The 1,153,433-nt window shown below is 35.3% G+C and overlaps 1 protein-coding gene, 2 long non-coding RNA genes and 1 pseudogene across 5 annotated transcripts; 2 read left to right on the forward strand and 2 right to left on the reverse strand.

Moving 5' to 3' along the window:
- Positions 1-232,296: 232,296 nt before the first annotated feature.
- Positions 232,297-827,205, forward strand: LUZP2 (leucine zipper protein 2). Of its 3 annotated transcripts, XR_004033667.1 has the most exons (13): positions 232,346-232,681; positions 478,504-478,621; positions 481,450-481,520; positions 487,562-487,643; positions 511,863-511,925; positions 662,374-662,436; positions 670,875-670,937; positions 723,042-723,116; positions 729,487-729,654; positions 795,719-795,811; positions 821,892-821,969; positions 823,102-824,677; positions 825,223-827,200. XR_004033667.1 is itself a non-coding variant. In XM_030829545.1 (12 exons), exons 4-12 carry the CDS (start codon positions 487,569-487,571, stop codon positions 823,204-823,206), a joined length of 783 nt encoding a protein of 260 aa, XP_030685405.1. In that variant the 5' UTR covers positions 232,297-232,681; positions 478,508-478,621; positions 481,450-481,520; positions 487,562-487,568; the 3' UTR covers positions 823,207-827,200. The 3 variants fall into 3 exon arrangements, 2 of the variants coding, with proteins under 2 accessions (XP_030685405.1, XP_030685404.1); XM_030829545.1 differs by having other exon boundaries at positions 232,297-232,681; positions 478,508-478,621; positions 823,102-827,200; XM_030829544.1 differs by having other exon boundaries at positions 823,102-827,205.
- LOC115838618 lies at positions 561,045-565,771 on the reverse strand. Its single transcript, XR_004033669.1, has 3 exons — positions 565,000-565,771; positions 561,909-561,913; positions 561,045-561,177 (listed from the first exon to the last, which is right to left on the reverse strand). It is a non-coding gene; the product is annotated as an uncharacterized LOC115838618 (long non-coding RNA).
- LOC115838617 lies at positions 741,009-761,714 on the forward strand. Its single transcript, XR_004033668.1, has 3 exons — positions 741,009-741,156; positions 751,079-751,087; positions 761,689-761,714. It is a non-coding gene; the product is annotated as an uncharacterized LOC115838617 (long non-coding RNA).
- A 63,060-nt stretch (positions 827,206-890,265) lies between the features above and the next one.
- On the reverse strand, positions 890,266-894,171 carry LOC100584087 (annotated as a pseudogene).
- Between the last annotated feature and the right edge of the window lie 259,262 nt (positions 894,172-1,153,433).

Raw genomic sequence — 1,153,433 nt, forward strand, 5'->3', positions numbered from 1 at the left:
TGGTTGGTTAGCTATTGATTATTGCCACAATTTCAGAGCCTGTTATTGGTCTATTCAGAGATTCAACTTCTTCTTGGTTTAGTCTTGGGAGGGTGTATGTGTCGAGGAATTTATCCATTTCTTCTAGATTTTCTAGTTTATTTGTGTAGAGGTGTTTGTAGTATTCTCTGATGGTAGTTTCTATTTCTGTGGGATTGGTGGTGATGTCCCCTTTATCATTTTTTATTGCGTCTATTTGATTCTTCTCTCTTTTCTTCTTTAATAGTCTTGCTAGCAGTCTATCAATTTTGTTGATCTTTTCAAAAAACCACCTCCTGGATTGATTAATTTTTGGAGGGTTGTTTGTATCTCTATTTCCTTCAGTTCTGCTCTGATTTTAGTTATTTCTTGCCTTCTGCTGGCTTTTGAATTTGTTTGCTCTTGCTTTTCTAGTTTTTTTAATTGTGATGTTAGGGTGTCAATTTTGGATCTTTCCTGCTTTCTCTTGCAGGCATTTAGTGCTATAAATTTCCCTCTACACACTGCTTTGAATGTGTCCCAGAGATTCTGTTATGTTGTGTCTTTGTTCCCGTTGGTTTCAAAGAACATCTTTATTTCTGCCTTCATTTCGTTATGTACCCATTTGTCATTCAGGAGCAGGTTGTTCAGTTTCCATGTAGTTGAGCTGTTTTGAGTGATTTTCTTGGGTTTTTCACCTATGAAAATTTTAGTTTGAAAGGTGATTTGAAATAAACAAATCATATGGTATGTATTTTCTTAGAATTATTATCTTCTATTTAGTATTCATGTTTTCTATTTCCAGACTCAATGAAGATGAAAGGAACACTCATGATAAAAGATTCATGCCCTCCCTCCTCCGGTCAGTTGAACAGGCCATACTTTTGAAGTAATAGCACTCTCCACATGCTAAATGTGCTTACAATAAAATAAATCCCTGAAGGAAGATTTTAAGTCAATCTTAGTTTAAAACTCAGGCCAAATGTGAAGTAAACAGGCTTGCTTATAACTCTTGAGCCTGTGTGTTTAATACTCATATTCCCTATAATTTGTTTACCAGACTGTTTTCATCCTCAGATTAGGTATGCAGATCACCCCAAGGGAAGAGTAGATGCACAATTGAAAGAAAGAATAGCTGGTGAGAGAAGATGATCCTATGCAGAAAACAGCAAATACCTGAAGTAAGAGTGAGCAAGTTAATAGTTTGGGATATTTTTATGAAAGGTGTTCACTTCCCAAACCACTGTCATATTATTAAGACTTCAAGCTTATAAAGAAAGTATAATTTTATCTACTAGACATACTTCCTTTGAGTAAGGTACTTTCATTATTTAGAAGATTTTCTGTGATTCCTAACCTAATAAAAGCATATCATTTCTGTCTGTATATAAATCCTTTTGTATATAAATTGAGTCAGATAACAAACAAATAAGTATTTCTGTTTGTCCATTATTACATCACATGAAAAGGACAAGATGGATTTTTATTAACTCTGAGTGTATTTAGAATGGTTTGGCTTAGAATATAGATTAGATGGAATATCAGAAAATTACTTTGGATCTCTAAAGAAGTATTTTCAGGGCCTTGAGAGGGGTTAGCAGTCACACTAATGAGTGCCTGGAGAAATCCAGGGGCCTGGGGTGCTTGTCAAAGGAACAGGCCATAATCAATGTAGGCAACCTTAAAAGAGAGAAAGAAATAAGAAAGATCTATGAAATTGCTTACTCCAGGAGACCTGACCTAGCATTAATATGTCATAAATAAAGAAAACAAAAATGGTTCCAAATAAGAATGTCAAATAATTATCACAGGAACTAATTATTTGGATTTTCAGGGATCAATTTTGAAGTCATGTTGCTTCTTATTCAGCAGCTCTGTGTAGTGAGTACCAAAGTGACTACCATAAAGATGCTTAATGTCTCCATAGGAAAGGGTAGGAATCATCCAGCCTGCCCATAAAGTTTTATTGGAATCCAGTGCTGTTATTGTGTAGCACAAGCACACAATCTCTTCTAGAAACTCTTTAGAAAGCACTTACCCCACTGATGGTGACGGGACAGTCTAGCAGACTCTGTGCTGTTACTGGGAGTTGTATTTCTTCAAAAGGCATTACTGTTTTTGGATTGTGAAATGCCTATTTTTAAAAACATGGAAAATTCAGATAAAATATAGAAATAAGAAAGAATGCTGAAAGCACCTTGTACTAATAAAGAACAAATTCAATATTAGCACTTTTTCTCTGAGAGAAATAGAGCAATAGGACCTAATTTCCATTTTATCCATTTTATTTAAATCATTTTTTTTCGCAAAGAGTCTGTGGGATTTTAACAAATTTTCAGTTGTAACCATAACAAGTAAATCTAGTAATAAATGTTATAATGAGGTAAGTTTTTCTACATGTATTAAATGTGCTAAATATGCCACAGGATCTAATAATCTTAATACTTTAAAAATGTAGCTAGCCATATACTTAAACCTGAGAGAATCCCTATTGCACATTGGCATACAAAGGAAAAAAACTATCATAAGAAAAAAAATGAATAATATACCTGATATAGAAAGAAAATGTTTTTTAAAAAGTCAAAGAAAGTCAGAGTACTAGCAGTTCTAGTATGACAAAGATGTACACAAGTGTGGGATTTCATATCTCGCTCTAGATAACTATGACTTTATAAGGAATAACAATAATGTTATTTTAAAAAATATACTTTTATAAATGCAAGTTAAATTTTATCAAATCCTAATGTTTTGAGAGCATAGAATGAATAGTTTTAGGGCAACGTTTCTCAAGTAAAATTTCAAAGTTTGGTAGCTTGACATACATTTTGAATTTTATATGGCTACTGAACAAACATAAAACTTTTGTAAATATCCCTCTATTCCCAGGTGCTTCTTTTAGGAAAATTACTTCATTGAATATTTGAATATTCTGTTGTATCTCAGAATAGTTATATAGTCATCCCTGTGAATTTTCAGCTCTGAAGATAAATATCACATATGACAAGCTAACTGATGGGGTCCTACTTCAGGATCAATCATTCCACCCAGACTCTCAACAGCCTATAGTGTGACAGAGAATCAAAAATGCATCTAAAGCCTACTATAACATCTTTGAAAGAAGAAAAAAAAGACAAAAAACATTTTTTTCAGCAGTGTTTTTCTTCAGGGACATGAAAGAGAGCCATAAGCATACCCATTGTAACAACAATATATGTGAGTTATGGTTCAGCCTGGGCTTACAATGCAGAATTATTAAATACTTTCATAACCTAGAGGAAGGGGGGCAAGGGTAGGTATAGTTTGCATTAAAGGAATAAAATTAACAAAAATAAGGCTGTCTACAGAAAACGTGCATATATGAGAGTGCCAGTCTGTATATAAATATTATTAAATATGTTTAATTTTGTATAATGTAGATAAAAATAAATAGAAATAAAATATTCATCATGCATCTTAAGGGATCATCATGTACACTCTCATTTTGGAAACCACTTTATTACATAAGAGAAACATATTCTTTAAGCACTAGCAGATTTTTATATCTAGCTATTGACTATATATGTATATAATTTATATATGTTATTCCAACTTGGCAGTGTAAATCAGATTGACAACAAGAGAACATTAGTGAGCATCTTTAATCTGCAGTAAAGGGTTAATAATTCTAAGTGTCTGGATATTTCCATGGGTTTCAGAGAGTTTTGTCTTCTAAACGGTCACTGAATTCTTTATTCATATTGGTTATACTTTAATCTGCAAGGCAATCACAAGGCAGTTGGAAGTGTAATAGACTGGGGCTGGGCCTAGGTTCTAACTCTAGCTTTGCAGTTATTTTACCGTTTATTTATTTATTCAACAAAAGCTACAGCCTAGACACTGAGATACAGTACTAAATAAAACATACCACTGCTCTGACATCACAAGGCAATGAGCAATTCACTTCACAGCATTTGGTCTTATTTCCTTCATGTTTTTTTTCTACTAAATTCTGTATAGTTTTAGTGGCATATTCTTGGCATTTCAATTCCTGACATCTTGTGAATAAATATTTTTTTCAATGACTAAAATAATACAATGAAGTGGAGAACTTGAAGTATGATTAGAACCACTGTCTTAGTCTATTCAAACTACCTTAACCACATACTTGACACCGAGTAATTAATAAACAACAGAAATTTACTGCTCACAAATTCACAAATCTGGAAAGTCCAAGATCAAGTCTCCAGTAGATTCAGTGTTTAGTGAGGGATCATTTTGTAAAGATGCTGCCTTCAGTGTGCGTTCTCACATGGCAAAAGTTGGCAACAAACTCCCCCAGTCCTCTTTTATGAGGGCATCAATCCCATTCACAAGGGCTCCACCTTTATGACCTAATAACCTTCCAAAGACCCCACCTCTTAATATCAACACAATAGGAGATTAGTTTTCAGCATATAAATTTTGGAGAAACAAACATTCAGACAGTAGCAATACACTTTCAGCACAAATGTTCTATAAAACTAGTTTTCGTAAGTAGAAACAAACTCAAAGATTATCAGTAAATATGTTTTTCTGATGCTAGGGGAGTTACATGATGCATATGTATATATATACGACACATATTAAAAGACAAGAGAGTTTCAAGTGATGTATATCTGCTCACTAAAAACATTCATAATAATTAAAATTTATTGAAAGCCCAAACTGTATAAAGCCTTGTAGTTAGTAGAGAATTTATAAAAAATAGATCTCATCTTAAGATATTATCAACAAATCCATAAAGGAGAATAATTTCAGATGTTATGTTTTGAAAATCCGTCATAACATAATTTTTTATTCACTTCCCTGGAAGGATTTTTATCTGGTTTGAGTAAACCTCTTTGTGGAAATCTGAATTGCTTTACCAAATTAAATTTTTCAAGTTTAGTTCTGGAGGAATGCAATCAAGTAACAGCTCTAGTTTCAAAATAAACACTTTGGCTCATTTTTTAAAAAAATTTCATTTGGACAGTTCTGAGTTAAAAGAAAAGATACACAAATTCACAGAAGACTATGTATTTCTGAATTCTATTCTACAGCTAAACGTGAAAACCATATAGGCCACTTATAATTAGGTTAACATCAATTTGCTTACTTATTGTTTTAAGGGGAGCTATAACGCATGCAATAACCTTTAATGGTAGACTGACCATGATGTCAATAGTAAAATTTTATCAAACAGCATGCTCAAATTTTATATCAACAGGGAAGTCATGTATATTTATATTTATGTGTGTGTGTTTGTGTCTATAGTAAGTACTGTCTTTCTCTGTTTAGGCATACCTATATATTTTACCATTCGTTTTTATAAATACAAGTAGAACTCTATTTGTCTATAAATACATATGCATAAGGCTCTTCTATCCAGCACACTTGTTGAGATTTCAAAGGAAATGCTACTGAGAATAGAATTTCAAAGTGAAATGCATCATAACACCAGTGTACCCATTTGGAAGCAAAAGTTGAAGTAGTTCAACATTGAGTAGAATCTCGATATTATGTATGTCTTACATCTAACTTCTAATTTGTTCACCACCAGTTATTGACATCTGCATAATTCTCATTCCATTCTATAAAACCCAAGTGGTTTTCTTAGTAAAAAAAAAAGTATGCCAAATTTAACTTGATATTAACTACAACGACTCACAAACCTTTTGGGACAGAAGAAGCAAATTGTAGCTAGCATGTATGTGTGTGTGGATGGATGGATAGATTGATAGATGATAGATAGATACCTTGACTACACCTCAGATATTCTACTGATTCTATTATTATTGAGAGAGCTCAAGCATCTATTTGAAACAAGTACTCAGAAAAACATTAGGAGGTAATTTCCTTACCTGAAGGAAGATGTAAGATTTTTAAAAGTTTAACAAGCTTAATAAGCTTAAAAATCTTATCAAGTTATAGTCCATCTTACTTAAAAATACTTCTAGGCATATTTGAATGTATTCTGATTAAAATAATTAGAATTAAAATAAGATTAAAAGAAAACGTGGCAAGCATCTGTATTTTAAAACCAAGTATTTCGGAAGGTAAATTAAACTCTCTCCCATTACGTATCTAATCTAAGATGACTATAAAAATAAATAAAAACCGTATTTAGATATATCTAAAAGGTAAATATTTTGAACAACAGATTTCTTTCAGTATATGATAACATAAAAATATACTTTATTTCACAAATTTATTTAAACAAGTTTGACATGTCTAATATGTACCAGTTATTGGGCTTGTCATATGTAACGCTATTATGATCACAGCAAAGATTCCATCTTATAGAATCTTGCCATTTCTGTTGAATAAAAATACACAACTACTCAAGGAACCACTCTAGTCAAAATAACAAGGAGAGGAGATGTACAATGTTATATGCAAAAAGAATTGTGTAGTGTAGGTAAAACATCAAATTATGGTAAATTATTTTACTACATCATAAATACTATATCATAAATACTCATTGAATTTTCAAGAAAAGCTTTTGCAAAGGAAGCTGTTTTTAAAAATTCAAATCTGGAATAAAAACTCTAGATTTCAACAGATTTGGAATTTCAGCAAGGGAGGCTGTGTAGGTAAAATGTATTAAATAGAGAAGTAATCAAAGAAAGACTAATCTAAAAGGGTTTGTTAAAATATAAAGTTGATCATCCACAAAATGAAAATATAAATGGAAATAGAAATTTGAAAGAACAACCATAATTAAACCAGAAATGGCAGAGAATAAAACAAAATGCAGAAACAGGCATAACAACCAGAAAACATGAATTAAGAAGACAGATCTCATGTCAAATATATTTGTGTGTGTACATAATAAATTGCTTATTTAAGATGTCAAAGATTCTTAACCCAGAGACTTAAAAGGCATTTATAACTCCTTCTTTCTTATCCTCCACCAAGTGTATCATTAATCCTTACAGATTTTCTTCACTTAAATATTTAACACACATGCATTTCTCCACAACCACCTCTTCTAACTTATTTCGAGATTTTTTTTTTCCTGCAAAACTGCAATAGACTTGCTAACTGTTTTGTATCAAAGGTGACCAAGCATTTATGGGTTCAGCGTCTGATGCACAAATGACTGTCTATTCTTTCCTCTTTATATCACTAAAACCATATAATATGCTTAATCTGTGAAACTAAAGTTGAACGGTTGAACCATGAAATGTTGCATCATCTTGCTTATAATTTAAAACCCAGGGACTTTAACAAACTTAGGTAACAGTCTGGTGATCAAGTAAAGTTCTATTAATGGATGGGATTCATTTGGATCATTCAGGTTGCAAAGACAAGTTTGCTGAGTTTTTTGTTTCTGGAAATTTGAATTAATATACATAGGAAAGATAACCAAACAGTAAATGCAATGTTATTAAGCCATAGTTTTCAGACACAATTTCTTCTGTGCTTTGTTATTCCTCTTTATTTCCGTTGAGTGTTCTATACCTCTCTTAATGGTTAGGAAATAAAAAAGATTTCCAGCTCTTAGAATAATTTATTTTCTCATAATATGTATTGTCAACAACAGTCCTAAGCCTCAGAGCATAACTAACACTTTGATACAGTCCAGCTTTGTTCCTTTACAGTATAAAGTTCAAGATTTATATTAAGAGGGACATCACGTACTTTTCTGTCTAAAATAAATTTATTCATGTGTATATGACTATGTTTGTGTGTTATGTTTCAAAGCAGGTTTGAAAGAAAATTGCTACTTTTCTAATTTTAATTCATGACAACCCTATATTCAAAGAGTTCTTTGAAATAACATATTGAACAAAGTAAGCTACCTGCTTACTGTGAATAAAAATAAAATAGTTCTAAGAGGGCAGAACATGCCCCATGATAGTGTTAGTAAATGATATTAATTTAAAATATAGTATAATTTACTATATTTTAAGGAAATCACGATTACCATATTTATCATGGACACTCTTTGGAGAGTTTAATGAAGAAAATGATGGATGATATATTCAGAAAGGAAGGCTGGTGGTGTTAGGGTAGTCATTCCTTATTCCTTCCACTTGCCTTAGTTATGTAAACAGGTTCAGTGAATAGATCTCATCTACCAAATTAAAAAAAAAGTATAAAAAAGAAAACTTAATTTTTTTCTAATTAAATAATTAGTTGGGTATTTTCACCATGACAAATATCCCTACTAAGTGCCCATATTACCTTTCCATTACAAATATTAATAAATAACCTAGATTTTAAGGCTACTCTCAAATATGTACATAATAAAAATGATACAGAAGTTTAACAGCATATGAAAATACATATGAGCACAAGAAAAAATATACATGCTATATAAATAGACAAAATTGTGTTTGTCTGTTATCTAAACACATATTCTGGGGAAAGCCCTGGAAGAATCACGTATATACCATTGTTTGACCTTTACTGCTACTCGTAAATAGTAGTACTTTTTACTGTTACTAGTAAATCATCTACTAATAGTAATCACTTACTATTACCAGTAAAAAGTGAATGTTTCTTCATCACCTCCTTGGATTAAAGGAAAACACACAGACACACACAAATGAAGAGAATTGTTCTAGTACTGCAGACCACATTTTAAAAAGCTGTTTTATATTTCCTAGCAAATCAACTCTCTCTCGTGTTGAGATGACACCAGAAGAGGAGGAAATGCACAATGGTTTTTAAAAAAAATAAAATCGTGTCCATGTGTTCCCAGAGGAATTATCTCCTATTTGATGAGATGATTTCCTCTAATTGAGAATAAAAGTTTACTACCTCCACGATGAACCAAATCTAATAGCAAATGTTTAGCTTTCCTCTCTCCCCTATGGCTAGATCATAATCAATATTTACCTAATAGAAATAGTGACAAAATTGAATTATCAAATGCTACAACAGCCCTGTAATATTTCTTAATATTCACAATGGCCTTTGAATGTACAACACAATTATGAATTATAAACAACTATAAACAATTATGAAGATGTGGTTTAGAATAGTCAGTGAAACCCAAAAATAGGAGAAATAAATGTGTTATTCTCTTGACTTGGCTCGTATTTTAAGACCTTAATAGAACACTAATCTGATATTTAAAAACTGCTAAAGGAAGGTTTTAAAGATATCACCTAAAGCCTGAGAATAAGACATTAATATTCTGAGTTGAAAAAAAAATCACGATAATCCTTTTTAAATACCTGCAGTATTCATTCAAATCTCTTGTTTTTTTGAGGCCTAAGGAGAAAAGAGTTAGAAGTAGTATAATGCTTTAGATTCTCCCTAAACCAGACTCTTACAGGTAAGAGGCCCAGCAATGTTGCTGTTTTGTGAGGTTGCCTAGCAACCAACCCCCCTGCTCAACAGTAGAGCCTTCTGAATGCATTAGTGTCAAGATCAACTAGCCTGCAGATCAATTACAAAGACAAAAAATGAAGACAAAAAATGAAAATGTAGGTGAAGTACCCCATGGAGTAAAAGAGCATTTGGGTATTACAGGGTAAAACTGTAAAATACCTCTCCTTATATCTCTTTTTTTGGAAGGTATTTTTATTTTATTTTATTATTTATTTATTTATTTTATTATTATACTTTAAGTTTTAGGGTACATGTGCACAACGTGCAGATTTGTTACATAGGTATACATGTGCCATGTTGGTGTGCTGCAACCATTAACTCGTCATTTAACATTAGGTATATCTCCTGGTGCTATCCATTCGCCCTCCCGCCACCCCACAACTGTCCCCAGTGTGTGATGTTCCCCTTCCTGTGTCCATGTGTTCTCATTGTTCAATTCCCACCTATGAGTGAGAACATGCGGTGTTTGGTTTTTTGTCCTTATGATAGTTTGCTGAGAATAATGGTTTCCACCTTCGTCCATGTCCCTGCAAAGGACATGAACTCATCCTTTTTTATGGCTGTGTAGTATTCCATGGTGTATATGTGCCATATTTTCTTAATCCAGTCTGTCATTGTTGGACATTTGGGTTGGTTCCAAGCCTTTGCTATTGTGAACAGTGCCGCAATAAACATACGTGTGCATGTGTCTTTATAGCAGCATGATTTATAATCCTTTGCGTATATACCCAGTAATGGGATGGCTGGATCAAATGGTATTTCTAGTTCTAGATCCCTGAGGAATCGCCACACTGACTTCCACAATGGTTGAACTAGTTTACAGTCCCACCAACAGTGTAAAAGTGTTCCTATTTCTCCACATCCTCTCCAGCACCTGTTGTTTCCTGACTTTTTAATGATGGCCATTCTAACTGGTGTGAGATGGTATCTCATTGTGGTTTTGATTTGCATTTCTCTGATGGCCAGTGATGATGAGCATTTTTTCATGTGTCTTTTGGCTGCATAAATGTCTTCTTTTGAGAAGTGTCTGTTCATGTCCTTTGCCCGCTTTTTGATGGGGTTGTTTGTTTTTTTCTTGTAAATTTGTTTGAGTTTATTGTAGATTCTGGATATTAGTCCTTTGTCAGATGAATACATTGCAAACATTTTCTCCCATTCTGTAGGTTGCCTGTTCACTCTGATGGTAGTTTCTTTTGCTGTGCAGAAGCTTTTTAGTTTAATTAGATCCCATTTGTCAATTTTGGCTTGTGTTGCCGTTGCTTTTGGTGTTTTAGTCAAGAAGTCCTTGCCCATGCCTATGTCCTGAATGGTATTGCCTAGGTCTTCTTCTAGGGTTTTTATGGTTTTAGGTCTAACATGTAAGTCCTTAATCCATCTTGAATTAATTTTTGTATCAGGTGTAAGGAAGGGATCCAGTTTCAGCTTTGTACATATGGCTAGCCAGTTTTCCCAGCACCATTTATTAAATAGGGAATCGTTTCCCCATTTCTTGCTTTTGTCAGGTTTGTCAAAGATCAGATGGTTCTACATGTGTGGTATTATTTCTGAGGGCTCTGCTCTGTTCCATTGGTCTATATCTCTGTTTTGGTACCAGTACCATGCTGTTTTTGTTACTGTAGACTTGTAGTATAGTTTGAAGTCAGGTAGCATGATGCCTCCAGCTTTGTTCTTTTGGCTTAGGATTGACTTGGTGATGTGGCTCTTTCTTGGTTCCATATGAAATTTAAAGTAGTTTTTTCCAATTCTGTGATGAAAGTCATTGGTAGCTTGATAGGGATGGTATTGAGTCTATAAATTACCTTGGGCAGTATTGCCATTTTCACGAAATTGATTCTTCCTTTCCATGAGCATGAAATGTTCTTCCATTTGTTTGTGTCCTCTTTTATTTCTTTGAGCAGTGGTTTGTAGTTCTCCTTGAAGAGGTTTTTCACATCCCTTGTGAGTTGGATTCCTAGGTATTTTATTCTCTTTGAAGCAATTGTGAATATGTGTTCACTCATGATTTGGCTCTCTGTTTGTGTCTTATTGGTGTATAAGAATGCTTGTGATTTTTGCACATTGATTTTGTATCCTGAGACTTGCTGAAGTTGCTTATCAGTTTAAGGAGATTTTGGGCTGAGACGATGGGGTTTTCTAAATATATAATCATGTCATCTGCAAGCAGGATAATTTGACTTCCTCTTTTCCTAATTGAATACCCTTTATTTCTTTTTCCTGCCTGATTGCCCTGGCCAGAACTTCCAACACTATGTTGAATAGGAGTGGTGAGAGAGGGCATCCCTGTCTTGTGCCAGTTTTCAAAGGGAATGCTTCCAGTTTTTGCCCATTCAGTATGATATTGGCTGTGGGTTTGTCATAAATAGCTCTTATTATTTTGAGATATATCCCATCAATACCTAATTTATTGAGAGTTTTTAGCATGAAGGTTGTTGAATTTTATCAAAGGCCTTTTCTGCATCTGTTGAGATAATCATGTGGTTTTTGTCTTTGGTTTTGTTTATATGCTGGATTAAGTTTATTGATTTGCATATGTTGAACCAGCCTTGCATCCCAGGGATGAAGCCCACTTGATCATGGTGGATAAGCTTTTTGCTGTGCTGCTGGATTCGGTTTGCCAGTATTTTATTGAGGATTTTTGCATTGATGTTCATCAGGGGTATTGGTCTAAAATTCTCTTTTTTTGTTGTGTCTCTGCCAGGCTTTGGTATCAGGATGATGCTGGCCTCATAAAATGAGTTAGGGAGGATTCCCTCTTTTTCTGTTGATTGGAATAGTTTCAGAAGGAGTGGTACCAACTCCTCTTTGTGCCTCTGGTAGAATTCGGCTGTGAATCCGTCTGGTCCTGGACATTTTTTGGTTGGTAAGCTATTGATTATTGCCTCAATTTCATAGACTGTTATTGGTCTATTCAGGGATTCAACTTCTTCCTGGTTTAGTCTTGGGAGGGTTTATGTGTCCTGGAATTTATCCATTTCTTTTAGTTTTTCTAGTTTATTTGTGTAGAAGTGTTTATAATATTCTCTGATGGTAGTTTGTATTTCTGTGGGATCACTGGTGATATCCCGTTTATCGTTTTTTATTGCATCTACTTGATTATTCTCTCTTTTCTTCTTTATTAGTCTTGCTAGCCGTCTATCAATTTTGTTAATCTTTTCAAAAAAACAGCTCCTGGATTCATTGAGTTTTTGAAGGGTTTTTGTGTCTCTGTCTTCTTCAGTTCTCCTCTGATCTTAGTTATTTCTTGCCTTCTGCCAACTTTTGAATGTATTTGCTGTTGCTTCTCTACTTCTTTTAATTGTGATGTTAGGGTGTCAGTTTTAGATCTTTCCTGCTTTCTCTTGCGGGCATTTAGTGCTATAAATTTCCCTCTGCACACTGCTTTAAGTGTGTCCCAGAGATTCTGGTATGTTGTGTCTTTGTTCTCTTAAAGATTGGGAAAAAACAGAGCAAAAAAGCTGAAAATTTTAAAAATCAGAGGGCCTCTCCTCCTGCAAATGAGCACAACTCATCAATGGCAACAGAACAAAGCTGGACGGAGAATGACTTTGACAAGTTGAGAGAAGAAGGCTTCAGACGATCAAACTTCTCTGAGCTAAAGAAGGAAGTTCGAACCCATTGCAAAGAAGCTAAAAACCTTGAAAAAAGATTAGATGAATGGCTAACTAGAATAACTAGTGTAGTTATTTCTGTTAATATGACCTTAAATGAACTGATGGAGCTGAAAACCATGGCACGAGAACTACGTAACGAATGCACAAGCTTCAGTAACTGATTCAATCAACTGGAAGAAAGGGTATCAGTGATTGAAGATCAAATGAATGAAATGAAGTGAGAATAGAAATTTAGAAAAAAAAAAGAGTAAAAAGAAGCGAACAAAGCCTCCAAGAAACATAGGACTATGTGAAAAGACCAAATGTATATCTGATTGGTGTACCTGAAAGTGACGAGGAGAATGGAACCAAGTTGGAAAACACTCTGCAGGATATTATCCAGGAGAAATTCCCCAATGTAGCAAGGCAGGCCAACATTCAAATTCAGGAAATATGGATAACACCACAAAGATACTCCTCGAGAAGAGAAACTCCAAGACACATAATTGTCAGATTCACCAAAGTTGAAATGAAGGAAAAAATGTTAAGGGCAGCCAGAGAGAAAGGTCGGGTTACCCACAAAGGGAAGCCCATCAGACTAACAGCAGATCTCTCGGCAGAAACTCTACAAGCCAGAAGAGTGTGGGGGCCAATATTCAACATTCTTAAAGAAAAGAATTTTCAACCTAGAATTTCACATCCAGTCAAACTAAGCTTCATAAGTGAAGGAGAAATAAAATCCTTTACAGACAAGCAAATGCTGAGAGATTTTGTCACCACTAGGCCTGCCCTACAAGAGCTCCTGAAGGAAGCACTAAACATGGAAAGGAACAACTGGTACCAGCCACTGCAAAAACATGCCAAATCATAAAGACCATCGATGCTAGGAAGAAAAATGCATCAACTACTGGGCAAAATAACCAGCTAACATCATAATGACAGGATCAAATTCACACATAACAATATTAACCTTAAATGTAAATGGGCTAAATGCTCCAATTAAAAGACACAGACTGGCAAATTGGATAAAGACTCAAGACCCATCAGTGTGCTGTAATCAGGAGACCCATCTCATGTGCAGAGACACACATAGGCTCAAAATAAAAGGGTGGAGGAAGATCTACCAAGCAAATGGAAAACAAACAAACAAACAGAAAAAGCAGGGGTTGCAGTCCTAGTTGCTGATAAAACAGTCTTTAAACCAACAAAGATCAAAAGAGACAAAGAAGGCCATTACATAATGGTAAAGAGATCAGTTCAACAAGAAAAGCTAACTATCCTAAATATATATACACCCAATAGAGGAGCACCTAGATTCATAAAGCAAGTCCTTAGAGACCTACAAAGAGATGTAGACTCCCACCCAATAATAATGGGAGACTTTAACACCCCACTGTCAACATTAGACAGATCAATGAGACAGAAAGCTAACAAGGATATCGAGGAATTGAACTCAGCTCTGCCCCAAGCAGACCTAATAGACATCTACAGAACTCTCCACTTCAAATCAACAGAATATACATTCTTCTCAGCACCACATCGCACTTATTCCAAAATTGACCACATAGTTGGAAGTAAAGCACTCCTCAGCAAATGTAAAAGAGCAGAAATTATAACAAACTGTCTCTCAGACCACAGTGCAATCAAACTAGAATTGAGGATTAAGAAACTCACTCAAAACTGCTCAATTACATGGAAACTGAACAACCTGTTCCTGAAGGACTACTGGGTACATAATGAAATGAAGGCAGAAATAAAGATGTTCTTATCTAAGATTGTTATGTAGAGAAACTAAAAATCAAAAACAAACCAACCCCAACGTTAGCAAAGGAAATAAAAAACTAAAATTAGAGAATAAGATAATGTAATTGAGACCAAAAAATCCATAAAAATTATCAGTGAAATCAAAAGTTTCTTTTTTGAAAGGATAAATTGATAGATCATTAGCTACGTTAACAAATAAAATAAAGAAGATCCAAATAAGCACAATCAGGTACAACACAGGTGACATTACAACCAATCCCACAGAAATATAAAAGATCTTCAGATACTATTAACAATACCTCTATTTACACAAACTAGAAAATCTGGAGAATAGGAAATAAATTTCTAAGATAGATTCACATCCAAATTTTACAAGATATACAAAAAAAGAGCTGGTACCAATTCTAGTGAAACTATTTCAAAAAATTAAGGAGGAGAGATTCCTACCAAACTTGTTCTATGAAACCAGCATCACTCTGATATGAAAACCTGGAAGAGAAATGACAAAAAAAGAAAAACACTGCAGTTCAATATCTCTGATGAACATGGACATAAAAGTCCTCAACAAAATACTACCAAATCAAATCCAGTAGCACATCAAAAATTATTTCATAACAAATAGACTTTATTCCTGGGATGTAAGCTTAGTTCAACATACACAAATCAATAAGTATGACTCACCACATAAACAGAATTAAAAACACGAACCATATTATCATCTCAATACATGTGGAAAAAGCTTTTGATTGAATCCAACATTTCTTCATGTTAAAAACCCTCAAAAAACTAGGCATTGAAGGAAAATACCCCAAAATAATAAAAGCCATTTATGACAAACCCATAGCCAATATCATACTGAATGGGCAAAAGCTGGAAGCATTCCCCTCATTCAGTGGAACAAGACAAGTATGCTCACCTTCACTACTTCTATTCAACATATTACTAGAAGTCCTTACCACAGCAATCAGTCAAGAAAAAGAAATAAAAGGCAATCAAATACGAAAAGAATTCAAACTATGTTCTTCACTGATCATATAATTTTATACATGGAAAACCCTACAATTTCCACCAAAGGCTCCTGGAACTGATAAAAACCTTCAGTAAAATTTCTGGATACAAAAATCAATGTAAAAAAAATCAGTTCTCAAGCTATGAGCCAAATAAAGAAAGCCACACACACACACACACACACACACAGACACACACACATACACACACAACCTAGAAATATGTCTAACCAAGGATCTACAAGAAGAGCTACAAAACACTGCTGAAAGAGATCATAAATACACAAATAAATGGAAAAATATTTCATGCTCATGGATTGGGAGAATCAATATCATTAAAATGGTCACACTGCCCAAAGAAATCTACAGATTCAACGCTATTCGTATCAAATTACCAATGTCATTTTTATAGAATTAGAAAAAAACTATTCTAAACTGCATGTGGAATCAAAAAGAGCTTGAATAACCAAAGCCTAAGCAAAACGAACAAAACTGGAGGCACCACATTACTGGAACCCAAACTAGTACTATAAGGCTATAATATCCAAAACAGCATGGTACCCATCCAAAAACACATCAACCAGTGAAACAAAATAGAGAATCTAGAAATAAAGTTGCACACCTACAGCCATCTGATCTTCCAGAAAGTCAACAAAAATAATCTATGGGGAAAGAATTTTCTATTCAAAAAATGATACTGGGAGAGCTGGCCCAGCTGTATGCAGAAAAATGAAGCTGGATCCTTACATTTTACCATATACAAAAAATAACTCAAGATGGAGTAAAGATTTAAATGTAAGACCTTAAACTATAAGAATCCTAGAAGAAAACCTAGGGAACACCATTCTGGGTATTGGCCTTGGGAAATAATTTATGGCTAAGTCTTTAAAAGCAACTGCTACAAAACAAGAATTGACCAGTGAAACCTAGTTAAACTGAAGAGCTTCTGCACATCAGAAGAAATAGAGCAAATAGACAATTTATACAATGGGAGAAAATATTCACAAACTATACATACGACAAATGTCTAATATCCAGAATTTATAAGGAACTTAAACAATTAAATAAGAAAATTAATCTCATTAATTTGTGGGCAAAAGACAGCAGCAGACACTTTTCAAAAGAAGACATACAAGTGACAAACATGTGAAGAAATTCTCCATATCACTAATCACTAGAGAAATGCAAATCAAAACCACAAAGAGATAGCATCTCATACCCATCAGAACGGCTAAGAAGTCAAAAAACACCAGATTCTGGCAAGGCTACAGAAGAATTGAAATGCTGATAAATTTCTGACGAGAACATAAATTAGCCACTGTGGAAAGCAATTTGGAGATTTCTTATAGAGCTACCATTGAAACCAGCAATCCCATTATTGAGTATATATATAAAAGAAAATAAATTATTCTACCAAAAGGACACCTGCACCCATATGTCTCTTACAGCTCTGTTCACAACAGCAAAAAGATGTAAACAACTTTGATATGATTCAGTGGTGGATTCAATGAAGAAAATGTGTTTCGTAACACCATGGAACACTATACAGCCATAAAGAGAATGAAATCATGTTCTTTGCAGCAACATGGATGCAGCTGGAGGCCATTATCCTAAGTGTATTAACACAGGAGCAGAAAACCAAACACCGCATATGCTCACTTATAAGTGGGAGCTGAACATTGGGTTCTCATGGATATAAAGATGTTAACAATAGCCACGAGGGAGCACTAGAGTAGAGAGAGGGAGAGGACAAGGGCTTAAAACTTCCTATCTGGTACTGTGCCCACTCCTCAGCATCACACAATCTACCCATTCCAAGTGTTCACTTTTAGTCAATGATCAATCATTCCGGGGCTTGTCAATAGAATGTGTTCACACTTAGAATGTTGCATAATTATGGCAGTTGCCTTATTGTGGATGCAATAACTTGAGTAATATACTAAATAAAGACCCAGAATAATAAAATTTTGGAGGATCATATGAAAGTATAGTTAAAGTGGTTCAACTAAAAAACTAAAACAAGAATACACTTGTTTTCATCATTCCACAGAATTCATTTATTCTCAATGAGATATTTTCTATCTTCGTTTATTCTCTTTGCCACCTACAAGTTTCTGCAGCAGTATGTGTCTTTTTGCTAGATAATAGTTTCAGTTTTCTTTGTTCTTAAGTTTAATCAGAAATTGCATTGAGATAGTTAAATGTCGTTTTTGCCAATTTTCCCCTGAATTCAGCTAGCGTCTAAGAAGTGATACACACAAGGATAAAGCACTTGATAATTTCCTCAATATAAGAGCTGTGATCTGCTAAATACTGATAGCTATAGTGAAAATGGAAAAGACCTGTAGCACTGGTTTTCAGACTTTAATGTACATCAGAATGCCTGAGAAGATTGAATGTTAGTTTTAGTTCTCCAACATATCCATCCATACCTCCTGTTTTCTTGCACCATTCCTGGCATTACTTGGGTTAGTTAGGGTCTTCTAGTGAACTGATGTTAAAATGAAATTATAGGTACAAGATAGACATTGAAGGAAATGGCTGTACAGATTAAGAACAGAGAGTCAAAGAGGGGCAGGAAGCATTCAGACTAAAATGTAAGAGTGACCCCAGTGAGGGGGAGAGGTGAGGAAGTATTTGATATAAAGAGTCTCAGACTGCAGCACAGTTCTAAAAATGCTTTGGCAAAAGTATTACAGTGGGCCAAAATTGCCTGTTAAAGGTCTTGCATCTTGCAGAAATCTGCCTCCTTTAGTACACCTGCTCTACTCAGTCATTGGGTAGGAGCAGTTTTTATGCAAAAGTGAGTCCAGATGCAAAAGCAGAACAGTTGAGGCCATCAGTTAACCTTGCTCCTGCAGCAGGAGATCTGAGTGGAACATTTCCTTGGCCAACACAGCTTGTCAAAACACACATTTCTGGGCTCCACTCTGAAGAGTTCCTGATTTAGCAAGTCTGGAGGTGGGCCTTGGGATTTGCATTTTTAACAAATTGCATATACTGCAGATCCAGAGACCACATTATGAGAAATGATTATAAAAAAATTCATTTGGCAACTTACTTCTTATAATATCTTGATTATAAGAATTATAATCAAGATTATAAGAATTATAAGAATAATATATTGATTCTTATAATATCTTATAATATCGAAACTTAAATATATATGCTAAAATAAACTCTTTTTGTACAAAAAGTTTCTGTGGAGCTTGACCTCAGTAAAATATTGAATAGTTCAATGAGTGTGAATGTTAGTTTAGAAAAATGCATAAATTCTGCTGAGATGAAACTGCTTTAACAGCATTTGACTGGTGCAAAAGAAAAAAGCTGGGACTCCTTTCCGGATTTGTCTTACTTCTCAGCAAACAAAACCCAAGTTTTCTTTGTTACATTTTAATAGTTAACATCCTGTATATTGAAACAATACATTGAAAATTCAAAATGTTTACAGGAACCATGGATTGGAGTGAGATTATGCTTGGGGAAAGAAAAATTATTTAATTCATAAAATCTGCTAATGATGCAGACCAAAATTCCAACGTGTTGTATTCAAAGCAGGTTAATAAAAAACTGTCTCAAGGATTCTCTTGCATAAGAAAGAATTATAGGGAATAATTCAGATAATCAGTTATTATATTTAGGACTTCGGCAATAGGCAATGTAATTTTACTCAGCAATATTGGGGTAGGAAAAAAAAAGACCTAGCATCTGAGACAAGAATGAGAACAAACAGGTTGAAAAACAATGAATCTTATCACCTATGAGGCAACACAGGTACTCAGTGCTCCTCAACAGAAGATTGAGTCTCTTCTTACTGTTTAAACAAATGGAATATTAAAGCAAGTGTGCAGTCCATCCCCAGAATCAGTGGGGCACCAAATTGCTAGGTCCAGTAGAAGGACTTATGCTAAGAGTACTATCTCAGAACTAGAACTGAGGGAAAGAGGGAAGGAAATGTGCTAGTAATATTAATTCAACTTTATTAACAAGCAAATCATACAGTAAACAACTAGCAGAGGAGAAAAGTCACCTGTAGAAAGGGACTGGGCTCTTAAAAGCTTTCACTAGAAGCAAATACATAAGCAATAACTGTGAATATCCTACAATTAAGAAGTTTCCTAAGACTAGAAGAAAATATAATAACAAAAAGATAACCAAAAGAGTACAAATTTTATTCAACACAAGATGAAGCATCAACCAGATATTATTCTTTTAATCACACAGTTTAAGGCTCATCAGTTTGTTCATTGTTTTGTTTTTAGTGAATGTGTTTCAAAACTGTCTTCAAAACAAATCGCATATTTCCTGTGAATCATAACACAAAAACATAGGTAGTAAATGGTAAAGTTTTGACTATGGAATGTGGGAACGCTATTCTTAGTTTTGATTTATTTCAGAAAGTCTAAGTGAAGAAACTTCTGCATTATGGCTTTATTTTTGTAAGTTTATATCCAAGTTCATTCATGTAAATAAGATGATATTTTAATATGGAAATATAAACAAAGTAAATTCAACTGAACTGTCACCATAAAGTTTTTAAATCTTGAAATTATGAAAAGCCAAAGACTGCTAAGAACCATGAGTAGCTGAAGAGGAAACAGGATTCTTCCATAGGACTTACAGAAGGAGCCTGGCCATGCTGACACCTTGACTTAAGACTTCTAGTCCACCCTAATGTGACAGAATACACTTTTATTGTCTTAAACCACATACTTTGCAGTACTTGGGTTAGTTAGTTTAAGTTTAATTAGAAACTTATAGAAACATACAGATTTTGGTACCGGTCATGGGTACTATAGTAACAAATACCTAAACATCGTTAATTGGTTCTGGCATTTGGTAATAGCAAAGACTGAAAGAATTTTGAGATGCATGCTGGAAAAAGTATATATTGCCTTGAAGAAATTATTGTCAGAAATATAACCATTGATTTATATGAATAATATATATATGAATAATATAATTTATATGAATAATATAACCAGCAATTTTGGTGAGGCCTCAGTAGGAACTGAAGATAGTAGAGAAAGCTCCTATTTTCTTAGGGACTACATACATCATCATGAACAGTATGTTTGTAGAAATACAAACATTAAGGGTGCCTCTGGTGAGTTCTCAGAAAGAAATGAGTAGCATGTTGTCGGATATTGGAGAAGAGGCAATCCTTGTTAAAAAAAACTTTCAGAAGACTTGGTGGAATTAATATCCAGCATTGGGTAAAAATTAAAATTGGATATTTAGTTGACAAGATTTCCAACCAATCTGTGAAAAATATGTTCTGTTATCTCTTTGCTACTATTAGTAAAATGTGAGCAGAAAGAGTTAAATTGAGGAATACATTATTAAATAAAAAAACAAGAATTTGATGATTTGAAAAATCTCGAGCCTATCCACATTACAAAGATGTTAAAGCATACTCTACAGAGAATGCCTAGAACCTTCAGGGAGAGCATAATCCTGTTACAACTTTCTTTCAGACTTAGTCCCTAACATTTAAGTCTTTAATCCATCTTGAATTAATTTTTGTTTAAGGTGTAAGGAAAGGATCCAGTTTCAGCTTTCTCCATATGGCTAGCCAGTTTTCCCAGCACCATTTATTAAAGAGGGAATCCTTTCCCCATTTCTTGTTTTTGTCAGATTTGTCAAAGATCAGATGGTTGTACATGTGTGGTATTATTTCCGAGGGCTCTGTTCTGTTCCATTGGTCTATATCTCTGTTTTGGTACCAGTACTATGCTATTTTGTTACTGTAGCCTTGTAGTATAGTTTGAAGTCAGGTAGCGTGATGCCTCCAGCTTTGTTCTTTTGGCTTAGGATTGACTTGGCGATGTGGGCTCTTTTTTGGTTCCATGTGAACTTTGAAGTAGTTTTTTTTCCAATTCTGTGAAGAAAGTCATTGGTAGCTTGATTGGGATGGCATTGAATCTATAAATTACCTTGGGCAGTATGGCCATTTTCACGATATTGATTCTTCCGATCCATGAGCATGGAATGTTCTTCCATTTGTTTGTGTCCTCTTTTATTTCTTTGAGCAGTGGTTTGTAATTCCCCTTGAAGAGGTCCTTCACATCCCTTGTAAGTCGGATTCCTAGGTATTTGATTCTCTTTGAAGCAATTGTGAATGTGTGTTCACTCATGATTTGGCTCTCTGTTTTTCTATTATTGGTGTATAGGAATGCTTGTGATTTTTGTACATTAATGCCAGAAAGTAGAACAAATCGTGCAACAAAATTTTCACTGTAGAAAACGTTAAGCAATCTCCAAAAAATGGATTAACTAAAGGAGCATACACATATTTTACTCTTTAAAACAAATGGCACTAACATTCTTACTAATGGTCAGCATTAACTCTGGAGATTATTTCCTTAATCCTTGCCAAGACACTAACAATGAGGACTACGGACTTAGAAAAAATTATGCGTTGACTAATGGGACTGAAGAGAGTTTAGAAAGCATTTAGTAAACAACCGTTTCTCATCTCGTATTGTATATGAAAAAACAGAAGTTCAGAAACAGTAAGTGATATATCCAAGATGCAACAGTGAATTAGGGGCATGGAAAGAAAGCAACTGAAATCCATGACTTCAGGTGAGGACTTTCCTTTTGAATAATATACTACGTTTGGAAGAACAAAAGCTTTGAAGAAAGTTGCTATCATGGGAATAGCCGTCTAACATTCATAAAATAAAATGAGTAAAATACTGGAGTTGAATATGACTGTTAAAGAAATTAATAATGTTTGGCTAATAATAACACTACTGCCTTTATATACAACTTTATTGCAAAGGTGCCTCACATATATTCAAAGAGCTATAGTTTAACATAGTAAAAACATATTTATAGAAACTTTTAGGTACATAATTGTCAACAGCGTTTTAAGAAGAATATTTCTCTATGCCAATTTATGTGATCAAAAAAGCTAATAACCTTTATTTGCGTGTGATATGCAAACAAACTGGAAATCTTACTTTGTATTTGCATATGATATGCAAAAGACATAAACTGAACACACTCCTAACCAATCAAATTAAAAATAGCCTTTAATTATGTGATGCACACTACTTCCTTTTACTTGCACATGCATGAAAAACTAAAATGTGCAACAGCATTATAAATGTCTCATTCAATGAAGAAAAATAAACAACACTTGAATCATATAAATTGGAATCATTTCTGGAATAAAAACACATTATCATTGAAAGTTTAGGTAGAGCTAGGTAATTTATGAATGAATTTCTCATCTGCATTGTGGGTCAAAATGATTTGGGAATCTAGAATTTCATTCGCTTTTGTCTCTTCTGGCACAATATTGAGATTCATTATTTTTAACCCAAAATTTCATCCATTAAACATTTAAATATACTCAAATCTCTACTAAATTAAACATACCCTGTATATATGCAAATACAGGCACACAAATCTTTCTGTTGAATCTGGTTTCCGTGCGATCTCTCTCCTTTTCACAGGTGGAAGGAGTGTTCATTTTATTTCCTAACTCAGTGGTAATCTCAACCATTTTTGTGGCTTTGATTGTCATCTATATACTGATTGCTCATAAATTTGATTTCCAGAATTTACCTCTGAGTTCCAAAACCAACCATCCAACCATTCAATTGATATTTCCACTCCAGCATCAAATATTTCCACTTCAAAGGCATATAAATGAAATGTTGTTTAACTAAACCACCTCCCTGAAAACCTGGTTCTCTTTCACTGTTTACTGTATCACTCAATGCCACTGTACAAATTAAAAAGCCAGGAGTCAACTTTGAAATCTCCATATCTAATGCACCATAAAGTATTAGATACTTTAATTATTAAACATCTATCTGATTTTTTACTCCACTACTTCATTATTTTTCTCATTTTTTTCATCAGCCTTACTGACTTTACAGAATACTCCACTACTTTAATCCAAGAACTTGTCAGCTCTCACCTGGATCATGGTACTATCATATTAAATAGTCTCACTCTTTTACTCTACAGCCTAATCAGCACAGTTTCCACAGCATTGCCAGCAATTTTTTTCTTTTCACTTAATAAATGCTGTTTTTAAAAAATGTGTAAACATATATGTAATTTTACTCAAATGCGTAATTATACCATATGATTTGTTTGACAGTCTATTTTTCATTCTTTTTTGCTTTTCTCCATACTCCCTTTCTTATTCCATCTAAACCCACATCATTCTACTCTACTCATGTAGCCTAAAAAACTAGTCCATATTGCACCCTTCCATATCGTTCTCTAAATATCTATACACATAAACATTCATGCATACTTTATAAGTATTTATATTTAATTTTAGTGTTCTTTTAAAATTTACCGTATTTAATTATTTTTTACATTTTTGCAGTTTCCTAAATAACATGTAAGTATTGCTACCAATTAATTCATACATCTCTAACTCATTATTCTCCATGACTACAAAACATTGCCTGGGTTAAGTGAGCAGGAATTTATTCAGGTTTTTTTTTATTGACACATCTTCATGTTTTTCTACTTATTTTCTACATTGTGATTTTTTCAAACCTGAACTCGATTATATCTACCTGAACTCAGCCTCTGACCCCCAAAAATCTTACACAGAGAAACACAAGGCCTGTGTGTTTTACCTCTACCTACCTCAGAAGCCTCATTGACTCCTATACACCTATGTACACTTTGAGTTACACACACACACAGACATACATATGCCTACACACACTTCACTTGGTATCACTTTCTCTTCTTAAAGAATTGAACTTTTTGTTACATATCAAGGGATCTTTTGCTTCATTTTTCTAAATAAGATATTATCTAGTTAAATGTCCCCCAGAGCACCAAGCATCAGAGTATTACAATTATTATTACTTATTATGAACAGAATGTTACATTAACTTGTGTTTTTTGTCATTGTCAGCCTCCTTGATTAAACTGCAATTTGCACAAATCCAGGAATATTTTTCTTTTAGTTTTATATTTATTTTAATTTCTTTTTTTTGCTTTTTATTTTATTTATTTATTTATTTATTTATTTATTTATTTTATTTTTTTAGACAAAGTCTCACTCTGTCATCCAGGCTGGAGTGCAGTGGTGTGACCTCAGCTCACTGCAGCCTCCCCTTCTTGGGTTCAAGCGATTGTCATGCTACAACCTCCTGAGTAGATGGGACTACAGGCGCGCGCCACCACACCCAGCTAATTTTTGTATTTTGGGTACAGATGGGTTTTCACCATGCTGATCAGGCTGGTCTCAAACTCCTGACCTCAGGTGTTCTGCCTGACTCAGCCTCCCAAAGTCCTGGGATTACAGGAGTGAGCCACTGCGCCAGGCCGTTTTAATTTATTTACATCTCTAGTACTTAGTACAAAACATTGAATATACTAGCAATCAGTATATTTGATGAATAAATTATAATAAATACTTAAACCCAAAATGAGAATTAAAATATGACTACTGAAAATATAAATTAATATTTGAAGAAAAGTTAAAAGAAATAGATGAGTTTTAGTATTATATCGAATATTATAAACATTTGCAATTACTAAACATAAATTTAATTTTGAAGTTTCTTAATAAAAAAAGAAGCTTAAAAAAAATGTTAGTTCTTTAGATTAACCAAAGTGAACTTTATATTATAGTACTTAGATGTAAAATAAATGTTTCTATTTGGTACTTAATGAGTTATAATTTTCTTGAAATTTTCCTTTTCTTATTACTCTTTTGGAATTAATATCCCTTGGAAATCAGCACAATAATCATTAATTGCAACACTTATGAATCCTACTTGATGGCCGATAGTGTTCTATGCACTTCACAAATATTATAAACTCTTTACATACCTCAAGGAACAAGTTTATTATTTCCGTTTTAATGATACTGATATGAAGGTACATAGAAATTAATGTGGCCAACTTCCTACACCTAACAAGTAGAGAAGGCAGAACGTTTAATCTTCCAGTTAATAAAATTGAAAAAATAATAATAATAAACAGCATAGAAAAATCTAAAGAAGATTCTCAAATGGTTTATGTTCTATTTCTAATCTCCTCACTGCATATTTATTTTTCTGCTAAGCAGTTTAAGATACTGTTTCAGTATCTACTGCTGAATAATACACCTTCCAAAACTTAATGGCATAAAACAGTACTTTCTCATGATTTTGTGCAATGACTGTGGATAGCTGAGTGGTTCTCAGTTCCTTGCTTCATCAGATGGGGTTATTAATTCAGCTGCATTAAGGTGATAAGTGGACTAGACTGAAAGGTCCAAGACGGCTTCACCTACAGAGCTATATTCCACCAGGTCTTTCTACATGGGCGCTTGCTTCTTTACAGCCTGATGGTTTCAGGAAAGTTGAAGTTCTTATGTGGCAGCTGGTTTCAAAAAAAGACTGCAAGTGAAAGCTGCCAGTCCTTGTAAGAGCTGAGCATGGACCTGAAGTGTCTATTGGATGAACCGTGTCACAAGGTCAGTCTGGACTGCAGGCAAAGCCAGTCCAGATCCCAGGGAAGGGAAAATGAACTTTCCCACTCAATGAAAGGGGCAGTGATTACATGTAGAGAAGAAGATAACTGTGTATGGCTATCTTCAGGGACTATAGCTCAGGTAAACACCTATATTTCATAATTATTTTTTACATATTTATTTTCCTACTCTTTTGTGATAGTATTGGAAATAGTAGAATATGAAAAAGAAAGTATTATTAAAGAACAGAAGTACAGGGGAGACTCTGTAACCCAAACATTAGTATTTTAATGTGGAATTTGAAATGACCCTGAAAATCCTGATTTTTCTTTAGGTTTATACAAGGGCAAGGGAAATTGAACAACTTATGCCATGGACTAGGGGCAAGAAAGAGGGATCTGTGATTTTGGAGGACTGCTTCTAAGTCAATAAGGCTAAAAGTAAATCAAAACAAAACAAAAGCCAAGGTGCTTGATGAATATATGCAGGACAAGAATGGAAAGAAAAGGGAGGAACAAAATGTAAAGGGCTTTGAGTGACATACTGAGGATATAAACTTGACATTTTTGTCCACAGCAAGCACTGGGCTTATTATATTAAACTCGGTAGAGACAATATAACTAAGGGAGAATCATCAAGAGGTTACTTTGACTCACTCAGTGAAGCCCAAATTTTGTCAAATGCTTAATTGTTTTTTAAACATATAATTTCCTGGCCTTGAAATATTACAACAAATGTTTTGGGCAAGGATGTTATTGATAGTGCCAAACAAATTATTTTAGTTTAATTGTTTAGAAAAGTGTCATGCTTAGGGAAAGGCATTAAATGATTTTTCCAAGACTTCTCAAAATATGTATCTTCCAATTAAAATAATATATTTAAAAAGCTCTACAGAATAAATGTTATTAGTACCATTAACTAATATAACTAATTTAGAGCCTAATATCTATTACATGAAATCAGGATGAAACAATATTTTCCCATCCCCTGTAAATACACTCAGTCAAACCAATCCTGAATAATAGCAGCAGTACGTATATCACTAAAACCAGAGAATTTGAAAGGTGAGGAATTGACTAACTTATTTGACCCAACTTTAAGCTTGTTTTTCATTGCCACCTTCAAACATCTGCAGCTTCCTTGCCTCTTTCAGTCTTCACAGAATTGAAGAGAGTTACGGCTTTATACTCGATTAGGCTTTGGCTTGAGGGAAAAGTCATTTATTAAAATTCTTTTTTTTTAATTTTCATTTTTACCCTTTGAAACTTTCTCTTTTGGTTGCTTATGGTCCTTTGGTATGAATATGTGGTTATTATTATTCCCTTTAAATGAAGTCTTGTTTATTCAAATTTATTAACAATACATTGCAGTTAACTATAATGTATGGATTGCTATTAACTGTTTAATGTGTGATGTGGCATTTTAAAAATATGTTAGATTCCATATTTATATACATATGCTATAGCGCATATATTTTATGTTTTCTGTATTTATAATATGGTGTTTGTATGCTTTATTTTATGATAAAAAATTTTTTTTTGTTCCATCCTCCCTAATTACTTTGGAGAGTAGTATCTTGGACTTTTTTATTCAACCAGTGCTTACTTTTACTTGAAAGAAAGAAGAACAAATAAAGAAATAATACAATAAAGAGAGAAAGGCAGGTAGATAAAGGAGAGAAACAGGGAAAATGGAAAAGAAAGATGCTATGTTCAATACATAACCTTCTATTATTCAATTTATAAAATTAAATATAACAAAATATTTTACTCCCCTCTGTAAAATTCTAGATACTTCTTAATATTTTAAAATTCAAAATATTTTATCAGAACAGGAATAATTCCCTTCTTTTAGAAACGTTTGCTTCTTAAGATAATCTCATTTTTTCAGTCCTACATATTTGGCACAAATTATTTCCACGACATATATCAACCTTCTTTTTACTGTCAAATGATTATTTTCTTGCTAATATTGTTTTGTGTAATAGAAAATTGAAAAGGCAGCATATATTTTCCTGGATCCCCACAGCCCACAGCTGGTATCCATCATGCTCTGGATCCCCAAGTTGAATAATTGATGATATGTGGCCTATTTGATTTTGAAGAAATTATATTCTACATATGGCCTATTTGCCTTTGCTTTAATAAAGCAAAGGGGAAATGTATTAAATTTTATTTGAGTTATTTGAAATATAAAACGTGAATTTCTACTTATCAAAATTTCTTAAAATGTAAGTGTAGCCAGGCAATTTAAGCATTGCCATTAATGAAGAACAGGCCTTGAATTTTAAATATCTCTAAAGGCACTATACTAAAGTTTTGTTATTATGTTGGACTTCAGAAATCATACACCTGACAAAGAGTATCTTTAGATTTCAGAGGTGTGAAATGTAGATACTGATAAACAGGTGCAATTCTGGAAAGCCTAGCAATTGCTACCCACTGTGCTGAGCTAAATTTAAACGAAAGACAAATAAATCCTACTGGTCATTGGCTAGCACAGTAACATAAATTGATCATTTCAATGATGCATGCTTTTATATAAGCATAAGAGTGAGATAAGCATTTTTAAACAGCTCAAATTATTTGTCAACTGTTGAGAAATTTCAGCTAGGATTTAAAGGTGCACAACATAATCAAATCACTGTACAGCCATACATTGGTGACAAACTGAAAATTAAATTAGCCTCTCAAAGAATTGCTCAAAATTGTTAAGTCATCAAATCATCAAATCTCTACCCAGCAGGGATTTGTTCTGAATAGCCCCATACTTGCTATTCATTCTTCCCATTCATTATTCTATCATTTCCTCTTTATCCTGCTCCCCTATCAAAAATAATTTCTACCTAGAGCACATATATGGGAAATCCATAACAAAGCAAGCAAGACACAGGGGAAAAACACAAAGCATGTTAAATTTATTCTGATTGCTCTTCTGCGTACAAAGCCCATGTATCCAGTCACATTTTCATAACTATACTTAAAAGGTTTTACAAGCTTGTGTTGATATCTGAGAGTTACTTGTAAATGAATCATAGGTAAAAAGTTAAATTAAAATGGTATTCTGTGTTTATAGAAGGCAAGGAGGCCATTTTCTCTTCTCTCCTCTCACAAGGGTTTTCTTGGAGGCGTAATGAATCCGAGCCCATATCTTAACATTTGGAACACAGATACACCTCTCTAGGGATTCGGTCCATCATCAGTTTTTACAATGTAGAGATATCACTAAGGTCCAGGCCAGATGACTTCTAAAAATGTAAAAATGAACCTCTGGAATTAACTCATGAGATATACAGGTGACTATCAACAAGGTGCAGTTCTTTGTCTCAAGAAGATAAGAAAAGTTGTTGTTTCTTGTGCTTTGCTTTATAAAATATGTTCAGTTTTGGCTGAATTTCATAATCAGTTGCTCATGCTAACTTACATGCATATAAATCGTTACTGCTTACTCGATAATAGTTTTTGTTCTTTCTTCTATATTGGTACAGAGAGGTTGTGTGTGTGTGTATGTGTGTGTGTGTGTCTGTTGACAAGACTATTTTATTTCCTCTGCATAGCCAAAAGTGACATGACTCACAGAATTCCACATCAGTTAATTTTAAAAGTTGAACTTGGCCAGGCGCGGTGGTTCACACCTGTAATCCCAGCACTTTGGGAGGCCGAAGAGGGCTGATCACCTGCGGTCAGGAGTTCAAGACCAGCCTGACCAACATGGAGAAACCCCGTCTCTACTAAAAATACAAATGGTGGCACATGCCTGTAATCTCATCTACTCAGGAGGCTGAGGCAGGGGAACTGCCTGAACCCAGGAGGTGGAGGTTGCGGTGAGTCGAGATGGCACCATTGCACTCCAGCCTGGGCAACAAGAGTAAAACTCCATCTCAAAAAAAAAAAAAGTTGAACTTAAAGTTGGGGTAGTACACCAAGTCCTCAGAAATTCTTAAGAAACAAATAATTCTGATAGATATATTGGTAGGACCATTAGCTATAAATACATTCTAAAATAAGTCAGTAAGAAGACTATACAATCACTTGAAACTTCAGATGGAGATTCAACATATTACATTCTTAAAGGCGTTTTACCTAGATGATCTATAATCTACATTCTTACCTTCCATAATCTACCTTCTAGGAAGTTTTCTCCTGAACTATGCAGCACTGTCCACAATTATTTATTGGAATTATTTATTGCTGTAACTGTCTCTTCTACGTGATTCTAAAGTAGTGAAAGCCAAAATCTATCTACCTCTACCCTCTGGATACTGAAAACCAAAACCACGCCATACTGTACATTAACATGACTTTGCTGTTCCACCATCTCCATTGACATGTCTTTGCTCTTTCTGGGCTGTCCTGGTAAAACAAGTAGTTTGGTTGTTTATTATGGGAACTTCATGAAAGGGCTGCCATCTCTTCAATGGAAAACACTAATAGACAGTTTGTTCTCCACAGTTCTTTGAATTGCCTCAAGATCCTTACTTTGTGGTTTCCATTAATCCTGGACTGTTGTATCATAATTCTGAATCAATCCCAATCAAGCCTTTACTTTGAAAGATCCACGTCAAATGAAACTTTTTCACTTCCAATTTGTAGCTAACTTTTGACCTTACAGTTTTCTTTTCTCTCCCCGTGAGAAGTATTGCCAAAGCTTTGCGAGACACTGTTCTCAATCTATACGTCTGTAACTATATTTAGATATTATCTTCCTTTTCATCTGTTAAAATACATATCTGTTCATATCCTTTGCCCACTTTTTGATGGGGTTATTTGTTTTTTTCTTGTAAATTTGTTTGAGTTCATTGTAGATTCTGGATATTAGCCCTTTGTCAGATGAGTAGGTTGCAAAAATTTTCTCCCATTCTGTAGGCTGCCTGTTCACTCTGATGGTAGTTTCTTTTGCTGTGCAGAAGCTCTTTAGTTTAATTAGATCCCATTTGTCAATTTTGGCTTTTGTTGCCATTGCTTTTGGTGTTTTAGACATGAAGTCCTTGCCCATGCCTATGTCCTGAATGGTATTGCCTAGGTTTTCTTCTAGGGTTTTTATGGTTTTAGGTCTGACATTTAAAAAACTGGGCAGAGGATATGAGCAGACATTTCTCAAAAGAAGACGTTTATGCAGCCAAAAAACACATGAAAAAATGCTCATCATCACTGGCCATCAGAGAAATGCAAATCAAAAGCACAATGAGATACCATCTTACACCAGTTAGAATGGCCATCATTAAAAAGTCAGGAAACAACAGGTGCTGGAGAGGATGTGGAGGAGTAGGAACACTTTTACACTGTTGTTGGGACTGTAAACTAGTTCAACCATTGTGGAAGTCAGTGTGGCGATTCCTCAGGGGTCTAGAACTAGAAATACCATTTGACCCAGCCATCCCATTACTGGGTATATACGCAAAGGATTATAAATCATGCTGCTATAAAGACACATGCACACGTATGTTTATAGTGGCACTATTCACAATAGCAAAGACTTGGAACCAACCCAAGTGTCCAACAATGATAGACTGGTTTAAGAAAATGTGGCACCTATACACCATGGAATACTATGCAGCCATAAAAAATGATGAGTTCATGTCCTTTGTAGGGACATGGATGAAACTGGAAACCATCATTCTCAGCAAACTATCGCAAGGACAAAAAACCAAACACCGCATGTTCTCACTCATAGGTGGGAACTGAAGAATGAGAACACATGGACACAGGAAGGGGAACATCACACACCGGGGCCTGTTGTGTGGTGGGGTGAGGGGGGAGGGATAGCATTAGGAGATATACCTAATGCTAAATGATGAGTTAATGGGTGTAGCACACCAACATGGCACACGTATACATATGTAACAAACCTGTATGTTGTGCACATGTACCCTAAAACTTAAAGTATAATAATAAAATTAAAAAAAAACTTTAAAAAAAACATATCTGAATGACTAGCATATCACATTATCAGAAATGTTCATTAAACAATTTTATGCTTCATAAGTGTACAATGATGATAATTATTATCATTCTGAGATCTTTCTATGAAGTATCATGGGACAACTGAGAAAACCACAAAAGGAAAGCTTTTTTGTAGTTTCATAGTAACATAGTAAACTTCACTATCATAGAAAAGTGAAGAGTTTCTTCAAGGAAGAGCAATGTGAGTACTAAACTCAAAACAGTATTCCTTTTACTCATATTTACATGAATTATAAATATTTTTCCAATGTAAAGGAGGAGGGGCAGATCTGACTCTGACCTGAGGGGTAGGCTTGATTCAGGAACAAATTACTTTTGTAATATAGATTTTATCAATTTTACTTCATACATTTTCTAATCTGTATAATGGGGGAATCTTACAGTACTCTTGAGAGGTTTACACGAATAAAAATATGTGAGTCATTTAGAATAGATCCTCATATACAATGTAAATGTTTTATTAGTGTTACCTATTATTATGTACCTTTTGTAATTTTATCTGTTTAATTTTGTCCATTAAAGGTGCAATACTAATGTCTTTGTCTCCATTAGGAGGTGTGCAATGTCAAAAAATAAACATCAAATTGTGTTAACACAGAGTATCTGAGATGACTTTTATTTTCTTCTACTACATTTTTAAGTCAAGTGTTTCTCCCCAAAATGCCTTTTTCCTTTCTTGTGAACTCTTGCCAACTCCATCATGATTACTTTAGCAATGTTAACAATTAAACGCATTTATGTATTGCATGGAAATAGGTTAACTACTATCTAATTATTGGCATTTTATATTTATATATTTTTCCTGGGTGCTTTTATTCTTTTTGAAGACTGTAAGAAAAATTTTAAGACTTTGGAATAAGTAAAAGGTATTTTGAATATCTTTACACTGGAATACTAGAGCGAGGTTTGGAGATTGAATATATAACCTTCAAAATTAACAAATAACATGAAATGCATGTGTATTGTTGTCTTAGGTTATTTTACAATGCTCTAGAAATTATAACTGAATAAAACAAAGTAAAGCAAACAAATTCCCTTCTATAGATAGACATTTAAATTCTGCCCGTTAGAAGTTTTTTGATACCCCAACCCAAGAAAAAGCCAGTTACATGCCCATTTGCAAATTCATTTTAATATTAAAATAAATTTAATATTTAAAGATAAATATTTATATTTATCTATAAATATGTCTGTTGTTTGGATTTTACTTTGGATTACTTCTAACATTTGCAAGTTGTCTCAATTTATGACTTAAATACATTTTTAATACAAGTTTATTTTATATCTGCATTAGTCATGATTTTGTGTGTGTGTGAAAATTATCCTTTAACAAAATTATTTTTAAAGTTAGTGTATCTAAGGAATCATTCGATTTTTTCTTTTTTTACCAGATCATTGTAAGAAAAAAAATAAAAATTCTTAAATTATACAGTCATTTAAAAATTGTAATTAAAAAATTATATTTTTAAGGCATCAGTATCAAAAATGATCGGACTGTTTCTACCAGGACAGATAACTGTTCAAAGAAGTTTCATTCTTAAATTAATGTAATCCAACATTGTTTGTCATTGACAGCATTAAGCAGTCAACTTAAATGATTATGTTCCCCAATATTTTTGCTGAAGAAAAAAACCAATTCCAAAACAAAATTAACAAAGACTGTGATACGGTTTAGATCTGTATCCCCACTCAAGTCTCATGTTCAGTTGTAATCCTCAATGTTGGAGGTGGAGCATGGTGGGAGATGATTGGATCATGAAGATGGTTTCTAATGGTTTAACACCATCCCCCTGGGTGCTCTTCCCGTGATAGTGAGTGAGTGAGTTATTGAGAGATCTGCTTGTTTGAAAGAACGTGGTGACTCCCTGTCTTCCTTCCTCCTGCTCTGACCTCATAAGATGAGCCTACTTTCCCTTCGTCTACTGCTGTGATTGCAAGTTTCCTGAGGCCTCCTCAGAGGTCAAGCAGATGGCCAGCATCATGCTTCCTGTAGGGCAGGAGTACCAAAGCCCCAGGCTACAGGCGGGTTCTAGTCCATGGCCTATTAGTAACTGAGCAGCACAGCAGGAGGTGAGCTGCCGGTGAGTGAGCATTGCCACCTGAGCTCCGCCTCTGGTAAGTTGAGTAGTAGCGTTAGAATTTCATAGGAGCAGGAACCCTATTGTGAACTGTGCATGCGAGGGATCTAGGTTGCACACTCCCTATGAGCATCTAATTAATGCTTAATGATCTGAGGCGGAACAGTTTCATCCTGAAATCATCTGCCCCTGCATCTCTGCCTTCCCCGCAGGCCCCTCATTTGTGGAAAAATTGTCTTCCGTGAAACTGGTCCCTGGTGCCAAAACGGTTGGGAACCACTACTGTGCAGTCTATGAAACTATGAGCCAATTAAAACTCTTTTCCTGGCTGTGCGCGGTGGCTCATGCCTGTAATCCCAGCACTTTCGGAGGCCGAGGGAGCGAATCACCTGAGGTGGGGAGTTTGAGACCAGCCTGACCAATATGGAGAAACTCCATCTCTACTAAAAATACAAAATTAGCCAGCCATGGTGGCACATGCCTGTAATCCCAGCTACTTGGGGGGCTGAGGCAGGAGAATTGCTTGAACCCCGGAGGCGGAGGTTGCAGTAAGCCAAGATCATGCCATTGCACTCCAGCCTGAGCAACAAGAACGAAACTCCATCTCAAAAAGAATAAATAAATAAATATATAAATAATCTCTTTTCTTTATAAATTACCTAATCTCAGATATTTCTTTATAGCAGCTTGAGAACTGACTAATACAGACTGTTTATGCGTAAATCATGGCAAAGGGTTCCATCTGCCATCACCTTTATTTTAGTAGGGTTTCAAAAGTGATATAGAAAAGAATAAGTTTTTCAGAGTAAAAAAGAGAAAGACTGAGAGTCTCTGATTAATAAGCACTTCTATTAAGGAGGAATTTTGGAAGTGGGAGACTTTCTACTTGGTGTTCAGTTACATTGGAAGTCCTTGGTTGGCATCAATAGCGGAAGTGACAAGTTTGGAAACATTTCCAAAGAGAAAGTCATGTTCACTGGTAAAGGGAGAAAGTTTTCTCTGGCTGACCGTATCTAGGAAACATATCCTGAAGTGGGATTTATGGAGGGCTTCTGCTGGTCAAATTGTCATAATAGCCCTGGGCAGCTGGGGAGGGTGTTGCCTGGCAAGTGGCTCTTGGTCCCTGTAAGTTTTTACCTTAGTTAAAGCCCTGTTTTTTTTTTTTTTTTTTCTTATGCATTTTGGTTAACTGTTCAATATGCTATTTTCGATGTTGTTTCTTGGCTTTATACATTACTATTTAAATTTTAATAAATATGTATATTCTGTGTTTTCCAGATATGTGCTTTTATTGCAATAACAGCATCTTCTATGTTTTATATTATTAAGAGTAGAGATTGAAATCTCAATTGCTAATGAAGCTAAAAAGTTACTTGAGAGGCATGTGTGTGTGTGTATAGCTCAATACATTAATTATTTTTAAAATAAACCACACATAATTTAATTGCCTTATTATATTACTTTTGTATCATTTATTTCAATATTTCAAGTGTAACCTCTATTCCACCCATATTGTTGCTGACATTTAAAGCAAACAATTGCATTTGTTTAGTTGTAAGTAGGGATTAATTAATTTACCAAGAAAGATTTTATGTTAATCCCTAGGACTGATTTTTCCAATAATACCTGTGTCTCTCTGCACAAAGGCATTAGTTCCACAACATAAAACCCCTTAAAATTCTGATAAAAAGTTACATGAGAAGACAAAATCATATGCACAATACGTAGTGATTAAATGTCCAGGTTTACAATGCCTGTTACGTTTTTGTTTCTTTTAATTTTTATCATGAGTAGAAAGAATAAAGAAAAATGACTTAATGAATAAGCAGAGGCTACAATTTTTGAAGAATTCTATACACATAAAGATGAAAACAAACCTGCCGGAGCAATCCTTGGAGAAAAGATCTGCATGAAAACATAATCATATACACTGAAAATATACATTTAACATTTACACATACAAGGTGGAAGAGGAAGTGGAGATAAGGCATATGAGATGGCTCATGACCTCCATTAAGCCACAGACGTACAAAGATACTGACAAAAGAGACTGCAAAACTCAAACTCTTATTGCCTCTTCAGAAACACATACTGTGATTCTTCACCAGGAATCATGCACCCAATTATTGCATGTCTCAGAAAAGCCACAAATATCAGCAGGAGAAAATGATCCAGAGAAATGTGGCCTGCTCATTACAAGAGCTGAACTGAAAATAACAGTGGACTGTAAATATTGATTTAATGCATACTCATTATTAAACAATATGCCTGTGGACATGCGATTATTGGTTTAGAGGAGTAAGCAGTGATAAATATGAATCTTTCATACTGGAAATCAAAGCGTTTACATTAACATTTGCCTCAGGGACCATAGTATCTGTAGATCATCAATATAAAAATATACACTCTGAATTTGTTCACAAGTGCACTCTCAAAAAGAAGCCAGACTGTGTGCATAGCAGCCTAGAAATTTAATTTTTAAAAAAGGCACACATGAAGAGGAAAACATGTACTCTTACCCAAACAACACGGAGAGGATTGATGTTCTGAGAAGTTACATGGATTAGTTATTTGCTTGAAAACACGTACTTGCCAAAACACTAGGAATAGCAGTGGATTTTTTTTTAATACAGGAAAGCATTTCAGCCTAAGAAATACAGTAGATGAATAGAAGCTTTTTCTGATTATGTAATACTAATAAGGCTATTGTATATTAAATGCAATTATACATCAAAATTCTCTCTCCCCAGAATATAGCCACTACACACACACACACACACACACACACACACACACACACACGGAGAGAGAGAGAGAGACAGAGAATGTGATGGGAGGACTGGACTTAGCAGAGATAAAAACCTTTAAAATATATTTTGTGTTTGCTGCTGGTGGGAGGGATTCTTAGGGTCGAGGGAGACATGGTTTTAAATTATATGTGTCAAATAATGTGGATTATGCAAAGTATTAGAACTTGCCTATACTAGCAGGTAAATAACAAAAAGTTTGCCAATAATACATACATAGATACAATTATATATAAAATATAATATATAACTAAAATATATATAATTATATAATACACAAATATAAATTATATATAATGTATCTATAACTAATATTTATATGTATATTAAATACCTATATTTTTGTATATCTAATATTATATATAGTTTTTATTTAATTATAAATATGATTGTATCTATATATTTATCTAATTATATCAATGTATAAATTTTATATCAAATATAAATTTATATATAGCATATATTAATATATAAGCATATGTATAATATATAATTTATGTTATATATGTTATATAAAGATATAACATGTTTGTTATATATGTTTATATATTATATATAAAATTAGATATTTGATAGTAGATAAAATTAGCTTGTAATTCTCAGTTTCTGCATAAAACTCTAAGAAGTTAATTTGTCGAGATTCATTAATTAGGCTAAAAATGGAAATATCTAGGACTTACAAATGTCTTTCTATATTGCCTTATTATATATATTATATATTATATTTAGTAGTATATCAGAACAAATTGCAGCATTACCAAAAATATTTGTAATAAAATATTTTCATATTATATATCTATTAAACTTCTTCCAAATTAATTAAAAATCTCATCAAGAAACATATGAATGTCTTATTTTTCTGCATTAGTTGTTTCGTATTCTTCATATATTTCTCAGGTTCTACAGTTATGCAGATAGATCATCTTGTTATGCAAGTATGTATACCATATACTAGATCTATCCAAGATATAAATTATCAATAAATATCTCTCTTTCAATCTACAATCCAAGCATTATAATTATTGATTCGTTACCTAAAACTAAAAATATAATTATTTGAGGATATAAATTATATTTGATAAATAACTGTTTCATTTAGTATTTCCAAGTCAAAATTATGATAAGTACACTTGAGTTATTAAAAGAACATTCCTAGTTGAAAACTTCAGGAAAAAATTAGGAAAGACTTTTCTTCTTCTAGAACCTTGATGTACTATCAGAAGCTCGTAATTCTGATTTTCTTCATTATTTAGTAACACAAATATTACCATAATTTTGACTAATGCCTGATATTGAGGGTTGATATTAAGTTCTATGACTATTTTTCTGTGATAGATGAATTGTCTGTGTTGCATAGAACAAATGCATACCAGGAAGCATGTATATTGGCCCCATGGAGCCCCGTTTGTTGGAGAAAATTCATGTGTTTTCTCCATTGACCCATCATTTGGGAGCAGTGTGTAGTGATTGGTAGAGACAGAATCCAGAGAGGGGCCCTGACTCTCTATTTGTAGAACGTAATAGGGGAAGAACCAGCACGTGCCATGATGTGATAATAGCTATGATAAGACAGCAATGTAACATGACAGAACACTGGCTACAGCCTTAGCTGTTACCTCAGCATTTACAATTGAAAACAGTGTCAGATTCTCTCTGGAATAATTAGGAGACAGAAAACCAAGCCTTGTGTCTGACCAAAATTGATTGCCTTAGGCATGGAGCCTGTTTTAATTAACCTTTTTAATAAGCCAAATTTTTGTTTTCTGGGAAGCCAATCTTTAGGGGACTATTCTTGGATAATTTAAATGTACCACTCCACTCAGAAATATACGTAACATGTAATGTTCATCCATTTAGAATATTTTAGAGTATCCTTTGCATAGAATCAAATGTTTCACTTGGTATAAAATCATATTTCATTACATTAATTTAGTGATTACTAGATTAAGCTGGCAAAATACTTCCGTTTATGACCAAATAGTCATCTTTCACAGTGGTTACCATGCTTACAAATTTGATGATGAGTAGAATCTTTCCATATTTGTTTTATTCTTCTTGCAATAGCCCATTCTTTTTATAAATACCCCAAGTATTTTAAAGACTGCAACCAGAGGTTCTATGTTCTATTCCTCTGGAATATACAATTGACTTAGTACTTACTGGTTCTCTTTAGCTATTGTGAATATACCTATTTATTCTTTAGTCCCTAATAACACAGAGAACAAATTTGACAATAAGAAAGTTGAGGACTACCTTTATTTTATCTTATTGTATTTTTTTTTGGTTCCCAGATATCTGTTCTTGTATTGCTGGTACACAGAAAGAAACTGTGAGCCTCTGTAAGCAGCATGCTCCCTCTTTTGTTACCTCTTGAAGTGCCTCCAATTCATCATGTATATTCAGGGCCAAGTCTGTGTATAAAAAAAAAAAAGATAAGAGATGGTACCAGGAAGAACAAATCACAGTTCTGTAATTTATTGGTTGTGTGACATTAAATGTGTCCGTTCACCATTTTGAACCATGGTTTTCTTACCTACAAAGTAAAAATAAGATCTACCTCGGGGTATATGTGACAACTACATAAAGTGTGTGTGTCTGTGCATTTCTGAGCAGAATGACTGACAGTGCTACAGTACCTTAGTGATACCAAGAAGAGTGCTTATTGCTTTTTGTTTTGTTGTTGTTGTTGTTTTTCATGTATCATAAGTGCTTTTTTCATCTTTTTTTTCCTAAGAACCTCATATAAAGGTATAGAATTAGGGATTTTTCAGGTAAAGTAAGAAATGCAGCAGCCGTTATGGGAAAAAATCCATATACCCACTTTTGATTTTTAGCCCAGGCACATCAGAACTGACTACATTTCTAATTAAACTTCAAGAAATAATGTTCACGTTAAATAAGTCCATAAAACCAAAGCACTGGAAGATAATGTAAAATATTATTCATAATACTATATTCAAAATGAAAATTTATAAGGCCAATATTTATGGTCTTTTCTAAATAATGTTTTCAGAGACAGGATTTGTGCTCTTTTCATTTTGTTTTCTGGGCAAATATATTTGGAAAAATAAAATGGTTTCCTATATCTAATATTTAAAAACTAATAGAAATGAAATTCAAATGATTTCCCAACCAGTTGTCAATAGTCTTAGAAGGTCCCTTTAAATGTATTTTTCTTGTAAAATACATTTTACAAGATGTAAAAATATATTGTAAAATATATTTTTAGTCTTCTGAGTGTTCATAATACTGATAAACTAAATAGTATATAATTTTCAAAAACATTCAAGGACGTAAATTTGAATTTTTTTAATTTTCCTGCTCCATTATCGTTAGTCAAGAACTATTGAATCAAGACATATAGACACAGTTACTCTAGTTTCCTGTGATTCCTATAATATCTTCTTCAATAATTATTTTGAAGGCTCTTTCTATTCTGTCTCCAACTTATTCTAGCCAGAATCCACATATAGTCACCAAAACACTCTATACTCTCATCTATGTTATTATTCTATAAACTTGTTAAAATCCATGCTATTGTTTAATCATCCAAAAGGATGATAATTGCTGAGTGCAGTGGCTCACACCTATAATCCCAGCACTTTGGAAGGCTGAGGCAGGAGGATCACATTGAGACCATGAGTTCCATCTGGACCAGCTTGGGCAACATAGCAAGACCTTGACTTTACACAAAAATAGTTAAAATATTAACCAGGCATAGTGGTGTACACCTGTAGCCCCAGCTTCTCGGAAGGCTGTTGTGGAGGATCACATGAGCTCAGAAGGTTGAAGCTGCAGTGAGCTATGATCTTGCCACTGCACTCCACTCTTTAATTCTAATCCCCACATGTCAAGAAAGCGACCTGGAAGCAGGTGATTGCATCGTGGGGGTGGTTTCCCTCATGCTGTTCTTGTGGTAGTGAGGGAATTCTCACAAGATCTGATGATTTTAAAAGTGGCAGTTTATCCTGTGTGCTCTTCCTCCTGGCACCTTGTGAAGAAGGTGCTTGCTTCCCTTTCACCTTTTGCGATGGTTGTAAGTTTCCTTCTCTCCAGCCATGTGGTTCTGTGAGTCAATTAAACCTCTTTTGTTATAAATTATCCAGTCCCAGGTAGTATCTTTATAGTAGTGTGAAAATGAACTAATACACAGAATTGGTACCTGGAGTAAGTACTGCTATGAAGACAAACCAAAACTATGGAATCAATTTTGGAACTGGGTAACAGGCAGAGGTTGGAACAGTTTGGAGGGCTTATAAGAGCATAGAAAGATGTGGGAAAGTTTGGAACTTCCTAGAGTTTTGCTAAATGGTTTTGAACAAAATGTTGATGGTGATATGGACAATGAAGTCCAGGCTGAGGTGGTCTCAGATGGAGCTGAGGGACCTTATTGGGTACTGGAGCAAAAGTCACTCTTGCTATGCTTTAAGGAAGGGACTGATGGCATTTTGCCACTGGCCTAGATATCTGTGGAACTTTGAAGTTGAGAGAGATGATTTAGGATATCTGACAGAAAAAAATTTCCAAGCAGCCAAGCATTCAAGAGTAAGCTGACTTATTCTGAAGGCATTCAGTTATATGCATGCGCAAATAGATGGTTTAAAATTGGAACTTAAGTTTAAAAGGGAAGCAGAGCACAGAAGTTTGGAAAATTTGCCACCTGGTCATGTGGTAGAAAAGAAAACCCTATTTTCTGGGGAGGAATTCAAGCAGGCTGCAGAAATTTGCATAAGTAATGAGGAGCTGAATGTTAATAGCCAAGACAATGGGGAAATTTGTGATATTTGCAAATATCACAGATATTTGCAGCAGCTCCTACCATCACAGGTCTAGAGTCTAGGAGAAAAAATGGCTTTGTGAGGAGGGCCCAGGTCCTCACTGCCCTGTGCACCCCTAGGACATGGTGTCCTGCATCCTAGCTGCTCCAGCCACAGCTAAAAGGGGTCAAGGTACAGCTTGGGCCATTGCTTTAGAGGGTGCAAGCCCCAAGCCTTGGTGGTTTCTACGCAGTATTGGTTCTGTGGGTGTACAGAAGATGAGAGTTGAGCTTTTGGAAACTCCACCTAGATTTCAGAGGACGTATGGAAACACCTGGATGTCCAGGCAGAAGTCAGTTGCAGGGGTGGGACCCTCATGGACAACCTCTGCTAGTACAATGCAGAGAGGAAATGTGGAGTTGGAACCCACACACAGAGTCCCCACTGGGGCACTGCCTGGTGGAGCTGTGAGAAGAGGGCCACCACCCTCCAGACTGCAGAAAGGTAGACCCACTGACAGCTTGCAACATATACCTGGAAAAGCCACAGACAACACCAGCCCTTGAAAGCAGCCTCAGGGGCTGTACCCTGCAGAACCATAGAAGCAAAGCTGCCCGAGGCCATGGGAGCCCACCACTTGCAACAGTGTGACCTGTAAAACAGGGAGTCACAGCAAATTTGGGAGCTTGAAATTTTAATGACTGCCCAGCCAGATTTCAGACTTGCATGGGGCCTATAGCCCCTTTGCTTTGGCCAATATATCCCATTTGGAATGGGACATTTACCTAATACCTATACCCCCACTGTATATTGGAAATAATTCATTTGGTTTTGATTCTTCAGACTCATAGGCAAAAGAAACTTGTCTTGTGTCAGATGATGCTTGGGACTTGGACTTTTGGGTTAATACTGGAATGAATAAAGACACCAGGGGACTGTTGAGAAGGTATGATTGGTTTTGAAATGGAAAAAGGACATGAGATTTTGTAGAGGCAAGGGACAGAATGATATGGTTTTATCTGTGTTCTCACCTAAATCTCATCTCAAATTTTATTTCCCATGTGTCAAGGGAAGGACTAGGAGGGAGGTGATTGGATCATGGGGGCAGCTTCCCCCAGGCTGTTCTGGTGATAGTGAGGGAGAGCTCAGGAGATCTGATGGTTTTCAAAGTGGCAATTTACCCTGCACTGTCTGTCTCTCCTGGCCCCTTGTGAAGAAGTTGTTTGCCTCCCCTTCATCTTCTGCCATGATTGTTAAGTTTCCTGAGGCCTCCACAGCCATTTGGAACTTTGATTCAATTAAAACTCCTTTGTTTATAAATTATCCATTCTTAGGTAGTATCTTTATAGCAGTGTGAAAATGGACTAATACACTTATTCACTGATTTCTCAAATATTTATTGAACTCTTGATATGTATCAGGCTCCATGACAATCACTATATATATATGTGTGTGTATATATATATATATGTGTATATATATGTGTATATATATATGTGTATATATGTGTATATATATATGTGTATATATGTGTATATATATGTGTGTGTATATATATGTGTGTGTATATATATATGCGTATATATATGTGTGTGTATATATATATGTGTATATATATATGTGTGTGTATATATATATATATATATATATATATATTCTTATTTAATAGAAACTGAGTTCTGTTATTACTTCCTGGCATGTGTGCAAATTTCTCCACAGTGGAACTGTTATTAAGGAAAGAAACCTAGATTTAATCAGCTGTATTTGGTCATAAATCAGGAACATAAATTATGATATTTTGTTCTTAATTTACTGTTCAAAATTTGCATTACTTCACAACTGAGATTCTTGCCTAATGAAAAATAACACTAAATTTATAAAATAAATTAATGCAATCAATTTTTCATATAGCAAGATGCTTGAGTCTCTACACCTTGCTTAAGAGAGTAGAAACTAATTTATCTTTTAACTCAACTTTTAAACTGAAGTGGCTTGAAGTCTATTTTCTTCTTCTCCCATTTTTTTCATCAATTGATTAATATTTAAGCTTTGTCCTAGCTCTGTTGCCACTTTCCTTTAATTAGTTGGCACATACTATGTGACAGGTATTGTAAAGATATGTTCTTATTTGTATTTTTATTTAATGTTCATACAATTTTGAAAGTGCATTATAAATCCCCATTTTTAGATATAGGAGAAAACTGAAGCTCAGAAAATGCTAAGTGCACTTTATGCAAATTAATAAGTAATGGATCTATAATTCAAATTTGTATTTCTAAAGGTCCTGAATTCCCCCACGGGATTGTGCCACAGTTGAAAATATCATGTTATTGATAACCATTTGCTATTCAAACTCTGCCCTACTAAAATATTCTTCATATCATAGCCAACAATTTGCATACTCAAAGGAGAACAGTGGCTATTAATTAATCATATGTTATTCTGCTATGTATTGTACAGTACGTTGTATGTGCTAACTCCAGAACAAATGTTCTTTTTTAAGAAATTCTACAGAAGAGATAATTGTTACAAAGATGCATAAGAATTCATGTTCTTAAGGACAACTAAGGAAAATAAACTGTCAGATAATCTATACTCAGAATCAGTTCCATCCCCTTTAGTTTTCTCCATTCTAGCATAAGGTCTGCACGTCTAAGAACTGTATTTTTCAAAATCTCTCTGCAGCAGAGTTTCAAGTTAGAGTGCACCAATGATAGGCGGTTTCACAAGGAAACGTGGGAGGCAGAAGTATTTCCTTTAGCACAGTAGGCAGCCATGGGCTCTATCAGGGATGTGATTGTGTACCAGCTACTGGGCCTTCCATGTGAATTTCACTTTCTGAGTGTTTCAGATCACTGTGAACACTGTGGACAGCTTCCTGACCTATAACAGAAGCAACTTCCTGATTCTATTACCAAGTCTGAGCTAGTAGTGAGATACCTTGATCACTCCTTCAGCATTTTCAGTTGTTTCGCAAGTAGCTCATTTCCTGTGTGAAATCTCTCACAGTTTAAACATTCTAGAGAGGCTTTTCTTTTCCTGAATGTACTCTGACTGATATAGGAAGATAAGAAAAGTGGCAAAATACAATGTGTTAGTTTCCACTTATAAGAAGAAGCTTCAAGTCTAGAGAAAGAAACGTTTAACAATATTTTTATTTATTCAGTGGGCATTATCAACTGAGAAATACTTCCCTCATGCGTTCTGAGGTGGGACTTAACCTCTCTCCATACTAGACAAAATTGCATAAGTGTAACACCACCCACCATGACTTCATACCAGGACCACAAAACCTAACTACTTTCTGGACTCTCCATCAATTCCTCAACAGTTGTGTCCTCCAAGAGGTGGCAATTGTACTTTTCTTTGCATTTATGTCACTCTATAAGGGCTACATTGAAAAAAGAAGAAAAAAAATCATGTTTTAACATCACTATCTCCTGGCATTTTCCTTCTCATACTTGCTTCCTTATTTTCAATTATTTACCAACACTTGCCCAGCTCATATGATAAAACATACATTCAAGGAGTAGGATAGAATTAACTAAGGCCTTATCAAATTATTTATATAACGTCTCAATAAAAGACATTTGTACCAGGATAGACAAAGTGAAGAACTGTCACATTTCCCCCAAAATCTTCAAAAAGTCATTTTCAAATAATAGAACATGATATATTAATTTCATTGAAGTAAATATTTTTATTCTAGTTATTTCCTAAGTGAGGCAGGAGTTTTGATGGGAACAGACAGTTCCCAGGTTTCAATATTTACTTAAAGTACTTGTTATCTGCTATTATACTGTTAGTTGTTACTATTATTATCTTTATTCTAAGGGATGTGTTTTTAATCCATTTCTAACAGAGGTTATTCTGGTTCATTTTTAACTTTGAAAGAGCTTTTATAAAATAATATGCTTTGTGTAGTAAAATTCAATTCAGTAGATCCTTTTCTCTCTTTAATGTGATACACTTAATTTTGATTTAATGTTGCGGAGCTTTCCATTATTTTCTCCTTACCTTTTGGGGGTAAAAACCAGGTCTTGAACTGGAAAAAATGTAGACATCTAATTACTTCTATATACTTCAAAGGAACAAGTAAGTTTACTTCTAAAGGAGCTGATAAAAGTTATTCTGGCAAATAAACTCTGACAGTTAATGGAACTAATTTACAAGTAAAGAAATGTGAGAAATAAATTGTTCCATGGGTATAGGAACTTTAAATATTGGAGTCATGGAGGTGAACACCTAAAATTACTCTATCTTCATATCAGAAAATAGCAAATTAGAAAGTACCATTTATTTAAAGCTTAAGAAAAACAAGTTCTATTCCCAGCATCAGACTAATGGGGATGGGGAAAGAACATAACCTATTAGACTCTCCTTTATATATCCAAGTACCTAGACAACTAGAATTCATTTAATCATATAAGCCCAAAATATAAATACCATCCTAGACATAAGAAAATCAGTGAATATGTCTGACTTAGGAATTTATTCATTGATCACATCTATTATCTTCCTGAAATACTTTTGTTAATGGGGTTATGGGGTTATGGGGTTATGAAAATGATGAGTAGTATTTAACCAAAAATGTATATTAAGGCAAGAGCCACACTTCGAGATGTCAGCCTATCTAGAAATTTTGAATTGAACCAAAATATGTTTTGTTTCCTTCTATTTCTCTATATCCATTAAGACTGAGATTTCCAATGATTAGAACAGGGGTGTTGATGATTCTAAGAAATGTACTTTGAAATTATTTTTGAAAACAAGTTACTATTGGGAAATAGAATCTCATTTAAGAAATATAAAGAAGTCCCATGTTCTATTACCAGGATAACATGATATTAAAGGACTTCTGAAAATGGGCTAAGACTATGTAATAATTTTGAAAGGTAATTTACTTCTTAGATTCCTTTGGGTTTATTTTTTTTTCTTTTGAGACAAAGTCTTGCTCTGTTGCCTAGGCTAGAGTGCAGTGGCACGATCTCGGCTCACTGCATTCTCCACCTCCTGGGTTCAAGCGATTATCCTGACCTACTGAGTAGCTACCTACTGGAGGATCTGGGACTACTGGAGTAGCTGGGAGTTGCCTACTGAGTAGCTGGGACTACATGTGCCCACCACTATACCTGGGTAATTTTTGTAATTTTAGTAGAGATGGGATTGGGCCATATTGGCCAGGCTGGTCTCGAACTGCCGACCTCAGGTGATCCACCCCCTTCGGCCTCACAGTGGGCTGGGATTACAGGTGTGAGTCACAGCACTCAGCCAAATATTTGTTAATAGGATACTTTTATCCAGTGTACCCAAAAAATTTCCAAAGGAAACCTGTCTATCCACAATTGGACATACTTATCTGAAATTAATTTGATCTGATCCTCCCAAACTGATAGTATATAATAAGAGAATAAAGAGCATAAACTTGAATTTCAAAAAACATTAATGTTTTTGAAAAATGAAATATTTTTAATTTTAAACACATTTTAAAGTATTCATTATTATTATTATTGTATTTAAGTAAGTATAGATTAGTTGATCAATCTATGGATATTTTCTAAATTATGCAAATTTATATTTAACATCCTCCCAAAACACTTTGTTTCGATGCATTTGATGTTTAATAGCATTTATGACACTGCTTAACACACACATATTCTTATTCTCTGTAAGTTTATATTGAAAACAATTTTATAGAACTATTAAAGTATTTTGTAAAAATATCTGTTGAAGAAATAGTGAGCTCCTATCATAAGAAATTGAAAACACAGTAGCAAATGACTTCACTGGGGCACTGTAATGATGAATGGGTTGGCAGATTGAGTTCCTGAGATGGTTTCCAATACTGGCAATACATTACAGTTATCTGGTAAGCATCTAACAAATACATATGTCTTTTAACTCAGATCTGATGAATACAAATATATAGGGTGCAGGTTCCACGCATATGTATTGGTAATAAACTTTTTAAGGGATCTGATCTAACTGGTTTAAAAATGATACTTGAGTATCACAGAATTCAATTTTTAAAATTTTATTATTATTTTAAGTTTAGGGTACATGTGCACAACGTGCAGGTGAATTACATATGTATACATGTGCCATGTTGGTGTGCTGCACCCATCAACTGGTCATTTAGCATTAGGTATATCTCCCAATGCTATTCCTCCTCCCTCCCTCCACCCAACAACAGTCCCCGGTGTGTGATGTTCCCCTTCCTGTGTCCATGTGTTCTCATTGTTCAATTCCCACCTATGAGTGAGAACATGCGGTGTTTGGATTTTTGTCCTTGCGATAGTTTGCTGAGAATGATGGTTTCCAGGTTCATCCATGTCCCTACAAAGGACATGAACTCATCATTTTTTATGGCTGCATAGTATTCCATGGTGTATAAGTGCCACATTTTCTTAATCCAGTCTATCATGGTTGGACATTTGGGTTGGTTCCAAGTCTTTGCTATTGTGCATAGTGACGCAATAAACATACGTGTGCATGTGTCTTTATAGCAGCATGATTTATAATCCTTTGGGTATATACCCAGTAATGGGATTGCTGGATCAAATGGTATTTCTAGTTCTAGATCCCTGAGGAATCGCCACACTGAATTCCACAATGGTTGAACTAGTTTACAGTCCCATCAACAGTGTAAAAGTGTTCCTATTTCTCCACATCCTCTCTAGCACCTGTTGTTTCCTGACTTTTCAATGATGGCCATTCTAACTGGTGTGAGATAGTACCTCACTGTGGTTTTGATTTGCATTTCTCTGATGGCCAGTGATGATGAGCATTTTTTCATGTGTCTGTTGGCTGCATAAATGTCTTCTTTTGAGAAGTGTCTGTTCATGTCTTTCACCCAGTTGTTGATGGGGTTGTTTGTTTTTTTCTTGTAAATTTGTTTGAGTTCATTGTAGATTCTGAATATTAGCCCTTTGTCAGATGAGCAGGTTGCAAAAATGTTCTCTCATTTTGTAGGTTGCCTGTTCACTCTGATGGTAGTTTCTTTTGCTGTGCAGAAGCACTTTAGTTTAATTAGATCCCATTTGTCAATTTTGGCTTTTGTTGCCATTGCTTTTGGTGTTTTAAACATGAAGTCCTTGCCCATGCCTATGTCCTGACTGGTATTGCCTAGATTTTCTTCTAGGGTTTTTATGGTTTTAGGTCTAACATGTAAGTCTTTAATCCATCTTGAATTAATTTTTATATAAGGTGTAAGGAAGGGATCCAGTTTCAGCTTTCTACGTATGGCTAGTCAGTTGTCCCAGCACCATTTATTAAATAGGGAATCATTTCCCCATTTCTTGTTTTTGTCAGATTTGTCAAAGATCAGATAGTTGTAGATATGTGGCATTATTTCTGAGGGCTCTGTTCTGTTCTATTGGTCTATATCTCTGTTTTGGTACCACTACCATGCTCTTTTGGTTACTGTAGCCTTGTAGTATAGTCTAAAGTCAGGTAGCATGATGCCTCCAGCTTTGTTCTTTTGGCTTAGGATTGACTTGGCAATGTAGGCTCTTTTTTGGTTCCATATGAACTTTGAAGAAGTTTTTTTGCAATTCTGTGAAGAAAGTCATTGGTAGCTTGCTGGGGATGACATTGAATCTATAAATTACCTTGAGCAGTATGGCCATTTTCACAATATTGATTCTTCCCACCCATAAGCATGGAATGTTCTTCCATTTGTTTGTATCCTATTTTATTTCATTGAGCAGTGGTTTTTAGTTCTCTTTGAAGAGGTCCTTCACATACCCTGTAAGTTGGATTCCTAGGTATTTTATTCTCTTTGAAGCAATTGTGAATGGGAGTGCATTCATGATTTGGCTCTCTGTTTGTCTGTTATTGGTGTATAAGAATGCTTGTGATTTTTGTACGTTGATTTTGTATCCTGAGACTTTGCTGAAGTTGCTTATCAGCTTAAGGAGATTTGGGGCTGAGACGATGGGGTTTTCTAGATATACAATCATGTCATCTGCAAACAGGGATAATTTGACTTCCTCTTTTCCTAATTGAATACCCTTTATTTCCTTCTCCTGCCTGATTGCCCTGGCCAGGACTTCCAACACTATGTTGAATAGGAGTGGTGAGAGAGGGCATCCCTGTCTTGTGCCAGTTTTCAAAGGGAATGCTTCCAGTTTTTGTCCATTCAGTATGATATTGGCTGTGGGTTTGTCATAGATAGCTCTTATTATTTTGAGATATGTCCCATCAATACCTAATTTATTGAGAGTTTTAGCATGAAGCATTGTTGAATTTTGTCAAAGGCCTTTTCTGCATCTGTTGAGATAATCATGTGGTTTTTGTCTTTGGTTCTGTTTATATGCTGGATTACGTTTATTGATTTGTGTATGTTGAACCAGCCATGCATCCCAGGGATGAAGCCCACTTCATCATAGTGGATAAACTTTTTGATGTGTTGCTTGATTCGGTTTGCCAGCATTTTATTGAGGATTTTTGCATCAATGTTCATCAAGGATGTTGGTCTACAATTCTCTTTTTTTGTTGTGTCTCTGCCAGGCTTTGGTATCAGGATGATGCTGGCCTCATAAAATGAGTTAAGGAGGATTCCCTCTTTTTGTATTGATTGGAATAGTTTCAGAAGGAATGGTACCAGCTCTTCCTTGTACCTCTGGTAGAATTTGGCTGTGAATTCATCTGGTCCTGGACTTTTTTTGGTTGGTAAGCTATTAATTATTGCCTCAATTTCAGAGGCTGTTATTGTTCTATTCAGAGGTTCAACTTCTTCCTGGTTTAGTCTTGGGAGGGTGTATATGTGCAGGAATTTATCCATTTCTTCTAGATTTTCTAGTTTATTTGCATAGAAGTGTTTATACTATTCTCTGATGGTAGTTTGTATTTCTGTGGAATCAGTGGTGATATCCCCTTTGTCATTTTTTATTGCATCTATTTGATTATTCTCTCTTTTCTTCTTTATTAGTCTTGCTAGTGGTCTATCAATTTTGTTGATCTTTTCAAAAAATCAGCTCCTGGATATATTGATTTTTTGAAGGCTTTTTTGTGTCTCTGTCTTCTTCAGTTCTGCTCTGATTTTAGTTATATCTTGCTTTCTGCTAGCTTTTGAATGTGTTTGCTCTTGCTTCTCTACTTCTTTTAATTGTGATTTTAAGGTGTCAATTTTAGATCTTTCCTGCTTTCTCTTGTGGGCATTTAGTGCTATAAATTTCCCTCTACACACTGGTTTGAATGTGTCCCAGAGATTCTGGTATGTTGTGTCTTTGTTCTCATTGGTTTCAAAGAACATCTTTATTTCTGCTTTCATTTTGTTATGTACCCAGTAGTCATTCAGGAACACGTTGTTCTGTTTCCATGTAGTTGAGCGGTTTTCAGTGAGTTTCTTAATCCTGAGTTCTCATTTGATTGCACTGTGGTCTGAGAGACAATTTGTTATAATTTCTGTTCTTTTACATTTGCTGAAGAGTGCTTTACTTCCAACTATGTGGTCAATTTTGGAATAGGTGTGGTATGGTGCTGAAAAAAATGTATATTCTGTTGATTTGGGGTGGAGAGTTCTGTAGATGTCTGTTAGGTCCGCTTGGTGCAGAGCTGAGTTCAATTCCTGGATATCCTTGTTAACTTTCTGTCTCATTGATCTGTCTAATGTTGACAGTGGGGTGTTAAATTCTCCCATTATTATTGTGTGGGAGTCGACATCTCTTTGTAGGTCACTCAGGACTTGCTTTATGAATCTGGGTGCTCCTGCATTGGTCCCTGACCCCTGAGTAGACTAACTGTGAGGCACCCCCCAGTAGGGGTGGACTGACACCGCACATGGCTGAGTACTCTTCTGAGACAAAACTTCCAGAGGAACGATGAGGCAGCAGCATTTGTGGTTCAGCAATATCCGCTGTTCTGCAGCCACCGCTACTGATACCCAGGCAAACAGGGTCTGGACTGGACCTCCAGCAAACTCCAACAGAGATGCAGCTGTGGGTCCTGACTTTTAGAAGGAAAACTAACTAACAGAAAGGACATCCGCACCAAAAACCCATCTGTACGTCACCATCATCAAAGACCAAAGGTAGATAAAACCACAAAGATAGGGAAAAAACAGAGCGGAACAACCAGAAACTCTAAAAATCAGAGCCCCTCTCCTTCTCCAAAGAAATGCAGCTCCTCACCAGCAATGGAACAAAGCTGGATAGAGAATGACTTTGACGAGTTGAGAGCAGAAGGCTTCAGAAGATCAAACTACTCCGAGCTAAAGGAGGAAATTTGAACCAATGGAAATTTGAAACAAAAACCTTGAAAAAAAATTAGATGAATGGCTAAATAGAATAAACAATGCCAATAAGTCTTTAAAGGACCTGATGGAGCTGAAAACCATGGCACGAGAACTACATGACAAATGCACAAGCCTCAGTAGCCGATGCGAGAAAGGGTATCAGTGATGGAAGACAAAATGAATGAAATGAAGCAAGAAGAGAAGTTTAGAGAAAAAAAAATAAAAGGAAATGAACAAAGCCTCCAAGAAATATGGGTCTATGTGAAAAGACCAAATCTACATCTGATTGGTGTAGATTTAGAGATTTAGATTTAGATTTAGATTGGTGAAAAGTTTAGAGAAAAAAGAATAAAAAGAAATGAACAAAGCCTCCAAGAAATGTGGGACTGTGTGAAAAGACCAAATCTATATCTGATTGGTGTACCTGAAAGTGAAGGGGAGAATGGAACCAAGTTGGAAAACACTCTGCAGGATATTATCCAGGAGAACTTCCCCAATCTAGCAAGGCAGGCCAACATTCAAATTCAGGAAATACAGAGAACGCCACAGAGATACTCCTCAAGAAGAGAAACTCCAAGACACATAATTGTCAGATTCACCAAAGTTGAAATGAAGGAAAAAATGTTAAGGGCAGCCAGAGAAAAAGGTCAGGTTACCCACAAAGGGAAGCCCATCAGACTAACAGCTGATCTCTTGGCAGAAACTCTACAAGCCAGAAGAGAGTGGGGGCCAATATTCAACATTGTTAAAGAAAAGAATTTTCAACCCAGAATTTCATATCCAGCCAAACTAAGCTTCATAAGTGAAGGAGAAATAAAATCCTTTACCAACGAGCAAATGCTGAGAGATTTTGTCACCATCAGGCCTGCCCTACAAGAGCTCCTGAAGGAAGCACTAAACATGGAAAGGAACAACCAGTACCAGCCACTGCAAAAACATGCCAAATTGTAAAGACCATCGAGGCTAGGTAGAAAATGCATCAACTAACGAGCAAAATAACCAGCAACATCATAATGACAGGATCAAATTCACACATAACAATATTAACTTTAAATGTAAATGGGCTAAATGCTCCAATTAAAAGACACAGACTGGCAAATTGGATAAGGAATCAAGACCCATCAGTGTGCTGTATTCAGGAAACCCATCTCACGTGTAGAGACACACATAGGCTCAAAATAAAGGGATGGAAAAAGATCTACCAAGCAAATGGAAAACAAAAATGGCAGGGGTTTCAATCCCTAGTCTCGGATGAAACAGTCTTTAAACCAACAAAGATCAAAAGAGACAAAGAAGGCCATTGCATAATGGTAAAGGGATCAATTCAACAAGAAGAGCTAACTATCTTAAATATATATGTACAGGATTCAATTTTTTAAAAGACATATATGCATCAAATAGCTTTTACTCCTGTAAACAATCTACATAGAATAAGTCAAGTTTCAGGTGCATCATTGAGTTGCAGAATCCCGAATTGTTAAGATTAATACGAAATATTGTCTTCCCATTTCAGCCTAGTTCTCTATGAGCTGATGAAGTGATTTTAATTCTAGCCCTTCGCAAAATTGAGCTCTATAGTTTCATTCTCACAATCCAGTATTAATATCTACATTCAGTAAAAGTTTACTGAACACCTTCTGGGGGCAAGGCAATAGTCTCATGAACTCCTTGAAATCTTAGAGTTGTTGCTCTTTAAATTCTGTCCCCTTCTAGAATCCCCTCTACTCATCACTTTTCTCGGGAGTAAGCCTTTCAAAGAACTGATTACTTCAAGTGACCCATCTAATCTCAAAATTCCATGTTCAATGATAAAAGTTGCGGAGCAGGACAAATACACACAGGTAGCAACTCTGCCTCTCTAAGACAGCTTTTAGCATGACCTGTGACCTGGGACCTGTCCAATCACTGCACAACAGAATGCAACAAAAAACAGTAGCTATTCTCAGGCTTTTTTGAAAAAAATATTTAATTTTTATTGGACATAGTAGGTGTATATATTTATGAGACATTTTCATACAAACATAAATGCATAATAATCACAAAAAAGGAGATGAGGTATCCAGCACCTCAAGCATTTACCCTTTCTTTGTGTTATAAAAGATTCAATTATGCTATTTTAGTTATTTTTAAATCCACAATTAAAGTATTTCTCACTGTAGTCACCTTGTTGTGCTATCAAATACTAGATTTTATTTATTCTATCTAATGATATTTTCATACCCATTAACCATCCCCCACTTATACCTACTCTCACCCCCAGTACTCTTCACCACCTCTGGCAGCCATCATTCTACTCTCTAACTCCATGAGTTCGATTGTTTTAATTTTTAGCTCCCACAAATAAGTGAGAAAACGTGAAATTTGTGTTTCAGTACCTGGCTTATTTCGCTTAACATAATGGTCTCCAGTTACATCCATGTTGTTGCAATTGACAGAATTGCATTCTATTTTATCACTGAATAGTAATCCATTGTGTATTTGTACCACATTTTCTTTATCCATTCGTCTGTTTATGGACACTTAGGTTGCTTCCAAATCTTATAATGAATTCTTGCTATTATGAATAGTGGTGCAATAAACACAGAAGTGCAGCAATCTCTTCAGTATACTGATTTACTTTATTTTGGGTGCATACCTAACAGTGGAATTGCTGGATCATATGGGAACTCTATTTTTAGCTTTCTGGGGACCCTGCAAACTGCTCTCCATAGTGGTTGTACTAATTTGTATTTTTCGATTTGATGTTACCATGAAGCTTACAAATATCTTATAACCCATTATTTTAAACTGATGATAACAATGGCATTGATTGTATACACAAAGAAATAAAGTAACAAGCAAAACTAAAACTAACACAAACTCTACACTTTAATTCCATCCAAACCCCTGCTTTTTACCTTTCTGTTGTTTCTACTTATATCTTATTATACTGTGTCTTGAAAACTTGTAGTTATGTTTGATTAGTTTATCTTTTAGCCTTTCCATCCAAGATATGAGTAGTTCATATACCGCTATTACAGTGCTATAATATTCTGTGTTTTTCCATAGATTTACTATTAGCAGTGAGATTTGTACCTTCACATTATTTTTTATTGCTCATTAATACCCATTTCTTTTAGATCGAAGAACTCCTTTTAGCACTTATTGTGAGACAGGTCTGGGGTCGATGAAATCCTTCAGCGTTTATTTGTCTGGGAAGGTTTTTATTTCTCTTTTCTGTTTGAATAATATTTTGGCTGAATATGCTACTCTAGAATTAAAGTTTCTTCTTTTTTTTCTCTCTCTCTTTGGTCCTTTAAATATGTCATGCCACTCCTTCTGGCCTGTAAGGTGTCACGGAGATTTCTGCTGCCAGACATGTTAGACCTCCATTATATGTTATTTTTTTTTCTATTGCTGCTTTTAGGATCCTTTCTTCTTCCTTGCCCTTTGAGTATCTGATTACTAAATGCTTTGAGGTAGCCTTCTTTGGATTAAATCTGCTTGGTGTTCTATTACATTCTTATAATTGAGTATTGACCTATTTCTCTAGGTTTAGAAAGCTCTCTGTTATTATCCCTTTGAATAAGTCCCTATCTTTCTCTACCTCCTCTTTTAGGCCAATAATGCTTAGATTTGCCCTTTTGAGTCTATTTCTAGATTTTATAGGCATGCTTTATTGTATTTTATTCTTTTTTCTTTTACCTCCTCTTACTGTTTCTTTTCAAATAGACTGTCTTCAAGCTTACTAATTCTTTTATCTGTTTGATCAATTCTTCTACTAAGGGACTCTAATGCATTCTTCAGTATGTCAATTGCATTTTTCAGCTCCAGAATTTCTGCTTGATTCTAATTATTTTACTCTCTTTGGTAAATTTATCTGATAGAATTCTGAGTTCCTTCTCTGTGTTATCTTACATTTTATTTTGTTTCCTCAAAACAGCTATTTTAAATTATCTTTCTGAAAGGTCACGTATCTCTGTTTCCCTGTATTAGTCCCTGGTAGCTTATTGAGTTCATCTAGTGAGATCACATTTTCCTGGATGGTCTTGATGCTTGTGGATGTTTGTTGATATCTAGGCATTGAAAAGTTAGGTATTCATCGTAGTCTTCACAGTCTAGGCTTATTTGTACCTATCCTTCTTGGGATGGCTTTCCAGGTATTTGAAGGGGCTTAGGAGTTGTGATCTAAGATATTGGTCACTGCAGCTATATCCTCCTAAGGGGTCCCCCCAAGCCCAGTAATGCTGTGGTTCTTACAGACTCATATAGATCATCCTGGTGGTCTTGGATAAAATTCGGCAGAATTCTGTGGGTTATCAGGCAGAGACTCTTGTTCTCTTACCTTATTTTCTCCCAAGCAAATGGACCCTCTTTCTCTTTCTGTTAAGATATCTGGAGCTGCGGGAGGGCTGACCAAAACACTCCCTTGGCTGCCCTGGTTGGTGTCCTACTGGGTTACATGCACCCCAAGTCCACTGGCTTCAAGCCCAGCATAGCACCAAGACTTTCCCAGAAATTGAAGTCCTTGTGACCTAGACTGCCTTTCAGGATAATTTAGGACCCCAGTACACTTTATAGTGCAGTAGTAAGGCTTGCCAGAACTCGGTTTCCAACTGCTGATACGGGCAATTCCCCTCTAGCTAGGGCTTGTCTAAATGCTGCCTCTGTGGGCACTGGCTGAATTCTGCCCAGTATTACCTTCCACTGTGATAGAGAAGCACTAAGTTCCAATGCAAAATCCCACAATCCTTGCAATCTCCCTTCCTCATGTGCACAGATTCTCTCTCTGTGCCATGCAGCCAATCCTGGGGGATGAAGGAGGGTGATGTCAGCAGTTCAATTCTCAAATGACTTTTTCAGTGACATAAAATTAATACTAGGTACTGTAATTACTCATCTAATTTTTTGTCTTACGAAAGTGTTTTTTTTGTGTGTGTGTGTATGTGTTTGTGTGTGTGTGTGAATATTTGTTCAATTTGGCATTCCTGTGTAGAGGACGATCAGTGAAGCCTTCTATTTGGCCATCTTGCTCCACCTCCTTCTGTTCTCAGTCTCAATTCAATACTGCATCTACCTCACTTTAATGAATCTATGAAAACCATTTCCAGGTTCTTTACAGTTAGGAGTATTTATAAGAAAAAATTCAGAAGCATAACAAACTAAAGAGATGCTAAATCAACTAGAGAGCATTCACAATGGTTTGGTTCAGCTTCTGAGAGGAAAAAAAAAAACAACAAAACTGAGGATATGCAAAACTTAATATAAATGATTCCTTTGTATAAATATGGTAAGCCACTTCTCATTTAACCATCTTTGTCCCAACATGTTTATTATAAAACCTGCATTTTAAATAGGATTTTCTTGATTTACTAAGGGCTTGAGTTTATGGTAACAAAAAAGAGTTCTCATAACTAACTCAGCCCAGGAGAGGGAAGATAAGAAAAATCTTCATGGAGGAGAACTGGCCTTAGTGTTTAGAGTTTGTGGGAGCTGCTATGTTCATATTTAATATGTAGTGCCTTTGGAAAATCCAGATGTAGGTGGCAATTAATGATTCTCTGACAGGGGTAGATCTACATTTTGAGAAGCCCCCTTAAGGGGAAAAATATATAACTCTGATTACAAAATTAGATACACAGTGAATACTTATAAAGAAAAAAGGAATAATATATTATCAAATTTAAAGATCTGGCAAGTGTCAAATTATTTTAAAATCCCCCAAAGTAACTTAATTGAAGCATTTAATTAGAGGAATGACTCACCTCTATAACACTGGCTTACATTTTTAGTGGTATACTATTAGGCCACCTCAATCACAACAATTCTGTAATAAGATTCCCTATAGAGAGGAAAGAAAGATGATCCAGTCTTTCCTCTAAGTAGTTGATTGAAATTTATTTTTTATTATTATCATTTAGAAAAGATTTTTCCAAGTTCACAACCCTTTATTGAAAACCTGTCCTTAGTTTTCTTTGTAGTTTCTTATGCAGGTTGTGCTTCTTGCCCAGGGAAAAGTCTTATGGAAGCGCTAGCCTTCCCCTTCCCTCCCCTCCCCTCCCCTCCCCTCCCCTCCCCTCCTCTCCTCCCCTCCCCTCCTCTCTGCTCCCCTCCCTCCCCTCCCCTCCTCTCCTCTCCTCCCCTCCCCTCCCCTCCCCTCCTCTCTCTCTTTTCTTTTCTTTTTTCTTTTCTTTTCTTTTCTTTTCTTTTCTTTTCTTTTCTTTTCTTTCTTTTGTTTGAGAAGGAATCTCACTCTGTGGCCCAGGCTGGAGTGCAGTGGTGTGATCTCAGCTCACTTCAACCTCCATCTCCTGGGTTTAAGTGATTGTCCTGCCTCAGCCTCCTGAGTAACTGGGACTACAGGTGCATGTCACCATGTCCAGCCAATTTTTGTATTTTTAGTAAAGACGGGATTTCACCATGTTGGCCAGGATGATCTTGATCTCCTGACCTCGCGATCCACCTGTCTCGGCCTCCCAAAGTGGTGGGATTACAGGTGTGAGCCACCAGGCCCAGCCCATTCTAGCCTTTTCAATGCACTTGGAATGATTCTCATTCTCATTTGGCTAAGCCAGAACTCCCCTGGTTTTCTTCTATTTCCTGAGCTCCTGGAGCATGGGGAGGGTAGAAAAGGGGGTCATGATGCTGGGTTTAGTGGCTTTCAAACAGGGAGTAGAACAGTGTCTAACAGAAGCCTTTTCTGTGAGTTCAAATGTAGGACCCAGAAGTTTGATGAGATGGAACAAGGCAGGTTTTTACTGGAGCAAGTAGGGGACTGGATGAGGAAGGTTATAACAAAGATAATGCTGCCAGCTCATTAACCTTACCACAGCTGCAAAATCAGGGTAAAGAGAGAGAAGGTCTCTAGCACTCTATGTCTCTAGCATGGGGTTCATCTATTTTTTTTTTTTTCACATAAAGAACCAAATAGTAAATGTAATTTGTTTTGGTGGCTGTGTGGTCTTTGTTGTAACTACTGAACTCTGCCAGGGAGAAAGCAGCCATAGAATCGGTAAACAGATAGATGTGGCTGTGTTCCAATAAAACTTTATTTATGAAAAAAAAAAGAGGCATTCGACAAGATTTGGCCCATGAAATGTGATTTGCCAGCCCCCGTTTTACCCTGTGATTGGAGCTTGAAGACTTGGCAGAGGCCCAAGCAAGAACAGGTCTTCTAGTGGACTCTGGATATAAGAATAGGGATGACTACTTTCTGTGTGTAAGATATGATTCTGTTTTAGAAGAGTTGACAAGCTCATTAGGAGTATTACATACAATAGCCAAATGCACATTTGCTGAGGCATGAAGTTATATATTTTAAAAGAAAGTCACAGAGAGCATATGCTATAGAAAGGAGCAAGATATCATTTTATGTCTAGTGGTTAAGGAAGACTTTATGGAGTAGATGAGGTTTTACTAACATCTTAAATCACAGATAGAATTTGTGTAAATGTAGGGAGTGAAAAATGACTTCAAGTGTGCAAAAATGTGAGCAAAGATGTGAAATTTTGCATCTAGTATCGTTATTCCAAGGGACTATTAAAAAATTGACTATTGGATATAGTCAGTGTTTATGAGGAAATTGTCTTCTAGACTACAGTTGTACAGGAAGTAGAATCTGTTAAACTTTTATCTCCAAAACAAGTAGAAATGAAGAGAAGGATTCCTTTTCCCTGGTGATCTATTCTGCAGACACTATAATTTACAGAATCAGAAGAAATAATTACAAAGTCAAGCTTCCCTCTGATAAATCTGCCTGGACTATGTTGGCAGTGAAAGTTAGCAGTTTTTCGTAGTGGACAGGATTTGTAACCTGCATCCCCTAGGACATTCTGCAAAATAGAGTCAATTCTGCACATCCCGTGTGGGACTTTGCAATGATAATGAAGTAGAAAAAAAATAATGTTTTGCCTCCTGGATGCCTAGCTAGATTATAAAATAAAATCCAGAGCTGCATTCACTCCCTTATCTATATTTTCAAGCTGTTCACAAATGGTAGGTTGAATTATGGTAGGTTTGCACATTCAATGCAATGGTATTGAAAGAGAAATAATAGTTAGCTATTCAAATATACAGTGACTATGTTCTCTCAAAACATAATTCTCCAGTAGTAAGCAAAACAAAACAAAATTAAGAACTTTTTTTGGAAAATAAATAACAGAGTAAGTTCCAGCATGAGGTTTAGTCTATAAACACTTTATCATAACATCCACAACTTTACTAGCAAGTTTTATATTCCTTCCCCATTCATTTTAAGTGTATGTTTAAGTGAGAAATGTAATCTATCTCAAAGGGAAAGAATATGTGCAGGCTTTTTTAATAGTCCAACATCTTCTCCCTAAGGTCTAAAAATTTAAATATGGAATTGCTACTCAACCCAAATTAATCTAAGTCAATCAACCTACAGTTTCTCTCTCCTATATTCTTCTTACTCTGACTGCATTGTCTAGAGAAAGAAGAACTGATCAACAGGACTGATATGGCTGCACTTCAATTTTATCTTGATGTGTTAAAAAAATTCTTCTGTGTTCTTTACAATAATTCAAAGGATAAACCATAAAGCAATACATTTCTGTCAAATAACCCATTTAAAATGTTTACTTCAGCTACAACAGTAAATTTTAGCCCCTCATATGATGTAAACTTTCTTAATAGTTGCTTTTTATTAAATGTATATCTGGAAAGAGCTTTTCTTGCATAATAAACTTTTTTCTTATAATAATTACAACCAAGTACTAGCTGCACTTGCTATGTCAGATATTTTGCTACATTTTATATGCTTTAATTTATTTAATTGAAATAACAACCATATGTACCACATGTTAATTTGTTCTATGTTTTATTAAACTGAAGTACAAGGAGTCTTAACAATTCAAATCCAGTCCCTCTGACATGAGAGCTTATGCTCTTAAACATTATTATTTTTATAGACTATTATGTACATGAATATGTTTGTTGACATCATGTATATATGAAGATATTTGTTGCACAGCATATGTTCATTAAACTGAATTTAAGTAAATTGAACATTTTTACTGGAAAATCAGTTCCTTGTAGAAAAATAATTTTTCAAGTTTTTAGGAAATATTTAACCATCAATTCCATTTTCATCTCCAAAAAAGCAAAAACACTAGTATTTAATCAATCAGTACTTACTAAATGCCGACTAAATGCAGATAATTTTGTATTAGGAAACCTTGGATCCCATGATTTCTGGAGGAAATAGAGCCAGAACACTTAAGAGGCCCCACGTGTAGGCCCAACGTGGGTTAAGAACTCCCTGAAATTGCATGAAAAGTTTTGAGTGGCTACATGTGCTTTTCTAAGTTGGGAGTTCAGACTTTTATCACATTTTCAAAGAGCCAGTGACAACCAAAATTAACCACCACTGTTCTGAAGGAAATGGACTAAGGGGTTCTACTTTTGAACTAGGCCACTTAAGGTGCCCAATATAGTCTAGAGAAATCCTCCAAACATACCCAAAGAACTCACCAAGACCTTTGGTTCACACAGGAATGGAACTTTCAATTTCTATTGTGTTGCAAATCACAAGTTTTCCCATAGTCTCTGTTATATAAATGAGTATTCTAGAACCTGGGTACAACCACCTCTTTAACTCTTTCCACCTTAAAGACTCAACTAACCCAACAACTACTTGACCAGGAATCATGGAGCAACAGGAAAAGCACTGGCATCAATGCAATTAGCACTGATGGTAGCTATCCTTCTTGAACCTTGTGATAACGATTCTTCATTCTCTACTAAAAAAAAAAAAAAAAAAAAAAATAGCTGGGCATGGTGTCACGAGTCTGTAGTCCCAACTACCTGGGAGGCTGAGGCAGGAGAATCGCTTGAACCTGGGAGGCAGAGGTTGCAGTGAGCCAAGATTATGGCACTGCACTCTAGCCTGGTGACAAGAGTGAGATGCCATCTCAAAAAAAAAAAAAAAAAAAAAAAAAAAAAAAAGATTCTTCTTGTGATCAAAATAATTTCTATTGGATGAAAAGTTAATGAAAAGTTGGAGTTTGGGGCCTCTCATTTTTAATTCATTAAATGAGTTTCTCTTCCCTCCCCCTCACAACCTTAGGTACAGAAGTTTTAAGACAAAACAATGTTAATGTGTTTGGCATTCTCTTTAAGACATTCCTTCATTTGTCACCATTCTCATGTTTATTTAGTCTGTGATTCACAGTGTGGATGAACAAGTGTTCAGAAAAAAAAAAAAAATTCTGGAGTTTCAGCCTGCATTCTTCATGGGTAGATGAAAAACAAAAGGGTAATGCTATTTGAAAACCTGGCTTCCTACATTCCATTTCCAGGTCCATGTTCAAATGCTCTTCCCATTTCCTTCCTCCTGGTCTTTTTATGTCGTGGAGATCAAAGGATTCCCAGAGCAGTGGTGGTGTATGCTTTAGCTTAAAGATATGCAAATCTTATTTAAAGGAAGCCTATTACTCCTATTGTTTGAAATGTCTCATTAGCAGCATTAAATTCACAGTTTAGCAGAATTATTTCAGATACTTGAAGTACATGGAGTATTACACATGACAAATGGTTGTATATACTTTATTTAGTTGTTTGACAATTCTATTATACAGTACTTTAATAAATGAAGTCTTTTGGAGAAGGTTGACAATGTAAGTATTATGTTGCTTTTCCTTGTAAGAAAAAGTATTCCTATTTATGTTTTGCCCTAATTTATGGCAATGTGAAAAGTAAAAATGCATATATAATATTTACTTCTTCAATAACTCATTTTAGTTTGCAAGATAATGTTCAAATTATTATAATTAGAATATAAGGCCATGGGTCCAGTGCTTTGGAGGGCATCATTCCAGCTCTCCTCTGGTTATATCCTTACCCAAGTGATGAGAAATCTGTGTGGTAAAGGGGCTATAGTTTAGGAATATTTATGGGGCATCTGTTTTAGGGAGATATGATTTGGCTTGTGGGCCAGGGTGGCCACAGGTATCAGTGATAGGTTTTTTATTGTGCAAGGCTGAGCTAGGTGTGGCAAAAGACGAGTGGCAGACCAATGGGCCAGCTTTCTTCTTACTTTCATTCTGGTAAAGAAGTTTAAGAAGTTTTCTAAATTTGAGTCTGTCCTTCCAGACAATTATAAAGGTGTATGTCATGTCATTAAAAGTTTAATTTATAACTTCTAAAACTTTAGATGGAAAGCATATAGGCATTCATGTGTACTGTGCATGAGTAACATTTAAGGGTAGGCCCACTTCCTGATCTAACCTTTGAATTTATCTAGCTCCTTTTGCTTCCATTTTGATGGTAATTGAAAACATAAATTACTACCCATAGCTTTCTGTTTCAACTTTTCATCTATCATCTGTGTTTCTACTTAGGCATTTCCTTTTGTACATGGTTTTCTCCATTTACCTATGCCCCTGCACTTCACTCCGCCTTGTCTAAAAAGCAAATCCTCTTTCAAGATACAGCTCAGACATTGCCTCTTTGGTGAGTTCTTTGCTATAATGTGCCTGTCCTCCCACTCTCACTCTCCCAGGTGATCCTTCCTTTGTGATTCCACTTGCGCTATATCTTCACCTATGAGACTCTATTCCTGTTGTTAATTAATAAAAATAGCTACATTGTATTATTTCTGAGATATCTTTTATAACATTTCAGTCTCACTCTTGCTGGACATTCCTAGGTTGATAAGTATTTCAGCTTTACGTACTAAACACGTATACACTAGTAACTGTTAGGACACAGAGAATTAAAATAACAACATCCATTAAGGGGGAAAGGATAGCAGTGAGTCAAGGAAAGGTTTAGTGTTAAAGCCTGTGAACCAAGTCCAGTGCCAAATAAGCTCTTGCTATACTTATTTGAGTCTTACATTGATGCACTTAAAGAACGTATTTTATATTCTTTATCATAATGTAAGGGATAAACCACAAAAGGAATCCAATACATGGGGGTTGACATATATATATATTTAATATGTGATCTAAATTAAAGTAATATTTATTTTATGGCTACTAAAGGTAATGTTTGAAAACATTAATGTAGAAGGTGTTGTCTATATTCATTCTAGAAAGTTGTATGTTCTCTTTAGAAAACCTACAAGCTTATTCCTTCATACTCAGCCATTACAGCATAAGCATGCTGAGACAGATCAATACAGATAAACTACACATTTAACTAGATATGACATTACTGAAACAAATAATGCTGCAAATAAAAAAGGTATTATTGTAGGTGAATGGATAAGTAAACAGTATTACATCCATATAACGGAATATTAGTCAGTGCTAGAAAGAAATGAGCCACCTACCATGTCATGGAAAGACATGGAGAGACCTTAAATACATACTACTAAATGAAACAAAAATCTGAAAAGCTGACATACTGTATGATTCCAACTATATGACACTCTGGAGAAGGCAAAACTGTGGAGACAATACAAAAAAAATTAGTGGTTGCCAGTGGATGAGAGAGAAAAGGAGGGATATATAGGCTGAACCAGAGGATTTTTAGTGTAGTGAAAATACACTGTATGATACTATAATAATGGGTACATGTCATTATACACTTGTCCAAGACAATAGAATCTACAACACCAACAGTGAACTCAAATATTAAACTATAGACTTTGAGTGATTATGGCGTGTCAATGTAGGTTTATCACTTGTATTATAACAAATGTGCCATTCTCTTGGGGATGTGTTGAAATTAGGGAGTATATGGAGAATCTCTGTACCTTCCTCTAAATTTTGGTGTGAAATAAAACTGCTCTAAAAAATTACCTGAACACAAATATCAATTTGTCCCTTATATAAAGATATAAGCATCTAATGCCTAATTTTTAATTGATATTTAATCCTCTCTAAATGGTATATTGTATAAATTTATTCTCAAGTTTATAGAAAGAAAGGAATGTAGTTTCAATCCAGAAGCTCACTAAATATATTGTGTTACCTATATATTTTTATTCATTTTACTGCGGCAAGAGTGAGGAAATAGACAATCATGTTACACAAGTATACTCTAAAAGTTGGGAAAATGAAGAGACTTCAAAGGAAGATAAGCTGGATACATTTTATTTCTTTTAAGTAAGTAATTTTACTACTTTTAAGTAGTAAAATAGTGACACCTGTAGGTTATGACATCTGTATATTTTATGATGTACACACACACATAGAGAGTAATCACTAAGAAATCTATACAAGGAATATATGCATAAATTAAAATGGAACTCTAAAAAATGTTCAAGTAATCCACAAGAAGGCAAAGAAAACAATGCAATAAGCAATAGAGAATGAAGGATAAAATAGATAATAAAATGCCAGTTTTAAACTGTAATTTATGATTACATTATATATATTTATGTACAATTATATATAAATATATAATTACATTAAATAGTCTAAAAACACCAACTACAAGGTAGAGATTTCATAGAGTGGATAAAAACAGAACGCAATTCTATCATGTCTACATAAATTAAATTCAAACATAAAAATATAGGTGGGTTGAAAGGAAAAGAAAATAGCAAAATGACAAACATTATCAAAACAATCATGAGAAGCTGTATTTATGTTATATAATGTAGGCTTCAGGTAAAGAAAATTTCAAGAGACAAAAAGGTAATTACATAATGATAAAAGGATCAATACACCAAAAATCTCATTACTTTTAAATGTCTATGCAGCAAACAATAGCTTCAAAATAAAGCAAAAAATGTATAGAAATCAAAGAAGAAATAGATCCACATTTATATTTGGCTACTTCAAAACTACTTTTAGCAATTGACAGAACTACTAGACAGAAATGCCACGATGTTATAAAAAATTAAATAACAAACAGGTGCCAACTGTCACTTATAGAATACTCCAACTAACAACAATGGAATATATGTCCATTTGAAGCACTCACAGAACATTCACCAAAATAGAGCAGAAAAGCTTAACAAACTGAAAAGAATAAAAATCATACAGAGCATGTTCTCTGAACAGGATAGTATATGTCGGAAACAGTTACTCAGTAGGACTGTGTTGTTCAATTTTCAAGAAGGGCTTGTTTTCATGACTGTCCTTTGGCTGGAACTTGGAACTAAGCTCTTGGAATATTGTAATAATAGTGGTTTGCATACTGAAGATCTTGAATACTCTGTACTAGTTTGTCTGAATAGTTCATATGTTCTACAGCCATATCACACTGAATGCAACCGATCTTGTCTGAATAGTTCATATGTTGCAATTTATGGTGAAAATCTTCTTTCCTTATTAGAGTCTGGAGCTTGAGCAACTGTTTTAGTGCTATGTACCTACAAGCCTAAAAACAACTACCATGAAATTTCCTAGTACAAAACATTTATCAAGTGTTGTCATGATTTGTTGCTGGAAGAAGTAAGTTTTTCCAAATGAATGAACTGGGGAAGACTTGGGAGTTTATGCTGGTTCCTACAGAATCTAAGGCTGCATTTCTCATCACTACAAATAATTGTTTAGGGAATTTTATTGTATTTTATTTTAATTTATTTTATACTTGTTTTACCTATCTCTAGCCTCATTATCATCATGTTTATGGGAACTCTGCTGATATTGGAACAGAGGTTGGGGTCAGTAGTGGCTTTAGGAGAGATATGTAGGTTGTCATGGAGCCTAATTTTTGGAGCCACATAGAATGTGTCCTAAAGAGATTAAAAACTCATCTTTGAAGCAACCACCACCACCACCAAATTCTGGTTTGTAGTACTCACAAATGCCTGTATTGTAAATGCAGCAACCAGGACTAATTTCAGCTACCAATGTGACATCAGTGAATGTGGGTTTGGGAAGAAACATGCAGTAGCACAACATTTTAAGCTGTTTTCAGATACAGACACAAAAGACATAAACAATCTTGAAAGCATATATGATGGAATCATAGATTAAAATAATTAGAAAGGGATAACTTAAGTAGTTATCTTTGCTTTTATTATATTTTATTGTAGATTTTTGTAAAAGAATAGTAACAGCTGTTTTTAAAAATTGTCTCACAAAATCCCTAAAAATTGAACAATTTCCTCCTGTGGGCCAGTATAAGCTAGTTCTACCGTGCACCATTGTAGAATCTCATTTCACTTCTAGAGTTGTAATTTCCAAACATTTCACTAAAGTAACATTAAGGGAATGAGAGGAGAGTAAATTAGTACTCAGTGGGTCTATAAATAAAGCCCAAAGAGGTATGATGCAATGAGGAGCATGGGGGAGGGGTCCCTTCCCCTCCCTCCCCTCCTTTCTTTCTTTCTTTCCTTTCTTTTTCTTTCCTCCCTCCCTCCCTCTTTCCTTCCTTCTTTCCTTTCTTCCTTCTTTCCTTCCTTCCTTCTTTCCTTCCTTCCTTCTTTCCTTCCTTCCTTCTTTCCTTCCTTCCTTCTTTCCTTCCTTCCTTTCTTCTTTCCTTCCTTCTTTCTTTTCTCTCTCTCTTCTCTCCTTCCTTCCTTCCTTCCTTCCTTCCTTCCCTCCTTCCTTCCTTCCTTCCTCCTTCCTTTCTCCTGCCTCAGCTTCTCAAGTGGCTGGGATAACACGAGTGTGCCACCACCCCTAGCTAACTTCTGTATTTTTAGTAGGGATTCACCATGTTGGCCAGGCTGGTCTCGAACTTCTGATCTCAAGTGATCCACCTGCCTCAGCCTCGCAAATTGCTGAGAATTACAGGGATGAGCCACCATGCTTGGCCAGTATCTTAATTAATTTTGATTTTCATTCTCCCTCCCTGTCTTCCTCTCTCCTGTCATTCTCACTGTCTCCCTCGTTTCTTTCTCTCTCTACCACTCTTATAATTTTACACTTTAATTGTAACACTCTTATAATTCCATAATATCAATATTGATGTTTATTTTAATGAAGAATCGCTATTTTAAAAGACCATATTTCAATTTTGCACGTCATTTTCTTGAGTATCTTTTTTAACTAACATTGAGAAGCACACTTTTCATTGGTCTAAAGTTTATCTATGAAATAATCAAACCATTTGAGAGTTATACATTAAAACATGCTTTGTTTTGCTCTTTTATGTGATAAAGTTGACTTAGCCGAACCAACTGAATTGTTTTCTCTTAAGAAAAAACTAGGAAATTTACTAATTCTTTACTGTATTTATTTTAGGATAGATTCCAAAACAACTCATGATGTCCACTTTCATTTTAATAACAACTAAGATTCCTCAGGTTTCAATATCAAGAATATTTGTCATCCTCTTTATCTAACACTAAAGTTATTGATAACAATTCCCTTTTGCTCTGGCAAGAAAAAATACAAAAGCAAAAGCAAAAACAAAACAAAGCAACAACCCTACAATGAACTAGTATGAATACAAGAATTTTGTTTGTAATATGGGGGTTAGTGGTTAAGTACAAGGTTAGTAGTGCCAAGGCAAAGGCATTTTCCTTCTAGATTTTACTTGCAAAGTGAAGCCACCTCTGTGGAGTCCCTCACTTCAGAGCCAGTCACAGCACTAACCAAATTAGCTTCTGCATGAATTAGTGGATAATGGACATAAGAATGGTTGACACTGGATAGAACCAATAACCAAAATGAAAGATATTTGCTAAAGATTATTTTCATCTAGAAATAGTTACTATTGAAATATCTTCTCACTATAATTAGGAATGTGCCTATGGTGGTCACTCATACATCATAAAAACATAATCTGTAGAGGATTCATGCTTTCTTCCTCACCTCCTTTGCCCTTTTATTTTTGGTTGACAGTAGTAATTACACGTTTATGGGATAGAGAGTGGTATTTCAATACGTGTATACAATGTATAATGATCAAATTAGCGTAATTTGTATAACCATGACCTCAAACATTTATCATTTATTTGTGTTGTGAACACCCAAAATCCTGTCTTCTAGCTCTTTGAAAGTGTACAATAAATTATAGTTAACCATATTCATCCTACAGTTCTGCAAAACACCAGACTTCATTCTTCCTATCTAACCTTTTTTTTTTTTTTTTTTGGTGAGACAGAGTCTAGCTGTCACCCAGGCTGGAGTGCAGTAGCATCATCTCAGCTCACTGCAACCTCCTCCTCCCGGGTCCCAGCAATTCAAGCACCTCAGCCTCCCAAGTAGCTGGGACCACAGGCATGCACCACCACACCCAGCTAATTTTTGTTTTTTTTTGGTGGGGAGAGATGGGGTTTCATCATATTGACAAGGCTGGTCTCAAACTCCAGACCTGAAGTGATCTACCTGCCTCGGCCTCCCAAAGTACTAGGATTACAGGCATGAGCCACCATGCCCAATCTTAGTGAGAGACAGGAGTAGCTGGATTTCCTAAGCCGACTAAGAATTCCTAAGCCTAGCTGGGGAAGGTGACCACACCCACCTTTAAACACTGGGCTTGTAACTCAGCTCACACCTGATCAATCAGGTAGTAAAGAGGGCTCACTAAAATACCAATTAGGCTAAAAGCAGGAGGTAAAAAATAGTCAAATCATCTATTACCTGAAAGCACAGTGGGAGGGACACTGATTGGGATATAAACCCAGGAATTTGAGCCGGCAGTGGAAACCCCCTTTGGGTCCCCTCCCATTGTGTGGGAGCTCTGTTGTCACTCTATTAAATCTTGCAACTGCACACTGTTCTGGTCTCTGTTTGTTCCGGCTCAAGCTGAGCTATCGCTGGCTGTCCGCCACTGCTGATTGCCGCCATTGCAGACCCGCCACTGACTTCCACCCGTCTGAATTCAGCAGGGTGTCCGCTGCGCTCCTGATCCAGCCAGGCACCCATTGCTGCTCCTGATCAGGCTAGAGGCTCGCCATTGTTCCTGCGCGGCTAAGTGCCCGGGTTCATCGTAATTGAGCTGAACACTAGTCGCTGGGTTCCACGGTTCTCTTCCGTTACCCACTGCTTCTAATAGAGCTGTAACACTCACTGCATGGCCCAAGGTTCCATTCCTTGGAATATGTGAGGCCAAGAACCCCAGGTCAGAGAACAAAAGGCTTGCTGCCATCTTGGGAGAGGCCTGCCCTATCTTGGGAGCTCTAAGAACAAAGACGCACCTGTAACACTAGCCTGTAAAAATAAATAAATAAATAAATAAATAAATAAAGACAAAGAATAACAAATGCTGGTGAAGATGTGGAGATGTATGTAACTGTTGGTGGAAATGTCAATTAGTACTGTCATTATGGAAGACAGTATGGAAGTTTTAGAAAAAACTAAATGTAGAACTACCATACAGTCCAGCAACTCCACTAATAGGTATTTAACCAAAGGAAAGAAAATCTGTATATCAAAAGGATACCTGCACCCCCATGTTTAGTGCAGCACTATTCACAATGGTGAAGATATGAAATCAACCTAAATATCCATCAATCAATGAATGGATTTAAAAATATGGCAAAAACACACACTGAAATACTATTCATCCATAAAAAAGAATGATATCCTGCCATTCAAGGCAACATGAATAAGCCTAAGGACATTATGTTCGGCAAAATAAGTCAGGCACAGAAAGATAAATATTACATATTGTCACTCAAATGTGAGAACTCAAAAAAAGTTTGGAGTTCATGGAAGTAGAGAGCAGAACTGTGGGTATTAGAGACTGGGAAGGGTAGCAGAGAGAGTAGGATAGAGAGATTCATTAGTATATCTGTTTTTCTAATCAGTTTTCATCTGCCTATATTAGACTTAAATCCTGAAAACAATTTATTTCATTTTGGCTCTATATATTTTTATGTATTATTAATAGTAATTGTGGAATATCTGTTCTACTTCAAATGACTGCTGCATCTGAGAACACCGTGTATCAGTTAGGAACCTTGGAAAATTTATAAACATTTATCAAGCATCATTTCTCTTCTCAGATCATTAAGCTTGATTAGCTTCCTCACCACTTCACAAAACAGCCATTATTGATTCCTGGCAATTTGTAAATTATCTTTCTAGTTCATGCCTGATCATCACCATGAAACTCAACCTTCTCAAAGCCAGATTCCTGACTGCAGGTACTCAAATTCCTTTGTTCTTCAGGCATCCATCAAATTATTTGCTCTCAAAATCCCCTTATGAAGTTCATGTTTTTCCTACACTTAGAAAGAGGAAGTAGCATTGCTATGTATTAAATTGGATTTGGGAATTTTTTTAATAATAGTTTTCGTGGAAAATTTCCTATTCTGATTCTTCACTCTGCACATTTTTGGAACCAGCACCCTCCAGTAAAAGTAGGGACTAGGGAGAGAGATTCAGATATCAGAGAGGAAGAATTTAACAAATTCCTAAGAGAATAGAAATATTAAATTCATTTGTATCTGTCCCATATTTATCATCACCTTTTCATTTGTTCATTCTTTATTTTTAAAATTTATTTGAGTAAAAGTGAGACTTAATAAAATTTATACATTTAAAGTATAGAATTCACCAAGTTTTGAAAGGTGAATACACTCAAGCAATCATCATCCTAATCAAGATACAACACATTCTCATCACTCTAAAATGTTCTGTCATAGCCCTTTGCTGCTATTCCTCACCCACTAAATAAAAAAAGACTGCTCTTATTTCTATTATTAATATCTCCTGTTGTAGAATATCATGTGAAAATATTATACAATATATAATTTTTCAATTCATCTTCCTTGGCACAGAACATTATTTTTATTAAACAAAATATTTTGAGATGCAAACATTTTGTTGCATTAAAATATCTTATTCTTTTATTTGCCATGCCATATTCCATTGTTTGAACGTACCCATATTAGTCAGAGTTCTCTAAAGGGACAGAACTTATAGGATAGATGTATATATGAAAGCGAGTTTATTAAGGAGTATTGACTCACATGATCACAAGGCGAAGTCCCAGAATGGGCCATCTGCAAGCTGAGGAGCAGGAAAGCCAGCCCGAGTTCTGAAACCTCAAAAGTAGGGATCCCCACAGTGCTGCCTTCAGTCTGTGGCCAAATACCCAAGCGTCCCTGGAAAACCACTGGTGTAGGTCCAAGAGTCCAAAAGCTTAAGAACTTGGAGTCTGATGTTCGAGGGCAGAAAGCGTCCAGCGCAGGAGAAAGATGAAGGCTGGAAGACTCAGCAAGTCCAGTCCTTCCACGTTCTTCTGCCTGCTTTATTCTAGCCGTGCTGGCAGCCGCTTAGATGGTGCCCACCGAGATTGAGGGTGAGTCTGCCTCTCCCAGTCCACTGACTCAAATGTTAATCTCCTTCTGTAACACTCTCACAGACACACCCAGGAACAAAACTTTGCATCCTTATATCCAATCAAGTTGACGCTCAATATTAACCATCACAGTACCTAAACTTGTGTATTTATTCATTTGATGATGATAACATAGTTTGTTTCTAATATTAGATTTTTACAAATTAAACTGCCATAAATATTTTTGTGAAAGTATTTTGATGCAAATATGGTTTTTTTTTTTTTGTAGATGAATAAGACTTACTAAGTCATATGGTCAGTGTATGTTTAAATCCAAAAGAAACAAATTTTATCCACAGTATTCGTACCATTTTAACTCTGATAAATAATTTATTAGACATTCCTGTTGCTTCTTAATTGTGGTTTTATTCTGTATTTCCTTAACAAATAATTGTCTTATTATCCATTTTTATATATTCTTTTTAAAAATACCTGTTCAAGTTTTTAAAATTATTTTTACTTTTTGATTGGTATGTTTATCTTCTTAGATTATTTGAGTTGTAATTTTCAAATGTATTCTGGATACAAATAGCTTTTAAAATATATATGCTGCAAGTATTTTTATCACTTTGTGATTTTCATTTTATTTGCAATTACTTTGAAGATGAAGTTTTTAAAAATAAAGTTCTCAGCCAGGCGCGGTGGCTCACACCTGTAATCCCAGCACTTTGGGAGGCCAAGGCAGGTGGATCACTAGGTCAGGAGTCAAAACCAGCCTGGCCAATATGGTGAAACCCCATCTCTACTAAAAATACAAAAATTAGCCAGGCCCACGCCTGGTGGTGTGCACCTGTAATCCCAGCTACTCGAGAGGCTGAGGCAGAAGAATCACTTGAACCCAGGAGGCAGTGGTGGCAGTGAGCTGAGACTGCACCATTGCACTCCAGCCTGGGTGACAGAGTGAGACTCTGTCTCAAAATAAATAAATAAATAAACAAACAAATAAAGTTCTCAATCATTTTAATTATATGCTTATTGATTTTTGTTTGCCTACCCCAAAGCCATAAATTTTTTCTGTTTTTTTTCTAGAAATTGTAAAATGTTAACTTTATATTGTGTTTACAGTAGATTTAGAATTTTTTTATGTATGATTTATTCCATTCACATGGATATTTAATAATCCTAGCACTATTTGTTAAACAGACTTTTCTTTTTCCACTTAATTACTTTGCCATTGTATAGTAGAGAATTAAGTATATCAGAGAAAAGGTTTGGTCTTGTCTAAAGACTCAAGGGTAACCACTAAGCCTTTGGTATATACTACCAATGATAGTATCTTTGTTTACCTAGGGATACTACTTTTGTTTACCTGGAGAACTTAGACTATGCTGGATAGTCCATACAATGCAATTTATGGTGGAAGCCTTGGGACATATGGCATCACGTAGACCTTTAAAGTAATAAAAGACTAAAATTAGTCCTGCAGGTGGTCAGTCATGTATGCATAAAATGATCTCTAATAAAATTTGTGGACACGAAGGCTTGGCTGTGCTTTTCTGTTTGACAAAACTTCATTCTGATAGAAGTAAGCACAGTCTCTATGTGTCCGCTGGAAGAAGACCATTGAAAGCTTGCACTTGGAACTCCCTTGGACCCTGCCCTATGTACCTTTTCCCATTGCTGATTTAAATCTGTGTCCTTCCATTGTCATAAACCATAACCCAGCGTATAACAGTTTTCCTAGGTTCTATGGGTCCATGTAGCAAATTATTACATCTGAAGGCAGACTTGGGATCCACCCAAATTGTAAGACACTTATTATAACTTTGAAAATTAATTGACCATAAATGCTGTCAATTGGCTTCTTTTTTTTTTTTTTTTTTTTTTTTGTACATGTGCACAATGTGCAGGTTTGTTACATATGTATCCATGTGCCATGTTGATTTCCTGCACCCATTAACTCGTCATTTAGCATTAGGTGTATCTCCTAATGCTGTCCCTCCCCGCTCCCCCCACCCCACAACAGTCCTTGGAGTGTGATGATCCCCTTCCTGTGTCCATGAGTTCTCATTGTTCAATTCCCACCTATGAGTGAGAACATGCGGTGTTTGGTTTTTTGTCCTTGCGATAGTTTACTGAGAATGATGTTTTCCAGTTTCATCCATGTCCCTACAAAGGACACGAACTCATCATTTTTTATGGCCGCATAGTATTCCATGGTGTATATGTGCCACATTTTCTTAATCCAGTCTATCATTGTTGGACATTTTGGTTGGTTCCAACTCTTTGCTATTGTGAATAGTGCCGCAATAAACGTACGTGTGCATGTGTGTTTATAGCAGCATGATTTATAGTCCTTTGGGTATATACCCAGTAATGGGATGGCTGGGTCAAATGGTATTTCTAGTTCGAGATCCCTGAGGAATCGCCACGCTGACTTCCACAATGGTTGAACTAGTTGACAGTCCCACCAACAGTGTAAAAGTGTTCCTATTTCTCCACATCCTCTCCAGCACCTGTTGTTTCCTGATTTTTTAATGATGGCCATTCTAACTGGTGTGAGATGGTATCTCACTGTGGTTTTGATTTGCATTTCTCTGATGGACAGTGATGATGAGCATTTCTTCATGTGTTTTTTGGCTGCATAAATGTCTTCTTTTGAGAAGTGTATGTTCATGTCCTCTGCCCACTTTTTGATGGGGTTGTTTGTTTTTTTCTTGTAAATTTGTTTGAGTTCATTGTAGATTCTGGATATTAGCCCTTTGTCAGATGAGTAGATTGCAAAAATTTTCTCCCATTCTGTAGGTTGCCTGTTCACTCTGATGATAGTTTCTTTTGCTGTGCAGAAGCTCTTTAGTTTAATGAGATCCCATTTGTCGATTTTGGCTTTTGTTGCCATTGCTTTTGGTGTTTTAGACATGAAGTCCTTTCCCATGCCTATGTCCTGAATGGTATTGCCTAGGTTTTCTTGTAGGATTTTAATGGTTTTAGGTCTAACATATAAGTCTTTAATCCATCTTGAATTAATTTTTGTATAAGGTGTAAGGAAGGGATCCAGTTTCAGCTTTCTACATATGGCTAGCCAGTTTTCCCAGCACCATTTATTAAATAGGGAATCCTTTCCCCATTTCTTGTTTTTGTCAGGTTTGTCAAAGATCAGATAGTTGTAGCTATGCGGCATCATTTCTGAGGGCTCTGTTCTGTTCCATTGATTTATGTCTCTGTTGTGGTACCAGTACCATGCTGTTTTGGTTACTGTAGCCTTGTAGTATAGTTTGAAGTCAGGTAGAGTGATGCCTCCAGCTTTGTTCTTTTGGCTTAGGATTGACTTGGCAATGCGGGCTCTTTTTCGGTTCCATATGAACTTTAGTTTTTCCAATTCTGTGAAGAAAGTCATTGGTAGCTTGATGGGGATGACATTGAATCTATAAATTACCTTGGGCAGTATGGCCATTTTCACAATATTGATTCTTCTAACCCATGAGCATGGAATGTTCTTCCATTTGTTTGTATCCTCTTTTATTTCATTGAGCAGTGGTTTGTAGTTCTCCTTGAAGAGGTCCTTCACATCCCTTGTAAGTTGGATTCCTAGGTATTTTATTCTGTTTGAAGCAATTGTGAATGGGAGTTCACTCATGATTTGGCTCTCTGTTTGTCTGTGATTGGTGTACAAGAATGCTTGTGATTTTTGTACATTAATTTTGTATCCTGAGACTTTGCTGAAGTTGCTAATCAGCTTAAGGAGATTTTGGGCTGAGACAATGGGGTTTTCTAGATATACAATCATGTCATCTGCAAACAGGGACAATTTGACTTCCTCTTTTCCTAATTGAATACCCTTTATTTCCTTCTCCTGCCTGATTGCTCTGGCCAGAACTTCCAGCACTATGTTGAATAGGAGTGGTGAGAGAGGGCATCCCTGTCTTGTGCCAGTTTTCAGAGGGAATGCTTCCAGTTTTTGCCCATTCAGTATGATATTGGCTGTGGGTTTGTCATAGATAGCTCTTATTATTTTGAGATACGTCCCATCAATACCTAATTTATTGAGAGTTTTTAGCATGAAGGGTTATTGAATTTTGTCAAAGGCCTTTTCTGCATCTATTGAGATAATCATGTGGTTTTTGTCTTTGGTTCTGTTTATACGCTGGATTACATTTATTGATTTGTGTATGTTGAACCAGCCTTGCATCCCAGGGATGAAGCCCACTTGATCATGGGCTTCATTTTTTATTGATTTTTTTTTCTGTCTTCAGCTCACACTGTCTTAATTATTATAGGATAATCTACTTTTATACCAGTAATTATAAGCCCTACATGTTTTCCTTATAAAATAGTCTTAGGTAGACAAGCTATTTTGCATTTTCATTATCTAGTAAAAATCCTGCTGATATATTGAATGGGATTGTGTTAAACCTAAAACCAATTTGGAGAAAATTGATATCTTAAAAATACTGAAATTTCTTCTTCATGAACATGAGTATCCTTCTATTTATCTAGGTCTTTTTCACTTTTTCTCACCACTATATTATCACTTCTGACTCTTTCTAAATACGTGTATTTCTGTGGCATCTTTTTTTAATGAAGAAACCACCATGAGTGCTCAAGAACTGTATGAATACCAGGCTTCTGTTGCCAGGACAACAGAGCTCAGATCTCAGGCTAAAGGCCTGATTGATCCACTGACCAGACAAATGGGGGCCTCTGTCCAAATCCAAAGTAATTTCTCAATATAAACATTTTTTTAACCCTCCAGTAACCATTAAATATTAGGAAGAAGAAGAAATGGAAACAGGGATGGAAGAAAGGAAAAAAATGAAGAAAGAAAATGTATTTTCTCTGCCACTTCACTATAACCTTTTAGAGAACAGAGTCTGTGTGTGTTACTATTCTGTGTCAAATACAATCACACACACACACGCACACAGACACACTATAAACACTCCACAGCTATTAAATATAATCTGAAGTGAAATCATTAGTATATTTATAACTTTTATTTGTGCCCTTTATTTGTCACTTGCCAAGTTTTTAGTATATTTAATATATTTTAAAGTGCTACAATCATAGCTTTAATTGATGTCACAATTTAATGTAAGTTATAGCAACTGTTACAACTTCGAGACAATGTAAAAAATGGATAGAAAACAGCCTCTAACATAATGTTGCAGGACTTTTCCTTAGTTCAGCTAAAGACAGAGTTCTATATCCCACGGCCACAAAAATTCAGGCTTGCAGACAATTTGAATGGTAAGATACGGTTTTATCGGGTGAAAAGGATGAAAAGGGGGAAACAGGGACTCTCGCTAGGCCAAGATCTCCTGCTAGAGCGCTTCCCTCTTGCAGCTTGAATCCCAGGTTTCACCCCGGAAGAGGAGGAGACCTGCTCCTGCCCAGTGCAAAAGGACACGCACTTCTGTGGCTCAAACCCAGTGTGCAGGTTGCTCGGAGTTTCTCCAGGGACCCCCTCCCATCTGGTTGTCTCAATAATTTAATTGACAAATTTTTTTTTTTTTTTTTGAGACGGAGTCTCCCTCTGTCGCCCAGGCTGGAGTGCAGTGGCGCAATCTCGGCTCACTGCAAACTCCGCCTCCCGGGTTCACGCCATTCTCCTGCCTCAGCCTCTCTGAGTAGCTGGGACTACAGGCGCCCGCCACCACGCCCGGCTAATTTTTTTTTTTTTTTTTTTTTTGTATTTTTTAGTAGAGACGGGGTTTCACCGTGGTCTCGATCTCCTGACCTCGTGATCCGCCCCCCTCTGCCTCCCAAAGTCTGGGATTACAAGCGTGAGCCACCGTGCCCGGCCGACAAAATTTTTTAAAGTTAGTGGCTATTCAGATTTTCCTTGAATGCTATAAAAGAATAAGATTTGACTGCCAAACACATCTATCGGAAAATGACAGCTTATATTAGCAATACTTACAGAAAAGTTTATCACGGGTACATATTATATTTTCAATTGATTTTTACAAGTGAAAATGACATACTTCAAAATATTTGTAGATTGTTTAGCATTTAACCTTCATAACACATTTTTTCTTCATACTGTAGCAACAATTGTTATTTGCCTTTCTAACTTTCAGCTTTTTAAAAATGGATGAAGTTAAATCCTATTAGCTTTAAATTATCAGCCTCCTGACATCCTCTGATCCTGTTCAAAGGTATAAAACCTCATTAATTTAAGACTGTTAAAAAAAACTCAAACTCTACCTAGTAAATGACAAATCAATTAAAATTAATGCTCATTGCTAAGCTTTTGACTTGTACATACATGAAAATATAAATGGATAAATCTATGAAAAAATTAGCAAACAGAAAACTGTAGCATATAATCTCGTAGAAGATAGTCTCATTCTTCCTACAGTTGTCTATTCTTTTGAATAACGGCATTATGCAGGAAAGAATTGTATTATGTAGTTTTATGTGAGCATGTTATTTTTATACATTTCTGGTAACCTTTCTATAAATGTTCATCTTACTTGTGTAGATCTTTCTATCATATAGTAATGTCTATTTGGAAGCAACCACTATAGAAGGGGCACACAAAAACCAAGTAGACTATATGACTTGGTCAGTTGAAGTCAATCACCTTCTCTTGTCAACCACTCAGGGTTGGTACAATTGGCACATTAATAAAGTGGCTCTGGTGTCAAGTGTGGGGGATCGGCATAGACCAAATTGCATGGAATTCTACATAGGAAGGTGGATCTAGCTACCGCATGCTGGCTTACTGTCATCAACAGTATCAAATCTGAGTTCCTAAAATTGTGCAATCCCTCAAGAAAATCAACTGCTGACTTGGTGGAAAATTGACCTCCCTTGCACCCAAGAAGAGGCAACAATTCATTCCTACAGAAATAGATACACAATCTTGTTGCCCATTTGGTATCAATCAGGACCACTAGTTGAGGGATTAGAGAGTATTTGATCCATTGACATGAGAGCCGATAACGCGCTGTAGAAAACCAACAGGTACATTTCATAGCAAACAATATATAGGAGTGGGCATATGATTAGGGAACTACTGGTCATATCACAAATCCCACAACCTAGAGCCAGCCAACTTCATAAATCTATGGAACTGCCTTTTGAAGGTAAAGATAAAGCACCTGTTTGGATTAACAGTTGGCTAGAATACTTTGCTCTACTCAAGAACTTAGAAAAAAATGTTAAATTGATAATTTTTATGTAGTGCTATGTACAGGAATAAAAATGAAAGCAAGCGTGGCTCTACTTACCTTAATCATAGTGGCTCAGGGAATTTGTGCTTTCTGTTTCTGCAACTCTGAGTTCTGCGTGTTTCAAGGTCTTATTTACCAAGGCATCGTCAATTCGAAGACATTTTAATTTAGAATTAAACTTATTTCTTGTTAAGTATCAATGAGGAAGAAACTAGGCTAAATTAACTTGACATGTTATTGATTATAAAATGTACCCAGATATTCAAATAAAAATATATATCTTAATATTGTTGAAACAGAATATTCTTTAAGTTTTTATGAGTTTTATAATGTTTTATGAATAATATCATGATATATCTGCTTTTTCTCAATTGCATATGTTTTCCTTAACTTTATGCTTTTGAGGTAGAGACAATTCCTGCATTTTAATTCGATGCAATTTCTGCATTTTAATGTACACATTTTGTTGCACAAATAAACCAGTTTATTAATTCATTCTCCTATATAGGAAGAATTAGAAAGTTTTCAGTTTTTTAAGTTACAAACTGTCCCGTAATGAACATATTGTCCATGTCTTCTTTCACATATTAGTAAGAGTTGCGATTAAAAATAGTACTAGATTTAAGTTACATTTTCTAGTTGTCTATTGTTTCATGGTATCTAGAGAATATCCAGAAAGTAGGTACAACTTGGCTTTCCTTGGTATTTTGCCATTGTTTGTCAAAAGTGGTTGTACCAACTTTGTTTCTCCCTAGATATATCTAAGATTTTCATTTTTCACATTCATATAAACACATAGTGTTACCAATCTTATTGATATTTTTCAATCTGTTCTGTGTAAAATCATATCTCAGTGTGACTGTAATGTACGTTTCTATTGTTACACATGGAATACTCTTTCATTTGCCTGTTGACCAATTGAGTCTCTTTATCGTCATATTCTTTGCCCCTTCCCCTTTTGTACAAACAGCTCTAGATTTGAAGAGACTATTATAGTTATCCAGAATTTCTAGAAGTTTTCACATATTTCTAGAATGTAATCTCTGCTCTCCTTTCTTACTCTTTTCCTACATAGCATTGTTATATATACTAGTTTTATGAATATATGAAAAGTAAAATTCTACAATGTATAAAACAATATTGGTAATATATGGGAATTATGTAGTATATTTTGGTCATGCTTTCTTTCAGCAAAGTGTAGATTTTAAATATCAGAAAGGAGGAAGCATATAGTTTTACGGATCAGTAATTACCAATAGGTGTTTTTACAATGAGTAAGATTTTCAACAAGTATATCTACTATGCAGTGGTATCATGATTGCTGATTTTGATCCCAGATAATCAAGTTTGAACACAAAGTATGATCTAGAAACAGCATGCAAAAGCAAAGAAAATGAACTCATCTAGGTCTCATTTCAGAACTGAGTATAGAACTCCTATACTTCGGTCCACCAGAATTTATCAAGAAAAAACCTTCAACCTTTACATTTAACAATATGTAAAGAGAAAGCTGGAAACTGAGAACCTAATTCTCTCTCTCTCCCTGTACACACACACACACACACACACACACACACACACATATAGAGGGCACAAAGTGATATTATGGTATATGCATACAGTGTGGAATGATTAAGTCAAGGTAATTAACATATTCATCATCTCAAATACTTATCTCTTTGGTGAGAACATTTGAAATTTACTTTTTTGGCAATTTTGCCATATATAATAACTATATATATGAAAATGTATAGATGAAATATATTATTCACTACAGAGTTTTGGGAATCCAAATAATTTAAATGGGAATTTTATCTACAATGAATTTGTTGCGAATACCAAACAGACTGTTTTTTAAAGTCCAAAGACATTGGTACTTAAAGGTTAAATATGGAAATCATTTCACAAAAATTTATTTTAGGTTTACCTTTATTGTATCTATTAGGAAAGCTTTCATATATATATGTATGTATATATATGTATGTGTGTGTGTATATATAAATATATGCCATTTCAGCTATAGAAATAGCTATCAAACACAGAAATCTGTTTTATCTATGTTTTATCAGTAAATTATTTTTCTTATTAAAAATACAATGTTAGGCCGGGCGTGGTGGCTCACGCTTGTAATCCCAGCACTTTGGGAGGCCGAGGCGGGCGGATCACGAGGTCAGGAGATCGAGACCACGGTGAAACCCCGTCTCTACTAAAAATACAAAAAAAAAATTAGCCGGGCGTGGTGGCGGGCGCCTGTAGTCCCAGCTACTCGGAGAGGCTGAGGCAGGAGAATGGCGTGAACCCGGGAGGTGGAGCTTGCAGTGAGCCGAGATTGCACCACTGCCCTCCAGCCTGGGCGACAGAGCAAGACTTCGTCTCAAAAAAAAAAAAAAAAAAAAAATACAATGTTGAAACACTCATTCTTCAGTTTATATGTCTCAATGGTTGAAGGAAACTTTAAAAAATACTTTTCACTAGATTTGATTGAAAGTTTTGTAAATTGAACATTTTCACTCAATATTCCCATATTTGAATTCATTTTCTTAAAATTAAATTTTCTGTAGAATAAAGAGAAATATTTCCCACTGGCTCCATTTATAACAGCTAGATGAATGTGTTGTTCAATGTATTCTGCCAGATTTTGCTCCAGAAATTTTCAATTGCCACCTGGAAAGGGTATTGTTTTGTGTCAAAATAAAAAATAACAAGAGCTCAGTACTGACAGAAAACATAGTGGCTACAGTAACTGGCCACTGACAGGTAATCAATTTGCAGTGACCGCTGTTACACAATTAATTAGCTCAACGAAAATACATGAAATCAAATGTTTATTTTCCTCTCTGAAAGGCAAAAAATATCCTGGCACAAAACCACATTTTTAACAAATCCACCCTTATGAGCAAAGTAGGTCAAAAACATCAAGTAAATATCAAAACTTACTCTAAAAATTATCTGAGTTCTATTATATAGAAATTCATAATTTTCATTGTATTTGATAATTTTCTGGCAACTACCTGTCACGATTATCTTTTCAGAAATGAGCTTTTATATAAAGTATTTCATAAGATTGATAATTACGTGTTAATTCAAGACATGGACTACAAATATTTTCTAAAGCCAAAATGTTTAGTCTTAATTCTTCCCCAGAGCACCCTTCTGTTTATTATTGTATTATCATATTTACTGTAATTATTAAAATGAAAAATTTGAAAATAAGATTAATTTTAGTATTAAAACTTGAGGTTTTAATCATAAATGTTTAAAACACCAGTTTGTTTCTATAGACTCTTTGGATAGGGTTGGAGACCTTGAAAAGTTAGAGAAATGTTTTTCAATTTCTTCATCTCTTCCTCTACAATAACTTTCTGTTCCCTGAGTAAAGTACCGCAGTAGGTCAGATAGGCAGATAAAAATTATTCTGGCTGTGATTTTTTTTCTTTTGCACCATATGGAGTAAAATGGTATCTATGAGACAGAGTGTGCACAGAAGATCTAGCTGCCATTTAGTCAAATTGTTCAGAGTGCAGGCCAATTAGGAGGATATTCAAAGCAATTCTAACTACTTGGTTCACAGTATTAAAATCAGGACTTACAGAAAATACAGTTGAGCAAAGCCAAACAAATTTTAAAACTTGTGTAAGTTGAAGTCAGTGCATCCACTGGTGCATTCAGAATTGTTAATTGCACACACAAGTAGCTATTCTGTACCAATGAGCATATGCTTGCGGAAGAAAATGTTCTAGTTAATGGAAAATAAAATTGCAGAGAAATGGCAACATCTGTCATTGAAGATTTAGCTCCCAGAATTAATACAGAATAAGCCCTTTAAAACTTTCCACTGCAACCTAAGCATATTTTCTATGTCCTAAAAATGTCCCCTACATTTAAATCTAAGTAAGAATAGCCAAGGACATGTATTATTGAGCATCTACTATAGTCTTATTTCACAGGAATATACCTGAAGCATACATGGATGGTATGTATATATTTATATATATATATATTGCCCACCCTAAGAAAGTAACATTATTAGAAAGGGAAATGTGTATTTATAACAATAATAAACAGATAATAAAGAGTGCTTTAGGGCAAAGGGCTCTAATGGAAAGACAAGATGACTTAGATTTAGACAATCTAGGTTTGAACCTCATATTATCAGCAGTAACAATGTAAACTCAGACACGTTCTATAGACTCTCTCATGATCAGTTTTCTCACCTGTATGTTAAGCAGATAATACTACCATGCCCACAAATGCCTATCAAGCATTCCTGTTGAGCTAAGTAATGAGTGAAGATATCTAGGGCTCAGAGAGACAAAAATACTCCATTTATGGCAATATGAACTTCTACCATGTCCTCTGTTTAGGAAGTATAACTGTTGTAGGGATGAAAACTCAAACCTTTATCAATATGAGTAGCAAGCTCAACTACATTACCGTTTGGCATCCTTGCCTTCCCCAGCTCCCCAGCTATTGTGTAAGTTACAGGAGGTCAGGAATCTTTGTCTATTTTGTTTACTGAAAAGAACCAAGAACTTGACACATAGTATTATTATTTCTTAAAGGAATGGTTAAAAGTGTTAGCTGATGTTTAAGAGAATCCCTGTTTATCATCTTGGGCAGATTTTAGAAGTAAAGACCACACCACAGAATATTGTTTGCAACCATAATATGTTTGCAGGTTGGGTATGCAACTTATAAAACCAAGGCCAGTAGGACTATTCAGGAGTCCCCAAAACGAAAGGAACAGAGCCAGTGCTAGAGATATAAACCTTATGGGTATGAGTAAGAATGCTGGATCCCCAGAGCAGAACTTAGGAAATACATAACAAGAGCACTGACTGTTCATCCAAAATAGGTTACTGTTGGATAAAGTAAAAGTCACATAGGATTCAAAGTGGTTAAACAGACATTATTTGTCATTGTTATATGTTAATTTGAATAGTACAAATTTCAAACTTTATCAGAATCCAGAAAAGGCCTAAGATTTTGGTTAGAGTTTGGATGGATAGAAGCAAAGAAAAAAAGGTTCTGATCATTTTATAACTAACAGAAGCCTGAGTGAAGACAAAAGCTAGGATAAGCTTGATAGTTTGTAAGAAACTGTAACTAGAGCAAAAGAAGGCTGTCTCATAGCTTCTCTCCTTTTCTCTGTTACTTGTGTGCTGCAGGAAAAGACTTTCTACAAAGTCTACAAAGGTGTTCTGGGCCATGAAAATTCAGACAAAGATTTGGGAATGGAATTAGCATTCGAAAAATTATTCCACAAAAGGATTGCCTTCCACAAGGGAAGAGTATACATGTGAATTAACTGAAATATCTTTATCCAGGTCCACAAATTCATAATTATTAACAGATAATATAACTAGACACGGAGTCATTAGGAACCACAGTGCCACTGAGGGTCATTGATCAGGGAAGTAAAATTATAAAAGCAATGTTTAATGAAGTTTAATTGATGGTAATACCCAGCAAAAACACAATAAGTTGAAGAAAATGGGGATTTAGAGAAACAAGGCATACAGATAGGAAGGTTAGATACTCCAGGTGTGAAGAATTTAATCAAGCTGGGAGCAATAAAAAAAGAAAAAATAGGATATTATGAAAATAGATAGGTTTAAGAAAATACCACTAGTTTTGTTGTGTGACTAAATATAAAAGAAAAAAAAGTATGAAAATAACTCCATTATTTTGGTTCTGAATAAAAAGAGGGTACATTTCCACTAAAGAAATTCAGAATTGAGAGAGCTGACATCTGTTACACATCTGTCATCTACATGGCATTAAAGAAAACATTTCGCATTCATTGTTTTACTTAACACCTACAGCAGCTCTTTGAGGCACACAATTTCCCTGTCACAGATAAAGAAACAGGCTTTTAGAGTTTGGATAATTGGGCCATTTTTTAATAACAAATACATCTCGAGTAGCAGGATTGAAGCTCATATTGGTCTATCTCTAAAGCCCGTATTTTGCTCTAATATCATTCTACAAGATACCTTTTACTACCAAAACTTAATGTAAAAAAATAGGGAAGATAATAGTCAAGTTTGAGAAAGAATATTGGCAAAGGTTATTAAAAATTTTGAAGATATAAAGTTTTCAATGTATAATCTCATATTAAATAAGTGAGAGTTAATATACATACATATATGATAAAGTGACAATTTGGTGGGCTGAAATTAATGGTCCTCCTTCCTATCATAACATAGAGGCTGTACCAATTAACATTCCCACCAGCAGTGTATAAGCATTCCCTTTTCACTACATCCACGCCAACATCTATTGTATGTTGACTATTTAATAATTACAATTCTGGCAGGAGTAAGGTGGTATCTCATTGTGGTTTTAATTTGCATTTCCCTGATGATGAGTGCTGTTGAACATTTTTTCGTATGTTTATTGGCCATTTGTATATCTTCTTTGTGAAATGTCTATTCATGTCATTTGCCCACTTTTCAATGGGATTTTTTTTTCTTGCTGACTTGAGTTTTTTATGGATTCCACATATTAGTTCTGTGTCAGATTTATAGCTTGCAAATATTTTCTCCTCTTCTGTGAGTTGTCTGTTTATGCTGATAATTATTTCTTTTGCAATGCAGGAGTTTTTTAGTTTAATTAGGTCCCATTGATTTTTGTTTCCATCACAATTGCTTTTGGGGTCTTAGTCATAAATTTTTTGCCTAGACCATTATCCATAGAGCTTTTCCTAAGTTTTCTTCCAGAATTTATATGGTTTCAGGTCATAGATTTAAGTGTTTCATTTATTGAGATGATTTTTGCATATGGTGACACGTAGGGATCCAGGTTCCTTTTTCTACATGTGGCTATCCAGTTTTCCCAGCACGATTTATTGATTCTGTTGTTTACTCAAAAATATTTCAGAAACAAGTTGTTTAATTTGCATGTATTTCTGTAGTTTTGATGATTTCCTTTGCAATTGATTTCTAGTTTTATTTCACTATGATCTGAGAAGATATGTGATATGATTTTGATTTTTTTAAATGTATTGAGACTCGTTTTGTGGCCTATCATATGGCCTATCTTAAACAACATTTCATGTGTTGATCTGAAGAATGTATATTCTGTAGTAGAGTATATTCTTGGGTAGAGTATTTTGTAAATATCTGTTAAGTTCAAATAGTTCTAGAATACAGTTTACATCCATTGTTTTTTTGTTGACTTTCTGCCTCAGTGATCTGTCTAGTGCTATCAGTGAAAAGTGTTGAAGTCTCTCTCTATTATTGTGTTGCTGCCCATTCCTTTCTTAGGACTAGTGTTTATTGTTTATTGAATCTGGAAGCTCCAGAGTTAGGTGCATATATATTTAGGACTGTAATATATTCTTATTGGATTGATCTTTTTATTATATAATGACCTTCTATGTCCTTTTACTTTTTAATGTTCTTGCTTTAAGGTCTGTTTTATCTGATACAAGAATAGTTATGGCCCGGCGCGGTGGCTCACGCCTGTAATCCCAGCACTTTGGGAGGCTGAGGTGGGTGGATCACGAGGTCAGGAGATTGAGACCATCCTGGCTAACATGGTGAAACCCTGTCTCTGCCAAAAATACAGAAAAATAGCCGGGTTGTGGCAGGCGCCTGTAGTCCCAGCTACTCAGGAGGCTGAGGCAGGAGAATGGAGTGAACCCGGGAGGTGGAGGTTGCAGTGAGCTGAGATTGCACCACTGCACTCCAACAATGACAGATGGAGACTCTGTCAAAAAAAAAAAAAAAAAAAAAAGGAATAGTTACTACTGCTTGCATTTAGTATCCATTTGCATGGGACATCATTTTCTACTTCTGTACCTTGAGTCTGTACGAATCCCTAAATGTTAGGTAAGTATGTTGAAGACAGCAGATTTAATTTTGTGATTGTTTTAATCATTTCTGTAAATCTGTATCTTTTAATTGAAGCATTTAGATCATTTATATTCAACATTAGTATTGAGATGTGAGGTACTGTTATAGCCATTACGTTGATTGTTACCTAAAAATTGGTTTTCTTCATTGTGTTATAGTTTTATAATTCCTGTAAGTTTTATTATTTCAAGATGTTCTATTCTGTGCATATCAATCTTTTATTTTAAGATTTAGGACTTTTAAAACCGGTTCTTATAATGCTAGTCTGGTAGTAACAGTAACCTTCAGCATTTGCTTTTCTGAAAAATACTTTATATTTTCTTCGTTTATGAAACTTAGTATTGCTGGATACAAAATTGTTGGCTGACTGTTATTCTGCTTAAGAAGGCCAAAGATAGAACCCCAATCCCTTCTGAGATTGTAAAGTTTGTAAGGTTTCTGCTGAGAAATCTTCTGTTAATCTGATAGGTGTTCCTTTATATGTTACCAGATATTTTTGTGTCACTGCTCTTAGAATTATTTCCTTCAGGTTGACTTTAGACAGTCCAATATACTATATTGTGATGTCCTTGGAGATGTCTTTTTGCAATGAATTTCCCAGGACTTCTTTGAGCTGATTGTATTTGGATGTCTAAATCTTGCAAGACCAGGGAAGTTTTCCTCCATTATTCTCTCAAATAAGTTTTCCAAACTTTTTTCTCTTAGGAACAGCCATGGTTCTTTGGTTTGGCCATGTAACATAATCCCATGTTTCTTGGAGGCTTTGTTCATTTACTTTAATTAATTCTTTTTTCATTTTTATTTGAGTAGTTTAATTCAAAACCTTGTCTTTGAGCTCAGATATTCTTTCTTCTACTTTGTCTAGTGTGTTGCTCAAACTTTCCACTGCATTTTGTAACTTTCTAAATGTGCCTTCCACTGCCAAGAGTTATGATTAGTTTTCCTTTAATATGTTTATGTCTTTAGAAAATTTTTTATTCATATCCTAAATTGTTTTTAAACTTTTTAAATGTTGGTTTTCATGTTTCTCTTGCATCTCTTTGAATAACTTAATAATCAACTTTTTAAATTCTTTATGTGGTATTACAAAGACTCCATTTTGATTTGGATCCACTGCTCGAGAGCTGGTGTGATTTTTGGGGGGTGTTACAAAACCTTGTTTTATCATGTTATTCAAATTAATTTTCTGGTTTATTCTCATTTGGATAGGTTATTTTAATTATCTTTGAATTTATTTGTGATTCAACTGTGTTTCTTTATTTCCATTTTTTCCCTCGAGGATATAACTTTAATGTTTACTGTTTATTGTGCCTGATTTGGTTCTGGATACTTTCATGGGTGAAGACTCTGTATGAATTCCTTGGTTATAGACAGTCTTTGTATGATGGCTTTCTCAGATGATAATTGTAGTGGCAATGTGCTCAGTGTGTGAGCAGTTTCACTGTCTCCTGTGGAGTTTGAATGACAGAAGTGTCCTGAAACTTATCTCATTCCTCAGTGCTGTGCACATTTTTATTTACTTATTTTTCCTCCAGTATCTAATTTACTAGGTTGAACAGTTCAGGCTTTAGGCCAGTAAGGAAGGTGTCCATAGGTAAAAGCCAGCTGTGGCTAAAGCAAGTAGGTGGCCGGGTGCAGTGGCTCATGCTTGTAATCCCAGAAGTTTGGGAGCCCAAATCAGGCAGATCACCTGAGGGTAAAGAGTTCGAGACCAGGCTGGCCAACATGGTGAAACCCCATCACTACTAAAACTACAAAATTTAGCTGGGCATGGTGGTGGGTGCCTGTAATCCAGCTACTCGGGAGGCTGAGGCAGGAGAATTGCTTGAATCCGGGAGGCAGAGGTTGCAGTGAGCTGAGATCATGCCACTGCACTCCAGCCTGGGTGACAGAGCAAGACTCCATCTCAAAAATAAAAAAGGAAGGTAAATGCTAGGCAGGGGTCTCATCCCTGACAGATGTGGCTTGGAAGCTCTCAGTGAAATACACCGAAGTCTTTTCAGGGAGAAAGGAGGCAGCCACCACAGCTCACCTGCCAGGCCAGCAGGAAAGTGATCCACCTTCCAATCACACTCTTGACCCAGTTTTCCAGCCATTCAGATTAGACAGGCACCTCTTTTCCTCCGCAGGAATGCTGTTGTTTAATGTAGCATTGAAACTCTACCTCTTGTACAAGCCTGAATCAGGAGGGCCCTCCTCCTGTGGGGATTCAGTCATGTTGAAGTGTTCCAATAAGGCTGTCTATAGGTGCACCCGTGCCAAGTTCCTGTGGGAGAAGTCCCAGCTCTCTCTGCACTGGTGGGTGAGGGGAAGAAGAAATCCCCATCTCCAAGACCCTTTACAAGCACCAGGGTTGCCTGACTGTCGGAGTAGAGCAGTAGACGTTCCTTGCTGAGCCTGGCACTGCACTGTGCCTCTGCTGAAAGAAACCTCGCACAAGCAGAAAGTTTTGGGACTCGAGACCACACACCTGCATTATTTTGTCCCACAGTGTGCTCCTTTGATGTGGTGTACTCCATCTTCCCTTAGGAGTTGGAGTCCCTGAGGGACAGAGTACTGTGAATCCTGCTGCTCCTCTAGGTCTAGCCAGCCAGTGGAACTGCCACACTCCAGGCTGCTGCTGAGGAATGTTTCTAAGGGGTCCAGTTATGTGACCTGTCATCAAGACTCCCAGCAGTGGCTACAGCACCAGCTGTGATGGGGGTAGCAGAGGAGTGAAATTGACTGTGTGAGATTCCTTGGTATAAACAGCCTTAGTGTGTGGGCTTTCTTAAATGCCAGTTACAGTAATAATGAACTATTCATGTGGACAGACTCAGGACCTCCTGGTTAGGCAGGATGATGCAGGCAATGGTGATAGCTGAGATCATGAAAAAGTTTTCTCCTTCCTGAGCACTGTGCTATTCTGCCTGAGGATGTTGTAATGCAGTGGTCCCAACCTTTTTTGGCAGCAGGGACCTGTTTCGTGGAAGAAAATTTTTCCACAAACCAGGGATGTGAATGGTTTCAGGATGAAACTACTCTACTTCAGATCATGAGACATTAGATTATCATAGGAGTGTGCAACTTAGATCCCTCACACGCACAGCTCACAATAGTGTTCGTGCTCCTGTGAGAACCTAATGCCACCACTGATCTAATAGGAGGTGGAGCTCAGGCAATAATAGTTGCTCACCTCCTTCTGCGAAGTCTGGTTCCTAACAGGCCAGGGACCTGTACCAGTCCATGTCCTGGGGGTTGGGGATCTCTGTTGTAATAGGCCTCATCATTTGGCCTCCATCTAGGAGGTGATGCTTGCAATAAAGCACCAGCTGTGGCGGTAGTAATGGGATTTATGTTTGCTTTATGTTAGCCAAGGAAGGTGCTCTGGTGTCTCGGGCAATGAGTGGGGCCATAGAGTTCCTAAAAGCTTCTGTCCTTTGTGTTTAGCTACCAGGGTGAGTAGAGGGGCAAAAGCAGGTGGGGCCTGAGCCAGGCAAGACTTTTCTCTAGCGCTTCATGCATGGAACAAGCAGTGGCTCCAGTGGGGATTGGTGGGCTGTTCTCTGCCCACTGAGGTAATGTTTCATAGAGGAGCAGAGCTGCCTTTGTTGAAGCAGAGCAGGGGGCAGTTAGCCTCACCCAGCTTTCACACACTTGGCAAGGCAGGTGTCACATCCACCGTGTTTCACGAGCATCACCTAGCTAAGTTGCAGGCAGTCTGTAGTCAGAACTCAAAACTGCCACAGGCCATAGCTTTTCTTGCAGAGACAGAAACCATGGTTTCAGGCCATGCCTCTCCCAGTCTACCAGTGAAGCAGAGGCACCCAGCTCCTTTGCCCATGACTGCGGCACACTTCTTACTTGCCCTTGGTTTCTGGCCAAGGGGGGGTTGTCCCTACTCAAAATTATATTTTAACTGTTAGTTGGAAGTTTCTCTCAACCTTTGACAACTGCCTGAGTTAGTTGGCAGATTTCTGCGAGCCCCCTGTGAGGTAAGATCAGGAATGACTTCCTTCTATACCTCCTGGAAACTGGTTTTGCATACAAACCATGCCCCAATGACACTGCTTCTCATATACTTTCTACCGCTAACTAAATCAGCTCCAGCACTAGGTAGGGTTAAGGCTTAGATTGCTAGATTCCCCAGTGGCAGTGTATACCCTGAAGGCAATTTATTCCCTTCTCACATTCTGGAGTCTTACAGTTTTCTGTCTGGTTCACAGCGTAGGCTTCAGCCTAACACTTCTTTCAAAAAGTCTGTGGTTTCCTTCGGTTTTCCGTTAATTTTCTATGTCACTTCTTAGAAAAATATTCACAGCATGAACCTTTACACACTGTTTTGCCCTTCTAACTGGGAAAGGCATACTCACAATGTCTCCAGTCCACTTCTTGGAAAAAACAACCAACCAACCAATGAAACAAACAAAAACTCTGCCCTTTGTTTTAACCACACTATATGTAAAGGTTTTTCTTTCTTAGCTTTCTTTCTCTTTTTTTAAGTTTAGTGTGATCAACTGAATTATCTACTTGCATGTCTTTTGCATTTCTAGCAATAGTCGAATCTTCCCCAGAAAAATTATTGTCCCTTACACTATTTTACACTATTGTCTTATAATTAGTCTTTTCCAATCTCTGTGATAATCTTTCTATTATGTCCTTTTATCTGTTTATTAAAATGTCATTACTTTTCAAATCACTGCCCCTAAATCATGGATATAACTTTTGTTACTACTCTTTATTTTTATTTTTACAGGTATTGACCTGTACTCAGGAAAACTATTAGGCCATCTTTATATAGCTCACTAACAATCATTTTCATTTAACAGTAGGTTTTTACTTTAAAATATCCTGTTGGGAGGCCAAGGTGGGCAGATCATTTGAGATCAAGAGTTTGAAACCATTCTGGCCAACATGGTGAAACCTCATCTCTATTAAAAATATAAAATTAGCCAGGTTTGGTGGTGCATGCCTGTAATCGCAGCTACTCGGGAGGCTGAGGCAGAAGAATCGCTTGACCCCGGGAAGTGGAGGTTGTAGTGAGCAGAGATTGTGCCATTGCACTCCTGCTTGGGTGACAGAGTGAAACTCCATCACAAAAAATAAAAATAAATAAATAAAATAAAATATCCTGCGGATTTTTTTTTCAATGCCAATAAAACTCAATGCCTTTCTTTTTCCTGGACACACAGCTAAATTCCATTACTCATCCTCTTCGGCAGTTGGGTATGGCAATGTGATTGAATTCTAAATAGTAGACTATGAGAAAATTGATTGAGCTACTTACAGCCCTGGCTGGTGAAAACTTCTAAAATTGTAATATTCTTCCCAATCACTGATTTAATACAAACATACACTTTGAAAGTACAAGCCACTTAAAGAGGGCAACATGACAAATTGGAGGAGAATTGCCAGGTGAAGAATCATTTCTCTTTGCTGTGAGTAAAAAATGCACATTCATTACATTTGAGCTATTATATATCTGGGGGTTGTTTTTACAGATACTGGCATTATCTTAATAGATAACTATTATTTTATATTAGAAAATAAAGCAAGCATCTTTCTTTGAAAATGAGCAGACATTTCATAAACAATGATAGTATCCAAGTTTTATACTAATCAAGGTTTAATTGGGCAACTATGTCTGTTTCATGTGTTTGTGTACATATATAAATTATGTATTCTGAATATAATATATATTATATGCAGAACATATCTAAAATAATATATGATGCAGAATATAATATAGTATAGTATATATATAATATAGTAATATATTACATTCTGCATCATATATTATTTTATATAATATATAAGATATATGGGTATCTATATGTTTTGTATATATTTTACTAGATCTTATATGTGTATATATCTATATGCAATTAAATTTTTTTCATTAAGAAAGAGAAGCGAGAAAGACAGAGAGAGAGAAAGCACAAGCATATGAGTATTTAAACACTGAGAAAAGATGGTTTCTACTACAAAGTGGACAGAACAGAAGGAGTAGAGGGAATTAGCATTTTTTAAGGCATGTATTAGGTTTGGGTGTTCTAAAGTTTTATATTTCATTGGTATAAGATATATTGTAGAAATATTGCAATCATATTTTGCCAATGAGAAATGCAACACTTAACATTTTTTCTTACCTGTGGGATACCACATTTTATTGATTAAATTATATTTAGAAATATTATGCAGTTAGAAATTAGAGAGCTGTTTAAGTCTCAAGGTAACTAAAAGTTTAAAAGATTGTTTAAATATTTTCCTGAAACTCTTGAAGATTAACTTTTTATAAAGTACTATATTGAGATTCAAACAAATCCTTATTTGTCGGACACAGATCTTTCGTCTCAAATTTATCTTCGTCACTTTAGAGATCTTTATATTTCAATTGTTGTTCATGTGCTTTTTGACTAATGGCATTCAAAGGAAGTTGGAGTTTGCTCTATGTACAGGTTTCATATCAGGGACAAGGTTATAAGGGTCTTAAGAAAGCATTTGGAATCAAGACTACTAGGCTGTGTATAGTTAGAAAATACTTTAAGTGTAAAAGCATAGTCATATCTGTATAGATCTCCAATGAATAATTTAAACAAGCTTACTAATAATTTACAGAACTGAATCATTTAAACACATCAGCAACCATTGGACATATGCATAGTTCATTTTTATGGTTATGCCTTTTTAAAAATATAGCTTTTTTTTTTCATTTTTGAGATGGAGTCTTGCTCTGTCACCCAGGCTGGAGTGCAGTGGCACGATCTCGGCTCACTGCAAGTTCTGCCTCCCGGGTTCATGCCATTCTCCTGCCTCAGCCTCCCAAGTAGCTGGGACTACAGGTGCCTGCCACCATGCCCGGCTAATTTTTTTGTATTTTTAGTAGAAACAGGGTTTCACTGCATTAGCCAGGATGGTCTTGATCTCCTGACCTCGTGATCCGCCTGCCTCGGCCTCCCAAAGTGCTGGGATTACAGGGATGAGCCACCACACCTGGTCAAAAAATAGCTTTTAAGTGGGAATATACTACCTCTATCTCTGTCAAATAAATTGTGTATTATAATTTAATCAAGATTTTCAGTAATGTGAATATACTTCCAAAATCACATGTATCTTTACAAATTATATTATGAATATTCATTTTAAATAAACAGAAAATGTTAAAAATTTTCAGGTGACTGATTGCCATCTTATGTTATATTAGATTGGTTCAAAAATAATTTTGGTTTTTGTCATTACTTTTAAAGGTGAAAACCGCAATTGCATTACTTTTGCAGCAACTGACATGGTTTGGCTGTGTCCCCACCCAAATCTCATATTGAACTGTAACTCCCACAATTCCCACTTGCTGTGGGAAGAACCCAGTGGAGGTAATTGAATTATGGGGGCATGTCTTTCCTGAGCTGTTCTCATGAGGGTGAATGAGTCTCTCAAGATATAATGGTTTTAAAAACGGGAGTTTCCCTACACAATCTCTCTCTTTGCCTGCTGCCATTCATGTAAGATGTGACTTGCTCCTCTTTGCCTTCCTTCATGATTGTGAGGGCTCTCCAGTCATATGGAACTGTAAGTCCAATAAACCTCAAACCTCTTGCTTTGTAAATTGCCCAGTCTCATGTGTGTCTTTATCAGCAGTGTGAAAAACACACTAATACACCAATCTAATGTTAAATCTGGAATAATTTCTCTTCAGTTTTAATACAATAAATAAATATAAAAAAAAGAAACATTCATTCTCAAGTTCTAATCTAAAGTAACTTTCAGGAAAATACAGTAGACATGTGCTTTAATATATTATTTTAACATAGCTTAAACACTTATTTTATGAAGATAACATTAATTCATTACATATTTGTCACTCTGGTTAGAATGTTGCTTCAGACAAAAATACAAGGCTCAATGAACAAGTTTATGCAAAAAACTGGAAAATCTGAAGAAAGTGAATAAATTATGGAACATACACAATCTACCAAGACTGAACCAAGGAGACATTAAAAACCTGAACAGATCAATAGTTAGTAACAAGATTGAATCAGTAATAAAAGTCTCTTTCCAACCCCCACAAAAAGTCCAGGATGGACCCATTGGATTCACAAGACTGGATGAATTCATTGCTAAATTCTACTAAGCTTTCAAACAAGTACTAGCACCAGTTCTTCTCAAACCTTACCACAAAATTGAAAGTGAAGGGATTCTTCCAAGCTCATTCTATGAGGCCAGCATTGCCCTAATACCCACACCAGATAAGGATGTAATAACAACAACAAAATAGAGCCAACATGGTGATGAACGTAGGTGAAACAATTAACAAAATACTAGCAAACAACTTCCAACAGTACATCAAAAGTATTATAAACCATAATCAATTGGGATTTATTCCAGGGATGCAAGGATGGTTTAACATATGCAGAACAATAAACATGATGCATCATATCAATGGAATGAAGAAAAAACATATGATCATTTCAATAGATACAGAAAAAGCATTTGACAAAATTCGACATCCTTTTATAAATACAATTTTCCGTTAAGTGTATATAAAAGAAACATACCTCAACACAATAAAAACCATAGATGACAAACCCACAGCTAACATCATACTGGATAGGGAAAAGCTAAAATCTTTTACTAAGGACTAGAACAACACAAGTATGCCTAATCTAATGATTCTTATGCAATATAATACCGGATGTTGTAGCCAGAGCAATTAGGCAAGAAAAAGAAATAAATGGCTTCAAATAGAAAAGGAGAAAGTGAAATTTTCTCTGTTTGCAGATGACATGATTTTTATATTAAAAAAACCTAGACTCCCCCAAAAATACTCATAGAAATGAAACATTCACTAAAGTTACAAAATACAAAATCAACATTCAAAACTCAGTCATGATAATAATGAGCTAGCTGAAAAAGAAATCAGAAAAGCAATTCCGTCTCCACTGACTACAAAAAATAAAATATCTAAGAATAAATTTAACAAAGAAAATAAAATATCTCTACAAGGAAAACTATAAAACACTGGTGAAATAAATTGAAGCAGACAAGAAAAATGGAAAGACATCGATTGTTCATAAATTGGATGAATTAATATTGTTAAAATGACCATGCTACCCTAAATGATCTATGGATTCAATGCAACCTCTATCAAAGTAACAATGGTATTTCTCACAAGAATAGACAAAAATAATCTAAAATGTGATTGAAACTACAAAAGACTGTGAATAGGCAAAACAATTTTTCACAGAAAAGGAAACAGACCGAAAAGAAAACTGGGAGAAAACATTTCCAAACCATTCATCTGAATAGACAAGAAACTCAAACAACTCGACGGCAAAAAATCAAATAACCTAATTGAAAATGGACACATGTTCTGAATAGACAACTCTCAAAAGAAGACGTGGCCGCAGTTATATGAAAAAATGTTCAGCATCACTAATCATCAGAGAAATGCAAATCAAAATGACAGTGAGATATCATCTTAACCCAGTTAGAATGGCCATTATTATAAAGACAGAAAGTTACAAATGCAGGTTAGAATGCAGAGAAAGGGGAACTCTTATACACCATTAGTGGAATTGTAAATCAGTACAGTCATTATGGTATGGAGGTTCCTCACAAAACTAAAGATAGAACTGTCATATGATTCAGAAATCCCCCTACTCAGTACATATCCAAAGGAAATCAGTATATTGAAGAGATATTTGCACTGTCATGGTTACTGTAGCACTATTCACAATATCCAAGATATGGAATCAACCTAAATGTTCATCAATAGATGTAGGGCAAAGAAACTGTGACATATATACATAATGCCAAACTATTAGCCATGGAAAAATGAAATCCTGTCATTCATGGAAACATGAATGATTCTAGAGGACGTTAAGTGAAATAATCCAGGCACAGAAATATAAACAGCACATGTTCTCACTCATATGTATGTGGAAGCTAAAACAGTTGATCTTATAGAAGTAGAGAGTAGAATAGTGTTTACTAAAGACTGGGAGAAATATGGGGAAAGGGATAGAAAGAGGTTGGTTCATGGAAATAAAATTACAGCTAACCAGGCGGAATAAGTTCTTGTGTTCCAAAGCATTGTAGGGTGATTATGATTAACAATTTATTGTGTATTTTCAAATAGCCAGAAGTGAGTATCTTGAATGTCCCCAACACAAAGAAATGATAAGTGCTTGAAGTGATGAATTTGCTAATTACCTTTATTTTATCGTTAACATGTTGTACACATGAGTCAAAATACCACACTGAAAGGCCAGGTACAGTGATTCATGCCTTTAATCCCAGCACATTGAGAGCCTGAGGCAGGAGGATCACTTGAGCTCAGGAGTTCAAGACCCGACTGTTCAACATAAAGAAAGCCCATTTATATTAAAAACAATAAAAATAGCTGGGAACTTTGGCAAGTGCCCATAGTACCAGCTACTTGGGAGGCTGAGGTGAGAGATTGTTTGAGCCCAGAAGTTCGAGGCTGCAATGAACTATGATCACATCACTGCACTCCAGCCTGGCAACAGCATGAGACCTTGTTTCTAAGAACTATTTATCTATTAATACATATATTTTTATTGAAATATATCACACCGTACCTCATAAATATGTACATTTATTATGTTTGCATTAAAAATGATAATTAAAATCAATTTAAAAATCTGACTCATATATTTAACTGTGCTATTCTAAGCTTCATCATACCTTTGCACTAATTTGAGTATATGCTAAATGCTCACACTGAATAAGTGGATTAGATTCCAATGAAAAGATAAATAAGGGCTTCCCATTCACTCAGATTAATGTTCATGAAAAACAATGGAAATTAAGTATAAGGAAAGTATCACATCTTGTAACTTACCAGCAAGCCCAGGGTAAAATGCAGTATCATTGACTATTAAAGTAATAAATCAATATACAATTAAGCTACACAACAGTAAAAATGTAAAAAAAAAAACCCTATGATTTTTATTCTCATAATGTATATTTTGGGTACAATGTTTTATTTACTTTTAATCTTTGCAACTATCTCAAGAGGAATATAAGATTATGTTCAGGTATAATTTTTTTTATTTTTTAAAACAAATACTTATAATGCTATCATGTACAAGGCACTGTTTATGCACTTCATAAATGTGAATTTAATCTTATTGCAACCTTCTATGTATATATGATTATCACCCACTTCTTGCAGGTGGAATCTGAAGCAAAGGGAAAAAAATTTGCTCAAGCTTTCACCATTTTAAGTGGTGGAGCAAGAATTCAAATCTAGTCATCCTGGCTTTAAAGTAGGTATCAGAGTGGTTAAGACAGTAACTAAGGACAAGCAGTTAATAACTTAAAAGAAAGAAATATTAATATGAGGTCTATTTGTAATATTGCCCTCAGACTCAGTCAAGAAAGTCCCCTGTCTTGACTTCCAAATTTCACAGGGTTCTTTTATGGCCCTGCTTCTGTTGTATTCTTCTTTATGGAGAAATAAACCTATAGAATAAAGGGCACATTTCACCTAGGAGCTATTCCCAAACCTCCGAGAGTCCCCACACCAGTACTCAAACCTATACGGTTCTGCACACAAGGTTCATACCTGCTTATATAGCCTGCTCAAGCCTCTTCCCCAGCTCCCAAAAGTTGATCACACCTACAGTGTGCAAAACCTTAGGCCCAAGGAATTACCAAAGCTGGCTTTTGAGGGTATGCAAGTTGAGCTTGGATATGCAAGCTGAAAGACTTACAAATGTCCTCTCAAGGCCATTCCTCGTCAGTATGGAACAGACAACTAGGAAGAAATGGATGGGCCATGGCTTAGAGGTCTGCCATCAAGTCTTGTGTTTTTTACCATGTCCCTGGGAAGAACACTATGGTTTCCAAGAGCTCAAAATTAAAATCCAGGTCATTATGAAGACATTTGTCATGGCAGAAGGAAAGACAACATTTTATTTGTTGTCTTTTCTTGCCCTGTACTTGGAAATATTGGGGGTTCATCATTTTTGATAAACACAATCCTATCCCTTATGATATACTATTTCAATATATATAGTATAAAGTATATGGATGAAAATAACAGAACACCCAATTGTAGTATTAATATAGTTGAAGAAATAAATGCTTTACCTTATCCCCTCAACTATATTTTATTTATATTTTATTGGACAGGTATTTTATGAGTTAATGTCATGCAAGAGAGTCTCAAAGTTGAGAATGGAGATGCAAGCTCATGATCAAAGAATAATGAGGTAACCCTTGAGTCATTTAGCTGGTAGTGCACCTAAAAACAGTACACCTATCTGTAATCGACTTCAGTTTTCTCAGCCTTTCTTCAGCTACTACCATTGTCTCAAACCTTTTGTTAAATGTAAGGAAACACATGATACAAGTTTCTTTGGAAGCTTTTCATTATTGATTTTGAAACTTTTCCTTCTGAAATACCCTCCATATATTTTTTGGTTTCATTATATTTTTTTATAAAAGGAAGCAAAAGTTTTTCTAGTGATGCCACCAGGTTAGAAATTTCTCTTATACTATGTCTCACAGTGAAGAAACAATATAACGACTGGTCCAAAAATGCTTCCAACTTCAAAATAAGCATAACTGTTAAAAAATCAATATTATATTAGTTTTTATGTTAGCAGACAGATATGAAGACTGGAAAACAAATATGCTATACTAAGACTAACCTGAAAAAATAAGAAGGAAGATGCACTCATAAAAAGCCATACTTTCTTACCAAAAATAGAACTTCCAATACAAAAATAATTATTTTTAAATTAAAAGTTAAAATACTTCCATTTTAAAAATTGAGTTTCAAAAATCCTAGTCATGTATGAGTATAAACAATGTACTACTCTACAGATCCAACCAGAAGATGAATGCTGTATGCCACGGGAAGAGGTAAAGCTAATACAGAAAAGAATTAGCAGCCTTTTGTATTCCATTAAATCTTTGCTATGTGATAATTTCTGATAGCTTTTTTATTTGAAAATCATTATTTTATAATAGTGAAATGGAAGCACTTGTCATATCTAGCTAAGTCTCTTAAAAACATTCCAATCATAAGGAGAAGCCAAACTGGAATGCTTAATCAGAATTCAACTTTTTGTGCCTTTTAAGTGTGCTTTTCAGCAGGTTGCCATTACAAGGTTCAGTTCAGCTGTCTAGTTAGAGACCACTGCACTGACATGCAAGGACACCTGTCTTCCTAAATCTCAATCTTTGCAACTCATCCTTTCTAGTAGGTCAGAAGATACTTAATTTATGATATATCTCCTCAAAAAACTCTCTGGTTTTTTTTTTATCAATAACAGGCAATGAATATTTATTGCCATTTGGCACTGCAAACAAAAAAAGAAGTAGAAAGTAGAAAACCAACAAAACTGCCTAAATAACAATAGATTTCTGTAGGGCAAAGGGGAAACACAGTCTATCACTTTGTGGCTTGTGCATACAGTCCCTAGAATGAGGATGTTTAGATAAACAGAAGATGATCTGCATGTTTCAGTTTTATGTCAAGTAAAAGACAAAAGAGAACAACTTATGTGGGCCATATTTGGTTATTCAAAGAAACATTTAGGAAAACAGAGGGTTGTAAAATTTTAGCATCAATTTCTGAACTTCTTATTTACATTGTTTTATTGTGTAAGCTGTGATTAAATAATGCCAGAAACAATTAAAAAGTAAAAAATTTCCACAAATATTTCATTTGTTGGATATAACAATATGACTAACGTTTCACCACCACCATTACCCACCGAATGAATAAATTTGGAAACTGACTAGTCTCATCACAGCAACTTCAAAACTGATGTGGCTAAATGCTAATCAAAAGATGATTTTTGAAACGTTTGTTTTCAGTGGTCAAAATAGATTTTTCTTCCAGTGTGAGATATTACACTTCATACTAGCATGAACACACTTCGATGGCAACACTTAGAAGGTCTATTTATATGCTTGGAGAGAAAAGAATAGTTAACAGTATCAAATTTGTTTCTATAATTTTGTTAAAAATTCATTTAAAGTTTTTTTTTTAGCTTCAAACAAAACTTTGATCCCATATTGAGATTTCCTAAATCTAACTCTTGAGAGAAAATGCAATAAGAATGAAATTTAGACAAGCTTCAAAGAGCAATTTATCAAGGAAAAAATAGGAAAAAAATAGAAATAAATGTACAAAGCAACACATTTCAAGAATCTGTACATTCTTTTTTTTTCTGTGGCTATTTAGCCTTTTGGCCAATTCTTGCTAGACAGCATATTTATGAATATTGATGTCTTATTTATGTCTACTCCATTCAACAAATGATATCAGGGTAAACTTTCTATGTGAATGCAAATGGATATGAGAATTGGTGGTGCTGGATACTGAGATAAAACAATAAGTATAGCATAACATTTCTTTCCAGAAATTAACAATTTTATCTTTATAATGATGTTGTTTTGATAGAGAAACAAGTATGGGGCACAGGATATTACCATTAAATGATACGGACTCTGTTGTGTAGGAAAAATTCAGATTATGGGTTAGAGAGTCATCTCTGGACCAGGCCCATAGATTTCAGTGATTTTAAATAATCACACTCCGTAAAGTTAACAATTTTATCATAGTTTCCCTTATAAGTGTACCAACTAAGAAGATCAACAGTTGTTTTGAGTTAGTTTGATTTTAGTATCAAGATTACACAAATGGAAAGCAGATTTTGTTCATATCTGTATGTTTCTAATTCATCAGTTTACATCATATGGTATTTTCACCTCGAGTTCCAGAATTTCTAAATCTAAATGTATATTCTGCAATAATTCTTAATGTTTCATATTCTTAATTTTAATACTAATTTTGAAAAATAGCATTTATACAAGGTTTATACTGTATTAACATACTGCTCTCAAAATTTGTCACATATTAACTTATTAAATCCTTGTAAGATTTTATATGAGGCAAGTAGTATAATTATGCACCAATTTACAGGTGTGGTCTTTATTATTGGAGTAATAAATCCTCACTTAATTAATTGATTACATCATTTCCTTATCTACAACTGTTTAATATCTATTATGTTCTGGGCATTAAAATGGACAAGAGGGCACAACACCCAATAAACCATTCTCTCTTTTCACAAAGCTTATAGTCCAGTAATGGAGCAGTGAAATTAACCAACAGATACAATATAGTTAGTTCTAATAAGTGTATGTAGAGACTACCTTCAGGTCACCAAAAGGGGCCATCTAAGATGACAGTGATGGTCTTGAAACACTTTCTAGTGTATGAACCTCTGGTGGTTGATTGTATGTGTCAATTTCATTTCCTCACGAGATTCTCAGTTTAAGTATTATTTCTGCATGTGTCTGTGAGAGTGTTTCCAAATTAGATCATCATTTGAATCAGTGGATTCAGTAGATTGCCTTCCCCAATGTGAGTAAACACCATCCAATCTGTGGAGGCCAGTAATAGAACTGAAAGGCCAAGAAAGCAGGAATTTGACTCTTCTTTCTGCTTGCCTCCTTGAGCTGAGACATCTGTCTTCTGCCCTTGGACTGTAATTTACACTGTTCACTCACCTGGTTCTCAGGCCTTCAGACTCAGACTGAATTACACCACAGGCCTTCCTACATCTCCAGCTAGCAGATTGCAGACTGTGGGACTTTTTGTCCTTTTTAATTATGTGAGCCAATTTCTCACAATTAAATCTTTATATATAAAATAGGATATATACATATCTCCTCAACGAAGTAATAGCTATGTTGAAAAGGGTTTATTTGGGGATCAAAAGTCACTCCAGGCAAAAGGAATACTGTCTATGAACATAATTTGATTATTTGCAAGCAGTCTTTGCCTGTAGCCATTTGAATTTTTTATCATTTTATTTTGTTTTAAGTACTAGAACGTATGTGCAGGATGTGCAGGTTTGTTACGTAAGTAAATGTGTGCCATGATGGTTTACAGCACCTATTAACCCATCAAATAGGTATTAAGCCCAGCATGCATTAGCTGTTTATCCTTATACGCTCCCTCCCCCTGCCCTCACCCACAGGCTCCAGTGTGTGTTGTTCCCCTCCCTGTGTCCATGTGTTCTCATTATTCAGCTCTCACTTATAAGAGAGAACAGGCAGTGTTTGGTTTTCTGTTTCTGTGTTAGTTTGCTGAGGATAATGGCTTCCAGATCCATCCATGTGCCTGCAAAGGACATAATCTCATTCCTTTTTATGGCTGCATATTATTCCATGGGGTATATATACCACATTTTCTTTATTCAGTCTATCACTGTTGGGCATTTGGGTTGACTGCATGTCTTTGCTATTGTGAATAGTGCTGCAATGAACATATGTGTGCATGTATCTTTATAATAGAATAACTTACATTCCTTTGGGATATACCCAGTAATGGGATTGCTGGTCAAATAGTATTTCTGATTCTAGGTCTTTGAGGAATCGCCACACTGTCTTCCACAATGGTTGAACTAATTTATATTCCTACCAACAGTAAAAGCGTTCCCATTTCTCCACAGCCTCGCCAGCATCTGTTGATTCTTGACTTTTTAGTAATCACCATTCTGACTGGTGTGAGATGTTACCTCATTATAGTTTTGATTTGCATTTCTCTAATAATCAATAATGAGCTTTTTTTCACAATTGTTGGCCACATGAATGTCTTCTTTTAATAAGTGTCTGCTTTTGTCCTTTGCACAATTTTTAATGGGATTGTTTGTTTTATTCTTGTAAATTTGCTTAAGTTCCTTATAGATTCTGGATATTAGACTTTTGTCAGATGGATAGATTGCCAAAATTTTCTCCCATTCTGTAGGTTGTCTGTTCACTTGGATGATAGTTTCTTTTGCAGTGCAGAAGCTCTTTAGATTAATTAGAACCCATTTGTCAATTTTACTTTTGTTGGAACTGCTTTTGATATTTTCATCATGAAATCTTAGCCTGTGTCTATGTCCTGAATGGTATTGCCTAGATTTTCTTCTAGAATTTTTATAGTTTTGGGTTTTACTTTTAAGTCTTTAATCCATCTTGAGTTAATTTTTGTATAAGGTGTAAGGAAGGGGTAGAGTTTCAATTTTCTGCATATGGCTAGTCAGTTTTCCCAGCACCATTTATTAAACAAGGAATCTTTCCCCATTGCTTATTTTTGTCAGGTTTATTGATTAGATGTTGTAGATGGGCAGTCTTATTTCTGAGTTTTCTATTCCGTTCCATTAATCTGTGTCTTTTTTTGTACCAGTACTAAGCTGTTTTTTACTGTAGGCTTGTAGTATAGTTTGAAGTCAGGTAGCATGATGCCTCCAGCTTTGTTCTTTTTGCTTAGGGATTGTTTTGGCTATACAGGCTCTTTTTTGCTTTCACATAGATTTTAAAGTAGTTTGTTGTTGTTGTTGTTGTTGTTGTTTGTTTTTGAGCCAAGGTGTTACTCTTGTCACCCAGGCTGTAGTGCAGTGTTGCTTTCTCAGCACACTGCAACCTCCGCCCTCCAGGCTTAAGCGATCCTCCCACCTCAGTCTCCTGAGTAGCAGGGATTACAGATGTGTGCCACCATGCCCAGCTAATTTTTGTATTTTAGTAGCAACTAATTTTTGTATTTTAGTAAAGATGAGGTTTCACCATGTTGGCCAGGCTGGAAACGTAGTCTTTTTCGAATTCTGTGAGGAATGTAAATAGTAGTTTAATGGGAATAGCATTGGATATTTAAATTACTTTGGGAAGTATGGCCATTTCCACGATATTGATTTCTTCCTATCCATGAGCATGGAATGTTTTTCCAATTGTTTGTTTCTGCTGTGATTTCTGTGAGCAGTGGTTTGTAGTTCTCCTTGAAAATGTACTTTACTTCCCCCTTTAGCTGTATTCCTAGATATTTTATTTTCTTCATAGCAATTGTGAATGGGAGTTTATTTATGATTTGGCTCTCTGCTTGTCTATTGTTGGTGTATAGAAATGCTTGTGATTCTTGCACATTGATTTTGTATCCTGAGACCTTGCTGAAGTTGCTTAGCTTAAGAAGCTTTTGGGCTAAGATGATGAGGTTTTCTGGATATAGAATTATGTCATCTGCAAACAGAGATAGTTTGACTTCTTCTCTTTCTATTTGAATTCCCCTGATTTCTTTCTCTTGCTTGATTGTTCTGGCCAGAACTTCCAATATTATATTGAATAGGAGTGAATAGGGCATCTTTGTCTTGTGTTGGTCTTTAAGGGGAATGCTTCCAGCTTTTACTCATTCAGTATGATGTTGGCTGTGGGTTTGTCATAAATGGCTCTTATTATTTTGAGGTATGATCCATCAATACCTAGTTTATTGAGAGTTTTTAATATGAAGGGATGTTAAATTTTATTGAAGGCCTTTTCTGCCTCTACTGAGATAATCATGTGGTTTTTGTCTTTAGTTCTGTTTATGCAATTAATTACATTTATTGATTTGGGTGTGTTGAACCAGCCTTGCATCCCAAGGATAAAGCCAACTTGATTGTGGTGGATAAGCTTTTTGATGTGCTGCTGGATTCAGTTTGCCAGTATTTTATTGAGGATTTTGCATCAATATTCATCAGAGATATTGGCCTAAAGTTTGTCGTTGTTATTGTTGTATCTCTGCCAAGTTTTGGTATCAGGATAATGCTGGCTTCATAAAATGAGTTACAGAGGAGTCCCTCCGTTTCAATCATTTGAAATAATTTTAGAAGAAATGATACTAGCTGTTTCTTGAAACTCTGATAGAATTTAACTGTAAATTTGTCTGGTTCTGGGCTTTTTTTAGTTGGTAGGCTATTTATTACTGCCTCAATTTCAGAGCTTGTTATTCGTTTATTCAGGGATTCAACTTCTTCCTGGGTCAGTCAAGGAAAGGTGTAGTGTCCAGGAATTTATCCATTTCTTCTAGATTTTCTAGTTTGTTTGCATAAAGGTGTTAATAGTATTATTTGATGGTTGTTTTTATTGCTCTGGAGTCAGTGGTGATATCCCCTTTATCATTTTATTGTATCTATTTGATTCTTCTCTCTTTTCTTCTTTATTAATCTAGCTTGCAGTCTGTTTTATTAATTGAAAAAAACAGCTCATGGATTTATTGAATTTTTTTTTATGTCTATCTCCTTCAGTTCCACTCTGATCTTATTATTTCTTGTCTTCTGCTAGCTTTGGGGTTTGCATGCCCTTGGTCTTCTAGTTCTTTTAGTTGTGATGTTAGGGTGTCAATTTCAGATTTTTCTGGCTTTTTGGTGTGAGCATTTAGCGGTACAAATTTCCCTCTTAACACTGCTTTAGCTGCATCCCGGAGATTCTGGTACATTGTCTCTTTGTTCTCATTGGTTTCAAAAAACTTACTGATTTCTGCCTTAATTTCATTATTTACCCAGGGGTCATTCAGGAGCAGGTTGTTCAATCTTCATGTAGTTGTGTTGTTTTGAGTGATTTTCTTAATCTTGAATTCTAAGTTGATTATGCTGTGGTCTGAGAGACTGTTATAATTTCAGTTACTTTGCAATGCTGAGGAGTGGTTAACTTCCAATTATGTGATCAATTGTGGAATAAGTGCCATGTGGCACTGAAGAGTTCTGTAGATATTGATCAGGTCCACTTGATGCAGAGCTGAGTTCAAGTCCTATATATCTTTGTTAATTTTCTGTCTTGATGATCTAATATTTAATGTAAGGTATTAAAGTCTCCCACTATTACACTGTGGGAGTCTAAGTCTCTTTGCAGGTCTCTGAGAATTTGTTTTATGAATCTGTGTTTTCCTGTATTGGAGGCATATTTATTTAGGAGAATTAGCTCTTCTTGTTGAATTGAACCCTTTCACATTAGGTAATGCCCTTCTGTGTCTTTTTTGATCTCTGTTTGTTTAAAGTCTGTTTTGTCAGAAACTAAGATTGCAACCCCTGCCTTTTTTCTGCTTTTCATTTGCTTGGTAAATATTCCTCCATCCCTTTATTTTGAGCCTATGTGTGTCTTTGCATGTGAGATGGGTCTCCTGAATACACACACGGGTGGATCTTGACTCTTTATTCAATTTCTGAGTCTGTGTATTTTAATTGGGGCATTTAGCCCATTTACTTTTAAGGTTATATTGTTATGTGTGAATTTAATCCTGCCATCATGATGCTAGCTGGCTATTTTGCAGACTTGTTGATGTAGTTGCTTTCTATTGGCACTGGTCTCTGTACTTCGGTATGTTTCTCTAGTGGCTGGTAATGGATTTTCCTAATATTTAGTGTTTCCTTCAGGAGCTCTTTCAAGGAAGACCTGGTGGTGATAAATTCCCTTAGCATTTGCTTATCTGAAAAGGATTTTATTTCTCCCTCGCTTATGAATCTCAGTTTGGCTGAATATGAAATTCTGGGTTGGAAATTATTTTCTTCATGAACGTTGAATATTGGCCCCAATCTTTTCTGTCTTATAGAGTTTCTGCTGAGTAGTATAGTCTTAGCCTGATGGGCTTCACTTTGTAGGTAATCCTGGCTTTCTTTTTGGCTGCATTTCACATTTTTTCCTTCATTTCAACCTTGGGGAATCTGATGATTATATGTCTTGGGGTTATAAGATCTTCCTGTGGAATATCTTACTGGCATTCTCTGGATTTTCTGAATTTGATTGTTGGCCTTTCTTGCTAGATTGGGGAGTTCTTAGTGATATCCTGAAGTATGTTTTCCCATTTGATTCCATTCTCCCCATCTCTTTCAGTTATCCTAATCAGTCATAGGTTCAGTCTTTTTACATAATCCCAAGTTCTCAGGGGTTTTGTTTGTTCCTTTGCATTTGTTTTTCTCTAATCTTCTTGGCATGTCTAATTTCAGCAAGATAGTCTTCAAGTTTTCAAATTCTGTCTCTACTTTGTCTATTCAGCTATTGATACTTGTGGTTGAATTGTAAAGTTCTCATGTGTTTTTCATCCCCATTGTCTCATTTATGTTTCTAAACTGGATTTTCCGGTTAGCAATTCTAGTAATGTTTTATCTTAGTTCTTAGTTTCTTTACATTTGGTTAGAAGATGCTCCTTTAGCTCAGTTAAGTTCATTATTACCCAACTTTGAACTCTATTTCTGTCAGTTCATCCATCTCGGCCTGAGCCCAGTTCTGTGCCCTTCCTAGAGAGGTGTTGCAATCATTTGGAAGAGAAGAGGCACTCTGGCTTTTTGAGTTTTCAGCATTTTTTCTTTGATTTTTTTCTGATTTTTGTGAATTTATCTAGCCTTAATCTTTGAGGATGTTGACTTTGAATGGGGTTTTATGGGGACTTTTTTGTTGATGTGGTTGTTGTTGCTTTCTGTTTGTTTCTCTTTTAACAGTCCCTCTCTCTTCTGTAGAGCTGCTGCAGTTTGGTGGGGGTCCACTCAAGATCCTACCTTGGTCCCTCCCACACCTGCAGGTGTCACCATTTGAGGCTACAGAATAGTAAATGTGGCTGCTTGCCCCTTCCTCTGGGAACTCTATCCCCAAGGGGCACCTAACTGATGCCAGCGGGAATGCTCCTGTATAAAGTGTCTGGAGACCCCTGTTGGGGGTCTTACACAGTCAGGAGGCACTGGATCAGGGACCCACTTAATGAAGCACTCTGGCTCCTCCTTGACAGAAGGGGTGTGCTGTGCTGGGGGGGAATGCCACTGGTCAGGACTGCCCAGATTCCTCAGAGCCAACAGGGGGAAAGGCTAAGTCTGCTGATCTGCAGAGACCATGGCTGCTCCTCCCCCTAGGGGCTCTGTCCCTAGGAAATCAGAGTTCTGTTCATAAACCCTTAGCTCTAGGGAGTTGCTGAAATTCCCGTAGGGAGGTCCCATGCAGTGAGTAGAGATGGGTCTGGGTCTGCCCTAAAGAGGCAGTCTAGCCATGATCTGCCACAGCTGCTGTGCTGTGCTGTGCTGTGGGGAATTCCTCCTGGGTCCAAACTTCTCAATCTCCTTGGCACCAGCAGGGGAAAATGGCAGACTGAAGCCGCAGTGATGGCAGCCAGTACTCTCCCCAGGACCTCAGTCGTCTTAGGCATCAGGCAGCCGCAGTGATGGCTGCCACCCATTCCCTAGGGAGCTCAGTCATCTTACGCAGCAGGCAGCTGCAGTGATGGCAGCCACCTCTCCCGCTGGGAACTCAGTAGTCTTAAGCTGTCTCCAGCATAGCATCCACTGAGAATCTGCACAGCATTGTGTTTAGGACCCAAGGTCTTGGTGGCGTGGGCTCACGAGGGGATCTCCTGATCTGTGGGTTGCACAGATCCAAGGAAAAAGCATGGTTTCCCAAGCAGGGTAGCACAATCACTCACTGCCTCCCTTGGCTGGGTGGGAGCTCCTCTTGCCCCACGCAGCTCCGGGGTGGGCTTTCTGCCACCCTGCTTTTCCTCTCTCTCCGGGGATCGCACCAATGGCCTCGTCAGTCCCAGTGAGAGAACCTGGATACCTCAGTTGCCAGTGCAGGGTTCTCTCACTGTTTTCATTCTTCTCAGTGGGAGCCTCTGACCATAGCTGTTTCTGGTCAGCCATCTTGGCCATGTCCAACCATAATTTGAATTTTTGATGAGTTAGGCATTTTAATCATATGCTCTAAAGATGGTAGAAGGAGTGGATCTTTAAACAATGAGACACCACTCTTGAAGAGTGGTTTCAAGATTGTAATGAAATAATAAAAGCAACAAACTTAGCACAGGTCCTGAAGACGGTAAGTGATGAACAATTGTAGCCTTAGATCTGACTACTTTAACTTATACAGGAGGAGACTGTGTTTCTATAACTAGGGCAGCTGCTCTCAATTGTCTGTGATACAATTAGATTGACCTGAAATCTTGAAAAAAACAAACAAACAAACAAAAAAACAATGAGACAGCCTAGGCAAATGACCAGCAGCCAAATTCAAAAGATTTTATTTCCTGTTTAATTCACAGCAAATCTCATGATATGATAAAAATTGTGTCTGCTTATTTAAAAAAAAATATGATTAAACTTTAGTGTAAGTATGTAATTATAATATTTAATTTTTGAGGGGAGAAAGGGAATTAGACCCTAAAGAAAGCTGGAAACACTGTAAAATGTCTCTATCAAAAAGGTCTTGCAAGTTCCCATGTTGACTGTTCTCTAAACTGTTAATTTTGTAGCTTAATCTAGCTCTGTGTACATGTATGTCAATTCCCCCAAATGTCTCTTGCTACTAAAATTGTTACAAATATTCTGCTGCAGTTTAACAGACAGAACGTGTTGTTTTGATTATAAATTTACATAATTTAGTTTTATAGTTTAATCAGTCCATGATCTAAACATTGTTTCACACCCAGCACTTCAAACAGGCATGGTAGCATAGCATTTAGAGTGCTAAATCTGGAGGCAGACAAACCTTGTCTTCTCTAATTCAGGCAATGCAGGTAATCCTAACACAGCCTTACTTTCTAGGAACTATTACCAAAATGTTTGCCTTCTTGATTTATCAGGGTTGAAGGTAGTCTTAGTTCCTGTTTTAATTTTTTTAAGATGTGTGTCAGTCATCAGTTCTTGTGAGTCTCATTGTAGGAAACACATTTTACATATCTGATCGTATGAACTCCTTACTCCTTTAAGCCTTGTCACTAAACTCGGGGCCAGAAGGCAGCTCCTTTATGACTCTTTCTCTTTAGAGACTTACAGCGCAAAAGCAGCTTTCTAAATACATCTCTCACTACTATCCTTCTCTTCTGTCTTAATCCATTAATATTGTAGAAGTCGATCAAATAATTCAAGTGGTACAAAATAGATACCCCTTCATTCTCTTTGTGAAATATATATGGAGTCAGAGATTCATTGTTTTACTTTCACTTTTATATTCATAAACAATTCAAAATGGTGGCCAGAATACTGTTCTAACATATTATCTGAAGGTTTGAAATTAAATTCAATCCCTTCAGTAGTTCTTTTGTAATATATGTTTTACATATAATTTAAAAAGTGGAAAACTAAAAGCTTTGAACCCATGTTCAAAGATTGAGATTTGTAAATTTGATTCTAAAAAGAGAAATGATGTAAGTGCAAAATTTTAACAAACATTTCTGTAGCTTTCTAATATGCTAACAGTGACCCAGAGTCTAAGATCACATATACAAACAAAATGATTTTTATATGCTGTTGATATCTCCAGCATTATATAAGTTTTTAGAGACACTATTAAAATTAATATAATATCTTCAGAAAAAAATGAGAAAACACTCAGCCAAGCCGTATGGACACATATTATTATTGGTTCTATATCTTGTATTTTTGTGTATACGTATGAAATGTGCTGCAAATGTATTATAAGCTTTTATAAGTATTTTCAATACAAAACAATGATAAACCGATATACATATTAATAGGAAACAACATAAATATATAAGAGAATGGCATAGTGAATTATGGAATATCAATAAAGAAAAATACAATAGTAAAAATTACAGTTTCACAGACACAGAGGAAAGTCTTATTCATTTTATAAAACAGAAATATACAAGGTGGCTTCAAATATGTAAATAGCATATGCATATGCATGTGTGAGTCTGTTTTCTATTCCTATTGTAAAATATTACCACAACATAAGTCATCTAGAACAATATAAATTTATTACTTCCCAGTTCTGAAGATCAGAATTTCTATACCAGTCTCATTGGTTTGAAAGCATGGTAGCCACAGGATTGTTTTCCTTACTGACATCTCTAGAGAGCATCAGCATTTTAGCTCATTCAAATTGTTGGCTGAAAACAGTTCCACATAGTTGTAGGAATAAGGTCCTCATTTCCTTGCAGGCTGTTTTCTGGAGATTGTTTCCAATCTCCAGAAGCGACCCACATTGCTTGGTTCATTGTGTCTTCCTCTCTTTTCAAAGGCAGAAACATGAATAGAGTCTTTCTCATTAACCAGAATTATAATATCTTTTAAAACCCTATAACATTATCTGGTCAAGATTGTATTTTATAGCCAAACAACATAGTGAATGAAATCTTGTCCAGTCAAAGAAATAAAGAGCAAGGTACTATTTAACTATTTTTGCCTAAGCTCTAACATTCTATAAACTCATTGAGAGATTAACTATAATCCTGTCACAAAACTTTGTGAAGCAGCACTCATGTATGCAGAAGCACAAAATAATGCTCAGAGATTATCTAACATTTGTGAAAAAAACAAAGAAATCCCTAAAATAGAAGAATGTATTTGGAGACTAATAAAGTAAAACCCTAAAGTCTCAGTGAAACTCAAAATCTTCTCTGGATGCCTAGTCATACTCAACGTTTCTTCCTGTATTACTGCTGCAGTTGCTAAAAAAAGGTTTATTGCTATGGATGTACTTAACATATTTTTGAAATTTGTATCTCCAGAGGTTGTACTAGCCATACAAACCACAATTTGTAGAACTTAAGTAATATAGTCCACAGATAAAAGTAAACCACTGTCTCCTACTTAATTATGTTTTGGTGTGAGACCTCCTAATACCAGATCAGTTTAAATTATCTTTTTAAATGAGGGAGAGAGAGATTACTTCAGGGAGAGATGAGAAGTAATTGTTTATCTGGAGCACATGTGGCCAGACACCAAAGAGAATAAGTCAACTAGCATAGTTAATTAATTACTATAAGACAAGATGTGAGCTGTTTAATGCAGAGTTCTTGGGCTGAAGATATAGGAGAGATTTATGTATTTTATTAAGTATATGTATATATTTCTTCCCCAAAACATGCTCACAGAAAAACGAGTGGCAAGAATCCTAAGCACATATCCCCCCACAACAGAGGGAAACAGCAATCACTGAAGGGGCACAAAACCTGCTTGGATTTTGCTTGTTTGCTTTTTGTTTTATTTTGTTTTAAACTGTGGAGCAAAGCTTCATTATGGGATGAGAATACAGTTAGGAAAGCCAAAATTAACAGCTGATGCTGACAAGTTGGGCATTCAGCAGTGACAATCGATAGATCAGTTTGGAAAAGGAGGGTTCCAAGCAGTTGAGATAATGCATCACCTCCATATTTGCCACCAGGGCTGCCTCGTTCATTATTCCATTGCACAATTACAGAATCTCCCAGACTAAATTGGTTGATGTCAACTGGAGGAGTAATCCTTTCCACTTAATTATGTAGTAACTTTGCCACAATGAATGTTCTCTACTAGGAAGAGTTATGATCCAAACATGCACATCCTTTTGGCCAACTCTCATAGATCCATTCACGTGCCTCTTTCACCAACTTTTTTGTCCCTAATCTAACTTTCCTTCTCTTTGGATCTAGAACAATCAACAAAATCATTCTTTCCCATTCATGAATTCATATATGTCATGAATTTTATCTCCTTTTTTTCTACATGAGGTGTACAATAAATTACGGTAACCAAGTATGTCTATAGGGAGACATTTTCCTTAGTATCTTCTTTAGTATCATCCACAGAAAGAGTTTAGTGATACAGCAGTTCATTTGTGGCTTGTACCTACATATGGTAGATAATTCATGTCTGAACCAACTTTGAGATTTACCTCTTCTAAAAGAGAATTATAAGAGACGTCTTATTATAAAATAGGTATGAGCTGAGGAAGAGACATTGACCCTAGGGTGATAGGTGACATAGGGAACAGAGCAACTTGTTCATGGAACTTCCTTATGACTTCCAGACCTGTTCAAGCTCAATTTCATATGTGCCACTTTTATTTTACAATCTACTGCAGTAGGGCTCATCAGACCTTATGAGTTGGTGGTAACACAACCCAGCTCACAATGGCCTATTCAGACTACATAGTCATTTGAGGTCTTAGGTCAGGCACTCCATCTCTATCAAAGTACAGTCTCATACAAGAGCAACAATCCTTTTTCTCTACCTATCTTTTCCCTAGATCCATCATTTTCTCCATATTTTATTAACAATCTCCAAAAAAACTCTGTGGCTGAGGATACTTGGCTGCCATTCTGATCTTGCTGAATATTGCATTAATTACACCCCAAGTAATGCAGTAGCTTACAGGATATAAAACTACCTAAGAGTTGAAGATTCTCAAGTTTCTCCATACCCATTCTACACCATCTGAAGTTTCAAGGTCCCACTATTTCCCTACTACCTTTCCGATTTTGCCATTTTGTATATGCCCCAACTAAGAATCTATCTTTGATACCTTAACAATCTTCCATTAGGTTGTGTTTCTGGGTTTTTAGATCTATCTTATGTGAAGCTGCAGAAGATGAGTGTGTCTTTAAATGTTACAGATGAGGTTCTCCAATTCTCACACTTTGCTTTAAATTGTGAATCAGTAGGGCTGAGACTCTCATTTTGCTCTTTGGTGAATTAATTGCACTTATTAAAAATCACTAAATTCCAGACTACATAATAGTTACTAATCCTCCCATGCTTCTCAGTTTCCAGGGACATAAGCTAACCAGGCATTCCCTTCACACTTTATCTGATCTAAGCTCACTACAGGTAAACATCTTGGCAAATACATTGCTATAGCTTTCCGGGGACTTACAAAACTCCATTTACTACCACTAATAATACCCTCATTACCACTGTTTGTTGAATGATTTACTTCTTTAATCTTATCCTTAGAGTCTGTTTCATAGGGCCACAAATGGCATCAACTCTTTTATAATAAAGTTCCTAGAGACAGAAGTAAAGATAAAATTTTTTTAAAAGTTCTTTATGAACGGAGGTTTCTTGGGGGTGGGACAACTGAACAACGAAACGATAAGTTAGAGAATAAAACAAAATAAGAAAGTAAAACAAACAAACAACAACAACAAAAAAGAAAAAATGCTGAGAAACAGTACAATGTCAGGAAATGCTTACCTTTGTCTTAATTCACAGGGGGAGATATCTGTAAATAAATTAACCACCAGTATTGTTCTCTTTGAAGGCATGGAAGTCCCCTTTATGTACCTGTAGCAATCAGTCACTGGCTCTGGGCCATTCAAAGAAAGGAGGTCAGTGTAACTTCCAGGGTTAGAAAAAGCTCTAGTCAGTGAAGGGCAATTGTCCAGAGAAGGAAGTACACTGTGGGCCATCAGAAACTGACAGCAACTGGGGAATGGGCATGCCAGCCAGGAAAGGAACTATTAGAAGTTTTAGCACAGGGTATACATGGGCAGAACCTCTCTCTCTTTCTGTCTCTCTCTCTCTGTCTATCTCTACCCTACCCTTTTATAAAAACCATGCACACACACACCCGCAGTCTTGCTTCTTGTTTTGAATAAGAGTCAGCTATTCTTTAGGCAGTGACAAATAAAATATAAATAAAATGACAAGAACTCACTGAGATGCCAACTTAGTGGTATTAAGTTTTGAAGTGTCTGGGAGACAAGTTCTAAAAGTGATATAGAGAAAGACACAAGGATAAGGTTTGAAGCAAGTACAAATTTGACCTTATCCTGCCCTCACAGTGATTGACTGTCAAGAAGACTAGATCAGACAATTTAATAGGCCGTCTTAAACTTTATTAGCTCTTTCTGAGAGTTCTGTGCCAGATCTCCAACAAATAAACAGAAGTACTTGGAAAACCACATAGATAAATTCCCAGTACATCTTTGAGGCATTCTCGCATAAAACGGATATTTCAAAACATAACAGTGCTGAGTAATCACTGAATGTAAAATGAAGTATTAGATAGAATTATCCACGTAGACTACCTTCCCATAGTCACCAAAAAGTTTAATGCTCTACTACAGGAGTCAGCAAATTACAATCATAGGTTAAGTTCAGCTCATGACCTGGTTTGTTTTTTTTTTTTTTTTTTTTCTTTTAACAACATGTGAGATAAGAATAATTTTTTACATTTCAAAAGGTTGTGAAAGAAGAAACTCAATACAGGGTCTGGGACAGGACTGTATATGGCTTTCAAAGCCTAAAGTATTGGCTATCTGGCCTTCATAGAGAGCATGTTTTGAGGCTGGTTCTATAATTCAGATATGATTCAGGTCTCTTTACAAATTTCTTTCACCATAAGAAAGCAGAGCATAAAACACTCTTTAGTAGCAGAACATAATCCATATCCTCAAGTTCTACTGATACTGCAGTTAGACCATGAGTAGTGAGAATAAATACTTTTATATGTTATTCCTTCTTGAATCTGTTATGGCCACAAATGCTCAATAAAATATTACAAAAATGTGACACCCATAATTTCTGTATAGTCCATTGTTTGTCACACTTCTGAACGCAAAGGAATCACCTGGAATTTTTATTAAAATATGGATTTCTAAATTATATCTCAAGAAATTTCAAATGTGTTATATATCATGTTGGTCACAGATATTGGCATTTTAAGCACACCCTGGTGATCCTGATGCTGCTGGATCATAAACGGCAATTTGAAGACTACACACAGAATAGAAAGAACATAGGTTTTAAAGTCAGAAAAATTTAGATTTAGTGGTTTACTCTTTAAGTAAAACAATAATTCAAGCCCATTGAATACCTAAACATTATGTTTCAGCTACTCTTATAAGTGTTGAGCAGTGAACAAATCCAAACAAAAAAATCTCTACTCTTATGTCACTTACATGTGAATTGATATAAATAGATTAAAAGGAATTAAGTAAAATATATAGAATGTCAGTTCGATAAGCGCTCTGGAGTAGAAAAAAATCAAAGAAATGTAAAAGGAACTGCTGGGGATGAGGCTGGGGAGGGAGATCTCAGTAAATTTTCATTCTGGCAAAGACCTGAAGAAGGTGAGAGAAACAAACGTCATAGAAATACCTAGAGCAAATAAGATCCCAGGGGAGAAAACAGCTACTCTGGAGTTTGGCACATTCAAGAAATAAAATGGTAAAGAAGCGGTAAGGATACAAAGGAACCTCAGACTGCTGTTTGAAGAATAAACTGTAGGGACTGTGTAAGCAGAATAATGGCCCCCCATGTGTCACCTTAAATAGCAAAAAGAATTTTAAAGATGCGATTAAGTTAAGGATCTTGAGATGTGGAGATTATCCTGGATTACCCGGGTGTGTCCAATGTAATCATAAGGGTACTTATAAGTGAATGATGGAGGCAGGAGGGTAGGAATCAAATAGAGATCTGAAGATGCTATGCTGTTGGCTTTGAGAATGGAGGAGGGAGCCACAGCCAAAAAATGCAGGTGACATTTGGAAGTTTCAAAAGGCAAGAAAAAAGATTCTTCCATAAAGCACCAGGAGAGAGCGTGAGCCCTGCTGATGCCATGCTTTTAGCCCACTTAGACCTATTTTGACTTCTGGCCTTCAGAAATGTAGGATTAAAAATTTGTGTTTGTGTAAACCATGAAGCATTTGACACTTTGCTACAGCAGCCACAGGAAACTGGTGCAGGAAGTAAAGACATTAACATGGGAGATAAGTTGGGAGGTTATTGCATTAATTCAAAAAATAATAAAAGATTGACTTAACATAATAACAAAAACTGATATAAAATTATTGAATTGTAGATATTCTCTGGTAATTTGAATGAAGGATCAAAATGATTTACAAATGAATTGCATGTTAGCTGTAAGAGAAAGATGAACGTCAATGATGACACTGAGTAAGATACTGGAAATAAGTTGTTGCCTATTCCAAGTGAGTATGTCAAATAACCATTCAAATCTGATTGCAGGGATAAAATCTGGGCTCAACAGATAAATTGGTGACCACTTTTAAATAGCATTTAAGGCTGGGACAGTGAAGAAAACCATCAAATGGAGTGAGTGAAGATAGAAACGAGATCCAAAACCTGAGCTCTGGGTCATTCCAGCTTTTGGATATTGTAAAAGTAGCAATGAACTGCAAAGTAAACTAAGAAGCAGCAACACAGGAAGTAAGATTAATGAAACAGGTGACTGTGTTGCCAAGCCTGGTGAAGGATCTCGAGAGCAAAAGTGAACAAGTGCATAGAATGTTCACGAGAAGTCAATGTGGGGACTGAGAATTAACTATTGGTTTTAGCAGTGTGTAGGTCAATGGGACTTTGGCAACGGTAATTCCAGTGAAATGTTAGGGAAAAAAAGAATCTGATGAGAGTGGGTGCGAGCAGCTCTTTGCTAATTTTAAAACCATGGACACGTTTTTTAACCTCTATAAATGTCAGCTTCCTCCTCCATAATATGAGATAATTATTCATATGTTAAAACAATTTCTGTGAAGATTAAATGATATAGTGCTTACAAAGTATGTCTTAAAACTTCTGGCGCATAGTGCTAAAAACATGTTAGCTATTTTCCTTTCCTTTCTGTCCTCCTACTATATTCCAGGGAAATAAATATCTTTTCTATTATGTATATTTCATAAAATGAATATGGAATAAACTGCAAATTTGTATAATCCAGATAAGAGGTACATTTACTCTACACTTTAAGACATCAACTTAATCAACTTATCTCCCATTGCTTGGTTCTTGGAAAGTACAGTGACTGCTGAGGAATTTCTATAAATTTCCATGAGTTCACATTTTCAGAGTTACCACTGATCTGAATATTTAGCTGTCTCTTGATCAGTTCATCTTGTGGATGGTCATTCTCTGTATCAGGTATGGATGTGTTCAGCTGCAAATACTTTAAAATCCAACAAATAATGTGTTAACATTAAAAATAATGTTTAACTCTCTTTGTGAGAAAATCAAGGGTAAGGATTCTAGCCCAGTAAAGAAGTGCAGTCATGACATAGGGAAGCAAACAAAAGCACACTAGACTTTAGCTTTATCATGCAGGTATTTGTTCTCCAGATTTTTAGCTCATAATCACAAAATGACTGCTGTGCCTCCAGAGCCAGATATTACACAGACAAGAGAAAGCAGAGGAAAAAAAGGAAAAAATGAGCCTGTCAGCTGAATTTAGTATGTTTTTTACTGTTTATTTTTATTTGACATATAATAATTGTGCATACATATTTATGGGTACATAGTAATATTTTGATATGTATAATGTATAGTGATTAGATCAGGATAATTAGCATATTCATCATCTCAAACATTTATCACTTCTTTGTGTTGGCAACATTCAATATTCTCTTCTGGAAATATATAATTTTATTATTGCTAACTGTAGTCATCCTACAGTGGTATAGAACACCAGAACTGACTCCTCCTATCTAGTTTTAATTTTGCATCTTTTAAGAAAACCCCTCCCTAAAAGAACATTCTTGTAAGTAGATTTCTTTTTTTCCTTTTCTTTAATAACAGTTTTTCCTAAATCTATTACCAGGGCAGATTACATGAGGCTGCAGATTAGACCAATGTTTACTAAGGTGTGTTGGATGTATAACTGGGCATAAAAAAAGATGGTTTTGCTTTTTTATCCAACTTGCTGTTCTGTGCCTTTTAGTTGAGGACCGTAGCTGACATATCAAATAATTATGCTATGAATATGGCTGCTTAAGCCTAAGCTATATAAAACCATTCATTTCAAGGACTAGTTAGTAAATAATAGTTTAGGTGGTATTTTATAATGTTTAAACTATAAAGTTAACATGAGAATGGCTAAATCTGAGGAACATTAGGTTAGGCCATATTAAGCCATTCTAGATCTCCCTGGAGTCACAAGGGTGCAACCTCAGAGGCATCCTGGCCATTACCAAGTAGGAAAGACCAGGTCTTGCAAATCCACAAAAGGGTTCACAGAAGAATATGGCAGAAATGTGGAATTGAAGAAAGTGGCCTAAGAATTCAGCAAAGAAGACATAAGCTACATAACTGTTCATGGGATCCAAGGTAAAGCTTAAGTAGGGTCCCCTCTGCCCTCCCCAAAAATCCTCTGCTCCCTTCTTTTTGCACTTTTTTGAAAGATCAGTCCATCTGTGGTCAAAGGATTTCTTTCTCGTCTCTGACTAGGTATTGTGCTATTAGTTTTAAAAGCAGGGTCATGTTCTCTTAGGACCAGAATCAGGAGAGATGTCCATATTACCTGGGAGCTTGGAGTTTGGTCTGGGAGGCAGAGCTGAAAGTTATTTCTCCCTTCAAAAGCATCCTGGGGCTTGGTTTCAGAAGCATCAATACCCTACATGCCATAGCCACTTCAAACAAACTACCATGTTGTTCCTGACGTCTTCAAATGTAGTGCAATATTGGATATTAGACTCTTTTAATAATCCACTTGATAATGTCAAAAGCTTCAATGACAGTTAAATTTATTTTATTTTATTTTTGAGACAGAGACTTCCTCTGTCACCCAGGCTGGAGTGCAGTGGCACAATCTCAGCTCACTGCAGCCTCTACCTCCTGGAGTTCAAGCAGTTCTCATACCTCAGCCTCCCACGTGGCTGGGACGATAGGCATGCACAACCACACCCAGCTAAGTTTTGTATTTTTAGTAAAGATGGGATTTCGCCATTTTTATCATGCTGGTCTCGAACTCCTGGCCTCACATGATCTGCCTGCCTCAGCCTCCTAAATTGCTGGGATTATAGGCGTGAGCCACTGCACCTGGCCTAGAATTTATTTTTAATGATGACTTCTGATATAATGGCTCCCTTGACCAAAACCTTATATTTTCAACTCCAAAACAAATAGACATACATATATACACATAAATATGTATATTCATGTATACACAACACAGACGTACATGCACACACACACACACACACACATGCACACACCTCTATGTGACATCCAGAATAAAATTAATGTCGTTATTGTTGTTTTAGACATAGGGATTGTGTAGTTGAACACACTTGGAAGTATATTGAAATTAACCAGGGTAATTGTTTTGCAAAACATTCAATACAATTGTTATACAAATAAATTCATTTTAGTGTACTGATACTGTTTGGCTCTGTGTCCCCACTCAAATCTCATCTCGAATTGTAATCCCCACATGCCAAGTGAGGGACCCAGTGGGATGTGATTAGATCGTGGGGATGGTTGTTCCCATGCTGTTCTTATGATAGGGAGTTATCATGCAGTCTGATGATTTTAAAAGCAGCAGTTTCCCCCGCACTCTGTCGCTCTTCTGCTGCCTTGTGAAGAAAATGCCTGCTTCTTCTTTGCCTTCCGCCGCGATTGTAAATTTCCTGAGGCCTCCCCAGCCATGCAGAGCTGTGACTCAATTAAACCTCTTTCCTTTATAAATTACTCAGTCCCCAGTAGTATCTTTATAGCAGTGTGAAAATGGACTAATACATATACTCATGTAAATGTGTTGAAAGGAATATACCCTATCTGTGTAAAAAACAACAAAAACAAAACAAAACAACAACAACTACAACAAAAACAGGCATCTCTGGAAGCCTAGACTGAAGGTTTAGTTCTGTAGTTCTCCATAAGGCTCAATGAAGCCCTCCACCAACTGGGGACATTTGATAATGTCTGGAGACATACTGGTCATCACAACTGAGCCTCACCCCTGTGAGGCACCACTGACGTCCAAAGAGTAGAGGCCAGGGCTTCTGCTCCCATTGTACAATGTACAGGAAAGTTTCAACAACCAAGAACTAACCTACCCAAAATATCAACAGTGTGGAAGTTAAGAAACTGCTCTAGAAGGATATTTTGATTTTGGTCATTCAATTCAGCATCTTAGCCCCTGCGACTGCTGGCTCTAAGCAGGCTTTTACAGAAAGTGACTTTGTTAAGGCTTTTGTTCTAACATCTCTTCTGATACTGTCTTTTTCAAAGCCAAACATTACAGAAATAAATTAGCTTAGTTTTCTATTTTTGATTTTCATTTTGTTTTGTTTTATATCTCATTGGCTCACAACCGTAGTCATTGCTATGGAGCTAAAATCTAAACAAGCCAATGCTTTGCCTAATTCAGCTTTTTGTTGTTGACAGAAAATTTACTTGTTGCATTTAAGGAATTGCAACTCGGCCTGGGTGGGTTTTGAACATGTTTCTGTGTGTATGTGTGTGCGTGCATGCCAGTATCTTCTGCTTGCCGATTCGGATCTGCCTCCACTCTTTGCTACCTCCCTCTCTGCCCTGGTGTGGTGAATTGCATCAATTGCATTCAGGTTTTCTTGGAATTTCACCAATGGGATCCCAAAATGAAGTCTGTAAGGAGAAAGAGGAGTAAGGTTAATGTGATTTTTCCCCAGCTCCTTCTGTGTAAAGTAAACCTTCTTGAATCACATTACTTTGAGTTTCTCATCTCTTTCCTGATAGGGGTCAGAGTAATTCAGATTTTGAGTATCTGTGTGTCTGTGTGTATATAGTGCATAGCTTTTCCTTTATAGTATGCCCATCTAAATGTTCTAACATAACCACAAGAAGTAGTCCCAAAGAGAAAATAATAAAAATAAAAATACAAACAACAGTTCAAACACAATAGAGCAAGAAAAATAACAGTGCTTGCAATCAGTTGTATAACTCTTGTAATGCAAGTCTCAATTATCTTTGTTCTGTTAACATGTAAGCATTGGCAATATTTTTTCAAGTTAGAAAACTAAAATTAAACACAAACTATGAATATCCGCTTGTGGTAAAATTCAGCGCTGCTATATCATATTGCCCTTTTGTCCTGTCATATACTTGACATATGTCTCCTCCAGTCCTTTCACAGCCTGCATCTGGAATAGCAGTAGCCTTCTAATTCATGACCCAATCTTCAACATTTCCATACTATCATATTCAGCAGTAAGTTGCTATTCTAAAACATCTAGTGGATTATTTATCTTCCCTGATAAAAATAATTTTTTTCACATTTTCCTACTGAATACTGCCTAAAATCCTCAATTTGATCAGCAAGGTTTTGTGTAATCTGACCTCAAACTTCCCATCTCTGTCTGACACATACATTTGTCTTTAAGAGTATAGTCTACCCACATTAGACATGACAAACACAGTTTATAACACCTTGACAAATGTCCACTGAACATTCAATTCTTTTTTTTTTTTATTATTTTGAGAGGGAGTCTTGCTCTGTTGCCCAGGCTGGGGTGCAGTGGCGTGATCTCGGTTCACTGCAATCTCTGCCTCCCAGGTTCAAGCAACTTTCCTGGCTCAGCCTCCTGAATAGCTGAGACTACAGGCACGTGTCACCATGCCCTGCTAAGTTTTTGTATTTTTAGTAGAGACAGGGTTTACCCATGTTAGCCAGGCTGGTCTCGATCTACTGACCTCGTGATCCACCCACCTCGGCCTCCCAAAGTCCTGGGGTTACAGATGTGAGCCATCGCGCCCAGCCACATTCAATTCTTAATAACCATAGTTATCTGTTAATGGCTCTTTCAAGTAAAAATGTTGTGAATTCTTAGCAAGAAAATGTGGCTAGTCCAACTGGATGTGTTTCCATCATAGCCTGATTTGTAATAGAAGTGTTTTATGCATACTTTCTGTTTTAATACACAAGTGTATATAAAAGAGTCAAGAATTAATAAGATTAATATTTTTACTGCTCCTTAGCAAAGCATAAGTGAAGTATACCATGACTGTTAGTATAATCTGGTGCCATTATCTTGACCAAAGCTGAAGCACCAACAGTTTCCCCATTATTATTTTTATATCATCAGTGGAAATATAAGCATGGAGAAAAAGGCAATAATATCTTAATATTACCAAGGAAAAATTTTTTTTTAACTTAGAGACCCCCCTTACAAGATTCTCAGGGGTCTATTGACCAAATTTTTTAAACCCTGCTATAAAAGCTAAATAGATATTTGATTCTTCAAGCTGCTTCCTACTGTCTCCGAAATCATGGGTGGTTTCTAACAAAACATAAGAAGTTACTAGTTGAGGAAAATAGAAGTAGAACCATAATCCTTATGTTCTGGTATTCCACCTTGTTTGCCCAAGGTTTTCATTGTATGTCTTCAATTCCATGTGTGCATGTGGAAATGGAACCAAGATGTTGCTGCTCTCTGGAGCTTTAAGTTTTCCATCTGTGTTTGCACAGTGTTTTACATGGCATATGGGAGTTTCTGTCACACTGATTACAGCTATTCATTTGCATGTCTTTCTCCTTTGGTAGAAAGTGAGCTCTTGAAAGGTAGGAAGGTTGTTTGATTCACACTTTCACTCCAATACCTAGAGTTGGCACACAGTAGATGTACAAAAATAAATAAGCAAACAAAAAATGAATTAAAAAGTTCTGGAGCATTGGAGTTTACAGCTGTGACCATGTTCTCATTGTAATTACTATAGAATGAAATAATAATGGTAGAAATCTTCTACTAAGGAATTACTATATTTCAAGCATGGTCCTAGGTCTTTGCATGGATCTCACTTAATCTCTACATGAATTCTTTGCATTCATAAATTGTTATTCCCGACTGCGCCCCATCTTCATTTTGTAGAAACAAAAGTTGAGAATTAAAAGGTGAAGTGATTTTTTAAATCCCACAATCACCCAATATTGGAGTCAGTATTCAGTTATATGGTATCTTAATGTCACAGACTTCACATATAAGAAGAAAAGCATTCTGGGTGTTTGTTTGTTGTTAGATGCCATCACCATGCATGTTGACCTGACAGCATCAGGTGATTTTATCCCATGCTGGCAGGGGACTGCTAAACATTAGACAGCTGTAAGTTGATTTTCATGATTTTTCTATGGCTCCAACTTGTGTTCTTGTGATTTTAATTGAAATGTATATATATATATATATGTATCTGTATAAAACCATATTTATCCTGATCCTTTTAGCCTCTTTCTGAAAAGCATGTCTAAACTTGTATCATGTAGCCTGTCTGTAATATTTTATTCAGGGATCTTAACAGAGTAGCAGTCAGTGACCAAGACTAAGGAAGAGAGAAAAAACAAAAAAGGCTTAAGAGTAGCATCTCAGCTCATGAATGGGAAATACAACCTGAATGAGCTTTTCCTGCTCAGGATCTATGATGTCCTTATTCTCCACATACAATACGTTATCTTCTAGTAGTAGACTTCCCCGAGGTAAACTCATCAGAGAAACAAATAAGCCAGGATTCCACTTTTTGATAACTGTAATGGGAATTATTCCTTCTTAACAACCATAAAATTTGAGGGCCTGATGCAGGCCATACTTTTTCATCAGGGAGATACTTAAGTGGGCAGATTTTTTATCAGACATGTATTTAGTAACCCCAAGTTATAACAGTTTGGGAATAATATTTCTCTTAAAGTCAAAGAGAACCAGTGATCTTCTAGTAGACTGGCACAGAATTCCTTGCTAGCCTACAGAATGCTGATGGTTATTTGTTTGTTTGTATATTCATTAGTTTTGCTTCTTTGTTTTGTTTTTCCAAAAACTATATTCTCCTTACTAGAGTATTGGATTCCGTGACAAAGTTTATTCTTTCTACACTACTGTCCTAAGATGACCACTCCATCTATGTTCCCCTCACCCTTCTCAGCTGAAGCAATGCTGTGGGGATATTGTATGTTGTTGAGAGTATATCTCACTAGATTTCAAACTATACGACGGCTTTTTGACCATGGCCCAAAGTACGATATACATTGTACCTCATGACCCATTTAAAACAAACTTCCCCAAAGAAACTTTTTCTCTTACTAAAAGTAATGGATTCTGGCATTCTCATCCGTATTCTTTCTACAGGTCCATTGAATTGATTTTGTTATTCACGAATAAGTCTTGGCCCTCAATTTGAGACAATGATCTATTCTAGGGTTGTGGCTCTCACAGTGTGGGAAGTTTTATTAATAATCGAATATTCCTGAACTTAAAAAAAACATATTTACTGTAATAAAACCAAGAATTCACTGGTTCTAAAACTTTGTTATGCATCAGAATCACCTGGAAGGCTTAAAACCCAGATTACTGGACTCTACCTCCAGAGATTTGATTCAGTATATCTGCTGAGCACCTCAATAATTTTTACTTTAAACGAGTTTTCGGGTAATGCCAATGCTGCTGGTTCTGGGGATACCCTTTGGGAACCACCGGTCTAAATGGAAAAGCTTGGATTTCCTCCCACTAAGAGTTAATTCTATTAGATCCTTCCTGAGAGTTCTAAGGATGCCCCCTTGTGGAAATCTAAGGTAAAAGTTTGCAAGACAATGCTCCCAAAATACCAGAGATAAAGGCAGTAGATATAACACTCAAATTCGAGACATTCCCTCCACGTCCCTTAGGACAAAGAACAATGATGGTTGGGTAGCAGCAAAACATGATGGTTAAAAGGCCAGATCTTAAAGACAGATGAACCTGGGTTTAAAGCTACCACTTTTGCGTATAATGCTGGGCCTGTTGCTGAACTTCTCTAATTTAAAGCTTCATCATCTGTAAAGCAATATAATAATAGTACTTCATGCATCATATAAAATTTTAGTGAAAATTAAGTACATTATACTTGAAGACTGAAACATTTGACTTATAATTTAGGATGTGAATAGCAGTCTTCTATTTAACATTCTGAAGTGCAACACTTGAAACCACTCAAACTCACACCCACATTATTAGCCCTTTCACCTAATGCATCTTTCCCTAGATTATCCAAAGGTAAGTGCTTATTCATGAAAAAGAACCAAAATTGACTCAGAACTCAAATATGCCCCTTTACTATGCAGGTTTCTAAAACTTCTCCCGGCACCTGAATTTGTTTTTTCTGGAATAAGCCACTATGCTACATAGACCCTGACTAGTGACAGAGGCAAAGGTTGCGTGAAACAGCTGCCACCACGATATTCCAAGGGATTCTATTCTACTGCTGCAGAACTGTCTGAAGTATGTAGTTAAAACTAAGTCCCGTGCCTTGGGATCTGCTGCTTTCATAAATGCAGGTGCCTGCCCCAGGCTGTAAGGGTCATTGAGATTTGAGATTAAAACCACTTTCCTCTCAGTACTGTGTTGCGCCACAGCTATTTATCAGCAAGATGGGCCTATGTCCACAGCGTGCAACTCTTTAGATGCATTCAGCCAATACATTTCAGATTCATGGGATAATGAACCAAAACAGCCATTCAGTAAAATCCCAAACTAAAAGCCACTAGACACCAAACCAAGATAAAATCACCTTTTAAAAAATCAGTGCATATATCTTTCATTAGTAATGATTTATCCACTTTCTCAGTGTCTGAAAATAATGAAAGGAAATTAAAATCATCATTTTTTTGCCTCAAGGTGCTCACTGAGGAGATAAACACATCTTAAATGTTTTTGAATTTAAGGATAGTAATTCCACATTTGAATATTTCTAAAATCTAAATGAGGTTTTCAGTGTAGTAATGTTTATTTTCTCTGAAAGTAAAACCTGTTAATAAATCAGTGCTGTGTTTACAACTTGTGGTGTATTGGAATCAAAGCAAAGACAGAATTTCTCATGCAATATGAGGGCTTATGTAAAGGTCTGGTTGGATATTTTTAGATTATGTATCAATGGAAGATAATTTTGAATAATATAAATCTTGAGAATTAAAAATGTACATACTTACTCCTGCTCAAACACACACACATACAAACATGCATATTTTTAAGCATACCCAATACCACCACCATTACTATTGATACCACCACCAGCACTGTTACCATTCATAACTATGGGTCTTAAAGTGTTTTGATGTGGGTGGTGTCTACTTCTCATCTCTAAGAACCAATCTCTTTCAAAAGCATTGTTAATAAACGTAGTATAATCTTTTAAGTATTTTGAAATAGGAATATGACAATAAATCTCAGCAAAATGCTCATAAATTCTAAAATACAACATTAAGCATGTTAAGAAAATATAAAACTTGCCTCTGTACTTTTCGACTAGAATGTCTGTTTCTTGATACAAATAAATGTGTCACTAACATGTGAAGTTTCAAAACTGAATTTTGAAATTTTAATTGCAGGACTGAAAATGAAAAAAAAAGTCTATGTATTTGTTTAGACTGAGAAGGCGAGAAAAACTAACTTAAAAAAAAGCAATAGCTTTACAAATAAGCCTACATTTACCTAAAAAATGATAGCAAAAAAATGAATGATACTGTCTGAGAAACACTGTCATTTGTGAACAAAGGCTGGCATCTGGACTTGCTTTCAACCAGGCAGCTCTGAACTGTGCAAACTGTAGTCTTCTGTTGTGGTTTCAAATATCCATTTTCAAATACATCCATAGTTTTAGAAATTTGCAGTGATTCTCTGAAATAGATGCAATAGATTTATCTGTACATTTTCAAATCTGTTACCTCTATCAGAAAAAAAACTTTATGAGTAGAAGCATTTTCCTTGACAATGTATCTATTATTTCTATCACATTCACATGTGTGGTATTAAAAATGCTTATGAATGATGCTCAGTTTTCTATCAGAATAACTCATTCAATGTACATAAGATGCAAAATGCATTAGACCTATTTACAGAACTACAACAAATCAATGTAGTGCAGCCTGAGACTTTAGGTGTGGCATTAAGAGAGCTGAGTAGGATGACTCACTTATTTGTGTGACTTTGCGAAATCACTTAAACCATGTAAGCCTTGGTTTTTTATCTCGAAACTGGAGATAATATCTACCTCATCAGATATTGAAAGTGTTTAATTAATAATCTATGCAATATGTCGTGTATGGCACCTTTTAAAACTCAACAACTTGTAACTACAAGCCTTTCTTATAAATATGAAAAGTGTAATAAAAGATACATGTAGTATAAATTATATGTTTTGCTTATTTTAAAAATTATGTACATAAAAATCTCTATAAATTTAAATTGCAAATGCCCAAGGAGAGTGCATTAGAAAATGATCAATATCACTTTACAAAGAAATACACTAAAGAATTTTTTTTTTTTTTTTTTTGAGACAAAGTCTTGCTCTGTCATCCAGGTTGGAGTGCAGTGGTGTGATCTCAGCTCACTGCAACATCCGCCTCTTGGGTTCAAGCAATTCTCCTGCCTCAGCCTCCCGAGTAGCTGGGATTACAGGCAACTGCCACCATGCCCAGCTAATTTTTGTAGTTTTAGTAGAGTTGGGATTTCACCATGTTGGCCAGGCTGGTCTTGAACTCCTGACCTCGTGATCCACCCTCCTCAGCTTCCCAAAGTGCTGGGACTACAGGCGTGAGCACATTTGTTGAATTCAATTAAAACCTGATTTTAAAATTTTGCTTTGTGTGGAACTTTGCCAGAGCACACATCATATGTGTCTTTTCAAGATACCAAAATTAGTATGTGCTGTAAACCCATAAATTAAAAGTTATCTTCTAGTCTAAAAATGTCTGTGTTTTAGAAAAATTGGTTATTTTATGTAATGAAAATTGTGCAGAAAATGTCTATGAGATAAGTGAAATCTAGGCGAACAACAAGTATCCATGTAAATGACATATATATATACACATACACACATATAGATGTTATTTATATATGTATACACACACGTATATTTGTCATTTTATATATGCGTGTGTCTGTGTGTGTGTGTTTGTGTATATGTATATATATGGTACACATATATAATCTTGACTGTGACTGTGGGCCTGATGAGGGAGGGAGCCAAGAGAATCAGAGTGAAGAGAGCTCCCTTTCTTCTACAGATTTGCAGTATATCAGGGAATTTTTAGAATTCTGGCTGGCTACATCTCCTGAGAGTTTCTTAGAGATACCAAGGAGATACTGAGAGTTTAAAAATAAGCTTTTAATCTTATATATCATATAAGCTTTGGCCAAAACTGGAGTTGATGTGAGAGAAGAGCATGACTTCTGCGGACCCAAGAGAATCTGTTGTTTTCACTATTTTCTAGTTCTGATTTTCCTCCCCACTATTTTTCCCATCCAAGAACTTATTTCACTGTGATCTATGTGAGGAAGAGAGACAGAGGGAGAGGGAGCATTAAATAAATTACTAATATATCAGTACAATAATGTGAACACAAAACCTTCTGCCTTGGGAGTCTTCTACAGAGGTGCCACAGCCAGCTTTGTTAGAAGAGCACGGTTCCACACTCAGAAGGACCCACAACTTGATTTATTGCTCTGTCATTGCCATCTTGAAATTTTAATACAATTATCTTTGAATTTGTATTTTTTTTTTCCCTGAAGTCGGATGAAGCAATAGGACATGCACGTGGGCAGAGGAGATATGCACAGTGTGTGTGACCCCCTGCCCTGCTTTCTTGCTGTTTTCCTTTGCCTATGTAATTCATGATGCTCATAAGCCCAGAATTATACAAGACCCACAAGTCTTTGGGCGATACCCAAAGCCAGTTCAAAGTAAATGTGTTATGTTATACTTATGTAAGGAGTGGGGAAACTTGCTTCAAACCCAGGAAGAAAGCAATGTCATTCAAAGAAATAAGAATGACCAAATAATCCCATCATAGCTATTCTTACTTACCTTCTTCTCCTGCATTAGACAATTAGTGGTGGAGAAATGATGACATAAAAAGAAAAGAGAAAGATTGGGCAAAATGTAGTTTATTTTCTTTTTAGTACTTCTTTATTCATTAGCAAGCTGAAGGTAGACAGTATTGGCAAATGTGACTTTATTGAGAATTAAAATAAAAACAGCTTATTTAAATTTGTGCATTTCTGCTGTTCTGGTAAGAAAAAAAAATACATATTCATGCAGGAACTATGAAATATCAGTTATGTAATTTCACTGATTCTGCATATAAGGTAATTGTTCTTATTTAAAACTCGTATTTGAATTTTTAACATTAAAAAATCTAAAATTAAATGTAAGGCAGTTTAAACTGACGTTGTACAAAATAAAAGTTAATGGTAAATTTCAGTACTATAATTTAAAAATTTAGTTTTTCTTTAATTAGAATACAACTAAATAGAAATTTAAAAGTGAGGGGAAAGAGAGACGATAAAGAAAAAACATTCCATATTTTAATATCATTAACCACACATTTTCCTTGTTTGTGGACTCAGAGCCCTGCATTTTCATTTTGCACTGGCTCCTGCAAGTTATGTAGCCAACACTGTATAGAGTTAATGTAAAATGTAAAGGAGAGAGAAGAGAGAGGGCATTTTTCTTACGTCAGCAAAGAGAGAAAAGGAGTACTATGCTATAACCAAAAACACTGTGAGAAAGGCTTTCTTATTACACCCTGGTTTAGAAAGTCCCTGGCTACTCTTACATATGGGTTCTCAAATGCAGTCTTCCAAACTATCTCATAACCTCTTCTACCTCTCACTGACATTGATTGGCCTAATGGATTTCCATATCCTACTGCAGTCTCCCATTCTGAATGTCATTGCTGCTTCAGTCCCTGGTCTGGAGAAACACAGCCTTCCCTGTAATTATAAGCTATTCCTTCTACTCAACCCATTACTATCAGTTGCATGTGAATCTCTGGCTGGGGTTCTTCTGGAAGAGGGCTGAGAAATTAGCTGGAAGAAAGGAATCTAGATTTAGTATCCACTTAGCTCTCATCCTGTTATCAGGGTGAGGTTAACAAACTTAGGATATAGCTTCATTGCCCATTTGTTGTATATTATATCTAGGCCTTATCCATAATCGTAATCAGTAATCTTAAATGTGTTTCTTGAATCTCAAATGTCATAAAAGGCAATGTGGAAATAACATGAGTTTGAAGGTCTCCCATCAATTGGAATCAAGATTCTACTGCTTATTGGATAAATTAACCACCCTCTGAATATGTTTCCTTATTAATGCTCAGTTACATCAAATTTATATATTCATGTTATTTTTCTTAAAAAAAGCCAGAAAATTTGAATTGAAACAAATGATCAACAGTGATGGAACAATGACAATAAAAGGAAGTAGAAAAGATAATCAACTGCTGTGTGGATATTTGCCATTTTTTGGCCATCCAATCTGAGTTTCAATCCAGAATTTGAATTTCTTTGTGACATCTGGGAAATCATCTAACACAAAGCCCTCTACTAAAATATAAAACATCGGATATTCACTCTCCTGGTATCCCTGAGAATAAGGCCAATTAACATAAGCCAGGGTCCCCCAATCACATGTATCCACCTCAAAATTTGAATAATATGCTATTGATGAAAATAATTAAGAACTATCCAGAATCTTTTCTGCTGAGCCTGGCATCAGCAGCCCTAGCTTTATCAGGTTTCAGAAGCAAAAGTTGTGACCATTCCAAAGGTGGCATCATGGTCTACATCAGTAGAGTAAGTGCCAGTGTGCATGCCCAGTGGCAACAATAGTGGGCTCTACAATGGGGCCACACTGAACCATAATTTGGAGCTTTGTTCCTCTGCTGCATATGTTCCTACCTTGGTTCTAAGTCTTTCACAGAGATTCTGAGAGCTGCCTGATACCCTTTGAATAAATGTTCTACTTATGTTAGCTAGAGTTGTTTCCTGTTGCTTAAACTAATAACCCTGGCTGATGCAGCAGTTAATGTATATGTTCAGCTATTCCAGGGGGTCTTGACAAAAATGTAGAGATCATTATTAATATATTTCTGCCAGAGGACTTTAATGCTCTACTTTGGAAAGGCCAACCAAACTTTATTGATGACTACACTCTGGAAAAAAAAAAGATAGTTTATTTTATATCAAGTGGAAGATATAACTACTGAGTCTGAATGTGCAAAATCATCTTTAAAGGGGTAAGGAGCCTAAGGGAAAGAGCGTCCTTTGCTTTACATCCATATGGATTATATAAAAATCAACATAAAATGTGGCATTGTTTTTCCTTAAAGATGATAACAAATCTAGGGCCAGGCTCATAGAAGAGTCTTAGGAAAGATTTTTTAAACTCAACTCTCTAAAGGTGAGAGGAATTAAAAGGATGGTGGGATTTTAGAATATGAATTCACCAATATCTCTTAATCTGTGCATCTAAAGCAGATTTACTCTAACAGTACTAGGCTTGAACATCCTAGCCATTTCATGGAATTTATGTAACCTTCTTTCGTGCCTCCTGCTCTGGCATCTCCTCTTCTTTCAGGATGTTTCCTGAGATTTTTTGGTCTCAGAGTGTTAGTTGGCTTGGGCTGTTGTAACAAAATACTTTAGTTTTGGTAATATATAAAAACAGGAATTTGTATTTTTAGTGAGCCGAGATGGCGCCACTGCACTCCAGCCTGGGGGACAGAGAAAGACTCCGTCTCAAAAAAAAAAAAAAAAAACAAAACAGGATTTTATTGCTCACAATTCTGAAGGCTGGGAAGTCTAAAATGAAGTCCCCAGTATAGTGGATGTCTGATGAGAGCCCATTCCTCATGGGTGGCACCTTCTGTGGCAAAGGCAAAAAGGCTTCCTGAAGCCCCATTTATAAGAGCACCAATCTCATTTATGACCCAATGCACCCTCATGACTTAATTACCTCCTAAAAGTTCCACCTCTTAATTGTACCACAATTGGGATGAAGTTTCAACATCAGTTGTGGAGGGGACACAGTAATTCAGATTATACCACAGAGTATATGAAAATATCATTGGCATATTCTTGGTATCACATTTTGCAAAACAATAAGGCTGATTTGGCTGATTATCTTAGAAAAATAAGTCAGAAAATGACGTATTTGGAGCTATCAGTGCTTATAAGTCCCTTCCTAACAAGATAATGCGTGTAGCATGAAACTTGGGCAAAAAGGAATAGAAAGGATTGTGGGATTTTAAAAATGAGCCCACCCATAGCTCTTAACCTGGGCTTTTAAGGCAGATTGATTGTAAAAACACTAGCTGTGAGCACCCTAGCCATTTCATGGCATTTGTTTAACCTTCTTTCTTGACCCTTGTTCTGGTTCTGCTCCTCTTTTGGGAGGAGCAGATTCTCTGAGATTCTTTGGTTTGGCTCTTCTTCATAGACTCAAGTGTACCCTTTGCACTTTAAGTAAGACATAGTTTTCCCTTTGCTTACAATTTTGAAATTTCTATTATTTAAAATGACACTTACTTTCCAATAATTTTTTTCTGACTTTTGCATTTTAGATTTCCACTTAGTCCTCACTCAGCACTTTCTGACTAAGCTACTTATCAATCCACAGCCAATTCCCCTTTCCTTTGCAAAGTACTAGGAGGGAGGGAACCAGATCCCATACTTAGCAGCACAAAGCATTCAGCTGCGAGGAATACAATCTCCAACTAAAATAGGCCTGAAAAATAGATGCTGTATTATTGAATATGAAATCTCTATGCAGAATGTTTCAGACTTCGTGCACTCAACTAACAGTATCAGGAATAAACTAGATACATCACATCATATCTATCCACAGTGTGGAAAGAAGGTTGACAATATCTCTTCTCATAATTCCAATATTTCAGTCCTATCTCTAGGCATTACAGCCTCACAAGGACAGAATCTCAACTAGGAAATAAGAGAACAGGGATTAAATGGACCTCTCTTTGTATGACTCTCCATTGCAAACAGGAAAGGAAATCTTTCTTAGATCTCTTAAAAACATGTTCCTTCATCTCACTTTGTGTCCCACCCCCTCTAGAAAAATCACTAGTAAATGCCGTGGGACTGACCTCTTGGGACTCAAATGAGATCTGTATTCATTTAGCAAGAAAGACAATGCTGATTAAAAAAAAAAAAAAAAGAAAAAGAAAAAAGAAAATGTGCTGATTATCTTTTGGATAGGTAGCATGACTTCCTTAAGGTTGAGAGAAGCAAATTCTCACCAAAACAGTGTCAGAAATAATGATAAAAGTTTAGGAACATAATTTAAATTTCAGAAAATAGGTTATATTTATTGTGACTAATGATGTAAATTGTAATGATTCAATCTTGAAGCTAGAGCTCTTTAATATCTGGGATAATTGTCTTTGTTCCTGCTTCTTTTCATCATATTCAGTCCATAATATGAGGCAGGGGTTATCACAGCAGCAGCAGAGCTGAGACATCCACATGAAGGAGATGAATCATACCAGTGCATTTTTCTTCAGGCTCTTGGATCATGGCGGGTGAAGGGGTGGGCACACAAGTGGAGACGAATGAGCCAAAGGCAAATATAAACCTTGCTTTGTCTGGGCCACTCTGCACTGACGAGCCTGTGGAGATGTGGCCCACAGTAATAAATGTTAAAGAACAAGAAAGAGGGATTCTGCTGAAAACTATTCTGACTGAAACATGGAAAGTGCTGCAGACTTGCTGGGATATCTGCTAAAATAGATGGCTTCACGATAACATCTAAAATGGAATTTACCACAGTGCAGGAAGTCCCCAGCCAACACCAATGCCCAATACATACTTTGTAATTAATTCCCTGTGCAAATGGGATTGGTTGGACAGAAGCAGTTCCTACCCAGTGGAAACTTCTTTGTGATCTTTTACTCTTCTGGCATACTATTTGTTCCAAGAAATAATCTTAAACTTGAGTTACCGACCTTATTTTATCTTTAATAAATACATTTGAAAAGCATCAATGTAAAATGAACCAGCAATGTTAGCAGCAATCGATTTTTGGAGAGTATATCTGTAGCAGTATTAATAAAACACAAGAAAGTCTTTCACTGACATTTTATTTTCTTGACTGGGTGAAATGGCTAATAATAATATTGATCATTTTTTAACCTTGTGCTAAGGACTTTATCTCCCATGCATTACCTTTAATTTCATAAATAACTGAACTGAGGCTTATTTTACTAGGGCTATGCTGCTAGAGAGCGAGAGAGCTGGTCTTCAAATTCTGATCTGTTTTATTTATAATAGAGTACTTTAGAGAATATGATCCTCTCATACCTATTACACTATGGGACAATAAGAGATAGATTTTTTTTTTCAAGATTACAGGCATACTAAGGAAGAAAGAAACAGGTATAATGATAGAGTTACTACCCCTGTCCCAAATGAAGGGCAAAGAAAGAACTGGGCTCAAGGCTAATCAAATATTTCCTCCATAGCAGGTGTATTTGTCAGAGTTCTGCAGAGAAAAACAGAATCACTGGGATCTATGTATCTACCTACACAGACAGAAAGAGAGAGATTTTAGGGGATTGGCTCCTGTGATGTGGAGGCTGGCAAATCCAAAATCTACAAGTCAGGTGGGTAGATTGGAGACCCATGAGGAGTTGATGCTGCAGCACCAGCCTGAAGGCAGTCTAGAGGCAGAAATTTTTCTTTCTCAGGGACCTCAGTCTTTTTCGCTGAAGGCTTTCAAATGATTGGTTGAGGCCTACATACATTATGGAAGGAAATGTACTTGTCTCAAAGTCCAAGATTTAAATGTTTATCATATTTTCAAAAATACCTTCACAGTAACATCTAGATGTGTTTGTCCAAAAATTGGGGACCATGGGTACCATAACCTAGACAAACTGACACATAAAATTAACCATCATAGCAGGAAAGTGGCAACTGAGAAATGCTGCACAGAACAATGGGAAACTATGAACCAAATAAAATTAAATTATCACCTAATATTTTATTTTGCTACTAAGTCTTAATATTAGCTAACTTCACAATACTAATCCTTATCATTACATAGAGTAATGTAATGTCCCTCAATCAAGTTAATGCATGAAAATATCTCAGGAGTATCATTTTAGTCATCACATATCTATTAAACATCAAATATATTCCATGCAATGTTCAAGCACATAGGCCAAAAAGAGAAAAGAAACAGTCTCTGTCCCTGAGGGGCTTACAGTTTGATGACGGGTGTAGGGAAACAGAATGCTTGTATCAAAACAATTAGCTTTTTGTTTTACTACTAGCTCAAATGTCAATATTAGTGTTATCACAATATTTCTTAGAGCTGGAAAAGTCAGCCTTGTCTGATATGTTGATAAAGGTAAGCATTACACTTCCAAGAATATGTCTTCTGGTTACAGACAATTTTTTAGCACAAATAGAAATATTATCAAAGTTTTCAGATCAAAAATGACAACTTGTTGGAATTGCAGTGCATGCACATTAGGTATAAAGGAATTATGTAATGCACTGATATAAGAAATAGTTTCAATGGAAGTTATTATATTAATTATTTACATTAAACTTTTTAATATTAAAATTTCACTTAGGTACTACTAAAGATAATATGAACAGGGCCCTGTGTAGTGAATTACAGTTGGTTGGTTGTTTCCATTGTCAGTGAGAAAGCAGGTACTTTTGATTCAGACCTGAGTTCAAGAATTTGTTGTCACTACCAATTGTGACCTCAGGAAAGGTGCTTACACTGCAGAGCCTTACTTTGTATTTCTTGGTAATAATATTAATTTGTTTTTAGATTTATAAAGATTAAATGTTGTGACACATTTGGAAGTTCCAAGCAGCACCTGAGAGTAGCAGCCTCTCTTTAAGGACAATTTCCTTATTTGCATTAGATTCAAAACTTATGAGAACATCACCTTATGAGTTTATGAGACTCTCTGTTGTATTTTGCATCACTCAATTATTTTGGTATATAAATTTCTAATGTCTTGTGAAATAATATTGTTTTTACTCTCTATCTGCATAATTGCTGCTGGCACACAGAGACACAGGCACATGCATATGCATATACACTCACGTACATCCCTCCCAGTAAAATATGGCATGCAATTCTACAGTATGAAATTATCAGCTGGGCGCGGTGGCTCATGCCTGTAATCCCAGCAATTTGGGAGGCTGAGGTGGGTGGATCACCTGAGGTCAGAAGTTTGAGACTAGCCTTGCCAACATGATGAAACCCCGTCTCTACTCAAAATACAAAAAAATTAACTGGGCACGGTAGCGCACGCCTATAATCCCAGCTACTTGGGAGGTTGAGTAACGAGAATCAATTGAACCTGGGAGGCGTAGGTTGTAGTGAGCCGAGATCATGCCACTGCACTCCAGCCTGGGGGACAGAACAAGACTGTCTCAAAAAAGAAAAAGAAAAAAAAGAAGGAAAAAAAAGAAAGACATGATCATGGTTAGAGATGCTTACAATGATATCTTGCTCTAACTGAAAGTTGTCTCATATTATGCAAAAGGCAAAGCATGATTGAAATACACTGCTTTGTACAGGAATAACTAGTAGGCCTATATAAAAAAACAGATGCTATTGAAAATACCAGACTAAGAAGACAAAGAGAACAAAAATAGACATGAATTGTGAGCCTGACCTTTGTTCTAGTCACTCTCTAGCTACTCAATTTCTCCAGCTAATGAACTAAAGAAGACATTTACATCAGTATGAGATGTGACTGGAGAACATTATGTCACCTGAAGCTATGCAATGATGGTATTTGGTTCCTTCTGGAAAGCAGGGTTTAAATATTGATAAATATTTCCATAAAACACTGTATAAACATGCAGAGAGAGTGAAAGACCAAATATCAAACTGGGGACTTTTCCAGCATAGAACATAAAACTTTAGAAATGAATAAGCTGTTTTCCCAGCACCATTTATTAAATAGGGAATCATTTCCCCATTTTTTGTTTTTGTCAGGTTTGTCAAAGATCAGATGGTTGTAGATATGCGGCATTATTTCTGAGGGCTCTGTTCTGTTCCATTGGTCTATATGTCTGTTTTGGTACCAGTACCATGCTGTTTTGGTTACTGTAGCCTTGTAGTATAGTTTGAAGTCAGGTAATGAAAACTGGCTAGCCACATGTAGAAAGCTCAAACTGGATCCCTTCCTTACACCTTATACACAAATTAATTCAAGATGGATTAAAGACTTAAATGATAGACCTGAAACCATAAAAACCCTAGAAGAAAACCTAGGCAATACCATTCAGAACATAGGCATAGGCAAGGACTTCATGTCTAAAACAACAAAAGCAATGGCAACAAAAGCCAAAATTGACAAATGGGATCTAATTAAACTAAAAAGCTTCTGCACAGTAAAAGAAATTACCATCAGAGTGAACAGGCAACCTACAGAATGGGAGAAAATTTTTTCAATCTACTCATCTGACAAAGGGCTAATATCCAGAATCTACAATGAACTCAAACAAATTTACAAGAAAAAAACAACCCCATCAACAAGTGGGCGAAGGATATGAACAGACACTTCTCAAAAGAAGAAATTTATCCAGCCAACAGACACATGAAAAAATGCTCATCATCACTGGCCATCAGAGAAATGCAAATCAAAACCACAATGGGATACCATCTCACACCAGGTAGAATGGCGATCATTAAAAAGTCAGGAAACAACAGGTGCTGGAGAGGATGTGGAGAAAGAGGAACACTTTTACACTATTTGTGGGACTGTCAACTAGTTCAACCATTGTTGAAGTCGCTGTGGCAATTCCTCAGGGATCTAGAACTAGAAATACCATTTGACCCAGCCATCCCATTACTGGGTATATACCCAAAGGATTATAAATTATGCTGCTATAAAGACACATGCACACGTATGTTTATTGTGGCACTGTTCACAATAGCAAAGAGTTGGAACCAACCCAGATGTCCGACAATGATAGACTGGATTAAGAAAATGTGGCACATATACACCATGGAATACTATGCAGCCATAAAAAATGATGAGTTCATGTCCTTTGTAAGGACATGGATGAAGCTGGAAACCATCATTCTCAGCAAACTATCGCAAGGACAAAAAACCAAACACCGCACGTGCTCACTCATAGGTGGGAATTGAACAATGAGAACACATGGACACAGGAAGGGGAACATCACACACCGGGGCCTGTTGTGTGGTCGGGGTAGGGGGGAGGGACAGCATTAGGAGATATACTTAATGTTAAATGACGAGTTAATGGGTGCAGGAAATCAACATGGCACATGGATACATATGTAACAAACCTGCACATTGTGCACATGTACCCTAAAACTTAAAGTATAATAATAATAAAAAAAGAAATGAACGAGCTCTATTACCCAACTTTCTCTTTTTAAAAATACAATAACTGAAAGTCAGAGAATTTCAGTTATTTCTAAAATCAAACTGTTTTCAGAGCTAAAAGCTTAATCCTGTGTCTTTAAATCTGCTGTCCATTTTATTAACTATTAATAATGAAATTACAACTTAGCTTTTAGAAGAAATATAAAGATAAGTATTTTTAGAAGTAGAAACTGAAAAATGTAAAAAGGAAGCATGTTTTTTCATATTTACAGCACATTTTTGTGATTTCTTACTTTTTTTGTTGTTACATGGACAAAAATTTCCAATATGTAGGAATTAAGCTTCTCTTTAATTTTATGACACTGAAACACTAGTAATGTTGATAAATAAAAGGTTAAATTAGATGCACTTTTTGAGCCTCCAGATTGGAAATTTTCTAAGCAAATGTATACATCATCATTAAAGTATCTTTTCATTATTGTAGTGTGTATTGATGCACAGATAATTTTTGATCATGTTTTAATTTTATGTATAGAATTTGTTACATTTAGTTATAAAATATTGTTATCAAAATAATATATTCGATATATTAAGAAAACAAATTGCATCAGTGCAACTTATATGTATATAAATATGCATAGCTATACATAATTGATATGTATTATAATTAAAAAGGCATTTGTGAGCCACTACCTAATTTAAGAAATAATATACTCCCAATTTGCGCCCTGATCCCATCTTGTCCTACTGACTTCTTCATCCAGAAAGTAGTCATTATCGTGAATTTGCTTGTTAGTTTTTTAATCAATCTTTTTTCTATTTAAAACAGATTTACTATACCTATATGTCCATGAAAATTAAAAATCATTTTTTCTTATTTTTAAGTCCGTACAGAAATGGTTCTTTATTGTATATATAAGTAGTTGTGCCTTGCCATTTTTACTCAACATTACCCAGCAGTATGTTTTTAAGATTCCTCTGCAGGGATATGTTACATGATATTAAAATGTAACTTGGTAACAGCAACACTCATGGTATATTTGCCAGCCAGAAGAAAAACATTTTATGAGTAATATTTTCTCTATGAAAGCTAAATAAAAGTCTCCAATGTCTACTCTTTCCATCTTCGTGTCCATGTTTACTCATTGTTTAGCTCCCACTTATAAGTAAATATATGTGGTATTTGTTTTTCTGCTTCTGAGTTAGTTCACTTAGGATGATTGCCTCCAGCTCCAGTCACGCTGCTGCAAAAGACATGATTTCATTCTCTTTTATGGCTGTGTAGTATTTCATGGTGTATATATACCATATTTTTTATCCAGCCAAACATTCACGAATACTTAACTTGATTCCATGACTTTGCTATTGTGAATAGTGCTGCAATGAATGCACAATTGCAGGTGTCTTTTTTTTTTGCAGATGTCTTTTTAATATAATGATTTCTTTTTCTCTAATCTTCCTAGTAGGAAGGTTACTGAGTAAAATGGTAGTATATATTTAGTTCTTTGAGAAATCTCCATACTCTTTTCCGTAGAGGTTGAACGAGTTTACATTCCAATCAACAATGTATAAGTATTTCCTTTTCTCCATATCCATATCAGTATCTGTTGTTTTTTGACTTTTTAGTAGTAGCCATTCTGACTTGAGCAAGACAATATCTCATCGTGGCTTTAATATACATTTATCTGATGATTAGTGATGTTGAGCATTTTTCATGTGCTTCTTGGCCACTTGTATTTCTTCTTTTGAGAAATATCTGTTTATGTCCTTTTTCCAGTTTTTAATGGGATTTTTTTTTTGTTGGGTTGAGTTCTTTGTAGATTTGGTATATTACTCCTTTGTCAGAGGCATATTTTTATGATGACCCCAAATGTGTGGGCAGGAAAAGTAAAAACAACAACAACAATGAAATTAAAAACAAAACCAGAATCAAGTGAGACTACATCAAATTAAAAATTTTCATACCACAAAGGAAAGAGTAAACAAGATGAAAAGGCTACCTATGAAATGAGAGAAACTATTTACAATGCATATATTCTATATCTGTTAAGGGGTTAAATCCCAAATATATAGGAAATTCATAAAACTTAATAGCAAACAAAGCCAATAACCAGAATAAAAAATGAGCAAAGGATCTCAATAGACATTTTTTCCAAGGAAGACTTTAAAATGGCCAATAGATGTATTTAAAGATACTCAACATCACCAAACATCAGGAAAATGAAAACCAAAACCACAACATGCATAGATATCACTCACACCTGTTATTATGGCTGTTATCAAAAAGAAAAGAGATAACAAATATCGGTGAGGGTATGGAGAAAAGAGATCCCCTGTATGCTTTTGGTGGGAATGTAAATTGTTACAACCTTTACGGAAAATAGTTGGCAGGTTTCTTTAAAAAACTAAAAATAGAACTATTGTGTGATCCAGGAATCCCATTACTTGGTATATAGACAAAGAAAGAAATCATTATCTCAAGATATATCTGAACTCCCATGTTCAATCTGGCATTATTTACAATACCCAAGATATGAAAACAATGTTAAGCATCTGTTGACAGACAAATGAATAAAGGAATGCTTATTCTTACACAAAGAAATACTATTTTGTCTTAAAAACTAAAGGGAATTCTGTCACTTGTGACAAGATGAATGAGCCTGAAGGACATAACATGTTATATTAAATAAAACAACAAACACAGAAAGACAAATATTGTATACTCTGACTGATATAAGGAATCTTAAAAAGTTCAACTCAAAGAAACAGAGAGTAGAATGGCGATTACCAGGAAGTGGAGGTGGAGGAAATGGGGTGATATTGAACAAAGAGTACAAACATTCAGTTGTAAGAGGAATAAGTTCTGGGGATTTAATTTGCAGCATGGTGATTATAACAAATAATACTGTATTGCCTACTTGAAGTTTGCTAAAAGAGTAGCTCGTAAGTGTTCTCACCACGCACACACACACACACACGAACTATGTGAAGTGCTGGGTGTGTTAATCAACTTGATTTTGGTAATCATTTCACAATGTACACATGTATCAAATTATCACATTGTATACCTTTGATATATACAATATTTATTTGTCAGTTATGCCTCAATAAAGCTGAAAAATAAGTAACCAGAAAACAATAACAATAACAGCAACCAAACAAAAAAGATGAATGATACCAAAGAATTTGAAATTGAAACACAAAAGTATGAATATCTGCTGGCAGCAAGCAGGGCTAAGATCCAGGGAGAAGATTTTGTAAATGCTTTCCAAATTTGGAAATGTTCTCTTTAGTTTCATGTGATTTGGGTCAAAAATTATATTTCTTCTAAATTTTAGAATAATTTTATCACATGCATACTGTACATGCATAGAAAGTGAAGACAAGAATTGAAGCAATTTCCAAAATGATTGATCCAAAAAAGTTTTTTCCTGAAAACAATCACGCATTTCAAAGATTGTTTTGCGTGAATAGTCATTTACAAACTTCACTCTTTATTTGTGTGATGCTACACTAACTAAATTCCATTCTCACTTTCGCTCTAACTACTTCACAGTAACACACCCTGTATTCTGATTGCCTTTTAGGTGTCAGGCACCATTACTGGAGTAAGGAATAAGCAATGACAGAGAAGACAGAATCATCAACTGCCATTGCCCAAAACCAAGGAGATACTGCCTTACCTGGGTTTCACTGGAACTAGAAAGTTTTATCCTCAGTTTACCTAAACATTAATAAAGGATAATCTATAGTTAGATTTTTTAAGCTTGAAATATAAGCCTAATAGGCAAGCCACTAATTTGGCCTTCCTTAAAATTATATTTTTGAAAATGTGTATATGGTTTATAAGCAAAGGGCACACTATGTTGCGATGGTAGAGGGCATATGCTCCAGTGGAATCCCATTGCGGGCAGAACTTAAGCTACTCTTCTCTTGTCCTGAGTAATTCACCTCAGACTTCAAAATTGAAGGCCAAGAACTTATTATTTTTTCAAAAAGTTTCAATTAACTAGGCTGGCCCTCTTTTGCTTTTCTTAATAATGTAAACCTCTTTATACATCTTGTTTAATTATCATTGTATGAGGTTGGTTCAGACTAACTGTGGTTTATGCATTGTTGAAATTTGCCATTTGATATTGGAATACATTCTTAAATAAATGTGGTTATGTTATTCGTTTTAATGGGCATTTCTAGCTTTATGTTTTTGGGAATTACTTTTTACTTGCTGTTTATTTTATGTTTATTTTAGACTATGGAAATGATATTAGACAAAAAGCAAATTGAAGTGATTTTCTTATTCAAGTTCAAAATGGGTCGTAAAGCACCAGAGTCAACTCGCAACATCAACAACACGTTTGACTCAGAAACTGCTAATAAACATACAGTGCAATGGTGATTCAAGAAGTTTTGCAAAGGAGATGAGAGCCTTGAAGATGAGGAGCATAGTGGCTGGCCACTGGAAGTTGGCAAGGACCAACGGATATGGGAGGGGGACAGGGAAGTGCTGGGTAGAAAAATGTGGGGTCCCTGATGTGGCTCCACCCTCGGGCCTGTGCCCACAGACCTAAGTGAGGACAGGTGCTCCTGTTATCATGCCCAAATGTTGCATTTTCCAAGACCACCGTGGCGCTGCATGCCTCCATCCTGTGCCTATAAAAACCCCAAGACCCTAAAGGGCACAGACACAAGTGGCTGGACGTTGAGAGGAACACACGGGCAGAAGAGCATACAGGCGACTGGACATCGAGAGGAATGGAGGAGTGGAAGACCACACTGACTGACAGGCCCCAGCAGACACCAGCAGGCCATCTACCAGCGGAATGCTGTGGACGCCCGAGGGGAACTGGCCAGGACAGTCAGAGAAGAGCTCGGCCACTGAATGGCCCAACTCCAGGGAAAAACCATCTTCCCCCTTCATCCCCCTCTGGCTCTTCATCCATCTGCTGAGAGCTCCTTCCACCATTCAGTAAAACTTCACACTCATTCTCCAAGCCCACGTGTTTTCCAGGTTTTCCAGCGCACTAGTGGAAGAACCACGGATACAGAAAACCCTTTGTCCTTGCTATAAAGGAGAGGGTCTAACTGAACTGATGAATACAAGCTGCCTACAGACAGCAAAAGTAAAAGAGCACACTGTAACAAACGCCCTCTGGGGCTGTAAACATTCACCCCTAGACACTGTCCTGGGGTTGGAGCCAGGGACCACAACCTGCCGGTCTGCACGCTCCACTAGAGGTTTTAGCAGCAGGGTACCTAAGAAGCAAGCCACACCCCCACTGCATGAGCTGTGAGGGGGATAAGGGAACTTTTCCTGTTTCACAACGGAGAGCAATCATCGAAGTTGATCCTCTTAACAACTACACGAGAAGCTGCGAAGAACTCAACTTCGACCATTCTCTGGTCATTCAGCATTTGAAGCAAATTGGTAAGGTGAAAATGCTTAATAAGTGGCTGGCTCATAAGCTGAGAGAAAATCCAAAACTTCGTCCTTTTGAAGTGTCAACTTCTCTTATTCTATGCAACAACAACAAACCATTTCTCTATCCGATTGTATTGTGTGACTTAAAGTGGATTCTATACAACAACCAGCGACAGCCAGCACAGCGACTGGACCGACAAGAAGCTCCAAAGCACTTCCCAAAACCAAAATCACACCAAAAAATGTGGTCACTTTTTGGTGGTCAGCTGCTGGTCTCATCCACTGCAGCTTTCTGAATTCCAGCAAAACCATTACATCTGAGAAGTGTGCTCAGCACCTCCATGAGATGCACCGAAATCTGCAATGCCTGCAGCCGCCACGGGTCAACGGAAAGGGCCCAATTCTCCACCACAATGTCTGACTGCACATCGCACAACCAGTGCTTCAAAACTTGAACAAATTGGGCTATGAAGTTTTTCCTCATCGCCATATTCACCGGAATATGTAGTAGTTCTTCAAGTATCTCTGCAACTTTTCTACTTCTTCAATTATCTGCTACTACTACTACTTCTACTACTACTTCTTCAAGTATCTCTGCAACTTTTTATTTGCAGGGAAAACGCTTCCACGACCAATGGATGCAGAGAATGCTTTCCAAGAGTTTGTCGAGTCCCGAAGCAAGGATTTTTACGCTACAGGAATAAACAAACATTTCTTGTTGGCAAAAATGCGAAGTTTGTAATGATTTTTATTTTCATTAATAAATATTTGAGCCTATTTATGATGATTTGAAATTCATAACCTGAAACCGTAGTTACATTTGCACCAACCTAATATTATTATTAAGTGCACTGTGCAAGGCAAACATGCATTTGGACCTACTGCACTATACTTTACTTTGCAATTTCCATTTGGAGTTTTTATAATGTCCTTTTATTTTTCTTTTTTATTGAGCATTCATGTAATCGCAAGGATGGGCCATCTCCATTGCCCTAGAGTACCCTTTGAGCCTAAAAAGTGTGGTACAGACAACAAATAGAATGAACTGCAGATAAAAATGGAGATACTCTGTATTTAAAGCTTGCTATTAAGAGGTCAGTAAATGGTTGGAGGGACTAATAATCTAGGCTTCAATAATAAGTGTGGTTCTGTAACATGAATTCTCTTCAGAGCCAGGATAATGCAGAATGTGCCAGGACAAAGTCATCACATCTGTAGCTGATTAGATTAGCACAGGGTGTGAAAACAATAAAACAAACAGGCTTCATCTGACACCAGAAAGTGTTTGTGAGGTTCCAAACATGCAGAGAAACTCTAAAAAAGAGGATAGCAATTATGAGAAAAGATTCCAAATAAACTTCTCCCTGGGTTACTTCTTCAAGGAACAAATACCATTTTTAAGCACTAACATTTATTGCTATTGTCAACCACTATTACAAACAATACCTTACCACCTGCATTTTTTAAGGTCCTAATATGTGCCAATCCACAATGCTCACCTCCCACATGCTATTTTTTTCTAATCCATAGAACTAGTTCACAAAGTAGGTATTATTATTCCAAATTTCTAGGGAAAGAAACACAATCAATTTAGTTCATACAGCTGACTTCACATCATTCAGATATTATCTCAAAAGAAATCTGCCTTTACTCAAAGACACACATTTTATGTGCAGTTGCATCATATTGCCTCATATACTGCCTGCCCAATTTTCTAGATATTGCTTCCATCTACCACATGCATCAATGTCTATCACATTATCATTTATATTCAAAATTATTATTTTCTGAAATTATTTTTTAAACTGCTCATTATTGTTTTTACACAAGAATATAAGCTCCTTTAAGGCATAGAGTATGTCAGTTTTGTTTGTTGCTGCGTGTCTAGAGAATAGAGTGGCTTGGCACTTAGTCGGCCTTCAGGAAATATTTGGTGAATGAATGAACAAGTGAATATCTAATGATAATCTGGTAAGTGGCAGAACCAGGATATAAGCAAACCCAGGTTTTCAGCAGCCCACGCTTACATGTTACTTCTACTACATTTCATAACCTCTTATATCAAAGTCATCAGGTTGTACACACCATGGCATCGAATTCCCCAATTATTACAAAGTCCCAGGCCTCCAGCTGTGAGAGAATTGCTACTAGCTTCTAGCTTTTATGTTGAAGGTACAGTCACATCATTTACGTGAATTTTATTCTTGGCAAGCAGGGAACTTATGACCTCTTTGAAATCTATGAATTTGTAGCCCAGATTAGACAGTGCTGGAAACACAGCGAAGACACCAGTCTCTCCGTTGACACTTTCAGTGCTATAATTCTTGAACACTTAGGATTGGAGCTGATCAGTGATTGGGAAGTATCACCTTAAACAGAAATTTTAAAGTCATTAATGTTGTGGTCTAATTAATTACAAGCTTAATATAACTGAAAGGATAATGTAGTTATTAAAGTGGCTAGCATAATGGTAAGTTGCATAAAAAAACTGTACACTTCAGAACGTTTAGAATTTACTACAGTTTGCAGAAAACATCTGGGCCACTAGACTCAGTCATGTATTCTTTTATTTCACAAATATTTATTGAGCAATTACTATGTATTTTTATAACACCATGAACTATGTACAGTTACAAGGACCACATATCAGAGGGAATGTTAATTAATAAATACAAAAGATTTGTTTTAATTTTCTGTCCCACATAGAATTATAAGAATCACCAAACAGTCCATATTAACAAAGTACTGGCGTTGTGCATTTTAATAACTCTTTAAAAATTGTATTGCTCGTGTCTAATTTTGTGCAGTCATTTATCCATGACACTATTTGAAAGACTGATCAAAATTTATTCCTCTCTGATTTGCTGGTTTGCATATTTTTCATTTAGTTACAAAGTGTAACTTGAGTCTAGCTGCCCATATCTGTTTTCTAGGCTTGAGGTTTTCCATTTAAATCTCCTTGTTCAACTTCAATAACAATTTTCCAGTAGAATGGACTAAGGAATCTGGAGAAAGTTAGCCTGGCCTCACTTATCTCTAAGGTCTGTCTTATTAACCTATCTCATCTGCTCTGTAGATATAATACCTGAGGTCCTGAATTACAATGTCACCAACAATTTGGGCATGACCTCGACACTATCTTTACTTCTATTCCCTCCCATTATCCCCACATATAAAAAATATCCATTATGAAAATCACCTCAAATCCTATCCTTTATTTCTCTCATGAGTATTAAATTAGTATTTCTAGAATTGACCTGATGCAAGGCACCCAAGACCCTTCACAACCTGGCTCCAACGTAACTTTTCTGTTCCTTCTTTTGATGCTTTCTTGTGATACTTTATAATTAGCCCCCCAACCCTCACCCAAGCATACATGTGCATGGGCACACATACACAAACGCACACAGTTTGTGCCTTCATTAACATGTCATTCATTTTATATCTCCTTAACTTCATTGCCATTCTGCTTGCTTAGGCCTGTCTAATGATCTCCTATTCATGCCTCAAGCTTGGCACAGATGTTTCCTCATTGAAGGGACTTTTTCTAAACTAAGTATTCTGATGGCAATCTGTGCATTTGTCTATTACAAAAGTTATCAAGTTTACTATAATTGTAGTCTATTTTTCCTTTGCCTTTTTAAATGATACAATGTGTTTTTTTCTCATTGTAACTCTATAATACTTAGAAGACAGGCTTGTGTATATCAGACAAGAAATGTCACAGGAGTGAATTAGATTTTAACACAATGATGCCGTAATTCTTTCAACTACACGTTGTTTTCAAGGAATTAAATGTGAAATGAATTTTAACTTAACAGCTATCACAAACATCAAAGAGTAAATGATTTAATTTTCTTAACATACCATCTTTGTCTTGTTTTATATTGGCAGCCAGAACAGATATTTTATTTTGGGAAATGTTTTCACCACAGAAATATCTATGTTTACCAATAAAACTTTACTTTTGTATGTATCTTGTTGCTTAATAAAAAGTAAGTGCTTACTGTCTGATTATATCCAAAACAAGATTTGTTTTCAAAATACTTGTGATAAATATATGAAGAAAAGCTATCTATCTCCATGAAGATTAAATTAATCAAATCAATGAACAGAAACATACTATATGCCCTGGAATTTTCTAGGCTTAAATTTACATTTAAACTGTGAAAAGTAGTATAAAATTGTGAATTGATAAAGCACTCTAGATAATGTTCCAAAGAAATTTGGAACAATTTGGAACTCCAGGCAAATTATAAATTTACATAACTCCATTTCTATCCATATATTTTCACCGGAGAGATAAGATTGGTTTGATTATGCTGTGCACATACTTCAGGTAAATGGTGTTTGGCGTTTGAGGCTAGAGGCAGTAGCTACTCTTGCCCACCCTTAACTATAAACATGCTTTTCTTCACACAACATTTGATCCTGTCACTCTCCTGATTATAGTTGCTCAATGCCTACTCATCAGCATACAGACATAAATGAAAACTCCTTAAGGTGATATAGGAAGCCTTTCAAAAAACGAATTCCTATCACCTGTCTAAAGTCATGTCCTGGCCATCTACAACTCACGTGTTATGCGTCAACCATGTTCCACTGCATGTAGTGACACGATTCACTATTATTTCCGACCTTCATTCCTTGGTACATGCTATTATACCTACTTGGCCTTGCTTGACTTCCAGCAAATCAAATCTCATATTGGTCTTCCATTCCACATGAAGACTGTTCTATTAAATTTATTTTAAAATTTCATTAAAATAATAATCTTTATTTTTCATTAGTTTCCACATATTACTTTTTTTAAATGAACACCTTCTCCATGCTAGCCACGACACTAGAAACAAGGGAAAGAGTGATGAATAAAATATATGTATGGCCCTTGATCTTAAGACACTCATCAGTAATTCCAGATGAACATGTGCTATATCAGGTAATGTCCCTCTAGTCAGGTTTGTGAACAGGTTTATGCTCATTACTAAAGCCAACACTTGTAAGTGATTCTTTTCCACTTAGTTAGTAGTGTGAGAAAAGACATTTTCATTTTGGCCTATGGAAAAAGCAGTCACTTGTGGCATCTGCCTTATAAATGTCAAGACACTGAATATCACCCATCTGAAAGACAGATCATGATCACTCTTTTAGTCCTCAGCTTGGCAGAAATGTTTTTAATGTTCTTTGTGACAGATGACTCTATTTTGTCAGTCTCTGTGGGAGAAAATGGAGCCAGCATCAGTTTAGACAGCTAAGTTGTAAACATTGGAGAGCTTTTGGATCAAATATTTTAATATGATCACAGTGTGTCCCATGTCTGCCATTCACTACAGTACTAACTCAGTGAGATTTTGTAATCTGTAAGTGGGGACCAAAAATACAACGATAAATTGAATTATCCACACATTTGCAAAAATTAGCTGGAAGATAATTTTCACTATCCATGAAAATTTTTACAAATTATATCAAGCAACTCTCTGGAATTGGATAAACAACCACCAAAGTAATTGTCACATATTTGTTACTTTTCTTTGCTTAGCAATAGCCTTTACTGCATTGTACTCTGTACCCCTGAACCACAGGAATAAAGAATGCTTTATACTACCCATTACTGATTTTCCTTTTTTTTTTTTTTTTTAGTAATGGCTTATACCTGTTTTATTTGCAGCAAACTCAAACAAAGTTACAGTCCCTCACTTCATGGCAAGCCACATTTTATCAATCCAAGGTTAAAAAGTCCAGAAAAATTAAAGTAGTTCAGCTTTTCAGTTTCTCAAATTAGCCACTCCACTTTTAGCTTTTACTTATAATCCCAATTTTTCTTACATAACACATTTTCTCTTAAAAAAAACTTTGGGGGGAAAATAAGATAAAAAAGAACAAACTTGACTTAAACTTTGCTTGTGAAGTGTCTCAACCCTTGCAGGAAACTGTAGTGAAAATTATCAGTATGAAGGTCAAAGCACTGGGTCCAAGCCCCTTTAGATAAGAGACTAGAAAAGTGTTGCAAAAAGATCCAGAAAGAAGTTTCTATTGCAAATATCTGCAGACTTTAGTAGTAACAATGTCTTCAGTGGATACACCAATTATATGTCAATATTGTGCACTGTAGACTAGGAGCATGGACACTATCCTCAGTCTATTTTGGGAATAGTTTCCAGAAGGCAATCAGTTCTGGTAGTACAAAGTTCTGGGTGTCATATCCAAAGATATAATAATACACAGTTAAATGCACGACAATAGAAATGCAATTATATTTTATTGTTTCCCACATCAAGAGTGCACTGCAATATCTAAGAAAGACACTCCCATCTACCCTACAGTCTATAGGCCTGTAGATGGACAAATCTCACTGTTTAATGACAAAGCATCAGGGCACTCCATGGTCTGCTCTGAACTTAGCCTTTTCTCTTATCAGAAGCCATTGCACATAGCTTTGACAGATTAATCTTTCTGTATATCAAAGTTTATATTGAGAGGAGCAGCATGAAATAGGCAACAGAGCGAAGGTTTTAAGTTTAAGCAGTGGGAATATAATTCTTATGTAACCTTGGGCAACTCATTTAATTTGTTTGGGCCTTAGTTTCTACCTCTATAAGTGGGAATCGTAATACCTAAGATCCCTTGAATTACAGAGAGAGTTTTATATGGTATAAAATATTTAAAATCACGGCACTTTTTGATTTTACAAAATATTAAATCTCTTATCTTTTTATTCCAAACCATGGTCAGAAAATGAGATCATCTGCTAACATTAGGCAAGCTCTCTGAAAAAGCCTTTGAATCAAATGAGAGGAATTGTATGTGAATGGACACATTAAGATAAGCATTTTTACAACTCATCTGTATGATGCACTTACTCAATTCCAGATTCCAAAGGAAAGTCCAATTGATCTCTTATGAATGTTGAGGGTAAAGGACTTTAAAGCCAGCTTTAAAAATCAACTTTTAAAATTAAAGATAAAGAGAAAACAGCTTTGGGGAAACATGACCTCTGCTTTTTATTTTTGAAGGAAAAGTGAAACTGAAGGATTGTACTTTTGATACATTTAAAAAGGAAATGACAAAAAAATTGTAAAATGTGAAATTATTACTTTTCAAACTTTTTATTCCTACCCCCAATGATCCTCAAATTAAAAACGTGGCTTGAATTAAGGCAGATCTGCTAAACTAACTTTCTCCTGACTGAATTATTCTAGACTAATTATTCAAGATTTGCCATAACCATGAGAGAAACTATATCCTGATTTGCTATTACTTTAGACACACTAAATAAACTTTAAATTTTTAAATACATTGATTGTTTAAAAATGTATTTTGCCAGTCTGCCGGAATTTCAAAGCAATCAGTGGTTACATTAATTGAAATACCAATATTCTTAAATACAATCATTCTTAAGACAATTTGAGGCTGCAGTAAATAATGTCTTTGAACAAGACTACTTATGTTTAACATAAAATATCTCACAACTTAAATCCAAGTCCCATATTTATCAGTGATTGACTTGATACATGGACACAAATGGAAAATCAGGTTACTCAAAAGACATTTGCCAGGCTTCTCTACTCTTGTGGTGCATAAAATTCATGACTAGCTTCTCATTCTGCTTTCTACAATCTCTTTGTTCACTTCCCTCCATGATCTCTTACTACTATTTGTGAGAGTTTTTCCTATCACCTTTCTCTACCTTGCCAACCTATAAAGTAGATATAAAAAAAAAAACTATTCCTGAGAAGCAGTACAATCTTCTCAGCTTCTCCTTCTTGCTTAAAGAAAACTTGGGACTGAAGAGTGTGTTTTGTCTAAGTGAGTTCCCAGAGTTTTTATTATGGACTCATGATTTTTTCTTTACACAAAACTAAGTGATTTTGTTTTTTTGTTTTTACTTTTTTCCTTGCCTTTTTACCTTGTAATTCTCTCCCCTTCTCTTATTTATTAGAGGAATGCTTTAAGACTGTCTGGCATCCGTTGAACAGTTACACCTTTAATTTAATATTTGTCTTGAGACTTCTTGACTCTCAGTTCTTCTCCATTTGATCATCTTTTAAGGGCTGCTAAGTGTCCTTATGGAAGGGTAGCTAGCTTCTCCCAAAACAAGCTGTCTAAAAGACAAAGACAGAAAGTGCTATTTCTTTTATGGCCTTGGAAGTCACACAGCATCATATCGCTGTATTATAATGGTAACACATGCTGCTTCTGATTTAATGTTGGAGAGTGTGAATACTAGGTGACATGGTTTAGCTCTGTGCCCTCACCCAAATCTCATCTCAAATTGTAATCTCTATGTGTCAAGGGAGGGGCCTGTAATCTCTATGTGTAGAGGGAAGAAAGTGATTGGACCATGAGGGTGGTTTCCCCCATGCTGTTCTCATACTGAGTGAGTTCTCACCAGATCTGATGGTTTTATGAGCATCTAGTATTTCCCCTGCTTGCACTTCTCTCTCCTGCTGCCATGTGAAGAGGTCCTTGCTTCCTCTTCGCCTTCTGCCATGATCGTGAGTTTCCTGAGGCTTCCTCAGCTATGTGGAACTGTGAGTCAATTAAATCTCTTTTCTTTATAAATTACCCAGTCTTAAGCAGTGTGAGAATTGACTAACACACTAGGAGACAAGGATTATTTATGGCCATCTTGGTGGCTATCAGAAGGACTGATTTTGATGCTGGAAGAGTCTATTCCAAAACTATGTCATTACAGACATAGTTTCCTTGGCAAGTTTGTTCTGCTTCAGGAACATTGGATGAGAACGGCTCATCAAGAGTGATTTTGAATGCCAAACGTGGGCAGGACTGTACCATATGCAGGAATCTACACCAGCATATCAACAACTGATTTCTTCTCTACTGAGAGAAGAAAGTGCTGGCATTAGGCATTGAATGTATCAACATGACTCAAAGTGGCAAAAACAAAGTGGGATGGAGTTACTGTCAAGAACCTGGTATGTGAAGGAAAAGAGGTTAGAAAGGGTAACAGCTTACTGTCCACAACTAGGGAAGATGATTGTCTTGACACTTTGACGGTTTTATAGCCAAGGACCAAGGGAATTCTAAAGGTGCACATAATTAGAGCATTTCAATTTATGTTAGTCCTGAGAGATCTGCCTTTTATTAAGAAACCTGAGATTTGATAACATTTTTTATACAAACAGATTTGATACAACAGCATAGGAAAGTTCTGTATTCTCTTGATTTTATGTTGATTATAGGTGCAATGTTATAGAAAAAAATTAAACTTAAATTTGTATATTTCTAAAATTATGTGTTCCTACATGAGGTAATAGAGTTGATATGATTATTTGTAACATAAGTGTTATGATGGCCCCCAAAATATCATCAATCTGAGTGTGATTTAAACTTTATATGGGATGCCAACTAAGTGCTAAATGTTGGATTACTTTTTAATTCTTTATTTTAAAATCAGACAATTTTCACTGAAAGAAAGGCCTTCTGTATGCAAATGGCCTGAAGCTACTGATTTCAGAAATAATTTATCTCTTATACCAAAATAAGAGGTGATATTGTGATATCAGATTATTTTCATTTTATTCTGATTCTGAGTAAAATATAAAGTGTAAGACATGTATTTTTGAAGTTCCAAACTTACAGAATTTCTAGGATACTTTCAGGATTCATGGAGAAATAGGACAGCTATTTAAGATGGGAGATTTACCACAGAATTAAAGATATATGACTGTAGTAAGCTTAGAAAGAGTGTTGTCGTGAGATATCAAAATCCCATAATCATTATGATTTTATATTTATTTAATAACATTTTAAACAAAAAATTGTAACTACTTTTAATGTTTTGAAATACATATGGGAAGTGTATTTCTCAGATAATACAAAACATTATTTAAATACCACTTCAAAGTGGTATTTGTCTTGTGACAGTTACCTCTCCAGTGACTAAAGGTGCAAGGGTTGGACACGGTGTGGAGTGGGCAGAGGAACTCGGACTCCCTTGTGTACAATGTAAAAACACTGGGCATCATTAATAGAACAGAGAAAAGAATCCTAAGTTCATGGCTTTTATATCCCATCATATAATAGGTCTGAAGGGCTTGTTTTTGGAGACAACTGAGAGACATCAATGACTGTGACTGATACTAGAGAGCAGTAACAAATTCACAGAATTGATTATTTACATATTACCCTGGAAATATTATCACGATATATTTTATTATGATAATACAGAGCGACATATTTGGTTTGGTATTTATTGAGCTATATGGCAGATGGGATATGCATTTTTGTTCCCAGACTGCACTTTTCCTTTCCCTGAATTAACTAACACATGCTGTGACATGCTGTGACACCATTTTCTAAATACTGGCTTCTGATTACTTCCAAAAGTCATGAAATATTTTTGTGTTTAAGTTATTTAAAAAGTCACGGTATTTTTCCAAGACATATTTTTGTAACGATTCATAATCTAGTCATTTAAGCATGTTTTGTTGGAAATAGAAACTCTTCGAAGACCCCAAATGTTTATAATATAGAGATCAAATCAGACTATAGATTATTTATTTTAGTTAACTATTGCTGCATTCGAAAACGACTTCAAATGTAGTGACTTCGTAAACCATCATTTATGTTTTGCTTATGAGTCTTAGTTTTGAGCTGGATTCAAGGGATGTAGTTTATCAGTGCTCTACGCTGTATTATTTGGGATGGCCCAACTAGCCTAGAAGATCTGGTTCTAAGATCACTTACTTGCACGACTGGTAAATTGGTGCTGAGTGTTGATTTCTTTCCATCTAAGTATCTCCCTAGGTTGGATTTCTCATAGTATTGTACACAAGTTCCAAGAGAGATTGTCCCCAAATACAGGAAAGAGAAACTACCAGTTTCACAAGACCTTGGCCTAGAAACTGCCCTAGAATCAGTTTTATCATATTCTATTGATCAAGTAATCATATAGCCAAGGTACTAGGGGAGAAGATGTAGACCCATCTCACAATAAGAGCAATCTCAAAGAATTTGGGGGCCATAGTGTAATGCTACCACATGACTCATTCATTTACTCACTAAGTTCATCATGACTATCCACTGGATTAGTTTTTAAATATTATATAAATCTTAACACTTTTTATTCTTAGAGTGTTTTAAAATTAATATCTATCTGGGGCTATTCATTGAATATAAGAAGAAAAATAAAGCCTGCTGTTGTATTCAACAAAATAACAATAAATTTTGTAAAAATAATTTGGCAAATTTACATCAGGTTGACTCTATTAGTTTCTTAGTGCTGAAAACAATGCAAGGTTTCATATTTTAGAGCTCTGAAGGCCAGAAGTCAAAATGAATCTCACCGAGCTAAAATTAAGTGATCAGGAGAGCCGCCCTCCTTTTTAATGAATTTGAGAAAGAATCTGCCTCCATACCTTTGCAGCTTCTAGAAGTTGCCTACATTCCCTGCCTATTGCCAGGCAGAAATGTAGCAACTTCCATTCTCTTTCTGACTCTCTCTCTGACTACGACCCCTGCTTCTGTCATCTCCCATCCTTTTTTGACTTTGACTCTCCTGTTTTCTCTTAAAAAGACTCTTATGATTACATTAATTCCCTCAGTAGAATCCCCCATGCCAAGTTCTTCAACTTAATCAGATCTGCAAAATCCAATTTGCCGTGTAAGTTAGTATAGTGGAAGGATTTGGGGTCAAAACATGGACATGCTGTTTGGGTGGGGAGGTTAATTATACAGTCTAGCATAATGTTTTTCCCAGAACAAGTCATTAAAGCAATCAGATAAAAATTATTTTAGCATATCAAACACTGATATTAAAAGTAGAAAACAAAGATTATGTTTTATTTAGTCTTAAATTTTTTATATATAAACTTCTAATTTTTTTATGGTTGAGAAGCATTTACAACAAAAGCCTGAAGGCAAAGGATAACCCACATAAAATATCTCAACTTTGGGATACTTTATCAAATCAGTAACAAAACACACAAAATACTAAATAAAATTAACTCATTTATTATTTTAACCAAAATATGAAAAACGTTCTAACATAAGCCAATGTTATAGAAGACATTTGGGTCTATTTTTTATTATTCAAAATTTTGATTATATTGAAATTTTTTGTTTTAGTTGCTCAGTAAAACTCTCACAAATAAACTTTTAATGACATTTCTTTCATAAGCCAACAAATGCTCAAATATGTATAGTCACAATTCTACACATTTTAATTTTTAATTTTATTACCAGCTTGTCTGTTACTAAAAGAAAATTTTGGCAAAAATCATAATGTGATATTTCCTTCTTTCATTAATTCACCTTACGGGAAGCAAATATGGCTTTTATTTGATCTTCAAGTATTTGCATTCAAATGTTTTCAAAGAAATTCTGAGATCTTCAGTTGATACCAAACCCTATATTTACTATTTCTTCCCCAATGCATACATACCTATGGTAATGGTTAATTTATAAATTAGACACAGTAAGAAATTAATACAAATTAATAATAAACCAGAACAGTTGTGCCAATATGCTGTAACAAAAGTTAGGTGAACATGGATTCTCTCTCTCTCTCAAAAAGTTATATGATTGTGTTCTCCCTCTCTTTATTTCAAAATATCTTATTGTAGTTTACTCACCTTTCTTCTTGTGATTTGTCAATCTGATAACCAAGCGGTCTCCTAAATGACTAACAGGCAGGTAGCATCTACAGTGTGGATAGGCTGAACCAAGGGGTGATTACATTGCCAGCAGAACAGATTGGACAGTGTGAGATTTCATCATGTTACTCAGAATAACATGCAATTTAAGACTTATGAATTGTCTATACCTGAAATTTTCCATTTAATATTTTTAAATCATAGTTGACTTTAGGTAACTGAAACCACAGAAAACAAAAGCATTGATAAGAAGGGAGCTACTGCACTGTCTGTCCCTAGAAAGATCTTTATAGAATGATTAATATAGTTCATTCTAGATCATTGTCTATGAACTTGTCTGTACCCTACTTGAAATTGCTGTGTATCTGAGTTCTCTTTGTCTATGCAGATTGAATACGTGTTTCAATTAAGGCAAAATGATAATTTAGGCCGTTTTTTTATCTGTGCTACTGTCTTGCCATTCTCCATCAATTTTCTTCAGAGTCCTCTGCACCCTGAAGTGTGAATAAATCCAAGAGCTTAAATTTACATTTCTCAGATATATTTGTGTTTTAAGATGAATCGAAAGATGTCCTCAGTGGATTTTAGTAAAACAAGCAGGAACCAGCCCAGCGATGTGTTAGAATTTAAGAGGTAGAGATCGGGAAGTTTTGGGTGTGAGCAGAACCCCAGTCAAGATCCAGTGCTCTTGATTCATTTTAAAGGGATTAAGACTTTAAAAAAAGAACTCAGGCATGAGTGAATACAGTGGTTATTTTTTCTTCCTCTTTTCTTACTGTCTTTTTCTGAAGGCAGGCCCAAATTTCATAGTCGCGCAGCTGTGTGGGCAGTGAAATCTCTAAGACAAACCTTGCTTTTCTCAGCAGTGGATAGGAAAAGGAGTTCAGTAAAGCTGGAGGTTTTGGGAGAAATTCTAATAGAATAAAGACTGAATAAAGAAACCCTCAGTTCTGAGTATCAGCCAGCACAAAAACTTGGCTTACCCTTAGTTATTTCGGGGGTAGGGGACAGAGAGACCCCGAGCAGCATAGCAAGCAATCCAGGACTTGTCAATGCAAAACATTTCCCATGAGTCAAAGTAAATCCTGAGTCACATATGTGCTGTTTTGTTACCTGCTGAACAAGCAAAACAAAGAAGAAAACATAGCATATTCCAAAAATATTAGCATACTTCAAACACTCAGTGTCTCGTGACAAAGCATCTAAGACCAAATTAAAAATTAATAGACATTTAAACAATGTGACCAATTCTCTAAGGAATAAGAAATAAACATATCACTATCCTTAGACGATCTGAATGATAAGATTATTAGGCCAAATTTTAAAACAGCTATTATGACGTAAAAATAATAAGATAACTTAAAAGTAAGTATTTATTGTTATTTTAATTCAATCATTATTATTAAATATAGTAAGATAGTAAACACACTTTAAATGAGTGGAAATATAGAAGTGTTAAAAAGTGAAATATAAGAAAGAACCAAATGTAACTGTAAAAGTAATAAAATTACAATATCTGGGGAAAAAATCACTGCATGTACTCAATAGCAGAATAAAGATCAAAAAGTAAGAATGAAATAAAATATAGATAAATAAAAATTTTTCAATCTTATAAAAACAGCAGAGATTGAAAAGTATGTGCACAGACAGCCTTGGGGACGAGTGAGACATTATCAACAGGTCTGGTACTTGTGGTATGGCTATATCCCAGATGGAGAGAATAGAGATTGGTGCAGAAAAAATGTTTGAAGTAGAAACAAAAATTTCCCCAAATCTGTAAATTCCTATAAACTTAGGAATTCCAGAAGCTCAGGGAGTCTCAAATAGGGTAAATGCACACACAAAAAATTCCTAGATACATCATAATAAACTACTGAAAACGAAAAAGAAAGAAAAAAAACAAATCATATAAATATTTAGGGAAAATAACATATTACATGTAGGAAAGCAATGATTGAAATAACTGTTAATTTCTCACCAGAGATGGTTGGATGCAGAAGACAGTGTTATGTCATCTTTAAAGTACTTAAAGAATATAACTTTTAATTCGGAACTCTATATGTAACAAAAATATACTTCAGAAATTAAGCTGAAAAAAAATTTTTTTGATGAATGGGAAATAAAAGAATTCTTCATCGCCAGACCTGTTGTAAAAGAAATACTAAAGGTACTTATTCAAGCAAAGGAAAATAATATCAGAAGGTCTTATAGGCAACATGGAATTGGATTTTGTATTTTCTTATTTCATTCAGCCACCCTATTTTTTTGATGTAACTAATGTAATTAATTTACATTCAAGTAACTATTGATATATAAGGATTGACTAACGCCATTCTGTTAATTATTTCTGTTTTTTGTTTGTATCCTTCATTCCTTTCTTCCTCTTTTTCATCTTTGTGATTTTGTTATTTTCCGTACTGCTGCTTTGGTTCCTTTTTCTTTAACATTTGTGTATCTCTTGTAGATTGTTTGCTTTGTGATTATCATGAGGAATAAAAAGTGATAAATGAATCAAAAGCAAGAGAATAGGAAAATGATATACCACGCAATTACTAACCAGAGGAAAGCTGAAGTGTCTATATTAATATCAGACAAAATAAGTTTCAAAAGAAGAAATATTACAAGGAATAAAGAAGGCCATAATACGATGATGAAACAGACAATTCACAGAGGACATTATGATCTTAAATATGAATGCATCTAACAGCCATGACTCAAAATAGATGACAAAAATTCAGAGTTGGATGGAGAAATAGCCAAATTCACAGTATCTAACCAAATTCCCATAAGAAAACTGTATGTAAGTTATGTTATATGTTTATGTTTATTCAAAAAACAATGAACCCTAACGTAAATATTGTACCTTATAATGAAATATTAACTCAAAATAGATCATAGACATAAGTGAACAATGAACAACTAAAAAACACCTGGGAGAATACATAGAAAAAATCGTTGTGACCTTGACTTAGGCAAAAAGTTCTTAGACAAAACATCAAAATCCACTAAATTAAAAAAAATTGATAAATTGAACTTTATCAACATCAAAAGCTTCTAATTTTTAAGAGACACCGTTAAGTAAAAGACAAAGACATGTAACAGACTTTGGGAAATATTGGCAAGTCAAAAAACTCAACAGATATTTGTATCCAGAATATATCAGCAACCCACAAAGCTCAACAAGAAAACAAACAATCTAGTAAAAATGAGCCAAAGATTTGACTATATGAACATACAGATAGCAAATAAGCATATGAATATATATCACTACATACCTAATAGAGTGGTTAATAAAACAAAACAAAAGAAAAAAAACTGGATAAACAAGTGTTGACAAGGATATGTATGTTGATGCGGGGAATAAAAAAATCATACAGGTGTCCTGAAAAACAGTTTGGTAGTTTCTTATGCAGTTAACCATATGTTTACCACACTTCCAAGCAATCCTATTTAGAGGTATTTACTTAATAGAATTGAAAACTTATGTTCACCCAAAAACATGGACATGCAAGTTTATATGTGTATAGATATTCTATTCAAAATTATCCCAAACTGGAAATAAGCCAAATGTCACTCACTAGGGAATAAACAAAATGAGGTATATCGATAAAATAAAATACATTTGAACTGTTTGATCTATTACATAGCAATCAAAAATAATAAACCATTGATGTATGCAATGGCATAGGTGGATCTCAATCATATTTTGCTAAGTAAAATAAGCCAAATTCAGTGGGCTGCGTGCTATATGCTTTCATTTATATGAAATTTTGGAGAAAAAAATAATGAAATTGTGGAGAGGCAGAATCAAAAAACAGAAAATAATCAGTGGCTGCTTGGTTAGATGTGGAGGGGAGTAGTTGACTAAAAAGGGGTAGCATTAGAGACTATTTTTGGAAGGTGATGAAATATCTTTTTGGTTGTTTTTGGATACCAATAGTTTTTTTTTTTTCTAAACAAAGAAAAAACTATACACTAAAAATAGTAAATTATACCGCATGCAATTTTTTCAACTGAAAAAACACTATGTAAGTATCTTTGGAGGTAATAACATGATACTGCAACCCACATTCACTCAATCACTTCTATCCTTACCTGATCCATTGCAATCACAGTCTAAAACTTAAGGGGCAAAGCAGGAATGCCTACTCTAGGTAAAGAATGACAAAGGAGGAGAATGAATAGACCTGGGTATCAGATACTGAAATTATGGTTCCATGTATTAGAACTGGCCATAAGAAACAAACTGGGAAGGATGAGATTCAAGTCTTTCTTAAATGATAAAGTTATCTAGGGCTTACATATATATCTTCCAAAGTTTCTCAAACCTTGCCTTTTCAAGTTATTATGCTTCTCCTATATGCAGATTGCATTCTGACTCATATGTGCATCACTGCTTAGATTTGACATCTGTTTACTTGATTATTGGAAGCTTATTACATTTCAATTTTAAAGATCCAAATTTCTCTCCTGTAATCTGATATTCTGAAATTTTCTGGTCCCAAGTTTATGTTGATAGGTCCAAGAGGTCCATTCGAAACACTAGTCACTTCTGCTTTTATTTGTCTTTAACCTGTTTGTGATGGGTTATGGCCTCAGCTGTCTGCTTCACTTACTCGTTTTGTCCAGCCGAGTAAAGTTTATTCGTGTATTTTCTTTTAATATGACCAAGTATGCATTTCACTAGCCTCGATCAATCATTTTGTCATTAATCCAAACTACTGTCTCTGCTTTGGGTGATAATTTTCAGGCTGACAACTGCCTTGGGACAAAGGTATTTTCAGCTGTGATCTATGAGAGTGATTGGCAGGAACTGAAGTCTTGCATATCTCTGTTCCTTAATCACAGCACAAGGTGCACTTGGGAATGTCATCACCATCTGCAACAATCTTATTTGAGAAAAACTGCTGCTTAGCATGTCTTGTAATGCAGAGTCTGAAGAAAAAAATCAATAACAAGATACATGGTTAAATAAAGTCAATAAAACAATAGAAAACACTCCATTTTTATAAATTAAATACCTACCGACTATAAATTAGACAATGTTTTTCTTGTTTTTGTATACAAGGGAAAGCGAATTTTTTTTTTTTTTTTTTTTTTTTTTGGAGACGGAGTCTCGCTCTTTCACCCAGGCTGGAGTGCAGTGGCGCGATCTCGGCTCACTGCAGGCTACGTCCCCCGGGGTTCACGCCATTCTCCTGCCTCGGCCTCCCGCGTAGCTGAGACTACAGGCGCCCGCCACCTCGCCCGGCTAATTTTTTGTATTTTTAGTAGAGACGGGGTTTCACCGTGTTAGCCAGTATGGTCTCCATCTCCTGACCTCGTGATCCGCCCACCTCGGCTTCCCAAAGTGCTGGGATTACAGGCGTGAGCCACCACGCCCGGCCGGAAAGCGAATTTTTTAAGCAGAGAAGGTAACATAATATTAGAATTTAACTGTGTCTTTAAGTTGTGAGTAAAAGAAAACGCAACCAAAAGAGGCTTAAATAGTAGAGGGAACTAACTAGTCCATGTGACTTGCATATCGCAGCATCAGTATGATCCAGAACTGGTGACATCCAAGAACCTAGTTTCATGCTTTCTACTGCTCTGCTTTCTTCATTGTCAGCTTTCTCCCCTTTGCTTCCATTGACGGCTCACATCAGCTGGGGCAGGATGTTGTTCTCTGTTCATATTCTGAGAAATTGCAAGAATCTAACATTAAATGAAAATTCCTGACTCCAACCCTCACTGAACAACGTAGGTGACAACTCTTAAGTCAGTCACTGTGGCAGTTGATTGACTAGAGCCAGAGTTAGAAGCCCTTCCCTAAAGCACGAACAATCAAAAGGGAGAAGGGATTTTGCTGATTGGAAAGGCCAATCAATGCAATTACTGGAGCTAGGGATAGGTTCAGCACCACCACTTACGTTTGCTACAAAAAGAAGATGGGTAGATGAATTGACAACTAATTGTTTAGCATGTCCAAAGTGCATATAGTAGGCGTTAGGCAAATTTTTTTGTTAGATGAATAAATTATTAATTATAAATTAAAGACAATTCTAGGCTTGCCAGTGAGTAAGATTATGGGCAAAACTCACTACTCAGCTTCTGTTTCCTCATCTTTAATGTGAACATATTAACTTCCATATAGAGTTGCTATGAGAATTGGAAGAGTTAATACATGCAAAAGTCCTTAGCCAACTAAAAAGTACTTTTTTCTTTTTTTTTTTAAGGGATACGGCTTGCTATGATGCCTAGGCGCTGGCTTCAAACTCCTGGGCTCAAGTCATCCTTTTGTCTCAGCTCAAGAATTAACTCCTATAATTCTTGAATTACAGAAATTACAGGCACACGCCATACAATTTTTGAAAGTATTTTTTTAAGTATCAAATGTTTTAAGTATCAAGATACCATTTAAAAAATAATTTGCACTATAACACAGCTTCAAAGTTTGTTAAAATTGAAACATTTTCATTCAATGGATTTTACTTTTTAATGACAAAACTCTTAAATCTTAGTACTTGAAAGCCAAATGCTATAAAATAGACCAAAATATCAAATTAATTTTTAGAGATTTTCTACTTAAGTACTTGATGCACCAAAAATTCAAGAAATTTATGGCAAGCTCTGTAATTTTTTTTTGGTTAGAAATAAATAATTCTGGGGAAACACATCAAGAACAAACAGGTTGTTGTTTTTTTAAAAAAGTATTGAAACTTGTATAAAATTAGTCCACTTATTAAGTATTTTTATTGACTCTTTCTTTGTTCTTCTAGCTAACTTTTCTTTAATTTCTAAATCTAGATCTCAACTAAAAGTTGCAAAGTGCAAAAGTAAAATCCTAGAAAAAAAAATGGTTATCTCAGATTACAGGCAAATCATTACTGTAACGGTCATTTACATTTTTTACCAGTTTAAATAATCTTTAACTGACTACTATACTACTAAAAATAGATGAAGTAAGATTTACTTCCACATACACTCTGTGTGTGTGTATATGTGTGTGTACATATATATACACACACATATATATGAGTTAACATATATAAATTATATGAGTTAATATACATAAATACAAATGACATATATATTTCAGTTATAAATACATAAGTTATATAGATTTGTTATATACAACATATTTTAGTTTTGTATTTGTGTGTATCCATATACATATATAGAGATTTAATCATCTTTAGCAAGTATTTCTTTAATCTCATCTTTAAAAAAATATACATCTTAATTCATCTGCTCTTCTAGAATTGTGAGAGAGCACAACGTACCGCCTCAAAATATGAAGTTGAGCTAAAGGCAATTTAGAAGAAGCAGCAGATGCAGAAAAGCTCTTTGGCTTTTGTACATAGTTTTACAAGGACAGAAAGTACTCTGCCTTCACTCTACCAGGGAGAACAAAGGTTAACCACTGAAGACAACCGTTAGACCCTTATTGGCCTGGGGAATGGTACCAGAGCAATCTACGTTAACAATCTTTACTAAGTCCCATTTATCTGCCATTTATTTACCTTCCCACAACTAGCTGCCCCTACAGACTTACAGTCCATTTCCTTTGTCTTGTCACTTTTCTAAAAATGTACTTTTCTTTGTTACTATATAAACTGGAATTCAAAGCCACCTTTTTGAGAACTGCTCATTTCCTGTTTCCCATTTATGCATGAAAGAAACATGTTAATAAACTTCTATTTGTTTTTCTCTAGTTGATCTGTCTTTTGTTTCAGGGGTCTGTTACAACTTAGAACATATGAGGATTGAAAAAAAGATTTTTCTTCCGCTGCAAAATCAATTTCAAAAAGCAAAGTTACACTGCATATAAATCATGATATTTCAGAATGAATAGGCAGTTTATTAGTTTGCTTATTCAGATACGTTTTCCTTAAACCAACCAACCAAACAAATAAGAGTGCACTGAACATACACCAATTAAAAACATACTGATGTTCATTTCTCATAATTAGAATTCTAACTTTAATTTCACAACAGCGCTGATTACCAATGGCTTTGAGAATAAACTTGATGAGAACGGGCAGTTCAGGAAGCCGGATTAATTAACAAATATGAAAGATTTTTTTTTCCTGTGATGATGTCTGAGATACTTGAACTACTGGATAGAAAAAATTAAAACATGCTTTGAGAGTCCAAGAAAAAAATACTCTGGGAGGCCGAGGCTGACGGATCATTTGAGGTCAGGAGTTTGAAACCAGCATGTCCAACAAGGTGAATCCCAGTCTCTATTAAAAATACAAAAATTAGCCGTTCATGGTAGCAGGCGCCTATAATCCCAGCTACTCAGGTGCCTGAGGCAGCAGCTGAGGAGGAGAATTGCTTGAATCCAGGAGGCAGAGGTTGCAGTGAGGAGAGATGGCACCATTGCACTCCATCCGAAGCGACAGAGAGACTATATTTAAAAAAAAAAAAAAGAAGAAGAAGAATCCAAGAAAAAATGATGTATGAAACTTAAGATAGCAAGTATATAGCAGCTCATAACTTGAAAATCCAGTATTTTGGCTTTTTAAAAAATTAAAAGTGTTAAAAATATCAGCAAACAACTGTATAACTGAGAACTCTTCAATTTAGCATGATGATTGTCAAATTAAATTATAAAGAAAAGGTTCACATCTCAGCACTAACTCTTACTAGCTATGTGAACTAGGGAAATGTACTACTTAACCTACCTGCATTTCTGTTTTCTCACCCAAAAATTAAAAAACAAATCATACCTGTATGATAACTTTGGCAGGAAAATTATTTAGCATCTATAAATAATTTTGTAACACAGGCCCTGGAATATCCTGGGTGCTTACACAAGCAGTTGTTAAAATTTTAATGTTACATTAATAAATACAAATAACAAAGTATCTTTTTGCTAAAAATTCAGAAAATTTTTAAGAAAAAGAAAAAAAGAAAAAAAGATCTCGCAATATCTATACCGCAAGGTACGTTTCCTTAGTACATAAAAATTTCATGCTTTTTGAACTTCTATTATGCATCAAGGCTATAGACAGTAATGGACGATTTGAAAAGTGGTAGCAAAAAACCTCCTCCCTCAAAGAACTCAATGTAATCTATAAACTAGATTTTTAAATATGAATACTCTAATTCATAATAATTGAAGCATTTGGTATGGAAAGATTAATTCTGATTGGACAATTTGGTATATAAATGCTTTTTAAAGCACTTAACCAGCTGGTTGAAGGATATTTGTGATTAAGCCACTCCTGTACTGAGCACTGTGCTTTATTTACAAGAAAAATCAATATAAGAAGGCAAATCTGTTCTTTTAAACCATTATAAAAGCTTCAGTCATCATATTCTTTAATGAGAAATATTTGTGATAGCTTTGACTGCATTTTCTATTCAACAGGGGGAAAGTACAGAAACATAGAAGACAGTTTATAACTCCAGTAAGTCCAGGCAGAATCTTAGTCTCATTCATATTATTTAAAAATTTCGATCTAATTATGCTTTGAAGGTTTCCCAGGTGGAGATGTAGTTCTTACCAATGTTGTTACGATGCATCATCTGCTGGTGCTAACACAAATTTGAAAATACTATTTGATGTTCAGAGAAGTTGCAACACTCACATTTTATTCCAAATCTACATGATGCTGATTTCAGAAGCAAAATATTATGATTTTTGAAATAAGTACATGCTTTAAAATGACAGCAGACAAATCTTGGAAGACTAGATAATAATTGGAGTAATTTACAATACACAATGTATAGAGGTTGACATGTTTTATGTTTTTTAATATGGTTTCATTTACAAGACTTAAAATCATTGAATTATTCAAGTCATTCATTTTCAGCCATGTATGGCCTTGGACAAATACCAGTCTTCTTTCTATGTCTCAGTGATTCACTTATAAAATGAGGAAAATTTTGTCCTGTCTTCCTCCCTCGTGGAAGTTTTATAAAAATCAGAAGAGATTTTGGCATTAAATCAAGGTTGTCTCCTCCAATGATTGATTGTCCTCTTTTGAGTCCTGAAGTCCTGAAGAAAGTTGTTCAAGGAGATGGGTGAAAATAGAGCCTATGAAGCCAGAATTTTATTATTATTTTTCTTTACTTTTTTTGTGCCATCCCAATATGATAAAAATTTTCAAAAACATTTTCTTGTAAAAGTTTAGAAGTTTTATTCATTATATTTAGCTTATATAAGTTCTGGGATTTATTTATGAATGACGTATGATAGAGATGTTATTTTCTGTCATGTTTTCTATTGACAAAGAATTTTGTTAGCACTGTTTATTAAAGTGTGTTCTCTTCTGCTGATTTGTAAGGCTACCACTTTCCTATACAAGGTTCCTTATATACCAGGTTTTTTCTAGGCTCCCTCTTCAGTTTCATCATTAAGTTACTCTGTCTTTGTGCCTACCCTCATACCCTTTTAACTCTTCTAGTTTTATAATTATTCTTAATGTTAAGTGCTGAGTCTATTTTTTAATCTTCATTAAAACTGGTGTGGTTTTTTGGTCTTTTATACATTTCTATGAATTCTAGAAGCAACTAGGTAAAATTTTTAATTAGAATTGCATTGAATTATTGATGAATTTGGGTAAAATTGGTTTCTTTGCCACATTAAATTATCACACATATGAACATTGTATATCTTTCCATTTGTTCAGATCTTTTATTTTCTCTACTCATATTTTTTATTTTTCCGCCACAGAGTTCTCTTGTATTGCTATTGACAGTGACAGATTTGCTTCTTGAATATGTAATAACATATAGCTCAACAATTTATTCTGGATTTTTCCAGAACATATTATGTTCTTCACTTTTCAGTAACTGTATTTATTTTGAGATTTTGGCTTCTATTAGTATATGTCAGAAATTACTGAGATTATATCATGGCATTTAGCTTCTTCTTTTATAATGTATTTATTTTAAATAGATAATATTTACAAAGAGTAAAATAGCCATAAAACTGATAAAAGACAAGCCATAGAAAATAAGTTTTCCTCTGATTCTGTTTCACAAGGTTGGTTTTATTATTATTCAGTTATGGTGAGTCTACAGAACAGGAGAGGACTGATATTAAAAGGCTAGTTGTTTCTCACAGTTCTCAAGAGGAGAGGGCACACCACACCAGAGAAAGTCACACAGGGAAACTCCAAGGTAGGTCAAGAGGCAGAGGGTACAGGAGTAATGCATAGGCAAGAGCCTTTATTGTGTTTTCCATGGGAAGGAGATGGGGTAAGCAGGTTTAGGATAGGCTAGTTTGAATAATTTCAGGGGACTTTTGTGAATAAAAATTGCCACGAGTTGTCTAGTATTTAACCTTGGACTACTTAGGGTAGGGGAATAGTGGCCAAGAGTATAAAAGCCCCTAAGATAAAGTAGGTAGTTGGGATATGGGCTCTGGATTGGTTGGTTTGCATATGAAAGGTGGGCTCACAGGAAAGTTATTTACTGGCTCTAGGAATTAGCTAGCCTTGGGAGGGGCTGTCTTTCCAGAGTCTGCAAAACCCTACATGACAAAGCATTAGAAATACAGAAAATATAAAGGCGCAATTAATATTCTATCTCCCTTCTCTAACCATGTAGTTCTCTTCTCAAGAGGTGAAAAATTAATAATTTTATTTTCAGAAATAATCTATACATTTTTAAATATATGTAACTGTACATTCATTTGCACAATTGCATACTGTACATAATAATGCATTTTGCCTTTTAGTAAACAATATATGTTGAGATTTTTGAAATATTGGTAAATCTAAATTAACTTAGTCATTTTACTAGTTCTTCAGAATTCCATTAGATTGCTGTGTTACAATTTATTTGACCATGATTTTTGCTGAAGAACATATAACTTATTTAAATATTTCATTATCATAAATAATCCTGCTTTATTTATTTTTTGTTTATTTCATGTAATTAACACATGTATAAGTCTTTATTGGAAAAGAGATAAAAATCCTTATTGAAAGGGTGATGCATTTGGAATAATGATATATATTGACAAACTGTCCTCCATAAAGATTGCTCCAGTTTATACTCCTAGGAAGTTTGAGAATGCCAGTTTCTCTCATTATCAGGGTCCCTAAAATGTATTTATCAAGGTCTTTTTGTGTGTGTACGTATTCATATATACAGAACACATATGCATATATTGATATAGTGAGAGTTATTTATTGGATATTTTCTTTAGAATTTTTGTAATTATTATCAAAATATTTTCTATAATGTCTCTATCATAGTTTCCTTTTATGGTTTTGATATCAATATTCTAATCATTTCCTAAAATACTTTTTGGAATGTGCTCTCTTTTACATTTTTTGGAATATATAATATGAATTATTTGTTTCTTGAATATGTCATAGAATTTGACTTACAATTTTTTGTGGCTTTTTTCTTAAATGCACAAGTTAGGATTCATAGACCTCACCTCTAATTTTTATCTATAGAATTCTACTTGTAGTGTGACTTCACAAAAGTTTTAATGATGTTGAAAATAAAAGTTTAGAATTATCTAAGCAGCCAATTCATCGTATTCATGATTTTTAAAAAAGATGTTTAAATTACAGAAATGAGTTCCCAATTAGAAATAGAGTATAATTGCTTTAACAAACAAACCTACAATCTCATAGTTTTTTACACAAAAAATGAAGAAGATTTTGGCATTGCAAATATACTCGTGGCATTAACTTTGACCCCCTAAGCATATTTTCCTTGGTGTACTCTTTCAATTTTTTTCCCAATAATTTATTGGTCTTTGGGAGATAGATGACACAACTGGGGTAGCCTCAGTCTGTCAGAAATATCTACAAGATATCAAAGAACACAACACTACAAGTAAGCATATTCTTTTTTACTTTTTTTTTTTTCTTCTTGTTGGTTGTTTTGTTTTTGAGACAGAGTCTTGCTCTGTATCTCAGCTCACTTCAACCTCCGCCTCCTGGGTTCAAGCAATTCTCCTGCCTCAGCCTCCCGAGTAGTAGCTGGGACTACAGGTGGCGCCAACAAGCCCAGTTAATTTTTGTATTTTTAGTAGAGATGGGGTTTTGCTATGTTGGCCAGCCTTGAATTTCTGACCTCAGGTGATCTGCCCACCTTGGCCTCCCAAAGTGCAGGGAAGGTATACTCCTCTTAATATAGAAAGGTAACGTTTATAATCCCTCCCTAGTTTGCTTTGGTTACTGACCCTTTTCCATTTCACCAGGTCTCAAGAGGAGCAACAAGCACCTGCATGGAGTGTATTCTTTACCTCCCTTCTTTTTTGTTTTTAAACTTGAGTCCTAAATTTTGTTAATATATGAAGAAAAAAGCCCTTTCTGCAGATGACTGACAGCAGGAATGACTGATGTTATCCTTCATGTAACACTTTGTTCCCTGTCTTAAGTTAGCCTTCCCTTTGATACAGGTGCATCGATATAGCAATAGCTTTAACCCAATAAAGCTGTCACAGAGATTTCAAAATATTTTACACTAGACCAAAACAAGAAAGTTTCAGGAATTGCCACAAAAAATCTCTTAAATAATAATTGTAAAATGCCTGTACTTGCACTATTGATATCTATTATAGTGTGATAACCAGAAGGATATAAATTATTTGTTCTTTTAATTTTTATTTAACTTTCTTCAGATAATAATATGAGGCTCCGAAGAGTTTACAATGATACCACTTAAAGACTGTGCACTTTTTTGACCACCATAGCAGATATTATTCTGAGTACACCACAGTTGCATTGGCATTATTGAGCTTTTTCCCACGTGTAAGAAAACAGGGTGCTTAGCTGCATTCGTAATCAAACATCAGCTGCGAAAAATGTTCTCTTTTCTGACAGTTCCATCATGAATATTACCTATGCACACCAAGACCAGTCAAAACAATAGTGAGAACATATCAGATATAATTAAGCTTCGTATTTGAATACCTTTTTCTCAAGACTCATTCCAGAGCATGACACTATATTTGTGGAAAGTTAATAGATACAAATTTATATTTAACATGACGTGTCAGAGTTTATTTATTCTTTGATCCTCAAATTGTTTTCCCCTGACAGGGTGAATTTAGTAAGATATAAAAAGCGAACATTGGCCTTCTTTTGGAATTTAAATGACTTAATGTGTGGTTAAACGGTGGATTAATTATGTAACAATTCCAGAGATCATTAATGAATGCATTGCTAGTGTGGGAATTTTTTAAAAAGAAAAGTGCTGTACCAGTGCCAGTCAGATTTACTTAGTTTGATTTTAAAAGCTAGGTTTCAAAATAGTTTGGGCACAAAATGTTGTCTTCATGAGAACATTTTTCTGTTTGCAATTGTTTTCAGATGCCAAATTTCAAGGGCTGTTTACAGGCTCAGTTTAGGGGTCAAGTACTTAATACCCAAACTGGTTAATTGCACCCATTATTACTCAGCCAATGAAATTATAGTAGCATACCCAAACAAGAAAGCACCACTGAAAATGAGTCCTCATAAATTTCTCCTAGGACCTCCTGCACTGAAAATGACATTATTTTTGTTTTATTTTAATAAGCAGGAATTATAATATTTTCTTTTTCTTCATTTCCATTAGCACAAAGATTTTTTTTTCGAATGTCACAAGTGAAAGGAGCCATTTGGCTCTGATTTCAGTACCAAGGGAGACCACTTCAGGGGCTTTTAACACAGAATTGGCTAGACCAGAATGAATGAAAATGTCAGTGTATTCAGATCCACTGAGCCATGAAACCAAATGTGGTGCCACTTTGCTATTATATTACAAGGGAAAAAAAAAACAAGCTTTCAAATTTGTCCTCCTTTTAAAAGATTTGATTAATATATGTTTGTAAATAACCATTTACGTAAGTAAAAGTAAGTGTTAATACTGGCTCAGAGTTTCTTGATTAAGCTATGAATATAGCATCGATTTATGTAATTTCTATTGAACAGAAAGATATCTTTATAATCATTGAATCCAAACCCTTTGCTTTAGAGAAATAGAAAATGAGGCTGAGAGATAGAAACGCACTTGCCCGTTGTCAAACAACTGAGACTCTACAAGTTGCATCCTGTTCTCTGATGCTGCAGTGCAGGCCTTTGAATTCCCTCTGTAACTGTGCCAAGCAGTTCCGTGTACCTAGAGCTCACCATGTCCCTTTCACCATTGCTTTCAAATGTTCTTTTAAAGGAAATTTTTCCTAGCTCTACTCTAATACCAAAAGGATATAATCTTTCCTTGCTCTATATCCCCATAACCCATTGTTATCTAACCTTCAGGATCTAAAATAGATTCACTTTTCTTATGGTTATATATGTGCTTGCCTTAACTCTTTTTTTCTACCTTCATTATGCCACAAGTTTTTTTGAGAGCAGGAAATTATTTTACTTAATTTTGATAGTCTATATTGTATCTAATATGTAATCCAGCCTGGGTGACAGAGTGAGACTGTGTCTCAGACAACAACAACAAATTCTATTCTCTAAAAACCTAAAGATCTGGAGCCTATAGTCAGAAAGAATGCTGTCTAAAGTTGAATCAATCTGATGGGAATATTAAGGCTATTTAATCCCCATCTAGTATATTTACTGTGACACTGTATCATGTATTATACTGTTGATTGCAAATAATAGAAAACATGTTAAAATAGCTTATTAATAAGGACATTTTATTATTTAAACAGAATTTTCTAGGCAGTGTCATTTCATGGTTAACTGAGCAGCTCAATAAACCATTTAAAACTGCTTATTTCCAATGTACTATTTTCCCATTTGCTTTACACTGTCCTCAAGGTTGCAAAATTGGAACTATATTTTCAGGTACTTCTTACAAAAATAACAATATATGCCAGCAAATTGAGTCTATTAATCATCAATTCTTAAAAAATCCTCTCACTTTTAATTGGCTAGAATTCTATCATATGCTCCTTTTTAGTCTGTGCCTACAGTGATGAATCAGAATCTTTTGGTTAGTTTAACATTAACAGGATTTATTCCTGAGTTCCTTGAGGAAAAATTGGATATTTTTTTGCAAGAAAAAATAAAAATAATTATTGAGAATACAATCAACAATGTTAGGGAGAACAATAAAAAAATGCTGTTAAGGGATAAAACTTTTTATCGTAATATTCACATTTTAATATCATCAAATAATTGATTAGAATAATTCAAATAATAAGTTCTATAAGCATGTTAAAATATATATTCTTCCTAAATTTATAAGTCTTTCAAAATATATGTCCAATAATAATCTAGTTTCTGTATTTAGTGAAGAGAGACTAAGCAGTTAGGAATCCGAGTAGAAAAATCATACTCAAAAAGTGCTTTTTTCTCTCTCCTCACTCAACGGCAATAAAGACAGAAGACTTCTGGAACCAAATATGTAAAGGTTTCTCTTCATCAAAAAGCAAGCAATCAATTCTGCAGTGAACACAGCAGCTAGGTATCCTTCAATTCAATTCTGACACTATCTACTTGGAGATGGCAGTATCATATCCCACTGGCTGAGGGCTCCGTCCTACAAGACCATCTCTCACTTCTGATTCCAATCCCAAGTCCCAAGTTGGTTTATGTGTGCTTCTGACCTACTGGATATAAATCTAGAATCACATGAACCGCGTTCAGGTTTGATTAATTTGCAAGAGTAGATCACGGAACTCAGGGAAACACGTGCTTAGGTTTTCTAGTTTATTGCAAAGGATATTACAAAGGATATACATAAAGAGATACAGGGGACGGGATATGGAAAATAGTGGGGAGTTTCTGTATCCTCCCTGGGTGTGCTACCCTCCAGGAGCCTTCACAGACATGTTCAGCTATCTGGAAGCTCTCCCCACCCTGTCCTTTTGGGGGAATATGAAGGTTTTATTACTGAGGTATGATCGACAACCGTGTAGAAATGTGTCTGGACAAAAAGGGTATGATGTAATACTAATAGATTGAATGGGGGAAACCCGGCAAGGCCTGTCTGTTCAGATACTTCTTTGCCACTTGGTATAGCATATCATTCTCCAGGGTTTGGGACAGAACTTCTTCTGCAATGGAAGTCTTATGACATACAATCAGACAGTCAGGGAATTTGTTTATGACCAGCTCCAAGACAGAAAGGTATAAAAAGAATCCTGCCTTGAGGACAAAAAGGAACTGGTAAAAGGCAGGCAGGAGAAGGTCAGAGAGAAACATTTTATTTTCTGAGGCCTGATTCCCAGGTCTGAACTACCTTAACATTATAACAAAAGACTGCAACAAGGGCTGTGGGAAACTGCCCTTGTTACAAGCAAGAAACTGCATGCAAAAACTGCATGCAAAAATCAATACAAGGGATCTTCAACAAGTTCGTGGAATATGTGCCTTATGAAAAAACTGCATGAATTTTAATTTTTTTACGTCGATATAAACTCACACTAATTTGCTATATCTGAAGAGGATCTAGTTTGAGGCACTAAGAAGGATTAGACGTTAGTTTCAAAAGAGACCTTATCAGAATGTATTAGTCCATTTTCACACTGCTGATAAAGACATACCTGAGACTGAGTAATTTATAAAGAAAACGTGGTTTAATGGACTCACAGTTCCACATGGGGAGGCCTCACAATCATGGTACAAGGTGAAAGGCACATCTTAACATAGTGGTGGACAAGAGAGAATCAGAGAGATTTGAAAGCAGAAACCCCTTATAAAAACATCAGATCTCGTGAGATAATCCACTACCAGGAAAACAGTATGGGGGAAACTGCCCTTATGATTCAATGATTTCCCACCACGTTCTTCCCACAACACATGGGAATTATGGGAGGTGCACTTCAAGATGAGATTTGGGTGGGGCCACACAGAAAAACCATATAACATGTTTGTGTTGCTCACACAAATCCTTTAAAATAGAAGCAAGAGCATACATAAAATTCATGGTGAATCTTGGATGGAAGAATGGTGAAATCATTGATGCTTTACAAAAAGTGTATAAGGATAATGGCCCAATTAAATCAGCAGTTTACAGATGAATAACTCATTTTAAGAAGGGAGAAGACCATGTCGAAGATGAAGCCCATAGCATCAGATGATCCACATCAATTTTCATGGACAAAAAAAATTTTATTTATGCCCTAATTGTAGAGGATCAATGATTAATGGCACAAATCAGTTTCAGACAAGAGAAGTTTCAATGGCAAATTTCAATGAGTGGGATCAAGCTCCTGAATTACTTCTTCAAATAATGTAATAGGAGATAGAACATGACTCTAACAGTATGATCTTGAAGACAAAGCGCAGTCAAAGCAATGGCTACCAAGAGATGGAAATAATCCAGTAAAAGCAAGAGCAGATGTGTCAAGAACAAAGGTAATGGCAACAGTTTTGGGAGGATGCTCAAGGCATTTGGGTTATTGATTTTCTGGAGGGCCAAAGAACAATAACATCTGTTTATGAGAGTTTTTGAGAAAGTTAGCCAAGGCTTTAACAGAAAACCATCCAGGAAAGCTTTAGTCTTTCTCCAGTACAACAATGTTCCTACACATTAATCTCTCATCAAACAGAGGCAATTTGGAGAGATTTTTGATGGGAAATCATTAAGCTTCTGCCTTAAGTTCTGATTTGGCTCTGACTCCTTTTCATTTCCTAATCTTCAAAAGTCTTTAAAGGCCTCCCATTTCTCTTCAGTCAGTAATGTCAAAAATATGGTATTAACATGTTTAAATTCCCAGGGCCCTGAGCTCTTTAGGGCCAGACTAAATGACTCTTATCATCACTTACAAATGTGTCTTGATCTTATGGAGCTTATGTTGAAAATTATTTTTATTTTATTTAAAATATTTGTTTTACTTAATTGTTTTCATTCCAATTTTCCTTGAAATCCACTCGTGTGTGTATGTATGTGTATATAAAATATTACAAGAATAATTCAGCACCCCTCCTCAACAATGACATACTTTTCTTTCCCATACCTTTCTCACCCATACCTTGTCTTTATTAGTTTGCTGTATCTGTATTCATCTGAATGTGTCACATATAACTACTTTATATATTTATCTTTTTTCCAGATGAACTATTATATGATGTATGTTTTTGTAGTCTGCTCTTTTCTTAAATAATTTTCTTAGTTTAATTATCTTAATACATTTTATTCATGTTAATTGGTTGTTAATCCATCTGGAATTGTTATTTGTGGATGGTAAATATAAGAGTTACATTATTTTTATGACTGATTTTCTCAAACTATTTATTAAATAAATTTTAATAACAGTATTTGTTTTCCTTTGATATGTATTTCTCTACAGTATATAATGCTAGCTGTATCATATAGTATACCCATATCTACAAGGGTATTTTTAAGAACTCCCTGTTGTATTGATTTCTCCATCTCAGAGATGGTAATTTTTCAATTCATGTAGCTTTAGAATAAATCTCAATATTGACAAACAAAAGTGACTCACCTTGATTTTCTTCAAAACTGTCCCCAAGAACTAGGAAAATCAATAATTGGGTCTTCTGTAATGCCTCTGATTGATATTTACATATTTCTCCAAAATATTCATCCATATGTTAAATTTATTTCTAAGGATTACATTATTTTTCATTGTTATTATAAACAATATATTTTTTTTTTGGTTTTTGCTGATATAAAGTATGTAGTTGATCTGTATGTTAATTTCACACATAGAAACTTTAAGAACTCAATAATGAATTCTAATAACTTTTCTATGGATTTTCTTATTCTATGCTATCATAGCTTCTTCACATATAGTTTTACTTGTTTTCCAATCTTTAGATATTTTGGCTCTTTTCTTGTATTACTGACCTAGTTACATCTTTGATTCATTGTTGTATTGAATAGGTGATATTAGGCTTTCTCTTTTTGTTCCTGATCTAAAAGTGAAAGTTTTGAGTCTGTAGTTTGCATTGTTTTATTAAGATAATTCTTATCAAGTTAAGATAGTTTCCTCTTTCTAAAGGTATTTATTATTAGTCTGAATTGATTTAAAGTTTTTAAGTATTTATTTTACTAATTTTTTATTGACTTACAAAATGCATGTAACCACATTCATGCAATCATCACCTAGATCAAGAAACAGAACGTTGAACAATACCCACAAAAGAACCCCTTGTACTCTCTTTCAGTCACTTTATCTTTCCTTTCCCTGCTATAAAATAAAAGGTGACCATTGTAATTTTCTAAAATCATAAATCAATAATGCCTGTTTTTAATCTTTATATAAATGTTAATAATTTAGTAAATGTTTACTTTATTATATAAATATTACTACTAAATATATTTAATAATATATTAAATATATAATTAATTAATATATAATATATAAATAGGAACGTGTCGGAGATACTCTTTTGCTTTAGACATCTAGTGCTCAGAATGTATTTATGATAGCCACGTTGTTATGTGTAGTTGTAATTATTCTAATTTCACTGATAAATAATATTTAGTGTTTTAAATACTATAAATTTATCCATTCTAGTGCTGATGGATGTTTGTGATTTTCTGATTTTGTATATCATGAATAATATTCCTCTGAATATTCATGTACTTGTATTGTTGAGAACATGTGTGCACTTATATTGGACACATTTTTTTTTTCTTTTTTTTTTATTTGGTTTTGAGATAGAGTCTTGCTCTTGTAACCCAGCCTGTAGTGCAATGGTGTGATCATGGCTCACTTTAGCCTCAACCTCCTGGACTCAAGTGATTCTCCTGCCTCAGCTTCCCAAGTATCCGGGAGTACAGATGAGTGCCACCATGCCCCAATAATCAATACAGTCCTAAGAATGAAAATGTTGAAACATAAAGTATGCATTAGCTCAGCTTCAGTAGATATTGCCAAATAATTTTCCCAAATGGTTGCACCAACTTACTCATCCATCAGCTCTCTGTGAGAGTAAAGATTGCTCTATATTTTCACAAAAGTTAGTATCTACGTCTGCCCAGTTATGACATTTACTGAAGATTCCTTATGCCTAAGTAATGCTTCCAGTGGAAAAGTGAGTTCAGATGATCAGTTGATTTCTGTGGTACAACTCTCTCTAGACCCTAGCTCTTAGTATTTAAACTTAGAAATTCAACAGCTTTCCGATTCTGTTAAACAGAAGAGTTTAGTATTTTATCTGGATTTTGTAGTCGTCTGCTCTCCATTCTATGTGAAAGTGGATATGGCATATCGGATTTTATCAATTATTTATGTAAATATATTAAAAAGAGCATGTGATTTTTCTTCCTTAGAGTTTCTAATGCTAAAATATATTTTTATTACCTCAATAAACCCATTTTGATTATTATTAATTTTTTTTTTTGAGATGGAGTCTCGCTCTGTCATCAGGCTGGAGTATAGTGGTGCGATCTTGGCTCACTGCAACCTCTGACTCCCTGGTTCAAGCGATACTCCTGTCTCAGCCTCCCGAGTAGTTGGGATTACAGGCACATGCGACCACGCCCTGCTAATTTTTGTATTTTTAGTAGAGACGAGGTTTCACCATGTTGGCCAGGATGGTCTCAATCTCCCGACCTCTTGATCCACCTGCCTTGGCTTCCCAAAGTGCTGGGATTATAGGTATGAGCCACTGCACCTGGTCTATCATTAATTTTTAATAAACTTTATTTTTGTTTGATTTCTTCTACAATTTGTTGGGTTTATTGTTTTAATTACTTGTTTAACTTAGAATTTTGTTTTGCTAATATTTAGCTTTTCTTTGTTTCAAATATAAATATTTATATCTACAAGTTTAGCTATAATCACCATCCATGTATCTCAAAGTATTGAAATTGAGTATTTGAATTAACTGCAATGTTAATATTTTAATATATATTTGGATATCTATTGTGAATACTTTTTTCAGCTCACAATATTTAGAATTGTGCTTATAATTTCAAAAATATATGGGGTGTTTTTTGTATGATATTATTGAATTCTAACATAATTGAATCATGCTTGAAAACAAGATCTTTATAATACAACTTGTGTGAAGTCTTCTGAAGTTGTTTTTGATCTAATATTTGGTTCATTGTTTAAAATATTTCTTATGTGCTTGAGAAGAATATATACTCTATATTTTGGATATGAATTTGTTTATGTTTTCTGCTTTGCAAATAGTGGTATTATTTAAGTCTTCCATACGTTATTATTTGTTACTCCTGAAGGCTGATTGTTTTTAAAATTTGCTTTGTGAGTTTGTGTTTGTTATGGTTTGTCTCTGTGTCCCCACCCAAATCCCATCTGGTATTGTAATCCCCATGTGTTGGAGGAAGGGCCTGGTGGGAAGTGATTGGATCTTGGGGGTGGATTTCCCCCTTGCTTGTGCTCATGATAGTGAGTGAATTCTTACAAAATCTGATGGTTTTAAAGTGTAGCACTTCCTGCTTCACTCTCTGTCTCTCTTGCCACCATATAAGATGTGCCTTGCTTACCATTTGCCTTTCACCATCATTGTAAGTTTCCTGAGGCCTCCCCAGTCATGCAGAACTTTGAATCATTTAAACTTATTTTCTTCATAAATCACCCAGTCTTAGGTAGTTCTTTATAGCAGTGTGAGAATGAACTAATACATAAAATTGGTGCTAGGAGTATGGCACTGCTATAAAGATACCTGAAAATGTGGAAGCAACTTTGGAACTGGGTAACAGACAGAGGTTGGAACAGTTTGGAGGGCTCAGAAGAAGACAGGAAGATATGGGAAAGTTTGGAACTTCCTAGAGACTTGTTGAATGGTTTTGACAATGAAGTCCAGGCTGATGGAGTCTCAGATGGACATGAGGAACTTATTGGAAACTGGAGCAAAGGTCACTGTTGCTATGCTTTGGCCAAGACTGGTGACATTGTGTACCTCCTCCTAGGATCTATGGAAGTTTTAACTTGACAGAGATGATTTAGGGTATCTGGTGGAAGAAATTTCTAAGCAGCAAAGCATTCAAGATATTGCCTGGCTGCTCCTAACAGTGTAGAGCCATATGCATTTGAAAGAAATGATCTGAAATTGGAATTTATGTTTAAAAGGGAAGCAGAGCACAAAAGTTTGGAAAATTTGCAGCCCGACCATGCAGTAGAAAAGAACACCCCATTTTCTGTGGAGAAATAAAAGCTGGTCACAGAAATTTGTATAAGTAAAGAGGAGCCAAATGTTAATATTCACAGCAATGGGGGAAAATGACTCTAGGGCATTTCAGAGATCTTCACAGCAACCTCTCCCATCACAGACCCAGAGACCTAGGAGAGAAAAGTGGTTGCCCAGGCTGGGCCCAGGACCCTGCTACTCTGTGCAGCCTTTGGACATGGCACCCTGTGTCCCAGTTCTCCAACTTTAGCCATGGCTAAAAGGGGTCAAGGTACAACTCAGGCCATTGCTTCATAGAATGCAAGCCCCAAGCCTTGGTGTCTTCCATGAGGTGTTGAGCCTTCAGGTGCACAGAAGGCAAGAGTTTGGGAACCTCTGCCTAGATTTCAGAGATGTATGGAAATGCCTGGATGTCCAGACAGAACTCTGCTGCAGGGATGGAGCCCTTATGGAGCACCTCTATTAGGGCAGAGCAGAGGAAAAACATGGTGTTGGAGCACCCATACAGAGTCCCTATTGGGACACTGCCCAGTGGAGGTGTGAGAAGAGGGCCAGCATTCTCCCAGCTCTAGAATGGTAGATGCACCGACAGCTTGCACCATGCACCTGGAAAAGCCACAATCACTCAACGTCGGCCTGTGAAAGCAGCCACAGGGGCTGTACCCTGCAGAGCCACAGTGGTAGAGCTGCCCAAGGTCATGGGAGGTTACCCCTTGCATCAGCTTTCCCTGGATGTGAGACATGGAGTCAAATGAGATTAATTTGTAGCTTTAAGATTTAATGACTGCCTTGTTGGATTTCAGACTTGCATGGTTTCTGTAGCCTTTTTGTTTTGGCTAATTTCTTCCCCTTGGAATGGGAATATTTACCCACTGCCTGTACTCCCATTGTATCTTGGAAGAAACTAACTTGTTTTTTGATTTTACAGGTTTCATGGATGGAAGGGGCTTGTCCTGTATCAGATGAGACTTTGGAGTTGGACTTTTTAAGTTAATGCTAGAATGAGTTAATACTTTGGGAGACTGTTGGGAAGGCATGATTAATTTTGAAATGTGCAAATGACATGAGATTTGAGAAGGGTAAGGGGGAGGATGATATGATTTGGCACTGTGTGCCCACTCAAATCCCATTTTAAATTATAATCCCCATGTGTTTTAGGAGGGGCCTGATGGGAGGTGATTGGATTGTGGGAGTAGATTTCCCCCTTGCTGTTCTTGTAAGAGTGAGTAAGTTCTCATGAGATCTCATGGTATTAAAATGTGGCACTTCCCACCTCACTCTTTCTTTCTCCTGCTGCCAGGTAAGACATGCCTTGCTTCGCCTTTGCCTTCTGCCATGATTGTAAGATTTCTGAGGCCTCTCCAGCTATGTGGATCTGTTAATCAATTAAATTCCTTGCCTTTATAAATTACCCAATCTCAGGCAGTTTTTTATAGAAGTGTGAAAATGGACGAACATAGTGTTCATCTGAGCTTTAACTGTGAGAATTTTGTAAATATAAGGTCTTATCTGAGGGTTTGTCTTTCCACACGGGGTGTGGACTGGCTTCTGTCAGAATTCAAAGTGTCACTGTCAATCTGGTCTTAGATTTCCGATTAAAGTATTTGTATAAGATTGCATTATTTATATTTTGCTCTGCATCAAATTACCATCAACCTTAGCAATTCTAAGCAAAAAATATTTATTATAATTTATTATTATAACATTTATAAATGTTGAGGTGTGTTTCTTTGTTGTGTGTCATAAATTTAGGAGCCTCTTAGCTAGGTGGTTCTGGCTCAGGATCTCTCATGAGGTTATGGATAAGCCATTGGTCAAAGATGTAGTCTTCCAAAGGCCTTAGTGAGGCTGGATGATCTGCTTCCCTCAAATGGCTATAAGGAGAAGACCTTGAATCCTTGCTAGCTATTGGCAGGATGCTTCAGTTTGTCTTCACATGGACCTTTCCATAGGACTGTTTGATGTGTCCTCACAACATAGCAGGAGATTCCCCCATGATGAATGACTAAGAAGAGAGAGAACAAGAAGAAAGCTGAAATGAATTTTGTGACCTAGCCTCAAAAGCCACGCATTGCACTTCTGATATATCCTATTCACTATGAATGAGTCACTAAGCCTGGCCCACATGCAAATGAAGAGAATTAACTTCAGCTTCTAAAAAGAAGCAATATCAAATATTTTAGGGCCTCTTTTAAATCCACCCCAGAAAGTTTTACAGAATTTACACAGAATATAAATTAAACTTTGATGACTAATTAGGGGAGGTATTTACAAATATTTCTTAGAGGAAACTTGTTTTTCCTACTCAGGCTCAGAGCACAGACAATCTATCTTTTTCTCCCTCTATAGAGGTGCGAGTATTTTATTAGTTCAGCCCTTTCATTGAGACCTTCAAGGAGGAAGCTATATGAGGAAATGTCATTTCCAAATTTCCTTTATGTAACTACAAGACTATGATTTATTCTATCCACATGGCTTAGCCAGTAAAACTGAAGCTGTTTGATCACTAAGACTGCCACATGGATTTAGGCCACCCGGTGCATTTTTGCTCTATGTTTTAGCCTATTTTTTACATTTTATCCCCTGGGAATTTTCTTTACTTTTCTGAAAACAAAAGTATAAACTTAGAGATACGTTTACTTTACATTAAACAGAATTTTTAGAATTTTGTTTTAAAAGATAGTACAGAGCAATCATTTACTTCTAGAAATGGAAGTCTCTGAAAAGAGATTTACAGTGCAGACGTGCACTACATTTCAACTGGATTGCTAGGTACTACCAGCGCATAATAAGCTTTCAGCCATCCCTCTGGTAGTGATTCTCACAACCAATTCTATCTGTACATTGTTTTCAAGAATACCTTTCTGCTGATCTCTCTTTTGTTAATTATATTACCTTTGGTGATGCACCTTGTTCTTTCACTGGCTTCATACTTCCTGATGCTGACTGACTCAAGCCTTCTTATCCCACCTGTACCCACAAAACCCTTCAAGTTGTCTTCTTAAACAAACTTTCCTCATTCCCAAAGAGAAATTCTGATTAAAGCTATTAATATAATATTTCCACTTATATAAATCCATGAATTTCAGGTATCTATCCATCCATCTTTTTAGTTGTTATCTTTCTGATAATAAAACATTATTTCTGTTACTATTTAGCAAAACAACTTTAACTCATTAATAATTATCTGATTTTTAATATTAACTAAGCACTAAATTAGGCACTGGAATAATAAATATAGGAAAGAATCTAGCTCTGTTTTTCACAGAGCTCAAATTAGAAACAAAAACATAATAGAAAAAGACTATTGGTGGCACAATGCACTACAATAAACATGTGAATGGAACAATAATGGGAGGAGGGAACATTTTACGTAAATTGAGAAAACAGAGGAAAATAAGAGAGAATGGTTAGTACAGACAAACTTTGAGCTAGGCCTTGAATAATTAAAAGAAGTTCTTTAGTTAAGAATGTGAGCTGGTAGTGGCAAGAGGGATGTGTGAAATGGAACAAAGGAAAATATAGACAGAAAGGGAAAGTCTCTAGGCAGAGAAATATGAGCAAGGTTGTGGAGACACATGAGCACCAGAAGCATTGAGACGACAGCTGAGATTCAGGTGGTTGGAATGTAGGGTGCACAGTGGTAGAATGGCAGACCGGTTTGAGATTTTAACCTGGCTTTTATTATAAAATGGCAGGGATGAAAAATATTCCAAATCGTTCTTAAATAAATTATTTTTTATTAAATAAATTTATGAAAGATCCAGAAGTTTGACTGCAAAACTGTTTGATTTCTCAGCAAGGATTTTAACCATTTCACTAGATTCATGGGTTTCTAAATTCTAGAAAAAGAAAGTTTCTGAAACAGGATTTCTTAGACATATATCACTCTGTGAGTAAGAATTCCTTTAACAAGATGTTAGGTTTTATATGGAAAGTGTCCTTGGTGTGACTCCTTTGAGGATCAATTTTTCTCTTAACTCTATCCATCTTAGTAAACTTAGCAAATTCTAAGTTGACTAAACAAAAGAAACATTCAATTGATAAGAAATAATTTCATGACTCTAGACATTTCCCCAAGCCATGTAATATTCACCTCTTAAGCAATCATAAATAAAACTTAATACTTAAATTCAATTTCCTGGATCTCCCAAGAGAGCAAATGAAAGGGAGAAACAGGCTCTCATTAACATGATTCTCAAATAATGAGAATTTGAAATATGAACTTCGCATCAACTTTGTTTTGGTTTTTTCCTTTGCCATTTACTAATGCTGAAAACTTATGTAAGGCATTTAAATTATTTGTGCTTCAATTGCTTCACCTTATAATAAGGATGAAGGCAGGACACTTGGTTTGATTTGTTCACTGTTGTAGCTTCAACAAGTAGGACAGTATATGTTGTATAAGACCAACAATATTGAATGGATGAATGAATGATCTAACATGGTTGATTCTAGGATTGAATGAATCAATGTGTATAAAGTTGTCTTCATTCAGTAAAGGTATATTTAAGTAAAAGAATAAAGCAACTGCAAAAACATAGAAAACAAGTAAGAAGCCTTACAATTAGTGAATATGTAAAAACCACAGTTTGAACAGCAGCAGTAAATCTAAATGTGCGATGGTAGGAGTCTTTGAAACAGGAATTTTAAATAAAAAATTCCTCTTCTAAATCTGTTTTCTCTGAATGTTGTCTTAGTTCTATCAGACGGAATTCTCCATTTTATAAGAGAGCTGGCTGCCTAATCCCAGACATAGATAGCTGCATGATCAGAGAGGGAAAAGGTTTTTTCTGTCAGCTCCAATACAAAATAAAAATTTAAAAAATGTTGGAGAAGTATTCTCATTGGAATGAAGGCATATGTTTTATATTATCTTAAGGAGGGAAAAGATTTTTCTGCAGAAAAACAAACAATAAAATATTAGCCAAAAAAACCCTTAAGGGAATGCTTGACACATATCAAATATTCAATGTATATTAGATTATATTGCCCTTGTTTACAGTTATCAGTGGGAACAATACAAGTTTTTGGAACTGGTAGTCAGAAAGTGTAAATTTACATTCCAGCTCTCATGGTAGAAAAATGTCCTCTGGAGCAATTGTGAATGGGAGTTCAGTCTTGATTTGGCTCTCTGTTTGTCTGTTATTGGTGTATAAGAATGCTTGTGATTTTTGTACATTGATTTTGTATCCTGAGACTTTGCTGAAGTTGCTTATCAGCTTGAGGAGATTTTGGGCTGAGACGATGGGGTTTTCTAAATATAAGATCATGTCATCTGCAAACAGGGACATTTTGACTTCCTCTTTCGCTAATTGAATACCCTTTATTTCTTTCTACTGCCTGATTGCCCTGGCCAGAACTTCCAGCACTATGTTGAATAGGAGTGGTGAGAGAGGGCATCCCTGTCTTGTGCCAGTTTTCAAAGGGAATGCTTCCAGTTTTTGTCCATTCAGTATGATATTGGCTGTGGGTTTGTCATAAATAGCTCTTATTATTTTGAGATACATCCCATCAATACCTAATTTATTGAGAGTTTTTAGCATGAAGGGCTGTTGAATTTTGTCAAAGGCCTTTTCTGCATCTATTGAGATAATCATGTGGTTTTTGTCTTTGTTATGTTTATATGATGGATTACATTTATTGATTTGCATATGTTGAACCAGCCTTGCATCCCAGGGATGAAGCCCACTTGATCATGGTGGATAAGCTTTTTGATGTGCTGCTGCATTCCATTTGCCAGTATTTTATTGAGGATTTTTGCATCGATGTTCGTCAGGGATATTGATGTAAAATTCTCTTTTTTTATTGTGTCTCTGCCAGGCTTTGGTATCAGGTTGATGCTGGCCTCATAAAATGTGTTAGGGAGGATTCCCTCTTTTTCTATTGATTGGAATAGTTTCAGAAGGAATGGTACCAGCTCCTCCTTGTACCTCTGGTAGAATTCGGCTATGAATCCGTCTGGTCCTGGACTTTTTTTTGTTGGTAGGCTATTACTTATTGCCTCAATTTCAGAGCCTGTTATTGGTCTATTCAAGGATTCAACTTCTTCCTGGTTTAGTCTTGGGAGGGTGTATGTGTCCAGGAATTTATCCACTTCTTCTAGTTTTTCTAGTTTATTTGTGTAGAGGTGTTTATAGTATTCTCTGATGGTAGTTTGTATTTCTGTGGGATCAGTGGTGATATCCCCTTTATCATTTTTTATTGTGTCTATTTGATTCTTCTCTCTTTTCTTCTTTATTAGTCTTGCTAGCAGTCAATCAATTTTACTGATCTTTTCAAAAAACCGGCTCCAGGATTCATTGATTTTTTGAAGGGTTTTTTGTATCTCTATCTCCTTCAGTTCTTCTCTGACCTTAGTTATTTCTTGCTTCCTGCTAGCTTTTGAATGTGTTTGCTCTTGCTTCTCTAGTTCTTTTAATTGTGATGTTCAGGTGTCAATTTTAGATCTTTTCTCCTTTCTCTTGTGGGCATTTAATGCTATACATTTCCTTCTATACACTTACAAGGGAGGTGAAGGACCTCTTCAAGGACAACTACAAACCACTGCTCAACAAAATAAAAGAGGACACAAACAAATGGAAAAACATTCCATGCTCATGGGTAGGAAGAATCAATATCGTGAAAATGGCCATACTGCCCAAGGTAATTTATAGATTCAATGCCATCCCCATCAAGCTACCAATGACTTTCTTCACAGAATTGGAAAAAACTACCTTAAAGTTCATATGGAACCAAAAAGAGCCTGCATTGCCAAGACAATCCTAAGCCAAAAGAACAAAGCAGGAGGCATCACACTACCTGACTTCAAACTATACCACAAGGCTACAGTAACCAAAACAGCATGGTATTGGTACCAAAACAGAGCCCTCAGAAATAATACCACACATGTACAACCATCTGATCTTTGACAAACCTGACAAAAACAAGAAATGCAGAAAGGATTCCCTATTTAATAAATGGTGCTGGGAAAACTGGCTAGCCATATGTAGAAAGCTGAAACTGGATCCCTTCCTTACATCTTATACAAAAATTAATTCAAGATGGATTAGAGACTTAAATGTTAGACCTAAAACCATAAAAACCATAGAAGAAAACTTAGGCAATATCATTCAGGACATAGGCATTCATGTCTAAAATGCCAAAAGCAATGGCAACAAAAGCCAAAATTGACAAATGGGATCTAATTAAACTAACGAGTTTCTGCACAGCAAAAGAAACTACCATCAGAGTGAACAGGCAACCTACAGAATGGGAGAAAATATTTGCAACCTACTCATCTGACAAAGGGCTATATCTGGAATCTACAAAGAACTCAAACAAATTTACAAGAAGAAAACAAACAACCCCATCAAAAAGTGGGCGAGTTATATTAATAGACACTTCTCAAAAGAAGACATTTATGCAGCCAACAGAGGCATGAAAAAATGCTAATCATCACTGGCCATCAGAGAAATGCAAATCAAAACCACAATGAGATACCATCTCCCACCAGTTAGAACGGCGATCATTAAAAAGTCAGGAAACAACAGGTGCTGGAGAGGATGTGGAGAAATAGGAACACTTTTAAACTGTTGGTGGGACTGTAAACTAGTTCAACCATTGTGGAAGACAGTGTGGCGATTCCTCAAGGATCTAGAACTAGAAATACCATTTGACCCAGCCATCCCATTACTGGGTATATCCCCAAAAGATTATAAATCATGCTGCTATAAAAGCTCATGCACATGTATGTTTATTGCAGAATTATTCACAATAGCAAAGACCTGGAACCAACACAAGTGTCCAACAATGTTAGAGTGGATTAAGAAAATGTGGCACATATACACCATGGAATACTATGCAGACATAAAAAAGGATTAGTTCATGTCCTTTGTAGGGACATGGATGAAGCTGGAAACCATCATTCTCAGCAAACTATCACAAGGACAAAAAACCAAACACCCCATGTTCTCACTCAGAGGCGCGAATTGAACAATGAGAACACTTGGACACAGGACGGGGAACATCACATACTGGGGCCTGTTGTGGGGTGGGGGAAGGGGAGAGGGAATGCGTTAGGAGATATGCCTAATGTAAATGGTGAGTTAATGTATGCAGCACACCAACTTGGCACATGTATACATATGTAACAAACCTGCATGTTGTGCACATGTACCTTAGAACTTAAAGTATAATACAAAAAATAAATAAATAAGAAAAATGTCCTCTGGTAAACTGATTTGTCCCTCTGAGTCACAAATTCTTTACGTATGAGCTAAGCATGGATAACAACACTAGCCCCCTGGGCTTTTGCTTTGGTAAAATGAGATAAAATTTGGTTCTAGTGTTTACCATAGTGCCTGACTTATGGTAGATAGTCAATAAATGCCTGTTTACTCCCCTATCTTCTTCATGAGACTGTAGTTTTCTGCCAAATTCTGACATTGGCTGTTAGACCTTAGAGATTAAGGAATCCTCTTTCTAGCTCAGTTCCCCATTTATTACCTGCCAAAGGTGATGACTAATTCCTTTCTGGTAAAACTGTTGTTTGGATGAGAAATAAAACACTATAAATGATAAAACTCTGAGAGGTTATATTTAATATTTAGAAATAGGGGATTATTAGGCTAAATTTTTTTAAATTGTGACATTTTAAAAATTAACAATAACTCACCTATTGCCTGGAATAAACAAACTAAAAAAAAAGCATTCTAATGTCATATAACTATTATCTGATTATATTTGCAATTGATAAGAAATTTTAATGTTATTATATTAATTACTTATGTTGCATAAGCCAATGGTTATCAGGATGATAGCTACTGGGTGAAGAATAAGAGTAACTAGAAGTAAGTATATCTTAAAGAAAGTCAACTGTTGCTACTTCTGCTGGACTCAGGAAAATCTGTCTCCTCAAAGTGAGATGTGTTAATAGGTTTTTGAGTGTAATCAAGCCCTTCATCCCCCTCAATGTTTCTATTCACATGGTAGATTCTTAATATGTTTCTTTTTATATTTGTATTCATGCAACTTTGAATAATTATTCTTTACTTTGGCTAAAAGAAAAAAAAAAACCCTTTTCATTAAAAAAAAAAAATCCCAGCTGCCACAATAAGTGGAGGTCTGGAGACAGATTAATTGATCAGTACTTGGGGTGAAGTGAGATGGGAGAAGTTAAGACTTTTTGTCAGAAAGAAGGTCCAATTGCACCAACTAAAACTTCCAGGAACTAATACTTCTAGCCTATGACATTCCTTTTTTTTTTTTTTTCTTTTGAGATAGAGTCTTGCTCTTGTCACCCAGGCTAGAGTTCAGTTATGTGATTTCGGCTCCCTGCAACCTCCTCCTCCCGGGTTTAAGCAATTCTCCTGCCTCAGCCTCCTCAGTAGCTGGGACTACAGATGCCTACCACACACCAGGCTAATTTTTATATTTTTCGTAGAGATAAGGTTTTTGCCCTGTTGGCCAGGCTGGTCTCGAACTCCTGGACCTCAGGTGATCCGTCCGCCTCAGCCTCCCAAAAAGCTGGGATTACAGTTGTGAGCACACCGCATCCGGCCTAGTTAATGAGATTCTTAAGGTAAAATGTTTAAGATCACATGTCATGATGAAATGTTACTGAATGAGACCTTCAGAGAAGATTTGGGATTTTGAGAATATTCTGGAAGGTGAATGAGATGCTGAAGTTCTTATTGGATGAATGATGAGACTTTGGAAAGCAACTGATACTTCGCACAAATTTTATGACCGAATTTGGTAAACCATGGCAGAAAAATAAGGTGCATACTCTAGGTTGGATGATTTGATTTTATTATGTATTCCTCCAGCCAGTCATTGCTGCACAGTGACCCGATACCTCACCCCATATGCCAAGCACATCACTGTTTCCATGTGTTAGCCAGTTGTGTCCCTCTACCTGGAATGCATTTCACCCCTGCTTTTTGTTTTAAAGTGAGTTATTCTTCAAGCTTTTATTTCCCCTTTCTGTGGATCACTAAAGGACAGAAGGTCTGTCCAAAATTGGTAATAAATTCATTCTTTGCATTTCTATTTCATTTATTTGATAACTTTCTTATTTGTGTTGTTTGTAGTACTTTTACATGATATTTGTTTTTAATTAAAATTTTTATTTTGAGATTACCGTAGATTCACATGAAATTTTAATAAATAATACAACAAAATTGTGTGTACCATTATCCTAGTTTCTTCCAAAAGGCAACTTCTTGAGAAACTACAACATGAAAAAGCACAATATAAAGACTAAAATATTGGTATGAATACAGTGAAGATTCAGAAAATTTCCATCCCCAGAAAAATCCCTCACGTTGCTCTTTGATAGCCACACTCACTTTCCTCCCACCTGTGACCCCTGGAAAGCCCTTGGCAACCATAAATCTGTTCTCCATTTTGATAATCTTGTCATTTCAATAATGTTATATAAATGGAATCATACAACCTTTTGCAGTTTGCTTTTTTCACTGTGTACTTTTTTGCAGGTTTATTCAAGATATTCAAGATATTGTGTGTATGAATAGTTTTTTTTTTTTTTTTTTTTTTTTTTTTACTGAGTAGTATTCCATGGTGTAGATCTTCCACCGTTTAAACATTTATCTCTTGAAAAATGTCTGGGTTGTTGCCAGTTAAGTCTATTAAGAAGAAAACCCTTTCTTAAAAGTTTGTGCACAAGTTTTTATGTGAACCTAAGTCTTCATTTATCTGGAATAAATGTCTAGAATAAATGCAACTTCTGGGCCATACGGTAGTTGAACATTGAGTTTTTTAACAACATGCCAACTGTTTTCTAGACTCGCTATACCATTTCACATTTTCACCAGCAGTTCATGAGTGATTCATATTCTTTTGATCCTGCTAAGGGATGGTCCAAGTGCAGTGGTGTTTACAACCAACTGATCACAACTAGTTACAGACTTCTTTGTCTTTCTCTATTCCCACTGCTTCATCTGACTAGCCTTAAAGTAAAATTACAAATACAAGTAAATATATCCTGCTAGGATTAGATTTTTGTACTTAAAAATTTCGACAATTCTGATACGTATGTAGTAATATTTCATTATGTTTTCATTTGCATTTCTGTAATAGCCAATCATGTTGAGCATTTTTATGTGCTTATTTGCTATCCATATATTCTAGGGGACAAAGGTTTTTTCCTGTCTTTGGTCAATTTTCTAATTGAATTTTTTTTATTGTTGAGTTTTGAGAGTCCTTTAAATATATTAGATACTAGTTTGTTGTGGTACTTGGTCTGCAAATATTTTCTTGCAGTCGGCATCTTGTCTTTTCATCTTCTTAACAAAAATTTCATAAAACAAAACTTGAAACAAAATTTTTACAAAGTCAACTTAGCCATTTTTCCTTGTCTATATGATGTTATTGATTTCAAGTCTAAGAGCTCTTGGCTTAATCTTAAATCCTAAATATTTCCTATTTTTTTCAAAAAGTTCCAAAGATTATGTTTTATATTGAAGTCTGTCATCAATTTTTAGTTAATTTTTGTGTGAGTTTTGAGACTTTGACAAGGTTTATTTTGTGTCAATAGATGCCTAATTACACTGGCATCATTTGCTGAAAAGGGTATCTTTTCAATAATTAATTTTGTCAAAAATAAGTTGGGCATATTTGTATGTATCTATGTCTATTTAATCCATTCTGCTTTTTCGAGCTATACATCTAACTCTTCACCAACACCACACAGTCTTTATTACTATTGCTGTATAATGAATTTTGACATCAGGTAGACCCAGTCCACCCTTTGTTGTTGTCTTTCAAAAACTTTTTAGTTCTTCTTGTTTCTTTGCTTTTTAAATTAAATTTTATAATATTTTTTTCTATATCTACAGAAAGGTTGCTTAGATTCTAATAGCCATTGTGTTAAATTTGGGTATTAGTTTGTAAGTAATTTACTTCTTCACTAGATTGTGTCTTCTAGTTCCTGAACACAATATATCTTTCTATTTACTCATATCTTCTTTGATTTGTTTCATTTCTGTTTTGTAAATTTTAGTTTTGTAGTTTAGATCTGAACTCGGGTGCTGTGGTGCAACCACCAGTTCTCAAGTACCTATATGTATATATAATTTAAAACGTAGGAAAACAAAGAAAAAAATCCAGAAATCCACAAAAGAGAAACACTTTACTTAAAAGGGAAAAACAATTTAAATGACAGTGAATTTCTCATGAGAAGTTATAGGGACCTGAAAGAAGTAGAACAATATTTTTCAAGGGCTGAAATAATATCAATGTGAACCCAGAAACTTGTATCTAGAGAAAATGTCCTTCAGAATCAAAGAGGAAATAAGGACATTCTGAAATGAAGAAAAATGAAAATTTCCTTTGCTGGTGCAATGACTAAAGTAAGTTCTTTAAATATAAAGGAAACAAAAAAGAATAGGTCTTGAAATCTTAGAAAAACAAAACAAAACATGCTAAACAATAATATGAATAAAAAAATAAACTCCCTTCTCCTCTTGTGTTTTCTAATTTATACTTGACAGTTGAAACAAAATTATATCACTTTTCATGTTTCAAAATGTATGTATAGAGAATATTTAAGAAAATTATTATATATATGTATGGAGAGATAGTCCTCAGTGTGACTCCTCTGAGGATCAGTTTTCTTTCTGACTGTTCATCTTAATATTAGCAAAGTCTAATACTTTTTTCTCTTGTGAGGCAGCCCCTTCCTAGTCTTGTTAGGCTTCTTCCCCTTGTGGTTATTGGCATTTGTGTGTTACCAACCTCTCCTGCTCCAAGTGTAGAATAAACTGGGCAAAAAGAAAACCCAGTGCACTCGCCAGCCCATTGTTCCTCAGATCCCCAGGTCCCTATTTAGTTTGCCTTCTTCTCTCCACTTTTCAGATCCTTCTTATATTTGTTTTATATCTAATCTCTACAATTTTTAGTTGTACTTAGAGAAATAGGAAAAAAAAGTATATTTTACCAATTTTTTCAGGATAAGTGAATGGTACTTCAAATTATGTATATGTATAGGTTTTTGAAAACTAATGGTTACACCACAGCCCCTGAGTTCATGGTTGTGGAGATCTTATTGGTTTTGACTATCTTCTCTTGCCCCTTGAGGACTGTTGACAAAGGTGTCCCTCTACAGTCACACCTTTGCTGCCAGATACTGTTTGTCTAATGATGAGTAAACATCTAACTCAAGCTGGGCCATTTGAAGTCCAGTCCCTGAGAGATTTAAATAAAAGACAGGGGTATGTAAACAGGATGACGGTAAAGATTTACATAGAGGGATTTAAAAAATGTAAAAAGATTGTTATGATCTCCTTGTATAATAAGAACCATTTAGAACTGAGTGTGGCTATATTCTCCCATGTAGGCTGAAGAGAGTGGCCCCTTATCTTTCTTCTGGTTCTCTCTTGTCTCTTACTTTGTGCCGACAACAGAAGAGTAGCAGAGTTATAGGTGGATTACTAGAAGGAGAATATTTTAGTATATTTTTCCCACAACTTTGACTCTCTACTCAGAATATACTTATAAACCTGGACCACCTCTGGGAATGGCTAACAGAAAACAGTAGATTAAAAGGTATCCATTACTTAAAAGCAGTGGAAGAAGATTGCTGTTCATTCAGTCTGACAATAGTATTTGTTGTTCACTTAAGAGCACAGTAATAGTGTAGATCCTTTAGAGCTATAAAATATTTACACAGAAAGGTTTCTAACTCATAATTTTAAATAGCTGCAGCAGATATGTTTTGAAGGAACTTTGACATTTAGATTTTTATCATGATTTACTTCATTCAGAGAAGAGACGTTGAAGGTGCCTTTTGAAAGTTGCAAGAAAGGGTGCTTATTCCTGCAAGTGTGATGGCTCTGCATAATGAGAAATTGCTCTTCTGACAAAACATTTGAGAAGAATATAGATACCAAGATCCTGGAAGTCCTATGTAAGATAAGATTCTTAGTTAATGTGAACCTAAGTTGTTTCTTAAAATAAGAAAGTTAATTGACCAGAGGTGCTTTTAAAACCTGTTTAGAAAATTATCTCTGCTTCTTTTTATTGTTTTTCTCAGTTTTTAACACCTCTTTAACACTTACAGCTACATGACTAACTTACTAAAAGCAATAGTGATAGTATTACTGCCCTGAAAACATTCAGAAAATTAAAGCTGAGAGGTAAAAAAAAAAAATAAAACAAAACTCAGGGCTAATCATTTATGGGATATAACTTCATTGGCTTTCTATACTTTGGTTACTATGATTTGATTTCCTTATGAAAATCACTTGTACTGTAGGGTATAGTAGGATTGGCAGAATATTTGAAAAAGGATTAGAAAGAATGCCCTTATTTAGAAATAAAATTGAGGGGCACTTAAAATTTTAATCCTAACAACAATACATGTCATAGATCTCATTTATTTTAAATAATTAAGTTAACAAGCAGATATAGCTGATCAAAAAATAATTTATAGAACAGCAACTATGTGACCATATCAGAAAATGAGTTCTCCATATTCATTGTCTCCCCTAATCCCACAGACACCAGTAGAAAGTGCTAGTCAGTTCATTTATGGAGAATCTAGGGGTATGAGAGAGATTTGGTTACTTGTCCAGTTCCATATTCAGCAAGCAGCACAATCAGGATCTGAACTCAGATCCAACTGTGACATCTGTTTTATTAATCAAAGTACTATATTGTATCTCCCCCTTTCCCCCCATTCTTAATTTTCGTCCTCAACAAAGAGAGATTTAGGAGTTAATAGGTGCGTCACTTGTTCTTTTGTTTCTCTTTAATTCCAGTATTCTGAAATTCCCTAATTGCCTTTTAGAAAAAAAAAAATTGAAGAATCAACAAACGGTAGGAAACGAGTCTAGTTGATCTTAAGTATTGATCAAGAATAAGGAGCTGAATTTATCCATAAAATTTAAGCCACCATGCAATTTAAATAACTGAATCTATATATTCCTTCTTCACCCAAACTGTAATTTTAAATTATACATGTTGAGCTTTAAAAGATGTATTCTTTACAAACGTTATATTTTGCTTGGCTATATAAGATATAGTAATGAAGTTAGTCCAATTGATTAGAAACTAAACAGAATGGTTTTGCCACCTTGTTCCAGGGAAATAATTTTAACAAAGTCAATAGAAACACACTCAGTTCAATTGAACACATATTAAATTTGCAAATAATATTTGTTCTCACACTGCTATAAAGAAATACCTAAGACTCGGTAATTTATAAAGAAAAGAGATTTAATTGACTCACAGTTCTGCAGGCTGTACAGGAAGCATAGCTTCTTCTGCTCCTTTGGAAGCCTCAGGAAACTTACAGTCATGGTGGAGAGTGAAGGGGAAGCAGGCACATCTTACATGGCCAGAACAGGAGGAAGGGGGAGAGCAGGGAGGTACTACTCTTTTTAAACAACCAGATGTCATGAGAACTAGCTTACTATACAGTAACAAAGGGGGATGGTGCTAAACCATTCATGAGAACTCCAGCCCCATGATCCAGTCGCCTCCCACCAAGTCCCACCTCCAACACTGGGTACTGCAATTTGACATGAGATCTGGTGGGGACACAGATCCAAACCATATAACCCAGGCCTAGTCTTCCACGAGAAAAAACTCACATAGTAAATTGGGATTACATGCTATTATACCAAGTGTTACAAATAAGAAACTACCAGATTTCATATCTGAGTAAGCTCACATCTGGTGGGAAGATTGAGGAGGAAGCAAGAAGGCTCCATTTAGGAGATATCTGATGTGAGACTTGAAAGATGACTGTTTTAGTCTGTTTGAGCTGTCATAGCAAAATACTATATACTGGGTGGTTTAAACTACAGACATTTATTTTCTCACAATTCTGGAGGTTGGAAGTCCACGATTAGGATGCCAGTATGCTTGGGTTCGAGTAAGGACTTTTTTTAGAATTGTAGACTGCCAATTTCTCATTGTATCCTCACATGGCCTTTCCTCTGTGTGTGCATGGAGAAAGAGAGAGAGATTGCTTTCCTCCTCTAATAAGGGTATCAAACCCATTTTGAGTGTCTTGTCTTCATGATCTAATCTAAATCTAGTTTCCTCTCAAAAGATGCACTTCCAAATACCATCAAATTGTGTGTAAGGGCTTCAGCATGTGAATTTGGGGGTGACACAAATATTCAGTTCAAAACAATGGTTGTGTTTTTAGCAAAAGTACAGGGTTCATGGGATAATAGAGGACATTCTTGGCAGTGGGATAAACACACGCAAAGACAGAGACATAGGAGAGGCTCCAAAAGGAGGCATTGTTGACTATAGGTCTAGAGCAGATGAACACGACGACTAGTGTAAAGTAAGGCTATGGTGAATGTGAGACTGAAGCTTTTGGGTATAATTTTTCAGGAAGTGTTGAGGAATGTCTATGGCTTTTTGTTAGTTTGGAGATGCAGTAGCTCAACATTAAAAAAGTACAGAGTCATTTCTATAGAATAAACAAGACTAAACCAAGTGGGAATAATGCAGCATTTTCTAGGCCGATAAAGCATCAAAGCAGATTTGTTGCCTGGGTTGACACAAGAGGTTCTTTGTCTCACAGCAATGGAGATCAAGTATGCAGACACACAAAGGGTGAGGTTAAGAGCAGAAAATTAATAGGTGAAAGAAAGTGAATAGCTCTCTACTACAGAGAGAGATCCCAGAAAAATGGGTTGCTGATCTGAGGTGAAATGCAGGAGTTTTTGCAGATGAGCTAGTGGGGAGGCAATGTCTGATCTACATAGGGTGCAAAAAACTGGTTAGGACCAGAAGTGCCATCTGCATAGGGCACAAATCTCTGTCAGTCCCCACCCCGATCTTTTATTATGCAGGCAGGTAGCTACTCCATGTAGTTTCTTTCTTTCTTACTGTACACATGCAAACAAAAAATAAAGGAATGAGAATCCCTCATGGTGGACATGCCTGGCCCCCAGGTAGTCCTTTTCTATTGGCGCAGCTGCCAGGATCTCCCCGTGCAAGCTTCCAACTTCCTTATCTATGTTTGCTGCTCAATCTCTCAGGCTGCTCTTCGTTAGAAAAGAGGTGTTTTCTTGGGCCGCTTTTTTGTCAGAAGGGAAGTTCTGCCAAGGACTCTTTTGCCCTCATTATCTGCCCAAATAATTTCTTTCCATGTCATGTATCAGCATGACCTTGACATTGATGTAGAGGGGTAAGGTATTAGGAAGAGTCAATGTCAAATGTTTAGGCAGCAGAAAGTGAGTATCTGAGTAGAGTTTATCTCAACAGAAGTGGAAAAGAGGGGTATGTTCTGGAAATACTATGACGTTAGAGTCTTCAGTCTTGACAAACGATTATATGGAGAAGACAGAGTAACTAGGTGCATTCATGAGCACTCTAAAAAAGCCATGAAAAGAAAACAATATGTGTAAAGAACCTGTTGTTCTTAGATTTGCTTCTTCAAGTGAAGGTTTATCATGATAATATACATGATAGTAAGAAAGTTTGCAATCTAACAAATCTTTTTTTATCAGGCTGGAGTGAAGTGGTGCTATCACAGCTCACAAGAAGCTCAAACTCCTGGGCTCAAGTGATTCTACTGCGCTGCTAACTTATTTTTTATTTCTATTTTTATTTTTATTTTTTTAGAGGCAGAGTCTTCCTATGTTGCCCAGGCTACTCTTAAACTCCTGGCCTCACAAGATCCTCCCTCCTCAGCCTCCCAACATGCCGGGACTACAGATGTATGCCACCTTGTCCGGCCCAGGAATGAACATCTAACGAGACTCCAGGGATTTTTATAGTTCCAGGTTTTATCAAAACTGGAACATTCATGATCCAATGCTATGCAAGAGGTCAAAATATCTTGACCTGATATATCAGGAGGTTGTTGATATTCATTTTAGGACTCTGATTAAACATGACACAGACATTATGTTACTGCATGTCTTGGTGCAGCTTTTATTACAGTTGCCACTGCAAGCCAATGATCCTTGGCCCAAAATTACGTCAGAAAATGAGGGAATCATTTTGTACTTCACCATCTTTGCTGTCACTTCTGACTCCCAGGCAACTAGCCAATAATACTTGTTAGAATAATTTTAGACTGAGAATAGTGGAGTCTCAAAAAATGAGGACTTGGGGTAGAAACTTATTTTTTTTCCTGTTAAAGACATTGGGGGTAAAACAGTCTAGATGTTCTGAGGAAGCGGTACTTCTCTCAGTGTGGCTTCTTTTCCCAGGGTCATATCATGGTTATAATACTTCAGCTATTGTGTTTAAATTCCAGGCGTCAGAAGGAAGAAATAAAAAAGCAACGTTTAGAAGTTTTGTGAATTTTTTTTTTTTTTCTCTTGATCCGCCCGCCTCGGCCTCCCAAAGTGCTGGGATTACAAGCATGAGCCACCGCGCCCGGCTGTTTTGTGAATTTTTGTTTCTTCTTTTTGTTAGCCAGAACTCAGTAGTGATGCTAAGCTGCAAAAGAAATGTAAACATTTAGTGGGGTAGCAAGGTTCCTAATTAAAAATTGAGGTTTATTTATTTATTTTTTTTACTAAGGAAGAAACATAACAGATATTGGGAGGCAAATAGTACATTCTGGCTAAATTTTATAATAGCTTGGTCATCATTGTGTTAAATGTCCTACACTGGTCCAAGCTGTTATATTTGCTGTTAAGAGGTAAGCCGGCAAAAGATGTGTATGTGCTCTTCCCTCACCTAGGGATATGGCCTGGCAGTTTTCCTCTTACAAAAACTGCAAGCAAAACAGGCATCATGATTGGTCCTCCCAGGACACAACATTTTTAAGGAGCAGCTTTTGGATATAGTGAGCTGAGTAGTGACAGTAAATTGGTGAGATCAATTTTGTGCTCATTAAGATTTTACTGATGGTGACGCACAACTGCCCATAGTACTGTTTCTGCAGGCCAAATAAAATTACTGCAAACTAGGCTGTAATAAATATTATAATAGAAACTTGGAGATTTTGCAATCATAGTCTATTTCCCAAAGGGAACAGATGGCCTACTATGATATGTGTAGGCACAGAATTATTCACACTTTTATTCTAGCCATAGGCTTTTCCTGCACTTTCACCCCTGAAATCATCTTTAACAAGAACCCCACATTTACTTAAAAATGGCAAATGGTATTTAGTCAGAGGGTTTTAGCCTTGTTGCTTTCCAATGCATATTTCCACTTCAAAAATAATGTGATAGGGGTCAAGATCATAGCTCATCTGTGGCTTCAAATGAGCTAACAAGGAAAATTAGTTTCCTAGAGAAGAATTCAGAAGCCATTTGTTTATTTCTTATCTAGGAACTCCTGTCAGAGAGGCTAATAATCAAGGCATTCTAGAGTGGGGAGGTACCATCCTCTCCCATAAGATTGTCTTGGACTATGTCAAAACTTGGAAACATCATCTCCAACAAATGAGTTGGCTGAGTGCATTAGGCTACACCCAGGAAGACACAGGAGCACTTGGAAGGAATTTCAGAATATCCTGGCAGATTTACACTTGAGGATTTTTGTTTGGAATTTATTTTTTTAATATAAATGTTACACAGATTTTATATTACACACACACAAACACACACAATGTACATATTCATTGTGCCTTCCAAACTTCTACTCTTTCTGAACACAAACTATTCACTGCAGTAAGAGTGTCCAATGGTTACCATAAATGGCAACTCCTTTGTGCTTATGTTTAGGTTTACATCTATCAAATGAATAGCTCAGCATGGGAATTCCTCATCTTAATTGTCAGTTAATCCAAATTCTACCCAAAGTCTTGTTTTCAAAGCTCTACTTCTTTACTTCGCTGAATTTGACTTCTTGTTATGTTAATATCTTCTCGATATTCTTATCTTTCTTACTGTAAACTTTGTATGATTTACATTTTTCTTAATCTAGAGCAGGCACTTCCATACACTGGAAATACTGTCTAGTGCAAATGATGTTTTTAAGCGGAGGAGTGATAGTGGCATAAAAAATCAGAAATGTTCTGAAGATAATTACTTTACTTTTTCATCTATTCATTCATTTGACAAATATTAATTAAGCACTGACTGTGTGTGAGCAACAATTCTAGATGTAATAAGGCTTTTCAATCTTTTGAATCTTCTGCTAAAAATGGGACATATTAAATAACAAAAATGTAGGAACCCGACCTCCACATCTAGACTCTTCATTAATACTTATTTTAAATTTTACATTTAGTCAATATGTTATTAATCATCTAGTTTGTGGAAGACACTGTGCTGAGTGATATAGAAAATTTAATAAAAAAATTAAATCAGAGCTTCAAACTATTAAATCAGGGCTTCAAACTAGAAACATAAGTCAAAAGGACTATCAAGAAAATGCAGACAAAATAAGCTCCTAATATACAGCTTATTCTTAAGCTGTATATTAAAGAGTCAAAGGCAGCAGAGATTATGTTATAATAGAAAGGAGAAATTTGAAATGAGCTTTGAAAGAGAAGTAGAATTTCACGAGATAAGTGGACGGAGGAGAGGTGAGCAGGGAGACGAACATAAGCAAATATATGGTGGTTAAAATAACAAGGTATGCTTTCTGAAGAAGGCAAAATCTATCTGATTTGGCAGAGAAACTATACTAAGAGTAAAAGGCATACTAGAAAAGTGGCTCAGATTGGTTTACAGGCGTCTTTACATGTCTGGTAAAACCATAGGAAGCTACTGAAGATTTTTAAGTAGAGGAGTATGAAGAAGAAAATAAGGATTTGAAAATATGAATCTAACATATTTCCAAGTTCTATTAGTCAGATGTGAAGAAAGAAATCAAGAGTGGCAAAGCAGTAATACAGCTTATGCCTATATATTTGATGATTAAAATCTACAGATGATACTTTGTCTTCCAACTCAGGATCTATAGGCAGGACTTTTCTCTGGGGTTCACAATCATTTGTTTCACACCAGTTGTTTAGACAATTACCTTCACCTAGAAACAAACAAAAAACGCCTTCTTTGCCTCATGTTAATGCCTCTTCCTCCAGGCCTTCTCAGTTGCTGCTGAAACCTATGCCTGTAATTAAAATTCCAGTGAATGGAAAAATTATTTTCAGTAAGTTTGACAAGAAATAGGATGCATTACATCTCAGCCTAAGAAATTCAAACACTTCTTTTGTAAATAGAATAATACAACAAACACACAATGAAAACCAGTTTATATAGGGAATAATATTACTTTAACAATATGGACAGTTGTAAAGAAGATGCAGTATAATGGGGTATAAATATTTTATTGCTCAAGGAGGAAGAGGAGAACGTGTGGTTGGTGGTAGAAGCAGAATTGAGGGGTAATCTATGAAACGTGCATTTTTTTATGAACAATTTTCTTTACCTGTTTTTTAAACATGTTAGAACTAAAGATTCTCATGCATTCAGACTACACTTAAAAATAGTCATTGCATAGAAAAAGATTTTAGGAAAAAAACAAAGGCTAAGTACAATTACAACCATACTAATTAATTATTTACACAATAGATTGAAGTATCCAAAAATGCTATTTCATCACCTTTGTAACTTTGTGTATGTGTACAAAGTAAATAAATTTGATTTCATCCAAACATGGTACGGTTTAAATTGTTTCCACATAATATTCTGTGACTAGACACTGCTGGGTCAGGTAGATGAATGTATTTTACCTAAAACTTTCTCAACATACCAATTCTTACAGTATAATTATTTACTGTGTTTTCCGATGCCTGACTTCTTTTGATTGCCATTAATAAGACTCAACCATTCTCCAACTTCCCAGTGATTTATTGGATTCTTAGTCTTGTGTCATGGAAGTTGGATTTAAGGTAATGAGCTAGCAGACAATGCTCTGTGCATCACAACCAGATTCTCCTAATTAAATATTATCTCTGTTTCATTAGTCCTCTCAGGTATTGAAGTATAATTGACAAATAAAAATTGTATATATTCAAAGTGCGCAATGTGACGATGTGATGTACATATATATCGTATAATGACTACCATAATCAAGTTAATTAACACACCGTCACCATTCACAGTTGCTATTTGGTTGTGCATATGTGTTTGTGTGTGAGTCTGTGTGTGGTGAAGACACTTAAAATCTCACTTATCAAATGTCAATCAAACAATACAGTACTGTCAACTAAAGTCACCATGCTGTACATTAGATCTCTAGAACATATCTTGTAACTAATGCTTGCACCTTTTAACCTACATCTCCTCATTTCCATTACCCCAGCTTCTGGTAACCACCATTCTACTCTCTGCTTTTATGAGTTTGACTTTTTAATATGCCATCTACAAATAAGTTTGGATTCTTAGTCTTGTGTCATGGAAGTCAAATTTAAGGTAATGAGCTAGTAGACAATGCTTCGTGCATCACAACCAGATTCTCTTAATTAAATAGTATTTCTGTTTCATGCAGAGTATTTGCCTTTCTGTGTTTGGCTTATTTCCCTTAGCATAATGTCCTCTACATTCATTCACACTGTCACAAAGGGCAAGACTTCCTTTTTTAATCACTGAATCATATTCTTTTGTGCGCACACACACACACACACACAAATATACCACTTCACCATATTTTCTTTAACGATTGGACAGCTAGGTGTTTCCATATATTGTCTACTGTGAATAATGCTGCAATAAACATGAGAGTACAGATATGTCTTCAAGATACTTGTTTCATTTTCTTTGGATGTATACCTGGAAATGAGATTGCTGGGTTGCATGGTTGTTCTATTTTTAATTTTTGAGGAACTTCCATACTATTTTCCATCATGCCTGTATCAATTTACATTTCCACTAACATTGTACAAAGGTTCCATTTCTCCATACCTTTACTAACACGTTTTCAGTGTACAAAGGTTCATACATCAATGTGTAAAGGTTTATACATCATGTTTAATGTACACTGTACCATCTATTTTCTTTTGGAAAATAGCTATTGTAACTAGTGTGAGGTGATATCTCCTTGTGGTTTTAATTTGCATTTCCCTGATGATTTGTGATGTTAAGCCCTTTTCACGTACCTGTTGGCCATTTTAATATTTGCTTTGGAAAAATATCTTTTCAGGCCTTTGGAGCACTTTTTAATTGAGTTATTTGGTTTAATGTTTATTTTGTTTATTTGCTGTGCAGAAATTTTTTGTTGTTTGTTTGTTTTTTAGTTTGATGCAGTATCACTTGTATATTTTTGCTTTTGTTGCCTGTACTTTTGTTGTTATATCCAATAAAATATTGCCAAGATCAGTGTCAAGGTGTTTTTCTCTGCTTTCTGTTAGGAGTTTTATGTTTTCAGACCTTATATTTAAGTCTTTGAAGTTAATTATTGTATATAATATTAGACAAGGATTCAATTTTATTCTTGTGCATGTGGATATTCAGTTTCCCCAGCACCATTTATTGAGAAGATTGTCCTTTTCTTGTGTGTACTGTCTGTACCCTTGTGAAAGATTAGCTGACTATATATGTGTGTATATATTTCTTAGCTCTCTACTCAGTTCCATTGAATGTGTATCATTTTTGTGCAAATACACTACGGTTTTGATTACTGTAATTTGTAACATACTTTGAAATTACAAAGTGTAATATCTCTAGCTTTGTTTTTCTTTCTTAAGATGACTTTAGATATTGTGTTTCATGCAACTTTTATTATTTTTAAAATTATTTCTGTAGAAACCGTTATTGGAATTTTAATAGGGATTGCATTGATTCCATGAATTTCTCTGTGTTATATGGACATTTTAGTAATATTAATTTTCCAATCTATGAACATGGGATATCTTTCCATTTATGTCTCTTCTTTATCTTTTTTCATCAATTTTTGACAGCTTTCAGTGTACAGATCTTTCACCTTATTGGCTATCTGTATTCCCAATTTTTTATTCTTTTGTTATTGTAAATTAGACTGCTTTCTTAATTCATTTTTTGGAAAGTTTGTTGTCAGTAAATAGAAACAAAACTGAGTTCTGTATACCGATTTTGTATCCTGCAAGCTTACTGAATCTTTTTCGTTTTATTCTAACAGTTTTTTGGTGTAGTCTTTAGGGTTTTCCATAGATACGATTATGTTATCTGCAAACAGAGCCAATTTAAATTATTCCTTTCCAATTTGGATGCCTTTTCTTATTCTTTCCTTGTCTAATTGCTCAGGCTAGGACTTCCAATCCTATATAGAGAAAGTAGAAATGGTGACAGTGGAGACTCTAGTTTTGTTCTTGAACTTTGAGAAAAAGGTTGCAGCTTTTCACTGTTGAGTGTGATATCAGCTGTGGACTTTTCAAATATAATTTTTATTATATTGAAATACAGTCATGCTGTACGTAATTTGTTAAGAATTTTTATCAGGAAAAAAATTTGAATTTTATTAAATGCTTTTCTGGATCCATTGAAATGATCGTATTATTTAAATCTTTCATTCTGTTAATGTTGTGTTGTGTATCTTATTTATCGATTTGCATGTGTTGAAACATTTTTGCATCCCAAGGATAAATCCTAGTTGATCATGGTAAATGATTCTTTCATGTGCTGTTGAATTTGGTTTGCTAGTATTTTGTTGAGAATTTTTGCATTGATGTTCATCAGACATAGCAGCCTGTAATTTCCTTTGCTTACAGTGTTCTTATCCGACTTTGGTTTTAGAATAATTCTGGTCACATAAAATGAGTTTAAACTTTTTCTTTCTCTTTGATATTTTGAATAGTTTGAAAAAGATTGGTGTAACTTATTCTTTAAATGCTTGGTAAAATTTACCAGAAAAGCCATCTGGTCTCTAGCTTTAGTTGTTTGGAGGATTTTAATTACTGATTCAATCTTCTTACACATTATTGGTCTGTAGAGATTTTCTATTTCTTCATAATGCAATCTTTCAAGTTGTATGTTTCTGGGACTCTATACATTTCTTTTATATTATAATATTTGTTGGCATATAATTTTTATAGTATTCTTGAATGAGTCTTTGTATTTCTGTAGGATTAGTTGTAATGTCTCTTTTCCCATTTTATTTATTTGAATTCTCTCTTTTTTATTCGTGATTAGTCTAGGTAAAGGTCTGTCTGTCCATTTTGGTTATATTTTTATAAAAACAGCTTTGAGTTGTTTTTATATTTTCCATTATCTTTCTAATTTCTAGTTCATTTATTTCTTCATTCTTCATTACTTTCTTTATTCTGCTGACTTTGGGGTTAATTTGTTTCTCTTTGTTCCTTGAGATGTGATTTTAGGTTGTTTTGAGATTTTTGTTTTTTTCTTCTTTTTATTTTAATGTTGCATTCATTGCTATAAACTTCCCTCCTAGAACAGCCTTTGCTACATTTCATAAATTTTGGCATGTTGTGTTTGTTTGCCTCAAAATACATTTTTCATTTTCTATTTAAACTTTTAACCATAGGTTTTTCAAGAGTGCTGTTTAATTTCCACACAATTGGAAATTTCCCAGTCTTCCTCTTGTTATTGATTTCTAGTTTTATACCATTATGGTCAGAAAAGATACTTGAGATGATTTCTATTTTCTTAAATTTGTTAATACTTGTTTTGTGGCCCAACATGTGATTTATTCTGAAGAATGTTCTGTGTGCACTTGAGGAAAATGTGAGTCTGCTGCTGTTGAAAGAAATTTTCTGTACATCTGTTAGGTACATTTGGTCTGTGGCATTCTACAAGTCTGCTGTTTTCATTTTTCTTTTCTGCCTGGATAAACTATTCACTTGTGAATATGCTTCAATGTCTCTGCCTAGTTTTTTGTTTTTGTTTATTGAGACAGGGTCTGGGTATGTTGACAGGCTGGTCCCAAACTCCTGTCCTCAGTCAGTCCTTCTGCCCCCTGCTTCAGCCTCCCAACATGCTGGGATTATGGTTTCTGCTAAATTTTTAACCTTCCCCATAGTTATACCTACTGCTCTATTTGCAAGGCACCAAATATAAGTGGCCCATCCTGATCAATCATTCTCATTCAGCCATGTCTAACATAAAATATTATCTCTCCGTGTTAAAATTTAGAATAACCAATATGAACAATATATTTGGGTGGGGTCCACCCCATTGCAGTTAACTATGAGGAAGAGTATTTAAGGGTGCAGGTCCAAGTATTCCAATATATAAGCTGTCCACTTCTGAAGCCATAGAGGGAACTAAGAAGGAGATATGGAAACGAGAAAGAAAGATCAAAACTGATTCATGCAACATTTTTTTTAGAGGTCATCTTATTTGCCAGACTTTTGTGAGTCTGGAATCCAACAGATGTTTAATGTCTGTATTGCATTTGTGTAATGGTAGTGGCAGCTACAAAAGCACTGGACTAGTGATAAAAAGGCACTGCTCTTAGGTGAATTTCTGCCAATGAATAGTTCTGTGACCTTGAGCTAACCAGCAGTCCACTCGGAAACCCACTTGTCTTATCCATAAAATAGGAACATCGAGTTGAATAAAAGCTTTAAGTCTCTTCTTCGTCTAAGATTCAGTAAGCTTCTTTGTGTGATAATATTCATTTGTAAAATGAGAAGGTTTGCAAGGGTGGCATACTTCAGTGATGGTAAAAATATGTTTTTCAAATATAGTGAGTGTTATATAAATGCAAAGCAGTTATAGGCAGGTTTAGATAATGTTTAGTGCTTTGCTGTTAGCTTTCATAAAACCACTACAACATTTGAGTGTTATCTTTTTGCCTTATACGTATGTACTATTTTTTTTAAAGAACTTGGTTTATGAGCATGTGTTTCCTGGAACAGGTCCAAAACATTTGTTCACTTTTCCTGGAAATAAAGACTTTTAAAATGTAAATAAAAAGCTGATGCTATGTTGTTGTTCTTTTAAACTTACTTATTTTCGTTTTTCTTTTTGATTTCCTGCTGCCCTACTAAAGTCTTGTGGAAACATAAGACATGCTTTTTACTTTGTTGTAGAAGCCTTCCTATTGTCTAGACACTGACTTTATCACTGCTCTTGAAAAGTTTTCTATCTCTCTTCCTTTACATCTACACTCTTGGTTTCAGTCGATTAGCACTATTGGAGCCCCTGAGTTGTACTTATAGGGAATAATAAAATGGACTAAAAATTCATGCAGAAGCCGAACTGGAGAAGTGAAAGGGTTTTGTTGCTGTTGTTGTTTTTGCAATGGTCTTGGGTTTTGCCCTAGGAATATCTAGTATTTACTGCAATCTCCACTGGTAACTTCCTCTGTGATTAGACAGTTTCTTAACATTTATGAATTTCATTATGAGAAAAATATTTTAAAGATTTACTATTTTTTTGTAAAATTTAGTAAAATAGTTATTACCTAGATTTCTTGGTGTATTTTGTATGTGGTCAATAAATATGAAGTTGCACATTAGTTCCTTCAGTCCAATGCCCCTTGCCATATTTCACTTTTTCTCACTATCAATTATTTTATACATGAGGTAAATATATATGACATATATATTTGTTTACTTTCACTTGTCAGATTCTTTCACTGAGTTTCCTGGAACATAGATATTTCTTGTTCATTGATAACATTCTAGCATTGAGGACAGTGAATAGAGCAAAGTATGATCTAAATGTACATGTTTTAAGGGACAGCATGATATATATTTGTATTGCAGTTATAGTTTATCAAGACTATTAACAGAAAATATCTATATGTTAGAGTTTATGCTGACCTACATAATAAAATAAACACACAAAAATAATGAGGATCATAAAAAGGCACTGCTGGTTCTTGAACTACGAGCATCCCATACTCACTGGTGTTTTAAATTACAGGCCAGTTTTAGAGTTGCAATTCAGAGAAAAATCAAACTAAAATTAAAAATAGAAATTTGGAGGAACAAGACTTTTTTCCAGTTTTCCAATGGTTTTCCTCTGTAACTGTACTGATATATAAAATTAATGAACTGTTGCATTTTATAACTGGTAGGAAACAGGAGTTTCTACCAAAAATAGCCATTACTAATTTTATCAATACTGCTGAAGATTCATTTCTTGATTAAGCACTTATATCTAGTTAAACGAAGCTTATCATAGAAAGCCTGCCTCCTCTTTGTCCTCTTTTCAGCTTGCAGTATTATGACAGATATACTTAAACATTCATTTAACATGCATTCATTGTGTGGTTAAAAGTCTCTTTGGGGCCAGATATCGTGACATATGTTTGAAACATAGAGAAAGAGCTCACAGTCTGGAGGAGGGACCAAATAAGTGAACTAGCAATTATTATACAGTCTAATATAAACAATAAAAATATACATACAAAATAATAAGGAGGTAGGAATAAAGGGTGCATTTATCAGTAAAGGCTTAATGGATTATGTAATACATGAGCTTAATCTTAACAAATATATGAGATTTAATTAGGCTGCAAAAAAGAGCAGTGGTCAGTCAGAGAAACCTGAATATGTGAAGACAGGAAAGTGTGAGTATACATGTTGTGTTTCATGATCCACAAGTAGTTCTGTAGACCTGAGAGATATTTCATCCTGAGATGACAGATCATGAAGCTATAAAGGAGGACAAGATTAGCAGTTTAAAGCATACAAGGTGCCAGACTGAACCCCAAGTTTATATTTCAGGCTGAGGACATGTAGGTGATAATATGATAAAACAGTATAGGGGATAGAATGAAGAAGGGAAAGGCAAGTAGTTACTGAGCTAGATTTTGAAAGAACAAGTAGATTCAAAAACTAAAACCACAGTTGAAATAGCATTTAGAACTGAACATAAAAATTTCAAAGACTCCATCTTGGCAATACAATATAAAACATGGTAAATGATATAATATGTTGCCAAGATTCACCTTCCAGAATGAAGATGGGTCATGACGGCTATTTGGAGCGCTGCTGGCTGACAACCCTCAGTTGTCAACCCCCTTGGGGATTGCTTCTACTTCTGAAGTAAGCTGCTACCTTGGCTAAGGTCAAGTTCCCTATCCTATGTGTCCTGCATGCAAAAACTGATTGATAGATAGAGTATAAAGGACCCTCCTAACTCAATATTGGAAAAACCCCTGAAAACCTATGAAAGGTCATACTGTCTGTGTTCCTCTGTTTGTATTGGTATAAAGAAGTACCTGAGACTTGGTAATTTATAAAGAAAAAAGGGTTATTTGGCTCCTTGTTCTGCAAACTATATACAAAGCATAGTGACAGCATCTGCTTCTAGTGACGGTCCTAGGAAACTTACAATCATGGTAGAAGCTGAAGGGGAGCCAGTGTGTCACATGGTGAGAGAGGGAGTAAGAGAGCAAGAGGGGAGGTAGCAGGCCCTTTTAAACAACTAGATCTCATGTGAATTCATAGAGTAAGAACTCACTTATTATCACAGGATAGCACAAAGCCATTCAAAAGGAATTAGCCCCCATGACAAAAACACCTCCTACTAGGTCCACCTCCAACACTGAAGTCAAATTTCAACATGAGATTGGGAGGAGAGAAAACATCCAAACGACATTATTTCATCCTTGCCCCCCGCCCAAATCTCACACTCTTCTCACGTTGCAGGATACAATTATCCCTTCCTAATATTTCCCAAAAGTCTTAACTTATTCCAGCATCACTCAAAAGTCTGAAGTCCAAAGTCTCATCTGACAATTAAGGCAATTTTCTCCCACCCAGGAGCCTATGAAATCAAAGCAAGCTATTTACTTCCAAGATATAGTGGTGGTAGAGGCACTGGGTATATACTTCCTTTCCAAATAGAGAAATCAGCCAAAAGAAAGAGGCAACAGACCTCATGCAAGTCCGAAACCCAGGAGGGAAGTCATTAAATTTTAAAGCTTTGCAGTAAACTTGTTTGACTTCATGTCCCATATCCAGGGCACACTGGGGCAAGGTGTGAGCTTCCAAGGCATTGGGCAGCTCTGCGCTGTGGCTTTACAGGATACAGCCATGATAGCTACTCTCACGGGTTGAAGTTGAGTGCCTGCAGCTTTTCCAGGTACAGAGTACAAGCTGTCTCCTATTCTCAAATCTGGAGGGCAATGGCCCCATTCCCACAACTCCACTAGGCAGTGCCCTATGGGGACTCTGTGTGGAGGCTCCAATTACACATTTCCCCTTGGTACTGTCCTAGGAGCATCTCACCACAGGGGAGTCACCCTTGTAGCAGGTATCTGCCTGGGTGCCCATGCTTTCTGATACCTCCACTTAAATCTAGGTGGAACCTGCCAAGAACCTCCTTTACTCTTGCATTCTGCACACCTGGAAGTCACCAAACAGTACATGGAAGTCACCAAAGCTTACGACTTGTACCCTCAAGAGCAGTGGCACAGGCAGTACTCATGGCCCTTTGAGCCATGGTTAGAGTTGAAGCAGCGGGGAGGCAGGGAGCAGTGTCTTGATGCTGCGTAGGGCAGTGAGGCCCAAGGCCTGTTCCTCAAACCATTTCTTCCTCCTAGGCCTCTGGGCATGTGATGAGAAGTGCTGTTCTAAAGACTTCTGAAATTATTTCAAAGCATTATTCCCGTTGCCTTGGATATTAGCACTTGGCTCCTTTTAGTTACACAAACCTCTCTAGCGAGTGATTACTCCACAGCCCTCTTGAATTTCTCTCCTGAAAATGTTTTTTCTTTCTCTACCACATGTCCAGGCTGCAAATTTTTCAGATATTTACACTCTGCTTTTCTTGTTTATATAGGTTCCAACTTTAAGTCATTTCTTTTTGCCCACATTTGATCATAAGCCGTTATTAGAAGCAGCCATGCCATATCTTGAATGGTTTGCTGCTTAGAAATTTCCTCCTACATATACTCTAAGTAATAATTCTTTCAGTTCACTCCTCCACAAAGTGCTGGGATATGGACACAATGCAGCCAAACTCTTTGCTAGGGCATAATAAGGATGATATTTACTCTAGTTCTGAATAAATTCATCATTTCCATCTAATATTTCATCAGCCCTGCCTTCACGATTCATATTTCAATCAGCATTTTGGTCACAACCACTTTACAAGTCTCTAAGAAGTTCCAAACTTTCTCTTATCTTCCAATGTCATCTTCTGAGACCTGCAAGCTCTTTCAACATCTGACTGTTACCTAGTTCCAAAGCTACTCCCATATTTTCAAATATCTTTATGCAACACTTCACCACTTAGTACCAATTTTCTATGTTAGTTTGTGTTGTTATAAAGAAATACCTGAGGGTGGGTAATTTATTAAAATTAAAAAAATAGGTTTACTTGGCTCACAGTTATGCAGGCTGTACATGAAACATACTGCCAGCATCTGCTTCGGGTGAGAGCCTCAGGAAGCTTACAATCATGGCAGAAGGTGAAGGGAAGCTGGTATGTCACATTGTGAGAGGGAGTAAGAGCAAGGGAGGAGGTGCCAGACTCTTTTAAACAGTCAGATCTAGGCTAGTCGTGTGGCTTATGCCTGTAATCCCAGCATTTTAGGAGGCCAAAGCAGGCACATCACCTGAGGTCAGGAGTTTGAGACAAATCTAGCCAACATGGTGAAATCCTCTCTATACTAAAAGTACAAAAATTAGCTTGGCCTGGTGGTATATGCCTGTAATTCCAGCTACTCAGGGGGCTGAGGCAGAAGAATTGCTTGAACCCAGGAGGCGGAGTTTGCAGTGAGCTGGGATCACACCACTGCAATCCCTTTGAGACAGAGGGAAACTCTGTCTCAAAACAAAAACAAGCAAACAAACAAACAAGAGAGAAAAAAACAGCAGAGCTAGTGGGAACTCAGAGTGAGAATTTACTCACTACCATGAGGACAGTACCAAGTCATTCATGAGGGATCCACCCCCATGATCCAAACACCTCCCAGTAGGCACACTCCCAGCACTAGAGGTCACATTTCAACGTGAGATTTGGAGGAGACAAAACATCCAAACCATATTAGTATCTTCAGAACTCCCCACAGGGTTCCATTAAACTGCATCATGGCTCTACTTCTCCCCCTGCTGAACCATGCTCTCTCCCTTTCCTTTCATGATTTTAATTCCGAACACACTTTTTAATCAATCTGTTGCACCGCAACTTCCATCTCAACGTTTGTATTTGGTGGTCATTTTGCTACAGTAACTTAGCACATACCTCATATAAATCCAAACTTTGAGTTTAGGAAGCTTAAGCCCTAAAGAAAAATAATTAGTCAAGCGATAGAGAAGTAAAGCCAGAAATAAAGAGTTTATTGAAAAACTGTCACTAAGGATCTAGAATGACATCTGTGTCTAACACCCTACTGGGTAAGGACATGTTGGTTCTCTTAGATTTTTCAATCACTGAAGGCATCTAATGAATTCCTATGTAGCATAGTATGCTGTTCTCACCTATGTACTACGGAGAACTGAACTAGCAGTGCCATTACGTTAGCTCTTAGAGAAAATGCTGTATAAATAGACTCAAGCAATCTTTGCTTTTTTAGTGTATTTCAGTGTTAATATCATATATATATACACATATATATATATATATAAGTGATTTAAGATAAATTAGATTAATGCTAAGGCTTAGGATAATTGCTCACTAGGATTACTTTCCCTAGAAACAGAACTTAATTGCTGAAGGATTTAGGCTGTAGTTCTCATTTGCTTCTGGCATCACCATAGTTTTCTAGTACAATTTTCTGTGTGGAATTTATTTATTTCCTTTGAAAGAGATAGCTGTTATAGATCAGAAAGAGTAGGTTCTTGTCTTGAAAAATGTCTAGTTTTGTGAGAAACTAAGTGGTATATTTAAGTCAACTTTTGGCAGAGGTTTACATAATTATATGAGGTACATTAAATACTGCTTCAGGTGACAGAGAAGGCCCAGTAGATCCAAGCCATGAACCTGCCCTAACCATCTGATTGCATTAGTTGTATTTCGATCGTGGGTCCCTGCTTTGACTATGACTTCTAGAAATCATTAGGGCAGGCTCGTCATGAGAGAAACTGATATTTCCTTTCATAATACTAAATCTTGACTCTGTTGCTGTATTGTGCAACCCTCTTCTGTCTTGAAAATATTATGCTATTTGTCCAAGGCTGTTTGACCTTTGTCAATTTTCAGACCCCATGAGGCTACATGTAATAAGAATGGCTAATCTATAGTGAATAATTTTTATATGTGCAAGAGTTTTAATTATTTTATTTAACCCCCACCACTTTATAAAGTTTATGATATTATTGTTCCTATTTTACCAATAAAGAAACAAAGGCAAAGAGAAAGGGGTGAGTAATTTATTCAAGGTTACACGGCTAACATATTTTAGAGCCAGAGTTTGATAGCAGTTGGCACAAGATTGCGAACTTTTAGCTATAACTCTGTTTATATTTAAACTATAAAATAAGCTACAAATACAAAGTCTTTATGATCAGTGTAGTTTCTCTTTACGTACTTGCAGCTTACATGGGTGCTTAGTCAAAACTGCTCTGTCAGCTTTTAGAAAGGGCTAGGGGTAGTGTCACCTGACTATACAGAAAAGTCAAGAAAATTCATGTAATACCTTGATTTTATTTTCCAAAGTTAGGTGTTTTGACTGAACAGTCACCTTATACTGTTTTTCCTTAAATAACTAACAGTGAGATCATGCCCTTTGTTCATGTGACATCTTTTATCAAAGACTCTCAAAGAGTTCCATAAATGTTATATCACTATCTCAGCACCTCTTTATCGTACAATCTGGGACTGCAGTAGATGGCAAATAATTGAAGCTCAGCAGTATTAGGTGACTTATGCAAGGTCGCAGACCCAGACCATCATAGATCTCACACACACACACACACACACACACACACACACACACACACACACACAAAGATTTCAGTTAATTTATTTTCAGTTCTCTTGCTGTATGATTTTAAATTAGACAAGATCCCTTCTCAATTACTCTCCTTGAACCAGAGTTGTACTCTCATTTAAACAGGTCCTAAGACAAAAAGTTAGGTCCTAGTTTGGCACCTCTCTGTGTGATGCAGTAATAACAAGAAAAATGCTTTATAATTGTGCTGTAGTTAATCACAATTTGGTCATTTATATTGCATCATTTGATCTCCTAGAAGTCTAGAAGGTAGTATAATTATTCTCATCTTTCAAATAAATGTACTGAGACTTAGAATAATGATTACTAGCTTAATTTTGTATTTAATACAGGTATTTTTAAAATTCATATCTCTTTATTTCTAAAAATAAGGCAAAAAACCTTCAGATATTAGGAACTAATAGTATCCCCATTCTACAGATCAGGAAACTGTGACTCAAGTAGTTTTCTGCAATTACAGGCAGCCTGTATTTTCCAATACTATGCATTTAATCCCCATGCTGTGTGACCTGGGGTCCCTGATAGGAATTAGTGGAGGTAACTTTAGAGTATGTTTCATCACCACGTCACACACACATCACTATTATCGTCATTATCAGTGTCTTAGAATTCCTGAAAACAGACCCTGAGACAAAGTGTTGCATGTAGGTTTATTGCAAAGAGCTCTCAGGAGATATATCTGAAAGGATTGAGGAAGACAGATTGGACAGGAAGAGAAGGTGACCTGCAATGCAGCTGTAGCTGAAGCCTCAGCAGGTCATTTTGGTGGGCTTTGTTGTTAAGAGATGGCCCTTCAGAGTTTTCCAATTAAGTAAGAAGGTTGAGCCTTTGTACCTGCATGTGAGCCTCTCATTAAGAACAAGACAACCCCTAGAATTGGGAAAAACTTTGCACAAGGCAGTTCTCTGCAGTAGAAGAGAGTTCCCCTGAAAGAAATCATCATTAGACAATGGCAACTGATATTTCTAGCAGAGAATGTGAATACATGGGCCTTGATGAAGGGTTCTCAGCAAAGCACGGTAGTGTCCATTACCATCAATAACATTGATTAGGCATGTACCCTGTATCAGGAACTACACTTGGAACATTACATGTATCCTCCCATTCAGCTGTTGAAACTTTAAGAAGATGAATATCAATATTGTCCCCATTTTGTAATTAATAAATTTGAGAATATCTGCCCATGACTACACAAGTGTGACTTGCACTCAATCACCAAAGTATGTTGCCTCCCTACACCAAGTTCCTATTCCCAAGATGAGCAAAATTTGACAAATACCTTAATTTCCCTGAAACTTTACAGATGTATCTTCGTCTTCAAATTGGTTGTTGGACAGAATACAGGAAATTAACTGCAACATTAAATATAGAGAATTTTATATACTACCTGACACATTGAATGCAGTTTATTTTTATACCTGTCTAACTCAAAGAGATTAGTTCTAGTTGTGCCTCCTTAAGACATAGTATTTTCTATCTAAAAAAATGTAAAATGAAGATCTCCAATCAATTTAAAACAAAAAAGTGATACTGTATTAAATCAGTGACTTCGTGCATACTTCATGTTGTCTAAAACTACCAGATCACCTTTCATGCCTGAGATACAATTCTGGAAGAGGGCTTATGAACAGTAAATAGCCATTTCTACTTTCCTACTGTTTCTATCCTATATAAAGCTGAAATTATCTTAGCTTGTATGAGCAAATAACATAAACTCAAATTATTTAGCCACCCCTTATCCTACATTAAGAACTTTCAATATCACTTTGCGAAAAGGATTTTCTTCTGTCGTTATCAGAAGTTTCTGAAATCCATTGCTTAAAAGAATGTGCTATTTCTCAAATTGAAATAGAGGATGAGAGATCTTTCAACTAATTAGGCAACTTTATTTTTCAGCTATTTTTTTAAACGGTACTCAATGCACGTTAAAATTAGCAAAGAAAGAAAACTAGCAAGAGATTCTAGGCTCCATCTAGCATGTGAGATGCTACATCTTATCAATCCCTGGATTCTTCACCTTACCTAACAAAATGCCTAGCAGAGCTAGTTCTCAATTACAAATAACTGGGGGGGTGATAATAATAATTAGAATAATAAGCTGGTATTCTATGTCCTGTATCAAAAGTTCCAGATAGCTTATCAGCATCCAGGGTGACCTTAGATGTCACCTACCTCGCTGTGCTTCATTTTTTTATTCACTATAATAGTACTACGTGTTTTTATTTCCTACATGCTTTGAGAGTTTCAGAGTGCTGCAACGACCAAGTTTTATTATCCAATTACATTTTTATACAAGTGTAACCAAAAACTTATACAATCAGTTCCTCTCAAAAAGGTACATTCTCCATTTGAATCTGATTGATTTTGCAGTGAATGGCTGAGATCTCAGCACAAATCCATGTAGCTGTTTAGTGGGCAGCCTGATTTCCATAGACAACAGGAGAATGAAGTACAGTGTATGTGAGCTTAAGATAAATGATTAAATGAAAAAAGAGAGACCTGAGCCAAATACAGACTTAAATGTTACGTGGATTTTACAAGTTACCTTCACCTTCAGAAACTGCAGTGCTAAAATACAGTGAAGGAAAATGTGCCTCAGATAATTCCAATGAGGCAATGCATAGCATAGAAATCTCAATTTTTCTAACCTTAAAAAGCAAGAAAACATAAGTGAAAGTTTAGGGAGCCAGTATGGGCAATAAATTTTAAGAGCTTTTGAAAGTGAATGTAAACAAGATCTTCCACAAAAGATGTGTCAAACCATTTGCTAACAGCGGAGGGGAACCACAATGAAATTGGCAATAAGCATTATTTTTGAATGTCACAGAAGGCAGAAAAATAAAGTAAAATCAATGTTAAAATGTAGTCTGGAAAGACTAACAAACTGATGTTTGAAAGAGGCTGGTCTGTTATAAATTTATATACATGGTCTCTTTGTACTCATTATAGCCCATCCTTAAGCCAACATTGTGACCAGAGTAAAGAATATGCTAGTTAGCAGCCTTGAGGTGCACACCCACTTCTCAAACTAGGACTTAGTATCAGCCCAATTTATACCAAAACTGAGAAAAGACAGAGGTGTTTCTCCAAAGGAAAATCAATGTGAATTTACAGCAGTAGGAAAATGGAGGTAGAGCAGGCAGGCAAAACAGCAAATGTCCACTAAGAATGAAAATGATTCCAAGATTTACATATAAGTATATAATATAAACATATATATAAATATATAAACATATATAGAGACACATATGTGTATACACACATATGTGTCTTCATATACGGATTTATGTTTGTCTTTACATATGAATTTACATATAAACATATATGTATTGTACACTGTATATATTGTATACTTTATTTAATGAATGTAATATCTACAGTCACTTATTTCCTACTCAGAAAAAGTATTGGAGCAACAAATGTTTGATGGTCATTAACTCTACTCAAAATCATGTTCAGTTCAGAATTTTTGTTTTTTAATTTTTGTTTTGAGATGAAGCGTCACTATGTTGCCCAGGCTGGAGTGCAGTGGCTAGTCAAAATAGCAATCATAGCTCACTGCAGCCTCAAACTCCTTTCCTCAAGTAATCCTCCCCATCTTTACTTCCAGAGTAGCTGGGACACATGCCACTGTACCCTACCAGTGAGGTTTTAATATGAAATTTCATATTTGATTTCAGTAGTATGTAATGAGGCCAATTGTCTATCTGATTTGATGAGATGTCATATTTAGCCAATATGACTGACAACTGTTAAATTTCTTGGTCTAGCTTTTTGGGAAAAAATGCCATAAACATGGTAAAGTGCACGGCTAAAAGGGTCTTATGGAAAAGAAACAAGAAAGACTGAGACAAGTGGGAAATGGGAAATTGGGAACTTCCTAGCAATGGAAAGATAAAATAGCATGCAATTTCAATGCTTTGGATTTTTCACTACTGTATTTTTCCAAAATCATCCAAAATAGTCAATTTTAACAAAATTGATAACAGAGAATGAAGAAAATGCTGTGTGAAGGTTTTTCACTGCAAATATTTTAAGTTAGACAAGTTTAAATTAATTTATGACAATCAAAGTATTTATGATACTGATTCTTCCCACCTTTCCAGCCTTATTTCTCACATCCTATCACCCACTTAAACATGTCCTTCTAACCACTACTGCAGTATTCTTCACTTTAGAACATAAAGTCTTTGTACTTTCTTAATTATAATAGTATAATAAAGACAAAATCATTGCATTATTATCACATCTAATATTTATTGAGCACTTCCTATGTCCTTTTGTGTGAAGAAATTTAATCCTCATGGTAATTCTATGATACAGGTACTATTATTTTTTAGAGAATCATGTTAGTGTTTAAGGTCTTAAGATGGAAGAAGAATAAACAGCATTTATGGTTACTCATCCTTGCCTGCTTCGAGGGCAAACTAGAATCATGATTTACACTTGATTGATGCCTATGAATGTGGTCCTCAAATTTTCTTTATGTTGATGATTGATGATGTTATATTGTATGCCTGGGTAACAATGGGACCCTATGTACCTGCTTGTCAGGAGTGCTTGGCAAGACTTATGATGTACATCTGGCATCTATGCTAAGATCCTGAGTTTCAGTAATCATGGCTGACTGCATAATGAAAAAGTGCCTATATGACCAGTCTACCATAAAAGCCTTAACCCTTGAGACTCTGCACTTCAATAGGCAGAGATTTCTCACTTGTATTTTGTAGTTCTCTACTAGAGAGAAAGTGGGTCTTACGAGACTCTGGAGAGGGAAGGAATTGAAAGCCTTCACTTTACCCGTTTTAACTTTCATCAATAAATATCTTTTTCCTGTTGCTATTACTTTTTGTTCTTTGCTGTGATAAATCTTAGCTATGAATACATAATTTACTGTAGAGGTCTGTGAGTACTGGCAAATCAGTGAACTTGAAAATAGTCATAGAATGGACCACCAAAACAATATTTAATCCTCCTAGTAATTAAGTAGTATAGGTATTATTATTTTCCAGAAAATCAGGTTACTTCCCAAAGTCTTAGAACTAATGAGAGGAAATGTGCTATTCAAACAGAAGCAGTTTGTTTCTAGAACCAGAGCTCTATTTTGTCTGTGAATCAACGCTGACAGTCTATTTAGCCCAGTAAACGCCCTCTTGTGTTATTTGATATGTACATGTGTTACTTTCGCCAAGAAGGTTCCTTAAATCCAAAAGTGGAATAGTATCTTTCACTTACCCTTTCATAGTAAATATACAACTATTTTGTAATGTCCTGTTTACATTAATTATAGCTTCACTGGAATCCTTTTATCATCAGTGATTGATGGAAGACAGAACAAGACCTTGTGTCTAAAAAGAAAGAAAATCAATGAAATTATCTCAATTATTAATCAAATTGCTTTGGTAGGACTATGTGCATTTTCTAGTTCCTCTTGGGTGATTTTTGGTAGGCTTTATTTTTATTTTTTCATGAATTATTCCACTAAATCCAAGTTGTCAAATGTATTAGTGTAATATACCCCCACCATGTATTTAATATCTGTGAGATCTATATTACTGTCTGTTATTCATGACATTGGTATTACATATTTTCTATTTTGTATCCTTAAACTTGCTATGGATTTATCGATATTATTAAATTTCCCAAAGAGTCATTTTTGGCTGTGTTTATATTCTTTCTTTGATTCTATTTTCTATGTCATTTATTTTTGCTCCTACTCTTATTATTTCCTTTCCTGAAATTACTTTCAGTCAATTTTGTTCCGTTTTCCAGCTTCTTATGATAAATATTAGATAATTCTTTTTAAATATCTATTCTTTCTAATGTAAGCATTTATCTTTTAATCATCATTCTAATTGCATCATAGTTATTTACCTATTATATTGTCATTATCATCCAATTAGAAATCTTTTCCAATTTCATTATGATTTCTTCTTTGATTCATTAGTTATTTAACATATCAGGAAATTTAGACATTAAATTTTTAATATAATTCTGCTTGGGACAGAGTAACTATTTTGGAAGTTGCAATTTTTTTAAATGCATAAAGAATTATATTATAAACATTTTTTCTGTTGTTAATGTTCCACTTACACCTAGAAAAATATGTTTACTGAATTTTGGGTTAGTCTATAAATGTTAATTATATGAGATTAGTTAATAGTATTTTTCAAATATTCTATATTCTAACTGATATTTTGTATAATTATATATTAATTATGAAAATAGCATTTTGAAATATACATCTACAACTGCATTTGTTTTTATTATTTTAATGGTCCCAAATAGTTTATTTATTATGTATTTTGAATTTTTGTGGGTATATAGTAGGTGTATATATTTATGGGCTACATGAGATGTCTTGATACAGGCATGCAATGTGAAATAAGCACATCATGGAGAATGAGGTATCCATCCCCTCAAGCATTTGTCCTTTGAGTTACAAACAATCTAATTACTCTCTTTAAGTTATTTAAAAATGTACAATTATTATTGACTGTAGTCATCTTGTTGTTCTGTCAGATAGTAGGTCTTATTCATTCTTTCTGCCTTTTCTTTTTTCACCCATTAACCATTCTCACCTTTCCCCACCAACCTTCCCACTACCCTACCCAGTCTCTGATAACCATCCTTCTACTCTGTATTTCCATGAGTTTAATTGTTTTGATTTTTAGATACAACAAATAAGTGAGAACGTGTAGTGTTTGTCTTTCTGGCTGTCTTATTTCACTTAACACAATCATCTCCAGTTCCATACATGCTGTTGCAAATGACGAGATATTCTTTTGTATGGCTGAGTGTAACTCTATTATGTATATCTACCACATTTTCTTTATCCAATTGTCTGTTGATGGATACTTGGGTGGCTTCCAAATCTTAGCTTTTGTAAACAGTGCTGAAACAAACATAGGAGTGCAGATATCTCTTCAATATACTGATTTCCTTTTCATTGAATTCTCTGAGGATTTTCTTTTAAAATTTTGTTTTTAAGTATATAGACAGTTAAGGTTGTATGGCTTTCTGATAATTTAACATTTTTGTCATTATGAAATGTCCCTTTTTATCACAAGTAACGTGTCATGAAATCTTTTTTCCACTTGTAATTTATCCGTTCAATCTTTCTTACGGAAAGCTGCCTTGCTTGTCATGTGTAAAATATATCTCGTGTAGATAGACTTTAGTTGCATATTTATCTAATTGGACAGTCTCTCATTTTTAATTGACACTCTTTATGTTCATTTAATTTAATTATTGATATGGGTTCATTTATATCTACTATTTTACCATTCACCTTCTATTTTCTTTATTCTGTTGCTCTGCTGTTCCTCTTTTCTCAGTTTCGATCAATGTGTTTTTTTGTTGTTGTTGTTCTTTTTTTCCCCTCTACTTTGGAATATTTGCTGTATGTTTTTGCAATTTGTTTTAGTGTTTGCTCTAGTGAGTATATTATACATTCACATTTTTCATATTCTGCTTAAGGTTCATGTTTTACAACTGTAACAGAACAAAGATTCTTTCAAGTGTAATTCAATTCATCCCTATTCTTTGTGATACTGCTGTCCTATATTAGTTCTACATATTTAATACCAATAATATAATGTTTCTTTTTTATATTTGTCTTTAAAGAAAAGGAAAAAGATGGCCAATATGTACTACTTTTTGAACTCCTTATTTTATTCTAGAAATTTGCATTGCCATGTATCACTCACCTTCAGCCTGAACATTAACTATCATCTGTGCCAGGGCAAATTTGCGGTTAATAAATTCTTTCAGGTTTTATTTATTGGAAAATGTCTTTATTTTATCCTTGTTCTTGGAGAATATTTTCGATCAATATAAACTGGATTAACAGTTTCATCTTACTTTAAATATTCTATTTTATTGTCTTTTGTACTTCATTGTTTCTGTTGAGAATGTAGTTGTCATGAAAATTGAAAGTCTCTTGTATATAATGTCCTTATTTAAGATTTTCACTGAGACGATGGGGTTTTCTAGAAATACAATCATGTCATCTGCAAACAGGGACAATTTGACTTCCTCTTTTCCTAATTGAATACCCTTTATTTCCTTCTCCTGCCTGATTGCCCTGGCCAGAACTTCCAACACTATGTTGAATAGGAGTGATGACAGAGGGCATCCCTGTCTTTTGCCAGTTTTCAAAGGGAATGCTGATAGACAACTTCAGCAAAGTCTCAGGATACAAAATCAATGTGCAAAAATCACAAGCATTCTTATACACCAATAACAGACAAACAGAGAGCCAAATCATGAGGGAACTACCATTCACAATTGCTTCAAAGAGGATGAAATACCTAGGAATCCAACTTACAAGGGATGTGAAGGACCTCTTCAAGGAGAACTACAAATCACTGCTCAATGAAATAAAAGGATACTAACAAATGGAAGACCATTCCATGCTCATGGGTAGGAAGAATCAATATCGTGAAAATAGCCATACTGCCCAATGTAATTTATAGATTCAATGCCATCTCCATCAAGCTACCAATGACTTTCTTCACAGAATTGGAAAAAACTACTTTAAAGTTCATATGGAACCAAAAAAGAGCCCACATTGCCAAGTCAATCCTAAGCCAAAAGAACAAAGCTGGAGGCATCACACTACCTGACTTCAAACTATACTACAAGGCTATGGTAACCAAAACAGCATTGTACTGGTGCCAAAACAGAAAATATAGACCAATGGAACAAAACAGAGCCCTCAGAAATAATGCCGCATATCTACAACCATCTGATCTTTGACAAACCTGACAAAAACAAGACATGGGGAAAGGATTCTCTCTTTAATAAATGGTGCTGGGAAAACTGGCTAGTCATACATAGAAAGCTGAAACTGGATCCCTTCCTTACACCTTATACAAAAATTAATTCAAGATGGATTAAAGACTTAAATGTTAGACCTAAAACCATAAAAACCATAGAAGAAAACCTAGGCAATACCATTCAGGACATAGGCATGGGCAAGGACTTCATGTTTAAAACACAAAAAGCAATGGCAACAAAAGCCAAAATTGACAAATGCGATCTAATTAAACTAAAAAGCTTCTGCACAGCAAAATAAACTACCATCAGAGAGAACAGACAACCTACAGAATGGGAGAAAATTTTTGCAATCTACTCATCTGACCAAGGGCTAATATCCAGAATCTACAAAGAACTCAAACAAATTTACAAGAAAAAAACAAACAGCCCCATCAACAAGTGGGCAAAGGATATGAACAGACACTTCTCAAAAGAAGACATTTATACAGCCAAAAGACACGTGAAAAAATGCTCATCATCACTGGCCATCAGAGAAATGCAAATCAAAACCACAGTGAGATACCATCTCACACCAGTTAGAATGGCGATCATTAAAAAGTCAGGAAAAAACAGGTCCTGGAGAGGATGTGTAGAAATAGGAACACTTTTACACTGTTGGTAGGACTGTCAACTAGTTCAACCATTGTGGAAGTCAATGTGGCAATTCCTGGGGGATCTTGAACTAGAAATATTATTTGACCCAGCAATCCCATTACTGGGTATATACCCAAAGGATTATAAATCATGCTGCTATTAAGACACATGCACACATATGTTTATTGTGGCACTATTCACAATAGCAAAGACTTGGAACCAACCCAAATGTCTGACAATGATAGACTGGATTAAGAAAATGTGGCACATATACACCATGGAATACTATGCAGCCATAAAAAATGATGAGTTCATGTCCTTTGTAAGGACATGGATGAAGCTGGAAGCCGTCATTCTCAGCAAACTATCGCAAGGACAAAAAACTAAACACCGCATGTTCTCACTCATAGGTGGGAATTGAACAATGAGAACACATGGACACAGGAAGGGGAACATCACACACTGGGGACTGTTGTGGGGTGGGGGGAGGGGGGAGGGATAGCATTAACATGTTAAATGATGAGTTAAGGGGTGCAGCACACCAACATGGCACATGTATACCTATGTAACTAAACTGCACGTTGTGTACATGTACCCTAAAACTTAAATAAATAAAAAAGATTTTCACTTTATCTTGTATTTTCACCAGTTTGATTATGATATATTTAACTTTGAATCTGTTGTGCTCATTCCTGCTTAAGTTTCGTGGAACTTCTTGAAAATGAAAATTTATGTGTTTTAAGCATATTTGGTTTTTTTTGTCAATGTTTCTTTGTATAATTTGTAAGTCCTAATATTTTCTTCTTATCCCCCTGGAAATTCAGATATGTGCTTATTAGATAAATTGATATCATAGTTGATTAAGTCCCTATCCATATATTTCCTCAATCATTTTCTTTTTCCTTAAGATAGGATTATTTATATTCGTGTCTTTAACTTCATTCTTCAGTATTCATTCTTCAGTATTCAAGCTGTGCATTTTTAATTTCATATATTGTACTCTCCAGTTCTAGAATTTTCATTTGTTTCTTTTTTCTAGTTTCAATTTCTCAATGGTATTTGTCTGCTAATTTAAAACTCCGTGTTACTTTGGGTTCTATTGTCATTAACTTTTTTTGTTGTTGATTATGAGTACAATCCACACTTTATGTGTCTAATACTTTGATGGCATGCTTGACATTGTGCTGGCTACACTCTGGAGATTTGAATATACCACTGTCTTTTAATGAATGTCAAATTCTCTCCTGTGGACAGTTAAAACTTTTTTTGGTGTTGTCAGACTTTAAAAATAAATCTTTTTCTGATAAGTCTATATCATTTGTGAGCTTAGTTCTAAGATACAGCTCTTACACTAAAGCATAGCTCTTATTCTAAAAGCCTGCGTTTTCTCTTTTTAGTCCCAGCCAAATGCTTGAGGTGTTTGCAAAGTGTTCTTGAGGTTACTCTACTCTGGCTAAATGTGAATTACAGTATTTCACAGTAGAGGAAGAACTCTGATACCGCTACTCTACTCTCAGCCTCACTGCAACCACAGGTTGACCAAACCAGGCCTTTCAGTGTCTTTCTCTCTGTTTGTACAGTGCAGTCTTCAGCCAGAGACTCATAGTGAAGCCCCATGCATGTGTTTGTGGGGTTTCTGGAAAGTTTCTTCTTCTCTGTTACCTTTTCCCACAAATCCTGGGCACTCTAGCAGTTCAAACTTCAGACTTCTGCCTCCTCAGCTCAGGAAGACTATTGTTTGCTTTGGACTTTACCTTCTAGTACCATGTTAGTCCTCTTTAGAAAGCAGGAAGTATGAGCATGAGCTTTTTTTCTTTTTTTTTTTTTTCCCATGACCCTGTTATTTTTATTCCCCAGTTTTTGAAAACACCACCAATTTTTTTCAAAATTGTTGTTTATAGAAAGAGGGCAAATCTGGCACTAATTGTTTTTATTCATGCTCAGAAACAGAAATTGTATTATTAATTATATTTGGAGCTGCATATAATGGTGGATAAGGAGTGGTCTTTGAAAATCGTATGTCTAACGTCAGGTATAGTTAGCAAGAAGAAGCTATGCACTAAAAATTTTGGTTTAGTTGTAGTCCTATAATGATAAATAATTACCGAAGAGGGACTAAATTGGGTCTTAAATTTTTGTGCCAAGAGATTCACTGAGATACAGACAAACATGTGTGGCAAAGGGAAGCCTATACTTAATCCCAGAAAGAAAAGAGATGTTATTAATTTTAGAAGTTAGGTGGAATTTAACTGATCCAGTGAATGAATCAGTTGGACAGATCAGATTCCTTTGTAAATATACTGCAAAATATGAAAATACTAAAAATGGAAAAAGAAAGGCTTCAAAACACAGGTATAAAAGGATTCACTGAAATTTCAATACCCTGGTGGATTCCCAGTATGATTGTTCTCTGAAAGCAGATTTACAATGTATCTCCTGCCTCTGGATAAAAAGAACAATTTATATGAAATGTCAAGAATAAGGCAAATCCATACAGATATTACTATGTTTGTCTCTTTCTTTTTCCAAGTGAATAGACCCAGTCCCAGGATACCTGACATATGGTGATGTTAGCAAAGAAAGAACATGGAACTCTTTCCCCAGCAATATGTATTTAAAAAAAGAGATCCTTTAGCCCATATTCCTTCCTAAAAAATTCCCATTCCAGAGCTCTTACATAAACTTCTAACCATCATGTAAACCAGCAGCATTACCTACAAAGAAGGTGGTAGGGAATTCAATGGGTCAAAGTCATTCAGTGGAGACGGCTGAGCTCAAAACAATTAAGTGATTGCCATGTTATTAGCTACTTCCATGAGATCACATTTTTAGATTTCATATATGAGTAAGAACATGTTATATTTATCCTTCTGTGCCTGGCTTATTTTACTTAACATAGTGTTCTCCAGTTTCATCTATGTTACAGAAAATGAAAAGATTGTATTCATTTTTATTGCTGAATGTGTGTTTATCACATTTATTTTATGCATTCATCTTTTGATTGACCTTTAGTTTGATTCCATATCTTGGCTATTGTGAACAGTGCTGCAGTAAAATGGAGTTGCAGACCTCCCTTCATTGGGAAGATATGAATGGAAAAGGCGTTGATTGGCGTATATAAAAATACAGTTAAATGGAAGGAATAAGTTAAAGTATTCAACAGTACAATAGAGAAACTATAGTTAACAATAGTTTATTTCATGTTTCAAAAGAGCTAGAAGAGAAGATCTGGAATCTTCCCAACACAGAGAAATGATAGATGTTTGAGGTGATGGATATCCTAATCATCCTGATTTGATTATTACACATTACATGCTTATATCAAAATATCATATGTATCCCATAAATATGTACAGGTATTATGTATTAATAAAAAATAAAAAAATTAAAAACATGGAAGGTATTGTGTTTAACTTTTTCTATTTTTGTATGAAGCACAGTTACTAGTATTAGCCTATATTTCTTTTTTTTCTTTTAGGAGGCAGCTGGCTTTTAAATAATGAATAATTGGCCTTATGAGAAGAAACTTCCTTGTAAATAGTTTAAACTAGCAATGAGCAAACAGTGGATATGAAAAAAGGAAACAAATTTTTAATAAACCATGTAAATTATCATTTTTCTGTTCTTATTCTTTAATGCCCAGATCTACAGGTATCTGAATAAAATTAATAATTATCCTAGGAAATATATAAATAAGAGTATAATTTTATATACTACCCTTACTATCTGTAGTGCAAAGAAAAGTAAGAAATATTTATAGTGTGGTGGAAAACATAAAAATGTACTTGCAATATAATATTATCAGTGCAACTCAAGGCAATCTACCACAGGTCATGAAATTCAGAAAAGAACTCACCAAGTTTGCAGTGGCAGATGGACTCGAGAAATAATTCTAGAAAGAAGTGATGTCCTTGATGAGTCTTAAATGATTAAAGTAAATATCCAAGTACACTGAGTAAGACAACACTTCATAAAGAAGGAATAACATGAAAAATTATAAAGACTCATTAAGGGAAACTTCCATTAATGTGTTTACAGTGCAACATGAAAGAGAAAAAAAGGAGGCACGTATTGGTTTTCTTATTTGAGAGTAATTTTCTAGGAGATTTAAGGTTATAAAGATATTTGCAGTTTAGATAGATTATACAAGGGGAATAGTTTTGAGGAAAATCCATCTTAAAGTAAAAAGTACACTCCGAATCAAGAGATGATTACCTGTAATTAAAGCCCAGATGACAGGTGTCATATAGAAGTGAGACAATTGTTATAAATAAATATTTAGGAAATGAAATCTCTAGGGCTTGGTGATTGACTATATGTGGGAGAAGCTGGAGGTAAAATAGAGAACTCTCAGGTTTAAACTTGGGTGACTGAGTTGATGGAAGTATAAGGAGATATACTGAAGAAGGGTCAGACAGAGGAAGAATGAGGAAGTGTTCAATGTGATTGAATTTGACTTTGAGGTATTCATATAGAACCCAGGTAAAGTCTCAGTGAGGAAGTCTAGGCTGGGATAAATTTTAAGATCCATACCATAGTGAAGATTGTAAAAAGCATAACAAAAATAAGTTCAACTTGGGAAGAAAATACAGAATTTTAAAAGAGGAGGATCAAGGATGAAACCCTAGGGGACATGAGAGTTTAGAATATGAGGGCAGAAAAGAGAACAGAAATAAGAAAAAATGTATTACTGTGTGAGGAATGAAATAAGAGGGCCATTAAATTGTGGAAACATAACCTTTCTAACAAATATTGCTAGGAGAACTTGATACCCACATGCAAACAATGGAGCTGAGCCCCTCCTTCACAAATACACAAAAGTTGGATCACAGACCTATCTTTAAGATCTAAAACAATAAAAATCTTAGAAGAAAACAAAGGCATACATATTCATAACCTAGTGTGAGGCAAAGATGTCTTAGATACAACCTCAGGTGCATAATCATAAAATTAAAAGTAGGTGAATTGAACTTTATCAAAATTAAAAATATTTGTGCTGCAAATGACACCAACAGGAAAGTGAAAAGACAATCCATGGATTGGGAAACATTTGCAAATCACATATCTAAGGGGGATTTGTACCCATTATATAGACAGAACTCTTACTATGCAAAAATAAAACTCAAAATTATTAAAAAATAATTTAATAAATGCATCTTCAAAAATGTTTATGAATAGCTGGTACACACATGAAAATATGTTGGTCGTGATTATCAGATAAATGCCAATAAAAAAATGAGATAAGACTTCACATCAGCTAAGATGGCTATAATAATAAAAATGATAGATAAATAATTGCAACTAACAAGTTTAAGGTTGTAAAGAAATCGATACCTTCATATATTACTAATGAAAATGTAAAATGGTGCAGCTATCTTGAACAAGAGTTTGGCAGTTTCTCAAAACGTTAAACGCAGAGTTACCATATGATCCAGGAATTCCACTTCTAGGTATATAACCAAGAGAACTGAAAACAGATGTTCACAGAGAAACTTTTATGTGAATGATCATAGCAGTTTTTCATAATAGCGAAAGTATGAAAACAACCATAATACCCATTAACTGATGGATAGATAAACAAAATGTGGTATACCTTTACAATGGAATATTATTCAGCAATAAAAAGAAATTAAGTAATGATATATGCTATAATACAGATGAACTTTAAAACATGAATGTGAAAGAGAGCAGTCATATGAAACCAGATACAATATGATTTAATTGATATGAAATGTCAAGATTTGGGTCAATCCATAAAGAGAGAAATTAGATTGGTGTCTGTGGGGCTTCATGAGAAGGGATAAAGTGGGGACCAGTGAGTGATTACTCGTAGGTACAGGGTTTCTTCTGGGCATGATGAAAATGTTCTGGAATTATATAATGATGATGATTTCATAATCTTGTGGATGTGTATAAAAGCACTAAATTACACACTTTAAAATGGTGAAGTTCTTAGTACCTGAATTAAATCTCAATAAAGCTGTTTTTAAAATAGCTTCTATATCTCCTAATCCTAGCACTGTATAGAGACTCAGCACAACTGCTTGGGTTTTCTTGATGTTCTTTATCAGACTTGGGTACAGTTAACACAAACAATGCTTGCTGACTCCAGTGTTAGGACTCAGCATAGGATAAGTAGTTTAAGATAAGTGAATTGCTATCTGTACTACTGTATCTTTAAAATTCATTTACCAATTCTCCAAAGCCACAAAATTTATTCTGAATTTAAGTTTTTATGTGACAATGTGGACAGAATGTCATGGGTGATGGAGATTCCTGGTTTTGTAATTTTCCTAGAAGAAAAGACTTCTGCTGAGAGACACATCTGTACTTGAATTCAAAATAATACTTCAATTCTCTAAATCTGTGGGAGTTTCCAGAATCTCACTTACACCTTTCAAGATGTATTTCCCTACAATGTTTCTCTCATGCTCTTCCAAGTTAGATGTCTTTTGGGGAGATTTTTTTTTTTCTTTTTGGCTTGCAGTAAACGCACAAAGGCCAACAAACTTTGTGGTTCTTTATAGATACCCAATATAGATACAGTGTAAAGAAAGTTCATTCTGATTTTTTTATTCATTGATATTAGATAATTTGATTGTTGTTTTATGTTATATGTCTAGTTGAAAGTAATAAAACTTAGGTTGGGGAAAGTTTTTTCTTACATGTGTATAATGTTTTTCTCTCAAATAAGCATACACTTTGAAGTAATACAGACTGAATTTGAATGCCATCGCCACTATATAAGTCTCTGAGCGACCTTGAGCAAGTTACTTAACTACTCTGAAACTGTCACCTTAACTGGAAAAGAGAAAAATTACAGAAATAACTACCACATTTGGTTTCTATGATTAGGATGTAAGATAATGGATGCAAAGTTGTTATATAAAAAAATGTGCTCTACAAATGTGAGTGTTATTTCCTGGTGCACACATTTAAAAAAATTACCAAGTAGCCTATGTCTTTGTTGAGTATACAACTCAAGTAATCTCCTTCAAAGTGAGCAGGGAATCTATTGTTAGAAAACCCTGGCAGGAGCAAACTAGAGTTTATATTTTACCTGGAATCAGAGTTCTGTTTTAGAAAAGTGTGGTGTCATTTTTTTTAAATGATATGCAATTCACATGTTAGTTTATTTGTATATACCTACTTATTAGGCATATACAAGATCGATAATGTTGTGGATCTTATTATTATTGCCCAAGGGGCTAATATTCAGTTTTCAAAACTTCTTACTCATCTAGTTTAGCAGCTTAAGATTTTGAAGCAAATCTGTTTTACATGCATGTCTTAACCTTCAATCCCATTTTAAAAAAATAGAAAATTAGATGGTTAACCTTTTAGATTTGCATCCTCTTTAAAATAAAGCTTTACAGCAAATGCATTTTTCCTACAAATGTCTTCGAAAATGAGATTGAAGAGGATGTATCATCTAAATTTTTCTGTAAAGAGCTTGCCCCCGAAATAATTGGAACATGAACTGAAACCTCTAGATAGGAATTCCTGGACTCAGCTGTCCATTATCTTTTGGGACTTTGGTGCACCTCATCCTTTACTGAACACAACTTTATGTCAAACACTGGGCTAGGAGTGCTAGGTGTGATGTTTGAGGCAACAGTGGAATTTTTCTTAGGACTTAGTAGAACCAGTTCTTTTTTAAAAAATATATATAGTCAGATTTTGATAATATTCAGTCTGCTCATATCTGCAATAGTGATATTAACGTCTATTTCACTAGGATGGCTCTTGTGAATATTAAATTAAATATTGTGTGAAGAAGTGCTTTATACACAGTTATATAACCAGATAATATCCTGATGGAATTCTCATTCTCTCTGTAACACACACACACACAAATACACACACATGCAATATCATCTTATAAAGATCCTAGAATTGAATATCTCAGTAGCAGAGATAGTAGTTCTGTTTCTCAGAATTGCTTTTGCAAAATGGTGTTTTGGATTAGAATTGTGCTATTTAATTTTTCTAATTAAATTTTCTAAATAAAGCCTATTGAATATTGGATGTTAATGATAGAACATTTAAAAATATAGAAAACAAAATGACCTACAAAACCTCTACCTTCCAGTACCATCATTCCGAGCTGATTACTGTTAACATTTTAAGGATTTTTGTCCGCTAGGTCTCCTTGATGAGTTTCACCTGAGGAAAAGGACTCCTTCAGGTGTGTGAACTTGAGCCACTAGGTCCAACCCCATTGGCAGGTGCTGGTACAGACGACTGAAATCAGAGGAAGATCAGAAATCTTCAAAACCCAGAGCAGCAGATGTCTTAACGGTCCCGAAACGTTCTTTGGTTCTTTGCAGTCAACGTTCACGGGTTAAGAAGCTTGCTATGCCATGACGGGCTGAGGTTGCGTTTCTGGACGCTGCTTACTCCCGCTTCCTTCCATCTGTTTCAGGCAAATCATTATGCAGTTCTAATTAGAACAATCTTCTAAACACTCTCTCCAGAGCGACGTTCTTCCGAACACGGTTTAAGCAGACGAGAGACACCTGCCTAGGACCCTACGCGTCTGGAAGTCTCTCCCAGTGAATTGGGTCTCATCTCCTGCCGAGTACGCAAGTTCAATTATTGGCAGCTTAGGTTTCTACACTCCGTGCCCCGCCCCGCGCCATCCTGGGGAGCAGCGGGAATAAATGATCAGCCCCTGGCCGGTGCTCACCCGACTGGCCAGAGCGCAGCCCGGTGACCGAAGCGCGCGGGGCGATCGCGAGCACCTCCCTCCCTCTCCCCGCGCCGCCTCCAGCGCGAGTGACAGCGCGCCCTCCGGGCTCCGGAGCGGCGGCGCCGAACAATCCCGGGCAGGGCTCGCCTCGCCGGTGACATCACTCCTGAAGATACTCCTCGCTCCCAGCGCCTGCCTTCCCCAGGCGTCCGTCCGTGTGCCCGTCTCCGCCTTTCCGCCTCCGAAGAGCGCTCATCACTGGCTGGGGACAGAGCCGGGCACCAAGGAGCGACAGGATCCCGAGGAGAGAGAGACAAGGCAGCGAGGGAAGGAGGACCCCGGCAGGCAGCAGCATGAAATTCAGCCCAGCGCACTACCTGCTGCCTCTCCTGCCCGCGCTGGTCCTCAGCACCAGGTGAGTCCAGGAGCGTGAGTGACCCGAGTCCAGGGGCGCTGCCGGGGCGAGGTTGGTCCTACTGTGGGTCACCAGTGGGGGCCAAGGCACTTCAGCTGTTTGCATCTCCCGCCTATGCAAGAGGGACGCTGTATGGTTTGGGCTCTGAAATCCTTCTGAGAGAGCAGAGCCCTTTCCTAGTTATCCCAGCCCCCTGGAGAAAGTCTTAGGATTGCTCTCAGTGAGGGATCAAAATCTTTCTCTTCCGAAGGAGAGAAAAGACATTTTACCCTCCGGTCCTATTAGTAGCCAAAAGGTAACATGCGGTAAAAGAACAAAATACAAAACGGAAATAGACAAGGAGGGAATTGCCACCAGGCAGTGTTTTTACATTGGAGTTGTCTTGATAACCATAGAGATTCCCCCTTCCCCCAAGTGTGCCTGATTTAAGGAAGAGGAAACCAGAGAAAACAGATTAATCCTGGAAGATGCTAAGACTTGTACAAAAGTTCCTGGACTCCTGAAATGGCCTGTTTCAACGTCTTGGATAAGCTTAGTGATAGGCGTTTTCTTTTGACTGTCTTGTGAACAGTTCTAATTAAAGAGCACAGAAGGCGATTAAAAGTTAGAAGACACTCTCAGAGTGCTGATGCAGAGACCCTAGTCAGAAACAATTAAGTACTGTACTCCATCACTGGCCATGGATGGGACTTTAAGCCCCATTACAGAGGAGCTATTTTTAGTGGAGATTTAAAATGCAGAGATTGAGAAGAGTTTTGTGACTCCCCACTGTTGACCAAGTCCCAAAGTTGTGATGGGTTTGCTTTTTTCTTCCACAAGCGCAGCACAAAGGTAGACTGTTTATTTGCCCAGGACTGAGTCTTTATTCTGCATGCCCTTAGCATCATATTGGCAGCAACCTCTTTCCCTTGGCTACTATAAAATAAAATAACCCACACAGGATGAAGATCCTTTCAAGTCTACATGAATAGAAACATTATTTGATTGTGCATCTGATGGCAAATAAAGTGGGGATACAGGGTTGTTTCTAATTCTGAAATGGAAAAGGACGAAGAAAACTTACTCTCTCTTACAAATCAAGGCTGTAAAATTCTTGATTCCGTTCCTAATCTACACACCTTCTTTCAGGCCTGTGTAACCAAACTTTCCTTTTGGTGTAAAGACTATTTCATTTACCCTCAATAATTGATAAATTTAGTTTTTCCTTGCGAACAAAACCCAGGTGATTTTCCAGATTAAAATGAAATGTGAGTTTGATTCTTCATTTTCTCTAAGGTTTGCTTGTCACTTCAGCTCATAAAGTGCAGATGGTTTTAAAGAAAACCAGTTTGCTTCCCAGTATTATAATTAGTTGCTCTAAATACAGAGCCCATTTTAATATTTGTGGTTAGCTCTCAACAGTTCAATACAAATTATACATCACAGTTATTCTTTAAATTCTTGCCATTCACTCTTATGTTGTGATTTAGTCTTCTAGAGAAAGGAAATTTTCTAACTTTGGACACTTAAGTAGATGCCAGTCAACATATGCATAAAATAGCAAATATTTAAACAATAGAAATCCAGCCCACAGTGATTTTAGACTGTGAACATCTCTAGAGTTCCAAAAGTACATTTGCTTTTTAAGGATACTATAATTAAATTGAATAAAAAAACTCTATAGTTTCTAGCTTCCAAAGTTTTAATGTTCGATATCTGATACAGGGTCAAAAAGCTATTATCTTCTCCTTTCATGAAAGTGTTGATTTTGATAGGGATAAATTTCTTTAAAAATAGTTAACACACTTATTACAACAAAAACTGGAATAATCATCTAGTTCACTTTAGCTTTGAAACTTCTGCAATGCTTGTGGTATGTGAAAACTAAGGTTATTAAATTTTACCAGAAGAGAATGCTGGGCTTGAAAAAAAATGAAATGTTCATAATAAGTAGCATATCTTATTAATGTGATTACTCTGTAGGAATTCATTTTACTGGATACCCAGAATACCTTGTGATATTGAACAAATATGAAAAGGAATGTGGTACTAACAGTATCATTTTGCAAAGAAGAGAATAAGTTTTAAAGATCTCTAACAGAAGGCCATTTTGTGTATAATATTTAACCGTTCTTATAGGCACATGGTTAATGTGCAGATTAGAACCTAAACTGAGCAGCTTTGCAAGGACAGTTGTGTTAGTAGGGATGAGCTTATTGTCCTGCTGGGAAAAGCTGAGTGGCTCAGCCATGGCCACCTGTGACAGTGGGTTTTCTGGCCAAAGACTTCTGTTAACTTAGTTTCTTAGTCAGTAGTCCTGTATGTGAAGCAAATGGTATTTCACATGTTTGGATCGCGCTGGATTCATTAGCAGGTGGTGGTAATTGCTAGTTTTTCCTATAGCCTTTGGGTAATCTCACCTGTCTTTTATTGTCAAACTCTTTCCAAAGTGTAGGGAATGCAGAGCGGAGACTCTTAATGCAAAAATATATATATATTTGTTTCATTATATCTTTCTCTGAGTGCATTGCCTTAATGCTTTGCTATTTTATTTCCGATAGTTCTGAAGTTCAGTTGTATTTTAAAGTAATCTGTTCAGTGAAACAAATGCTGCAGGTGAAAAGGTAGTCTTTTGACTGTGTTGTGAACAGGTGTAATGGTATCTAGCCCACAGTGACTATCCTGTCTTTTAAATAGAAATTTTTGAATAGAAAACAATCCTGCCTTTTAAATAGACATTTTTGAATAGCTTTCTCTTTTTGTTTGTTCCTCCTCCTCACCTTTTCTGAAGCAACTTTAGATGCTGAAGCACAAAATCCCATAATTTAATCACAGCGAACATCAATGGCCCCCAATCAGAGTTAATGTATTTGTTCTGAAAGAAAGCTAAATGTTCACTTTACACAAAAGCCAAGCATTTTTCTCTGTTTTACTGGTAAACCCCATACAGTTTTAAAAAAACAAACAAAGAGCTGTTTAATTTCCTGGCATATGGTCTCTCCTGCTTAGAAAATGCATATAAATTACAAAAAAAATCAAGTTAATGATATGAATAATGTAACTAATACAGAAACTCATTTAAACTGTACACAAATAAATGTGGTCCAAGAAAGCAAACATGTTGGTTTAATAGCTTTGGAGTAGAATGACTATACTTTTAAGATAGCCTTGTTGTATAGTATTAAATTGCTATTCCAAGGTGGGCAGTAATTCACTTCAGAAAGAAGCAGTATAGGTATTGAAAGTAATGGTAGGGTGAAAAATTCTTTAGAAGTTCTTGGTGAAAAGGGACCCATGGAGTGCTGGAGAAGGCTTGTGCTTTATTCTGCTGAACCTCCTTTCCTTTATGCTGTGGTTATACTCTTGATGCCTTTGGATTGTTAACTTTTAAATGACTTAATAAGGAGAGAGACATGGCAGGGGAGGAGTGAAGGTCTACTGACTTCTGGTGGTTTTCCATGAGGCAAGAACTTTGAGCAGATGGTCGGTTATAGTCCTCCCAACAGGAGTCACCTTAGAGGTCTCTCCTGGACCCTGTGATCAGCAGTCACACTACATGTTTATTTTGGAATCTATTTTTAGATGATACTATATATTGAAGATGCCCTGGGCTATTTGTTCCGTGAATTAAACTAACCTCAAGATCAACTTGATTTGTAGAATAAAGGACAAGAATCACGATAAACACAATGAGAACACACAACAAATATTTTTACCCAAATAAATTTGATGCAAGAAGCAGTCTCACGTTAACTCTCCTGAAATATTTTGAGGCAACGTGGGTTTGCTTCCTAAGTCCTGTGAATAGTGTCTGCCACACATGACATTTTACAGGATGTTACCTTCATTCCTTTATTTGTGATAAAAATTGTACCTTCCATGTAAATGAGATAGAGGAATGGCTTTCTTAAGAAGATATTAACACACAAATATTTTGACTTCTCAAATTGCAGTTTTGCACCTTAGTCCCCTATTTCCAATAGCAGTTTTTAAAATGACTTATCTGGTGATTATCTTTGTGGATTAAATTTTCTCTATGATTAATGATAGGGACATCTCAAATATTTGATTTGTCTGTACAGTTGTCCTTAACCAAACTCCATGTAATTGAAAGGAAGAACTTGACCTTCTAACCAGGAAGCAAAGATCACTGAAACCATTGAGGAATGCGTGGTTCTAATGAAATAATGTTTTCTCATGTGTGTTATAAGAAACTATGTGTGCGGCTGTTTCTCAGTGACTTCTAGAAGATTTGCTAAAATCCCTTTTACAAATGGTGCTAAATCATTTAAGTAACCCGATTAAACAGGTACTGTTTAAAATTATGGTTCCTTTTCTGAGAAATCCAAAAAGACTCTCTGAACTTGTCTTCATCCCTCTAGACATGCCTTTGATGTTTCATTATTATGCATTAAGAATGTGCCTGCTATCAGTCAGTTATTACGTGAACCATCAGGGCAATAAAACAATAGATTAGTTATGTATATGCATAATCTAGTCATATATACAAATAATGATATATAAAATAAAACTGGGTAAATAACAACAAAATTTTACACAAATTTCTAAGTGTGAATGAAGCAAAGAGTTAATAACGCCAATTAAGTGGTATCTGGGGCAACTTCTACTTTCCAAGGATATTGAGAAGAAAAATATTTTCTAATCAACCTCAATATCCTGCCACACTTACTATATGTTATTAGGTAAACTTCTTATCCTCTCTATCCAGTTTTCTGATGTAGAACACAGACCTTCTCATAACACCTACTTGAGAAGGTAACAGCCTTCAGCTGTAAGGACTGAATGAGTTTATCTGTGGAAAGAGTTTAGCATATTCCCTAAACACTCAACAGAGGTTAGCCTGTATAGTTATTATGGTATTATTAATATTATTTTTATGAAATCTTTGTGATTGATTTGGCCATAGCAGAAAAAAGAAAAATATAGATACAAATCAATTAGATGACATGAAATTAACAAGAAGCATAGTCATCAGACAAAATAAAAGAATGATTGGTAGAGAAGAGAGGAAGTCAGAGGTATAACGGGGGTTATTTGGTTATTAGGCTAGTTTTTTTCCAAAGTGTTTTGTTTGTTTGTTTGTTTGTTTGTTTTTGAGATGGAGTCTTGCTCTGTCGCCAGGCTGAAGTGCAGTGGCGCCATCTTGGCTCACTGCAATCTCCACCTCCTGGGTTCAAGCAATTCTCTGCCTCAGCCTCCCGAGTAGCTGAGATTACAGGTACCTGCCACCATGCCCGGCTGATTTTTTTGTATTTTTAGTAGACAGGGTTTCACCGTCTTGGCCAGACTGGTCTTGAACCCATGACCTCATGATGCACCCGCCTTGACCTGCCAAAGTGCTGGGATTACAGGCATGAGCCACCGTGCCCAGCCCCTCCAAAGTGTTTTTGATGGTGCTGGGCACTTTGGTGAACACCATGAAAATCTGGAATGTTTAACTTAATGACTTAGAATGAGGTTTAGCATAAAAGTGAGTATTTGTCTGTTTGTATACCTAATTAAAATGTAATTGCTATAAATTTTGATATGAAATCAAAGCTGTGAGTACAAGTGTCAATGAATAAAAGTGGAAGTCTTCAAACTATATAGGTAGGGTAGACGTGAAAGTTTTTATGACTTTATTTTCTACTTCTTCATTGATTTCATCATTTACCAGCAACATTTAAAAGGTACAAATGTTTAGAAAAATTAAAGGAATAAAAGATAGTATTGACATTTTTTTCTACTATGGAGAACAAATTAAGAATCACTGATATAGAGGAAGCCCAACAATTATAGTTTTAAAAATGACCATATGAAAGGGATCTTATACTAAGTCAGTTTTTAAATAGCTTCAGTGGTTGTTGAGCGTCAACTAGTTTGCACATACATTATCATAAACTTTTCACAGTTATGTAATAACATTCTGACTATTGCATGAAAAATATATTTCTCTTTGTTTTGCTATAGATTACTGTGTGAATGTGAATGTGTTGACAATGACATCTGTGAACTGAGTGGGTCATAGAAAAGGGTGTAATTTACGGCTAAGAGTAGAAGAAAGGTACAGATCATGTTAAGCTTGCATCAGAGAAAGTGCAAATATTTACTAAGACGTCTAAGAACTTTGCTTCATGAGTACGAAGACACAAGGTGAAGGTCACCCAAGTAAACAGTGTTCTCTGAGGATTCTTTCATAAACCCTGGGAGACATAATTATACCGTAGGTAGTGATTGCATTGCAATTATGTCTGAATTGTTTGGTGTTGCTTTCCAGTGTTTTAATCTCTTTAAGTGTACTTTAAAAAGCCTACTATTGGGAAACTACTGTGAACACAAGAATGTGTTCTAGTCCAAAGCCCTACAATTTAGAGGTGAGAAAACTGAAACCTATGGTGACTGAAACTTGCCCAAGGTCGTAAAGGGAAACGAACTAGAACCCAGAACTTTCCACTATATTCATTCTGTTCTGTTATGTGAATGTTCGCTATGACATAGCTATTCTTTAATTAAGCAACATGTGACTAGTTGGTACCTATGAAGAATCCAGAACTATTCTAGTTATTTTGGAGTATAAAATAACTTAACAAATTATTTCACCACATGTAATCATCATAGAACAACCGGCCATAAGACAAAGAGAATTACAGTAATAAGAAGTTGAACATCCTGTATTCAGTAGATTTTTCAAGAATGAGCTGGCCTAAATAAGATTCTAGGTCATTTTCAAAACTCAAAGCAGAGTCATTAAGGAGTTCTCATCATTGCACACCATTTACCTCTCATAAGATACATCTGTAATGGTTCCTGCTGATCTTTCAGTTCTATTGTTAAGGTGGTATTTTTGGTGCCTTTGAGATCTTTCCATTGAAAGTATTTCCTATAACTATAGTTCTCAGACATTTGCTCATATAAATCTCACTTGATAAATCTATGCCGAAACTGTGGTATTTCTCAATGGGCAGCATGCTAACTATCTTGCAAAGATGTGTTCCTAAATATGTTCATACCTGGCTTTAATATAAGATTACATTACATTTTCTTTGGTTTACATTTCTCTACACTTTCGTCACAGCTTGTGTGATGATGTAGTTATAGACATATAACATTTTTAGGTTCAGATGGTTGTAGATTATTCCACCTGCACATGTTATAAGCTCTTTGCCTTTGCATATGTTCTTTAACCATTCTGAAACTTAATTTTCCCCTCTGTAAAAAGTAAACTAATAATATCTAACATTTAGGGCCATTAAGATTAAATAAAATGTATTTAAGTGTGTCTCAGGGCACATAGCTGTGCCTTGTAGTCCCTCAGAAAATGCTAAGACATGTTCATTATTACTATACATAGATATGATTATTTAATATGTTTATTTTATATAGAACACCTCAAGCAATCAACATGTAATTTAATAATTTTTTTAAAATTCAAAATAAATGAAATCCTTAATTTAATTTCATAGTTCCAGACTAGTACAGCCAAAATTATAAAATTATAATTTATTTTCTAATAAGATTCTCCTGGGGCCAGGGCAAGTAGGGAACTAACCCAATGAATGGCTTTCATGAAGATGTGAAACATTACCCATTTCTGTGACAGAATGCATTTTAGAGAGTACCTGAAGAGAAAATGCTTTACTCTAATTTCTAATTCTCGCCAATAACTTAATAACTGAAGGTCACAAGCATTTGGCATCTCATCTTCAGTTTCCTCTTTTTATTTTTTCCTTTCTTGCTTGAAAACAAGTAAGACTGAAAGTGTGCAGTGACTCGCTGTCTTCCAAACTAGTTCTCAGAGCTGAGTTAAGGTATTGGTAAGGGCTAAATCAGATTCTGGGACATTCATCTCATGTCCCCTGTGGAAGGTGTGACTTCTTCTGACTTCCTCCTGCCTGTCCTCCAGGGGGTTATGATGGTTTCTGACCTTCAGATTCTGATTCAAAACATACTGAACCATCTAGAATCACTTACTCCCTGAGTGTTGATAAATGGAGTCGGGGAGTTTAGGGGAGGAATGGAGATGACAAGAGGTGTTTGGCATGTTGCATGGGGTTAAATCCAAAAGAATGTGAGCTCAGACGGAGACTCTGAATCAGACTTACTTGTTATATGAATTTAGAAATGTCAATGAGCATCTCTTAGCCATATTTAACAGTGCCTCTCTCATAGATACGTCAAGAGGATTGAATAAGCTAATGTATAAAGAATAGCATCCAGCACAGAGAAATACAGCTCACTATATCGACAGTCTTACATTATCTAATTAAAATTTTACCCTACCAGATTGCACATGCATTTCAGCAAGAGAGGTCATTGAGAAAAGCTCGTGTGGCATAGACAAGTTAGGATTGTTGATGAAGAGATTGTGGAGCTCATGCCTAACCTCCTTTATTACAAACTAAAAAACCAAATAAAATGGTATTTTTCCTTCAAGAAAATGCAGATAATTTGGGGCCAATATGGAAGCCAATGCTCTATTATCTTAACCAATTCCAGTTGGGAACACTAATTTAAACACCTATAAGGCTTCTAAGAGAAAAAAAAAAAAGGAAAGTCAGTATTACCTGACCTTGTTTCTATCTGGTGCCTGAAGCTCCAAATTATGTTACTATAATATGGTTAAATATTAAATATAGTATAAAATAATTATTACAATTATATTTCCATATTATTTTAAAGAGGGTTCATTGTTCAAGTTTACCTATAGGTGGCAGGACTAAATGTGTAAATCTTAAAACAAGGACAGCATAACATTAACAAGACAATTGACAAGTTGAAGGTCCTGGACTTCTAAAATTAAGTAATCCTACAATGGGATAAATTTGGTCATGACCTGCAGAGAATGTTCTAGAAGAGGGACTAGGATGGTAGAAGGAAAGGAGAAACTTAGCACACTTGAGCTACTGGAATGTAGTGTGCTTGGAAAGAGACTATAAGACTGGAAGGGAAAGCACCGATCACTAGCTTTTTCTTTATATATAATGTTCTCTTTTCTAATGCTTGCAGTCATTTATTGCTGGCCTTTGAAGTAAACTAAGCATTGGGCAGGAAAAGGTGGAAAGTCTCTGAATTATAAAAGAAACAAGAAAATGCATGAAAAATTGGAGTAACATCTTAGGAAGACACAGATATGGGCTGAAGAAGCTTTATATTGTTGTAGCTTTTTCCTTCAGATGCCACAGAGAAAAATGTGAGCTCCTTCTGCATGTAAGTTCACATAAAAAAGTGAGGGGCAATTTTTTCTTTTTCTGACATGACAGTTTAGAAAGATATTGAAGTATATCAAATCCCCTTTGTGTGTTCTCTATATATCTTTATTTCAGTTGTCCATTTTATAGAATGATAACCTACAGGTTAGACCAAGATTTCTGAGGACTAATCATGTCTCTAGAAGTGCTAGCTACTTACTCTTTGTCACTTAATCCTTACCTATGACAACACATTATATTCATATATGATTCATCACTAGGGACACCTGAGTTTTGCACTCATTAAATGACTATCCCATATTCCCCCAGCTAAAAATTGGTCAGATCCTAGGTCATTATTCTGAGAATGGCTTTATGAATGAAACTCTAGGGCTGCCTATATAGAATCTAATCTCTGTATAAATGTACAGTGAAGAAAAGTAATAATCATTACTACAAATAAGAAAGCAGAAGCTAAACCATACTGGCAAATGACTGCATGTTTTCAATAGGTGAGGCAGAGTACATTAAAAATATTCTTAAAATAAATCAGCTAAAATATTCATTAGTTTGAAAACCAGCCAAATAAAGCCTTTATTATAAATACAAAAGTTTGGCAGGTAATACATGTTCTCAATTTAGAGTTTCTCCAAGTATGCTCCTCATTCTAATTGAATGAGAATTACCCGTGATGGTCCTTAAAAAGACGGGTTTCAGTTCCTACCCTAGACATTGAATTTTCACTTTAATGTGGAACTTGGGTGCTTCCTATGTATATGAGAGCTTAGAAACCAGAGCTCTAGTATCTCAGAACTATAAAGTCTAGTATACTTTCATCTCTTTGCCATTTACTCAACATGCAAATTGTAGCTGAAGTCAGGAGAATGGGAAGATGTTGATGTTTTGGCAAAAATCACACCTTTACACATGTGTATAAATACATTTAGTAAATGAGGATTTCATTGTGCACCAGGCTGCTTTTATCAGTCAATTTAAGCGAAAATAATTATCTGCCTCACATACCTTTCTTTAAAGGGCTGAGAAAATGCTCAAATAAATTGTGTAAAATATTTACATGGATTTATCAGGGGGTATACTGTATTTAGAAAATATGTGACAAAAGGTGAAGTGTCTGAGATAAACTACGAAGAATTCGAACTTAACTTTCTCTCCCTCCCCAGCTTTCATCACTGCAAGTTATATAATAAAGAGGCAAAAAATTCCAAGACTTACACATGAAGCCATATAAATACTTGTTCTAGGCTACTTGGGGCAGGAAATCTGAACTTTCAAAATGAGGAGAAGCAATATTTACGTGGTAAAAATGAAAGTTTTGATCATCTTCTCCCTACTCCCCATATAAATGGTGGTTGGTTTTACATGATGTTAAACATTTTTTTTTTCAAAGAAATGTGTGAATTAAATAGAATGTGCAACTATGCCAGTCATATTGCCCTAGTGCCTAACCTCTGTATCATTAGTTAATTCTCCTGGAGTGAAAAAAGAGACTTAAAAGATAATATAAATAATAATATTTATAATAATATAAATGAATAATACTTAGCAATTATATAATGCCATCAACCAGGTTAATCTTTACAATAAACCTTGAGGTGATTACTGATGTTGCCCTAATTTTATAGATGTAGAAACTAAGGCACATGAGATTAGATTACTTGGCCAATATTATAACTGGTAAGAAGTGGAGTCTAAATTCAAAGGCCAAGTGGCACTAGAACATACATTCTTAATCACTGTACTACAGTGCCCCCTAGGATGTAAAATGAAGCTCTAGGATGGCCTTAAATTTTTGTGTTGGCTTCATTTGTGGGTTGTAGTTGCATGCCCTTCTGCAAATAAATAAGTAGCCAAAATTTTATATACAGTTAAAGAAGGAAGGCAAAATGTTACTTTTTCTCAGGTAAGCTCACAACTAAAGGTGACAGAAGGTCCTTTCTTTAAAGTTCTAACTAAAATGTTTATTTTGTTTTTGTGGTAAAAGAAAAATAATCATATATTAGCATGGTAATATCTTTATGTGTGGAGGTTGTGTATTAAAAAATACCAGTGAACTACAGTTTTCTACTGCCTGACTCCTGATGTCTTCCAAGTGTTAATTGTGGGGCTTAGGAACAGGTGTGTAGAATCAGGCTGACCTGTGTTCTAATTATAGCTTGGTATCTTCTACTTGTGTGATTCCAGGTAGCTGTCTCAATTCCTCAGACTCATAATTTAATTTTTAAAAATAATTTATAACAGTAGCTAAAGGTTACTGCTTGTTTTCTATGTGTAAGAATTGTACACAAATTTGTCTAAGGTTACTTTATTTAATGCTTTTCAGTGCCTTATGAAATGCTTGCTTTACAGAATGAGACATTAAGGATTACAGAAGTTAACATATCTAAGGTCACAGAATTAAAAAGGGGTAGAGGTGAGACTTGAGCCCATGATTTAATAGACATAAGACTCAAGATTCTAATTCAAGGTCAGAATCCTGAGACGATAAAAGTTAGCAATAAAATTTTTGATGGCCAGACATTTGGGAAGTAACTCAGAAACCAAGGAGCTGTTGGGACTACATGTAGACTGATGGGACAAAGAACTTGAGTCATACACATGCGACCTGTGTGATGAGTGAGGGTTCAGTGCACGGTAGGTTCTTGCCCACTGTTTGCATTCTGACCCTCAAGACATTCCATGTAGGAAATAGTATCACCTTTGGTTTTAGAGAAGTGAAAAGTGACAAACTCAACATTCACATTTGGTCTGTCTTGAGAGCCTTACCATATAATAATAACAGCCAGATTTTTCTTCGAAAGTCGTTTGGCTGGAACTGTTCTTCCACTGGTAATCAGAAGATGGCACTGTGAAGTATAGTACAGTCACAGCTGTTCTAGAATTAACTCATTCATAGACTCATACATTTGCCTCGAAATTTGTGTCTAAAAAACGTATATAATATGTACTACATGATATATATATAGTATATATAATGTATGGTATATATTATATATGGTATAGTATATATTATGTAGTGTATATAGTGTATATGTAATATATAATGTATATATGTATTATGTAGTACATATTATATGCATATTGTAATAAATATATTACTCATAGACATCTTGCATTTTTCTGAATACTTATCCTTAAAAATACAGTTGATAACATAAAAATATATGTTATATATACATAATATATAAATATATTCCATAGTATATATTATATGCATATTTTAATAAATATTTAAAATATATTACTCATAGATACCTTGCATTTTTCTGAATACTTATCCTTGAAAGTAGACTTATTCGGTAACACACTATCATTAGCTTGATTCCAGTAATCACTACAGTGTTTGCTCTATGTCTACCTTTCTCTCAAAGGAGCATAGACTTGCAACTTTAATAATGAATACATTTCCCCTATATATTCTTTTACTCAAGTGACATAACATTAAGTGAATTCTCAAAGACAGCTTTGACAGGTAGTGGGCAATGTGTGAGGGAGACATAAAACCTGGCATTTTTATAGTGTTTTAATTTTAATTGTTATACATGCTCATAACTCCTCACAACATCTTATGTAGCAATTCGTAATAACCTCATTTTATAGATGAAGAGAATTTTAGTAATCACAGCCAGGTAGCTTAAACCCAGGTCTCTGAATTCCACATTCACAACCCCAAAGTTGCTTTGGAACCTTGAAAGTTGGGGTGCAAAGAAGCCAGAGTTACCAAATGGCTAGCTCTTATGTCTTAAAGAAAGAAAACGAAAGAGCAGAGTGTACTGAGGATTTAAATTGTGATGCTACCCATTTTTATATTCGGAAGATGAAGCCACAGGTACCAGCCTGGCAAGACTAAAGAAGATGGTGCCTGTGCAATGTCTGGCATGTTTTGCCATATTGGCTTTGGTTCTATATTGGCTTGGGTGCATTTCATAAGTTCCTGTAAGTCCCTACCTGTAACCCTTGCTACCTTAATCTATTGAGATCCAGGTTTTTTGTAATGCGTCAGAAAATCCCAAATTACAATGCCTTAAACAAGATATAAATTTATTTCTCTCACACACAAGGTATATAACAGGTAGGAAATCCAGGGCTGGCTGGTTCTCCGTGGCCAGCAAGTGGGCAAACAGAGCCGCATTCTAACTTTCATGGGCTTCAGGTACTTTAAACTTCATCAACCCTTACTCTGTTAAATATATATACAGATACCACATCTGTATTATATAACATATCGTTTTGTGACTGTGTTGATATAAAGTTTAAAATACTAATATTACTTATCTACTTCAAGCTAAAAATTCATTTTTAAAAATTCGAATTTAAAAAAAATTTAAAATATTTGTGGGCCAAAAAAGTATTGTGGACCATTGGCCATTGACTCTGCGCTACTGTGCCAAGTGGATAAGTTAGCCATGTCAGTAAGGACCCCAGCTCCTTCCAGCTTGTTGCTCTGTTGAGGTCTTTGCCCTCGTGATCCAAGGTGGCCACGAGAGTTCAAATCATCCTTCTAAATAGCAGCATGGAGGAAGGACACACTGCTTTCCTTTTATGAATACTCCCCATTTGTTAGTCTTAGTAGAATAGCTAGTACCATATAAAGGGGAGCATGGGACTTGTAGCTTTCTTACCTCTGCCATATATTCAGGGAAGAATATATTGGAAGCTCTGTCATACTGTCTGTGCCTTCCCTTCTGACTGTTCATGTAATTCTCTGCTATGTAAATTGATTCAATTGCTCCAAAAGAAGTTGTCTTTTTTGTGTATAGTAAGTTGTTATTTAATGTCATTCATAGATTTTTGGAAACCACAACTTATGTGAAATGATGTGTAGCAGATTTCCTTCAAAGGCCTTTCTGATGTTGCTGAGAAAAAATATCATTTTGTTATACATGACAACATACTGTACAGTGATGTGAAGGCTGGTGTCTATCACTAGAATTTTTTTAATTAATTAAAAAATAAAAAAACAAAAAAAATACAATGGCAAGTTTTTTGGATTAGAATCACTATTTCAGCTTCCAGGGATGGTAAAATTTACATCATTGGATATTTCCTAGGAGATAGAGACAGATAGGGACAGAACTAGGAAATAGCACTAAAACAGCAGAGTATTTATAAGTAATAATTTTTATGTGACTAGATATTTACCAATGATAAAATATCAGTAAATAGTTACACACTGAACTTAGGGTATGCTTTCTGGAGATGACTACTTTAAAGGCAAAGTTCATATGTATTTTACGATTTATATTGTGGTTTATACTTATGAAGTACTTAGCTATGTGCTTGAATATTTACTAAATGATTAAATCATACCTTTTGCTTTGTTGTCCTTTCTTGAACTTTTTCTGATGAGTGGAAAGAGAATACTTAAATAATACGACATAGATGATTTTTAAAAATTTAAATGAATTATGCTAAGTCTTAGCAAAGTGTATCTATTATTTAGGCTAACCTCAGAATCACACTGTGATAATATTCACTAGTATCCACATATATTTGTGTTTGGATCTTATATTATCAGAGACTAGCATTTTCCAAAATTCTCTTCCTTAGAAGAAAACATCTATCAGGGGGATAGTGAATAAAGAAAGTTGAAGGAATTTTTCTGTATATTTTTGTCCAACTGGGAGAGGGATGCCATGATTATGATAACAAAGTGATTAATAGATGATGTATATTAGGCTGAACAGGGGAAGAACTGAGACCAAGATGGTGCTGGAGGCAAAGGAAAAAGTGAAGGGGCTGAAGAATGTGGTGGTGGTCCCAGGCTGAAAAAACAAATAGCGGTGGTGGTAGAATATTGGTAGTATAAACCTGAAGAACCATCTTAGAATTCTAACATTTCAGATCTCAATGAGTCTTTAATATCTACTCCAAACCTTCATTTTTTTTTACAAATTAAGGTTCATAGATGTCAAATAACTCATCAAAGTGATACAAATATTTAATAGTACAATCAAAACATGGGAAGAAAAAGCAAATAGAATAATACATTACATATTTTATTGCTGAAGAAGCATCAGTCTTTTATAAAAATTGAGAGAACTTCATCATAATCATGAGGTTACCTAAGTATATAAAGTTTTTCGGAAAAATTACAAATGAATAATTATGGTGTTTTTCATTCCAAATATCTAAATCGTTCTTAACACAAATTTAAATGTTAAAGGAGTGATTTTACATTGTTATTCGATCTCTAACACTTAATACAAAGTTCAATATTACTTTTTGTATACTAAATATAGCTTGGCTTGTTGAAATAGGTCTTTTAATTCCTGAATTTAATGTTTTTCTTTCTTTCTTTTTTGTTTTTCTGTTTGTTTGTTTTTTTGGGACAGAGTCTCTCTCTGTTGCCCCGGCTGGAGTGCAGTGGCACGAGCTCAGCTCACTGCAACCTCCGCCTCCCGGGAACAAGCAATTCTCCTGCCTCAGCCCCCGGAGTAGCTGGGACTACAGGTGCACGCCGCCATGCCCAGCTAATTTTTTGGTTGTTGTATTTTTATTAGAGACCGGGTTTCACCGTGTTGCCCAGGCTGGTCTCAAACTCCTGACCTCAGGTGATCCACCCGCCTCAGCCTCCCAAAATGTTGGGATCACAGGCGTGAGCCACTGCACCCAGCAAATGATTTTTTTCTGTGTGACATAGTTTTACTTTCAGTCTCTGTTTTTAAATTAGTATTATTTAAAAAAAAATAGATGGTATTGATGTTTTCAAATAATGTTTTCTTTCAAATCATGGAAACAAGCTAATATCACAAATTTCTCCAAAAATAAAATAATTAAAATTGTATTTGCTGACATGCAAAATAGCTAAAAATTAAGTCCCCCTTACCTGTTTTTAGATTCACAAAAGACTTGATCATATCTCAGCTAAAAACATCTATATTTGAAAGAAAATCTACAGAGTCATATGATGGTTAGCCTTCATCCTTTAGCAATCATTGGTAAGGTTTTATTTCATTTTTATGATCAGCGTAGCAAGAAAATGATATAGATGAGATTTGTCCTGGGATAATGACTATGTCTTAAACTATTTTCAGATATTATGAAAACATTAAACTATCAATAGCCACTTTAAAATTGTGTTGCTGTTTTGACTGTCTCTTTAAATAATTAGAAGGGTAAATATTACTCTTTTTGAATATTCTTAGGATCTATATAATACATGACTCATATGGTTTTTCCTGTGTCTACTTTCTCACTGTCATTACTTATAGCTACAGTAAGTTGCACAGCCATGCTTTGGGCACTATACTCTGATTCTAAAGCCTGGGGTGTGCCATGGAAGATCAGTCAGTGAATTCCATTAATACCAAGCAATCACTAAATGCTGGTAGAAATAAATAAATTGCTCTTCTGGAAGATCACCACCTTTTGTCTCTCTTTGACCTTTCAGAGTCTGAATGTAGACAGTGTTTATCTCAAAGAAGCGATGGAAAATTGACAGCATGGGAAAATAAGAGTTGCCAAACAGAATGCTAATTGGGGGACCATGTAAGCATGGAACTGATTTAATGTTTTGAAGTGTCCAAGTGTAGTGCATTCTGCAAGCATAGTTAGGATTCCCTGGCTATGTTCTATAATAAGAAGCTGATCTGGCTGGGGACACAAGCAGACCTTTGGAAAATAAAATGTTTTAAAGATGAATGGTGAGCCTAAACAGTGCCCATAAACAGAAGCATGTGGCATATCCCTGCCATTCAGCAAGGGGCTGTGCAAGAGGAGTCTTGATTGGTGGGAGAGAAATCCTCCACTCAATGCAGAGAGTAACTAGTTGTGTGTGTGTGTGTGTGTGTGTGTGTGTGTGTGTGTTTCTTTTCTGGCAATAAAAAATTTCAAGACAAAGTGGCAGAGAAAAAGAGAGAGAGAGAGAGAGAGAGAAATAGATGGCGATGATCAGTCTTTGGTTCCTCATCCATGGTGAAACTGAGAGCATTCTAGCATAAGAATGGTTTCAGAATAAGTAATTTGCTTTACAATTCAGTGACCCTGAACAAATAAACTGTATCCACATCTCAGAGCAGCTGAGAAGGAGAGTAGCCCTGAGGCATTACAGCACAGAATGAGGAAGGTATATTGTAGTATTAAGGGAAAACACATAATAAGATCGTGCCTCTTGTCCATGGAATTATTATAAATTTCACTTTGTGGGGAATTGCAGGGTACCATCGTCATACAGAACCAACTGAATGTATGTTCTTTGTTTATGTAAATAAACTTTATTAACATAATTTTCTTAATTTATTAGTTTTTTTTTTCCTTTTGATATTCCCAAGTGTGAGAAAAGAAGGTTATGACAACACAGCAATAAGATTACGAGAATCTGTTTATCAGGGCAATTGTTAAAAGAATTCTCCCCACTGGTGTTGAAGAAAGAAATATAGTAAGACTTAGTCCCTGAGGTGAGAGCTGTTCTGTAAAAGTGGCCTGGCTCCAGGAAAGCTAAATTCACAAAACTGCTGGTTGGTGCAGGATCAAGCTCTTTAGCGTAGGAGACTTTTTACATGACTTTAGGTCAGAGGTCCTAAAGAGGAGAGTAAATGAATTATTGTTACTAAGACCAAAGGGTGTGGTGAACAATCGTTGTCATTAAAACCTCTGCTGATTTGAGCTCTTAGTGCTTGCAAGTGAAGGACGCTAGAAGGTCTATTATTTACCATTTCCCCCATTTCAGGGCAGAGTTTAGAACCGGAAAGTTCATAATAACTTCTTGGAAATTAACCAAGTCCTCTGTTGTAGGAGTTACACATTCATCTAGAATGTTATTTTTATTTTTTCCTGAGGCAGATTATAAAACCATATACTGTGCCTAGCACATGTGAGGTAAGAGGAGGGAAGTGGTATTCTAGGGAGACTACACATCCTCTGTAACTTACCCTCTTCCTACCGAAGTTCAGTCTACTGAACTGAAAGACCCCATCTGTAAATGACACTTTTTACAACCAGCAGGAGGGACAACTTGGCAATTGGTTGGTTTATAGCAATTAAGGATATATAAATTAATTCAATTAATATTCACAAAGAACTTGGTATCTATCAGGGAATATGCCAGGAAATAATGTTAAGTGCTTGGGAGCCCAGATGCGTTAAAAAAATATATCCTTCATAGAAGGAGAGGGAGACAAAAGGTGCAAAGAGTAAAGTTTTCCAGCTCTGGGAATAGCTGTGTAAGGTGTCACAGAAGTAATGACTTTCCTATAGGTTTCAAAACGTAGAGGGAACATTTAGCCAAAAATTTTTGCTTGGGAAAACAAATTCCAGGAAGAGAATAGCAATGAGAAAGGTGCTAAAATAAAATAATAATAATGACAGAACTAATCATAGGCTCCCCAGTAGTGAACAAGCACTGACTAACATGTATGTAAAACCAGCAGACTTTGTGCATCAGGGTGGGTTTACCTCTGTGGTACAACCTGTACTCCAGAGCTCCCCTAAGGACCAGGTAAAGCTATTCTTCTGCTGGGATCACTTCCTTGCTGAACTTTTTTGTCCTATAATTTTTTTTTTCTTTCTTATGAAAGTTCTCATTTATCCCTGATAAATCAGCTTTCGAAAGGAGGCCCTGATTATGCTCTGCTTCTGTGAAAACTGACCTGAGACAGAGGCTGATCCACCTGGATTTGAATCCCAGTCTTCCACGTGACTAGTTATGTGATCTTGGATGGGCTGTTGAAAATTTCTTACGGTAGATTATTTTTTTTCAGTTTAATTGGGAAAATAATCAATCTTGAAGTCCTGTTTTGAAGATTAACAGATTAACAGACTTTAAAGACCTGACACTTGTACTTGATTAATATATGCTACTTTTCTTTACTGTTAATTTATGGAAATGAATGTAAAACCTAAAATTATTTGTATGGAATTTGTGTAGGTCTTATATGAATATGAAATTCTATGACCACTTGTCAATCTGAAATAATTGAAATAATCAGAATCCAGTTTTAATGAGTTTATTCAAGTAAAAATCTGGGAATAGCCACCCAGGTTACAGGGACTCCAGAGAAATGGGATAAGTGCTCCAAAGCTAAAAGTTAAAGTTGTGCTTACATAGGAAGAAAACAAAGACATATAATAGGATTACAGCATTTTCTACACAAGGCTGATTTATGAGTAATGACATTTTAATTCGTTAAAGTTTGTTTTCTTTTTTGTGTGGCTTGTTTCTTTTCAGTTTAAAAGTGTATATTTAACATTCCATCTTAAGACAATATGACAGCATGATGTTTTTGTGTGAGAAAGGTAAGAGGGAAGTTAATCTAAAATGAAGATCAACCATGAAAAGGGAAGAGGTCTTTCCTGGTACTGTTGTCATTTGCAATATTTTACAAAACAATGTAGGTAAGGAAGAAGGCAAATCTATAATTAGAGAAACAAAAATTACAGCTTCCTAGGTTACAGCTGCCTAGGTAACAGCTGCCTGTTTATGTGACTTATGTCCCATAATCACATTCCCTTAAGGCTATAAAATTTAGTTTTAACAGCTTAGATTGTGAGTTACTTATTTTTACATACTCAAGAAATAAACTCTGTGATGCAATCTATGTGCCAAGCTCTCTATGTGGCTTTATTTCCAGGTTTGATAATTTCTTATTACCATCTGTTATTTTTGTCTTTTAACCTTTCCTAATACAAAATACAAAGATTTTTCTTTATCATATTTTTTGTGTTCTAAGTTGAAACATATGCATGAAATCTTATTTGAAATCTTAATTGAAACATGAATAAGATAATCTTATATCACCTGTCCAAAAAACTATTACTAAAGGTTAAAAATATTGTAGGTACAGGCCGGGCATGGTGGCTCACGCCTGTAATCCCAGCACTTTGGGAGGCTGAGGTGGGCGGATCATGAGGTCAGAAGATCGAGCCCATCCTGGCTAACACAGTGAAACCCCGTCTCTACCAAAAATACAAAAAAATTAGCTGGGCATGGTGGCGGGCACCTGTAGTCCCAGCTACTCGGGAGGCTGAGACAGGAGAATGGCATGAACCTGGGAGGCGGAGCTTGCAGTGAGCCGAGATCGTGCCACTGCACTCCAGCCTGGGCGACACAGCAAGACTCCGTCTCAAAAAAAAAAAAAAAAATTGTAGGTACATATTAAATTTTATGTAAATTTTTTATATTTAAAAATGTTCTATTGATTTTTTTATATATCTAAATAATGACTCCAAAAACATTAATCACTTCAATGAGGGCATCAGTCACATCACTGATTATGGTAAATTGTGGAGCCAATATCCATAGTTTGCTTTCTTAAAAATCCGTTTTAGAAGGTTGAATTTATCAGATAGCCTGAAGTGTTAAATGAGAGTTTAATCTTGACTTATTGGAAAATGACATCATTTTGCTTCCCATGGTTATTTTTATATTGTGTCTGAAGAAAGAAAAATCCTTTTATGTTTCTAATGTTTATGGTGTATAACAGGCTTTTTTTAATTATAGGAAATTCCTGTCTTTTAATCACTGAGAAAACAATTTTCCTCCCATAAAATAATACATTTTTTCATCATTTCATTTCTAAAATGACATGTTCCAGGGATTATTTTTGAAATATCGGATGCTTATCTAACACTATCCATTAAGTTTCTGTTCATGTGGAAAATGAAATGGAAATGTAGGAGAAATTATTTTTTGAAAGGGAGGAGATAAAAGGCCTATAATTAATCAGCTGTTATTAATGAATAAAATAACGTTGAATTCAAACAAATAAAAAAAATTAGTTCTTACGTGTTAGGTATGACCTCATTTAATTAAGTTAGATAATTTATATAAATGAGATAATTTAACTTATTTAAAGCTTAGCTAAGTTAAGAGACTTGCTTCATCTAATCCATGAGTCAATGGCGAAATCAGAATTTAAGCTCAGAGCTGCATGAATCTAACATCTAGGTTCTTACAACTTCAGCCATGTTTGTTAAAGATCTTTGATTATTTTTTTAAAAAAATCTGATATGCCTATTTTCCCCTTGTAACATTGTATATTTACAGTCTGGACTAACAAGGTAACGAGCTATTTGAGGGTGTTTTATCCTTTCTATAAATGTTAAATGAGAAATTTCTTCCTCCTTCTTAAAACAAATGGAAGAGAAACTGTTAAAAATTATTAAAGAGTATAGTTACTGAGTGTCCTTAGTCTATAAATAATTTTTAGAATGTTAAGATGATGACTGAAATATCAGAAGATGATAGTGGGTTTTTATGCACATTTATTAGGGTTGTTTTCTTCTTGATCTTTTCACTGTTTGTGCCTAGTTCAAAGTTAGTCAATAAACAGAACATGGCTTTGTGACCAAAAATTCTCTGAAAAAGAATTTGGAGGAAAGAGACTTTATTCCAGTGAACAGTTTGCAAACTGGGAAGACTGCATAAAACAAAAACAAAGTGGCATTACAGAGAGCAAAGAGAGGGTTTGGGTTTCGTAGAGAAAGTTTCTATTCAAGTTCCCAATCAAGTCTATTTATGCAAATGAAGGATTCAAACTCGCTTAGTGCTGATTGATTCACATAGCTGAGTTCTGATTATTTTGATGCAGATCATAGTCTATTCGTTGGTTCAGGTGACATGAACAAGGACAGTCAGCTATGAAAGTCCCAAGTTAGGTAGACGTGTGGGTTTTCTGGAACTGAGTACATGTGTGAGTTCTAGGTAGCAAATGGCCTTTGAGCTCTATTTTAAACTTAGACACTGTTATCCGCTCAGGATTCATGTTAAGGGATTGGCTGTTTCACGTTTACAGTTTCATTACCCAGTTTGCTCTCACAGTCATACCATCCTCTTTATATTTTGACTACAAACCTTATTTTCTACTTTGACATCAGATCATTAGGATTGTATGTAAGGACTGTTAACAGTACCCCTCAACCCAACTTTATCTAGAATGAGCCTTGAGCTTTGGAGACTCCTGTACTTGAATGGAGAACACAGCAGGCCATCTGGAACTGTCTAGGAAATCGGATGTAGTTTTAGGGAGAAAGACAAAGTTTTGAATGTAAGATTCATTCCTTGAGATTTTATTGTTTAGTTATATTTATAATATTTTGTGCTTAAGTCAATTAAACAATTGAAGAAAATAAGTATGAGATCTCCAGAAATGAAATTGTATGGTGAACACATTAGAAGAGCAGATCTACTATATCTTCCTCCAAAACTATCTTAGTGAAAAGTCCTTGGGAAAGAGTTTCGCCTTTCATCCAGGATGCAGCTTCAGTGAGGCAGTAATACACATGTACTGGAATTTGCTACCTTCTCATGTCCTGGTTAACTTGGAATTTCATTTATTTACTATTTTGATGTGAAAAATTGCACTTCAGATGTTAGTAAATTATTGCCATGTCAATATAGTTGCATTGTAATGATAATATGCATCTTTTTTAAAAAAGCTTTTTTCAAAATAATTTTGGTTCATGATTAATTTGGGATTGCACATACTTTTCATAATTTTAGTTCAGACAATCTTTAGACATGAAGATACTTGTTGACAGCACAGTACCTTCGTTCCTCTCTAGTAATTCAATATAATAACATCAGCAAATATTGGTATGAGTTACTATTATAAATGATTTATTTTCATAATCTGATTTCTTTTATTTCATTAGTTTCCTTGGGTTTTTGTCTGATTTCAGAAGCTACATAGTTACATGATTTTTAAAATGGCATAATAAAGCATAAAATCCATAAGATCTTTAATTTTGGAGAATTTCGCATGGGGGAATTTTGAAGACTGACCTGTGTACTCTTAAAAGGGGAAATCAGGTAGAAAGACAGCTGTCAAGAAGATGCAATGGAATTATTACCAACAGAATTGAATACAACACATTTTACAAAAAAAGTTAATATCTGCTCTAAAATGCACTAGTGTATGACCAAAAAGCAGTATTTGGAAATGGAACTGTTATCAACAGGAAAGAAAGGGAAGGATTTAAAAAATGACTGGAATAAATACTTATGTCTGTAGTTGCATTTGGACACCATTTTGAAGGAACCCCTTCCACAGAAACCAGATGTGATTTCTGTTTTTCTGTCTGGAGAAAGCACACATATAATGAAAAGGTTGTATAATTATTGCACTTGTACAGAAGAATCTTCTCATGTAAATTTAAATTTCAATAAGTTGCTGGATTAAACTTTAGCAAGGGAAAGGAAATTGTAAAACGTGGTCTTGTCTTTCATTTACATGTTTGTGTTAGTATGTTAATTATCCTTTTGTGGGGCAGGAGAAGTACAATGAAGCATAGGCAAGCATAAATGCTACTTATACAGGAACCAATACCAAAGCCAGACTAGGTTTAAGAAACCTTAATGGTACATTTAGATAGATAATTGCCATAGCAGTGAAACAGTAGAAACTTATTTTTTGTCAGTGCAAAGCAGATTTACTAATTACCAGTCCCAAGAGAGGACTCCCATTGCATGGGGAATAGCAAAGATCATCCTTAGGCCAGCCACCAAAAACTCAGCCAAGAGTTTTCCAGGGTTGCAGACAAGTCAAGAGAGTGGATATGATGCCTCAGTCTGCACCGTCATTAGCTCCAGAGGGAAATAGGACAATGCATGTTTTTAGTTCCCTAGATATGTGTTTCTATACTTTAATATTTCTGTGAATGGGTGTTGCCATTTGGTGTAATCTTTTAGGAAAACAGATTGTGTGGCTGGGCGTGGTGGCTCATGCCTGTAATCCTAGCACTTTGGGAGGCCAAGGTGGGCGGATCACATGAGGTCAGAAGTTCGAGACCAGCCTGGCCAACATGGTAAAACCCTGTCTCTATTAGAAATGCAAAAATTAGCCAGGCATGGTGGCACCGGCCTGTAATCCCAGCTGCTCAGGAGACTGAAGCAGGAGAATTGCTTGAACCTGGAAAGTGGAGATTGCAGTGAGCTGAGATCATGCCATTGAACTTCAGCCTGGGTGACAGAGCGAGACTCTATCTCAAAAAATAAATAAGTAAATAAATAAAAATAAAAAAGATGGGGGGGGGTGGGGTGGGGGAAGAAAACAGATTATTTTAGAGTAATATAATTGTATCTGATGACCCCAGAGGAATTAAAAGAAGCAGGACTCAGTCCCTAAAGCAATGTTTCTTAGGGAGAAAAAATTTAAAGGCCTAGCATTTCAAGATTAAGGAAGAAAAACTTGGTTACAAGCTTTGTAGACTTATAGTATACCTACTTCATGAATCAATATGTCATTGCCCACCTTACTTTTCACAGGGTAATGAGACAACTTTCATAGAAGTTACCACATTTAGCTTAATTAAGAGGAAATATATTTAGGATTAGAAGTTTAATGACTAGATCCAGTGAAGCAGATTACAGTGAAGGGGCAGCTCCTTTGCAATTCAAAACAGATGGTGCCTTTCTTTTTCCATTCAGATTTCCTGTTTTGAAAAAAAGGCATATCCACTGAATACCAGCAATGTTTACGACATAGAAGTTAAGACTTCTAAGTCATAAAACACGTTTATGGAGGAATGATGTTAGAAACGTTTCATAGCGAGCATGCATTTTTTTCTTTGACCACTGATTTGTAACCATTACCAAGTGAAATCCTGGATATATATATATATATATATATATATATATATATATTTTTTTTTTTTTTTTGAATCAGTGGAAAGAATTAGAAACTATAGGGAAACCTGTTTTGAATAACTTAACATTTGGCAATAACTGACCAGGAGATTCTCTACAAATAAAAATGGCTACCTTTCGTAGGAAGATATATTGTGAGAGAACATATGGAGAGAAACTTAAATAAAGTGCTATGGTAGAAAGCTATAGAACCAACTTGTTGTTCCTGATGCTTTAACAGTAGGACTTATCTTCTTTGTGTCTTTTTCTTTAAATTCATAACAATATTTAGCACCTTGTGTCAGAAGACAGGCATTTGGCATAAATAGTCACATAATTTCTGAAACTAATTCTAAAAACCACCTCTTTTTTAAGTTTCTGTCTTAGATTGCTGTTTTTTTTTTTTTCTTTTTGTTTTTTTGCTTTTTTGGGCATATTTTCCTGAAAGAAGCAAAATCTGTTTCATTCATCTAATTATGCAATGCAAAGATATGAATATCCCTTTGGAGTCTAAGTGCATCTGTAAGCAAGTCTTGCACGTATGAACCAATACAGGCTTCTCAGTTAGTCTGAAAGTCCTTTGAGGACAGGATGTGAGTCTTAGGCTTCTTAGTATCCTGCATAGCTCATTGTCAAAAGCTTAGGCCATGTGCTGAATCAGTATGTAGTTTGATAAATTGTCAGGTTTTCTGCATTTGAGGTGACCTTTAAATCTTATTGCCAATCCTAAAGCACTCTATATTGGCTTTTATATAATCCACTCGGAAAGGGTGTGAGATTAAATATACAATCGTCTTTTTGACAATAAGAAACTTGTTATTTTAAATCCGATTTGGGGTATTGATGATACTCAGAATGACTATGAATAAGAAAGATTTACATAGTAAATATATTCTATAATTATGATTTGAAGTAGTCAGTAAAGACCCTTTAAAATGTTTAATCTTTCTACTTCCAATATCTACATTCAGAAAAATACTGTTCTAACACAAACTACCCCAGACTTTTGTGCCTTACCTAGTTCACTAACCCATATGGTAATATTAATGTGAAAATCTTCCCTTAAATTTCTCTCCATGAATTCACATTTGTTGTTTCAATGATTATTTTATCTCATGGTCTCAAAAAAATAATCCTTGACAAGTTATCCCGAGATAAACCTTCCCTGACTTGCTTTCTGTCAGCATCTGGTTCTACAGTGAGAATTCTTCTGGAATGTGCTTTTATTATATCTTGCCATTTAATTGCTTTTCAGTATAAGAAATCTAAATGTTCGGCCGGGCGCGGTGGCTCACGCTTGTAATCCCAGCACTTTGGGAGGCCGAGGCGGGCGGATCACGAGGTCAGGAGATCGAGACCACGGTGAAACCCCGTCTCTACTGAAAAATACAAAAAATTAGCCGGGCGTGGTGGCGGGCGCCTGTAGTCCCAGCTACTCGGAGAGGCTGAGGCAGGAGAATGGCGTGAACCCGGGAGGCGGAGCTTGCAGTGAGCCGAGATCGCGCCACCGCACTCCAGCCTGGGCGACAGAGCGAGACTCTGTCTCAAAAAAAAAAAAAAAAAAAAAAAAAAAGAAATCTAAATGTTCTTCACATTCTTTGTCTTTATATACGATGCTTAATTTTGCCCAGTCTGCTCAAATTTGGGGCACAAAGAAGTAGCTTATGTTTATTTAAAGTTTAGTGTTAAAAGAAAAATATTTATAGACAATGTAGAAAATGTAAAAAAATGCAAAGAAAAATCCTCTACTCAATTATACCTTTAACATTTTTGGTAAATTCTTTATATACCAGAGATCATATATAGTGAGTTTTAATTGTGTTTAGTGAATAAAGTAATCCATGCTAATTCACTTAAAATATCAAGCTTTTATTACAAAAAAGAATACTTAGTTGATTTTCTTAATTCACAAATAGGAATCTATTATATATATATTAGATAAATATGTACATTGGTAGTGGTTCTCATTTTGTCAGGTAGTACATTTAGATTGACTATTTAGCTCTAAATCAAGATCCTGGTAACAGTAATCAAAGGTAAATGAGCCATAGGAGATAACAATCTTATTTTAATTGAGGTCCTACCTAATCCCTCTGGATAGGTAAAGACTCAATGATCTTGCTTTTATTACAAGCCCGCATCATTATGTTGTAATATATTAATTTTTATCCCAACAAAATATCTTTAATCTTAGGCCTTAGAAGCAGTGGGGCAATGAAACCTTAGATAAAAGTGAAATGTTAATTTTATATTTAAGTAAAGAAAAAATAAGGATTTCTTATTATACTTTTTCTGTGTCCAGCCTCTTTGAAAAACCTGAGGTCAGGTGAGGCCTGAGGGCAGTGAAAAGTTGAATTGATCTTGCCATTCATTTATCTCCTGAATGAGTCTGAATTTAATTTACCTTAAACAAGGATGTTGAACGGACGCTTGATATGGAATAAGAGTCTAGTCCTCAAATTAATTAAAGGTGGTAAAATGTGACTAAGGTAAAAATGAATGGTCTAATTATAGGAATGACATACCCTCATGAGAAATGCAGGGAGGGAACTGGGAAAAGAATTAGAGAAACATTAAAGAAAGTGAAGAAACATATTTGCCACTAATGGATTTCTCTTTCGTCAATGTTCAGGACTATGATTCTCCAATTTTTCAGATATTTTCCTCTCTCAGGGCCAGCTCTGCCGGTTGAATATTTTTCTTCACCAATATTGAGCGTTTTGCTTTATTTATCATTTCTCATTATTTCCTGCTCTGTCTGAAACACTCATTTTCCATATACATATTTTCCCCTATATTTATTTTTTAAAATAGTGCTAATTGTTTAAATGCTTCATGAGGAAGAATGTTAGACACATATGAAAATGATGCCACATTTTGTTTACAAAGGTAGAGAAATTGCCTGCTTCACATAATCCTAGAAGGTATGTAGCAGGCTTACTTGATAACTCTAATTTCATAATGGTTTTGTTACAATGTTTTTTTGCAGGCATGACTTTAACTCTGAGCTAACTTCCAGGGAGAGGAATCAGTTTGTGAAAATATTGGCTTTCATGTCTGGGAGCAAAGTTAAGTTAAATTGCTGTAACATAAAGAATATGTATGTTGTCATAGGTAGGATCAGATTAAAGGTCCTTTAATGTGATGCAGAGAAATTGGAATTTAGGTTGATACTAGTGAAACCAGGGAAAGATAATAACAATAGACTTTTAATATACTGCTTTTTCATGATTTTCACACAATTACAATAAGATTTTCATCTGCAAATTCTCTAATATGTTCTATATATATATACATATATATATACACACACACAGATATACACACACACAGTCCTCCTAAGCATAAGATATGTACTTAAGAAGGGTCTTTAGGAAATCCTATTTATGTTATCTTTTTTTGTGACATACATTAGTTGAGTATGTATAAAGTAAAAACTTGGATTTAAACAGGAAGGAAGTGGTTGGAATACGAGCATGTAAGGGAGGTGCTTTGAAACTATGGAAGACAGTCTTACTCTTTAATTTTGCTTTTGTGATACATCTGTAGAATATTCTTCTTATAATCCATGATTTTAGTGAAGACACCAGACGAAAATAGCATACATTACCAAATACTGAGGTAATTTCAATATTTTTTACTTAAAATTTGCTTTCTTTGTTCATTCATTCTTTCTGCAGAGTGTGAATGACATTTTAAGATAAATATCCGTCTGTTACTAAGTTTATCTGTTTCTCTTTCTGTTTTCTAAAGCAATCATTCTGCTATGAGGTGCTCCACTATCTGCAGGGCTCCAAAGTTAATAAATCAATTAGCACCAATTAATCATTTATGTAACTCATGACACTAGGGGGCAAAAAAAAAAGCTCAAGAGTGCATATTACTTCTGGTACTGACAAAGCATATCTAACTGAAACCTAATTCATTCAAATTTTATTCAGTTGTGATTCATTGACCAAATGTTATGATTTTGGCACAGTTAATGATTAAAGTACAGGATTAAACTTTGGATTTGGGATGCAATTTTAATCATACTCTCTACTCTTTTTTTTTTTAATAATGCAGTGTAATGTGGAAAGACAACTGAGATATCAATTATAATTATCAATGTTTATTTAGTCTGGATCTATGATCACAAAATTGTTTCTTTTCATTTAACTTTGCTCCATGGGACACTGTTAAAACATCTGATGCTTAAAGAGCATTCAGCCAGATTATTGTAATATGTGCTAGTGCTTGACAGTTACTGTAATATATTAAATGCTCACGATTAACCTGAGTTTTATTTCTATTTAAGAACCTGTCAAAATTAAGTATACTTTTCATTTTTTGTGTGCTAGACCTTTCTTTGATCTTTTTTTGTTCCTATTGATACAGAAGTTTCATTTCCACAATGGAGTTGGACCAGTCTAGAGTTTACTCTGTCCGTTGTTCTCATCACAAAGCAGCAATATTCAGAAAATACTTACAGTTCATACTCTCTGAAGGTGGAGCTCTAAGGGGTCTTAAACATGAACTATCGTAGCTTACTTGAAGAAGAGAGATGTAATCCCGGAGATTTTTGCCCATTGTTAAACTGTGTAAGGAATCCAATTCTGATGCTTTTTATTATCTTTATTCCAATCCAAACAATGAGTCAGTGGTGACCCTCCATTATAACTCATAAACATTTGAGATTCTCTTAGCCAAGTTTCTTTTCTTTGACGTTGGGAAGAACTAGCATAATTGCCATTCAGATAGGCTTTTAGCAATATATTTTGAAGATATTTCTTTTTTGTTCCTCTCTCAATATGGTTTATCTTCTAAAAAGAGGCACATATGTTGATATACTTTGATGAAAAAGAACAGACAATAGTGGGAACTTTTCTGATTGTCTCCATAAATATACGGATTGTAATGAATTTCTATAAGGGAAGTCAAAATGGCACTGATTTGGTTTGTTATAAATAGTTCAAAAGTAATTTTATTTATTAAAATATTGCAGTTCTAGGAGTCAAGAGTAAAGACATACAATCACTTTCTCCCTGACAAGTAGTTGTATATCTGGATATGTTTTTAAATATTTCAGGCCATAGTAGGTTAATGCTAACTAAAGTGTGAGAATTTCCTTTTAGTATTGTTAAATAAGAATCAATCTCTCTCTCACACACACACACACAATTTATTTGTTGGCATCTTCTAGAAATTTCTTTGTGTTCTTTCAGTTTCTTTATTCTTTAGTTCCACCCCTGCCTCCCACACACAAACCCCACTTAATCCAGCCTTGAGAAAATCAAACTTTACACTGAGCATGTTCTTTCTTATAAATTGGGTCACTCAACAGTCTGCTTCTGGGCTATCGGCTCATTTTCTTTGCAAATGCTTTACTCTCCTTTAAAGCTTAAAAATTTCCCAGAGAAGAGTCCTAAAAATCTTTCAGACCCAAAGCTCAGGATACAAATGGAGCTGAATAGAGTGCGATTTATAACTGGTAGTGCTAAAGCATTTGGTTTTGTGACCACAGACATCGGCATCCTTACAAGGAGGAAACTTCAAATTCACAGGGCTGGACATCCGTTCCTGGTTAGACGTCTTTGCAGAGGTCTTTCTAAGTGACTATTACTGGGAATATGGCTCAATCCTCTATTCATAGTAGATGTAGGCATTTTTTTGATGAAGTATAAGAATTCCCTTTTATAAAACTTCACGGATGATTGAAAATATAAAAGGAAGTAAATAATTCTTTATAGTCAAAAGCAGATTTCTCAGCATGTTTCAAGGGATACTAGTTTCAGTAGACATTAATAGGCAATCAACAAACAAAATGATCCTCTTGGGAGAAGCACTGGCTTTAAAAAAAAGTTAAACAAGTTTCCTTACTTCAGGAATTTCTATAATCTTGGATATATTCATGTACAAAAACCTCTAAAGAGTGGATAAATTTACAGAAATTACCAAATTAGTCACTAAAGAACATCTCAGGGGAGCAGGATTATTTGGATTATATTTTAGAAAGTGTTGTTGTAAATGCTGATGGCACAGATACTTTTTAAAATGGTGATTCTCACCAGGAGAAGCATCTCTTTTCCAGACATAGGTAGTGACTTGTCTGAGGACATGCTTACTCTTCAGTAATCCTCATCAAAATATTCCAATTCGTTTGCCTTTACCCTCTGATCATTTTCTATGGAGTGGCTATAACAAAGCAACTTGGAGATTCTGCTTTCTACAGAGACGAACTAAAATGTGTTGAAGACATCACCCACTTATTCTCGCCCCTAAATGCTGACAAATTATCTTACAAGGCTTTTCTGGTTACGCTTCTCTAGCTGCTTAAACTCGTTAAATAATTCATAATTGCTATCAGTATAAAATCCTGAAAGATGGAAGTGTTATCTCATATTACTAATATTCTCTTTATTGAGTTAGTGTTATATACATAGTAGGTGATCAGATGGTAGAATGCTGGGTTAAATCCAAATTAAGCTTCAAAACATCCTAACCAGTCTTCTTAGATTTAGCGCAAAACCTATCCTCTGTCTCACCCCTTCAAACTCACAACGCAAATCAGGCACTTGCTGTCCTTTAATAATAATATAGTCATCCTCCACGTCATAGAACTTATTCCAGTTTGTGTGTATTTGTTTATTGATATGCTTTCCCCCACCCTCTACTGGACAGTAAGTTGCATAAGACAGGATCTATGTCTGTTTTGATCATTTTGTCTTTATACAAAAAAACCTGGCATAGTAAAAGGTGTATTGTAGCTATCAAATAATGAAAATGAATGAATAAATACATATATCCATGTATATATTGTCTTCATCTGGGTATTTCACTCATGAGATTAACCATGTAGCAACAAACCCATGAGATATTAGCTTTCCAAGGGGAAAACGTAAGTACTAATCATGAGTACTAATCATGGTCCTCCTGAAAGTGTATGCTATAGAGAAAAAAATCCGTAAGGAGGGATTTCTGAGAAGGAATCACGTTAGAGTATAAATACAAATATTTAGCGTTCATCATTAGGAAGATATATTATTTCTGACAATAAATTTCTTTCTTCAAACAAATGCTAATATGCCCATGATCAGGGTTAGGAATCAATAACAATAAGACATTTAAATACCTAATATTAAATTATAAGTAAATAAAAATATTTTGCTTAAGATCACTGGTGACATTCCAGCATTTCTCCACAAGTAGTGAAATTTTCCCCCATTTAATAGAGCAAAAGAATATGATTGTTTTATTAAGTTAGCCTATAATACAAAAGTAGATGTCAGTCATTAAATATAGATATCCTGTCAAAAACTATATAAACAAAATCTATCAAACGTTTTAAAATTTTGGAAATTTTATCTTCTTTTTAATAATTAACAATATTTAATCTAATAGGTTATATAGGTTGTTAATAGATATCTCTATTTTATGGTTAACAATCCCCAAATTATGCAGGGCAGAGAAGACAAATTTGAGGTTTTAAGGTTTGCCCTGAAAAGAAAATAAACACTTCATTTTTAGGTTAGACTTTAGTTATTGTGGAAGCTTTGGTGGAAATGTCCTATAAAACTTGGGTATTAACCTTCTTTAATTTTTGTGTTTTTCCTTTCCATTTTCTGGTTGCAAATTTACATACTAGTACCTTTATTTAATTCAATCAAAAGCACTCTAATCCTAACATTAAAATATCCAAAAATTTTAAACGCAATGTACATGATCATTAATTCACTGAGGAGATTTACATTATTCTCATTACTTTGGGGATTCAGGGAAAGTTAAATGCATAACTTCAGTATTAGCATATTTGACTTGACAATTTTTCTGCTTGACATCTGTAATAGTTGTTAAGTCTACAATTTGATTTTTGATTAAATTATCAGAAATATGCTAAGCTCCAGACTGATCATCATATATACATATACCTATACACACACATATATATATAGACACACATACGTATACATATATGAAATATAAATGTTATATTTTCTATAGTAAACATAAACACCCTGCTTTGATCTCAGATTCTGTGTAGCTACTGTCACCATTTTACAACACTAAAAATTATTGTTAAAAATAAGAATCTGTATTTGATCTTATAAACTGTATCTCTCCTTTCTTTTCTACCAACTCCAATATGGCTTGTCTCACTTTCATTATACACAACTTTCTGTTTTCAAGTTTGTCAGTTGTTTACATTTTGCCTTTTTATTTTCGTGTTTTGATCTTCATATTGACATGTATCTCAGCAGCAGTTAACCTATTTGATTCCTTCTTTTTACTTTTTTTTTTATTTTGGTGGGGTTTAGGGTTGACTTTCATGACTCTACACTCTCCTGGTTTTGTCCCTAAATGGCTGGCTTCTCTCGTTTCACTGCTGGTTCCTCCTTTTCCATTTGGTCTTTCAATGTCTCATCATTTTTCTTAGTTGAATTAATGCAATGGATCCAATTACATAGTTCCCTATAACATCTGTGTTCTAATTATTTCCAAATTTAATTTTATCTGAACCTTTCTCTTAGCCACAGATGGCTTATTACCTTAGCCTCTTTTATTATTATTATTATTATTATTATTATTTTGCCAGTGGAATTAACTTTACTATTACCATAAAAAAGCAACTTCTTAATGCAGAGTGTTTCACATTACCCTTGTTTCTCTGTCCTTAAAATGAAGGGCAATATTCACAATTTTAAAATACGAGAACCTGGTAATGAAGACCAAACAATGTATATTCTGGTAATTGAAGTTGAATTTTGTAGTTGGTCAAAAGTATGTCACTTTTATTTTAATTTTTAAGATGTTTAATTATAATAATTTTAATTGACACATAAAAATTCTACATATTTGAGTACAGTGTGATATTTCAATATATGAGTATAATGTGTGAATATCAAATCAAGATAATTAGCAAATATATCATCTCAAACATTTATCATTTCTTTGTGTTGACAACATTCAAAATACATTCTCCTAGTTTTGAAGATACATAATAAATTGTTGTTTATCATAGTCACCCTATAGTGCTATAGAAAATGAGAATGCATTTCTCCTATTCAGCTGTACTTGTGTCTCTATTAGCCTACCTCTGGCTAACCTCCCTTTCCCCTACCTTTCAACCTTCTAGTAACCACCATCCCACTCTCTACTTCTGTGGGTAGAACATTTTTAGCTTTCACATATGAGAACATGTAGTATTTATCTTTCTATGCTGGCATATTTTGTTTAACATACCACAAATTCTTAACATCTCAACTTGGAAGCCCAAGAGAAATTTCAAAATTATCATGGCCAAAATATGTGGCCATTTCAGTAAATTAAAGTGACATATACACATGAGCTTCAGACAAAAACTTAGAAGTCGTCCTTGGTAACTCTCTTTGCCTCATCCTCACCCTTATATTTAATCCATAAGTAAATCTCTTTAACCTAACTTCCCCAAATCACTCCAATACATATAGTTCTCTTAATTCCAACTGCTACCACCCTAATCCAAGCTGCTGCAATTTTGTTAGATGAAGAATTCTGTTTTTAGTATTGATTATGAACACTATCAAACAATCAGAGCAGGAGAGAAAATAATAAAGTTAACTTCATTATAACCACATTCACTTTAATCATTATCAATATTTTGCCACTTTTTTTTTATTTTTCCACCATTATTTGTGTACCACCCATTCTTCTCTACTGGAATATTTTATACCAATTACTAGACATACTATGATTCTATTCATTAACACTTTAGAACTTCAAACAAAGCATAATGCAATTATGAGTTTTTAAAAAATTAAGAATAATTCATTTATATAATTTAATATATGATCTGTGTTTAAGTTCCTTGATTGAGAAATATGACTATTGATTTATTTAAATCAAAGTCTAAACATTAAAATTAGTTGACATTTGTCACTTATTCTTTAAATTGTAAGAGTTCCACCACAGCTCTTGGGTTTTCATCGAGATAAGTTATTGAAGAAATAACTGCCAGGGAGATGCTAAGATCCTAAGAACCATCTCAATTATATGCACCATGAACCCTTTTTCTCTCCCACTTCCATCCTTCATCAAAACACAAAAAAGTCACTACAACTAGTATATACTTCTATTGCTGTAGTTAATGTTTCATTATAACTTCTTTGCTTACATGGTAATTTTCTGTAATATAGTATAAATTGCTTAGAAGGCAATTAAGTTAGGGTGGTGCTGGCATAACAGGCAGTTCAAATGTAATAACTGATCTCCTGTAGTTTCAAGATGAATAATAGAGGATTTGACTCTGTTCTAGAAGCTAAAATATTAAGGTTTCCTAATTATATAAATACTTCAGATTATTTAGTCATGTGAGTTTTTAACTATAATTATATTATCAGGTAAATTATATGATAAAGCCTTTAGTCAAGAAATAACATCAAACAAATTTTGTAAACGTAAATTTTAATACAGTCTTAATTATGCTAACATTTTACTTTCTTAATAAAATTAGATTTCCTGAGGGCTACATCGTCTACACTCAATTTGTTCTGTATATCTAACTTGAAAAATACTAACATCACCAGACAGAAAACACAGTGCTATATAATCAGAGCTTTCCATTTTAAATTCCAGAATTCATATTGCCTGTATGTGTAGAATATGTATACTCAATGATTTTCTCCTGTACGTGAATTTCCACTGGATACCCCCTCCCTCACAAACACCAAAAGCAAGATCTTTCCCTATGGCCTTGCCAGGTTGTTAATTGTCTTTTATTTACTTATTTATTTATTTTTGTTTGTTTATTATAATACTTTAGGTTTTAGGGTACATGTGCACAATGTGCAGGTTTGTTACATATGTATCCATGTGCCATGTTGGTTTGCTGCACCCATTAACTCATCATTTAGCATTAGGTGTATCTCCTAATGCTGTCCCTCCCCCCTCCCCCCACCCCACAACAGCCCCCAGAGTCTGATGTATCCCTTCCTGTGTCCATGAGTTCTCATTGTTCAATTCCCACCTACGAGTGAGAACATGCGGTGTTTGGTTTTTTGTGCTTACGATAGTTTGCTGAGAATGATGGTTTCCAGTTTCATCCATGTCCCTACAAAGGACACGAACTCATCATTTTTTATGGCTGCATAGTATTCTGTGGTGTATATGTGCCACATTTTCTTAATCTACTCTATCGTTGTTGGACATTTGGGTTGGTTCCAAGTCTTTCCTATTGTGAATAGTGCTGCAAGAAACATACGTGTGCATGTGTCTTTATAGCAGCATGATTTATAGTCCTTTGGGTATATACCCAGTAATGGGATGGCTGGGTCAAATGGTATTTCTAGTTCTAGATCCCTGAGGAATCGCCACACTGACTTCCACAATGGTTGAACTGGTTGACAGTCCCACCAACAATGTAAAAGTGTTCCTATTTCTCCACATCCTCTCCAGCACCTGTTGTTTCCTGACTTTTGAATGATGGCCATTCTAACTGGTGTGAGATGGTATCTCACTGTGGTTTTGATTTGCATTTCTCTGATGGCCAGTGATGATGAGCATTTTTGCATGTGTTTTTTGGCTGCATAAATGTCTTCTTTTGAGAAGTGTCTGTTCATGTCCTTCGCCCACTTTTTGATGGGGTTGTTTGTTTTTTTCTTGTAAATTTGTTTGAGTTCATTGTAGATTCTGGATATTAGCCCTTTGTCAGATGAGTAGGTTGCAAAAATTTTCTCCCATTCTGTAGGTTGCCTGTTTACTCTGATGGTAGTTTCTTTTGCTGTGCAGAAGCTTTTTAGTTTAAATAGATCCCATTTGTCAATTTTGGCTTTTGTTGCCATTGCTTTTGGTGTTTTAGACATGAAGTCCTTGCCCACGCCTATGTCCTGAATGGTATTGCCTAGGTTTTCTTGTAGGATTTTAATGGTTTTAGGTCTAACATTTAAGTCTTTAATCCATCTAGAATTAATTTTTGTATAAGGTGTAAGGAAGGGATCCAGTTTCAGCTTTCTACAAATGGCTAGCCAGTTTTCCCAGCACCATTTATTAAATAGGGAATCCTTTCCCCATTTCTTGTTTTTCTCAGGTTTGTCCAAGATCAGATAGTTGTAGATATGCGGCATTATTTCTGAGGGCTCTGTTCTGTCCCATTGATCTATGTCTCTGTTTTGGTAACAGTACCATGCTGTTTTGGTTACTGTAGCCTTGTAGTATAGTTTGAAGTCAGGTAGGTGATGCCTCCAGCTTTGTTCTTTTGGCTTAGGATTGACATGGCGATGCGGGCTCTTTTTTGGTTCCATATGAAGTTTAAAGTATTTTTTTCCAATTCTGTGAAGAAAGTCATTGGTAGCTTGATGGGGATGGCATTGAATCTATAAATTACCTTGGGCAGTATGGCCATTTTCATGATATTGATTCTTCCAACCCATGAGCATGGAATGTTCTTCCATTTGTTTGTATCCTCTTTTATTTCATTGAGCAGTGGTTTGTAGTTCTCCTTGAAGAGGTCCTTCACAGCCCTTGTAAGTTGGATTCCCAGGTATTTTATTCTCTTTGAAGCAATTGTGAATGGGAGTTCACTCATGATTTGGCTCTCTGTTTGTCTGTGATTGGTGTACAAGAATGCTTGTGATTTTTGTACATTGATTTTGTATCCTGAGACTTTGCTGAGGTTGCTAATCAGCTTAAGGAGATTTTGGGCTGAGATGATGGGGTTTCTAGATTTACAATCATGTCATCTGCAGACAGGGCAATTTGACTTCCTCTTTTCCTGATTGAATACCCTTTATTTCCTTCTCCTGCCTGATTGCTCTGGCCAGAACTTCCACAGTATGTTGAATAGGAGTGGTGAGAGAGGGCATCCCTGTCTTGTGCCAGTTTTCAAAGGGAATGCTTCCAGTTTTTGCCCATTCAGTATGATATTGGCTTGGGTTTGTCATAGATAGCTCTTATTATTTTGAGATACTCCCATCAATACCTAATTTATTGGGAGTTTTTAGCATGAAGTGTTGTTGAATTTTGTCAAAGGCTTTTCTGCATCTATTGAGATAATCATGTGGTTTTTGTATTTGGTTCTGTTTATATGCTGGATTACATTTATTGATTTGTGTATGTTGAACCAGCCTTGCATCCCAGGGATGAAGCCCACTTGATCATGGTGGATAAGCTTTTTGATGTGCTGCTGGATTCGTTTGCCAGTATTTTATTGAGGATTTTTCATCAATGTTCATCAAGGATTTGGTCTGAAATTCTCTTTTTTGGTTATGTTCTGCCAGGCTTTGGTATCAGATGATGCTGGCCTCATAAAATGTGTTAGGGAGGATTCCCTCTTTTTCTATCGATTGGAATAGTTTCAGAAGGAAAGGTACCAGTTCCTCCTTGTACCTCTGGTAGAATTCGGCTGTGAATCCATCAGGTCCTGAACTCTTTTGGTTGGTAAGCTATTGATTATTGCCACAATTTCAGAGCCTGTTATTGGTCTATTCAGAGATTCAACTTCTTCCTGGTTTAGTCTTGGGAGGGTGTATTTGTCAAGGAATTTATCCATTTCTTCTAGATTTTCTAGTTTATTTGCATAGAGGTGTTTGTAGTATTGTCTGATGATAGATTGTATTTCTGTGGAATCAGTGGTGATATCCCCTTTTTCATTTTTTATTGCATTTATTTGCTGCTTCTCTCTTTTCTTCTTTATTAGTCTTACTAGTGGTCTATCAATTTTGTTGATCTTTTCAAAAAACTAGCTCCTGGATTCATTAATTTTTTGAAGGGTTTTTGTGTCTCTATTTGCTTCAGTTCTGCTCTGATTTTAGTTATTTCTAGCCTTCTGCTAGCTTTTGAATGTGTTTGCTCTTGCTTTTCTAGTTCTTTTAATTGTGATGTTAGGGTGTCAATTTTGGATCTTCCCTGCTTTCTTTTGTGGGCATTTAGTGCTATAAATTTCCCTCTACACACTGCTTTGAATGTGTCCCAGAGATTCTGGTATGTCATGTCTGTGTTCTCGTTGGTTTCAAAGAACATCTTTATTTCTGCCTTCATTTCATTATGTACCCAATAGTCATTCAGGAGCAGGTTATTCAGTTTCCATGTAGTTGAGCGTTTTGAGTGAGTTTCTTAATCCTGAGTCTAGTTTGATTGCACTGTGGTTGAGAGACAGTTTGTTATAATTTCTGTTCTTTTACATTTGCTGAGGAGAGCTTTACTTCCAACTATGTGTTCAATTTTGGAATAGGTGTGGTGTGGTGCTGAAAAAAATGTATATTCTGTTGATTTAGGGTGGAGAGTTCTGTAGATGTCTATTAGGTCCACTTTGTGCAGAGCTGAGTTCAATTCCTGGATATCCTTGTTAACTTTCTGTCTCGTTGATCTGTCTAATGCTGACAGTGGGGTGTTAAAATCTCCATTATTATTGTGTGGGAGTTTAAGTCCCTTTGTAGGTCACTCAGGACTTGCTTTATGAATCTGGGTCTCCTGTGTTGGGTGCATATATATTTAGGATAGTTAGCTCTTCTTTGAATTGATCCCTTTACCATTATGTAATGGCCTTCTTTGTCTCTTTTGATCTTTGTTGGTTTAAAGTCTATTTTATCAGAGACAGGATTGCAACCCCTGCCTTTTTTGGTTTTCCATTTGCTTGATAGATCTTCCTCCATCCCTTTATTTTGAGTCTATGTGTGTCTCTGCACTGAGATGGGTTTCCTGAATACAGCACACTGATGGGTCTTGACTCCTTAACCAGTTTGCCAGTCTGTGTCTTTTAATTGGAGCATTTAGCCCATTTACATTTAAAGTTAATATTGTTATGTGTGAATTTGATCCTGTCATTATAATGTTAGTTGATTATTTTGCTCTTAGTTGATGCAGTTTCTTTCTAGCCTCGATGGTCTTTACATTTGGCATGTTTTTGCAGGGCTGGTCCAGTTGTTCCTTTCCATGTTTAGTGTTCCTTCAGGAGCTCTTTTAGGGCAGGCCTGGTGGTGACAAAATCACTCAGCGTTTGCTTGTCTGTAAAGTATTTTATTTCTCCTTCACTTATGAAGCTTATTTGGCTGGATATGAAATTCTGGGTTGAAAATTCTTTTCTTTAAGAATGTTGAATATCGGCCCCCACTCTCTTCTGGCTTGTAGAGTTTCTGCGAGAGATCAGCTGTTAGTCTGATGGGCTTCCCTTTGTGGGTAACCGACCTTTCTCTCTGGCTGCCCTTAAATTTTTTCCTTCATTTCAACTTTGGTGAATCTGACAATTATATGTCTTGGAGTTGCTCTTCTCAGGAGTACTTTGTGGGTTCTCTGTATTTCCTGAATCTGAATGTTGGCCTGCCTTGCTAGATTGGGGAAGTTCTCCTGGATAATATCTTGCAGAGTGTTTTCCAACTTGATTCCATTCTCCCCGTCATTTTCAGGTACACCAATCAGACGTAGGTTTGGTCTTTTCACATAGTCCCAAATTTCTTGGAGGCTTTGTTCGTTTCTTTTTATTCTTTTTTCTCTAAACTTCCCTTCTCTCTTCATTTCATTCATTTCATCTTCCATCACTGATACCTTTTCTTCCAGTTGATCGCATCGGGTACTGAGGCTTCTGCAATCTTCACGTAGTTCTCGATACTTGGCTTTCAGCTCCATCAGCTCCTTTAAGCCCTTCTCTCCAATGGTTTTCTAGTTATCCATTTGTCTAATTTTTTTTCAAAGTTTTTACTTCTTTGCATTGTTTTGAATTTCCTCCCGTAGCTCGGAGTAGTTTGATTGTCTGAAACTTTCTTCTCTCAACTCCTCAAAGTCATTCTCCATCCAGCTTTGTTCCGTTGCTGGTGAGGAACTGCATTCCTTTGGAGGAGGAGAGGTGCTCTGCTTTTTGGAGTTTCCAGTTTTTCTGTTCTGTTTTTTCCCCATCTTTGTGGTTTTATCTACTTTTGGTCTTTGATGATGGTGATGTACAGGTGGGTTTTTGGTGTGGATGTCCTTTCTGTGTGTTAGTTTTCCTTCTACCAGACAGGACCCTCAGCTGCAGGTCTGTTAGAGTTTACTAGAGGTCCATTCCAGACCCTGTTTGCCTGGGTGTCAGTAGCAGTGGCTGCAGAACAGCGGATTTTTGTGAGACCACAAATTCAGCTGTCTGATAGTTCCTCTGGAAGTTTTGTCTCAGAGGAGTACCCGGCCAAGTGAGGTGTCAGTCTGTCCCTACTGGGGGGTGCCTCCCAGTTAGGCTGCTCGGGGGTCAGGGACCCACTTTAGGAGGCAGTCTGTCTGTTCTCAGATCCCCAGCTGTGTACTGGGAGAACCACTACTCTCTTCAAAGCTGTCAGTCAGACAGGGACATTTAAGTCTGCAGAGGTTCCTGCTGAATTTTTGTTTGTCTGTGCCCTGCCCCCAGAGGTGGAGCCTACAGAGGCAGGCAGGCCTCCTTGAGCTGTGGTGGGCTCCACCCAGTTGGAGCTTCCTGGCTGCTTTGTTTACCTAATCAAGCCTGGGCAATGGCGGACGCCCCTCCCCCAGCCTTGCTGCCGCCTTGCAGTTTGATCTCAGACTGCTGTACTAGCAATCACCAAGACTCCGTGGGCATAGGACCCTCCGAGCCAGGTGTGGGACACAATCTCTTGGTGTCTCATTTTCCAGGGCCATTGGAAAAGCGCAGTATTAGGGTGGGACTGACCTGATTTTCCAGGTGCCGTCTGTTACCCCTTTCTTTGACTAGGAAAGGGAACTCCCTGACCCCTTGCACTTCCCGAGTGAGGCAATGCCTCGCCCTGCTTCGGCTCACGCACAGTGCGCTGCACCGACTGTCCGACTGTCCTGCACCCACTGTTTGGCACTCCCTAGTGAGATGAACCCGGTACCTCAAACGGAAATGCAGAAATCACCCGTCTTCTGTGTCGCTCAGGCTGGGAGCTGTAGACCGGAGTTGTTCCTATTCAGCATCTTGGCTCCACCTCCTATTAATTGTCTTTTAAGAAGCTTGATTCAATTCTGAGTGTGGGAAGTTCCACATATTTTTCTTTTGTCTTCTCAGGCATTGATCAGCCATTCTAAAATATTGGATCTTTTTTAACTTTGTACTAAAGAGTTGTATCCTACCCATTCAACTTCCTTTATGTTGCTGTGAAATTGACATTTTCATATTCATTTATTTATTTACCAAAATAATACATGCATGGTTGTCTTTTCCTTGGTTTCACTTAAACATGAAACTTCCAAGGTCCTAAATCATTTTATTTGTCTTTCAAACTGCTTTCTTAAATTTTTCTTCTGATGTACTTTCAAAAGAATATGCTTGGAATTGAAAATACTTTGTTCCCCTGATATAAAGCATGCAAAAATAAAACTTATCCTTGCTATTTCTGTTATATATCCTATTTATCTCTTCCCTCCTTTACTCTCTTAGGGGGCTTTGCAAGAGTCTCTTTTAATACTTGGTAAAACGGTAATAATTTGCTTTTGTATGAGTTCTTGTGCTGCCACTTACCAGCTATTTGGGACAGTTTATTTTAAATTATTTGTCTCATTCTCCGTGTGCAAATAGAGAAAATCCAGCATAATATCTTCTTTGCTGAATATTAGGATATATTAAATAATAGATTTATAACCCAGTCACTTAACATATCTGTGCTCCCTTCTCTATCTCCCCAACATGACCCCCATATCTTTCTGCTGCACTGTGTTGTGAAAGCCACAGGGACAGTAATCACTCCTTAGGCTCCTTTAAAAATAGGCACTTATTCAGATAAAATACAGCAATAAACCTTCTCTAAGTCTAAATAAATAAGCTCTGTGGAAATGATAAATAAATTGTTTCCCTTTGTATTTATAATTTGTTGAATCCAGGTCTCCAAATCTTTTCAGTGTCTTAATGCCAGGCGAGTGTTGGAGTTTTAAGTTGTTTCATCAAGTTGATGTTTAGAATAGATATGTTCCTGTTATTCCAGCACTTTCTGAACACTTCTGAGATAAAAAAAATTAAAATATGTATACATATACATGCATATAAAGAGAGAGATATATGCATATATATGCATACATAGAAAGCACATAAATACATGTATTTTTCCATATAGAGAGCAACAAGCTCTTTGTATGTATTTACATATAGAGAGATGACATATACATTTCTCTACATATAGAAAGATTTCTACATATAGAAAGATTATATATACATTTCTCTATCTAGAAAGATAGAGCATAAGCTATTTTGTAGGTATGTAAATATATGGAAAGCATATATAAATAGAGATGTATGTAAATACATAGAAAGCATATATATATAGAGAGAGAGAGAGTAAAGGCATTTAAAAGGATAAAGTAAATAGTCTTCAGTAAGAAGATAATTTAATATTGAATATGTTTCTAAACTTTCCTGCATGTAGGAAACATAGAGGTTCCACCTATATATTCTTTAGCAGAATTATCAAAAGGAGAAACACATCATTTCTGAAGAGGAAGAGAATTTTCCACAGCATTTAGTTAGAAAAACAATTGTCATGTAAGACCTTCTTTAGTTGTTTTGAATGATGCCATGCATAATGTCCTTAATAAAATATGTATAGTGATAATGTGACTATTTTATGGTCCTTGGCAATGCAGGTCCTTGGTTGAAACTTTTAAAACTTGAATTTCTAAGAGCCCATTTAGAGATTTTCCACCATAAACATAGAGGCCTGTCTTGGAGATATTGTGGGTTGGGCTCCAGACCACTTCAATAAAACGAATATTGACATAAAGTAAAGCACATGAACGTTTTGCTTTCCCAGTACATATAGAAGTTATATTAATGCTCTACTATAGTCTATTAAGTGTGCAATATCATTATGTCTAAAATGTCTAGGCTTTGTTAAAAAATACTTCATTGCTTAAAAAAAAAAAAAAAAAGGTAGTGATCATCTAGATTTCTGCAATTCCTAAATCCTGTTTTGCAAGTAGAAAGTTTTGCCTCAATGTTGGGGTAGCTGTGGCAATTTCTTAAAATAAAACAACAGTAAAGTTTGTTTTGTCAATTTACCATTGCTGTAACAAAAGACTTCTCTTTAACATGAGATCCTATTTTATAGCATTTTACCCATAGTAAAGCCTCTTTCAAAATTGTAATTAACGATCTCAAACCCTGCCACTTCTTTATCAACCAAGTTTATGTAATATTCTAAATCCTTTGCCATCATCTCAACAATATTCATAATATCTTTACCAGGAGTAGATTCCATCTCAAGAAATGAGTTGCTTTGCTCATGTATCAGAAGCAACTCTTCATTCATTCATTCAAATTTTATCATAAAGGTGCAAATTCAGTTTCATCTTTAGATTCCACTTCTAATTTTAGTTTTCTTGCAATTTCCACCACCTCTGACACACCTTCCTCCGTTAAAGTCTTGAATTCCTCAAAGACATCCATGAGGGTTGGAATAAACTTCTCCCAAACTCCGGTAAATTTTGTAGTTTACAGGATTCCTGATAATTTGATCTCCCCACTGTGAATTACAAATGTTCTTAATGGCATCCAGAGTAGTGAATCCTTCCGAGGTTTAAAATTTCCTTTGCTCATGTCTATCAGAGGAATCACTGTCTATGGCAATTATAGTCTTATAAAATGTATTTATTAAATAAGACTCAAAAGTCAAAATTACTCCTTGATCCCTGGGCTATAGAATGAACGTTGTGTTAGCAGACATAAAAGCAATGTTAATCTCCTTGTACATCTCAATCAGAGTTCTTGGGTGACCAGGCAGTAATATTTTGCAAGAAATCTTTTGTTCTGAACAGTAGTTCGCCACACAAGTCTTAACATATTCAGGAAACCATTCTGTAAACAGATGTGCTGTCATTGGGGCTTTATTTTTGTATTTTTAACATGCAGGCAGAGTAGATTTAGCATACCTCTAAAGGGCCATGAGATTTTTGAAATTGTCAGTGAACACTGGCTTCAACTTAAAGTCACTAGCTGCTTTAGTGTCTAACAGGAGAGTCAGCCAGCCTTTTGAAGCTTTGAAGCCAAGCATTGATTTCTCTTCTCTAGCTATGAAAGTACTCAGTAGCACTTTCTTCTAACAGAAGAATCTGTATTGAAAATCTGTTGTTTAGTGTAGCCACATTCATCAATGGTCTTGCTTAGATCTTCTGGATAACTTCCTGCACCGTCTCAATCAGCACTTGCTGCTTCACCTTGCACTTTTATGGTAGGGAGATGGCTTCTTTCCTTAAATCTTATGAACCAAACTCTGCTAGCTTTCCTCTGAAGCTTCAGCACCTCTCTCAGCCTTCATAATATTGAAGAGAATGAGGGCCTTGCTATGGATTAGATTTTGATTTAATCGAACATTGTGGCTGGTTTGATCTTCTATCCGGATCATTAAAACTTTCTCCATATCAACAATAAGGTTGTTTCACTTTCTTATCATTTGTGTATTCACTGGAGTAGCACTTTTAATTTCCTTCAAGAACATTTCTTTTGCATTCACAACTTTGCTATCTCTTTGACACAAGTAGCCTTTCAGTCTAACTAGGCTTTTGACATGCCTTCCTTACTAAGCTCGCTTATTTTTAAGTTTCGATTTAAAGCGAGATACATGGGACACTTCCTTTCATTTGAATATTTAGATGCCTTTGTTGGGTTACTAATTGGTCTAATTTCAATATTATTGCTTCTGAGGAAGAGGAAGTCCCAAGGAGGGGGAGTAAGACAAGGGAACAGCTAGTTGGTTGAGCAGTCAGAAACCCACATTTGTTAGTTAATTTTGCATTCAGTCTTCCATGGTGTGGTTTGCGGCAACCCAAAATAATTACAATAGTAACATCAAAGACCACTGACTACAGATCACTATAATGGACATAATAATCATGAATAAGTTTGAAATATTGTGAGAATTAACCAAAGTGTGACACAAACAGAAGTGAGCATATACTGTTGGTAAAATGGCACTGATAGGCTTGCTTGATGCATAGTTGCTACAAACTTTCAATTTTTAAAAAATGCAACACTTGTGAAGTGCAATAAATCAAAATGAAATAAAATGAGGTGTGCCTGTATTTGAGAATAAAACTGATAAATTTGTACTAAGCTTCTTCAAACAAGTTAATATGTTGACATATACAAGCCTACTGATCTAAATACAATAAAACTCTTGAATCACATAAGAATGTTTAGAAATTCTTGTAGTGTTTTCTAAACAATCTTGAAACTATATAATGAACTGAATTCAAGATTTCTATACTAAAATGTATGTGCTATATTTAAACAAAACACATATGTATGCAAATCAAAGTTTCTTTTATTTTGTAGAACTATAGAACAGGGACTAATAGAGGACCGCCCCCCCCTTTTTTTTGTAGCTTTTTACCACTTCTGAAGCAAAACGTGTGTTAAATTTTGTAAAGGTAATTTTAGAAATTAGTTTCAGTCTAGTCTGTGAAACTAAAATGAAAAGGCTTTCACAATTTTTTACGGATACCTTTTGCATATATTAATTATCATGACATTTTAATGCAAGAATCTGGATATTTGCTACGACAAAAACTACCAAAAAATAGAGCTTTATCTTTAAATAAATGTTTTACCTTTTTATGTACATATGCTATATTTTACCATCTTGCTTTCATAAAAAAAAAATAGGCTAAGCTTTGTTAGCTGGCAGAGACACAGTATTGAGCTATTTGTGTTGCTTGTTTTTCTTAAGACTAATTACTTATAATCAATGAGGTTTTTATAGGGCCACTTCTTTGACGAGAAGGAACTAGTACATTTCCTCCATGAGCTCAAACATTACACAAACACACATGCACACACCACAAGATGTGAATAGGCAATTCATAGATGAAGATATTTAAGCTGAAATTAAACTTATAAATATATACATAAACTTATTCAATCTATATTGCCCAAATGAAAGGAATAAGGTCATAATTTTTCAACTATTAAGATGAGAAGATTAAAATAGTAATAATGGACTACTAGATATACACCTGTAAAAGAATTGGACTACATCACACTATATTAAAAATTAGCTCCAAATGTTAATAGGCATAAATATAAGTGATAAAACTGTAAAATTATAAGAAGAAAACATGGAAATAAATCTTCATGACCTTGGATTAGGTACTGGTTTCTTAGGACATAAAAAGCATAAGTGAAAGTGACTGCTTTTGGGCACATATTTTCTTCCTGGGGTGATAAAAGTTTTCTAAACAGTAATATACTAAATTGTGCACTTTAAATATGTTACTTTTTGGTATGTATATTTTATTTTAATAAAGTTTTTAGGTAGGCTAAAATGAACTATTCTACAAAATTTCTATAAAACTATTCTACAAAATACACACATATATATGTGTATTTATGTGTTTTATGTATGTGTGTGTATATATACATAAAACTTTGAAAAAATAAGTCCATTTCTGATAATTTATTTTGTAAAAATAATTGTGAGAAAGCAGAATCACATAAGTAAAATATTTCACAGCACTTTTAGCAAATGAAAAGAAATAGATTAAAAGTTAGTGGAAATTGATTAAATACATTGTGTTCTTCACATTCAAAGGACGTAACAATTTCACAAAATCAATAACTCTAAAGGTTCTCACCTAGGTGGTGTCCATGACACATATTAAAGAAAGAAATCAATTTGAAGATTATATATAATTTTTCATTAAAAAAATGAATGTATACAGTAGACATATAGACACACACTTACCCACAGTATCCGGAAGTATATGCCGTAGTCTGTTTATGGCATTTATCTCAGTATAGTATTGGTTTTGTGAGGAGAAAATATTTTACTTTTTATGTCATCTATTCTATACATTTATTTTTAAAATTTGCACATATCTGCTTTTGTATAATTTAAAACATTGGATCTGGAACAAAAAATGTTCTTCTCTTGTTAGAACACAAGTCTTTGTTGTTCTAGAATTGATTATTCATAATTCATATTCCAATTATTTGTGATAATAGAATAGAGCTTTAACAGTGCTAATAAGTCCTTGTTGCCACAGGTAATTTGAATGCATGTGTGCTATCTGTTATAATTATGAATAGCTCTCCACTTCACTCTCAAAATTATTTTAGTTTTGATAATAAATTATATGATAATGCTAATTATAATAACTAAAATCCACATCCTATATGATCTTCTTTAAGTGCAGATGTGTAAGGCCGGAGGATCAGATAGTTTAATCAGCATCAGAGCAAGCATACATTTTGCTTTTGTAAATACTCCCCTCCTCCCCTCACCAATTTTGAGGAAAATATGCCAGGAAGTAAATATTCCTGCATCACTCTCAAAAACTTGTTGAATATTATTTAAACTGTCTATGGACATGAGGGGAAAAACAAGTAATCAATAGTGACAAAAGTACATATATATATATAGGAAGCAAGTCAATATATTTATTAGCCTACAATGCCTTTTAGCTGTTACTTAAGCCACCATCTTGTGGGAGAAATTATTACCTTAGTCACCAGCTAAATGCCTAAACATTTAGAAACTAGCTTCTGAAAATTACTCAATTTAGGTTCATTCATATAAATATGTTAAGAGCTGTATCTGACACATATTAAATGAATCAATAAATACTAGTTTCTGCTGTCATTTTCTTTCATTGTCTCATCTTCATCTTCATCACCATTAGTATGATGTGTATATATACATGTGTATAAAAAGACAACATATATATATAAATATATATATATATATATAAAGACAACACATATGTGTGTGTGTGTGTGTGTGTGTGTGTATTCTTATTACATGAATTCTTTAACATTTCCCAAGTTCAGGTGATGTGTATGGTTTAAAATAACTATTTAGAAAAATTTAACAGAAACCTACCATAAATCTGAAAGTTTTATTAATATTACCATACGAAACTTGCATTGTGGGGAAAAATATACCATTTCGGATTTTCATATTTTTAAAGGAAACATAAAAGCATATCAAGGCACAAAACTAATTAAACCATGTCTCTCTTTACAATTATGACTCTTCAGATACATTAGAAGCCCACGAGTAGGGGGGTGAAATGTTATGGATTGAATGTTTGTTATGTCTCTCCCAAATTTACTTATTGAAACTCTATCCCTCCGATATGATGGTATTTGGAGATGGGGCTTTTGGGAGGCAATTAGGGTTAGATAAGGTCATTAGAGGGGATCCCTCATGATAGGATTAATACCCTAATAAGAATAGTCTTTGGAGAGATCGCTTGTTCTCTCTCTATCTGCCATGTGCGGATGCAGCAAGAACCAAGATTAAGACACCTACAAACCAGGAAGTGCGCTCTCACCTGGAGCCAAATCAGCCTGCAGCTTGATCCTGGACCACCCAGCATCCAGAATTGTGAGAAAATAAATTTCTGTTGTTTGAACCGCTCAGTGTGTGGTATTTTATTATGGTAGCTTGAGCAGACTAATATAGCATGCCAACTGTCCTTTAGAAGAATCCTAAAATAATTTTTACCTTGGTACTAAGTTAACTCTGGAAAGATGGAAAATGGGGGAGGATGTACTTGCAGATTAAAATTATTCAGCCACCAGCAGTATCTTTTATATGCTGATACTTACGGAATAATGGGTATGGCTAATGGATGCAGTTATGACAGACTTTTAATAGAATCATCCCTAAATAACACAAAACAAAAAAAATTTGAAACAAAATAGACAACATAATTTAAATAATTGCTTAGCTATTCCAAAGTTGTAAACATGACACTTTAAGAAGTGAGGTGATGGCCGGCTGGGCGGGGTGGCTTACCTCTGTAATCCCAGCACTTTGCGAGGCCGAGGCGGGCAGATCACCTGAGGTCAGGAGTTCAAGACCAGCCTGGCCAATATGGTGAAACCCCGTCTCTACTAAAAATACAAAAACTATGCTTTGGATGCAGGTTGGGGGAAGACCATTAAGACTAAAGGCAAAACATTTATTATTCAAATGCTGCCTTATGCCACATAATCTCAGATGTCAAGTGATTACTGATAGTACACTGACAAGAATAATGATAAAAACCTAAGCTTTCAGGAAGACAAAGCATGAAGGTAAGTACAGCCTAAAATTCCAAAAATTCTAAAATTAAGCAACTTTACCACCCTCGGCATAACTTTTTACTTCTATTTATATAAGAAAACAAACACCTGTTAGTTTGTTGCCATAATAGGAAGTTCTGTTGTTTATAATCACATATTTCTGAGACAGAATGGATTTATGTTTTACGGAATTAATGGTGTGTCAAAAAGATGAATTCTTATTGAACTTAGTGTCATAAACATGTCAGATGTCCATGCCAAAAAATGTTTCCCTAACAGTGATGTATATTGGAAAGAGAGTCTGCTAGGAAGCTAGAGATAATCTGAACATAAGTTAAAATTAATAAGAGAAAGAGTGAGGACAGAGAAAATTAAAGATGAGATACAGCAAAGGAACGACAGTATTACTATCCCCACCTCCCATACACAAACCATGTGTTCTCTTTGGTAGAAGAGAAAAGTTCTGAGTTACATTTCAGAATCATGGAGGAGCCCAGCACATATCAGAGAATAGAACGTGTATGACAGTCACTGCTGGATTTCAGAAGTCATAAGGTTATACCCACACCTGATGCTTTAGACAAGATCAGCCCTTAAGACACAAGAAAAAGGGAAAGTATGTCTTCAGGAATTCTTATTTTTTTATATAACATATACTCAACTTAGTTATTACTGAATGTTAAATCAATTTGGGGAATTTTCCAGTGCATGAAAAAAAAGCTACTTCTTCCTCTTATGAGGAGTGTATTGGGGCAGAGACAGTGGGGTAGATCTTTAATTTTCATAATCAATGAAACAAAATAATATGGGTGAAAACTGGGGAAAAAGTCTTTATTTGAGTGCTAGCCATAATTATACAGACGATTTTGGCAGTAGGCTAGTTTGCTAGTTTAACAATAAATGATAATCACTTTTATTCAAAAAAATAGATGTTCTTTTATGCTTTTGAATGACTGTGTCACTTTTTTGGTGACAATCAATGCAAAAGACTACATTTATTTATCAGTGACACTTCAGAAAATAAATCTGTAGCTATGGTTTCCAAAGTATTATGGGGTTTCTTTTCTTTGAAATAATGAACAAAAAGAACAGCGCACACACACACACACACACACAGAAAAAAAAAAAAGAACTAGAAAAATTTAGAATGGAATTGAAGCTGAAATGAGGACATGTGAAACACCAAGGTTTACTACAAGTCAATTAAAATAAACAAAAGAAGGAATCTTTATTAGCGGTGTGTTCATAACACTTTGGGGAAAATATTATATTAAATATTGGGTGAAATTTGGTTTATTTATTTTCAGATGTGCGTATGTTTCATTGTAGGACACATAATTTTAGTAGGTGGTTCAATGTGTATATAAGAGAACTGATACTTTAAGAACCAGAAAATGTGTTTGGTTTATTTAAAATATAAATAATACATCTGCGAAAGGTATACCTTGACTTACTCCAGATAACTTAGCAACCCTGTGATATTTCTATGGGAGAACAACTATACAACATAGGTCCCTTGAAAGAATTCTGTGCCATTTTTAAAACTGAATTCAATTTTATTTTATTCTCTAATTGGTACGATTGTGTCTATGTGACCATGTCTCTGAAAAAAGCTGTCTCAGACTATGTGCATTATCCCAAAACTTTATGGTGGCTTCCCAAAAGATGCAGGGCTTCTCAACATTCCATTTGAAATATGGCCTTGAGCCATACAGATAGTTTGTATTGCTATGAGCGAGGAAATAGAGACAAATGGAATCAATGCCCAGCACTTTGGGAGGCCAAGGCAGACAGATCACCTGAGGTCAAGAATTCAAGGCCAGCTTGGCCAACATAGTGAAATTCCATCTCTACTAAAAATACAAAAATTAGCCAGGCACGGTGGTGCATGACTGTAATCCGAGCTACTCAGGAGGCTGAGGCAGGGGAATCTCTTGAACTAAGGAGGTGGAAGTTTGCAGTGAGTCAAGATTGCACTCCAGCCTGGGTGACAGAGCGAGACTCTGTCTCAAAAAAAAAAAAAAAAAAAAAAAAAAATGGATCAAGGGACTGCAATATTTCTGGGTAGCTATATTTGGGTATTGTTAAAGTGTTTCACATAAAGATGAAGATATGTCCTGAGAAGTGTATCATTAAGCAGTTCAGTCATTGTATAACTGGCTGAAGTCTGGCCGCTTGCTGCTCAGAGGCTGAAAACCCAAGAAGTGAGGTGTGATAGAAAAAAAGCAGCCTTATTCAACTCGTAGCAGTTGAGATATGGCCAGGCTCATGCCTTTAAAAGATCATTCCAACTTTTGGTGCTGAGGGAAGGGATCTAAAAAGGAAAACTTGGTGTGAGAAACAACTGAGGGTGATGCAGGCATGTACAGGTCTGTGTGTCTTGTTCCGATGATCATCTTCAGTAATTGCCTGTCCTGAGGTCCAGTTTGCGTCATCCTGATTTCAGCCTAGTAGTGGTGGGTTAACATCCTAAATAAAAATAAACCTTTTATGCTAAGTTCAGAGGTACATGTGCAGGTTTGTTATATAGGTAAACTTGTGTCATGGGGGTATGTTGTACAGATTATTTCATCACTCAGATATAATTAAGCCTAGTGCCCATTAGTTATTTTTCCTGATCCACTCTCTTCTCCCACACTCCACCTTCCAATAGGTCCCAGCATCTGTTGTACCCTACTATGTGTCCATGAGTTCTCATCATTTAGCTCCCTGGTATAAGTAAGAATATGTGGAATTTGGTTTTCTGTTCTTCTGTTAATTTGCTAAGGAAAATGGCCTCCAGTTCCATCCATGTCCATGCAAAGGACATGATCTCATTTTTTATGGCTGTGTAGTATTCGATGGTGTATACATACTGTATTTCCTTTATCTCATCTACCTCTGAGAAGCATTAAGTTTAATTCCATGTCTTTGCTATTGTGAATAGTGCTGCAATAAGCACTATTTGCCTGCGTGTGTCTTTATGGTAGAACAATTTATATTCTTTTGGATATATACCCAGTAATGGGATTGCTAGGTCAAATGGTAGTTCTGTTTTTTAGGTCTTTAAGGAATCACCACACTGTTTTCCACAACGGCTGACCTAATTTACACTCCCACTAACGGTGTATACGCATCCCTTTTTCTCTGCCAACCCAACAGCACCTGTTATTTTTGGACTTTTTAATAGTAGTTATTCTGACTGGTGTGAGATGATATCTCATTGTGGTTTTGATTTGCATTTTTCTTATGATCAGTGATGTTGAACTTTTTTTATGTGACTTTTGGACACATGTATGTCTTCTTTTGAAAAATGTCTGTTCATGTCCTTTGCCCACTCTTTAATGTTTTTTTTTTTTTCTTGCTGATTTAAGTTCTTAATAGATGTTGGATACTAGATTAGGTCTTTGCCAGATGCATACTTTGCAAATATTTTCTCACATTTTGTAGGCTGTCTATTTACTCTCTTGACAGTTTCTTTTGCTGTGAAGAAGCTCTTTAATTAGATATCATTTGTCAATTTTTGCTTTTGTTGCAATTACTTTTGAAGCCTTTGTCATGAATTCTTTGCTCATTTTTATTTCCAGAATGGTATTGCCTAGGTTGTATTCCAGGGTTTTTATGGTTTTTGGTTTTACATTTAAATATTTAATCTATCTTAAGTTGAGTCCTGTATAATATGTGGTGGAAGAAAGGGGTCCAGCTTCAATCTTCTGCATATGGCTAGCCAGCAATCCCAGCATTATTTGCTGAATGGGGAGTCCTTTCCTTGTTGCTTGTTTTTTTGTTTGTCTTTTTTGACAGCTTTGTAAAAGATCAGATAGGTGTGCAGTCTTATTTCTGGATTCTCTATTCTGTTCTATTGGTCTATGTGTCTGTTTTTGTACGAGTACCATGCTGTTTTGGTTGCTGTAACACCATAGTACAGTTTGAAGTTAGGTAGTGTGATGCCTCCAGCTTTGTTGTTTTTTCTTAGGATTGCCTTTGTTATAGGGCTCTTGTTCGGTTTCTTATGAATTTTAAAATAGTTATTTCTAATTCTATGAAGAATGTCATTGGTAGTTTGATAGGAATAGCAGTGAATTTGTAAATTGCTTTAGGCAGTATGCTCATATTAACGATATTGATTCTTCCTATCCAGGAGCATAGCTTTTTCATTTGTTTGTGTTATTTCTGATTTATTTGAGCAGTGTTTTGCAGTTCTCCTTGTAGAGATTTTTCACATCCCTGGTTAGCTGTATATCTAGGCATTTTATGCTTTTTTGGCAATTGTGAAATGGGACTGCATTCATGATTTGGTTTTTGGCTTGACTGTTGTTGGTGTATAGGAATGTTATGATTTTTGTACATTAATTTTGTGTCTTGAGACTTTTCTGAAGTTATTTGTAAGCTTAAGGAGCTTTTGGGCCAGGACTATGGGGTTTCTTATATATAGGATTATATTGTCTACAAATAAGGATAGTTTGACTTCTTGTCTTCCTATTTGGATGCCCTTTATTTCTTTATCCTGCATAATTGCTCTGGCCAAAACTTCCAACAGAATGTTGAATAAGAACGATGAGAAAAGGAATCTTTGTCTGGTGCCAGTTTTCAAGGGAAATGCTTCCAGCTCCTCCCCGTTTAGTATGAGGATGACTGTGGATGGCTCCTATTATTTTGAAATATGTTCCTTTGATTAAGAGTTTCTTGAAGGTTTTTAACGTAAAAAAATTGAATTTTATTAAAAGCTTTTTTTGCACCTATTAACATGATCATGTGGGTATTGTTTTTAGTTCTGTTTATGTGGTGTGAATCACATTTATTGATTTGCTTTTGTTGAACCAACTTTGAATCCCAGGGATAAAGCCTACTTTACTGTGGTGAATAAGCTTTTGGTATGTTGCTGGATTCAATTTGCCAGTATTTTGTTGAGGATTTTTGCATCAATGTTCATCAAAAGATATTGGTCAGAAGTTTTATTGTTGTGTCTTTGCCAGGTTTTTGTATCAGAATGATGCTGGCCTCATAGAACAAGTTAGGGAGGAGTCCCTCCTCCTCAACTTTTTTTTTAAATAGTTTCAGTAGGAATGGTACCAGCTCTTCTTTGTACATCTGGTATACAATACAGCTGTGAATCTGTCTGGTCCTTTTTTTTAATTTTTTAATTTTTTTTGGTTTTTTGTGTTTTTGTTGTTGGTGGTGGTGGTAGTGATGGTGGTGGTAGTGGTGGTTGGTAGGCTATTTATTGCTGATTCAATTCCAGAACTCATAATTGGTCTGTTCAGGGATTCTTCAGTTTCTTTCTTTCTTGTTCAGTCTTCAGAGGGTGTATGTGCCCAGGAATTTATTGGTTTCTTCTAGATTTCCTACTGTGTGTTCATAAAGGTGTTCATAAGATTCTCTGATAGTTATTTATATTTGTCTCCAAAAACATTCTTTATAGAGTTAGAAAAATGAAAAAAAACCATCCTAAAATTCATTTAGAATTAAAAAAGAGTCCAAATTGCCAAAGCAATCCTAAACAAAAAGAACGAAGCTGGAAGAATTACAGTACCTGACTTCAAACTGTGCTACAAGGCAGCAGTAACTAAATCAACATGGTACTGGTGCAAAAACAGACACATAGACCAACTGAATAGATTAGAGAACCCAGAAGTAAAGCTTCACACCTGCAACCAACTGATCTTTGACAAAGCCAACAATAACAAGCAATGGGTAAAGGACTATTTAGTCAATAAATGATGATGAGATAACTAGTTAGTCATATGCAAAATATTGAAATACAACCCCTTCCTTTTACCACACGTAATACAAAAATCTACTTAAGGTGAACTGAAGACTTAAATGTAAAACCTAAAACTATTAAAAACCCTAGAAGAAAACATAGGAAATATCATTCTGGACATAGGCCCTGGTAAAGCCTTCATGACAATTTCAAAAGCAATTGCAGCAAAAGCAAACATTTACAAGTGAGGCCTAATTAAACTAAAGACCACTGCACAGCAAAAGAAACTATCAACAGAGTAAACTGACGACCTACAAAGTGGGAGTAAATATTTGCAAACCATGAATCTGATAAAGGTCTAATATTCAGAATCTAAAGTAACTTACATCAATAAGCCAAAAAAAGAAACTATCTCATTAAAAAATGGACAGACACTTCTCAGTAGAAGACATCTATGTGGCCAATAAGCATATTAAAAGATTCTCAACATCACTAATCATTGGAGAAGTGCAAATTAATACCACAATGAGATATCATCTCACACAAGTCAGAAGGACAATTATTAAAAGGTCAAAAAATAATACATGCTGGCAAGGTTGCAGAGAAAAGGGAATGCATATACACTGCTGGTGGAAATGTAAATTAGTTCAGCCACTGTGAAAAGCAGCCTGGAGATTTCACAAGGAACTTAAAATAGAACTACCATTTGACCCAGCAATTTCATTACCAAGTATATCCCCAGAAGATTATAAATCATTCTACCATAAAGACACACACACGCATATGTTCATTGCAGCACTGTTCATAATAACAAATACATGGAGTCAACCTAAGTGCCTATCAATGGTGGGCTGGATAAAGAAAATGTGGCACATACATACCATGGAATACTATGCAGCCAGCAACAAACAATGAGATCGTGTCCTTTGCAGCAACATGGATGGTGCTGGAATTAATGGATGAAGAGAATTAATGCAGGAAGAGAAAACCAAATAACGCATGTTCTCACTTATAAATGGGAGCTAAACTTTGAGTACACAGGAACACAAAGAAGGGAACAATAGACGCCGGTGACTACTTGAGGGTGGAGGGTGTGGGGACGATGAGAATTGAAAATCTACCTGTCAGGTACTATGCTTATTATCTGGGTGACAAAATTATCCTAGTGCCAAACTCCAGCGACACACAATTTATTCATGTAACAAACTTGCCCAGCTATCCCCTGAAACAAAAATAAAAGTTGCAAAGAAATAAATTAAAGATCCAAAATTGACACCCTAACATCACAATTAAAAGAACTAGAAAAGCAAGAGCAAACACATTCAAAAGCTAGCAGAAGGCAAGAAATAACTAAAATCAGAGCAGAACTGAAGGAAATAGAGACACAAAAAAACCCTTCAAAAAATTAATGAATCCAGGAGCTGGTTTGTTGAAAAGATCAACAAAATCGATAGACCGCTAGCAAGACTAGTAAAGAAGAAAAGAGGGAAGAATCAAATAGATGCAATAACAAATGATAAAGGGGGTATCACCAGCGAACCCACAGAAATACAAACTACCATCAGAGAATACTACAAACACGTCTACACAAGTAAACTAGAAAATCTAGAAGAAATGGATAAATTCTTGGACACATACACCCTCCCAAGAGTAAACCAGGAAGAAGTTGAATCTCTGAATAGACCAATAACAGGCTCTGAAATTGTGGCAATAATCAATAGCTTACCAACCAAAAAAAGTCCAGGACCAGATGGATTCACAGCCGAATTCTACTAGGGGTACAAGGAGGAGCTGGTACCATTCCTTCTGAAACTATTCCAATCAATAGAAAAAGAGGGAATCCTCCCTAACTCATTTTATGAGGCCAGCATCATCCTGATACCAAAGCCTGGCAGAGACACAACCAAAAAAGAGAATTGTAGACCAATATCCTTGATGAACATTGATGCAAAAATCCTCAATAAAATACTGGCAAACCGAATCCAGCAGCACATCAAAAAGCTTATCCACCATGATCAAGTGGGCTTCATCCCTGGGATGCAAGGCTGGTTCAACATACGCAAATCAATAAATGTAATCCAGCATATAAACAGAACCAAAGACAAAAGCCACATAATTATCTGAATAGATGCAGAAAAGGCCTCTGACAAAATTCAACAACCTTCATGCTAAAAACTCTCAATAAATTAGGTATTGATGGGATGTATCTCAAAATAATAAGAGCTATCTATGACAAACCCACAGCCAATGTCATACTGAATGGGCAAAAACTGGAAGCATTCCCTTTGAAAACTGGCACAAGACAGGGATGCCCTCTCTCACCATTCCTATTCAACATAGTGTTGGAAGTTCTGGCCAGGGCAATTAGGCAGGAGAAGGAAATAAAGGGTATTCACTTAGGAAAAGAGGAAGTCAAATTGTCCCTGTCTGCAGATGACATGATTGTATATCTAGAAAACCCCATCGTCTCAGCCCAAAATCTCCTTAAGCTGATAAGCAACTTCAGCAAAGTCTCAGGATACAAAATCAATATACAAAAATCACAAGCATTCTTATGCACCAATAACAGACAAACAGAGAGCCAAATCATGAGTGAACTCCCAATCACAATTGCTTCAAAGAGAATAAAATACCTAGGAATCCAAGGGATGTGAAGTACCTCTTCAAGGAGAACTACAAACCACTGCTCAATGAAATAAAAGAGGATACAAACAAATGGAAGAACATTCCATGCTCAGGGTAAGAAGAATCAATATCGTGAAAATGGCCATACCGCCCAAGGTAATTTATAGATTCAATGCCATCCCCATCAAGCTACCAATGACTTTCTTCACAGAATTGGAAAAAACTACTTTAAAGTTCATATGGAAACAAAAAAGAGCTGGTATCGCCAAGTCAATCCTCAGCCAAAAGAACAAAGCCAGAGGCATCAGGCTACCTGACTTCAAACTATACTACAAGGCTACAGTAACCAAAACAGCACAGTACTGGTACCAAAACAGAGACATAGATCAATGGAACAGAACAGAGCCCTCAGAAATAATGCCACATATCTACAATCATCTGATCTTTGACAAACCTGACAAAAACAAGAAATGGGGAAAGGATTCCCTATTTAATGAATGGTGCTGGGAAAACTGGCTAGCCATTTGTAGAAAGCTGAAACTGGATCCCTTCCTTACACCTTATACAAAAATTCATTCAAGATGGATTAAAGACTTACATGTTAGACCTAAAACCATAAAAACCCTAGAAGAAAACCTAGACAATACCATTCAGGACATAGGCATGGGCAAGGACTTCATGTCTAAAACACCAAAAGCAATGGCAACAAAAGCCAAAATTGACAAATGGGATCTAATTAAACTAAAGAGCTTCTGCACAGCAAAAGAAACTACCATCAGAGTGAACAGGCAACCTACAAAATGGGAGAAAATTTTTGCAACCTACTCATCTGACAAAGGGCTAATATCCAGAATCTACAATGAACTCCAACACATTTACAAGAAAAAAACAAACAACCCCATCAAAAAGTGGCCGAAGGACATGAACAGACACTTCTCAAAAGAAGACATTTATGCAGCCAAAAAACACATGAAAAAATGCTCATCATCACTGGCCATCAGAGATATGCAGATCAAAGCCACGATGAGATACCATCTCAAAAGAGTTAGAATGGCCATCATTAAAAAGTCAGGAAACAATGTGCTGGAGAGGATGTGGAGAAATAGGAACACTTTTACACTGTTGGTGTGACCGTAAACTAGTTCAACCATTGTGGAAGTCAGTGTGGCGATTCCTCGGGGATCTAGAACTAGAAATACCATTTGACCCAGCCATCCCATTACTGGGTATATACCCAAAGGATTATAAATCATGCTGCTATAAAGACACATGCACACATATGTTTATTGTGGCACTATTCACAATAGCAAAGACTTGGAACCAATCCAAGTGTCCAACAACAATAGACTGGATTAAGAAAATGTGGCACATATACACCATGGAATACTATGCAGCCATAAAAAATGATGAGTTCATGTCCTTTGTTGGGGCATGGATGAAATTGGAAACCATCATTCTCAGCAAACTATCGCAAGGACAAAAAACCAAACACCACTTGTTCTCACTCATAGGTGGGAACTGAACAATGAGAACACATGGACACAGGAAGGGGAACATCACACTCCGGGGACTGTTGTGGGGTGGGGGGAGCGGGGAGGGATAGCATTAGGAGATATACCTAATGCCAAATGACGAGTTAATGGGTGCAGCACACCAACATGGCACATGTATACATATGTAACGAACCTGCACATTGTACACATGTACCCTAAAACTTAAAGTATAATAATAATAATAAAAACAAAGAAATAAATAAAATAAAATAACATGAAAGGAGTTTTTAAAATATACTAAAATGTCTGTTAAAATTTTGTGAAATATAAACATGGAAAATGCCCAAAATTAAATATCAAATGATATGAGAGGTATTTCATATTCTAGAAGTAGATGTTTGCTAATTGGTTATTTATTGTATTTATTTCATGGTAAATATTTTTCTTCTCAATTTTAAAGGCCTAAAACATTAATGTATACTGCTATAGACTTTACAAATACTGTATACTTACCCTACGTTAAATTTATTACAAAATTTGTTCTTCAATAAGAAATTAACCTTGGCTGACTGTAACTTTTTTTACTCTATATACTTTTAATTTTAATTTTTCGATTCTTTTGTTAAAAAATTTAGTTTAAAATGCAAGTATATTGTACAGCTGTACAGAAACTTTCATATCCCTTATTTTATAAACTTTTCCCATTTTTAAATTTATTATGTATTATTTACATTTTAAAATTTTAAATTAAAAACAAAGACACTAACACAACTTTGGCCTAGGCCCTTACTGGGTAAGGATTATCAATATCACTGTCTTGCATCTTTATGTCTTGTCCTACTGGAAGGTCTCCATGGGCACATACAGAGCTGTCCTCTCCTATGATAACAATGCCTTCTTCTGGAGTACCTACCGAAGGGCCTGCCTGAGGTCATTTTACTTTTAACTCTTTTTTAAAAATAAGTCTACAGAGTACAATATAAAATAACACTAACAAGTATAATATAGCAAATACATAAACTAGTAGCATAGTGTTATGTACTATACATAACTGTATGTGCAATACTTTTATACAAGCGGAAGCAAGTAGGTGTGTTTACGCCAGCATCACCACAAACATGTGAGTAATGTGTTACACTATGAAGTTACAAAGGCTACATTTTCACTAGACAATAGGAATTATTCAGCTCCATTGTAATCTTATGAGACCACCATCGTATATTCCATTGTTATTGGCTAAAATGTCATTTTGTTGTGAATGACTATAGATAATTTTGAATGAGACAAATTGTATAAATTGAAATACCCCCAATGTTAACTAAAACCACCAAAATGTTCATGTTGCTTTCTATGGTCATTTATGGACATGAACTGGAAGATTCTGTAAAATGTAAAGAAACAAAATTACCGCTCTTTAGAATGGAGGAATAGGAGGCGGCCATCATGTCCTAGGCTGGAAAAAACCTTGTTAGTACATATAAACAGGAGAAAACCCACCACCCTCTTCTGAAATGGAATTCTAAAAATATGTCCTGAGTGACTATTCTTAGAAATATTCCTACAGTTATGTGAAATCTTTACATGGCTTGGGATTTGAGAACTTTTATGAATCTGTTTTACTGTTGTATACAGTAACATGTCAATCTCACTATAATTACTCAAATGTGCTAGCTCTTCTAATACTAATTCCTGTAAATGACGGTGTGTTAGAAATATTTTAAAATAGAACCTGCCACATTTATGTATTAAAAACATAAAACTAAGGCATAATTTAAAGAATAATTTTGAAGTTTAATTTTGTCTTACTTTTAACATTGTATCATGGTTTAGGTAAGAAATCAATTACAAACATTATTTCAAGTTTGACTAATACAATTATAAAAGAGAGACTTATTCTATTAGCTGGATTGGTTGTTAGAACTGCTTAACAAAATATTATATTCTACAACTGAAAGAATAATTAAATATCTTAGAGTTCAAATTTCTACCTGTGTTTTGAAGTATTTGAATGTATACTAGATGGCCAGGAAGCCCAGTCACTTATAGAGGCAGGAAATATATTCCATTATTGTAAACTTCCAGATATTAGCAACTTGAATCTTTCTAATGGGTTAAAACAGGTCACCACTGTAGATGTCCTTCCTCAATGGATCTATTTTTGTCTTTTGGAATATAAATGAATGCACCTTATTCTCCATGTAACATTCTTTTTCTTGTTGTCTAAATGTTTGCAATTGAAAGGAACATTGACCTTCCAAATGGTTTAACTCTCCACCAAAAATGCACAATACTTGTCCAGGAACAGTGGTTTATACCTGTAATCCCAGCATTTTGGGAGGCTGAGGTGGGAGAATCACTTGAGCCCAGGAGTTCAAGGCTGCAGTGAGCTATGAGAGATGGGGCCACTGCACTCCATCCTGGGCAAGAGAGCAAGATCCTGTCTCAAAAACAAACAAACACACACACAAAATGTATGTTTTTTGTACTTTAATTACAGAATAACAGGTATGCTTGTATCTAAATTTGGAGGTCAATAAAATTTATACATTTAGAAGAGAGGAAAAATATCTTCATGTACACTCAAATATTACATATGAGTATACATTTATTCCTAAGAAAATAGTTTTTTAAGCCTATATTTGGAAACTATAACATATGTTAAATAACTTTTAGATAAAATAAAAGTCATAAAAATTTGAAATTTTAAAACTAAATGACCAAATGTAATATATACATACTACAAAATATTATTTGTTAAAGAATAAAGTACTGATATATGTTACAACGTGGATGAACCTTGAACACATTATGCTAAGCGAAAGAAGCCAGTAATAGAAGACAATATATTGTATTATTCATTTTTGAAAATATCTACAATAGCCAAGTCCATAAAAATATAAAATGGTTATTTGTTCAGCAGCAGTGGCTTGAATGGGGGAAGGAGAATGGTGAATAACTGTTTAAGGGTACAGGGTTTCTTTTAGTGGTGTTGAAAATTTTATATAATTAGATTATGGTAATGATCGTGCAATTCTGATTATGCTAAATAATACCATTATACTTTAAATGAGTGAATATGATGGTGTGTGAAATGTATTTCAAAAATCTTTTTAAAAACCCAAATGACAAAAGCAACAAAAGCAATATATATCAAAATTTGACACTGTCATAGTAATTCATAATTGGAAATATATAGGAAAATCAAAGAAACGAACCTAAAGTATAATAAAGGTATGGAAGAATAAAGTAGGTAATAGTAACAACAAAATAGGCTATTTTTAAAAATTGCTAAGTTCCTACAAAAACATGCAATACTAGAATTAGCTCGAGGAGAAATAAAAGTCTTGAATAAATACATCTGTAATTTTTAAAATAGGAATCACATATGTCAGCTCCCCATACCCATTAAACACACACACATACACACACACAAACAGAACAACTACAACATAAACAAAACTCAGGCAACAGGCCCAACTGGCTCTACACATAAATTCTATAATACTGTACAAAAGTAATTCTTATATAAGCCCCTCCAGAGAATAGAAAAAACACAAAAGCTAATCAGTATAATTTATGAGGCTAGTGTGATATGGTGGACAAAACATGATATAGAGACATGAAGAAAGAAAAACTGTGGCCTATTTTCTTCCAAATGTGGATTCAGTATCTTTAATAATATATCAGCTAAACTTACAAAAAGTGTGAAATTATCACAATCAAATTAGTGTTTAACCTAGATATGTGAAGTCATTTTGTCATGTAAGTATATGTCATCTGCAGAAACATAATTTGATACATTTCAAAAATGTTTTAATGATAAAAATTATCACAAAATTAAGAATAGAGGCACACTTCCTTAACTTGATAAAACTTTGTCAAAACATTATAACAAACATTAAATAAGCAAATATGTAAGCCCACCATGATGGCTACTGTTTTATATAGTTTTAGCAGATACGGTCAAAGCTATGAATAAACAATATTATCTAGACTTTCAGTACTTTAAGTGAAGAAGTAAAGCTGTCATTATTTGCAGCTGAAAAGATCATCTACCTACGAATTCTAAAACAATAAACTATAAGAACTACTAAATGTATTCAGCAAAGTTGATAGATACAAGATCAGCTGGATATAAGAGCAAACATAAAATGCAATAGAAATAATAAACTGCTCTCAATGGCAACATAAACCATAATATCTAGGAAATAATCAGATAAAACAAACAAGAAAACAAAGCCCTCTGGGTAAACATTTAAATCCTGACAAGGACCATAAATGATATATATGCTGTTAGATAATATGACAGGTAAAAAAGTCTTTTATACTAATAATCTATAAATTATATGAAATACCAATAAGAATTTCATTGGATTTTGAAATTTAATACTTTAAATTATAAAAAATATGAAAATGAAGAAAATATTTTAAATTATATGTAAAAGAAAAAATACCTAATTAAAATATCTAGCTACATTAAAGCAATGTGCCTTACCAGACGTTAAGACATACACATATTGTAGACCTTGAGGTCACAATAATAACTGTTATGTTATTTTTGCAAAGACAATTGAGTCAATGGGAAACAACAGAGAATTTAGACAGTGTATCTCTCTGTATATATAATTATATGTATGTATGTGTATATATACACACACATTTCTGTGTGTGTTGAATAATTCAAAACACAAGCAAGAAGGGGCAAAAACAATGTGAAAGTGATAGTATTTATAAGTTTGTTAGAAAAAGTAGCTTATATGAAGATAAATAACACTGAATTCCTTTCTAACACAGCATAATAATTTAGAACCTACATGGATTAAAAACTAATGGGTAAAAAGTAAATGTAGAGGAATATTTTGTAACGTAAGGGCGTAAAATACTTCTTTAAGAAAAGCTGAAAAAAGGCTAAAGCAATTATGAGTATTTGACAGCTGATAGAATGGAAAAAGGTATTTTGAATATTTAAAATCAATTGGAAATTTATATCTAGAATAGAAGGGTGCATATATAATACACATTGGCAAATTAGATAAATCATAGCCACAGGACCCATGAGCAAGGATCCATATAAAGCCACTTCTTAAATGATAAGCTGATGTTTAAAATAGGAACCTTCTCTCTTCCTTCTTGGGGGTTCAATTTTCCCTTAGAGTGAGTTTTCTTATAGACTAGAGACAGGGGAGAAAAAGCTCACTCTTGAGCCAAGCTGTGGTACGTATCTGTGCCCACATCATCTTTGGCATGTGTTTCTCCTTTATATTTTTGTAATTAAAATTTTATTTTCATACATGCTTTACATGGGCAGGAAAATCTTTTTAGAGGCAACTTCCCTATTTGTGAGAAAAGATGACTAAAACTGCCATTTTCATGAGTTTCCTTGAGCTCTCTTGGGGCTAAAAAGACTTTGAAAGTATTTCTCTCTAAAGTTCCACGAAAGAATGCTTTTGTGCAGCCTACGTGAGGGCTGGGAAACGGATTTTCCTCCTGGCACATTGTCTCTCTGCTGCACAGAAGACTGGGAGTTTGATATTTGCTTTTCTTTGTAAATGTGAAGCTGAAAAGCTGATGGCTTTTTAGCTGCCATATCCCGTCTACGGTGCTAAGAGAGAAGATGTGAAAAGCATAATTTGAAAATTGCAACTTCAGAAAACTGAAATCTCCTAGGTAGACACATTCCGATTTTCTGAGGAGCTGCTTTCTTCCCTCATTGTTCTAAGAATATATGTATGATATGATTTTAAACCTGTAGGGCACATTGCTGAACTAAAGAGAATATTGTCTTATGTGTTCAGAATAAAATATGTAATTTTATTAAATGTATTTAGCATGAAAGTAATAAAATATTAGTTTTCATATTTATACATGCTAATATTTAACATGATTTTCTGAAATATACTATGAGTTGCACATATAATTTTAAAACTTCAATTTAGATTTTATAACATAATTATAAGAAAATTAATTTTTTGCCACTTTCAATGCAGCTTGTTGTAAAATCCTTTGAGAAAATACATAATCTCTAGATGTCCTTTCTATCTACTGAGAAAATTCTCAGCATTTTTGTTAAAATGTTTCATGAATGAATGATCATTATTGATTAATTATATGAAACCCCACTAAGATGTATGTAGTTGCGTGGTGTAAGGCAGTAGACTTATCCTTGGTTATTTAATTTTTTTTTTGGTAAGGACTACCAGATTAAAAATCTAGAAAGTGTACAACAGACTATATTGAAAATGGGTCAATTCTAAAGTTATCCCTAAAGTTTATTTCATTCAAGTCCTGTAATGGTGGTGTAAACAGTAGCCCAATTAGAAAATTGGTAAGATGCAACTTTCCAAGTGGAAGATTAGGGGAACCATCCTTATATTCTTAGTCATAAACGTAGTAAGACATCAATACAATTTGGTTTCCCAAAAAGCTACTATGGTGTCTTGAGACATGAAGACATGAAGTACTGCATTCATGTCAAGGGAAATAAAGCTCTACTTGCCTGGCCAAACTATCATTGATGCACCGTGTAGATCTGATTGCTTGTTTGTAAGGCTGATAACCCAAAACCGAACCCAGTCAAGAACACGAGGCGATTTTAAACAGCTTATTTCGAGAAATATTTGATGAAAAAGCTGAGCATGTTTAGCCTAGAATATGGAAGATTTAGAAGTGATAGGGAAGAAAGCCACAAGTATTAGAAGATAGTATGTAGAAGTGGATTTTCCTCATCTGCAGAAGTGGAATAGTAAAGATACATAACTCACGGCTTTTGTGTGAAAAAATGATGACATAAAACACTTGAAGGGTTGTCATGGAGTAAATCCTCAAGAAATATGCTTATTGTTTCTGTGCTTTTATAACAAACTTACAACTGCACGAAGGAAAAATCTCAGCAAATTTCTGCAACACCTATCAGCCATCTTTATTATGCAAATACGCTGTGTTCACATTGCAGATGAAGTAATAAGCAGAAGTTTTAGAGAACTGGACTCAACCTCTCTCTGGTACCTCCGCTAACTGTCATGGACTAGTTTAGTTCTTAGCACCTGATTACACAGAAGGATCAAACTCAGAGACATTGCATGAAATCAATGCACTCAGTCCAAAGATATTCATTCAGATAACTGGCTTCAATCATTGTTCTAAGAAATAAATACTATCCAAGGCTGGGCATGGTGGCTTATGCCTGTAATCCCAGCACGTTGGGAGGCCAGGTGGGAGGATTGCTTGAGTACAGGAGTTCAAGACCAGCTTGGGCAACATAGTGTGACCCTGTCTCTACAAATAAAGAATAAAAAAATTAGCTGGGCATAATGGTGTGTGCTTGTAGTTCCAGCCACTCAGGAGGCTAACTGGGAGGACTGCTTGAGCACAGGAGGTCAAGGCTTCAGTGAGCCATGATCGTGCCACTGTACTCCAGCGTGGGCAACACAGCAAGATCCTGTCTCAAAAAAAAAAAAAATGCTATCTGAAATTAGCTTCCATTACCCCTTTTTGATCCTGCTTTTATGGGTGATTCACCTACCAGTTTGTGTAATGTTTTTTAGTCTCTACATGAGTGACTGATGATGCTTTTTCAACTGAAAAACACCTGAATTGTAGTTTCAGTGGCATCAGCTAAATATTAAAAGTTTTGGGGATATACTTCCACCCCTGCCATCTCACATACGATTGAACATTGGGGAAATAATGCTTCATTGTATATATGCTTTTATTACGTTGAAAGTTTTGTGAAGAACCATGCCATTCACTTTCTTAATTTTCCATTGTGGCATATAATACTCTTATATTTAACAACGTAGTGAAACTGTGTCATAAAGGATGCTAAAATTATTATCTAATACTTTCTCTCAAAGATCTGGTCCAGTGAGAGAAGCTAGATTTACAAATATCTGTATGTCAAGGAAGATTCTGACATATTATATCAGAGAAAAATAACATCACAGAGATTTAGAAAAAGGAGAAACTGTATTTACTTAATGATGAAAAGAAAGACTTCATGAAGGATGTGGTATATGTGAAGAAAAGAAATTAAGGAATGTGTAGAGTAAGGCAGAGCATGAGAGGTCATTCCAGAAAGGTAGAAGAGCATAAAATATTCTCATCAAATGTTCTTCCTTGAGTAGACTACAGCTCATTTATTTGCCTGGAAAACTAATAGCACAGTGGCAATTATAAGATTTCTTCAATAATATTTAGGCCATAATGATCTCTGTCCTATACATATTTTCCAAAGCCCAGAAGGGTTTTTCTCCAACCCTATTTTTGCCTCTTTCTTTCTTGCACCCTCAACACTAACTTACCCAGAAACACTCAAGCATACATGACACACACATAAGCTCTTTGGCCATAGGTACTAATTTCACTTCCCTAAATCTTCCAAGATCATTTTGGCCTCTGGGCTTTCCGATTGGTTAATTTGTCACCCTGCAATATTCAGTATTTCATCCAGGCCATGCACTCTACCATTATTAATTAATTTTCTCTCTTTCCATGTCTTATTCTAGCTATCATTTCTCTCAGAAAGCCTTGTCTCATTTTCTATTTAATGAATCTTCCAGGTATTTCCATACTATCCTGAATTTCCACAATAGTACATCGACTCCATTGTGTTACAGCTGATGACTTGTCTTTATTTGCCTTCATACTGCAGGTGCTGTGACAACCTGAGTCCTATCTCTCTTGCCTCCAGAATTCAGCATTACAGTTGCTAAAAAATAAATAATAATATACATTATTGAATCAATGAATAGAAGAGTTAATATGTAACAGAGATGTTAGCATCTTGCCAAAATGTGAATTAATAGAATGTAAAAATATTCTATTTAAGACCAGTGGCATAGGAGCAGGATGATTATGGTTTTAATTAAAATTATTGCCATATGTAAAGCAGTTGCTTGGTTATGATTACACTTAGAATTTGACTGAATAGAGATCTCTTATGAATATCAGTCAAATAGAAGCAAATAGAAGGCATAAATGAGTGGACAAACTATCAGTAAGTAATGCAAATGGAAGGGAAAGAGTTATTTTGTATTAAATACTCAACAAAGACATAATAAAATTCCAAATCTTGATCAGAAAAAGTCAAAAACAAAACTTGAGAAGAAAATAAGGTTGTCACTTTATTTTATTCCATTAGGGGATATATCAAATTATCATGTCTATGTCTAAATTACATCTAATATTTATAAGTAAATTTTCAAATAAATTTTTCATGGTAGTTTGTACTGCATATTTACATAGTGCAATGGGTGAATCTGAATGTCAACCTTATGGGATCAGGGATATTCAGATAGCTAATAAAACACTATTATGCTTGATTCTTCAGTATGTGCTGAGCCTGCTTCTCTTCAGCTGAAAGGAAAACTCAGGGGCGTTGGCATTTCATTCAAATAATTAAGCTGCCCCATGTGTGTCTGTGAGGGTGTTTGCAGAGGAGATTGGTGTATGAGTTGGTAAACTTAGTGGGGGAAAATTTGCCCTCAATATGGATAGGCAACATTCAAACAGCTGGGAGTCAAGAGAACAAAAAAGTAGAGGAAGGGTGAATTCTTGCTCTCTCTTCTGGAACAGGGTCATCCTTCTTCTGCTCTTGGATGTCAAAACTCCAGGTTCACCAGCTTTTAGACTCTGGGGCTCAGACCAGTGGCCCCCAGGATTCTAGGGATTTCAGCTTTAGACTGAGCCTAACACTGTCAAGTTGCTTGGTTCTGAGGCCTTTCAATTTGAGCTGAGCCGTGCTACTGGCTATCCTGTTTCTCCAGCCTGCAGACAGTCTACAGGTGGGCTTTTTCGGACTTCATAATAAAGTGAGCCAATTCTCCTAACAAATCCTTTTTTCATATGTCTCTATACATGGCCTATTGGTTCTGTCTCTCTGGAGAACTCTGACTCAAACAGTTTTAAACATTTGTGAAAAAAAATATGTTCATCACATTTGTAGATAGTATTAAATTAGACATGCTTACTGATATCCTGAAACACAAGCAAAAATATCAAGACAGTCTTGCAAATTAGAAAATTAGTCACTGGTAGGATTTGAAAATTTTGTTTCTTCCAAAATTCTTGTTGAAACTTTGTTTCTAGTTCAATAGTACTAGGAGGTGGGCCCTTTAGGAGGTGATTAAGTCATGAGGGCAGAGCACTGCTGGATGGCATTAGAGCCCTTACAAAAGTAATTGAGGAAGCAGCTTTGCTCTTTTTTGCTCTTTCATTCTTCTGCCTAATGAGGACAGTGTTTGTCACTTTTGTCCTTTTGCCATGTGAGAACAGACACCCCGTTGGATCAGAGAACAGCCCTCACCAGACATTGAATCTGATGATGGCTTGATGTTGGAATTTCCAACTCCCAGAGTGTAAGAAATAAATTTTTGTTGTTTATAAATTACCTAGGCTCTGATATTTTTTAGCAGCACAAATGGACTGAGACAGTTTCTATCTGGAATAAATTTTGGAAGGAACATGGTCATAATAGTAGACTTCAGAACAAGCGATTCAACTATAGCATGTAAATAACTGGCTGAGCATATATTAGGGAACTCCTGTAGATTACATTTGACCACTATTCACATTATAATGTATGGAATTGAAATGTATTACAACACTTTAATCAGACCTTCTTTGAAAAAATATTTTTCTAAATAGAAATAAAAAATAAGAAAAAACACTTAAGTAGATTTGTAAAAATTCTGTGTTAAATTATAAAATCCTGGAAACATATTAAAAACAAAAGAAAGAGAAGGAACAAATCACCTCAAACTAAAACCCAACTGGTAAAAATAATGTTCATTCACAATAGAAAGTGAGGTGAAGATGGTTATCATAAATTTAGTTATCAGACTGGACCTTCTACCCACTTCAGTGGCTAAAAGACAACCGTAGATCTAGAGAATTTTGAAAGCATTAACTTTGCTCATAAATATTCTTCCTTTTATGACTACCAATAAAGAGAGTGAGTTTATAAGCAGACACTATAGGTAGACAGGAAGCATAATCAGAATATATTCTCACATCTTTTCCATGCCAAGTTACCTACAAGTGATTAAATTTTTTTATGACAAGCTGCTGTGATAACCTGAAGTACATAAAATAGGTTTAAATAAGTGACAGAAACTATGCAATTATCTTGTGACTTTTCTGAAAAATGAATATGGAAAGTCAAAATTTTCTCCTTAGAGCAGAATAAATAAAAAATCAGAGTTACAGTGTGTTAGATGACAGTTGAATTTAGTGTGAGCAATGTTATATCTCTAAACTTATGGGAAGGGATAAACATTTGGATTTTACCGTGTAAGTCACTACAAAATGCTTGGGAAACAGTGAAGAATGAGACACAGTAGTTGTCTCCAAGACCGGTGTTTTTTTTAGGGAGGTAGACCCCTTAGGCTGACTCTTCAGGGAGGTAGATAAATCACCTACCTGTCGGGGGGTGGCAGGATAGGGGAGGGATAGCATTAAGAGAAATACCTAACGTAGATCATGGGTTGATGGGTGCAGCAAACCACCACAGCATGTGTATACCTATGTAACAAACCTGCACATTCTGCACATGCACCCCAGTGTGATGAGTGGTATGATTAAGGCTATGCAGACAGTCCTGCTGGACTACATAAGAGAAGCTCTTAACCTGGTGTGGGATGACGGGCCATAGTGAAGGATGGATGGTACAGCAGTTAGTCAAGAAACGGTTTCTGTGTTGAGTTACAATAGATGAAAAGGTTGTATAGAGGTCCAGAGAAGTGATCCAATAAAATAAGCAAAATTTCTGATTATGATTCTACTTTTAAAACATATTGTATAAAGCAAATACAAATGACGCTTGATGTGAAGGGTTAAGCTGGGGCCAAACAATTAAATATGTGACATATCATGATTTATTCTGAGAGCAAAGAACTCCATTAAAAGAATAAAGAAGGTGAAAAGGTGAGTTTTATATTATAAAAAATCTCACTATGGTTGTGTAAAGAAAACATGAGAGACAAGAAAAACAGGCAGCATGACAAGTCAGATTCAACTCTAGGTACACTAAAGAACACATAGGTAGTTTGAAAAATATAGAGTTCTTTGCCTCATCCCCAAAGACTCTTTTAAATCGTTTGGTGTAGGGTTCTCTTTTAAACAGTTTGGCGTAGGATTCTGGAATAGGTATAATTAAAGGCTCTCCCATGCACTTCTCAAGCATAGCCACAGCTGAAAAATACTAATTTAAGGGAGTATTACAACAGTCCTATTGAAAAACTAATGATGCCCTGAACTAAGATAACAGTAGTTAAGCTGGAGAGATCAAGACCAATTAAGACATAGTTTGCAGATTAACTGGTTATTGAGTATAGCAGAGGAATGGAGTCCAAGATGCTAGCTTGGGCACATCTATAACTGGTAAGAGTATTTCCTGAATCCCAGAAAATAGTAAGAGTGTAGAGTTGGGATATGAGCTTATTAGAACTATCTGGAGTAGAGACATTTTTCCAAAGGAAAAAATAAACTGCACAGCTCTAAAGGAAATATACTCACTTTAAATTTGACAAACAACGTTCAAAAATTCTAAAGCCTTTTGTTGAAAGCCTATTATATATTTCAGGTACTGTGCTAGACTCTGGAGATATTCAGATGGATAGCACACGTTCCCTGTCTTGAAAAGCTTATAACATTATTGGGAAAGCAGACATTTAATTAGGTCATTTTAACATGTCATGTTAATTGACAATAATAATTGCAGGTATCAAATCAAAGATACTTTAAAAACTGTGTTACAGCCACAGGTTGACAAGTTTACTTTGTTGTCCACAGTGTTCTAATAACTTATGAGAAATATTTTATTAATTATTTTATAAAATTTTTATGAAATTGGTATTAGAATCTCATTTCACATATAAGGAAAATGAAGCCCAGCATCTCAGTACAAGAACTAGAATTCAAACTGCTCCTTTTCACTGTTCTTAAGAATTACGAGTTCATGTCATTTGCAGGGACATGGATAAAGCTGGAAACCATCATTCTCAGCAAACTAACACAAGAACAGAAAACCAAAGACTGCATGTTCTCATGTTCTCACTCATAAGTGGTAGTTGAACAACGAGAACACATGGAAACAGGGAGGGAAACATCACACACCGGGGCCTGTCGGGGGTTGGTGGGATAGGGGAGGGATAGTATTAGGAGAAATACCTAATGTAGATTATGGGTTGATGGGTGCAGCAAACCACCATGGCACGTGTATACCTATGTAACAAACCTGCACGTTCTGCACATGCACCCCAGAACTTAAAGTATAACAATAATAATAATAATAAAGAATTACGATAAGGAAAGCACTAGATGCAGATAAAAGCACTTAAAAATAGAAGTCTTAATTTTGTTTTGGAAGATGCATGAAATTTGCCAAATGAAGACAGATAGGAAAGGCAGCCTAGAAAGATGCAAGAAAGTAGATTTTTTTATATGAAACAATTTGAATTATGTGTGGCTGGAAAGCAACGTAAGTGGGACAATGCTCAAAAATGATGAGTGGAGATGTGAGGGAATGTTAAGTGATGAGGACTTTATGTGAGGTGTCTACGTTAGTTTTTGACACCGAATAATGGAAAAAGGCTTAAAAACACAAAGAGTGGGTACCAGAAGAAATTAAAAATATGGAAAATAAATATTTTCTTGTAAGCCTTTTGAAACGCAAAGCGACATTGCCCTTATATATGTAAGTTGGAAGGGCTTCCCTTATACCACAGTATAAAATGTGGTAAAGAATGGAGAATTGAAACTATAACATCTTGTCTTATGGGTCAAGATTCTAGACTGTAACTTGATAATTTCTGAATGAAAGTGTTACTTGTTTGATAAGAAAGGCACCCCAAGGGATATAGTTCACTCTAGTTTTTATTTCAATAGTAGATTCTGTTCCCAAAAATGAGTCCTAAGGAAAAAGAAAGAAAGAAAAGAAACCCAGGTATAAGAGAATTTCGAGATAGATGTTAAGTCTATCAGGGCAAAGACCCATTAAATAGGTGCAATAAAGAAAGGTTATAGGCCGGGCATGGTGGCTCATGTCTGTAATCTCAGCAATTTGGGAGGCTGAGGCGAGCAGATCACGAGGTCAAGAGAACGAGACCATCCTGGCTAACATGGTGAAACCCTGTCTCTACTAAAAAATACAAAAAAAAAAAAAAAAAAAATAGCTGGGCATGGTGGCAGGCACCTGTAGTCCCAGCTACTCGGGAGGCTGACGCAGGAGAATGGCGTGAACCTGGGAGGCAGAGCTTGCAGTGAGCCGAGATGGCGCCACTGCACTCCAGCCTGGGCGACAGAGTGAGACTCCATCTCAAAAAAAAGGTTATAATTGATAACTCGGTCATGAGATAAGGAATGATGAAAGGGTAACATTGTAGGGCCTACGAAGTAGATAAGAAACTAGGCTTCTTGCATTCCTGCAAATTACTTGCAGAAATGGCTTGAACAGAAGAAGGCTGACATATTGACTGTAGCTGACGAATCAGCTTTAATAAAACACTTGTGTTTGGAAAAGTGAAATGTGATGAAACTACATATGCAAATTAACTAGCTTCACCCATTCAGAGGACAAGGCATTCGGAAGCTATGAACAAGAATGGGTCTGACAATTTCCTCTTTCTATTTGAAACTGGGAATCGTTAGGAAGTCAGAATAGCAAGTGAAGAATGTGTAGGGACCACCAAAACACAATTTATAAAACATGTTTTATATTAAGAACCAAGCAGTTTCTTTCCATGAAAGAGGACAAAATATTGGCTTATGTTTTTTTATGACATTGAGAATTTTCATGTAAAATCAATTTATTAAATGTATGTTAATTATTACTATTTGCAAGGGTTTTTAAATTCAAAATTTAATACAAAAGCAAACTTAAGAGACCCTACTTTCATAGATCTTACATGTTAGTATGTTTTCATTTCTTCCGTTGTAAATTAAGAATAAAATTACTATGTTATTGGTATAGTAAGTACGATTCTGTCAAATTTTCTATAGTTTAGTTACATCATGCTTTATTTTGTAGTCCCTTCTATCCTTTTGATTGTCGACGCAGTCATATGTTAACATGGATTCCTGGTTGTTATTTTATCTCAACCTCAATTTTAGAGAAACTAATTCATCTTTCTCAGCATAGGAAAGTGGGAGAAGATGAGGGAAAAAAAATATAGTATGTGAACATAGAAACATTAAAAATACTAGCATAGTAATTAAGACAAATAGCTCCTGCTATATAATTTTGATCTTCATTTTATGTCTTCACTTTATTTTATTTTTATCACTTTATTACATGTTTTATAACTAGACTGTAATTACAGGGATTTTTGAAGCAGAGTAATAATTAAATGAAATATATCTTAGTCTTAAGTCAACTCCACTTTTTTATTAGAAGTGAAAATTAAAGCCTAGGAAAAGTATGTTAGCTGCCCAAGGTCAGAGTTATAGTTAAACCCAATAAATATTTCAGTTTACTTGTCTCTTAGTTCACTGATCTGCCTCATTACCTGCTTGACACTCCTATGATTTTACTGCAAGATTTTAAAGTGTGTGGGCTTGATGTTGTTTGAATATATAATCCTCCTTCTCAAACACATATATTCAAATAAAAACCAAGCTTTGTATTCTAGCTGTGAACTCCTTGCATGCCCTCTAAAGGCTTTAAAATACAAACATCCCAGTTCTGAAAATTTTTCATCTATCTCTTTTAAAGAGTAAAACCAGTATTGTATGACCTCTGGTGATCTGGTTTTAGGATGTTAGTTCAAAATATATCACTAATAAAGTTTAATTTGTTTTTAATATTACTGAAATTTTTAATTTAGTCTTATAGAAATAAGACAAATTACTATCACAAAAATAACATTATTCCCCTTGAACTATTAAGATAATGCAAAAATAATCTTCATGGAGCATACAGATTATTCATTTTTCAAGGTGATTTTTCAGGCACATTTTGATATGAAACCTTTCACTATAGTTTTATGTAAGCCATCAAAAACAACAGCACATTTGCATGCCCCAAGCCAGAAACCCAAGTGGAATTGGAACAATTTTATATAGCTGGTCAGTCTCATTTATCTAGAAGCTACTGTTGATAAAGTGTTTGAGGGGAACAAGAGCTTTGCTTTTAGGTAACAAGCAGATCAACAGTTATATTTGTAATCAGCAGAAAGTCTCTCACAGTTTTTTCAAAAATAACATTTCATCTAGTCAGCTTATGATATCCTCTGAGACGGAGTAAATAAGAGTCACTTTAAAATTTTTGTTACCACAGATAAACCTTGTTAGTTGATTCTTACGAGTTTGAAAAAGTATATATTTGAGATAAATTAGGTCTAGTAATCCAAAAAGGAACGGATCCCTTAAAGAACCCTGGAAAAACTGTACTAAAACCATCTACTTTAGTGATCCCAGATCTGGGGATAGACACAGGCATGGAGTAATTAACGGGGACACTGTATCCACAAAATACTATTTTTGTTTGTAGTGTGCTGTATCCCTGGTAAATTAGTAAGATCAATTCTTTAAATAACAAGGAATTCCACTTGTACCAAAAAATTGGGATTGTCACTGATGTACCAGGCAGACGAACATGAGGAAGGCTGGATATAGTCACCCTCTGAACTTTGTGTCTGGGACTGGCTGTAAAGAAGGCTTGCTGTATATGCTGGCCCTCAGAAAAGCAGGTGCATTAAATAGAAGAAATGGCCTCAAAACAGGAACTATTTTTGAATTGTCCTTTATATTTAGTAAAACCCAAAAGAGAACCAAAACACACCTTGCAGACAACGAGTGCAAATGAGAAAATTCTACTCAACATCCTATGAGCATATACGGGACGTGAAGGTGAATATTTGCCTGGCAGGGACAAAACAAAGTCTAATCTGAGAATATTTATGGTGGCTAGAAGGAACACTTGTGGTCAATACCAAAAAAGCATCTGTTATGACCATTTATTCTTGAAAAAGGCATTAAAACAAAGGAAATAGAAAGCATTATCACATCTGTAATAAAATCTAACTTTATTGAGTTAAAGCTGTGATTCCAAAGGTTTCACTGGTTGCCACATAAATATTTTTAAATGACTAAACTGATAATATAGCTAGAAGAAGTTTTAATATCAAGAATACACAAGATTACAAATACCTAGAAAAGAAAATACCAACAGCAAGATAATACTAAAACGTGCTTTATCACAGAACAAAAGTAAACACCTTATCTTCTTATAACTGAAAAGCAACAATCTAATATTAGGTGGTTTCTTTATAGCATTAAAACACAGAATATTTGTAAAGTATGGTTTTTTAGGTGAAGAGTTTTTAAAACAATAATTCCATAGCTAGTGAAATTGTTCAATAATATTTTTAAAATTGTATTAATAGTACAATTCAACTATCAGTATCCAGAAATATAATACAAAATAATTGTAATGTAAATGATAGAAAATATCCAGTTTTTAGCAACAATAATAAAAAAAATTACAAGGTATGTACTTATAGAAAAAATGTGACTCATGCACACGAAAATAAAGCAGGCAACAGAAACTGTTTTCCAAGGGGCCTAAATATTGTGCATAGAAGACAAAGACTTCATGAAAAGCTATTAGAAATATGTTAATATAACCAAAAGTAACTGTATTAAAAAATTAAAGAATAGCATGATGACCATAATTCATTAACTAATGACTAGCGATAAAGATTAAAACATTATTTATTATTTATTTATTTATTTTATTATTTATTTATTTTTTATTTTTCTTTTTTGAGAGGGAGTCTCACTCTGTCGCCAGGCTGGAGTGCAGTGGCGTGATCCAGCTTGCCTCAACCTCCACCTCCCAGGTTCAAGCGACTTTCCTGCCTCAGCCTCCTGAGTAGCTGGGACTAGAGGCACGTGCCACCACGCCCAGCTAATTTGTGTGTGTGTGTGTGTGTATACATATATGCACAAACACATGTGTGTACATATATGCACAAACACGTGTGTATACATATATGCACAAACACATGTGTGTATACATATATACACACATATATGTGTATACATATATATACACACATACATATATATGTATACATATATATATATATACACGCACACACACACACACACACACACTCAAATCAGCTGGGCTTTAGCCTGAGATCCTGTGTTTCCAGGAATTCTCTAGGTAATGTGTGTGTATATATAGATATATATATACACACATATATATAATGTATATATATACATATTGATATATAATGTGTATATATACATATTTATATATAATGTATATATATACATATTGATATATAATGTGTACATATACATATTTATATATAATGTATATATACATACTTATATATAATGTGTATATATATGAATATATATATGTATTTTTTAGTAGAGACAGGGTTTCAACATGTTGGCCAGGATGGTCTTGATCTCTTGACCTCGTGATCTGCCCGCCTCAGTCTCCCAAAGTGCTGGGATTACAGCACAGAGAAATTCAACTATATGCTGTCTACAGTAGACATTTTAGATTCCAAAATGCGAAGTTTGGAATTAAAAAGATGGAATATGTTGCAAATTGCAATTGCAAAAAAGCACTAGGAGTTCGAGACACAGTGAGCCACTGTGTCCAGCCGAAAAATTATTTTTAAGACAAATGGCAATTTTGTAGTTGAAAGGTGCAATGACCAAAATGAAATAAAACTGATTAGAGAGGCTAGAGAGTAGATTTGAAAAAAAAAAATCAGCAAAGTTAAAAATAAACAGAGATAATACAATCTTAATAATAGAGAAGAAAAAAGCATAGAGAAAAATAAACGAGGCTTAATGAAATTTGGAGCATCAGTAAGTACACTAACATATACATGATAAATGTACCAAAAAGTAAAATAAATGAACAGATTTTTTTAAATAATTAATAGAAACCTCCCAAATGTGATGATGTAACCATTGGTATATACATTCACTAAGCTCAATGAATTTCAAATAGGATAAACTCAAATAGATCCAAACCCAGAAACGCCATAGTCAAAATACTGAAAGCCAAAGTTAAAGAGAAATTGCTGAAAACAGAGAGAGAAAAATGACTCATCATGTATAAGGTAACCCCAATAAGATTAACAGAAGAAGACTTCTTATCAGAAGCAATGATGGCCAGGAAGCAGTATGAAAAGACTTTCAAACTGTTGAATGAAAAAAAAAAATAGTACTCTCAAATAAGAATCTTATATTCAACAAAGCTTCATTTCCAAAATGAAGATAAAATAAATGAGACTTTACATAAATAAAAACTGAGGAAATGTGTTGCTAGCAGATCTGCCTGAAAAAGAGATCCTAAAGGAAGTTCCTCAGCCTGAAAGGAAGTGATACAATACAGGAATTATAATCCACACAAACACAAAAGAACACTGGTAAGAAGGCAAATATAAAAGACTGAATATTTACATATTTTCTTCTTTCCTCTCACCAACTTAATAAAATTGCATAAAATAAAACATCTAAACAATCTAATCAAAAGGTACAGATTGTTGGACTGGATTTTGAAAAATTCAACTATATGCTGTCTACAGTAGACATTTTAGATTCCAAAATGCGAATAGTTTGGAATTAAAAAGATGGAATATGTTGCAAATTGCAATTGCAAAAAAGCACTAGGAGTTCGAGACCAGCCTGGCCAAGATGGCAAAACCCCGCCTCTACTAAAAATACAAAAATTAGCTGAGTGTGATGGTGCATGCCTATAATTCCAGCTACTCGAGAGGCTGAGACATGAGAATTGTTTGAACCCAGGAGGCGAAGGTTGCAGTAAGTCAAGATTGTGCCACTGCACTAGGCTGACAGAGTGAGACTCTGTCTTAGAAAAAAAAAAAAAAAGGACTAGATTATTATATTAACATGAGACAAAATAGACTTTTTTAGGACAATCACTTAACATAAGATGAAGAATATTTAATAATGATAAAAAATCTATTAGGCAGCTGTAACAGTGAAAAATATGTATGTACATAAAAACAGAGCCCTAAAATTTATGAGGTAAAAACTGACAGAATTGAAGGGAGTTTTACAGTTTAGAAATATGCTCTAATGGGCAAAAGAAAATAAGCATAAAATAAGAATAGGAAAATTATTATTTTCCTATTAAATTTATATAAGTTCTTGTTTATATAAAATAAGAATAGGAAAACATAATTATTTCACCAGGACGAAAAGTATTACTCAAGCATTTACAAACAGGTTTTATTCTAAGTTATTATGCACATGTTTCTTAAATTATTAAAAAGAAAGATTTGTAATATTTTCTGTGTCCAAAATTTAAACCTATATAAATTCAGCTGGAGGGGTAGGATGACTTTAAAGTTGTTAATTTTCTTTATTTGATGGAGATGGTAAATAGTCATTACTTCTTTGAAATTTTGACCTAAGAGAAATATTAATACATGTTTTCTTTTAAATTTAATGACAGCCATAATTAGAATTAAAAGCAATGTGTAAACCTTACGGGAAAAATAAATAAAATCAAATATAACATGCATAGCAGTGGAGGTTTTAAAAAGACAAAACAAAACAGAAGTTAAAATTTCTAAAATCAATAAACAAAATGACAGAAAAGCATTAACTATTATAATAAAAATAAAATAGTTAAATGTCATATTAAAAGACCTTTGGGTTAAAATATTCAACCTTATGCTTTCTTTAAGGGAGCCTGTTAAAGCATGATTAAGGTTAAATGCAAAAAGGAAATCTGCATTCATATCTGTATCTACATTTAATGTATCTATATAAGTACCCTGTTATACAAAACAAAACACAAAAGCAAAAATTAATTCAGCATATAGTATTTTCAAGCAGGAACTCAAAATAAAAATGATATATTAATTCCTTTTTATATTGATAAATAATCTAATGGTTATTTCTGAAATGTTATTGTTGATATAAATCACACAGATACCTTTTAAAATGTAGACTTCTATTCTACATTCTATTTAAAATGTAGACTTCTAGGTCTAGGAAGGAGCCTGAGATCCTGTGTTTTCAGGAAGTCACTAGGTAATGTTCATGCTGCTACTCTGACACCACATGTTGAATAGCAAACTTATATACAATTCTCTTTCATCAGATAACTCACTTCTCTACATGCCAATGAAAATAGGAAAATATCCAAAATAGCATATTATATAAAATGTAGCAGAAGAAAATAGTTGTTTGTAATGCTGATCATAGACATGTTTACTTATTTTCTTTTTCTAATTTCACATTCTATATCCAAACTATTAATTGCATACATATGCTGAAAAAATATTAGAATGTAGCTTATAAACAAGCAACAGATGCCGAATGAGCACCTAAACTGCTGACATAACTACTTCACTTGGAAAAAGAAAAATGGAATAGTATGGGGAGTCAGTATAAATAATGACTTTTAAAAAAATTTTAAAATATTTACAAGTAATTATTTTATGGTTTTGGAAGACCTCAAAATAAATATTTTACCCTATCCACAAATATAATATTTTACATAAATTTTCACTCAGTGTTTCAAAATTTTCTCACATCATTTACATACTGACAAATTACTAAAGCATGACTAAAATTACCACACTGATACAACTCTATCTGGAAACTACTACACTTCTTAACAATGAGATGATCATAACTTTTTTTGTATCCAAATTACTCTTTATTCAGATATTTTGAAACATGTCCGCTAAGGAAAAACAAACTAGGGCAAAATTCCATCTATATACTTTTCTTATTGAATCATAGATGAGAAGACGGTGATGGGTACATGGTTCATTCAATAACACTGAAGGATCTAGAAAGAGATGTGTTGATATTTCATAGAATTTTCTGAGATTTGAGGGGGGAAGTGCTTTTCTTAAAAGTCATCTTTTATATGCAAAAATAAATTTTTTGATGGGCCTGATATTTGCATCAGTCATGGCTCAGGCAATTGAACATGTACTGTTTACTGTATTATTAAGGCATTAACCATTTATCGTAGATTTATTTATTTATTTGCTGTAACAAAAGTAGCAAAATGGCCTTCATGGTAGAATAGCTTGTACATCTTGATTCCAATTTTGAAGTTGACTGACTTTTTAAATTGGGAAATTCATTGAAGACTAATGCTCCATTTCAACACACTGGGGCATGTCCAGAAGAGAGTGAGCAGAATTACAGTCATCTTCAATAACGGCTTCAATAAATAGATATTTCACTTTAAGAAATAGTACAGAAACTTACAGATGGAAGAATATGCAGCATCTACATATTCTTATGATTTGCAGTCTCTTTCTCTGGAGCTTTAACTTCCATAGATGTTATGTGTCTAAGACAGGTAATGGGGAAGCCAAGAGGTGGAGTTCTAAATTTTCCACCTACTTTTCATATATAAAACATTCTATGAATAAATGCTTTTAAACTTTTCTTTTCATAAATTAGAAAACTTAAGGACAGAGAGGAAATGATTTATCTGAAATCATAAAGCTAGCAGAGAAATGAAGGGTAATATGGAAAGCAAATACCTATGTTCAAATATTGAAAAAGTTAACGTGAAAGTAATAGAAGTTATTCAATGAAATATCCTAAGACAGCAATACTATGTGGATGGAAGATGAATGTTATAGAAAAATAGACTACTATTCCATAAAAATAATCTTGCAACTTAAGTTGCCTGAAGATCAGATGGGTTGCCACAAGAAGCAGCGATTTCTCCAGCTATAGGGATATTGAGAACGAATCCAGAAAGGCAGTGTTGCTGGTGATGCAGAGGAGATGAAAGCACTTGATCAAAGGAAAAATGGAGTGTCTCTTAAGAGCATTCCAGCTCTAAGAGGTTGTAATTTATTAGGTATAAGAAAGTGACCTCCTTTAGTTTTTGCTTTCCTGGCTGTGGAAGATGTTGCTAAAAGCAAATTAGAATGTGAGTTTTTGCTTTCCTGGCTGTGGAAGATGTTGCTAAAAGCAAATTAGAATGTGTCCTTGTGCTCCTTGTCCAGACAGCTCTTTCAGGTTTTCCTCTGGTGCATACATTTTACCCTCCCACAATGTCCTAGGAAAAGGACGTACATATCATAAATATTAGTATCTTTATATTTTCCCTGCCTAAATCTTGTGTTTCTCATAGCAACTAAATTTAACTCAAATGCCATTTCCAAATTAGAGTTAGTGAATGCCTTGAGGGTTGTATTCTTAACAATTCTCATATGTCATTTGAGTTCAAAAAGAAGAGTAAAATTCCTTAATCCAGTTATTAAGTATCACTGATGTAAATCAATAAAGAAATTAATAGATAATTTGGTGTGTGGAAAAAGCTACATGGTCAAATGACTTAATCACTTAAGAATATCTAAAATTGCCTTAGAAATGTATTTGTTTTAACTCTGTGATTTTTGAAGTTTAAAATTCTTTTTTTAATTTCTTCAGAAGTAACGACTACTAAGTCTATTTGTATCTTCTGATTTTTACCAGGTTTAGGTTGGCTTAATCCACCTATTTATTTATAGAGGGAAATTATAGCTTGTGATTACTATAATATTATATAACCCCAAACTTTCCTAGTAAGATAATGTACTTCTACATCCTCTATTTGTGTTGCTCTTTCCATATTTCTCTGTGAAATTGTGCAAGATTGTCTTATAGTTTTTTTATGTTAATAAGCAGGAAAAATTATGTACATTTTCACTCTGGATTCTTGAGATTTATGTGTATGTGGAGCATAAAATAATCATTGGGTGAAATAAAAAACCATAGCCAAGAGCAGATATATGGGATGGAAACCCAATAAATAGTGATGTGATGATGTCAGGCCATCATGCTTACTCTGCTTAGAATAAGCATATAGTAAGATTTATTGTCAAATTCCAACTATTTTAAATAAACTGAATTATTTCAGTTTTTAGAACACTGTAAAAATTTATTTTTATTCCTATTAATTTATTTAAGATATAATCTGCAGATTCAATTTGTTAGTTTAGACTTTACCAACCTTCTTGCTATTTCAGTCATATTATATAAACCGTGATAGTAATATAGGTCTCAAGCAATTCAGTTTATATACTCTTTTTTGAACACAGAAGACATTTTACTCCAAAGACTCATTAGAGTTTGTTTTTGCCATGTCTAAATATGGAGTTCATTATTCTTTGTGTAAATATAGTACTACTCAAAGTAAAATGGAAAGGGAGAATTCTATTTCTAATGTGAAAATGCACAAACCATGGACAGCCAATTTTCTTTTCACAGTTTATCACCACATATGTGAAACTACTCTGTGCAAGGATAGTGGCATACAAAAGCTGGAAACAAAACTGAGGGGTGAAGCCTGAGACTGAGAGACAGCTTGATGTCTCTGTGCATCAGGGATTTTGGATTATAATATCCTTAGTGCCTAATCATTCATAATTTAGACTGGGTAGTGCTTAAAAAGGTCTAATTGCTCATCTGCACAATAATTTTACATTATCTAAAGACGAAATATTCTGTTTTTCTGAAACTTGTAATGTGCAGAAAATTTTATTTTATTTTTCTGAGTAAAGAAGAAAAATCTGTTTTTTCATTCTGGATTCTGAGTGATTCAGTGCCAGAGATGAAACTGATCTTGAGAAATTCAAGCTTAGATATCACATACAATTTTTATAAGTAGTTAATTCCAAATGAAAGGCTGTAATATTCTTTATTTGACTTCCAGCTGATATGTAAGCAGAAAACAGCATGAGACCATGATAGGTGGGTAAAAAATAAACAGATAAATGAGGGAAATTATTGTAAATAAAAGAGAAATTGTTTTTTCCAAGTATAGCATTTAAAGCAGGAAGATACCAGAGTAACAAGCATTGGTATGTAGGAATAAAAGAGCATTCAAATCAACACCTCATATTGTAAATGCTAATTCTTTCACACTGCTCCAGCACCTAAGAGTCTCAAATATGCTTCTTCATAGTTCTTACAAGGATTGCAAAGCCAGTATGTTAACTCAGAGCTTGTACATCACTGTCACCTGGATTTTCATTCCAGCTTTGCAAATTACTAGCTCTTTGCCCATTTCTAAACTATTATTTAAAGTTTTAAAATGTCAATAATAATCAGAGCTTCCCAAAGTTTTCATGAGAAGTACCTTTTAAACATGCATTTAAAGCACTTACTATAGAAAGAATACTGAAAATGGTCCTCAGCAGCTATTATTATTATTATCTGGCAGTTGCATATTATTATACTAATAGGAATTCTAGGTTTCCTCCATATTTAGAGTAGTTAAATTCTGGTACTTTACATACTCAGTGCCCCATTAGTGTGCTCTGTTAGGATTAGGAATTTGAAAGTGTTGAGAATTTTCATTAAATAATTCAGCATAAAATAAAAGACACATGGTATAAACCATCTAAGACAAAATAATTTTTGCTTCCTTATGAATATTCCCAAGGATACATATTCACCAGGCCTAGAAACTTTAAAAAGCACACAGATTACCTGTTTTTATTACAAAAGAGAATCTTTTTCAAAAATCTAACTGAATTCTTATTTATTTTTATTTTTTTATTTTTTTAATTTTATTATTATTATACTTTAACTTTTAGGGTACATGTGCACAACGTGTAGGTTTGTTCCATATGTATACATGTGCCATGTTGGTGTGCTGCACCCATTAACTCATCATTTAGCATTAAGTGTATCTCTTAATGCTATGTTTTAATTTGTGCTGGAGCTCTTTTATTTTTCTTTCCTTCTCTCTTTTGCTTATCTCTCCTTTCTTTCTTTCCTCTCTCCTTTGTTTAATCCCTTCCATCCTTCTTCCTTTCCTCTTTCTTTACTTCCGTCTCTCCTTCTTTCAATTTTCTTTCCCTTTCTTTCTTTCTTCTTTCTTTTCTTTCTTTTCTTTCTTTCTTTCTTTCTTTCCTTCCTTCCTTTCTTCCTTCCTTCCTTTATTCCTTCCTTCCTTCTTCTTTTTCTTTTCCCTCCCTTCCTTCCTTCCTTCCTTCCTTCCTTCCTTCTTCTTTTTCTTTTCCCTCCCTCCCTCCCCTCCCTTCCTTCTTTCCTTCCTTCTTTCCTGCCTTCCTTCTTTCCTTCCTTCCTTCCGTCCGTCCCTCCCTCCTTCCTTCTTCTTTCTTTCATCTCTCTCTCTCTCTCTCTCTCTCTCTCTCTGGTGTGTATGTATTTGTGTGTTTGTTAGTATATTTGTGTGAGTATGTATGTGACTTAGAAACTAAACAAACACTTTGCTATCCAGGAAAATCAATAATGCTAAGAATAATGCAAAGAAAAATTGCACTATTCAAGTTAAACATGCAAGGGAGACTTTATTTAAAACTATTGCAATAAAGGAGAGATTGAACTGAACTCCCTCTAAAACAAAAGACAGGCATTTCTTAAGCACTGGAGTGAGTAAATGAAAAAGTACTGGAGAATGTTAGCAGGGAGATGGGTCAATGTAGTTAGATAATATGTGTTTGTTAAAGTTATCCTATCCTCTCACAGAGACTGGGAGTTGGGGATTTTGTCTTTCTTTTCTTTATTATTATTATACTTTAGGTTTTAGGGTACATGTGCACAATGTGCAGATTTGTTACATATGTAACCATGTGCCATGTTGGTTTGCTACACCCATTAACTCGTCATTTAGCATTAGGTGTATCTCCTAATGCTGTCCCTCTCCCCTCCCCCCACCCCACAACAGTCCCCAGAGTGTGATGTTCCCCTTCCTGTGTCCATGTGTTCTCATTGTTCAATTCCCACCTATGAGTGAGAACATGTGGTGTTTGGTTTTTTGTCCTTGCGATAGTTTGCTGAGAATGATGGTTTCCAGCTTCATCCATGTCCTTACAAAGGACATGAACTCATCACTTTTTATGGCTGCATAGTATTCCATGGTGTATATGTGCCACATTTTCTTAATCCGGTCAATCATTGTCGGACATTTGGGTTGGTTCCAAGTCTTTCCTATTGTGAATAGTGCCACAATAAACATACATGTGCATGTGTCTTAATAGCAGCATGATTTATAATCATCTGGGTATATACCCAGTAATGGGATTGCTGGCTGAAATGGTATTTCTAGTTCAAGATCCCTGAGGAATCACCACACTGACTTCCACAATGGTTGAACTAGTTTACGGTCCCACCAACAGTGTAAAAGTGTTCCTTTTTCTCCACATCCTCTCCAGCACCTGTTGTTTCCTGACTTTTTAATGATGGCCATTCTAACTGGTGTGAGATGGTATCTCACTGTGGTTTTGATTTGCATTTCTCTGATGGCCAGTGATGATGAGCATTTTTGCATGTGTTTTTTGGCTGCATAAATGTCTTCTTTTGAGAAGTGTCTGTTCATGTCCTTCGCCCACTTTTTGATGGGGTTGTTTGTTTTTTTCTTGTAAATTTGTTTGAGTTCATTGTAGATTCTGGATATTAGCCCTTTGTCAGATGAGTAGGTTGCGAAAATTTTGTCTTTCTTGATCATTGCATTTCAAAACGACGGCTTCCAATTCTTTGGTAAAGACTTTGCTGAGTTGTAACACTGACTAGACACTGATAGAAAATTTATATCTTAAAATGGAAGAGAAATAATTTAAAATTGCAAGTTTGTAAAGTAATCCTCTTAAAAAGGGGAGATCAAGTGAATATAGTCAGAAAGAAACTGATGTAATGTTTAGTCAATTTGAGGGCAGAGTTGAGGTTGTCTTGGTCACTACTTTATAGATTATTCTTTGCAAAGTAAAACAACTTGAAAGATTTCTGTCATTTCCTCATAAACTTTTCTTTCCATTATTCTCTCTTACCTTTTTAAGCTTTGACCATTTCAAATTTCACTTCATTTTAAAATTTAGTTGACCAAATAGGAAACAAGATTTTATTAAAGGATGGCTATATTTAAAAAGAAAGAAAGAAAAAGGACAGAAGAAAAGAAGGAAGAGTAAATTTTCAAGGTGTTTTCTTAGTCCTTTCTAATTCTGTTTTACTTATTGTCCATGAACACTCTATGTGTTTCCTTCTAGATATCTTTGGTCAGTTGTTGTTTCTTTTCCTATATTTGTCTGGTTGCTTTCCAGGTTAGAGATCATTATTTGATCTACGTATTTTAGGTGAAATTATCTGGCATTTATAACAATAAGCTCACTTAATGTGACATCGTTGCCATATTTCACTGGCTTGGTCTTGATGTATTTATTCATGTTATCAGCATAGATTTAGAATGGAATGTGCATCAAGATTCATGATTCCTATGATATATTCTGCCAAATATTAACAATTGCTATGTGTTTTTTCTTTTTCAAACAGTATATTAAGCACTTTAGCTTGATAATCTATTTAATTCCTGAAGTCTTCAATGAAGCACATTCTGTTATTACTCATACACATGAGAAAATGAGATACTGAGATAAAAAGATCACATAGTTTTTTAATATGAGAGGCTGCATTCCAGATCAGGTTTCTTTTCAACCATATACCATGCTTCTAATCACGATACAACAATCACATCTTTGCTTCCTACCATTTTTGCCTTTCTCTTTTCTCTGCAGTACTGCCTCCCTTTTTATTTCCTTCTATTTTCCTCCATTTTTTTTCTCTGTAACCTTTTTCTCTTTCCCTGTAATATTCTAGAAGTTGGAGATTTAAAGTTCATTTGGACAGATAGCCTGCATTCAAATAATTGAAAATCTTCATCTTTATTTTAGCACAATGTCATATATGTAATTTGTTACACATGTATGTAACAAATTGAATCAATGAATGAAGGGAAACTATACTTAACCTAAAAGGAGTTTAATTCCTCTATTACATTTTTCTAATTAAAAAAATGGACACCTGGCACGGTGGCTCATGCCTGTAATCCCAGCATTTTGGGATGCAGAGGCGGGTGGATCACAAGGTTAGGAGTTCGAGAGCAACCTGGCCAACATGGTGAAACCCCATCTCTACTAAAGATACAAAAAAATTAGCCAGGCGTGATGGCACGTGCCTGTAATCCCAGCTACTCAGGAGTCTGAGGCAGGAGAATCGCTTGAACCCAGGAGGCGGAGGTTGCAGTGAACCGAGGTAGCGTCATTGCAGTCCAGCCTGGGCGACAGGACGAGACTCCATCTCAAAAAAAAAAAAAAAAAAAAAAGGAAAAAATACTGTCTAACTTCTCAAGCCAGATTTGACACAGGTCAATTTTTTTCTATAATCTAAAATATTTACTTGATATTACGAAAGTTAACTTAGAAGAGGTAGGGAATGAGTAATCAACAAATTTGAGGTTTTCATAAAGACTTGTTAAAGAAAGAACACATGTGTACAGACAGTGCCTAATTGCCAATGCCAAATATTCTATTTTTGGAGGTAATTGACAAAGTGAAAATTAAAAAGTAGTTGTCCAAATAGACCAAGGATAATAATTTTCTTTTATAATGAATTGTAGATAATTTTTAGAGTGTATATGTAAAAATGGAGGAATGGATAGAACAGTTGAAATAAAAGGAAAATGTGGTAAATGCACTTAACCACCAAATTACTTGTTATATATATGAAATTGCTTGACATATTAGATATGAGTATTGCAATAAACTTATTTTTAACTTCCATGGCTACTTATAAATATAATTGAAATAAATATAGTAATTTTTAAAAGAATCATATATTCAATCAGAAGAAATTGATGGGACTGGTTAAAGAAAAACATCCTATAAGCAATGAATAGATGCTTTATCTTTTCGCAGAACATTTAAGCATCCATACTTTTGCTATTTATTTGCTTAAGTCGTTTTTACTTAAATTTGCCTCTTGAAATCATTAACAATTTTACTATGGTGAATAGTACAATTAATTGTTTATCTGAAAAAAAATCAGCTGCTGCCTAAAATGATAACACTTCTGCTCTTTTTCAGAGTTTTATACAAATTAAAGTGTTATTCATTTGTAAGCATGAATTCTTATATTACTCATATTTTTTTTAAATTGTGACTTCATGAAAACTGTAGTGTACCTTATTTAAAGGCAAACATTATTTTATATATTTTAAAATGAACAGAGATGTTAATTTGGGGTTTTTCAAGGTTGTAGAATCAGAGCAATTTCTAGAAAAAACAATCCTTTCAAGCAAATGCATTCTGTGTTACTCCCAATATATTAGAGCCATAATACGCCTTGTGAATTCTGTATTTCATGATTAGTTGTATTACTAGAGTTTAAAATAGAAGAAAGATGCAACAATACAGGATTAATGCTATATTTGAATTAAATTATCAAGTATCTGAATGTTTACTTTGTTCTGTCAGATGTAAAATAAAAAGAGGAAAAAGAAAGAAAAAAAAAGGCCCTCACTTTTAAGTAACACATAAGAAGAAATAAATGTAAATTCTGTGACAGGCATTATAATAAGTAATTTACTTATATGTATACACCTGTTTATTCTAATTTATCCACCCCCCAGATTTATAAACTAATAATTGCTATTACACCTACTTATAGATAATGGAACTGAAATTCAGAGGTATTTTAATTCATGATCATGCTGTGATGATACAGTTAGTGTATGGGAAATTGCATTCGGTTACAGGTAAGAAACTTAAAAAATGATGGCTTTAACAAATGGGGTTTTATTTTGCTCAAATGATGAAAAGTCCGGAGAAAGTCATTTCAGGCCCACGATGATGGCTTCATGATGCCATCAGCGTTCTGTACTTCTTTGTTTCTAAGAGCTCAGCCATCGCTCAGCATGTGTTTTTATGCTCAGAACAAAATCTTTCATACAATGTTTTCTTTCTAGACTGGGAGAAAGAAAATGGAAAAACTCAAACATAAATGCTGTTATTTTACTCCTTAATTTTAAAAAGCTTTTTCAGCTTACTTTTTAATTTTAGGAAGTTTTTTAAAATTACTTATTCCTTGAGGAGTAAGAAGCTTCTTAAAACTAAGGAGCTTCTTCTTAATTTTAAGAAGCTTTCTCAGAAATCCTAGGCAATAACTTCCTTTACATCTTACTGTCCAGAAATATTTCATATGATTCATAATATACTTTTTGTTTTCGTAATTTGCTATTAGCAACAGTGTCATAATACTTTATGATAAAGAAAAATGTGAAAGTATATTATTCAGGTAACCAGAAATCCTATCCATAGTTATTAAGAGGCAAAGGTGGGATTTGAAACTTGGTTTGTCTAATTCCTCATGCATGCATATGTTTATTGCAGCATCATCCACAATAGCAAAGATATGGAGTCACCCTAGATGACTGCTGATGGTGGGCCGGATTAAAAAAATAAAAATGGAATACTACACACACATGAAAAAGAAAGAAAATCATCCAAGTTTTCCTTTGTAGCAACATGGATGCAGCTGGAGGCTTTATCCTAAAAAAATTAATGCAGAAGCAGAAAACCAAATACTGTACGTTCTCACTTATAAGTGGAATCTAAATATTGGGTACTCACTGACATAGAGACAGAAACAATAGACTACTAGAAGGCTGGAGGAGGGAGGGGGACAAGGTTTTACAAACTAACTATTGGGTACTATGCTCAGTACTTGGGTGACTGGATCAATCACACCACAAACCTCAGCATCATGCAATATACCCAGGTAACAAACCTGCACATATACCCCTGAATCTAAAATAAAAGTTGACATTATTTAGAAAAGAAAGAAACTTGATTTGTCTGATTTCTAATCCAAAAATCTTAATCTCTATTTTATAGAAAAATTTTTCATTTTCTTGGTATATAGCACCATTTAAAACCTTAAATATAATTAATACCATAGAGTGCTTTATTAATGCTATATTAAATGTTTAAGTTTGAAAAAGATGCATATTCATTAAATCAATAAGAATTAGAAAAATCTTGAAAATATATATAAATATGTTGGCACACAGAGCATATAGGAATATTTTAATTTCTTTATTTTTATTTTCCTTTATAACTAAAACCCACAAAGTATTTGCAATTAATTTAAATGATTAGTTTTAAAAAGTTATTAACTTTTCTTGAGTGAATTGCAATTTATTATAAATAGAATCTATTTTGAAACTTCAAGACTAGGAGATATACGCACTATAGGTATGGGACAGTTGACTTCAGGTTTTGAATAATGTTAAATACTACTATAGCAATTTTTATTTCTGATGATTTCCATTCTTCTAATTTTATAGAGCATAGAAGCCCACCTCTGCACAATTGCAAAGGACAAAATTGTAACTACTCAAATTTCTTATGGTTTCAACTTTTGATTCTTTGCTCTACAAATACCTATTCTGTATACCAATTTACTTGAGTACTGATTTATAGTAGAAATAAAATAATTCTGTGATCATGATCATATGAATTGTAGTTCTTAATCCATGTCTGAAAGTCAAATGGTTCAGATAATACATTGATTAGGTATATTGAGCAGTAGTTAAGGGTCATCTGGAAATCAGTTGGTAATTTACACAGAATACAAATACATATACATTAAAAACCTTAAAAAATTATCAAATCATATCTATATTTATTCATGTTCAATACTAACTGACGACATATTTTCTACTAGGCAATAGTCTTATAACCTGATAAAGACTGTCTTTATCCCAGAAACTGCTGAAAATATTTGCTGCAAAGTGTATCTAAGCAAGAACTATAGTAATTATATTATGTTCATGGAATTTACCTTAGTGGTCAGTATGAAACAGGGATAAAATAAGTGTGAATGAATTAGTTAACGAATTTAGTAAAATGAATTGGTTAAAAGACTATTTAAACATCCAGGTTTTTTATGATTCTTAAAAGAAGTACAGGATAGCCTAGTTGTTATTTTCTGTTTAATAGGATTAAGATATCCCTAGTTCCCTGATGTTTAATGATGTTACAATGTAATCCACAGATGTTTATGAACACATCTGCAAGTCTTTTTTTAATTCAGTTCTGGGAGACCAGTTAACTTACTGAAAATGAACTTTAGATTTTATTACATTCTGGTGTTGTTTAAGGACAACATTGTTTAAATCCTTTCTAATTGTTTCAAAAGTTGTAGATCAGGCAATTAGAAGTAAAACAGCTGTGCATCAGTTGCCTACAATACTGAAAAGTTTCCTTTTCCTTCTCTGTTGCTGTCATATCAAATAAATAGGCTGAGTTTATCTGTGATAAACTCACTCTATTTAATACAATGGGACAGTCCCTTAATTTGAGCACCCAGCATAGTGTCAACCTAAATCTTCTGCTGATTTAATTAGCAAAAGCTCCATGTTAATCACTTTGCAATTAAACTTTTGAAGTCTCACGTTGAAAAAAGTATGATTCTTTCACAAAACAAAAAAAAAATTAAAATGAGCTCAGTAATAAAAGTAATTTGCATTTTTTTGCAAATGTGTTAAACAGCTGATGAATTATTCAATACTTAATGTTCGTTCTGCAGACTTAATGAGCCTCTCTAATTTGACTTCCATACCACATTATAAATTTTATTCCATGTTTATGAATAGAAAAGTGTTCATTACCAAAAGGCATTCATCAATATACTATATGTCATTAATAAGGAAAGCTCTTTTTTAATTTAGCAGGAAATTTTGTTCTAGCATTACAAACAGAATTTCTTCCACTATAAAAATAGTTTTACCTCTATTATTCATTTTACAGCCATATATATTATGAACCAAATATAAGAAAAAAAACTATTTTGTTATAATGATTTTGGATTTTTTCCTAGATTGCATTTGTTGAACAACCTCATAGAATCCAGTTACACATATTTCTCAAAGCCCTGAGGCACTTTTAGTCCACCTCAGTCTTGTACAGCATAATGTAAAGTTCTAGCTAGTTAGATTCCTGTATATAGAAAGCCTAGCACCATTATATTTCTTCAAAAGTAAAGAAAGAATTTCTCAATCCTTGGATGTATACACTTTCACTGGCCAAAAAAATAAAAAATTATCCCCACTTATTATTGAATAAAATTCTGTCATAAAAAGAACAAACAAACAACAACAAAACAAACAAAAACAGTGATCCTAGTTTGTGCATCTCCAAACCTCTACATTTCATTTAAATGGCAACAGGTACACTAATAATCTAACGCCTGTAATCCCAGCACTTTGGGAGGCCGAGGCAGGAGGATCACTTGAGGTCAGGAGTTTGAGATCAGGCTGTCCAACATGGCGAAACCCCATCTCAACTAAAAATACAAAAATTAGCCGGGTGTGGTGGCGATCTCCTGTAATCCCAGATACTCAGGAGGCTGAGGTGGGAGGATCGCTTGAACTCGGGAGGTGGAGGCATCAATGAGCCGAAGACATGCCACTGCATTCCAGCCTGGGTGACAGAGTGAGACTCTGCCTAAAATATAAATATAAATATGAATGTGCTAACCTTCATTGAGGATTTATATACTTGATTTTATTTATATGCTTAATGCACATTTCTTATTTAACTCTCACAACAAAGTTAGCAGTTATGTGCTATCGTATCATCTCATTAAGAGGAAACAGAGGCTCAGAGAGTTGATTCACGTTTCCTGATAGTCATCAGGTCACTGATGGAGCAAATACTTGGGCTTTGTTCAGCTTGACTCCAAAGCCCACGTTGGTCCTCCTAAGCACCGCCACCCTCTCTAAACCACACTATACATGCTTCCTTCTGCACTGCAGCCATGATTCTATTTGGAATCATTTCATTTTGGGCGATACAAACTTTGTGCTCTTCTACCACCTAATGTTAGTGAAATGGTTCATAAAGAATAAGCAAGTTCTGATTTCTTCTAACTACAGCAGTGAGAATTATGGGGTTATCTAACATAATCTGGTTAGTTTATTTGTATGTAATAAAAATATTCTTTCTGCAAGAATCTTTTCCAGATGTGTCTGAGACAGACAGTTCTCACATTTTTTAAAAGGAGTGTGGCTCTCTGTAATCCGTAGCTGATTTTTTTTGCTGAGGGAGACATTTGAGAGATGAATAGAAATATAAACCTATTAAAGCCACAGCACATAGGATGTATGTCACACATTTTACTATAAAATTTAAACTTAAGATCTTCAAAAATGAATTAGACTAACCAAAATATCTTCTACTTTCTCAACTTTGTGTTTTATGTAAAGTAAAAACGAAATAACTTTTAAGAATATACCTCAAGATTTTTCATATAATAGGAGCTCAATAAATATTATTTCCTCCTGCCCTCATTTAAAACCTTATAAATGGTACCCAGCAGCAGTGTATACAGTTAGAATTATGTTTTTTCTATGAAATGTGCAACTATCACTCATCACATAGGTCTCGAAGAAATGTGTGCCTGGTTCCAGCAGTTTTTTTTTTTTTTTTTTGGCTGCATTGGTAATTGGTAATTTAAAAAGTTTTTGAACATGTGTCTCATCTTGTATGAAGACTTATAAGTATGAAAATCAGCCTAATTCTGTCTTTTATAATGAGAGAATAAAAAGGAATATACACAACTAGGGTAGATACTCCAAGTGGATGTACATTTGGAAAAAGGGTCTAGAAGAGAGAATAGGACAAATTATATGCAGCAAACGATATGCAGCCATTTCTTAGACTAGATATTAACAAGGTGCTTTCATGGGTTTTTTTGCAATCAACTCTTCATTATCATTCAGCCCTTTTCTTGGTCTTTCATAGAGTTTTTGTAATGAATTACATATAGTTTTCATAATGATTTACATATAATCATTCTAACATATATATACATACACATAATATCACATATTATATGTAATATACATGAATATTATATGAATATATATTTTCACATAGTCACATATATATTCATGTGATATATATACATATATATACACATATACACAGATTCATAGTATATTCATAATATATCATATATCACATACATATATATTCGTATATATATGTGAATATTCACATATATATATTCATATATATACATTCATTCTCTTGGGTCTATTTTAACTTACTTTAGTATTCAAACAAGCCAGGATACAATGTGATTTCTTAGCCAGTTGCCAGAAACCGACTTACACTCTGTTCCTTTATTCTCTGCTAGGCCAATGGGCTCTGTTCTTTTTTACACAGGGATCTGGATTCTGAAAAGAAGGTCAACTTTAAGAGACAGTGTAGCATATTGGTTAAGAGCAGGGACATAGGGAGGTGGCGGGTTGTGTGAGGAAACTATCAGTAAGTAAATGCTATCACTTGTTGTCATAACATAACTTTTAATACTCCAAATAACCAGACTATTTGGCACCCCATGCCCAACACACCCAAACCTTAATTCTAAATTTTGTTTCCCTTAAAAGAAAGTAGACACTTTTCATCTTTCTCATATTCAGTCTTGTTTAGAAGAAAAGTAAAGCAGATTGTAATTTTAAGTGAAGTAACCAAGGGAAGTCAATGTATACCTTGCTTTTTTTTTTTTGAGACGGAGTCTCACTCTGTCGCCCAGGCTGGAGTGCAGTGGTGCGATCTAGGCTCACTGCAAACTCCGCCTCCCGGGTTCAGGCCATTCTCCTGTCTCAGCCTCCCGAGTAGCTTGGACTACAGGCACCCACCACCACGCCCGGCTAATTTTTTGTATTTTTTTTAGTAGAGATGGGGTTTCACCATGTTAGCCAGGATGGTCTCGATTTCCTGACCTCGTGATCCACCCGCCTCGGCCTCCCAAAGTGCTGGGATTACAGGCGTGAGCCACCATGCCTGACCTACCTTGCTTTTAAATTATTTTTAATTTTTTTATTTTATTCTTTCATTAATTCAAATGCATATCTATATAGAGTGCCTATCATATTCTAGACCCTAACAATTGAAGATGAGTTAGTGAAAACAAAAGTCCTGCCATTGTTGCCGTAGCCTTATCGAGATACCAACCTCTGGACTTGTATGGACGGACCAAATGAAGCCTGCCAGCTTCCTTGTATCTACCACCATGCATAAACCTCATATCTTCTGTGATCTTCTCTTCAACCCCACCTCCACTCCACCTCAATCACTTAGTAGCCTAAATTCTGGCATAACTTCTAATTATCCTCCAGTATTTGAGATGTTTGAAAGTTGTTCTTTTTATTTAATTACCAGTTCTTGTGCTGAAATTGTCAACCATTTATTTCTGTTCACCAAAGAAGTAAACAGCTGGATACTTTCCATTCTGTAATTATATATCTGATCTATTGCTTCCCAAAGTGGTTAAATATAGATAAATGACTTCATACTTCACAATCAGAGAGCACTCAGTAAACTTTTGTTGCAGTAGTGGGTTTTTCCCGGTTGTTTAGATTTCCTAAGATAAGTTACTAAATGAAATTATCTTTATATTGGTAATTTACTGTGCTCTGGTGTGTGTGTGTGTATGCGAGCTCCTTGATGACAAGGTTGGTGGTGACATTAGTATCCATGGCACCTACCCTCCAGCCTGCAATTACACAAAGGTGAAAATGGCTTTAAAACAAATATAACTTTTAAGGAAAATTTAGAGAATTCAAAACTATGATTGAGAAGACCAAGAAAGTACATAAATACTTGATCCTAACTGGCCAGTAACTTCACAACCACATTGAGAGTTCCAGATAGAAAAATAGCTACCACTAACAGAAAACTAAAATGAGCTAAGCACTTGTGTGCCTTCCACCTACATAATCTAACTTCATTCTTCTGAAAGCTCTGTGAAGTAGATGCTATCATTCCTGTTTATCAACAAGGAATTATTTTCTCACAGGCCAGGAAGTGGTAGGGCCTGGGTGTGGAGGTTGATGACTCCTGCTTTCTGTGTTCAGCACCTACATGGAACACTTAGATGTTCTCTCTGGGTATCCTCAATGCCAAAAAGTACAAGGACAGCATAAACATAGGTAAATTTACTGAAAAATGGAGAAAATATGCGACTCTTTCCCTGCCTCGTCTTCTATTCAGTGTTTATTTAACTGACTTGCATGTTTTTAAACACAGTAAGAGGACCTCACTATTGTTTTTAATGAAAAAGTTCTCAAGCATACATCCAATGAAGCTGTATTTGACTGGACTTGTCCAGCTGCCATCAGCCAGAATTCAGAACTGAGATTGCTTGTAAATCAATAGCCAGTGTCAAGTCTGAAGTGAATTTTATATCTTTTAGGTTTGTGAGTCATCACTTTATGTTTCACTGAATTGCTTAAACCAACAGAAAATATTTTTCCAGCTTAGCTGTTTTTTGTTTACTCTCATGTTTGCACTTCATATGCTGTTTTACTTATCACACTCTGTTTTAAATAAATGATATATATTTTTCTGCTTTAAAATTTAGAATGTTAAAAGGCAAACCAACCCACAACAAGAACAACAACAACCACTTTTGTTCTTTTGTGTTCCCTGGGTCTGCTGAAGAAAAAACATTTCTTATTTTTTATTTTTTTTTATTTTTATTTTTTTTTATTATTATACTTTAGGTTTTAGGGTACATGTGCACAACGTGCAGGTTTGTTACATATGTATCCATGTGCCATGTTGTTTTGCTGCACCCATTAACTCGTCATTTAGCATTAGGTATATCTCCTAATGCTGTCCCTCCCCCCTCCCCCCACCCCACAACAGTCCCCGGAGTGTGATGTTCCCCTTCCTGTGTCCATGAGTTCTCATTGTTCAGTTCCCACCTGTGAGTGAGAACACGCGGTGTTTGGTTTTTTGTCCTTGCGATAGTTTGCTGAGAATGATGGTTTCCAGCTTCATCCATGTCCCTACAAAGGACATGAACTCATCATTTTTTATGGCTGCATAGCATTCCATGGTGTATATGTGCCACATTTTCTTAATCCAGTCTATCATTGTTGGACATTTGGGTTGGTTCCAACTCTTTGCTATTGTGAATAGTGCCGCCATAAACATACGTGTGCATGTGTCTTTATAGCAGCATGATTTATAGTCCTTTGGGTATATACCCAGTAATGGGATGGCTTGGTCAAATGGTATTTCTAGTTCTAGATCCCTGAGGAATTGCCACACTGACTTCCACAATGGTTGAACTAGTTTACAGTCCCACCAACAGTGTAAAAGTGTTCCTATTTCTCCACATCCTCTCCAGCACCTGTTGTTTCCTGACTTTTTAATGATGGCCATTCTAACTGGTGTGAGATGGTATCTCACTGTGGTTTTGATTTGCATTTCTCTGATGGCCAGTGATGATGAGCATTTTTTCATATGTTTTTTGGCTGCGTAAATGTCTTCTTTTGAGAAGTGTAGAGAACTTGTCTCTTAAGAGACTGATGAACATAGCAGTGACATACAGGTAAGGGGAGAAAAAACTCTGAAAGAGCCACTCTCAGACAAGCCTATGCCTATTTTATTTAAGGTTTTGTTTTACTCTTACAAGAAATTAAACCAATGTAATATGATTTCAGAATGATGATTCTAACACTGAATGTCAGATAGTTAATGAAGATAAAAATTAGCCAATTTATGATTAGTCTTGTTCAGGGGCAGAGAAATGAACCACAAGGAATTTATAAATGCATTTTTCATATTGACCTATACCTTTACCATGTATACTAAATTTTCCTTTCATGTTTTAAAATATGCCTCCCAATCCAACAATATTAACTCCAATCATTTTTCTTTCTCGATTACCTTTTGTGGAGGTGTAAGGGAGAGACCAAACCACAGACAATTGATGTGAGAAAAGAGGCAAAGTTTTAAAGCAGTTCTCTGTACTTTAAATAGAATAGCAAGTCAACAGAAGCTTGTATGTTCAATCATATTCTGTAGAAACAAAGAATCTAATTTTTTCCTATTCAATTTCAAACACAAAATTATATATCACATTACCCCATCTCTCTCACCTTTGCTATCTGCTCTTGAAGCCATTATGCTTCTTTTTAGTTTTTCATTTTGTTGTGTTTTTTAGGGTTGTATTTTTCATTTTTAGAAAATTTGCATACATATTTTCTTCTAGGACAGCTGAAGAGTTTAATTTTCTAAATAAATTCTAAGAAAACTATATCATTTTCTCAGAAATAACAAGACTCTTTTTCAGATGCATTCAGATCACCTCCCAATCAACTTATTATCTTAGTTTTTGTTATCTAAATTTCAAAGAAGCAATGACCATTAAAAAGTCATACATTTTAATAAAATAAATCTTGCATCTTGATTTTCCCACGCTTAATAAAATACAAGTGACCTTATTTTGGATTATTAAGTTTAAGTGCTGCATTTTGAATTAGATGGAAAACTGTGAATGGTACAAGAAAGATGGCTTTAGTGTTAAAATTCAAATGCATGAAATTTACGGACAATAATTAATCCTCACTAGGAAATCCAATTCTGTGTTATCTACATAGAAAGACTAAATTATAAAAATGTTTTTGGGGCCTATGATTTTTATATTTATTTTCTAGAATATTATTAATGCCAGAACAGATTCTTCATTATATAACTCATTATGTTAATTTAAAGGCAAATTATATGTTAGGTTTGTACTATCAAAAGTTTCTACTCTTAGGTAGCATAAATAGAAATAAGAACATAGTTTTATTAACTGTCCCAAATAATTTTTTAAAAAATTACTACGGAGATTTTCCTCTGATGTAAGACAAACAATTTTTATTATGACTACTTTCCTTGCAGAAAATTGGCTAAATGGGCAACAAGTATACAGTCTAATTCTTTAATCCATACCTTGTAATCCAATTAGCATAAACCTAGATGTACGTGGGACCTCTACTCAGGCTCAAATGTATTTTATCATGGCCCTGTCATTAACAGTATACACAAAATATTTTCCCAGTGAAAGGACCCAGAAAGCCTTGGAGAGAGATTCAGTGGGAGGTATTAATTTGGGATTGTACAAAGGAGAATACAGTGAGGGTTTCACTCAAATATCTCAATTCAGAATTCCCTATCTGCAATTATTTTTATTGCTTTTGCTGGGAACAATCACTCTTCCAAGGTGAGAGATGGGGGAGGGGTCAAGGAGCCTGAGAGAGCATGAGCACAATGTCTGGATGGAGAATTTTCTTCCTAGCCTTCTGATTTTTAGAGAAAGTTTGTGATCAGCCTATGCCATGGGCTTTTCCATCTATACATCCTAGCACTGGTGGTGATAGTCTCCTTCAGTTTCATGAAGCTAGCTGTGAAATACAATATGAAGGTTACTGGAAATTTTTTAGAGTTGTTTTGAAAACTCAAAACATCTTGTGATGACTACATATTCAATAACCATTTTTTGAGTGACTAGTAGGTGCCTAGCACTGGGATTAATATTGGAGACATAGAAACAACTATGGCACAATCTCTGCCTTTAAGGGTTTTTCAGTCTAGACAGTTTTTTAAAAAAAAAAAAAAACGTAAATGAAATATATGTGTTTAAGGCAAACAGCTGTGGGGAGAGAGGGAAAAAAACAAGACATATTATACAGATGTGTCAGAGAGGGTGGGTTTCAAAATGTTCCATGGATGCTGGACATTATGGATTCGTTTTATCTTCCTTTTAGAAAATGGAGAGAGATCATCCAGTAGAGATGTTCACCCCTGACCACCCCTATTAGTTCAAGGTCTGATATGTAGAGAAACACAGAAAAGTTGAGTATGGGAAGATAGAGGATATCTTTTTATTTTAATTTTTAGCCATTTTATTATGTTGGTATTTTTAAATAAATCTATTTACATCTTTGTTCTTTCTTGTCTTTAATTATATTTTTATTCTAGTCACTTACTTTACCTTGAAGGAAGAAAAACCACCTTATTAGATGACTCAACATTTATCCCTTAGTTTTCTGAGTCATCCTTGACTCATAGATCGTGCAGTTTACACAGAAGAGAAAGTCAGGCATTAAAGAAGTAAATGAGAGGCTCCTGCTTGTCAGTGAATTATAAATCTTGCCATGGGCAATGACAGTTTCTCTGAAACTGAGATTGACCACAATGCATGGGCTGAGTGGTCACTTGTGTCTTCACTTAACTAGCCCTTTGAAAGTGTCAAGAGCAATGGATTTTTTTTTAATTAAAAAATGATTGCAAAGAAATGTAGATGAAGGCAAAAGTATAGGTTTGGAAGAAAGAATCTGACTTCCTTGTCTGTCTCTAATGACCTTGGATAAAACATTTAAGCCATCAGGGAAATAACTCAGCCTATTACCCATCTCTAAATTCCAAGCTTAGGCTCATTTAGAAACAAATAAAGGAATTGTTTTTTCAAAAAAGATTATATTTTAAAATAATAATAGTAATACTAATATGAATAATAGCTTCTTTGTGTTGAGCATTTATGGGAGTCTAGGCCCTCATTAATAACAATTTTACTTTTCTTATTGAAGTTTTGCCATTCTGTGAGGGGACTACTCTTATAGATGGAAAAACTGAGGCCTAGGAAGATTAAATAACTTTCCTAAAGTCTCAATAATTAAAAAAAAAAAAGAAGATCCTCACTTCATATTCCATGTTATTCTTGCCTCAAAATGCACGTAATGACTGTTTCATAGCCACCTTGGGTCTCTGCTAAGGTTCAAGTAGCAAACAACTCTCTTTCTCTTCTTGCTGGTGGGGTGTATTTCCAGGCTAACCTGGACATCAATTATCAGTTTGGTAATTTATCCATCTCATTCTGCTCTTCCACTTCATGTGAATGAATTTATACCCCCAGCAATCTCAGAGCTCACAATGTCATAGCTATTGGACATCCATCCCCTCTGGCTGCTTTCTGGGAATGTTCTCTAGCTTTCTAATCATCCCTAGATCTCTAATTCATCACCAAAGACACCTGCATTTTCTGTTCCTGTCTTTGAGATCTCAGTCGCGCCAGGTCTTCTGCTTCCTCCAGTGACCTATCACAAAAGACCTCCTCTGTGTGGTTTCCCTGGTTACCTTGTTCCTACCTCACAAAGTGGCTGCGAGAATAAGTGAGATGATGTGTACAAAAGTGCTTTAGAAATTTAACACCCTTAATTTCCTCGTCACTGAAAGAGGGTTGAACTAGATATTCTTTAAAGTTCCTGTGGCTCCATGACTTCATTATCTGTGATTTATTAACTTGCAATTTAAGTGCAAATTATTTCTGATATCAGACTTCTAATATCTTCATTTATTGCTAAGGCAGATTCTAGCAGGCATTGTATAAACTGAATGGAGCATAGAATACACTCGAAGGAATTCAAAAGATTCTATCTTACTCTCAAACTGGTGCTTAGGTTACAATTTTTTTAAGGAATTCTTTTAATTTTCTTCAAACCATGTGCAGTGGATACATAATTATAGGTTAGCATTAAATAAGTCAGGCCACTGCTTGAAATTGTCTATAACGGAGAAATTCTCTCTTCTGATTCTGACCTTGACCTCTTGCCTCATTTCTTTTTCTTCAATTTGGCCTATAATTGGATGTTGAACAAGGACCTTTTCAGCTCATCTGATCCCAAACGGGACATTTTCAATTCTAACACTGAATCTTAGGCATGAAGTGACAGCAGCTATGTTCACAACTGAAGTAATTGGGGTTTGAAAAAAAACAGTTGAATGCTTTATCCTAAGTTTGGTATCATAGTTATGGTTTCAATATATGGACTATTCTTTTTGTGTAATGTATGTGCATTTAAAATTGTTCTATTTTCTCTTTTGATTCACAAGTATAAAAACTTAACACTTCTGGTATGTGTACTTGGTATTCAACCTTTCTTCAAGACATGCGAATGTTTCATATAATATCATTACAGTAGAATCATCTCACACCTTTGAATCAACACTTAAAGGTGCATAACTGTCGCAGTTTCTAAATTGTGACTTGTCATTCTTAATATGAAAATATAAATAATGCTTATACAAGCATTTCTATTTCTTCACCAAGTATAGTGTTTTTAAATTATTTACTTTTTAAATTTACACATTGCAGTTGTATATATTTATGGAGTACAATTTGATGTCTTTGTGCATATCTGTGTTGTATAATAATCTAATCAGGGTAGTTAGTTGAGCTATTACCTGATGCATTTATCATTTCTCTGCAGTGAGAACATTCAAAAACCTCTCTGCTAGCAATTTTGTTGCATATGCTCAATTAGAAATGGGATTGCTCATTTGTATTAGTGGTTTTAATTGAACTTTATAATAATGACACTATTATCACTTTTAGAGATACAGATAAAGTATAATGACTAATAATTTTTTACTAATCCGTAAAGATTTGTCCTCTTTTGCTTTATAAAATGCCACTTAAAAGATATCTATGGTGTTAAAAAATTAAGTGTGTTGCCTTAATACTAAATGTAGCTATCATTAAGGCAGCACTTCAAAAAGGTAGCAAATCCAGAATAGGAAGTACATTAATCATTTCCACGCCTTCTAAAATCAATCTCAGGATATATGTGGTTTTTTTTCCCCCATGAATATCTTGTCCCTACCTTCCCTTATTTTCATCATGGATTGCACATGTGGAGTTTTGTAGTAACATCCCTCCTTTGATTTATGTACAGATCTGACATGTAAGAAATATTAAACGTAACTATTTTCTGAACACTGATGCTATTTGTGCTAGCAAATAGATGTACAAAATCCTGGCCTAGCAAGGTGGCTCACACCTGTACTCCCAGTGCTTTGGAGGCTGAGGAGGGAGATCACTTGAGCCCAGGAGGCTGAGGTTACAGTGAGCTATAATTGTGCCACTGCACTACAGTATGGGTGACAGAGCAAGCCCCAATCCCTTAAAAAATAGTAATAATAAAATGTTTTTAAAACACAAAAACAATATCCTTAGTTCTTCATAATTGTCAGTGTTGCAATATTTTCATTTGGAAACATCCAAGTGGGTAAAAAGCAAGTTCATTAGGAAGATCACACAGCAGTTGAAGGGCAGAGCCATGCCCTTGGGTGGGAGAGCGCTTGAGCCCAGGAGGTTGAGGTTACAGTGAGACTCTGGTCCACCCAAGACCAAAGCTCAAACTCCTCTCATATCCCACCACTGATGCCTTTCTGAAGTCAAGGATTGTGTATTTATAGTTTTGGATAACAGTGGATTCAATTGCCTTCTACTTCTCTAACTTCTGAAGTTATGATATCATAGTTATAACTGCTTTTTCTCTGCATTCCTTTGGGCAGACAAATACAAATATGTTGTGGTAGCAGAAAACTGCAGTAAGAATGGCCTTTAGAGTCAACTTTGCTCAAAGTCTGACTTTGTCTGTTAATTTGCTTCTTGAAGTAGAATAAACATGAAATCTTTAAAACCTAGAGCCTGGCCACAGTTTCAGATCAATTTTACGACCTTGAGCAAGTCATGTAACCTAGCAGAATTACTCTTTTGCCATCTGAAAAATTGTGATAATAATAGATAACATCTGAATGCCATTCTATGAAGTTGAATGCAGTCACCTCCACAAGGCAGGCTGTGCTCTGGGGAAGAGAGTTATGGCATTCAATAAAATAAAAAGTAATAATAAATTCTTAAAATAGGCACTTGTAAGATATTCACTAAAGATGTTTGGAGCAATTATTGTCCAAGGTATATTGTCCTTTAATTAAAAAAAATGCCAGCCAGGTTTTATTACAGTCCATCTCAGCCAAGGATGACTTTCCTGTAATAGACCTATTATATTTTGTGCAGATTAACAAAGAGCCATTGGGGAAAATGAACTGTGCAGTGAGGGTGTTGGCAGGAAATGGAAGAAACCCACCAGGGCACATTCTGTGTGGGGGTGCCTTTCAGATGACAGCACTTTTCACTGTGAGTTGTATTGGTTTTACTCTAAGCAAACACTAACTACCTTAACTGGGATATTGTTCTAGGATCTTTAGATTTATCTGCCTGACAACAGGCATTCCTAATATGCCACGCTATAATTTTCTTGATGTTTCATTCAATTAGAGCTACTCTTTTCATGAATCTTCATAATTAGAATTTGAGGAACATTTCACATTTGATTTGAGATTTTGGTTTTTTCAGCAACCTGGTAGCAGGAGTACTGTCAGCATTAAAGTATTTGTAGTACTTTATGTGATTGTTTATTTAAAAGATAGAATAAAAATTATATGAGCAAAAGCATGTGGCATGCTGATTAAGGGAAATTGCCTGTTACATGATACTTTTCTAGTTACATTTTCCTCAGTTCTCACTGTCTCAATATAGTTGTTTACATTATGAACGACCTAATATATAACTGGAAGACTTTCCTCAGCCTTATTTATTTTCCCTGAATAGTCTTCTGAATGCTGAACCCTAACGTGAGATCCGTTATGCAGCACAGCCTATGTGATCCTACTGATGTAATAGGCGTGTGTTGGAGAAAAGAAAAAAAAAAAAAACTTGTCTGAATGTCTGGGTATCACTCTCTTGATTGAAATGACATAAATTTATTGGCAATGAAAGTATTACCTAATGTTAGGAGAGATAGTAAAATATTTTATTTAAAAGTCAGAGCCATATAATTACAGGGATAGGCAATGAAAACTAAAATTACAAAGAAAAAAGGCCAGTCTTTAAGTAGAATGCTCTATAACTGTAAGAACAGAATCCATTACAGACATCTATTGGTGATGCACATAAGTCAAACAATAACCATTCCTTAATGTCCCCCTGAAGGGACACAAAATGGTTTAGTTTATTCCTCAAATAAACTTCCACTTTTATCCTGTAAGACTTAAACAATGTTGAATATGCAACTGCTTTAATAGGCTAGTTTTCTTAGTTTCAAAATGTAATGGAAAAGATAGAATAGATATGGAATTCTCTTTGGGACAGCAGGCCTGTGCAGCATTCTAAAGGACAGCTCACACTCAGTAAGTGTCAGGGAGATGGTGGCGATGCTCTGCCAGTAAGACTTTCTGCTTCTCTCTTGGTTCCCATCCACAGTATACACTGCTGTTAGATTAAGCTTTCTAAAACTTAGCTGCCTCTCAATTGCTTTCTAAATAAGGGCATTCGAGGTCTTTCATTGTATGATTCTCAAATTAATTTACAGACTTATTTTGCAGCTCCCTTATTCCTACCCTGTTCTTGTTTATTTCGGCACCTCGATTCTTTCTTTCGCCGTACACTATACCTGCAATACTTTACATTATTTGTCTGTTCTCAATTTCCACACATTAGGCCTTTGGGAGTGTGCTACTTCTCTCAAAAGCTTAGACAGTCTATTTTTGGCCCATAAGTAAAAATCAACTTTCCTCTGCTCCGAACTCCCTAGCACTGTATTTCCGTCTTTGATATAGCATTTTATTACTCTCTATCTCATATTGTAAATGTCTTACATTATAAATGTAAATTTTGATCACTAATTTTTGTCATTGTGTATCATTATTCCTGTTGTCTTTCGCTGAGTGGCAAACTTCCCCAACAATAATTTATTATTAATATTACTCTTGATGATTAAGCTGCATAGTACTTCTCTAAGGCCTCTCACAAGATTTCTGTCAGATATCCACTGAAGGCTGAGTGAGCTCGAGCTCACTCACATAGCTGTCAGTTGGCTGAGAACTCAGCTAAGCCTGGTGCCCACAGTACTACAATTGGCTTTTCCTTTGGGGTGACCGATTTGTCTTGGCTTGCCCAGAACATCTCAAATTTAGCGCTCAGAAATACATGTCCTGGCAACCCTCACAGTTTGGGACACAATTTGCTGGTTAGTCACCCACTGAAGCTTAGGCTTCCCATAGCTTAGAGTTTAAGTTCCTTAGAACAGTACCCACAGTGAGGATGTTCCAAGAGGCTCTTACAGAAACTCCAAGGCTTTTTATTACCTAAATTTAGACATGACATGACATTTCTTCTGCTGCATTTTAGTAGTCAAACAAATTCCTAAGGCCAGTTTCAACTCAAGAGGAGAACTAAAGTCCACCTTGAGGGAGTGACAAGGTCCCATTTCAGGAGAGTAATTGCAATGACAGATATTGTTGCGGCCACTTTTGGAAGACACAGCCTGCCAAACCATGTATTACATAATCTTCCAGAGGGCAGGATTTAATTAGCATTACATCGTTGTTGTATATACCTGCCAGAGTGCCTTGCACTTAGTAAACACTGGATAAGTGCTAAAAAATAAAGACAACAAAAATATATTTATCCTAAACGCACTATCATTTCTTACTCGGATTAAAAAATACATTTTCCTTGGTTTGTGAAGGATTACTGCCCAATTTATGTGGTTGAAAGTGAAAAATTTCAATAAAGACAGAGAGAAGGTTAAAGAGAAAATATCCTAGATAAAATCCATATTTGTTATTCCAAGATCAATGCTGAGCATTCTGGAATCTGTTAATGACTTCAGATCTTGGGCAGTGTTTTGATAGAATCATAGGTAGTATTCGGAAGAGCAGTAACTAATAGCGCTCTTAAGAAACTCAGGCAGTATACTATCTGTGCATCTACAACTACAGGAATCAATAAAAATTAGACTAACAGGGAGCCACCATTTTTGTTTTAGAATTTTGTTTCACTCTTTTGATGCCCTGTGAGAAAGCATACTTTCAAGTTATTCAGGGATCGATACTTTGATGACCCAGTGGGACATGTCATCCTTGTAGATAAACAGCCTTCCTCTCTCTTACTTAACATACATTGGATGTTATTTTTCCAAATGAACTGTAATAAATCCAAGGCCAAATTCTATAAACAAAATAATATTTAGTTGTCAATGATTCACAATTATGTCATGTGTTAATGTCTCCTAAGTAAATAGTCATATGGAAACATTGGCCTCGATATTTTAACATAGAAAATTGCTATTCAATATAGCGGTTTTGGACACTTTTTTTTTTTTTTTTGAGGTGGAGTCTTGCTCTGTCGCTCAGGCTGGAGTGCACTGGTGTGATCTCGGTTCACTGCAGCCTCTGCCTCCCGGGTTCAAGCAATTTTCCTGCCTCAGCCTCCTGTGTAGCTGGGATTACAGGCATGCGCCACCATGCCCGGCTAATTTTTTTTGGATTTTTAGTAGAGAAGGGGTTTCACCATATTGGTCAGGCTGGTCTCAAACTCCTGACCATGTGATCCGCCCATCTCGGCCTCCCAAAGTGCTGGGATTACAGGCGTGACCCACCATGCCCATTGACCACTCTTACAGATCCTTAGAAGATATTTTTCAGGCCTGGGAATTGCTGTGCTTCTCAAATTCTTACACAGAGGCAATTTTAATCTTTGTCAATATACAAGTCCAACTCTATTAGATTCGGAAAAAAAAAAAAAAAAAAAGTGGAGGTCACAGTTTGCAAGCAGCTCTGATGGTTTTCATTACATGGGCCGAAGCACAGAAGTTCAGCTCTGTTGAGTATCGACATTAAGTACATTTTACAGATCCAGATACCCTCTAATTGCTTTAAAATGTCAGGTGTTCCAAGAAGGAGCAAAGGAGCACAGGCACTGGGGAACTAATTGGTATTGGGACATGAAGCTTTTCTAGGTTAGCGGTTTACATTAGTCTCAGGTCAGTAGTAACTCAAATTCATTCTCTTTAGGGGCAAAGAGCTCTATGAGAAATCAGGACTGGATGCAGTTGAGGTTCCACTGGATGCTATGTGAACATCAAAACCAAAGTACAACTGTCAACTTTTTTACATTAGAGGTTATTCATCATTGAGATATTTAACTTCAATGTTCAAATATTGCATTTTAGGAAATGAGTTTATGCCTCCCCATAGCCAGTTACAAAAGCAAGATCATGGCTATTTATAAATAAATAAAGCTAGGATCAGGACATTCCAGAAACCTCTGTAGAGATGATGCAGGACTGTAAAACAGATTACTGCTTTGCCTATTCAATGAAGAGATGGCAAGTGAGACCGACACTGAAATTTAAGCCAGTCAATATTTATTGCTTTTGCTTTCAAGAAGCTTACAGTCAGCATAGGACAAGGCTCTGCTCCTGGAGCACCCTGGCTCCAGACTGAGACATGGAGTCAATTTGATAAGTTTGATTGTTAAGAATGTGGAGAAATTTTTAGTAACATATTTATCTCAGTTTAATCTAAGACAGCAAGTTCCATGTGCATATGGAAGTGTTACTCATACCTCCTCCTCTGCATGCCAAAGTGACTCAGCTTTATCCATTTCATGGAGAATTTTTAAACTGCAGTAGTAGAACCTTATGGGATACTGGGAAATATCTCCCTTTTATCCGTTGCAGCTTCAAATGTTACAACACACAGGAATATAATCCCAAGGCACCAGCTTTATATTTCTCGAAGCTTCAATTCAGTAACCTCCCACCTATCTTGCACTTTCCTTTTCCTCCCTATATCAAACAATATAGTACTTTTAAAACTATTTCCTATGTTTCTACAAATACTCATAGATCAGAAAGAATAAGATGTAAAATCAGCATTCAAGTTTTGTGGGTGATTAAGAAAAGATTAGTGCTGCTGAAGAACAGGTAAAATTCATAGAGGGTGTTTCATTTGAACTAAACCTAATGAGAGATTTGTAGGACTTTTATGCAATAATAGGATCTAAGGAGGGTATTTCCAGTTTAGGGCACAGCAGCACTGTAATCAATGATAATAGAATATAGTGAATATATAGGCAAATGTACTGTTTATTACTGAGACCAAGTGGTTTATTAGCAAGTTAATGGAGTTTGGTTAAAGTAGACTGGTGCCTTATAACAGAGTGCCTAAAATGACATCTATATATTTAGTCAGGAACCCATAAAGACAGTGGCTGTCAGCAATAGGTTCTAATTCTGTGTTAATCAAAACCAGAATTTTTTGGTAGGATTTTAGTGCCTCAGAGAGTCTAAAAAAACTACAGTTCTTGGCTCAGGAATCATCAAGAACCAGGTGATCTCCAAGGAGTGGAATGTAGGAACCAAAACTATATACAGTTACAGGAATGATCTGCTATTGATTGCTACGATATGCTGCCAAAATTCAAAGTACACCTTTTCTGAATAAGTGGAACTCCAGCAATTTTTAATCTCTGTTTTTCAGCTAAAATGTCAAAATATGAAGAGGTTATGTCCAGTTGGTCTATGTGGTCATGCTATGCTGTGATTAAGGAGAAATGAGACCCTGGTTTATAGCTTGTTTTAGGGATGAAGTAGTAATTTCAGTAAAAGAGTGCCATTATGAGTGCTATTAAAAAGATAAAATGGTTAGAGTCAAAAACAACACTTGTGCATTACCAAGGAGTTATTAAGGGCAGACATAAAGTGAAGTGTAAAAATATTAAATAGGTATATTATATGTATAAGCATGTGTATAGACATATACATAAATCTATCTTTTTAAAATTCTAGTTATTAGCATTTTCCTTAACAGTTTATACAGTAAACTGTTCATATGTGCATTTGACTTTATTATTTAATGCATACAGGAATCTCCTGCACAGTAATACACTCTATTTCTATACAGTAAGTCTTCCCTCAAAGTAGTTCCGTATGGGATAAAACACATTTTAATTTTCTCTAATCCAAACTCGTAGTCAGCATACAGCCTATATATTCAAAGTTTCAGTGTTTCCCAAAGTGTGTGGCGTGCTGTGGTTTTAAAGATTGTTGAGTGCAGATGAAGTTGTGCATGCAAATGTAATCAGATTTTTGAAAAGGATAAGACATGATATGCTTCCAAAAGATAATAATTACTTTTTGTGACAAAAATTAGCTAAGCATCAGACTCTAGATAAGTGATAGGATTGCCCTTGTAGTTCATGGTTAGATCCTATGATAAACAAAGCAATAAAAGAGCATTTTTCTTGCAGTGTTATTTTTGTTAAAGTCCTGCATCTGTCTCCCATCGGCCTTGTATGGTATCACATTAGAAATCAGTTTAGAGTGTAAGGAGTTATACTCACTTATTCTTTAGTCACATAAAAGATACTCATCACCAGCCACCATGGCTTATGTCTGTAAACCTAGCATTTTTGGAGGCTAAGGTGGGTGGAACACTTGAGGTCAGGAGTTGAAGACCAGCCTTGCCAACATGGTGAACCCAGTCTCTACTAAAAATACAAAAATTAGCCAGGTGTGATGGCAGGTGTCTGTAATCCCCACTGCTTGAGAGGCTGAGGTAGGAGAATCACTTGAACCTGGGAGGCAGAGGTGGCGGTGAGCAGAGAATGCACCATTGCACTCCAGCCTGGATGACATAGTGAGACTCCTTCTGAAAAAAAAAAAAAAAAAAGAGAGAGAGAGAGAGATTTCTCAAGCACCTGCTTTGTGCCCTGTAGATAACAAAATTGTTGGATTATTTCCTGTAGATGACAGAATTGTTGGACCATCCCCTGGGAATGAGAAAAGGAAAATGAGAGTTATTTCCCCCAAGAAGTGAGAGACAATTACATAAATAAGACTCATTAGTAAAATATAAGCAATCAAAAATTTTTTTTGTACAAGCTTCTGTACAACAAGCACATAAGGAAAAATAAGAGCCCTATTTTGTCAGAAACTTTTATCTGTTGAAACTTCCTAAATGTAGGAGAGTTTCCTAAAACTAGGGGAAGAAAAGGCAGAAGATGTAATAGATGGCTTCTATAGAAGCTGCTGCATGATTTAAATTTTTAAGCAAAATTAGATGGATTAAAAAATATAAGTGCATCAGCAGGTTAGGTGCAAGTGAAGATGAGGAGGGACTAATGTGCAAAAATCTGTATCTCACTGTGTTCAGAAAAAAGAAAAGTGATGCTTTCTTTCATATGGTCCCTGAAAATAAGCTAATCATATCCAGAGAAAAGAGATATTATTAATAAAGATGACTCCAAGGCATATTATCATGCCATCTTCAAAAATAGAGGCCTGCAATAGGCATCAGTCTAGTTTTGTGTCTATCTAAAGCAAATCTTTATGGCAAATGGAAAGGCTGCAGCTGTTGACAGCACAATGGGACGTCTTTGCTTCCAGAAAAACAATTCCAAAGATAGGCTGGTTGCCAACACTACAAGCCTGCTGACACCAGAAAGTCAGGGACAAATGAGAGGTTGGTGTAGTAATTATGGTGAAATCTCTGGGCCTATTCAAATAGCCAAATGTTTTGTTGTTGTTGTTTTCATTCTCTAAGCCATTCAGTACATGTGGGAACCTTTTTCTAAGTCAGTAATCTAGGTAGATAACAGAGGGCAAAATTTCCTTGGTGCTGTACTAATTGGATTATGTATTGTATGCTTAACTGTCAAATGCTGAACCTCCCTTGGAGCTAGAAAATGTTTTCTTCATCAACAAAGTGATGAAGAGAGTCATGCTTTAGGTCTTGAGGTACTTGAGTTTAAGAAAAGATGCTGACAAAGAGATTCTAAAGAGAAACTACTTTTCTAGAGTCAAACCAGGAAGATGATTTGTTATAGATGTTATAGATCCTCAAGTGTGAAATATATCATCATCCCAGTTCTGACTCAATTTATAAGTGAATTCCCACCATACCATCACCGCCCCGAGATCATCTGACCATCGTTCTTGATAGTTTACTCTCCACTCATGCTTAAGTAGAATTCCTTTACATTTGGGCCAATTCAATTGTCAGAAAATTCTTACTTTATTTGCAATTGACAACCCTTGTATATATCCTCCACATCTCCATCTATTTCCTAGTCATTGTTCTGCCACAATTCAAATATAGCAAGCATAGATAATCAATCACACCTGTCCAAACTAAGCAACTAATGATCAATTGACCTTATTCACGTCTGTAGTATTTTGGTTGTTATTTTGTTTATTGTCTTTTCTTTCTCCTCAGTTACCATATTTCACAGTTTTTTCTGTGTTGCCTTTAAAATACAGAAACGTCTGAGAGTCTCATTGAATAGCTGAGATATACTGAGATATTTGTCAATATATTCCTACTATTTTGGTGATACTACTAAATTTGAAAAGTACATAAAAAAACAAGATTTTCCTCATTCGTATGGCTTGTGTAACATTGCAATTTTTCATGACTCAGGGTTCTTTGCATCTCATTTTCACACATAAGCATGGGTTACATTTTGTTGATGGGGAACACACTTCAGTGCTCTTCTTTGTTTTCAAGTAAACTCATATTATTAAAAACAGCAGCTATAAAATATTCCCCATAAAAGATATGTTGAATTCCTAACACCTGGTACCTGTGAATGTGACCTTACTTGAAAATAGGGTCTTCATGTAAATTAAGATGGGTCCTACTGAAGTAAAGTGGGCTCTTAATCCAATGACTGGTGTCTTTATTAAAGGAAAGGATATATAATGTAGATGACAACACACACGCACACACACACACACACGCACGCACAATGGGGTAACATCATGTGAAGTCACAGACACACAGAAGGAAGAAAGCCCTGTTGCAGCATAGGCCGAGATCAGGATTATGCAGCTGCAAGATGAGAAACACCAAGGAATGCTGGCCACCACCACAAGTTAGGAGAGAGAGCTTGATTTCGGATTTCTAGCCTCCAGAACTTTGAGAGAATACATTTTTGTTGTTTTAAGCCACCTAATTTTTGGTACTTTATTATGGAGCAATAGGAAACTAACAGAGGGGCATGGAAATTTACAGGTTAAAAAAGTTTCGCTGCCATTTCTGGTTGTTCCATAGAGAGGAAAGCTCAGAACTCGGAGACACCCTAGTTCAAATTCTAGTAATTTCACTTGGAAGATTTGTATTTTTCAGCAAATTATCAAACTCTAACTAAAACTTAGCTCACTTCTGTTCATAAAGATCATGGTTGCTTCCTACCATTTTTAATATTAAGTAAGATTATGTGTCTTAAAGGCCTAGTGCTTTAGCTAGGCCTAAGGAAAGGTAGTATAAATGTAAGCACAGGAACAAAGAGAAGGATGTGCTCATGGTATGCATTTGCATTACCTATTATACCTGTTTAAAATGAAGGTAGACACTCTAGACTCAATGAAAAAAAAAATCCAAAAAGTAAAATTACTGTGGTTATACAATGTCGTTGGCAGGATTTTCACCATGGTGTTACTCATATGAATATGTTACCGGAAAATAGCAAAACAGACTTCACAAATGTAATTAAGAGTACTAATCAGTTCACTTTAAAAGGAAGATATTATTTAGATGATCTGATTGAACCCAATCTAATCAAATAAACCTTTCTCTTAGATGAAAAGCAGAGCTTTTCCTTAGGTGAAGACATAAAGGGAAATCAGAAAGACTTAAAGTGTGAGAAAAAGTGAATATATCATTGCTGACTTGAAGATGGAGAGGTACAAATATCAAAGACATGGAGATATCAGTCCTACAAACTTGAGACACCAAATTCTACCCACAAATGGAATTAATTTGGAAATATATCCTTCTCAAACTACTCTTATTAATTTCTTATTGTTTATATTTTGAGGCCCTATACAGAAATGTTAGCTGTGTGGTACTCAATTTCTGATCTATAGAATTGTAGATAACAAATGTATGTTGTTTTAAGCCACTAAATTGGTGGAGTTAATAATTTCTTTTAGGCAGAAGTAGAAAAATAATGCATATAACTATGTAAAGATAGAATAAAGATGATAGTTCTGATTCTCTTTATTGGTTTCTTTTTACTTTACCAGCTTTCTTAATAGATTAAATCCACATTTTGAGTTGATTTAAACAAATACATTTCTAATGTAGTTGAATGTGAAAAATCATGTATTATTTTATCAGGTAGCCTATCCAAATTAATTTGAATTTTCTCTGCCCAATATATTTTATGGAAACACTATTTTAAATTTTAAATTGTTTCAATGCATAATATGAGAAAAAATTAAATAAATTCCATTTACTGCTAGCATTTACCAGCAACCAAGAAACAATACCTCAGAATCTCTTAGAATTTCTCTGACTTAACCAAGTATATTAATTCTCATCCATGACAGCAATACAAGACTGTTTAGATATAGTTTATCACAAATAAACAGGTATATATATATATATATATATACACACACAAACTCACATATATATGTACACACATATATACACACACATATATATACATATATATGTATAAATCTCTTTCTTTTAAAGTGTGTATATATATATATGTATATATATATACATCCTTACAAATATGGGGAAAAGAAATAAATGCACTGTGGGCACATGTGATCTTTAATAAAGTTAAAATTGGACCTAATCTCAATAAATTAAACTGCTAAGTGAACATTTTCCTATTAGAAGATTTAGACTCAGAATTTTGAAAGGGGATTTTTGTCTCACAAATGCTTTATTTCAGATATCATGTGTTGAATTTTGAGAGTGACAATTTCATTCCCCTAACCTAGAATCAAGTAAAGAATATAAGCAGAAAATGCAAATATCAACTTATTTCTATTATTATTATATTATTATTGAAAATGCCAAACTGAAAAGCACCTTGGATGTATGGGCATAATCAGGTTCTTTTTCATTTCCTCCGTTGTCAAGCTTGCTCACCAATATGGCTTCCCATTTGATAACTGTTTTCTTTATTCCTGGAGGGAAGAAGTAAAGTGAGATTAAGGGAAGGTGGAAGTCTATTACTGTTATTTCACAAAGAATGAAAATTACTATTGTATGGCAGAATAGCTATCTAGGGTAGAACAATGTAAATGTTTATATTAAAATCTTTAACACTGACAGAATATCTAAGTTTCATAATGTACACATGTTACTGTGATTTCCAAATTTCTAAAGTAAAATGTAGTTATTGTCTATTTTTGTATAGCTTCTATATGGCTATGGCACATTCAGGTCCCAACAGTCTATAAAAAGCAGTGTATTTGGTTTCAAATGGTATGAGAGGTAGCTTCTTTTAGGACAAAACAAGGTCCTGAGAATTAATGTGAAACCCCAAGATGAGGATGAAGTGGAGAGGCTATCAAGCTTTCAAGAGGTAAGATGTTCCATCCTGCCATTGCATCTGACTCCACAATGTATTATTTCAAAACTTACTTCTGAGTGACCCAAAAAGGCTCAGCTTGACTCATTTTTTGAAAAGAAGACAATTTTCTAGGAGGAGGTTTAATTCATTAACTTCCATGTCAAAGGAATCTTTTTGTAAGCCTTCCAGATGTTAATATTCTTTTGAAATATTCGAATATCATCCAAGTGAGAACCAGAAATTTGACACAGAAATGACAACAGTAAATTCAGGAGAAATTTTATGTTTCTGAAAATATAGAACACCATTTTTCTCGTAACCATACTTTTCCAAAAAAATTTTATAAAACGGTAGAGATATAAAAGGGAAAAATTCAAATATCTAGATATACATAAATATAAGTATACAATCTCATATGTAAATATGCATTGTTGTTCTGTGTCTACATTAGCCTAATAAAATGAAGGTGTGATCTAATTTACAAAATAATTTATTAGCAGAACATGTGGGTAAGTATTGCTTCAATTATCTAAGTAAAGAATTTATGTTCTTGTCCAGCTTACATGATTTGTACAAAACCTTATGAAGCTGTAAAAGAAAAAGATACAGGAATACAGCGTTTATAATCATGTAAAAAAGTCATATCCTGTTATTGTCATTTATTTTTATTATTGTGATATTATCCACATTCCTATATTATATAACCTCTTCAGGCCTCAGTTTTAAAAATTTTAGGGTAAGATTCAAATGATATTATCTACAGCACATTCAATTTTGGGCATAAATTTAGATCTGTATTTGCAGAATTCTGTGTAAATTACAATGCAGTAATTGAATGTCAGTTTAGCTTCCCCTCTTCAGGATCAAATAAAATTAGAACTATCACTCTGACCACCCCCAGCATACTATATTCTGTGTTATTTTGTATTTTCTGCCATATCTTAACAGTGTAGTCTGCTTTTTTACTAAAATGTGAGTGGAAAGCATAAATTATTTGATTCATATTTTTATCCTTCATTGCCCACTGCATATAATCCTGCAAGCACATTACTATGTGATGGATAAATTTATTCATTCAACAGATATTTCTTGAAGATATAATATGATCCAAGTTGTGATATGTGCTAATAATACAAGGTTAAGCAATGCAGAAATCATTCTTTCTACTCCTGAGTTGAGAGCTTCAAGATATAATGAAACAAAAATAAATTAATAATAATATTAAAACACCGTTTAGCTTTCTTTCCTAGTATGCAATTTTTTCTTCTATGGAAAATATAAAATATAAATTACATATTATTCTATTGAGAAAGTGAAGACACTAGAAAAAATTGGTGGCATGGAGTAAAAGCATAGGGACAACAGTATGGTCCCTGACACTGACTGCCTGGGTTCCAATTTTAGCTCTGTCATTTACCATTTGTTTGACTTTGTCCGGTGTATTTAACTTTACAGTCTTTTAGTTATCTCAAAGTAATGAAATGAAGCAAACAAGGAGTAACCTTACATACTTCTCAGATTTTCAGTCATGAGAATGTTCACTTGTTTGACTTTTTTCTTTAAGAATTCCATGCACTAAGATTTAGATAGATCTCCAAATACCCACTATGATTTGGTGGAAGCAGCACCCAGTTGGTGTGCTTTGTCTAATATGCAAAAGAGCTATTTTATAAGATTTTAAAAAATTCATAGTTATCTCTTTTGGGGGGAGTGGTTTGTTTATAGAAATTCCATCATGATCAAGCTAGAAAGATCAAGATCTTCCAAACATGGCTGGATATAGTTAACATCACATGTGTAATAATAATTATTATTATTAATCATCCCCAAAACCAGCCTTTAAATTTGTCATTTGTGCAAAGAAGAAAGTAGGCCTCTTCTTTGTAAAAGTTTCCCAATGAGTTCTGATTATTAATGGTGACTTGGAAATTATATTTCACAGAGAGTGGCATCAGCGTTTTAGGACCACACTGAGTTTTACAGATTTCTGATGTAGATATTAATCTGAGCTATTTTACAGAAAGAGCTCCTTTTTAAAAGTAAACATGTTCTCTAATTAAACTCAAGAAATTAAATACAAATAAAAGAATGATAAAAAATTCTGAAAATACTAACTTTATTACATAAAACTTTTGAGGATATGTTATTTGGGGTATTACAATGCCTTGAATCTGAGCTCTTTAAAAACAAAACAAACCACCCCAAATTTGTTTCCTTTTAAAAAAATGTGACAATAAAGTTATATAATAAAATGAAGATATCTCAATATTTTCTTTTCTTATGATTTTTATTTCTCTTAAGAATTATGGCATAAAATAAAAATGATTATTTTATTGAACAGACATTGATAATTTTCTTACAATATTTTTCAACTTTATTGAAGTAAAATTGACAAAATACAACTGTGTATATTCAAGGTATTTAAAGTGAAATTTTGAATTCATTGTAAAATGATTTCCACAATCAAGATAATTAAAACATTAGTATACTTCAGGTATACTCTCTTGGGAAATTTCAAGTGTATATTACATTTTTATTATCATGCAATATGTTAGGTCTCCAGAACTTATTTGTCTTATAACTTCAATTATGTACCCTTTGACCAGCATCTCCCCGTTTTTTTCACCCTTGACCCCTGATAACCACCTTTCTACTCTCTTTTCATGTTAATTCAAGTGTTTTAGATTACATATTAAGTGAGATCATGCTGTATTAGTCTTCATATGTCTGACTTAGCCTAATGTCTTCCAGTTGCATTTATATTGTCACAAATGACAGAATCTTCATATTTTTTTATAGATGAATAATACTCTACTGTGTACATATAGGTATATGTGTATATATTTATATATATATGCATATGTATACGTATATATACCACACATTTATGTGTATGTGTATCTGGGTACACACACATACACACACACATAAAGATGATCCCTGACTTATAGTGGTTCAACTTACAATTTTTGGACTTTATGATACTGCAAAAGCAATGCACATTCAGTAGAAACTACTTCAATACAGTATTATTATATATTACTATAAAACAGGCTTCAGGTTAAATGATCTTGCCCAGCTGTAGGATAATATAAGTGTTCTGAGCACACTTGAAGTAGGCTATGCCAAGCTGTGAAGTTTTGTAAAAATGAATTTTTGTCTTGGATTATTTTCAGCTTAAGATGGGTTTATCCCCATTGTAAGTTGAGGAACGTATAGGTGTGTGTGTCTATACAAACACAGACACTCACTATCATATGAGTGACAATTCTTTATTCATCAGTCTTTCCAAAGATGCTTAGGTGTTTTCATATCTTGGCTATTATGAACAGTGCTGCAGTGAACATGGGGGTGAGGATATCTCTGATATTTCTCTGAGTTAGTGATTTTATTTCCTTTGTATATATGCCCAGAAGTGGAGATGCTACATCATATAATAGTCGTATTTTGAATTTTTGAGGAAATTTCATACAGTTTTTCATATTGGTTGTACCAGTTTACACTTCCATCAACAATGTAAAGGTTTTTTTTCTCTCCACATATTTGTCAAAACTCATTATCTTTTGACTTTTTATTAATAACCTAAGGGATGTGAGGTAGTATCTCATTGATGTTTTGTTTTGCTTTTCCCTAATGCTGACTGATATTGAGTAGATTTTTATGTGTCTATTGGCCATTCGTATGTTTTCCTACGAAAAATTTGAGTTCAGGTCCTTTGATCTTTCTTTATTTGGTTTTGTAGTTGTTGTTTTGCTCCTGAATTGTACGACTCCCTTATATATTTTGGATGTTAATCCCTTATCAGCTAAATTGTTTCTTTGTATTCTATAGGCTTCCATTTTATTTTGTTGAATGTTTCCTTTACTGTACAGAAACATTTTAATGTACTTCCAATCATTTATTTTTTATTTTCTTGCCTAGGCTTTTGATGTCAAATCCAAAATGACATTGCCAAAAACAACATTAAGTAGCTTTTCTCCTGTGTTTTCTTCTAATTATTTTATAGCTCCATGTCTTACGTTTGAACCTTTAATCCATTTTCAGTTGATTTTGTGTGTAGTATAAGATGGGGATATTATTTCTTTTTTTTTTTTTTTTTTGCATGTGGATATAGTTTTTCCAGCACCATTTATCGAAGAGACTATCTTTTATCCATTATGTAGTCCTGGCACCTTTGTCGAAAATTAAGCATATATGCATGGCTTTACTCTGGACTTTTTTTTATATTCCATTGATCTATGTGTCTGCTTTTATGCCAGTGTGATACTGTTTTGATTTCTATCACATTTAAATATAACTTGAAATCAGAAAGTATAATGCCTTCAACTGTGTTATTCTTGTTAAAAATTACTTTAAGGGCTCAGGTATGTTGTGATTCCATACAAAGTTTAGGATTTTTGTGCGTGTGTGAAAATTACCACTGGAGCCTGATAAGGATCACACTGGATCTGTTGGGGTAGTGTGGACTTTTTCATAGCATTGATTCTGTTTTTTCAAATTTCTCTTTTAATTAAAATATATCTACATAATTCATTGTGGTACATCTATTGGTACATCTATCTCTTTTTTTTTTTTCATTTTTTATTTTAGTTTCTTTTTTTTTTTTTTGAGACGGAATCTCACTCTGTCACCCAGGCTGGAGTGCGGTGGCGTGATCTAGGCTCACTGCAAGCTCCGCCTCCCGGGTTTATGCCATTCTCCTGCCTCAGCCTCCCCAGTAGCTGGGACTACAGATGCCTGCCACCACGCCCAGCTAATTTTTTGTATTTTTAGTAGAGACGGGGTTTCACCGTGCTAGCCAGGAAGGTCTCGATCTCCTGACCTTATGATCCTCCTGCCTCGGCCTCCCAAAAGTGCTGGGATTACCGGTGTGAGCCACTGTGCCTGGCCTCTATTTTATTTAATTAAGGTACAGCCAGCAAAGAAAAAGTTTAATAATCTCTGTCCTGTATTCACCTTCCAACCCAACTGCAACACCCACTTAGAGAATTCATAGCATTGACTACCAATTTAACACAAAGTGAGTATAATTCTACAAGGCAGACACAGAAGGTCATCAGACACTATACAATTATATGGCATAGAAATAGTGGTTTTAATAAAACTTTTGATTTCTGTTATGTTTGAAGTAATAATTTAACGAACCATGAGTTGTAATGGTTTAGAAAATTATTTTGGGTAGACTTTTATTTCTTCTGGTAAAGATCAGTGACAGTAACTAAAACAATAACAAACTCTCTTTAAATATAGACAATCCTGTGAATACATTTTGAAAGACATAAGAGAAGTAAGAAGGAAAAGTTAAGATTTTTAGAGTTAGGGCATGAACTGCTTCTCCAAGGAAGAGTTGTGATTATAAGTTTAGTCAAGGGGAAATAACCAGAATTGAGAATGTTCAGTTTATACATATGCACACACACACACAAATTGATGTTTTGTATACTTTTGTGAACCTTGATCAACAAATATTTTAATGATAAAACTATTACAAACTATAGACTTAAATTTTTTTAAAAGTATTTCAGTATGATACAATTATCTTCCAAATAATTAGATTATAGAACAGCAAAAATTTTGAGGAGGGAAAGTGGTCAAACTTCTTTCAGATTTTCATTTTTCAAATATATATTTACAGGAGTTCTCCAACCAAATATTTTGGGTTTAGATATCTAGTGGTATTTGCTGCCATAGATGGAGGCCTTTCATAGGTGATAGAGGAGATTATTAAAAATACAAAGTGGAGATGACTTCTGAAATGGTAAGGTAACATCCAGATAACATTATCTAGGAGGGCTCCTTACTGTTCTACCCAGCCTCGACTTGTAGGTTGGAAACTATCCCATTTGTGATAGGCTTAGAAGACTACCAAGGCACTGACCACCATAACCTCACTTAATGCATAAGGCAGAATTGTATGATACAAGCAAGCTTTTTTTTAAAAAAAAAAAAAGTGCTACCTTACCAGCCTAGTGCCTACTTGTAAAGAAGGAGTCATTTTGGTGGATGAACCCCAATCCTAGCTCTGTAGCAGCGGTGTAGTGTGTTTGCCAAGTTGACAGATTGTGAAAGCAAAGAACTCTGAAACTCTCCACAATTGGAGAAGCAGCAGATGCTTTTATTTGGAATAGTGTAGGAGGAAGGCTACAACTGAGTGCTCTAGGAAACATAAATTGTGGCAATTAATAAAAGGCTGGGGTGGTGGCTCACTTCTGTAATCCCAGCACTTTGGGAGGCTGAGACAGATGGATCACCCGAGGTCAGGAGTTCAAGACCAGCCTGGCCAACGTAGTGAAAAAACCCTGTCTCTACTAAAAATACACACAATTAGTGGGACGTGGTGGCAGGTGCCTGTAATCCCAGCTACTGGGAAGGCTGAGGCACAAGAATCGCTTTAACCCTTGAAGCGGAGGTTACAATGAGCTGAGATCATGCCACTGCACTCCAGCCTGGACGATAGAGCAAGATTCCATCTCAAAAAAAAAAAAAAAAACTGATGGTAGCATAATTTGAGCAGCAAGCTAAATTGTAAACCAGCTAGAAATTCATCAGAGAACTAAGGAAAATGCATGGCAAAGAGCCTGCTGGAGGTCACAGCAAACCAAAAAGACTGGCATTAAAGATTATCCCTTTAAAGGGGCCCAGATTTCATTGGATCAGACTGTAGAGCAATTTATGCCCCAGGGAACTAAAAATATATAATGCAATCAGCTGGCAGTTAGCCAAGGCTAACACCTGGGAGTAACAACAACTGAGGCACGCAACTTAACAGAAAGATCAAGAAAGAGACAGTCAAAGAAACAATCACTCAAATAAATTCACTTGTCATTCCAACGTAACTGTGTAAATACCCAAGTCTGCACTGATTGAAGAATGGCGTTAGATGAGGAATGTGATGGGGAAAAATAGACTGCTAGAATAGTCCAGCAAAGTTGCTAAACGAATAGAGACACAAATAGTGACATTCATCAGTTCTGGAGGTTGTGGGGGAAAATCAGTATCCAGAGTTGTTATAGCAAATTATTTTAAACATCTAGGACTGAACAAAACATTATGACACATGCAAAGAAACAGAAAAGGGTAACTTACACAGAAAGAAAAAAAAACTGTAGGCAGCAGAAACTGCCTTTTGAGAGGGCCCAGATGTCAGATTTAACAAAGACATTTTCCATTAAGGAACTGTGATTAGCAAACATTGCTGAAAAAGTAAACATTTGATGAACGATTGAATGAACAAGTGAATGAAGTCTTCCAATCATGCATTTTGGCCCTACAAGATCCTTGTTTATGGTGGCTCAAAGAGAATATTCAAGAAAATAACACCCCACAGAATCCAGTGGTTCTAATTATGCTCTATGAGTGGTTCCACTTAAAGAGTAAACTTTTCTATTTTCATAGTTTCAAGAATTCGCGGCCATGCCACGGTGGCTCAGGTCTATAATCCTAGCACTTTCGGAGGGTGAGGCAGGCAGTACACTTGAGGCCAGGAGTTCCAGACCAGCCTGGCCAACATGGTGAAACCCTGTCTCTACTGAAAACACAAAATGAGCTGGGCATGGGGGCACGTGCCTGTAGTCCCAGCTACTCAAGAGACTGAGGCACAAGAATCATTTGAACCCAGGAGGCAAAGGTTGCAGTGAGTCGAAGTTGCACCATGGCACTCCAGCCTGGGCCAGGAAGAATAACTTTTACTGATATTTTGGGGATTTAAGACTCCTTTCTAATATGATTAAACCAGAGTTATACCTACATGATATGTTTTAGGTCTTAAATTGTTATAATGTCCCTTACACGACATAGCTTTGTTGTTTTTGTTTGTTTGTTTTGTTTTTGTTTTGTTTTGGCTATCTGCAGTAACATATAAATGACTTTTATTTATATTACATTTCTAAATCTTGTGAAGTTAAAATGTTTATATTATTCATTCAAAAATATTCAACTTTTACTTTGTGCCGAGGTTGTGCTAGCTACTAAGACTGTAATGATGCCTATATTCACCCTCAAGCAACTCAAAGCTTAAGGGAGCAAAATAATAACAAAAATGCTTCTACAGTCCACTATTCAAAGGAATGTATATATCTAATTCATTTGATCTTCATAAAATTAACTGAGATAAGCACCATTTACCCCATTATATATACATACATACAGCTATATAAGATATAAATATTTTACACACTAATAAAATCATAAATATTCATGTTGCAGTGTGAGATACACTCTAATAGATATAGGTGATCTCAGACATAACTTGTTAGATTGTGTAAAAGATACATTGAGTCAGAGTTTGGCAATTATGGAACTATGGTGGAAAGGGAGGCAGTTACTGGAGACTAAAAATGGAACTTACGAGACTATGGAGATGGTTTTCTTCATCATAATCATTCATCATCATCATCGTCATCATCGTCACCATCCCTGGCATTTATTGACCCCTCCTTCAACACATGTCCTGCATATTATTAAGTACCAGATATTAACTCTTTTACTCCTCACGCCAAGCCAAGGTATAGCTACCTCATTTATCACCATTATACAAATAAGAAAGGAGATACAAAGAGACATAACTGTAATTTATATAAACTGACTCTCACGAGAGCATGACACATCTAGGAAGTGGTTGGAATATTAAAATAATCACAGGAGATAATATAAATGTAGTCTTGAGTCAGACAATATGTGTTATGCCAGGAAGTTTAAACTTTGAAAAACATGTCATTGATGACTTCAGGAAGAAGCATTTTAGGATTTATGTTTTCGAAAGATCATGTACTGAAAAAATGTGAGCAAGAGAGACCCATTAGGAGAAAATTATGAAATTCTAAGGAAGGAAGGGAGTTGAAATAGTGAGTAGTTATGAAGCTAGAAAAAAATAAATTAAAACCCAATTAAATGTAGCATAGAATTGACAGATGTAATGATCATTTGGATGGCACAGGGTTAAAGGGAAAGAAAGAGAAATTAATGTGGATTACATAGTTTTACACGTGGACAAATTAGTGATGGGGTCATTATCAGAGACAGAAAATGCAGTGGAGCAACAGGTTTGATGGAAGTTAATTTTAGTTTTGAAAACGTTGCATTTTAAATATTTGTGGTATTGGAATAAAACAAAATTCTAGAGTTGACTAAAGGTTTCTTTATTTGAAAAATTAGGCCAAATCGTGACTTTATAAATTGATACTCTGGAATGAAGAATCATTTTGCCACGGTATGCTCCCATTAAATGCGATTTACCTTTAGTTTCTATTAAAATTATGTTTATATTGAAAGTAAGCTATCAAGTACCGGTTTTTTCTTTCTGAAGTATGGTTTGGATTTAGATCTCAACTTAGCTCACACACTCTTACAATTTTATGAATAGGGCTAGCCTCACCCTACTTTTAAAGATAATTGATGATTAGCAGAATATAAATAGATGAACATTTGATTCATATGTTTTCTGCTGGGTATAAAGTGGATAATAACATTGTTCATAATCTAATCCATTTTCTTTACATGATTAGTTGTGTTTAATTTTCTCTGTGCAGACAGATTATAAGAGACAGTTTAAGTCATATTCTTGTAAAGATAGATAAAGTGTCCATTGGACATATTTCTTTAATTTTCTTCAGGGAGGCGCATCCTTTCCTTTCTCCAATAGACATCTACCCACTTTTGAAATTCTTTCACTTGATCTTTGCTTCCTGCTCTTAGGGAACCCTAGTGGTACTAACAAATGTTTAGCAAACAAGCAGTTACAGCATCTTTGTGAAGAATCCACAGGAAACAAATGTCCATGCCAACTCTTATGTAGAACTTCACAATAAACATTTAGAGAGAAGATCTTCTTCAGTAGCTATTTCTCCCTCTCTAACTTCCTTTTTAGTTACCTGGAGACCCTTTCCTGTATCTCAACACCAAAATAGCTACTGGATAGTGAATCTACTTGCATTGCTGGTAGTGTTTTCCTGTCCTACAGACTCTAAGAACAAATGAAATTTCAGATACTTGGTAAAGGGGTGAATTCTATCTGACATAGAGGTGATGCTTTTATATTTGACCAGGAAAGGATGTTAAAACATACACAGATTGTACTCGTGAATCCAGGTGTGTGTGGATGTGCATGGGTGCGCACACACACTCTCATGCACAAACACACTTCTTTCTCTCTTTCTTTTCCTAATCTATTTAAAACTATCATAGGTAATTTTAAAACCATAAAATAAAAGGTGACATAGGGTAAAATAAAATAATGAGCATAGGTAGTTAAATTTTAAAAGTCACTGCATTTAACTTTTTTTTATTTCAGCTTGGAATGTAGGAAAATTTTGTAATTAATAAGTCGCAGTTCAGATTCTTCTGGAAGAAATAAGACCTGGGCATGTTGAATTGGAAAGGTATGTGGGAGGAAGCAACAAAAGCCTAGAATTAGCTGAATCTACATTTCCTTGAAAAAAAATCCAAATATAGAAAATGTGATGATGAACAATAAGTATTAATGACTTAAAATTTTGAGAGATAACATGAAGTTATTATTTTTTAAAAAGGAAGGAATGAAAGAGACATTAAAAGAGGATAATGCTCAGTCACTGGACTATCATTCAGAAAATATTTCTTATTCTGCCAGAATAACTAGCTGTATATTAAATCTTTCAAAAATGCCCTTCTGCATATGCGAAATATCCGTGCATCTTAAATATCCAATGAAAACATTTTATCAGTGAATTTAGAGGGGATCCTAACCTCCTAGGCACAGTTAACTGCCAACTCTTTGGTGTGTGTTCTATTTACATTTATGGTAGGTTTCCATCAGCTGTGTTTATCAGCTTTTTCTCTTGCTACTCCAAACTCATTCATTGTCCAGTACCATAGCACTTGTCATATGATTGACTTAATAAATTATAATAGATGCTTGCTGAATAGATTTTTGAATGGATTCTACCTTTAAAACCTCTTTCTTTAAAAATAGCTACTATACAGCTGTCTAAAAACAAAAATTAAGGGATTATATTTGAATCCTCGTTCTTCCTACCATCCAGTCCATTCCATTTTTGGTAAGTCTTCTCTATTCTAGAAAACATATTGTTAATCAACTTCTTTCCATCTCTGCTCTCTCTCCTACTATGATTCAAACTATAACCATCTTTTTCTGAACTTTTGTATTACTTTCACTGATCCTCCTACTTTCACTCTTGAGCCACTTATAATCTTCATACATTTTGAAATATTCAATTTATATCATTTCATTTAACTCCCTAAAAAGAATTTGAAAAGCCTTTGATTATCACTGGTAGTAAAATTTAAATTTCTACGTCTGAAAAATAGGGCTCTGCATATTCACTACGGCTTATCGCTCAGATGTTGCCTTTTACCAATTTCTTCTGCCTTCTCTCTATTGTAGCCACAGTGACCTTTCTATGTCTCAAATGCATAAAAATTATTCCTGATTTAGATCTTTGTACTGCATTTTCCCTCTCTTGGGAAAACTCTTCCTCGAGAAGGACACGTAGCTCAATCTTCTGTGTTTTCAGAAAGCCATTACCTGACCCACCTTAAAGTAGATTATCTTCCTGTTCCTGCCCATTACTGTCTTTTGTTTTCCTTTCCTTTGTACACATTATTATTTCAAATCATCTTGTTAATTTGATTACTTCTTTATAATTTCCATCTCAACCTCATAGACTTTATTCGCCTCATGCATAATTCTATCACGAGCATCCAGAACAATGTTAATGGAATATAATCTTACTAGAAGTTTGTATGTTAAACCTCTTCCAGGTTCAAGAATTAATGTTTACAGCCTGTCATTAAGAAGAAAGGGTAAAATTTCAATTTTGAAATCACAGGTAATTTTGTTATTGATTTTAAAATAGATTTAGTTATTTAATTAAATCTTATTTTTAATTTTGAGGTAATTGTAAACATACATATATGCAGAAGTAATACAGAGAAATTCCATGTATCTTCACCCAGTTTCTCTAATAATGACATTTCATAAAACTATGGTATCACAAGGATGTTAACACTGAGATCATCAAGATACAGAACAGTTTCATCATCACAATGATCCTTTTTTGCTTTTTTATAGCCATACCCACTTACCTTACCTACGCATGCCAGTTCTTGATCCCTGGCAACCTCTAATCTCTTCTCAGTGCCTACATTTTGGTCATTTAAATAATGCTTTATAAATACAATAATATAGTATGTAAGCTTTTGAATTTGACCTTTTATTTTATCCAGTGTAATTCTCTGGAGACTCATCCAAACTGTCACTTGAATCATAGTTTTTTCTTTTTATTGCTGAGAATTTGGATGCACCAGTTTGTTTAACCATTTGTCTGTTGAAAGATATATGTTTTCTTACCCGGTTTTGGAGTTATTACCAACACAAATGCTATGAATATTTCTGAACAAGTTTCTATGTGAACATAAGCTTTCACTTATTTGGGATAGATGCCCAGGAATATGTAATTGTTGGTTGTACAGTAGTAGCATGTTTAGTTTCAGCAGAATTTTCAAACAGTTTCCAGAGCAGTTGTAATATTTTACCTTTCCATCAACAATGTATTTGTGATCCAGCTTCTGCAAATCCTTGCCATTTTGGATTTATATATGTCTCATATATATATTATATATATATAATATTTCAGCCATTCTGATGTATAGTGATACCTCATTATGCTTTGAATCTGCATTTCCCTGATGGATAATGATGAACATTTTGTCATGTGCTTAACTGCCATCTGTATATCTTCACTAGTGAAGTGTCTTTTTGGGTCTTTCTTCTGTGCATTTCCTAGTTTGGTTGCCTTTTTTTTTTTTCTTTTATTATGGTGTTTTGAGAGCTCTTTATATACTCTTGGTACAAGTCCTTTGTGGCATATGTGGTTGGCAAATATTTTATACCAGTATATAGTTTCACCCCTATATACCAGTATATAGTTTTCACCCCTCTTCGCCCCTTTAACAGGGTCTTTCACAGAGGCAAAATTTTCAATATTTATGAAAGAGAACTTACCATTTTTTTCTTTTACGGATAATAGTTTTGGTGCCAATTCTCTGCATAGCCATAGATCTAGAAGATTTCACCCCACTTTTTCCCCTATGTTTTTGTTTGTTTATCCCAGAAGCTGTATTGTTTTACATGTTACACTTAAGTCTGTGACCCATTGTGAGTTAATTTTTGAGTAAAGTATGGGCTTTAAGTCGACAATTTTTAATGTTTTTGTTGTTGTTTGGTGGTATTGTGTTTGTGTGGTATTTGGGGTGTGTGTGTGTGTGTGTGTGTGTGTGTGTGTGTGTGTGTGTGTTAATATTTTGACCATGGATGTTCAATTCCCTCAGCGCCATTTCTTCAAAAGACTACCTTTCCACTATAGAAATTCATTTTCACCTTTGTCAAAATGCAGTTGGACATATTTGTCTGTGTCTATTTCTGAGTTGTCTATGGTGTTACACAGATCGATGTGTCTGTACTTCCACTAATACCACACATTATTTATTACATGGCTGTATATTAAGTCTGGAAATCTGGTAGACTAATACCTCTGACCTTATTCTTATTTTCAATATCGTTTGTTGTGCATACATCTCCTGCCTTTCCATATGCATGTCTACATCTATAAAAATGTTCCTAAGATTTTGATAGGAATTTTGTTAAATCTGTATATCAATTTGGAGAGAACTGCAATCTTTGGGCGAGGTTTGTTTTATGGCACACAGCATGGTAAATCTTGGTATATATTCCGTGGGCACTTGGAAAGAATGTATTCTGCTTTTGTTTGGTAAAATGTTGTATAAATATTGATTAGTTCCTGTTGGCTGATGGCATTGAACTATTCTATATTCTTGCAAATTTTCTGCGTACTAATTCTATCACTTGTTAAAACAGAGGTAGTAGATGTTTCATCATATGCTCAGGTGTTTCTGATGTTCATGGTGAGGCTATGCTATTTTTTCATTCTATTTTATTTGCGTTGTTTAGATTGGATAATTTCTATCAATCTTCATGTTCACTGATTTTTTTCCCTCTGTACTTTCTATTCTGCATGAGCCTATTTGTTGAGGTTTTAACTTTGTTTTTTCTGTATTTTTAGTTATAAAAATCCAATTTTTCCACATTTTTCACCTAATTTGCGGTTACCTCCTCTCTTTTCATTTGTTTCATGTGTTCATCATTATTCGTTGAAGCATTTTAGTGATGACTTCTTTAAAATCTTTGTGAGATATTTCTAACGTCTGTTATCTTCATGTTGGCATTAATTCTCTTATTGACTCAGTTGAGATTTCAGTGATTCTTAGTACGATAGTGATTTGGTATTAAAACTTGGATAGTTGGGCCAGGGACCATGGCTCACGCCTGTAATCCTAGCACTTTGGGAAGCCAAGGCGGGCAGATTGCCTGAGCTCAGGAGTTTGAGACCAGCCTGGGCAACACGGTGAAACCTCATCTCTATTAAAATACAAAAAATTAGCTGGGCATAATGGCGGGCACCTGTAGTCCCAGCTACTTGGGAGGCTGAGGCAGGGTAATCTCTTGAACCTGGGAGGCGGAGGTTGCAGGGCAGTGAGCAGAGATTGCGCCACTGCACTCCAGCCTGGGTGACAGAGTAAGACTCTGCCTCCAAAAATAATAGTAATAATAATAACAATAATAAATAAATAAACAAAACACCTGGATCCTGGATATTTGGGGTATTATGTTATGAAACTCTTGTCTTACTTAAACCATCTGTTTTAACTGCCTTCCTCTGATACTACTCTGGCAGGGTAAGAGAAAATGCCTTATTATTACTGCCAGATAGTGGAAGAGGTACCAGTTTCCCAGCAGACCTCCACTGACACCCTAGGGAAAAAGGGAACTCCTCATTATTGCTGGGCATGTGTGAGGGTTTTCACTATCAGTGTGGCCTACACTGATACCACTCAGGGGATGGGGGAATGTAGCCTTTTAACCTCTGGGCAGTGATGAAAGTCCCGAATCTCCACTAGGCCACATGTGGAAGCAACACAGCCAAGAATAGGAGAAATGTTTCATTACTGCTGGATATGATGTAAGTCCAGGCTCCCCAGAAGGTCTTCACTAACACCTTGAGGAGAGGTTATCAGCGCCCATAGGGGTGAAAGTCCCAATTCCCTACTTAGCCTTCTCTTATATCACCATGTTTCCAGTCTAGGGTGCCTCATGAGAGTGGAGGTCAGACTGTCTACTGGGCCTTTGTTGGCATGAGTTGGAGTGGAGCCACCATTTTTTTATTTGCTATGTTTGACTAGAATAGAGAGGTGGTTTCTTTTGCTGTGCAGAAGCTCTTTAGTTCAATTAGATCCCATTTGTCAATTTTGACTTTTGTTGGCATTGCTTTTGAGAGGTGGTTGCCTATGTTTTTGGCATTGCTAGGCTTTCCTCTTGTTTCTAATCCTTTGATAAGAGACAACATTCTTCTGTTGGAGCTTCTATTTGTCTATATATTACAAGTTTCTAAGTTGTATCTTCTTCAGTTCCAAGTCTGAGATACATGAGACAAAAAGAAAGCTTAAACAATTACGCACCATTTACTTCCTTGAGTTCTAGATTCATCAGTTGGTCTGCTTTCCTCCCTTCACCTTTCAGAGTTTTGTGTTTGTCTTATATATAATGGCCAGGGCTTTTAGTTGTATTTACTGGGAGAAACAGGGACAAGGACATCTATTCCAATGTTTTGGAAATGGAATACACCTAATTTTATACCACTGATTATTGAGCATCCTTGGGTTATTTATGCAATTTTTCATTTTATAAAATGAAAATTTCTCTGTGAAATTTGCCATCATGCTTCAGCTAGAAGTTTTCATTATATTACTGAAAAATTCTAATTTATTTATTTTTGTAATTCTAACCACTTAGCATTATTATTATTATTATTATTATTATTATTATTATTATTTTGAGATAGGTCTTGCTTTTTTACCCAAGTTGCAGTGCAATGGCATGATCATAGCTCACTGTAACGTCAAACTCCTGGGCTCAGGTTATCCCCCTGCCTCAGCTTCCTGAGTAGCTGAGACTACAGATGTGCACCACCATGCCTGGCTAATTATTTTTTTTTTATTTCTTGTACAGACAGTATCTTGCTATGTTGCCCAAGCTGGTCTCAAACTCCTGGCTTCATGCAATCCTCCTGCCTCAGCCTCCCAGAATACTGGGATTATGGGTGTATGTCACCCTGCCGGAGTCCAACTTAGCATTTTAAATGAGATTTCTTTTACATACATTTGTAGCATCTGCTCTACTAGACTCCAGCTCCTTTAGAAAGGAGACCAGAATTTTCTTATCCTTAAAATACCTATCCCAGTGCCTTATACTTGAAAGACACTGACACATTTTTTTGAATAACTAAGTTATTTTGGCTTCCTGACATTTAATCTCATGAAAAGAATGCTAGAGCTTTTTAGACCACATTATAGGAAAAAGTAGTAGTATAAAAATTATAGTTAGTACAGTTATCCCTCAGTATTTATGTGTGATTGGTTCCAGTACCTTCCACAGAAACCAATATCAGAGGATGCTCAAGTCCCTGATATAAAATCATGTAGTATTTGCATATATCTATGTATATTATCTTGTATACTTTAAATCATCCCTAGATTACATAATACCTAATACAGTGTAAATATTTGTTATACTGCATTGTTTAGGGAATAATGATAAGAAAAAAAGTCTATACGTGTTCAGTACAGATGCAATTTTTTTAAATGTATTTTTTTAATCCTCTTCTAGTTGGATCCATGGGTATAGAAGCTGCAGATAAGGAAGGCCAACTGTACATTCAAAATAGGTAGTAATTCTTAAAAATTATTTAAGCATTTTGGATCTGTGCATGCTAACATAAGCATTATTTCTCTTTCTATTCTTCTCTGTTTCTCATTTGGAAGGCTTGCCATTGTCTTCTCTAATGCCAGGCATACTTTGTGGATTCCAGTTTCGAGCTTAATGAAATAGATATATTTTAGTCAGTGAGTCTAAAGCCAAAATCTAATTATCTGTAATTCCAAAGAAAACAGTCAACTGAAATAAAATTTTTAAGATGAGAATTTCATTCCATTATTTGTGTACTTTCCCACTCTTAGAGAATAGTATTTTACAGATTTTTGCCATAAAAATTGCAATAAGAATTTTTAACTCAACAAATGAAAGATCTTTTATTTTAAAATGTTATGTTCAAATAAACTTTTTTTCAGTACAGGTGTATTGAGACTCATTTTAAGTTTTGTCAAGGTATTATATCTTTCTACTTCTGAATTTTCTAATATTTAAAGAAGAGGCAATTCTCATACCTGCTCCTTTTTGCTCAGTGGTAATAGTTGCACCTCAGGAAAATCACCTGAAGATAATTAGTAAGTTACTAGCTTCCTACACTGCTTACTTTTTAACGTTGTTCTGTAGATCAAATACTGCAAAAGTACTTGGAAAATGTCAAAATCCTAAATTCAAATCCTAAATGTCAAAGTCACTAAATTCTTGTGCATTTAATTTCATCAGGTAACATACACTGTTTGAACATTTGACCTATCTGTGGACAGCTGCAAAGTAAGTCCTGTGAGAAACGCCCAGAAGTACATGCTCCAAAATGGACATATGCACACACTCTCACACACATACACTCACAGTGGGAGTGGGGATGTTGAATTGCTACAATGTAAGTCAAAGAAATTAAGTCATGACTTGATTTGCCAGTCAGTTCACATAAATCCAGATTTAATGTTCAGTGCGAACATACAAGATTATCATGCTTGCTCCTAAATGTTAAAAAATGTCCTTACCAGTTGAAAATAGCCTTCTACGTGTTGATTCTCCCTGGGCACCCTTACCCTTTCCCTGGAGCTATTCCCCTTAAAACACCCATGGGTTAACACATATGTCATGAGAAGCTTCCATGAGCCTGCTCCCATGCTAAGGTGTAGCTACTAATCTGATACTGGTGCTTTGTTCTCCCTCTAAATTTTATCATCCTTAGAGTAGAAAATGTCTCTTGAGCTTATTACACAGTGTCACAAATGAATGCATAAGCAAAATTAGTGCACTGAAGTTTAATTTATAACAGTTTCTGTGTTTGACTCTTAACATTTTATCTTGGTTAATTCCTTGTTTTTAGAAGACAAAAGATTTGAGATTCAGAAAAAGACACTAACCTGCCAAGGTCACGTACCAATACTGCCTGTAGTTGAACTGGAGTCTGTTTGACTTTAAAGCCCTATGCTTGCAGCAATATCACATTGCATTTGTAAAGACAGGTAAATCTATTCTTTTTATGAAGTCAGTGAATTTTAATGACTCACTGAGCAGGTCCTATTAACCTCTGACTTGGTTCTTTCCATCGAAGAGCTCATCGCATGAGAACACTAGCAACAAAGATTCTCTTGTGGACCTAGCAATCAAATTCAAATGTCACTGAATTCCTAAATTCTCTCTGTCATTAATTGAAAAGCCTGAGATTCTTACTTGTGAAAGCTTTATGATTCTGTCTTCACTTTAGCCATTTTCTGTATCTATATTATATTTTTCCTTAAGGTTTTGCTATTTCAAGCATTTTATGATTCTCATTATTCTCATAGAAGAATTACAAATAGAGTGATGCGGTATCTGCTTTCTCTTCCTCTTAATAGAACATTATCTTCACAATTCTTGTTCTTAACTGCCTCAATCTTGCTTAAGTTTGCAAAAAGAAAAATACATGTGAATTCATTCTGGTAAGCCTTATAGTCTCCTTTTCTTATTTTTTATAATTTATCTTCTTTTTCTCTTCACATACAGTTTCTTGTCAACACTACAAAACACTCCTTTCCACATACATCTTTTTTAAAAAAAAAAAACATGGTATTACTCTGTCACCCAGGCTGAGGCACAGTCTCAGCTCACTGCAGCCTCTGCTTCCTAGGCTCAAGCTATCCTTTCACCTCAGGGTCCCAAGCAGCTGGGACTACAGGCATGTGCCACCAGGCCCAGATAATTTTTGTATTTCTTTTTTTTTAATTTTATTATTATTATACTTTAAGTTTTAGAGTACAGTGCACAACATGCAGGTTTGTTACATGTGTATACGTGTGCCATGTTGGTTTGCTGCACCCATTAACTCGTCATTTACATTAGGTATATCTCCTAATGCTATCCCTCCCCCTCCCGCCACCCCACAACAGGCCCAGGTGTGTGATGTTCCCCTTCCTGGTCCATGTGTTCTCATTGTTCGATTCCCACCTATGAGTGAGAACATGTGGTGCTTGGTTTTTTGTCCTTGCGATCACCATGTTTCCTAGGCTGATCTCGAATTTCAGAGCTCAAGCAGTCTGCTTGCCTCGGCCGTGGCTTCCCAAAGTGAGGGATTGACAGGCCTGAGACACCACACCAGGCCCTGTCACAAACTTTAGTCAGGTAGATTTTTTAGGTTGGGAAACAACAGAGTCTTATCACAATGATAATCTCAGGGTTTTATTTAGTTAGTTAAAAACTAACTAAACTTAGTTCTCAGTTCAAAATCTGACTAAAGTGCTTATTTACAGTTTAACTTTGGATAATTAATTTTATCCAGCTGAGCCTCCATTTACTCATCTGATAATAAAAACTAGGAATAATAATACAACCCACTTCTTAGGATTATTTTGAAGATGGAGTTTGGAAATATATGTAATTTACTTGACCAAGTTTTTGAGAAAATAGTTGTTATCCTCTCCACACACACCTTTCACTTTACGAAACTGCCCATCTATGTCCTCAAACAATTTTTAGGCAAACTGTCTTTTTTACTTTCTAAAAATATGTGGAACTGTTTTAAAATCAGCACTGCACTTTAGAAGAAAATAGAAGCAAAACTGTTTTGCAAAGTTTTGGTGATGCAAATGTTACATTTCATCAATTTCCATTCCACCCCGATGGTGTGGAGGAAGGAATGTCCAGGCTTCATACTGTACATGTGCTTTAAAGAGAGTAGGAGAGAAAACACACACACACACACACACACACACACACACACACACACAGAGAGGAGAGAGAGAGATTGAGAGAGAGAGAGAGAAGCAGGCATTTACTGAACTCCCCCCAAAACAACATAAAGTCTATTCCTTTAATTAATGAAAAGTCCCACCACATTCTCAGTATAGGCTGTACTCATAAAAACTCACGGGAAAAGGAAAAAAAAAAGTTTACAAGACTTAAAGAGGATTGCAAAACTCTTAAGCCAGTGATGTCTTAAAATAATAAAATCAGGATTACTTGAGGAAGAATGTCAGTATGCTTACTGACACAGTAAAAGTATGTTATCTTTTTCAAGTTTTCTTTTTGTCATTTTTTTGATATGACACAGATTCATATAGAAGTTGAATGGAATTTTGCAGGCTTTTGTGAAAAGAACACAAAGATCTACTTTGTGTAGGTGGTCCACTCCCTGTGAGCTGGAAATGTTTTATCACAGCTATGTCCCCATCACTTTGAAAATTTCCAAACATGCCCGGCACAGTGGCTTACTTTTGTAATCCCAGCATTTTGGGAGGCCAAGGCAGGCAGATTACCTAAGGTCAGGAGTTGGAGGCCAGCCTGGCCAACATGGTGAAACCCCCCTCTACTAAAAATACAAAAAATTAGCCAGGAGTGGTGGCACGTGCCTGTAGGCCCAGCTACTCGGGAGGCTGAGGCAGGAGAATCGCTTGAACCCGGGAGGTAGAGGTTGCAGTGAGCTGAGATCGCACCACTGCACTCCAGCCTGGGCGACAGAGTGAGACTTCATCTCAAAAATTAAAGAAAATTTTGAAACATTATTTAATGTTAAATAACTATCTGTTAAATATTTGCTGTCTTACATTCATCCATATGCTTTTGCCTCTATATGATGATAGAGACAAATTTATCTAATATTAGCTGCTGATCATCTTAGAAATATTTATTGTTCATATAGTGTGTTCATAATCATGACTTGATTCCATCTTATAAATCTTTTAATTATCATTAATCTTAAGAATAGCAATAGGCTGATATTATTTTTAATTTACAGAGAGAAAAACTGAGAATCAGATAAATAAGATGAATTTTCCAGGTTCACTCAGCTAGTATAAGAAAAATACTAATCACAATGCCAGAATTTCAGATTTAATAACATGATCAGTAATCATTCATTAATATGTGATATGTGTCTATTCATTATCTAATAGTGAATAATAGTCATGAGTGTCCTGTGTGTATTTGGTGCTGGTAATAAAAATGATAATGATTTTTTTTGTCCTCAAAACTCATGTTTTAGAGGCAGAGACAGAAAAATAAGTCAATTATTACAATAAAATGAAATAAAACTCTTAGTCAAAAATAGCTGGTTAAACATTTGTTTATGTCTATTATTTCAAGAGCATATTAAATTGAAAGTCAAAGTATAAAACATATATAAAGTCATACTTACATATAAGAACTGAGCTTTCCATAATTATTTCCCTGAAATCATTGTAAGGAATGAGGAAGGATAGGGAGATAAGAAAGCTCTTGGTAATTGCGAGAGGTTATTATAGGTGTGGATCATATGGTTCTAAGTTATGGAGGTGTGAATGTATAGTTAAAGGAAGATGTTTGGACTTTTGGAATAGGAAAGGCATACCTGCACTTTTATCCTATTATGTTATTGGCTGTGTAGTCATGGATGGCTAACTTCTCTCTGAGCTCCATGTGTGATAGTAGAAAGTGCTTTATGAAGACCTCGCACCTAGCTTTTCAAAAAGGATAGTATTATTATAATTGTGCTTATTTTTATTATTGTTATTATTAGGCTGTATTTGAGAAGTAAAATTGATAAAGAAGATGACAGACCATAGTAAAATGAAGAGATCAAGGATAGGAGGATAGGAGAAAAAGAATAAATATGAAGAAGGAGTGAGAGAGAGGGAGCAATTGGTACGCATGGTGAGCACAGAAGGAAATCCTGTGATTCCCAAATGACATTCACATGGATGAAACTGGATGATGTAATGCTAAGCGAATTAAGCCAGACACAGAAAGACAAATAATGCATTACCTCACTTATACATGAAAATTAAAATAATTAAACTTGTGAAAATAGAGTAGAATAGCGATTTCCAGGGGTGGGTTGGGGAAGGGGAAATGAGATTATGTTAGTCGAAGGGCACAAAATGTCATATATGCAAAATGAATAAATTCTGAAGAGCTAATGTACAAAATGGTTACTATAGTTTCAGTACTGTATTGTATACTTGAAATTCGATAAGAGGACAGATTTTATGTGTTCTCATTTCAAAAAACGGAAAGGAAAGGAAAGGAAGGAAAGAAGGAAGGAAGGAAGAAAAGAAGAGAGAAGAGAAAGAAAATGCTACCTATATAAGGTGAAACATGTTAATTAGCTTCATTGTGGTGATTTATTACTATATAGACATATAAAAAATCAATCTGTACACTTTAAATATAATTCTACTTATTTTCAATTATACCTCCAATAAAGCTGAAAAATAAATTTAGAACATATTTAATAAATGGAATGTTTTCAGGAAATTACAGAGTTCAAATGCATTCTCTGTTTGCTGAGGTGAAGAAGAAAGTCCTTGAGGAAAAGTTTAAGAAATATTAGTTTGAAAAATGACTGTATTATCTAAAAAAAAAAAAAAATCAAAGTTTTCCAACTAATTCCAGAAACCAGAATCAGAGCCTTCAATTGAAGTAGGAGAATAACTAGATCCACAAAAGACATTGATAAAGAAATAGTAGATTAGCTGAATGGCATGATATTCAAAGAAGATATTTGTACAGAACAGTGGAAATGTGGTGACCAACAGGAGTCCAGCATGTTTCCAGAAAACATCTCGGAAAAAAATCAATGTTTCTAGTCCATTGGTCTTAGAGTATATGGGGAGTAGGAACATAAATAGTTACCAACTAGAGATCTGTAATATAAGGGCTGCCACTTACTAACTTTTTAACCTTAATTTACTTAAGATTTTCTGAGTCTCTGTGTTTTCTAGTATAAAGTTTCAACCTCAGAGGGTTATTTTCCTGAAAAATGAGTCAATTTCCATGAAATGCCAAACAGAGAAGTGAATATTGGTTATTCACCAACAAATGGCAGCCATCTCAACTGTCTTCCTCCAGTGAGAAAAGCTGGGAATGAAAATGGTCCTGGGGGAGAATCAGGTTTCAGCCAATGCAAGGAGTATCAGGGAATAGCCTATATTGTCTCAATTGTGCCATCCTATCACCTGCAAAACAAAAATGCAGAAACTATCATTGCAGCATCCTTAGCAAGCAGCAGGCTTTAAAACACCTGCTTACAATCAAGAGAAAATAAATTAAACTACTGCTCAACTGTGAAGTCTTAAAATACATTCCCAAGAGTAATCTCACAATGAATCACAATTACGTTTTCTTCCTCTAGATATTCCGTCAATAGTTCCTATTGCCTTTTCTGCTGGTTGACTTTCATCAATGACAAGGTAACCTTTCAGCCAGTTGTAAGGATGAGATGGGAGACCAGAAATCAATGAAACACACAGACTTTGTAAACGACACAGCCAATTTGATAATCTCCATCTAACTGTTACTGAACTTCAGCCAATTATTTGCAAGGAAAATACTATTGTGAATCAACTCTGTGGGCTAACGTGACGATGAAGGCTAGTCAATATCAAAATGACTTAAAATTAATACCGAGAAGATAGTATTTTTTTCTGAACCTGATCAACATTAAACTAATTAATAGACATCATGAAATTGAGAATCTGCTTCACTTTATAATGGCTAAAAAAATCAAGTCTTGCTTCATATTTCAGGATGATATGTCACAAAATACTACAGAAAGTCATGCTACTCCATGTGACATTTGAAATGACATGTTCTGGTTTTCATTATATTAGGGATCTGCCAACTCTAATTTACAGGGCAAGTCTGTATGCTTTGGGATGCTTTTGGTCTTTATGTTATTAAACTAAAACACAGGGAAAAAGTTAATAAACACTTCTGACTGAGTGGAAAGACAATAATAAATCAGCCTGTTTAAAACTCTTCGAATACAAGATGTGAGTACACAGACAATACAGGGAGATACTCCTATAGTACAAAAATATGTAAGATATTTCTTTATGAGAAATACACTTTGGAATTAATATTTAATTCCTCAAAGCAGACATAGGCAAAGGTTTATTAAGTATATCCTAAGTCAACAAGATTTGACCATAATCAGATAATTGAATATTGGGAAAATATGCCCAGAAAAAGGAGAAGGTTTTTCAGCTATAAGAAGAAAGCTTATTGATGGCCAGAAATGTCAGTGCTCATTCAAGCACTGTTGTGGGGCACAAGGCTTTTTCTTTAGTACTAGCTTGTCTCCCGGAGTGGCAAGTCTATTGATATAACCAAAAATGGAGATCCAAATTCATTTTTTAAAGAAATCAGGTATTTAACTATTATAACCGACTTTCTTTCTGTGATCCCAGGATGGCCAAGAATATTCAGATAGCAATTTGCTTTACCATGTAGAGGCAGAACATGAAATCCAGATATTCACTTGCAGTATGTGAATAGCTAGTGTTTTGTTTGCAAAACCCACCTCTGAAAGGATTCTCAACTTGAATTTTCCCTGCAAAATGGAACCTCTCTGAAGTACTGACAATTCCAGTGTTTGAAGCTGCAGGCCTGAGAGACAGACTTTAGAATCATGTAGCCTTACAAGGTAATGCCACATATGACACCCATTGGATGACAGGCAGTGTTTCTTGTCACTATTCAGAGCATTCTCTCCAGCTTACTCTTCTCCAAATGTAATACAGACAATGACACCCCTCCCTTCAATGTGTGCATATATTTAACTGACATTTACTAATTATTATCACATATTTTAAATAGGCTAATCATAATCAGAGCTAGTCAAACAAATTAGACCCTGAAATATTTACTGTCTGGGGCATTTTCAGTCTTTGGCTCCATGTTGAGCTGGTGGCAATTCATCCATGGTGAAGCAGTTATAAAGTAAAATATTCTCTGGAAGGAGCAGGGTTGCATGGCACACTGTTTTAAGATGCATGCTTTTAAATTTTGGAACACAGATAATTCTTGTAAAATTATGACTCACACACTTGCATGCACACACACACACACACACACCTGGGAAACATGTCTATCTATGCCTGTAGCTGATGTTTATCATTAAAAAACATGCTGGTCTTTGATCATTATGCTGCTTTGCTTTGTTCAAAACATTGCAAAAATGTAACAATGTGCTATGGATTGCCATGGAAATGAGAATTGGTTCCTTCGCTGATATTTATAGAGGCCCACTCACAGATCTAAGACTTCAAATGAGATCACAGCTTTAATCCTTAAGGTGCTTTTTTTCTTTTCCCAAGTTAGGTGCAATTGAGTCCTGATGTATTAGTTTCAAAAGCATTTTCTAATTAATTACCTCATACTGCTTGGTCCTTTACTTATTTATTTATTTATTTATTTATTTATTTATTTATGTATTGAGATGGAGTCTCACTCTGTCTCCCAGGCTGGAGTACAGTGTTGCCATCTTGGCTCGCTGCAATCTCCGCCTCCCAGGTTCAGGCGATTCTCTTGGCTCAGCCTCCCGAGTAGCTGGGATTAAAGCCGCATGACACCACGTCTGGCTAATTTTTGTATTTTTAGTAGAGTCAGGGTTTCACCATGTTGGCCAGACTGGTCTGGAACTCCTGACCTCAAGTGATCCGTTCATTTTGCCCTCCCAAAATGCTGGAATTACAGGCATGAGGCCTCGTGCCCGGCCTGCTTGGTCCTTTATACAGGTGAATAAAGATAGGAGAATCTGTGCATGTGAATACATACATATACACATATAGATGTGCATAGCAGAATTAATGTAAAAGATTATATCTATATAATGTGCATAATATATGGTATATATAAAAAAGTGATGTAATAAACAAGGTAGTTAATGCAAACTTTCTATGATAAATTTATCTTATCAGCTGATCATACAAATTAGTTATTTTTATTTTATAAATTTATGGGATACAAGTGCAATTTTGTTACATACATAGATTTATAGTGGTCAAGTCAGAACTCTAAGGGTATCCACCATCCAAATAACATACGTTGTACCCATTAAATATTTGTTATTACCCACTCCACCACTCTGTTACACTTCTGAGTTTCTATTGTCTATTATTACATACTCTACATTCATATGTACACATTATTTAGCTCCAAATTATGAATGAGAACATGCCATATTTGTCTTTCTGTGTCTGAATTGTTTCACTTAAAATTCTGGCCTCCAGCACCATTTATATTGCTGTAAAATGCATTTATTCTTTTTATGGCTAAACAGTATTCCATTGTATATACATATACATATACCATATTTCCTTTATCTAATCATCCATTGACGAACACTTAAGTTGATTCCATATCTTTGCTATTGTGAAGAGTGACACAATAAACATAAAAGTGCAAGTATCTTTCTGATAAAATGATTTATTTTCCTTTGGATAGATACCCAGTAGTGGGATTGCTGGATTGAATGGTAGTTCTATTTTTAGTTCCTTGAGCAATCTTCATACTGATTGTCATAGAGGTTGTATTAATTTATTTTCCCAAAATAGCATGTAAGTGTTCCCTTTTCTCCACATCCTCACTAACATCTGTTATCTTTTGTCTTTTTAATAATAATCTTTCTGAGTTGGGTAAGATGATGTACCATTGCGATTTTAATTTGCATTTCTCTGATGATTAGTGATGTTAAGTATGTTTTCATAGGCCTGTTGGCCATTTGTATGTTTTCTCTTGAAAAATGTCTGTTTTTTTTTTTTTTTGCCCACTGCTTAATGGGATTTTTTTTTTGTTTTTACTGAGTGGTTGAAGTTTCTTATATATTCCATATTTTAGTTCCTTGTTGGGTATAGATTGTAAATATTTTCTTGCATCCTGTAAGTTGTCTGTTCACTCTGTTAATTATTTATTTCCTGTACAGAAGCTTTTTAGTTGAATTAAGTCCCATTTATCTATTTTTGTTTTTGTTGTTTGTGCTTTTCAGGTCTTAGCCATTAATTCTTTGCCTAGGCCGAGGTCCAGAAAAGTTGTTCCTATGTTTTCTTCTTGGACTTTTATAGTTTCAGGACTTCCATTTGTCTTTAATTCATTTTAAACTGATTTTTGTTTATGGTGAGAAACAGGGGTCCAGTTTTATTCTTATGCATAAAGCATTCCAATTTTCCTAGCACCATTTATTATAAAGAGTGTCTTTTCAACAATGTATGTTCTTGTGGACCTTGTCAAAGATTAGTTGGCTTTAAATATGTTGCATTATTTTGGGGTGCTATATTCTGTTTTATTAATCTATGTGTCTACATTAATGCCAGTATCATACTGTTTAGGTTACTATAGCCTTGTAACATTATTTGAAGTCAGGTAATATGATGCCTCCAGCTTTGTTCTTTTTCCTTATAATGGCTTTGGCTATTCAGACTATTTTTTTGTTTCATACTAACTTTAAGATTTTTAAAAATTCCATGAAAATGATGTTGTTATTTTGATAGAGGTTGCACTGAAAGTGTAGATTGCTTTGAGTAGTGTGGTTATTTTAATAAGATTATTTCTTCTGATCTGTGAGCATGGGGTGTTTTTCATTTGTTGGTGTCACCTACAATTTGTTTTCATTAGTGCTTTATAAGTTTCTTTTTGCAGGGATCTTTCCTCTACTTGGTTAAACATATGTCTAGGTATCTTTTTGTAGCTATTGTAAATGGAATTGCCTTCTTTATTTCATTCTCAGCTAGATCGTTACTGGTGTATAGAAGTACTACTGATTTGCGGACATTGATTTTATATCCTGCAATTTTATCAAATTCATTTATTAAATCTAAAAAGTGTTCTGGTGCCCTCTTTAGGTTTTTCTAAATATGAGGTCACATCATCAGAGAAATTTGACTTTCTCTTCTGATTTGGAAGCTTTTTTTTTTCTCTTTCCTGACGGTTGTGGCTAGGATTTCCAGTACTATGTTGAAAATGAGTGGTGAAAGTAGGCATTCTTGTCTTGTTCTAGATCTTAGAAAAGATGTCTTCAGTTTTTCTCCATTTACTATGATGTTGGCTATAGGTTTGTTGTATATGGCCATTATCATTTTGAGCTACTTTCCTTCAATGCCGAGTAGGTTCAGGTGTTTATTTTTTTTTTTCTTTTCTTATCATGAGGTGGTGCTGAATTTTATCAAATGCTTTTTCTGTGTCTGTAGAGAGATCAGATAGTTTTTATCCTTAATCCTGTTTATGTGATACATAACATTTATTGATTTACATATGTTGAAATATCCTCACATCCCTTGGTTGTAGTGTTACATTTTTGATGTGCTATTAGCTCAGTTTGCTGGTATTTTATTGAGGATTTTCACACCTGTGTTCATCAGGGATATCGGTCTGTAGTTGTGTGTGTGTGTCCTTGTCTGGTTGGGTCTCAGGGTGATACTAGCCTCATGGAATAAGCTAGAGATAATTTTCTTTTTCTTGATTTTTGGGAGCTTTAGGATGCTTGGCATTAGTTCTTTGTATGTTTTGTAGAATGCAGCTGTGAATCTATCTAGTCCTGACTTTTCTTTTTTGAGAGATATTTTATTACTGATTCAATCCTTCTAGTCATTAGTGGTCTGTTCAGGTTTTGGAGAATGCAAATTAATACAGGAAAGAGGGCATATGAATATAATGTGCCAATTACCAAACGTGATCAAACAGCCTGCCGCTGCTGCCTATTTCTGGCATTGGAAGTGACCCACAATAAAAATGTAATATGGATAGGCTTTTGCTTTTTACTATGGAGGTGGGGCATTTGTAGGTATTTAGGATTTTATATTAGTTTTCAGAATAACTGCATAACGTCATGTCACATTTGAGAATATGTTAATACTTACCAACTCACTAAACACCTGAAAGGCATTTCACTACTGAATTTTTACACAAAACTAGAGGAACTTGTGTGGGTATCAGGAGGCCATTGCGTAAACTCAAAATAGAATATTTATTCATATATTTGGGTATAATGAGGGACATAAAACCTAGGCATTTGATAGCATTGTGAAAGAGCTTGCCGTTTTCTGATCCAGTATGTATTTTTACACAAATAATTTGAAATAATCTAGAGCAAATGTCACCTAGAAAATTGAACAGAAATCTAATAAAGTTTGCATGTAGACGAAAAGGTTATTAATTTTTAACTAACTTCCCCCATATCATTACAATCGGTGCACTGCAAGAAGTGAGTTCTATTATCAGCACAGGTATTACAAGTATGCTTTTTAATGTATGGCCTTAGGAATCCCATGTAGCAATCATGGAATTTTTCTTATGTAAATGCCCATTGATCAGCACGTGAAAATTCCTGTCTGCTCATCAGGGCAATCCTAACAGTACCCCCAACAAACATTTAAAATAGATGTGCTCCAAAATCTCAAGTCCTCCCTAGCATATGTGAAAAACATAAACAATTACAGTGGACTGAACTTAATCTCAAAAGGAGACTGGATTGTTCCAACATATAAGGAAATGCAAAATATCACACAGAATATAAACGAAGCTGATGAGATAGCCTGAAGTTGTCAGATATATGTATCTTGTAGGCATTATGGGAATATTAGTACTCACCCAATCTTGTTTGAGAGAACACCATTTCAAACTCCTTTAACCAAGTAATGTATTAAGAAATGATATGTACTGCAACCAATGGATGTCAAAGGAGTAAAACATGTTAAGTCCCTGTTTGTTAAGGAAAGATGGGGCCTTGAAGAATGATAGGATATAGGAAGGAAATCTGAGCAACAGGAGTAAAAGATTATCTTGTTTTGACATGAATTGCCTTTTCTAGTCTGGGAGATTTTCTTGTTCCCTTGATGATGACGATGTGTAAAATTACCTTCATATGTATGTGGCATTTTTCCACACTTATTTACACTTATCTTGTGCTCACATTCAAAGGCATTCAGGAGTAGAGGACACATAAAAACATTCCATCCAAAAACAGTGAAACAAACAGATCTGCCACAATGCTTTCAAGTATTTAAAAATAAAATGAGGATATATAGGTTATTTTGAACCAAATCCAAATATATAAAGATTGACTTTAGCTGCCACTTTATTCTTAGCAAAAGATACACAAGTTAGGCCATTGAAACAGTTTTAAATAATTTTCTAAAACGTCAAGTTCTCATGTGAGTTACCTAGCCACTCCATGAAAATCAATCAGAATCTGTAAAAGTTTACAATAATTGAGAAGAAAAAGCAGTGGAAATAAATGATGTGTTCTTCTCAGTTGTATTTTAGTATACTTTATCATTGCAAAGAAATTCTTGAAGGTATAAGCTCAAAATTTTAGGCAAGTAATACAATTCAGAATAAAATATATTTAAAATAATCACAATTTACTTTTATAAAAAGTTTTATAGAGAAAGATATATATTGTTAATGTTGACCTTTTATATATTTAAGTATGATGTTTTCTATCTCAAAATGAATGAATTAATATCTCAAGAGGTGGCTGCTTATATTTATAGTTATATAGCAACTACGTGAATTTATCTTCTGCTCACAAAATGAACCATTAACTTTCTATAAATGATATGCATTAATTACAATCTTATGCTTTGGAATCATCACTTTTGACATCCTTCAAATTTGAAAAAAATTATTAAAATGTATTTTTCATTTTAGTCTAACACACGTGTGTGTGTGTGTGTGTGTGTGTGTGTGTAGTCTGTCTATTAGAGGACAATAAAGTCTAAACCTGTTTAACTATTAAAGCAAACAAATGAAGAGCTCAGACTCTGGTGATAGAATTAATGGGTTTTCTATAGCAATCAAACTTACTAGAAGTATGATCTTGGGCAAATTACTTAACCCTCTACTTCAGTCATCTTATATGTAAATGAATTTTTGTGAGAATTATATGAGTTCATGTATGACTTAGAAAAAAATAAATCTAAGAACTTAAAGGCAAAATATTGATGAAACATGGCAATAAAAACAGCATAATTTTCAAGATGTGGCATAGATACCCTGGAAGTGCTATTCGTATTACAAGGATGGTAATGTATACCACAATCAGATACAAACATTATGGTAGAGGTCCTAAACTGGTAGCTCCCATCTAGATTTGCTTTGTTTGGCTATCACAGAATCGGTCCACATAGTTTATTTTCACTGATGTAGTGGCTAAAAATTACATATCAGAAGATAAACCAAGATATGCCAGCTATCCATAACACAGAAAGATCAAGCATTTTCTTTCTGGTTTTTTAAGATCTCATTCCCTATTATTTCCCCCATACTGTAACTAAGTATCATCTTCAAGTTTTCCTAGTGTTTTGCAGTACTGCTTTTTTACAGTTAATTTTTTTCTGGATTTATAACTTCACAAAAAAAAAATAAATGAGCAATAAACTGATGATAGAGCTGTTTGTTTTGCAGCTGATTTTGTTTACTAAATCGTTTGCATTATGAGCCTGGCCAAGGCATTTGAGTTTGCAAGTGCAAGGTGAAAGGGCTTGAGTTCACAAAATTAAAGGCACTACTGGATTTTGTTATTGTTTTTTAAAAACACAACATGAAGTAGAAAAATTGCTTTATTTTTTTTTCTTTGACTTGGAACAGATAAGCATGGATGATCTGTACTGGAGATTAGATGAACACACTTGTTACTCAGCTCAAAATAAATCAGTCTCTCATTTGATCTCTGTTAGTCATAATAATAACGTTAAACATAACCTAAAGATATCCTTTTTACCTTTTACCAGGAAGCGTGGGATGGGGGTGAGGGATGAGAAATTATTTAATCGGTACAATGTACAATATTAATCAATATTAATGAGATGGTTGCACTAAAAGTCCAGATTTCACCGCTGGTCAACATACCCATGTAACAAAACTGTACTTGTACCCCTTAAATAAATACAAATAAAAAAAATTCTAAAAGACAATGAAATAATTCTACCAATTTCACTTTTTATTTTTGTAAATAAAAAGAAATATGACACTATTTATAATTTGTATAGAAGCATTACCAAAAAAATACAAACACTTGATCTTATCTTGACATTAAAATGATAAAAATAATTGGCATTAAAAATTGATTTTTGAACAATATGTTATAAGCAACATGTAAGATTTTAAACCTCCAATCAGAAAAGAGTGTGTGTGTGTGTATATTGACAAGTCATAAGAAATAAACACATTTCAATCTACATTAAAATATACTTTGTCACCAAACTAAATGCAGTCAAATGTCATTTTCAGTACATTTCTATGCAAAATATGCTGTTTCTCCTTAAGTAATCAATTTAAATTAAACTAATAATAACTTCCTTAAAGAATACAGGCATTTCTGTCTCACCGTCTTCTATAAAACAATTGAAAACAAAGTTATGTATTTTAAAAACTCATCTTTAACGAAAGTTGGAGAGAAGAGGAGCTGTCAGACACTGTGAAACTTGAAACAAATCAACGCAGAGTGCTGGGGAGAACATTTGAGGCCCACAGACAGCATTGACTAAAAGTGGATCTCAATGCCTTAAGAGGCCCCACAGAAATATTTTACTTGAAATACAAGGGCTGCGGTGCAGGTAGACTTTGCAAGCCGATCTAAGCACAAGGTGGCTCTGCAGAATAATAGGAAAAGTGGAACTGGGGAAAAGTACTGCAGAGATATGCCATCCTTACATATTGTCAGTGTGGTGGCCTGAAGAAATCACACTGGGTGGCAGTCCACTCTGGAACTTCTGATTACTGTCAGTTGAGAAAAAATAAATTGACCCAATTACCTGTAAAAAATAAATAAGCTGAAATAAGTGGGGTTTGTCTGGGAACCAGGAAGATTTTTTTATTTGTCCAATGGAACTACACACTGTAAGGGAACACTGATCATTATCTGCCTCATTTATGGTATGATGACATTCTGAGTCACATCATCATCCCAAACTGGAGACAGTTTCAGCCACAGCATATTTATCAGTTCTTTATCGAGACTACTTTTTAACAAATACCTACACTGGTAAAAACATTCCGTATTCAAAGGAATAAGTAATTAAATAGAATCCTCCTGGAGCTAAGGCATAGATAGCATGCTTACTTATAATACAGGGGTTAAGAGGGTGGATTCTGAACCTAGACTGCTTGGGCTCAAATCCAGAGCACTCTGTTATAAAATGAGTGATCTCTCTGCACATCAGTTTTTCCCATTGATAAAGTGGGGGCAAATATTAGCTCATATCATTGTGGGAGTATAAAATGTGATAATATACATTAAGTACTTCAAACAATGACCACCACAGGGTGTTATTCATCCTTAGTTGAATTACACACATAAATGCATATCATATTTTCTACATTGGCACAACTAACATTGTCCACAACTAACATTAATCCAGCCCACAATCTTCACTTGCCTGGCATACTTTAAAAACTCTTAAAATGGTCTCTGCACTTCTTGCCTATCACTCTTCAAATAATTCATCAGAGCTCAGCTCACACACACATAACCAGAGACATAAGAAAATATAGAAAATAAAGCAAGATTAAAAATAGAATTTTTTACATGAGGTAATATGAAAGAACAGAGGGCAAACATACATAAAATTTCAGCAAATAAAAATGATATAAGCCAATTTTTGCTTATAAAAAGATGCTTCAATTGAATTTTTAAATATAAAAATTATAGAACATATATTAACAACTATCAAAGTGTTAAGGTGATAAATAGAAAGCTAAAAATATTGATTAATAGTTTAAAAAGGGAAAATCTTGATATTACATTAATATATAATCTTTTGGCATAAAATGCAAAATCTTAAAAATCTATAAAACAAAAATTGTAGAGGATGAGCAGAGTGTTAGAAATATAAAAGTATTATAAAATTGTTGCAGGAAGTCAGGGACCCTGAACAGAGAGACTGGCTGGAGCCAAGGCAGAAGAACATAAATTGTGAAGATTTCATGTACGTTTATTAGTTCCCCAAATTAATACTTTTAGAATTTCTTACACCTGTCTTTACTGCAATCTCTGAACATAAATTGTGAAGATTTCATGGACATTTATTACTTCCCAAAATTAATACTTTCATAATTTCTTATGCCTGTCTTTAATCTCTTAATCCCATCATCTTTGTAAGCTGAGGATGTATGTCACCTCAGGCCCCTGTGATGATTGCATTAACTGTACAAATTGTTTGTAAAACATGTGTGTTTGAACAATATGAAATCAGTGCACCCTGCAAAAGAACAGAATAACAGCGATTTTCAGGAAACAAGGAAAGATAACCATAAGGTCTGACTGCCTCTGGGGTCAAGCAGAATAGAGCCATATTTTTCTTCTTGCAGAAAGCGAGTAGGAGAAATATGGCTGAATTTTTTTCCCAGCAAGGAATAACCCTAGGGAAAGAATGCATTCCTAGGGGGAGGTCTATGAACGACTGCTCTAGGAGTGTCTGTCTTAAGCAGTTGAGATAAGGACTGAAATACGCCCTGCCCTGGTCTCCTGCAGTGCCCTCGGGCTTACTAGGATTGGGAAATTCCAGCCTGGTGAATTCTAGTCAGATCAGTTCTCTGCTCTCACACCCTGTTTCCTGTTTATCAAGACAATGAGTGCACAGCTGGACACAGACCCTCATCAATAATTCTAATTTTACCTTTTGCCTTGTGATCTTTTATTGTCCTTTGAAGCATGTGATCCCTGTGACCTACTCCCTGTTTGTACATCCCCTCCCCTTCTAAAATTCCTAACAAAAACGTACTGGTTTCGTGGCTCTGGGTCCCCATCACGGTCCTACCAATGTGTGATGACATCCCCGGAGGCCCAGCTGTAAAATTTCTCTCTTTGTACTCTTTCTTTTTATTTTTCAGACTGCCCGACACTTAGGGAAAATAGAGAAGAACCTACGTTGTTGAAATGTTGGGGGCTGGTTCCCCTGATATAAAATCATTTTATTTAACTTAGCCGACGACAAAACAAAACTATATGAAAGTAACATTTTAAAAGATAGATATCTAATATGTAATGTATTAACTTCTGGAACCTACAATCAAATACAGATTTTCTTTAAAATTGTCAATAAAATACTTATAAAATCGATTATACATTTAGCCACAAAAAATAAATTCCCCCAAATAGAAATTATACTAGAAATTTAAAAATTAAGTTTTTAATTCTTCTAGCTACAGAAGAAAAACACTACATATTGACTAAAAATATAGTTTTTTAAAAAATCAAAATATGAAATCCAAATTCTAGGACACTTTAATTAAGAAAGTATTCTAAAAACTGTATAGGGAAAAAGTTGTTTGACAAAATCATCCAAGCTGTAATTGCAAGCTAGAAAAAAATAAAAATTCAAAGAATACAGTATTTACTACATGGCTAAAGCAGGGCTTAGTTGATAATTTATAGCCTTAAAAGAAGGATTAACTTGGAAATTTTTAAAAATTATGCATTTTGTTAAGAAATTAGGGCATATCGTGAATAGAAACAAATAATTTATGATAATGAAAGTGGAAATTAATGAGATATAAAGTAGAAATAATTAAAAATAATTTAAAAATAGGAACTGATTGTTAAAAAAATAAAAATAGATACATTAACTAACCCAATCAATAAAACAAATCTCAATATAGTATTGGGATGAGAATGGGAAATCAATCACAGATACCAAATCAAATATTAACAAAGAAAAGACAATAAATTCTAATAAATTTATGAAAAACAGACAATTTTCCCCAAATAAAATATTTTTCATAGTTAAAAAAAGATTTTAAAAATCTAAACACACCAAATGCCACAAGGAAAAAGGGAGAAAATTTTCAAAAACTTGTCAAAGATCTTTTATACTAAAAGCTCTAGACTCTTTACAAATCTTCAGTCTTTTTGGACATTTCTTCATTTACTGAAATATTATGAAACTTTTTTTCTATAGCAATAAATTAATTTTCAATCATGTCACTAGTTGCTTATTTTAATTAATACATATTTTTCACTAAAGTAGAATCATTTTGTTTCTCTATTTGTTTTCTTCATTTTGCATTCTACATTTTCATATTTCTTTCCTGTTTCTACCTCTGCATTGCTGTGATGAGTCATAGCGATTTTCTCATTACATTTTTATAACAACATTTTGTAATACATTATATTTTTCTATTGTGTTGTATGTTTTCCAGCGTCAATTTTTTTTCTGCTCACAGATACGTAGTTCTCTCTATTTTATGTTTTCCCTTATATTTCATTTACCCTTTACTTGTCTGTTTATATTTTGTTTTGTTTGTTTGTTTTGAGACGGAGTTTCGCTCTTGTTGCCCAGGCTGGAGTGCAGTGGTGAGATCTCAGCTCACCACAATCTCTGCCTCCTAGGTTCAAGCAATTCTCCTGCCTCAGCCTCCTGAGTAGACAGAATTACAGGCGCCCGCCACCATGCCTGGCTAATTTTGTATTTTTATAGAGATGGGGGTTTCGCCATGTTGATCAGGCTGGTCTCCAACTCACGGCCTCAGGTTATCCGCCTGCCTCGGCCTCCCAAAGTGCTGGGATTACAGGCGTGAGCCACTGCGCCCGGCCTTAATGTTTTGTTTTATATGAGTAGTTCTGCATGAACCATCTCTTTCCTCTACTGTAATATGTGTATATTCTCTCTCACTGCAGTTCCACTTTCTTGAATCCCCTCTACCTTCCTCTCCTCACTACCCTGTGTGTCCTTTCTTTGGCACCTCAATGCAATTAGGGAGTGTAAAAGTTCACTTCCAGCTCTGTGAAGACTTTATTTAAAGGAATAGGTCTGCTTTTTGTTCTGACATTATGTTAAATGTCTTATTAAAAAGTTATCCATTGTTTTTGCTAGTGTTACTTATTGAAGACAGGCTCCTACCCTTCCATAGAGAAGAGGCATAAGGAAGTTATCTTTTTGACATCTGTATTTCAAGGGGATGATTCCCAAGTCCTTGAGAAAAACACCTCTGGGTTGTAAGTGTAAACCTCAAAGAGCTAAAGGAAGAATTTACAGCTGGTGTTTTTCGAAAGTAAATGTTCTAAAAGGAGTCAAAAAGACTCCTGTGTATGTTTAGTCAAGCTGGGCGGAAAGTTAAGGGCGTCTTGGTCTTTACTAATTATGTAAACAAATAAATATGCAATATTACACAGTACGAGAGATGACTGGTACCAACCAGATGGCTAGTTGTGGGAAGCTGTGAATTTATATAAGGGACCTCTGTCTGAAGAGAAAGACAATGAGCAAACCTTAAATAGATGGCGGTTGTGCATCTAACAAATCTGATGGTTTGGTTTGAGCACTTACATTTTTGTGAGATTTATCTGGTTAAATCAGGATTTACATGACTTTTTTCTGCCTATAAAAGCATGGCATGTATACAAAAGAGAAAATACTTGTATTTATTTAGATAAATGTTTGGCACATAAACTAAATTATGAAAAATATTGTGTTATTTGTATCAATGTTGTAAAAGCATGTTAGAAAATGGTAGGATTGCCAGGCCATATTAAAATTCTTATTGAAATTTGCTTGAGGATTCATAGGATGTTGTGTAGATAAGCATTAGGAGTTATGAAGATGACAGTAATAAACTATTAAATAATAGCACATTGTGAATTTTACTGTTTTTAAATTGCTGACTTTCCTAAATTTATTTCTAGCAAAATGAAACATAGTTTACAGAATTTCCTTTTTTATATTAAAGTGCACTGCTTGTCCTAAGGAAAGGTGGTGCTACAAAGTTTTATTTTATATATATATATTTCACTTGCCTCAGCCTCCCAAGTAGCTAGGAGTACAGATATGTGCCACCATGCCCAGCCAATTTTTTGTATTTTTTGTGGAGATGAGGATCTTATTGTTTTGTCCGGGTTAGTCTCAAACTTCTGGCCTCAAGAGATCCTCCCACCTCAGCCTCCCACAGTGCTAAGATTACAGACATGAGCCACCTCACCCTGCCAACGTTTTCTAATTAGATTTTTTTCTAATGTCACCATGTTTTTCTTATTGAAAAAAATCACTACTTAAATAATTCTAAAATATGATATCAACAACTTGCAGTTGATATTTTTAACAATCTGAATGACCTTAATTTAATGATTCTTATTGCAACATTACCATCTTTGCATAGGGATACACAATCCCTTAAGGGCATTAAAATAATGTGTAGTCTCAACAAACAATTTGACTTTTAAAACTGTGTATTAATGTATGAAAAAGACAAGAAATGTAGTGTCTGAGATTTTTTAAATATTGCTGTTGGACATCAAAAGGTGAAAAGATACATTTAGAAAGGTACCTCATCTAAATTGGTTGAAGAATTCATTCCCCAACTCCTTTCAAATTGAATATTTACTAATTAGAGAAAACTAGTAAAGCCACATTGACATATAAAAGACATATTTTTTAAACTTCCAGAGTAGTCTAATTAAAGGCCATCTTGCTACTTCTGGCTTACTGCCATAAGTATTATCTTTCACAATGATTTATCTTTGAAAATCTGGGTTTTCTTGAAGATACATACAAATTGCAGTGAATAAATAAATTGGCATAAAATTGCAATTGTTATCTGGGAAAACACATTTCAAAATTTCAAAATCAAATAGTTCTCAAATGAATTTTTCAGTAGTTTTATAATCAAATAGAAGTTAATTATTATTATTATTATTATTATTTTGAGATGGAGTCTCACTCTGTCACCAGGCTGGAGTGCAGTGGCACGATCTAGGCTCACTGTAACCACCACCTCCCTCAAGTGATTCTCCTGCCTTAGCCTCCCGAGTAGCTGGAACTACAGGTGCATGCCACCGCACCCAGCTAATTTTTGTATTTTTAGTAGAGATGGGTTTTCACCATGTTGGCCAGGATGGTCTCGATCTTTTGACCTCATGATCCACCAGCCTTGGCCTCCAAAAGTACTGGGATTACAGTCATGAGCCACCTCCCCCAGCCAGAAGTTAATATTTTAAGATATATGATTTTTAAATAATACACGTTCATCTTTAGCAGAGTTACACTACAATTAGACTGTTTTGTCACATTCTGCATTTTGTCCTGGGATAGCCTGATTTTTTTTTCCAAAAGTTGTCTATATTAAGGTTAACACTTTACACTGTAAAACTCTATGGAGTTTTGACAAATTCATTGTATCATGTGTATACTATCATAATACTACTATATTATATATAGTAATACTATAATACTACTATATTATATATAGTAATACTATAATACTACTATATCATACTACTACTATAATATCATGTCCCCAAAATTATCCTTTGTTCTACATATTCAGTCCTCCAACCCACTAAACTTCGCAATACATTTTTATTTGAATAATTAATTTTACATCTAGAAAGGTTTAGAAATCATCATGGAAAGTGGGGAAACTTAAATAATTTTATGTGAAAGCATAATATGCACAGATTTGAATTTAAATAGTTTATTTGGTTGACACAGTGGGGAGTGTCAAAGAAAAATTATTCTGCCATTTATTAAAGAGAGTGTCAGGAAGACTTTATTATAGGGACTACTGCAATGAAATTTTGCAATAGGGGAGACAGACTGGGCTCAACTCTGCATATAAGAGAAAGTGGGATTTTTTTGCCAAGTAGCAGGGTGGAAGTTATTGAATGGAAAATTACTAAGAGGAAATATCAGGGGTAAGGGAGGATTCTGGATAAATCAACTTGACAAGATTCTTGCTGGAGGCAGGTCAGGATGATCTGAGTGAGAGATTCTTGCTAAACTGAATTAGCAGGATTGTTGTCCTGGAAGATAAGCCCTAAGGAGAGAGCCTATTTGAGAAAGGATGTTGAGGAGCCTGCATAAAGTATAGCGAAGAAGAGAGTCTCTTTCAAGAGGTAGAAAAAATTGTGAAGGCTAAAATCTAGACAAAACGTGATGAGAGCCTCAATTATCAGAGTCGAAAACAGAGATTAAGAAGAGATTAAGGCTGGGTGTGGTGGCTCATACTTGTAATCTCAGCACTTTAGGAGGCCAAGGGAGGCACATCACTTGAGGTCAGGAGTTCCAAGACCAGCCTGGCCAACATGGGGAAACCCCGTCTGTAATAAAAGTACAAAAAGAAAATTAGCTGGGTGTGGTGGTGCATCTGTCTGGGGGATTGGGGGGTAGAGAAGAGATTAAGGAGTGGAAGAATTAAGAAATACTTCAAAAGCTAAACCAAGATGATTTCATGGCTGATTGAGACTGGAGAAAGCAAAATAAATATAAGAATTATTTGTAGAACAAGAACTAGGCATCAATTCTTTCCAGAAGAATCACAAAATAAGGCTACTTACTCCATGTAACTACTGTTGGGGAAATGTTAATTTCCTTGCCAATGCGCAGTACAGATTTATTTCCCCTTTAAAACTTCTTCCAGCTTCATGCCAACTACATGAGGCCTACACATCATTTAATTGAATTTGAATTACAGTGATTAATCAATAACAAGTTGTGTTAAATTATCATGAACAACCTCAAGCACTTGCTTTGTAAGGCAAGTAGGAGAAGGTGGGTTAGTTGCATCGTCTTTAATTGATATTTAATGCATAAATTAGTCACTACCTATTGAAAAAAAGATACACCAAATATGAAATAGTTTGTACACTATCTTTATAAGAGTTTCTTCATAAAGACTTCCAGTGTTGGGAAATTCTCTGTTTTCCATGACTACATGACTGTGCATTTCATCCTGGGATAATTCTAATTAATAGAGTATTCTTCCTTTATTTATAATGTAATGGTGTTGATACAATTGATGCCAGGTCAGCCTAAACTTGAGAGCCACACAGAACAAGTTATATTCTCTCTTTCACATGATACCACTTCTAATTATACAGGAAGTTTTCACATTTATCCTCCATGACTATTAGTTGCTTCTGTAGGTTGAATAATGCCCATCCCAGGACTGAGCATTAAGGAGACTAATTTTTCTCTCTGCTGTTTTCCATTGAACGTGCTACAGTTAGTCTACCACACTTCTAGAAATTCACACTCTTTAGCCAGCACTCTCATTATCCTGTTTGGATAGAAAAGATGCTTGACTCTTTCTTATGTTCTTATAATGTCAATTGCTGGCAGCTGGATCTGCATGCACACTGCTGTGTTGGAGCTTTCAGTTATGGCCTACGAGAACAGCAGGAGGGGGAGTCCTTCAAAGTCTGCTTTCCATACAAATCAGTACAGCCCACTCTGATGCTGTTTACAACTGTGCAATGAAGAATACATCCTCATCTGCTTTCCTCCTGTTCATGCTGCATCAAGTAGAATGATACACACACTCTCCTCCTTTCCGACCTCTCTTTTTTTTTTCACAGCTACCCAACTATAGCTAGAATAGATGCCTAAAATGATAACAAGTTTATTTGCTGTGGATCATTTGTTTTATGCACATGTTTACCCTCCATGTAGATCACAAAGCAAATGAAAGAGCAATTAAATGGAGGACTCAAGCAGGGGCGGGTATGCAAAATCAACACTGATGCCAATGCTGGAGGCAGCTAAGTCAACAAGTGGCAGATCACAGGAAACTCAATCAGAAATGAAGACAACGGACTTCTTAACTATGCTAGCATATACATGTCTTTATTTTTAAAATTAGTTTGTCTGGGGTTCTTAATTTTATTTATTTGTTATTTGAATGGAATTTTGCTAGAACTAAGTACAAAGAGAAACACAAAAGTGAAGGCCATAACTTTTGGCCAAGCGTTTCAGATAAAAAACAAGTGAGAAAAAAGTACAGCACCTATTTACTAGGCTGAAGTTTCAGCAGTGACTAATGTAAATCACTTTATAGATCCTGATTCCAATGCCCTTTTTGTTATTTTTCCTTGTGTCTTTTTGTCTAACTTAATTTAAATGTTTCTTTTACATTCCAATCCTGTTTATGTAAAATATTAGTTATTGTGCAGCCTTCTGGCATTGTGTCTAATAATGACTTGAATTATCAGTTTACTATCAGACTGTTTTGCCTATTGCAAATTTGAGAAAGAAAGGAAATATGTTTTTAAAGAGAGAGACCACAGACAATGCAGTCAGGTCTTTAACAATCCCCACCTCCCTTTCCATTGAAGACAAAGAAAAAAAGAGAAAGAGGGAAAGAGAGTTTTATTTTGAACATATTGTAGTCCAACTAACTCATTTGTTTGAAGGCCCTTTTCTATCAAATTAGAGCTTTGCATAATTATATGATATTGAACATGCAGTCTTACAGCCACTCATGTTCCTTTAAAATATAGATTGTCATCAGTTTCTTGAATGTAAAAGACACTAGAATTATGCCATAGCAATGGGGAAACCTCTAACTCAAGAAGAGCACTTGACAGCTGTCATCCTCATGTTCAAATGTTTCTACAAATTTTGGTTCCAAAACAAACAGAAGCATGCTGTGTCCAATTTATCTAATTAGCAGAGTACCTCCTAATTTGCTGTTAATAATCTTCCAGTAATTTTTCTCTTAAAATAGCTTTCACAAAAAATTAAATATATATCTTACTTGTCCATTTTCAGTTTCAATTACAGTAATATTTGGCTTGTTGTTATGGTGTTATAGTTACATCCTGAGTGAGTAATTATTATGTAGACAGCTACAAAAAGTAAACTAAAATACTTAACTTGGACATATATATTAAGTATGTGTGTGTGTGTGTATCCTTAAAATGTACGTAAAATCTCATTAGCTTGTTTCATTAATCCTTGTGTAATCAAATAGGTCATTCATTTTAGGAATTGAAGTCTTCTGAACAATGATAGAAATAGGGGTCCTGGAGGATGGCAAACCTCTGTTCAAACCTCGCTCTGCCTCTCATGAGTTGTGTGGTCTTAGGTTGGTTACAGTTCTGAATTTCAGATTCTTTATAAAATTTGAATGTTGATAACACCAGCTTCAAAGTGTTGCTAACGTGATTATTTGACCAGATTTAAGGGCTTAGCCTGACTTCTCATAAGAACTCAATGAATGTTGCTTTCTGTGTTTATGTACACTGAGCACAAGCACAGTGTGCATGTAAAAATGAGAAAGTAATACTGATATTAGATATTTGATTTTCAAAAAACCTCATTCTTTATTTTCTACAAATGCTTATAACAGTTATATTATTGTTCAAAATATACGAGAGTTTTAAATTTAATATCAAAGAAATTCCAGACAACAAAGTTTTAACACATATGGTTTAGTTTACTTACCTAAACAAGAAGTCAGGAGAAATACTATTATTGACATTGGTTTAGTTGCTTAGTGACACTATCAGAGACTCGGAGTTTCCTATCTTAATGCTTTACCATATTGGAATTTACAGCCCTGCTTTCCTAATTAATAGTCTCTTGATTGCAAGATGACTGCTTCTGCTGGAACCTCCATATCCATATTCAAAGAAGAAAGACTGGTTGAGTTTGGCAGGTTATCAATGATTTTCATTCATTCCTCTTTAATCAGGAAAGCAAATTATTTCCCATAACTCCCCAAAAGACTGTTGCTGATGTCTCATTGGCCATAACTGTGTCCAGTAGTTTCTCCAAACTGCAAGGTAACTTGAAAAGCAAATATTTCGCTGGATAACATGCTTCCCGTGTTACTGGTCTGTGTCAGCAGAAAAGAAGTGTGAAGGAATGAGTGTCAGATGAGCTACTTTTAGTGCATGCCAGTCATCATGGGAAATGAAAGTATTTTATTAGACTTCCATACACTAATGTTATAGAATTTATTGTTTTAATTTTGAATTACACATGAGGAAGAAGCACTATTGACTTTTCATTACTTGGAGACCTTGAATTTTAAATTCACCTCCAGTAGAAGGATTATTTATTAAGAAATTGGGATTTTCATGAGTCTTTATTTGGATGTTTCTCTTTTGTGCAATATCTTATTTTGTTCCACTCTTTCCACACACTCATTGTGACTTTACTTCTCTTTCTCAAATATGTCAAGCTCATCCTCATCACATGGCATTTGAAGCTGTTTCTTCAGTCTGAGAAGTTTCTCTCCATCCTCTTACATTATTCAATTAATTTAGCACCTACTTAATTCAAAACATCTTTCTATATTTTTCTACCTTCAATCATTGCTGTTTTTTTTTAAATTGGTACAGAACGTATTAATAAAATTTATACAGAAATAAAATTATCAAGACTGTGAATGCAGCCAGTATTTAAGTAAATAACAACGAAAACGAAAAAGAAAAAGAAAAGAAACTTCATGCTGAATACAAACCACAAAGACGAATAGCACTGGTTTTTCAAAAAGTGTTTAGCTGGACAATAAATTAAAATCCCAAAGAAGTTCTGGAAATTATTTTCTTTCATGAGAAATAGTCTGTTCAACTTGATGAAATAAAGTGAAATGTAATGATATACGAAACATTTTACTAATTGGAAATCACTCACATATAGAGAAATCAACACCACTTTGGGTATATGGTTTATGCACTTAGCTAACTTTCTCAAATAGAATTATTGATCTGCTTCTTTTTTGATTTGTTTAGTTTATCTCAAGGTTGATAGCCTTTATCAAGATTGCCTCTCATTTCTGAAATACTCGATTTTTAAAAATTTTTACCTGCTTCAATTATTTTATTCTTTTGTTTTTATTATAGCATATTATCAAATAACTATATCTATTTTAATATCACCCTCTGTCTTTTTGAATACCCTGGTATTCAAGAGCTATATAGTACCTACCATCCCTACCACCAATTATTTTTATGAAATAAGGTGCCTGGATGAAACTAATGATTCTACCAAGCCACCTGTACTCTTTTCTATCATTACTCACTGGAGTCTTACCTTTGAACTTTCTTTCTTCACCTGCTGTGCTAGCCCTGTTTTCCTCTAGCATGACTTTAATTCTGTAAAATTTTGATCTCTTTCTAAGTGTTAGATTTATGTTCACCACTGATGCAAAAAAATGCTGTTTAAATGCATATTATCTTTATTTCGACATTTCTAAAGCTTGTCTTGCCTTATCTTTATAAACTTAGACACCTCCCTGGTTCTTAAATTTCTACTATCGGCACATCTATTCATGTAGGTATCCATGCATACAACCTGGTAATGATAAGTATCTCATCCCTTCTGTCTACCTTGACTGCAAATTGCTTCCAGTTTCTCAGACTTCTAGTTCTTACTCTCCTTTCCCCTAACCTATCTCTTACCCCTGTCTACCCTCTCTAATATATACTACGTGTTTAGGGAATTTGTTGTAAAATTCAGCTGCTCGGGTGTGTCTAGCCAATGGCCTCTTTTCCTACTACCCATCCAATAATTTGTGTAAACATATTTAACATCTTGTGAAACTGATACATGAGCTATTTAACACATAACATTCTGATTTATAGGCTTAATCTGAGATGGAGGATTTCTTCCAGAAGCCAAAGTACAAGTGGATCCATAAGCCACTGCATATGAATGAACCATGGCAAAGGAGTCAGATTCAAGAGTAGGAATCCACAGTGGAGGCTGTGAATCAGAATGGAGTAATGATCCCGAGAACTGTGTGGGTACTAGAAAGGAAACGATAAGGGCTATATGCATACATTTAAATGACTATGTTACTAAATTCTTCTACTCTACAAACTCAGGCGAGCGGGAAATATTTCACAATTTATTAGATTGGTGCAAAAGTAATTGCGGTTTTTGCTATTAAAAGCAATGGCAAAACCCACAATTACTTTTGAACTAACCAAATATTTTCTTTAACGGACCCCTCTAAATATTTTCTATCAAGCCAGTAAGCAATTAATTTTCAGTCACTATTGGGATTTCCTTTATCCAATAAGGGTATTCTAGTGCATGTGCTTCCTGTCCTGTAACTAATCCTCCCTACAAAAAACAAACATAAAGCCTAAACTTCTGCTTAAATTAGGGAAAGACAACATATGGAGGAAACATGCACAGTTTAATATTTTGCCTTTTTTAAAAAGTAAAGGCAATAGACTTCCATTTTTTGGGCCTTATTCTCCCTATTGAGAAATAGTGGTGTTGGTGGATGGCCGGAGGGAGGCTCCTCAGTAGAATTTGTCCCATAAATGTTGAAGAACCTAACTAAGTGGGTAATGGTCTTCCAGGGATCCCAAAGAAGTAACTCTTTCACCTTCTTTGTTAAACTATTTCTCTTGAAGAGGATGATTTTTATTTATGCTGCTCATTCAAACTTGGAACATATTTTCAGTCTGTACAAGCCTCCTGAATGGTTAGGGAGTGAGGGAGGCTTTTAATCAATGAAGTTCACGTGAGTTTTAAATTTGTAATTTAAACTGGTCAGATGTGTAGGACCCTGCAGTGTGAATTTTAAGTCATTTTCTCTTTCTAACAAAGTTGTCACTGAAGCACTATTTAGGAGCATTAATGACATTGAAGTCTGATCTTTTCTGGCGTTCAAAAAGTCACTAATATATTTTTGCTTTAGGTAATTTCCATCAATTTCCTCTTGGTACTGTGCCTTCAGTAATAGTCATAGGTGTTATAACCTCAGTCAGGAGTTTAATTTCTGGGGACCAGGTGGTGGGACTGCAGTTCCAATAAGAGACCATTTCTATCGTAGGCAAAAGGCCATCCTCACATATAATCTCAAGTTGCTGATGATTTTTCAAAATGGGATAATAGGATTATTATTAATTTCTGGCTTGCTGAAAGCTTGGGCCACTGTCTGTCCTTCTTCAGAATTAAGTTCATTTATTTTTAGAAATTTGTAGAGTTAAAGAATTATTAAAATCACCTCTAAGCTTTATATATACACACACAGACACAGACACACACACACAGACACACACACAAACACACACACACACACAGATAATATTTTGATGTTTTCTTACTTCTGCTGATCATCCTATATCTGTTCCAAGCTATTAAGTCCTTGTTGAAACAATGCGAAATACCATCCATTCAAAATCCTTTGCTATTCCCCAAATTGTAGTGGTGTAGATGTGGTAATGTTTCCATATACGGATACATGCTGTACACAGGTTTTTAGCCATCCAAGACAGCTTCCTTAATGAACAGAAATGTGAGTCAAAAATATCTGGTGATCCAAAAATGTCTATATTGTTATTTTATTTAAATTACCTAAAATCTACCTCTAGGACCATATCCCATCAAAAACTGGCAAAATTCTAATGATTTTATAAAACATCAAATTACATTTCTTATACCTTTTGGTGTCTTAGCACTACACCAACATACATGCACACACACACAGACACACACACATACTAATAACAGACAACTGATTAAAGTAAAGTGGGCAACTATTTCGTTTACATTTTAAAAGATTCCGAAGAGCCATCGTAACAGTAATTGCAGGGAGATCTTGTGTGGTACAAAATTGAAATGGCAGAAGCCAGCTGTGGCAGAATCCAGATTTATGAGGCCAGAAGCAATGCATCCCAGAATGATAATGAACACTCACCAATTATCTTATAGTGGTTTAAGAAATATTCTAAATTTCTTTGTAGATGGCTGGAGTTCCTACATAATACCGTGAGATTTAGAGCTAACAAAATTTGTGTTTAACTATTGAAGTAAAATAACTTGATATTTTTGACTCATATTTCTGTTCTTGAGGAGGCTGTTAAAGTGAGAGCTTGTTTCTTTGTAAGTTGGAGTTCTGGAAACTTTTGCATTAATATGCATCATAAGTTGTTCATGGACTTCTTAAATGTATTACTTTAGGCAAATTTCTGAACTTTTGTAAGTCTCAATTTCTTCATTTCTTACAAAAATAAAAATAACTTGTAAAGTTCCCAGCACAGTTTCTACAGGTACTTAATAACTGTTAGTGCCTTCCCCTGCTTCTTGTTGTCATACACCAGGGCCGTTACACCTTCAGGCTTTGGCCTCAGCTTTTTTCCGTTGTATTAATATTTTCCTTTCCTGTTCTGCTTTCCAACAATTCCAAGTTTATAAGCCCAGGCGGATTTTGCTTCATTTATTTTGTAAACTGTACTTCAGTAACATTACTCAGCTGATACTAACCAACAGGACCATAAACTATACTCTTGAATAATAGGCAATTATGTTCAACTTGACATCTTTTTATAGATTGCTTTCTATATGCAGCATATTAGTTCATTCCTTGAGAGCTCATTAGCTAATTGACAGTAGGAATTTTATCTTCTGCTAAAGTGCCCAGCACAGAGATGAACATTTAGCAAAGAGCTTAAACACATATGGACACAAATACAAATACACACACACAGAAACCAAAACAATACTTATTAGTTATATTCAATTCCATGTGCCTAAAGGGAGAAGGGGCAGGTGATTTTTGTTGAGTTCCTGTTCTATTACTGGGCCGGATAATTTGCATATGCTACATATTCAAATATTCCCAGTAACAAGGGAAAATAAGGTTTGAAGAAGCAGAAAATTAGAAATTTTAATTAGCTGGTAACCAAAGTCATATAGTATTTGTGATGATTAATTTTAAATACCAACTTGACTAGGCCAGATATTTGGTCAAACATTTTTCTATGTTTCTGTAAAGATATTTTTAGTTGAGATAAACATTTAAATCAGTAGACTTTGAATAAAGCAGATTATTCTCCATAATGTGGGTAGGCCTCCTCCAATCAGTTGAAGGCTTTAATAGAAAAAGACTGAGGTCTCCTGAGGAATAGGAAATTCCGCCAGCAGACTGCCTTTGGACTTGAATGAGTACTCTTCCCTATGTCTTCAGCCTACAGCCTACCTTGTGAATTTTGGATGTGCAAAGCCTTTGCAATTCCCTCAGCCAGTTATTTAATATTTTTCTCTTCTCTCTTTCTCTCTCTCTCTCTCTGTGTGTTTGTGTATATGTGTGTGTATGAGTGTATATATAGATATATGTGTGTATACATGTTGTGCATGTGTGTATATGTGTTTGTGTGTGTATGTGCGTATGTATATCTCCTGTTGGTTCTATTCTTCTGGAGAAAGCTAATAGAGTACTTTACCTGTGAAGAAGAGATGTGAACTGAAGTGTTTTTTGAAACCAAAGTTCGAGCTCTTTGCATTACACCTTCTGTCATAGAGATTCCTTTAAAACATCTTATTATTTTGTGGGAGCTATGCCTACACATAGCTATAATTTAAGAAGATACATGTTAAAATACTTAACAATTTTAACAAAGCGGTCATAAGAAGAAAGGTTATTCAAAATTGGAGAATTCAGTAGAGAAGCCTCAATCTTAGATGGACTATGAAGAATGCTTAGGTTCACATATATGTAGAGAGAAATAATATTTCATTTGTAGGAAAACAGTGAGAAAAGATTAAATGTGAAAATCTATAGATCATATTTAAGAAACTATGTATATGTCCTCCTGCAAAGTGAAAGACAAATGAACAAACATTTACTTTAGTAGGAAATAATGCTAGAATAAGATTCAGTATTCTAGGTGAAGGTCAATTGATACCTAAACTAAGAGATTCACAATAATCTCATAAGAAAGAGTTGAAGTGATTGATTTTTCATGAAAAATAACTCAGATGTCAACAATACCTTCACAGTTATTCCTATATAATAAATAGTAGTAAATATTTATGTTTTGAATGATGCTGCATGCATTTTGACAGTTTTTATGCCTGCCACATCATTTGATAGGTAGCAAATAATCTAGTATCAGAAACTTTAATAAGTGATAGAGTTCAAGCTAGTTGGTAGGAAAAGAGCAAAAATATCAAAAATTAACGTAACTTTTATTGGATTATTTTTGCTACAATAGAAATACATGTTTAATGTGGAAAATTTAGAATTGTGTCAAAGGTTAGAATTAAGGTGCTAAGTCAGAATGGTAGCAGTAGTGGTGGAGAACAAAATATGTGGGGCCTTAGTGACAAATAAGGAGTTGGTTTTTACTCTAAGCTGGTAAGCACTTATCTGAGAATAGACTCTCAGTGGGACAAGTGAGGGAGCACAGAGGCCAGTTAGGAGGCTAGAGCAATATGGCAGGCAAGAATAGATGATGTTGGCTTTGTCCATGGTGGTAGAAGGGGATATTTGCCATCATGTTCTGGATATATTTTTTAAGTGGCTTTAATACTATTTTTTACCAAATTGAATGTTGGGAGTGAGACAGATAAGTCACAGGAAACCATAAGATTTCTTTTTTTGGTCTGGGTGGTTAAAAGAAGTTTTCACTATACCCCCCCAAAAAAGGACTATTGAGGGAAAAGCAGGCAGGTTTGGGGAAGGCAGAACATTCAGGGATTTGATTTTGGATATGAATGTTCTGTTTGTCTATAGTACATCCCAGTGTTAAGTAGGCACTTCCCTATATAAGTCTGAATTCAGTGAAGAGATCCTATTTATACTAATTTGCGTGTCTTTAGCTTAGCTGTGGCATTTATAGCCCATGAGATTAGTTGAGATAGTCTAGAGCATAAGAGTGAACAGAATAGGGATGAATTCCTCTAGCTGATACCTGGGGCATTCCTACTGCACCTACCGCTGGGGTTGAGGATGTGAGAAGAAAATACAATAGAGGTTCAAAAGGAAAGCACACTGAGACAGAAAGAGGCACAAAAGTGATGGGTTCCCAGAAGGCAAGTGAAGAGTTTCAAGAAGAGAGTCTACAAATGTGTAGGATACTGCCCATGTGTTACAGTAAGATATGAACTGGAAACTGACCATTGGTTTTAGTAGTCAAGAGGTCACTGGTAACTTTAACAAAATTTATTACAAAAGAGCAGTGTGGATAAAAGTGCAAATTATGTAAGTCTAAAAGAGAGTAGGAAAAATGTTATTGGACTCTAGAAATTTAGCTATGTTAATTGGAGTTTGAATAAAGACTTTTAAACAATGATAGTAATTTCTGGATATAATCTTATCTCTATTACTTAGTAATTATGGTCATTGAGCAAAATGTAGAAAGATATACATACAAAGAGGTCAGCGCCAAGATAGAAGCCAGACCATTCACACATCATAACTGGAAGGATGACAATATAGAGATACAAAAGCCAGTTAGTAAGAACTTATGAGAATTCCCTTAATTTCAGTGTCTACTTAATAGTCAATAAAATATCCCTAATATTTTATTTACATAAATAATTTCATATTTTGCACTATTATAAAATGTTCTCTTAAATATTCTGTTGGCTGAAAATTTGTCCTCACCCTTAGTAATTTCCTAGAAGTGATGGTTTAACCTATTAAACAAATACTTTTTTCTTTTTTGTTTTGTTTTGTTTGTTTGTTCATTTTGTTTTTCAGACAGGGTCTCACTCTCTGCCCAAGCTCGAATGCAGTGGCGCGCTCTCTGCTCACTGCAACTTCCACCCCTGGGCTCAAGTGTTTCTCCTGCCTCAGCCTCTGTTTCCCAGGCTGGAGCACAGTGGCGTGATCTCGGCTCACTGCAACCTCCGCCTCCTGAATTCAAGCCATTCTCCTGACTCAGCACCCCCACCCCCACGCCACTCACCCCTGAGTAGCTGGGATTACAGGCGTGCACCACGAGGCCTGGCTAATTTTTGTATTTTTAGTAGAGGCGGGGTTTCACCATCTTGGCAAGGCTGGTCTTGAGCTCCTGGCCTTAGGTGATCCACCCGCTTCGGCCTCCCAAAGTGCTGGGATTATAGGCATGAGCCACCGCGCCTGGCCTACTTTTTTTCCGTAACTTTTTGAATGTCATATGAGTTGAGAATTTAGTGGGAAGATTTTTTCCAAAACAATAAAGATGTTCCTTGGCATTTACCCTATTTTTTTCTCATTTTGTTTGGATTCTTAGACTAAGTTCCAATAATAAACATAAAATGAGCCAAAAAAATAAATTTTAAAAATCTAGGCCATACATAATCTTATTGCATTGAAAGCATAGTGTGTTGCAGAAAAAATAAGGTTTATGATTCATTTGGACATCAGTTGTTTTATTGTGAAGTGGCAATTAACCATGCAAAAGAAAAGATGCTTTCATTGAAACATCTTTGTTTCTATTTTACACTGGTGTAATTAAGACTTTGGGCTTATTTGTGCCAACAGAGATTTTTGTTACAAGTTAAGACAAAAATTGGTCACTTGTTAAAGATATGAAAATGATTAGAATTAGAATTACACATGATTTTATTACTTCAAGCACCATAAAACCCAGAAGGTTTAGAAACAGCTGTCTGTTTATATCCTGATGTAGTGATATCAAGATTTCAGCTTTTTAAAAATAGAGTTGTTTTTTTTTTTAATAACTAGAGGTGCGGGGAATATTTTGGATCATTTGGGAAATAAACTGCAATTGAGGGATTGATTGCATGGTGATTTTGAACATTCAGAGGCTAGAGATCATAATCTCTTTAGATTGTAGGTACTTAAGAGGGTATTATAAAAGGTAATAACATGAAAACTGGTAAAATAGTAGGTAAAATATTGTACAGTTCAGATCATAAAGAAATGCATGCAGAGTGGATTAATACCTTGCTGAGTTTATAGATTACATAGGACATCTCAAAAAAAAAAAAAACAAATGTGTGGTCTGAAAAGCGGGAGGAAATTGTCAGTGTTTGGAATTTAGTGACCAGCCTGCTTGTCCACTGGAGTTTGCTGTATCTAAGTGATATTTTCATCCTGTGACTTTTTACAACCCTTTACTATGTTTCTTACCAATCTCTGGGATAAAGACAGAAAAACTAACACTCTGTGAGTGCCTCCTAGATGTTGGGCGTTTGGTAAGTGAGACATGAGTATGATAGCTCTGTTTTTCCCTAACTGCTTCCCTCATTAAAGATTATCCTTGTTTTACAAATGAGATTAGTGACACTCTGGAATATTAAAGGGTTTGCCTACTGTTACAAAATTGCAATTCGAACAGAGTTCTGTTGGACTTCAAAGTTTTTATTCATTTCTCTGAGGGATGAAGGCAAATATCTAAGAACTTAATATAATTGTTTAAAATTTCTATCATTCCTCAAATAGAAATAGGTAACTGAAAATGAAGTTAAATCTATTAGTATCAGATTCTCAATGCTGCTTAGGAGTGTCTTAACTGTCTAGGACAAATACATTGTCAAGTATTTATTGGCTACTAGATAATGTCAAAAGAAATATCTCAATTGTATCAATTTTCTATTGCTATGTAATAAATTATCACAAATTTATATGCTTAAGAGGAAAAAAGACCCATGTGGCTAAGCAGAGTAAGTGAGGAATAAATGAGTTGGTAATCAGTTTAGATAGGTAGATAGAGGCTTGGTTACCTAAGCCCATATGGATTATTGTATCGGTTTTCTATTGCTTCTATAACAAATTACCACAAACTTAGTGTCTTAAAAGAACACAAATTTGTTTCCTTACAGTTGTGTAGGTGAGAAGTCTGGCACATGTGTCACTGAGCTAAAATCAAGGTGTCAGCAGGACCTCGTTCCTTCCAGGAGGCTCTGGGAAAGAATCTTCTTCCAGGCTCCTTCAGGGTTTAGGTATATTTCAGTTTTATGCTGTTGTAGAACTGTGGTCCTTGTTTCCTTGATGGAAGTTGGCTGAGTGCCATTTTAAAGGGCACCGGTATTCCTCAGCTTAAGGCTCCTTTTCTCCAACTTTAAAGCCAGCAACAGCAGGCCAAGTCCTCTTTGCACTCCGAGCCCCTCTGGTCTCCTCCTCTGCATATCTCCCTCATCTCTCCTCAGCCAGAGAAAATTTTCTGCCAGTAAATGCTCATATGATTAGATTGAGCTCACCTGGATAATTCAGGCTAATCTCTTTATCTTAATGTCTGTAACTTTATTGCATTTGTAAAGTCCCTTTTGCCATGTAACTATTCACAGAGTCTGAGGATTAAGGCGTGGAAACTAAGAGCTTGGGGGCAGGATGGAGATAATATTCTGATAACAAAAGTCTTTGCTCTTCAGATATGATATCCTGGGACCTGACTTGATTTACATTATTTAGAAAGATAATCATATGTGGAGAAAAAAACAAGAATAAAAGCAAGAAACCTACTTAGAAGGCTATTGTAACAGTCACATTGAGAGATAATGGAGGCATAATTTGGCATAGATGTTAGAAGTTAGAGCAGTGCTTGAATTTAAGACATATTTTGAAGGGAGAGCTGACAGGACAAACTGATATATTAAATGTGGATTATTAGAAAAAGTAGAGGCCAAATGAGTTCTAAATTTGGACTGAGAAATTGAGTAAATTGTGTACTTTTAGAACTAGGATTCGACAACCCTTCATGCTAAAAACTCTCAATAAATTAGGTATTGATGGGACGTATCTCAAAATACTAAGAGCTATCTATGACAAACCCACAGCCAATATCATACTGAATGGGCAACAACTGGAAGCATTCCCTTTGAAAACTGGCACAAGACAGGGATGCCCTCTCTCACCACTCCTATTCAACATAGTGTTGGAAGTTCTGGCCAGGGCAATCAGGCAGGAGAAGGAAATAAAGGGTATTCAATTAGGAAAAGAGGAAGTCAAATTGTCCCTGTTTGCAGATGACATGATTGCAAATCTAGAAAACCCCATCGTCTCAGCCCCAAATCTCCTTAAGCTGATACGCAACTTCAGCAAAGTCTCAGGATACAAAATCAATGTGCAAAAATCACAAGCATTCTTATACACCAATAACAGACAGAGACCCAAATCATAAGTGAACTCCCATTCACAATTGCTTCAAAAAGAATAAAATACCTAGGAATCCAACTCACAAGGGATGTGAAGGACCTCTTCAAGGAGAACTACAAACCACTGCTCAATGAAATAAAACAGGACACAAACAAATGGAAGACCATTCCATGCTCATGGGTAGGAAGAATCAATATCGTGAAAATGGCCATACTGCCCAAGGTAATTTACAGATTCAATGCCATCTCCATCAAGCTACCAATGACTTTCTTCACAGAATTGGAAAAAACTACTTTAAAGTTCATATGGAACCAAAAAAGAGCCCACATTGCCAAGTCAATCCTAAGCCAAAAGAACAAAGCTGGAGGCATCAGGCTACCTGACTTCAAACTATATTACAAGTCTACAGTAACCAAAACAGCATGGTACTGGTACCAAAACAGAGATATAGACCAATGGAACAGAACAGAGCCCTCAGAAATAATGCCGCATATCAACAACTATCTGATCTTTGACAAACCTGACAAAAACAAGAAATGGGGAAAGGATTCCCTATTTAATAAATGGTGCTGGGAAAACTGGCTAGCTATATGTAGAAAGCTGAAACTGGATCCCTTCCTTACACCTTATACAAAAATTTATTCAAGGTGGATTAAAGACTTCAATGTTAGACCTAAAACCATAAAAACCCTAGAAGAAAAGCTGGGCAATAACATTCAGGACATAGGCATGGGCAAGGACTTCATGTCTAAAACACCAAAAGCAATGGCAGCAAAAGCCAAAATTGATAAATGAGATCTAATTAAACTAAAGAGCTTCTGCACAGCAAAAGAAACTACCATCAGAGTGAACAGGCAACCTACAGAATGGGAGAAAATTTTTGCAATCTACTCATCTGACCAAGGGCTAATATCCAGAATCTACAAAGAACTCAAACAAATTTACAAGAAAAAAACAACCCCATCAAAAAGTCAGCGAAGGATATGAACAGACACTTCTCAAAAGAAGACATATATGCAGCCAACAGACACATGAAAAAATGCTCATCATCACTGGCCATCAGAGAAATGCATATCAAAACCACAATGATATAGCATCTCACACCAGTTAGAATGGCAATCATTAAAATGTCAGGAAACAACAGGTGCTGGAGAGGATGTGGAGAAATAGGAACACTTTTACACTGTTGGTGGGACTGTCAATTAGTTCAACCATTGTGGAAGTCAGTGTGGTGATTCCTCAGGGATCTAGAACTAGAATTACCATTTGACTCAGCCATCCCATTACTGGATATACACCCAAAGGATTATAAATCATGTTGCTATAAAGACACATGCACACCTATGTTTATTGTGGCACTATTCACAATATCAAAGACTTGGAACCAACCCAAATGTCCATCAATGATAGACTGGATTAAGAAAATGTGGCACATATACACCATGGAATACTATGCAGCCATAAAAAATGATGAGTTCATGTCCTTTGTAGGGACATGGATGAAGCTGGAAACCATCATTCTCAGAAAACTGTCTCAAGGACAAAAAACCAAACACCGCATGTTCTCACTCATAGATGGGAATTGAACAATGAGAACACATGGACACAGAAGGGGAACATCACACACTGGGGCCTGTTGTGGGGTGGGGGGAGGGTGGAGGGATAGCATTAGGAGATATACCTAACGCTAATTGAAGACTTAATGGGTGCAGCACACCAACATGGCACATGTATACATATGTAACAAACCTGCACTTTATGCACGTGTACCCTAAAACTTAAAGTATAATTTAAAAAAAACTAGGATTTAAATCTTTTCATATTCGAAACATAATTTTGGCAGCCCATTCAAGCCTATGGAACTCACAACATATTTTTAAATACATAAAATATGCATAAGATGAAAAAAATTGATTTAAATAAAATTATTGAAATATTTTTAAAATTGTGATGTTGTAATATATGTGCTTATTAGTGTATTGTATATAATATGGTAGGAAGGATTGTAACATGATCCCAAGAGTCCTGCCCCCTGATATAAACCTGTTCTCCTTGAATATGAGCAGAATCTATGAAATATGATGAATGTCATTCCTGTGTTGTGATTAGATTAGATTAGATTAGATTAGATTAGACCATGCATTCTACAACTGCAAGAAGGTTAATCGTGCCAGTAGCAGATGAACTTGGAAGAGGATCCAGAGGAACCTGGTTTGATGGCAATCTTGTAAACGTAGGACCCAGTAAAAGCATGCCAGTCCATCTGACCCACGTAGTTTTAAACCAGTAAGTTTGTAGTAAATGTGTTACGTAGCAAAAGAAATAAAATAATGGGGCTGACAACTTTCATGATTTTAAGGTGCTGAGAAGTGTAAGATACATTTCTAGATTATCTGCTACAACTATAATGTGATGTGAAAATATCTGTGTTTTTCTATTTGTAATGAAGTCACAAGAACTTTTACAATGAGTTGTTTCTGGCATTTTCGATGGATAAAAATACCAACTTTAGTTATAGATTAATAAACATAATGATATAATTTTTCTCCAACTGAATTCACTGATACCTTAAATTCTACCCATGGCTTGCTTGGGGAGAGGGTCTGGATTAAAGTGAAGAACCCCTGATCATAAATGTTCTTCCTGAGTAAAAATGTGCATGAAATATTTTTAGAAAGACTTTGTGCAAACTGTCAGAAAATGCATTCACCGTAATCCTCAGTTACCCCAAAACATTCAAATATGCAGAGTTGCCTTTTAGTTAGTATGTTTTTTTAACCTGCTGGATGCAAATAGTGATTTTTCCAAACGTTATTGTTTTTTTACTTAGACCACTTTCATAAAACAATGGGCTTCTTATGATAAAAGATATGAAATAATACTGCTTATATAATGACTTAAATTGCAAATTCATCTGTTTGGGAGATGTGGGTCATAGTTTTATCAGAAATCTTGACACTTAAAATCTATATTCTTGTATCTTAAAGAAATGTATTTTCTGCATGGATGAGAGCTGTACATTGCTCAATAATTTTACTCTCTCAAAAGAATTGAAGCCATATCATTATGAAAGAAGTATATGACCTTTAGAGATAAAATTGACTTTAGCTACCAATTCATATATGTAGGTGGATTTTAAACCAGAAATATCTGGCATTGTTCTTTTTACTTTTTTTTTTGAAACTTCATGCTCTAATACTCTAAAAATACAACATATATTTTTACCTTATTTATTCAGAAGTGTTCTTTTCTATCTATTAATACATTCAATAATAAAATGTTAAATACCAGGAGAAATGCAACTTGAGCTATTCTGCCTCATTGCTATGTGATTGCTAATTGCAAAAAGAATCCAATGTTGGCATACAAGGTAGAACAAAACTTGGTGAGGATTGTGCCAACTTAGAAACACACTCAGCACCTGCTGCCTTTTTAAAACAATTATCATCTGTATTAGATTCTGTGGGATCTGTTCAACGGGCTGCAGACAGATGCTTGGATCAGATGTTGCACTTGCACGGCTGGGGCTGCAGAGTCAGCATGAACCTTTCTGCTCCATTCTTGTCTACTTCTCAGCACAGCTGTAATTTTCAGTACATTGGATTTGAGTGTTTCTAGGACCACTGAGCTCAGTTTTTTTTTTTGTTTTTGTATTGAAATCCAATGTATTCTAGATATTCTATTTCTTGGTTGATGAAATATAGGTTCAGATTTCCCTATGATTTGGGATTTAGCCATAACATTTTAAAATAAAGCTTTTATAAATATGGTGAGATAGTAACTATTCGTGAACCTAGGTAGAGGGCATTTGCAGATTCATTATACTGTTCTGTTAACTTTTCTTTGAAGTTGGTTAATAAATTAAAAAATAATATTAATGCTCTTGAGAGAAAGAGTAATGCCTGAAATAGACATATACCACAAAGGAGAGCGGAGGCAGCCTATTTCTAAGAGAAAACCTTAATTTATGGAATACCTGCTTTTTAATTCTCCCAGTAATTTAGGCAGATTTTCCACAATCACCAGATGCATTTGATAGTAAAGTGAGACAATGCCACTGAGAGGCAACCAGAGAATTTCAAATGCTGAAGCAAGCAGAAAACCAACCATCACCAACAGTTTCTGGGAAATGAAAATAAAAATTAGAACAATATATGAGATGCATCAACACGATAAACCAAAATATAAATACTTAAACAAGGAGTTAATAAGCAAAAAACAGACTTTAAAACAAGCACTATTCTTAGCTTCAGAGGCATGAGAAAACATCACATCCATAAAACAAAACAGTTTTCTGTGAAAAAAAAAAAATCAGCAATTGTAGACCATGAAAATTTCGTAAATAATTCTTTGAAAAATATGTAAAGAAATATTAAAAGGCCTACACTTAAATGTATAGATTTCAAAATAAATAGACTGTATAAAAATTTCTAAATAGCTTAAGGAATTAAAATATAATATAATTTACAAAATAATGTCCAGAATAATATCTCTCCCGTTAATTAACAAAAATGAAAAATGTTTGAGATAAGTGATGGATATTGAAATCAAAACATCATTCTATAAAGTTTTCTAAAGAAAGAGAAAAACATAATGAGGACATAAAATATTCCAAAAATAATGTTTTTAAAATTTCCAATAATGAAGAAAAACCTTAATCTTCATAAATTAAGAATTCATACACAGTTAAGCAAGATGATGATTATGACACATTTGTAGATAATAGGAAACATTTCTGAAAAATAAAATTATACAAAATCTTAAACATTTCTGGGAAAATTAAAACAAAGTGGCTTCAGGAAAAAAATATTTAATTAAAATTATTTGTCAAAATGGTAATCCTTGGCAGAAGATAACGCTGAAGTATATGCAGTGGCAAGAAAAAATTATTTTTACCTGAAATTCTAAATCCACATCAAGATACAAGTGTGAGACAGTTAATCCTTTAAATAAATACAAAAACTTCATTAAGATGATTAAGTTGTTTAGAAAAATAGGAAAGGGAAAAATCATCTAAACTAAATAAATAATAATATAAATAATAAATTTTGAGTTTTGCATTCCAAAGATAATCACTTTTAACATTTTGATGTATTTTATCTAGCCATCTACCTATGCATATATTTATGATATTAGTGATTATATTTTATAGGTAATGGATATGGTTTGGATTTGTGTCCCTGCCAAAATCTCATGTTAAATTGGAGGAGGGCTCTGGTGGGAGGAGATTAGATCATGGGGGCAAATTTTCCCCTTGATGTTCTCGTGATAGTGAGTGAGTGCTCATGAGATCTGATGGTTTAAAAGTTTGTGGCACTTCCCCTTTGTTCTCTCTTTCTCCTGCTCCATCATCGTAAGACATGTTTGCTTCCTTTTTGCCTTCTACCGTGACAGCAAGTTTCCTGAGGCATCCCAATCATGCTTCCTGTACAGCCTGTGGAACTATGAGTCAATTAAACCTTTTTTCTTAATAAATTATCCAGTCCGAGGAAGTTCTTTATAGCAGTGTGAGAATGACTAATACAATAATTGTGTAGTATGACTTTCTTCTCAAGATTATATTTTTTCCCATAGTAAATGCATTTTACAATTTTTAAAAATCTTTTATCCTTCAAATCTTTGTAATATCTAATTCTCATTTCTCTGAGTAGCTATGTAGTGGATATGATTTGGCCATGTCCCCACCCAAATCTCATCTTAAATTGTAGTTCCCATAATCCCCATGTGTCCTGGGAGGGGCCCAGTGGGAGGTAATCGAATCATGGGGGCAGTTTCTCCTATGCTATTCTCGTGATAATAAGTTCTTAGGAGATCTGATGGTTTTACATGAGGCTTCCCCCTTCACTCGGCTCTCATTCTTGTCTTTCCTGATACCTTGTGAAGAAGGACATGTTTGTTTTCCTTTCCACCATGATTGTAAGTTCCTGAAGGCTTCCCCAGCCATGTGGAACTGTGAGGATATTAAACCTCTTTTCTTTATAAATTACCCAGTCTTGGGTATGTCTTCATTGCAACATAAAAATGAAGTAATATGGTAAACTGGTACCAGGTAACACGGTGTTGCTATAAGGATACTAAAAAAATGTGGAAGCGATTTTGGAACTGGGTAACAGGCAGAGATTGGAACAGCTTGGAGAACTCAGAAGAACACAGGAAAATGTGGGAAAGTTTGGAACCTCCTAGAGACTTGGAGGGCTCAGAAGACAGGAAGATGTGGGAAAGTTTGGAACTTCCTAGACACTTGTTAAATGGCTTTAGCAAAGAGACTGGCAGCACTTTGCCCCTGCCTTAGAGATCTGTAGAACTTTGAATTTGAAAGAGACGATTTAGGGTATCACATGTGAGAAATTACTAAGCAGCAAAGCGTTCAAGAGTAAACAGAGTATACAAGTTTGGAAAATTTGCAGCCTGACAATGAGATAAAGAACAAAAACCCATTTTCTGGGGAGAAATTCAAGCCAGCTGGAGAAATTTGAGAAGCCAAATGTTAATCACTATGACAAGTGGGAAAATGTCTCCAGGGCGTATCAGAGACCTTCATGGCAGCACCCTCCTCCCCCACTCCATCACAGTTCTAAGGCCTAGGAGGGCAAACTGGTTTCGTGGGCTGGTCCCAGGGACCCCTGCTCTGTGCAGCCTCTGGACATGGTGCCCTGAATCCCAACTACTTCAGTTCCAGCCATGCAAACAGGGGCTAACATACAGCTTACATCATTGCTTCAGATGATAAAAGCCCTAAGCCTTGGCACTTATATGTGATTTTGGGCCTGTGGGTGCATAGAAGTACAAAATTGAGGTTTGGGAACCTCCACCTAGATTTCAGAGGATGTATGGAAATGCCTGGATGTCCAGGCAAGAGTTTGCTGCAGGGGCAGAGCCCTCAAGGAGAACCTCTACTAGGGCAGTGCAGAAGGGAAATATGGGGTTGGAACTTCACACAGAGTCCCCATGGGGGCACTGCCTGGTGGAGCTATGAAAAGAGGTCCACCATCCTCCAGACCCCAGAATGGTACATCCACTTATAGCTTGCACCGTGTGCCTAGAAAAGCCAAAGACACTCAACGTCAGCCTGAGAAAGTAGCCAGGAGCATGGCTGTACCCTGAAAAGCCACAGGGCAGGGCTGCTCAAGACAGTGAGAGCCCACTTCTTGCATCAGCATGATCTGGATGTGAAACATGGAGTCAAAGGAGATCATTTTGGAGCTTTAAGTTTTAATGACTGCCTTATTGGATTTTGGACTTGCGTGGAGCCTGCAGCCCCTTTGTTTTGGCCAATTTCTCCAATTTGAAATGGGTGTATTTACCCATTGCCTGTACTCCATCGTACCTAGAAAGTAACTAACTTGCTTTTGATTTTACAGGCTCATAGGTGGAAAGGATTGCCTTGTCTCAGATGAAACTTTGGACTTGGACTTTTGAGTTAATGCTGGAATGAGTTAAGATTTTGGGAGACTGTTGGAAGGACAGAATTATGTTTTGAAATGTGAGGACATGAGATTTGGGAGGGGTCGGGGCAGAATAATATACTTTGGCTATGTCCCCATCGAAATCTCATCTTGAATTGTAGTTCTCATAATCCCCAAATGTCATGGGAGGGACCTGGTAATTGAATCATGGGGGCATTTCCCCCCATGCTATTCTCATGATGGTAAAAAATTTGTCATGCGCTCTGATGGTTTTACAAAAGGCTTCCCTCTTTGCTTGGCTGTCATTCTTCTCTCTCCTGCCACCTTGTGAAGAAGGACATGATTGCTTTGCCTTCTGCCATGATTGTAAATTTGCTGAGTACCACCGCCCATGGCACCACGTGGGACTGTGAGTCAATTAAACCTCTTTCCTTTATAAATTACCTAATCTCAGGTATTTCTTTATAGCAGTGTGAAAGTGAACTAATACAATAGTAATTCTTTATTATAGTCTTATCATTTGTTAGCTCGTTTGCTTCCATTTTTTTTACTACTTCATGTATGTAATTGTCATTATACATAATTTTTCGTTATTTTTAGACAGATCTCTGAGTGTAATTTTACTGATGCAGATAGTCTGATCATTTATCAAACATTTGAAACTCAAAAAATTATTTTCCAGAAGAATTTTACTAACTTACATTCAGAGCAAGTATGAAGTCTCCACACTTCACAAACAGGAGGAGCTAGAAATGGGGGAAAGTCTGCTTAGAAAATGAGGTAGAAGCTGAACTCAGGAGCTGGGGCAATATATTATTAATAAGGAAAATCGATCAATGGGAACTATCAAAGGCTGAGAACTACAGATAGAGATGGGGATCTGCAGGGAAGGAAAATCCTCTTAACTAGTGACAGAGCACAGAAGAAATATATGGGTGCCTATAGTTAACTCCTTTCTCACCAGCTTTTAGTCATTGATTTTATGAGGAAAAAAAATGAAAATTACCTGAAAAATGCAGGCAACCATTGAGGAGAAAATTATACTATATTCTTTATATTAGAGAAGTGAAAGTTTCTAAAGAAGCATTTCATCATTGGAAAAGATGGAAAGAAACAAATAGATAAGACCTCCACTGAAAATAGCTCCTGAGATTCAAATGTGAAGTCAAAATGAATGCAGGAGCTATTCTCAGACGATTTCATTTTCTAGCATTATCTATAAAAGCTGTGAAATTAAGAGAAAGTTATATGATTGGATCTTTTTTTCTCACCTGGAAGAGAGCTTCCTCCAGAGATGGATTCAGAGTTTAATCATGGGAAGGGCAGTACCCACAGAAAGAGAGTTCATTATTAAAAGAAGTTTTTATCTTCAAAGTTTGGAAGTTAAGATGATTTTTAGTGTTATTACTAAACAGGGGATGAAGGATTGTTTTAGCCCAAAACCCAAAACTAAAGAAAAACCAGGATCTTGCTGAAAAATTGGAAAAGAAGCAAAGCATGGTGGACAGAATATATCAACTGACTTACAATTCTGTTTTTATTTTTCTAGTCTCTCTCCATTATTCTCTTATTCTTTTGCATTGTGTATGTCACCTAACCCTTTCACCCCATCATCAGTTTTCATGTGAAATAGTTTGTGAAAGTATAATTTAAAGAAACATTCCTTAATAACAGTACAGTGATACATACATGTTAAGCATTACTAATATTGCCCATGAAAACCTCCTGACTTTTCATCTTATATTCAAAATACACAGTACTTCAACAGCCCAAATATACATTTTCTTTTTTTTTTTTTTTTTTTTTTGAGATGGAGTCTCACTGTGTCACCCAGGCTATAGTGCAGTGGCGCGATCTCGGATCATTGCAACCTCCACCTCCCAGATTGAAGCGATTCTCCTGTCTCAGTTTCTTGAGTAGCTGGAACTACAGACATGTGCCACCATGCTTGGCTAATTTTTTTTGTATTTGTAGTAGAGAGGGAGCTTCACCATGTTGGTCAGGCTGGTCTCAAACTCCTGACCTCGTGATCCACCGTCCTCAGCCTCCCAAACTGCTGGGATTACAGGCATGAGCTACCGCGTCTGGCCACATGTTCTTAAATGTATAGATTTAAACATGCAATTTGAATGTAAATATGTTAAAGGGATTAAACTATGCACTCTATGTAATGGGGAGCTGAGTGGGGAGAAAGCAGAGTTTGTACATTCAAAGAGCTGATGTTTATTCCTGAGATTTCTGACTTGGAATTCAGATTTCTAAGAACATTTAACTCCCAAAAACCCAAGGACATGAGCAAATATAGCAAGCGATAAATAGGCTTAGTCAAAAATATAAAATATACCATCTGGGTAAACAGAATTTTATGGACCTTGGAATTCAGCAACGACTTGGAGAATGCTTCTATTTGCATTGCCTTTGCAGAATTGACTCCTCAGCAATGCGAGTCCCCCAAAACTTAAGTCTTCTGACTCCTTTCAGAGAAATAAATTATCTAATGCAAAAACTAAAAGAATGAGGGTAATTCACATCATAGATATTTTCCTCTTGGAGTTTAGTAATTCACTTTTATAGAAATGAGAACTATAAAGCAGTAAAATTGGCAATAACTAATATCATCGACAGGATGGTAAGTGCTATAATAAAGACTATAGCAGACTGGAAAGAAAATCTTGTCCTCAAAAGTTCACAGTGCAAGTTTGATTGCATTATTGCATAGTGCAAAGTGAAAGTGATTGCATAGTGCATGTGAAAGTTTGATTGAATTATTGCATAGTGCAAAGTGAAAGTGATTGCATAGTGCATGTGAAAGTTTGATCGAATTATTACGGAAAAAGTGTGGTTTTCTTGCTTCTTTAATCTGGTTTCACATGCTGGTACTTATCTGGAATCTTTGTTTGGAAATAAAACAAACTAATCTCCAACACTGAAGCATAAAGTGAATTCATGAGTTTCATTGAAGATTCCAGGGTAAATGTCTGGATTTCAGTCATGGCTAGATGCAGGAGGTCAAAGAATGTCCTTGGAATTTGATACATGTTTCTTTATGTATGATAGTTCCCCATATAGTTTTATTCTCAAAGTAACTTTCTCTCTGTGGAGACAAATGACATGCTGAAAGGTCTAGAAACATATATTCAGAAACCAGCAACCTATGTAAAGAGAATACCATTTTACTCCACTATCACTTGAAAAACTTTGGGACACTGAGTAAATTGGGACCATGTATCCATTACTGAATGAATCATTGTGGCCAAAAGTATGAAATCCTCCAAATGATCAGCTTCCCACATGGCAAAGAGTCATACAAGAGTGACTTCCCTAAATAAAGGAACGTGCTTTTTTCCTAGAAGGGGAATAGATAAAACAAATGTCTATTACACTGCACATCTCTCGCTTTCTATTATTTATAAATAGTTTAATTCTGAAACTCAACTTCTCTCATAAGAAGTGAAATATACAAAAAGTAGATTAGAAGAAAATGGAGGCAAGGATCAAAGTGTGGCTTTACCCAAGTAAAAACTGAGTAAGTACTAGATTTTCCTGGACATTTAAATGTTTATCACGTACCATTTTCCAAACATAGGTTTGAAAATGTTGCAGAAAATGTCAAACTTGCACTAGAATTTCTATATTTTTCATTAAACGGCTTTTTCCTTCAACCAGAAAGTTTGGGTTTAAGCACCTAGTGAAATAAAATCTTACTAACCTGCTACTAGGCAGGCAGCAAGGTGCAACACCAAAAAAGGAAATCAAAAGAACCCCAAGTTAAAGACCCAGCTCTGACAGTAACTACCTTTGTGACATTGGAAAAATGTTCTTTTCACTTTAGCTTTTTCATCAGTAAAATTAGAAAATTGGCAAAAGCAATGTATGTGCTCCCAGGTTTATCCAGAAGTGAAATGAGCAGTTTGTTCATTCCTACAAATGAATTATTTTTTGTCTTCCAAATTAATTATTTATTATTCTTGTGCCTAGTTGTATTCAGTGTTACTCAAGCATACTTTATCACCCAGTACTTTTCTATCTTATTCCTGGAATAAAAAATAAATTCTGTCTGGGCCTGCTGAATGCTTTCCTAATTGGTATTAATGATTTGCTTTTAAATTGGCTGTGCATTTTTATAGAACTAACCTTTGGGGATTACAATTAATGCTACCATGGTTTTAAACCACTAGAGGAAACTGCCAATGAATCTTTTCTATTTTTTTTTCTTCTTTGTGTTCTGGGCTGTGAAAATGGTCACTTTTAGATATTTAAACATATTTAGATTTGTGGAGGAGAAGAGAGCACATTGTTTGGATTATTTTAAGGAGGCACAATTTATAGAAACTTTCAGTAGCTAAACCTCATTGGTTTACTTGATAGGATGTTCACGTGCAGAATTTGAGGAATTGTTCTTTTGTACTGTGACACAAACTAGGCACTGGTCTCTTTCTAGACTTTTCGAAGGTGCATTCTTTTGGCTTAGGTCAGGAATCTTAAAAAATCTTGTCCTGAAGCAAAGAGAGGAGAAATATAATTTCTACTGATTACTTTATGATCAAATTTCCTTTAACTATCTTTGGCTATGAACATTTCACTTCAAATAGCTAATGGTAGGACTCTAGGCATCTATAGATGACAATAAATTGTATGTTTATCTGGCTACATTCTGAATTAAAAAAAAAACTAAAACATATTTCACTATGGCAATATATTTCCAATGAATAACTTCAGGTAAAAACAATGTAATAAATTTACATTGAAGGAGTATAATGTAGTCTAGTTAATGCTCCTTAGATAAGCTGCTTAATATAGTCTTATTTTCTAGTTAAAAATATAGTGTTCATAGAAGCAACACCTGAGCTTGGAGTGAAAACAAGACTCAAGTTGCAGCTCTGGTACTGATAGCTCTGTGACCACGGATAAGTCACTTCATTCTCATTAGCATTAAGTATTTTTTTTAAATGGCAATTATTTTAGCTTTTCTTGTGTAAGGATGATTACGGTCATAATAACAGTCACAGTTAACCCTATAATGTTGTCATTCCCATTTTATGGATGAAATAAAGCTTCAAATAGTTAAATATTAAAGATTAGTTATATAAGTATATAAACTTAGGCCTGGTTGACTTCAGAATGTGAGTTTTGAACCTGTCTTATTTATCACATCAAATGGCAATTCTTTTAGTTGCATTTATATCACCTGCCAAATTGCTGCCTTGGAGTTCTTTCTAATAGGTTGTTTTTTGAAAACACACAGACACACACATATTTATCTTGGGACAGATTTTTAAATATGTATATTGATAAATTTCTAACCAGTTTTGACTTCTAGAATTTTTAATTAATTTACAAGAAACTCTATTAACTTATACGTTATTTTTTAATTCCCAAAATTTTAGATTTTCTTTTATTTCACCAGAAAACCCAATTAAGTATTCATTTTAGTTTATGTAAAGTTGGTATTTAGATTTATATTTATCTAAATCTATCTCAAAAAGAGAAACCTTTTCTAGAATTCCTGACAAAATAATCCAAATTTCTCCTACTGATTTTCAATTGGTTTCTATGTAGCTATCTATCTGTAATTAACCTGATAATAATGTGAATGAATGTAGTTTCATAATGCATTTTTATTTTCTTTTAAAGCCAATTCTCTCTCATTATTATTCTTTCTCAAAGATGTCCTGGGTATTGTGTATATTTTTATCCTAATGTGCATTAGAATAATTTTTTGAATTATTTTTAAAAATTTTGGTAATTTTTGAATTATCAAATGGTAATTAATGTCAATTCAATTTATATTATTTAGGTTTGATAGAAATGACATATTTTTGAGCCTCATTCCAAGAAAAAATTTGTGTTTGCATACATTAAGAACTCTTCTATATCTGCGTAGATATTTTTTCTTCCTATAGATCTTATTATTGTTTTACTTATTTACAGCAGTTTTAGTATTTTTTTGTAAATTTTTTCTGAAGTTTTTCTCCTTGAACTGAAAATATTCCCCTCCCACAACTTTTTAATTGTCATAGCTGCCATTTTATTGATATATTAACATCTAAATTTTGTTCTTGTAAGTAACAGTGCCTTGAACATATTTGCTAATGAAAATTTGATTTTAAAATAGTTGTTATTCAAACAGCTATAACAAAATGCTAGGTGTTAAAGTCTGAAGGATTTCTCTCTCTTTCTTGGCCAAATAATCTTTCACCTAATTATTTTTCTCTCTGTCTCACACACACACACACACTTTCACAAATATTTCAGATATTTGATACTGCTTACAAGTAGACTCTGATGTTCCCTCATGAATGTCTTATTCAAAGTGGGATAACTTTAACAGACACACAAGAGAGATGGCATTTTTATGCAAGAGAATCTATGAAGAGTCCCATTCCTTGAACATTACACAAACCTAGTTGGAACATGTGTACTAAATCTTCCAAAACAGTATGGCCTTACCAATGACTGTAAAACATAAAGGTAGCCCATGTAATCAATAGGCTAAATGAGAACAGGATAAATATTTTAATTTAGTTTTCAAAGTAATATTCAGGGACGTTTATTTCCTGTTTCTTTTTCTTTTTGCTCGCTCTCAGTAGGAAAGAAAACACTCAATTTGCCATGCATAGAGCTTATTAATAGACTGACAATAAATGTAGTGAGGGAATGGGCTTTTTGGCAAAACACATTCCAGAACAGCTGCATTTGTAACTAAGAGATGTCTCTCATAGTATATGATTTATTACATGCTGCGCAATTTAGTTCTATACAAGTATTGAATCCACTTACACAGTGCTAGGAAAGACTTATATTATTATATACTTGGAATTGTGCTATGATCTCAACTTTTGCTTGCTTAATGAAGTAAATTTTCTACTGAAACATTTAGTTTCTTTGGAAGTAGTTACAAATTGACCAGTATTGTAAAATTAGTCTTCCTGAGTATGATATAATACTAAACATCAAAAGATACTTAAAATTGTAACTTTTGTGTATTTAATTTAGTTGCTATTATTTTGGGAAAGCCACAATAAATTAACTTTCATCTTTGGACAAGATAATTTATATTTATTACAAAATTACTGTATACATTAGCATATGCTATTATATTTAATTCGTTGTATTTAATTGTATAAATTCAACAGCTCAGAAAACACTTTTGAGATAAGGCTCCCTAAGATGAAGCACGTTCTCCAAGATTCCATTGAAAACCCCACTAGATATCATTAAAAAAAGAAACCTACTGTGTTTTCTTTCTGTGTTCATTGAAATATGGTCGTGCATCTTTAGCTACAAAGACAAATTCTGAGAAATGCATTGTCATGGGATTTCGTCCTTGTGCAAAAATCATAGACTGTACTTACACACACCTACAAGGTAGAGTCAACTACACACCTAAGCTATATGGTATATCCTATGCCTCCTAGGCTACAAACCTGTACAGCACATTGCTTTATTGAATACTTTATGCCAGGGGTCCCTGATCCCTGGACCACAGACCAGTACCAATCCGTGGCCTGTTAGGAACCAGGCTGCATGGCAGGAGGTAAGCAGTGGGCGAGTGAGAATTATTGCCTGAGCTCTGTCTCCCGTCAGATCAGCCGTGGCATTCGATTCTCATAAGAGCCTGAACCCTATTGTGAATGGCACATGCAGGGGATCTAAGTTGTGTGCTCCTTATAAGGATCTCACACCTGCTGATCTAAGGTGATACAGTTTAATACCAAAACCATCCTCCCAACATACCACCACCCCCACCCTTCCTCCGTCCATGGAAAAATTGTCTTCCATGAAACCAATCCCTGGTGCCAAAAAGGTTGGGGACCACTGCTTTAGGCAATTGTAACATGATGATAAGTATTTGTGAATATAAGCATAGAAACGGTAGAATAGAAATACAGTATTATAATATTATTGGAACCGCTGTCATATATCTGGTTATATCTGGTCTCTTGTTGACCAAAATGTCATGTGGTACATGACTATATATCCTATTTTTGATTTCACAAAGTCCAATGTGGCTTCAGAAACCAGTCCATGTCCCTTCTCTACACCAGCTTTAGTCCTTACATCTGGTTCTAGAAGGGCCCTAGATGGTCCTTGCAGGGTGCAGGGGTGGTCATGGGTGTTAGGAGATTTATACTTTGATTTGTTTCTTCAGCTAAACTTTCTCTCTTCTGTGTTTGTAATTTAGAAGACACCTTCGTTTTCTTTTCTTCCTAAATTTGAGAAACCCTGTCTTGAATGTTTTAGCTCAGGGTTTCCAAACTCAGCAATATTGACATTGGGCCAGATAATTATTTGTTTGAGGAGCTTGTCCAGTGCATTGTTCGATGTTTAACAGATATGACATGTACACATGGTCAGCTGTATCAAAAATGATTTAGACATTACCAAATGTCCCCTGTAGGGCAAAATTGCCCGCAATTGAGGGCAAGGCATTAGCTTTTTTTTTTTTTTTAAAGCAAAGGTTCTTGAAGTCTAGGATTATTTTATTGTTCTCACTTTCTTAACACATATTCACTTCCTAAACCATCTAAATTTGGTTTCTATGACTATGTTAGTACTGACATTTCTCATCAACATTGCCATTGAACTTCAAATTGATAAATCCCTTGAATGCCTCTGTCTTTTGAATTCTGAAGTATTTAACATTGCTAATCATCTTTCAATTAATGAAACTATTTTTTATACAGCCACAGTTTATAAGATAATTTTTAGGGATGAGAACTGCCATTTATCATTAACTTACTATGTATTGGTTACTGTCCTGGACATTGTTTTCTACATATTTTTAAGCTTTATAATAACTGTAGAGTGGGAATTAGTAGACTTATTTTACCATGGGCCTCTTGAAATCTACTTGACCTTTTCTCAGTTCAGATGCCTGTCATGGGTCCAGGCTCTCTGGCTCCACTTTTATTTCCCTTTGCCACTTTCAGGAGACAGCCTGTGACCTTCTGCTAGCCCCGACATCTCTTTCATCCTTTGGATACTTTTATGTTCTGGTTACAGGATGAAATACAGTAAGTTGATTTTCTCCTTCTATGAAGCTTTTCCAGACAAGCGTCCCTCCTTTTCATTCTGTCACTTTACTGGGAATCACCAGGAGAATAACAATAACCAATGACACAAAAATAAGGTGAAGGAGAAAACTATAAAGTAAATGGGAAGTCATGGCGATTGCTATGATCTTTGTTTTCCCACTAATTTAAGATATGGACGGTGACATTTCTTCCCCTCTATTATCTTATTTAGTGCATATTTAAAGAAGGTCACATGCTTATATGCAACTTTTGTCCCAAACTTTATTCCCCCATATTCCTAAACAACAAAATGCTACTGCGCATGGACGCAGAGAAAAAAAAAAATCTGTGAGATTTCCTATCGGCATCTTTGTTTCTCCTTCTTCCCCTTTTCTTCCTCTCCTGCCTGCTCCCTGCGTATTTAACAATTCCCTGTGTAATATGCAATGGCATTTCCTCTTATGCCTTTTCCCCACAGATGGAGTTGGGTAAGAGGAATTTTAGAAATTTTAGATAGTCTTCGCTTTTTCCCAATGTGCAAGGAAACTGTAATATGGCAATTTTAACTTAAAAATCTAAACTCAGATTTTACCTAGAAATGTTGTTTGTGTAGCACATATATCATGGCCTGACTGTACTTTTAAACTAGTTTTTAGGCAGTTAGTCCATCTTTTGAAACCTGCCTCCTTAAAGTTAGAAATTGTGATACAGTCCTATCTTTACGGTAGATGTGATGTTGAAGTTTAGAAAATTAGAGTGTGGTTCAGGTATGAGATAAATCAATGAACCCCTTGAAGTGGAATTGGGTTGTTTGAACACTAATTTTAAGCTGTGGACCAACATCTAGGTGGAAATTAGACCCCATTTTCCTAACAGACATACAGAATCAAACACATTTGGCATTTCTGAACTTTGTAGTAGGATGCTTTAAAAATCTGTTTGCTATTAAGGGAACAGAAAAATCTCAATTTCCTTGAGAATTTTTATGGAAATTTTAGAGAACATAGATGATGTTGGGTTATTGGTACAAATTAGATGGTCAAATTTTTGCTTATTTGTTAAATTTTAGAGCTTTCACATTATGCAGTGTTTGTAAGTGCAGAACTGCTCAGCAGAAAATTAGCTTGCCATAGAGTACTTTCAAAATAGAACTGTCATGGTTAAAAATGGAATATTATTTCTTTACTCAACCTCTATATTTGAATAAAATTTGCTGTACATTTGAATAAAGTAAGCTCTACATTTGAATAAAAATTGCTGTATTAATGCTCTCTAGTGAACATCAGTGGTAACAATAAGAAAAAAAAATTTCACCATTTGAATGATGCATTCAAGAAAAACCTGATTGGTCCTTATTATTACTATTAATATTTCTGCCCTACAAATCTCGTAATTATTTTTTATATTTCTTTTTTTTTATTTTTATTTATTTATAATTTTTTTTTGAGACAGAGTCTCAATCTGTTGCCCAGGCTGGAGTACAGAGGTGCAATCTCGGCTCACTGCAACCTCCGCCTCCCGGGTTGAAGTGATTCTCATGCCTCAGCTTCCTGAGCATCTGGGATTACAGGCATGTGCCATAACACCTGGCTAATTTTTGTATTTTTAGTAGAGATGGAGTTACACCATGTTGGTCAGGCTAGTCTCGAACTCCTAACCTCAAGTGATCCGCCCACCTCAGCCTCCCAAAGTGCGCCACCATGCCCAGCCTCACATTTCTTAAAGCATAGAAAAATCAACACAATGCTAATGGCAGATTTTACTCTTCCTTATCTTATGTGGCATAATTGAAAGAGAAGATTAGAAATCCATGAAATAATATTAGACCATGAAAGAGCTTTCAAAGACAGGTAATTTTTATAGGCTGAAATTCCTTCTATAAAGCCCAAATGACTCCATTGATGCAGCTTCTGAAAAATCAAATAAATAATGTATACACGGTTAATTGAAGATACCCTCCTTCAGCGGGTATTTTTACAAATTTCTTCTCCAAATCTCAAAGCATTAGTTAGAATCTAATCCAAATGCCTCCAATAAAAGCTTTTTAACTCTATCATTAAAGTATAGCAATCCAGAGATTGTAACATAAATTAAAATGGGAAAAGTGAGAAAAAAGTGAATGAAACTGGCTTTTATAAACAGGATCAGATAATTTTTACTTAATGCAGAAATGGCACTAAACTTTTCTTAGTGGTAAGTAATATACTAATATCCTTGATTAAGCCTCTCATAGTTTATTTTTGTTTGTTTGTTTGTTTTTGAGACAGTCTTGCTCTGTCACCTAGGCTGGAGTGCAGTGGTGTGATCTCGGCTCACCACAGCCTCCTCTTCCCAGGTACAAGTGAATCTCCTGCCTCAGCCTCCCAAGTATCTGAGACTACAGTCACTCACCATCATGTCTGGCTAATGTTTTTATATTTTTAGTATAGACGGGGTTTCTCCATGTTGACTAGGGCTGGTTTCGAATTCCAGAACTCAGGTGATCAGCCCTCCTCGGCCTCCCAAAGTTCTGGAATTACAGGCGTGAGCCACCATGCCCGGCCAAGCCTCTGATAGCTTTTACATAACTTATAACTCCACAAAAAATTCTAAATAATAACATTTAAAAATTTCACAGTGAATATAAGCAATGGACTAATAAAATGTGTAGCTTTACCTTTTCTGCCTCCTAATGTATATATCAAATATATATATCATTTTTTGTCTATTTCCACTTTGACAATTGTTATGAAAATCTCCACCTGTAGCTGCCTGGCACTATTGTAACAGCCTCCCTCATGCTTCCACTCTATTTTCTCGGAACTATTCTTCACTTATAATCCATCAAAATCTTTGAAATCATAAATTTCTCTCTACATTAACATTTTTGCCCTTAAAATAACAGAACAATTATGAAACAACAATAAAGTACCAATAATTTTCCTGTTCTTATAAAGCCCTGCATGACCCTGTTCTTGTCTGACCTTCCAACTCATCTTGTGCTACTTCTCTCTTTGTGAAGGTATGGTAGATCTTTTAATGTCCTTGAACACTCAAGATTGTTCTGATCTCAGAGCTTTTCACATACTCGTGTCTATCAGGAATTCTAAATCCCCTGATTTTTGCAAATTAGGCATTTTTATATTCCTTAAGATTCCTTATGTCACTTTTCTGCAACGTCTTCCCTGACCATTCTAGGTAGGTCTGTCTATATCTATCTTTTTCTCGTTGTTCTTTATTCATTTTCTTTAGATTATTTATCACAATTTGTAAATATATATAAACATGTACATGTTACACACATTCATACATATGTGTGTATATCTTTGTCTCTATCTAAAGAGAGAAACAGAGAAAGAAAGAGGGCAGGGTGCGGTGGCTCGCGCCTGTAATCCCAGCACTTTGGGAGGCCGAGGCGGGCCGATCACAAGGTCAGGAGATCGAGACCATGATGAAACCCCGTCTGTACTAAAAATACAAAAAATTAGCTGGGCATGGTGGCGGGAGCCTGTAGTCCCAGCTACTCATGAGGCTGAGGCAAGAGAATGGCGTGAACCTGGGAGGCAGAGCTTGCAGTGAGCCAAGATAGTGCCACTGTACTCCAGACTGAACAGAGTGAGACTCCATCAAAAAAAAAGAAAGAAAGAAAGAGAAAAGGGAGGAAAGGAGAAAGGGGGGATGATTACTATGTAGCTATGTATATTATTTTTTGTTGTTTTTGACTTTATTTGACCATTGCTAACTCCATAAAGGCAAGGACAATACTGGATATTCTAATCACTAAAATGTATCCAGTGTCCAGGACAATCAATGGCCCATAGTAACCATTCAATACATTTTTGTATTATCTGTGGATGAATGAATGAAAGGAATGAATAAAAGAATGCATATCTAATTTACACCATTAGATGATGATAAATCAACCCTTGGGAATTTCAATCCAAACCTTTCTGCTATGCAAGGATGGGCCACAAACCCCAGCAGAATTTCCACATCCTTGTATAGCATTTCCTTAGTCTCTCCCTTTTGCTGTATTCCCAGTGTGCTTGTTATAAGTGTCCTAAATCAAATATTTAATTAGATACTCTGAATTAAACACCTGTGAAAAGAAGGAAAAAAGATTTAAAAAAAAAAAACAAAACTGAGATTGTGTCTTGTGTTTTATGTTCCCAACTACTTCTAAGCTACTCAATAGCAGCCTTCAATTTTAGACATAATTTACTTTAAAGAAAAATATCCCAGGTATCTGACATTAAAGCAGGTCCTTAGGTAGATTCTCACTTTAATACATGCCTATTAACTTTGGAATGTATCAGAAGAGAACAAGGTTGTCTCAAAGGCATGACTTTCAGTCCCTCTGGAAAGCACAGCACATCGCCCAGTGTTAATTTAAGCTTGACAAATGAGAGGCGAATTTATTTGTAAGAGAGTTCATATCATCATTGAGAAGCATTTATTCTTCCTTGAAAGGTTATTTGCTGCAAAATAAGATATAGTGCTGCCGGGCGCGGTGGCTCATGCTTGTAATCCCAGCACTTTGGGAGGCCGAGGCGGGCGGATCACTAGGTCAGGAGATCGAGACCACGGTGAAACCCCGTCTCTACTAAAAATACAAAAAAATTAGCCCGGCGTGGTGGCGGGCGCCTGTAGTCCCAGCTACTCGGAGAGGCTGAGGCAGGAGAATGGCGTGAACCCGGGAGGCGCAGCTTGCGGTGAGCCGAGATTGCGCCACTGCACTCCAGCCTGGGAGACAGAGCGAGACTCCGTCTCAAAAAAAAAAAAAAAAAAAAAAAAAAAAGATACAGCACTGCGTCCAGGCAACCAAGCCTGCACCGCAAGAGAACAATCCTTGGCATTTACACTAAGTGTTATGTCCTCTAGCTAGGAAATGAGTTGTGAGAGATATTTTTCATTTCTAACTTCTGATTATAATAACATTGTCAGTAAGCTTATATGGAGACAGCCACTGCTAAGCAGGTTTATTTTCACTGGGTCATAAAGTAAAATATGTGTAGAAAGAATTCAGGTAGTTCCTTAAAGAAGCTTTATGTCATAGGAATACAGTGAGTCTCATCAGTGTCAAATAGATAAAAGCGCATATCTGAGCTCTGATCTTTATTGCTTTATTTACTCATATATTAGAGCATAACTTTCTCATAATGTGTTAAAATTTTTCATGACATGTTAGGTATTCAACACATGGTTACTTCAAGTGACAAAAACAGTAATAATGTAGAGAAGTTACATTTCACAAAACACCGTAGAACTGAGATATGAAAATGTAGAAATTTCTGGATATTTTCTTAATTATTTTTTATTTATTGTTCATTTAAAAAATATTAACTAGATCTTACTGTATGACAGACACTAAGCTAGGTACAAATTGTTAAATAAAACCACAGCAATGTTTTCCTTTATGGAGTTACACTTTACTTTCTATTGCTTCCATTTTAAGATTTTTTAAATTAACTATTTTAGAAATCCTTTATTTTTAAAAGATATGGTAAGATTAATATTTAACTTTTCCAATATTAACATTCTCATTCCTTTTCAAGTGATACAATAGTTAGAATTTGTCCCCTACCTTTAAGAAAATCATGGGACTTGTAGGAAAAGTGCGAAATGTAGGTTTCTCTCCAATGTGTTCCTGTTGGCACCTGTAATTACTCACCATGATCCTTATCTACTAAGACTTCAATCCTTAGTTCAGTTGTATCTGCCACTAGAATATAAACTCCTAGCTATAGGGATTGTGTCTGCCTTATTTGCTGTTACATACTCATAATATACACTCACTGGATAACTATTAAATGAATGGATTGCTGTTCACTGTGCTGAGCGATGAAGTGCTATTCCTTGGATACCCTGCCTTCTACCAGAAGATGCTGACAGGAGAAAAGTGAAATTAACATCCCCATTCTTTGTAGACACTGGCATTTACAAACAGTAGTTGATCAATTCATACCTCTTGACTGGTAGTGGAGGAGCAAGGAGAAAAGGACAAAAGCTAAGGGAAAGAAAAAATAAAAACTATAAAAGAAAATAAAAGGAGAATAGTGGCCAGTGTAAATTCTCCCCTTCAGGCATGCAAAAAGAAAGGCACAGAGTTGCTAATGTCCTTCTGGCAGTAAAGGAGCAAGGCTCATTACTTTCACACTTTATAAAGTTGCTCCCAGCTTCCCTGGGCTGCTTCTGTAGCAGCAATAGACTTGCTTAGATGGCAAACATGTCAGAAGGGTTTTACATTTTTTAAAAAACATTGCCCAAGGTCCTCTCCACAAAGCACAATTAACAGTACCCTGAATGTGCTTCCTCAGTGGGAAGGCTTTGTCTAATCCAACCCAGACTTCTCAGTGTCCCAGTGTTCCTTTAACCACTTCATTTCCTACAAGAGGAAAGAAATGACCAATGGACTGAAGATGAGTGTCTTAATGTCATGCAGGGAATGAGAGAAAGATCTCCAGTTCCTCTATTTTCTGTCTGCAGAATTGATGAGTTACATTTCTTCATTGTGATTGGAGATAATTAGCTGGAAAAATTTTGGTGTGGGGCCAGTAATAACAGTCCTTTATATTCAACACAATTATAATGACTGGCCAGAAAATTCATACACCTGATCCGAAATACTACTAACAAATTCCTTATGAAATATATTATTATATTCATTTTATACATATGGGAATCAAGGCTCAGAATCTAAACGCAATTGACTTGCTCAAGGTCAACGGATAAGCTACCTGACTTCGAAGTCCATGCGTTTTCCACTTGTAAAAATGCTTCTCAAACTTTGGACTGCTGTAACAACACCTGTCATGAAAAATAAAGGAGCTGAACTTGAACACTCTTTATGAGCCTTTAATCTCCTTATTTCTCTAAGACCATGTTTCTAACGTTTTGTGATCTTGGGAGCTTTCTCAGACATTCGTTCATAGAGACATTCTAAGAAAGACTTAGGAGGTTAATAATTACACAGGTTATAAGTGTCAGAGAGATATTTCTTTTGAGCTTTCCAAATCTTAGGAATTCTCACGCTCTTATGGCTCCCGTAGTTTCTATTTATAATGTCCTTACCTTCCTTTTCTCATGCATAGGAGATAGTGGTAGGAACAAAATAGATATTACATTTTCGGTATAACGTATTGGTGAATTATCTAACATATCTGTTCTAATTGTAGTCTTAAGTGTATTTTGGATTCTTTGATGTCTTTCCTTCATCATAAAGAAATGAGCTACCTAGTTTACAATAAGGATAATTAGCTTCATTTTTAACACACCTTGAATTAATAGACCGGATATTTTCAATACTTACATTAATATGAAATGTTGTAAACTTCACTTTTCTCTCTTCAAAATTCAATTTATTTTGTACAATACACTATTTACATTAGTTCAGCAAGTATCACAAATCTAATTTAATTAGATTTTATGGCATTTTTCCAGGAATAAATTGCATTTTTGAAATAAAAAAAATCACCCCAAGCTAGCAGGTACTTCGGTTAAAATGCAAAACATCTACATGCATGCAGAAACATTTGTAGGTTTTCTTTAGCCGGAAAGAAGGGTTATTGTACTATCACAAATTATTTCCATTGATTTTCCTTATCTACATAACATTTTAAGAAGTTTATCTCAGGATAAGCAAAGGTGTCTATCTCAGCATATTTGAAAAGCAGTCGAGTTAATGATGATTGAATATAGTTCTAAGATATTCCACCTTCATCAACTTTTACTGTAAATGTGGTAAAGACTGTGCAACTAATACATTATATGTTGAAAGAGTAGAGCGAGGCCGGGTGCCATGGCTCACACCTGCAATCCCAGCACTTTGGGAGATTTAGGTGGGCAGATCACTTGAGGACAGGAGTGTGAGACCAGCCTGGCCAACACGCTGAAACAGTGTCTCTACTAAAAATGCAAAAATTAGCCAGGTATGGTGGCAAGTGTCTGTAATCCTAGCTACTCGGGAGGCTAGGCAGGAGAATGGCTTGGACCTGGGAGGCAAAGTTCGCAGTGAGCTGAGATCGTGCCACTGCACTCCAGCCTGGGTTACAGAGCAAGACACCACCTTGGAAAAAAAAAAAAAGGAGCAAAAATGCAAATTCAGTAGGGTTCAGTGTATATATATGTGTATATATATACGTGTGTGTGTGTGTGTGTGTATGTATATATATTTTAAATCCATATTAAGGAAGGTGTATGATGACTAAGAGCTAAGAATAAGAATGTTAGTGGCCAGGTGCAGTGACTCATGCCTGTAATCCCAGCACGTTGGGAGGCCGAGGCGGGTAGATCATGAGATCAAGAGATCGAGACCATCCTGGCCAACATGGTGAAACCCCGTCTCTACTAAAAATACAAAAATTAGCTGGACTTGATGGCACGCGCCTGCAGTCCCTGCTACTCAGGAGGCCGAGGCAGGAGAATTGCTTGAAATCAGGAGGCAGAGGTTGCAGCGAGATCAGCTTGGGCGACAGAGTGAGGCTGTCTCAAAGAAAAAAATGAGAATGTTAGTGATTGTGGGAAAGCCAAGTATGTGCTCTCATTGAGCATCATACCAGCTCTTAACTACTCAGGAGATGGCAGATTAAAGATCCTTCCAAGCTTTTCAGTTTTCCTTTTTTGGTTTTGTAACCAATATTTACAGAATTGTCTTCACTTATTGGAAGACAGGCCAGCAGGCTAGACAAAGAGAACTGTTGACCCTTACGCTGCTTCATTTCACTACATTTTTTAGTCATTTCTAAACTTCTTGAGCAAAGGCTAAATTAAAGACTGTGAGTACTTAAAGGATTATTTTGGAGTTGAATTAATGACACGATTCTTGTCATACATCAGTAGGTAGTACAGAAGGTCAGCTTGACTGATTTAGGGGGCTTGTTTATTTAGGAATGTTGATTTCCTAAAACTCCTCTGATAATCTGAAAATTTACTGAACATGTTCATCTAATTTCACTTTGTATTTCAACATTCATTTCTACTCACTTTTAGTGGTAATAATTTTAAGATGTCATTAATATAGATTCTTACATTTGCATAATTTATTTTTCTTCTCTTTTTACATCAGTCTTCAAAATTAGATGATAGCTTCCATACCATACTTTACATAGCATATGTAATCATGATACTCATTAATCCATCAATTCATTCATTAGAGACATTTGCCTTTAACTAAGGAGATTTGGTTTATTTGTCCTCATGGACATAATTTATATTTCTCCTCAATGGCACCTACACATCACCTACTCAGCAGCAGTGCCTCTTGTACTTACCACTGCCCCTAAGCTAACTCATCTCACTTCCTTTAATAGGTCTATTATGATAAATCTCAGTTCATGCTGTTTGTCTGAAGGTTCAACTGACATTGCAAACACAGAAAACCAAAACAGAACCCACCATCCCTTTATTGTTACCTCCAATAAGTATGTAAGATCCCATACTGAGCTCTTGATCTCAGGGGACAGGCTCACATAGCAATCATTTATTTTGCCTTATGTTCTATATCAAAATATTAGTCAAATCTTGTGAAATATACCTGTATAATACCTCTCCTTTATTCTCCTCCCCTCAATTTCTACTGCTTCAATCTCAAGTCCAATCTTCAAAACTTCTCTTTCTAATGTTTACAATAACCAATAGGCCTCTCAGTCAGACCCCTTTTCCTTGTATTAAATTCATCACCTGATCATCAATCTGAGTTTTATGAATATTTAATTTGTTTGCATCACTTTACTGCTCAAAACTATCTTTTGATCCTAATTGCCCATAGGAAAAAAATAAATAAACTTTTTAACCTAGGCCTCTAGATGATCATTTTTCAATCCTATTTCATCTGAACTTCCCTTTACTTCCTTTAGCCTTCACAACAACTAATTTGCATATTTCCCTGGTATCTCCCAAGCTCTTTCATGAATGTGCATTTGCTTATAGTGTTCCTTCTGTTCTACAGATTTCTGCCTCTGGTTTCCTTAGGCCTAATCCAATTTTTGGGGCTGTGGCAGATAATGTTTCTTCTGTGCCCTGAGCACTCGTGATTCCAATGCACGCTGATGGTGTGCTGTAAGCTTCAGGGAGCTGAGGCCATAGGAACAGTGCTCAACCAATAACAGATAGAAATTGGAGGGAAAAGTATCCTGGTTTTCTTGCCCTTATGGAACGACAACTCTGAAGTGCCTGCTTTGCCACCCAATTGAGGTCTCCAGCTGTCTTGCTCTCCAGTTGCTCACAATGTCAATCTTCTCCTTAAGTCAACTTAATTGGTTTCCTTTTTCTTCCTGTCTCACTTCCCAGCTCCCCAACTAGGAATTTATGGGATCACCACTCAAATAAATGATTCATATCAGATCCTGTGTCAGGGCTAACATAAAGCAATAGTTATTCTTAAAAGTCACCTCCATGCAGCCTTCCTGGATTTCGGTAGCTGGGAGTGTTTTCCTCCATTTGGATGCTTATGTGCTTCTCTTAAAGTGGATGCTTGTGTGCTTCTCTTAAAGTGTCAGCACTTACTGTATTTTGCTGTGTGTGTGTGTCTGTGTGTGTGTGTGTGTGTGTGTGTGTGTATTTTCCCTATCTATCCAAGTTTTCTCTATGGGAGAGAGTTGTCTAATTGTTGGGTCGCTAATTGGCTGCCTTTTCTCCTAGGATCCTGGCCTCTTGTCACAGTTTCTAGGGCCCATCCTTAACTTAACCCTACATATCTTCCAAAGCCAACTTTCTTACCAAAGCTGCCATTGAGAAAACCAAATTTCTCTAATTTTCTTTTGAAAAGCACTTTGCACATTACAGACTGATGCTGAGATGAATTCTAGGGACATGACAAGTGACTACCTGCAACTAAAAACAAACGTTAAAGTCCTTAGCTCTTCATGATCTTGTGCCTGCCTAATTATTATCTCTTCTCATCTCTTACCTCTACCCCACATACACCCTCCTCACACAGCACACTGTAATGTTAGCATGACCCTGCAAACCTGCAAATACCACAGGTTCTTCCCACTGTTCCTCTGCGCGTGCTATGTCTTCTGGCTGTGACAAAGTGAACATTTACTCCTCTACCACACTGTTACTAATATCAAACATTCTCCTCCTAGAAATCTCTGTAACTGCCCACCCAACAAAGCCTATTTGGAAATCTACTCATTCCACTCCTGCAGCATCCGGGTTATGCCTCAGTCATTTCATTGATGGTGATAAATGACTTCTTGTCATGGTTTTCCCACGAAATATCATAAACTAAGAAGTATTTCAGGACAGAGATTATGCTGTGTTCACTAATGTGTCATTAGTGCTACAACAACAATTGTTGATGTTATTTATGGTAGAGATAATACATGCTTGTTGAATGAATAAATAAATAGTTTCCTAAGAAATTTAATTGTGAGTCTTGGACACCTAATGTCTTTCCTTACCTACTCCCAGATATTTTTGAAGAAGCATCAAAGCATTATTAGATTATCCTATATTTAGTTGAACTAGAAATGAGGAGTATCATGCTTGATTGACACTCTCATATAGTGTTGTAATCACTCCTCCCAAATTTAAGAAATCATTTCACTCTTCTTTCTTGAAGGACTAAGTAAGCCAAACATGCTGGCAATTACTGAGATGGGGAAATTCTCTCTTAAGCTATATTTTCAGTATGCAGTAAAGTACTGTGAATGGATATCTTATAAGGCATTTGTAGTCATGCTTTTGATAGAATTTGAAGGAAAAAGTGAACTCTGCCAAAAAAAAATTTGGCTAATTTGCTTACTTTATCATTTGTAGTGTGTTGTGGCAGTTTCTAACGTTTTCTTCTCTAGGTCGTATTCTCCATGTCACCGTAGTGACAACTAGTGCTTGGAGCATATTGCTCACAAGGCAGTGCCATGGCATAAGCAATTCATAGCTATCTTTGGGATACTTCCATGCCAGTAATAGAATACAATAGAAAAGCCACCTTCAACATGTCCTCAGAAGACCCTGTCCCTTTATGTTCATACACTTAAACATCCCAGTAAATGCATCTTTTAAGATCACTCTCTTAAGGTGTTTTTATTCTAAATATGTAAGTATATCTGTTCAAAATTCATCTACATTTGCCACACCATTCAATCTCTTCTATGCAGCCCACCTAAATAGCTTCACATCTGTTATTTATAAAGGGAATACCTACTAATTCTTAGGAGCTTGTTTTCTCTCACGCTTGCGTCTATTTCTGTTGGCAGTAGAAATTGTCCAGTGCTAATGAGAAGAGCGATTTCCAAAATTCAGCCACTTTTAGGTGAATGCTATATAATTCTTATTAACTTACCTATGCTTTAACTTTCTCACCTCATGACTGCCCTTCAACATTTGTTAAAGGTTTGACCCTGCTCATGCTGCTTCCCCGAGAGTTGCTTGTTAACATGAAAATTTATATTTGAAACTTCCCAGCATACTTTTAGCAATCATTTGACCACTGGTCATCCAAAGACAACTTGGTCACTGGTGCCCCAAGGCGACCAGCAGTGTTGTGCCACATAAAATGAATTATGATTAAGATTTTAAGTGTCTGAGATATTATTAGGAAAGAAAAGAAAAACATTACACTACAGAGTTGTCCATGCAGCTAAATTTGGTCTGTTTTAAACAAAAAATCTTTATATAGAGATATCTTTTCTTACTGTAGTTTTAGGTTCCTAACATTTTGATTTAAAACATCCTTATTTATAAAATGACATATGTATTAAATGATCATTGATTTTTAAATGCCCTTGTGTGACAAAATAAAAAAATTTTGGGCTGGGCACAGAGGCTCACACCTGTAATCCTAGCACTTTGGGAGGCCGAGGCAGGTGGATCATGAGATCAGGAGTTCAAGACCAGCCTGGCCAAGATGGTGAAACCCTGTCTCTGCTAAAAATACAAAAATTAGCCAGGCGTGGTGGTGGGCACCTGTAGGCCCAGCTACTTGGGAGGCTGAGGCGGAGAATTGCTTGAACCTCGGAGGTGGAGGTTGCAGTGAGCTGAGACTGAGCCATTGCACTCCAGCTTGGGCAACAGAGTGACACTTCATCTCAAAAAAAAAAAATTTTGAAATTTACACTGATCACTAAATATACTTTTTGGGAAATTTATCAGTCTTTGAATTTCAAAAGTAGGGAAATCTTTGTCATAGGCAAAAATCATTCTTGAGAAACAATGTATAAGGTAGAATTACATAGAATTTACTATGTGCTGGATGCTGCTTTAAATATGAGGAGTAAATGAATTTAATCTTTGCAATAAACCTGTGAGAATGGTACCTTTATCAGGTCCATTTTACACATTAAGGTTTAGAGTGGTTGTATAACTTGTCCTAGGTCACAGGGCTGCTAAGAAGCAGAGAAAGAGTTTGAACTGGTACACTTTAACTGTGATCATGATATCTTTCTTAAGTTCAAATGTTACAAAAGGCAGAATTTATTTGCAAACTTGGCACCCCTACTTGGAGTAATTGTGCCAGTTTAGTCTTGATTTACCCCACTCTGTTTCCTGGCATCATTGACTTCCTCCACTCTGAGACTCAGTAACATCTGAATGCCTTTTCCCCAGAGCTGATCTGAAGGTCTAAATATATTTGAATCAATTAGATCAGTGCTTGAGATAAGAAATCACTAAAAAGCTGGTAGGCGTTAACATATTTTTTCAAAAGAAGAGCTTACCCAAGCCTCACTTCTCTAAGCTCTCTTCCTGGGCACAGCACCCACTTAGTTTTCTGCCTGGAGGCAAGCTTCTGCTTGGAGCCTGGCTTCACTAAATCTCTCTTTCTCTCTCTCTGTCTCTCTGTCTGTCTCTCTCTCTCTCTCTCTCTCTGTCTCTGCCAAACAATGCCATTCTCCCCTTGGGCTAGTCACTGGTCAAGGTCAGGTATATTCTCTTTTCAGGAATTTAAGTTTATAATGATAATAACAAGAGAAATATTCTGAAAGAGAAACAACAAAAACAAGCATTCAGTGATGTTTACAAAGTGTCACATACTGTCTTACACTGTCTTAATGCTTTATATACATAATCTCATTTAGTCCTCACAAGAACCCAGTTACCATTGTGATCATCATCTTACTAATAAGAGAAACAAATACAGAGAAATTAAGCACTTGCCCAATACTATGTAGCTAGAGAATTGTATGGTCAGGATTTACCCTCAGGAAGACTGTTTTGGAAGCACCGGGCAACTACTGTGAGAAGGTCAAGAATAGCATTCTGTTATTTATTCTGTGCCTCTCCTGAAAGTCTGATAATTGGAGTTCAAGTAGACAGTTGAGATTTTTGTCTTTGCATTATAATTGATTTTGACAAGTAGATCTCCATCATAAATATCATGATAAGCAGGCTACTATCCAATTCCCAGGTTATGACCTTTTTATTCACTTTTTGATGGATCTCTTAAAATCTTATTTCAGGCTCAGAAACTGGAACCTACCACTTGCTGACACTTTTACCACTATTGACTCAATGGTCTGGTAGATCACTGCATATAGTTAGTACCTGGTTTCCTGTTTTGTTTATTGAGTAATCTGTAGCCACATAAGAGAGCCCTAATATCATTTATATTACCGGGAGTTCATCTCTGACGTGTCATCACATCTCTTGGATACCACACTTTATAGCCATTTATACGATCTGAGGTAGGCTCTGCTATCCCATTCTCAAATCTAACCCATTCCCAGCTAGAAGATCTAGTTAAAGATCTCAGAACCTCCCTCCCTGCATTGTCTCACTCTAGTCAACATACTACCTGTGGTGAATCTGTACGAGTCTGTAGCAACTCAATTCTTGTCTCCTTGGAGGGAGGAATTCAGCCAAGGGGTATAAGGCAGAGGGAGAGACTGAGGCAAGTTTTAGGGCAGGAGTGAAAGTTTATTAAAACGTTTTAGAGGAGAAATGAAAGGAAGTAAAGTACACTTGCAAGAGAGCCAAGTGTGTGACTTCAGAGATCCAAGCCCTGTCCAAACCTTGAACTGGGGATTTTTTATACATTGGCATGGTTCCAAGGTTTGCATTTTTTTCCCCCCAATTCTTGCCTTGGAGCAGGCGGTCCACAAGTGCAGTGGCCTGCAAGCATTTGGAAGGGACAGCATGCACAGTGTAGTTACTGAAGTTGTATGCATCCTTACTTGAAGCACTTTTCTCTTACCAATTGAGCATTCTCTGAGAAGGGTCCTATACCCATTAAACTCTGTCATTTTGTCTCTTAGTGCATATGCTTGAGCCTGCTCACCTAGCTCCTGAGTGCTTATTGGGAAGCGGCTGATCGCCAACTTCAGGTGCTTTCTATCTATTGGGAGACTGTTTTCTCCTGGCACCAGCTGTGACCAATTTCTATTTTAGAGAGCCAGTTTAACAACTGCTTGACCATCAATTGACAGTGGCCTGACATTCCTGAGACTGCATGGGGTGGGGGAGGCTTCTCTTGTCTTGCTCATGTCTGAATTGCTACCTACTTTAACAGACAGACCTTTATCTAACTTTATTTTTAATTTCCCCCATGTTATATACCTGTACATATACATTATTTTATCTTTGACGATTTAGAACTGAATTATGTTCCTGACCCAAAATTGTTCTTTCTTAAGCATTTACTTCTTTTTTTTCCATTGCTACCTGATTTTTTTTTTTTTTTTTTTTTTTTTTTTTTTTTTTTTTTTTTTTTTTTTTTTTTTTTTTTTTTTTTTTTTTTTTTTTTTTTCTTTTTCATAGTGCTTTCCATTGCTACCTGATTTTTTAAAATATTTCTCTCTGTATCCTATGTAGACCAATTCTTACTTCTCAACCCCTTTACTAATTTTCTTTCCAGAATTTTATAAACTGGAAAAATAAGGGTAGTGAGGATTCTTAGGTAATATCTAAGAATATCACCCACTTATAATATCTAAGAATGTCTGGAAAAGGTGTTTAACTATTTTCTTATACCTGTATTTCTCTATTTTTAGCAAGGATGCTAAGACACTAGCCTAATGGGAGAAATAGATTGTATGAGAAATCAATTATCTTATCTCTGTGATATAGGATTCCCCTCATTATAATAACTATGTTTAATTTTTATAAGATTTTAATTTTGTAGTGCATCATCATATTACATTAAATTAATAATCACATTATTATTTTTAATTAAAATGTCAGATACCTCAAACTTTTGGAAAAAATAAAATAAAAAGTCTCTTTTCCAAGGCCTTGCTACAAGTCTTCACTGTAAGAAGGCTTTTAATGAATAGACTCTGCATACCAGGGTTTATTTGTTTGTTTAAAGCAGTTTTGTTTCTAGATTTTGTTTTAATTCCACTTTTACAAAAGCTCATAGAAGGTGATTTCCAGGGAAATTAATGAGACCTAAGCTCTGGATCCTCCTGTTGCACAAACTTATTTTAAGGTCCTGAGAATTATCCTATCAACGTGTTCACGTTCTTGGATTTTTGTAATATTTGCAAAAGTAAAATATTTAAACTTCATTTGGTTAAGATTACAATTTCTTTCCACTCTGATATCCTTCAAAGTTGCTTCCTTTTGTGTCTAATATTATTTTTGTAATAGAATTTTGGTGATCCATCTAAAGGAAGTTGAGTTGAGGCTATATAACGGAGTGTGTGTATATAGCTCCCAGTCAATTATGTTACTCTCTACCAACTGTAGTGAGAATAGTATACTCCTATCACCAACTCTACCAGCTTCTGGGGTTATGATTAGAAGGCACAAGGCTAGTAGACTAACCAGGAACTGAACATGTTCTAGATGCTGAACAGCTAAAATTTCTCATAGTGGGAGACAAATAATTTGTGAAAGATACAGAGCCAGAAAATGTAATTTGTAAACTGCTTCATTTAAGAGCACAAATTTTAAGATGGTGATTCAGTTTTCATCAATGTCTAGACGTTGTTTTCTGTTTAACAACAACAACAACATAGATGTTGTTTTCTGTTTTAAAATAATGCAGTTTTCATAATTATAAACATATAGATTTTCTTAAATTTTTTCGATGGGAATGTCAGGAAATAGAATTTATCAGAATTTCTGTGTTTTTTTACAGCAAAAAATCTGTAACAATACAACAAACAACATGTGTATTGCCACATGTTCTAAGCAGTTCATTGTTTCAGATCATGTTGTTCAGTACCTGATACATTTTATCCTGAAGATATCTGGAAATCTCAGTCAAAATTGTAGAGAAGTTACCTACAATGCAGAAAAATTACCTCACAACATTCGTGTTCCCTTAAAAAAAATTAGGTTTTCATCTCTAAGCTAATATTAATAGCAAAAATAGTGGCATATTAGGTAATTTACTAATAAAATATTATCTACTTTTATAAATTTGGAAATGCTTGTGGTTTTATTAGTGTTGTAAAACTTGTGAATCATTTTTTTCTCTTTCAAATGAATACCCATTTTTCCCTCATATTCTATTTTTTTTTTCAGTGTAATCCCTATATTTCAAGACCCACCAAATCTGGACTTGCTCCTAAAATATACAGATAGGAAGGTAAAGTAAGTGTCTCCCTCAGGTATATAAAGCCTAGAATTTGGAATACTTCAGGATTTTATGGAGTAAGATTTTTTTATGAGAATAATATTATGAACAAATAAGAAAAAAAGAGCAAAGAGTACCATTGTATTAGCAAGATGGACTGGTGGAAGGAGACTTACTTGGAAACTTGTACACCTTTGGAAAAATATTTATATGTGTAATGTGTGGCCAGGAACACTCTTTGAGGTTAACACTACGGGTGGCAACCTGTGAGCTATCAAATGGAACTCTTTTACTCATGTATCTTTTGTGACTTGGGGTCATGATTCATAAGGCCAGCATTCACAAGAATAAAGAGTCCAAAGATTCATTTAGTAGATTCATGACAGAATAGGCATATTCTTACTGCACTAATTATACAATTATTTTTATATAGGAAAAGTAACTAAAATATTGTATGTTTTCTAAACTTTACAGATAAAATAATCTCATATAGATTATTTCTGGGTAGGTTATATTCATGCTTACATGGCATTTTATGATTTTTTCTATTCTTATTTATTGATATTCACTATCACCCACTTATGCATCAGCTTCTTCAGGGATGGAGGAATTCTAAAGCAAACTAATATTTTGCAGAGATCAAAAGAGTTTTGTTGTGGAGAAATAATTGTTGTTACAGAGCTTCACAGGTTACCCAAATGGCCCCAACTCATCCTATGCAGAAGCACAAAGTGCTGAAAAATGGCCGTATCAGGTTCTACCTTCCTGCAACTTACTAATAAGTTCTGGCAAAACAAATAAGTCACAAGCAGGTGATACAAGTAAAAACAAGGAAAGTAGTAAAGGCCGTTCCAAGAATGTACGATCTTTTTAGCATGAAATTAAGCTTTTCAAACCCAAGTTTTCAAAGAAAGAAAAGTAGCCAAAATATGAGTTTTCTGTTCACTATAAAAAAAAAAAGCGAACGCTTTTTTGTTACACTGTAACATTAAGTGTAGTACCAAAAAATTGAAATAAATGTGATATCTCTGCAACATATTTAGTGACATTATTTTACATTCAGCCCAGTTTCTTCATGATAAAAGTACATAGCTTAAAAGTCAACAAGTTTTTAAGGCACATATTGTGCCATTTGGCTATATATTGAGAAAAAAATACATAATTTTTTTCTTACACTATACATAATTACGTAAAAGTTGGCACAAACTAAGAAGTGTTACTCTTAATTCCTAATTTAGGAGAATATTAAATTATTACCTTAAAATTCATAAAACAAAGAAAATATATTTAAGGATAAAATCACATGGCATTTTCCCTTCAAATAACTGCATATGGGAGTCTATTTGATTTTTACAGCTGCTATTTCATTTTTTTCTTTGACATTACCTCACTTTTGACTGACAAGTTTTTTTTATGTTTCTCCCTAGATTTTACAAAATGAGCCTAGATTATATGTTCTTCACTAAATGTGAGCAAAAATATATTTTTGCTACCATACCAGGTACCATTGAAATAACTGATTAAGAATTCCTAGTCTTGGCTTTCTCTTATTTAGTATATTGTTGGATTTTTACAGTTTGATTTTTCTTGCAGTTTTCTTCATTCTTCTGTATTCCTGCATTCTTTATTCTTGTTCAATAATATCATTTTGTTGTTGTTTTTTAGTTGTGGTTTTTATACAGCATTGGGTGATTTATTGTACTACTATGCCACTAGAATGGCAAGATTTTCAGTGAATTTTAACATAATAGATCATAGAGGCAGCTGATGTTTTTCACAGGACTATCTAAGAAATAAACCTTCATAAATGATAGGATAGAGTGTTTTACAGATGATTACTTAAGAAGAATCAATATATGGTTTAAGGGATTGAGTTACTGTTTTCCATATATTTTATCTTAATTAAAATTAATGATTATTGCTATAAATAAAAGGAAATTAAATCTATGTTTATTAAAAAGACACAAACAGGAAGTTTTATTTTCACACAAAGAAAGTTTAAAACTAAACAATAGGCCAGGCGCGGTGGCTCACGCTTGTAATCCCAGCACTTTGGGAGGCCGAGGCGGGCGGATCACAAGGTCAGGAGATCGAGACCACGGTGAAACCCCGTCTCTACTAAAAATACAAAAAAAAAAAAAAATTAGCCGGGCGTGGTGGCGGGCGCCTGTAGTCCCAGCTACTCGGAGAGGCTGAGGCAGGAGAATGGCGTGAACCCGGGAGGCGGAGCTTGCAGTGAGCCAAGATTGCGCCACTGCACTCCAGCCTGGGCGACAGAGCGAGACTCCGTCTCAAAAAAAAAAAAAAAAAACTAAACAAGAAAAACTAGAGGTCTTTGTTTTTCATAAAGGAAACTATGCACTTCATTTATTAATCCTTTGAACAAGGACTTATTTTTTCTGTACTGCATATAAGCAGCTTAGACTTTAGTGGAGTATAGAACTTATCAAAGAAAAGCAGAGACAAAAGACACAATCACTGTACATTATACCTATAAAATGTTTGGGAGTTGATATATGAATACATTTAAAAGCTGAATAGTAAAAATATGCAAGAGGTGTACAGATGGAGAAGATATAACAATGACCAATAATTGTACTAAATCATGCCTACCCTCTCCAGTTTCCAGAAAAAGGCAGTGTAGAGCAAACAGATTTGAAGAAAAAAAAAGAAAAAAAATTAAAAGGATTAATAATAACCCAAATATATTTAGGCTGAGCAAAAAGAGATGCTTTCATACATATCATTGGTGGACATGTGAAATGATGCAAAATTCAGAGAGCAATTTGGAAAAAAATAAAGTGGCCATAAAATAAGGAAATCTCAATTATTTTTGTTTCTTTTCAGAACTTTAGATTTCACTCTAAGTAAAAGGCAACGGCTTTTAAATATTCTAAAAGCTCTAAGCTTCTTAAACCTTCTGACATTTTCTCCTCCTACTTGCCCATTACTCACTGCTTGGCCCATGTAGCTCTTTTTGATATCCTTCCAATACATTATGTGTAGTTCTGGTTCAAGGATTTATTTTGTTTTCTCAGTTTAGAATGTTATTTCCCCATATATCTATCTGTTCAGCTAACTTCTTCACCTCCTTTGGCCTTTTCTTAAATCTTACTGTCTCAAAGAGACTCACCTTGACTACCTTACTCAACACTGTAATGTAAGTCTTTTGTGTTTGTTGTTTTCAATGATTTATCTCAGGTGTCTAGAACTCACTTTAGCAAATACTTAGTGAATTAATAGAAGTACTTGGAAGACAGTGTGGTGATTCCTCAAGGATCTAGAACCAGAAATACCATTTGACCCAGCAATCCCATTACTGGGTATATATCCAAAAGATTATAAATCATTCTGCTATAAAGACACGTGCACACATATGTTTATTGCAGCACTGTTCACAATAGCAAAGACTTAGAAGCAACCCAAATGCCCATCAGTGATAAACTGAATAAAGGAAAGGTGGCATATATACACCATGGAATACTATGTAGCCATAAAAATGAAAGACTTTGTGTCCTTTTCAGGGACTTGGATGAAGCTGGAAACCATTATCCTCAGCAAACTAACACAGGAACAGAAAACCAAACACCGCATGTTCTCACTCATCGTGGGAGTTGAACAATGAGAATACATGGACACAGGGAGGGGAACATCACACACTGGGGCCTGTCAGTGAGGGCAGTGTAGGGGGCAAGGAGAGGGAGAGCACTGGGACAAACACCTAATGCATACCGGGCTTAAAACATAGATGACGGGTTGATAAGTGCAGCAAACCACCATAGTACATGTATACCTATGTAACAAACCTGCATGTTCAGCACATGTATCCCAAAATCAAAAAAAGAAGTACTATGTCCAAAAAGTTTTCTCTATTTCAACATTGCCTAGCAATAAAAATATATATGGATACATTCTAAATGTCTATCAGTACAAGCCATTGTTATATTAATTCTAGGAAATATTATGCAAGATTTAAATAAATGTGGAACATTTATACATTCTCACATGAAATAATACCAAAGACATGTACGTAAGTGACTAAAGCAAGTTTTGGAATTAGTAAAATGTGATCTTTAAATTTTGTTCCTAATTGACATATAATAATTATACATATATATGAGATACAGTATGATGTTTTGATACATGTATACGTTGTATAATGATAAAATTATGGTACTTAGCATATCATTTACCTCAAAAATTGTTTATTTCTTTGTGGTGAGAACATTTAGAATTATCTCTTCTAATTATTCTGAAATATGCACTATAATACTGTTGACTATGGTCACCTTACTACACTATAGTACACGAGAACTTGTCTATCTCGCTGTAATTTTTTACACATTTTCTTAATTTGTATGAAGAGATGGGAGTATCTTCCTTTCAACTTTATGCTTTCTAAAAATGTGGTCCAAATTAATAATAGTCATTACCTTTTGGGAAAGGAGGGAAAGTAAATGGGAAAGAGAATGTATACATTGTATGAGTTATTTTCAACAAGAATACAATGATGTATGATTTTTAAATGCTAAAATAAATAATAAGATAAGTGATTTTGACAGGTTCAGAGGAGAGCCAAATTTCTTTGGGATGAGATAGCATTTGAGTGAAAATTTAAAATATGCATATACTTTTCTAAAAAAAAAGCCTTTGAGGTGGGGAAAGAATGGGAAAATAGGGCATTTAAGATAGAAGGATATATTGGAATATAATATATGTTCAGAAGTAGAGATTACTTGGGATTGGTATATGTGTGGGTTCAACAGGAACAGAAACTTCTTTTAGGACTGTGAAGAGCTTATATCTGGGAAAGACAGTAATAGACCTTGCACACAAAGCTTAGGATTTGATACTTCAGTTTGTGTTAAAGTAAAGCCATGGGGACAGTGGTCTTGGTATTTAAATAGGCCAGTGTCTTGCCAGATATGGTGTTTAAAGAAAATCAGATTGACCATTTGGCGAAGGACAAGACTAAATCATTTTACCTGTTTCAACCAGATGTGGTTAGAATTTGCCAAAAAGTCTTCTGACAAGGATGTGTCTCTGAAGTTATTGAGTCACCAGACAAACAGAAAGGGTTACTGTAAACTCATTAAACAAAGATTTATGCTTATTTGTTATTTTTCTCCTTTATGGCTTATCATACAATGTTAATTCAATTATCTTTACAATAGAATGTGAACAAGCATAATGTTAGAAGTTGCCACAATTACCTATACATAATCAAACTCCGGTGCTTTCAAAAATTGTATCTTTCATCCCTCTCACATATAATTTTATTTCTCATTACTTCATAATAACATACTCATCCATTTTTTCTATTATATATTTAACAAAAATTACTGTGCACCTGCTATGAACTCTTGACTCTGGTAGGGGATTGGAATAAAATGACAAAAGAAAAAAAGGTATAACTTTGGAATTCAGTTGGGAAGATGTGAAATGTGACAATGAAAAAAACAAATCAGGTTTGAAATGTTTTTTGAACAATCTGAATACAGAAAACTAAAAAAGAAAGTTTAGATTATAAGAATTTTTATAAACAACATTAACAGAATCTTGAGAAAAAAAAAAAACATGAGATTGGGTAAGTTGTAGATGATCTCTTTGATGAGATAATTCCCATAATGTTACCTAAAATATATGAGAGAACTAGCTATACATGGATGAAGAAAATTATTTCCAGATATATAAACAACAGTAAAGAACTTGAATAAAAGAAAAACCTGTTACCTTGGGTTTGGTAAAGATTAGCATGGCTAGAGTTACATAAACTAGGAGAAATGTATGGATTAAATATGAAATTAGGCAAGGTCTAAATGATTAAGGTCTGTTAAGGTCAAGGAAAAGACTTTGGATTTTGTTTTGCATGGATTGTGATGCCATCATATACTATTAACAAATTAACAAAAGGAAACAAGTTAACAATTAACATCTCTGAAAGAAATTAACCAGGCTACTTGTGAAAAATTGATTGAAGGGAGTGTCATTATTGTAAGCCGAAAAGCCAGTTAGGAGGTTATGGCTTTATCCAAGGTGAATTAGAGTGTAAATAGGCAAGTTAAGAGATCTATGTATATGAGGGAGCTTTAAAAAGTTTCTAGAAAAATGGAATGACAAGATAAAAATAGGAAGTATAAACTTCATTTTTTAACATATGCTCCATGAAGTTCAAGACACTGAAACTTCTTTTGCAAAAATTATTACAGTGTAAAAAATCTGACACAGCGGACTCTGTCTTGCCTCTAACCTCACAAGCTAACTACCTTTGCCCATTTTTTAGGCCTAGGCCAAGCTAACCATGGAAGAAATTTAGTTTGTAGTTTAATCTTAAAGCAAGGGCGATAATAGCTCCTTTCCAAAACTACCTCCCTCTTCATTTGGGAACCAAAAGTGCCTTGGTAAAACTAATGAAAGATGACAAGATTAGAAATCTTAGAGGCGTCTGAATTCTGCTAATGCAGTAAAGCAATAACCAGCCATTGTTTCTTAGTTATCTTACTGCTCTAGAGTCATGCAGCTGGAGGTCGTAAGATTCGTAAATTCTCTGGTTTTTCCTACAGATAACATCACCATTATAAAGCCTAAGATTGGTCTTGAGATATTTTTCAGACATTTGCATTCTGATAAACTGAATGACACCACTTGGATCTGTGACTCATACTAAGGAACTGACTCAGCTGGTCCTGTGACTGCCCCCTCCCCCACCCCAAGAAGCTGACTCAATGCACAAAGACCATTCTGATGCTCCTATGATTTAATCTCCAACCAATCAGGAACACTCATTCCCTAGACCCCTTCCTGCCAAACTGTCCTTAAGAAATCCTAGCCTCCAAGGCTAGGGATGGAGGTGGATTTGAGAAATATCTCCTGTCCTTCCATTTGGCTGTCTTGTGATAATTAAACTCTTTCTTTTCTGCAACACTGCTGTCTCAGTGTATTGGCTTAACTGTGCAGTAGGCAAGAAGAACCACTGGGCTGTAAAACCACTTTTGGAACTGATAAAGCCAGAAATTTAGCCGACCCTCCAAAAATGAGGGTGCTGAAATTTTATCCTTATTAATGCAGGATTTTTACATTATTAATTAAATGAAATACTTTGAGCATCCCAGAAAACTGTTGCTATGACCTTTGTTCCTAACTGATGCACTTTTGCTTAGACTTGAACACTTCAACCTTTTGGTAGCCATTGCTATTATTGTGCTTTGTCTTCAGAATCATACTGGCAAAGCCATGTTTTATCTCCTTTTATAGTTCTTCAAAAAAGTGCTTCAAGATTTTAATCTCTCTTGTTTAAAATATTCATTGAAAGCTTGGCTCTTGTCTGCAATGGTTTTGGCATCCATTGCATAAAAATTTGCTCAACTTTAAATTATTAGTCAGAATTGTGTTAGCTAGTGTTGGCTAGTGTTTCTACTGTATAATTGTTGATTCTCTTCAATTAGGACACAAATAGAGAATTTTTTTCTTCTAGCAACTTGATGCACTGGTCTGCTGCTGCCAGCTTCATCCTCAACATCATCTCATCCCTTCTTAAAACTAGTTATCCAGGCCAGGCTCACACCTGTAATCCTCTCACTTTGGAAGGCTGAGACAGGTGAATTACTTGAGCTCAGGACTTTGAGACCAGCCTGGGCAACATGGGGAGACCCAGTCTCTACAAAAAAAAATATAAAAATTAGCTGATTGTGGTGGTGCACACCTGTAGTCCCAGTTATTTTAGAGGCTGAGATGAGAGGATCGATTGACCCTGGGAGGTCAGGCTGCAATGAGCAGTGATTGCCCCATTGCACTCTATCCTGCGTGGCAGAGAAAGACACTGTCTGAAAATAAATAAATGAAAACAAACCACAGAAACACACACACACACACACACACACACACACACACACGAAACAATAACTCTTTCTATTCATTTGCAAACTGCTGATTTCTTTGAAGCATTGTCCCCATAAGATTTCTATAAAGCATCAGTGATTTCACCATTCTTCCACCCAAGCTTCACCATAAATTTTATGTTTGTTCTTGCTGCAATTTTACTAGAAATCATGTTGCTTTGATAGGGAACCTTTTCAAACTGAGGTCAATAAATATTTGGTGCAAAAACTTTTGAATTCCCTGCATAGTTTTTTTCATAATTCATGTTTTTCATGAACTTTTGGAAGTTCCTTCATATTTGAAATACATTTTGGAATTAAAATTGACAGAAATTACAGATGCATTGAATAATAAAGGTAGAAAAATGAATATATCAGATATGAGGATCTTGTCTGAGAACTAGGAAGGTTGTTTTACTGATGAGATAAACAAGGAAAGCACACAGAAGTTTTTGGGGGGACATGGTAAGCCTAAGATATAGATGGAAAATGTGACAGTAGATGGATGTATAGATATGGAGCTGAGAACAATAGCCTTGGCTATATATACATATATACACACACACACACACACACACACACACACACATATACATATCATAATATATTTAGGTGCTATATATATTTATACATATAATTTATATATATATATCATATATAAATATATAACTTGGGAATTAATAGAATAGAGATGATATTTCATAGGAATGTATGATGCCACCAAGAGAGAAAGCATAGGTGAAATGAAGAGTTTTGAACACAAAGGAATTATAATATACAGAGTCTGTTTGGAGTAAGAGCCAACAACAACAGAAGAGGGTAGGACCTGTCAGTGAGGGAGGATAGAGCCAGGAAAAATTTTACTTTTCAAATGTGTACTTGTCACTCCCTCTCCCAGGAAAACTCTTTTTCAGATTACTCTATGCCTATTTTCCTCAACCTTTTTATTTATTTATTTATTTTTTTTTGAGATGGACTCCCACTCTGTTGCCTAGGCTGGAGTGCAGTGGTGCAATCTCTGCTCGCTGCAACCTCTGCCTCCCAGATTCAAGCAAGTCTCTTGCCTCAGCCTCCCCAGTAGCTGGGATTACAGGTACACACCACCGTTCCTGGCAGATTATTTTGTATTTTTAGTAGAGACAGGGTTTCACCATGTTGGCCAGTCTGATCTCAAACACCCGACCTCAGGTGATCTACCCGCCTTAGCCTCCCAAAGTGCTGGGATTACAGACATAAGCCACCATGCCCGGCTTATTTTCCTGAACTTTTTAGGTAATAGTTCAAGCATTAGCATCTTAGTGATACTTTCCTAGACTACTTAATTTCAAATCAACCACAACCAATACTGACACTTCCTATGCCTTTCTCTTTCTAGCACTTAGCAAAATCTAACATATGTATTTTACTGAGTTATTTATAAAATGTTCTGCTGCCATAAGAATATATGACCCAGGAAAGCAGAAATTGTGTTTGTTTTTAAATGCTATATCCCCCAAACTTAAAATTGGTGTTAAATATATTGATAATATACCGTAATTTTGTTTTTTGTGAAGCTGAGTGGAGCAATTTTATTGGACTATTGGATATTGATACAATATTAAAATGGTTTTATGAAAGAATGGGAGCTGGGGAAATGACTGTACAATCATTTGGTTGGGGTTAATTCTGCCATTATAATCAGTGGAGGCACTAACTTTGACAGGAGTAAGAAAATATCTTTATAATAAAAATTAGAAGACATATATATGATGAATGTAAGGATTGCGGATTTGACTTGAGGAAGATGAGGAATTTTCTTCATAGCTTTAATTTCCTCAATGAGCTCTTCAACTTGGTGTGAGTAAAGCAAGAGTTAGGTTTGTGGGGAAAAAGAAGAAAAAAATCCGATTTACCAGTCAATCCAGTGAATAATACTTAAAAGGAAAATGTGGTAGTATGGCTGTATTAGTCGGTTTTTGTGTTGCTATAAAGAAATACCAAAGGCTGGGTAATTTATAAAGAACAGAGGTTAAATCCTGTTCCACCTGGTTATCACCCCTCCGTGGATCTCAGGAGCTTGGTTGGCAGAAGGAGCAGCAGAGACCAGGCAGTCCAGCTTTGCAAAGGCGCTTCGTGTGCTGTGACAGGCAGGCATCCGCCAATCATCATCCCTGCTACCCAGATGCCCAAGAGGAAGGTCAGTTCAGCTGAAAGGGCAGTAAAGAAATAACTCAAGAGGAGATCTTCATGATTGTCTGCTCAATCTGCTCCTGCAAAAGTGGAAATGAAGCCAAAAAAGGCAGCAGGAAAGGACTAATCTTCAGACAAAAGAGTGTAAAGGAGAAAAGGGGAAGAGCAAAGGGAAAATAGGCAAAAATGGCTAAGAAACTAAAAAAGATTTACCTGCAGAAAACGAAGAGAGTAAAACCACGGAGAACCCAGCATCTGATGAAGCCCAAGACAAAGAAACCAAATCTGATTAATGTTACACATAGTGTCTCAACAGTGTTTCCTGTATTCCTTCTTGTACAGTCCAGAAGAATATTTTTATCAACTATTTTGTAAACGCAAGTTTGTTAGTAGCTCTCATTTTTAGGAAGGAGGGAATCCTACCTCATCCCATTCTTTAAGTGATTTTTTTAAGAGGTGAAATTATTTGTCGATTGTTTACTTTTTGGTACAACCAGAAAATACTGTGGAGTATTGAATTATGGGAGGCTTTGACTGTCTTAGGTGTCACCTTAACATTCCATAGAAGGGATTAGTTTTTATAACCCGTAATACAAAGCATACTAAATGGCAACATGGAGTCACAGTTCTGCATTTAATGTCTTGAACATTTTAAATTATTTCTATTCCCATGTTGTTTTTCAGTTGAATCGTTTCCTAAAGAAAACCACTCCTTGATCATGGCTCTCCCCATCAGAATCGTGCTCACTCTGTAACATCTTTGGTTTTGGTAGCCGTGTTTTCCTAATAACATTGTTAACGTGCTGTGAAATATTGAAAATCTGAGTGTGTCGTGTATATACTATTCAATTGTGAATTGTTGGTAGTTATGTAACAGCTTATCAACATGTGAAGATGCTGGAAATTGATAGTCTCTTAAGTAAAGTTTGACTCCAAATTTTAACCTGGAAAATCACTGGAATAACTTTAAAAAATAATTACAATTCATGGCTTTTCAGACTTTTGCTGTATGTGTTAAGAATTGTGTACAAATTGAAATGTCTGTGGACCGACCCTCAACATAACCAATAAAATCTCTATTATGAAAGAAGAAATAGAAAGGAAAGGAAAAGGAAAGCAAAAGAAAAGAAAAGAAAGGGAAAAGAAAGAAAAGAAAAGAAAAGAGGTTTAATTAGCTCATGGTTCTTCAGGCTGCAGAGGAAACATGGCACTGGCATCTGCTCATCTTCTGGTGAGGCTCAGTGAGCTTACAATCATGGCAGAAGGCAAAGCAGGAGCAGACATTGTCGTGTGGCGAGAGCAGGAACCAGAGACAGAAGTGGCGGGGGTGGGCCCAGACTCTTTGAAACAACCAAATTTTGAAGAAACTAAATGAATGAGGCCTCACTTATCACCAAGGGGATGGTGCTCCTACAAACTAATACCTCCCATCATATCCCACCTCCAACATGGGGATTACATTTTAACAAGAGATTTGGAAGGGACAACCATTCAAATCATATCAATAGCGAAGCAGTGTGGATTTTCTATGTGAGTGTTGTCATTTCAGATTTAAAATGTGAAGAGCCAATCGGTTTATATCAGTATCACCAATTTTGCTATGTTGCTTGAGTGCAATCAAAGAGAAGGTAATGCCTGTTCAACCAGATGGATTTTGCTAGTTAAATGGGGAAAACTTAAGAGGGATGTTAAAAGCATGTACATATATATCCTTTCTTCACAAGTAATTATAATGGTAAAACTAAAACGTGGAATCTGTGTTGGGCAAGGAGTCAAGTTAAGACAGAGGAGACTGAAAGACTAAAAAAGTTATGAATGTGAAGAATGATACCTTGCTATAAAGTCAAAGAATTGTGGCAGTGAAAAGACAAAATACATTATTTTCATGTACTCAATCCTTAGGCCATTATCTTACTGTTCATCGTTTCTTTTTATCACATGCCTAGGAAGATTCCTCCTATTGGCCTCTGTATCAGTTCATAAGCTTGTAGTGTATCCAATTAACCTGGGAGTATCCAAGCAAAACAACCAATGGTTGCAAAGTACATCTTAAAAGTCTGTGCATATATTATGGGTGGTCTGGGTAGACGCTTACTTCTGAAGGTTATTCTCAGAGACATAGCAGTTTAATACAGAATCAGAGAGAAAGTGATGTGGAGTTTGGAAGGGAAACATCAAGCCTGAATAGCCTGATTTTAGATGTCATTCAGAGCAATGATGAAAAATACTACTAAAATAGACACAGGGAGTTTTCAGGATTCATTATGCTTGAGTAAAGAATGATTCACATGGCCAAGCACAGTGGCTCATGCCTGTAATCCCAGCACTTTGGGTGGCCGAGGCAGGTGGATCACCTGAGGACAGGAGTTCGAGACCAGCTTGGCCAACATGGTGAAACTCTGTCTCTACTAAAACTACAAAAAAACTATTTGAGTGTTGTGGTGTGTGCCTGTAATCCCACCTACTTGGGAGGCTGAGGCAGGAGAATCGCTTGAACCTGGGAGGTGGAAGTTGCAGTGAGCGGAGATCATGCCTTTGCACTCCAGCCTGGGCCAGAGTGAGACTCCAACTCAAAAAAAAAAAAAAAAAAAAAAACCCAGAATTATTCACAAAATATTTTAATGTGTCTAACTATAAAGCTAAATCCCTTGAGAATAGCCACATAGATGTAAGGTATGCTTATGTAATTTGAATTATAGAAAAAAGAGTGATTTGATTTTGTAAACCAACTGACATTTTAGAACCAAAATAAAACTTAATAAAATAAAAACAAGTCTTAATCTAGATAAGCGTTTGTCTAATCCACTAGCAACACACATATACACATTCATTCTCTCTCTCTCTCTTATAGGTTAACACAGGAACACTAGATTATCAGGGATATTTCTCTGCTTTAGTGTCTTTGGAAGGGAAAGGGACATCATAGGAAGCAAACATGATATGGTCATTTTTGGACAAACACAGAGTTAAACTTATATTTAACTATAATTTGCTAAAAAATAGCTTAATAATGCAATATTGAACAATTTTCTCTTTTCTACAAATTAAAGATATTTCTTTCCTTAGCTACTTTTTTTTAATGTGTTAAAGCATTATCCAAATTATAATTTCCATGTGTATCTGGACAAGGTTCTTAAATATATTAAATCAGAAAAAAAAAGAGGATTATGGAGGAGTAACATGCTTCAACATATTTCTGTGTGTATATGTGCCATGGCATTAATTAGTTTGCACTTACATTACCTTAGAGTCGAGAATATGTCAGTGAGTGGAATTTAAATTCTCTCATGTATATACATATATATGCAAGAATATATATATATAAGAGAACTTAAATAAGTGCTCCGTGATATTACAACTGTTGTTACATACCATAAGTTCAAATTCATACATATACTAACATTTCAAAAAGCTATATTTGCAAAATTGCTGTCTATCAAATTTTGGGTTGAATAGAGAGACATAAGGATCATCTAATTCTGTAAACTTTCTGAAAACAAAAAGTTAAAGCTGACTCTAAAGTAGCACTCATAGTACAGATATGACTTATCTGTAGTCCCAGGCTCTCTTCAAATACATTAAACTTGAAATAAAACCTTCAGGCAGATTTATTGCTTACATTATTTGATGACCACAAATGCCTTGGGCTCATACATCTTTAGAATGAGCAGCCATGTCTGTCTACAAATATGAACACACATATACACACACACATACACACACACATACACACATTTACTTGAACCTTAAATCTTGAAAGTAAAAGCTCTCAGTATACATCCAAGACTCTTTTGGGGTATTTGTTTTCATTCCTTTTTTTCTTGAAAAACAGTTGATTTAGTAAGAAAATCTTCACTTGAGCTCCAATACCAAAGATAGTAAAGTTTTTTAAAACCTATCTTCCTACAGCTACTTTTTTTTAATATATTTTTTATTTCTAAAAGGTTGTTCTTGCCTCTTTAAAAAAAAATCATGAAAGAGAAGTGAAAAGAGAAAAATAGAAGGAGAAAGTAAGAGGATGTGTAGGGAAACATTTCAAAATCACCTTTTATTTGCCTTTAATTTTTTCTCCAACATTATTATTTGGTAGAAAACAAAATCAATCCAGATTTTAAGATTAACAGTCAAGTAATAAGATTTATGAAATTCCAGAACAGTGTATAGTGTTCTAAGATGTGAGAATGGGGGATTTGGTTTCAATGCTGCTGAAATTAGACTTTCCTCTGTACGTTTATTGATGCACATTGATAACAAAGAAAGCAGCTGTGCCTGTTGAAAACCACCATTTGAAGTAGCAACTTGATGACAGAAGATGACATGTGAATTTCCCAGGCTTCAGAACAGAAAGTTGGGGACAGAAGCTGAACAACTGCAATTACCATACTGCAAATGACCTCTGCTAGTTGGAATGCTGCCCACAGCCACTGCAACTCACCTTGATTAATAAACATTTCCTACAGTGCCTGGACTGCTAAAAAGTGACAGTTTACGTTTTCAAGATTGGCTATTAATCTATGTAAACATCATTCATAATCTGTGATACACATTCCCATATTTCAAATAAAAGTGACATGCAAATTGAAAATATGACAAACCGGCTACTCAAAATTCCAGCAATAGAAAGTATGTGCTCATAGCACTAAAAAAGAAAAAAAAAATGTGTCTGAAGCTTCTCCCTGCCTATTTAGAAAGCATTGAGTGACAGCTTAAACTAGGGTTTGTAACACCCAGGGTGGGACTACCTATGAGGGCAACGAAAAAATTTTCACTGTGAGCTGTGCAGTGACTTCTACTTGATATTTCTTTCCCATATCAAGGAAGGAATAGTCATATTCTAAGGTGCATAAAATTACCTTGAAGCTGATGCCTCCGTTTTATAATGTGCTTTTAAGAAGAAGATAATAATGAAGATGATAATTACCATTTTTCCTCATATATTGGCTAGGTGTGGGGGTGGATAAAAATGATAAAACTGTATAACATTTATTGAATGCCAGGAGCTTGTTACTTATGTTGTTATAACAGAAACGCCAGCTATGTGGGAGGTGACAAGACCTCTCATCTTGTCTTTCACAGGTATTTTTAAAACCTTTTTTAGTCTCTATCTCACCCCCTGCGAAGAAGCAAATCCAGTGTCTATTTCCTTTTAGTAGCACCCGCATTCCTTAAGGTCTTCTGTCTCGGCTAATAATGTTTGTTAAAATTCCTTTTTCCAACCAAATTCTGCATTCCGCCCTTGTTTCCATTCTCGCCCTGTGCGGCCTTCTCTCAGTTGTCTAATATCTCCTGTGTAGAGAGCCCAGATTAAAGTGCAGCCTAAACTACCACAAAATGGCTGTCGGAATTGATGGATAATGATGAGGGTGGGACGCGAAGGAGCAACTTGAAATCTCGTTTAAAATGTAATACTTTAGGAGCCAGCCTTATTTTTGAACGTTTCAATCTTAATCTACTGGTAGATATTTCCCATGTTCCAAGTTTCTTTTCATTAATATCTGGTTTTTCACCATTTGCTGAGTAATATATTTCCCTCCTCAGATCTCTTTATTTTTTATTCCCTTTTCTCTCATCTCCACCATAATAACTCCTTCAGGGAACCTCTCTCTTCTCCTTCTTGATTTCTGGAAATAAGTAAATCGATTAAAGCACCATTTGTTTCTATAGCACTGTGATCTGGGGTTCATCTTTACACATCCAAATAGTTAATCAAAGCAATTGCTAAAAAATAAAAAAAAGAAAGAAAGAAAAAGAGAGATGAAAAAAAGAGAGAAGAAAAATATATATATAACTACTTACTCATTCTTCTTCCTTGTCCCATTTTACTAAAGTATTTACAACAGTCCTTTGATTTTTATATTTGAAATTTAGAAATATCTCTAAATTTCAAATATAAAATGAGCCTCTAAGATGTTAATTATGCAGCCTAAGTCACAGAGCTACTAAGTTCCAAAGCTTATATTCAAATCTATTCTGTAAAGCCAGAGCTCACTCTCTCTCTCTCTCTCTCTCATTCTGTGTGTGTGTGTGTGCATGTGTGTGTCTTTATAATATTTTAGGCCAAATGCACCATGAAGACTACCAGTCTTAAAGATATCATGTGAAAAACACAGAAAAGCTTAACAGTTGTCAAATGTTGTTAGATGGACAACTGAAAAAAAAAATTAGGGGGTATTAATGTACTCCAGAGACACTAGAACTCTTAGATGTGATGAGAATTGGCTCACATGGTTCTGGTGTCTGAGAAGTCTCACAATCTGCCATCTACAAGCTGGAGAATCGAGAAATCCAGTGGTGTAGTTTAGTCTGAGTCCAAAGGCGAGACAACCAGAAGTACCAGAGTCCAAGGGCAGGAGAAGGTGGATCTCTCAGCTCAAAAAAAGAGAGTGAATTTGACTTTCTGCCTTTTTGTTTTATTAGCCCTCAGTGAATTTGATGATACTCACCAACATTGGTAAGGGTTGTTATGTATAAAGTTTCAGTACCGCAAAAGAAATAGCACTCGAATATAAAATTTTCTTTTTAATTCTCAGCAAAGCAAGGTACTTCTATATAGAAGGGTGCACCCTTACAGATGGAATAATGGTGAGTACAAACTTGGACAAGGAAGGGGAAGGGGTTCTTATCTCTGACACATGTGGCCCCTGCTGCTGTGTCATTCCCCTTTTGGCTAGGGTTAGACCGCACAGGCTTAACTAATTCTGATTGGCTAATTTAAAGAGAATGACGGGGTGAGTGCTTTGGCGGGAGTCAGGGCAGAGCAGGTAGCAGGTAATTGGCATGAGGGTGTAGCAGGTGATTGGAATTTAGGGTGGTGCAGGTGATCAGAATGAGTCAGGGTGGAGCAGGTAATCGAAAAACGTTGCTTTAGGAGGAAGTTAAGTTTAAAAGTAGAAGGCAAAGAATTGACATATTAATTCTTTGAAAAGAAATTTGGAACTCATATCTAACAGTGTGAATATTCTTTACTCAGCCTACTGATTCAAATATTAATCTCTTCCACAAAAAACCTCATAGTCACACTCAATGATAATGTTTTATTAGCTATCTGGGCATCCCTTAGCACAGTCAAATCAACACACAAAATCAACCATTACAAAGAGTCATCTGGATTGATTAAATTCCCTCATTTATCAAAATTTTTATAATCTTTTCGCCCCACATTTTTAACAAATGCCTCTTGTATATCATCATTGCCAATGTTGTCCTGAAAAGCAGACTTTTCAGTTTTGGTTCAATTCAACTTATGCTGGCAGACTCTGTGTGCTGGGGTTATACTAGGCACAGCGAGTATAGTGCAAAGGTAAAACACGCTCTCACAGACCCACTTCTTATAGGCCTATAAGAATCACCTGAAATGCTTATGAAAACCTGGATTTCTTGGTTCTTCATCACCACAAGAGATTCCTATTCAGAAGCCCTAAGTATGATTCAAGAATTCATATTTCTGCCAAGTTCCCAGACAATGATGATACTGCTGGAACTCAGAACGCATGATGAATGACACTGCTCTAGAGGATGTTCTTTGCAATAATTAGGATGAGTTCAGATGTAATTACCTGAAAGCCTGACAGAGAATTAAAATTAAAAACCCTGTGTAAGATCACATAACAAAAAGTCTGCATGTTGGACCTTTTAGAGCTGGTCCACAGCCCAGCTCTATCATTAATTACCAAAGCTGTTTTCATACTTCAAATTACCCAGCTCCATCAAGCTATCACCTGTCTTAGGGATTGGTGTGTCATGTTTCTGAAATGATTGTCACATCTAGAAGTAGAAAGAATTAAGCAAAGAAGAGGATTTTCAGGTCAGTAAAATATTTCCTTGTTTATCTCTATTTGTGATAAAGAATAAAACATCCCTGAATATGTGAGACACTTCTTCCTATCTTTTATGGTCTGGATTTATCACACGACATGAAGCTAAGAAATTATATATGTGGCATTTTCAAATAGTAATGTGTACAGTTTCTACCAGTAAGGGAGGAGAATAAGGATAATGATTAGGTTACCAACTATATTCAGAATATTATAGAAAAATAAAAAGAGAATATGTTTATTTAAATTGGGCCTACACGTCATTCTCAAGGAGAGTGTGTACAAAGACATGGGGTTATAAAAGAGTACGGAGTATTCAGGAAATGGAATAAAAGGTATTTTTAAAATATATGGATTTGATAGAACTAAGAGTATACAGAAGGAAATTGTCAAGGAGAAGCTAAAGAGAAAGGGCAAATACAATTTCTGACAATTGTATTTACATTTTGTACTTATCATAGGCCTATTTAGTGCAAAATTATTGTTTAAGGCTATGATTGAGGAATTCCATTTCAAATTTTCCAGGAATAATTAGAAGAACTCTTTTTGGATATAAACATTATTTGTAATGGGATCTTAATAAATAATAATTTGATATAGCACATAACTCTACTGATAAAGCGGTATGCATACAGCCTTCCATTGCACCTTTATTCTTTCTGCAAATGTCGTCGTTTTCCTATTTGGGGCCTCAAAAGCAATCAAAAAAGAGAAACCAGGAATTGCAGGGATAATATAATCAGGTGGTTCTTTCTGTTCACCAGCAGTGAGTTTGTAGACAAGGGCCCATGGATGAAAAAGTTACTTTGGTGTCTGCCTTTCTCAGCTGTTTATCAGATCCTTAGAACATGAGAAATTTAAATAAATATGAACCAGGATTCAATCCCTTGTTATATGCTCCTACTTTGGAAAGTTATAGAAATGTGCTCCTCTAATGAGATCCTTTTTATTTGCCCTCAACTTAACTATAATTATCACTTGCTGGAACCAGACCCACTTAACATTTTAATAAGGGCTTGTCAGTGTCTTCAGTAGTGAAAGTGAAAATCAGTGGGATGGAATTTCTGAACCACGGTGATATCCTCAAAGGAAAAAAATTAACATAAATGAGAGGTAGTGATTTTGTTATTCTAAAGGTGCCTCTGGAGTTGCCCTCTGTAGAATCACAGATATCATGTAGGTCTTAGAGCTCTTCCCCCTTGTTTTAAGAGTTTTTCTCTGGCTAGATACAGTTTGCAGAATGGCAGAATCTGAAACCACTCAGCATAAACGGCTTGCAAAATCAATATTGCTCCTATCAGTCACCAAGCAGAAGATTCATTTCACACATCAAACAGAATGCAAAGCCATGGATTCTTGTACTCCTAGTGAAATGGGTTTCCGTATAGATACACGAAGTTAATAAAAACCCAACACATTGATCGTATATTGACAGGGCTGTTTTTCTCTGTGATTAATGGTCTCACATTCTGTGCCAGTACAATTGCAAGCTCTTCTGAATTTTTCTACTGCTTTCTGAAAGTAGCCTAGCCACAATTTCTCTGGCATGAATTTCTTTAATCACAACAAATTTCTACTACTTGAATTATCCATTAAGAGTATTATATATCACAACCGCCATCTTGTAACCAGTGAACTTAATACATGTCTTCAGTGTAAACTTATCACATTTTTTTTGCAATTATGTATTTGTTTCTATCATACTTTTTTTGTTGTTGCTTTTTTTTTTTTTTTATTTTTTGAGACGGAGTCTCGCTCTGTCGCCCAGGCTGGAGTGCAGTGGCGCAATCTCGGCTCACTGCAAGCTCCGCCTCCCGGGTTCACGCCATTCTCCTGCCTCAGCCTCTCCGAGTAGCTGGGACTACAGGCGCCCGCCACCACGCCCGGCTAATTTTTTGTATTTTTTAGTAGAGACGGGGTTTCACCGTGGTCTCGATCTCCTGACCTCGTGATCCGCCCGCCTCGGCCTCCCAAAGTGCTGGGATTACAAGCGTGAGCCGCCGCACCCGGCCTCTATCATACTTTAAATGAAAAACTTTATGAAGTCAGGCACAATGTTTTAGTCATTTCTGATATTCAAGCATAGCTCAAAAGTTGGCGAGAGGAAATAAGAGAGAAAGAGAAAGGAAGGAAAGAAGGAAGGAATGATGGAAGGAAGGAAAGGAGGGAGGGAGGGGAGGGGAGGAAGGAAAGAAGGGAGGGAAGTAGGGAGGGAGAAAAAAGAAAACACTGATGTGCTTAATCAGCTTTAATGAAGAAGAAATGCTAGCATCTAAAGGGGGAACTGGCAATAAAATAGCTCCATATCCTTCAAGGGCAAGCCAGAATGCCAATTGTACTTACATAACTGGTGGTATTTTATTTTCTTAATAAAGAGTTAGATAGTTGTTAACTTCTTTCATTTTGGTCATTAAGTAGCATTCATTACGTTCCAGTGAGATCACCAGCAAGGGAAGCCTTTCTACTCTGTGAGCATTTAAACAATCTAGGTCAAAATGGGACCAGTATCTCTTCTCCTTGGATATGCCGTACTTGCACATCACAGACTTCTAGACTCTCCGCAGCTATGTTTCTGAATCTAACACGGAAAAAAGAAGTGTAAGCATTTTTGTTCCTTCTAGGGTAAATCATCACTGACTCCAAGAAACTCCAAGAATCATTTTATATCTGAAGATAATTTGGAAAACAAAGAGTAGCTAAAAATCCTAAATGACACTCCTTCTAGAGCAGAGGTTCTTTACAAGGAGACTATAGCTTGTTAGTAAGTGTCCATATTGTCACCAGGAGGTCTATTTCCGGCAGTGGGTTCTTGTGCCTTGCGAAATTTTATATAAAATATTTTAAGTATATAAATATGTGGATATTTTTCTGGGTAGAGAAATATATTCTTATATTTCATAAGAATATCATAGTGGCTGTTACCCCCAAATGTTGAACAATTGCTACTTGTGAACTACTGCAGTGGAGAGAAGCATTCAAACTCTAAAGTCAGGACGTAAGGCAAAATTTAGGCAAGTTGTTCCCTTAAATTTTCCTGAGTCTTTCATACAAATAGAATGCCTATTTTAATTAGTCTAATAGAGATAGCTTAAAAAAAAAAGTTATGGCTGGGGGTGGTGGCTCATGCCTGTAATCCTAGCACTTTGGGAGGCCGAGGCAGGTGGACCACGAGGTCAGAAGTTCGAGATCAGCCTGGCCAACATGGTGAAACCCCGTCTCTACTAAAAAAAATACAAAAATTAGCCAGACGTGGTGGCTTGCACCTGTAATCCCAGCTACTCAGGAGGCTGAGGCAGGAGAATCACTTGAACCTGGGAGGTGGAGGTTGCAGTGAGCCAAGATCATACCACTGCACTGTAGCCTGGGTGACAAAACGTGACTCCATCTCAAAAAAAAAAACAAAGAAAGAAAAAAAAAAAAGAAGTTACGTGACCACTATTGGGGAAATATAATTGAAAACAAAATCTCTCAACCCAGAAAATATCTGTACAAAGGTGGAAGAGTAAGAAGACAATTTTATTACTAAATGAATATTAAGCCAAAATGTGACCTGCATCACAGCCAATCCAGTGTAAGTTTGCAAAGACAGAAAGAAATCTTATATATACAGCCAAGCAGATACAATCTATCACAGCATCTCCTCAATGTAAACAATAACTTAATCCTCAAGTAAGAGGACTTGAGGGCACCATTTGTTACACACCATAGTTTATTATAATTCATTTGGGATTTGGAGTGACTGTGTTATTTAGCTTTGGCATTATCCAAAGGAAAAAATAAACTTCTCCTGTCTTTATGACAAGAGACAATTTTGTTAAATTAAATGAAGTACACTTGAAGTTAGGGTTTTACTGTCCCTCAGAAATAGTGAGATGGGAGTGCTATCCCCCAGGATGATTATGTCTTTAAAAAATGAATCCAAGGTCACTGAGAAAGAAATTCTTGGGTGTTAAAGTTGGCAAGAGACTTACTTAGCTTATATATATTTGTAAAAGACAGAGAAAGAGCTTAAAATTTTCTAAAGTAAATACTATACTTTAAGCAAGAGGAAAGAGGGTCTCTTCCCTATTTTCAACAGAAAAAAAATGACGCCTCTTACTTTTAACTTCTATTTGACTTTACACTAAAAAAAATCTACTTCCATAAATTTTATCAATTTGTAAATTTAATCTATTAGTTCACAGATTGTAGAACTGAGGCCTAGAGAGCTACAATGACGTTCATGGTATCTGACTAGCTGGTTAGTGGCAAAATCTGTAATTCAAATTTTGATTTTTAAATATCTTATTTAATTAATATGCTAAAACATGCATCAGCACAGTCTTTTTTTTTTTTTTTTTTTTAAAAAAAACCAACACCTTTCTCACATGTTTAATACAGAAACAGAAAGCATTGCTTTAATAAGGATTTTCTGGGCCTGGTGCGGTGGCTCACGCCTGTAATCCCAGCACTTTGGGAGGCTGAGGTGGGTGGATCACAAGGTCAGGAGATCAAGACCATCCTGGCTAACACGGTGAAACCCCGTCTCTACTAAAAATACAAAAAATTAGCCGGGTGTGGTGGCGTGTGCCTGTAGTCCCAGCTGCTGGGGAGGCTGAGGCAGGAGAATGGCGTGAACCCGGGAGGCAGAGCTTGCAGTGAGCTGAGATTGTGCCACTGCACTCCAGCCTGGGTGACAGAGCAAGACTCCGTCTCAAAATAAATAAATAAATAAATAGAAATAAAGATTTTCTGTTTTAGATATAGACATCAAGGGAGTCATGCAGTGACTGCCTGGCTGTGAAAGAAGATTATGAGGATGGAGTTGTCTCACTCAACATATCTCTTCTTGAGCATGTTTACTTTTAAAAATCTAGAAATTCCCTTTTTAGTTACTATTTAAAGTTTGTAATTTGATTTCTTTATACACACACCATCAAACATACAACACATAATTTTATATAAAGGCAGCATAGTTTTGTCCCTTATTTGTTTGCCTTTCCCTCTCATAAATTCCGTCTATTTACAGCCCTTCTCTGCCCTCTGTTAAATCATTCTCTTTCAAATTTCTCCCCTTACTAACATAATTCTATATAGGCATAAACATGCACAAACACATATGTATATACTCATAGAACCTTATTCATTATGACTAGTTTTTATAAATGCATCAAACTTTTGATTCTATGCCGCAAAAGTGCCGCATAGAAATTCCTCCAAGTCATGTGGTGTACTCTGATTGATGTATTATTGAACCTCAGTATACCATACCATGTTGTCAAAGGAAATCAAAGCAGAATAGCAGTTAAAAAGGTAAAAACAAATAGTATTCAGGAACTATTGAAATAGGAGGAAAGAGACCTTGTTATAAACTGTGCTTAATTTGGCTGGACTCAGTTGCTCACACCCATAATCCCAGCACTTTGGGAGACTGAGGCAGGCAGATCGCTTGAGCTCAGGAGTTCAAGACCAGCTTGGGCAACATGGTGAGACCCCATCTCTACAAAAAATACAAAAAAATTAGCCAGGCATGGTGGCATGCACCTGTGGTCTCAGCTACTCAGCTACTCAGGAGGCTAAGGCATGAGGAGAGCTTAAGCCCAGAAAGTCGAGGATATATCACTCCACTGCACTTCAGCCTGAGTGACAGAGCGAGATCCTGCCTAAAAAAAAAAAAAAAAAAAAAGTGCTGAGGTTAATTCCCAACACATCATCATCAAGTGAGGATTTGCAGCTGAGGAACAGGATGAGGATCTGTGATACACAATTACTAGGAGAAAGCATCAGGGTTAAAAGGGATTCTGGCTAACATACCAGGGCACTTAGATATGCCCTGGGTGATGTGGGGGATAAGAAATTTGATCAGATATGGAGGGTGATCAAATATTGAAGGTGGAGGTTTTGGCTAATGACTTAGCAAGATTTTTTTTATGACTAGGCAATGCAGGCCATGGACGGATTACCATATTTGGGGCATAATTGAGAAAGGGGCTTAGAGGAGCCTGACTAAAATTTAGCCAAGAAGACAGTCTTTGTCAATGTATTCAACATAATTTATTCAGACCTCTTATTTTCTTTCCAAATATTTTTATCTATGATTAACGCTGCTTTAAACTTATCATATTAAGGGCTAGAACTTCTACAGATAGATTCCTAGGTATGGGATTGGTAGGGGAAGAGTTATATATTTTTAACTTGAAACCATCTTGTCAAAAGTCCTATAATGCCACAATCTTTGACTGTACGTATGTGAGAGAACTTACTTCCCCAGAAGAGACTTTTCTAGACATCTTTACCTGGGGACACAACTAATTCTGCCACACATCTACAACGTCTCTGGGAGATTCTCTTAGTTTGCATTAGCAGACCTTGAAAGAAAAATATACAAATATCCCGGTGGTCACATTGAGTGTTGGCTCTGATACAAAGAAATGTGACTGAAAAAGAGTGACTTCAGATAGCATAGAAGTCACTTAACAAAATTATTGGCCGGGCGTGGTGGCTCACGCTTGTAATCCCAGCATTTTGGGAGGCCGAGGCAGGTGGATCACGAGGTCAGGAGATCAAGACCACTGTGAAACCCTGTCTCTACTAAAAATACAAAAAAATTAGCCGGGTGTGGTGGCGGGCGCCTGTAGTCCCAGCTACTCGGAGAGGCTGAGGCAGGAGAATGGCGTGAACCCGGGAGGCGGAGTTTGCAGTGAGCCGAGATCGCGCCACTGCACTCCAGCCTGGGTGACAGAGCGAGACTCCGTCTCAAAAAAAAAAAAAAAAAGTTATTTATGGTTTTATTCCAAGTCACAGAAATTTTATAGTTTTATGATTTTCTTGTGGGCAGGTATTGCAAATGTTTCCCAGGAAAAAACTACCTGTGTCATCATTTTAATACCCTAGTGAAACCGAATAGAAGTCACTCTTATTCAGTCTCCTTGATTGTGAATTAATAGAAATCTACACCTCGGAATGCCTTTGTCAACTGGGGGGAGAACAATCTAAATCTTTCTTTTTGATATGTATTTGGATTGAAAATGTGCTTATATAGTGAGTCCTTCATATCTATGGGTCCAACCATCCAAAGATCAGAAATATGGCAAAAAAATAGAAAATAAAAGTTAATACAGGCCAGACATGGTGGCTTACCCTGCAATCCCAGCACTTTGGGAGGCCAAGGTGGCAAGATCACCTGAGGCCAGGATTTCGAGCTACGATGAACTAATATACACCACTACATTCTATCCTGGATGACAGAGTGAGAATCTGTCTTTTTTTTTTTCTTTCCTGAGATGGAGTCTTGCTCTATCACCCAGGCTGGAGTGCAGTAGCATGATCTCTGCCTACTGCAACCTCCATCTCTTGGGTTCAAGCGATTCTCCTTCCTCAGCCTCCTGAGTAGCTGGGATTATAGGCGTGCAGCACCATGACTGGCCAAATTTTTTTTTTTTTTTTTGTAGAGACGGTTCACCATGTTGCCTTGGCTGGTCTTGAACTCCTGACCTCAGGTGATCTGCCCACCTCGGCCTCCCAAAGTGTTGGGATTACAGGCATGAGCCACCATGCCTGGCCAAATCTGTCATTTTAAAAATAGAAGAAAAAAATTACAACCATAAAAATAATGCAAAAGTCAATACAGTATAAAAACTACTTACATAGCATTTACACATCGTATTTTATATTATAATGATGATTTAAAGTATATAAGACATATGTCGGGGGGTAGGAGGCAAGAAGAGGGAGAGCATTAGGACAAATACCTAATGCATGCGGGGTTTAAAACCTCAGTGATGGGCTGATAGGTGCAGCAAACCACCATGGCACATGTATACCTATGTAACAAACCTGCATGTTCTGTATCCCAGATTTTAAAGTAAATAAAGTAAAATAAAAAAAGGAAAACAAAAAGAAAATATGCTTTTCTTTCTATTTGAAGAAATACATAATTTTTGAGTTGCATTGTCTCCTTATAGCCACATAACAAAATGCACCTCCAGACATCTCAATCAATTGATTGGCTTGGGGTTGGTGGGAAAGTGTATGCCAAGAACAAAGATTTGGTATGGAGTAATATTAAACTGTTTATTCTGCCCATAATTAGAAATAGAAAACTTTGTTTTCTCAAATGCTTTCAGATAAATGATAGTAAAAATCTTTATCAGCATGGGCTGCATGCACCCCCCAACCCCTAACCCATGCATTCATCTACAACAGCAGAAGTATATGCATGGAGTTTATCTAAAATATTTGTAGCAGAATTTTGACATGCTCATGAATCCTCCAGTTTTCTGCCAAAATGATTCAATTATTCAAACATTAAGAGAAAAACATGCAACCTAAGGGACAGCCTGAGAAACTTGATAGCCTGGCTACCAGAGATGGAGTGCCCTTGGAGGCATCAGCTTCTGTGCACAGCCCTGATGAAGTTTAGATCTCCACCAGAGAGACTGACACAGAAAGCTGTGCCCTTGCCACAGCATCAAGAGTTTACACTGTCAGAAGAGTCTAGAGAGTCTACAGACCCCTCTGCACGCTTTAACTAAAGACTCTCAGCCCATCAGCCTTTTGAGAAACAGAATATTTCCTATCTTCTAAACATCTGAGAGACACAAGCAGGACCTGAGGAGTTGCTTAGGTAACTGACATTTACTTACCTCTGCTGACAATGCTGGTATATCTGGGCGTACGTGGACAGAGTGAACAATGAAAAATGATGTGTAATCAATAAAAGTAAATGTTTGAAAAAAGACATATGCATAAATTATATGCAAATACTGGTCATTTTATATAAGGCACTTGAGCATCTGCAGATTATGGTATCCAATTCAAGGAACAACTGTGTGTGTGTGTGTGTGCATATTTCTAAATATATCTTGGTTGGTGAAGAGCAATTCATAGAGAAATCCATATTCTATAGAAAGTAATTCAAATTTCTGACCATGTCCTTCAAGAGTTTTGATAATTTGAACCTCATCACTTCTCCAGATTTTACCTTACTTAGATGAGTTCAGGGAGTATCCCATATGCAACTTAGACTATATTGCTTGCTGATTTATAATTTGTATAAACACAGCACTTTAATATCTACATTGTCATTACTTATATTCTCACCTGGGCTTAGACTTCTTTCCCCTTTAGCATATTTAATCATCCTATGCATCATTCAAGGCCCAACACAAAGATATTTTCTTCCACAAAATTTTCTGTGACTGTTTAACTTGATGGTGATTTCTTCTAATGGCTTACTATTATCACATTTTGTCATACAGTATCCTCATTTCAATCTTTGTTCTATATTACAGAAATACAATTTTGAGCCAGTTGATTAGGGATAATTCATTGCTAATGTTTATATATATTTTTTCAAAGAGCCCTCCATGTAGAAGGATCCAATAAAATATATACTACTTCGTTATTTATAGAGGGACTGCGTAATCTAGTATTTTTTCATCAATGATATCTAGGGTTGAAGACTATTTTCATCATTTACTATCTGTCTTTGGAAAAATTACTCAAATTATGAACCTACTTTCTTGCTTGTAGAATTTCCACTACACCTGTATTTCTGAATGATTATGAGAATTAAGTGATATTGTAAAATGTCTATCACGTCTGATATATACTAGTATATATTAGATATTGTTTAAAAATAAAAAATAAAATGAAGTTTAGTTATGCTTGCTATAATAAATAATTATTTAAAAATAGGCAGAAATGTTGAAGACAGGCTGAATGGAAGTTTGTGTTTCTACAATTATTGTTGCTGTTATTCTATTTCTTTGGGAAAACCAAATCTTGAGATGTCATGGCACTACTCCAGAGCTTTGAATTTTATGAAATTTCTGTCCAAAGAAGGCGTTCAACATACTCTTGGAGGATCTTTTCATTAAAGACAAAAAACAAAAACAATTCAAATGAAATTGAAACATTGAAAGACTATTCCATGATAAGTGAGTCTATTGTATCTGCATTTAAAATAAACAGTTAGAAATATAAATTATGGCAGGGCAGACATCAAAGGAGTGAAAAGAGTCAGGAATGGTTCCAAGAATGAGGAGGACAAGTCGCAGGATACAGGAGCCTGTTTTTCAACACTTCTGCTAGTCCAAACAAGGACAATGTAAACATCAAATTAAATAGTAGCTACTAGAAGCTGGGGGCGGTGGCTCAAGTCTGTAATCGCAGCACTTTGGGAGTCCAAGGCAGACGGATCACCTGAGGTCAAGAGTTCGAGACCAACTGGCCATCGCCCTGTACTAAAAATACAAAAATGTTCTGGGCATGATAACGGCCACCGGTAATCCCAGCTACTTGGGAGACTGAGGCAGGAGAATCTCTTGAACTCAGGAAGCAGAGTTTCAGTGAGCCGACATTGTGCCACTGCACTCCAGCCTGGGTGACAGAGTGAGACTACATCTCAAAAAAATTTTTTTAAATATAAAATAATAATGATTACTAGAAAAAATGAAGAAGTACATGCTTTCAAAAACTCTTATTCTATAAAGGCTGTTGTGCAATCATTTAAAAAAAACTAATGATTATAAAATAAAGAAGTGGAGTGAATATATGACATGCATATTAAGAAGAGGCATGAACTTTATAGTTCTAGGAGGAGATTTCATGGAAGAAGTGAAATGAAGTACGTTCTCTAACTAGATTGATAAACAGAATAGGTAAAGGACTTCTAGGCTGATGTAGCCATTCAAGCAAAGGTTAGTGGTGAAAATTTATTCAGCTAACCTACATTTATTAAGCATCTCACAATGTGCTATCAAATAAAAACAATGTAGTCTTAATTTTTTTTTCTTATTTTAAAAACCTTTTAGGTTCAGCAGTACATGTGGAGGTTTATTACATAGGTGAACTCATGCCATGGGGGTTTGTTATACAGATTATTTCATTACCCAGGTATTAGAACCCAATAGTTATCTTTTTTTGTTTTTTTTGAGACGGAGTATCGCCCTGTCGCCCAGGTGGAGTGCAGTGTCGCCATCTCGGCTCATTGCAAGCTCCGCCCCCCGAGTTCACGCCATTCTCCTGCCTCAGCCTCCGGAGTAGCTGGGACTACAGGCACCTGACACCACGCCCGGCTAATTTTTTGTATTTTTTTTTTTTTTTTAGTAGAAACAAGGTTTCACTGTGTTAGCCAGGATGGTCTCAATCTCCTGACCTCGTGATCCACCTTCCTCAGCCTCCCAAAGTGCTGGGATTACAGGCGTGAGCCACCGCACCCGGCCCCCAATACTTATCTTTTCTATTCCTCTCCCTCCTCCCTCCCTTTACCCTCCATTAGACCCAAGTGTCTGTTTTCCCTTCTTTGTGTTCATGAGTTCTCATCATTTACCTCCCACTTATAAATGAGAGCATGTGATATTTGGTTTTCTGTTCCTGTGTTAGTTTGTGAAGGATAATAGCCTCCAGCTCCACCCAAGTTCCCATAAAAGGTACGATCTCATTCTTTTTTATGACCGCATAGTATTCTATGGTGTTTTTGTACCACACTTTCGTTATCCAATCTGTCATAATGTAGTCTTAAGTAAGAAAATAATTTATTCAAAAAGCTATTGCAGTAGAAAGAACACTTCAACCATGCAATCTTTAAGCATCCTAGAGTCAAGGCTTTCTTTTATAGAGGAAAAGGAAACAGGACTATCAAAAACTAGCTGTGTGGAAAAGAGTGAGCAGGTTGTGTGGCTGAACAATTGAACAGGAAATGTTTTTACACCATAAGCCAATTAATTAATGCCGTAAAAGCGAATCTCAAGAGTGGTTGTTAAGGTGGTGTTCCATATTACAATACTACCTTAAGTTCATAATGCTTGTTGAAACCCAAGGTGAGACAGAGTTCACAGGCCTGAGAGAAGGCGAGAAGCTAGACCAAAAAGCTTGACCACTCTGGTCAAATGAAGCTAGCAGTCCTTTTGTGCAGATTAATCAGTGAAGCAAAAGTTTAGCTAATCATTAAGAGACAAAGAGTGGGAATTTGGAGTGTCTGTGAGTGATATCATAACAGGTAAATAAGGATGTCATCCATGAATCTTATCTAAATCATATGGCAAGGACAGCATTTTGCAGCATCGCATTTTTGGAGACATAAAAGGTTTGGGGAATTTCTTAACCATTGGTGATTTCTGGAAGCACAGGGCTCAGATACAGTTCAACATTATCAGTACAAAACACTGTGCTAGTATCAAACAACATTTCTGCAGTTAAAGCATTCAATTTTGTGGTGAGACACATACATAAATAATAAAATATTATAATACTAAAGAGAGATGGAGAATACAGAAAACCTTGACAGAAGACTAAGGATTGAAGAGACTGACTTGATGTATTTGGAGATTTTGTGCTGTGAAATCAAGTGTTAAGGCTATGCAGAGTACAACGGTGTGTGGAAAGTTCTTAAATACTAGGAAGAATTTAAACAAATGATTCCTCAGGGAATTCATTTTAATCTTAGATCTAGTTTATTCACAGGAATTAAAATAGACAAAACACATATAAATATTTTCAAGAAATTCTCTTTGATAATTAATTAACTGAGCACAGGGTATATAAGGGGAAATAGAGGAAAGCTGAACAAAGGAAAATGAAGAACAAAGATAGATTCAAGCCCCAGGGCAGATGGCCTTGACCTTGACATGGCCGAAGGGGCCACTGATATTTTGAACTGTAAGTTGATCCAGTTAGAATTTTAAGTTAAAAAGTATAATTTGAATTAAATGGATTAGAAAAGCAAAAAAAATAAAATAAAATAAAATTCATATAATGCTATTATATAAACATTCAAATAGTGAGAACCTGAACTAGGATAGTAAGATTGGGTAGAATCAAATAAAAATGTTCAAATAATTAGAATTGGAGAAGAAATGGGATTTGATTGAGCCAATGTTTATCTTTGAGAGCTAAAGAAAATAATTAGTTAAATCATGGCCCCAAAATATCCATCTTTAGTGAAATTAAACAAACTTGTCAGTCTTACTGCTGACCAATCTTCCTGCTGAAGGCAACCTAAAAAATTGACAAAATTCAAAATAATAATTCTTTTTAAGGCATTGGAGAACTATCAACGCACGATGTAACAAGTACTCAAATGGCCAATCTCTGAGAAATAAAATATAGAGAAGTTAACACAGCATTTGCCACTATGTAGTACACTGTTTGCAAATATGCCCCTAACTATTCTCGTTATATCCATAGACACTTTCTTTATGACTTTGAAGCTTTTCCCATCAAGAAGTGAAGTATATTTACCTGACTCTTGAATCTGGCCTGAACTTGTGACTTGCTTTGTAACTGATACTGTATGATTGACAGGATGTTATTCTAAATCTCAGCCTAAACCTGAAAAATACTCCCTGACCTCTGCTAATTCTCTTAGATCCCTGATCAACTGGTAGATGATCTGCTCTAGCCTAGCTTGCTGATAAAGGGAGATCCAGTTGCTTTCACTGCTAAACTGACAGCAATTCAACAATAGAAGTAGAGTCATTGGCTGAAGAACAAAAGATCACAAATACAAGAATAAGCCCAATCAAGTGGGCGGCCCAGCTAAGCCCAGACTAACACACAGAATCATGAAGTAAATAAATGATAATAAAATAGACAAATTATTAAATATTATGTAATTAATTGGCATTGAAATGGGAACAATTAGAATATTTGAGTATTTACATATCTATTAAAGCATTGACTAACTAAATGATTTCCCACAAAGGATTTGCAGGCCATATTATTTTAGTTCTGAATTCTCCTCATTCAAGGAAGAAAGGTTACCAGTCTCACACAAATTCTTTCAGATAATAGAAAAAAAAATACTATCCAATTTGTTTCATGAGATAAGCATAACTTAGATACCAAGCTTTACAAGGAAATAAGACATTTACAAATGATTTTTTCTATGAAAATAAATGTAAGCATATTTATAAGCAAAATATTAGGAAACTGAATCTAGCAGAAGTATACATGAAATTATTTTGATAGTGTGAGATTAACCTAATGTAATCATTAATCATACATGTGAGATGGATCAATGAAATGAAGTACATTAATAGTAAAAATGAAAAATATATGTGATCACTTGAACTAATGCATTTATTAGACAAATTTTTGCTATACTGAAACTACATTACAAATTACTCCAAAGCCTAATGACTTACAAAAACAAGCACTTATTTTTCAAGCTCATGTTGGGAGCTTACTGCAAGTGTTTCTGCTTCAGAGTATGGATCAAATTCAGACCCGTTCTCTTTATTTTCTTACCGAAGAAGCCTGAGTTGAAGCAGTTACCTATGGTTATTTTTTCACGTGGCCAATAGCAGGAGAACAAGAAGCTAAGAAAAATAACATAAGCGACGTTTAATGTCTCTGATAAGCCATGTCCACTAGTGTGCCTTTGGGGCATCACATGACCAAATGAATGACATAGGAATTTCTATTCTGCTTATATTTGCAGCATAGTAAATGTTGGAAGGGAGAAAGGAGTTGTTAGCAAATAATAACACCTGCCATAATGAAGCAAACAACATTTTATAACATTCAAATTTTATTCATGATTAAATGATTAAGAAACTAGAAAGGGAACATTTTACATCTGATAATGTAAAATAAAAAGAAGAATATTTACTACAAAAATCCGATAGGAAATACCATATTTGGGGTGAGATACTGAAAGCTCTTTCTCCTACAATCTGGAATAAGACAAAGATGTTTATAGTATCAATTCTGTTGAGCACTGTAGAATAGGTTTTTAACTCTTGATAATAAATTAGGATATAAAAGAAAAACTATCATTCTTGCAGAAAGTATGATAGTGTATATAGAAAATTCAAAAGATTCTAAATGTAAGTGATGCACAAATGTTAAGTTATTCACAAAAGGATTGTGCACTGGAAACTATACAACATTATTGAGATAAAATGTTACGATCTCTAAATAAATTGTAGCATATGAAATGTTTATGGAGCGGAAAACTCAACATTTTTTAAATGTCAATATAGTCACCCAAAACCCAAACAAGGTTTTATTCTTGTTGAAATTGACAAACCAATTCTAAAATGTATATGGAAATGCATTTGACCATGAATAGGCAAGACAATCTTGAAGAAAATAACAAAATTTAAATTTTCAGACTGTTGGGTATCTATATACTTTTATAAAGCTTTAATAAATAAGAAACAGTGACACTAACAAAATGTTAAATAAATATTTCAATTTGATGGATTAAATAATATAGAAACAGACATCTTTTTATTGAGAAAATTTCTTTATAAAAAATGGCACTGCAAAATATTGGGATTTAATTATATGTTCCCATGCAATACAGAAAAATACAATTCCAGGTTGTTTACAGATCTAAAATGTGAAAAGTGAAATAAGTAAATTAACTAATTACTTAATACATAGGCTTTCAGAAAATATAGTAAGCCAGCTTACATTTCTTAAACTAGGTCTAAAAAGGGCAAATCCTGATATAAATATTAATTTGGTCTATATTTGTATTAGTCTGTTTTCATGCTGCTGATAAAGACATACCTGAGACTGGGTAATTTATACAGGAAAAAGGGTTTAGTGAACTTACAGTTCCACTGGATGGGGAGGCCTCACAATCATTGTGGAAGGCAAGGGAGAGCAAGTCACATCTTACACAGATGGCAGCAGGCAAAGAAAGAGATCCATCAGATCTCATGAGACTCATTCACTATCATGAGAACAGCATGGGAAAAACCTGCCCCCATAATCCAACCACATCCCACCAGGTTCCTCCCACAACATGTAGGAATCATGGGAGTTACAATTCAAGATGAGATTTGGGAGGGGACACAGCCAAACCATATCAATATTTATATTATCAACAACTCTTCATTAAAAGATACCATTAAGAGATTGAAAATTCAGGGCCAGGCACAGTGGTTCATGCTTGTAATCCCAGCACTTTGGGAGGCCAAAGCAGGAGGATCATTTGAGGTCAGGAGTTCGAGACCAGCCTGGCCAACATGGTGAAACCCATCTCTACTGTAAATACAAAAATTAGCTGGGCGTGGGGGTGCATGCCTGTAATCTCAGCTACTTGGGAGGCTGAGGCAGGAGAATTGCTTGAACTCAGGATGTGGAGGTTGCAGTGAGCCGATATCATGCCACTGCACTACAACCTGGGCAACAGAGTGAGACCTCATATTAAAAAAAAAAGAGAGATTCAAAATTCAAGCAGCAGAATAGGAAATTATTTTAATACATTTAATCATAAAAGGGCTCATGTGTGGAATGTATAAATACCTCCCACAAATCAATAACAAGCAATGGGCAAACTAATGGAAAAAGGGCAAAAGTCATGAGTGGGCATTTTATAAAGGATATATAAAAATCACCTTTAGTAATAACCTCCTTTTATGAGTCACCAACCAGGGAAATTCAAATTATAGCTAAAATGAGACAGTATTACACCACTACTAGAATTACTGAGTTAAAAACAAGTACTAATGACACCAGTGTGGATAAGAATATGAAGCAACTGGAATTCTCCACCTCTCCTACCCTGCAACTAATTTGAAAAAATTTTTTGGCTGTTATTTGCTAAAATAGAATGTATGTGTGCTTTATGATGCAGCAATTCCATTCTTAGATATATACCCAGCATAAATGTGTTTATATGTTAACCACAAAGCATATGAAATATTCATTGCAGCATTACTCATAATTTTCAAAAACTGGAAAAAGACACAAGTGTCTATCAACACTAGAAAAAAATTGTTGTACAGTTATTCACCACTACACTATGCAGTATTAAAAATTAATAAACTGGCTGGACACGGCAGCCCATGCTTATAATCCAAGCACTTTGGGAGGCTGAGGCAGGAGAATTATTTGAAGCCCAGAGTTCAAGACCCTGCTGGGAAACATCATGAGACCCCATCTCTACAAAAAATTTTAAAAACTTAGCCCCGAGTGTGGTGATGTGTGCCTATAGTTCCAGCTACTCGGGAGGTGGAAGTGGGAGGATGGCTTGAGATCAAGAGTTCGAGGCTGCAGTGAGCTATGATTACACCATTGCACTCCAGCCTGGGTGAGAGAGCAAGACCCTATCTCTGAAAAATGAAAAATAAAAAGTAATATATAAAAATTAAACTTTAGGTAAAATACGAAAAATTTTTACAAACTTGATATCATATTAAATGAATCAAACAAAAGACGTTTGATGTATATGATTTACATGTATATTAATTTCAAACATAAGCAAACAATTTTAAGTCACAGAAGTCTGAATATTGGTTATATGTTGGGAGGAGGGTAAAGGTAATGAATGAGTGCCGTCAAAGAAAAGCTTCTAAGGTTAGTTTTCTATCTCTTAAATTTCCAAAGTGTTTAGTTTGCAATACTTCAAGTGTGTTCTTGGGATTTTTGTTTTTCTACATGAATGCTGTATCTTAATACAGTTTATATTTGAAAACAATGGACTAAGAAAGATAGTATCACTTGAAAATTACAAATATGGTACTCAGTGATGAAGCATTACTTTTTATTTTAAAGTCAAAGACAAGCCAGGTGTCATGGCTCACACCTGTAATCCCAGCATTTTCAGAGGCTGAGGAGGGCAGATCGATTGAGCTCAGGAGTTTGAGATCAGACTGGGTAACATGGCAAAACCCCATCTCTACTAAGAATAGAAAAAAAAATTAGCTGGGGGTAGTGGCGTGTGTCTATCATCCCAGCTAACTGGGAGGCTGAGGTGGGAGGATGGTTTGAGCCAAGAAGCAGAGGTTGCAGTAAGCCGAGATCACAACACTGAACTCCAGCCTGGGTGGCAGAGCCAGACCCTGTCTCAAAAAGTCAATCAATCAATCAATCAATCAATCAATCAATTAAATTAAATGAAGTCAAGGACAAGATAGAAGGTATTCTATCACCTCCTCTATTCGACATTGTTTTGAATGTCTTAGGCAACATGATTAGTAAACAAAAAGAAATAAAATTATAGCTATTAGAAAAAGATATGACTGGTCAATTCAAAGAAGTTATTGCTACCACTTTAAAAAGTCAACAGAATAAACTGAATAGCTATGACAACTAATAAAGATGTTCAGTGAGGTATCTGGAAACAAAATCAACTTACAGACAGTAACTTTAAAGATGACTGGCAATATCTATTTAGACAATTAAATGGAGAAACTCATCCACAATAGTAGCAATAAGTCTAACAAAAAATGAGTAAATGTAAAGAATTTCTGAATTATAAAAATGTACTGGCATAATAAATGAGAGTATATTTCTGGATAGAAAGATGTGTGATTGTTATCTATTTCCCTAAATATAATTATAATGCAAATGCAATTTCAATTAAATTCCCTGCAGGAATTTACAGAAAATTGACATGCTCATTCTAAAATTCATTCAGAAGAAACAAAAGAGAACATTTGCCAATGAAACTGTGAACAAAAACAATAGGGGGGATGAATCTAAGAAGTATCAAAATGTTGTACACAGTTTTAATAATTAAATCATGATATGTCATGAAGACAGCAAATGAATCCGAATACAGAATTTAAAAACATTTAGAAAAAATAATTTGTTACATCAAAAAGTGCCATATTAAAATCAGCAGGGGAAGTATTGTATCCAATCGTGTTAGGACAACTGGCTATCCATATTTAAGTTATAGTCCCTCTTCTTACTATACATATATATTTGTATATATGTTTATATGTAGATACAAAAATCAATTGGGTAGTTTAGTAAAAATTAAAAATGGATACACTTTTATAAGTGTACATAAACTTTTAAATAACATGGGTTGGAGAAACCTAAGAATTGTCCAGATGCCATAAAGATAAAGGATTTATCTAAATAAATTATTTAAAAGAAATTGGAGAGGGGTAAATGTAAATACCAATAAGAGGTATGAAAAAAATTCCATATAATGACAATGAACTAAAACCCATAGTGGACAAGAATCTTCCAAATAAATTAGGTAAATGTAATAGGTTGGAATATGTGCCCCCAAATTTATGTGTTGAAGTCCTAATCTCTAGTACATTAGACGTAACTTCATTTGGAGATAGTTTTTGCAGAGGTAATAAAGTTAAAATAAGGTCTTTAGGGCAGACTCTAAACCAATATGACTAGTGTTCTTATGTAAAGGGGGAATTTAGACGCAGAGATACACCGGGAAGGAAGATCCTGTGAAGAGACATAAGGAGAAGACAGCCATCTGCAAGCTGATGAGAAAGGCCTGAGACGGATCCTTCTCTCATAGCCCTCACAGGAAACAGCCCTACCAACAACTTGATTTTGGATTTCTAGCCTCCAGAATTGTGAGACAAAGTATCTATTGTTTGAGCTACCCAGCCTTAGTTACTTTGTTATGGAAGCTCTAGAAAACTAATAAGTAACTAACTCAAAATTTAAATGGGCAAAATATATAAACAGATAATTCACACAGAAAGAAATACAAGTGATAATATTATGAAAATATAATCAATCTCTAATAAAGTAAATACAAATTACATCAGAAAGAGGGTATCATTTTTCACTCATGCCATTAGCAAATTTTCTTTTAAGAAAAAGGGAGATAAGACAATGTCTGGTTTAGGTGAAGGTGTGAAGAACATCAGAATATACTAAGAAAATTATAGGCTAGAATAGCTGATAGGCAATTTACCAGCACATATTGAAACTAACACAAAATATCTCATGTACCCCATAAATACATATACCTACTAAATACCCACAAAAATTAAAACTTAAAAAAAATAAATACAAGATATGGGCACTGAAGCCAGACCTCCCACCCACCCCCCACCCCCCAAAAAAATTAACATGTTGACTTTTAGTGAAATATTTACACTTTTAGAAACTTATATCGCAGAAGTACTCAGGGAATTCTTTTGTGCCCACATATATACACTTTATTAATTTTTAAGAGAGAAAGAAAAAATTGGAAACACCATAAATTCTCAGTGGTAAAAATATATTCAAGTACAACCAAAATGGATAGTAACATATATAGACATGGAAAGTGCTCTAAGACATATGAAGCCAGTTATAGAACCTGAGTGTAGGAGGATCATATTTACTTTTCATGTAAGCAAGAGAAAATTATTAGAAGACAAACATGCACTCATTTGTAAATGGAAGAAAGTCCAATAAAATGTTAGCCAATACTTTCATTATGGTTACTTCTGCAGTGTAATTTGGTTTCCTCTTACATAAGGACCTTAAATGTTTGAATCTAAAGTAGTACTGTTAATTAACAATTCTGCCAGCATTTTCCTGATAATTTGTGTCCTCTTCATGGTTCCCAATGTATATACCAGAAAATAGAGAGATTTAAATTGGTTCTGTTTTCCTCATAACATTATTTGAAAATCAAATATGAAGATGAAATGAAACGATGTTATATATTATAAAAGGGAAATGTTATTTATAATTTAATTAAAAGTAAATATAGTAAATAAAGTCAACATTTATTTGTGTAATAGAGAAGAAAGAAGTAATATACAGTAAGTTCTTGAAGGATGCAGTGAACATTTAACTGATAAACTCATAGCCAAGTCAATATGTTCTTCAAAATTGTGGTTAAGATATTAGGCTTTGGAGACCGACTGATACACCACTTTCTTAATAGCATGTCCTTAGAAGTTATTTACTACTCTTGTGACTCAATTTCCGTGCCTATAAAATAGGTACGGATGTGTTATGCACATCATTTCATTTACTCCTCAGAACAAATTCATGAGAAAAGCACTATTATTAACCCTACATATAATATGACAGCATATATAATATGCTGTCAATACATATAATCTATTATTAAGAATTATGGTCACTTAAGATGATTTTGGAGATGTGTTAATTGTTCAGGAGAAACAAATTGGGGCATAAAGTAAGGTTATAAAATTGGAAGAAAGTAAAAACGTGCCTTGCTGTTTATTATTTAACTTTGCCAGTGAGACTGAATGGAAATTTGGGGCTTTAATAATTGTCTGATTACTGGCTGATTACTGTTCATCAGTGAAATTCACAAGTCCAGCGAGAAATATTGTGGTTCTTAGCAATGGGCCGTTCCAATTTCCTTTTAATGAGAAGAATGTGAAGAGTGCTAGAGACCTACATTTAACAAATGAGAAAAAGAAAAAAATTGTAATAGAACTCTATTCTAGATGAGATGCATTTATTAATCATCACTAAAGCCATTAGGAGATCTAGTTCCTTTACATTTCTGCAGAATGACTATAAATTCATCATATTTCTTAGTAATAGAAATTATATATGTATATATTTTTAATTAATTACCTATCATGCGTTCAATGCTTTACACAAATTACTCTATTTAACACATGAAAATGTGGGTAAGTTCACTGTTACATTTTATAGATTCTCAACTAAAGCTGAGAGAATTTGAGCCATTTTCCCACAATTGTACAATTGAACTTGTTGACCCGTCTTTCACTAAAAACACTGTTCTTCCTGACTTCCCTCTCAGTGAAGGGCTGTGTCCAAAAATTGCGTAAGCCAGCAACCTGGCATCATTACTAAATAGCTCCCTCCCACCCTTATTCCACAACATGCAGGCAAAAGAATTAAACACACACACACACACACACACACACACACACACACACACACACACACAGATACAGGTACAGTATACTATTAATTCCATTTTGTATGTTTTGCTAAAATCAATCCAAGTTTCCCTGCCTCCCCTGCTTCTGCTCTAGTTAGGCCAGCATAATCTTTTGCCTGGACTATTGCAATGGTAACTTTCTTAACAGTCACCTGTTTTCCTGTTTTTTTTTCCCTCCTCCAGTTCACTCCTGAGTTTTCAGCCAAGGAAAATTTTCCAAAACATAAATCTGATCTCGTCATTTACTGCCTAAAACCTCTCATTTACTTTCATTTGTTCTCAAAATAATGCCCAAATTCCTAATCATCACTTAACAGTCTTATGAAATGAGTAGTTATTTCACATTTCAGTAGCAAATCTCCTATTCCCCAATTAGAACTCCAAACCTTCAGACATTCATTCACTTTTTGAAAAACTCAACATTTATTTTCATTTAGTATCTGTATGAGTCCGTTTCACGCTGCTGATAAAGGCATACCTGAGACTGGGTAATTTACAAAGAAAAAGAGGTTTAATGGATTCACGGTTCCACATGACTGGGGAGGCCTCCCAATCATGGAAGAAGATGAAAGGCAGGTCTTACATACAGCAGGGAAAAGAGAATGAGAGCCCAGCCAAAGGGAAAACCCCTTATAAAATCATCAGATCTCATGAGACTTATTCACTACCACGAGAACAGTATGGGGGAAACCACCCCCGGGATTCAATTATCTCCAACGGGGACACACCCACAACACGTGGGAATAATGGGAGCTACAATTCAAGACGAGATTAGGGTGGGATACAGCCAAACCATATCAGTATCTACACGTGTTTGCCCTTTTCATGTGACTAATTTCTATTTATCTTTCAAAGCACCTCTTATATATTTATATTTATTTTCCTAGAAGTCATTCCTGGATTAGCAGTTCTCCTATGTGCTCCAATTCATCATTTTAATTATCACTCCCCCATCAGTTACAGTGTTAGGCTGCACTGGCAATTGTCAATTTCCTCATCCTGCCACCAAACAACCTACCTCCCACTTGCCAAACACACATATACACAAACATGCACACACACACTACTTGCTAATTGTTTCTTTTAATAAGAAGGACTTTAGGGTAGTAACTTAATCTCCTAGATTATTTTTTTTTACATTTGCACAACGAGAATTACAATGTCTTTCTCAACCTCCTGGAAAGATCATATAAAAAATCGGAAAATAAAAAAAAGGATGTGTATATGCGTGACACAGATAATGAATTCTTTCATGGTGCTTATTTACAAGTTTGTTCAAAATTCACTGAAATTACTGTATTTTTTCACTGATTGTCATGGAGATTTTGCTTCTCCCAATACCTCTTTAGTAGCAATAGGGATTCTTAGCCAAGTTTGGAAGGTATTGCCTTTTCAGTGGGCTGCTTTCTCTATAAACCAGAGAAGAAGCAAGCCTCCGACTTTATGTTCTGGCTCTACCCCAAAGTTTGTTCCCTCAATGTCAGAACCTGTCTATGTTTCTTAGATATATTCTTCCAAAATATATCTCTTGCTGTAAAATTTTAAGGACCTGAGGGGAAAAGTGTATCAATAAACATACCTATTTTCAAAGAGGTACCTGATAAACTATGTTATACATAACAGAAAAGGTACAATATTGTCCTGGAATCTCTCTGGAGCATAGATAGTCCTCATTGGGAAATGAAACTTATGTTATAAAACGGGGTTTTCAATTTTCCCCTTTTATATGAAATAGTGACAACAAAACCATCTTAGTAATTGAGGTTTTAACTTCTCTAGATTTTACTAAAACTGTGAGTGTTAGTGATTATGACTGATGCCAAGTGGAACCATGTGGGGGGCTCTCATGCCTGTTCTTTCTGTGTTAGACAGGACTATGAAGAGCTAGAAAAGCAGCTGAAAGAAGTATTTAAGGAGCGAAGCACCATTCTTCGTCAGCTGACAAAGACATCTAGAGAACTTGATGGAATTAAAGTCAATCTTCAGGTGAGATGAAAACTCATTTTCCAAGCAGTAAAAGACGAGCAGTCATCTGATTTTCTGAGTGGATTAGCATGCATTTTTAAACAGTTTTTAATGTGTTTCTGAGCTTGACCATGGTAGTTATTACTTACTATTATATGCGCTTTAAACAGAAATGTCATTTGAAATATAGTCTAGGAATCTGTGTTTAACAAATACAGAAATGGGATAATTGTGTTCTTGGCAGAGCCATCAATTCCTCAAGCTTCTAAGATCAGTTTGACCCCTGTGTTTTTCATATTATAAAATGACAAAGTAATTAAGATCAAGAGCTAAATGAATATAGGAATGACACCTAGAAGATAATTTTAAATTCCCCACGGGATAATTCTAAAGATTCTTTAATAAATCACATTACTGAAATAGGTAAATGACTTTAAAAGGCAAGTGGCATCTGTAAAAAAAAAGTCTTAACATACTGAAATCTTTAAAAAATTCTACATAGGGTAAAAATAGTTTTGTAAATATTTGATAATATATTGCAATATTTGACATAAACATTGTATTTATTATCTCCTGTATGCTAAAAGCTTTATGTGTATTATATGGTTTAATTCTTGTAACATATGTGTGAGGTAGATCCTATTGTGATATCCCTTGTTACACATGAGAGATAATGTTTAGGAAAGACATGTTATTTTTGAATGTTACAAAAGAAGCCAGAGTTTACATGGAGACAATCTGGCTCCAGAGAATATTAGTTACTGAACTGAACCATGTTTTTAAACCACATGGAGTCGCTTCTGTTCACACTCTTCTCCTTAGCTTTCTAGTCCCATTAAGATGATAATAATGGTAATGATGATGATGATGGTGGTGGTGGTGGTATTAGTAACCACTGAGGCTTAATGAACATGGTCAAGGTCCAGTGCTAGATACTCTTTCTACAATTTGTATTTAAATTTCACATGAAGACTATTTGTCACATTTCATAGGTGAGAAAACAGAGTTAGAGGAAGGTTAAGAAACTAAGAGCATGCAGACAATTAAGGGACAGAGCTAGTATTTAAAGTCAACATCTAAGCTCTTCTTCCACAAAATGTGTTACATCTGGAGAAGATGGAAACAAGAGCAAAAACAAACCAACAAAAAAAACATACACAACCCAGTAGGACACAGAGATGGTAGCAGGATGATAACAGTGCAGGAATCATAGTGTTATGATGGAAGCATGCACATAGCATTAGGGAAATGCTCACAAGGATGAAAAGAAGTGCAGATCGATTTCTGGCGAAGCCAATGCCTGACCTGTGGTTAAGTGGAAATTCACCAAGTGAATAGACTGGGAAGAATACCAAGAAACCTGCACCTTCTCAGAGGCATAGAACACTCGACACACGGAGAATATTGAAAGCATATCGTGAAAGGCCCAGATGTGGTCAGTATTTACAATATTCCCAGAATACTCAGCCTTTCTATGCCAGTAGCCAAAGTCAAGGCATCTCATTACAGTCTAGAAAGTTGCTTGATACCAATATACAATTTTATGGAGCTACATTTGCTGAAAAAATAACAATCCTACCACTAAAAATAACTGCAGTTCTTAAAATGCCTTTTGCTTATTTTTTTGGCAGCCATTGTGCGAGGCTGATTTTGTGACTTGTGCCAGGTCATAAGACCATGATACACTTTGAACTTTAGCTCCTGTGAATAATTATTTTTTTACATTTTAATTCTTCTTTTTGCTTTCCTTGTATTTATGTGAAGCTACTGTTTCATATAAATAAGCATGGCTTATTGGTTGCTTCCCAATGATAACCTCAGCCAGTTATAATAGGGAAGAGGTTTGTCTTGTAAAGTTCATCCCACTACATCCCTATTGTAATACTTACCATACTACATTAAAATTGTTGATTTTCAACATTAGATTAAAAAAATGTGTGAAGGCAGGTACCATGCCTTTGCATAGGTCTTTGCATGATTCATAATAGATATTTGTTAAATAAATATTAAGCAAACAAGTGTTTGCCCTTTTTGCTATTATCGATTCCCTACCAGTCACAACTATTCTTTTGCAAACAATATTCTTGCCTCTTAGTTTCGACATTTAATGCCAAGAATGACCGGTTACCCTATTAATTAGTTTATTGAATATAAATAAGAAAGTTATTAGAGAAGGCTTAATAGGATAGATTCTCTTGCAAGAAAAAGCTCAGGAGACTTTTCTGCTGTAATTCATAGTCTCTGAATTCTGAATTTGCCACAGTATATAAACACTAAGGACTGAAGTAGTATACATAATTTATTGTTAATATTCTTTCTATAGAGACCAGTTACAATTTTACATGGCCTTGTTTTTGTGTGTGTGTCTTAATGCATTACTCATAAATAAGAAATCAACAAAACCTAACAGGTGCATGCACTTTGACTATTTTAATCTTGAATTGTGTTATTTCCTGGCTTATGCAGGGAGATTTGCTATGTTCCCTAATATTTGTAGAAGCTGTGCCAGACCTGGTTTAACATGCCTGCAGAGAACACAGTAAAACTTCAAAGAATGAATAGAAGATATATTTTACATTCACTTTTAAAGAGACCTAGATATTTGGAGAGTAGTTTCTCCTCCATCGAACCTCTAGAAGCCAAGCCTGCTCAATTCCTTTCAGCCACTGTGTAATTGGTGTCATAAATTTCTGTTTACATCCTTAGAGCCGTGAGGACCATCATGGACTCATTTTTAATTCTTGTTCCAGGGCATATGTGCAGTCCTATCTGGTATTCTAGAACCAAAGTTAAAGTGAGCCTCAATTTCTCACCTGAATAAAACTTCATTTTTCCACTTTTCTTATCAGTCCTTAAAAAACGATGAGGAGTCTGCCAAAACTGATGTTCAGAAACTTCTGGAATTAGGACAGAAACAAAGGTAAGACTTTTCTTTTCTTTTTTTCTTAGTTATTTCTGCCATAGTGTCAAGCAACATTCAGAAACTTCACAAAATTAATTGATTCTAAATGCATGAACCTATTTATCTTTTCACTTATACTTAAATGTGCACGCGATTCACTTGGGAATCTTGTTCAAATGCAGATTCTTACACAACTGGGGTGGGCTTGAGATCCCGCATTTCTAAGAAGCTCTTTGGTGATGGTGGTGCTGATGCTTTTTTGTCTGCAAATAACAGTTTGAATGTTAGGGAGCTATAGTATTTTCCTCAATTAGTAAGATGGACCCTAGTAAGTCTGACCATCAATAGACAGATTTGATAATATTGATCTAAATGGACCATGTTTAATACAATCAAAACTTGATTATGGTAATAATGATGTGGTGGTAAGGAATGGAATTATCTTATTAACAATACAAGTAGAATCAGCACAATATTATTAGTATTGGTTTGCTTATTTTTGAGGGAAGCATATTATGAAATATACTTGTGTAAATTATAAAACGTCATATGATTTTTAAATTGCTTTTCCAAGCCAAAAAAAGAAAAACAAGTATTTTAATATAGAAACAACTTTATGTCTGCTATACACTTACTAGCAGCTCTTCTAGTACATTTGTATATATTTTCTTGTTTCATCTTCACAACTACCTTGTGAAGTGGCTATTATTCCCATTTTGTAGATGGCAAATTGTTGCTCAGAGCGTTAGTAGAATTGCTGAGAATCATGTTAATTGGAATTTAGATTTAAAATCTGCTCTGTCTTACCCCTACAGCCCCACCTTTCCAGTTTGGCTCACTGATCATAACACAAAAAACTGTTTCAAAGTTTACACACAAGATAGCATATGGAGTAGATTCTAAGTTCCTTCTCATCAGCCTATATGTCCTCCATTGACCTTGGTTCTTAGTTCAAAACTCTATTATTGACATGCATTTGGATTGAGCCAATGATATCTATTAAAAAATATAAAATCAATTGTTTTACACTGACTCTTATTATTTATAGTGACATGTTTATTATTTCTTTAATGTGAAACTCTCTTCAAAGTCTAATATTAAGAAAAAGTTGAAAAAAGCAATCCGAACATGTTTCCAAAACCATATTATTTTAATGATTTCATTGGTTTGAAATAAATCATGCTCAGTATTACACCAGTATTTGTGGCTCTGTGAAATAGTGATAGAGGACATAAGCAACATTTTGAATAGGAATAGTAGAACATTATTCAATCGGAAGATAGAAAATCTTGTCATTTGTGACAACATGGATGAACCTGGAGGACATTATGTTAAGATAAATAAGCCAGGCACAGAAAGGCAAATACCACCTAATCTCACTCTTATTTGGAATCTAAAAAAGTTGATATAAAAGAACTGGCGGTTAGAGTGGCGATTACCAGGGTCAGAGGTAGCTGGGGAGAGTGTTGGTGGTAAGATGTTGGCTAAAGAATATTAAATTTCAGTTGGTAAAGAGAAATAAGTTAGATGAAGTTAGTACATGATGACTATAGTTAATAATAAACTGTATTCTTTAAAAAAATAAAATAAAAAAAAACCCATGAAAAGAGACCAAGAGATACTGAAAATGATTATTTTTATAAAGTATCTCAGGTTAGGAATGGAGAATAAACAAAAATAGAAAAACAAAAATTGATTTCTGCACAATACATGTGAAGTACCCAGTGAGAGATCGAGGAAGATATAGTGAGTTTGAGAAGATTAGAAAATAAATCTGTATGTAAAGACAAAGATAAAAATGGCTAAAGGATGGCGCATACTGGGTTTCAGTGATAATAAATAGGGAATCTCTTTTAGGTAGCTCCATAAGAAATAATATAATTAAAGAGATCTTTTAGGGGAAATATTGTATTATTTCCTGGCTTTTAGAGAAATTATTCTGTCAAACCCATTCAGGGTAGAAAGAAAAATGTAGACCAGGGTGAGAAAACACTACTTAGAGACAAGGACAGGGAGATCTCAAGAGTGAGGACCATGGAGTGAAAGAAAATAAAGTCAGCCTTTCTTTACCACAGGAGGGACGTGGATGAGGAGACAGGCTTATGCATGATGTGAATGAAAACCCATTCTCTTAGTTTGCTGATATTTTCTTAAAATATCTATGGCGGATTCACATGACACCAAAAACACCACAAAAATCAGGAAGAAAATGTGAATAGGTGTTTAAGAATTTTAATCATCAAATATACATATGGTTAAGTAAATAAACTACCAGATGATAGAACAGGTCTTTCAAAGAGAGGGTAAAATGGAGAATATTTTGGTCTTACTAATTCATAGTTTTATCTAAAGTTAAAAACTTGTTTAAAATGCATAACTTGTATTATATACACAATCAAAGTTAGAATGGAAGACTCAATAAATTATAATAAAAGGTAGCTTCTCAAAAGGGTATAAGATGTGATGCACTCGTTTTTTGCTGTTTACTTAAAAAGAAAAACATAAAAATTGTGTGTATATTATGGTAAAAGAGACAGTGTATCTCATTTCAAAATCTGACTTATTAGTAAACATTAAAAGAGAAAAAATATCACCTTTGGTTATCAAAAATACTGATTTATTGCAAATTTAAACATCTTCTCCGAGTTGGAAAGAGTGCAGTGTGCTTGCCATTGCCATTTGGTCACATCCCCGGCTCTCAATTATTACCTTGTTTTCTGTTTGTCCTCAGATCCTTGTCATCTGGCTTCATCTGGACTAGTGATCCCTAGAAGCCATGCTTCTTTTATGTGATTCTGAAACCACTGGTCATAGCTAATGATTCAGAGGTGGCCACCAAAACAAAAACCAATCAATTAGTGTCTCCCTCTGGAACTGTAACATAGAGGCAACTAATAAGTCTTTCTGTGTAGCTGGAGCTAGGCTGTAAGTAAGTTCAGGGGCTATGCTGTGGCCACATACAACTATGTGGAGAGAAAGCAGAGTGTCTTTCCAGCAAGACAAACAGAGAAAGGGGTGTGTTTTTGTGTGCGTGTGTTTGTGTGTGTGTGTGCACTTACGTGAGAGAAAGAGTGAGAAAATGAGAGTTGTGTTGGCTTGAGCGTCATGTTTCAGGAATATTTACGCAGCCTTGATAATATTCATAGGAGAGTCCCCAGGTGGATGGAGAGATTTTAAACCATACCATGTCAGGACTGAGAATATATAACCACAACAAGGAGAATAAGGAATAGGACAGGACCCCGAAATGTCTGAAAATTTGAAAATGTCCTTGAGCAAAAGAGAATAAAACCTCTTATTCTCTAAGGTGGTTGGTTGGTAGATTTCCAGAAGGCAGTTTTGGACTCAGTATACTAAAGCACTTTACAATAATGTTCTCGAAAACTAAAAAAAAGCCGGGAATTGTGGCAAGTTCTCGATCTGTGATGTTATTAAAATATAAGCTGATAGTCACTAGAAAGAAATGCCTTTCTGTAGAGTGAATAAAGTGAGGATGTTTTTATAGCTATAATTTGGGATGAAAGAGGTGTGAAATAATGGCCCTTTAAAATTCCTTGTAACACAAAATGTTATGCTAAAATATTTCAATATTTGAGCTATCTATCACAGGTGTCACTCGAGCCATGAATTTTTTAGAATTAAAGTTTCAGTTTAGTACGAAACAGAGCCCTAGAATAGCTGATATACATTGGGCAAATCTCAGCTGGTATTGGGAAGTGGTGCAGAGGCAAGTCAGGAATCATCTCCATAGGAGGATAACTTAGCAAGTCTGTGAAACAGAAATCTATAGCTAACTAAAGCACTAGAGCAGTGAGCATGTGAAGACATAAGCCTAGAAGCAAGGCAGAAGAAGAAATGAAGAGATATAGAAGACAAAACGTCTACTTTACCTTTCTTCCTGATAGTGTTCTTTGGCAGGAAAATATTCAGAATTCTCTACCTTTTCCAGATTTTACAATTTGTTTTTTGTCCTGTTCCCTAGATTGCCTCTAGATGTCAGAATGGGGGATTTTTGTGGAAGAAATATATAGATAGATACCTACTCCCACACATACATTATCTATCTATATATATATTTATAAAAATATTCATACATACTCATTGTTATTTTAATAAAACATGCTTTATTTTTTAATTTTTAAGTGTTTTATGACCACCTTTTAAAAATAAAAATGAGAATTTTAAATTAAAATTGCTTAAAAATTTATTATTTTGTCATTTTAATTATAACTTTATTTTCAGTAGGAAATATAATTTTATTGTGTTTCACTCAGTGCTTGTTGAAGATTTGAGTGTTTGAGGTAACATGTAGGTCCTTCCTTCCTTCCTTCCTTCCTTCCTTCCTTCCTTCCTTCCTGCCTTCTCAGTAGAGATAGTATAGTAACTCTTTATAGTTTGAGCATATAGACACTAAAACACAATTTCACTACCCCTCTGTGCATTTATCTATCATAACATGATGTCATAGTTTGGTGTGGGGTTTACAAAAGTGTCTTGCACATTGTAAGCCTACAATATATGTAGGTATATATTATACTACAAACACTCTATGGAAAATATCAGAAATAATAATGGAAGCCCAGATTTTGTATGTCCATATATGAAGTAAGTCTGATAAATGAAACCAGTTTGAGACAGTGATGGAAGCTGTCACTTAGAATCCACTTCAAGCACATTAAAAGCATCACCCAAGAAGGCATAAATCATGTAAAAACCAAAGTGACTGTAATTATTCTATAACTTGTTCTCACTATATTTTGATTGGTCAACCAAAGTCCAAAATGATTACAAAAAAAACAAACAGACTTTCTTTCTCATTCTTGAAATTGGGACTGGGACATCAGTCTCAAGGCTAATTAATCTGACAGCCCCATTAAGTCCTGCTGGGTGAAAGAGCAGCTTGTGGTTGTGTAGAACATCATGGTCAGAGAATGAACATAAGGGTGTGGAGTGATGTCAGTGGTTATTGCCATGACCTAACATTTGTTAAGTAATTCTTTTATAGGCATTGTGTTAAGTGCTTTGCTTACATTCTGTCATCTTAATATGAGCACAAACCTGTAAGTTAGTTCTACCATTGTGCCCTTTTTTTGGATGAAGAAATTGAGTATGAGAGGGTGTGTCACTTGCCCAAATATCCAGAGCTAGTCTTTTGGCACTAGATTGGAAGTTTTAAATTAGTTTAGGTGCTGGTAAGACGCGAACAGGTTTCTATTTTGTTGTTGTTATTGCTTTGAGAGAATTTCTGTAGCCAGGAATTGCCACACATACAAACACAAAAAAGTACACTAGCCTTTATCTAATATCTGATCTATTTGAGGTGATAGCTTGAGTAAAAAAAAAAAAAAAATCAAGGCACAGAAAGATAATATGATGTGTTACAAATAAATAAATCCTAAATCCTTAAGAGAAATGCAAATTTAGGGAAATATCACTCTTTTTAAAAAAGGAGACAGGATCCTTATGTATTACTGAGCTTGAGACACAATGAGTGTATATGCATAGGCATGCATTTTTTAATTATCTTCATTAAATGAGACAGGCCTTAAGTTAAAATAAGTTTATTTTCCCTGTTTTTACAAAAGATGTCAGGCCTTACAAAGGATGTATAGAGCACAATACTTTAGAATTAATTAATTAAGAGCATCAGAAGGGAACAGTAATTTTATCCTATCAGCAAGTCTATGGTGGCTTTTTCTAACCAGCATGTTCATACCCCAGTATGCTGTTAGTGAAATTATCTTTTCAACTTGAATTATATATTCCTTTGATTTAACACATCATGTAGCTCACAGATGATTCAAACAGTGGGATTTTTATAAAGCATAATAGTAAGGTTATTTAAAAAAAAAATCAACTTGCTTTTAGTATTTGCATGGGAGAGAAAGCCTTTTATTACCAGAATCTTTAGACACATACTGTATGCTTAACTGTGGCTTTATGCAATTCTAGTTGTCTATGTCCTAAATGTATACAGCAAAGCTTCCTTTTATAATGTACATAGGAAATAATGGAATTATATTATTTTCTCACTTATGCTCTGTTTTCTACTAAAATAGAGAAGAAATGAAGTCTCTTCAGGAGGCCCTGCAAAATCAGCTTAAGGAGACATCAGAGAAAGCAGAAAAACACCAGGCTACTGTAAGTGTGTTTCTTCTTTGTGCCCTTTGCTTTTGGGCTGGGACATTGTTACTTTCTTTTTCCAAAATCACTATGGAACAAACACACCTATAAAAAATTAAAGTGAAAAGACAATAAAAGAAGCATCAGTCAATGTGAACAGAATAATAATTGGTCAGCATTCATTCCTGCAAAAGGTTAATGTTTTATTTCATTATTAGGGGGTCATCTAATTCCCAGCCGACTTTTAAGAATGAGAAACTAAAGGACAGAGTGGGACAAGAGTTCTGGTGTTAGGGCTTCATCAGTGGCTCTCACATCGTGGGATGTCACTGACTGTGAAGTAAATTAAGCTAAGTGATAGTTAAGTCGCACCCCACATCCACTGAATAAGGACCTCTCAGGAGCAGGGCCGTGGAATCTATTTAATCCATCCCACGGGTTACTCTAATTCACCCCGAAGTTGATGAATCAAACTCCGCTCCTGACAGCAAGAACTGTGAGAAATAAACTATGAAACAAACTTTCTCACCCGAAATGATGTTCCCTTGACCCCACCGTTTCAGCTCTTACTACGAATATTTACCATAGGCAGGAGGGATGGTGTTCCTGACAGCCATGCTGAAAACTAGGTTTCTGCCGTATTCCCCAAAGCCACCTTATGCACCATGTATAGGGATTGGACCTTATCTCTTGTTTTCAGGATGTGAGTCTGTTTTAAAATATAGTGTGTTAATTGAACATATGAGGTATGGTAAGGTCAACAGATCAGGAAAAGACTCCCACTGAAAACATAGCTTAACTTCTCACAGTTCTAGCTAAACACCATAGAGGGGCCACACAGGGAGGCACCCAGGCTGTTCACGAGGCAGAGGGAGAGGAGGAAACTGTGGGTAAGAGGCTTTATTGTGGTTTCTGAGGCAATGAACAAGTGAGGCAGGATAAGTGGGCTTGGGATTGGATAAGTGGGCTTGGGATTGGCCAGTCTGAGTGATTTTTGGTTGGCTCTGGGGCATAGCAGCTGTCCTGACTTATAACCTGTCCCTAAGGTGATTAGGGCAAATGCACAGTGGCCTGGGATAATAAAAGGGGGGCAGTTGGGAGTGTTGTTTTTCGATTGGTTGTTTGTATTTGAAAAGTGTGTCTCTGAAAGGAGGACTTCTCCCCTCCGAGACGCTGGAGCAGCAATGAGAGAGTCCAGAACTAAGGCAGGTGGCTCAAGCATATCATTGGGTTGTTCAGAGCAAGGCTGATCCAGCACATCCATGAAGAACAAATGTTAAAGCATCAAATTTACAGAAGCTAAAACCGTGGTGAAGCCTAAATCTCCATTTAGGTCAATTACCTGGAATCCTAGGCTCTCTAAACACAGTCAGCCTGCCTTTCTTTTACAAAACTTCCTTTAACAACCTTGAATAAAATGTGGAGTTTTGCTTCTGAAACTCAGTCCAGTCTGTCATCTGCAACGGCTGATTTCAGGAACAGCCTTTCTCATAACGATTGTTGACTTTTCCAAGTACAGAACTGTTTCGTGTAAGGATTCACTGTTATCTGTTCTGTTCACCTTTTAGGATGGGCATGTTGGTTCATTGCTATGCCACGGCAACTCTCACTGCTCACCTGAAATGTGGCCTAAAGTCTGGCTCACTGGATACCAAATGTTACATAAAAGAATAGACATATTTTTAGTATCAGCTTGTTGATCCCTCCTCCCAACACCGGACCTAGCTTACTGAATGGTCCTAATTGCAATCACATTTCTGTGGTGACTAATCATACTTAATCTGGGTTTCTTCATAGCCTAATGACAAACAATGGTAGAGCAGAATAGAAGTGCTCACACAGACTATTTTCTCTGGTTCTCATAACAAAACTACATGTTTGTTTCTTTACTGAAAAAGAGTAATTCAAATAAGGTGTTTCTAGCTTGCATTTGCACAGCCATAAGCTAAGGCATGAACTCATAATTGTTCCAGTAGATTATGCAAACTGTCTGAGACCCAAAAAGAAGAGAGTTATAACTTTTGAAAGGGCACAAACCAAAGTTAGAATATCCAAGTATGACAAATGTCATGGACAAATACTGTAGACTGAGTCACCTTTGTCTTCATCTCAGTGTGCTGACAGTGCCTTCCTTATAGCTGAACACTGAATCTTGAGGGAAGGTTTCTCTTTTCCCCCAAAATTCTTCACTAAACCAGAAACTTCCTAAATAAATTCATAACTTAGTATGTGCTTCAGAGTAAGAGTGTTTGGGGTTTAAATTTCTAGTAGGCCATTTACTAGTTCTGCAAATTTACTAGCTCATTACCAGACTTGATCAAGCTTTTTAACTTCTGCGGGTTTCCTCATTATCACATTTAAGGGGTTATTCACATTAAATTAATGTACATAATCTCTCTAAAATTATATCTGGCATGTAGTAGATAGTAGACATTAAACTAAAGTCATTCCCATTCCTTCTGCACTTCCCATTTTAATTTCATCTTCATCAGTTAGCTGAATGAATATAAGCAAGTCATTTGATTTCTCTGAGGCTTTTTCATTGTAAGAAGTATGTCAATGGTAGTAATGTAACAGGTTATTTGGTGATTATATGAGATGATGAATGCACTGTTGAGCAGAAGATGTAATCAATTGTAAGCAACTTCCAAATTGTATCATATAATCATCATCATTATTAGTATTTTTTCTTCCTAACCATTTAAAACTTTGTTATAGGATAATATCATAGTAAGAATTATCAGGGATGACAGAATGCATACCTAATAAAAGGAATATTAAAATAATATATTCAATGTTCATACTTTAGGATGTTCTATTTCCTCAACTCTATTTACATTACTATTCAAAATAATTTTGTTTTGCAAATTGTGCATACTGCTGCATAGATTTTCAATGGCTGTTCTTAAAAGCTGGCATTGAAATGTTTGAGAGTGACCTCAGGTTCTCAGAGACTTACAATGGTGTCTTTATGGGAATCAGACATATTACCTGTCTATCAGTGATCAGGGGCAACACAGTGATATTTTTACTGTTATTAAAAACTGCTAGATGGTGAGGTTTTTCACAAAGGCTTGCATTTTCTTAATTGCAGACTATTTCTTTTTTATTTGGTGTTCTTGTTAATTTCTTTTTTTATTTTCCATAGGTCATTAGGATACAGGTGGTATCTGGTTACATGAGCAAATTCTTTAGTGGTGATTTGTGAGATTTTGGTGCACCCATCAGCCAAGCAGTATACACTGCACCCTATTTGTAGTCTTTTGTCTCTTGCCCCGCACTCACACTTTCCCCCAAGTCCCCAAAGTCCATTGTATCATTCTTAGACCTTTGCATCCTCAGAGCTTAGCTCCCACATATCAGTGAGAACATACAACGTTTGGTTTTCCATTCCTGAGTTACTTCACTTAGAGTAATAGTCTCCAATCTTGTCCAGGTCGCTGCAAATGCTGTTAATGTATTCCTTTTCATGGCTGAGTAGTATTCCATTATATATATATATGAATTGACTCATATGAGTTAATTCATATATATATGGTTAATTTATATATATATATATATGGTTTATATATATATATATATTATATATATATATATATATATATATTTGTGTATATACCACCATTTCTGTATCTACTTGTTGATTGATGGGCATTTGGGTTGGTTCCACAATTTTTCAATTGTGAATTGTGCACTATAAACATAAGTGTACAAGTATCTTTTTCTTATAATGACTAATTTTCCTCTGGGTAGATACCCAGTAGTGGGATCGATGGATCAAATGGTAGTTCTACTTTTACTTATTTAAGGAATCACCACACTGTTTTCCACAGTGGCTGTACTAGCTTACATTCCCACCAGCAGTGCAGAAGTGTGCCCTGATCACTGCATTTATGCCAACATCTACAGTTTATCGATTTTTTTATTATGGCCATTCTTGCAGGAGTAAGGTGTTATCGCATTTTGATTTTGATTTGCATTTCCCTGATCATTAATGATATTGAGCATTTTTTCATATGTTTATTTGCAATTTGTATATCTTCTTTTGAGAATTATCTATTCATGTCCTTAGTCCACTTTTTGATGGGATTTTTTTTAACTGATTTGTTTGAGTTTGTTGTAGATTCTGGATATTAGTCCTTTGTCAGATGTATAGATTATGAAGATTTTCTTCCAATCTGTGTGCTGTCTGTTTACTCTGCTGACTGTTCCTTTTGCTGTGCAAAAGCTCTTTAGTCTAATTAAGTCCCAACTATTTATCTTTGTTTTTATTGCGTTTGCTTTTGGGTTCTTTGTCATGAGACCCTTGCCTAAGCCAATGTCAAGAACGGTTTTTCCAATGTTATCCACTAGAATTTTTATAGTTTCAGGTCTTAGATTTAAGTCCTTAATCTATCTTGAGTTGATTTTTGTATAAGGTGAGAGGTGAAGATTGTTTCATTCTCCTATATGTGGCTGGCCAATTATCCCAGCACCATTTATTGAAAACGGTGTCCTTTCCCCACTTTATATTTTTGTTTGCTTTGTCAAAGATCAGTTGGCTGTAAGTATTAGGGTTTATTTCTGGGTTCACTATGATTTCCCTTGGTCTATATGCCTATATGTATACCAATACTATGCTGTTTTGGTGACTATGGGCTTATAGTTTGAAATCAGATAGTGCGATACCTCCAGATTTGTTCTTTTTGCTCAGTCTTGCTTTGGCTACGAGGGCTCTTTTTTGTTTCCATATAAATTTTAGAATTGTTTTTTCTAATTCTGAGAAGAATGATGGTGGTATTTTAATGGGGATTGTGTTGAATTTGTAGATTGCTTTTGGCAGTATGGTCTTTGTCACAATATTGATTCTACCCATCCATGAGCATGAGATATGTTTCCGTTTGTTTGTGTCATCTGTGATTTCTTTCAGCAGTGTTTTGTAGTTTTCCTTGTAGAAGTCTTTTGCCTCCTTGGTTAGGTATATTCTGAAGTATTTTACTTTTTTTTGCAGCTATTATAAAAGGGGCTGAATCCTTGATTTGATTCTCCACTTGGTCGCTGTTGGTGTAGAGAAGAGCTACTGATTTGTGTACAGTAATCTTCTATCCAGAAACTTTACTGAATTCTTTTATCAGTTCTAGGAGCTTTTCAGAGGAGTCTTTAGGGTTTTCAAGGTAAATGATAATATCATCAGCAAACAATGACAGTTTGACTTCCTCTTTACCAATTTGGATGCCATTTATTTCTTTCTCTTGTCTGATTGCTCTGGCTAGGACTTCCAGCACTATGTTGAAAAGGAGTGGTGAGAGTGGACATCCTTGTCTTGTTCCAGTTCTCAGAGGGAATGCTTTCAACTTTTCCCCATTTAGTATTATGTTGGCTGTGGGTTTGTCATAGATGCCTTTTATTACATTGAGGTATGTCCCTTGTATGCCGATTTTGCTGAGAGTTTTAATCATAAAGGGATGCTGCGTTTTGGAGAATGCTTGTTCTGCATCTGTTGAGATGATCATGTGATTTTTGTTTTTAATTCTGTTTATGTGGTGTATCTCATGTATTGACTTGTGTATGTTATACCATCCCTGCATCCCTGGTATAAAACCCACTTGATCATGGTAGATTATCTTTTTGATATGTTGGATTCTGTTAGTTCGTATTTTGTTAAGGATTTTAGTGTCTATGTTCATGAAGGATATTGGTCTGTAGTTTTCTTTTTGGCTATGTCCTTTCCTGGTTTTGGTATTAGGGTGATGCTGGCTTCATAGAATAAATTAGGGAGGGTTCCCTCTTTTTTCATCTTGTGGAATAGTGCCAAAAGGATTGTTACCAATTCTTCTTTGAATGTCTGGTGGAATTCTGCTGTGAATTCATCTGGTCCTAGACTTTTTTTGTTAGTAATTTTTTAATTACCGTTTCAATCTCTCTGCTTGCTATTGGTCTGTTTGGGGTTTCTAGTTCTTCCTGATTTAAGCTAGGAGGGTTGTATTTTTCCAGGAATTTATCCATCTCTTCTAGGTTTCCTAGTTTATGTGCATAAAGATGTTCATAGTAGCCTTTTGTATTTCAGTGGTGCCAGTTGTAATATCTCCTGTTTCATTTCTTAGTGGGGTTGTTTGGATTTTCTCTCTTCTTTTCTTGGTTAATCTTGCTAATATTCTATCATTTTTATTTATCTTTTCAAACAACCAGCTTTTTGTTTCATTTATCTTTTGTATTGATTGTTTTTTGTTACAGTTTCACTTAGTCCTGCTCTGATCTTGGTTATTTCCTTTCTTCTTCTGGGTCTGGGTTTGGTTTGTTCTTGTTTCTCTAATTCCTTGAGGTGTGACCTTAGAATGTCAGTTTGTGCTCTTTCAGTCTTTCTGATGTAGGCATTTAGGGCTATGAACTTTCCTCATAGCACCACCTTTCCCATATCCCAGAGGTTTTGATAGGTTGTGTTATTATTGTCTTTCAGTTTGAAGATTTTTTTAATTTCCATCTTGATTTCATTTTTGACCCAATGCTCATTCAGGAGCAGGTTATTTAATTTCCATGTATTTGCATGGTTTTGAAGGTTGCTTTTGGAGTTGATTTCCAGTTTTTTTTCCACCGTGGTCTGAGAGAGTATTTGATATAATTTCAATTTGTTTAAACTTATTGAGACTCGTTTTATGACCTATCATATGGTCTATCTTGGAGAAAGTTGTATGCACTGTTGAATAGAATGCATATTCTGGGGTTGTTGGATGAAATGTTCTGTATAGATCTGTTAAGTCCATTTGTTCCAAGGTATAGTTTAAATTCATTGTTTCTTTGTTGACATTCTGTCTTGACCTTTCTAGTACTGTCAGTGGAGTATTGAAGTCTCCCACTATTATTGTGTTGCTGTTTATCTCATTTGTTAGGTCTATCAGTAATTATTTTATAAATATAGGAACTCCAGTGTTAGGTGTATATATGTTTAGGATTGTGATATTTTCTTTTTGGACAAGGCCTTTTACCATTATATAATGTTCCACTTTGTCTCTTTTAACCACTGTTGCTTTAAAGTTTGTTTTGTCTGATATAAGAATAGCTACCCCTGCTTGCTTTTCGTGTCCATTTGCATGAAATGCCTTTTTCTACCACTTTATTTAAGTTTATATGAGTTCTTATGTGTTAGGTGAGTCTCCTGAAGGCAGCAGATAGTTAGTTGGCAAGTTTTTTTTGTTGTTGTCATTTGATTTGTTTTGTTTTGAGATGGAGTCTTGCTCTGTCACCCAGGCTGAAGTGCAGTGGCACAGTCTTGGCTCACTGCAACCTCCACCTCCTGGGTTCAAGCGATTTTCCTATCTCAGCCTCCTGAGTAGCTGGCATTACAGGCACATGTCACCACACCCGGCTAATTTTTGTATTTTTAGTAGAGACGGGGTTTTGCCATGTTGGCCAGGATGGTATTGAACTCCTGACCTCAGGTTATCCACCCGCCTCGGCTTCCCAAAGTGCTGAGATTACAGGCATGAGCCACTGCGCCCAGCCAGTTCTTATCCATTCTGCAGTTCTGTAACTTTTAAGTGGAGCACTTAGGCCATTTACCGTCAATGTTCGTACTGAGATGTGAGGTACCATTTCAATCGTTGTGCTATTATGTACTTGGTGTTTTTTGTTTTATGTTTTTGCTTTTTAAATTGTATTTTTGTTTTACAGGTCCTGTGTGATTTATGCTTTAAAGAGGTTCTGTTTTGATGTGTTTCCAGGATTTGTTTCAAGATTTAGCATTCCTTTTAGCAGTTCTTCTAGTGGTGGCTTGGTAGTGGCGAATTCACTCAGCATTTGTTTGTCAAAAAACGACTGTATCTTTCCTTCATTTATGATGCTTAGTTTCACTGGATACAAAATTCTTAGCTGATAATTGTTCTGTTTGAGAAGGCTGAAGATAGGGCCCCAATCCTTCTAGCTTATAGGGTTTCTGCTGAGAAATCTGCTGTTAAAGTAATAGGTTTTCCTTTATAGGTTTTCTGGTGTTTTTGTCTCACAGCTCTTAAGATTCCTTCCTTCATCTTAACTTTAGATAACCTGATGACAACGTGCATAGTCGATGATCTTTTTGTGATGAATTTCCCACGTGTTCTTTGTGCTTCCTGTATTTGGATGTCTAGGTCTCTAGCAAGGCTGGGGAAGTTTTCTTCAATTATTCCCCCAAATATATTTTCCAAACTTTTAGATTTATCTTCTTTCACAGGAACACTGATTATTCTTAGGTTTGGTTGTTCAGCATAATCCCAGACTTCTTGAAGCCTTGGTTCATATTTTCTTATTCTTTTTTGCTTTGTCTTTGTTGGATTGAGTTAATTGGAAGACCTTGTCTTCAAACTCTGGATTTCTTTCTTCTACGTGTTCAATTCTATTGTGAGACTTTCCAGAGCATTTGCATTTCTATAAGTATTTGCAACGTTTCCTGAAGTTTTGATTGTTTTTTCTTTATGCTATCTATTTCCTTGAATATTTCTCCCTTTGCTTCTTGTATCACTTTTTGAATTTCCTTGCATTGGGCTTTGCCTTTCTCTGGTGCCTCCCTGATTAGCTTGGTAACTAACTGTCTGAATTCTTTTTCAGGTAAATCAGGGATGTCTTCTTGGATCGATTGCTGGTGAGCTACTGTGAATTTTGGGGGGCATTAAAGAGCCTTGCTTTGTCATATTACCAGTGTTGGTCTTCTGGTTCCTTCTCACTTGGTAGGCTCTGTCATAGAGAAGGTCTAGGGCTGAAAGCTATTGTTCGGATTCTTTTGTCCAATGGGGTGTTCCCTTGATGTGGTACTCTTCTTGTTTTCCTATGGATGTGGATTCCTGTGAGCCTAGCTGCAGTGATTGTGATGTCTCTTCTGGGTCTAGCCACCCAGCAAGTCTACCCAGCTCTGGGCCGGTACTGGGGGCTGACTGCACAGAATCCTATGATGTGAGCCATCTATGGGTCTCTCAGCTGTGGATACCAGCACCTGTTCTGGTGGAGGTGGCAGTTGGGGGTAAAATGCACTCTGTGAGTGTTCTTAGCTCTGGTGGTTTCATGTTCTATTTTTGTACTAGTTGGCCACCTGCCAGGATGTGGCACTTTCCAGAGAGCATCAGCTATGTTAGTATGGAGACGAACCAACGGTGAGCAGGGCCCTAAATCTCCCAAGAGTATATGTCCTTTGTCTTCTGCTACCAGGCTACCAGGGTGGATAGGGAGGGACCATCAGGTTGCTGCAGGGCTAGGCATGTCTGAGCTCAGACTCTCCTTAGGTGGGTCTTGCTGTGGCTGCTGTGGGGGATGGGGATGACGTTCCCAGGTCACTGGAGTTGTGTACCTAAGAGGATTATGGCTACCTCTGCTGAGTCATGCAGGTTGTCAGGGAAGTGGAGAAAAGCCGGTAGTCACAGGCATCGCCCAGCTTCCATGCAATCTGAAGGGCTGGTCTCACTCCCACCATGTTCCCTCTAACAGCCCTAAGTCTATTTCCAGGTGGTAGGCGAGCAGAGCTTAAGAACTTAACCGCAAGCTACCTGCCTTCCAGCTTCAAAAGAAAAGGGCTTGGTTCTTCCCCCTCCTGTGGAGTCTGAAAGCCGGATTTGCACCCTTCCCCGAGTTCTGGCCAGGAGGCTTCTTATCCAATTCTAATTATTACAGAGTTCAGCTGGAGACTTCCTACTTCCTGTGGTGTTTCCCCCTGACAGCCCTCCTGAAGGTTGTCTGTGATGCCAGGCAGGAACGGCCTGCTTGGGGACACAGTGAGCTCCCAGGGCCTTTCCCACTGCTTCCTCTACCCCTATATTTTGCTCAGCTCTCTAAATTGACTCAGCTTCAGGTAAGGTTGGAAACCTTTCCTGCAAATTGATCCTTCAGTTTCCCCAGTTGGGGTGTGTGTTCAGGAGCCGAGGGTCTCCCTTTCCCACTTCTGCAGTTTGGGTACTCACAGTATTTGAGGTGTCTCCTGGGTTCTGCAGGAGCAGTTTCCTTCCTTCAGAGGGTCTGTCTATTCTTGTTAACTTCCATTGTTTTTTTTTTTTTTTTTTGTTTTAAGACAGTGTCTCGCTCTGTGGTCAGGTTGGAGTGCAGTGGCACGGTCTCGGCTCCCTGCAACCTCCACCTCCCAGGTTCAAACGATTCTCCTGCCTCAGCCTCCCTAGTAGCTGAGACTACTGGTGCGTGCCACCACGCCCAGCTAATTTTGTATTTTCAGAAGAGATGGGGTTTCACCATGTTGGCCAGGATGGTCTTGATCTCTTGACCCCATGATATGTCCCCCTTGGCCTTCCAAAGTGCTGGGGTTATAGGCATGAGCCACTGCACCGAGCTGCCTTCTAAAAATAATTTAAAATTCACTTATCAGTATATATTTACATATGTAGGTATCTATAAATATACACACATACACACACATAAGGGAATATTTGTGTATGTTTTTATATGAGGAAAATGAGAGAGGAAAAGAAGAATAATATATTTCAGCAAAAGAGTCTTCTTTATCCATTATACTTTTTAGAAAATTAAAACATTTTAAAAATTAAATATAATTTGCAACCCTTCAATTAGAAATGGAAATCTTGATATAGTTAGTTGATATAAAGTTATACCAGAGGGCACATCTCACTCCTTTCTTGAAGTTAACAAATGTACATAGCCATAGGGGGTACCCTTCTGAGGATGTAGTTAGAAAATATATGTACTACTATAGAAACAGCTTACAGCAGAGGCCAAAATTTCCAAGTAACCAACTTCAAAGGGAATCGGACCTGGGCTGGCACAAAGTGCAAATCAGAAGAGAGTACTTTGGTGGTCTTTGGTCTTTGCCATAAGAAGATAAAAAAGGAGATGAGACAATGGAGAATGAAGAGCAGAAGTGAGTACATTTAAACAGCTTTAAAGTCAAAAGCCTTATTTTCCCACTGGGAGCCTCTCCTTGTTATTTGGTTATAGGCCCCTGTGATGGCTAATATTAGGTGTCAACTTGGCTGGATTGAAGGATACGTAGACAGCTGGTTTAAGTATTGTTTCTGGGTGCGTCTGTGAGGGTGTTGCCAGAGGAGACTGCCATTTTAGTCAGTGGACTGGGGGAGAAAGACCTACCCTCAATGTAGGCGGCACCATCCAATGAGCTGTCAGCACAGCTGGACCAAAGCAGGCAGAAGAAGGTAGGATAAGCTGGCTTACAGATACCTGCATATACAGATATGGACGGATAAGTGATTTCAAAATTATTTTTAGAAATTAATAGGAATAGGCAGACCCTTGAGTCTTCTAACTTTCATCTCCTCCTGGGCTGAATGCCTCCTCCCATTTCTCCTGCCCTTGGACATCAGACTGCAGGCTCTTTGGCCTTTGGACTCTTGGACTTATACCAGTGGTTTGCCGGGGGCTCTCAGACATCAGCCACAGACCGAAGGCTGCACTGTCGGCTTCCCAGCTTTTGAGGCTTTTGGATTCTGACTGAGCCTCTACTGCTTCTCTCTTCCCCAGCTTGCAAATGGCCTATCATGGGCCTTCGCCTTGTGATCCTGTAAGCCAATTCTCCCTAATATACTCTCTTTCATATATACGTGTATCTTGTTAGTTCTGTCCCTCTGGAGAACCCTGATACAGTCCCTTAAAAGAATTATCTACTTGGCGTCTTCTAGACCAAGAGGCTGATAAAAACCTTATCTGACTTGTCAGAATACTCTGGATGTTATTCAGAACCTGGGGAAGTGAGCATCAGAGCTAGAAAATAGATTGTTATCCCTTTCTTACCCAGATGAACGCCCACTCTTTTACTTAATACTGGGGCATTTAATGAGACTTTTCTTAAAGACTCCACAGAGATCTCTCGGGTCTCCATCTTGACTTCCACAGGCTTAGTGTCTTCCTAGGAGGACCTTTGTATATGGTGCAGTAACACAGGCATCCCTATGAATACTGCATCATTTGCATTATACTTGCCTCTTTATATCTTCCAATAGGGGAAAGAAAGAAGAATGAACACAATTTTTAAAATCTGGTGTAAAAGCAAGGTTTTTTGACCATAGTATATCTTTATATTATAAAACACAGCTGATGTTAAACAAATTAAGAAAATAGAATCATCATTATAATTACTCAAATATTCTACCAGTTAGTAACTTATAATAACATATTCAAAAACCAATATGAAGACAAAATATTAAATAGGCTCACTTTGGAGTCATTCCTCGAGAAGGGTATTTAAATAAACTGTATATTCAGTTGTTCGGCAACTTTTTTTATGAGTAGAAGTTAAAAATATCCCTCAACTTTCTCTTCTCTCTACTTAAGTCTTCCATACCTACTAGAACCATGTATTGTAGAAATGCATTTTAATCACATCCAGTACAATAGACACATACATATATAAGTATAGTAATGTTTCCATATACTATCAACTGAGAAAAAGATAAGTGACATATACTAATCTTGTGCATGATATATATTCATACTTTCTACTCTAATCCTCTAATCTATTTTTAAATGATATTCTTGACTTTCTACACTTTTATAATCAAGATATATGGAAAGTGTCCATGTCTGATGCTATGATTTTACCAGAAACTTACAGCTTATCATTCATTCCATGAATACTTATTAATGCTCACTAAGAACTAGAAAATATGGAATAAACCATTTTCTTTTTTGACTCATCATCATCAGAATCATCCATTAAATGCATATTTATATAGTTACTACCAAGATGAGAAACTGATGCCATTGCTAACTCATTCCCTCAAAATCAACTCTAAAAAATGATAGCAGTTAAAGGAAACTATGAACTGAAGTATTAAAAAAGAAGTATGTGAAAAACCCAACAAACAAAATAATGAGTGATTCCTGGGAAGAAAGATGACTCACAGAAATGAATAGATGTCTTTGGAAGAGGTCGTTGTGATTAGCTGAGTCGGGGGCTGCAGTAGGATGCATGCAAGAGTAGGCTGAAGGTCATCTATAGATTCTGCTCTCCTTTTCTGCACTCTTCCTTGAGAGTATCACCTTCTGTCCCTTCCCCTTAGAAATCAATAGCAACAGCTCAGGCCTCTCCTGTCATCATGGTAACATCAGTGCAGTACAAAAGCCCTGCTAGAATGAGAAGTAATGGGAGTGAGGAAGGGTGGAGTCATAGTACCCACCCCATCTCCCTTAGATCCCCTAAGAGCATTCCGTGCTTTTAAAGTTTTCTATCCTGGGTTTTTCATTTTCTCCCCAGGACAGCAGCCATCATTGGCCCTTTTCCTGTACCCATTGCCACACAGAGCAATTAAAAATTCATTAGGAGATACACCTAATGCTAAATGACAAGTTAATGGGTGCAGCACACCAACATGGCACATGGATACATATGTAACAAACCTGCACATTGTGCACATGTACCCTAAAACTTAAAGTATAATAATAATAATAATAAAAAATTCAAAAACAAAAATCAGATAAGGGCTAAAATAACAAGATATTTGAGGTACAGAGCTACTAAAAAGAAAGACTACACATTGGACTACATACTCATTCTGAAGCAGAATTACTGGAGTTGATAAACTAACAATTTAGTGAAGCATGTTAAATATACTCAAGGAGTTAACCTATACAGTAATAACCCATAGAGAAACAAAACAAAAAATCATAAAATAAGCTACTTGATAATGTTAACTGTAGACAATAGCCAGTAATTAATAGGTAAAATAAAGAATACACTAAATGGTGTATGTATAAGAAAGAAAATAGTAATAATGACAAATTTATAGAAAGCATCAGGGAACGACAAAAAACTGAGATAGAAAATGTAAAATATGCATTAAACGCTATGGAGAATCAGAGTAAAATTGCCAAGTATCTGAGTCACAAAATAAAAGCACACATATAAATAAATAGAAACTTTATTGTGCCATCATGAAATTTTAAAATATCAAAATAAAAGATACAATTACAAAATTTTCCAAAGGAACGAATAGATCACCCGCAAAAGGGAAATAATCAGATAGATATCAGACTTCTTAAGAGTGTTAATGAGTTTAATAAGACAATAAAGCAATGTTTTACTACACTGCTTCTACATTGTTGTATACGTATAAACTGGCATTCAAATGTTAAAGCATATAAAGCACGGAAGCGTTGCCAGAGAAAGCTCCATTTTGAAAATCCTTTTGGAGGAAATACTGTACTCAAAAAGCAGAATAAACAGCAGACTGCAAGTGATATGAGGATTAATAGTGAACAAATACCTTGGCAAATTTAGATTTTCCTTTAGGAAACAGAGCCGAAGGGGGGAAAATATGATTGGGGTGAGGCAGTGCAACAAGGGGACATATAGTAAATAACCAAGACTATTACAAATCTTCTGTATTTTAACTTAGAAGCAATTACGGTGAGAACAAAATTAGAATGTGTAATATTGAAACTCACATGGAGAAAAACTTGATTTACTCCGTTAAAAAAAATAAGATGGAAAAAATTAAATTAATTTATGTAATAGAAAGGAAAAAAGGCAAAAAATTCAAGATGGCCAAAGTTCCAATGTATTAGAAATCATGAGAAATTAAAATGGGTTAAATTTAATAATTTAATTTTAAAAATGAGACAGAATAACTAAAATTAAAAGAATAGGAAAATATATACAAATGTTCTAAGTTTAAAAATTAAAAATATTGCATATGTAACATAAGCAAGATAGGAAAGAAAATACAGGCAAAAGAATATAAAGGAAAGAATTGGCAACAACATTAATATCTGCCACATAGAATTTAAGAAACAGATATAATAAGAGCAAACTGGTTTGGGGCCCTTTAGTGTTGAGGGACCAGCCAAGTCTCCCTTTGATCTACTCAGCCTTTGATCGTGTTCTATTTAGACTTTTGTTTTAACCCCATTAATTTCCATTTTATTCATTTAATATTTTAATAACCATCTAAAGATTTCCACCTTGTGAGATGAATCCCATGACTCTCTCTTCTCTTTTTCTTTGTAGTTTCACCTCATCAGTGTATTTTTTTTTTCTTAATTTTTTGTAGAGATGAGGTTTCACTATGTTGCCCAGACTGGTCTTGAACTCCTGGCCTCAAGCAATCCTTCTATCTTGGCTGGCCAAAGTACTAGGATTACAGTTGTGAGCCATCATGCTCTGCCAATGTTTTCTTTATTCATCTTATTTGTTAATTATTTAAAATTTTTCAACTTTCTGAGATGAGTTCTTTCACTCTCCTCACTACCCTTCACTGTTCTTTGGTTAACTTACCTGATGTTTTATTAGCATCTGTAGTGACCTATGAGGAGAAGTTGAGACAACAAATTTGATAAGGCTTCTCTGACTGTCTCTGTTTTGTATCAACAGGGTTATATGAGGTGTTCATGAAAATGGGGCTCCCCTAACCACCGTACTTACCACGACCTGAGTAACAGGCATATTTAGCCAGTGAATATCCCTGACATCATAAAAGCAATCCCATATGGCTTGCATATGAAGCATATCAACTGCCTCATCTGCGGTGCTCCACTTGACATTCATAGGTGGAGTCAGACAGCCCCCCTTCAGAACTTAACAGTGGCTTTTATCCACCCCACCAGACTGGCCATTTCTTCAGGAATAAATTCCTATGATATATACACATCTGCAATTACTCAGTAGTGAGCGGTAGGTCCTGCATCAATGCAAACACGTTCTTCTACTCTGTATCATTTAAAGCCAAAGACACTGGCTGGGCTTGGTGGCTCACATCTGTAATCCCAGCACTTTGTGGGGACGAGGTGGGTGGATCACCTGAGGTCAGGAGTTCAAGACCAGCCCGACCAACATGGTGAAACCCCGTCTCTACTAAAAATACAAAATTTAGCTGGGCATGGTGGCAGGGTTTGTAATCCCAGCTACTCGGGAGACTGCAGAAGAATCGCTTGAACCTGGGAGACAGAGGTTGCAGTGAGCCAAGATCATGCCACTGCACTCCAGTCTGGGCGACAAGAGCAAAACTGTCTAAAAAAAAAAAAAAAAAAAAAATACACACACCACACTACTCGCAAATTATTTACTTTCACTATCCATTTTAGTAAAGGTACCTCAGAATGCTGATGATACCAGTGTACACAGTGAACAATTCCTTCATATTATACTAAGTTTCAGTAGTTACTTGTTTTTGCCCTTCTCCCACATTGACCACCTTTTTGGTGACCAAAGGTCTTAGAAGTGCTTTCTGTTTTCCTGACATAATTTTTCCCTTTGTGGGTGGCTTTGAGGCTAGTGGCCTGAGCTCAGACAGACTCATATCTGAGCTTGGTTTACCCTAAAGGCCTGACTCAGCACTCTATTTAAATTCTAGTTTAGCTATTATAGATTAAAAAAACCAAAGATTTAAACATGTTTCTTTTCTCTTATTAGTTTCATAAACCAAAAATGAAATTCTAAGCCCCCGCATGGATTGAATGGACTCTCCTCTCAGCCAAAGGGATTCCAAAGAAACCTGCAAAACTAGTTCAAGAAGAGGATGACAGACATTCCTCATTATACTCTTTATTTTGGATTTTAGGCACAACTGACTAACATTAACATTAAAACTGAGATCTTAAGACTGACAAAACAGACTCTTTGTAGCAATTAAGAAGCAATATTCCAACCTGACTCTAGCGTAACATCGCATGACAGATAAAGAAGGAAATCAAATTATTTTACATCAAAATATGTTTTCTTACCATATTTTGAAATGGCTCTTTTTATCTGTAAAGAGTCTTTATTAATATAACTCAATCTTTCCCCTTCCAAGCCCTCCAATCCTGAAGAGATTAACTGCGAGCCTGGCACATTTTAAGGCCTGATAAGAGACATTTGCCATCTGTTCTCTGTAGAGTCAACTTCTGTGGTGGTTTCATCTATATGATAAGAACCTTGGCTTTCACCACCCCCCTTATGTTAAACCCAAGCATTTCTTTCTGCTGGCTTCAACTGTAGGCAAAGCTTAACTGTTTTAACCAATTACCTATGACCTGAAAGCCACATCTTCTCCCACCTTTGAGATGTCTTACATTTTCGGACCGAACCAATGTGTACCTCACATGTATTGGTTGATTCCATATGTCTTCCTAAAATATATAAAAGCAAGCTGTAACCTAACCACCTTACGCACATGTTCTCGGGATCTCCTGAGACTGTGTCAAGAACCATTGTCCTCACAATTGTCTTCAAATAAATCTTTTCAAATATTTTATGAAGTTTGGCTTTTGTCGTCAACAGTTTGCATTTCCCTGTGCATCCATATCTAAATTCCACTGATAGCTTTTACCTTGAGTAACCAAATGCAGCATAACTGCAGCTCTATACCATGGGGGACCATTTGGCTACCCAGGAATCAAAGGTTCTTCACCCCCTGCTCTTTTATTATTTCTCTTTCCGAACCATATGTTTCCCTGAGCCTAAGCAGTGCCAGCAAATATCATTCCCCTGACACCAATTGTTTTGGGAAAAATTGTCAAACCATGTTTTTCTTCTGCTCCCATACCACAACAATTAACACAGAAGACTTCTGTGACCAAATATGTGGGGATTTGTTCCACTAAGAAGTAGCAGACACCAGCTGAGTCTCCTCCAATTTAATTCTGACCCTACCTAGCTGGAGATAGTGTCAGATCCCACAGGTTGAAGGCTCAGTCACTAAGATTGCTTCCCCTGCTCAGTCACCAGTCTCAAGTTGGGGCCTGTAGAACTTCTGACCCACCAGCTTCAAGTTGAGGTTCCCATAACCACCTCCTTTGTTTTGATTAGTTTTCTGGAGTGCCTTACAGAACTTGAGGAAACATCTACATTTACTAGTTTATTATAAAGGCAATTAAAAAGTATATGAAGAGATAAATAAGACAAAGTATAGGGAAAGGGGAATGGGGCTTCCATGCCATCGCTGCATATGCGACCCACCAGGAACATCTGCATGCTTAGCTCAGGAGGGCCTGAGAACATGTGTTCGTGTGTATATCATGAAGCTCTACAATTGATAGTTTTAAACTATTAGTATATAGTGAGAAATCTCCAACAAACTGCCTATATTTCTTTACCACACCCAGTAGATTTACAGAAATGATACACAAATAAAATATGTATTGAAACATAAATGAAGTTCTATAAATTCAAAAATATTAGTAGCACATATGTTATTAAACTCCATTTTAATAAAAGTAAAAATAATTTTTATAAGTGGTCAAATAATTTCTTGTTTAAAAATATGTTCTAATAACCATTGGATTAGTGAGAAATGATCAAACACATTGTCATACTTGGCACTTAATAATAATGAAAGTCATACATGTCAAAGTAATACTTAGTGGATGATGAATAGCTTTAAATGCGTTTTCAGGTAAATGAAAGATAGATGACATTAATTCAAGAAGTTGGTGAAAAAGCAGAAGCTCAAACTCAATGTACTAAGGAAAGAGAATTATAAAGACTAGACAAAAAACAATAAACTATGAAAGAAACAAAAATCCCCTAAGTCCTTAGTTCTTTGAAAAGATTACGTTACAGAGAAAAGGTTATGATAAAAATTGAATACGAATAAAAGACTCAAATGTTAAAATGTCAACTGCCAAATAAAAAAGAGAAAAAGGCCATATTCACAATTTAAAGTATGATCGGCAACTGTCAACTAATTAATTTTAAATTGTGAACAAAAGTCCTTGGTCATATTATTATAAAATTCCAAAATTTCTGCAATAAGAAATATAATACTTGAATAGACCAATGCGTTTGGAATTTTATTATACCAAAAGGCATCTATTTCCCCAAATTCTAGAGAAGGATTTTAATGATGACTTTTACCTAATTTTCAATGACCAATTAATTCCTAATAAACGCAAGTATTTTGTGGAAAATAAATAACTCTCATCTCCTTATGTGAGCATATGCATTTATTATTGCAAATCAATTCATAACAATATGACTAAGTAAACTTATAGGCATATTTCATTAATGAATGTAGATGTAAAATTTCTGAATAAACAAATCTAAGAGTATATTAACAAAATATACTTCATGATCAATGAATGCAAACATGTCTTATCTCTTCAGGAAAATGTGTTCTATGTTTTGAATTGAAACAGTGATATGGTCTAACTCAGAAACCATAAAGAGATGACAGAATCTTTAATGTGGGAATGACTTGTGTGTGTGTGTGTGTGTGTGTGTGTGTCTGTGTATGCGTATGTGTGTATACATGTGTTTGTGTGTATATCATGAATATTTTATTTTATAATGTGCAGCTGGTTGGTGGAATCTAGGGAAAGATTAATATCACTGGGGTCAACACTTAACAAATTTTGGTAAAGATTCAAATAAAATCCTTTGTAATTTTTCTCCCTATTTGAAGATTCTAGGTTAAATAAGGATTAAATTAACACATATGTATAACTTTTTTATTGTATAAATCATCCAGTAATTATTTTTACTGAAAGAAATACTATAGTTGTAACTGAAGTTTGTGTAAGTAAGGGAGATTAAGATCACTGATGCTCTCTCTCAAATTGGGGCAAATTTTGGATTTGATTAGAGAAATATTGTGCTATTTTAGATTTAAGAGCAGATAATCTTATGTATTGTCCTTGATTAAACATCAAATTACTATAGATTTTTTTCTATCAAGATAAGAGATTGTTTATTTATGCACATATGGTGCAAATGCCCACAACATTTGTTAAGTTATAGTAAAATGCTATGAAACATTGATTTATCATTTTTTTATTGATTGAAAAAAGATGATCTTCCTCATTGAATTTAAAAAATATGAAAAAGATGTATATCTGAAAAAATAAATTAAAAAACAGTGTATCTTTCTCGATCTAATTCTGTTTAAAAATACTCTTTATGGAAATACAAACATTTATGTTTATTCCTAAGCAAATAATGAAATGGCAAATATTTCAAACCTGTGACCCTAATGGAAAACCCTAACAGACAGCAATGAAGAATAAGCTCTCAGGTGTGATCAGGATAATTAAAGATTTTAATGATTATTGAATGCATTTCCCTACTCTTGTTAATTTTTATGGCTTAACTTGTCGTGAGACATAATTAGTCTAAAGCAAGAGCTTTAGCTTGAAGCTTTGAATCTCATTAAAAATAAAGAATTGCTATGTTCTTTCAATCTTATTCACAGAAAATACAATGTATTTTCTGTTTCTGAGAATTATTTCATAACTATTGATAAGAATGCTTATTCTTTCAGGGGTGTTAAAAATCTGTTGGGATTCTAAACCCATGGCCTAAAATGCTAATACATTTTAAATGTTCAAAATATATTTTATGTCTTGAATATTTAAGTATTGCATTCTCAAGTTTTTCTGTCCTTGTTTAACATTTAATAATTATAGTCTTGACATGGTAATGTATTTTCATTATACTTTAATTAAAGTTAATTGTTAAGTATGAATAACATGTGCAGTACCCATATATGGGGATTTGGAGGAAATAATGGTATCAGTGAAAGAACAGATTATTAATATAAGTAATATGGCTTTAAGTAGTTCGTGACATAACTAAAGACAAGTCTGTCGAAAGCGAAATTTTCTGGGGCTAATAAAATGCTTGTGTAGAAAAGAATGTAAAAGCTGTTCTGTGGGGGATACACTGTTACTCTGCATACGTGTTTAATTTTGAATGGGGTTAAGTTCTACTTGGTGTAAATCCAAAAGTATCTGAGACAGATCTCAATTAATTTCAAGGCTTATTTCACCAAGGTTAAGGACATGCCTGTGACACGGCCTCAGGAGGGCCTGAGAACGTGTGCCCCTGGTGGTCGGGCTACAGCTTGGTTTTATATGTTGTAGGGAGACATAAGACATCAGTGAATACATGTAAGATGTACATTGTTTTGGTCCAGAAAGGCAGGACAACTTGAAGTGGTAGGGAGCCAGTAGGGTGGCGGAATGTCCAGCTTCCAGGTCATAGTTGATTTCAAAGATTTTCTGATCGGCAGTTGGCAAAGATATTCTGATTGGCAATTGGTTATCTAAGAGTTAGAATCAATAGTAGGGAGTGTCTGGGTTAAGATAAGTGGTTGTGTTATGGAGACCAAGGTTTTTATTATGCAGATAAAGCCTCCAGGTAGCAGGCTTTAGAGCAAATAGATTATCTTAAGGTCTCTGTTTTAATGTTAAATTTCCATCATGGCCTGAACTTGTGTTTCAAGTTAACTTTGGAATGTCGTTGGCTGAGTGGAGGAGTCCATTCAGTTGATTAGGAAGACTTAGAATTTTACTTTTGGGTTACAGTGGTGATACCTTGGTTTTTCTATCAACTTGAACTATCTACTTAATGGACAATGAGTACTAGTGTTTTGGGGTTACTGTCAGTATTTTCAAAATTAATATGGCTAAAACACTAGACATGTTAATTCTCAAGCTTCTCTTTCTGTATTATGTGTTCTTTTGCCATAAAAATTGTTTGGTTTGGGTTTTCAGTAACAACTGAGGAAATGGTAATGCCTGGAAACTTATACAGGCCTGAAAGAAAAAAGTGTTAACAGGTGTTGTAAAACTTCTGATGGACTTTATGGAAAGCCAAGCCCAGGAGTCAGATGTGATGAGGCTGTTAGGTGATACTGGAACTATTGCAGCTCTTGAAGATGTCAGGAAGAGGAATCCATGGATTTTCATTCTTACAGTCCTCTAGATAAATGACTCAGCTGGCTTTCCATTGACTGTTTCTATTTCTGTAACAACTGACTTCCTCTGCATATTATTTATGCAACACTTGACTTAATACAGCCTTAATAATACCTTATGACATCCTTAACCTATCTCAGCTGAGAACTAGCCAGTTTTCTCTAGAGGTTCCCAGTTCAAATCTCCCGAGGAAAATCCAACAGCCCAGATTTTATTTTAGAGTTAGAATTATTTAGTTATTCTTTACCCTGGACTTCCCATATCATGTATATTAATCTGTTCTTGCATTGTTATAAAGAAATACCTGAGACTGGGTAATTTATAAAGAAAAAAGATTGAATTGGCTCATGGTTCCACAGGCTATACAGGAAGCATGGCTGGGGAGGCCTCAGGGAGCTTTTACTCATGGCAGAAGGCAAAGTTAGAGTAGGCATCTTCACCTGGGCAGAACAGGAGGAAGAGAGAGAAGGGGGAGAGATGCTACATACTTTTAAACAAGCATATCTCACAATAACTCTATTCCAAAAACAGCAGTAAGATGGTGCTAAACCATTAGAAACCACCCCCATGATCCAACCACCTGCCATCAAGCCCTAGCTCCAGCATTAAGAATTACATTTCAACATGAGATTAGGGTGGGAACACAGACCCAAGACACATCATCCAGTAACTGGGAAATGATGATAATGGGAAAAATCGTTCAAAGGTTGATTGCTAATGCCAGAGCTGTATCCAGGCTGTGGGCCACTCACCTCCGGGCTCCAGGCTGCAGACAGCTATATACCACTCTATGAGAGAAAAATCTATCTCATTTAAACCACTGTATTTAGGGATATGTCAGTTACAGTGCCTTATTCTTCACCTTAATTAATTTAGTAATTGTTTACCTTCAGCTGTGGTTACTACCATAACAAATTCACTAGCCACAATAAATTAACAGGTATTACATAAAATAAATATGAATAAATCTCATAAAATTGATTTTCTCATAATTTAGGCAAACTTTAACATAAAGTATTTATTTTTCATAAGTGCATACACAATAAATAAAATGTATAAAAATATGCAGGAGACAAATATGTAAGTTCAGTATAGTGCTTACCTGGGGGGTGGTGGTGAAGAAAGGAATAGAAGTTAGCTGAACCTTTAATAATAAATAATGATAAATAATAATATATTATTTATAAAAGGGTCTGAAGAAAATTGGACAAAACATTCATATCTGGTTAATGTGTAGGGTTAGCCCACAGGCATTTTACGTATTACTTCTTGTTCTTTTCTTCATGTTTGAAATGTTTCAGGACTAAATATTTTTTAAAGTTGTGTATATGGTAAAAATTAACCTTCTCCCTAAATTTAATTTCCAACCCAATGACTCAGTCTATCTTCAGAGATCACCTGGATCATGAGTCTCTTTTATCATTTCAGGAAACTTCTAAGAATACATTGTTCAATGCATGAGGCTATTGAGCATTAGAAATATGACTAATCCAAACTGAGATGTACTGTTAAGTGTAAAACACACATTGGAATCTAAAAGCATATAACACAAAAAGAATGTAAATTATGTCATGAATAATCCATGTCCAAATAATATTTTGAATATATTGAATTAAGTGCATTAGAAAAATTAAATTTACCTTGTGTCATTACTTTATTAAAAATGTGACTACAAGAAAATTGAAAATTGGATAAATTAAATGTTTCATCCACTGTCATAGTTATTTTCTTATTATAGGGAACCCTCAGTGACTATAAAGTCTCAGTGACTAGTGCACTCTCAGGGATTATAAAGATTATAAATTCTATAAAAGTCTTGACCACTTACTATACTACCTTTTTTTTACAAAGTACTTGGGGCAGGTAATGCTATTTTTAGGAAATATGGTTCCAATAAGTGGTGTAAGGTGACAGATCCTGATGATATCTTGTTCAGAAAGAAGCATCATGGTGTCTTCGGTAGACTATTCTTAATGTCCCATAGTTTTGAGGTAAAGGATATTATTATGTAAGTGCTCTCAAACTTGGCCACAGGTCATAATTACCTGGAGTGATTTAGAAATAGAGATTCCTAGGTTCAACTCTAGAATCTATTTTTTCTTTTTTTAAAGAACCACTTTTTATTATTATTATTATTATTATTATTATTGTACTTTAAGTTTTAGGGTACATGTGCACAATGTGCAGGTTTGTTACATATGTATCCATGTGCCATGTTGGTGTGCTGCACCCATTAACTCATCATTTAGCATTAGGTGTATCACCTGATGCTATCCCTCCCCTCTCCCCCGACCGACCCCACAACAGTCCCCAGAGGGTGATGTTCCCCTTCCTGTGTCCATGTGAAAGAACCACATTTTTAAAAGGAAATGAAGTTTATCCAGGTAAGAGAATCACAGTCATAAAGTGTAGGATTTCTCAATTAAAAAAAAGTAGTTTGTTAAATGAAAAAGGGATATTTTAATATAATCGCTGAATATATGTACGAATTTAGTAATGAAGGTTTTGATTAAGGAACAGTGTAATTCTTTGTTCTTTTTCAATATTTGTTAATAAATAATTTATTATTTTTCAAAATAATGAAAAAAATAATGAAAGCCATGGTAATGAGTTGGGAATGTGTCTACATAATAGTCTATTCATTTTCAGATTAATTTTTTAAAGACTGAAGTTGAAAGAAAGAGCAAAATGATCCGAGACCTCCAGAATGAGGTAAGATTTATTTCATCTTAGATACATTTTATATAAATCAAATAATATATATAAATGCACGTATAAATTTGCCACTAGTTTGGAGTATTAAACACATGCATATTTAATTTTCAGTTATAAACTAATTGAAATTGTAAGGTTATAATTACAATTATTACAATTACAAAAATAATTATAAACTAAGAGAAATTTTAAGGTTAATAATTTCAAAAAGTAGATAATCCTTACATTTATATATATTTGATAATTTCATTAGCCCAAACTTCTCTGGTTCATTTTTCTTTCTAATTATATTTTGCTTAGGATTATAATAAAAATCAATTTTCATTTAATAAATTTACTTATTTGTTTAATAAATGACATTACAGGCACTGAAGAAGAAAGCTAGCTAGAAATTAGCTGCGTGCTGAAAAGGGCCAATCTAGAATGAAAAATGTGTTTAAGGATAATCTCAAAATAATGTAAATTTAAACATAAACAAGTTGTAATCATTTTCATGATAGCCTTTAAAATGTAAGCATCCTACTAAATACTGCATACATTTTTCTTTTTTGTTTCTTTATTTTGTTATATACAGCTACTTTAATTTTTTGTAATTTACCTATTTCTACCTTTTCATTTCCTTTTTATTAAATGCAATTAATTAAGACCATTGAGCCATGACTAATTCATAAGTCTTCCTTGATCAGTCTCACTAATTATGTTTTATTTTGAATCCTGATTATGATGGAAAATATCAACAGACCAGAGTTATCAGAATACTGGGTATAATGGATAACACTTATTTGTTGGAGTCATTTAGGGCTCAGTGAGAAAGCCAGATTACTCAAATCAAAAAATGCTCACATGTGATTTAAAACAAGGAAAACATTTTAAACAAGATTAAAGTCAGTTTTAAAATAGGATAGGGAGTACATTTATATATGCACATGCACACATGCGTGCGCGCTTACACGCACAATCAGCAATATGAACCCAGTTGTATGATTATAAGAGAATTTCAACTTTATTCTTATCTTTATATAGGTAGCATCAGTTCACTTTTAATCTTAGATAACTTCTTAAAATCTAGAATTCAACTAGAAAGTTCTTTCAAAAAACCACTAGGCTGGGCACAGTGGCTCACAACTATAATCCCAGCACTTAGGGAGGCTGAGGTGGGAGGATCGCTTGAGCCCAGGTGTTTGAGACCCGTCTGGACAACATGGTAAAATCTCATCTCTAAAAAAAAAAAAAAAATTATCTGGGACTGGTGGCTCACTTGTAGTCTGAGCTTCTTATGAGGCTAAGGCAGGAGGATTGCTTGAGCCTGAGAGGTCGAGTTTGCAGTGAGCAGTGCTCATGTCACTGCATTTCAGCCTGGGTGACAGAGCAAGACTCTGTCTCTATTAAAAATAAATTTTAAAAAACAAAAATTAGAACAACAACAAAAACCTACTAGGCTGGCTCATGCCTGTAATCCCAGTGCTTTGGCAGGCCAAGGCAGCAGGGTTGCTTAAAGCCACGAGTTCCAAGTCAGCCTAAGCAACATAGTGAGATTCCATCTCTACCAAATAAATAAATAAATGCAAAACTATGAATTATTAATAACAAGCAACAAAATACTTTGTCTTGGGAGGTTATTTTTATAGTGAAATTGTACTTTGGTAACTACATATGCTAGAATAATTCAGAAAGAAATACAACCCTACAGAAGTTAAGATCTGCTAAATATAAGTTTTATAATTAAATTTGCTACTATTCACTTTAACACTATTAAGAGCTTATGAAATGAAAATCGATAACCCAAAAAGCTTTGGTCTTTTTACAAAATCTAATGGTGAACATATATTAGCAATTTAATGTTTTCAATTTTACTCCTTTATATCAATTTATTTAATTTTTAGCAAATAATCAGTACACATGTAGAGATTAAGGCAGATTTATTTAATGAAATAACTGGCGTATACACTGTTACAGTGAAGTTATATGGGCACTTTTTGGAAGATTTTTAGTTCAGGCATAAGAAAAATCAGGTAAATTGATTAAACAAAATACAGTGGTGAGGGAGATAAAACAGATATAAATAAATTTCTGGAAGAAATTTGAAATCCACTAAGTGGTTACTTTTGAGTGAGGGAATTAGGGAAGTCCCAAAAGATGAAGGCTAAGTCCCTCCTATGCCTGTTTGGTTGAGGGTTTTTATCATAAAGGGATCCTGGATTTTATCAAATGCATCTATCATATGGAGATAAACAAAACCATATGTGTTTTGTTTTTAATTCTGGTTATGTGATGTACCACATTTATTGACCACATATGTTAAGAAATGAGATAGCAACACAATAATTTTTTCTTTCTTTCTTTTTTTTTTTTTTGAGGCGGAGGCTTGCTCTGTTTCTTCCCAGGCTGGAGTGCAGTGGCTTGATCTCAGCTCACTGCAAGCTCCGTCTCCCAGGTTCACGCCATTCTCCTGCCTCAGCCTCCCGAGTAGCTGGGACTACAGATGCCCGCCACCACGCCCGGCTAATTTTTTGTATTTTTAGTAGAGACGGGGTTTCACCGTGTTAGCCAGGATGGTCTCGATCTCCTGACATCGTAATCCGCCTGACTAAGCCTCCCAAAGTGCTGGGATTACAGGCGTGAACCACCGCACTTGACCAATTTTTTGCATTTTTTGTAGAGAAGGGGTTTCTTTATGTTGCCCAGGTGGGTCTTGCATTCTTGGGCTCAAGAGATTCACTCACCTCAGCCTCCTAAAATGCTGGGATTACAGGTGTAAACCACCATGCCCTGCCAATCAGAGTATTTCAAGCACCTTTATTTCATCTATCTCCAGTTACCTATGTCTTCTCATGGGCGCCGCTTTTAACCTCTGAATTGTACTGTTATGACTTACAAAAGTTCTATTATGATTGATGTGGTCTCTAAGTTTCAGTTTTGGGCCCTCTGCTTTTCTCTTTATATTCTTCTTTATGAAACATTCGAGTCAAATCTATTCTGCAACAATGTATTTCCTTGCATCAAATGATCATATTAACAATTAACAAGGGGTGAAATAATGTCAGCAAAGCTTTAAAAATCATTTTGTTTTTCTTTCCAATATGTTGAGTTTTGAAGCAGTCAGGCAAAAGACTTTTCAAATTTTAAAGAAATTGTTATCAATACAAGAACATAAGAAAAAGATTGAAAACATACGGAAGGGCTTCCTTTTAGTGGTTATAGTGATAGATATTGCATTAAAACTCTTATGCTTTTTGCTGGGTAAGATGTGAATACAGAAGTTTCTATTAAGACTTTTCCCCTGCATTGAAACAAGAGATTTAAGAAAAATCTGCATCAAATTTTGATTTTGATGATAGTGTGGTTTATTAGAAGTCAATTCCCTCCAGGATCTACATCCCAAAGGAAGAACACTAAATCCCGAATATAAAGCTGCAAAAAATCAAATGACTATGATGCTTGAGATAAATGCTAAAAAAAATTGTATTTACGCTTCTATTAGTTTCGTTATTGTTTTTCTTAGTCTCACTGTCACCCGGGCTAGAGTGCAGTGGCGTGATCTCAGCTCACTGCAACCTCCACCTTCCGGGTTCAAGTGATACCCCTGGCTCAGCCTCCTGAGTAGCTGGGACTACAGGCATATGCCACCAAACCCAGCTAATTTTTATATTTTTAGTAGAGATGGAGTATCACCATGTTGGCCAGGCTGGTCTCTAACTACTGACCTCAGGTGTGATCCACCCACATCAGCCTCCCAAAGTGCTGGAATTACAGGTGTGAACCACTATGCCCATCTTGTTATTGTGTGTGTGTGTGTGTGTTTTTGGTTTTTTGGTTTTTTTTGACATTCTGGTAACAATGTTACATAGTAAGAGATCTTCCCCAATCCCATTTTCCCTCCAAAATTTGTATTTTTAGTGTGTAATTTGTAGAATATAAGATTTCCTATATGCAAAATTGGACTTATAATTGATACATCACCAATTTTCCAGTAACTTTCTAATCTAAGTCTCTAGTTCTAATCTCTCTTGTGTAATACTTCTGTTAAAAAGGTTAACTGATATATAGTACTATTTTAGAAGAGTTTATTTGAGCAAACAACAATGCATAAATTGGGCTGTTCTGAACTAGAAGTGGTTCAGGAGCTTCACTAAGGAAACAGAGTGGAAGGTTTTTAGTTTTTATGTGACTAAAATAGAAGTGAAGCAAAGAAAATATTTGATTGGTTACAGTTAGACAGTTGCTGTATTTGGTCTATCCCATTGGAAAATCTCTAGTTATAAAGTTACAAGTTTGTTTCTTCTGTGTGGTTAAGCTCAAGTTCTGTTTTTCTTTAACATAGGCATTTATTTACAATGGCCCACATTAAGTTTTTCATATGTTTGCAAATCAAGCAATGATAAAGGTCACTTACAAAGCCCAACTGGCTTTGTCTGTGCAAGGATTCTTCAGGGCTCATCTCCATTTTAATTTACTTTAACACATCCTTGTGCTTTCAATGTTTATTTTGCATTTTGTGTTTGAATATTGTTTGGTTGCAAAAAATGTACAGTTTTTTTTTTTTTTGCAAAAAATATACCAGAAAATAAATCAAAACAAGGAAACAAATGAAAAATTCAACCTCCCTTCTCTAACTTCCATACATATGGCAACTGCCTCATCATGTAGTCAACCTCGCATGCTTCAAAGTTCAGAATTTATTCTGACTTTCACTTTTAAAACACCCTTTCTACACTATCATTTCAATTTTTTCGAATTTTATTTATTTTACCCCTAAGATAAAATCAATTTGTCTGTAATGGTCTGAGATATAAGACAGGCTCAAGAATGAGTAAGATAATATATAAGTCTAGGTAATATTAGGCAAATCAGGAGCTGGGACAAGCATTTTTAATTAGTTGAAATTTTTTTTTTTCTTATATTGAGACAGGGTATTGCTCTGTCGCCCAGGCTGTAGTGCAGTGGTGCGATCTCAGCTCACTGCAACCTCCACCTCCTGGGTTCAAACGATTCTCCTGCCTCAGCCTCTCAGGTAGCTGGGACTACAGGCATTATATTTTTAGTGGAGATGGGGTTTCGTCATGTTGGCCAGGGTTGTCTTGAACTCCTGACCTCAGGTGATCTACCTGCCTTGGCCTCCCAAAGTGCTGGGATTATAGGCATCAGCCACTGCGCCCTGCCAAAATTTTTAAATAAAGGTGTTAGTTGGATAATGTTCAGGGCTTTTTAAAGAATTACATAGTTGGAAATACTTGATGAACACTAGTATTTAAACAGTCTGTGTTCAAGGGGTTAATATTTAAAATATGTAAGACACCCAAGCAATTAAGTAGCAAATAAATAATCTGATAAAATGGGCAAAATATCTGCATAGACATTTATCAGAAGAAGATTTACAAATGCCTAACAGGTAAATAAAAAAATACTCTCAACATCACTAATCATCAGGAAAATGCCAATTGAAGCTATGATAAAATATCAACTCACTTCAGTTAAAATGGCTAGTATCAAAAAGAGAAGTAAGGAATGCTGGCAAGGATGTGGAGAAAGAACTGTTGTACACTAGGGGTGGGACTTCAGTTAGTACAGCCATTATGAACAACAATTTGAAAGTTTCTCAAAAAATTAAAAATAGAACTACCATAGGATCCAATAATATAACTACTTGGTATATATCCGGAGGAAATGAAATCAATATGTTGAAGAGACGTCTGCACACTCATGTTTATTGCAGCACTATCACAATAGCTATGATATGGAATCAATGTGTTTACAGATGAATGGATAAAAATGTGGTATATATAAACAATGAAATACTATTCAGCTATTAAAAAGAATGAAATCCTGTCATTTGTGCAAACATGGATGAAGCTAGAGGACGTTGTGTTAAGTGAAATTAGCCAAGCACAGAAGGACAAATACTGCATGATGTCACTCATGAGAAATCTACAAAAGTTGATCTCAAAGAAGTAGAGAGAATAGTGGTTATCAGAAGCTGGAAAAAGTAGGGAATAGAAGGAGATGGAAGAAGATCAGTCAACAGGTACAAAGTTAAAGTTAGGTAGGAAAAATAAGTTCTGTGTCTTATTGCACAGTAGGATCACTGTAGTCGCCAACAGTGTATTATGTATTTCAAAATAGTTAGAAAAGAGGATTTTGAATATTCTCACCACAAGGAAATAACAACTGTTTGAGGTGATAGATGTGCTAATTACTCTGACTTGATAATTACACAATCTATATGTGTATTGAACATCACATTGCACCTGATAAATATGTACAATTATGTGTCAATTAAAACCTAATAAAACAAAAATAACTTAAAAAATTTAAACTCATTTTTGATAAAATAATGAAAAATACATTCTGTCTTGAATTAGTCAGTAGATAGATATGGAAGAGAAGGGAAAGATGGAAGAGATGGGGCAGATATTTTTTCCTTATTTTCTTCTATGGTGGGCTATGGTTTTTTTTTTTTTTTTTGGATTATAATTGATTTGTTTCCTGAGACTCATTCGATAGCTCAAGGTAAGGATGAAATAGAGAATCACACTAAATTCTCTTTTTTGTTTGTTTGTTTTGTTTTGAGACAGAGTCTCGCTCTGTCACCCAGGCTGGAGTGCAGTGGCACCATCATGGCTCACTGCAACCTTCGCCTCCCGGGTTGAAGCAATTCTCCTGCCTCAGCCTCCTGAGTAGCTAGGACTATAGACATGCATCAGCACTCCCGGCTAAATTTTTGTATTTTCAGTAGAGATGAGGTTTTGCCATATTGGCCAGGCTGGTCTCGAACTCCTGACCTCAAGTGATCTGCCCACCTCAGGCTCCCAAAGTGCTGGGATTACAGGCATGAGCCACTTCACCAGGACACTAAATTCTCAAAGTTCAGAATTTATTCTTTCACTTTCAAAACACCCTTTCTGTACTATCATTTGCAATTTTCTTGAATTTTAATTATTTTACTTCTAGGATAAAATCAGTTTGTCTGTAATGGTCTGAGATATAAGAAAGGCTTGGGAATGAGTAGGATAATATATAAGTCTAGGAATTATTAGACAAAACAGGCAGCAGGACAAATGTCTTTAATTAGTTTAAATTAGGTCGGTAATCATAAAAGTGGATTTGATTCTGCTCAGTGGTGGAAATCAGAAATTAATCCAGCTACTCTATCTCGGTGGCATCCTTTTCCTTTTATTATTTCGTGTCTCTATTTTCCTCTCTTTCAAGTCTCTCAGTTCTCTTTCTCATCTGTTTGTTATCTGGACCATATAGTTTACTACAATTCTGGCTTATTAATATGTCGTCTTCAGCTGCTGTTATCAACTGATTTAATGTCCTTTTTATATTTTGTTTTAATGTCATTGCTCTAAGTGCCTGGGAGAAAAATCTTGCACAATTCAAGTCACTGGCCAATATCTGGATTCCCAAGTATTTCCAAACAGCCATTGACACATTTCCAGGAATATGATGAATAAAACATGAATTTTAGGGGCAATAAAGCAGTTACTATTCTTGGTTATGGCAAAATTTGTTCTTTTAAGAAAGGAATTTATTAATTCCTATAGATATCTTACAAAATTGTTGGAAGAGCTAAAAATACAGCTTCTAGGTTGTGCCTTAGAAAAAACTCTACAAACCCACCACTGATTTGGCTCTCTCAAGAAAGCACTACCTCTGCCTGAATCAGGAAGTTGCCAGCCTGCCTGCTGCCCTGCCACTGCAGGCCCCAGTACCACACACCCTGGGACTTCTGCAACAGAGGATGGATAACATTTAGCCTATTTTCTCAAGTAACAAATTCCTGTGTCCACATATTGCAGGGATCGTGTCTGAATGGTAAAGCCTAAGTCATATCTGCCCTAGAGCCACAATGAATTCTCAGATTTTGTTTATTTTTATTTGTCTGCTTTAATTTTTCATGGGAAATATGGATTTGATACTATAGAAAGCTTTCACGTTGCAGAAACTAGTCCTCATAAATTAGTAACCTGTGTATTAAAGGCAACTTTTCTTAATAAAGAGTTACAGTCCATGATAACCAGCTTTAGTATACGGTAGATCATCATTGAAGGCTATTGAATAAGTGAGAAACAAGTTCTGAGTACCAGTGATGGAGTAATGAATAGTGTGTGCATGTATGTTATAGTGTCTTATGTATATACATGGCATCTTATCTATTCATGTGATTTTTAACTTTGCATTTTTCAGAATTATTTTCTTAACATGATGCAAATGCCTTGAAGTTAGAAACCTACCTTCCATAGCACATCATAATTCACATTTTTCACAAAGACAACACAGGGCCAGGACTTTGCATATATTGAGAATATATTAAGACCACATTCAAGTCTGTTCTTACTAGTACTAATGAATTACATGAATTAAGAAAAAGACACTACCTCCAAATTTGGAGATAAAAGCTTAATTACTGATATGGTCTGGCTGTGTCCCTACCCAAATCTCACCTTAATTTGTGATAATCCCCACGTGTCAAAGGGTGGGGCCAGGGGGAGATAATTGATTCGTGGGGGCAGTTTTCCCCATACTGTTCTCCGAGTAGTGAATAAGTCTCATGAGATCTGATGGTTTTATAAATTAGAGTTACCCTGCACAAGCTCTTCTTGCCTGACCTGACACCGTGTAAGACATGACTTTGCTCCTCATTCACCTTCTTCCATGATTGTCAGACCTGCCCAGCCATGTGGAACTGTGAGTCAATTAAGCCTCTTTCCTTTATAAATTACCCAGTCTCAGTTATGTCTTTATTAGCAGCATGAGAAGAGGATAATACAATTCCTAATTAGCAATATTCCTTCACAGGAACGCTTAAAGACCCCACAATATATAAAGATTGATATCTGAGAATCACTGGCCATCCTGAAATGGTACAGAAAAACGGTATATGTGTTGTATTTTTCAAGGAAGAGGGCCTAGATTCTCAGAAGGAGTCTTTGACTAAAACAAACAAACAAAAATAAAGGTCAATAACCAATGATCTAGAGAAAACTCTAAATTTTAAGAAGAAAACTCACTTTGGTTCAACTCTTGTGCCTGTAAATCTTTCTAAAATAAATTATTCTACCTTCTTGCCTCAATAAACACACTGAAGTAAAGATGATGGGATATTTCATAACATGATAGGGTGCTTCAGGGTCACTATTCTGCAAATGAATTATTATGCCTGCCTACAGATGAATAGGTGTAGGAGTTTGAGTCGAATATTTACTGAGTCCAGGACACACCCAAGAGGTTTTAAAGATATTTAATTATAACTTTCTTTTTTTCACTTTATTGATGGTTGTTTGCCTCTCTTTAGTGATGATTTATATGAAATGTTGGTCAACTGATTGTTTTGGTTAATTTTGTATCCAGCATGTGAAGCTTCCTATAAACTATCCATATAAGGTTTTAAGGCTACTGTTAAAAAGTATAAAAAAGTATGTGTCTTAAAACAACAGGAATTTCCTGTCTCTCAATTCTGGAGGCTACAAGTCTGGATCCACAGTGTCAACAGGGCCTCTTCCTGGCTTCTAGTGTCTCCTGGCAATCCATGTCACTCTTTGGCTTGTAGTGGTATCACTCCAATCTCTGCTTCAGTATTCATATGGCCTTCTTATTCACATGCCTCTATGTCTTTGTGTGTCTTCTCCTCTTCTTATAACGACATCAGTTATTAGATTTTGAACCCACTCTAATCCAGTATGACCTTGTTTTAACAATTTCATGTGCAAAGACCTGATTTCCAAGTTAAGTTCATATTCTGAAGTTCTAGGTAGACATGAATTTTGGGGTGATACTATTAAACCACTCCACCATCTGTAGCATTTTGTATATTCCTCATAGGCAGTGTAGTTTTTTTTTTTTTTGATCAATGGAAGTATCCTAAAATTGCTTATTTAAATGCATATGTAATATTTATCTGCATATTTATTTCGGGAATATATTACTTAATTCCAAATATCGCCCCAACATTGTGCTAGATTCCAGAGGCATACAAGTATTATTAAAATCAAATTAAGTAAAACAATCTCTAACCATGAGAAATGTAAAGAACATTTAATATTGTTACCAAGAAGTACAGAAATCCTTGGTTCTTGTCTAACTTGGAAGAAAGAATTCAGCCAAGAGATGAATAGCAAACGTTAAGTAGCAGAGTTTACTGGAGGAAGATAAAGTACATTCCTAAAGAGGTGTGGAAAATAGCTCCAGGCTGGTCTAGCTGGAAAAATAGTCATAACAGTGTTTACTTAGAGGTAGTACACTCTGAAGGACGACACAGAGTGGACTGTTCAAAAGAATGAGCCATCAGCAGCCAGTGTTGGGAGACTTATCATGGGAATCTTACATAATTACTCACGAAGGGGTGTGAATTATTCATGGCTTGGGAGGTCCCTTAGGGTGCACATGTTCTGTGGTTGTACATGCTATTACACATGTCTCATGTCTCAGTAGCATTTAAAATCTCCACGTAGGAGTATGTTCTTTACTATTATAATCAGCAAAAGGCTACTCTCCAGTGAGTTTTGGAGGAGTGCACATGCCTGTCACGAGGGAAAATCTCTAGCATGGTTATCTCCCACTAGGGCCTGTTAAGCCCCCTTCAGTGCCTGAGGACCCTAACCACAAGGCCACATGTAGCCAATGTAGCCATTGTCCTTTTTTCTGTCAGTGGGAAGCATCTGTGATGGTTAATACTGAGTGTCAACTAGATTGGATTGAAGGATACAAAGTATTGATCCTGGGTGTGTCTGTGAGGGTGTTGCCAAAGGAGGTTAACATTTGAGTCAGTGGGCTGGGAAAGGCAGACTCACCCTTAATCTGGGTGGGCACAATCTAATCAGCTGCCATTGCAGCCAGAATATAAGCAGGTAGAAAAATGTGAAAAGAGAGACTGTAGCCTCTCAACCTACATCTTTCTCCCATGCTGGATGCTTCCTGCCCTTGAACATTAGACTTCAAATTCTTCAGTTCTGGAACTCAGACTCTTTGCTCCTCAGCCTGCAGATGGCCTGTTTGGGGCCCTGTGATTGTGTGAGTTAATGAGTTAATACTTAGTAAACTTCTCTCTCTCTCTCTCTATGTGTATATATAGATATATATATATATAATGTATATTCTTTATATATATGTAGAGAGAATATATATAAATCTTTATATATATGTAGAGAGAATATATATATAAATCTTTATATATATGTAGAGAGAATATATATATAAATCTTTATATATATGTAGAGAGAATATATATAAAGAATATATTCTTTATGTATATGTAGAGAGAATATACATATAAAGAATATATTCTTTATATATATGTACAGAGAATATATAAAGAATATATATAGAATATATGTAAAGAATATATAGAGAATATATTCTCTCTATATATAGAGAATATATTCTCTCTATATATAGAGAATATATTCTATATATAGAGAGAATATATATAAAGAATATATATATATGTATATTCTTTTAGTTCTGTCCCTCTAGAGAATCGTGACTAATACAGCATCCCTAGAACTTCTTTTCCCAGGGGGATCCCTTGCCTGCTCATTTCTGGCTATCTACCTACTCTAGCAATATTACATAACAGGTGACATATTTTCCATATAATATAAAAGACAATAATAGTTACTAAAATTGCTCAAAACAACTACAATAAAAATCATTCAAATGAGCATTTTACAATATAACATGGAAAGGGGGAAGATGACGACAATAACCCAGAAAAGTTTAATGTCTACTGAAGTCTTCATCTAAGGGGTAGCTTTTGAAAAGTATAATATAATTTGAATTTATGACTATTTGCTCACTACAAAGAAAGTAAACATGAAAATGTTGATACCTCACAAGTCCCCTTGTAGGTGAAGAAATTGTTAGTTTTTTATTAATGTGCATAAAGTTCATTTTGATAGTGCATTGTAGTGGAATCCAATTTCAGGCCAGCTTACTTGCAAAGAAAATATTTGCAGTTCCCAAATCAATGCTGTAAGTATCTGTTATAAAAAGACATTGGGACAGCCAACCCAATTGTTACAGCCAAAGCATCATATAAAGAAACATAAATCTGAAAATTTCTCTTAGCTGATACATCAGCCAACTTTCTACTTCTCAATACTAAGTAAAAAGTGTTGTAGACTTTTTACTTAGTATTCCAGAGGTAAGGCAGGATGGCTGTCTTATGGAAGTTTGCAGCCTACTTTAATTTTCATTTTATTTACTGCTTTTATCAATTAATTTCACTCAGTAATTTCCTGCAGCAGAACGTTGGATAGGATAACACCATTACATACAATCTCAGACGTGACTCAGTTGAAACCATGCTCCTTATACCCTGGTTGCATCTGGGTCACTTTTTCTGTTCTCTGATAGAGAGATAGCTAGTGTTCCCTGAACATGCTTCAAGTAAAGGAGAAAGTTTAGCTCTTTACTCTTATGCCTTTGGTAAACATTATTTTATGTACCTCAAAATGTGGTTAATTTAGTACAAGAGAAAATTATGCATGTTAGACATTTAGTACATATTAAGCTGTCACCAAATGGAAGCTATCACCATCCTCCATTATTGTTATTGGGTTCTGAGGTAAAATTAGTTCATCAATAAGCAGTGTTATGTACAGATAAATATTTGCTTAGCAGTGGTTCTAAAAATCAACCAACCAATCAAAAGCTTCTTACGTTCTTAAAATCAGCCAATCAACAACTTCATAACTTAGAACCATAAGTTAAACTTATCAATAAAAATGCAAAGGTAAGACAGGACTCTATCACTTTTAGACAGTCTCATTTCATCTCTTAAAGCATTTCTTTCCACATGTCAGACAAGAAGACTAACAACTGTGCAATTCATATTTTAATTAGAAACAATAGCCTATGGAGAAAACCTTTTCAAATTGGACTAACAGAAAAATCCCAGAGAAGATACTGAATTGATCACATTCCCAAGTCAACCACCATGGTCAGGGAAACGGGCAGTTTAATTGCTAAGCCTGAGTCACATTTCTGCTCTTATGTTGGATGAAATTTACCCTACTCAAAACACAGATTTCCCACAGGAAAGAAGAGTTCATTATAGAAGAGTACCTGGACTGATAAGTAAATATATCCAGAAAACTATCAAATACTTTTACTACTCCCTGCCATCCTTGATCATTTTCTTAATATCCTTCAAATCATAGAATGCAGTAACAACGTAATCACTTCTGGTCCCAAGGCATACGTGATGTATTCACAGTGCCATATATTTGTTAGCAATGTCTCCTTGGCTATAATTCTACCATTGCTCCAAACATATTGAGGATCTTCACTCTTCATCTTTTATATTTACTTACTACATTCAGATACTCCATAAAATGGCACTAAAGAAGCTCTAGTCATATGACAGTAGGTAAATGATCATCTCCATTTCCGTACCTGGAAAGAAATGGAAGAACTGCTTTCTTTCCAATCCTCAGAGATTCATCATTTCATTGTATGTACTTGACACCCACCTTTGTGCCTCATGTATCCAGCATTATGACTGGAACTGATGTGTCTATACAGCCTTCATTCCCAACAGGACATGGGTTCCATCCCCTTGGTGACACTGTAAGTAGTCTTTTTTTTTTGAGACGGAATCTCGTTCTGTCGCCCAGGCTGGAGTGCAGTGGTGTGATCTGGCCTCACTGCAAGCTCCACCTCCCGAGCTCAAGCCATTCTCCTGCCTCAGCCTCCCAAGTAGCTGGGACTACAGGCACCCACCATCACGCCCAGCTAATTTTTTTGTATTTTTAGTAGATTCGGGGTTTCACCGTGTTAGCCAGGATGGTCTTGATCTCCTGACCTTGTGGTCCGCCCACCTCTGCCTCCCAAAGTGCTGGGATTACAGGCGTGAGCCACCGCGCCCGGCCTGTAAGTAGTCTTTACTTAAGTATAGAGACTGGATTTGGGAAGTGTAAGGAGCTACAACTTGTTAGAGGTGTGAGAAAAGTAAATTCATGGGGGGATCCATTTAAACAAGTTGGAAAACTATAAAGAATGCTGCTTTCATGATGGACAGAGAAGAAACAAATTCAAATAATCTACTTAAGACTTACTATAAAAACTATAAAAATCAGATATGCATATATTATCCTAGTGGATTCCTAATGAAAATCTAATGTATCAAAATTGATAACTGTTTCAATAACAAAATAGTAAACATATTTATACTAATCCCAAGTATAAAAGTTATACTTTTGTTTAACTTCTATATAAAATATATACAATTTTTGTACAACTTATAGTCTTATTCTAAAAGCCATGTGTCATAGAAAAATTGGACACTTCATTTTATTTTCTTTACAGCAGTTACTAATTTTTGATATTATAGTACATAATTCATTGATTTTCTTGTTCATTTTCATTCTTCTCTTCTGTGGTTTTTATTTTTTTTGGTGTGGTGATGAGTATAGATGAGTATACAACATGAAATCTCTCCCATTAATACATTTTAAAGTATATAATATACTATACAAGCATTATTTTCTTAAAGTTACAAGAAAAAAGTCTTTATCTTTTTTTAATATTATATCTTCTCCATGTTTTCTGTAATATAGTAGGCACTTGATAAATATTTGTTGAGTGAATGATAAATATTCATTGAATAGGTTATATTTCTATAAGTATCATAAAATGGTCCACTATCCATAACTCACAGAAATGAGAGTTCTCAAAATGGTGAGAAGTTTTTCCTAAATCAAATGTATAATAAGCTGGGCACAGTGGCTCATGCCTGGAATCCCAGCAGTTTTGGAGGCTGAGGTGAGAGGAATGCTTGAGTCCAAGAATTTGAGACCAGCTTGGGCATCATAGTGAGACCTCGTCTCTGTAAAAAATAAAAAAATAAAAAAACAAAAAAATCAGCTGGGCATCGTGATGCATGCCTGTAGTCCTAGCTATTCAGAGGCTGAGGTGAAGGGATCTCTTGAGCCTAAGAGAATGAGACCACAATGAGTTGTGGTCACACCACTGCATTGCAGCCTAGGCAACAGAGCAAGATCCTTTCTTAAAAATGAATAAAAAACAAACAAACAAATTAAAATTTATAAAATTTAAAATAACCTTAAAAATCATAGAAATTAGAAAATCTCATACTGATTAGAACCAGCTAAAACTTGAATTCTTAGATTTTTACATAAGGGGCTGAAAGGCAAGATATTTTACTCCTGGTTACTGTGACATGCTGCACTGAAAGAAAGGATAAAAGCATGTAAGAAACAAACAACCAATAAAGAAGAAAGAAACTAAATGAAGGAACATAAAAAGGAAGAAAGGAAGGAAAAATGAGAAAAGAAACTTGGCTTGGGTTGAGAATGAAGAGTAGATTTTTTGCTAGCGTTTAGGACTTATTTGCTGTGTCATCTGGGAAAAGTCACAACTTTTGTGAATATCACTGGTAAAATAACAGGTTTGCATAAAATGTTCCCCATGATTTTTTTATTTCAGCTTCACAATTCAAAAACTATAAATTCTTAGTCTGTAGAAACAACAGCACATCAACTGAAAACATCAGTTAACACCTGAGTACTAAACTCAATGTAAATTCCAACTGAATGGTCATTAGTATTTCAAACAAGTGATTCTAAAATGTGTTTGGATTTGCCTAGAGATTTTCTGCGCATTTCAGAAATGTGTTTGTGTGTATTTTTAAATGTCAAAGTATGCTCTTCTCCAGTACACGCCATGGAAAAATACACCATGAAAAATTAACCAAGATTATTTTAAGAAAGTTTCATCATTGCACCTATATTTACGTTAACTATGTTAACTTTAAAAGAAGTTGATTTTTTAAAAATAAAACATTATTTTCTGGGTTATTTCTAGCAAGTGTGCACATTCACAAAGTGTTGGAAATATTCTTGAAACAATCACTTAAGCAGTTGTCAACTATTTTCTCCCTCAGACATAAGAAAATGCCAGTGCTTAGAAGACAAAAAGTAAATGTCATGGGTAGTAAGAAAGTTGACATAGTTTGCACAAATCTGTGTATCTATACCAGCTTTTCATCATACATGTTACACTTAACATTTGAGATACTTAAATGCTATCATTGAAATAGAAACATCAATACTGACCACCACAGTTGGGAGGGTAAAATGAGATAATAATTACAAGAATAACTATCATTGTGCCCCTCCTTGTTTTTCATAATAAATGTAAAGTGTTAATTAATGGCTGGCCACAGGCTAAACATGACTCCTGGCATATTCTTTAATCAGCTCTTACATGGAAACTACATGTAGTAGGCTGAAAAGTAGCACAGAAAAATCATGTCCTAATTCCTGGAACATGTCCAGGCAACCTTATAAGGCAAAAATATATTTGTATATGTGATACAGTTAAGGATCTTGAGGTGATGAGATTATCCTGGATAATTTCAGTAGACCCTAAATGTAATCACAAGTGTCTTCATAAGAGAAAGACAGAGATTTGACACACACACATAAGGGAGGAATTGATATGAAGACGGGGCGAGAGAAATTTGAAGATGCTGACTTTGATAATGGGAGGGATGTGAATGTGGGCAGAAGTCCAAGGAATTACAACAGCCATGAGAGAGTGGAAGAGTCAAGGGACACATTCTCCCATAGGGCCTCTGGAGGGAGCTCAACACTGCTTGCTCCTGATTCTTGGCTAGTTACTTCTGACATTTGGCTTTCAAAATTATTAAATAATAAATTTCTGTTGTTTTGCATCACTCAATTTGTGGTAATTTAATTAGGAAACTAACACAGGTGGGGAAGAAGTAGGGCAGGTATTCAGGTTATCATTAATATTAATTACTTAAGTGTGTTTTATAATGGTGGATTCCATTTCCAGCTATTAAATCTGAAACTGAACTGAAACTCTGGCAAGCATTCCCCTTTGACCATTGGATAGAATTTATAGATGATTGTAAAGCACCCATGTGTTTTATCTTCAACCATTATTTATCACACTACTTCTGAGTTCTAAGCACCATGTTAAGCAGAGAGGAAATAAGATCAATACGATCTTCCATGCCTTGTTTTCAACCTTCGCTTTGTGTGGAAAAGACCTCTTAAACATGCAATAAACTTATATGATAGTTGTATAATATATACAAGGAGCCATGTATCTCATTCATTTACTTCACACAAAACCTATTGAGCAGGAAATTTGCTAGCACTGGGATATATAACAACAACATGCCAATCATGACGAAGGTCATAATGATGGTTGATGATGATGATGATCGTAATAACAACAGCTAACACTTTACCAGTATTTACTCTGTGATACCAGACAGGGCCAGACTCCATATTACCAAGAGTTTTACATGCATGATGTCACTCAATTTGAACAACTGTTTTGTTTATCTGTTCATTTTTAGTGGAATGCCTTCAGGTGCACAGAATTTAATCAGTCATTATCTGTGGTTCTGTGGTTTATATCACATCTTCGTCATATAATATTGGTTTTGCACAGTCTTTAATCTTTTAAAAAGTTAGTTTTAAGAACACCAGTAAAGGCACCAACTTAAATGTGAGCTAGCTAGGCCTTGCCAAAAATCCCTTGCAGCATCCTCATTCAGAGTTTTTATGTGAAGAAATGGAGAGAAAGAGAAATAAAAGTCATATAGTCAATCATACAGTTGGAGTGTGAAGCCAGACTAACACAAGAGCTAATATTCTCTCCTTTTAACCAAATCTTGCAAAGTGGATTCAAGTTACTATGTTCAATCTTTATCACTTTGCATTAAGCCTAATTGAAGACTTAAACTGACTACCTCTTTTTTTCTATTTTATTATGCTTTAAGTTCCAGGGTACATGTGCAGAACGTGCAGGTTTTTTACATAGGTATACATGTGCCATGGTGGTTTTTTTTCTACCTCTTTCAAATGAAATTTCAACCATCAATTGAAACATTTCACCATTTGTCCCCTTTTTCCTCCTCCTCTCTCGTATAAATAATCTATTCATGTTGATATCATCAAAATAGATTGACAATATGATATATGATAATATAATCATAGTTTTGATTTAACCTCAGAGCTATTTCTTACCGCACTATTTACCACTGTTGAAATATGTTGACTCTGCAGTAATTGGCCCCTCAAAACAGTATTAGGTCCTTTCCTACCTTATGTCTGAAAGTTGCAGAAGGTGACACTAGATGGAGTAATTTTCTCCATCAGTCATGAAGATCTGTGTTTCATGATTTTTTTATAGCCACAGGTAAGAGAAACTTCCATTTCCATTACCATTTCCATTTTCTTTAAAAAATAGACCTCATAACACATCATGGTAATATTAGAAATCAAAAACTGATAATAAGAAATTGCAAACGAGCCGGGCGCGGTGGCTCACGCTTGTAATCCCAGCACTTTGGGAGGCCGCGGTGGGCGGATCACGAGGTCAGGAGATCGAGACCACGGTGAAACCCCGTCTCTACTAAAAATACAAAAAATTAGCCGGGCGTGGTGGCAGGCGCCTGTAGTCCCAGCTACTCGGAGAGGCTGAGGCAGGGGAATGGCGTGAACCCGGGAGGCAGAGCTTGCAGTGAGCCGAGATTGCGCCACTGCACTCCAGCCTGGGCGACAGAGCAAGACTCCATCTCAAAAAAAAAAAAAAAAGAAATTGCAAACGAGCTGCTATTTTATAGAAAAGAAGTTTTTTTTTAACATACATTAGGAACCCTTCTGCCTCTAAAAACCGCTATTTAAATTTAGCATTTCACATTGACTTATAGTATCTTCCTTACCCAATACATTAAAAAAATTAGATGTCTTCCCCCATGATTTTGAAACTTTAATATGTATGAGAAGCACCTGGGCTTCTTATAAACAATGAATATTCTGATTAAGGATGGGGCCCGAGAGTCTAACAAGTTCCCAAGTGATGCCAATAAAACCAATGCACATGCCACGGTTTGGATAACAAGACTCTAGGTAAGTGCTTGTCAAATGCTGCTGAATGGGCAGGTGCTGACTGGCTACTAACAATCATTCAGAGAGCTTTTCTTTAATATGTAGATTTCTAATAGCTGTTTCGAGATTCAGAATCAGGTGTGACTTGAGGTTGGCAATCTGCATTCCTTAAATTTAGGTGAAAGAGATTTTATTATACAACTGAAGAGTTCACAGAAAAGCCTGGCAATCTGTTCACTGAGTAACTTTAAAGTGCTGGTGAAGGAAGTTTTCAAGAGTAACGTTTGCAGCATTAGAAGTATGGTCAGAGTGCAGCTGTGAAGATACAGCACAGTCTAATAAATATAGACAGTGCTGTGTCTAATAAATGACATGCACATTTATTAGATAAGGAAGAGCAGAACCACTGATTAAATGGTGTGCTCAAACTCTGTACTATGAACAAGAGATAATTTCCCAAGTACTAAATTTGGAGGTGCTGCCAGCACTCAATGATGGATTACAAAGCAACCAATGGTCGTGGTATACTATAACAGAGATTTAATTTTATAACCACACAAAATAGAGCATCTGAAAAAAAAAATTCAGATTGGTAAGCGCGCTCCGAAACACAGAAGCTCCTGGTCCCCTGCTATACAACTGTCTTGCTTTAATATTTTCTCACTTTCTCCTCTTCCTCTTCCTCCTCCTTTCCCTATTTTTCCTTTTCTATCACCACCATCACTACCCTTGAGGAACCCAGTGCCTATCAAATGGTAGGTACTCAGCAAGTACTTGTTGACTAATTGCTAGCTTGATGTATTTTTACAATAAAAATAGCTCATCAAAAAGGAAATAAAAGCTCTGCCTCTGCCATTCTTGTCCTAGAATGTTACTTGTGTAATTTTACTTCTTAATGACAAGGCTTTTATATACATAATTTCAGTTATCTTTGCACAATTCAGTAAATCAGTCAGAACACATTCTGAAATGAAATGGAAGGAAGAGATAAAGAAAACGAAATCTTAGGGGCTCTCCAAGTTGCTTACTTGCAAAGAGCCAGAAGAGACTAGAGAATGAATGAGGCACTCAAATTTTCCTCTCCTTTTCAGGTGCTTTTTTGATTACCTACTGTTCTCAACCCCCATGACTATAGACTTTGAAATAAATGTGACGTCAACCACATAAATAACTGCCTCTTTTAATCTTTGTAACTATCACAAGCACATGTCCATTGTCTAAGTTCACTATTCTTGTCAGAGCTGCAAGAAAATACACTTCTCTTTGTATTCTTTATAAAGCATTTCGTTAAGTTGGATGTTACAGCTCTCATATTTCCATGCATTTCTTCTTTTCTAGATAAGATTATGCCTTTGCTGACAGAGTGGAAAACTGCTAATAGGGGCTTTCAGTATAATTATACTTCATTTTTTTTCCTAACCAAGACAACACAATTTTATAAATTTGCTCACAACTCAAGCTTACCTGGTAGATGTATTTGCTAATTATAATTTAAAAATTAAACCTATTTTGATTTTTAAGAGATAAAAGTTTTTTTTTAATCTCAGTTATCAATTAATATTGTTTCTTCCAAGTAAGGTTCTAACATTTTCCAAATTAGAGGAACAAGATTTTATATCCAAATGATTACTCTGGTATGCATTTTAAATTATTTTATTTCATACATGAATCTGCAACCTTCAACTTTTGTGGAGGACTCTGATTTGTTCTCGTAGCAACTGAAAACTCTTGGCAGAGCTAGAGAACTGATCCTTCTGTTTGCTCCAGCAGTGCGCTACCCTTCTTATAACTCAAAAGTTATCACACTGCAATGCATTTCTCTGTTGAGGAGGGGAAAGAGTACTTATTTGTTCTGTTTATTCCAAGTTTTAAACAGTAGCGCGTGATACATAGTAAGTTCTTACTGAGTAACCAAACGAATACCTAATCTGAGTTCTCAAGGTCTACCTTTGTTGTTGTTGTTGGGAAATGAAAGATGACACCTATCTGAGTAGAAAGTAGACCTCCTGAATTACTAAGAATTCCAATTGAAACTAGTGCCATTTGTGCAGCTCCTAGGCCTTTCTTGTGTGGCTTCATTAAATACACCCCTAGACACTGAGTTTGGACTACTGATGCATCACTTCATGTTCAATATCTTGTGAATTAACAGAATATAGCATAATTGTTATGTAAACAGACACAGAACATCCTTTTTTCAGTAATGTCAGAGGCAAACATTTTAAGAGTTAAATCCCTTAAATGAAAATAAAATTTATCTCGTTTTTATTCTACTTTGTTTTCTTTATATATAGCTAATAAGCTTAGATCTTATTATTTTTTATTACCATTAATGTTGAAAAATACTACCGACACTTATTTAACAATTAAGAATCATTAAAAAAATTTTTTTTGAAAAAAAATGGTGACAATACCCAATAAATTATAAGGGTACATTGTCATCAGTCTGTTTATTTAATGGTGTTGGTTCTATTAGAAGATTTTTGTAAATACTCTTTTCTTCCATCCTTTGGAAGTTGCTTATTGATTCTGTCACAAGAAGGTAAATCACTTACCTATTTCTTTTCGAAAACAAGATGTATTCATTGTCTAGCAATAATTACTCAGAATTTCCAATCTGTTTTTGTTTTCATTTTTGTTTGTTTTGCAAGGGAAGTGTCTTTCCCAAATGCTGTGGAGTCCAATTCATGTTTACTCAAAGTGTGAGTCCTCCAGTAAAACAAGGCAATAGTGAATTGGTGACGGTATGAAAGGAATGCTTCTTGCCCTACATGCTGCTAACTATAGCAAGGTAGAATCTGCGTGAAAGTTTAATTTTGTGTCACTTCTATTTTCTAAGGTATTATTATTGATGGGAACATATATTGTATATGATTAGACATATAATGTGTATGATATATATTTATGCATATATGTTCTATGCCTAATCACATGCTGTACATGTAAATACATGCATTTGCATATATAAGTATCCAGATATTAGAATTCACTTGGGATTAGCCTTTTGGGAAACTGATTAAACTTGATCCCAATATTAATTCCACAGCTCTGTGGAAGTGTGAAGCCCCATCCACATTTCTGTGGATCCATACCTCACACATACATTCTTCCCTGCAGTTACACCATTTATGCTTATTCCTCTTTGAAAGAAATCTCTTCTGTGATACCTTTTCAGATCTCTCCTGCATAAGCTGATTGACTTTATCATCTACTCCCATCACATTTAGTACACATATCTATATTGTGGCTTTCACCAGATTGCTGGCTAGTTTTTACTAATGAGGCTGTCTTATCTACTACACTGAGGAATTACTATACTCTAAGTTCTTCAGAGGAAAAAGGAGAGGAGGAAAGAAGAAACTAACCATCTAAGGCTTAAATACAAAATAGCAGGTGGATTTCTGATTAATGGTGTGTTAAAAATGTATGCCATTTTCGATTGCAAGTGTCAAAATGTGAATTATTAAATAAAGCATGGACCTTGCTTGGAAATGTTTAACTGAGTCATTTAAATAGCCTGTGACCTGTAAAGACATTGATATTTACTTGGGAATATTAATGACATATTTATAGAAGAGTCTCACATTTCATTAGGAAGTTTAATGAGCTTGACAAGATGACCCTGGTAGTCAATTCCAATAATAACATGTTATTATAATATGATTAAAATGAAGGAGAACAAAAAGCTCAGTTAAGATAAGTCGTTATATCAAACAATACAATTATGGCTAGGATGCTACATATGTGCTATTATATAAACTGTTAGAGACAGAAGAGATGTCAGACAGCATTTAGCCCACACTTCTCCTTTCACAGATGAAAAGTTCCAGGCTTCAAGAGGCTATGCTGACTCTGGGAAATTGCTGTTTCTCCCTAAAAATACTTTATTCCAAATTGGCACTAGTTATAACTAGCAGGAACTATAGATCTGACTTCCTACAAGCAGTCACCAAATGTAATTATTTGAGTTTGGACTTACAAGCTTTACATTTGACCCTTCAAGCGGTACCCAGAGTTGGGGCACCGAGTACATCAATGTATTAACTCATCTTTGCTGGTGGGCACATTTGTCATCGGCTGGCACCTGGTATATGACTGCATTTTTAATTCAGGCTCTCACAAATCCCTCAAAGTTATGAAGGCGTTGTAAAATATATGTCTCAGGGAAACCTAAAACCAAGAAGCATATTATATATTTTATAATTTTATATTTTTAGGTTAACTTAATTTCCCATCGTAATTGCATGCATGCATGTTTGATATAAAAATTATAAAATACAGGAACATAGAAAATAGTATGTTTTATTATTTTACCGTGGGAAAAAAGTAGTCAGAATTTATGGGCATATATAATAAATATTTTCCTGACCCTTCTATATAAATAATATGGGATGTTTTTCTTTCCACTTAGTATAAATATGCAATTTTTCATGGTACCAAAAATCCTGCGTAAATATCATATTAACGACTGCCTATTTGTAACACCTTCCCCTAATGTGAAGAATAAAATATGTATATATTTGTATATATACAAATATATAATATATAAATGTTTATATAATTATATAATATATAAAATATATTTGCATTATATTATATAATATTAATAAATTATATACATTTATATATTATATACCATATAGATATATAAATATGTATATTATGTATTTATATATATATATATATATGCCATTGTTTTGTGTTGTTTTATTTTCCCGCTTTTGCTTTAATGATTAGAAAGACTATCTTTATGCAGGAATGAATTAAATAGTTGCCTGTTTTCTTTCAGGTATTTTTATAGGAAGCCAAATTTTCAATAAGAAAGTACTATATCCGTAAATAGAATGATGCTATCTGTGCATTCTTTAGTAGGTATTGTACACTTGAAAAATAATAACTGCCACTAAAACAGCAGGATTGACAACTTTTCTTGCCCAATTCAGGCCCAGTTATCAATTCAATTGAGAAATGAGTGTTTGAGTTAATTGAATGTTTCTGTTTAGTCAAGTGACAAAATCTCTGTTCCCTACTCCTTGATCTCCTGAAATGATTTAAAAAGACCTTGTTATTTCAACAGCTACATTCGGGTACCCTTCTGAAACACTGGACAACTAATTTCTTTAATTTAAAATGAGCTTATTTAAATGTTTCAAATCATCTAGGGCCTGAAGCTGAACATTGAAGTATCAGTTGTGTTGTGCCATGACTCAAGCTAATGATGTTAGAAAAGATTGAGCTGATTGTAGACTGATTTTATAAGTTCAAAAATTTGGGGCACCATATTCTTATTTCCTTCAGCTATAGCAAAGACATAATCATAAAATCTATGACAAAGATTTATTGTGAAAACTAAGAGGTTAGAATAGTCGCTGACACAATGTTAGAATCTCATTAATGTTAGCTATAATGACGATAATTATTATTATCATTGGTAATTAATAGTAAACTGGACAAAATTATTTCCTATTGTCAGGTGATTATTTTTCATTTATACCTAGTAAAGCAATCAGCAGAGGCAGTGATGGACTGTAGAGTTAAACTCAATTTCTATTTCTGCTATATTTGTTTTCATTTAGTCACAATTTTCATGATTCTACCTCCAACACTCACCTCTATTTATTTTCTATGCAAGATTTTTTATTCTCCCACATTAATTTTCTTTGTGGTATGTTAAAAACCAACAGAAGCATCAGGTTCATATATAATAGTTGTTCTTGTAATTCACAAAGCTAGGTCCTCAATGCAATATACATGATTATTATTTCTTTTTTGAAATTAGTTACACAATGTTGACCTATGCTAGTCTTGAATTTCTGGGTTCAAGGAATCCTGCCTCAGCATCTTGAGTCACTGGGACTACAGGTGTGTGTCACCAAGCCTTGCTGTCTTATCCTTTCTTAAAGCAAGTTTTCCATTTGAAAACTGTTAATTTCTTTGGGACATTGTCCCCGTAAACTTTTGTGTAAAACATCATTGGCTTGTGAAACTCAGATAAACATGCTGACACATCTCTATTTAAATTCATGATCAATAATCTCAAGTGGGCCCTTACTACTTCTAAGCAATCCTGAAATTTTGTACATTTAACAGTACCTTAATTCTTTCACTGTAACAGATGCCTATTTTTTTTTTTTTTTTTGAGACTGAGTCTCACTCTGTCGTCCAGGCTGGGGTGCAGTGGCACAATCTCGGTTCACTGCAACCTCTGCCTCCCAGGTTCAAGTGACTCTCCTGCCTTAGCCTCCTGAGTAGCTGGGACTACAGGTGTGCACCACCACACCCAGTTAATTTTTGTATTTTTAGTAGAGACGGGGTTTCACCATATTGGCCTGGCTGGTCTTGAACTCCTGACCTCATGATCCACCCGCCTCGGCCTCCCAAAGTGCTGGGATTACAGGCGTGAGCCACCGTGCCCAGCCCAGATACCTATTTCATACCTTCTTCTTTGTCCTCAAACTGAAAATTCTGCCTTGCCTTCTAAAGCCACACTATCAGTTGATATTCCTGTGTATTAATCAGAATTATCCAGAGAAGCCAAAACAACTGGAAATATATAGTCATATAAATATAATATTCATAACATATATATAAATACTATTTATTTTCAATAATTGCTTCCTTGATTATGGAGGCTGACAATTCCATAATCTATACGGCAAGCAGGCAAGCTGGAGACCCAGAGAAAAGCTAATACTGCAGTTCAGCTCTGAAGTCCATCTGCTGCTGAATTCCCTCTTGCTCTTGCTCTTGCTCCAGGAAAGTATGTCTTTTGTTCTATTCAGGCCTTTGAGTGCTTGGACAAGGCCCACCCGCATTATGAAGGGCAATCTCTTTACTTACAAGCCACCAATTCAAACGCAAATCTCATCAAAAAATGCCCTCATAGGAACATCCAGAATAATGTTTGATCAAACATCTGGGCACTGTGGCCAGCCAAATTGATGCATAAACCTATCCATTAAACCCTGCTTTTTATTTCATCAAGAAAACAGAAGGCTTCCATGCTGCATAGTGTTCACGGACACTTGGTGGTGTACATTTCACCCATTATTACTCTGCTGTGTGCCCAGGAATTAGTACGCTCTATGGACAACATCAATTTGTTCTTTTGTCATTTGGCTTTCATTTGAGTTTGCTAAATGCTAATCTTTGGCAGCAGATGGAAGAGGGCTGGTAGTGAGGTCAATATATGTTTATCCTCTATATATGTTCAACTAGGGATGCCAGGATTTTCAGCCAAAGTTCATAGCTTCTCTCAAGGTGCGTCTCTTTGTATAACTTTCCTCTCTTGAATTCATGTCTATTCCCTTCATTACTTAAGTAATCCAAGCTACTGGATTACCTCTTATAGCTTCTCTTTACTCCCTACATGTTAGCAAATAGTTTTTCAATTAAATTTGCTCAAATTGGTATTATTTTGATTGCTTTATCTGTTTCCTGATGGAGTCCTGATTAAATCATACGAAGTAATTTTTCACATGCTTCTAGCCACATCTACCAATCTATCAGCATTGCTACCTGTCTTAGTCTATTCAGGCTGCCATAACAAAATGTTATAAACTGGGTGGCTTATAAACAACAGAAATTGATTTCTCACAGTTCCGAAAGCTGGGAAGTCCAAGATCAAGATGCCAGCAGTGAGGTCTGATGAGGACTCACTTTCTGGCTCAAAGATGACACCTCTTCCACCACATGGTGGAAGGAGCAAATGAGCTTCCTTGGGCTTCTTGTATAAGGGCACTATTCCCATTCATGAGGGCTCTATCTTCAGGACCTAATCATCTTTCAAAGGCTGCACCTTCTAATACCATGTCTTTGTGGGGTTAGAATTTCAACATGTAAATTTCGAGGAGATATAAACATTTCAACCATAGCACTACCCATTTACTCTGCTTTCTCAACTTATGCTGAATAAGTTATCCATGGTCTTATCTGAAGTCAGTCTCTCCACTTGTGCTTTGAATTTATACTCCACTCATATGCAAGAATATCTAATAAGCATTCCTTCTCTCATGTATCATAAATTTCACTCTCTCTTTCATAAATACATGCTGTTGTGTCACTCATCTTTGAAATATCAGCATTCTAGCCTACATTGCACACAGCTACTGCCTTTTTGTGTGTTCCTTTTTATAGTAAAATGCTTTGAAATACAATATATTTTTATTCTCCAAATTCATATTTGCATTGAATGTGAATTTGAAAAAAAGACATGTTTTTCTCTTTAAGATCAGTAACTCCCTACTGCCAAGTCAAAATGATAGTTCCCAGTTTTCATGTTAAATTATTAGCAGTATTTGAAACAGTTGACTATGCTCACATTTTTTAAACACTTGCTTTGTCTTTCATAACTCCATATTTCTAGGGTATTTTCCTGTCTACCTCACTGATCATTCTTCTTGTATTCTTTTTTTTTTTTTTTCTTCTGAGACAGATTATTGCTCTGTCATCCAGCCTGGAGTGCAGTGGCACAATCTCAGCTCACTGCAACCTCTGCCTCCGGGGTTGATGCGATTCTCCTGCCTCAGCCTCCTGAGTAGCTGGGATTACAGGCATGTACCACCATGCCCAGCTAATTTTTGTATTTTTAGTAGAGTCGGGGTTTCACTGTGTTGGCTAAGTTAGTCTTGTACTCCTGACCTCAGGTGAGCCACCTGCCTCGGCCTTCCAAAATGCTGGGATTACAGACGTGAGCCACCACACTCAGCCAATCCTTTTATTCATTGTCTTTGTTAGATATTTCTTAAATTTTTAGCTATTTATTGTTCAGGTTTTCCAGACCTCAGTCTTCAAACCTCTCACTTTTCCATCTCTGCATACTGTAAAAGTGATCCTTTTTGTCTTAAGTTTGTGATTGTCATTGACCAATGTATACTTTTCCTATGTATATTTTCTGTTCAGACCACTCCAGATATGTATGTGCAAATGCTTACTCAATATATCTACCTGTATGTTTAAATGATATCTCAAACTAATGACATCCAACATCAGTGTCTCTGATTATCTCATATGTGTAAGTTATTGAGACAAAACACTTCGTAATCATTGTTGACACCTTTCTTTTTCTCATACCCCACATTTGAAATTCTTCTTAATGTTACAAAAGAAATAACAAAATATTACAGATGCAAGCTATCTTGATGATTTTATGTGCTATCTACCATTTTCATTATTGTTAATATTAGTTGAATAAGCAAATCTTATTCAAAGTCAGATAAATCTGACCTATGTATATGAATATCGTATTTTCAACAATTTTTCCCATTATAAATTTAGCTTTAAAGTTGTACCTTTTATGGAATAGGAGAACATTCTGAGTGGAGCTCTGATGGAGTGGAGTGGATTTAGTACATGTACATGATAATTTGTAGGAGTAGCTGATAAATATATGTTAACAATATTAAATGTTTTGTTTCAATCCGTACTACTTCTATTTAAGGTGTATGAGAGTTTAAAAGCTTTTTTCTTTTTCTGAATATCACTACTTGCATGTCAAACAGCTTGTATATTTTATTTTCATTTCTTCAACGTGTTGTATAATTAATATAATTATAAACTAAATTTTTTATTGGCTATCAAAAAGGGTTAAATTAGTTCTTTGATTATTTTGAATAAATAACTTGCCAATTATTTTCTTTTATAGGACAGAAGGAAATTATTTAAGAATCAACATTTCGATCTTTCCAAATTGTAGACCTGTTATTTACAGAGTTTTGTAACTTTCGGAAACATTTGAACAGAAGCTTAGAACTTTCTTTCTGTGGTCCAAATTTCAAACAGTGAAAGCAGACTCTGATACTGTAAATGTCAAGAGTTTTCTCCATTTGCTCAGGCCCCTTTCTTACTGAGTCTTTTTTTTTTTTTTTTTTTTTGCATTCAATCCAAATAGCAGCTTCTTTCTTCCTTTTCTTTTTAAACTTTGAGAGCTTTGAAATGGAATTCTTCATTTTAAAATTATCCAATCATTTCTTCCATGTATAGAAAAATGCATTTAGCTCTTGTGACCTACCTATCTTGCATTTCTATTTTCAAAGAAATATAAATTTATGTCCAGGCACGGTGGCTCATGTCTGTAATCCCAGCAGTTTGGGGGGTGGAGGCGGGCAGGTCATGAGGTCAGGAAATTGAGACCATCCTGCCAACATGGTGCAACCCTGTCTCTACTAAAATACAAAAAAATTAGCTGGGCGTGGTGGTGCACACTTGTAGTCCCAGCTACTTGGGAGGCTGAGGCAGGGGAATCTCTTGAACCTGGGAGGCGGAGATTGCAATGAGACAAGATTGCACCACTGCACTCCAGCCTGGTGACAGAGTGAGACTCCGTCTCAAAAAAAAAAAAAAAAAAAAAAAGAAATACAACTTTATGTAATATAATGAAACTGTTTTGTACCATTTATTGTACACGTACTCTATGTGGAGTGCTGTGTTAGTTTTTTTTTTGCGTATATTACCACATATCTTTATAAGAAGTTAGTACGGCAATGTTATAATCTCTGACCTACAGGAAAATGTAATGAAGTTCATTGAAGTTCGTATGCCTAATTTTACCCAAGTAGTACAAAGGAGAGACTGGGTTTGAGGCAAGGTCCATTGGGATTTAAAATCCAGATATACCACTAAACAAAAATCTTCTTTTGTGAATTTTTCTTATGCCCTGAATTTCCTCCCTCCCATTCACAATGAAAGCTCTACTGTTGTTGTTCCTACTCAATCCACACCATGGTTCTCCCTGAATGAACTTGGTGTCAGGATTGGGATTTGTTCCTGATTCAGCCAAAGATGTACAAGAGCTGGAATGGAAAGCTTCCCTTGAGGCAATTTCTATGACTTGTACTTTTTATTCCTTTTCCCCCATTTTCTCACCAAAAGATCTTCTGGCTTCCTGGAAGACTGATTTATTTTCTAGATTCATTGTCTCTCTTTGCCATAACTGGTGAATTTCTGTTAGATCTGCATCTTAATTTTAGCTGAGCAAATTATTAACTGTGGATTCGTTTCTTCACAGTACTTTACTTAGATGTTTATTAGAGAGTTTAGTGTCCCATATTCATCTAATTTCCATGCTGGAACAGGTCAGGTTACCTTTTCTGGAATTTCCCTGTATGATTGCTGATGAACTAATTCTTGTTATTTCAACCTTTCCTTGTGTCAAAGTTCAGCCTTAAAATATGGCACTATTCAGCTTTGTAGATGCATCATAAATGATATGTTTATTTGATGTACAATTTTTTGTTGTGCCTTATTTCTAAACAATTCTAGGTAATCCTATGGGCCTGAATCTGCACTCTATGGGTCTTTCCTTCACAAATAAACACACTCTGTTAATGTCACCACCTGCAAACATCTGTGGATATACTCTGCTCACAGATGGGTTTGCAGTGAAAAGACTTTTATGGATCCTCTTGATGCTCAGCTGTAAAAGAATAAAGAAAAGTCTGACTAAATCTTGCAAAAGAAAAATTGCACCTGACAAAATTAAACTGCTATTTATCTGAGACTACCATGATGAGGGAGAGAGGACAGAACAAAGTTGATGTCAACTCTGCTAAAACAAAAGGTAGGCGGCTTGTTAGTCATGAGGGAAATATTAAGGCAATCTTGGTCAATGTCTTTGTTTGTAAGAGACGAGTAATTACTCATAAGTCTTTTTCTGTATCATTCCCTTGGTCTCACCTATTAAACAGCTCGTAGGCAACAACAGCTGCTTTAACATGCTTTCGTTAGCTGTCTTGAGAGGTTTTATCTTTTTCAAACCTACTCACAGAATAGTTATATTTATGTACAGTTTTCTTTATCTTTTGTATGCTGACTAACCAATTATTAATAGAAAGTCAAAAAGGAATCTTTCTAATATTGAGTCTGAGAAGATACAAGGATCTATTTTCCCCAACCTGACCTTGTGTTTCTCATGTCAAGTAACAGGTAGATAAATATAATGCCTTTAAAATGTAAAATTCTCCAACTGATCCTAAATAGAATATTAAGGATCTAACTAATGAGCCTGGCCTTGTTAGCCTTGTCAGATCTCCTTATCTAACTTGTACAGATTTTAGAATGAAGTGCCATTAAACCTTGACCAAGCAGAAAACAAAAATCCAAGGATTCATTGCACAATGTAATACTCCACATATTCTACTGTGATGTTCTGCATACTCTACGTACTTTGCACATGGCATACTACTCTTTATGTACAGAGATGAGTTTCTTACTTTTTAAAGTTTGTATTCCAGTAGTGGAGGATGAGTGTGTGCAGTTTCTGCTCATCTTTACTCCTAATCCTGATGGTGTCCAGTAGTGCGTATTTTCAGAATGGCTGCGATTGCCATTCCTTGAAGTGGAATCAAGAGATATAGCAAACAAAAGGAAAATTAAAACCCCAACCTCAGACTCCTAAGCCATTGAAAATATTTAGCTTATTAAAACACATGAGCTAAATATTTTTATATATTTTGATATCTGACACTTTAGAATGAGACAGAAGCTATGGCTATTTAAATTGGTTACGGATTAAAATGATTTTATGTGCCACAACTGGACAAATGAAAGGTGTCCTTTTGCTGTTTGTATCAATTTTGCCTTTCTTTTACATATAATACAAATAATATTTTCTAATTTATTTTCTCATAAGCTTCTTTCAAGACTGAAATGAAGTGTGGTATTAAAAATGTACTCGTAAATAAAAGATATAAGATACCATATCATCAATCAAATAGAAGAATAAATATGACATACAAAATAACCTTGTTAACAAGGTAGTTAATTTTAAGAATTATAGGCTTTCATGTTTAAGTGAATTTGAGATCATTTGGCCATGAATAACATCTTAATTTGGTTATTTATTTGTGTTGAAGATAGAGGGCAGATGGAAGTTAAATACTGTTAAAACTCACTTGCAAAGTAGAATTCAAACATAGTTCCTTAACTTCTTAACCCATTTCACTTTCCAAAATGTTTCTACTTTACTGATAAGATGGCTCATAATTGTTTATGTTTGTTTCATAACCACTAACATAGTAATCGTATGGACAATATACACGGTTTATGGATTAGAACATTATTATTAATGACCTTTTTTATTTTGTACAATTTATCATTATTCTTATTATATATCAATGATTTTAGATCTTCAGAAACACTCTTTTTTCCTTTTTGGTTGTTTACTTTTTACTCCACCTACAGAAAAATTGGCAAATGGTCAGCATTGCAATATTTATGTTCAGAAAGTTCACTAATTATTCACTGACTATATCTGATTCCTACAGCATTAAAACAGTATGAGAAATAAGAAGAAAAGGAAAATAGCAACAATAATGAACAACTGTGAAGGGAATGCATTTTACAGAGTATTTTCAAGAGTTTTATTACATATGATTCTCCTAATATCCATGCAAATATTAAAGTACTGGGCTCATTTCACTGATGAAGAAACAAAGGCCCTGAGAATTTATGGAAATTAGTACAAATCTCACAACTAAACCAGATGTAACTCCCAAACCTGAGCTTTTTACAAGGTTCTCCTTGTTGCTTTGTCAGCATGTCAGTGTCCCACAGTTCCTCTCCTCTGTTTTTACAGTGTGCTTATGTAATTTGGGTTTAGTCTTGAGATTAGAGAGCTAAAGGAAAACACAGAACCCTAGTCTGTAGTAAGATGATATGACTTGCTATCAATCTCTTGTCTTCAAGTACTTCAGTGTTATGCACCTCACTGAGATATGCACGTGCCTGCCTAATCCTGACTCTCTATAGAGAGCACTGGTGTGTAGTAACTGATCTTGTTTCAGTGACTGCAAGTGCTTATGAACCAAACTCCCTACTCTACTGTCCAAGAACTTCTCAGGTGATCCGTTCCCTTCCACAGATGACAGTTTTACCTTTAGATCCTGTATAAACTTATTTTGAGTGTTCTCAAATGTAGCATAAATTAATAATAAATAAATAAACAAACAACTTTGTTTTGTGAGTGCAAATTTGAATTTTGGACCCAGCCAGAATTTATCTGAAGCACAATTTGGTGAATAACCTTCTGAACAAGCAGGGGTATATGTTTTAGGGGTAAAATTGCTCTGGGGCTTTCAAGACCTTAAGCAAATGGCATATGCAGAGCAAGTTCTATTCTTCTGAAATCACATGGGTTAGTCTTTTTGAATAACCCGATTAGAGTTTTCTATGTTTAGCATGTTCTACTTTCCTCTATTCTCTGCCACTCTTCCAATTATAGTGTGTTCTTGGTTTTGTTGGCAAGAGGCGTAACATTATTATTAACCACAAACAACTTGTAATTGCCTTTTTCAATTTGTATAGGTTGCTCATAAAAAAGTCATATAAACTACAACTATAATTTTGTATTGTAATAATAATCTGTGTGTGTGTGTGTGTGTGTGTGTGTGTGTGTGTGTGTATGTGCCAGAGCAAGGGATAGAGGACAAAAAGAGCCAAAGAGAAAAAAAAAAAGTAAAGTGAGAGAAGAGGTTCAGAAGATTTATACCACGGCTGGCTTGTGATAAGACTGCTGGTGAACTCTGGTCAGATTCAATGTTCTTGTGGTCTAATTGGACCGAACATCTTTAAAAAATAAAAATGCAGATCATATAATAAGTTTTTAAGTGAAGTGTTGCTTCACACTTGACATGATTTAGATAGTACACAAGTTTTTTTTTTTTGGTTTTGAAGTACAAATCTAGCAAAGCTTAGCTTAATGGATTATATAGATACACAGATAAAATAAATCCTCCTCATTAACAGAGGAAACTCTCTGCATATTCATGTTTTATTGTGCAGTGAACCATCCTTACATGAAGGAAGGAGGGCTAGGTTTGGAGACAACAAAGCATGGTGGACTGGGGTTCAAGCTTTCCAGTCAGAACATCGATGTTCAAATTTCGGCTCATCATTCCCTAGCTGTGTGACCTTGTGCACGTAATTCAAATACTGCCAGCCTCAATCCTGCATGAATAACAGGGAGAAAGTAAAAGTACTAAATCTGTAGGGATGTGGCCAGAATTAAACGAATTAATATGTATCAAACACATAAGATAATAAGAACTGAATAACTATTAGCCCTTATCACTGTCACATTACGATATGTAATAATGAAACATTCTGAATAGTCAAACACATGATATCCTGCAATGAGAGTGATTTGACTCAGGATTTATAATTAGGTTTGATTATCCAAAGGTCGTAGAAATTCTGAAAACTACAATTGATGTGATGCCAGGAAGATGATGAAGGCAATAACCTTTTCTTGAATACCTAATGTTTGGCAACCACTGTACGAATTTGTTTTTATGTCAATAATCTCATTTTATCCTACAAACAATTTTGCAAGGGGCATAATTATCCCTCCCATTTCACATGTGAAAAAACTGTAACTCAAGGACTTTAAAAATCATGTACAAGGTCGGAGAGCAAATGAGTATCAAAGCCAGATTCAAACCACAGAAAACTTGCCTCCTGGTGATAAACCTGCCAGTCTACAATAGGGATTCATACAGGATAACTTAGGGGAAACGTATTTTGTCACTAGCATCTCAATTTCCTATTGCTAAGATAACAACAACTTTTAGGATTCATGCCAGAAAAATCTATGAAACAGCTGACATAGTTTAGGAGTTCTATTTATTGACAAAGTTCTTTTATAAATCTGCTGGCAACACGCTAATGTGGGTTATGGACAAAAGTTGAGTACACTTCACCAAGTTGCAATTTTTTCCTCATTTACTGTTTTCAAGACATTTAAAAACCTTCACTATTTGTGAGGGAAAATAATTAGAGTCTGTGTCTGACATGATACTAAGAAAAATACAACGTAAAAAGAGCTGAGAACAGGATGAATTTTCCAAATATATAATAATCGAGTTTGGTTTTAATTTTCTTTTGTTTTGTATTATTAAAAAGAGTCCTTTTTTGGCTCTGATGCTTTGTAAAATACACAAATACTATGTTTTGTTTGTCTGCTTGCTTATTTATTTAAAATTTGAAATATAATTAGCTTCTTTCTTTGAAGCTAGGCGCATCTTATATTTCTTGTTTTTTATAATATTTATGTATTTATCTATTGGAAGATGGGGGTCTCACTCTTTTGCCCAGGTTGGAGTTCAGTGGCAAGATCATAGCTCACTAACAGCCTTGATTCTTCCACCTCATTCCCAAGTAGTTGGGACTAAAAGTACACACCACCATGCCAAGCTAATGTTTTATTGCTTTTAGAGATAGAGTCACACTATGCTGCTCAGCGTGGTCTCTAATTCCTGGCCTCAGGCTGTCCTCCCAGCTCAGCCTCCCAAGTCTTTGGGATTACAGGCATGAGCCACTGCAATCCTTTTATGTTAGTTTAATTTGAAAAACTAACGATATATTTTTGCCACAAGGGGGAGGAGTCCCCTAAGTTCCCATCTGCCTTGTGTGCAATACCAACTCAGAGCGCACAAGGGACTTTTAGTTTGGAGACATCAGATGGAAAGCGCAGAATTATCTCTGCAGAATGGGCGTATAGGCTGTAGGAGACTGGGACTGTCTATCTTGCATGCTCAACTTCCTGCTTCCCCCTGCTTGCCATTAAGAGAGGAGAAGGGATTCCCTAGAGCCTGTGGGAGAGTTGACATGAGGGAAAGGTGCAGCTGCAGGTCTGGCTTTTGGAGTGGACTCAAGGTATATTTCCTATAGAAACGATGCTGTGTACAGTGGGCAGTAGTGGCCAAAGCAGTGCCACCAGTGCAAGGAGTTCACGGCATAGTTAGATTTATTTTGGCTGGATGAGCTTCCTTACTATGTGTTCATCGTTGCTACTAGAGAAAAGGAGTTTTTGGGGCACACAAAATTTACAAGCTCAGTTTTATTATGCTAGTGGAAGCTTCACTCACTGTAGAGAAAGCTGTTTTATACTAAAAGCACTGTGTCTCACTGTCATTTTCTCTTTCTGCTCCTCCATCATCGTCATCATCTGAAAATAAGTAATGCTAAATAAAACTTTTGATGTTCTAGCATATTATTCATTATGTGCTGATGAATAGACATGTGCTTGTTCAGTTATTAAAGGATCCCTACAGGTAAGAAAGTATTACCTTAATATAGAGAGAAAACTGAGTAACATATAGGGAGAAGAAACCAGTACAACTTCTACAGCTATTAAATTCAAAGGGGCCGGGTGTGGTGGCTCACGCCTGTAATCCTAGCACTTTGAGAGGCCAACGTGGGGGGATCACGAGGTCAGTAGTTCAAGACCAGCCTGGCCAACATGGTGAAACTCTGTCCCTACTAACAATACAAAAATTAGCCAGGCATGGTGGCAGGCACCTGTAATCCCAGCTACTCAGAGGCTGTGGCAGGAGAATTGAACTTGGGAGGCGGAGGTTGTAGTGAGCCGAGACCGCACCATTGCACTTCAGCCTGGGTGACAGAGCAAGACTCTGTTTCAGAAAAAAAAAAAAAAAATGAAAAATGCAAACCAGAACATCTGACTTCACATTGTTTGCCTGGAGAGGTTCTAGCTCTTGGTTCTAGGTCTGGCAAAAGTGAGTTCAAGTATTAGATCTGCTAAACACCAACTTCATAACTATAGTAAACTCACCTAGCATCTTGAGCCTCAGTTTCCTCATCCAAAAAAGGTGATAAATAGTGATAACTATCTCCTAGTAGTGTTGTAGATAATAAATCAAATATGGAGAAACAATTTAGTTCCTGGCAGTGGAAATTACTATTAGAATACAAAAATAATATTTTAGTAGTAGTAGTATTTTTTCTATCAGAAAGAATTAATCACAATTAATATTCCCTTAAGTTTAGGTATTGAGCATACCTTCCTGATTGATTGCTGCAATAAATGATAATTTTAATAAAAGTGCTTAATTCTTTTAGCTAAAGGACGAAACAATCCTAAACATCATTGGAAGTAAAGCAAGGCAAGTGTAGATTTGATCTCTTTAATTACGTTTTAGAGCATTTCAATAGCTCTCTAGGTCCTTTGTCTTCTTCCCCATAATTTGCTATCCACCCGCCCCCACCCTTGTTTTTTTAGGGTTGGATCCTGGGAAGAGAGAATATTTCATTTTCCTTCTCCTATACAATCTCCATATACGGAAGTGAATATCTGAAAGTGATAACGGATAAGCTTTTTCTCTTGCAGAATTCTTGGTGAGACTTAGTTGGGAAAGTCTCGTGAAAGACTCTGTGGCCCCCTCCTCCTGCCTCGCCATGCTAGATTGTGTGTCACGTTGTGTAGGACTGTGGTGTCTGTGATGTAGCTTAGCATTAGCTTGCAACTTGATAGAGTCAACAAAACCACCTGGGTATATGACATTGTGACTATCGAGAATTGCAAAACAGATTAGATGCAGGACAACAGTCTGAGCAGAGATTACTGAATTCCCTATATAAGCATGTTCGGAGATATAGTGAACGCCGGGTCAACCTCCCACATTACATTCACACGCCTATGATTTAACTGAAATAAATAAATAAATAAATAAATAAATAAATAAATAAATAAATACAAACAAACAAAAAACTCAGGGAAGGCGAAAGTGGATTTGCTTTCCAGGTCATATCCTCACTTATCTTCCTCATGCATCTCTAATTTGTTGTGTCTAATGGGAGACTGAGCAGTGCTGGACAAGATTTTTTCTCTGGAACTTTATTTAAAACACACTAGGAAAATCATGTAAATTTTACTATAAGCCCAGGTTGAAAGTTAAGAAAGCATCAGAAAGATAAACAAACTCCTCCTTCACATTTGCTTTCCCTAGAATTTTTTCTAAAACCCTGCAAATGGCACTTTTGTTTCATTGTAACCTATTTTATTTATACACTTTTGTGGCAAATATATGTCCAAAAGCTATTATGAATTCTGTTTGCATTTGACACCAGAACAAACTATTGTAATTTGCAGCAAAAATGCAGAGTAGATTAACCTCCCTAAACTTCTTCCATTTCATGTTACACCATGAAGTCTGTTTTTGTTTCATTCTTAATTGTGCTTGGCTCAAAAGTGGAAATTTGCTAAGATGACCTTAATTTTTAAAACAATTTTCTCTGAGGGTTCAAGTGTCATAAGGGAATGCGGATCCTGCTGAATCAACATATAACCCATCACTTTAAAGAGGTGCTGATAAAGGAATTTCTACAAATATTCTCAGCAGGGGTAAATTTTAAAATCATTGTCAGTGAGGGAATATCATCTCCCTTTTCCAGGAATCGATCTGCCTGCCTCTGCAACCCCAACCCTCAATTCATTCTCAAAGCTTTCTGAATGCTCCATTAAAGACACATTTTATTTGGGTTTTCCAGTGGTCACATGTTCACTAATAATAATAATTTCCGGGTTTTGGTGATGTATTGTGTTTGGAGGAAATCGTGTTAACCATTTGAAAGATATTTATTTATATGAATACTATAATATTATGAAATACATGACATTACCACTACTTTATTGTGATTATTATTTTATAAATGAGGCTTAGTATTGATCCAAGGAAACACAGTTAATGAAAAAGAGATCTAGGAAAATTCTTATCACGGCTCCATATTACTTCACTAAGGAGATTCAGAAAATGCTACCTTGAATGTTTATTAAAATAAATTTTTAAAGATTTAGACAGTAATAGTCTAATAGTATTATCATTTAGGCAATAATAGTCTAGCAGGGGATGTAGGCAAAACTTTCCTAACTTTATTTATTGTTTTTTCTTAATGTAAGGAATAGGATAATCTAATGACAGCATCCTACATCTTAGGGACATACCTGGCTCTACCACTTAATAGCTGTCCCTAGTTTGAAAAATTACTCAACAGTTATGAGCTTGTTCTCTCATTTGCAAATGGGTTTAATACCCCAAATTGCTTTTTAACTAAAATTTTTTGAATAAAATATGTATGTACAAAGAGTACATATATGTACATATGTTTAATGATTTTCTGAAACTGAGGACACTCATGTAATGTGCATGTATTCCAAACATTACTACATTACCAAAATCAGAAGTCTCTCTAATCTTCCCTTCAGTCATTACCCACCAAAGATAACCACTATCTTTACTTCTAGCAGAATGGGTTCATTTTGCCTGTTTTGAATTTTATTTAATTAGACTCATACAATATGCAGTCTTTTATATCTGGCTCTTTTCACTCAGCATTTATATTTGTGTGATCCAGCCATATGGTTAGCTATGATATAGTTTGCTTGTTCTCATTGCTGCATAGTGTTTTATCCTGTGTGTATACTATATTTACCCATTCCTCTGCTGATAGGTATTTGGGTAGCTTCCAGTTTGGGACTATGAAAGATACTGCCATAAAGAACATTCTACTACATGAGTTTTGGTGACTGTATAGACACATTTATGTTGGGTTTTTATGGTCTATTTTAACAGATATCATTGCCACTTTTTATTTTTTAATTAAAATAATTTGCTAAAATATACATAAGATAAAATTTACCTTGTATACCATTTTTAATTGCACAGTTCATAAATATTAAATAATGTTGTGAACCCATCACAACCATTCATTTTCATCATTTCTTACATCTTGTAAAACTGAAACTCTATGCCTATTGAACAGTTACTCCCCATCCCCCGTCTCCCCCAGGGCCCTGGCAACCACCACTCTTTTATTTGTCTCTATGATTTTGACTATTTTATGTACCTTGCTCTGGTTTGAATGTGTGAGTCTCTGTAAAATTCACATGTTGAAAATTAATACCCAGTATGATAGTTTTAAGAGTTGGGGCGTTTTGGACAGTGATTAAGTCATGAGTACTCCTCCTTCGTTAATGGGATTAATTATCTTATATAAAAGGTTGAAGGGACCATCCTCATCCTTTTTCGTTCTTCTACCAGACACTGAATCTCCTGGTTCCTTTACCTTAGACTTCCCAGCTTTTAGAACTGTGAGAAATAACTTTCTGTCATTTATAAATTACCCCATCTGTGGTATTTGTTATAGCATCAAAAACAGACTAAGACATATCTCATATAAGACAATATCATCAGAGTAAAAAAGTAACCCACAGAATGGGAGAAAATATTTGTAATTTATGTTTGACAAGGGATTAATACCTAGAATACAAAGAACTCTCTAAAACTCAACAACAACCAAAATCTGATTTAAAAATGGGCAAAAGACATGAATTGATATTTCCCCAAATAAGACATATAATGGCTAAGTAGCTGTTGAGAAGATGCTTATCATTTTGGGAATGCGAATCAAAACTATTACGAGATACTACCTTCACACCCATTAGCCATCCCTTAGGATGGCTACTACCAAAAAACAAAAAAACAACAGAAAACACATAAAATAACAAGTGTTAGCCAGGATGTGGAGAAATTGGAATCCTTGCACACTCTAAAGTGGTACAGCTGCTGTGGAAAATATTCTAAAAATAGAATTTCCAAATGATCCAAATTTTCTGCAAGCAGAGTCTCAAAATGATATTCATACACCAACATTTATAGCAGCATTATTCACAGCAGCTAAAATGGGAAAACAACCCGAGTGTCCACTGACAGATGAATAGATAAACCAAATGTGGTGTATCATACAATGGAATATTATTCAGCCTTAAAAAGAAAAGAAATTCTGACATATGCTATGACATGATGAATTTTGAGAACATTATGCTAAGTTAAATAAGCCAGTTATGAAAAGACAAATGCGGTATGATCCCAAACTTTTTTATATGAACTAAATTAAACAATATATAGAAGACTAGCATAATGTATGGTAACTTAGCAATAAGTGACACAATAATTGGATTTATATAAAAGTATTTCTGCCTAATGTTGAAGGTGAATTGGAAGAACTTATGGTAAGTGAGTTTTTCTTAGATATTGATCAAACTGGAAACATCAGGAGATTAGAATAAGGCAGTGAGACATTGAAGTACAAACAAGCAAGTGCCATAAAGGGAAAAAAAAAAAAAAAACTAGGAATAACTGTTTCTTTGCTCTTAACACTTCTGAAACCAAATATATGGGTTTTCCACTAGCAATTCTCTAATTTTCTTTGGACACTGTCTACAATTTATTTCAATTTTCACACTAATTTATCTCTTAGATGCTCTGTGCCAGGAATGAGGCACAAAGACCAAATACATTTTTCTTATTATATCACAAAATCACTAAGACAAAAAGACAGGCCAACTATTGGCAAATTGAGAAGGCAGTAGCCATCTAGGAAATTCAGATAAAGCCTATGTTTCTAGTTACTCCACCAAAGGTAGGAATGTTATAGAAATTTTAGGGGAGAAAACGTATCTTTTTCTAACCCATCCCAAAGTTCATGGTAGGTACCCCTATAATAAAAGACATATAACAAGAGAAAAACACACCAATTCATTTAATAATTACTGACACAGGAGCCTTCATAAACAAAGAACCAAAGAAAAAGAGAGGTTTGTTTACTTGTATGGACAGCCCTGCAGACGTATGATTGGAAGACAAATAAGGATGATCTAATGGTAACAAACTGGGGTAAACTTAGGCCTGTTGTTCAGATTCATCTTAGCATCTCTGTATCTTACAGAATAAAGATGTTCATTTCCTCCAGGTATAGGAGGGCTACTTCTGAAATGAATCTCATGACTTGTTTTAGAGAAAGGTCAGAAAATTCTTTTATAGGCTGCTTCAGGGGAGAAGGGAGGGTGAAGGTCAGAGGGACCTTCTTCTTTTGCTTTCTCTTCAGATGCCAAGGTGACATATTTTGGTGTAGCATGTTCTGAATCTTATGAGAAGAACCTTCTTTATCTATTTATTTATTTTTGAGATGGAGTCTCACTTTGTTGCTCAGGCTGGAGTGCAATGGTGCAATCTTGGCTCACTGCAATCTCTGCCTCCCAGGTTCAATCAATTCTCCTGTTTTACCCTCCTGAGTAGCTGGGACTAGAGGCATGTGCCACCACACCAGGCTAACTTTGTGTGTGTGTGTGTTTTTAGTACAGACAGGATGTATTAGACTTTTCATGCTTCTGATAAAGACACACCCAATACTGGGGAGATAAAGAGGTTTAATCAACTTACAGTTCCACATGACTGGAGAGGCCTCACAATCATGGCAGAAGGCAAGGAGGAGCAAGTCACATCTTACATGGATGGCCGCAGGCAGAGAGACAGCTTGTGCAGGCAAACTCTGATTTTTAAAGCCATCAGATCTGGTGAGACTTACCGACTATCATGAAAACAGCACAGAAAAGATCCAGCCCCATGATTCAAATACCTCCCACCAGGTTCCTCCCACAACAAATGGGAACTGTGGGAGTTAAAACTCAATATGAGATTTGGGTGGGGACACAGCCAAACCATATCATAGGGTTTCACCATGTTGGCCAGGCTGGTCTCGAACTCCTGACATCAAGTGATCTCCCTGCCTCAGCCATTGTGCCTGGCCAGAAGCAACTTCTTTTACTTCATACTCTTTCCTTTGTCAACATTCTCTTGGATTTGCCCTAAAAATTTGTTCAGCAGAAATCTGTTTGTTGACTTACATATGCTAAGCATCATAAGTGGTACTGGAGGTTTTCAGCCTGAAAATGTCAGAAATAATCCCTGGAAGTATTTTAATCTTTGAAAATTAGAACCCTGAGTGGCCATTGAGATTTTCTAGCCCATCATTTTCTCAACTGTTTGTTTTAGGTTGGATTTCCCCTGAGACAAGAAATTCAAAACTAAGTAGTTTGGGAAAAGGAATGCATGGCAGCAGAGTAATGGAGAAGTAAGACGAGAAAGGGAAGGCAGCCAGTTGAGGATGATGTAGGTTAATCATCCTACAGAAATTTTTGGATGACATTGTAAGACTTCTCTTAAATATTGGCTGGAGGCTTATTGCAGGGGTTTTAATTCCACATTTCTGTCCTGCAACATAAGCAAGAAAAGTGTGTCTTGGCAGAAAGCCTGTTGCAAAGAAATGCAGGCGCTAGATGTTGGCCTGACTTGCTTTGAAATACTAGGGTTGGAAGATATGAAGAGACCAGGAATATTACTTGTAAAAGTATATTTTATTGATGTTAGTCTATAAAAAGTATTTAATGGTCAAAAATCTTGGGGATAAAAAGCCAGGTTACACTCCAGGACTTTTCTTATTTTATCATTGGTAAATGCGTAGCTTCAGAGTAGGAACATACAGTGATGCTCTGAAGATGGAGCTTACCACTCGGTAAATGTTAATTGTTAAATATTCGGGAATTTTGTGAATCAGTTCTTAAGTTGATGGTAGCCTGAAATTGGGCATTGTAGTAATACTTACATCACAGAATTTGGTATATGTTACTAATCAGCCTCCACTATTGCCAGAATTTATTAGTGCATCACCAACATTGTACAATTTTTGTAAACTATACTCACCATCAACCCTTAAGTTACTGTGACATTGTATAGGATCAGTGCTGTATGTGGGATTCACTAATAAAATCCAATTGCTTATTTTTACAAGTGAGGAGCATTAAGTTCATGTTGGTAGTAATTTATTTATAAAAATAAAATTCTTACTGTAAAGAAAAATGAGATTGGGAAGGTAAACTTGGAATTTGTATGTGAAATGAGGCAAGGCAATGTGGACTCAAGTAGGTAGTTCCCAGTTATTTACAATCTTGTTGATAAAGTCCTCCTGTTATTTCTGTCAATACTCTCAATAGTTTTTATTCTTTTTGTTTCCTGAAAAAGACTTTGGAACACAGAAGAGTTTACCTCAGACAATCTTTAACTATTAAAAGCCTTAGTTCTCTCCTCAGAAGGATAACTCTGATAAAATAATCTCCTTTTACCGATTTCTATGGAATCACATATAAGTTGGTTGGAGGATAGGGGTTGACAACAAAAACAACATCAAAAAATTAGAAAATGAAGTAGAAAGGGCTAGTTCATTAACATTTTTATTAATCACATCAGCGGGCAAACCAATTTATTTACTATCCCTCAAAGAAAATCCACCAAAAAAAAAAGAAAAAAAAAAAGGAGAGATACGGTCTAGATACTTTAGACCATGGCACCCTCTGGTTATAGGTCATTACAAAGGGAGGAAAAAGTAGTATCTCTTCCTTACCCATTGTAAGGATCATGGCTGATTTTTAAAAGACAGGTTAAGACCGGGTGCAGTAGCTCACCCCTGTAATCCCAGCACTTTGGGAGGCCAAGGTGGGCAGTGGGCGGATCACCTGAGGTCAGGATTTCTGAAACCAGCCTAACATGGTGAAACACTGTCTCTACCAAAAATACAAATTAGCCAGGCGTAGTGGTGAGCACCTGTAATCCCCGCTACTCAGGAGGCTGAGGCAGGAGAATCACTTGAACCCGGAAGCGGAGGTTGCAGTGAGCTGAGATCGCACCATTGCACTCCAGCCTGGGCGACAGAGTGAGACTCCATCTCAAAAAAAAAAAAAAAAAAAAAAGTCAGGTTAAACAAATTATTTAACAAAGTTATACATAGCACAGGAGGCTACAGAAATAAAGACCCAGGGAAAGCTGTATTTTTGTGCTCAGGTTCCACAAAGAATGAATAGTTGTGTAGAAATGTGATTGGACAAAAAAGAGTGTAGCTTACGGTAATGAATTGGGGGTGTGTGGAGAGATTCAACAAGTCCTATTTTCAATCAGATTCATGTTGGCCTCTCTGCGTAGCATTCATTCTTCCCAAGTAAGGGAAAGAACTTCTCTAGAATGAGGGTCTTATGACCTACTTTTCAGGCTAGCTAGATCAGAGAATTTTTTTACGGCCATGCTTCCCATAAAAAAGTGGAGGAAGGTCAGAAAAACCATCTTGCTCTTTGGCTTTCTCAGTTGCCATAGTAACATATTTTGTGGGTATTGTGCTCTGTGCTGTGATAGAACTGAGATCAGAAGAGAAATAAAAGCATCACTATCAAATAGAATCCAAGTCATTTCTTAATTATTTTGGGGTGTGATTCTGTAGGAGACTTACATTCTGCATTGTCAAATTACTGGGAATTGTGAAACAGTGATCACAATTGAAATAAAATGTAAATAATAGTAATAGAAATAAGAACAATAATGTACATTTTAGAGTTTATACAGCACTTTCACTTATAAGATTACTTCCAATTTTAAATTGCTGAGTTAGTTGTTAATTTAAATAATTAATTTAAGCAGATGATAACAATATAGGTGCTAGCATCATGTCCTTAAGCCCAACAACTTCCAAGAATATTTTGGGTTTTAGACAGTGTAAATTCTAATAAAGTTTAACTCATGATTTTGTGAAGGTCACTAACATGTTTTCTTTTATTTATTTAAGCTTCTGACTGGATTTGCAATGAACTCGATTCTGAAGGTTGGCAAATTCCAATACTTACACAACTTTTCCTGTAGATGTTATCTGATAAAATGAATGAGAAAATTTAATCCTTTCTCTGCCAATCTGTAGAATTGAAGAAACAGTTTTTCCAACTTCATATTCCAAAGCCCAGTGTTATATTCTCCAGTATAGATAAAGTATAAGACTCAAAGTTAAAATTTTTATACTTTGATTTCTTTAAAGTTCTTATATAGAATTATTTTATACTGCACATTGCAGGAATAAACCTATCTGGCCCATGAGCTAATTGTAAAATTTAATTGTGCTTACTGTACAAGTTGGTCTCCACCTTCTGCACTACTCAACATGTAGTTAAATATGTATAGTCCTTAACCCCGGGTGTACTGGAGTCACATGTAACAAATCCCAGCTATCAACTCTAAAATTAGGAAAAATATTTTTAGTTTAAATTCTATGTGTGTGTTTCAAGATTAGGTAACTCATTATATAAAATGATAATAGCTATAATATAACCAATTCATCAAATACTATTAAAACATAAAAACTAATAGTTTATATCAATTTAGAATTACTGTGGCTTAAATTAGAGTTAAAACATTTAAATAACTTATAGTTATTTAATTTTCTTTTGGAAGATAGGTGAAGTCAGTTCATTTGGAAAACACAAATTGTTAATATGCTGTTAATATGTGGTCACTGTCATATTTTCATATTAACAATGTATGACATGGCTCACCTGGCAATGTGGAAATGTATAATATATAACAAAAGAGATCTGTATTCCAATGTGAGCTCTATAATTGATTAAATGTATGATTCTAAAAATGTTTCATATCACTTTGCCAAAACAAATAGTATAAATTAACAAATGAATAAATAATAAAATGTATATTAGCTTGGGTAATTTTATGAATCTCAAGTTATTCACATGTGGAGTGGGAAGGGATAAACTTATTTTGCACAATTCCTGCAGAAATAAACTTGTTGAAGTGTCATAGATGATCATTAAGTTAGTTTCCTTTTTACTGCACGCCCTTTCATCATCCCATTCTATTTCCATTCCAGCATCTCACCTAAATCTGCTGCACCAGATTCCAAGGACATGTTTCCTCTTTCATCATACCTCCTATAAGTGCAAGTCTCACTTTGCCTTAGTGTGAACATACTTTAAGTTTATGGAGAAATAGGCTTCATAAGAATGGCATAGCCAAGTCTTAAGGTATATAGGGAAGGAGTGAATAATGGAAGAAAAGTGTGTGAGAATTAACTGTCTGAAAATGAGGGAGTTTTTAAACCCTAATTTAAAAAACGTTTTTAAATAAGTTTTTTCTCTATTTTCACCTGTAGTAAGGGATAAAATATATATTTCCTTATGCATTTGTGTGTGTGTGTTTGTGTGCATGTGTGTGTGTGTGTGTTACATTATGAAGTGGTTGGATTTGCTTAGGAGACCACTATATAAATGAATTATGATGATACAAAGGTATAAATGCAAACTTTACTCACTACTGAAAAATACTTGGCACATTACCTAGAATTTTCTTTATATAGTTTTATAATACGGAAATATAGCTCTTAAATAATTATCTTATCATAATGTGGCAAAAGCATAATGAATTCCAGAGGTGTGTTTTCCCCACTAAAGGACTGAGTAACAGCATTCTGTCTTCCAGGTAGTTAATAGCCTTCTTTTTGTTTGTTTTACTGAAGTTACTGGTATTCCATTTTGTTTTTAGATTTCAGAATTGGGAACTATAGTTGTAAACCTGAGGAAGTCAAAGAAGAAATGAAATCAGTACACACACACATATACATATATACACACATACAGGTAAATCTTATACATATATTTACTCAGATTACTGTGCATTTTTCCTGTCATATTTAGCATATAAGTTGAGCCATAGAATATTGCCATTTTTGTAGGTTAGAAAGAGTAAAACATTAACAATTACATATGGCTGAACCTAATTGAAGAAATAAATACATCTGCTGTCAAGGGTCTGTATAAAGATAATAGCCACTCTTTCTGGAGGGTATTCCACATAACCTGGTTAATAAAATTTTAAATATTAGGCCATTTTATTTAATTGAAATACTAGAATTTGTCCACTCAGTCTGACAAATATTATTGTCTATCATGTGAAATGGTATTTAACAGCACAGCTAAGGTACCTGCTCTCATAAAGCTTACTTCCTCATGGGTGAGATAGAAGTTAAGATACACAAGATACACAAGTAAGATAGGTGTATAGTGTGTTGTAAAAAAACAAAAAGGTGGTATGGACAAAAATAAAGCAGGAAACAAGGATTTACATTCAAGAACAGAGTTACAATTTTAAATGATAATCTGGGAATTCCTCAAAAGAATAAATTAGGTATAAAGGAAGTGAAGGGTAAGCCATGAGAGCATCTGTAGAAAAACAGCCTCATTATACTCTGAAGAGGTACCAAGTGTTGCTGTTACAGTGTATGCTCAGTGTCACTGATTTGCCTTTATCCTGTGGAGATGGGTCAGTAGCAAGATTGTAGCTCCTACAGCTCCCATTAGCTCTTCTGTTTAACTTCTCAGAGTCCTCGACTGGGAGTTCATGACAAATAGTATCAGTGTCTTCTGCAGGTCACACTCACTGTTGAGGTTACAGAAAATAAGAAATAAACTTGGGCCTCAGTTTGTCCGCCTGTGTTCCAGTTTGTTTTCATAGACTTCAGGTTGTTATTGAAGATTCTGTCTTATCCTTGCTTCACTCTGTTTTGCGTCCAATTTTTCTTACTGACTGTCAGCCCTTCTGCCCTACTGTGATTTGAGGCTTGCCACCAAATTTAGAAGTGATAGACTTCCATGGATTTCTCCACTAGCCCTCAGAATCCTGAAAGGCTTAATCCACACAATGCATTCCATATTGCATATCACTTTTACTGGTTTTGCTTTTTAAATTCAACATGAATACACTAATCCCCACCCTTAGTAGCCTCTGAAATGTAACATATCCAAACTGAATTTCTGATAATGCTTCTAGCACAGATTTGCTAGTCGCTGTCTTATCTGACATAGTTAATGTCAACTTTATCCTCCTTCTTGTTCAGTCAAAAATCATGGAGTAATCGTTCTTTTTTACTTTTATTTTAGTTTCAGGAATACATGTGCAGGTTTGTTACATAGATAAATTATGTGTTGCAGAGATTTGCTGTATATTTTGTCACTGAGGTAATAAACATAGTATCTAATAGGTAGTTTTTTCAATCTTGATGGTTCTCTGAGGCACATCCCATATTCTATCTTTCTGGAAATTCTGTTGCTGTACCTTTAAAATGTATTCGGTATGCAGCCTTCCAAGGCATTTCACTCTAGCCTAAACTATCTTGTCCTGCCTAGATTAGATAAGGTATCATGTCCTTCCTAGATTAGATTAGATAAGATTATCTGTAGGAAGTAAGTATAGATAAAACAGAGAAGAAATCCAAGGGCTACCCTAGTTTTCAAAGGTCAGCAAATGGGGCCAAGGAAACCGAGAAGGAATAGCCAGAAGGTGGGAAGAAATTCAAGTGAGTATGGGAACCTGAGAAACTATGTAAAACAAACAAACAAAAAAGGTGGTTGAAGGAAGAGAAAGTGATCATTTGCCATCTCACCCTATGATTGAAGAATTATTTCATCGACAATATGGGCTGTTGTGTTTCATCAGAGTTTCTCACCTGGATATAAAAAATAATGTTTATTAGACCCTTTCCCTATGGCATTTGGTGGTAGAAATGTATAAAATATGTATTTCTTATGAGGATGCATTGCAGAATGATATTTGATGTAAACATAACATTTTACACAACAAACATTTTCATCCATATTTCTATGAATACCTCAGTGATGTTCAATATCACCTTGAGATCCTTATTTATTGAAAATACAGGTCAGTCGAAAAGTTAACAGTGAATTAAGAGATACATGGGCCTGTCTTGTAAAAAAAAAAAAAAAACTTCTTCAATTCCCCTTCTGCTTCTCAGCTCATTGTTTACTAGTAAATACATATTCTAACAACTCAAGCCACCTAAAATATCAATAACAATTTGCCAGTTGCTGTACACAGAAAGAACTGATTCTTTTTTTTTTTTTTTTTTTTTTTTTTTTTTATTATTATACTTTAGGTTTTAGGGTACATGTGCACAATGTACAGTTTGTTACATATGTATCCATGTGCCATGTTGATTTCCTGCACCCATTAATCGTCATTTAGCATTAGTGTATCTCCTAATGCTGTCCTCCCCCTCCCCCCCCGCAACAGTCCCGGAGTGTGATGTTCCCTTCCTGTGTCATGAGTTCTCATTGTTCAATTCCACCTATGAGTGAGAACATGCGGTGTTTGGTTTTTGTCCTTGCGATAGTTTACTGAGAATGATGTTTCCAGTTTCATCCATGTCCCTACAAAGGACACGAACTCATCATTTTTTATGGCTGCATAGTATTCCATGGTGTATATGTGCCACATTTTCTTAATCCAGTCTATCGTTGTTGGACATTTGGGTTGGTTCCAACTCTTTGCTATTGTGAATAGTGCCGCAATAAACATACGTGTGCATGTGTCTTTATAGCAGCATGATTTATAGTCCTTTGGGTATATACCCAGTAATGGGATGGCTGGGTCAAATGGTATTTCTAGTTCGAGATCCCTGAGGAATCGCCACACTGACTTCCACAATGGTTGAATATTAACGTTAAATGTAAATGGGCTAAATGCTCCAATCAAAAGACACAGACTGGCAAATTGGATAAGGAGTCAGGACCCATCAGTGTGCTGTATTCAGGAAACCCATCTCACGTGCAGAGACACACATAGACTCAAAATAAAGGGATGGAGGAAGATCTATCAAGCAACTGGAAAACAAAAAAAGGCAGGGGTTGCAATCCTAGTCTCTGATAAAATAGACTTTAAACCAACAAAGATCAAAAGAGACAAAGAAGGCCATTACATAATGGTAAAGGGATCAATTCATCAAGAAGAGCTAACTATCCTAAATATATATGCACCCAACACAGGAGCACCCAGATTCATAAAGCAAGTCCTGAGTGACCTACAAAGGGACTTAAACTCCCACACAATAATAATGGGAGATTTTAACACCCCACTGTCAGCATTAGACAGATCAACGAGACAGAAAGTTAACAAGGATATCCAGGAATTGAACTCAGCTCTACATAAAGTGGACCTAATAGACATCTACAGAACTCTCCACCCCAAGTCAACAGAATATACATTTTTTTCAGCACCACACCACACCTATTCCAAAATTGACCACATAGTTGGAAGTAAAGCTCTCCTCAGCAAATGTAAAAGAACAGAAATTATAACAAACTGTCTCTCAGACCACACTGCAATCAAACTAGAACTCAGGTTTAAGAAACTCACTCAAAACTGCTCTACTACATGGAAACTGAACAACCTGCTCCTGAATGACTATTGGGTACATAATGAAATGAAGGCAGAAATAAAAATGTTCTTTGAAACCAACGAGAACAAAGACACAACATACCAGAATCTCTGGGACACATTCAAAGCAGTGTGTAGAGGGAAATTTATAGCACTAAATGCCCACAAGAGAAAGCAGGAAAGATCCAAAATTGACTCCCTAACATCACAATTAAAAGAACTAGAAAAGCAAGAGCAAACACATTCAAAAGCTAGCAGAAGGCTAGAAATAACTAAAATCAGAGCAGAACTGAAGGAAATAGAGACACAAAAAACCCTTCAAAAAATTAATGAATCCAGGAGCTGGTTTTTTGAAAAGATCAACAAAATTGATGGACCACTAGCAAGACTAATAAAGAAGAAAAGAGAGAAGAATCAAATAGATGCAATAAAAAACGAAAAAGGGGATATCACCACCGATCCCACAGAAATACAATCTACCATCAGAGAATACTACAAACACCTCTATGCAAATAAACTAGAAAATCTAGAAGAAATGGATAAATTCCTCAACAAATACACCCTCCCAAGACTAAACCAGGAAGAAGTTGAATCTCTGAATAGACCAATAACAGGCTCTGAAATTGTGGCAATAATCAATAGCTTACCAACCAAAAAGAGTCCAGGACCTGATGGATTCACAGCCGAATTCTACCAGAGGTACAAGGAGGAACTGGTACCATTCCTTCTGAAACTATTCCAATCGATAGAAAAAGAGGGAATCCTCCCTAACACATTTTATGAAGCCAGCATCGTCCTGATACCAAAACCTGGCAGAGACATAACCAAAAAAGAGAATTTCAGACCAATATCCTTGATGAACATTGATGCAAAAATCCTCAATAAAATACTGGCAAACCGAATCCAGCAGCACATCAAAAAGCTTATCCATCATGATCAAGTGGGCTTCATCCCTGGGATGCAAGGCTGGTTCAACATACGCAAATCAATAAATGTAATCCAACATATAAACAGTACCAAAGACAAAAACCACATGATTATCTCAATAGATGCAGAAAAGGCCTTTGACAAAATTCAACAACCCTTCATGCTAAAAACTCTCAATAAATTAGGTATTGATGGGACGTATCTCAAAATAATAAGAGCTATCTACGACAAACCCACAGCCAATATCATACTGAATGGGCAAAAACTGGAAGCATTCCCTCTGAAAACTGGCACAAGACAGGGATGCCCTCTCTCACCGCTCCTGTTCAACATAGTGCTGGAAGTTCTGGCCAGAGCAATCAGGCAGGAGAAGGAAATAAAAGGTATTCAATTAGGAAAAGAGGAAGTCAAATTGTCCCTGTTTGCAGATGACATGATTGTATATCTAGAAAACCCCATTGTCTCAGCCCAAAATCTCCTTAAGCTGATTAGCAACTTCAGCGAAGTCTCAGGATACAAAATTAATGTACAAAAATCACAAGCATTCTTGTACACCAATAACAGACAAACAGAGAGCCAAATCATGAGTGAACTCCCATTCACAATTGCTTCAAAGAGAATAAAATACCTAGGAATCCAACTTACAAGGGATGTGAAGGACCTCTTCAAGGAGAACTACAAACCACTGCTCAATGAAATAAAAGAGGATACAAACAAATGGAAGAACATTCCATGCTCATGGGTTGGAAGAATCAATATCGTGAAAATGGCCATACTGCCCAAGGTAATTTATAGATTCAATGCCATCCCCATCAAGCTACCAATGACTTTCTTCACAGAATTGGAAAAAACTACTTTAAAGTTCATATGGAACCAAAAAAGAGCCCGCATCGCCAAGTCAATCCTAAGCCAAAAGAACAAAGCTGGAGGCATCACGCTACCTGACTTTAAACTATACTACAAGGCTACAGTAACCAAAACAGCATGGTACTGGTACCACAACAGAGACATAGATCAATGGAACAGAACAGAGCCCTCAGAAATGATGCCGCATAGCTACAACTATCTGATCTTTGACAAACCTGACAAAAACAAGAAATGGGGAAAGGATTCCCTATTTAATAAATGGTGCTGGGAAAACTGGCTAGCCATATGTAGAAAGCTGCAACTGGATCCCTTCCTTACACCTTATACAAAAATTAATTCAAGATGGATTAAAGACTTATATGTTAGACCTAAAACCATTAAAATCCTACAAGAAAACCTAGGCAATACCATTCAGGACATAGGCGTGGGCAAGGACTTCATGTCTAAAACACCAAAAGCAATGGCAACAAAAGCCAAAATTGACAAATGGGATCTCATTAAACTAAAGAGCTTCTGCACTGCAAAAGAAACTATCATCAGAATGAACAGGCAACCTACAGAATGGGAGAAAATTTTTGCAACCTACTCATCTGACAAAGGGCTAATATCCAGAATCTATAACGAACTCAAACAAATTTACAAGAAAAAAACAAACAACCCCATCAAAAAGTGGGCAGAGGACATGAACAGAACTTCTAGGACATGAGGCCTTTTATTTCCAGATTCCCCAGAAGAGCCACTTAACCTCTCTTTGCCCTTTAAAAATAGGACTAAATTATTCCTTAGCACATGCCATAATGTAAATATTGATAAGATAACATAAATAAAGCTATTTAAATATTTAGAAAAAGATGAAAATAGATTCTTCCTGTGAGTTTGGTGGATTAGGTATGAAGGGAGATATTATGTGTGCTTTGCTCTGTGTTTTTTGTTTGTTTGTTTTATTTTTTGGACTGCAAAAGAGAACCAAATGATATATTGTTGCCTAACCAAGGAATTAAGGAAAGTGGCAGCCACTGTCACAGAAAACTCTAGTAAATAGATAATGCTTTCATTCAGGCTCGCTAGGCATATTTACATCTTAAAGATGCACATGGAATTCTTAAGTACAGAAAACCAGAGGATCTGGCTCCTTTGAAAACAACTTTCATTTTTGCCCTGGTTTGTGGTGCACTTAATACCATGCCACTCATGCCATATGCATGGGGGTCACTCTAGTCTTTTCCCTCTTTACTGACCACATTCAGTCTTTCTCTAAATTTTATCCACTCTTCCTCTTAAGAATCTTGATAATTACTTTTGTCTACATTGATACTGTTTTATTTCAGACTGACATTATTCTCTCATATTTAATTAGGTATCATCTCCCATCTGATCTCCTGAACAAGAGTCTTATAATTCCCTATTCTTTCCTCAGTATGCACAGAATACAAATTCCTTCTTGTCTGGTACTTCTCCCTTCTCTTCAATTATATTCCTGCCACTTCCTAAATAGAGTCTGAATTAGGTTGTTGTTGCATTGCTGTAAAGAACTATCTGAGATGAGGCAATTTATAAAGAAACGAGGTTTAATTGGCTCATGATTCTGCAGTCTGTACAGAAAGCATAGTGGCATCTGCTTCTGCGGAGGCCTCAAAAAGCTTCCAGTCATGGCAGAAGGCAAAGTGGGAGCAGGCACATCACATGGTAAGAATGAAGCAAGAGAGAGAGACAGAGAGACAGAGAAAGAGAGTCGGCAGTGGTGCCACATACTTTGAAACTTCCAGATCTTGTGTGAACTCAGAGCAAGAGCTCACTTACCAACAAGGGGATGGCCCAAGCCATTCATGAGGGATTCACCTCCACAATCCAAACACCTCCCACCAGGTCCCACCTCCAAAATTGGAGATTACATTTCGACAGGAGATTTGGGTGAGGACAAATATCCAAACTATATCAGAGCCTTTGCTCCAGACATGCTAAATTACTCAATGTGGTGATGCACCTCTAGTTTTGAATGTTTATTCTCTGAGATGCCCCTCCCTTCTCTACCTGGGAGGCAGGATAGAATAAGTGGTCAATGATCACACAAATTCATGTTCAAATACTAACCTTCCAGTACATGAGGATGAGCAAAGTTCAGAACTTCCCTGTGCCTCAGTTTGTCATGTGCAAACTGGAAATAATAACAACACCTTCTTCAGTGGCTGTCATGAGAATTAAGTGAGGTTATTAATGTTTGTAAAGCACTTAACACAGTGCCTTGTACACAGTGAGCAATTGGTAGTGTTAGCTATTATTATTATATTTGCCCATTTCCAATTCATACTTTGTGTAAGTTAAAACTTGCTTATTTATTTTCTGTAGAAACTTTCCCACCATCTTTCTCTTCTTATCTTCAGGAGAATTAATAACTTCCTCTTTTGCCCTATCTTTTCCGTCGTAGAGAATAATTCTGACACATAGTAGAAATTATTTGTTTATGTATCTGCCTTGTTCACTGGACTGTGAAAAATTATTTCTTCAACCTTGTTTTTCCTGTGTAGATCCTAGAACATAAGAGGTACTTCATGAATATGTATTGAAGGGATGAATGACAAGTGAGATCAAGTGGTTTCTACCGTTAAAAAAAAAGAAAGATGAAAGAGAAGTCTTCATCTTTATTCCTAGAGAGTATGTATGCGGTCCTTGAGGGCTTTACGAAAGAGTCTTCCTTCTGATATATGTAAATGCTTTCTTTCCATGTGCTGTGAAATGAATTTTCTATGGAGAACAGCTCTTTTTCTTTAAGTTTTACTTCTAGAGAAAGTCTTCCCCTTCTTGCAAATGGTTTCTTTATTGACCCACAGAGCTAAAGTTCCAGATGGCTTATGGTGGTTACAGCTTAGTATGTTCAAAAGAAGATATTTAAATCCTAGTGGGTTCGAAGTTTCTCAGTGTTATTAAAGAATCAATATGAAAGCAAAATTGATTATTATTATATTATTATTAAGTAGAATGTCCTATACTATATTGATTTGCTAGATTGAGAATGGGAAACTGAATCTGTGTTGTTAAAATATAGGTTTTAACTTAAAGTAGAAAGGTGTTGAATTCTTCATAATTAAACACCCATACACAAATTTTCCCATAAATGAATCTATATCATTATTTTTGTAATGTAATTGCAAAATGCAAATTTATTACAAATTTAAATAATAGTACTGTGAATGAATCATGTATATTAATTCTTATACACAATACTGATCTTACTCTTTCTAAAAATGTTTTTATATTGACTTTGATGCATACAGAAAGAAATTACAAATTATACCTCAGATGATAATCAAAAGTTTAAGGAGTTTTAGCTTTAGGCATTTTGAAGAGTGGCTATGGAATTGGATGTTTTAATACCTAATACTCGTCTTTAGTGAGGAATTTTAAGAAGTTACCAATAAAAACCATTTACCTTAATAATATAACTCTCTAAGCCACTGGGGTCACATAAATAAGAGTTGAAAGTAGACTGATTCTAGAAGATACTTGCTTTTTCCTGCCCAGCCTTTAGCCCCTTAAAGCAGTAGTATCTCTCTTGAAGTAATAAAAGATGGGTTGGGTTTGTTTTCAGCCTCCAGACCTCTCAGCCTCCACTTTGCTCAGAGAATCAACTTCCTTGGAAAGCTGACATTTCTCTCATCATGGGTTTTCAAGTATAAAATGCTCTGAGTGTCATTAAAGTAGCTTGTCAAATTGTCCCTTATAAAAGAGAGTAGTGATCTCAGTCTCTGAGCAACAATCAGAGCCATAGGATGAAGTTCAAATGTACTTAAAACGGTTTAATCACTGAATGAAGTGCAATGGAGCATATACCAGGTGGGAATGCTGAAGTCTCAATTCAGGAGTGGGTTTGGTTTGTATTATTGCATCTCTTTCTTTCATCTCTTATCTTCTTTTTTTTTTTTAAATAATGACTTTTATGACCCTGCCATTTTTGCATGATTGGTGACTTATGCAAACTTTATAAGCCTTAGTTTTCTTTATATAAGAAGGACATTATATTTTGCTTTTATAATGATAAAAAATAATTTTGTGACTTTCCTAGTCTCATGCCTGGCCTGCAGTAAGCACACCCCACATGGTAGTTAGAATGATCTGAACAAGTCATTTTCCTCTATGAGGCTTTTCTTCCTCTGTAATATGGTGACTGGACCATCTTATCTCTAAAAATTTTTTTTTCAGCTTTAATATTCTGTATCTCTCTGATAGTGTCACCTCAACAGTAAAAGTTTAGATTATGGCAATGCACAATAAATTAGGTGGCTAAAAATTGTTTTTAAGCTCCTTAAAGCACAATTAGGATGTAAAAAATATAGTCATGCTTATCCAGGATAAGAGCTCAAGTGAAATTTAGAATTGAAATGTTGGAAAAATATTTTGATCTCACTTAATAATACCAATTATATATACTAATATATTAATATATAATCTTGCCTCAGCCAAATATTTATTTTAATTGATGCTGTAAGGCCTCAGATATCTGGATTCAGGATTTTCTGTGTCATTCAGTAATCTGGTAAGCACCATGTTAAGTGATTTACAAACATTAGTTATTTCACTTAATTCTCATGACAGCCGCTGAGGTAGGTACTATTATTGTTTCCACTTTGCAGATGACAAGTGACATACAAGACATATAGGTAACTCAGTTTTTGGAGTGATGTTCACATTCTTTTTCTGGGTGGTATATTTGAAACTTTTTTTAGTATTTGATATTCAGTTTTACGTTTTGGCCAAACTTAAGCAAGAAATAATTCATTTTTTAATGTTCCATTACATAGTTTAAGACATAACCCATTACCCTCAGGGATTAAAATTAGAAGGGTAAATTCTTAAAATAAATAATTTGAGAACAGTAAATTCAGTGGTTTTGTCCTGTGAAGTTAGACATCTGGATTCAGAGTAGGCATCATTCTTTGGTAATTTGATTATTAACAATGCTCCTCTGAGGGTCATTTTCATCATCTGTAAAATGGAAATAATAATATATCAATTGCACCTGCTTTATTATGAGCAATAAATGAATGCTCTCATTAATAACAATAAGCATGTATCTAGAGACACATCAAAGTGTAATAATAACTAAGATATTTCAGACCAGGTGCTAGAAAGATTTATGCAAAAACTCTAATTTGTATAATACTCTTGAAACTTATACCAAAAGTATACAGTATTTCTCGTTGGCTCATGGTTAAGTTGGATAAGTATCTTATATAAAGGTAGATAACATCCCTAGTTTACAAATGAGGAGCAGTCTCAGAGAGGTACAAGAGCCCAATGAATTATGCAATTGATGAATGAGAGAGTTGGAATCTGAAATCCAAATTTCAACAGATCTGTTGGTCTTCAATGCCCACATATTTTCCAAATAATCTACAAAAATGAGGCATACAAGTTTTTGAAAAACAAAATTAATTTTCCAAATTCTCCAATAGTGAGAATTTACTTTCCTCAAAGTAGATGAAGGAAATGAGGGGTTGGTATTTTTTTCTAATCTATGGTTCAGGAGGCACATCTGTCCTCAGCAAAGACAAGACATGACAGTCATGTCCAATTGCACAGTGAAATGCAGTAAAAATAATTGTTCAGGAAATGGAATTACCAAGTGCATCACAATTTCTTGTACCAGTTACTTTTCTCTTTCCCAGGGGTAGCCCGTCATACATTGTGTAATGTTTTCATGTATTATGAACATATTTTCCTGCTCACTTTTGCAAATATGTAGATAAGAAAATTTATTAGATTTTTATTGCTAGTGGTAGATTACATATGCTTATGAATTAGTTCTTTAGAAATATAGCAGGCATGGAGCATCTTATAATCAAATAAAATATTTAGATACTAGGCTAGAAAATTCTCCAAGCTCTTTGAGTTGCAGCAACTTGATTTTTTTTAAAACAACTTTGGCTCTGTCTCTTTAAATAGATTGGCAAAATAAAGTAAACTGTCAGTGGAAATGTTTTCAAAAAATACCTTTGCAGATGGATGACAAGATGGATGATCTGTCTTTTAGGTAGATAATGTTTAGGTTTCTTGCATCAAGAAGGAAGACAACAAACGTGGTTTCCTCTGTAAGAAGGTTTAAATAGAAAATTTTTCTTTGCTTTTATGAGAATGTTTAATTAAATTTATTAGCCCCATTGAAAACTGCTGGGCACATTTTGTTTCTGTACCAAAGCTAACAAATGGGTTTTTAGAAATTGGCATGGTCCTGGAAACTTGACATGTCACTTATTCTTCTGACGTTAATAAGCAGTGTCCTAGAGTTGGAATGTGAAGCACGGCGGGGCTGCAATTCTAATAAATTATCTATGTTGAAAGCACGTGTATTAATCTTTACAGGCAAAAATAGGAGGCTTTAAACTTTCAATTTCTTTAAAAAAGTCAGAAGTTTGCAGAAATTATATGAAAAATTATGGGAAGTTTTACTTTGTCATTTATTTTTTTATTCAGCAAATATTTACTGTGAGATTATTATGTATCATGTTCTGTGTTATGCAAAGGACATTTCTTCTGCTTATCTATACAGGTTCAACTTAAACATCACTTTCACAGAGAAGCCTTCATGACCCCTTACTTGGCTTGATCCCCTGCAATATATTCTTATGTATTTTTAAATTCTAATAATATATTTTATTGTTATTACTTACATAATGTCCATCTTATCCAATTTTCTGTAAGTTTGCAGAGACCAAAAGCCATGTCAGTTCTGCTAATTACCTCAACTACAATGTTCGTAGAAGGAACTCAATATTTTTTGAATACCTTAAACAGGATCCATGAAAATAATTTTTAAAAACCTTGTAATACTATTAATCTTATGGTTAATGATATCTTGTTTAAAAGTATAATAGATATATAGGCATATAAGCATAAGATATAGATATATAGGCATATAGGCATAAGACACAATCTGGGTGCCTGGGAATATCAGGACTTCATGGGGTTGGTGACTCTGGGAAAACATTTGTTAGTTACTGAGAAGAAAAGGGAAGGGAGGCAAATATAATGGGAAGTGAAAGAAAGTCATCTAGCACAGCATGTTTGGAAAATTGCAAGCTATAGCAGAGAGTGAGGTATAGCTTGCCAGGTAATGATTTTAGACAAGTGGTAGGAACCAGCTTTTGAAAAGCCCTCCATAACAGCTAAGGGATTTTCATTTGTGTTTTTGTTGATGGGAAGATTTTGAGGAATTCTAAGCAACAGAATGATAGGATTTAATTTCCATGTGAGAAAAAGCACTAGTAGTATACCTTTGAGTAAACAGCTACTTGTAGCCTCAAATATCCACATTATATGCCTGGGATATTTGGATGACTTAGTGATTTAGATATTTCTGTTGACATATATGCCCAGAAATCTCTATAGGAATATACATTTATAATTATACCTGAAGTTTAAAACTCTTCTGTTTTTTGAAATATATTTTTTACTGTTTTATCAATTCACAATTTGAATTAGTGTTCATGTTTTACATTTTACAGACCATAAAACATTCATGGTACACAGTGTGATTCCATTGGTTAATCAAATTTGTATCACCTTCCTGAAGGCTGGATTTTCCATTCACACATTCATCAAAGAATGTTTTTTCTCACAATAACTTATAATAGGCTAGTTATTTTTTAGGAAGCAATAGTATACATTGGAGAGTTAAGTTTTACAGTTGTGTACATTTAAATGTTTCTGTAGTAATAATTTTTCCCAAAATGAGGCTCTTCATTTTATGAGCAAAAGACACTAGGCACAGAAAATGAAAGTGACAATTCCTTACTTTATGTTATAGGCATTAAATTTCAATTATTCATGCATTTTATTCATTGGAGAGGAAAGCTATATGAAGGAGTCATGGCAATTGAGAGTTACAGTGAATCTAATTCACTCTTTGACATTTACTGAGTGTTTGATATACACAAGAAAAATAACAGTCTGTATGTACTCTCAAGGAATTTTTAGCCTAGTGAGACAAAAGGAAAAAATCTTTGAAATGAAGTGTGGAAATTGTTATAATAGGTGAAGGCATACATTGACAAAAGAGCACTTAATCTGTGGACTTTAGATAACATTTCATCAGGGAGGTGGCACTGGTGCCATGTCACAGGCACTCACAGGAGCTCATTATTCAGAGCCTGAAAGGAAACAACAGAGAAGAGCATGTCTGATGCTATGGGCAAGTGAAAATCCATGGCACTTTTAAGGAAGCAATGAGGATGTATTTGTGTGGATGTGTATGGTGGGGAAAGACACTGGTTCCAGGAGTCTCAGGAAAGAAAGAAGAAATGAGAACACGGAGTTAATTTTGAGCCAGAGATTATGTAAATCCACCAGACAGTTCAGCATAAAGGATGCCCTTGTTTAGATTTGTTTTAGAAAGGGTAATTTCATACTCATGTGGAGATGGATTAAGGGGAAGAGAAACTAGTGATGAGATCTGAAAAATAATAGATGTAGATAACTGACAGTAGGATTAGGGGAAAATATAAGGACTTGAAAGTCATGTCCAAGACTACTTTAATGACTCACTGGAAAAGGAAATGTGGAAAAACAGGGGCAAATATGATTCAGAGATTGCTCAAATCTTTGGATTTGGGTGTTATAGTGTTATGTCACAATCCAAGACCATAGGACGTGTATTAAGATGAGCCAGCCTGATGATGTGGAAGGCGTAGTATAAGAAGAAGACTTGGAAGTCACTTAGACAAGTCTCCTCTTCAGATGCTGTAGTCTATTCCATGATAGAGAGACTTTTTTGATGTTCAACAGTCAGTGGTGACATCAGTGGATGATTTGAGCCTGGGCAACATATATGAACAGTCAGAATCGTGTTTCACATTGCAGATAATCAGTGGATCTGAAAAGCAACAAAGTGGAGTGTAGAATATTTTGGAATGTCTTTTTCGAGAGTGTTATTAGGAAAAATGATTTATCAAAATCACCGTCTCATATTTTAAGAATATGTAGTCTTAAAAATTAGTAAAATTTAAAAAGCAAACATAACACAGACAGCATATAGTTTGCTTTATGTAACTGTCTTCTTGTGCGGTAAGGGGCTATATACCAAATGTTTAGGTAGTTTAATTGTCCTGTTAATTAGCACTTTTCTGATATGTGGTACCCACAAGTATACACATTCCTCAACATTAGATTAGTGCCTAGAACACAGTGCATATTCAATTACTACTTGTAGAATGAATGGATGCACATATAAATGAGTAAGTACAGTCAGTTCTCCAGATGCTATCTTCAAATCAGTTAGTCAATAGCATTTTGAGTTCTAAACATTAACACCTTATTAATTTAAGATATATATCTATTAACTATTTTACCCACTTCATTATAGTTTCAGCTGATACTGAGCTTGTATATTACCTTCTTATCACATTATTCTCTAACCCATCTTGACCCTAGATCTTGCTCATGCTGTTAAGTAAGATTCATGTTAGTAAACATAACTTTGAGTAGTTTTTATGTGGAACTAGCTGATTTCTGTCTTCTCTCAGTTACTGGCCTCCTTGGGGGTAAAATTACTTTCAATGAAGACTTTCTTCTGGCACATTTTAAAAAGCATGATGAAAGGTTTAAAAAAAAACAACACATTTTCAGATACTTTGAATGTATAATTGAAAAACAGTCAAGAAAATGATGGGAACTGTAGATGAGGTATAGTAAACTGCAATCCTTCCAAACCTTTTTCACTGGATGACACATATTAAAAATGATGACATTATATGCCAGAAATATTAATATATATAGAAAAGCTTCTGATTTATTAATAATAGAAAAATAGAATATGAATTCTGTAGTAAAACTAACTTCTGTTCTTAACCTGGTATAATGGTGATTTTGTTGTGTTACTATTGACGCAGGGTTTTTTTTTTTTTGGCCTTTGAACAATTGGGTTAGGATATGTTCTTTGTGAAATTGTCATGGGAATTAAATGTAAAAGCATTGTACAGATGCCTTGTGTAGTGTAGCATAGAGTGAATCTTCAGGGGATAATATCTCTCTACTGAAAGATTATTTCCCCTAGTATAGAAGTCTAAAGTCAAATGATAGTCTTTTTTATTTTATTTTTCATTTCTGTGATCTGCTAATATTTATCACTGACTGTCATTTTCTCTTCCATCCTGAGCTGAATGGATCCTAAGAAGTTTTTGTTGCTACTTTTAGCCTTCTGAGCACCAGACATCCCAAACATAGGTGAACCACTCTTAGATTTCCCTCTTTGCATATTTTGTATATATCGTTTTGTGATGTATTCTCATCACTAGTGTGTGGGTGTGGGTGTGTGTTCATTGTGTGTGCACATTAGGTGAAAGTCCTTCTTTAAATGACATTCATTTTAAGAGTGTTAGCTTTTAGGTTTTTTTTTATAAGAATGTCATTTACACATTTCCCCATTCTTTGTGATGTTTATTGTTCTTTTAGGGTCCTAAATTGCAGGAATCCAGTGCTCCCTTCTCTTCCTTAATGACGTTTATTCCTGGATGACCTTTTTTGTCCAGGGTCTCAGCATTTCTGCCTCCCTGACTTGTTTACCTAGTGTTTGGATTTCCATCTAGGGTAGCATTTCTCAATATTGCTTCTCATTCATTTTGAGATATAATTCTGTAACATGATTTAAAAAATAAATTCCTATATTTAGGTGAATGATGTTTTCAGTAGCATTAATAGTGGTTAATATGACATTCTTAATTATCATTTGCCTATATGCAAGCTTTAAAGTTTACACCACCAAATTCATTCTCTTCATTTTTTCTATAAGTGAAGAAAACTTGAAATTAAATATTGCTCATTTGTTGCACAAATGTAGTAATAATCATTCATATATTCAGCAAATATTTGTATGTATTTCCAGTACATATCAGGAACTATTATGGAGCTGGAAATACAATGAAGAACTAGCCAGACAATGTCTCTGTTCTGATGGGGCTTATATTATAACAAGAATTTCAGCTGTTGATAAATACAATTAAGCTAATACGGTAAGGTTATGTGATACACAATTGTCAGTGGGACCATTTGTTGTAGCAGGTTTCTCTAAAATGCAGTAACATTTTAGCTGAATCCCAGATAATGAAAAGTAGCTAAACATATTGAAATTTGTGGCACGAGAGTTTCAGGAAGAATTAAGAGCAAGTCCAAAGGCACTGAGGTTTCAAGTCTTGATGTGTTTTAGGAATGTCTTTGTGACTAGAGACTAGTGGACAAAAAGGGAATAGGAAATAAATGAATTCAGGAAAAAAAAAAAAAAAGACAGATTTGGGCCATAGAAGACCTTGGAGGCCATAGAAATAAATTTTGACTTGTATTGAGTGTAATATAAAATATTCAAGAATTGTAAGCAGGCCTGCATTATAATCTGATTTACATTAACAAAATGATTGTATTCGGGTGTGAAGAATGGGTTATGGAGGGGCAGTAGGGGAAACAACAGGTCCAAGTTGGTGACTTCAGCAATATTCGAGGTGAGAAAGACTGTGCCTTAGGTTATGTCAGCAATAGTGAAGATGAAGAAAACTGACAATATTATTGAGATGGAATCCATAGTTATAATGCAGATATTGAAGGGATATATGAAATAAATTAATGATTTTTCACTAAGTTTGTAGGTTTAGAAAATGAGTGGTACCTGGGCCGGGCGCGGTGGCTCGCATCTGTAATCCCAGCACTTTGGGAGGCTGAGGTGGGTGGATCACCTGAGATCGGGAGTTCGAGATCAGCCTGACCAACATGGAGAACTCCCATCTCTACTAAAAATACAAAAAAAAAAATTAGCCAGGCATGGTGGCGCATTCCTATAATCCCAGCTTCTTGGGGGGCTGAGAAAGGAGAATCGCTTGAACCCAGGAGGTGGAGGTTGCGGTAAGCCAAGGTCACCCCATTGCACTCCAGCCTGAGCAGCAAGAGTGAAACTCCATCTCAAAAAAAAAAGAAGACTGGTACCATTTACTGTGATAGGAAAAACTTGTAGGTACTTTTCTTAGGGAAAACATGCAATATTTGAGAAGGAACCATCAAGATAACTAGGTAGGAAGATATTAGTTATGGTTTTTGTTCTGTCTTAATAAACAGCGAGCTAAGAAGTAAGTCACAAAATTATACTGATCTTAGTTTCATTATGTGAACTTGTTTATATGGTTGTAGAATTTGCTTCCAAATCTAAAGTCTTATAATATTAAAACATTGAATAAATTACAAATTCTCTCAATAAAGCCCTACAAATATTTATTTTACATAATCATCTGTTTCTTAGAGATTAAAAATATGCTTTTTCCGATATTTTAATGTGTGAGTTATGTGCTTTCAAAAATCTCATTTTGTGTTCATGCATGGTACCATGTTATTGAATATTAAATCTCTATCAATTAGTAACTAAAATTTTGACAAAATAAATTACAATCCATTTTACATTTTTATGCCAAATACAACTTTTGCTTACTATATATTATCCATTTGTTAATGAAACTATAGGCTCTATATGTCACATGAGCTTTATCTAGTGAAACAATGTTAGATCTGATGCTTGGAAGACAAAAACACAAATATATATGCAAATCTACATATGTGTATACAAATGTGTGTACACACGTGTGTATACACTATGTGTGTACACACGTGTGTATACACTATGTGTGTACACACGTGTGTATACACTATGTGTGTACACACCCACTTCAAGGCAGAATGTTTATGTTTATTAATTTTATCCAAGATATTTGGTCTAAGGTGACATCTAGTTTTTCAATCTATTTAATTCTAATATAAATACTCAGCTTTTAAAAAATTTATAAGTTTCCATGAACTGTTAAAAAGGGTATGAGAAAGTGTATATTCTTACTACATTCTTACTCCATTAAAGATGACAATTTAGTAAGAAAACTTGTATTGTTACAATATAGCTTTCCCAAGATTATCCCAATATCGATATCAACTCTCTCAAATTGAAAGCCCAATCAGTTTCCACTTTCCTCCCTTCCCCATTTTCCCCTCTTTTGATCCTCTCTCCTCCTGCTTTCCCCACTTGCTCTCTCAGAAAACTGCATTTAATTTGGTCTTCAGTGTCTTTGTACACAATTATCTTTTTATAAACGCACTAGACTTGACGCTGTTCTTGGTCTTGAAATAACATTAATCAAAACTATTTCAAATACAGTACAAGTAGGGTCTCAAGGTGAAAGAAGATAGACTTTTATTTCGTTCAAAAAATAAGGAGAATATTTAAGAAAAACTATAAATCTGTCTTGGGTGAGGACTTTCTCCATGCCCATGAATTTTAAAATATGATAGTTTTTTATTTCCTTATTTCACAGAAATCCCACAAGCTTCCCTCATCACCCCCTGATTTTTCTCCCTCTTGAAAGGGATCAATATTTTGGGAGACTGCTACATATTTTCAAATAGATTCCATTTTCCTTATTGATTAGAAAAATAGTTTGCAACTCCATGATTAGTAAAGTGAATTTTTAAAAATTATAATAAAAGTTAATTTTAGGAAACAGTTTAGGACTTTTGGATCTTTCATTACATCTTGCTTGTGTTACTAAACTGACGCTCTGTAATTATTGTCTTATAGCTCTTGACTGTGATATGGTAGTTGTGTCTCTGAGACTTAGGGATGGCTTAAAAGAAAATGAAACCAAATTGACTGTCAGTGAATTGGGAGATTACACTACTCCTGTTTTATCAAATGTCATACACTATGACAAGCCTTCCTCAGAGTTGTAAATTCATAGAACACTAGAAAGCTTTTCTTCTTAGAGAGTATTAAACTTTTTTTTTTTTTTCCTAATTTCACTGCCCTTCCAAAACAGTGTTAACAGCACCGTCACCTGATGACTGGTTTATCAGCAGCAACTTAAATAATAAAACAAGACAAACCAATTTGCCACTGCAAAATTCACTGTTTTGAATGTACTCTAAACACTTACCGGCCCACAAATGGAAAGGTCTAGAGTTTCAATGAAGATATACTGCAGTGAATAGGCCCAACTCTAAAATAATTGAACTGTAAAAAGCATTCTAAGGCAGTAAATGAAAAATTTTTTCTGAGAAGTTTACCTTGATTATTTTAAAATTAAAGGCAAAAGAATACAGCATAATTTAAAGTAGAACTACAGAAAGCTGCAGTATTCTCAGTCCTAGGCCACCAAGATTTCTCATGCTGGTGTTTAAATGAGGAGTTCATAATATGCAACACAGAACAATTAAAAACATCCAGACATAAAAAACTATCAACATGTCATAGACTCCTCCTCATTAAAATTATAATGGCATTGGGTTTTCAATTAAAAAAATAAGACATATAAAAATTTCCAATAAGGATACAGCTATGCAAAAGAAATACATAGTGTGGGTTTTGTTACTTTCTAAAACCAATTATGTATAAGATTGAATGGCCAATTTTAAATCTATGCAGTATGGCATATTCAGTTGAGGTACTTTGGATTTGTAGCATTTAATTACCAATGAGTGTAACTTTGGTAGGAGTTACAGTTACTTGTCAAACCAGAGTGGGTCAGAATTCAGGGGTTATCCCTAGGAACAAGGCATATTTCTGCTTTCTTCAGGCCCAAGATAACTTACAATATCTTTTCAAAGTATTATTTGTAGATAAACTACAAAAAGATCACTAAGGAATCTTTAAAAATATTCTTTTTTATTATTAATTTATTACCAACATTTATGGAACACTGATGACACAATGAGGAGGGCAAAATTTCTACCTGAAAGGTCACTGCAATCTTGCAGTGAAATCAGATGTTAACTAAATAATAGCATACCGTGCTATTCTTACGGAACAGCACCTTCAAAGGTCTTGAAACTTGAGGGAACATTTTAGGTGAAAAGAATTATAGCAGGACAATATGACTAAAATAGAAGGGGTGTGGGGGCATGACGGAAGTTGAGGCTAAGAGGTAGGTGGAAAGCCGACCAGACAAGGGCTTGTGGTCATATTATCAACTCTGTCTTCGAATCAGTAATCTCTGAGGATGGGACCTGGGGCTCTGCGTTTATAAAAACATTCCAATGGTTCTTAACCATATTAATGTTCAAGAACACTGGCCTGTGAACAACTCTTAGTGACTATCTTTAGAAGCCCAGGCTTCATTGTGGATAACCCATGATCATAAGGCACAATCAGATAGGGATGGAAATGAATGTCACTCTAGACAACAGAAAATTTCCACAGAGATACATGCATTAGACTAGACCAAGCTGAATGACATTTAGAGTTGGCTGTAGGTCTGCAACTGACAGATTTTATCCCAGCTCCACAAACTTTAGGAGACACACACACACACACACACAAGAATTAAAGAAGAAAAATATAGAAAAAACAATGAAAGATAGGTAAGTGAGCAATATTCTGGTGACTTCTTTTGAAGACGTCAAAGGTTAAAACTTACCAAAAGGCCAGAATCTAAATAGTGACTTTTTCACTTTGGCTTTTCTATGAGGTCACATTTCCTTTTAATCTCTCACAATGATAGGGTATTTGGGTCACAACACATAAATATTACTGGAATGACTGATTTCATTAATGTTCAAAGACACAAGCAGCTTAGAGCCTACTTTAGATAGTTTAAATCTACTTTAAATTGCGTTTGTAAAAATTCACTATGTTTACTACCCATTGAACATGCAAAAATTCCTGTGCAGAGAGATTTAGAATTAAAAAAGTATAATAAAATTCTGGTTAGTGATTGATAAAAATCACAGATATCCCACTTATTGATCTCCTGCACTACAGATACTTTGCACAGCTGCCATCCCTGTGGCAGAAAAAAAAAAAAAAAAACATATCTACTAATATTACCCGTATTGCTCAGTGGATTTTTTTTTTTAATCAACTTCTGAATGATGTGTCATAACCTGGGTGAATAACAAGGAAAAATTCGAAACTGTGATGTCTCAGTGCTGGCCCAGACTTATATTCTGAAAGCTGGAGGTGGAGGACTGGCAGCTTCTCAGAGACCTTCAAGCTGGGCTGGAAAAACTGTAGACAGGCATCAAGGTCAAGAGGGCCACAAAGAAAAGTCAATTTGCTTTTAGCTTCTTCTTAGTCGGCTGTGTGCAGTTTTAACTTATGATTTCTAAAGAACCACAGGCAGGAGAGAAATGGAACTCTGAGATCTCTGCAGATAGGAGAGAGACCAGGGAGTAACCCTGGGTTCCAGCTTAAAATCAAACAGGGAGAACAAGGACGTTGACGTGTCCTCCTGTGCCTTTTTCAAGTGGAGGCATTGGCGTGATGAAACCTTGTTAGTTTCCTTCAGGAAAAACTAGCCAACTGCTGAGAAGAAAAGCTCTGCTGCCAACTATTTTATTCCCTCTGAAAAGATAAACAGGAGGAGGCAGATATGCCTGAATAACCTGCTTCAGAGAACAAACAAAAATGAAATGAAGGAATGACAAAGGAGAGAAGGGACTGAAGTAAGACAGATGAAGGGAAGAGAGAATGCTAAGCAAGACCTTAGCCAAAAATAAAGAGTTCTGGGTGTGGGCAGGGATCATTACAAAATGAAGTCAGAAGAGAAGTAAATGAAAAACTCCAGAGTAGGAAAGTGCACGTGTGTGCACACCTCCCCCCCAGCCCACACACACAAAGAAGAGGAAGCACAGCTTTCTGCAAACACACAAACACAGAACTTTAATTTTGAAAGTTAGCATTCTGAAATTACTCAACTTGTAGTGATATGTAAAAAGTGCTCAAAGATTGTGGGAGAAATATATGTGATTATATATGTATATACCCATATATACATATATAGTTACTCTTTTTCACAAAAAGGGTTAAAGCTGGAATCTTAACATTGATTGGCTATAGCCATTGCTGTATTACTGTGATAAGGGTGTTGGAATAAATGGGTATCTATCAAGATAAACTGTTGATAAACTGCACAAATAAAATGGAAGGAAAATGTTAGATTGTTATCTTTTTAAATTTTCCAGAGAGAAACTTGAGTATGTTGTGAGGTTCTAGAGAGTATGTGTGTTACTTGACTGGGAAGTTGACTTTGAAAAGATTATTTCCTGATTTCTAAGTGACTGTGATTTGATAAGTCCAGGGTTAACAGCTGACAGTGCCTTCTTGCAAAACATGATTGTGGATAAAAGAAACGTGTATCTAGTTTTAAGTATTTTTCATCATAGTACTCCCTGCTGTCCTTGTTGGTCCATCCATGAGAGAAACGGTAACAGTGATGTTTAATGTGAAGTAGATGTAAAGACTTAGTGAAATAGTTAAAAACTTAAACACAAGGGAAGAAAATCTGATTTGTCAAGGATTATTGACACTACTTAAATAACTGAAATACAAATTTTGTCAGAGAAAAATAAAAACGCTTAAAGCCTTCATAATCATTTTAGTTTCTGAACTAGTATCTAAACTATCAGAACTAGCATCTGTATCGAAACTACCATCACATAAACTTTCAAATTATATTTCACATTGAAAGCACTTTGGTTCATCCTTCAGGTCTCATGTGAGTTGTCACTTCTTTCTCAAAAATTTCTTGGTAGTCAACTTTCCTCCCCATTTTTGAGCCAAGTTTCCTTCTTTTATATCTTTATTGTCCATATGATTCTGCTAATATAAAATATGCCATATCAGGTTGTATGTGGCTGTTTATTTGGTTATAATGCCAACTTACCTGAAGGCCAAAAGCCAAGTAGGCCTCACTGGTCTGTCTCCAAAACGTGGCACCTTGAGTGACACACAAAAGATACACAGAAAATATTTAATGAATGGCAATAGCTAATATGGATAGAAAGCCTATTAAATTTCAGATATTATTATGAGATATTTAGATATACTAAATTACTTAATACAATAAGTCTATAAAATAGGTACTATTATTACCTCAATTTTAGAGACAAAAAAGTGGAATTTAGTGATTTTTTTTAGAATCTTGCTGTTTGTAAGAAGCAAGGCTGGTCGGGTGCGGTGGCTCACGCCTGTAATTCCGGCACTTTGGGAGGCCGAGGCAAGCGGATCATGAGGTCAGGAGATCGAGACCATCCTGGCTAACCTGGTGAAACCCCGTCTTTACTAAAAATACAAAAAATTAGCCAGGCGTGATGGTGGGCGCCTGTAGTCCCAGCTACTTGGGAGGCTGAGGCAGGAGAATGGCGTGAACCCGGGAGGTGGAGCTTGCAGTGAGCCAAGATCCTGCCACTGCACTCCAGTCTGGGAGACAGAGCGAGACTCCCTCTCAAAAAAGAAAGAAGTAAGACTAAGAGTCAAACTCAAGAGTTCTGCTTCCAGATCAGTGTTCCTAACGATTAAGTTGTATCATCTCTCAAATGAAAAACACAAACAGCTGACTATCTAGCAGTTATAATATTATATTGACCTTGTTTATGTATCATCTCTAGCAGTAGAAACTTCAAGAAGAACGTCTTGTTCATATCTCTTGTTCCATTGGAGCACAATGTCTAGCTCATGATTTGAGCTTTTTACGTCAAAGGGTAGAGATATTCAACTGTACACTTTGTCCAGGGAAGTTTTACACAGAGAGATACAGGCAATTCATGTAATCAGCATGTAGTCACTTCTGTAGGCCTTCTTCTTGAAAATTAGGGTCTTAAGTGACATTAACATTTTGGAAGCAGAAGTTCTCTTTAGAAAATCAGAATGAGATGCTTTTAAAGGAGCTTTGAAAGAAGGTACAGGCTGTATATTACAAATAATCTTTAAGAAAGAAAGAAAAGAAAAGAAAATGTATGAAATATATTATGAATGATCTTAGCTATTCCAGAAACTTACAAACTTACTGTCTCTTAAAATTACATATAACGAAGAGCTTAAGAATAGGAGTCAAACACAAACTTGATTGCTATGAACGTTGTAGCATGCCATTTAGTGAATATCAGAAAGTGCTTAATTTATGTAGACTTAAAATGTTATCTTTTAAACAAAGAAAGCAAAGCACACCAGCAGTAGTGAGAAGAGAAAATCTTTAAAAATGTTGGAAAGGCCAAAGTAAAAGAGACACTTTCTGTTTTCTTTTTTTTCCTGTCTGCTAAAGGACTATTTGTAATAAATTAATCTCTCATACAAATGTTTGTGTATTTTGTGATGCCGATCTGTAGGATTCAAGGAAGAGACCAGGAGATCTCCAGTGGAAGATTTTCTCCATGAGGACCATGTCAATATACTTATTTATATATCTCTAGTACCTAGAATAGTGGCAGATTTATATTAGATACAAAATAAATATGTGTAGAACTAATAAATGAATTCAAGAGTAAAATATGAAAGTACCTATCCCCCAAAACTTTTACTTCTATAGAATTGGATATAATAAAGCAGGATACTTGCTATAATGCAAGAAAAGAGAAATCAAATCTATCTGTAAAATAATGAAATCCATTACTGAGAAAATGGACCTTGAAAAATGAATAGAACAAAATATGAGAAGAGATTTCATACTGGAAAATTTTGATGTTATCACTTGACTTGGCCTATATTTATTAAATGATTACATTATCTCCTGTAACAGCCCTCATCATCAAGCAAGAAAGAAATAAAATAAAATAATAGTCTTGCCTTCTTACAGGGGACTGATATGGTTTTAAGGTAATAAAATAGATATTATTATAACTATAACAGGTTTTATTTTTCCAAGTGAGTGTGTTTTATTTCAAAAAAAGTTGTTTTATAAATATAAAATTTATCATTACATACCAGAATGTAGTTTTCTATAATATATTGTTAATGATCCATTCTTTTGTCATTCTGAAACAATGAAATACAACTTAGAAAATATGCAAAAATTACAAATCATGCAAAAATCACTAGTATCCTTAGTAACTAAAGTTTGAGACATACTTTAACAAAATTATATGTATATGTATATATAAATGTAGTTAGAAATAAAAAAATTAGAATATCTTTGTGTCTTTAAAAATGCCTTACTCTAAGTTCTAAAAGAGAAGTTTTCAAAATGTTCACAGTAACATTAATGTCAGAGCTGAAGGAAGACAACATTTAATGGAATATATCTTTTATTTCGTATTTTTATTCTAAATAAATAATAAATAAATGGATGGATAGATAGATAAAATGGATACTTTCTACTTTAGTCCCCTGTATAATGAGTATGATTTATTACATAACTTGGAGGCCAGAGGTCTGGATTTCAATTCCATATTTAGTCTGACAAACTTTGGGGTACTTTTGGACTAATCACCTAACCTCTTTGGGCTTCCCTGACTTTAAAATGATGTAAAATTAAGCAGTTGATGAAGGGGTTTCCTGAATGACATTCTGTAAAAATCTACTTTGATTTTGTATTTACAACCATAGTCAGCAAGAGATGAATGAATGCAATGGCATAGAATACTCTGAAACAAATTATAGTTACTTAAAATAGAAAAACAATAAAAGACCTACTGTCTGGAATGGTAATAACTGAACTCTGCTGTAAACTGATTTCTATCTCTATAACAATTTTTCAAATTGGAGAACTGGGAAACAGTAATGGTAGAACTCTGGAAGATAATATTCACCAAAACAACTGGGATTGCTAAAATCAAAACATCACCACTATTAATTTCGCTGAGAAATAAATTGGTTTCTCATAAGTGTTTTTGTTTGTTGAGAAAAATATTGGTGCATTTTCTCTCTTGGGGCTTTGCAACATTGTAAGAATTCCCCTCAGGCTGAGACTCATAGTCAGGTTTACAAGTTGGACATATCCAAGGAGAGAGCTTTAGCTGTAACCCAGAGGTAAGTTCTCAACCTTGGCTGTCAATCAGAATTATGAGGTCAAATTTTATTAAAAAATGCTCATTCTTGAGCTCCTTTCGGATTAATTGAATCAGAATTTCAGTGTAGTGGAGCTCAGACACCCATAGTTTTACACACATCATGTCCCCCACCCTGCCACCACACACACACACACGCGCGCGCACACACACACTTGATTCCATTGTGCAGACAAATAGAAAAACCTGCAAGCTCATTGCTTCCTCCTCATGTAAGCATTTAATGTATTCAGAGGAAAAGGTTGAATTTAGGTATAAATTGACCCAGCTCACTTCCTTCCCCAAACACAGGAAGGTGGAGACAGCTATTGTGTTCTACCTTAGCATTTTCCTTGTGGTGAGAAACATAGGAAAATGTCTGGGTTATTATCCCATAAAGAAGGACAGCTCATTATTTGCATTAATAATGCTCATTTATAGTTCTTAAAAGTGCCGCCTGTTTTATAATTACTAAAGTGTTACATTTTATTGAAAGTTGGATTTTTTTTTTGTATTTCTCTATATGGTTTTTTTTTTTTTCTTTAAGTTCCGGTATGCAAGTGCAGAATGTGCAGGTTTTTTACATAGGTACATGTGCCATGGTGGTTTGCTGCACCTGTCAACCTGTCATCTAGGTTTGAAGCACCGCATGCATTAGGTATTTGTCCTAATGCTCTCCCTCCCCTTGCCCCTCACCTCCCAACAGGCCCCAGGCAGTGTTGTTGCCTTCCCTGCGTCCATGTGTTCTCATTGTTCAGTTCCCACTTATGAGTGAAAACATGCAATGCTTGGTTTTCTGTTCCTGTGCTAGTTTGCTGAGAATGATGGCTTCCAGCTCCATCCATGTCCCTGCAAAGGACATGATCTCATTCGTTTTATGCCTGCGTAGTATTCCATGCTGTATATGTGCCACATTTTCTTTATCCAGTCTATCACTGATACACATTTGGGTTGGTTCAAAGTCTTTGCTATCGTAAATAGTGGTACAATAAGCATACATGTGCATGTGTCTTTATAGTAGAATGATTTATAATCCTTTGGATATATACCCAGCAATGGGATTGCTGAGTCAAATGGTATTTCTGGTTCTAGATCCTTGAGAAATTGCCACACTGTCTCCCTCAATGGTTGAACTAATTTGCACTCCCACCAACAGTGTAAAAGCATTCCTGTTTCTCTACAGCCTTGCCAGCATCTATTGTTTTCTGACTTTCATAATTGCCATTCTGACTGGTGTGAGATGGTATCTCCTTGTGGGTTTGATTTGCGTTTCTCTAATGACCAGTGATGATGAACTTTTTGTCATACATTTGTTGGCTGCATAAACGTCTTCTTTTGAGAAGTGTCTTTTCAGATCCTTTGTCCACTTTTTGATGGGATTGTTTGTTTTTTTTCTTACAAATTTGTTTAAGTTCCTTGTAGATTCTGGATATTAGACCCCTGTCAGGTGGTCAGATTGCAAAAATTTTCTCCCATTCTGCAGGTTGCCTGTTCACTCTGTACTGCAAGGCTACAGTAACTAAAACAGCATGATACTGGTACCAAAACAGATGTATAGACCAATGGAATAGAACAGAGACCTCAGAAATAACACCACACATCTAAAACCATCTGATCTTCCACAAACCTGACAAAAACAAGGAATGGGGAAAGGATTCCCTGTTTAATAAATGGTGCTGGGAAAACTAGCCAACCATATGCAGAAAACAGAAACTGGACCCTTTCCATACACCTTATACAAAAACTAACACAAGATGGATTAAAGACTTAAATGTAAAACCAAAAACCATAAAAACCCTAAAAGAAAACCTTGGCAATACCATTCAGAACATAGGCATGGGCAAAGAATTCATGACTAAAACACCGAAAGAAATTGCAACAAAAGCCAAAATTGACAAATTGGATCTAATTAAATTAAAGAGCTTCTGCACAGCAAAAGAAACTAGCATCAGAATGAACAGGCAACCTATAGAAAAGTTGGATTTTTTAAGCTACAGTATACTTTCATAATCTAATTCAAGTATTTCAGATTACAGATAAGATAGTTAAGGATTAGAGAGGAGAAATTGCTTGTATAATGTAAGAGACAAAAATAGACAGAGCCAGATGAAATTTCAAGTTTCCTGATGCCTATTTCATTTCACATTGTATTCTTGGCACAGAAGGGGCTGAGAAATGTTGTAATTATTAAGAAATTTGGTATTAGCAATCTCAGTCTCCTTAATTCCTTAATATAGAATGTAAATTCTTATAATATTTTTACATATTTACTGCCAAAGTAATGTTTGATTTGTTAATGTTTATTTCTTTTAAACTATCGTAAATCTTACCACTTTCTGTTTGTTGAGCATTTTCATGAGTTATTAAGAAACTACTAGTAAAAAATTTGCTGCAAAATTCTGAATGAAGATTAAAAATTTAATCAAGTCATACTGATTTCCTGATGTAAATGCAGATGCCATATGGTACCCAGTATTTCAGTGGTTAATAGCATAGACTATGGAGTCAAAGTGAGAAAAAATTCTGACTGTTTCACTTTCCAAGGTTGGGCTATAATGATCATGCATAAATCTCTTGACCTGAATTTTCTCATTAGCACATGTACAGTAATGATGGTGATAACAATAACAGCAACAATATCTGATTTGGGCAAGCGAGAAAAATTCATAGATAAAAAATTCATAGCAAGAGTCTAGCTCTTTGTCAAGAATAGAGCAAGTACTCATTAAGTCATCACTGTTTTTAATATTATAAATAATTATCAAGTCCTTAAAATTTGCTTATCCCAAATGGGATTTAAAGGAATATTAAATAGATTGAAAATGTAGTTATTAAAAACAACTCTGATTTTCCAACTAGTGTAATTGAAATATATCAAATTTGGTAGAAATAAAGGAGGTTGAGGCTGGTTATATCAATTCAGCATATGAATATTGGAGGAGACACATTTAGTTTATAACAATCAATAAGGGGATAAATCAAAATCATGTACCATTTGATAGCATACAGTGAGAAAAACACAGAATGATCTCTCTGGTATTTATCTCAAAGTTGCACAACTTGAACCTTATCAAGAAGATACATCACAATAGCCAAAGATAAGAGATACCAGACTGGATTAAGAAAATGTGGCACATATACACCATGGAATACTATGCAGCCATAAAAAAGGATGAGTTCATGTCCTTTGTAGGGACATAGATGAAACTGGAAAACATCATTCTCAGTAAACTATCACAAGGACAAAAAACCAAACACTGCATGTTCTCACTCATAGGTGGGAATTGAACAGTGAGAACTCATGGACACAGGAAGGGAAACATCACACTACGGGGACTGTTGTGGGGTTGAGGGAGGGGGGAGGGACAGCATTAGGAGATATACCTAATGCTAAATGAGGAGTTAATGGGTGCAGGAAATCAACATGGCACATGGATACATATGTAACAAACCTGCACATTGTGCACATGTACCCTAAAACCTAAAGTATAATAATAATAAAAAAGAGATACTACACAAAGGAATTGATTTGTAATCTTCAAATATATCAAGGTTATGAAAGCCACACACACACAAGGGCTTAGAATGATTGAGGGAGACTAAATAATCTTGACAACCAAAAGCAAAATATAGTTCTAGTCTGGAACATTTCACAATAATAAACATTATTGAGACACATGAAAAGTTGAATAGAGTCCAAGTTTAGCTGGTAGCACTGTATCAATGTTGATTTCTTTATTTTGATGCTTGGATTACAGTTGAGGAGATCCTCATTAGCATGTTAACAAATCTCAAGTGGCTTAAGAAAAATACATATTTCTTTTAATACTTGTTACTTTTCCTCACCCATTAAAGTCTTTCAGTAGGTAATAACAAAAACAACAAAAACACAAGCTATTGACAACCTTGGAACTGTTCAAGAATGGTTGGTAGAATTTATGTCCTTCAATGTCCAACCCATGTAATTTCCTCTGTGTCCTACCCCCTTTCCCCAGTTCTCTGACATTTCTGATATATATTAGAATATATATGGTAATTATGTGCCATATTCAATATTTTTTATACTTTCCTTTTACAGGAATAAACATATAAAATTCCAATTCATTGACTTGTTAAACTACATTAAATAAGAGATTGATGCCTAAGAACACAAAACAGATTTCAAGGCTTACTTGGACAAGAGGTAGTTACTCAAGATGAATAGATGTTGTCTAAGGCCTCTGAACAGATAGAACCCAATATGAGCCTTCAATTTTTTTTTTTCTTTTCACTGATTGTCTGAGCCCTCAAGAAGCTGCAGAATGCTGCGATCTTTAACTAAAAAGATTCAGAATAAGGATAACACTACAATTTTGTGAGATAGTGTTTATGGCTATAGATGAAATGTATCAGAAATGATAACTGTTCTGCATTTTTAAAATGACTTGTGGAAGAGTAATATCGAATTCAGGAAAAACAATCGACCTGGAAAACATACAGTGGTTTCTTTCACATTGGATAGAATCAGGCTTTGAGGACAGAAGGACAGAATTATGAAAACTTTGATTTGTAAAATTGTTTCAATTGTCATCATTACGGTGTCCTTCTCTGTAAAATGGATATATATTTGGGGTTGCTTTAAGGCTAAAAGACTTAGAGTGTGGAATTAATTTGGAATTTGTAGTTCTACATGCTCAATATACTATAATTCCCTTTACTGTCCCCCATCTTAGTATTGTACTTGCTAGTTATCACTGTGACTGAGTTGGATCTTCACAATACTCTTGTGAATAGAAACCTGACTTCTCCCAGATAAACAAACTAGATTTCACAAATGGTTGCATGATTATTCTGTATAAGGACAATCTAATAACAGGTAATGTGTATTAAACATGTATATATCAGACACTGTTGTTAGCCCTTCATATTCTACAACTCTATTTGTTATATGTTACTATTTCTTCTCATTTAATATGTAGTCCAACTAAGGCTTAGAAGAAAGTTTAAGTAATTTTCTCAATATCACATTGCTGATATGTAGTACAGCCAAGATAAAATTACATTTATCTGATACCCACAAATCAAGGAAATATTACACATTACTGGCTTTACTGTAAATAAATGGGTATATTTTGCCATTAATAGTCATAGCAATAATTTATATTTTATGGCATCTAGTCTTTTAATAAAATATGCATATACATTCTCTTTCTGTATACTTAACAACCTGTGAAGGAGATGTGTCTCAGTTTATCTTATTTTGTTTTCTAAAGATACATTTAGATTCAAATAAGTCACTTGTCCATGATTATAGATTAGCTGGTACATGGAAAAGGTCGTCTGACTCTAAACACAGCGTTGTTTACATTGCACTTTTCTCTCTGCATATATTGATTATTAATGTTTTTCTTGCTAAAACCTCATATATTGTACGCTGTGGGAGTAATAATGTAGCATTTGACTATTACCCTTAGGGAACAAGCTAAGAGCATTTAAGTTCACTTTTGTGTCTAATAATTTTAAATTTTAGTTGGCCTTCAGATTTTTTTTTCTTTTTTTTTAATTTTTTTTTATTATTATACTTTAAGTTTTAGGGTACATGTGCACAATGTGCAGGTTTGTTACATACGTATCCATGTGCCATGTTGGTGTGCTGCACCCATTAACTCGTCATTTAGCATTAGGTATAACTCCCCACCCCACAACAGTCCCCGGAGTGTGATGTTCCCCTTCCTGTGTCCATGTATTCTCATTGTTCAATTCCCACCTATGAGTGAGAACATGCGGTATTTGGTTTTTTGTCCTTGCGATAGTTTACTGAGAATGATGGTTTCCAGTTTCATCCATGTCCCTACAAAGGACATGAACTCATCGTTTTTTATGGCTGCATAGTATTCCATGGTGTATATGTGCCACATTTTCTTAATCCAGTCTGTGGTTGTTGGACATTTGGGTTGGTTCCAAGTCTTTGCTATTGTGAATAGTGCCGCCATAAACATACGTGTGCATGTGTCTTTATAGCAGCATGATTTATAGTCCTTTGGGTATATACCCAGTAATGGGATGGCTGGGTCAAATGGTATTTCTAGTGCTAGATCCCTGAGGAATCGCCACACTGACTTCCACAATGGTTGAACTAGTTGACAGTCCCACCAACAGCGTAAAAGTGTTCCTATTTCTCCACATCCTCTCCAGCACCTGTTGTTTCCTGACTTTTTAATGATCACCATTCTAACTGGTGTGAGATGGTATCTCATTGTGGTTTTGATTTGCATTTCTCTGATGGCCAGTGATGATGAGCATTTTTTCATGTGTCTTTTGGCTGCATAATTGTCTTCTTTTGAGAAATGTCTGTTCATATCCTTCGCCCACTTTTTGTTGGGGTTGTTTGTTTTTTTCTTGTAAATCTGTTTGAGTTCATTGTAGATTCTGGATATTAGCCCTTTGTCAGATGAGTAGGTTGCGAAAATTTTCTCCCATTCTGTAGGTTGCCTGTTCACTCTGATGGTAGTTTCTTTTGCTGTGCAGAAGCTCTTTGGTTTAATTAGATACATGTTTTTATAAAAGATTTTCCCCAAGTTATGAAATTAAGCAGTTTAAGTATGTATTTATTTTCTATTTTCAATTGCATTCATATAGTATCACGAGATAGCATATCAGGGAATTTTTAATATTTTGGGACCACTGGCACTTTGAGTATGATGAAAGATTTGGACTCTCTCCTAGAAAAAAATATGTACATAAAGGAATGTTTTTTATACATACTCAGGTATTTTGAAGTCTTAATTCAGGCATTTTGAATTCTCTATGAAGCTCATGTTTCATTCCCAAGTTAAGAACCACTTTCCTTTCACAACCTTATCACCGTTGCTGCCACTAACTGTTAGCATTCACATTCTAGGCACTTTATACTTGGTATTTTATTATAATAACCACATGAGATGGTTATAATTATCAATTCAAATTTATATATGAGGAAATAAAGTTGTAGGTTGTATACTCATGAGCATTTTCCCCAAAATTACAATATCTGAGTTCTACCTGTAATAGTTTTTCATGTTTTGTACATATTCTTTCAAATAGTTTTTTAAAAAGTTGACACCAATTAGTCTAGAAATGATTCTCTAGGAACCCCATATGTGTATTTCCCTACCCATGGGAAACTCTCATTTATTGCAAGCCTGGTTTTCAATCATTAGTCTGATTTCACTGATACTGTACTAGTTTTAGAACTAGGTCCATGCCAATGGTTAAATCTTTTTGTTCTATTTTTTAAATCATTTTTGTTAGAAAACAATCTATTTTGTATAGAGGTTAAAACTTCTAGATACAATGACTGAGATAGCATAAAAATAATGCTAAATATAATCAAGTCAATTCATCACATATTAATATTCAAAATTGCATGTGCTACTGAATTTAGTACTTTAATACAATTCAATATTGATGAGGAGAAAAATCCCTAGCCTTTTATCTTTATGGAATCCTTTGTCACTGCTAAATGATCATTGCAAATGTTCCTGAAGAAAGCCTGATGACTTATCTCTTCATGGGCATCTTACTGTTAAAACACATTTCCTTTCAGACTATAGATAACCATGAAAATAGCAAAATAGTTAAGATACGCAACACTCTCGAGGTGCATTTGTCAAAGTTAAATTATAGCTGTCTCAGTTTATTCTTGTCTGCTCTTTCATAATCCAGAGGAAATAATCAAAATGATAGTGAGTTAGAATATAAATGAAAATAAAGCTTAACTCTCACTCTTGATATTGCTATGCAGTCTGGTAATGCAATTAGAATATTCCTGCACATAAGTAATACCCTAAAATTTCTGTATTGATTATTCACTCAAATATCATGGCATCTAGCCCTGGTCATATTTTGCCATGAAAAGAAAAAGTGGTTTGCTGCTCCCCTTTAATAATACCAATTAATTGGTAAATAATACAAAATTTTTAAAATTTCATTTAACAGCACCTTGTGTGGGGAAAATTTTCTGTATTTAAATGGCAATCTCATTTTTAAGCATCAAGGTCTAAGAGCTCAGGATCTGTAGACTGTATGCTTACTGATTATTTTAAACTCAATTAATACTTTTCTTTCTTATTCTCCTCAACCCTTTCTTCTTATGTCCATACCTCCCACTCTTAGGCTTAAAACATAGTGACATTTATCCCAGTCTAAGACAAATGTCAGCAGGTTCTGCAACAGAAATACACTAGAAAGCGGCATAGCCTTATATAGGAAACATTTGACACGTACCAGATGGTTCTTTCACATCAGATAACCTCTTATTTTGATCTTTGTTCAGATTATAAAACGTCTGCAAGGATTGGAAAAAAAATCTTAATATACCATTCTTATGGTCCTCTTTTGTAGATGGGAAAGCACTAAATAAGTTTCTTAAATCTGTGTTTTTCAGTCCTGTCTGACAAAAGAATAATCTATGAAGCTTGTAAAATATATGTATACTCAGTCCTCTGCCCTAGAGATTCTGATCCATAGCTCTACTGAAAAAGTGAATTGGAATATCTGGATATGGGGGCTTAGGAATTACTTTTTAAGATCCACAAGTGGTTCAGATGGGTAGAGTTAAGCCGACAGGGTTAAGTAATTTTCCAAGGTTACCAAAGTATTACATAAATGACAATACAGAAAGTATGTCTCCATATTTAGGGCACTAGATATTTAGGTCAAGCCTCATTTGATGTTCTTTTAATGCATTGAGTTGTCAGCATCATTCTATCTAAGAAGAGCCACAAATTTACCATCCAAAATGTTCAATGCTAGCAAAAAGGCTCAACATTTCTCCAACTTTATAGGAGGTGTTATATAACCTGAATATGATTGTTGAATTAAATAGAAGTATATGGATTATTTATTTAAAATTAATCATTGAATTTAATATGCTATTGTATGTTCTCATTGTTAACCATGTAGTATGCAGTAATGAAATGACTTTGGACTAGTGTTATGGACTATATGTTTCTATCCCCCAAAATTCATATGTTAAAACCCTAATGTCCAATGGGATGGTATTAGGAGGTGAGGCCTTTGGGAGGTAATTAGGTCTAGGTGGAGTAGTGAGGGTGAAGCTTCCATGGTGGGATTAGTGCCCTTATAAGAAGAAAAAGAAACTAAAAAAGCTCTTTTGCTTTCTCTGCCATGTTAGGATAGAGCTAGAAGGTGGCTGCCTAGAAGCAAAAAGATGGGTTCTTTCTAGACAGTGATCTGTGAGAACTCTGATCTTGGACTTTTCAGCCTCCAGAACAGTGAGAAATAAATGTTTGTTGCTTACGCCACCTAGTCTGTGGTATTTTTGTTACACCAGCCCAAACTAGGTCAGGTGGTAAGGGTCTTTGTATGGAGCAGATATGGTAGGTAAGAATTCAAAGAAAGGTAAAGTGGTAGCAGGTAGAATTCTACTTCCTGCTGAGTGACAAATTATATATGCAATAAAATTTTTCTGTCTCAATACATTTAAATTTTCAGAAATTATACACACATAACTTTAAATGCCTTCCAGTTTTTCAAGAAAGAAAATCAATTCCAAAGGGCAAACAAATAATTGAAATAAAATTGTTAAGTAAACAAAAATATCCTAGGAGCAAATGCCACATACAAGATTAACCGGCACATAGCTATTCTAGGCCTTGGGCCCTAGCAAGTTAGTGTTTCTGAATTTAACTCCCTGCCAAAAGGGTCTGTACTCACAGTGCAAGTATAGACTGACAATGAGCAAAGGGACAGATCAGACATTTTTTCTGCCTCTACAGTGTCTCTGGATTGCAACAAATGTTATAATGATGATAATAAAAATGTCTCCCCTAAGATTTTGTAGCATATAAATATTAGCATAGTATGAGGAAACTCACATACCTCACAATGAGTGTAAATAGACCAAAATATCCATTTTAATTACCTAAGGTATTGTTAAGTTTAAAAATAGAAATATATAAATATTCAAAGATATTGAAAGTAAATATATAAAAAAGATATACTGACACTTATTTTTAAAAGTTGTGGCAATATATTAATATTAGACAAAATAATATTTAAGACCAAAACTATTAACATAAGGGGCATTATTTAATATTAAAATTTTCAATTATATTTATATTATTAGTTCATAATTTAAATATGTTCTATATTATAAGGAATACATTATATAATACATAATATATAATTTATTAAATAATTTGTATAGTAAATTAAATATATTACCTCCCAAGATGATGTAATAGTTCTACACATATATGAATTAATAAAATAGTTTTGAGATTTATGAAGCAGAACAGCTATTGGAGCTTGAAAGGCATTGCATGAATCTAGGTATTTAATAGGTCAGTCAGGGAAAAAAGTATTTAGCAATGTGTACTATATTAATTACACAACCAATAAGGTTAATTCAGTAAGCAAATGTTGACCTCTGAGCTCAACAATTATACAATGCACCCTCTTTTAAACTACAAAATAAAATTGATAGCCTGCTGACAATGTTCTCTGACCCTTAAGCTGGAAATCAATAATATTTCTTTTTCTTGTGGCTTAGACACAAATACTTCTAAATTACTCTTTGGTCAGGGAAGAAATAATAATAAAAATTTTAATTACCCAAACTTAACTATAATGAAAATACTACTTTAAGATTATATGTAATCTTATTATATATAATGTAGTTATAATAACAATTCAGTGGAAAAGTAAATTTACATTGTTATATTAAAAAGAATAGCTAAATTATTAATGATTCAAAGATCTGAATTCAAAAGTTAGGGAAGAAAAGCAAATTAAACCCAAGCAAAGAAGTAATAGAGAAAAAAATAAGTTTTTGAAACAGAAAGCAAGGAGTATAAGCATCAATAAATTTAAAAGCCTAATAAAATGTATTCTGAAGCTACTGAACAAAAGAAAAATGACTAAAATAAGTAACATTATTAATGAAAAAGAGATGTAAGTACAAATGCCAAAATATATTTAAAATAAAAAACAGAATACTATGAAAAAACTGTATGACAATATATCTTACAATTTATACAAATATATATATTTGTATAATTACCAAAACTGACAAAATAATACAGTGATTTAACAGAGCCATTAAAGAAACAGTTATTAGTTGGAATGCTCCCAAAGATAAAAAACAAAACAAAACAAAACAGGGCCATTTGATTTCAGAAGTACATTTTACCAAAACTTATTATAACAAATTTTCTTAATTTTATACAATTACTCAGAAAATAAATATTGGGTGATTTTTTCATGCAACAATTTTAGCCTAAAGTTAATATGAAAAATATGACAGTAATAGAAATGAAAATGATAGGCCAATCTTTCCCATTAATGTTGTAAAAATTGTAAACAAAATAACGTGAGCAAAATCTAGCAACATTTTAAAGTTATAATGGATTATAAACAACATCTATCATGCATGTTGAAATAAAATAATATTAACCACTGTGGCATATTAAAAATGTATAGACACACAATTGTAAAACAAGATGAAGAATAATATTTGCTAGCTGATACATCTATGGACAATCAAGAAGAACGATATGGTTTGGCTGTGTCCCCACCCAAATCTCATCTTGAATTGTAACTCAAACAATTCCCACATGTCATGGGAGGTGCCTGGTAAGAGGTGATTGAATTATGGGGGCGGATGTTTCCTGCACTGTTCTCATGATGGTGAATGAGTCTCAAGAGATCTGATGGTTTTCAAACACCGCATGTTCTCTCTCATAGGTGGGAATTGAACAATGAGAACTCATGGACACAGGAAGGGGAACATCACACTCCGGGGACTGTTGTGGGGTGGGGGGAGGGGGGAGGGACAGCATTAGGAGATAAACCTAATGCTAAATGACGAGTTAATGGGTGCAGGAAATCAACATGGCACATGGATACATATGTAACAAACCTGCACATTGTGCACATGTACCCTAAAACCCTAAAGTATAATAAAAAAAAAAAAAATCTTTCTATGCAAAAAAAAAAAAAAAAAAAAAAAAAAAAAAAAAAAAAGAGATCTGATGGTTTTAAAAAAAGAGAGCTTCTCTGCACAAGCTCTCTCTCTCTTTGCCTGCCACCATCCATGTAAGATGTGACTTGCTCCTCATTATGTCCTCTATGATTGTGAGGCCTCCCCAGCCATGTGAAACTGTAAGTCCCTTTTTCTTCCCAATCTCAGGTATGTCTTTATTAGCAGTATGAAAAAGAACTAAGACAGTAGATTGGTACCAGTAGAGTGGGGCATTGCTAAAAAGATACCCAGATATGTGGAAGTGACTTTGGAACTGGGTAACAGGCAAAGGTTGGAACAGTTTGGAGGGCTCAGAAGAAGACAGAAAAATGTGGGAAAGTTTGAAACTCCCTATAGACTTATTGAATGGCTTTGCCCAAAAATGCAGATAATGATATGGACAATGAAATCCAGGCTGAGGTGGTCTCAGATGTAGATGAGGAACTTCTTGGGAACTGGAGCAAAGGTGGCTCTTGTTATGTTTTAACAAAGAGGCTGGCAGCATTTTGTCCCTGTCCTAGAGATTTGTAGAACTTAGAACTTGAGAGAGATAATTTAGGGTATCTGGCAGAAGAAATTTGTAAGCAGCAAAGCATTCAAGGGATGGCTTGGATGCTGTTAATGGCATCAGTTTTATAAGGTAAGCAGAGTGTAAAAGTTCAGAATATTTGCACCCTGACAATACAATAGAAAAGAAAATTCCATTTTCTGAGGAGAAATTCAAGCTTGCAGCAGAAATTTGCATAAGTAACAAGGAGCCAAATGTTAATCCCCAAGACAGTGGGGAAAATGTCTCCAGGGCATGTCACAGGTCTTAACAGCAGCCCATCCCATCACAGGCCTGGAGGCTTAGGAGATAAACATGGTTTTGTGTGCTAGGCCCAGGGTTCCTGTGCTGTGTGTAGCCTAGGAACTTAGGAGATAAACATGGTTTTGTGTGCTAGGCCCAGGGTCCCTGTGCTGTGTGTAGCCTAGGAACTTGGTGCCCTGTGTCCCAGCCACTCCAGTCATGGCTAAAAGAGGCCAACTTAGAACTCAGGCCATGGTTTCAGAGGGTACAAGCCCCAAGTCTTGGTAGCTTCCATGTGGTGTTGAACCTGCAAGTGCATAAAAGTTAACAATTGGGGTTTGGGAACCTCTGTCTACATTTCAGATGTATGGAAATGTCTGTATGCCCAGGTGGAAGTTTGCTGCAGGGGTGGGGCCCTCATGGAGAACCTCTGCTAGGGCAGTGAGGAAGGGGAATGTGGGGCCAGAGCCTCCACACAAAGTCCCTATTGCAGCACCACCTAGTGGAGCTATGAGAGGAGGGCCACCATCCTCCAGACCTCAGATTGGTAGATCCACTGACAGCTTGCACCATGCATCTGGAAAAGCAGCAGACACTCAATGCTAGCCCATGAAGGCAGCCAGAAGGAGGCTGTACCCTGTGAAGCACAGGTATGGAGCTGCCTAAGACCATGGGAACCCATCCCTTGCATCAGCATGATCTGGATATGAGACATGAAGTCAAAGGAGATCATTTTGGAGCTTTAAGATTTGACTGCCCTGCTGGATTTCAGACTTGAACGAGGCCTATAGCCTCTTTGTCTTGGAAAATTTATCCTATTGTATCTTGGAAGTAACTAATCTGCTTTTGATTTTACAGGCTTATATGTGAAATGGAATTGCTTTGTCTCAGATGAGACTTTGGACTGTAGACTTTTCAGTTAATGCTGAAATGAGCTAAGACTTTGGGGGACTGTTGGGAACACATGATTGTTTTGAAATATGAGGACATGAGGTTTGGGAGCAGCCAGAGGCAGAATGATATGGTTTGGCTGTGTCTCCACCCAAATTTCATATTGAATTCTAACTCCCACAATTCCCATGTGTCAAGGAAGGAACTCAGTGGAACATGATTGAATTATGGGGGCGGGTCTTTCCTACACTGTTCTTGTGATGGTGAATGAGTGGCATGAAATCTGATGGTTTTAAAAAACAGGAGTTTTCCTGCACAAGCTTTCTCTCTCTTTGTCTGCCGCCATTCATGTAAGACATGACCTGCTCTTCCTTGCCTTTCACCATGATTGTGAGGCCTCCCCAGCCATGTGGAACTGTAAGTCTATGAAGCCTCTTTTTCTTCCCAGTCTCAGGTATGCTTTTATCAGCAGTCTGGAAACAGACTAATACAAAGAGGGAATATAAAGCTATTAACAAAATAGAACTAGATAGGAATTTACTTAACATGCTATAATATACTCATTAAAAGTTTTCAATAGACATTATATTTTTATGGTAAGTTATTAGATGCATCCATTCAACGCAGGCAAGGATCCCTATTATAACCACTTCTATTTAACAGTCAACTGAAGGGCTTAACCAGAACAGAGAGAAACATGAATTCAAGGATATAAAAGAAAAAAAAATCACTATAATTTTGTTGATCGTATGATGATCATAAAAACTCAGTTTACAAAAGCCAACAAGAAAAAAAATCAAATATAAGATTCAGCTAAAATTAAGCTTAGAGGAAAACGTATAGCCTTTCATGAATATTGATCATCTGTTTCCATTGTCAGAAGCTAAACATATACAGCAAGTCAAATCCGCCAAATAAAAGAAGAAAATAAGAAACAGAGAACTAAAAAATTTTGAAAACAGATAATAGAAAAATTGAAGAACTTAAATTCCGAAGAACAATAATGAAAAAGACCTCACTAAATAAAATATTTTGAAAAAAAGTATGCCAATACATTCACCTTTTAACGTAAAATAGAACAATTTCTCAAAAGGCAGCTGACCAAAACTGACAGAAGCAAAGAAAAAGAAATGAAATAAAATATTTTAAAGTCTAGTATCTATTAAAGAGAATGAATCTGTAATTGAAACCTTATAAAGAAAATCCCAGGCTTTCATGGCTTCTGGGAATACAACACGCATACCCAAAGTCTATGAGAGAACAGAAAAACAAGGAAACAATTACTACATTATCAAGGGCAGACAAATAACCTTTTATTTCTATTGCAGCTACAATAATCCCCAGTTATTTAACAGTTCATCACATTAGTCTCTCTCTGTTTCTTTCTGTCTCCTTCTATGTGTGTGTGTATACATATATATGTATTTAATACAGTCTCTCCAAATATACATAAACACATATATATGCATATATACATGTATGTATACATAAATATATACACACATGTATATATACACTCATATATAGTATGTGTACAACACTTTCTCCATATATATGCATACATACATGTATACACACATATATAGATACATTTCTAATTATTAATATTATTACTTCTTTTTTTCAGTTACTTGAAAACACATTACAGGTATAATATGCTATTTTCTAAATATTCCTGTGAATTTCCTTAAAACTGGGATACATAGCTACAATAATCATCCAAATCATGAAATCAGCATTGTATATATTCATTTAATTTGTAGGTCCCATTTAAAGTTCACTATTTATTCCAATAATATCTTTTTTTTTCCTTTCTGCTTCAGGATCCAATCTAAGATCACACATTGCATATAGTTGGCATGTCGCTTTAGTTTTCTTCAGTATTGAGTGATTCCTCAGTTTTTTCAATCTTTTGTGATCTTCATAGATTTACAGTACACAGACATTTCATTCTAGAGGTAGTCCTCTCCATCTGAATCTGTCTAATGTTTTATCATGTCCATACTCAGGCCATGCCTTCTTGGGGAGAAAAACACAGAAATAATGCTGTGCTCTTTACTGGAGGCACATGATGTAGATTTTTCTCAACACTAGTGGTCTTTACCACTGTTGCCTGTTCCTATTGGTATGTGCCTACCTTCTCCATTAAAAACTTACTATTCATCTTTGCAATTGAGAAATATGGGGTGGAGGGGGGAATATCCCAATCCACCAACCTTAGCATTCATTGATGAATATTGTCTGATCCCGCTACCTCCACAATTTTTGCCAAATATTGATCTTCTGTTTTAATCACATTTTGTCAACAGACTAGTTGGCATTGTATTATAAAAAGGGTTTTACCTTCCTCATTTATTTATATTATTATCTAGTGGATTTATATTTAATCAAATATTTTTATTTGTTACTATCACCATTAATTTCAAAACTTAGGCTATCTCAGTTATGGTAAGTGGGAACTCATTTAAGCTGGCTTATTTGTTCTTGTTGCCATTGTATTTAGAGTACTCCCTTAATTTCTGGTACATAGAATAATTTAAGATCACTTTGACCTTTATCTGACTCGGCCTGAAATCGGTAATTTTAGTAGGAGAGAGTATCTTGGGTTTCGGAGTGTTCATTGCTACTGGGTGTCATTAGCTGTAGACCTTCTCAGCAAACAGGACTAATATATGATTGATATGATATGATATGATATGATAGATATGTTATTACTGCTACAGTTATATACCACATATTTATCTACCCATTTATCTATCTATATTAAAACATAATGCTTTCACACTGAAACCTACAGATCTAATCCATCTCCTTAGAGATATTTCTAGCCATTTCACTTTTCACATTTATAGATCCTATCCTTAACAATAAAAATTTTATCTCCCTTTATCTACACTATATTTATTTGTTTGCTCAATTTGCTTATGTTTGACCAGTGATCTGTGCAGGATAGCCACCTCATTACCTCTGCTCTTGTCTCAATATCTTCAGCTCCCACCCTTCCACTCCTGCCTTCTTGCCCCTAAACATTCTTAGCTGCCAGTTTGCTACTTACCCTTGAGCCCTACTGCCTTTCTTGTCTTTGGCCCTGCTGCCTTCTTAGTCTAGTTATGTTGTTTCTCTTTTGCTTTGCTGCATTTTTGCCCCATCACAGCCTCTGCATCTTTGTCCTCTGCCTTCTTGGTATCCAGCCTTACTGCTCCATCTTTGGCCTATAGCCTACAGTTGCCTATTAGACTTTGCCATCATTTTAGCCCTGACGATGGAAAGGGAATGGATGAAAGTGGAAACATTTAAATTCTTTTTATGAGACTAACATAATTGACCACAAAACTTGACAAGGAGAAATCAGAAAAGTACAATTATAAGAAAATAAACACAAAAACCATAATATCATCTCAATAAGTGCAGAAAAAGCATTTAATATAGGAGCATAGGAGCATACCTCAAAAACTAGGGACAGAAGAGCATACCTCAAAATAATTAAGGCCATATATGACAAACCCACAGCAAAACCCACAACCTAAGTGGGGAACGTATAAAGCCATCTCTCTACAAACCTGAACAAGAAAATGATGCCAATTCTCACCACACTTTTTTTTTGCTACTTAGCATTTTTTTCATTTAAAAATATTATTAAAAATTAGTTTCTGTGACAGGATACTCATTGGATATATCTTTTTTATTATTATACTGTAAGTTCTGGTCTATATGTGCAGAACGTACAGCTTTGTTACATAGGTATACACCTGCCATGGTGGTTTGCTGCACCCATCAACCTATCAAATACATTAGGTATTCCTCCTAATGCTATCCCTCCCCTAGCCCTCCACCTATTAACAGGCCCCAGTGTGTGATATTCCCCTCCCTGTGTCCACGTGTTCTCATTGTTCAACTCTCACTTATGAGTGAAAACATGTGGTGTTTGGTTTTCTGTTCCTGTGTTAGTTTGCTGAGAATGATGGTTTCCAGCTTAATCCATGTCCCTGCAAAGGACATGAACTCATTGTTTTTATGGCTGTGTAGTATTCCACGGTGTATATGTGCCACATTTTCTTTATACAGTCTATCATTCCTGGGCATTTGGGTTGCTTCCAAGTCTTTGCTATTGTAAGCAGTGCTGCAATAAACATAGGTGTGCATGTGTCTTTATAGTAGAATGATTTATCATCCTTTGGGTATATACCCAGAAATGGGATTGCTGGGTAAAATGGTATTTCTTGTTCTAGATCCTTGAGGAATCACCATGCTGTCTTCCACAATGTTTGAACTAATTTACACTCCCACCAACAGTGTAAAGCGATCCTATTTCTCCACATCCTCTCCAGCATCGGTTGTTTCCTGACATTTTAATGATTGCCATTTTAACTGGCATGAGATGGTATCTCATTGTGGTTTTGATTTGCATTTCTCTGAAGACCAGTGATGCTGAGCTTTTTTTTCATATATTTGTTGGCTGCATAAGTGTCTTCTTTTGAAAAGTGTATGTTTATATACTTCGCCCACTTTTTGATGGGGTTATGTTTTTTTCTGGTAAATTTGTTTAAGCTCCTTGTAGATTGTGGATACTAGTCCTTTTTCAGATGGATAGATTGCAAAATTTTCCTCCCATTCCGTATGTTGCCTGTTCACTTCGATGATGATAGTTTCTTTTGCTGTGCAGAAGCTCTTTAGTTTAATTAGATCCCATTTGTCAGTGTTGGCTTTTGCTGCCATTGCTTTTGGTGTTGAATTCATGAAGTTGTTGCCCATCTCTATGCCCTGAATGGTATTGCCTAGGTTTTCTAGTAGGAGTTTTATGGCTTTAGGTCTTATGTTTAAGTGTTTATTCCATTTTGAGTTAATTTTTATATAAGGTGTAAGGAAGGGGCCCAGTTTCAGTTTTCTGCATATGGCTAGCCAGTTTTCCCAGCACTATTCATTAAATAGGGAATCCATTCCCCATTGCTTGTTTTTGTCAGGTTTGTCAAAATCAGACAGTTGTAGATTTGTGGCATTATTTCTGGGGCCTCTGTTCTGTTCCATTGGTCTATATATCTGTTTTGGTCCCAGTACCATGCTGTTTTGGTTACTGTAGGCTTGTAGTATAGTTAGAAGTCAGGTAGCATGATGCCTCCAGCTTTGTTCTTTTTGCTTAGGATTGTCTTGGCGATATGGGCTCTTTTTTCATTCCCTATGAAATTTAAAGTAGTTTTTTCTAATTCTGTGAAGAAAGTCAATAGTAGCTTGATGGAGATAGCATTGAATCTATAAATTACTTTGGGCCTTATGTCCATTTTCACAATATTGATTCTTCCTATCCATGAGCATGGAATGTTTTTCCATTTGTTTGTGTCCTCTCTTATTTCCTTGAGCAGTGGTTTGTAGTTCTCCTGGAAGAGGTTCTTCACATCCCTTGTAAATTGTATTCCTAGGCATTTTAATCTCTTTGTAGCAATTGCGAAAGGGAGTTCACTCATGATTTGGCTCTCTATTATTGGTGTATAGAAACGCTTGTGATTTTTGCACATTGATTTTTTATCCTTAGACTTTGCTGAAGTAGCTTATCAACTTAAGGACATTTTGGACTCAGATAATGGGGTTTTCTAAATATACAATCATGTCATCTGCAAACAGAGACAATTTGACTTCCTCTCCTCCTATTTGAATACCCTTTATTTCTTTCTCTTGCCTAATTGCCCTGGCCTGAACTTCCAATATTCTGTTGAATAGAAGTGGTGAGAGAGAGCATCCTTGTCTTGTGCCCGTTTTCAAAGGGAATGATTCCAGCTTTTGCCCATTCAGTATGGTATTGGCTGTGGGTTTGTGATAAATAGCTCTTATTATTTTGAGATACATTCCATCAATACCTAGTTTATTGAGAGTTTTTAGCATTGAATTTTGTTGAAGGCTTTCTCTGCATCTATTGAGATAATCATGTGGTTTCTGTCATTGGTACTGTTTATGTGATGGATTACATTTATTGATTTGTGTATGTTAAACCAGGCTTGCATCCCAGGGATGAAGCCGACTTGATCGTAGTGGATAAGCTTTTTATGTGCTGCTGGATTCAGTTTGCCAGTACTTTATTGAGGATTTTCGCATTAATGTTTATCGAGGATATTGGCCTGAAATTTTCTTTGCTTTTCTTTTGTTGTTGTTGTTGTTGTTGTTGTTGTTGTGACTCTGATAGGTTTTGGCATCAGGATGATGCTGGCCTCATAAAATGATTTAGGGAGTAGTCCCTCTTTTTCTATTATGTGGAATAGTTTCAGAAAAAAATGGTACCAGCTCCTCTTTGTACCTCTGATAGAATTTGGATGTGAATCCGTCTCATCCTGAGCTTTTTTTGGTTGGTAGGCTATTAATCACAGCCTCAATTTCAGAACTTCTTATTGGTCTATTCAAGGATTTGACTTCTTCCTCATTTTGTCTTGGGAGGGTGTAAGTGTCCAGGAATTTATCCATTTCTTTTAGATTTTCTAGTTTACTTGCATAGAGAGGTTTATAGTATTCTCTGATGGTAGTTTATATTTCTGTGGGATCAGTGGTGATATCTCCTTTATCATTTTTATTGTGTCTATTTGATTCTTCTCTTTTCTTCTTTATTAGTCTGGCTAGCGGTATGTCTATTTTGTTCATCTTTTCAAAACCAGCTTCTGGATTCATTGATTTTTTTTAAAGATTTTTCATGTCGCTATCTCCTTCAGTTCTGCTCTTAGTTATTTCTTGTCTTCTGCTAGCTTTTGAGTTTGTTTGCCCTTGCTTCTCTAGTTCTTTTAATTGTGATGTTAGGGTGTCAATTTTAGCCTTTTCTCACTTTCTCCTGCAGGCATTGGGTGATATAAATTTCCCTCTAAACACTGCTTTAGCTGCGTCCCAGAGATTCTGGTACATTGTGTCTTTGTTCTCATTGGTTTCAAATAACTTATTTATTTCTGCCTTAATTTCATTATTTACCCAGTAGTCATTCAGGAGCAGGTTGTTCAGTTTCCATGTATTTGTGCAGTTTTGAGTGAATTTCTTAATCTTGAGTTCTAATTTTATTGCACTGTGGTCTGAGAGACTGTTGGTTATGATTTCCATTCTTTTGCATTTGCTGAGGAGTGTTTTACTTCCAATTATGTGGTCAATTTTAGAATAAGAGTGATGTGGTGCTGAGAAGAATGTATATTCTGTTGAGTTGGGGTGGAGAATTCTGTAGATATCTACTAGGTCTTCTTGGTCCAGAGCTGAGTTCAAGTCCTGAATATCTTTGTTAATTTTCTGTTTCGTTGATCTGTCTATTATTGTGTGGGAGTCTAAGTCTTTTTGTAGGTCTCTAAGAACTTGCTTTATGAATTTGGAAGCTCCTGTATTGGGTATATATATATTTAGGATAGTTATCTCTTCTTGTTGCATTGATCCCTTTACCATTATGTAATGCTCTTCTTTGTCTTTTTTGGTCTTTATTGGTTTAAAGTCTGTTTTATCAGACTAGAATTGCAAACCCCTACTTTTTTTTTCTTTCCATTTGCTTGGTAAATATTCCTCCATCCCTTTATTTTGAACCTATGTGTGTCTTTGCATGTGAGATGGATCTCCTGAATGCAGCACACCAATTGGTCATGACTCTTTATCCAATTTGGCCATCTGTGTCTTTTAATTGGGGCATTTATCCCATTTACATTTAAGGTTAATATTGTTATGTGTGAATTTTATCCTGTCATTATGATACTAGCTGATTATTTTGCCCATGAGTTGATACAGTTTCTTCATAGTGTTGATGATCTTTACCATTTGATATGTTTCTGCAGTGGCTGGTACAGGTTTTTCCTTTCCATATTTAGTGCTTCCTTCAGGAGCTCTTGTAACATGGGCCTGGTGGTGACAAAATCTCTCAGCATTTGCTTATCTGTAAAGGATTTAGTTTCTCCTTCACTTATGAAGCTTAGTTTTGCTGGATATAAAATTCTTCATTAAGTTGATCTTCAATCTCTGATATCTTTTCTTCTGCTTGATCGATTTGGCTATTGATACTTGTGTATGCTTCACGAAGTTCTTGTGCTGTGTTTTTCAGCTCCATCAGGTTATTTATGTTCTTCTATAAATTGGTTACTCAATTAGCAATTCTTCTAACCTTTTTTCAAGGTGCTTAGCTTCCTTGCATTGGGTTAGAAAATGCTCCTTTAGCTTGGAGGAGTTTGTTATTACCCACCTTCTGAAGCCTACTTCTTTCAATTTGTCAAATTCATTCTGCATCCAGTTTTGTTCCTATGCTGGCAAGGAGTTGTGATCCTTTGGAGGAGAAGAGGCTTTCTGGTTTTTGGAATTTTCAGCCTTTTTGCTCTGATTTTTCCTCATCTTCATGGATTTATCTACCTTTGGTCTTTGATGTTGGTGACCTACAGATGGGGTTTTGGTGTGGGCATCCTTTTTGTTGATGTTGGTGCTATTCCTTTCTGTTTGTTAGTTTTCCTTCGAACAGTCAGGCCCCTCAGCTACAGGTCTGTTGGAGTTTGCTGGAGGCACACTCCAGAGCCTTTTTGCCTGGATATCACCAACAGAGGCTGTATAACAGCAAAGATTGCTGCTTGTTTCTCCCTCTGGAAGCTTCGTCTTGAGGAGTACCTGCCAGATGCCAGCCAGAACTCTCCTGTATGAGGTGTCTGTTGACCCCTGCTGGGAGATGTCTCCCACTCAAGAGTCATGGGGGTCAGGGACCCATTTGAGGAGGCAGTCTGTCACTTAGCAGAGCTCGAGCACTGTGCTGGGAGATCCCCTGCTCTCTTCAGAGCCAACAGGCAAGAATGTTTAAGTCTGTTGAAGCTGCACCCACAGCCGTCCCTTCACCCAGGTGCTCTGTCCCAGGGAGATGGAAGTTTCATCTGTAAGTCCCTGACTGAGGCTGCTGCCTTTCTTTCAGAGATGCCCTGCCCAGAGAGGAGGAATCTAGAGAGGCATTCTGGCTACAGCAGCTTTGCTGAGCTGTGGTGGGCTCCACCCAGTTCAAACTTCCTAGCAGCTTTGTTTACACTGTAAGGGGAAAACCACCTACTCAAGCCTCAGTAATGGTGGATGCCCCTTCCATCAAGCTCGAGCATACCAGGTTGTCTTCAGACTGCTGTGCTGGCAGTGAGAATTTCAAGCCAGTGGATCTTAGCTTGCTGGGCTCCATGGGGGTAGGATCTGCTGAGCTAGGCCACTTGGCTCTCTGGCTTCAGCCCCCTTTCCAGGGCAGTGAACAATTCTGTCTCACTGGCATTTCAGGCATCTCTGGGATGTGAAAATAAAACTCCAGCTAGCTTGGCATCGGCCCAAATGGCCGCCCCATTTTGTGCTTGAAACCCAGTGCCCTGGTGGTGTAGGCACCTAAGGGAATCTCCAGGTCTGCAGGTTGCAAAGCCCATGGGAAAAACATAATATCTGGGCTGGAATGCACTGTTCCTCATGGCACAATCCCTCACAGCTTCCCTTGGCTAGGGGTGGGAGTTTCTCAACCCCTTTCACTTCCCAGGTGAGGCGAAGCTCCACCCTGCTTTGGCTTGCCCTCCATGAGCCACATCCTCTGTCTAACCAGTCCCAATGAGATGAGCTGGGTACCTCAGTTGGAAATGGAGAAATCGCCCACCTTCTGTGTTAATCTTGCTTGGAGCTACAGACCGGAGCTGGTCCTGTTCGGCCGTCTTCCATTCTTGTCACTCTTATTCAACATACTACTGAAAGTCCTAGCCAGACCAATCAGACAAGAGAAATAAATAAAAAGGATCTAAATTAGAAAAGAGGAAGTCAAATTATCTCTGTTTGCTGTGAAATTAGACCTAGAAAACTCTAGAGACTCTTCCAAAAGACTCCTAGATGTGATCAATGAATTCAGTAAAATTTCAGGATACAAAATAAACCTACAAAAATCAGTAGCATTTCTATACACCAATAACAAACAAGCTGAGAAACAACTCAGGCAAGCAATTCCATTTATAATACCTACAAAAAAAATCTAGGAATATGTTTAACCCAGGAGGTGAAATATCTCTGTAAGGAAACTACTAAAACTCTAATGAGAGAAATTGTGGATTATGCAAACTAATGGAAAAGTATTTCAAGCTCATGGACAGGAAGAATCAAATTGTTAAAATGGCAGTAGTGTCCAAAGCAATTTACAAATTCAATAATATTTTTATCAAACTACCAAGATCATTCTTCACAGAATTAGAAAATACTATTTTAACATTTATATGGAACCAAAAAGAAGAGTTGGAACAACTAAAGCAATCCTAAACAAGAAGAACAAAGTGGAAGGCATCGCATTACCTGATCTGAAATTATAATACAAGGCTATAGTAATTAAAACAGCATGGTACTGGTGTAAAAAATAGAACAATGGAGAAGAGAAAACTCAGAAATAAAGCTACATATCTACAGCAAACTAATCTTTGACAAAGTCATTTAGAGCATACACAAGAGAAAGGACGACCTTTTCAATAAATGGTGCTGGGAAAATTGGATTGTCATATGCAGAAAAATGAAACTATGTATCTTACTATATACAAAAATTGACTCAAGACAGATCAAAGACTTAAATATAAAACTTGTAACTATTAAAATCCTAGGAAAGAAATCTAGGAAAACTCTTTTGGACATTGGTGTAGGCAAATAATTCATGACAAGACCTCAAAAGCACAAGTAAGAAAAACAAAAATAGACAAATGGAAGTTAATTTTACTAAAAGCTTCTGCACAGCAAAAGAAAAAATAAACAGTGACAGACACCTGCAGAATGAAAGAAAATATTTGCCAACTATGCATCTAACAGGGACTAATATCTAGAATTTACAAGAAACTTAACAGCAAGAAACAGCTCCATGTAAAAGGCAGAAAATGATATGAATAGACATTTTTCAAAGAAGACATACAAATGGACAAAAAGCATATGAAAAAATGTTCAACATTGCTAAACATCAAGAAATGTGAATTAAAACCAAAATGAGATACCATCTCATGCAAGTCAGAATAGCTATTATTAAAAAGTCAATAAAAGTTATTGGCAGGGATGTAGAGAAAAGATAATGCTTACACGCTTTTATTGAGAATGTAAATTAGTATACCCTCTATAGAAAACTGAAAATATTTTGCAAAGAACTAAAAATAGAACTATCATTCGATCCAACTACAACACTGTTGGATATCTTCCCAAAGGGAATAAATCATTATATCAAAAAGATACTTGTACTCATATGTTTATTGCAGTACTATTCACAATAGCAAAGATATGGATCAATAGAAGTGTCCATCAATGGATAATTGGATAAAGAAAATGTGTTATGTACACATAATGGAATATATAACTTCATGTCTTATCTTAAACCACAAATATGATGAAATTATGTCTTTTGCAGCAACATTAATGGAACTAGAGGCCATTATCTTACCTGAAATAAGTCAGAAATAAAAAGTCAAATACTGCATGTTCTCACTTATAAGTGGGAGCTAAATAAAGTATATACATGGACAGAGAGTGTGGAACATTAGTAGAGACTCAGAAGGGTGGGAGGGTGAGAAGGGGTTGAGGGATGAAAAAGTACTTAGTGGTTACAACATTCATTATTCAGGTGATGGTTACGCAAAAGCTAGACCTCACCACTATGCAATATATCCACATAACAAACTGCCCTTGTACCTCTTACGTTTATATGAATAATTAAAAGGACCATCCATTCTAAGCAGATTCCTATCTTGAAACCATAATTAGTTACCACTGTAATTTGTTTGTTTTCTTCATTGGAGATAACAAGATTGTACATTATTTTTCATATTCCTTAATTGTTTATAGTCTATGTATCCCCACTCCCCTACCCACAAGAATATAAGATTCATGGGGATATATATGTATATACACACACACACACACACACGCACACACACATGTTTTTCACAAAATTATGTCAAGTACTGAGTATAGTGTATGATACATTATAGACATTTAATAAATATTTTTATATAATCAAGTAACATTCATTTGCAACTTAATTTAATTCTGTATAAATTCACAGTGCCACAATATTTTAGTCTCTTTAACCCAAATTATTTTGCTTGGAATCCTAGCAAAGCCCTTTCTCAGGTGCATATCCAAAATAGGTCTTTTTTTATTTATTTTTAGAATTGCTGTGAATGTTAAATCAGTGCTAATATATGTAAAACACTTAGAGTAGTACCTGGTACAGTGTGAACACTTGAAAAAGTGAGCCATGGTTATTTACCACCTTGATCTGCAGTCAGAGGCTGAACTTACTTTAATTCCATTTAGCAGATTTTTATCTTTTAAAGCCATTTTGGCATGCTTCCAGCCACCTCACCCCCGATTCCTACCCCTTCACTATAAGTATGACATTTTTTAAGCTAAGGTTTTCAATATAGTTAACTGGTTTTCATTTAACCTTGCTTAGATGCAGTATATTACAGTTATCTTCATTGGGGTGCACCCAGTTCATGTCTTTTGAATCCAGAATTCACACATGGAATTCAAGTGATTTCTTCAGCCCCTGTAATTATATGCACATTCTTTTGTGCAGTTTCTTTCTCTTTTTATTTTTAATCTGGGATGAGGACGCTCATAGCTATCATCACACTTACTAGGGTATCTTTGGCATCCAATGACTAGAATTGTCCACAGGGGGAAAAAAAAAGCACAGACTTTCACTTTCACATATGCTGTGTCTAAAGTAGCTTCAGCAAATCCTCTGAGGATTCATTCTTCAGGGGTAATTGTTGAGCATACTTTTAACAGCTTTTCCTTAATAAAGCATCCTTTTCTTGACTTCCTGAAACTGAATTTTGTGATCTAAGCCTTGTTCTCATCACAGAATGGAAAACATAATTATTTTTCTGTTTTTCTTCTTTTTTCCTGATAAATTATAGCCACTATATTGAGAGATGCTATTTCTCTTTCAAGATAAATCTATTCTATTCCAACAGCACAGTGGTTTCCAAGGCAACCCAAGTAACTTACTTGGACACAGTTGTTCTTCTTTCTCATTGGGGGAGAAAGTTTCTAAGCAGCTGCTAACATCACACCTAGAGAAAATGGAATGTAAAATAATGTTACATTTCTCTGTATTTCTACGGGCCTTGAGTCTCTCAGCAGGAGCATTTGGGACAATAAAAGAGCTATTGCCAAATGCAAAGAAACTTAATGATCCATAAAGAGTTATAAAATATTGCTATACCATTGCCTTCTGAATGATAAGTCTGTGAACAATGTAGTTCTTTAGTATAGAAGAACGTTTATGTGCAAAGCAGGACAAGGTGTAGTTTCAGCGGTGCTGAGCTGGCACTATTTGAAGAAAGGGTGCAAACAACCAACAGCAGCAACAACAAATACAAGAAATAAACAAAATCTTGCAAGATAGGCTCTGCCAAAATCTGCATATTTATATTTGGGGATTATTCTTTAGTTTATCCCACCTCCATTTTGAAATCCAGTGTTCTTCAGAGATAGAACACATTTAATCAATCATAATAACTGAACTCAATCACGTTTCTGCAGTTTGTTATCATTATTGATATATTGTATCTACCTCCACTCCAAGCCCACAAATTAGCCAGTATAGGGCAGGAAAAATTTGTTTACTCACCCATTATTAGGTTCATGGCTGAGGCACCCATAACAAAAGAGAAATTAATAGAAGAAGATGACTTAATATAAGTTATGTGACAATATAAGAATAGTATAGTATAACAAAAGTTATATTGTCACATATAACTTATAAGTCATCTTATTTTATTAATTCAAATTATAATTTAAATTTTAATAAGTTCATTAACCATAAAATAATATTGAAAGAGAAAGTAATTGAGCTTTTCCCGACTTATTGTAGTAGCTCATCATTATTTATGAAGCCCAAATTTGTCATTCATTCATCCTACACTGAAAAGAACCACCCCATTTCTCCCAGTTTAAACCATATACAAAATATTAAGTCAAAATGAATCACAGATGTAAATGTAAGACCTAAAACTATAAGATTTTAAAAATGGAGTAAATATTTGTGATTTTTGTTGAGTCAACAGTTTCTTAGTTACATCACTAAAAGCACAGTTGACAAAAGAAAAATAGACAAACTGGAGGGGTGGGGCCAAAATGGCAAGTAGAAGCATGGTGCTCAGAGGCTTCCATCGAAAAAACCATAACAAGTGTGTGAATCCTTCTCCAGCAATCAAGGTATCCAGATTCTCTCATCAAAATGGACTAGAAGGCTGGCATGACCCACAGAGAGAAGGAAGAGCAGTGTGGTGCGGCAGCCCACCTGCGAGCCACAAGGGACAGGGGAACCCCCTCCCCCCAGCTAAGGGAGGCGATGAGTGAGCCCACTACCCAGCAGGGGAAACTGTGCTTTTTCCACTGAACTGTGCAACCCACGGATCGGAAGATCCCACTCGTGAACCCAAGCCACTGGGGCCTAGTGTCCCAACCACAGAACACGCTGTCTTACAGCCTCTCAGTGGGAAACTGCTTTAACCTACTCAACTCCCAGAGGGAGGGGCGACAAGAAATAGCTGCACCCACCTGCTGTCTAAGTCATTTAAGCTCCTGGGGGAGAGGTAGCAACCCGCACTGGGACTCACAACTGCCTAACTCCCCATGCAGGGGAAGGGCAGCACCTATCTCTATAGCTCCAGGCTATGCTTTTCCCCTGCTGGAGCCAGGGAGGCAGAAAGGCTTAGTCCCAAGACTTGTCCCCACAGTCCAATACACTGGCTGTCATCCATCCTCTGCAGTCAGTGCTCATCAGGTCAGACCCTGTCCCATCCTTCCTCACTGGGTGGGGCTTCCCTGCAGGAACTCCAGTAACTTCAGGCAGAGGCTCAGGGACAGAATCTGATCTCCCTGGGTCTGAGCCCCTAGTGGGAGGGGTGGCTGCAGCCTCTGCAGACCAGCAGACTTAGCCTCTTCTACTGGTAGTTCTGAGGAATTTGGGCAGCCCAGATGAGTGGGTCTTCCCCCCAGTGAAGCACAGCCCCACCACCAAAGGGCAGAGTGCTTCATTAAATGGGTCCTGTTCCGTGTGGCACTAAACTATGTGAGACCCTCCAACAGGGGTTGTCAGACACCCTATATAGGAGCGATCCTACTGGCAACAGGATGGTGCCTCAAGATCAGAGGTCTCAAAAGAAGGAGCAGACACCCATCTTTTCTATTCTCCAGCCTCTTTTAGTGACCTCTCTAGGCACTGGAGTGAATCAGATGAATAGGGCCTGAAGTGAACCCCCAGCAAATTGCAGCAGCCTATACAAAAGAAGGACCTGACTATTGAAAGAAAGACAAACAGGCAGAAAACAACAACAACAGCATCGACGACAACAAAAGGCCCCCCCAAAAACCCTATCCAAGGGTCAGCAGCCTCAAAGATCGAAGCTAGACAAACTCACAAAGATAATACAGAATCAATTTTAAAAATGCTGAAAACCCAAAAGGCCAAAGTGCCTTTTCTCCTCCAAATGATCGCAACATTTTGCCAGCAAGGGTGCAGAACTGGATGGAGGATCAGATGGACAAATTAACAGAAGTAGGCTTCAGAAGATGGTAACATAAAACTATGCTGAGCTAAAGGAGCATGTTCTAACCCGATGCAAAGAAGCTAAGAACTTTGATAAAAGATTTGAGGAATTGATAACTAGAATAACTAGAGAGGAATGTAAACGACCTGACGGATCTGAAAAACACAGCATGAGAACTTCGTGAAGCATATACAAGTATCAACAGACAAATCAACCAAGTGGAAGAAAGGATATCAGAGTTTGAAGACCACCTTGCTGAAATAAGACATGCAGACAAGAATAGGGAAAAAAGAATGAAAAGGAATGAACAAAGCCTTCAGGAAATATGGGACTTCATAAAAGGACCAAACCTATGATTGATCAGAGTACCAGAAAAAAATGGGAAGAATGTAAACAAGCTAGGAAATGTAAGGATGTAAGAATGTAAGGAAATGTGAGAATGTAAACAAGCTAGGAAGCACACTTTAGGATATTACTCAGGAGAACTTCCCCAACCTAGCAAGACTGGTCAACATGCCAATTCAGAAAATACAGAGAACACCATTAAGATACTCCACAAGATGACCAACCCCAAGACACATAATTCCCGGGTCTGTCCCACACACCCTGGCTGAGCAACAGATGAAAGGAGTACTCAGACACAGGTATGCAGTGTAAGAGCAGCTAGGGGACTGCCCCCCACTAGTGGCCAAAGAATGAGCAGTCCCAAACGGCTGGAGCTGCTTGCTTTTATTCAGTACAGACATAATGCCACAAGCCTGGAGCAAACACAGTTTGTGGATAATTAACATTATTGTTTCCCCTTTCAGGGAGCAGTCACAGTAGAATTGCTTCTGTATAGGCTGTCTGACAACCCCTGTTGGAGGTTCTCACATAGTTTGGTGCCACAGGGAACAAGATCCATGATCAAAGGTTAGCTTCTGGTCAACATAAGTAAACAAGCCTGTTTATGATAAATTCCCCTACACTTCCTTGTACCTACTCCTTGCCCTCTGCCTCAGGGTCAGAGAACAGCTGCCTTCAGCTTATTCTCCCCAAAAGCTATGCAGAGGCTTCTGACCTTTCAGAAGGCCTGCTCTTTTCCCTATAGTTTCTCCCACCACTCTGACCGATCTCCTACACATAATCATCAGATTCTCCATGGTCAAAATGAAGGAAAATCTGTGAGGTCAGCCAGAGACAAAGGCCACATCAGCTACAAAGGGAAGCCCATCAGACTAACAGCAGACCTTTCAGCAGAAACTCTACAAGCCAGAAGAGATTAGGGGCCAAAATTCAACATTCTTAAAAAAAAGAATTTTCAACCCAGAATTTTATATCCAGCCAAAATAAGCTTCATGAGCAAAGGAGAAATAAAATCCTACCCAGACAAGAAATGCTGAGGTATTTCATTACCACCAGGCGTGCCCTGCAAGAGCTCCTGAAGGAAGCACTAAATATGGAAAGAAAAAACTGGTATCAGCCACTGCAAAAACACACCAAAATACAAAGACCAATGATACTATGAAGAAAGTGCATCAACTTGTGTGCAGCATTATGATGAAAGGATCAAATTCACACATAACAATACTAGCCTTAAATATAAATGGGCTAAAAGTCCCAGTTAAAAGACAGACTGGCAAACTGGATAAAGAGTCAAGATCCATCGGTGTGCTGTATTCAGGAGACCCATCTTTAATGCAAAGACACACATAGGCTCAAAATTATGGGATGGAGGAAAATTTAAGAAATACAGAAAAAAATAAGCTGGACTTCATCAGAATTAAATAATTTTATCTTTAAAGGAATCATGAAGCAGGAAGACAACCTGCCGAATGGAATAAACTATTTCAAATTGTATCTAATAAAGAACTTGAATTCAGAATATATAAAGAAATCTTCCAATTCAAAAATACAAATAACCAAAACAGCAATGGGCAATAAATAAAGATTTCTTCAAATAAGATTTTTTTTAAGAAAACAATTAATAAGCACAAGGAAAGGTACTAATGTAATTTTCAATAGAGAAATGCAGATTGAAACCACATTGAGAAACCACTTTACACTCACAGGGAGAGCTGAGATTAGAAAGACAAACAACACTAGCTATAGGTAAGGATGTGAGGAAATAGGAACCCTCATTTATTGCTGATGGAAATTTAAACTGGTGAGGCTGATTTGGAGAATAGTTCATCTGTTCCTCAAAATGTTAAATATAGAATGACCATAAGGCCCAACAACTCTATTCCTAAATATATATGCAAAAGAAATCAAAACCCATTTTCATACCAAAACGTGTACATGAATATTCATGGTGGCATTTTTCAAAATAGCCTAAAAGTGGAAGCAAACCAAATGTCCATCAACTGATAAGTAGGCAAGCAAAATGTTGTTTGTTCATAAAATGAAATACTATTTAACAATAAAAAAGAAAAAAAAAGTAGACATGCTACGATGTGGATGAACCTTGAAAACATGATCCAAGTGAAAGAATCCATTCATATAAGACCATATTTTTCATTACTCTATTCATATGAAATCTCCAGAGTAGGCAAGTGCATACAGACAAAAAGTATACTTGAAGTTTCCAAACACTGGGGGGAAAGGGGGAATAGGAAATGACTGCCAATGAATACAAATTTTTTTGGGGGGAAGGGGTGATAGAACAATTCTAAAAGTAGATAATGATGAAAATTATTTAACTGCAAATATACTAAAACCTGCTGAATTGTACTCTTTAAATGATTAAACTTCATATTATATAAATTGCGTCTAAATAAAGCTGTTATAAAAACATGTCCCCAGAAAAATTGGAGAAAAACATTCATGTTCATTCTTCACTCAACCTCAGCAGCCTGATATTGCTAGTCCTTTTGCACATAAAAGACTGAGTGCATTGAAGATTATTTATCTAAGATATCATAATTGAGATTCATAATGATACCTCACATCTGAATTGTTGAATATTCTTTTAAGACAATTGAACAAGTTGTAATTATAACAGGATTATTTTCTGAATTTTTAAAGTATATTTTAGTGGAAAAAATAATCAAAATTAGTGTACAATGGGTAACTTAGAGGGCACTGAAGTAAGAAATAATGGTGTATCAGAAAATAATGATTTCACTTTAATTTCTCTATACTGTAATTAAGAAAATTAATAATTTTCAAATATTTGTTCCCCAATAATGGTAATAGTGCTACTAATAATAAGTGTAATTATAGTGTACTTATGGGTTGGTTATTACAGTAAGCCTGATACACATATGTTTGAAGTATCTATGAAGTAGACTCTAATGTCTTCATCAAGACTCTATAATGTCTTCATCCATGTCACCAAATGTTGACATGGAACAACATTTAATGAAAAGCCATATTAATAATCATGACAAAGGCATTATAGAATTTTGAGCTCAAAGAGAAATAAGGGAATTTTTGTTCCTTTATAATTACAGAATTTATAGTGTTTATAATTGTGGCAAAACATTCAAACAGACTCAGAAATAAATAAATAAAGGCTGTGATAATCAACTTCAGGCAATAGATTTGTTTTTAAGTTAATCTAGGCATATAGCTCAGTGATCACATTTGAATTTGTTTCTCTCTTTCCATTGCTGGGCCTGGCTTTCTGTGTGGTGATTCCATTGTCAGACAGGGTGTGTCCACATAGTGGCAAGTTGTTTGGTCAGATACGTTAGGTGATTCTTTTACATTCCATGTTAGTGAAAAACAACAAATGCCATTATGAATAAAGTCTGGAGATTCACACTAATGATGAGTTTGCTCATAAATCTATGATTCTATCCATGGCAATATGGTATGTGAATTGGTTTATGGTGCTTCATGAGTCCTACTCCTCAAGGTAGGGAGAACTAAGAGTCATGAAGATGTGATGCCACAATCTAAAACTGGAGCTGCTTCCACAAGAAAGGGAGTTGAATACGGGATCCATAAACAACAAATGTTTACTCTCCTTTATTTAAAAAGTTGATGTTCTCAGAATTGTAGGTGTATTCAGCATCTCACAATTGCATATTGGTAGAACAAGAACTTGAATACAGAACTTTGCACTCCTGTCTTGTATACTTCCTCTTATTCTGCATTTATTACTGTGAAGTATTGATGCTGGTAGATATGGTCATGATGAGTGCTGAGGCAAACGTCACACTAAGCTTAGTTTATAGCATGAGAGTAAAAAGTCAATTTTCAGAGTCAGAACAAGTTGAGTTTGAATAGCAGCTGTGCCATGTACTACTTTTTTGGCTTCAAAAAGGTGGCTTATCCCCTCTCAGGTAATGTCCGCTGAAAACTGATGTTTCATGCTTAGCATAATTCATAGAATTTGGAAAGTGCTTAGTAAATGTTAACCACTATTTTTGTTTTTGTTAATACTATTGCCTCCGTTTTCTTATGTACAAGTAGGATAATTTAATCTATCTAAATATTTGTTGAGAAGTTCAAGTAGTCTTGTACAGATAAATCCTTGTCCTGGTTAATTTGCCCATGGCAAAGATTTAGTAAATGATTTCTTAAGATTGAAATTTAAAGAGGCCAAGTTTTTGGCTGCTTCTTTTCAGTCCTTTTAAAAACCCCTGGCTTGCCTATCCAGCACAGGCTATAGGCAGGAGTGGCATGGGTTAACATTATGGGATTACCAGAGTCACCTCCTGCTGCTAGTGTCTGTCTCACTCCCTCTCTTGTTTATCCCTCAGATGGTTATTTGACAGCATTCCCCTTAAATGTCTTCACCAAATACATTTGTGTGTGTATTGTGTGTATATGTTATATATTTGTATGTATATATATGTGTGTGTATATATATATTTGTGTATATATATGTGTGTGTGTGTATATATATATATATATAATTTATTTTATTTTATTTTTTGAGATGGATTCTCACTCTGTTGCCCAGGCTGGAGTGCAGTGGCGTGATCTTGGCTCACTGCAACCTCTGCCTCCCGGGTTCAAGCAATTCTCCTGCCTCAGCCTCTGGAGTAGCTAGGACTACAGGTGTGCACTACCATGCCCAGCTAATTTTTGTATTTTTAGTAGAGAGGGGTTTTACCATGTTGGCCAGGTTGCTCTCGAACTCTTGACCTCAAGTGATCCATCTGCCTCAGCCTCCCAAAGTGCTGGGATTACAGGCGTGAGCCACCGCTCCTGGCCTGCATTATATATATATATATATATATACACATATATATATATATAACAATATATAAAAAAAAAATAAATAAAAAAAATATATATATATAACATACAATTGTATATATTTCATTTCTTTTTAACTGTCTCTAATATTCTTCTTTACAAATCTTCATGAACATTCCTTAGTCCACTTATCTCCGCTAATATCTTTATAAAATGATAACTAAAGAGTTCAACATAATATCTATGAGTATGGCTGACAGAAAAAGACTGAGTAATCTCATGGGCATAATTTTCTGTATAACTACCCCATCAGGGAGGAAAACTGGACATATTTCTTGTTGAAATCCACAGTGACTATCTCAATATTCTATTGGCCATGACAACCAGCCTGCAATAAGATTTTCTAAGGGGAAACTGCTCAAGTTTCTTTCAGAAACAAAATGACATCTGCAAATTTACTGACACACTTAGTCACATACATAGAACAACATTTTTTTTGTAAAATAGCAATCCTATTTGAAAAAGGAAACATGGTAGAAAAAGGCGATCAAATATTACAATGTCCAAAGCACTGTGCTACATGCAGAGAGGAACAGAACAAAAAAACTACTATCCCTCTTTAACATGTATAGCAGATTTGTCTGCCAGCATAGTAGGTAACATGATAAACTTAAGAAGTTGTTTGGACTTTGAAAATTAAGAAAGACTTCATAGAAATAGTGACATTTGTGCTAGATTTTGCAGACGTGGTAGGATTTTAATTAGTGCAGAAGTGTAGAATGGGAGGAAGTGGCAAAAATGTAATCGCCAGGCTTGAGAAATATTCGGATTAATCAGAAAATGAGATAGCCACCATAACAGGAGTTCGGTGGGAAATGAGTCTGGAGATAAGAGTGAGGCCATGTGGAGGTAAGCAGGGGCTGCTGATGGCATCCATTCCAGTCTTAAAAGCTGTTTCCCAGGAAAGCAGGACACTGATAAAAGCTGAGTAATTCAACTTGACTTCAAAAGGCCTTTTGAAGCATGAGCACGCAACCCAATTAAGTGATAGAGTATAAATTATGGACCAGAGTCTTTCTTCTTTTTCTTCAAGAGATAAATTAATAAAAGGGTGCACTTCCACCAGAGGAAAGAGGAAGGATTCCTTTTATGATCCCAGAGTAACTCCTTGCATTCTCATCTTACGGTAAGACAAGACTCCAGAGTAGGATTTTAGGTTTGGAGCCCCCCAAGGATATACAAGACATAATTTTTACCTGCATGATGGTCTGGGTTAATAGTATTCTTAAATTTTGCCATGTTGTTCCTTTCGCAACATTTCAAAAAGGCATTAGGTTTAGTGTCTATTTTGCCTCTGAAGTTGCTTCTCTGGCTCTCTTTCTCTCCCTTCTCTTTCTCCCAGTCATTTTGTTATTGATCACACTCTGCCTCTGGTTTTCTTGTTCAGAAACTGCTGCAGTTGACCTACCCTTGCCACTGATGTTTATTTTAGGTGTGGCTTCAGGCCGCAAGCTCCTTGGAGTTCCTTTGGCTGGACTGCTTAACTCTCATGGAGACTTAGAAATGCTTTTGTTATTTTCAGATGTCCTATGAAACAGGATCTCATTGTTTCTAATTCTCCTTGTGTTTGCTTGTCAAGGAACTTGGGACAAGTTCACAGTAGAAAGTTCCTGGTAATTTGATGTTTTCATACTCAGGAGTTGTTTTCACACTTACACTTAGAGGGAGGAAAGGTATCATTTATTTCTCTACTTACCTATATCAGTAGTTGTCGACCTATGGTGCCAATGAATCAACTTGAGTCCTTTTTAAAATGTAAATTTGGTCCAATATTTCCTAATATTACAACTTATCAGTACTGATATAAACATTTAGTTGAATATCAGTGTTAACCAAAACCTTGGATGATTTTTTAAAGGTGTTGTATTTTGAGAAATACATATATAGAATGTAAGTTTTCTCGTTCCGATCCATGGCCAGCATCTTCACAGTTCTCATTAGACCTTGTTCAGCCATCTCTTGAACAAAGCATTTCTTATCGTACCCCTCCTACACCTCTGAGACCACTGAAGAAAACCAGCATTTTTCACCTCAAAATATGGCTTGTCGATGTAAATATTGCTAAGGTGAAGACAATTAAGAAGCAGTAGAGGAAGGGCTGTTTCTATCCTCTCCTTCCTTTCCTATGTAAAGACAGAGATATAAATTCTTCCTTACTGGAGACAACTCTTAGCTGTGATATGGCACAAAAGAAATCTACAAACAAATCTTACCTCATTAGTTCATTCCTGTTTATTTATCTTCCTACAATTTTCTGACTCTGGAAGCATAAGACTTCATTCCATATACTTGTCACCTCTCTAAAATAATACTGTTCTTTGTTAAAGATGCTATATAAGGCTGAGTTCTAAGTCGCTACTTTTGAGTTATCCATCATTAAATTTTCTCCTGTGTGATGTGCACTGCATGTGTTAATAAACTTGCTTGCTTTTCTCTTGTTAATCTGTCTTTTGTTGCAGGAGTCTGTCCAAACTACAAACTTATGAGGGCTAAGAAGAAATTATATTTCCTCCCTGACACCATCCTCATAATTCAACAAAACAAAATAATCTATAGTGGAATACTAAAGATATTGTGACGTCATGAGTACCTGCTTTGGGCCACATGTAGCAATTTTAACATAAATTAAAAATCTTCCCCAAAAGGATTTTATGCTTTAGTATTACTTGCTACAGGGAGTTCCAAGCCACGTTTAAACCTCTCTGCCTTCCACTCTTGCTATATAAGGACTCATCCCAAGCATATTTACATAATCCATATCAAAGACAATCAGGTATTAAAAATCATGACTTCCTAATCAAAGCTTCTTCCTATATGTAACCAGTAGTACGGAAGAGCAACAAAATAGAATTGTAAAGAGAGAACAAGTAGATTTCCAAGAATATTCTCATTGTAATGAATATGTATCTTTTGCATCTTTGCCAGGCATTTTTGGAACTTACCAGCCTCAAAGAAAGGAGAGATTTTGCATTCTGTGACAAGGTCTTCCTTCAGGAGTTTTGAGAGCCAGTGGGATGGCTTGAGCAGATACACAATTAAAAACACTCTGCTTGATACATACCATCAAAGCAAATGACAGGACATTTTAGATCGCAGAAAGAGAGAGAAATGGTATTGATGCTGAACAGGAACAGATAAATTAGAATGTTTGAAGCAGAAGAGTACAGACATAGCCTCATTTTATTGCACTTAGCTTCATTGAGATTCACAGATACTGCATTTTTAAGAAATTAAAGGTTTGTGGAAACCTTGTGTCTGGTAAGTCTTTTAGCACCACTTTTCCAACAGCATTTGCTCCCTTTATATCCCTGTGTCACATTTTGGGAATTCTCATATTATTTCAAACTTTTCCATCATTATCGTCATTATGATTATTATTATTTAGATGGAGTCTCGCTCTGTCGCCGAGGCTGGAGTGCAGTGGTGTGAATTCAGCTCACTGTAACCTCTGCCTTCGGGGTTCAAGTGATTCTCCTGCCTCAGCCTCCCAAGTAGCTGGGATTACAGGCTCCATTATTGTTATATCTGTTATACTGATCTGTGCTTAGTGAACTTTGATGATGTTATTGTAACTGTTTTGGGGAGCCATGAATTGTACACAGAGAAGATGGCAAACAATAAGTAATGTCTGTGATGGCCATTGCCCCATCTCTCTCCCTCTCATCAGGGGTCCCTATTACCACAGACACAACAATATTGAAATTAGGCCAATTATAGTAATACCCTACAGTGAAAGAAAGAGCCGCAAGTCTCTTACTTTAAATCAAAAGCTAGGAATGATTACGCTTAGTGGGAAAATGAAGACAAAAGCTGAGATAGGCTAAGAGCTAGATTTCTTGCATTAAATAGGTAGCCAAGTTGTGAATGTAAAGGAAAAGTTCTTAAAGAATATTAAAAGTGCTGCTACAGCATGAATGATAAGAAAGTGAAACAGCCTTATGGCTGAGATGGAGAAATTTTTAGTGGTCTGTATAGAAGTTCTAACCCGCCAAAACATTCCCTTAAGCAAAAGCCTACTCTAAATCAAGGCCGTAACTAACTCTCTTCAATTCTGTAAAGGCTGAGAAAGATAATGAAACTGTAAAGGCAAAGTTTGAGCTATCAGGGGTGAGTTCATGAGGTTGTTAAGGAAAGCTGAGAGTCCCAGTATTTCTGCTCTTTTACCTCTTGCACAACCACGTTGCCTAAGCCTCTCAATCATACAATTTTTGCCAGAATTCTGAATGCTTAGGAAATGTTTTGGAGGACCCATTAATATCAGCTTCAGTGTAATCCTAAGTATTGTTTCTCTGCCCAGCCTCCTGAGTTTCCATGAGTCCTGTTTTCCAATCATAGTTCTCCAGTCATTCTGTACCTACTGAAATCTATGAGCACACCAGTTCCTACACACACACACACACACACACACTTTCTTGTGAGACCGACAGCATTATTTCCATTACTTGTGACTAAGAAATTTGTCTCTTAAATGTGTAATTCCCAGGTTTTAAAGTAAGGACTTGAGTAAAGAAAGTTGCAATAAATCCTCCAAAAGTATGCTAAAGTATCTGGGCTTTTGACGCTGCTAGCTCGAAAATTACTCCATAAATTTGGTCTATTTTTATTTCTGCCACAGACTATTACTATACAAAAGCTTTAAGGGGGTTTCTATTGGCTAAATATTTTATTGAAAACACAAGATTCATTCTATTATGATCTTCATCCTGATCATTTTGTTGTAAGAGGTCCAGTAGCTGTTATTCTCTGCTGATGTCCCTGATCATAAGCTAAATTTAAGGAGAACAATGGGGATATAAAATGTCCGTTGGATGAATTTCTATATATTCCGTTAACCATTTTTTTGGTAGAAGATTTTTTTGCTTACATATTTTATAGTAGTATAAAATATTTGATAACTTTTTTCCTGGAATTTTCGCTTTCTACATTATATTTAGGTCCATTCTTAAGAAGTGGTAACTCTGAGCTATCTGAGTGCAATTTAAAATATTCAAATACATTGTAAAGATATTTTCCAAAAGGTTTATCCAGATTTATAACTTTTTAGTAGTGTTTAAAAAATTTCTTTCAATATTCCATCACTTTTCCTGTATATTTACTTAAATTTTTAAAAATGAATTTGATATAAATTTATATCTCTTTGAATTTGAATTACTTTTACACTAATGAAGTTGTCAACCATCACAGTTTCCTCTATGGACATGGTTAATTAATGACCTTAAACCACTAACATAGTTTTCTTTCATCTGGTTTCCAATCCTAGTTTTTGTAATTTTGTAATCTCTCCTACCAACTTGCTACCATCAGCCAGTTATCACGTTTACCTGATTCCAGAAATCACTCTTCTGTACATTTTGCTGTAAACCTGAATTCATCCCCCCTGGCCACTTCAGTCTTGATTTAGTTGTGAAAAAGGCTTTTCCAGGGACCCTGAGTTCTGTTATAAGTTATGCAACTTCTGGTCTGCCTCTGAAGACTCATCAGGCTGTCTTTAAGTCAGATTCTGCGATATCCTTCAGCAAAAGGCAAGGTTCCCAAAATGTATTTAATCACAGAATTGTTCGTGATGTTATTTCTATGAATCTTTCATAAAGCCAGTATTCCCTATAGCCTACAGTAAAAGAAAATGTTTACTAGCATCTGGAGAAAACATTTAATACCAAATATGATAAAATCAACGTAAAAACATTTCTCTAGGAACCACTGACCCACATTTGGAATGAGCTATATGTGCAACATGCCATGCAGTCACCTTAGGAAATAATTTCCCCAAACTATAATAGTATACAGTGATGTCTGCGTAAGATTATCTCTCCAATTGTAATCTAACCTTGCTAAGGAACTAATGTAAACTATTAGTTCCATTTGACTCTGGTCGTATATGGTTATCTTCCTTTACTTGTCTCTCATTCCCCTCTATTTTCATCCCCACACCACCTGTTATCCCCATCCTCTGACTTGTCCCTGAGTGTTGTGTATATTGTCCAGGTTCTGATTTCCTTGTATGTGTCAGACACCATCCTTCTCAATATCTCTCCACATTGGGCTATCAATTTCTTATATTAGAGTAGTTATTCTTATCGGTGAATTTTTCTCAATCTTTACTTAGAATTACTGCAAATTCACCTTATATACCAGTGCTAGTCTAATTCAGTATTGTGCTGAAGGAGGTTTGTTCTTCTAATATGCTCTGCACAATGTTTGCTACTAATTATGGGTACTTATATCCATCTGGAATGATTTCACGCTGTATTTGCTTGCTCTGTTTGCTGCAGTCTCAGCTGTATTACCTAATCTAAAAGCTTTGTTCCCTGCCCTGGTTGTAGCAGCTCAGTAGTGCAACTGTTAAACCATTCAAGGGGATTAAAATATTTTGGAAGATGAAGTACCATATTTAAAATGTTAATTACCTATCACTTCTTCAATAGTCCTCTCTTCCTGTGTGTTTTCATCCACCATTTTAAACTCAACAAAATGGAGAGCAATTGAGGCATATGGAAGGAGTAGAAGCGCATATGGATTTTTTTAATCAAACAGCAAATCTAATATTTTAGGAAAATCCTACACCCTGTGGGTTTTAGTTTAAATTCCAGTATCAGTGACATATGACTATACGGCATATGCAAAATTTTGCTTTTTTTATTTACAAAGCATTTGCACATTCTTTGTTTCCTCTTATTCCCACAGCAACATTGTCAAGAAGCATACATTACAGATGGAGAAACCAAGGCTTAGAAATGTCACAGTACAGATATGCCCATGGTGACAGCTTGTAAATGGGAGACTTTAGACTAGAACATACATCTTGTGAATTCTGTTTTACATTTTCCCCTCTATAATGCTCTATCAAATAAGAATTGAAAATGCCTTGATTTTGACTGTAAGGAGAAACACTATTAGAAAAAAATTTTCTCTTGTTGTTGTCTAATCAGCAATGTACAGGTGCACACCACAGGAGCAGCTGGAAATGCAATAAAGACAGATGTGATAACAATTCATTCACAGACCCTAATGCTTTCAAACCCCAGTGCTAGTCTAAAAGCACAGATCACAGCAGGCAACACAAGAAGAATCAAATGTGGTCACAAGAATTGAGCAAGTTGTAAATCTTGCAGAATTTTGAAAGTGAAATGGTATTTAGTAATTTCAAAGTCCTACCTCTATCATGAATTCCTTATGTAGTAAATGTTTTTCAAAGTTTTGAAATAATTAGAAGAAAATACATTCAGGATCACAGATCATTTATGTGTAATAAGCCCAGCATAAGTCAGAATGGTAAGGTGACAAAAATGTTGGTCTTTGGAGTCTGTGTGAATTGTTGCATTGGCGTTATATGAAAAGCTTTGCTCAGTGTTTGGAGCAGCCATTCGCTAAGTATGATTTTCCTCCCTTTTTCCTTCAGATAACCCTTTGACTTCAGATATTATTTGATTCATTAAAAATAACTTAGTGAACCTTCTTGGATAAATTGCAGGCACTGAGGAGAGATGTGTCAAAATAAACATCCTCATGGGTCAGAGGTGGCCAAGCTGAAACTGAATGCTGGAGGCCATGCTCTCACACTCCCTCATTATTTGGGAGACAATTAGAAGAAGATGAGAAAGAGCCCAGGGCCTGGGTTTAGATAATGATCTACATTTTATCTCTGCCTTTGAAAAGCTGTGTGACATTGAACAAGTCCCTTGACTTCTCTGAGTGTCAGTTTAGTTAACTTGTTTGTTAAATAGAAAAACTACATCTTGCTAGCTTTCTTGCAGGGCTGTTAAGAAAATTGTATAAGATAGTAACTGTGAAAGCTTAACTGGTTTTAATGATTCTGTAGATCTTCCTCTTGAGCTCTAACACCTGACAGGGATTAGCAACCATAGAAAAAAAAGATCAACCAACCTGCAGATACTGTAGAATAACTATTAATGGGAAGAGATACGGTAAGATAGACTGTGAGATAATTGATTTCTCTCCATTTATTCTTCCAGCTTTACAGTGGTTTTAAAGCTTGTGCGTGCATAAGACTCACCTGGGAACAATGCTAAAATGAAGGTTTTGGGGCCACATGGCTAGAGATTCTCATTTGCCCAATCTGGCCTGGGAACAAGATTCTGTTTTATTAACAAGTACCCTAGTTGCTCCCTGGGAAGGTGATTCGAGGGCCCCTGTCAGGTTCCAACCTGAGCTGGGGTCCAAGGGGAGTTGGTAGATGGGTGGCAGGTAGTTGAAAGAATACTCAGGGTGCTGTAGGCAGGTGAGACATGGCTTTATTATATGCCACCTCTCACAGTATCAGTGATATGTTTACGGACCTCACAGGCAATAGTGGCTCAGAGTCAGGTGATGAGCCCACCCATAACATGGTTACATAACTGACTATATAATGCACGGGACTGTACGCCTGCACTCCAATCCCGCTGTGTCATGCTGCACCGGATGTTTACCTCGGCCTATACTTGACTGCAGCACAGCCATTTCCCTAACAGCCCTGGTGTAAGAAATATTGACTAAGTCCTTCATCTGTGATACAAGTACTTCCTCATCACATGGATAAGTGCCTTGGAAACAACACAAGAGTTCTTAGCTGATTCCTTGCAGACTCATGGAGAGTGGGGAACTTGTTGAACTAATGTTAGCTTCTGAAAAAGATGCTTCTCATGCATTCTGCTAATTAACGTTATTACTGAAAATGTGTTATTTACCTCTTTTCATTTTCTGTTTTAAGAGTTAAGATCCAGGTCCTCAACTGGGATGAGAAAAGAGTGATGAACTGTGGCAAAGATTGATAGTTTTTTCCCAAAATAGCTCTTCTCTCTATTCTAAAAAGATATTTTACTTTCGTCTGAGCAAATTATCATCCATGATAAATATTTCCCAGCATCCTTTGAAGCTTGCTGGGGCCATGTTCCTAAGTTCTGGCTACTGGTATATAAACAGAGGAGACGCTAGCCCCTTTCAGTTTGTATCCATAAAGGAAAAGTATTTAGACTCCTCTTTTTCTTTTATCCTTCCCTGATGGTAGAACACGGACATAGAGATGAGGGTATCATGGACCAAACAGGAACAGACAACATCATAGAGGTAGCAACGCATCAAATGAGAAGGGGTCTGGTTCTTAACACCTTCAAGTAACAGAGTCACAACACCTAACTTTTATGTCAGAAATTCAGAAAAAGAAAGAAATTCCTATTTAGTGTAACACTCTGCTATTTGGGGTTTCTGTCTCACTTAGCTAAATCCAATTTATTCTAACTAATAAAAGCATCAAATAAACATCCAGGATTAGAAATATGCAATACTATAATGTGAAATGCAGAGCCCTAGCTATCATACTTGCAAAATGATCATTGTATTATCTCTTTCATAAGATTTTTAGGAGAAGTACAAGGGATAAATATGTATGAAAATTGTCTTATAAAAATTCCTGCAACTTGTCAAGTAATCAGTCTTGTATTTATTTATACTACTAGTGAGTATTTTATAAATCATTATTCATGAGAGTAGGTCATTAACTCTCTGATAAAGATCTTACTATATCCTAAGGTATGTAGAGAAAGTTGGATAAGAAAAAAATCAACCTCCAACTCTAAGCTTTAAGACTCTTTTAAAAATATGTATTTTTTAATTTTATGTTTTAAATTTTTATGGGTACATAGTAAGTATATATATTTGTGGGGTACATGAGATGTTTTAACAGAGGCATGCAATGTAATCACATCATGGAAAATGGGGTGTCCACCTCCTCAAACATTAATCCTTTGTGTTACAAACAAACCAATTATACTCTTAGTTATTTTAAAATGTACAATTTATTTATTATTGATTATTCTCACCCTGTTGTACTATCAAATACTAAGTCTTATTCAATTTTTCTAACTATATTTTTGTACTCATTCACCATCCCCACCTCCCTCTCACATCACTCTCCCACCCCCAACTACTCTTCTCAGGCTGTGGTAAGCATCCTTCTACTGTCAATCTCCATGAGTTCAATTGTTTTAATTTTTAGTTCTCACAAATAAATGAGAACATGTGACTTTTGTCTTTCAGCGCCTGGCTTATTTTACTTAGTATAGTGACTTCCATCACCATCCATCTTGCTGCAAATAACAGGATCTCATATTTTTTATAGCTAAACAGTACTCCATTGTGTATATATACCGCATTTTCGTTATCTCTTCATCTGTTGATGGACACTTAGGTTGTAATTTATCTTTTAGTCTTTCTACTTGATAAGAGTAACTTACACATGATAGTTACAGTGTTATAATATTCTGTGTTGTTGTTTTTTTTTGGTGAACTTACAATTGCCAGTAAGTTTTGTACCTTCAGGTAATTATTGTACATTAATGCCCTTTTCTTTCAGATGGAAGAACTCTCTTTAGCATTTCTTGTAGGACAGGTATGGTGTTGATGAAATCCCTCAGCTTTTATTTGTCTGGGAAAGTCTTTATTTCCCCTCCATATTTGAAAGATATTTTTCACTGGGTATATTTTCTAGGGTAAAAAGTTGTGTTCTCTCAGCTCTTTAAGTATGTCATACCACTCTCTCCTATCCCGTAAGGTTTACCTTGAAAAATCTGCCACCAGATGTATTGGGGCTCCTTTGTACGTTATTTGCTTCTTTTCTCTTGCTGCTTTTAGGATCCTTTTGTTTTCCTTGACCTTTGGGAGTTTGATTATTAAATACATGGTGATAGTCTTCTTCGGGTTAACTTTTACTTGGTGTTCTATAACCTTCTTGTGCTTAGCTATTGATATCTTTCCCTAAGTTTGAGAAGTTCTGTTATTATCCCTTTCATTTTTTATTTTACTTTTAATTTTTATGTTAATTTCAGCTCCGGGACACATGTGCAGAAAGTACAGGTTTGTTACATAGGTATACCTGTGCCATGGTGCTTTGCTGCACTGATTGACCCGTCCTCTATGTTCCCTCCTTTTGCCCCCCACACCCTAACAGGCCCTGGTGTGTGTTGTTCCCCTCCATCTGTCCATCTGTTCTCATTGTTCAGCTCCCAGTTTTGAGTGAGAATGTGTGGTGTTTGGTTTTCTGTTCCTGTGGTAGTTTGCTAAGGATGATAGTTTCCAGCTTCATCCATGTCCCTGGCAAAGGACATGATCTAATTTATTTATTTATTTATTTATTTATATTGGTATTTATTTATTTATTTTTGAGATGGAGTCTCACTCTGTCACCCAGGCTGCAGTGCAGTGGCACAATCTTGGCTCACTGCAAGCTCTGCCTCCTGGGTTCACGCCATTCTTCTGCCTCAGCCTCCAGAGTAGCTGGGACTACAGGCGCCCACCCCCATGCCCGGCTAATTTTTTGTATTTTTAGTAGAGACAGGGTTTCACCGTGTTAGCCAGAATGGTCTTGATCTCCTGACCTCGTGATCCGACTGCCTCGGCCTCCCAAAGTGCTGGGATTACAGGCGTGAGGCACCGTGCCCAGCCGATCTCATTTATTTTTATGGCTGTGTAGTATTCCATGGTGTATAGGTACCACATTTTTTTTTATCCAGTCTGTCATTGATTGGCATTTTCGTTGGTTCCATGACTTTGCTATTATAAACAGTGCTGCAGTAAATATGCATGCACATATGTCTTTATAGTAGAATGATTTATATTCATTTTGCTATATACTCAATAATGGGATTGCTGTGCCAAATGGTATTTCTGGTTCTGGATCCTTGAGGAATCGCCACACTGTATTCCATAATAGTCGAACCAATTTACCTTCCCACCAACCACGTAAAAGCCTTTCTATTTCTCCACAGCCTCACCAGCATCTATTGTTTCCTGACTTTTTAATAATTGCCATTCTGACTGGCGTGGGATGGTATCTCATTCTGGTTTTGATTCGCATTTCTCTAATGATAAGTGATGTTGAGCTTTTTTTTCCATATGTTTGTTGGCCGTTAATATGTCTTCTTTTGAGAAGTGTCTGTTCATATCCTTTGCCCACTTTTTGATGGGGCTGGAAAGGGAGCCTCATAATTTTTACTGGTGCCCTGTTCTGTGGCTGAGCTTGTATCCAAGTTGCAAGACAAAGTCCTCTTTAACCTACCCTATCCTCTCCTCATACAGAAGGAAGGGTCTCTTTTCAACTCCTGAACTGTGCAGCCTGTAGTTGAGAGAGGAATGGCACAAGCACTTTCACAGCTACCCCAGCTGCTGTCTCAGTATGTCACATGCTCCCCATGTCCACCATCTCTGAGCCCAGCTCAGCAATAGGGCTTGCCTAGGAGTTGTAGTCCTTGTGCCCTAGACTTTCTTTCCAATTTATTTAGAGCCCCAAAGCACTTTATCCCATGGTGGTGATGCCTGACAAAACTCAAGGTTAGACTGCTGGCATAGGCGATTCCCCTCTGGCTAGGACTGGTTTAATATTCCCCCCATGGGTGAACATCTGCTGAGCTCGGTCCAGTGTTGCTTTCTGCTGTGACAGGGTGGCACTGAGTTCAGTGCATTGTTTCACAGTTGCCGCGCTCTCCCTCTCCCAAGTTTACAGACTCTGTCCACGCCATGAGGCTGCTGCCAGGGCATGGGAGAGGGGTGGCATTGGTAATTCAACACTGTTTTTCCTACTTCTCTGGTGCCCCTTTCAGTGATATGAAGTTAAAACTAGGTACTGTGAATGCTCACTTGATTTTTGGTAAGAAAGTGAATTTTTGTGTAGAGAGTTGCTAAACTGGTGTCTTTGTTAGGGGGACGGTTGGTGGAGCATCCTGTTTGGCTATCTTGCTCTGTCCCTTTTCTAGAACTTGCATTTCTGAGTACTGAGGTGATACTCATGCTATTGGCCCAGAGAACACATTTTGAGATCCACTGGCTTACAGGAAGAAAGTCTCTGTAGAATTTATTAGATAAGCAAACTTGCTGTGGGCTGAGATCTCTTAAGGCTGTAGGGTGTCTCCAATTCTCTACCCGTGTTAGATTATAAATTCCTAGATGGTGAAGAATGTGTGTGTGTGTGTGTGTGTGTGTGTATGTGTGTATGTGTGTGTGTGTGTTTTGGAACTCAGATGTTTTACCCAATGCTAGACACCTATTAGCTGCTTCAAATTTACTTATTTTGTTTTCTTCTTCTTCCCTCTGGCACTATTGCAGGCAGTAATATGTCCTTTCAAATATATCTGTACTATGGAAAGCACTTTGTAGACTATAGCATGGCAATAATTGCTGCACACATGCAATTTTGGGAAGAAGACAAGAATTCAATTTGTATGAACCTGGGCCTTGGAGACAGAAGATCTGATGTGGGTCAAGAACAGGGTTTGAAATTTGGCTATGTTTTTGGTTGCCACGTAAGCTTAAGTGATTCACTTAATCTGTCTATGTTATATGAATTTAATTATTTGTAGTAATCGTAACTTATGAGGTTATTTCAAGTTTTAACAAGCCAGTGCATTTAAAGTGAAATTACGTTATTTTTAATTCAACTGAGATACCTTTGGTTTAGCTGAAGGAAAGTAAGAATCATGCTTGATAACGATATTTTAATAAAAGGGAGAGACTGAGTAATTGCCAAAAAAAAAAAAAAAGAGACAGAACATTTGTCTTAGCAAGAGAAGTTTGATAATGAAATAGAGATAAAGTTAGGTCTGAGTATTTCTCTGCATCTGCAAGGATGGATGACTCATGTCTAAAGGGGGACAATAGATGTATACCTTTGTATGAGATCTTTATGCTCAAAGTTAAGGCTTGTGACTTTGTCTACCTGAGATGTAAATGAGCCACTTGAATGATCAGAGGAAGTTGAAAGTATTCTGATTACTCAAATATTCAGAGAAAAGTAACATTTACTCATCACTTCTGGCTGGGAACACAATGTTAGGAGTAGAAGTCCAAATGTTGGATCATATAATGAAAATAACCATCAAAAATTTCAACACAAATACAAATTCAAATGGAATAAAGTGTTTGCTAATAGTCATGATATTTTCAATAAAACAAATTAGTTTTACAATCATAATATTAAAATTGCTGTGAATAGATTTTATAAAATTTTTATAAAGACCAAAAAAGAAAAATACAAACAATGGTATAAATTTTACTTTTAAAAAATATGTATACTTGTAAAAATATGTGCATATAAAATCATTTCTAATAACCTATTTATTTAATGTGTTTATTTATTTGTTTTATTATAGCAAACAACAAAATGAATATTCATAGTTTTATTTGTTATCTGTTACTCAATTCATTATTTAATTAGATCTTAAATTCTCAGCTATGAATCTGCTCTTTTGGGAGCTTTCAGATAGCTGTCATTGGTATGAGGTCACTTCATGTAATTAAAGGCAGTTTTATTATAATTTTGTAAAAATATTTTTATTAATATCCACCTCTATATTCAGTCATAGTGATATCACTTCTTAATGAATACATATTTTACATGAGAGGTCCAACATACTTTAAATAGTGAATATGTTGTCTATTGTTCTGTAGATTTTGAGATGAGAAGTTTTTAAAGTTCACAAGGTTTGTATATTTATTTTTAGTAATCTTTTTAAAAAAATTTTGGAGAAATTTTAGGTTCACAGAAAAATCAAGTACGGAGTTCTGATATGCCCCTTTCTCTCACACGCTCACATCTTCTTCACTCAACATCCCACACCAGAGTGGTACATGTGTTACAATCAATAAACCAACATTGAAACGTCGTTATCACCCCCAAACCATAGTTTACATTAGGATATGCTCTTGGTGTTCTACATTATGTACATCCTGTGTGTTTGCATTAATGTATAATGACATGTATCCATCATCGTAGTGTTATACAGAGTAGTTTCACTAACATAAAATTCCTTGCTGTATCTATTCCTTCCTCCCTCTTAACCTTTGGTCAGTTTTGCTTTTCTCAAAATGTTGCATATTTAGATTATAATAAGCATGTACCCTTTCAGATTGGCTTCTTTCAGTTAGTAATATGCATTTATAATCCATCCATGTCTTCTCATGGCTAGGTAACTCATTGCTTTTTAGTGCAATAGGAGGAAGGAAGAAATGAATAAAGGAAGGAAGGGAAGAAGAGAGGAAGGGAGGAAGGGAGGGAGGGAGGGAATGAGAAGGGAGAGAGAGAGAAACAAAGAGAAAAGGAAGAAAGAAAATAAAGAAAAAGAAGGAAAGAAAAAGACAGAGAAAGAAGAAAAGAAAGAAAAAGAAAGAAAGAGGAAGGAAGGAAGGTGAAGGAAGGAAGGAAGGAAAGAAAAGAGAAGAAAATAAAAGAAAAGAAAAGGAAAGAAAAGAAAAAAGAGAATAAAAGAAAAGAGAAGAAAGAGATAATATGTCTTCTAAGACCAGTGGGAAAATATTTCAAGGATGATCAACTGTGTCAAATGCTGATGATAAGACAAGAAAGACAAGAACAAAGGATTTCCCATGGATTTAACAATGAGGTCATTATTCAAAGTTAGCAAACTTTTTTTAAAAGTACATTTTTTAATGGATACATACATGTGCAGAATCTCATACTAAATGTACGCTAAGAGCATAGGAAGCAAATTTGGTCTCTTTTCACTATGGCAAGACATGCCCCTTATTAGTGGAGTCAGATTTATGATAATAGTAAGACAAAATGTTTATTCTATCAATGCCCCAATCTACTCAAACTGACTATCGGCAGGGATAACTTACCTGCGCTTGGAACAGAAAAGCAAATGATGAGCATATTCTTCTTACTGCCACTCCATGGGAATTTTCTAATGATGCTGGGATAAAAAATAACCCCCAAGTATTAAATAAATCATCTTTCTTTGAAATTCATAGCAGCTAAACTTTGTTGTTTGGCTTGAACTGCAGTATGAAATTTTCATTAGCGATAATTTAAGAAAGACATTTCTCACTACAGTCAATATTTGGCAAGCTTCAATTAATTCATAAACAATAAGTTAGCTCTAAATTTATTCGTGTAAGCAAGCATTTATGTCCTTCAGTAATTATGTATGTTTTGTTTACTGACTAGCAAACGTTGAATGAAATAGTTTTTAAAGTTAATAGCATTTGTCTTAAATGACAGTTTGTGATGTCTTATGTACCTGTAGAACTTATAGTTGAATTTGGAAATATGTAGAACTCTTTATATCCTGTGCCTAAAGAGTGTTAACACACATGTTGGTAAAACTCCATAAGTAGAATTCGGTTCTGTCACGAAGTGGAAAAAAATGGGAGATCTGCTCTTAATTACTGTAGTCCTTCAACTGTGTTTCTAGAATGAAGTGGCTTTATTGATACTGGAATTCCCAGTAGAATTGCAAAGAGAGGGTGGCAGGTGTTCAAGCCTTAACTGGGAAAATCAGCGTGAGAATATCTTTAGGAGTAATTACAGGTGAATTAACTGATCTTTCCTAACGATTCTATAGCAAATTTATTCTGCACAGTTGGAACTCTAAGGAAAAAGCTATTTTATAAACCATAAATTATTTTCTTTCCTGGTGGAATTGGACTGGCTGTTGAAAGTTACATGTATCTGGGATTAGACACTCAAAGCCAAATTTTATGTGTATGTACATTTTGACCATAAACAGATTAAATAAAGGAAGCTACAAGTCAGTCATTTCTAAAATGGAGCTGATTAAGAAATTTACCTTATGGTACTGCACTGAGGATTTAATGAATTCTTATACAAAGCATACTGTAGAATACCTGGCACAAAGTAAACACTCCGTAAATGCTAGTTGAAACACAGACATACATTCGACACCTAGTCATTTTTTCTCCCTATAAAATACTGCCTAAAAGTAAACTCACTTACCCTATATTGGAGTGAATTTTTCATAATTCACGTGAATTACATAACACATCTTATGGTCCTATATCGCTGGCCTCAATGCACCTTTTGAGTTTAATCTCTCATCGTTCATCAGTCCCTTCTGCATGATTTCACTGAATATCCTGTAGAACTACAAGAACTAGAACTACTAGAACTAGTATAAACTTTTCCCCCTCTTGCCATTTCCTATTATTTGCCCAACTCCTTTACACATCTAAAGACAGCTCAGTGTCACTTCCTGAATAGGTGCCTCCCCAGAGACTTGTAGTGTTACTGTCAGGCTCCTTCATAGATTGTGAACTCCTTGAAGAAATGGGTTGTTTTTGCCCCATTCCCAGAACACAGAAGGTCTTTATAAATGTTGACAGGAATATGAGTATTTTTCTCACAAAATTGATTTTAGGGTGATTGTTATTCTGTATCTTTAGCTACATTTTTAACCTATCAGAATTAGAACTCTCTGGTAAGGGAGGGGAATTATTAATAACAGAAGAAGCAGGTTCTGTTTCGAAGAGAAGTGCCTGTTTTAGAGGAAGAACAAATCAGACAGAGAGAAGTGTCATCATGTGAAATTACTTTTATGATAAATTCTTCTTTATCTATGAGAGAAATTAGAGGACTCATTAACTAGAAACTTTCCTGCAGTCTACTAAAATAATCATGCCTTATAAATTGTGATGTCAAAGCCCTCAACCTTCTTGGAAAGTTGTCCTAATCATCAAAAAAGGTGACTCTTCTTTATTTTTACAAAATGAAGTGAATTTTATTGTAATAATAAGAGCTAAAATTTATTGAGTGCTTACATTGTGCCAGCTTCTGATATACATGCTTTACTTATTTAATACAACCACCCCTTGAAGTTGGTCATGATATTTTCCTCATTCTATGAAAGACAAAACAAGGGCTCAAGATGTTACAAAATGTGTTGAAAGTCATAGAGATTATAGGAAATCATACCCAAGTCTAGTTGTCCTGATCCAAGAAGCCAGCCACTGTGCTGTATTATATGCCTACTATTTGGAAAGTGATATTGTATGGGTGAGATGAGGCTAATCAACACACACAGAATATCTAATCAGTTTACTCAGTGTATTGAAATGTGTGGCAATTTTATATCACCTGACATCAGGAAAAGTCATCATCTCATGTTTCTCATGCCCCTAAATGGTAGTGCAATAGTCCTGAAGCTGCAAGTAGTCTAAGAGATTATCTAAACATGTTCCATTTTTTCACACACGTGGATGCTGTCTATGGGAGATGAGGAACTAACACTAGATATTTGAGCTGATTTGATTCCAAGTGAAGAATAGAAACCTCATAAAGCATGCTTAAAATTTCCTGTAAAAGAGAACCAAGTTCGTATTCTATTCCCTATCTGAGATAACTTCAACAAATATTTGAGCAGCTGTAAAACTTTTATTACATCTGCAACCAATTTAAAATTTAAATTGGCAAGGTCTACACTCAACTGGGACATCTGCCACCAGTACGATAATACCATGGCTGTCTGGTGGTGGCTTTAGTTAATATTTACAGAATTAAATTATTGTTCATATGTGTTCAATTCTATATCTTTCTGTAAAAATATGACTATTAAAGTAGAAATTAATCTGTATGTATATTAAAAACATTATTTAAACAAAGGACTGATTTGAAAAATACTTTTTAGTAAAAATATTTGGTTTCAACTAATTATCGTTCTCATGACTTGCATATTATGTTTTTCTGTAATTTTAAAGATAATATATTTTAGTCTTTGACCAAAGGTATTTCAGTTGCCAAAATCTCTGAATGTATTCTGGGTGGCTCATTCAGTTTGGTCTTTTTCTCTATTATTAACTCAAAACAATTCTATAAATAATTTAAGCTCCTTCCCTGTTGGAAGTCTACTTTTTATTTCCATGTAGCTAAGAAAATATACAAATGCCATGTATATGTTTCTCATTTTTCCCCTAGTTTCTCTACTGCCAATCCTTTCTAGCTGGGAGAAAAATTTATTTCCATTGTTTTACCTTTTTGCCTTTGATTTTATAAGAAGAACATTCTTTAAATTGTAAGGAGATATCAATTTTAAAATGCATTAGTCTGGTTTATTAAACTTCTTAAGGGGAAGAAACCATAAATACTAAAGGAAATATACGTAATTCTGGAGACCACATCCTGATTCCTGAAACATTAAAAAGTGAAAAACTGTGCATCTAAGAATTGCTGAAATAAACACACATGGTTTAGATCTAGTCTAGAATGCCATCCATTTTCCTAAGATTTCTTTAATAAGGGGTGCTATAACCTGAAAGTTTGTGTTCATCTCTCAAAGTTCCCTGCCTCCTAATACCATCACACTGGTGATTAGTTTTCTAACTTTGAGAAATGATTAGGTCATTAATGGAAAATGAAGGGGTGCTGAACATGGGCATTTAGTGTCTCTTTAACAGAAAACTTCATTTACCTGGTGAATGTCCTAATGCCTATTTGCCTGATCTGTGACCAGGGGTTTCCTCCCATGGGAGCTGGTTATACTAGCAGGTGCCCTATTGGCTCTTGTCTGACCTGTTTATGCCTGCCTGACCTCTTTCACTGTGCTGCTGGGAATGCTATGGACCTTGTGTTTTCCTGGCATCCTAGGGAAAACCCAGCCTGAGAAGCCCCTAGTTTTTTTGATTTTGTTTTGTTTTGTTTTGTTTTCAGATGGAAGGCACAAATATAACACACCACCAAAGCATAAGCAATTCAAAAGGTTTCCTACCTACATATCCTTGGCAGGGATGTGCAATGAATCTGGAGGACAATCTTCTGTTTCTAGGTCAAGACAGGAATGAAAGGTCAGACAGAGAGACAGCAAGCACATGGCAACTGGCACTAATAGATATACAAGCACGTGGCAACAGGTACTAATGTATATGTAAGCAAATAAGGTGTGGGTTATTTTAAGTTTGTTGGCAATGAATGATTTCTTTAAGGGAAGTATCAGAAAAGCAGGCAGCCCAGTCTGCTAGGCAAAATGGTGCCTATAAGTTATTATCTCCGGCCACTGACTTGAACCATTTGGGTGTTGTATACAACTGGAAACTGTGCCAAAGGTAACCGAGCCCTAGTTCTGATATGAGAAAGTTAAACTTGTATTCAAAATGGATGCAGAGGCAACATAAAATTAAAAGAATTCGCTACCTTCTAACTCCTGTTGCTCTCTTTAGTACGGGATATAAGATTTCCCATTGTAAAATGACATATTTAACAGGGCAAATGTATTTTCTAGTCATTCAAAAAACACATTTAAACTGAAACAAATGTGGACCTCAAGCAGTCATATAAAGTGGTGCACAGTCAGTTTTAGGAAGTTCTAAAATAGTAGATGCTTTCCACTGTGAGATGCAGCAATCTCTGGTTTTATTTTGGGTACTGCTGCAGGTGATTTTCTCTTGGTTTAAATTTAATTGCACTTTACAAATTAATGCACGTTTTCAGCCGCCTGGCCACAATGGTTTATTTTATTTAAGTCTACAAAACGTAATTAAACACATTTACATAATTTATTATGTTTGGAAATTTTAAATGGTCCCAGATCATTACTTTTACCTTGAAAATTCATTGAGGCCTTATCATTCCACTTTATAATTAAGCACAGTGATTTATAGCCTTCGTTCGGTTGTCACAAGAACTGTATTCCTGTCTTATGACTGCAGATGCCTCCCCCTACTTGGTTCTTGCTTATTTTCTGAGCCTTATTCATAGGCTTTCTCTTTACTCTGTACAAAGTCCTTCCAATAAATTTATTTATACATGATTTTGTCATTATTGGGTATGATTATATTCTAATTAATATATAGTAAGATTGTGAAGTTATTCTGGATTTATGATCATTTTGGTTTTACAGCCAAAAGTTTTTGGATTTGAGCTAATGTGTAAGCTATATTGCAAATATGATATTTTAAGTTTCCAGTGAAAAATCAAAATGAGATTAAGAGGATATAATTACATTAAATATTTTGTCATCCTCTTACTTAAATTCGAGTTTTATCACACATGCAGTGGGAAATATTACACGACATTTTCAGGCAGATCTGACATATACGCATGCTGAGTTCCCAAGAAGTTGTAGGAATAGTTGTTTTTAAGTTAACCAACACCTGAACACCATTTAATATTGTTAGGCTTTTAATATTGTTAGGCTTTGTGTCCCCCCACAAATCCCATCTTGAATTGTAATCCCCATAATCTCCATGTGTCAAGGGAGAGACCAGGTGGAGGTAATTGAATCATGGGGGATGGTTTCCCCCATGTTGTTCTCATGATGGTAAGTTCTCAGGAGATCTGATGGTTTTGCAAGGGGCTCTTCCCACTTCACTCGGCACTGCTCCTTCCTGCCTCCTTGTGAAGAAGGTGCCTTTCTTCCCCTTCATCTTCAGCCATGATTGTAAGTTTCCTGAGGCCTCCCCAGCCAAGCTGAACTGTGAGTCAGTTAAAACTCTTTCCTTTATAAATTACCCAGTCTCAGACAGTTCTTTACAGCATTATGAAAACACACTAATACAGCATCCAGTTGAGAGGTATTCCCTAAATAGGTGGTATGCAGGGTCTACCTTCCACTTACAGAAGCCAAAAAGGGGATGGATATTTTCTCACTCACCCTGGTAAAATATGGCATTAGCCTAAAATATAAATTTGGTTACTTGAATGTTCTTCCTTGCTGTTCTTAACCGTAAGAAAGTGACAAAACTATGTGATTATGTAACATGTTGGTGGGGGGCAAAAATATTTTAGCATGACATCGAGCACATACTGGAGGCATGTAACTAAAAAATCTAGGATATACTAGCACTAAGACAAAGCTTTATCAAGGTGAGGAGGTGATGCAAACATCACCAGGTTTCAAATTTTTCTCTCCATATTCAGGTCTTCTTTTTCTAAGTAAAATCTATTCTCAGATAAACTTATGTGATCTGTTTCAATGCCTAAGTAATGTCAAATGATAATTGTTTCAGAAATAAAGAAGAATGATCATTAATCACAAGTGAAAAGGTTAAATTGGTAAATTGTCTGAGGATCAGAATTCCCTTTTCAGTGTCCTGTGCCACCATGTTTTTGAAGCACATGCCATCTGAGAACAATGTCAGCATGGTCCTTGAGGAGAGTCTCCCCTGTGCCCCACAGTTGGCTCAGCCGAGGCTGCTTGTAATTAATTATCCCCAAATTCTGGATACATTTCAAAATACTGAAATGTTCTAATTTTTAAACTCTGGCAATGACATTTAGCTTTATGGAAACATTTCTTTACACTGTTGCCCAGAATTACCAACAGCCAGAATAAATTATGGACACACATTATAATCACCGCCCATTTATGGATGTCCACAAAGATATCTATGTGGTGGAGTGACAGTCTTTCCTGTGCTCATCCAGGTGCATAATACAAGTATATCATAAATGCTTTAAGTAAAATGTTCATTTCTCTGCTTTAACACCTTAGAATTGGACATAATAAACAAAGGAAATTCAAGTGAAATTTTATTTGCTATGATGAAGAAATAGTTGTTCTCCCCCACCCCCATGGAAATTCGTATATTCAGATGGAGAGATTACATGATATACAAATTTCCCTCTAAGAAGTGTATAATCTGTAACATACAATTGTGAATTGATAAATGAGCAAATATATTATAAAAATGTAACCAAGCATATACTCAGGGAGAAAAGACACAGAGTCTCAAATTCTGTTAATTCAGAGGTGATAACAAACCAATTATATGTAGTCATCAAAATAATTATTCTACTGTTTATCAAACTTAATTACATGACAAACAGAAGAAGCACAAGACAATAATAACATTATTAATGCAAATTCTAGCAGAACCTTTAAAAAATCTAGAATATAGATGTTTTCAGATATTCTAGCAGTATTCAGCTATGCAGATGCAATCTCTTAAACAAGTGGAATCACAATTTAAAACTAGTTATTCGCTTGGGATGACTGACTAGCAGTCATGGACTATAATCAATCTTGTAGGCTTGATTTATGAATAAGAATTTTGAGGCTGTAAAAGCTGAAGTTAAGGAAGTGGGGGAGCATTAAAGAGGATCATCAAAAGTTCTCATACATGAATTCCTAATGTGTTAGTAACTCTACCTGCTGGCATCAAAAAATGAACTGGTTGTTTGAGATAGTCACATAATCTGGATTTATTCATCTTTATCCTGAGATATATTATTTCATAGATGATAAGATTCACATATTTAATAATGCACAATGAAAATTTGTGCAAATAAGAAAATATGAATGTATATATTTATATGAATTTGCTAACAGAAATTTCTAAAATCACATATAGAAAAAATATAAAGCATTTTAGGGCCATTAACAGGAGTAGTAAAAGTTCTTAAAACTCTCAGTTATACCCAGTGATGTCTCGATTAGCACTTATTATAAAAATTAAAGTTTATAATTCAACGTTTATGCCATCCAGAAAAAGTTAAAATATATTAAGAATAGCCTATTTCTCTTCAATAAAGCATATATATAACTCTATTTGTTAATATTTCTATTCTCCAAAACATTCTGTGTATAGATAAGCCCTATGCTATTTCTAGTCAAGTGCTAATCTCTTTTTTTTTTAATTTTTATTTTCATTATTATACTTTAGGTTTTAGGGTACATGTGCACAATGTGCAGGTTTGTTACATATGTATCCATGTGCCATGTTGATTTCCTGCACCCATTAACTCGTCATTTAGCATTAGGTATATCTCCTAATGCTGTCCCTCCCCCCTCCCCCAACCCCACAACAGTCCCCGGAGTGTGATGTTCCCCTTCCTGTGTCCATGAGTTCTCATTGTTCAATTCCCACCTATGAGTGAGAACATGCGGTGTTTGGATTTTTGTCCTTGCCATAGTTTACTGAGAACGATGTTTTCCAATTTAATCCATGTCCCTACGAAGGACATGAACTCATCCTTTTTTATGGCTACATAGTATTCCATTGTGTATATGTGCCACATTTTCTTAATCCAGTCTATCGTTGTTGGACATTTGGGTTGGTTCCAAGTCTTTGCTATTGTGAATAGTGCCGCAATAAACATATGTGTGCATGTGTCTTTATAGCAGCATGATTTATAGTCCTTTGGGTATATACCCAGTAATGGGATGGCTGGGTCAAATGGTATTTCTAGTTCTAGATCCCTGAGGAATCGCCACACTGACTTCCACAATGGTTGAACTAGTTGACAGTCCCACCAACAGTGTAAACGTGTTCCTATTTCTCCACATCCTCTCCAGCACCTGTTGTTTCCTGGTTTTTTAATGATGGCCATTCTAACTGGTGTGAGATGGTATCTCACTGTGGTTTTGATTTGCATTTCTCTGATGGCCAGTGATGATGAGCATTTCTTCATGTGTTTTTTGGCTGCATAAATGTCTTCTTTTGAGAAGTGTCTGTTCATGTCCTTTGCCCACTTTTTGATGGGGTTGTTTGTTTTTTTCTTGTAAATTTGTTTGAGTTCATTGTAGATTCTGGATATTAGCCCTTTGTCAGATGAGTAGGTTGCAAAAATTTTCTCCCATTCTGTAGGTTGCCTGTTCACTCTGATGGTAGTTTCTTTTGCTGTGCAGAAGCTCTTTAGTTTAATTAGATCCCGTTTGTCAATTTTGGCTTTTGTTGCCATTGCTTTTGGTGTTTTAGACATGAAGTCCTTGCCCACGCCTATGTGCTGAATGGTATTGCCTAGGTTTTCTTGTAGGATTTTAATGGTTTTAGGTCTAACATTTAAGTCTTTAATCCATCTTGAATTAATTTTTGTATAAAGTGTAAGGAAGGGATCCAGTTTCAGCTTTCTACATATGGCTAGCCAGTTTTCCCAGCACCATTTATTAAATAGGGAATCCTTTCCCCATTTCTTGTTTTTGTCAGGTTTGTCAAAGATCAGATAGTTGTAGGTAGGCGGCATCATTTCTGAGGGCTCTGTTCTGTCCCATTGTTGTATATCTCTGTTATGGTACTAGTACCATGTTGTTTTGGTTACTGTAGCCTTGTAGTATAGTTTAAAGTCAGGTAGCGTGATGCCTCCAGCTTTGTTCTTTTGGCTTAGGATTGACTTGGCGATGCGGGCTCTTTTTTGGTTCCATATGAACTTTAAAGTAGTTTTTTCCACTTCTGTGAAGAAAGTCATTTGTAGCTTGATGGGGATGGCATTGAATGTATAAATTACCTTGGGCAGTATGGCCATTTTCACGATATTGATTCTTCCAACCCATGAGCATGGCATGTTCTTCCATTTGTTTGTATACTCTTTTATTTCATTGAGCAGTGGTTTGTAGTTCTCCTTGAAGAGGTCCTTCACATCCCTTGTAAGTTGGATTCCTAGGCATTTTATTCTCTTTGAAGCAATTGTGAATGGGAGTTCACTCATGATTTGGCTCTCTGTTTGTCTGTGATTGGTGTACAAGTATGCTTGTGATTTTTGCACATTGATTTTGTATCCTGAGACTTTGCTGAAGTTGCTAATCAGCTTAAGGAGATTTTGGGCTGAGACGATGGGGTTTTCTAGATATATATAATCATGTCATCTGCAAACAGGGACAATTTGACTTCCTCTTTTCCTAATTGAATACCCTTTATTTCCTTCTCCTGCCTGATTGCTCTGGCCAGAACTTCCAGCACTATGTTGAATACGAGCGGTGAGAGAGGGCATCCCTGTCTTGTGCCAGTTTTCAAAGGGAATGCTTCCAGTTTTTGCCCATTCAGTATGATATTGGCTGTGGGTTTGTCATAGATAGCTCTTATTATTTTGAGATACGTCCCATCAATACCTAATTTATTGAGAGTTTTTATCATGAAGCGTTGTTGAATTTTGTCAAAGGCCTTTTCTGCATCTATTGAGATAATCATGTGGTTTTTGTCTTTGGTTCTGTTTATATGCTGGATTACATTTATTGATTTGCGTATGTTGAACCAGCCTTGCATCCCAGGGATGAAGCCCACTTGATTATGGTGGATAAGCTTTTTGATGTGCTGCTGGATTTTGTTTGCCAGTATTTTATTGAGGATTTTTGCATCAATGTTCATCAAGGATATTGGTCTGAAGTTCTCTTTTTTGGTTATGTCTCTGCCAGGCTTTGGTATCAGGATGATGCTGGCTTCATAAAATGTGTTAGGGAGGATTCCCTCTTTTTCTATCGATTGGAATAGTTTCAGAAGGAATGGTACCAGTTCCTCCTTGTACCTCTGGTAGAATTCGGCTGTGAATCCATCAGGTCCTGGACTCTTTTTGGTTGGTAAGCTATTGATTATTGCCACAATTTCAGAACCTGTTATTGGTCTATTCAGAGATTCAACTTCTTCCTGGTTTAGTCTTGGGAGGGTGTATTTGTCGAGGAATTTATCCATTTCTTCTAGATTTTCTAGTTTATTTGCATAGCGGCGTTTGTAGTATTCTCTCACAGTAGATTGTATTTCTGTGGGATCGGTGGTGATATCCCCTTTTTCAATTTTTATTGCATCTATTTGATTCTTCTCTCTTTTCTTCTTTATTAGTCTTGCTAGCAGTCTATCAATTTTGTGGATCTTTTCAAAAAACCAGCTCCTGGATTCATTAATTTTTTGAAGGGTTTTTTGTGTCTCTATTTCCTTCAGTTCTGCTCTGATTTTAGTTATTTCTAGCCTTCTGCTAGCTTTTGAATGTGTTTGCTCTTGCTTTTCTAGTTCTTTTAATTGTGATGTTAGGGTGTCCATTTTGGATCTTTCCTGCTTTCTCTTGTGGGCATTTAGTGCTATAAATTTCCCTCTACACACCGCTTTGAACGTGTCCCAGAGATTCTGGTATGTTGTGTCTTTGTTCTTGTTGGTTTCAAAGAACATGTTTATTTCTGCCTTCATTTCATTATGTACCCAGTAGTCATTCAGGAGCAGGTTGTTCAGTTTCCATGTAGTTGACAGATTTGAGTGAGTTTCTTAATCCTGAGTTCTAGTTTGATTGCACTGTGGTCTGAGAGACAGTTTGTTATAATTTCTGTTCTTTTACATTTGCTGAGGAGAGCTTTACTTCCAACTATGTGGTCAATTTTGGAATAGGTGTGGTGTGGTGCTGAAAAAAATGTATATTCTGTTGATGTGGGGTGGAGAGTTCTGTAGATGTCTATTAGGTCCACTTTGTTTAGAGCTGAGTTCAATTCCTGGATATCCTTGTTAACTTTCTGTCTCGTTGATCTGTCTAATGTTGACAGTGGGGTGTTAAAATCTCCCATTATTATTGTGTGGGAGTTTAAGTCCCTTTGTAGGCCACTCAGGACTTGCTTTATGAATCTGGGTGCTCCTGTGTTGGGTGCATATATATTTAGGATATTTAGCTCTTCTTGTTGAATTGATCCCTTTACCATTATGTAATGGCCTTCTTTGTCTCTTTTGATCTTTGTTGGTTTAAAGTCTATTTTATCAGAGACTAGGATTGCAACCCCTGGCTTCTTTTGTTTTCCATTTGCTTGATAGATCTTCCTCCATCCCTTTGTTTTGAGTCTATGTGTGTCTCTGCACGTGAGATGGGTTTCCTGAATACAGCACACTGACGGGTCCTGACTCCTTATCCAGTTTGCCAGTCTGTGTCTTTTAATTGGAGCATTAAGCCCATTTACATTTAACGTTAATATTGTTATGTGTGAATCTGATCCTGTCATTATGATGTTAGTTGGTTATTTTGCTCGTTAGTTGATGCAGTTTCTTCCTACCCTCGATGGTCTTTACAATTTGGCATGTTTTTGCAGTGGCTGGTACAGGTTGTTCCTTTCCATGTTTAGTGCTTCCTTCAGGAGCTCTTTTAGGGCAGGCCTGGTGGTGACAAAATCACTCAGCATTTGCTTGTCTGTAAAGTATTTTATTTCTCTTTCACTTATGAAGCTTAGTTTGGCTGGATATGAAATTCTGGGTTGAAAATTCTTTTCTTTAAGAATGTTGAATATCGGCCCCCACTCTCTTCTGGCTTGTAGGGTTCTGCCGAGAGATCAGCTGTTAGTCTGATGGGCTTCCCTTTGTGGGTAACCTGACCTTTCTTTCTGGCCACCCTTAACATTTTTTCCTTCATTTCAACTTTGGTGAATCTGACAATTATGTGTCTTGGAGTTGCTCTTCTCGAGGAGTATCTTTGTGGCGTTCTCTGTATTTCCTGAATCTGAATGTTGGCCTGCCTTGCTAGATTGGGGAAGTTCTCCTGAATAATATCTTGCAGAGTGTTTTCCAACTTGGTTCCATTCTCCTCGTCATTTTCAGGTACACCAATCAGACGTAGGTTTGGTCTTTTTACATAGTCCCAAATTTCTTGGAGGCTTTGTTCATTTCTTTTTATTCTTTTTTCTCTAAACTTCCCTTCTCGTTTCATTTCATTCATTTCATCTTCTGTCAGCAATACCCTTTCTTCCAGTTGATCGCATCTGCTACTGAGGCTTCTGCAATCTTCACGTAGTTCTCGAAACTTGGCTTTCAGCTCCATCATCTCCTTTAAGCCCTTCTCTCCATTGGTTATTCTAGTTATCCATTCTTCTAATTTTTTTTTCAAAGTTTTTAACTTCTTTGCTATTGTTTTGAATTTCCTCCCGTAGCTCAGAGTAGTTTGATCGTCTGAAGCCGCCTTCTCTCAACTCATCAAAGTCATCCTCCATCCGGCTTTGTTCCATTGCTGGTGAGGAACTGCATTCCTTTGGAGGAGGAGAGGTGGTCTGCTTTTTAGAGTTTCCAGTTTTTCTGCTCTGTTTTTTCCCCATCTTTGTAGTTTTATCTACTTTTGGTCTTTGATGATGGTGATGTACAGATGGGTTTTTGGTGTGGATGTCCTTTCTGTGTGTTAGTTTTCCTTCTACCAGACAGGACCCTCAGCTGCAGGTCTGTTGGAGTTTACTAGAGGTCCACTCCAGACCCTGTTTGGCTGGGTGTCAGCAGCGGTGGCTGCAGAACAGCGGATTTTCATGAGACCACATATTCAGCTGTCTGATAGTTCCTCTGGAAGTTTTGTCTCAGAGGAGTACCCTGCCAAATGAGGTGTCAGTCTGTCCCTACTGGGGGGGTGCCTCCCAATTAGGCTGCTCAGGGGTGAGGGACCCACTTTAGGAGGCAGTCTGTCTGTTCTCAGATCTCCTGCTGCGTGCTGGGAGAACCACTACTCTCTTCAAAGCTGTCAGTCAGACAGGGACATTTAAGTCTGCAGAGGTTCCTGCTGAATTTTTGTTTGTCTGTGCCCTGCCCCCAGAGGTGGAGCCTACAGAGGCAGGCAGGCCTCCTTGAGCTGTGGTGGGCTCCACCCAGTTCGAGCTTCCTGGCTGCTTTGTTTACCTAAGCAAGCCTGGGCAATGGCAGGCGCCCCTCCCCCCAGCCTCGCTGCCACCTTGCAGCTTGATCTCAGACTGCTGTGCTAGCAATCGGCAAGACTCCGTGGGCATGGGACCCTCTGAGCCAGGTGCGGGACACAATCTCCTAGTGTGCCGTTTTCCAGGCCCATTGGAAAAGCGCAGTATTAGGGTGGGACTGACCCGATATTCCAGGTGCCATCTATTACCCCTTTCTTTGACTAGGAAAGGGAACTCCCTGACCCCTTGCGCTTCCCGAGTGAGGCAATGCCTCGCCCTGCTTCGGCTCGTGCACAGTGCGCTTCACCGACTGTCCTGCACCCACTGTTTTGCACTCCCTAGTGAGATGAAACCGGTACCTCAAACAGAAATGCAGAAATCACCCGTCTTCTGTGTCACTCAGGCTGGGAGCTGTAGACCGGAGCTGTTCCTATTTGGCCATCTTGGCTCCACCCCTGTCAAGTGCTAATCTCTTGAATGAAGCTGAATTAGGTAGTCAACTACTAGATGTATCCTGAGAAACAAGTAATGTGTATATTTCATTTATTTTATAAATGAGAGCTACAGACTGACATCACAATCTTTTCAAGGGCTATTAAATTCATTATTTTAACTAACATTTTTGAACATCTATCTTATGTTGTTAATTGAGGACATTTCTGAATGTACAACAACATAAGAATAATAGTTTTTAAACTTCAAAGATATGACAGGTTAATGAGTAAAGGAGAAATATGAAATATCACAGAATTCCTTGACACTAAGTGGTGTTTTGCAAATACTGAACAGAATGATGTTTGTAAACTTTCCACTGGTTTTCAGGAGTCCCAAAACATTAGGAAAATGTACATCCCCTAACTTTGTCACATATTTATAATTGTTTTTCCTTTTTGTTTCCAAGAAGCACAATGTTGACCAAGAGGTAGAAAAAATATTTTTAAAGATACATGTTTAAGATGTTCAGCTTTTGTCAGATGAAGCAATAGGTCACAATAATGTCACAGAGGCAATGGATTGCCAGCTTAATCCTCAGCAATAACATAATACTCATTATCAGGCATTTATTCATTTATTCATTCATGAATGCTATTCATTCACATTCATTAAATAATAACTACAAGTCGAATAATGTTTTCAGCACTGGACACACAGAAAAATCAGACAGATTCAATTTTTTGTTTAGATGAAGAAGAAGGAACAGAATATAAACAGCAAAAAAAAAATCAAAACACACAGAAAAAAACAAAAGTAGCAAAACTCAGTACTCAGAAATTCTGCAGAGTATTTATATACACATGCACACATACACACACACATTCACACCCTATAATACCACTTTTATTATGCTATTTTGCTTAGAAAACTCTTTAGGAATATTAAATTTTATTAAAATAACAGAGATCCTTGGAGAAGATTACACATAATACATCACCTAATAGCATGAAGGTTTTTATCTGCTTATCTTGTCTCCTAGTTTTAAATATACACATTTAAACTTTACACATTTAGACTCACAATATGGAAAGCATTTTATTTTCCATATTTTCAGTTAATATTACAACACTTCTTTAAAGGCCTGGCATATGCTTTTTTTGCTTCCATCCAATTTCGTGCTGACACACAAACACATGCACAAATACACACACACATACACACGGACTATTACTTTTTAAAATTTTGGTCATAGTTTTAAACATTTCCCTGCAAATTATTTTCCTCTAAGAACAATTTAATATGAGCATCCATCCAGGAGACTATAAATCTGCTTTACAATTAGTAGAGATTTTTGGTAGCTGTATAATTTTGATTGTACATTCTGTGTTTCAATGGTTTATTTTCATATCTGTAGCCCACTCTAACTCAGAGGGTGAGTTCTTTGAAAGCAGGTAACTCCTGTTTTATATTTGTATTCTCAAGATTTAACACTGAATCTAGCACAAAGAAGTCAATGAATATCTATGAGTGAATATAATATGCATGAATAAATAAATCTTTTTGATGAATCTTTTTTAAAATAATTCATTTTGTTTTTGTGATGGAGTTTCCTTCTTGTTGCCCAGGCTGGAGTGCAATGACATGGTCTTGACTCACTACAACCTCCGCCTCCCGGGTTCAGGCAATTCTTCCTCAGCCTCCCGAGTAGCTGGGATTACAGGTGCTGCCACCACGCCCAGTTAATTTTTGTATTTTTAGTAGAGATGGGGTTTCACCATGTTAGTCAGCCTGGTATTGAATTCCTAACCTCAAGTGATTCACCCACCTCGGCCTCCCAAAGTGTTGGGATTACAGGCATGAGCCACCGTGCCTGGCCAAATCATTTCAACTTTTATTATAAATTAAAGGGTACATGTGCAGATTTGTTATATGGGTATATTGTGTGATGCTGAAGGTGAGCATAGTACCCAGTAGTTTTTTTTTTTTTCAGCCCATGTCTAACTCCCTCCCTCCCCTATCTAATAGTCCCTGGTATCTATTGTCCTCATCTTTATGTCTATGTGTATTCAATGTTTAACTCCCTCTTATACATGACAACATATGACATTTGGTTTCCTGTTCCATTTAGCCACTGTGGAAAGCAGTTTGGAACTTTCTAAAGAATGCATCTTTCCATTTAAAACAAATTTTACCCTCTAGACTTTATGTATGGTAGAGGTTCACTGGGGGCAATTGAGAACGGGATGTCTATTAGAATAAATAGGAAGATCACAAAAAACTTTCAGAAGCAAACAGTCACTACAATCCAAATAGTTATTAGACACATAGAAAATGAGGAGGAGAAAACACAAACTAGGATAATGGCTGGTTCAAGTCAAGTTCTTGGGACTTAGGAAAAAATAACCAATCTTACTTGGTTACAGCAAAGTGTTTATATAGGCAAGACAAAAGACTGGTGAGAGATTCTCAAATTTTTAATCCCTTGAAAGTCAGTCTGTTTGAAATTCATAAAACTCCATGACAGATTTTCAGTGGGGTGGCGTAAGATTCTCACCATATTTTAGGAAGTTTAGGAAGTTTACCCTGAAACAAATGTGCTAAGTAGGTTGAGTTACAGTGAACCTTAGAGTAAGCTAGAAAATTAGCTCTTCGAAGAACCCAGTAAGTGGGAGACAAGCTAGAGGAAGAACAAGAGGATAAAAACTTTAGGAATGTATATATATATATATATATATGGTAGTTCTGTTTGTTTTTCTTGCAGTTTATACATATATATATATATATAAACTGCAAGAAAACAGTTTATATATATATATATAAACTGCAAGAAAACAGAACTATTTTTTAAAAATTTATCCGTTTTTTCATCTTTTATTTGAGATTCAGGGGGTGCATGTGTAGGTTTGTTTCCTGCATATACTGCATGATTCTGAGGTTTGGAGCATGAGTGCTATCACCCAGGTACTGAGCATAGTACCTAAGAGTTTTGAAACCCTTGCCTGCCTCCCTCACTCCCCACTCTTGTAGTCCTCATTTCCCATTGTTGCCATCTGTATATCCATGAGTACCCAATATTTAGCTCCCATTTATAAGTAAGAACATGTGGTATTTGATTTTCTGTTCCTGTGTTAATTTGTTTAGGATAACAATATCCAGTTGCATCTATTTTGCTGCAAAGGACAAGATTTCCTTCTTTTTACGGCTGCATAGTATTCCATGGTGTATATGTAACATTTTTTCTTTATTCAATCCACCATTGTTGGGCACCTAAGATGATGCCATGTCTTTGCTAATGTGCTGTAATGAACATGTGAGTGCATGTGTCTTTTGGTAGAAAGATTTGTTTGTTTTTTTTTTTTTTTTTGGATCTTTGGCCAGTAATGGGATCGCTGAGTCGAATGGTAGTTCTCTTTTAAGTTCTTTGAGAAATCTTCAAACTGCTTTCCACAGTGGCTTCACCAATTTACATTCCCACCAATACTGTATAAGTGTACCCTTTTCTCTACACCCTCATCAGCATCTGTTGTTTTTTGACTATTTACAGCAATTCTGACTGGTGTGAAATGAGATCTCATTGTGATTTTGATTTGAATTTCTCTGAAGGTTAGTGATGTTGAACATTTTCTCCATATTGAGAGATGACAATGTGCTAGCAGCCCTCGCTCGCTCTCGGTGCCTCCTCGGCCTAGGCGTCCATTCTGATCGTGCTCAGGAGCCCTTCAGTCTGCCACTGCACTGCGGGGGCCCATCTCTGGGCTGGCCGAGGCCGGACCCAGCTCCCTCTGCTTGCGGGGAGGTGTGGAGGAAGAGGCGCTGCCGGAACTGGGGCTGTGCACTGCGCTTGTGGGCCAGTGTGAGTTCTGGGTGGGCGGGGGCTCAGTGGGCCCCACACTCGGAGCAGCCGGCCTGCGCTTCCAGCCCGGGACAGTGAGGGGCTTAGCACCTGGGCCAGCAGCTGCAGAGGGGGCCCCGGGTACCCCAGCACTGCCGGCCCACCCATGCTGCGCTGGAATTCTCACCAGGCTTCAGCCAGTGCCCCATGGGGCAGGGCTCAGGACCTGCAGCCCGCCATGCCCCAACCTCCCCACCCCACCTCCCCCCCGTGGGCTACCGCATGGCCCGAGCCTCCCTGACAGGCGCTGCTCCCTGCTCCGTGGTTCCTGGTCCCATCCATGGCCCAAGGGTTGAGGAGCAGGGTGCACCCTATGGGACTGGCAGGCAGCTCCGCCCGTGGCCCCAGCACGGGATCCACTAGGTGAAGCCTGCTGGGCTCCTGAGTTGGGTGGGAATTTGGAGAACTTTTATGTCTAGCTGGAGGATTGTATATGCACCAATCAGCACTCTGTGTCTAGCTCAAGGTTTGTAAATGCACCAATCAGCACTCTGTATCTAGCTAATCTGCTGGAGACTTGGAGAAATTTTATGTCTAGCTAAAGGATTGTAAATACACCAATCAGCACTCTGTGTCTAGCTCAACGTTTGTAAGCACACCAATCAGCACTCTGTGTCTAGCTCAAGGTGTGTAAACGCACCAATCACACCCTGTGTCTAGCTCAAGGTTTGTAAACACACCAGTCAGTGCTCTGTGTCTAGTTAATCTAGTGGGGACTTGGAGAACTTTTACGTCTGGCTAGAGGATTGTAAATACACCAGTCAGCACTCTGTGTCTAGCTCAGGGATTGTAAACACACCAGTCAGCACCCTGTCAAAATGGACCAATCAGCACTCCGAAAAATGGGCCAATCAGCTCTCTGTAAAATGGGCCAATCAGCAGGATGCAGGTGGGGTCAGATAAGGGAATAAAAGCAGGCTGCCCGGGCAAGCAGCAGCAACCTTCTCCTGTGGAGGCTTTGTTCTTTCACTCTTTGCAATAAATCTTGCTGCTGCTCACTCTTTGGGTCTGCACTGCTTTTATGAGCTGTAACACTCACTGCAAAGGTCCGCAGCTTCACTCCTGAGGCCAGCGAGACTATGAACCCACCAGGAGGAATGAACAACTCTGGACGGGAGGAACGAACAACTCCAGACGCGCCACCTTGGGAGCTGTAGCACTCACCATGAAGGTCTGCAGCTTCACGCCCGCGAGACCGCGAACCCACCAGAAGAAAGAAACTGACCACGTCAGAATATCAGAAGGAACAAAATTTGGACACAGCAGCTTTAAGAACTGCAACACTCACCATGAGCGACCGTGGCTTCCTTCTTGAAGTCAGTGAGACCAAGAACCCACCAATTTCGGACACAGTATGATTGTTGGTTGCTTGTATGACTTCTTTGGAAAATTGTTTATGTTTTTGTCCTTTTTTTAATGGGGTTATTTATTTTTTGCTTGCTCAATTGTTTTTCTTATAGATTCTCAAGCAGATTTTCGTCTTTGTCTCCTTCCTTTTGCCTTGCCTTTAACATGGATTCCTCCTCTTTTTGGAAGAGAATGACATAGCGAAATTTGCAATTCAGAAAAAAATATATTGGCAATTGAAATTTGTATAACACTCTATGATATGCATTTATATATAAATATGTTCAGTTTTAACAGATGCCTAGTAACATATAGTTGAATGGATCTAGGAGATTCTGCTATTCAGAAAAAAAAAAAAAAACCTGGAATGTATTTTCGAAATTGTACAGTTCCTATTCATACACTTTTATATTTGGTATATCTGTGAGAAAATATCCATGAAGAGAAACGTAAGAGCTTACATAAATTGGAAGAGTGAAGCATATCTAAGACATCCAGTTTACTTATGAGTGACAATTATAAAAAAAAATCAGGTATGTCAGATCCTTGTATTTGTTTTCAGGTAATCTGGCCAAACAGCAGTAACATCATCTTTAAAAAGAGTTTAAGGTCGGGCGCGGTGGCTCACACCTATAATTCTAGTACTTTGGGAGGCCGAGGCGGGCAGATCACGAGGTCAGGAAATCAAGACCATCCTAACATGGTGAAACCCCATCTCTACTGAAAATACAAAAAATTAGCTGGGTGTGGTGGTGGGCGCCTGTAGTCCCAGCTACTCGGGAGCCTGAGGCAGGAGAATGGCGTGAACTTGGGAAGCAGAGCTTGCAGTGAGCCCAGATCGCGCCACTGTACTCCAGCCTGGGCGACACAGCAAGACTCCGTCTCAGGAAAAAAAAAAAAAGAGTTTAAAAAGGATGGGTCACAGTGGTGCGCATATGCATATAAAACGTGACAATTTCCTGTGTAAACAGTAAGCTTTTTAAAAGACATTTCTGGTCTCATGTGAATACTACAAATTATTTGCCAGCGTTTTTCGGGTGAATGCCAAAAACCCTTGTGAGGTACCTGGAAATGGACTGCAATTCTGGAAAGCGTAGGTGGAAAATGAAGGCAGAATAGTACAGTTTTCTGTTAGATGGGACCAATGTTAAACTCTGAGTCAAGAGACATTTATCACATCATTTCCTGAGTCAGAATACAAACAAAGATTGTCTTTTCTACCTGTTTAAGAGATTGGTAGTTTTACTAACTTATTTTTCTCTGAAAATAACATACACATATTGGCAATTTTCTTTCACTTTATCTAAACTAGATACAGTGATGTAATAAACTATCAAATTTTCATACTTTGAATGATTGAAAAATTTAGAAATTTCTAAACTTATTCACTTGCATTTATAGATCATGTGTAATGACCTCATCAGGGATACCTTTTTTGATTCATTTACTCCAAATTATGTATCTTTTATAATTTTATAATGGTTTGCTCATCTTCAGATGTATTATATACCTTATAGCGTGTGATGTAGTAATTATGTATGGCAGAGTGTGATCTTTTGTTTCAAATGTAGGATATTTGAATTGATATTGTACCACTTCCTACATTTGAAGTGGTACAATGTCAATTCTAAATAGACTTCTAAATATACTAATTAAACTGTAGAAAAACAAGAAGGTAAAAGAAAAACTGTGAGACTGTAAACAAAACCTGACTATATATATTGATTATATTAAATTACATGTAAATACTTTGAGAGAACGATATCGCCAGACTATATAAAAATATACAATCAAATTATACTTGACAATTATTAAAAAATGCACTTTACCTACAAAGTCTCAAGAAAGATGAAAGTAAAATATGAAAATATATGCTATACAAACTGCAAGAGAAAAGGCTTTAGCATGTCTAATATCAGATAAATTAGCTGTGACAAAATAAATTGCCAGAGAGAAAGAGAGGCATATTATAATGTTAAAAGGGGCAATCCTTTATTCTAAAAGAAATAACAATTCTTAAATTTGTAAGCAACTAAAAAAGCTTCAAATTTCATGAAGCAATAACTGACAGACTTAAAGGAATAGACAAATCCACAATGACTTTTGGATATTTTAATATTCCTTTCAAGCTAATAGATAGAACAAAGAGAAAATTCAACGAAGATGTAGAAATTGGAAATCTAATGACTTTCAAGTTCTTTATATGTCAATGCTGAAAATGAAAGTATTTTTTGTTATATATGTATATTTAGTGTTATTTCTAAATGAACTTCACCATCTTTGCCAATGATAGCTATTTCTATTGACTGATTTCCTCCTCCTTTGTCTTAAGGCTCTCATTTTCCTGATTCTTGTGTTTAATGATTTCGAATGAATGCTGAATTGTAGGTATTACATTATTGGGCACCTGGATTTTGTTGTCTTCTAAGAGTATTACATTCTAGTAGATAATAATTGTTTAGCTTGGTTGTTTTGAGTTTTGTTTTTAAGCTTTATAAGGTTGGTCTAAATGAGCCATTACAGGACTGTTTTGACCTTGCTTGTAAGACAGGCCTTTCTAGGGTTTTTATTAAATATCTTAGCGGTTAAGTCTTTCCATTCTGGCTTGTTGGAAATTGAATGTCTAGGTGAGCTCTAGTAATTTTTCACCTTGCAGTTCTTTTCTGGTGGTTCTTTAGCTGGCCTTGCAGCATGTTTGTTTATGTATATGCAGATTTCTATTCATCTAAAGACATAAGGGAACACCCCTGAAAATCCTCTGTACTCTTTTTCTGCATTGCATTCTTAAATTAAGTTTAGCCCAAAGTTGCCTCCGTACACATTTTAAGTTTGGCCTAAAGGTTTCTCTATACATAGTGAAGTGTAACCTAACTGATATGTTAAGCAGACTGTATCCTACACTTGTGCCAGCCACTGAGTTTTTGCCAGTCAAGAGAGGTCGACTGTTAAAACCATGTTCAAACACAGCAAACACCGAGCTGTAACCAAGGCAGCTGTTTTTGTACCTCACTTTTACTTTCTGTATGTCTTTTTGCTTTTTCTGCCCATAAATCTTTGATCACATAGCTGCAGTGGAGTGTCTCTGAACTTAGTCTGGTTAACGGGCTGCCTGATTTGCAAATCATTCTTTGCTCAAACTGTTAAATTTAATTTCTCTAAGATTTTCCTTTTAACAGCTTCGAAGCCTCTGCTGTTTTGTAACATAAATTATACCTGATCGCCTTTCTCTAATGTTAAACTCTTTTTTCCCAACTAATCAAAACTTCTGCGTTCTGCTTGGGTTTTTCTTCTGTATGGTACTTCATAAATTTCCTCCAGATCAAAACAAAACAAAACAAAACAAACAAAAAAGAGCAACTGCAGGGATTTCTTGCCTATTTCTCCTCTCTTTAGTACGACAGTCTGGCAGTAGTGGTTGTCTACTGTCTTAAACATTTGTTTTATTATATTTTGTCTAGTTATCTAGTTGTTTATGGCAAGAGGGCTTGTCTGAGGCCAGATGCTTCATATTGGCCAAAAGAGTTATTTTCTCAATTGATTTTTGACAAAGGCTCTTAGATATTTCAATGTATGAAGGAGCACTTCTTCAACAATTGGTGCACAAGTAACTGGATGTTTGCAATAAAAACTAAAAGTGAACCTTGACCCTTACCTCACTTCATTAAAAAAAAAAAAAGAAAGGTAACTTGAAGAGGATTATACAAAAGACTATACCCCAAAACTATAAAACTTTAAGAAAACTATTTGAGAAAAAATTCTTCATGACTTTGAAATAGGAAAACATTTCTTAGGGCACAGAAAGCACTATTCCCAAACACTTACTGACCAAACTTTAGACAGACTCTTCTGAGTTCGCTTTTCAAATGGGCCTTTTCCTCAGGTCTCGTCTTAGACTTGCCTCGTCCAGTTGTAGCAGGGATCCTGCTAAGTCAGTTTAGGGAGACTCCCTTAACCCTTGACACCTAAACCTGATCAAGTGGCTTTCAGAAAGGATTCTATTAGGCAGGTTTAGCAAGAATCCTCCTATCCATGATAGCTCCTATTTTTTCTATCCATTGACCTCCATAATTCTGCTCATTGGCTTTAAATCTCCAGCTGTCTTTGCTATATTTTTGCTGTATTTAGAGTTGAGTCCTATCTCTCTCCCTTATTTCAATAGCCTTGACATTTGTTTCAAAAGTCCTGAATCAAATCTTTCTTATCATTTTACAAGTAAACATGATAAATAGAACTTCAGTAAAATATAGTAGTGTAATATTTTGGTCACCCTTAGTAAAATCAAACATAGGTTAATACTTGCACCTTTATTTCTCAAATTCTAGTAATGACATAAATTCTTTAGTCCAAAGTGTTTTATTAGCCATCAAATTTAGGAAAACAATTTATATTAAACACAATTTGATTATTATTAAAACATCTAATAATAGTAGGTTCAGGAGCACATGTTCAGGGGTACATGTGCAGGTGTTTTATAAAAGTAAACTGGTAAACTCACGTCATAGAGGTTTTTTGTACAGATTATTTTGGCACCCAGGTACTAAGCCTTGTACCCAATAGTTATTTTTTCTGATCCCCTCCCTCCTCCTACCCTCAACCCTCAAGTAGACTCCAGTGTCTGTTGTTCCCCTCTTTGTGCCCATGAAGCACAATATTCTAATAAAGACTCTGAGAAGTCTGGAGAAAATAAATCTTTTTAACTTTGTTCAACTCATTATCATAACATCAATCTTTTTTGGGGAAGAGTGGAGAGTAAATATTATTGGAGAAAGTTAAATGGTTCTATGGAACATCTTTATAAAAACTCTAGTTTCACTAATGGTGTGGAATGTTCAGCACTGCTTTCTACTCTATAAACTTGACAGACACATCCTGATCATTGAAAAGCCTACTCCTAGTAATTAAGGAATATTTTATTCTGAGAAATCAGTGTGATAAGCAGAGATAACAGATCAATGAAATAAATAGTATGCTAAAAATTAGTCTTGTGTTATATATATTAGTTAACATGTATGTTTCCTTCTCAGAAAGAAATATAAAATAATATCATTTTTTGAAGGATCAAAGTTAGTATTTGCTATAATTTATATCATTCAAATGAACATTCAAAATTTCCCCTGAGTGTTAGCAGCATTAATAAGTGAACAAATAATACAAAAAACAAATGAATACAAACATAGATACATAAATGAATAGAAAAAAGAAAAAATAGCTTTACGGGGAGATGCAAATTTTAAATAGTATATACTACAGACACCAATTTTTAAATATGCTGTTTATTAATTTATAGTTATTTCTTATTTCTAATAATGTTTTTCAGGTGCGAATGGTTTTTGTTAGGACATAAATACTCCTATGAGATATACATCCCCTATTTTGTCTCCATTTTGAAGAGCTTTATTATGCTACAATCTGAGCAACACTGCAGAGCCAGAACATATCAGTATACATACCTTTACTGGGGATACACATCTCTTTAAATATGGAATTAATGTATATCAGATTATCTTTAAAAAAAGAACCCTAATATTGTACCTCGTATGATCAATGCAAATATTTGCAAAAAGACATTACTAGAATGAATCAGAATAACTTCCTCCCATTTGTGTAAAACATTTCATGGTATTGAAATTCTAAGTGAGCTTTTCAAATTTCCAAATTTTAGCTAAAGAGGAAAAAACCAAGTATTCTTTCAGACTGGGACAACTGTACCCCCTCACTGCATGATAGGAAAACAAAATAGAAAGCCCTGTTTAAAATTAGCTTGGAATTCTAAGTGGGGAACTCTTAAACTTGATGTGTTTGTTCATTTGCTCTGCATTAAGTGTTCGTTTTGCTCCTGGTGCTTATCCAATTGGCCCTCCTTAGAGTCATCATGTATAGTATATACTTGTACCAGGACACTGTCTACTCCTCTAGCGTCAGTATGATGTCTGAATCCTGTGTGTTTTAGTTATTTGCTCTCCTTTAACCTGCCCATCTAAAGACAGTCTATGTTCTTCAGTTACTGGGGTAAAAGAAAAGCCCAAGTGCAACAAGCCAGATATAATGAAATAGCCATGAGGGGTTAGATTCAGATGGTTAAGAAGTGTCAGAGGAACAAACATTTGCCTTCGAACTAGGTCAGTTATGAGATATTTAAAGAGTAACAAATCTGTGTGTACTTGCTCACACCCCACAGAAAGAGTATACCTCTCAGGCCTGGAAGAAGAAATGGCTTCTGAGAATCAAGGAGTTCAACATACTGATTTCATTTATTTTTGATATATGTCCAGTAATGGGATTGCTGGGTCACATAGTAATCCGGTTTTAATTTTTTGAGACACTTCCATACTGATAATGGCTGTACCCAGCAACTGTACATAAGAGTTCCCCTTTCTCCACATCCTCATTAGTACTTGCTATTTTTTGTCTTTTTGATAATAACCATCCTAACCCGAGTGTGGTAATATTTCATTGCATTTTCCTGATGATTAATAATGTTTAACATTTTTAGTGCATCTATTGGCATTTGTTTGTCTTCTTTTATTCAGACGTTTTGCCAAATTTTTTTTTTTTTTTTTTTTTTTGAGATGGAGTCTCACTCTCTTGCCCAGGCTGGAGTGCAGTGGCGCGATCTGGGCTCAATGCAAGCTCCACCTCCCAGGTTCATGCCATTCTCCTGCCTCAGCCTCCCAAGTAGCTGGGACTACAGCCACCTGCCACCATGCTCGGCTAATTTTTTTTGTATTTTTAGTAGAAACAGGGTTTCACCGTGTTAGCCAGGATGGTCTGGATCTCCTGATCTCTTGATCTGCCTGCTTCAGCCTCCTGAAGTGCTGGGATTACAGGCGTGAGCCACCACACCTGGCCTATTTTGCCAATTTTTGATAAAACATATTATTTGCTTTTTGCTTTTGATTTGTGTTCTTGGTTTGTTCTAGATAGTAACCTTTGTCAGCTGAGTAGTTTGCAAATATTTTCTCCCATCCTTCAGGTTGTCTCTTCACTGTATTATTTTCTTCTGCTGTGCAGAAGTAGTAAATCCTTACCTATCAATAATAACCTTGACTATAAATAAACTAAATTACAGTGGTTAAATGGACTTAAAAAGACTCAAATATATGCTGCTTATAAGAAACTTATTTCACCTATAAAGACATGCATAGGCTGAAAGTGAAGGGATGGAAAAAGATATTCCATTCAAATGGAAACCAAAACAGATCAGAAGTAGCTATGCTTACATCAGATAAAATAGGCTTTCAGTAAAAAATTATTTAAAAAATGACAAATAAGTCCATTATATTATGATAACAGGGTCATTACAGTAGGAGGATACAAAAATTGCAATTACATATGCATCTAAATGGAGATATTTATTGTGATGTAAGAATAGTAGGGTACTTTAATACCCCACTTTCAGAACTAGACATATTATCCAAACAAAAAATCAATAAAGAAACATCAGAGTAAGGCCAGGTGTGGTGGCTGATACCTGTAATCCCAGCACTTTAGGAGGCCAAGGCAGGCGGATCACCTGATGTCAGAGTTCACGACCAGCCTGGTCATCTCTACCTAAAATATAAAAAAATTAGCCAAGCATGGTGGTGAACATCTGTAATCCCAGCTACCTGGGAGGCTGAGGCAGGAGAATAGCTTCAACCTGGGAGGCGGAGGTTGCAGGGAGCTGAGATCATACCACTGCACTCCAATCTGGACAACGGAGTGAGACTCCATCTCAAAAAAATAAATTAATAAATAAAAAGAAACATCAGAGTTAAACTGCACTCTAGACCAAATGGACCTCATGGACATTGACAGAACATTTTGCCCAACAGCTATAGCATACACATGGAATGTTCTCCAGTATAGACTGTATTTTAGGATGCCAGAAAAAAATTTTTTTTTCAAAAACGAAATTATATCAATTATCTTTTCTGCCTACAATAGAATAAAACTAGAAATTACCATTTTAAATGAATATGTTGATGCTAATATGCCAAATTTTAATTGAATATAAAACAATCTTTTACGTTACAGATTTAATTCAGTTTTACAACAATCCATTACATTTTACATTATGAAGGTCTAATTTTTGAACAGAACATAAAGCAGTAATGCTGACATAGTTGAAGAAGTTCTTAAAATTTTGTCTCTTCTTTGCAATAAAACTATGTTTTCTTCCTCAGAATAAAAGCTTGAAAAACAAACTCTTGTCAGGAAACAAGCTCTGTGGCATTCATGCAGAAGAGGTGAGTAAATTTTTGCTGCTTCTAGCTTTAACCAGATAAAAACAATATTATTGCCAGATTTTTGTTCAATTCAGACATCTGGTAACTCTTTTTCCTCCTTATACAAATGCAAATTTTTAGATAGAAAAATAAAATATATTTTAAATCTTTGGGTATCTTTGTGTTTTGCCATTGCAATAGCCAAAAGGAAAAAAATAAAAAAATTAACAAAGGCAGGTAATGGTCACTTTTGTAGGTTTTTTTTTTCTGGATTTCTTCCTTATCTGGACTATCAGAATTTCCTTATTAGCAAATTACTGGAAGTCCATAAAATTTTCCTTTTTTATTTTTCCTCTCTTGCACCTTCTATGTGATGTCTACAAAGTTTTGCAGTGGCAAGTGACTGTCAGAGTGAAGATTCCGGGGTTGATGATAAACCATACAAAATAAATACTTCATTGTTTCTATTTGCTGTGTAGTAAAATTGTCTCATATATTTCTCAGGGGGAAATATGTCATTCTGCTTAATATAGATTTAACTAAAGCTAACCAATTTTCTATATTTCTCATCTCCAAATCTATTCTTGTGACTCTGTAATGTGAAAATGTATCTCATAGAAGCCTTAGTAATAGCAACGAAATAGTAATGATACTGTCATGATAAATGTTTATGCCTCAAGGAGAGGAGGCAAGAGTCACTGTTTTAGTTGCATCCTCCAAGAAGCACACACAAAGATATATTAAACGTGTGAGAAATATATTCAAGAAATAGCCTATGAATGATAAGGGACAGTCATGAGTGGCTTCATATCATGACGAATGTCTTACACCTATGAAGCAGAGGGAAGGCAGGAAGTTTAGATGCAATGAGAAAAGTTGCTTACACAAGTTAAAACAAGTTTACCCTTTGTCTCAGAGTTGTCTAGAAGTAAGGCGAAGAGCTTCTAAAACAGCTCTATTGTCTTTAAATTATGGAACGACCATGGGTTCCAAGATATCTTTTTCTGCCACTATCCTATTCCAGCAGGAAGGAAAGGGAAGATAACCTGGTGAAGCACAAGCATTGCTTTTCAGGAGTCCGCCCAGGAAATGGTCTCTTCTATCTCATTGTACCCTATTTGCTAAAACTAGGTCACATGCTGAGTTCAGTTGAAGAGAGTCTGGAAAATGTCAGTAGGTCAGTGGTCCTGTGTCCAGCCCAAACTAAGATTTGTTAAAGAAGGTGAAAACTCTCCTTGAAAAACAAGAAAAAATCATTAACACAAATACAAAAAAAAAAATTAACAAAAATACAAAATAACAAGCAATATAACAATCCATTTCATAATATCTTTCCTGTAATATTATATATGGCATGAATAGAAATGTTTAATACAGCAAAACTAAAAGACGATGTTCCATAAGATGAAAAATTAGCCTAAATGGTTCGTAGATCTGATCTAGCGTAGTGTTTCATTTCTTTGTATTTTTCTATTTGAATACAAATAGACTTGTACATTGTTTATATTTCCTAGGTTTTGGAAATAGTATAAATGTGGTTTGTGCAGGTTGTGAGTATTACTTACAAGAGGGTAACCAGGTGGAATGATGTTTTGAATAAGAAATATCTAGATTGAAGTTATATTCTGATATGATTTATATGTGTTCAGGGTTCACATGACACTCATGTATATGAAAGAGAGGAAGCTCCTGTGAGAAATATCGTGGTGCACAGAAGTAAAAATGGGCTTACCTTTATTGTTTAGTCTGTCAGTTCAAGAATCATTCATATTTTTTCTTCATCTCAATGCCTTTGAGAATATATTATCCCTGAATTGTTAGATACTTCATGTATTAGTGTTGCCTAATACTGAAATGTATTCTTATGCCTACTATTGAAATGTATTGTAATAGGTTCATTGCAATTTATTTGCTGTATGTCATTATGTATTTATGGAATAAATTTAGAGCTTAACATTCTCGGTAATGGGGCAGGCATGTGTTTTTGTCTGTCACTATACAATTTCAAAACAATATGGTGGCATGCTTAATTATTTGATTCACCATCACTACCAAAAACAAAATACTAATATATTTTCTTGATTAGGAGCTACAATGGAGATTGCCTGTTAGATCAGTGACCCTCAACTGTCGGTATTCGTAGAATAAAATATTTAAATCCCATTGACACCCAGAAGATTGCCATTGTTTTAATTTGCCAGAGAATAACATTCACAAGGGAAGCTACTATAAACACCGTCTACCAACATCATCACTCCTATTTGTTATCAAAGAAATGCTGTTTGAACATGAAATTATAGGAAGCAAAAATCTCAGACTGAAAGATAATCTCCAGAATGGGATAAAAAAGCTGAGCTAAAATATCCTATCATGGCTGCCTACTTTTTCATCTTCCTTGTCTTTTTATATAGACAATGTTATCATTATTAGCAACTTTAATTTTGCTGTGAAATCTTCTTATGAAAACTTTATGACTCACAGTCACCAACATCTGGAACTGTATTTAAAATCACTGATTGTTTGAAGGTTATCCTTTTGATAATTTGAGCTTTTCAAAATGTTGCTAACAAGTTAAATAAAACAATCTAAGTGTTAGCTGGGTTTTGAATTAATATATATTATAAAAAGAGATGTACCCACTCAGAATTCATTTATTCTTTGCATAATCTTTCCTGAAATCCTCAGACAGGAAGTTGCTTTTTTGTTGTTTGTTTTTTTTTTTTTTGAGACTGAGTCTCACTCTGTTGCCCAGGCTGGAGTGCAGTGGCACGATCTAGGCTCACTGCAAGCTCCGCCTCCCGGGTTCATGCCATTTTTCTGCGTCAGCCTCCTGAGCAGCTGAGACTATAGGACTATTAGCCCGCCATCACACCCGACTAATTTTTTGTATTTTTAGTAGAGACGGGGTTTCACTGTGTTAGCCAGGATGGTCTCGATCTCCTGACCTTGTGATCCTCCTGCCTTGGCCTCCCAAAGTGCTGGGATTACAGTCATGAGCCACTGCACTCAGCCAGGATTTTGCTTTTGGCTGAAAATTACAAGTGTGCTAGAAATAAAGTGATGAGTAACTGTGAGGAAAACCCCTAAAACATTTTTTAAATATATATATATATATAAAATGATAGCAAAGCTCAAAAAGTCTAGTCATTCAAGACCATCAAATGCAGAAGGTTTTATTGTAGTTCCTGAATGAATCATTGAATAATTGATGTTTTGATAATAATTCCAAGTTATGTGGAAAATTTTAAATGATATTCTGTACATTCAGAATATGCACTTTAATTATGTTTTAAAAATGAACAACTCAAATAGTTAAAAGGCAACCATTCTGACACTTGAAAGATAGAGCATCAATTATGTGGAAGAATTGATAAGCAGTTTGGCAAATCATGTGCACCATATATGGTAGTAATCTCCCACTCTCCATTGATATTCATCAACATCATTTTGAGGGGAAAAAAAAAAAAAAAAGAAGAAAGTCTGTTTTCCTGAGAAACCTGGTTGTAAACGAGTCCTGGACAGCAGATTGGAAAAGCAGGGAGAAAATGCCAATCAACTGTGCATTTGAAATTGTGAGAGATGTAATAATCATTTACTAAAATCAGCAGCACGAAATAATGATAACCATGTAAAGCAGGATTATCTTAGAGGGCCTCCCCAGCCATGTGGAACTGTGAGTCAGTTAAACTCCTTTGTAAATTGCGCAGTCTCAGGTATTTCTTTAGAGCAGTGTGAGATCAGACTAATACAGTAAATTGACACCACAGGGAATGGGATGCTGCTGTAATGATACCTGAAAATGTGGAAGCGACTTCGGAACTGGCTAACAGGCAGAGGTTGGAACACTTTGGAGAGCTCAGAAAAAAACAAGAAGATGTGGGGTAGTTTGGAACTTCCTAGAGACTTGACAACGAGTTTGACCAAAATGCTGATAATGATATGGACAATGAACTCCAGGCTGAAGTGGTCTCAGATGGAGATGAAGAACTTGTTGGGAACTGGAGCAAAGGTGACTCTTGCTATGCTGTAGCAAAGAGACTGTCAGCATTTTGCCCCTGCCCTAGAGTTCTGTGGAACTTTGAACTTGCGAGAGATAATTTAGGGTATCTGGTGGAAGAAATTCCTAAGCAGCAAAGTGTTCAAGAGGAAGTGGAGCATGAAAGTTTGGAAAATTTGCATACTGACAAAGCAATAAAAAAAAATAAAAAAAGAAAGAAAACATTTTCTGGAGAGAAATTCAAGCCAAAGACAGAAATTTGCATAAGTAATGAGGAGCCCAATGTTAATCACCAAGACAATGGGGAAAATGTCTCCAAGGGACGTGGAAACCTTCATGGCAGCCCTTCCCATCATATGCCCAGAGGTCTAGGAGGGAAAAACGGTGTCATGGGCTGGGTCCAGGGCCTCCCTGCTCTGTGCAGCCTCTGGACGTGGTGCCCTGCATCCCGCCTGCTTCAGCTCCAGCTGTGGCTGAAAGGGGCCATTAATTCAGCTCAGACCATTAATTCAGAGGGTGCAAGCTCCAAGCCTTGGTGCCTTCCCTGTGGTATTGAGCCTTTGGGCACACAGAAGTCAAGAATTCAGGTTTGGGAACCTCTGCCTGCATTTCAGAGGATGTATGGAAATGCGTGGATGTCCAGGCAGAAATTTCCTGCAGGGGTGGAAGCCACATGGATAACCTCTTCTAGGGAAGTGCAGAAGGGAAATGTGGGTTTGGAGCTCCACACAGAGTCACCACGGCATCACTGCCTAGTGGAGCTGTGAGAAAAGAGAGCCACCGTCCTCCAGACTCTAGAATGGTAGATCCACCGACAACTTGCACTGTGCACCTGGAAAAGGCATGGCCACTGAATGCTAGCCCATGAAAGCAGCCAAGAGCGGGGCTGTACCTTGCAAATCCACAGGGTGCAGCTGCGCAAGGCTATGCGAGCCCACCTCTTATATCAGCATGACCTGGATGTGAGACATGGAGTCAAAGGAGATAATTTTGGAACTTTAAGGTTTAATGACTGCCCTATTGGCTTTCAGAATTGCATGGAGCCTGTGGCCCCTTAATTTTGGCCAATTTCTTCATTTGGAATGGGTGTATTTACCCAATGCCTGTACCCCCATTGTATCTAGGAAGTAACTAACTTGCTTTTATTTTACAGGCTCATAGGCAGAAGGGAATTGTGTTCTCAGATGAGTTGTTGGACTTGGACTTTTGGGTTAAAGCTGGAATGAGTTAAGACTTTGGGGGACTGTTGGAAGGACTGTTTTGAAATGTGAGGACATGAGATTTGGGAAGGGCTGGAACAGAATAATATGGTTTGGTTTTTTGTTTCTACCCAAATCTCACCTTGATTTGTAATCCCATAATCTCCACATTTCATAGGAGGGACCTGGTGGGAGGTAATTGAATTTTGGAGGCAGTTTCTCCCATGCTGTTCGCTTGATAGTGAGTGAGTTCTCAGGAGATCAATGGTTTTATAAGCATCTGGCATTTCCCCTGCTGGCAATCACTGTCTCTTCTGCCACCCTGTGAAGAGGTGCCTTCCACCATGATTGTAAGTGTCCTGAGGCCTCCCCAGCCATGCAGAACTCAGAGTCAATTAAGCTTCTTTCCTTTATAAATTACACAGTCTCAGGTATTTCCTTATAGCAGTGTGAGAACAGACTAATACAGAGAGTAAATTAACATAATAAGACATAGATGCTGTACTTGAACTATTATTTTGAGTCACTTGGGAAGCTGTGTGAGGACAGACAGTGATGTAATAAATGTGATTCTGAAGTAGAAGAATAAAGTCAAGGTACTGAGGGTTCCATGTGAGTTTTCATTCATAAAAGCCATTAGCAACTAGGTACACTCAATCATGTCTTTTTGTTCTTCTTATGCATCATGCATTTCACCTTTGGTATCCATATCAAAAGAAAGGTGACTTTCTATGGAAATGAAAACAAATCAATTACCCCATGAGAAACCATAAATTCTTGCTGCTGCTTTGTACAGAGTTAAGTGATACAGAATTATTAACATATCTAACTCTTAACTTGCCCTTCTTTTCGTTTCATTTCGTTTCCTTTCCTTTCCTTCTTTTTTCCTCTCTTCCTTCCTCTCTTTCCTCCTCTTTCCTTCTTTTCCTCTCTCCCACTTCCTCTTTATCTCCCCCTTTCCCTCTCCTTCTCTTCCTGTCTCCTTTTCTTTTTTTTAATTTTATTTCATTTTGTTTTCTTTTTGTTCTTTCTTATTAACTTCCTAATTCAATAGATCATGAAATGCAGGTGACTTATAATAGAAATATCTGTGAAAAAACTGTGTTTACAATATTAGAACCTTGTAGTGGTGTATCATTGACAACAAATTCAAGTTTCCACTTGAATCGATCATACTTACAGCATTGAACAATGATTGAAAAATTATTGCGCCATTATAACACAGCTCCCACTTCACAAATCGAGTACATTGCATAATTAGAAATATTCTGGGGCTGGGCATGGTGGCTCACGTCTGTAATCCGAGCACTTTGGGATGCCGAGGTGGGCAGATTGCCTGAGCTCAGGAGATCGAGACAAGGCTGGACAACACAGTGAAACCCTGTCTCTACTAAAATACAAAAAACTAGTCTGGTATGCTGGTGTGCACTTGTAGTCCCAGCTACTCAGGAGGCTGAGGCAGGAGAATTGCTTGAACCCAGGAGGCACAGGTTGCAGTGAGCTGAGAATGCACCACTGCACTCCAGCCTGGGCAACAGAGCAAGACTTCATCTCAAAAAAAAAAAAAATTCTGAATATTATAGAAAACTGAATCACAATAAACTTGCAGTTGGTTCAGTGTAAAACTCATATACATACATTGTAAGCTTGGAAAATTATATTTCTACAATGTAGGCAGACATTCTTTATTTAAAAAGGGCTTTTATATCAACACAGTTTACTAGGCTGTAATAGTGATGTAAGAATCATGGGTTTATTACCTACTGTAGCCAGATGCTTTTAAAATTTAATTTTATTGAGATAAAATTTAATTTTATTGAGATTTATCTAGTTTAAGTGTACAGTTTGATGGATTTGACCAATGTCTAGATTCAAAACATAGAATTTTTTCATTACCCTCCAAAATGTCTTCTTGCTATATTACACTGGATCTTCACCCCCACTGTCAGCCCATGTCAACTACTAAACTGATTTCTGTCCCTATTTGTTTGCCTTTTAGAATGTTTTCCAAATGGAATTATACAAAATATAGCTTGTAGTTACTGGATTCTTTCACATGGTATAATGCTTTTGAAATTTGTCCATGTTGTTCTATAATTCAGTACTTCATTCCTTTTTAATTGCTCAGCAGTAGTCTGGTACTCCATATGATGGATATCCTACAATTTATCTCTTTTATTTCTTATTAAACATATATGCTTTATCTAGCTTTTGGCTATTATGAATAAAGATGCCATAAGCATTTTTGTATATGTTATAATTCCTCTTGGGTAGTTACCTAGGACATATTCCAGTGTAATGCACTGTACATATGTTTAATTTTATCAGAAACAGACAGTTTCCCCAAGTGATGATACTAATTTATAATTCCACTCAAATACATTTTAAGTATCAATTTTTCCTTCATGTGATCATGCTAATCTATTTATTTGTCTCTCTCTCTCTCTCTGCATGTGTGTGTGTGTGTGTGTGTGTGTGTGTTGTTATTGGTTATTGGTGGTAGTGGTTTTCTTTTTTTGTTTGTTTGTTTGTTTTTTGCCTGAGTAAAGAATCAGGACCTATAATTTTAGGTGTAGAAATACAATAACCTGAAGTCCTTATATTTAACGTTAATAATTGGGACTGTCCTGAAAAATTCAAAATACATGATCATAATTCTGTGACTTAAGGGACCATAATTAAATGTGGTAGTCAAAGCAAACTGCTGAGAAAGATTTTCTTTTTAAGTATTTTCCTATTTGTGATGGCCCTCTTACAAAGTGTTTTGCTCTAAAATGCAAACAACATTCAGCTCAGCATGTTAGTGTTGTAGCAGCTTTTCTTGCTTCCGATCACATTTGCTTCTACCTAGACATATGTCAAATTCAAATTTATTCCAATTTAAAAAATAAGTAATTGAAAATAAGTAGTAAAAAACTGAGGCATGCATATGTACAGATATAATTAGCATCTAAAATTAGACTGTTGGCCATGCCTGGGTGACAGAAATTCTGTGTGTTTAGTTGTGGATTGGAGGAAGAACAATAATCGACTTTCTTTAAATAACGTATTTTAAGCAAGCTTTGGTTTTTCTCTTTCTGCCTAGGGTGTCCAGAGGTCTGACTCTCAAAGCAGAGCTAAGAGTTTCTGTTTTACTTCTAAACTAGCTGGACTGTGCTTTGCTTGACTGCAAAATGTATTCCTGTGAAGTCTGAAAGTATTTTAATCTTCAAGTTTGAAAATATAAATGAGTTACACAACTTACCCATGTTTTTGTCTTACAGTCAAAAAAAATCCAAGCCCAGCTGAAGGAGCTTCGTTATGGGAAGAAGGATTTATTATTTAAGGTGAGTCTCTTTTCTCTCTTTTTCCTGAAACTTGCTAGCCCAATACCTAAAATATCAAAAACATTACTTAGCTTAAATTTATTTTCTGGAATTTCTCATGAATTGGAGTTGCATTTGACTGCATTAGAAATACTTTCATTTTCTTGCTAACTTAATTAATGGAGATAAGTGGAAGTATTATTTCCTACATTCATTCTTAATCAAAAGCATGCCTCCTTCCAGCAGGTTGGGAGTGTATAAAACAAATCCTGGTTCCCCAGAGTTCATGAGCTGCATATATTAAGCTGAGAGACTTATGCAAAGGTAGATCGTACAAGGAATTTTGAATCTTTTAAGTTTATTTTTCAAATCGGAATTTTAGAAAGAAATGTTAGAAGACAATGAGACAGTTCAGTAATATTCAGTGTTTGACTTCTATATAATGTGCCAGTTGAATATAGATTAGTAATGCATCAACTTTCAGATATTACCAAGATCAGGACTTGTTGAAAATTTTTATGACTTAAAATATGAGACATATTATATGTAAACCTTCTTATTTCATGTTATTTTACATTTTATGAAATCAGGAGATCTGAATACAAAGGGACTATGAAGTTGCATGAATTAGAATTTCTTTAATGTATACAATACCCACAAAAACTGTTCTACTGTAGGACTTTTATTAACTCAAATATCAAAAGGGCCAGAAGCATGACAATGTTATGATTTATTTCATAGCTCAACAGTGTCAACAAGACTCAGGTTTGTTTTTCATTGTCCTCCACATCACTCCATATAACAACCCTCAACTTACTGACTTATTCTAAACCTTGGTTCCTCGCAGAATCATGATGGTCGCTAAAGATATACATATTGTGTCTTCATCAAACTATGTACACATGTACACAATCGAGGCAGAAAAAGGAGGCATTTGTCCTCCAAGGTCATTATTTTTTATGCAGGAGGAGAGTTTTTTGAGAAGATTCTCCAAACTAGGTTATGCATACATGCAAAGGTAAAACCTTAGCATTTTTAGCAATTTTAGATTCTATTGTGAAAGAGTGTTTCTTTTACAGGTAAGTAATAGAAAGGGAGTTGCTGTGGGAGGCAGCCAGTGGTTTCTGCTGTAATGTATTCATTCACTCATCCTGATGGCAGCACACTTATCTGATTTACCTACTAATATATCAGCTGTGCACAGTTTAAGTCTTGAATAAACATATGTTTATCATAGACAGATAGGTAGATAGATAGATAGATGTGTCAAGGAAGTAGACAGTAGAAACTCAACTATTAGCTTGGTGCAAGAGTAATTGAGGTTCTTGCCATTAAAAAAAAAATGGCAAAAATCACAATTACTTTTGCACCAACCTGATAGCACAAAAGTATCTATTACCACAGACATTCACCCACGCACCTTTGAAAATTAGTCTACAAACTGGTGAACCCTGAGATGAGTAGTAGATTCTATTTCACATACTTTCTCCTTAGGATATATTCAATTTTGAATAGATTTTATTTTTTTTTTATTATTATCATTTTTTTTTAGTAAATGTAGACGTTGAAGAAGTAATGCTTGCTGTCAAAGCATTTACATTTCATCCTAAAATCAATGACACATGCTGGCACTTTCAAGGCATAATGATGAATTAGGTGCCCTTATTAATGCTTGAGAGCTGCCTTTAGCTTGGAAGAGGCTTTCAGCTGAAGTACAAATCCTTCACTAAAGACAGAGGTGAGGCCTAACTGACTGTTAGTTGCCCAGAGACTTGAGTTACTTTATATCCTCCTTGACTCCATTTGGAGCTGATATATTCTCTAGAATACCTAATCTCCATTTTAGTGCTTTTTTAATTTTTATTTATTTATTTTTTAATTATACCATAAGTTCTAGGGTACATATTCACAACGTGCAGGTTTGTTACATATGTATACATGTGCCTTGTTGGTGTGCTGCACCCATTAACTCGTCATTTACATTAGGTAAATTTCCTAATGCTATCCTTCCCCCCTCCTGCCACCCTGCAACAGGCCCCAGTGTGTGATGTTCCCCTTCCTGTGTCCATGTGTTCTCACTGTTCAATTCCCACCTATGAGTGAGAACATGTGGTGTTTGGTTTTTTGTCCTTGCGATAGTTTGCTGAGAATTATAGTTTCCAGCTTCATCCATGTCCCTACAAAGGAAATGAACTCATCCTTTTATATGGCTGCATAGTATTCCATGGTGTATATGTACCACATTTTCTTAATCGGTCTATCATCGATGGACATTTTGGTTGGTTCCAAGTCTTTGCTATTGTGAATAGTGATGCCATAAACATACGTGTGCTTGTGTCTTTATAGCAGCATGATTTATAGTCCTTTGGGTATATACCCAATAATGGGATGGCTGGGTCAAATGGTATTTTTAGTTCTAGATCCTTGAGGAATCGCCACACTGTCTTCCACAATGGTTGAACTAGTTTACAGTCCCACCAACAGTGTAAAAGTGTTCCTATTTCTCCACATCCTCTCCAGCACCTGTTGTTTCCTGACTATTTAATGATCGCCATTCTAACTGTTGTGAGATGGTATCTTATTGTGGTTTTGATTTGCATTTCTCTGATGGCCCCTGATGATGAGCATTTTTTCATGTGTTTTTTGGCTGCATAAATGTCTTCTTTTGAGAAGTGTCTGTTTATATCCTTTGCCTAATTTTGATGGGGTTGTTTGTTTTTTTCTTGTAAATTTGTTTGAGTTCTTTGTAGATTCTGGATATTAGCCCTTTGTCAGATGAGTAGATTGCAAAAATTTTTTCCCATTCTGTAGGTTGCCTGTTCACTCTGATGGTAGTTTCTTTTGCTGTGCAGAAGCTTTTTAGTTTGATTAGATCCCATTTGTCAATTTTGACTTTTGTTGCCATTGCTTTTGGTGTTTTAGACATGAAGTCCTTGCCCACGCCTATGTCCTGAATGGTATTGCCTAGGTTTTCTTGTAGGATTTTAATGGTTTTAGGTCTAACATTTAAGTCTTTAATCCATCTTGAATTAATTTTTGTATAAGGTGTAAGGAAGGGATCCAGTTTTAGCTTGCTACTTATGGCTAGGCAATTTTCCCAGCACCATTTATTAAATAGGGAATCTTTTCCCCATTTCTTGTTTTTGTCAGGTTTGTCAAAGATCAGATGGTTGTAGATGTGTGGTATTATTTCTGAGGGCTCTGTTCTGTTCCATTGGTCTATATCTCTGTTTTGGTACCAGTACCATGCTGTTTTGGTTACTGTAGCCTTGTAGTATAATTTGAAGTCAGGTAGCGTGATGCCTCCAGCTTTATTCTTTTCACTTAGGATTGACTTGGCAATGCGGGCTCTTTTTTGGTTCCATATGAACTTTAAAGTAGTTTTTTCCAATTCTGTGAAGAAAGTCATTGGTAGCTTGCTAGGGATGACACTGAATCTATAAATTACCTTGGGCAGTATGGCCATTTTCATGATATTGATTCTTCCTACCCATTAGCATGGAATGTTCTTCCATTTGCTTGTGTCCTCTTTTATTTCATTGAGCAGTGGTTTGTAGTTCTCTTTGAAGAGGTCCTTCACGTCCCTTGTAAGCTGGATTCCTAGGTATTTTATTCTCTTTGAAGCAATTGTGAATGGGAGTTCACTCATGATTTGGCTGTCTGTCTGTTATTGGTGTATAAGAATGCTTGTGATTTTTGCACATTGATTTTGTATCCTGAGACTTTGCTGAAGTTGCTTATCAGCTTAAGGAGATTTTGGGCTGAGATGATGGGGTTTTCTAGATATACAATCATGTCATCTGCAAACAGGGACAATTTGACTTCCTCTTTTCCTAATTGAATACCCCTTATTTCTTTCTCCTGGCTGATTGCCCTGGCCAGAACTTCCAACAGTATGTTGAATAGGAGTGGTGAGAGAGGGTGTCCCTGTCTTGTGCCAGTTTTCAAAGGGAAAGCTTCCAGTTTTTGCCCATTCAGTATGATATTGGCTGTGGGTTTGCCACATGATTATCTCAATAGATGCAGAAAAGGCCTTTGACAAAATTCAACAGAGCTTCATGCTAAAAACTCTCAATAAATTAGGTATTGATGGGACATATCTCAAAATAATAAGAGCTATTTATTTCAAACCCACAGCCAATATCATGCTGTTTTTAGATTTGACAAGTGTACTTCTTTTTTTAAAAGATAACCTAAATATTATTTATTCATTGAAGAAAAATTTCAAAAAAGTGTCAAAAAATATAAAGCCAAACTTAAAATCCCATCACCAGAACAAATGCAAACAATATTTTGATGTATTTCATATTTCTGTCTAGTTCTCTTTGTATTAATTATATCTGCCTGGTGATTGATCTGTATTCACATATATCTCCATTGCAATACATCTATATATATTCTTTATATATATTCATAATATATATCATATATACTTATATATAATATATTCATAATATATATCATATACTTATATTATATATTCATAATATATATCATATATACTTATATGATATATATTCATAATGTATATCATATATACTTATATGATATATACATACTTATATGATATATATTCATAATATATATCATATACTTATATGATATATATTCATAATATATATCATATACTTATATGATATATATTCATAATATATATCATATACTTATATGATATATATTCATAATATATATCATATACTTATATGATATATATTCATAATATATATCATATACTTATATGATATATAGTCACAATATATGTCACATATACTTATATGATATATAGTCACAATATATGTCACATATACTTATATGATATATAGTCACAATATATGTCACATATACTTATATGATATATAGTCACAATATATGTCACATATACTTATATGATATATAGTCACAATATATGTCACATATACTTATATGATATATAGTCACAATATATGTCACATATACTTATATGATATATAGTCACAATATATGTCACATATACTTATATATAGTCACAATATATGTCACATATACTTATATATAGTCACAATATATGTCACATATACTTATATGATATATAGTCACAATATATGTCACATATACTTATCTGATATATAGTCACAATATATGTCACATATACTTATATGATATATAGTCATAATATATGTCATATATACTTATATGATATATAGTCATTATATATATCATATATACTTATATAATATATGTCATAATATATATTATATATAAGTATATAATATAATTATATAATTATATATAATATATATTATATATACTATATATAATATATATTCATAATATATAATATATAAGTATATATAATATATATTCTTTATATATATTCATAATCTATATATTCTTTATATATATACTTTACATATATTCTTTATATATATTCATAATTTGTAATTTAAATACACAACGATAGCTTTTAATTTTATATAGATATACCAAAGGTTACTTAACCTTTCACTTATGTGTAGGTATGTTTATACATACATACATGTATATATAATGATTTAAATTTATATTAAGATGAAAAATACTTTCTTATTTTTAACTTGAGTTATAGTTTTTATGAAACATGTATCTAACTATGAAGTAGTTCATGAAAATTATTTTAAAATATTAATTATTGCTACCTAGTACAGGTGATTTTCAGAAGAAATGTAATAGTTTACTCTTCCATCAGTACAATAATAACAAGAAAAATGTTGAATTTAAGAATTATTTTGTACTGCATGTTTTATTAAAGAAACAAAAATAAATAATTGGTTAGCTAAGAAATTTTATGAATGAATAAGTGCTACACAACCGTGACAAGTTGTGTTGCTTTAAGAGATTATAAAGTAAAATGATTATTTTGGTTATAAATTTTATTGTTGGGTGGTTTAAAGATTTAAGTCATTTAATATTCTTTGCTTACTTTTTTGGGGAGGTAGAGGTAAATTAAAAACAATTTTTATAATACTCTCAAATCACTAAAAATTCAATCTATCAACTTCTCCGTTGAGATAGATAATGGCAGACATTTTGATAGTTTTGTGATTGTGTTTGTTGTTTATTGAATAAAAACAATTTTAAAATACCATGTGTCATTCAGTGTTTGAAATAAAATGGTGGGTTAGTTAAATGACTGCTTCGGGGAATTGGTAGTCCAGTTATTAAAAATATACTATAGTGATACATTTGGCCCTGTGTATTGGTAATTTCTATATCCATACAACTGTGAATCAAAAATATTTGAATAAAATTTAATTCAGCAATCTCACTGTTGGGTATCTACTCCCCAAAAAAGAAATAATTAAATCACAACTTATCTGCACTCACAGGTTTATCACAGTACTATTCACAGTAGGAAATATACAGAATCAATTGTAATATTCATCAACAGATAATGATAAAGAAATGTGGCATATGTACACATACGGAATGCTATTCAACTATAAAAAATAAAATCATGTCTTTTGCAGCAATATGGGTGGAACTGGAGGCCATTATCTTAATTAAGTGAAACAACTCAGACACAGAAATAAAAAAAAAACCTGCGTGTTCTCACTTAAAAATGGAAGCTAAATAATGTGTACACATGGACATAGAGTATGGAATGATGGATAATGAATACTCAGAAGGGTTGTGGGGAAGGAAGGGACTGGAAAATGAGAAATTATTTAATGTGTATCATGTACATTATTTTAGTGATGGATACACTGAAAGCCCAGACATCACCACAATGCAATATATTCATGTAACAAAATTGCACTTACGCCTCTTAAATGTATACAAATAAAAAAGCAAATATTTTTAAAAACCCATAAAAATAATATATCCATTAAAAATAATACAGTAAAAATACAATATTTACATAGCACTTACACTGTATTAGGTATTGATATGGATTTGATGACTGGAGGAACACCAGGGTTCTTGGTCTCCCACTGATAGGATTAACGACACAGACACAGGTGGAGTGGTTTTAGGAATGAAAAGTTTAATAAGAAAGAGGAAAGAAAGAAGAAAACAGCTCCCCCACACAGACACAGAGGGCGGGGGGCTCGGAACAAAGAGGAACCACATGTGCGGCAGAAAAGTGGTTGCTTATATTGGGATGCTGGAGGAGGCGGTGTTTTGTTTGCACAGGGCCCAGGGGTTTGGTTTAACCAGGTGTGTCATTTAGGTAGCTTCCAGGAACCTGGCCCTCCCACCTTAGTCCTTTAATATGCAAATGAGGGTCGCCATGATGTTCTGAACACCTGGTGTTATCTGGAGGTGGCCATTACACTTGGCACAGGTGGCGACAAGGAGAAGATGGCGGGAATTGCCATGTTGTCCATGTTGGGTGAACCTAGTTTCTAATCGCCGGCATTTGCATATTACAGCTTGCCAGCCTGGCTTTTAAAGCCTCCTTTTTGTTAGAAAAGAAATGGTTTGGGGTTTGCTTTTTATTACAGGAAAATTTCCACTGAGAACCTTTCCCCTTACTTTCTCCCTAAAAATTATTTCTTAATAACGCCTATATTGGTATTATATGCAATCTAGACATTAAAACATATACAGGAAGATGTGCATATATTAAGTGCATATAATATGTCATTTTAAATATGAGATTTGAACGTCTACAGATTTTGGTGTCCATGGAGTTCCTGGAATCAATTTCCTGTGTAACCAAAGGAGTACTGTATATATTTAGCATTTTTACTTTACTCAGGTCTGTAATGTGTCACTTCGTTTGACCCTCACCACAACCCCTATGAGACAGGAAAATTTATGTGATCTCTTTCACAATGAAAGAATTGAAGTCTAGAGGAATTTGACATTTGTGGCCACTAACATGTTTACCTGTAAAGCATTTTTACTAGCAGAATGAAGCTATCGCAATAGATATTAATTATTTTTTTTAAGTAGAGCTGACCTGTTGGGGCATCATGAATTAAGTACATTTGGAGGGTTTTATAGTTAGTCCTTTGATAACTATCCCTATAGCATATGTTTATATCATTGGATCAAAATGCTGTCTTAATTGTTCTGGAATGTGTGGTGATAGACTAGATGCATTCATTCCTGCTGAAATTCAGACACCACAGTGGCATGTGTCATCATTGTTATTTTCTGTAAATCTAGAGGTATTTAACTTGGTACCTCTATTGTCATCTGCTCTTGAAGAGATGGGCGTTGCAACCTGAATTTCCATGTATGTATAACAGAGGGTCAGATTATTTCCTGATGATTCCAGATATCTATAAGGGAATTTTGTAAAGTAGTTTTTCCTTAATTTTTAAACTCTTGAGTAATTTAATTTTTGTGCATCTGTCTCATTAATTTAAACTTATGTCATCCACATGTTAAACTAATTTTTAATGAGCAAAATGCTTTTCAGTGCCATTTGCTTCTAACAAGTGTGAATTTATTTCCAGTTAAATGAGGTTTGGTGCCAAAATGTAGGCAACTTACAAATGAGGTGTGAGGGGTTAACAATATTATTTTCTTACATGATTCCAGAAGCTGTAAGCTTGTCAAATCACATTCATTTGTGCATCAAAATAATTATATGAGTCAGACAGGGAAGATAATATTGTTATCTTATGGATTAGAAAACCAAGACCCAGAGTAGTTATAAGAGTTTTCTGAAATTATGGGACTAGCAAGTGGCACAGTTATATCTTTTTTTGTTTTTTTTTTTTTTTAGAGGGAGTCTCACTCCATTGCCCAGGCTGGAGTGTGTTGGCGCGATCTCGGCTCACTGAAAGCTCCGCCTCCCGGGTTCATGCTATTCTCCTGCCTCAGCCTCCTGAGTAGCTGGGACTACAGGCACCCGCCACCATGCCCAGCTAATTTTTTGTATTTTTGGTAGAGACGGGGTTTCACGGTTTTAGCCAGGATGGTCTCGATCTCCTGACCTCGTGATCCACCCGCCTCGGCCTCCCAAAGTTCTGGGATGACAGGCGTGAGCCACTGTGCCAGGCCGGCACAGTTGTATCTTAATCGAAGTATTTTGATGCCACGACATCGTATTTTTCCTAGCTTAATTTATACTTTGTATTTTAAGGTGATTTACAGATTATATCTTTTAGAAGTCATTTCTTCTAATGTACTCAAAGATCTGTGAAAGAAAAATCAAAATCTTCGGTCCCCAAACTCAATTTGCCAAAGGAAAAAGTCAAGCTTGAAAACTGAGTCACTCCAAACTGCCTCCCATTTTGTCTTGAAGCCATAGCTACAAAGACAGGATTCGGCTGGGCGCGGTGGTTCACGCCTGTAATCCTGGCACTTTGGGAGGCCGAGGTGGGGGGATCACCTGAGGTCAGGAGATTGAGACCATCCTGGTCAACACGGTGAAACGTCGTCTCTATTAAAAATACAAAAATTAGCTGGGCTTGGTGGCGCATGCCTGTAGTCCCAACTACTTGGGAGGCTGAGGCAGGAGAATCAATTGAATCCGGGAGGCAGAGGTTGCAGTGAGCCAAGATCGTGCCACTGCACTCCAGCCTGGCACAGACGAGAAAAAAAGACAGATTACAAACTTCCGCAGGGTGCTCCCTCTCAATGTGCTCACAAGATAATTCCTTGTGGGCCCCAAGGTCTTTATCCTAAAATGGTTGAAAGTCACCATGACAATGTAAATGAACGACGTATTTTCACAGGTAAGGGACAAAAATAGGACTAGGAGTCATCTCTCAGCCCACTTGAGATGAATTCATATTTTGCCGCTTCCTCTACTCTGTGTTTACTTTAAGTAAAAATGCGGATTCACTAAGAAGGAGGTGAATACCTCGTTGATTGTTATTCTACCCTCTCTTTCTTCGTTTAAAATACGGATTCAGTGAGGGCTGATCAAAGCCTCAAAAGAATGCAACTGCTTGCCCCCCCCACCAGCCCCCACTCCCCAGCTTTTTTTTTTTTTTTTTTTAATTGAGACGGAGTCTCATTTTGTCACCAGGTTGGAATGCAGTGGCGTGATCTCAGCTCACTGCAACCTCTGCCTCCCGCAGTGATTCTCCTGCCTCAGCCTCCCAAGTAGCTGGGACTACAGGCACGTGCCACCACACCCAGCTAATTTTTGTACTTTTAGTAGAGATGGGGTTTCACCATGTTGGCAAGGATGGTCTCAGCCTCCTGACCTCAGGTGATCTGCCTGCCTCCGCCTCCCAAAGTGCTGGGATTACAGGCATCAGCCACCGCACCCAGCCTGCTTGCCCCTTTTATTTACTCTCCGCTTTTTACTTTCCTCTTGATTGCCCGTTCCTGCCCTTAGAATGTTGAAATCTCCCAAATGCTGTTTGGAAGAAGCACAGATCACAGATGTTCCTGTGATTTTATGATCCTTTTTCCTGGGCATTTACTCAACCTTGGCAAAATCCACCTGTAAATCAAAAAATATATGAGACTGGTTTCAATTAATTTAGAAGTTTATTTTGCCAATGTTAAGGACATACCTGTGACACAGCCTCAGAAACTCCTGAGAATGTGTGCTCAAGGTGGTTGGGCTACAGCTTGGTTCTATACATTTTAGGGAGATATAATACATACATATAAGATGTTCATTGGTTCAGTTCAGAAAGGTGGAACAACTTGAAGCTTAGGCTAGGGAGATGATAGGTGGATTTAAATATTTCCTGATTGGCAATTGGTTAAAAGAGTTTATCTAAAGACCTGGAATCAACAGAAGTCAGTGTCAATGTTAAGATAAGAGGTTGTGGATACTAATTTTTTTAATATGCAGATGAAGCCTCTATGTAGCAGGATTCAGAGAGAATAGACCGTAAAAGTCTATCAGACTTATGGTGCCAAACTCTTAGTTAATTCTCTCCTGGCTCAGAAAAAAAAAAATCTGGAAAGGGAAAAGGATTCTTTACAGAATATAGATTTTTTTCCCACAATAGACAGCTTTGCATGGCCATTTCAAAATATGTCAAAGAAATATATTTTGTGTTAAAATATTTTAATTTATTTCAGGGCCTACTATTTATCATGTTGGTATCTCGTATTGCTACAAAGAGTCTGCTTTGCCAGTCTTAAGGTTTCTATTTTAGTGGTAAATGCTGGACAGCTGTGCCTGGATTTCAACAGGAAGAGAGGATAATGAGGCATGTCTGACCCCCGCCTTCTCATCTTGGCCGGAACTAATTTTTCAGGTTAATTTAGGAATGCCCGTGGCCAAAAGGAAAAGTCCATTCAATTGGTCAGGGGGGCTTAGAGTTTTATTTTTGGCTCCTATACTCTACCAGTTTAAAAGAACCAACAGCTTAGAAGTAAATTCTGTGCGTAAGAAACAAGAGAAAGTAAATTGGCTTGACAAAATCAACCCAACTTTGTAGCCTTATTCCTTGTATGCTTAAAGCACAAAAGCCTACTAGCCTCACTTATTTTTTTCATTATTCACTAGCTAATGGAGAGGAGATGCAGGTTTTAAAAGATCACACATTTCTTATCAGAAACAATGACAAGTGAAATTCTAATCAACATGAATTTTTTTCTCCAAAATGTGAGAATTCTTCAAATAGAATGACTAAAAGTATCGAAATGTATTTTTTAAATTATTTTAATTATTTTTTATTTTAATTTTTTTTATTTCAATAGGATTTTGAGGATCAGGTGGTGTTTGGTTACATGAATTAGTTTGTTAGTGGTGATTTCTGAGATTTTGGTGCATCCATCACCCGAGCAGAGTACACTGTACCCAACGTGTAGTCATTTATCCCTCTCCTCCCTCCCGCTTTTTCTTTTGAGTCCCCAAAGTCCACTGTATTGTTCTTATGCATTTGCATCCTCCTAGCTTAGCTCCCACTTAGGAGTGAGCATATACGATGTTTGGTTTCCATTCCTGAGTTACTTCACTTAGAATAATGGTCTCCAAATCCAACCAGGTTGCTGCAAATGCCATTATTTTGTTCCTTTTTATGGCTGATGAGTATCCCATGGTGTGTGTGTGTGTGTGTGTGTGTGTTAGTATGTGTGTGTATACACACATATGGAACCAGTCCAAAGGCCCATAAATCAATAAGTGCATAAAGACAATGTGATATATATATATACATATGTGTATGTGTTGCTACTATAAACATGTGTGTGCAAGTATCTTTTTTGCATAATGACTTCTTTTCCTGTGTTTAGATACCCAGGGGTGGGATTGCTGGATCAAATGGTAGATCTACATTTATTTCCTTTAAGGAATCTCCACACTGTTTCTCATAGTGGTTGTAGTAGTTTACATTCCCACCAGCAGTGTAAAAAGTGTTCCCTTTTCACCACATTCACACCAACAACTATTTTTTTTTAATTTTTTGGTGATGACCATTCTTGCAGGAATCAGGTAGTATCACAGTATCACATTATGGTTTTAATTTGTATTTCTCTGATTTTTAAAAATGTTGAGTATTTTCTTATATGTTTGTTGGCCATTTGTGTATCTCCTTTTGAGAATTTTCTATTCATGTTCTTAACCAAATTTTGACGGGATCTTTTTTTTTTCTTTTTTCTTGTTGATTTGTTTGAGTTCCTCATAAATTCTAGATATTAATCCTTTGTCAAAAATATAGATTGTGAAGATATTTTCTTACTCTTTGGGTTATCTGTTTGCTGATTTTTTCTTTTGCTGTGCTGAAGCTTTTTATTTGAATTAAGTTCCATCTATTTATCTTTGTTTTTGTTGCGTTTGCTTTTGGTTTCTTGGTCATGAAGTCTTTTTCCAATGTTATCCTCTAGAATTTTTATGGCTTCAGGTCTTAGATTTAACTATTTGATCCATCTTGAGTTGATTTTTGTATACGGTGAGAGGAGTATCCAGTTTCATTCTTCTATTATGTGGCTTATTTGTATATTAGGGTGTCCTTTCCCCACTTTATGTTTTGTTTTCTTTGTCGAAGATCCGTTGACTGTAAGTATTTGACTTTATTTCTTAGTTTTCTATTCTGTTCCATTGGTCTATATAACCATTTTTATACCAGTACCATGTTGTTTTGGTGACTATGGCCTTAGAGTATAATTTGAAGTCAGGTAATGTGGTGCCTCCAGATTTGTTCTTTTTGCTTAGTCTTCCTTTGGCTATGTGGGCTCCTTTTGGTTCCATATAAATTTTAGAAATGTTTTTTTTTACTTTTGTGGAGAATGATGGTAGTATTTTGATGGAAATTACACTGAATTTGTAAGTTGCTTTTGGCAGTATGGTCATTTTCACAATATTGATTCTACCCATCCAGAGCATGGGATGTCTTTTCATTTGTTTGTATCGTCTATGATTTCTTTCAGCACTGCTTTGTAGTTTTCCTTGTAGAGACCTTTCACCTCCTTGATTAGGTATATTCCTAAGTATTTTATTTTTCTTGCAGCTATTGTAAAAAAAGTTGAGTCCTTGATTTGTTTATCAGTTTGATCACTGTTGATGTATGGCAGAGCTACTGATTTTTGTACATTGATTTTGTATCCTGAAACTTTGCTGAATTTAATTATCAGTTCTAGGAGCTTTTTGGAGGAGTCCTTAGGGTTTTTTTTATAAAATCATATCATCAGCAAACAGCAACAGTTTGACTTCCTCTTTACCAATTTGGATGCCCTTTATTTCTTTCTCTTGTCTGATTGCCCTAGCTAGAACTTCCTGTACTATGTTCAATAGAAATGGGGAAAGTAGACATCCTCGTTTTGTTCCAGTTCTCAGGAGGAATGCTTTCAACTTCTCCTTGTTTAGTACTGTGTTTGTTGTCATAGATGGCCTTTATTACATTAAGGTATGTTCCTTCTATGCTGATTTTGCTTAGGGTTATAATCATAAAGGGATTCTGGATTTTGTCAAATGTTCTTTTCTGTGTCTATTAAGATGATCATGTAATTTAAAAAAAAAATTCTCCCTGTGTAATATATCACATTTATTAACTTGCATATATTAAACCATCCCTGCATCCCTGGTATGAAACCCAGTTTGTCATAGTGAATTCTCTTTTTGAAATGCTGTTGGATTTGGTTAGCTAATATTTTGTTAAGTATTTTTGCATCTGTGTTCATCAAGGATTTTGGTCTGTAGTTTTTTAAATTTTGTGTCCTTTTCTGGTTTTGGTATTACTGTGATACTAGATTCACAGAATGATTTGGAGTGGATTTCCTCTTTCTTAATCTTTCGGAATAGTGCAAATAAGATTGGTACCAATTCTTCTTTGAATGTCTTATAGAATTCAGCTGTGAATCTGTCTGGTCCTGGATTTTGTTGTGTTGTTTGCAATATTTTATTACAATTTCCATTACACTGCTTGTTATTGGTCCCTTCAGAGTTTCTATTTTTTCCTGGTTTAATCTCAGAAGGTTGTATATTTCCAGGAATTTAAACATTTCCTCTAGGTTTTCTAGTTTATGCATGTAAAGGTGTTCATAGTAGCCTTGAATGAATGATCTTTTGTATTTCTGTGGTATCAGTTATAATATATCCCCTTTCATTTCTAATTAAGCTTATTTGGATTGTCTCTCTTCTTGGTTAACCTTGCTAATGGTCTATCAATTTTATTTATCTTTTCAAAGAATCAGCTTTTTGTTTCACTTATCTTTTGTATTGTTTGTTTTACTTTCATTTAAATCTGTTTTGTTCTTTGTTATTTCTTTTCTTCTGCTGGGTTCATGTTTGATTTGTTTTTGTTTCTCTAGTTCCTTGAGGTGTGACCTTAGATTGTCTATTTGTGCTTTTTCAAACTTTTTATGTAGGCATTTAATGCTATGAACTTTTCTCTTATTACTGCCTTTGCTGTATCCCAGAGGTTTTTGTTGGTTGTATCACTATTATCATTCAGTTCAAAGAATTTTTAAATTTCCATCTTGATATCATTGTTTACCCAGTGATCATTGAGGAGCAGGTTATTTAATTTCCTTGCAATTGTATGGTGTTGAGGGTTCCTTCTGGAGTTGTTTCCAATTTCATTCCACTGTTGTCTGAGAGAGTACTTGACATAATTTTGATTTTCTTAAATTGACTGACACTTGTTTTGTGTCCTGTCATATGGTCTATCTTGGAGAATGTTCCATGTGCTGATGAATAGAGTATATATTCTGCAATAGTTTGGTACAATGTTCTGTAAATATCTGTTAAGTCCATTTGTTCTAGGGTATAGTTTAAGTCCATTTGTTATTTGTTGACTTTCTCTCCTGATGACCTGTCTAGTGCTGTCGGTGGGGTACTGAAGTGCTCTACTATTATTGTGCTGCTGTCTATATCATTTCTGAGCTATAGTACTTATCAGTAGTTATCGTCCTATAAACTTGGGAGCTCCAGTGTTAGGTGCATATATATTTAGAATTGTGACATTTCCCTGTAGGGCAAGTCCTGTTATCAGAGATAATGTCTGTCTTTGACTTTTTTTCATTGCTGCTACTTTAAAGTTTGTTTTGTCTGATATAAGAATAGCTACTGTTGTTCACTTTTGGTGTTCATTTGCGTGAAATATCTTATTCCACCCCCTTACCTTAAGTTTATTTGAGTCTTTGTGTTGGGTGAGTCTCTTGAAGATAGTAGATACTCTGTTGGTGAATGTTTGTGCATTCTGCCATTCTATGCCTTTTAAGTGAAGCATTTAGGCCATTTACATTCAATGTTACTATTGAGATGTGAGGTACTATTCTAGCCATCATGCTATTTGTTGCCTGAATACCTTTTTTTCATTGTCTTATTGTTTTATGAGTCCTGTGAAATTTATGCTTTAAGGAGGTTCTATTTTGATGTATTTTGAATATTTATTTCAAGGTTTGGAGCTTCTTTTAGCAATTCTCATAGCGCTGACTTGGCATTGGCAAAATCGCTCAGTATTGTTTGTCTGAAAAAGATACATCTTTATTTATGAAGCTTAGTTTCACTGGATACAAAATTTTTGGCTGATAATTGTTTTGTTTAAGGAGGCTAAAGATAGCACCGCCCAATCCCTTCTAGGTTGTTTCTCCTAAGAAATCTGTTGTTAATCTGATAGGTTTTCTTTTCTAGGTTACCTGATGCTTTTGCCTCATAGCTCCTGAAATACTTTCCTTCATCTCAACTTTAGATAACCCGATGACTATGTGTCTAGGTGATAATCTTTTTGCAGTGAGTTTCCCAGGTGTTCTTTGAGGTTCTTGTATTTGGATATCTAGATCTCTAGTAAGGTTGGGGAAATTTTCCTCAATTATTGCCTTAAATATGTTTTCTAAACTTATAGATTTATTTTCTTCCTCAGAAACACTAATTATTCTTAGGTTTGGTCATTTAATATAATCCCAAACTTCTTGGAAGCTTTGTTCATTTTTTAAAAATTCATGGCTGGGCACAGTGGCTCACGCCTCTAATCCCAGCACTTTGGGAAGCAAAGGCGGGTGGATCATGAGGTCAGAAGATCAAGACCATCCTGGCCAACGTGGTGAAACCTGTCTCTACTAAAACTACAAAAATTAGCTGGGCATGGTGGCGCATCCCTGTAATCCCAGCTACTCGGGAGGCTGAAGCATGAGAATTGCTTGAACACAGGAGGCAGAGGTTGCAGTGAGCCGAGATCACGCCACTACACTCCAGCCTGATGACAGAGTGAGACTCTGTCTCAAAATAAAATAAAATAAAATAAAATAAAATATTCTTTTTTATTTATCTTTGTTGGATTGGGTTAATACAAAAGCCTTTACTTTGAGCTCTGAAGTTCTTTCTTCTTGTTGTTTGATTCTATTCCTGAAGGGATGGGTTGCCCCTCCACACCTGTGGGCGTTTCTCGTTAGGTAGAATGAGAGACTTGGAAAGGAAAGAGACAAAGTATAGAGAAAGAAAAATAGGCCCAGGGGACTGGCATTCAGCATACAGAGGACCCATATTCCTGAGACTTTCTAGTGTCTTTTGCATTTCTCTAAGTGTGTCCTTCACTTCCAGAAGCCATGGTTGTTTATATTTGTGCTATCTTTTTCTCTGGAGATTTCTTTGTCCATATCCTTAGACTTTTGTTTGTTTGTTTGTTTTAAATTTGTTTAAGTTGGTATTCACCTCTCTGGTACTTTCTTGAGTAGCTTAACAATTGACCTTCTGAATTCTTTTTCTGGCAATTCAGAGATTTTTGTCTTGGTTGGGATTCATTGCTGGTGAACTAGTGTGGTCTTTTGAGGGTGTTACAGAACCCTTTTTTGTCATATCACTGGAATTGTTTTCCTGTTTTTTTTGTTTGTTTTTGTTTTTGTTTTTTCATTCATTAGGATATACTATATCAGAGGGAAGATCTGGGGCTCAGGGGTTACTGTTCAGATGATTTTGTCCCATGGGGTGCTCCATTAATGTGGTGTTCACCTCTTTCCATAGGGATGTGGCTTCCTGAGAGCTGAACTGCAGTGATTGTTATTTCTCTTCTGGTCTAGCCACCCACCAGAGCTACTGGGCTCCTGTCTGCTGTTGGGGAGTGTCTGTAAAGAGTCCTGTGATGTGATCCATCTTCAGGTCTCTCATTCATGGATAGCAGCACCTTCTCCAATGGAGGTAGCAGTGAAGAGAAGTGGATTCTGTGAGGGTTCTTGGTTATAGTTTTGTTTATTACACTGGTTTTGTGTTGGTTGGCAGCCAGCCAGGAGATGGCACATTCAAGAGAGCATCAGCTGCAGTAGTATACGGAGGATACAAGCTTGCCCTAGGATCTCCTGGAGAATATTCGGGTGTCTCAGGCAGTGGGTGGGGCCGTAGTGCTCCCACGAGATTATGTACTTTGTCTTTGGCTACCGCAGGGGGTAGAGAAAGACCTTCAGCTTGGGGGCAGGGTTAGGCCTGTTTGAGCTCTGGCTCTTCTTGGGTGATTCTTGCTGCAGCTGCTATGAGGGATAGGGGTGTGGTTCTCAGGCCAATTGAATTATGTTCCCAGAAGAATTATAACTGCCTCTGCTGTCATGCAGGCTGCCAGGGAAGTGGGGAAAAGTTGGTAGTGAAACCAGCCTCACCCAGCTCGCACACAGCTCAAAAGGCTGCTCTCACTCCCACCATGCCCCCTCAACATCATCAAATTTATATCCAGGCAGCAGGTAAGCAGGACTGAGAACTTGCCCCAGGCTACTGCCCTCCCCACTGAAAAGGCAATCGGGTTTTCAGGTTTCACGCCTCCCTGTCTGCCGCAGCTTCTGTGTAGTGGCTGCACTTGCTGTTTGCCTGTCTCTGGGGTTCTGTCCAGGAAACTCTGCATTCAGTCAGAATTGTTACAGAGTATAGCTGGAAGTTTCCTTCTCCCTGTGGTCTTTTCCCAATTCCTCTGGCAGCCCTCCCCAAGGACCCCTGTGAGACCACGTCAGAAATGGCTTCCCTGGGGACTGAGTGTGCCCACAGGGCTCTTCCTGCTGCTTCCCCTACCCCTATATTTCACTCAGCTCATTAAATTTGTCTCAGCTCCAGATAAGGTCAAATCATTCTCCCATGATCTGGACCTTCAGCTTCCCCAGTGAGGATGTGTGTTCAGGGGTGCACAATCCCCTTTTCACACTTTCACACTTTCGGCACTCAGAGTTTTTTGACTTTCTCCTGGAGCCTGCAGGAGTGATCTGCTTCCTTCAAAGCATCTGGGGATTCTCTTTGCTTTCCTGTTATGTTCCTGTGGTAGTTTGTGGAGGAAATTTTCATGATGTGAGTCTCCATATGTAGCTCTCTGTTCGTCTGAGTGGGAGCTGCAAGTTAGTACTGCCTCCTATCCACCATTTTCTCTGCAATCTCAAAGTATTGAAATTTAAAGAGAATTTGGGTAAATAAACTAAGCTCAGAGTTTTAAAGTAACTTATTTATGACTACAAAACTTCGATATAAGTCTCCTTACTTCAGGTTTATTCATTTGTTCAAAAGTATTTATTGTGCATGTATTATCTATCAGGCACTGAGAAAATTGTTTTTTCTATTTGACCATGATGCCTTCATGCTTTAGTAAGGGCTTCAGAGTCAATGGATGCATTTCAGGAAGATATTAATTCTGCAGAATTTGTTCATAATAATTACAGGTTTACATAAGGCATTTTTTTGAGAAGAGTTTGTAAAATGTTTCAGATACTTAAATGGCTTGCATACTGTCATGCACATCCGTGTGAAGAGAACACCAAACAGGCTTTGTGTGAGCAATAAATCTTTTTAATTACCTGGGTGCAGGTGGGTTGTGTCCAAAACGAGAGTCATCAAAGGGTGGTGGGATTATCATTAGTTCTTATAGGTTTGGGATAGGTGGTGGAGTTAGGAGCAACTTTTTGTGGGCAGGGGGTGGGTCTTACAAAATACATTTTCAAGGGTGGGGAGAATATTACAAAGTACCTTCTTAAGGACAGGGGGTGGGGAGAGGATATTACAATGTACCTTCTCAAAGGTGGGGAGGGTGTATTGTACAAAGTACATTCACAAGGGTGGGGGAATATCACAAAGTACATTATTGCAAGGGCGGGGAGGGTGTATTGTCACAAAGTCAACTGATCAGTTAGGGTGGGGCAGGAACAAATCACAACGGTGGAATGGCATCAGTTAAAGCAGGAACTGGCTATTTTCACTTCTTTTGTGGATCTTCAGTTGCTTCAGGCCATCTGGATGTGTATGTGCAGGTCACAAGGGATATGATGGCTTAGCTTGGGCTCAGAGGCCTGACACATACATCCAAAGTTTAACAATTTAGAAACCATTGCTTTACATATTTCCCCTTACCTTCTGTCATTCTAAATACATTTAGGTAGTGATAAAAGGAGGTTTCTCTGGCTATCTTTGAGCATAAAACACACTTGTACCAAGTTTCTATTATTTCCCTTTCTTACTCTGTTCATTTATTTGAAAACTGAATTTGTTCCATAACTGCCAGGCTTGTGGTTTAAATTTTTCCATTCTCACCAACTTTTACCATTAAGTTAGGATTTGAAAAAAAAATGTTGTGACATATTACATAAGAAAACAAAACATTTAAAATGTTATATGTCAGGACTTGTAAATACATTTAAAATTATGAATATATTTGTGTGTCCCCAATCTGACACGCTGTGCCTATTTCAGACCTTGCTAATAGGTTATATGATGCTCTTCTCCACTGTTTGTATCTAGCCTCAAACTCTTTCTCATTCTCGTATTTGAAGTAGCTCCTAAAAGTCTGTCAGAGTTGGTACTCAAGATACAACCTATTTGCCTTCTGAATGAGCTTTTAAATATTTAGCCTGTGGCCAGTCTTCAGCCTGCAGAGAGCTACTCTACCAGGATTTGTTTACTATTGTCTTACTATGGCAGTGAATACTATTTGTTATTTTTGAAAAAAAGCTTTGTAGAGCAATATATGTAAGCTAAATAATGTACGAGAATAAGGCACAAGTCAAGATGCTTGTGCAGAAAATCAAAACAAATAGTAATTCTAGAACATTTCTCCTTGCTTCTGAGAGGGTGTGTTGAGCAATGAATTGCTGACCTTCTTTACATATTCTTTTCTTGTGCATCATGTTGTATACGTTGTGTATGTATGTCTTGGCTTAGCAAGCTATCCTCACAGTGAGAGGGGCCCTTAACTTTATGCTAAGTAGAGCTGATCTGCATATTTCCTTGTTTAAAGTAAATATAGAACAGTGATACAATCATGAGTCCTTTGGGGAAAATCATTCCCTTTGTGAAATTGCCTGGGCTACTGGTATTTCAGTGAACTAGTTTCTTTAAATACTAAATGCTTTGTTATTAAGTACCTTTTTAAAAATTACTTTTTCAGTTTGAGACATTTGTTTCTTCTGAGCAAAAGCAAGTACAACACATGTTTCTGATCAGATGACATTTTAGGTTCTAAAATTATGGATTAAAAATTATGGATTTTTGTAAAATTGCATTTGAGTGCCCTGGAATTACTTCTCAGGGATTTACTGCATCTTCAAGTAGCTCTCATCTCTATTACAATATAAAACGGTTACAGTAGTATTGTTCTTCTAAAAAGATTTCATTATGAAAGTAAAATAAAAAAGAAAGATTAGTGAAAAAATAATTCACTAATGTACTTACAAGTCCTGATGTATATAATATTAAATGTTTTGTTATGTAACATGTCATAACATTTTTTTAAATCATGAATTAATGGTAAAATTTGGAAAGAATGGTAAAATGGTTACCAAGTTATAAAATTTTATAATTTTTAAAAGTGCCTTTTTATTATCTTTTATCCTAATGGTGATGCCAATATAATTTCAGAAGACAAGAGCAAATTATCATTCTCCTGTGAATACTTCTTCTTTGGGCAACATGTTTAGATGTTCTCTTTTTGTCGTGAATGGAAACATTTCAAAAGCATATTTTTGAATTTATTTATTTCACTTTATTTCATTACTGTTACTGAGTTGCCAGGGTTTTTGTTAACCTAATAAAAGAGAAGAAGGCATTTACCTTTTATGATATTGAATAGAAAGTTGCTACAATAGACACAGTTCAGAACAATTTTTTAAAAAGTTCACAGATTTTATAGTTTATGAAAAAAATTGTAGAGCTCATGGAAGCAAGGGCTGAACCCCTAAGTGGTATAAACTGGGAGTCTTTTACTAGTGACAACACTACCAATTAAATCATTATACTTGTACATATTTTTTAAAGAAAAGATTTATGGTACCTTAGCCCTTACCATTGTCATTTGGACATAACAAATCCCATTTGAGGAATAAGTCAGATTAATTTATTATATAAAGTTTCAGGGACTTAGAACCTTCACATTGGAAGGCCGGCAAATAGCTGCAATTTCAGTCTCTTACTCAATAGAGGCTTATCTCCTCAAAAACATTGCCTCTGATTGTAAATATCCAGTGTTTAAGGTTCACAAAAAGTAAGGCAATTTTTTTTTTCCTTATACAATAATGACTGTTGGAGAAGCCCCTCTCACTCCTGATCATAGCTGTTTTAGATACCTACCTGCTTCCCACAGAGATGCCAACCCTCTGTCTATAAAGTAATGTGTGTTTTTCTCCATGGTCCTCTTGTATTCACTTTTTCTATAGTCTTTGTTTCTATCTGTGTGGTGCAGGATTTGAGTGGACAATGAAATCATTTCAGTACTCTGAACTCCTGCAGTTTAGTCAGAGGCCAAAATTCACAATAACCAACACATAGTTTTAATTTTTCATTCCAATTTCATAATCGACTCTTGTCAAGCTCACAACTAGCATATCCTCCCACCCTGCTTCAATCATTGCTACTTCTCCTCCACAAATAGAAGTATAAAACTTCATTAAGGTTGCAAATACCTATACGGTATATATATTATATCATGTGTGAAAACTGCTTTCGTATTTTTGGTAAATCCTTTTGTTCAATCAGTGCCTCCTGCAATGAGAAACACACACACACACACACACACACACACACACACGAGTAAAAATAAGAAGCACTTTCCCTGGGGTCTAGGACTGCATTACATGCTTCAAGGGACAAAGAAAAGCAATTCTAAGAAAAACTATTTTACAACTTTGATTAACTGACATATAAAAGTTATTATTTATATTAAACAGAAGCATTGTCTACTGAATATTTTGTTCATTCCTTCTTGCTTAGTAGATGTAGCTTGATGTGGTAAAAATAAAATATAGTCAAAAAGAGGGGATCTAATTTCTTTATTAAGTCTTTCACTTACCTGGAAACTAAGCTTGAGTAAAGTCACTTTACTTGTTGTATATCAACTCCTGTCAATACATATGAATGAGATGAAAAAAGCACACACTTCCAAGTTATGTAGCAGGATCAAATGAGATTGTAAATGCAAATACATTGTACAAAATATTTTAGACATGCTGAATTACCAATGAATTGTTTTATTTTTTCCTCAGGAAAATTTATTTCACAAGAAATTACCAGCTTACTTTTTTAGAGTCTAAACAATTATTGGTCTTAGTCTCATTCAAGAAATACGTCATATGTGGCCGGGCGCGGTGGCTCACGCCCATAATCCCAGCACTTTGGGAGGCCGAGGCGGGCGGATCACGAGGTCAGGAGATCAAGACCATCCTGGCTAACACGGTGAAACCCCGTCTCTACTAAAAATACAAAAAACTAGCCGGGCGTGGTGGCGGGCGCCGGTAGTTCCAGCCACAGGGGAGGCTGAGGCAGGAGAATGGCGTGAACTCGGGAGGCGGAGCTTGCAGTGAGCCGAGATCGCGCGACTGCACTCCAGCCTGGGCGACAGAGTGAGATTCCCTCTCAAAAAAAAAAAGAAAAAGAAATACGTCGTATGTTCTTAACTCAGAACCTCATACTTTCCATCGTCTGGCATATGTAAAACTACATTGCACACCTTTTCTTCTTCTTCAAGACATCTAGCCACCTTGGAAGCCAGGGGAGAATCAGTTTATCTTTTTTATTTTAGACAAATATATTTGTTTAATTTATCTATTAATAAGAACAAAAAAAAAAACCCAAATAACATTCTTGAGAAAACACAGGTTCTAAGTTTTAGTATTTTTGTGGAAATCAAGTACTAAAGGCATAGTATTGTTTTCAGAAATGAATTATAGGGATACATATTTTTTCTAATAAAGTTTTTCAGTCTATTTTTTTAATTAAAGGAAAGAAATAAGTGCAGACACCGATAGCTAAATATGATTTTTTTAGCACAATTGCAGTTGACCATTTGTCTGGAAGCAGAGATCTGAAAGAGTACATTGTTCTTTTCAACTGCCTTTAACATACATATCATTTGTGGGAATAATAGTCAGAAATTCTTTAATCTTAGATGCATCAGACACCTTTGCTATAATAATTTGGTTTTATACTTTGTTCTATCTTGGGCAAATTTGATATGCTGATATACTGAAAATTTATTCATTAAAATATGTAAAATCTACTAAAATAATATTGAAAATAGCTGTGGATTTTTTTTTCTAATTGAGCAGAAACTATGTTAACTCAATGTTACACCACTTCCTCCTTCTTCATGTATTAAATTTGTTTTTAATTTAGATGAATTGAGGAAAATGATTATACCATATTAATATTTTCACTTATTTGAACCGTTTTACTTGCTTGTGGCTTGGATTTTAATGGTAGTCTGCAGGAGTATGGTAGCAATCAAACACAGTCTTATGGGTTGCCTGTTCAATTCTGGCTGTTTTAATAACAATACTTAGCTTTAGCTACATGGATTGAAGATGCTTTGTTGGTGTTTGACAATTTTAACACGTGTAGGATAGCACCTGCATATCTTGTTGAAAGGAAATGCTGATTTAGTAGGTCTGGGAGAGGGCTTGAGATTCTACACTTCGAACAAGCTCCAACAAGGTGCTGAGTCTAATGGTCTAGCCACACTTTAAATTGGAAGGCCTAGCAATCTGATTAATCAGATTTGAAAGGATTTTTTTTTTTCTCTCTCTCTCTCTCTTTTAATTTTAAAATTCTGTAGACACTGGTGTGGTAGGAAGAACGAGCATTTAGAAATCAAATTATCTCAGTTCTCTTTTAGTCATTTCACTAGCTTCCTAGTATTTCCAATATAAATATAGAAGTGTATGGACTTCTAAAAAAGTGCACTCGTACTTGTTTAACTTTTTTTGTTCACTCAACACAGTTGACATTTTCTAGCAGGCGCAGGAAAAACAAAGTTGAATGACGAATTTTCAGATCTTCCGTCTAGTAAGGGAGAGGGTCTAGTTTGCAATCAATTTTAATACAACTTGGTAAGAGTTTTACAAGTATTTCTACCACTCTTGGGGGAAGGGATCACTGAGGGGAGGATCAAAGTTCAGTAAACCTATTAGTACCTTCCTACTAGCTTTATGGAAGACTGAGTAGTATTAGACCTTGAAGGCATTGCACCAATGTTTGGTAGGTATTTACTAAATATTCATAGGAAGGAAGGAAGAAAAAAAGGAAGAAAAAATCCAATGATTAAGTGAGGACTGCAGCATTTATTAAGAAAATCGTCTAACATAATGGACTGCCATTTGGACACAAATCACTGTTTAATAAATTGTCATAGAAACTTGCTGAAATATGTGGTATACATGGAGACAGGCAAGATAAGAGATTGGGGAGATAGGCTGATGTCAAATCATGAGAGTCAATGATGGTGATATTAACAAGGTTTGGAAAAAAATGTCAGTAATTTTATATATACGGTGCTTCTTTGTGTTGGTAGGAAAAAATTTTCAAGCTCCTGTTAGCTTGTAAATATGGACATCACCTTTCTTCTCAGATTTGCCCTTCTCTTCCTGTGGTTGCTGGGCATGACTTATCCTTTCAGCCAATGAGGGCTGGCCAGTGAGAACTTGGCATCATGGAGGTGCTTCTGACTGATCAGCAGGTCCACTGGTTCTGGTTCTATTTTTTTTTTCTTTTACTAGTTACCACCTTAAGTGTCTTTTGACTGTACAGTGAATATAGAAAAAAAGGAGAAAGGATGGGAGGATAATTATATAGAAATATTTTACCCAGAAAACAGAGCACCCCCAAAAAACACACGCATTGAAATCTACTACTTTCATATTTCTCTTTAATAAGCAATTTAATGAGAATGGAAACTATATTGCTGCTTAATGGAGTATAAAACTTTTCTAATTTAAAGTTATCTACTTGGCTGTGAAAGGAAAAGTAGACTCACATATTCAGGGTAGTAAGGAAAAAAAATTGGAGCACTTTGATGGGTCTTCAATATTTTAGACACTCATTAAGCTTGTATTTTATTCACAAGTGGGCACATTCTCTTTATCTTCCACCCATAAAAAAGGCAGGAAGATGTAGCATTTAAAAGCAGAGATTCTGGATCTAAGCCTGCTGTGTTTAATACTTTGTCAATAACAGTATTAATTTGAGCAAGGTAAGTAAACCTTATGCTTCTCTTTTTTTCTCATCTGTAAGATAAAATTGATGATAGCTTCTATGTTACACAGTGATTTTGCAAATTAATGAGTTAATACAAATAAATTATCAACTTATAATAGCTTCTGGCACATATTAAGTGCACAATAATATTAGCTATTATTGTTCAAACAAAAGAGACAATTTTACTTTCTTTTGATCTTAATATTGCTAACCAATTCTTTTGGGTTCTAATAGAATCTTGAATTCAATCTAAGCTTTTCCTGTTCTTGAGTGAGTTGCATAACCTCTGAGCTATTTTCTCAACTGCAAAATGGAAATCATCACTACTCTACAGAAGTGGGGTTTGTAGAGATAAGGTATGTGACTCTACAACCTAATAGGCTCTCAGCAAATGTAGTTGCCTTCAACTTCTCTTTCACTTTTGTTTTGTTTTGTTTTGCAGGTTTAGTATATGCAGACAGAAAGAGAAAAATAAAGTATTTTTCCCTCTTTTTCATTTTGCTGTTAGGCAAGCTCGAAATAGGATTGAGATTTACTGTTGCGTTTAGATAGAAGGAGCGTAAATAGAATTCTCAGGGTAACCCACTGGGCATGGCCATCATGAGTCCCCTCATTATCTGGAAAGTGTGGAAAGTCAGTTTCTTTTCAGCATGCAAATATGAAGGTGCTATGGCATCTAAAGCTTTTGGCTGTCAATGCTTTATGCTTCATAACTCTAACAAACTTTAACTCATATCATAGTTAGGTTTTACTTATTTTTAATCCTAAGTATGTTTTTCCAAAACGTTAGTAGAGTTTTGTCGAAAGTTTTATAAAATATATCATGTCATCATTGTTTATTTATGTTTCACCTCTTTAATATGTCCATTTAGAGAAAAAATATGTAAATCACAAACTTTAAATACACAAATATAAAAAAGCAAAATTGGTCTGCAAGTTAGAGTTTATCAGCTCTGTCAAGCAGCAATTAATTCATTCAGCAGATGAATTCAACAGATGAAGCAACTTCAGCGTGTCAGACACTGTGTTGGATGCAGTTCATATATCAGGAAACAATTCAAATATAACAACACTTTCTACAGGGCATTTATAGTCTAATGTAGATAGGTAGAAACTTTGAGTAGGTTAGGTGGTATCCCACTTTCCAAAGCACCATCATTTGTACTCGTATGTTTTCATAGCCTAACACCTCACATGCTCTGAATCCCCATCAGAAAGAAAAAATTCAGTGTATTTAAATTTAACGTATTTAAAAATTTAATGTATTTATGGTCAGCTGTATTTAAGTATAATTTATGTCCGATAAAATCCATCATTTCAGTTGGACAATTTATTGAGTTTTGATTAATATATATATAGTGTGTTATGTCACCACAATCAAGATATATAACTGTGCCATCATTTAAAAAAATAACTGACCATGGAATAATTTGCAGTCAATTCCCTTTCCATGCCCTGCTTTCTTTTATTATTGTTTTGCCTCTTCTAGAATATCACGAAATAAAAACACTTAGCATAATATGCTTGAGTTCATATGTGTTGTTGGATATGTCAGTCATTTTTCCCTTTTTAATGCTAATTTCATTTCATAAGTAGATACAGCACAGTTTGTTTCCCTGTTAGCTAACTGATTGGCATTTTCTTGCTTTAGGTTTGGGACTATTATAAATACTGCTGCTATGAGGGCTCACACAGATCTTTGTATAAACACAAAATTTTATTTTGTTCTGGGGAAAAATTAGGAGTAGAATAGTTAGGGCATATGTTATTTTTTAATTGTATAAAAATTGCCAATTATCTTCCAATTGAATGTACCATTGTATTTCCACCAGCAATGTATGAAAAATCCACATGTCCTGCTTTCCTGGCAATACTTGGTTTGGTCAGTCCTGAGTTTCAGTCTTTCTAGTGCATGAGTAGTGACGAGCATATGGTTATAACCTATATTTCCCTGAGAATGATGTTGTTGAATACTTTTCATGTGCCTAGTTTTCATTTGTATATCCTCTTTGTTGAAGTGGCTGTTCACATGTTTTGCTCCTTAATGAGAAAATGTTTTATTTTTATATTGGATTTTTTGTTTTCTAATAGCTAAGTTATAATCATTCTTCATGTATTCTAAATACTAGTTCTTTATCAGATATATATTTCACAAACTTTTTTTGCCAATGTGTGGCTTGGCTTTTCATTTTCTTAAATGTAGCTTTGAAAGGGAAAAAAACTTTTATTTTTGATAAAGTCAAAATGATAACTGATTCTTTGATGTTAGAACTTTCTGTGTCTATTTAAAGGTCTTCTTCTAGCACAAGGTCATAAAGTTTGTCCTTGTGTTTTCTTTTGGGTGTTTCATATGTGTTGGCTATTGTGTTTACATCTGTGATTTACCTGAATTTACGTTTTATATAAAATGTGAGTTGATGGTTTCAGATTTTTCTTATTATTTAATGAGGTCAGTTACATCATAATTTATTTTTAACATAGTAATAATTGAGCTGAGAAGACCAACTGACGGTATAGTAAAATACCCTGAACTGTGTACAACTTCTTATGCCACTTATTTCATGGATTTCTGCATGAGAAGTCCATATAAAGCTCGTTTGATTGGAGTTGTATGGTAATTATTTGTTCTTGAAGTTCAGGACATTATTTAAGCACTCTGAATATGACATGTAAAAAAATCACAAATTAATTCTGGGTTTGCCACTGAATAGAGTAATTTTTGAGCAAATTTTTCAACTTCAGTGTTTCAGCTTCTTCCTCTGTTAGACTGGGGTAATTCATAGTTTTGTGCAAACCTAGAAGAGAAGCAAATGCTTTATAAATGTAAGCCCTTTTTCTTGTCTGTTTTTTTATTTTTATTTTTGTCTCTCTCTCCCTTTCGTTTTCTTCATTAGCTCTTTGGTTCAATTAGGAAAAAACTGTAGTTGCCCAATTAATTCTCCTCTGTAGTGCCATAGCACTCTGAGCGAAGTGTCCCATGCTGGGGTCTACTGTGGTTATTTGAGTGTCAGTCACCTTTTCCTATAGGACTATAAGCTGCTATTCTGGGGGAAGTCCATCTAATAATAATTTATTCTGACTTATTTTATCAGTAAAATATTCATGACTGGGCATGGTCGCTCATGCCTGTAATCCCAGCACTTTGGGAGGCCGAGGTGGACAGATCACTTGAGATCAGGAGTTCGAGACCAGCCTGGCCAACATGGTGAAACCTCATCTCTGCTAAAAATACAAAAATTAGTTGGGTGTCATGGTGCATGCCTGTAATCCCAGCTACTTGGGAGGCTGAGGCATGAGAATCGCTTGAACCCAGGAGGCAGAGGTTGCAGTGAGCCGAGATTGGGCCACTGCACTCCAGCCTGGGCGACAGAGGGAGACTCCATCTCAAAAAAAAAAAAAAAATCATTAGGTGCCACAGTCTATTAAGTATCTCACTTGTGTGCTGTGGACAAAATATAAGTAAGGTATGGTATGGTTTCTGCTTTCAAGAAGTCCACATATAATAATGTCAACTATTATTTTAAATGTACATAGCCAGGCAATGTGCAACTAACTCACACACACATGATCACCTTTAATATTCATAATAACTATTTAAGGCAATGGTATCTGTATTTGTCTGCATTTTAGAATCATCTGAAGATCTTTAAAAATTTTTGAAGCCCAGGCAACACCCCAGACCAATTAGATAAAAATGTCTGAGAAGGGGTCAAAAGCATAAATATTTTTTGAAGCTCCTCAGTTAACTTAACGTGCAACAATTCTGGGAACCACCACTTTAAGGTCAGTTGTAATATTACCAACCTCAGTATTCAGATGAGGTAACCATGGCTCTGAGAGGTTAAGGCACTCCGACTCTAGGACCCCCATGCTCCCAAACAATACAGTATAAAACTTTCAATTAAATGAAAATTCTAAACCTATGCATATAATTTTTGTATGCACAAATATCTAGTTACACATAAAACTTACTTATAAAACATGCAGAGAGAAAGAGAGACTGGAAATATGTGTGAGAATTGATATCCAGTAGGGAGTAGAAAAAATGGAAAACCTAGTATCACTTTTGGAGGTGTTTGGGGACATGGTGTTATTGTTGGGTTACTTAAGAAATATTTTGAAGAGAAGTCGAGATTTGAACTCAAGTTTGGAAAGAGAAGTAGCACTGCAGTTGCAACGATTGGGGAAGGTTCTTTGGGAGCAGATGGAGTAACACGGTCAAACAACTCAAGGCATGAGAGAGCATGGGGAGTTTCAGTTTGACAAATAGTGAAAGGAGCTAGTGGTGACCTGGCAAAAGCTGAGACCTGGAGTCAGAGCTGAAAGATTATGCCTAAGTCAAGTATTAGAATGCCTTCTGTTGTAGGATAAAGGCTTTAAACTGTGCTATTTTTTAAAAGCTGTGGTGAATTTAGTTAAAGATTATTATGAATAGATTTATCTTCAATGCACATTATATGCTCCTATGTACATTTATGCATAGTTTTGAGTTTGAATACACTGAGGTAGAGTAGTGAGTGCCAATTCTTTTTAAATCTGTGCAGCGAAATTGTAAGTTCTTTGCAAGCTGGAAACCACATTTCATCATTAATTGCCAGATGCCACTGGCAAGAATCACATTTCCCTGAATAGACTCCTATTTGCCAGTTCCAGAGATTAGCAATATAATTGGATGTCGAAATGCATCCTTTTCGCATCTTTCTCCGCTCCTCCCTACTGTTTTCATAATGGCAAAACCTGAAAAAGTAAAGTAGGTGATCTTACTTATTCTGGAACTCAGAAGCCCACAATAAGATACAGAGAGATATTTCCAACAGGAATGCACATTTATTTATAACCACACAGAAAAGTGATTGTAACATTTTTCTTCTAAATATTTTCTACATTCTTACATTCATTGTGTTAACTCAGGCTTTCTTCACCTCTTCTGAATCATGACAGGGCTCCCTGAATTCAGTCTTCTCCTCCAAGCTGTATTCCACACTATCAAAAGAAGGGTTGTCTGTTTAAATTTCAAATTTGCCGGATTTTTTTTTCCAGTCCTACCTTTATCTTTCTTTATTATCTTTTCAGTCTGTATAGAAATAGTTTCAACCTCCTTAGTATAGCTTACAAGGCACTCTGTGAACAACCTCTATCTATATCTTCAGTCTTATCGGCACTGAACACTGGATAATAGAGGTGTTACATTTCTCATAGTTTTCCATTTCTTATATCTGTCGTTTCCTAATATTTGTGTTTTTTTCCTCCCATGTCTTTACAAGTGTTCTTCACATTGCTAGCTCTTACGATTTTTAAAAAAGTTTTATTGAGATATACTTTATATAATATAAAATCAATCCATTTAAAATGTGCAATTCTATGTTTTAATTATATTCACAGGCTTGTGCAACCATCACTAGAATTCAATTTCAGAAAATTGTCTTCATCACAAAAAGATGTTCATATTCGTTAGCAGTCACTGCCTGTTCCCCTTTTTCCCTAGACCCAGGGAAAAGATAGTCTAATTTTTGTCCCTGATGATTTTCATATTTTGGACTTTTCATATATAAGTAGAAACATACAATATTGGTATTTTGTGACTAGCTTCTTTCACTTAGGGTAATATTTTCAAAGTTCATTCTTGTTATATATTAATACTTCATTTTGTTTAAATGTCATATAATATTCCATTGGGTGGATGTACACATCTTGTTCATCCATTTGTTAGAATATGGACATTAGGTTGCCTCTACTTTTTAGATATAAATAGTGCCAAGACAATATATTTGGTTTTTGTTTTGTTCAGTGTGATAACTGCTGCTTCCTGATGGTTTAGCCCATTCATATTTGATGCAATTATTGATATAATTAGATTTGGGTGTCATTTTTCTTTTTGTTTTTGATATGTCTCATGACTATTTTGTTCCCCCGATGCTATTTTACTGTCTTTTTGTATAATGTGATGCTTTCTAATAGAACATTTTTAATTCTTTTTAATGATATGTTTTGAGCTATGTTCTTAATGCTTCCTCTAAGGCTTATAATATACTTCTTAAATTATTAGATTCTACTTCAGATTTGTACTAATTTATTTCTAGTGAAGAATAGAAATCTTATACCTATATAGTTCCTTTGCCCCAACCTTTCTTTTTTTTCTAATATTTTGTACACATCATGACCACGTATGTTATCTTTTGTCTTCTAATGAAGCTGAGAGAATATAGAGTAAGTACATAATTTTAGAATGTGCTATATTGACCTCATTTACAATTTCTGCTTCTCCTTATTTCTCCCTGTGTATTCAAATTACAAATTATTGTCATTTTGTTACTCCAATTTAGCTATTTTTCTGTCTTCTGTGTGCTATTATTGTCAAATATATTAGATTTCTATATATCACAATTACATGTATATCTATATATTCATATATGCATACATGCGCATGTATCGTTTTATGCAGTTATTTATAAAGCAGATAGCAGGAGAGATATACAACTACAATTAACCCTTGAACAATGTGGAAGTTAGGGGCACCAATCCCATGTATGGTCAAAAATCCGCATGTAAGTTTTGACTCCCCAAGTAGTTACTAGTAATAACCTACTATTGACTAAAAGCTTTACCAATAATATAAACAGTCAATTAACATATATTTTGTATATTACATGTATTAAAGACTTTATTTTTCTAATAAAGTAATTTAGAAAAATGAGTATATTATTAAGAAAGTCATAGGGAAGAGAAAATATATTTACCCTCATTCATTAAGTGGAAGTGGATCATCAGAAAGGTCTTTCTCTGTGTCCTCTTCACACTGAATAGGATGAAGAGGTGGAGGATGAGGAGCAGTTGGTCTTCCTATCTCTGAGAGGCAGAGACGGAAGAGGAGGAAGAGCTAGAAAGGGAGGCAGTAGAGGCAGACACACTGCATAGCTTACATTAGAAAAATATCCAAATAGAAGTGGACCTGTGAAGTTCAAACCAATGTTGTTCAAGTGTTAACTGTATAATCTTTTATATTTTACTTATTTTATTACTTTCACTGCTGCTCTTCTTTCCCCCAAGTGTATTTGAATTATTGTCTTTCATCACTTGGTTTAGTCTAAATAAATTATTTTAGTGTTTCTTGTGAGGTAGACCTGCTCACAACAAATTCTCAGTGTTTGTTCATTTGGGAATATCTTTACTTTGGCCTTATTTTTGAAAAAGTTGCTGGATATAAAATCGTTGGGTGACATCTGTTTTATCCTTCAATACTTTGAATATCTTAACACACTACTTCTGCTCTCCATTGTTTATCATGAGAAGGCAGCTGTTGTTAGTCTTGGTGTAGTCTCTTGTCCATGCTAAGTTGTTTTCCTCTTGCTGCTTTCTAAATGTTGAATTAATGATTGCCTTTCAACACTTTGACTGTGATATGTCTGAGCGTCAGTTCTTTGCATCTCTCTTATGTGAAGATTGTTGATCTTGTTAGATACGCGTGAATTTTTCAACTATTATTTCTTAAAATATTTTTCTGTTCCTTTCTTTTGGTATTTCGTAATTCATAAGTTAGTGTGCTTAATGGTGTCCCACATTTCTTTGAGGCATTGCTCATTTTTCTTAATTCTTTTTTCTCTGTTTCCTCAATTGTATTATCTCTATTCATCTATTATTAATTTTCCTTATTATTTTTTCCTCCAGGTCAAATATAGTGTTGAGCATCATTAGTGTTTTTTTCATCTGGTTATTGCAATTTTAACTCCAAAATTCTCGTATTGTCCTTTTCAGTAATGACAACTTCTTTATTGCTGTTCTCTATATGCAAAGACGTTGTCATCATACCTTCATTTAATTACTTAAACATTATTTTCTTTAGTAATTTCAACATATTTATAATAACTCTTTAAAGTATTTATTTGCAATATCCACCACAGGGATTTCTCAAAGGTAATTTATATGCCCTGCTACGATGCCATCTACATCTTAAATATGTATAGAGTCTGAAGAGCAGGGCAGGGTTAGCACCAGAATTGTTTCTTAAAGGCAGGCGCTGGGCCCTAAATTCCCTAAAGCATGCTACTCACAGGCTAAAGTTATTGTTGTTGTTGTTTTAAAGTATATGATATGACAACAAGAAACATTTCTTAATCCTGCTGAATATAGACAATATAACTCATGGGTTTTTAGAACCTTGTGAATCCACCCCTTAAAAAATTTCCTCATCTCTGAATGAAAAACAGGGGCGAGAAGATCCAGAAGTATTTCTTCCACATTGTTGACTCTTGGAGAATGAAGTAACAGCTTCCTCTTGAAACTCATCTATCTATCTATCTATCTATCTATCTATCTATCTACCTACCTATCTATCTAGATATGTTTAGATAGATAGATCAGCAGAACATATAAACAGAGCCAATAGAAAATACATGTTTACATAAAAGCCAGTGGTGTAATTCCACCCCATAAATGTATACACCTACTATATACCCACAAAAATTAAAATAATTAAAACTAAAAAAAAAAACTCAAAGAAAACTCAGTGCTGTATTTCCAGTGTGAATCCAAACATCTGAAAACCAAGAGAGCCAGTGGTATAAATCCCAGTGAAATGGCACGAAAAGACATATATTTTAGCTCAGAAGGCAGGCAAGATGCAAAAAGGGTAAATTCCACTTTTCCACTCTTTGCTTTGTTTAGGGCTCAATGGATTGGATGATGTCTACCTACATCCTCTATTTCTTCCTGTCTATATATGTATCTATGTATCTATCTATCTATCTGTTATCTATCTAATATCTAAATGATTTAGACCTAAATGATTTCTATGACAAATATAATTTAAAATTATATTTTTATTTTCTTCACTAACACCATTGGTTGTATTAGTTTAATTTAAGCAAGTAATTTAAGCAAGAATATTTATAAAACATTTTGAGTATACTGATGTTGACGTTTCTTTTGTTCTTGGAATATATGGAGTGTGTACTCTTTGCTATGCATAAGTGAACATGTGTGTGTTCTATTGAGTCATGTCAGAGTAAACATTATCTTCAATACAAACTGTATGGCATGCTTCCTCAGAGGCAGTGGTTCATAATACTGGATTTGCATGGAATTTTATATATGGATATTTCGAAACACTGAAGCCAGGCTAAGTCACTTGAGATTCTGCCTCAGAAGGTTCGAGTTGGAGAGTGGATATTTTCATACACAGTGACATGGATATAAGGATTAATGATTTATATGTGTAGAACACACAGGTGAAAAATGATCAGAACTCTTTGAAATTAGTTTGCAAACTTTTTTGAATTCTCTGACAAAGAAGAAATCAGCTTTTCTTCTTTGTTGCCTGAGATAAGCTTAATGTAACTCTTCTTTGTAACTCAAATGTTCCCCCCCCTTTTTTTTGAGATGGAGTCTTTAAGCTATTTGGCCAAATTACTAGGAGGGGCAGTAATGGGTAGATATCCATGATCGATGGGTAGATGGAGGGAGAGATGAATGGATGGAAAGTTAGATAAGTAGATAGACGTATGAGTAAGTAAGTGGAAGAGTGCATGGATAACAGAATATAGGGTAGTGAGTAGACAGATCAATGATGAATGGATGGGTTGACTAGGAGCTAGATTGAAGAATGATGAGATAAATAAGTGAATGGATGGATGAAGGAAAAAAACACATACAAAAAAGAGGAAAACTAAATGTTAAAAACTTCTTGCAATGTTTAATCTACCAAATTAACCCCCAAAAATGATTTCCTATGTTCAGTAAAAAATGTGTAGTTTAAAAGAGATTTAATTTATTAATTATCCAGTTGGAATTCTTCATAATTAGATCATAGGAATGTCCACTAAGCCCTGTGGGGGCTAGGTAGAAATAGCAAAATGACAGCTCCAAGCCAGGTGAAATAAATATTTGACCTGTATTTTGACAGATACAATTATAAGGCATGCAACCTCTCCAACCATAAGGATAAGCTAGTGACATATGAGACAGACCAACAGAAATTTAGCAGTTCTTTTTGTCTTTAGGGAAGCAGTACAGCTAATGAACTGCACTATAAAGACCATTTTTTTACTGAAACCAAAGTTATAGCTCAAACTTCCCAATAATTTCCCCAAATAAAAAAATTATGTATCAGTTTTTTTTTTGCTTTTGTTTTTATTCTTTTGCGTTTATTGCCTCATTTAAGCTTGAGAACAACCTTTTGACATGGTGAAATATTTTAGTACTTTTTTAAGAAGGAAATCTCAGTGAGGAATTAGGTTAATTATCTTTCTAAGGTTTCTAAGATGATGATACATTTGCCACATGAGAAATCCGTTAATCAAGACATCGGTAAGAAAGTTTTTTAGTTTCTTTTTGTGTTATAGGTGGTAGCTTCATAAAATATCTCAGCTGAAACCCCCAATTTGTCTTTCACCATTTTATGTTCATTTTTGTCTTCCTTCAATAAGAGAGGGAAGATATGTTTCATGTCTCATTTCAGTTTACTCTCATTTGGGAAGCAATGAAGCCCTGAACAACATAATAACTGAGAATAAAATGTACATTATCTTACGTAGATTTGCAAGAGTAGACTTAATTAGTGAATTCTGGGTATCAGGTGTATGGGTACCAATTGCCAAATACTATTAAAGCAACGTTGGGCCACACAGGCTCTTTAGCCTTTTCAAGTTTCTCTTGCCTTCCTTGTTAAATGGTTATAACAATATTATTTATTACTGCAGATAATACACTCAAATGTCAGCACAATTCTGGCATATGATAAGTATTTCATAAACTTACAATGATACTATGATTCCTATTTTGTTGCAGTTGAAAAACTGAAGATTTGAGAAAATAAGGGCCTTGTCCATTAGCTTAAAGCTAATAAACAGAAAAAGAACAATGCTTTTAAGTTATATTTTAGGATTCTTTTTCTAATACCCCTAATTAGAAGAATTTAATTAATTATAAGCATTTACAATTGTATAAAAGAATTAACAAAGTTTATGCGATTGTTCCATGTTTGTGCTTAGGAGCCAATTATATTTTATCCTCACTTGTGGCTTTAGTCATTATCCTAATTAGCTCAAGTAAAATATATTTAAACATATATATATAAAGATTTGTGCTACTAGAGATCAGTAGGTTTTCAATTAGCCTTTCCCTTCCAGTTGTACAATTTGGGAGGTAGTTTTTTGTTGCAAAATAAGAAAATCTACATCCTTCTTGCCACTCTAAATGTAATAAAAGTATATCAAAGTTGAAAACCCTTACAAAAACCTTACGCTATCCTTGATCATAGCACATATTCTCTTTACAATGGGAAATAATGATTAGTTCATTATATTCTCCAATACAGCATACATTCTTGGAGAATGAGGTCTCTATTTTACGTATCTTAATCACTATCACAATTTGCATATTGACTGGCACATGGTAGATAATTGATACATATTTTTGGAATCAACCTGAATTGATTTGAATACAAGTCATTATTTTGCTAACAATTCAACAGATGTATTTACTGGCAACTGAGGTTGAGGAGAATCATAGATCTGGTAATAAGATGAACAAATATTAAATAATGTGGAAGCAGCCTTATTATAAAAAAGAACATCTTTCTTTAATTGTAATATAAATTATTGTTGTTATCACCATCATTATTTTTCCACCGTCTATGTATCTTGATCACATTTAAAAGTGTTTCTAAACATATTATAATATAAAAAGGATTCATTCAATCAACATTTTTTAGAGAATATAATGTTGGCATGTGTTTTTGCAGGCACCTGTATGATTTATCAGTAAACAAAAGTTCCCTACTTTGGTAGAATTTATACTGAAGTGAACGGGATAAGCAATATTCAATAAATAGAAAAATAATATATGTAGTATATTAGAAAGTTAAATGTTATAGGAAAAAGGAAAGGTAGAAAGGAATGGGGAATTGGGATTTCCAGGTGGGAAGTGAGGCAGTTTACAATCTTAAGAGTCTAGAATGGACCTCTTTAAATGAGCAACAGGAGCCAAGAATTGAAAGAGGTGAGGAGTTTGAGAAGTGAGAGATTCCAAAATGTGGTCTTGAAATCATCAGTACCTGAGTTTTATTTTTATTTCCTTTAGTTACCTTCATATATGTTTATTTGACTTGGTAGACTTTTGTTTGCACACCTAAAAAGTAAGGAAAATAATACTTTTTGTCCTACTGTTTGACTTATATAAATTGATCAGAACTTGCTGTGTAACACTAATTGTTATTTAATGCATGTTACAAATAGAATGTGCTAAGAAACATAGCTCATGTTATGTACAATTACATGAGAGGTGAGATATTGACATGGGTTGAAGATCTTTTTGGCCCATCTCTGTGGGCCTCACATTTCTACGGCTTCAATATTTCCTAGAGTTTTGCTTTCTCCTGTAAGCAAATTTGCCAAATTCTGTGTCATTCGGCTCCACTTATGAATTCAAGTGAAAATAGCAAAAAAGTCTTTTGAGAAATAGATACAGAAATGCATTAAAAATCTCTACTAAAATGCATTAAAATAAATTTAAGAAAAAAACACATTTAGAATAGTAGGGAATTAACAAGCTGATATGTAGATGTTTCACTATCTGCTGCTTTCAACAAAATTCACTTAGTAGAAAACAATTTTTGAAATGACTTTAGGAATAAGCATCTAGTGCAGCTGCTGTACTTTGGCGGTGGCAAAATTAAACAATTGGCTTAATCCAGCCTTTGAATGGCAGAAAGATTGGCACAAATAGCCCTAGGGGACCATGATATTCAAGCAGATTCACACAGGAAAAAAAAAATACCTGTGGGAAATATTTCCACTGACTTAATCCTGACATCTACAAAATTTTATGCTGGATTGTATCCACTGTCTCCTCAGCACACTTGTCATTAAAGTTAATAAACCACCAATTTCTGTGCCTGTTGGAAGGAAATGCAGCCATTGTCTGCCATGTCAATTAACTGTCAGAAAAAGGAGATTTAGAGGATGGACTGAAAAGGCTCCTAAAGGAACACTTCTTGGACTTTAAAAGAGACGACTTGAAACCTCAAAACATTTAAGTAGATATCCAATCCTTGTAAATACAGAGACTTTTCAGTACAAATACAGAAACAAAAACTTAAAGTGCTTTGGAAGAATGTAAGAATTCCGTTTTCTTTGTACAGTATGTGGCACCTACATCAAACTCATTCACTTGCTAATTTGTTCATCCAATATTGATTTAGAATCCACTATATACCTGGCACTATTCTGGTAATTATTTATTCAATGATTAGCAAAACAGATGCAAATCCCTATTGTCTAGTGAGAGAATGAGATATTAAACAGACAAGTAAATGGATAAATGACAACTATAATAAGTAGCGATGGAAGTTAAACAGTATGTATTAATATAACCATACAAATAAATGCTTCAACTGTTAAAGCACTACTGTACCAACTGGTAAATAACCATCTTTTTTTCTTCCTGGCCCATCTCCTGGAACCCTTTACTTTTCCCTGACACTCAGTAATAAATGGCAAACACCTGTTGTAGCACAATGGCTTTGCCATAACACTATAACCTTGCAGGACTCCACATAGAACAATAGCAAGGGTAACCTATAGTTTAACACAAATCTTTGTACAGTGTTCTGTGATCCTCCAGGGAAAAAAAGGAGGACAGGTATTTTGTTATGAGATGTTACAAGACTGTTTATCTTCTACCTCCCTATCTCGCAGGAGGTTGCCATGAAGCAATATTTTATCTGTCTCTTGTGCCAGTAAAACATGAGACTTTCCACAGTGCACCTCTTCCCCCTCTTTGGGTACAGCTATAGACTAAAATTGTTTGGCTGTAATTTAGAGTTTGATCCACAATGGCAGAGAGACCTACCACTTGTGTTGTCTGTCATCTGGCACCCCTGGTCTGATGTCATCCAGAGACTGGGAGTGTGGGTTGCCAACACCATGCTGATCTTCCTTATACAGTCATTGTGAGTAATAAACTGTCCAAATATATTTGGACTCACATTGCCTCCTTTCTGGCTGAATCTATGAGACTGTGTCAAGTCAGCTTAGGAGCCTCCACCATGCTGCTGCATGGGGACTGCTTAACTGCTTGAAACCCGTCAAAGCAGGAAAATAATAGGACCCTGCTCTAGCATTCAGGGAAGAGTAAGATTCTATTGGTGTACATCCACACCGTACCAATCATTTTATATTTTGAATATCACAATGCATGAAAGTACTAGGAAGAAAAATGTGATATGCCGCAAGATAATATAACATACAAAATTATATTTGTAGTGCAAAATGAATTTCTATGGGAATTAGCATTTCCACTAGGATCTGAGGAATGAGTAGGAATGGACCAGAAAGAATAGGATACCAAATAATTTTCCACAACTTTAGGAAGAAGGGTCAGGTACATGTGAAGATGGTGAGAATATGTCTCATTCAATGAACTATAAAGAAGGCCAAAGAGAAATTATACTGTACACGTGGGTCAAAATATCTCCCTGACAGCCTAGCAAAACACTAGTATTTACACCCGTAAAGATAGAGTTCTGAGACTTCCCAAATGCAACACCCATATGATTCTATTGTCTCACTATTTAAAAGACATATTGATAGTTTTAGTGAGGAATACAAAAAATATTTGAAGACTTTTTTGTCTATAAGTTTCATAAAGATAGGGATGTTGCTTTATGTTGTGTTGTATTTGTAACTGACCTTATACTGAGTGTTAAAAATATCCAGTAAATGAAGGTGTGAGAGAAGGAAAGAAGGAAACAAGGAATCAAGAGAGGGAGGAAAGGAAAAAGAGAGAAGGAGGTCTTTTATTTTAGAAGAGTATAAAATTTATAAAATGGCTGTGATGTATTAGGCCTGCAGTAAATGCCTTTCAAAAGATTGAATGAGAGAGGAGAAAAATGTAATAAAAAATACATGTGATGAAAATATAATAAAGAAATAAAAATAATTTATAGTCTTAAATAATTAACCCTGATAATATATAAATTCCAAAGTACCAACACACACTTGTGATGTGACTTTACACAATCTTCCTGGAATAATTCACCTCTCGTTGGCTTGTTCAGGGGGATTTGCACAAAAAACGTGGGTGCATTCTAGACTAATTTCATGACCAGGGATATAAGGCAACATTATTATTGGCATACCTTGGGTGGTGTGGATTGTGTAGACAAACAAACTTAATGACCTCTAAAGATAATATTGTGACAAACTATTTAAAATCTCAAACTGAAGATAAGGGAGTTTGTGTTTTATTGTAAAGACAATAAGAAATCACTAAAGTTGTTTTGTCAAGAGGAAATGGGTTAAAATAAAGTTTCATGAAAAATAAATAGTTGGATCATGCAGAATGACTTTGTGAAGGGGAAAGGAGAGACAGCGAGTTTTGTGAAGGGGAAAGGAGAGACAGCGAGAGAGAGAAAATGCACAAAACTCAGTGAGATAGTTGCAGCAATCTAGTCAAGGGTGGAAACAAAGACCTAACTTTATTAGTCTTAAAAACAACAAAGAAGAAACAAATGGAACATGACTGAATGGACATGCGCATAAAACTACTTTTGACAGTAGAACAGAGATCATGTGTGTGGGACATACAAGAATGACCCCTGAGAGATGTCCACATTCTAATTCCTAGAACATGTGAATATGTGATTGGGTCAGTGCAAGCAGAGGTGGGATAATACGGCCACAAGCAAGGAATGCAGGCAGCCACTGCAAGCTGGGAAAGGCAAGGAATTGATTTTTCCCTGGAACCTGCAGAAGGAACCAGGATTGCTGACACCTTGACTTTAGCCCAGTAATACATATTTTGGATTTCTTATTTCTAGAATTTTAAGGCAACATGTTTTTGATGTTTTAAGCCACTAAGCTTGATGATTTGTTACAGCAGCCACAGGAAACTAATATAATCTGCTATTGGCAGTAAAATAAAGAGTGAGAGAAGGTCCTGACTTCAATTTTATACATGCTGCTTTGGAGGAATCAGAAACATGTGCTGAGTGAAAATATTTTTCAAAAAATAAAACATAATGGAGTTCTGCTCACGGAAAATGTGCAGATAGCACTGATAAATGAGTCATAGGTGTAACAGGAAATAAAGATTTTGGTGATTTCTTATGTTTGGGTAGAAAACAAGAAGGAAGAACAATAAGAGAAGGCTGGGAAGTAGTGAGAAAAAGATGAACAGGGGTGAAAAATGAAAGAAAGTGAGATTTGGTAGAGAAATCTTAATGGGAAAATTACCAGAAGAGTTGATGATCAGCTATTTCACATGCTACACAAATTTCCAGGGCAGTGAGGACTGTGGTTTTTCCATATTTGAAGAATCTCTAGTTTAAAGTGCTTTCCAATTCATGGAATTAAAAAAAATTAGAATACAAACACCAACATTTTTGCTAAAGTAATATTCCACAGAAGTCATAAAAATAATTGTTCCTTGGGGTAAGGTAGCATTACAATGGGAGACAATGTAAAGATGTTAAAAGTGTGCCATGGACTGAAGTTGTTTAATTTGTAGGTATACTAAGGGCCTGTCTTGTTGTCTTGTTCAACCTGGCTTTTAAACCGTTGGAGTGAAAGTAGCCCAGTATAGTAAGTTTGGAGTCAGATAAATGTGGTACCAAAACCTAGCTGTTATCTTTCGCTTATTCCCTTTGATCCTAATTCTTTTTTAAATTGCAAATTGGCAAATTATACTTGTATATATGTATGAGATACAAAGTCGTGTTAGTATTTATGAATGCAATGTAGAATAATTAAATCAGGTTAGTTGACATGTCAATTTCTCTAAATATTTATCATTTTTTATAGTGAGAACATTTGAAATTACTCTTCGCAAATTTGATATGTATCATAATATTTACTATATTCATCATATTGTGGAACAGACCTCCAAGAAAAAAAATCATGTTCCTTCTAATTGAGGCTTTGTACCCTTTGACTTCATCTCTCCATCCCCTCGATGCTTCCCAGCCTCTATTTACCAACATCCAACTCTCTGCTTTGAGTTTGTTTCAGAGACTACATATAAGTGAGAACATGTGGTATTTGACTTTCTTACCCAGCTTATTTCATTTAGCATAATGCTCTCCAATTCCATCCATGTTGTTACAAATGACAAAATTTATCTTTTTAAAGGCTGAATAATATTTCCTTGTTTATATATAACACATTTTCTTTATTTGATGGTGAACACAGGTTGATTTCTTAAATTGACTATTGTAAATAGTGCTGCAATAAACATGGGAATGCAGATATCTGTTTGACATACTGATTTCAAATCTCTTGGATAAATGCCCAGAAGCAGGATTGCTGGATCACACAGGAATTCTATTTTCAGTGTTTTGAGAAACCTCCATTCGGTTTTCTTCAATGGCTGTGCTAATTTACTCTACCACCAACAGTGTGCCAGGATTCCCATTTTACCACATTCCTGCCAATGTTTGTTGTCTGTCAGATGAGGATAATTACTTATCTCTTAGGATTAATGAGAATATTTAGATGTTAATTCATGGTAACTGGCACATTTACCTGCTACATGCTGGTAATTACATAATGGTGGTGATTATTTTATATAATCTCGGAAAAAGAGGCAGAGAAAATGAGAATAAAAGTCAAGTTAAAAGCATTATTAGATAACAGGATGTATGTGGGAAAACCATAAATATAGTAGTATAGAAACAGCAAGTTTTTTCACTTTCTTTATACTCAGCCCAACATTAGTTAAGATAGTATTAATTTTCATAATTGATCAGCAAACTACCTATATAGTTTACAGGACCACATCTCTTCCAGGATTTTAAAAGATGCATATGTATATTGAACTGATAATATCTGCCTAAGTAAGGAACAATCAGATAATCTTCATTTCTTCGAAATCTCTTTAAAATTAATAACTACAGGGTATATTATACTATGGGGCTATTCCTCCTAGCAGTTACTACCTCCTAGAACACTTGAAGTAGACAAAGGCAAAATGGATTAATAATAACTTCTGATAGAATTTTGTCCTCATGAAATCAATAAATTCTATAGTAAAGAAATATTAGATGCTTCTAGATTATATCTCAAAGCATCCTTTTTTAAAAAATGTATTTCTTTACCTAGATAGTCGATCCAGGTTCGTATATATCACAGAAATTTCTTGTTCTCAATGCACAGTATAAAAGGGAATGCCGGATATTCATTTTCATGAAGACAAACGTATTTTATTTTTAATGATAGAGTAAGTAAAAGTTCAGATATTTTCAGAAAGTACAGTTTCTAGATGTATAGTTCAGGGTCTAGAACCTATTAATTAAGATTGAATAGCTATGTAGAGTATCAGTAAAGTAGCTGAGAAGTCCCATTAAGATTCCCAAGACTAATATAAGGAACAAAAGCCTATATAGGAAGATGTCTAAACAAAATAATTCTCAAAGAGCAATCATCTAATTTCTAATAATAAAGAGTGGACGTGTGAAAATTGTCATTCTTCCTCTCTGCATAATTTTCACCATTTTTCTTTGTTATCTATTCTAGACATGTAATTCAAGTTTATGAATTGCATACTAAATGTTTGCTGAAATTCACCTGGCCTAGAAGTAAATTTTAAAGAGATAGTTTTCTGCTGAAAGCTCCATGTCTTCAGTTTTCTCCACAGAAAACTCTCTCTGCCAAGGGCCTTGATTCATATTCAAAGCTTCTCTGGAATATCTCTGTGTACAAAGAAAGGATATCAACAAAATTTGATAGACATTGAAAGCAATATGTTTGTGCTTTAATAACTCACAAAAAGGCTGAATAAATTATTTGTTTTTGAAACATTCTCTGGGTGAAATATAAAACATGAGATTATAAACTTTGAAACCAATTTTGAGGAAAAGTTATAGGTTAACAAAATTTAGAAAGTGTCTGTCTAGTCATTAAAATGATTAATAAACTAGTATGATAATTTTACATATAAATTTTTTAATTAAAACCTACTGTTTTGAAGAGAGGTTTAGGAAGAGAGTTTAAAGAAAGATCAATATGAAATATATGTAGAATATTAAATGGCTCATTTAAAAAATAAATATTAGGAAATAAAATCACATGTTGTTTTGTCTACTCTGGTACATTGACTAGATGTGTCTATTACTATAGAAAGCACCCAAGGAGTCATAAATTCCTTTAGAGGTAACATTTAAAAATCATCTACTCAAAAATTCTTACTTTGCACACAGGGAGTCTGAGATCAAACAGTAAGTGGCAAAGATCATGCAATAACTGTGACTCATGGATCATTAATCTCTCCTGGAGTAATTTTTAGATATTCTTAAAGATAAATCAAGATAGTACACTTAGGTCTTCTAGGGGAAGTGGTTTTTTATTATAGTTTTACTTGCTTTATCTGATAAATAATTACGTTGAACATATTCTCATGAGCATTTTTGTATTTTGAATATAACCATTTTACATATGAATAAACCACTTTTCATTTATTCAATTATTTGACCAATTTTTTTAAAATGTGGTTGTTTGTATTTTTAATTTATTACCTAAGTCTATTTAACTTTTTTTAATGATTGTCTTCTTATTGTTGAGCTGTAAGTTTCATTTGTATATTTTGGATTCAAGTCCTTTCACTGATACATATTTTCTCTTGTTTATGACTTGGCTTTTCATTCTCTCTGTAGTGTCTGTTGAAGAACAACATTTTATATATAATAAAATTATGTTTATCTTTTTTTAATGTTTGGGCTTTTTTGTCTATTAAGAAATATTTGTCTGTCTTAAGGTCACAGCAATTGTCTTCTAGATTTATGTTTGAGCTTTTACATTTAGGTTTATAATTCATTTCTAATTTTTGTTTGTGAATAGTGTGAGGAAAAGATCAGGTTGATTTTACACATGCACACACATATTGTGTTTATATATATAATGGATTATATATTATATAAAGATATATAATGTGTATTTTATACATTGTAAAATATATTATATATAATATACATATATAATGTGTGTGCATGTGCAAAATATATATTTTACACTATATATTATATATATAGTGGATATAATATATTCAGTGTATCAATTGGATATAATATAACCATTATATAATGTACAAATATATGTTTATATTATATAATGGATATATACATATATAATGTATGTGCATGTGTAAAGTACGCATAATATATATTTTTTATGTATATAATGTATGATAAAATCTCCAATTGCTTTCTCATTATTTCTTAAATTTAGTATTTTTAAGCATTGAATTACACTTTGTCTTTCTAAACAATCAAATAACTATGTATGTTTTCAACTGACTACATATTTGGGTCAATTTCCAGATTCTGTCCTGATTGATTGTCATATATGCCAACACCACACTGCCATTAATGTAGCTTTAGAGTTAGTCTTAACATCAGATAGCGTTAGTCCTACAGCTAGTGCTTTTCTAAAGATTTTGGATACACATGTTAGAAATAGCTTGGCAAATTTACCAAAAATAATCGTGTGGGAAATACAGTCTGTTTGTATTTTATCTGTACATTAATTGAGGGAGACCAGACATCATAAGAATATTAAATCTCTCATTCAATAGCAAAAATATTTTAATTCATAGACTTTGTATATATTTCTGTTTATTTAAAATTTTATTAGTCTTAGTAATGTTTTGTAATTTTCAACACAAATGTTTTTCACATTCTTCATTAAATTTTTTCCTAACAATTCTTAATGCATTTTTTTCCTTTTTTTTACACTCTTTTCTTTCTAGTATTCCAACGTACATATGTTAAAATGTTTAATATTATTCTAAGCATTTTTGAGGCCCTGTTCATGTTTCTTCAAACTTTTTTTCCCTTCACTGTTCTTCAAAATGAATCATTTCTATTAGTATCACATCATATTTACTGGCCCTTTATCTGCCATCTTCATTTTTTAATGTGCATCCAATTTCGTTTTTCTTTTCAGAATTTTCATTTGCTTAAAAAAATGTGCAAATTTTATGTTAAGATTTCCTCTTTTATCAAGAACACATTACCTATAAGTTCCTAATCCTATTTTTAATAGCTGACTTAAAGTGTTTTTCTGTTATATTCAACATATAGACTATCTAGATATCGGTTATAATTGTCTACTCTTGTGTGTCTTTGGATCATATATACATATATATTATATTAATTACTGGTGATATTTTATGTTGCGTTGGAGATTGTGGTTGCTATATTACAGAGACTCTGGATTTTATCTTCTGAATATTTTTTAATTTTTGTTCTAGAGTGCTGTTAAAATACTGGTAATCAACTTGATTTGTGTAGGGTTTGTTTTATTCTTTGCCTATTGCCAATACTTAAAAAGTTCAAGGTAATACCCAAGCTCCTCTTATTTAATTGAGCTAAACCTCCAAAGACGTGTCCCCACCACCCCCCTGCCCCAAGTACTGTCTAGGATTGATTTAGATTTGTTTAAGGTAGGTTCAAAATAGGCCTCATTCTAGGACAGGGATCAAAAAACATTTGCTGTAAGTGAACACACGGTAAATATTTTAGTCTGAGCAGGGCATATGGTTAACCACTGAATTCCACCGTTGTAGCACAAAAGCAACTAGGCAATACTTAAATAAAGGTGGTTGTGTTTTAATAAAATTTGCATACAAAATCAGTCAGTAAGCAAGATTTTGACTGTGGGCTGTAGTTTGCCAACAACTCTTTAGTGCTTAGCTATTAATCTAAAGACTGCTGTTTTGATTGCCTGTGGTGTTAAGAGTTTATGGGTGTCTCTGGAGCTCTACTATGCTTTTACAGTGCTTAACCTTGAGTTTTTCTTTTCTCCTCTCAGCCATGTAGAATTTGTTCTGTTATTGACCTTGTATAATTTATTACTCTGGTATGTGTAGACCAAATGTCAGCCAAGGATGTACTGGAACACTCCTCCTGTTACCCAAGCTGATTTTTGGGAGCCCCACCCCTGCACTTCATACTTCTCTGATGCTCTGTCCCACATATTGTAGCCATTTAATCTGTTCTAAATTCTGCTTTCCACCTCAATAGCTCAGTACAACTACAGTGATCATCTTGGGCCATTGCTCTTTGCACCTTGGTTAAGAAATTGCCATCAGGCAGAAAACTGGTGCAGTCTTGGGTCTTACCTAGTCAGTTTCCTATATTTCAAGATTCATAGCCTGGCACAATTGATTCATAGTTGTTTATAGGAGGAGGGCTAGTCCAATATTGTTTACCCTGTCATCTCTATCATGTCTAGAAGCAGATAATTTGAATCCTTTTTTTAAGTTATATTTTAGGTTTTAGAGTACATGTGAAGGTATGTTGCATAGGTAAACCCTTGTCCTGGTGGTTTGTTGTACATATTATTTTCTTACAAAGGTATTAATCCCAGCACCCAATAGTTATCTTTTCTGCTTCTCTCCCTCCTTTCTACTTCTCCTCCCCACTCAAGTAGACTCTAGTGTCTGTTGTTTCCTTCTTTGTCTTCCTAAGTTCTTATCATTTAGCTCCCACTTATAAGAGAGAACATGCAGTATTTGGTTTTCTGTTCGTGTGTTCGTTTGCTAAGGATAATAGCCTAATCCTTCTTTAAATATCAAGAAATATAAATATGTAACTAGAATTTAAGAAAAAAAATTTATTTACATTAACTGAAAATGCAGGGTTCATTGATTTCAGGCATGCTTTGAATGAGTTTTTCATGTCACCAAAGACTGCTCTATATTTATTTCTTATTTTTTATGTTTTATTTTATCCTATAGGACAGTATAGCCTCATGCTGTTCTCTTTTATTCCAGCAATAATGTATATTTGAGTTTAGGCCTAAACATCTTCATATTACTCTGCAAAGAGAAATAATATACTGTATATTCCCTTAGATGAAGAGAGACAGCTTTTATTCCAGAAAACATCAGTAAATATCTTCTGGTTTCTGCATAAAGTCATTTAAGTGCCTAAACCAATTTTCAATTATATAACTAGAGAGTTAAGAGTTGAGATAGAGTGATTGCTTCAAGAAATTATGTCTCCATCTTTGCAACTGAGCATTGAGATCTCACCTAGCATGTATGGCTACAAAAGAATGTGAGGCAGAATGGATGAGAAAGAGTGGAGTTATTACTCACATTTTAGGAGGCCGGTCCATCTTATGACTTGTTTATCTGGTTTTCTGCATTTTGGTGGGAACACGCACAGACACACACACACACACTTTCTCTTTCTTGAGGAATTGTAGGAATTATCTTAAGAATTAAGATGAACCATGCATTCGTACTTTATGTTCTTAGAGCCTTAAAAATGGCTTACCGAGCTGAATTAGAAAATCTGTTAGAATTTTATTTTAGAAACTACTACTTGGAAAACTCCTGCATCTTCTGTGTCTCTGGTAGGTTTACTATCTTTGATAATGAGACTTTTGGAGCCAACAGCATTACTTTTTACAAGCGGCTGCCAGAGATCTTGGAACAAAATTTTCAGCTCAGCCAAGACAAATAAGTTTTATGGCTCCACTATCAGTGCTTTTTTTCTGCTGTTGCATCCCCTACCCTACCTTTATATCACATTCATGCAGCATATTATAATATATTTTTTCCATAAACCTGATATGCTTTACTTGTCTTTAAGATTTTATTGCTTTTAATGTGAAATTGTCTCACATCCTTGTTAGAGGAAAGTAAGGTATAGTTTTATATTCCATAAGCCTCAGTGAAATTTATCAGAGAAATTAAAATAAAGACAACTGGTTAATTTTACCTAGAGGGAAAGGGATGAAGGAAGAATTTTTAAAAACTGTATCCATGAGTTATTTCAGAATCATTGAATTACAAATCTAATGTATGACTGATGAGTCAGAACTTCGCAAATTTAGCTAGTTGCCAAAATTTTATAAAATGATTCACTGAAATTTCAATAAAATGTAATCATCTAGCCTCACATCCTTTTTCTTTTCTGCTTCATCCAACACAGTTATACCTTCATGTTTCCTAGAAGAAAACAGAGTTTGTGCACCGAACACACTACTGGTGCTATCCTTTAGAATCTAACTCTACTTAAGGTCCATTCTGAGAAAAAATAACAAGTAACACCCCCGTGGAGCACTACACTTAGAGTAACTGAGCCAGAAACAAAACCAAGCTCCAGCTTTTTATGGTCTGTAAAAATTTGAAGTTCTGCATTGTCATAATTGTTAATAAAGTATATTAAGAATTTACATTAAGAATGTGGTACATATACACCACGGAATAGTTGGCAGCCATAAAAAGAATGAAATAATGTCCTTTGCAGCAACATGGATGAAGATGGAGGCCATAATCCTAAGCACATTAATACAGGAACAGAAAACTAAATGCTGCATGTTCTCACTTATAAGTAGGAGATAAGCATGGAGTGCACATAGACATAAATATGGGAACAATGGACACTCTTGTCTACTAGAGCAATTATCCTCAACCTTTGTGGCACCAGTGACCAGTTTCATGGAAGACCATTTTTCCACGTACCTGAGATGGGGTCGGGGAGGGGTTTCATGATTATTCAAGTGCGTTACATTTGTCATTAGATTCTCATAAAGAGCATGCAGACTAGATCCTTTACATGCGTACTTCACAATAGGGTTCATGCCCCTATGAAAATCTAATGCTGCTGCTGACCTGACAGGAGGTGGAGTTCAGCTTTCCTCACTTGCCAGCTGCTTACCTCCTGCTGTGCTGCCCAGTTCCTAACAAACCACGGAGCAGCACCAGTCTGTGGCATAGGGGCTGGGGACCACCGTACTAGAGGGTGGAGGGAGGAAGTTGGATTGAAAAACTACCTACTGGGTAGGATAGTCACTGTTAGCATGATGGGATCTATATGGCAAACCTCAGCATCATGCAATATCCGCATGTAACAAATCTGCACATGTACACCCTGTATCTAAAATAAAAGTTTAAATTAAAAAAATTATGAAAAAAAATATGGCTGCTCTGTATCTCTTTTTGCCTGTATCTCTGTATGCCTTCTCTTTTTAAAGAGAAGGATTTCTTTTTCTTCATTATTCTACAATTAGTTCAGAGAATGGTTTTTGATTTATATTAAAAGATGAGTAATATTTGCTGAATTATAAAATTATTGAATGAATGTTGATACCTAATAAAATGGCAGCTTTCCTATAGAAAATTAAATGCATTTTATTATTCTTGCTCTCAACAGATACCACAATCAACTGGAAGATGTAAACAACTTAAGAATATAAGTTTGTAGATTATTTAGAGAAAGTATTTGTAGTTGCTGTTGTTGTTGTGGTTGTTGTTTAAGTCATCTTGGCAATTCTCCTGGCCCAGCACAGTGCCTGGCATAGTGAAGAACACAGAGATTAATCAAAGGATGAATGGATAAATGGAACAATAATGGAATAAAGCAAAGTGGTGCAAATGCTATATGTATACAGATAATGGAACTTCCAACTCTTCACATTCCTAATTTGAACCTGGCTATTACGGTGTAGAATAAGTATTGCCATCTCTAGTTTAGAAAAGTCAAGGGCTTTGCCCAAGATCACATAGCTGGGAAGTGGTGGAGGCGGGATTTGAATATATAAATTCCAAATCTGAAGGTACTGCTTTTTTATTCTAATAGCACAATAATGATACTTGTAATGGTATGGAGGTATGGTAGGATAGAGAAGTGTATGGGATTAAAACACAACAACAAAAATAGAGTACATGTTAGTACATTTGTCTGCTTGAGCTGCCGTAACAAAATACCATCGACTAGTATAAAAATAAAAATCTATTATCTCTCAGTTCTGGATGCTAGAAGTCCCAGAGTAAGGTGTCCATATATTTAGTTTCTGGCGAAATCTATTCCTGGCTTGTAGACCATGCCTTCTCTGTCTGCCCTCATTTGGCCTATCCACCTGTGAACACAAATAAATATCTCTGTTGTTTTTTTTCCTCTCCTTACATGAACATGTGTCCTATGGAATTAGGGCCTCACTCTTGTGACTTCATTTAATTTTAATTACGCCCAAATTGCTCTGTCTCCAAATACAGTGACAATAATGAGTTAAGGCTTCAACGTATAAATTTTGGTGGCATAAAATTCAGTCTATACCAACTAGAAATATAAGTAATTGATTTAAATCACAAGTATTCCTAGGGACTTGAGTTGGGTCCTTGAAATTAGATATTTTGGTCTAGTGAAGCATTTAGTGCATATTTATCCAGAACTACCATTCTCTGAATATTAAATATTCTGCACATCAAATTATCATGATATACAGTATTTTTAAACTGAATTCTGAGTGAATCTTACAGGACACTGTTTTTTTTTTTTCCTTTCTCTCTTTTTACAATTCTTTGGCAATATATGACAGATGCTTAAAGGTACAGAGATAAATTGCAGAATTTATCTAAAAGATTTATCTCTTATTTTACAGGCGCAGCAGCTTACCGATCTGGAACAAAAATTAGCTGTAGCCAAAAATGAACTGGAGAAAGCAGCTCTTGACAGGGTAAGTCTACATTCATGAACCATTACAACTTTACTTTTAGCAAAAAAAAAAAAAAAAGTTAAAGTATGCTCATTGCTTTTCTTGATTTATTAATGTGTTTCCAGATGCTGTGTATATAAGATAGTTACAGAATTCAGGAAGGTTTGATATCTTCTTTGGAATCCGATTATTTCTTTGTTTTTGCTGCTACAGTAAATTGACTGAAGGTTCAGTCTTGTGAGTTCATGGCTCCATTTTTCACCTCACTGGTATATTTATTCCATAATACCATGAATAAACATGCTTTAAAGCATCAACTAAGGCACTGTATATTAACTCTGGGTGAATGAGTTATGAAGCAAAAGGAAGTAATTATTAGCATCAAATTGTTATAACCAGTTTTTGAATGTGTGTATCTTATAATTTATACTTATCTATATTTACTTGGAAACATGCACAAGAACACTGAATATAGCAATGTTTATTTTAATAATAAATGGGAGTAATTTAACTGTTTACTGTAAGATAATTAATGCACCTGTTTTTATATATTTCTATACTCAAATTTGGAAATAATAAGTAAAATATAATTTAACAAATATACATAAATGTATTTTATCAATATTGATATACCTACAACATATAATGTTCAGTGAGAAAAGCAGAATTATATGTATAATATTTAACAATTGTTCAAATGCACAAAACACATTTTTAAAAATTACATACAATGTAAAAAGATAATGTGTATGTAGAAATTTGATGTATATATAGAAAGATACAGTCACATAAAATTCATGGATACAATTGCGTTTGGGGAAAAACAGTAAGATAACACCAGGGATGTTTACAAAGAGCACTTCTACTGTGCCATAAATATTTTATCCTCCAATAATTGTACACATACAAGCAATCTTTAATTCATACACCACATATATGTACATTTTATCCATTACATACATGCATTATATATGTATACATGTATTCTTCCATTACATATATGCTTTACATATGTATGTATACATACATTAGATATAGGTAATAAATATATGTATGTTGCACATATGCCCATAATATGTATGTATATATATACTATGTTTAACATTATAGAAAATGATATATGTAACAAGTATGTATGTATTTTATTATCAAAATTTTGCTTTTAACACTTAATTCAGATAGATATTTACTTGGTATTTATTATGTTGCTCTCTATCTGCTTCTATTGTTTTTAATTTTTTTTTTAATTAAAGAAAATGCTCTGATGTCAAGGGCTTTCTATTTCTGTGGTCACAGCTTAGTAACCATTTATTTGAGAAGATTAAGCAAGTAAGATGATTGCAATTATAAACTTATTTTGCAATAATTCATTTATTTTGCAATAGTACACTGTATACATTTAGCAATTTTGTAAGGAAAAGAGCTTACCTTCTAACCATCAGTTTGTACCATAGTTGTTTTAGTATAAAATAGAGGGGAGCTTGCCCCCTATTTTGTGAATTAGGTCAAGTAAAATTTGTCTTATTAAGATCCCAGCATTATAAGATTTTAAAAAAATTTATGTAAAACAAATTTATTCCAATTTAAGCTAATTTCTGAGCATATCCAACTTATGCCACATACTACTTTTAAAAAATGTATATAACTCATAACATTGATGGAATCAGAGAATCAGAGGCATGTATAATCCTAAAGCTCAAGTAGGCCACCTGTGTTTTAGTCCTTTCTCGGCCATTCCTGTACAATCGCTGCAATATGGTTTAAATCCTAGAAAATCATTAGATTCCCATGATTCTGAAGCAGCCTGGTCTTCTCTGAGTTGTTACCCTCTCTGACTCTTGGAATATCCTTCGATATATTAAATGTGGCCATCCTATGCTAGGTAAAAGAGAAAATAGAAAATATATGAGACAAGGTATTGGGTCCCATATCTCTCACAATTTTGTTTAGCACCAACAATTAGGAAATAATTGTATGCTGAGACATGAGGCAACAGAAGCACAGAGAATGCATATGTATTTTGTAAGTACCTGTGGGTCATAGGGCACGGTAAGTCACAAAACACTTTACTTTGCAACTGGAATTTGGCCTGAGTCACAGAGCTCAGGGTTGGTGTAGAGTTGTTCCTCCATCTTTAGTTGTACATATTCTTACCCATTCAATGCTCTTCTCCTCCCAATTCCACCTCCCAACCCCTGTCATTATGTCCCTAAATTTCAGGATGAGAGGCTGATGTTGCAGTGGTTAAATAATGGTCTCCAGAGATGGTCTACTTGTGTTCAAATCATGACTCTTTGACTGAATGACCATGTTCAAATTCCTTAAAATCTTTATGTCTCATTGGAAATAACAATAAACTTTATTTATAATGATGATGAGAAAATTACACATAGCCAAAAATTACAGTACTAGGTACAATGCCTGGAAAACATTCATTAAGTAAGCTTAGAAGTTATTATTGTTACTGAATGAGATCACAGACTGCTTCTCTGTGATAACAATTCCCTCTTTAAACTTCAGATCTTGTCACGCCTTTTACTAACTATAAATGCCTTTCATATTACTGGAGGCTGATCTTAACAAATCTCATGTAAGATACATATGAGGTTCATAAACTGTAGCCATAAAGTTAGATAGAAATGCTAGCTGACTTCAAAATGGATAAAAACTACAGTTTAATGAAATGGATTTTCACCTCTCTCCATCATCTTTATATGAGGCTTTTAAAATACTATTCAAGTATCTAGTTCCCAAGAATATAATATCTGGAATTCAAATAACCTTAAGTACTTCATGCATATTATGAAAAACTCTTAACACTTCAACTTGATTCTTATGACATATTTAATGAAAGAGTCTCAGTTTAGTATCTCAGTATAAACAATAATAATATCAAGAGCTAAGAATCAGCCTTGAATTTCTCGTCAATTATTTATTTGGCAGTATCTTATGAATTATATATAGTTGGCCTCAGCTACTGGAATATGAAAGAAGCTTAATGCTAAGAAAAATCTCTTAAACTTTTACACTAAAAATGTTTGTATAGTATCTTCCCCTCACACCTGGGAAAGCATACATTATTACATCCATATCACAGATGACATAGGTAGGGTAGGTGACCTACACAGACTCCAGTGACTGAGTAATACAGAATGAGAAATCTTTTTGCAACCCCACAGTGTGTGGCACACAGCAGGAATATAATAAATACTTCTTAATTAAAAATAAAGATCTGACCTAAATGAATAAACATTCTAGTCATCCTATGTACATGGGACCTGAATGTCACTGGAGCAGAGGTCCCAAAACGTTGAATGACTTTCCCGGGCTCTCCGAGCTGATTTCATGGCAGAAATAAAGTTAGGGAGAAAGTGTTTGGCCTCACAGTCTCTCATGGTCTTTCCAAAGCTGGCAGCTGAGGACTTGGTGTCTTCATGTAAAAGAATTAAGGTAACATGAAAAATATCTTGTAAAGTTTCATTTGTGTAGAGATTAGATATTAGGAGCACAGTTGTCTTTGCAAGGTATATCTTGTTGTCCCCAGACAAAATGCATTTTTTCTGAGAAAAGTACTAACACGCACCAAAAAAAAAATCTACCTCCTTAATCTTCCACCATCTTAAGATCACATGAGAAATACTTTCTTATAAACTTTTCGTATTATACAGTGTAAATGGTAGTATTTTTTAATATATGAAATAATTTCTTATCTAATATACAAGATAAAATGATAAATATTTCATTATTTTCTCTTGTGACAAAGAACTAACCTATATTCTCTGGAGAGTTTGCTTAATTTTTTATATAACAAGCATGTGTTGTGTTAGAAACTGATGATGCCACAGAAAGGATACCAGCCTTCAAAAAAGTTTGTTAAAAGTGAATATTAAACATATAAACGACAAGATAATTTGAAATGATGGTAAGGACTAAATAAGATATAAAGTTAGAAAATATAATAACAATTTTAGGGAAGAAGCATTCCTGGAAAAGGTGATAGGGGCTGTTTCCATGAAAATAGTTTGTGAGCTGAGACATACATTTTAAGTGGCAGTTTCTATATGGGTATTTGGAAGAAGGGTTCTGCAAGCAGAGGAAGCAGCATTTGTAAAGGCTCTAATATGGAAATGAGTTTGGGATGCTTGAGGGTCTATACACAAAGGATATTGTGATAAACAGGGCATTTTCATTAAGGAACTTGCATTTTACTATCACATTTTAAAACAAGTGGGAAAAGTGGTGTGCTGCAGGGAGCGGAAAGACAGAGCAAAAACAAGACTGGCTGCACATGGTTTACATCATATTTCATTAGGTGACAGCTTGTTTTAGCAAACTTCAAAGTAAACAGTAGCCTGCAGTTGAAAACAAATGACACCTAACAGTATAAATAAAAATGTAAGGCCATCGTGGTGTCAAATCATCCTCTGGGTTTTGCTCATGGAACTGAGTCAAGCCAAACCTAAGTAGTATGAGTAATAGGCTCTGTTAAGTTAGAGGAACTTAATGGGCATTAGGTAAGGGGCGCACAATTTGGACCTGAGGGTTTCTCCCATTTTTAGACCATATAGGGTGAGTTTGTGACCTTGACCTAGCATTTGTAAAATGTCATAATACTGGTGGGGAAGTCTTTTATCATGCTAATGCATTGTAATTAGTATATAATGAGCAGTGAGGGTGACCAGCGGTCACCCTCATTGCCATCTAGGTTTTGGGGGTTTTGGCTGGCTTCTTGACTGTAATCTGTTTTATCAGCAAGGTTTTTATGACCTATATCTTGTGTTGACCTCCTATTTCACCCTTTGACTTTGAATGCCTAACCTGGGAATGCAGCCCAGTAGGTTTAAGCCCAGCCCCTATTCAAGATGCAGTTGCTCTGGTTCAAATGTCCTGACGCTATTACCTAACAAGGCCCAGAGGAAATGAGAGTTTTATCAGAGACAAATATGTTTTTACCATTATGTGGGGAAATCAAGTAGAGATATAGGCTAATCTGAGAAACATAAGAATCTACATTGCTATGGCAACGATTCTAAATACAGAAAGTTGATGCAGAAAGAAAGATGGCAAGTTTCATCGACAGAGTAAACAAACAACCTATAGAATAGGTGGAAATATTTGCAAAGTATGCATCTGACAAAGGTCTAATATCCAGCATATATAAAGAATTTAAATTTATAAGAGAAAAACAAACAACCTCATTAAAAAATAGGCAAAGGACATGAACAGACACTTTTCAAAAGAAGACACACATGTGGCCAACAAGCATATGAGAAAAGCTCAATATCACTAATTATTAGAGAAACGCAAATCAAAATCACAGTGAGATACCATCTCACACCAGTCAGAATGGCTGTCATTAAAAAGTTAAAAAATAACAGATGGTTGTGAGGTTGCAGAGAAAAGGGAAGACTTATGTAGTTAGTGGGAGTGTAAATTAGTTCAGCCATTGTGGAAAGCAGTATGGCGATTCCTCAAAGAGCTAAAAGCAGAACTATCATTTGACCCAGCCATCCCGTTACTGGTTATACACCAAGAGGAATATACATTTTTCTTCCATAAAGACACATGCATGTGAGTGATCATTGCAGCACTGTTCACAATAACAAAGACATAGAATCAACCTAAATGCCCTTCAGCGACAGATTGGATAAATAATATGTAATACATATACACCATGGAATAATATCCAGCCATAAAAAAGAATGAGATCATGTCTTTTGCAGGAAGGTGGATGGAGCTGGAGGCTATTATCCTTAGAAAACAAATGCAGGTACAGAAAACGAAATACCCACCACTCCCACAAGGGAGCTAAATGATGAGAACTTAGGAAGACAAAGAAGGAAACAACAGGTGCTGGGGTCTACTTGAGGGTGGAGGATGGGAGAAGGGAGAAGAGTAGAGAGGAGTAGAAAGGATAACTGCTGGGTACTAGGCTGAAGACCTGGGAGATGAAATCATCTGTACAACAACCCCTCATGACACAAATTTACTTGTTTAACAAACCTTCATATGTGCCCCCAAACCTAATATAAAAGTTAAATTAAGATGGTAACTTTCAAAAAAAGGATATTTTCTACATCAGAGTAACCTAGAGTATATTTCCTTTCCTGCAAACTGTCATGGTGGAAATCATGTCAGTTCAAGAGAAAGTAATAAGACATACCTTTGTATTTCAGTGTTCAAAATATATCATGAAATGCATTAGCTCCTAGAAACAGACTGAGGGTAGATATAAAAGTATGTCATAATGAAATTTATAAATTAGGCAATTACATTTGAAAAGTGATACGTATTTTTGCGGGGAGTATAGGCTGGGAGGAAAGGGAGAATGCAAGCAGTTAATTGATGAGCATAGCTAAATGTAAATATGTTAATGTCTCGTTTTTTGTAGGAGTCACAGATGAAAGCAATGAAAGAGACTGTGCAGCTCTGCTTGACATCCGTTTTCCGTGATCAGCCTCCTCCCCCTTTGAGTTTAATCACGTCAAATCCAACTCAGATGTTACTCCCACCCAGGAATATTGCCTCTAAGCTTCCAGACGCAGCGGCCAAAAGCAAGGTACCTACCTTTTATTTGTGCTTTGTAAAGTAACAGCAAGTAATGTGTTGTCTTTAAAGCCCAGTGTATATAATCACCAGAGTGGATTCAAGTATGATAACAAATCCGTTGAAAGATTAGGAGGAAAATGGAAGGTAGTAACCCAGCTTGTAAAATCTCCATAGTCACTAGGAGAATGTTGGAAGGGAGCTTTTCCTTCGTAGAGAACCTAGCTGATTCTTAGGCAGAATCATGTAATTGTTTAACACAAAACAAAAACTAATAATGTTGGAATAAGTTAAAAGAGAATATCTTGTATTATATTGCAATAGACGTCACAGGTTTGATATGGGGAATATTTTCTTCTGGGGCATAAGTATCTTCAGAAAGGTATATCATTTTTTTTTCCTTAAGTCCACAACTCTCAACATTGGCTGCACATTAGAATCTTAGTGTAAATATTTTTAAAAGTGTGCTTAGGTGTATTTACATTAAAAAACCCTTACTCCTGTTTTTTTTCTCCCAGACCTATTAAATTAGATTTTTTTTTTGAGTTAGACTCCAATTATCAGTAATTTTTCAAAGTCCCAGGGGATTTTAAAGTGCATTCAAGTTTAAGGACAACTCATTTGAGCAAATCTTCCTCCAAATTCCCTCCACCAACCTACTTTAGACAAAACAAAGAACATTTAATGGTGCTTTTGTTTCAATCTCCAAAAACTTCAATTTGTAGGCCCTGCATACATTGAAATAAATCCTGAGAGCCAGAAATAATCTTTGGAGAAAGGAGTTTTGTTTTGGGCAGTATGTTGGAAAGATCTAGTTCTCTGATCACTTGTCTGGGCATCACTTGTTATTAAAATGAGTGCTATGGATACCAGCCTGACTTCTAAATGCAAATCTCAAGGGTTGAGTGCAGAAAAACTTAAGAACCACTAATGCAAATACCTAATAATGTGTTACATCTGGCTTTCTTACTGCTTATTTCTGAGATTCCCTATTTTTGAATTAAAGTGGGTAGATTAGGGAAATGCTATTTTCAGGATGGAGAGTCAGAAATAAGTAGAACGAAGTAAATCTTCTGATGTACTGTTTTTATGTGTAACTAGCCAACTTGTGAACTACAAAGATTTAGTCTGTATGAGATCCTTATGTAATATTAATGTTTCTCTTTTAAAAATTATTCAAAACAATGTATTTAACTATATTATATTATTGTCTGTGTTTTTGTATGTAAATTATATATATATATATATATAAAATTGTGAATTTTAAAAGCCACAGGTCCACGAAGGGAGGAGTACAAAATTGCAAGGGTTTACTAGAAAAAGGTTAAAAATAATTAATATGTTAGTACCCCCACCATTTAAATTTATTGTTTTTCTTATGGTGCATACCTGTTACATTCACTGTTAGAACTATAGCTTAAGTTTCTGCTGAGAGTCTTCAACGAAGTCCATCAGATACGCTTTCATCATTACCCTTTGTAAAATCGAGATTCTGGTTTCTCTCTAAGTTGAGTGAATTATTTCTTACCCTCCCAGTTAGAATTATTTTTTCTTTCCTCAGTGCTTGCTTTGACAGCTGAGTGTTTACTTCTCTTGGCCCTTGCTCATCCCTTGAATGTTATGTCTGCATATGTCTTCCTTCTTCAGAGAGATGACTGTGCTTAGCTCATTGATCTGTTTAATGTTATTTAGTGTCCAGAATGATGTTTCTAGAAAATTCATTTGAAATACTTGTGGTATGCCTTTCTTCTTCTTATAAATTTTCTTTTAAATTTGAAATGACACTTGTTGTATGCCCTTCTTCTTCTTATAAATTTTCTTATAAATTCTTCTAAATTTTACTTATTTGAAATTTAGAAAATTATATATTATTGTTTGTTTAGTGTTTTGTATTCAACTACATTGTTTTTCTTCTATGTACCAGTACTCTGCTGGTAACTAAGACAGCAAATTTCAAGTGATGCAGCCCCCAACTTTTGGAGATTGCAGCCTAATTTTCTGTAAGAGACAAGAAAACTGCAGGATTTGTTCTTAGTAGTAGGTCAGGTCATCTTCTGTTTGTTTCGCTGTTTGTTTTCTAGATACCTGGATACAAATACACAGGAGATGATGTATCTTTTATGTCTTTGTTATGATATTATATATTTGTTATGTAGAAAATAATATTCTTTCAAATATATAAAAGCCAAGGTAGAAACCAGGGTATCCGATCTGCATTTTGCATAAAACGACAACTCCCCAACTAAAGTAGAAACAAATAAACCATTTGACAATCTTCTGACCTATGTAGGAGAGGATGGTGACCTACTTTATGTCACCAACACTGAAAATAGGATTCGAAATGTTATTGAGTCATAAAATTGTCACGACCTAGTGACTAAATGGGAAACATGAAGGGAGGAAATCAAGAATAAAAGTCTTTGCATTCATTCACTATGATGTAAAGGGCAAGAGGAGGTTTTAAAAGGGAAGCCAAACCGGTTTGTTTTTAACCTGTTGTGCTTTGAGTTTCCGTCATAAAACCAAGTGCCCATATCCAGTAGATGATTATGTATTTAAATCTGGAACTGAGGGAAGACATCTGAATAAGGATATTAGATTAGATATCATCACAATGAATAGGGTTAAATATTGCAAATAAATAAAATTACCTGAAGACAGGGTATGGAGTGAAAAGAGATGAGGTCTGCAAAGACACTAGACATGAGAAGTAACATGAGTATGGTTTTGTGTGTAAGCTAACAGATGGGATGCTTATGACAAAAGTGCATTTATTCCCATTATTTTGCTGAGATACTCTCTAATGTATATTTAAGCTGAGAGCCATGACTTTTCTATGCCTATTTTGCTATTGCAAAAAATAGAGTGTGCATGTCATTGTGTATATTCAGAATGATAAATACTCCAGTGGTCTGTTGGAGCTGGTTCATATGTGCTTGCAAAAGTTGACTGTTAAATTTACAGAATTTGTACTATTCAACTGTTAAATACAGGCATTATTACATATTATATTATATATACTTACAATTAATTCTACCAATGGCAATGTGGTAAATACCAAAGCTACTACATGGTGCTATAATCTATGCTGTTCAGGGTATTGTATATTTTGGATCTGTATCGTGGAAATACTATATAATAGTATACTACTGCATACCTCTTTGCAATTTGTGTTCATGACATCATGTTAGCAGATTGAAATTGGTAATATTTATACTGTAGAAATTGACTAACACTATAAATCAGGGTCCTCCTAGCCCACAGAGCTAGTGAAACCATGCCTGTGTGTGTGTGTGTGTGTGTGTGTGTGTGTGTGTAACATTTAAGATAGGATTACTTGGCATTATAGATAATATACAAGAAAATGTGACTAACATTTTTTCTACTGCTGTGTGGTAGAGCTAGATGCATAGTAGTGCTCAGAAAAGGCAAATTAATAAACACACAGTCTTGTGTAATTAATAGCATTCTGAAAAAACTCATTTTGTATATCTGTTGCAATATTATATTCATTTTTTATAAAATGTATGCTTTATAGAATTTGGAAAAAATTAAGAGGAAGAACAGAAAACATATCACCAAGAATCCTACCACTTTAAGTTTAAAAAATATGAATTAATACACATGTTTATTATGTTTATATTTGCATAATAGAACGTTTAAGAGGTAGGATTCATTAGTCAGACTAAGTAAAAATCTCTTTTCTGCTATTTTTTAGTTTTAATACCTTGATCAAATTACTTAACTTTTCTGAGACTCATCTTTCATGTCTATTAAATGGAGATAATTACAGCACCAACCTTAGAAAGTTGTTGAGGAGATCAAATATGAAAATTCACATAAAACATTAGCATATGTTGTGGTGCCTGACACACATAAAGCAGTCAATAAATATGTGAAACAAGTATTAGGATCTCTTAAAGCCAGGATAACATGAAAACACTTGAAGAAAATTTTTAGTAGGTTGTTACTTTAACTTTGAATAAAGCTACACTATTTACACTGTATTATTTTTCAAGCATTAGAATACATTAATTCAAATAAGTGTAACTTCAGTTTTTTAGCATAAAAGTATAGTAGAATCCTTACAATCCATTTAGTGTCAGGGATCATAATAGTACATGTCATAAAGAAAGGAGAATGTTTAAAGACACCAGAAATGAAAAGCAATTCAGATAAGCAATGCAGATAAACAGCAATGAAACTGTGTTATGAAAACCCATATTTCATGCCATCCCAGGCTATTACCATTTCTTTTCTTTTTCTTTTCAACTCACTGCCTTAGTTGCAGTTTATATTATTGAAGGTCACAACTGTGGTGTTGTGGGCAGGAGGCCCTGGAATGAATGTGGCTCTCTTTAGGAACCTAAAGACATGCAAGTGAAAACTGCATTTTTCTTAGTGCCCGGAAGTTTAGACAGATCAAGGTACATTTTTCTTTTCCTCTTTTTTGCTAAAAATCTGTTACAAAGTAGTTTTTTAATAAACATTGAAACAGTGCACCTGGAATCATTGTAAGCCAAGGTTCTGAGCCTAGGCTGCATCTTCAAATTATTATGGGCTTCAAAAATGCTCACACCTGGATGTCAATACTCCCGATTCTGATACAATTTAGCAGGAGTTTAGGCTAGTTTTGGAGAGTATTCAAAAATCTCAGATGATTCTAATTTACAGCCAAGGTTGAACATGAGTAAGATCTTTATTTTAGAAATGAGAAAGGACTCTAAGAAGTAAGCTTGCCCTATCTACTTCTCTACTTCTAGAAGAATTTCTCGAATAATACAGAGGTGATCAATTTTAAACAGTTCTGTTTTTCCACCTGCTCTCCGTCAATAGCTAACCATTTAGTTATCTCCAGCATCCCCTGAACTATCCTCCATGTGAAAGGATGCGTGAGGGAGGTGAGATCTGACAGTATGTGTTAAACCCAGTATTTCCTCTTCAACCTCCTTTTAATATTCAAAGCTTATAATACCATTCTGGAAGAAAGGACATGAATAGCATTAGAGGTAACTTTTTTTTTTTCAATGGGAAACAAGAGAGTCTATGTCTAGATATCCCTAATCAAACTCTATTCCCTAGGTTTCTGCAAAGGAAGTTGTAGTTCAGAGATAAAATCATGTTTCCTCACAGCTTTCTGAAGGCCTTCACAGCCAATGTTCTTGTTACTTTATTATAAGACATGTTACTGAATGATAGAAGAATCTATGGATGTAAAATACCCATGACTATATGCAAAGAGTAATTTAACTATATAAAATATGACTATGTAATGTGGTCCTTTATGAAATAGTGTTAAACAGGACACGATTGTGCATTTTATTATCATAAGATTCTCTTAACAGCCTTGATAAGCATCAGTATGACCTTAAACTGGAATATGTTTTTCCTGAATCATACATTTAATAACTATATATTAAGTAATTTGAGTATACAAATCATTGCTTAGAGATTTATGTGCTATATTTCTTTTAGTTACTTTAACCATCTGTAAGGATAATATCTTTTTTAAATTCAAGAAGCTGGATATCGGAGTTTTAGAAGGTTATCTTCTAGGCTTTTTGTATTGTGTTGTGTCCTCCACGAAGACACAAAATAGAATTAGATTTGCGAGAGGTTTATTTGGAAAAATGCCTGTGAGAGAAAATAGGGAGGCAGCCACAGGAGGCCGTAAGAGCCGTCAGGCCCCAGTGCAGATCTGATCATTCTGGAGCAGTGAGGGAAGAAAGAGGGTCTAGATACAAAAAGGCTTAGATTCCTGCGCAGTTAAAAAGAAAAGAAAAGAAAAACAACTTTGGCAAATGTCAATGGGAAGTCATTGAATAAAAGCCACCCATCAGAAGAGTCCCCATATTTTATGGGAATGGGCTACCTTACTAGCCCTGTTGCATCACATGCTGGGGAAGTCACAGTTTAGCAAATGGGGCTTTCAGTCAATTATGCTCCCCACAGTGGGAAATCTGAGAGGTTCCATGTTGGTGGACTGTATTTTTCTCATTATGCTGGAACAAATCTCACATTCCTAAAGACTGACAGTTTCTTGCTAAACTATGGCTTCTACATCCAGGGAAATATAATGTCTTTAAAATTTAGGATATCTTCATTATTTATTTTGTTTAATAGGTAAAGAAGCTAATGTTATGGGAGACTCACAGAATAGCAAAACTCTGACACTCGTGATATCAATTCAAAGGTGTAGCATTAACTGCAGACAGTACAGCTTGCTTCCTATGTGGAGATAGAACAGACAAATATGGACTCTGTGAAGGCCATCCTGATGCTGACATTTTTTTCCTATATCTTTCAGTCAGGAACAAAGCAAAATGAATTATATGAACAACTGGGATATGGTGAAACTGAGCTTGTCAGATTTCTAGATGTCCAGCATTTGGGTTATATTCAAAGAGAATATGCTTGCCCATTTGTTCAAGTCACTAAGCTAAACAATGTAAGGTTAAGATATTTGACTTATGTCATCCAACTAATAGAAAACAAGATTTAAACTAAGGTCTGGTAGTTCTAAAATCAGGGTTTTTTTTTTTTTCTATGCTAGTATTGCTAATTATATGTGATATATATACAACTATCTCTGGTGATACTCAACCTAGTTGCTCCGATGTTTTCAAAATGTGAAGAGTTTGGTCCTCTAGAAAATGCAGGCTTTCAGTTCTTTATAAAAAGGAAGAATAATTGTGTTCTTATAATTGTGTTCTTCTTTTCTCCATTCCTCCCTCAGTTTCACTTTTCTTCCCTTTTTTCAATATTTATCAGGTCTCACCTTGTATAAGACACACGGAAAAAAAAGGGAAGAAAATGTTACAAATCATATGTAATCAATCATACATATATATATAAAATCCTTTCAATAATTTTATCTATGTACATATATGAAAAAATATATTACTTATATTTTAATAAAATTCTGAAATATTTTCTATTTTATTAAAAATACATTTAATTTAATGTATTTTTTTCAAATGTGAGACATATGAATGACTGCAAAGAATTCTGCTGAATATTCATATTTTTATGTGAACATAGACTTCTCTTCCTGTAGTTTTTATCTCACATAACTATCTTTTGCCCTGGGGTGCATGTACTTTGACATCTTTATATCAGTAAAAAATTATAGTAGATAATGAGGCAGACAGAGAGAAAGTGTGACAGTCTTAATTAAAATTGCTTAGAAATATATTGTAACAGTCTCTGTGTATTAGTCTGTTCTCATGCTGCTAATAAAGACATACTTGAGACTTGGTAATTTATAAAGAAAAGAGGTTTAATTGACTCACAGTTTCACGTGGCTGGGGAGGCCTCACATTCATGGTGGAAGATGAAGGAAAAGCAACGGGATGTCTTACACAGCAGCAGGCAAGAGAGCATGTGTGGGGGCAATCCCTTTTATGAAACCATCAGATCTCCTGAGACTTACTATCATGAGAACAGCACATGAAAGACCTGTCCCCATGATTCAGTTACTTCCCACCAGGTCCCTCTCAGGACACATGGGAATTATGGGAGCTACAATTCAAGATGAGATTTGGGACACCACCAAACCATATCATTCCACCCCTGACTCCTCCCAAATCTCATGTCCTCACATTTCAAAACAAATCATGCCTTCCCAGCAGTCCCCCAAAGTCTTAACTCATTTCAGCATTAGCTCCAAAGTCCACAGTCCACAGTCTCACCTGAGACAAAGCAAGTCCCTTCCGCCTATAAGCCTGTAAAATTGGAAGCATGTTAGATACTTTCTAGATACAAAAGGGGTACAGGCATTTGGAAAATACACCTATTCCAAATGGGAAAAATTGGCCAAAATGAATGGGATACAGGCCCCATGCAAGTCCAAAATTCACCAGGGTGGTCAAATCTTAAGGCTCCAAAATGATCTCCTTTGAATCCATGTCTCAAGTTCAGGTCACACTGATGCAAGAGGTGGGCTCCCATGGCCTTGGGCAACTCTGCCCCTGTGGATTTGCAGGGTATAGCCACCCTCCTGGCTGCTTTAACAGGCTGGCATTGAGCATCTGTGACTTTTCCATGGGCACAGTGGAAGCTGCCGGTGGATCTACTATTCTGGGGTCTGGAGGATGGTGGCACTCTTCTCACAGCTCTTCTAGGCAGTACCCCAGTGGGGACTCTGTGTGGGGGATCCTGTGAGGCCTCTGAGCCCAAGCTAAGCCATCATAATCCCCTGTGACCTGCATGTATACATTCAGATAGCCTGAAGCAACTAAGACCCACAAAGAAGTGAAAATAGCCTTATCTGATGACATTCCACCATTGTGATTTGTTTCTGCACCACCCTAACTGATCAATGTACTTTGTAATCTCCCCCACCCTTAAGAAGTTTCTTTGTAATCTCCCCTATCCTTAAGAAGATTCTTTGTAATTCTCCCCACCCTTGAGAATGTACTTTGTGAGATCCACCCCCCTGCCTGCAAAACATTGCTCCTAACTCCACCGCCTATCCTCAAACCTATAAGAACTAATGATAATCCCACCACCCTTTGCTGATTCTCTTTTTGGACTCAGCCCGCCTGCGCCCAGGTGAAATAAACAGCCTTGTTGCTCACACAAAGCCTGTTTGGTGGTCTCTTCACAGGGACGTGCATGACAGATCCAACCCACATTTTCCTTCCACACCGCACTGGCAGAGGTTCTGCATGAGGGCCCACCCCTGCAACAAACTTCTGCCTGGACATTGAGGCATTTCCAAATACCCCCTGAAATCTAGTTGGAGGTTCTCAAAACTCAATTCTTGACTTCTGTTTACCCACAGGCCTAATACCACATGGAAGCCACCAAAGTTTGGGGCTTCACCATCTGAGGCAATGACCTGAGCTGTATGTTGGCCCCTTTTAGCCACAGCTGGAGCTAAAACAGCTGGGAGGCAGGGCACCATGTTCAGAGGCTGCATAGAGCAGGGGGAACTGGGCCTGGCCCACAGAACCATTTTTCCCTCCTAGACCTCCAGGCCAGTGATGGGAGGGGCTGCCATGAAAGTCTCTGACATGCCCTGGAGACATTCTCCTTGCTGTCTTGGTGATCAACATTTGATCCTTTGTTATTTATGCAAATTTCTACAGCTGGCTTGAGTTTCTCCCCAGAAAATGGGATTTTCTCCTCTATTGCATTGTTAGGCTGCAAATTTTTCAAACTTTTATGCTCTGTCATCTCTTGAATGCTTTGCTGCTTAGAAATTTTTTCCACCAGATACCCCAAATCACCTCTCTCAAGTTCAAATTTCCACAGCAATCTAGGGCAGGGGCAAAATGCCACCAGTCTCTTTGCATAGCAAGAGTGACCTTTACTCCACTTCCCAACAAGTTTCTCATCCCCATCTGAGACTACCTCAGCCTGGATTTTATTGTCCACATCACTATCAGCATTTTGGTCAAAGCCACTTAACAAGTCATAGTAGTTTTATAAATATACAAACTAAATTGATTCATTATTTTTCTATCAGTTCCTAATCACTGGGCACCTAAATTGCAATTGTCATCTGTCTCCATTTAATCCTACTTTTAGGTGGGATCATTTAAAATATTGCCACATATTCTCTGATATTCATCCATCAATATATGGGGTCTATGCCCCCCTTTCTTACAATCTGGGCAAGTTTGTAATTATCTGACAATGCTAGTGAAATTATAGATTGTTCATCTCCCCTAAACCTAAATGAATGCACTCGAATTTTGCTACCATTTTCGAGGTAGTTCAGGTTGCTTATATCTAGCATAACTCAAAAGACTATTGCATGGATTATCCGGAAGTTTTCCAACTGTTTAAACATGCACACACATACAAACATGTATTTTGCAATTTATATATACATATACCTTTACAATTTTTGTATAGGTTTTATGAATTTTATATGTAAAATTTAAATTTAACTACATTTTGTTTTTCAGCAAAGGTTAATTTGAGTCAAGAACAAATCTTTAGATTTTGAACATAATCTTGTCTTACTGATGGGCAAAATATATGACTAACCATTGGTAATATATGGTTCAAATATTTACTATTTGTATATATTGCACAATGATGAATTGAAAGGTAAATGCAAAGATGAAGACTGGAAAACCATTTATATGGGATTTCTTGGTTAATCCCAAGGAAAAATTGCAAAACTTCCATTAAAACAGCAACTGGTGAGAACATAGAAGCTGAAAGACAGTAAATAGAGTTGGCACATATTTGGTGATCTTATTAGACAACCTGAGAGTTCAAGATTTTAAAAGACTCATTCAAGTTATAAATATAAAGAATCTAAATAAAAGTCAAGAATATATATTTTTCAAATCCTTGCATAACTCTAGCCTTTTTATTCTATGTATATTTTTAACCCCCACCCAACCATCACTCATAATACTGGTGAACTTCTACTTCCCTTTCATGGGTTCATCTCAAATGTCAACTCTTTTTGACTACTTTCTTGAGTTTCTTTTTCCTTTTTAAATTTTTTATTTCCATAGGTTATTGGGGAACAGGTGGTGTTTGGTTACATGAGTAAGTTCTTTAGCAGTGATTTGTGAGATTTTGGTACACCCATCAACCGAGCAGTATACACTGCACCCTATTTGTAGTCTTTTATCCTTTACCCCCTTCCTACCTTTCCACCTGAGTCCCCAAAGTCCCTTGTGTCATTCATATGCCTTTGCATCCTCATAGTTTAACTCCCACTTATGAGTGAGAACATATGATATTTGGTTTTCCATTCCTGAGTTACTTCACTTAGAATCATAGTCTCCGTTCTCATCCAGGTTGCTGTGAATGCCATTAATTTATTCCTTTTTATGGCTAAGCAGGATTCCATCATATATATGTGTGCGTGTATATATGTATATATGTGTATATATATATATATATATGTATATATATACACACATATATCTACATACATCTCTCACAGTTTCTTTATCCACTTGTTTAGTGATGGGAATTTGGGTTAGTTCCACAGTTTGCAATTGCAAATTGTTCTTCTATAAATATGGGTGTGTAACTGTCTTTTTCATTTAATGACTTTTTTCCTCTGTGTAGGTAGCCAGTAATGGAATTGCTGGATCAAATGATAGTTATACGTTTAGTTCTTTAAGGAATCTCCACACTGTTTTCCATAGTGGTCGTACGAGTTTACATTCCCACCAGCAGTGTAGTAGTGTTCCCTGTTCACTGCAACCACACCAACATCTATTATTTTTTTATTTTTTGATTATGGCCATTCTTTCAGAAGTAAGGTGGTATTGCATTGTAGTTTTGATTTGCATTTCCCTGATCATCAGTGATGTTGATCATTTTTTCATATTTGTTGGCCATTTGTATATCTTCTTTTGAGAATTGTCTATTCATGTTCTTAGCCCAGTTTTTGATGGGATTCTTTGTTTTTTCCTTGCTAATTTGTTTGAGTTCAATGTAGATTCTGGATATTAGTCCTTTGTCAGATTCATAGATTGTGAAGATTATCTCCCACTTTGTGAGTTGTCTGTTTACTCTGCTGACTGTTCCTTTTGTGGTGCAAAAGCTCTTATCTATTGTGGTTAAGCATTTTTATTGTATTTATATGGCATTTGTGAAAAACTTAACCTTGAGACTCTGCCCTAAATTCCCTGGCTAGCCTGTGAGCTCCTCATAAATACATACATTGGCAAGTTTCCATTGCATCACCAATACTCCAAAAACAGGCTGTAAGAAAATCACACTTAGTGATTTGTAACTTAAATTGAACTACTGGAATTGGTGAACTAGTCCAGTAAACAGTAGGCAAACATTTATTGTACTCTGTTTTGGAAAAGATAATTGTGTGTGTATGTGTCTGTGTTTATGTGTGGGGGATGGATGAGCCATTTTACCATGATTTTCTTAGGATTGCAAATATGATAAAATACAATTAGGTGGTATTGGCTGCTTGCTGTTTTAATGGAATTAGATTAATTGAATTACCTGAAGCATAAGCTCCATGAAAATAGGCAACTAAGTTTCTTTTGCTCACTAATATCTACCAAACTTTCAAAACAATGTGATATACAGAAACTGTTCAATTAATATTTATTTAATGAATAAATGAATTATTTAAAAGGACATGTCAGAGTTACTTCCAGGAGGCATTGCTCACAATACCTAAAAATTTTCTGATTGAAATACAAATATTTATTTATTTTACCTGTCATCTGCATTTATAATTTATTTTGATGTATAAGATTGCTTCCACAACATTGTGACATACAAGTTGTACTATCTATTTGATGACTTCCCCATTGAATTTCTTGTATATCTGTGTTATTACATTTTATGTGAAGTAAAGCACGAATTTAAGCATATTTAATTTAAGTATACATAATGCCAGTTCACAATTCTGGAGCTTCTTGCTCCTTTATCCAGAAATCTTTTCACTATTTGAATTTGAAAATTACCTGAAGTGAAAAGATTCAAAATATACAATTACTTTTTAAGTTTCAAAGAAAATTCTCTGCCTCACAATATTTTATTTATGTTTACAACAAATTGAATTCAATATTCTATTGATATATAAATTATCTGAATTTTCAGGGAAATTGGACTCTTGCTAAAAATTAGAAACATGGTAAATTGTAAAGTTAGAATTTGGTATTACCATTATCTGTCTGGAAAACTACAGTTCTTGTCTCTATGCCCCACTACATTGACTCATCTGGCTTGAAAACTTAGGTGATATATAATGGGAGAAAATCAATCCCAGTAAATCTGTTTTACTTTGTTTTCAATTACAAGGAAATTAACAACTATTACATTAAAAAAGAGAAGGTTAAAATGTCATAATGTAAAAGCAGTCAATACCAAAACCCTATCAATGTCATTATTTGGGTTATTTACATCTTTCCTCTAGGTATTCTGCCTCTTGGGAAATATATTAGAGAAATCATAGTTATTGCCAGTCTTGTTTTGTCTTTTAGCAAAACATACTCTCATTTGCTTCTGTATCTCCCAGTTATTATTAGGTAGATAAAACTGTATGGTTAATCATATACACAGTTAGAAATATTATATATTCTTAATGAATTCACCCTTTACCATTATGTGATGCCTTTTTTTTGTGCCTTTTAATGTTTATTGTCCTGATATCTATTTTGCCTAATTTTACGATAGCCACACCAGTTTTTACATCAATAATACTACATCCTTTTCAAATTATTATATTTTATTTTTAAGCTGTGTCTTTGTGCAAATATTTTCTTCCATTCTGGGGGTTGTATTTTCACTTTATTGAAGATTTTATTTGCAGCACAGAAGACACAAGTTTTTTAAATTCGATGAAGTTCAATATATTTTTCCACTTCTTTTTTTTGGGGGGTTGGGGGGAATAGAGTCTCACTCTGTTGCCCAGGCTGGAGCACAGTGGCGTGATCTTGGCTCACTGCAGCCTCCGCCTCCTGGGTTCAAGCGATTCTCCTGCCTCAGCCTCCTGAGTAGCTGGGATTACAGGCACGTGCCAACACGCCTGGCTAATTTTTGTATTTTTAGTAAAGATGGGGTTTCACCGTGTTAGTCAGTCTGGTCTCGAACTGCTGACCTCGTAATCTGCCTGCCTCAGCCTCCCAAAGTGCTGGGATTACAGGCTTGAGCCACTGCATCTGGCCCATTTTTTTTTTTTTTTTGGCACTTGTGATATTGCTATGTTTAATAAGACTTTGCCTGGTGTGAGGTCATAGATTATCGCCTATGTTTTCTATTCAGAGACTTAATTTTAACTCCTACATTTAGGCATATGATTTAATTTGAGTTCACTTCTATATGTTGTATTTGGTACTGATCAAACTTCATTTGTCTGCATGTGGCATCTTGTTGTTTAAACACCATTTGTTGAAAAGACTTGTTTTATTTCACTGAATTGGCACAATGCCCTGTCTAAATACAGTTGATCATGATGCAAGGGACTGGACTCTCAATTCACTTCCATTAATCTATATGCCTATCTATCTGATAGTGTTTGCAGTGACTATGGTAGATTTGTAGTGTATTTTAAAATAAGGAAGTGGATTCCTCCAGCTTAGTTCTTTCTATTTAAAATTTGCTTTGGCTATTCTTGGTCATTGCATTTTTCAAATAAGTTTGAGAATTACCTTCTCAATTTCTAGAAAAACAAATAAAGCTCAGATTTTAAAGGGATGACATTGAATCTTTAGATAACTTAGGGACTATTATTGTCTTAACAATATTAAATCTTTGAATATTCTGTTATTTTCAAGGCAGTAATTTAATCTTTGAAATGTCCTTGCTAGTGTATAAAATATAATTCTTACCACATTTTTAATAAATTGAATATATTGCTTTTCATTTCATCTACACTGTCATTGTCAGTCCTGTATGTAATATTCTATTTTCTAGGTGTCGTTCTAGGATTTCCCAATAAGCACCTTTGACTTAGCACAATCTACTTTGAAATTATATTATAGTGTTATACATTACACAAATGAGGGTACCATAAAACATTTTATTTTCATTTTTCATTGTCATACATTTCAATTGTATAACTGGTATAACTACAAAAGACATTGATACAGGTTTTGCTTTCAAAAACGAATTACAGGCTGGATGTGGTGGCTCATACCTGTAATCCCAGCACTTTCAGAGGCCGAGCCAGGTGAGCCTCATCCTTGAGCTCAAGAGTATGAGACCAGCCTGGGCAACATGGCTCAATCCTATCTCTACACAAAATACAGAAATTAGCTGGGCATGGTGGTACACGTCTGTAGTCCCAGCTACTCGGGAGGCTGAGGGAGAAGGATGGCTTCAGCAAAGGGGGCAGAGATTGCAGTGAGCACAGATTGCACCACTACACTCCAGACTGGGTGACAGAGAAAGACCTTGTCCCCAAAAATTAAAAATAAAAAGCTAATAACATATATTTATGTATATGAAATTGAGAAAAAATGCTCTTTTAAAGGGATTCATTTATCATTTCTGGACTCATCTTTCATCAGTATAAATTTAACTTTGCACGTTACCTCATTTTTTTCTACTTGAAATTATTTCATCTTGCTTTTTAAAGTTTTTTTTCTGAATTTAGTAAGCTAGGTTGACAGATTTTTAAACTTAGTATATGAAAAATGTCACCTCATTGCCTTCTAGCTGGCATAGCTCAGATAATAAATTATGTGATTATCTTTTCCTTTTTGCCTTATATTTAATATGTATTTTATCTCTGAATGCTTTAAATTTTGTTTTCTTTTTTCAATGGTTATCAGCATGCTCTAAATTCAATTCATAATTGAAAGGTCAATGGTTTGGTTTTCACTTGCTTTTTAGTTGTTTCCAGAATTTTCTAGAAAGTCAATTCCAACTCTGATAAGAGAGAAAAAAGTCATTCTAAATTTAGTGTTAGTACTACATGACCAATTTTTTTTTCTACATTACTTATTATTTAAAAATCCAGTAAATTTTTTGTATAATTCATTTTTATTTTTAATGTTATATTCTTCTATCTATAGGTTCTAATTATTTTTTATATATTTTATTTTATCTTTGTTATTGGTTTCCTCTGCATGTTGATTATAAAAATATTATCTATTATAATATATTTAACTACAAATTGTATATCTGAGTTATTTTCAGGTCATTTTTTATTGAGTGACTTTTCTCCTGGTTATCAATCATATTTTTCTTCTTCTTGACATGTTTCATGTTTTTTGACTGGTCATTATTTCATTTAAACCTGGATTTCATTGTTTTCTATTAAATAAATAATACGTTTCTCTCTCTCTCCCTGTTCATATTTCCTCTATCTTTCTCTCTTTCTCTCCAATTAACTACTTGTAAAACAGATTCAACTCTCAAGGCATGTTTTTAAATTTTCTAGAATGGATCTAATGTAGCCTTCACTTCATGAATAATTCTTACGTTCTATTAAATTAGGAACCTTCTGGGGTTTCCACAAAATGCCACATATTAGAACTAGGATTTTCCATTGTAATTGTCTTCCCACCCTGTGCAACTTCTAAAAATTTGCACCTTACAATTATTCAGATATTATTTTTCTAGTCTTGTGGAGTTCCATGTATTTCTACACAACATGATATTCAGGAAAAACTTAGTGAAATAAAAATCAGATTTTTAGAAATCTTTCTGCTTAATCCTCTACTTTCCAGAAATATTTCACAAGAGTTAGTAGTTCAGCTTTTTTGAAATCCTGTCTACCAATACCCAACTTAATAGGATTTCTGGGCTCCCTTTCAGGTATTCAAACCTGGACTTTCAGCTGAAGAATTGCCTCCAGGCATAAAATCTTGATGATAATAAGACTCACCTTTCATTTTTTTTTTGTTTTTGTTTTCCTTCTCTCAGGGATCACAATACTGTCATGCATGTAGTCGATAACTAAAAACAGTTACTTCATAAATTTTGTGTGATTTTTAAAACTATTTTTTGTGTGAAATTTGCTATCTGTTAGAAGTCATCACCACCATTTTCCTTCAGGTTATTACTAGTTCAGCAAATGACTTTAATCTCTTAACTGCCTCATCATATGTAATGATCTAATGCAACACATGGTCATTGAGCCCTTATCACATTTCATTCAATTATGTTCAAAATTTCAGTGTTACATTTCATTTAATGATGTTCAAAATTTGAATGTCTCATGCCTAAGAATTTTCACTTTATATAGCCTCCAACTCTACTTCTAATTACATTTAGTTCTTTATTGACCTTCAATTATACTTCTAAAAACCAGGAGAAATGATAACTTCCAGATGTGTAGTAAACCATGGGCAGATACAGGTATTGCAATGAGAGAAGGGAAGAAGAAAGGGAAGAAGAAAAGGAAAAAGAAGGAGGAGGAAGAGGAGGATGGAGGAGGAGCAGGAAGACGGGGAGGAGGAGGAGGAAGGGGAAAGAAGGAGGAGGAGGAGGAAGGAGGAGAAGGAGAAAGAGGAGGAGGAAAAGGAGAAGGAGAAGAAGAAGAGAGAAAGAGAAGAAGAGGAGAAGAAGAGGAGGAGGAAGAGAAGATGAGGAGGAGTGGTAACACTCCTTTTAGTAGAGTTTTACCTTGTTGACCAGGATGGTCTTAATCCCTTGACCTCATAATCTGCCCACCTCAGCCTCCCAAAGTGCTCAGATTACAGGCATGAGCCTCTCTGCCCAAAATAGTGGCTACATTTTAAGTGACACATGCAATGTTATATATATTTCTAAGCACTTCTCACAAATAAATTGTTTTAAACTCACAACCTTGTTAATTAAGTCTTATTGTGTCTGGAATTGGTTCCTTCTGGTGGGTTCTTGGTCTCGCTGACTTCAAGAATGAAGCTGTGGACCCTCATGTTGAGTGTTACAGCTCATAAAGGTAGTGTGGACCCAAAGAGTGAGCACCAGCAAGATTTATTGTGAAGAGCAAAAGAACTAAAGCTTCCACAGTGTGGAAGGGGACCTGAGCGGGTTGCTGCTGCTGGCTCGAGTGGCCAGCATTTATTCCCTTATTTGGCCCCTCCCACATCCTGCTGATTGATCCATTTTACAGAGCACTGATTGGTCCATTCATTTTACAGAGTGCTGATTGGTCCATTTGTACTGAGTGTTGATTGGTGTGGTTACAAACCTTTAGCTAGACACAGAGTGCTGATTGGTGCATTTACAATCCTTTAGCTAGACAGAAAGGTTCTCCAAGTCCCCACCTGACCCAGAAGCCCAAGCCAGCTTCACCTCTCAATCCTCCCTCTAAACAGGATAGCCCAACTGCTGTTGGGAATTTAGCTGATGACCGCTCTAGCTACTTCCTGCTGGATAGGGGCGAAGAAGGGGCCCTGCAGTTGTAGTGTCCTCCAGAGGGGAACTCTTTAGGCCAGTGAAAGGGCCAGAGGGTTGGTCCAGGGTTCCTCAGTAGTAGTTGTTAGTTGAGCTCATTTGGGGTTCCATTTGTAAGAACACCTGTAGCTTGATGGCCTCAATTCTAGAGGAAACAAATTTGACAAGCAGGTTAAAAATACAGGGCCGAAAGGCAAGTAACAGCAAGATAGCTGCCATGGTACTTAGAAAGGGGAGAAGCCATGTTGCCCAACTCCAGAGGTTGGTATAAGAGTTTGAAAGGTGTTGCCTGATTTCAGAAGCCTTTTCCTGTAAATGCCAGGCGGCATCTCTTACTATCCCTGACTGGTTAGTGTAAAAGCAATACTCTTCCCCTAAGAAGGTGCAAAGTCCTCCTTTCTCAGCAGTGAGGAGGTCTAGGCCTCAGCGGTTTTGGAGAGTCACTGCTACTAAAGAGTCTATTTGGGATTGTAGTTACTATCCTTACTGAATAGATTTTGTTATTTCTTGCAAACAGTCTGAGAAATCCTTTGAAAATGTGTGGTAGTAGGATAATGAAGTAGATAAACTGACTATTCTGGTTCCTGTAGCAGTGGCCATTTCTAACCCTGTAAATAGGGATATTAGTTGTATGGCCCCGCACTGATGGAAATGAGCTTTGAGGGGCACTGGTAGGGTCTGATTTCCATAAGATTAGAAGTTAGGATAATGTATGTTTACACTGTTAACTTTTAGCAAACTCTACTTTTGTTGAAAACCTTGTAAGTTTGGGATTTCAATTATTCTTTGCTATTAATAAAACCTCGTTCAGTCCATATGAACTGAGAATTGGTATAGATGGCTCCTTCCTGATTCCGTAAATACTTTAAGGTTTGGCTGAGTGCGAACACCTCACACATTGGAGCAGACCAATTATTAGGCAATTTTCCTAACTCTGCTTTTACCAGAGTTTCCTTATCATTTACTGAATACCCATTGTGTCTTTTTTCCTTAATCGCCCAGGAGGAACCATCTAGTCCTGTCCTGAAGGGAGTTTCTCCTAGATTTGTCAGACCTTTGTATGGTAATTAATTAAGATTTACATCCCCTGTTAGGAAACCTGCTGGGTTAAGGATTTTTGATAGGAAAGCTATGGGTTGTCAGTGGCCTCAGTGTTTTCAGGCTATGCCCTTGTTTACACTGACAACAAGGTAGTATTGGAGTGTTATAGGGTTACAGAGAAGACCTTCAATTATCAATTATAGGTTTTAAATTTACCCTGGCTTTTAAAGGAATAGGATACACTGTTTTTTCTTTACTACTTATATCTCTCTTTCTCTCTCTTTGACTTCTTTGTCTGTCTCTTTCTCTCTTTCCTTCTTTGACTTTCTGTCAGTCTCTTCCTCTGTCTCTCTTTGACTTTGTCTCTCTGTCTCTTCCTCTCTGTCTCCTTCTCTTTGACTTCTTATCTTTCTCTGTTTCTTCCTCTCTCTCTCTTTCTCTGACTTCCTGTCTCTTTCTCTCTTTCCTTTCTGCTGCCTCTGCCAGCTGCTTATACTGCTGTTCTCCCTTCTCCTTTCCCTTTTCGATGGCTTTGGCGGTGTAAGACTGCCACCTCCTTGGGTATTTGCACTGAGTGCAATAACTCCATGATTTCCCTGTGGTATTTAATGGGGGTTCCCCCAGAGGTTAGGAACTCCCTTTCTTTCCATATTGCAGCACGGGCATGAAGGATTAGATAAGCATACTTTCTATCTGTATACACATTTATTCTTTTCCCCTTTCTCAGTTCTAAGTCTCGGGTAAGTGCCACTAGTTCTGCTAACTGGGTGCTGGTCCCTTGGGGAAGAGGCTTATTTCAAGTACGGTTACATCACTAACTATGGCATAACCTGCCCTTCATATCCCATTCTCCACAAATGAACTTCCATCGGTATATAGGTTAAGGTCAGGATTAGCTAAGGGGACTTCCAAGGGATCGTCTCAGGCAGCATAAGTCTGGACTATAATTTGTTGGCAGTCATGCTCAGTTGGTTCCCCATTCTCTGGGAGAAAAGTGGCAGGGTTGAGGGACATGCACGTACATATTTGAAGCACCCGTCCCTCAAGAATAGCACCTGGTATCTAAGTAGGCAGTTGTCTGATATCCATAAACTTCCTTTGGCACCTAGTATGCCATTTACATCATGAGTAGTCCAGACAGTGAGATCCTTTCCTTGTATTATTTTGGTAGCCTCTGACACTAAGATGGCCACCACAGCAACTACCCATAAACAGTGAGGCCAGCCTTTTGCTACTACAACAATTTCCTTACTTAGGTATGCCACTGGTTGTGGGGTTGTCCCACGAGTATGAGTAAGAACTCCAAGAGCTATCCCTGCTCTCTCTGTGATGTATAAAGAGAAGTTTTGTCCTGTGAGAAGGCTTAAAGCTGGAGCTTATACTAGGGCCTTCTTTAAGATTTTGAAGGCTATTTCTGACCCTGGTTCCCATTCTACTAGATGAGTATTTGCCCTCTGGGTCTCCTTGATTAGAGTATACAGGGGCCTGGCTATCTTGCTGTGTACAGGGATACATAGTCAGCAAAAGCCAGTGATTCCAAGAAACCCCTGCAAATGTTTTAATGTCTTAGGGTGAGGATAAGCCAGTATAGGCTGTATTCATTCCTCGCTGAGGGCCCTGGTTCCTCTGACTAAAATTAGGCCTAGATATTTGACCTGCTGTAGGCAAAGCTGGGCCTTCGACCTAGACACCTTGTACCCTTGATTAGCTAGAAAGTTCAAGAGATCTAGAGTAGCCTGCTGCCATGAGGCTTCCGAACTGGTAGCCAAAAGTAAATCATCCACATACTGAAGGACCAGAGTGCCTGGAGTTGAGAAGAGGCCTAGATCTTGGGCCAGTGCCTGACCAAACAGATGAGGGCGATCCCTAAACCCTTCAGGCAAGATGGTCCACGTAAGTTGGGATGTGTGGTCTGTGGGATCCTGAAAGGCAAAGAGAAACTGGGAGTCAGAGTGCAGGGGAATACAGAAGAAGGCATCCTTGAGGTCCAGAACCATGAACTATTCTGCTTCCTATGGTATTTGAGAGAGCAGGGTATAGGGGTTGGCTATAACTAGATATAGAGGAATTACTGCCTCACTGATGAGTCTAACATCTTGCACTAGTCTCCACTGATCATTTGGTTTTTGTACTCCTAGAATTGGGGTGTTGCAGGGACTGTTGCATTTCCTTACTAAGCCTTGAGCTTTTAAACTTTTAACAATATCCTGTAATCCTTTATGAGCTTCAGGCTTTAAGGGATATTGCCTATGATAAGGAAAAGTGGTGGGATCTTTTAGCCTGATTTTGACTGGGCGGGCATTTTTTGCCCTTCCAAATAGTCTTTCCAATGCCCAGACTTCAGGGTTGACTCCTTCCTCAAGTAGGGGACAACAAATGGTAACTTGTGCCCCATATTCATGAAGATAATAACTCCAGCTTTGGCTAATATATCCCTCCCTAATAAAGGTGTGGGACTTCCAGGCATAACAAGAAAGGCAGGTGAAAAGAGCGAAGTCTCCCAATTACAACTGAGGAGGTAGGAGAAATACCTGTTTACAGGCTGTCCCAGGACTCCTCGGATGGTAACGGACCTTCAAGACAGTTGTCCAGAACAGGAGATTAGTACTGAGAAGGCCATACCAGTGTCCAGGAGGAAGTGAATTTCCTGGCCCTCAATGGCTAAACATACCTGGGACTCAGTGAGGATGATGACATGAGCTGGCGCTTGCCCCGGGCACCCTGAGTCCTGTTGTTGGATCATCTGGTTGGGGGCTTCTGACCCAGGGAACCTTTGTCCTCTGGGGCAGTGCACCTTCCAGTGATTGCCTCGGCATAGCAGACATGGACAAGGGGGCAGCTTGTTTCTCACTGGACAATCTTTTTTAAAGTGTCCTTGTAAACCATACTGATAACAAGCCCTACCAGATAATTGGCCTGCTCCATTTTCTGTCCTCTGAACCACCAAGATTTGTTTGCCTGAGGGCCATGACTAAGGCTGTGGCCTTTCTCTGATCTTGCTTTTCCTTTTGGGTCTGTTCCTCTTGGTCCATATTATAGAACATTGAGGTTGCCAGGTTTAATAATGCCTCCAGATTTTGTTCAGGGCCCAGGGCTTGCTGTTGGAGCTTTCTGCTGATATCTGCAGCTGATTGAGTAATAAACTTATCTTTTAGAATCAATTGACCCTCGAGTGATTTGGGTGATAGGGGAGTATATTTTCTTAGGCCTCCCATAGCCGGTTGAGGAAAGTGGAAGGATTTCCTTCCTTTCCCTGAGTTATGGTGGACATCATTGAATAATTCATGGGCTTTTTCCTAATTCTCCTTAGTCCTTCTAGAACACAGGTCAACAGATGTTTACAACTCCAGTCCCCAAGATCTGAGTCGAGGTCCCAGTGGAGATCCATACTGGGGATGGTGTGCTAACCAGTAGGGACTTTGTCCCTTTCTTCAGCTGTCATTCTATCATTTACTTGACTAAGATACCAGGTATCTCCAAACTCTTAGGCTGCAGCCAAAGCCTCATTCTTTTCATTAAAGGCCAGGGTTTGATCTAACAAGAGCATGACATCTCTCCAAGTGAGATCGAAGGTTTGTCCTAGACCCTGTAGGACACCTATGTACCTATCAGGATCATCTGAAAACTTCCCCAGGTCTGCCTTGATCTGCTTTAAGTCAGAGAGGGAGAAGGGGACATGTACCCAGGTTGGACCAAATTCCCCACCCCCTACAGCTTGAAGGGGGCATAACTGATAGCCCAGGGGATTTTGTGGTCCTTTGGAGATTTCTTTGCTTGTTTCCTTCTGGGCAGGGGAGATTAGAGGAGGCTTATCATTAATAGGAAGGGGAGCTATAGGGAGGCTAGGATATGGGGGTAAGCTGAAAGGTCCTCCTGTGGGATGTAAATTGCAAGCTTTACATAGTTGTGGATTCACCTTCAGTGAAAAGTAAGCTTGGACATAAGGTATCTCACTCCATTTGTCTTCCCTCTTACAGAAAAGGTCAAGCTGCAGGATAGTTTCATAATTTATGCTTCCCTCAGGTCACCTTTTTTCCCCATCAGAGAGAGAATATTGGGGCCAGGCCATAGTGCAGAGCAAACTGAGCCATCTGTTTTTCAGGGTTTGTGGGTCAAATTGGTCCCAATGGCTTAGGATGCATTTCAAGAGTATGCCTGTTTCCCATCTGAAGGACAAAACTGCCCATGGTTTTGGTTTGTTTGTTTCCCCCTGCCCAAGAACCCACAACGGTCCCTGGACCCTGTTGATCGGAATAGTTGCGCTCACCGACACAGCAACAGAAACACTAATTTTCCTCCTAGACCACAAGGAGGACTGAGGAAGGTCAGATTTAGTGGCCCTTACCAACGCATTCTCGAAAACCTGTCCCCTGTCCTCTTAGACCACAAAGAGGACCGAGAAAAATCAGATTTAGTGGCCCTTACTGACACATTCCCAAAAACTTGTTAGAGTCCTAAGCATTCTCCTGTTAGTATTGGGACTTTACCCCTGTCCTATAAAGATGTTATGCACCAAAAATGAAGTGGAGGGCCACACCCTGAGTGAGGGGCAGGATCTCCAGAGTTGGAAGATTGATACCTTATGTCCTTACTTATATGAATAGGAAGGATACAATTTCTGAGGCTCCCCATATCCTAGCTTCAGCTTTTGTTAGGCCTGCTTGTTTGAGGAGGGATCCTAAAATTCCAGATAGTCCCCGCTATGATGGGGCTTTGGGCAAAAATTATGTCTTTCTGATTGGTGAGTCCAGGTGCCTAAAGAAGGTAACAGGGTCATGAAGTTTATACTAGAAATCATTCTTACAGGAGAAAAGCACCAGAGAGTCATCTTTAGAAGCAGGACTAGCCTTGGAGAAGAGAGGCGAGAGGAAGTTTGTCTGACAGGCATTAGGACCCAGGAGCCAAGGGTCAAGATAGACAGGATAGATGGGCAAGTCTCGCTTGGGTGACATGACTTTGAGAGTTCAGCTCATGGCTGCAGGATCAACCAACTTTCTGTCAGGACCCTGGAGCTGAATGGCTTTCCTCTCTGTCAGCCCTTGGCTTAGCCCAGAAGTATAGGAAAAGCAGAAGCTGGTTCCAGGAAAACCAATGCTCACAACTCCAAAGAGTTGGGGGTTGTTAGCCCTTTCCCAGAAAGCCTGACACCCGTGTCTTTAGTCTGGCAGCCATGCTAGTCGCTTTTAACGGGCCAACAGGTGCCGGGTATTTAGCCCCTGAGTTCTTAGGAAATATAGGACGAATAGCAAGTGAAAGGAGTCCCATGGCACTCACTGCTTGGTGACAGTCGATAGTCCCATCTAGGTTGCCAAAATATGTCTGGAATTGGTTCCTTCTGGTGGATTCTTGGTTTTGCTGACTTCAAGAGTGAAGCCACAGACCCTCGTTGTGAGAGTTACAGCTCATAAAGGTAGTGCAGACCCAAAAAGTGAGCAGCAACAAGATTTATTCTGAAGAGTGAAAGAACAAAGCTTCCACAGCATGGAAGGGGACCCAAGCGGGTTGCCGCTGCTGGCTCGGTTGGCCAGCTTTTATTCCCTTATTTGGCCCGGCCACATCCTGCTGAGTGGTCCATTTTACAGAGTGCTGATTGGTCTATTTTACAGAGTGCTGATTGGTCTGTTTTTACAGAGTGCTGATTGGTGCATTTACAAACCTTTAGCTAGACATAGAGCACGGATTTATGCATTTACAATCCTTTAGCTAGACAGAAAAGTTCTCCAAGTCCCCACCCGACCCAGAAGCCCAGCCAGGTTCACCTCTCACTATTATTGTTATTGTACAAATTATAGAAACAACCCAAACAACAAAGAACCTGAAATCCTATAAAAGTTGTAAAACTATTAAATGTGCCAGGTTTGGTGCTCACACCTGTAATCCCAGCACTTTGGGAGGCTGAGGTGGGCAAATCACTTGAGGTCAGGAGTTCAAGACCAGCCTGGCTAACATGGTGAAACCCCATCTCTACTAAAAATACAAAAATAAGCTGGGCATGGTGGCATGTGCCTGTAATCCCAGCCTCTCAGGAGGCTGAGGTAGGAGAATCACTTGAACCTGGGAGGTGAAGGTTGCAGTGGGCCGAGCTCACACCACTGTACTGCAGCCTGGGTAACAAAGCAAGACTCCATCTCAAGAAAACAAAACAAAACTATTAAATGGTGAATCCAGGGTGTGAATCTGTAATCTGGTTTCAGAGTTGGTGTTTACAGTTATCATAAACTAATCCTCAAACATACCCACATTGTTTAATTAGGAGGAAGGGCAATGTTTACGATTATATACATATGTATCTACTGCAAGGTGTGGACTTAATCATGAATATATAAAATATTATGATTATCAAAATTTTGGTATGAAATATTTAAAAAGTACTATAAGTTAGTACAATTAAAATTGGTCAGAAATTACTATAATTTATGTTGTAACTAATTTGCCCTAATAATTGCTTGTGAACAGAAGCAGTTCCTTTTGAATATCAATTGATGCTATATAATTAACAAAGGTCTTCAAATCTATAAAAATTTAATAAATGTTCATTTAAATAGAAGCGACAGGATCCTTTTGGTGCCACTTTGCAAGATGGAAATCTGTGTGACCAGTAGTGCCCTTACCTGGGCTTGGCTCAGTTCTGGGTTGACTACTGGGCTTGCTCTGCCCACTCGGCCTATTGGGCTGTACTCAGATCGTGCTACTGGCTTGGATTCTGCATGTGCACAGGGACTCTGTGTTCAGCCGGTGGCTGAGCCAGGTGTGCTGCGGGTGGTTTTCATGATGGTCAATGGTGGGTAGACGAGGGAAAAGTGGTGGAACGCCAAATCTGAGAGATGCCAGCAACCACAGAGGCCCAAGGTGTGTTACTGCTTTTGCTTGGGCAGTCCCAAGGCCTGAACCCACCACCCACAGTGCGGTGAATGGGATGGCAGGGGGAATTGAGGGGGCGTGTTACAGCTTGTTTGTTCCCACCACCTGCAGTGCAGCGAATGAGGGCCTATCACGGCTCATTTGGTTCCTCCATTTGCAGCTTGGTGAACTGGGGCATGTGACACCCCAGCAGCTTTTTATTCCCTGTTGCTCAGCAAGTGGGAGGGAGGGTTACAATGTTACAGGTCTTTTCCCAGCTGCTGTTCCTCAGGCTCAAGATTCCTGTCCTGGGACAAGGAAGAATGAGGTTATGTGGACACGAGAGTAAGTAAGGCAATGAAGAAGAAGTTTATTGAGTGAGAGAAAAGCTCCCCGCCATGAGAGGGGAAGCCCTCTTAAGAGAGGGGTCCCAGAAGTAGGAGGCCCAACATGTGACTGAGTCCAGGGTATATATGGGTTCAGAAAGGGGAAGTGTGTGCTGATTGGCCCATGGGCGGGCCTGGGAAAAATACCATCCAATTGGCTAAAAGGCATCAAGGAAGTTCTCACTCTGGTAGTAGGCTGTACCTGGAACTGGCTGCTCAAGTTTTCAGGCTTTAAATTGTCTTTGGCTTGAAGGTGGGATTTCACTGGGGCCCACTCCCTTATCTGCTTAGGAATTTATCTGCCTCTTAGCACTATAATAAACACTAATATACAAAAAGGTAAAAAGTTTCAGTCTTTGCCTTAATGTGAAAGTCCAGAATAATTTGTCCAAATACCATTTTAGGACTGTGTACATTCCAACAATTTTGAGGAGGGAGGAACAGAGGACATTGTTATGTTAAAGTATGCATATAGCTCATCATAATTCATTTGTTTGTGATTACATATAAACCAGAAAGCGAGATATGTACTTTAAATGACCTTTTACTTAAACTTCAGCAAAAATGTTTTCATTTTCGAAATTCTCTAAAATTAAATTATAGTTTGTATGACTCTTGGCTATGAGTTATGTCCATAAATAATTATTTGCATTGCATATACATATTGTGGTAATATGCTCTCAAATATCTAATCAATGTGTAATAAAATATGTATTTATTGGAATATTAGTGTTAGTACTTCATAATTTCATAGTAACTTTTATCTAGTAACTAAAGAAAACATACAAGTATCAACTAATCTTTATAGAGTTTTATTTCCTTTTAAATATGTACAGGAAGGGATCACCATGTCATTATAACTCACTAGAGATTAGAGACACTCAAATATTATTTTTTAAAAACTTTCTATTTTCCCTTTTACCTCATTTTGAGATTATCTGAAATGTCTATGACCAACCAAAGGCATTGTGATTTTAACACATTCTCTACATTTAAGAGTCAAGTATTTAAGAATTCATGAAAAGAAAATGAATGTTTTATCTTCATGCAATAAAAATAACATGATTTTAGTGTCTCAGTCTCTGATAAATTGGCCTATTAACTCAGTAGTTAGTACTACTCCTTGTTTTCTTCATCCTCACATATGACCTTTCCTTTTCCCTTCATCTTTACTTTCACTTTGAGCCAATTAAGGATATTTTAGTCTACCTTGGCTTAAAAAATATTTTTAAAATTTCTTCCTCAAATATTATTGGAACAATATTAAAAATACAGTAAATTATGATTTTTAAAGTACATTAGTTTGTTAACATTCCTCTTTGGCAATTCCCATGTGGTACCATTCCAGAATTTCCTAGCTTACGCTGTTTTTTAAAACTATCAGGCAGTCTAGCATAGTTAAGACCAATAATTTCTATTCAGGTAACCTTAAATTCAAGCATATGCTGCTATTTCCTAGTGATAACATCATTGGCAAGTATTTTAACATATTTAAGAATCTATGCTCTCTAAAATAAGTGTATTAATAACATTGCTGCCCTGGCACTGTGGCTCATGACTGTAATCCCAGCACTTTGGGAGGCTGAGGCAGGCGGATCACTTGAGGTTAGGAGTTTGAGACCAGCCTGGCCAATATGGCAAAACCCTGTCTCTACTAAAAACTACAAAATTGGCCAAGGGGATTCACCTGTCATCTTAGCTACTCAGGATGCTAAGGCAAGAGAGTCACTTGAACCAGGGAGGCAGAGGTTACAGTGAGCCAAGACCACACCAATGCACTCCAACCTGGGTGACAGAGCAAGAGTCCATCTCAGTAATAATAACAATAAGGCCGGGAGTGGTGGCTCACACTTGTAATCACAGCACTTTGGGAGGCTAAGGGAAGCGGATCACTTGAGGCCAGTAGTTCAAGACCTGCCCGGCCAACATGGCAAAACCCCATCTCTACTAAAAATACAAAAATTAGCCAGGCATAGTGGGGCACACTTGTAGTCCCAGCTACTCCAGTGGCTGAGGTGGGAGAATCACTTGAACTCGGGAGGGGGAGGTTGCAGTGAGCAGAGATCGCACCATTGCACTCCAGCCTGGGTGACAGAGTGAGATTCCGTCCAAATAATAATAATAATATAATAATAACAACACTGCAAAGTGGTAGGAAGGATTGAATGAAATAATACACGTCCAGCAAAGTCACAAGTACTCCCAATTAATAGGAGCTTCTTATAAGTAGATAGATAAGTGAATATCAATTGAGCCTATCTTTCCATTAGAGGCTAAAATTAGAGTCACTGATGTTTCTGGGAATCCAATATTGATAACATCAAACAGACACATCATAGTTAATGGGTTAATTCTGAATAGCAAACCTCGAGGGCATGGGGCACATATTTTTTATTTTAGTTTCCTTAATTTTTAGCACAATACATTGTGACTATCAGTGAATTCTCAATGAACAAACAAATTACTAAGTTAATGAATGAATGATCTGAGAAAAGGAATGGCTACACAGTAGACAAATTATAATGTGTATATGAGCATCTGTATCTCTCTTTATATCCATAAACTTATTCTATCATGTTGAGTAAACATAGTCATTATAGTGACAGCATGGCTTTGAACTTTTGCATTAGACACAAGAACGTTTTTATGCTCTTCCCATATTTCATCACTAGTCATGTATATGCTGTGAATTTCAGTACCCATAATAGGGACAGCTTTGCTTTAATCCATCCTCCTATTCTTGTTAGTTATCTGCTCTAAGACTAGACTACAGTGAATAGAAAAGCAAACATAAGGTTCAGGCCATTTAGTTTTCTATAGGGTATGTAAAATATTCTAATTTTTATATTAAAACAAGACATAAAATTCATGAAATTCTATGAGTGCCTTTTTATGGATGGTGGTACAATGACTATATTTAAGTAATTTAAGACACACCAAACAGTTTTCAATTTTGTTTAAATTTTTTTATTGATGCATAATATTTTACATATTTATGAGGCACATGTGATATTTTGTTGCAAACGTAGATTGTGTAATGATCAAGTCAGGGTATTCGGGGCATCTATCACCTTGTATATTTATTATTTATATCTGTTGGGAATATTTCAAAATCTCTCTTCTAGAGAGAGAATATGTATGTTTTTATTTTAAAATTTAATATATATATATTTTAATAAACTTACCAAAATTATCTAGACCTTGATTAAAATACAAAATGGGGATGGTTAATAACAGGAAAGTTTTCTGAAGGCTTGTGTATAGACACAAAAGGCAGCCTTTCCTACCCTTTTCTAACAAAATGGTTCATTTTTAGGAACACACATACACTTATTTTTGTTGGTTGGCAATGTGTTTCCTATTATTATTAGAATTAGGTCATTCTAATTAGCTGCCTTGAAGGGTAATCTGCTTTGCTGAGCGTTTAATAAACACTGAGTGACACTTTCCAAGTTCTCTCACTTAGACAAAATATAATAACCTCTTACTCTCTACATCTTTATAAGTCTCTGACGTGAATAACCAGGTAATATAAATAATCGAGATGCTTTTATTATTAACTGCTGCCTGTAAAACTAACTTCCAACTCCCTGACTTAAATCTTTTACTCCCAAACTCCCCACACTGTTTCCCAAGCATGGCTAAACTTGCCAAACCCATTAGACATTGTAAATATTGGACTTCCATCTACATCTATTCTTTAGAACTAGAAAGGTGTTCCTATTTCCCTGATGCATTTTTACTTCCTTCTTTGCCCTTCTGCTGATGCTGCTGAAGTCCTCAAAACCCATTAAAGTCCTAAATTTGATGGCACCACTACTGAGGCAGTCAGAAGCATGCTGTTAGTCTTATTAAGCTTTTATTTCAACTGCATTATGAAAGAGTGCTCAACATTATTAATGATCAGAGAACTGCAAATATGAATTTCAGGGAGATATCATCTTATTCCAGTCAGAGTGACTATTATTAAAAAGGCAAAAAATAACTTAATAGATGTTGGTGAGGATGCAGAGAAAAGGAAATTCATATATTGTTGGTGGGAATGTGAACTTGTACATCCACTATGAAGACACTAAGGAGATTTCTCAAAAAACTAAAACTAGAACTACCCTTCAATACAGTCATCCCACTCCTGGGTATCTACCCAAAGGAAAAGAAAGAGATATATCAAGTGGATACCTGTACTCAGATATTTATGCAGCACTCTTCACAATAGCAAATATATGGAATCAACCTAAGTGTCCATCAGTGGATGAGTGGATCAAGAAAATGTACTATGTATACCCAAATGGAATACTCCACAGGTATAAACAAAAATGAAATAATGTCATTTTCAGCAACATGGATGAAACCGGTTGTCATTATCTTAAGTGAAATAAGCCAGGGACTAAAAGTCAAATATTGCATGTTCTCACTTATATGTGGGAGCTAAAACTTTGATGACAGGGAAGTAAAGCGTGGACAGATAAACAGTATGTGAAGGGTGAGTGGGGAGAGGGGAGGAGGATGAAGAGGAGTGGGTTAATGGGTACAAACATACACTTAACGTAGAAAAAATGAATTGAATGTTTAACAGCAGAGTAGAGTGACTGTAGTTATACAAAAATGTAGTGTACTTGGGTGAGGAACACCCTAGATACCCTGACCAGATCACTATATATTATTTAAATTTCACATGTACCTTTATAAATTTTTACATATGAAAATTAATTAGTTTAAAAAGCAGGCCTACACTAGCTTACCCATATGCTTACTAGTTTATTGGTACAAAATAGATAAAACGTTTGATCTCTTGAAATGTGTGAAAATATATTTAATATAACTATGGCTTATTTCCTTGTTTCTTTTTTCACTTTTAGCTATTTGTTAATGTCTCTGAGATAAACTATTATTATAACATGGATACAGTATTAATCCTTTGTCATGTTTTCATGCTTATACACATAAGGTCACCCAATGATATCTTTTTTTAATTTCAACATTTAAAAAATTACATTAATTGTATTTATTTATTATTCTTTTTTATCATACTTCAAGTTTTAGGGTACATTTGCACATGGTGCAGGTTTGTTACATATGTATACGTGTGACATGTTGGTATGCTGCACCCATTAACTCATCATTTAACATTAGGTATATCTCCTAATGCTATACCTCCCCCCTCCCCCCACCCCATGAAAGGCCCCAGTGTGTGATGTTCCCCTTCCTGTGTCCATGTGTTCTCATTGTTCAATTCCCACCTATGAGTGAGAACATGCGGTGTTTGGTTTTTTGTCCTTGCCATAGTTTACTGAGAATGATGGTTTCCAGCTTCATCCATGTCCCTACAAAGGACATGAACTCATCTTTTTATGGCTGCATAGTATTCCCTGGTGTATACGTACCACATTTTCTTAATCCAGTCTATCATTGTTGGACATTTAGGTTGGTTCCAAGTCTTTGCTATTGTGAATAGTGCCGCAATAAACATACATGTGCATGTGTCTTTATAGCAGCATGTTTTATAATCCTTTGGGTATATACCCAGTAATGGGATGGCTGGGTCAAATGGTATTTCTAGTTCTAGATCCCTGAGGAATCGCCACACTGACTTCCACAATGGTTGAACTAGTTGACAGTCCCACCAACAGTGTAAAAGTGTTCCTATTTCTCCACATCCTCTCCAGCACCTGTTGTTTCCTGACTTTTTAATGATGGCCATTCTAAATGGTGTGAGATGGTATCTCATTGTGGTTTTGATTTGCATTTCTCTGATGGCCAGTGATGATGAGCATTTTTTCATGTGTCTTTTGGCTGCATAAATGTCTTCTTTTGAGAAGTGTCCTTTCATATCCTTTGCCCACTTTTTGATGGGGTTGTTTGTTTTTTTCTTGTAAATTTGTTTGAGTTCATTGTAGATTCTGGATATTAGCCCTTTGTCAGATGAGTAGATTGCAAAAATTTTCTCCCATTTTGTAGGTTGCCTGTTCACTCTGATGGTAGTTTCTTTTGCTGTGCAGAAGCTCTTTAGTTTAATTAGATCCCATTTGTCAATTTGGGCTTTTGTTGCCATTGCATTTGGTGTTTAAGACATGAAGTCCTTGCCCATGCCTATGTCCTGAGTGGTATTGCCTAGGTTTTCTTCTAGAGTTTTTATGGTTTTAGGTCTAACATGTAAGTCTTTAATCCATCTTGAATTAAATTTTGTATAAGGTATAAGGAAGGGATCCAGTTTCAGCTTTCTACAAATGGCTAGCCAGTTTTCCCAGCACCATTTATTCCCCATTTCTTGTTTTTGTCAGGTTTGTCAAAAATCAGATAGTTGTAGATATGCATTGTATTTATTAGAAAATATTTTTGTCATGTATAATTTTAGAAAATGTTATTAATATTATGTTAAGAGTAGTTGAGATTTATTTAGTCATGCTATATCCATATAAATTCTCACAAAACACTGAAAGAAAGAAACATTATTATCCTAAGTTTTAAAAATAAACTTTTAGTGGAGTACTTCTACACTTACAAAATGTTACGATAGTACAGAGAATTCCTGTGTAACATTCACTCAGCTTCCCCTAATGTTAACATCTTATATAATCATGCTACATATATCAAAGCAAAGAAGTTAGCATTTGTACAATACTATTACCAAACTACAGACCCTATTTGGGTTTCATCAGTTTTTCTTACTAATATCCTTTTCCTATTTTAGGATCTAACCCAGGATTCCACATTGTTTTAAGTCAACCTATCTCCTTAGTCTCCTCTGGTCTTTGACAGTTTTTCAGCTTTTCCTTGTTTTTCATGGCCTGATATATTTGAGGGGTAGTAGTGAGATATTTTATAGAGCATTCCCAATACAGATCTGTTCAAATGGGTTTTCATGCTTGGACTGGAGTTATAGATTTTTGTAAATAACACCACAGAGGTGTGGTACATTTGCCAATATCCCACCAGGAATACATGGTATCTACATGTATTCCTAAATGGAGCTGTTAAACCTCATCTCTTGGTTAAAATAGTGTCTACTGAATATTCATTCACAAAGTTACTATGATTCTTGTCCAATTATTTTTCATTTACTATGTATTTACTTCAATAGCTTTAGGGGTATGAGTGGGTTTTGGTTAGATGAATGAATTGTATAGTAGTGAAGTGTGAATTTCTTTTTTTAAATTTTTAATTTATTTTTATTTTTTGAGACGGGGTCTCTCTCTGTTACCCAGGCTGGAGTGCAGTGGCGCGATCTCAGCTCACTGCAAGCTCTGCCTCCTTGGTTCACACCATTCTCCTGCCTCAGCCTCCTGAGTAGCTGGGACTACAGGCACCCGCCATCATGCCCAGCTAATTTTTTGCATTTTTAGTAGAGACATGGTTTCATTGTGTTAGCCAGGATTGTCTCGATCTCCTGACCTCATGATCCACCCACTTCGGCCTACCAAAGTGCTGGGATTACAGGCGTGAGCCACCGCGCTGGGCCGTCAAGTGTGAAATTTTAATGCGCCTGTCATCCAAGTAGTATATATTTTACCCAACATATGATTATTTATCCCTCACCCTTCTTCCAACCTTCCCCCTTCTGAGTCTCTATTGCCCATTGTACCACTCTCTATGCCTTTCTGTACTCATAGATTAGCTCGCAGCTACAATTGAGAACCTAAGGCATTTGATTTTCCATTCCTGGGTTACTTCACTTAGAGTAATGATCTCGTTTCACCCAAGTTGCTGCAAAATATATTATTCCTTTCTTTTTAAGGCTGCGTAGTATTCCATGGCATATATACATATATATGTATATATATACACATACATACCATGGTGTGGGTTTACCTATATATGGTGCTGTATGTGTATATACATACAAACACACGTGTTACATGTGTGTGTGTGTGTGTGTGTGTACCACATTTTCTTTATCCACTTATCAGTTGGTGTTCACTTAGTTTGGTTCCATAGCTTTGGAATTGTAAACTGTGCTGCTATAAACATACATATGCATGTGTCTTTTTTATATGATGACTTTTTTTCCTGTGGGTAGATACACAGTAGTGAGATTACTGGATTGAATGGTAGATCTACTTTTAGTTTTTTGAGAAATCTTCACACTGTTTTTCATAGAGGTTATATTAATTTTCATTCCCACCAGCAATGTATAAGCATCCCCTTTTCATCACATCCTTGACAACATCCTTTTTTTTTTTGACTTTTTAATAATGGGCATTATGGCTGTGGTAAGGTGGTATCTCATTGTGGTTTTAATTTGCATTTCCCTAATGATTAGTGATGTTGAGCATTTTTGCATATGTTTGTTGGCCGTTTATATATCTTATTTTGAGAAGTATCTATTCATGCCACTTGCCCACTTTTCAATGGAATTATTTGTTTTCTCTTGCTGATTTAAGTTCCTTGTAGATTCTGGATATTAGTCCAATGACAGAGGCATAGTTTGCAAATATTTCTCCCACTCTGTGGGTTTTATGTTTACTCTGATGATGATTTATTTTTCTATGAACAAGCTTTTTTAGTTTACCTATATCCCATTTATTTATTTTAGTTTTTGTTGCATTTCCCTTTGGGGTCTTAGTCGTAAATTCTTTGCCTACAATGTCCAGAAGAGTTTTTCCTAGATTTTCTTTTAGTGTTTTCATGGTTTTAGGTTTAAGTCTTTAATTTATCTTGAGTTGAACTTTGTATTTGGTGAGAGATAGGGAACCAGTTTCGTTCATCTACATGTGGCTATCTAGTTTTCTTAGCACCATTTATTGAATAGGGTGTTGTTTCCCCAGTTTGTTTTCATATGCTTTGTCGAAGATTAGTTGGTTTTACATATTTGTCTCTATTTCTGGGTTTTCTATTCTGTTTCCTTCGTTTATGTATCTTTTACACCAGCACCAGAGTGTTTTGGTGACTATAGCCTTATCGCATATTTCAAGTCAGGTATTGTGTTACCTCCAATTTTGCTTATTGTTGTTGTTGTTGTTGTTGTTGTTGTGTGTGTGTTTTGCTTTGGATTGCTTTGGCTATTCTGCCTCTATTTTTGTTCCATGTGAATTTTAGGATTGTTTTTCCTAATCGTGTGAAAAATGATGTGATAGATTGATAGGAATTGCACTGCATCTGTAAATTGTTTTGGAAAGTATGGTTATCTTCGTGATAATGATTCTTCAAATCCATGAGGATTGATGTGTTTCCATTTGCTTGTGTCATCTATAATTTCTTTCAGAATTGTTTTGTAGTTCTCCTTGTAGAGATTTTGTACCTTCTTGGTTAAGTATATCCCTAGGTAGGTTTTTTTTTTTTTTTTTTTTTTTTTTTTTTTTTTTTTTTTTTTTTTGCAGCTATTTTAAAAGGGATTGAGTTCTTGACTTCTTGATTTGATGTTCAGCTTGGTGGTTGTTGGTATATGGCATTGCTACTGATTTGTGTACATTGATACTTGAGGCTTGTCTGAATTCATTGATCAAATCTAGGAGTCTTTTGGAGGCATCTTTAGGTTATTCTAGGTATGCAATCATGGCATTGACAAACAGGTTGTTTGACTTCCTCTTTTCCAGTTTGGATGCCCTCTATTTCTTTCTCTTGGCTGATTGTTCTGGCTAGCACTTCCTCCTTTCCAAACCTTATTCTTTGGAACAGAATCACTAAGTTCAGCCTACACTCAAGGGAAAGGAATTTAAACTCCACTTTCTGAAAGATGGAGTGTCAGCATGCATTATTTAGAACTCTCTCATAAGGAATATTTATCTCTTCTCCTCCATTTCTTTATTCAATCATTTATTCTCCTCCATTCATTTATTCAATGAATGTTAGCATGGACTTATAGTTACTTTTACTTTAGTCTTTGAGCTATAATACAATCCTATCATTATTAATTCCTTTTTCCTTTTTGTTTTTTTTTCTGGAGACACTCTCACTCTGTTGCCCAGGCTGGAGTGCAGGGCCATGATCTCAGTTCACGGTAATCTCCAGCTCCTGGGTTCAAGTGATTCTCATGCCTTGGCCTCTCAAGTAGCTGGAACTACAGGCGCATGCCGCCATGCCTGGCTAAGTTTTGTATTTTTAGTAGAGTTGGGGTTTTGCCATGTTGGCCAGGCTTGTCTTGTACTCCTGGCCTCAAGTGATCCACCTGCCTCAGCCGCCCAAAGTGCTGGGATTACAGAAGTAAGCCTGTAAGTCTGGCCTTATCTTCCCTTTAAATGACTTTATTTTTTAGAACAGTTTTAGACTCACAGCAAAATTGAGCAGAAAGTAAAGAGAGTTCCCAAAATTTTGCTGCCCTCGTCCCAACATGCAGCCTCCCACATTATCAACATCTTATGCCAGAGTGGCACATTTGTTGCACTCAGTGAACTAGCTTGACACATCACTATGGTCATTAAAGTCTATATTTCACATTAGCTTTTGCTCTTGGTGTTGTATATTCTATGACTTTTGGCAACTGTGACATGTGTCCCACCTTATAGTATCATATAGAATTTATCTTCATTTTACATGACAGTAAACAGAATCAATCATTCATTCTATCACATGAATCTATCATATAGAATATCATACATCATCTAACATAGATTTATCTTCATTTTACATGAGAGTAAACTGAATCATAGAAATAAGTTTCTCACAAAAGGTGACGCAGTTTATTAACTTTTTGTGAATGATATAATGCATTTCATTAAAATTAATTATAAATTTGATTTGAACTATTTCATATACCATTGTCTTATAGATACATACTATAAACAATTTATCTCCTTATTTATGAATTTTTAATTATCATTATTTTTATTTAAATGAGCACGGTTTAGTTGACTTAATCATCTGTCTTATGCTCCACCAAAACAATAAAGTCTGCAAAGAAAACCTGTTTCTTCATTTTTATGTCCTCCTTTCTTCCTCATTGATCCGTTCCACTCAATAGCATTTAATATAGAACTTTTACTAGCAGAATAGATGATGGATTATTGTTTGCTGAATGAATGATTATCTAATATGTTATTGAGCTTAAGTTTTTGTCATACACACTATTTAAGCTGTCGTTATGGGAGCCTGACTTCTGAGGTTTCTTGAGGCTACTGTCAGAGGCAGGAATGTGAGTAGGATGGCATATTGTTTTGATCTAGTGTCACATACTTTATCTTCTTAAAAATCACTCCAGATTTTCACCTATTGGCATATTGTTTTGATCTAGTGTCATATACTTTATCTTCTTAAAAATGACTCCAGATTTTTACATCCTGGATTGTGTTTTGGTATAATATTTAAAGCCTCATAATAATTTGAGAGAATTTATAGGTTCCACTTTAACAACCATCTGTGTACTGCAGCAAACACATGATCAAGGTTCTAGAATCTTGAAAATTTAACATATTTTCTAAAGTTTATCATTTTAACATAGAAAAATGAGAATGACTCCAAAAAAAAGGATGATTTGACTTTGGGGAAAATTATGGTCTAATGCCACATATACTATTTTGTCTAGTGCTACTAATATCATTTGCTAGACCTCTTTTTTTTTTATAAGAAATGTCTAAGAAAGACCATCTTCCATTTGTGATTTACTAATAAATTGTGATAATTCATCTCCCCATTTACCCTATTGTCTTCCAGAAAAGCCAGCTACACCCTAGCCTATTTTGTGAAGCGGCACTTATAGCTTATTTCAGCATGGACTGCATCTGAATGAAGATTTTAGGGCAAAGCTCCATTCTTCTTAATTTGAGGAATCACTCATTCTTGCAGCAATATGCATCCTCTTATGTTTCACTAGTCACATCTTTCTCTTGTCATTTTTGTAGAGTTATATTCTTGGTGTCGTTGTGTATAGCCATAAATTGATTCTGTTCAGTTTTGATTCTACATTTAATCACCTGAAAACACTATTTTCTTTCCTGCTACTCTAGCACAAAATTATCTCTTAAGAATAATTTGAATTCTTAGATTTTTTTTGATGTTTTTTACATTTCTTTAACAAATTACGACCCTCTAATAAATAATTTTACTTGGGATCTAATTTAATAACTTTTAAAATGATTCTATTGATTGCATTCTGCTATGATAGATAAAAGTTGTAATAGGCACATGATAATGTATATCCAAGAGAATAATTTGGAATGTTATTAAATTAGAAATGCTACAAACATTTTATAATTATGAGGGAGCATTCTGAGTACAGCAGAACAGAAAGATGAACAGTTCCTGGATTCTGGTGCCATTACTGAATTGCAAAATTAAACAACTCTAGAACTCTTCTACTTTAAGATTTTATATGTGAGATGATCAACCCTTTCTGTTCAAGCTCTTCTTATTTGGGGCTTATATAACTTGCAGCTAAATAATTTCTAACTGTTAAAGAGGTTTTACTATAGTAGGGAAAATATAACTAAACCAATAAAAATAAATGAAAACCATGACAAAATCTATGAAAGCACAAAAGGTGAAGAAAATCTTGATGGGCGAGCATTCTATGAGAGACTTATTAATACAGGTTATATTCAAATGGTGTTTTCAAGAATAATTGGGAATTTGTCAGAAAAAAAAGGATGTTTTGGGAAGTAGAAGAGATAGCCATGCACAGAAGAACAAGATCAGGAAGAAACTGTTATAAGTAGTGCAGGACACAAAATTATTGTCCATGCATGTGCACACAGGTGTGTGTGTGTGTGTGTGTGTGTGTACACATGCAGGTGAGAAAGAATGAGAGGGAGGAGAAGAGATAGAAAAATGCACACAGAGAAACATAGACAAAGACATAGGGACAGTAGGTGTTTGAGATGATGATTAGTGTGTGTTTCATATATTAATGGTGAGAAGAATAATTGAGCTACTGAGCAGGGTTAGAAAGAGAGACTAAAGAGAAAGTTTTGAAAGAGCTTCTGGTCCAAGACCCAGGAATTTTTGTGTTAACTGAATGTGGAAGGGAGCCAGTATAGGGAGAGTATCATGATCAGCTTTAGTTGTATCTTTTATTATGTTGTTCTTAGCATTTGAAGAATGCAATATAGGGGAATATAGAGAGTCTGTGAAGGGCAGTGACAAAGAAGAATGGTAGAATTGGAGGCCATGGAGATCACATATGAAGCTACTACTCTCTAATGTGAATGACTCTGGGGTAGGACTAAAATTCAAGGTGAGGAGACATGATTAAGCAGGCATTAATGAGACATTTACGTCTTCCACTCCAACTGTATTTTTCACCACTCTTCATCCTTCTCCAGGCATACTGCCTTCTTTTGGTTCATTAACGTTGGAAATGTTCCCCCCGCTCTTAGTCCAGTACCTATTCCACTCTTTCATCCTGGAACGCTCTTCCTGGACTCTTTATCTGGGGAACCAATGCTCATCTATTAGGTCTCACTTTTAATGCCTTTGCTTGGGGGAAACTTGACCCCAGATGGGTCAGCTAACTGTATTAATATGCTGTGTCCTCAACATATTGTAAAATTTTCTTTCATTATAGTTATTCAAATTGTATCTAAATAAAGCTTTATGAAAGTACCTCTTTTACATGTAGTTCATCCACTGGACTGGGTATTCCATGAACACATGGACCATGACTGTTTTGTCACATGCCACGTTCTGGCCATATCATGCTTAGCCATTAAGTAGTTTGTGAAAAAAATAAACAAATAAATGAAACATTTATTACTAGCCTGAAATGGAAAGGTATGTATAAGGCATTAGGGTTGTGGAAATATTTAAATAGGGAATGTGATTTATATCAGCTGTCCTCCGTCATTTGGGATTTTGCAGACTAATAATTTTATAAAAGCAATGGACTCTCTTCACCAACAAAATCTATAGTTTAGTATCAGTGAACATCAGTTTAAGAAATCTCATTTTAAAGACTATTATTATTAGAAAATTATACAATCAAGTTTAGAGTGTGGGAAGATAAAAGTTATCTAGGAAATCTATGTTCCTAAATAAATAGTACTGGAAAGAGGCTTACAGATTCTCTATATTTCTATTAAAATAAGATGAGAGGCCCATTCAGTATGATATTGGCTGTGGGTTTGTCATAAATAGCTCTTATTATTTTGAGATACGTCCCATCAATACCTAGTTCATTGAGAGTTTCTGGCATGATAGGCTGTTGAATTTTGTTGAAGGCCTTTTCTGCATCTACTGAGATAATCATGTGGTTTTTGTCCTTGGTTCTATTTATATGATGGATTACGTTTATTGATTTGCATATGTTGAACCAGCCTTGCATCCCAGGGATGAAGCCAACTTGATAGTGGTGGATAAGCTTTTTGATGTGCTGCTGGATTCGGTTTGCCAGCATTTTATTGAGGATTTTTGCATCAATGTTCATCACGGATATTGGTCTAAAATTCTCTTTTTTTTGTTGTGTCTATGCCAGGCTTTGGTATCAGAATGATGCTGGCATCATAAAATGTGTTAGGGAGGATTCCCTCTTTTTCTATTGATTGGAATAGTTTCAGAAGGAATGGTACTAGCTACTTTTTGTACCTCTGGTAGAATTTGACTGTGAATCCATCTAGTCCCAGACTTTTTTTGTTGGTAGGCTATTAATTATTGCCTCAATTTCAGAGCCTGTTATTGATCTATTCAGGGATTCAACTTCTTCCTGGTGTAGTCTTGGGAGTGTGTATTTGTCCAGGAATTTATCCATTTCTTCCAGATTTTCTAGTTTATTTGTGTAGAGATCTTTATAGTATTCTCTGATGGTAGTTTGTATTTCTGTGGGATTGGTGTTGATATCCCCTTTATCATTTTTTATTGCATCTATTTGGTTCTTCTCTCTTTTCTTCTTTATTAATCTTGCTAGCAGTCTATCAATTTTTTGATCTTTTCAAAAAGCCAGCTCCTGGATTCATTGATTTTTTGAAGGTTTTTCGTGTCTCTGTCTCCTTCAGTTCGTCTCTGATCTTCGTTATTTCTTGCCTTCTGCTAGCTTTTGAATGTGTTTGCTCTTGCTTCTCTAGTTATTTTAATTGTGATGTTAGGATGTCCATTTTAGATCTTTCCTGCTTTCTCTTGTGGGCATTTAGTGCTATAAATTTCCCTCTACACACTGCTTTGAATGTGTCCCAGAGATTCTGGTATGTTGTGTCTTTGTTCTCATTGGTTTCAAATAATATCTTTATTTCTGCCTTCATTTCATTATGTACCCAGTAGTCATTCAGGAGTAGTTTGCTCAGTTTCCAGGTAGTTGAGTGGTTTTGAGTGAGTTTCGTAATCCTGAGTTCTAATTTGATTGCACTGTGGTCTGAGAGAGTTTGTTACAATTTCTGTTCTTTTACATCTGCTGAAGAGTGCTTTACTTCCAACTATGTGGTCAGTTTTGGAATAAGTGCGATGTAGTGCTGAGAAGAATGTATATCTGTTGATTTGGGGTGGAGAGTTCTGTAGATGTCTATTAGGTCTGCTTGGTTCAGAGCTGAGTTCAATTCCTGGATATCCTTGTTAACATTCTGTCTCGTTGATCTGCATTTGAACACTGTCACAAGACAGGGATGCCCTCTCTCACGACTCCTATTCAACATAGTGTTGGAAGTTCTGGCCAGGGCAATCAGGCAAGAGAAAGAAATAAAGGGTATTCAGTTAGGAAAAGAGGAAGTCAAATTGTCCCTGTTTGCAGATGACATGATTGTATATTTAGAAAACCCCATCATCTCAGTCCAAAATTTCCTGAAGCTGATAAGCAACTTCAGCAAAGTCCTCAGGATACAAAATCAATATGCAAAAATCACAAGCATTCCTATACACCAATAACAGACAAACAGAGAGCCAAATCATGAGTGAACTCCCATTCACAATTGCTTCAAAGAGAATACAATACCTAGGAATCCAACTTACAAAGGATGTGAAGGACCTCTTCAAGGAGAACTACAAACTACTGCTCAATGAAATAAAAGAAGACACAGACAAATGGAAGAACATTCCATGCTCACTGATAGGAAGAATCAGTATCGTGAAAATGGCCATACTGCCCATTATAGATTCAATGCCATCCCCATCAAGCTACCAATGACTTTCTTCACAGAATTGGAAAAAAATACTTTAAAGTTCATATGGAACCAAAAAAGAGCCCGTACTGCCAAGAGCATCCTAAGCCAAAAGAACAAAGCTGGAGGCATCATGCTACCTGACTTCAAACTATACTACAAGGCTACAGTAACCAAAACAGCATGGTACTGGTACCAAAACAGGGATATAGACCAATGGAACAGAACAGAGCCCTCAGAAATAATACCACACATCTACAACCATCTGGTCTTTGACAAACCTGACAAAAACAAGAAATGGGGAAAGGATTCCCTATTTAATAAATGGTGCTGGGAAAACTGGCTAGCCATATGTAGAAAGCTGAAATTGGATCCCTTCCTTATACCTTATACAAAAATTAATTCAAGATGGATTAAAGACTTACATGTTAGACCTAAAACCATAAAAACCCTAGAAGAAAACCTAGGCAATACCATTCAGGCCATAGGCATGAGCAAGGACTTCATGACTAAAACACCAAAAGCAATGACAACAAAAGCCCAAATTGACAAATGGGATCTAATTAAACTAAAGAGCTTCTGCACAGCAAAAGAAACTACCATCAGAGTGAACAGGCAACCTACAGAATGGGAGAAAATTTTTACAATCTACCCATCTGACAAAGGGCTAATATTGAGAATTTACAAAGAATTTAAACAAATTTACAAGAAAAAATCAAACAACTCCGTTAAAAAGTGGGCAAAGGATATGAACAGACACTTCTGAAAATAAAACATTTATGCAGCCAACAGACACGTGAAAAAATGCTCATCATCACTGGCCATCAGAGAAATGCAAATTAAAACCACAATGAACTACCATCTCACACCAGTTAGAATGGCAATCATTAAAAAGTCAGGAAACAACAGGTGCTGGAGAGGATGTGGAGAAATAGGAACACTTTTACACTATTGGTGGGACTGTAAACTAGTTCAACCCTTGTAGAAGACAGTGTGGCGATTCCTTAAGGATCTAGAACTAGAAATACCATTTGACCCAGCCATCCCATTACTTAGCATATACCCAAAGGATTAGAAATCATGCTGCTATAAAGACACATGCACACGTATGTTTATTGCGGCACTATTCACAATAGCAAAGACTTGCAACCAACCCAAATGTCCATGATTGACTGGATTAAGAAAATGTGGCCCATATACACCATGGAATACTATGCAGCCATAAAAAATGATGAGTTCATGTCCTTTGTAGGGACATGGATGAAGCTGGAAACCATCATTCTGAGCAAACTATCGCAAGGATGGAAAACCAAACACCGCATGTTCTCACTCATAGGTGGGAATTGAACAATGAGAACACTTGGACCAGGGTGGGGAACATGACACACTGGAGCCTGTCATGGAGTGGGGGAAAGGGGGAGGGATAGCATTAGAGATATACCTAATGTAAATGATGAGTTAATGGGTGCAGCACACCAACATGGCACATGTATACATATGTAACAAACCTGCATGTTGTGCACATGTATCCTAGACCTTAAAGTATAATAAAAAAATATAAAAATAAAATAAGATGAGAGGCAATCATTTGAAGTTATAACAGAACATTTTAGAATATATATGAAAATTAAATGCGTAACATTTGGTATTAGCAAACTATCCTCTAGAGATAAATTATTACATTGTGAATACTGTTCTTTCTAATATGCTTCAGAGATGCTGTGTTTGGAAAGTAGAGTGTAAGAAATGTAGGTTAAAGAACTTAAGCTTATTGCCTTAAAATGTGATTTTTTTTCTAATTAATTTTTACAAATGTCCAGTATTAGCATTGACTAATTAAGCGGTGATTCTTTGTGTGGCCTCTACTATTTACTTGCTTTGTTAAATTTGGACAAATTTCTTAAACTCTGGGTTGTAGTTCCCTCATTTTTAAAAGGTAGCAGGATTGGTTCCTATGATACAGTGTTCACAGTGAACTTATATTTTTCTGATACATGACAGGAGTTCTGTATATAACAACTATCATTGCCATCTGCCCTATCCCCCGAGAAAAGAAGAAAAAGGAATTCAGAGGATTTTTTATACTATTTCACCTTTTTAAACCAGTAAAATCTTGACCATCTCCTAAATTAAATTCACTGTCCCAGATTTTAATTAAACATTTGCCTGTGTTCTTCCATTTGCAAATAATCACCTATGCATACAGATCACAACCATCCGCAAACATAATATCAAAGGGGTTCCTGAATTATTACAGGATCTTAAATTTTTTAACAATACCATTGTATACGAGCAATATATTTACTGATCATTTCTCAGAAATTATTAGCAAAAGAAAATAAATGATTGCTAAATTAGCTCTTCTAATGTAAGCAAGGATTTATGTTATTTTGAAATATTAATATACACAGTTACTAATAATGGGATAATTCATAATACAGCTTAGTACAGTGATATTTATCTTCAAAACACTTTGGGAGTGCTAATATTCTATTTCTCATGATTAATTTAGAATAATTCTCCTCTTGAATAATAATATGTGTCATCATTTACATTATTTATACTTTATTATCAACTTTATGTTAGTTAAAAATTAAGTTTAGAAGCACCCATGAAGTTCTTCATTGTTCTTTTCTCTGCCTTCATAGTTTTTATTTTTAGTCTATATAAAATTGTAACTGAATCATCTGGCAATTAGTGAAGTTACCAGTATGAACTCTATAAGTTATTATTTCTACAGCTGTCGCAATGTTAAAAATTGGCGTTTAGGCCGGGCACGGTGGCTCACGCCTGTAATCCCAGCACTTTGGGAGGCCAAGGCAGGTGGATCACGAGGTCAGAAGTTCAAGATCAGCCTGGCCAAGATGGTGAAACCGTGTCTCTACTAAAAATACAAAAAATTAGCTGGGCGTGGTGGTGGGTGCCTGTAATCCCAGCAACTCGGGAGGCTGAGGCAGAGAATTGCTTGAACCCGGTAGGTGGAGGTTGCAGTGAGCTGAGATCACGCCACTGCACTCCAGCCGGGGTGACAGAACGAAATTCCGTCTCAAACAAACAAACAAAAAAGCGTTTAGATTTAGATACCATCAATGTTTTCCATTGGCTAGTGGATAAAATCTAAGTTCCTCGGTTTGGAGGTCAAATCTATCAACTAGTATTTGATATAATATACTTTCCCTCTATTGGAACTTGCTACTTGGAGAATATTCATATCCTAGTTTTAACTTTTAATTTATTTTTAATTAATTTTTAATTTTGGGGTACTAGTAGGTGTGTATACTTATAGGTTATATAAGACATTTTGATACAAGCATACAATGAATAATAGTCACATCAGGGTAAATGAAGTATTCATCATTTCAAGCATTTATCATTTCTTTGTGTTATAAACATTCCAGTTATAGTCTTTCATTTATTTTTAAATGTGCAATAAATTATTGTCAACTGTAATCACCCTGTTGTGCTATCAAATACTAGCTCTTATTCATTATATTTAACTATATTTTTGTACCCATTACTCATCTCCACTCCCCCTGTCCATTACCCTTCCCAGCTTATGGGAACCATCATTCTGAGTGTCCATCAACAGAAAAACAGATGAAGAAAATGTGGTGTATGTAATAATGAAGGTTCATTCAGCCATAAAAAAGAATGAGTTTTTTTCATCTGTAACAACATGGAACTGAAGAACATTATATTAAGTGAAATAAACCAAACGCAGGAAAACCAACTTTGCATGTTCTCATTTATTTATGGGAGCTAAAAATTTAAACAATTGAACTCTATGTACTATTTTTAATTAGAAAGTAGAATCGTGTACTATTTATTTCAGTAGAGTAGAATTATGTACCATTTTTAATTTGCATGATTTTTTTTTTACTTTCTCTCCATTTTATATTAAGTTAGATCTGTCTCATTTGAAAATCCAGTTCATCCGTAAGATAGTCCTAGGGTCTACTTTCTAGCCTCAATTCCTCTGTCATATTCTTAAAATTTTTCTTGACTAGAATTAATCTTGTTCTTATGCACAATATTTTATATTTTTTAAATCAATTTTCTTATTTGGAAACTATACTATATCAGGCAAAAACTAAACAAAAGGCAACAAAGAACTTAAAAGATCATTAAGTGAAATAAGCCAGGCACAGAAAGACAAACATCACATGTTCTCACATATTTGTGGGATCTAAAAATCAAACAATTGAACTCATGGACATAGAGAGTAGAAAAATGGTTACCAGAGGCTGGGAAGGGTAGTGGGGACCTGGGGGGTAGGAGGAGATGGTTAATGGCTACAAAAAGAAAATAGAAAGAATAAAAGAGACCTACTATTTGATAGCACAAGAGGGTGACTATACTCAATAATAACGTTTTTAAATAACTTAAAGAGTGTAAGGGGATTGTTTGTTACTCGAAGGATAAATGCTTGAGGAGATGGAAACCACATTCTCCATGATGTGCTTAGTTCACATCGCATGCCTGAATCAAAACATCTCATGTACTCCATAAATATGTACACCTACTATGTACCCACACAATTTTTAAAAATAAATTAAGAAGAAATAAAAAAACAATACTTCAAATATGAACACTTTTAAAAAAAGAAATAAAGAATGTATAATTGGCTGGGTGCAGTGGCTCACACCTGTAATCCCAGCACTTTGGGAGGTGAGGTAGGCAGATCACTTGAGGTCAGTAGTTCAAGACCAGCCTGGCCAACATGGTGAAACCCCATTTCTACTAAAATTACAAAAATTAGCCTTGCATGGTGGTGGGTACCTGTAATCCCAGCTACTTGGGAGGCTGAAGCAGGAGAATCATTTGAACCCGGGAGGTGGAGGTTGCAGTGAGCCAAGATTTGGCCACTGCCCTCGAACCTGGATGTCAGAGAGAGACTCTGTCTCAAAAAAAAAAAATGTATCATTATCTCAAGAAGGAAAAAAGTACCTTACATTTTATTTTTTATCTCACAAAATTTGCTTTACATATACACATTTTTACTGGATACTATTGTATATATTGTTTTGTGATACATTTTATTTTATAGAAGTATAAACAATTGCCATGTCAATAGATATATTTTGTAACTACCAAGTATTTAATTATTTTTTGTTTTTATGTAAGGTGTGTATATAACATAATAATAAAACAAGCACACATAGATTTACCAACCAACATAACCACATGATTTGGGGCATTATCAAGATTACTGACATTAGAAGGGTATTCATGCAAAATGCTTGTACTAAATTTTGTGTTTATTGTTCCCAACCTTTGTGTGTTTGCATATTTATGTGCATTTTCTCCCATATACATTTGTCTTTAAGAAATATAGCTAGTATTGATTATTCTGAATTTTATAGAATCAGTAATATTCTCTAATTTTTGGAACTCACATTTTTCACTGAATATTTATTTCAAGGACATCTTTGTTACTGGTAGTTGTAGTTCAATTAATTCTCATTAACAAATTAAAGTATGAGATAATACTGTAATTTATTTCTCTATTCTCCTATTGATAGAAAGGATAATTCAACTTTTGCTCTTATTAGCAATGCAGCTAAAACCATTCTGTTTCATATCTCTGCAAAGATAGCCTAGAATATATAACTAGAAGTGAGCTGTAAGATCAAAGGCCATGTGTCTATCAACATTAAAGAATATTGACAATTTTTTTTCCAAAAATAGTTATTTGAAATTTATTTATATAAATATTGTGGATGACCACTCTTAATCCAGTCCACATGTTCACCAATACTTGTTAGTTTAAGCCTTAAATTTTGCTGATCTGCTATAGCATTGTTGCTCCCTGGGTCTTAAGTTGCATTTTCTTAATTACATAAGAGATAAAGCTGTCATTTCCTAATTTAATACATAATTTGCTTTTCTGATTTTGAGATATGACTATGTATTTACCATTTTCTTATTTAAGTTTTTTCATTTATCTATTGATTTATAAGTATTATTTACAAATTCTAAATGCTAATCTTTTGATTTGCAAACAACTACTCACAATTTGTATGTGTGGTGTGTGTTTGTATATATGTGTGTTACTATATATATATATATATATTTTTTTTTTTTTTTTTTTTTGACATGGAGTCTCACTCTGTCACCCAGGCTGGAGTGCAGTGGTGTGATCTCAGCTCATTGCAACCTCCACCTCCCGAGTTCAAGCGATTCTTTGGCCTCAGCCCCCTGAGTAGCTGGGACTACAGGCTTGCACCACCACACCTGTCTAATTTTTGTGTTTTTAGTAGAAACGGGGTGTCACCATATAGACCAGGCTGCTCTTGAACTCCTGACCTCCTGATCCACCTGCCTCAGCATCCCAAAGTGCTGGGATTACAGGCGTGAGCCACCGTGCCCAGCCTACTGTATTTTTGATGCCTTTTGATAAATAGGTTTCCGATATTTCTTCAGTAAATATTGCGAAATTATATTTTTCTTGAAATTTCTCAATTGCTTATGTGTTTTCCAATGGATTTAAAGTTTCTGTGGTATTGTCTTTACGTCTTTTAAACTTCAGCTGCAAACATTTTATGCCAAATTTCTCATTCCAAATAGCTTATTTTGTGCCTATCAATATTGCTTCAAAGATGTGTATTATATTGTTTTCAAATTGTTAATTTTTCTGTTTATACTTTTCATTCTAATTTTGTTTTCTATTCCCACAATTTGTCTCCCTCTCTTTACTATCAGCATTTTCTAATTTATTTGAGTTATTTTCCCAGCTTTTAAATTTCTTTTGCCTTTTGTTTTTCTTTGATATAAGCATTTAGAAATTATATATTCTCCTACAAAGGGTTACCTTAGCTACATTCCTAATATTTAACGAATACCATTGTTATTAGAAATTCAGTTTACAAATTTTTTAAATCCCTTATTATTTCCTCTTGGATATATAAGTTATTTATAAGTACATTTTTAAATTTACAAATGTATGGTGGATTTTTTTTAGGTTATATGACAAAGAACAACTAAAATTACCAATCAGCTGATTTTAAAGTCAAAATAATACCCTAGATTTTCTGAATGGACCCAAAGTAATGACAAGGGACCTTAAAATTGGACAGGGAGGGCCAAAGGAGGGCATCGTGACTATGGACAGCATAGAGAGTTACAATGATGCTGGGTCTGCAAAGAGAGGAAAGAGGCCATGAGCCAAAGGATGTGACTAAGCTCTAACAGCTGGAAAGGCCAGGGAGGGTATTCCTCCCTAGTGCCTCCAGAAACACACATAGTTTCTGGGCCACTTTGATTTTAGCCCATTGAGATCCATGTAAGATGTCCGACCAACAGAACTTTAGGATAATGAATTTTTGTTGTTTTAAACCACTTGTGTGTTTTCACAGTTGTGTTATAAGTTGTTGCAGTAGCAGTAGGAAACTAATAACGCTGGTATGACACCAAATTTAGCAACACCATGAGTTTGGACAAGTGACTTAATCACTATGAGTTTCAATTTTTTTTCCTGCAAAAATGGGGATTCTAATCCACCCTTATTTCTTCATATTTTAGTATTATTGACACAAAGATATAATTTTACTCTAATACTCTGATACTCATTTTACTCTGATACTCCCTCACCCAGAAATGTCAGTAGATATTGTTGAGTCTTTTATTTTATTTTATTTCATTTCATTTCATTTTATTATTTTATTTTATTTTATTTTCATGCCCTTAGAATCATGGAGAAGCTCTCATACCTGCCTTAATCTTCAGGAAGTTCTTGTGAAGGAAAAGGTGATTGCTCTGGGCAAATAGCATTGATGAAATTCATGATTGTAGTCAGAAAAGAAAGCAAATTGGTAGAGAAATATCAAGTTGAATAAAAGCACAGAAAGGATGCTGTAGGGTTTATTCAGGAAATAATGAATTTCCATAGTTTGTTGCAAGGGGACCTTATACAATACATTCTTTTTTGATCATTGTGATGGTGCTTATCTTACTTTATACCACTATTTATCTTGAAGTTAGATCAAAGAAAAATTTAAGAAATATCCAAGATTTTGTTAAGAATCAAGACAGCTATTCAACTTTTAGGGAATTATTTATTGGCTCTAATTTAGAAATAACTGTATTATACAAAATCCCATAAGAAGGTTTGCTTTTCCCTCTTAACAATCATCTAACTTTGGCAAACATTCTGAAGATGGAGAGTTGGGAAGAAACAAAACGCCAGGAACATTTGAGCTACTTCAAGTTAAAACCATTAGTCCTGAAATACCACAAGGTTGGGGAATAGAGCAGTAACTAAGGACAAATGGTGCATGTGTTTTCTCCAGAAACGTATAAGAACTTTAGCAGAATAAGGAACACCGAAATAGGAAGATATTAATTCAGCTTTGAAAACCGTATATTAACCAGATTTTCTTTTTAGAAATATTTATTCACAGTCCAGCTATGTGCCCAGTATGCTAAGGAGAGCATGGATTTTGTTGCGCAGTTAGTGAGCATTTAGATTTTTTTAATATTTGTATTGAATGCATAAAAATAAACATGTTATAATCAAAGGATAAAAAAAGTCAACTTTTATTTTAGATACATGATGTACATGTGTAGGTTTGTTACATGGGAATATTGTGTGATGCTGAGGCTTGGGGTAGTGATCCTGTCACCTGGGTAGTGAGCACAGTACCCAATAGGTAGTTTTTGAACACAACCTTCTCATATTCCTTCCAAGTTCCAGTATCCACAGTGTCTGTAACTCCCATATGTATGTCTATGTGTGCTCAATGGTTAGCTCCTACTTAATAAGTGAAAACAAGCAGTATTTGGTTTTCTGTTCCCGTGTTAATTCACTTAGAATTATGGCCTCTGACTCCACCCATGTTGCTACAAAGGACATAATTTTATTTCTTTTTTTATGGCAGTGTGGTGTATATGGTGTTCATGTACACATTTTCTTGATCCAATCCACCATTGAAAAACAGGCACCTGGGTCGATTCCAATCTTTGCTATTGTGAATGGTGCTGCAATGAACATAGGAGTACCTGTGTCTTTTTGGTAGAATGATTTATCTTCCTTTAGGATCTATCCCCAGTAATGGGATTGCTGGGTCAAATGGTGGCTATATTGTAAGTTCTTTGAGAAACCTCCAGACTCCTTTCCACAGCAGCTGTACTAATTTACATTCCCACCAACAGTGTATAAGCATTCCCTTTTCTTCACAGCCTCACCACCATCCCTTGTTTTTTGACTTTTTAATAATAGCCATTCTAATTGGTGTGTGAAATAATTTTGTAGTTTTGATTTGCATTTCTCTGATGATTAATGATGCTGAGCATTTTTTTTCGTATGTTTGTTGGCTACTTGCATATCTTCTTTTGAAAAGTGTATGTTCATGACCTTTTCCCATTTTTAACAGAGATATATTGTTTTTTTCTATTGATTTAATTTCCCTATAGATTCTGGATATTAGGCCTATTATGCATAGTTTACAAATATCTTCTTCCATTCTGTAGGTTGTCTGTTTTGTTGATAGTTTCTTTTTCTATGCAGAAGCTCTTTAGTTAAATTAGATCTCACTTGTCTTTTTTATTGTTGTTGCAACTGCTTTTTGGGACTTAGCCAAAATGTATTTTCCAAGGCCAGTGTCAAGAAGAATATTTTCCAAGTTGTCTTCCTGGATTTTTAGTTTGAGTTCTTACATTTAAATATTTGATCCATTTTGTATATTGTGAATTTTTGTATATTTTGAAAGGTAGGGGTCCAGCTTCAATCTTCTACATATGGTTAGCCAGTTATCCCAGCTCCATTTATTGAATTGGGAGTCCTTCCCCCATTGAAAGTTTGTGTTGGCCTTGTCGAAGATGAAATGGTTATAGGTGTCTGACTTTATTTCTGAGCCTTCTATTCCATTTAATTGGTCTACATGTCTGTTTTTGTACTAGTACTAAGCTGTTTGACTACTGTGCCTTTGTAGTATAGTTTCAGGTCAGGTAGTGTGCTACCTCCAGTCTTGTTCTTTTTGGTTAGGATTGCTTTGGCTGTGTGGGCTCACTACATAAACAGAATTAAAAGCAGAAACCATATGATCATCTCAATAGATACAGAAAAAGCTTCTGATAAAATCCAACATTCTTTTATCATAAAAACCCTAGACAATTTAGGCACCAAAGGAAGATACCTTAAAATAAAAAGAGCCATCCTTGACAAATCCAAAACAACATCATACTGAAAATCAAAAAGCTTGAACCATTGCCCCTGAAAACTGGAACAAGGCAAGGATGCTCATTCTCACCACTCATATGCAACATAGTACTGGAAGCCCCAGTCAGAGCAATCAGGCAAGAGGAAGAAATGAAAGATATCCAAATAGAAAGAGAAGATGTCAAACTATTTTTCTTTGCTGATGATATGATTCTGTACTTAGAAAATCATTAAAAAATCTCCCAAAAGGCTTTTATAACTGATAAACAACTTCAGCAGTTTCAGGATACAAAATCAATGTACGAAAATCAGTAGGATTTCTACACATCAACAATGTCCAGGCTGAGAGTAAAATCAAGAATACAATCCCACTTAAAAAAGCCAGAAAGAAAAATGAAATACCAAGGAATACAGCTAACCAAAGAGGTGAAGTATCTCTACAAGAAGAACTACAAAACAGTGATGAAAAAAAATCAGGTATGACACAAATAAATTGAAAAACCTTCCATGCTCATTTTTTGGAAGAATCAATATCAAAAATTGACCATAATGCCCAAAGCAATGAACAGATTAAACACTATTCTTATCAAACTATCAACATCTAAGGACATTTCTGGGAGAATGGGTATTACAGTAAAATATACATCAATTTTATATCTTCATGTCAAGCATACTAAAATATGAAGGAAAAAATGTACTGGTGAGTCACGTTTATTGATTTACGTATGTTGAACCAGCCTTGCATCCTAGGAATAAAGCCTACTTGATCATGGTATATTTACTTTTTTATCTGCTGCTGCACTCAGTTTGCTAATATTTTGCTGAGTCTTTTTACATCTATGTTCGTGAGGGATATTGGCCTAAATTTTCTGTTGTCATTGTGTCTTTGCCAGATTTTGATATCAGATGGATATTGACTTCATAGGATGAATTAGGAAGGAGGCCCTCCTCCCCAACTTTTTGGAATAGTTTGAGTAAGATTGGTATCCATTCTTCTTTGTATGTCTGCTAAAATTCAGCTGTGAATACATCTGATCTGGGATTTTTTTGCCTGATAGATTCTTTATTGCTGATTCAATTTTATAAGTTCATATTGGCTATTCATTTATTTAGAGTTTCAATATCTTTCTGATTAAATTATTGGGAAATTTCATGCTTCTAGAAATTTATCAATTTCTTCTATATTTTCTAATTTGTGTATATAGAGCTTTTCATAGTCTTTAGGGTGTTTTATATTTTTGTGGAATGAGTTATGATATCTCCTTTGACATTTCTGATTGTGCTCATTGCAATCTTCTCTTTCTTTTTCTTTGTTAGTCTAGCTAGTGGTCTACCAATCATACTCATTTTTTTGAAGAACCAACTCTTGGTTTCATTGATCTCTTATATGGATTGTTGCATCTAAATTTCATTCATTTCTTCTCAAGTTTTAGTTCTTTCTTTTATTCTGCTAGCTTTGGGGTTAGTTTGTTCTTTTTTTCGTAATTCCTTTAGGTGCAAAGTTAGATTGTTAATTTGAGATTCTTCTAACATCTTGATGGAGGCACTTAAGACTAAACTTTCCTCAGCACTACTTTGTCTGCATCCCAGAGATCTGAGCAAGTTGTGTCCCAATTTTCATTAATTTCAAATATGTTTTTTTTTCCTGCCCTAATGTCAGTGTTCACTCAGGTGTTAATCAGGAGTAAGTTGTTTAATTTTCATGCATTGAAAGAGATATTCTTGGTATTGATTTCTATTTTATTGCACTGGGGTCTAGGAGTGTGCTTGGTATAATTTCATTTTTAAAAAAAATTTCGAGGCTTGCTTTATTATGAACATGTTGTCTCTCTTAGAATATGTTCTGTATACAGATGAGGATGTATATCTTGTGGTTGTCGAGTGAAGTATTGTGTAAATGTCTATTAGGTCTAATTAGTCAAGCGTCAAGTTTTAGACTAGAATCTCTTTTTTAGCTTTCTGCCTCGATGATCTGTCTGATTCTGTTAGTGGAGTGTTGAAGTCTCTCATGATTATTGTGTTTTGTCTGCATCTTTTTTTAGGCCAAGAAGTATTTCTTTTCTAAATCTGGGTGCTTCAGTGTTGGGTGTGCGTATGTTTAGGACAGTTAAGGCGTCTTGTTGGATTGTATCCTTTAGCATTATGTAATGCCCTTGATTGTCCTTGTTAATTATTAATTGGTTTAAAGTCTGTTTTATGTGATATAAGAATAGCTATTTCTGCTCTTTTTTGTTTCTCATTTGCTTAGTAGCTCTCATTCTACCCTTTGATTTTGAGCTTGTGAGTGTTGTTGCACGTGAAATGGGTCTCCTGAAGACAACAAATGATTGGGTCTTGTCTTTTTATCCAGCCTGACACCCTGTATCTTTAAAATCAAATGTTTAGCCCATTTACGTTCAAGGTTAATACTGACATGTGTGATTTTTGATTCTGTCATTGTGTTGTTAGTTGGTTGTCATGTAGATTTGATTGTGTAGTTGCTTTGTAGTGCCAGGGAGCCATGAGCTTAAGTGTGTTTTTATAGTAGCAGGTGTAGTTTTTTTAAATCTATGTTTAGCACTCCCTTAAAGAACTCTGACAAGGCTAATCTAGTTAAAACATATTTCCTATCATATGCTTCTCTGAGAAAGATTTTATTTCTCCTTTACCTATTAAGCTTATTTTGGTAGGATGTGAAATTCTTGTTGGATTTTTTTTTTTCTTCATGAATGCTGAATATAGGCCACCAGTCTCTTCTAGCTTGTGAAGTTTCTGCTGAGAGGTTGCTGCTAGCCTAATGAAGTTTCCTCTGTAGGTTACCTGCCCCTTCTCTCTAGCTGCCTTTAAGATTTTTTCTTTTGCCTTCACCTTGGTGAAATCTGATAACTACATGCCTTGGGGATAGTCCACTTGTATGGTCTCTGGCTGAGGTTCTCTATATTACTTGGATATGTATGTCAACCTCTCTAACAAAATTAGGGAAATTTTCATGGACTATATTATTAAACATATTGTCCAAGTTGCTTTTTGTCTCTCCTCTCCCAGGAATGCCAATGAGTCATAGATTTTGTCCCTTTACATAATCCCATATTTCTCAGAGGTGTTATCCATTTTTAAAATTCTTTAAAAATTTTTTGTCTGACTATTTGAAGAACCATTAGTAGAGCTTTGAGATTCTTTCCTCAGCTTGGTCTATTCTACTATTAATACTTAGAATTGTATTATTAAATTCCTGTACCAGGCATACCTGCTACCACAAAAATATACTTAAGCTCATGGCCCACAGGCACTGTAAAACAACTATGAAATCAAGTCTACATAACAACCAGCAACAACAGGATGAAAGAATCAAAATCACACATATCACAAAATCACACAATTTTCTTTCAGCTCAAGAAGCTCAGTTTGGGTCTTTCTAAAAATGGCAATTTATCTTTCTATTCTTAAATCTTTGTGCTGAATTGGTTGGCTTTCTTGAACTGAGTTTCAGCTTTCTCCTGAATCTCATTGAACTTCCTTGCCATCCAGATTCTGAATTCCAGTCTATCATTTCAGGCAATTCAGACTGGTTAAGAACCATTGCTGTGGAGCTAGTGAGCTCATTTGTAGGTAAGGGGACACTGGCTATTTGAATTTACAGAGTTCTTGCATTGACTATTTCTCATCTGGAAGAGCTAGCATTTCTTTAACTGTGGTGTAAATTGAATATAGTCATTTGGCTTTATTTCTGGAAGCTTTCATAGGGCTAAGCCTCTGTACAGAGTCTTTGTTGCTGAATTCTTGCTACTGGTTTTGCAGGGGGTAGAATTAGTAAAGTGTTTTTTGGTGTTATATTTGGACTGTAATCCAATAGATGATACTTGAGAGCAATGGGTGGTTGATACGATCTTAGCCACACAGCATCTTTGCATATCCTTGCATTCGCAGCTGTATTCTGTGGTGTAAATGGGAGAGAGGTGACCACCTCACCAGGTCTGCTCCTTGTTCTTGGGGTTTGAGAAAGACACCTCTGGTCACTGGAAATGTACTTGCAGTTTTTGTTATTGTTGTTGTTAGGTCTTTCAGGCCTTGGGGCTCCCTAGGGGATTGGACCTGAGCTGGTGGCTACAGCCCTGTGATTCTAGGACCTGTTTGCAGCTCTCTTCTCTGGATCCTTGGGGTTGGGTTTTGGGTGCACTAGGGGATGCAAAGGGCTTTCAGGCTGCCACAATGCACTCAAGTGGAGCAAAGGACTCAGGCTGTGCACTTGAGGCTACACTGTGTACATGCACCTGTGGGGTAGCCAGGCAGAGGCCCTAGGTGGTGCTGGTAGGCAGGTAGGCCTGTAGGACTGATGGGCCCCAGTCCTGCAGGGAATCAGGCCATGTTTTATCCCTGGCAGTTAGCTGGGGCTAAAGCCTCTTAGAGGGAGATAGGAGCTCTGGTGGGAGGGCACTTATGGCCCAGCTCTGCCGGAGCTGACCCATACTCAAAGTTCCCCAAATCCATGTGTGCTGCAGCTCCATCTCTGTCTAATCCCTGGGGAGATCCCCCTGCCAGCTCACATGTCCATGGGGGTATGGAGACTCCTGCAACTAAGATCTTAGAGGTCCCAAGTGAGATGAGTAGTCCCCTAGTCCCTTCACTCATTATCTTCCCCAGGCACCATTCAGAGTTGGAACACTTTATTTTTTTATTTTGTAATTTTTAAAATTTTTTATTGTAGCAAATCTCTATTCCCTGAGAATAAAGAGGCAGGTAGAGCAAGGACAAATATTGTCCTTTAAAAATTTTTTTCAAACTCTATTGGTCATCTTTTTTGAAAAATTGTTTTTAGATGTCACTACAGACACTTTCTCTGATCACACTTTTTCTCATTTTATATGCATGAATTAAAGTCAAAGAAGGCATGATTTTGGGAGGATCATGGGTGGACCACACTCACACCCCCTCTATATGACTTTATCTATTAACAACCTATAAATATATAAAACCAACAGAAATTTCTAGAAGACCAAAATTAGTAAATCGTAGAAGAATAAAATAATGTATCTAGCAAACTTAATTCAATAAATGCATATGAGCATTTGCATTCTCCAAACAGAACTTGATTTTCATGCCCATTAAATGTGTGTTTTATTTTCTCAAAGCAATTACTTGCTTGGCCATAAAGCAAGCTTTAATAAAATTAAAGTATATGTTAGCAAACTATACTGTATATGCATAGTTCTCTGGTTCTCTGTAGAGAGCCACTTTTCTTTCTTTCCAATTTTTTTTTTTTTTTTGCCAATAGCACAGAATACCCCTGGGGAAGTCATTACATAAATCTGATTTCAAGAGGGAACTCAAGGTGAACAGTAACAAATTCTGTCAACCACTTTCACACAAGTAGAAAATCACAATATCTATTAAGGTGGAAGTCAAAGAACAAACAGAATGGAATCTGACAGCATAGGTTAAATAATTAGCTGTATAATCCGATGCTATTTGATTCTCCTAATTCAGTGGACCTCTCAGTCTGTTTTTTCACCCAGAATATGGAGCCAATAATAGCTGTCTCATAGATTTCAGTTGCAATATCCCAAGAGTTCTGTGATGTTTTAAGCATCTTCTTTTTGTCAGCCTTAATGCTCAACGTGATGAGTTGTAGAGATGAAAGGGGCATTGTCTTTGCCTTTAAAGAAGTTGATGATCTCATTCTTGTCAGGACTCTAGGAAATTAAATGAAGTCAGTTAAACAAAATGACTATTCCAATCATTTCATTCATCTGCATGATCCTTACTATAGCCCATAGTTTGATTCCTGGAGAGTCCACTGCATGTGTGGACTTTGGAAGAATTGTATCGCTACCAAAATTGGTCTTTGGTACCCATCATTTCTCACTGTTTTAGCTCTTGACTGCCCTCATTCTGGCATCTAGTTGCTACAGGCTATGTGTCCTTCATTTGTGTCCTTTCTCTCTGGAACCACTGTCCCTCATTACCTGTTGTCAGTTTTCTTAATACCATTGTTTGTATTTTGTTCATTTTGTTCATGGTTTCAGGTGGCACAGAACAGTAGTCTTTCCTTATCTGCAGGGGATATTTTCCAAGACCTTGACTGGATGCCTGAAACTGGATCGTACTGAATCCTCTATATGCTGTATTTTTTCTATACATACTTATGATAAAGTTTACCTTATAAATTAGGCACAGTAAGATATTAACAACAATAATAATAAAATAGAACAATTAAAACAATATACTATAATAAAAGTTAAGTGAATGTAGTCTTTCTCTTTCTTTCTCTCTCTCTCTCTCAAAATATCTTAATATTTTCAAACCTTGGTTGACCTCAGCTAAATGAAATCGTAGAAAGTGAAACCATATATAAGGGGTATTACTGTAAATGTGATTATTGTTACTTCATCTTGGTCAGAAATAAAATCCATCTCATTCTGTTTTAAGACAGTTAAATAAAATGTTGCATTTAAAGTGCTTACCAATCAGCTGAAATATATGAATTGATTATATATGTATATAAAGGGATATGTATCTTATATATGTAATATGTATTATTTTATACACAGACACACAAAATTTATTATCACTTTGAAGACCCTTGTGGGTCCAGGATCAAAGGGATTTTTCTGTGTTAGCCACTTTTACTCTCCTTGAGTATTCTTCAGTGCAGGGGTCCCCAGCCATGGACTGGTACTGTTCCATGGCCTGTTAGGAAGCCGGCCACACAGCAAGAGATGAGCAGCAGGTGAGCAAGCATTACCACCTGAGCTCTGTCTCCTGTCAGCTCAGGGGCAGCATTAGATTCTCACAGCAGGGGAACCCCTATTGTGAACTGCATGTGCGAGGGATCTGGGTTATGTGCTCTTTATGAAAATCTAATGTCTGATGACATGAGGTGCAACAGTTTCATCCCCAAATCATTGTCTCCCCATTCATGGAAAAATTGTCTTCCACAAAACCAGTCCCTGGTGCCAAATAGTTGGGGACCACCTCTTCAGTATATTTGCACTGCTAAGGAAAAAACGTCATATATCAATTTTTTTAAAATTTCCTCATGTTATATATTAAAAATATGCACAGACTATAGAAAAAATCAAGTTAAATTAGAAAAAAAGCCACTTATGTAATATGCATGCTATTTTTTTAATGGCACAAGAAAAAGACTAACGTATTTAATTTATTCTGGAATTCTTGATTTTACAATTATCCTCTTAGGGATTTTTATTCCATCCATTTACAAAACAGTTAATTTAATTGAAGTTTTCATAATGTTTAACAATGAATGTTGAGTACCATTTAAAAGATGTAGGCTTCAAAGTTTTTATCAGAAAAGCTAAGAGAAAGTTTGGATATTCTAATGAGGGAATATTAAATTATTTTGCCTTGCATGGGAATATGAAATATAATCAAGAGCTAGGAAAATGAGTCTCTAGTACATTATAAACTACTGGAAGAAGTGGTTGTTTTTGTTTCCTATTGCTATTGTAACAAATACCACAAACTTGCTGACTTAAAACAACATAAATATTTTCTGTCACAAATCTAAAGGCTAGAAATCTGAAATCTGCCAGGACTATACTTCCTCTAGGGGTTCTAGGGAAGAATCCATTCTATGCCTCTCACAGCTTCTGGTGGTTATCTGGGGATACCTGGGCTTGTGGCTGTCTATATCTGCCCCCATTACCACCTTGCCTTCTATTCCATGTTTCTGTGTGAAATCTCCCTCTTTTTCTACCTTATAAGGACACTTGTGATAGCATTTAGGGCCAACATAATAATCCAGGATCCTATGGATTGAAATCTGTTCTCCCAAAAGTAATATGTTGAAGCTAAAACCACCATGGTATAGGGCCTCTGTGAAAGTAATTAATGTTAAATGAAGTCATAATGGTGGGAGCATGATCTGGTAGAATTAGTGTTCTTTTAAGAAACTAAACCAGAGAACTTGTTTCCTCTGTGCTGTGGGGATAGTTCTAAGATAGCCATCTGCCAGCTCAGAGGAGAGTCTTCATAAGAAACTGATCCCGCTGGACCTCGATTTGGGATTTCTAGCTTTCAGAACTGGGAGAAAATAGATTTCTGTTGTTTTAAGCCACTCACTCTGATTTTTCTGTTGTAGACCAAGCTGACTAATACACAGGGTAATCTACTCATCTTAATAGCCTTAATATCATCAAATCCTTTGTCATATAAAGTAGAACATTGACATATCTTTTGGGGACCTCCACATTCTACCATTTAGCCCAGTACAGTGGTCAATCTCTTTTTAATCCACACCTCCCTAGAGTAAGAATCGAGTAAATCATACATCTTCAAGCGATAGCTGTGTAACAGATGCCAGACTCTACTTCATATTCAATTTCCCCCTTCCTAAAAACAAACAAACAAATGACAACAACAACAAAAGCAAAAAGCACACTGCAATTTAGGTACTTTTTACATCATGTGACAGAGCTGCAAAAAACAGAGGCTCTGCAAGGATATATATATCCAGGATATATGATATATATATATATATATTTGATTAAATTACTCCATCCTCCAGTAATTTATAATGTACTAGAGACTCATTTTCCTAGCTCTTGATTATATTTCATAATCCTTGATATATATATCATATCTATCAGACAATATATACATATATAATATATATCAGACTATATATAATATATATAGTGTGTATATATATATCTGTCACATTATGTAAAAAGTACATAAATTGCAGTGTGCGTTTTGCTTTTGTTGTTGTTGTCATTTGTTCGTTTTTATAAAATGGGTCTCAGACTATATATTTATATAGTCTGTATATATCTGATATATATATAGTCTGAGGCTGTATATATACTATAGATATATACACACACATATATATACCTATATGTGTGTGTATGTGTGTGTGTGTGTATGTGTGTATATAGATATATATATATATATATGGTCTGAGGCCCATTTTATTTAAATACAGATCCAGGGTTGAAATCCACATTCCTTTCACTCCGAAATACATCATCTTTCCCTAAATTCAGTTATTTTTCTGGTGTTAATTAACCAGTTTCAATAAGGCTTCTTTCCACAAGGAGCCATCTTACTGATGGCAAAGGCATGTATGAAGGATAATATTTATTATTTTTGAAAACAAGCAGTTCATTAATTAAATATTATGTGTTTGTATTTAAAAAATTAACTTTTATGCTTTGGTGCTCACAGTCGTGAAGAAATGTATATTTTCTTCCTATTATTAAAAGTGATTAATGTATGTACATGATTTAAAGCAAAATTAAGTGGGATAGCATTAGTATTGATAAAAAAACAGTAGTAAACCAGACAACCCAGTTCTGATAGATGAGCACAAGGGCAGCCTTTCATTAATTCATAGAGTAGGACGTAAAGAATAACTGAAAAAAAAAAAAGAAAGTTACACTGTCATTCTTTTCTCCTTGCTCTGTGTGAACTTAACAGTGAATGAAGCCCCTTTTATCTTCCATCTAAAATATCAAAGACCCACAAGAATAAATTATGGATAGATGATAATTAACTTATTTTCAATATATTCTTTGCCTCAGCCTTACTTTCAAAATCTGGGCACATTTTAATAAATGCACAATATTTGCATGAGAAAACATAATTAAATGAGCATGAAAAGGATCCATCTGCTACATAGTTTTATTTTTAGGAATTTACTGAATATCTATGCTAAAATCAAATTTCCATCATTGCTGAGCCTGTTATTACTCTTTCGAGCTTTCGTAACTGGTTGATGTTTTCCTTCTGGTAGTTTTTATGGTAAAACACTATCTCAGAACTTGTGTTGTCAGTTTCACTTTATTGATTTGATTCCCTGTATCATCCAGGCCTCTGTGGTTACATGCAAAAAATACTGATCTTTACCAATTTTAGTAAAGGAGATTTCTTGGTTGACCATTATAACTCATAGTATTAGCAAGAGCATGGGAGAAACAAGCCTGGGCACAGGCAGAAATAAACTTTGCTTCATTAGATTGGGACACATGAATCACAAAAATGGTTTTATTGTAGAAACAACTTGTACAAGAGACCCTGCTGAAATTAACATATCTAACCATTGGTAGCCTGTTTTGAATCTGGTCAGCTGAGTTCCAAGGCTTCTAATGACCTAACTTGGATTATGTATGTGCCCATATCTTGAATTGGTCAAGAAATTAAATGCACAAAACAATGCTTGGGATATACCATACCATGAAAGAAAAGTAATCCTCCAAAAAAAAAGGGGGCAATGATTATTAGGAAGTAGAAGGAAAGATGAGCAGCTACTGAGGAGCAAATGGGAGCTCTTTGAGATACAGATCTGTTTCAAATATTTGATTCAGTTTTAAACATAATACTGTTGTAGAGTGGATGCATAATAAATATTTGTGTATTCATATTGGGAAATACAATTTAAATTGCTACATTTTAGAAAGATTTCTCCAGCAATAAACATGTCCACTACCCTTGCTTCAGTATTGGCCCTAATTTTACCTTCTCTTAATCCTAAAAAAAATCATAAATAAATGGTGAGAAGGAAAAAGAAGGAAACAAAAAATTATGAATGAAAAATATGTACTAGCTTCCAAGATGAAACAATGAATAACACACTCTATCTTCCTTTAAGGAGCCCCAAGCCTATAATAGCCTGATGTTTGGATCAGTGATTAGAATGATATGAGTTATGCAGACTGGTACCAAGAAGGTTAATGTTCACCAAAATATTATCTATTAAACTCAAAATTGAAAATTTAAAAAATCATCAATTATAATATACATTTTTAAAAACTTTATAATTTTTTAGACCTGTAAAGTATAGATACAAACCATATATAGCATCATTTCATGTTACATGTAAAAGCAGAATAAAAATGGCATGGAGACAATAATTGTGACTGTGTAAGATATTCATTTATGTGGATATTAACAAAGACTGGGAGGGTAACAGAAATAAAAGTAGATTTGCTAGAATAATGGATGTGTTTTATTTTTTAATTTCCTTTAATGCCACTATATGTGAAAAGAAATTTACAAGGAAATTTTGGGACTATTTATTCTGTCATCTGATTGTTTGGAAACAAAATACATTGAAATTGTCCCTTGCCTGTTAGTGTGATTCAATCCATTCTTCATGATTTTGCAGCTGTGGTTCTGGCTGTGAGTGCCAGGGGAGACTTCCAGTATTACTGTTTATTTATTACTCTTGTTCTTTTTAAGCTGTTTCCTCAAAGCATCTGCAAGTTGGTGGTTATGGGAAGACAGGTGGTGGATGTTCAGTAGATCTTAGCTAGAATAAATAGCTGTTTTGACTCTTGTTAAGAATGATATTGTTTTAACACTGATATCCAATAATACCTATTAGGAGTTGCAAGTGCTTTAAACTCTCGATTAGGAATACAAAATTGCCCTTCTTGCTAAAAACATACCTTTTCTTCAGTTTCTATATTTTAGAATTCTATATTACATAGAATTCTTCAAATGGCATAGATCCTAACCCTTGTTCAGAACATACAATTACTATTCAATCTCTTCCATCACCAAGATTTGACATCTCAGTTCAGCTGTTGTTGCCATATACCTGGTCATTTTAATTGCTTCTGTATTAATTTCCCACTCTCATTTTCTTCTGTTTCATTTTTGCCTAGGTACTGTTGCCATATCACGCTGACAGGGGCTCTAGCCATATCATACCTCTGATTTGAAATATCCAAGGGACCCCCGCCTTGGGTATTTTTTTTTAAGTTAGAGCCTATGCCGGGCAAGAGTGCAGTGACACAATCACGGCTCACTGCAGCCTAGAATTTCTGAACTCAAGCCATCTTCCAGCCTCAGCCTCCTCATTAGCTAGGATTATAGGTGTAAACTACCACATTAAAAAAAAATCGTAGAGACAGGAGACTCATGATGTTGTCCAGGCTGGTCTTGCACTTCTGACCTCAAGAGATCCTCCTGCCTCTGTCTCCCAACATGCTGGAAATATAGATCTGAGGCACTGCACCCAGCCCCCCTTTGGCTGCTAAATTAAGTATAAATTTTGTAGCTGAATTTTGGGATCTCCTCTCTACTTTTTAGTATTTTTAATCATGCTTATTGCTCCTTCTACCCTATAGACCAACAAGCCAACAACTGAGTCTCATTTTTCTATTTCTTTGCTCAAATGTTTTCCTTCACCTGAATGGCCTCCCTCATTCTTGCCATTATTTATTCAGTGACCTACTTCAAAAATAACTCTCTTCACTAGAACTTTTCTTATTACCCCAGATGGAATTGACCATCATTCTTTTAAAATATAGACAAGTCTGTTCTGCCTCTCTGTACTTAATAAGCTTTATATTAAAGTTACTTATGTGAATAACAATCAGATTACGTGAACTCTATGAAGACCCAAATGCTACCTTTGTCATCTTTGTATTTACCAAGGGAATCTGCAACAGAACGCTGGCTTTTTCATTGGCTTGATTTAAAGGGCAACTCCAAAGCTTGTTGAATGCATTTCATAGGATTAGAAAGAAGAACTTTTGTTTTCTAGTTTAATTATTTTTTAATCCTAATGAAGTTAGAGGGGAGGTCAGATGTAGGATTCCTAAACAAAGGAAAAACAGGAAAGAAAAAGGGAGTATTGGAGGTAGAAAACACTAAATGCCTTCTGGATTTCACCTAATGAAGTTAAACTTCCTTAGGTATAAATAAAGAAGAATGTATTTACTTTTTATTTATTTATTTATTTATTGTTATACCCAGAGTCCAGCATTTGGGTGACTTTATATAGGATCAACTTTAGTGAATTTAATTACTTTATTTTCTATTGTTTTTCTAATATTCTAGTTGCTTTATTCATGTTCTTTTTTACATTTAATAGTCTATCAGCCTTATTAACTGTTCTTGGATTTTAGTTTTATAAAGATATTGTTTTTGTAAAAATGTTCTGCTAAAGAATGTACTTGACTGTGAAAAACCAGGAGAGTGCTGTGTAGAAAGTAGTGCAGGTAAAACAACCTGGGTGAGATTGACCGTGTCCTAGTTTTCCTCGACCCCTAATGGTTAGAAACCTCATTTCTTCCTCTCCTGTGATGCGGTGTGATGAAAGTCTCAGACTGAGGCAAATTAGCATTTACTAGTTTATTTTGTGTGCCCTAAAACAGTACCCTCATGGACTGAGGAGCTGAGTGTAACACCAATATTCAAATCAGCTCTTCCCAAGAAGCACATACACATTTGAAAGGATAATCTTAAACCTACTTACAGTGGTACTTATATACAACAATTAGGGCATACCCTTTTCTTACCAGAAGTAGGAAACAGCTTTTTCTTTTCTCTTTTCTTTTCTTTTTTCTCTTTTCTTTTCTTTTCTTTTTTTTCTTTTCTTTTCTTATTTTCTTCTTTTCTTTTCTTATTTTCTTCTTTTCTTTTCAATTGTGTTTCTAGAGAGATGAATTCTAGAATAATATTTAGGGTTTCTGGAAATATACAGCAGAGTTTGATTAGTTAGTAAAGCATTGGAGTTAATATAACCCACTATGTAAATTATGAAGTGTTACGAATCGTATTCTTTCTATCGAGAAAATCAGGTTATTTTCTTATTCACATATTATTTCTCCATATACGGGGGGTTAAAATAAAAAGAAAGGACAGGATATATACTTTGTGAGGGACTAGAATCCTTAAAATAAAATCTCACCATGGAAGAAATAAATATTTTCAGTGAGAAAATAATCCCAATGGACATCACTAATGCAAAATTAAATATAATTTATTTATTTAATTTTGAAGTTAAAAATTTTTCAAGGTATATTTTATGGTATCTGATATATACAAATTTCCATTTTATTGTTTTATTTTGATTGCAATGTTGCTATAATATTATTTCATGTGTTACAATAACGATTCGGATCTATTTGTTCAAAGTATTTCTCTGGTATTTAATGATCTCTCTTTCTATCTCTCTTCGTCTCTTCTAAGCCTCAACAAAGTGCTTCTGGAAACAATGAGAGCTCTCAAGTTGAGTCAACAAAGGAAGGAAATCCAAGTACGACTGCCTGTGACTCTCAAGATGTAAGAAAAATTTAAGATGCTTTTTACAATATTAGACATGAGAACAAAGCATAAGCATTTTAACAATTCTAATTGATGCCACCATGAAACTTACTACTTATATGTAATATCTACTACCTAAGGATTGTACTTTTAAATATAAGAAAGTAAATGTTCTTTTGGTGTGAATCAGGTAGGTGTTCCATTAAGCATTGCAACCAGATTCTTAGGACAACTATGAATATGAGTTTTTAGAGAGGTAAGTGGATGACCACAGGCTAAGTAAGGTCGTCATTCCCATGGCTACATGATAGAAAGCTGTTAAAATGTAAAAAAAAAACAAAAACCAACAAAAAACCTTATAGGATGTATTTCTCCATGTAAAGCAAATACACTCAGCATACAGAGACATCATGGTAGAAGAAGGGAGATTCATTTCCTTCAAATGGTAGGAAATATGGAATTTGTTCAATGAGTCTTTTCACTGATTAAAAGTGCAATGAAATTTTATTTTTTTGAACTTTGGCCAAATTAAGCTAATGGATCTATTACATTTAGATTTGAGAATAGCAAGTGACAACAATTGTGTTGAATAGATTCAAAATTAGGCTTTAATCCAACTCAAAAAGTGTCTGATGAAACTATTTATGCTTGAAAGAAATCAGGCTGCAGCAAAAATATATATAATAATGATAAGGAGGAATAGACAAGTAAGTTAAACAAGCGATCTCTTTTTGCTCTTCTAGCTGCCAAAGTGGATTTAGAAAAATGAATTACTCAACAGTTTTGCCTTCAAGACTTTGTTTATTTAAACTTGTATCCAAACTGTACGAGTTAGAACATAAAGTTAATAAGAAGTATAAATAAAATGTTTGAAATTTACTTCCAAAGGAGGAGAGAGTCAAAAAGGCTTTGGGCAGGAAGGAAGATTTTTACTGTAGTTAGAAGCATGGGTAGGTCTTTGACAGTGAGCAAATTTGCAAAGGCAGGAAAATATCACAGCAGTATGGCTAAAAAACATAATACACAAAATGGTGGGATATGTGCCTACTACAATCATTGAAGACTAGAGTGTGACGGGCCCTGGATTCCCAAGCTAAGAAACTTAATTTGAACGAGGGAGCTAGTTCAGGTTTTCAAATGTTTGTATTCAATCGAGTGATAAGACCATGGTGTTAATTTTAAGGATGGTGTTTTTATTTCTTGATATATATTTTTGAAACTACATGAAAACACGTTCTCATTGGAGGCAAAATAGAAAATTTATGTGTGGTTTGCTAGGATTCCTCAAAGCAACATTCTGGTCTACTTTTCTTATTGAAGCCTGCTTCAAATCATAAATTGTTTTATTCATATGTTATTTGTTGCTCTCTTCTACTTTTGTTTTTCTCCTTTGTCAGTGATAACTCTTCTGTCCTTAGTAAGTTCCAGAAGCGGATACTATCTTGTTTTGGTCTCAATCTGGACCTGGGGATCTTCAAAAAGCTGCCTCCACCAGCAGAAACATAAATGTTCTTCCACTAACCTGACTTCTGTCCTCTAGACTTTTGTTATTGGAGTCTCTACTCCTAAGAAGCTACACCTTTTAGTACATGGAGTGCTCAGTATTCAGAGCCTGCAGATTCAATTATAGATAATAATGAAGAAAGTAATACAGTGAGTGACATAAACCAGGTGTGAGTAATAGGAATTAGTGGGACATGCGTGAACATCGGATTTCAAGTTCTAGACCGGTACTTCTTAGCTCTGTCTCCAGAATAGTATCAACCGAAGAGTATTTACAAAATACTGATGCCCACAACCCATTGCAGAAAAATTACCTCAGCACCTCAGTGGGTAAGGTCTAGACATTAGTTATGTTAATTTTTTGATTCCTCCAGGTGATTCAAATATATAGGTCATTTTTCACTAATAATAGATTTCCCATTCATAAGAACTATCTGGGGAGCTTTTAGATAGTCAGATTCTGAGCAATTCATCTGGAAATTTTTAATAAATAAAACTAGAGAGACTTTGTTTTTTGCCTTGTCTAAATTTAGCCATAATATTCTGATTTGCATTAAATATTGTGAAATGTATTACTTCCATTTTAATGTAGCAATATAAAAATACTGACTCTACCAGCCTAGAGACTTAAGCTCCAATTTGGGTTGCTTTATTGAATGTCCAAACTGAATAAGAAGGCAGAACTTAATTTCATTTTTTAAAATCACAAAATAAAATTCTTTATCACATTTATACCTTTATATTTTGTCTATTTTGGGGTGTGTTTTAGAATCTTAACCTATGCCTTTATATGACTTTCCTTTAATCAGATATTGAATGAATGCTATTTAGTTTTATACAAGGACAAAAAGTAGGATATAATGTAGTTTTACTTTGTTTTTAATGTCCTTACTTAATAAAATTGAAAGTAACTTTATTCCTATTTCTTGTTTTAACTTGATTTTCAGTTGTAATGAATTCAGAAATCCAAAAACCACTGAATTAGCAAATTTAAAAATAATTAAAGTGAGATTAAATAGGAACCAGAATCTAGGCAATCACAGGAACAATTGGGAACAAGCAATGAAAAGGCTATTTCAAAGAGACAGCCACAGGATTCTGTGATCAAATGAAGATGTAGGTATAAAGATGAAGTGTAACATGAGCCCCAAATACATGTTTTATTGGCTAAAATAATTACATCATCATTATCAAGAAAGAAAACTAGAGTAGGAGATATTTTTGGTTAACTTTTTTCTATTTACTTCTGAACAGAAGAGATTGGTACTCTGTTAATAATTAGAATAGGTGAAAGGTACAATGAAGCTAATTATTTTTGAAATATATAATTTTAAAAATAGCTTTTTTGAGATATAACTTGCATACCATAAAAATTCACCCATATAAGTGTATGTTTCACTCATTCATCACATTTGCTGAGTCCAGGACTGTAATCCAGTTCCAGAACATTTTCATCTCCCTAATATGATCCCACATGCATTTTTTTTCTTTTTTAATACAATGAGTCCCTGTCCCCACACTAAGCATCAGGCAACCACAAACATGGTTTCTTTTTGTATTCGTCTGTACCTTTTTATTGCCGAAAAGCATTTTATTGTATGGTGTACCACACTTCTTTATCCATTTACCAGTTGATGTCTTTTGGATTATTTTTAATTTGTAGCTGTTACGAAAAAATGATGCTATGAACATTTGCATAAACCACTTTGTATGGCTATGTTTTAATCTCTGTTGAGTAGACACCTAGATGTAGAATTGCTGGGTTTGATGATAAGTTTATGCTTATATTGAAAAATTGGTACATTCTTTCCCCCTTTGAACAAACACAAGTGGTGCTTCTCTATTCTCCCGTCTTCACCATTAAAACCTCATGGTTCTCAGAAAGGTAAAATTCTCAGTAGTGAGGGCTCACCTTACCTTAAACTAAGCCTCTAGGAGTTTTTATATTTCATGGTAGTCCATACTCGGCCTCCAGAAATTTATTAAAGATATTACATAAATGTTCTCATCAACTACTGGCTCCAGCAGCTTTCACTTAGGGAGCTTGTCTGTGTACTCTGTATTCATGGTCTCACCAGTTTTTGGGTTGGTAGTTTTTCTGTAACATTAATTCTTTGATACCTCTAAGAAAAATTATTGATTATCAGTCTGTTCAGCCTTTTGCTTGTTGTGAAGGTGGAAGTGGAGGCTTCCAAGACCTTTATGTGTCAGAGCAGAACCTGAAGTCCTAATTTGTGTCTTCTGAAACACACAAGCTTTTATTTTCAGTAAAGTTCAACTCATCATTTTATTCTTCATGCTTTTGATATATCTAAAGAATTATTTACCTGTTTAAGCACACTGATTTTTTTTCTTATGGTTTCTTATATAATGTGTGTGTTTTATTTCTTACATTTAGATCAATATTCTTCAATTTTTTGTGTGTGTCTGTGGATGGTGTTAGGTAAGGTTTTACATTTATTATTTGCATGTTGTTATTCAGTTGTCCTAGTCTTTATAATACATTTTTAAAGAATATCTTATTTTAATTGAACTTCTTTAGTATCTTTGTCAAAAAATAACTGACCACAAACATGAGTTCATTTCTCAACTTTCAATTTTTTTATTGATTTATCCTTACGCTAATACCATATTTTCTTGTTTTGATTTTAATTTTTAATTTTAGTGGTTACATAGTAGGTGTATATATTTATGGGATGAGATAAAAACATGAGATTTTTTATAGAGGTATGCCTTGATTACTGTAGCTTTACAATAAGTTTTGAAGTCTACAATTTAAAGTACTGTGACTTTGTTGTTCCTTTTCAAGATTGTATTGGCTATTCTGAGTCCCTTACATTTCTTTGCAAATAATAAGACCAAAACATTATCTTAATAATGCTGTTTCTTTTTTTCAATCCATAAACATGGAATGTCTCTCTGTTTTCTTAAATCTTTTTTTCTGGTTTTTTTTTTTTTTTTTTTTTTTTTTTTTGAGACAGAGTCTCGCTATGTCACCAGGCTGGAGTGCCCTGGCGCGATCTCGGCTCACTGCAACCTCTGCCTCCTGGGTTCAAGCGATTCTCCTGCCTCAGCCTCCTGAGTAGCTGGGACTACAGGTGCCTGCCACCATGACCAGCTAATTTTTGTATTTTTAGTAGAGACGGGCTTTCACCATGCTGGCCAGGATGGTCTCGATCTCTTGACCTTGTGATCCACCCGCCTCAGCCTCCCAAAGAGCTGGGATTACAGGCGTGAGCCACTGTGCCTGGCCTACTTTAATCTTTTAAAATTTCTTTCAGCAATGTTTGATAGTTTTTCAGGGTACAAGTCTTGCATTTCTTTTCTCTTTATTTTTCTTAAGTACTTTTCTCTTTTTCGTAGTATTGCAAATGTAGTATTTTAATTGCATTTCCAGATTGTTAATTGCTATATATATAAATGCAAGTAACTTTTGTGTATTGATCTATCAGATTGAGGAGTTTTAAGTGACTGTGAGCTCTGAGTAAAACTGTGATGAGATTTGCACATCACCTATAGGTAGTTGCAGTGTTGATTTTAAGCAGTTATGATGCTACATCCAGAATAAAGGAGACAAATATCTTATCTAATTTTGCTTATCAGTCTACACTGATAAATTCCGTCTCATTTTAGAAATAACACTTTGAGGTTCAAGAACGACGAATGCAAAGTGTTTTCTAACGCTTGAGGTAGAAGGCTGAATAAAAAAGTTAGAATTGAAGGTTTGTGTTCATTTATGTTTCATCCAGTTTCCAGCTGTGTAATCATGAATATTTAACCCTTTTAAGACAGCTTTTTCTCCTCTGAAAAAGAGAGATAAATATCTGTTGCTTAATGTAACTCGTCTAAAGGATCCAGTGAGGTAGCCCAGCTTAAGAGTTAGCATATGATTAGCATAAGAAGCTCTCAATAATTACTACTTTCCATTCTCTTATGCAAAGCTATGCCTCTTACAAAAAACCTCAATAAATATTTTGAATTATATACTCTAATTAATTTATCAAATGAAAAAACTTAAAATATGACCAAAGCAACCTTAAATACTGTAATTGTATTTGTAATGTATTTGTAATGAGTGGCCTTATTCAGTGCTGCTTTACACAGCAGAACCAGATGCAGCTAGTAGAAACAGCTATAGGAATAATAATTTTCTAGTCAAATATAAAAATGAACTCTTAATGAAAAGTATCTGAAACTAGAATTAGCAGTTGGTGGAAGTACTATAATATATGATAGAATAATGGAAAACAGCCATTCTGGAATATAGTCAGGAATTGAGGCATTCGTGTGGAGGATAGACTGATCATGTTAGCATCTCTTTCAATTTCAGGATTCTATGATTATCAGCAACCTCACCCCCCGGCAGCTGATAGGACCCCATGCAGTCTCTCAGTAAATAGATAAGAAAGATTATGCATTTTGATTCCTGTTGGTCATACCTGAGACTGAATAACATAGAAGAGAAAGCATGGGAACTACATAAAACCTAGATGTGTATACTGACTTCACTGTTTTTTAACATTGTCGCTCTGGGAAGGGACTTTGTATTCAGATCGCTTTATCAGTATAAGGTAGATGAAGATTTTTCAAATTTTAGCATACTAAGAATCATCAAGTCAACTGGTAAAACAGCTTATGCTTAAGATCCATTTCCATTCCCGTGTATTATTAATCTGTTGGTCAGGGAAAGAGCCCAGGAATGTGTATTATTGTAATCATCCCACGTAGATTTTCTTCTGTCAATATTTCATGTTAAACACTGAGAAATTGCCGGGCGCCGTGGCTCATGCCTGTAATCCCGGCGCTTTGGGAGGCCAAAGCAGGCAGATCACGAGGTCAGGAGATCGAGACCATCCTGGCTAATATGGTGAAACCCCGTCTCTACTAAAAATACAAAAAATTAGCTGGGCGTGGTGGCGGGCACTAATCCCAGCTAATTGGGAGGCTGAGGCAATGCAGTCACTTGAACCTGGGAGGCAGAGGTTGCAGTCAGCTGAGATCGTGCCACTGCACTTTGAGAAATTTTGTTGTTCATTTATTGCAGGTTTATTATGATTATTATATAAATATATAGATATTAAATATGTCACATTCAACCATATCATAGATATCCTTATTAGTTTCTTTTAAGAAGCAGCTCTGAAGTTTTAATACTCAAAGTCTCAAAATATTCTGTGGCCAAAGAATCAAACTTGGAATTATTTTTAGATATAATTCTAAAAATGAAATAAAATAAAATAAAAATTCTATATAAAACATGCTTATTTTTAGATATCTTTGTTGCTTTGTTCCACTTCCTGCCTATGGTATGCCCTGTGTAAACCAGGCAGGATCACTTAGAAAATGGCCCTCGGATTCCTTATTCCTTTTTAAAGAAGACTTAAGAAACTTGAAATGGATTACTAAATTCTTAGCATATTCGACTATCAGTTTGGGGTATGTAGAAGTTACTCTAAAAGCTGCTTTGTTTAAATGATAATATTGGAGTCACATTGAGAAAGCAAAGGATGTGTCTACTCCATCTCATTTTCCTGCAGCTTGCAAATGTGCCTCATATTGTTTAATAGCATATCAAGAATTAAAGACGTTGAACATTGTATCTTAATTTTCACTTAGGAATTAAGAGTTAATACTCAATGTGAATGTGGTTTGCAATGTTTCTGACTCCTATAAGTAGCAAACATTTAATTTTTCTTACTGTGCTGAGGAAATGAAAAACAAGGACGGCTTATGTTTAGCACTGGGAGCACTAGCTCAATTTCCTGCCATTACATCTGCTTGCGAGTCCCTTACCAAAGGGAGTCTATTCAACAGAAAAATATTGCCTAGGGAAATGAGAAGAGAAAATGTGCAGAAAATAAATTCTAGAGCTGTAAGTAGAAAATTATGCCAGCTTTTTCATGTTAAAACAATTTTGGCTGAGATATAAGAAATCCAGTTTGCTATTATATCCAACATGCATTTTGTGGCATTTGATGGTTTGGATGAGTTGTTGGTAGATGCAATGCTTGGTTAACATAATTTTCTAGGCAAGTCATGCCCTGCTGTAATTGGACTGAGAGACCACACAGCATTGTCATTCTGGGCTACATTCCATCAGACCATCTGAAGAGGTTGGCTTCATTTGAACCATTTTTTATTGTCCTACTGTGGTATTTTTTTCAAGAAGAAGCAGGAATCCCTCCAAATAGTGTAGGAATGATAGGTAGTTTCCAATGGTCTTTGGAAAAATGTTATATTTTATTCATATAAATCTCCATGTTTACTTTTCTATAACACCTTAACTTAAGCATTCAAACATGTTAACCTAATTTATTTCCATAAATAGTACGGAAAGCTTAAGAAAAATGGTTAATCTATTAATATGGTAAATGAAAATAACCCAGTAACTGTGTTAGTATTTATTATAAAAATCATTGGCCAAACAATAACGTGCAAACACAAAGCATAATCTGATAAATAATTCTTTTACCCCTCCCATTTACCTATGAGACACATAAGGACTTCCTTTTCTGGGTTTCCATTGTCCTTGCTGGATGAATGTATTTTGTCCATTATCACAGTACACCTTGTATTTTGATTATTTGTATAAGGTTCTCATTTTCAATTAGATAATAAGTAATTTGAGGGCAAAGTCTATAAAAATATTTGTATTGTAAATTAAGGTTCAGAGAGGGAAGGTGACTTGCCCAGAGGCACTTGCTTCAGGGACATTGATGTCAGAACTTGCTTCCCTTCCAGTCCACCACTCCTGCCGTTGGCTCCATCAACAAATTTGGAGTCATTGTCTTGATTTAATGTTACATTCTCAATCTTTTCACTTCTTGCTTTTCAGTGTCTTAACTTATAAATATTAAACCAGCACTAAAACATTGTTCTGTAATAAATGTGAAAAATCAATTTCCTACGTAAATTGGCATCACAGAAAAATTCAGTCAAAACGTATTGGTGTTTCTAAGTAGCATGGTACTCAATTTTACTTTTTTTCTCTTTTGTAATATTATAAAAATTTTGCTGGTTTTTAGCCTATAGCTTGTCCCATCTCTTATTTAAATATGCAGAATGAACTAGATTTTTGTATTTGTCATAAATAGTTTTTTGTTGGTAGAATTTCACATTTACCAGTTGTATAGTTGCATTAATTATTCTGAGTTATTTTAATCTTTTAGAGTAAGATCATAAGAGATATGACTCATTAGCGAAGTATAAAGAAGTGTTTAATAACAACAAAGTCATAGCAATTGGCAAGGTCAGCGATACAAAGTAAATGAAAACTTGACAATGAATTTCTGAAAACTTATTCCATTTGCTTTAATTCTTAAAGTTTTATTCTTTATTTCTGAGAGCAGGAATAGAGTATAATTAAAAATAAATAAGAAGCAAAAGAGGACATTGTCTTTTTGTAATCATTTCAGTGATTATAAATTCAGTCATCATGCCCTTTTGAAAAAATCATTCTAAATATACTACTTTATTTCCATAAATAATTTCCAAATGGGATATCTGCACTGAAGTCAAACACATGTATGTATCATAATGAAGACCTTCTGAAGCAATTGAATGCCTTAGTTAGATTAGATGGGCTGATTGATCTGATGTTTCTGCCTTGAGGGGGGAAAAAAAGGATAAAAGGCATCCTTCAAGGTAAAAGTTACTCAAGGCAGGATGAATGCTTGATTACTGAGACTATTTACTTACCCTGTTAAATCATAAACACAAAAGGAGGAGAGGAAAAGAAACAAAGAACTGGGGGGAAAATCTCCAGCAATAAATTCTTTGGCAATGTCAAGATTTTGTGATGATCAGAATTAATATGTTGACCATAGAAGTGTAAACTTAAAGTGAATATCAGTGCTTCTGTTATGATAGGAATCAAACTTATTGGCAATATAGAGAAATTTTGATTGAAGGAAGGGAAAACTGAAAAAGGGAGATGAAAGATAAAACCTACATTGAGCACCTAATATATGCAAGATATTCCATTAGGAATCTTTGTATGTTTTTAAACAATGTAATCAACTCTTCTAGCATCTGATTGAGGTAGGTATTATTTTGTCTAGCTTACAGATAAAGAATCAGAACCTCAGTAAGTTGAACTAACTTTCCCAAGTTCATACAACGAATGAAGGTAAAAAGAATTTGTCTTCATTCATTAGAGTTGCTATAACAAAATACCATAGACTGGGTGGTTTATAAACAATAGAAAATTTATTTTTCACAGTTCTAGAGGCTAGGAAATCCTTGTTCAAGGCACTGACAGATTTGGTGTTCGGTGAGGCCCACTTGCTTAGGGAAAGCCATCTTCTCACGGTAATTTCACATGGCAGAAGAGGTAAGATGATGTCTCTGAAGCCTCTTTTATAAGGGCACTAGTACCATTCATGAGGCTCTACCCTCATGACCTAATCACCTCCCAAGGGCTCCAATGCCTTATCCCATCACCTTGTGAGTTAGGATTTCAATGTATAAATTTTGGGGGGACATAAATATTCAGATAGTAGCAAAATTCTAACCTAAGATGGACTATCTGTTTATTCACATTGCTGTGATTACCTTTATTGTCTCATTTCACTGTGATATAAACATTTTGAAGGTAAATATCATTATCATCATTTAACAAATGAGATAAAAGAAGGTTAAATTGGTATTTCCCACTTTGCCATAGGCAAATGCTGTTCTGTGATGAAGTTTTCAACAGTATAAATAAAAAGAAAAGTGATATAGAATAAAAAGCCATATAACAACATATTAGCGGATTTTCCATTAATTTTTTATCTTCTGTCTTATCCTCATCCTCCTTTTTCCCATTCCTCTTCTTGTTTCTTCCTCTTCTTTTTTCTATTTCTCCCTCTCTCTGTCTCAGGATAATTTATTTTGTCATTGGATCCTTTGTATATTTTTCAAATTAAAATTTTTATCTGAAATATTGCTGAAATGTAGTAATCTACTTTTTGTTGATTTATTTTCTCCAATGTCAAAATTTAACATTGGCAATTTCATCATTATTGGTACCTAATTTTATTTTCCAATGAGATACCAAATTCCAGAAATTTCCATGTTCATGAACTTACCCACATTATCACAAATAATAGGAAATAGAGTTGGGACTCAAATTCATTTGTACATGACTCCAAAGCTGATTCTTCCTGCCTTACTGTGGGACTCCTAATAATGACTAGAGACATCACAGGATTAGAGTCTCCTGCACTACGCTGTGATTGTGTGTTCTTTTGCACACACAGAGATTATGTAATTACCAAGGTTTGTCTCAACTACATACTTTTGTTGTTACCATGATTGCTTTTGTGGTCATATGATAATATTGTGTCAGTTGGCAGTTTATTGCCAGAAATCACAGAAACAAACAGGTTATTCTAGAGGTGTTGGTGAAGATGTGTATCTGAGAGGCAGTGTTTAGTCATTTTAATAGATGTATTTGTGGCTTATCCCACTATAATTTACAGACCCAGCTGTGTTTCTCCCTAGGTCTCCTGTATAATTGAATGGGTGAACCGCATATTGATGCAGTTGAATTTGTGCATGCTTTCCTGATTAATTTGCATATTTTATTACTTGAATTTCCAGATCTTGGGTACTTTACTAATTAGGTTGAATTTTACTTGAGATGATGACGGTGTTTTGAAGACTTGTACTACTCTTTGTATTGTTTTAAATAATTCTCCAGACTAATATTTGATATTTTTTCTTTTTTAGACATAAAATGATTCTTTTGAATAATTAATACATCATTCACCACAAATTATTACTTCTCTATCCATTCTTTCCCAAGTAAAATTATATTATTTAATTATGCATACATAAAGAGAAATGATATCTGAACTTTCACTTTAGTTCAAGAAAAAGAATTTGAGTTTGAAATTGATATGGAATGAAGACCTTAAGTTTTTAGGCACTTTTCAAATTTAAATGTTATATTTTTATGAACCTGTATATTGCCCTATATGCCAGCTGTACACAGATAAGCAGTTATTATATAGATGGAAATATATCATTGGAAAATGACATGTCAGTCCTACCCCTCAAGAAAAGGGAAAAAGAAGAAAGGAAAAACAAAAAAAGAAAAACAGAGGGAAGGGAGAAGAAGAAAAAGGAGGGAGACAGGAGAAGGGAAGGGAAAAAGGGAGGGGGAAGAAAGGAGAGGAGAAGGAAGAGAGAGAGAGAGAGAGGTAGATATAATGGATATAGAAATGATAAAGACAGAAATAGATAGTTACAACAATGGCCAAACAAATAGGTAGGCTTTATTTGTTATTTTGAAACCAACCTCCAGGGCCAAGCACGGTGGCTTGTAACTGTAATCCCAGCACTCTGGGAGGCCTAGGTAGGCAGATCACTTGAGTACAGGAGTTTGAGACCAGCCTGGGAAACATGTTGAAACTCTGCCTCTATAAAGAATACAAAAAAAAAATTATCTGCATGTGGTGGCATTTGCCAGTACTCCCAGATACTTGAAGGGCTGAGGTGGGAGGATCACTGGAGCCAGGGAGGTTGAGGCTACAGCGAGCTATCATCACGCCAGTGCACTCCAGCCTATGTGACAGAGCAAGACCCTGTCAAAAAATAAAAAAAAAAAAAGAAAGGAAAGGAAACCAGCAAAATGTCAAAGCACATCAATTAAGTTGTGCGTCTTTCCATCTCCAACTTTATCATTGTGCTATGACATTTGACATTACCGAGTTTAATATATTTTATTTTTATCAGTTTTATATACATTTATTGCTTTGTATTAGTGTAATATTATCTATATAATTTCATATTATATGCTACCAGATTAAGCATTTTTATATTAACAAACATTCTAAAAACGTTGTCTTAATGACCACAAAATATTTTATTTTATCATTATTTAGTTAATCAGCATATTTTTGTTTGACCAAGATCTTGTTTTATTTCTGTTATACAAATCACCATAATGAATACTTCTTAGTGCTTCTTTCTTTTCTTTTTTTTGTTTGTTCATTTAGTTTTGTTTTAAATTTTGTATTTTTTTTTTCAGAGAAAAAATACCCCAAATTAAAATAAAATTGGCCTTCTGTATCCCTGGGTTTTACATCTGTGGATTTCACCAACCATGGATCAAAAATATTTGGAAAAACATACAACAGAAAATAAAACAAATAAAATATAGTATAACAACTCTTTACATCACATTCCTATTATATTATGGGCTATAATTAATCTAGAGATGATTTAAAGTATATGGGAGAGCATCTGTAGATTACATATAAATATAACGTCATTTTATTTAAGGGACTTGAGCATCCATGGATTTTGGTATCTGTGTGGGATGATGGAAGAAATCTCCAGCTGATATTGAGGGATGACTGTACACTGAATTGTGAAAATATTTAAAGCCATTTATCCATCTTAATACAATATTTTCCAAAATACCTGTGTGAATGTATTTTCACACTGGTATTGTAAAAGAGAGAAAAGAAAAGAAGAGAGAGGAGTCTGCTTCAGCATGTTATAGCCAACAGTACATGTATAGTTTTTGTTTATTTATATGTTTTATAAGAAAAATAGTTTATCACTTTAATTATTATTTATATTTTGTGTAATTAGATCATACCATTTTATTCAGTGTCATGTGGATGGCATTGCATTAATGCAAATGCATCTGAGTAAGTTAATGTAGAACCACATTTCTTCCAAAACTGAATGGACCACGTTAATCATTAAACAACCACCACTTGTTAAATATATAATTTCAGAGAGTGGTCCATAATGATAAAAATACATATGATTTATTGAACATGTAAAGTGTATCAGGAGCTTTATTCCAGGTTCTTTGTCTTTATTTAACCCCACAAAAATTCCATGAATACAATTCCATTTCCCTATTAAATAAATGGTAAACATGAAGAATAGGACAGTCAGACAAAGAACAGGTGAAAAAACCAGACTCAATATTAGACTTTCTGAATGCAGATCCTGTACTTCTCACTGCCTAGGGACTCAATTTATCTTCAAATATCTTGTAAGATAAACATTATTACTTCAACTGTACACATTTTAAACATGAAGGAAATGTAGCCTGAATATATTCCCATGTCTCCCTGTTTAGAAAGCACATATTCTTTCCACTAGGTTATACATTTTCAATTCACATACCATATAGTTTATTTTATTGTTTCTTATCATTCTACCTGTATTGATTTCCTTGATGAAAAAGAAACATATTATACAATTATTATTTTCTGATAATACCTATATTGGCATTCATATTTAAAACACCATTAATATTATGCACCCTACAGAATTATGTTGACATTTAAATAGATGGTGTATATTAAATTATGTATCTACTGCTTTATAATTGCTTGTTAAATATAAATTTCCTGCATGATTAATTTCATTATCTCTTTCTTTATGTGTTAATGACGACCCTTAAAATCATGAGCAGCATGTAAATTTCTTTTTTTAACTATTCAAATTTTCAACAACTTCTCAGGTAGACTTAAAAAAATAAAGCATTATTGTCAAGCATTAGAAGATATACTTAACTTGTGAAACTTGAAAACTAAATTGGCATACCTACTCTATTTCATAAAATCTCATGGAATTTCAAATTTGGTGTAGGTTTCAGAGGTGACTGAACCCATCCATTTCATGAAAATAGCCTAAGATTGTGGCTGTTTTGGCTTAATATCAGCATTTCCAGTTCATTTTATTTTGGACTGTCTCTCAGTTTAAGACATATTGTTCTTTCCATTGACCCAATCTGATCTCTCTCATCCTAGGCACATCACTCAAGGAACAGAATATGCCTAGCCCTTCTCCCTGCATGATAGCCCTTGAAACATTTGATAGTATGTCTTAATTCTCCATTTGTTGACATTTCTAATGTTCATCTGAAAGATAAAAATCTCAAAATCTCTAGATATAGAAAAGAGAAGCATGTTCTGACTTCCTACAAAACATAATTCACTTAGTGAATTCTTTCTTAAATATTTGAGACCAAAATATGCATCATAAACTATGGGAAAGCTGCTTGAAATGACCAAATGTTCTTGTAGTCAATGATGATTTTGGTCATGCATTGTCTCTGGGTTGTTCTCTACCATGTACCTGGGTCCCACAAAGCACCTGGCACACAGTCATAACCTGGTACATCTTTATTAAGGGCCAAGTGAATGAACCTTATTAACATTACCTGCTGCTGTCATAATTGCCTATAACATTAATCCTTATGTTCATCATTATCATTGCTGCTACAATATATAATACAGAACACAGTGGGTTGAGTGGCAGTGAGATAAGTGTATTAAATATATGTCCTTATTTATTCCTTATAAATATTGATGAGCAAACTTGTTCCTCGTTTTAAAAATATGAAAATTGAGACTGAGGAAAATTGAGTAATCCAAGGCCACAAAGCTAGTAGATTTAAGAATTTAAACATTGACTAAACATAGATTCCATCACCCATGGGGTTTAACCTTATTCTTCTTTGTCATGAAATCACTTATGTGAAACAGCACTTTTTGTCTCTTTCCAAGAGTCACAGTTCCATTTCAGGCTTTTCAAGGAAGAATTAAAAGAATGAAATTTCAATAATTACTCCTGGTAGAGGAATGAGGCAAAGAATATATCAGTGTGACAAAACATTTTGTGTTTGTATATGTATTTAACAGTCATAGTCAAAAGATAATCTATGAGTCAGAGAAGGTGACAGCAAAGATTCATTATTTTCATGCTCACCCATACACCTTCACTATGATTCATCAAAGTTAATCTGATGACCACATTCTATGACACATCTTATTTGTTTAACAAAACAGTCTCCAACCTTCTAATTTCATCCATCTTCTCTGTCTGCCTCTGCACTTATCATGCTTAGCACACAAATAGTAAGAGGAACAATAATGAAAATTTGGCAGAATCTGCTTTTTTATACTAACTATAAAAACCTTTCAGATTCCCAAAAGAGCATTTGTTGGAAGGAGGATTTCTAGGGAAGCTAGTTCAGAATGTTATACAACATTTTGTCTTCTTGGGGGATTTTATTTCTTTTGTTTTGTGACTGGAAAATCTCTCAACTCTTCCTATTAGTTATGCATAACCAAAAGGCTATTTGAAGATGAGGCAAATTTTCATTCACTCTGGCATTGTCCAGTGATGGTCTCAGTGGAAAGGGGAGGCATGAGAGTTGGGAGTATAAAATGGTTGCATAGAGCTTTTCAACACAAGATTTATGATCTTTGGGGATTTATAACTTGAACTGCTTATTAAATGATACTTGTGAGTTTACAAAATAATGTTTTATGATCATTTGGGGCATAAAAAAGCCTGAGCAAAGATTTAAAGTTGTCCACTTGCTCATCAAGTTTGAAGAATAAGTAAAAACCTGTGGCAATGACATTCACTAAGGGGCTCTAAGTGTAGCCATATGATGAATGATCTTAAGTGCTATTTAGCTAAATTCATGCTTTATTCTATAGGCAATAGGAAATCACATATTTATGTGGGGGAGATATTTTTTCTTGTTTTGTTTTGATTAATTTTTATGCAGTGAGTTAGCATGATAAAATCCATTTTAGGAAGACATTTGTGGAGGCCGATCTGTTTGGGTTGGAGAAAGGTGAGGTTAGAGAGAGTTAAAAGTTTAGTTCAACAATCCAGAAATGAAATAAAGAGGTAAATGCCATTATCTCTGAAAGAGAAAGGAAGACTATGACGTGCTGAATTGTTTTCATGAAAAATTGTTTACAGCTTCCCCACAGAAAGGTCATCTGTTTCTGTCATCCACAAGTTTCATTTTCAAAGCTGAAATAGCATAATCCTCAAAATCCTCTGAGTTGAGACATTGAACCTACAAATGGCAATTAAAACTACAAAAGGTATTGTCCTTGTTGTTGTTTGTGGTGAGTACATATAAAGGGAAAACTCTGAAAGTTTATTATCCCTTGGGTTGAGATTCATTATCATTTAAGTGATAAAATTATATTTTTGGGATGGGAAGTTAATTACACTCTGATTATATGTAGTGTGGGTTTCAGGCACAGAGAGACTGAGTCATTTTAAAAAGAAAATTTAGAGAAGTGTCTGTTCATATCGTTTGCCCACTTTTTGATGAGTTTGTTTTTATCTTGTAAATTTATTTAAGATTTTTTAAGTTCTGGATATTAGCCCTTTGTCAGATGAATAGATTGCAAAAATTTTCTCCCATTCTGTAGGTTGCCTGTTCACTCTGATGATAGTTTAGTTTGCTGTGCAGAAGCTCTTTAGTTTAATTAGGTCCCATTTGTCAATTTTGGCTTTTGTTGTCATTGGTTTTGGTGTTTTAGTCATGAAGTCTTTGGCCATGCCTAAGTCCTGAATGGTATTGCCTAGGTTTTCTTCTAGGCTTTTTATGGCATAAATGTAAGACCTACATGTAGGTCATTTATGTGGCCAAGAAACATGTGAAAAATGCTCATCATCATTGGTCATTAGAGAAATGCAAATCAAAACCACAATGAGATACCATCTCATGCCAGTTAGAATGACAATCATTAAAAAGTCAGGAAACAACAGAGGCTGGAGAGGATATGGAGAAATAGGAACAGTTTTACACTGTTGGTGGGAGTGTAAATTAGTTCAACCATTGTGAAAGACAGTGTGGAGATATTTCTAGAACTAGAAGTATCATTTGACCCAGCAATCCCATTACTGAGTATATACCCAAAGGATTATAAATAATTCTACCATAAAGACACATGCACACGTATGTTTATTGCAGCACTGTTCACAATAGCAAAGTCTTGGAACCAACCGAAATGCCCATCAATGATAGACTGGATAAAGAAAATGTGGCACATATATACCATGGAATACTATGCAGCCATAAAAAGGATGAGTTCATGTCCTTTGCAGGAACATGGATGAAGCTGGAAACCATCATTCTATCACAAGGACAGAAAGTCAAACACCACATGTTCTCGCTCATAAGTGGAAGTTGTAAAATGAGAACACATGGACACAGGGAGGGGAACATCACACACCAGGGCCTGTTGGGGGCTGGGGTCTAGGGGAGGGATAACATCAGGAGAAATACCTGATGTAGATGACGAGTTTATGGGTGCAGCAAACCACAATGGCACGTGTATACCTATATAACAAACCTGGACGTTCTGTACATGTATCCCAGAAGTTAAAGTATGATAAAAAATAAAATAAAAAGGAACTTTAATGTATTTTTCTTTCAGTTTTATAATTTAATTTAGTAATAGAGTCATGAAATATTCTTTGGAACTCTAGCTCAAAATATTTGAGTATTAAACCCTAACTTCTAACAAATGTTGCCAAGTTTCAACTTCTTGTCAGCCATATGAGAGAAGAAAAATGGTGCTGCCTTGACAAGTTCTGGAAGTGAGAGAGGGATGCTTATAAAAATCATATAGATTACAAATCTTTCGCTGGAGGAAGAGAGTCATACTGATGACATGTTTGAACAATTATTGTATGTAATGATCGCTGTAGAGTGCTGTTCATAAATCTCTTTAGATTCCAACATAGAGAACACATTGACTTCTTAGAAACGTAGGCATGTTAATGCAGGATATTTACAATGTAATTGTCATTTAATAACTGCCAGATTCAGTATAAACATCACTTCTTGAGCTACCTCAGAGTTCTTGAACTGTACATACTCTAATCATCTCAGTATTTCCCATCTCAGCTTACCTCACAACTGCTACCTTTGATGCATCCACCTCACTTACAGAACGTTTACTTCTGCTTTTTTGTCCTCATGAATGTACTTCAAAAAATTTTATTCATCATTCAAGCCTCAGTTCCTCCTTCATGAAGAAATCGATTGCCCTAATTAGCCATGAGTGATATTTTCTTCTTTTCTGGATAATACATCTCACTGATTCGTCAGGCCCAAATGTGTACCAAAGATTTACTTAGGGATCTTGGTAGAATATCGCGAAAGTATTAATATTGTGAGAAATGTTTTTGGTTTTGTCACAAATTGTGTTGTTACCTGAAACTGCAACATGTGAGGTGCTATCAAAATCTAAAATATTATATAGTTAAATGATAAAATGGGAGAAAGAAAATATAAATCTTTGAAAGATCCCAAATTTGCAGCAAGAGACTTTGTCTCAATTGCAACAGCAATAACTTTATGACCTTGAGGATGTTATGTAGATCTGTTGGTCTCATCCTCATTTGTAAAAAAGATAAAAATATCTGAGTATTGTTATGAGAGTTAAATCATATGAAATATATATCAAATCAATTTCAGCATCTGGTACATAACAGATAATTGGTAAGTTATAGTATACTAATTCATAAATTAACATTTCTTTATTTTCAATTTTCAAACCCCAGCTACACATGGAACACCTGGAAATAGTAACAGTTTTGATCACTTGAGCATGTTATCCCAATGGGTAATACACAGTATGTGTGTGTGGGTGTATAAACTAATATATACATAAAATAGTAGAAAATATATATTCTGAAAAAAATTAACAAAAGGAAAATAAAAAGTGACAGGGTATACATGTCTATATTTCAATATTCAGTAGTTTCAATTCATTTTATCAACTTATTCACTTATATCATATAGCTGGCAAACGATTATACTTGGAATGAAATAAAACATTAGTTCTTTATTTGATTATACTATAAATTGTTTCTTCAATTCATAATTTTTCGCAGGAATTTTTTATTTTTTTTTTAAATTTATCGTTAAGAGCTCTTATGTGAAACATCAAGGGTGTTTCTTGACATGTGACCATCTGAATGAGTGCAGTGGTGTCAAATCTTGTGTTAATTGTAGAAATAAAACAACTTACTTCTTATTTATTTAAATAAATATATGAGCATTAACAGTTCTATTATTTTCTTTCTGTCATCCCAGTAATATGTGTTTGCATACCTATGCAAACATCCAAATGGGAGTCTACTCATTTAGGGATTGAGCTGAGTGAGGACTAAAGAGATTAGATAATAAAACCTTAAGGTAAGGGCACTAAGAAACACAGAATTTTAAGAAATGAAAGAGCCAGCAGTATGCATAGCAAAAAGAAGTTAAGGAGAAAGACAAATGGGGAAAAGATTCACTTATCCTTTCACCTAAATTTATCTATATATTATGTTCACAAAATTATTTAAATATGACCCATCCCCCAGAAGTGTATTTATTTACAAATTATCTAGCATCCACCTTCAAAAAATGTGGAGCCAGTAAATAGACTACAGTTTAATAATCAAAGCAAACGCAAAGCAAAAATAAGATATTTATTATCTTGTCAGGTTCAACTGACAAACCAAGCCCATCTAGATAATCTCCATTTCTATTAACTCAAAGCCAACAAACTACCTGATCATAGGAGTTATATTCCATCACATTCATAGTGTCTGCCTGTGAGAACCTATCAAGAGGAGGGTGTTATATAAGGTTTGCACACCAGTGGGTGAGAAACATGGGGACCATCTTAGAATCCTGCCTGTCAAAATATCCCAGTTAAGTCCCTAACTAGCATTTGAAATTTTTAGAATATGTGTTGTAAAGTAATTGTTTTTCCATAGATTAAACATTTAAAGATCATATGTTTCAGATACATATTAAGTCCTTATATAAGTTTGATAAAATGGCATTGTGAATGACTATGTATGGGGTGTGTGTGTGTGTGTGTGTGTGTGTGTGTGTGTGTGTTACTGAAAGCTAAAATTATAAATTGCCTGACAAAATAAAAAAGAATAAACTTTCCTATTGCCCTTCAAACTTTTCTATTGCCCTTCAAACTTTCCTATTTCCCTTCGGTTCACATCTTGGAAAACTTCCCTTCTTTCAATCACCTTTAGCCGTGACCTTGAAGTTTTTTCCTGGGGCAGGGTCCAAAAATTCCACAGATGAAAAACAGAGCCCTATTCATGTAAACTGACATGAAACCATTCATGTAAAGCAGACATGTATATCTTACACTTTCAGCACAATTAATAATGACTATGTCATGCAATTTTGTAAATTATAAATCTACTGAGGTATGATTAATGTGTTTTATGAAACATACCTCTTTGTATCTTGATATCATTTAACACAGTTCTAATCTATAATAAATATGTAAACAGCAATTAAGTTGAAACAGAATTACCATCCGTAATTTATTTCACGTATATTTATATGTCTATTTTACATGTTAAATCACACATGATGAAAAAGCATATAAAGTTAAAGCAATGGAAAGAAAAAAATGTAACTGGTTTTAGGCACCTGAAATAATTAAACAAATGATTCTTGTGCATCTAAACTATGTCATGCAAATACACTAAGCATATTGAATTTATGTTTTAAAATGTATAGAAATTGTCTGTGATGGATATTAATATCCTTATTTTCAGTTGATGAAATTAAAGCCCAAGGGGATTGTGGAACTTCCCCTGAAAGATAATTAGTAGGTGAAAGAACTGGGACTTGAGCATAGATATGCCTGATCTCAAACCCTGTGCTTTCATCTTACAGAGGTTGCCACTGGATGTGACCTGCAGGCACTTTCCATCATTATACTTAAATCTCTCTGATACTCTTTTTAATATGTTCTTGATTATGTATGTATTTATGCTTTCTCCACTAGAATATAACCTCCACTGACATCAAAGTCCTTGACTTTTTTTATTTTTCTATTTTCAGTCAGTGCCTAGCTTATAATAGAAACTCAGTAAATATTTGTGGAATGAATGATTAAAGTATAGAACTATTTTTGAAGCTCAATTTGGCTCTTAGTGCTGAGGCAATTTAAGGATAACAAAGGTAATTTATTAGACTGTCTAGATTTCATTTGTGTGGCCAAAAAGGGAAAAACAAAAACACATTTGCAGAGGCAAAAGTTATTGCAATAGTTTTCTATAAAATTATATTTACTCTTTAGATAACATTGGTTACTCTCTTTAGATCTTAGCTATAGTTGCAGTAAGTGCCTGTTTTCTCTCAGTGACCCCACCTCTTACCCTTTAATGTAGTGTAGCTTTTTTATATGAAGAGATTTTCTTTAAGAATTAAATTATGCTGTTTCCAAGGGAGCTTCCCTAGAAGTAAGCCCATTGGTTTAATTCTAAATTCAGTGATTACCATTATAACCCCAAACCCATGTTTTATTGGATAAATCTTTAAATCCATAAACACAGTTTGGTGTCATCTTGAAACCTATATTTTCTCAAGTATTTTTTGTTTCCAAAGCAAAATATGAATATAGACAATTTGTTGCAGAATCAGGAGGACCAGAGAGACCTTGGGGTATGGCAGGATCTTTATTGAGTGCACTCACACCCAGCAGACTTAACATACAAACACTGGGCTCAAAACAAAGACAGCACTTGACTTTTATACACACTTTAAAAAGGGGTTGGGCTAGCTTGAAGCAAGCTTACAGGTACAGTGGTGCAAAAGCAAGGATACAGAGGCAGAACAATTAATTACATTGTGACAGGTTCATAACTTAGGATTACACATGACCATTGCCAAGCAATCCAGATGTCTGTTATCTAGGTTTTGCTTTAAAGATCCTTGCATGGGTTTATTTTATAACCTTCACTATGCTGCCTAGACAGCTGTAGTTCAGGCCCATTCAGGCTTCTTATGACCTTCACTGTACTTTTTAGATAAAACAGAATACTTGAAGTTACTAGTTACAGAGAACAAGAATCTATAAACTCATATTATAAAACAAAGAAAAATTTGGTTTTCTTCTCCCTATTTTGACAGAGTGCTTGGAGAGTCTCCATAGCACATTCCTTTGTGTCCTGGCTTCTTAGATAGTATTATCAAGACGTTCCCTGGGTCTGGGCTGTGCTCATTGCTGCCTCTGGGACAAGTTAGCCTAATACAGGAAAGCTTATTTCTCTTTTTAATTTTATTTTTTTCTTTCTTTAATTTCCTGCCTAAAATTTTTGTTATATTTTACCTTTATTGTTAAAAAAGGAGCATTAGTAAGAAACATTTTTGCAGCCCCTCTACTCAGCACTTTCTTCATTTCCTTTCCTTCTCTTCTCTCTACCTTTCCTCTTATTTTTCTGTTTGGTAATTGCATCACTGTTGATTCCGCGACATAAAATAATGTCAGTGTCAACTGATCATAAATAATGTTGTGTAACCATTAATGATAGTAATAACAATAATCAAAGGAGGAGAAAGAAAAAAAGGAATGATCACTATTTGTTAATCTATGCTGAATACCTGTTTATGTTTCCTAATTTTACCTTTAAACTAACTCCATAAAGAAGCTGACCCATTTTACAGCCAAAGAACCCGAAGCCCAGAGAAAAATAACTTGATCAAGGTCATCAATGGATAAGTATCAGAGCTAAAACATAAGCCAAAGTCTATTTCACTCCAAAGCACTTTTAACCAATAGTCAAAACTACTTTTATACTGCAATACTGGAAATGGGTCAAATTTGTCTTGTCTTCCTTCACAACAGTTCCCTGGTATTTTTGATACTCTAGGTCCTGTTTGCAACAGAGTGAGGGAACTCTGTGAGAAACCCACCCTTTGTGTCTCACCAAATTGAGCTCTATTTCAGCAAAGGCTATAAGTTTAGTAAAAGGCTTTATTAAAGCACAAAACCTATTCAGTATAGTAATGTGGCCTTATCTCTGGTGCCTCTCTGAGACTCACTCACAATTTTATGAACCATCTTATGAAATTTCCACAATGCCTGTGAAGCACAGAAAGAGTAAATTAAAAGATGCTATTCATCATAAGATAAAAGTATCAGAAAAAGCTACAGCTGCCTTCTAGCCACAAAACGTTTTCTTTAATGTTGAAATGTAGTAAGTTTTCATTGTTCAGATGATCACAGGCTTATCTCAAATAGTTGGTTTTGCTAGCATTAACGAAATATATTCCATACCAAATCCCACAGTGTCTTCCTCATGACAATGACCTCAAGTGAAGCTTTACACATAAAGAGTATTAGGTCAAAAATATTCAAGAAATATGTACATTATATCTCCTTCTTAGAGATTTATAACATATTGTACATTATGAAGTGAATATCAAATTTCATAGGTACATTTGAATTGCTAGCATGCCAATTAAAAATGCAAACCCCATATTTATAGGACAGAATTATCACCCTGAAGTGTTTTTTTAGCAGTCACCTCCTGTGATTACGTGATCATTCAAGATCAAAACTTCAAGATATTATATATGGTTTCTGAGAAGAACTACAATAAATACAACTGTTTAATGTTGAAATCAATTTTTCCCTAAACTTAAATGACATGAACTCCACTCTTACCAAGTGCATTTTGGGAAATCCTACACTATGCAAATTACTTTCTGTATGAACCACATTTTTTGAGCTTGATTTTTTACTATTAGCTAATTTTTCAAAGGGTAAATGCAAGAATAATAAAAACAACAGCCAGTTGGTTTGTTACAGCAAAACAGAGTAATTATAGTATTTACAGAGAAATGTGAAGTTCCAATTATAAATCATACAACAAGAAATTTTTCCTTAGGCCGTGTAGAAGATTCCTCTATGTATATAAAGGAATACATAGTATTAGTATATAGAATACTTAAAAAGTATTTAGAATTAGGTAGTTAATAATTCAGCTATTGATTTTCAGTCTTATAGTGACAATCTCTCTTTTTCTGTATACTGTAGGCTTATTTAGAAGAACCAATTATGTATAAAATGTGCCTAAATGTGGCCATACAAAGAAAGCAGGCATTTATGAAAATTCTAAAGTATTGAACTATTTCATGGCCAATATTTTAAAATTATTTATTATTTATTTAGAGATTACATATCGACCACTTTCTGGTAGGCATCTAGCTGTGATCTAGTGGAGATAAATATTGCCCCTGTCTTAAAGTTATTCGCAATATATTGGGGAGGCAGGCATGATTACACATATAAAAACAACGGTAAGTGTTAAAGTTGTTATAAGCATTACCTTTAGAGCAGGGAAGGGTGACTGAGTCTGTCTAGTAGTAGAAAATATAAAATATGGCAGAAATGAGTAGCTGGTTTTCAGGGGCCTGCAGTGAAGGAAGTGGGGTAGCACATACATGGACAGAGAAATGTACAGATACATGGTTTGTGTTTGTTTAAAAGCAATATAGTGTGAGAATAGAGGGAGCATAAAAAATAACCTTTAAAATCTGAATTAGAGTAGGTTTAATCTCCTATAAACCTTTTTATTTATCTTCTACTCAGAATTTTTAGAGTTTAAAGTCAACTTAGCTCTCTATCCCCTGGTTCATCGCTTGGAAATAAACTTATTTTTTTGATGTCAGTGGGTCAGTGGTCATGAATTTTATATATAATTATATTTAAATATAATAATTATATATATTCTTTTTTGAGACAGGATCTCACTCTGTAGCCTAGGTTGGAGAGCAGTGGCATGATCACAGCTCATTGCAGCCGCAACCTCCCGGGCACTTCAGAAGGTCATCTTCCCACTTCAGCCTCCCAGGTAGCTGGGACCACAGGCATGTGCCACCACACCCAGCTGCTTTTGTTTTTGTTTTTGTAAAGTGGATGTTTCACCATGTTGCCCATGCTGGTCTCAAACTCCTGGGCTTAAGCAATCCACCCACCTCAGCCTTGCAAAGTGCTGCAATTACAAGTGTGAGCCATTTCACCTGGCCTAATGTTCACAAATTATTAAACTCTTAGGCTCTGTCTTGCACATGGAAAAGATTATGAGAAATATAACAAATGCACACACAAGTGCAGATTCTTACACTACATATGTTGCTGTTAATTTAAAAGTATGTATATAATAAAGAAGAAAGACAGGAAGAGAGGAAGGAGGAAAAGTATCAGTAAGTAAAAAAAGAAAGGGAGGAAGGAAGAGAGGAGGGATAGTGGGAAGGAGGAAGGGAGGGAGGGAGGGAAAGAAGAGGGAAGGAAGGAAGGAAGGAAGGAGGAAGGGAGGGAGGGAGGGAGGGAGGAAAGGAGGAAGGGAGGAACGGAGGGAGGGAGGGAGGGAGGATTGAATATTTTAACCCTGGTTAAAATGGAAGTGAAGCCCAAGTGGAATCCTTTTTTTTTTTTTTTTTCCATTGCTAACACTTCATCTTCCTTTAAACTGCTGAAGCTAATAAGTAGGATCAGATATTCTGGCCAGTAAAATGACTGGGATCTCAGTTTCAGAAATATTGTCTTTTAAAAAAGATACTGAGGATTTTATGCAAGACAGATTGGTGGTCATATTAGTTACATTGCTTCCTAGCTTGCAATATTGATGTTCCTGCAGACACTCAGATAATTGACATATATAAATCACAGAGTCTGGATGTATTGTAGATATAGTAGTTTTATAATCTTTTACTTCTTTTTTAAATGTTTTACAGGGAAATAATTTTCCATTGGAATTGTACTTCTTTGTAGTAGCTGACTGCCATAAGCACCATTGTGATCCCCAAACCAGCCAGCAATGTTTGCTCTCTCCTTGAAATCCCACTGCTGTGGTGATGATTTTTGTCCCTAGCTTTTGCCTTTTCGGTATGGATCAAAGTGATAGAATCTTCTCAACAGGACGAATTCAAGAGAGCGTTTTTAACTCCCCCTTTCTTTATTTAACTTCATTGATGTATTTTCAATTGCTGCTTTTGTAGGAGGGCAGAACCTGTTCAATGAGGCACAAAGAGAGTCCCCCAAGTAATGCCACTGCAGAAACTGAGCCTATCCCACAGGTATGTGTTTGTTTTATTTTGATTATATCAAAAAACACTTATTGGATCCATTGTATTTATTTATTTATTTTTATTATTATTTATTTATTTATTTATTTTGAGACAGAGTCGCCCTGTATCTCCCAGGCTGGAGTGCAGTGGCGCAGTCTTGGCTCACTGCAAACTCCACCTCCCAGGCTCACGCCATTCTCCTGCCTCAGCCTCCCGAGTAGCTGGGACTACAGGCGCCCCCCACCACGCCCAAATTTTTTCTATTTTTAGTAGAGATGGGGTTTCACCGTGTTAGCCAGGATGGTCTCGATCTCCTGACCTCGTCGTGATCCACCCGCCTCAGCCTCCCAAAGGGCTGGGATTATAGGCGTGAGCCACCGCACCTGGCCGGATCCATGGTATTTAACACTCTTCTCTCTTGCTCTAGCTGGGGCAGGATGTTGTACTTGCTAGTACTATATATAAAGCCCTGGTGCCCCTGGGCTTTTCCAAGGCTGCTCTGCTTTCTACTAAGCTTTTGGCTTGACTATATGAGGCCCTCAGAAGGTCAAGGGTGAGGGGAGTTCTCCCTCACTTGCGCCCTCCGTCTCACAGAACAGGAAACAAAACAAAAATAAACAGGGATGATCAAACAGGCATATATTTCTTTTTGGACAAAGGAGACTAAAGAGTATTTGAGGAAGCAGAGGAGGTGAAAAGAAGTACATATTACTTACAAAAACAAAATAAACACAAGTCAAGAGCTTAATTCTGAATTTTTATTTGTACTGTATTATAGTTGACCAAAAATATTGTATCATTGACATTCTTAATATTTATTTCACTTAATACTAAAATGTGGAGTTAGATTTAACTTATTCTCAAACTTTGAATTAGATTAAACACAGTTGAATGGTTTGGGCAAAGTTTTTCAAAATAGTTTTTGAAATGTTTTGCTGTTTTTAGACAAAATATTGTCATGTACTTTTATGAAATATAATCAGCATCTTTATATTTGTTTCATTTCTGTCCAGTGTTCATTTTCTCTGAGATATTTGTTGAGGTCTATGAATTTCCATTCTTATTGTTAGACTTTTCAATTTTTACCTTAAAGTGTATTTATTTTGATTCTTCTAATTGTCTTTTCTGTATTGTTTAACAGAAATTGCAAATGCCTCCTTGTGCTGAATGTGAGGTGAAAAAAGCCCCAGAAAAACCATTGACCAGCTTTGAAGGGATGGCAGCTAGAGAAGAAAAAATACTGTAAATACTAAGAAACTGTGTTAAAAACGTCCATTTGCTATTGTCTTCATACTCTTTTTAGACCACAAGCTTGATGGAAATACTAAGTTTCTAAAGCATGCAACTTTTTCACAATTTTATGTTACTTTATAAAGTAGCCTACAAATTTTCAAAGATTCCAGACCAATTATGATCCTTAAACAATAACCTAGTTGAATTGAATATCCACAGTCAGAAATATTTTGTTGTCAACAGTAAATTGCCCCATATAAATTGGTCTGGTTTAACTCAAATGCCATCTAACACGTAATTCTCCTGGTTCATTTGGATATCCAGTACTTCTATGATGTGGTTGTCAAAATCAAATGGAGGATAATAAAATATTGTGGGTTCTCAGCATTCTTAGAATCCAAATTACAACCATAGCAGTAAGGGTTTGGTCCACATGAGCCAACTGAAGTCATTTTCATCAAGTTTGGAATTTGTGCCAACCTAAATACGTTGTTTCTTTGATGGTGTTTATTGCTATTGGTATTATTTTGAACTAATAACAATTATTTTGTCTAAATAATGCTAAGACAATTCTGTCAAGAATTTTGTCAGCTAACATAATTCATTAACTATGTTTGGCATCATATAGACAAAATATTTGGATGAATGACTAAATTTCTGACACGATTAAATATTTTGGCATTCTATAGACACATCTCCTATGTATGTCTACTGGAATTACTCCAAGCTAATAACCAAGTTTTCTGAAATACTTGGCAGGATTTTTGGTATGAAGTTGGGTAGTGGAATAGGGAATGAAGAGTGACTTCTAAAATACAAATATGAAAGCAGGTTATATATATTACAAAACAGGGGTTTGATGAAAGTACAATAGCCATGTTGATTCAGTAAACCCAGATGCATATTTTTTGAAAACCAATGTGTTATTGAAACAAATCAATGGCAGCGTTAATCCTTAAGAGTTCTGATTTTCTATAGGAATATCACTAATCAAATAAATGCACTCATGAATAATTGGAACATAGCTCACAAGCAAGAGGAATTGACCCTTGAATAATTATCTGATTAATAGGTTTCATAGGGCATTCAAAGTTGCAGACTCACTTAATGACTACACTTAAGTTGTCTGGACTGAAAAGTCATTTCTTTTGTTTAGAACCTTTTTGCAACTGTAGAAAGCATATTAAACCATTGGTTTTACAGGATGGATCTGTCAAACCACAATATATACATTTGGATCAGTGTATCCTAGGAGATAGTTTATAAAAATATATTAAAAGAAATCTGTAATCAATAAATGAACTTAGGTTCTGAGATTTAATGGCATACCTCTGATCAAAATGGCTTATTAAAAGAAATTTAAAGATTTGGAGAATTGGAAAATATCATTAGCTGTAAAAGTAATATTATAATATATTTATGTAGCACTTCTATTTTCAGAATAGTTCAGTGTCATTCATTAGCACAGACAGATCCCAGCCACAGTGGTTCAACTTAATGATTTTTTGATGATTCTGTGAAAGCTTCATAATTTATACATGCTTTTAATTTTGAATTTTGTTATTTTTTGGAGGGCTAGTGATACATGTTCCATGAAATATTCAACACTTTATTATAAAATGGGGTTTGTGTTAGACAATTTGCCCAACTGTAGGATGAGGTATATGTTCTGAGCACATTTAAGCAGGTTTAAGTTAGGGTGGGCTGTGATTTTCCATAGGTTAGGTATCTTAAATGCATTTTAGACTTACAATATTTTCAACTTTTGATTGCTTTATCTGTATGTAACCCTATTGTAAGTCAAGGGGCATTTATATTTTTCATAAAACCGGCTACCCAAGGAAAAAAGATAATTAGCTTTATGGATGATCTATAGAGCTTTCAGATGAGGTGACCAGGATAAAATAACAGATCAAAGTCTGAGGTTTCTTCTGACTCCTTCATATTTCTAAAAATAATTTAATTATACAAACTAGAATACTGCTAGTCTCCCAAGTCCTGTCCCTTGTAATTTTCCCACTGTTCTCAGTGGCCCTAACCATCTCCATATGTTCCTGACAGGGAAACAGATCATTTAGTTTTAATTTACGTTCAGTCTCCCTCCTCCCACTGGGGCCCAACTTCCCTCGTAGGCTTTGTGGGTCCTGTGGAAAGTTATTCACCATGTAATCTAGCACAGCATGTTTTGAAGCATCTTTGGAATGAAAAAAAGAAGGATCAGGCTATTATTTTCTGAAATTGTTATGAGAGATAACATGTTGAAAGGTAAGAACTCAGGTTGATATTAATCATGTTTTTATCAATCTTCATTTTAAAGTTGTGTATGTTCTGTGTATTCTAAATTCCTTTTATTAATTCCTAGCTTGATCAAGTTGGCTTTGGATCCATATGACTTTTTTTTTTTTTTTTTGAGATGAAATCTCACTCTTGTTGCCCAGGTTGGAGAGCAATGGAGCGATCTCGGCTCACTGCAACTCTGCCTCCCAGGTTCAAGTGATTCTCCTGCCTCAGCCTCCCAAGTAGCTGGGATTACAGGTAGCTGCCACCATGCCCGACTAATTTTTATATTTTTAGTAGAGATGGGGTTTCACCATGTTGGCCAGGCTGGTCTCGAACTCCTGACCTCAGGCAATCCACCTGCCTCAGCCTCCTCCCAAAATGCTGGGATTACAGGTGTGAGCCACCGTGCCCGGCCAATGTATTCTTTTTCCTTTAAATATATATAGCATTATACATCCAGCAAGGTTTACTGTGTTATATTCATTGCATCATTTGTTTTAAAAGTAAAAAAAAAGAAACTTGTAGCAGGAGACATTTAAAAATATATTTAAGAGTTCCTTTTACTAGCTAAGTTTGAGACTCTATTCAGTAAGTTCTATGACTGTACCTTAATGAATGCATTTTATTTATCTCAATTTTTATTTGCTTTAAAATAGAATCAGATAAGTTTAAAATGTTTCTCTCACATTTGTGAATTTGTCTATGAGAGAGGGGCCATTTCTTACATCTTTTAATTAACAACTAAATAAACAGACGTTGTTTTAAAGGAATTAACACTTAAATCCCAGCCATCCTCATATGGAATAAAATATCAACCTAAATGCTGACTATAAATAGTATAACTCTATTATGTGTCTGTAATGATAAGCAGTGAAAGATTACTTACATTTTGAAAAATATGGAATTGATTCTTATTAAGAAAAAAGATAGTTTCCAATGGAGTAACTTGTTTTAATAGAGGTACAATCAGAACCAACAACAATTGTATTTCTCTATAGTTATTTTAAAATAGTAATCAATGCTATGTATTTGATGTATTTGTTTCTAAATTAGAAATTTCTTTTGGCTTTATGTTTTCTTTTATGTGCATTAAATATGTAGACTGAACCCATTCCTAAAATGCATTAAACTTAAATGAATGCTGTGTGTATCCAACGCCAAAATGCTCAGAAGAAAAGTGAATAATTCAGTCATTCATCTGGATGTGGTTTTCTGTGTAATCTCAAATATCTGAATATTGAAAAAACTAGGTTGCTAACTTTTTTTCATTCCTTATGCAAATGTTTAGCATCATAGTGCTGTTTCAGATACAGATCTGTTTCATAAAATATCCTCAATTACAAGTCTAAGACAGTTATATGTAAAGAAAACGTACTATTTTAGATGAACAATGTGGATAACTGAACTAAAACGATATTTGCGAACTTTGCTATAATGAAATCTTTTATTTTTATAGCTCAGGTATTGTAATTAGCACTAATTGCAGCAGAGACTGAAATAATTATTGACACCATAGAGTACCATAGAGTAGGTTGAACTGGCCAGACCTAGAGAGTGAAGAAAACACATACTGTTCACTTAGGAGACATTTTCTTAGTTGTGTGTATAGTTCTAAATTTCCCCAAACTATGTGTTCATTTGGACTGTGTTATATAATAACAGTCGAATGATGAAGAATAAAAGATGCTGAAAGATAGCCTATTTTTGTTCAATAAAGATTGTTACAAGAATACAATGTATATTATCTTACATAAACTAATTGAAAAAGCAGATATGAACATTAAAAATGGTACTTGCTTCTGTGTGTCAGGATCTAAGAACTTTTCTTAAATAGCATCTTGAAATTTTCTTTAATCTTTCTTTGCCAATGTCCCCACAATCTTTTATTTTGCCGGTGCTTTCTTTAAAAAAAAATGGAGTTCCATGGTGAACAGGGATTGTGTCTTTTTTTTAATTTAAATTTTTATTTTTAATTTATGAATTATTATTGTGATATGTAATAGGTACAATGTGATGTGTCTCTATATATGAACACACATGAAATGGAAGGATTATATCAAGCTAATTAACATATCCATCACCTCACAAATTAATCTCAAGTGCTTAGAGCTAGCTGTCTTGTAGAAGATGCTCAAACATTTGTTGAATAAATTAATTTAGATGCTGAAGCAGCAAGGGAACAAGCAGGGGAACAGCAAGGGAGTATGTATTGGCATGAGAACAGAGAACCATAAGAACCAATATAATATAAGCATTTCGTTTTGTTTGTTGTTTTGTTTTGTTCTTAGACTATCTTTTTTTTTTTTTTTTCTAAAAGCTTTAACAATAGGCCTGTGGCTGGGACTTTCTAAGCAGAGCAGATAAGGCACTCCTGGGTAAATTTTGAAATGTAGGTCAATGCAATAGAAATATTTCACGTGGACTTTATGAGTCTTTAATTGACACCCACTTCTGACACACACTTGGACATGCACAGGTCACTTCTTTTAGCATTTGTTTCCTAATCTATTGGATCTTAAGCAGTTGGCTTAAAACAGAGATTTTCTTCTGCATTCTGAAGAGACCTAGCCCTTTTAGTAGAAATAACTCTACGGCTGCCGAGAGGTAAGTGAATATCAAGATGATAGGACTCTGGATTTTTTTTTTTTTTTTGAGACGGAGTCTTGCTCTGTCGCCCAGGCTGGAGTGCAGTGGCATGATCTCGGCCCACCGCAAGCTCCGCCTCCCGGGTTCACGCCATTCTCCTGCCTCAGCCTCTCCGAGTAGCTGGGACCACAGGCGCCCGCCACCACGCCCGGCTAATTTTTTTGTATTTTTAGTGGAGACGGGGTTTCATCGTGTTAGCCAGGATGGTCTCGAACTCCTGACCTCATGATCCGCCCATCTCGGCCTCCCAAAGTGCTGGGATTAGAGGCATGAGCCACCGTGCCTGGCCCAGGACTCTGGATTCTATAATCCCTTCAACTAAAATATTTATTATTTTACATAATTTATTTGTTGGGCTTATATAATCTGCATATACTTTCATTGGAGAAAGGGTGTCCAAGTCTAAAGTGATTTGAAAGTCACAGATCAAGAGGATCTCTATGATCATTCCTTCCCATTTGTTCATTCAGTCAGCCATTCAATCATTCAATAAATATTCTTTGAGATTCTGATATGTACCTGGCATTCTACTTGTTACTGAGGATCCAAATGTAAGCAAAAGTAATAATTATGAATACCAATATGTTTCAGTTACACCATTCATTCTTTTAGGTAATTTTTAAAAATTTATTAAATATTCTCAAGATTCTTTGAAATAGACATTATGGTTATCCTTATTTCACAGTTGAGGAAATTGAGATAGAGAAGTAGCAATTAAATTACCCCAAATCATACAGCTAGTAAGAGGAAGAGGTGAGATATGGACCTGGAAATGAGTTACTGGAATCCATGCGTTTAACAACTTCAACATGCAGCCTCTCCTGCAAAGGCTGGGGCCCCGCCCTGATGGAACTTAAAGTTTAAAAAAAGAGAGACAATGATTAATGAAGGAAGCATACAGATAAATGCATTACTGTGACAAATACAAATGTGGGCTTTCTTTATAGCATACCATAGGGTAGAGGCAGTAGTATCTGAATGTCTTAGCTGTGCAAAGGCTTGATGGAGAAAATGATATTAAGCTAAGATTAATGAAAATATGATATTTGTATGGATGTTCAGACCTTCAAAAAGGAAATTTTCTGGTATTAGATACTAGCTAACAATACTTCAAAGCGCAAACTTGAATTCTCATAATTAGATATTTGTTAATTAGTGCTGTGCAAAAAAATGAAAGCATCAAATGGTAGAATCATTGCTTCCTATTTCCTGCAAGCTATAATATCTGGCTCTGTTGGGTATAAATGATCCTGAAATGTAGGATTCTTCCATAAACCTTATTTTCTAGGGCTTAAATTTGTAGTATTCTCTCCCTCCCTCTCTTTGAAAAGCCCTGCATTTAATGTTAAAATTATTGATTGAAGTTGTCTGTGGAGTGGTTACAGCATTTGCATCATAAATCAGTGTGGTGTGGGTGCATTTCCCTTTTCTCCCTTTCTTAGCACTCTCCCGCTCTTAAATTCCTTAATTCTTTCGAGAACACCATTTCCTTTCATGGATTGTAGACACAGTAGCATCTTGGGAAAAACAGAATATATTCGTTCACAGAAAATCCAGGATGACTTGAAGCTCCTGGAAGAAGCAGTTGACCTCTATACCTGGTTAACTGCTGAATGAGCGTGCTCTCCCAGGCCACATCTCTATCAAGGATGAGAACAAGAGAAGGCACCCTGTAGTGGGTCGTGAGTAAAATGTGATGCTGACACTCTGCACATAAAAGCCACTAAGAATGACAAGTCTGGGTGATTTTGAGGAAGTGTAGGATAAATAGTAACAGTGTGGGTAAGGGGTTGGGGAGAGGAATAAACAATGAAGAGGAAATTTTAAATTCCTCATTTTAATACCTGAAACAGATCTTGCTGAAGTAGATGGGTCATAAATAAAAATGAATTATTTACTAGATGTGTTCTCAGTCATTACTCACTGACCATGGAGGTACTTTAATGAATATTAGCCCAATTAATAACTACAAGTTTGAAAAAGTGTGAGATAGATGATAAATGTTCTTCAAATCATCAGAACTTGAGATCAGCTAGGTGTGTCCAAAAAGTAAATTAGATTATCAAGTTGACATAATTAACTCTAGTACCCTTGAAAGAGAATTTGCCTTCTCACCTTTTATTCTCCTTAGAGGAAAAACAGGCTGTTTGTAAGTATTCAACTTAATATGAGTAAGGGAATAGGAAGGTGGTTGAGGTTTGAGGCAGTATAAACCCTGAGATACCCTCATTTTTTCCACAATGAATACATAGACTGGTTTTTGAATGAGGAATTAGGACAGATCTTTCTCTACAACATTAAAAAACAATCTGTCATTTCCTCTTCTGTTATCACTTCGTTTAGGGAGTTTGCCCCTAAAGGCTGTTTGATTTTTGAGTCTCCAAATAAGTTTTAGATATTCCTATGATGCATTTGTTTTACCCATTGACATGGCATCTGTTAACTGAAACCTAATAATTTTTCATGTATGTTCCTATGGACAAATATGTGCATTGTATGTGCTTGTGCATATTCTTGTTTGCATATGCCTATTGTAGGCATTATTACAGGGATTCCATACACATCTGTGCTCTCTGGCATCTGTGCACATTCTAATTTGTGGATGGGTAAATTTAGCATATGAATAACCTCATATGTTCACATCTCTCCACATGGATGTACATGCCTTCATGATGTTCATCAATATTAATTCATCAAAACATATATACGTTATACATATATGACACATATATCAGTTGAATACGTTTTTATACCCTGATTCCATTTACATGTTTCATAGTATTTTAACATAGGAATTCTAAGGGCATAGTAGATAACTGCGTATTTATAGTTAAGTGAGAGTCCAATACCGTTGCAGTGAGCACACTGCTAATTCATGCTGTGCAAGTGAACACACCAAATTAGCACACCACTTCAGTTATTTGATAGGGTAGCCATCCTCAGTTGTCAAGTACACAGGCTCGGCTCATGTACCTCTTTATGTTTTCTCACCCATTTACACTTAGACCTAGACCACACAGTGATATTTGGAACTATTTGCTGGATGCACTAAGGCAGGGGATTCCTTTTGGCATGGTTCTGCATGAATGGAAACTCAAATGGATTTTGTAGATTATCTTCATTGTTATCAAAACATTTTTTATTTGAGGAAAATGTTGCAAGTACTTATACTAGATAATATCCACTGTGACTGTACTGGAGCAAAGGTATTCTGATAGAGAAAAAAGAATGTAATCATAAGGTCCAGGAAAGAGAGGTATTTTATTTATCTTAACTAATAAGAAGAGAATGTTCTAATGACAGGTATTTGCTGTAGAAGATTCTAGGCATAGCTTTCCCTGAAATCAATACACTTTTGAAAGTCAATGTCTGTTTATGAGGAAATACATTGCTAAGGTTTTCTCTTATTTTCTTTAGAAAAAATAAAATTATGTTACTTTGCTCTCTGTGTTTTATTTGAAATTTGGGTTAATTGCTTAATAAAATCCATGTTTATAATGTACAGAATAAAATACTAATTAATCCATGGTAGAATTGCTAAGGTTAATGGGCTTTTAATTAAGATGTGATGTGCTTTACATAATTTTATTTTCCCAGATAAACTGAAGATAGATATGTCTGTTTGATTCAAATTATCTAGTTTCTATCAACTCCAACTTTACCAGGTGACCTGGTACATAATTATTGTTTTCCAACACATCATAGGATTTAATGTCTCCTACTATTCCATGAAATAGGAGTAAACAATGCAAACTCACAAATTATTTTTTCTAAAGATTGATGCATGCACTTTACTTGGCCCAAAGGCTAGAGTGGGCATTGTGGTGGTAGACTTTTAAACGAAATACTCAGAAGACTTCCTGACTTGGCTCCCAATTTTGTATCTTGAAATACACTGTTTTAGGCCAGATTTTCTAAAGGTTACTTCGCTTCATACATATGTCTGAACCTTGAGGAGTGTACATATAACTGCCCATAGAAATGGTAAAATATGTTTATAAGCAGATGCTTTGGAGGTAGACTGTTAGCATTATATTTTTTAATCAGCTTTTTATGTTTGTGTCCTCAATTAGCTAATCTCTGTGTGTTTCAGTGCTTCCATCAGCAGATTGGGAGTAATAAGATAGCACACCTCAAGATAATAACTATTTCATTTAAATATTAAATGAGATTATATGAATAAGACACACAGGAAACATTTAATAAATGATAGTTATTTCTGTTTTAAGAGTGTTTACATATATAGAAATGCGTTTGCAAATGCCTAATAAGAAAATTATCATGCATTTGGAATTGGATATGTGTTCAATCTGTGTGTGTGTGTGTGTGTGTGTGTGTGTGTGGGTGTGTGTTGGAGGGTGTCTATATGTAGTGAGCAGGAGATATGAAGTCTTATTTCTAAATAAACGATGTTGTTTATTATCTAAAGAAAAAGACTGGAGTTATCTAGTTACCCTTATGTTGAACTCATGTTTCTTTTTTTATTTTATTTTATTATTATTATACTTTAAGTTTTAGGGTACATGTGCACAACGTGCAGTTTCGTTACATATGTATACATGTGCCATGTTGGTGTGCTGCACCCATTAACTCGTCATTTAGCATTAGGTATATCTCCTAATGCTATCCCTCCCCACTCCCCCCACCACACAACAGTCCCTGGTGTGTGATGTTCGCCTTCCTGTGTCCATGTGTTCTCATTGTTCAATTCCCACCTATGAGTGAGAACATGTGGTGTTTGGTTTTTTGTCCTTGTGATAGTTTGCTGAGAATGATGGTTTCCAGCTTCATCCATGTCCCTACAAAGGACATGAACTCATCATTTTTTATGGCTGCATAGCATTCCATGGTGTATATGTGCCACATTTCTTAATCCAGTCTATCATTGTTGGACATTTGGGTTGGTTCCAAGTCTTTACTATTGTGAATAGTGCCGCAGTAAACATACCTGTGCATGTGTCTTTATAGCAGCATGATTTATAATCCTTTGGGTATATACCCAATAATGGGATGGCTGGGTCAAATGGTATTTCTAGTTCTAGATCCCTGAGGAATCACCATACTGACTTCCACAATGGTTGAACTAGTTTACAGTCCCACCAACAGTGTAAAGGTGTTCCTATTTCTCCACATCCTCTCCAGCACCTGTTGTTTCCTGACTTTTTAATGATGGCCATTCTAACTGGTGTGAGATGGTATCTCATTGTGGTTTTGATTTGCATTTCTCTGATGGCCAGTGATGATGAGCATTTTTTCATGTGTTTTTTGGCTACATAAATGTCTTCTTTTGAGAAGTGTCTGTTCATGTCCTTTGCCCACTTTTTGATGGTTTGTTTGTTGTTTTTACTCATAAATTTGATTGCGTTCATTGTAGATTCTGTATATTAGTCCTTTGTCAGATGAGTAGGTTGCAAAAATTTTTTCCCATTCTGTAGGTTGCCTGTTCACTCTGATGGTAGTTTCTTTTGCTGTGCAGAAGCTCTTTAGATTAATTCGATCCCATTTGTCAATTTTGGCTTTTGTTGCCATTGCTTTTGGTGTTTTAGACATGAAGTCCTTGCCCATGCCTATGTCCTGAATGGTATTGCCTAGGTTTTCTTCTAGGGTTTTTATGGTTTTAGGTCTAACATGTAAGTCTTTAATCTATCTTGAATTAATTTTTGTATAAAGTGTAGGGAAGGGATCCAGTTTCAGCTTTCTACTTATGGCTAGCCAGTTTTCTCAGCACCATTGATTAAATAGGGAATCCTTTCCCATTGCTTGTTTTTGTCAGGTTTTTCAAAGATCAGATAGTTGTAGATATGTGGCATTATTTCTGAGGGCTGTGTTCTGCTCCATTGGTCTCTGTCTCTGTTTTGGTACCAGTACCATGGTCTTTTGGTTACTGTAGCCTTGTAGTATAGTTTGAAGTCAGGTAGCGTGATGCCTCCAGCTTTGTTCTTTTGGCTTAGAATTGACTTGGCGATGCAGGCTCTATTTTGGTTCCATATGAACTTTAAAGTAGTTTTTTCCAATTGTGTGAAGAAATTCATTGGTAGCTTGATGGGGATGACATTGAATCTATAAATTACCTTGGGCAGTATGGCCATTTTCACAATATTGATTCTTCCTACTCATGAGCATGGACTATTCTTCCATTTGTTTGTATCCTCTTTTATTTCATTGAGCAGTGGTTTGTAGTTCTCCTTGAAGAGGTCCTTCACGTCCGTTGTAAGTTGGGTTCCTAGTTATTTTATTCTCTTTGAAGCAATTGTGAATGGGAGTTCACTCATGATTTGGCTCTCTGTCTGTTATTGGTGTATAAGAATGCTTGTGATTTCTGTACATTGATTTTGTATCCTGAGACTTTGCTGAAGTTGCTAATCAGCTTAAGGAGATTTTGGGCTGTGACGATGGGGTTTTCTAGATATACAATCATGTCATCTGCAAACAGGGACAATTTGACTTCCTCTTTTCCTAATTGAATACCCTTTATTTCCTTCTCCTGCCTGATTGCCCTGGCCAGAACTTCCAACACTATGGTGAATAGGAGTGGTGAGAGAGGGCATCCCTGTCTTGTGCCAGTTTTCAAAGGGAATGCTTCCAGTTTTTGCCCATTCAGTATGATATTGGCTGTGGGTTTGTCATAGATAGCTCTTATTATTTTGAGATATGTCCCATCAATACCTAATTTATTGAGAGTTTTTAGCATGAAGGGTTGTTGAATTTTGTCACAGGCCTTTTCTGCATCTATTGAGATAATCACATGGTTTTTGTCTTTGGTTCTGTTTATATGTTGGATTACATTTATTGATTTGCATATGTTGAACCAGCCTTGCATCCCAGGGATGAAGCCCACTTGATCATGGTGGATAAGCTTTTTGATGTGCTGCTGGATTCAGTTTGCCAGTATTTTACTGAGGATTTTTGCATCAATGTCCATCGAGGATATTGGTCTAAAATTCTCTTTTTTGGTTGTGTCTCTGCCAGGCTTTGGTATCAGGATGATGCTGGCCTCATAAAATGAGGTAGGGAGGATTCCCTCTTTTTCTATTGATTGGAATAGTTTCAGAAGGAATGGTACCAGCTCCTCTTTGTACCTCTGGTAGAATTCGGCTGTGAATCCATCCGGTCCTGGACTTTTTTTGGTTGGTAAGCTATTGATTATTGCCTCAATTTCAGAGCCTGTTATTGGTCTATTCAGAGATTCAACTTCTTCCTAGTTTAGTCTTGGGAGGATGTATGTGTCGAGGAATTTATCCTTTTCTGATAGATTTTCTAGTTTAGTTGTGTAGAGGTGTTTATGGTATTCTCTGATGGTAGTTTGTATTTCTGTGGGATCAGTGGTGATATCCCCTTTGTCATTTTTTATTGCATCTATTTGATTCTTCTCTCTTTTCTTCTTTATTAGTCTTGCTAGTGGTCTATCAATTTTGTTGATCATTTCAAAAAACCAGCTCCTGGATTCATTAATTTTTGAAGGGTTTTTGTGTCTCTATTTCCTTCAGTTCTGCTCTGATCTTAGTTTGTTCTTGCCTTTTGCTAGCTTTTGAATGTGTTTGCTCTTGCTTTTCTAGTTCTTTTAATTCTGATGTTAGGGTGTCAATTTTATTTATGTTGAACTCATATATCTTAAGATTAATGAGCTAAGATATGATGATCATCCTTTTAAAAGCCCTGAGTAGTAGCATGAAATGACTCTCCATTTATGTACTCAATATTGTCACACTTTTTTTTCTTCTGAAAACATCTAATTTTTGTCTCCTGTTGTGAGTCACAAATACTAATTAGGAGAGCAGAATTCTGTTTATTTCTTTCCCAAGATTTTATAAGAATGTTTTCATTTCCTTTACCTTCTGGCATAAATTATTTTCTAGATTTTGTTTTCTTATCTAATCTTAAGTGATAATAAATAACATCTGTGGAAAAATGACAAATTGATTCATTCTTAATTGCAATTATATAATTTTAGTAAGATGTAGTATAGGCTATAATCTAAAGTGATTTGCAACAGTTGATTCTAGAAATTGAGTAGATATAGAAATAAAAAAGTTATAAGATCAATGATTTTTTATTGAATAGAAAAAAATTTATTCTAGATTTTTTTTTGCCTTCCAAGTTTTAAACATGTATTGGTCTAGTACTAGTTTTACAGGGACCTTTAAAACACTAATAAAACGTTAATGAAAACCAAGCCTCATTTCAGATTTTATGGTGGAAATAATTTTACACACATTCATTACTTTTTGAAATTAGATTTTGATTCTCAATAGGGAAATAGAAGCATCAATTTTCCTATTCAATCTTTCTTCATCCCTACTTCAAAGCTTCGTGGACCTCTTAATGCCTTCCCTCTTTCCCATTTTTTCTTTTATTAAAGAAAAGTGTGTGAAAAAAGGCTCCTTCCTGATATGCCCTGATATTCTTTTTGAGAGTGTAAATGAGATAAGGTCTTTGTGGAACTGAAAGCTCCTAGAAAGTTTGAGATTTATATAAACAATTTACTTTTTAAATACAAGGTTTTTACACTTTTGAACTATCCTGATAGTCTGCTCAATTGTCATTCTGTGACTCCTTTGCCCCCGCAATCTATTCACCACATAATGTCCACACTGATTCTTAAAAAAAAAAAAAAGTTACATCATGACAATCCACTGTATAAAATTATCAAATTGTTTCTAATCTCACTGAGAACTATACTTAAAAAAATGAAATCCTCATCATGACCTACCAGGCCCTACTGTGCCTGGCCTCCCTCTCTTGGCCTCATTTCCCACCACTCTCCCAATGGTTTATTTTCCTCTAATTACACTGGCCTCCTTGCTGTACCTTACATTTGCTGAAAAGCTCTTATATTAGGGTGTTAGTACTTAATCTCTAACTGGGATGCTGTTTCTTTAACTATTTGTGCAGCTTACCCTTCTCTGTTCTCTACTGAAATGCACTGCATACGGATTATTCTTGATTACTCTACTTAAAATGGTACCATATCCCCACCACTCTGCCCTTACTTCGTTTAAAATTACTTTGTGGCATTATATCATATATAATGATATGGCAACTTTTAGCAAAATGAATTCGTTTTTACAGTAGATTGTTTTACCAAATTAAGAATGCAATCACCCCAATACTTTAGGTGACTTATCCAAGGTACATGATACCAGAACTGGGATACAAATTTGGAAGACAATGTAGCCGTACTCATCTAGTTTTTAACATATACCCTGAAGCTTATCTTAGCAGGGTTAGGATAACAAAAATAGAGTTCCTGGGCCATGCCCTAGAATCACTAAAACAGATTTTCTCATACTGGATTGAAGGAGTCTACTTTTTATAAGAATTAAGATGAACCTACACAAACTTAGGTTTAAAAGCACTGAAGTATGCCTGACTTACTGCTTATATAACTACTATTAACATCTATAGCTGTCCAATTGTTCTCTTATATAAAATCTACCTTGTGAGGCAAATTTGTCCTGTTCCAATGTTTTTCATTATAGTACACATGAGATATTATGACAGATTTTTCTACCACCTCCCAAATACTGAAGCTTTTCAGCCTGTAGTGAAGCAAAGTTGCTTTTTTCCCCATTTCTGACTACTTCTTATATAGCAATCAGCATGCCAGACCAGAGTCTCTCACCAAATTGGCAAGGTAATGGCTTTGTTTTCCCTCTCCCCTGGATGTATTAATATAATGAACATGGTTAATGATGGCTGACAGTACTAATAATTATTCTAACAAGAATTATGTAATTGACTGTCATACAGACTGATGGTAATAGGATTTCCATAATTTTAATTTCCATTAAAAGTAATGGCAAAAAACACAATTACTTTTGTACCAAACCTAATGGCCCCTTTTGGAAGCTATTGGTTTCATTATTTTTATGACATTGTTCCATTTCTTTTGAACTGTAATTGTATCTCCCTGCCTATCAGGATAAGGGGCTTTCGAGTTTGGTGATAGATTTTCAATGTGACTGGAACCCTCATACATCTTTTAAGTAGAGAAACAAATCTATGGCTATAATCAGGAAAAGAGGGATACAGGAGCTAGAAACTATTGGAGCTAGAACTTTGCCTCCACCATCGTCTGATAAATGATGTGAAGTAACAAATTTGTAATTATCAATGATTTTAAAAGAGGTTATAAAGTAACAATTTTCAATGAGTTTGCTCCTGAGTAGGTCATTAAGGAACCTGAACTTACCCGTCTCTCGATTATATTATAGTGTTATCCTCAGGCCCTTATATGCTTTCAAAGATCAGAGAGTAAAGTTGGCCTGATTCAGTGAAGCTGCTATTTTGTATCCCTCAACAAGCAGCAAGAATTCAAGCATTTACTTTTATTTATTTTTTCTGAGTAGTCTCTAAGTCAAGATAATAGCTTAAATTTGTAATAAGGAGATAGGAACTAAGGGAATGAAATGCAAATCAGAATATTTCACTCTTTATTCTCAACTTTTCCATCACTTAGTCTCTAAACTTCTCATCAGGGTTCACAATGCCATACACGATTTGGCTTCTGGCTCAATAGCTGCATATCAGGTACAAATATTTAAAAGCAAATAACATCAATTCTGCACAATTTCAGAAAAGGGGCAGAACTATTTTCCAAGTCATTTTATGAGGCCATTACAACCTAATTCAAAAACAAGATGAAAACAATACAAAAAAGACAACTACAAACAAATGTCCCAAATTATTATAACCAAATCCCCCTAAAATATGTAAACAAATAAAATGTAGCAATATATACAGACAAGAATATACTATGTTCAAATGGATTTTACCTGAGATATACAGTGATGATTGACTATAAGAAAAAAAGCCAATTTAATCTTTTATACTCAAGTCTAAAAAGAAAAAAAAAGAGGCCAGGCCCGGTGGCTCACGCCTGTAATCCCAGCACTTTGGGAGGCCGAGGCGGGTGAATCACGAGGGTCAGGAGATCGAGACCATCCTGGCTGACACGGTGAAACCCTGTCTCTACTGAAAATACAAAAAAAATTAGCCGGGCATGGTAGCGGGCGCCTGTAGTCCCAGCTACTCTGGAGGCTGAGGCAGGAGAATGGCGTGCACCTGGGAGGCGGAGCTTGCAGTGAGCCGAGATCAAGATCGTGCCACTGCACTCCAGCCTGGGCGACAGAGTCAGACGCCATCTCAAAAAAAAAAAAAAAAAAAAAAAATTATATCAACTGATACGTAAGAGGCATTTCACAAAATACAATATCTATTTATGATAAAACTCTCAGCAATTAGGAATACAAGGAAATTATTATTTTGTAGATAAATGTCATCTACAAAATGCTACAACGAACATCACACTTAATAATTAGGAAATGAATTGTTTATTCTAAATTTGGTAGCAAGAGAAGAATGTTCACATTTACCACTCTCATTTAACATTATACTGGAAATCTTCACCAGTCAAATAAAACAAAACAAAACAACAACAAAGTTAAGCAGATTAGAAAGAAAAAAATAATAGTGTCTCTATTTACAGATATTATGAGTGTCTATGTAGGCAATTCTAACCAAATGAAACAACAACAAAAAAACTCCTAATAATAAGTGAAAATTATAGAATACAATGTCAACACAGAAAAGTTAATTTTATTTTTGTATATGTAAATGGAAATAGAATGTTTTAAAAAACATTTCCAATGAAACCAAAATAAATTGGGCAAAAATCTAAGAAAGTATGTATAGGATTTCTATGCTGAAAAATGTAATGTCAACGAAAGAAATTAAACAGCATTGAAGTACACAGAGAAACATACTCTGTTCAATGGTAAATCTCAATATAATAAAAATATCAGTTTTCTCCAAATTCATTTATAAATCCATAGTTGTGGCTACCACAGTATCCATGACCAAAAAATTTAGCTTCTCTCCCTGTTTCAAAAGCAGCAGCTAGAAATCCTATTTCCTTCCAAAACACAGAGGGATACAAACCTAACCTGACTGCATGGCAATGTCATGCCAGAGCTCGCTAGTGCTTATAGAAATGCTATAACCTGATAAAATCAGCCTTCTCTTAGACAAATGCAGATTTATTACACCCTCTAACATTCTGATAGTCAACTCAAACTTCCTTTGAATTCCAAAGTGTTTTTGTTTCAACTTCCTTTCAGCTCTCTACATATCCAATATATCTGTCCTATCTTCTATATTGTCTTTATAATACACAATTCCCTTTCTTATATTTATTCCCAAGAGTAGCTTAAGAATTTTAAGAGTACGTAAGAATATGTGACATTTTATTAGCTGCTTATAGAAATAATTCTTTTTTAAGCATATTTTTATAAATTCACCCAGTGAAGGCAAGGGCACCGTTTGGCATGTAATAGTCATTCATTAATCATATGTTGGATGAAAGAGTGAGTTAATATATATTATATGACTACTGACACCATGGGAAGGTAAATTTATTATGCAGCAACTCTTATGGGTCAAGCATCATTGATACTATTCACATTATCATTATGTTTTATTATTTATATTATTTGTACATATTATATTCTAACATGAATATTCTTAAAAATATTTGAAATGCATAGAGAGTAACTAACTTGTCCAATGTCACAATACCTGTAAATGACAGGACAGTAACTTGAACGCAGAACATCTTATTCCAATTTTCAGTTTAGTTTTACTGTAACTCAAAGTTTAACCGTGTATGTATTATTGCCTGCTGTTCTTCCGATTCGTGTGTATAATAAAATTTCATATCTTAAGAAAAACTTTAAATAAATACTTAAATTCTACTTGGAAAGTGATTTGATGATTTAGTATGGAATCATGGGGCTGATACATGTTGCTATGTTGTGATTAAGGGCGATGTTAGAATGAGGGTCTTTAATCATGATAATTCTCCAAAGAGTAGCCTGAATTTCCTGAAACTGAAGGTCTAATAAGTGGGAGATGCTATAAATGTCATTTCACATGTGAGCCAATAAAAAGGCAGGTAATGATCAAACACTGTATTTTTAAAACTATGCTTAAGCTAATTTGTTGCAAATTATAGTCACTTTTTCTGAGAATTATTTTTAAGGAACTCATTCTTTTGAAAATTGCAGCTGAGAAAACGGTACATGTGTGACATTACATTACCCATTTTTAAATTGAAGTTTTAAAGATGAATATTATTTGGGAAGAAAGTTATTAAAAGAAATTGTTCTTCAGAGTAATTTCAGCCTGAATTTCATAGGCATTTATAAAGAAAATGTTACTTCTGGATTGGGCAACCATAGGCAAATAGGGTGCAGGCAAACAGAATCATAATGATTTATATTTATAAAGTGAGCCTCATTTACTTATTAATGTATTTCCTTGACTCTACATAGTCAGGATTTCTCATAACATACACACATCAAATTCACAGACCAGATCTCCTAGGGAAATAAATGTGGATAAATTTCTAGGCCACAGATCAATTAAACGAAGTTCTAGGTAGATACTCCCTTATACTCAGTAGCTTTGGGTACTCAGAGAACTAAAGATTTTTGGCAACTCTCTAGTGCCTCATATTTGGTAGGTCAGCATCAACTAGGCAACTGCATGTCACAGAAGCTCTGTGAGTGAATCTATCAGAAAGACACTACTCAGCCCACACAGGCAAAATAAGCGAAGAGTTTATGTCTTGCCCTATCAGCAAACAGAAGGAAAAAGAGGTGCTAGCTCAGCAGCTAATTTCCTAAAGTAATGACATAAAAATAGCCCCAATGATAATAAGGAATAAATAATATAAAATGCTATCTGTGTTCTTGGCACAGTGCAATCATAACATCTCCATGACAGGGGTGCATTATTTTCCAAATTTTACATATAATGGAAATAAGGGCACTGTGTACCTGACAATATTGAACATTACCTGAACCCTATTCTTCTGAAAAATGATAGTTACGAAATCCCCCACCATTGTGTGTTTCAGGAAATAGCTCTCCAGATGATTTGTATAACAGGTGGACACACTTTCTCATGACTCATAAGATTCACAAATGACTCCACCTGTGACAAGGCAAAACCTAGACCTCTCTCCTTTTGCCTGATATGACAAATGGAGCCAGCTGAACCAGCTGAACACAGCAATAAATGTTTTCTCTTTAGCGACTGACTGAAATTTCCTCTGCAAATCACTCTTCCTTTAACTTGTACACTCATTTCTATAAAAGGATAAGGCAAAACCACCCCCAGGAACACTCTGTTTTGGACTTTGGATCCTCACCCTATTGCAATAGCCATAGTAAAGTCAATTCCCTTAGGTTTTTTTGTTTGTTTTTGTCTTTGACATACTATATTAATCTGTTCTCATGCTGCTTTAAAGAACTACCTCGAAACCCAGGGCCCAGCCCCCGGCCTCTGTGCTGGGATGGAGCCTCCGGATTGAGGCTGGTAAAAGCTGAACTCAACAGCAGCAATGAGAGTGCTCACGCCACTCTATGTGTGCGGTCAGCAGTGTGGCCACAGTTGGGGCCACTCTCTCAACCTCAGGTGTCCCCAGGGCCCAGACCGCTACTGGGCACAGCCAGGCTGGCTACCAACTGGTTACCTGCCCTGTGGCTGGGGGACGGAGCAGAAGGTATCAGCTGGGCTAGGGTCAGGGTCAGGGGGCCACTGGTGCACAGCCTGGCACAGACTGGCAGGCTTGAGGCCCGGGGTGCTGAGGGTGGTCACACATCCATCAGCCACCTCCAGCTCTTCCAGGGCATTCTAGATGGGGGTCCCAGGAGGGGGCAGGTTTTGGTGCCAATTTGAGTGTATAAAGTTTTAGGTAAATAAAAAAAAAAAAAACCTGACACTGGGTAATTTATAAAAATAAGAGGTTTAATTGACTCACAGTTCTACCAGCTTAACAGGAATCATGACTGGAAGGCCTACAGAAAACTTACAATCATGATGGAATGTGAAGGGGAAGCAAGAACCTTCTTTATGGGCAACAGGAGGGAGAGTGAGTGAGCAGGGAAGTGCCATACACTTTTAAACCATCAGATGTCCTGAGAACTCACTCACTATCATGAGAACAGCAAGGGGGTATCCCACCCCCATGATCCAATTACCTCCCACCGGGCCCCTCCTCCAACTCAACATGACATTTGAACAGGGACACAAATCCAAATCATATCACATACCTAATGTTATTTTTTCACTGTGATATGAATTATAATTCTACCTGCAGTTCTGTAGTATATCTCATTTAAGCCTTAAGTTATGCATTCTAAAGTCACAGAAACTGGGTGATCTGGTTTGGCCTTGTCCCCACCAAAATCTCAATCTTGAATTGTACTGCCCATAATCCCCAGGTGTTCTGGGAGGGACCTGGTGGGAGATAATTGAATCAGGAGGGAGATTACCCTAATTGTTTTCTGCTGGTAGGAGTGAGTTCTCACGAGACCTGATGGTTGTATAAGGGCCTTCCTCCTTCTCTCAGCTCTCATTCTTCTCTGTTCTGCCACCGTGTGAAGGAGGATATGTTTGCTTCCTTTTCCACCATGATTGTAAGTTTCCTGCGGCTTCCCCAGCCCTGCGGAACTGTGAGTCATTTAATCCTCTCTCCTTTATAAATTACCCAGTTCCAGGTATTTCTTCATAGCAGCATGAGAGCAGAATAATACACTGGGTTCAAAGAAGTTCTGTAATTGTGGAAAAGTATTTCTTATTTCCAATAACTGTACAGAATTTTTTTTCTGAAATATGTCTGAGGAGGTTCCCCAGCCTCATCCCATCTGTAGATTGGTTCCTTTCTCTAAAAACAGAGGCTATTAACTTCAAATCTAACTTATGCATGAAAAAGAACAAAACTTCTTAATCTTCAGATTTTGAATGATTGGTTAGTTGTCACAGAAACAGTAGATTTGAGTGCTGTGAAGGATTTTATTAGTGGTTCAATTGTTCATCAAAAGCTATCATTATTACTTATAGGATGTGGTTTAAGAATAATTAACAGCCTTTTTGTTTGGCCAGCTGGCTTGAGTAAACTTATATGTTGTGCTTAGCAATACAAATAATGGTATCTGTTTTGTTCTGCATTAATAATTCAGTACAAAATAAGAAGTTTATCTTGGCTTGTGACCTAGGATAGACTACATCCTGCATGTCATGGAGGAGGGATAGGGCCATGCTCTGTGTGATTTACACTTTAATTATTGTGAACTAGGTAAAAGAAATATCAATAAATTAAAATTTATTTTCTGTAAGAGAGCAGACACTTTTCACAAGGGTTTCTCTTTAACTGGTACAGAACCAGAACTGAGAACATCTTATAAGTAGTAGTTTTGGCACCTAATGAGATCTTAATGTAACTTCTTGTTTCTAGGACCCATAGAAATCAAGCTACAGAATCAGGTGAGTACCTTAATTATAAAACACCAGGAATGTGTAGAAGAAATCACAATTTTAATGGCAATGTCTTTAAAAAGTGTATTATTACACAACACAGAGTACCAACACATTCTTACTATATTTTAATACCATGATGACATTTAAGATACGAATTATTAATTCAATTTAAAAATATTTTTCCTAATGTTAAATGTAGGCTTCACCAAAGATCACTGGTCGAAGACCGTTTTTAAATTAAACAGGCAGCTGATTCCTATCTCATAAAGATGCATAAGTATCAGAGGTCTAAAGTGGTTAGAATAGTACAAAATATGTTCTTATTATTACTTGCCCTTGTAAATTGTTATTTATTTAAAAATTTTAAATTCCAAGTTAACCTGATTCATTTTGTTCCATTAACTTATTTCAAATAGCAATATGTAATATAGCCAAAATAAGCGTATTACTGAGCATACTGAAGCATAACAGAAATACTTTAAAATGTTAATTAATTTATTCACATACCTTCCATTGATTCATTCAAAATCTACCTAACACTTGATAGGTGCAAGTGATTCAAAACACTTCTGTGTATACACTTATGGAAATAATAGTCACAATCTTTTGATCTCAGTGGTTTCATGGAGTTTACAATCTTTGGTGAATGTTAAGAAATAGGGAGGAAAAGGCAATCAACAAGACATAAGTTAAAAATAACAGCTCAAAGAGTGGTAAGCAGTATGTGGAAACTGAAGTTGGAAATGCAGATAGGAAGTATGGGGGTGGAATCCGATACAGTAGAATGAGTGAGTTGGAGATCTGTAAATATAAGAGTCCAAGGTTATGATGAGTGCAACAATGCATGGCCATGTAGGCTGTTTATTATGACTTTTGGTCTTTTATTCTGAGTGAAATAGAAAGCTGTAGATGTTTTTGAGCAAAGAGTTGCATAATATAACTACATTTAAAATCATTACTTTGATTACCTTCTCATTCTGTTATTTTCTTCAATGTGCAGAAGCTTTAAAGTTGGATCTGGTCCTACTTATCTATTTGGTCTTTTGAGAAGGCTATTGTAATAATCTAAGTGGTAGATTATAGTGAAACTTAATCCAGGCAGTAGTAAAAACCGTCAACACCTTTCATTCTTTATTTTAAAAATGTATATATATATTATATTGTATACACGTATATGCTGTTTGTATAAAATCAATAATAAAACTTTTTGAGAAGTGTACTCATTCATGTTGAATATTTTTAAACAATAGAAGTCATCCAGATACAACTATATTAAGATATATGATCAAGCAGAATAAAACATAAAATAGTGAAATATGATTAATATGAGTTAATGACTACAGTGCCCATATACATACATATGTACATATATATACATATACATACATACATACATATGTACATATACATACATATATACATATATACATATACATACATATATATACATATACATACATATACATATATACAAATATACAAATATACATATATACATATATACACATATACACATACACATATATACATATATACACATATATACATATATACTATATATGCATATATACATATATACATATATACTATATATGCATATATACATATATACATATATACTATATATGCATATATACATATATACATATATACTATATATGCATATATACATATATACATATATACTATATATGCATATATACATATATACATATATACATATATACATATATACATATATACATATATATACATATATACATATATACATATATACATATATATACATATATACATATATATATATTTCTTTTTTTTCTGAAACAGGGTCTCACTCTTGTCATCCATGCTGGAGTGCAGTAGTGTGATCATAGCTCACTGTAACCTCAAATTCTGGAGCTCTTCCTACCTCAGCCTCCAAAGTAGCTAGGACTATAGGCGTACACCATCACTCTTGGCTAATATTCTAATATTTTATATTTGTTGCTGAGATGGGGTTTCCCCGTGTTGACCACTCTGGTCTTGAACTCCTGGCCTCAAGAGTTCCCCCTTCCTCAGCCTCCCAAAGTACTGATATTACAAGTATGAACCACCATGCCTGGCTAGTGCCCATATCTCTTAGAGGCCAATTTGGAAAATAATTTTAAAAGATCGAAAAAATAGATTTGCGAATATAATTTTGCTATATTTGCTTAAAATACGAAATATATCTTTATAATCATAGTTGTTGAACTTAAAATTAATTCTGATCACAATAATGTACTTTCTAATGAAAGTACATCTCAGTTATGGCTATGGACTGAACGTTTATGTCCCTCCAAAATTCATATGTTGAAATCTAATCTCCAACTTCATGGTGTTTAGAGGCAGGGCCTTTGAAAGGCAGTTTCTCTCCCTGTCTTTATATATATATGTGTGTGTGTATATATATATATATAGAGAGAGAGAGAGAGGGAGAGAGAGTGTAATATAACATATAGCAAATGTATAATACACATTTCTTTATGATACACATACAAATACATATTCTGTACTAGAAAATGGAAACATTTGCCAATATTAGAGGACAACATACACTTTTTATGACAACAAATACAACTAAAAACATTTACCACCCAGTTTGTTAATAGATTTAAATGAATAGAGAGGCATATTTCTCAGCAATACCACTGAAAATACATCCTAGTTTCCTCGCCTCTTGCACAGATCCACTTCTAATTCTGTTCCACTACTCCAGTGCATTTTTAAAAATGTCACTTCCACAAGACCTTCAAAAGAAGGGAGCAGAGTAATTTTGGGGGGATATTTCTTTAAAGGGCTCAAATTAGTTTGTGTCAACATGTGTGTTATGTTTGTTTTTTTCCCTTTGAAGTATATTAGTAGAAAACAAATAGGAGCACTTACTTTTAATCCTGGCTTTCAAAGTAGACACTTATAACTTGTTACAGTTTTTCTTGGCTCTATCCATTTTTATGTGAATAAGAAAACATTTTTTCCTACTGTTTTTCATAATATGAACTTGCTATAATTAAATGGATGAGTTAGGGAATTCAATTTGCAATATCTCTGCCAATATTAATTAAAGTACAATCTGAGTGATAATTTAAAGCTTTCAGAGATACATAATATATATCAGGAACAAAACAATTCTACTCTTTGTGTAGCTTTGTGCTTTCTTTGCTTTGACAATGAGTGATAAAATATTAAGAATGTTTAACCTATGCCAACAAAAATGTAATTGTGATAGGAAAGTGACATTAATTATTCTTATACAAAAGCTGGATGCAACCAAAATCTGTATAATGCAAGGTGTGGTTAGGTTTTATAATGTCCATTAAAAACGTTTTTATTATGAAGTGCTTGAATCCTTGTGAGTTCCATAATCTCTCTATAGGAGGGATGTTCTCAGGGACACGGACTACATTTGATTAAGTCATCGTTTTAATTAGGATAAACTGGCAAGAGACCTGATGGAGGTGGAAAAGTAAAACCCTCCTGAGGTCGTGCTTTGCTGCAGCCTATGATACGTGGAAAAAAATAATATAGTTATTGTAATACTCAAAAGCTTTACAGGTTTCAGAAACTCACATGACTTCAGCTGCTAAAGTGATAGAATACACGTGTAAATTTGTGAGGGTTAAATTCAACAGGAAATAGTGAATATTTCAGATAACTGAATATTATGCCCTCTAAGGAGTGCAAATTAGTGGGTAAGATAAATTTTCGTTAACAAATGAGTATTCAGTAAAAACTGTTAAATATTATATATATATATATTTTAAAAATATTGTGAGAAAAAAATAACTAAAAGATGTTTATTAGATTTGCCAGGTAGAATTTAGTCAATCATGCGTTCTTTCTAATCTGCAATCTCTAAATAAGTTGTTTCAACAACACAGTGTTTGTGTGTGCCAGCAAGAGTGAGCCTGTGTGCGTGTGTAATTGTATGTATATAGTTTGAAACCCGATGATTGTGTGATAAATTTTATACATTCATACAGAGGTGTATTTTTAAAATGTATTTGTGCTTTAGGTCTGATATTTGTTTTAAAAATATTTGAAATTTGCCAGGTTAGTACTTATTTTTCTTTAGTGATTGATGAATATGCCATTGTGAAGTTTACCTGTTATGAACTTTGTATCAAGCTTGTCCAACCCATGGCCCAGGACTGCTTTGAGTGCAGCCCAACACAAATTTGTAAACTTTCTTAAAACATTATGAGATTTTTGTGATTTTTTTCTTTTCAGCTCATCAGCTATCATTAGCATTAGTGTATTTTGTGTGTAGCCCAAGACAATTCTTCTTCCAATATGGCCCAGGGAAGACAAAAGATTGAACACTCCTGCTTTAGATTGCTTCTGATTTCCTTTTTTTGTCTAAAATTGAAATGTGAATACACCTTACGATACACATATCTTGCCTACTCATTTGTTTTGTACAGATTTCTAGAAATGAGATTTCAAATCATAGCATACATATTTTCAAAATTTTGAAAGATTTTGCCAAATTATCTACTAATAAATTTGCACTGATTTATATTTCCCATATATTTTTATGTATTTTCTGTCCTGTTATCCCAACAGGATGTGAATCAGTAAAACTACTTATAATTTCATGAAAAATATTAGGTTGTTTGAATTTATATATGTAAATTATAATAGTTAAGAATTTTTTAATAATTTTATTGGACTTCTTGCTTGTATACTTCCTCCTATATGAGTAATATAATTTAGTGATTTTTTTTCATTTTTTGCCATGAAGAGTTTGAAAATATATTCCTTCTTCGATTTAAAGACTTTCTGGTTGAACATTGAGTATATAATTTGCCATTTAGTTTGATTCTTGTAATCTTTAAATATGCTCATCCATGTAAAGCATAGAAACATCTTATGTAAAGTAATAATAAAACTTAAGAAAACTAATTATAAGAATTAGGATACTCAACTACATTTCACGCATAGTTTTAATTGGAATGTACTGATGTATGTAAAACATAGGTGGGGTGTGGTGACTCATGCCTGTAATCTCAGCTCTTTGGCAGGCCCAGGAAGGAGGATTTCTTAAGGCCAAGAGTTCTACTCCAGCCTGGCCAACATAGTGATACATCATCTCTACCAAAAAAAAAAAAAAAAAAAAAATACTGGGCATATTTGAGCTTGCCTGTAGTCCTAGCTACTGGAGAAGCTGAGGCAGAATGATCACTTGAGTCCAGGTGCTACAGTGAGCTATGTACTCCAGCCTGGGCAATAGAGTGAGAACCTATCTCTAAAATAATAAATTAATTTTAAAAATAAAAATAAACAGGCCAAGCACAGTGGCTCACACCTGTAATCCCAGTGCTTTTGGAGGCCAAGGCAGGAGGATCTCTTGAGTGCAGGAGTTCCAGACCAGCCTTGGCAAATGGCAAAGCTCCATCTCAAAAAATAAATAAAATAAATAATAAACTGTAAAGTATTCCCATTCTATAATAAGAATATAACTGACATATTTCTATATAGATCTTTCAAATTTTATCAACTGTATTCATCACGTTTTATAATTTTGTTTTTTTGAGTTGAGGCATTCTCCTTTTATGTTTTGGATATAGTTATTTGAGATATTTACTGTGCATTCATAACTTCACAGTTTTGCAATTGCTTTTCCTGACTAGTAAGGGCAAACATACATTCTATACCTCAATATCTCATTTCCAATAGTTATATAAATTTTTTATTCTATTTTTTGTTGCATTCTTTAAAACCTTTAAAATACTGGTGAGAAGGGTTGATATAAAAGTCATTTTTCTGTTATTTTTGTTTGTTGGTACTTTCTTTACTAGATATTCTTTTAATGTGCTTACTCTCTTTTCTAGTTATAATCTATCATATTTTATTAAATGTATAAATGATACCTTGCTTTCAATATTATAATGATATAAGGTTGATATTAAATATCTTTATAAAAATTAATGATCTACTATTAATAGATAGCAGATAATATGTATGGTTGAACTATAATTAATTTTACTCTCACGATTTAATAGGAAAAGTATTGTTGTGTTTCTTATTGTTCAGTTGTGTATGTTTGCATTTCTGAAGTAATATCTAATTTCAAATTTTGTGTTTTTAACAGATTCATCAAGATATAATTCACATAACATGCAATTCACCATTTAAACTGTGTAATTCAATGGTTTTTGGTATATTACTAGATAAATGTAGCAGTAACATCATCAACAATTTAAAACATTTAATCACCTTAAAAAACAAAACAAATAACTTTATTTCCTTTAACTATTAGCATTTCCCCTTCACCCCCATCTCTTACTTCAGCTCCAAGCAAACACCTGTTTTCTGTCTCCTTAGATTTTCCTATTGAAAATATTTTATATAAAGGTAATCATACAATATGTAATCTTTTGTGATTGGTTTTCTTTGACTTAACATTTTCAAGGATTGTCCATGTTGTAGAATGCATCCATATTTCATTCCTTTTTATGGTCAAGTAATATTCTATTGTATGGGCCCATACTACATTTTATTTATCCGTTAATCAGCTGATGGACATGTCATTTGTTTCTATCTTTGGCTCTTATGTATCATGCAGTTTTAACATTTATATATAAGTGATAGTGAAAGAATGTTTCCTTTTCCCTTGGCTATGTATATAGGAGTAGAATTGCTGGGTCATATGATAGCTGTATCATGCTTGACGACCTGAGAGACTCTTCTCCAACCTGTCTAGCATTTTGAATTCCCACCAGCAGTGATCAAGGGCTCTAATATCCCCATATCATTATCAATCTGATTAGTTTTGTTTTACTATCACTCACTCATTCTAGTGAGTGTAAAGTGGTATCTCATTGAGGTGTGAGTTGTATTTCTATCCATACTAATGATGTTAAGCAGCTTTTCTCATGTGTGTCTGTGTTTTGTTGGTTTTTTTTTTCATTTTATATCTTCTTTGAGAAATACATGTTTAGATTCTTGGCCCATTGTTTAAAAATTGGGTTGTCTTTTCAGTATGCAGTTGTAAGTATTCTTTACATATTCTGAACAAAAGTGCTCTATCATACATTTTACAATATTTTCTCCCATTCTGTAGGTTAGCTTTTCATTTTCTTGATACTGCCTTTGAGCATAAATTTTAATTTTAATTTTGATATTTATATAGACACTAAAACTTTCTCATGAGAATTATTTGTATAATACATATAGTTTTTCTTTTTAATCTTAACTTACCTTTGAATTTATATTCACGTGCCTCTCTTTTAGACAACATATAGTTGTGTTACATTTTTATTCAGTTTGTTGTTACAGGTTGCTAAGGTTTTTAGTGTGTCTTTTCCAAAATTCAGGTATTGACAATATGGTAGCATTAAGAAGTGAGGCCTTTAAGAAGTGATCAAGCCATAGGGACTCTGTCGTGAATGGGATTAGGTGTGCTTTGAAAAGCACTTAACTGAAGAAGACAATCTCTTTTGCTCTACCGCCTTCTTCAATGTGAGGAAACAGTGCTCCTCCTCTCAGAGGATGCAGCATCAAGGCACCATATAGGAAGCAGATTGCTGCCCTCACTAGACAACTGGATCTGCTGGCACCTTGACTTTTTACTTCTCAGGCATCAGAACTGCGAGAAATACATGTCTGTTATTTTTAAATTATCCAGTCTTAGGCATTCTGTTATAGCAGCACAGAAACATATGTTATGTTTAGAAAATTTAGAGGTACTATAAATATTGATAAGATTTTGCTTCAATCTCAGTCCTTTTGTTTTTTAAATTCATCTCATTTGTTCTTTTTTCCCCATTTTTCTAATTTTGAATTAATTGCATCAATTGAGAATTTTTATCTTTCTTCTACCCTTGCTATTAGCTTATTAGCTATAAATTTTACGCTATTTTCCAGCTATTGCTCTAGGATTTAAATAAAACATCCACCTTTATCTTACCACAGCCTACTTTTAAACTACATTACACCATTTAATATATGACGTAAGAACCTAATAGTGTAGTTAATTTATTTTATCTTTCCATCCATTGAGTAAGATTTATCAAACTTCTAAATTCGGTATGACATAAATTCTCAAATATTTTTATGTTAATTTGAAATGGTTGCACTAAGTTTTGAATACTTTTTTAATGAAAGAAAATATATATTTATATTTTTTCATGTTTTTCTATTTCCAGTATTAAATTTCTTAATTCCTTTACACACATCAATGGTTCCAACTGATTTATATTTTTCAGTCTGACATTCTTTCTTTAATATCTGTTAATGTACAAATCTTATAGCAACGTACTCCCTCAGCAGTGTTTGAATTAGTATTTTTTCAATTTTATTTGTGAATGCTATTTTTAATTGGAGAAAAATTCCATACTGACATTTTTTTCTTTAAGCCATCTAAAGAAATTTTGTTTCATTTCCCCTTGCATTGCTTTACATATGTAAGCAATAATTCTTACATTTGTCCCCTTGAACATAATTTATTTTTTTGATCTTATGGTGTTCTTTTTATGATTGGATTCTATCAAATTGCATACGAACTGCCTTGGTATGGTTCTTTGTGCTTACCATATGTATTAGTCTGTTTTTGCATTGCTGTAAATAACTACCTGAGACTGGGTAATTTATAAAGAAAATTGGTTTAATTGACTTACAGTTCCACAGGCTGCATAGGAATCATGGCTAGGGAAGCCTCAGGGAACTTATAATCATGGTAGAAGGCAAAGGGGAAGCGGGCACATCTTTACCTTGCACAGCGGGAGACACAATGTGAAGGGGGAAGTGCTACACACTTTTGAGAGGTGACAGCATGCTGACAGTCCTCACAGCCCTCGCTTGCTCTCGGTGCCTCCTCTGCCTGGGCTCCCACTTTGGCGGCACTTGAGGAGACCTTCAGCCCACCCCTGCACTGTGGGAGCCCCTTTCTGGGCTGGCCAAGGCGGGAGCTGGCTCCCTCAGCTTGCGGGGAGGTGTGGAGAGAGAGGCGCAAGCAAGAGCCAGGGCTGTGTGCTGTGCTTGCGGGCCGGCTGGAGTTCTGGATGGGCGTTGGCTCGGCAGGCCCGGCACTCAGAGCCCCTGGCTGGCCCTGCTGGCCCCGGGCAATAAGGGACTTAGCACCTGGGCCCGGGGATGTGGAGGGTGTACTGGGTCCCCTAGCAGTGACAGCCCACTGGCGCTGCGCTGGATTTCTCGCCGGGCCTTGGCTGCCTTCCTGCGGGGCAGGGCTCGGGACCTGCAGCCCGCCATGCCTGAGCCTCCCACCCCTCCGTGGGCTCCTGTGCTGCCCAAGCCTCCCCGACGAGCGCTGCCCCCTGCTCCACGGCGCCCAGTCCCATCGACCACCCAAGGGCTGAGGAGTGCGAGTGCACGGCAAGGGACTGGCAGGCAGCTCCGCCTGCAGCCCCGGTGCAGGATCCACTGGGTGAAGCCAGCTGGGCTCCTGAGTCTGGTGGAGATGTGGAGAACCTTTATGTCTAGCTCACGGATTGTAAACATGCCAGTCAGCACCCTGTGTCTAGCTCCAGTGCACCAATCGACACTCTGTATCTAGCTGCTCTGGTGGAGATATGGGGAACCTTTATGTTTAGCTCACAGATTGTAAACACACCAATCGGCACTCTGTATCTAGCTCAAGGTGTGTGAGCACACCAATCAGCGCCCTGTCAAAACAGACCACTCGGCTCTACCAATCAGCAGGACGTGGGTGTGGCTAGATAAGAGAATAAAAGCAGGCTGCCTGAGCCAGCAGAGGCAACACGCTCGGGTCCCTTTCCACACTGTGGAAGCTTTGTTCTTTCGCTCTTTGCAATAAATCTTGCTACTGCTCACTCTTTGGGTCCACACTGCTTTTATGAGCTGTAACACTCACTGCAAAGGTCTGCAGCTTCACTCCTGAAGCCAGCGAGACCACAAGCCCACCAGAAGGAATGAACAACTCCAGACGCGCCACCTTAAGAGCCGTAACACTCATCGCGAGTCCGCGGCTTCATTCTTGAAGTCAGTGAAACCAAGAACCCACCAATTCCGGACACACTTTTAAACAACCAGATATTGTGAGAACCCACTCACTAGCATGAGAACAGCAAGGAAGAAGTTTACTCCCATGATCCAATCACCTCCCACCAGTTCCCTTCTCCAACATTTGGGATTACAATTTGACATGTAATTTGTGGGAGGACACAGAGACAAACCATGTTATTCTGTCCCTGGCCACTCCCAAATCCCATGTCCTTTTCACATTTTGAAACACCATCATGCCTTCCCAACAGTCCCCCAAGTCTTAACTCATTCCAGCATTAACTCAAAAGTCCAAAGATCAGTCTCATCTGAGACAAGGCAAGTTCTTTCTACCTGTGAGCCTATAAAGTCAAAAACAACTTAGTTACTTCCAAGATACCATGGGGGTACAGGAATTGGGTAAATACACCAATTTTACAAGGGAAAAGTCAGCAAAAACAGAAGGGCTACAGACACCACACAAGTATAAAACCCAGCAGGGCAGTCCTTAAATCTTAAAACTCCAAAATAATCTCCTTTGACTCCATGTTTCACATTCAGGCCACACTGATGCAAAGGGTGGGCCCTCAAGGCGTTGAGCACCTCTGCCCCCATGGCTCTATAGGGTATAGCTCCCTTGTCTGCTTACACTGACTGGCATTAAGTGCTTGTGGCTTTTCCAGGTGCATAGTGCAAGGTATTGATGGACATGATTCTGGGGTCTGGAGAATGGTGGCGCTCTTCTCAAAGCTCCACTATGAAGTGCCCCAGTGGGAAGTCTGTGTGGAGGCTCCAACCCCACATTTGCTGTCCACACTGCCCTAGCAGAGATTTTCCATGAGGGCTCCATCCCTGCAGAAGACTGCTGCCTGGACATCTAGGCATTTCCATACATCCTCTAAAAGCTAGGTGGAGTCTTCCAAGCCTCAATTCTTGCCCTCTACACACCAGCAGGCTTAACCCCACATGGAAGCTGCCGACACTTCTGGCTTGCACCTTCTCAGGCAGCAGCCTGATATGAATTTAGGGCCCTTTTAGTCATGGCTGGAGCTGGAACAGCAGGGACACAGGGAGCTGTGTCCTGAGGCTTCACAGGACAGCAGAGCCCTGTGTCTGGCAAAAAAAAAAAAAAAAAAAAAAAAAATTTTTCCTCCTAGGATTTTGGGCCTGTGATGAGAGGGGCTGTCTTGAAGGTCTCTGAAATGGCTTTGAGGCATTTTCCCCACTGTCTTGGCTATTAACATTTGCCTTCTCTGCACTTTTGCACATTTTTACAGCTGGCATGAATTACTCCTCTGAAAATGAGTTTTTCTTTTCTCTCATGACTAGGCTGCAAATTTTCCACGCTTTTATGCCCTGCTTCTCTTTTAATTTAAGTTCCAGTTTCAGAGCATATCTTTGCTCATGCATATGACCACACGCTGTTAGAAGCATCCAGGTAACTTCTTGACTGTTTTGCTGCATAGAAATTTCTTCCATCAGATACTCTAAATTATCACTCTCAAGTTCAAAGTTCCACAGATCCTACAGGAGAGGCACCATGCCACCAGTCTCTTTGCTAAAGCATAGCAAGAGTGACCTTTACTTCAGTTCCCAATAAATTCCTCTTCTCCATCTGAGACCACCTCAGCCTGGGCTTCATTGTCCTTATCACTATCAACATTTTGATTACAACAGTTTAACAAGTCTCTAGGAAGTCTCAAACTTTCCTTTATCTTGCTGTCTTCTGAACCCTCCAAACTGTTCCTACCTGTGCCCATTACCCAGTTCCAAAGGTGTGTCCATATTTTTAGGTATCTTTATACCAATTCTCCTCTCCTGGTACTATTTTCTGTATTAGCTTTTGCTCACATTGCTATAAATAACTACCTGAGATTGGATAATTTATAAAGAAAAAAACAGTTTAATTGACTCATAGTTATGCAGGCTGTACAGGAATCATGGCTGGTAAAGCCTCAGGAAACTTAAAATCATGGTGGAAGGTGAAGGGGAAACTGGCACATCTTCGTATGGTGGAACAGGTAAGGGGAAGGTGGAACAGGTAAGGGGAAAGTGCTACACACGTTTTAAAAAAACAGATCTCGTGATAACTGACTCAGTATCATGAGAACAGAAAGGGGGAAGTCCACTGCTCTGATTCAATCACCTCCCACCAGACCCCTCCTCCAACAATGAGATTTACAGTTTAATATGCAATTTGGATGGGGGCACAGAGTCAATATCACCCTGCTTCAATTTTATTGAATATTTTTAGATTTGTGATTTTACAGTTTTTATCAAATTTGAAAAAAAGTAAATGAATGTTATTTTTTCAATTTTTTTGTTCTTGCTCTCAGTCATATCCTACTGTGACTCCAGTTACATATGTTTTATAGGGCTTAATATTACCCGACAAATGCTTTTTTTATTTTTTAATCTTTGAATTCACCAATCCTTTGTTCTGCAGAGTTCTATTCGTTGGTATGAACATCCAGTGAATAAAAACATGCATTTTTAAAGTAATTTCTCTTTATATTTGTTTCCTTTTTGCATATGACACTTCTCTTCTTTGTATGTTCATGTATTTAGTTGCATTCTTGAGCATATTTATGTTATGCTTTAAAGGATGTGAACTAGTTTAGCCCTATAATCAGGATGTGACCATTCTGGGATTTGGACCACCACTTCAGCTCCATGAGATGTGAACATCTTCTAGCCTTGCATATTCTAAGAATTGGTTATTTTAGAGGAATCCAGTAGTTGATATTTGATTGGCCTTGTGTAATCTTAATCTGTAAGTGTATAATGTGTAATTCAGCTAAAACTCAAGAGATATCATGAAAACATTTGGAGTTATTTCTCCCTGAAGCTTCCTCCTCTCTAGTATTTTTCTCTATAAATTCTAGTGCTGTTGAATGTTAATGTTTGTCACCTTACTTCAGCAAGACTGCCAAACTAATGTACACCCCACTGAATAATAAAATGCCTACATTCAGAAAGACAGTAATAATATCACATAATTTAATTTCATTCAATACTTTCTGTTGTCTAATGCCTAAACAATGGGCATTTTCTATATTTTGCCTGTTTATTTCAATTGTTTAAGATGGGAGTATATGTTCTGCATTTCATATTTCTTCATAATTGATGTTTTGAAATTGTGCACAGGGCCTTGCTTATTTATATTGGAGAAACTCTAGATTTTGTTTCTTTCTTCTGAAGAGGGTTAGTTTTGTGATGATATGCAGTTCATTTACTGCCTGGTCACCTTGAGCTTGTGTATACTTGGTTTTAAGTTTTGTTAAGATACATTACTAGAAGCCTAGATTGTTATCCAAGGCCCTCTATCTTGGGAAGATTCAACATGCAAATTATAGTTCTCCTTGGACCTTTTAAGGGCTTCGTATTATTGTCCAATTTATTAAAATCTTTGTCTCATTTCTCATATTTTATACAGTTTTGTGGGCACTTATAATGGGAGGGCAACTTCAGTATCAACTGTCGCAGGCTGAGCACAGTTACTCATGCCTGTAATCCTAGCATTTTGGGAAGCCAAGGCAGGAGGAGGATCTCTTGAACCCAGAGTTCAAGACCAGGCTATTAACATTTGCCTTCAGGCAACATGGTGAGACCCTGCCTCTATTAAAAGTGAAAATAATACTAAAATACAATTTTTAAAAGTCTAGTATCAATTGTTCCATTATAGACAGAAATATAAATATAAATTAAGGCACAAGGTTTTGTGGTGGTTTGTTATGCAGTATTATTTTAGCAAGAGTGAACTAATTTCAGTTCCCATCCTATGTACTATCACAATACAATATATTTTGTGTACCAGAGTATAAATTAAATTATATTGTAACCAATTATTTTGTTATTTTATGATCCCTACTATACTTTGCACTCTAAGCGGGCAGATAGTCTGTTTAAATTGCTCTCTATTACACCTCTACCAATTAGCACATTTATTGGCACAAAAATAAATCCTTAAAAATATGTGTTTTAATGTTAATTGAGAAATTAAAATATTTTTGTCAGTTTAGGCAAAGAGTAGCAACCAAAATCTTACAATTGTATCTCCCGTAATAGCACAGAATGCTTTAAATATTAGATTATTGAAAAAGAGGTCAGTGCTGACAGTTAACCTCACTGCTCTCCTTTATGAACAAAAGGAATTTATCTCTCTCAGCCTTAGACCGTTTCAAATTTGCATAATCAAAAACAGCATATTTAACACTTGCTGTTTCTAAAATAAAATCTCCACTTTTATATCAGATATTCTGAAGATGTAAAATGAGTTCTAAACCAAGCTGGACAGAGAGAATATCTATTGACTTATGAAATTTGGACAAGGAAAAGACACAATGAAAATCTTTGAAAAGCATTATTATAATAGAAATATTATTTTGCGTGATATGACAAGCCAACATTTCTAATGTCCAGCTAGATATGTTAGTAAACCTTTATGAATGTGTTTCTTTTCTGTAAATTCAAAGTGGTTGAGATGACATACAAGGTTCCTTTCACCTCTAAAATACTGTGACTATTAAGACAGTTTAAATTATTACTAGTAACAAGTAGCTAGCCCTTTGGCTAAATAACTCATTCTTATTAGAACATATCTTGAGGTTAGAATTTTTGCACTTGGCCTAGACATTTTTCCTTATAAAGATCATATTCAGCCTCCCTTTGGAGTAGAAATTATTTTCTAATTCAATGTTTATACTAGTTTTTTTTAATTTTAGCTTTTATTTTAGATACAGGAGGTCACATGTGCAGATTTGCTACATAGGAGTATTGCATGATACTAAGGTTTGGAATATGGATCCCATCACTAAGTTAGTAAGCATAGTACCTGATGGGTAGATTTTTAGCCCACCTTCCTCTCCCTTCACCTTCTAATAGTCCACAGTGTCTACCGTTTCCACAGAATATGATTTCATTATTTTTATGCCTGCATAATATTTCACGGTATATATGTGCTACATTTTCTTTAACCAATCTACCACTGATGGACACCTGGGGTTGAGTCCATGTCTTTGCTATTGTGAATAGTGCTGTGGTGAACATGCAAGTGTGTGCGTCTTTTTGGTAGAATGATTTATTTCCTTTGGGGTATATATCCAGTAATGGGATGGTTGTATCAAATGGTAGCTCTATTTTTAAGTCCTTTGCAGAATCTCCAGAGTGCTTTATATAGTGGCTGGACTCATTTACATTTCTACCAACAGTGTATAAGCATTCCCTTTTCTCCACAGCCTCACCAGCATCTGCTGTTTTCTGACGTTTTAGTAATCGTCATTCTGAGAGGTGTGAGATGATATCTCATTGTGGTTTTGATTTGCATTTCTCTGATGATTAATAACACTGATTATTTTTTCATGTTTGTTGAACACTTGTATATCTTCTCCTGAAAAGTGTTCATGTCCTTTTCCCATTTTTTTAATGGGATTATCTGGTTTTCACATTTTGATGTGTTTAACCTGTCTACAGATTCTGGAAATTAGGCCTTTGACAGATGCATAGTTTGAGTATCTTCTCCCATTTTATATTTCTCCCAAAATACTGGTATAAACATTAAAGAAGAAAATACTTTTTACTCAGTTGATAGTTTCTTTGGTTGCAAAGAAGCTCTTCAGTTTAAATAGGTCCCACTTATCTACTTTTTGTTGCTTTTGGAGGCTTAGCCAAACGTTCTTTTCCAAGGCTGATGTTGAGAAGAGTATTTCCTAGGTTGTCTTCCAGGACTTTTGAAGTTTGAGGTCTTACATTTAATCTCTAATCCATTTTGAGTTAATTTTTGCATATGGTGAAAAATAGTGGTCCAGCTTCAATCGTTTGAATATGGCTAGCCAGTAATCCCAGCATAATTTATTGAATCAGGAGTCCCTTCCCCATTGTTTCTTTGAGTTGGCCTTGTCAAAGATCAGAGGTTTGTAGGTGTGGCTTTATTTCCAAATCTTCTATTCTGTTCCATTAGTCTATGTATCTGCTGTTGGACCAGTACCAAGCTGTATTGATTGCTGTGGCTTTATAGTATAGTTTGAGGTCAGGTAATCCCTGTGCTGCCTCCAGCTTTGCTCTTTTTGCTTAGGATTGCTTTGGTTGGTTTTGCTCTTTTTTTGGTTCCATGTGAATTTTATAATCATTTTTTTCTAATTCTATGATAAATGCCATTAGTAGTTTGATAAAAATAATATTGAATCTGTAAATTGCTTGGGCAATGTGGCCATTTTTATAATACTGATTCTTTTGATACAGGAGCATTGAATGTTTTTCAATTTATTTGTGTCATATCTGATTTCTATCAGCAGTGTTTCATAGTTTTTGTTGTAGAGATCTTTCCCCTACTTGGTCAGCTGTATTCCTAGCTACTTCATTTTTTGGGGGGCTACTGTAAGTGCAATCATGTTCTTGATTTTACTCTCTGCCTGGACATTGTTGGTATATAGAAGTGCTACTAATTTTTGTACATTGATTTTGTACCCTGAAACTTTACTAAAGTTGTTTTTCAATTCTAGGAGCCTTTTGGCAGAGTCTACAGGATGTTTTAGGTAAAGAATCATATTGTCAGCAAAGAGAGATAGTTTGACTTTTTTTTTTTTTTTTCCTATTTGGAGGCCTTTTATTTTTTTCTCTTCTCTGACTGCTCTAGCTATGAATTCCCGTACTATGTTGAATACGAGTGGTGAAAGTGGGCACACTTGTATTGTCCTAGTTCTCAAGGGGAATGGTTTGAGCTTTTGCCCATTCAATATAATGTTGGTTTTGGGTTTGTCACATATAGCTCTTATTTATTTTGAGGTGTGTTCCTTTGACGAACAGTCTGTTGAGAGTTTTTATCATGAAGGGATGTTGGGTATACTAGTATTTTTAAATTAATTTTATTATTCCTTAGGAAACCATTGTGGGTGTCAAGTAATTCATCCTAAATAAAATTTACAACACATCAATTTTTCTAGAAGAATATGAAAATCTTACCAAGAAAAATCTGTTTGCCCAGTGCTCTTATAGTTCTCAAATATCACACACCATTAAAAATTACATCACTAGCACAATATTTGTATTTTGCAAATCTAAAATTGAGCAGAGATTTTGATTGCTTGCAAAATAGCATTTTTTCTAATCAAAAGTTTGAGAAAATGGCTCCTTTTGTTATTTAAATTAATCAATATATGTCTGATAAATATATTAGTGGTAGAATTCTTGAAATAAGCAATATATTTCCAGTTTGACTTTCTTGATCCTTAGTATATTTTATTCTAACTTTGTAATGAATATAAAAAATGACATAATCCCTGGAAACTGCCTTAAATAGGAAGAAATAATTTGATGTAAATCTATATAACTACTTTTACGGTTACATTTTGAGGTGATCTTAGCTAAAAGGAGATAGAGATGATAACAAAAATTTGCACTACTGTGATATATATGCTAATGATTTTTTAGGCAGACAAATAATAATTTAATATACAAAATGCATTATAAATTCAAACCCTTTCTGAAAATATACTTTATTTTTTTATTTTACCTAAATATTGTGCATCAGTACTACTTTGCCTTTATCTTTCTTTACCTATAAATATACTCACATGCATATATCTATCAAATTAACGTTTGAATTCGTAACTTATCACTGTGTATTATGACTTTGTTTCTATTAGGTTAAAAATTGTTTGCATCTAAAAACTGCAAAGACCACAAAATGACATTTTTTTATTTTAAAATAATTCAAATTTACAAAAAAGGTGCAAAAAATAGTTTAAATATTATCTTACATAAGCATAGAATAATTATCAAAAGGAGATAACTGATGTTGACACAATACTATTAACACATCTACAGGCCTCATTCAAATTTTACTAATTGTCCCACTAATGTCATTTTTCTGGTCCAGGATTTTATTCAGGGTCCCACACCTTAAGTATAGTTATTTGTCTCTTTAGCTTCCTCCTACCTAGGAAAGCTTGTAATTTTTTTAAATCTATCATAACCTTGAAACTTTGAAAAATGCTGGTCTAACATGTCTTAGAATGCCTCTCAATTTGAGTTTTTCTGGTAGTTATTCGTGTTGAAATGTGTATTTGGCAAAAATGTCACAAAAATATATTGTGAGGCCTTGTTAGTGCATCTTATCTGGAGGTACATAGTGCTGATATATCTCATTACAGAGGAAACCACCTTCAATTACTTGGTTGAGTTGATGGCCTCTAGGATTTTGAATTGTAAACTTAAAAATTTTCTATGTATGATCAAAAAGTATTTTATGAGAACGTACTTGAAGAATATGTGGTTATCCTGTATATTATAATTTTTTTTCTATTTTTCAAAGAGGTGTTTTTTAAATTGTGAATTTCTATAGTGATCATTTCACCTACTTTTATTAGATAGAATTCTATGGAAAACTATATTTTCTCTCCCATTTATTTATTATTCATTTATTTATATCATTCTGGACTTGTAGATATTTATTTTTTATATTTCATAATTAGTTATTATAGTTAACATGAATTTTATTTCTCAGTTTATTCAAGATAGGCATTTGGATCTCTTCCCCATTGGCTAACATGCTCCTTTGATATCTTTTTTTTTCTTTTTTTTTTTAAAGCATGTTTTTACATTTCTAGTTCTAGGAGAGCTTCTAGGATAATCTTTTAATTTTCCTTCCCAGGTCTTGCAGTCAACAATTTCTTTAAGGAAATAATCTGTTTAAAAAGTATTTTTTTTTGTGACTGATATTTAGAAAACAGTATCTGTGTCCTAACTGTGCTTGCTCATTGATACTGGTGTCTGTCTTTACTTTTAATCTCTCTCAGAAGAGAGGAGGAGAGAACATATGTGTGAATAGACAGACACAAATATATATATTTTTCTATATCAGTGTGTGTGTGTGTATTTTAAACCATGTGTTCATACTGATACCTCCAATTTAAATTCAACACTATACAGTTTACTAACCTTCTGCTTTTCCTGTCTGTAGCTCTTCTCCAATAGTGAGAAATATGGCTTTTATTATTGATGATATTTAATTTGCTCAATCCTAGAATAAATATATATTAGTTTTAGAATTGAAGATCAATATCTCTGTGATAAACAAATTTCCAACTAGAATACAATATTTGTATAGTTTTTTTCTTATAACTTAGAATTTATAGCCAAAATACTCTTCTGCATGATGAAAGACAGCTTATCGTGTAAAAAAAAAAATTAAGCTGAAAAATGTAAGATAAATAGTTAATATATGAAAAGAGAAGAAGACAGTGTTCTAGGCAAGGGGGAAATATGAGGTGGAGAGAAACTGTGAGTTTCAGAAACAGACAAACGGTCAGTATAGACTTTGTGAATCTTTTTGCAGTTCAGTAAATTATATGCCCTGTAGAGACAGGATCTCCTAGTAATACAGGTAGAAGTGTGGCAGTGACATTAAGATCACATACATTGTTTAATTTGAGGAGTTACAAATCATTTCAGCTTCTTTCTCTTCTAGACATTCCTAAAGTAGAAATATGAACATTGAAAGAACATTGCCAGTCTGTAACTGGGAAAAGCCAGTGGAACACCCTCAAAATAGAAAAAACAAATCTACCTACAAAGTAGATCTTGTATTTGTCCACATTTCCTCCATACTCACTACCATCACCTTAATACCAATTTTTCAAGTGATCTTCCTGTTGTGATGTTATTCTGCTACCCTCAGACCTAGATCATTAGCAGAGTAGAAGTTAACTCCCTGATGCTTTTCCTGGTCATAAGCATGTCTTTTTAGCAAACAGTGTTTTAAATTATGGTATTTATTTACTTATGAGACATGTGAGGCTAAACATTATTTGAGGCATCTAGAATAACAGGTTGAAATGCTTGAGAAAAATTGAATTATAATTCTATTGAAGGACAGGAGGAGAAAATAATCAACTTTTAGATGGTAACTAACAAGCAATTAAAATAAACAAACACATTAATAAACTTGAATTCCTCTTGTTAAAAAAACTGTGAACAATCAAGTAAAGTTCTACTTTTTACTAAGCTTTTAACATAAAAGTGATGTGCAGCTTTTGTATTCTTTTGTGCCTACTCCTATACTAACTCAATCCCTGAGTTAAATTCACTATCACAACTTTGTTGTAAACTATCCTGTGTTGAGTCCAGATCTCCTGTAATTGCTTCATCTTTCATGCTAAATTCTGGTTCTCCTCTCATTGACAGGTAGGCATGTTGATTCTAATTTTAAGAAGTAATATTGTAGAAAAGGTTTTGAATTCAAGGATTCAGAGTAAATTATGCAAAACATTTCTTATAAATTCTGAGTCAAACAGGAGTGGGAACAAACATTAGAATGAATGATGACTAGTAATATTATTTTATGAAACACCTTGTTCTTAGCATTATGTAGGGAACGCCTATCAACATGAAATAACAGAGATTCCTTACAGTCAAGCATCGCTGACAGTTTCTGGTTATAGGCATGTTTGAATCACCTGTGCTTGTTTTTCTTTCCTTGCCTTTTTAATTTCTTACTTAAACAGAGTAATTACTGGTACTGGCTATGGCCATTTTAGTTTGCTGTCTTAATTATGTTTTGGAGAGGTAAAAATATAATTAACTGGAAAAAATGTTAATGTATTCATATTTTCCATGCCAGAATTTTGAGGTGCAAGGACAAAGCCAATGGAAATGTCCAACTACTGCATAAACTGAGTATAGTCCAAGGACCTCAAAACAAAGTGTTTTTTATTGACCCTGCAGATAGATCTTTGTATAGTGAAGGTAAACATACTCTTCTTAAAAGCACTCTACTGGAAAGGAAGCTGTGTGTGTGTGTGTGTGTGTGTGTGTGTGTGTGTGTGTGTGTGTGAGTTGTAGGGGATCTCTCCTCAAGAGTCTTCCTTTTGTTGAAACCTGTGGGGGCTACCTTGACTAAGAAAAATGGGGCTGAACGACGTCTTAAATTGTTCCCGGAAGGCCTTGAGATGGCTTCTTCAAGCATCTTTGGGACCCTCCAGACTCTTGTTACAAATTCAAATAGCACAAAACCCTTCAGAGAATTTCCTGGTTGCTCCATAATCCTTTTTTCCCCCCCGTAAAATTGCTGATGATTATATTGGTTTAAAGAACTTGCTTAGAGAAAAATATTAATAACTGAATAAAAATGAAATTCTGTGGATTTTGATTTTACTGAATGGCACATAGAGATTATTCTTTAAAAAAATGTGTTAATAGACACTTCAGATAATATATGGAAAATATATATTTTGTAAGTGAATCTGCAATTACACAATTAGTAAAACACATTGTAATGTAGTCCTTAACACATCAGATATCGTTTTTGTATCTCTTTATATTTTTCAATAGTCCATCTAATGTATTCTAAATTTGTTATTGTTTTCATCAAGTTGAAAATAATTTTGAATAAGCCTTTCTGTGCCCAAATAAATTGTAGGTCCTTGAACCTTCAAATGGCGATTGAAATAAAATAAAACTAGGCATTTAAGATTTTGGTTTCAATTTTCTGACTCAATCATGAAAGAAATATAACTTACATTTACATTTTTTAGATAGTGTTTAAATTTACAATTTGCAATCCAACATAAAGGTAGTGTCATACAGAGAAAAGAATACTGAATTTGGAATCAGAGTTGATTTGCAAACCATCTCTATCATGTACTGCCTTTGGCTAAGTTACTTACTTAAATTCTTTGGGTGACAGAGTCTCCTTTTGTAAAATGGCCATACTCCCTATTGCACATGGTTATTGTGGCAATCAATGACAGTGCACCTGAAAACATATTAGAAAACTTTTTAATGCTGTCAGAAAGTGGTTAAAGGACTTTATTTTTTCAGCGTATGCATCTTTAGGAAAGCTGTAACAGAGATACATTCTAAGATTTTTAAGCACGGTAGGTAAAAGTGAATGAGGCGGCCTGGAATTTCTGCTTTATTTATTAGGGGATTCTAAAGTAAGAAATAATATGGTCAACTCTACTTGTAAGTGCTAATGGCAAATGTCGTGGCAGTCACAAATGGTCTATGCTACCAAAAGGGTTCACATCTATGAAATATTTTAATCAGGCAGTATCTCGTTCATCTAAGATAACTGAATGCTATAAAAACAATCAAATGAATAAAAATATATTTAAAATCTGAGGCATTCACACTATAAATTTCAAAGTAAAAATGGTTCTATTTCATTATTTCATCCCCCAAACATTTTCTGAGGATTTGGCTTATGTTCTAAGGATAACTCCATTATTATCATTGTTGTTGCTATTAATCAGGATACAGTATTTGTCACATAAGAAATATATTTATGGATAAAAATTACCTTAATTAAGCTGTGGCACCATGAAACAAATGAATCCCTGTAGGGATTATGTAGGTAATTCCACACTTGAAATACTCCTATATTATGTAGAAGCTTGGTTTTTGTTTTGTTCCTGCTGTATGTTTTTAGAGTATTTTTTGTTAGTTCTCCACTTTTTAAATTATAGCTTTTATTTCATCTTTATATGCTCTGAGCATTTAGGGGAAAAATCATATCACATACATTCTGGAATTGCCATTCAAATCCTGCCTCTGTTACTGACTAGCTGTGAGACACTGGTCAATTCTTTCAGCCTTGCTGGGATTCAATGTCCTCATCTGTGTGAATGGAGGATTTGAGTCAATAATCTTCCCAGGACTGCCAGAGCCAAAGTGATTATTACCTCTGTTTCACTGCGGTTGAAACTGATGCTCAAGAATAAAGTTCTTCATCCACTAGCCCATTTACTTTCCAACAGTGGAATTTAGAGAGATTTGTAACAGCTTTTTAATTTTCCTTTTGATGTCTGTATCAGCATCTTTTTTGAATGTTAACAAAAATATGAGCTCATATGAAGACTCTTTTTATTAGCTTTGTTTATGTAATTGTCTCAATGAAAACATTCTTGCAAAATAGAAAATGAATTATCATTAATTCCAAGAATGAAATTTATTAAACATTTCATATATATTGTAATTAAGCAAGGTAGGTGGTTTTATTCTCAGCTTGAAAATGAAAGAAAATAATTTTCAAGAGTTGTTAGGTTGTGCTTATTTTACTAGAATGTAAAAAGTATTAGTCGTCCTCAATATCAAAGTATTGGAAGGTATATAAGACTTCAACCCAGATCTGTATGGAGGTTATGTATATATTGTATCATAAAATTTCTCCTAAGAAATTGGGTCAATAATATGTTCTATAAACTATGACTGTAATTTGTAGTTGGATTTTAGGAGAACTTCCATCCCATCCATCTCCCTCATTTGCCTCTAAGTCTTCTACTTTACATCATTTATTACTTTTTTCATCTTCCAGGGACCTTGTGTCAGCCATATAATGCCTAATAGAAACAAAAAAGATTACTTGACATACCTAGTAATCACTAAAATGTAGTGAAACATGAAATTTCAGAGTGGTTAAGTGCAATGAAGCTGGTATTTTTGCATTTGAATCTAGGTTCCAAGGCTTATTAGGTTTATGGTCTTTATAAGTTAGATGAACTCTCTAAGCCTTAATAACCTTGCTTGTACAGTGTTGATAATAAGAGTAGCATCAGACTTCATGTTTTGATGGTTTGGTGAAATTAGTTAACTTTTCATGAGAAAATATTAGATACAAAGAGGTAGGTATTAATCTCAGGAATTCTTATATCACTGGAAGCATAAGTTTTTAAAATCTTCCACCTAATTTGAGCTTTCCATATTTATCTTAATAACAATCTATGCGTTTGATGATTCATATGATTTCTAAATTCTTCCCCTTCCTTTAGTTTCCTGACTTTGACCTTCTCTGATACCATAGCCATACTTTAAACACTGATCTCAAAATCTCTAATCCCAAATTGTAATCAAACCTATACCTGCATTGATTCACTTTATAGCATGAGTTTGGAGTTATTAGTGTCTGGACTACATCCAATATCTTACTGACCTAGCCATGATTTCCATGAAAGAAATGCTTGAGCCATTTCCTTTATGCCATTTACTTTTATCATGTTGATTCCATCTATAACTGCACAGAACTCTAGAAAACTGGGCCTGTGAGTTTACATTTGGATGAGAGAGATTGGAAGTAAAATCCAGGACAAAGGTTACTTCTCAGTCGATTTCCTGAACCATTGTTCAAAACGTGGGGAATGAAAATGCAATCTGCTGAGTTAACGGAAATTTCATCCACAAGATGGTGCACAGTGCTTATCTTTGTCTGTTCACCATCTTGAACAAAGATATTAGATGTTATATTTTCACTGAATGAATATAATAATAGCTTTGTTAAACGACTTATTTAATGTCATGTGTTGTAATCTGTCATATTTTGTATTTCAAACTTGATTATGTTTTGAACGTTTAGTGTCATGTGCATGTGTGTGTGTACTCAGTTCCACAGTATAAGGATCTAACCCATATTACAAAAGAAAATATAGACCCGTAAAATTCGAGGGAAGGTTGAGTGACATATATACTATAAGAAAAAAAAGACTACTGTCTTTCTGTGAGTATTTTGCCACAAGTGGAAAAACAAGGATATATATTGACTATTATGAAACAATCATTCAGTGTAAAGGGATACGGGTTAATTTGTATATTCTTCATATGCTTAATTTATAATTAAGGCTGTTGAATAAACAGGGTGTGTACCTTGTGATTCCTTTGTAGTGTTCTCACAAGCTTTCTGTAAGTTCTCTTTACAGTTATCATTTAGATATGATTGACATCCTAGATTAGACCAGGAGTAGCTACAGTTGAAAACAGGTTAGAGACATAGGTGTTACAGGCATCAAGTGCAAAAAGGATATATGATACAGCAGGAATAGCAACCATAGAAATGCGGCCAGTGGCTAATGTATGTTGGACCTGATCAAGCATGATCTCATTTCTACCACTTTCATTAGATCAAGTATTGCTGGGCATTGTGCAACATAACATCTTGATAGATCAGATGTCACCTGGTTAGACATCTCAAGTCACATGATAACTTAATAGACCCTGGAAAGCTTTCCATCTTTGTCTAAGTCCAAATAAGACAGAAACTGCTGTTCCATAGAATAGTTATCTGTAAAGAATGACATAGAATTTCTCTAAAATCCTGTGCTGTTATTACTCAATACAGCCCTGGGAAAGGCTCCACACAATACCCCTATTAATCATAGACCCTTCAAAAGCCATTATTGCCTCCTGGGTCAATATGGTTCATGTACTGGAATAGCTTACCCAGAAGCCAGGACCTATTACTAAGAGTTTTCTTGCTTAGAGCCCTGCTTAAATGTGACAGCCTTTTGGGTTTCTTGGCAAATGGGCTTGAATATCATGCCCATAAAGGGTATACAGTCCTTCAAATCCAAAAAGCTTCACTAAGCATGGTGCTGTTTTTCACCTTAGATGATCTAGCTATAAAATATATGTATAATATTTATTTATGATATATATATACAGACATATATTTTTAAGAAATTTTATCAATGTGGAAAACCATTAATTTTCTCTGTATTTTCCACTCTTCAGTACACATGTGCCTTATCAATATATCTAGGCTAGTTATTACTTCTGTTTATCAGCTCCAATATATATGAAACGATCAATCTAATGAATACATATAATATGAGGAATGGAAAAGGGATCAATTTCCCTGTGGGATAGATTATGATGTAGTTGATACAGCTCTGTGGTAAGAAAATGAAGCTGTATTACTGGATCTGCCAGCTACATGCAAACTGTTTCTGGTGTCCTTACTAAAATGCAGAAAATAACACATTCTCAGATCAATACCTGAATATCAGGTGCCAGGGTGTGTGCTCATTTGCTCCATCGAAGAAATTACATCTGGAGCAGCAGTTGAAATTGAAGTTACCACAGGATTAAGTTTACAATAACCCACTTTCTCTAAGATCCATTTATCTTTGGCACAAGAAAATAAGCAAGTGGAATTGGGGTGTGATTGAAATCACTAACCCTACATAATTCAAGTTTGTGATTGTGGAACTAATCTCCTAGTCTTTCTAGGAAAGCAACACGTCCTTTTTTGACATACAGTTTTACATTTTGCTGTCAGATAACCAGTGTGGAGTTTCTGCCAGTTGCCGGGTTTGTCTCTTTCAAGTATGCATGTAAGAATTGAGAAAATAATTATACCAAGGGTTTGGAGTTTCACTGTTCCCACTGTGAGATGGACCTGAGGCAACTCTCATTACACCCTGCACTGAGGTTGGACCACAGTGGCTATTTTATTTTCAGGAATTAATGTTAGTTCAGGTCAATATGTAAAATAATCTCTGAAAGTCTGGTTATTTGCTCTTTACCAATTCAAAATTACTATATAATGAAGATTCATTGGAGAAAAACTAGAAGGAAGATTTATAAAATATATTTTTGACAGGATTTCCCTGCACTTTTTTCAAAGGGACTTATCCTCCCTTTTTTAGTAAGGGTATGACTATGTAAACTGATTCCAGCCTGGAAAATAATCAAGGAACCAGAAGTCTCTACCCTGGCCATTAAAATAAGACTTGTGTTCACTAGACCATGAGTTTCCAATTTGGAAAGAAAATTAATAGACTAACCACTGATTTCAGTCCCAAGGACACCATAATAAATTAGCCAGAATCAAAAATCTCTGTAGTTCTATGCTTGCCAGTTATAGTAACCATTACAAAATTTGTATTTGGCAGTTAAATGCAAGCTACCTTCCTCCTTCAACTCCAGGAATTCATTTGATGACAAGCATTTCTACTGTCACTCCTGGCCTGTAAAGAACAGCCATTGCAGAGTTCTTTAAGAATACTAGTGCTCCACTTACCACTGTATGCTTTAAAGCTTCAGTGAAAAGATTACCCTCCTCCAAGACACAAAGTTAGGGATTGAGTAAGCAGATGTTTCCTAATATATTCATGTATTAATCCATTCTCATGCTGCTATAAAGAAATACCCAAGACTCGGTAATTTATAAAAGAAAGAGGTTTAATTGACTCACAGTTCTGCATTGCTGGGGAGGCTTCAGGAAACTTACAATCATGGTGGAAGGCAAAGGAGAAGCAGGGCAGCAAAATGGAGAGTGCAAGCGGGGGAAATGCCAGACGCTTATAAAACCATTAGATCTCCTGAGACTCACTCATTATCACAAGAACAGCATGGGGGAAACCACCCCATGATTCAATTACCTCCACTTTGTCCCTCCTTTGACATGTGGGGTTAGGGGAATTACAATTCAAGGTGAGATTTGGGGGGTACACAAAGCCAAACCATATCAATCCACCTTAGGATCTCAATCTCAATATGCCTCTGGATACTTTCCTTTAAAATAGGACTGTCCAAAAACTTCTTGCAATGATGGAGTTATTTTATATCTATGTTATTTACTGTGGTGACCACTAGTTAGAAAAGACTTGTAAGTCCTTATAATATGGCTAATACAATAAACGAATTTAACTTAATTTAATTCTAATTAATTCAAATAACCACGTGTATCCAATACTATCACATTGAAAAGCACAGATATATAGGTTAGTAAGAAAGTTCTAGCATCACAACTTCATTTGGCATCAATTATATTTTTTTGTGTTTAAGCAGCCAACCAAGCGAACCGCTATAGATCACCCAGTTACTTGAGCAAAGACACTGAAATCAGACACTGATTAGTGCAATTATGTCAACATTAGTTTGATCTAAGATTATATTAATCCTGATCCAGCACGCTTAGAATCTATTATGTCTTTGAATCTAGTTAAATCAAGAAGCCAATTCTAGATTTCAATAATTAAAGTTCTATTTTCTGGGGACCACTTCTGGTGCTATAATAATAACTGTTTTAGTCAAACTCCAATCAGGGAACCAGGATCACTGTGAGTGTTACATAATGACACATTTATTTATAAGAATTAGTTTTTACAGAATTGTTTAAAGAGCTCTGGAAGGAGAAGTTGGAGATTCAGAAAAAGAGTAACTAACCTGATTTCCTTAAGCACAGGCTAGGATTGACAGAACTTCCCAGGAAATCTAATGAGCTAAGCTCATTCAGCTACTGAAATGGGACTGGGTAGGGCGGGCTTTGAAGAGGTGTACGAGAAGCAGTTGACTTTAGCTAACTCCATCTCTGTGGATCTGTATGCAAATGTCTGGTTGTGGAATTGGGGCCATTGTTCATCAACAAGGCCAAAAAATGGGTAGATGAGCTGGACACGAGCACAGAAGTGAAGGGATAGGCTAGGACCTGGTGAGAGCCCTTTGCATCTGACTGTCATGACATCTGGTAGTGAAAACCTGAGATGAATGACCACTGCTTTATCCATATCGTCCACATCTTATGGTAGCTTCTATTTTGGCCAACTCCAAAATGAGAACATACAGGGAAGTTATTCTGGAACATACAATTCCAAACTTAACCAAGTTGACAGTGGTAAAATACAGCACACTTCCCAATTTTATTACATACTTCTCAGATTAGCAACAATGTATCAGAAACAATATCTGTCCCAGAGTTTGGATGAGTAATTAATGGTAGTGATAGAATTTGAGGAAGGATCATGAGAATGCAGTGTTAAAAACAGCAGGTCAGGTTTTTCTTTAAAATCATTGACATGGCACAGCTCTCTGCTCCCTGCTATGATGAGGGAGACAATACACAGTTTCCGTGTTGAAGAATTATGCCACCCTAATGGCACCTGCTAATAAACTAATACCACTAGTCTGAAAATGCTTTACAAACTCATGATTATTGAAATCACCTCCTATAGCCATATTTTTACTTAAACTCTCTTATTATAGCTTATTGGATTAGATATGTACCCTTAGTCAAGTTAGGCCAATGGCAGTCTCTCTTCTGGGTGATTGCAATTAGGACCAAGAGAGGATGTGTCATTTTCCCTGTGAATTGAAAACTCCAGAGCTGTTAGACATCATGATTTGTCCTGTGGGCCAGAATAGCAAAGTAAATCAATCTAGCCTGAGTATGAGAAAAACAGGTCTAAAACTGATTTGCTGTGAGATGCAATGTCCAGAGAAAAAGAAATATTTTTCATCACTTATTCTCTAACTTCACTTTTTTGAGGTTTATCTCCGCTATGACTTCATGCAAAACTCCCTTTTTGTTGTTTTTATTTGTTTGTTTGTTTATTTCTCAAATAACTCCCCCGATATGCTTAAGCTTAGTATGAATTTATTTACATTAAAAATGTCCTAATATCGGACCCATATTTGAATTGCTCCAGATAGCAATACAACCTAGGAAGTAACCAGGAAATAATTCATCAATTTGTTTCTTTTCTAGTGGGTAGGACAACAATGTCTATTTCTCAGGATTGCCAGTGTATTATAGCTTCATGAAGATGGGTGATAAATGTTAAATACCAAAAAAAAGCAGGATTAAAATATTCCATATCAGTGAGTCAAAGTAACGTAGTAGCTAAAACAGCCCATTCGAGAGACAGATGGGTTTGGTCCACATCCTAATTCCTCCTTATGACATATGATACCTTATACAACTACTTTTTGGTTCTTATTTCACTTATATGTAAAATGAAGATGATAATAGCACTAATATGATAGAGTGGTTACTTTAATTGCTTGAGTTAATATATGTAACATATAAAAAAATATTTTAACATTTAATATATGTTAAATAGTATTACTATCAATTATAGAAACCTGTACCCCCAATATGAGAGTATTTTTCATATTTGGTGGAATAAATTTATTAATTTTCATATAGTACCATTATTAGAAAACTGTATATGCATGCGGTTTCAGGCTCGGTATTTCACGAGAGATGATGGCATTTCTCAAGTTTGACAAAAGTTACTTGTTTATGTTTCTTGTGCTGGTTGCCAGTAATTTTCCTGCAAAGATAAAATCATAAATCCCCTCCTGGATCATGAGTCCCAATTATGCTGATACAGAAGTATTTGAAGATAGGAGAATATAAACATTCATTTTCCAGTTTGTTTACTGGACCAACCATGTTCCTTTGTTATCAATATTATATTGATATAATGCTTGAAATCTTTGATATTATCAAGTAAATTGTAGCAGATGGAAATACAGAAGGATTAGCAGCTAACTAACCCTAAAATGGACAAAATAGAGAGAGAGCAGTTTATTTCCAAGATGTGTCATAGTAAGTGTCAAAGGAGAATTATATTGAAGCAGTGTTATGTTCTTTGGGTAGTTACATATAAGTCACATGTATGCAGAATAAACAGAAACAATGAAATACTCAAGACAATATAGTTAGATACTTACATTGCTTGCAAAATAATATCTGTACTATATCTCAAGTGGTTTGACAGTTTGTTTTTAATTCTCTCTAGTCTAGAAACCAGTGATGCTTCTAAATTCAATGATATACAATCACTTTTCTGTAACTCAGCTTTCCCATAAGCTAGTAATGTAGGTATGCCATATGTCTGTAAATACTTCTAAGTTAGACTGACTTACTCAACAAAAGGCTTTTGTTGTTTGTTGTAGTTCTACATTTCTATGTGCTTCTACGAACCCTATATTTTTACTGTGGCTTTGTCAATAACTCCATTTAAGTACTTAGCCCTCTTCTCTCTAGAAATGATAAAGTCTGAGAAATGTTACGAAAGGAAAGAACAGCTTAGCTCAGAATTATATATTTCAATTGTTTTCTAGAAACTCTAAAAGCAATGGTGCACTTTTCATCTCCACAATACACTTTTGCAAGACTCCTGTCCTATATGGGTCCTAGAATCAATTACTAGAAGTGGAAGAAGCTTTAGAGGTTACATTAAATTAAAAAACTGAGGCTGGAGTTTGGACCTGATTTAACACAAATCAGAAAGCTGAAACTAACCCCAGGCTTCTAGTTCCCATTCTGTGTCCTATTGTCACTGTTTTTCATTTTATTGCCTTCTCAATAGTTAATCAAATTTGTTCCCTTGTGATGGACTATTTAGAAAGATAAAATAAAAAATATTCATCGATGCTATGCTGCTAATAAGTTTTCATTTAAATTGATGAGATCATGGCTGCTTAATGCTAAAGGCTGGAAGTTCAGGATAAAGCTGTTAACAATGTTTATTTCAATCAGAGACCTCTCTCCTTGGTTTATAGATGGCCATCCTTTTATTTATTTATTTATTTATTTTTTGTCATCAGATGCTCCAGATGCTCTTTCCTCCATATTTATCTCTGTTCTAATCTCTTTTTCTTATAAGGACAATAGCTGTCTTAGGACCCACTTTAGCAACTTCATTTAAACTTTGCCTCCTAAAAATCTATGTTCAAATATGGTTACATTCTGAGGTACTAGGGGTTAGAACTTCAATGTATACGTTTTGAAGAACACAATCTGATATGACCTTCCCTTTAAGGAAAGTTCTTCGTTGTTGAACATAGTAGTGATTCTCACGTTCCTTTGATTAGAATTCAGTCATATGACTATATATATGTAGCCATATGACTGACTATACAGATTTCTATTTCAAAGAAAGAATAAATAGTTGTTAAAGTATGAACAAAAATCTCAATCATACTTATTTTGAAAAAAATCACAATTAGAACTAAGAGCATGGTCACCAATCTACAAAGAGCTTGCATACCTTATATACCTATGAGAACCTTGATTGCAAGAAAAACATCTCTAATTTATTTAGAAAATAAAGGATTGTGGTCATATAGTGGTCAAGTACATTGCACTGTGAAAAATAAAGGGATTTTCTTGTGAGTATATGAGGGAAATCCAAAAAGCAAATGAAAAATGAAAGATTCTGGCCTCAGAGAGAATGATATCTGAGAAGGTTTAGGAATGTAGGTAGACATAACTGAGAACACCTCCTCGTTAGTTCAATATGCCACAAGTTGGATTGATCTGACCCACGGTTTTCAATGTATTCAAAATTCAAATTTCTAGGTTAAAAATTCTGATTGTATAGAACATGACAGACATCTATGTCTAAGTGAAGGGATGGCTGGAGACATTGAGAAAAGCAACACAAATGAATGCAATAATGGGTTACATAAGAAAACAAGGATTATTAATACAAAATCAATATACTAAATATTCTGTCACCTGGGGCCTGGGATAGAGGCAATGGATGCTGGACGGGAACAAATATAAACTTACAAAATCACCACCCAAATCTAGAGATTCCAAAGTATGTATCTCTACAAACATGAGATAACCTAAATACTAAATCAAAATGTAAATGGCCATTAGAATGAAACATGGCACATATACACCATGGAATACTATGCAGCCATAAAAAAGGATGAGTTCATGTCCTTTGCAGGGACATGGATGAAGCTGGAAACCATCATTCTCAGCAAACTAACACGGGAACAGAAAACCAAACACCACATGTTCTCACTCATAAGTGGGAGTTGAACAAGGAGAACACCTGGACACAGGGAGGTGAACATCACACACTGGGGGCCTGTCAGGGGGTGGGGGACTAGGGGAGGGACAGCATTAGGAGAAATACCTAATGTAGATAACGGGTTAATGGGTACAGCAAACCACCATGGCATGTGTATGCCTATGTAACCTGCACGTTCTGCATGTGTATCCCAGAACTTAAAGTATAATTTAAAAAAATGAAAAATGAAGCTGATGAGAAAAGGAATTTAAACTTTGATCTGAGACCAATGAATGGGAACTAGATGCAAGAAAATAAAAATTATATTAAATGAATTTATAATTAAGTTACTTAAAACATGCAAACATAAAATACATTAATCAAATATACCAATTAAAACATTTTGAAAATTATAAATATAACGAAATGTATAGTGTTGAGTCAGATATTATTTCTAAGCTATATAAAACTTATAAAAATAAATGGATTTACAGTCTAAAAATAGACAAGTCTATACAGTAAACAAACCGTGTACTCTGACCTCGTTAAAATTGTATCTGACAAATCTAAAGGTTTTTTTCCCAGAGATCAAGTTTTATTTTATTCCTCTTTACAATTTTATAATTTTTTGATTTTTTCAACATTTTTTTACTATTTTATATCACTCGAAGTCTGTGATTATATTAGTATTCAGTTTTGGTGTCATGTATTCTACGGATTTGGACAAATGCATCATATGTGTCCACAATTATAGTATCACACACAGTATTTTCATTTCCCTAAAATCTACCGCACTCTGCCTGTTCATCCCTCACTACCCCCTAATCTCTGGCAACCACGGATCTTTTTACTGTCTCCATAGTTTTACTTTTTCCTGAGTGTCAATAGTTGGAATAATAGAGTATGTAGCTATTTCAAATTGTCTTCTTTCACTTAATAATATCTATTTAAGTTGTCTCCATGTCTTTTTATGTCTTCATAGCCCATTTCTTTTTAGCACTGAATAATATGATGATCTAGATACACTATCATTATCCAGTCATCAACTGAAGAACATGTTGGTTGATTCCAAGTTATGGCAATTATGCATAAAGCTGCTATAAGAATCCATGTGCTAATTTTTGTGTGGACATATATTTTCAACTCTTTTGATTAAATAGCAAGGAGTATAACTGCTGGTTTATATGTAAAAGTATGTTTACTTTTGTAAGAAACTATCAAGTTTAACTACCAAAGTGGCCGGACTATTTTGCATTCTGACCAGTAATAAATAAGAATTCCTGCTACTCCACATCCTTAGCAGCATTTGGCATTGTCATTAGTCTGAATTTTGGCCTTTCTAAATGGTGCATAGTGGATTCTCATTGTTTTAATCTTCATTTCTCTGATGACGTATGTCAAGGAACATCTTTTCATATGCTTATTTGCCATCTGTATATCTTCTCTGGCGAGGTGTTTTAAGGACTTCAGCCCATTTTTTAATCAGATTATCTTGTTGAATTTTAGGAGTTTTTTTTTTTCATATTTTGGATAACAGTTGTTCATATATCTTTTGTAAATATTTTCTCTTAGTTTGTGACTTGTCTTTGATTCATTTGACATTGTCTTTTGAAGAGAAGAAAATTTTGATTTAAATGAAATCCAGCTTATAAATATTTCTTCCATGGATCCTGTCTTTGGTGTCATATCCAAAAAGTCATCACCAAACCCAAGGTCACCTAGATTTTCTCCTATGTTATTTTCTAGGTATTTTCTAGGTTTACATTTTAAATTTAGGTCTGCCGTTCATTTTGTGTGTGTGTGTGTGTGTGTGTGTGTGTGTGTGTGTGTGTGTTTGAAGTATATAAAGTCCGTGGTTAGACTCTTCTTTTTTTGCATGTGAATATCTAGTTGTTCCAATGCAATTTTTTGAAAAGACTGTCTTTTCTCTGTTCTGTTGCCTTTGCTTTTTTGTCAAAGATCAGTTGGTGATTTTATGTTTGTTTATTTATGGACCCTTTATTCTTTTCTATTCATCTGTATGTCTATACTTTCACCATTATCACAATGTCTTGACTACTGTTTTATAGAAATTCTTAAAGTTGAGTAATGTCAGTACTCCAACTTTGTTCTTCCTTTTTAATATTGTGTTAGCTATTCTAAAGATTTTTCCTATCTATATATTAAGTTCCCAATACCTGCACTAATACTTTGTTGTACATTTCACTGTGTCATGGAATATAATTATTTTTATGCATTGTTAGACTTAATTTGCTAATATTTTGCTGAGAGGTTTTGCATCTATGTTCATGAGTGATATTGGTCTGTAGTTTTCTTTATACATATTGTCTTTGTCTGATTTTGATATAAAGGCAATGCCAGACTCACAGAATGAGTCTGAAAGTATTGTCTCAGAGTCTATCTTCTGAAAAAGTTTGTAAAGAATTTGTATACTTTCTTTCTTACAACTACTTGGTAAATTCACCAGTGGACCCAACTAGGCCTGCTATTTTCCATTTTGGAAGGTTAATCATTTAATAGACATGGGTCTATTCAGATTGTCCATTTCTTCTTATGTTAATTTTGGCAGATCATGTCTTTCAAGGAATTAGTCAATTTTATCTAGGTAACACATTTGTGGGCATAGCATTGTTTAGAGTGTTCTTTTATTGTCATTTTAATATCCATAGATTCTGCAGTGATGCTCCCTCTTTTATTTCTAATATTAGTAATTGTGTCTGAACTGTTTTTTCTTAGTTAGCATGCCTAGAGTTATATCAATTTATTTATCTTCTTGAAGAACCAGCTTTTGGTTCTGTTGATTTTCTTTATTAATTTCCTGTTTTCAATTTTATTGATTTCTGCTTTAATTTTTATTCTTCTAGTTACTTTGGATTTAATTTGCTTTTCTTTTTGTCCTTTCCCAGTGTGAAAGCTGTTTCCTGATCATAGATATTTATTTTCAGTAGATGCATTTGATGCTATAAATTTCTTGTAAATACTGCTTTCACTGCATTGAACAAATTTTAATAAGTCGTGTTTTCATTTTCATTTTGTTTAAAATATACTTCACATTTCTCTTCATATTTCTTATTTGATCTCCATATGTTGTTTAGAAATATATTGTTTACTCTCCACATATTTTGGACTTTTTATTTTTAGTGCATGTAAATACTTATAATTTTATTTTATTTTTAATTTAATTTGAAGTTCTGGGATACATGTGCAGGATGTGCAGGTTTGTTACATAGGTAAACGTGTGCCATGGTGGTTTGCTGCACCTATCAATCCATCACCTAGGTATTAAGCTCCGAATGCATTAGCTATTTATCCTGAAGCTTTCCCTCCCCACCACCACACTCCCAACCATGTGTGTGGTTCGCCTCCCTGTATCCATGTGTTCTCACTGTTCAGCTCCCACTTATAAGTGAGAACATGTGGTGGTTGGTTTTCTGTTCTGTGTTAGTTTGCTGAGGATAATGCCTTCCATTGGATTTTCAATTACCTTTTTGTTATTGTTACCTAGTTTAATTCCACTGCGATTTGAGGGCACACATCATATAATTTCTATTGTTTAAAATGTGTTAAGGTCTATCTTATGGCACAGAGTAAGGTCACCATTTTTCTCTCACCCAGAGCCTCTCAACTACCATATGACTTTTTGTCTCTATGATTTTGACAACTCTAATTACCTCATAAAAGTGCAATCATACATTAATTGTCCTTTTTGGCTAGCATATTACACTCAATATAACGTCCTCAAGATTCATTCATTTTGTAGCATATGTCAATTTTTTTTTCATTTTCAAAGATGAATAATATTTAATTGTACATACACATCACAATTTGCTTATCCATTTATCTGTTGATGGACACTTGAGTTCCTTCCACGTTTTTGCTATTGTGAATAATGCAGCTATAAACATGGGTGAATGGAAATCTCTTCAAGGCCCAGTTTTCAATTCATAGGGATATACATTTAGAACTGGAATTATTGCATCACATAGAAATTCTATTTTTAATATTTTAAGGAACATTTTCATATTTTTTTCTGGCAGTTACACTATTTTACATTTTCACCAACAATGCATAAGTTCCAATTTCTCTACATCCTTAAAAATTCTTGTTTTTTTTGGGTTGTTCTTGTATTAGCAATCCTAGTGAGTGAGAGGTTATAGATCATTGTAATTTTGATTTACATTTCTCTACTGATTGGTAACATTGAGCATCTTTTCACATGTTTATTGTTCTTTTGTGTATATTCTTTGAAGAAATGTCTATTCAAGTCTTCTACCCAATGTTTAATATGGTTGTTTGTTTTATTGTTGTTGAGTTTCAATTCTCCTTATATTCTGGATATCAATCCTTTACTAGATATATTATTTGAAAATATTTTCACCCATTCTTTGTGTTCCCTTTTTACTTTATTGACATCTTTAGATGCAAGTTTTATAAAAATTTTCAAGAAGTCCAAGCTGTCTATTCTTTCTTTCGTTGCTTGTACCTGTGGTGTCATATCTAAGAAATCACTGCCAAATCCAAAGTCCCGTAGCTTTTGCCATATATTGTCTTCTAAGAGTTTTATAGTTTTAGAACTTATATTTAGGTCTTTGATCCTCTTTAATTTTTATATATATTATTAGGGCAGGATCCAACATTGTTCTTTTACATATGGATATGCCACTTTACCAGCACCATTTGTTCAAAAGGTTATTCTTTTTCTTCTCCATTGAATGCTATTTTCAGTCTTGTCAAAATCATTTGATCATATATGTAAGGTTTTACTTTTAAGATTTCTATTCTATTTCATTGATCTCTATGTCTGTCTTTATGCAGTTACCACATTTTTTGGATTACTCTAGCTTTCAGTAAGTTTTGAATTCAGGAAGTGTTAGTCTTTCAGCTTTACCTTTATTCAAGATAGTTTTTGGCCCTTTGAGATTCCATATAAATTTTAGAAATGCCTTTTCCATTTCTGCAGAATATGTCTTTGGGAATTTTGTAAGTATTTCATTGAAATTGTAGATCTCTTTGGGTAGTATTGCCATCTTATTATTGTCACTCAATCCATGAACATGGGATGTATTTCCAATTATTTATGCGTTCATTAATTTCTTTCAGCAATGTTTTATAATTTTTATTGTGCAAGTCTTCAGTTCATTGGTTAAGATAATTTACAAATATTTTATTGTTTGGATGCTATTGTAAATGGAATTGTTATCATAAATTCCTTTTCAACATTATTGGTTGTTACTGTATAAAATGCAACTGAATTCTGCTAATTTGCTGAATACACTTATTAGTTATAATAATTTTTGCCTGTGTGTATGTATACTCAATAGTTTTTGTACATACAAGATCAGAAATAATTTTATTCCATTCTTTCCAATTTGGTTTCCTTTTATTTCTTTTTCTTGCCAAATTGCTCAGCTAATACTTCTAATACTATATTAGATAGAAGTAGCAAAATAAGCATTATTGCCTTATCTCTGATCTTAGAGAAAAAACTTTCAATCATTCACCAGCATGTATGATGTTCACTATACGATTTTTATGTATTATTTTTATTTTGTTCAGGTAGTTTCCTTCTATTCATAATTTGATGAGAGCTTTTATTATGAAAGAATGTCCATTTTTTCCAAGTACCTTTTCTGCATTAATTAAAATAAGCTTCTTAAAATCTTGTTAATATTGTGTATTACATTAATTTTTATAACTTGAACCATTCTTGCATCCTAAGAATAACTCTCACACTGTCATGGTGTATATTCCTGTTAATATGATGTTGAATTTGGTTTGCTAGTATTTTTTAATTTGTTTTTTATTTTACTTATTTTAATTGACAAATAATTATTGTGTATATTTATGGGGTACAATGTGATGCTTTTATCTATACGTACATTGTAGAAAGCACAAGGTGCTAGTTTTTTTGATAATTTTGGATTTATTTTAAGCAGGGGCATTGGACTATGTTTTTATTTTCTTGTAGTGCTTTTATTTGGCTTTGGTATCAGGAAAACGCTAAACTTATAAATAAATTTGAAAAAAATTCTCTTTTCTTCAATTTTTGGAAGGCTTAGAGAAAGATTGATGTGTATTTTTTAAATGTTTGGGAGAATTCAACAGTGAAGTAATCAGATTCAGGGCTTTCCTTTATTGCGAGATCTTTGGTTATTGAATCGGTCTCCTTCCAGTTAAAGGTGTATACTTATGTTTTATGTCTTCATAATTTAGTCTAAGTAGGTTTCTTTTGTATTTTTATTTTTTTTTTCTTCGAGACAGAGTCTTGCTCCTGTCACCCAGGCTGCAGTGCAATGGCACGATCTTGGTTCACTGCAACCTCCGCCTCCCAAGTTCAAGCGATTCTCCTGCCTCAGCCTACCAGGTAGCTGGGGTTACAGACATATGCCACGCCACCACGCTCAGCTAATTTTTGTATTTTTAGTAGAGACGAGGTTTTGCCATGTTGGCCAGGCTGGTCTCCAGCTCCTGCCCTGAGGTGATTCCCTTGCCTCGGCCTCCCAAAGTGCTGGGATTACAGGTGTGAGCCACCGCGTCTAAGTAAGTTTCTTGCTTCTGTAAATTTGTCTGTTTATGTAGGTTAACCAGGTTTTTGGCAAACAATTTTTTTTAGTACTTCAGTATATTCCTTTTTATTCCTATAGAACTGGGATTAGTCACCACTTTCATTTTTGATTTCAGGAATTTGAGTCTTCTTTTTTTTGTTGGTTCATCTAGCTAAAAATTTGCCAATTTTGTTTATATTTTTAAATAACCAACTTTTGTTTTCATTAATATTCATTTATCTCTGCTCTGGTTTTTGTTAATTTCTTCTTCTAGCTTTGTGTGTAGTTTGTTATTCTTTTTTTAGTTCTTTAAGTTGTAAATTTAAATTGTTAATTTGGGATATTTCTTGTTTTCTAAGGTGTTTATGGTTATAAATTTCTGCTAAGCACCGATTTGCTACATCTCATAACTTTAATGTTGTGTTTTTGTTTTCAGTCATCTCTAAGTAGTTTTAAATTTTTCTTTGATTTCTATTTTAATTCATTGTTTAAGAGTGTATGGCTTAATTTTCGCAAATCATTGATTTTTGCAGTTTTACTTCTGTTGTTGTTTTCTGACCTTATTCATTGTGGTTGAAAAAGATACTTCTCCTAATATCTATCTTCTTACATTTATTGAGACTTACTTTGGTAACATATGGTCCATCCTGGAAAATGTTCCTTGTACACTTGAAAATAATAAGTATAGTGTTATTTTGGATATAGTGCTTTTATGTACCTCTGTCCAGTTACTAATAAGCTCATCAAAGATTTTTTTTAAATTTCTGTTACAGTATTTTTTGGTTTTGTTTTTGGTTTGTTTTTTATTTCTAGTATTTCTTTTCATTGTATTCTTAGTATTTTCACCTCTGTTCTTACATTGCACATCTATTTTTTCATACTCTTTATTCATTAGGGACCTTAGTATATTAATCATACTTGTTTTCAATCATTTGTCTGATATTTCCAATATCCTTGGCTTATATGGTTTGGCTGTGTCCCCACTGATATCTTATCTTGAATTGTAGATCCCGTAATCCTAACATGTCAGGGGAAGGACCTGGTGGTCGGTTATTGAATAATGGGGGCGGTTACCACCATGCTGTTCTCGTGATAGTGAGTGAGTTCTCATGAGATCTGATGGTTTTATAAAGAGCATTTCCCCTGCACATGTTCTCTTGCCTGCCACCATGTAAGACGTGGCTTTGTTCCTCCTTTGCCTTCCACGATGATTGTGAGGCCTCCCCAGCCTCGTGAATCTGTGAGTCCATTAAACCTCTTTTTCTTTATAAATTACCCAATGTCGGGTATGTTCTTATAGCAGCATGAGAATGAACTAATACAGTAAACTGGTACTTGGAGTGGGGTGCTGCTATAAAGATACCCAAAAATGTGGAAGTGATTTTGGAACTAGGTAACAGGGAGAGGTTGGAACGGTTTGGAGGGCCCCGAAGAAGAAAGAAAAATAGGGGAAAGTTTGGAACTTCCTAGAGACTTGTTGAATAGCTTTGATAAAAATGCTGATAATGATATGAACAATGAAGTACAGACTGAGGTGGTCTCAGATGGATATGAGAAAGTTGTTGGAAACTGGAATTCCGGCATGTATCAAAATGATTCCTTCCTCCTACTATTTGTTAGAAGGAGATGGGAATTTTTCTCCCATATTTACTGTGAGAACTTGGTCAAGCTCTTGAGTATGACTCTGTCCTCCTACAGGTTTTAACTCTCAGACTTGTCCAACCTTTCCTCCGGTAATTTGACAATTGCAGTTAAAGCTTTTCTACCCTGGTACTGATTCTCCTGGGGGTTTCTACTCTGGTATGTGGTAATTCTCTGTTACCTACCTGGTGAGCATATCGAATTTTGTGCTTCTAGTTTGCCCTATGACATCACTTCTCTTATGGATTTTTATAAAACATATTGATTTCTTTACTTTATTCATCATTTTACTTTTTATAAGGATGAGGAGGCAAATTCAAGCTGTTTCCATGAGGAAGTGAAAATAGGAACTCAGTTCTATAATTTTTAAGAGTAAATAACTAGCAGAAAAAAAAGCCACAAAATGTATATCATCCTATATTTTATCCTATGTAAAATTACAAACTCCATATTTCTCAGGCTATTTAATATAGATATTCAACTTGTATTTGGTACCAGTTATATAACAACCAATATATAGTTGTTCCCCAGGGCCAGGTCAGAGGAGGCTTTGCTATTTGCATTCAGCATTAGGTATAGTTCTAAATAAGCCATTCTGCCTTCTCAGTGTCACCTTTTTAACAGCAGTCTCTACCTTTTAGTTAGTCCTAAGCAATAAAAGCAGAGATCAGGCATGCTGTGCAATGGATGTTATGTTGAGTAAAATGAATTAATTACAGGCTAATGCTGAATTTAAAACATTTCTGAGATAACAGGCTCTTTAAATATAAAGTGGAGACAATAAATTGATGTTTAAGTGTGTCATTATTGTCTTTGATCCAAACACAAGTAACTCAGGATTTCGATCAAAAATATAAGTTGTGTTGCCCCTGAATAATTTAATATTTTGAGTGGCATCTAGTACCAACACTTGCCCAATCTCTACACTCTGCTTTTTAAATTTTTAATTAAAAATACAAGTCAATAACTCCTACTATCTATTCACAGACAAATTTGTGTGTATGTATGTGAGTGTGTGTGTCTTTTTAACAGCAGTCTCTACCTTTTAGTTCGTCTTAAGCAATAAAAGCAGACATCAGGCATGCTGTGCGATGGGTGTTATCCATTGCAAACATTTGAAATAAATGTTTTAAATTCAGGTGTGTGTGTGTGTGTGTGTGTGTGTGTGTGTGTGTATACATGTAGGTATACATGTATATATGGATGAATATATGTGTCTGTGTTTGTGTTTATATATATGGATATAAAAACACATACATACACAGTCATGCATCACTTAATGAAGGGGATGTATTGTGAGAAATGTATTGTGAGATATTTTTGCCATTTTGTGAACATTATAGAGTGTACTTACACAACCCTTGATGCTATAGCCTACTACACATCTAGGCTATCCTTGAGTAGCATGTTACTGTACTGACTACTGTAAGCAGCTGTAACACAATGATAAGTATTTTTGTATGTAAACATATCTATCATAGAAAAAGATCTAGAAAAATAGGAGATTATAATACAATGGGACCACTGTTGAATATGTGGTCTGTTGTTGGCCAAAATATCATCATGTGGCACATGACCATATGTATATATGGAAATATAGTCTTATTCATTTTTCAGAATATCTGGTTATTTCACTTGTTTCTTTGAAAATTATTTTCCCAAGCTTTATAATAAGGCTTAAACCTCTTCTGCTCCAGAATCTGTTTTTGAGAGCCTATTGTGTGCTTCTGATTCATAGGCCTGGTCCCTGATTGGTCACCTAAAATGGTTTTGTGGCAGTATCCTTCTAAAGCACGCAAATAAATAGATGAGATTATGCAACACTATTTATTTACTAAGATTCTATTTTCACTGATTGACATCTGAACCTATAGGAAATATGGTTTTATTTTCTCCCAACAGGGTGAGTCAAGTCTGTCACTTACATTCTCCCAAGTCGAATATCCTTTTTATCATATCAAAAGTGGGAAAATGATTTTCATTAATCAGAGCAGAGAGCCTAAAGCTTAATTCCTTGCTTCAATTTATCATGATTTGTATGTAGTTGAAAGGAAACCAATTAATGTACTTTCTCTTTTTGCTCTTATTAATTAGTAGACATGCTGAAAACTGTCAGAATTAAAATCTTTCTTAGATTATTTTTCTCCTTTTAACTTTCTGGAAATAATGGTAGAGATTTTTTCGTTGAAGTTAACTGGAATTGTCAACTTATATACTAGCACCAACAGTCAAAAATTACACTATAGAAATAAAAACTTTTCCATTAAGTATTATTTGAAGCCTTAGTACTGAGAAAGAAAAAATAATTGGTTGTTATGTCTATTCTCTGTCAGGTTTAGAAAACTGTTTGAAGTGTTTACTTTTTATTCCTTTATGTTCCTTCTATAAAGGTAAAATAAACAACTAAAATCAATCATGTCGAGGAAGGAACAAACATTAATTTTCTTGAGGAAACTCAAACATATACTTATGATCAAACTAAATAATGTTTAACATTTTCCATGTTTAAAGGGAGATATTGTGCCCAGACATTTTTTCCTGAAGATTTATACAAGTCAGCTGCCACTATAGCCAAGTGTTTGAAGCTTTAATTGGTCCTTATTATAGCTGGATCATAAAAGTAAAAAATAAAAATCTCAGTGAAAGACATTGGGTGTTAAAAATATTTGAGCCTTTTAGCTGTCACATGCAATTTTCTGTAATCCATATGAAAATTCAGCGTGTCTCTAATGCAAATATGTTGGTAAATGGTTTCACTTCCAACAATATTAAGGAATTTAATAGAGACTAATGGAAAATAAAAGAATACTGCTACATGACTAAGAAGAGGCTTATATTAACCTTTTTTGGGAGTCATAAACCTCAATATAAAAGGCAGAAATTAGGTAGGGTGTGTGCTAATACATACTGAGATGGAGATTTCCTCCTCTTTAAACAAGATAATTCATTTTCACTGGCTGACTCCTTAAAAGCTACTCTTTTTCTATTTTTATTTTAAAATCAGGGTGACAAGGAAGTGAGATAATCTTTAATCATACAGGACCTTTGTGTGTAGCATGCTCAGATGCTATTAGACAATATTATACATACATTAGACAATACAGTATCAGGGCTGAAAGAAGATTTATATTTCTTAATTCAAGATACAAATAAGTATATTGAATAGCTCTACAAACTTGCTATTCTAACTTTGGGCAGTGGACCAGCAGCATGGACATCATCTAGGAGCTTGTTAAAAGTGTAAAATTGGCCAGGCATGGCGGCTCACGCCTGTAATCCTAGCACTTTGGGAGGCCGAGATGGGTAAATCACTTGAGGTCAGGGGTTAAAACCAGCCTGGCTAACATGGTGAAACCCTGTCTCTACTAAAAATACAAAAAAAAAAAAAAAAATTAACCTGACTTGTAGGCACCTGTAATCCCAGCTGCTCAGGAGGCTGAGGCAGGAGAATTACTTGAACCCGGCAGGCAGAGGTTTCAGTGAGCCGAGATCAAGCCACTGCACTCCAGCCTGTGCAATAGAGCGAGACTCCCATCTCAGAAAAAAAAAAAGGAAAATTATACAATCTACTCTAAGTTTTCAGAATCTTCATTTAAACAAGATCTTTAGGTGATGCATGTACACATTGGAGTCTGAAAATTCTGTCCTGACAACATCTCCCCTAAATGCTAATCCAGGTCCAACATCTTCAGTTTCTGGGTAATTAATAAGGGTAACCTACCTTATAGTGGATAATTTCAATGTTTATGATCTTCCTGATAAGAAGGGGAAAATCTTCTTGTATCCAATTGACCAAATTCTTGTCCTAGGGCCAATCAAGTTGAGTTTTATTCCTTTTTCAGAATAGTCTGTTGCATACTTCAAAACTTGTTCTACCTTCTTACTCATCTCTTCCTCCAATTCCTTTAGTCAGTCCTCAATTTATAAAGTAATTATTCTTCTATGTTGGATGTTCTATCTAAACTCCATCCTGATGATTGGGAATCAGGTGTAATTTCTCCATTTATCAATTTGAAATGCAGTATTCCAGTAATGAAAGAAGAATTGAGTGGCATTGTTGTCTCTCACATTCTACACACATTTTCTCTATTAATTCTGCCTAAAGATTGCATTTACCATACTTGAGAGAGTAGGAACATAACATGAAGTGGGGGACTCATACTGAGTCTGTAATTGTCCGAGGCCATGTCTCTATTTTTTCCTCTTTTTATTCAATGTATGTATGTCAAATCAATTCTTGGATGCCCAAAACATAACTCTAAAAAGTTGAACATGCATTGCTACATACATTTTTTTCATATCTGAAGCAATTTTCCTATAAATTACCATATTAGAGAATTTCATCTCAATTTAAATAATAATTTTTATGTTATGTATTAGTTATTTATTTGATATAATGTCTCTTGAAAATAGACGGAATTCTCTGCTATCATCATGCACACCCAAGATATTAAGATTCTGGGCTGAGCATGGTGGCTCAAGCCTGTGATCCCAGCACTTTGGAAGGCCGAGGCTGGTGGATCACCTGAGGTCAGGAGTTCAAGACCAGCCTGGCCAACATGATGAAACCCCATCTTTACAAAAAGTACAAAAATAATTAGCCGGGCATGATAGGGACTGCCTGTAATCCCAGTTACTCAGGAGGTTGAGGCAGGAGAATCACTTGAACCCAGGAGGCAGAGGTTGCAGTGAGCTGAGATTGCGCCACTGCACTCCAGCCTGGGTGACAAAGCAAGAGTCCATCTCAAAAAAAAAAAAAAAAAAAGATCCTGATTCACTTTCTTATGTCATTGTGTGCATGTGTATGTTTGTTGGATATAAATTTACTTTTTTAAGGCAAAAAATATGGTTTATGTTTTTAAAATATGCAAAATAATTTCACTATGAAATTTCTTCATTGGCATGTGACTTAGTATTTATTTCATATTAACCAGATTCAGTTGATCTGATAAATCTGTGTGTTTTAGAAAAAATTATTTTTAATAAATACCTATTTTTAAGCCAGAAGATAAACCTTACATTTGTGCATCCATGTGTAAGCGATCCTGCTTGGTATCATGGAGCCAAGATACTAAAAGATTAATAAAATAATTTGTAAAAACTCCATTCACAGACTAACAAATAATATATGTCCTCAAATTTTCTGGAATATACTACTGACTTGTATTAATGTAATCTGAATTTTCAAATATAAATACCAGTCAGTGGTTGGTTGTTACAACTTAAAAGCAATCAGGTTGGGAAGACCTTCAAAATATTGGTCATTAAATCATAAATAAAATTTTTCTTAGAATTGGACCATGGTAAGTGGAGTGCCTTAACTTTTCTTAGTTCAAACTCTGCGAATTGACTCTAACATTCGTAATCATGCCCTTTTATGTGCTTTAAGCGGAGATACTGTTGGTCTATACTTTGTAAGAGAGCAGGTAACTCTAGCACAGAAGAAACTATATCACATGGAACTGGGTAGGACTTCAGTGGCACTATTCCATTTTTATCAATTCAGACTGTTGCTTGCAGTCTTGCTTTCAATCTGCAGGTTGTATTCCGAGAGGATTGCAGCAGTAATAAAACATGGACGGTGCTGGCTTCTCCTCTCTCTGCTCTCCACCTACAACAGCATCAAAATAGGACTGACAGCCACAAGCCTCAGTCTTCTCCCTCTAGCTCTGTCTGTCCCCATTCGTTAATAGAAGTAGGTGGACCTCCTTTCAAAGTTCAGTGAACATGGCTTTGACATCTTCTGCTAGTGTCATATGCTGTTATTGTGTAGTTTTCCAAAGGAAGTAGCATTCTTCAGCCAATTTTCTACTGGCTGCACCACCTTTTGTTTCCTGGATTGCTTTTTCCCAATGTGAAGTCCTTAGATCAGTAACGCATGTATTGTAAGGATGAATCATTCCTTGCTGAGTTTAACTTGAACTTTCTCACAGATGATGTTAGCCTCTTCCTTTTATGGTGTTTTGACTGTAGGAGCTTTATCGTCTTCAGCACACCTCTCTGGCTCGCCCAGGTGGTGTCGATGAGCGTGTTGTCCAGGTCATAGTAAAGGGCCTGCGCGTGGTTCAGCCCCCTAACACCACATGCGGCGGGCTTGTGACCCCTGAATTTACTTAAAACAAACAAACACTTTGCATTCCAATCACCTAACTTATTTAATTGAGATATAAAGCATTATAAAGGCCTAAAACACTACATGAGCTGACTTCATTACCTTTTAACTTTATCTTCTATTTTTCTAAGTTTCCCTCATATCCTCCTTACTCAAAAGGTGTCCTATAAATAACAGCTGCCCTGACCACCCAGATGCTTACAAACTCGATTTTCTTATTATTTATTTATTTATTCAAATCTCTTAACTTCATCTAAATACTAAACTTTACTTACTTTTTTCATTTATTGCATGCCCCCCACCACCACCCCCATACCGTCAAACGCATGCTAGTGTGTTTTTTTCACGTATTATTCCCATAATTTGGACTGCTGCATGGCACTCTGCAGGCAGCCAAAAACGTTTGCCAGCTGAATGAATGTGTAACCTGTTTTCTCCTTAAACCCATCTGAGCTCATTTATAGACTGAGAAAAACAGCACTTACTGTTTTTCAGTTTGCGCATTTATAGATTGAGAAAAACAACACTTACTTTATAGGATGTTTGTATGTGTGAAGTTCCCAATCCGAGGTAAACTCTAACTATAGCTGCTTATATGATTTAGAACACATTTTTCTTCAGTCCACAATTCCCAATGGAACAAATTTTTGAAGATTATTAAACAAAGCGCGTAATCTCTTTTTTCTTATTTATTTTTCATAGTACCATTGCCAATAGTTATAACAATTGTTAGAGTTTTTCTAACTTATATAAGTAATTTGTTAGATTTTTTCTTCTTTCTCTGTTTACTAGAAGTCATATTTGAATTGATTGTTTTTGCTCATATGTTAATGATTAGAAGGTGATGAGGAATAGTGCTAGCTCTTACCTGGAGGAGTAATGAGCCTTGGAAAACTCTGCAGACACGAGTGTAGCAGCTTTTGATGGGACTTCTGCTCACTAGCTTTCCCTATATAGTCAATGATATTTATCTGAACAGATTGCCTGTCATGTGCTAAAACAAACCAAAAGGAGAAAAAAGTGGGGGCGGGGAGTTAATTTATATGGGAATGTAGATCTAGAAACGAAGGAAAAAAGGAAAAAAAGGAAAGAAGGAAAAAAAAACTTTTTTCGGGTGTCTTGCATTTAAACAATCCCCTGTGTATCATGAAAAATTGATGGCTGTGTACATTTTTTCTCTGCTAACTCCAGACTAAAATGACAGCCAGTGAAAGTGAACCCCTCCCTTAGGAATAGCTAGAGGTTGTACCCATCTAGAACGTTCAATACTTATTATTTTAGTAATACTGCCAGTGTTCATCTCCAAGACACCAATATTATCTTAGAAAATTTAGTAAAAAGTGAACACGTATAAGAAAAAATTTTGGTAAACCGTCCAAAAAGCAGATAGATGTTAATAACAGGTTTATAAATAAGTATAGATATATTTATTTATAAACCTGTTATTAACAGGAAGGAAGGAAAGGAACGAAGGAAGGAAGGAAGGAAGAAAAGTAAAAGGGAGGGAGGGAGGAAAAAGTTGGGAGAGAAGGAAGGAGGGAGGGAGGAAGAAGTTGGGAGAGAAGGAGGGAGGGAAGGAAGGAGGGAGGGAAGGAAGAAAGGAGGGAAGGAAGAAAGGAGAAAAAAAGAGGAAAAGAAGGAAGGAGGGAGGGAGGGAGGGAGAGGGGAGGGAGGAAGGAAGAAGGGAGGGAAAAAAGAAAGCAGGAAAAGAAGGAAGGAAGGAGGGAAGGAGGGAGGGAGAGGGGAGGGAGGGAAGGAGGGAAGAGCATGATGAGAAGGGAAAGGAGGGAGGGAGGAGACTGTTAAAGCAAAACATATAACCATTCATTACTTGCAATTGGGATGTCTGAAAATTCATTTGTGTGAATGTATTTATATTTATAAAGGTTTTTGTGTATTTGGGAGCTTCCAAGCACAAGAAACAAGGACTAACCACTGCAGTGTCAAACTTCTCTTTACATAGTAAGCCAAAATTGTTGATAACATTTTCTTTGTTTCTGATCAAATTACAGTATATTTTTGTATTGTGTTAGAGATTTTCATATTTTCTCATCTATGCCAGATACTCAGAATATTTATCTTTCCCATCACTGAATTATCAAAAGAAGAAAAAAATATTATCATTATCATGGCTAATGAGGATGAGTGTGGTAGTGGGAGAGAAGATCGAAAGGAGGTAACTCAAAGGTGATGAAAATTTGTAAATTTAAAGGTCATTTTCAGGTACTAGTTTTACTTGAGCAAATATTCCTGCCAATTATTGCATTTTCATCCTTATTGAGAAAAAGCTTTCTGTCTTTTCTTGACAAAAATTCTGTTTTTTTTCTATTTTCTTTTCTCATTTTTAAACAAATGGACAGTGTATTTGCAGATTCTTCTTTGATAGATGGTATAGTAAAACAAAATTGATAGACTTGGTCATTTTGTTTCTGTCCTATATTACTTTTAGGGAGGTCTATTTTTCATCGTTGTGATACATATACAAAATTTAAACCTGGCACCAATCTGTTATGTATTGATAGGGAGTGAATACCTCAGGGACAAGCAGCATCAGCATCAAGAAATTTGCTAGAAAGTCAAGTTACCAGCATCCCTTCAGATGTACAGAATCATACTCTTTGTGAATGAGGTCATCCAATATCTTCCAGACAATCCTTAGGCATAGTAATATTTGAAAACCACTCCTCTAAACAGAGAATCTCAGACTTCTATATCCATGGGAAACACCTGGGGTTCTAAGAAGAAATCAACAGTTGTGGGCATAAATCCTAAAGTATTGAATTTACTAAACCTGGTGTAGTGCCCAGCAATCTGTATCACTTCTATGTTACTCTAAAGTCTAAAGTCTGAAAACTAAGCTGAAGTTGCTCAAGATTAATCTTTAGTTATAGCGGCTATTTGCACTGGAGCTTCTCTAAAGTCCTGCATCTTTATTTCCATGAGTTGATCCTTATCAGAGTAAAACACAAGCAAACTAACAAGCAAACAATGCTATTACCTTACAGAAGAATGTTCAACATCTTCACAGTGGCATGCTCCTCCTATCACAGTCTATTCCCAGCTTACCTAACTAACCTCCTCTTCAGCCACTTCTTGTACCCTGTGTGTATTCTCACCACTGTGTTATGAGCTTTCTTCACCTTCATATATTTGTGTTTCTTTTGCACAGAATGGCCTTCTTCCCTGATCTTCCTGTTAAATATCTGTGTACTACTCAAATGTCACCTTTCTTTTTCAAAGAATTCCCTGAATATTTCTTTTATGGCAGAAATGATTATTTATTCCCAGATCACTTTATATATATATATTTCAGAAACTATACGGATAAATATTGTGTGTTGTGTTGTAAGTAATTTTGCATATCACATGTTTTTGGAAACACTAAGAAAACTCCATTAGACTATGTTGGTAGGAAGTCTTTGAGGACCGGGTACAGATCTCACTTATCATTCTGACTACCTCTTATAACCCCTATTACACGTTAAGATCACAATAAATACTTTTCCAAATGTTTTGTTCAACTTTGTTTCAACACAAAAAGTGAAACCACATATTATAGAAAACATTTGAAAAGTTGAAGATTCTGAATTGAGGTTCAACCTCAATTTGCCAACTAAGGGACTTTGAATGAGTTCTAAGCCTCTCTGGACTTTATATCACTCTTCTGTTAAAAAAAAAAAAAGACCAGAATACAGTAAGTTTCCATCATTCAAAAATATAAAAATAAGTTTTCTTCTTTAAAGGTAATCTTACGTGAACCTTACTTGAAATTCTATCACATAATATAATAAAAGCTAAACTCTTCCAGTTGAAGAGGGAGACTGAGGAGGACAAAACCTTCCAGGAAAAATGAAAAGATATGTACCCTAAACTAATATATGTATGATTATTTCTATAGGTATTATGAGAGGCAAAACTCTAGTATGTGTTATAAAATCAGGATTAAGCATCGTATTTCTACCATGTATATCTTATATTAACATAACCTTTTTATTTTATAATATGTCACTAACTTTTTAATATTTAGAAAGTTGGGAGGAGACTGATTTGTGGGAAAAGTCAATCTCCCATGTGGAATGGCCTTGCAGCAATTAAATTCTTTCTTTACTGCAACACCATGGTCTCAGTGAATTGGCTTTGCCTGTGCAATGGGCAAGAAGAACCCATTGTGTAATTACAAATTTGAACTCTCATCTGGGATTTGCCCTTTCAGGTGCCTACCCACAGTTTGTCAGCCTCCCACTGGTGGAACAGACCTGGAGGTAAACTCTGGTGGCCACTTACTGTTTTTGAGGCCCTCTTCTGGCACCATCTCTATTGGTGAGGTGCTGTTGACCCGTAGTGCCTGGGCCTAATTGCAATGGAGAAATATTTTTTTAAAATAATGTTCATCTTAACAGATGTGAGGTGATATTTCATTGCAGTTTTGATTTGCATTTTGCTAATGATTAGTGTTTCAAGAATATTTTATATACATGTTGGCAATTTGTATGTCTTATTTTAGAGAAATATTTCTTCAAGTTTTTTACTCATTTTTTTTTAATCAGGAAGGTCTTCCATTAAAGTCTTTAATTCATTTTGAGTTTATTTTGTGCATGGTATAAGATATAGGTCTAATTATATTCCTTTGCATGTGAATATCTAGTTTTCCAAACATTATTTGTTGAAGAAACTATCTATTACCTATTGTGTAGCCTTGGCACCCATGTTGAATATTACTTGACCAACCCTTTCCTTTCCCAGGAAGAAGTTAGGAGTTGGGGGTTATCTCCTACTTGTTTCATGATGAGCCAGGGAGAAGGACTATGGAAAGTGAGTGCTCCACACTGTGGCTTTTGTTCTCAGTGGCCATCATCCTGGCACCCTTCCTGTTAATGCTTAGATTCAGGCAAGACAAAAATCATTTTATTGGGAAATGCTTCAAAAAGTCTTAATGTTGGAAATATATTTTAGTCTCCTCTTTTCCTTCCTGGGAAAAAGACATGGGCTAGGAATTTTCCTCTAATTGCGATACACTTAGTTGGAGGGAGGGACTATGATATGTGATTGCCACAAATTTTTTACAGGCTTTGATGTTGTTAATTTTTTTGTTTGCTTGTGTTTTGAGACAGGGTCTCACTTTGTCATTCAGTCTGGAATGCAGTGGTGTGATCTCAGCTGCCTGTAGCCTGGACATCCCCAAGCTCAGGTGATTCTCCCACCTCAGCCTCCCAAGTAGCTGGGACTACAGGCACACACCACCATGCTCAGCTATTTTTTTTTTTTTTTTGCATTTGTTTTTCTCTGTAGAGATGGGGTTTTGCCATGTTGCCCCCATGTTCAAGGCTGGTCTTGAACTCCTGGGCTCAAGCGATCTGCCTGCCTTGGTCTCCCAAAGTGCTAGACTTACAGGCATGAGCCACCACACCCAGCCTGATGTTGCTGATTTTATGTTCACCTGAGGTACATAAGCTTCTTAACTGGTTTCTGGATTTTGTATAAAGAAAATTGGTCCTTGTACTAATGTAGAGTTTGTGTCTCTATTGGGAGTGGAGGGTATCAGGCATCTTGTTCTGTCATCTTACTGGTGTCATTTTTATAATAGAAACACTTATTCAGCTTCACTCCACATTAGTATTCATTTAAATATTAAAGATTTTAGTTAATTAGTTCTTTATATATGTAAAGCTAGTTACCTAGTCATTATGGTCACTGAGCCACTAATGCTAGCAGGGCTACTCTATCCCTGCACTTTTGCACCAATGAACTAGGTTGGTTGGTTTCAAAAATGTGTATGCCATTTGTGTTTTTTATTGTAATTATATAATTAATTTAAATATATTTTTGTGAAAATTTTATTGTGAAAAGAAAGTTCTACTATCATATGAAAAAATAAGATGCTAAAATAATTTTGTTCAGTTGTGAAAAAGACAATTTTATAATTTTAAAATCATGAAAATATAAATTTTTTCCTGTAGAAATATGACTATTTTGTTTTATTATTTGACTTATTATTTTACTTGATTTTGTATAGATTCTCTGTGGATTTTTGTACAAATCCATAATATATATACATATTTATAGCATACATGTAATATTTTGATACAATTACACACTGTATAATTATAAAATCAGGGTATTTATGAATTCATCATCTTAAATATTTACTGTTTGTGTTTGGATCATTTTACATCTTCTAGCTATTTTGAAATATAAAATAAATTACTGTGAACTATATTCACCATAATTGGTTATCAAATACTAGAAATTATTCCTTCTAACTGTATGTTTGTACCCATTAACCAGCTTCTTTCCATGCCTATCCCATCCCAAATCCTTTAAAGCCTCGAACAACCACCATTCTGCTTTCTACCCCCATGATGTCAACATTTTTGTCTGCCACATGTGAGAGAACATGCAACATTTTTCTCTCTGTGCCTGGCTTATTTCACTTACCATAATGACTTCCAGTTTCATTCATGTTTCTACAAATGATAGAATTATATTATTTTTGTCTGAATAGTATTTTATTGTGTATGTAGACCACAGTTTAAAAAATCCGTATATTCATTGATGAACATTTAGGTTGATTCCATATCTTGGCTATTGAGACTAGTGGTATAATAAAGATGGGGGAGCAGATATCCCTCTGATAAACCGATTTTCTCTCCTTTAGATAAATGCCTATTAGTAGGATTGCTGGATCATATAGCAGTTCTATTTTTAGTTCTCTGAGAAACCTTCATACTAGTTTTCCTAATGGCTGTACTAATTTACATACTCACTGACAGTGTATAAGAGTTTCCTTTTTGCCACATCCTTACCAACATTTATTATTGTTTGTCTTTGTGATAATAGCCATTCTAACTGGGATAAGAGATATCTCATTGTAGTTTTGAGTTGCATTTCCCTGATGATTAGTAATGTTGTGCTTTTCTGTTGTACAGGCAGATTTTTTCTTAATATGTTAAATTATTCATTCATTTAAGAACTCAAAGGTATATTTATTGTGATATAAAATATCAATTAGTACACTTACTTGAAATATCTTTTGTCTGAATCAAACCAAATAAGTGTAAAATAAATGTACCTGTGTGTATTAAAAGTTAAAATAAAATGTTATATATCTATAGATATATATAGATATCTTCTGTAGATCGCTAAAATATATCCCTATGTATCTATATATAAAATAGATAACTGTGTCTATGTTATTTATCTATGTTTTGAAATGATTCTCTATGATAAACGACTTTTCCTATTAACTGCCCTACTACCTGTCCTGGGGACATTTAATAAAATCCTCTGTGGTATATTAAATGAGAGGCATCTTTAAACCACTAAGTGTTAATCATCAAACCAAAGAAATGTAACTCACTGTCATCCATTATACAACAAAATAACAAAATGTTATTTATCTATGTTTTGAAGTGATTCTCTATGATAAACGACTTTTCCTATTAATTGCCCTACTACCTGTCCTGGGGACATTTAATAAAATCCTCTGTGGTATATTAAATGAGAGGCATCTTTAAACCACTAAGTGTTAATCATCAAACCAAAGAAATGTAACTCACTGTCATCCATTATACAACAAAATCCATTATACAACAAAATAGATATCACTTGATTTAAATAACAACTCATTTTTAAGGAAGTCACATAAATTAGATAAATTGGTATATATAGCCATATGTAATGTTAGTAAAATTTAAAATGTTATATCCAGAGTGATATCAATTTGGCTAACAGTCAAGTTTAGTAGAATGTTTTGCATTTTTTAGAGGATGTCTGGGTTTCCAAAATGTTTTATGAATGATTCACTGTAGATGCAAAGAGAGCAATGTCTATTCAGTAAATAAAGATAGCAATTAATTTGATCAGTTTTCTGAAGAACAGAAAAATAATATATAAGCAGTTCTTTTTTTTCTTATTTTTTAAATTTTAAATTTTTATGGATTCGTAGTAGGTGTACAGATTTGTGGGATACCTGAGATATTTTGAAATAAGCGTGGAATGTCAAATAATCACATCATGAAGAACTGGGTATCCATTCCCTCAAGTATTTATTCTTTCTGTTACAAACAATCCAATTAAACTCTTTTAGTTATCATTTTTTATTCTTCAACTTTTATTTTAAGTTCCAGGGTACATGTGCAGGATGTGCAGGTTTGTTACATAGGTAAACATGTGCTATGGTGGTTTGCTGCACAGATCAACCCATCACCTTGGTAAGAAGCCCAGCATGCATTAGCTATTGTACCTGATGCTCTCTCTACCCCAACCCTCCCCAACAGGACCCGATGTGTGTTGTTCCCCGCAGCTGTGGCCATATCATCTCACCGCTCAGCTTGCGCTTACATGTGACAGAATGCATTGTTTGGTGTTCTGCTCCTGCATTAGTTTGCTGAGGATATTGGCGTCCAGCTCCATTCATGTCAATGCAAAAAAAAAAAAAAAAAACATGATCTTACTGCTTTTCATGACTGCATAGTATTTCACGAGTGTATATGTCACATTTTCTTTATCATTGATGGGCATTCTATCATTGATGAGAATTTGCATTGATTCCATGTCGTTGCTATTGTGAATGGTGCTACAATGAGCATATGTGTGCATATATTTTTATAATAGAATGATTTATAATCCTTCGGGTATATACCAAGTAGAGAGATTCCTGGGCCAAATGGTATTTCTGCTTCTAGATATTTGAAGAATCGCCACACTATCTTCCACAATCGTTGAACTGATTTACATTCCCACCGACAGTGTAAAAATGTTCCTTTTTCTTCACAACCTCCCCAGCATCAGTTGTTTCCTGACTTTTTAATAATTGTCATTCTGACTGGCATGCTATGATATCTCACTGTAGTTTTTATTTGCATTTCTGTAATGATCAGTACGTTGAACTTGTTTTCATATATTTATTGGCTGCATGAGTGTCTTCTTTTGAGAAGTATCTGTTCATGTTTTTAGCCCACTATTTGTTGGGGTTGTTTTTTTTCTTGTAAATTTGTTTAAGTTCCTTGTACACTCTAAATATTAGACCTTTGTCAGATGGATAGATTGCAAAAGTTTTCTCCCGTTGTAGGTTGTCTGTTGGCTCTGATGATAGTTTCTTTTGCTGTGCAAAAGCTCTTTAGTTTAATTGGATACCATTTGTCAATTTTCGCTTTTGTTGCAATTGCTTTTGGTGAGTTCATTATAAAATGTTTGCTTGTGCCTGTGTCCTGAATGATTTTGTACAGCACAATTTCAGTTATTTTAAAGTGTACAATTATTATTGACTGTAGTCACTGTTGTGCAATCAAGTAGTATGTCTTAGTCATTCTATTTTTTTATACCCATTAACCATTCTCACCTCCCCCAATCCCCCTACTACACTTCCCAGCCTCTGATATCCATTCTTCTACTCTCTATTCCTATGAGTTCAATTATTTTGATATTTAGATCCCACAAATAAGTAAGAGCATGTGATGTTTGTCTTTCTGTGCCTGGCTTATTTCACTTAACATAATGATCTCCAGTTCCATGCATGTTGTTTCAAATAACAGCATCTCATTGTTTTTTTTTAAAATCTGAATAGTATTCCCTTGTGTATATGTACCACATTTTCTTTATTCATTTATCTCTTTATGGACGCTTACATTGCTTCCAAATCTCAGCTATTGTAAACAGTGCTGCAAAAAAATAGGAGAGTACAGATATATTTTTCACTATACTGATTTTCTTTCTTTTGTGTATATACCCTGCTGTGGAATTGCTGGATCATATAGTAGCTATATTTTTAGTTTTTAGAGGAACTACCAGACTGTTCTCCATAGTGTTTGTACTAATTAACCTTCCTCCCAACAGGGCATGAAGGTTCTATTTTTCTCCATGTACTTACCACCTTTTGTTATTGCTTGTCTTTTGGATATAAGCCATTTTAACTGGGATGTGATGGTATCTCATTAAAGTTTTGATTTGCCTGATTTATATGATGATCAGTGATGTTGGGAACCTTTTGATATGCCTTTTTGCCATTTGTGTGTCTTCTTTTGAGAAATGTTTATTCAAATCTTTAGCCCATTTTAATTGGATTATTAATTTTTTTCTTATAGAGTGGTTTAAGGTCCTTATATATTCTGGTTATTAATCCTTTGTCACATGTTTAGCTTGCACATATTTCCTCCCATTGTGTGGGTTGCCTCTTCACTTCATTTATTGTTTTCCTTGGCTGTGCAGAAGCTTTTTAACTTGATGTAATCCCATTTGCCCATTTTTTATTTGGTTGCCTGTGCTTGTAGAGTATTGCTCAAGAAACTTTTGCCCAGACCAGTGTCCTGGAGATTTTTCCCAATGTTTTCTTGTAGTGGTTTCACAGCCTGAGGTCTGAGATTAAAGTCTCTAATAAATTTTGATTTGATTTTTGTATATGGTGAGAGATAGGGGTCTAGTTTCATCATTCTTCTGCATATGAATATCCCGTTTTCCCAGCACCATTTATTGAAGAGACTCTCATTTTCCCAGCATATGTTTCTGGCACCTTTGTTGAAAATGAGTTTAGTATAGGTATGTAGATTTGTTTCCAGGTTCTCTATTCTGTTGCATTGTATCTGTTTTTATGCCAGTACCATACTGTTTTGGTTACTGTAGCTCTGAAGTATAATTTGAAGTCAGGTAATGTGGTTCCTCTAGTTCTGTTCTTCTTGCTTAGGATATCTTTTGCTATTCTGTGTCTTTTGTGGTTCCATATAAATTTTAGGATTTTGTTTACTATTTTTGTAAAGAATGTCATTGGAATTTTTTTAGGGATTAAATTGTATCTGTAGATTGCTTTGGGTAATATGGACATTTTAACAATATTGATTCTTCCTATCCATGCCCATAGAATATTTTTACATTATTTGGTATCCTCTTCAAATTTTTCATCAACGTTTTATAATTTTATTATAGAAATCTTCCACTTCTTTGGTTAATTCCTAGTTATTTAATTTTATGTGTGGCTATTGTAAATGGAATTATTTTAATTTTTCCTAATTTTTAATATTTTGTATTTAAAATTTTATATTTTCTTGCTAAATTGACCCCTTTATCATTATATAGTGACCTTCTTTGTCTCTTCTTACAGTCTTTGTCTTTTGTCTAAGTATAGTGACTCTTGCTTTCTTTTGTTTGTTTGTCTCCAGTGGCATGAAGTATCATTTTCCATCCCTTTATTTTTAGTCTCCGTGTGTATTAGAAGTGAAGGGTGTTTCTTGTAGGTGACAGATCAATGGGTCTTCTTTCGTTTATTCATTTAGCCACTCTGTCTTTTGATTGAAGAGTTTAGTCCACTTACATTCAATGTTGTTATTAATAAGTAAGGACTTACTCCTGCCATTTTGTTACTTGTTTTCTTGTTGTTTTGTGGTGTTCTCCTCTTTATTTTTTTTTCCTATCTTCCCATAGTGAAGGTAATTTTACCCTGTGATAACATTTAGTTACTTCCTTTTTAAATTTTTGTTTATCCAGTGTATGCTTTTTGGTTTGAAGTTACCATGAGGCTTGCAAATACTATTATTTGCAAAATAACCCATTATTTTCACCCAATAAAAACTTAACATTGCATAAACAAAAATAAAATTAAGAAAATTATACACCTTAACTTCACCCTCTCACTTTTTTACTTCTTGTTTCTATTTCTGTATTATCATATTGCGTATATCTTGTAAAGTTATTGTAGTTACTATTTTTGATGGTCCATTGATTACTCTTTACTTAGGATGAGTAGTTTACACACCACAGTTATAGTATTACAATATTCTGTGTTTTTCTGTGTACTTACTATCACCAGTGAGTTTTGTACCTTTGGCGTGATTACTTATTGCTCATCAACATCTTTTCTTTCTCACTGAAGTACTCTCTTTTAGCATATCTTGTAGGACAGGTCTGGTGTTTATGAAATCCCTCAGCTTTTATTTGTCTGGTAAAGTCTTCTTTTCTCCACGTTTGAAGGATATTTTGTCCAGATATACTATTCTAGGGTAAAAGTTTTTTCCTTCAGCATCTTAAGTACATCATGCCACTGTCTCCTGGCCTGTAAGGTTTCCACTGAAAAGTCTGCTGCCAGATGTATTGAAGCTCCATTGTATGTCATTTGTTTTTTTTCTCTTGCTGCTTTTAGGATCTTTTCTTTATTCTTGACCTTTGAGAGTTTTATTATTAAATGCCTTGAAGTAGTCTTCTTCGGGTTAACTCTGCTTGGTGTTCTGTAACCTTCTTGTACTTGGTTATTGATAGCTTTCACTAAGTTTGGAAAGTTATCCGTTGTGATCTTTTTGAATAAAATTTCTACCTCAACTTTTTCTCTACCTCCTCTTTAAGGCTGACAAGTCAGATTTGTCTTTTGGAGGCTATTTTCTAGATCCTACCAGTGTGCTTCCTTGTTTTCCATTGTTTTATGTTTTGTCTCCTCTAGCTATATATTTTCTAATACCTGTGTTCAAGTCCACTGATTCTTTCTTCTGCTTTATTAATTATGTTAAAGGACTCTGATGCATTCTTCAATTTTCCAATTGCATTTTTTCAGCTCCAGTATGCCTGTTTGATACTTTTTATTTCAATCTCTTTGTCAAATTTATCTGATATAATTGTGAATTTCTTCTCTGTGTTATCTTAATTTTCTGTACGTGTTTCCTCAACACAGCTATTTTGAGTTCTCTGTCTGGAAGGATACATAACTTTCTGCAGGATTTATCCCTTGTTTCTTATTTAGTTCATTTGGTGAGGTCATGTTTTCCTGGATGGTGCTGATGCTACTTGATGTTCTTTGGTGTCTGGGCATTGAATATTTTAGTATTTATTGTAGTCTTTATTTTCTGAGCTTGTTTGTACCTGTTCTTCTTGGGAAGGCCTTCCAGATATTTGAAAGGATTTGGGGGTTGTTATCTAAGCTGTATCTGCTTTAGAAAGCTCAGTAATGCTGCAGTTCTTGCAGACTCTTAGAGGTATCTTTTTGATGGTCTTGGACAAAATCGAGCTGAATTCTCTGGATTACCGAGTGGAGACTCTTATTCTCTTCTCTTACTTTATCCCCTCAAAACAGTCTCTCTCTGTGTCCTGAGTCACCTAAATCTAGGAGTGGAGTGACACAAGCACTCCTGTGACCACCACCACTATGACAGCATTGGATCAGGCCTGAAGCCAGCACAGCCCTGGGTCTTGCCCAAGCCCTGCTGTAACCACTCCCTGGCTACTGCCTATGTTCACTCAAGCCCCTCGGGCTCTACAATCAGCAGCTGGCAAATCTAGCCAGGCTGTTTCCTTCACTTCAGGGTGATGAGATCCCTCACCCTTGCATGGGTCCTGAAGTGCCATCCAGTAACTAGGGACTAGAGTCAAAATCCTTAAAATTGCCCCTGATGTTTTGTTGTACTGCAGCTGAACTAGCATTTAAATCACAAGATGGAGTCCTTCTCAATCTTTCCTCCCTTTTCCAAAGGCAGAAGAGCCTCACTCCATAAGCACCATCACCACAGGCCCACATGGAGTTCCGACAGACTACCACTGATGTTCTTTCATGGCCCAAGGTCTGTTAAGTCAGCTTATGATGAATGCTGCCTAGCCTAAATCTCACCCTTCAATGTAGTAGGCAAGTCTAGAGTTTCTACTCAAGAGTGAAGTCCCAAAACGAGTGACTCCAAGGGCCCGCTTGGTGCTCTACCCCACCCTGGGGACATCCTAAAGTACCCAAAGTGAAGACAAGACAATGTCTCCTTTACTTTTCCCTCTGCTTTTTTCAAGCAGAAGGAATTTTACCCCATAGCCACCACACTGTTAATGTGCTGAGTCACACCTGAACCAACAAGTTACATAGGCTTGCACGAGGCCCTCAACATGGTACTCAGGTATCAGTGTTGGTTATTCAGGGCTCAAGGTTCTTCAGGTAGTAGGTAATGAAAGCTTCCAGGAGAGTGGGTCTTTTCTTTGAAGGCATTGAAGACAGTGGGTTCTCTTCTGGCCCAGGGTATGTCTAGGAATGTTGCCTGGGAGCTACGGTCTGGAATAAGGCCTCACAACTCTGACCAGTACCCTATCCTCCTGTGGCTGAGCTCATATCCAAGATGCAATACAAAGTCCTCCATACTCTTCCCTTTCCTCTCTTTAAGCAGAAAGAAGGTGTCTCTTTTGCAGCCACAATCTGTGCCACCTGGGGTTAGGAGAGGGGTGATGCCAGCACTTTCTTAGCTTCCCCAGGTGATATCTCAGTGGGTCGCATGCACCCCACTCCCCACCCTCTTCCAGTATATTTTTTTCTCGGCCCCATTCAACCATGGACTCCACTAAGATTTTCAGTCCTTAAGGCCTAGATTGTCTTTCAAGTTTACTTAGAGACCCAGACCCAAAGCAGATTGGCCCTTGGTGGGGAGGTTTGCAGGAACTCAAGTTCATACTTCCGGTTTCAGCAATTCACCTTTGGCTGTAGCTGGTTAAAATGCTCCCTCTTTCGGTGAGCCTCAGGTGAGTTTCTTCTGTTTATTTGTATTTTGTTTGTTTGTTTATTTTTTTCCTGCTAACAAGACAACATTGAGTTCAATGTCTCATAATTGCTATGTTCTCCTTCCCCCAGCACACAGATGCTCTTCACACCATGATGGGGGTGACTGGGGGATGGCATTGGCAATTAAACACTATTTTTTTTTTTAAGTGAAAGCAAGTTTATTAAGAAAGCAAAGGAATAAAAGAATGGGTACTCCATGGGCTGAGTAGCCAATTAAAGACTAGTGTTTTTTAATCTTTTCACTTCCTCTTTCAGTGACAGTTTGTTAAAACCAGATACTATGAGGGTTCACCTGATTTTTGTTTCCATGGAGGTGTTTCTTCTTTGTAGATGGTTGTTAAATTTGTGGGTTTTTATGAGTGGTGAAGAGACAATCAGTGGGGCCTTCTATTTTTGCCATCTTGCTCCACCTCTATAAGCAGTTTTTTTGTTTGTTTGTTTGTTTGTTTGTTTTGAGACAGAGTCTCGCTCTGTCACCCAGGCTGGAGTGCAGTGGCATGGTCTCGGCTCACTGCAACCTCTGCCTCCTGGGTTGAAGTGATTCCCCTGCCTCAGCCTCCCAAATAGCTGGGACTACAGGTGCGTGCCACCACCCCCGGCTAATTTTTTGTATTTTTAGTACAGACGGGGTTTCACCGTGTTAGCCTGGATGGTCTCAATCTCCTGACCTCGTGATCTGCCTGCCTCAGACTTCCAAAGTGCTGGGATTCCAGGTGTGAGCCACCACGCCTGGCCGAGCAGTTCATTAAATAAGGATTTAAACATGTGATTTGTATTTTAAAAATATTTTTCAAATAAGAGATCTAGTAAAATAGGAAAGTAGTTTGAAAAAATATGTTCATATTATGAAATCTATTTAATTTAAAGAAAATGCTAAAAATAATTGTTTATGTGCAATCTAAAACAAGCCTTCAAAAATTTTGATATTTATATACCTAACGATTTTTTTTTTTCTGGCCACTGTTAGAAATGTGGTCCTTCTAGGAAATTATTATTTAGCTAAGATCTAAAAACAGTTGACAGACATTTCAGATTAAAATATGCTTTTTCCAATGTGGTATGTTAAATTATGGTTTACATTCACCAGAAATTCACATAATATCGTGCTAAAGAGTCTGATTTTGAGTCTGTCTCCACAGAACTTATTGTATTTCTATATATGAAAAATGAAGTAAAAGATTTTAAGTACCCCAAATTTTGCCTACTGTTTGGTAGATTTCAGTCCCTTCTAAGTATTTCTCTTCATACACAATGCACTTAACTTTCAAATGTTTAGGCTTGAATAACTCTTTAATATCAGTGGCCGTGACGAGGGATGTGAAGGACCTCTTCAAGGAGAACTACAAACCACTGCTCAATGAAATAAAAGAGGATACAAACAAATGGAAAAACACTCCATGCTGATGGGTAGGAAGAATCAATATCGTGAAAATGGCCATACTGCCCAAGGTAATTTATAGATTCAATGCCATCCCCATCAAGCTACCAATGACTTTCTTCACAGAATCGGAAAAAACTACTTTAAATTTCATGTGGAACCAAAAAAGGGCCCGCATTGCCAAGTCAATCCTAAGCCAAAAGAACAAAGCTGGAGGCATCACGCTACCTGACTTCAAACTATACTACAAGGCTACAGTAACCAAAACAGCATGGTACTGGTACCAAAACAGAGACATAGACCAATGGAACAGAACACAGCCCTCAGAAATAATGCCGCATATCTACAACTATCTGATTTTTGACAAACCTGACAAAAACAAGCAATGGGGAAAGGATTCCCTGTTTAATAAATGGTGCTGGGAAAACTGGCTAGCCATATGTGGAAAGCTGAAACTGGATCCCTTCCTTACACCTTATACAAAGATTAATTCAAGATGGATTAAAGACTTACATGTTAGACCTAAAACCATAAAAATCCTAGAAGAAAACCTAGGCAATACCATTCAGGACATAGGCATTGGCAAGGACTTTATGTCTAAAACACCAAAAGCAATGGCAACAAAAGCCAAAATTGACAAATGGGATCTAATTAAATTAAAGAGCTTCTGCACAGCAAAAGAAACCACAATCAGAGTGAACAGGCAACCTACAGAATGGGAGAAAATTTTTGCAACCTACTCATCTGACAAAGGGCTAATATCCAGAATCTACAATGAACTCAAACAAATTTACAAGAAAAAAACAAACAACCTCATCAAAAAGTGGGCAAAGGATATGAACAGACACTTCTCAAAAGAAGACATTTATGCAGCCAAAAAACACATGAAACAATGCTCATCATCACTGGCCATCAGAGAAATGCAAATCAAAACCACAGTGAGATACCATCTCACACCAGTTAGAAGGGTGATCATTAAAAAGTCAGGAAAAAACAGGTGCTGGAGAGGATGTGGAGAAATAGGAACACTTTTACAATGTTGGTGGGACTGTCAACTAGTTCAACCACTGTGGAAGTCAGTGTGGTGATTCCTCAGGGATCTAGCACTAGAAATACCGTTTGACCCAGCAATCCCATTACTGGGTATATACCCAAAGGATTATAAATCATGCTGCTATAAAGACACATGCACACGTATGTTTATTGTGGCACTATTCACAATATTCACAATAGCAAAGACTTGGAGCTAAGCCAAATGTCCAACAATGATAGACTGCATTAAGAAAATGTAGCACATATACACCATGGAATACTATGCAGCCATAAAAAATGATGAGTTCATGTCCTTTGTAGGGACATGGATGAAACTGGAAACCATCATTCTCAGCAAACTATCGCAAGGACAAAAAACCAAACACCGCATCTTCTCACTCATAGGTGGGAATTGAACAATGAGAACACATGGACACAGGAAGGGGAATAATTACACACTGGATCCTGTCATGGGGTGGGGGGAGGGGGGAGGGATAGCATTAGGAGATATACCTAATGCTAAATGATGAACTAATGAGTGCAGCACACCAACATGGCACATGTATACATATGTAACAAATCTGCACATTGTACACATGTACCCTAAAACTTAAAGTACAATAATAATAATAAAAAAAAAACGGAAAAAGAAAAAAAAAGGAAGTAGTATAAGAAAAGGAAATCAAAGTCAAACATTGTAAGTGTAGCTCTTGGTGCACTTCAGAAAAATTATTAAATTGAAGCTGTAGTTTATTCTCATTATTGTGATTTTTTAGCTTTCAAAATTAAATTCATAATATTAATGACTTTTTAGCTTTCAAAATTACATTCATAATACAATCCTGAATTCCTCTGTATGTATTTGTTAAGAATCCCTTAATAGGACTGACTTTCAGAAACAAAAAATGTGTATGTGTTTCTGTATATGTGCTTGATTTTAATAATAATTGATGAAGCATAAATATATGTCAATGTCTGCCATTTTTTTTTGTTGCCCAGCTGGTAACAGCCAGTCTCTTAGAAAGATTTCAATGCCAACTTCTTAATTTTTAAGTCATATTAGAATTGTTTAAGTGGTTTTTACATTTAGCAAAAAAATCATTAACCTTTTGTGAAAGCAAAATTACCACAGTAAGCATTTTTTTTTTTTTGCTTCGACTTCCCTTTTCACTAAAGTGGCATCTCTTTTGCTATTTCTTAATGATAATTTAGGTTTTATATCTTGTTGAATTAATAAAGGAAATTATTCTTAAGTGATCTAAGTGATCTTCAAACGGTCCTTTCAGAGAGGCAGTCTGCATGCATGGTCCCTCTTGCTTGGAAATGAGGGCACTGAGACCCAGAGTCAACACAGAGTTTCCTACAAGTTCTTTATTGTCTGAGGTTGAAACCCAAATAAAGCAAGGATTTCTTTATTTCTTATGGCTCAGCAACTATCAAAATAAGAGAGGTTTTCTGAAAACTCTTTGGTACATAAAATATAAATAAAGACAAAAATGTAGGCATTCTATCTAGTTATGCAAATTTTCAGTAAAGCTTGACAGTAATTTCTTTTTCTTAAAAAATAGGAATTGCTGGAAGATAATATAAAATAACAATAGCATTTTCTCTCCCTTATTTTTGTTTAACTCCGAAGCAATAGTTTTGTGTACTAAAATATACTGTCTTAGAGAAACACTCCTGGAGAATTACGATACTTTACGTGTGTTTCCAGGCCTTGGTCAAGTGCAGTTGACTCTGAAAGCCAGAACCAATCCTATTCATTCATTGATTCATTCATTCAAAGACAGGCTCTCACTCTGTCGCCAGGCTGGAGTGCAGTGGCATAATTATAGCTCACTGCATTGTCAAACTTCTGGGCTCTAGTGATTCTCCCACCTCAGCCTCTTGAGTATGTAGGATTACAGGTACAACACCACCCATGGCTAATTTTACTTGTTTCAACTTTTTGTAGAGACAGGGTTTTGCTATGTTGTCCAGGCTGGTCTTAAACTCCTGGCCTCAAGTGATCCTCCCATCTCAGCATTTCAAAGATCTGGGATTACAGGCATGAGCAATTCTGCCTGGACCAAAATACTCTTAATGTGATAGAAAGATTTTATTTCTAAATTTGAAGGACTGTGAGACAAACTATAGATTTCAGTAAAATCACAGCAATGTTATTAGAACAATTTTCCTCTCCATCCAAGTTTTGCTTTGACTTTGAATCAGTGTGAACCACATTGTCGTTATTGGCTTGCATTATCTTCATGAAGACTCTAATACAGCTGTGCACATAGCAATTGCTTGGAAATTTTGATTTTGTTATCTTTGCAACTGCTTTTTTTAAGCTTTCCTTAGATGAAAAATATGTTAATGTATGAATATCAATGATATTGCATACTGTATTAGTATGGCTTGCAGAAATGCCTCTCCTTCTCCCTTAGGCCACAAGACAGACTGGAGAGACTTAAGTTTTATAAGACTTAGATGTAAATATTTGCTCTATGATAAGCCAGTACTACACCTTTCAAAAGTCACTTTCCTGAGCCTTTTTTCCTTCATCAGTATAATGCCAACAATATTATACTCCTCATTTCATACAGTTACTGTGAAGATTAAATAATGTAGAAATTATATCAACTGTGAAGTGTTTAGGGAGCACATTTAAATCTGACAATACCTCTATGGCATGAGTATTACTTGCTTTTTATTTTTACAAATTTATTGGGTGCGAGAAAAATTTTGTAACGTGTATAGCACATAGTAAGGAGATTTAGGATGTCCATCGTGAGGTACAATATATTTTTGTTAAGTATAGTTATCCTACACTGCTATTGTGTTAGTCAAGGTTCTCTAGAGGGACAGAAATAATAGTATATCTATGTTAAGTTTATTAAGAAGTATTAACTCACAAGATCACAAGGTCCCAAAAGCTGAGGAGCAAGGAAGCCAGTCCAAGTGTCAAAGCTGAAGAACATGGAGTCAAATATTTGAGCGCAGGAAGCATCCAGCATGGGAGAAAGATGCAGGCTGGGAGGCTAAACCAGTCTAATCTTTCCACATTCTTCTGCCTGCTTTTTATTCTGGCTGCATTGGCAGCTGATTCAATTGTGCCCACCCAGATTAAGGGTGGCTCTGCTTTTCCAGTCCACTGACCCAAATGTTAATCTCCTTTGACAACACCCTTACAGACACACCCAGGATCAATACTTTGCACCCTTCAATCCAATCAAGTTGATACTCAGTATCAACCATCACAGCTATCAAATATCAAACTCATTTTTTTCTATCTTTCTGTGTGTTTGTGCCCTTTAACCCACTTATCTTTATCCTGCCCTCTCCCCAAGACTCATCCTTCCAAGTCTCTGTTATCTGTTTCCACTCTCTACCTCCACATGTTCAAAATATTTGGCTCCCACATACAAGTGAGAACATTCAATATTTATCTTTTTATGCCCGAATTATTTCACTTAAGATAATGACCTTCAGTTCCATCCATGTCGCTGCAAGTGAAATTATTCCACTATTTTATGGCAGACTAGTATTCCACTGTGTATATATACGACATTTTTAAATCTATTTATTCATCGATGAACACTGAGGCTGATTTCATATCTTTGCTCTTGTGAATAGTGCTGCAATAAACATGCAAGTGAAGGTATCCCTGTGATATGTTGATTTCTTTTCCTTGGGGAAGATACCTAGTGTTGAGCTCCTGGATCTATCAGTAATTCTGTGTTTAGTTTTTTGAGAAATCTCCATACTGTTTTCCACAGTGGCTGTAATACCCTACATTCCCAACAACAGTGTGTATAAGTTCCCTTTCTCTGCATTATAAGCAACATCTGTTACTTTTGGTCTCTTTAACTAAAGTCATTCTAATGGAGGAAAATGATATCTCTGTGGTTTTGATTTGGATGTCTCTTATGATTGCTGATGTTGAACATTTTTTATATACCTGATGGCTGCTGTATGTCATCTTTTGAGAAATGTCTATTCATGTCCCTTGGCCAGTTTTTAATGGGATCTTTATGTTTTTTTTTCCTATTGAGTTGTTTGAGCTCCTTACATATTCTGGATATTAGTCTCCTGTTGCATAGATAGTTTGCAACTATGTTCTACCATTCAACAGGTTTTCTGTTTACTGTTATTTCTTTGGTCCACAGTAGCTTTTCAGTTTCAGTCCCATTTGTCTGTTTTTGTTTTTGTTACCTGTCTTTTGAGGTTTTAGTCATAAGTTAATTGCCCACATCAATATCCAGGAGAGTTTTCCCTAGGTTTTCTTCCAGTATTTTAAATTTTAGGTCCTACATTTAAGTCTTTAATCCATTTGGGGTTGATTTTTATATATGGTGAGTGACAGGGTTTCAGTCTCATTCTTCTGCATATAGCTATCCAATTTTCCTGGCACCATTGATTAAAGAAGGAGTTCCTTTTCTAAAGTTCTTGTCAGCTTTGTAGAAGATCAGTTGGCTGTGGCTTTATTTCTTGGTTCTGTATTCTGTTCTATCAGTCTATGTGTCTATTTTTGTGCCCATGCCATTCTGTTGTGGTAACGATAGTCTTGCATTATATTTTGAAGTCAGATAATGTGATGCCTCCAGCTTTGTTCTTTTTTATGTGTGTGTGATTTATTTTTGTTTTCTTACCTCTATTTTTATTTTAATTTTTATTTTAAGTTTAGTGATACACGTGCAGGGTTGTTATATAGGTAAACTGCATATCATGTAGGTTTGGTGCACAGATTATTTTGTCACTCAGGTAATAAGCACATAGGCACAGTACCTAATAGGTATTTTTTAAAAATCTCTGCTCCTTCCACCCTCCACCCTCAAGTATGCCCTGATGTCTCTTGTTCTCCTTTTTGTGTGCATATGTTGTCATTGTTTAGCTACCATTCATAAGTGAGAACATGTAGCATTTGGCTTTCTGTTCTTGCGTTTGCTTAGGATAATGGCCTCCAGCTCCATTCATGTTGCTGCAAAGGACCTGATCTAGTTCTTCTTTATGGCTGTGTAGTACTCCATGGTGTAGAGGTACCATTTTTTAAAATCCAGTCTATCATTGATGGGCGTGTACGATGATTTCATGTCTTGTTATTGTGAATAGTGCTACAATGAATATTCATGTGCATGTATCTTTATGGTAATTTATATTCTTCTGGGTATATAGCCAGTAATGGGATTGCTGAGTTGTAATGCTTATAGCTATTTGAGGAACTGTCATACTGCTTTCCATAATGGTTGAACTAATATATACTCGCACCAACAGTGTATAAGCTTTCTCTTTTCTGTGTAACCTCACCAGCATCTGTTGTTTTTGACTTTTTAATAATAAGAGCCATTCTGACCAGTGTGAAATTGTATCTAATTGTGGTTTTGATTTGCATTTCTCTAACAATTAGTGATGTAAAACTTTTTTCATATTCTTTTTGGCCACATATATGTCTTTTTTTAAAGTGTCTCTTCATGGGTTTTGCCCATTTTTAAAATGAGATTGTTCTTTGCTTGTAAATTTGTTTCAGCTCCTTGTAGATTCTGGATATTAGATTTCTGTCAGATGCATAGTTTGCAAACATTTTCCTCTATTCTGCAGGATGTGTGATTCCTCTTTTTTTTTATTATACTTTAAGTTTTAGGGTACATGTGCACAATGTGCAGGTTAGTTACATATGTATACATGTGCCGTGTTGGTGTGCTGCACGCATTAACTCATCATTTAACATTAGGTATATCTCCAAATGCTATCCCTCCCTGCTCCCCCCACCCCACAATAGGCCCCAGTGTGTGATATTCCCCTTCCTGTGTCCATGTGTTCTCATTGTTCAATTCCCACCTATGAGTGAGAACATGCGGTGTTTGGTTTTTTGTCCTTGTGATAGTTTGCTGAGAATGATGGTTTCCAGCATCATCCATGATCCTACAAAGGACATGAACTCATCTTTTTTTATGGCTGCATAGTATTCCATGGTGTATATGTGCCACATTTTCTTAATCCTGTCTATCATTGTTGGACATTTGGCTTGGTTCCAAGTCTTTGCTATTGGGAATAATGCTGCAATAAACATACGTGTGCATGTGTCTTTATAGCAGCATGATTTATAATCCTTTGGGTATATACCCAGTAATGGGATGGCTGGGTCAAATGGGTCAAATGGTATGTCTACTTCTAGATCCCTGAGGAATCGCCACACTGACTTCCACAATCGTTGAAGTAGTTTACAATCCCACCAACAGTGTAAAAGTGTTCCTATTTCTCCACATCCTCTCCAGCACCTGTTGTTTCCTGACTTTTTAATGATCACCATTCTAACTGGTGTGAGATGGTATCTCACTGTGGTTTTGATTTGCATTTCTCTGATGGCCAGTGATGAGCATTTTTTCATGTTTGTTTTGGCTGCATAAATGTCTTCTTTTGAGAAGTGTCTGTTCATATCCTTTGCCCACTTTTTGATGAGGTTGGTTGTTTTTTTCTTGTAAATTTGTTTGAGTTCATTGTAGATTCTGGATATTAGCCCTTTGTCAGATGAGTAGATTGCAAAAATTTTCTCCCATTCTGTAGGTTGCCTGTTCACTCTGATGGTAGTTTCTTTTGCTGTGCAGAAGCTCTTTAATTTAATTAGATCCCATTTGTCAATTTTGGCTTTTGTTGCCATTGCTTTTGGTGTTTTAGACATGAAGTCCTTGCCCACGCCTATGTCCTGAATGGTACTGCCTAGGTTTTCTTCTAGGGCTTTTATGGTTTTAGGTCTAACATTTAAGTCTTTAATCCATCTTGAATTAATTTTTGTATAAGATGTAAAGAAGGGATCCAGTTTCAGCTTTCTACATATGGCTAGCCAGTTTTCCCAGCACCATTTATTAAATAGGGAATCCTTTCCCCATTTCTTGTTTTTGTCAGGTTTCTCAAAGAACAGATTGTTGTAGACATGTGGCATTATTTCTGAGGGCTCTGTTCTGTTCCATTGATCTATATCTCTGTTTTGGTACCAGTACCATGCTGTTTTGGTTACTGTAGCCTTATCGTATAGTTTGAAGTCAGGTAGTGTGATGTCTCCAGCTTTGTTCTTTTTGCTTAGGATTGACTTGGCAACACAGGCTCTTTTTTGGTTCCATATGAACTTTAAAGTAGTTTTTTCCCATTCTGTGAAGAAAGTCATTGGTAGCTTGATGGGGATGGCATTGAATCTATAAATTACCTTGGGCTGTATGGCCATTTTTATGATATTGATTCTTCCTACCCATGAACATGGAATGTTCTTCCATTTGTTTGTATCCTCTGTTGATAGTTTTTTTTTTTTTTCCTGCAGTGCAGAAGCTCTTTAGTTCAAATGAATTTTACTTCTCAATTTGTTTTTGTTGCAGTTACTTTTGGCATCTTTGTCATAAAACCTTTATGAAGTCCTATGTCCAGAATGTTATTTCCTAGGTTTTTTTGCAGCATTTTTATAGTTTTATTACTTACATTTAAGTCAATACATCTTGAGTTGATTTTTGTATATGTTGTAATGAAGGAGTCCAGCTTCAATCTTCTGCATATAGCCAGCCAGTTATCCCAGATTTCTGGGCTCTCTATTCTGTTCCATAGTTCTATATGTCTGTTAGTGTACCATTAACATGCTGTTTTGGTTACTGTGTCCTTGTAGTATAATTTGCCATCAGGTAATGTGATGCCTCCAACTTTCTTTTAACAATATTAATTCTTCCTATCCATGAGTGTGGTATACCTTTCCATCCATTTTTGTCATCTCTGATTTCCTTCAGCAGTGTTTTTAATTCTCCTTGTAGAGATCTTTTACCTCACTGCTTAACTGTATTCCTAGATACTTTTTATTCTTTGTGGCAATTGTGAATGGGATTGTGTTCCTGATTTGGCTTTGAGCTTAGACATTGTTGGTGTATAGGAATGCTGCTGATTTTTATACTTTTATTTTGCTTAATGAAACTTTTCTCTAGCTGTTTATCAGATAAAGGAGATTTTAGGCAGACTATGGGGTGTTCTAAATATAGGATCATGTCATATGCAAACAAGGATAGTTTGATTTTCTCTCTTCCATTTTGGATGCGTTTTATTTCTTTCTCTTGTCTGATTGCTCTGGCCAGGACTTCCAGTACTGTGTTGAATAGGAGAGGTGATAGAAGGCATCCTCGTCTTGTTCTATTTTTCAGGAGGATTGCTTCCAGCATTTGCCCATTCTGTATGATGTTAGCTGTGAGTTTTTCATAGATGTCTCTTATTATTTGAAGTATGTTCCTTCAATGCCCAGCAAAAATCTCATCCACCATAATCAAGTTGGCTTTATCCCTGGAATGCAAGGTTGTTTCCACTTACACAAATCAATAAATGTGATTATTATATAAACAGAATTAAAAACAACACCTAATTATCTTGATAGATGCAGAAAAGGCTTTTGATAAATTTCAACATCTGTTAATGTTAAAAACCCTCAAACAACTAAGCAGCTTGGTTCTTTTGCTCAGGATTTATTTGGCTATTCAATATCTTTTTTGATTCTCTATGAATTTTAGAATAGGTTTATCTAATTCTGTGAAAAATGGCATTGGTATTTTGATAAAGATTAAATTGAATCCTTAGATTGTTTTGAACAACATTGTCCTTTTTATTATGTCAATCTTATTATTCCATGAGCCTGAATTGTATCAAATTGTTTTTCTGCATCTACTGAGGTAATAATATTTTTTTCTGTATTCTGTTTATGTGATTTATCATATTATTGATTGTATATGTTGAACTCTCTTTGAGTCCATGGTACAAATCCTACCTGATCATGATGTATTATCTTCTGATGTGCCGTTTGATTTGGTTTGCTAATAGTTTGTTTAGGATTTTTGTGTTTCTGTTGATCAGGGATATTGGCCTGTAGTTTTCTTTTTTATTGTATCCTCCTCTGGGTTTGGTATCTAGGATAATGCTGGCTTTGTCAAATAAGTTAGGGAGAACTCCCTCCTCTTTTATTTTTGAAAATAGTTTCAGGAGGCTTATTATTAATTCTTAGTTGTATTTTTGGTATAATTTGTGAATTCATCTGGTCCTGGGTTTTTCTTCATTGTGAGAGTTTTTATTGCTGTTTCAAATCACTAGTTATTACTGTTTTTTTTCATATTTTCTATTCTTCATCTAATCTTGGTAAGTTGTATGATTCCAGGAATGGATCCATTTCTTCTAGATTTTCCAGTTGTATAATTGTTAATAATAGTCTCTCATAATCTTTTGCATTTCTGAGGTATCAGTTGTAATGTCTCCTTTTTCATTTCGGATTTTATTTGGATCTTTTTTGCTTGCTAAGTCTAGTGAGTGCTTTATCAGTTTGTTTAATCTTTTTGAAAAACCAGCTTTTTATTTAATTAATCTTTTGTCTTGAATTTACTTTATATTTTATATAGGTATACTCAGATCTTTATTATTTCTTTTGTTTTGTTAATTTTGTGATAAGTTTGCTCTTGCTTTTCTAGTCTCTTGAGACATTTTGTTGGATTGTTAATTTGTAAACTTTCCCCTTTTTGTGTAAGCCTTTATTGCTATAAACGTCCCTCTTAGCACTCTTTTTGCTTGATCCTACGTTTTTGTATGTTGTGTTTTCGTTGTCATTTGTTTCAAATAATTTTTTTATTTTCATCTCAGTTTTTTCATTGACACAATGGTCATTCAGGAGCATATTGTATTATATATATAAACATATATATAACCATATATATAACTATATATAACCATATATATAATATATATAACCATATATGTAACTATATATAACCATATATAATATATATAACCATATATATAACTATATATAACCATATATAATATATATAACCATATATATATTGTTTCCAAAGTTTTTACTAGTATTAATTTTTAGTTTTCTTTTATTATAGACTGAGAAGATACTTGATTCAATTTTAATTTTAAAAAATCCTCTTAGAGTTGTTTGGTGGGCAAACATATGGGCTATCTTGGAGAATGTTTCATGTTCATATACATTCTTTAAATCAGAACGTGAAACATTCTCCAGGATAGCCCATATATTAGGCATATGGGCTATAATATGGACTAGCATATGTATGAATGCATGTGTTTTTTAAATAGAATGTTTCATGTTTCTTAGATCCATTTGATCTAAAGTCCAGTTTATATCCAATTTTTTTTATTAATTTACTGACTACATGATCTGTCTAAGGCTGAAAATGGGATGGTGAAATCCCCCACTAGTTGATTTCAATATCATTACATAATGACTACTTTTTTGCTATTCTTAAGTTAAAATCTATATATCTAATACAAGGATAGCTACTCCTGCTCACTTTTGGCTTCCATTTTCATGCAATATCTTCTGCCATCCATTTCTTTCACTCTGTATGTATCTTCACTGGTAAAGTGAGGGTTTTTTGTTTTGTTTTTCTTGTTAAGTACCATATAGTTGGAGCATTTTTAATCCATTTCACCATTCCATATCTTTTAAGTCCATAATTTAACTTGTTTACATTTAAGATTATTATTGATATGTAAGACTTTGTTTCTGTTATATTAATTGTTTTGTTTGTTTTGTATATTCTTTATTCCTATCCTTTTTTTCTAATGTTTCATGATTGTGGTTTGGTGTATTCCTGTAGTGGTATCATTTGAGTAGCTTCTATTCCTCGTTTGTGTGATTGCTTTTGTAGTGTAGTTTGTACACTTGTTTTCATGATGATAAATGTCATCTTTTTGCTGCTATGTTTAGGACTCTCTTGAACATTTCTTTCAGGGCCAGTCTAGTGGTAATGAATTCCCTCAACATTTCATCATCTGGGAATTATTTTATTTTTCCTTCATTTATGAAGAAGAATTTCGTTGGATATAGTGTACATTGGGGGTAGTTCTATTATTTTAGGACTTTGAATATATTATACCATTCTCTTATGGACTGTGAGGTTTCTGCTGAGAAATTTGCTGTTAGACCAATAAGATTTCTTTTATAGGTAATTAGGCACCTTTCTTTTGTTGATTTTAGGATGTGCTTTTTATCTTTGACTTTACACAGTCTTATAATGTACTCTGCAGAAGACATTTTTGCATTGTATCTATCTGGGGGTCGTCGAGCCTTCTGTATGTGAATATCTAAATCCCTTGCTAGACTTGGGAAGTTCTCATCTATGATTTCACTGAATAGGTTTTCTAATCACTTCTTTGTTTCCACTTCCTTGAGGATACCAATAATTGAGAAATTTGGTCACTTTATGTTATCTCAAATGTCATAAAGGTTTTGCTTATTCTTTTTTATTCTTTTTCTTTCTTTTCTTTTTTTTTTTTTTTTAGAAGGAGTTTCACTCTTGTTGCCCAGGCTGGAGTGCCAGGGTGCAATCTCAGCTTACTGAGACCTCCGCCTCCCAGATATCTTGCCTCAGCTTCCCGAGTAGCTAGGAGTACAGGCACCTGCCACCATAACTGGCTAATTTTTGTATTTTTAGTAGAGACGAGGTTTCACCACGTTGGCCAGGCTGGTCTTGAACTCCTGAGCTCAGGTGATCCACCCCCCTCAGCCTCCCAAAGTGCTGGGATTACAGACATGAGCCATCGCGCCAGGCCTCTTTATTTTTATCTGACTGAATTATTTCAGAATATCTGTCTTCAAGTTCTGAGATTTGTTTTTCTATCTAATCTAGCCTATTGTTGAAGATTTTAAGCCTTTTCCCATTTAGAAAAGAAAAGTACAACTCACTGCCAGTACTCATTAAATTTTACATAAACATACTCTTTGAGGCTGAAGCAAATCCAACTGATTTTCAATGTGAAAATAAAATATAAAAACTGTTCTTAGAGTTATTTCATCAGAATCTCTTTACTTCTTTTTTTCTCTTTTGACAGTCTTGCTCTGCCACACAGGCTGGAGTGCAGTGGCACCATCTCAGCTCACTACAACTTCTATCTCACAGGTTCAAGGGATTCTTATGTCTCAACTTCCCGATTAGCTGCGATTACAGGTGTGTACCATCACACCCAGCTAATTTTTATATTTTTAGTAGAGAGGGTTTTCACCATATAGGCCAGGCTGGTCTTGAACTCATGAGCTCCAGTGATCTGCCTGCCTTCATCTCCCAAAGTGCTGGGATTACAGGTGTGAGCCACCACACCCTGTCTTCTGGTTGTTTTTTAAACTACCTGTCTTTTTATTAGATTTCTCATCATATCCTAAGTTAGTTTTCTATTTTTCTGTATTTTTCCTTATAATTGTCTTGTATCTCATGGAGTTTTTAAAAATAAGTATTTTGAATTCCTTATCCTGAATTTTGAAAATGTGTTTTTGTTTAAGATATATTGCTGGAGAATTATTTCTTTGAAAGTGTCATAATTTTCTGCTTCTTAATGTTTTCTCTTCATTCACTTTGATATATTCACATCTGATGTAATCTTCATTTCTTTTTATTTTTGAATTTTCCCTCATAGGGAAAGACTTTTTCTTTTTCATTCTTTCTCTCTCTCTCTTTTTTTTTTTTTTAGAATGTGCAGGTTTGTTACATAGGTAAACATGATGTGCCATGGTGGTTTGCTTCACCTATCAACCAGTTACTGAGGTATTAAGCCCCACATGCATTAGCTATTTGTCCTGATGCTCTCCCTCCCCTTACCATCCAACAGGCTCCAGTGTGTGTTGCTCCCCTCCCTATGTTTATGTGTTCTCGTTGTTCGCCTCCCACTTATGAGTGAGAACATGCAGTGTTTGGTCTAATATCCAGAATTTACAAGGAACTTAAACAAATTTATAAGAAAAAAACAAAAACAACCTCATCAAAAAGTGGGCAAAGAACATGATCAGATACTTCTAAAAGAAGAATTTTCTTTGAAGATTTATCTGTGCTGATGGTTAGGTGGGGTACTTGACTTTGATTCTGTGTGCGTGCAATAGTGTAATCTCTGTATCATTTTGTTGGCTGTAAATAGCATTAGTGGTCTCTATGAATTTCTCAGTGTGCTAGGGTCTGGTTAATAGTGGAGGCTGTTTTAAAGTTGTGCTGGGGATGGGGATGTCAGGTAGGCCAGTCTTCAGGCCTCAGCTGTGGCAGAGGTAGGCTGTGTATGCCTATCTTTGTACCACAGGACAATATGCACTGGCACTGGTATTGGCTGTTAGCAGTTGGCTGATTCTTGGGCCTCCTGGTGGTTTTCTTGGATGCTTGTAGTGAAAGTGGTAGGTCTACTGGGCCAGTGAGTTCTCATGCCTTTCTGCACCCAGTGTGGCATGGGTGATGGCAGTAGCAGTGGTGGGATGATTCTATAGGTTTCAAATGTTGTGTATTGATATTTGCAATGACTGCTATGAGCTGGGTGGGAATGTGTTTAGGCCTGCAGTTGCTACTTACAAGTAGTTGCCAGCTGAGGTGCAGCAGCCAGGTGTTTAGGTTTAACCTCAGGCCCCTCAGAGGAGTGCTTATGTGCCTATGATTGTGGATATGGTTGGGCAATTCCCAGGACCCCAGGCTATGTGCTCTGTTTTGGAGGGAAGGGCAAAGCCACTCTGGGTGGACTAGGCCTCAGGAACCCTAATGATAAGAGTAGGTTTTAGCCCCAGTGGACACGAGATGGGTGATTCTCAGGCCCCAGCAGAGGGCTTAGGTGAGGGGCAGTAGCAGCCATGAAGAAGCCCTATTACTGGAGAAGGTGGGACCATTCACCTTTGCCACAGCCTGAGATATGGGTGGGGAACATATTTTTTCTTTGTATTTCAGCCTCTCGTCTGGTGATCGTAGCCTGCACTTAACTTCTACACCCAATCAGGCTGCAGGAGCCTCTGCCCAGCTCATAACCAAGTCCCAGCAGCAACTCACATCCTCATCTCAAATCCCAGCAGCACTTGCTTACTGGCACTGGCCAGTGTTGCCCATGCCTCTCTTGCTTCCTAGCCCTGGCTGCAGAATGCTCTTAGCTCATTCCAAGCTTGTTCTTCTATCTCAACAATTGACAGCACAACTTTTCGTATTGCCCCTATCCCAGTGCCACTGGATCCCAGGACAGCATGTAGTTTGCTAATGGCTAGGTTTGAAAATGTTTTGCTTTATCTGCTTTGGTCTGGTCTCAGAATGGATGTAGGGCCCATTACAAGCTTCCTCCTTGGGGAAGTTCTGTCCCACCATCTCCTGGCGGCTTTCTATTTCAGTTTCAGAGGTTGGGAGGACCAAGCAGTTTTCCTGCAGCCAAGATTGCATGATTCCATGGTGGTAAGTCTCTTACTTTGGGTAAGCATTACTCTTATCTCCAGTTTATAGTAAGGAAATTGAGAGAATATTTAAAATGCCCAGGATCACACAGTCGCTAATTCAGAGACTTAGGCTTTGAAGACGGGACGTCTGGTTTTATATTCTGTGCTCTTAACCCCTATGCTATACAAATTGCCTAGCACAGAGTTCATGACCATTAAATACTTAAAACTCTCCTTCCACTGACTTGGCTCATATACTAGACAATAAATTAATTTTAGGATGCATATTTTAAAATTCTTGTCACCGAATTTTAATAATCTGTGATCCCTTCTTGCTGATTAAAATCCAAAACTGTTTAGCTTTCTGGCTATGGTATAAATCACCTCCTTTAATATTTTTCATCACATTTTTATCTCTTCTTCTATAGAAGCCATCCCTGGGTGATTTTAGTCTTTGTTCCACATCGTGTTGGAATGCTTTAAATATTTATAATTTTACTTTTTATTTAAAATTTAAAGTAATTTTTTTCCTCTTTGATCTCATGATAATACAGATTCTCCCAGTTTTATTTCTATTTCTATTATCAGGTTTTATTTTTTTTCCTGACCCCTATTGCACTGGCCTTCTAAATGTTGAAGTTTTTCCACCTGGACTAGATCTGTACATGCCTACGTATTCATTTACATTACATCAGGAAAGCCAATATTTATCCGATAAAAATGCATATAACCAGAATTGGCACCACTGTTATTTCAGGACACAGAGTAGATTTAAGGACTCACTGCTGAAGCCATCACCCCCTTATATTGCATGACTTCTCTTTCACTGTATGTTTTATTCTCAATGATGTTTACACATTCGTCTTCCTGTGGTTACCAGCTCTCTCTATATATACAACTTTTTATAGTCTCTTACCTTCGTTTTGTACTACTCCCACTGATAAAGGATTCATTTTTTTGAGTTACCTAGCTCAGATTTTTAAGACAGTAGACATTTATGTTATGTGACATGTTCTATGATCTGGCAGCTGCCTCCATCTATAGCCTCATTTTGAGCTATGTACTCCCAAGCTCACTGTATTCTATCACATTTCTCACTTTCTGGTACCAAAATGCATCCAGACTTATCCCACCTCAGTTCCTCTGTTCCTGGTTTTTTTTTTTTTTTTCCTTCTGGAATAGCCTCTGCTCTAATTTTGCATGGCTAACACTTTCTTATCTAAATTAGCACATTTCTTGACCATTTGATCTACTAAACCCTTTCAAAGATATTTCAAATTCCTCTAGTTTGTATACAGCATTTATAATTATCAAAATGTATGTTAACTGTTGGTTTATTTGATTTCCTTTTTAGTACATATTTCCTCCCATCAATACCAGAGCTCAAAGGTCATGGCAAGAAAGACAGATTTTTTCTTTCATGATTATATCTGCAACACATTCTGCTCAATGTTTGACCAAGTTATTTTATTTTCAACATAAGTTAGCACTATTTCAATAAGATATTAAACTAGACACATCTCCAAAATTTTAATCATTTTAGTAAAAGTAAATATATATTTTTGTTTTTAAAATGCTTCCACTTAAACAAATTTCTATGAGCTGGGAAGATACAGAAATGTCCTGCTTATATCTGCCTGCAGGGAAGATTAGCTATCAGTGTTTTGAAAACTGTCCTCATTTGTAGAGGGCCACTCTAGCTAAGGCAATGCTCTTCTCAAGGCAGCCCGCATTTGGTAATCAAGGTGTGATGTTAAAGATGCCTGGCCATTTTTTGATTTTCTCTTCATTTCATTCTCAAGTATTGGTCCCTAATAGATAACTTACACTACTTCTCCTTCTAAACCTAAAAGAGTTGGTACAGGAAGTAGTTCAAGATGAAATTTGAGAGTAGAATCATTCATCATTAGCATGGCATTAAGGAACATACCACTGGTGGTAGGTAGTTCAAAGTTGAAGTCAAATTGTTAAAATAATGTGGTGATGAATAGGAGAAAATGCACAAGTAAATGTAATACTTCAGGCATTGAAGAGTTATATAAACAAAAATAGCAATAAATTAACTGATTAAGTGGCTACTGCCGAGCACCAATGATGCTTTACAGAAGATATGAAACAAATGAGGGCAATAAACAGGCAATTGAAAGCCAGGTGTAAAAAAAAAGCATCATTTAATTGCATATGAAGAAACCTAATCTCTTGCAGAGAAAAAGTAGAGAAGGCCAAAAATCAAATACAGGAATTTGTGTTCTGAAAAAATAAAAATGAAATAAAATTAAATGCCCAACAAAGTCAGCTTTAATATTCCAAACTTATGTCCCTCTTGGGGAATTGCTAGGCTATTGAATATGACATAGAGATACAGAGAATAGCCCTGAAAATTTTGACTCCTTAAATTTTTAGCCTACAAAAGTCTTCATTCTTCTCTAGTGAAAGCCAGCACATTTTCCTTGTTAGTTAACAATAGAGAAGCTTTTCTTCCACAAAGAAATAACTGAACCCATACCCTCTCTATTCCTGGTCACAAGTCAGGTCAATAAATAATGTTATGTAGCATTAGGCCCTGGCATGGAGTGGGCTGGTTCTGATAGGAAAGTTAAAAAACTGTACCTCAATAGAGCCAGTGTAATACACATGATAATATATTCTCAAAATGCTTGATCAAGGGAGTTGGAACATAAAACTAGATGAGAAGATTATTGATTTGGTTGCACTGTCCCAAGATTCCCTAGACTCTGGCAAGAAACCTAGAAAATGGTGTGAATCTATTATTAGGATCACTTCTAGAATGGAACAAGTGACTTATACTGAGAAAAGATGAAATTTTTGAATATCCATTAGTGGAGCAGAAAGCTAATGGAGGTACTTATATTAGAATAAATGTACCATGCATGTTCTGGAAGAACTAATAGATGTTGTATTCCATGACAAGTCGTAGGTTATACATTATTTACCAAAACCATTTAATATGTTGGTGAGAAGGCACTAGCATCACTAGGAATTCAGTGATGTTTCTCTTCTGTAGGTCAAGACTAATGGGTGGACTAATTTTTAGCCTACAAAAGTCTAAGATATTAGATAAGTTGGCTCACTGAGAGCAATGGAGATAACAGAATCAAGCTCCCTCTCAATAGAGGGAAGGGGGCATCACTTAATCACACACTTCAGGTGAATATAATTATTACAATCCCCGGGAAGGTAAGAGTGTGAGTCAAGAGGTCGTGGACCACAGAGAATTACAGAGAAATATAATGGACACAGCATCCTGAGGTGAAAATAGATTGATAGTATTAAGCGTGTTCCTCTTATTGTGCCAGTAAAAAATAATCAAGTATTAATAACCAATAGCTTGATAGTAGTTAACTCAATAAGAATGATCTTAATATAGTCATTGGATCTTGGGTCTAAAGAACCAGCTCAATCCAGTATTGGACCCACGATCAATGATGGAAATATGTCTATGTCCCCAGGAGATAGAAACTTGTTAGACTAAGTATACGTTATAATGAATTCCTCAGTTATTTCTCCAAGGAATTTAGGATCATTTATCTGCTAATTGCACAAAGGGGAAGAGGGAATATTTAGACATTGTAATTAATGTTGGACGTGAGGATGGAGTTGAATTTGAAACTCAGAAACTCAAAGTGTCAACATGGTATCTCTCTGAAAGTGAAGTCGTGTGAGATTTAGGTAATAAATGGAATCCTAGACAAGGTATGCTTTGTAAAGGGTTTACTTGGTTTGTAATCTCACCTATTGGCCATTTTCCTCATCCGTAAATATACAGTTGGTTTTGACATATTTGGTAGGTGGTGCAACCCAAATATTGCTCTCTTTTTCTTTTGGAAAAGACCTATCATAGCAGGGAAGGGCAAATAAAAGGCTCTGAAACTACTTCCTATAACCAAGATAGCAAATCGAATGCAATATTTTATCTCTCAGAGCATGACAGAGTTGGTATTACTCTTAAAGATATAACTGTGGTGATCCCCACTTAATTCCCGAATCTGCTTCTGTAGAAAACAGAGTACTACTAAAAGATGAATGCAGATCACTTCAAGTTCAACCAAATAGTAGCTTTGATTGCAGCAGCCTTATAATAACATGGCTAGGACAGATTACTATGACTTCAAGTATATATCATATGGCCATTAATATGGCAAACTCATCATTTTCTACCCTAATCAATAATGAGGAGCAGAATGAGTGTGCCCTTTCATAGAAAAGACAACAGTATTTTTCCTCTTGGCCGTGATAACTCTCCTACCTTCCTTTGCAATATACTTTGAAAAAGTCTGAACAGTACGGGTATTCTGAAAAATAACACATATACTTATTGCATTGATAATATGTTCACCTGGCCTGATGAGCAAGATATAGCTAACAAGCTGAAGGTCTTGTTATGACTCAAATACTCATGTGTGTAGGAGAGAACCATACTGATATATTTAGGAGCCCAAAAGGTCAGAGGCATGTCAGAACATCCCATATAAATGACAGACATTTTTGTGTTATTTGTATTTTAATATTTTACACCTTCTACTACAAAGAAGAAAGCACAATGCTTGTTAGAGTATTTTAGGTTTTGTGGAAAATATATTCCACATATTTGGATATTACTCTGGCCCATATACTGGGTGAGATAAAAGGCTTCCAACTTTGGGTGTGGCCTGGAAAAATAAAATAATATTCAGTAGTTCCAGACTGTGATGCAAGTAGTCCTAAATGTTATGCCATACAAGCTGGCAGATGACATATGATTCAGTATATTCCATGTGGAGTTTGTGGTAAGTGCCCATGAGAAAATTACAATGCTGACCCATGCGGTTCTAGACAAAGCCATGCCATCTGGAGTGAAGAATAATATTTTTTTTCTTTTCTTTTTTTTTTTTTTTGGCAAAACAGTTCCTGTTATGCTATAAAGTGCTGCCAGAGACTTAACTCCTGAAACACCAAATGGCTATTTGGCCAGAACCACTCATAAACTTTTGTGGCTGAGCCACTAACTATTGTAAGAAGGAGACATTATACCTGAGATTGTGCACACACATGACCACAGGGTTTCAGCAAACTGTATGAGCAGGTAACCCAGACCCCCATGGGACTTACCACTCCTACCAATGTTCATTTCTCAATCTATACTTACAACTTATAGGTAATCTGAAGTATCCTCTTGGTGGAAATAAGCCTGAACTAACTTTATAGATAAGTCAATTCCATACATGAGTTCAAACTGAAAAACACACATCCACACTCAAAGTGGCCTTGAAAGACAGTGGAAAGGAAAAGTCTTTCCAATGAGCAGAAGTTCAAACATTGCATTTGTCTTTCAACCTTGTGTGAAAAAGAGAAACTTACCCAAATTTAGAATATATGCTCACTCATATTCATGGAAAATGACTTGCTTGGCTAGTCAGGAGGCTAAACAAAAATATTGGAAGATTATAAACAAGTAGATGCAGGAAATTGGCATATGGATAGATATATGGGCTTGGGCACAAAGTATAAAAATCTTTTAATCCTATATGAATGGCCATAATAGAGCATCTACTGTGAAAGAGGCACTAAATACCCAAGTAGATAGAATGTTCTGTCCTGGTGGTATCAGCCACAGTGCCCATGGCCACTCCAGTAATATCCAGGAGATAATCACTTCCCTCAATGCCATGTACTTCTCAGGGGAGCTTGCAGACAGTGATTTGAGAGGCAGATGTATAAAGCCCTGCCATTTCGGCCTGTCTCAGGACAACTCTTAACAGACAATATTCACTCCAGAAATCCTTTTGTGGTTTTTGAAGGCTTGGTTTAGTCTGTTTCAAAACTCAACTTCTTCTTGTTTGATCCTGTTTTCACACTGTTTGTGGATTCAATGTCTAATAGCATCCTATAGCCAATCTCCATCTCATGGTTAGATTCTGGAAAAAACGACATACTATAGTATGCTACTTCTTTTGGATAAATTGGATGACTAGCCTTCTGCTAAAAGAAACAAATAGACGTCTCTTTACATAAAAGGTTATTAAATTTGAGATCATGTTTGGATCTTAGAAGGCCAGAGGAATTCTAACCTATTTCAGGTAAGTGGTGTATAGATTTATGTGATGGTGATTTGCCTGTGTTTATTGCATGTTAATTTTTTCCAAGAATAGGAAACACATATATTTACAAGAAGGAATACATAATTTTTACTCAATTGCCAAACTGTGTGTGATTAAAAGAAGTTTGATTTACTGCCATATATGCAGAAAGTATATTTTTTCGTGATCTTAAGTATCTAACTGCTTCAGAGTTGGCAGATAATAATTTAAACAGTTGAACGTTTGTTCTATATATGTTCCAATAAATTAATAACATTTTTATTAACACTATGTACAGATATAGAATTGATAAAATGTTCATGAGCTGAGGGAAGTGTAAGAAAAGATGGTGAATAAACCTCCTTCAGAAACTTCCAGTAGAGATGTTTACCATATGGTTTTATTTATATTATTTTATCTGTGCGGATACACAGTATTTTTTGACAAATAAGAAAAAGATATGTTTTTTGATGTAGCCAGTAAGCATTTTGAAAGCATTTTCTGGCTTATAATGCCAAAATTGAATTTGCTTCGTATATTTGAGAATACCAGAGGCTAATTTCTTGGGAATTTTATTAACAAGTTACAGAATGTAAATTATATTCATTATGTTATTGAAGCTATTTCAAGATGTCTGAGGGTTTGGCAGTTAACTTTCATACCCTGTAGCTTTGTGGACTTAGTAATTAATCAGCTCCAGATGTAACTGACTTTGAAGAATAATCTCACAAAAGATCACATGCACACAGATGCATTAGTTGTTTAGCATTATTGTTTTTAAGATTTAAATAATCTTAGAGTCTTCATTTAAATTATTAAAATAAGTATAAATGTATTTTTAGGCAAAGATTAGAATTTGCATAAGGATTAGAATTTCTTTGTTCAGTCCACTATTTTCCAATAGAAAGTAATAGTCATGGTATACTAATATGAATAACATTTTTAATTAACATGCAAAGAATGCTAGAATTAATTTCAGCGATGCAGCACTGTAATGATATTCAATAAAAGAAACAAACAAGGAAACTACTGAAGGTTAGAGATACATATTTTCCAATTATTCTGACCATCTCCTATTCTTTCAAAAGAGGTGTGCTTCACTGATATTTGAGTGTAAAAAAAGCTATGTTTAAATTGAAGAAGTTTCTAGAAATCTTGTCAGTAGCATTGTCCTAAGAAAATACTTAAATATAACCCAAACATACATAACATTGAGTGAAATAAATCCAGACTTTCAAAAATAGTAAAAAATATCCAGTGATAGGGGTCTTGAAAGGTGGCTATCTTCTCTTTTTATTATAGAAAGACAAATAAAATCAACTCAAAAATGTCAATTTTAGTAGTAAAAAAAATATTCTGTCAGTAGAAGGTTGTTCCAGCTGTAGAGGAAAAATAGTTAATTTTCAAAGAGCCGATTATGGAATTTCCACAATATGGTGTGGGCTACCTCACATACAGGCCAGCCTGGGGAATCATGGGCTGACATCACAGAAAAGAATGTATTCTCCCAAGGAAAAATAAAACATATCTTTGTATTCTGGGATGGCCTCACTTTATAACATCTTGAGTTGTAGATAGCAGGAAAGAGGCAGTAATAAAAGGTAATAATTCACACATTTTAGCACTACTTTACAGTTGGGAAGGCTGAGACTTCTTGAGCAGATGTGCTGACCCAGTGCAGCATTGTATTCCAACCAGGCAAGTCAATGACAAAGGCAAGACAACAGCCCAGCTTCCAGCATTCTGTCCTAACCAAAGTCCTAACCAATTATTTCCTCCTCCAGTATCCACCATCAAAAATACTACTTACGTCTCTAGTTTTTAAAATCTATTTTATACTGTGAAATGTTTAGTTTTATTCTGTATTGTGTATAGTGTTAGATGCTTTCACATGTTGTATTTAATCACTATGAGATCCTGAATAGATTATAGTTATTGTCCCTATGACTCAGACAAAAAAACAAATAGACAAACAAAAGTTAGATCCACAGCCGGAAAAGCATTATTTGTAGAAGAATAGGGATGGCATACAGATCTGACTCAGGGTCCTTTTCTCCTGAATATAAAAATCTGCCACTTTACATCCATTTATATATACAAATTTAGGGATACTCATTTTGAATTGCTATCATTTCCTGGGAAATTAAACATTATAAACATTGTAAAATGATCTATTTCTAGTAATGATTTTTACACAAAGGTCTATTTTATCCTCTATTAAATAGTGCGTGTATGAGTGTGTGTGTGTGTGTGTGTGTGCATATTTGCATGCTATATAATTATTATTAGAGACAGTCTGTCACCTAGGTTGGAGTGCAGTGGCATGATCTTGGCTCACTGCAACCTCTGCCTCCCAGGTTCGAGCAATTCTCCTGCCTCAGCTTTCCAGGTAGCTGGGATGATAGGCACATACCACCATGCCCAGTTAATTTTTGTATTTTTAGTAGAGACGGGGTTTCAGCATGTTGGCAAAGCTGGTGTGGTCCATCTTGTTTGGCCTACCAAAATGCTGGGATTACAGGTATATGCCACTGTGCCCAGCTGCTATATTATTTTTTTATTTCCATTTTGGCATTTCTCCATCCTTATATTTCAACCAGCTGTGTCCCTTTTAATCTATATAGCAATTTTTTTATGCATTTAACATTCTTTATTTGTAATTGGAACATTTAGGTGACAACTAAATTTAATCACTGATATACCTTTTTCCATCTTTTTTGATGGACTACTTAAAAGACATATTACATTTTCACTGTATTCCTTTTAAAGTTATGTACTTATTTACTATTTTGTCTGGTGGTTACACAAAGGTTCAAACTTGTATCTTTATCTTATGAAACTCTAATGTTAAGTGGTATTATCCTCTTCTTCCCGCACAAGAAAAATATTTTTACCTACTTTCTAACATCTATGCTATTTTTCATGTAATTTATATCTATAGTATTTAAACCCTAGTAGATATTACTATTTATATTATATATAGTCAATAGTCATTTAGATTTTCCCATATATTTAGCCTTTTGTTGATGTTATATTGTTTTCTGTATCTCTGAAATTTCATTTGAAATTACAACCCTCTGCTGGAGAAATATCCTTTAGTAGTTCACTTAGTGCAGGTTTGCTGGTTGCAAAATCTCTGTTTTTTTTAACAATTCTAAAACTGTATTTTGTTCTTGGTGTACATTTGCATTAAATGTTAAATTCTAGGCTAGCAGTTTTGTTTTTTAAGCACTTTAAAGGTATCATGGCATTATCTATTGGACTCCTCCGATTATGTTGTAAAGTCATCTGCAACTCTACTCATTGCTCTTATGAAGGTATTATCCACTTATTTTATCACTACTTTTTACATTTTTTCTTTGTCCTTATGCCCACTAATATATGATGTGTTTTGTTTTAATGTGGATTTATTTTTATTTACAATTTGCATTAGGTTTCTTTATTTTGTGGATTCCTGTCTTATATATAAGATTCTGAAAGTTTTTGACAAATATTTCTTGAATGTTTTCTATCTTCATAATCACTTTCCCCTCTTTCCAGGACTCAAATTGCTTATGTTGCATACATTCATTGTGTATAACTTTCTAACCATTACTCATCTAATTATGGCACAGTAGCCAATCAGTGAGAAAAAAACTCTACCATGATTTTCATACTACTCGAAAATTGATGTCATTAGACCTTAAATTTTCTTACCACAAACAAATGATAAGTATATGAGGTGATTAATATATTACTTTCATTTAATTATTTTGCCACGTATCAAAATATCATCAAATATATGAAAATATCATGTTGTACATCATAAATATGTACAATTGTAATTGTATAGTATACCTTAGTGAAGTTTGGGGAGAAAAAGCGTTGCTAAAACTGTTGGGCCTCTTTGAGGCACAATAAAAGTCACAGCCTCCTAGAAGTTTCCTTCTTAGTTTTTAACTTTTTGGTTTTATTTTTGATAGACCAAATATCATGGGACTAAGTGATGTTAAAAACAGGTTGATTAAACTCTTCAATTATCTGATGAGGAAAAAATTCTAGCAAGATCAAATGGGATGGGAAATGCTTTCTAAGCATTTCATGAAGAAGCTGGAATTTGAGGTTCAATCTCCACAGTGATAAACTCTAATCCAGTAATTATCTAAAATCCCATGTGCTTTCCTAAATACTTATTATGAAATGATAGACTTGAAGATCACCTTGGTAAGACAAGATTTTGAGCCTCTTTGGATTCAGTTTCTGCCTTTTTATTTGCAGTCAGTTAACTAGTTAGCATTTATTGTCTTTTGTTTGTGCCAGAGTCTTTTCTAGGTTTATAATGTTTATTGGTGATTATCTAAGCTTAGAGTAGAACAAATAAATAGGGTGTGTTCTCTCGATATAAATAAAGTAGTATCACCAAATATGTTTGGCAGAATTCCCAGAAATGGAAAAGTTTACACGTAAAAGTGTCAAAAGCCTTTGAAATATTGTCTGGGTGTTCATACCCAGAGCATGGAAACATAGTCACTTAATCCTCCAGTAGTGGGGTTTTGTTTCTCAGATTTTAGTTACATATTTTCACATTTAAATTTTATTAATAGATTTAATAATTTTTATTGAGTGCCTACTGTCTGCCAGACAACAAATGAAGAAATATGTATGTGCTTATTGTTAACATATTAATAGATTTTACAGATCAAAAATGAAAGGGCCTTTTCTAACCATTTTTACTAATTTTCTGATGAGAAATAAAGGTCTCTGTAGGCATTGATGCAATGGATAAGGCTTTCAGAATTCTTGAAAGGGCTCTATTAGGTATGGTTATGTTATAACTTGACCTATTTTTCCAGTTCTGTCTCTTCACAAAGCTCTTTTATTTTCTGCATTTGATTGCAGGAAGGTTGTAACTTTGATAATATCCTTTACCTTGATTTATTCTTTGTTAAAAATACTAAAGAGGCTGTAGCTCTTAGTTACCTGCTGATATCCAAAAAGATGTCAAGTTCCTTGTAATTAATTGCTTACCCTCTGTGGCACATACAAAAAAAATGTTTTTGTTTTTTTTAAATGATCAGAGAAAGTGCATAGAAATAACCCATTTAAAAAAAGAAAAAAAAGCTTAAGAAGTCAGGTGGGCCCTTTATTAGGCCATAAAGAAGCTAAAGGCTTTGTTTAGATACATCAAGAAAAACATAAAACAGATGTAAAGTTGGGGAATATAGTTCAGCAAATTGATCATTTCCTTAAGGATGTCAAGGATAAATGTTGCCAGATTTTTTGACATGCTTGACTAACTCTTTTGGCTTATTAAATTTATGTTTGCTTATTTATTAAGAGATAGCCAGAATACTAGTAATCTGAAGAGTTAATTGAGGCCAGAATAACCACAGTGCTAAGGCTTAGAAAACTTACAGTCTAATTATGAAGTTTACAATGAATGTTAATGATTGATATATAGTTGAGGTCATACAAGTTAGAAGACTGAAAAAAAAAAAAAGAAAAGAAAACAGAAAAGGCTTATGTGTAAAAGCTACAATTGCCAAAATATTGGTTACATTTTTATTGTCCAAAATAATGAGAGGTAACCGATATGAATATATGAATTAAATGTAGCTCCTACCTTCAAGTATAATATAATAGATTAAGTTGATAAGCAGCCATAACTGATATCATGGCACTAATAATCAAATAACACTGGGTTTTTGACAGATAATGACACACATTCTCATGTAATTGTCACAGTTACTCTGTAGAACAAGTATCATTATGGTCTACACTGTTGGGATCCTGCACAAAATGCATTTCCCTTTCTTGTGGCCTCCCTATGTAATGGAAAAGGATTATTAAATCCAATCTCAACAACTGTGTTTCTTGATTTAGGGTTGGCCATGTGACTACATTCTGAACAATGATATCTAACTGGAAATCTCTTAGTAAGAGTGGGTTGGAGTCTTGAAAAGTTTTGTTTTCCTGATAAAAGGGAAGAGCCATCACTGGTACCTGTAACCCTCATGTAAATATCTGGAGATTCAGCAGCCATCTTGTGACTATTAAAGAACAAAAGGAGGACAAATGCCAGTTCACTAAGGATGGTGGGGAAAAAATAAAGATACAGGCGGTATTTCTTCTGACACCATATGGCATTTGAATAAACAATGGCAAATATTCCTAATGAGAAAAATGCATCTACATTTGTTTAAGCAGCTGTTAGTTAGATAGTTTGTTACTTGTAGATAAATACATTTCTGACAAACAATAATTTGTCTGACTTTTGATGTTATATTGTTCACTATGGCCTTAAGTGGAGGCTGTAATAATTTAGCCTCCAAGGTTGTTCCCATCTTTATTTTGTTTAGATTTACTTTTTCGTTAGTTTAAATGGAAACCTCATTTTGTTGGAGTGAATGTGTAATGAGTTTGGGGATGATACTCTTGTCTCCTTCCATTAAGACCCTTGTTTTCATTTGTTTACACTTATTTCTAGGTTTCTACATGGTAGTCTAAGATTCTTAGAATTTTTAAAAATCAAAAAATTTAATCTCAGGGTTTTGGCTAACTATATTTTTAGTGTATATGTGTGTATTTTGTATACTTTTATTTCGTATCCTAAAGAATTTGAGACTTTTTTTTTCTTTTTTTTAGATAGAGTTTTGCCCTTGTTGCCCAGGCTCGAGTGCAATGGTACGATCTCTGCTCACCATAACCTCTGCCTCCCGGGCTTAAAGGATTCTCTTGCCTCGGCCTCCCGAGAAGCTTGGATTACAGGCATGTGTCACCACAACTGGCTAATTTTGTATTTTTAGTAGAGACGGAGTTTCTCCATGTTGGTCAGGCTGGTCTTGAACTCCTAACCTCAGGTGATCCTCCCGCCTCGGTCTCCCAAAGTGCTGGGATTACAGGCGTGAGCCACCGCACCTGGCCTGAGACTATTTAAGAGAAATATATTCAGTAAAAAAGACAAATACACGTGTACAGTACAAACTTAGGAGCCTAGAGAGTTACAGGTGGGTTGTAGAGAATAAACTGCAAATATGCAAGTCACATGTTTACAAAAAGTTCTTAACATTGAGCTCTGAATATGGTTTTCATAGATAGTATTTATTGAATGCCTACTATATAACAGACATTTGCACTATAGAATGTAGCCCAGCCTACTTTCTTCCAAAACACACATGAGCAGTCCAGTTTCCAAGAGACAGTTCATTTTTAGATTCAGCCAGTGCTAGGAAGCTGACCATATCACAGTTAATTTTCCACTTAAAATTAGAAGTTTATTTCAATTTAACCATAATTTAGGTCATGTGTGATCTTTTGGGAAGCATTCAAGTGGATTTAAAGTTATGGGTAGTGTGATATATTCTATACATCAATGTGTGTGTGTGTGTGTGTGTGTGTGTAAAATCTATTCAGTAGGTCTCTAAATCTCCTTTTTCCAGTGTTATCAAGAAAAAGATTCTGGTTTTGTCTGGCCTGGATTCCTCTTTCACATAATGCTGAAGTCCTTTTTGGTTGCTCAGAATTCAGTCTCTGTACCACCTGTGCAAAGATTCTTAAAATTCTTATATCAGAAATGCTATCACTATTTGCTTTATCAAAAATTGTGCAAACAGGTAATGTAAACCCTACAATGTCTTCTTTTCTAAAGATTGTTTTATTTTAGGTCTTTAGCATTTCAGCATAAATTTTATAATTGACTGAGAAATTACTAAAACATAATCTACAGGGAATTAATTGATATGGACTTGAACTATGAATAAATTTGAGAAAATTGACATATTAACAATATTTAGTCACCTGATGTAAGAACATATTCAGTTTTTTTTGTTGTTTTTTTTTAATTTTTTCAATGATTTATTTTAAAGAAATTCATCATGTAGGGAATGTAAATATACCATATTTAATATCCAATTTTTTTCCATGTATGAGGAAGTATCTTTATTGTCTATTAACTTTGGTTTATTATTATTATTATTATACTTTAAGTTTTAGGGTACATGTGCACAATGTGCAGGTTTGTTACATATGTATCCATGTGCCATGTTGGTGTGCTGCACCCATTCACTCGTCATTTAGCATTAGGTATATCTCCTAATGCTGTCTCTCCTCCCTCCCCCCACCCCACAACAGTCCCCTGAGTGTGATGTTACCCTTCCTGTGTCCATGTGTTCTCATTGTTCAGTTCCCACGTATGAGTGAGAAGGTGTGGTGTTTGAATTTTTGTCCTTGCGATAGTTTACTGAGAATGATAGTTTCCAGTTTCATCCACTTCCCTACAAAGGACATGAACTCAACATTTTTTATGGCTGCATAGTATTCCATGGTGTATATGTGCCACATTTTCTTAATCCTGTCTATCATTGTTGGACATTTGGGTTGGTTCCAAGTCTTTGCTATTGTGAATAGTGCCACAATAAACATATGTGCATGTGTCTTTATAGCAGCATGATTTATAGTCCTTTGGGTATATACCCAGTAATGGGATGGCTGGGTCAAATGGTATTTCTAGTTCCAGATCCCTGAGGAATCACCACACTGACTTCCACAATGGTTGAACTAGTTGACAGTCCCACCAACAGTGTAAAAGTGTTCCTATTTCTCCACATCCTCTCCAGCACCTGTTGTTTCCTGACTTTTTAATGATGGCCATTCTAACTGGTGTGAGATGGTATCTCATTGTGGTTTTGATTTGCATTTCTCTGATGGCCAGTGATTATGAGAATTTTTGCATATGTATTTTGACTGCATAAATGTCTTCTTTTGAGCAGTGTCTGTTCATGTCCTTTGCCCACTTTTTGATGGGGTTGTTTGTTTATTTCTTGTAAATTTGTTTGAGTTCATTGTAGATTCTGGATATTAACCCTTTGTCAGATGAGTAGGTTGTGAAAATTTTCTCCCATTCTGTAGGTTGCCTGTTCACTCTGATGGTAGTTTCTTTTGCTGTGCAGAAGCTCTTGAGTTTAATTAGATCTCATTTGTCAATGTTGGCTTTTGTTGCCATTGCTTTTGGTGTTTTAGACATAAAGTCCTTTCCCATGCCTATGTCCTGAATGGTATTGCCTAGGTTTTCTTCTAGGGTTTTTATGGTTTTAGATCTAACATGTAAGTCTTTAATCCATCTTGAATTAATTTTTGTATAAGGTGTAAGGAAGGGATCCAGTTTCAGCTTTCTACATATGGCTAGCCAGTTTTCCCATCACCATTTATTAAATAGGGAATCCTTATCCCATTGCTTGGTTTTGTCAGGTTTGTCAAAGATCAGATAGTGGAAGATATGTGGCATTATTTCTGAGGGTTCTATTCTGTTCCATTGATCTATATCTCTGTTTTGGTACCAGCACCATGCTGTTTTGGTTACTGTAGACTTGTAGTATAGTTTGAAGTCAGGTAGCGTGATGTCTGCAGCTTTGTTCTTTTGGCTTAGGATTGACTTGGCAATGTGGGCTCTTTTTTGGTTCCATATGAACTTTAAAGTAGTTTTTTCCAATTCTATGAAGAAAGTCATTGGTAGCTTGATGGGGTTGGCATTGAATCTATAAATTACCTTGGGCAGTATGGCCATCTTCGTGATATTGCTTCTTCCAACCCATGAGCATGGAATGTTCTTCCATTTGTTTGTATCCTCTTTTATTTCATTGAGCAGTGGTTTGTAGTTCTCCTTGAAGAGGTCTTTCATGTCCCTTGTAAGTTGGATTCCTAGGTATTTTATTCTCTTTGAAGCAATTGTGAATGGGAGTTCACTCATGATTTGGCTCTCTGTTTGTCTGTGATTGGTGTATAAGAATGCTTGTGATTTTTGTACATTGATTTTGTATCCTGAGACTTTGCTGAAGTTGCTTATCAGCTTAAGGAGATTTTGGGCTGAGACAATGGGGTTTTCTAGATATACAATCATGTCATCTGCAAACAGGGACAATTTGACTTCCTCTTTTCCTAATTGAATATCCTTTATTTCCTTCTCCTGTGTGATTGCCCAGGCCAGAACTTCCAATACTATTTTGAATAGGAGTGGTGAGAGAGGGCATCCCTGTCTTGTGCCAGTTTTCAAAGGGAATGCTTCCAGTTTTTGCCCATTCAGTATGATATTGGCTATGGATTTGTCATAGATAGCTCTTATTATTTTGAAATAACGTCCCATCAATACCTAATTTATTGAGAGTTTTTAGCATGAAGGGTTGTTGAATTTTGTCAAAGGCCTTTTCTGCATCTATTAAGATAATCTTGTGGGCTTTGTCTTTGGTTCTGTTTATATGCTGGATTACATTTATTGATTTGCATATGTTGAACCAGACTTGCATCCCAGGGATGAAGCCCAGTTGATCATGGTGGATACGCTTTTTGATATGCTGCTGGATTAGGTTTGCCAGTATTTTATTGAGGATTTTTGCATCAATGTTCATCAAGGATATTGGTCTAAAATTCTCTTTTTTGGTTGTGTCTCTGCCAGGCTTTGGTATCAGGATGATGCTGGCCTCATAAAATGAGTTAGGGCGGATTCCCTCTTTTTCTATTGATTGGAATAGTTTCAGAAGGAATGGTACCAGTTCCTCCTTGTACCTCTGGTAGAATTCGGCTGTGAATCCTTCAGGTCCTGGACTCTTTTTGGTTGGTAAGCTATTGATTATTGCCACAATTTCAGAGCCCGTTATTGGTCTATTCAGAGATTCAACTTCTTCCTGGTTTAGTCTGGTGAGGGTGTATTTGTTGAGAAACTTATCCATTTCTTCTAGATCTTCTAGTTTATTTGTGTAGAGGCTTTTGTAGTATTCTCTGATGGTAGATTGTATTTCTGTGCAATTGGTGGTGATATCCCTTTTATCATTTTTTTTTGCGTCTATTTGATTCTTCTCTCTTTTCTTCTTTATTAGTCTTGCTAGCGGTCTATCAATTTTGTTGATCTTCTCAAAAAACCAGCTCCTGGATTCATTAATTTTTTGAAGAGTTTTTTGTGTCTCTATTTCCTTCAGTTCTGCTCTGATTTAGTTATCTCTTTCCTTCTGCTATCTTTTGAATGTGTTTGCTCTTGCTTTTCTAGTTCTTTTAATTGTGATGTTAGGGTGTCAATTTTGGATCTTTCCTGCTATCTCTTGTGGGCATTTAGTGCTATAAATTTCCCTCTACACACTGCTTTGAATGTGTCCCAGAGATTCTGGTATGTTATGTCTTTGTTCTCATTGGTTTCAAAGAACATCTTTATTTCTGCCTTCATTTCGTTATGTACCCAGTAGTCATTCAGGAGCAGGTTGTTCAGTTTCCATGTAGTTGAGCGGTTTTGAGTGAGTTTCTTAATCCTGAGTTCTGGTTTGATTGCACTGTGGTCTGAGAGACAGTTTGTTATAATTTCTGTTCTTTTACGTTTGCTGAGGAGTGTTTTACTTCCAACTATGTGGTCAATTTTGGAATAGGTGTGGTGTGGTGCTGAAAAAAATTTATATTCTGTTGATTTGGGGTAGAGAGTTCTGTAGATGTCTATTAGGTCCACTTTGTGCAGAGCTGAGTTCAATTCCTGGGTATCTTTCTTAAGTTTCTGTCTCATTGATCTTTCTAATATTGACAGTGGGGTGTTAAAATCTCCCATTATTATTGTGTGGGAGTCTAAGTCTCTTTGTAGGTCACTCAGGACTTGTTTTAAGAATCTGGGTGCTCCTGTATTGGGTGCATATATATTTAGGATAGTTAGCTCTTCTTGTTGAATTGATCCCTTTACCATTATGTAATGGCCTTCTTTGTCTCTTTTGATCTTTGTTGGTTTGAAGTCTATTTTATCAGAGACTAGGATTGCAACCCCTGCCTTTTTTTGTTTTCCATTTGCTTGGTAGATCTTCCTCCATCCCTTTATTTTGAGTCTATGTGTGTCTTTGCATGTTAGATGGGTTTCCTGAATATAGCACACTGATGGGTCTTGACTTTTTATCCAGTTTGCCAGTGTGTGTCTTTTAATTGGAGCAGTTAGCCCATTTACATTTAAAATTAATATTGTTATGTGTGAATTTGATCCTGTCATTATGATGTTAGCTGGTTATTTTGCTTATTAGTTGATGCAGTTTCTTCCTACCCTTGATGGTCTTTACAATTTGACGTGTTTTCGCAGTGGCTGGTACCGGTTGTTCCTTTCCATGTTTATTGCTTCCTTCAGGAGCTCTTTTAGGGCAGGCCTGGTGGTGACAAAATCTCTCAGCATTTTCTTTTCTGTAAAGGATTTTATTTCTCCTTCACTTATGAAGCTTAGTTTGGCTGGATATGAAATTCTGGGTTGAAAATTCTTTTCTTTAAGAATGTTGAATATTGAATACCAGCCACTTTCTTCTGGCTTGTAGAGTTTGTGCCGAGAGATCAGCTGTTAGTCTGATGGGCTTCCCTTTGTGGGTAACCCGACCTTTCTCTCTGGCCGCCCTTAACATTTTTTCCTTCATTTCAACTTTGGTGAATCTGACAATTATCTGTCTTGGGGTTGCTCTTCTGAAGGAGTATCTTTGTGGCATTCTCTGTATTTCCTGAATGTGAATGTTGGCCTGCCTTGCTAGATTGGGGAATGTCTCCTGTATAATATCTTGCAGAGTGTTTTCCAACTTGGTTCCATTCTCCCCGTCAGTTTCAGGTATACCAATCAGATGTAAGTTTGGTCTTTTCACATAGTCCCAAATTTCTTGGAGGCTTTGTTCATTTCTTTTTATTCTTTTTTCTCTAAACTTCCCTTCTCGCTTCATTTCATTCATTTCATCTTCCATCACTGATACCCTTTCTTCCAGTTGATCGCATCGGCTACTGAGGCTTCTGTATTCTTCACGTAGTTCTCGAAACTTGGCTTTCAGCGCCATCAGCTCCTTTAAGCACTTCTCTGCATTGGTCATTTTAGTTATACATTCGTCTTGTTTTTTTTTTTCAAAGTTTTTAACTTCTTTGCCATTGGTTTGAATTTCCTCCTGTAGCTCGGAGTAGTTTGATCGTCTGAAGCCTTCTTCTCTCAACTCGTCAAAGTCATTCTCCGTCCAGCTTTGTTCCGTTGCTGGTGAGGAACTGCGTTCCTTTGGAGGAGGAGAGGCGCTCTGCTTTTTAGAGTTTCCAGTTTTTCTGCTCTGTTTTCTCCCCATCTTTGTAGTTTTTTCTACCTTTGGTCTTTGATGATGGTGATGTACAGATGGGTTTTTGGTGCGGATGTCCTTTCTGTTTGTTAGTTTTCCTTCTACCATACAGGACCCTCAGCTGCAGGTCTGTTGGAGTTTGCTAGAGGTCCACTCCAGACCCTGTTTGCCTGGGTGTCAGCAGCGGTGGCTGCAGAACAGCTGATTTTCTTGAACGGCAAATTCAGCTCTCTGATCGTTCCTCTGGAAGTTTTGTCTCAGAGGAATACTCAGCCGAGTGAGGTGTCAGTCTGTCCCTACTGGTGGGTGCCTCTCAATTAGGCTCCTCAGGGGTCAGGGACCCACTTTAGGAGGCAGTCTGCCCATTCTCAGATCTCCAGCTGTGTGCTGGGAGAATCACTACTCTCTTCAAAGCTGTCAGACAGGGACATTTAAGTCTGCAGAGGTTACTGCTGACTTTTTGTTTGTCTGTGCCCTGCCCCCAGAGATGGAGCCTACAGAGGCAGGCAGGCCTCCTTGAGCTGTGGTGGGCTCCGCCCAGTTTGAGCTTCCTGGCTGCTTTGTTTACCTAAGCAAGCCTGGGCAATGGTGGGAGCCCCTCCCCTAGCATGGCTGCTGCCTTGCAGTTTGATCTCAGACTGCCGTGCTGGCAATCAGCGAGACTCTGTGGGCATAGTACCCTCCAAGCCAGGTGCGGGACACAGTGTCCTGGTGTGTCGTTTTCCAAGCCTGTTCGAAAAGCACAGTATTAGGGTGGGAGTGACCTAATCTTCCAGGTGCCCTCTGTCACCCTTTTCTTTGACTAAAAAAGGGAACTCCCTGACCCCTTGCGCTTCCCGAGTGAGACAATGCCTCGCCCTGCTTCCACTGAGCTCTAAACTGACTGTCCTGCACCCACTGTTTGGCACTCCCTAGTGAGATGAACCTGGTACCTCAGATGGAAATGCGGAAATCACCCATCTTCTGCATCTCTCATGCTGGGAGCTTTAGACCGGAGCTGTTCCTATTCGGCCATCTGAACATACTTAGTTTTAAAAAAATGTTTTCTGGGAATGTTCTCTAGATTGCCACGTACAGAAAACGTACACTTGTTGTCATATATGTTTCAAAGTATTTCACATTTGGAAGAACTATACTTAGAAGTTATTAAAATTAAGATTTCTGGATGTTTCATTACTGTTATAAAAATGCAATACAATTTTAAATTAAAATATTTCTTTTTTGTTACTACAAAAATAATACATTGATGAAAAACCATAAAGCACAAAATACTTTTTAAAGTGCTTGTAACTCTTTTCACCCAGAAGTCATTGTGATGTATAACATTCTATACATATAAGATCTAAATATGCTTTTCCAAGAAAATTCCCATACTATGCATGCTAATTTTTAGTCTCCTTTTTAAAACTTGTAGTTCTGTTATGTTGAATGTTATATGTTATATATTTGTTTAATTGTTATATACTTGTAATTAACATTTATATTTTTGCCTTGTATAAGTCAAACTTGGTAAACTCATGATATTTTGAGTAGTTCTGTAGAATTTATCACATTTTTTACAAAGGTGACCAAAACTTCATGAATAAAGCATGTTACCTCTTTATTTCCAATTAGTAGAACTTTTATTTCTTGTATTTGCCTTATAATAATAACTAGAAAATGCATTACAATGTGAAAATAAGTTGCAAGGTTAGGGCAGCCATTTTTACCTTCTAATCTTAAGGGAAAAAACATTAGTTTTTCACTATTTAGTTTGATGTAAGTTGTTGAGTTTTTAACTATGCGCCCTGTACAAGCCTCATGATATTCTCATCTATTCCTAATTTTCTGATAATTTTTATGAACAACAGTTGTTAAATTTTTCAAATTCCTTTTCTGTATATACTGAGGCAATCATGCAGGTTTTTAAAAATTTTTTGTTAGTTAATGAAATAAATTATTTTGGTTATATGTTTATGTTAAAACAATCTTTCCATCCAGGGATAGACCTAATTTGGTCATTATATATGTCTACTAAAGAATTTATCTAATTGTTGGATAAAATTCTTGGACACAATTTATCTAATGAATTAAATAAATTATCCAGCAATTGAATAAATTAGCATGCATAAGTAATTTACTTAGTATATATACATCTCCTCACAAGATGGAGAGAGAGAGGACTCTTTGTAGATCCTTCTAGTCCTCTCTCTCCATCTTGATATTGGAATTTTTTCTTTATTAACTTTTTTTTCCCTGATGAGTCTGGTGGCTAGAGAATAATACATTTTATTAATTTTTCAAAGAAAAAGCTTTTGCTATCATAAAGTGTCTTCTATTATTGCCTTCTATTTTATTGCTTTATTACCTCATCTTTATCAGTTATTTTATTGTACTAGCTTTGGATTTCAATTGCTAGTCTTCTGGTTTCCTAATAAAGAAGCTTAGGTTATTAACTTGATTAATTTCTTCTTTTATAATACAGGTAATAATTATTGAATGCCATAAATTTTTCCATTTTCATTATTTTGCTGAATCATACAAATTTTATGTGTATTATTAAAATTTCCATTTATCATAAAATAATTCCAAATATTCTGCTTGTATTAATCCATGGTTTATTAGAAGTGTATTGCTTAGTTACAATGTGTTGGTATTTTCCAAATACTTTTCTATTACTGTTTTTTTATTTAATTTTATCATGGTCACAAAATATACTTTGCATTAGTCAAATCGGTTTAAAGTTATTTTGCTTTTTTTGTGGTCCAGAATATTGCCTATCTTATTAAAAGTTGTATGTTAGCTTGATAAAAATGAGTATTCTGCTATTTTGAGGGTGATGTTCTATAAATGTCAATTATATCACATTGTTGACAGATTTTTCAATATTTTATATCCTTTTTGGTTTGCTGTCTACCTTTTTATCAATTTGTAGAAGCATTGAAATCTCTCAAAATTATTGACAGAATACTTACAAGTATTCTATTGTCTATTCTTAAAATTATATATTTGTTTGTCATTCTGTAGGTTTTTCAGCTCTGTCGGGTTTTTACTTGTTTGTTAAGTTCAGTACTTCTTGAAAGTATTGAAAGATAGAAAATTCTATTATCTAGTCTTATAATTGTCTATTCTTTGATTTAGTTCTGTAAGTTTTTCACTTCTTTAAGTTTTTTATTCATGTTCTGTAAAGCTCTGTTACCTAGAAATGCTGTGTCCTTGAACTGTCAAAGTCTTTAGTAACGTGTAACAACTCTCTTTGACCTTGGTATAATTCCTTTCTCTGCCATCTACTTCTTCTGATATCGGTATAATTACTCCAGCTTTTTTGCTTAGTGTTAGCATGGTATGCTATTTCCCATCATTTTATTTTTAAATCCTTTACTTTCTCTTTTAATCAGGCTTCTTATCAGCAATGTATCATTAGATTTTGTTTTTTAAATAAGCTCTCAACTTATGATTTTTAATTGGGGATATAGAACAGTTACATTTAATTCAATTATGTATAAAGCCTGGTTTACATGTATTTTCTTGTTTTCTATTTGTCCGATTTCTGCTTTGTTCAATTTTTTTTGCTTTATTTTGATTATTTGAGCATTCTTATATTTTATCATCTTTATTAGCCTACTAGCTATATTCCTTTGTTTTGCTGATGTTTACCTTAGCATTTCTAATGAAAATCTTCATCGTAGTTTTTATTCTACAATGTTAAACCATTTCACACAGAGTACAAGAATAGTCATTTTCTTCTCCTAGCTTTTATTATCATTGTTATATATTCGAATTCTGTATGTCTTAATAAACTTCACACTATATTATTATTATTTTTGCCTCTAATAATTATCTGTTAAAGAGACTTAAATGGTACTACAATTACATTTACTGAAATAACAATTTCCAGTACTCTTCATTTATTTACATAGATCCAAGTTTCTATCTTGTATAAATTCCCTTCTGCCTAAAAGACTATATTATTTTTTAAAGTCTAGTTCTGGTGATGATTTATTTTTTATCTTTTACATGTCTGAAAAGCCCATTAATTGAATCATTGGGTTTGAAATAAAATTTCCTTTGGTATGAAAGTCTAAGTTGACTCTTTGAGCAATTTAATGATATTAATCCATTCCTTTTTGGCATGTATTGTTTTCTTCAATAAATCTGTCATTATTATCTTTGTTTCTCTGCATGTAATAAATCATTCATTGTAGCGGTTTTAAATATTTTTAAAGCATGACTGGTTTCAATTTATTTGACTAAGACGTTCTTAGATATAGTTTTTATCATTTTTATGAACTTGGTGGGTTATTTTAGTTTATATAATCTGTGAATTTATAGTTTTATCAAGTTTGAAAAATTTTAAACCAATATTTTTTAAATGTTTTTTTCTATCTCCTATCTCTCTTCTCTATTTTGAAGATTCAAATTTCATGTTTATTAGGTTGCTTAAAATTATCCTACAAACTTAAGAAAATATTGTTTGTTAGTTTTTATAATCTTATGGCTCTTTATATCACTTGTTGCTGTTTCATCAAGTTCATTAAAGATATTTTATTCTACGGTATCTAACCTGTTGTCATTTTGAGTATTCCACAAATTTGTTTAACACATGCATTCTATTTTTTGTCTATAATTCTTCAATTGGAGTTTTTTTGTTTTGTTTTGTTTTCCACTTTGTCTCAGTTCATTTGTGCTTCTATAACAAAATACCACAAACTGAGTGGTTTATAAACAACAAAAATTTATTTCTCATAGTTCTGTAAGTTGGGAAGTCCAAGGTTAAGATGCTGACAAATGTAGTGTCTGGTGAAGATTTGTTTTCTTATTTATAGTTGGCTCCTTCTAGCTGTGCTCTCCCACTGTAGAAGAGAGGGGCTTGGGCCTCTTTTAAAAGGGTGCTAATTCCATTAATGAGGGCTCTGCCTCCATGACCCAATCACGTCTGAAAGCTCCCACCTCTTAACTTGGTCACATTTGGCATTAAGGCTTCAACTTATGAATTTTGGGGAAACAAACATTCAGAGCATGGCATTCAAAAATGTAGCAAATTCTATATTTCTCTTTGTCACACTTACGCTTTTTTCTACCTTCTTGAATATATTGATTATAATTATATCAGCTGTTCTAGTACTATTTTCTATTAAATCTATCATTTATCATGTCCTTGGTTCTATTGACTTATTTTTTTCTCATTATGCCTCATGTTTTTCTGATTCTTTTATGTCTTATAATTTTTTACTGTATGTCAAATCTTATGATTTTTACCTTTTTAGGTACTAGATAACATTTTTCCACCTTTAAATTTTGCAATCTTTTTTGTGAGATGGTGTTAAATAATTTATTCATAGTAAAATTAACATTAATACAGTAATGTAAGCAGGTATTATCAAAGGCAAGGTAAGAATAAAAGAGATTGTTGATTAGATGACTATATTCTATAAGTCAATCAATAAAAGTTAAGACTCACAAACATAGCTAGAAATATGGGAAACAGAGAGAAAGAGAAAAATAAAAAAAAAACATTGTTAGGAGTAAGAATATCTGCAGGAATAGCAGAATATAAAATGTTGATTTTATATTATTTGTATCTGTAATGCTACATATGACTTATTAATTACAAAATTATACCTATCACAGCAGTATCGAAATTCCTCAATAAAATACAAAAACCACACTTTCTTTGATGTGATGGCATTTGTGGTTATTATAGGAAAGTATACATTCTGGTTGATATCAGTCAGTGACAACAGTAAATACATAGGTATCAAGATAGAATAATTTCCAAAATGCAAAAGTAACAGAATTGAACATAGATTTGACTGTTCTTTTGAAGTCTGAACTTCTCATAAAATGTGGAAGCAGTTTTCAAGAGTTATGTAGTAAAGGGAATAGTAATTCCCAAAGACAAGAAAACTTGAGGGCATGAAAACTGGAGACACAAACATAACAATTTTAAAGATAAGAAAAATATCTGTATTAAAAACACTTTGCACAAACTCTGATGAGCTATATATAAAATTTCACAATATAATATGTAGGAACCAGAAGATGGAGGTTCTATTTCTTTTCCTGATATCAGCTTACTACATGATTAAAAAAAAATTTAGTTTCCATATCTGTAAATGTAGTATATTCAATTTTCCACCATACTATAAAATGTTAGAATATAAACACTAGAAAATAGTTACCAACTGTGGAATAGGAAAAGAAAGAAAGATAAATTATTATGATCCCTATTTTTTTTCATTAAATTATAAATTTATTTCCAGATCTGGTCTAAGTATACATGAAGCCAGTAGTAGAAAAGCAATAATTTCATAGTTAGATGCTAAAATATTTAAAAATTAATTTTAACAATTGCAATCACTTACTGGGAATCTGCTAAGTACTGTTACATTTATGCTCAATTGATCTTTAATATATTTTGGTTTTGTGTCAACACATTGTACAGATAACAAAATAGTTCTGTGAAAGCTTGTGATCAGGTAGACCAGCTGTTTAGTGTATATATCATAAGAAACAGAAGCATAAGCATAAACTTCATAATTATATTCATAAATTGCAATAAAAACAAACAAAACCAAACAAAAGAAGGCAAAAATGAATGACTAGTATTGTCTAAAGAGTCATTTGGTGCTCTTTTGACTTCTTTTCCCAAGAGCTCCTTATTACATGTCATATGGTAGCATTTTTATTTCCTTGGCTAGGAACAGCTTGAAATGAGGTGACAGCAACTCTTAAGAGAATTGCCTGTGTGTTTTGCTGAAATTTAATTGTAATGCTACTTAACTTTTCAGGTATCCTGGGAATATTCCTAACTGTTTCTCCATATTTCTACTTGCTTCAATCAGTATTCTATTAGGTGTAATGGTTTTGTGAGCTCAGTCATAAAATTTGATTTCTAGGTTTTCCATCATGCTGCATCATTAAAAGACAAAGAGCCACTTTACACAACTTACTAGAAAACATTAGGCAAAAATTTCTTTTTATGATAGGGAATGAAGTCAATCTTGCAAATCTTGCTAGATATTGTCTAATATTAACTTTAATGAAAAGCAATTCTCATCACCACTAGTAGATCATCAAGGCTCTCTTATAGGTTTAGTTGAGCTTGCTCAGAGAGAAGCTCTTGACAGTATTGCATAAATTTTGATATGCCTAAGCTGCAAAGATCATATTTAGAAAGCAAGGTGAAATATGATTAAAAGCAGCTAAGTACTATTCAGTAAATTGGTCTTGGCTCTATGCAAAATAATTCATCAGAATTTATGTAGTTTAGAGAGATATGGAGGCAGCTAGTGTTTTGATTTCAGACTAATATTTCAAACTCACTGGAAGTTACAAATGATCTAAGATATAATAATATCATATGAAATGCATTTTTACTAAAAATTTAAACTGAATCTTCCCAATAAGAGTTTGAGGAAATTTATAAAAGGACATACTCAGTAAGATGGATAAACTAGAAACAAAATTCAGTGTACAGAGGATAAAGGGGTTGTTATCTCCAAAAACTAGACCCATGTGATGACTACATCCAGCGTTAATTTTATTCCTGATCCATTTTCAAATCAAGGTTAAATAAAATATATATATATATAATTTATATGTATAACACCACATCATATTATATATTTATATTTCATTTTATAGATGAATGTACTTTTGTACATATATTAATTTTTCTCTTTATAATTATAAAAGTTGGAATTTATTTAATATTTTAATATTTACTAAACATAGTCAGGTCATTATGTTCTCATTGAATTCTCAGAACAAACTTGTGTGTTAGGTATTCTTATATTCTCTGTTTTATAGTAAAACAAATAGAGCTTTCAAGAGGTTAAAGAAAATTGCCCAAAGTCATACAGTTGTGTATGCCAGAAACAGGTCACAAATTTAGATGTGTCTAACTCCATAATTTGAGTATAATTTTGTCAGAAGATAAGAGCCAGCAACCCCTAGGGCTTAATGATATGATGGCTCTATAAAAGGTCATTAAATTACATAATGGGCTATGGTTACAACAATTTTATTGCTATTATTGTATTTTGGGGCAAGATGGTTTTAGACAAATAGTGGTATAAATTTCAAATGTTTAAGTCTTGTGTTTACTAACATTGCAATTACGCATATAGCACCAATTTCTGTACATGAAAGTGAAACAAAATACATAGATTACTGTAAGCCTCAGTAATCCACATATTTAAAACTGTAATAATAATAATAATAACTACTTCCATGTGTTTTGGAATGTTTACAAATGAAAATATGGGTAAATCTTCTAACATAGTTACTCATATACTCTTACGTTCAATAAATAACTAGATCTCTTTCCAGTTTCCTCCACTATTTATGAATAAAGAAATTCCTTGCGTGAAAAGCATTTCCAGAGTTAGTCCACAACATAGGCCAGAAATGATTAACCACAATTGATTGATTTTTTTTCTGACTTTATTGATAATATTGATTTTATCCATCATAAATTTCTAATAAACAAATGTCTCAGTGGTGTCATATATCTTTGTACGCTAAAACTACATTTTCTAGGACCACTTTTCCTGTATATTTGCAGATTAGAAGTGGGAAAAAGAAGAACTGGGACCAGATTAGAAAAACCCAAGAAAAACAGCAGTCATTGCTATTGGAAGCTAATCACAATCAGAGACAATTATAATCTGAGTTATTTTCCATGGATCTTGGCTCTCCTCTCACCTCCACCCTCTACCATATATATATATTATATATAAAATATATCCTTTTTATATTATATATATATAAAATATAAAAAGGATATTTGAGCTGAATGTGGTGGCTCATGCCTGTAATCCCAGCACTGTGGGATGCTAAGGCAGGAGGATCACTTAAGTTCAATAGTTTGAAACCAGCCTGAGAAACACAGTGAGACCGTGTCTTTACAAATAAAAAATAAAAATAGCTGAGCACTTACTCAGAAGGCTGGTGAGGAAGGAGGATTCCTTAATCCCAAAAGTTTGAAACTACAGTGAACTATGATGGCACCACTGCACTCCAGGCTGGGTGACAGAGTGATACTCAGTCTCTTAAAAAAAAAAAAAAAAAAAAAAAGGATATTTTGAGGAGGAGTTCTTTATTTTTATTTCCCCAAAATATGAGCCGATAGGAATATTTCATTTAGGTATTGAATTGGCTAAAAGAAAGAGAGAAAGAAGAGAAAAATAAACATAATTTATAGGTATACATTTCCTGCAAGGTGAGCCATTCATCAAATAGATAAATTTACCAGGAATGATTCACATCTTATTAATAAGAACCTATATTTGTGCCTTTAAGTTATTTCTTTGTAATGATGGTGAACATTTTAAGAAAACCAATAAAAAATTAATGACTGGGGCAGAAAATTTAAAACTTCTATTTCAAAGAGGAAGAAGAAAATGATTCTGTTTTCTAGAAGGGATTCAGTTTACTTTTTCTTATTTGTACATTATGTTTCATGGTATTTTATATAGATAAATGGCATCACAGTGTATCATAATAGAATTGATATATAGGGCTGAGAGTTATAAGTGTATGTTCTCTTAAAGTGCAGAATTCCTATTTTCGTGAACCACATGAACTATAGTTTATTCATGAAATGTAATCTGAGTGGCTCAGGAAAGCATGGCGAATTTCTGATCTTTGAAAGGTTGGCTTTTAGAAGGACAGGTAATTTATTATGTCTATGTGACTTCATTGATAGCATAAATCACTCTTTCCTCTATCTCTTCTTTTAACCCCTACTCTGATTCATATATACCATGAAGTGTCAGGTGAAGTTTTAGATGTGACGAAAGAAAGAGAGAGAGAGAGAAAGGAAGGAAGGGAGGAAGAAAGGAAGGAAGGAAAGAAGGAAGGAAGGAAAGAAGGATGGAAGGAAAGAAGGAAAGAGAAGGAAAGAAGGAAGGAAAGAGAAGGAAAGAAGGAAGGAAAGAAAGGAAAGAAAGAAGGAAAGAAGAGGGAAGGAGGGAGGGAGGGAGGAAGGAAGGAGGGAAGGCGGAGGGAGGGAGGGAGGAAGAGATGGAGGAAGGGAGAAAGAGAGGGAGGAAGGAAAGAAGGAAGGAAGGCAGGCAGCCAAGAAAGAAGGAAAGGAAAGGAAAAGGAGAGGAAGAAAGGGAGGGAGGGAAGAAACAGGAGAAGGAGGGAAGGAAGGGAAAAAGGAAAGAAAAGGCAGGCAGGCCAGGAAGGAAGGAAGGGAGGAAGGGAGGAGGAAGAGAGAGAAAATATTTAGTCTTGAAATTAGTTTAAGGGTGCTCTATACCTGATTAGCAAAGAATTCATATGGATGATGTTTGAAACATTTATTTATCCTAAGATATTCAGCTAATTCAAGTAGTTAAGATTGTCTACAAAGGTGAAATGATGCAGTTTTATGATTAGAGGTTTTAAAAGAATCATTCAGCTTGCCTTGGCCTTAGAATATCAAGTTTGACTTATCTCTATTTGCAAATGAATGAAAGGTTTGTGAAACAAATCAGCAGAGACAGGGTTAGGGTGCTTTCTTAGAAGGACAATACATGAATTTAGCAAAAATAAAATAAAAATTTCTTGAATAAGAAAATCTTATTTTCTCCTATATGTTTGTGGGTGATCAGGAAACATTTTAGGAAATAATAAATCCTTGTGAAATAGGTGCTATTTTGTTTTAGACAATCAATGGAACAAAACAGATACAGCCAAAGTGAAGGGCCCTGCGTAATTTTTTTTTCCCCAAAATGTGACTCTTATTATTCAAACTCTACCAGCTCCACTAGCACTCTACTCCCATCCCAGGGGTCCACAAATACAGCATGAGACAAACCCTACCTCTGCTTTAATAGTAACATATGGGAAAAGACAGAGACAAAGATATTTGCAGATGGAGATTGATTACTGTTTAGGAAGGGTTAGGGAATCTTGCATTACAAAGGAAGAGGGGGAATTCCAACAAGGTTTAAAAAAAAAAATAGAGGGGCCTATTTATCTGATTTATCTGGGACTGAGTGTTTCTGATATTTGGGATTTTCAGTGCTTAAAGGAGAAAATTTTCAGGCCAATTGAGATTATTGGTTACCCTAATGGGGAGAGATGGAGAAAAATTAAAATATGCAAAAGTTTCATTTAAGCCACCTGCTGAAGTCTTAAATAGTTTTGAGTTGGGCTCAAGAGTTTTAGGAATTAAGGCCATCGCTCATATTTAGGAGTGAAAATATAGATGAAGAACACAGTCCTTCCCCAACTTCCTTACCAAATTCTCTGTCGCCAGGCTGGAGTGCAGTGGCTTGATTTTGGCTCACTGCAACCTCCGCCTCCCAGGTTCAAACGATTCTCCTGCCTCAGCCACCAGAGTAGCTGGGACTAGAGGCATGTGCCACCACACCCAGCTAATTTTTTTTTTTTTTTTTTTTTTTTTTTGTATTTTTAGTAGAGGCAGGGTTTCACCATGATGCTCAGGCTGGTCTCGAACTCCTGACCTCCCAAAGTGCTAGGATTACAGGCGTGAGCCAACATGTCCAGCCTGAACAAAAACTTGTTTATCAATAACTCTTTAAACTTTCTTAGGTTCCCACTAGGTATTTGCTTTGAGAAAACCTGTATGTATGAACATATAATAATTATAGAAATATAGTCATATTTTATTATTTTATGTAACTATAAAATCTTCCCTTATCCATACTTCATTTTAATAATAAATATACATTTAATAGCTATGTAAATGTTAATGATATTAATATAACTCTTCAACATAATTTTGCCTTTCAGTTATATCTAGTCTTATGTGTTTTTTATTTTTAATAATAGATGATTCATTAATTAGTATGTTCTTACAACATAGCGTGTTGTGTCTGAGTTAAAATCCACAATAAATTTCTGGGGTTAGATCACAATGTATTTACACATGTATATCTTTATGACTACAGTACAGTGACTTTTTACTTTACTTCTTTCAAAAATTTATACCAGTTTCAAATGCCAACTTATGAGTCAACTGAATTTGTAATTCAATTTTACTGAAACTTTGTTAGTAATGCATACATTGATATTTTTCCTAAAATTTTCCTAGTGCAAAAATAGAACCTCAAGTTTATTTTAATAAACATTTCTTTGATCACTCCCAAGAGTGAACAGTTCTTAACGTGTATCTACATTTTGTTATTTGTAATTGCTTCTTTGCATTCATTTAAGTTTTAAAATTGCCATACCAAATGTGAAAGGTTACATTTAGGCATTGTCTTTTTTTGGTAGTTATGCATTTAATGCAAGGCTAAAAAAGAAAAAAAAAATGTTTGGCATTTCTACTTGTAACACTGTTACAGTCATTAGGATAAATGGCATATCATGTCACAGTGAGTGACATTTGATAAATGATGGGGACAGTTGGAGAACAAAACTATTTAAATTTTGTTAGAGCTTCAGTGATGGCAGATGCTCCTTTCCTCAAGCTGTCTTATTGACTAAATTTGAAATGACTAGCAGGCAAAATAAAATTAAAGAAAAAAATATGATAAATGAACATTTAAAAGGCAAAGTCAAGGATATGAACATGCAATGATTCCCTTGAAACATTCCTTTTAAATAGACAGAATATAATTCTCCTGAACTTCATAATATAAGTAATACAGAATTTGGCTTTAGAGTGTAATTGATTGCACTGTTTACAGGAAAACATGAATTAAGAGAGAAGAAAATAAGGATGATAAAAAAGGAGCAGAATTATGGAATTATGCTATAAGAATGATAAAGAGAGACACTGAGCTGTTAAGAATATTATAAGCCATCTATTTATAAATTCTCCTTGTTTTTCTAGATCGTGAGAGCAAAAATGACTAATACTTATGTGAGAATTAATAAATAACATATCTGGATTAGGAATGCCTACGAGTTGACTAGTGTGCAGTATAATTTTTATTTGGCCAAAATTAAATGCCGTCTTTCTCTTGAATTAAGTAGAAGACAATATAATAGAAGGCAAATGCAGAATAAATATTCTGAAGGAGTGGGCCAGTTATGTCCCCCTGGTTATGTTTCCAAGTTTGGTTGATTCAACACCCCCTGTAAAGTTCTGCATTGAGGCCGACTCATGGTATTTAATACTTTGGAACCATCTCCACCTGTGCAGGAAATTTTTGTCTTCTAGCTAATATGAATGAAGCTGTTTCTTCTGTCACCCGGCCTGGCAAATCGGCACTTTTAATACCTTTTTGTATAGCTGGAAAAAATAGTTCTGAGTATTAATAAGTGTGCGTCCTGACATCTTTTGCTTGCGATGGTTTTCACGGTTGAGTGGAGATGGATGTTATGAGAACTCAGTTATCCTTCTAGATGATCTAAACTTTCAGTCTATTGTAGTCATGAAGAACCAACTTCAAATCTTAACTTCACCATCTCCCAGTTGGTGTGGATTCTTACAAGTGGCTTAATATTTCTGGGTCTCATTATTCCCCATATATAAAACTTGCATAAAATACTGTGTGCCATCAATAGGAGGATAAAAATGAGTTCTCTGTTAGGAATATTTTAGGGAATAAAGCTTGATTCCTGGGAGAAAAGTAGCTCCTGTAATGTAGTGTTTTGTTTTCTTGAATTTATGTTGCTTTAAATAGTGGTAGTGGTGGAGGTGGTGTATATTCTGAGAACAGTTGCTCTCTGTAGATATGTACTGTAGTATCAAAAAGTCCTTTCCTTAGTGTGAGGCTCATAGTATTTTAGAAAAGTAAGAAAAACAGCAGATGCAACCTCTTACTACACAGATAAAAAGATGGAGGGCCAGGGAGGGAAAAGATTTTCCATAGATACCAAGTAAGTGAGGCCCAAACTCAGTTATTCTGATTTTCTAAGGACACATGTGTACTCTCAAAATTACTTCTTGTCAGTCAATTCTAAAATTGCTAGTTACAGAATGAGGTACTTCAGATAATCAACATTTAGTGTCCGAAATATTTCATCTACTCTTATCATTTGTCTGTGTTTTCTGGATGATTGCCTTAATGTTCAATTTACTTTGTTAATCATAAGGAATGGAATTAGGACAGAATACATTTTAAACAATAGTGGACTGCTCAAGCTAATGCCATTCATATTATCAAAAAAAGCCTCAGGAGAATTTAAAGAATCTAAAGGAAAATTTCCCTCCCTCCCCTCCCCTCCCCTCCCTTCCCCTCCCCCTCCCTTCCCCTCCCATCCCCTTCCCTCCCTTCCCCTCCCATCCCCTTCCCTCCTCTTCCCTTTCTTTCTTTCCTCCTCTTTCCCTGTGTCTCATTGTGTAAAAGTAAAAAGAAATGTTCACATTAAGCTGTGTGTTATGGCCCAAATTATTGGTCATTCTGTCAAGCCAGTTGCATTTCCATTCCCAGGGTAAAACCATACCCAAAAATGACAGAAAGATTGCTAGAGAAATTTAGACAAATATGTCTGCTTAACAAATGATGCAATGGTTTGTCTGTAAATAGTAATATAATTAATACCAAGAAATGAACTAAGAAAAAGCTTCTGAAAGTGTAGAGGTAACAACAAACATGCCATCCAATACTCCCATAATTTGTTTATGCTAATAATAAAATGAAAGCAGCTGCTCAGATAAATATCTCAGAAAAATAACCAAACCCCATTAACTTCCAACCCAAGTATGCTCCTTCATTGAGGATGGATCGCCCTGTCTAGTTCAGGAAAAGAAGAAAAAATATCAGGCTGGTTGTCTAGCATTAGCCACAGAAGCCTTGTGTTGAAAAAAAAAATTCTAATATTATGGCAAAACTTGCATGAAATCATTCAAAGAAAAAAAATAAACAGTCTTCTGACATAAGTAGCTGCATAAATCCTAAGACTAAGCCTGATCTTAATGTAGAGTGAGAACAAAAGACAACTTTATGTCTTGTAAGTTTTGGCATATTTTTTCTCATTTTCAAGCACAGAAATTGCCTATTTTAAATATATTTAGGTGCTTCATATATATATGCATATATGTAATATGAATTGTATTCATTTCCCTCTAAAGAGTATGAATTTATTCATAGAAGGATTGATGACATCTTTGACAGGGCTAGATGTTTCAGCTTCTAGCATAAAAGAAAAATCCTGAGAGAGAAACACTGACCATTACCTACCCCAGCCAACTAATCATGTTTTTCAGAGGCACTCTTTAACTTTGATATTACCTGGGACAATAGTGTCTTTGAATAATGACTCTGTCTCTTTCATTTTTATGTTCTAAAATCCCATTCTGTGTGTGCACTTAAAACATCTGTACCCTTTGTTTTCAATGAACAATGAAGAATTCATGTGGGTTCACCACAATGCCTAGCAATTCATTTGGTTTGCCTTTCAAGGTGAGGTGATGTATACACTTTGTACTTAGAACAGTATTAGAGGATCCAACCTTAATGAATGAATTTTCAGTGGTAGATAAGGATTATTATGATCCAAAGCTCATCTCTTGGGCTGCAGCCTTCATCTACAACTGTCAGGAAATTTTCCAAACCATAGCATACTTATCTTGTGAAAAAACAGAAAACCCTTCTGAAATATTTATCTTTATAATACATTCTAGAATATATTATGTTCCAGTTATTTTACCTTTCTGTCATATAATTTAGGAATCTTTAGCAAGAATAGTAAGAAAAGATGCACAAAGAACAAAAAGAAAAGTTGAGGTAAATGGAAGCAAATTGTAGAATTTGTAGAGAGTTGATTTTTCAGGTACTTTGAAAGAAATAAGGGAAGCTGAGCAAAAAAACTCAGACAATGAATATGTTCTTATACCTTGAAGAAGAGGGGATTGAGAACTGTTGAAGAGCGGCTGAGTGAAGTCATTCATCCATTCATCTATTTGTCCTCACAAAAATGCTTATTGTAATCCTATTATGAGTCAGGCACCTATTAAACACTGAAGATGAGTAGATAAATCTGACTGCTAACCTCATGGAGTTTAGTCTAGTTAAAATACATGGGCATTACATAAATAATTAAACAAATAATAATATAAATGCAATTGTAACTGAGCAATTCAGTCCCAAGCATTTCCAGCATGTGCTGATGCACTCTGAGATAGAGTCATCTTAGATAGGGCTGACATAACAGTGCATTTGTAGAGACTAATTGGGATAGCTGCCTTGTGCCCACACGTGATTTCCCTCTTGTGCAACTTTGCTGATAGATTAGTTTGTTAGGCATTTCAACATTGAATATTCACATTTATTCATTTCTCTCTGAACTACATTCATTCATTTCTCTCTGAACTACAGAAGGAAAAATTTTAGAGCTACCACAAAAGAAGAAGACTTGAAAACCCTCTGCGTTATACTGAAGAACAATAACTAATTGTATTTTTAATTCATAGTCCATTATGGCTAGCACCAGTCTAGTAATTTTGAGACATTCTTGAAAACCTAGCATTAATATCTTTTTCCACAGGTTTACATTGATTTAATAAACTGATGCTCCAATATTTAAATGTATTCAATTTGATTTCAAGTATTTTGAGAGTCAAAAATTCATCACCAAATTAAATTATATTACGTATGGGAAACAGAGCAAGATTAGATAAATCTGTAAAGCATAAAATGATAACTATTCTAATTTAAAAGTGGTCTTCTACTAGTGACAAAACTAAAACAAAGGGGAGCATTTCTAGATTGTATTGGAATCCCATGTGGAGGGAAGCATTCATTTTTAAATTGAACTGTGTGTATTATGAAGTTGAGTCCTGTCTATGAAGACTTTTACTTGGAAATTCTCATATATAAGTGGTAGGATTTCTGGAGTGTTCAGCTAGCATTTAATAATGCTCAAAACTGTGTAAAGGAGCCTATAACTGCTAGAGTGAGTGAGCTGAGCCAGAGCTGAACAGCTCTGGATTTCATTGCCAAACAGTTGTAGAAAAATGACATGCATTGCATTTATAAGTGACTCTTTGCAATGATAGTACTATTTGGCTAGTAGTTATCTATTAGAAAATTAGGTTTCAAAATAAGTTTATTTTGTTACACTTGAACAAAATAGAAATCCAAAATTTAACTGAAATAAATAATAAATAATTTAAAAAGAAAAAGATTGTTTAATATTAAAAGTCGCTTTTTAAGTCTCAACTTTATGTGTGAAAATGGGACAAAATCTATCCTGTTTGGAGCCTCATGTTTTCAACTACTGTACATATCCTTTTACTCCAGACATAATAATGACCATTACTGAGCGCTTACTATGTGCCAGGCCATTTCTATTTTCCATATACTGATACGTTAAATACTTATAGAAATCTTAGGGAGTGCATACTATTATTGTCTCCATTGTATAGATGACAGGACTGCATTATAGAGAGGTAAATAACTGAGGCAAGGTTGTATAACTGCTAAGAAGCCACTGAATGCTTACGTACCTGTGCTTTCCAGCTCTAGAAGCTGTATTTTTAACTACCCTTCTAGTCTGAGTATCTTCTTATTGCCATGCCTTTACCAATGGATTTATCCCTGAATCTGTCTCTAGGTACTGCATGGACACATTTCAAGTTTCAATTCGGATGTAATATCTCCTATGAATTTTCTTACATTTGTCCCACTCTTAACGGGGTAAGAAACCACACATATGCGCCACTGCAGAACTCAGGGTTAATAGCACTCTTCACACTAGATTTTTAATTACCCTTTTCACCTCTTTGTCTTTCCTACTAGCTTGAGTTACTTAAGGGAAGACTTCTTATGTTCCCAGTAAATGTTTACTGAATGTATAAATGAGTATGAAGGAATTATAAGTGAAAATTTTGTAAAATTACATTTAAAACTGTAAACATCATAGATTATTATTTCATTTCATGATAAGTGTATTCTATGGCAAAATAGCATCTCAGAGAGGGTTGTTTTTTCAATGTAAATAAAATGGTGAAATAAAAATTACAAAAGAAAATTATTCAAAAAGGGCAGACACTGATTTATGTTTGCTGCAGGGTATTTTTAAAATTGAAAATGGCATTTATAAAACAAAGGGCAGAAAAATATCAATTTTGCTTGAACTGAAGTATAATACTCTTGATTTTTACAACTGAAAGCATTGACAGTGACTTATCATCCTGACTTAACAAGGAATAATTGAAGCAATCTTAAAGAATCATGACTTAACTCTCTTTGATGGTATTAAAATCAAAATTGTTATGGGTGGCACTCAATATGAGAATACATGACATAAAATACAAAAAATATAGAAAATAGGTCTCAACTGAATAAATTTTTATGGCAAAGAATATTATGTCATATAGGGGAGAAGTTTCTGATTAAAAAATAAAGAGCGGGCAGAACGCAGTGGCTCAGGTCTATAAACCTTACACTTTGGGAGGCAGAGGCAGGCAGATCACAAGGTCAGGAGATGGAGGCTATCCTAGCTAACATGGTGAAACCCCACCTCTACTAAAAATACAAAAAATTAGCTCGGTGTGGTGGCATGTGCCTGTAATCCCAGCTACTCAGGAGGCTGAGGCAGGAGAATCACTTGAACTCGGGAGGCAGCAGAGGTTCCAGTGAGCCCAAAGAGAGACTCCATCTCAAAAAAAAAAAATGAGTGATAGAACAGGACAAATCAATTATATTTGTATTTCTGAAGGTGATGAATGGTCAATTCCTTGCTTGGATCTATGTGGTTAGAGAGAAATACCTGTGTTCCTAGAAGTGCACAGGATCATGCAAAGAGAATTGACAAGGCCTCATTCCAAAGACAAATGGATTAATCAGTTGTGATTACATCTAAATTACTATTAAGAATCAGGAGACCATGGAAAAAAGCATAGTGTACTAAAAACCTTTTTTCTCAAATAAGATAGCCTAAATATGGATCCACCTTCTTACTGACAGTATACCCTAACACTGGTTATTGAACAGCCCCCTAATTTTTACCGTGCAGGTAGTTACAACCTTCTAATAAAATTATCATGGAAATTGAAGGAAATCATGTATGTCATCTTGCACATCAGACATACATAATAGACATCTTCAGTAGGCTTGTTACAGCTATTATTAATTGCAAAACAATGAGGATGCTCTCAAGTCTTAGAAAGCCAAAGTGTCAATTATTTCATTTTCTAAGTAGGCAAATGTATTTACCATACATACAGATACATTAAAAACGACTGATTATAAGGAATTGGTTCACATGATTGTGGAGGTTGGCAAGTCCCAAAATCTGCAGTGTTAGTCAACAAGCTGGAGACCAGGCAGAGCTGGTAATTTAGGAAGAGTCATTGCTTCAGTTTGCATTTGATGATAGGAAAATGCCAATATCCCAGCCAAATACCATCAGGCAGGAAGAATTTTCTTATTCAGGGTAGGGTCAACGCTTATGTTCTATTCAGACCTTCAACTGATCAGATGAGGCCCATCCACATTAGAGAGGGTTATATAGTTTGGATATTTGTCCTCATCCAAATCTCACGTTAAAATGCAATCCCCAATGTTGGAGGTGGGGCCTGGTGGGAGATATTTGGGTCCTGAGGGTGGATTCCTCATGGATTGGTGCTGTCTTAATGATAATGAGTGAGTTCTCATAACATCAGGTTATTGTAAAGTGTGGCACCTCCCCTGTCTCTTGCTTCTGCTCTTGCCATGTGAGATGCCTGCATCCCCTTAATATTTTGCTGTGATTGTAAGCCTCCTGAGGCCCTCAGCAGAAGCCAAGCAGATGACAATGCCATACTTCCTGTACAGCCTGCAGAACCATGAGCCAATTAAATCTCTTTTCCTTATGAATTACAAATTACCTAATCTTGGGTATTTCATTATAGCACTGCAAGAATAGCCTAACACAGAGGTCAGTCTGCTTTGCTCAGTCTACAGATTTCAATATTAATCTCATCCAAAACACCCTCATGAAAACACCCAGAGTAATGTTTGACCAATTATCTGGGTACAGTGTGGCCCAGTCAACTTGACACACATAATTAACCATCATAGCAAATATCATGATTTTCCTTAGGACCACGTGTAATAGCTTAGGTTTTTACTCACAGGAACATAAGCCTATCTTAAAGCAATTACTCTGAAGCCAAGCATTTATGACATATACAAAAGGCTATCTTTGTCTTTGTCTTTTTTTTCTATGTGTTTATCTTTTCCTGATAATAAGGTTATCATAAAACATTTCTAGTAAGAAAACTAGAAAGGGAAAAAGTTTCTACCCCATTATTTTAAACAATATTTTACATGCAGATTCTAGGAGGATTAATCATCACCAATGTCAAATAATCTAAAAATAGCATTTCACTTTTTAAAAGGCATTATACTTTATTTCTTGTGTCAAAATTTATGCTCGACTCTCTTGCAATATTATCTCAGATAACCCTCAGTGTCTCTTCTAACCATTATCATGGTTAGAAAATGAGGGTACCAGGATTCAAGCTCTGATTTATAAACTTAAAAGTATTTCTTGCCCTTTTCAAACTATCTAACTCCTTTCTTAACCATAATCAAATATCATTTCAGTTTTCACTGATTACAAATTGCATATATCACAAAATAAGGTTGACTTTACAGCATATTCTAATCAATTCTATTTACTTGGTTATACTAATGCAATCATTATCATTGTTACCTAAGATAAGGTTGTAATTTGTCTCAGCAGGTGATTAAGTATGCAGTTGTTTTAGCCTTGATTCTCATTGCTAATTTTTTTAATCACCAAATACTCAAAACAATAGAATATTAGCTATTCTCTGTGAATCATAAAATCTTGTTTCCTAACAATTTAATTCATATTATACATTTATAAATTTACAGATTTGAGGTGGACTGGGGAGAACAGAATAACTCTATTTTCAACAATGTTCGCTCTCAATTTTGACAGTGATTAAAAACTTTATAACAATAGCACTTGGCCTAAGGAGCACCAGCACCTAATACCTGGGTACCCATGGTGAAAACCATCCTGCTTACTAAGAGAAGTAAATTGGATAAATAGTCTACATCTTTGAATGTTATGGTTTAATTAAAAGGCAGCGTATTTATGAGTGGCATTGAGATAGCTGAGAAACATAAAGTGAAACATTTATTATTGATTTCCTGTTAATGTATCAACATAGATATCAAAAGAAGACAATTTTTCTCAATTTCATAGAGAATAATCTAGGTTCAGAGAAAATTTAATGCTTTGACCAAAGAAATGCATAACTGAGAAAAGTCTTAAAGTGTTCAAATGCCTATCAAGAAAACAGTAACACTAATTGCCAGGTTTAGCTGTCGGAGATACAGAAGTCAACATGAAAAATTTCTTGATTTCACAGAGCTTAGATTTTGATGAGGAAGGTAAGAAATAAAAAAGAGAACACATAAATAACTGTAATACTTCAGAGTGATAGACACTATAAAGTAAATAAGTCAGCAATATAGGAGAGAGTATGATGAAGATAGTGCTTGTAATTTAAATAGTTATATGTTTCACAAGTGACATTTAAACATTACATAAATTAGGTTAAAGAACATGTCATGCAAAGGACTGGGAAAGGTCATTTAGACTAAGCTCCTGTATTGGAAATGAGCTGGAGATATTCAAGGAATTGCAAGAAGAAAAGTGTGGCTGGACTAGAATGTGAAAGAGGAAGAGTGATAGGATATGAAGTCAGAGTAAGAGGCTGTCATCTGATCATACCTGGTCTTGGAGGAATTTCAGAGAGTGTGAGCTGAAATATGCCATAATATGATTTTAGTTGTTAAAGCATTGCTGTTACTATAGTGTGGAGAATCGATTCACACTTAGAAGAGGGAAAAAATGCATTTTTTAATTTTTGCTTTTCTTTGGTTGGACTAACAGGTTTTATTTTTAAAAATTTATCTTACATACTTCATAGATTGTAAGTAATTTTATACATGCATGTTTAATCAATTTTAATGAGTTTGTATACATACATTTAAAATATCTGTTTAAACTTGTTGAGGAATATAAGAAATATTGCTTTCACTGGCATTTTAGGTGGTAGGAAGCCATAGATACAAGGCAGTAACACACACTCAGAAAAAAAACACCCACTAGATCTTCTGGTTTCTAGATAGCCTTTTTAGTCTAAAAGGATTTTATTTTCTATTTTGCAGCCAATACCAATCACTCAGGCCAGCAGAATGGCTGCCTTTTCTGTCACTTGGGTTAGCAGCATATATGAGAAATATCACATGACCACAACTATTTTTTGTAGTGGAAGGATTTATCTCTAGAGTAGTGGGTCTTCTAAACTCAAGTAGCTCATCTTATAAGAACAAGTAGCAACATTTCTTAAGTGAATAGTGGCAGTGGCTACTCCTACATCCACTTCGTGACTTGTGCATATGTATTTGTAGTCACAGGAGAGGCTATGCCATATATTGTCTACATATTTAAGTCATATGCCCCATTCTATTGAATAATTTGGTCTTCTTAGACAACTTCTTCCATTTCTGGTCTGAGCCATGCAAGATATAGACCACCTTAAGGATTTCGTGATGATGAGAGAGGAACAGAAAGCCCCATTTTATTTCTCAGTAGCCAACTCTTTCCTCACCTTTGCTGTATTTTAATAAGATAACTATAAATTGTGAGCACTTAATTGGTTCTGTAATCCTAACACCTTTATATTCAGACCTTTGGACTACCAAGATATATCTTCTCTGTACCTGCAGAAAATAGGAGACTTTTAAAAACCTCCTATACAGACTTTTTTATTTTCCTGTTGTGTCATGAGTTGGATAGTAAATGTTTTATTTATCTTCTGTGTTGTGTGCATTTTCTATTTTTTAATAGAAACCACACCCAATGCTACTTTTCTCTTTAATATCCATTTCCTCATTTCCCAGATCCTTGACCTCCTCTCACACCACTTTTTATCCATGCCCAGGGAAAATGTGTGTAATCATAGTGCCACCACAAACTGTGGTTTATCAGGGACTCAGTTCATCTAGTAGGAAAGATATACGTGACCTCATCAATAATATGATCCACCCAACCCCAGGTTTCTATTTTTAAAATTTATTATTTAGATTACCTTCTAGAGCCAATTACTATGTCAATTAGGATCCTCCCATCAAAAAATAGTTGTATACCCAAGAAAATAATAGAAGAGAGCTTAATCAGGAGACTGGAGAACAGAAAGAAGACAAGGATGCTCACTCTTACCACTGAAATTCAGCATAATACTGGAAGTCCCCCAGAGCAATCAAGCAAGAGAAATAAATAAAACGTAACCAAATAGGAAGAGAGGAAGTCAAACTATCTCTTATGGCATGCAATATGATTCTATACCTAGAAAATCCCATAGTCTCTCCTCAAAGTCTCCTGGAATTGATTTTTTCAAACTTCATTAAAATTTCAGGATACAAATTCAATGTACAAAAGCCAGTAGTGCCAATAACATCCAAGCTGAGAGCCAAATTAAGAATGCAATTCCATTTGTAATAGCCACAAAAAGAAATAAACTACCTAAGAATACAGCTAATAGGGAGGAGAAAAAGCTCTACAATGAAAGTTAGAAAGCACTCCTGAAAAAAATCAAAGACAACAAGAACAAATGCAAAGACTTTTCATGTTCATGAATACGAAGAATCAATGTTAAAATGGCCATACTGCTCAAAACAATTCATGGATCTCCTGTTATCCTATCAAATAAGCAATGGAATTTTTAACAAATTAGAAAAAGCTACTCCAAAATGTATATAGAACCAAAAAAGAGCTCAGATAGCTAAAGCAACTCCTATTTAAAAAAAAAAAAAAGCCAGAGGCATCACACTACATGACTTCAAACTGTAAGGCTACAGTAACCAAAAGAGCATCGTGCTGGTAAAAAAAGCAGACACGTAGACCAATGATACAAAACAGAGAGCTCAATGATACAAAACCACGTGCCTACAATTATCTAATCTTCAACAAAGTCATTAATAAAATGAAATGGGAAAAGAATTCTCTATTCAATACATGCTGCTGGGATAACTGGCTAGCCATATGCAGAAGGTTGCATCTGGACACCTTCATTTTACCAGATGCAAAAATCAACTCAAGATGGATTAATGGCTGAAATATAATACATAAAACTGTAAAAACCCTAAAGGAAAACCTAGGAATACCATCTGGACACAGGCTTTGGCAAAGATTTCACGGCAAAACCTCCAAAAGCAGTTACAACAAAACCAAAAATGGACAAGTGGGATCTAATTAAACTAAAAAGATTCTGCACTGCAAAAGAAACTGTGAACAGAGTAAACAGACAACCTATAGAATGGGAGAAAATATTTGCAAACTATGCCTCTGACAAAGATCTAATATTCAGAATATATAAGGAACATAGACAAATCAACAAGAAAAAAACAACCCTATTTAAAAATAGTCAAAGGACATAAACAGACACTTCTCAAAAGAATATACACAAGTGGCCAACAAGAATATGAAAAATTGCTCAACATCAGTAATCATAAGAGAAATACAAATCAAAACCACCATGAGATACCATCTCACATCAGTCAGAATGGCTATTATTAAAAAGTAAGAGAAAAGATGTTGGCCAGTTTGTGGGAAAAAAAGAACATTTATACACTACGGGTGGGGATTCAAATTAGTGAAGCTACTGTGGGAAAAGAAGTTAGGAGATTTCTGAAAGAGCTAAAAACAGAACTACCATCCAACCCAGCAATCTCATTATTGGGTATATGCTTGAAAGACTATAAAACATTCTACCAAAAACAAACAAACAAATAGACCAAAAAAATCCACATGCACTTTAAGTTCATCGCAGCACTATTCACAATAGCAAAGACATGGCATCAACCTAGATACTCATCAATGTTGGACTCGATAAAGAAAATATGGTACATGTACACCCTGGAGTATATGAAGCCATAAAAAACTGAAGTAATGTCCTTCCGGGCATCATGGCTGCAGCTGGAGGCCATTAACCTTAGCAAATTAACATAGGAACACAAAACCAAATACCAAACATGTTCTTACTAATAAGTGGGGCTGAACACTGAGTACACATGGACACCACGGCCTACTTGAGTGGGGAAGGTGAGAGAAGAGTGAGAGTCAAAAAACTATCTGCTGGGTACTGTGCGCACTACCTGTGTGAGAAAAGTATTTGCACACCAAACCCCAAAGGCATGCAATTTACTCATGTAGGAAATGTACACATGTTCACTATGAACCTAAAATAAAAGTAGAAAAAAAAGACAATGACTCAAAAACTCATACAGCCTACATTCAGCATAGTAATCTTTTCCTACAGCACATACAATTGTCCACCTGGCAATACTGACAAGAATGTGGCATCCTATGGATCTATGTTCTGAAATTTCAGATATATAGATCCAAACCTACTAAGCCTATTTGTTCTCAAACTCTGAAACTTAAAGTTGAGGTATCTCAACATAGATACCACTTTGCTGATCTGTAGTTTCACATGCACTCTGTATGAACAGCTTTGCTAGGTGATAAACAAGCTTTAGAGTCATTTAAATGGGAAAATATTTTGTTCTCTCTATCTCTTGAAAAGCAAATAGGCCACTTGGGCACTAAAATTACATTAACTCACTAAATGTCATGGCTGTATTAACTACTGCCCAGGCAGCGAATTGGAAATATACCATCAGAGAGAAAGCTATTTCTCTCAGTCACTTATTATGCCAGACTTCTTACTTTGCTATTACGGGATATAAAGGCATCATGATGGGGAAAAATTTGGATACTAAGACACCTTGCCAAACACATTTTTTATTTGTTGTAGATCTTGATAACCTTGTAGGAATTTTTTGAAGGAAAATTCAACGTTATTCTCAAAAGATTGTTATAATTTTGGTAAGAATACATAAGATCTACCCTTTAACAAAATTTTAAGTGTATAATAAAGTATTATATAGCATATTTAATGATGGAAGCTCTACACTCATTAAATAGCTACTCTTCATTTTTCTTTTCTGTCCAGACCCTGGCAAACACCATTCCAGTCTTTGATTCTATGTACTTGAATATTTTAAATACCTCATAATAAGTAGACTTGTACAGTATTTGTGTTTCTGTGACTGATTTATTTCACTTAACATAATGACCTCAAGGTGCAGCCATGCTCCCGCATATTGCAAAATTTCTTCTTTTTAAAGGCTGAACACTCTTCCATTGTAGGTGTACACACATTTTTTAATCCACTTACCAGTTAACAGACGTTTAGATTCTTTCCACGCATTGGATAATGGAAATAGTGCTAAAGTGAACATAGTAATGTTATATCTGTTTGAAATTCTGTTTTTAATTATTTTGAATAAATCTCAAGAAGCAGGATTGTTCTATTTTTAGTAATTTGAGGATCATCAATATTGGTTTTCATAATGGATGCATCATTTTGCATTTCTATCAACAGTGTGCAAGGGTTCCAACATCTTTACTAACACTTGTCTTTAAAAAAAATTAGTAGCTATTCTCACAATGTAAAGTGCTTTCTCACTGTAGTTTTGATTTGCATTTCTCTTATGATTATCACCTATAAGTGATAAAATCTTTATTTCCATCTTGTGTCACTCTTAATCATTCAAGGGATGCTCTTCATCTTAAAGATCCTATATTAAAACACAATGTCAGAAAGCATTTTCTGTATGTTTCTTCAAGGAGTTTTATAGTTTTATGTCTAAGGTGTAAATCTTTGATCTATTTTGAGTTTATTTTTCTGTTCAGTTTCATACATTTGAATGTGGATATCCAGTTTTCATAGCACTACTTGTTGAAAAGAATTTCCTTCTCCTATTGTGTGTTCTTGGTATCCTTGTAGAAGAACAATTGAAAGTATATGAATGGCTCTCTGTACTGTTCTATTAGTCCATACGTCCTCATTCTAGTACTAGACTGTTGTAAACACTATGGATTTTAAGATTTTTTTTTTATATTAGTAAGTCCGATGCCTCCAGCTTTGTTCTTCTTTCTCAAGAATGATTTGATTATTTGGTGTTTTTTTTTTTTTTTTTTTTTGTGGTTGCATATGGGTTTAGAATTGGTTTTTCTATTTCCTTTTTAAAAAGCCATTAATGTTTTTATAGAAATTGCAAGGAATTTGTAGATAACCTTGGGGAACATGGACATGTTTAACAATGTTACTTTTTCCAATCTATGAACAAAGATTTTTAAATTTGTTTTTGTGTTATTTAATTACCTTCATCAATGTTTGGTAGTTTTCAATGCACAAGTATTTCATCTCCTTAGCTAAATTTATTTCTATGTATTGAATTCTTTTTTGCTTTATTGTAAATGGGATTTTTTAAATTCTCTTTTCAGATAGTTGCTAGTGTATAGAAATTCAATTGATTTTTGCATGTTTATTTGACATTCTAAAAATGTGCTGTATTTGTTTGTTACATCTGCTTTTTAATGGAGTTTTTAGTGTTTTCTCTATGTAAGATCAAGCCTTCTGCAAGCAGATACTGTACTTCTCCTTTTGCAATTGCCTTTTATTGTTTATTTTTCTTACCTAACTGCTCTAGCTAAAACTTCCATGATTATGTTTAATAGAAGTGAGAAGAGTGAGACTCCTTGCTTTACTCCTAATATTAGAAGACAAGCATTCAGGTTTTCACGATAGAGTATGATGTTAGCTGTGAGATTTTTATATATGGCTCTTCTTTTAAAGTAGTTTCCTTCTATACCTAGCTTGTTGAGAGTTTTTATCATGAAATGGTGTTCAATTTTGTTAAATGCTTCTTCTGATCTATTGAGATAATAATACAAGTTTTAACTTTCTTTCTGCTAGCGTAATGCATTCATTGGTTGATTTTTAGAAGTTGAATCACCTTTGTGCCCAAGGAATTATCACACTTGGTAATTGTACATAATCCTTAAAATCCGCTGTTCAATTCAATTTGCTAGTATTTTGCTGAAGATTTTTGCATCTATATTAATGAGGAGTATTGAATTATTTTATTGGAATATTTTTGCCTGGCTTTAGTATCAAGGAAATGCTGGCCTTATAAAATTACTTTTAAATCATTATTTTTTAAGAGACTTTATCTCTTCATTTTTGAAGAACAGTTTTGCTATATATATTATAAATGGTAAGTTGGTTGGCAGTTTTTGAAAAAATATATGTTTTTGGCATCTTGAATATACTCCCTGTGGCCTCTAAGGTTTCTTTTATAAATTAACTAATAATCACTAATAATCTAATGAGACTTTTCTCATATGTGGCAAGTTGTTTTTCTCTTATGGCTTTCAAAATTATCTCTTTTTCTTTGATTTTTGACAATTTGATTATAATGTGTCTCAGTGGGGATTCCTTTAGGCTTATTTTATTTTGTGCCCTTCGGGCTTCTAGCATCTGGATTTCGATTTCCTCCGTCAGATTTGGAAAATGTTTGTTTATTATTTCCTTGTATATGTTTTCTAGTCCTTTCTCTTATCTCCTACTATAAATTCCATTATGCATAGATTGATCTACTTTATGATGTTCTTTAATTCTTTTAAGCTTTTTTCACTCTATTTCTATTTTTGCTCCTCTTATTATTTTTAGTGACATATCTTTGAGTTTACTGATTTTTTTTCTACTTGATCTAGTTTGTTGTTGAATATTTCTAGTGAATTTTCAGTTGAATTATTTTGATCTTCAGTTGCATTTCTTTTGGTACTTTTATACTATTTTTTATCTCCTTCATTAAATTTGGACTCTGTTTATATATTGTTTCCCAGAGCTTAGTGAGCATCTTGGTGATGTTTATTTTGAATCCTTTTCAAATAAATCAATTTTATCCATTTCATTAAGATAAGTTTCTGAATAGTTATCTTATTCTTTTGCTTGGAGCATATTTGCCTATTTCTTCTTCCTTTACTCTCTGTGCTGATGTTTGAATATTAGCTAAAACATCCACCTATACCAATCTTTAGAGACTGGTTCTGTAAAGGAAAAGACCAATCAGCTTGGCCAGAGACTTTATAGGCCTCTCAACCCTTCATCCTAGTCCAATCTACTTTGTCTTTTTGCACCCCAACTAGATAACTAAAGTATGCCAAATCCTTTCACTGCGCTAGTGAAAGTAACACTGAAGCTAGTTCTGTGGCTGCTACAAAAGTTGGGCCAATGGATGCTCCATCCATCACTTTTACTCTTTAGAGAGAAGCTGGGAGCTAGTTTTTCCTGTTTTTTTTTTTTTTTTTCTTAAATTTGCATACTCTGTATTGGTCTGGGCAAAGGGGCTATCGACTGTAAGCTAAAATCTGTGTTCCTGTTCTCATTAGCCTCCAAATGATTAGATTATTACAAGTGTCATCAGCACTTTGAGACAAGCAATACGGAAGCTAGTTCTTTGGGCGGTCCTCAGAAAAGCTGAGGGCTTGTAAATGCAGAAACTCTCTTTCTCTTTCAAGGGAGAAGATGGTTGCTGAAATGTTTCCTCTGCGGAGTAGTCAGAAGTAGTTATGGTGATTACCAACCCAAGACATTGTCTTTGTTCTCTCCAAGGCAATTTTATTGTGCTGATCAAGTTATTGTTCTAAGACTGGCAAGTCAGAAGCCAGTAGTCTGGGGAGCTCATGCAGAAGAGTTGAGGTTCTGGACACATGGGTCAACTCTTTCCATCCCTTAGGAGAACCTGGGAGCTTAAAAGTCTCTTCTCAATTATATGGCACTATGTCAATGGCAGGGATTCTGGACAGAAGGTGTCCTGAGTCATTCTACTGGCTTTAATAAGTCTGGTTTTGTGTTTTCCTGGGGTGCAGGTTCTTTCCTTTCAATCCTTTTCTGGATTTCTCACAAAGGGAATTGGTTCATAATTTGTTGTTGCATCAGTGTATTTATGGGAGAAAGTAAGTTTAGGGCTTTCTACTCCACTGTTTTGCTGATACAACTCAAAATATTTCCATAATCTAGTAATAATATCAATTAATTCATAATTACCTATATGTCTTCTATTGTTTGCCTAACACTGTTCTCATCCAACTTTTAATGTATAGAAACTCTTATACACGTCACTTAAAGAAAAAAGTTTAACTAACTTTCAAAATATTTAGGAAAAATATGTGTTGCATTGGCAAACAAAAAGATCCCACACTAACTAATTGTGTCATTCTATTTTCATATTACTATGAAGAAACACACAAGACTGGGTATTTTATCAATAAAAAGAGGTTTAATTGACTCACAGTTCCATATGGCTGGGGAGGCCTCACAATCATGGTGGAAGACAGAGGGGGTGCAAAGGCACGTCTTACATGGCAGCAAGCAAGAGTGTGTGCAGAGGAACTGCCCTTTATAAAACCATCAGATCTCGTGAGACTCATTCTCTGTCAAAAGAAGAGCATCGGAAAAACTTACCCCCATGATTCAATTACCTCCAACTGAGTCCCTCTAATGACACACACGGGGATTATGGGAGGTACAATTCAAGATGAGATTTGGGTGGGGATACAGCCAAACCATATCACTAGTTTAAACAGCAAAATACTTTTTAAAGAGTATATAAAATAGTATGCCATATTTCTCAGAGGTCAAGGTGCAGCCATGAGAAGTTCTCAAATTACACCATGCAAATATTGCTGAAAAGACCCTATTCAACCACTCAAGGTAGAGATGCAGCAGCTCACAGCAGGCACTGGGCATGAACATCTCTGCCATGCTATATCCCAAAGTGAAATATCTTCTCTACCACCTTCATTAAAGAAATGAATTAAATAAAAACCCTACTTTTTCCATTGTTACTCCATGAAGATAAGGTGAGTAAGAACTACAGAAATAAGATTTTATATTCAAGCCATTTGATTACAAAAATTTCAGCGCTTGAAGTGACAGAAGTATTTGGATGTGTTTAGAGATTGTGTATGTTGAAAAAGTACAGAAGCTACATTTCTTTTTTCCTCTAGGAGTACAAAATAGTTTAAATTCTGAGTATAAATTCCTTCTTTGCATTTATAAGTCCTAAAGTAAGAGAATACAGAGACTACAGCCTTGGGGGCAGGTTAAAAGCTACAGAAGTCATCTAGTACAATGTGGTGCTTAGCAATGAAAAACAAAGCTAACACAAACAGTAGTTAGTATTTAAGAAGACATGTAGTGAATTAGCCATGTTTCTCAACTGGAGATCTTATTAAAATGAAGATTCTGATAGAGTAGACCTGCAATGGAACCTAAGACATACATTTCTAACTAGCTTCCAGGTGATGGGTTTGCTGCAGTCTCTTAAAACACACATGGAGTAGCATGATGTATAGTACAGTCATGCGCAGCATAATGACATTTTGTTAAATTAAGGGCGACATCTACAATGGTAATCCCATAGGATTATAATGGAGCTACCTTATACAGATATACTGTTTCATATTTTTATACTGTTTTTTACTCTGTGATTAGACACACAAATACTTACCCACGTGTATGGCAACTGACTACAGCATTTAGTACAATAACATGTTGTATAAGTTTGTAACCTAGGAGCAATAGCCTACACATTACAGCCTAGGTATACAGTAGGCTATATCATCTAGGTTTGTGTAAGTACACTGTATGAAGTTTGCACAATGATTAAATTGCCTAAGGACACATTTCTCAGAGCATGTTCCTATTGTTAAGGAAAACATTAATTTATACATTACTAAAATGTGATAATATTCTAGAAATAAGTGATTCAATGGTTAAGTTGACTTTTAAAATTTTTGTTTAAATTTCATTGAAAAGACTTAATTCTTACAGATTTTTCAGAGCCTTTAATCTTTAATAAGCTAAGACACATAGAGACATCCCAGAGCATGGAGTAAAGAAGGGAAGTTTTTTGTAGTGTATATAAGTTCACCTTTTCAGCTTGACTATATGTATACATGTATGTATGTTTGTATATATATATATTTATGTGTGTGTATGTGTGTGCATGGAGAGAGAGAGAGACAGAGAGAGAAAAGAAAAAGAGAGAGGTACTTATTATAAAAACTGATTTATGCAATTAAGGAAACTGACAAGTCCCCAGATCTGCAAGGTGAGATAATAAGGAGAGTCAATGATATAGTTCCAATCTGAAGGCTGGAAACTCAGGAAAAACCAATATTTCTGTGTGAATCCAAAGGCAGAAAAAATTCGTATGTCCTAGTTTGCAGGCCATGGGTAGAAGAAATTCCCCTTCCTTCCTTTTCTTTTATTCTAGGCCTTTGACTACTTGGTAAGGCTCAACTACATTAGGGAGGGCCATCTGCTTTACCCAATCTACCAGTTTAAACATTAAACTTACACAAAAACACCCTCACAGAAACACTCAGAATAATATTTAACCAAATATCTGTGCTGCCCAAGACACAGGCAAATTGACACATAACATCAACCATTAAAGTTTTCATACCAATTAGTTGTGCAACTGTGGGCAACATTGCATACATTTGAGCATAATTTCCTATGTTGTGTGATAACAGAGATGGAATAAATAATAATTACAATATCCCCTCTTAAGTTATGCTTTTCAATGTTGTCAAAATGTTAAGATCATGAGCAATTTGAAGGAAGCTGAGCACAAATCAAGTGATCTACAAGATTATTTTGCCATATTTTCCCACAGCTCTGTTGTTGAAATTAACAGTGTAAAACTTTATTGAAATTTTATATATTGATTTTACATGTTTCATCTTTTCACTCCTATAGGATAAAATAAATCAGAGTTTCATGGCACATATTTTATTTTTCATCTTAGATAGGAGGAAACCGAAGACCCAGTTGTGTAAGGAATCTCTCCAAACTGTAAAAGATGTAGTGCAGACTACACTTTCAATGTACAACATCCTGACCTAGTACAGGCAGGTTGCCATTTCTGTTAAGTTTTCAAAAATTGAATTCTCTCTCAGTGATTCTCTTTTATCTATTACTTAGAAAAAAATAGTTTGCCTTTCTTTGTTAGTTCTACTTTTATCTTTTTATTTTCTTTAATGTTTTGTGCAAACCTACATTTTTGTTTTCTTTATTCTGTTTTATTCCTTTTCAAAGTAATTTTGTTATTCTAGATGACATGAACACCAAGCAAAACGTAATTATAAATGTTTCAAATAACATCCGAAAATTTTTGACATTAGTAATTCTCTCTTCATCTATTTTTCCCCACTACATAAATTTTTATAAATATGTCAATAATTGTGAAGATAGCACTTCTTATTAGTTGTAGTAAAATATTTTAAAAAGCCCTAGTGTAACAGTGTGTTAGTGTCAAATAGGACTATTTTCCAACCCAAATGGAGACCCTGCCTCTGACACAAGACAATTTATTCATATTGCTAAGAGTCAACAATAAGTATATAATACCTAGTCTGATCCACATCACAACTTGCAAAGTCTTCATAAAAATTAAATGCAAATCATCAGCATGCCAAAATTAACAGCACTGATAGATGTAACAAATTTTATAAACACTGAAAACTCACTAATTGAAATAAAAATGGAAAGTTTTAACCTTTGCAAATAAGCCAATGAGTATGTTTTTTCATTTCAGTTTGATCAGTTTCAAACACTCTAATGCTGGCCTAAGTTGACCATTGTTTGCATGGTTATTTATAAGATAATTAGGTTCAGCTTTGAACATGTAAAACAATAAATGCATCCTGAAGCACAGATCAAAATTTGCTTCTGCAGGTTAGCTGCTTTTGAGCTTAGAGTTTTCGACATGAATTTATTTTTTTAACATATATTTTTATAACTTTCTCAGCTCAACTGCTTATAAGTTTTGCAAATTTAAACTTTTTACAGAGGAATAATATGGGAATGACTGTGAAAGGATATGAGGCTGATTTGAAATGCTGTACTTTAGAATTTTGCTCTCACTTTGCCATCTGAGAACATGTCCCACAACAAAATTAACAGTACTCAAGATCAATCCATTTTTTTGGATACACTTACCTCATTTCCTGTCATAATTTCTTATCCTCACAGTCTATCCTTCCTGTTAAGAAATTTCTTCAAATTACAAAAAATGTAGTGCAGAATACACTTTTGACTTATACTGTTCTGACCTAGTCCAAGCAGTCTTAACCAGTTAAAGGAAAGTGTAAAAGACTTTTTTAAGGGTAAAATTCGTTTATTCATTTATTTAATCAATACTTATTGAGCACCTTCTTTATGCCAGGCCTTCAAAGAAACAGATAAATATATGAATTCTCATGAGGTTTCTTGAGCAGTACTTTTCAAACTTTACGGTACAAATTAATAAACCAGGGATCTTGTTAAAATGCAGATATTGATTCTGTAGATACGGGTGCTTTTGTGATTCTGATATTCCTTTTTTTATTATACTTTAAGTTCTAAGGCACATGTGCACAAAGTGCAGGTTTGTTACATATGTATACATGTGCCATGTTGGTGTGCTGCACCCATTAACTGGTCATTTAACATTAGGTATATCTCCTAATGCTATCCCTTCCCCCTCCCCCTATCCCATGACAGGGAGTGGTGTGTCATGTTCCCCACCCTCTGTCCAAGTGTTCTCATTGTTCAGTGGCCACCTATGAGTGAGAACATGTGGTATTTGGTTTTCTGTTCTTGGTGATAGATAGCTCAGAATGATGATTTCTAGCTTCATCTATGTCCCTACAAAGGACATGAGCTCATCCTTTTTAATGGCTGCATAGTATTCCATGGTGTATATGTGCCACATTTTCTTAATCCAGTCTATAATTGTTGGATATTTGGCTTGGTTCCGAGTCTTTGCTATTGTGAATAGTGCCACAATAAACATGTGTGCATGTGTCTTTATCTTTATAGCAGCATGATTTATAATCCTTTGGGTATGTGCCCAGTAATGGGATGGCTGGGTCAAATGGTATTTCTAGTTCTACATCCTTGAGGAATTGCCACACTGTCTTCCACAATGGTTGAACTAGTTTACAGCCCCACCAACTGTGTAAAAGCATTCCTATTTCTCCACGTCTTCTCCAGCACCTGTTGTTTCCTGACTTTTTAATGATGGCCATTCTAACTGGTGTGAGATGGTATCTCATTGTGGTTTTGATTTGCATTTCTCTGATTGCCAGTGATGATGAGCATTTTTGCATGTGTCTGTTGGCTGCATAAATGTCTTCTTTTGAGAAGTGTCTGTTCATATCTTTTGACTACTTTTTGATGGGTTTGTTTGATTTCTTGTAAATTTGTTTAAGTTCTTTGTAGATTCTGGATATTAGCCCTTTGTCAGATGGGTCGATTGCAAAAATTTTCTCCCATTGCGTAGGTTGCCTATTCACTCTGATGGTAGTTTCTTTTGCTGTGCAGAAGCTCTTTAGTTTAATTAGATCCCATTTGTCAATTCTGGCTTTTGTTGCCATTGCTTTTGGTGTTTTAGTCAAGAAGTGCTTGCCCATGCCTATGTCCTGAATGGTATTGCCTAGGTTTTCTTCTAGGGTTTTTATGGTTTTAGTTCTAAGAGTTAAGTCTTTAATCCATCTTGAATTAATTTTTGTATAAGGTTTAAGGAAGGGATCCAGTTTCAGCTTTCTACATATGACTAGCCAATTTTCCTAGCACAATTTATTAAATAGGGAATCCTTTCCCCATTTCTTGTTTTTTGTCAGGTTTGTCAAAAATCAGATGGGTGTGATATTATTTCCAAGGGCTCTATTATATTCCACTGGTCTATATCTCTGTTTTGGTACCAGTACCATGCTGTTTTGGTTACTGTAGCCTTGTAGTATAGGTTGAAGTCAGGTAGCATGATGCCTCCAGCTTTGTTCTTTTGGCTTAGGATTGTCTTGGCAATGTGGGCTCTTTTTTGGTTCCATATGAACTTTGAAGTAGTTTTTTCCAATTCTGTGAATAAAGTCATTGGTAGCTTGATGGGGATGGCATTGAATCTATAAATTACCTTGGGCATTATGGCCATTTTCACAATATTGTACTTCCTATCCATGAGCATATAATGTTCTTCCATTTGTTTGTGTCCTCTTATTTTGTTGAGCAGTGGTTTGTAATTCTCCTCAAAGAGGTCCTTCACATCCCTTGTAAGTTGAATTCTTAGGTATTTTATTCTCTTTGAAGCTAATCTGAATTGTTTCCTTACTTTAGTCCAACACCATAAGATTAATCTGCTGAACATAACTATTTTTGAAGATCATGTATTCCTCAAAAACTACTAGATTTTCTACATTGTCTTTATTAAAAAGCCCTAACATACTGAAGTAACATTTTGAACATTTTACAAGCAACACAGTCTACTTTTCTAGATGTATCATCTATCAACTCTATTCAAGTACTTAAAGTTTCAGCAACACCAAACCTCTTCATTGATACAAACTGTATTTCTAATACCCATAACCCTCCTGTCATTCCCTTCCACAGTGTTATTCTCGCTGGTATATCCACCTCCAAAAACCCAACTTTATCCTTCAAATGCTACATTTTTCACTGAAGCCATCTCATTCTGCCCAAAACAAAACTAATTTACCCCTTCTCTGTTTACCCCCAAGTGCTTTGTTTCTCTGTTACAAAATAATTACTCTTTCTTGAGACCAAGCATATTGTAAGTCAAAGGAAACAGATCTATATTACAGGAAATAGATAAGATCTGGCATATAAAAAGTATTTTTTATTGTTTGTTGATTTTTTTTTTAATATTCAACTGAAGTCCCTTGATTCTTCCATTCAAGGATATGCTAAATGCAGGACTAAGGCAGCATATCGTGTGACTTGAAAAATCTCTAAGATATTCTTAAACTTACGTTTTCATCATCCCAACTAGAACTCTTTCTTTTCTTTAATTTTTATCAATACATAATTTTTGCAGATATTTATGGGGCTTTGTGTGATATTTTGATATATGGGTACAATGTATAATAATCAAATCAGGGTAATTTGGATATTTTTCATCTCAAATATTTATCATTTCTTTGTGTTGGGAATATTTCAGATTTTCTCATCTACATTTTTAAAGATATATAATAAATTCTTTGTACTTATAGTTTCCTTACTATGCTATCCAAAATTCAAAATTATTTTTTCCATCTAATTATATTTTTGTACTCACTAACCAACCTCTCTTTGTCCCCATTCAGCCTCTAGTAACCACCGTTTTACTTACTACCTCCATGAGATACACTTTTTTTAACTCCCATTTGTAAGTGAGAGGATGGCATACTTGTCTTTCTGTGCTTGGCTTATTTTACTTAGCATGATGTCCTCCAGTTACATCCATGTTTCAGCAAATGACAGGATTTTATTCTTTTTATGGCTGAATAATATTCTCTCTATATAATACATAGATATGTAGATATAGATATATAGATAGATATAGATATCTAAAATATAGATAGATATATCTATATCTCTGTATCTCTATTTTATATATATATATATACTTTTAAAACATTTATTGATCTGCTGATGGACACTTAGGTTGATTCCATACTTTAGCTATTGTAAGTAGTGCTGCAATAAACATGGAAGTGCAGATACCTCTTGGATATATTATTTTTCTTTTTTTTTTTTTGAAATACATACCCAGCAGTGAGATTGCTGGATTACATGATAGTTTTACTTTTAGTTGTTTTTTTTTTTTTGAGAAACTACCATATTGTTTTCCAAGATAGCTGTACGAATTTACATTCCCACCAACGGTGTACTAGCATTCACCTTTCTCTGAATTCTTCACAGCTTATGTTATTTTCTGTCTTTTTGATAATAGCCATTTAACCTGGGATGAGATGATATTTCATTGTAATTTTGACTTGGATTTTCCTGATAATTAGTGATTTTGAGCACTATTGTATACCTGTCAGCCATTAATACTTCTTCTTTTAAGAAATATCCATTCAGATCACTTATAATTTTCAAATCAGATTACTGTGATTTTTTTTTTGGCCACTGAGTTGTTTCAGTTCCTTATAAATCCTGGTTATTAATCCTTTGTCAGATGAATATTTTTCTCCCATTCAGTAGGTTGTCTCTTTATGTTTGTTGATTTCTTCCTTTGCTGTGTAGAAGCGTTTTAGCTTGATATAATTCCATTTGCCTATTTTTGCTTTTGTTGTCTATGCTTTTGAGGCCTTATTCAAAAAACCTTTTTCAGATTAATGTTCTGAAGCATTTTTTCAATGTTTTCTTCTAGTAGTCTATAGTTTCAGGTCTTACATGTACATTATTTCTGGGTGGCATGGGCTACGTGGATTCAAACTGTCTCAAGACTTCATTTTTAGAAGTCATATTGCATTTTTAACAGAGACTAGATTTCTGCTGAAAATTATTATTAGCATCTTTTCAGGGAACTGAGGAGCAACAAGATATCAAAGTGGTCAATTAGAATAATGAATCAAATCAAACGTAGCAATTAAACCTTTATTAGTTTACAGTAACTGTATAAGCAAGATGCAAAAAGAGGCCTCAGCTCTACAGTTTTCCATATTTCTCATGGAACGACATCTGGTAAGGTCAGGTAAAGAGGAACACATAGAAGAAATGATGGACCCAACATAATCTGTATGTCAAGAATGCCCTGGGCTCTTTCCTGGGAGGATCTGGTCCTAGGCAGTATATTTAGCATTGGTCAGGGTCTTGCAGGTGAGACACTTTCCTGCCTGTTTCAGCGTTTTCTAATGGCAATGGCAATCTACATGTGTAGGCCCAGTCTAAGATGATGTCTGAATCTCTAGGAGAATTCCTCCTGTGAATCTAAGAATTAATTAGTTGCATATATGCTTGATCTGGAATGGAAGACAATTCAGTCTTCACATTTAGCTGACAACAGTGTTCTGTTCTTCGATTTTGTTCTCCTTCTGGTAAGTATTCACATGCGTAACCAAAAGCTTATCAGAAGCAGAGCCGTTTTATTTATCTAATTGCCTCATCTCCATCGGGACAGGGAGGACTTGGTTTATAAGCCAGTCCAAGACTTGCCATTGGAAGAACTAAACAACCAGACCATTAGCCATAGTCCATAAGTCAATGAAAATGTAATATGGCTCACTGCTGGGTGGCCTGGGTAGTCATTCATACCATATGAAGCTCTGCCTATTATGTTGAACACCTTTACTGTGCTCTGTAAGGGACAGATCTATCTGAGGTTGGATTACTTTGAGTAGACAATAGCACTAAACACCATTAGTCAGATGGCTCCATGGTACCCTACATACCCTACAAAAATTACCCTAAATTAAAGCAATTTCCTCAGGACAAGGGGGCAAAGCCAAGCAGAACTGCACATATGCAAGGCATCCAATGCAGTCATTTATTCAGTATTGGGGGCCATAACAATGGGGGTTTGTAGGGGCCCAATTAAATTAATTCATATCTGGTCTCAGTAAGAGTCCAGGTTGTGGTGGCTTCAGATGTAACACTGCAGAGTAGTATCTGTTTTCACCTCTTCCTGGTGCCAGGGGAAGGGGGGATCACAGTCAACCATGTTCTGTCATCCAACAAGCCCAAGAAATGCAGTTCTTTCCTATCTCCCCCTTGAACCCTGACCTTGACATAGGGACTTTGGTATTGCCTGTGGACAAAGGAACACTTGCCTAGTCTTATTACTATTTTTAGTCTTATTAATTTTTAAGAGCTGAAAGGTCTGGGTAAAAGTTGACAGAGTTCTCTGATTCATCTCCAAAGTCATTTGGAGTGGTATAGGGAATAGCACTGAGACAGCCATAGAGACTATCATCCCGAGGACTCTAGAGTGACTGTCCCTTGAGATATATAAGTTAGAAGTGTGTTGGTTTCAAAGAATATCTTTATTTCTGCCTGCATTTCGTTGCATACCCAGTAGTCATTCAGGAGCAGGTTGTTCAGTTTCCATGTAGTTGAGCGGTTTTGAGTGAGTTTCTTAATCCTGAGTTCTAGTTTGATTACACTGTGGTCTGAGAGACAGTTTGTTATAATTTCTGTTCTTTTACATTTGCTGAGGAGATCTTTACTTCCAACTATGTGGTCAATTTTGGAATAGGTGTGGTGTAGTGCTGAAAAGAATGTATATTCTGTTGATTTGGGATGGAGAGTTCTGTAGATGTCTATTAGGTTCTCTTGGTGCAGAGCTGAGTTCAATTCCTGGATATCCTTGTTAACTTTCTGTCTCGTTGATCTGTCTAATGTTGACAGTGGGGTGTTAAAGTCTCCCATTATAATTGTGTGGGAGTCTAAGTCTCTTTGTAGGTCTCTAAGGACTTGCTTTATGAATCTGGGTGCTCCTGTGTTGGGTGCATATATATTTAGGATAGTTAGCTCTTCTTGTTGAATTGATCCCTTTACCATTATGTAATGGCCTTCTTTGTCTCTTTTGATCTTTATAGATTTAAAGTCTGTTTTATCGGAGACTAGGATTGCAACCCCTGCCTTTTTTTGTTTTCCATTTGCTTGGTAAATCTTCCTCCATCCCTTTGAGTCTATGTGTGTCTCTGAAAAAAAAAAAAAAAGGTGTGTGTGTGTGTGTGTGTGTGTGTATGTGTAAAGGGCATGATGGGGAACAGGGAGAAAATGAAGGCAGGTGTGGAAATCACAAGAAAAGGATTATAAGAAGCCTGTGGTAGCATGAATAAAGACTGGCTTTCTTACATAGAAGTAGGCATGCACAAAACAATAGGCTCAGTATATATAGCAAAGATATCAAGCTACCATAAGGACATTGTTAAGCTGTGATACCAATATTACTGTTGTGAGCTTTACATTCTAATACATTTAAAGTTTAATAAACATTTGATATGGGAAAAAAGGCATAAAATAAATGGAAATGGGCACTGAACTTTGGGAGATACCACAGAATTAGCTGGAAGCTTTTGAATACTGTGTAGAGATGAGTTTCTAAAAGCCTTCTTCCCTGCTTCTGATGAAACTTTCTCTGTTTTTTTGTTTTTACAGTTTGCAAATTTATCATAGTCTTTTGAATTATATTGAAACTTTTACAAATTATTCTTCATTATAGAGCTGGACACTTTTATCAATCAAAATCTGTATCCTTGTCTGGAGCCATCCTCTGAGACTTTCTTGGGACAAATAATATAGTCACGGTTAAAGTGAGAGCTCTACCACTCTCCTCCAGTGATTTCTCTTTAAAAAACTTCTCTGAAGATTTAATTTTTTCTAGCTCCATGTCCATTGGAGCTTGGTCAACTTTGCTGTGATATTTACTATTTCGGTAATGATGACTCAGTGAATACACAAATGAATGGGATTTACATTTTCTATGGCTATAAAACTTTTCATTTTTATTACTGCCTATATAAGATGTAATCAATCCTTTGTCAAACCATCCATTTGAATTTGAGGTCACTACATTTAGAGGTTAATTTCTCCAGTATGCCTCAGCATCAAAGGGAAGTTAACTTATTGATTATTTTGCCCTTTTTTTTTTAGCCTTTTGAAGACAACACATGCTCTAATCTGTTCATGTTATTGTTCCCCAAACTGGTTTGCATGTCTAGCTATGAAGGATGATATCCCAGTGGTGTATGATATTGCAGATATGAGATATGCTTAATGCTAATAAAAATGGAGATATAAATGCTTTCACTCTATCAAGATATTAAGACTGCCACAAAGGCTTCACTTATTTCATTGCCTTTGATAAATGAAGTCCAGGAAAATGTTTGGGAACCATAAACAATGTATATTGATTGACAAGCCGAGTCAAGGATGGTGGCAAATTTCATTATTTGCAAGCATTCATTTTGACCATTAATCATTTATTTTCTTTTGCAGTTACCTAAAATATTCAGCATTTACCCCAAATGTTGGCAAGATTTTAAACTCTGAGCACAGGGGCAAATGTTTGAAAAGAATACAAAGATAAAACAACAATATGGATGATAATATTGTCCTGACCATGCTTTTTTGATCTTGGGAGGACAGTAGCTCTCAATAAATATTTGAAATATTGGAGTTGGAAACCAGAGAAAATATCTTATTATTTTGTTTAAATTTGGAGATGAGGTCTCTCTATGTTGCTTGGATTAACCTCAAACTCCTGAGCTCAAGGGATTCACCTTCCTGAGCCTCCCACATAGCTGCGATTGCAAGTGCACACCACCATGTCCAGATTGACATCGTAAATATTTGAAGACGGTATTTCTCAAAATCTATAGATGGAAAAAAAATCTAAAACACAGTTTCCTAGAATGTAGTTTTATGAGCCCCACTTGAGCACTTTTAAACTAGATTTTCTTGGGAATTGCAGTCAGGGAGGTCTACACTTTTTATTGAGATCATCTGGAAAGTTTCTGTAACCTCCAAATTGAGAAACACTGTCCATGTTAAGTTATACTGGGAGAGTCACTCAAGTCAGATACCTTGAGAGGAAAGTTAATAGCTGTGGATCTGCTCTGATTGAGGTGAGTTTGGAAGTCAGAGTATGATCTGCTCAGCTGCCTCCTCAGTTCGTGGTGCCCTCACCTAGCCCTTAAGGATCCTTAGGCCACACTTGGTAAAGCACTACTCACCTGCCTCAGTTATCCTATATTTATGTACAATTACCATACGTCTGAAACTGCTTTAGGCAAAGGAGGTAGAAAAGTGATCAAGACTAAAATCATCCTTGTGTGTTTTTGTTTTTTGGTTTTTGTTTGTTTGTTTTATCTAAGTAGTGTGTCAGATGGTGACTCGTGTTAGGGCTAAAAACAAATTAGGAAGAGAAATTGGGAATTTTGAAATTGGAAGAGTGCACTGCAAATAGGCTAGACTTCGTAGAGTTTACCTTCAAAAAGCTTTGATTTTATCAACTAGTTAGAGAGAAAGGTCATCAGCTGAGAATGATGGATGGGAGTTGTTCCTGGGAGTTTGGGAAAAGAGGAGAAATTAGAAATAGTCACCTAGGAGAATAGGAGAGAAAGCAGAAATGGCACTTACTGCATGGTCATTGAGCAGCATAAAAGCACGTTTGAGGTTAGTGATCATAGTTTTAAAGTGCAGCTCATTGGTATTGTTTTCCAGACGTGTTCAGCTGCAGTGTTGTGATCTCCAAATATAGAAAAAATTTGATTTTACAAGTATTGTCATCTTGCCAGGGGACTGAAAAGAATAATAATTTAGAATGAAATGTAAAAAACTGATTATAATCGATGTTTGTGGGGGTTTTAGCTGGAGAGAGTGTATAACAGGGATGTACACTGTACAAGTAAGTACAGGATTCTCGTTTATCTGAAGTTTGTAAGCACAGATGTTCCTGAAATACATCTTTTACTAATTTTTGTAGGAGAAAAGTAACAGTTTTATTTCTTTAAAATGTGGAATGTCATATCTGCTTTGTTCCCCGCTAATACTCTGCATACATCTCTATCAATACAATCACAGCATCATTTTAGTTAATTATCTCTGTGCCTGTCTCCTCAACCCCAATAACCTGCCGAGATCATAAAAGGGAAGGCAATTGTCTTCTTCCTCAGGCACAGAGCCTAGTACATAATAAAGGCTCAATCATAAAATATTTTGATTTTACTTGCTTTGAACCATGTCACCATCTTGTAAACCTTAAAATATTGTCATTATATTTTTTGAAATTGCACATTATGCTTAATAATGTGATTACTTTCTGACCTTTACCTATGAACTAGTTGAAATTAATAGACTAAAAACAGGAACTTACCTAGAAATGCTAATTTTGCATATCTCTTCTTTAATATCTGTCCACATAAGTAATATTTTGGTTATCTTTTCAGGTTGCTTTTTCAAAATTTTGGTGTCGAGGGAAATAAATATTGAAATTTTCATAAATTAAGAAGAGAATATTTACTATAGGCAGTGATTATATATCAGAAGAATTAAGGAACAGTATATAAAATGTAGTTAACTTATTTTTTTCCAATTGAAAAGCCATCAGAATTCAATCTAGTATCTTAACCTTATATGAACAGGGAGTTCTTTCCTTTCTGCTTCTCACTGTTATTATTTTTCATAGTACTTTTGCAGCGTATTAAGTGTTTTGGGTTTTGTTTTTACATATTTTTACTGTCTATGGCTCAGATAGGTTGTCCTTTTTATTTTTGGCTTCATTATTCTAAATAACCCAACTCCATCATCCAGATTCCTTTTTATCAACAGTCTCCATGTTTCGATTGACTCTTCATTTGGTGAGTTTTCCACACCTAAATGAATGAGCTGGGAAGTGAGTCAAGACCTGTGGGTTGATGTTATCGGAAGAAATTATGACTTCTTTTGAGAAACGATTATTCAGATCTTTTATCCATTGTTTGATCTGGGGCCTGGGGGAAGGTGAGGATGGTTAATGGGTACAAAAAATAGAAAAAAATGAATAAGACCTACTATTTGATAATACAATAGGGTAACAATAGTCAATAATAACTTGATTGTACATTTTAAAGTAACTTAAATAGTGTAATGAGATTGTTTGTAACTCGAAGGAGAAATGTGAAAACATATTATGTACTCCATAAATATATGCACCTTCCATGTACCCACAAAAATTAAAAATAATAATAAAAAAGAAATTATGATTAAGGGAGGCATTAAATGACATCTGTTAATCATGCTTTCAAATGATAATGTATCATTGGCTGACAAATATCACTCCACAGCTACCTCTGAATTTATTTGTTGCACCTCTGAATTACTGCAACAGATAAAATACAATATGTTTCTATAAAAAGTTCTGGAGACTTATAATTAAACTTGGAGCATCACAAAGCATTTATCATAAATGCACTATTTCATTTACTAAATCTACTATATATCAGCCACTCTGCTAAGTACCTTTCACATATTTTATTTTTATTTACAGTAGGATTTGTTCTATTCATGTCTTTGTTTACAGCATTTAATGGGCTTAGGTGGGGCTAAGAGCAGTGGGCATGAAATAAATAAATAATGGATACAATAGCTGGCCCCAATAAATGTAGTTTCGATAATTCAATTGAATGTTATAATATTGATTCCTGAAAAGATAAGATGATAGAACAATAGAAGACAAATACTAAATTCAGTTATACACCCTTTTATCAACCTATGATTAATATAAGTCTCCACCAATGGAGTTCCTAATCATGGCTATACTTGTGCTGAAGAGGTGAAAGATGTGGGAAGGATGTTCTAGATGGAGAAATTGAGCAGAGACAAAAGTATGGAGGTGGGGATGAATGTTATACAGCAGAATAACATGAGGATGAAGACATTGTGATCAAACTATTTTCATATTATCTACTCATTTCTTGATAGAAAGTTTCAGATGGAAGTTACAATAGCAAAAGTGCAAATAAACAAGGGAGAATATGACAGCAATCTGTTTCACCATCTGCATTTCTTTTGTAACTAAAATCAAATACCTTGTAAAACAACTGCTTTTGTAAATCTTAAACCTGAAGAAATACCACGTAAATGAGTTTCTGTATAATGTGGACACTGATGATGAAGGGTAAAACATAGATGGATTTATTAATTTCTGTGATTAAATTATCATCAGGAACATTGCATTGAATTTACAATTGGTGTTTTATTTCAAATAGAGTAATATTGAATAATGAGTTTAATCTTCCATTTCTTCCAATGTGGGTGCAAATGTGATCAACTTAATGGCAAAATTCAAATAATTGTTGAATTTGTAAAAAATATCAATATGCTAATTGCTCCAATTTTGACATTCATTAGGCAGATCAATTTTTGGAATAATAGTCTTCATAATTTTGCATAACGATTCTATTTTTCAGAAATAAATACAGTACTGGAAAATTATGCACCCTTTGCTTCTATTTTAGCCTTTTATCTGAAACCTTTTTTATAGACCCAAGAGAAGCATGCTTTCTTTGTAATTTTAAATATATGTTGCTTATGATGGGTCTGAGATCATCTATAGATAATTTGACTGCGAGAAATAAATACTGGAAAAACACATGCTAGGATTTTGCTTTAGTCTTTGTTAAGTAGCCTTTCTCCTTAACCGAAAAGAAGCATGTCTTCTTTATAATTTTAAATATATATTGCAGAGGATGAATCTGAGATCATTTATACATACTTTTTGTTTGTATTCTGAAGCATAGAAGAGATAGCTCTTCTTTGAAGCCTGAGAATTATTACTGAAAAAATTCTGAATATTAACCAGAATTTCTTACTCCTAACTCCATCTTCATGGGAAATTAAGGTGATACTTCATGGGAAAGTAAGAGATGGCATTTGGAAAGAAGAGTATAACAACAGGGGTTTATGTGCAAATTTGCGTACTTTTTCAAAAAAGAAAATATAAGAGATAGAAGAAAAATTAATTATTAAAATGTATTTCCACTTGTAAAGTTGTTTGTATTGGAAAACAGAGTCTGGAAGTGCCATCCTATTTACTAAAATAATCTTCAATAAGCATCTTCAGAATTGATTGAACTAATAAGTTAGTATTTCTAGAATGAAAATAGGGCCAATAAATATCATTTTAAAAATGACTGCTACTGCTGTCTATCTGTGGTTAGAAAAAAATTATTATAAACCATATATATCACAATAAGAAATATACTTTGAGAAAATAGTCTCTGTTTCAGATATTACAGTATTTTACTAAAAATGTGTTTGTATGTTGAAGGTGGTTTTTTGTTGTTGTTTTGTTTCGTTATTTCAAAGCACTACTTATGCCCAGGTCATGACCCTAGGGTAAGGATTTTGCAGAAAGCCTGTCTGTCATTTTCAGTTTAAATTATCTGAATACAAAAATGAAGTATTAACTGTTTTAGAAGCTAGTACTAAAATATCTAGTCCTGAATGTAAACCGAGAGAAAAGGGGTCATTGGGGAATGATGCACCTCATTGTGTAAGAGGTAATCTGGGCATTTGTAACCAGTCTATGGCTCTGTAATGCCAGTGAATTATAATCAGTGTATTGACTTTCACTGGAACTAGTCAAGTAATTATTAAAAAATGGAAATATTTATGGTATTATGAGGCTCAAAAGAGTAAAAAATATCTGTTTAATCTGTTTTTATAACATACTATGTTCTCCATGAGCATATTATATATATAAAGCCTGTCAAAATACGGTACTTAAAAAGAATTTATTTTGTTAAAATAAACGATGCTAGTATCAAACTATGCACTTTCTTAACTTGCAATATTTACAGAAATTAATGTAAAAAGCAAAGAACAATAAAACCCCCACCAAGGTATTCCTTGCATAATTGTGCCCCCAACCCCTACCCCCCACAACACATACACTCAGAAAGATGCCTTTATGTTCAAGATGCCATAGTTTTATATTAAGACCATAGTGACATAGGGTGCTGAAGAAACATTTTCAGAATTGGCAGTAAGCCATTTACAGGCCTTGGGTTTTTTCAGTTTGCTGAGTGTGAGGGAATCTCAGATCCCAATATTTCTGACCACACTCAACTTCCTGATAAGTACCCTACTTTCTCCACTGCCGGCCATGGGTAAGCAGTACAGGACAGCACAGCGGGCGCTCTCTATACCCTGACAGCTCCAGATATGTCAAGAAAACAACCCACCAATATTGAAAAGACATCTGCACTCACATGCATATTGCAGCACTATATCACAATAGCCAAAATATGGAATAAAACTAAATGCCCATTAAGAGATGAATGAATAAAGAAAATGTGATATATATGCACAAAGGGATATTATTAAGCCATAAAAAGAATGAAATTAGGTCATTTGCAGCAGTATGGATGGAAATGGAAGTAATTATCAGATATTACATTTATATTAATCTGATTAACACACATCTATAGAGCACTTGCTCTGAATCAAGTCCTACGCTAATCTTTTGGAGTAGATAAATGAATAAGACATATTTCTACTTTCACAAAGCAATCTGAGTTTGGATAAGTTAACATATACATAAACCATAACAAAGTGATGAAAGTAAAACAAGAAACAAGAATATATTTCTTAGGAAGGATGGAGTAATTATTTGAACCTGGAATGGAAGAGTACTTTCAGGAAGGTATAGTGGAAGAGGTTTTGTATTATCTGAGATTTGGAGGAATAATAGCAGTTTTCCTGGCAGACAGAGAGAAAAAGGACATTTCTGGGTAAGGAAACATATTTGCAAATGTACATTATATAATCTACTAACAGCTGCTCTGCTAATTGAAGAGAGAGACAGAGACAATCATCTCTTTCTCTCTCTCTCTCTCTCTCAATTGTGTGTGTATATATATATATATATAATTGAGAATGGTATCTATAGATATCATTGAGAATGATATCTATAGATATTACTGAGATATATCAAGACAGGATAATATAGGGAGTAGAGCAGTGTCTCAAAAAAGACAAACCAGTGAATTCTGTTTGGGTTTAAAGAAATAAAAAAACCTGGAAATGGGTTGTGTCAATCACAGTCATGGCAGAAAACAAATTACATACCCAAATTAGGCAATTTACAGAGAGTTGGTATATTAAAAAAAAAAAAAACAACTATCTTCAAAAGTGTGTGAAGGAGAAAGGAAAACCACAAGGGCTATTCACTACATCAGGGCCAGTATCAGCATGAGGTAGATACCATTACAGCTCCTGTGGGTAAAGGAGGAAGCACTTACCTGCCTGGACATTTACATCTGTGAGTAGAAGGAATGTAGTCTTTGAGCACAGAAATACAGCTTCCTGAGGAGATCCAACAGGGGAGGAGGCTGTGGGAATAAATAAACTGGCCTTGTTATTTTCACTTAGTTCTAGCTACTGTCATTTCTGTCCATGGGTCAAAGCAAACAGAACGAGAAGCCTGAAAGTGATTAGTGTCATCCACCCTAGGCACCAAGCAGAGCAGAAAAGGGTAGAAGGTTTATCTGAAAAGGTAAGTAGAAGATATCCAGTCCAGGGCTCAACTTCTGCCTTTAGGATTTATTGCATACATTGAAGCTCAAAACTGCCCAATCATCTGCTTTTTTTCTAGAAATATATTAACAATAAATTCATAAAATACTAGAGGTAGTATATGCATATATTTTCATATGCCATAAAAATATCAGAAGACATGTACATTTGTTTATTCATTTATCACAGAAGCAAAAAAAACTAATTGAAACTCTCACAGGGTTTCATGGACCCAACTTTGGAATCAGCTTCTTCTGTTCTTATCACTCAGTTGTTAGGCCCCTTTCAAATTGCCGGGTACCAGATTTTCTATAAACAGACCATTTCCTACTACTTAGATAAAAGGAAATCATTACTGGCATAGTTCTAAGTTTTACAGGAATATGAAACATAAAATGTCAAGAAAATATTGTGAAATTTCTTTAGTCATAATCTCATCTAAATCATGAATATTATATTTTGTATGTTATAGACACAGCAGTATCAAAAACTGTAAGAGACTTGTGTTCAAATGTTATCAGTTACTTAGTGCCATAAGTACCTCAGTTACTTATAATAGAGAAAGCAAAGCAATCATTTTTCGGAAGTTATATGACCTAGAAAGCCTTTGCTATGAAAATGCAATTTCACAAGATGACTACGGGCACAAATATTAGAAACCTCTTTTGTGAACATGAGTTTTGAGAGAAGAATTCATCCAAGAAAATAATTTGGTAATTTTCTTGAATCTGTGTTATGATAATTGTCATGAATTATTCTGGGTTATGTACTAAAGTTGATTTGAACAAAAGCTACAAACACAAGGAAATATATGGGGCCCATAGTATGAGCAATTTTTTAGGAGCTCGTTTTTCTTTGTATTGTTGCTAAAATAATAATCACTATTAATAATAATAAAGGAAATATATTCAAATAATATATTTATTTTTAATATTTAAATAGGCTGTTTTTAAGTTTTTAAGTATATAGGTATTGAACCAGAGGCCAGGCTATAAAGAGAATTTAGGAGACAGAAACTCAGGTTTCTAGATGTAAAAAGGATAAATTGCTTAGAATTATCATAGAATCACTAAATTCCCAAAGTTTTCTGGTTCTCTAGTAATATGATATGTATAAAACTCTCATATTACTAGATTTGAATTACTAGATTTTTTTATCATAGACAAACTCAGTAATAAACCTTATAATTCTAGAACTAAGAAGAAACAGTAGGGTGTAATGAGGCATGTATTAAGCTGAGAGTCAGAGAGATATAATCTCATTTCTGTAAACATCAGGTGGTTGAACTTCAAAGCGTCTCAAAACCTTATGGAAACAACAACCCAAGTGTCAATCAATGGATAAGTGGATTAAAATTATATGGTATATATACACAGTTGGATACTGTTAATATTCAGCCTTAAATGCTGTCATTTGCAGCAACATAGATATACCTAGAGGACATTATATTAAGTGAAATAAGCCAGGCCCAGAGAGACAAATATGATCTGATTTCATATGTAGAATCTAAAACTATCAAACTCACAGAAGTAGAGGGTAGAATGGTGGTTAACAGAGGATGGGAGTGGGGATAGAGGGGGAAAAGGGGATCTTGGTCAACAAGTACAAAGTTACACTGAGGAGAAATAACTTATTGCATTCTATGGCACAGCAAAGGGACTGTTGTTATCAAGAATGTACTGAATTTTTCAAAACAGCTAAAAGAGAGGATTTTAAATGTTCTTACCACAAAGAAATGATAAATAGTTGAGAAAATGGATATGCTAATTCTGATTTGATCGTTCCACAAGGTATATACATGTATCAAAATACCACTTTGTATGCTACAAATATACACAATATTATTTGTCAATTAAAAATAATCTTTGTAGAAAAACTGTGAAAAAAAGTGCAATGTTACAGACCTCCCTGGGCCTCAGGTCTGCCAAGGATATGTGCTAATTAATCTATAATATCTAGCATTCTAGCCCTAGAAATCATGTGCTCATCTTACAAAGACATCCCTATACATCTGTGTGTAAATCTTTTTTGTTCTTTAAGAAAATGTATTTTTCATGGAAATTTAAAAGAAAAGATTGTAGATAAAAGTTTGCCTTTATAAAGTAATGTTAGTACTATATTTGAAGTTAGAAACCAAGTATATATATTTTTTCTCACCTCTTTGTACTATATCCTCCTACAACTTAACAAGCCCAAACCACATATCCATTTCAGACCATCTTATTTCCAAATTCCAATTTTACTTCACCATATGGTGCTTGTCACTCAACAACTACTACCATTGCACTTTAATTTTTATTAATTAGTAAATTTCCAGTATCCATAGATGTTTACTCCAATTAGTAAGTGATATTGGGGGAAACCAGCCCCTGATATTTCATGTGGGTCCTTTTCTATTTTCCCTAAGTGGCGGCCGGTCTGAGAAATAAAGAGAAAGAGCACAAAACAGAGAAATGTTAAAGCTCGGTGTCTGGGGGAGACATCACATGTCGGCAGGTTCCATGATGCCCCCCAAGCTGCAAAACCAGCAACTTTTTATTAGTGATTTTCAAAAGGGGAGGGAGTGTATGAATAGGGTGTGGGTCACGGAGATCACATTCTTCACAAGGTAATAAAATATCACAAGGTAAATGGGGACAGAGTGAGATCACAGGACCAGGGTGAAATTAAAATTGCTAATGAAGTTTTGGGCACGCATTGTCATTGATAACATTTTATCAGTAGACGGGGTTTGAGAGCAGACAACTGGTCTGACCAAAATTTATTAGGCAGGAGTTTCCTCATCCTAATAAGCCTGGGAGTGCTGTGGGAGACCAGGGCTTATTTCATCCCTTATCTACAATTGTAAAAGACAGATGTTCCCAAAGTGGCCATTTCAGAGGCCTTCCCCTGGGAACACATTCTCTTTCTCAGGGATGTTCCTTGCTGAGAAAAAGAATTCAGTGATATTTCTCCTATTTGCTTTTGAAAGAAGAGAAATATGGCTCTGTTCCGCCCAGCCCACAGGCAGCCAGACTTTAAGGTTATCTCCCTTGTTCCCTGAGCATCGCTGTTATCCTGTTCTTTTTTCAAGGTGCCCAGATTTCATATTGTTTAAACAATTTGTGCAGTTAATGCAATCATCACAGGGTCCTGAGCTTACAAAGATGATGGGATTAAGAGATTAAAGTAAAGACAGGCATAGGAAATCACAAGAGTATTGATTGGGGAAGTGATCAGTGTCCATGAAATCTTCACAATTTATGTTCAGAGATTGCAGTAAAGACAGGTGTAAGAAATTATAAAATTATTAATTTGGGGAAGTAATAAATGTCCATGAAGTCTTCACAATTTATGTTCTTCTGCCATGGCTTCAGCTGGTCCCCCCCATTCGGGGTCCCTGACTTCCTGCAACAAAGTACATAACTTAAGTGGAAACATATGAAAGCATAATCAACAGCTTGCATCCATACTTTACTATGTGATCACTCATATGAGCCTTAAAGCAATTTAAGGAGGCAGGGAAGTAATTCAGGTGTGATTATCCTCCTTTTTCTGATATGGAAAAGCTTGTCACAGAGCAGGCTGAAGGAAAGCCCACTCCTCAGATTTATTATTATTTTGATTTTTACATTGTATTCTTATTATTCCCATTAAATTATACTATCTTCTGTGGAAATAATTTTAAAAGTTGGTGAGGTCATTCTGACACAATGACAAAAGTCATTTTATGTAAATGCAAAATACTTAATATAATTAAAATATGTCTAATCCTTATTTTGCACCACACACTGTTTTAAAAGCTTTATATTTATTATCATCTCTAATACAACAACTCTATAAAGTTTATCTTATCACCACATTTATTCACTAATTTGGAAATATTTCAATAGTTAAAGCACTTTGGAATGATTACATGTATTCTAAATGATTTATCAAAAATAATAAGGAATAAGGAAATAAGGTTATTTAAATTCCTTCTACATCTTTAAGATAATTATACATTATAAATAAAAAAGTACAGTGTTAAAATTATTTTAATTACCTTAGTGAATCATAGGATTTGTCTATGTACATTAAATTATAAAATGTGTCAACACAAAGGCATTTTTAGTTTTTAATAAAGAAATTATTACTTTGCTAGCAGTATCTTTATAGATTTTAAAATAAGCAATATGTGGGCTTTTTTAATCCTTATGATTGTGTCACATTGATACTTAGGTATTTTAACTTTCATGTATACTTCTGAAAGAGACTGAGTCATGTGAGGTACATTAAATTATAATATTAAAAAAAAAGACTGGCGATAATGGATTCATCTGTGACTTGTTTCTTTTCCAAATTTAGGATTATCAAGAAAACAATCCACATAGGAGATGGCTATAGAACTAGTAACATAAGCAAGGATTTAGATTTCTGGATACTTACTTGTATAACAGAAACACCATTTAAAAATTCACTTTTGTTGAACACCTCCCAGTATGGAACTTTAGAATTAATCAGTGTTAAAGAGAAAGGAGATTCGGGATTTGAAGGCACTTTAGTCTGCTATATCATATTCTCAAACTGTGTTCATATACTAGAAGTTCAAAACTTATGAATACAACCAATTATCATTGCTTTCAATATTGCATCTTCAGACTAAACCTTCATTTATAGCCTGGAATACTGAAATAGACTCCTAAAAATCTTCCTGCTTCACCATTTGATCTTCTTTAGTAAATATTTTAAACTTCACCCAGATGCATAAAATTTAAACTAAATTATGTTCAAAATCATCCAAAGACTCCACTTCACAATGAATGATTACACATCTGTCCCTTCATTTCACTCTGTACCACTCCTTTTCTGAATAATCATACAAACCTTTCTGAAATTCAAATTAGGCAGAGTCCAGTCTTCTTTCTGAGCAATTTATATGACTGGAATATTGTTTCCTTGAATAGTCACGTGGGTTATTTGCAATTTTATGTATATCTCTTCAAACGTCACTTTTATGGAGGCATTTATCTGGAATAAGCCAGAAATATGGGCAAATAGAATTTTGGAACAACCTCTCTAGCTCTTTTTCTTCCTGAGATCCTGAGATTACTTCCTTTTTCCAGCAACTATAAATACTGTGACTCAATACCCTTCCTATGGTTCTGTAATGCCAGTGAGTCATAGTCAGTATGTTTACTTTCACTGGAATAAGTCAAGTAATTATTAAAAAATGGAAATATTTATGATATTATGAGGCTCAAAAGAGTAGGAAAATCTGTTTATAAAATGTACTGTGTTCTCCATGAGAATATTATATAAGTAAAATATAATACTAAAAAGAATTCATGTTGTCAAAATAAATAATGCTATTATCAAACTATGCACTTTCTTAACTTGTAATACTTGCAGAAATTCATATAAATATTGTTTGTGTAATTGTGTTCCCCCACCCATACACACTCAGAAAGATGTCTTTATGTTTGAGGTGCCATAGTTTTATTCTAAGACCACAGTGACTTAGGATTTTGAAGAAAATTCATTTTCAGGATGAGCAGTAAGGCATTTACAGGCCTTGGGATTTGTCAGTTTGGAGAGTATGAGAGAATCTCAGATCCAAGGATTTCTGCATGCGTTCAGCTTCCTGATAAGTACCCTCCTTTCTCCGCTGCGGGCCATAGGTAGTACTTACGGGGATTAAAATAATAGATTGCTTCCTCTCAACACCGAGCTTTAAACTTTCTAAATATCAACTTTTCTTTTTTTTTTCAACTCTATTTTAGTTTTGGGGGGTACATGTGCAGTTTTTTACATGGGTAAATTGCGTGTCACTGAGGTTTGGTGTACAAATGATCCTGTTAACCCATGTAGTGAGCACAGTACCCCACAGGTAGTTTTTCAGCTCTTGCCTCCGCTCTACCTTCTTCACCTCTAGTAGTCCCTGATCTCTATTGTTCTCATCTTTATGTCCATGTATACTCAATGTGTAGCTCCCACTTATAAGTGAGAACATGCAGTATTTGTTTTTCTGTTCCTGCATTAATTTGTTTGGGACAATGACCTCCAGCTGCATCCATGTTGCTGCAAAGGATATGATTTTGTTTTTTTTTTATGGTTACATTGTATTCCATGGTGTATATAGACCACATTTTCTTTATCCCGTCCACTGTTGATGGACATCCAGGTTGATTCCGTGTCTTTGCTATTGTGGATAGTGCGGCAATGAACCTATGAGTGCATGTGTGTTTTTGGTAGAACAATTTATTTTCCTTTGGGTATACACCCAGTAGTAGGACTGCTGGGTTGAATGGTAGTTTACCAGTTTGTAATTATCTTTGCAAAAATCTAGAAAATAATTTGTAGTTATCATACTTGTTTCATTCAGACTTTGTGATAATGTACCTTTTCTGACAATAACAAAAAAACCCCACAAATTTCAAGGCAAAACTGTCTCTCCATTCATGAATAATAACCTGCACTTCACTGTGAGAAAGAAGATTAATTTATAAAAGGTGTCTGTGGCCTCCTACTCCTCCTTCCTCTCCTCCTTATCCTCCTTTTTGTGTAATACAGAAATGAGCTGGTAAGCTAGGTCTCCTCCAGCCTATGTTTAAAGTACACTATAAATGAAGGTGCACCTCCTTCATTTAAAATCTCATCGTTTCTACTCAGATTGGTGTTTTTGTATTTATGTTTCTGTGTTAATAATCCATTATCTGAATGTCCAATTTAATAATAAGTTTTCCGTTGAGATTTTTGTTTTTAAGATTGAGGAACCAAAAACTAGTTCAAAGAAGAAGTGAAAATTTCCCATGTTCCTAATCTCAGAATTAACTGTCTTAAACACTTCAATTTTCTTGCTCCCAACTTTATTTGAATCATCCTTTCAAAAAATACAATAATAATATATGAATATAATAGCTTTCTTTAAAAATAATGGCTTATTACAAACAAAGCTAAACATATCTTTTGACTATTACTGGCTCAATGTTGTTTCTTTATTCAATACTTGTCAGAGGCAAATCCAAACCCTTTAGGTAGAATAAAGTACTAATCAACTTGCATCGCTTAAAAGCAGTTTTTTGCATTGTGAAGAAGTGGAGAGTAGAGACGTTTTCTTGTTCTCGTTTGTAGCTTTCAAACCCAGCAAGGCACTGGGCCTAAGCTAGATCTTCATACTTTTAATTGTACCAAAGTAGACAAAATGAGGTAATGAGTTCTGAAGTATAAGGAATGAAATTATCAAGAGTTTCCAAATTGGTATTTATTAACTTATATTTTATGAAATATTTTTAGATAAAATAATATGCGGTGGGAATTTAAAAGGTGAAAAAAATGTTCTTAGTTTTCCTCTGATGTTTAACAAATGTAGTTGCTTTCCTGAAACTAAAAAAACTTGCCTTCCTGAAGTAAAACATTTGTTCCAGAGGTGAGATTTAAGTTTTAACATTAGAAAAATATTATATTAGACAAAATGAGATTTTAGCAATTTTTTAAGTACATAAACAAGTTTTGAAACAAATATCTGTCCTTGCAGGAATAAGAAATAATCAGTGAATTATATAGTTCTGAAAAAAATTGGCAGTTTATAGTTTTGAAGTAATTTTTCAAACTCTTGATTAAATGATGCAATTTTGTTTGTTGTTTTCAGTTTTATAAAGCTTAAAATATTTCAGTTTCATTAAATTACAGGTAAACCCAATGTATTGATAGGCAATCAATATATGCTTAATTTGTACTTAGAAATCAATCTGCACAATTTGCAAGCAACCATGTTTCTAGGATTATTTTGGGTTGGCATTGGAAAATAACTTAAGAAAATAGCAATTATCAATAATGCTATAGTAATTTAATTCCATGAAGAAGATTGATATCAACACGGGAAAAGTAAAAGGTACCATTAGTTATTTTGTGTTCATAGCTCTTCAAAATTAACTATCCTGTGCTCATATATCAACTATATAAAGATTGAAGAAAAGAAATCAGTTAGTTTCAAACAAAGCGGGGTAACAGAAATTTTATTTGGCATATACACATGTGTTTATATTGGAAGTAGTGGTTGAAGTACTTTTGGATAGACCAAAACCATCTCACCAACAGCAAAGCTGCCCTGCAGATTTGCAGCTGACAAGAAATCTAGGTCTTAACCTCAATTAAATCAAGGAAATGTAAAGTTTCCTTGAAGATTTCTATGGCTATATTCCTTCTTGGATCTTCAGCACGTTAAATGACAAAAGTAATCTTACTGAAATTGCCCGTGGTATCGTTTCGATTGAAAGTTCTTCAGCATTTCAATGTGTGTTACAGCCTTGCCAGTTCCAGCCTAATTGGATATGGATTAATCTAGAAGAAAAAGCCCAAGCGGAAACATCTCATCCAGATAGGAGAACTTTGATGAAATGTGTCCCAAGGATAGAATTGCTTGGTGTCTGTTAAATGACAGTATTAACAGAAAAAAAGAAATTTATTAAATTGGATGAGATAAATGAATAGTGGTGTCCATCGTATTTTGCTATACAACAAGTGAACATAAAATTCTCAGGGGCTTACAATACACATTTACTTTTACCTCATGGATCTTTGGATTAGTTGAGGTGTGATTGAGACAGACTATGGTTCTCTTTCAGGTTGCGGGTTGAATTCAGATTTTCTCAATATATCTTATGCTCTTGACCAGGCCAAAAGCAGCTAAGCCATGTTCTTCTCATGGCAGATTGGGACACCAAAGCTAAGCACATTTCCGGCCCCTGTTTCTTTCAGTTCCTCTAACATTCTCTTGGCCGTAGCACATTACATGACCAAAGCCAACATAAATGAATTGGGGAAGTAAAACTGTGCTCACAAAGGAAGGGCAAATAAGTAAATATTTGTTGAACAATAATACATGTCATCATATTTATTAAGCAAATGAACTCAAAATAGTAAAATAGCTTTCTTCAATGTCAAATTACACAAAAACCTAAACCTACACTAGCTTCACTGCTCCTCTTGGGACTACGGCTGCATAGAAAGAATATTTAAGTGTAGGGTGAGAAAGGGAAGAGATGGTGTTAACGAGTCAGTAAAGAGAAATTGCTTCTGACTTCACAAAAATGAATTTATGACAAGTATAAGTTAATTGTGTTTATAATTACTGATTCTATTCAATTACTATGAATATTATTATTGATGCTACTGTGGAGAAAACCATTAGATGCAGAGAAATATTCAGTATTTTCTCTAAGAATAATAAAAGCTGAAATTAATGCATGGGAACACAGCATAGCAGAATAAACACTACATTTCCCAACACCCCTTGCTGATAGGTTTGGTCAAGTATCAAGTTCTTGCCAATGAAGTATAAGCAGTAAAGATTGGAGGAATTTCTCAGAAACTTCCTGAAAATTTAGCAGACACATGCAAGGCAGAACATCCGTAAATGAGAGCCCAAATCAGGATGAAATGATTGGATTCATTGCAAAGGTTATATTCTAAATAAAACACAGGAATGAAATCTGTTTTTTATTGTTGTTCTTCTTGTTTTATTTTGTTTTAAACTTGATATTGGTTACTTGAGAAACTAATGCCATCCTGATTTTACAAACAGCAGAACACACACAAAATGATATGGTATAGGCTGGGTGCAGTGGCTCACACCTGTAATCCCGACACTTTGGGAAGCCAAGGGGGTTGGATCACTTGAGGTCAAGAGTTGACACCTTCTCCCAAAGGCTTTCTAATCTAACCAGGAAACACTGACCATAGGTGTAACTAAAAATCATGAGATACAAACTCAACCTAGTTCTACATTATTAGAAGATTTAATCAATTTAAGCTGAAATCATTGTTTAGGGCTTTATTGTAGATTTGCAGAGATGAAAGGAATTAAAAGCATTCACAATTAACAGTAATATAAATATGTAACCAACTCTGACATAGTTAAACAGTGCTAGATCAACTTAGAGAAGTGTAAGATTTAGTTTCTAAGCAATCATTTAAGACCAATTTATCTTATATTATTTGTTACACACCTTAGTATAGATATATCTGCAATATGTCAGTAATAATATTACACAGAAAAATTCATGGGAAAGCAAGCAGTAAACTGTTAGTCTAAAATTTGTAAGTCACCAAAAGGCATATTTTATTTAGAATATGAAATTCCAGCCATGTTTAAATAGTTAACACCACTGTCAAAAGTTTTATTAAAAAATACTAAAGATATGTGCTCTTGAATTTTAACATCATTCTTTGAATTTGTATAATTCATCAATCATAGGAATGTTTATTTATATAGCTCATTAATGTTTAACAAAAAGCCTAGCTCTTAGTAAGATCTTGAAAGAAATCAACAATCATGCACTACCCAAACATATTCAAAAACAAAGCAAGAAAATAACAGGATAAACACATTTCTGAAAGGAAGTGTATAATGTATATTAAAAACTTGACTTTTTTCCTAGATTATATTTCCAGGGAAGTGAGGTTAGATTCCATATGTGAAACATAGCATGGATTTTATATTTTAATAAACATATATACATGCATATATATACATCCATTGTATATACATATAAGGATTCATATACGCAAACACATTCATTTAATTCTGAAAAGAAGGCTTTGAGATCGTTGTTCCCATTCTGTAAATTAGAAAGTGTAAACATAGGTTAAACTGTGGCATTACTTGCCCAGGACAGAAGCAGGATATAACTTTGGCAGCTTGACTCCATCCAGTGACCTAGCAAGTACCTAATACAGTACAATTTACAATGTCGAGGCATGGTAAAATGTCTCTTAATCCCTATAACAATAAAACATTGCCCCTATATAAAATAATGATTGTAAGACTAAAAGTAAACAAGGCATGTTATTTGCAGAGCAGCTCTAGTATAGAGGGAATATAAGTTTTAGATATAGAATAAGACGATCTATATTTAAAATCTAATTTTACGACTTATTAACATTGCGGCATCAGGGTGATTTACTGAACAGCAAAACCTAGAATTTTGTGAGAGTTTGCCACTTGTGAAATTCCAGTTTAAGATTTATATCTGTCATATTATGTAATCCTCATTAAAAAAAAATCTGAGGTTGATAATATTGTTATTTTCGTTTTATCTATGGGAAAACTGAGAGAAAAAAAGAACTTTCAAGGTCACCCTAGGGAGTGGCGGGGGCAAGATTTAGACCTTGCTCCAGAGACGCAGGTTTTAGCTACTCTGACAGAGTTTCTGATCTTGGCCTGTGGACCTCATTTCTCTCATATGTTAAATGATGATGAGAATCTCCAAATTTATGATTATTATGAAGATCAATTGATAGACTTAAGATACTGCATTCTAAATACATAATGTGGCATGAAAGATCTTGCAAGTTAAAAGCTCTGCAAAGGAACCTATATTCTTGCGTGCCGCCAGTTCTGCGTAACTGCTTATTCCTTGAATTGGAAACAGAAATGAAGTGCTCATTATCCAACAGTGTAGAGAAAGGCCCTGGGATGGCAGGGCTACTTTTTACAAGACATTGTTGCAGGACCTCCCTGGACTTTCCCTGGATTTACTGGAAATCAAGTTGAGGACTAGCCAAACTGTTGCGAAATTAACCAACTGAAAAAGCACATTCTTCTCTATTTCAAGTTATGTCTGTATTTAGATAGTTGCACTTTAGTCGAAGAAATATTGTGCATGAGAGCAACTAGGCTCCAGGTAATTTGTAGTACTTGCTCAAAGTAACACAGAATACTAACACATTGTTAGAACATCCTGACTAAGGCATCAACAGCCAAGATAATCAACTTTGGGTATATTAAAATATAATAATATATGTGTATGTATACATTTATATGCATATACTACTGCATATGTATTAAAAAGATATACGTATAGAAACAAGACTATTAGATTTCAAGTAATATGAAAGTATTAGAAACATCTATCAGGTTCTGTACTTACTCATGAACTTCTAACAGCCCCCAAGGGGACAATATGGGAATTGTCAGAGCTTATGGGTTAACAGCATGGGCTTTGGAATTCCAGAAAGTGGAGAAATGATTCTCAGCTTGGGCATTTATCAATTACTTAACCTTCTAATCTTTATAGTTCCTGTAGCAAGTTAATGTAAGCAATGTCTATTTTGTAGAGTTGTTGGAGAAGAAGTTGTGATATAAAAATTGACATATGTGAATAACATATGCCAGTTATTTAATTTTGTACTTGATTTTGGTGAGTGCACAATAAATAGTATATTTTATTATTAGAAGTTTTTTATTTAGGAATATCAACTATTTTAAAAGTAAAAATAATAGCATTACATTAACATATTTGAATTAATAAGAATTAATAAAAGAAATAGTAATGCATTGTTAAATAATGGGTACTTTTTGTAATTGCACTTATGATCTGATGTTTTTAATCTAATGTATGTGATAAGATGTGTCTAACACCAATTCTGAGGTCATAGGATAATTAATAGTAAGAATAACTTATCAGTCATTTGAAACAAAATTAGTAAGTCACAATCACATCTGCATTTTAAAATTATTAGACACAGTCAATAGAAAGTCTTCAATTTCATCTTGGCTCAAATTTTCAATGGAAGAAATATACATAATTATAATATTACTCAATTTTTTTTAACCCAGGTAAACATTCTGATTATCCTTTAGGTGAGAGCAGATTAAATGGTTAAGAATATTCATAGTCCTTTCTCTAAACCTTAAGTTTTATAAAGTTGCCACATGTAAGTATCACATGAAGTCAAAATGTATTGTCACTATTTTTGTCATATATTTAAAAGATCAACTTACTGGCCAGTAATGTTAGTTCTGCTGAGGCACTGTATTACAGAGTTTAAGTGCCCTGGCTCTAGAGACTTACCTCTCTAATGAGGATAATAAAAACAATTACAACTACCTCTTAGAGTTTATATTCTAGCATACAGTAAATACTCAAAAATGATAGCTGCTGTAAACTTTAAAGTCATCTTTAATCCTTTGAATTCTTTCACACCCCATCATGATTCCATTAGCACATTTATCAACTACAGTTTCAAAATATATCACATCATTGAATCCATCTCATCACAACCATTGCTAACACTCCATCTAATTTATGTTTCTCTCTCACCTTGACTATTACTAATTGGACAGCTAATTTCTTTTCCTGCTGCTGCTCTTAGCTCTAAAGTCTATTTCCACACAGTAATTATAATATTAGTTCAATATATGAATCAAATTATCTGATTTCAATACTAAACTCCCTTCTAGGCAACCTATTTTTAAAAAATCTAAAATTTTTACGTGCAGTCGTTCTATATGGTCTTCCCCTTGCCCAGTCTTTTCCAGGTTTGTTGACCCTCAAACCTGTCCAGCACAGTCTCTTTCCATAGACTCTTCCTGGAGGCTTCTTTGCCTAAACATACATAATGCTCATCTCCTCACTACCTTTTAGTGCTTTCTCTTTATTTATTTTGCTTTTATTTAAAGTGTTCGTCATTACTCATATTTCACTATGTGTTTTTCTGCTGTCTATCTTTGCCTCCAGGATAAACACTCCATGGAGCCAGCAAGTTAGCTGTGATAATCAATGTCCTACCTATGCCTAGAGATGTGCCTGGCAAATTGCCTATTATATACAAGCATCGAATGAATGGGCAGTCATAAGCTAGACACTATGTTAGGTGACTTAAATATATTATCTCACTTAATCTTCAAAATTGTCCTAAAATGTGGTCTCATTCTTGTCAATATAACATCTTACAAAATTGAGCCAACAAAAGGAAATTAATTTCTGGGAGGCAAGTAACGTCTTACAGTGACTCAGAATATAAACCCAAATTTTAGTGACTCCAGAGTTTCCACTATTTGCATTTTGCTGTGCTCCTTTTCTAATCTTTCTGAATATCTAGAAGTCAAGAAAATCCGTGACAAGCCATTATTTTACATGATAACACCTGGGTCAGTGTAAGATCTCCATTAGGCACTATTTACAGTTTTGCAAGGAGTTCATCATCCAGCCGTTAATATCAAATGACAGTACTGTTTGGTTTCATTAATATGGCATCTATCTTATTCACTCCACTGAAATACACAACGCAAATACTTCTTTTAAAAATTTTTGTGCAAATTTTGAGTCTGAGAACTTCAGTATTCGTATTTTTCCATAACCTTATGAACCTTGAGGCTGACTCAGTACTCTAGGGCTTTTCTTCAGATAAAACTGAGAGTTTGCTTTGAAAATATCCTCTTGGAATATGGCCACAATTGCCTTTGCCCCACTGAGTATAGAGGTACTTCTACTTCAGTTTTGGTTATTATATTCCATAAAGTCTTTTCATTCAAAACAGAATCAGGACACAGTATTGTGACTTTCTTATTAACAGCTGATTGCTTCACAGTAGACTTATTTTCAGAAACACCCAAGGATGTAATTTTCTATTATTGAATGAGCACTTTTACTTTAAGATAATAGTTACATAGTGTGAGAAATGTTGACGTGGTTCGATAAAAAATTAACACTCACCCAGGAGACGGGTTGCGGAGCTAATGTGAGTGCCTCACGGGACTGGTATAACCATATACATAAGTTTTCCATTATTTTCTATTGAAATGTGTAGTAAGATAACTAATTTAAATATGTTTCACTGAAACTAGAATTCGTAAACATCCATTTTGTGTAGGATTGGTTTTCATAAATTAATTTTTGTAAACTGTTTTGATAAATTTAACCGATGTTCATTGCTATAAGAATATACATTACCTATGTGCACAGTGTATTTTGATAAGGTCAAATGACAATTTCCTAACCAAGTGATTATTGAATTTGGAGGAAATGAGTTCTAATATAGAAGAAATTTGATTGATTATGGAATTGTGAGAAATTGTCATTTAATATATGAACAATAATTGTACAGAAAAAATCTGAATATACTACAAAGTATCTAATGACAAATGTGAAGATTAAGGATCAAAAGTCATTTTGATCAAAAGGGAAAAATCAGTATAATTAAAGTTAAATGTCAGTCAAAAAATTATTTTAGATTTGTGTCTAATTATTCTGTTTATAAATAGAACAAATTCCACTGACCTCTGTATTTAAGCTAGATACAGGCTTGAACTGTTACTAAGTGAATAAGAGGGTTTTTTTTTTAGTTTTTAAAGTAGGAATTAGAAAAATATGCCATGTTTACTTCTGATTGCAAAGTACGTAATCATTTTTTAAGTTGGATGGGCTACAACCATTATACATTCTAAGAAAACTCATAATATGTTCTTCAAACTACTTCCACAGCCTCATGATAGATTACTGCAAAGAAATCATGCAATCTTTCAAAATTTATGTAAACAAGGAAATAATGAAATATTATATACAATCTCTTAAATTAATAAACCTTACACATTTATAATAAAATAACCAAATGAAATTGCAAAAGGCATATATCACTATGAAAGTAACATATACTCTATATTTTGACAATTAATAATAGCAGCCACAATTTAACATAGTTAAAAACTATCGATTGCTTTTAATCATACTCAATAAATGCAGTATGAACAAAATTTTCAATGTATACTTTTCACAAAATAGTAAATTAGTTAAATAGTTTTTTTTTTTCATAATGAGTTGTGGTACAGTGGTGTGAATCAACTCAAAACAGCTAAAAATTCAGCAGTTATTCCCCAATAATTATAAACTAAGCTTTGTCTATGGCTTCCAGAGAGAGCAGACAAAATAGTTCTAAACTAAACATCCATGAAGTAGTGGCAATGAACCCTGTAACCGGTATGAAACTTTGGAATGTAAGGTTTTTTTTTTCCCCCGCCATATAAAAACACACACACACACACACACACACACACACACACACACACTCTCTCTCTCTCCCTCCGCTATGGGCTGAGAGCTACTATCAAGGCATATTCTTGCCAGAATATTGGATTCTAAAAGCTTATAGGTTTAGCAAGTTTGTGACTGGCTGGTTTGTTTACACTGGTCTAAGACGAATGACAATTAGGAACTTTTTCCAAGATAAGAATTCCCCCATCTGGACTGTAACTAATGCTGTTCAAGTGAAGAAATGGAATGGTGGTTGATAGGTGCTGGTGCTGGCTTGATTTTTTCTGAAGTCCCAAACTCATTGGAGTCTTAAAAAAGTTTCAGTGTTTTTTTGTTTCTTTGTTTGTTTTTGTTATATTTGCGTCACAACTACCCTGTTGTGAATATTTTCAAGAGGAAATCAAAAAGGGTCAGCTAACTTCAGCAAACCTATTTAAGAGGATTAAATAAGAAACTTAGATTATCTACCTCTAAGATCCTTTCCAACTTGAAACTGAATTCTATGGAGCTAACCCAAATAAAGGCTCCACAATTTTCTATCAGTATACCTTAAATATCAGAAAGACACTTGTTGAATATGTAATGAAGTGTTTCCTAAACAAGATTGTACCGAGATTTGTTGAAACATGCTGTTGCTTCAGCCTCGAAGCCAGAAATTTCTTGTTCAATAATTGTTCGGTGAGGCTAAAGAATATTTTTTTTTTTAGTATTCTCCAGACAAATATTTCAATCAAGTAAACTTGGAAATGATTAAGCTATATATGCCAGCCATGAGACTACTGAAATTCAAAAGATTTGCCTACAGTATCATCCTTTTAATATAGTTTTGTGTCAGCCTTTAAGGGGTAAAAGTGGGCTCATATAAAAGAAGAAAATATTTGTTTGCTTGAATGTTTATTTGGTACTATGATCTTTGAATATAGAAGGTAAAACTCCGATGGTGATACAGGGGGTTGGAGGGGATGTGAGAGAAAGCACATTTTGTCTGTAAAAATCATCAGAAGTTGACAGAAAATTTCGATGAGAGCCAGAACAAAACAAAGATACCTAGTTTTAGTTGGTAAAATATAAATGGAGAAAATGAAGTATTCTGAAACAATAAGCCAGCATTGTGGTGACTACTTCTGAGGTGTGCATCATGACAATTGTATGTTTTATAAACAAAAGCTTTTAAAAGAATGTATGCTATTTTTAATTAGTAAGAATTAATAAGCATAGAAAATTCACCTGGTCCAGGTAATTTGATGAATTGGGTAGTGAGGTGAGTTAGTTAAAGTGATCAAATAGATTGAGTTTAAAGAAAATGGCAGATAAGGGGAAATAAACAACTAGAAAATTTTCTTTCACGTTTAGAATATAAATTATCCTGAAAATGTTCTTCAGAGGCACTAATATAAGATTTTTCTTTTTCTTTTTTTAATGCCTTGTATTCTGCTGGGGACATAAGCACATTTAAATCACAGATGGCTCCCCGCTTCCAACATAAATTTATAAGTATAATGAAATGAGGGAAGGAGAGTGCTCCCCCAAATTTGCAGGCAACACCATGTCAACAATGAAAATAAAAAATGGATAAACTGTGATGTGTAAGTTGACTTTAAGTGGAGTATAGGTTGTTTAAAGGATACTGTTTATATTTCCCTTTGCATGTATTTGCATTTAGAAGCAATCACTAAAACAAATATACTTTAATACACATTTGTAAAAATGTTTTAGTAACAATAAATACATATAGATTTCCAGCTAGCACACATTCTCTAACTCAGTGAAAACAAATTTCTTCATTGGTTGAAAACACGTAAAATAGACAAAATTTTATTTGTTTATACCCATGTTGCATTTTTCTATAAATTTCCAAATACCTTAGCACTGTGCATCAAGCTATAATTATTTTTAAAATAAAATAAGTGATTGAATTAATGAATTAATAGATTTAATAATGTTCAAATTGTGGATAATTCAATTTTCTTTATTACTAAACTTTACATAAACAGTAAGACATTTTGTAATTTTTTAGTTTTATTTTTAATTGATACATAATAATTGTACATATTTGTGGGGGTAAAGGTGATGTTTCCATACATGTGAACACCATTGAATGATCAAATTGCAGTAATTAGCAAATCCATTATCTCAAATATCATTTTTCTGTAGTGAGAACAATTAAGATCTTCTCTTTAAGGCTACTTTGAAGTATTCAATACATTATCCTGAACTATAGTGACCTTACTGTGCAGTAGAACACCAGAACTTATTCCTCCTAGCTAACCATAAATTTGTACATGTAGGTTGATCAACTTCTTCAACTTTTCCTCCCCTCCTTACCATTCCCAGATTCTAGTAACCAATATCCTACCTCTACTGCTCTGAGATAAACTTTTTGGGATTCCATATATGAGTAAAATCATGTGGTATTTGTCTTTCTGTATCTGGCTGATTTCATATAACATATGTTCCACAGGTTAATCCATGCCTTTGCAAATGACAAGATTGCCTTCTTCTTTATGGCTGAATAGTATTCTCTTTTGTATACATACAATGAAATACTATTTTTCTTATCTATTTATTTGTTGTTGGACACTTAAATTGAGTTCTATGTCTCTCTGTCAAAACATGTATCACATAAAATTGTAATTTTTATTTTATATGTGTATTTGTACCTCTCCAATATATTAAAAAAATTTTTGAACATCTATGTTATGGCTTGCACTGTGTCAAGTCCTGAAGATTTCATAGTAATAATTATTAATGTGGTTCCTGGCTTTACTGAACCAAGAGGCTAAATAGCTCTACATGTGATGTGTGTTTCGAAAAGGGACGTATACAGTGTTAAGGAAGTTTTGGACTCACAGGATACAAGTTAGGTCCGTGTGTATTTGTGTGTGTGTGTGTGTGTGTGTGTGTGTATTACTTATTATGATCTATACATTTCCTGTAATATAAAGAATAATTTGACAACATTTTAATAAATGAATGCAAAGCTCAAAGTCTATCTCTCCCTACCCTTTTTTCCATGAACATTTTTTCTTAAATAAATTTCTGAAGCAAACCTGTATTGAATATCCTTAGCTTTTGCCTTTTTTCTTTTTTCAATTAAAAAATAGCTAATTAGCATTCATAAACCATATGTCTAAGGCCTGTTAAACCCCCACAATCATAGAGAATGTTTTTACAAAGCTCTATACATTTTCCTGAGTTAAAATTCCACCAAAAGTCTCTAATGTGATACCATAGATCCACACCACAAATTAACTCTTTTTAACTATAACTATCTATTTTTTCTTATTCTGTCAGCAATTTTCATATTGCCTTGTTGCTTATTGAAACAGTTGCACAATATCTTTTCTGACATGGCCATCTCTTGCAAAAGAAATATTTTTGTTATTCTGGGTTTAATGATAAATAGAGAAAAAAGAAATAGAACATACTATCATATTGGGAATAAAATCTGGCCTTGACTTCAAGCTGTTACTCATGCTATTTACCATAGGCCTCTGTAAGTCACAAATTAAAGAAAAAAAAATTAGAGAAATTAATTTAAAAAAAACCGAAATGTCTAATATATTAGAATTCATGAGAGTTAAGTTTGTGAATTCCAAAGTTTACTGTGGTAGCATGCTTTCTTCTCATTAGGATATGAGAACAATAATTTAGATATTCAGACCATGACTATAGAAATAGGATGCTACAATAGAAATAAGAAAGTACTTTGAGACTAAAAGGTACACTCTACTTCAAACCCAAACGTTTATAATTAGGATTATAAAATCACTTATTTTCTCTGGGTCTTAGCTTTCTCATGCATTAAATGAGTACAATAGTTATTGTTGTGTCTTATTATTTACTGACTTTCAGTACTGGCTAGTGCTTGATTCAATATTATTATAGAAATAAAAGTCATCAATAGAACACATGTTGGAGTTGTGATAAATAATTTGGATAGATTGTTTCTACTTGATCTTCTAGTGTCTCCTTCTGTGTTTGGTATTTATTTGTGTAGTGATTGCGTTTGGTAGGTAGCCTGTGGACACAAAATAGAATGACACAATATTATCACCTAGAGATGGGCTCACATCAGCATTTACTAGAGCCATAAAATTGATTGGGTCTTGATGGGAACAGTCAGAAACTGAAATTTCTTTTTATTTAAAAAAAAATTTAATATGGGGTTTCGCTATGTTGCCAAGGTTGGTCTAGAACTCCTGAGTTAAATGATCCTCCAACCTCAGCCTCCCAAAATGCTGGGATTACATGTGTGAGCCACTGCAGTTGGCCAGAAATTGAAATTTCTTAAAAATGTCTATCAAGGATTTTGCTAACCTTAAATCATCTTTTACATGCCAGGCATTCTTCTAGATATCAAAGGATTCACCATCTATTTGCAGGGACAACCATGCACACATGGATTGTCTATGTAATTTACTCTGTGTATAATAGATTTGTGAATAAAGTGATGATACTACACTGGATGGAATAACAAGTTCTGCCAGAAGAAGAGAAAAATGGTATCAGGGAAGATTTTATAGAGGAGGAGACATCTGAACAAAATCCTTAAAAATGAGAAGACTTTTGCCAGAAAGTTAAAGCAGACAGGAGGGAGGATATTTGACAGAAAAGCAACAGCATGAGCGAATTCAGAGATGTATAAAGAAGCATGATAAAGTTGGGGAAAAAATTGTCCCAGAATCCTCCAGAGTTAGTCAACCATTCACCCAAATGCCTAAAGCACTTTGTTCCTATAGCCATGAAGCTAATTCTGGCCATCAGCCTTTCAGGGTCTTCAAGGCTGGGGCAATTGCTGATAAAACTAGTTCTGAATCTAGCGGATGGTATATATTCAACAGGAAATTGTTAAATCAAAGTATAAGAAAAAAATGTGTATTTAAACTGTGCTTTGTGTGGGACAAGTTGAGCCAAATTGTGATGGGCTTTAAGTATTAGTGAGCAGTTCGGCTCTTATTTAAATCTGGAAAGAGAAGCCAGCCATCAAGGAAATTTAACTAGGGGGAACAACACAGGTTCAATGTTCTTGAGTTTCAAAAGTTGAAAAGACCTTTTCTCTAGCCTCATAACAAGACCAATTCATCCCAGTAAAATAAATGAGAGTTTTTTCTTTTGTAAAAACAAACAAACTTAAACTGGTCTTGTGCAGATATTGGATTATTTAATAAATATTGTTAGCTTTCTACAGTTAGAAATAAGTAAATACTGGAAGTCTTTTCCCCACAACCTTCTACCAGTTTAGTTTGAAACCAAATCTATGGCCAAATTCTGCTACAAATTCAGTCATTTATTAAAACAAAACAAACAGGAACAAATGTTTAAAAATGGAAGCATAAAACAATGCTTCCTCTTCTGTAAACTTGCTGAAGCTCCACCTCTCTGCCCTTTTATGCATTCCATCAGCACCTTATGTAAAACATTTACCAGAAACAAATGCAATAATAGTCTAGAGGGAGGATTCAATTTGCCAAGACCAGCTCTATCAGGGAGACCCTAACCCAGCAGCGCTAGAGGAATTAAAGACACACACACAGAAATACAGAGGTGTGAAGTGGGAAATCAGGGGTCTCACAGCCTTCAGAGCTGACAGCCCCAAACAGAGATTTACCCACATATTTATTAACAGCAAACCAGTCATTAGCATTGTTTCTATAGATATTAAATTAACTAAAAGTATCCCTTATAGGAAACGAAGGGATGGGCCGAATTAAAGGAATAGGTTGGGCTAGTTAACTGCAGCAGGAATACGCTTTTAAGACACAGATCGCTCATGCTATTGTTTGTGGCTTAAGAATGCCTTTAAGCAGTTTTCTGCCATGGACAGGCCAGGTGTTCCTTGCCCTCATTCCTGTAAACCCACAACCTTCCAGCACGGGCGTTAGGGCCATTATGAACATGTTACAGTGCTGCAGAGATTTTGTTTATGGCCAGTTTTGGGGCCAGTTGATGGCCAGATTTTGGGGGGCTTGCTTCCAACATCGGTTAGTCACCTACCTGTACTCAGGCATCCAAGTAGCATCTGAATTAGCAAGTGGAAAGATGACTTAATAGAACCTAAGCTTAGAAAATCTTTCTCAGGAGTATAAAATCTGACTTTCTTAGATTTTTATATCCTGTACATATAAGGCAGGAATGCTTTTCTGTATTTTTAGTAAATATATATTTTTCAAATGCCACTATTTTTACCAGTGGAAAAAAAATCATTTCTATCAGCCATTTCTAATTAATAAACCATTTGATGCAGACTTCAAATAAACAGGGCTTATACCTTGTTATAGTTGCCTCTGGAGTGTTGAGTGTTGATTGATACTAATTCCTGTCTACCTCGCTAATCTTCCTCTACTTCCCTGCAAAAAATCCAACTTTCAATGCATATTCTTGTTAACAATAATTGACCAGTCCTCCTAAGGTGTGGTTTTGAACAAATACATGCACACTAACTTGTCCCATTGTCTTTTTCAAAGTAGTAGATTATAGACGAGAGAATAGTAAATGCCTATTTATTCTGCTCATTACTGTGCTAACCACTCTTCATATCTCTGTGAGATCTCTGTTCTCTTATCCTCAGAAAAGTTCCCTATTTTGTCTAGTCACTTCCATGTATTTTAACAATTCATCATGGATGTTAAATATTAGAAAATATCTATCATTAAAACTTTAATATTTCATTCAATTTAAAGCTGTTCCATTTTGCCTAGCTGAAGATTGACCTCCCAATTTAGAACTATTGCAAAGATGGCAGCAGGGTTCGGGGGATAAACTGTTACTTCATCAGGCCATCACCTTGCTTCTTTCACTTTCTCTTTTCTAGACTTTATGTTTTTCTATCTCTTTCAGAGTTAGTAGGGAGTGGGCAGAGTATAAGCAAAATAAGACAAGAATGCACTGTCTAACTACTTGTAGTGTTATGACCTAACACTGGTAAGTTCTGTGTGGCCAGTATTCACATACATTTAGCATCTCACTCTCTCTCTCCTTCTCTCTCTCCCTCCTCCTCCGCTTTCTGTCTGTCCCCCTCCTCTCATATTTACAAAAAACACTTTAATTAGATTATTTGGAAACTCCTCTTCTCAATTCTACACATGGCCTCTGGGGATTTTGCATTATGCTATTCTCTGGGATGGATAATACGGCCTCCAACTGGCTTTGAACAACTCTTTTGAGACTCTTGACATATGTCTCATATATACCTCTTTAGTGTATGTTTGTTTTTTCTTAGGGGAGGCATTCCATTTGACCATGGTCATTTTAAATTTGCCTCTAACTTGCAGAAAAAATGGCATTCTTACCTCTCCAAACCTCAAAAGGATAAGCAGCTAAGTTTCCACTCAAACTCTCTCTTTGCTTTGTATTTAGTGGCATTTACTTCTATATTTTTGTATGTATTGCTTGTTCATTAGAAACCAAAAGTATCTACCATGAACACAAAAATAAAACTGGGTGCTCCTTTCTCCTACAGCTTAGTGTATTAATTGAGATGATTTTTGTATTCTTCTGTCTTATTGTCCTAACTTTTCAATTCTTGGAGACTCCTATCCAGGTGTCTTGATTGCTAATTACGTCGATTTCTCAAAAGAGTCACCAATTCTTCAGTAGAGAGCCTTAACAGAATGTGTGTGCTGTAAGACTTTTCTCAATCCAAAATCTTAAAACCTATACTTCGATATTTCCATCAGTCTTAACCAATTGAAAAACAGCCTCTGATATCTAGAATCTGTCCTGGTAATATCAGATAGAATTTGCTGTTTTCCTACTGAACATAAACATCTGTGCAGAACATCATTTTCAGACAAGACCATTCTGCCACCATGATAGATTAAGACAAAACAAGACCAACTTGGAACATGTCTGAAAAGAAACAAAAACAGGAACATTATTCGAACCACAAGATATGATATATTTCCGTCTCTCAGCTAAACTGAATAGCTGCCATTTCTTTATCGATTACAATTTTAATTTCAGTCTATGCTCTCTTCCTATATAAGATTATTGAAATGCTCAGTTGCATAATTACCCTCACTACCTGAATTCCTCCAATCCAGAACAAAGCTCCTCTTCCTCAAATCCTTCCACAAATAACCTAATACCAGCCCAAACCCTGTAATAAATCATTTCTAACATCATCTTATTGAGAAACCCCATGGTTCCTCATGTCTTGTGTGCTGCCTCTCACATAATTAACTCAACTTGTGCAATTACAAGTTTGTTTCTTCTGATCTTTGCCTAGAAGGTTGTGGCATTGTTATATCTTTATTCTTATGCATCCAAATATGGCCCTGCCCCACAGCCCACCCCCACAGCTCACACCACAAACCCTGATATTGAAAGGCCTGTCTTCAACTAAACTTCAAATTCTCAATAAATTCAAATCTTACCTTTCTACCTCTGAGACACGATCGGAGCTAGACCAAGGTGGTATTCTCCATGTAAACAATACATTCAGCTTTCTGTTATCTACAGGTTGTGTAGTGGATATGTGACCCCCTTCTGTAACAGGTATTCTGGTAGGCCCATAATAAAACTAACACATGTAATTTAAGTAGAATGGAGTAAGATCTAGTTAACACTTTATCTCAAAAATTTCTGTTGCGTGATCATGTTTGTTTATAGAAATGCACAATTGTTAAATTTACATATATATTATTTATAAAAACACAATTCAAGTTTTTAGAATTAATCTTCTTCCACAGAGCAGTCTAATGATCTAAATTGTTCAGGTCATGGGTTTTTTTTTTTTTTTTTTTTTTGAGACAGAGTCTCGTTCTGTCGCCCAGGCTGGAGTGCAGTGGCGCAATCTCGGCTCACTGCAAGCTCCGCCTCTTGGGTTCTCGCCATTCTCCTGCCTCAGCCACCCGAGTAGCTGGGACTACAGGTGCCCACCACCACGTCCGGGTAATTTTTTCTATTTTTTAGTAGAGATGGAGTTTCACCGTGTTAGCCAGGATGGTCTCGATCTGCTGACCTCGTGATCCGGCCGCCTCGGCCTCACAAAGTGCTGGGATTACAGGCGTGAGCGACCGCGCCCGGCCATCATGGGCATTTTTAAAACCTTATAATGGCTTCCAGTTGCACTTAAAATATAATCCTATTTCTTACTTTAGTCTACAAGACCGTAAATGATGTGACACTTGCCTGTCAATTCCCACCTCCTGACACTTCTACTTGTTTCTGAGTTTGGTGCCACTGGCCATCTTTTGTCTCCTAATGCGTATAAAATTTAGTCCTTTCCTCATCTCTGGCACATCCTACTTCCACTTCATGAAAATCTCCTCCCCAAAATTGTTTTACAGATTTTTTTTTTTATTCGGGGACGTTTAGTGGACTTTTCTGTCTTCGTGTAATACCAGTATGCAAATATTACCTTGGGGATTTTATTTAGTTAGCATATTTTGCCACTTATTTCATTTTTTAAAAAAATTTTAAGCATATTAATAAAAATCATAAAATTATCTCACTGGGCTTCTGTAAAGTTACATTGTAAGGTCATATGACAGTTGGATCACATTTACCAAACCATGCACCCAGGTAGCCTTGGGGAAAGACCAAGGTTAAAAGTTGATTTTCAGACAGGGCACAGTAGTTCATGCCTGTAATCCCAGCACTTTGGGAGGCTGAGGCGGGCAGATCACTTGAGGTCAGGAATTTGAGACCAGCCTGGCCAACATGGTAAAATCTCGTCTCTGCTAAAAATACAAAAAATAGCTGGTTCTGGTGGCATGCACCTGTAATCCCAGCTACTTGGGAGGCTGAGGCAGGAGAATTGCTTGAACTCAGAAGGTGGAAGTTGCATGAGCTGAGATCATGCCACTGCACTCCAGGCTGGGCAACAGAGACTCTGTCTCAAAAAAAAAAAAAAAATTGATTTTTATTTGTAACATCTGCCTTCAATCTTAACTTCTTTGCATGTTAAAAAATAATGAACTAAAGATATGTTCAGAGAAACTGTAATTTTTCAATTTTATTTACTTTTTTAAACCAATTTTTATGTGATAATCCTAGATATTACCATAAAAATTTATCATAAGTGATTTTTGATTGAGAAGAAATTAACAAATTAAATCTGGTGATGTAACTGTAAATTAGGTTCAGTCAGTTTTTTCTGTTAAAATATAGTCTTATATTACAGATCTAATATTTTATAAATTTCTAAAGTACAAATTTGAGCATCTAGATTATACATAAGACATACTTATTTCTGTGTTGACCATGTGATGTAACATAAAAGTAGAATAAAAATGATGATGAAAATGCTGTCTATTCTTCCTTTTTATACAATTCCTCCTAATAAAGCCAATTGGGTGCCACTTCTTGAAAAGCATTGATTAGAATATTATATAGAGTATGTAAATTATCATTCCAAGGAAATAATCAAAGAAATTTTCACTGATCTGTCTGTCTCTTCATTAGTATGCTTTGTCTATTCTAAAACTTGAAAGTTATTGAGTGTCATTTTATTCTGTACAAGATACAAAACCATTAATGAAGATCAATAGTTGATAATATTTTCATTTTAAGTTTTGTATAAAGCAAGGGAATGTTTGTCATGGGACACTGGATATCTATTTTCCTGTTTCAACTATAATAAAACTATTTCATAAAGGAAACAAACGACATGATGAAACAATTTTTTAGGAGAGCTGGAATTTTGAAAGGTTATTTAAAACATTGTAGACAAAAATTTATTTCCAAGATGATTGCATGAGTCTTAATGCTCTTGAGTGAAAGTCCAAGTAGGATGAATATTTGAGTTCTAAGTGATCATAAATTTCAATTTTTATGTCACAGAATTATTGACTAAATTGTTGTAGTTATAATTTTCTATCAACATTTTATTATTTTTCTTGGTGCATTTCCTTGCCCGCTTAAATAATGCATCTGCATTAAAATTGTTTAGAATTGTGAGTTTCCATAGATTATGTTAAACAAAAATTAAAGAGAGAAGGGATTTAGGTATATGTTTGGGCATTGCCACTAACTTGCAGTGTCATCTTTGGGATACTAGTTCACTTATTTTGGCTGTAGTCTCCTAATCTGTACATAAGAATGTTAAGCTTGCACTAGTTCTAATATTCCATGTAAATTGTTGTTTCAAAATGGCAACTAGCAATGATAATATGTGTAATGATTACTTGGTAAGATTATATTTTAAATATTTATTTATAGACTAGTAATTTGAGTTTCAGTTAAAAATAAAATATTAACGATGGCTAACACACAAAATCCTGTAAAGATTAAGATATTTTTAAGCACAGTATCATTGTAAAGATTCTGATGGGTAGGTACCATATGACCTCTGTTTCATAGGTGAAGTGTTCATTTGGTTAAAATCCCTCAGTAAGTGATAGGTTTGGTGTTTGGAACCAATGAGTAATGCTGTCAACTGAAATATGATGTTATTTTATTCATTTAATATGTGTTTATGGTTTAACCTCTTATGATACAAGGCACTGTACCAGGTATAGCAGTGAATAAAATAGACCAAGTTCCTTCCTTTGTGTAGCTTACAATATAATACAGGGAACATATAAATCACAAGTACGCAATAATATTTAGCTCTTCCCCTATCCTGGCACTTGGAAGACTGCACTGACTAGGTGCTTTGGAGTTGGGCCCACTATGTGACTGGCTCTGGTGAAGGAAATAAAAAATAAGAAGTGTTGCACATGCCTTCTTCGGCAGTGATAAGCTTTAAGGTTTCGGCAGTGATAAGCTTTAAGATTTCTACAGGCTCTTCCTTTTTGTGTCAAGTTCATCTAGGGGGCTTTTTTTTTTTACAGATTTTACATCTTAAAAGGGATAGTCTATATCACCTTGGGTCTTTGAGTGGTCATCTGAATGAGAGCTCTCCCATAGGCCCCTCAAGCCACAATGAATATGTGATATGGGTGAGAAATATGCCTTTACAGACACTGAGATTTTATGATACTGATTACTGTCACGTTATCTAGACAGTCTTGACAAAACAACGGCGATTAAAGAATTGATGAGTATTATTAATGGGGCTAAGAACCTAGAGTTTGTTTTCTGAAGAAATTGTGTTTAAAATGAGACCTGAATTACAAATAGAAGTTAGCTTAACAAATGGGAAAAGTAAGTATAGATTTGTGTTCCAGGTGAAGGAAAATTAAATGGGTAAATCATAGAGACAAGAGTAGGGTAAAATAAAAATAAGATAGTCATTTAAAAATATTACTCTACTAGCAATGCGGGAAAAGGATTGCAGGGAGAAAATCCGAATGAACAATATCAATTAAATTATATCAGTACTTCAAGTAGGAAATTATTAAGCCAGTACAAATATACAATCAGTCAACAGGAATAAAAGCTGAGAGATTTGATAAATATTTGACAGATGAAAGAAAGAGCACTTGGTTATTGGTGGGTTCAAAAGTTTTTGGGGGAGAGGGATTATACACAGGTGATGTTCAAATTTCTAGTTAAGGCAATTGGTTATTTTTTGGAAAAGTTTACCTAAAATAAATTAACACTGGAGAAAAGAAGTTTAGGAATATGAAGTAGAGAACTATGTTCCAAATTGTGGCCCACTGAGTGACATCCAAGCAAAGATGTTAAAGCTTTTTGCTTTGTTTTGCTTTGATTTTTCGTAATGGGAAGAAGTTAAATATGTTTAGATTCAAATGGAGATGAATCTAATAGTGAAAACAAATTTTGAAAAAATAGAAGAGTTATAATAAGTGGACAAAAAATAATGATAATTCCTGATATCCTAGTAATATAAAGTGTGCTGATCAATTTTATTCTATTGTCACACTTCTCTGGAAGATGTTGAGGCATCTCCACAATTATGTTTCTCTGTAATTAATGTAAGAGAATACCCATAATGTATCTTCTTTGATTATTAATCATCAGAGAAAACAGTTTTTTTTTCTGTCCAAAAATACACACAATTTTTTTCGTCTTTCCTGAATCAAAGCAAAATGTCTTCTCTGTTGTTTTATAATCACCTTTTAATCCAGCTTAATCTTCATGGGTTCAAGTATTTCATCACACCATGGTCTCTTTTTTCTAAATTTCAATCCCAGTATTTTTATTCCTTTGGCCATAAGTTCCTAGATTTCATATCTAATTATTTTTAAACTTTTTCTTGTCCAAGCTTTATTGCCTTGCAGTCTGTGTCTTGTAAATGATCTTTGTTCTTATAACCTCAAAAGGTTTACCATATGAGTCCTAAACTAAATTATGATGAACAAGAAAATGATCTCATAAAATGAAGTCAACTGTTTTAATTCAGCCAACTGTTATAGAAACAACATATGCCCTTCCTCATGCTGTTTATAAATTAGAGATATGCATGTGCATTCTACATAAGAATGATTCAACAATAAGACAAAACATAACATCCTAATTGCTATGCCATATATAAAAGTTGCCATGGAACTATAGGTGACAATAACTGTTATTTAAAAAGAAGAATAAAATTTGGCCCTAAAAGACCGTATGCTCTTAAATTAAGACTACTACTTTTGTGACGTTGGGCAAGTTTTGTTATTGTTGATGTTTTGTTGTTGTTTTTTGTTTGCTTTGTATTTTTAATTATGTCTGCGTTTTATTTTCTTTCTTACTAGATAGAAACAATGGTAATAAATAATACATATTTCAATCAAAGTGAAAATCTAGTAAAATAATTATGCAAAACTGTATACATTACATATAAAAACTGCAAATCGCTTTACAAATGTTACTTTTAATTCATGTGGCAGAACACAGTTCATAAAAGAAAAAGATTTTGAGATGTAGAGATAACGGAAGTGTCTGAAATTGAGGCAGCCCCAGGGTTTAAAAATATGTGTCCTTGGTAAAGGTTATTTAGGACTTGGTCAAGGCATGGTTGTACAGTGCCAACACTTACACAGGTGGCTCAGTTGACGTGGGGTATGCGGTGCACAAATGGGCCACAGTATATGAGAAATACATCACATCTCTTAAGTGAACTTAAGATTATTCTTATTTTTTTAACGAGTGATTCTATAATTGTTCTAAGTTTGTTGTTGTTGTTGATGATGATGTTTTACATCAGGTAGAATTGAGTGGAACTCCAATTTGACTCTTAATATATTCCAGGTCCAAAGTCATATACTAGTCTGATCCAATGGCATTTTCTTGGTAATTATCTTGCTTAAGAACATTTTCTCTTTAATTTAAATAAAGTTATAAGAAGATTAAATAAAAAACGCTACCCTTCTGGCCATTATATGTATTACATTATGTGCTAAAGTGTTAGAGATCAAACATAATTTTTAAAAGTTTTCAGTTCTCCTGGAATTTAGTATCTATTGGTAAAAACAAAGATATGTACAAATAATTGTAGGACAATATGGAAAATGCTTAAAAATCAATATACTGCAAAATTCATAGGAAGTATACAGAAGAGATGAGTTCTTACAGAGCAAAGATTGTCTCTGTCCACTGCACTTAATGAGAACTTTACAAAAGATGGAGATTCATAATTGAGTTCTGAATGAAATAGTCATTCAGCAAAAAATTCAGGGGAGACAAAATCATAAGTATCCTGCCTTTCTGTATATCCTCTGTCCTGTTTCTTGTTATTGATACTGTGTGTGATGTTGTGCTTATTTACTATTTATTAAGCCATTTTTTGCAAGAATTAGTGCACTGAGTGCTTTCCAATTCTTGTATTTGACCCTCACCATAGTCCTATAATTACTCACTTTGTTATTAAGTAAAATCAGGTTAAAAAATTAAACACATTTTGAACAGATAATTGGAAAGAATCAGATTAAACTTCAGTTTAACAGAATAGTTAGCAGACAATTGGACTTTGTTTATGCAGTATGTCTTTGGGGTTCCGAAGTTGCAGTCTTTATTCTTTGTTCTGTTATGATTTTCCAAAGTCCTCTTTCTTAATTTAGGACACTTTGCAAACTTTTGCCAGGACAATTTTTTTTTCTTCAGAATGATAATATAGTAATGTTCAAACTTCTGGATGAGAACACTTAATGGACTGCAGAAGATAATTTTATTTGTTTCCTTTATCATTAAAACTGAATAGTCTAGAAAGCTTAATATACTCCTAAGAGAATATAGGCTCAGAAACAAAGGACACACATTGTATTCTTAGACAAACTAAATGGCATTTTGAAAAAATAAATATTCTGTTAACATTCTTATGCATTGCAAGCACTTGAGATATTTTGTCTTCCGGTTTTCAGTTCTCCTGGAATCTAATGTCTAAAGCTCATGGACAAATATAAACCAACATTTTATTTTACAGACTCTAATGTAAGAGGATTAGATCCCATTTAAGATGATGTGTAAAATTATTTCAGCCCTGAACATCTCCATAATATTAATTGAAAGCACGAAAAGGGAAACTATTTTAGATAATAATTGAACAATAGATACCATCCAAAATTATAATCTAGAAAGAAGAGTTTACCCAGTAATGTAAAAAAAAGTGTCCATTATCAAGAGAGGAAGCCCAAAAGCAAAGTCAAGTAGACATAAGAGATGCATAGCTGACCAGATTGACTTCTGGATGGTCTGGAATGAACATATATCCATAAAGTAAAATACTGGTGAAAATAAGTACAGTTATAATGATGAAACACAAAAGTTAATCCAAGATTCTTTGGTTATTTGGTACCATTTCTGTTCTCATTTTCTTCTTCATTTAAAACAAAAAATGAGGCGTAACATACATAAAGTGCACCAATATTAAATGTACAGTCTGCTGATTTTTTTTTTTTTTTTTTTTGAGACAGAATCTTGCTCTGTCGCCCAAGCTGGAGTGCAATGGCATGGTCTTGGCTCACTGCAACCTCTGCCGCCTCCCGGGTTCCAGCCATTCTCCTGCCTCAGCTTCCTGAGTAGCTGGGATTATAGGTGACCACCACCACACCTGGCTAATTTTTGTATTTTTGGTAGAGACGAGGTTTCACCATGTTGGACAGGCAGGTCTCGAACTCTTGACCTCAGTTGATCTTCTCTCCTCGGCCGCCCAAAATGCTGGGATTACAGGCATGAGCCACTGCCCCCAGCCATATAGATATTATCTTTATTATGTCAATAATGCTTTGAAAGTTATAGATTATATTTTTATTATTCTTAAGTTTTAATGTTAATATTTAATATCTAAAATTTGTCTGTATTTCTACCTTCCTTCATGACATCGTAAGAATTTTAAAATATGTTGACTTCAATCACTTCTTGCTATCTCATGTATTGTTGCCTTTCAATATTTTGCTTTCCCCTTAGTGGGATTTTCTACTACTTTTTTTGACATCATCATCATTATCATCAACATGATCATCTTCATCATGATTTTTCTTTGCAATTTGTTAAGATTTAAACGCATGCCTTTCTGACACCAGAAATAAAACTCTTTATATATATATATGTATATATATTTTTTATCATACTTTAAGTTCTAGGGTACATGTGCACAACGTGCAGGTTTGTTACATATGTATACATATGCCACGTTGGTGTGCTGCACTCATTAACTCGTTTACATTAGGTATATCTCCTAATGCTATCCCTCCCCCCTCCCCCCAACCCACAACAGGCCTCGGGGTGTGATGTTCCCCTTCCTGTATCCAAGTGTTCTCATTGTTCAATTCCCACCTATGAGTGAAAGCATGCGCTGTTTGGTTTTTCATCCTTGTGATAGTTTGCTGAGAATGATGATTTCCAGCTTCATCCATGTCCCTACAAAGGACATGAACTCGTCCTTTTTTATGGCTGCATAGTATTCCATGGTGTATATGTGCCACATTTTCTTAATCCAGTCTATCATTGATGGACATTTGGGTTGGTTCCAAGTCTTTGCTATTGTGAATAGTGATGCCATAAACATACGTGTGCATGTGTCTTTATAGCAGCATGATTTATATTCCTTTACGTATATACCCAGTAATGGGATGGCTGGGTCAAATGGTATTTCTAGTTCTAGATCCCTGAGGAATCGCCACACTGTCCTCCACAATGGTTGAACTAGTTTACAGTCCCACCAACAGTGTAAAAGTGTTCCTATTTCTCCACATCCTCTCCAGCACCTGTTGTTTCCTGACTTTTTAATGATCACCATTCTAACTTGTGTGAGATGGTATCTCATCGTGGTTTTGATTTTCATTTCTCTGATGGCCAGTGATGATGAGCATTTTTTCATGTGTCTGTGGCTGCATAAATGTCTTCTTTTGAGAAGTGTCTGTTCATATCCTTCACCCACTTTTTGATGAGGTTGTTTGTTTTTTTTCTTGTAAATTTGTTTGAGTTCTTTGTAGATTCTGGATATGAGCTCTTTGTCAGATGAGTAGATTGCAAAAATTTTCTCCCATTCTGTAGGTTGCTTGTTTGCTCTGATGTAGAGACACAAAAAATCCTTCAAAAAATCAATGAATCCAGAAGCTGGTTTCTTGAAAAGATCAACAAAATTGATAGACTGCTAGCAAGACTAATAAAGAAGAAAAGAGAGTAAAATCAAATAGATGCAATAAAAAATGATAAAGGGGATATCACCACCTATCCCACAGAAGTACAAACTACCATCAGAGAATACTATAAACACCTCTATGCAAATAAACTAGAAAATCTAGAAGAAATGGATAAATTCCTGGACACATACACCCTCCCAAGACTAAACCAGGAGGAAGTTGAATCTCTGAATAGACCAATAATAGGCTCTGAAATTGAGGCAACAATTAATAGCTTATCAACCAAAAAAAGTCCAGAACCAGATGGATTCACAGCCTAATTCTACCAGAGGTACAAGGAGGAGCTGGTACCATTCCTTCTGAAACTATTCTAGTCAATAGAAAAAGAGGGAGTCCTCCCTAACTCATTTTATGAGGCCAGCATCGTCCTGATACCAAAGCCTGGCAGAGACACACAAAAAAAGAGAATTTTAGACCAATATCCTTGATGAACATTGATGCAAAAATCCTCAATAAAATACTGGCAAACTGAATCCAGCAGCATATCAAAAAGCTTATCCACCATGAACAAGTGGGCTTCATCCCTGGGATGCAAGGCCTGTTCAACATACGCAAATCAATAAACAGAACCAAAGACAAAAACCACATGATTATCTCAATAGATGCAGAAAAGGCCTTCGACAAAATTCAACAGCCCTTCATGCTAAAAACTCTCAATAAATTAGGTATTGATGGGACGTATCTAAAAATAATAAGAGCTATTTATGACAAACCCACAGTCAATATCATACAGAAATAAAACTCTTAACCTACACTCTTCATTCTCTCTCTGGGTACATAGAGACAGAAGAGAGATCACAAATATTTGGAAAGAGAATCCTGCTTTAATGTGGATTCACTATCTGAGAGACGAAGCGGATTCAGGTTCAACAGAACAAAGAGTTTAGCGTAACTGTAGAGAAAATAATGAGTTGCAGAGAAAAACAACTCAGAATATAGGGTTTGTATGTACCATTGGGATGGGGTTGTATGCTTAAAGAATGTGGCTCAAGGCCAGGTACTGTGGCTCACACGTGTATTTCCAGTATTTTTTGAAGGATAAATTAGGAGATTACTTAAGCTCAGGAGTTTGAGGCCAGCCTGAGTAACACAGCGAGATCCCATCTCTACAAAAACTAAAAACGATTAGCCATTAGTGGTGATGAACTCCTGTAGTCCTAGCTACTTGGGAGACTGAGGTAGGAGGATGGCCTGAGCCCAAGAGGTTGAGGATGCAGTGAGCCACAATCACACCACTGCACTCCAGCCTTAGTAAAAGAGACCCTGTCTCAAAAATAAAAAAATGGGGCTTGAGCCACTGAGATAATCTTTTTTATAGTATGTGCACACCTCAGAGATATGGTAGGCATGATTCAAGACCACAACAATAACGCAAATATCACAATAAAGTGAACCATATTTTTTTATATTTCCAGTTTATATAAAAATTATGTTTACACTATACTCCAGTTTATGAAGAGTTCAATAGCATTATGTCTGAAAAAAAATGTACATGCCATAATTAAAAATTGTTTATTGCTAAAAAATACTAGTAATCATCTTACCCTACAGCAAATTAGAAGTATCTTGCTAGTGGTGGGTCTTGCCTCAATGTAGCTGGATGTAGACTGATCTTGGTGGTGGTTGCTGAAGGTTAGGGTGGCTGTGGCAATTTCTTAAAATAAGACAACAATGAAGTTTGCTGCACTAACTAACTCTTCATTTCCCAAAAATAATTCTCTGTAGCATCTGATGCTGTCTGATAGCATTTTACCCACAGTAGAACTTATTTCAAAATTGGAGTCAATCATCTCAAACTTTGCTGCTGCTTTGTCAACTAAGTTTACATAATATTCTAAACCATTTGTTCTCATTTCAACAATATTCACAGCATCTTCACCAGGGGAAGATTTCATATCGAGAAACTACATTTTGTGCTCATCCTTATCTGTTTAAGTTTGGTCATGACATTCCATCGCTTATATCTTCAGGCTCAACTTCTAATTTTAATTCTCTTGCTATTTTCAGCACATCTGCGGCGACTTCCTCCACTGAAGTCTTGAATCCCTCAAATTCATCCATGAGGTTTAAAATCAATTTTCTTTCAAACTGTTGTTAATATTAATATTTTTACCTACTCCCATGAATCAAAGATGTTCTTAATGGCATCTAAAATGATAATGTTTTTTCTCAAGGCTTTTAATGGACTCGCCCAAATCCATCAGAGGTATCACTATCTAAAGTAGTTGTAGCCTTATGGAATGTATTATAATAAGAATTGAAAGTCAAAATGACTCCTTGATACGTGGGCTGCAGAATGGATGTTGGGTTAGCAGGCATAAAAACAAAATTAATATCCTTGAACATTTCTATCAGAGTTCTTGGGTACCCAGTTGCATTGTTAATGAACAGTAATATTTTGAAAATAATATATATTTTTGAGCAGTAGGTCTCCACAGTGGGCCTAAAGTATTCAGTAAATCATGCTAGAAAAGAGGTGCTGTCATTCAGGCTTTGCTTTTCCATATATAGGGCACAAACAGAGTACATTTAGTGTAATTCATAAGGACTATGGACTTTTTGGGAGTGGCAAATGAGTACTGGCTTCAATTTAATGTCACCAGCTGCATTTAGCCCCTAACAAGAGAGTCACCTTGTCCCTTGAAGCTTTGAAGCTTAGAAGCCAGATATGGACTTTGCCTTTCTCAAAATGCATGTCCCAGATGGCCTCTTCTTCCAATAGAAAACTGTTTTGTCTACATTAAAAATCTATTGTTCCATGCAGCAACCTCCATCCATTAGCTAGAGTTCTTGGGTAACTTACTGTAGCTTCTATATCAGAACTTGCTACTTCACCTTGCACTTTTATGTTATAGAGGCAGCTTCTTTCATTAAACCTCATGAAACAAGTTCTGCCACATTCAAATTTTCCTTTTGCAACTTACTCACCTCTCTCAGCCTTCACAGAAATGAAGAGAATTATGGCCTTGCTCTGGAATAGGCTTTGGCTTAAGGTACTGCTGGGTATGATTTGATATTATATTTGAACCACTGGAACTTTCAACATATTAGTAATAAGTGGTTTCTGATTATTTGCATGTTCACTGAAGTAACACTTTTAATTCCCTTCAATAACTTTTTAATTCTACATTCACAACTTGGCTAAAAGTTTGGTGCGAGAGGCCTAGCTTTCAGCCTATTTTGGCTTTAGATACACCTTCCTCACTAAACTTATTTCTAGCTTTTCATATGAAGTGAGAGACATGCAATTCTTTCTTTCACTTGAACAAGTAGGGGCCATCGTAGTATTATAAACTGGCCTAATTTAATATTGTTGTTTCTCAGGGAATAGGAAGGGCCAACAAAAGGAAGAGAGTTGGGGAAATGGCTGGTTGGTGGAGCAGTCAGAACACACACAATTTACTTTACCAATTAACTTCACGATCTTATAAAGTCATGGTTCATGGTGCCTTAAAGCAATTACAGTAGTAACAAAGATCACTAACTAAAGATCACCACAACAGGTATTATAATATTTATAAAAAATTTGAAATATTGTTAGAATAACCAAGTATATTTGTAAAAAGTGCCTACACAAGTGAAGCTCAATAAAGTGAAGCATAATAAAGCAAAGTATGCCTGCAATTTGTACTGCAGTCATTAATTTTTTATTTTAATTTTTATTGATGCATAATAGATGCACAATTTGGTGAGTACACGTGATAATTTGATACATTTATATAATTTGTAGAGATTGAATCATAATTGTATATAACAACATTATATAATTATAAAGATCAAATCAACATAATTTGTAATTTACATTCTCCATCGTAGTACACCTTAAATCTTTGCTTGTTCTTAAATTAGAAACATTTAAATTATTATCTTCTAACTATCTTGAGACTTACAGTATATTATTGTTAACTACAGTTACCCTATTGGTTCATCAAGCACTAGGTTTTATTTCGTCTATGAAACTGTATGTTTGTACCCATTAATCAACCTGTCTTCTCTTCTTTCCCCCTACCTTTCCCAGCCTCTGGCAACCACTGTTATACTGTCTTATCTTCAAGAGATCTACTTTTTTAGCTTCCTCATAAGAGTGAGAACATGTCTGCCCTTGGCTTTTTTCACTTAATGAAATCCAGTTTCTACATATTTCTGCAAATAACAGGGTTTCATTGTTTCTTTAAGGCTAATATTCCATTGTAGACTCCATTTTCATTATCCATTAATCCACTGATGAACCCTAAGGTTGACTCCATATTTTGGCTATTCTAAATAGTGCTGCAATAAACATAGAAGTGCAGGTATATATTCAATATACTGATTTCATCTATTTTAGGTGTATACCAGGCAGTTGGATTGCAGAATCATGTGGTAGTTCTGTTTTTAGGTTTATGAAGAACCTCCGTACAGTTGTCCATAGTGGTTATAATAATTTACATAACCCACCATAGTACAAAGGTTTTCCTTTTTCCAAATTCTCATTTGTTATTTCCATTCTTTTTGATAAAAGCAATTTTAACTGGGGTAAGGTCATATCTCATTGTGGTTATGATTTGCATTTCTCTGATGTTTAGTGACATTGATTCTTTCATATATCTGGTAGCCATTTGTATATCTGCTTTTGAGAAGTGTCTTTTCAGATTATTTACTCATATTGTAATTAGATTTTTGTGCTTTTATTTTTTACTATTGAGTTGTTTCAATTCCTTATATATTCCTTATTAATCCCTTGTCAGATGAATAGTTGGCAATATTTTTTTCTCATTCTATAGGTTGTCTTTCTAGTGTGTTGATTTTCTGTGCAGAAGCTCTTTAGCTTGATGCAATTTCATTTCCATTTTTGCTTTTGTTCCCTATGTTTTTCAGGTCTTATTCAAAAAATGTTTTGCCAGACAAATGTCTTGTAACATTTCTCCAATGTTTTCTTCTAGCAGTTTCATAGTTTCTGATCTTACATGTAAGCTGTTTCAGAATAGCCTGTCTTGGATTCAAATTGTCCCAAAGCATTATTTTTAGAAGTAATATTAACAGGGACTAGATTTCCTGATGAAAATTATTCTTATCATCTTTCTGGGGAACCATGGAGCCACAAGATGTCAAAGTGGGCAGTTAAGACAAAGAACAAAATCAAAATTTTCAATCAAACCTTTATGTATCTAAAGCGAGTATAAGCAAGATGAAATAAAGAGGCTTCAGCTCTTCAATGTTTTGTATCTCCCATGGAACTGCATCTGGTGGGGTCAGGTAAACAGCAACACCTGGGGGAAATAATAGACCAAACATGATCTGTAGTCCAAGAATATCCTGGATTCTTTGCTGGAAGTATCAGATCCTAGGCAGTATTTTCAGCATTAGCCAAGGTCTGACAGGTGAGACAATTTTTCATCCTGTTTCAGCATTTTCTAATGGCAATGGCAATCGTGTGTAGGCCCAGTCTAGGTGGTGTCTGAATCCTTAGGAGACTTCCTCTTGCTGATCTAGGAATTAATTAGTTGCACATACGCTTGATCTGGGATGGAAAACAATTCAGTTTCTGCATTTTACTGACAAGAGTGTTCTGTTCTTTGGTTTTGTTCCTTTTCATCAGTGTAGGGGCTTTTTCTGCTAAGTATTCACAGGGTAACAAAAAGCTCATCAGGAGCAGAAACCATTTTTTATTTAAATGCCTCATCCCAATGGAGTGGCTTGATTTATAGCCAGTCTGAGGCTTGCCCCTGGACCTACTAAACAGTCAGACCATAAGCCGTAATCCATGGATTAGTGAAAATGCAGCATGGCTCACTGTAGGGTGGCTTGGATAGTCATTCATATCATATGAAACTCTCCTTATTGTTTTGAACATGCTTTACTGTGCTCTGTAAGTGACAGATCTGTCTCAAGTAGCATTATTTTGAGAAGAGAATAGCACCGGGTAACATTAGTCAGGTTGCTTCATGGTATTCCACATTCCCTACTAATATGGCCCTAAATTATAGCAATTCTCTCAGGACTTGGGGGCAAGATTATTACTATTATTACTGTTTTATTACTATTGAGTTATTTGAGCTCCCTATATATTCTGGTTATTAATCCTAGATGAATCAGATTGGTAGTTTGCAAATCTTTTCTCCCATTTTGCGTGTTGTCTCTTGATTTTGTTGATTATTTCCTTTGTTGTGTGGAAGTTTTTTGTCTCGGTGTAATCCCAATTTGTCTATTTTTCTTTAGTTACTTGTGTTTTGAAGTCACACTCAAAAGATCTTTGCCCAGAATAATGTCCTACATTATTTCCCCAATGTTGTATTCTAGTAATTTCGTAGTTTCAGGTCTTATATTATTTATTTAATTCAATTTCATTTGATTGTTTTGTGTATGGTAAGAGACAAAGGTCTAGTTTCATTCCTCTGCAACTGGTTACCCAGTTTTCCCAAGAACATTTACTGAAGAGGCTACCTTTTCCCCATTATATATCCTTGGAACCTGTGCCAAAAGTGAGTTTACTATAACTGTGTGGATTTATTTGTGAGTCCTCCATTAATTTCCATTGGCATATGTGTCTGTCTTTATGACAGTACCATGCAGTTTGGTTACTGTAGCTTTGTAGTATATTTTAAAATCACTTAGTTTGATGTGTTCGGCTTTGTTCTTTTTGCTCAGAATTGTTTTGGCTATCTAGTCTTTTGTAGTTCCATATACATTTTAGAATTTATTTTTCTACTTCTGCAAAAATTGTCATTGATATTTTGACAGAAATTGCATTGAATCTGTAAATTTAATTTGGCAGAATTGTCACTTTAACAATATTAATTATTTCAATTCATAAGCCAGTAATATATTTTCTTTTTTGGTATTCTTTTCAATTTCTCTCATCAGTGTTTTATAGTTTTGCTTATATAGATCTTTCATTTCTTTGGTTAAATTGATTCCTAGGCATTTTATATTCTTTGTAGCTACTATATATGAGATTACTTACTTGATTCCTTTTTCAAATTGTTCACTGTTGACATATCTAAATGCTACTGATTTTTGTATGTTGCTTTTATATTCTGCAAATTTAATGACATTTATTTATCAGTGACAACAGATTTTGTGTGTGTGTTTTTTATGGAGTCTTTAAGTTTTTCTAGGTATAAGATCATGTCATTTTCAAAAAGGGCTAATATGGCTTCTTTCCTTCCAATTTGGATGCCCTTTATTTCTTTCTCTTGCTTGATTGCTCTGGCCAGAACTTCCAGTAGTATGTTGCAGAAGTGTGATAAAAGTGAACATCATTATCTTGTTCCAGATCTTGGAGGAAAGGATTTCAATTTTTTTTCCTGTTCCATGCGATATTAGCCATGGCTTTGTCATACATGGTCTTTGTTATTATGAGGTATTTCCTTCTATTACCCTAGTTTTTCAAAAAAATTTTTTAATCACAAAGGGATGCTGAATTTTATCCAATGTTTTCACAGCTTCTATTGAAATAATTATGTTTTTGTTCTTAAATCTGTTAATGTGATTTGTCATGTTTATTGATTTGTCATGTTTATTGATTTGTGTATGTTGAACAATACTTATATTCCTGGGATGAATCCCGCTTGATCACAGCGAATGATATTTTTAATGTGCTATTGAATTCCATTTGCTATTATTTTGTTGAGAATTTCTGCATCTGTGTTTATCATTGATATTAATTTGTAGTTTTCTTTTTTTGTTGCATCACTGTCTGGTTTTGGCATAAGGGTAATGCTAACCTCATAGAATCCATTTGAAAGTATTTCTTCTTCTTTAATTTTTTTCCAATAATTTTGATAGAATTGTTAATAGTTTTTTAAAAATATTTGGCAGATTTTAGCAGTGAAGCCATTATGTCCTGGGCTTTTCTTTGATAGAAGACATCTTATTCATGCTTTGATTTCATTATTCATTCCTGGTTTACGGAAGTTTTTTTTTATATCCCTGCTATTATTATATTATGGTTTATCTATTCCATTAAATCTATTAATGTTTGCTTTATATGCTTGGGAGCTCCAGTGTTGTGTGCATAGATATTTATTATTGTTATATTATCATGATAAATTGACTGCTTTGTCATTATGTAGTCACATTCTTTGTCTCTATTTTCAGTATTTTATTTGTAGTCTATTTTATCTGATATAAGTATAGCTACTACTGATTTTTCTGGTCTCTATTTACATGGAATATCTTATTCTGTCCCTTCACTTCCCTTTTCTGTGTGTCTTTATGAGTGATGTCAGTTTCTCATAGGCACTAAATAGTTGGGTCTTGTTTCTTAATCCATTCAGCCACTTTATCTCTTTTAATTGAATAATTGAGTACAATTATATTCAGTGTCATTATTGATGAGGAAAAACGTATTACTGCTGTTTTGTTGCCACTTATCTGAATGTTTCATAGCTTCACTCTTTCTTCCTTTTATTCAGTTTTACATTTGCCTAAGTAATTTTTGTGGTAGTATGTTTTATTTCATTACTTTTTTATTTTTAGTGAATCTGTTATGTTTTTGCACTGGGGTTACCATGAGTCTTACAAAAGATCTTTTCAATATAACTCATTATTTTAAATAGATTATAACTTCTCTTAGATCACAAAGAAAATAGAAACAAATGACAGTAGAATAAAAGAAAAAGGAACCTCTACAATTTAACTCCATCCCCTCCACCATGTTTTAACTTTTTGTTGTCTCAATTTACACATTTTTATATTGTGTATTGCTTCTTAGGTTGTTGTAGGTATTTTTTTTCATAGATTTGTCTTTTAAAGTTCATACTAGGATTATGAGTGGATTGCACACCACAATTATAGTGTTAGAGTATTCTGTGTCTATTTTACCAGTGGGTTTTATACCACGTTTTCTTTTTGCATGCTAGTGGTTCTTTTTCATCAGAATTTTTTTATAAGACAGAGCTGGTGGCTGGTGTTAGTGAATTCTCTCAGTTGTTTATTTATTTATTTATTTTTTGGTCTGGGAAATAGTTTATATCTCCGTATTTGAAGAATAGCTCTGCTGAAAACAGCATGCTTGGATGGCATTTTTTTTTTTCCTTTCAGTGCTTTCAAAATGTTATTCCATTCTCTTCTGACCTGGATACTTTCTTTTTATTTATGTATTTATTTTTTTATTATAATTTAAGATTTTAGGGTACATGTGCACAACATGCAGGTTTGTTACATATGTATACATAGTTTTCTACATCTCTCACAGAAGTCAGGTTGACTTTTGTTTCTTTTTTTTTAATTTTATTATTATTATACTTTAAGTTTTAGGGTACATGTGCACAACATGCAGGTTTGTTACATATGTATACATGTGCCATGTTGGTGTGCTGCACCCATTAACACTTCATTTAACATTGGGCATATCTCCTAATGCTATCCCTACCCCATCTCCCCACCCACAACAGGCCCCAGTGTGTGATGGTCCCCTTCCTGTGTCCATGTGTTCTTATTGTTCAAGTCCCACCTATGAGTGAGAACATGTGGTGTTGGGTTTTTTGTCCTTGCGATAGTTTGCTGAGAATGATGGTTTCCAGCTTCATCCATGTCCCTACAAAGGACATGAACTCATCATATTTTATGGCTGCATAGTATTCCATGGTGTATATGTGCCACATTTTCTTAATCCAGTCTATCATTTTTGGACATTTGGGTTGGTTCCAAGTCTTTGCTATGGTGAATAGTGCCGCAATAAACATACATGTGCATGTGTCTTTATAGCAGCATGTTTTATAATCCTTTGAGTATATACCCAGTAATGGGATGGCTGGGTCAAATGGTATTTCTAGTTCTAGATCCCTGAGGAATCGCCACACTGGCTTCCACAATGGTTGAACTAGTTTACAGTCCCACCAACAGTGTAAAAGTGTTCCTATTTCTCCACATCCTCTCCAGCACCTGTTTTTTCTGACTTTTTAATGATTGCCAATCTAACTGGTGTGAGATGGTATCTCATTGTGGTTTTGATTTGCATTTCTCTGATGGCCAGTGATGATGAGCATTTTTTCATGTGTCTTTTGGCTGCATAAATGTCTCCTTTTGAGAATTGTCTGTTTATATCCTTTGCCCCCTTTTTGATGGAGTTGTTTGTTTTTTTCTTGTAAATTTGTTTGAGTTCTTTGTAGATTCTGGATATTAGCCCTTTGTCAGATGGGTAGATTGCAAAAATTTTCTCTCATTCTGTAGGTTGCCTGTTCACTCTGATGGTAGTTTCTTTTGCTGTGTAGCAGCTCTTTAGTTTAATTAGATTCCACTTGTTGATTTTGGCTTTTGTTGCCATTGCTTTTGATGTTTTAGTCAAGAAGTCCTTGCCCATGCCTATGTCCTGAATGGTATTGCCTAGGTTTTCTTTGAGGGTTTTTATGGCTTTAGATCTAACATGTAAGTCTTTAATCCATTTTGAATTAATTTTTGTATAAGGTGTAAGAAGGGATCCAGTTTCAGCTTTCCACATATGGCTAGCCAGTTTTCCCAGCATCATTTATTAAATAGGGAATCCTTTCCCCATTTCTTGTTTTTGTCAGGCTTGTCAAAGATCAGATAGTTGTAGATACGCAGCATTATTTCTGAGGGCTCTGTTCTGTTCCATTGGTCTATATCTCCATTTTGGTACCAGTACCATGCTGTTTTGGTCACCGTAGCCTTGTAGTATAGTTTGAAGTCAGGTAGCATGATGCCTCCAGCTTTGTTCTTTTGGCTTAGGATTGACTTGGCAATGTGGGCTCTTTTTTGGTTCCATGTGAACTTTAAAGTATTTTTTTCCAATTATGTGAAAAAAGTCATTCAATTAGGAAAAGAGAAAGTCAGTTGTCTCTGTTTGCAGATGACATGATTGTATATCTAGAAAACCCCATTGTCTCAGCCCAAAATCTCCTTAAGCTGATAGGCAACTTCAGCAAAGTCTCAGGATACAAAATCAGTGTGCAAAAATCACAAGCATTCTTATACACCAATAACAGACAAACAGAGAGCCAAATCATGAGTGAATTGCCATTCACAATTGCTTCAAAGAGAATAAAATACCTAGGAATCCAACTTACAAGGGACATGACGGACCTCTTCAAGGAGAACTACAAACTACTGCTCAATGAAATAAAAGAGGATACAAACAAATGGAAGAACATTCCATGCTCATGGGTAGGAAGAATCAATATCGTGAAAATGGCCATACTGCTCAAGGTAATTTATAGATTCAGTGCCATCTCCATCAATCTACCAATGACTTTCTTCACAGAACTGACCTGTATACTTTCTATTCAGAAGTCTCTTGCCAAATAAATTAGAGCTCCTTTACATGTTATTCACTTATTTTCTCCTGCTGCTTTTAGGATCCTCTCTTTGCCACTGGCCTTTTAGAGTTTTGATCATTGTGTCTTGTGTTGGTCTTATTGAGGTTGAAACTGTTGTGTGTTTTCTGACCTTCCTGTACCTACATATTTATCTCTTTATCGAGTTTTTTATTGTTTTCTGTTATTATTTGTTTGAATAAGCTTTATTTTTCTTCCTTACTCTTGTTCTACTCACTTTTAAACAACAATAATTTTTGGATTTCATCTATTGAGGTAATTTTTTTATATCTTGTAGATAATCTTTGTTTCTTTTCATTCTTTTTTCTTTTTCCTTCTCTGATTACATTTTCAGATAGCCTGTCTTTGAGGTCATTAATTATTTCCTCTGCTTGATCCAGTCTGCTGTTGTCTCTAACGCATTTTTCAGTTTGTCAAATCTATTTATTTCAAGATTCCTGTTTTTTTTTTTTTTACTATTTCAATCTTTTCATTAATTTCTATAATCGTTAATTTCTGAATTGCTTCTCTGTGTTATCTTCAAGGTCACTGAGTTTCCTTAAAACTGCTATTTTGAATTCTTCATCAGGGAGCTAATAACATATTGCCATCTTGTTAGGGTCAGTTACTGTTTCTAGTTTTGTCAGTTTAAGGAGGTCATGATTTTCTGTTTGCGTTGTTTCTTGTGAATGTACATCTAGTCTTTGCATGATTTATTTATTCTAGTCTTCTCTATCTGGCTTGTGTTGTTTATGTTTGTGTGGAGATTCTTTTTTATTTACCTGTTGGTTACTTTTTTCTATTAGATCACTGCCTCCTCATTGGCATTTAATTATGTTTTAGGCCAAGCTGTGCCTCAGTTCTAGTAAAAAAAAAAAAAAAAAAAAAAAAAATCAGAGTGTTATCTGTCCCAATTGGAGATGTCTCAAAGGGGATATCACAGTAGTGTGGGAGGGCTGGCTAGGGGTTTGTGGCCAGGAACCTGTGGAATACACCTTCTACATTGTCGTGATGCTTTGGCATCTCCTTTCGCCAAGTTAGAGCAGAGTTTCCAGGGCTGGGGTTGGTGGTCTTCCTTTCCCTTTTGTCTCTGGATGTCCTCAAGGATATTTATCTCTGTAGGCACTCTAAATGCTTCCCTTGGGTGAAGACAAGGATAGGTCTGCTGCCAGGGAACTCAAAATGGTGGGGAAGTTACTTGTCCACCTCAATCTCACTTTTTATTTAGTGTAGAAACTAGGAGTCAGGGGAAATTTTTCCAGATCCTTGGTGCTGCACATATTGGGGACAGGGACATTGTGGAAATAAAAGTCCAATTTTCTTATCATTTGCTTGGAGATTTGTCACTTCTCTGTGACTCAGGAAACTCTCCCATCCTCATGTTTGAGTTCTGGGACATGACTGGTGATAATCTCACCACGGTATGTTTGTTTCTGATTTCCCGTTACGGTGGGTGATACCAATCCTTTTTGGCCAACATTTTTGAACTGGACATCCAGATAATTTCTTAATATCTAACGTACTCTATGTTCTCAAGTAACTTTTATGCATATTTCTATAATCAATGTTACTAATTTATAAAAATTGTTCTAATTAAACGTTCTGTTTTGTGGCAAGAGAGAAACTTGGTTCATGTTTTAACATTAAAAAAAAGATCCCCAAAGAAAAGTCAAAGACACACGTAAAGAAATCAGTATAAATACTTTTTGATAAATGAAAATAGTTTTATAATATGGCTATAAAGCTCCTTTATATATTCTGAATACAAGAGTTTACAAGGAAAAATTAATTGGTTCAATTAAAACTACATAGCTTAAGTTTAGTAACATTTATTCTCTTTTAGAGGATAGTTATAGTATGATTTTGATATTCTTGGATATTACATGTAGTAAATTCTGTATCTGGGAATAGAATTGTTGAATAAGTGTATAGAAAAGAGGTATTTTATGTCACTATACAAACATATAAAATTTAGTTAAAAAATATAAGCAGCTATAAAATAAATTATACATCACACCCTGAGTATATTTCCATAGACTTTAACATCTTAATCATTAAAGAAAATAAAAATCTCTAAATTACCACTGTTGAGAAGTTTCTAAAGAAAGTTCCTAGAAAAAAATAGGTAATTTCTGTAGCTGGAGCATAATTTATGCTGTTCAGAAATATTTGTCTTAGTTTTAAATTTTTAAACTAAGTATTGAAGTATTGTTTTAAATCCACATACCTCTGTTAGAGACCCAGAATAATAATAACAATCATTCCCTTCCAGTTATATGCACCTGTTTCTCATCTTGAAATACAATAGTAATGACAATACATCTTAATAATCTTTGACTAAGAAGTTGCTCTTTGCATGCCAGAGTTGTAACTTATTTAGCTCTCACAATGACCCAGTTAGTGGTATTCTGCTCATGGAGATAAGAACTGAAGCACAGTTAACAAACTGAAAAATATTTAATGAGATTAGTGAAATGAACCATTGATAAAGGTAAAAAGGTTTACTTATACCATGAAAATAACTTGGATTCCAGAAGATGATTGTGAACATTTAGTTAATTGTTTAAAAATTTGATTGATACAGTTTGAAGTTGTTAATAGCAGTAATTGTACAAGTAATAATGAAAATAGTAATGCCAGTAGATTCTTGACAATGTAAACATTTCTAATTTTCTTACCGGGGATTTTTGTATTGCTCTATTTTAACCCGAGAGAAACATTAATTTTATTGTCATAGATACATTTTTTTCACATTTTATTGTGTAGCTATTATATTTTTGACATGGTCATAAGCTGATTTTTAAATAAGGTGTGATATGTCTATGGCAAGAAAACGGCATTTCAATGGATGAATCTAAGCCAAAAATTTTTTAGGGGGTCCAAAATGGAAAGACTTCATCAATTGAACCGACCAGTTCAAGAGCTTTATTTTTTTTTTTAATTCCCAAATCACTGCTGTTTGGAAAGACATCTATACCTACCTGACCTTTCTGCATTAATGATGTTCAGACTCCTACACACTGGAAAGGCAGCGAGTCACTAGGGAAAAACGTTCTGCAAGTGTGGCCATTGTTCTCACACTTCTCATCTCCCAGGTGCATGTACGTACCATTTAAATAGAGTCTTATCCAGGGTGCCACTTACTATAAATGGCTTTCTAGTTAGGCAGAGATAGCAGACCCACAGCTCTGCTCCTTAAACCACAACAATCACAGTCAGATCCTATCAGAGGACATGACTTGAAATTTTCACATGGACTAGCCAATTCTAAGAGTTTCATAAAATTAAATTTGTTATTTAAAATCCATTATTTCTTAGAAGCCCTCAATATTTCTTGAACATAAATTTATTTTAGCTTGAATTACCACTTCTTGAGCTTCCTTAATCTAAGGTGGAAGAAACAAAACAGATTAGTCAGGTCTTATTGCCTATAAGAATGTGCCTCATAGTTAACTTACTGCTTCTAGTAATAAGAATGACATTTTAGAGAAAATAGATTTATTTTTCTACCATTGTGTGTCATTGATATGAGTTGATTCTGTTTGTTACTCAGTATGATCTATCAGTTAATACTTACTCCTTAACTTTATCAAGTCTGATTGAGTTTTACAAATATTTTAATATGAATGGTATTAACTCATCATGTTTCTGATGTGATATGGTATTAATTAATAAGTTTATTATTGTTGTGTATTAATAAGTTTAAGTAGTGAATTTATTAAATATTACCTAAACCAATAATTGATATTCTTCTTCAGATTTGAAACAATGAATTATCTCTCTTTGGCTTAATATCTTTCAAAGATTCATTGTGTCAATCTGAGTCCTCCATGAAGGAGACACTAAAACAGATTGAGATTTACAGGAGATTTATTAAAAGGTAACAGCTGTGAAAGACAGAGGAGGAAGCAGTATAAGCAGGAAAAGCTTTCAAACAACAATGATAATCTGATGACAGTGAAAGAAGTCACGGAGAAAGAAAGATGGGGAAGAACAATCTTTACAGTGCTGTGCAACATAGAGAAACTTTCAGTCATACAAATGGCAAGCTGTAGCCTAAAAATTGCCCCTAAAGGGCAATTACCTTGAGCATAGTGGCCAGACCCTGTCACTTCATGTACACTTGTGGTAGGCAAATAATGATCCCCCAAATATACCCACATCCTAATTCTCAAAACTTGTGAACATGTCATGTTACGTAGTAAAGGAAAATTAAAATTGCTGGCAGAATTAAAGATTCTAATCAGGTGACCTAAAAATAAGCAGATTATTTTGGATTATCTGAGTGTTAACAATATAACCACAATTGTCCTTAAACGGAGGCTCCAGAAAAATAGAAAACTCTCAAGTATACGATTGTCAATATGTAGGAACAAGGAAATATTCTGTGGGCTCTTCAGAATTAACTTTGGAAATTTTAAGCAGCAGGTTTATGTACATTATCTTGTTTCTACTCTCTCACCAAATTTTTCCCTTTTTTTCTTCTTTCTTTTTTTATATATGACCCTTCACAAACACAAAAGAAATAATACTTCTGTGCTATTCTGTTTACTATGGAAATGCCCTCTTCAATTTAGATTAATGCTTCTAAATATGATGCAATAAAGTGTCTGACTCCATTTTTGATGTTAGATCAATGGCACGTTTCACACCCTACATTTTCTTCTTTTCCTCTTGCCTCATATATAGGAAATACAAAAAGAAACATTGAACATGCTTTCCTTGGCACCAGCAGGGAAGGTCAAACCATGTAAACTCAGGCAGTAGGCAAGAGAAACTCTTACTCAATCCTAACCCCTAATCACAATAAATACCAAAGCTACAAGCCCCTCCCATTGCCTAAGCCATTTAAGGCCAGCAATGGCTGCTTTCCTCTCCCGAGAAAAAATATATCAATGCCAAAACATAATTATTCAAACTCTTAAGTTAGTCCCCACCATCAACCAGACATTGTCCAGTTACCCTGAGACCACCTGAAAGAGGAAAAAAATGTAGAAACATTAATGTTCTCTTTTTTTAGAAAAGTTTAAAAATGTTCACTTATTAAATATTCTTTGGGTTATAGCATAGACAGGGCTCTCTATTTTTGAATGTCTACTTAATGCATCCTAGAATAGAATAATTACTTAGATTAGAAGGATTCAAAATCAGACAGGATCTAGTAAGTAACAGCATGAGAAACAGGTCATTAGAATTTCAGATGAAATGCTAGGAAAATATTTGACTTAGCACAAGATCTAATCTGGAATTTGTAAATACTGATGCTTTTAAAATTTGAGTGTTATATCAATACAATTGTTAATATAAATTTAAGTAACTTAATTTGGAATAAGAAATACATCTCTACAAATTACCAGTGGCAAAATCTTGGCAAATACTACAAGCATAGAAACATTTAGGAAAATAACAATGTTTCATTAATTAACTTCATTACTGATGCATACTCAATAAGTTACCCTGATTTTTAATGCTTTTTCTTCAGAGAGAAGGAAAAGAAGTATATTTTTCTCCAGCATGATGAACCAATATTTGCTAGATTTTGTTGTTGATGCATAAGAAAGCTATCACATACATGACTAGTTTTTAGAAATGCTGTGTAAATGACTGGATTGCTATTAATGTTGGAAATTCTCTACCAAGTTTCTTTTATGAATGAATTGTACTTATTTAGAATAATTTTCAGCAAGCTAACTTCTGCCTCTTGGTTTTTGAAAGCCGCTTTTTGTTTTACTATCTTAGTCCTTGCAGTATTGGGTACTGATGTTTATTTTCTATAAACCTTCTTTCCTGCAACCTTGTGTCCCAAAGTGGATAAGCTGACACAGTGGATGGTTGGCAATGCTGTTCTGATAAACCATTAATACATGGGAGGAGCAATCAATAACTTAGCTACACATGGATAGAAGTGTTAGCCATATAATTATTTCTCAGACTCAAACTAAATGTTCAGAATAAACCACCATGCACAAGACATTTAACAGAAAACATCAGTCAGTGTAAAAAGAGTCATCTGTCTGAAACAGTTATTACTATGGACTGAATGTGTCTTTCCAAAATTCATATGTTGAAACTCTAAAGTCCATTGTGATAATATCTGGAGATGGGGCCTTTGGAAGATAATTAGATTGTGATCACAGAGCTTCTTGATGGGATTCATATTATTATAAGTTGAGACAGGAGAGAGCTTGCTTCTTCTCTGCTCTCTGCCATGTGAAAATGGCAGTAATCCATCACATAAACAGAACCAATGACAAAAACCACAATTATCTCAGCTGATGCAGAACAGGCCTTCGATAAAATTCAACATCCCTTCATGCAAAAAACTCTCTATAAACATGGTACTGATGGAACATATCTTAAAATAAGAAGAGCTATTTTTGACAAGTTCACAGCCAATATCTTACCAAATGGCCAAAAGCTGGAATCATTCCCTTTGAAAACCAGCATAAGACAAGGATGCCCTCTCTCACCACTCCTATTCAACATGGTATTGGAAGTTCTGGCCAGGGCAATCAGGAAAGAGAAAGAAATAAAGCGTATTCAAATAGGAAGAGAGGAAGTCAAATTGTCTCTGTTTGCAGATGACATGATCGTATTTTGTTGAGGATTTTTGCATCTATGTTCTTCAGGAATATTTCCTGGTAATTTTTTCTTTGTTGTTGTTGCATCCTTCTCCGATTTTGGTGTCAGAGTAAAATGGCCTTGAAGAATGAATTACAGAAAATTTTTTACTCTTCAACTTTTTAAAATACTTTAAGGAGAATTGGTGTTAGTTCTGGGGTCCCAGGGTGGTGTACACTGGCAACAGTGTTAGCAGATTTGAATGTTTTGAAGATTTCAACAGTGAAGCCATTCAGTCCTAAACTTTTGTTTGTTGAGAGCCTTTTTTATTGCTCATTATTTGTTACTGGTCTGTTCTATACCTTCTGATTCAATCTTGGTAGAGTGTATGTGTTCGGGAATTTATCCATTTTTTTTTTTAGGTTTGCTGATATAGAGTTGTTCATAATAGTCTCTAATGATCTGTTGTATTATGTGGTATCAGTTTTAATGGCTTCTTTTCATTTCTAATATTGTTTATTTGGGATTTCGCTTTTTCTTTGGTTAATCTAGTAAGTGGTTTATTGATTTTGTTTATGTTTTCAAGAAAATCCCAATTTTTTTGTTAATACTTTATAAAATTTTTGACTTTATTTCATTTAGCTGTGCTGTGATCCCCATTTTTTTTCTTTTAATACTTTGGTATTCTCTTTGTTTTTGCTTTTATACTTTCTTAAAGTCCATGATTAAATTGTTTATTTGAAATCCTTCTACTTTTATGATGTAGGTACTTACTGCTATCACCTTCCCTCTTAGCACTGCTTTTGCTGAATCTCACACATTTTAGTATGCTGTGTTTTAATTTCCATTTGTTTCAAAGAATATTTTGATTTTCTTTTTAATTATCATATTGATATGATGGTCATTCAGGAACATGTTGTTTAACTTTCATGTATTTTCGCATTTTCTGAGTTTTTTCTCATCATTGGTTTCTAGTTGTATTCCATTGTGGTTGCAAAAGATACTTGATATACTTTATAATTTCTAAAAAAATTGTTGAGACTTCAGTTTTGGCCTAAGATATGTTATATCCTGAAGAATATTCTATTTGCTTATGAGAAAAAATGTATTTTCTGTAGATATTGAGTTAAATATTCTGTAAAAGTCTATTAGGTCCATTGAGTCAAATATGCAGTTTAAATCCAATGTTTTCTTATTAATTTTCTGTCTACATGATTTGCTTAGTGCTAAGAGTTGGGTGTTGAATGCCCTACTATTATTGTATTGAAGCTCACATATTTTTTATTGCAAAGATGAGAATATGCAGTACAATGCTAAACTGCAATATTTAACACCTACAGTGCAACAAAATTAAATATAATATTAGATGTAGGTTTATATATCTGGATGCTCTGTTGTTGGATACATATATGTTTAGAATTGTTATAACCTCTTGCTGAATTGTTTCTTCTATCATTATAAAATTATGTTCTTTGTCTCTTTTTAGAGTGTTTGATTTAAAATGTGTTTTGTCCAATACAAGTATAGCTACTTCTGCTCTGATATTAGTTATTTCTTGTCTTCTGCTAGCTTTTGAATTTGTTTGCTGTTGCTTTTCTAGTTCTTTTAATTGTGATGTTGGGCTGTTGATTTTAGATATTTCCCACTTTCTCCTGTGGGTATTTAGTGCGATATCATGAAAATGGACATACTGCCCAAAGTGATATATAGATTCAATGCTCTGCCCATCAAGCTACCATTGACTTTCTTCACAGAATTAGAAAAAAAAAAACTACTTTAAATTTCATATGGAACCAAAAGAACCTGTATAGCCAAGACAATCCTAAGCAAAAAGAACAAAGCTGGAGGCATCACGCTACCTAACTGAAAACTATACTACAAGGCTACAGTAACCAAAACAGCATGGTACTGGCACCAAAATATATAGACCAATAGAACAGAACGGAGGCCTCAGATACAATGCCACACATCTACAACCATCTGATCTTTGACAAACCTGACAAAAATAAGTAATGGGGAAAGGATTCTCTATTTAATAAATGGTGTTGGGAAAACTGGATAGCCATAAGCAGAAAACTGAAACTGGATCCCTTCCTTACACCTTATATAAAAATCAACTCAAGATGGATTAAATAATACCTAAATAATACCTAAAACCATAAAAACCTTAGAAGAAAACCTACATTCAGGACATAGGCATGGACAAAGACTTCATGACTAAAACACCAAAAGTAATGGCAACAAAAGCCAAAATTGACAAATGGGATCTGATGAAATTAAAGAGCTTCTGCACAGCCAAAGAGACTCATCAGAGTGAACAGGCAACCTACGGAATGGGAGAAGATTTTTGCAATCTATCAATCTGACAAAGGGCTAATATTCAGAATCTACAAGGAACTTAAATAAATTTACAAGAAAAAAACACAACCCTATCAAAAATTGGGTGAAGGATATGAACAGACACTTCTCAAAAGAAGACATTTATGTGGCCACAAACACATGAAAGCAAGCTGGTCATTAGAGAAATGCAAATCAAAACCACAGTGAGGTACAATCTCACGCCAATTAGAGTGGCATTCATTAAAAAGTCAGAAAATAACAGATGCTGAAGAGGATGTGGAGAAATAGGAATGCTTTACACGGTTGGTGGGAGTGTAAACTAGTTCAACCATTGTGGAAGAAGTGTGACAATTCCTCAAGGATCTAGAACCAGAAATACCATTTGACCCAGCAATCCCATTACTGGGTATATACCCAAAGGATTATAAATCATTCTACTAAAAAGACACATGGACATGTATGTTTATTGCAATACTGTTCACAATAGCAAAGACTTGGAACCAACCCAAATGCCATCAATGCTAGACTGGATAAAGAATATGTGGCACATATACACCATGGAATACTATGCAGCCATAAAAAAAGATGAGCTCATGTCCTTTGCAGAGACATGGATGAAGCTGGAAACCATCATTCTCAGCAAACTAACACAGGAATAGTAAACCAAACACCGCATATTCTCATTCATAAGTGGGAGGTGAACCATGAGAACACATGGACACAGGGAGCGGAACATCACACACAGGAGCCTGTTGAGGGGGTGGGGGGCTGGGGAGGGATAGCATTAGGAGAAATACCTAATGTAGATGGCGGGTTGATAGGTGCAGCAAACCACCATGACACGTGTATACCTATGTAACAAACCCGCATGTTCTGCACATGTATCCCAGAACTCACAGTATGATAATAATAATAAAAACAAGAGAAACAAGTAATATCCCCTGATTAAGTAGCATTTATCCCAGATATGCAAGGATTCCGTCAATATACATATCAATAAACATGATACATCAGTAGAGTGAAGAACAAATAGATGCAGAGAAAGCATTTGATAAAATTCAACACCTCTTCAAGATAACAACTCTCAACAAACTAGGCAAAGAAGAAATATACATTAACATAACAAAGGCCCCATATGACAAACAGACAGCTAAACATATACTGAATGGACTTAATGGAAAGAAGCTGGAAGACTTTCCTCTAAAAACTGAACCAAGACACAGATGTCCACTTTTGCAACTTCTATTCAACACAATACTGAACATCCAGAGCAATCAGGCAAGAGAAAAAAATAAAAGGCATGAAAATTGGAAAATAGGAAGTCACATTAACCCAATTTGCTGATGATATGATCTTATATCTAGAAAAAACTATAAATATCCCCACAAAACTCTTAGATATGATTTATAAATTCAGTAAAATTGCAGGATGCAAAACCAATATACAACAGTTAGTTGCGTTTCTATATACCAACAGTGAATTAACCAATAAAGACATCAAGAAGGCAATCCAATTTACATTAATCTACAAGCAAAATAAAATACCTAGGAATAAATTTAACCAAGAAGGTGAAAAATCTCCATAAGGAAAACTGCAAACTACTGAGGAAAGAAATTGAAGAGGCGCAAACAAAAGAAAAGACATACTATGCTCATGGATTTAAAAAATTTATAATGCTGGGCACAGTGGCCCATGCCTGTAATACCAAAACTTTGGGAGGCTACGGAAGGAGGATTGCTTTAGCCAACAATTCACAACCAGCCTGGGCAACATACTGAGATTCCATCTTTACAAAAAATAAAGTTAAAAAATGAGACAGGTGTGGTGGTGCATACCTGTAGACCTAGTTACTCAGGAGGTTGGTTGAGAGGATCTCTTGACCCCAGGAGATCAAAGATGCAGTGAGTCATGATAATGACACTGCACTCTAGCCTAAGTGACAGAGTGAGACCTTCTCTCAAAAAACAAACAAAAAACGAATATCATTAAAATGACCATACAGAACAAAGCAACCTACAGATTCAATGCAATTGATATCAAAATATCAATGTCATTTTACACAGAATTAGAAAAAACAGTCCTAAAATTTATATGCAACTAAAAAAGAGCCAAAATAGCCAAAGCAATCTCAAGTAAAAATAACAAAGCTGGAGGCATTGCACTGCCTGACTTCAAAGTATACCATGACCAAAACAGCATGGTACTGGTATCATAATAGACAAATACATCAGTGGAACAGAAAACACAGAAATAAAGTCACATATATACAGTCAACTAATCTTTGACAAAGTCAACAAAAGTGGATGATATTGTTTAGCTCAGTGTCCCCACCCAAATCTCGTATTGAATTGTAATCCCCATGTTTTGGAGGAGGAACCTTGTGGGAGGTGATTGAATCATGGGGGAGGACTTTCCTCTTGCTGTTCTCGTGATAGAGAGTGGGTTCTCATGAGATCTGGTTGTTTGAAAGCATGTGGTACTTCCCTCTCGCTCGCTCTCTCTCCTTTCACCATGTGAAAAAGGTGCTTGCTTTTCCTTCCCCTTCAGTGATAATTGTGTCTCTACACAAATCTCATCTTGAATTGTAGTCTCCAGTGTTGGAGTTGGAGCCTAGTGGGAGGTTATTAAGTCATGGGAGCAGATTTCTCATGTGGTTTAGTACCATCCCTTTAGTACTGAACTCATGAGAATGAGTGAGTTCTCATGAGATCTGGTCATTTAAAAGTGTGTGGCACCTTCCTTCCCCCTCTTGCTCCTGCTCTTGCCATGTGATGTGCCTGCTCCCCCTTCAGCTTTCACCATGATTGTAAGTTTCCTGAGGCCTCCTTACAAGCCCAGTAGATGCCAGCATCATGCTTCCTGTACAAACTGCAGAACTGTGAGCCAATCAAACCTCTTTTCTTTATAAATTACCTAGTCTCAGCTACTTCTTTATAGCAAGGTGAGAATGGCCTAATAGAAATGGATTGGACTTAAACATAAGACCTGAGACAATAAAATTTATTAGAAGAAAATACAGGGAAAACACTTCAGGAAATTGGTCTAAATAATTAATGTCCAAGATGCCAAAAGCACATGAATAGACATTTCTCAGATGAAGACATACAAAGGCTAATGAGTATATGAAAAAATGTCAGTTGGGACTGTATTAAACCAAAAAGCATCTGCCCAGCAAAGACCACAACAAAAAAAGTGAAGAACAACCTGTTGCATGGAAGAAAATATTTGCAAACTATTAATCCAATACAAAACTAATATTCATAATTTATAAAGAACTCAACTCCACAGTAATTTTTTTAAATCTCATTAAAAAGTAAAAAATGGGCAAAGAACATGAATAGACATTTCTCAGAAACAGACATACAAAGAGGATAACAAGCATATGAAAAAATGTTCAACATTGTCAATCATCATAAAACAAACCAAAACCACAGTGAGATAACATCTTTCTCTATCAGAATGGTTATTATTAAAAAAGATGAAAAATAACAGACGCTGACATGGATGCAGAGAAAAGGAAATGCTTATACATTGTTGGTGGTAATGTACCTTCGTATAGTCACTATGGAGAACACATGGAGATTCCTCAAAAACTAAAAATTGAACTATTATACAACCAAAGCAATCTCATTGCTAGTTGTTTGTGAAAGAAAGAAAAAGAGAAAGAACAAAAGAAAGAAGGAAGGAAGGAGAGAGAGAAAGAGAAAGAAGAAAGAACAAATGAAGGAAAGAAGAGAAAGAGAAAGAAAAAGAAAGAGAGAGAAAGAAAGAAGAAAAGAAAAGAATGAGGGAGGGAGGGAGGGAGGAAGGAAGGAGTATTTCAAATAGTTACCTGCATTGCATGTTTGTTTCAGCACTATTCACAATAGGAAAGATATGTAATTAACTTAAGCATTCATCGTCAGACAACTAGACTAAGAAAATATGGTATATATACACAATGGAATACTATTTAACCATAAAAAGTGAAATCATGCCATTCTGAGCAACATATATGGAACTAGAGGTCATTATATGAAGTGAAAATAGCCAGGCACAAAAACAAATATTGCAATGTTTTCACTTCTATGTAGGATATAAAAAGTTGATCTCATGGAGATTAAAAAAAAAATAATAGAACAAAAAATACCAGAGGTTGGGAAGGGTGGTGAGTGGGAGAAGGCATGAAGAGAGAATGGCTAATTTGTAAAAAAATACAAACATTAGAACTTGTATCTTCTAATGGTTGGGACCACAGTAGGGTGATTACAGTTGGCAACAATGTATTGTATGTTTCTAAGTAGCTAGAAGAGTGGACTTGAAATGTTTCCAACTCATAGAAATGATAAACACTCAAGGTGATGGAAACCTCAAATACCCTGACTTGCTCATTACACACATGTTTATGCAACAAATACTCATATGTAACCCGTAAATATGTACAACATTATGTATCAATTTAAAAAATTATTGGTTATAATTATTACATCATACCCTTGTCCCAACAATGAAGATACAGTGGGGAAGCTAAATAGGCTAGATCCCCTCCCTCCAGGAGTTACAGTTTAATAGAGAAAAGAAGCATTTTCCAAATAAAGACATAGCCACCTAATGACTTATAACTGTGAAGTATTCATACTGTGATAGAATGAAATATATTGTAAAATAAAAATATGAAGATTACTTTAAATACTCTAGATCCTTTAAATTTTTATATTTGTTTTAAGAGTTGTCCATTTTTATAAAAAGCAGTCTTTTCAAAAAACCAACTCCTGGATTCATTGATTTTTTGAAGGGTTTTTTGTGTCTCTATTTCCTTCAGTTCTGCTCTGATCTTAGTTATTTCTTGCCTTCTGCAAGACACATGCACACGTATGTTTATTGCGGCACTATTCCCAATAGCAGACTTGGAACCAACCCAGATGTCCAACAATGACAGACTGCATTAAGAAAATGTGGCACACATACAATACACCACGGAATACTATGCAGCCATAAAAAATGATGAGTTCATGTCCTTTGCAGGGACGTGGATGAAGCTGGAAACCATCATTCTCAGCAAACTATTGCAAGGACAAAAAACCAAACACCACATGTTCTCACTCATAGGTGGGAATTGAACAATGAGAACACATGGACACAGGAAGGGGAGCATCACACACTGGGGCCTGTTGTGGGGTGGGGGGAGGGGGGAGGGATAGCATTAGGAGATATACCTAATGTTAAATGACGAGTTAATGGGTGGAGCACATCAACATGGCACATGTATACATATGTAACTAACCTGCACATTGTGCACATGTACCCTAGAACTTAAAGTATAATAATAAAAAAAAGCAGTCTTGGATTATGATTGGGATCGCATTTAATCCATAGATAAATTAAAACTAGTGAACCTTGTGATCCAGAAAAAGTGGCATGTTTCTCATTCTATTTCCATGTTGTTTGGTTTCTTCTAAGCAGTGTTTTTCAGTGTGAAGGTCTTGCATGTATTGATGAATTTATTCCATGTTAACAGTTTTACAAGTACCGTATTATATTTTTAAGTTAGTTTTCCAAGTTTTGTGTTTTAATGTACAAATTGCCATTTATTTTCATATATTTATCTTACATCCGTCACCTTAATAATTCACTCATAAGCTCTATTAGTATTTTGTGAATTCCAGAAGATTTTCCAAAAACTAAATTTTGGCATCTGCAAATTTAGATATTTTTGCATTGTCCTTCCTGATTTTTATATTTTAATCTTTTTTTTTTTTTTTTTGCTTTATTGCAAAAAAGAAAACTCTAGAACAATTCTGGGCTGCAATATTTAACTCCCATAGTGCAACAAAATTAAGTATGACTAGATATAGGGTTGTCATATTTTTGCATTATCTGTTTAAGAAGATTTTATTATATATCTAGTTGACAAATAACTTGTATTATAAATAGAGTTCGATCACTATAAAATGTTTTCCGCATTTATCGAGCATCTGATTTTTAAAAATTCTGTTAATATAGTGATTTCTGAATGTTATAGAAACTTTGCATTCTTGGAATAAATAAAATTTTGCAATGAAATATTCTTATGTAGTGGTGTGATCAATTTGCTAATATACTTAAAACATTTTGTTTCTGTGTTCATGAGGGAAATTTTAAATTTTATCTCACTTTGTTTAATTTATGTTTTTGTTAATAGCTAAACCTATTTTCTTCTCGTATTTTCAGAAAGATACTTTTGTAAGATTTGTTCTATTTCTTTCTCGTTTAATAGAATTTCCTAATAAAACTGAGCTTTAGGGTTTTTTATAGGAATATTTTCATAATTGAATCAAATTTTAAATAGATGTAAGGACAATTTTTTCTGCTTCATCTTGTGTCTGATTCAGTAAGTTGTACTTTTTAAGGATTTTTCTCCATTTAAGTTGTCAAATTTATTGGTTTTAAGTTGTAACTATTATTTCCTTATGATTGTTTTATTTTCCATACTATCTGTAATGATGATTCCTCTTTATACCTCTTGATATCAGTAGTCTGTTTTATTTTTCACTTTTTAATTTCTTCTCTAATCTAGCAAGGTGTTTATCAATATTGTTGATTTTTTTTCACAGTACCAAGTTTTGGACTTTGCTAATATTTTTACTGTTTTTTACTTTATTAATTTCTGTTTTATCTTTGTTATTTTTTTTCCTAATGCTTACATTTGGCATATTTTGATATTGTTTTTAAAATCTAAATGCAGAATTTTAGTTTATTATATATCTGTCTGTTCTAACTCAAGCATTTAAAGATATACATTTCCTCAAATCATTGCTTTAACTGTATTCCACAGATTTTGATATATTTTATATTCATTGTTTTCAGATTAAAATCTATAATTTTATTTGTAGTTTATTAGTTGATTCATGATTTATTTAGAAGTTTGTTGTTTATCAAATACAGGGAGGCTCTCTACCTGTGTTTGTAAATTTTAATTTAAATCTATTGAGATGACAGAATATACTCTGCGTGATTTCAAAGATTTTACATTTAATAAGATTTGTTTTAAGGACTACTATATAATGTATACGTGAACATACTGTTTACATTTCAAAATAATATGTACTCTGGCATTGCTGGGTAAATGTAGAGCTGTATGATTATCATGTAGGTCAAGGTAGTTGTCTTTATTAATATTTCATCAGATTATTTTAACAATTGTAGCGAAACCAGTATAAAATTCTATCATTGGTAAATTTTCTCTTCATATGAATTCCACATTTTTGCTTCATATTTCTTGAAGCTCTTTTATTAGACCAAACAGTTTTTTGCTTTTTATGTCACTGTGATTAATTGATCTTTTTAATTGTTGAGAAACAGCCACCTTTTTCTTTAGTAATATATTTTTCTCAAAGTCTATTATTATCTGATATTAATGTGCCACTCTATCATTTGATTATTGACCTTTGCATTGTAAAACATTTTCAAGCACATATTTTCAAATGACAATATTATTATCGTTAAATTACATGTCTTTTAGATAGCATTGAGGTTGACCTTTGCTTTTCTTTTAAACTTATATTGACAAACTCTATCTTTTGGTGGAATGTTTTGTCCGATAATATTTACTGTACTCAGTTGTGATGATTAATTTTATGTAATCATTTAGCTAAGTTATGGTACCTAGTTATTTAATTAAACACTAATCTAAGTGTTGCAGTGAAGGTATTTTTAGATGTATTTAACACCAACTATGATTTGACTTAAGCAAGAGTTTAGGGTTGAAATTATGGTTGGGCTCATTCAATCAGTTGAAGTCCTTAAGAACGAAAACTGAAATTTTGTTGAGAAGTTCTGTCTTAAAATGGCGTCTCTTGGGAGGCTGAGGCAGGCAGATCACGAGGTCAGGAGTTCGAGACCAGGCTGACCAACACGGTGAAACCCCATCTCTACTAAAAATACAAAAATTAGCCCAGTGTGGTGGTGTACACCTGTAATCCCAGCTACTCAGGAGGCTGAGGCAGGAGAATTGCCTGAACCTAGGAGGTGGAGGTTGCAGTGAGCAGAGATCGTGCCACTGCATTCCACCCTGGAGAGAGTGAGACACTGTCTCCAAAAAAAAAAAAGGCATCTCCCCTTTTACCAGTTCCAGCCCATGGGCCTACCCAGTGGATTTTGTGCTTGCCAGCCCCCATAATTGCATGACCAATATTTTAAAATAAATTATCTATGTCTATTAACATTGTTATATAAGTATAGAAATCTATAAGTAGAGACAAATACATATATATTCTATTTGGCTCCGTTTCTCTGAAGAACTATATTTATATGATTAGATTAAGATTTACCATTTTATTACTGTTTTTCTTTTTCACCCTTTAAAATTGTCCTTTTTTTGAGCCTTAGATTATTCAAATAATTTCTAGAATTTAATATAATCTGTACATTGAGTATTTAGCTGTAAGTTTTGGAAAATTATTTACTGGTTTCTCTGGGGATGTATATTTTATTAATATTATAGCTTATTTATAATGAATGTTCTATTATTTCATATAAAATTTGGAACTTTGCCTATATATAGGCCCATTTACAGTCATACCATGTTTGTTATAATTTTTATATGTAGCATACGTAATAATTATATTCCTTACAATTTTATAGTGTAATTTTCGATTTTCTTCAAAATTCAAATGTATTCTTAAAGAAATTAAGACAGAAAAGAGTATTTTATATTTACTCAGACTTTTATGTCATGTTCAATGTCTTTATTTCTTAATAATTATGCTTAGCATTCCATTATTAGAACACAGTCTTCTGGTATCCATATTTTCTAATAAGCATTGGACATTCATTGGATTTGTTTCCCCTATGTAACACGTCATCTTTTCTTGGTTGGATTTCAAAATATTCTTGTTGTCTTATTTTCAGCAGTTTGACTACAGCATGTATTATCCTTCTCATAATTTTCTGGTCTTTTAGAATGTGTAAACATCTACCTTTCTCCATATTGGGGAAATTTTGAGCTGCAACGTCTTCAAACATATGTTACTATTTTCCAGTATCTCTGCTCCCTCCTTCCGGCACTCCAATTACAAATATGTAAGAACTTTTGATATTGTCTCACAGATCCCTGAGGTTCTATTCATTATTTTTAATCTTTTTATCTCCTGCAGAAAAAAATGGTGAGGCATTCTCAGTAGATGAAGCAGTTTGTAACAAATAAGGCACAGAAACACACAAATGAAAACTGCGTGTCACGGGTACATAAAATAAATAAGCCTCTATGCCTGGTGCATAGGCTGCATGAAGTAGGCTTAGAGGCTTATTTATTTTAAATTAGAGTAACAGGAGAGGAAGCCAAAGAGGTGGGAAAGGACTGGGTCACTAATGGTCTTCATGCCAGAATAAAATTTTTGTAAGAGTCACTGAATCATTACAGGCAGAGCATTTCCAAGTTCAATTATCTAGATCTAAATCTATTTCTTACTCTTTTGCTTCAGTATTCTCCAAAGCTCTTTTTGCCAGAGTCATTTTAATGTGTAAAAGTCTTTATAATTCTTGCTAACCTTTTGGATATATGCTTGTTGATTCATAAAATGACACTGAAAACCATCATTTGCAACACTTCCAGATTATAGTTTCATAACTGTCTTTACTACTTGGCATATATTGTTTTTGTTAAGTGAATTTCCCCCAAATTCCATGATGCCTAATCTAAAATACAGTATCCTTAAATATTATTATTATTTTCTATTTTCATTTTTATTTTTTGAGGGGTTGTTTTACTCTTGTTACCCAGGCTGGAGTACGGTGAAGCAATCTTGGCTCACTGCAACCTCCACCTCTGAGGTTCAAGCCATTCTCCTGCCTCAACCTCCCAAGTAGCTGGGATTACAGGCATGCACCCACCACATCCGGCTAATTTTGTATTTTTGGTAGAGACAGGGTTTCACCTTTGTGCCAGGCTGGTCTCAAACTCCTGACCTCAGGTGATCCACCCACCTTGGCCTCCCAAAGTGCTGGGATTACAGGTGTGAGCCACCATGCCTGGCTCATCCTTTAATATTAATTCAATTTTTTAAAATTTTCCATATGTTTGGTCAGTTTCTTTAGAAGCAGGTATTGAGTCAGTGATTTTAGTATAAGAGATTTCTTGAAGGGGTGCTCTCAAAAGAAAGGGGATGAGGGAAGCAGGAGAGGGCAAGGAGCAGATTTAAGCAATATGGGACCTCAGCTCGTGTCTTATCCCATTGGCAACTCTTGAGCTTTAATTGCACCACGTGTTTGGCCATATCTTCAGATAAGGAGGTTGGAAGTTTTACTTTCTCATACTCAGTTATTGATTATGGGCTGCTAAAATTTCTGGAATAGGAAACAAATGAATGTCAGCTGTGTACACTCACCGCATCTGCGAAGTGGATATACTCTTTTGCTAGTAGAAATCTAAGCTAGAAAACAACCTGTGTCCACTACTCTCTAATATATCCTGAAAAGCAAATTATTGAAAATTACATAATAGTCTCATTTTATTATGTTACAATCTCTTTTTATCAGATATATTCTTAGATTGAAAAAGTTCTTTTTTAAAAATAACATTCCTGACCATATGATCCAGCAATAGCATGCCTTACTTGTTACCCAAATAAGTTAAAAAGAGACCGTAAATGCATATTACTAAGTGAAATAAGACAATTTGAAAGGGTATATTCTGTGTTATTCCAGCTACTGACAAAACTATAGATATTAAAAGGATCAGTGTTTTCTAGAGGTTAAGGAAGGAGGGAGAAATGAATAGTTGAAACACAGAGGATTTTTAGGGCACCTTAACGATAGATACACCACCAAGAGTGAATCCTAGTGCAAAATATGGGCATTGGCTGAAAATTATATATAAATGTATTTTCATAGATTGTAACAATGGTGCCACTCTGGTACCACTATGTTGATAGTTGGCAAAGCTGTGCATATGTGGTGGCAGGGAGTATTTGGGAAATATCTATATCTTCTACTCAATTTTAGTGTGAATAATCTAAAACTGCTCTAAAAATAAAGTCTATTTAAAAGCAATAAATAAAAAGAAATAAAAATCAAAATTTTCCTAAGATAAAAATCAGCTCTAGAATTTCTCTATAATAGTGCTATTTGCCAAAGTCGAATTCTTATCTCTGCATCTTTCTGTTCTTTCATTGAAAATAGGTTTACGTTGACAAATATTATAAAACAAAACACATTCGCAGATAATATATCTGTGGATTAATACCAAGAAGTTATTTCTTCCATGTGGTATGACAAGCTCTAAACTTGTATTGATTCATTATGTGCTATACAAATCAGATATGGCAGATCTTCGATTTTATAGTTCCACTTGTGATTCCTAGATTCCTATGGAAGACATCTCTCTTCAGTCATGGCACTGGGGTTCTCCAAGACCTTGGATTTATTTTCAGTACAGCAATTCAGACAGGCAGTCTCAATTATGTTTGACTCAGATTTGAAACCTGTTTGACTTCTATGCATAAGTAGTGAATCATTTTAACATGATTTAATTTCCTAAAGCTACTGCTTCAAAAATAGAGTTTAGATCTACTTTGCTGGAAAGTCAGCCCATGAGGAGAAAGAAAACTGACCTAAAAATTTTAAAACAAAACAAAAATCCTATAAAAGTCTAATTATTTGGGTTCAACACAGATAAGGTCTTGGTTGACGAATACATAATTATTATTTTAGTAAGTCAGGTACAATACATTCTAAAAGGAAAAAAAAAAAGGCCTCAAATACAAATTTTTCCTAACTTTAAATGTTGTCCTAGGCAAGTTTTAAATGTGGAAATAAAATAAGCTGTCAAAATGTTCTGCAGAGGATCAGATTACTGATATCTACACCATATGTAAGTGATATTTACACCACCATTTAACATTTATACCACGTTTTCCTGAAAGCCAGGAAACATGTCTGATTCAAGGGTACAATGAAGGGAGCAGTAAAGGGATACTCTAGTCATAATCCTGGAAGCAAAGGGAAGAAACACATATTCATCTGTGTAATTATCTTTATATTATCTGACACATATTCCTGAACTTGTCTTACGGATAGATTTTCAGCTGTAATGTGGGGCTGATGATGATAGTTATCACACGGAGTTGTGAGCATTACATGGGTGAGCAGGGTGCTTGATACATTGTAAATACTTAATAAATGTAACTTTCTAAACCTAAAGCCCAATATCCTTATCTCAGCTTATCAGAGATAATGAACTGATTTAATCCTTTTAGTGACTGTAATTCAATTCCCTGTTTAGTCTGCATTGCATTAGTTGTCAACTCTCTAATATAAACTCATATTCCTCCAGCAGAAAAATCTAGAGAGACAGATTGCATGTCTTTGCCTACTGAGTCAATAATATGTGCTTTATTTTACTCCACAGCATTTATGAACAGATATTTTATTATCTATAATATGGTTGTTATATATTCCTGATTTTCTAGATATTGTCAAATTTTAACGAGCTTCAGGGGTTTTTTTGTGTCTTTTATGGAAAATTAAGAATTCTATAAATAAAATGTATATTATCTCTGAGGCTATTTAACCAAATATACTTACAAAAATGTATTCAACAATTTTCACAAATTAATTTACTACTGTGATATATTAGTGCAAGCAACACAGAGGAATTTTACTTTACCTTGCAAGTTAAAGATACATGTAATTCTCCTCAACATTTATCATTGTTCTCATTAAAACACCCAGGTATATCTTTAAGAAAAATGTTCCAAATTATGGTAGTCTAGGCTTAGTCTAATAGAATCAAAGTTGTTTGTTCAACTATTAACATGTGATCTAAATTAGGACAGCTAGAGTTAAGTCTAGCAGTTCTGCTGAAAATATTCAGATGGAAATGTTCTCATTTAACTGAACAAAAAGATGGCAGGGTAAAAAGCTAGAACTAACAGATACAAACACTGCCATTTTGTAGTTAGAGCTTTCCTAAGAATAAAACCAACATATAAAAGAGTAGAGTCAAGAGAAAGAAATTGTATTCTAAGTGCATAATTTGAATCCTTTAAACCAGTAATTCTTTCAAATAAATTAGCCCATAAATTTGTAGTTACATGGGCCAATAATATTTTTATTGCTTTAAGTCAATTTATGCTTGAATTCTGTCATTTGCCAGCAAAAGTTGTGACCAACATAAGGGCAAAATAAACCCAGCTAGCATAATGCATTTAAATTATTCTATGATGTTAACCTAAATGTATAATCCTCCTTAAAAGCTATATGTGAATGATTTATTGAACCTTTGTTATGCCAGGCATTCTTACAGGGGTTAGCAATAAAAAGGTGAATAAAATAGTTTTTTTAAATTATGGAAGGCCATTGCAAGTCATTACCATACCTGAATTTCGTTTTTAAAAGGGATGACTCACACTGCACTTAGACGAGATCAGAATTAGATATAAATATTTTGAATGATTTACTATGTTTGTTGCATGTAGAAAATCTTAGTGAAGGAAAATAATGGAAGTAGTTCGAACTAATGGTCAGACCATGTTAAGTCACTCTGCTGATTCATCTATAGCATTTTATTAGTATACTATATTTATAATTAAATAACATTATTAAATAATATTAATGACCTTTAATTTGTTTTTAATTTTATTATTATCATACTTTAAGTTTTAGGGTGTATGTGGACAATGTGCAGGTTTGTTACATATATATACATGTGCCGTGTTGGTGTGCTGCACCCATTAACTCGTCATTTAGCATTAGGTGTATCTCCTAATGCTATCCCTCCCCTCCCCTCCACCCCACAACAGTCCCCAGAGGGTGATGTTCTCCATCCTGTGTCCATGTGTTCTCATTGTTCAATTCCCACCTATGAGTGAGAACATGCAGTGTTTGGTTTTTTGTCATTGCGATAGTTTACTGAGAATGATGATGTCCAGTTTCATCCATGTCCCCACAAAAGACATAAGCTCATCATTTTTTATGGCTGCATAATATTCCATGGTGTATATGTGCCACATTTTCTTAATCCAGTCAATCGTTGTTGGACATTTGGGTTGGTTCCAAGTCTTGCTATTGTGAATAGTGCCACAATAAACATACATGTGCATGTGTCTTTATAGCAGCATGATTTATAGTTCTTTGGGTATATACCCAGTAATGGGATGGCTGGGTCAAATGGTATTTCTAGTGCTAGTTCCCTGAGGAATCGCCACACTGACTTCCACAATGGTTGAACTAGTTTACAGTCCCACCAACAGTGTAAAAGTGTTTCTATTTCTCCACATCCTCTCCAGCACCTGGTGTTTCCTGACTTTTTAATGATGGCCATTCTAACTGGTGTGAGATGGTATCTCGTTGTGCTTTTGATTTGCATTTCTCTGATGGCCAGTGATGATGAGCATTTTTGAATGTGTCTTTTGGCTGCATAAATGTCTTCTTTTGAGAAGTGTCTGTTCATGTCCTTCGCCCACTTTTTGATGGGGTTGTTTGTTTATTTCTTGTAAATTTGTTTGAGTTCATTGTAGATTCTGGATATTAGCCCTTTGTCAGATGAGTAGGTTGCAAAAATTTTCTCCCATTCTGTAGGTTGCCTGTTCACTCTGATGGTAGTTTCTTTTGCTGTGCAGAAGCTCTTGAGTTTAATTAGATCCCATTTGTCAATTTTGGCTTTTGTTGCCATTGCTTTTGGTGTTTTAGACATGAAGTCCTTGCCCATGCCGATGTCCTGAATGGTATTGCCTAGATTTTCTTCTAGGGTTTTTATGGTTTTAGGTTTAGACTTATAGCACTAAATGTCCACAAGAGAAAGCAGGAAAGATCCAAAATTGACACCCCAACATCACAATTAAAATAACTAGGAAAGCAAGAGCAAACACATTCAAAAGCTAGCAGAAGGCAAGAAATAACTAAAATCAGAGCAGAACTGAAGGAAATAGAGACACAAAAAACCCTTCAAGAAATTAATGAACCCAGGAGCTGGTTTTTTGAAAAGATCTGAGTAAGTCTTTAATGATTAAATGATTTTTAAGACTTACTGATTAAAGTAAGTCTTTAATCCATCTTGAATTGATTTTTGTTTAAGGTGTAAGGAAGGGATACAGTTTCAGCTTTCTACATATGGCTAGCCAGTTATCCCAGCACCATTTATTAAATAGGGAATCCTTTCCCCATTTCTTGTTTTTGTCAGGTTTGTCAAAGATCAGATAGTTGTAGATATGCAGCATTATTTCTGAGGGCTCTCTTCTGTTCCATTGATCTATATCTCTGTTTTGGTACCAGTACCATGCTGTTTTGGTTACTATAGCCTTGTAGTATAGTTTGAAGTCAGGTAACGTGATGCCTCCAGCTTTGTTCTTTTGCTTAGGATTGACTTGGTGATGCAGGCTCTTTTTCGGTTCCATATGAACTTTAAAGTAGTTTTTTCCAATTCTGTGAAGAAAGTCATTGGTAGTTTGATGGGGATGGCACTGAATCTATAAATTACCTTGGGCAGTATGGCCATTTTCACGATATTGATTCTTCCAACCCATGAGCATGAAGTGTTTCTCCATTTGTTTTTATCCTGTTTTATTTCATGGAGCAGTGGTTTGTAGTTCTCCTTGAAGAGGTCCTTCACATCCCTTGTAAGTTGGATTCCTACGTATTGTATTCTCTTTGAAGCAATTTTGAATGGGAGTTCACTCATGATTTGGCTCTCTGTTTGTGTCTTATTGGTGTATAAGAATGCTTGTGATTTTTGTACATTGATTTTGTATCCTGAGACTTTGCTGAAGTTGCTTATCAGCTTAAGGAGATTTTGGGCTGAGACAATCTGGTTTTCTAGATATACAATCATGTCATCTGCAAACAGGGACAATTTGACTTCCTCTTTTCCTAATTGAATACCCTTTATTTCCTTCTCCTGCCTAATTGCCCTGGCCAGAACTTCCAACACTATTTTGAATAGGAGTGGTGAGAGAGGACATCCCTGTCTTGTGCCAGTTTTCAAAGGGAATGCTTCGAGTTTTTGCCCATTCAGTATGGTGTTGGCTGTGGGGTTTTCATAGATAGCTCTTATTATTTTGAGATATGTCCCATCAATACCTAATTTATTGAGAGTTTTTAGCATGAAGTGTTGTTGAATTTTGTCAAAGGCCTTTTCTGCATCTATTGAGATAATCATGTGGTTTTTGTCTTTGGTTCTGTTTATATGCTGGATTACATTTATTGATTTGCATATGTTGAACCAGCCTTGCATCCCAGGGATGAAGCCCACTTGATCATGGTGGATAAGCTTTTTGATGTGCTGCTAGATTCGTTTTGCCAGTATTTTATTGAGGATTTTTGCATCGATGTTCATCAAGGATATTGTTCTAAAATTCTCTTTTTTGGTTGTGTCTCTGCCAGGCTTTGGTATCAGGATGATGCTGGCCTCATAAAATGAGTTAGGGCGGATTCCCTCTTTTTCTATTGATTGGAATAGTTTCAGAAGTAATGGTACCAGTTCCTCCTTGTACTTCTGGAAGAATTCGGCTGTGAATCCATCTGGTCGTGGACTCTTTTTGGTTGGTAAGCTATTGATTATTGCCACAATTTCAGAGCCTGTTATTGGTCTATTCAGAGATTCAACTTCTTCCTGGTTTAGTCTTGGGAGGGTCTGTGTGTCCAGGAATTTATCCATTTCTTCTAGATTTTCTAGTTTATTTGCATAGAGGTGTTTGTAATATTCCCTGATGGGAGTTTGTATTTCTATGGGATCGGTGTTGATATCCCCTTTATCATTTTTTATTGCATCTATTTGATTCTTCTCTCTTTTCTTCTTTATTAGTCTTTCTAGCGGTCTATCAATTTTGTTGATCTTTTCAAAAAACCAGCTCCTGGATTCATTAATTTCTTGAAGGGTTTTTTGTGTCTCTATTTCCTTCAGTTCTGCTCTGATTTTAGTTATTTCTTGCCTTCTGCTAGCTTTTGAATGTGTTTGCTCTTGCTTTTCTAGTTCTTTTAATTGTGATTTTGGGGTGTCAATTTTGGATCTTTCCTGCTTTCTCTTGTGGGCATTTAGTGCTATAAATTTCCCTCTACACACTGCTTTGAATGTGTCCCAGAGATTCTGGTATGTTGTGTCTTTGTTCTCATTGGTTTCAAAGAACATCTTTATTTCTGCCTTCATTTCGTTATATACCCAGTAGTCATTCAGGAGCAGGTTGTTCAGTTTCCATGTAGTTGAGCGGTTTTGAGTGAGTTTCTTAATCCTGAGTTCTAGTTTAATTGCACTGTGGTCTGAGAGACAGTTTGTTATAATTTCTGTTCTTTTACATTTGCTGAGGAGAGCTTTACTTCCAACTATGTGGTCAATTTTGGAATAGGTGTGGTGTGGTGCTGAAAAAAATGTATATTCTGTTGATTTGGGGTGGAGAGTTCTGCAGATGTCTATTAGGTCCACTTGGTGCAGAGTTGAGTTCAATTCCTGGATATCCTTGTTAACTTTCTGTCTCGTTGATCTGTCTAATGTTGACAGTGGGGTGTTAAAATCTCCCAATAGTATTGTGTGGGAGTCTAAGTCTCTTTGTAGGTCACTCAGGACTTGTTTTATGAATCTGGGTGCTCCTGTATTGGGTGCATATATATTTAGGATAGTTAGCTCTTCTTGTTGAATTGATCCCTTTACCATTATGTAATGGCCTTCTTTGTCTCTTTTGATCTTTTTTGGTTTAAAGACTGTTTTATCAGAGACTAGGATTGCAACCCCTGCCTTTTTTTGTTTTCCATTTGCATGGTAGATCTTCCTCCATCCTTTTGTTTTGAGCCTATGTGTGTCTCTGCACATGAGATGGGTTTCCTGAATATAGCACACTGATGGGTCTTGACTTTTTATCCAATTTGCCAGCCTGTGTCTTTTAATTGGAGCATTTAGTCCATTTACATTTAAAGTTAATATTGTTATGTGTGAATTTGATCCTGCCATTATGATGTTAGCTGGTTATTTTGCTCCTTAGTTGATGCAGTTTCTTCCTAGCCTCGATGATCTTTACAATGTGGCATGATTTTGCAGTGGCTGGTACCGGTTGTTCCTTTCCATGTTTAGTGCTTCCTTCAGGAGCTCTTTTAGGGCAGGCCTGGTGGTGACAAAATCTCTCAGCATTTTCTTGTCTGTAAACGATTTTATTTCTCCTTCACTTATGAAGCTTAATTTGGCTGGATATGAAGTTCTGGGTTGAAAATTCTTTTCTTTAAGAATGTTGAATATCGGCCCCAACTCTCTTCTGGCTTGTAGAGTTTGTGCCGAGAGATCAGCTGTTAGTCTGATGGGATTCCCTTTGTGGGTAACCCAACCTTTCTCTCTGGCTGCTCTTAACATTTTTTCCTTCATTTGAACTTTGATGAATCTGACAATTATATATCTTGGAATTGCTCTTCTCGAGGAGTATCTTTGTGGTGTTCTCTGTATTTCCTGAATCTGAATGTTGGCCTGCCTTGCTAGATTGGGGAAGTTCTCCTGGATAATGTCTTGCAGAGTATTTTCCAACTTGGTTCCATTCTCCCCGTCACTTTCAGGTATACCAATTAGACATAGATTTGGTCCTTTCACATAATCCCAAATTTCTTGGAGGCTTTGTTCATTTCTTTTTATTCTTTTTTCTCTGAACTTCCCTTCTCACTTCATTTCATTCATTTCATCTTCTATCACTGATACCCTTTCTTCTAGTTGATCACATCGGCTCCTGATACTTCTGCATTCTTCGCGTAGTTCTCGAGCCTTGGCTTTCAGCTCCATCAGCTCCTTTAAGCACTTCTCTGCATTGGTTATTCTAGTTATACATTCATCTAAATTTTTTTCAAAGTTTTTAACTTCTTTACCTTTGGTTTGAATTTCCTCCTGTAGCTCGGAGTAGTTTGATCGTCTGAAGCCTTCTTCTCTCAACTCATCAAAGTCATTCTCTGTCCAGCTTTGTTCCATTGCTGGTGAGAAACTGTGTTCCTTTGGAGGAGGAGAGGCGCTCTGCTTTTTAGAATTTCCAGTTTTTCTGCTCTGTTTATTCCCCATCTTTGTGGTTTTATCTACTTTTGGTCTTTGATGATGGTGATGTACAGATGGGTTTTTGGTGTGGATGTCCTTTCTGTTTGTTAGTTTTCCTTCTAACAGACAGGACCCTCAGCTGCAGATCTGTTGGAGTTTGCTAGATGTCCACTCCAGACCCTGTTTGCCTGGGTCTCAGCAGCAGAGGCTGCAGAACAGCGGATTTTCGTGAACCACGAATGCTGCTGCCTGATCGTTCCTCTGGAAGTTTTGTCTCAGAGGAGTACCCGGCCATGTGAGGTGTCAGTCTGCCCCTACTTGTGGTTGCCTCCCAGTTAGGCTGCTCAGGTTCAGGGGTCAGGGACCCACTTGAGGAGGCAGTCTGCCTGTTCTCAGATATCCAGCTGCATGCTGGGAGAACCACTACTCTCTTCAAAGCTGTCAGACAGGGACATTTAAGTGTGCAGAGGTTACTGCTGTCTTTTTGTTTGTCTGTGCCCTGCCCCCAGAGGTGGAGCCTGCAGAGGTAGGCAGGCCTATTTGAGCTGTGGTGGGCTACACCCAGTTCGAGCTTCCCAGCTGCTTTGTTTACCTAAGCAAGCCTGGGCAATGGCAGGCACCCCTCCCCCAGCCTCGTTGCCGCCTAACAGTTTGATCTCAGACTGCTGTGCTAGCAATCAGTGAGACTCCATGGGCATAGGACCATCTGAGCCAGGTGCGGGATATAATCTTCTGGTGTGCCGTTTTTTAAGCCCGTTGGAAATGTGCAGTATTAGGGTGGGAGTGACCTGCTTTTCCAGGTGCTGTCTGTCACTCCTTTCTTTGACTAGGAAAGAGAACTCCCTGACCCCTTGCACTTCCTGAGAGAGGCAATGCCTCGTCCTGCTTTGGCTTGTGCACGGTGCGCTGCACCCACTGTCCTGCGCCCACTGTCTGGCACTCCCTGGTGAGATGAACCCGGTACCTCAAATGGAAATGCAGAAATCACCCATCTTCTGCATTGCTCACGCTGGGAGCTGTAGCCTGGAGCTGTTCCTATTCGGCCATCGTGGCTCCCTCGACTTTTAGTTTTAGTAATTTATGTACTTATTACTGATTTTAATTGGCTTACGTCAACTTGGTGCTTTCCGTGTCTTTACAATTCTGCTGTGCCTTTTATTCTTTTTTTTTTAAAGAAGTATGCTGTGATTTACCTTTTACTTTATATTTAGTTTTTAATTGAGACATGATATTTGTGCATATGTATAGGGTACATGTGATATTTTAATACATGCATAGACTGTGTAATGATCAAATCAGGGTATTTGCAGTGTCCATCAACTCAAGTATTTATTCTTTCTATGTGTAGGGAACACTTCAAGCCCTATCTTCCAGCTATTTTGAAACATATAATAATTGTTAAGCATAGTCACCCTACTCTGCTACAGAACATTAGAACATATTTATTCTATTTAACTGTATGTTGGTACTCATTAACCAACTTCTTTTTATCTGTCCCTCACCCCTCATTCCTAGCCTCTGGTATCAATCATTATACTCTCTTCCTCAATGAGATCAACTATTCTAGTTCTCTTACAAATGAGTACATGTGATATTTGCCAGTCTGTGCCTGGCTAATTTCACTTATCATAATGCCCTTCAGTTTTATCTATGCTACTGCAAATGACGTAATTTTATTATTTTGGCCAAATAGTATTACATTGTGTATGTATAGTGCATTTTTATCATCCATTCATTTGTTGATAGACACTTAGGTTGATTTCATATCTTTGCTCCTGTGAGTACTGCTGCAATAAACATGGAAGTGAAAGTTATCTTTTTTGACATACTGATGACTTTTCCTTGGATAAATTTCCAATATAGAGGTTACAGTATCATGGGATATTTCTACTTTTTGCTTTTTGAGAAATCTTCACACTGTTGTCTATACTGGCTGTACTACACCATGTTTCACTCACTTACCGTTTCTGTACATTAGGCAGCCAAATTGGGCTTAAGGCCAGTCCTGGCTTTGCAGGTGACTTAACTTCCCTTTCCTTTCTTTTTTTTTTTTTTTTTTTTTTTTTTGCTGGAGATGTTTCCAGTCACTTCTCTGTTGAATTTCAGTGTTTTTTTCTTAGATGGTCTATTCAAAGCATGATTCTTTTCTTACTATTTTGGTTCTTCTTTCATGAGGAGAGGAGGACGGAAGCCTCAAGTCAGCCGTCTTGAAGCCACTCCCATCTTCTGTGTCTTTTACATGGATATGCCATTTGTTTCATATCTTTTTAACCCATTTAACTGAGTTTACTTTATGGTAGTTTTTTTTTTTTAACTTATAGTTCTCAGAAAATATTTGTTAAGTGAATAAATAAATGTCAAGGGAGTTATGATATATTCAAGGTAACCTCACTATTTAGAAGGCTGTGATATGTAGAACAAATAAAAATGTTTAAATGATTTAAAGAAGTGAAGCATACCAGGAAGAAATATTGAGGAGGTTGCTAGAAATGTGAAGTTAGACCAAGAGAGTAGGTATAGTTCTGGATGTGGATTCATGAGTCATTTGCAGGGAAGTAATAAGGAAGTAGTGAAAAAGGCAAGAATTGCTTTGAGGCAGACACTGAGAAAAGTCAAGAAACACAGTAAGAGGCGAGAACTTTGGTCAAATTAAATAAGTTCATCTTAGCCTATATATTCAGGTGCAGTGTTTAGTAAAGTTGATAAAATAGCTTCTGTAAGTCAATTCTGAATGCCAAAAATACCTTTATTAATTCTTTGCATAAGAGATGTAAAAATAATGATAAATGCAAGATATATATTTATATCTCTTATTATCGATGAGAAAATGTAGGCTCAGAGTGATAAGTAATTTCCCCAAGGTTATAAAAGACAAAAGTAGAACTTCAATTCACATTGGGCAAATTCCAAATTATATCTTATGAAATTTTTAGCACTCATTTTCTATGGTATGATTTCATCTGTGAGTTGCCTTGTATTCCCATAAATGAGGGCACACTATTGTAGTTTCCATGCATTTGTCAATGGCTCTGATAAGCCTTTCAGTAAAGACATCTATTTAATTTTGCCTGACGCAGTTTTCCCCAAATGTGCCTGCTCATGGATACTTTCTGAATTATATCTGCTGCACGACAACAAGCGACTTCCAACAATGGAGAGCCTGCATTGACATCTTTAGGGAATGAAATTTTCTATTCTGGCACAGATATTTCACAAGGGGGTCATTTTGGCCAGCTTTTTTGAATAGTATGTATTCATTTTTATATAGAGAGAGAAAAATGAGGTCTCAAATAATGCTGAGCTATACTTATTTGAGAACTGACTTTTCTGAATAGGCAAAAACAGACTTAGCTAGGTCTTATATTCTGGCTGATATAAAATAAAATGATTTAAAATGCATGTCTCACCATCCCCAGCATTCATAAAAATACCAGCTTCTTTTCTTATTAGAGAAGTTAATTTGATAATTACATCAGTTTTCACAGTCTCAGTGAGTGATATGGTTCGACTGTGTCTCAAAGCAAATCCCATCTTGAATTGTAGTTCCTATAATCCCCATGGGATGTGGGAGGGACCAGGTGGAGATAATTGAATTATGGGGGTGGATTCACCTATCCTGTTCTCCTGATAGAGTTTATTCTCATGAATGGATGTGTTTGCTTCCCCTTCTGCCATGATTGTAAGTTTCCTGATGCCTCCCATCCAAGCTGAACTGTGAATTAATTAAACCTCTTTCCTTTATGAATTACCCAGTCTCAGGTATGTCTTTATTAGCAAGGTGAGAACAAACATCATAAATTTGTACCACAAAGAGTGGGGCGCTGCTATAATTATACCTGAAAATGTGGAAGCGGCATTGGAACTGGGTAATAGGCAGAGGATGGAACCATTTGTAGGACTCAGAAGAAAACATGAAAACGTGGAAAGCTTGGATCTTCCTAGAGACTTGGAGAGCTCAGAAGACAGAAAGCTCCGGGAAAGTGTGGGACTTCCTAGAGACTTGTTGAACAGTTTTGACCAAAATGCTGATAGTAATATGGACAATAAAGTCCAGTCTGAGGTGGTCTCAGATGGAGATGAGGTATTTCTTGGGAATTGGAGTAAAGATCACTCTTGCTTTGCAAAGAGACTGATGGCATTTTGCCTCTGCCCTAGAGCTCTGTGGAACTTTGAACTTGAAAGAGATAATTTGGGGCATCTGGCAGAAGAAATTTCTAAGCAGTAAAGTGTTCAAGAGGAAGCAGAGCATTAAAGTGTAGAAAATTTGCAGGCTGTCAATGTGACAGAAAAGAAAAACCCATTTTCTGGGGGAAATTTAAGCCTACCACAGAAATTGCATAAGTAATGAGGAGCCAAATGTTAATCACCAACACAATAGACAAAATGTCTCCCGAGCATGTTAGAGACCTTCAAGGCAGACCTTCCCATCACAGGCCCAGAGGCCTAGGAGGGAAAACTTGTTTTCTGAGCAGCCCAGGGCCCCCCTGCTCTGTGCAGCCTCAGGACTTGGTGCTCTGCATCCCATCTGCTTCTGCTCCAGCCATGGCTAAAAGGGACCAAGGTACAGCTCAGGCCATTTCTTCAAAGGGTGCAAGCCCCAAGCCTCTGCAGCTTCCATGTGGTGTTGGGACTTTGGGTACACAGAAGTCAAGAATTGAGGTTGGGGAATCTATGCCTAGACTTCAGAGGATGTATGGAAATACCTGGATGTCCAGGCAAAGGTGTGCTGCAGGGTAGAACCCTTCAGAAGAATCTCTGCTAGTGCAGTTCAGAAGGGAAATATGGGGTTGGAGCCTCCACACCGAGTCCCCACTGTGGCACTGCCTAGTAAATCTGTGAGAAGAGGGCCACTGTTCTCCAAACGCCAGAATGGTAGATCCACCACCAGCTTGCACCTTGTACCTGTAAAAGCCACAGACAGTGCCAGCCTGTGAAAGCAGCCAGGAAGGGGGGCTGTACCCTGCAAAGCCACAAGGTTGGAACTGTCCAAGGCTGTAGGAGTCAACCTCTGGCATCAGCATGACATGGATGTGAGACATAAAGTCAAAGGATATCATTTTGGAACTTTAAGGTTTAATAACTGCTCTACTGGATTTTGGACTTGCATGAGGCTTGTATCCCCTTTGATTTGGACAATTTCTTCCATTTGCAATGGATGTATTTACACAATGCCTGTACTGCCATTGTATCTAGGAAGTAACTAATGTGCTTTTGATTTTACAGGCTCGTAAGTGGAAGGGACTTGCCTTGTCTCAAATGAGACTTTGGACTTGGATTTTTGAGTTAATGCTAGAATGAGTTAAGGCTTTTGGGGGACTGTTGGAAGGGCATGATTGTGTTTTGAATTGTGAGGACATGATTTTGCTTTGAATTGTGAGGACACGAGATTTGGAAGGAGCCAGCGGCAGAAAAATTTGATTTGGCTGTGTCCCCACCCAAATATCATCTTGAATTGTAGTTTCCATAATCCCCACATGTCGTGGGAGGGACCAATAGAGATAATTGAATCATGGGGCTGTTTTCCCCCATCCTGTTCTTTTGATAGTGAGTTCTCACAAGATCTGATGGTTTTATCAAGGGCTTCCCCCTTTGCTGGGCACACATATTTTTCCTTGCCACCACCATGTGAAGAAGGATGTGTTTGCTTCTCCTTCTGCCATGACTGTAAATTTCCTGAGGCCTACCATTCATGCTGAACCATGAGTCAATTAAACCTCTTTTCTTTATAAACTACCCAGTCTTAGTTATGTCTTTATAAACAGCAAGAGAATGGAACAAAACAGTGAGTTTCCTTCTGATATGAATGGCTGTCTCCAATGCTAAGATACATCTTTTTTAAAACTTTGTCTTTTCAACATTCTTAATCACATGGAAGTGAATTCTTGGAGATATTTTTATTAAATATGAACAAATATGTATATATTTGTATATGTACGTATATACACATATAGATTTAATAAATTGCAATTGGAAGTTTATTTAGTTTGAGAGAGAATCTTCTCACTGCTCTAAAAGAGGATTCCATCAAACATTCCCATTTTGCAGATGGAGACCTGCAGAGTCAGAAACTTGAGACGTTTGTCTATACTTACAGAAATAAATTGGCAGACATTTTCTGAGTCAATAAACCCAGGTACGTTTCCAACTTAAGTCTTTTCTAATTCAGGTAATCCTCACCAAAACATGAAGATATGGGTACTGTTGTTATCTCCATTTGAAAGATAGGAAAACCAAGAGGTATATTAAATTACCTAAAATATGTTGCTATTAAAAAAATGATCTAGTATGAAAATTCAGAAAATGTGGCTCCATAATGTACACTTTTAGCCACTACACGGTAAAACCATGGTTTTACCCATCACCTTTTTGTCTTGTGGCATTGGAACAAGGAAGCTGATATAAAGAAGATCTATTTAGCTTAAAATTACTAAGATTGCTTATGATAGTTTCTGGCCGTCTTTTAAGAGAAGGTGTTGTTTTGTTTGACTCAAAGTAGTTTAAATATATAAACAGAGTAGAATAATTTTTAAACAGGAATATGTGGTGGTTTTCTCATGCTGATACATGAGAGTTGCCAGTCTCAAATATTCACTAAAGCCTCTGCAAAATTTTCAGCCGTCAAACAAATATATTCATTATAATGATTTACTTTGTGAATCTTATTGAGTCAGAAACAGAGCCACAGATATTTCTAAAATATTTTTAAAACTAGTCACAGGGGTGCACACCTGTAGTCCCAGTTACTTGGAAGCCTGAGGCAGGATGGCTGCTTGAGGCCAGGAGTTTGAGGCTATAGTGTTCTATGAACATGCATGTCAATAGCCACTGTACTCTAGCCTGGGCAACATAGAAAGACCCCATCTCAAAAATAAATTTAAAAATACAAAGCAATTTTTAAATGCTTAAAAATATTTTAAGTTGATAGAAAAATAAACATTTAAAGTCAGAGATGCACTTAATAAAAAATTTTATTTAACCAGAGTTCTGTTCCATCTCTGCTGGCCCTTTTCTCATCTCTTACAACACAAAAAGATTTGCAGGATTAGTAATTTTGAGTCAACTTGATTTGCAACCCATATTTCTCACTTTGTAGCTATGGGTAATTTGCTCATTTTCTTTGATTTTCAATCTTTTCACTTACAAAATTCAAGTTTTTATACTTTCTTTACCAGATATTTTGGGGACTAATTGGAATCATCTATGTAAAACATCTAACTGCTATAAAATCTGTTCCTAGGGCTGGTCTCAGGTAAACTTCAATATATGCTAGCTCTTTTTCAAGTCACTTTGGAAAATTTATATTTGACCATCAATTGAGATAAGCATGTGAAAAATCTTTTATTAATAATATTCATATATATGTTTGTAAATTAGGTTACACTCAATTACACCTTTTTTATTTTGCTTGATGAATCAGTAAGATTCTATAAAAATATTTTGAATTTTAAAATATTTCTTGCTAAAAATGAGGCTGACCACAATTATGGTAAATAAACCTTCACATAATTTGTAATATAGCAAGGAGTTTCAAAAATACGTTCTCAATGAAGAATCCTTTTTCCTTGTCAAAGTAAGTCATTGAATGGTATCTAGAAATATAATAATGTTTGTTTCTGTGTTTAATGTTTATTCTGGGGGTAAAGTATAGTGAAAACGCTATTAAAAATATTTATTGATATCACCTTTGTAAAGAAACCAAAAAATAGAAAAGCGAAATTAATGCCAAATTATGCCAAAAGGCACAAGTTGAATTTCAGGTTTCAGTTTCTATTTCCAAGCTGAAGTAAAAGTTAATGATTGAGCACATTGTGGTGTTATAATATATATTGGTTTTTGTCCATGATTCCTGGCTTATAACTCCCTCAGCCCTTGATACAGTCTTTTGTTATAATGTTGTGTGTCTTAGGCCTCATGGGAAGGTCCTTGACGTTCTCCTGCCTTCCTTTGACTCTTATGTTTCCCCTCCTTTCTGATTGTGGGTCTTAAGATTTTCCCATGAGAGAGTTGCACCCTATGGGAGAAGTAATACCGATGTCATGAAGCTTTCATAAAAACCCAGGAGGAAGGATTTAGTGAGCTTCCAGAGAGCTGAACACACGGAGGTTCCTGGAGGGTGGTACACCCAGGGAGGGCATAGAAGCTCTGTCTCTTCCCCCACACCTTGCCCTATGCGTCTCTTCATCTGTATTCTTTGCAATATCCTTTAAAATAAATGGGTAAATGGTTAAGTGTTTCCCTGAGTTCTATGAACTGCTCCAGCAAATTAACCAAACCCAGAGAGGGTGTCATGGGAACTGCCAGGCACGTCTGTGTGAAGAGACCACCAAACAGGCTTTGTGTGAGCAATAAAGCTTTTTAATCACCTGGGTGCAAGTGGGCTGAGTCTGAAAAGATAGTCAGCGAAGGGTGGTGGGATTATTATTAGTTCTTATAGGTTTGTGATAGGCAGTGGAGTTAGGAGCAATTTTTTGTGGGTAGGATCTTACAAAGTACATTCTCAAAAGTGGGGAGAATATTACAAAGTATCTTCTTAAGTGGGGGCAGGATATTACAAAGTACCTTCTCAAGGATGGGGAGGGTGTATTGTCACAAAGTCAATTGATCAGTTAGGGTGGAGCAGGAACAAATCACAATGGTGGAATGTCATCAGTTAAGGCAGGAACTGGCTATTTTCACTTCTTTTGTGGATCTTCAGTTGCTTCAGGTCATCTGGATGTATACTGCAGGTCACAGGGGGTATGATGGCTTAGCTTGGGCTCAGAGGCCTGACATTCCTGTCTTCTTATATTAATAAGAAAAATAAAATAGTGGTGAAGTGTTGGGGCAGCAAAAATTTTTGGGGGGTGGTATGGAGAGATAATGGGTGATGTTTCTCAGGGCTGCTTTGAGCGGGGTTAGGAGCAGTGTGGGAACCTGCAGTGGGAGAGATTAAACTGAAGAAAGATTTTGGGGTGGGGAGTGACACTGTGGAGTTGTTAGAAGGAGTATTTGTCATATAGAATGATTGGTGATGGCCTGGATGTGGTTTTGTAAGAATTGAGAATCTAAATGGAAGACACAAGGTCTGAATAAGAGAAGGAGAAAAACGGGTATTAAAGGACTAAGAATGGGAGGACCCAGGATATCCAATTAGAGAGCACCCAAGGGGGTTCAGCATAATTATTTGATTGGTTGGCAAGTTGTTGGGCTCTATCCTTGAGTTTTTTTTATGTTGTCATATATCAGGCCAGATTGATTTATTTAAAAACAACACTCTTCATTTAAAAATATTCAGTCTTCCTTTCACAGCAGTGAGTAAGTCAAGGCCTTGGCAATTTTGGAGGAAAGAGAAATGCAGAGCCAGCAATTGTTTGTTAAAGAAGGATTAGAAACAACTAGGAGAGAGTGAGTGAGATTGATAGTGTGGTGGAGATAGCTGGGGAGAGGTAGAAGGTGGAGAATAAGAGTGAGTATAAGAGTAAAGAATAGGACTTCATCAGGGTGAAAGTATTGGAAGGTACACTGTCAACAAAGATCATCTATCCACTCCAAGAAGGAGTCAACAGTGTTGGATTGGGGATAGTACCAGGAGATATCAGCTACAATGGTTTGGAGGAAAAGTGTAAACTAGCAGTGTAAACAGGGGCAGGGCATTTATGAGTAGTTGAGAATGGTGAATAGGAGTATGACTAGACAGAAGATAGTAGGGATGACCAATATTTGGGGTGCAGTCCAAGTAGTGGGGATGACTGCATAAAGCCCTGTTGTAAAGAGTAGACTTAATTAAAATGAAAGGATCTATTAGGCTTATAAGGGTTACTATTATCCTTTAGGAATGCAAGTGAGTTTGAGGGAAGTAGGAGAGAGTACTTGCAACTTCCAGGAGGAAGAGGAGAAATCAGGCTGGCTGGCTGACAGGCTCAGCTTTACTCTGGAACAATGAACCTAATGGTGGGGGCGGGGCGTCCTGCAGATGAACAGCCACTGGGGTACTATAGATGACTAAATGGGGTCCAATCCATCGAGGTTGTAGAGTTTGAGGGGTCAGATTCTTAAGAACTGACTGTCCAGCTAGGGTGTTTTCATATGGCTGGGAATCTGGAGTAGGCAAGAGGAGATTAGCAACCTGGCAAATTTCCTGTCTAGCCTGCTGGAGGACTGGAAGATAGTCGCCTAGAGGGCTGGTGTCTGTGACGAGGTTGGGGCTGAGCAAGAAAGTACGTCCAAATAAAAGTTCAAATGGACTGTACCCTGTGGCATCTCAAGGACAAGCTCTAATTCTGAGAAGGGCAAGAGGTAAAAGTACTGTCCAGTCCTTTTTAAGTTGGAGGCTGAGTTTGGTGAGATGTGTCTTTAAAAGACCATTAGTCCATTCTACCTTTCCTAAAGATTGAGGACGGTAAGGGGTATGAAGGTTCCACTGAATACCAAGAGCCTGAGAAACTGCTTGGGCAATTTGACTAATAAAGGCTGGCCCATTATCAGACTGTATAGAGGTAGGAAGGTCAAACCAAGGAATTATGTCTGACAGAAGGGAAGAAATGACCGTGGTGGCCTTCTCAGACCCTGTGGGAAAGGCCTCTACCCATCCAGTGAACGTGGCTACCCCAGACCAAGAGAGATTTTAGTTTCCTGACTCGGGGCATGTGAGTAAAGTCAATTTGCTAGTCCTGCGCAGGGGCAAATCCCCAAGCTTGATGTATAGGGAAGGGAGGGGGCTTGAACAATCCCTGAAGAGTAGTAGAATAGCAGATGGAACACTGAGAAATGATTTCCTTGAGGATAGATTTCCATGATGGAAAGGAAATGAGAGGTTCTAAGAAATGGGCTAGCCACTTGTAACCTACATGGAAGAGGTTATGAAATGATGACGGAATAGAATGAGACTGTGAGGCTGGAAGGAGATATTTTCCTTGGTCTAAGAACGATTTGCCTTGTATGGGAAGACATTGATAGGTGGAAGTTTCAGTGGGAGAGTAGGTGGGAGTGACTGATGTGAAGGAGAAAAACTGGCCCTGAGGGACAGAAGTTGGACAGCTAGCTGCTTGTCTAGCCACCTTATCAGCATAAGCGTTGCCATGAGCGATGGGATCTGACGCCTTTTGGTGGCCCTTGCAGTGAATGACTCCAGCTTCCTTTGAAAGTAAAGCGACCTTGAGAAGAGCTTTTATTAAAGAGGCATTAATAATGGAGGACCCTTGTGTAGTGAGGAAATCTTTTTCTGCCCATATAACAGCATGGTGATGCAGGGATATGGAAGGCATATTTATAGTCAGTATAAATATTGATGTGTAGTCCCTTTGCAAGAGTGAATGCCCAAGTTAAGGCAATGAGTTTGGCTTGCTGAGAGGTAGTGGAGGGGGTGCAGAGTGGTAGCCTCAAGGATAGATGTGGAAGATACTATAGCATAGCCTGCCTTTGCTGCTGAGTGTCGATTAGGCCTGGTGGAACTGACATCAATAAAACAAGTTTGATCAGGGTGAGGAACAGGAAAGAAGGAAACATGGGGAAAAGGAATGAATGTCAGGTGGGTCAGACAGATACAGTCATGGGGGTCAGATGTAGTATCACAAATAATGTGGGAGGCCAGATTGAAGTCCTGGCCAGGAACAATGGTAATTGTGGGAGACTCAACAAAGAGTGAGTATAGCTGAAGGAGCCGGGGTGCAGAAAGTGTATGTGTCAAGTGTGAGGAAGAAAATAAAGAAAATAGATTTGGGAAGTTATGAGAACTGTAGAGAGTGAGTTGAGCATAGTTTGTGATTTTGAGGGCCTCTAAAAGTATTAAAGCAGTGGCAGTCACCACACGCAGATATGAGGGCTAGTCCAAAACAGTAAGTTCAAGTTGTTTGGACAGAAAGGCTACAGGGCGCAGTCCCGGCTCTTGTGTAAGAATTCTGACTGCACAGTCCTGCACTTTGGCTGTGTGTAATGAAAAGGGTTAGGGTGAGTTAGGGAAAGCTAGTGTGGGAGCAGCTTCTAGGGCTGTTTTTTAAGGAATGGAAAGGGGAGTGGGGAAAGGATTTAGGATTTATAGGGTCAGCTAGGTTTATCTAGAACAGAATAATGGGTTGTGGAGAGAGGTATTGAGAATAGGAGAGTATATGGGTTTGGCACCACAGGGTGGATAGGCAAGACAATTTGATTGATAAGGTGAACTAACCTGTAAAATTTGTCCGGTTTTTGGACATAAAAAATGGAGGAATTGTAAGGAGAGTTTATAGGCTTTAAAAGGCCATGCTAACAGGTAAGTGATAATGGGCTTTAATCCTTTTAAAGCATGCTGTGGGATGGGATATTGGTGTTGAGCAGAGTAAGGGTGATTAGGTTTTAATGAGATGGTATGGGGTGCATGATCAGTCGCCAAGGAGGGAGTAGAGGTGTACTATAATTGTGGATTAAGGTGAGAGGATACAAGGGGAGGATGTGAAGGAGGCTTTGAACTGGGGAAAAAGGTGGCAGTGAGGTGTGGCTGTAGCTCAGGAATAGTCAGGGTACCAGATAATTTAGTTAAAATGCCTTGACCCAATAAGAGAACTGGGCAGGTGGGGATAACTAAAAAGGAGTGCATAAAAGAATGTTGTCCAAGTTGGCACCAGAGTTTGGGAGTTTTAAGAAGTTTAGAAGCCTAGCTGTCAAAACCCACAACAGTTATGGGAGCAAGGGAAACAGGTCCTTGAAAAGAACATAATGTGAGTGGGTAGCCCCTGTATTGATTAAAAAGGGGACGGACTTACCCTCCACTGTAAGAGTTACCCGAAGCTCGGCATCTGTGATGGTCCAAGGGGCCTCTGAGGTGATCCGGCAGCATCAGTCTTCAGCCGTTAAGCTGAGCAGATGTGGGAAGGAGTCCGTCAGACAGCCTTGGGCCAGAGCTCTAGGGGCTCTGGGAGTGGCTGCCAGATGAGTTGGACAGTCCGATATCAAGTGGGGTCCCACACAGATGGGACATGGCTTAGGAGGAATCCTGGGCTGCAGGCATTCCTTGGCCCAGTGACCAGATTTCTGGCACTTGAAGTAAGATCCTGGGGGAGGAGGCCCTGGAGAAACACCTTGCCACTGCGGTTTAGGCATTTTGAAGTTCTTGTGTGCTGGAGATGTGGCTGGGGTTTCTCTCACAGCAGAGCCAAGTAATTGCAACTTAGAAATATGTTGCCGCTTGGCTGCCTGTTCTCTATTATTGTACACCTTGAAGATGAGGTTAATTAAGTCCTGTTGTGGGATTTGAGGGCCAGAATCTAATTTTTGGAGCTTTTTCTAATATCAGAAGTGGATTGGGTGATAAAACACAAATTGAGAATAAGACGGCCTTCTGGCCCCTCTGGGTCTAGGGTGGTAAAGCGTCTAAGGGTTGTTGCCAAATGGGCCATGTACTGGGCTAGGTTTTTATATTTGATGAAAAAGAGCCTAAATGCTAACAGACTTGGGAGAGGTCAGATAAAGAAAAGGAACATTAACCTTGACTATGCCTTCAGCTCAAGCCACCTTTCTAAGAGGAAGTTGTTGGGCAGGTGGAGGAGGACTAGTCATGGAATGAAACTGTAAGCCAGACTGGGTGTGAGAAGGGGAGGTGACAGAAGGATTATAGAGTTGCTGAAGAAGAATTGGGACCTCGCTCATCCTGGGAAGGAGCAGCCTGGGGAGGAGGGGAGAAGTCAGATGTGTTCGTAGAAAAGGAGGATTCAAAGGACTCAGAGTTTGGGGTGGAGACTGAAGGAACAGACAGGAGAGAAAGAGGAAAGATTTGGGATGAGTTGCATTGGGAGCAGAGACTAGGGAGGGACTGATGTGTAAAATAATGCCTGGACATCAGGCACCTCAGACCATTTGCCTATTTCACAAAAAGAATTATCTAGATCTTGTAGAATGGAGAAATGAAAAGTGCCATTTTCTGGCCATTTACAGCCATTATCAAATTTGTATTGGGGCCAAGTGGTGTTGCAGAAGAAAATAAGACGCTTAGGTTTTAGGTCAGGTGAGAGTTGAAGAGGTTTTAAGTTCTTGAGAACACAGGCTAAGGGAAAAGGAGGAATGGAGGGTGGAAGTTTGCCTATACTGAAGGAGGCAAGCCTAGAGAAAAGAGAGGGTAGAAACATGGACTGGGGGAGGTGGTACTTGCCACCAAGGTGAAGGATCAAGGCAGGCGTCCCCACAGTGACCAGACACTTCTGGAATGTGGGTGAATAATCAGCCAGGCATTTCCGCAGTGATTAAACACCAAGGGAAGACTGTCCTCCCATGTCCATGACTGGCGCTGCAGTTTTGAGTTCACAGATAAAATGCATCTCCTCTGTCTCTACCAGAAAGGGAAAGGAACCAAAATTAAAGAAGGGAGAGATTGAAGGGTGAAGGGATAGCAAGAGAGGTTGGAGAAGAGAGTGAAAAGACCGCTTGCCCAATTTGAAATTGGTGAGATATTCCTTGGACTGTTTTGTCTGAAGACCTGAGGTGATAGGTGGATCTCCTCATGGAGTGAGGGTGAGGACAGGGGGCTGGTCTCCCGAAGGAGTCTTTCTGTCCCAGGTTGTCGACACCAAATGTCATGTGCATCTATGTGAAGATACCACCAAACAGGCTTTTTGTGAGCAATAAAGCTTTTTAATCACCTGGGTGCAGGCAGGCTGAGTCACAAAAGAGAGTCAGCAAAGGGTGGTGGGATTATCATTAGTTCTTATAGGTTTGGGATAGGCGGTGGAGTTAGGAGCAATTTTTCTGTGGGCAGGGGGTGGATCGTACAGAGTACATTCTCAAGGGTGGGGAGAATATTACGAAATACCTTCTTAAGGGTGGGGGAGGATATTACAAAGTACCTTCTCAAGGATGGGGAGGGTGTATTTTCACAAAGTCAATTGATCAGTTAGGGTGGGGCAGGAACAAATCACAATGATGGAATGTCATCAGTTAAGGCAGGAACTGGCTATTTTCACTTCTTTTGTGGATCTTCAGTTGCTGCAGGTCATCTGGATGTATACTGCAGGTCACAGGGGATATGATGGCTTAGCTTGGGCTCAGAGGCCTGACAGGAACCTCAACTTGAAGCCCATTAGTCAGAAGTTCTGGAGACCTTGCAACTGTGTGTTTGAAGGGACAGTCCTGGTGACTAAGCCCTCATCCTCTGGGATCCAACACTACCTCTGGGTAGATAGTGTCCAAACTGAAAGACACCCAGCTGGAGCCTGCTGCTTGGTGTGTGGGGGAAAAAAACGCACATACATTTGGTTAGAGAAGTCTTCTGTGTTGAAGATGGTTATGGCATGAGAGTAGAGGAAAAACATGGTTTAAGGAGAATTTTTCCTATAAACACATTGGATGCTAATTTTTTTTTTAATTTTTATTTTTTGTAACTTTTAATTTGTGTGGATATGCAGTAAGTCTATGTATTTTTACTTAGAAAATTTGTTACGTTTAATTGATAGTGTTTATGAATGTCCAACATTAGAAGGGAAATTTTTAATACTAAACTACCTAATATTTATTTTGTGTTTGACCCTGGAAGGCTAAAAAAAGGTCTTCTTTTTTATAGTTATAAAAACTATGTATTAACCTTATAAATAAATCTTTCTAAGTTTAATCGGCTAAAGGCTTGCTTCTTTCTGCCTGGTTCTGGCTTCTTGTAAAATCATGTCTATTGGTGTCTCCATATGTATTTGCACATAAAGAAAATACATTTTCATCAATTTAAAATTTATCCAACCCAGTTAAACTGAAATTTTAAAATCTGTGTTCCCTAACATTTTAGCAATGTCAAAGAAGAAACTGATACCAAAACTGTAAAGCTATTTCATTTTTGCCTCTTCAGATTTTAGAGATTCACGAAAAGAAAAAAAAATATTTTAATGGAAAAATGAAGAGTATTTAACAGAATATTTACTTAGTGTTATAATGTATATACATTTATTTATTTGTATATTTCTATTATGTATGCATTTAGTGTAATCAAAGGTAGATATTAATTTAAATGATTACAACATAAAATGAATTGCTAAATCTTATAATAACATAAGTGTTGACCTGGTTCAATCATAGAACTCTAAAAAATTGACCTCTTTCTTTACTACCAAAAAACATATGTTACTTTGAATTTTTAGCTTTTGAATACAATTTTAAATTCATTCACTCATTAATCTATTCACTTATTTAATATCTATTAATTGCCAGGCATTTTTCTTGACTTTATATCACTGAACAAAATAGATAATTATCTCTGCACTTATGAAGTTGATATTCCATAAAAGGAAGAAGTCTATCAATAATAATGCTAAAAATATGCAAATTTAAAGGAAGATTGAAAGTACAGACATAAGTTAATCTAAAATAAAATTATTTTATATATTTATATAGCTATAGAGTGAGTATATAATTATATATGATAACACATTAGTTTATAAGCAGGAAAAAAACCCTAAAATATTTTAAATAAGAAAGATCACATTCTGTATTGATTACTTAGAAATCATCTTAATTGTTTTTCAAGGAGAGTTTGGCCTCTGGAGTCCTAGAGCCCAGCAAGTCTAATATTCTAATTGGTGTGGAACCACAAGCTAGCGACCTTCCATTTATCCCTTTTTAAGAACTGTCTCATGGCATTTGAAGAAGAAGGAAAACTAACCTATGTCTTCAATTATACAAAATCTTCAGAAATTTATCCTAAGATTTGGATGTATTGCAAAATTCTTCAACATTTGTTGCAAACACCAGGCAAATAAATTACTTCTTCGTCTTTTTTTACTGCCTGAGCACTTGTCCTCTAGATTTCTCTCATAACCCAAGTTTTATAACCAAAGTCTCCACTCAAATATCACCTTCCCATGAACGTTTTTGCCACTATATTAAATGCAGCCCCTTTTCTTCAGTATTTTATGTCATGTTGTCTTTTATTTGCTTTTTAGCATTGAAACTTATTTACTTATTTAATTAATTTATTGTTTATTTTATTTATTATTTATTTTTGTTTATTTTCTTGCTTATTGCTCCCATCCCCCTTGAGAACAAATTCAGCTACCTGACAGATGATCTTTGTCTGGTTCATTCACAGATAAATCTCCAGGTTTGGCATAGTTGCTGGTACAGAGTACTTGTTCGATAATCCTCTATTGAATGAATGATGAGTGGCTCTAATTGTCCATGGTTAAAATATGAAGGAAGAGTTATACTTTAGTGGAATTATCATTTCAAAATTAAATGAAATTAAAGGAATTAACTTTTGGTGTAGGAAGAAAATGACTTAGTTTAGTCTTTAAGCCTGAATTGGTTGAGGATTTCAAATTCTGGCTTTGTCACTTACTAAGCATGTGTACTTGAGAAATTGACATAAATTCTTTCTGCCTAAGTTTCCTTGTCTATATAATGGTAATAATTGTAATATCTTAATTTTATAGAATGATTATAATTCTTATTCTTATGATTGTGCCTGTTAATATTATAAAAGGAATGGGATAGCAATTCCAATATAGTCATTAAAAATTGTGGCCAAAGATGTAATGGATATATGGTAAAGCAACTGCTCATATCTTCAATTAAACCAGCGTTGTCCTATATATTGTAGCTATTTTTAGAGACCCATTGAGGTTCATGATATTATACAAAAAAAGAAAGAATGATGGCATACAGATAGGCCATATCACAGCTACTGAGTATAGGGCTACTGACATCCATATTCAATGGAAATTATCTAAAGTATCTGCAACACACTTATGTCTGGTACCCCTCAGTTCTTTACTATGATCCTACTGATATCAAATGTCAGAAGGAAAGTTTGTACAACACAAATGTTCAATGTACTTTCCATTCTTTAATCTAAATTTATTAAGAAAAATGTTTTTCCTGCCTGGGTGAATAGTGTGAGTTAAATTTCATCTATACACATTATGTGATAGCACTTTAAAAATTCTTCTTAGCTTACCCATTTAGCAGAGTTTATATTAAACTTGTCCGACTTTGTGAAAATAAATATTCCTTATTATACTTAGATAAATACGCTCATTTTACCTATGTGCAATTTCTCAGGAATCAACTGTGTCCATTAACTTATCTCATAAACACAGAGATCAGACTCAAGGCTGTCATAAAAAAAAAATGAAGTCTCAAAAGAAAACTCATCCAAAAAGTAGGCATTTTTTTCTAGACCTGAGAAAATCCAGAGGCTCAGGAAAAAAGTGATCTTGGGAGTTGATATGTTTTTCAAACGCAACAGTAAATGAAGAGATAATTTTTATATAGAATGTTCTGTGTTGAATACTTCAGTCCATCTGTTATAGGTTGAATAATGTGGCCTCAAAATTCCATGTGAAGCCCTAAGCCCCAGAATGTGACCTTATTAAGAAACATGGTTGTTGCAGGTATGATAAGTTAAAATGAGCTCATTAAGGCAAAACCTTTGCCCAATATGACCAGTGCTCTTATGAAAGTGGAAATTTGTACAGAGATAAACACACACACACACATTCGGACAGAGTCCTGTGAAGATGAAAGTAGAGATCAAGGTGATGCTTCTGTAAGCCAAGAAATCCCAAAGATTTTCTTCAAACCACCATAGGCTAAAGAAGAAGCATAAAACAGATCCTTCCTCACAACCGTCAGAAATAACCAATCCTGCTGACTCCTTGATCTTGAGCTTCTAGCCTCTACAACAGTAATATGAGAAATGTTTGTTGCTTAAACCACAGTTTTTGTTGTGGTACTTTGTAATGGCGGCCCTAGAAAGCTAATAATCCATCTAATGAACAGTGCTTAAAATACAAGGTTTGGCAACCATCTTAGCTATAGACAAAAAAGCAGTCTATGTGGCATATGTCCTAGAATGGACCCTTCATAATTTTTTTTTTCTTATCGGGCCAAATTGTCTCTATCACTGATTAATTCTTGGTTCTAAAGCAGTGACCTAGGACTTTTACTCTAATATATCCACCAAGCCTAGCTAACATTTACTGAGTAACAATTACTTGAAAGTTAGTGCTCTAGGTTCTTTCTCCATTATATTTAGGCACATTTTCTTCCTTAAGCAAACAAACAAACAAAAAACTGACATTAGTTAGCAAGACAAATGTAGGCAATGCCTTTAGTTTGAGAAAGAAAATATACTTTATATCTGAGGAATATGAGCCTTCTAAAGGGCTCCTACCTCATCAGCCTCAGAAAGGCATGAGAGACAACAGTCACCTGCCACTTTCTTCCTTGTGCTATGTAATCATCACTTGAAGCTGCTTGTTATGTGAACTGTAGATTGACTGCTGCCCATAAAGCTATAAATGAACCTAATTGTGTGTGTTTTTTAAAAAAATTTATTTATTTTGAGACAGAGTCTCTGTAACCCAAGCTGGAGTGCAGTGGCACTATTTCAGCTCAGTGCAACTTCCACCTTCCAGGTCCAAGCAATTCTCATGCCCCAGTCTACTGAGTAGCTGGGATTACAGGCGCCCACTACCACGCCCAGGTAATTTTTGTATTTTTAGTAGAGATTGGGTTTTACCACTTTGGCTGATCTCAAACTTCTGACCTTAGGTGATCCTCCTGCCTCAACCTCCCAAAGTTCTGGGATTACAGGTATGAGCCACCGAGTCCGGCCCCAATGAACCTAATTGTTAACAGAAAATTCAAACTCTGTAAAATATTTCAAAGAGGTTTATTCTGAGCAAGTATGAATGACCATGGAGCAGAGAAATCATGCCCAGGGCAACTGGGTTACAGTTCTTTTAATACATTTTAGGAAGACAGGAGTTCTAGGCAAAGACAGAAACCAGCACATGAAAGGTATACATTGATTTGGCACAAAAAGGCAGAACATATTCAAGGGGAGGGTGGGAAGGGCTTGTATAAGTCATAGGTGGGCTTTGGGGCTTCTTTAGTTGACTATTGGTTGAGAAAGTTAAGCTATTTTCTAAAGATTGAAATAAACAGATAAAAAAACAGATAAAGACAATTTTCTCTAATTTTAATGGGGGCTGGGTTACCTCGGTCAAACTTTGAGGCTTCTTTATACTCATTTAGGGTTCCACAGAAAAGAATGTGACAAGCAATGAGCTAGACAATATTGAAGATTTTCTAAGTCTTATATTGTATACTCATATAATTCTAAAGGTATAATGGAGCTGGTTTTTATCTTCTCTTAGCCGATGAGAATAAATAATCCACTGAAAATACACACTAAACATCTTAATTATTTCCCTTGAATGAGAAAATCATCCTGGAAGTCAGGTTTAAACAAAAAGAGTATTATGTAAAGATAGTTTCTAAAATACTTTCAAGTGTTATATATTACAGTCTTTCCTCTAAATAGGAAAGATCATATGTCCTTGGACATTTTTGTCATCATTATTGTAAAATGCAAAATGAGGGGACTTGTTATTCAGAGCGATGTGTCAAGTATTTCTATTTTCATAAAACCACATTTATTCAAAATTTTTGTACCCAAAGGGACACTGATAGTCTCCTTTATTAGCACATTAACAATTATTAGCATGAAGGGCAATTTTCTTGCCTTTCAGATACAGATTCAAATCAATACTGGTGGGTAAAACATTCACAGCATTATCAAAACTGATACTGTAAGGACTTTCTAGAAACCAACTGTGTGGATTACTGAATGCCTTCAAAGAATTATATCCTTTATTTTAACATACTTATCCCCCTGTTTTCCATAAAAATTTATAATAAAAACCTTTAGACATATAGGATATTTGAAAGAACCATGTATACACCACATATAATCTATAGTAAATACTTTGCTATATTTGCTTGAAGGTTTATGACATTTGCTAAAAATCACTAGTGGCTTGCCTGGGTGCAATGGCACATGTCTGTAATCCCAGCATTTTGAAAGGCCCAGGCAAGAGGATCACTTGAGCCCAGGATTTTGAGATCAGCCTGGGCAACATAGTCTCTACAAATTTTAATTAATTAGGAAAGAAGGAAGAAAAAAATGAAGGAAGGAAGGGAGGGAGGGAGGGAGGAAGGAAGGGAAGGAAGGAAAGGAAGGGAAGGAAGGAAACACTGGTGACTTGTTCATAAAGCATATTTCTAACTCAAATGTTTCCAGTGCTATCTCTCAACTACAGAGGACAGTATTACCAGACTATTTTTTTTTTCTGGCATAATGTTGTCCTCTCAAGTTTTCTAAAATGCCGTCTCTTAATTTGTTACCCACCATTATTCACATGCATCCTTATCTTTTATTTGCCACCCACCTGAGGAAAAATCATTCCACAGTCCAAAAGTAAAGATAATGAGACCTCCTAGGCTTCCTAGGGAAACTATGGGATATTTTCTATGAATCAGCAAATACTAAGCTCTTGTCTTTCATGGTGAACCAATAACAGATTTACATCGAGTGAAAGTCTGGTCCATAGACTCTGCCACAAAAGAAGGGGTTAGAATTTTTGGTGTTAAGAGAATTCCACTTCTTGTCCATCTCCTAAAAGGCCTACTGGAAACTGTCATGCACACAAGCTGATGGGTTTAGCTTAAAAACAAATCAATGAAACTAGGAGAGGAGAATTGAATCATGAATAATAAATATTTGATTATCTCATTGTTTGATATTCAGATGACACTTTAAATATTTCAGCTAAGTTAGATAAACTCAAAAATAAATTTGTCTTAACAGGTTATGAAATGATATCTAATGTAGTTTTATTTGCATTTCACTGATAATTAAGGATGTTGAGCATATTCTCATATACCTGTTGAGTATTTGCATATTTTTCTTAATAAATGTCTATTTGAGTCCTGTATTCATTTTTTAATTGGATGATATCTTGATTTTCAACTTTTTTATTTTTACTGTTGAGTTGGAGTTTCATATATATTTTGGATATTAACCCCATAGGTATATGGTTTGCAAATATCTTCTCTCATTCTGTAGGTGTATTAGTCCGTTTTCATGCTGCTGATAAGGACATTCCTGAGACTGGGCAATTTACAAAAGGAAGAGGTTTATTGGACTTACAGTTCACATGACTGGGGAAGCCTCACAATCATGGTGGAAGGCAAGGAGGAACAAGTCACATCTTACATGAATGGCAGCAGGCAAAGAGAGCTTGTAAAGAGAAACTCAATTTAAAATGATCAGATCTCATGAGACCCATTTGCTATCACAAGAACAGCATGGAAAGGACCCACCTTCATGATTCAGTCATCTCCCATCAGGTGCCTCACACAACATGTGGGAATTATGGGAGCTGCAAAAAGATTTGGGTGGGGACAGAGAGCTAAGTTCTATGGTTCCACCATTGGCCCCTTCCATATCTGATATTTTCACACTTCAAAGCCAATTTTGCCTTCCCAACAGGCCCCTTTTAAGTCTTAAATAGTTTCAGATTTAACTCAAAATTCCACAGTCCAAAGTCCCATCCAAGACAAGGCAAGGCAAGTCCCTTCCACCTATGTAAAATCAAAAGCAATTTAGTTACTCTCTAGATACAATGAAAGCACAGGCATTGGGTAAATACAGCCATTCCAAATGGGAGTAATTGGCCAAAACAAAGGAGCTACAGGCTCCATGCAATTCCAAAATCCAGCAGGGCTGTCAAATCTAAAGCTCCAAAATGATCTCCTTTGATTCCATGTCTCAAATCCAGGTTATGCTGATGCAAGAGGTGGGTTCCCATAGTGTTGGGCAACTCCACCCCTGTGGCTTCGCAGGGTACAGCCTCACTCCTGGCCACCCTCATGGGCTAGCGTTGAATGTCTGTGGCTTTTCCAGTTGCATGGTGCAAGCTGACAGTGGGTCTACCATCCTGTTTGTAGGATGGTGGCCCTCTTCTCACAGCTTCACTAGGTGGTGCCCCAGTAGGGACCCTGTGTGGGTGGTCCCACTCCACATTTTCCTTCTGCACTGCCTTAGCAGAGGTTGTCTATGAAAAACCAAAAAAAGAGCCCACATTGCCAAGTCAATCCTAAGTCAAAAGAACAAAGCTGGAGGCATCATGCTACCTGACTTCAAACTATACTACAAGGCTACAGTAACCAAAACAGCATGGTACTGGTACCAAAACAGAGATATAGACCAATGGAACAGAACAGAGCACTCAGAAATAATACCACACATCTACAACCATATGATCTTTGACAAACCTGACAAAAACAAGAAATGAGGAAAGGATTCCCTATTTAATAAATGGTGCTGGGAAAACTGGCTAGCCATATGTAGAAAGCTGAAACTGGATCCCTTCCTTACATCTTATACAAAAATTAATTCAAATGGATTAAAGACTTAAATGTTAGACCTAAAACCATAAAAACCCTAGAAGAAAACCTAGACAATACCATTCAGGACATAGGCATGGGCAAGGACTTCATGTCTAAAACACCAAAAGCAATGGCAACAAAAGCCAAAATTGACAAATGGGATCTAATTAAACTAAAGAGCTTCTGCAGAGCAAAAGAAACTACTATCAGAGTGAACAGGAAACCTACAGAATGGGAAAAAAAATTTTGCTATCTACTCATCTGACAAAGGGCTAATATCCAGAATCTACAAAGAACTCAAACAAATTTACAAGAAAGAAACAACCCCACAAAAAGTGGGCAAAGGATATGAACAGACACTTCTCAGAAGCAGACATTTGTGCAGCCAACAGACACATGAAAAAATGCTCATCATCACTGGCCATCAGAGAAATGCAAATCAAAACCACAATGAGATACCATCTCCCACCAGTTAGAATAGTGATCATTAAAAAGTCAGGAAACAACAGGTGCTGGAGAGGATGTGGAGAAATAGGAACACTTTTACACTGTTGGTGGGACTGTAAACTAGCTCAACCATTGTGGAGGACAGTGTGGCGATTACTCAAGGGTCTAGAACTAGAAATACCATTTGACCCAGCCATCCCATTACTGGGTATATACCCAAAGGACTATAAATCATGCTGCTATAAAGACACATGCACACATATGTTTATTGCGGCACTATTCACAATAGCAAAGACTTGGAACCAACCCAAATGTCCATCAATGATAGACTGGATTAAGAAAATGTGGCACATATACACCATGGACTACTATGCAGCCATAACAAAGGATGAGTTCATGTCCTTTGTAGGGACATGGATGAAGCTGGAAACCATCATTCTGAGCAAACTATCACAAGGACAAAAAACCAAACACCGCATGTTCTCACTCATAGGTGGGAATTGAACAATGAGAACACTTGGACACAGGAAGAGGAACATCACCCACTGGAACCTGTTGTGGGGTGGAGGGAGGGGGGAGCGATAGCATTAGGAGATATACCTAATGTACCTGACGAGTTAATGGGAGCAGCACACCAACATGACACATGTATATATATGTAACAAACCTGCATGTTGTGCACTGTACCCTAGAACTTAATGTATAAAAAGAAAACCTCAAAAACAAAAACACAAAACAAAACAAAACAAAAACCCACTTCTATAGCAAACTTTTGCCTGGGAATCCAGGCATTTACATACATCTTCTGAAGTCCAGGTGAAGGTTCCCAGACCTCAATTCCTGACTTATGTGCACCGGCAGTCTCAACGCCACATGGAAGCTACCAAGGCTTGGGGCTTGCACTCTCTGAAGCCATGGCCCAAGCTGTATCTTGGTCCCTTTCAGCCACTGCTGGAGCAGGTGGGAAGCAGAGACCAAGTCTCTGTCCTGCACACAGCAGGGGAACCCTGGGCCTGGCCCACAAATCCACTTTTTCCTCCTAGACCTCTGGGCCTGTAATGGGAGGGACTGCCCTGAAGACCTCTGACATGTTCTGGAGACATTTTCCCCATTATCTTGAGGATTTACATTCAGCTCCTTGTTACTTATGCAGATTTCTGCACCAGGCTTGAATTTCTCCTCAGAAAATGGGATTTTCTTTTCTATCTCATTTTCAGGCTGCAAACTGTCCAAACTTTTATGATCTGCTTCCCTTTTAAAACTGAATATCTTTAACAGCACCCAAGTCACCTCTTGAATGCTTTGCTGCTTAGAAATTTCTTCACCAGATAGCCTAAATCATCTCTCTCAAGTTCGAAATTCCACATATCTCTAGGGCAGAGGCAAAATGCCACCAGTCTCTTTGCTAAAACCATAACAAGAGTCACCTTTGCTCCAGTTCCCAACAAGTTCCTCACCTCTGTCTGAGACCGCCTCAGCCTGGATATCATTGTCCATACAATTATCACCATTTTGGTTAAAGCCATTCAGCAAGTCTCTAGGGAGTTCCAAACTGTCCCATATTTTTCTGTTTTTCTGAGCCCTACAAACTGTTCCAACTTCTGCCTGTCACCCAGTTCCAAAGTCGCTTCCACATTATTGGGTGTCTTTTCAGCAGTGCTCCACTCTACTGGTACAAATTTACTATATTAGTGCATTTTCAAACTGCTGATAAAGACATACCCTAGAGTACGCAATTTACAAAGTAATGAGATTTATTGGACTTACAGTTCCACATGGCTGGGGAGGCCTCACAATCATGGCAGAAGGCAAGGAGGAGAAAGTCACATCTTACATGGACGGCAGCAGGCAAAGAGAGAGCTTGTGCAGAGAAACTTTTGTTTTTAAAACCATTAGATCTGATGAGACCCATCCACTATCCTAAGAACAGCATGGGAAAGACCCGCTCCCATGATTCAATCATCTCCCACCAGGTCCTTCCCTCAATATGTGTAAATTATGGGAGCAACAAGATGAGATTTGGATGGGGACACTGAACCAAACCATGTCACTAGTCTACCTTTTCACTCTATTTCCTTTGCAGAGATTTTCAGTTTGATGTAGTCCCATTTGTCTATTTTTCTTTTGGTTGTGCGTACTTTTGGTGTCATATTCAAGGAATAATTGCCAAGATCAATAACAGAAAGCTTTTCTCCTATGTTTTATTCTTGGCAATTGATAACTTCAGGACTTATATTTAATTCTTTATATGTTGAGTTGGTTTTCTGTATGGTATATGGTATAAGATAAAGGTTTAATTTCATTCTTTTGCATGTGGATATCCACTTTTCTCAAAACCATTTGTTACAGATTATTCATTCCCCATTGTGCATTTCTGACACCCTTGTCAAGGATCAGTTGACTTTATACATGGGACTTCATTTCCGAGCTCTCCAGTTTCTTCCACTAGTGTATATGTCTGCTTTTATGCCAACATACTGTTTTTTGAAAGTTCACAAGCATTGGCAAGAATGTGGAAAATTAGAACCCTTGTACACTGTTGGTGGGAACACAAAATGGTGCAGTTGCTATGGAAAATTATATAAAAATTAAGTAAAAATATAATTACTATATGATCCAGCAATCCTACTTCTGTATATATATCCAAAATAATTAAAATTAGGATCTTAAAGAGATTTTGACACTCTGCCAATGGCAGCTGCCTAACTGAATATCACAAATAAATGGTGGTGTTGGAATTCATGTCTATCTCAATCAAATCCCTTGTATTTTCCACAGCATCTTTCTCTCTATATAATGTCAGACAGAGAAATCCAATATGAATTTGGAAGAACAAACATCATTCGTTATGTAAGAATAAGATCAAAAGCTGCTTACTCTGCTTTTGTCTTAAATGGTTCAGCTCCTCAGTGAGTAGCCACTCAGTATCTCTAAGATAGGTAGAAAGACAAATAACCTCCCGTCATGAGTTTTGCCTCCTTTTCTCTTTTAGGAAAATAAATAATGTGGCTAAGCATGTGATTATGGAGAAACAATATGTATAACACAATGCAGGCTTTGGGGCCTTAATTTGAAATGTGGCAAGGTCTTTAAGCTTGCACAGCTTGCATCTTCATAGATAACATAAATAATAAGATTTATCTCATTTTCTTGTAGTGTGGACTAAATAAGATGAAGCGTCTAAATGGTCCCATGCAATAAGTATTTGATAGCAATTTTTTATTTTATTATTATTTTAGAGACAAGGTATCACTCTGTCACCCAGGCTGGAGTGCAGTGACTTGATCATAGCTCACTGCAGCCCCAAACTCCTGGCTCAAGCAATCCTCCTGCCACAACCTCCTGAGTAGCTAGCACCTCAGGAATATACCATCATACCCAACTAATATTTTGTTTTTATTTTTGTAGAATCAGGGTTTGCTTTGTTGTCCAGGCTGGTCTCAAAGTACTGGCCTCAAGTGACTCTCCTGCCTCAGCTTCCCAAAGTGCTGAGATTACAGGCATGAGCCACCATGTCCAGCCTCAAACTCTTTAAATAATATATTTCCACCTTTTATATAACTGCTAACCACTAAGATCTGGAATTTAACTAGGAAAGTTCTTGATTTTACATATTGAAATAAATTTTTCTAGTGTTGTAAAATCATTGGTGCAGTAACGTGATTTTCTTTTTTCTCAGAGAAGTACTGTGGGACACAGTAGTGGTCTTGCCACTTCTGTTAACATTTGTCTCGTTCTGCATGTGCCATTTCACTGGAACAGTATTCCTTAATCTTTGTTTCAAAGTCTGCCTCTGGCCTTGACTTCTGCTGTCCTTACTTTTCAAACTGGAACTGAACTTGCCTAATTTCTCAGGGCTAAATTTGTAAAGCCTATTCCCCTAGATCATAGCCCTGGGGTATTGACATTACCAAGCAAAACTTATTCAGCCGTACCAAACTTATTCATTACTTCTTCTTGAACTTCCCCTACCACCTGCTATCTCACTATCTATCCTGGTGTATGACAATTAATTATGATTAACAATTAACAATTGTGACCTCAAGCTTTGGAGTCAGACTGATCAGAGTTATTATAGATAATTATTAGTCATATAATTTGAGGAGTGGTATAACCTATCCGAAAATGGGATAGCTCATGTGTGGAAGGTAAATAGTAATAATATAGATTCTAGAGTGTTGTTTATGGGTTAAGTGTAAAAAATATAGCAACTAGCACAGTCTTATGTATGAATTAAATGCTCAATAAATTGTGGTTTTGGCTATGATAGCAATGACGTTGCTGTTGATAATGGTTATAATTATTATCAGACACTATATCCTATTACCTCATCTGGATTTAAAAAAAAGATACATAATAATTGTACATATTTATGGTGTACATGTGATATTTTGATACTTGCATACAATGTGTAATGGCCATATAAGAGTATTTAAGATAGCCATCATTTAGAACATTTATTATTTAATTGCATTGAGAACATTTCAAATCTCTTCAAGCTGTCTTGAAATATGCAATATATTGTTAATATAGTCACTGTGCTATGCTACTGAACACTAGGACTTATTCCCTCAGTCTAACTGTGTTTGTACCCATTAGCCAATCTCTCTTAATACCCCCTGCCCACTTCTTTGCAGACTCTGGCAATTATCATTCTACTCCAAACCTCCATGAGACAACTTTTTAAGCTTCTGGACATGAATGAGAATATCCAGCAACTCCACTACTGGGAATGTATCCAAAGGCAAGAAAATTGGTATATTAAAGGGATAACTTTGATAGTTATTGCAACACTATTCACATTAGCCAAGATATGAGATCAAACTAAAGCATCCATCAATGGATGAATGGATAAAGGAAACATAGTATATAACTGCACATTCTCACCTGTAAGTGACAGCTAAACAATGGATACACACAGGCATAAAGATGGGAACAACAGACACTGGGGGCTCCAAAATGGGGGAGGAAGGAAGGAGGAAAGGGTTGAATAACTGTCTGCTGGGTGCTATGTTCACTATGTGAGGGATGAGTTCAGTAGAAGCCCAAACTCCAGAATTCTACAATATATATATGTAACAAAATAGCACATGTTCTTCCTGAATCTAAAATAATTTTTTTAAAAAGGAAAAAAGGAAATGTGGTAAATTTAAAGAATGGAATACTATCTAGCAATAAAAAGAATGGATTTCTGTCATTTGCAGCAACATGGATGAATCTGGAGGGTATTGTGTTAAGTGAAATGAGCTAGGCACAGAAAAGCAAATATCACCTGATATTTAAATTAGTCCTTTTAAAATAGTTATTTCCTAGCCTCACACTGTCCAATGCTTTCATTTTTATTCAATGAATTACAAGAAATGCAAGCCAACATACACCAAACTGATTATTTAGGGAGTTTCCATTTTATTAAGCTCAACATATGCTTATTATAAAGGGCATGTGATATATAGAAAAGCAAAAGGAAAAGGGAAATGTATTTATAATACTGACACTTACTTATAAGTACATTAATGTTCATAATGCTTTACCATACATTTAAAATTGTTCTTCATGCAAATAGCCTCACTAATCTTTCTTCATCCTAAAGCTCTTTTTGCACCTGAACTTTCTAACCTCCACATACTACAGTAGTCTTCCCCTTATCTGCAATTTTACTCTCTGCAGTTTCAGTTACCCACAGTTAATTGTGGTCCAAAAAATGCAAATGAAAAATGCCAGATACAAACAATTCATAAGTTTTTAATTGCAAGTCATTCTGAGTAGTGGAGCATGATGAAATCTCGCACCATCCCACTTGTTTCTGTCTGAGACGTGTATAACCCTTTTTCAGATTGACTGTTGTGATATTGCAGTGCTTACATTCAAGTTCAATAGTAGCCTAATGCTTTATCATATTGCCTGCATTTTTCACCTCACTTTATCCCATTATGTAGGGATTTTATCATCTCATATCAACACCAGAAGAGCAGTACATACAGTATAATAAGATAGCTTCAGAGAGAGACCACATTCACATACTTTTCATTGTACTGTATTGTTATAACTGTTCTATTTTACTATCAATTATTGTTGTTACTATTTTAATGTGTCTAATTTATAAATTAAACTTTATCATAGGTGTATTCATTGTGTGTAAAAGATTAGGCGCTATCAAAGGCTTCAGGCATTCACTGGGGGTCTTGGAATGTATCCCCCACAGATAAGGGGGATACTGTATATCAATACCAAATGTAGAACTCAAGATGTAGCTGTGAAAAATAGTAAATTGAAAAGTAAATTCTGATATATTCCCACTGCTTCCCATTAAGAAAACTAAAAAAGATTATTCTTTTTTTTTTCAGTGTGACCTAGCTAATTCATTGGAATGTGTGTTAATTCTTGCCCAGGAACTTATTTAAAGATGGCAATGTATTTGAATAGATGTACATAAAATTGCGCTTAAAAAGATGTCTGCCTGCCACACTGGCGTAAAATATTATAAAATATTATACAGAGAGTCATTTCCTCTACAATCCATATCTTTGACATATGCAAATCTTTTTTGATATACCACTGCTCCTTTTCCTCCTCTTACTACTCACATTCATTCTATTACCACCCAATGTCTAATATGATTATAGGAATTCAATTACTTCATCCACCAGTTGATTCTTACACATCTTTTAGGTATCGACTTAAAACATCTCTTCCACAGGGCAATTATGATTTTATTCCTGTAGTCCCCCAATTTTTTTGGTCTACACCTGGATTTTGATCACGTGCTTAATATGTATCTTTCTCACTGGGCTGTAAGCTCCCAGAAGATAGGAATGCATTCTTTCTTGGTCACTTCTCTATGGCTAGCACTGATAGCAATGCACATTGTGAAATGGGCTTCCAATAACGTTGCTGAATATATGGATGAATGATGAAATGAACTAACACATTTCTTTTGGGGTCTAATATATACTTCTGTTGTTCAGGGTTTGTGAGATCCAGCTCCTTTGATATTTTTATGGCACTTAAATTTTCAGTGAAGATAAGTGGAGATAGTGATATTTTTATCTTGGAAAACATTTATAGAGGGTCTACCATGTACAAACTCTAAACACCATATAATGTAGTGCATAAAAGCATAGGGTTTTGTATCATATAAATGTGAGTTTAATTCTTAGATCTGTCATATACTAGCTTTCTGAGTGTTGTCAAGTTACTCAACATTCCTGGTTTTGTTTATTTTTCTGTAAAGCTAAGATCATAATACCAACTTCTTACTAAGATTGCTGAGAATATTTAATAATATTATGCATCTGATGTGCTTAGCAAAATGCCTGGCCCATAACAAACAGTAAATATATGTCAGATCTTATTTCTCATTTTGATAAATAATTCCTTTGATGTTTAACCAGATTTTGGCAGGTATTATTGTCCCATTTGAGAGGAAAATGCTGTACACTGCAGTTCAGAGAGTTGGATAAATTTGTCAAATATGATACAGCTAACAGTTGCAAGAGTCAAAATTTCAAAGGTCTTTTTTGGTCCCAAATTCAGTGGGTTTACTCTTACCATGTATTCTGTTTCATCAACAAGAAGATTAAAATAATTCCTCCTTTAGAATGGAAAAATATTACTCTTAATCCTGCATCCCTAAAATGTAAGTCACTATATAGTGCTCTGTTAGCCAGACATTTAGTTATGTTTTTTAAATTCTGCATTCTGAACAACTACAAAAAATGTATTCCATAATATGTTTAAAATATAGCCATTCTTGAAAACCAAGCAAATAAATATCACTTCCAGATGAGAAAATACTTAAAAGTCTCTTTATAAAATCAGAGGACACTAAAATGAAATTGATGATAGATATGGCATTCAAATGAGCTGAATGACAAGCTTATGTGGACAGGAAGATGATTTTGACCTTGAAACTCTATTATCAGTTTAATTTATCACTGACTAAAGAACTAAGTTGAGACAGTTTTAGTGAATTGATTATTTTTTCCATTACTTGAAATGCTCTTTTATGATACTCCAAGACTCAAATTATAGAGCAATTGAACAATTGTTGATACACACACACACACACACACACACACACACACACCACATTATCAGATTATGAGCAATTTTATTCCATTTTTTTTCAAGCAAAGAAGTTCAGCTGTTTTTCCCCACTATAAATATGAAAATAGAATATCTGACTTCTTCAATGTCTGTCCTATTTCTCAATCTTCTCTACTGATTAAGTCCATTATTTTTATGGAACTAAAAAATCTCATTGGTGGTGGTGGCCCCTGTCTGTACATTTGATCCTGAACATAAAAACCACATCAAAACAAATGGTCTTGCCAATCTTGCACCATATTATTTGATCAAAAGATAAAATAAAAAGAGATATATCAGAACCCTGCAAACAATACATATACATATATTTGTGTGCATTTTCTTTTAATACACATGAAGCAGAGGAAGGTTAAAAAAACTCACAGCAGAATTATTTGCCTTTATTCTGAAACTGTGTATACAAAATTAAAACTTGTTGGTAGTGGCAAATATCTATAAAATTGTTTATATGTATTTTCAATGTCTATATTTATAAAAATGAGTTATTTTACATAGAAATAGTAAAATATTTTCAAAATTTATGTTACTGATTTAATGTACTGTGACTTTGACACTTTATTTTTCCTTGCGACATTGAAATTGTGAGATCATCCCATTTTGGTGGGAAGCAGAAGAAATTGTGTAGCTGTGTGTCTTTGGATCCCCCTACGTTCACTCACCGTAATACGCTACTACATTTGCCATATTTGGGCCCCTATTTGCTTAATTCTCTTTATGGGTAATTAATGGCCCATCTCCTCTCTTCCTTGGTGTTTTCTCACTCCTTAACTGCTGTGGTCTGACAATCCCTACTTCCATTCTGAGAGAAGCTGCCCTCTTTGGGCTTTGGGGCTTTGTGGCTTTGCTCCGTGCAACTATATGCTCTAGATACCTCCCTACAATTCTTGGGCCAATTAGGAAGTAGATGTGGCTATTTCCCATCTCATCGTTTTCAAATACCTTTTTCTGTTTCATTATGTATCAACCACATCTTGATATATTTTCTTCTTAATTTGGGTTAGACTCAGTGTTTCATCATTCTGCACTATCTTCCTTATGATCCAAAGTTTTCTTTTTTTTGTTGTTTGTTTCTTTTTTTGAGACGGAGTCTCGCTCTGTCACCCAGGCTGGAGTGCAGTGGCGCAATCTCGGCTCACTGCAAGCTCCGCCTCCCGGGTTCACGCCATTCTCCTGCCTCAGCCTCTCCGAGTAGCTGGGACTACAGGCTCCCGCCACCACGCCCGGCTAATTTTTTGTATTTGTTTTAGTAGAGACGGGGTTTCACCGTGGTCTCGACCTCCTGACCTCGTGATCCGCCCGCCTCGGCCTTCCAAAGTGCTGGGATTACAAGCGTGAGCCACCGCGCCCGGCCAAAGTTTTCTAAATCTTCATTTGTCTGCTGAAACTCTGCTCAAGGGGAAGCCAATTATGTATTCTTCAATGCCTCAAATCAGGAAAGTGATCATTTTTAGAGGGTAGTTTGATTCATTATTAATTTATAACTAAAAATCAGGTAACTTTAAACACTTCCTGAAAAACATATTGCTCTATTGTTTATTGTATCTCTAACTTCCCATGATGGCTATTTCTAGTGAGTGGAGTGGATCCGTATTGTGGGGGCAGTCTCTTCTAGTTGCAGGCCATAAGTTGGTGCAGTGTTTAAAGATAATTTTAAATAAAAAAATCAAGCCAGCTAAATGTCAGTCTTTTGTTATTATTAGTATTCTCTCACGAGTCTAAACAATGTCAGTAATAAAATATTTCTCCTACTGAGACAGATTTTCCCTACTACCACCTATTCCCTCTCAGAAAACCACTAGCAATTTCAAACCTTTTTCAAATTGATCAAACACCTGAACACTCACCTCAGCAATTATAGCAGTTGACTTCACCTCCGATTCTATAGAGGAATATTATTATTGTAGCTAACCTATACATTTCAGTTATGTCAGTGGTTGTATTAATTAATTTACCTGTATTATTTCATTTAATCTTTGTTATTAATGTTTGACCTACATTCTATTGTTATAGTCATTTTACAGCTAAAAATAATTGATGCACCATGAGTTGATGTACCTTGCTGAGGATCAAACAATTCCTACATATTAAAGCCCAAGTGTGAACTTTCAGTGCCTGATGTCGAACTGTAATTATTAAACATAACGTTCTACCATTCTTAGCCCATTCGTTCTGAAAACCTTTAATTGATCTCCATCAAATCTTCAAACCTGCCAGCATCTAAACCTATACACCTGTGTATTTCTCCTATGATAGGAGAAAAAGCTTTTCAACTCTTATATATGACCAATTCCTCTACCTGTGCCCAGAAGGAATAGCCGTCTAATATTCCCTCATCCTCAGTAATCATGGACTAACTATTGTCTTTAATTTAAGGTCCCTTTCTAGCATACAAATTTTCAGTTCTTATTGCATCATTACTTTTGAGAATGACTGATAACTTTTAAAAACTGTATTCTTTATAAAAGATCATAAAACCTTATGTTTAATTTTGAATATGTAAATTGTGATTTCACCCTATATGCTAGCTGTGATTACATCAGATTGCTTAGACAATTATTGTTAATCAAATTTAAAGAGTCACAAGTAAATATGTTGGATTAAAAATATGTGTAACTAATCTCTGTATTGATACACATGTTACACAGATTTTATATTTTGTTCTGTGAGTTGGAATAAATGACATTATTCCATTCAAAAAAGAAGCATCAGCTCTGAGTTAGTATTTAGGATGGACATGGAAGAAAAGGAGATATCCCAGAGTTGATCAGAACTCAGCTATTAGACAAAATGTAGTAACAAAGCTTATAAAGAATTTATTTCTTGTGGAAACTGGGTCTTGAAGGAGAAAAGACATAAAATGGTGTGGAGCACAGCAGTGGCAGAGCATGGAAGACCTCCTTTCTCCATGGTAGGATAGCCCTTGCTACACCTAGAAATGTTTATTTTCCAATGGCCAAAGATAAAGGTGGCTCTGTACCCTGACTCACCACTGAAATGATGAATATTTTAGAAAAGCTTTTGTCAGATATTTTTGAAATAATGAAGCTATTTACAAAAATATGAAAATAAAAAATGTAACACAAAGGCTAAATAGCATGACCAGAAGACCGGCAGAACTGAAAAAATCTATAGTTTATATTTATTAAATATAATGTTAAAAATAATATTTTGATATGTATAATGTATGTATTGATACACATTCAGGCCTGATATTTTGTAATGGTGAAACACCGGAGACAACTGAAATATTCATCAACATGAAAATAATTTAATAAATTAGAGTACAACTATGGGATACTTTTCGGCCATTAAAAATAGTTAGATGTGGAAGATTGTATTAGTGCTTAAAATGTTCCCTGCTTATTCTAAAATACTTACTTGCTCTACTGATGGCAAACTTGCTTGTAAGCCTTGCTTTGGCATGGAAATGTGAGGAGAAATAACATGTGCCACTTCACAAAGAGGCTTTAAGAGTCAGTGCATCTTGACTCTATTTTCTCGATAAAGACAACCATTGTCGCAGGTTTAGCTTGCTCCATCAGACTGAGTCCCACAGTAGAATTTAGGGAGTAGAATAGTAACTCCTCCTAGGTGGATGCAGCATGAGTGAGAAAGAAACCAGTGTAAGTGTGGTAAGTCAATTCGGTTCTGAGATTATAGAGTCATTTGTTATTAGCATAGCCCAAGTCATCCTAGACTAACTGATAATGAAGATTTGTGTGTACATACATGATGATCTATACTGTTGAGTAGTGGTGGAATGTAAAGTGTTATACATGCCGGTTAGGTCTTGCAACTCCTTAGGAATATTACACAATTTTCTTCCGTGACATCATGCCTAGCATGTCTCTTGTTGGGTTATGCTATGAGTCGCCCTAGTTATAGTCCTGCTAATCCAAAGAAGAAGAGAGGTAAGTCCTGAAGAGAACAGAGATTGCTTTGTGGGAGATAGGCCTCCACATTTTCTTCCATCATAGAGGAGATGGTTGCTACTACTTAACAGGGAGGGTTGTGCCACATCTTCAGATTCAGAAGGTTCCAAAGATTCATGGAAATGAAAATCTTCACAGGCACCCACACAGATGTTTCCACCGTATGAACTAAGGATTTTTTCAAGCCGCCCCCAACCTTGTCAAAACAGGCACCTGTTTTATTTCCTTGATGTTCAGTCTCTCTGACTTGAATCCTGTGCTTGGACTTTTCTCATCCACCCACAAGGGATGATGAAAGCTTACTAAAGAGGCCTTCACATTTCATATCTTGAGTTTCATTCTCTGTTACCATGAGCTGTTCATTATCTTTCTCTGCTGTGTTGAATACGTGATACATTTTATCTGTTAATTTATCCCTTTCTTTTGGTATGCTAGTACCTTCATGGCACAAGTGTTGCGAAAATTTTTTTAAACAGCTGGACTACTACCTTGTCCTGAGGATATGAGTTTTCTTTAGAGGGTGATGAAAATGTTTTTAAATTAGTTTATCCTTATTGCTACACAACTACATGAATATAAAAATGTTGAATTTTGTGTTTTTGAAATGATAAATTATAAAACATGTGATTTATATCTCAATAAATCTGCTTAGTAGACTTAGAAAAACATGCTTTATAAAAATGATCATGATCTAAATGTAATGATATTCTATTACCCATTAAGTACTTATGTCTTCCAAATATTGTCCAGTATTTTTCCTCAGAAAATATGTATTTTATGTGAAGGTCCAATATGCTTTTTTAATAAGCTTTTTAAGTTATATTTTATTTTTAATTCACACACAATTGTTGTTATATTTATCAGATACAGTGTGATGTTACAATACATGTTTACAATGGATGATGATTAAATTAGGGTAATTAGCATATCTATTACCATAAACTTTTATCATTCCTTTGTGTAAGAAACATTCAAAATCCTCTTTTCTAGCTATTCTGAAATATATATCTTATTGTTAACTAAAGTTGCCATACTATGCAATGAAACAATAGGACTTATTCCTCCTATTCAACTGTGGCTTTGAACCTGTTGATCAGCCTTTTCTCTCTCTTCCTCCTACCTATGCTTCCGGGCCTCTAGTAAACACTATTCTACTATCTACTTTATGACATCAAGTTTTTAACACATATGAGTGAGATTATGCTGTATTTGTCTTTCTGTGCCAGGTTTATTTCACTTAATATGCTTTAGTTTAAATAGTGATATACACAATTCAATATAATTTAGTGTATTGCATCATTTGTATCTATTTTCCACTATACAATGAGGTCTTTGATGTCAAGTATTTTACCTTATTTCTTTATATGTGGTTCATGAAATACTCAATGAATGCTTGATAGATGAATAACTGAAACAAACTTTAATGGTGACATTTTTAGTGCATTCAGAGGCCAGGGTAGAGATGCAGAGAGGTGTTCTTGAGAGTGGGTTGCTTCAAGTATCATCATATAAGAGATCATCTTCTATAATGGTGTGGATAGGTACTTAATGTTGCCTGGAAAAGTAAACTACTCATTCAAATGCAGAAAGGTTACATTGTTATGACTGACTTTCAAAAGAGAAAATTTGTATAGCATGACATGTTTCTCATAACCACTGTTCCCCTCACAACAAGCCTGATCACTTGGTACACTTACTGTAATACTATTATTCAGTTTGATAGGATCTAGAAAAAGAAAGACAAACTGACAGCATACCTAATTTAAGTTCATGAACAAAGGCATGCATATAGGCATGAGCAAGCCTGTACTTAAGTTGATGAATACTAGTGAAGTGTTATGCTACTTAAGGTGCCTCTTGATTTTAATGTCAAACTGCCTTCAACCTTTCCTATCCAAATTCCTTAAATTATTTTGTTTAATAGAAAATGCCAAACAGTTTGTGTTAAAACTCTCTGCTAACTATGCTTAGGTTCAAGACTGATTCAAACAAATATCAAGCTAAAATCATCTAACCAGTGGTAAAGATAACACAACTCAGTTGTTCCATTTTTCAAGTTAGCCACATCCAAAAATTATTCTGCAACAAATGACATGTAACAGTCGTTAAAAAAAAAGGGAATGATGTTTATTATACCAAACTGTTTCTAATGAGGAATCAGATTTTCAATCAATATAAACTTGGCCTGATCATGAAACAAATATTTGAATCAGGCCTGTCCTTTCTAAGGATTGTTCAATTTTTCCATCTCAAACCATGTTATCCCTTGAGCAAACAGTAAGTAATGGGAGTTTCTTCCTACTATAACTTTTATATTCATATATGTGTAGGAACAACTAATTTAATTGTCACTCAATAGCATGCTAAATGTTAAGAAATTATTTGGCTTGTAATTTTTTTCAAGTGGCTTAAATACAATTTCCTCTTTTCGTTTTTGTTTTTTTTTTTTTGAGATTTTGCTTCACTTCAGTGGAGCCCTTCACTGTTCCAACCAACCAAAATTTTTTTGAGATTTTGCTTCACTTCAGTATTCCAACCAAATACTCTATTAATAAAAAAGACTAATTTATTTTACTAGACTCAAATTCAGTAAAACACTAAGGAATATGATGGCATAGATATGGATGTGAAAGAAATATGGATTTTGAAAATTATCTGTAAGTGGGTATGTGTACAGCTTATGTATTACACTATCATATACATTCAGGTTTGATTGTGGGTATTAACCTAATTTATTTTTTCTTTCTAAACTTTTATGTTAAGGAGATATATATGCAGGTTTATTACATGTTTAATAGATCTTTCTCCATCCCTTTATTTTGAACCAATGCATGTCACTGCGTGTGAGATAGATCTCTTGAAAACAGGATAGAGTTGGATCTTGCTTCTTTACCCAATCTGCTACTCTGTGTCTTTTAAGATGGGTGTTTAGCCTACTTAAATTCAAGGTTAATACTGATATGTGAGAACTTGAGCTTGTCATTTTGCTGTTGCCTGAGTGTTATGTATACTTGATTGTACAATTACTTCATAGTGTCAGTGGGCTATATACTTAAGTATGCTTTTGTATGGGCAGATAATCCTTCTTTCATTTCCATGTTTAGGACTCCCTAACGGACCTCTCGTAATGCAGGTCTGGTGGTAACAAATTCCTTTAACATTTGTCTGAAAGACATGTTATTTCTTTTTTGCTTATGAAACTTAGTTTTGCTGCATATGAAATTCTTGGCTGGAATTTCTTTTTTTTTAAGGGTGCTGAAAATAGTCCCCTAATCTCTTCTGTCTTGTAAGGTTTGTGCTGAAAGTTTTACTGTTAGTCTGATGAGGTTTCATTTGTACATGACCTCCCCCTTCTCTAGCTGCTTCTAAGATTTTTTTTATTATTATTCTTTAAGTTTTAGGGTACATGTGCACAACGTGCAGGTTAGTTACATATGTATACATGTGCCATGTTGGTGTGCTGCACCCAGTAACTCATCGTTTAACATTAGGTATATCTCCAAATGCTATCCCTCCCCCATCCCCCCACCCCACAACAGGCCCCGGTGTGTGATGTTCCCCTTCCTGTGTCCATGTGTTCTCATTGTTCAATTCCCACCTGTGAGTGAGAACATGTGGTGTTTGGTTTTTTGTCCTTGTGATAGTTTTCTGAGAATGATGGTTTCCAACTTCATCCATGTCCCTACAAAGAACATGAACTCATCCTTTTTACGGCTGCATAGTATTCCATGGTGTATATGTGCCACATTTTCTTGATCCAGTCTATCATTGTTGGACACTTGGGTTGGTTCCAAGTCTTTGCTATTGTGTGTGAATAGTGCCGCAATAAACATACGTGTGCATGTGTCTTTATAGCTGCATGATTTATAATCCTTTGTGTATATACCTAGTAATGGGATGGCTGGGTCAAATTGTATTTCTAGTTCTAGATCCCTGAGGAATCGCCACACTGACTTCCACAATGATTTTTATTTTTGCATTGAATTTGGAGAATCTAATTGGAGATGGTCATCTTTGGTGTATCCCTAAGGGGTTCTCTGAATTTTCTAAATTTGCATGTCAACTTCTCAGGCTAAGTTGGGAAAATTTTTATGGAAAATATCCATAAATATGTTTTCCAAGTTATTTGTTCTGTCTCCATCTCTTTCAGGAAGGGCAGTGAGTCATACATTTTGTCTCTTTACATAATCTCATATTTCTCAGAAGTTTTGTTCACCTCTTGGTTCTTTGTTTTTTGGTTTTTTTTTTAAATATATATATATATTTGTCTGCACATGTTGATTCAAAGGAGTCAGCTTTGAGATCTGAGATTCTGTTCTTGGCTTGGTCTATTTTGTTGTTAATGTTTCCAATTGTATTCTGAAATTCCTGTAGTAAATTTTTCACTTCAAGAGGTTCAGTTTGGTTCTTTCTTAAAATGGCTATGTTGTCTTTCAACTCTTGGCCTGTTTTACTGTGTTCCTTGAATTTTTCCTGTATGTTGATGAGCCTTCTTGCCATCCATATTTTAAATCCTATGTCTGCAATTTCAGCCATTTTAGTCTGGTTAAGAACCATTGCTGGGGAGCTAGTACGATTGTTTAGAGGTAAAAAGCCACTCTTACTTTTAGAGGTTTCCAGAATTCTGCTATTTTTTTCCTATCTGTATGGGTGATTTCTCTTCAATTTTTGAAGTTGCTGTAGTTCAGGTGGGGCTTTTTGCTTTTATATTCTTTGATACTGGCATAAGTTGGGTTTAATCAATTGGCTTGGTTGCTTGATGCTTTCTGGGGGGCACAACTCAGCTCAGCGCTCCTGGGCTACAAGCTCTCATCCTGGGATCCCAGGACCAGGCTTGTGGCCTTATTCTCTGGCTTCTCGAGGTTATGTACTCACTGTACTGAAGGGGCCAAGGTGTTCCCAGTCTGCTGACAACAACATTCCGACAGAGACTTGCAGCAAAATTACTCTGGTGGGGTGGCAGTAGGCCCCTGCTCATGTATGCACCTGTGGGGTAGTAAAGGTTCCATTAGTGTGTATGTGCTCGTGGGGTGGTGGGGGGAAGTTATGGGCTAGTGTGCGCTAGCAGAGGAAGACTGCAGGTGAGTGTACACTGGAAGGGGAAGGCTGTGGGCAGGTATTTGCTTGTGGGGGGTGCATGTTGACAGGGGTCCCTCTGCAAAAGTGCTTTGATGGTTACTCGGGATCTGCTGGTGAAAGATCTATGCTAGTGGCTGCTGGCAAATTGAGGCTGCACTGCACCTGAGTGTGGCCAGGTTTGAACCCTGGTAATGGCTGGCACTCATATCAGACTGGCCCTATCCCCTGGGCAAGAGAGCTCTGTTTTCTCCCCAGATTCAGCAGCCAACAAAGGCTGGAACCACCTAAAGAGAATGGGCAGCCTTGAGGGATGGGTGCCTATGGCTGTGCTCCAGTGCAGCCATTTCCATTCCAAACCCTCTCGGCTACATACAAATTGATATTCTGTCTCTGCCAACTCTCGGAGGAGTTCTCCCTGTCAGCTCAGTTGTCCATGGGTGTTGTGGGTTCTTCCACAGTGAGGATCCCGGAGGTTCATGATGAGAGTGGGCCACTCCATGCTTATTTCACTCACTTCTTCTGTAGGAGCTGCTTAGGGCCAGGAATGAGTCCTGGTGTTCAGCATCCCTGTGCAGGGTTCTCAGCTTCCTCCCCTTTCAGCCCAGGGTCTGTATCCCCACTCTGTCCACTCTCAAGGCCTTCTTTCCGGTTATCTGTTTGGAGTGTGCTGGTCTACTTGGTGGTCTTGTCTCTCATGATGAGAGAAGCTATTGAAGCTAAAATTTAAAAAGTATCTTCTATGTGGAAAGAAATGTATCTGGGATTGGGAGGAACATAATTTGTGACATTATTCAACATATAGCTTCCTTAAGGACTCTAATTTTTTAAAACAATTTTAGAATACTAAATTTTAGAAAGCAGAATATCAAACTGCAAACAAATATAACTATGGAATTGAAGAGAGTTCAATTATGGGGGCGTTCTGTAAAAAGTTTCAAAAGTAGAAGAATTTGGGCCTGGAACTTGAAGGTCATGTTCAACTTGAAAACGTACAGTGAAGGAAAACAATTAGGTATTCTAGGCTAGTCATTACAAGTGAGGAAATGCAAGCAGAATAAGAAAATTGTTGAAAATTATACTCATAATTATGGTTAATGTAAGCTGATCCTTATTGACCACTTCCTTATTTTTTCAAAAACACTTTCTAAGTGCATTACTTCCATTATCTCAGTACTCTTATCAATTCTATGGGCCAGGTACTACTATTATTTTCCTTTCAATGATTAGGACTCCTGTGCTTGAATGGTCAGGTCACATGCTAGTGAATGATAGAGCCAAGGTTTCAGGTCAGGCATGTATAACTGCAGAACTCATTCTCATTCCAACAATGTATTCTATATTCTTATTTTAATCATATAAATATAGGTTTTGGGGTAAGAATATCTCTCTTGAGAATATCCTTAAAATAATTAATCTTACTAAGACACTAATGAAACTGGTGTATAGTATTTTCTTGTATTATATTTTATGGACTACTTATTTTAGAACCTTTATATGAAATAAGATGATGAAGGACCAGAATTATGTTTTACTCATCTCTGTTTAACACTTACATCTTCCAGGATATTATCTTTCACAAAAAAAGTTGAGAAATTCTGTTGGATTTTATGCACTTATCAAATACAATGCTTCTAATGTGAAAATAACATTTGGAGAAGAGTCAGTGTTTTTGAAAAGGATGCCCACGGAATTGATATTATTATGCTAGACAATTAAAAGTCAGAGTTTTTAAAAATAGGACCTAATATGATAATATAACTAAAATATTAAATATTTAATTAGAATAACCGAGTTATATTCTCTAAGAATACCTAAAGAATCAAACTTGAGAAGCTACAGACTGGGTGGTCACTAACTTCTGATCCACATAATTTTAGAATTACTCTTTAATGAAAACTACCTTTGATTTGATAAAGGAAGAAAATTTTATAATTTGATAGGACTGTTTCAAAATTTTTAGAGAAAATCTGAGGATATAAAGAGGAACAAGACAACTATTTTGCAAGTGTATATCATATATCGAATAATATTCAGAAGTTAATAGTGGACTCAATACTCTTAGAGAGCAATATGATCCTGGTGATGTAATACACAGCATTAACAAAACAAAACAAAACAAAGCACATATGACAAAAAAGATACTTGGCTTAAAAACAAAATAAACATTTTCTTGTATCAGAATCAGGAAAGATTTAAAGTAGAAGATTGCTCTTTACTAAACTTTACCACAATCAGGGGCAGACTGGAATTCAGATTTGGATAACTATAAGACAAAAAATGCTTAGAAAACATACAACTAGAACCAAGTTCATAGGTTAAAATGAAGACTATGTTGGGACTTTGCTACTTATAAAATAATCCCCAATACTCCCAAATTTCATGCCTGGTAACAACTCATGCATTTGAAAAATTGCAGAATTTAATTTGTATGTGAGATGAGCTACTATCTGGTTGAATGAATATCTGATAGTCACACTATCTCCCATAAAAAGAGCCCTAAAACTCTAATGTAAAACATGTATTTTGACTATAGAAACTCAGGATCAAGCTACTGTTAACATATTTCTCACTCAACAGGTATAAGTAAGCATAGTGGAAGAGAGACATAAGAATTAAGGGATCAAACAGAAAACTAACGGATCAAACTAAAACTTCCTAACAAAGTAAGACTTTAAACCATTTTCATGTATATATATATATATATATTATTATTATTTTAAAAATGACAGTAAATAAATTAGCCAGGCATGGTGGCAGGTGCCTGTAATCCTAGGTACTTGGGAGGCTGAGGCAGGAGACTAGCTTGAATCCGGGAGGCGGAGGTTGCAGTGAGCCAAAGTTGCGCCACTGCACTCCAGCCTCGGTGACAAGAGTGAAACTCCATTTCAAAAATAAATAAATAAATAAATATTAAAAACTAAAATAAATCAGACATAGATTTACTGCAAGGAAAATCAGTTTTATGGACCGAGTTAATAAGATTTCAAAATAATATTTAGGAAGCTCAAAGACACAAATGAAATAATAACATTGAAAACAGAAGAATAATGAATATGAAACATTTCCAGAGTGAAAAAAATATGACTAGGTCCTATAAAAAACAATACTGAGATTTGAGGGAAAATATGGCTCTTGAAATAATAGAAAATAAAACTATATGTGAAGTGAATTTTGTCTAGCTATGGTTGAGAGAGAAAGTATATAATGGAGGAAAATAATGAAGGATTTGTTAAGAAATATACACAGAGACACAAACATATGCATATACTCACTTTTGCCACCTTGAAATAGCTTTTTATTATGTCATATTTATGGAATTGAACAAACAACACTTCTATCCCACCAAATCCCCAATAAATACAAAATGCAAAATTGTTATCCATAGCCTTAACATTCTGGATTGAAATAATAAACGTTATGGACTGGAACATATTTCCCCAGAATATGCTTTAAAACTATCCTGGTGGGAAAAAAATAAAAATTTTTAAATGATTCTTGGGAAATAAAAGATAAACCACAAAAATTATAGGAAACGTCTTCTAAACCATTGAATAGTTTTTTTAACAGCTAATTTGAACTATAACCTTATATTTTAACTAGAAATAAAGATGTAGTTGTTTACAGCAGTAAATATTTGGCAAGCTTCAATTAAGGCAAAAATAATAAACCAAGTGCAAATGTATTCCTCTAGCAAGTTAAATCTTATTTTCTTGCTATACCCTGTTTTCCAACTGGCAGGATTAAACATCAGATTACTGATTAAACATCACATTGTATGTCTTACACAGCTAGCATTTCTTTTTCCTGTGAATGTGAAAATATGTACCATGTTTTTGTATTCTGGGCTAAAGAAAAGGAAATTGTAATTTTGATTTTTAAAAAAGAAATGGCCAGGCGCAGTGCCTCATGCCTGTAATCATAGCACATTGAGACCCTGAGGCAGGAGCACAGCTTAAGGCCAGGAGTTTGAGCAACAGAGCAAGACCCCATCTGAACAAAATTTTTTTTAAAAGATAGGCATGGTGATGTGTGTCTGTCCTCCTAGGTACTCTAGAGGCTGAGGTGGGAGGATTGCTTGAGCCTAGGCATTTGAGGCTACAGTGAGCTATGATCAAGCCCCTGTACTCCAGCTTGGGTGACACAATGTCCTGTCACTTTTAAAGAAAACTAATAATACAAGAAAAAAAAGTTAAAAAGTCTTTGTTGTTTTCCTTAAGTTGAGAGAACGGAAATCTGTTTTCAATCTCAGAGATCACTATCTTTTGTAATTGGGTAGTTCTGGGTGAGAATACCAACAGCAGTAATTCTGATGAAATTACTAACCTTTCCTAATGATTTCACAACATACTATTTTTCACAGCTTCCCTTCTAAGAACAATTATGTTTTTCAAAGCATGATTACTTAATTACCTGCCTGCCTAGGGGACTGAATTATCTGGTGAAAACTGCAGTCTTCTGGAAATGAAAACTCATTTATGATTAAATCATTGTATAAACATGCTTTGTTTATTGACAGTCAAGTCATTTCTTCATTTACACTGTAGACCTAAAGAACTTGGTTTTATTATCTTTTCTCAAAAAGGAGAATTTTACAAGACATAGTTGATGGAGAAGAGCCTGGGCTTTAGCAATAATTAGTCAGAACTTAAAGCTCAGCTTTTCAACTTAGCATTTGTGTGGCAATGGAGAAATAAAATCAACTGTTCAATCCTCACATTTATCATCTACAAAACTTGGGTTAAAATATTTGCCTTGCAGGGTACATATGACCATCAGATAAAATAATGTATTAATTGTATGTGTACTGCCTATGTATGTTACCCCTTACCAAAATGTGCATTCCACATTGCACAAAAACTCAATAACACAAAAACATTGAGCATGCAACAATAAGCATTTATATTTGCTCACAAGTCTATGCATCTTCAAAACAGATGTTATCTGGGCTACACATGATTGAACTCAGGCTTATTCAGGAGTGTGTGGTTAGTTGGCAGGAAAATGAGGGATAACTTGGTCTCAGATGCTGTTAGCTTGGATGACTTGACTCTGCTCCATGTGGTTCCATCATCCAGCATGCTATCTGGTACATGTTCTCCTAGTGATGGTGGTGCTAATGGGAGGGATGTGGGGTCCAAGAATGAAGGTAGAGGTGCACAAGGCCTCTTGAGCCCGGACTTGAGCTGGTACACAATTATTTCTGCTGCTTTCTATTGGCCAACACAAGTCACAGGGCTAGCTCTAATTTGAAGTGTGGAGAAATAGACTCCACTTCTTAGGATGGTTTGCAAATTTCACTAAAAGGGGCATAGATACAGAGGGAAAGATTCAGGTCCATACTTGCAATCAATCTATTAGAATCTCTTCGAAAGGAAACAATCATAAGCAGAATAATTATATTATCTCTATATAAACACTATGCATAAATTAACTGCTATATCCCTTCAAAAGGGTAATACTGGATACATAACTGAATTCAGAATGTAGAGTACTGGTCTTTTTGAAGGTGTACATAATGAGGTTACTTCCACTTAATACTTTCAAAAATTTGCTTTCATCTGGCATAAAGACTCTCCTGTGTATCTCCCAGTAGTCTACCTCTCCAGTCTTCCCTTATCCCTCTCACCAGTCCCTCATGTAAATCCACACTGAGCTTATTACAGGAATTGGGCACTTATTCTCTCCTCTCCTCAGTCTATTTGTTTAATCTGGCAGATATCTTCACACAAACTCTTGGCTAAAGCGTATACTAGTTGGACACTTAAACATATCTTATGCTTCTTTCAGAGCTTAAGATCTTTATGTCAGCCTCCTCCACTAGATCATGAGCTCCTGCAGGAGAATTTTCCCCATTATCTCCATGGCCCCACTTCCTGGAACATAGAAGAACTTAATAAATGTTTGATGAAGAAAGAAATGTGTCTTTCACAAAATTATCATCTGTAGTAAATGGTGTCTCATAGATTTATTTATTTATTCATTCATTCATTCATTCATTCATTCATTCCCCACCAGGGCAGGGCACTGTGATAAAGACAATATAACAGTGACAGAAGTAGATAGCAGATTCTATTGCCAAGAAGATTTCAGTTACAGTGGGAAAATGATGGATCTAGAGATAAATACCACCAAGTACTATTTTTCACAGCAAATTCAAATTTGGTAGTCAACCTAGAGTGTTCGATATCCAGAAAGTTTTCTCCAGTAGAATGAAATAACAGCAGACCCTGACTGTAACTATTTTCAACTTTATTTTCATTACATTTTCTTTATATGAAAGTGATTGGACAATGTAGTATACAAGATTCCCTCCAAATGTAAGAAGTAAATGAATACTAAACACACTAAACACACTGCCAATTTTAAATATATGGTTTTGATATTTACTCATAAATATGATCCTAAGAGTGGACTAGAAAAGTATAGAGCCAAAAAATTATATTGGGGTATAGCTGTGATAATAAGGACAAATAGTCATCAAAGCAAATGGTGGCAATTTAATAACAACACAATAAACAGATAATACATGCAAACTTAATAAAGAGGCAATCAATGTGACATTTAAAAGATCCAATTATATGATTTGTAATTTTATATGACTGTTACTCAAATGATTGGCTAGAAATGGCTATTTCCCACATGTTATTTATGGAAGATATACCCAGAATTAGTACTATTTCTTTGCTTGTTAAGGTTACCAAATGGAATAATTGTTAGTAAACTACACAGATGCTTTATGGTGACTGGTAGACAATTCATCTAATCAATTTTGTAACCCTAATTTATGAATAAAGATTTTGTGATAAATAAAGTGGTGTTGAAACCTAAGGGCTCATCAGAATTGCATCAAGGCAGCTTTCATACATCAGTTAAACATAGTGAGGTACTGGGAACTCCTTATTCACTGACATCAACAGATAAGATTATTCATTTAGAGAGTAATATAACTAATTATTTTATCTGGAATAAATCATTGTAAAAAATTTTATTCCTGAATATACAATTTTGAGATATTTTGTAATGACAAAGCTGTACATAAAAATAAAATAAAATAAAAATAAAAATCTTCATGAAAAGATTTATATGCATTTTATACACTTAAGATTATTTAAAAGAAGAGCAAAGGTATTATCATTATAATCGTATATTAATTTGCTTTTCTGACAGAGATCTTAATGTCAAGAGAAAAATTAAAATTCCATTTATATCTCCATCCCTAAAATAATATATTTGTAGACAAATCTTTCAGTATTTCTGTTTAATGGTAATACTTTGAATGTATCTGTATTAAGGAGACAAACTAGTACATTTTACCTTGAGTAGCCAGTGATATGAATATTTTTTGCTATATTTGCCATTTGAGATATATGATCCTCTAGCTGAGGTTACAACCATTCCATAATGTATTTAATTCATTCATTGAATAACTCTTGTTGAATGCCTGATTTTTCCTGTTCACTGAGAATATCCCTAAGAATTAAAAAAGAAAAAAAAATGAAGGAAATGATAGTTCTTAAACATAACAGGCTGCTAGTTCAGTTAACATGGAAGAAATGTGACCACCATCATAGAGTATGTCCCTAAATAATACAATGCCCTGGGTCATTTATTACATTGCAATGGATTTTTACAGTCCTCTATGGGTTTTTAGGAGTGCCCAACACGTCAGGGAAATGAATATGTCTTAATACCATTTCATTGCATTTAAGACAAAATGTTTTCATTTATATTTTCAAGAAGTTGTATGCAGATTAAGATAGCAGAGGTTGTATATTTTTCAATTGTTGTCAAGGGAAGTAATAAAACACATACTGTCCCTCTGAGACTGTACATTTCCAGGTTCTTCCTTATTATGAGACTCATTGTTCAGTAAGTATTTGCTAAGCACAAACTACAAGTGGGGCACTGTCTCTCTTATTGGAAACCCAAAGAAAAATGAATTTGAGCTTTCAGTTTAACCGGGGGAGAAGGTGCAAAACGCGAATAGCAATAAAAATACCTATTCAAATCTCAACTCTTGTGTATTTATTTCTTTTTATATGTTTTACCAACAGCATCTTTAATATCATTTTACATTGACATATATATTGTGTTTTTAATTGTTTTAATATTTAAATCTAATTCTGAAATCTGTAGATATATATATTGCAACTCTGTTGCTGTATTAAGCTCTATTAGAATAAGAACATAAATATGTGAAGAAAATTACTCATAATCATCTAAGTTAATTAAGTGGAGATTTTTGTTTGCACATTTGGCATTCTAGTCCTTAAACATATGCTTGTTCAATCTTTTACATCTGATTTTGAATTATAATTACAGATAGAATTTTATTTTTTGGATGCTTATGCAATCTTATGATACTTAACAAACTAGTATGTTTTTCTTCATTTTTAATGAAATTATATGTATCCCAATAAACACATGTACGGACATTTATGTACAGTTTTTTTGGTTTTTGAAAAGAGGATTATAACCCCTATGTTTGTATACAACTTGATGTTCTCATATAACAATGTAATAATAAGAGCAGTAATTATAGATATAATTCAATATTTAATTAGTGTATGTGTTTTCTTTGTATACACACACACATGCACGCATTTAAAACTAAACGGCTTAAATTGTTTATCCCAGTTTGTACCACACCCTACCCTAGCATGTAAGATCTGTAAGTGCAGATGGCCCCAATATTTATATTTCTATATCTAGGTCCTAACACAATATGTGGCTTATAGTGAGGACCGATAGAATATCTGAGTGAATTAATGAATGTATGAATTGTTTTCTGATCATAGGTAGCACCAATATTGTTTTCATCCAGTTAAGGCTAGAAAGTAAAAACTCAACTCACTTATTCTGTTTAGATCCTGCCAGTTTTGTTTTTAGAGAAGAGCTTTTTGGGGGTTTTTATTCTGATGATATGATAGTTTTACTACCAAGAACTGATAAAATACTTAAAATTTTTAAAATACCGAGACTTTATGCTTTCTTAACAGATAACACCCTCAAGATGTGAAATGTAAAATATACATATAAAACTAAGTTAAATTTCTAATTTAAAATTATGTTCCATTTATTCACTTATTTATAGATTGCTATCACATTCCACAAAAATTAAACCCTTTACAATTCCTTCAACCTTTCATGCAAGAGTATTGCAATTAGCATGTCATTTAGGAAAAAAAAAATCTGGGTTTCCCTGTACTTTTTAGACTCGATTTAATAATAACTTATATGTTGCCTTCATTAAAAACTTGGAGTATTTATCACCTCTGCATCTTTATTTATTAATGCATAAGTGCCTTACATATTAGTGCTGCATAATATTAAAATGTACTGCAATAGGTTCATTATAATCGAATCATTTGCTCTAGGTACCCATTTATTTATTTAATGAGTAGATTTAGAGTTCAATATTCCTGAAAAAAGAAAGTTACTCTTTCACTTCTAAGAAATTAGGAGGTAAATTTCATTCATTTCAAGTAGTTATTGTTAGTATCTCCTAAATATGATGCAGTAGGTAAAATTATGAAGACATGTAATCCAAATCTTTCATTTTAATGGAAATAAATGAGGCCAAATATACAATTTATAGAAGATAAAATTTATAAATCCCTCTGAACTGACCTGATATTGTCATTTTTAAAAATTTGCTGTGGTGGCATATTAAAAGGATCAGCAACTAGTATTGTCATTATCCTCACTATTATTTTATGAAAGAAAATATTTTAATATGATAAAGATAAAAAAGAAATAATTTCAAACTATAAGATGGATCCCTATTTGAAATAAGTCTGTGAAGAAGTGCCATAACTTCTTTATTATAGTATTTTTTAAGGGGGAAAGCCTGTAACTGTTAATAGGCAATTCAGTAAACTGAATTTAGACACAGTAACCTAGAAATATGTAAATCCCTTAAAATCCATCTACGTTAATGTCTCTGGTGTTTGAAGATTATGACTAAAGAACTTTACACAAAACAATGTGAAAAACTCAAAGGAAAAGACAAAATATTGGTTGGGTTTAAATCCACATTTTATAAAAAGGACTTTATTCGGAATGTAGATATTTTTATTTTATTGTGTCTCTTTCCTTATCAAATGCTGAGATAAGACCTGTTCACCAGTAAACTGAAGATTAAAAGCAGAAATATGAAAAAACCTAGTCTGGAGTGTGCTTTGCAGACACACTTTCAATATACAGTTGGCAAGTGACAATGAGGGATAATGCAGAAAAATAGAACCCAAAGTTTTAAATATGACACAAATGCTCAAGAAATCTAGCTGCCTATCATTACTTAATATTGAAACAAAAGTCCAGGTATTGTAATCCATTCTGAATGAATCATTGAGTGATATTTTCAAATTTTTTGAATTACTTTGTAAAATTCATCATTAAAGGAGGTTGTAAATAATAAAATAAATCATTTTTAGTACCCTTCACCTGATACATACAAAAAAATCTGGCTTCACTTTTGCCTAGTCTGGGTGGGAGTCTTTTGTATTTTTGTTAAATTTTATTTTAAAATTGTTTTTGGTTAGACAAATTTGAGACAATAGCACTGAGAGTTTTCATACACTCCACAGCTAGTTTCCTTTATTATTAACACCTTACATTTGTATGATTCTTTAGTCACAGTTAATAAATCCATATTGATACATCATTATTAACTAAAATCCATACTTTGTTCAACATTTTTAAATGTTTATCAAATATGTCTTTTCTGTTCCAGGATCTCCTTCAGGATACCTTATTATATTTTTTTTATCATATAACCTAAGGCACCTGTTGGCTGTAATAGTATCTCAAATTTTTCTTATTTGTGATGACATTTTTGAGGAGTACTGGCCAGGTTTTTTGGATGACTCAATAGTTAGAATTTAACAATTAAACTTTAATATCTCAATTAGCATTTAAAAATAAACTTTACATTTAACAAACTCAATGGAAAACATTAAATTAGACTTTTCATATTTCATATAAAAATCATTTATAATTATTAGCACACAAAATAATTAGGTAAACCTGTTTTACATTTAAGACATTACAGTATCCAATTTTCTGAGTGTACAAGTTATGGTTGGGAGATGAGGAATCGTATATATGCCTACATATATTTGTTAACTCCCATTTCCTAATGAGCATTTCTACGCTTAAAAGAAAAATATCAGAGACGGTTTGAAAACACTGGAATTCATTCTCTTTTTCTGCACAACTATCCTGGTTCAATGAGTCTTGGGCAGCAGATTGATAGAGCAAGTAGGTGATGAAAATCAAATTTGCACGGTTAAAGGAAGATGGCAGTATTGGTTCTTGTGCTAACATGGGTAACTCAGTTATAATAGTCCTTTAAGCCAGGAATTATCCCAGAGATAAAATTAATGTAAAATGACAGAGAGCCTGGATCTAGAATCTCATTTTATTGAATAATTTTTGAGTCACATCTCTTAGTTCTCTTTTTTTGACTGAAAGGGAAGTGCTGATATTAAAGTGGAAGTGAAAATCCTGCAATTTGGAGCTTCCTTTCAAATGCCAGCAATCCACCAGAGACGCAATGCTGCTGTTTGGTCTTCCTAGGCATTGTCTTCGGTGCTTCGCTTTTACTAAACATATCAAGGAAAACAGGAGTCCTATTTATGGAAAGGGAAAGCATTTAATAGTTTGTAAGAAACAGGAATTCCTGCATCTTTGGGCTGGAGTTGAATCATTTCATCCAGAAGAGTCTCATCTGTGGTTTCCTTTTATGATCCCCAGACTCCTTAATTAAATTCCTGATTGAATAGATGTGGAAATGTAGATGGATTACAACAGAGATTTCTCTGGAGAATGTCCTATTCAATATTAGAACTATGCAATGGTAAATCATTGAAAATCTGTTTACATCGATAATTAGAGTTGCTTTCAACATTGGACAGTGATTTAAGAATTGTGGCATCTTTGTAACAAAGCCTCAAACACTGTAAACTATACTTAGGTGATAGGGTTTAAAACCTTCTAATATAATATATGATTACATCACTGTGTACTCATTGTAGAATCAATGGGAGAGTCAAGACGCCTCAAATTATTGCCAAATAATAACATTTCAAATAATGAATGAACTTCCTCAATAGAGCCTCCTATTTTATTCACTTACCATTTTTTACATGACTGTAGCAAACTATTTTTATTTAATGTTTATATTTCCCTATAGTGAAGAATCAGGATCTGTGACCTTTGAAGTTTAAATGCAGATAACACTGAAGTTCTTATATCAGTATGTTTGGAATTAAAATTGCCCAGAAAAATTGGGATTTTGTGATTGTCTCATATGATTCACCTGTAACTGTATCAATGAGTATTCGATAACCTGTTCTGGCTGTGAAATTTGTATTAAATATATGTATAAAGGACAGTCATGGTAGCTCATATCTGTAATCCCAACACTTTGGGAGGCTGAGTTGGGTAGACTGCTTGAGCCCAGAATCTTAAGAACTGCTTGGGCAACATGGCAAGACCTTGCCTCTACAAAAAAATACACAAATTATCTGGACATGGTGGCACCTGCCTGTAGTCCCAGCTACTTGGGAGGCTGAGGTGAGAGGATGGCTTGAACCCAGGAGGTGGAGGTTGTCATGAGATCGCGCCACTGCACTCCAGCCCGGGTAACAGAGTGAGACTCTGTTTCAAATAAATAAATACATAAAATTATGTTTATTTGGCCTTCTTCACAAATGCTAATCCCTTAGTGAGCAAACACACATAACATCTTGAGACTGTAACAGATTTCTTCCCCTCCTCTTCCATTTTTCATTTTGATCTAGGCTTTCGTGTTTTTTTGTTTGTTTTTTTCTATTTTTCATTACTCCATTGTCAGTGAATTTACTTGTTCTCAGCCTTACCTCTTCCTTGTTGCAATATGCCCAGTACAGCTCTAGGCACTGTCTTTACACAGTTATGTCAAATGCAGGGAAGAAGTGAGAAGTCAAATATCTTTTATGGTTCTTTCTTTTGTCAAGGAGAAAATTCTGTTCACTAATGTTCTCTATAGAGTTTCTGTTGCGTCTCATTTGCCAGAACTGGATTATATGTCCATGAATTGTAAGAACTTTGCTTACTCATCTGAAGGGAATAGTTGTTGGGAAAGAAAAACACAGTGGCTGCTCAAATTATGTTTTTTGAGGGACGATCACTTATCTGATTTCTTAGCCTCATATCACTAATGTCAAGGCTTTTAATAAACATGTTATATTAATGAACAAATATGTCATGCAGTAGGTAGCAAGACTTATCAAAGCAGTATTCAAGAATATCTGACCAAGAGTATCACATGTATCCTCTGCTTTTGAAAATGATCTCACAGAGTATCTTTAGTATGACTTTTAAGTCATCTCACACCAAATTGAGTAGAGGAAGAACTACGACTCAATATGTTCTTCCTAAGATTAGATTAAGCCGTTGGCTTATCTGTACAAAGATAGAGAACTAAATGGAAGAATTGACCAAAGTGATTATAAATTTATTCAGCATACCTCACAATATCTTCCAGTAGATCTGGTGGTCCCTAACAGAGACACATGACTATCAGTGACTTTACCCACACTTGATAGGGCTCTTTCAGGAATCCTCTGAACCTTAAGTCAAATTCTGTGTCAAGAAAACACATTTCTTTCCAAGAGTTGAGTGGAAAGACTAATGTGGAAGTAGAGTCAGTGTCCAAGCATTCAGGGCCACTAATTGTAACTACCAACAAGCCAGAAAGCAATATTTACCCAAACTGGCAAATAAATATTCAGCAGGAAACTTCTTGAATAGAAATTTCAATTTTTGGATCAATATAATAATTTCCTGATCTGAATTTCTTTGAATGTAAAATAACAATAGAGTTTTAAAATTATCACTTCTAAATAAAATAAATCATAAATGCTATTTCCTATTTTTTTTACTTTCACTATTTACTTTCTTATATACATTAATTTGCCTATTTACATTCATATGCAAAAATGAGCTGAAGACTAGCATTAAATATTCCTGAGAAAATGTTTATTTTTTTATCATCAGGTTATGTAATACCATGTAATTTGCTTAGCTTTCCTGTGTCTCAGTATAGCAGCCTCGGAGATGTGCCCATCAGATCTCACTTTACTGGGTCCTCCTTACCTGCCAGTCAGTGACTGAGCCAGTTTCCAAACTCTATATCACCTCTTCTTTTCTTGGACCACTTCAAGTGGTCCAAGCTCTGCAGGCAGGATTGAGTTCCTGGACATTGAATTTGTGCATTTGCAAAGGGGCCCACATTTGATGAAATGTTCTGCTCTCAACCTCTTAAAATTATTATTATTATTATTATTTTTTTCGAGATGGAGTTTCACACTGTCACCCGGGCTGGAGTTTTAATTGTGCAATCTCGGCTCACTGCAACCTCCGCCTCCTGGGTTCAAACAATTCTCCTGCCTCAGCCGCCCAAGTAGCTGGGATTACAGGTGCCCGCCACCACACCCAAGTATTTTTTTTGTATTTTTAGTAGAGACGGTGTTTCACCATGTTGGCCAGGCTGGTCTCAAACTCATGACCTCGTGATCTGCCCACCTCAGCCCCCCAAAGTGCTGGGATTACAGGTGTAAGACACTGCACCTGGCCTTAAAATTCTTAAGAATTATATCGTTGAACTTATTTATGTTGGGTAAGTGAAGGCCTATGGGACAATGAAGCATGCATGTCCCCTCCTTAAGGAATCCCGTTATATCCTTTCTTATGTATGTTACTTTCCTGTATTAATCAAACCTTTAAAGTTAAAAGTATAAAAGAAGGCAAAGGAAAGATTGGGCAAATCATAGCTCTTGTTTTTATTGCTTCTTTCTTGTAAATAAGAAAACATTCTGGTAGAACATGCAGGTATCAAGAAGTGAAATAAAAAGTTAAATTGGTTTTGTGCAGTGCTTCCCCTCTTCTTCTGGGAACAAATTGCATATACATATGCAAGCTATAAAAATAGGAATTGTGTAATTGCAGTGATTTTGTATACAAATTACAAGCTTTTACATTACCTTTGAAACTGGCACTGCACCAAATAAATATGAATGGTAATACTAATTATTTAAATTTTATTTTTTCCATAAGTAGAATCACATTAAATAGCAAATTAAACAAAATAAAGAAATCTTTATAGCATGTTGAGAGAGGATATGGGAAAAAAAATGCTTTATGTATTAGTTTGTTTAATGGCTCATTTTTCTTAAACAAGGGGCCCCACATTTCGATCTTGCAATGGACCCTACATATTATAGAGGTGGTTTTGTTTACATATTTAGGTGTGCTGGCCCCCAAAGGGAGAACACTCCTATAAGGGGATACAACAAAGCTTCCATTGGGCTACATGGTATGGCAGCCACAAAGTGACTTTGAATTATTGACATCCAGTGATCATCAGGTGAGAAGTAGAGCTGCTATCTTCTCAAGGGTGATTGACACTAATTACAGGCTAAGACATTTATATGATGGGGACACGCAGAGATATGTGTAAAATCAAGGGGATCCATTTGGGCTTCTCTAGGCATTTCCTTGCTCATTATGACTATGAAAGGAGACTTGGAGCAATCACCTCCTGAGAAGAGTAGCAAGTCTCAGTTAACTCAGGAATGAAAGTTTGCTCTATAGTACCAGATAAGCCATAAAGCTCTGCCACGGGGATAGCTGATGCTGAGAGTTATTTGGAATAGATAATGGAGGAAGGAAATAAAGGTTATTTTTCATAGCGCCAAGATTAATAGCAACTACTAGTGCTGTAATTCATCTTCTTTCCTCATGTCTTAAGTTTTTTCTGAAGAAGATAGTTTCATGGGAACTATAGACAAGCAGCTCTCTGAACATACATGGATCTGTGCAGTGCCAGAGATGAACTGTAGAAACCAAGGAATGCACTCTCACATTTACACTCAGCAGGACATTTCGTGAGGAGAACAACTGACTGATAACCTTCAGCTATGATATTCTGCTAATGTCACACTTTCTTTGGGCTGCTTCCGGCCCATGTCTGAGCACCAAAGGAGTATGAGTCCCTCTGGCCTAAGACCAGACTTTCCTAATTGGCAACTTTTTCTTGAAGAAATCTCATTGGCCTGTCCAACAGTTTATCATAACTATGGTATAGGACTTTTTTACCCATATCTCCCTTCTTCCCTCTCCCTTCCTCCATCCCTCCCTTTCTTCCTTTATTCACCTTCCTTCCCTCTTTCACAAACATCATAGCTAATCTTGAGCTTAAGTCACTCAGTGCCTACTTCTGTTCCTTCTTTCTCTTCACAAGTATTTTCTTTAAAAAATCTTTTGTACATCTAATCCTATTTGGCACTACATTGACTGAGGATCCAAATGAAGAAATTCAGTTACATCTTTAAAAATAGTGGTCAAATGACAGCATCTACAATATAACTACGTGTAAAACCTATTGGTACATTTGTTGTGTAGACTAATATATTCACTCCTTAAAACACCATGATGATATAGCTACTAATACCAATTTTAAAACAAGAGAGATTGAGCTCAGAGAGGTTAATTGAACTTCCAAGCTCATGTAGATTATAAATGAACTGGGATTCAAACATAAGAATATATACATTCCACAGTCTGTTTGATTACTACTCAGTCCTATGAGACAATTCACAGCAATGACAGTGCAACCATAAAAAGAGGGTGTCGCCAGGTGCAGTGGCTCATGCCTGTAATCCCAGAACTTTGGGAGGCTGAGGCTGGTGGATTACCTGAGGTCAAGAGTTCGAGACCAGCCTGGCAAACATGGTGAAACGCCATCTCTACTAAAAATTAAAAAAAAAAAAATTAGCTAGGTGGTGGGCACCTGTAATCCCAGCTACTTGGGAGGCTGCGGCAGGAGTATCGCTTGAACCCAGGAGGTGGAAGTTGCAGTTAGCCTAGATCGCACCATTGCACTCCAGCCTGGGCAACAGAGTAAGACTCCGTCTCAAAAAAAAGTGCATCACTGACTTCACTGCTCCTTTCTGCAGTATATACTTTCTCCTCCTTTCCTTAAATTCTTAATTCTGTAGTTCCACAGTATCCTTGGTTGCTGGCTATCTGATCATTTGACCCTCTTTATTACTGTGTTCTCTAAATTGCTTCTCACATCATTTATTATTCCTTGCTTTAGATTTTTAACATTCTATTTTGCTCTGTCTTCTGATATTCATGACCTCTGTCAGTGCCCACACATAATATTATTGATCCACTTTCTTGTTCCAAAGTTTATCCCTTCTGGTCACTTCAATGCCTTATCCATATTTTGGTTTAGTTGTGTAGGATATAATTTAACTGTTTGTTTTACAAGTACTGTGACTTATATTATCTGAATTAGATTGTATTTGTTTTGCAACAATTTATTCTTAAATTTATTTGGGAAGAATTTTTAAAGTTCTAATATGTGGCATTAACTGTTCTGATGCTTCAGTTAGAACTGTGAGTAAAGTGAGATCTTTGCTCTCAAGAAATTTCTGGGCAAGAGACCGTTGAAGAAATGTTTTTAATGCTTGCTCAAGCAATGTTTTTCTATATTTTCTTTCTTGATTCTGACCCAAGAGTCCCATAAATTAAGCAGAAAAGTGATTGGACCAATATTTACAGGTAGGTAAATATTAAGGCCCATGGTATCTAAATTATTACTAATAGCCACAAAACATTCTTAGTAGTCCCCAGAAGTACACTTTTTTAAATTTATTTTTTGTTGTTGTTCATTTCTTACATGTTGTTCAAAGTTTAATTTTGACTTGGAGGAACACCATTGTTCAAAGTATCTTTAGCAAGGGTCCTGGACATTGATAGCTCTAATCACAGTTATCATATTAATAATTTTTCTTATAGCATATACTTGTGTCATTGGGTTAAAAGGTTCATTCTGTCATTCGGATATCTATAGTGATAGAACAAGACACAATCACTTGGAGTGTAGGTGTCAGGCAACAATGGGGCACATGTTTCCAATGCTGGTTCTATGATAATTCTCTCCAAATAGTTAGAAGACATTTCAGGCCTGTTTGAATTGCTGTTCCATTGTTATCTGCTATCAGTACTGGAGACATTACCACAGACATTTCTCAGAAAGAAAATCAACAGTTTCAGTTTATTTTCCAAATGCTTTGAGCCTTCTGAAAGAAAATGATGCCAAGAGATTGTCCCTTAATTTGAAGACCCTTGTGTAATTTAATGTAAAATTTGTGTATCTTTAAAAAAATAATTTACACTTAAAACATCAACATATTCCACTAGTTTTTAATGAGCAGAATCATTTTTTATTTTATTCATTTGTTAGAAGTTTCATTTTGTCTCCAGTTAAATGAGTTTCAGCCCTAACGGATAGGTACCTTGAAGAAAAGGTTTGAAAGGTCTTCAGGGAGTATTTTCTTGTATAATACCTTGTATTTTGAACAAGCTTTGAGGTTGTCAAAACACATGTACCCTAAAACTTAAAGTATAATTAAAAAAAAAAAAAACACTTCTCTTTTCCTGTTACCACTGTGTTTCGGAATAATCCTGTGAGGCATATAGGACATGCAGCTTTGTCCCTATCTCATAAAAGAGAAAAACAAAGTCCACAGATGTCAACCAAGAGTTCCCTAAGTCATAGGGTTGCTCCATGACAGAGTTTTATTCTAAACTTAGTCTTTCAAATTCATTTCACATTTTTTCTCATGTATATTTCTACTTTTCTTCTTAATAGATGGATTTATAAAGTATAAACTCAAGTACAGACATGCACCTTTGAAAATGTGTTAAAACTGTGTATCTTCAAAAAATACAGTGTTGCAAACAAACATTTGACAATACGGAAAATATACATAATGTCCATTTGCAACTGACCTCATTTTTTATGTAAAAATATGACCCTTATGTGATACAGTCTAAATGGAGTTGGAGAGATATGACATTTATCCAGATCCCCACCTCTCTGTCTTTCTCTTTGTCTCTCTCTCTCTTTCTCTCACTCATTCTTTCTCTCTCTCTCAAACACACACATACACACACACACACACATTTATGGTTAACATTATCTATTTTAAAAACCTGTTGTAGGGATTTGGAGTATATTTTACCGGCTAGAAAACATTTATCAAAGACATTTGTTTGGATATGGCAAAACGGCTCCCTTGGTATCTTGGTGCCATGTTCAAAACTCAAAGCCGGTTGTTATTTTTCATCACTAACCAGATAAAAGAATAGAAATAGTAACAATGAGTTATTCAAAAGATTTTAAGGTAGCATAGTCCAGTTAACATATTTTACAGATTAAAACTTCCAGGGTGTTTTAGAGATTTATATAAAATCAAAAAGTTTCAATCTGAGTCCCATAGCTTATCTATTCATTGACCTATTCGTTCCACACATGTTTACTGAATACATCGTATCTCTTAAGCACCAATAAGTAATTTTTCTAGTTGACCTGCAAAATAGTCTCACAAGCAAAAGTTCTTTATCTGGAGTCAATGGAATCTTTTAATCCCCACTGACACTTTTGTTCGTAAAATTTCACAAGTATATCACAAGTATATCTTTTCATTTCCTGTAGGAAGAGCTATATAATTTGTCAGATTTTAAAGAATCTGTAACCCCAAGACTGTTAAGAAACATTGCTTTGTAGATTGATCCTCACCCTCCCATCTGCCATTCCAAGTAGCTTTCTCCAGTGGAAGGTACAATATTCCATAGCTATCTCTAGGGAATAAAACATGCTTATTTTGTTTCTACCTTTTTCTTTAGCTCCTACTCTTTCTATTGGTTTGAAATTTGGAACAGATAATTGTGTTAGTACAAATTTGGTTAAAGGTTTTCTTTGCATATGTACTTTTTTTATTTTTATGCTATGAAATGTTATTGAAATTTTATCACCAATTCAAATTTCGAAAATCAAATGTTACGACATATCTTGACATTGCTAGTGTAATCCGTGATGAGAAACATGTTAAAAATGTAAAAATATAAAATATATTTATAAAAATATAAAATATAAAAAATATATATAAAAAATATATTTATGTCCTACCCGCCTTTGTACCTATTACAGACCTTGCAAATGGATCATGGCATTCTTGCTCACTGAGTTAGAACCCAGTCTCAGAATGTTTTCTTTCAATGGAGAATTATATCTACCTTTTAAAAATGAATGAGTCGGTTCTCAAGACCTAACATTTTTGTATCTTTGCATGTGCTGTAGCTATATATTTATATATATTTACATCCAGTCTTCATCTTCTGGAAAGCATCTCCACCAGGCTTTGCTCACATTGCCTATGAATGGCAGTTAATCACATTAGTTTTATTTGTAAAAATTTTGGGGAAATATGGTTCAAAAGTGAAGAACTATTAGAGTTTGGAACACAAGTGGGAATTTTATGGTGTTAATCAGGCCAAAGTTATGTAAGTTTAGGTTCACCATAGAATATGTTTCACTGCGCCTGTGAAGGCAAGTTGAATGCTACAGTGACCGCTTCCCCTGCCAATATTACCCTCCACACATTGGTCCACTGCTGGGTGGCATTCCTTTGCGAAGGAGCACACAAGCTAACATTTCAGGTTTAGGGTTAAAAAACATTCTTAAGTGAAATATGTACAGCACGAGTGGAGCTGTTACCAGTCTTTTAGAGGAAAACACATGATTGCCAAAATTGCCTGTGCCATATTTATAGACTAGGGAATACAGAAATCAATTTAAAAATATTTTTCTATCAGGACATAAATGCTAACTTTAAATTGAATTAAACTGTTGAGCATTAAATTAAACTGTTGAGCATCTTTTTTTTTTTTTTTTTTTTTTTTTTGAGACGGAGTCTTGCTCTGTCGCCCAGGCTGGAGTGCAGTGGCGCGATCTCAGCTCACTGCAAGCTCCGCCTCCTGGGTTCATGCCATTCTCCTGCCTCAGCCTCTTCGAGTAGCTGGGACTACAGGCGCCTGCCACCACGCCCGGCTAATTTTTTTGTATTTTTAGTAGAGACGGGGTTTCACCGTGGTCTCGATCTCCTGACCTCGTGATCCGCCCGCCTCGGCCTCCCAAAGTGCTGGGATTACAAGCGTGAGCCACCGCGCCCGGCCGAGCATCATTTAAATATCCCAAGCAAACTAAATGGCCAACACTAGGAAGGTCTAGTCTATCTTAGAGGTTTTTTTTTTTTAGATTTAAATAAATACGACCGCATAATTACATAATAATTTCACATATTTATGGCATACATGTGATATTTTGATACAAGTAATTTAGTATGTGTGGCATTTAAAAATATCCTTAAGCATTATGGAAGTATGGCTCAGGTACTTAGTGCAAACACAGAAAACCACTTATAACTAATGAAAATATAGATAAATTTCAGCGCTGATCTGTGTATTAAATATTGAGTATTATTACCAACAAAATCAAAAGAAATGGCAGTGAAAAAACATACAGCAATTTCACTCATTAAACAATTTTTTTTTAGTTTTCCTTTCTATCTGCTTTACCTTACTAGTGGTGCCAACTGCAATTTCAGAAAACAAGAACATGTTATTTTTCTCTTCTGAATAGCATAATTTGTCTGAAAGTATTTTAAGTGTTATATAAGGATTCATTTTAAAACCATATTTGTGAAATTATTCTATTTAATTCATTTATTTGCATAACTATTCTAAAGGCACATGAATATTTTTTAACCTAGTAAAATAGGACAAGAAGCTGTGTACCACTGAATGTAATAAATACTAAAACAGTTTTTAGTAGAGCAAAATTTTTTTTCAAAGTAAAGAAAAAAACTCTTTGAAAAATATGTACCTTATCAAAGCAAATTTAAAAGTCATGAAAGAAGAAGAATCTGTAATTATACTTTCTAGAATTCTTGCACTATTGGTCAACACCTCTAGGTTTTTTCCTAGAATGTGACAGAAGGGATCTACTTGAAGAAAGACTTCTTACGTCATAAAAGAACTGAGTCAAAGAGGAACCAATATCTCAATATATTCTTTATCTCAGAAGTTTCCATGAACTCTGAATCTCTAAACTGTAAGGATCCTGAAAGGTCCTATAATTCAGCCACTTGCAAGATATAGAGCCCAGTAGTACATTTATAGCCTTTGCTTGTAAATAAATGGCAGTGTTTGGGAGAATGCTATATCACAATCAAGCCATTTTCTCCTTACCTAGTTGTGAGCTTTGGAAAATCCTTCTGTCTTTTCTGGTGAAAACTGATTTTACATATACTCACAGATAATATAGGTTCATGTCAATGAATAAAGTGAGCATGTATTATCCCTGCAGTCTTCATCTTTTTCATCTCCTCTTTCCCCCTCCCCATATTCTTTCTTCTATGTTTATTTTGTTTGTTTGTTTCTCTTCTTTCATCTGTCTTTCATCTTCAGGTACCTGCTCTTTAGTCTATGCTCAATTTCTCTAACACCCTTGTGAAGGAGAATTTAAATGAATGGTGTACCTGCTTTCTGTGCACAGGAGTGTTTGTGTTTTCAGTAAAGGAAAGAAATCACATCATGGCTAACCATAGAATTAAAGGAAAACTAGAAATAGAGGGGTGGTGTACTTAAGAAAGTTATGGCGATCATGTCAATTTCCTGAATTTATGTCACTCAGCCAGCCTTTGAAAGACAAAGCCAATCTTAAAATACAACTACCAATGCCTTTTCCTTTGCTTCTGGATTTCATGATCTCTCCTTTGTAATCTGCTACTTTACGATCTGCATATCTCTCTCAACCTTTTTCACCCACATTAACAACTATAAGTGTTAAAATATACTGAAGTTGCAAATAGTCAAATGTAGTCATGGATACATTCTTGATGTGCAAAATTGGTATTTTATATATTGTTAAACACTTTTCTGATATCAGCTCTTCCTGCATTCAACCAAGCAATCCATATGCCACCGTAACAATATACTACCCAAGGGCTAAGACTGATCTGTGTTAAAAAGAACAGAAAAAAAAAAAACCTTGAAGAAAAATTATTTTATAACTTAATGGTATCTTCTCAAGCATTCTATTTTGAATGTATTACAAAAATATAACATCTTCTTCTAAATATTTTATGCATCATCTTCTGAATATTTTGTCAATTATTGCCTTTTGGGGAAATGTAACTTGGTATCTTTTGGAAGTCAGATGATCTGGGTCTCACTTTATCTCATTTGATTATTTAAAACATGAGATAGTCAAATCTCTAAAACTGGGTGGGCATCAATGTCCTTATCTATAAAGAGTTTGATAAATATATGCACTTCAGTGTAATTTGAGAGGCTCCATGAGAGTATATGGGTATTTACATTAAAAAACTATTTTTTTCTACTCATTTCCAAGACAATTTATTCAGCTATGTATTTGAGATTCACCTTCTCCACTCCCAGTGAATTTCCATGCATTTTTCAAGAAGGTCGTTTGTCAACAAATTTTCAGACCACTTTTCAAAGTCTAAAACTATTTCTTTTTCATGATACATGTTGCACCTTCTTAACTCTGGACCTTGTACTTTTTAATCTCTGAGACATGTCAAACTATATCACAGGTTAATTTCTTTCCTTTAGTTATATAGCTCTCCTTTTAAGCTAAGAGAGAGCAATTCACTTATTTCATTTGAGATAAAGCTTTTGTTTTGTTTATTTAAATGTTTTAGAGGCAAAGTTTTTCAAGGCCATTCATGAAAGGACTCAGCTCATATTCTCTGTAGGCATTAGGTTATCAAAAATTTTTCTTTATAACTTTTTAAAAGTGAGATTATCACTGAAATATTTGTCTAAAAATTTGTGCGTGTCTATTTCTGTTAATGGACAAACAGAGATTGAGAGCAAGGACTAAATGTAATTCTTTAACTTAACTGCAACTTTTAAGGTTTGTCTAGAGAAAGAAATGTGAAAATTACATTTTTCTTTTCAACTGCTGATAACATTTTTTCTGGGAATAACTAACGGAAATGCTCTAATTTTGATTACATACATAAGGAAGCTTTTGCTATAATATTTGGTTTCTTTTGGGGGCCTATCTTAAGCAAACTTGATATGGTAATTTGCTGATTATGTATATATTAAAATGTGTAAAACCTTAACAAAAATGAGAAAAGTACCCAGTTGGAAAACTTACTATAGCCTATGAGAATAGCATAAAGGAGTTGAAATTGTTGGGGAGTAAAAATTATATTTTGAATAAAAAATTAAAGCTTAAAGTAAGTTTAGAAAGAGGATAAGGGGTCATCTAGGTGTGGGAATTGGGGAGTGGTAACTGAGGCAGAGTCAATGGCATGAAGAAATGCCCAGAGACATGAGAGAAAATGGAGAGCTTGAATTTGACAAATATTGCAAGTTATCAGTGGTGACCTGGCAGAACTTGACAGATGTTGGGGATTTTTGCGTGACAGGCTAAGGATCTTAAACTTTACTAATCATCAGTGGTGCTAGTTTTCTGACTTTAATCAAAATTTAATATGGATACAACAAATTTAATGAGATTTATCTGACCATAACTGCATCTATGCAAATTTCTTACTTGGGAGCAGTGATATTAAAAGCAGCAAGGAAAGAATTTTCCTTTTAAAACTGTTCAGTGAAATCTTAAGTCCTTTGCAACCTGGGAAACATATTTTAGCAGAATTGCCAGATGCCACTGGCAAGAAGCATATTTCTATGAATAGACTCCCATTTGCCAGTTTCAAAGATTTAGAAACATATTCAGATGTCAATATGCATCTCTTCCTCATCTTTCTGTGATCCTTCCTGCTGTTTTAATAATAGGAAAATTCCAAAGCAATGGAGCAGATGATCATACTTTCACAATTCTGGAATCCAGAATCAAGAGATATTTCAATAATAGTTGCATATCTATTGATGGTGATACAAAGTTAAAATAAATATTTAATTCCAAATCTTCTTCTTTCCCATAACCACTCTACTTTTCCAGACCTTATCACCTCTTCTGAATCATTGCAGGAGTCTGCCACACAGTTTCCTCTGCTTTGGTCTTCTCCTCTTTCTTGTCTTCCGTACTGTAGACTGAGTAGTTATCCAACCAAAATGCAAATATTCCCTTTATTCCCCTCTAATCCTTCATATCTTCCCAATACTTACAGGTTTAAGACCAATCTCTTTAGCATAGCATAAGAAGCTCTCCACAAATCATTCCCTGGCCTCCTTTCCAGACTTATCAGTGGTAAAAATGTTAGTTCATGAAAGTCCTGTATTGTGTGTCTGTCTTCATTTTTTGTTTTGCATCCTAAATACATATCTGCATACAAGAAATGGGTTTCCAAGACTGTTATCAGACTAGATACAAAGCACACTGTAGCCTAATATTCATGAAATCTTGAAACCAGAACAGAGAAATGGGCTCCAGAATTGCCTCTAGAAAAGAAGACTTTTGATTCTCAATCAGTTATTCTTATCTTATGGAGGGGAAGAACGTTCATTTATTATACGGAGAAGAGGAGGCTGGGGAAAAAAGGGAATAAAGGGGAATCTCTAAAAAACAGACAGATTTAATACTGTAATCTGATGAAAAGATAAAGGCCAATGGATTTTAGGCTCTCAATCCACCTACTCACAAAAACACCCTTCCTTCCCTAATGAGAAGTTGTGAGAAGAGGATCCAGAAATATATCTTCAATAGTATTGCCTCCTAGAAAATAGAAGAGGAGAAGAATTCTTTATAAAACCACGAGAAGAATAATGTATAAAGAAATCTAAGCTTTTTGTTTTCTTTGATAGATGTCAGTTATAAAATGCACTATTTCTCACTTCACTGACATGTGGGATATTATTTTTAATTATTCACACTTTGAATATTTTGTTTTATACTGAGTTTTGTCTAGTTTTGAAAAATATAAGATTTGCATTCTGCAATGTCTACTTAAAATATTTACGTGTTCTTCATGAGTATGCCATGGAAACATTCTACTAAATGAAAACTATATTGTAGAATTTCTCTGAAGCCAATGGTTCTCAGTGCTGGCTGTGCACCAAAATTCATGTGAAGATATAAAAAATATTCTAATGTTCAAATTTTCTGATTATTCTACAATGAAACGTTTGATTCGGAGCCTAACTATATATCTTCCTCAAATTTCCCAGATAACCTTTTTTTTTTTCTTGTGGCCACATTGCTTTGAGTATTCATTTAAGTAAATAGATATGAACTCATGAACATTGAAAAAATTATTTGAAATTCATTCTATTTTTTTAAATATATAACTAAAAGAAATCAAGCTTCTCTACCCTCTTGTCTGAGATAAGCTGAATGTCACTCCCTCTTCTTTCTCAAGCGTCTGCTATAAATTGATGCCTAACTCTTAATCAGCCTTAATAATGTTGGCTGAGTGGGTGGATAGATGGGTTAGATGGACGACTGGCTAGACGAATGCTGGATGATGGCTGAATCAGTAAACACATGGATATACAATTTTACAGATGCACAGATAATGCATTGGAGTTATGTAAATAAGTGGAAGATGAAGGGTTAATGGAAAGCTTGACAAGTAGCTGAATTGATGATTGAAAAAACTAGTAAAGAAATGGATGAATGAGTACCAAATGACTAAAAGAAGTGAAATAATGAACTTTCTAGGATGTTGCAATGTCTACTCTACCAAATTGACCCAGACTAAATTTTTAAAATGTTTGATTACTTATGCTCAATAAAACAATTTCAGTTTGAAGAAGTTTGCTTATTATCTGGTTGTGAATTATAGGTCATAATACAGGAACAGGCTAACTGCTGTAGGGGCTGCAGAAGATAAAATTGATGTAACAGAAGAACTGGCTGGATAAACATTTTGACCCTCTTTTGACAACTATAGCTTCAAAGCATGTAACCTCTCTAACTGTAGGAAAAAAGCAGTGGCAGATGAAGCATGCCAGAGGAAATCAAGCAGACCTTTCAGAAGTCTGTTGGGAAGCAATAAAGCCAATAAATAGAGATATAATTATAAAGAACTATTTGTACTGAAACCAAAATCACAGCTCTAAACTGAACAAGATTATTCCAAGGGTAAAAAGAGCAATTTGTTTTGTGTCAGTCTTTTAGGCATGAAAGAATACAGAGATTGCTGTCAGGCTTTGCAGAGTGCATGATAAGCTAGAGACAATTTTATTGTGAATTATGTGTGTTTTAAGTTCTATGTTCAGAAACAGACCATGGGCTACTCAGCTGAAAGAACTTGTTTGATATAGAGCAAGTTTGTGTTCAGAGCCTATAAGGCAAATATATTTAGTATTAAAATCATTTTTAACCACTGAAAAAGTAAATTTAAAGTATTCAAGTGCATGAAAACCAATTGTTCTGCTATAGCTCATATCTTGTTTCTAATTTTATTTATATTCCCTTCCTCTATTTTTTCAGTGGCTTACATATTCAATTAAAAAATTATTCAAATATGTCTTAAATGTAAAAAATGCAGATTGTGAGAATACAACTTTGTAAGATTTGACAAATGTCTAAATCCAAATAAACACTAAAACAGCTAGGTTATAAAACATTTCCATCATCCCAGAGTCACCCATTTTTCTGATTCTATCACCGTGGCTTAGTGTTCCCTGTTCTGGAATATTCATATGAATGAGCTCATTAAATATAATGTCTTTTGGGCCTACATTATTTCATTCAGTATAATATTTCTGAGATTCATCAGTTTTGTTGTGTGTTCCAGTAGGTCATTATAATTACTGAAAATATTATATTCTCCTGCATAAGCACAATTTAGGTTTCCATTCACTATATCATATGTTTTTAACAGTTTAATTAATTTTAAAAATTCCTACCTTGGTTAGAATATGTTTTATGTTTGTCAATTGTGTTATACTTACAGAGTCTAACTTGTTTCTCAAATACAAGCATTGTCTGTGAAACAAATGGAATGGCATTATTACTTCCACTTTATAAGTGAGAATTGAAATAAGCAAGAACAAGTATCTCTTTCAGGCCAAATACCTGGACACAGAACCAGAGCCATTACTCATGTTTCTTTACTCTTCCTTAAAATCTGTTTCTATAAGATCGAAGGATACAAGTTTATTAGATTAGGGAAATAAGTCTTAGTGATCTACAAAAACAATTATGTTAATAAGATGATCGATGTGTTAGCTTGATTACAACTTTCTTTTTTTTTTTTTTTTGAGACGGAGTCTCACTCTGCCGCCCAGGCTGGAGTGCAGTGGTGCAATCTCAGCTCACTGCAAGCTCCGCCTCCCGGGTTAACGCCATTCTCTTGCCTCAGCCTCTCCGAGTAGCTGGGACTACAGGCGCCCGCCACCACGCCCGGCTAATTTTTGTATTTTTAGTAGAGACGGGGTTTCATCGTGGTCTCGATCTCCTGACCTCGTGATCCACCCGCCTCGGCCTCCCAAAGTGCTGGGATTACAAGCGTGAGCCACCACGCCCGGCTTGATTATAACTTTCTATAATGTATACTAAGATTAAAAAATCACATTCTACCCCATAAACATACACAATTACTGTTTGTCCAGTGAAAATAATGAAAAAAGAAACAAAAGAAAAAATGTTTAAATATATGAAACAAAAACAAAAAACCAAAAATCTGCTTTTAGGATAATAGCATAATTTATACATTTTGGTATTTCCTTGTCCAATCAATAAATGTGGTATATTAAATCCATAATTTTCATTTATTTCTTAAAACATGTGTTTCAATTTATTAGTCTCTTTAAGTAGTATGAAATTCAGAATTTAGTGGTCTTAAGCCAGATTTCACACCCCCTTTTTCAAATGTATATACTGAAGAAATTTGTACTTGGTCATATGTACATATACCCTCATTCAAATAAATAAGTCTTGGTTGGTAGACTTGCCTTCTCTGAAATTTCTTTTTTTATGGTTAAGACAGTAAACTTTATTTTATGTGTATTTTACTATAATTTCTTGCTTTGTGTTATTCTGTTTTTTTTTTTCCTTTTTTGTTTTATTTTATTACTTTACGTTCTGGGATACATGTGCTGAATGTGCAGGTTTGTTACATAGATATACATGTGCCATGGTGGTTTGCTGCACCTATCAGAAATTTCTTTAAATCTTAATGTTTAAGCTGAGCTATAGTTGAAAATAAAAGTATAACGTTTATGTAATTGACATTGTTGATGTTTAAACACATTTTTTCCTTACAAAGAATGGAGAAAGGCTTTCTTTTTTCAGTTATTTGGGATATTCTAAGTCCAAAACACAATATAAAATGTGAAAATAAGAGAAATCAATGATTCTTATTTAGCACACTTAATTAATGTTTAGTTAGTTATTTTGTATTTATCATCTTATTTAATCATCACACCAGATCTGTAATTTGGATAAAGCTTTGTTATTAGCCTATTAGTCCTGGATCTGCCACATAACAGTATTTGACTCAGGCCATTCAAACGACGTGAGCTTGCAAAGTCTCACTTTCCTCCAGTTCAAAATTGTTATAATAAAAAATATTTGCCATATAATTGTTCCAAAGATTGAAAATCATAACGCTTGAACATCTTGTGATAGATACTCCTTAAAATGTGTTGGTATTTGTAAATTCAATAAATAAAGAAAATATTGTCTTCTTACATTTATCCTGGACCTTTTTCTAATACATTTAATTCTATCCATTTCAATAATGGTGCTTGGAAAGGCAAATGAAAGTGATTCATGTAATTGTTTAAAGTGAATTTATAATTATTAGACCAATTTTTGTTATTATTCCTATGGGGGTTTTGACCAATTTTCTACTTTTTAAGAAGGATACTTTTGAAAAAAATATATATGTATTTAAAATTCATTTTTGCAGTTGATATAATTTTTTTCAATGAACTTTTTTGATCCAATAGCACAAGCAATGAGTTAGTTTCTTGCAGAATCAAACGACCTTCCACCATTCTCTAATTAGGTAAAATGCTATTAATTTAAACAAATTCTAAAACCTTACTGTACTGACTCTAATCCAATACCAATTTTAGTTAAAATGAGAAGTGACTGCAGGTTTGTGTATCATATCCAAAAATGGAAAGAAAATTCTTGCCTATAGGATGCATATATATATATATATATATTTTAGAGATGGAATCCTGCTATATTGTCTAGGCTGGTCTCTAACTCCTGGCCTCAAAAGATCCTCCCGTCTTGGCTTCAGCATGTATGTTCATTTTTATTGGTCATAATTTGTATATTAATCGAATTAAAATAGGTAATTGGTAGATATTTGTGTACTTGAGTCATTTTGTTAACAATTCAAATACATATTGAAAATTAATTGAGAAGAGTTATACATTTCAAAAATAAGTTAACTAGATATGAAATAATTTGATAGCACTCTGATTTTAGTAGTATATGAAACCATATATTTTTAATAATTATAATTATTTTTATATTTAATGTCTAGTAGTAACTCACTGCTTATGTTTTGACAACTATTTTTGAGACAGTGTTTCAAAACCTTACAGTTGTCTTCTATGGCATGCTACAGTGTAACAATCAACTAAATATATCAGTTCATTCAACTGAATATTTATAAAGTGCCTTTTATGTGCTAGACACTGTTGTAGGTTTAATGATATGTTAGTGAATAAAAAAGCCAGGATCTCGTACTTGATCTATCTTATATTCAAGTGGATGGATAGGCAATGATTCATAACCAAACAGATGAAAACAAAACTTATTTCTATGATATATTAGAAAGTTAAGTGTTATAGAAAAAAGGAAGTGTAATAAGATAAGGATAGCTAGGGCCGGACGCAGTGGCTCACCCTGTAATCCCAGCACTTTGGGAGGCCGAGGCGGGCGGATCATGAGGTCAGGAGATCGAGACCATCCTGGCTAACACAGTGAAGCCCCGTCTCTACTAATAAATACAAAAAAATTAGCCGAGCGTGGTGGCGGGCGCCTGTGGTCCCAGCTACTCAGGAGGCTGAGGCAGGCGAATGGCGTGAACCCAGGAGATGGAGCTTGCAGTGAGCCGAATCGCACCACTGGATTCCAGTCTGGGGGACAGAGCGAAAAAAAAAAAAAAGATATAAGGATAGCTAGATGCCATAAGATAGGAGAGAAGGGCAAGTAGCAGTATTAAACAGAATGGAGCAGGCATCCTAGGTCAGGTAATGTTAGAGCCTCAAATTAAAAGGATGAGTTCATACCCTATGCAAGGATATGGATGAAGTTGGAAACCATCATTCTCAGCAAACTATCACAAGAACAGAAAACCAAACACCTTCTGTTTTCACTCAGAAGTGGGATTTGAACAAGGTGAACACATGGACACAGGGAGGGGAACAGCATACACTGGGGCCTGTCGGGGGGTGGGGGGCTAGGGGAGGGACAGCATCAGGAGAAATACCTAATGTAGGTGACGGGTTGGTGGATGCAGCAAACCACCATGGCACGTGTATACCTATGTAACAAACCTGGACATTCTGTACATGTACCCCAAGATCTTAAAGTATAACAATAATAATAAAAAGAAATGAGAGAGTAGAGAGAAATAAGAATGGATTTTGGGGACATTAAGACCTGGGTTATAGTTGTGTTTTATAACTTACTAGATATCTTTCTTAGCCTCCATTAACCCCATGAATATAGTAAAAATTTGAATACTTACTTAGTAGTGCTGTTGTAAAATAATGATATTTGTAAACAGCTTGAAATATGACTCGCATACAATAAAGACCCAATATGTGTTTTTTTAAAAAATGGGTACATAATAAATGATTAATCATGTAAGACGTTGAATACCAGCATAGATTCAAAAGTTCTTTGACCATCTCAATGAGGTGCCCAACATTTCTGAGGCCCCAGATATTTTAGAGAGTTTTGGATTCTATTTTGTTTGTTAAATCTTATATAAACTGACTCCAAATTTAAATCCAATGACTAAACAATAACTTACTTTGAGCAACATACCAGAAGAATGTACTGAGGAAAAAAAGAATTTAAATAAAATATCTTTTTGAATAATGAGGAATTTGAAAACAATATTTGGTATTGTAGTTACCTACTGACTTAGAGATTTTTGTTGTTGTTGTTAAACAACAAGATTAATTGAAAGGATTTTTGCAACAAACATTTAGTGTAGCTATTGTACTTTAGCAGAGTCACTCAAAAAATTGTCTCCATCCAGGCTTCCAAGAGTGAAAGTGTTCACTCAAATACAGTGGACCATTACACTCAATCATACTCAACTAGATAAAAATGCCTATTGGAAACATTCATCACTTAGTAATCCTGACACCTATAAAATTTTGTCATGTATTTTATTCCCTAGCTTCTCAGCATGGTTGTTCTTAGTATTAATAAACTGTCAATTCCTGTGCCTGACAGAATGAAGTGCAGCCATTGTCTGTCAGGTCAATTATGTGATGGGCTATAATGGCTCCAAAAGGAGCATTCTTTAGTCTATTAAGTAGTGGATTCAGGCTCTCCCAAGTGCTCAACTAGGCAGAATGTCTCTACTTATAAAAACGGAGGCTTTTCAAATACAAATTGGAAAATGATATTTCTGGGTGATTGGAACAGGATACAGAATCTCATATATTTTTTTTCCCTAGAAGTGTGAACAGTAGAGTACTTGGCATCAGCAGCAGAGTAATTTATTTTTTCATTAGTTATCTCTAACTAGATTAATGGTTTTTAAAACAAAAGCAGATTATATTGTGATGGAGCATATTATCTAGTGAGAGAGGTGGGCAATAAACAATAATACAGGTGAAGAGACATATCAAAACTGTGATAAGGAGGACTGAAATTTAACTGTATGTGCCAGTATAGCATTGAGAATGCTTAAAATATTGAAATTCTTCTGTAACAGTTGATAAATAGACATTACTTGAGTCATCCTGACCCATTCCCTTGAATCCTCCTAAAATAACCATGATCTGAAAACTAAATTGTCAATAACTCTCTAAAGAGAGAATCTTCTGACCCTCCTTATGCATAAGGCTAGCATTGGTTCTTGGTCGTTGACTGTTTTCACAGAACTTGCTATACATTTTAATAACACACTTAGTTAAAACACTTGGAAGATGATATGGTTTGGCTGTTTCCCCACCCAAATCTTATCTTGAATTCTCACATGTTGTTGGAGGGACCCAGTGGGAGGTAACTGAATCATGGGGACAGGTCTTTCCTGTGCTGTTCTCATGATAGTAAATAAGTCTCACAAGATCTGATATTTTTATAAGAAGGAGTTTCCCTGCACGAGCTCTCTTTGCCTACTGTCATCCATGTAAGACATCACTTGCTCCTCCTTGCTTTCCACCATGATTCCCCATCCATGTGGAACTCTAAGTCCATTAAACCTCTTTTCCTTCCCAGTCTTGGGTATGTCTTTATCAGCAGCATGAAAACAGACTAATACAGAAGAACAATGTAATTATCCTTCTAAATAATTATAAAAATTGTGTCATAAATAATTATTTTTAAATATAAAAATTGTTTTAGAAATAATCATATTTAAATATAAAAATTGTTTTTACAAGTAATTATAAAAACATAGCATTAAAATTAAAAGATAAACATTATAAAACATAAACATTAGAAATTACAAGAAACATAATTCCAATGCCAAAATTATGTCAAGATAATAAGAGATCTATATCTTTGGAAAAATAGAATTTTAGCTGAAATTTAAAAAACGAGTGAGAGCCAGTAAATATTCCTGATTGAGAATGGAGAATGCGGTGACACTGTAGGTTAAAGCCTTCTTGGCAGAAGAAGCATGGGCACAGTCAATGAACCAAAGACAAAAGTGGCTTTATTGTAAATAGTTACTACCTAGAGTAAGGCACATAAAAAAATCAACGTAGCTGTGATCCTGACATATCCTAAGTTTAACTCCGTTGCTGTGAAAATTCAATACAAAAGTCAACTGTTTCGTGATTGGTTGGTACACAACATATTTGGTGTTGAATTTATTTTTCTCTCTCTTTTTTTTTTTTTTTTTTTTTTGAGACAGAGTTTCCCTCTTGTTGCCCAGGCTGGAGTGCAATGGCACGATCTCAGCTCGCTGCAACCTCCACCTCCCAGGTTCAAATGGTTCTCCTGCCTCAGCCTCCCGAGTAGCTGGGATTAAAGGCATGTACCACCACGCCCGGCTAATTTTGTATTTTTAGTAGAGATGGGGTTCCTCCATATTGGTCAAGCTAGTCTCAAACTCCTGACCTCAGGTGATCCACCCGCCTCAGCCTCCCAAAGTGCTAGGATTACAGGCGTGAGCCACCGCGCCTGGCTGGTGTTGAATTTTTAATATATTATGGCATACTCAGTCCCAAAAATTGTTGAAGAGAATAAATTTTTTTTTTTGAAGCAAACAGATCATCCATCTAAGAACAGGGACACCATTTTGATCAAGGTAGTTCCTCTGACAATAAATTCCAATAAATGTGAAGTTTCTGAGACTTGAAGTGCAGTGTTAAAAATATATTTTGGTGTACTAATACACACAGAACATATTCATAGGTATAGTGGTGAATACAAAAATATCCAAGAAGCCTACATGACGTGGGACTCCAAAAATCAGGGCTTTTATCATATTTTGTATTGTATTTGGTGTCTCTTTTCTAGCTAAATAGAGAATTATACTAAATGAAGGTGTACAGAAATAAATAAAAGGACCAAGTAAACAAAGTCTGTCTACTTAAATAGTAGGCAACTTATAAAATGCTTTCCATTTAATAGCTTTTTAACAAAGATCTGTTGAAAAATTGAATGAAAGAGGATGAATGTAATGAAGAAAGTATATTTACCAACTATAGTTAATTAATAGTAAATACATTTGAAATTAATGGTATATATTGTGATGGAACTTCACACAGATGAATCTACGACTTATGATTTTGTTTAGTCAGGCTTTTTTGGACAATGTATAATGTTCTTTGAAGGAAACATATTTAAAGGGTCTATACATTTAGAATATATATATATAGAATATACATTTATGTATTTAGAATCAATAATAATTGCTAAGCACTCTTCCTTTGTAGGAATATCACACAATTTGTTTATATAATAATAAACTGATGGACGTTTGAGTTGTTTTCAGTTTGGGACTATTAGAAACAAACCTTCAGCCTGGTGCGGTGGCTCATGCCAGTAATCCCAGGATTTTGGGAGGCCGACGTGGGTGGATCACCTGAGGTTAGGAGTTCGAGACCAGCATGACCAACATGGTGAAACCCTATCTCTACTAAAAATACAAAAATTAGCTGGGCGTTGTGGTGGGTAATCCCAGCTACTCAGGAGGCTGAGTCAACAGAATCACTTAAATCTTGGAGGCAGAGGTTGCAGTGAGCAGAGATCACATTATTGCACTCTAGACTGGGCAACAAGAGTGAAACTCCAGCTCAAAAGAAAGAAAGGAAGGAAGGGAGGAAGGGAGGAAGGAAGGAAGGGAGGAAGGAAGGAAGGGAGGGAGGGAGGGAGGGAGGGAGGAAGGAGAAAGAGAGAGAGAGAGAAAGACAGAAGAAAGAAAGAAAGAGAAAGAAAAAGAAAGATTCTATGATCATTAATTTATATGTCTTTGTATAGACATATGTTTCCTTTTCACTTGGGTAAATATCTAGTTGTGAAGTTACTGTTTCCCAAAGTGGTTGGACCATTTTACATTCCTGTTATCTGAGTACTAGTTTCCCAGTTTCTCTATATCCTCATCAGCACTTAGTATGGTTGTCTTTCTGAATTGTACTCCTTCTGGCAGGTATATAGTAATATTTAATTGTGGTTTGATTCATAGTTACCTGATGACTGATGATGTTGAACAGTGTTGTGTGTGTGCTTACTGACCATTCATATATCTTCTTTGGTGAATTCTCTGTCCAAACATTTGCCCACTTTTTAAAAAGAGGTTATTTGTATTTTTACTGTTGACTATTGAGATTTCTGTATATATGCTAGATAAAAATCTCTTGTCAGGTATCTATTTTGCAGTAATTTTTTTCTGGCCTTTGGCTTATATTTCCTTTCTGTTGTCAGTGTCTTTTGAAGAACCAAAGTTCTTAATCTGATGTATACTCTTTCAGTTTGTTCTTTTGGAATTGTGCATTTGCTATCATATTTAAGTAATCTTTGTGTCTCCCAAGGTAAAAATAAATCGTTTCTGGTATACATTCTTTTAGAAGTACTATAATTTTAGGTTTAACATTTAGCTTGGTAATCCACTCTGAATTAATTTTTGTTCATGATGCAAACATATAAGCTCGTTCTTTTCTTCATTTTGATATCCAATCTTTCCAGCACTACTTATTGAAACATTTGTTCTCCATGTGTATTCCTGTTGTTCTGCCTCTTGAAAAAAAAAAAAGTAGCACAACTATGTGTGAATTTACCTCTAGACTCTCTATTCTGTTTCATTGATCTATTTATAGAAGTTAAATTTGAATTTGAAGAAGCACATGTAATTGGAACATATTTAAGTCACTAAAATAAGTTGGTGTCTGGCCAAGGGCAGAGAGGTGAATACAAATAACCTAAGGAGCTGTAGTTAATCCAGTACCTCAGCTGTTGAAGAATCCTTGTGATTTTTTACAGAGTAGTGTAAGAAGAGCCACAAAAGAAGGCAGATAAATAGGAAAAACAAAACAAAAACAAGAAATAAACATTCAGATAAGTAGAACACAATAAATGAAAAACAAAGTTTTCTGCAGTAACTGCCCATCGAAAGCAATTTTGACAAAGAGGAGATTTTTCAGCAGTGCCGCATACTACCCAAAGGCTCAACCAGGTCAGGCCTGGGACAATTAATAGCTTTCTTAGCCCTTGAAAAGATTTTGATTAAAGGTACTTACTATTTCATGAGAGGAATAAATTATTGCAATATGAATTATAATACATATTTTAATTCCCAAACTACAGAAATCACAAATGGAGCCTGTTGGGTTAGACAGTCTTAGAAAGCAGAGGGGTGTGAGGCAGATGTCAAATTCTCAAAGACAAACTTGTTAACTTCATAAATCCACTGGAGGCCACTCTACACAATACATAATATACACATGTCTACATTATACAGAAATATACAAACAAGTACATTGTTCTTTATTTATATCTTCCTCACAATTATGTTAGGTGACTGTAACCTGTCATAATACACTAGCAAGCCAAATGGGATATTTACAAGACCAGTCCTTACCCAGGGTTTCAAATGATATACTGCATATCGATAAGCTGGTGATATTTGCCTTAAAATGATTTAAGTCAGCTAATTTTCACTATATTCCAAGAGCCTTCAAATTAATTATCATAAAGTATACGAGGCTGTGAGGCCATTTCCACTAGCTGTTGTGGCCATCTTAGAACACTATAATAAAGTACAACATTTAGTCATAGTAACTAATAAAATTTTATTGTCAGAAATGGAAAGTCAGGGGTTTATATGCATTTCCTTAGATTTCCTCATGTCTTTGTAGTCAGTCCACTTCTACCACTCCCAAACTTTGGCAATCACAGGTCTTGCTTCTGTCCCTATAGTTCTGCCCTTCCTGGCAAATCATGTAAATGGAATCATGTGATAATAGTCTTCTGTATATCGCTGATTTCACTTAACATAATGTGTTCAAGATTTATCCGCATTTTTGCAAGCATTATATACACAATTTAATAAAGTAATGTTAGATTAAATTTTCAGGTCAGATACAAATCTGATCTTTTACAAATATTAAGCTATACTTTTGGGTTTCATTCTAGTGGAAAAATTATCCAAATTAATTGGTATCTCTGTGAGTTAGAAATTTTTAGAGAAACAGAACCAATAGGAAGTACATATATATATATCTGTGCGAGTGTGTGTATCTTCATTTTAAGAAATTGGCTTACACATTGTGGAGGCTTGGTGAACCCCAAACCTGCAGTGTAGGGAGGCAGGCTGAAGACCTAGGAAATAATTGCAGTTTGAACACAGGGGCAGTCTTCTGACGAAATGCTTTCTTTCACAGAGAACATCACTCTGTGTTCTATTGAAAGCTTCAACTGAATGGATGAAACCCATCCGCATTACACAAGACAATGTGCTTAACTCAAAGTCTAATGTTTTAAATGTTGATGCGCAAAGTTAACTAGCATAGTATTTCTGTTAGATTAAAATTTATATATTAACCTATGCCACTTTAAAGTTGTAAAATAGACCAGTCAATTAAAAAAATGAGCTAAGCACTGCACTCAGAACCAGTAAACACTTGCTTTATTTCTAATTTGAGATAATTTTTCTGAGATAACATAATTGTTATTGCTCTTATAAAGTCAGTAAAATTTATAGCAAAGAGAAATAATTTAATCTTAGAAAGTTTTCTTTTTCTGAACGAAGATTGTGAACTGTTTCTGATATCTATCTTTCATGATGCCAATGCTCGTTTGTTCTGTTTTATGAATAATGTTCCATGTGAATAGACTCCTCAGACATTTTCAGGCTCATTTATAACTTTTGGTTATATGGTGAAGGATCCAGGTACTCATTAGAACTATGAATGACTCTACAGGCAAGGGTACCACAGGGGTTGTTGGAAAGTCCTAATATAATTACCAAGACAGGGAAGGAGACATTGAACAAAAGGATCATACAGATGTGTGAACTTTGAAAATGACTTTCCTTCTGGGAACTTTCTAATTTAAATAAGTATAGCATGGATATGGGCTATAAATTATTTTTTCCTGTCTACATATTTTATTTTATTTACTATTAAGCTTCTATAAACTTAATCCAAGTGTGATTGTTATTTTTATTTTTAATTTAGCTAGATGATAGTACCAGTTATTCAACCAAACACTATTCCAGTTGTTGGCAAAGATATTTTGTTTATATGGTTAATATCTACAATAATTTGATCTTTTTATTCATTTTTATATTTGTAATTGATAAATTAAAATGTAAATGGTTACAGTATACAACATGGTATTTTCATATATGTATACTTCAAGTAAAGAGTACTCTTAATAGTATATGTGTGACTAAATCCCATTAGTTAAAAAAACAAACAAAAAACAAACAAACAAACAACAAAAAAAAAAACAGTGCAAATCTAAGGTTTCACCAGAGAAGAAATTCTGCTTCAAGACCATAGCTTAAAATATTTTCATTAGTGCTTTATAGTTTTCCTTGTAAGATCTTTCATATCTTTGGGTAAATGTATTCTTAGTTGTTTTATTTTTTTTGTAGGTACCGTAAGTGGGATTGCTTACTTGATATTTTTCAGCTAGTTTGTTATTCATGTATAATATTCACTTCTAATTTTTGTATGTTGAATTTGTATTCTGCAATTTTACTGAATCCATTTATCAGTTCTGAGTTTTTTGGTAGAGTCTTTTGGTTTTTCTGTATATATTATAATAAAATCATGTCAAACAGGGACAATTTTACTTCCTCCTTTCCAGTTTCTCTTGCCTGATGGCTCTTTCACGGACTTCTAGTACTATGTTCAATAAGAATGTGGGAATGGACATCCTTGTCCTGTTTTAGTTCTTACAGGAAAACTTTTCAGCTTGTCCTCCTTCAGGATAATATCGGATATTATCTGTTATGTGTTTGTCATACGATCCAGCAATCCCATTACTGGGTATTTATCCAAAGGAAAGAAAATCAAAGAGATATCTGCACCTCTTTCTTAGTTCATTTAGTATTGCTATTAAGAAATATGTGAGGCTGAGTAATTTGTAAATAAAAGGTTGATTTAGCTGACGGTTCTGCTGGCTGTAGTATATGAAGCATTGCAGGTGAAATAATCCAGGAAGCATCTGCTTCTGGTGAGGGATTCAGACTGCTTCCACTCATGGCAGAAAGCAAAGGAGAGCCAGGAAGTGCAGAGATCCCACGGAAAGAGAGAAAGCGGTAGTGCAGTTGGGGGAGGGAGGCCCTTTTTAACAACCAGCTCTCGCAGGATCTAATAGAGCAAGAACTCACTTATCCCATCCCCAACGTCACCAGGGAGGGCATTAATGTATTCATAAAGGAATAGATTATGCTTCCCTAAAATGATTCCCATTAGGCCCCACCTCAAACCTTGAGATAAAATTTGAACACGAGTTTTAGGGGGACAAACGCCCAAATATAGAAACCCCCATGTTTATTGCAACACTATTCACCATAGCCAATAGATGGAATCAAACTACGTGTCCAACAACAGAAGAATGAATAAAGAAAATGTGTTATGTATGCACAATGGAATGCTGCTCAACCACAAAAAGAATAAAATCTTGTCATTCACAGGAGCATGAGTTATCCTGGAAGGCATTATGTTAAGTGAAATAAGCCAGAAACAGAAAGTTAAAAACATGTTCTCACTCATATGTGTAAGCTAAAAAAGTTGATCTCATTGAAGTAAACATGAGACCAGAGATTACTAAAGGCTGGGAAGTGGGGGAATGGGAGGATAGGGAGATATTTGTTTAAGAATACAAAATTACAGCTAAATGAGAGGAAAATCCCAGTGTTCTGTGGTGCTCGTATATACTATACGATATATTTTCAAATAGTGAGAAGAGAGGGTATTGAATGTCCTCAGCAAATAAATGATAAATGTTTGAGATGGTTGATATGCTAATTACTCTGATCTGAACCTTATACATTGCATGTATGAAAACGTTCTGTGTACCCCACAAATCCATACAATTGTTATGTCAATTAAAATAAATAATAATTTTAAAAGAATGTAACAACAGCTCCTGCCTATGAGTTTTTGGCCTTTGAACTTGTCCTATAATTTCAAACTTTTAAGCACCTAAGTTGTTTTTTATATTTTAGGAGATTATTACTCAATCAGTGAATGGCATAAAAGTGTTCTAAAACATTTACTTCATGCAAAAATGAAAATTAAAGCATCAGCTTTCTGCTGTAAGTTTTATTTATTTGGCACTATGCTGTACACCTTACACAAAATTTTGAGGAGGTGGCACAAAATATTTGCCATGTTTGTTGACTCACATTCACAGCTTCTCCGGAATATCTAAGCCCACAAAGAAAGTACGTCAAGAAGATTTGATAATTATAAGAAATAATACTTTCATGGTCCAACAACTTACCAAATGGGTGAGTGAACTCCTTCACGTTTTCAAAAAAATCTGGTGAAAGCAAAACCTAAGACTACAGTATGAATATCAATTTTGGGAAAAAAGTCATAGGTACTAATTATAAAGTACCTATTCAACAATTTGTAATTATAAATATATTAGGACTGTTATTTTTCATATACACATACATAAACATATTACATATGTATGTGTGTATATATTTATCTTATATATGCCGAATACATATATGCTGAATAATTTATTGAAAATATCTACAAGTCATCTGGATATTAACCATAACACTGTTAACAAATGGGATCGCACACTTCTGTGCCATAAACCATCTTTAAATAGGTATTAGTGTTTAAATTGTTAACATATAATTACTGTAGAAAGTAAAAATAGACAATTGTTTGATAAATCTAAATATTAGAATATTTTGTCTGTTTCTGCAAATGAGATGGAAATGTTTGTTACTTTGAAATAAATCCAAATACTCACACTAGAAGGATCCTTAAAACTTAATCTAATTCAGAGTACCTGTTTTACAAATTAGTTAACTGAAGTCACCCAATAAGTGGTTTAGATTCTATAACAACTTAGTTCTGACTTTGAGAATATTAATCACTACCAAAACAACTTCTGAGAAATTTAACGTAGGCCTAAAATAATACATTAAGATTCTTATTTTTCTTCCTAATCTTCAATTCTTGTGAGAACATCATAAAAAAACACAGATCTTATCCAGAGAGAAATGCACTCATCTTTATACGTATATTATATTATATTGTATTATATATCCATCTTAAGTCTATCCATAAACTCCCACCATCTGGTTAAAAAAATGTGAGACGTAAGAGTTATCTTTATTTTCCCCAATTAACCAGACACGAGTTATTTCAAATTACTCAGTCACAACACAAAGTAAGTGCCGAGAAAATTGGAGAATTCTTAGAGAAGATGAGATCAACTAATTAAAAAAATACTAAGCTGGACAACTGCTATATGGAAGGCAATGGTCAGTCTCACCTAATGTCAGTTATGGAAAAAGGAGGTAGAGCAAATCTCATCCCCAAACATAACAACCACGACAAAAACGGTCTCTTGAAGAAAAAACATTAATAAAAAGTATAGTAAGAAAATATTCATTATTTTAGATATTCTGTATGTGTCCATAAAAGTAGCATATATACACACACTACTTTAATAACAGTGATTTTGTCCACAAAAATCTGTATTACATACAATTATTACATTTCAGAAAAAGTCAATTCGTCTGTTCTTTTTCCCATAGGAGACCTATATAATGTTAATCTATTAAAATAAAATTCATTTTGAATAGCACATTAACCAGATGTTATGCTAAGCTGTATCTGCATAATTTTAAAACTAAATTGGCTCCTTACACATCTGTTATTCAAGATCAATTCTCTAAATCTTAATCACAAGACACTACCATTGACAGGACCAGGTGTTGCATCAAGAAATATGGGGGTTAAAGTAAATTTTGATTTTAATGTGTGTGTGTGTGTGTGTAAGAAAAATTATTGACTTTCATCTCCTTAAAAAATAATAAAGTGGTTAGTAGAGATGATCTGTGAATGTGCGCTATGGATATCAAGTGTTAATCATAGCATATATACCAGAATGTATGTGCTTACTAAATGCTTATACAAAAGCTGAGTCATATATGATAGCACCTCAGTCCTAGCTTTATTCTTTCAACAATGAAATAACGCTATTTCTTTGCTTCGTTAGCTTCCTGAGATGAATAATCTTATACGTTAAATCCCTTTGATAGTCTGAATGGTTTTCAACATGTTAATCACTCATTCTATTAAATGTTAAATATGTTCATAAATTTTAAATTATTAACTATGTGCCTATATCCTGTAGTGATCAAAGGCACCAACTCTGGAGTTAGATTGCTTCAGCCACTTTCTAGGTTTGTGAACTTAGTTAAGTTATTTTATCGATATGTATCACTGTTAATATTAAATGAAGAGGTGGGTAATAGTATCTACTTCATACGGTTGTTGTGAGGATGAAATTATTTAATATATACCAAGTTCTTATAATATTGTAAATATTCAAATACTGAGGGGTATTGTTAGTATTTTATTGTGGTTATTGCTATAATATTACATTATATGTCCCCGAATAGTAAAGAAAAATAAATTGCGCACTACACATACATATATATACGCACACACACAGACATTGAAAGAGAGAGAGAGAAAGAAAGAAAGAGAGAGAGAGAGAAGGAAGGGAGGGACAAAAGAAAAAGAAGAGGAAAAGGAGAAAGAGAACAAAAAGGAGGTAATCTAACATTTTCTTCCACAAACCCATCTTGTTACTTCTAAGGTGATTGCAAACTAGTTTGGAGATCACAATGCATAGTTCTCCTAATTCTAATTATTAGGCTAAAATAATTAGCCTAAAATAACATGTGTGCATTGTTATTAGTCCCAAGCTGTATGAGAAGCGATGTGTTATTAACAGTCAAAATAACCACCTTTTGCATATGGAGGTTTCTCCTAGAATTATCTGATCTTGCTTCTCTTTTGCCAACTACAAACCTGTTGCAAGTCCTGGCCTTACTGCTATGCCCCTTAAGGTCTTTTAATCAGCCTATTACTGACTTAAACTCCTGATAAATGTGTCACCAAAATTATCTAATCTTGGGAAAATGTTATGCTCCCTGATTATAACTTAGAGGCCAGTATGCTTGTAGTAAACCAAGATTATCTGGATATGTTTACAGCTACACGTTTGGAGAGTAAGATATACTTTATCTTCTGGATCTCACCTGCCACAGTGCCCAGTTGTCTCTCCAAGCAGGAGAGATGCCATAAGGAATCGTGGTGAATATTGAGTATCCTGATATTTAGCTTTTATCGCTTCACACCACTCACCTCAATCTCTCCCTGTTTAATTATAAGATGAATTAGTGGAGAATTTAGGTATTATTCAAAGTCTGTGCTTCCTCCCTCAGTTTAGCCCAATATTAATCAACATTGAATTTTTAGTCACGTTTATCATTGGTTTATTTTTATGAAAATATTTATTAAATATCTATTATGTGTCAGACACTGCTAGCTGTTTAAGATACAATGGTGAGGAAAATGTTCCAGTCCCTCATATCAAAAACTATAGAACTTCCTTTTACTTCTACGTTTTCCCATTCTCTAGTCTGGATAAGAAAGAATGAAATAGATTGCTCTCATTGAGGTATGAGAAAAGCTTGTGCTTGTTCAACCTACTGTGTGTGACTTGGGAGTAGAACTGTTAAAATATGATAACTTTATCTTTGGTCTAAAAAGAAACATGAGTTTGGACTACATTATATTGACCCCTAGAAGGATTGATTTTCTTGAATTGAATTATGATCTTGGTTTGAGACCATTTTATTTTAGCATTTATTTCTTGAAATAGTTTTACTCATCTTATGTCTTAGGTATCCTTTCTATTCTTGGGTAATAAGAGTTGTAGAGCAGGGTGTGTTTTACTTTGGACTTGGCTGCAAGGAAAGTTGCAATTAAAGTTATTGCTTAGCCAACAAATATCTTTTCAATAATATGACCTTGTTATCAGTGCAACCTTCTGCTCTCCTCTACTGCCATCTTTGTGCCCTCACCCTCATGGTCGTACCTCATATGTTTGTGTTTTTTCTAGACCTATTTATTTATGAATTTAAGGTCTTGTTTTTGAAATTATATTTATAAAACCAGGTAGGCTTTATGATATAATCTATGATCATCCTATAAATTCATCAGGATTTTGCATTTTTAGTTCGCTTGTTTGACTGAAAACAAATAAAATAACAACCCTAATTTACTTATTTGACTGAAAAAAAATAAAATAACAACTCTAATTAATAAAATCCCTTGGCCTTCATAAGTCTTCTGTTGGTTTCACATATTCAAATTTTGTTCTCTTAATATGTGTTTTCATGACTTTAATGCAAGAATTAATGCAAGTAGATGATTCTTTGAGCAATAGGATCAAATCTATCACAATGTGGGCATTATCTAAATTCCAGAAATCACCTTGACTTTATCTTTTTGTAATATTCCAGTCCCAAGATCTCTTAGCTAGTTTACACCAAGTTCACTGAGGCACTGAACAATTTAAATAATGAAAATCTGGCAGCTGTTGGCTTCATTGCTTTAAGGACACATTTGCTATTCCTATTGAAATCTATTCTTTCTGTCAGGGCACAAGCATTCCTCATTGCTTACTTTGACTTTTTTGTGATATGTTAACAGTAAGTAAAGAAAACTAGAAGTCATATTTGTTTTCACTTTTCAAATATTTATGTTTACTAAGTATCCGTTACTAAGTGTTTCACAAGTGCTTCCTAATTTAATTTTTGTAACAATTCACTGTCTTCATTTTACAAAAGTGGGATTTAGAGTCATAGAGAGGTTAATGAGTTGCCCAAATTATATATACCCGAGTAAGCAAGAAAAGTCAATATTTAACTGCCAGCTTTCTCCTTCCAAAGTACATCTCCCACCAACTCCTCTCTGCTGTCTCCCAAAATATAAAACAAGAATACAAAGAAGAAATAATCAGCGTCTGAGGGAACTGGGCATGGTGGCTCACACCTGTAATCCCAGCACTTTGGGAGGCCAAGGCAGGTGGATCATTTGAGGCCAGGAGTTCGAGACCAGCCTGGCCAACATGGTGAAACCCCATCTCTGCTAAAAATACAAAAATAATCTGGGCATGGTGGTGCTCGCCTGTATTCCTAGCTACTCTGGAGGCTGAGGCAAGAGAATTGCTTGAGCCTGGGAGGTGGAGGTTGCAGTGAACCGAGATGGTGCCACTGCACTCCAGCCTGGGTGACAAAGCAAGACTCTGTCTCAAGAATAAAGAAAATCAGCATCTCAGGAATTAGCATTTTTATAAATAGAGAAAAGAGGAACGTTTATTTTATATAAGGAGGTTTTAGGAAGGTTGAATCTCAGCTGTACAATGGAAAATGTGAGATTCAAACATAGTTCCCATATACTCCCCATGTGGGAGTTCTCATTTATGCCAATGAAAGATTGAAACTTGCTTAGTTCTAACTGGTCTGCACAGATGAGTTCTCATTAGCTGAACTCCGATTGGCTGGGTCAGCTAAGCTCTGAGTGGTTGGTTACCAACAGCGAAACCAGAAGTCTCTATAAGATGTTTCTTTGAACATCTGTGTTTGAAAGGGTGCGTGATGAGGTGGCTTCTGCTCACAGCTTATTTTGGCTTGCACAACAAAGACTGGTTTGGCCAGATTGTAGAAAAAAAGGTCCTATGGTATTTCTACAACATATTTCTGTGAACATAGAGTACATGATCAGTCTCTCACCCAGCCGTGGCCACCAGTTTCTTTTTTAATTTTAATCACCTCAGTTAGCCATAGGGAGTTCATTTTGTCTGTAGGCTGAGGGCATGCTTTGATACTTGCCAGCTATGAAAATTAAGTCTAACTTAAATTTTTGTTTCATGGATTATGTTTTAGTGTTGTATCTAAAAACCTATTATCAAAGACAAGGCCACACAGTTTCTCTTTCGTTTTCTTTCATATTTTGTAGTTTCACATTTGCTACTTAGGTCTATGATCTTTTTGAGTCAATCTGTGCAAAAGCTGTAAAGTCTGTTTGCAGGTTCAATGTTTTGACTATGAATGGCCAATTGTTCGAACATCATTTGTTGAAAAGATTATTCTTTCTTCCTTGGATTGTCTTTGCTTCTTTATCAAAGGTCAGCTAGGTGTCTGTATGTGGATTTATTTCTGGGCTATTTTGCTCCACTGATCTGTGTGTCTATACTTTCACCAATGTCATGCTAACTTATCTATGGTAGATTCATAGTATCATTTGAAATTGGGTAGTATGTATCTTCCAACTTTATTCCTCAGGCATGTCTTTTTATGATGATGCAGAAGTGGTATAGACAAATCTAAGCATAAGCACATTTAAAAGTGTTTGCTTACATTACTCTGATTATATCTTACTTTCCAATAAAAGTTTAGTGGCCAAATTCAGGAAGAATAGGAGGAAAAATATACAGCACCTCTTCATGGAAAATAAAAATACTTTTAATCATATATTCTGAAAGACATGGTTTCTGAGAAAGATGAAAAAGTACATCAATTAAATCTACCACATTCTAGTCTTTTTACAACTTTATTTCCTTTACAGCACTTAAGGTTATCTAAAATTATATCTGAATATTTATTTATTTATTTATTTATTTATTTATTTATTTATTTATGACAGGGCCTCACTCTGTTGCCCAGGCAGGAGTGCAATGGCGTGATCCCAGCTCACTGCAACCTCCGCTTCCCGGGTTCAAATAATTCTCCTGCTTCAGCCTCCCAAGTAGCTGGGTCTACAGGTGGGCGCCACCACACCCAGTTAATTTTTGTATTTTTAGTGGAGATGGGGTTTCGCCATGGTAGCCAGGCTGGTCTCAAAATCCTGACCTGCCCATCTCGGCTTCCCAAAGTGATGAGATTACAGGCATGAGTCACCGTGCCCAGCCTTTCTCTAAATATTTATATGTAATTTCATGTATTTCCACATACAATTAAAGTGTGAAAGGCCAGGCGGGTAGATCACCTTAGTTCAGGAGTTTGAGCTACTTGGGAGGGTGAGGTAGAAGAATCAATTGAACCCGGGAGGCCAAGGTTGCAGTGAGCCGAGATCGTGCCACTGCATTCCAGCCTGGGTAGCAGAGCAAGATTCCATCTCAAAAATCAGAATAATAATAATAATAGTAATAACAATTTAAGTACAAAGTGAGAGATTGTCTTTTTTATCATTATAACTCTAGTGCACAGAAAAATAATTGTTCTACATTCAAAATTAAGTAAATGTTGCCTAAAAAAATTAATTGTTTTTATAATATATTATAGAATTTATAAAATATTTCACAGTGTTGACATGAGGAAAGTATAACCAAAGGCTGACTCTTTCTGGGCTGTGACAAGGAAAGTGATCAAGGACAATTTATTTATAGAAAAGGCAGGGAAAAAAGAAGTATAACTTATGACACCAAATTAAATGACTTATTTTCTCACTTATTTTTTTCTGATATACTCCATAGCTTCTCATACTGTGGACACAATTGCCTCATGGAAATTCTTCTATTCCTTTTCATCTGGGCTATCTCACTGATAATCCACTTATGCTTCCATAGACTCATCCACAGGTTCCTCATCATACTCTTTTTATATGACTTGTGAATTTCATAACATTCCTTTATTCTGTTTTTTTTCTGCACCTTCTACTTGAGTGACCACATTCATACACATAGATTCTACTATGCTTTTTATAACACATTTGTTAATTCTGTACCTAGCAACCTATCTTATTTCTGAATCCCAGATTTCTATTTGAAAGCTGGTTACCTGCACATGAATATAACACCTGCATCCTAAATTTTCAGCCCACCTTATTGTCTTGATTCCACAATTTTTTATGGTAATCATGATTTTTCTAGCTCATCTTCCTCACCCGTGTGCCCTCTCATTTACACTAACATTATATCAATTGTGGAACCCTATAAATTCCAGCACTGTAATATCTTTGCTGGATGTTTCCTCTTGTAATTTGCTCTATGACCTCAGTTTGGGCCCTGAAAACACACCTCTCTCATACACTTCAACACAGCTTCTGAATTGTCAGCCTGCTTGCCTCAATCTCAGGTCAAAAGTGATGATTAAATTAGAAAACTCTAAAAGTGTCTCCATAATTACTGATTAAATAACAAACTCCTTAAACCGTCATTTAAATCATTCTGTGACATCCTGTTTATAATGTTTCTAGTCTTCTCTGTGACTATTTCTACTACCGTTTTTGTAAGAGCAAGAAGGGGAATTCTGGTTTGTGGATAGTGTTAGTTATACATGTATCCAGTTTGAATATTGTCCTCAATCTGCACATCTATGTGATATGCTCTTTTAACATGTACACTATACTTTATTAAACAGTTAAAGTAGACAGTCATCATAGAGAAGATAAAAGGGGATATGTAAATTAAAGTATTTCTACTTTCTTATATTTCTCAGAAATAAGTTAAAGTTATGAATTAAATTAAACTCTAATAAAACCCTAATGTCTTTAAATATTTTAGATTTATTTCTAAAAGAAAGAAAAGCAATTTTTTTCATTCTAAATCACTAAAATTCAAAAAGAATCAAACAAATTTCAAAGAAATTAAAATACAGCAGCAAGGACCAAATTAAAAATGTTATTGCTAAACCAAATATACTACCCATGAGAGCAATAAAAGAAATTATAAAATATGTGATATTTACCAGAAAAATATTAAATAATTTCAAAATTTATAAATAACATAATAATATTGAAGGAGTATTGAACAAGACCCGAGTAAATATGAAATCTGTAAATTCATGTTGATGGATCTTAAATTTTATATAGATATCAATTCTACTTCAATTAATCTATAAAGTCAGTGCACTGGTACTAGATAAATTACTTTTAAAAATTATTTGCTGTGTCTAGTTAAGCTGGCCATAGTCATGGTTCAGTAACTGCATTCTTAAGTGGAAGGTGAAAAGAAAAAACATGTTCAACTTCAACAGAATATACGAAAAATATTAAAAAAAAAATTGACAAGTTTGGCAAATGTGGTAAACAAACTTAGAAAATGAAAATGTTTGATGCTAGAATACTAGGGGACAGATATGCACATACACTCTAAATTGATACAATCACTTTTGAGAACAAAATTTTAAAAAGTAGTATTTGCACTTTTTCATATATATCTGGACTACAGCATAAGAATATCAATTATGGCAATGTTTGAAATAAAAAAAACTTGAAAGTAATTTAATGTCTTCCAGTGGGAAAAGAAAAGCATAAATTTATTTTTGTTTATTTACCTAATGATACCATATACATAATTTGAAATTAGTGAAACCTATACATATATGTGTAAGTGTAAATATATACACACACACACAAACGATGAAAAATCGCAAATACATAAGTTTGAAAAAGAAGTTATAGAATAAATATAGTATAAGATTTAAATACATATTGAAGACACATTTTTAGGCACAGAATCTGTGGGCACAGAAAAATTGGCATATATTATAAATGAAAAGAATGGGAGTGTTAAGCCAGTCCAGAGCTAAAGAAAGTTGTATGTGAGAGGAGTCTGTGATAACAGTTCCCTCGTACCTTTCAAGAGTTTCTGGTCTTTTTTAGTACAGTGAATGTTTGAGTCCAAAGAAGCTTCCGGAATTTATATGTGAGGCCCATAAACCTCAGCCATAAAGCCAGGAAGAAATGCTGTGGTCAGATCACAAAAGGCAAAAACTATAGTTTAAAGAATTCACGGCTCACCTCTTCTTATTTTTTAACCCTGGGTGCACCTCAGAATCATGTGGGAACCTTGCATACACTTTTGATATCTGAGCTCAATCCCATCCCTGAAAAATTGGGTTCTTTGGGGTTTGGCATCAATTGCCAGAATTTTTTAAATGTTCTCAGAGTTACCTTCATGTGCATCTAAGATTAAATGAAAGTTTTCT

This window comes from Nomascus leucogenys, chromosome 15, assembly GCF_006542625.1.
Source record: "Nomascus leucogenys isolate Asia chromosome 15, Asia_NLE_v1, whole genome shotgun sequence".
NCBI classification, from domain to species: domain Eukaryota; kingdom Metazoa; phylum Chordata; class Mammalia; order Primates; family Hylobatidae; genus Nomascus; species Nomascus leucogenys.

Bases quoted from the DNA above. Each gene is read 5' to 3' on its own strand.
- LUZP2 (XM_030829544.1), top strand. From the start codon at position 232,620: ATGAAATTCAGCCCAGCGCACTACCTGCTGCCTCTCCTGCCCGCGCTG. The intron at 478,622-481,449 runs GTGAGATGAAAA...TTTTCTTATCAG, and splicing joins GAATTAAAGTCAATCTTCAG to TCCTTAAAAAACGATGAGGA. The intron at 821,970-823,101 runs GTATGTGTTTGT...ATTGTTTAACAG, and splicing joins AAACTGAGCCTATCCCACAG to AAATTGCAAATGCCTCCTTG.